This window comes from Mesoplodon densirostris, chromosome X (assembly GCF_025265405.1).
Source record: "Mesoplodon densirostris isolate mMesDen1 chromosome X, mMesDen1 primary haplotype, whole genome shotgun sequence".
In the NCBI taxonomy this organism is placed as follows: Eukaryota; Metazoa; Chordata; class Mammalia; order Artiodactyla; family Ziphiidae; genus Mesoplodon; species Mesoplodon densirostris.
Genome location: NC_082681.1, coordinates 59,266,138 through 60,266,276, shown reverse-complemented (window position 1 = coordinate 60,266,276; position 1,000,139 = coordinate 59,266,138). Strand labels below are relative to the sequence as shown.

The 1,000,139-nt window shown below is 35.0% G+C and overlaps 2 protein-coding genes and 1 pseudogene across 8 annotated transcripts; all 3 read left to right on the top strand.

The window, feature by feature from the left end:
• Positions 1-25,249: 25,249 nt before the first annotated feature.
• On the top strand, positions 25,250-742,982 carry PCDH11X (protocadherin 11 X-linked). Of its 7 annotated transcripts, XM_060086712.1 has the most exons (7): positions 25,250-25,828; positions 67,770-70,262; positions 356,921-357,001; positions 406,166-406,195; positions 543,335-543,533; positions 623,805-623,828; positions 742,300-742,982. In XM_060086712.1, exons 1-7 carry the CDS (start codon positions 25,289-25,291, stop codon positions 742,980-742,982), a joined length of 4,050 nt encoding a protein of 1,349 aa, XP_059942695.1. In that variant the 5' UTR covers positions 25,250-25,288. The 7 variants fall into 7 exon arrangements, with proteins under 7 accessions (XP_059942695.1, XP_059942691.1, XP_059942690.1 ...); XM_060086708.1 differs by lacking the exon at positions 406,166-406,195 and having other exon boundaries at positions 25,289-25,828; XM_060086707.1 differs by lacking the exon at positions 623,805-623,828 and having other exon boundaries at positions 25,289-25,828.
• Positions 51,268-53,061, top strand: LOC132482573 (retinoic acid receptor beta-like). Its single transcript, XM_060087899.1, has 2 exons — positions 51,268-51,436; positions 52,298-53,061. The coding sequence occupies exons 1-2, from the start codon at positions 51,268-51,270 to the stop codon at positions 53,059-53,061; spliced, it is 933 nt and encodes a 310-aa protein (XP_059943882.1).
• Positions 742,983-948,735: 205,753 nt separating the features above from the next.
• On the top strand, positions 948,736-949,355 carry LOC132481609 (DNA excision repair protein ERCC-6-like 2; annotated as a pseudogene).
• The last annotated feature ends 50,784 nt before the right edge of the window (positions 949,356-1,000,139 follow it).

The window sequence follows — 1,000,139 nt, the reverse complement described above, 5'->3', positions numbered from 1 at the left end:
GCAAGTGGGATCGTCCTGGACCAGGGATCGAACTCGTGTCCCCTGCATTCCAGGCGGATTCTTAACCACTGCACCATCAGGGAAGTCCCCAAAAATGTGCTTTCTTTAAGAAGTGGTTACTAGAGAAAATACTTGACTGAGGGAATTCAGAAAACTGGTCTTCCTGCAAGTGGGGAAGATATTCTTCCTGTCCTTTATAGTTTTGTGTATAAAGGACCATAATACACATGCAAATGTTACCCCTGCATGCATATATTGGAAGAGATAGAGTGTACAATATGTCTACCCAAGTTTTTATTGACAAACTGTGTTCCACCTTAGAGGAAATCTATCAAATTAAATATAGGTGATTTTCTTTATTTTCTTCCAGCTTTTCTTTGTATTGCCTTTGTTACCTTTTCATTACAGTTACTTATGCTGATGTCATATATTGCACTTAGCTTGGATTCAAATAATTCTGTTGACTAAAACTCATCCTTTTTGATCCATTTTATTTCCTGCTTCTCACGACAACACCTTTTATATTGTCTGCCATGCCTCTATCAACTCAAATAAGCCACTTCTCTTTATTTATTTAAGTACCTGTTACTCACTCCACATCAAAGTTACATTAAGATGCCCACACATTCTGATAATTTCCACTTATTTATTAATGTCCACCTGCATAAAATAAGTTTTTCTGTACACTCAGTTTGCATATTCCCCAGGTACTTGGAATTAATCTTTTCTTACTGACTCAGTAATTTATACAGAGGATTGAATATTAGTGGAAAGTCTGGCTAAATACCAGGACAGAATATATGAAGTAGAACTATATGAAATTGCTATTTTTCGGGTTAAAATTGATTATCAGCAATTTCATATGGTTCAACCTAATAATCAAAGGCCACACTCCAGAAGATTTACTGAAAGGGAGAAATCATAGCTTTACTGTTAACTCCAAAATTATGTTGTCTGTGGAGATATTGCCTGTATATAATCCTCAGATATGCAGATTTGTCAAGATCATTACATAAGGCTTAAGTAAAAATTACTGTTGGAGAAACCTTTATGAATAATGCATATTTTAGGAGAAAGTGAGATTTGTAAAGTTGGGACTTCTGATCTAATTTTCACATGAGTTCCCAAAAATGAAACATAGTTCCATTTAATGTCCTTAGTGCAAATTATCCAATTATACAACATCAATTTCAATGAGATGTAGCATGAAGCAAATCTATTTTCCAATTCAATTACTTATTGAATGAGTAGACATTTTTCTAATAAGAAGATAGGCATTTGGATCAAATGATAGTATTTAGATTTTTAAACAGATTTGTAGTGCGTGTACTTTAATAAAGATTATAGAAACACATGGAATGAGACCTCCATATATTTGTTTATCCTATTACCAGAAAATTGAGAAAATTTGACTCCTAATGAAAAGTTAACAAAATCATTTGCCATCAAGTACCTTTCCCATTTTTCCTAAAGTTATATTTTCATGCAGATCAACTCTTTAATGGGTGAGCCCTTTGATAATCTTGATCTAGATTCTAATTCCAAGACATTGCTAGCTTTTGTTTGTTTGTTTTATCATAGGTGAACACATAAATATTTTGTCATGTATAAAGTCTGTTTAGTAGTTAAGTAGACCCTGAGCTTTGGAGTCAGATAATTATGCTTTCAGACTGTAGCTTCATACCTTAATAGCTCTGAGACCTTGGGCAAGTTACTTAAACTCTTACCTTATGTCTTCATATGTAAATAGAAGTGACAATAACAGTACATACATTATAGGACTGTTGTATTAAATGTACTTATCATAGTGCTTGACATGGAAGAAGTACTCAATAAAATGGTAACTACTATTATTTTAATAATTGACTATATACATTAGAAGTTATATTAAGAAGAATTCATCAACTGTTGAATGTATCAAGATATTTGTCACCATAATAATTTGCACAAACATGGATCTTTATTTCCTTTATATTTTAACAGGATTATGACTTGCAAGAATTTACCAACATGTAAATAATCCTGGAAAGAGGAGTTCAATAGCCTGAGTGGAAGACAATCCAATTTCCTAGATTTAAAAAAAATCACGTATTGATAGTGTGATTACTGATAAACTTCGACTATTTGCTAAATAGTGGAAATTTTAGACTTCTTGAATTGGCCGCAGTGCTGGCAATAGAAGTCAGTACAAATAAAGAATATTCTTTCTTGACAGCTTAAGCAATGTTAATGTGATATGATCTCCCTTTTTACCAAATGCAAGTCTTTTCATACTCTTAGTAAGATTAATCCCAATTCTTTTGGAAAATTCCTCAGAATTGTTTTAAAAGGTATTATATCATTAAAGTTGCCACTTTAATTTGGATTTTTGTGGTGATTCCAAATATTGTTTATCTAGAAGAATGCCACAAAACATGAAATAACAGTGTTATATTTAAAGTGGTTCTGGTCATTTTTAATTAACCAGGGAGAAAGAAAGAACAAATTTAAGACTGTTTAAAATGTAATTAATTTATTAGAAAAAAATTAAAATTTATTTAAAATGTATTGTGTACAAATCTTTAGTAATGTATTTATTGGTTTAACTGAGGAAATTCTATTTTAATGTAAATATGTTAATTCATTCTTCTCAAATGACTACTCAGTTAACATATATGTGGTAGTGGGTTTCCTTTATTTTATGCCTGAAATTATAATTTATTTTTAAACTGATCACATTGTCAGATCAAAGAGGTAATAATTTAAAGTGTAATTATTTATTTTTCAATTGAATATTTACAAATATTTTAATTTTGAACCAGATATTGAAAAAAGCTAGCTAAGTATGCAAGTTTTAAAAAGATTAATATAATAATAATAATAATGGGTATACCATAAAATGCCATGATAAAAGACATTTGGTTAAAGACATTTCTTGGCCCTACTCATAAAGACTAATTTTCCTGAGAAACTTAATTCAGTCCTAGAAAGTGATCCAAGAATAATATTTTTCTTTCATTTTTTTAACATGATACAGAGTTTTGAAACAATAAATATAACCTATATAAAAATGTCTAAGAAAAATACTCAATTTCCATTTATGAAAATGGAAGTGACAAAAATACTGATAGAATCACTGTCGTTACTCCTAGAAGTTGCAGTTTCCCTTTGCGATGTATTTAAAGATGATGAATATACCAAACTTTATTCTAAGTAAGACATTTTTGTGAATATAAAAGGTAATAATCAGATTTAACTTTCTTTCTCTATTGATTCTATTCCTACCCACTTGATCTGTTTTAAAAGTGCTTGGGGCCTCCCTGGTGGCGCAGTGGTTGAGAGTCCGCATGCCTATGCAGGGGATACGGGTTCGTGCCCCGGTCTGGGAGGATCCCATATGCCGCGGAGCGGCTGGGCCCGTGAGCCATGGCTGCTGGGCCTGCGCGTCCGGAGCCTGTGCTCCGCAACAGGAGAGGCCACGGCAGTGAGAGGCCCGCATACCGCAAAAAGAAAAAAAAAAATAAAAAAATAAAAGTGCTTATGCAGCTGCTTCCCCCTAGCTATCTAGGGTGGCAGGGAGACGCAAGAGGGAGGCGATATGGGGATATATGTATATGTATAGCTGATTCACTTTGTTATAAAGCAGAAACTAACACACCATTGTAAAGCAGTTATACTCCAATAAAGATATTTTTTAAAAAATTAAAAAAATAATAATGCTTATAGCATATTTAAATGTACTAGTTATTTGTAGAATTTTAGTTCCCCCTTCTTCCCAAATAAATATACACAGAGGATTAATTTTTGAGACCCTAAATTCTCTTTCTTTCCACAATTTAGTTTCATACAGTTTTCTGGCATTCTTTAAACTAGACACTTGCTTCTTTTGATTTTAGATACTGTATATTTCATATATACATATTAAACATATACACATATACATACATACATACACGTGTATATTTTTAATCAGTATTTGTTATAACATTTCAAAAGGAATGTCAAATATTCTAAGGCTCTAATACTACAATAGAACCATTATATTTACCAGAATAATTTTCATTGGTTACATGTATTATATTTAGAGCAGTTTCACACTAAAATAAGTGATCGTGACAAAAAGATATAGGGCAAAATAAACAGAAAGCTTACCCCCCTCAAATAAAAGGAAGAAAAGTTCGGTAATATATATGAAAATGACATTGGATAAGTGAAGTACATAAGACATTTTTCTTGAATAATTTAGTACATTTTATGTGAATAATTTAAAGGACTATAAAGTGGGGAGATCAACAGGACTGTATAAGTGAAGGGGAGAAGAAAGGTTGCTATTCAATCTCAATTTAAATTGGTTGTCTTTGTAATCACATATGGTTGAATGTTTTGATCTCCTTATAAAAATGAATATTCTAAAGATCTACTAATTTTTGAAAATTGGGAAGAAATATTTACATTTTTTCCCTTGTCTTGGGGTATGCCAAAAAAAATGCTGGAAGAATAGAAAGAATGAAAGTGAAGGAATGTTTTGTATTTGCTAAAGCACAGTCACTTAAAGTGTTTGATTTCCAATAGAAAAAGTTGTTTTGTTTTAAAAGGAGAGAATGTGCATTTGGTGTTTCTCACCTTTCGTGGTTGTGACAATTCTCTTAGATATCTTAAATTCTCTAACTGCAGATTTGTCATAATCTCCACAGTACACCTGTTTAAAAAATTGTAGTCCAGAGAAACCTGAAACCACAAAAGAAACTTTTCTCAAGATGATAAGTCACAAGGAGTGTAAATTTCAGTTACCTCAGCTGTGGGAATTTCTTTTCTTATTACTTTTTAACTAATAAGGCACCTAGGTGATGGGAATTTTAATCTCATTGAAGAACTAATTCTCTCTATGCAAATTAAATTTGCACAAGCAAGTTAAAAATTGAGTTTAGCCTTAGGCTTAAACTGGTGGAAAGATAATAGGCAATGCAGAATTTGGTACTTGACCACACTTACTGAGTGCAGGAAAAATACAACAAAAAAATTCATAAACTTTCTTGATGTTGGCAGGGACCAGGGTCTATATTCCTTGCTGTTTTTCCTTACCAACTGGATTCATGCAATCACATCTGAACATGTGCAGAAGAGCAGAGAGTAAACAACGTTTTACTCATACCTTCTGTGAACTCTGAAAGATGTAGGTTTTCTACTGTCAAAAACATCAAGGATGTGGTCTTATAGACTTATGCATCTAACAATCAGGGAGAGACAATAAGTTAAATATTCTTAATTCAACAAAGTTCAAATAGTTTAACTTTTAACAGAAACCTCTTAGTAAACCTTACTGATGTAAAGGTGAACAGGGAGAATCAATACCCAAGGCAGACAGTGACTGGAATTGATAAATTAATTCATAAGGTCGAATCAACCTGTGAAGACGGTTGTCTAATGTAGACTATTGAAGAAGAGAACGCAGTATGTTTCCTTTAGCTGGTAAGTTAGTTTCCTCTCTCCCCAGTCATCTTTATCTGATTTTCTTGTATATTAGCAAAATCTTAGGTCAGACCTTTCAACTTCCTTTAGCTATGTGGTTGTTTGCTTGATGGTCTCTTAACCTTAAAAACATTAGAATAACTTTTTCTTACACCTAGAAATACTTATGAATGACAGTTCTTTTAAAGATTTGTTTTATTCCAAGTTTTCTTTAGTAAGTTCTCAGAGCCTCATGGAAAAAAATCATGGAATTTCATTATCAGAATGGGTGAAAACATGTTGGCCAACCAGAAGAAAGTATCTTATGAAAGTAGCATATTGCTTTCTATTAAACTTTCAAAAATCCTGTAATATTACTGTAATCTCTATATTATCTACACCTGAATATTTGCATAATCTCTTGCAATTCTGTACAATGCACACTACTGTTACTATTACTAGACTCAACACTTGGCAGGTAGTTCATCTTAGTAATGCCGTACCTGAAATTTGGTATTTCACCCAATATCTGATTTTCCTACAATAAATGTACTTAAGGTTTACATAATTTTTGCTTCAGTTTGTAACTATACAAATTTACTAGTAAGTCACCAGCTAGCAGGATTAAAACGGAAGAACTCAAAGCATAAAGCATTGGCCATTCCTGTTTTGTTGTAACAATTTATCAAGGAGGAAGCTATTCTCTGAGAGGCAGTCAACTATAGTTAGCTATATTTTGGCTTCCATGGTATAGAGCAACCTCATCTTGAATTTCAGAGCAACTGCATCTATACATAAAATATACATCTCCTAAATGTGTCATCAAGTCAACTACTAATTAAAGTTATTCTCATAGGCAGTTTTATCTTTAACGTTTTGTTTGGAGTGAATTAGGCACATTGACATGTTACATTACCAAGAACTAAACTTACTTTGAAGAGATAAATATGATTCAGTCCTCAGACATTTGCCATTTATGCTCTTAATTAATAATAAAAATGGTATGTGTATGAATGTGATAAAGTGTGTGAATTTATGTGTGTGTGTGTGTGTATGAGAGAGAGAGAAAGCACTATTTTTCTAATACTTAGAAAAGTAGTATTTTAATTCATCCAGGAACATACCATTGGGTGGACAACCTAATAGAGATACTTTTTATTAGAGGGCAGAAATTCCAGGAGTTAAGAATCCATGTGTCAGCACACTGTATATTCACAACCTCTTGATCCTCATATAGCATTCTAGTAGAAAGAAAATTTCCTACATAGGCATAGCCCCTAAGTCATAAAGTGCACCTGAAAAGTTAATAAAATATTAAATGTAAAGGTCTACAACATCTCAACTTTCAAATTTCTTATTAATGGAAGAAATGAGCACTCATGTTAATCAAATTCCCAGAAATCATAATTTCCTCAAAAGAAAGCACCCATATCTGTTACTTCTATAAATCCAGAGAGGGAAATTCAGCTATGAAAATAACTTTAGCCTGTTACAGGCCCAGTCTTTATTAAAGGCAAAGATAAAACCCTGATTATTTCCCACACTTCAAAGTACGTTCAAATTAATTAAGTATTAACATTCACTATATGAGTCTTTATTTAAAATCATATTTATTCAAACTATGGAAATCTTCAATTCTCTATTTGCACAGGAAGCAAAAATTATTTTTCTTTTAATTGAAAATAAATTAAAAGAAACAGTGAACATTAATTCAGAGATGCAAAACAAAAATAACAGTGATCTCTGAAAATAAATGTTAACTTTTATTCAAATTTAATACATGTTTATATATTTATATTGAATAGGAACATGTGATAGATCTGGGCATCAATAAGTCCATCAGTTTGCTTCTATATTTCTGGCATTTGATTAGCTACCTACATTATATTATAAGGATGTCTACTTCCCCAAAGTGTTTTGATCTTTGCTTTTACATTAATACAGAATGCAATACTTGCTGAGGAATTTAAGGCACTCTCCTTGGTCATGAAAAATAATTTAATATATCTTAGGTTATCTGGCATTTCCCAGTAGGAATTCTATATAGGAATTAAGGGAAAAGTCACATATGTTTGTGTTTGACTCTTTTTACTGTAGCTAGCCTAATCGTTAATCTTTAGAGACCAAGATGAAAGTTTAGGTATATGATTAATGACTTCACTTTACTAGTGGTCTCTTTAAGCATATTGATCATATGATAAATATGATCTATATTTATCATATTTATCATTAGTACAATTACAATTAATATATAAAACTAACTTCATTGCTAAAATTTTAACTCATTTTAAATTAACTTTTATAATGAATAACTTAAAATCAAATAACTTCTCTAAAAATCTTAGATTAAAATATATTTTCTTATTTAGCCTGAACATTTTCCTACAAAACATGTTCATTCTCCTGACTTTACTTTATCTGTTTTTGCACTAACTATTTCAGTCACTTACAAAACCTTGGAGTATTCCCTCTTTCTTTTTTTTTTTTTTTTTTCGGTATGCGGGCCTCTCACTGTTGTGGCCTCCCCCCGTTGCGGAGCACAGGCTCCGGACGCGCAGGCTCCGGACGCGCAGGCTCAGCGGCCATGGCTCACGGGCCCAGCCGCTCCGCGGCATATGGGATCCTCCCAGACCGGGGCACGAACCCGTATCCCCTGCATCGGCAGGCGGACTCTCAACCACTTGAGCCACCAGGGAGGCCCTATTCCCTTTCTTATCCACATATTCCAGTCTAAATTTCAGACTTTCTATCTTGCAATCTCCTTTCCTTAAAATTCTTCCTATGCCTTGCAACCACTTATCAAAAACATTTAAAGAACTCCATGAACCTCTTCCTAACTCCATTATGCAAAAGTGTTCTTTGGTACTCCCATAGCATTATGCTTTTTCCTTTGTCAGTTAGCCTATTCAATGTACAGTATTATTTATCTTGTACAAGTCTTGTCTTATCTCCCCCACCATAAAAAACCTAATGTAAAGCTCCTATATTATATAAACTTAACATAGTGTTTTACATACTGAGGGTGCTTCAAAATTAAAGATCAACTAGATGGTTGGATGGATGGATGGATAGAAAAGCATGAGTATCCTAAAAACACATTTTCCATAGGTAAGTCATGCATACCTTAAATTAAATACAGAATACGAAGTACCTCTGTACTGTGCTGTTCAATATGGTAGTTACTAACACATGTAGCTATTTAAATAAAAATTAAGTAAAATTAAGTAAAGTTAAGAACTCATTTTCTCAGTTGCACTAGCTACATTTCAAGTGTTTAACAGCCACCTTTGGCTACCATATTGGACCTTGAAGATATAGACTATTTCTATCATCACAAAAAGTTCTGTTGCATAGCACCGCTCTAGAAAGTTTTGATGGAGAAATGAATGTGAGAAACACGTGTCTCTGGAATTCTAGGAAAGTCATAATCATAAAGTAACAAGGCATAGGATTCCCACTTCCCCATATTAAAAAGTATAAATTACAGCCATTTACAATGTAAACAATTATTCCCTGAAAAACATTTATGTCAGTATCATTCTAATCACATTTTCATTTAATCTGTTTTTGCAACACCAATATAAAACTCAAAGTATAATAGACGTAGATAGTAAATTACCGTAATCTCTACACAAATATGCATTAAATGCTTTAACAGATCAGACTTAATTGGAATTAAGAATGCAGCAGTGTGGGCTGGCTTTTCAAAATTTTAAAAGCTTCTTCTAGTCTAAAGCCTAGAAACACCTTTCCAGCATATCCTACCTCCAAAAGTATTGTGGACTTTTTGTTTTTTAATCCAAGAAAGAACCATAAGATCATACTGAAAACACAAATTTATATGCCTTGCTTCCCCTTTCCCAAAATCTAAAATTGTGCAAAGACCATTAAGCTTTTCTTAGTTTGTAACCATTACAGCAAATTGGAGGATCCTGCCGTATAATGATGGACCTCTGCCATGCGTTGTCTGCTTTTTGAATTTAGATTTTTGGTTTCTTGAAATCCAACTCAAAGTGTTTGACCTACCACAGGAAAACCCGTTTGTGAGTAAGAAGGACTCCACAGATCACATGCCAGAGAGGTCTTGCCTCAGATGCTCTCAAGTTCATAGTCTTGTGAAGAAGCTAACAATCTTGGGTGAGACAAAAAATTTGCTATCCTACTTACAGAATTGGAAATCTCTCTCTAAGATAACACGAATTGATATCAAGAAGCATTAGAGTTAAGAACAGTTTCATAACTGAAGAAAATTGAAATTAATATGTAGGTAATTATTAATTGTTAGTGACATAATATGTGATTAATATTCAAGGATTGACCATCTTCCTCAGCTTCAGGAAACAAATACTATTAGTCAAAGAGACTAGGATCATACCTAGTGCACACATATAGTACTGTGAATCTATGCATTCTACTGTTTCATAATCCAAATGCAGATTCCCAATTCTATGTGTTAGGTTTATAGAACTGTTATAAAAGCCCAGTTAGTGGATACAACATTTTTATTTGAACTTCCCTTAGCAGGCAAATAAGGGTAGCAGAGTATTTGCCTCATTTTGAATTCCTAGAATATTTTGTGCCTGCATTTCAGAGTCCTGAATGATTTGCTGCTAAGGGCACTTTATCCATCAGGGAACACAGAGTCATTGCATCCCTGAAATTAAAGGGACCTTGGAGGTCCTGCTGTGGAACCTCCCACCTAGTGTAGTATAAGGTTATTGAAGCCCAATCTTTTAGTGCATCTGTTTTAAGTTTCAACCAATTACATTGTACTGGAGGAAAAGATCTTTTTCTTCCCCTCCCTCTTTTTATCCTCTACCCCACAGCTGATTGCAGAGCACTATGAGGACTGTAGAAAAGTGGGTTTTAATTCAGATATTTCAAGGTGAGTTTTATATATGTTAAACATCATATAAATCACACTTCTTTTGGGTCTTTTCAGGAGTACAGATTTTATCTGAACTCCCATTTTTAGTGTTTGAATCTTTCTTTTCCTTAAAAGATTTGTGTCTAACTGAAAATGTTAACAGTGAGAGTGGATGAGGGGAAAGGGAAGCTTATCTTCCAGTATACTGATTAATTTCATGTGGGGAGAGATGTAATACAAGAAAAATCTCCAAAATTACAGTAAGTGTTTCTATTGACTTGGATGAACACATGTCATCAATGTATTGTAAATTTCTAAAGAATCAATTATGAGAAAAAATACACTATCGGACTGATGGTAACCTATGAAGACTTAAAGGCCGCTTTGGATCATGCAGCAATATCATTAGGACCATTAGATATCCATGTACTGATAAATTACAGAAAAACCTATTTTCGGAACAAATACCTCTTTTGTGGTGGTAGAGGGACAGGCCCTAGGGAGAGGGACTGTTCTTCCTTATTCTTGCATTTCCAATGCCTGGTACATCGAAGGTACTCAATAAATATATACTAAACTATCAAACAAGATATTTTTCTAATAAATAAATATATGGAATTTCTTGTACTGATAGGATGATGATTTGATTAAATAAGCTAGTGGTCTATCCCCCCAACCTTCATTTAAGTGATTAAAAGTTTTTAAGATTCTGTTTAATCAAATAAAATTTGAAATAATGTTCAGAGTGTCATGGGAGGTTTTAATTTTTTCAAAAATCATTTAAGTTTATAGACTTAGTCATTAATGTGTCCTCCAGTGCAGCCCCTCAACTTCACAGTACTAAATAGTACTGTGATAAAGTAGTACAATATATTTTATATTTTAAAATAATATATTTAAGTTCTTTGTCACAAATTCCCATTCTCAATTTTTATCTTCTATGTGGCAGAAAAAGAAAGTGAAATATGTGCCACCCCTCACCCACCCCCACCGCCGGCATTCCTGAAATAAGAAATATCTTAAAAGTGCTAGCCAATGAAAAATTTCTCCAGTAATTTAATCTTAAGGATGAAAAACATTTAAACAACGTTCTTTTACTTGTTATGTCATTATTTTCATTGTTCCCTTACATTATCTCTTTTATCCCTCTATCTATATCCACCATCCCCTTCAGGTACTCAAATCCACTCTCAATGGTACCTAAGACCTCCCAGATCCATCAAATCTCCCCACACCTTCCCTGTTCTTTCCAGTCCTTCAATTCTCCCATTCATGGAAGTCATGCTCAGTTCATTACAGTTTCGCCAAATTCCTCATTGTGCTTTTGAGTTTCTATAATTAACTTCCTACTCTCTACACACTTTTTAGGTTCCCCACCTTCAGCTTCCCCCAGTTAGTTTGCATCTTTCTTTGCCCTGCTTAGATTCCATGAATACTTCTCATTCTCCTAGTCCATCCTGATACTCAAAATCATTCCTTACCTCTCCTTGGTACCCCAACTCTTTTCAAGTTTACTCCACAGCTTCTTCCATACCCTCTGCTACTCCTTGTTTCCCTAGTGCCTCACAGTTCTTCCCAAATTGTTCAAGGCCCTTACAGGTAGTTGGAACATAACTCATCACATTAGTACTACATTTACAAATATCTTGGGGTTACAAACTGTCATGAGTAAGACCGTTTGTAGTTTAATCATTGGCAGGCTGATTCAATCCTATTCTTTATTGTCCCTTAACATGCACACATGTTTCAAAGACCTAATATTTGTACCAAGTTTGCTTTCAATAGGACTTGAGATAATAGAGCAGAATTATATATATATATAAAAAAAATTAGGAGGCACAGTCCCCATTTTCTTAGTGGTAGTTTACCATTAAGATAGCAAAGCCAAATTAAACTAAGATAAAAAATTCTTTAAACAAGACATTCAGTTCAAAACAATGTTCTGAAAGAGAAAGAATAGTTGAGTAAGGGAATGTGCTATTCAAATGCACATGACACATAGTAACTATTAATGAGATTTTTTCCAAATTAAAGCTAGAAAAACAAAACTGATGGCTCCATGACTTTGTTGACTGCCTTCTCCATAATTCCCATATTTTAACTACAAGTCCCTTAAGTACTTACATTTAACTTTATCCTTACTCTTATGCTTATTCAGATATTCCCCACGTGATGTTAATCTGTGAAAGTTTCTTAGAGGAAATGAGTTGTGTGAAATGCCCTAGAGCAGATGAGGACCTTGGATGACCAGAGATGTGGAAAATTCTGTGTTTAGAGTGAGTGTTGGCTTGACTGAAGAGTGGAGGTCATGGATTTTAAATTAATGAGAAAGACATATGTTGGAAGCAACTAATTAAGGACCTTTGAATGCTAGGCCTCAGAGTTTAGATTCTGTAGATTTTAATATATAACACATGTAGTTTTTTGGTTTTCAGTTTTTGTTGTTTTGTTTTGATTGTAGTATATAATGTTTTATGAAATAATTAATATTTATTTTCCAACATCAAAAAAAGTAAAAGTAGTCCATAAAAAAGTGCTAGTTGGATAGATAATATATTTGGAAATGTTCTGTTTTAAAAAACATTTTTTCTGAATAAAAAAAGTGGTGGAAAAGCTGTCCTTATGTCAAATCTCGCTCACTTTAACAGTTCCTCTTGAAAATTAACAGCTGCAATTAGTGGCAATTTTTGAAGGTGCAATGTTGTGGTTGTCAGCTATAACAGGTTTTAATTATCTTTTTAATTTTAAAGTTATCAACTTTCAGAAGTTGAATTTTTATCATTTTCAATATGAAATCATGATGGCATATTTTAGTTGCAAGTACTGTTTCAAAAAAAATGACTTGATTTTGTGAGATGTGTTTGCTTCAATATTTTCAACACAGTACTGTATTACAGGGATTCAAGATGTATTACAATTATCCAATGAAAATAAACCCCTGCTTTCTCTAACTTATATTTGTTCTTTAAAAAAGCAAATGTCAATTAAAATCATACAATGTGTCAGTATATATTTTATATTTCATCAAAGGGATGAACTGGTCAACTTGAAAACTTGACTAATTTGAAAACTAATCATATCTAAAGATAAATGTCATTAGAATATATCCTTTTTGAAAATGTTATCAAGAAACAAAATTTTGAGGGGAATTTTATTATCAAAAACCTTTGAAAGTGGAAAATAATCATTAAAATACTCTTTTAAAACAAGGTTCACATTCTAAATTATCGGTTTGGTCAAAAAATTCGTTTGGGTTTTTCGTAACATCTTGGGAAAAACCCAAAGGAGCTATTTGGACAACCCAATATATGAAAAATTATTTGTTGCCAAGCTAGAAACAACCATAAAATCACTACCTACTGAAAACAAGGCATACAGTCTTTAAACCTTGTAAACATGCTTTTAAGTCAAATAAAATTATATGAAATATGTAGTTGATGACAATAAGATATTTGGAATTGTGTTATAAAAACTTTTAAAGCTGTAGCATTGCACATAACTGAGATCCATTATGCAAATGACTACAGATTTATGATGAAAGCTTATTTCAATCATAAAATGCTAGAACAAGAAAGGATCTGAGAGATGAACTCCAACCCTACTCACCATAATGAAGAAAGGGAGGCACAGAATGATTAAGTGACTTGTCCAAAGTCATAACTACTTAAAGGCAAAGTTAACACTAGAATTCAGGCCCAATTTTTTTCTCCCACTGGATTAGACTTATTTATTTGCCTTTGTGAATGCAGGATATACAAACACATTTGTTTATTTTCTTTAGTTTAATAGTAACAACAACAACGATTGCAAACACATACAACACTTTTGAGTTCCAGGAACTACTCTAAGTACTTTACATATGTTAATTCATTTAGTCTTCACAGTAACACTATGAGGTAGATGCTATTATTATATCTATTTTTTAATGAGACAGATAATTTTTAAAAACTTGCATAAAGTTACACACCTAATAAGTAATGGGTCATCGATTCAAAACCAGGCGATCCATCTCCATAGCTCATGCTACAAAATCTTAAATAAAATGTCTTTTTTTTTTAATTTCATTGTGCCAAGGCAATCTATATTTGGATATAATAACATTCTATGACTTTGATTTTTAAGTAGGAAAATGAATGCTTGTCTCAATTTCTATGCCAAATATATTTAATAATAGTTTTAAATGAATGGTCTTGCTACAATGTATATGAATCCCTGAATGAATGATTTGTCTGAAATCAATATTGGTCATTAAGGCAGTAGCAAGAATGGATCTATGTGTAGGCTTTTGGTTCATTCTGCTTATAGATAATTCTTCATTTATTTTTAAAACAAGAAGATCAAACCAAAAGTATATTTTAACAATGCTTCTACAATATGGCTTCTTTTTGCGAGCATGGTGGAATTAGCCGTCAATGAATTATTTTTTCATACACTTGATAATGACTACGAAAAATTGATTTTATACTTTTTCATGAACATGACACACAACGCAGAAATAAAAGTCCTAATTTTTTTCTAGCTTTAGTCTGTAGACTCAACTGCTTCTTCGAAAGTAATATTGGGTAAAATCATGCCCTTTTAAAGAGGGCATATTTTGACATTGACATGTTAATTTATTGACATATGGGAAGGAAATAAGTATAAGTAAGTGAAACAATTAAAGCAACGTTATATAGCGGATGTGGAAAATGTAAGAAAACAATACCTTATGCACAAAAAAAAATTCCTATGTTCATTTACTGTTTTATGTATAATGTAATAAATTCCAAAACTTATTTTATATATATATATATATATATATATATATTTAAATGAAATTAGAATGCTAGATCTTCCTCCATACATTGCCTCTATTTGTCCAGTTTTTTTCCAAATAAAAGTTAAACACAATAAAATTAAAAATAGGAATAGCTGACTCATAAGAAATAAGAATTTTAGAGAAAAAACAGACTAGGAGCAAGACTGGATATTGCACAGAGAAACTGAAGGATTCCATTTCCGTTTCAGGGGTTAATGGCTTTTACTAGTGGTTTAAATCACTTTGTCTAAGTTTTTAAACTCTCAGTCTTTTATTTATTAAATTATATTTCTTTATTAATATGTGTATATATATATATATATACACACACATAAAAATTAAAAATGAGCAGCATTTATTAAGACTGTATTCAGCACTGTGGAGAACTTGGAGGTCAAGGGTTAAGTTTGCACAGAAAAAGAAATATGAGGAAACATAACAGCCAATAGGGGCTTACATTGCATGCTTCTATTATAACTATAAATTAAATTTAAAAATTCAGTCATTTAGTTGCACTAGGCACATTTCAAGTGTTCAAGGCAAATAGGCAAATGTGGCTAAGGGCTACAGTATTGGACAATGCAGGTTATCAAACATTTCTACCAGGCAAACAGTTCTACTGGACAGTGGTAATCTAGAGCAAGAGGAAAATAATCTTGAGTTATGCGTGCATCCAAGGAAAGTGAAATGATAGCTGGGGTATCTGATTCTTAGGCAGGGGACAAAAAAACGGATAAAATGAGATGATGCAGTAAAATTTATTATTGAATCATTTAGTGATGAATGCTATTTTATGACATTAAATCTTGAAACTATTAGGTAGTGAATATTTTTAAGAGATTGGTAACTTGTTAATTCAAGGAGAAACAATCAAATTTCCTCTCATTTTAAATTAGAAATCAAACTGCTTGAGATCCTCCAAGAGAAAAAATGTGCAGTTTTATAAACAAATAGTATCTTACAATTATTTTCATAAAACATTATATGATCCCCATAAAACCTATGAGAAATACTATATAAATAAATGTACTGTATCTGAAACACTAAAATGATGAAGAGGTAATATACCAATACAACTACCCACTTGATAGTTTTTAGTACAGTGTTTATGGTCAATAGAAGTGTGGGGTACTCACCATGTTCTCCTGATTCACCACCATCATAATCCTTATAGGGATAATATGAAGAATATAATGCATGATAGAAATCGTTAATTCTTCAAGAACTTCAGACAGGAAACTGAAGGGTATAGTGCAAATATCCTAATAGACAACTATATAGGTTTATCTTGCTTTATAATATCAGAAATGCATGCATACTATAAATAAGTACCTATAATATATTGAATACATATGACCAGGGTGACTATAGAGTGTAAAAGATACTTCTTTTTTTCTTTTTTCAGGGTATAATCACCTTTGCTTCTAAATTTTTATTCTTGCGCCATCTATAATGTCAAGTCCTGATGCAAAGCAATTTTTATCGTGAATACCACTGGCCTTCATTTTCCAGGGTTGTTAGTTTATAGGAAGAATTAATACAGCATTTGATCACAATTTCATAGAGTGAGTGCCAGTTATAGCACTCACTGGTTGTGATATAGTTCTGGTTGTGATAGCTCATTCTATCATCTACATTAAGGTGTTGAATACCTTTGCAAAGGAAAGAAAATATTTTTCAGTATTTCAAATATTCTTGGAATAAGAAGAAAATGTGAGGACACTATTATACATTTATTATCTATACAGAAATTGTGATTTATCTAAAATAAGACACCTATTTCATACTCTATTTGAAGTTGAAATCATCACAATGTAAGTTGTAATTCTAAAAACCAAGAATATTTTGGGGGAGGTAAAGCAACACAAATAATTTGAGCCTCTGGTAACTAATAGGAAGAATGATATCTTTATTTTCTTTCTTTGGCAAACATTTTCAAAACCGATGTGAAATCTATTTTTCAGAAGATAAATTTTTTTTGCAAACCTTCATAAAGAAAGTTAGTTATGTTCTTCATAAGCAGGGAAAGAGCTAAATTTAAAAAGTAACGACTGCAAATGCCTAAATAAAAATATCTATTTAGTCTCCTTAGCATTAGTGTGCGACATGGTGAAAGTACTGCATATCGAGACTGCCTTAATATGAGAGCAATTCTGACCGCTCCACTTTGATTTCAACTATTGTCTAATGTAATGGCATCTCAATTGCCAATTTTCATTGAACACACATACACACAAGGACATATACCCACAGTGGAACATGAAGATGATTATTTTAAACATAAAAATGAAATATCTCATGAATATTCCACAATTAGAATTTGGCTGGCATTTGCTAGTCCAAAGAAAAAACTGTATCCAACTCTGTGGAAATGGAACTTGTACATTCTTGATTTCCCATTTGACAGTTACTTAAAGTCACTTTGAGGTTAATGTACTGCTTGAGTTATAAAAAGGTAGCATAAAATTTTTCTTCCAACATGCTAGCCTATTACTGTGTAGAAGGAAGACTCTTTACTTACTGTGGGAAAGCATGGAGTATAGTGAATGAAATCTAATGATGAAAAGAATCACTTTTAATTCTCTTATGAACCTAAGTGAGATTTGTGGTACTTCAAAGTAGGAAGTATGATAAAAAACAATTTTAAATAACAACAACCTACACATTGAAAAGGTATAGGATTTGTTAATTAATTTAAATATTTTATGTACTTCTAGTTGGGAAAACTGCTTGCCTAAGAACAATTTAATTTGTAATGAAAATACCTGCAGGAGAAGATTGTGCTTAAAATATACTCTTAGATGGGCTTCCCTGGTGGCGCAGTGGTTGAGATTCTACCTGCTAATGCAGGGGACACGTGTTCGAGCCCTGGTCTGAGAGGATCCCACATGCTGCAGAGCAACTAAGCCCCTGAGCCACAACTACTGAGCCTGCGCATCTGGATCCTGTGCTCCGCAACAACAGAGGCTGCGATAGTGAGAGGCCCGCTCACCGCAATAAAGAGTGGCCCCCACTTGCCACAACTAGAGAAAGCCTTCGCACAGAAACACAGCAAAAATCAATTAATTAATTAATAAACTCCTACCCCCAACATCTTCTAAATATATATATATATATATATACTCAGAAAAAAATGTAGTTTTTTAAAAATAAAACAGAATGCACAGTATAATGAATACTCCAAGTTGTTTTATATTATTCCTATTGTGTCTTAGAATCTTTGGCAGTCCTTGTAGTAATATGATCTTGAAAAATAAAAAAGTTCAAAACAAAAAAATCAGAAACCCAAAGACCCAATAAACATTTCTTAACTTATGTTATAACTTAACACTTATGTGTCTGGCACAGTGCCCATACACTGCTAAAGTAAATATAAAGGCCTACTAATAAATTTTGTTACATATTTGAAATGATTCACTTGCAATCAGAATAGAGGATGACACTATAAAATATTACAGATCTATACAATTATTTCAATTTAAAGAATATTTTTATGGAAGATGAATTTTATACCTAAATTTATATTTTTGAAGAGCTAAACCTTCAGGTATTATGTAGGATTTTACACATAAAAGCATCCAGTTTATAACTGACCATTTTTTATACTTTCAAATATACTAATAATATTGAAACAGGACCAAACAGACCTTCTCTAAAATTAGAATTCCTCAAATTTAGCCAGGTGTTTTTGAATGCCCAAATTGAAGTTTGAATGATTAGTATTATATTTATATTTGGAATTAAAATGAGGTAAGACAAAGTTGAAATAATAACTCACTACAGGTTTGAGGGATATTGCTAAATCAACAGGACATTTCTTTATGTGTTAACTTAGAAGGAAGAGAAAGTAAAAATAGTAGAAATACGAGCATTTAAAATTTGTCTTTGTGTGAGCTATTTGTAAATGCATCTGAATTGTATTTGTTATAGAAACAATTCCCTCATGAAAATGGGGCTGACCCCAGAATATGAATTTACTGTACAAATTAAGAACTGACAAGAAGTAGTGTTTAATTCATAAATGCTAATTCAGTTTTTAAAGCCAGAATTCTGTGTAATTATTGTTCTGCCCCAAATTAAATGTATCAAAATGTGGCCTGTGTATGTCCCATTTATGGTTCAAACATTTTTTCTACCCATTGATTCCTTTATGTTGTCATTTTTAACTTGCCATCCAGTTTGAGTTTTGTGGTGACAGAAAATGAAAATCACAGAAAGGATATTAAAATATGTGTAAAAGGATAAGAATTAAAAGGAGAAAGGATTTTTGCTGAACCTTTAGGCTGAGGCACTTGTTATTAGGCAGTTGATTAACAAAGTAGCAAGATTGGTTTTTAAGAAGTTGCTGTGTCATTTGTGCTTGGTGGTCTATGATGTGTAGCCATTGATTGAGGATTTATGTCACCCCGAAGTCATCTTACCCGGAAAAGCTTCTTTGTCTCCCTGGGTGAATGAATGCAGCTATTAAGGATAAAAGTCATCTCCTTGTTCCTTGGAACAATAGGTTGGTAGATACCATTCATTTTCCGATGATTAATATCTTACCTTGATTCATTTTTCAGACTATCAGCTGGGATCTTGTTTTCAGCACCTTCCAAGATTCTGGTGGTATATCTCATTTGTTTTTAACTGTTGAATTTATTACATCATGATTTTGATAAATTAGCAGCTGACACAAATAAAAAATATACCAAGTCATCACTTTTCTTCTGATTAGACCTACACTGTTTTATTAATTCCTGAGAATAGGGATTAAATAATTCCTGAGAATAGGAATTAATAAAAGTATTCACTTATCCTTACATATCTAAAAATCAAAATGGACTATTCAATCAATTCTCAGTGAAGTCAGAAATTTATCCCATTTATTTACCTGCTTAAAACATGATCTTGGGCTTCCCTGGTGGTGCAGTGGTTGAGAGTCCACCTGCCGATGCAGGGGACACGGGTTCGTGCCCCGGTCCGGGAAGATCCCACATGCCGCAGAGCAGCTAGGCCCATGAGCCATGGCTGCTGAGCCTGTGCGTCCGCAGCCTGTGCTCCACAACGGGAGAGGCCACAGCAGTGAGAGGCCCGGGTACTGCAAAAAAAAAAAAAAACATGATCTTAAAATCTGGTTATCTAAGGAATCTATAGAGTGTGAAATTACCGCCTATTTGATATAAACATTTAATATATGAATTAATGCCTACGATAATCATATAAGCCATTTAGTTGTTATAAAGATTAAATGAAATAACTGATTTGAAATTACTTAGAGGAATTAAAATGCTACACCAAATGGAGATCATCCTTTTAACCTCAGTGAATCTAAGAACTATTTGTTATGATAATATATCACTTATAGACCAAACATATTAAAGTAATTAGTAGATATTGAAATAATCATGATTAAATTCACCCCAAGGTGATAAAAGAATATATGATGATGAACGACCATTATATTTTTGCCAAACTGAATATGTCTCTTGCTTGATTAATCTGTAAAGCTATTTTTAAAATGCTCCCTAAATCATATCAAAAATCCAGAAAAAATAATATAGAAGAGCACCCTTCACAAATTATCTTATAAGTGATATTCGAGCATTAATTATTAACAGATTTGAAGCCCTGTTAGAGAACACTGCACTACCAGTTGTGAGTGTTAGAATGAATCAATAAAACAAACATTTTAGAGAAGGAAGGAACATTGATGGAATCGACTTCTGGGAGAAGATTAGATCCAAATGTGAAAATTAGACCGGTACAAAAAGAAATACGATAAATGAGTCCTTTGTGGAATAAAATTTAATAAAAATATCAGTTTAATAGAATCAAAGTACCCTACTAAATCCTTCATTTCGGCATTTCAACTTTCAGAATACATAGGAAATAGTCATGTCAAACAGGACAGCCAGTGCACTTACCCCACTCTACTTGTGGTCAATCCCTTGGAAAAGATTGAGGTTATCAGTTGCTCCAGTTTGTCTTTCTCCAGGTGCAATGTCCTAGATTCCTTCCTGTCAACCTGAAGAACTACATTATTGTTTTCCCAGTCTTGAAAGAAGCTTTGACTGTGCATGAGAACAAGAATGTAGAAGTAACTATATAATACATTATGGTTGTTTAATTGTGTATTTTTGACTTCACAAGACATTACAGTAATTAGAATGATGAGAGCCAAGTGGATTTAGGATCATGGGCAACATACAGGTATTTCTTATTTTCATATAATACCTAAATTTGTACTATTTTTAACAGTTTGTTACTGTAGCATGTAAGCCACTCATTCATGCAGAATTACCTTAAGTATATTACAAGTTAAACACAGCACTACAATGAAGGAAAATGTAACAAGTATGTCAGGGAAATTATGCATTGGAATTCTTCTGACAAACCATTTGAATATCACTTTTATGGTTTGAAATCTCTAGAACTTCATATAGTAGAGACTTAGTTCCCCTATCTACTTACCTTTTTAGAACTAAATTGCTCAGAGACTATAAACCAAACTTGCATTTTTGCTTTTCATATCTTAAAATTTCAGAGTTGCTTATTTTGTTTCTGCTTTTGTTTCCTCTGACTGTCATGATTCTGTCTTTCTAACTATGACTGTTCCCTACCCAATCACTATATATTGTGTGTAAAAACATCACTTAAATAACACTGGCACTACTGAAACTTTTAGAAAATTTTAATTCTCTGCATCTTCTTTCATTGTACCTTTCTTATCAATTTCCAAACTAACCATAGACTATAGTAGCAGTGGGATGTGGGAGAATGGTAAAGAAATTTAAAGTTATCTTATAGTTCGTTCATGGGATAGAGAAAAGTAGAGCTAAGTAAGATATGTCCATAGGAATACTTTCCCTGCATATTTGAGTTAAATTCATCATGTTTCCGTAAGACTAAGCAGTGACTCTTTATATCCTAATTTCTATATTGGTCATTCAAATAACTAAACTCAGCATTTTAAAAGAAAACTTTTTTTTAAATTTTAAACATAACACTACATTTTCAAGTGGTAACTACAAGGGTTGGAATCAGAATCTGGAGATTGAGGTTATTTTATCATGCATGTTTACATCCTGATAGAGGCAGAGTTGACTTTGTTATACATTTGTTGAACACTGAATTAAATATATTCTGGAATATTTTTGTTATCAATTATAAACTCTGTGAGGGCAGAGGTTTTTGCCTGTTTTTGTTCACTGATTTATTCTCAGTGCTTACAACAGTGCCTGGCATACACAAATTGCTTAATAAATATTTGTTGAATATGTGACTACCCTTTCAGGAAACTAATTACTAACTAGACAGTACATAGTCCTTCTAGGTTTGCAATATGTATATTTGCCTAAGTTTTAGAAATTGAATTGTCCTTTTCCCCAGTTTTTTTCCTGGTTTTCAAAACCTCTGAAATAATTTCAAGTGATGAAACATATTTTAAAATGTTTTATTTGATGTTATTTTTAAAGTAGAGTAGAACACATTTAGAATGGATTGGGAGAGGGGGGACTGCTTAGAATTAGGTCACTTTCTTAATCCCTCCTCTTGTGTAGAGATATTGCAACATGTACACAATGTTTTAAAAAATGGTCTGTAGTATTATTCTGCCAGTTGTAATAACGTGTAATACCTAAGGGTAAGAAAAGAATAGAGTGGTAGTTTTAATTCTAATTGTAAGTGCTCAATTTTTATTTTTGCTTATGTTTGCATGGTATTTATAAAATCACACACATAGACACTCAGTTTTTTTTAGATGTTCTAGATTCACAATAGGACACACATATATGTATGCATATTAACTCATTGTAAGTAAAAATGAGGTATTTTTATTCTCACATTCATAGAGGAGTATAAGGCCAATAATTCACAAGAGAATGAGTCTTGAAAAGGTTGCTATATTAGGTAATCCCAATGCTCACCATTGAGCAAATGATGCTAAAAATACCACAGGCAATAGTCTTTTTGTGTTGTTTACTAGGATAGAAAATGTCTTCAGCATCAACATTACTCACTATTTACTTAATTTTTTAAATAAATGATGCCAACTGCTCAACATAGGAAAGTGGTTGGATTCATAATATATAATTTTTAAATTCTGTGATAAGAATTTATAAAATGAGATGCTTCAAGTCTATTTAGCTCATTTCTTGGTTCTATTTGTGACCCAAGCTATCTCTATTGTTGCAACACATGCTTTTGTTCTGTTACTGATTGCAAATAGGAAGATTTCTTTTTCCCCACTTTTGTGTCTTCAGGCCTGTCAATATGCATATTTCCTAAAATTATTTAATGTAATACATTGTCTGGCATAATCAGATCATAATATCCATAGCAAGTTATTTATATCATTTCACGAGTCCTCCTGTTTTTAGAACTATGACTAAAACTTTTGTAAATTTTAATTGGTTATCAATTACCAATAAAAATTGAGAACTTCCTTAATTAGATACCTATGTGCATTAATAGTTTTCCTTAATGGATTTTTAAATGACCATCTCTCAGCTAATTCTTTAAAACTTCAGAATGAATTGAGAGCTGCATTAATCCCTACTTAATTATAAAAATATAATATCTGATAGGGTTTAGAGCAGTGTAACACAAATTTCACTTTGTGTTTATATAACATATTACCTACAAATAACATCCAAAAGCATATTAAAATGTTTCATAATACTAGATATTAAAAGATATTTAATATACCAAATTGAGACTGTATCCCCCAAATCAAATTGAGAATAGGAATTGAGAATTAATAAAGGAAACTGAAGACAAATTTGCAATTTATAAAGAAATAAAAATTCCTTGTTGAATTTTTTCAGAACTACAGAACTGAAATAAAGTGGCAGATTTCAGTGAATGAAAAATAATAAGCAATGAGGTGGAAAGCAGCCAAAGATGGTGTTTGTTTTTTGACTCTCTGTTTTAACTTGATAAAGTCTTTTAAAATGCCTTTCTTATTTTTAAACCCTAGTCAAGCTGTTTCATGTAGTTGGGTAATTCTTATGTCAGTCTGTAGATGTGAAAACCCATTTTGACATGGACTACTTTATGCAATCTATAAACAAACTCTCAGAGTTGGGATATCTTGCACTCCAGTTATCTCATTGAATGTTTGAATATTGTCTAACAAATCATAAATATGTAGATCTAAACTAGTGATTACAGCTTCTGTATCAGTACCTCCAAATATATGGAATTCAATCTCTCCTGAAAACCATTTTTTTCCAGAATGCTTTAATAGGCAGTTGTTTAAGTTGATCTGAAAGTTGCCTCCCTGTAATTTTATACCTATTCTTGTTCCTCTCATCCAAAGAAAGACAACTTTAATCCTCTTTCACATCATTGTTCTTGCCATGTTTAGGCATTTGCCATATTGAACCCTCTCCTATCTGAAAGGAGTTTTCTTTTTAATCCAAACATCCTAACCTAGATCGATATTTACAATTTGAAGCCCAGAGCTGAACACACAGAATATTGTATAAAACATTCGTGATACATAGAAGAATTGCATTTGAAAACCACATTGTAACAAAGAGTAAATGATTATATTTTTGTTATTAGTAACACATATCCCTTTACTTTTCCTTAACTATTGAATTAAATGTTTTAAATTATTTTTATTATTTTTAACTATCTTGTTATAATATTGTCTTTTATATATCTTATCAATGGTGAACACATTTATAAATATTATGGGTCTCATAATTACTCAAGGTATCTTGCTTAATTTACCTTTCATCTTGATGTAAAAATGCATAATATTAGATTCAAAACAAATCTGTCATTAGTTTATTTAACAGTGTTTATCATGCTAGTATTTTCATTTAATGATATTAGTAATTTTTTTTTTATTTTATTGAAGTGTAGTTGATTTATAATGTGTTAATTTCTGCTGTACAGCAAAGAGGTTTGGTTATATATATATAACCAAATATATATGTGTCTCTTTCATATTATTTTCCATTATGATCTATTACAGGATATTGAATATAGTTCCCTGTGTATACAGTAGGACCTTGTTGTTTATTCATTTAGTTATTTTAATTTAAAACTGAGCATTTAGTTAACATACATTAATGCTTGACTTTAATAATTACTTCCTCTTCTTCCTCTTCCTCTTTCTCTTCTCTTTCTTTTCTTCTCTTCTTTTATCTTTGGCAGTTCTCTGTGGACTGATACAAAAAAAAACTAGTGCAATCCTGCCTGGTATGGACTTGTTGTCCGGGACGTATATATTTGCGGTCCTGTTAGCATGCGTCGTGTTTCAGTCTGGCGCCCAGGAGAAGAACTACACCATCCGGGAAGAAATGCCAGAAAACGTCCTGATAGGCGACTTGCTGAAAGACCTCAACTTGTCGCTAATTCCAGACAAGTCCTTAACAACTCCTATGCAGTTCAAGTTAGTGTACAAGACCGGAGATGTGCCACTGATTCGAATTGAAGAGGGTACTGGTGAGATCTTCACTACTGGAGCTCGTATTGATCGTGAGAAATTATGTGCTGGTGTCTTAGTGGACACCCGTTGCTTTTATGAGGTGGAGGTTGCCGTTCTGCCAGATGAAATATTTAGACTGGTTAAAATACGTTTTCTGATAGAAGACATAAATGATAATGCACCATTATTCCCTGCAACGGTTATCAACATATCAATTCCAGAGAACTCAGCTATAAACTCTCGATATGCTCTCCCAGCAGCCATTGATCCTGACATAGGAATAAACGGAGTTCAAAACTACCAACTAATTAAGGTGCGTTTTAAAAAATGCTTCATTAAAGATAGCTCATTTTTTAAAAGGAAGAAAAAAAAGGATATTAATGTACTTCAAATTTTGAGTAAGCCTTCACCACAATTTTACAAAGTTTAAGTAAAGCATAGCAAAGAAAATTTATCAATGCAATTTTTGCAATTGCGTGGAGTTTATGAATCTTCATTTTATGTATATTCATTTTCAAGCAGTTATTTGTGTTTCCACTAACAATATATTATAGCGGTCAGACAAGGAGTTCAGCCTTGCTGCTTACAAATCAATAACCTACACAATATCTTACTTTTAATCTGTCTAGTCATGACTTTGCCTCAAACTTGGCCTAAACAAGCAAATCTAAACATCAAGAACGAATCCACAAACCTATCGGGTTTTCTAAGTGATTATTTTAGACAGAAAGCTTTATCTTGTCCTTTGAAAAGAAGCCAAATAAATTTATTTTAGGGGTGAATAGAACATTTTTATTACTAGCATTTCTACACGGATATAGTAGTAAAAATATTTTTCTTGCTGATTTCAAGTCAAGGCAAGATCTTTAAGCATCTCTTGAACAACAAAATGAGATTAAATTTTAGATATATCTTGTTAATGTTAAATATTTTCATTTTGTTTCAATTCTTTGAAAACACAGAACATTCATTTTCAGTAAAGGGTAAGTCATTTTTTCAGTCAACCTAAAGAACCTATTTTGGTTTGATCTGGGTCTTGGGGTGGGAAATTCAGAGGGAAGAATAGATGGAATATTTGGTATTCTTTGAAATATGTACAGAGAGACTGCATTTATCAAGCGAATGGGAGAATATTTTTAATTGGCTATATGGTATATAGAGTAGTAGAAAACTCAGATTGGGGTATGTGATATAGTACAATGCACTTGAATGATCTTGGTAAATATGTAAAAGAACAAATGTGCAGCTATAATATAGATATGGTCAAGCAATTTTCAAAGTTTTATAAACATTTTCTGATTATTCATTACCAGATTATGATTATCGTAATGACCAATGTTATAATTATTCAAAGAACACATAAATATGATATTTTGATGAATATCATCTGAAGGTTTTAGCACGAAGGTTGTGTAATATTGGAAAACTGCTCAGATGATGTTGATATGTTGTGAAGATATATTTGTTTTTAAATACATTCAGAAATCGAACTCTAGAGATCTTTTGAGTGATTTCAAGTGAAATGTGGATTTGTGTGTGAATATAAGAAGTAAAAACTGAAAAAAGATGGATGATTTATAAATAAGCATTTCTAAGTAAGGTCCTTGCAATGGTGTCTCCTTATTTGATGAAATGTAAAAATATGCAGGAGTCAGAAAGATATAGATCACAATTTTGTGCTTACCACTGACTAGACAAGCCACCTCCAGCTTAATCTTTCTTACTTTTAGTTTCTCCAGTCATAATATGAGGATGATGATATAAATTTCACAGGGGCAGAATTGGGAAGAATAAGCACTAAGTAGAGGGTAGATACACCTGCATAGAAGATTTTTTGAGATGCATTGAAACATTTGACTGTTTAAAGAAATGTGAGGCTTAGTACTTTAAACAGTAAGTTGCATAACAGAGTGGATACTATCTCTAAAGTTACAATGTCCAGTAGATGACTGGATAGTTACACTGTCCAGCAGCGATGATGAAAGTTCTATTATCTGTGGTATCCAGTATAGTAGTTACTGGCCACACGTGGCTATTGAGTACTTGAAATGTGGTTACTGTTACCAAGGAACTGAATTTTTAATTTTAATTAATCTTAATTTTAATAGCCACCTGTGGTAAGTGGCTACTATTTTGGAGAGCACAGCCTAAACAAAGAAAAACAGTTTATTTGGAAAATAAAAATTGACAGGTTCAAATCAAAATGGGACCTTACCAAATTTAAATCAGGAATTAGTAATTGGGTCCTCTCCACCCAACCATCCTGACAAATGTGTTATTTTGAAATGCAGTGCTTTACTGAAAGAATAATTCTGTAATGTCTCCCTCAGGGCAGGTTAATGAACTTCCAAGAAATTTCTGATTTGTCTTGAAAGCTGCTTAACGAATTCATATTAAAATACAAACAAACAAACAACAAAAAAAAACAAATAAACCCACTGGCATAATTTAGGTTTGTTAAAATCTATTTTCATTTGAATTTCTTTGAAAGATTATCAGCAAGTGACATAAAGACAGGCTCACTAGAGGTTCTTAGATGAGTCTTAGAAATAGACATTCTCTACAATTTCATTCTGTTTTAGAATGTGTGATAAGCCAAAAGTGATGTACCTAAGTACTGGGGCATTTGTATGGCCCATGGGCAAATACTGTCCTGACTGCTTGTTAAAAATAATAATTATGGAACACAAAGCATAGCCCTGGGCTTGCAGAGGGCTATCTCATGGGTTAACTGAGTGCACTTTGACTTGCAAAAAGGTCCTGTCATGAAAGTGGTATGTACGCTGGGGGAGGGGGTATAGGGAGGTTAAATAAAAAGAAAAAAAAGAAACAAGTTATGATTCATCCACAAATTTTAATAAGTGTTATAATTTGAAAGTAAGTAGGCCAACCATACTAATTTATTTTAAAAGATCTTTCCTGCATAATAGGTTGAGAATTTAATTAATATTAACTTGTTCTATTTTTGTTGAGTAGACAAGACTAGCAAAATCACAGTTTATCTTAACTAAGGAAATATAAAATTTATATGAAAAGTTCAGATAATGAAGGGAGAGAAGGGGGAGATATAGAGAAAACTTCTAGGAAAAATTAGTTCAATTTACACATGAAAGTGTCTTGCTATTAACAAATCTATGTTAATTAACAAGATAATTAACAGAAAATAAAAGTATTTGATAAATGTATCAAAATGTATATAATAAAAAGTAGCATAAGACAAAACTTACAATATTGATCTTCAAAAAATTAATATATAAATATTTTAATTTCATTTATGCATTTTATGATATTAGGTGTGCTTTGGCATAAACAAGGAAAGCATTGTTACACATTTTAAATATTTGGATATTGCATTTCAGGGTAATAATTTGTTTTGTTTATGATCATATGACTAGGAAATTGGGAACGAGAATAAGGTCTTCTGACTCTTAGATTTGATTGACAGAAAGAGACAGATAACCTTGAGGGTGAGGATCACAGCAAGTTTAACAGGAAGGAAGAAGAAGAAAATGAAAAAAGACAAAGTGAAAAGAAAGTGAGGAATGAATGAATAACATGATTACCAAGTGATTCTGCTTAGTACAAAGAAAATTATGGTAAAATAAAACTTATCCACATGATCTTGGCAAGGTTAATTTTCAAATTTTAGAGAGATTAGGTTACTCTAAAGAAAAGAAAGCTTCATCTATAAAAGTTTTTGATGAGAATTGCCACTTAAAATAATATCCAGAAGTGAAATCTTCCCTTTTCCCTGTCTCAAGTAAAGACATGGTATAATGAGAATTCCCCATGATATTCTGATATAATTTCCCTTAATTTGGACTAGCTATACTAAAGACCTATCACTAGATAGATAGATAGATACACACATATATGTATATGTGTATATATATGCAATTTTTATTTATTATAAATATGATTTTATATATATTATAAATATATCATTTTTAAATGTTATTAAATAATATATTTTAAAATATATGTTATACATGTTATATAGTATATACTATGTGTACACTATATCTACATACATATTGTATACTATATATATAATTATCTGCAACTATGTGTCATCTATCTAATAAATATATACCATTGAGCCCTAGTAGTATTTGACAGAGCTGTTGTCCAAGAGTAGAAAGTTACAATGTCTTTCTAACTTCCACTTTATTATTCTGATGGCCTGTTATTTATAAAGGTTTTTTTTTTCATATTCTAAGTCTGTTGTCAGGGAAGCTAGTACATTCACAAATAGAAATACACTTCAAGCACCCAATCTGACTCAGGATATGAATATAAGCCACAGGGATCTACTTCTTCCCATGGTTGGAACTCAGGGGAAATTAGTTTCTGTAATGATGTTGCATATGTCTTCATTTTCTGCTTCAGATTTTCATCTTCCCTCACATATATCAGCAATAATATTTCTATACTGGCCCAGTGGCAGTGTGTTGATTGGTCCCCTTGAGGCAGGCATGATGATGTTTCAAAGGCTGACTGTGCTGATGGAGCGTGAACATCAAATATTTTCTCAGATTCGTGACCTGACTCAAAGCCCTCACACATTTTTGCCCATCTCATAAAGCATCCTCCTCTTTTACATCCACCTCAAAAAAAAAATAAATAAACTTGGGCAGAGTCTTTTCACATAATCAAACTTTGGGCCCTTGTTTCTATTTTGTTTAAAATAAGATATATTTGTCTTTTACTTTAAAAACTAAATGAGAACTAAACATCTTGCCTGTTGATCAAGAGTTTGGATTTATGAAACTAAGGTTAGACTTAGATTTGTTTTGAAATCTGGGATTAGAAAATCCAAATTGTGAAAATGCTATCTACCATTAGATTTAGTAACCTTGAATACACTTGTCAAGAATTAGACATCAAATAATATATTGTGGAGCTAAAGAGCAAGCAAACTTTATTATTCTGAAGGAATTAATATTTCTTTATCATATGTATCCATAGATCAAAGTAGTGTGTAGTATCAGGGGGAGTGAATAAAATTCATTAATGTCATTGCAGGCATAATATGCTATAACAAACAATGTTATAATATGATATAATATACATAATATGCTATAACAAACAATGTATTTAACTGCTTTAGAAAGCAAAGTTGCCTCTAAAGATATTCAGAAGAGTTTGAATATAGTGATTTCCTCAGTTTTCAACTATAAAATGAAGTTCTATTTGGAAGTTCACCCCTTCAGCTTTAAGATAGCTTGATGTTATATTCTCTGAATTCTATGATGTGCAGATTAACATTTTAGATCTGTGCTAAAAAGTAAAAGAGATGACAGTCAAATGCTAATGACTGTTAGGTCCCTGAAAGCTAGGGATTATTATTAAAGTGTACCTCCAGTGGGGAAAAATGACAACTTAAAACTCATTCTCTTCATAAATGGATCTTTATTAATGTTGTCAGGTCTTATTACAATGAGAGTGTGACACTAATAGGATTAAGTAACTTTTGACTTCATTGCTATTATCGGACTCCTGGTTAATATAGTACACTAACGCCTTTCATTAAATACACGTGTTATTAATAGTCCCACATGCAACACATATATGTAGGACATTTTAGATAGCTCAATTCTAGAATTTATAAACTAAGATTCTGAAGAGCAAATGTATCTCCCCGACTTTGATTAATTTACTCACATTCTGCCCTTTGACCTGATAATAGCAACTAGCTATAAGAAATACTGCTAAATTTTACATGGATTATTATTAGGCACAGGTTTATTGATCTGTTAGTCTATTGTTCACTGTATCTAAATAAAAACCAATTTGATGTTTAATTTTGTGCCTGCCAAAGGGAAAGACATAAAATCTATTAAATATATATTTAATTATAACACAAAATTATAGAAATCTTTCATGAAAACATGAGGTTTGGTTATACAGATCTACTTGGCTCCCATAATTCTGATCAATGATAATAATCTGAGATAATAAACATTCCAATATGTGTAGTTAGTTCAGCATAAATTATTTTTTTGATCTATACAACTTTATACTGACTGTATAACAACACTCTTAGTGAACAGAATTATGATCCTTCCTTCAATCTTAGACCAAAAAAAATGATGGATTGGTAAAGCTTTTACACCAGAGGTGATAACATCTTGTTCAGAAGTGATGATAAAAGCAATAAGGTCATTTGGGGGAAAATTTATGATTTTGACTTAATTCGATCAATAAAATAATTTAAATAGCTTTATGCTTTTACCAAGCTTTGTTTTGTGCTTTTATGTGAATCTGAACCAATTTTGAAGAAATTATTCTTTATCAAAAAAATATAAAATGCATATGAAAAGTAGTTCTCACTTCAAAATCAAATACCAAAAAATGAGTATTCTCCCTTTGTGTTTATCAGTTTAGTAATCTTCATAAATCAGTAAAAACGTGTGAATAAGTCGATAGCATAATAGAGAAAATAAATTGCTTTGACCACAAATTAAATTTTAGTATATCTTTGTTGAAGTGTCTTTTAGTTTCTGGATGCACATAGAAGGTACCAGAGGAGGGAAAGTATTAAGTTCAATTTAATTTTAAAACACAGAGCTTAAATAACTATTTTTGAAGTGTTCTTTATACATTGGTCTTTTGCTTGCAGAAATTAATATATCTCCACCAATATTATTCTACAGTTATGTGATAATGTTTTTTTTCTTTGTAAAAGTTTAAATATTCATTACTAGAGAGCTCAGTGCATCAAAATATACTATCCACATGCATGCGCACAGAAATGTGTCTTTTAGCAACTAAAACAATAAAACTATAGCTGTCCATATATTTTTTCATTTGTTGTGAAATGTAAGATGTAATTCTAGATGATCAGTCATAAGAAACCTATTGCTTTTTTTATTAGTTTCTGCTTTATAACAAAGTGAATCAGTCATACAAATACATCTGTTACCACAACCCTTCCATCATGCATCTCCCACCCTCCCACCCTCCCCATCCCACCCCTCCAGGCGGTCACAAAGCACCGAGCTGATTTCCCTGTGTTCTGCGGCTGCTTCCCACTATCTATCTACCTTACGTTTGGTAGTGTATATATGTCTATGCCTCTCTTTCGCTTTGTCACAGCTTACCCTTCCCCCTCCCCATATCCTCAAGTCCATTCTCAAGTAGGTCTGTGTCTTTATTCCTGTTTTACCCCTAGGTTCTTCATGACATTTTTTTTTAAATTCCATATATATGTGTTAGCATACGGTATTTGTCTTTCTCTTTCTGACTTACTTCACTCTGTATGACAGACTCTAGGTCTATCCACATCATTACAAATAGCTCAGTTTCGTTTCTTTATATGGCTGAGTAATATTCCATTGTATATATGTGCCACATCTTCTTTATCCATTCATCTGATGATGGACACTTAGGTTGTTTCCAGCTCTGGGCTATCGTGAATAGAGCTGCAATGAACATTTTGGTACATGTCTCTTTTTGAATTATGGTTTTCTCAGGGTATATGCCTAGTAGTGGGATTGCTGGGTCATATGGTAGTTCTATTTGTAGTTTTTTTAAGGAATCTCCATACTGTTCTCCATAGTGGCTGTACCAATTCACATTCCCACCAGCAGTGCAAGAGTGTTCCCTTTTCTCCACACCCTCTCCAGCATTGATTGTTTCTAGATTTCTTGATGAAGGCCATTCTGACTGGTGTGAGATGATATCTCATTGTAGTTTTGATTTGCATTTCTCTAATGATTAATGATGTTGAGCATTCTTTCATGTGTTTGTTGGCAGTCTGTAAATCTTCTTTGGAGAAATGCCTATTTAAGTCTTCTGCCCATTTTTGGATTGGGTTGTTTGTTTTTTTGCTATTGAGTTGCATGAGCTGTTTATAAATTTTGGAGATTAATCCTTTGTCAGTTGCTTCATTTGCAAATATTTTCTCCCATTCTGAGGGTTGTCTTTTGGTCTTGTTTATAGTTTCCTTTGCTGTGCAAAAGCTTTGAAGTTTCATTAGGTCCCATTTGTTTATCTTTGTTTTTATTTCCATTTCTCTAGGAGGTGGGTCCAAAAGGATCTTGCTGTGATTTATGTCATAGAGTGTTCTGCATATGTTTTCCTCTAAGAGTTTGATAGTTTCTGGCCTTACATTTAGGTCTTTAATCCATTTTGAGCTTATTTTTGTGTATGGTGTTAGGGAATGATCTAATCTCATACTATTACATGTCCTTGTCCAGGTTTCCCAGCACCACTTATAGAAGAGGCTGCCCTTTCTCCACTGTACATTCCTGCCTCCTTTATCAAAGATAAGTTGACCATATGTGTGTGGGTTTACCTCTGGGCTTTCTATCCTGTTCCATTGATCTATCTTTCTGTTTTTGTGCCAGTACCACACTCTCTTGATTACTGTAGCTTTGTAGTATAGTCCGAAGTCAGGGAGCCTGATTCCTCCAGCTCCGTTTTTTGTTCTCAAGATTGTTTTGGCTATTCGGGGTCTTTTGTTTTTCCAAACAAATTCTGTAATTTTTTGTTCTAGTTCAGGGAAAAATGCCAGTGGTAATTTGATAGGGATTGCATTGAATCTGTAGATTGCTTTGGGTAGTAGAGTCATTTTCACAATATTGATTCTTCCAATCCAGGAGCATGGTATATCTCTCCATCTATTTGTATCATCTTTAATTTCTTTCATCAGTGTCTTATAATTTTCTGCATACAGGTCTTTTGTCTCCTTAGGTAGGTTTATTCCTAGATATTTTATTCTTTTTGTTGCAATGGTAAATGGGAGTGTTTTCTTAATTTCATTTGCAGATTTTTCATCATTAGTGTACAGGAATGCGAGAGATTTCTGTGCGTTAATTTTGTATCCTGCTACTCTACCACATTCATTGATTAGCTCTAGTAGTTTTCTGGTAGCATCTTTAGGATTCTCTATGTATAGTATCATGTCATCTGCAAACAGTGACAGCTTTACTTCTTCTTTTCCAATTTGGATTCCTTTTATTTCCTTTTCTTCTCTGATTGCTGTGGCTAAAATTTCCAAAACTATGTTGAATAAGAGTGGTGAGAGTGTGCAGCCTTGTCTTGTTCCTGATCTTAGTGGAAATGGTTTCAGTTTTTCACCATTGAGGACAATGTTGGCTGTGGGTTTGTCATATATGGCCTTTATTATGTTGAGGAAAGTTCCCTCTATGCCTACTTTCTGCACGGTTTTTATAATAAATCAGTGTTGAATTTTGTCGAAAGCTTTCTCTGCATCTATTGAGATGATCATATGATTTTCTCCATTAATTTGTTAATATGGTGTATCACATTGATTGGCTTGCGTATATTGAAGAATCCTTGCATTACTGGAATAAACTCCACTTTATCATGGTGTATGTTCCTTTTAATGTGCTGTTGGATTCTGTTTGCTAGTATTTTGTTGAGGATTTTTGCATCTATGTTCATCAGTGATATTGGCCTGTAGTTTTCTTTCTTTGTGACATCCTTGCCTGGTTTTGATATCAAGGTGATTGTGGCCTCGCAGAATGAGTTTGGGAGTGTTCCTTCCTCTGAAATTGTTTGGAAGAGTTTGAGAAGGATGGGTGTTATCTCTTCTCTAAATGTTTGATAGAATTCGCCTGTGAAGCCATCTGGTCCTGGGCTTTTGTTTGTTGGAAGATTTTTAATCACAGTTTCAATTTCAGTGCTTGTGATTGGTCTATTCATATTTTCTATTTCTTCCTGATTCAGTCTTGGCAGGTTGTGCATTTCTAAGAATTTGTCCATTTCTTCCAGGTTGTCCATTATATTGGCATAGAGTTGCTTTTAGTAATCTCTCATGATCTTTTGTATTTCTGCAGTGTCAGTTGTTACTTCTCCTTTTTCATTTCTAATTCTATTGATTTGAGTCTTCTCCCTTTTTTTCTTGATGTGTCTGGCTAATGGTTTGTCAATTTTGTTTATCTTCTCAAGAACCAGCTTTTAGTTTTATTGATCTTTGCTATCGTTCCCTTCATTTCTTTTTCATTTATTTCTGATATGATCTTTATGATTTCTTTCCTTCTGCTACCTTTAGGGGTTATTTGTTCTTCTTTCTCTAATTGTTTTAGGTGCAGGGTCTGGTTGTTTACTCGAGATGTTTCCTATTTCTTAAGTTGGGATTGTATTGCTGTAAACTTCCCCCTTAGAACTGCTTTTGCTGTGTCCCATAGATTTTGGGTCATCGTGTCTCCATTGTCATTTGTTTCTAGGTATTTTTTAATTTCCTCTTTGATTTCTTCAGTGATCACTTCGTTATTGAGTAGTGTATTGTTTAGCCTCCATGTGTTTGTATTTTTTACAGATCTTTTCCTGTAATTGATGTCTAGTCTCATAGCATTGTGGTCGGAAAAGATACTTGATACAATTTCAATTTTCTTAAATTTACCAAGGCTTGATTTGTGACCAAAGATATAATCTATCCTGGAGAATGTTCCATGAGCACTTGAGAAAATGTGTATTCCGTTGTTTTTGGATGGAATGTCCTATAAATATCAATTAAGTCCATCATGTTTAATGTATCATTTAAAGCTTGTGTTTCCTTATTTATTTTCATTTTTGATGATCTGTCCATTGGTGAAAGTGGGGTGTTAAAGTCCACTAATATGACTGTGTTACTGTCGATTTCCCCTTTTATGGCTGTTAGTATTTGCCTTATGTATAGAGGTGCTCCTATGTTGGGTGCATAAATATTTACAATTGTTATATCTTCTTCTTGGATCGATCCCTTGATCATTATGTAGTGTCCTTCTTTGTCTCTTCTAATAGTCTTTATTTTAAAGTCTATTTTGTCTGATATAAGAATTGCTACTCCAGCTTTCTTTTGATTTCCATTTGCATGGAATATCTTTTTCCATCCCCTTTAAATTTGTTTGTGTCTCTAGGTCTGAAGTGGGTCTCTTGTAGACAGCATATATGTGGGTCTTGTTTTTGTATCCATTCAGTCAATCTGTGTCTTTTGGTGGGAGCATTTAGTCCATTTACATTTAAGGTTATTATCGATATGTATGTTCCTATTCCCATTTCCTTAATTGCTTTGGGTTCGTTATTGTAGGTATATTCCTTCTGTTGTGTTTCTTGCCTAGAAAAGTTCCTTTAGCATTTGTTGTAAAGCTGGTTTGGTTATGCTGAACTCTCTCAGCTTTTGCTTGTCTGTAAAGGTTTTAATTTCTCCATTAAATCTGAATGAGATCCTTGCTGGGTAGAGTAATCTTGGTTGCAGGTTTCTCTCCTTCATCACTTTAATTATGTCCTGCCACTCCCTTCTGGCTTGTAGAGTTTCTGCTGAGAGATCAGCTGTTAACCTGATGGGGAGTCCCTTGTGTGTTATTTGTTGTTTTTCTCTTGCTGCTTTTAATATGATTTCTTTGTGTTCAATTTTTGACAGTTTGATTAATATGTGTCTTGGCGTATTTCTCCTTGGATTTATTCTGTATGGGACTCGCTGTGCCTCCTGGACTTGATTAACTATTTCCTTTTCCATATTAGGGAAGTTTTCAATTTTAGTCTCTTCAAATATTTTCTCAGTCCCTTTCTTTTTCTCTTCTTCTTCTGGAAGCCCTATAATTCGAATGTTGGTGCGTTTAATGTTGTCCCAGAGGTCTCTGAGACTGTCCTCTGTTCTTTTCATTCTTTTTTTCTTTATTTTGCTCTGCGTCACTTATTTCCACTATTTTATCTTCCACCTCACTTATCCGTTCTTCTGCCTCAGTTATTCTGCTATTGATCCCATCTAGAGTATTTTTTATTTCATTTATTTTGTTTTTAATCGATGCTTGATTCATCTTTAGTTCTTCTAGGTCCTTGTTAACTGTTTCTTCCATTTTGTCTATTCTATTTCCAAGATTTTGGATCTTGGAAATAGAATCTTGGATAATCTTTACTATCATTATTCTGAATTCTTTTTCAGGTAGACTGCCTATTACCTCTTCATTTGTTAGGTCTGGTGGGTTTTTATCTTGCTCCTTCACCTGCTGTGTGTTTTTCTGTCTTCTCATTTTGCTTATGTTACTTTGTTTGCAGTCTCCTTTTTGCAGGCTGCAGATTCGTAGTTCCTGTTGTTTTTGGTGTCTGTCCCCAGTGGCTAAGGTTGTTTCAGTAGGTTGTGTAGGCTTCCTGGTGGGGGGGACTAGTTCCTGTGTTCTGATGTTTGAGGCTCGATCTTGTCTTTCTGGTGGACTGGTCCACGTCTGGTGGTGTGTTTTGGGGTGCCTGTGGCCTTATTATGTTTTTAGCAGCCTCTCTGTTAACGGGTGGGGTTGTGTTCCTGCCTTGCTAGTTGCTTGGCATAGGGTGACCAGCACTGTAGTTTCCTGGTCGTTGACTGAAGCTGGGTGCTGGTGTTGAGATGGAGATCTCTGGGAGATTTTCGCTGCTTGACATTATGTGGAGCTGGGAGGTCTCTTGTGTATCCATGTCCTGAAGTTGGCTCTCCCACTTCAGAGGCACAGCACTGACTCCTGGCTGCAGCACCAAGAGCCTTTCATCTACCCAGCTCAGAATAAAAAGGAGAAAAATAGAAAGAAAGAATTAGTAGAAGAAAGAAAGAGAGAGAGAAAGAAAGGAAGAAGGAAAGAAAGGAAGGAAGGAAGGAAGAGAGAAAGGAGGGAGGGAGGGAGGAAGGATGGAAAGAAAGAAAGAAAGGAGGGAGAGAGGGAGGAATGAAAGAAAAAGGAAGAGTGAATGGAAGAAGGGAGGGAGGGAGGGAGGAAGGAAAGAAAAAGAAAGTGAAAAGAAGATGAGTGGGAGGGAGGGAGGAAGGAAAGAAAGACAGGAAGGAGGGAGGGAGGAAGGAAAGAAAAAGAAAGAGTGAAAGGAAGAAGGGAGGGATGGAGGGAGGAAGGAAAGAAAGAGAGAAAGAAGGAAAGGAGGTGCAGTGGGAGGGAGGGAGGAAGGGAAGGTAGGAAAAAAAGAAAGAGCAGGTAAAGTAAAATAGAATAAAGTATGAAATATAGTAGCGTTATTAAAATTAAAATGTAATTATTGAAAAAAAACGGACAGATAGAACCCTGGGACATATGGTGGAAGCAAAGCTATACAGAGAGAATCTTACACAGAAGCATACACATACACATTCACAAAAAGAGAGCAGGGGGGGGAATCAAAAATCTTGCTCTCCAAGTCCACCTCCTCAATTTGGGATAGTTCGTTGTAAAAAGAGGAAAAGGGCAAGAAGTCTGAAATCTTGCTAAGTCCACCTCCTTAGTTTGGGATAATTCGTTGTAAAAAGAGGAAAAGGGGGGAAAGTCTTAAATCTTGTCCTCAAAGTCCACCTCCTCAATTTGGGATGATTTGCTGTCCATTCATGCACTCCACAGAGGCAGGGCACATCAAGTGGATCATGGAGCTTTAATCTGCTGCCTCCGAAGCTGCACAGAGAGATTTCCCTGTGTCTTCTCTGCTCTCACAGCTCTCGGGTCTCAGCCTTGGACCTGGCCCCGCCTCTGAGTGTACGTCGCCGGAGGGCGTGTGTTCTTCGCTCAGACAGGACGGGTTTAAAGGAGCCGCTGATTCGGGGGCTCTGGCTCACTCAGGCAGAGGGGAGGGAGGGGCACGCAGTGTGGGGCTGGCCTGCAGCGGCAGCGGCCAGTGTGACGCTGCACCAGACCGAGGCGCTCCGTGCGCTTTCCCGGGAAAGCCGTCCCCGGGTCCCGGGACCCTGGCAGTTTCGGGGTGCACAGGCCCCCCGGAAGGCGGGGTGGACAGTGACCTGCGCTCGCACACAGGCCCTGCGACGATGGCAGCAGCAGCAGCCCCAGCGTCCCACACCCGTCTCCGGGGTCCGCGCCTTTAGCCGCGGCTCGCGCCCGTCTCCGGCGCTTCCCCAAGCAGCCCTCTTAATGCCCTCTCCTCGCGCACCAGGAAACAAAAGGGAATAAAAAGTCTCTTGCCTCTACGGCAGCTCCAGACCCTTTCCCCGGACTCCCTCCGGGCTAGCAGTGGTGCACTAACCCCTTCAGGCTCTCTTCCTGCCGCCAGCCCCAGTCCTCTCCCTGCGCTCCAACTGAAACCCGATACCCAAGCCTCAGCTCCCAGCCCCACCCGCCCCGGCGGCCGAGCAGACAAGCCTCTCGGGCTGGTGTGTGCCTGAGGGCACCGATCCTCTGTGCCGGAATCTCTCCGCTTTGCCCTCCACACCCCTGTCGCTGTGCTCTCCTCTGCTACTCCGAAGCTTTCCCCCTCCGCCACCTGCAGTCTCCACCCGCGAAGATGCTTGTAGTGTGTAGAAACCTTCCCTCCTTCATGGCTCCCTCCCACTGGTGCAGGTCCCGTCCCTATCCTATTGTCTCTGTTTATTCTTTTTTTCTTTTGCCCTACCCAGGTATGTGGGGAGTTTCTTGCCTTTTGTGGGGTCTGAGGTCTTCTGTCAGCGTTCAGTAGGTGTTCTGTAGGAGTTGTTCCACGTGTAGATGAATTTCTAATGTATCTGTGGGGAGGAAGGTGATCTCCGCATCTTACTCTTCCGCCATCTTCCTCCGGGGTCCTGCTTTTTTTTTAACACAGTGAAATAATGTTTATATTTTAATTGCTGCACGTAGATGTCTGTAAACTTTCAAGTAAACTACGAAAAGTAATACAAGGTTATAGAATAGGAAATAGAAATAAAAGACCTTTTGTAAAAACTACTCTTAAACTTTGTTTCATTCAACAAAACAAGGAGTTTTAAAAGTTGAATGCGTAAAATGAAGTTTTAAGTTATCTCACCTAATTTACATTTGTCCTTGAGATCTCACTTAACCAGGAATTTTATTTTATGGAGGATGTTCTCGTGAACATATCTTATCCTTTTACTTATTTTAAATATAGAACTCCATTATTTTAAGCTTCTCCAATACAATGAAGTAAAGCTCTAAAGAATGGAAAGCTGTTCTACTAAGTATTTTCTTAGTTGTAACAGTAACTGACTACCAACTAACACCTTAGTCTAATTCCAGTCATCTAAATTTAACATATACTTAATGAGTGCCCAGCGTACAAAGTCTTGAGGGATAAAAATACGTTTGAAAAATAGTCACTGTCCCCAGGGAGCTTAATAACAAGGCATTATGGGGAATATATTTCTACACTAATGATAGTAAGGAAGAAAACATTTATTATATTAAAAGAACATTTTATCTTGAATTGGTCATTCTGAAATTAAGAACATGGAATTATTTTTAAGTGTTCACAGTTTCAGACAAGTTAAAATTTCCCAGTCTACTTTCAGTAGATTTTCACCCAGAACTCTCATTAATTCATTATATTTTATTTTTTACTAGGTCTGCAATTGTGGCAGTGATACTTTCTGCCAACATTTATCTGCAAAACAATTTCAACACTGGAAATAAATTCTTTTTGATTAAACTGTTAATTCCTGTGCTAGTGGTGATAATTACATGAGTCCTTCTATTATCTTACTTCTCAAACTTGTTGGCTATGTCTCCAATTCCTCTTCTATATAATGGCGAAAATAAAATTATCTTTATCTAACAGGCAAGGATATTATAAAAATTAATTAAATAAGAAAAATACATAAAATTTGCTGAGTGCTTTGAAGAAAAGTGTTTTATAAACAGTAGTTACTGGTTTTGCTCTATGGTTTAAGATTGTAGTCTCCTCTAATTTTTCTAAAATTATGCTCTGTACTCTTTAAAAACCTTATTTTACAACCTAAATTTTTCACACATATTTTATATATGTATACAGAGGAAAATATGACAGCATTATTCTCTTTCTCAATCAGTGCCACTGGCTCCACATTTATTTCTTGACTTAGTTCAATTTAAAACAAACAAACTTCCATTTACCTTCTTTAACTTGTCTCTTGAATCAAATGTTTCTTTCTCCTCATTTATCTTTCCCTCCTCCTGGCCCTCCATATGACTATGATATTGCTAATGTGAATACTTTCTCATATACATCTTCTACCATCTGGAATTGCTTTACTTACATCTCATTCATATGCCATTTAAAAAAATTAGATGTCTTATCTTGTCTTTTCTTTTTCACACAGAAAACTCTTTTCTATTTTCCTATTTCTTTTCTTGTAAGTCAGTCAAAATTGTCTTTCTGCAGTGGATTCTGTAGGAGAGATATGTAATAACAAATTTGAATTTTTAAATTTTTAATCATTCTAAATTAAATAGGTTTTAAAAGTCATTTTTGCAGCAGGATATTTGCTAGAACTATACTTTCATGGATACTAGTATGTTTTCCTGGTTTAGGAGGGGGCCCTTATATTCACTGAGCACAAGAGTTTGCTTAGAAGCATCCATTTAAAGTAGCTTAGTCAGGGAGAAGGAGAGCTTTGCTCTCAGTAAGGAAAATAATGAAGTAAATAGTTAACAGAAGAACAAAGTGATGCTCTAAACAATCCAGGGATGAACAAATTAAAAAAACAATTTAATGGATTATAAATAAAGAAGTGTAGAACTTTATAAATTACTTTTAGTTGAACATAGTGCATTATTGAAGTCACTGAATGTATGGATGAATATGAGAGTGCATATAGCTATCAAAAAGTAGGAAAATATAATCGTGTTTAGATTACACAAAGTAATGAATATTCAATTAACTTAGATATTCAACTCCCTTCCATAAGTAAATATGAAATGAAGGCTACTTAGGTTGGTTGAATACACAAAAAAACTATAAAATTCTGATTTTGATTATTATATTCTTGACTTCATTTAGTGGTGTCACACTGCTTTTTCTCTGAGGACTTAAATATTTAACAGATTTCATGAGTTTCAGGAGGCCTTCAAATCTTTTAATTTTACTCTGAGGAAAGTGATTCCTAAAGGATCAGCTACAGATAGCCATAGCATTTTCTTCAAAACCATATCACCCCTTCAAATACCTCATTATCCTAGATTCCAAAACCAGTCTAGAATGTTCTAAGTCGAAGAAGTAGCAATGACCATCCTATCATGTTTAAGCTTTTGGAAGCCATTGTAATGGTGTGGGAATGCATCTTTAACTAGAAGTACTCATGGGACTGGAAAAGTGAAAATTTCCTCATTGGGGATGATATATATATGTCACTGAGTTGAAACATTGTTGGCTGGCTTCTATATAGGCTGAACTAGCTTATCCATCTGTAGCTTTTAGGATTCTAGACATTTCTCTGAAATTTATTTTCTCCAGAAAACCCGACTTGAGTTTTCAGGCATATTTAGCTGCCTCGAGTTTTGCTTTAGTCCTTCAAATGATGCTTTAGATCAAATACCTAATTGATAAAATGAACGGATTTTTATAAAGCTAGAGGTCTCACATAAAAAAACCAGTTTACATGCAAAATAGCTAGATTAATAAAACTGACATTTTAATCCCTTTAACACTTAGAAATCTGATTTTTTGTTATTTATCTAATAGACATGACTTCTTGAGCTGAATATTCTACACAAATATAATCATACTATGGCAAATTTAAGTAGTTTAAAGTAACTTAATTTTTTTCTCCACTTGTTTTACTTGGTATTTTGTAAATAGTAATCTCATTTTAACTAAGTCTGGCCTTCTGTAATCTAGATTGTTAAAGGTTTGAGGCAAAAAAATTGACTCCTGTCTGAGATAATCTTCTACATACCCTACAATCTAGTGGCTGGCCTTATTTGATTATTGATTAATGTAAAAATAGCATTTTACCAAATAGCTCCCTGATATTATGACACAACTGTGGAATTTGGTGAAGCAATTATTTTTTTTGTATTTTTTCCCCATTTTAAGGCATAGTGTATTAATTAGATTCAGCTATAAGTAAACATAAACTATTGTTTTAGATAACTTCAAGAGTTATTTCAACGTATCTTCATGGTTTGCTACACAGTTTACTGACAATTGTTTCATCTGCCGCAACTGTTAAGCTTTCTTAAACTTAATTGCTCCAATGGGCTAGTGATAGTTGATTCACCCATATTTGCAGTGCATTGCCACAATAAGTTATCCACAATTCTTTTTAATGACAACAGCTTTTGTATTTTGTGTTACTATGATATTGGAAGAATTTTTTCCTCGCACATAGTTGACCGCATAACTCTGTGATTTCACACATTAGCAATTTCTGTTTCACAAATAACTGGATTTGCTGTCCTAGTTGCTTTAAAAAGTAACTGCTAGGGCTTCTCTGGTGGTGCAGTGGTTGAGAGTCAGCCTGCTGATGCAGGGGACATGGGTTCGTGTCCTGGTATGGGAAGATCCCCCATGCCATGGACTGGCTGGACCCGTGAGCCATGGCCAAGATAACTGCTTATTTTGATTATTGCTTGGGCAATATTTGTAGTTACTTTAAGTGTTGCTTTCTCAAATGATTTCAACAGACACAGTGGACAAACGGTTTGACCTGTAGAGTTCAAATTCAATTTTTAGATTAAAAAGATAATTGTCTTTGGGTGCCTTATACATATCTTTGTGTGTATATATATATATATATATATATATATATATATATATATATATATATATATATATATATGTTTTAACCTCTATTTTATCCTCACCTGGTTTTCTGTTATTTACTTTCATTGTATAAAATGAGGCTAACCACATAATTTGTCCTCCAAATAAGGACAAGTTTAAAAGTGAAAGGACACCTCTTAATAATTAAACAGGGGCACGAGAATATATGGTCACAATACATAAAACCCAAAATGTCTAATTTCTTCTTTGCCATTTTATGTTTCCTATTCTTCCTGAAGGTCTGAACTACCTTAAGCCAGAGAGCTGCCACTCCCTGCATAACATCAATGAAGTAAACTATTACTTGCACAAACTCAAAATGGACTCTCCATTTATTTTAGCTGAACAATTCTCAGGTGAACAATTCTAAGTTAGCTCAATTGGCAAAACATTGGCTTGTGAAGAATTATCTGGCAGCAGACATGCTATCATCAAATTTATGTAGGGTGAATCCTTTTCTGAGCTGGCATTGTTCATCTCATGTAGTGTTCACTAAAGCTAAACAGGCAAGAGAATGGCATGGAAAGCAGATGTAATTTCATTAAAAATTACTTTATTTTGGACATATGATTTCCTTAATCATTATTTAAATATATGAAGGTTATCTGTCCTTTGCTTCCAAGATTTGACTCACAAAAATTAAGAGGGCTTAGCCTCTGGCCAAGGTTCTAAACAATTAAGGTTTTAAGAAGTTAAATGTGTTACCCCATTTCTCCTTTTCTACACCGTTTTCCCTGAGTACCTATTTATCTAGAGGCCATTTGAATATAGCCTAAACAGTTGATGAGTTAGAGAACCTCTTGCACATCTTTTCAAACTAAAAATTAGATTGTAGATAAGAGTCTTGAGTGGTTTTTGTAAGAGAATAATAGTGATTTTACCTTCATGGACATATTCTTCATAAATATGTTTAAAAAAACAGTTTATATTTTCCTTCATTATACTGATTTGAGAATAATAATGGATACTTGGATGCAGTATCAAATTGTACTCTGTTGTTGTTTCTCCATTCACCAACATTAAAAAACATGATGTCACCAATAATCATTTAATTATTTTTGCATCATATGTTTTGGTTTTCTTCATGGATTTGCCTGGAATTCACTCAGGGTTTTGAAATTTTTTTTACATACATACTAAATATATATATATATATATATATATATATATATATATATATATATATATATATATATATATATATATATATTAGATAGATAAATATGGGCAATTAAGTCACCATCAGGAGATATATATTATATATTGTATATTATATATTACATATTATGTGTATATATATATATATATATATATATATATATATATATATATATATATATATATTAGGTGTATTCTGATGGTGACTTAAGAGTGTCCATATCCTATTCTAGTTGAGCTAATCATTTTTCTAAAGATAAATTTAAATTTCACCCCCTAAATGTCCTATATGCTTTAACTCATAGAACCAGATATGATGCAGAATTCTATTTTAAGTCAATTGTGCATATCAGGATTACTGTTCTTTTATATGACATTATTCATGAAAGGCAAAGCAATTCAATGAATTAATAAACACATTTCAAGTATGTTTATTTTGAAACTTGCCTTTAATCCTTAGAGATAGCTTGAATATTTTAGTATAGTCCCTAATAAAAATAATTGAATTAGATTCAAGTATCTAGGTAATAGAGTTAGTAGCAATCACTACAAACCTAAATAATTCTGGTGATAATAAAAATCAAGTTAAATACAAAATGTGGTATAGAGTTCAGTTAGTTTAATAATCCAATGGTTTAATAGTATACATTTCATTTTAGAGTAATGATGTTTTAAAATGTAAATTGCTTATTATTAAATTCCTTAACTTTATATTAATTGTTTTTCTTCCACCTCTTGGCAAGTTTACCAAATCACAAACGATTTTTTTTAGTACCTCCTTTTATTTTATGTATTTATTTTAACATCTTTATTGGAGCTTAATTGCTTTACAATGTTGTGTTAGTTGTTGCTGTATAACAAAGTGAATCAGCTATATGTATACATATATCCCCTTATCTCCCCCCACAAATGATTTTGATCGGAGAAGAATGTCTTTTTCAGAAGTTAAAACCAGTATTTATTAAATGTTTACCAGTCTACTATCATTGATACGGTTTTGCTATACTTCAAAAATATATATCCAAAGGTTGTCAAATTTTTGAGAAATTGTGATTACATTAAATTATAGTTTGATAATCAAAACATAATTTGAGCATCACTTTAATATTCAGGCTTCTTGTCCTTGCTATCATGTGCATGAAAGTAATTGATCATAATTCTATATAAATTATTCATTCTAAACTGTAGTCAATATTTTGTTATTCTATAGTTAATAATCAGATTTAAGTGAATCATATCTTTCCCCATTACCTTTTTTCTCAAAAATACTTTAAAAATATTTCCTAGAAATTTTCTACTTCAGCAAATGTATGTCAAGACTCCCAGACTGTACAGCTAAAACTAATGCAAAATGGTAAATCAACTATACTTCAATTAAAAAAAAAAAGGCTCCCAGAAAACTTCTTTAAATGCCAGAATTATTCATGGGATTGGATAAACACATCTCCATTAGATGTTTTTTCCTGTTATTAGTAAAATCCCCTCTAGTTCTGATCAATGTTGAAGCAGCTTTGTCCTTGGTTTTTATTATATATAGAATATTTTACAAGGAGAAACATCTTCCCCCTTCTAAGAGGATAGTCAAAGCAAATTGGTGTGTTTATTTAGAATAGTAGGGATTTTTAAAGGGAATTTCAAATTGGACTTTCTAGGTATCACAAACTCAATGTACTGGGCATCACTGATAAAGAGATTCCTCTTTTAACAATTTATTTTGATGTAGTTACATTCACTTTGAAGATTTTTTGGTAGTTGTACATGTTTCCTTAAACCATTTTTCTTCTAACTATTGGCTTACTGAGGTTGTGAAAACGTACAGAGGCTGTGGATACCGACAATTTTAAGTTCTGCTTTGATTTCCAGAGTGGAAATGTAATATTGTACTGGCTTTGGCATATAAGACCTTTACATTAATTCTTAATCAAGATAAAAAAAAATTTCTTTTACCACATTGCCCAATTATCATCCTTTAATCAAAGTAACTTATTAATGCTACAGAATGTATTTGTGGACATTATAGTTTAGAACTTGATTTTGAGAACATTTTATTCTAAAAATCGTATCAAGACGTGACTTTCCAAATACACAGTATTTTCCTATTATGGTTAAACTTGTATCTCTTTTTGTCCCCCTCATCCCACCCTTTTAAACTAAGACTTGTAGCTGCACGAGGACTGAAAATACCTTTGCATATTTATGACTTTATTTGGTAAACTTTATTTAATGTAGGTATTAAAAAAGGAGGTAAAACTCCCAAAATGTCCCAATTCAAAAGAGAGTGAAAATAAAAACTCCTTTCTACTAACTTTATACTTTGAAGCATTTATTTTATAACACTTAACTGTCAAGAATTGTCATATGTTTTGCCATCTATGACAGCTCTTTTAGTAGAATAAGGGGAAGGCATTGCCATTATAAGTAAGGGATTTAAGTAGAGCAGCTTTCTGGTAGAGTGACAATAGTGATAATTCTGCTGTCATGCTCTTGTTTTTTCCTGTACTGTCCACTGGGTTATCCATTATTTCTCAATATGATACAAATTAATTAAGATATGTAGTAAGTTGTGGAAAATTTCTTATATTTTGTCATAAACATGTTTACTGACTGTACATCAATAAATCAGTAAGCAATGCATGAAACTCTAAGAATTATAGTATTATGAAAATATCTACAAAACCCTAGATGTTTAAACCACTGTGTTTTTTCATATGATATTGTCACAGATCAAATATATTCACAATTTTTATTTTAAAAAATAATAAACAATTATTGTTTAACATAATTTAAAAATAACATGTTTAAATTAACAAATGTAAAATAAAGAGTTGGACATTTATTCATATCAGATAAATAGAATAATGTTGTCTATGTATATATAATATTTCCCATAATGTTCAGTTTTTCTTTGTCATCTATAGCTTTAGCTCTTATTGAATAAGAACGTGTCTTGGAACCTGAATCAAAACTTGATTTTAAAATTTTAGTTGGTAACCAAAGATCAAATTTCTCCAGTTCTGTATCAGATGATCTGATTATTAGACACCAATTGGATTCACTTAATTTCAAGTAATACATTTTAAATGTGTGTTGATTATACCACCTATAATTTCAAGCTACTGTGTAAACCTTGGGAGTTTTAAATAGTACTTCCATTGGTCACAAATAGAAATTAGTTTGCTGCTATTCTGACCTAGCATACAAATAAAGTCAAAAGCTTCTCCTCCTAGAAACATTTAAACCATTTATATTTTCATAAAATTAGGTATTACTTATTGGTGATCTTAGAGTTTTTAAAAGTACAATTAACTACAAGATAAGATAGTCTATAGGAAAATATGTTTATAGTCGGCTTACTGCCATAGAAAAGTGATGTTTGTACAAATGATTCTAATGCACAGATGTGATTCATTTCTTTCCATTTATATTTCTGAGGCTCTTCTGATTATTTATTTGCTGGATCCTACAAGTATAATTGTAGTTATATTGATTTCAGAGTAAAACTTCGCCTTTGAATACAATTTAGTCTTTTCCTTTTAGGATCATAATTCTGTGTGTTGGCCCAGAGTTTCTTGACCTTGGCACTATTGACGTTTGGAGCTGGATGATTCCCCCTTGTGAGATGAGGTAGGACAGGACGGGGGCTGTCCTGTGCATTGTAGGAAGATTATTAGTATACCTGGCCTCTACCTACCTACCCCCCCAAAAAAGTATTAGCACCTTTGATAGAGATTTTATGAAGTAATAATGCTTTTTATAATTTCCAAAATATTATAATTAATTTTCACTGTAGAAGTTACTTTCTTTTTTTTTATGTTGGGGGTAGGAGTTTATTAATTAATTAATTAATTTTTGCTGTGTTAGGTCTTCGTTTCTGTGCAAGGGCTTTCTCTAGTTGTGGCAAGCGGGGGCCACTCTTCATTGCAGTGCGCGGGCCTCTCACTATAGCAGCCTCTCTTGTTGCGGAGCAGAGGCTCCAGATGCGCAGGCTCAGTCGTTGTGGCTCACAGGCCCAGTTGCTCCGTGGCATGTGGGATCCTCTCAGCCCAGGGCTCGAATCCGTGTCCCCTGCATTAGCAGGCAGATTCTCAACCACTGCACCACCAGGGAAGCCCAGAAGTTATTTTCTTATCTATGTAACTGAAGGGGAACATTATGCTAAATGACAGAGCCAAGTAACTTGAGAGATGGTTTTCTTCTAATTTCAGATAGGATAAACAATTCATTAATCACACAAAAGTATTTCAATACTTATTCTATTTTATTATATATCAATAAAATACACTTATTAACACTAACAAAATCTTAACTTATGCAATGAATCCACTCTATAAATTGAATATTTATATGAAACAAATATGTGTCCTTTGCCAAATTAATTTCCAATCTTAGAATAAAAATTAGAAGGATAAAATTAATATGTATGAGTATTTTTGTTTGTAAAATGTTATAAATTGTGGGAACTCAGCAGGTAAAGAAAGGTTTATTCTTTTCAGTAGTAAAATCATTATTTTTTTTTAATTTGATTTCATGGTTGTGTAAAAATTATTAGTTAAAATAGTTAAATGCTAATGTTAAAATAGTAAACTTTGAAAAAAATCTATTTGCTACTCTCAAGGATAAGAAATGATAAAAATTAATATCTTCTAGCATTAGACAAATTAAGAACTGTTTGAAGATACAGTATATGAATGTAACACAGTTTGCCTTATATTATAACACTAGTATGGCTATCTTGATAAAAGAAGCATTTATTAAGCCAATGTCTTTACTAATGGGTTTATTTATGATCAATTGGTTTTAGCTCTTAAATTTTATATTTTTTTCTTTTAGTATTGTGAGGCATGAAAATATATTTTGACCGTATGCCTACAATAATTTTATCTAAACTGCTATATTCGTCATTGAAAATGTCTACGCTTTAATGTGTGAAACTGGGACCAATTTAGTTAAGTTTGTCATTGGCTGTGTCTGTAAAGAACTGATTAACTTAATAAGACTGGAAGTTTCAGTTGTTTCATTGATTGACATAGTTGCTAGATGGCATGGCATAAAAATATTGGTTCTGCCTTTCAAGGCATAACCTTAATTAATTTTGGAGAACTTTTATAAACATTACTATTCTCTGGATGGAGTTTAGATATTATAGTGTATTGATACCCTGATTAAAAAGTGTGATTCAGTGCACCTGAGGGGAAATATTACTAGTAGTTTGAAAATACCATTGTTTCTCCTGATTCACAATGATCCCAGACATAATTTAAATCACTCATGGAATCAGTGTCATGGGGCATAGTATTTGCTGATATTAAATATGTCTAGTAAATTTGAGTAGGCTAAGACTCCTTAAATATGTAAATATAGTTATGCTTATAGAACACTGATGGCTTTTTGCCTATGGAGGGGCTTCTTTAAGAAGAAGACGTGGTTTTTTTATTGGAAAGTAGTGGCAAAAATATTTTTGTCATCTACTATGCTGATAATTAATTTATATAGCAATAGCTTATGTATTTAATAGATATTAAAATTTATTTTGACTTTGTTGGTTCCTTGTGTTTCTGTAAGAGATACCTGTCTTGGCCTGTGGAACTGATAGTGCCAGTTATACAGAAGAGGTAGTACCGTCAGAGGAGGAAAATTACTACAACAATTATGGTAATGAATATGATGAGGATAATGGCAATAATGATGATACTGTTGATGATGAAAATCATGAATTTTCTAATGATAATCACTTATTTGATGATATTAAAAATGCTACTCATGAATTGTTTAACATCAGAGAAATTTGGGCTTCATGTTTCCATCTTGCTAAAAACATAGTCAATAATGAAGAATCAGAAATGATCTCAGAGGACATGATACTTCCTTCTAAAATAGAATCAGAAAAACACTTAAGCAAATGGGGATGAGTTCCTCCTCCCCTTAAATTAAAACAGGAAAGGCTAGGTAAGAGGTAAGGTCCTCTTAATGTCTCAAGATATATCCCATACAGTCAGTACCAACTGGGTAAACCTTGGATTATGAAAATAACTCTGCCTATACATGGCCTCACCTGGAGCTTTCTCTGATTCTGTGGGCAAGGTACTTTTGTCTGGGCATGATCTAATATTGTCTGCCCTGATTTTTTTCTCTCTCTAATTATCTCTTAATCCAGAGGTGTGTCAAAACTACCCCATGTCCTCCATTCCTTTCCCAGTCTTAACCCACAAAGAAGAATGTGCATTTGAGTTAAAGTCTGAACTGCAGAAAGCCATGTCTAAGGTTGCCAATCCTCCGCTTCCATTAGGGGAAAAAATTATACTCTTTGGTCTGTCTGAAATGTGCACGGAAAAAAAAGACCCAGGTTTGCTGCCCTTCTCAGGCCATCCTCCAACAAACCCTGCCCCCACCTCCATGATGATCTGCCTCAACTGTTGGGCTACAACCTACCTCTCAAAAACCAGATCACTGAAAAATCTGGTACTTTCATTAACAAATGTGAACAATGCTTTAGTGACTAACAATACAAACAAACCAAAGATGTATATATATCATCCACAAGATTTGTCCGTTCATCCATTGATAGTGTTAGCATTAATGACTTGCAATTATTCAGCAAAGCCTCGATTAGAATGAACCATCTCTTATTAGTCACTGCCCATTTGAAACTCCATTCCCCACAGAGCAAAGGATTTGAGCTATTCTTGCAATGATTACCCATTTCCAAGAGAATGTAATCTTTGGACAACTTTGTCATTTACTTCTCTCAAGAAAATTTTCCACCATCTTTATCATGACATGTAGTTAATCAGTATTCAGACACCCTGACACAGAGAAGAAATGGCCTTCCCATATGATATAGAAACTGAAATCCTTTTTTGGAGTAACGGAGACCTCTGGGCTTTGGGGATTAAGTAGGACATTAGTAGAATGAATCAGATTTTGTTTTCTGTTTCATTTATATATGTCTCATATTTAGTCATTTGTTTAAGATTTTCCCTTTTTTTCTGAAAGTCAAAACTTGGCTTTTCAAAACTAAGTGAAGAATAGACTGAAAAAATTGGAAACCTGATGAATGGATTTGTTTCAATATCCACCTGTTCTCATGGATATAACCACCCTGATATCTTCAATTAAATCTCCTTGAGAGGAGGCATCCCGGGCGGGGGTCGTAGCAGCCGCTGATTAGGGTGGACATTTCCTCCCACTCGGTCATGACGCACAGGTTGGGCACATGCGAGGATCAGGGAAAGGAATTCCAGTGCTGACCATCGAGTCCGACTGGACCTGGGCCTCTGGGACAAATTCAGTGAACTGGCCAAGTGCATTATTAAGATCGTGGAGTTTGCTAAACGTCTACCAGGCTTCACCGGCTTGACCATTGCAGACCAAATCACCCGGCTGAAGGCAGCCTGTTTGGACATCCTGATTCTGAGAATCTGCACCAGGTACACCCCAGAGCAAGACACCATGCCGTTTTCGGATGGCCTGACCCTGAATCGAACCCAGATGCACAATGCAGGGATCAGACCCCTGACCGACCTCTTATTCACCTTCGCCAGCCAGCTCCTACATCTGGAGACAGATGACACGGAGACAGTCCTTCTCAGTGCCATCTGCTTGATCTGTGGAGACCGCCAGGACCGTGAGGAACCAACAAAAGTAGATAAGCTACAAGAACTATTGCTGGAAGCACTACAAGTTTATATCAGAAAGAGACGATCCAGCAAGCCTCACATGTTTCCAAAGATCCTCATGAAAACCACAGATCTCCGCAGCATCAGTGCTAAAGGTGCAGAAAGTGTAATTACATTGAAAACGGAAATTCCTGGCTCAATGCCCCCTCTAATTCAGGAAATGCTAGAGAATTCTGAAGGACATGAACCCTTGACCCCAAGCTCAAGTGGGAACACAGCAGAGCACATTCCCAGCACCTCGCCCAGCTCCGTGGAGAACTGTGGTGTCAGTCAGTCACTACTGCTGCAATAAGACACTTTCTAGATACTTCAGACATTCCCCAGTACCTTCACTCCTGGGATTTAAAATGCAAGGAAAATACATTTTTAACTGCTGCTTAGTTTTTGGACTGAAAATATATTCAAACTCAAGAAGGACCAAGAAGTTTTCATATGTATCAATATATACCCCTCACTGTCTAACTTACCTAGAAGTACAAACTTTTTTAATTCTAAAAATCAGCCATTTCATGAAACCCAAAACCAGTTAAAAACTTCTATTCTCCTCTTTGAACACTTAAGATTGCATGGCAAAGACCCAGTCAAAATTATTTCCCCCTGGTTAAGTTTCTGAAGACTCTGCACATACAGAAGTATGGCTCTGTTCTTTCTCTCCTGTACGTTTGGTGCTTTCCTTTTGTCTTGCCTACTCCAAATAACCAAGACACCAAGGTTATGGAACAGATTACTTACATGTCCAGTTAAGAAAGGGTCAAAAAGATAACTGTCTTGCTTTCACAGATCAAGACATCAAGGTAAGGAAATGGGACTGTTGTACATTGTGGCAAGATAAGGCTAAAGATGTTCTACTTTAGCAAGTATAGAAGCTTGTCCTTGCTCTCTGGATGCTCTCAGATCGCATATTTTCTTTCATGTTGCCCAGTGAAGTATACAACAAATTCACTGTACTAGCAGAAGAGAATTCTGTTATAGTGCAACTGCCAGTTCAGGTATCAAATACCATTTGTTCAATTGTTGATGTCGCTAAATTAAAAGTGGTTTATTACTTGTTTAATGACATAACTACACAATTTTTTAAAGGTACATTTTTACAGTAATGATAGCCTCCAAAGCAGAAACACTTTTCCGTGTTAATAAAAGTTTTTGTATACCTATTCACAAGCCATTAGGGATGTTTCATGGGATAATGACGGGCTAGTCTACCACCTGCACCATGCAACTCTGTATCCTTCCTGATTCCTGCTTGATACTGGGGGGGGGGGTGGTTTCCATTGCCTCCCAAAGTCACAGGCAGAGAATCTGCGTCCTCTGGCCTGATTCAATCACTGTGAAGCAGAGTGGAGGCTGGGGTGGAGTGGTTAACAGATACAAGTGTCAGTTTCTTAGTTCTCATTTAAGCACTAGTGGAATGTTTTATTTTATTTTTTGATATATTATCAAGTCTGTGATGTACTTTCTCTGGCTCTGTTTGTACATTGAAATTGTTTAACAATGCTTTCTATGTTCATATACTGTTTATCTTTTTCCATGGAGTCTCCTGGCAAAGAATAAAATATATTTATTTTAAAGGTGAAAAAAAAATCTCCTTTGTTCCAGCACATAACATTATGAATTTAAGTTAACACTTTAAAACATTTCAATCTGAATGCTTATTCCAAATAATATAACCAAGTAGTTTGATTATTCGCCTAGTTGGAGGACACAGAATAGTGACAATGACACATGGCCATAAAAAAGGAAATAGATAGATTTATCATACATCACCACAAAAAATCCTTTAAGACAGAAGTTAGTATCAAGACACTATCATTTTCAGTGACCTTCCCGAGTACATACTCTTTTCTCAAAGAGGTAAAAACAAACAAGCTGTTCCTAATGTTGAAATCTGATGAAACAGAGAAAAAAAAGTCAATGGAAGGAATTACTTTTCTTGGGACTAACATGAAAAAAAAAAGAACCATATGCTACAATATCATTATTCTATTAAATAGTCTTTGCTAAATATCAAGTAGATAAAATAAACGTATGATATCTTAAATCTTGTGCATGGTTTTGCCAAGATTAACATCAGTGCTGTTAATATTTTAATGTAAATTCTTTCTTTCCAAAAATAGTTGATACTTTCTTAAATACATAACTTTCCTTTCTGTAATATAACTTTAAAGTAGGTAGGGACTTGGTGACTTCAAGGTTATTGTCAAATATGTGACTAACGGCTCAGGTCATTTTACATGTAATCCATTTTTTTATTGTATTTCCCTTGACAGTGCTACAAATGAATGCTGAAAGAAATGTTCTTGAAATAGTGCATAGAATCTAAATGACATCACAATGTTGAATATTTCAGAAAGAGTTGCAATCCTCTTCAGTAGTTCTAGGCAGCCTATAGCAAACTAATGAACTTTTAATGGAATTAAAGTAAATTTATTATAGTACCAATTATATTTGTATTAAGAATATTAAATTTATTTCCCTATTGTTTTCCAAAATAGCCGTATCTCTGTGGATTTATCCATTTGAAACTATGCAAACTCATAAACACTGGCATTTCTCTGGCCCAAAGTTGTAACAATAAGAGTAAGAAAAAAAAAGAAAAAAAAATTAAAAGTCAGGTTGGTTCTTGATAAATCAAGCAGTGGTAAAGCTCAGAAATAAATTTTTAGTCTTTCCCTCAGCATTCCTCGATCTACAGAGTAAACAGCTTTTATGTAAGCAGTTTTAGAATCCAATCTCTTTGGAACTATTTTTAGTACTTACTGGCACTCTATGCATTTTCTGGGCAACTGTACTAGATTTATAGCTGTGGAACTGCTGTTATTTATTCCCTTCCAATAGGCAACGAAGTGGTGTCTTGCACATGCATATGTCAAAAATGCTAAAGTTTAGTACAATGGTTCAGCTAATTCTTTCACAGAACGATAGGCAAAAAAAATAGCTTTTAATTCGGCAAGGAATATTCTTTATTCATTTTTTTTTGAAAAGCAAAAATACTTATCTTGGGAATTTCATATCCAACACCAACTTTCTTTTCCTTAATTTTAAAAATCCCTACAAAGAATTAAAGTCTCAGATGAGCTTAATAACATCTCACTTATTTCAGCGGTTTTTGTCCTAGATTTGCAAACTCATCTTATTTTTGAATTTAGGAAGAAATGCCACTCACAAATGAAATTAAGTCTTTTGAATTACATGAGGTTATCAGAAAGTCCAAATTTTTTTCTTAACCTGAACTGGAATTGACAATTTTGTGTACGTGAGATCAAACTAGTTTAAGACACCAGGATCCAAAATCAACATATAATGTGTTGCATTCAATTCATATAGTATGTTATTTTCTTCTCTGAGTTTTTGTTGTCTCTTTTTTTTTGTTTGTACATGTGGGTGTTTGACAGATGTAGGGTTTTGTATTTTGTAAGTACACAGGCAACTTACCAAACTAAGTACTTGTCATTATTTCTTCCAAAAATAAAGGTTTACATCTAGGCTATAAATTTTTACCAGAGATTGACACTGTAGCTTATTATATCCCTAACAGAAAAAAAAAATGTTGTTTTATAAAATAATCCTGAAATTGTTTTCTGGACAAATTAATTTAAGCAAAAGAAACAAAGCAACCTGAGTCAACAATTACAGTATATTCCTATTCAAGCACAGACTGAAAATTAAAAACAAGAACAACCAAACTTTGCTCTTTCTCTTTTTTTCTTTTAAAATAGGAATTATCTTTTTAATTCATGCATTTATTCATCTAACAAACGATTATTTAATGTGTTCGTATATGCTGGGTGCTATGTCCTTAGAGATTATACATATAAACGAAGCTTGATGCCATTTTATCCTACACTCACATTCATTAATGTAATAGAGGCTTAAGTAAATTACCGAGAGAGACACACAGATGAGTGATACTTCTCTCACCAAAGGATGACCATTTGGGAGAGATAGCAAAGGATTTTCTCAAGATTTTTTCCCTATAAACAAGGGGGAAATAATTCTAAGTAAGTTTGGAATTCAGGATACTACAATTATCCCAAAGCTCTAACTTTTTTTTTTTTCGTATATAGGACATATCTACAGTAAAGTTAGCAAGGTGATGAATTAAGAAGCCATATATCTTTATTTCCCCTTTTCATCTTTCCCATTGTTTTCATGTCATGGTCTAACATATGGCAAAGAGATTCAGGATTTTTCATGGTTCATATGAATTTGAATGTCAGTTGAGCTAATGACATGGGGTAGAACTAATGTTGGATCCATGTGTTCGTCATTCTTTATTCCTGAAGGACACAAGACAGAGGAACAGCCTTGGAATAGTCATTCATTAAAGATAGTAAGCTCATGTTGGTACCACATTTTAGCATCAGACTTAGATATCTGTCCAAAACTTTGTTGAAAAGTATTTATGTCTTATATGTAGGCAACTCCTTTTCAAATTACAGGGATAATATGAAACGTATTTATTATATATTTTATTTTTTATTTTTTTAAAACACTTTTATTGGAGTATAATTGCTTTACAATGATGTGTTAATTTCTGCCTTAGAAAAAAGTGAATCAGTTATACATATATATATATCCCCATATCACTTCACTCTTGTCTCCCTCCCTCCCACCCTCCCTATCCCACCCTTCTAACTGCTCACAAAGCACCTAGCTGATCTCCCTGTGCTATGCGACTGATTCCCACTAGCTATCTATTTTACATTTGGTAGTGTATATATGTCCATATATAAACTACCACTCTCTCACTTTATCCCAGCTTACACTTCCTCGTCCCCATGCCCTCAAGTTCATTCTCTAGAACGTCTGTGTCCTTATTCCTGTCTTACCCCTAGGTTTTCCATGACATTTTTTTTTCTTTTAGATTCCATATATATGTGTTAGCATACGGTATTTGTCTTTCTCTTTCTGACTTACTTCACTCTGTATGACAGACTCTAGGTCCATCCACCTCACTACAAATAACTCAATTTTGCTTCTTTATATGGCTGAGTAATAATCAATTGTATATATTTGCCACATCTTCTTTATCCACTCATCTGTCGATGGACACTTAGGTTGCTTCCATGTCCTGGCTATTGTAAATAGAGCTGCAAAGAACATCGTGGTACATGACTCTTTTTGAATTATGGTTTTCTCAGGGTAAATGTCCAGTAGTGAGATTGCTGGGTGGTATGGTAGTTCTATTTGTAGTTTTTTTCAGGAACCTCCATACTGTTCTCCATAGTGTCTGTATCAATTTACATTCCCACTGACAGTGCAATAGGGTTCCCTTTTCTCCACACCCTTTCCAGCATTTACTGTTTGCAGATTTTTTGATGATGGCCATTCTGACCGGTGTGAGATGATATCAAATTGTGCTTTTGATTTGCATTTCTCTAATGATTAATGATGTTGAGCATTCTTTCATGTGTTTGTTGGCAATCAGTATATCTTCTTTGGAGAAATGCCTGTGTAGGTCTTCTGCCCATTTATGGATTGTGTTGTTTGTTTTTTTTTTGATACTGAGCTGCATGAGCTGCTTATAAATTTTGGAGATTAATCCTTTGTCAGTTGCTTCATTTGCAAATGTTTTCTCCCATTCCGAGGGTTGTCTTTTCATCTTGCTTATGGTTTCCTTTGCTACGCAAAAGCTTTTAAGTTTCATTAGGTCACATTTCTTTATTTTTGTTATTTCCATTTCTCTAGGAGGTGGGTCAAAAGGCTCTTGATATGATTTATGTCATAGAGTGTCCTGCCTGTTTTCCTCTAAGAGTTTGAGAGTGTCTGGCCTTACATTTAGGTCTTTAATCCATTTTGAGTTTATTTCTGTGTATGGTGTTGCGGAGTGTTCTAATTTCATTCTTTTACATGTAGCTATCCAGTTTTCCCAGCACCACTAATTGAAGAGGTTGTCTTTTCTCCATTGTATATTCTTGCTTCCTTTATCAAAGATAAGTTGACCATATGTGCATGGGTTTATCTCTGGGATTTCTATCCTCTTCCATTGATCTATATTTCTGTTTTTGTGCCAGTACCATACTGTCTTGATTACTGTATTTTTCTAGTATAGTCTGAAGTCCAGGTACCCGATTCCTGCAGCTCCATTTTTCTTTCTGAAAATTACTTTCACTATTCGGGGTCTTTTGTGTTTCCATATAAATTGTGAAATTTTTGTTCTAGTTCTGTGAAAAATGCCAGTGGTAGTTTGATAGGGATTACATTGAATATGAAGATTGCTTTGGTAGTGGAGTCATTTTCACAATGTTGACTCTTCCAATCCAAGAACATGGTATATCTCTCTATCTATTTGTATCATCTTTAATTTCCTTCCTCAGTGTCTTATACTTTTCTGCATACAGGTCTTTTTTCTCCTTACGTAGTTTTTTTTTTCCCCCCTAGGTATTTTATTCTTTTTGTTGCAATGGTAAATGGAAGTGTTTACTTAATTTCACTTCCAGATTTTTCATCATTAGTGTATAGGAGTGCAAGAGATTTCTGTTCATTAATTTTAAACCCTGCTACTTTACCAAATTCATTAATTAGCTATAGTAGTTTTCTGGTAGCATCTTTCGGATTCTCTATATACAGTATCATGTCATCTGCACACAGTGACAACTTTACGTCTACTTTTCCGATTTGGATTCCTTTTATTTCTTTTTATTCTCTGATTGCTGTGGCTAAAACTTCCAAAACTATGTTGAATAATAGTCGCAAGAGTGGGCAACCTTGTCTTGTTCCTCATCTTAGTGGAAATGGTTTCAATTTTTTACCATTGAGAATAATGTTGGCTGTGGGGTTTTCATATATGGCCTTTATTATTTTAAGTATGTTCCCTCTATGCCTACTTTCTGCAGGGTTTTTATCATAAATCGGTGTTGAATTTTGTCGAAAGCTTCGTCTGCATCCATTGAGATGATCATATTATTTTTCTCCTTCAATTTGTTAATATGGTGTATCACATTGATTGATTTGTGCATATTGAAGAATCCTTGCATTCCTGGTAAAAAACCCACTTGATTATGGTGTATGATCCTTTTAATGTGCTGTTGGATTCTGTTTGCTAGTATTTTGTTGAGGATATTTGCATCTATGTTCACCAGTGATATGGGCCTCTAGTTTTCTTTCTTTTTGACATCTTTGTCTGGTTTTGTTATCAGGGTGATGGTGGCCTCATAGAATGAGTTTGGGAGTGTTCCTTCCTCTGCTATATTTTGGAAGAATTTGAGAAGGATAGGTGTTAGCTTTTCTCTAAATGTTTGCTAGAATTCACCTGTGAAGCCATATTGTCCTGGGCTTTTATTTGTTGGAAGATTTTTAATCACAGTTTCAATTTCAGTGCTTGTGAATGGTCTGTTCATATTTTCTACTTCTTCCTGGTTCAGCCTCGGCAGATTGTACATTTCTAAGAATTTGGCCATTTCTTCTAGATTGTCCATTTTATTGGCATATAGTTGCTTGTAGTAATCACACATGATCCTTTGTATGTCTGCAGTGTCAGTTGTTACTTCCCCATTTTCATTTCTAATTCTATTGATTTTAGTCTTCTCCCTTTTTTTCTTGATGAGTCTGGCTAATGGTTTGTCAATTTTGTTTATCTTCTCAGAGAACCAGCTTTTAGTTTTATTTATCTTTGTTATTGTTTCCTTCATTTCTGATCTGATTTTTATGATTTATTTCCTTCTGCTAACTTTGGGGTTTCTTTTTTTGTTTTTCTATCTCTAATTGCTTTAGGTATAAGGTTAGGTTGTTTATTTGAGATGTTTCTTGTTTCTTAAGGTAGGATTGTATTGCTATAAGCTTCCCTCTTAGACCTGATTTTGTTGCATCCCATAGGTTTTAGGTCATCATGTTTTCATTGTCATTTGTTTCTAGGTATTTTTTTGATTTCCTCTTTGATTTCTTCAGTGATCTCTTGGTTATTAAGTAGTGTATTGTTTAGCATCCATGTGTTTTTAATTTTTCCAGATTTTTTTCCTGTAATTGATATCTAGTCTTATTGTGTTGTGGTCAGAAAAGATACTTGGTACGATTTCAATTTTCTTAAATTTACCAAGGCTTGATTTGTGACCCAAGATATGATCTATCCTGGAGAATGCTCCATGAGCAGTTGAGAAGAAAGTGTATTCTGTTGTTTTTGGATGGAATGTCCTATAAATATCAATTAAGTCCATCTTGTTTAATGTATCATTTAAAACTTGTGTTTCCTTATTTATTTTCCTTTTTGATGATCTGTCCATTGGTGAAAGTGAGGTGTTAAAGTCCCCTACTGTGATTGTGTTACTGTTGATTTCCCCTTTTATGGCTGTTAGTATTTGCCTTTTGTATTGAGGTGCTCCTATGTTGGGTGCACAAATATTTACAATTGTTACATCTTCTTCTTGGATTGATCCCTTAATCATTATGTAGTGTCCTTCTTTGTCTCTTGTAATAGTGCTTGTTTTAAAATCTATTTTGTCTGTTATGAGAACTGCTTCTCCAGTTTTCTTTGATTTCCATTTGCATGGAATATCTTTTTCCATCCCCTCACTTTCAGTCTGTATGTGTCCCTAGGTCTGAAGTGGGTCTCTTGTAGACAGCATATATATGGGTCTTGTTTTTGTATCCATTCATCCAGTCTATGTCTTTTGGTTAGAGCATTTAATCCATTCTCATTTAAGGTAATTATCGATATGTATGTTCCTATTACCATTTTTTAAATTGTTTTGTGTTTGTTATTGTAGGTCTTTTCCTTCTCTTGTGTTTTCTGCCTATAGAACTTCCTTTAGCATTTCTTGTAAAGCAGGTTTGATTTTGCTGATTTCTCTTAGCTTTTGCTTGTCTGTAAAGGTGTTAATTTCTCCACCAAATCTGAATGAGATCCTTGCTAGATAGAGTAATCTTGTTTGTAGTATTTTTTTCCTTTTCATCACTTTAAATACGTCCTGCCACTCCCTTCCGCCTTGCAGAGTTTCTGCTGAAGATCAGCTGTTAACTTTATGGGGATTCCCTTGCATGTTACTTGTTGTTTTTCCCTTGCTGCTTTTAATATTTTTTCCTTGTATTTAATTTTGATAGTTTGATTAATACGTGTCTTGGTGTGTTTCTCCTTGGATTTATCCTGTGTGGGACTCTCTGTGCTTCCTGGACTTGATTAACTATTTCCTTTCCCATATTAGGGAACTTTTCAACTGTAATCTCTTCAAATATTTTCTCAGTCCCTTTCTTTTTCTCTTCTTCTTCTGGCACACCTATAATTCGAATTTTTGTGCATTTAGTGTTGTCCCAGAGGTCTCTGAGACTCTCCTCAGTTCTTTTCATTCTTTTTTCTTTACTCTGCTCTGCAGTAGTTATTTTCACTATTTTATCTTCCAGGTCACATATCCGTTCTTCTGCCTCAGTTATTCTGCTATTGATCCAATCTAGAGTATTTTTAATTTCATTTACTGTGTTGGTCATCGTTGCTTGTTTCATCTTTAGTTCTTCTAGGTCCTTGTTATATGTTTCTTGCGTTTTCTCTATTCTATTTCCAAGATTTTGGATCATCTTTACTGTCATTATTCTGAATTGTTTCTCAGCTAGACTGCCTATTTCCTCTTCATTTGTTAGGTCTGGTGTGTTTTTACCTTGCTACTTCATCTGCTGTGTGTTTCTTTGTCTTCTCATTTTGCTTATCTTACTGTGTTTGGTGTCTCCTTTTCGCAGGCTTCATGTTTGTAGTTCCCGTTGTTTTTGGTTTCTGCCTCCAGTGGCTAAGGTTCATTCAGTTGGTTGTGTAGGCTTCCTGGTGGAGGAGACTAGTGCTTGTGCTCTGGTGGAGGCAGCTGGATCTTGTCTTTCTAGTGGGTAGGTCCACGTCTGGTTGTGTGTTTTTGGATGTCAGTGAGCTTATTAAGATTTTAGGCAGCCTCTCTGCTAATGGGTGACATTGTGCGCCTGTCTTGCTAATTGTTTGGCATAGGGTGTCCAGCACTGTACCTTGCTGGTCATTGAGTGGAGCTGTGTCTTGGCATTGAGATGAAGATCTCTGGGAGATTTTCGCCTTTTGATATTATGTGGAGCTGGGAGGCCTCTGGTGGACCAATTTCCTGAACTTGGCTCTCCCACCTCAGAGGCACAGTCCTGATGCCTGGCTGGAGCACTAATAGCCTGTCATCCACACGGCTCAGAGAAAACTGGAGGAAAAAATAAAGAAAGAATGCAAAAGATAAAATAAAATTAAATTAAAAAGTTATTAAAATAAAAAACAAAAAATAATTATTATTTATTTAAGTAATTAAAGAAAGAAAGAAAGAAAGAAAGAAGAGAACAACCAAACCAAAAAAACAAATCCACCAATTATAACAGTGCTGAAAACTATATTAAAAAAACAAAACAAACAAAACAAACAAACAAACTAAAAACGGACAAGCAGAACGCTAGGACAAATGTTAAAAGCAAAGGTATACAGACAAAATCACACAGAAGCATATGCGTACACACTCACAAAAAGAGAAAAAGGGGAAAAAAATATATATATATATAGTATTTCCCAAAGTCCACCTCCTCAATTTGTGATGATTCGTTCTCTATTCAGGTATTTCACAGATGCAGGGTACATCAAGTTGACTGTGGAGATTTATTTCGCTGCTGCTAAGGCTGCTGGGAGAGATTTCCCATTTTCTTCTTTGTTTGCACAGCTCCTGTGGTTCAGCTTTGTATTTGACCCTGCCTCTGTGTGTACGTCACCTGATGGCATGTGTTCTTTGCTCAGACAGGACAGGGTTAAAGGAGCAGCTGCCTCAGGGGCTCTGGCTCACTCAGGCCAGGGGGACGGAGGGGGACAGAGTGTGGGGTGAGCCTGCAGTGGCAGAGGCTGGCATGACGTTGCACCAGCCTGAGGTGTGTCGTGTGTTCTCCTGGGGAAGTTGTCCCTGGATCACGGGACCCTGGCAGTGGCGGGCTGCACAGGCTCCCTGGAGGGGAGGTGTGGATAGTGACCTGTGCTTGCACACAGGCTTCTTGGTGGCTGCAGCAGAAGTCTTAGTGTCTCATGCCCGTCTCTGGGGTCCGAGCTGAGAGCCGCAACTCGCGCTGGTCTCTGGAGCTGCTTTAAGCAGTGCTCTTAATTGCCTCTCCTCGTGCACCAGGAAATAAAGAGGCAAGAAAAAGTCTCTTGCCTCCTCGGCAGTTCCAGACCTTTTCCCAGACTACCTCTCATCTAGCCGTGGAACAGTAACCCCCTTCAGGCTGTTTTCATGCCGCCAACCCCAGTCCTCTTCCTGGGATCCACTGAAGCTGGAGCCTCAGCTCCCAGCCCCCACCCATCCCGGCGGGTGAGCAGACAAGCCTCTCATGCTGGTGAATGCTGGTCAGCACCGCTCCTCTGTGCAGGAATCTCTCCGCTTTGTCCTCTGAACCCCTGTTGCTGCGCTCTCCTCTGTGGCTCTGAAGCTACCCGCTCTGCCACCCGCAGTCTCCACCCGCGAAGGGTCTTCCTAGTGTGTGGAAACCTTTCCTCCTTCATAGCTCCCTCTCTCTTGTGCAGGTCCGTCCTTATTCTTTTGTCTCAGTTTTTTTTCTTTTTTCTTTTGCCCTAGCCAGGTACGTGGGGAGTTTCTTGCCTTTTGGGAGGTCTGAGGTCTTCTGCCAGCGTTCAGTGGGTGTTCTGTAGGAGTTGTTCCACATGTAGATGTATTTCTGATGTATTTGTGGGGAGGAAGGTGATCTCCACGTCTTACTCTTCTGCCATCGTCATGCCCAATCTGAAATTTAAATATGTAAACTAGCAAGTCATTTGTAGAGCTCTAAATATCTGAGCGGGGATGGTATGCACAAAATCACCTGACCTGAACATAGATTTTTATTAAAGAAAAATGTAACATCTTAGAACAGTCCAGTGCAATAGAGCTTTGTGTAATAATGGACAAGTTCTATATCTGTGCTGTCCAATGTAGTAGCCACTACTAAGATGTAGCTATAAGAACTGAAATGTGGCTAGTGAGACTGAGGTACTGATATATTTTTTTTAATTTTATCTAATTATAATTAATTAAAATTTAAATTTAAATACTTGTGACTAATCGCTGTCATATTGGACAGAGCAGTCATAGAAGACAGAAGAGCAATATGGGCATTGTCCATTATCTTGTATGTATATCTCATTATCATCTTGAAAATTTGAAAAATCTATCTTTTAACATTACTGTCACATCACATAAAATAATTAAGGACAACAAACATGCTGTTTTGGGGTTTTTCAACTGACATAACCCTGCATTCATTTGCTTGGGAAAGCAAAGGTCAATAAAAGATTCAGGCAAACACATAAGATTAAACTCTAAATATACAAACACAAAATACATAAACATAAATGAATACAATTGAAAATTAAAACTAGCATATTCTTTTCCCCAGATGTATTATAGTCATAAATTGGATAATTGAGTCTGAAACTCAAGAACTTAAGATATTTATTTGTTGTTTTTAGGCTATATTGTATATGCTAGTTCCCCCTTATATAACCTCTAATAATGCTTTATAATCTACTTTTATAGCCCTTATTACAAATGTAAATATTTTCAATTAACATAAATCTATTAGTATCAACATCAGTAGATACTTAGATTGCTATTGATTTTCCCTCATCTTAGCTAAAATTTAATTTCCATTACATTAGCAAAATATTTTTACTTACCACCATATCCCCAGTACCTAGAAGAATGCTGTGACCATATTAGCCACTGAATATTGGCATGCCAAAAATTAACAAAATTGTATTAAATGCCATGGATTTCTGTGAAGTTCAGTTCGGAAGCTATATTTTCTACCCATAGATGAGACATTCCAGATTTGAACCTTCCTGAAGGCCTTTTGAAATATCACTACAATAATAAAATTAGCATTAATCACTAAGTTTACCAAAATCAAATTATAATATTAAATACTGTATGTATATTTAACATTATTGTTGTAAAATTCTTTTTTTCTTAAAATAGACTTGCTAATTTTCACACTTGTAGATAGATATTACATGAAAAATATTTTCCTTGGCAAAGAAAAGGCACATTGTTTATTGGTTTATATAAGTAAAATATTAATAGAATGCCCATTTTAGTTTATGAATTAAAACCAAGATTAATACACATTGGTTACCTCGTTGGAACAGTTTTTGAAATTACATTGAAGCAAGCTGATGATTTTAATTAATATTTCTGAAATGCCACCTTAAATTTCATAATAAACATTTAATTCTTCCATCAAGATATACTATGGCTTGGATTTGAATAAAAGAGTAAGTGAATCTAAACACACACAAAAAATGCAGAAATATATTCAAGCAATTCATGAGGAAAAAATGTAGTTGTACTTAAGTATTGTACTAGATTTTATGTAAGCAATTATAACACTTTGATAAGTTATAAAAGATAATATCACCATATAATCTCACCATGTATTCTAGTGGTCCCTGAAAACCTGATATCATTCATTTGTTTCTAACATTTAGGATCTTACTTTAGACACTGGTATGACAGAACAATGAGAAAAAAACCCTCAGATGCTATCCTGTTCTTTCAGGACAAAGCACATAGATGAGATCTCAATAACTGATCTTCAGCACATGTCAGCAATTTCTATGTTAAAAAAATATATTGAAGAATGAAAATTGTAGTGTGGTTATGTGTGTGCATGTGTGTGTGTGTACGTGTGTATGTAAGGGTTCATAAATCACCTATGTACTAGGAATCTTAAGATCTGATCTTCACAGCCTCCAGTATCTTTCTATCTTATTCATTTCTGTCAAAGTGCTACAGGTAACACTGGCTAGAACTGCCCCTGAGAGCCAGTGAACGCTATTCCTCAATCAGCTATCAAGATCACTGTCTATCTGTGTAGGGCTCATCTTATTGTAGTTCAGAGAAGGGACTTTAATTTTTTTTTCTATTGATAAATTGGACTTTATCAAAATTATTTGACTATTTTAAAGACTTAAGGGTATGAGATCCTCTGTGTGCTGATAAACAATAGCACTTAAGAGAGCCCAAGCACTTTAAGAATTTTACAGTTTTATATTAATTGAACCACTTCCCTGAGGGTTTTGAGGGGAGCCAGAACCAGAGGAAACTGATTTTAAACATTCCCATAATCTGACTTTATAGGCATAAAGAAAATATACGTACTGTTCCTATAGCTATATTTTCCAATTTGACATTTTGGCATGTTAGTTTCAGTCCATTGTGTGTGCTCATCATAAGAAAAAAATTAGAAGTTAAATAACATTTTTCTGTTAATCTCCAAGAAAATGTCTTTTTTTTTTTTTTTTTTTTTTTTGGCCAGGCCTCACAGCTTGCAGGATCTTAGTTCTCTGACCAGGGATTGAACCTGGGCCCCGGCAGTGAAATCACCGAGTCCTAACCACTGGACCACCAGGGAATTCTCAAAAGATTTATTTTTAACACCTGTTTCTATAGGGGAAAAAAGAGAAAGTCTATGTGTTTTACACAAGGTTTTATTCTTATCAGAGTTTGCATATTTTCTCCCTCTGCCAAAGTTATTAGCTGTATTTATTAGATGTGATATATGCATTTTTGTCTTGGATGAATATTTTATACTTGATTGTTACTTCTGTTGGTGAAAAGGAGTCCTAGACAACTGAAATCTACAGTAAGATATTTTAACTCACTTGGAGTAACCATTGTTAATTCACTTATAAGTTCATTCACCATGTGAAACTTAGTGATAATTCTTTTTAAAATTCTACATACTTCTTCCTTTTGAAATCTTTAATAGTTCACATAAATGTTACATTTATCACCATAAAATGCTACAACCTGAAAAGTGCTTAGAACATCTTCTAACACAACTCTAATTTCACAAATGTGTAGAGATGTTAAGCTTCTTGTTTGTGGTAACAATATTAGTTACAGACGAAGTTGGGACTTAGAACTCAAGTCTCTGGCACTTATTTCTGAGTTGAGCCTATTTTATATGACTTTAAGAAATTGAAAACTTGCCTCATTAAATAATAACATAAGCTAAAATGTTTCCTTCTATGTTTTCCAGGGTCAAAGTATTTTTGGGCTTGATGTTATTGAAACACCAGAAGGAGAGAAGATGCCACAATTGATAGTTCAAAAGGAGTTAGATAGGGAAGAGAAAGATACATATGTAATGAAAGTAAAGGTTGAAGATGGTGGCTTTCCTCAAAAATCCAGTACTGCCATTTTGCAAGTCAGTGTTGCTGATACAAACGATAACCGCCCAGTCTTCAAGGAGAATGAGATTGAAGTCAGTATACCAGAAAATGCTCCTGTAGGTACTTCAGTGACACAGCTTCATGCCACAGATGCCGACATAGGTGAAAATGCCAGGATTCACTTCTATTTCAGCAATCTAGTCTCCAACATGGCCAAGAGGCTATTTCACCTCAACTCCACTACTGGACTTATCACAATCAAAGAACCACTGGATAGGGAGGAAACACCAAACCACAGATTACTGGTTTTGGCAAGTGATGGTGGATTGATACCAGCAAGAGCAATGGTGCTAGTAAATGTTACAGATGTCAATGATAATGTCCCATCAATTGACATAAGATATATCATTAATCCAATCAATGGCACTGTGGTTCTTTCAGAAAATGCTCCACTCAACACCAAAATTGCGCTCATAACTGTGACAGATAAGGATGCTGACCATAATGGTAGGGTGACGTGCTTTACAGATCATGAAGTCCCTTTCAGGTTGAGGCCAGTATTCAGTAATCAGTTCCTCCTAGAGACTGCTGCATATCTTGACTATGAGTCCACAAGGGAATATGCTATTAAATTACTGGCTGCAGATGCTGGCAAACCTCCTTTGAATCAATCATCCATGCTCCTCATCAAAGTAAAAGATGAAAATGACAATGCTCCAGTTTTCACTCAGCCTTTCATAAGTCTTTCTGTTCCTGAGAATAACTCTCCTGGCACCCAGTTGACAAAAATAAGTGCAACGGATGCAGACACAGGGCATAATGCTGAGATAAACTACCTGCTTGGCATTGATGCTCCATCTGAATTCAACCTGGATCATCGTACAGGCATTCTGACTGCAGTGAAGAAACTGGATAGAGAAAAACAGGAAAAATATTCATTCACAGTTCTGGCAAAAGATAACGGGATGCCACCTTTAATAACCAATGCCACAGTCTTAGTGACTGTTCTTGATCAGAATGACAACAGTCCAATTTTCACTCACAATGAATACAACTTCTATGTCCCAGAAAACCTTCCAAGACATGGCACAGTAGGACTAATCACTGTAACTGATCCTGATTATGGAGAAAACTCTGCAGTCACTCTCTCCATTTTAGACACAAGTGATGACTTCACCATTGATCCACAGACTGGTGTCATCCGACCGAATATTTCCTTTGATAGAGAAAAACAAGAATCTTATACTTTCTATGTAAAGGCTGAGGATGGTGGTAGGGTATCACGTTCTTCAACTGCCAAAGTCACCATAAATGTGGTTGATGTCAACGACAACAAACCAGTTTTTGTTGTCCCTTCTTCAAACTACTCCTTTGAATTGGTTCTGCCATCCACTAATCCAGGCACAGTGGTCTTCACGGTAGTTGCTGTTGACAATGACACTGGCATGAACGCAGAGCTTCATTACAGCATTGTAGGAGGAAACACAAAAGGTCTGTTTATGATTGACCAAACAACAGGCAACATTACACTGAAGGAGAAATGTGTCCTTGCAGACCTTGGTTTACACAAACTGGTAGTCAAAGCTAAGGACTTAGGACAACCTGATTCTCTCTTCAATGTTGTAAATGTTAATCTATTTGTGAACGAGTCAGTGACCAATGCTACACTGATTTATGAATTGGTGCGCAAAAACATTGAAACACCAGTGACCCAAAATATTGAGACAGCTGATACATCCTCACCATCCAGTGACTATGTCAAGATCGTGGTTGCCATTGTTGCAGGCACCATAACTGTCATCCTTGTTATTTTCATCACTGCTGTAGTAAGATGCCGCCAATCACCACACCTTAAGGCTGCTCAGAAAAACAAGCAGAATTCCGAATGGGTTACTCCAAACCCAGAAAACAGGCAGATGATAATGATGAAGAAAAAGAAGAAGAAGAAGAAGCATACCCCTAAGAACTTGCTGCTTAACTTTGTTACTATTGAAGAAACTAAGGCAGATGATGCTGACAATGATGGAAACAGCGTCACACTAGACCTTCCCATTGAACTGGAAGAGCAAACCATGGGCAAGTACAACTGGGGCACTACACCTACTACTTTCAAGCCTGACAGCCCTGATTTGGCCCGGCACTACAAATCTGCCTCTCCACAGCCTGCCTTCCAGATCCAGCCGGAAACTCCCCTGAATTCGAAGCACCACATCATCCAGGAACTGCCTCTTGATAACACCTTCGTGGGCTGTGATTCCATCTCCAAGTGTTCCTCCAGCAGTTCTGATCCCTACAGCGTTTCTGAGTGCAGCTATCCAGTGACAACTTTCAAGACCCCTGTGTCTGTACACACCAGACCGGTAGGTAATCCAAGTTTATAAGTAACCTTTCTAATTTTAATTTTTTAAATTATTTTCAGTTGAAGTAGGACTTTACAGAATCTACTGACAACATGGGATTAAAATGATTATATTCTGCAGAAGTATCTGAATAGATATAAGGATTCATTTTAAGTTTGGTAGAAAATCAGAACACAATGACTCCTGATTGGAGGAAAATTGGGTGAGGAATGATGATTACAATAGGGACAGTGTTGTCTGTAGATGGCAGTATGACACTTCTTGCTAGAGAATATACTGGAAAAACTCCAAAATAAAGGGTCATGGTACTGTCCTCAGTACAATTGTGTGCATGAGGATCAAAACAATCATGGCTAGATACATCACAATAAAGCCTTTTGGAATCTGATAAGCAGGTCTTAATACTTAATAGTATTGAGACTTCCAGCTTCACTTGGGAAAATCTGTGTCTACCCAAGATAATCAAATAACATGAAGATATCCTCCCTACCCACCATTCCCCCAAACCCCCACAATGAAAAGAGAGTGTCATTTTCAGATTAGGAACTCACCATTATTCTTGTTCATAAATCTGTGTTAACACAATGTAGCAAGAAAGGGATTAGGAAAATGAAGTCATGCTACTCACTCTCAACTTCAAGCCAGAGAATGAAATATATATGAGATCTCTACTTTAGATATCCATTTGAGTATTTGCATATTCATGCAAGGTATTAAGAACCCTTCAGGAGACATTCTTAAGAGATAATGACTTTTGAAAAATGAAATATGATTGCTTTCTCTAATGGGCCTGAAGGAAACTATGCACATATTAAGACCCAAGATATCTATGTACAATAATTTAAAACCCAATAAATTTATGAAAGCAAGAGCTTATACAGTCTTTTTTATCTGTATTCCATGGAGAAATGAATAAAAATGTATCTAGAAATTCATAACTAAATTAAATGATTTAAGTATTTTTATTTCCTTAATAAAGTCAAGTGATAGAATTTATCTACATTTTTTCCTCTGGAAGTCATGCAGCATATTGATTTTATTATTTCATCGTGTTACTCTTAAGAAGGTCTTCATATCAGTTTCAGTGAATAAAGCTTTTGAAAACCTATTTAGGCTTAATTAAATAGTAGTACTGTGAAAGTCAGAATAGGTTTCCTCTCACCAAAGTTAGAGATATTAAAGAAGTCTATCAGGATTCAAAATAACACTGACAATAATTTACCATAATTTAGAAATGCTTTTAAGAATCGAGGTCACTCATGGATTTGCATAGTTAAATTATGCAATAACGTTAACCTTTCTCTCTTAATCACACAGTAAAAGTAAGATATTAATTCAGTTGTTGGTGCATTTTTGTTACAATAGGTTCATAATTATGCTATCACAAATGGTAAAATAGAACCCTACTCTCTTTGTGGAGAGTTTCTGTTATGCTTTGAATGAGTTAATAGGGCAGTGGTTATTTCTACAATTCACATGAGCCCCGTAGTTTCTGACCAAGGTGGACCTTAAATGGGTGGCAAACATAACAGATGCCGAATATCTCATCATGGTATATATATTTATATTTAACTATTAAAAAGGGTGCTCTCATTTTCTAATTCTCATTGCTATCATTCGGTTTTTTGGAAACATTTCTCAACAGAAAATTATTCTTTATGAATATCACTTTATGTGTGTTTTATATCCTAATAACACTTTTCCCAGGGCTAAATTTGTGACTCACTTAAAAATCTATACAAAGGGTGGAGTTTGTGAATTACTTTTGTAGAGCATCAGTTTTAATAGATTGGCTTGTGAAGTTAGTTAGAAGAGCAAATTCTGGTTTCAACTGTTTTTGAAAACATGGAGATGTTTTAAGAGCTAGACTTATTTTACATGAGGACATGAACATACAGTAAGTAAGGCATAGATGAAGGAAAATATTGAAGTGTTTTCCAAGTATCTTCCTCTTTTATTGTTTTTCTTTTTTTGATATCTTATAATCCTGAGAAAGTCAATAAAATTAATAACTTTTTCATTCAGGTATTTTATTTTATTTAGCTAAGAAATCTTTTCCTAAACACAGAGCAATAACTTCATGAGATAGGCAAAATAAGGAAAGTAAATGCTAATGAGAATAAATTATTGGTTATCATTCGGTTTTTATTAGCTAAAAGGAGTATCTTAGAATCAGTGAGTTCTCAGATGACTTATTCTATTTTTTCTCACCTTATAAAATAGGTAAATTGTATATTTTATGTCATTGGTTCACAGATGTTTCAGTTTAATTACTAAATATCTTCTGGACATGAATTGGTGAACTTAGGCAGACTAATGTGATACTAAAAATAATTTGAATCCTTGTATTTTGTGCTACATTTGCAATGTTCTTCACCTTTTCTGTATATGCTTCAATTTCTGATTAATGCCAGGAGAGGCATCTTATATTCACTGATGTTGCAGAATGCTAAAAAGCTAAGTGAGCACTGAAAAAGAACTCATGTATTTATAAAAATTCTAATACAGTAGGTGTCTTCTTTTTAAAGAAACATTATACAAAATGAGGGAAAGTGTCAGACAGTAAAATAAAAATTCTTTGTTCCTTAAAGAAATTCTGACAGTGGAATAAAATATTACTGTTATCAGAGGCAGAATTATATTCAATTGATTTTAAACAAAGTGAGAAATATATTTTCAAAAGGAGGGTCTAGGGTGATATTTCTGTTTAGTTCATTACTCATCTGAATAGAAATATGAAAGTGAAGAAATTAAATGGTTCTAGGAGGCAGTAAGATATAAGGGGATTTATAAAAAGTTTCATGTTTTTAAAAAGGGAATCAAATAATTTCCATAGTTTTTTTTTTCTGACTCGTGTTCTGGAAAAATATGGAACATTCGTTAGATAGAAATGTATCTATTGCACAAAACCATTTATACCTGGGGAATATGAGGATCCTCTTTGATATAAATTTTTACAAGTATTCTGGAAGCATTTTTGTATTCATATATTATAGTAGAAATTAAAACATGAAATTTAAAAGATGATCTTACAGTGTACTTTATATTAACGTCTTTCAGAGCAAGCAGATAGTGTTTAGTGCAATTCTAGAAAAACAATAAGAATAATCATTTTAGAATCAATTTTGATAAGTGTTGTGTAAAAGAGATACAATGCCAAAACGAAATCTTGCTTAACACAGTTCTTCCATTAAAATATTGTGAAAACTATACATTTGAAAAATAGGGGAACAAAAATGAACTTATTATTTTGAAAATGCCTTCTGTGTACAAGTCACTGTCTTAGTCATGTATTTGAGGTACTTCATTTCAAAAAGAAATAATTCATGGTTACATGAGTGTAGGTATTATACATGGATTCAAAATGGTAAGAGGAGTCAGAGTTAGCTTGGAATAGGCTTAGTATTTACTACTGTTACATTCCATAACCTTGATATTATGCATCTGTATTTTAGCAATGTGAATTTTAGCCATGTAGCATGCTTGGCAACTAAGACTCCTAGAACACAACCATCTGATTTTGATAACATGTTATTTTTCTTGTCCTAGACTGATTCCAGGACATCAACTATTGAAATCTACAGTGAGATATAACTTTCTAGGAACAACATAATTCTATTCCCCTTCCAAAAATCTCCAATGATTTGTGATTTCAAAATTTGGCTAAGATCATTTATCTTGTAATCTGGATTTTCCACTATAAAAGCAAGCAAAACAAAAACCACCCTAAAAATTATGTCCCACTGAAACCCATGCTTACTTTAGCTGTAATCTTGCCATCGAAATTTTAAATTTGTGGAAGGAACAGTGCAGTGTGATAAAAACAGTTATACCATGCTGTTTCTCGATTTGCTTCCTCTGAATGCCAACAAGTGTGATGTAATATAATGTGTCTTGATGTACAAACAGATGGTTAATATATCAATCATGAAACATGGAATTACTTGCCCTGTCTGATTGCTGAAGAATTTAAACATCATCTCCGGGAGTTTGGAAGTGAAGCCGAACTATCCAAGCTACCCTCTGAAAGGTATCCAAGGGCAAGAGTTTTTCTTTAATATCAAAAATACAAACAGCAACAACAACAACAAAAAAACACTTTAGATCATTTTTTGGAAAATATTCACTACTATAGTATTGTTGAGAAAATAATTATAATTATCCATCACTCTGCTGAAAAGTTAGATGATATAAAATAATTTTAATGGGTTTTTTATGTTGATTGTAATCATGTTGTTCCACTACTTTAATCATTAAAAAATTATTTTTGTTGTAATCATGTTTCTTTTTTTCTATAAATACTGAAAAAGAAAGAAGGTTTTTTTTTTTCTATTTTTATCTATCAAAGAAGAATGTAAAGTTCTTTATACTCCCCGATATTTTGGAGAAAAAAAGTACTGATGTTTCTTATATAGTTAAATGTAATTCCGTTCATATGTGAGTAGAGACAATGATTTAAATAGGATATTTTGAAAGATTTTATCTTAATTTTGAAACTACCTAGGAAAATATAAGCTACTAGAGTCAAACAGCTAAATAGATCTACATAATTTCTCTGGCATTAAATTACTCAATATATTTCATTGCTTTGAGTAATTTGGCCTTTAACTCATTCTTCACAATATGTTGATTAATCAGTTTCCTACACACATGACTAAATGCCTCAAATTTGGTGTAAGTGAAATTTATTGAGGAAAGAATGATGTGTCCCAATTTTACATTGTATTCTTTAAATTGCTTATGACTTACTAACAGTACTAACATAATTTTTTTTAAAGCATAATTACTTGGGGCTAAAAGGGAGTATAAAGGACCTTTATAATCACAACATAACATATGTTTCCTGGATTCTCATTCAAATACTTCATTGTATATCATTTTACCTTGCAAAGTGTGGATAGGATTTGGTCTATTATGTATGTGCATTAAATTAGTGTATTATTTGAAGTGTTCCTTGGTGTAAAGGTAATTAGAAGAGGCTTATGCTCTATTTAGCATTTCAAATTAGTGTAATTCTTGGATATTTAATATACAGGAAATATTTTTTAAAGATTTCTCTTAAAATTTAGCATTCTCATTTACTCAGTACAGAATTCTGGTACCTCCAATAATGTCAAGTTCCTTGAACATGCTTGCTATCTGGCTTTTTAAACATTATTTAGTTAAGTATAATGACTGTAAGCGTAACTGTTTTACTGGTAATGAGCAATGTCATGTAAATTACAATATTGTATTACATACTTATAAACAACTATTGTAGAAAAATACTTAAAATTAAATTTTACCTTTGTGAAAGTTATTCATATAGAGTAACTTTATCATCTCTCCCCTATTTCTTCCTGATAAATTAAATATTTCAGTTTAATTCAAATCATTTCAAGGAATGTCAAAATTGAACCAACTTATTATACCCCTAGAGTCAGTGCCCTGCAAGTACCAAGACGTACTAAGAGTAGTAGTTTCCAAAATCCATAGTCTCACTTAATTGTGAAAAAAATTATGATGCCCAAGAAAATTAATCAATACTTCACATGTCCCATGATAAACTAGTGTGGCTTCATGACCATTTGTATATGTAATTATTATATAAATGCATTTTAAATGCTTGTGTCATGACCACCCTGGTCTCTGCTTTTCCGCACATTCTGTGAGCTAGAGGAGAATACTTCATTTTTCTTCTACTTCAGTGACCCTTTCCTTTAGGCCTGTGATAAGGAAAACTCCTAATCACTCCTTTGTATATATGAAGATGAAAATGTCTTGAAACAGTTACCCAGAATCTCTTTTAAAAATTCCTCAGTATTTTTATGGGGGTCATCTTTGGAGAAAATGAAAATAGAAACTTTATTTTTAAGGCTGCAAGTGATTCCGTCTCTCAGAATATAATTTCTGTGAGAAAGGAACTTCTGAATTGATTTATTTCCTGCTCTTTGAGGCTAAAATATTTACCCATATAAACCAATGATGATTGAGATTTAACTGTATCTAAACTTCGGCCATAGATGAAAATGGATTCTGCTTTTGATTATTAACTACACTTGATTGGTCCTTTGCTTATGCTTGAGGAAATAATATTAACATTTGAGAACAGTATGGGTGGCATTGAAACTAATTTTCCACAAAAGCCAGAGAGGACAAAACTATGTATTCTCCTCTTGGTTCTTTCTTATCAGTTGATTTGATGATACTTTTAATTTAATTATTGGTGTTATTACATGTTTGGCTTACAAGGTCTCAGATATCTTTCCATCTCGTGTTGGTATTAATGGACTCCTAGAATATTCTCAGTGAAGGGTCCTTGATGGTCTTTCTTGTTCTTATTCTAGTCAGTGAATAGAGGAAAACAGAAGGAAAGCAAATCTTAAGACTAGTCAGCAAAGAAACTTTTAGGGATTACCTAATCGATTAACTACAATGTGCTGCATACTTTCATCCCTGCAAACACTCAAAGGAGTATTATTTTCTTTTGATTAAAATCCAAAGTGCATAAATTGAAAAAAATGGCTGAAATACATTTCCTCATTTTACATTAAATATAAAAGTTTATTTTTAGAAATAGGGTATTCAAGCTATTACATTTCTTAAGTTATTTTTATTTTCAATGATTTAAATTGAAAATTTTATAGAACAGTTTTAATTCTATCCATTAATTAATCTTTTATGCATACTTCTGTTTTCTTTGCTGACCATCCTCTTTACATTATCAATGTGAACACATATACTTTAGAATAATATTTAAAAGCTGAATTTATATTCAATCAATCATTATTTCATGCAATATTTACTAATCCTTTCATTTCAACACAAAACAATACTGCCACATTTTACAATTTTGTCACCTGCACTCGTCACTGTTTAATTAGATTTTGTAAGTGTCCGTCTAGCTAGGTGTGATTTGAAGCCTGATCTCAACAAACAGGACAAGCAGAGCTTAAGTAATCTTATATGAACTTAATCTACACTGTGTAAATGCTTCCTATAGGTGCTCTTGTGTAATAGACTTTTTCTTTAGGTTTTGCTTAGTTTCTGTCTATTTTTATTGTTTAGATTTGGGATTCTAGCATATTCAATGGTGCTGTGATAATATAAAGTTGTATGTGTTGCACATAATTATTATTTTTAAAATAACTGATGTTCAGTTTATTTTTTCATTCATTATGTGTGTTCATACATAACATCCGTGGTTTTATGTGGTATTTAGAATTAGGAGTAGACTTTTTAAAATTGTAGAGTAGTCATAGGCCTTTATTTTTATTGCACAATGCAATATACATTTGTTGTCGAAAATTTAGGAAATTGTAGATAGATTTTAACTGTATCTATGACAATTTGATGAAGAATTTTAAAACTATTTGTTTTTACTTCAGGTTATACCAGTAAGTTTTCCTTTATAATTTACTTAGTAATTCTGTTTAACCTTTGGAAGTGGTGCACTTTAAAATTACAGAAGTATTCTTCTCTTTTTATATTATAAACTATACATGCAGGATTTTTTACACATAGTGGTAACTGACTTAATTATTATGCATATTGTTTATTTTTATAGATGTATGATTAGACAAATTTGTGAAATAGTTGAGTCTGATTAGTTTATAGTATACTAAAGAGGCATACTATATATCTCCACCACGAGACTAATCTGCCCTCAGTGGAAATATCAAGTCTTGATGAAAAAGCTTTTCGGTTAAAAAGAATGCCATCTAAATATCTGCCAAAATTTCCCTTAGAATGAACAACCAAATTATCTATTATAATTATTTCTAAAAAGCCTTGTAACCAACTCTTACCTTTTTCAAATTCTAGATATTCTCAATTAAAATTGTATTAACTCTTCCATTTCAAGTGATTAATTATATTTAATTATCCACCCATACACTGGTACTACCTGATTAGGAGTAAATCTTTTTCCGTGAAGTGAAGAAAATCACATTCCGTTAGGTTTCAGATAGTCAAATTGACATAATAATGGAAATGAAGTACTTCAATGGATATTTAGAAATATATGCACTTTTCTCCCTTGTCCTGGAGACTTATATTTATTAATTATTCACTTATTTACTTCATAAATGTTATTCTCTTAGAAATGTACTTTAAAAGCATTTTCATGTTTTATCTTAACACTTGGTAAAAACATTAGATAACAGAATCATACTTTCATTAGATACTTAGAGAAAATTTGAATAATACCACTTTTACTCTCTTTGGTGATAGTAGAAGTAAACAAATGTGCAACACTGGTGAAAAATATTATTTTCAGAGATCCACAAAATAAACTTTAAAATGTATTTACTCATCTTACTGCATATCAGTTTTAACCTCAGATTCAAAATCAACACAGACCACTATTTCAATGATACTTTAAACAGAATTGCTCATAAACACTATCACCTTACACAAAAATGTTTCCTGTAATTCAAGTATACAGCTCAAATAGTTGATCACTGTCACAACCTCGAAGTAATTAAACACACACACACACACACACACACGGACAAATTTGATCAGCTCTTTTGGTATGTAAACACAGACCTAGTCTCACATTCAAGGTGGGAAAAAACACACAAAAATGGAATTGCATGGACGCTGGAAAACTAATTTATGAACTCCTAAATGAGAGATTATATTTCATTACTAATTTTATTTATTTGATCACTCATTCAGAACTATGTATTGGGTGCCTTTTTTGTAGATAATTATATACATTATTTATGATGTTCAGATTGAATAAGTACATATTTTTCACACAAATATAGTTATTCAAGAGAAGGTGCTGAGTTCTCTTCCAGATAGGTGACATAGTTTTGTCTACATGATACTAAAACATCTGGAGGCAAAATACAATTTTTCACTGAATGTGGGGATATTTTGTCTACCTGACAAAATTGACTCCATAAAGACGCAGACTTTATCTAGTACTACAAAATGATATTATAATAGTTTCACTTTAGATAGGAAAAAAGAATTTGACATGGTATATAAAGTTAACATTATCTGAACTAGAGCAATTGATAACGTTTAACAACAGAATTCTACATGGTGCTACAATTCAACTTTACGTATATAAATTTGAGTTGTTTGTAAGACTATACATACATTTATTTCAAAACGCACACAAACTGTAGAAATGATGAGGTACATAAAATTAAGTCATTTTAGGTGTGAGACTTAAAAGACAACCATACCAAACTCTTAAAATTAAGAGACCTAATTGTGAGTCTAGAGGAAAATTCATTTTAATTTGATGTTTATGTAATTCTAAAACAGTGGGATTAAAATGGGTTAGGGTATGTATAAGCATACATATGTTTGCGTATATGTGTGTATATTTATGTTTTTCAAATTTCTAGCAGAAAAAAGTAATATAAACTTTAAACTAAAGACAACTTGTTCAAATATCATACATCTATATTTACAATGTCATTCTCTGTTCTTTTAAACTCATGCCTCACTTCCAAACTTTAATCATCCTTTATCCCTAATATCACCCTACATAGCACCTTTTATTTAAAAAAAAACTCTTGTCACATTCAGTGCATTCTGAATATGTGCTCATGTGTTTTTTACTTTCAAATTATTTTGCCTCTAATGCAACTGCAGTACTTCTCTTCATAAAGTTTCCCTGTTTTCTGAAGGATCACAGATCCAGTAACACTAAATTATACATTAGAAATTAAACTATTTTTCCTATCTAATTACAAGTGTAGATTCTACTTATTTTTCACACAAAAAAAGCTAAGATAAATTTGCCTTCAGTAATAGTCAACTTCTGCTCAGTTGGCATAACTAAAACATATATAAAAGAATCCATTAAAATCATTATTTTTATTTGCATCAATACCTTACTTAATTTTAATACCTCTGAAACCCCCCCAAAAAGATAAGTAATTCTCTGTTAGTGCTCTGTACAATGTCAGATTTTCAGTTTCATAAGTCTGCAACTTCGTAGGTTTATGTTTCCATCAAAGGCTAAGATATGGATTTGCCATAATCATATACATGCATACATAATTATCTATGTATGTGTATACACACATACACTTTTATAAACAGCTTGGTGTGAAATATGGATTGATGTAAATCATGGAAATATTTGTGAGGATAGATTCGGTTTTTAGATCGGGTAATGTGTACAATTTATTATCATTTCTGGTTTTGAGTGGAGCTAGTACTACAAACTGCCATTGAAGAAAAGCTGTGTAAAGTAACACTAAAATTGTGAAGATTTAAAATACAAGAGCAGTCACAAACAGTCACTCTTAAAATTTTGTTTTTGCTCTGTTATTTGTAGCTGTAGTTTTAAAAAAGAATAAACATTTTTTTGTGTGAATATGTTAGAGTGAATATTATCGGGCATCTTTCAACTGGAATACATGTAGTTACTAACATTGGTTGTATTTGATGTATTTTCAGTGCATAAAGTGTGTGTAACCTGTATTAAGTGAAATACCTATAAATAAAGTTGTTTCTGCATTGCAATAACATATCTTCTGATATTTTTTGAAGTGCTTGTTGTCATCAGGGACTACCAATTTCATTAAAATCATCAAGGATCCTAAAATAATTTTTAGCACACTAACATCCTACAATTTCATGGTATAATTCATTATCTGTGTTGTGTTAACCAGAACTTTATATATTGGCATTCCTGATCACTAACATTGGGAGATAACTGGTCCAAAGCAATGAAGTGGATTGAAGTGACTCATATTCAACTAAAGTTTTAGTTTTGTGCATTTTATTGTACTCAAATTCTTTGAATATTGGTAATATGGTACCACTTATTAACTATTGTTTTTCATAGAACATGCTATAGATAATGGAGTTTACCATGAGTTCAAATGAGATGAATTAAATATTTCTCAAACTCCTGCTATGAGCAAAGCAATGTAGAGAATGATGGTGGTTATGGTGAGGGATGGGGTATTAAGGGGTAGAGATGTGGGACAATCAAGGTTCTCCCCTGGTTTCTATTAGTGTAAAAAGCCTTTTACCCAACAAGTTTAATTGAAAGTATGTTAAAAAAAAATTTTTCAGCTTTTCTAGTGCAGAAAATCCCTGACTATATAAGGTTTTAAAAAACAAACAAAAAAAAGAAAAAATTTAAAAGTTTTATCATGATAATTAGGAGCGTGTGTTTGTGTGTGTGTGTGTGTGTGCACATGCATGTGAATATCGTTAGTAGATTATCTTACAAGTATGTATTAGGTATTCATTCCAAAGTTCTTGAAATCTGAACTGAGCAAGCATATATTTAACCCATTTTAGGAAGCACCTTAAAGTCATCAACACTTTCCCGAATCACATCCAAATAACAGCCAAATACTGTTGATCTTGCCTCTAAAATACCTCAGACATTTCTCCCTTTACACTTACTTATTCAGGTCTTCATCACAAGTTACTGGTTCCACTACTAATAGGTTGTCCTGCTTCCTGGTTTCATTTGTCCAATTTATTTTCTACCCTGTACCCAGAACACTTCCTAAAACACAGATCTGATCAAGTGAAGCCTATGAGAGTAAAGCTTCTGAGTCTTTCCCCATTGCATATAGGATAAAACCTTAATTACTATGTTTTTCAAAGATTTTACAATTTTAATCAGGTCTACTTGCTCATTCTTATCTCCTACTACTCCATGCACCCCACATTTTTGTCTCACTTACTACTTCTTGTTCCTTGAATATTTCATGCACTCTGATGCTTCCATAAATCTGAACAATTTACCAGAATTACATTAAGCACTTCCTTTGGTTAAGATTCTGTGAGGACAACAAAAATAACTAAGCCATGGTCAGTGAAGTAGAAGTGTAATTGTGGAGATAATGTAAGAAAATATACTTTTAATAGCAGAAAGAATATGATAAAAAGAATGAATGGATGCTACCTGTGATTTTATTAAAAATGAAAGAAGCCTGGATGGTACCATTTTCTTCAACATCTTTCCTGTTTCTTAACATTAACCTTACATAATTCATGTGAAATGAAAAGCCTCAACAAATGACTAGGTCATATAGCTCTTCAAACAGTAGTTGCCGGAAACTATTTCCAGAAAATTGATGTTACATCATTTTTCTTCATTAATCTTAGAAAGATTTTTAAATATTTACTTCAGATACTTTGATTCTTGTTACATTTCCCATCCATGAGTTGCACTTAAAATAAAAACTATCAATGGAAAAATTTAACCCATTTATTCATCTTAATATGAAAATATACCAGAGAACCACATACTGCTTTTAGACATTTTGGGAAAAGGAGCATCTCAAGGTGACATTTCTTATAAATATGGCAAGAACAATGTGTTCTTGTCCTCAGTAGAGGAACTGTTTCCATGGTGAATTGTAACAAATAGATATTGAGAACTCTGGTTAAAATGTGCTGTCTATACATAAAAACTGTCACTGAAGTACTGAGATGAAATGGTCATTCCAGATAGAAATCATTTTATCCCTTTCCCCCCATACTGAAAGTCAAAATTATCAAATTTGTGAAAACAGGACAGATGGAGAAACCATGGGATATCAAATGTAGATAACATCCAAATTATAACATGGTAGAGCTACCCTGAAAATTCAGAAACCACATATCCCCTCCCCAAATTGAGAGCGTATTACACACACGTGCACACACAATCACACACATATATATCTTTAAGGAATGCACTTCTTGACACACATACTGAAAGCAAATACACAACCTGCTTCCTGAAAGAGATGAAAATAAACCACATAGTTCTTAAATTAGCCCTTATTTTCTTTTGTTCTTATTATGACAGAAAAAAAATCTTTCTAAATTGCATGCAGGAAACATCCTTGGAGATTGGGGTTTTGTTTTGGTTACTTTTTCTTTCATATATATATATATATATATATACATACATATACATATATGTTTGTTTATTTATTTATTTATTTATTTATTTATTTATTTTGCTAAGCAGTCATATCAGGATGCTGGAATGCCAGCATTACTGTAAAACATTTCCATACCACATGATGATGGTTTACAAAAATTCATTACTTATTTCATCTCTTTGTGTAAAGGGAATGAACATCATCATAAGTAGGGAAATAATGTTTCTTTAGCTCAGTTATAATTATTGAGTTTTCCAACTATCCCAGATAAAATAAAATGAATTACTAACATTCTTAAAGTCAGTGGCTATTTTCTTCAATACATTAACCCTTGGGAATATAGGGTCAATATAAAGGGGTAATGAAGTTGGAAGACTGGATAGAACAACAAGGCTAAGGACTCAGTAACATGAAAACCTTGCAAGAGTAACACATTGCCACATTTCTAGTGAAAAAACTTCCCCTTCATATTTGTATGGTTTTTAATATATTTTTGAAGTGCTTCTATCACAGCAGTGGGAAAATTATTATTCATAAACTACACCCTCACTTATTCCTTTTTCATCTGATAGAGCCAGAAAGTATTTTTTACTCTGATTTATTTATTGGGAACAATCCTATCTAAAATCAATCTAACTCAAAAATTACCACAGCTATATGCCAAATCTGTCTTAACTATATTCCTACTGCAACTGTCTTTGCACTTGTTTGTGAAATATTAAATTTCATGGTGCATTTTGCTTTTCATGGAGAAAAATTCCATATCCCTTCTCCTAACTCTGATAATAGAGTTGTCAACATTCCCTTTCTTCTTCAGGTCTGTCTGGCTTGTGAAATGCGTTAAAACCCCAGGTTGACTATCACATACGGGAATGGAAAGTATTGGACCTGCTGAGAGAGAATTGCCCTCTTAACACACAAAGGAAATATGCTGTAGGTCAGTCCTCTCTATTCTCTGAGCAACTTTTGTGGTCTCATGTTCAGATAGGAACATGTGTCTTGTCTCTTTTTCTAATTTCTGTCAATCCAATAGGAGAAAAAGCCTCAGTTACTTAGATATGTTCTGGACTAGGTGGCCCTTTCTCCCCTGGAAAATAAGTCTCTGACCATTCCATCCTTATAATACGTTTTTGTAACTCTTAGTAAAATCACTCTTTGATGTACTTCAGTCAAATCACCTGAACACTCTCATTCCCTGAGCAGTGATCACTGCACTCGTTACAATGAAAATATGCACTGTATGGAGAGTAAAGTTTACCCACCATAATCTGCTATTCTGAAATTACATTTTTCATGCTGAAAGAAGTATAGTTTGCATAGCTAAAGCAACAAGGTGTTTGAATCTTGTAAAAAAGAGACTGAGACACAGGGAGGCGGTACTAGTGCTGAAAAAAACAAAAACCTAGCAGAAAAAGAGAAAGAGGTGGTAGGATCAAAAGTTTTAAAACCATGGCTTTCTCCAGGTCGTCCTCATTCACTCAACCATTAGATAGAGATTGAGTACATACTTTGGATAAGGCCTTACTACAAAGTTAGGTTATGCCTGAATTTGGCCTTAGGTGAAGTAGTCCAACAATAGAAGCTGTGTACGCAAATGATGTTTACCAGGTGGCCCACAAAACCAGTACTCTTATAGATGGGAATAAATTAAAGTTTTAAAGGTACTTCTAATTTTTTCCAGGAAAATAACTGTTACATCAGAAAACTTCGTGTTAACTGGTGTTAATAGTGTTGACTGAGGTAGAGATATAGCTACTTCTCCAAGTAAATCTAACTGGTTAATTTAATCATGAGAAATTTCTTCAGCATACACATTCACAAAGAAATTACTTTTTCTGACATTTTAAACTTTCTCTTTTTATCCATTGGTTATAGAATTTGAAATTTTAATATTTGGTTCATGTCAATGTGAACTAAGTATTGGGTCATATAACTAACTGAGCATTTCTGTTTTTTTAAACATCTTTATTGGCTTATAATTGCTTTACAATGGTGTGTTAGTTTCTGCTGTATAACAAAGTGAATCAGCTACACGTATACATATATCCCCACATCTCCTCCCTCTTGAGTCTCCCTCCCATCCTCCCTATCCCACCCCTCTAGGTGGTCACAAAGCACCGAGCTGATCTCCCTGTGCTATGCAGTTTCCTCCCACTAGCTATCTATTTTACATTTGGTAGTATATATATATTATATATGTCCATGCCACTATCTCACTTCGTCCCAGCTTCCCCTTCCCCCTCCCATATCCGCAAGTCCATTCTCTACATCTGCATCTTTATTCCTGTCCTGACCTTAGGTTCTTCAGAAACATTTTTTTTTATTCCATATATATGTGTTAGCATACGGTACTTGTTTTTCGCTTTCTGACTTACTTCACTCTGTATGACAGACTCTAGGCCCATCCACCTCGTTTCTTTTTATAGTTGAATAATATTCCATCATATATATGTGCCACATCTTCTTTATCCATTCATCTGTCAATGGACACTTAGGTTGCTTCCATGTCCTGACTATTGTAAATAGAGCTTCAATGAACACTGTGGTACATGACTCTTTTTGAATTATGGTTCCTCAGGGTATATGCCCAGTAGTGAGATTGCTGTGTCGTATGGTAGTTCTATTTTTAGTCCTTTAAAGAAACTCCATACTGTTCTCCATAGTGGCTGTATCAATTTACATTCCCACCAACAGTGCAAGAGGGTTTCCTTTTCTCCACACCCTCTCCAGAATTTATTGTTTGTAGATTTTTTCATGTTGGCCGGTCTGACTGGTTTGAGGTGATACCTCATTGTAGTTTTGATTTGAATTTCTCTAATGATTTTATGTTGAGCATCCTTTCTTGTGTTTGTTGGCAATCTGTATATCTTCTTTGGAGAAATGCCTGTGTAGGTCTTCTGCCCATTTATGGATTGGGTTGTTTGTTTTTTGATATTGAGCTGCATGAGCTGCTTGTAAATTTTGGATATATATCCTTTGTCTAACTAAGGATTTCTTATTTATGGATTAGTGCCATTTAGTTTCTTGGTTTTTATTTTCCTCTTACATTCTCAAATGCTTTCTCAATTTGAATAAAGTACACCATAGAAAGACAAAAACAAACAAACAAACAAACATAGCTTTCTCTCTAACATTTCTTCAATTTCATCAACTTATGTCTTCATTATTATTATTATTATTATTATTTTTGCGATATGTGGGCCTCTCACTGTTGTGGCCCCTCCCAGTATGTGGGCTTCTCACTGTTGTGGCCTCTGCCGTTGCAGAGCACAGCTTCCGGATGCACAGGCTCAACGGCCATGGCTCACGGGCCCAGCCGCTCTGCAGCATGTGGGATCTTCCCGGACCGGGGCACGAACCCATGTCCCCTGCATCGGCAGGCAGACTCTCAACCACTGCACCACCAGGGAAGCCCTGTCTTCATTAATTTGACTCTCCCTGGTAATGCTTACTATTGGCCCTTGTATTGTACAGATGATCATTCTATTTTTTTTTACATCTTTATTGGAGTATAATTGCTTTAAAATGGTGTGTTAGTTACTGCTTTATAACAAAGTGACTCAGTTATACATAAACATATGTTCCCATATCTGTTCCCTCTTGCATCTCCCTCCCTCCCACCCTCCCTATCCCACCCCCCTAGGTGGTCACAAAGCACCGAGCTGTTCTCCCTGTGCTATGTTGCTGCTTCCCACTACCTATCTATTTTACGTTTGGTAGTGTATATATCTCCATGCCACTCTCACTTTGTCCCAGCTTACCCTTCCCCTTTCCCGTATCCTCAAGTCCATTCTCTTGTAGGTCTGTGTCTTTATTCCCGTCTTACCCCTAGGTTCTTCATGACATTTTCTTAGATTCCATATATATGTGTTAGCATATGGTATTTGTTTTTCTCTTTCTGACTTACTTCACTCTGTATGACAGACTCTAGGTCCATCCACCTCACTACAAATAACTCAATTTCATTTCTTTTTATGACTGAGTAATATTCCATTGTGTATATGTGCCACATCTTCTTTATACATTCATCTGTTGATGGACGCTTAGCTTGCTTCCATCTCTTGGCTATTGTAAATAGAGCTGCAATGAACATTTTGGTACATGACTCTTTGAATTATGGTTTTCTCAGGGTGTATGCCCAGTAGTGGGATTGCTGGGTCATATGGTAGTTCCACTTGTAGTTTTTTAAGGAACATCCATACTGTTCTCCATAGTGGCTGTACCAATTCACATTCCCACCAGCAGTGCAAGAGTGTTCCCTTTTCTCCACACCCTCTCCAGCATTTATTGTTTCTAGATTTTTTGATGATGGCCATTCTGACTGGTGTGAGATGATATCTCACTGTAGTTTTGATTTGCATTTCTCTAATGATTAATGATGCTGAACATTCTTTCATGCCTTTGTTGGCAATCTGTATATCTTCTTTGGAGAAATGTCTGTTTAGGTTTTTGGCCCATTTTTGGATTGGGTTGTTTGTTTTTTTCTTATTGAACTGCATGAGCTGCTTGTAAATTTTGGAGATTAATCCTTTGTCTAACTAAGTATTTCTTATTTATGGGTTAGTGCCATTTAGTTTCTTGGTTTTTAGTTTCCTCTTACATTCTCAAATGCTTTCTCAATTTGGATAAAGTAGACCATAGAAAGACAAAAAAAAAAACACATGGCTTTCTCTCTAACATTTTTTCAATTTCATTAACTTATGTCTTCATTAATTTGACTCTCCCTGGTAATGCTTACTATTGGCCCTTCTATTGTACAGATGATCTTTCTTAAAGGTTCATATATTCATCCCCCAAGCTTTTACCCTTTCTCCCTTCCCTAGCAGAAACATCAAGTAGTCATTTATATTGCCCCTGAGGTTTCCCTTTGCCTAAAGGAATCTAATAATTCAGAAAGATCTCCATATAAGTTTCAGTTTCCAGAGAGATCTAGATCTATAAATACTAATATTATATATATATATATATATATATATATATATATATATATATATAGTTAATTGAACTTAAATTTAAATCCTAATTTTAAAAGGAAAACTAAGAAGACAAAGTTTTCTTCTAATGATAACATTTTTGTTTTGAATTTGGATAAATATTTTACTTGAATTATTGAAAATGCTTTTTACTCCTCTTGTTGTATTATTCTGACCAATCTAATTTCCAGATCTGTAGTATTTCCTGTAACCTTTATGAGCTGTATTATTACATCTGTGATCTACTTCTATTTCAGAGATACAATGAACCTTAGAGACCATGTGGTATCCTAGTCTGCCTCTATTATTTGACAGATAGTGGAACCAAGGCCCAGAGAGAGAACAGACCTTTACTGAGCACCTATTTTATGTCAGGCAGTGTGCTAGGCACCTTACATATAATAGTTCTTTATCTCAGAGTAAGTGGCCAAGAGAGGATCTGTGGTTAGGTCTAATTAACTCTCAAATTCTCCTTCCTATCTATTTTATCACAGGTCTGGCAGAGCTGTGTCTCCCACAGCTCTTGATTTGAAGTTCAGAGGTCTTTCACTTCTACCATCTTCTTATTAAATTTCTCCTCTGCTGAACAAATCAACACCAAGTAAACTGGTGTAGATTTTCCCAACTCTCTTTGCCCCTTCCTGGACTCATGCTCATGTATTAAGCTCAGACAGATGATCTTTCAGATGATTCTTGTTATTAGATTTTCATAAGGTTGACAAACACCATGTTCATTCTGAAAGCTCTGGTGCATAATTCCCCATGAACAGGTCAGTTGGAAAATGTAAATAGTGTAGACAAAGAAGGCTCTCTTCTTCCATCTACTTCCACTCTCAGTATATGAACCCCTGAACAAACTTTGAAAATAGTGGCTATTCAAAAAGTGTTTAATCAAACTGAACTTTCTGCAGAAAGTTCCCTTTCCATTCTGCCTTTTCAATATTTAAAACATAATATGATTGTAAAGTTCTACAGTTTGGTTAGCCACAAGATGAGTTTGAAAGTACATGTGTGTCGCCAAATATAAATTAATTTCTACATCAATTTACAATGAAAAGGAGCATTGTTAACCCATTCAGTATAGTTATGAATTTCTGATTAACCTGATGAGACGTATAACCAGAAATATATATATCAAATATGGACCACCAGCTATCTATAAAAAGTATTGAAAATTATTAATTCAAATACAGTAGGAATTCTTAGTCATTTAGAATTATTAACTTTGGATTACATAGGAGAAATTGAAAAAATATTTTGTTTCAGGGTTACGTTTCCTAGTTTAACCAATTCATATGTAGCTATAGGAACATTAATTATTAGTGGTGTCCAACATATGCTAAACAATATTATTTTTTTTCAAATAGGAAAGTTTCACTATTTACTTAGGAAGTTGCCTTAACTCCTTAAGACAATTTAGGGAACATATATATCAAATATCCATGTTACATTAGGTTCTGAAAATAGGATTGGAAAAAAGAAGGAAAGGAGGAAAGGATAGTTCAAGGAAAATTTTGGGAGTGGCTGCTAGGCAACAGGAGTAGTGCTAGGCACACTGCACAGCAAGATGTATTGGGACGTGATCGGGCTTTAGAGTCAGATAGACTTGGTTTCCAAATCTGGATTTTTAGATATTAGATATATGCTTGTAACCTTTTTAACCTCAGAATCATCTGTGATAATCAAGATGTTCAATTAACAGGATTGTAAGTGAGGATTCAATGAGATTGTGTACAAAATTTGCATTGTACAGTGTCTGGCATAAAGCAGAAAATAAATGTAAGTCCTGTTGCACATTGATGAACTCATCTAACCTGAGCAATACAGTGAGATAGATATTATTGATATCATACCCATTTTATAGATTAAAAGCAAACCAACAAACTGGGTCTTGGGGGCTTCCAATATTTGCCCAAGCCCAATTTAACCAATTTAAGTACTCTTTACCCTACATCACAGCTATTTAAAATCAAGAATCTAGGCAACAGTATTTTTTATTAACTGCTTAACTAAAGCTCATCCACAAAGCAGCCTTGCCTCTTGAACCCTATAATGTGTGTTCTTTACAGGAGCCTGAGAAAAAGTATGGAGTATTGCTCTAGGCAATAATAACTTTAAAATCCTTTCAGTTGTAGGTGAATGAATTTTTAAATGTAGCTGGTGGAAATAAGTTTGGCATTCTAAGGATTGTGAAAACTACTGACAAGCCTAACCTAGTGTTAGAATCATAAAATGTTCGATGAAAAAGATTCAGAATGTGAGAGTGATTTTCCCAAGGTCATATGGTTAGGATTTTAAAAGAATCAGGTGATGAGTGTTAATGTCCTGACTTCCAGTTCAGGATTCTTACCACTACATACACAACCTATTTAGTCTGATAACTTTGTGTCTTGAATAACAACAGTACAAAGTAGCATTGAATAATATCAAAATTGTGAAAAAACGTGAAACTAACAAAAATAAAACTGTTGTAGGAATCAGATTGTGGTTGAGGTTTAAGGTTTCCTATGTAATAAATCTGCTGTCACCTTGAAAGATCACATCCTCTCTGAGACTCAGTTTCTTCATGTGCAAAATGAGGAGGATGGGTTTTTCAGAACCACAAATGAGATGATTTTGCAAAAATCATTTTAAAAATGAGAGATCTACATAAATGATAAATATTATCAATACAATAGAACTAAAAAAACCTTTAAAACTGCTCTACAATCACGTTTCTTCCCTCACAGGACACTGAAAATGATGGGTTCTTGATTACAAGTATCTAATTAATATTTCATGCACATTCCCAAAATGGCCAGCTTATGATTATATGGGGAGACTGGGAGGCTCTTGTGTTTCTGAAATGCACTTTCTAATTCTTGAACTAAATTATATCAAGTATTTCTTAGAATAGTTTGTAAGCACATGGAATCAAATTCCTTAAAACCATGGGTTTTGCCTGGCATTTAATTAAGGAAGCTGAGACAGCTTTCAGTGGAAAGTGAGAGCCATTTTAGAAATGATAGAGCTATAGTGAGTCTTCTCAAAAAGAAAAAAAAAAGGAGAGGGAGAAAACTGTTCCTGTGTACTTACCTTCTCTGTGATAGGCACACTGGAGCATCAGGAAGGGGATTAGCTTCCAAATCAAGCAGTGTGGGTTCTAACCCTGACTGTGTTATCTTTAGCTGTTGGGTCTTGCATAAAACTTGTTAATGTTTCTGAGTCTTAGGATCTTCATCCATAAAAATGGCTACAATAAGGTCAAACTCATAAGGTTGCTATGAGAATTAAATGAGATACCCTATAAAATGTGACTGGCACATAACAGGCCCTTAATTAGTGCTAACGTCTTTCATCAATTGTCTCAACTAATCCACCCAAAAACCCAGTGAACAAGATATTATTAGTATCATCCTCACGTTGCAAACTAAATTGAGAGACTGAGTCTCAAGAGTTTCTATGGTTTGCTCAAGCTCAGGCAACTGGTAATTGGCCTGTCTGGAATTTTACCAAGATTGGCCTGACTCTCAGTTTCAAGTCCACTGTCCATTTCCTGTCCAAGTTAATTTCCTGTCCACTGTCCTGCCTCTGGCATAAGACCCAAAACGCCTCTGTTCAGAGGTAGTTTACAAACTCAGAAAATTCACGTTGTTATGCATGGCATTAAACATATACTTAATTATCTTTTTCACATTCTTTTTCCTTAGGCATAGGGAGATAAGAGTAAGACTACTTTTCTGAACTGTGAATAAATGACTTTAGAGGGGAAAGTTTATAGTATAATGATGAGAATCTCACTTAATATATCATTTTAATATTAGCCATTTTACTCTATTATCTTGTATACATGAATGGCTATCTTACAAAGGATAGTTCTAATTAAAATAGGTATCGAGAGATAAAACATTAAGAAAAAAATTTAATAGAGCCTAGGTTCAACATAATTAGAATTCACATGCTATGGAAAACAAATTGCATAAAACCATTGTTTGAAACTTTAAATTATATCATATATTGTCTAGAATCTGTTAAATATTTTTTAATTAAATGTTTTATTTCTATCACAACTGGAATGCTAGGTTGTTCATATTGGTTTAGCAAACCAAATCACATCCATAAAATTTTAAATGAATAGTTTATAGATTTTCAGCTCAGGAGCACAATTATTTTATTTCTACTGTAGTTAATTTTTCTGATTATAAAATTTTATGATAGAAAATTTAGAAAATAATGAAAACATACAGTGATAAAAATAGAAATCACTTTACAATCCTGCTATTCAAAATTAACTCCTTTTAGCATTTTGATAAATTTCCAATTTTTTCTAAGCATAAGCTTATATATTTAAAACTTATATATTATTTAAAATGACAGAATTCTGACCATACTGTGACTTTATAAATTATTGTGTTAACTTCTTCATTTAACAAATGAGTAACTCAAAGACTGGTTTTAAAATTGAAAACACATTATATAGGCCCATAAGTTGTACACCAATGAAAATAAATACCTAAAATACAAGGCAGTATAGGTATCATTTTCATTTTGAGTTTGAGGAGAGAAACCACTGTGAGCTAGAATAGAATGAGAGAGACTCATGGAGGAGAAAGAACATGATTCAGTTATTAAAGTAGGATTTAAAATGGAGAGGAAGAAAAAGTCCCAGTTGGTAGCAATTAAATGAGTGAAATCACACGTTGTAATTTTAGAACTGGGTCTTCAGCTACCTTTGAGATATATTTAGGAAGATGTGTTAGGGCCGTATTATGGACAACTTTGAGGAGGCAATAATACCAGATTAAAGGAGTTTTGGTATCTATTTTTGGAATACCGTTTCTTGTATATCCTTCCCAAATGGAAAAATTATATTTACTGTCTATATTTCCTCAATTCCCATTCACTCCTCAAAACATTGTGATGTAGTCTCTTCCCACATCTGCTCACTACTCACATCTCTCATCTTGTTAGCAGTGGCCTCTTATTTGCTAAACTCAAAGGACATTTTTCATTTGAGTATCTTTCTCCTTCATTTGACACTTTTCCTCATTCATTCACTCCTTTTGGAGTTCTGTTTTCTTGGTTTCCATGACAATATTATTTTCTGATTTTTATTCTTCCTTATGACAATTTTATTTTCTGTATGTGTGTGAGTACTTCATCATCTGTCCATGGCAGCAGTGTTCATTTTTCTTAGAGTTATATCCTTCATCTATTGTTCTCATCACTTTATACTCTCCCTGTTTTTTCATATGTGCCCTATATCCTTACGAGTTCTAATCCCTGTATTTAGGGCTAACCTCTCCCTGTAGTTTTGACAGATGTGTAAAACTTCCCTATGGACATCTTCCCATTAATGGTCCATGGATCCTCAAACTCAACATTCTTCAAATGGGATCAGTTCCCTCTGACTTCCTTTTCCCAAATCTGGCTCATTACCTGTATCAACTAATGGAGTCACCATTCACTCAAACCACTGAAGTTGAAAGCATAGGTAATATCCTATGCTTCCTTCTCTCCTGATTCCTCCACATTCCAATAATTCAACCATCTTTTTTTCTGATCTTACATTTGAAATATTATTAAAATAATGAAAATAATAGCTGATAATATATTTTGAAAATTTACTACAGGCCAGCCATGTGCCAAAAACATCTCATTTAATGCTCATGTTAAGGGTACGATTTTTCCTTTTTCGCTTATGGGGAAAATGGGGCTTAGGGCAGTTGAGTGCTTTGCCACATGTCACACAGTTAATAGTCAGTAGAGGTGGTATTTAAATCCAAATATTTTAATTTCAGATTCCACACTCTTACACACAATGGTAGCCTGTATTGTTTCCTGTCTCTACTACATTGTCCTATTTTAGATCCTCTTCATCTTTCACCTGGATACATGCAGTAACTGCTTGAATGGCATTCATCTTATATCTAGTCTTGTTCCACTCAAACCAGTCTCTACACAACCAATGGGTTTTCTATTTCAATTGCAGATTTTATCATTCCACTCCTGTGTTTGAAGTCCTTCACTGGCTCCTCATAATTTTCAGGATAAATACCCTAGTTTTTCAGCATAGCATACAAAGCTCTCATGATGTTATCTCTGATTACTTTTCAGCCTTAGGTTTCACCCATCCCTCCCTGGGTCATAGTTTATGCTGCAAGAAAATCAAATTGCTTTCAGTTTTCTATTACACAACATGCTGTTCTTAGTCTCGGTAAATTCATTCTTGTTTTTCCTAATGGAGGCCTGCTCTTTGTTATTCTATTAACATGATTAACTTCCATGAATTCTTTATGACTCAGTTCAGGCTCCTCTACAAAGCCTTCCCTGACCAATTTCCTTCTTACCGTGATCACATAAAATCTTTTTCTAACTGCTAGACTTTGAGTTGTTTGAGAGAATAGTTTTTGTATTCCCAGCATAAGCACATTCCTGGGATATAATACGTATACATATATATATATATATATGATGTAAATAATGAGTGGGAAAATATTATGATGAAAACTATTTTTGAAACAACTAACTAAGGAATTAAGGATCATAATGGTAGACAGAAGCCAAGTTTAAAGTAGGGAAATCAGCTAGGAGAATGTTATGTTGAGATCAAAGTAAGAGATAAACACCAGGACTAGTGTGGTGGAGGTAGGAATTGAAAATCAGGCTTGACAAATGAAATGGGAGATCAAAGTGAATAACATTTCTAACATGATTCCAAAATTTAAGGCAGTCAGTTGGAGATTAGTAGTTGGAGTTTGAACCAAGGTAGCTAGGAATGCAAGTTCTATAAAGAATTGGGAGATGATGAGATGGAGAAAAAAATGTGTATGTGTTTTCCATGTAAAGATGTGGACACTGGGGCTTCCCTGGTGGCGCAGTGGTTGAGAGTCTGCCTGCCGATGCAGGGGACACGGGTTCGTGCCCCGGTCTGGGAAGATCCCACATGCCGTGGAGCGGCTAGGCCCATGAGCCATGGCCGCTGAGCCTGCGCGTCCGGAGCCTGTGCTCTGCAACAAGAGAGGCCACAACAGTGAGAGGCCCGTGTACCACAAAAAAAAAAAAAAAAAAAAAAAAAGATGGGGACACTAATTCCTTTAATCTGTAGGGGAAAACAGGGTGAGAAGATAAGTGCAGTGATTAAATATTTTGAGATGAACATGGCCTATATGAAAGCTGTTATATCATAGATAAATAGATATTTAGCACAGTTTTACATATGACAAGAATAAATTCGAGTTAAACTGTACAACTATGTATTTATATTTCTTCACTATATGGTTTAGTGGAAACAATCTATCTATGATTGACTGATTAATGAGCAAGGAGTTCTTCAACTACCATCCATCTTGGATATATTTTCCCCAAAATAACTTCTATTTGTAAGTAATTGACCCTTTTCTGACTATAAAATAGCATGCAATAATTATAGAAAGTTTGAAAAATACAGATGAATAGATAAATAAAATAAAGAAAAACAAGTTACCTGAAAATCCACCAACTCAATGACAATAAAAAATGTTGTTATTTTCGTGTGTATTTTCCAATGTTTTTTCTATGTATATACTCCAGTGATTTTTTTTTGCTTTTACAAAATTGGGATTATTTTACTATTTTATTAAATATTCTGCTAAAACAAAAATTTTGATGTCTATATAATATTGCATTATATAGATATTCCATAATACATTAAGTTATCTAATATTTTGGATGTTTCAATTTTATGCTATTACAAACATATAATGAAACTTAGTGAACATAAATCTCTCTGTAAACTTACCCAACAGTCAACATTACAATTCACAGAGAAACACTAGAAAAGATTCCATTAAAATCAGTAATGAGTTTAGATCATTGTTTGTTTAAAATTGTTTTGGACATTTCATTCAAAACAGTAATATGGGGAAAATAATAGATATTGAAAATGAAATGCAGTGCTTTAAATATATAGTGATTTTCTACTAAGAAACTCCAAGAGAAACATGTGGTAGTATGTAAAGGGACAGTTTTTAGAAGGAAATTTGGTAATGTGTACCAAAAGTCTGCAATTCTACTTCTAGAAATTTATTGTAAGCATAAATAAGAAAAAAAAATTAAAGTGACTGAATTTTAAAACATCTTTATATTTCATCCTATCAGTTATCAAGTACTCTAATTGATATCATTATTAAACACTTTTTTGTTTCTTATATAATATCTGCTATTTGTACATAAAGTAATTTTTATAGAGAAACTTAGTTTACAAAGTTTCATTTTATAGATTTTTTTTCTGTAAAATTATATTTTCACTTCTGATTAGAAAATAATGTATAATCAATAAATAGTGGGATTTTAGAGATTGAATGGTATTTCCATTTTCCTTTATGTGATCTTTTCCCCCTTTACATCCATTGTACACATTTTTAATTTAATGGCAAAAATATAATATTTAGTATATTGTTTGTCTCATATAATAGTTGTCATTCTCTCTCTGACTTACTCCACTTAGTATGATATTCTCTAGGTTCATCCATGTTGCTGCAGATGGCATTATTTCATTCTTTTTTATGGCTGAGTAATATTCCATTGTATGTATGTGCCACACCTTCTTTATCCCTTTATCCATTCATCTGTCGATGGACATTTAAGTTGCTTCCATGTCTTGGTTACTGTACATAGTGCTGCTATGAACATCGGGGTGCATGTATCTTTTAGAATTAGAGTTTTCTCTAGATATATGCTCAGGAGTGGGATTCCAGGATCATATCATAGCTCTATTTTTAGTTTTTAAAGGAACTTCCATACTGTTTTCCATAGTGGTTGCACCAATTTACATTCCTGCCAACAGCATACAAGGATTCCCTTTTTCCACACGCTCTCCAGAATTTATTATTTGTAGATATTTTAGGGTGGCCATTCTTATTAGCGTGAGGTGACACCTCATCATGGTTTTGATTTGCACTTCTATAGTAAGTAAGGATGTTGAGCATTTTTAACATGCCTGTTGTCCATCTGTATGTCTTCTTTGGAAAAATATCTATTGAGGTCTTCAGTCCATTTTTCGATTGGGTTGTTTGGGTTTTGTTTGATATTGAGTTACATAAGATGTTTGTATATTTTCAAAATTAACCCCTTGTCAGTCATATCATTTGCACATACTTTCTCTTATTCCATAGGTTGTGTTTTGGTTTTGTTGATGGTCTCCTTTGCTGTGTAAAACTTTTTAAGTTTGATTAGTCTCATTATTTTTATTTTTGTTTTTATTTCTTTTGGCTTGGGAGACTGATCTAGGAAAATACTGCCACAATTTATGTCAGAGAATGTTTTGCTTATGTTCTCTTTTAGGAGTTTTATGGTGTCATGTCATATTTAAGTTTTTAAACCATTTTGAGTTTATTTTTGTATATGGTGTGAGGGAGTGTTCTAATTTCATTGATTTACACGAGGTTGTCAGCTTTCCAAACACCACTTGCTGAAGAGACTGTCTTTTCTCCATTGTACATTCTTGCCTCTTTTGTCAAACATTAATTGACTGTAGGTATATGGGTTTATTTCTAGGCTCTCTGGTTCCATTGATCTATATGTCTGTTTTTGTGCCAATACCACACTGTGTTGATTACTGTAGCCTTGTAGTATTATCTGAATTCTGGGGGGGTTATGCTGCTAGCTTTATTCTTTTTCCTTAGGATTGTTTTGGAAATTCTGGGTCTTTTGTGGTTCCATATAAATTTTAGGATTATTTGTTCTAGTTCTGTGAAAAATGTCATGGGTAATATGATAGGGATCACATTAAATCCATAGATTGCTTTGGATACTGTGGCCATTTTAACAATATTAATTTTTCCAATCCAAGAGCATGCCACCCCATTAGTTCTTAATCTTTATACATGTAACCATTCACTTGTTATTTTTAAACCTCAAAACTAATGCTTCTGAGAATTCACTTAGGAAAATTGCAATTCAGGATGTGGTTTTTCAATGTACATGTAATATCTTTAAATTGTTGTGCCATATTTAAAATAAAGAGTAGCAAATTCAACACTAGAAAAAAGCATACTGCTATATATTTAATATTGTAATAAATAAGACATTTTTAGCTTACAAATAGCTCTAGAAGTTGACATTAACTTATTACAATTATGTAGAGATAACTTTAAATCTTATTTTAATAAAATTCAGCATATTGAAGTTTTTGTTTTCTATGTTGGACATAGAGAGTTAAACTATCTAATAAACAATGATATATTGGAGATTATTTAACATTTTTCAAATTTCTTTTTACTTAGAGTAAAGTGGACTTCACCCTCTCCCATTATTAGAATGGGACAAGCAAGCTGAATCATCGCTGACCCATTATATTAACATTTTGATAAAAGTGACCTTTTATTTGATCACTGTCTAGACCAGTGATTCACAACACTGGCTGTGCATTAAAATTGCATTTAGAGGTCAGAATCTATCCCATGAGATTCTGACAGAGAAAGTCTGAACTGAAGCCTAGCTATCTTTATTTTTTAATAGCTTAACAAGTGATTTTTATGTGCAGAGATGATAGTCATTGAACACAAACATACCTCCATTAAATGAATCCTCACCCACATATTTGAAACATTGGTCATTAATAAGCTTATTCACTAGACTGAGCTTTTCAATGGCAGGCACAATGTCCATATTAATTTTGTACCCCCAGTAACTAGATCAGTTTTAATCACATAAGCACTTAGGAAACATTTCTGCTTATTTGTTTGTTTGTTTGTTTAATGTAGTAATAAGAACTTATTAAATCACTGAAGAATCATGACATTGGTTAGATTCATAGTAAGTGACAAACAAAATGTTTATGACATCAGTATTTAAAAATCAAACACATAACTACTTTTGGAACAAATATTATCATTGCTCTTTTATTGTTCTTTTTTTCTAAGAAGGATAAATCTCCTTAAGGAAAATCAAGAATAATTTTGCTAAAAATGCATTTTCACCATTACAGTGCTAAATGGACACACTGTACATTGCCAAGAAATAAACTTTAGGGAGCTCTGCCAACTCAATGACACACAGACAATGTACAGTGTGTAATTCTATCTTTAAAATAAAGCAAAATAGATAGTATGGCAAGTGGAAATTAAAATATGTGTACTACAGAACTATTTTCACTAGTACAATTTTTAAATGTGAGCAAATATTAAACTGATTTTAGTGATTTTGTAAATAATGGATCTGTAGGTATGGGAAAGGTGAATCGGGTTCTTACTTTTTATCTGTTGAGTGACTTCTGATTTTCTCTATTTCTATTTTCCAAAAAGCAACCACTGGTACCCACATACACCTACAGGTACACACCACCCTCAACACATACACACATTGACCTACATTTATTGTAGTAGAGAAATACAGATTTGCAAGCTACCATGGTCTTAACTAGTACAGATGCTTTTTCAATTCATATTTTTAAAAATCAAATATGACATATTGCCAAAGTAAAGGACAACTTTATTCACTTCAGTTATTTCTTCACCAGTTCTTCAAATATAATCACACACAGTTGTGTAATTCTAAAACTGTATAAAACATTCAAAATAAAGTAAAAAAATAGTGAATTATAAAATCATTTTTTTTTGAGAAGAGGCAGTTTTACACAGCCTATTCAAAACAAGCTATTCCAAATGATTTGCTCCAAGATTTGTATCCAAGTTAAAGCTGAGTGGAAACTTGATTGCTCCCAATTAGCTAAAGTACATTTTTGGAAAAAATAAGCTTAAAATGACAAATTTAAAGAAAAAGACAAATCTATTTTGAACAATTTGATGCTGCCGTCGCAAGTACTTTGTAAAAATATCGACCTGTCTTTCTGATCCTCTACTTCTGTCACATTTGGTAGCCCATATGTTGTTAATATGTCCCACCTTCTAAACATTCCCAGTCATGAGAAACTCAATGCACCCAAAGGAAAATGCATTAAAAATATATATGGCATCTTATAGGTTGAAATAATTCCCTTAAAGTTCTTGTAGTGCTTTGCTGTTTTAAAAAAAGTCTCACTGATATAATGAAAGAAAGTGCAGGCATTTATTATAGCTTGCTAACTTCAAAGGAGAGTAATCCAAGCTAAAAAAAATCAAATTTAGCAATCTTTTTGATGCCTCACTAGATTCAGAATCTTACCTGGTATTACCTAATAAATTGTTGAAAACTTCTGTTCAAGAATGATCTTGGGAACTGGTATGTCACATCCATTTTTTAATTTGTCAGAGAAGATGGTACATTATATGATTAGATTTCCAGTTTTAAGGTAATTTCACTCTTTGGTAATGTCTGCTTTATAACACTTCCGGTTTTTGGCTTGCAGAGTCATTGCCCAATAGTACACAGCCATTTAAGCCAGTTTCATCAAGCTCTGATCTCTGGAATATACATTTTTTTTACAGCATCTGTCATTGAAACAAAATGTTCCAACTAATCTGAAAGAACTGCTGATGAGCATATTGGCCTTTCTATCTCTGGCTTGTTTATGAATATCACCATGATAAGGTTTCACTTTATGTGAAGCAACAACAAAAAAAACAACACTTATGTTTCCTTTGCTGGGCCTTATTAGTTCCCAGTAAAGTCTACGTAAGTTGGGAAGAGATGAAATTAGAAGTTGGAAAAGGTTGACACTAATATTGAACTATGATATACATTTGTTTTGTAGGCCTAGCCAAAACACCATGCTATTTGAACTTGGTGATTTGCATATACAATGAAATGTTACTATAGGAAAGCTCCAGTTGCCTTGTGCAGAAACATTCAGGCACAGATTTAAGCAAGCTCTTACTTCTCCATACAAATATTCATGAAGAAAAACAAACAAAAAAGGCCATTTTCAAAGAGCTTTTAGATAAACAACATTTGACTTCCTTAAAGAAGTTACATCCTAATATTGGCATTTGCAAACCTCACAGAGGACATTACATGATGATCTGCAAGAATACAAAAACATCCAAGAAAGAAAGATTGGATGGATTTTTATATCAGATCACTTTTATCAGTATCATTGTCTAGTTTGCAAAGTTCAACAATGTCAAATGCACATTTTGTTTTCTATGAAAGTGTCTGACCTTTATTTAAAATGTCACTCTCACCTTATTCCCTAAATCATAATAACTTGGTTCAGTTAATGATGTATAAAGCAGTTTGGCTGGCTTTTTTTTTTTAACACCATACATCATTATGAGATAAAATTCATAAAACCCTATCAAAATATTTCAATATAGACGTGTGCAACTACCACTAATCTGCAACTTATTTTAGGAAATCTAAAAACAGAACAAAAGCTAGTATATTTTGGAAGGTTTTGAAGCTATTATTTTGTTTCAGAAATGCTAATTTAATAGAAGTTCATTATATGAATTTCAAACATGGCTTTTTATAAGTTTATAGCCTTTAAGGATATGTATTTGGAAGTAAAATAACAAAATGCCAAAGGTATTATGAAGTTAATTCAATGTGATAAGTGTTAGAGTCTTTCTTTATTGTTACTACATATACATGAGCATTTCAATAGTTATATTAGGCCAAATCTGCTTCTAATGTCCAGGGGTAAATCTATTACCCTGTTATTTATATCAAAAATAAATGTTCCATCATTTGAAACAAAGTATTTGGTGAGCATGTTCATTTGTACTTCAAGTACACTTTGTAAAAGATATTACATATTTGTCCTTTTTTCTCAAGTATTGAAAATGAATACATACATGACAATTTTATACACCTGCAATTGTTACTGAATATAGTGTCTGAATAGAAAAAGTGTTGTAAAATTAAATAATATAAAAATCAGCTAATGTACATTACACAGCTGGGACTAAGTTGAACTAAAGGCAGCACCGAGGGCACAAAATTTAGAGGCATTCACTCTCAAGGACCTGCAAGTGCCCTGATAGAGAAACCTCCTTGTCTCACTGTAATCCTGAACCTGGAACATTGACGCTGACATATAGAGAATTAATTATTTTATTGCTTTACTTAAAAAATAATTTTAATCTTATTAGATCAAATACTCATACTTAACAACAAAATAAGTTTAATAGATCAATATTCTCAGTTAATATAATCAGTACACTTGGCACAAAGCATACCAGTATGTTCATGTTTACCAGGCACCAAAATACATATGCACATAAGAGTAGAAAGCATTTTCTTAAAAATAATGATTTATTTCCACATAAAGCAAACCACTCTGTGTCATGGTCCATAAAAGTGAAAATTCAAGATCTTAAAAATGAACTGAGAGGGCCTTCCCTGGTGGCGCAGTGTTTGAGAGTCCGCCTGCCAATGCATGGGACACGGGTTCGTGCCCCGATCCAGGAGGATCCCACATGCTGCAGAGTGGCTAGGCCCGTGAGCCATGGCCGCTGAGCCTGTGCTACCGGAGCCTGTGCTCCGCAATGGGAGAGGCCACAACAGTGAGAGGCCCACGTACCGCAAAAAAAAAAAAAAAAAAAGAACTAAGAGCCTGAACAATTTGAATGAAATAAAACAATTTGTGTTGAAGGAGTATAGAATCAAAGGGAAGATAGGTCAGACTCAAGTACCACTGACTAAAAATTCTAGGTGCATTCTTATAATCTTAAGCATTATAATGCTGTGATCATTATGTAAGTGTTATAATTATGGAGGAGGAATAGGACATAACTGAAACGAAAAAAATCTTATATATGAGCAAAGGCAGTTTAATTAGGCCCACCTGTAAAATGTATCCATAAAGTGGAAAGGGCATTACAGGGAACACAGACTGGGAAACAGAGTTCATGACAGACTAGTCAAATCTCCTGACTGTTACCTAGTTCAGTGATTTTTTTCCAAGACACTAACCTACATTCTTTTTTTAAAAAATAAATTTATTTATTTATTTATTTATTTATTTATTTATTTATTTATTTATTTATTTATTTTGGCTGTGTTGGGTCTTCGTTGCTGTGCGTGGGCTTTCTCTAGTTAAGGAGAGCAGACGAACCTGTCTTCCTGATTCATATTACTTAATTTACCTTTATTTTACTAGTGATAATGCCAAGAAGCATATATAAAAATACACATACAGACACACACAACACAACACAGACAACAACAGTATCAAATAAACTGGTATTTGGACACATTCTGAAGGCTTACTTTAATTTTTCCCTTTTATTTGGCTATAGAATTCTAATATAGCCATAGTTTGATGTTTTTCTTATGCCTGACAAACTAGAACAAACACTTGCTAACTCAAGCAAGTGACAGATTTCAGAGTCACATCAGCAGTTTATTTTCCTTAATAGGATTACTGAAACTCCATTAATTTGATATGATGCATTTTTAAAGCTCATTTAGGTCTATATAAAGATAGTTGATTTTATATTTATTTCTGAAATTTGCAAACACATAGGGACTTTTGCATGTTCATTCAATTTGAAATAATGAAACTAGATAAGTCAGAGTAATTAAGCTTATCTCTAGAAGTTGCTTTTAAATAATTAATTGAATATATATGTAGAAAAACTCTTATGGACACCCAAAGATTCTGGACCTATTAAAATAGAGAGTTTAATCAGTTTGTTACTGCTGAGGCAAAAAAGAAAATGGTTTCAATTAATTAGAGTATGGAGATGTATAACAATAATTCCCACATTAATACATTTGATAACTCGGGAATTCATGTATTATTTCCTTGTCAGCTTTATGAGTTTTATGGATATTTGATTATTTAAAAATAATTAGATATTTTGTTTTGTGAGATTCACAGACAGTTGCCAATAGAAGAACACAAAGCAAGTCTACTGAGTGGGATGTGCAGAATGAAAATTCAGCAAGTACATCATCTTATACTTGTAGACCTCTCTGTGATTCAGTTTTCTTACCTATAAAAAATGAATGTTGCATTAGTCTTTGTGGTTGTGTAACAAATTATCACTACTTTAGCAGCTTAAAACTACTCATTTATTATGTCACAACTGGGCAGTTCAGAAGTTCAGGCAGGTTTGACTGGGTTCTTTGTATAGGGTCCCACAAGGCCAAATTCAAGGTGTTGACCAGGCTGGGTTTTATCTGGAGTCCCTGGGGAAAAATTCGTTTCCAAGCTCTTTCAGGTGTTGGAAAAACTTAGTTCCTGAGCTGAGGTCCCATTTTCTTACTGACTATCAGCTAGGAACCACTCTTAGTTTCTAGAGGCCACTCTTAGATCCTTAGTCCATGGTCCCTTCCATCTCCACAAAGGAAATACCTCCCACGTGTTGAATCCCTCTCACATTTCAAATCTCTCTGATATCTTCTTCTGCTACCAGCTAAAGAAAATTATCTTCTTTTAAAGGGCTTATGTTATTATATCAGGCCCACTCAGATAATCTCCTTTTTTATTAACTCTAAGCCAATTGATCAGTAACCTTAATTGAATCTGCAAAATTCCTTTTGCCATTTAACACAATCATAGACATCTCATCAAATTCCTAGTCCCAGAGACTATGGTGTATACCTTGAGAGAGGGACATTTTAATATTCTGCCTGTCACAAAGGTGTTGAATGAAAATGATCTATTTAGTTCTAAATACACTTATTCTAGCCAAACCAGTCTCTGGATGTAAAATGGACTCTGGATAATTCATTATATGTACCATCAATATTTCAGGGGCTTTCCATTTTACTTCTATCTCGAGTGAAGAAAGAATAAACACAATATACCATTGTATGTCCTCTGGCTAAATTAATGAGAGATTTAGTCCAACAGAGAACTCTGCAAGAGGTGGGAACAGTATGTATTGTCCTCCATTATTAAGGAACAGCAATTTCAGCCCTACTGAAAAGATAAGGCTACCTATTCACAAGTAAACTATAGTCTGTAAAATAAATATTCAAGAAAGGAAAAAGGAAGCATCCCAGTTGCATTAAGCTTGATATCAGTTACATTATAGTGTCTCCTGATTTTGTCTTACATGTTTCTATAGCCTCAGTATATATCATCTAATAGGATAAATGAATAGTGTTTTCTCAGTAGAATGCAAAACTTCCTGACGACTGCAAGCATCTAGGTTTTTTTGGCATTATGGGGACATGAAAATATTTGAATTTGTTTTGTAGTATTATCTAGGCAGAGCATAGAACCATGTTTATTGCAACATTTGGGGGAATATTTGAGATACTCGATTACATGTAAAAATGAGTTTTTCAGGTAACAATATTTGGTAAAAATTACATAAAACTGTATTAGATGAACAGATTTTATCACAAATTCTGTAATATTTATTTCAATTTATGAAAATGGAATGCAATACAGAAATTCTGTTAGAAAAATCTATTGTACTAGTGCATTTCTTTTCCAGTGAAAGACTTATCTTTAATTTTTTTGCTAAATCTTCACATCATTTTCTTTATTGTGTTCTATTTAAGTATGAAGGAACAAGTAAAAGGAAATTACAGTATTCTCAGAAACTGATTATACATAATTTAAACTCTATTTTTACAACACTTGTTAATGTACCAAGAAAAAAGAAATTAAAATAATTAAATTAAATAATGAATTAAATAATGAAATTAAATGTTCTTAAGCAGTAATTTTATTATATTATATTTTATTTTTTTATTTTATTTTGTTTTTGGTGGTTTCTCCAGGGTGGGGTCACATCCAAACTTTATTGAGTTTATAACCTCCATTGCACACTAAACTTACAAACTTAGAAAAACTTGTAAATTGATCTGAAAGAAATAACATAATGATTTAAACAGAAATAAAACAGTCATAAAGAAAACAAACATAACAATACTTAATTTTGAAGATGCAATTTTCTGTTATATATTTAATTAATGTTTATGATCATAAACTGATCTATATTTTTCTGCTACACATTTTTTTTTTTTTTTTTTTTGCGGCATGCGGGCCTCTCACTGTTGTGGCCTCCCCCGTTGCGGAGCACAGGCTCCGGACGCGCAGGCTCAGCGTCCATGGCTCACGGGCCCAGCCGCTCCGCGGCATATGGGATCCTCCCAGACCGGGGCACGAACCCGTATCCCCGGCATCGGCAGGCGGACTCTCAACCACTTGCGCCACCAGGGAGGCCCTACACATTTTTTTTAATTTTTGAATTTTATTTTATTTATTTATTTTTTACAGCAGGTTCTTATTAGTTATCCATTTTATACATATCAGTGTATTAGTGTATATATGTCAATCCCAATCTCCCAATTCATCACACCACCATCACCCTCTGGCCACTTTCTCCCCTTGTTGTCCATATGTTGGTTCTCCACATCTGTGTCTCTATTTCTGCCCTGCAAAATAGTTCATCTGTACCATTTTTCTAGGTTCCACATATATGCGTTAATATTCAATATTTGTTTTTCTCTTTCTGACTTACTTCACTCTGTATGACAGTCTCTAGATCCATCCACGTCTCTACAAGTGACCCAATTTTGTTCCTTTTTATGGCTGAATAATATTCCTTTATATATATGTAACACATCTTCTTTATCCATTCATCTGTTGGTGGGCATTTAGGTTGCTTCCATGACCTGGCTATTGTAAATAGTGCTACAATGAACATTGGGATGCATGTGTCTTTTTGAATTATGGTTTTATCTGGGTATATGCCCAGTAGTGAGATTGCTGGGTCATATGGTAATTCTATTTTTAGTCTTTTAAGGAACGTCCACACTGTTCTCCATAGTGGCTGTATCAATTTACACCCTCACCAACAGTGCAAGAGGGTTCCTGGTTCTCCACACCCTCTCCAGCATTTGCTGTTTGTAGATTTTCTGATGATGTCCATTCTAACTGGAGTGAGGTGATACCTCATTGTAGTTTTGATTTGCATTTCTCTAATAATTAGTGTTGTTGAGCAGCTTTTCATGTGCTCTTGGCAATCTGTGTGTCTTCTTTGGAGATGTGTCTATTTAAGCCTTCTGCCCATTTTTTGATTGTTTTTTTTTTAAATTGAGCTGCATGAGCTATTTATATATTTTGGAGATTAATCCTTTGTTCATTGATTCATTAGCAAATATTTTCTCCCATTCTTTTTGTCTTGTTTGTAGTTTCCCTTGCTTTGCAGAAGCTTTTAAGTATCATTAAGTCCCATTTGTTTATTTTTGTTTTTATTTCCATAACTCTAGGAGGTGGGTCAAAAAAGATCTTGCTGTGATTTATGTCAAAGAAGTGTTCTTCCTATGTTTTCCTCTAAGAATTTTATGGTCTAACATTTAGGTATCTAATCCATTTTGAGTTCGTTTTTGTGTTATGTTGCTAGAAAGTGTTCTAATTTCATTCTTTTACATGTAGCTGTCCAGTTTTCCCAGCACCACTTCTTGAAGAGACTGTCTTTTCTCCATTTTATATACTTGCCTCCTTTGTCCTAGATTAGTTGACCATAGGTGCATCAGATTACCTCTGGTCTTTCTATCCTGTTACATTGATCTATATTTCTGATTTCGTGCCAGTACCATACTGTCTTGATTACTGTAGCTTTGTAGTATAGTCTGAAGTCAGGGAGTCTGATTCCTCCAGCTCCTCTTTTTTCCCTCAAGACTGCTTTGGATATTCAGGGTCTTTTGTGTCTCCATACAAATTTTAAGATTTTTTGTTCTAGTTCTGTAAAAAATGCCATTGGTAATTTGATAAGGATTGCATTGAATCTGTAGATTGCTTTGGGTAGTATAGCCATTTTCACAATATTGATTCTTGCAATCCAAGAACATAGTATATCTCTCCATCTGTTTGTTTCATCTTTAATTTCTTTCATCAGTTTCATATAGTTTTCTGCATACAGGTCTTTTGTCTCCCTAGGTAGCTTTATTCCTAGGTATTTTATTCTTTTTGTTGCAATGGCAAATGGGAGCGTTTCCTTAATTTCCCTTTCAAATTTTTCATCATTAGTGTATAGCAATGCAAGAAATTTCTGTGCATTAATTTTGTATCCTGCAACTTTACTAAATTCATTGATTAGCTCTAGTAGTTTTCTGGTAGCATCTGTAGGATTCTCTATGTATAGTATCATGTCATCTGCAAACTGTGACAGCTTTACTTCTTCTTTTCCAATTTGGATAACATTTATTTATTTTTCTTCTCTGATTGCCATGGCTAGGACTTCCAAAACTATGTTGAATGATAATGGTGAGAGTGGACATACTTGTCTTGTTCCTAATCTTAGAGGAAATGCTTTCAGGTTTTCACCATTGAGAATGATGTTTGCTGTGGCTTTGTCATATATGGCTTTTATTATGTTGAGGTATGTTCCCTCTATGCCAACTTTCTGGAGAGTTTTTATCATAAATGGGTATTGGATTTTGTCAAAAGCTTTTTCTGCATCTATTGAGATGATCATATGGTTTTTATTCTCCAATTAGTTAATATGATGTATCACATTGATTGATTTGCATATACTGAAGAATCCTTTCATCCCTGGGGCAAATCCCACTTGATCATGGTGTATGATCCTTTTAATGTGTTGTTGTGTTCTGTTTGCTAGTGCTGTGTTGAGGATTTTTGCATCTGTATTCATCAGTGATATTGGTCTGTAACTTTATTTTCTTATAATATCTTTTTTCTGGTTTTGGTATCAGGGTGACCATGGCCTCATAGATTGAGTTTGGGAGTGTTCCATCCTCTGCAATTTTTTGGAAGAGTTTGAGAAGACTGGGTGTTAGCTCTTCTCTAAATGTTTGATAGAATTCACTTGTGAAGCCATCTGGTCCTAGGCTTCTGTTGGTTGCAATATTTTTAATCACAGTTCCAATTTCTTTTCTTGTGACTGGTCTGTTCATATTTTCTCTTTCTTCCTGGTTCAGTGTTGGAAGATTATACCTTTCTAAAATTTGTCCATTTCTTCCAAGTTGTCCATTTTATTGGCATAGAGTTGCTTGTAGTAGTTTCTTAGGATGCTTTGTATTTCTCCAGTGTCTGTTGTAACTTCTCCTTTTTCATTCCTAATTTTATTGATTTGAGTCCTCTCCCTCTTTTTCTTGATGAGTCTGGCTAATGGTTTATCAATTTTGTTTATCTTCTCAAAGAACCAGCTTTTAGTTTTATTGATCTTTGCTATTGCTTTCTTTGTTTCTATTTCATTTGTTTCTGCTCGGATCTTTATGAATTATTTCCTTCTGCTAACTTTGGGTTTTGTCTGTTAATCTTTCTCTAGTTCCTTTAGGTGTAAAGTTAGATTATTTATGTGAGATTTTTCTTGTTACTTGAGGTAGGCTTGTATTGCTATAAAATTCCTTCTAAGAACTGCTTTTGCTGTATCCCATAGGTTTTGGATCATCGTGTTTTCATTGTCGTTTGTCTCTAGGTATTTTTTGATTTCCTCTTTGATCTCTTCAGTGATCTCTTGGCTATTTAGTAATGTATTGTTTACCCTCCATGTGTTTGTGTTTTTTACTCTTTTTTCCCTGTAATTGATTTCTAATCTCATAGTGTCATGTTCAGAAAAGATGCTTGATATGATTTCAATTTTCTTAAATTTAATGAGGCTTGACTTGTAACCCAGGATGCGATCTATCATGGTGAATGTTCCGTATACAGTTGAGAAGAAAGTGGAATCTGCTGTTTTTGGATGGCACATCTTATAAATATCAGTTAATTTTATCTGGTCTATTGTGTAATTTAAAGCTTGTGTTTCATTATTAATTTTCCATTTGGATGATCTGCCCATTGGTGTAATTGAGGTGTTAAAGTCCCCCACTATCATTGTGTTACTGTTGATTTTCTCTTTTCTAGCTGTTAGTAGTTGCCTTATGTATTGAGGTGCTCTTATGTTGGGTGCATATATATTTATAATTGTTATATCTTCTTCTTGGATTGATCCCTTCATCATTATGTAGTGTCCTTCCTTGTCTCTTGTTACATTCTTTATTTTAATGTCTATTTTGTCTGATATGAATATTGCTACTCCAGCTTTCTTTTGATTTCCCTTTGCATGGAATATTTTTTTCCATCTCCTCACTTTCAGTCTGTATGTATCCCTAGGTCTGAAATGGATCTCTTGTAGACAGCATACATAAGGGTCTTGTTTTTGTATTCATTCAGCCAGTCTATGTTTTTGGTTAGAGTAATTAATCTATTTACATTTAAGGTAATTATCAATATGTATATTCCTATTACCACTTTCTTAAATATTTTGTGTTTGTTCTTCTAGGTCTTTTCCTTCTCTTGTGTTTCCCACTTAGAGAAGTTCCTTTAGCATTTGTTGTAGAGCTAGTTTGGTGGTGCTGAATTCTCTTAGCTTTTGTTCAAGCAGTAATTTTAAAGAAGTGGCTCTACTTAATATAGAGTGACTTGCAAATCATGAATTTTTAGGCATCTGTTCCAGTTCTGTGTACCATCTCACACCATGAGTAATTAATGTGAAAAATGATTTGGAAAATGCAATACGTTTTTTGAATTATTTCACTTAGCATGTAACCCGCCTTTTAAATCTTCCAATCAAATATTTTAGAAATTGTCAGTGATTAAAGTAAATGTTCTCAAAATAACCACAAGATATTTATGGCACTTTACAATTTCCATATCTCTATTGATTGTTTTGTAACTTTCTAGATATAAATCTACCCCACAGAAAGAACAGAGCAAATTTGCTGTCTGATGATATACATTTTGTTGGATTGAAAATTACCTTGATTATTATGTCATTAAAAAACTACTAAGGTATGTATTGAGGAGCTGTTTTATACCAGGTAAAATGTTGGGTGCTTGGAATGCAAAGATTACATTGAATTGGCCAAAAAGTTAGTTTGGCATTTTCCATTAGGTGTTACAGAAAAATCTTAATGACCTTTTTGGCCAACCCAATATATACATTGTTGTCCCCCCAGATGAGCTAACAGTCCAATAAACAACCATAAGTTGAAAAATCCATTAATTTAGTGGCTTTTTCCTCTTATATATAGAAAGTTTTAAAAGAGTTTGATAGCTCTAAGTTTGATTTTAGCTCTGACTACCGCTACTAGCATGATGAATTTCATTAAGTCTTTCAGTCTCCTAGATTAAGTTTCCTTTCTTGGGAAGAAAAGTGTTTTTTAATATTTGCCATCATTTATTTTATTCTTGAGAGATCACATATAAAAGTATTTTGCATTTACTGGGTGATAGCAGAAGAATAATGAGACATATTATTAATTGAGATTCCATTTCAAATGCTTATTTTTAGTATAATTTGTCCAATACAAAAGATATATGTTAATCTTCCAAGAGGAATATAATTTTTCATGATATCTAAACATTGAAGGATAAGGGGAGGGAGACATCAAAAATGATAGATAATCATGAGTTGGGTGTGGATCAAGATTTAGGTCATCAAGAAGCATTCTTTTGGGTTTTTTTGAATTTTTGAATTTTATTTTATTTTTTTATACAGCAGGTTCCTATTAGTTATCCATTTTATACATATTAGTGTATACATGTCAATCCCAATCTCCCAAATCATCACACAAGAGGTATTCTACTGGGTATGAAATGAGTTCAGGGAATATCGCTATGGGATTATTTAGTAGAAAAATGATTTTTGCAATTTGTACTAATGGTGGATTTTCCACTTTTAATCAAGGAAAGCTCTCAATTACTTCAGGGAATTTTTGCTTTATTAAATCTCCTGGAAAATCAACTTGAGTTTTATGGATTCAGGTATGAGATTTTTTTTTCTCAATTTACCATGGCCTCATGATAAATGATTTCCTCCAGCAACCACTGGTATTCTTGTTCTCTCTCTCTCTTTTCAAATATTTAGAAAAATTCCAATCCACAGAATATAATTCAGGACAATACAGACTTAAGAGAAGGGCATGTACTAGCAATTCTTCCCCTGGGACAGTGTAGGTAGGATATCAGCCACAGGAGAGGATATAGACCCTTCAGGGAGACTGAGAAAATGAAAGCCATAAAATTAGAGAATACAAAGGAACAGATTATTTTTCAATTCAGTGAGGGTCTATAATTCTACACTGCTCAGGTGCAGATGAAAACTGCTCAGGTCAGAATCAAGTTGGTTCAGTAAGAGATAACACTATAAATAATGAGGTGTACTCTGGTGAGTCAATCACTACCGACTGCCTGTTTAAAATGTCAGAGCCGTCAAGGTCAGTTGGCCTTCAGCTGATTGCAGCACTGACCTAGTGTCACTTACACACAGTCTTTAAATTAAATTTGAAGTCTCAAAAAAGGATTACCTTTGTTTTTAGAGACAATACTTGAATCAATAATGTTTTGGGCACCACAGTGAAAGAATGATGTGGGTTGATTGAAGTTTACAAGCTGTAGACAATTGTCCATTAAAGCAATTACATTAACACTTCGGGCTGGTGAGAAATCAATATTGAGGCAGAGACAAAGTATTTGCATATGTTTTCTCTGTCACTGTGTCCTCACCAAAGCTTTTGGAAATTGGTGTTTTCAATGCACTTTACATTCCACAACCAGGACTAAAGAGTGAGGTACTGAGAAAAAGAGAAGCCAATCAGGAAGAAAAATAAATACACATTAGAAAGAATTAGAATGAAATTTGGTAAAAATAATAATAAAAATAATAATAACTCTACTATAAATCTTAAAGGAACAAAGTATGCTTCCTCTGAAAGAACTTGATTAGACACTCTTTGTGACTTGTTTTAAATTAACTTTCAGATACTTTTCAAGTAGATAACTAATGTGAACTCAGCTTGTTGAAAACTTGCTTAGTTACACATTCAACAAGACTGATGGACTGTTTTGATTATTTTTGCCCTTTACGGAGTAAGTGTACAGTAACACTAATTAAAAGCTCTTCTACTGAATAATCCATGTGCATTACCTTCTAAAGTTTAGCTTAAGGGGTCTACATTGACAAAAACACATTTTATTGCCTTTGCTTAATTTCATTAGCGGGACTCCTCTTTGACTTGGTGGGAACATTTAGATTTTCCTCCAGAGCATGTTAGAGCACCGAACGATTAGCAGAGCATTTGAAGTAACCACAGCTCAGGGATAATGGGAATGAGCCCTATAGCACTGTGCAAGCACTGGGGCGATTTATAGATGTTCTGTGCAATGGTGGATAAAATAGGGACACACTGTATTGTACCAGAGGCATTTTCTCTAGAGCCCTCAGCAAGTCCCTTCTATGCTAAATAATTCAAACGTGTATTTTGCATTCAGTAAACAATCACAAAGAAAAGGCAATGCAGTTGTAAAAGGAGTTTTGCTCAGTCAGTATACGTCTTTAAAAGGAAAGTGAACATGTAAAATGATACTGAATTGGCTACTGAATTGCTAGGAGTAAGAGTAACAAAGATATCTGGAACCCTGGAAAAAAATTAAAGGTTTTTTGGTCTTTATTGTGGTTTGTTACAACTTGCTTTGTGATGCTTTCTTGACAATTGAGACATTTTAGTCTGCATGTATTTGTATGAACATAACAGAGTGATGAGAAAATATATTTGTAGAAAAAATTTCTGAATTTAGCTTGCCTTCATCTTAATTTTTTTCTCCCAGTAACTGTAATTTTACTGTTACTGTGTTCATAATTTGAAAAATTCTGTCTTAAGAAATCTTGGAATCATGTAGATACTCTTTTATCTGCTCATTAGCAGACCTGTAATTTTATGTAACCCCCAACTGAGACCTAAATAGCCAGTTACACTAATTAGTCTGCAAGTTCATAATCCAAGTGCTTGCAGAGAGCACAAACTTGAAAAATTCTAGATCTAGAAATGCCTTTGGCTCTATGGATTTCCATACAGACTCAAAATGTCACCCAAAAGACTACTAATAAAATTCACCACAGAGCCTCCAGTGATGACTGGTCTGTCGATGAATTTCTCATTTACAAACTTGCTCTCAGAGCATCTCTCACCTTAGAAACATTTGATTCCCTTTCATTTTGAAGATGGTATCAGATAATATCTCAGTCATTTTATGATTCAGTGTTTTCTATCATATAGGAGTGACCTTTACTTTAGTCCGTATTTTGCATTACACATGCACATATAAAATTTCCATTTTTAAACGAGCCTTTGTTCTATAATATAGTTAGTAGTTGTAAGATCAGTCAATTATTATATTCATAATGTATTTTATTAAATTAGAAATTTTAAGTAGATAATTTCCCCATTTATTATAACTTGGCAATAATAGCATGTATATAGCACTTAACTGAGTGTGAGGTTCTGTTCTATTAACACATATTATCTTATTTAGGTAATATTTTGAATTCCATTTTACAGATTAGGAAACTGAGGCATAGCATGCTTAGGTGAAGATGACAGGATTAGTAAGTGGTAAAGCTCAGATTTAAATGCAGTCAGTTTAGCTCTAGAATCCATGCTGTTAATTTTGAGACTATAGTAGCAATTTTTAAGATACTTTAGGTGACAGAATCTTAGATCTCTATTGTAAATATCTTTCAGAACTTAAAAACACTTTTGCATCATATAACCTTTAGCAAAAGCAAGCAATGTTTATCTCCTACTGATTCTTAAACCAGATTCAGAGGATCTGTAATTTCACATAGACTCTAAAAAGGAACATTTTCTGGAAATTCTAAATCAAAAGAAACACATTCTTGAATTAATTACAATGAAAAACTAATTAATATTTTGTGGGTTTCGATGTAAAAAAAATACATGCTGTGCTATGATGAATAATGTTCTCCCAAAGATGTTCATGTTTTAATCCTTGGAAACTGTGAATATGATACCTTAGGTAGCAAAGGCTAAATAAATTTACAGGTGGAATTAAGGTTGCTAACCAGCTGATCTTAAGATAGGTATAGGAGCCTGAATTATACAGATGAGTTCAATGTAATCAAAAGTGGAATTAAATGTTGAGGAAAGTGGCAGACCAGGAGGTCATGGTGATGGGGAATTAGCCGCACTGACTGCTACAGGCTTTGAAGATGGAGGAAAAGGGCTATAATCCAAGGGAATGTGAGTGACCTCAGGAAGCTAGAAAGGGATTCTTCCCTAGATCCTCCAGAAAGGAACAGAACTCTATTGACACCTTGCCTTTAAAGCCCAGCAAGACCCATTTTGGACTTCTGACCCCCAGAACTATAATATAGCTTTTGATTGTGTTAAACCACTAGTCCATGGCAATTTGTTACAGCAGTGATAGGAAATTGATAAGAAAGTAATACACACAAACACGTCACATATTTGTTCTGAATATCTGAATGTTCTTCAATGCAAAACAGTATTTTTGGAAATTACTCAGAAAAATAGTGATAATATAGTCCATATGATTCCAGGTTGTTGTCATTAACAGGTAGATCGCATAACAAATTCACCATCTATCTAAGTGTCAAAGACTTTTCTAAATTCTTTAATATGCTAATTCATTTAATTCTCACAGTAACTGTATGATATAGATTCCATTATCCTTCCCATTTTGTAGATAAGTAAACTGAGGAACAGTTTAGATAATTAGTTGAAGGTCTCAGAACTAGTAAGTGGTAAGGAAAGGATCCAGGCTTTTTGGCTCTAGAGGCCATGTTCTTAACCATCAAGCATACTGCCTTTCAAAAAAGATTTTTAAAAAATATATTGTTATGTAACTGATGTTGTAAGCAAGGTAAATGGCTTTCTTGCCATATTCCTTCACTTTATTGATGAGGAATCTTAGGAAACCAGAGAAGTTAAAGGATTTGTCTAAGCTCATGCAGCATATCTTTGATAACTGTCATAACCTTTCTGAGAATTTCCCCCATTAAAAATGGCTGATGGTGGATAGGGAAGATGGGGGAAAAAAATACTGTGAATACTGAGAGAGGCAGTGTGACACCTACAGAATCTGTTTCCAGGTTCTGATCTGCTACTTAATTAGGTATTGGCTTAGACTTGAGTAGGCTTCATAATTCACAAGGGTGTGAAGGAGGAAGGATTGTATTAAGGCCCAATAGTTACTGGGAGAGTACTAATAATTTGGCCACTGTCAAAACGTAGATTTAGTCTAATTTATAGTCCAAATAAATGGCCAGATAAAAGTACATATATTTCTCTGCACCTATTTTTCAGTTAAAAATAAAGAAGTTGATACAAATAGACACTTAGACTGGAAATTAAGTTTCAAGGTTTATTTTAGTGATTCCCCTTATCTGTACTCACCACTGACAGCAGGGTGTGAATATGTTCTTGACTGTTGCACTGAGTAACACTTCCCTCACTATGCATGTAATAAAGACTAAAATTTATCCTGGGGTTTTGTAAAATGAACAACCTAATGAAACTTGGCTCTTGTGGTTTGTATTCTTTGCAGGCATCTATAGTAAAAACATAACCTTATATCATGCAAAGGAGCATCATTTATTCATATATATTATATAAGGAGTGGCCACTTTAAATGGAGAATATGCTCAAAGGGCTCTGTTTAATTTCATCAGACATGATGAGATATACAAATAATTACTGTAAATCAAGAAAAAAATTTGTAACCTAAATTGAATGCAAATATTAGTCTGAGAGGAAGGAAATAAGGATCTTACTACATTTACTGAGCTTTAAATTTAACAGGAGTTTGCCCAGACAGTACACTTTCAGACACCCTCAAATTGCAATTCAACAATTAGTGGTTTGATGTGTGAGCAAATGTCTTTACAGTGGGAAATGAATGGCTAGTATATCCCAGCTGAGAATGTAAATGTCATGTGTAAGAATTCATAATGAATGATGATACAGGCCCTGAAAATGATCCAAAAGAATGTTGATTTCTTTTCCAGTATTGTGATCTGATAAAATATCCTTGAAATAGACATTAAATAGTATATTTCAACTTATGGAATTCACTGCTCCAGGATGTCATAGAATTAATCAAATGCCATGAGTAGATTAGAGGAAAAAATGAATTGTATAAGCATGTGAATGAAAGTTAAATAGGAGCAAGTGAAGCAAGTATTTAGGTATAGTGTATATACATAAAATTTTTTGTCTGTGTATCCCCTATATACAGATGCCTTAGGGCCTTTAAAATATATTTATTTATGAGTTAGAAACCTTAAAAACCATAAACTGAATCTGATTAAATTGTGCTTAGCTTAGATGGTAATGAATAGTCTATTTTCTATACAGTTTAGTAAATTTGAATTATAAGATGAAGTAATAAATTCAAATTCTGACAAAATCAATTAATTATGTTTAGCTGTTTCTCTGAAAATTGAAATGGCCTGTTTTTCATGTATTTCATAAAATCGTTTTGATAATTTTGATAGTTGGTGTGAATTATGTGGTTTATATCTAGTTTTAGCTAACATTACATTTATAGTCCATCTGATGATCATGTACATAGAGAGTTAAAAAGATGAATAACAAAGTTCATTGAGTTCTTACTATGTACCAAGTACTAATCTAGGCACTTGAACATGTGTAACACAAGAGCCCTATGAAATACATTTCTTTATATCCTATTTTCTAGGTTAAAAATAAATAAATAAATAAAGCCCAGAGACACTAAGTAAATTGCCCAAGATCACCAACCTAGGATGAAATGGAGCTAGGATTCAAGCCCAAGCAGTCTGACTGGAGAAATCCAGTTTTAACTATCTTTACTGATTACCATGGCTATATCGGTCAGCAAAGCAAATGGCATTCTTACCAGTACACTTATAAAAGATTCAAACATACTATTTAAAATAGAAATCTGGGGCAATTAATGAAATTAAACTTCATAGTAGAGAAAGTGAAAAGGAATTGAAATAGGAATTAGCACGTTTAATAACTTCAGTTGTTTATAGACTCCAAGAGTCTATAAAGAAAGATACGTGATAAAGATTTAGTTGACTCTAGAGATTTTGATTCCAAGAAAGTTGGTTAGTTTTTAGTACTGCTTTACTTCCATCAGCGTTATGCAAATTCATGATATGTTTGTGATTATGTGTTCTTCATATACTTGGCAGGATCACAAATAATCTCCACTGAGAAGAGTGGAGTGATCTATTTAAAAAGAGAATGTTAGAAATGGCAGAAAGCAAGTTGAAATCCATAAAGTTGTAGGAAAACTGATTAACATTAATACATATAAATAATCTCTAAGAATAAGTCGAGGAATTAGAAAGACAATAGAAGAGAACAGACCCAAATAAGAGAAGTTTCTTCAGCCAAAACACTGTTTTAACGGTGTTAGATCAGACCAAATGTCTATAGATAGCTCTGAGATATAGAATATTTAGTGCATTAACGTGATAGAAGAAGCTTGGTAGAAATGTGTATAAATTCATTTTAAATATTAAAAAATGACCAAATTTAGAGGCTTATCTGATAGTAGCGTAATTGATCTATGTGTGTGTATGTGTGTGTGTGTGTGTGAGAGAGAGAGAGAGAGAGGGAGAAGACATTAGTAAGAGAATAAAAAAAAAAAAAGAAAAGAATTTCCCCTAAGGAACTATGGTAAGATATACAGTCATATAATTCTGTAAAATAACAGATTAGACAATGTAGGAGGGAAAGATATTTGGGAAAAAAGAGTAGAGACAAAAAAGGAGATCCTCTTCAAAGAGACACTTCTTTTTGTTTCTTGATCAGAAGAGAAGGAAACTTCTCAAGTTGGGGTCCAACTTGTGGTTACTGAAGTGGGGTCAGTAGTCCTTAGCTACCAGATGCAACAGAGCTGGTGCCCCTGTCACAAGCTCCAGTCCATTTAGGGTTTAGTTTTTCATAAAATCCCCAACAGAGTGAGAACTATTCGTTGAGTTGGAACTTGGTTTAATGCCTTAATTTGGCCCTTGATGCTGGCACCACAGGGTATGGTGAGTAAGCTCTGAAGCTGGCCTAATGTCTTCCTAGAGTTGGTCATTATAGTGTAAATTTCATTGTGGTTATGGTGTTCAGACATGAAATCTAAGCATAAAATTTATATGCAGATGGGGGAATTCTGAGTGGCCATTCTATGGTTAGTCATTAAGTAGACTTCACTCTCTAAATATATAACATTTGAAAGCCCAAGAAATTCTAAAAGAAATATTCAGAAACAGTGTTCAGGAAAGGGAACTTCGGTGAACTTAGTCTTTGGGGTTCATTATAGGTAGCATTTTCACTTCTCTTTCTTTTTCCCACAATGTTGTGTGTGTGTACAATCATTAATCTTAAATTAACTGCCAACATATATTGGCATGAAAGAAAAACTTTTGGAAACTTTTTCAGTTTGTTCCAATTAACTTTTATATAATAAGATGCAGTAAAATATGTGCATGTTGGGTTGCCAGAAAGAAAAAATTATGAAAGGCAGAATTAATTATGTTGAAAACAGTCTGCTAATGTACTAGGAGTAATTAGTAGTAACCTAAGAGTAGAGTTTACACAGATAGATTTTATTTCAGTAGAAGGCAGGATTTTCTAATAACATGGAATGAGCTATCTAATGAGGTAGTGAGATTCTCAATACTGGAATTTAAAAACAAAGGATAGATGGCCACTTATGGAGGATTATGCTGAAGAAGTTCAGAGTAGGTTGTACTGTATTAATTCCAAGGCTACTCCTACCTGTGTTTTTAAAATTTTATGATTTATTTAGTAATTTCTATCTGCAAAAGAAACAAGTCTTTCGTCAAGGGTTGGGTTCAGCAAGACATCTAAAAGAGTATTTTTCCATGTTTGAGAAATGCAGTTGAATCCCACAGAGAAGTCATATTTTAGGGAGTTAATTCTCCACTCAGTAGAAATATACACCATATTATTGTTTTAGGGTCTGTTCCTGACCAAAGCTGAGCCAAACAAAAATTGTGGATGTGGAACACTGTACATGATTATGTGTGGGTTTAAAAGAAAGAAAATAAATGACAAAAAATAGCATAGAGTTTTGTGATTTTGGGGGAGAAAGAAAATGAATACTAAGGGAGACGGGGTAGGAAGGGAGACAGAGAGAGAGGTTAGAGAGAGAAAGGGAGTGAAAAATAGGGAGGAGGTATAGTAAAGTATAGTAAAGATGAAGGGGAGAAACTTGGGAAGAGGGTGCAAATGGGAGGCAGAGAAGTAAAGTTAAAAAGAAAGAGTTACTGCAAAAAAAAACAGAAGAAAGAGTGACAATGAACAACAAGGTCCTACTGTATAGCACACAGATCTGTATTCAATATCCTGTGATAAACCATAATGGAAAAGAACATGAAAAATTATATATATATATATATATATATATATATATATATATGTATGTATAACTGAATCACTTTGCTGTATACCAGAAATTAATGCCATATTGTAAATCAACTATACTTCAATAAAATAAATTTTTTAAAAAAGAAAGTGACAGGTGGAGAAGAAAATCTGGGATCGATGGAGAGAGGCAGAGATAATCTACAACAAGAGAGAAAAGAGGGAAAAGGGAGGGAGAACGTGAGGATGGAAAAGAGAGTAACACAGGTACGGAGAAGTGTGTGGAGGAGAGAGAGAGAGAGAGAGAGAGAGAGAGAGAGAAGTGAGAGACAGATAATTTCTAGAGTTACTCTGTACTGAGACATACTGATCATTAAATAGTATCTACTTAATAATGTAAACATCTTACAATCATCCTATTAAATTAATGATTTAATTACAAGTAGCATTCCAAATAGGAGGTATAGACTGCTTGTACTCCCTTTCTCCCTACAAGTCTTACAGGAGTGTCGGGCTCCTGGAAATACATACCTGTTGTTAACCATGATTCCTTCACCTTTGAGTGGAAAGTCCTCCTTTAGTGACAAATACTGAAATGATGTGTTTTCTGCAGATGTCATGAAAAATTTTATCATGAAAAACATTATTTCACTTCTTGACTTCCTAAACATCACTGTTTTGATTATAACATTATTTTGGGATCATCAAGTGGGGTTTTGATTCACCTATTTTGAAAATTCCCTCTAACTGGTAAAAGTAGACCTATGCCTTGCAAAGCAGTTGCTACTTATTAATCTCTGATTAGAGCCAAGGGAAAGACTGAAGTAATAAGCAAACCAAGCTGTATTCAGAAAGTTCAGGCACATCAGAGAAACTGAATTCCTTGGGAGAAAGAATGGGCTACTCATTGACTAGGTCTTCTTAAAGAGTGAACTACCTATGTTAAAATATCAGAGGGTGTTTATATGTATACTATTATTTAGTGTTAGTGGATTTTTATTACAATATAGACAGTTCAGATACCTACAATTCATTATTTCAACCTTCAAACACAATTTAGCGCAGTTCTCTATGCAAATATTTGAAGATATTCTGCCCTTGATGTATTTTAAATAAAATTTCTCTAGGAATAAGGAATTCAGCTTATATAGAGGAAAGACAACATTAATGTGAGCTAGTAATCTTGATATATTTAGATACATTTTTATTAAAATATACTCTAGTTTCCTAGTTTGTTGATAAAATCAATGCATATTTATGAACTGATTAGGTAGTAAGCAATTATTTCTAAATTTGTCAGTGAATAAGAATTGTGGAATGGGATAGTTGCAGTGAATAAGTGAATATTTTAGGTGTCAGACATGCCTAAGCAAATGCTTGAAATCAGTGTTAAATTCTCCCCTTCAAAAAGTTTCTAGCAAGAAAGTAATAACAACCATAACACGTGAGCAATAAACACAAGTCACACACAAAAATATCAGGTTTCTGAGTAGAAACATTCTTTTTTAAAAAATATTTTTATTGGAGTATAATTGCTTTGCAATGGTGTGTTAGTTTCTGCCTTATAACAAAGTGAATCAGTTATACATATACATATGTTGCCATATTTCTTCCCTCTTGCATCTCCCTCCCTCCCACCCTCCCTATCCCACCCCTCTAGGAGGTCACAAAGCACCGAGCTGATCTCCCTGTGCTATGCGGCTGCTTCCCACTACCTATCTATTTTACGTTTGGTAGTATATATATGTCCATGACACTCTCTCACTTTGTCCCAGCTTATCCTTCCCCCTCCCCATAACCTCAAGTCCATTCTCTAGTAGGTCTGCGTCTTTATTCCCATCATGCCCCTAGGTTCTTCATGGCCATTTTTTTCCCTTAGATTCCATATATATGTGTTAGCATACAGTATTTGTTTTTCTTTTTCTGACTTACTTCACTCTGTATGACACTCTAGGTCCATCCACCTCACTACAAATAACTCAATTTCGTTTCTTTTTATGGCTGAGTAATATTCCATTGTATATATGTGCCACATCTTCTTTATCCATTCATCTGTTGATGGACACTTAGGTTGCTTTCATGTCCTGGCTATTGTAAATAGAGCTGCAATGAACATTGTGGTACATGACTCTTTTTGCAATATGGTTTTCTCAGGGTATAATAGCCCTTTTGTTAAGTGTGCTTTCAAGAAAGGGTGATAGCAAAGTTGTGGTTAAGGGTATGTCTCCATCCAAAGAAAACCTTCTAAGTCTGTTAATTAAGACAATAGACCTAACATCCCAGACACATTATTCTTTTCTTAAAAGATAGCTAAATATTTGACTTCAGCTATTTAACTCTTTATTTCCTTTTAAGATGGGCTTTGTCTTCATGTTACTCTTTGCTGTTCCCTTTGTTAATTGTCCCCAACCATGGAAATGTTATTGTAGAAGAATTGCACAGCCCATGATAAGAATCATTGATTAGTGGCATTCAAATTTTGCCAACACCAGGGGAAGACTTCATTACTCCAGGATTGAGTTAGAATAGTACCCATAATTAAAGTTGTCTGTCAGCTGCTGTTATGCCTCTAGTTCTAACTTTTAAAAAAGATAAACTGCTCTTTTTGAGAGTGTGGCTTATTTCCCCAGAGATTTAGAGGTCAACCTTTGTTTTTTGCTAAAATTGGAAATTCTTGGCATAGCACTCCTCTGTTAGCTAGATTGTTGCTGACTGTTGTAAGGTTTATAGACATTAGTTATAGGACATGGTCTATGTGTCTCTCTGGAATATGATAAAACAGGCTAGGAAGACCCTATCGAGTCCTTCAGAACTATATAGTAACAGTTTAACTTAGAATTAAAGTCAATATATGAGTTTAAAATTTCACTTTGGAGTACACTAATTCAATTAATCTATTACACAGAATCCTAGTAACTTTGTTCTATCCATCAAATCGTTGATGTTCATATGCCTGATATGTCACAAATCCAACTGTGGCCATCTTCATTGGTTTTTCCTCAATGAAGGACTTTTTGTGGTAGTTGTTCCCTACTGAATTAAAGGAAATTTGAGTTTTGCCTTTTCCCACCTGAGAGTCCTGGACAATTGAAAGAAGTTAGACGGGAATCCCACTGTAGATCTGTTAGTAAATTTAAACTGAAATAACACTATGTCTAAAACAAATCATCTTAAAGCTGGAAAATGAACAGAGTTATTGGGCTGTTAGGAGAACAGTTAATTTTATAAGATGCTACTTAAAAAGTAACAAAGCAATGAAATTCAACAGACACAGCTCAATAAAGACCAGAAATCTGAAAGGGAAACAAGTATTTTTCAATGCATGGTAATTCAGGTAAAAAAAATATCTCAGCAAGATGTGTTATCCCAATTATTTATCAAGCTTAGTAAGTTCAAGTTTTAAAAAAGCCACTGTATAAAAAGATAACCTATGCAAGTGAGAAAGAATATTGGAACATATTTTCAATTTATCATGGCTATAGATATAAGAAATGTCCGTTACTAGAGAAGATCTAGTTTAACAGGTTTAAGAGTTATTAGGTGAAGGAATGGTTCTAAAGGGATAAGTGAAAAGGACATCATGAAATAAGGGAAAGATAAAAGAAAATATTTCAGTTTTCACAGATAGCTAAAGTATTTTCTTATAATTTCAGTGTACTGTTCTTTACACTGAAATTTTCCCCACTATACTGTCATTTATTCTAAAGATTAATCATTTTCCTTAAGCAACATTCGTTCTTAAATTTATACACTATTTTATATTATCAGTGAGTTTCACTTAATTTAATGATATGGAATTAAATCTCCATAGTGACCTAGTACTAAAATATCTACCAAACCCTGTCACTTTTTTTCTATTTTGTTGTTTTGTTACTGGTCCCTTTGAGGGGAATCATCAGTTTCTTTGTTCTATCCAGGTGCTTTATGTTGTTCAGTCAAGTTATATAAGATCCAGGAAGTGGGGTTCAGTAGATTAGGATCTACTGGGGTAATATTTCTCCTCAGTACTCTGCAGTCGACAGTGGTTAAACAATTGGAAAAGATTGAAGTTAAACAGTAATTGGTAGTCTTCCGAGATGAAAAGTAGACTTTCCTGAGTAATGTTAACCTTCTTCACATTTATCTGGTTCAGGCCCAGATAGGAACATATTTGACCTCTTATAATTATCTCAAACTCCTACAAATTACAATTGCATTTTCATTCCTCACTTGTTTATCATTTTGAAACATATAGCTCCTCTTTGAAATATATAGCCTGCCCCTTAGAAAGTATAACTTGAATAACGATGGAAATGGTTCCTCGTTTATGATTTTTGCCATTTGCCATTAACTTGAAGATAACACTTTAAGTTATTTGCTTGGATTTGGTCTTTGAGAATCCTGAAAGGAATGATCTATGATTGATTTATGATTTAATTTCAGATGTAGACTAGGTTTCTGTATTATTATAGCATCAAGCCTTGAATGAGTAAAAGTTCATAGCTTATCTGTATCAAAGTATTATTAAGAAAATGATAATTGTCTGGGCTTAATATTTTATCTCTTATTTTGGATATTCAATGAGGATGCTTACCACTTTCTCACTCTTAGCATTAACTATTATTTCAATAAGCTTAAATATGTTACATGTTATTTTAATTATTTAGATAATGACAAGTATTTAATTCAAAGTCACAACTGGAAAAATAATAATTTTTGTAAAATTAAAATAACTTTAGAGTCTAGATTGCAATGCTATATAACTGATTATATAATTGCCACCTAACATTAATCCATCTTTCTAAGGCTATATACACATTTTGTACATGAGGATGGGTTTAAGCTCACTGACTTTTTTCATTCAACTCTCAGTATACATAATGAGAAGGAAAACAAAAGAATAAGCATCTTCCATATGCCTATAACTCAGTTTGCATGACTATTTTTCCTTTTAAACAGTAATATACACCAATACTGAGCTGTTATATTTTCAGAAGCATAGTGGAATTAAAAAAATGTTTTTTTCTTACCTAGTACATGAAATTCTTTGTACTTAATTCTTAAGTACTATCTGTCCAATTATCTTATGCAATTTGTAAAACAAACATGCCTGGTGATTTAAATCAGAATAATGTTTCAATGCATCATACATAGTAAGAAATATTAAAAGTACAAAATTTATGCATCATGTAGAAAGTGAAACAGCATTTACTTCAAATGAATGCAACAGCATTTAGGAGGTCTGTATATTGGCCACTTGTGACATTACTGCTATCAGTTTTACTAATTTATTTTATCCACATTTTTATGAATCTAAAAATATATGAGAAAACATATTTGATAATCCTGTGTTAATTTCAATAATCCTCTGATTTCTAATTGTGATTCTGATATGCATAGCTTTCACTATATGTGTAGAGTAGTGATTACATTTATTAGTTGGTCTTAGTTTAAAGCATTACAGTATCACTCTTTGCCTTTAGTGCCTGTACATAACTTTCCTTCATCCATAGTGTAATTTCAGCATATGGCAAAATTTCAGCCATTTTTATTTTTTCATCAATTAAAAACATTAAGCTCAATTTCCTCATGCAAATAAGACCTTTATATCTCATGCAATTGAATTAAGTTCACTATGTATGCCTATTTGTCTAGTTGGGCCAATAAAGCCACCATTAATTTTAAATTGGCCATTTAATGTTATGTAATTCTTCCCATATTGAGAAAACTAGCACTAGGACATGACATAATGAAACTGTGCCAATCCCTTCAAAAAATGCATAAGCTTCTATTATGTACACATCTTCACGTCAAATTTTCAAAAGAATGATAATATATACTGTCTTGAATCAAAGTTACCACAAGTTCCCTTTAATAGCCAAAGGTTGGAGAAGTCAACATTTCCTGAAATTTCTGAATTGGAACCTATATGTTTTCACAGGGTACATCTTCAGAAGCACACTTGTGGTTTATAAAACTACTTAAAAACTTCTGCCTTGGGCTTCCCTGGTGGCACAGTGGTTGAGAGTCCACCTGCCGATGCAGGGGACACGGGTTCATGCCCTGGTCCAGGAAGATCCCACATGCCATGGAGTGGCTTGGCCCGTGAGCCATGGCTGCTGAGCCTGTGCATCTGGTGCCTGTTCTCCGCAATGGGAGAGGCCACAACAGTGAGAGGCCTGCGTACCACAAAAAAAAAAAAAAAAAGGAAAAGAAAAGAAAAGAAAAACTTCTGCCTTAGCCCAAGGTGGAGTAAAAGGGACCAGCTTTATCATACCATCTGAAACAACCCAAAGAGAGAGAGAGAGAGAGAGAGAGAGAGAGAGAGAGAGAGAGAGAATGTATAAAACAACATTTCTAAAGCTATGAACCTCAGGCAATGAAGGCCAGTGACCCCTTAGAGACAGGAAACAAATGAGGTAAACTCTAAGATTACCACAGTTTACAATCTTGAGGGAGTTTCCAGGGCACAGCACAGGGAGAGGTAATCCAAATGGAGCCAGGAAACTCCCTGAGTTGAGGAGACAGAGATGGGAATCCAAAGAGACCAAGGTGGCTAGAGTTTCCAGAACACAGTGTTGAAGTGAGGAGCGCTACACAGAAAGGAAACTCTGGGGATCAGTAGAAGGTCTCCCTTGGGTATGCCTCAGTTTACACATCAGTGTCTGTATGAGGAAACCATCTGAGGCCAGTGAAAAACCATCTGGTAGTATTATAGAATGGTGTCAGTTTCTTGCATAAAGCTGGGAACAGTACTAGTTCCCACCAGCCAGACTGGAAAAATTCATATTTCTGGGGTATTGAGTAGAATACTCAGGAAGGTCCTGCTTAGCAATGGGGACTAATTAGCCCTAGAGGGAGTATTACTTTGGATTTATCCAACAAATAACAAAAGGAAGACTTGATCAAACTATTTCCAAATAAATGAAATGCATCCCAGATAAAAGCTCAATAACATTTATGAGAATAGAAAAATATCCAACAGACAAAAAAGTGAATGCAAAATGAATGACGTCCAAAGAAATATTACCAGGTATACACAAAAGCAGGATAACATAACCTATAATGAGGAAAATAATCAATCAATAGAAACTGACCCAGAACTGACACAGGTATGAGAATTAGCATAAAGTGACATTTAAAAATTTATTATAATTGTATTCTGTGTGTTCAAAACGTTAGGTTTAGATATGAAAGACATTAAAGAGACAAATCAAACTTCTATAGATGAAAGCTATAATCTATGAGATGGAATTAACACAGGATGGGATTAACATCTGATTAGACATGGAAGAAGAAATCATGACACAAACTATCCAACATGAAATACAGAAAAATGATAAAAAGAGTAACTGAGCTGTGGGACAACTTTAAGCAGCTTTATATATGAGGAACTGGATTCCAAGAAGAAGAGATGTGAGATAGGCAGAAAAAAATATTTGAATTAATAATGGCAAAATTTTCCAAACTTCATGACATTTATTAACTCACAGGGTCAAGAAGTTTAGTGAACCTCAAGCACAAGAAACATTAAAAAAAAAGTGTACCAAACTCATAATAATAAAATTTCTCAAAAGCAGCCAGACAAATGGGACACATTACATAGATAGTACAAAGATGATGGTAGACTTATTGTCTGAAACAATTCAAGTGAGAAGATGGTAGAGGAACATCATTAAAGTGTTAAAAGAAAAAATATATATATATATACATATATATATATATATATATATATATATATATATATAGCCAGTGAAGATTATCTTTTAAAACTGAAAACAAAATAAAGATATTCTTGACATACAGAACCTGAAAGTATTTCTTACCAGCAGACATGTATTACAAGAAATGTTAAAGGAAGTTCTTCAAGCAAAAAGAAAAAACATAAGATAAAAACGTGGGTGTATATAAAGGAATGAAGAGCACTAGAAATAATGATTACAGGGCAAATATATAAGATATTTTCTCATTATTTAACTCTCCTTTAAGGTAACTTGACTAAACAAAATGAAAGACAATATATTGTGGATTTTATAGCACACACAAGTAAAAAGTAAAGTGTATTTCATTAATGGCTAACAGCTGGGAAAGGAAAAATGGAAGTACATTATTGTAAGTTTTTATATTATATATGAATTAGTATAATATCAATTGAAGATATCTGTGATAAGTTAAATATATAGAAAATTAATTCTAAAGTAACCACTAAAATAATAATTTAAAAAATATCTAAAATGACAACAAGGAGGATAAAATTGAATCATAAAAATGTTCTATCTAAAAGAAGGCAGTAAAAGGAAAATGAGAAAAAAGGACAAAAAGAAGAAAACAAATAGCAACATTATTAACGTAATCATAAACATGTCAATAATCAAATGAAGTGTAATGGGTCTAAACACCTTAATTAAAATGAAGAGACTGTCAGATTCTATTTAAAAAAAAGAAACTAGACTACTATAGTGCTGCCTACAAAAAATACATTTTATTTTATTTATTTTTGCTCTGTTTTCCAGTTTTATTGAAGTATAATTGGTATATATTACTGTGTGATTTTTAGGTGTACAACATAAAAGTTTGACTTACATATATAATGAAATGATAACCATAGTAAGTTTAGCTAACATCCATCATCTCATATAGATACAATAAAAACAAATGGAAAAAAAGAGAAAACAAATTTTCTCCTTGTAATGAGAACTCAGGATTACTCTCTTAACAACTTTCATACATATCATACAACAGTAGTAATGATAATCATCATTTTTTACATTACATCTCTAGCATCTTATAATCAGATGTTTGTACCTTTGGTGAAGGTCAATGGGATAAAATTATACATCAGTAAGAGAAAGACATCTGGAAAATGTGTCCAAATAATTGAAAACTAAATAACACACTTCTAAATAAGAAGTGTGGCTCCAATAAAAAAGTTTTGAACTGAAAAAAAATGAAAACATCAATTTATAAGAATTTGTGGGATTCTACTAAACCAGGAAATAGGAGGATATTTATAATGCTTTTATTAGAAAAGAAGTAAAGTATAAAATCAGTGACCTCAGGCTTCATTTTAAGTAACTGGAAAAAGAAGAACAAATTAAACTCAAAATAATCAGAAAAAAGGAAATAATAAAGATAGATAAAGAAATAATAAATACCAAAGCCAAAACCAATGAAATTGGAAACAAAAAAAAAAGCAGAAAAACAATCAAACCAAAATTTGATTTTCTGAGAAAAATTAATAAAATTAAAGTTGATAAATCCTTAGCCAGACTGATCCCAAAAATGAGGAGAGAGAATACAACTTACTAGTATCCGCAGTTAGGGAGGTATGACATCACTACAGATTCTAAAAATATTTAAAAGATAAAAGGGGGATATTATGAAAAACTTTACACCTATAAATTTGACAATTTTGATGAAATATTAAAATTACTTGAAAAACACAAGCTACTAAAGTTTACTAAAGGAGAAATAGATAAGCTGAAGAGTCTCATATCTATTAAAGGTAAATAATTTATGGTTTAAAGCCTTCATGCACAGGAAACAAGACCAGATGGCTTCACTTGTGAATTTTACCAAGTGTTTTTGGAAAACAAAACACTAATTCCACACACACACAAAAAAAAATATTCCAGAAAATTGAAGTGGAGAGAGTATCTCCCACTTCATTGTATCAGTCCAGGACAATCCTCATACCAAATCAAACATCAGCAACAAAAGAAGTCTAAAGACCAGTCTCCTTGATGAATATAGATGCACAATTCTAAACAAAATTATATCAAATTATATCAAACTCGTCCTCATATACATCATGATCAAGTGGGATTTATACTAGAATGGAGGAAAGGTTTAACCCTCAAAAATTAATCAATACACTTTACAATATTAAAAAGAAACTAAAGAAGAAAAAAAAAACATGATCAGCATAAACGTTGCTGAAAAAAACATTAAACAATATCTATCACCTGATCCTTATAAAAATTCTCAGCAAGGTAGGAATAGAAAGGAACTTCTACAACCTGATGTAGAGCATCTATGAAAAACTTAGAGCTAACATCACAATAGTGGTGAAAAACTGAAGGCTTTCCCCAGAATATCAAAAACAAGACAAGGATATCCATTCTCAGCATTGATTTAAACATGATTCTAGAGGTTCTAGCCAGTGCATTTAGGCAACAAAAAGAAATAAAAGACATTCATATTGGAAAAGAAGGAATAAGACTGTCCACAGACAGCATGATTCTCTATGTATAAAATCCAATGGAAGCTACATAAGAGCTATTTGAATGAGTAAATTTAGTATGTTTGCAGAATACAAGATCAATTTACAAAAACCAATTGTATTTCTTTACACTTGCAAGGGATAATGAGAAGTTGGAATTTAAAATAAAACAATACCAAGGGGAGGGATAAATTAGGAGTTTGGTATTTGCAGGTACAAAAACTACTGTATATAAAATAGATAAACAGCAAGGTCTTACTGTATAGCACAGGGAATTATATTCAGTATCTTATGGAAAAGAATATATATATATGTAGAACTGATCACTCTGCTGTACACCAGAAACTAACACAACTTTGTAAATCAACTATACCTCAATTAAAACATGAGTAAATAAATAAGTATTTAAAAAATAAAACAGTACCATTTATTATAGCATAAAAATCCTAAATAGGGATAAAATTGACAGAAACATTCAAGACATTACTGACAGAAGTCAAAGAAAGTCTATTAAATAGAAATATACTTTGCTTATGAGTCAAAAGTCTTGTTATTGTTAAGATATTAATTCTCCCACAAGTTTATCTGTAGATTAACACTACCCCTTTCAAAATCACAGAGTTTTTTGAAACTGACAAGCTGATTCTAAAACTGTTGTGGAAATGAACAAGACCTAGAATAGCCTAAACAACTATGAAAAGGATGAACAAATTTAGACAGCTAACAATTCAAATTTCAAGACTTATTGTAAAGTTACAGTAAAGAAATGCACATAGTATTGATAGAAGGGTAGACACATAGATCAGTGGGATAGAAAAGAGACTCCAGAAATAAACCTACATGTTTATGGACAACCAAATTTTGACAAAGGTGCAAAGGTAATTTAAAGAAGGATAGTATTTTCAATAAATTGTACTGAAGAAATTGGATATTGAGGTGCAAAAAATGAATATTGATCCATAACTTGCAACATATACATAAATTAACTCAAAATAGATCATAGACTTAAATGTAAAACCTAATACTATGAAAATTTTAGAAAAAAAAAGAAAATATTTATGACTTTGGATCAGGCAGTATCATTAAATATGACATCAAAAATCATGATCTGTAAAAGAACAAATTGATAAATTTAACTTCAAAATTTTAAATCTATTCAAAAGACACTTAAGAGAATGAAAAGGCAAGCCACTGATTAAGAAATAAATTTGGAAAGCATATATTTGATAAAGGATGTGGATTCAGAATTTATTGAACTCTCAAAACTCAAAAATAAGAATGTAATTAAAGTATAGACAAAAGATTTGAACAAATAGTTCACCAAAGATGGTATACAGATGGCAAAGAAAGACATGAGAAGATGCTTAGTATCATTAGTCGTTAGGGAAATGCAAATTAAAATTGTAGTTACACAGCAGTTAGAATGGCTAAAATGTTAAAAACTGACCATACTGACCAATCATTGGCTAAGGGTTGGTGATGGTGTGGAGGAAGTGGAAAACTGCTAGTCTAAATGCAAATGGTACAATCATTTTTGTAAGCAGTTTGGAAGTTTATTAAAATGATAAATACACACCTGCCGTATGATCTAGCCATTCCACTCATGACTACTTACCCCAAATAAATGAAAGTTTATGCCTCTATAAAAATTTGTATAGGAATGTTTCTAACAGCTTTATTTGTACTAATCAAAAATGGTAAACAACTCAAAAATGTCCATCAATAAGTGAATGGAAAAACACACATTGATATATCCATACAACAGAATACTACGTACTACATGGCAATAAAAAAGAAACAAATTAATAATACTTGTACAATTCAGATGAATCTCAATTATGCTGAATGAAAGAATCTAGATTTAAAAAGACTACATACTTTTTGGTTCCATTTACATAAAATTGTAGAAAATGCAAACTAACCTATAATGACGTAAAGCATAAAACAGTGGTTACTTATGGAGTGGGGAGTAGCAGGGATCTTTGGTGTGATGAATATGTTCACGAATTTGTGCTCTTGGTGTCAAGGATTTATACATATTTCAAAGCTTATCAAATTGTTTACCTTGTGTATGATTTATTGTTTAACAATTATATCAATAAAGTTGTAACAATTACATATTTTAAAAATTAGTAAACTTAAATTGGCTCATTAAGCTCACATTATTAAATCATACTTGAGTTAGACAACAAAAAACTTAACTTTTAAAAAGATATGCTGTTGGGCTTCCCTGGTGGCACAGTGGTTGAGAGTCCACCTGCCAATGCAAGGGACATGGGTTCATGCCCTGGTCCGGGAATATCCCACATGCTGCAGAGCAGCTGGACCCGTGAGCCATGGCTGCTGAGCCTGCGTGTCCAGAGCCTGTGCTCCGAAATGGGAGAGGCCACAACAGTGAGAGGCCCACGTACCGCAAAAAAAAAAAAAAAAAAAAGATATGCTGTTTATTTATTGGTAAGAAGTACTCACAAAAACAGTTTAGTTGGAAATTCTAATAGGAAAGCATAGCTGCATTGAAACAGTTGTGAAAAGTAGTGCTCTCCAGCACCTCAACAATTGTTAAAAATGCTTGTATTTGAGTTCAGACAATAGGGATATTCACCCCCAAAATCTATACATTTTTTTAATATTAAGAAACATAAAATATACAAAGGAAGTAGTTTTTATTAGATTCTTTTAATGTTTTTTCTGTATTATGACATTTCCCTGTTTATATTTTTTTGCATGACTTGAAACTATTGTTAAAACAAAGGTTTAGATTTGTATACTTTGAAGTCAAAATTGTATTTGATGCATACATAAATCATAAATAGTTGCTTAAAATTATTTCTGCAACTAGTGTACTAAGAAGCAAACAATGTAATGGTTATTCTGTCAGTACTTCACATCTGACATTTGAAAACAGCAAAACATTATTGACATACTTAAAAAAGAACACAGGGCCTCCCTGGTGGCGCAAGTGGTTGAGAGTCCGCCTGCCGATGCAGGGGATACGGGTTCGTGCCCCGGTCTGGGAGGATCCCATATGCCGCGGAGCGGCTGGGCCCGTGAGCCATGGCCGCTGAGCCTGCGCGTCCGGAGCCTGCGCGTCCGGAGCCTGTGCTCCGCGACGGGGGAGGCCACAACAGTGAGAGGCCCGCATACCGCAAAAGGAAAAAAAAAAAAAAAAAAAAAAAAAAAAAAAGAACACAAACTATGTTAACCATGATGCTCTATATTTCTTTTCTAAAAAATAAAAAACAACAACAAGACTAGAGGTTTATTTACAGTTTTTGATATAACCATTAAAATATTTAACATATATGGTGAGAACCATCTGTGATTTCACCTTAACTTGCTTAACTGTTCTTCTCATTTTAGAACTGCATGGTCCAAAATGATACGTCTTCCTGGATTTTTGTTGTTGCTGCTGCTCTTGCTCAATGCTAGTAACAGACCTAAAACAGCTTTGTACTTTTAATACACAATTAGAAATTCCTTGATCACATCATGATAAAATTAGGGTTAACTATTCCACGCACAAAAGAGGAACTTGACACAAATGTGTGAAATGAGTAAAGTGACTGAATTTAATTGGTAAGAAGTACTCACAAAAACAGTTTAGCTTGAAATTCTAATCGGAAAACACAGCTAAGTTGAAACTGTTGTGGTGAAAGGTAGTGGTCTGCAGCATCTCAAAAATTGTTAAAAGTTCTTGTATTTCAGATCAGTCAATAGGAATATTCACCCCAAAATTCTATACATTAATAATTTTTTAATACTAAGAAACATAAAATATATGAAGGAAGTAATTTTTGTATGAATCTTGTAGTATATTATTATGTAACATCAAATAGTCCTTTGACACTTCCTCATTTTTCCCTTGGATATTTATACAGCGGCTCTATCCGTGGAAAATACTTTGGAAGGGAAATATTCTCACAGAATGCAAATTGAACTAGTTTATTTTACTTGATCCCTCAAAATCCCTCGGTAATAGTGAAAGAATTATGTATGGGTTTACTTTTTTTTATTTTATTTTTATTTTTTTTAAATTTTTTGCCTTATAACAAATTTAATCAGTTATACATATACATATGTTTCCATATCCCCTCCCTTTTGCGTCTCCCTCCCACCCTATCTATCCCACCCCTCCAGGCGGTCACAAAGCACCGAGCTGATCTCCCTGTGCTATGTGGCTGCTTCCCACTATCTATCTACCTTACGTTTGGTAGTGTATATATGTCCATGCCGCTCTTTCACTTTGTCACAGCTTACCCTTCCCCCTCTCCATATCCTCAAGTCCATTCTCTAGTAGGTCTGTGTCTTTATTCCTGTCTTACCCCTATGTTCTTCATGACATTCTTTTTTCTTAAATTCCATATATATGTGTTAGCATACAGTATTTGTCTTTCTCTTTCTGATTTACTTCACTCTGTATGACAGACTCTAGGTCTATCCACCTCATTACAAATAGCTCAGTTTCGTTTCTTTTTATGGCTGAGTAATATTCCATTGTATATATGTGCCACATCTTCTTTATCCATTCATCCGATGATGGACACTTAGGTTGTTTCCATCTCCAGGCTATTGTAAATAGGGCTGCTATGAACATTTTGGTACATGTCTCTTTTTGAATTATGGTTTTCTCAGGGTATATACCCAGTAGTGGGATTGCTGGGTCATATGGTAGTTCTATTTGTAGTTTTTTAAGGAACCTCCATACCGTTCTCCATAGTGGCTGTACCAATTCACATTCCCACCAGCAGTGCAAGAGTGTTCCCTTTTTTCCACACCCTCTCCAGCATTTATTGTTTCTAGATTTTTTGATGATGGCCATTCTGACTGGTGTGAGATGATATCTCATTGTAGTTTTGATTTGCATTTCTCTAATGAGTAAAGATGTTGAGCATCCTTTCATGTGTTTGTTGGCAGTCTGTATATCTTCTGTGGAGAAATGTCTATTTAGGTCTTCTGCCCATTTTTGGATTGGGTTGTTTGTTTTTTTGTTATTGAGCTGCATGAGCTGCTTATAAATTTTGGAGATTAATCCTTTGTCAGTTGCTTCATTTGCAAATATTTTCTCCCATTCTAAGGGTTGTCTTTTGGGCTTGTTTATGGTTTCCTTTCCTGTGCAAAAGCTTTTAAGTTTCATTAGGTCCCATGTGTTTATTTTTGTCTTTATTTCCATTTCTCTAGGAGGTGGGTCAAAAAGGATCTTGCTGTGATTTATGTCATAGAGTGTTCTGCCTATGTTTTCCTCTAAGAGTTTGATAGTGTCTGGCCTTACATTTAGGTCTTTAATCCATTTTGAGCTTATTTTTGTGTATGGTGTTAGGGAGTGATCTAATCTCATACTTTTATATGTCCCTATCCAGTTTCCCCAGCACCACTTATTGAAGAGACTGTCCTTTCTCCACTGTACATTCCTGCCTCCTTTATCAAAGATAAGGTGACCATATGTCCGTGGGTTTAACTCTGGGCTTTCTATCCTGTTCCATTGATCTATCTTTCTGTTTTTGTGCCAGTACCATACTGTCTTGATTACTGTAGCTTTGTAGTATAGTCTGAAGTCAGGGAGCCTGATTCCTCCAGCTCCATTTTTCGTTCTCAAGATTGCTTTGGCTATTTGGGGTCTTTTGTGTTTCCATACAAATTGTGAAATTTTTTGCTCTAGTTCTGTGAAAAATGCCAGTGGTAGTTTGATAGGGATTGCATTGAATCTGTAGATTGCTTTGTGTAGTAGAGTCATTTTCACAATGTTGATTCTTCCAATCAAAGAACATGGTACATCTCTCCATCTATTTGTATCATCTTTAATTTCTTTCATCAGTGTCTTATAATTTTTTGCATACAGGTCTTTTGTCTCCTTAGGTAGGTTTATTCTTAGATATTTTATTCTTTTTGTTGCAATGGTAAATGGGAGTGTTTCCTTGATTTCACTTTCAGATTTTTCATCATTAGTATATAGGAATGCCAGAGATTTCTGTGCATTAATTTTGTATCCTGCAACTTTACCAAATTCATTGATTAACTCTAGTAGTTTTCTGGTAGCATCTTTAGGATTCTCTATGTATAGTATCATGTCATCTGCAAACAGTGACAGCTTTACTTCTTCTTTTCCCATTTGGATTCCTTTTATTTCCTTTTCTTCTCTGATTGCTGTGGCTAAAACTTCCAAAACTAGGTTGAATAAGAGTGGTGAGAGTGGGCAACCTTGTCTTGTTCCTGATCTTAGTGGAAATGGTTTCAGTTTTTCACCATTGAGGATGATGCTGGCTGTGGGTTTGTTATATATGGCCTTTGTTATGTTGAGGAAAGTTCCCTCTATGCCTACTTTCTGCAGGGTTTTTATCATAAATGGGTGTTGAATTTTGTCGAAAGCTTTCTCTGCATCTATTGAGATGATCATATTGTTTTGCTCCTTCAATTTGTTAATATGGTGTATCACGTTGATTGATTTGCGTATATTGAAGAATCCTTGCATTCCTGGAATAAACCCCACTTGATCATGTTGTATGATTCTTTTAATGTGCTGTTGGATTCTGTTTGCTAGTATTTTGTTGAGGATTTTTGCATCTATGTTCATCAGTGATATTGGCCTGTAGTTTTCTTTCTTTGTGACATCCTTGTCTGGTTTTGGTATCAAGGTGATGCTGGCCTCGTAGAATGAGTTTGGGAGTGTTCCTCCCTCTGCTATATTTTGGAAGAGTTTGAGAAGGATAGGTGTTAGCTCTTCTCTAAATGCTTGATAGAATTCACCTGTGAAGCCATCTGGTCCTGGGCTTTTGTTTGTTGGAAGATTTTTTATCACAGTTTCAATTTCAGTGCTTGTGATTGGTCTGTTCATATTTTCTATTTCTTCCTTATTCAGTCTTGGCATGTTGTGCATTTCTAAGAATTTGTCCATTTCTTCCAGGTTGTCCATTTTATTGGCATAGAGTTGCTTGTAGTAATCTCTCATGATCTTTCGTATTTCTGCAGTGTCAGTTGTTACTTCTCCTTTTTCATTTCTAATTCTATTGATTTGAGTCTTCTCCCTTTTTTTCTTGATGAGTCTGGCTAATGGTTTATCAATTTTGTTTATCTTCTCAAAGAAACAGCTTTTAGTTTTATTGATCTTTGCTATCATTTCCTTCATTTCTTTTTCATTTATTTCTGATCTGATTTTAATGATTTCTTTCCTTCTGCTAACTTTGGGATGTTTTTGTTCTTCTTTCTCTAATTGCTTTAGGTGCAAGGTAGGTTGTTTATTCGAGATGTTTCCTGTTTCTTAAGGTGGGATTGTATTGCTGTAAACTTCCCTCTTAGAACTGCTTTTGCTGCATCCCATAGGTTTTGGGTCATCGTGTCTCCGTTGTCATTTGTTTCTAGGTATTTTTTAATTTCCTCTTTGATTTCTTCAGTGATCACTTCGTTATTATGTAGTGTATTGTTTAGCCTCCATATGTTTGTATTTTTTACAGATCTTTTCCTGTAATTGATATCTAGTCTCATAGCATTGTGGTCGGAAAAGATACTTGATACAATTTCAATTTTCTTAAATTTACCAAGGCTTGATTTGTGACCCAAGATATGATCTATCATGGAGAATGTTCCATGAGCACTTGAGAAAAATGTGTATTCTGTTGTTTTTGGATGGACTGTCCTATAAATATCAACTAAGTCCATCTTGTTTAATGTATCATTTAAAGCTTGTGTTTCCTTATTTATTTTCATTTTGGATGATCTGTCCATTGGTGAAAGTGGGGTGTTAAAGTCCCCTACTATGAGTGTGTTACTGTCGATTTCTCCTTTTATGGCTGTTAGTATTTGCCTTATGTATTGAGGTGCTCCTATGTTGGGTGCATAAATATTTACATTTGTTATATCCTCTTCTTGGATCGATCCCTTGATCATTATGTAGTGTTCTTCTTTGTCTCTTCTAGTAGTCTTTATTTTAAAGTCTATTTTGTCTGATATGAGAATTGCTACTCCAGCTTTCTTTTGGTTTCCATTTGCATGGAATATCTTTTTCCATCCCCTTACTTTCAGTCTGTATGTGTCTCTAGGTCTGAAGTGGGTCTCTTGTAGACAGCATATATATGGGTCTTGTTTTTGTATCCATTCAGCCAATCTGTGTCTTTTGGTGGGAGCATTTAGTCCATTTACATTTAAGGTAATTATTGATATGTATGTTCCTATTCCCATTTTCTTAATTGTTTTGGGTTCGTTATTGTAGGTCTTTTACTTCTGTTGTGTTTCTTGCCTAGAGAAGTTCCTTTAGCATTTGTTGTAAAGCTGGTTTGGTGGTGCTGAACTCTCTCAGCTTTTGCTTGTCTGTAAAGGTTTTAATTTCTCCATCAAATCTGAATGAGATCCTTGCTGAGTAGAGTAATCTTGGTTGCAGGTTTTTCTCCTTCATCACTTTAAGTATGTCCTGCCACTCCCTTCTGGCTTGTAGAGTTTCTGCTGAGAGATCAGCTGTTATCCTGATGGGGATTCCCTTGTGTGTTATTTGTTGTTTTTGCCTTGCTGCTTTTAATATGATTTCTTTGTGTTTAATTTTTGACAGTTTGATTAATATGTGTCTTGGCGTATTTCTCCTTGGATGTATTCTGTATGGGACTCTCTGTGCCTCCTGGACTTGATTAACTATTTCCTTTCCCATATTAGGGAAGTTTTCAACTATAATCCCTTCAAATATTTTCTCAGTCCCTTTCTTTTTCTCTTCTTCTTCTGGAACCCCTATAATTCGAATGTTGGTGCGTTTAATGTTGTCCCAGAGGTCTCTGAGACTGTCCTCTGTTCTTTTCATTCTTTTTTCTTTATTTTGCTCTGCAGCAGTTATTTCCACTATTTTATATTCCACCTCACTTATCCGTTCTTCTGCCTCAGTTATTCTGCTATTGATCCCATCTGGAGTATTTTTTATTTCATGTATTGTGTTTTTAATCGATGCTTGACTCATCTTTAGTTCTTCTAGGTCCTTGTTAACTGTTTCTTGCATTTTGTCTATTCTATTTCCAAGATTTTGGATCTGGGAAATACAATCTTGGATCATGTTTACCATCATTATTCTGAATACTTATTCAGGTAGACTGCCTATTACCTCTTCATTTGTTAGGTCTGGTGGGTTTTTATCTTGCTCCTTCTCCTGCTGTGTGTTTTTCTGTCTTCTCATTTTGCTTATGTTACTGTGTTTGTGTTCTCCTTTTTGCAGGCTGCAGGTTCGTAGTTCCCGTTGTTTTTGGTGTCTGTCCCCAGTGGCTAAGGTTGGTTTAGTGGGTTGTGTAGGCTTCCTGGTGGAGGGGACTAGTGCCTGTGTTCTGGTGGATGAGGCTGGATCTTGTCTTTCTGGTGGGCAGGTCCACGTCTGGTGGTGTGTTTTGGGGTGTCTGAGGAATTTTTATGATTTTAGGCAGCCTCTCTGCTAATGGATGGCGTTGTGTTCCTGTCTTGCTAGTTGTTTGGCTTAGGGTGTCCAGCACTGTAGCTTGCTGGTCGTTGAGTGAAGCTGGGTGCTGGTGTTGAGATGGAGATCTCAGGAAGATTTTCGCTATTTGATATTATGTGGAGCTGGGAGGCCTCTTGTGGACCAGTGTCCTGAAGTTGCCTCTCCCACCTCAGAGGCAGAGCACTGACTCCTGGCTCCTCAATTTGGGATGATGTGTTGTCTATTCATGTATTCCACAGATGCAGGGTACATCAAGTTGATTGTGGAGCTTTAATCCGCTGCTTCTGAGGCTGCTGGGAGAGGTTTCCCTTTCTCTTCTTTGTTCTCACAGCTCCTGGGTCTCAGCTTTGGATTTGGCCCCGCCTCTGCGTGTAGGTCGCCGGAGGTCGCCTGTTCTTCGCTCAGACAGGACAGGGTTAAAGAAGCAGCCTCTTCGGGGACTCTGGCTCACTCAGGCCGGGCGGAAGGGAGGGGCACGGAGTGCGGGGCGAGCCTGCAGCGGCAGAGGCCGGCGTGACGTTGCACCAGCCCGAGTCGCACCGTGCGTTTTCCCAGGGAAGCCGCCCCTGGATCCCGGGACCCCGGCAGTGGCAGGCTGCACAGGCTCCCGGAAGGGCGGTGTGGACAGTGACCTGCGCTCGCACACAGGCTTCTTGGCGGCGGCAGCAGCAGCCCCAGCGTCCCACGCCCGTCACTGGGCTCCGCACTTTCAGTCGCGGCTCGCGCCCGTCTGCGGAGCCCCTTTAAGCAGCGCTCTTAATCCCCTGTCCTCGCGCACCAGGAAACCAAGAGGGAAGAAAAAGTCTCTTGCCTCTTAGGCAGCTCCAGAGTTTTCCCGGACTCCCTCCCGGCTAGCTGTGGCACATTAGTCCCCTTCAGGCTGAGTTCTCACCGCCAGCCCCAGTCCTCTCCCTGCGCTCTGACCGCAGCCCGAGCCTCAGCTTCCAGCGCTGCGCGCCCCGGCGGGCGAGCAGACAAGCCTCTCGGGCTGGTGAGTGCCACTCGGCACTGATCCTCTGTGTGGGGATCTCTCTGCTTTGCCCTACCCAGGTATGTGGGGGGTTTCTTGCCTTTTGGGAGGTCTGGGGTCTTCTGCCAGTGTTCAGTAGGTGTTCTGTAGGAGTTGTTCCACGTGTAGCTGTATTTCTGGTGTATCCGTGGGGAGGAGGGTGATCTCCGCGTCTTACTCTTCCGCCATCTTACCCCGAAGCTTCTGGGTTTACTTTTGAAATGGACTTACACATTTAATCAATCCATGTAATATGAAACTAGAGTGTTTATTATTTAGCATAATGTTATCATTAGTTGACAGAAAATAATCCTTTTGTAGAACTTTTAAAAAGACATTTAATACTATTAAAATGAATAGTTTTCAAAATGCAAGTCAAATACATGGATCCATTAAGTAATCAAATCAATAATTAGGTCAAAACCACCACCTGACACAGTAAATTCATGCTTAAAATCCCTATTCTCTGAAAGTCTTTATATTAAATGCAGCTGTCTCTAATTTTCTCTGTCTTCATAGAACTTATGTGTATCTTAGAATGTCAGGATGATGTCAGTGTTTTCATATACATTGGAAATGGTCATGTTTTTAAAAATACACTGTTCCTATGGAAAATTAGTCTCAGAAGTTTAGATTAAAGAAAAATACTATTCAGGAAATAAAATGAAATACCCTGTATGAAGTGACTAACTTTATAATCTTTCAGGAGTAAATCTTTAAACCCCACTCCTAAAACATGCAAGTAAGTCTTGTGACAATACTAGAGTGCCATGTCAATTCATTTTGCTGTCACATGCTAGCAGTCAAAACTGAAAGACTAAGATTTTATGGTGGTGAGAAGGAAATATAAATAACTTTGGCCTTTACGATTAAAGTCAAACATAACCCTAAATGAAATTCCTAATTTTCCAGTGCCTCTTTACTTATTTATTTATTCATTCATTTTTATTTATTTTTGGCTGTGTCAGGTCTTAGCTGTGTCATGCGGGATCTTTTGTTGTGGTGCATGGGCTTCTCTCTAGCTGTGGCGTGCAGGCTTCTCTCTAGTTGTGGGCTTCTCTCTAGTTGTGGTGTGGGTTTTCTCTTCTCTAGTTGTTGTGCACAAGTTCCAGAGCTCGTGGTCTTTGTAGTTTGTGGCACCCTGGCTCTAGTTGAGGCACGCGAGCTCAGTAGTAATGGTGTGCAGGCTTAGTTGCCCACAGCAAGTGAGATCTTAGTTCTCTGTGCAGGGATCAAACCCACGTCCCCCGCATTGTAAGGTGGATTCTTTACCACTGGACCAAGAAGGAAGTCTCCCAGGGCCTCTTTAATCCCTGAAATAGCAAACACCAGTTTTGTTGTTCATGATGAACTAGATGCAAAATGTCCTTGTACTAACCTTGAAAGAATGTAATACTCTATTATTTTAATCATCTTTTAAAATCAGAAAACAAGTACACTATAATAAATCTCTGAAATTTTTAAGGGTGTAAAAATGTATTTTCTGATGTTCTGAAAACACAGCATGTTTACATCATATTTGATAAATATTGTAAGTTCAAAATAGTGGCAATTTTATACTTTTGTTACAGAAAAGGAATTATATTAACCTTTTCAAAAAACTAAACTTTGTCTCCCAAGTTTAGGTAATTGTAGGATGAAACTGTATCTTTATACATTTTGAAATTGCTCCATGTTTCCAAACCCAACTTGGATTTTTCTATACCTCGCAGCTCTGTTCCTAGTTGTGTCACCAGGTCTCAGTTTAGACATTTGGTATGAACTACTTTTTGTATGAATGAATCAATTATTCTAGTAGTAGCTAAACAATTTTTAGTATGTAGGTGCTGTACCTATGTAATATTTTTAAATGAGGCACACAACAAATACAATGCACGAGGAAGATTATGCACATGTGCACACACACGAAAAAAAAATCTCCCTCTTGAAGTTGAACACTCTGAGCTGTTTTATTTAGTACACTAAGCTGTTTTATATTGATTGCAGTCCTCACAATCTGCACAATACCCCTTCGCTATAGTTATTATTGTTATCCCCATTTGACAAAAAAGTAAGCACACATAGATTCCATCACAGGCCCAGAATCACATATCTAGGAGGCATTTTTGAAGTGCCCATCCACATTATTTTGCTTCAACTAGATGTTAAATTTTGTTTTTTATTCATACTCTTATTTTTGGGGATATTATAATTTATACTGTAAACATTATACAATTAATGTATAGGTGCTGAAGAAGCTTTCTCAGTAACATGATCTTGTTCTTAATACATTTGTAAATTGAAAAATGTTGAACTCTCACACAAGGTTAAAAAACAGCTGTATTGTATTTGACTGCAAGTATTCTGAATGACCATAAAAATTATAGGGGAACTGTGTTTCTGTCACCCATGCTTGATGTTTGGAGTTTGGATTTGAATTCAAATCTGTTTCCTCGTTCTATTTTTTGGTATTTAAAATATTCAATAAGGAAAAGCTTGTAATTTCTTTATCTTTATGTGAAGCATAGGTTGAAGCAATGTACATTTTAAAAATTTAGCAATAATTTGCATTTCATTAATTCTGAATTTTGCTCTCTTACCCCCTCTCTCTCTCTCTCTGACCAATTCCTATTTTTTTCTTCTTTTGTGTTTATCTGCTATGGTTATTCAAAATTCATCCATATTTACAGAGATAGTACAAGAAAGTATACTTCTAATATACCTAATAAAGCAGGCCAGGTTAAAATCTCTGAAGTTGGATGTTAATACAAACTTCATTTTATTTACTCTGCACATATGTTTTCCTACCTGAATGCATGTTTCAATTATTGGGGTGGAGAGCATGTAATTTAATTCTGAAACACCTAATGCAACTGTATCTAGGATGAGGATAAACCCCAGGTGCCTGTATGCACAAAGCAGATTTTGGGTAGTGGTGAACCAGAGGGTGCCATTATAAAAAACATGCTGCTATCAAATTATTCCCCAAGAAGAATTTTTACTCATGCTCATGCTGGGACCCACTACAAAAAAATTGACACTAAAAGTTTTATGGGTGTGTGTGCACTTGTGCTTGCAAACTAAGAGAAGGGGTGTGTGTGTGTGTGTGTGTGTGTGTGTGTGTGTGTGTGGTGTGGGGGGGAGAGATGTAGCAGTCTAAATCAACTTGATACTGGGGTCCCAGAAATAGTTGTTTTTACTTCACCCAGATGAAAATCTTGCTGTAAATAAGATAAAAGAAGCTGTAGGTGTTACCAAACACAAGTTCCTGGGCCCCATGCACAGTGAGGCCAAACAAAACAAAATGTTGGAGTTTGGAGCAGAGAAACGTTTATTGCAGGGCTGAATGAAGAGAACGGGTGGTTCATGCTCAAAAACCCCGAACTCCCTGATGGTTTTGGGGAGAAGGCTTTACAGGCAAAATTTGGGGTGAAGGCTGCAGGGGGTATGGTTTTCTTCCAATTGGTTGGTGGTGAGGTGACAGGGCAGTGTTCTAGGAATCTTGTGTTCAGCCTGAAGTTACCATCCTTCACTTGGGTGGGGACCTTAGTTCCTGCAGAAGAACTCAAAGGTATTTTGCTATGTATATTCCTTGAGAAGGAACCAGGACCCTGCCTCAAGGCTGTACTATTGTTTCTTGACTGCTCCTCCTTAGTTTCTGTATTCCTTCCCTTCCCTGACTAACAACTGTTTGAATCTGCCCTTTGGAACTCAAGGAAGGTCAAGGAGGCTGAATGAAGCCTATTTCCTACAAACAGGAAACTGGGGACATGGAAAGGATTTGTACCTGGGAGGAACCCATAGGGTGCTGCTCTCTTTTGTAGGTAAGAAGCAATCTAAGAATAGGGAGACAAGAAGTCATTCATTTCTCTCTATTCATACTCAAGGAACCTATGTGCACTTGCATGATATGTTTTGCATAAATATCCTCTACAAAAAAATTCCATTATTTATATTATTATTTTTTTAAATTTTTTTTGTGGTATGCGGGCCTCTCACTGTTGTGGCCTCTCCCGTTGCAGAGCACAGGCTCCTGACGCACAGGTTCAGTGGCCAGGGATCATGGGCCCAGCCGCTCCATGGCATTTGGGATCCTCCCGGACCAGGGCACGAACCCGTGTCCCCTTCATCGGCAGACGGACTCTCAACCACTGCGCCACCAGGGAGGCCCCTCCATTATTTTTTGATACACTTAGTAGTTGGAGGGAGATTTATGTTTGAAACTCCTATATTCGTTATGGTTATTTTAGATGCAACTGAAAATTTTGCAACTAGAAATCAATCTAATTTTTCAGTTAAATATTTAAAATATAATTTTGTTAGAGATTTAAATATAATTTTGCGGTTAGAGGTTTAAAAGAAAAGAAATCTTAGGGAGGAAGAAATGCCTATAATGATTTTTCTCAAAAGAACTCTAGGGCAGGGCTCTGTGTTAACAATTCCTCTACCACTTTTCTGGTAGCATGTAGAGTGATTTTGCCTCAGACCTTGGCACGGGAACTGTACCCAAATTAGTGAATCTAGTCATTTCCAGTTCTCTGATTGGTAGGTGAAATATGGCTACCTTAAATCATAGTTTCTCTCAGTATACCCATCTAAGAACTTGGGTAACCTACTGGCATCCACCCAGTTACCCAAATTTCTGGAAATCAAAGGGCAATTCTGTTTCTATTTCTAAAATCAGAGCCAAGCACTGGGATAGAAATACCTTCAAGGCATTCTGCTGAGTCATTCCACTCAACCCATGTCACCTTCCTAATCTAGGTTCCTGAGGCCCCTGAAATGTTTTGAATTTGCAATATGGCAATATTCATTTTAGGATTTCCTAGAAGCAAACCTAAATTGCTTGTTCAGTTTATATATTTCACTCACATGTAAACAATCTTACTCTTCTTGGATTCTTAGCTTCCAGTGCTGTGCTTTAACTGCGAGTTTTTAATTGTTATTAGAATAAAGTTATTTTTAAGTGAAATCTTTAATTTTCCTATGAAGGGAAGCTTAAACCCCAAAATTATCTCTTAAGAGAGAGAAATACTAGTAAAAATAGACACAATAAAATCAGCAAGCAAAGCAAATGAAAAGGAAAAAGCTCTGTTTAAATAATAGTTGAAGATGTTGCCCACTAGGTAGGCAACATGGAGTAGACAATAATGTGGTGGGTCTGTCACTTGAAAGTTAAGGTGCGTGGAGGGGGCAGCAAAAAGGTATATATGACATTTGGGGATTGATTACCTCAAGGAAGAGTCTTAGAAAGATGAGTTTAAACAATAGAAGCTGAACAAGCACAGGAACTGACTAAAATCATCAATTTTTAGTCAATCAGATAAAAATTTCCAAGGATTTTTCAGAGAGGCCGACATAGGAGGAAGAATCTACAATAGAGAGTACTGTGCTTTCTAAATAAATGAGCTAACCTGAGAGATATTATCATGGGCTAAAGCATTTGGAATTGGATTGCATTTTATTATTATAAAATATAGATTAGTGACCAGGAAAAAAATTCAAAATAAATGTGTATAAGCAGGTTTGGTGGAGTGGAAAAATACTTTACTGGGAATCACGTGCTGAGGCTTCAGACCCAGTTCTGCATTTGTAACCTGGGTGACTGTGAGTAAATTACTCGGCCTCTAGGACCCAGTTTTCTCTGCTGTATAAAGAGATTAGATTTGAAGATCTTTAAAATACATTACAGATATAGTGTAATGATTTAACCTTTGAGAATTTAATCAGAAAAGGACAGTAATTATTCAATTAATAGGTACTATAAAAGTTCAGAGGAGGAAGAAATAATCAAAAGCTGAAGTGATTGGGAGGATTTTAGGAATGAGGTATAATTTAAACTACATACATCACAGTTGCTTAAAAAGCTGGGTAGGATTTTCATAGGCAGAGAGAAAAAGAAGGACAAAAAGGTCAGTACTAGTAAGTGAATGATGAGGAGAAGTATGGGTGTACTTGACAGGAAGGCGAGTGGTTTGTAAGAGAGGAGCCTCACAGGAGTTAAGGGTTGAAAATGACACATCAGACAGAATCGCATGACTTGGTTATTTATCCTAGTATATTAAGTTCACACAGAACATATTACAAGACCAAAATATATTTCAACATTTCAAAATATATTTCAATACACAATCATGAGGTGGAATATTTTGCTCTCTCCTTTAGGGTGTAAGCTCCATGTGATTATTGTCTACTGTGTTCCTTCTTTATTCATTCACAACATTTAGAATAATGCCTGGCATAGGAATACATTTTACCCAGGTTAAAATCTGCTTTTAAAAAATCAGAATTGTTTTTCACATCTTGAAAAATGGGATATTGTACATTAAAGGAGCCTTGTGAAATCACTCCCATGTAGAGAGAGATATAAGGAAGTTACAATTGCTATGAGCAACCTTATTATTTTTTCAAAAGGAGATCTAGACATTTTTGTAGCTTTTCAGCTGAAGGCATTTATGACTACATCTTAAGTATCAGTAAATAATGGATCTTCTTTTTTTCAGGTAGAAATGGTAACTAGCCAACCATGGTTTGTTATTTTACTCTCGGGGCACTATGTTAAAAGTGAGTGTACCTAGACTATAAAACACCTCTGCCACTGGAGTGAAAGCCATTTGAAAGTCAGTACAACTGAAACTGCTGTTTGCTATGGAACAGTGTGTGAGAATAGTATTCGAAACAATTTAAAGCAGCAGGACAGCAGCTGTACTCATAGTAATAGCATTTGTGTGGACTTATTTTTCTGCAAGCTTGGAGAATAGTCTTTTTTATTCTTCTATGGGATTTTTAAAGTTATAACCCTAATATTTAAACATAACAGATCTAGAAATTATTTACATTATTATCAATATTAAGGACAGGGCAGTTATTTTTTTGGACACAAATTAGAATCATCAAGGGTTACTAAATTTTGACATTCTGTGTATTGAATTTCCATTGAAAATAAACGTTGTTGGTGTTGAATGTTTTCCTCCTTGGCACATCAAGTATCCAAATTGCCTGAAATTCATTTTTAACAAGACAAAATTTTCAGTGAAATTAATGTGACTTCTGACATCTTCATCTTTGTTTTTCATAGTTGTCCCAGTCCAACAATCACATAATAAACAGTAAATCAATATGCATGACTTTCCCTCTCATTGAATTAATAAAGCCATGGAGAAAATTATACTTTTTGATGATTCTCGACTAAGGGTTTTGAAATTTCTTATGTTTTCATTATTATAGATGAGGGATTATCCCTCAGCACCAGTGGGAAGGAAAGCTTCCCGTTGCTCTTTGAGGAGCCCTTGCCTGCTGAAATTGCAGTGGAAGTGGTAGCAGTAAAGCCTAGACCTCTTCATTGGTATGGCAGCTACTATGTCAGTATCATGAGTGTTGTAACTCTGGATACCTTGCTCTTGCATACCTCTTACAAGTTCTATTAGCCATCAGAGCTGGATGCCAAAAACAAAACTACCTTAAGTACCCCAACAACATTCTCTGTCTCTCTGCCACGCCTTTCTATTGGAAAATAGGCAATACCAAAGACTATACGCACTGAAAATATTTTAGAATGGCAATTACTTTCACTTTTAAGAATACCTATAACAGATGAATTAGATAAATTTGTTGCAAATTAGAGTTGATTTGACAATGGGTAAGTTATTAATCAGTAATATCTGTTTTAATGTAAAGGTATTAACACTTGAGTTCTGTTTTGGCATGTAAAGTTTGAAGTAGGTTGAACAAAAGCACTTTATGATGTTTTCTTGACTATTTAAATTCAGCAACAAGTAATGTTTTTCTATTTATACTTTTTATTTGGTCAGTTTAATTTCTCATTTTTGCTGAAAAGAAGTTACCATTTTTCAACTTTGAAAAACCATAAAACTGCCAATAAAGAGATAAATAAATAAATAAAGCTAGGATACAACAGCTCTTTTGATGCATTGTTTGTATAACTATATTGGAAGGAAAAAAAAAAAAAACATTTGCTTTGGGACATATCAACCAGCTGAGAGTCTAATCACAATCTAAACCAAGGAGATGCAGAGGGATTTTCAAGAGGTATCAGATTGGCTGTTGTAACTAAAGTAAAATGAATTGGCATACCTGGTAACTAAATAATTACCAGGGTACCTGTGTTAGTTATGCCTCTGTCCTTGTAATTTCAGAGCAAGTTGGCACTGGAGAAAACAAATTCAGAAATTCAGTATCCACCATTAATTTCTCATTAGAGGGCTAGCCACAAATACAAATTGCCTTCTCTCCTTCAAATTTGGATCTTGTTCCTCCATGCATTTTAGTGTCTTACCAATAGGTTTTATTTTTCTACAAGCCCTAATATCAATGTATCCAGATCTTGGTATATTTCTTAATAGTCTATAATTAGACTGAGAACCAGATAAGATAGATTTGCTACATCACTATTATTTGGGAGTAGGGTCTGGATGTCAGGTTGTTTCTTATGAAGTTCTACTATGTAGCTTTGATAACATGAGTCATGTTGACATCTATAAGAATATAAGATTAATGTTTATTTTATGCATGAATGGCAGCATTATAGAAAAGTTGACATATCTCTCAGTCTTGAGATATGAGTTGATATTAATAATGAAAAATATTAGATAGAAATGTTAATATGATGGACCTCAGAACAAAGTGGCACTGTTCCAACTAGACAGATAATACATTTTTATTAGCATTTTATTGATAGCATCCATGGCAATAATAACAAATTCATAAGGCTTGCTTCTTTTCTCCCTGAAATGATTCAGAGAAGCTCAACTTGTTTTGTTAAAAATGTAAAATTTTCACAATATTTACTTTTCATTAGTTGGTTGACTATAAAATCATCGAGTCTTGCCTAAGACTCTTATATTGCAGGACTTCATCCAGATTTTTAGCTAGAGAAAATACATGGCCAATGTTAATATGATTAGACTGTGTTATATTAATGAACAATAGCATTTTTATCTGAAAACTTAGTTACTGTGGCTGCATGAAGGCCACTTAAAAGAGAATTGTGGTGGTTATACTATAGAGCTCTATACTCACTGAATTTAAATAATGTTTTTACCTCCTCTTCTCTATTTGAAAATACTCTTGCTAAAATGTGGTTTTCTCTTCTAGACTTTCCTCCATCAGAAGTACTTACATGTGCTTTGTTTAGAGAACTGACAGATTGTGATATATCATATGCCATCTCATATCTGTGCCTCTGTGGTCCAGCAACATGCAATGTGAGATGACCTGTAATGAATAGGGTACAAGCTTAGACCCTTAGGATCTTCAGCAACAGTAGATAGTTCTTGAAAACAGGAGAAAGAGATAAGGCTTGAGCTGAAGGAAACTGCTTACATTTAGTTTAAATGGTGCCAAGTCTAGCTATAATTTGTGGGTCACTGACTTTCTTTCTTTCTTACAGATGTTTTTACATAATGATGACAGATACTGAATTTGAAGTAGTCAACATTTTAAAGATGCATGAAAACGGGAAACATTCTATTCACTTTTGTTTTCAGTAGTTTAAAGTGCATTGTGCTCTTTTAAAAAAGAGGGAATACACTTAAATTTATCACAAATAGAGGGAATGAATGAGGATGCAAAGTTATGATATTCCTCTATTTTAATGAGTTATGGGAGTGGAAGATAATATAAAATGAAAGACAGTGAATGTGAAAGAAGAATATGGAATGATAGGTAAAATTATAGTGACTAGGAAGATTGTTCTTTATTCTATTTGTAAAAGTGAGTAAGATACCAATACATTTGAGGGCACACAAGAGTAAAATTGGAGGTCATTCACACAAACACAACTTATCATTCTTATATGTTCAGCATGGTGATGGGCCCTTGTAGACTCAGTTTTTGACATCCTTCCTTCCCCCTGCATTCATGGCCAAAATAAGAATTAGAGGCCATGCATGTCAAAAGTGCAATTCCCAGCTTTGGCTTTGTTGACAGCAGGCATTAAGTGACACCTTAACTCACAAGTTTAACTCACAAGTGTGACCCACCTAGACACACTAGTGAGTTAAACTTAATTTATAGTTGAGTAATAAAGGGACCAAACAGTTAAGGGACTTGACAGAGAACACAGAGTCAGTTCCACAATGCATGGAACCGGATTTCTTTATTTCAGTTTAGAAAGAACTGATTTTCCACTCTCTGTTTCTTTATAGCTATATCTTAATAAAAGTCCTGCTTCAATTAAGAGAGTTCTTTAAGCAACTGTTAGTTACACTTTCTGAAGTCAAACACATTGACTCATGAGGGGATGGAAGTCTAGAGAATGATACTTTCGGTTCTTTAAGGTTTAGAAGACCACATTCTGTGAGTTGAATACATTAGTATTTGATGCTTTGGGAGGTAAATTAACTTATTCAGAACATTATTTCCTAGAGTGCAGAGAAGATATGCTTCTTAACTGAAGATTTTATCCTATTTTTTTTCTTATTGCTTTGACAGTATGTTGGGTAAAGGGAAATTTAATTTAAGGGAGAGAGATGGAGGGAACTGTTTTTGTGTCAGTTTCTTTCCTTATTCTTCCTTTGTTTTTTCAGTTACCTGTGTATACTTATTGAAAGAGTGTGAACAGGCTGTATGGGTAAGAATGCTGTGGAAAAAAGAGATAAGCAGAAATGTTTCCTTATTTCATAGTCAGCTTTCAACATTCCCAGAAAGCTGACAAAGTAGAACAGAGGCAGAACCCCTTAACAATATGACATGAGTAGGCATCTTGAATTTGGGAGTACTTTATTCCATTGTCCCTATCTAGACAGAACAATATTCAACCTTTCTAAAAACTATGTTCATAATGACAACTTAATATTTCACTTGTAGTTTTAAAAGCGTGTTCTTCTTCTTATTTCGTTAACAACTCTGAGAAGACATGTTATTATTCTGATTTTAGTGATAAGAAACATATACTCAGAGTTTCCACTTTTTACCCAGCAACCCAGCTGATAAGGTACAGTGCCAGAACTTGAACAAGGTCTTCTGATTACAATCTATTTGCTTTCCCCACCCCCACCACATCTGAACTACAAAGTAAATCAGAATTCAGAGTTGTATAGTGGGTTGGAAAAGCAAGTTTTCAAATATGAGCTGATTTAAAAATTGAACTCTTCACTCTAATAGAACGCCTTAGCATTTTTTTTTAATCTGATAAGAGAAGAAATTGCTAGTAGTGGTGGTTTCTGGAGAATGGATTTCAGGTAGGAGGTTCACTTTTCTTTATAGTCCCGTCTGAGTCATACTAATATTTTTCCAATAGGTTCATGCCGTTAAACGTTTATAGTCAATCTATCTTCAGTACAAACAATAAAATAACAATAGAAATACCTTAGATTTGTATGTAGTGTTTCCCCTCTCAAAATACTACCAATACATCTGTTTTTTGTCCTTTCCTTTGTTATCCCATTTCACAGTTAAAGCAACCTAGTCCCGAGGAAGTAAAGAATGGTACACAAGACCTCACAGCTAGTTTGTGTTCAACACCAATCTCATGTTCTTGATTCTAGACCAGGGCTCTTTTGACAGCAAAAGTATTTTTTTTTTATTTCCCCTGTATATCTCCTCTTATTCAGTCTTAGCTTAATTGTCCTGAGGCTAATAGGACTTTAACATATGTTTCAGCCACACTTCACCATTTACAATTCCATGTTATTATCAAATACACTGATGACCTGAAATATAATTTAAGAAGTGTTATTTTCAACTCCAGAAGAGCTTATCAATTTGGAAGGATCTAGTTCACCATGCCAGATTGAAATATTGCAATAAAACATTGTGATTTATGATACCATATTTTTATAAATCTAAAAATGTGTGACCTAGTTCAGTTGTACTTTTGTAGGTTCATATACAACATATACATATATAAATATATAACATGAAATTAGTAAACTTTAATAAATGTTGGTAGAATTTGGTGTAGCTTAGAACTAAAAAACGGCATGTCTGAACTTTTCATATCTGTTAGAAAATGTGAAATCTTCAGTTTCAGCAATGAACTTTCACAAAATCTAATTGAAATATAAACAGAAAAGATGTGTATTTTCTTTCCCTGCTCTCTTATATATGCATAATGATTGTAGGTTCTGGCAGACACAGAATGTTTAAGTATTCAGTGATACATCTTTTAATTAAAATACTATGCAGATAATTGCATAATACCAGCTATTCCATTATTACCCAAAGGAATGTAGTTGATATAAAAAAAAAATAGTTGGGCTTCCCTGGTAGCGCAGTCGTTGAGAGTCTGCCTGCCGATTCAGGGGACGCGGGTTCGTGCCCCGGTCCGGGAAGATCCCACATGCTGTGGAGCAGCTGGGCCCGTGAGCCATGGCCACTGAGCCTGCGTATCCAGAGCCTGTGCTCTGCAACGGGAGAGGCCACGGCAGTGAGAGGCCCGCGTACCGCAAAAAAAAAAAATTAGTTGGTTAAAAAGTGGTCACCTCAGAAAGGGTAGTTTAATTATATTTATATTTTGTTGATCCCAGAGAAGAATACTTTGCAAGTCCAGAGGAAACATTTACAAATACATCCACATGTCAAAGCAGCTTTAGCTGTACCAATTTGCACTATAAAATTAGTATCCAAACAAGACTTTGCTCATTTTATGTGCAATTTCTTAGAAAATAATGTCTTGTTACATATAAAATAGTTGTGATTGCTTTAAAACAGTGTCCCGTTAGAAAGTTCAAGGCATATTGCTTAGAATTCACTGAGCATACAGGTAGTAAGGATGATCAAAGAAGGGTCATCCTGTTTGACCGTATGGTCTGTGGAAAGACAGTGGCCTGGAATCCTGATTCTGCCAGTTCTTGCTATGTGATGTGGGATAATTTATTTAACCTCACTGAGCCTCAGTTTTCTCATTCATAAAATAATAATAATAATACCTACCTTGAATGGTTCTAATGAAAATCAGCAATAAGGTAAATTTCATAGTGCATATCCAGCAGACACTCAATAAAGGCAATTCTGATTATTATGCTGCTTTTTAAAGTAGTAAATGCCATAAAACATGATGCAAAAAAACCCCACTACAATCCTTTGGATCATAGGTCAACAAAATGGGAGAAGGTGCCTAATTTATAAGTGCAATTGAGAATATCTTTTAACACTAGAATAGACCTATGAGGGTATGAATGCCTTATTAGTTGTGTGTTCCTATGTGATTTACTTGATTTTATGTGACTCAGTTTCTGCATCTAAAAATTGAGATATAACAATACCTATTTCATTGAGAGTAAAATTATGTGATATGGTGAGTGCACCTTATACAGTGTTTGACCCCATAAACTTCCAATGACTGTTAGTTTCAAATTTCAAATGGACTGTGAAGTCCAAATGCAAGTGAAGGTGCAAGGCATTGTAGACTGTAGTGTCATGCGAATGCTACTTAGTATTATCATAATTTTAAAATTCACTGAAATGTTCATAAATTTGTTTCCTTAGAAGAATGGGTAAGGGGGAAAAAAGCATAGCTACCTGTTCTGTACTAAGTTTCACTATTTAAGAGAACTTTAAAGCAACAGTAACACAAGATGTATAGTTCAAGTGAGGGAAGAAATCTTTCTTTTTGATTTTGCACTTGGGGAATTTTTCTTGATCTTTTTCTTCAAAGGGAGCAGCAAATTCATTTATTAGAGCCTCAGGTCATGATTATTACAAAGAAAAAAAAAAGAAACCAAATAACTTTGCATACTTTGGTAAAATAAAACAATTCAATTAAGCTTACTCAGTGTCTCTTGGTGTTTTAACAAGGTTGGAAAGGACACTGACTTCTGTTGTTGAGGGGGGCTTTAAAGTCATTTATATCTGTACAAACATGCTACTCAATTTGAAGCATGTGAACAAAATCTAAACCAGGGAGTTTTGTCAGTTATATAGACAATGAATCCAGTCTGGAAGACAAATTGTACACTGAAGTTAAGGTGGCTGAATTTCTGATATAAGTGGCTGTATGATCGTGAGAACTTTACCTCTAATGATAACACAGCTGTTTCTTCTTGAAAACAGTTACTTCAACCTTAGTGAACAATTTGTCTTGTAGACTTAATGTATTAGCCTCTTAAGTAACACGTATTTTTGTCTGTTCTGAAAAATAGTTGACAGAATTCTGACAGTGAGCAGAAGCCCTTGATATTTCTTCAAGTAGCCGATTTGTTCAATTTAAAGCTTAAGTGAAACTGGAAGAAAACTCATTTTACTGCTTCTAGTATAATTTTTAATATATTATTCTATATCAGTCTAGGCAAACTGTTAGCTACATGTAAACTATACTTTAAAAATAAAATTAATAGGTATTTTGTGAGGCTTCTATGTTAGGGGTATTTCCCACTTGTATCAATTCCCTATTCTCAATTTTATAGCAGTAGAAGATTTTTACAGATCTAGAAAAAAAAATTTCTATAATATGAGCAAATCTTCAAGAGAAATGTTAAAATGCAAATGAATGACCTTGCTTAATTGTTCATCAATCGCATGGCCAGTTATTCTTACCTTTCTATGGTTTACTTCATATTTGTATATTAATTATCTTAAAGAATATATGTCATATGAGTTCTTTTTGAGCATTGTAGATTTTGTGTTAAGTGACCATAGGTGCAAAGCTTGACAATGCAACTTACAAGTTATATGACTATGGCTTTGTTATTGGAAAACAGGACCTATTATACCATCCTGACTTGGTTGTCATGAGGATAAATGAGACAATATATGTAAATATCATAACACAGTGACACGTAGTAGGCACTTAACACATCCTTTGTTTTACTTCCCTTTTTATTGATAATTGTTGTAAAAATAATACCAAGACTCTAAAAATTGAATTTAAATTATCTGATAAATTGTCTTTTCTGAAAGTTAATAAACTGCAACAAATATTTACTGAGTATTTGTGGTCTAGACATTCTTCTAAGTGCTTGAGATGAACAATAAAATATATCTGTTCTCATAGCACTTTGAATCTAGCAAGGGGAGAGAAAATATTAAATGCTAATCAAATTACTAAATTGTAGAGAGTATTAGAATGTGATAGACTTTTTGGAGTAGTGTAAATGGGATTAGAAGTGCCAGAGCTTGGGGTGGTAGCAGTTTTGTAGGTGGTCAGGGTCTGACTCATTGGGAAGGTGATAGTTGAGCAAATATCAAATGTGGTGAGGGAATTTGTTAAGTAAATATCTAATGAAGAATTTTCCACCTAGAGGGAATAATTAAGTCCTTATATGAAAACATGATGAGGATGTTCAAGAAACTATAAGGAGGTGAGTGTAACTAAAGCAGCCTAAACTGAGGGGAAAGGGAAGGAGAGGACATAGGGGGAGGATATGTTGATGGTGGCAGCAGGGAAATTTTGAAGGGCCTTGTAAGAAGCCACTGAGAAAACAATGGCTTAACTCAGAGTAAAACAGAGAGCTGTGGCAGGCTTTTGTCCAAAGAAGTGAAATATTTTTACTTCGATTTCAGAAGGATCACTTTGGCAGCTGTGTTGAGAATAGTGTCTATGGGGTAATGGTGCCAGTAGAGACTTATTGCAGTAATCCCCAGGAGAGAGAGAATAGTGCCTTGGAACAGGATGTAAATAGTGAAGGTGCTGAAAAGTAGTCAGATTCTATATTTATTTGAAAGTAAAATTAAGATGATGCCCTGACAGACTAAGATGTAAGGTGTGAGAAAAATAGAGATGTCGGGCTTCCCTGGTGGTGCAGTAGTTGAGAGTCTGCCTGCCGATGCAGGGGACATGGGTTCGTGCCCCAGTCCAGGAAGATCCCACATGCTGCGGAGTGGCTGGGCCCATGAGCCATGGACGCTGAGCCTGTGCGTCCGGAGCCTGTTGTTCCACAATGGGAGAGGCCACAACAGTGAGAGGCCCTTGTACCACAAAATAAATAAATAAATAAATAAAAAATAAAAGAAAAATAGAGATGTCAAGATAACAAACAAAAATGTTGGCTTCAGTAACTGAAATAATAGAGTTACTATTAATTGAAATTGGAAAGAATGCAAGTGAGCCACATTTGTGGAAGAGAGCACGATTTCAGTTTGAGACATCTTAAGTTTGAAATGTCAGACAAACACGTCTAGATGTTCAATGGTCAGTTGGATATAAGAATCTGGAGTTTGGGAGAAATGTCTGGGCTGGAAATATAAATTTGGTGGTTTACAGCATATTGTTATTTAAAGATGAGAGACTGGATATTACCAAAGGATAGAATGTGTAGAGAAAGAGGGAAGAAACCTTAGAGTTGTCCAACATTTGGAGATCTAGGAGAAGAGGAAGAACTAGTCAAGGAGACTGGGGAGTGGCTCAGAGGAAAACCTGAGTATGCGGTGTCTGGTGAGCCAGGGAGTGATCTAATGGGTTAAATGATGTTCATAGCATCAGATAAAATGAGGAAGAAACTGGCCATTGATAAGATAGTCCACTAACTTGTGAAAAGCAATATGACTTCTCAAGTGAAAAAAGACACTTTAAGACCATTAATAATAAGTGACAGGGTTCAGAGGTCACAATCTTATGGCACACTGTCCAGATCTGGCCAAAGATGGGCTTTTACAGGCAACTTTTAGAAAAAAAAAAAAAGAATTGAATGTGAGAGGTATTGGAAGATATGTATTCTCCTATTGGCCATAGACCCCATCATCTCATATTATATTGAATTTGGGAGGCTTGACATATTTATGATTTTTTCTTGGCTCTTGGAAATTTTTGAATTTGTGACCCCTGGATATTAAGTGCACTTTTGCTTTGACATTGAGAAAATAATCACATGTAATTCTGAAGGCACAGTTATTTCCATTCTTCTTCTTCTTTTTTTTTTTTTTTTTTTTTTTTGGCTGCATTGGGTCTTTGTTGCTGTGCGTGGCTTTCTCTAGTTGTGGTGAGCAGGGACTACTCTTCATTACAGTGCATGGGCTTCTCATTGCAGTGGCTTCTCTTGTTGCGGAGCACAGGCTCTAGGCACGCAGGCTCAGTAGTTGTGGCTTGCGGGCTTAGTTGCTCCCTGGCATGTGGGATTTTCCCGAACCAGGGCTAGAACCCGTGTCCCCTGCATTGACAAGTGGATTCTTAACCAGTGCGCCACCAGGGGAGCCTATTTCCATGCTTATAGATATAAAAGACCTTGATTTTTAGCTTGGGGTAGTTCAATTTTTCATCCAACTTTATTTCAAGGCTAAACATTCTTCCTCTCTTTTTACAAAGGCATTGAATGATAGAATGTTTGTCAAAAGGAACTCTTCATTTTGTTATAAAGCAGAAACTAACACGCCATTGTAAAGCAATTATACTCCAATAAAGATGTTTAAAAAAAGAAAAAAGAGAAAAAGAACTCTTGGTTTGCAATTTGAGCTTCTTTTGTCCCTCTTCGCAAAAGAGGAATTTCAACACAGAGATTGTCTTGTTTAAGGTTGCACAGCAAATGGCCAGCTGTGATATCATCAAGACTCTAAATTCTCACTCAGCTCTTGAATTTTTTTAAGTATATCATATCAGTCTTCTGACATGAAGTTTGCCATTCTATCATGCTATCTAACCACTGTTCACTTAACCTATTCATTAATCATCTGACATACATGAGACACACTATGTTTATGTAAGTGATACATGTAAAGTGCAGTCATTTGTGAAAGCAGGAAACGCATTTAAATTGTGTGCTTAAATGTATCAGAATTGCATATGGTGCTTTTAAAAATCACATATAGTAGTTTTTAAGATAATATTTATCCATATTACCTCATTAATAGTTTATGATCAGGTTAACTTAAGGGGGAAAATCATTTTAACATTCCACTTTGGTTTTGAGATAACCACCTGTATTCAATCTTTTATTCTTATTATCCATTAGAATTCCCCTTTTGTCCAGAAATTATTCAACCCTTAGAATTGTCTCTGTATTTCCTCATTTATGTTTCCCTCACTCCAAGTCTAAGTAGACTCCATGTCTGCAATCTCTCCTGCCACACCATGGTTGTAGATAATATGTCTATTTAGATATAGATTGAAGGAGCAAAACGATTAATTCTATAGTTACAGCAGAATTGCAATTGGAAATAACTTTCAATGGTATAGTCATTCTGGCCTCTCTTACTGCTCTAGCATAGTTTTTATTTGTTTATTTTGGTTTTTGTCCAGGTGCTTAATCCAGCTACTGTCCACCTTAAAAAAAAAAGATAATATAAAAACTAAAACACCTTCTGACTAAGGCTAGGCAATTTTCTGTATTGCTAGGACCAAGCTATGGTTTCAATATGTTCTTTTTTAAAATGGCATTGACTTATACTTTTAAGTATCTATGTAGATTTTTTTGCCACTGGCAGTGCATGAGGGGCAGGATTTTCTTTCTTACTTTCTCCTTAGCCATTGTTGGATGGAGTCAGTCAGCACACATTATAGAATTTTTAGTGTATTTTCTGATTTCTTAGTGATTCAGAAATAGCTGGAACAGTTCTATTCACCACTCAAATAGATCTGTATTTCATCATCTCTTTTTCATTCGTCATTTTTTCATTACATAATTCATAATGTTATCCTCCTGTCTCCTACATAAGATTTTAAGAAACCTGGCATCCCTAAAAAAAAATTTATCCTAAGTGATGCTTGGCCAGGATAGTTTATTTATTTATTTACTTGAATTTAATGCCTGGAGTATGGGGGGTGCAGACCAGCTTCACATTTGCATTACTTGCCAGGCTTTTAAAAGCATTTGGATTTTTAATGTGTGTCTATGCTATTTTAACCCAGTCTCCTAATTAGTATTTCCCCCCTCATTCCTTCAGTCCTCCATATCAAGTTACCCCTCCACACTTTCCCCAGATATACCATTCTAAAAAACACTTCTTCATAAATCCTGTTGACTTCCCTGTTGAATGAAGGGTAAGATCCAGACTCTCTAACGTGGCAGATGAGATGTTTCATCATCTGGTTCCAATCTACTTTTCTAGTCACTTCACTTCTACTTTTTCTTAACCTCTTTCCTCTACAACATACACCAAGCGTTCTAGCTGAGCATGCTAAAACCTAGTCTCTTTAGCCTGAGTGCTTTGTCATGTCCCTTTCTTTTACCTGTGCTTTTCTCTGCCTATACTCCCTTTGACTCCCTCCTCCAACTGGAAACTTCCTATTTTTCTGCTAAGCACCATGAAACAATTCCCTTGTGGAGAGTTTCCCAAGTCTCTTTGGCAGTTGATTCTTTTTCTGGGCTACCAATCACATTTTGCATATAGCTTTATTGTAGCACTTATCACTGCTAAATGTGATTTAATATTTATGTCTCTCTGTTTCACTTGGTATACAGTGAGTTCTCTGATAAGCAAGGTTGAGCCTAATTCATTTTTAGCATCCAGCAGAGTCTGGCACATAATATGTGCACAAGGGACGATTCTTGAATAGGTGAAATTGTGATCTCCTTATTTATCCCTACTTATATTCTGTAAGCAGATGCTATCCAGTACTTGCCTGCCTGATTCTCAATCTCTTCTTCTCATCACGGCTCAGACTTCCTCATGACATTGTGCTTATTCATCTTACACTCATGGCCTCTGGTTTTGGAGATGATGATAAAGGCAGGGCCCAGTGCACAGTGATTGATTATGTGTGGACATTGCAGTTTGGTTTGGCTCCAGCATCAGTGACAGCAGCTGCCATCATTTTTCTCAATTTCCAGGATTTCTTCCAATATCTTAGGGCATAGTATAATTCTAGAGATATCTCTGATGATTTAAGCCTTATGGTATGTTTAATTTAGTACTTCATGTCTGTATTTATTATACAATATAAGCCTTCCATAAAGGGCAGTTTTGTCAGTTTAAAATTTCACGATAAATCAAAGATATTGAATTTTCTATATATCGGAATGTATTACTGTGAAACTGTTTTAACAGCATTCAGACAAAATTTAGGTTGAAAACATAGTGTACTAATGATATCTTTTTTATATGTCTGCAACAAACATGAGTAGGGTATCAGTCTTGAGTAAATAACCATTGTAAAAATCAGTAGATTTATTCTTCAGAGTGAAGTTACAAATTCTAAAACAACAAATCTGCTACTTGGCAAGTTATAGGATATGAAAGGTGCAAAGTTAATCTTCTAGGTTTGAAATTAATGTGTAATAATTTGTGTTGCTTAAAACTATTAAAGACCCCTTAATACTTTTGCTAAAGTGTCGGTGCAAGAAAAGAAAGAATAATGATAGGCTATTAATTTTTATATTGTCTTCTTTAATGCATTTCTGTTTCTCCTTCCTATCAACAACATTCATATTACATTATTTTTACCATGAAAGTAGAGCGTGTAATTTTATAGATAAGTAAACAGAAACTCAGAGAACCTAAATGACTTGCTTAAAGACATACAACTAGTTAATAAAAAGACTGGGACTAAAATCCAAGTCCCTTTACTCCCACACTGGGGATCTTTACCCTATTCTATGCTGTTCCCCTTCATTTGACACTGTTTCTTTTCCAGAGTGTGTGCAGTTTTATTTACTACACAGAAAAGATACTTGTATATGTCTGTAAAGTGATTATGAATTGTGTGGAACTATAGTCATCATATTTGTTCCTACGAATAATGGAAATACAAAATTTTGAAAAAGCCTTATCTTCAAAGCCAATAGAAGTATAATAAAATGATAGTTACTGAATAGCAAAAGAGTCACATAACAGCCAACCTATTTGTCAAATATTCTATCTGAAGGCAAACATTTTTTAAAATCAATGAATTCAGATGAATACAATTTTCCAAATTCTGACTCATCAAATAAGAACTGAAGTTCTCAATAGTCGATGGTTAGAACGGTACACCAGAAACTGAGCGGGCATTGAGGAGTTTACCAAATGGTATATCTTATCCTGAATCGCCATGGTTTAAAATTAGCAAGAATATGCTTGGTCTTTAATTTCTAAGAATTAAGGAGAGCTGTGGTTGTTTACCCTAAGCTTAGGACAAATTTGAAGTGAATGAAAGCAAGATGTGGAGTAGAAATTTTAACATTTAAAAAGCTGATGACTCTAACCTGAACCAGAAGTACTTCTCTTCTAAAAACAGATCTGAGAACCTGGGTTAAGCCATTCTTTCTTTCTGAACTGCCCTCCACACACATTTCCACCAATGACATGCAACATTTCTTTCAAAGCAAAGAGTCAAGCTGACCTAAATGACAGGGATGTTTCCTTGACCAATCACAGCCCATTTGAACAATTCCTCAATAATATTCAAGGTTTCTTCTAGGTCTTTAATTATATCTTTTGATGGATATCTTAGGAAAGCAATTTTTAAAAATAAATTTATTTTTGGCTGTGTTGGGTTTTCATTGCTGCACGCGGGTTTTCTCTAGTTGCAGCAAGTGGGGGCTACGCTTCGTTGTGGTGTGTGGGTTTCTCACTGCAGTGGCTTCTCTTGCTTTGGAGCACGGGCTCTAGGCTGCGTGCTTCAGTAGTTGTGGCTCTAGAGCACAGGTTCGGTAACTGTGGCACACGGGCTAGTTGCTGCGCAACATGTGAGATCTTCCCAGACCAGGGCTCGAACCTGTTTCCCCTGCATTGGGGGGGGGGGCGGATTCATAGCCACTGCTCCACCAGGGAAGTCCCCAGGAAAGCAATTTTAACAAGTGATAATTACAAAGAGAGAGGGATTTTTTTTTTTTTTTTTTTTTTTTTTTTTGCGGTACGCAGGCCTCTCACTGTTGTGGCCTCTCCCGTTGCGGAGCACAGGCTCCGGACACGCAGGCTCAGCAGCCATGGCTCACAGGCCCAGCCGCTCCGCGGCATGTGGGATCTTCCCGGACCGGGGCACGAGCCTGCGTCCCCTGCATCAGGGGGCGGACTCTCAACCACTGCGCCACCAGGGAAGCCCCTTCTTTGCTTATGTTTTAAAAATTCTTCTGTTATTTCTTTAATTGGTTTAAAGATACGTCTCTTCATTTATCTAATGTTTCTCAAAAGTTCCTTGGGGTAGTAACAGGACTATTTGTGTGGCTATTGACTCTTTTCTATGGTAAATTTTGAACTTGGAGATAATCTTTAAAGATGATTTATCTGTAGGAATTCTATTCTGCCTGGATTGAACACGCATCCTTCTAGACAAGTTTTGAGTTTACAACTGCCAGGCAAGCCAGGAGTATTATGTATTTGGGACCACTGTGCAACTTGTTACTTTGGGCATCCCTAGATCATATGAGTAGTATACATTTAGACCACAACCTGTTAAAATACAAGTCTGTATTTATAAATTCTCAAGAGAGAATTATTTCCACCCAGAGGCCAAAACAAGAAAAGTTCAGATTCTTGGAATCTCACTGCTCTGATGGGTAATTAAATTAAAAAAAATCCAACTTATGTATATTTCTTTAAAGGTCTTGGCTTTATTCAGGGATTTCCTTTATAATTTTCACCTTATATGAACCTAGGAGGAGGTTTTGCAATGGAATCACAAACGCCTTGGTTTGAGAACCTGTCAATCCCTCCTCCTCCAACACACTCACCAGGGCAGCCGCAGTGTCAATTCCTTCTTTTTATTTTATTATTATTATGTTTTTGCCCTCTGAGGATCACTTTCCTTTTCTTGCATTCTCAGTATTACATTTAAAGAGATGTTGTTATATTTTATCCTACATTTTATGAGTTCTGTAACAGGATAGTTTTCAGATTATTTATTCTACCATATCACCAGAAATGGAAGTCTACTAGGTTTACATACTCAAAAGTTTCATTTGTGATATACAGGGAAACAAAATACTCAATATCTATATTTTCCCTGTAGGAAATCTATATTTTCTTCAAAGAATACTGTCATGTTCCAAGACACTTGCAGATTTCGCTATGAATTGTGTTTGTTTTCCTTATATCTGGGCTTAACTTTTAAATACATTCTTCCTGTCTTCTTTCTTATTTTCTAAGTTCACATAGCTATCATTTCAGAAAGAAAGGGTTTTCTTTGTAAAACTAGAAAAAAGCCACATCTAACTTGAAATCTATTTTATAGGAACTTTTAAATTAATTCAGAATAAAAATAAGCTAAATGCTAAGTGAAATGCTAGTATGGAAAATTGTCTTTTTTAAATGGATCTTTTTTAAGAGCTTAAAATGTCTGGTGGAGAAGCATAATTCTTTCATGAAACAGTTTCATGAAGCACAGATGTTTTTCAGCCTCCCACAGGGATATATCCCACCACAGTGAGGACAGCAGATGCCTCTTCTTCCACTTTCGTATCTGGCTCTATTTCTCAGGAATCTATTTCTTTCAGTGATTAGCTTAAATAAGTTATTTCAGCACAGTGAACCTCAGCCTTTTCTTTTTTTTTTTTTTTTTCGGTACACGGGCCTCTCACTGCCGTGGCCTCTCCCGTTGCAGAGCACAGGATCCGGACGCGCAGGCCCAGTGGCCATGGCTCTCGGGCCCAGCCACTCCGCGGCGTGTGGGATCTTCCCAGACTGGGGCATGAACTCGTTTTCCCTGCATCAGCAGGCGGACTCCCAACCACTGCACCACCAGGGAAGCCCTCAGCCTTTTCTTGAAAGTAGATTTTATGAGATGAGGTAAGGAAGAAGTAGACAAGCTCATCTGAAAATGCTTGCAGCTCCCACTGCTAATTTTTTGGAAGTACCATTTTAAATTATGCCTACTGGAAAAGAAAAACAAAAACAAAAACCTAAGGATTCAACTTCCTTTAGGAAAATAAAGTTAATATGGATTTAAATTTGTCAACTTTAAGTTAAATTATGTATGAATCAACCATTTTATAACACATTCTTTATGTATGTCATTGATACTATGTCAACGTCAATAGGCAGGACCTGAATAATATGTGTATGTGTTGGTTTTTTTATTGCTGCCATAACAAAGTATTACAAATTTAGTAGATTAAAACAATGCAAATATATTACCTTATGTTTCTGAAGATTAGAAACCCAACACAGATCTCAGTGGGCTAAAAGCCTGACAATCAGGCCATGTTCTTTTCTGGAGTCTCTAGGAGAGAATCTGTTTCCTTGCTTTTACTGGCTTTCGGAGACCACTCACATTCCTTGACTCATGGCCCCTTCCTCTATCTTCAAAGCAGAAACTTTGCATCTCTCTCATTCTTTGTCTTCTGATATCTCCCTTTGACCACATCCAGGAAAACCGAGAAAGGTTTTCATCTTTTAAGAACTCATGTGATTAGATTGGACCCACTTTCATAATCCAGAATAATCTTCCCATCTCAAGGAACTTAATCACATCTGCAAAGTTCTTTTGTCATGTGAGGTAACATAGTCCTAGGTTCTGTGATAGGGGCATGAACATCTTTGGGTGCCATCATTCTCTCTTACTATGGTGTATGTATTTAAAGCTTTGCTCTCAGCTATCTAAAAGTTTACCTAAGCAAATGAAATGGCAATGTAATCAATCCAGTTCAGTAATGTCATCATATACAAATTTAACTGAAATATATTATATAGAGCCAGACCTAAAATGAAAATCATGTCAAATAAAAAGAATGAGTTGAGTATTCAAGTATTTGTTGAGCACCTATAATGTGCCAAACATATTGGTTCTTAATCAAATAACATTAAAATGGGTTAGACATTATTAGACTTGGTGAGTGTCTAATGTTTACTGTACATCTAGGTTACAATGACTAAATCTAGTAATTATGTAAAAGTCTATATTTTAAAGCTTTTATTTATAAAACATATTATAAATTTTCATACTATTCATTATAAATATTTTACAATATATGATGAAAAAGAAAAAAACTCTATTTGTAATTTCCCTTTTCTAAATATTAAGAATATTATAGTGAACACTGTTTTTATTTTAAGAAATAAAATACTGGGCTTCCCTGGTTGCACAGTGGTTAGGAATCTGCCTGCCAATCCAGGGAACACGGGTTTGAGCCCTGGCCCGGGAAGATCCCACATGCTGCGGAGCAACTAAGCCCGTGTGCCACAACTACTGAGCCTGTGCTCTAGAGCCCACGAGACACAACTACTGAGCCCACGTGCCACAACTACTGAAGCCTGTATGCCTAGAGCCTGTGCTCCGCAGCAAGAGAAGCCACCACAAGAAGCCTGCACACTGCAACGAAGAGTAGCCCCCACTCACTGCAACCAGAGAAAAGCCCACGTGCAGAAACGAAGACCCAATACAGCCAAAAAAAAAAAAAAAGAAAATAAATAAATTTTTAAAAAGAAATAAAATACTGAGAGGTCCACTAGAAAAACAAAAGACAAACTATCTGAAGCAAATTAAAATTACCATAAAGTGGCTTTTATTTACATTTCAAAATGCATAGAATTTGTGATAAAAGCCAATTTTATGTCTTAATCTAGTAAATCATTCTTTATTCAGAACCAGACATTACATACTAAAATAAAATATAGTAGTCAGTCAATGATTCATTTTGTTTTTCCTTTGTGTGAAGTTTCGTTAGTATAATAAACCATTTAATAATTAAATAGCTCGCATTTCACTGAGGTTTTAGAATTGAAACATTTTTTGAAACACACTATGGTTTATAATAAAACTCTCACAATGGAAAAGTAAACTCCTTTGACTCCTTTGGAGAGAAACCAAGTCTTATTCATCTTTGTCTCTCATGGTGTGATGATGATTTTGTTGTTGTTGTTGTTTAATTTATGAGCTGTGATAATAGCAAAACCATTGTTTTAAGAAGTTAACATTTTAAAACACAGAGAAAAAAATCTTGGAATAGAATTTCACTTATTAGCATACTTCTTTTGAATAGCAATAATGCAAAAGGTAACATCATTATTATAACATTAGATTAATATTTTGTTTGGAAACTTGTATTTATTTTCTCTTCCCTTTTCTCTCCTCCTCCTCCTTCCTTTAATTTTCCCCTTTTCCTCTTCTTTTTCTTCCCATTTTATCCATTTCTCTCTTTGCTTCCTCTATTTTCTCTTCATCACTTTTTCCCACATCTAGCCCTCCTCTCTTCTCATACTGAAGTCATTCAAAACCTCGCTGCTTAAAAATGGTTAGTTAATGTATATTAAAACATATGTAACGGTGATGTATAACATTAACTTAATGTATTTCCCCCTTTATTTGATTGCTGAGGGGTATACTGTCTTAATCTGTCTTTTCTCCAAAAACCCTGCAGACAGTTTACTTCTCTCTCTCTCATACAAATAACTATATCCTAATTATAGTAATCAATTTACATGCAGTAATCACATTAGCTGTGATAATTATAATATGTATCACCTGGATCTGTATTTGTTTTAATAGGAAGAATCAATAATTCTCAAGTGGGCAAAAGTGTGGAGCTGATTATGTGTTCAAGTGATCAGAGATTAGGCAGCGTTTGTTTAAATGAGCTGCTTGGAGATTTTGCAATTACATTTAATCTGCAATATAGAAGGTTCTTATAACAAATCTAAATTTAAAAATCATATTCATTTTATCTTTGCAGCTCTGTTGTCATTTTTTGAGGGAATTCACCTGATATAGAGCCTTCATGTACCTCCTAATATCTCTATGTCAAATATTAGAGAATAAAAATGTGAAAGATATTCATTTTAGTAAAATTGTCAGTATAACTTACATTTTCACTAATTTCTTTGAAAAATTAAGCATTTTGCCATTGCCTTTTAAACCACTTTAATTCAGGGGATAAGTGCTGAAAGCATAAAAAGATTTCATTAGGAAACAATTTGTCAGCATCCTGGGGTGTAGAAACATTGATACATTCTCTTTTGAAGCAGTAGAATGAAGCATTAAAATTCCACACAATTAAAATAAGTAAATAATATTTTGAGCAGATTTTAACTTTAACTGTAACATATAGCTACATATTCAAGAATGAGTAAGGGAGGAGGTAAACTTGATGGATTAATCAGATTCAACAGTAATAAATTATGGTTGCTTCTCAAAGCTTGGTTTTAATAGGATGATTAGAGTTCTTGACAGAAGAATACTGTTTCAGAGAGAAATAAATAGGACCTCTAGCTAATTTGGGGCTCACTGAGACTTATTTTTAAAATTATAGTCACCTTGGGAATTTATCTTTACCGAGATCCCTAAATAGTATCTTTGGTGGGAAGAAAGTGTCTTTTATATTCACTTATGAGGTAATTTCTGTAAAATATACCAGAGAAAGGATGTTATCTCATTTCACAATGCTATATTTCTTTTAGAATACAAACATATAACTTAAAGGTTTGTGTGGATCTCTCAGGGGTCCTTTCCACAATCTCACGTGCAAACACTGTCTATAGTTAGTCCCATAGGCAAAGAAAAACACTGTCTTTTTAATGTTTCCAAAGTAATTTGTCCGTACCTTTTATTGTACTTATCATACTGTCCTGTAATTCATGCTTGCAGTTTTATCTGTCTTAGTATATTTTGAACTCCTTGGGGGCAGTGATCATGACATTAACTCCTATAATCTCTGCCTGTCCGTCAATAAATACCTGTGAAATATATGAATAATAACAGCATTTCTCACATATTGCGCTTTGCCTGAGCCGTACATAGCAGGCTCTCGATTAATATTTATTGAATAACTGAAGCTGTATTTAATCTTCAAAATGACTTGAAAGAGTAATAAATATTCCTTAGAATAAGCAGTGCACTGTCCCCACAAATACCATGTGGAAATAAGGTCACTTAACTTTATATTTTCTATTGAGGCTCTCCCCCTGTCCCCACCTCAACTTGACCAGTAATACTCTGGTGCCCTATGAAGTACAAATGCGGATCTGTTTGAATTCCAAATCTGAGAAGTGATATTTGTTCAGTCCTCTATGGCCACTGTTGCTGGCTGCTGTCTAATGCAGTTGCACACTCATCCTACACGGTCTGGAAGAGGACACAGACCAGTGCTAAGATTGTGTAGTGTAGGTCCAGATCTCAACACAAGCTCATAGTGTTCTTCCAAAAATAAGCATAATACTTAGTGCTGCTGAGCTCAACTTTCCAAGGCTATATATTTTGGGGCTTCCAAGGAGTCACTTATTGATTCAAATATATATTCTTTTGCCAGGGGACCAGCTGGCTCAAGAAACTCTCAATCAAGTTTAGTTTTTGCATCTATTACTTCACGGACCCAGATTCATTATCACCTTCACTATCCAGAAATCTACCACTAACAGTTAGCTTTTCAAAACACAGAGGACCTGATTAGACCTTTTTCATTAGACAATGATGTTTCTCACACATCCTTCAGAGGGAAGCTGCCTTCCGTGATGCTAGGAGGCCCCAAGAAAGTCCACCCCTTTTTATTCCAATGTTGCTTACACTTCTCAAATAAAAAAAGCTACTGTCATTGATTTCCCAATATTTCTTGTTAAAGAAAAAGAAAAGGAAACAATACAGACAGTAAATTAATCCCAGGTGGGAGGGAGTGGTATGACCCCTAACTATAGTCATGAAAAAAATGGTTGAGTATCTAATCCATTTGTGAAATTATGATTTCATAATGCACACTAGTATATACAAGGTTCTGGGAAGTCCTGAAGAAAATAGATTTAAATGTTTTACTCAGCTTCTTGAACCCATAAAATTATTTATTGCTAAATTTGGAAATTTTTACATTATTATTTCTCCAAATATCTTTTCAGGCCTGCCCTCTTCTCTCCATGCAGAACTCTGATGATATCAATGTTAGATATTTTATTATAATCATACAAGACTCTGAGGCTCTGTTCATTTTTTTTCCAGTTATTTTCTCTTTGTTGTTCAAATTGGGTAATTTTGATTTATCTGTTATCAAGTTCTCTGACTCTTTCCTCTCTCCCGTATGTTCTGGTGTTGAACCTATCTGTTGAGTTTTTTATTCTGGTTATTTTTTCAGTTCCAGAGATTCTGTTGGCTCTTTTTTATATCCTTTTCTTTTTGGCTCTTTTTTATATCCTCTTTTTTTTTTTTTCAGAGACTTTCTATTTCTTCAGTGTTCTAAGTGTGTTTGTTATTGCTTGTTGAAGGATTTTCATGATGGTTGCTTGGGAATTCTTTTCAGATAATTCTAACAGCTCTGTCATTCTGACATTGGTGTCTGTTGATTGTCTTTTCTAATTTAGGTGGAGATTTTTCTGCTCCTTGGTATGATGAATGATTTTCAATTGAAATCTGGACACTTTGCCCATTATGTTATGACACTCTGGATTTTATTAACAATTTCTGTCTTAGCAAGCCTCATCTGACACCACTTGAGTGGGGAACGGAACACTGCCTTATTACTGCCAGGTGGTGTGAAAGTCCCAGTTCCCCACTCAGCCTCCACTGACACCATGTGGGTGCAGGGGTTTATTACTGGGTGGGGTTAGGAGTCCCTTTTCCCCCACTAGACCTCTGTTGATACCACCCTAGTTGAGAGAGGCAGAATTGCCTTACTACTACTCGCTAAGTGACCTTCACTAACACTGAGGGAGGTTGGCTTCCTTAGGGTTGTGCAGTGCTGAGAGACCTGACTTTTCACTATGCCTTCTCTGACACCATCTATCCCAGTGGGGAGGGAGAGAGGCATCTTGTTACTGCCTGGTGTGGAGGGAATAAGTCTAAGTTACCCACTCTGCCTCTGCTGACACCTGAGCAGTGGCGTGGTAGGGGTGATCCCTTGTTACTTCTAAGATGAGGTGGTAGTTCTGGCCTCTCCACTAATCTTCCACTGGGAAGGGTAGGAGTGACTCATTACTGCCCCCACACCATCTTCTCTGAAATCACTGTGGGAGGATAAAGAAGAAGGCGGAGGGGGATGGTGGCAGGGAAAGCAGTTAAAGCACCTGACAAAGGTGGAAAACCAGGGCCTCCACTAGGCTAGTGTATGTAGGGATGGAGCCACATTTTTTTTCTGTGGTGTAAGGCTGAGTCAAAACGTTGCTGTCTAACAATTTCTTTGTTGCTAGGCTGTTCCTTTCCAGGACCTTTGGTTACTGAGGGCAGGCATTTGATGGGAATTTTTTGGTCTGTGTCTGTTGGTGTTTCCAGGTTACTGACTTCTCAAGTATACAGTCTGGATACATGAGGCAAAATGAAGACCCAGGGCCTCACAACCATGTCTTTCCTTAGGCTCTGAGGTCACTGATCTGCCCTCTCTCCAACTTTCAGACATTTCTTATGTTTGTTTGATATATGATGTTCAGTGCTTTGAGCTATAGTTAGCAGAAAGAACAGGGAAAAGAACATCTACTTTATCTTTTGATTGTATCTTCTTTGCGATATAAGAAATGTTCAGTTCCCAAATCCATTAATACACTGTGGTTGCAACATGATGATATTATAATTCTATTATTGTTTTTAATTCATTTCCTACAACACTTTTATAAAATAAATGCTACCCCTTATCTATTATTTGGTTGCCTAGTGGTACAATTCATATAAGAAAAGCAAGATAAAGGCATGATTCTTTAGCTCTACTTACTAGTTTCTAAGACAGTGAGTTGATTCTGTCATCCTCAAAGAGAGACTGAGTAGATTATCTTCATACCATTATGAATTTATAGATTTAAATATATTTGATGTGTTTCATTTCATTATAATTCTTACCCTTATTGAAGCTCACATTATCCAATTTTGAGCCCCTCTTCAAGTTGGCTCCTGAGTTCTTTTGGCAAGATCTTAATAATCTTGACAGCTATTTGCTATCTGGTAAGATAAAATGTTCCAGGGTCACCTTATATATTTCCTGTTTTAGATCTTGAAACTGCCAGTATTCCAAGAGAGCCTCTTTTTTTTTTTTTTTTTTTTTTTTTTTTGCTGTACACGGGCCTCTCACTGTTGTGGCCTCTCCCGTTGTGGAGCACAGGCTCCGGACACGCAGGCCCAGCAGCCATGGCTCATGGGCCCAGGTGCTCTGCAGCATGTGGGATCTTCCCGTACCGGGACATGAACCCATGTCCCCTGCATCGGCAGGCAGACTCTCAACCACTGCGCCACCAGGGAAGCCCAAGCCCCTTTTCTTTTAGTGGGTAATATTTTGAAATCATAATCTAGGTGCTAGGGATCTTCAATGCTACTGGTTGAGTCATTCTTATAGGTTTTTTCAGTGGACAGAGATACAAAACATGTGTGTATGTGTATACACAGACACATATATATTTAAAGATAAAACACTTCATAGATTTACACTGATACTTCAAATTCAGGACTATGAGATTTTTTTATATAATGTCTTCTGTATTATATCTGTACCTTCTTTCTTTCAGATCTATTATCCTGGTTCTAAAGGACATAAGGTATGAAAAAAGTCAGAATAGTCTCTGATTATCATTTGCTTCTTCCCATATTACACCTTCAATCATTTCAGAATAATAATACATATACTACCATGACAAATATAATCATTGAAAAGAGTTAAAACTATTTTTGGCTATGCTCCCTCATTGTGCACTCTTTCAAAAATAGTTGTATTATATCTACATTGATATAGTACATAAATATACTTGCTACAGTCTCTTTGTTTTAGTCCTAATTTAGTCGTCATTCTATAATAATTATATGTTTAATGCTTTGTACTAGTGTCTATTTTCTGTCTCTCCACTCATTTTGGTTGTCTGAAGCTTATTTGCCAATGGAATGTTGGATGACTCATGGAAACAATATTCCTAAGTTCTTTCATATTGATAAATATAGTTTATGTTTTTTATAGTTGTAAGTCAGTTTTCCTGGATATAAAGTTACCATATACTCCATTTCCTTCTGTCATAATTACTACTGAAAAGTCTTATGATAATACATTTCATTCCCTAATAATTCACTATCTTAGATGTTTTAAGAATTTTTTCTCTTTTTTTGTTAATTCTAGTGCTGTTTAAAGAAAATATAATGGTGTTGGTCATTCTGGGTTGACATCTTCAGGCATGTGGTGTTGTGGTGTGTTCTTTCAATATGTGGTTTCAATTTTTTTGTTCAGTTTGTATTTGTTTTGTTCTTCTGTTTGATTTTCTCCCTCAGTGAGTCCTATTATTTGTGTACTGGATCTTCTTTACTTGTTTTCAATAATTGACACTTTCTATTAAATCATTATCTCTTTTTTAAATTTCTTTTTTGTTTCTAAAGTTTTTCCTTCATTTGACCTTTATCTTTTTTCTTAAAATTTTTATTGGAGTATAGTTGATTTACAATGTTGTGTTACTTTCAGGTGTATGGCAAAGTTAATCAGTTATACATATACATATCTCCACTCTTTTTTAGATTATTTTCCCATATAAGCCATTACAGAGTATTGAGTAGAGTTTCCCTGTGTTATACAGTAGGTCCTTATTAGTTATCTGTTTTATAGAGAGTAGAGTGTATATGTCAATCCCAATCTCCCGATTTATCCTTCCCCCTCCCCCCTTGCACCCTGGTAACCATAAGTTTGCTTTCTACATCTGTAACTCTATTTCTGTTTTGTAGATAAGTTCACTTGTACCTCTTTTTTTTTTAGGTTCTATGTATAAGCAATATCATATTGTCTTTCTCTGACTTACTTCTATACTTTTCTGTTCTTTAAATTTAGAAGGAATGTTTTTTAAATGAATTCTTTTATTTCCATTTTTTTCCTGAATTCTGTCACCTTATCTTTTTTGACAATTTATAAGTCTGCTTTATATTGTTCTTTCATGTCTTGTACAATTTTCTTAATGTCTTTTAGTTCATTTTAAAATAGTAAGTTATATAGTGTTAATCCATTTTTATGAACTGTAGGAATGCTATTCTGCTCCTTATTTTCTTTTGTCTTATAATAACTTTCTATGAGGTTTACCTCAATAATATTTGATTGTTCATTCTTATGTAGAATTATTAGATTTCTTGAACTTTTATATGGGGACAGTATACAGGGTAGCTCATGGGCGCTACCTTCACAAGTAGCTCTAACTTCACAAAGCTCCCTTTTCTGTTGTTCTGTTCAAAAAATGATGGCTTCCTTTCTGAGGTATCATGGTGTTCTTTCTCTTCCCCACTTTATCTGGACCTTCTTTTGCCTTCGTCATTATTGTCCCTATCCCACTCAATTTTGAGTCCACTCCCAGAAGTTTTGTCTCAGTGTAGGGCCTTGTCTTGGAAGGGACCCCTGATTGGTCATTTTCAAAAGTTTGTCAGGCTACATTGCTGCAGTTCCTTCAATCACAAATGCTGGCCTCACACTCACTTGTAGAGTGGGCTAAACCCTTATCAACCTCAGCTGCTCTCTCAACATTTTTTACTGTGCTTTCCAGTGAATACTACTTTGCTATTTTGGGGTTCCCCTGTTCTCAGATCCATCAACCACTCTATTGTTTCTTCTGCTTCTTCCTACACAGACCTTGATAACATGATGGTCTTATAATTGTTGGTGATTTTTCCTGAACCACTTTTATTCTGAGAATCATGGGAATACCTTGTCACCTAATTCAGTTGTAAATGTTGTCCCTGTTTCTTTGGTTTTGCAATCTAGGTGCTCTGTCTGTTTTTCTATGGGGATTCTGGAAAATCAAATTCAAAAACTGCTACCACCACCATATTCCCAGCCTCGACCTCTGTTATACTTACTTTGGGCTCACAGGTGGAGAAATATTATCTTGTTTTGGCTTCACAATAACCTTATGGGGCAAGTATTATTGTTATCTCTATATTTTAGATGAAGTAGCTGAGGTTGAGTGATTTAAACCGCACAGCTAATAAATGGTGAAACAAGGACTCATCTTAGGTCTGGTCAACATGAAATCCTATGCTTTTGATTTTATAGAGACAGCTTCTCTACTACTGTAAATAGAGATCTAGTTTGTGGTAGAACTTGGGAGAGATAACTTATGTTTTTCATTAATTAATTTATGCATACATTAAACATGTAATGAACACATCATATGCTAGATATTAGACTTGGCCCTGGAAATGTAAAAGTGAAAAATAGTGGTGGAGCCCTTGTTAACAAGAAACAATAGAAATCATTAAATCAAAGATGACATTGGCCACATAAAAGTTGTACCAATGTTCATTTGCAGGAATATCTAAATATTTTGCACACCAGCTTAGATCTGTTTGCAAAGATGAACATACTGAGTACACCAAGGTGAAATTTGTTGAAGTTTAGAGTCTTTTCAGATTATCAAGTTTGCCAAGACTGTGTTCTTGTTAATTAGTTTCACAATGTGATGTGTTGACAGTAGAATGGTTTGTATTTTATGAAAAGTAATTTTGAACAAATATTACCTAGTGCTTTTAGCAGCCAAACAGTAATTGGAACAGTGTATCTTCTGTTAGCTTTCTCCTCACCTATACAGATTGTGATTTGTTTCAAAGATTAAAGTAAACTTGCTATGACTACCACTGTTTTGAATTATCATTTTACAAATGGAAAGCTGCAGGTTAAATCAATAATATACATATTTTTAAAAAAAACTTTATGCTATGAATTCTGCTAAAATTCAGATTATAACCTTGGCTTTTCTCGCCCCTTCTTTGAGAAAAAGATGTGGGTGTGGGGAATGCCAGTACATTAAAGTTGTGTTCCTGTGAAGTGATAACTGTAAAGCTGATGGAATTAGAAAAATCTCATTTTCCTCAGGACCTGAAAATCTGAAGGAAGGTTGACAAAACTGCTTTAACAAGGCTGCTTTCAGGGAAATATAAAGAAATATGCCTGTTAGGGTCATCTTCCCTTCTCCTTGGCTGTAGGAGTAATGTTCCTTTCTGGTGATTAGTCTGACTTCATTTATACTCATATTTATTATTAATGTCAAGAATACAATTTTCTGTTACTGTTCTTATTCAGTGTATACTGATACTCTGCAACATTTGGCCAAATATTGTATGGTGCTTTTTACTTTAGTTTTTATTAGTGAAGCTAGCAGTAGTATTCTATGTTTATAACTACCTCCCCTTTATTTGAGGATTTTTGATTTAGGATATAAGTTTAAATTTAACTATTCTTTAACTACTGGAGACTCACCTCAAAGATATTAACCCTTATTAAACAGAGAAAAAATATGAACTAAAGCTGTTGAAAGCCCCAGAGTATATAGTAAGTTTATATGAGGTAAAGTAAAATTACAGTCAGATGAGCTTTTGAAATGCTGTAATTTTAACAAATGTCCACGAGGGGAAAAATGTAGGAGAAAAAGCTTTTGCATAATGGACTATGAGATCTATATTTATACCATAGGTATATCTTGATGTAGGAGATGGTGTCTTGTCTAATTTTAATCCTTATATTGTGAGCAAAAACACTGCATTAATATGCTTTGAAACTGTCCATCTAAACCCAGGTCCTACTGTTCCTAGAACATTCCATATGAAACAGCTGGCTTCCTTCATTAACTTTTCATCAGGGTCACTTAAACCAAAGACTAACAATCAATATAAGCAGAAACAATAGAATGCTAGTGTGTACATATATGTGTATGTTTGTGTGTATGATTATTGTGTTTATAATATACATCCAATACATCGATTAATATATCATATATGCTATTAACAATAGCCCAAAGTTGGAAACAACCCAAAGATCCATCAGCTGATGAATGGATACGCAAAATGTGGTTTATCCATACAATGGAATTTTATTCAGTCAAGAAAGAAATGAAGTACTTTTGCATGCTACAATATGGATGAACCTTCAAAACATTATTCCAAGTGAAAGAAACCAGTGACAAGAGTCTATATACCATTTAGATGAAACATCCAGTATAGTCAAATCCATAGAGAAGAAAAGCAGAATAGTGGTTTCCAGTGGCTTGGGAAATGAAAGAACGTGAAGTGACTGCTTAATAGATATGGGGTTTCCATTTGGGGTGAGGAAAAAGTTCTGGAATTAGGTAGTGGTAATGGCTGCACAACTTTGCAAATGTATTGAATGTCACTGAATTGTGCACTTTATAATGGTAATTTTATGTCATCTGTATTTCCAGAAAATAAAAATATATAATATGCCTATTGTAGACTTACTGTGTATACTGTCCTGCTTTAGAATGGAAGCTCATCAGAGGCACAGGCCATTGACATATTGCATTCCAATCTTTCTTCAATTAAAGAATAATGTACAGTTTAAATAATTTTGTAATTATTTTGCTTTATCATCTCTATTATTGTTTCTGTATTGCTATCATGGTATTTGTTCACATTAAAAAGTCTCACACAATTCTACTCTATCTTAACTCTGTAGTTTTAGTCCATTCAGACTAATCATTTCTTTAAGGTACCTATCATAACATTTTGAGTGTGTGTGTGTGTGTGAGTGCATGTGCATATTTGTGTATTTATATTTGTGTATCCTTTGACATAGTTATTTTCTCTCCAACCAAATTATAAGCTTCTTGAAGGTTAGGATTCATAGGTTTGTTTTTTCTGTTTTTCTCCATGCCTAATACAGTACTGAGCATTTACTAGGTATCATCTGTTGCCTGATTGATAGCACATTACTGTAAAAGAATCATACAGTAACACTTCACTTAACTGGCATGTTGGTGGCTATGGTATTTTGATAAATTAATTTTTCATTTAATGGTTTTCATCATTTTATGCAATAGAATTTTTTAAGATGGGGTATACCCCAAATAGAATACTGGGATCAACCACCAAAGCACTCATATCTGTGTATTGTTATTTGCTTGCACTCTTAATTATCATTTTAATTTTTTTGGAAGACAACTATATTTCTCATGAAACTTCAATCAGACCAATATGCTTAGAAATTGACCATGTAAAAATACTCAACTTTATATATATATAGCAATGCTGTATTCACTTCAAATTCTAGAATGGATTTCCCAGTCTGTCTACTAATATCAGTTCATATACTTGGACTTCTTTTAACTTAAGACCTGTAGGAAAGCAATTGAAATCATTTTTTTGTAAATGGAAAAAAATCTCAACTTTGTTATTAATAATGTTACATGAAAAAGAATAAAATTAGAAGAAAAATTAAAATATTTCCTCCAAAATTCACATGGTTTAAAAGAGCAGAGAGAATGGAGCTTCATAAAAAATGACAGCTTAAATTTTTTTACTTGAAGAATATAAAGTTAACACTAGTTTTGCTTGAAGATGGAGAGCTTAGGAGGTATTCATGGAATCAGGTGGGTAGACTCTACCAAGATATTAGTATATTTAAAATATTGAAATACGTAGGAATTTCTTGTAATTACATCATAATTTCATTTTATTTCATAAAAGATCAATGGAAAGAGTTTCTGATAATCTTGTGTAACATAATTCCATCACAAAATACAGTAACTTCCATTTTAAATATATATTGAAAAACTTAGTCTGAATACTATTAAATATTATTAAATATTTTAATAATGTTTAATAGTATTTATATATTATTAAATATTTAATTTAAATATTTATGATAATTGTGATTTCATTGTCAGTGTTGATTCACATAATCTAGCAGGGCATATCTTTCTCTCTTATTGTTTCTTTTTTTTTTTTAATCCCTACCAAAGCTGCATGTTCTTGGATTAAGGTTATAGGAGTAGCAGGTTTGCTCCCACTAGTTCAGAGTAAGCAGGTTGAAAGTGACAGCATTGAAATAGAAATCTAAAAATTTTTTAAAAGTCTAGAATTGGCTCTAGTTCTCTTTGCTAGAGAAAAAATCTTAGACTTATGACTGAAAAACATGAAACAATTGACAGGCAAACAGGTTCTACCCTTCCCAGGTAAGAAAGTAATGATTACGTATGACAAGGGCTAGATCATACATAAGCTACTCTGAAGTTATACTCTTTGATTAAGTTATACTCCTCAGTTAACTAGAACCGAGTCCACTGGCATCTTAGCAAATCTGTACGTGAAAAAATGGGTTCTAGGTAACTGAGGTATTACTGCATACAATGAAGTAAAATGGCATTTTATATGTTCAGTTTTTATGATATTTAAAGTTATATTTAATTAACATCTTGTTTCCTAATTAATATTAATGTTCCTTTTTGTACATTTCTCAGTAGACTAAGTATACATTGTAACATGAATGACACAGACTGCTGTACTAATCAAAAGTAAAGTATATTTGCAAATCAATCAACACCAATTTGTCCTCTTTAGATAACAGGTGAACGTGAGCAAAACTCTGACTAGTCAATGTTATGGGTATACCTCTGATGCTTAGGCACCGATAAAGAAAATAGAACAAGCAAACCCAAAACAAAACAATCAGGCTAATTCCACAAATAATTAATTTTACACAAATAATATTTTTAGCCAAATGTGAATACAGTAAATATAACTGTGTTTATGAATAAGGAGTAAACTATCTCCTTTTTACTAACTATATTAAAAATTCTAAGTTTATTCCCATTATTAAGATTGGACATGGTTATGACTGGATTTACCTTCAAAAGAATTATTCTAGTGCTCTTCTCCTAGCTTCCAGGTAAGAATAATGGAAATATTAAAATACAGTTGTTATTTGAAAACATTATGCAGGGTGTTTTGTGGTCCAGTTCTAAAAGTATTAAGAGCATAATTTTATGTCTTTGAAGTTTAATTTTTTAACAAGGTATTCTATCCTGTAGCTTAAATATACTAATAAGCAACAACATGGCATAGAATAAAACCACTGTTAAGGAAGTTTTGAAATAATGAAAATTATGTGGCTTCTTACATATGATGTACTGAGGCAATGCCATCATCATGCTAACAATAAAATGGAAGATATTTTTAATTATTGATTTATTTTTGCCTCAGTATGTTCTATTTAGTTTGCTTCTGCCTTCATACGAGTAGTTCTGATGTAGTTAACTTTAATCATTTACTGCAAACTTAAAGTTTTCCACAAAAGCTAGATTATATTCTGCATATAATTAATTATATATTTTAGATTAATAAATTCCTTCTTGAAAATAATATTTTCTCTTACAAGTAATATTATGGAACATTCTTAGAGAAAAATAATTTTTGAAAGCTATAAGTTTACCCCTAAATTTATTAATATTTAATAGTATTCAGACTACTTTTTTTCAACATATATTTAAAATGGAACTTACTGTATTTTGTGATAGAATTATGTTACCCAAAATTATCAGAAATTTTTCCCATTGATCTTTTATGAAATAAAATGAAATTATGATGTAATTACATGAAATTCCTACGTATTTCAATATTTTAAATATAATAATATCTTGGAATTTCCCACAAAAATATTATGATAGGAATGTGTGTTTTTAAAGTGATGAAAAAATAATGTTTTCTTTCATCAAAATAAACAGTTTATAAGGAACTGTGCAGAACAAAAATACTTTTGCAAATTATCAACTTTCACTTAAAATAGAAAATATATAAGTTGCATTATTCACCAAATGTGAATTGGCCTTCAGATTTGTGCATTGAAACAAAGTTACAGAGATTTGTCAAAAAATATGCCCTCTTTGGTGATCATTAAATTATCCTAAGTGATTATATCTCCTATTTCTTTTTTAACTTATTATGCGCCTACAGACATATCCAATAACATGACGTTTCCCCCCACCCCCCAGATATGTTATAAATTCATTACAATGATTAGTATATAAGTACCACCTTACTATCCCAAATAGTTCTTTCATTACCTCATTACTTCATGATCCACATATTTTTCCATGTGTACTGAATGGTTTGGTTTTTTGTGTTCAAATATTTGATAAAATAATCCTACAAGATTGATATGTACAGGTCTTATCTCTTTTTTAGATGAGTACTGAGGAAGTCACAAGTTAGTGAAAAAGCAGCAGTTACTATTTTTATCCAGGGCCCTGGTTTCACAGTATATCATTTAGTATAAAGTGGCTTCAGTCTGGAGAAGGCAAATTTTTCTAAAAACAAATGGGTTCTAACTTAATTTGCTTGACCAACCTCCTTATTTCATAGAGGTGAATCTAATACATGAAGTGTACAATAGTATATAGAAAAGAAAGTTTATGGCCTTGAAGAATTTTACGATCTCAAGAAAGTGTAAACTCTACACACCAAAAATGTTTTCTGAGAAAAGATTTAGATGGTAACATTCCCTATTTTCATACCCCCTAGGGTAGCTGTTTAATGTATAAGGTGAATTAGAAAGATAGATGATGGATAGATATCAATAGATAGATAGAGAAAAATATAATAGATGATAGATAGACAGAGAAAAAGGTATCGATAGAAACAGGAAAAACAATGGTAGTTTTTAGAATCAGCACTAGAAGGGACTCTGAAGATTATTTAGTGAAAACCATAGTCTTACAGATGAAGCCACTAAAACCCAGAGAAGAGTGACTTGCCAAAAGTCCAAATCTTGTTAGCTGTAGAGCCAGCCTTAGAATCTAGGCCTTCCAACTCTTGGTCAAATATTTTCCCTATACAATAGTTCTGATGCATTTTAAAGTCACCCTAGTGAATCATCTAAAATCTAAAAGGTAACTCTTTTTTATTAATGTTAGCTTAAAAAAAGGTAACCTTGACATATGTGGCCATTTCAACCTAATAGGTACATCTAGCACATATCCTTTTTACTCTAAAAACTTCAAACACAACTTGATTCTTTGCTTTATATGAAAATAACGAAATGGTGGTGAATACATCGAGCAGCTGTGTGTTCATAAAGACCATGTTTTATTTTTGTTTAATGTTGTAATGTTTTGATGTGCTGCTGAGTGGTTTGTCTTTGGGAGACAGTAAAATGGCAGCTGGTTTTACCCTAGAAGACCTCTTACTAAAGAAATTCCAGCTGTGAATATATGATACTTCCTTAAATGGGCAAAGAGAATTTATCCCATGTGTAAAATTGTTCTGCACATCTGTACTGCTTTAGGAACAATATTCTCTTGGCTTCTCTAAGAAGTTGTTTTTCTCTTGAAAATAAAATGTAGAAAACTGAATTCGTACAAAATGTTTTAAAATAATTTGAATGAAGGTTTTAATAACAACTTTTGCAAATGTGGTCTTCTCGAGAGTATAAATGTATACCAGTATTTGAGCTAGGTATAATCAGTATTATGACTAGTAGTTAAATTAATGTATGCTTTATTTTGTAAAATCTCTGCTTAAAATCAATTGTGGGCTTAAAAAGCTAAGCCTGGCACAAGTCCATAATCCCATCGGGAAAAATCCTCTAGATTTAAAGGAAATGTTACATTGCATACCTTTAATAGTAAATAGATATTTATATTTTATACAAAATAGTAGATATTTATACTTTACCAGGTTATGAAATGTATGGATACAAAAAACATAAAAAGCAGCTAAATGTTTAGGCTGACGCAACTATATAGATGCTTTAGTAGCTATTTGGCATCTGTTTGTCTCATTCTTACTGTTTGCTGCCAGAGCTCATGAGGAGTGTTAAAGGGGTTTACCACAGAAATGACTGGAGAAAGAATATCTGCAACCACTATGCATTAGTTCAGTCTCAACCTCAAAATATATTTAAGTTTGTTTTCCAAGTATTTATTAAATTAATGTGTCAATAAAATTGTATAGATCTATTTTGGTTTTAAAACTAATAGTAACAATTTCAGAAGTTAGTTAAAAGAATGAACAAATCAATGTTCATACTTTGATGGAATTATAAATGGAATTATAATTAATGTTGTGCAACACCAAGTAAGACATTATTATGAAGGTAATGTTAACAGTGTTAAAACAAATATACCAGAATGTACACAGTCCAAAATGCCATTGCCTTCATAGCAGTTACCTTGAAATACAATTTCAAATTAAACACTACAAAAATGGTGTGAGCAATAGAAGCCTCCTTGTGAGTAATGAATACAGCCTCTCAAGATAACTACTTGGAAATGGCTTTTATTCAACTATGTACATTCTGGTAAGTTTGTTAACAACCAGTTGTGTTAACATACAGCCATACCACATTTAGTATCTAACTGCGCTGTGTGTGCAGAAGCATGCACACACACACACACACACACACACTCACACACACACAGGAAATTTTATTTCCTGTCCTGTTGGAAATACCTCATTGCTTGTCTTCCAGTTCCACTCTGCTTTTAGTCATAATCTTATATGTGCTAGAGAGGACCTCAGACTGTAAATCTGGGGTCGGCAAACTGTGACTCCTGAGCTACACCCAGTCTGCCTGTGAGCTAAGAATTGTTTCTTCGTTTTAAAAAAGTTGAAAAAATCAAAAGAAGCATAATATTTCGTGATGGAATTCAAATTTCAGTGTCCATAAGTAAAGTTTTATTGGAACACAGGCATATTTGTTTATATATCATCTATGGCTGCTTTCACCATACAATGGCAGAGATGAGTAGTTGCAACAGAAATTATGGTCCACAAAGCCTAAATTATTTACTATCTATCCCTTTACAGAAAAAAAATTGCTGACTAAGTAAAATTTTTAATCATCCACTTAGGTAAAAAAATGTGAGTGTAACAAGGGATACATTTCCCCCTAGACTTAAGGAACACTCATTATCCAGTCTTGAGATAAAATTGTATGGATTTAACGAGTGATATGAATGAAGCAAAATAGAATCTTCATGGGTTTCCCTTGGGAATTAAGGGAAGAATACTTTTCCAATTTTAAACCACCATCAGCCTGTTTCTGATCACCGCAGTTCTTATATCAAATAGGGTAGGGTGTGGGTAGAAAGAAGAAAAGACAGCTTGTGATTTTACCCTATTGCCTGATTTCTTCTTCATCCTTCATGAGAGAGTAGAAGCTGTATCTGCTTCAAGATGAGTGTGGTTATTACCTGTTGCTCCTGTTGCTTGAGAAGAATGCAGGTGCTGGGAGGCAAATGGCTAGTCTGAATCCAAAAAGGAACACTCCTAGGCTCAAAGGGGAGCATTGTGTCCGCTTGGAATTTAGCTTGTTTGATCAACCTCTGCCCTTTATTTCATGGAAATGTGATTGTGATGAGTATTTATTTCTCACAATCATCAGGGTTATTTACTGCCATTTTTGTGACTATGTCTACTCTTTTGTTGAGGAATATGTTTTAATTTCTTTCTTGTGCTAAAATCAGTGTAAGTATAGACACATTATAAACACATCTATACACATGTATATCTACACACACCCCTAGTACACACACAAGTGTGTGCATATATATAATGTGAATTATTTGCATATTGCATTTATGCATGTATGTGTCCCAGTGATAGTGTCATTGCCATAGCAACATGGTGATTATTGGTGATTATCTAATAAAATTTAGTTTTCTTATTTCACTGGAATACAATAGCCAAGGGGCTTATTGATCTGTATAAGAAAACTCCTAGTTGGTATCTAAGTGCCCTCACAGTAGCTAAATTACTATCTACTAGTTGTACAGAAGCCAAATAATATAGAGCATAGGGGGCCAAAGCAAATTTCACTGATTGCTTCTTAGTTGAAGGATAGGAAATATGCAGAACAAGTGAAATAACCCTAGGGGCTGTGTGCGTTATCACCAAGAAAGACAGAAATGTGAGTAGTAAATAGGTTTATTAGATCTTGTGTATGGTATAGCAAGAGAAGCATGAAAGTGATACCATATCACTCCTCTTTTCATTCATCCATGAATATTAGATTTATCAGTTATGCTTAGTGGTTAGTCCATGCATGAAAGGGGCATTATAAAATCCATATAATCCTATAATATAGCTGCAAAAATATAGTTAACTATCTGACACTCACTTATATAAACCAAACTATAATATTCCAGAGGGAACAGACTTAATATTCAATGTTTCCTCCAGGATACAGGATCTAAGTTATTGTTATAAATGTGTATGTGACCATTTCAATGACATCGAATAGCAAGAAAATCTACTATATAATTGTCTTACCATCAGAGTTATGCATTTTTAATATTTAATGCTTTTGCTAAAAATTATAGGCTTTTACCATTTAATCTCATTTTCTCTTTTACAGTTTGTCATAGATGAGTCCTGACTGTGCTCTTTCTCATTAAATTCCTTAATAGTTCTTCTACCAGCTTTTCTATCATCTAGCCTTCCCCCTACAGTCTAAATACAGTTTTCTAAATATTATTATTTAATTATCTCTCTGTGTCTAGTGTAAAGCTCCCTGCACAGTCAGTGCCATCAAAAGCTTATTAAGTAATTAAGAGAAACAAAAGTAAATGTTAAAATTTATTTAAAGATAACAGTGAGAGAAGTCTCTGAAAATTGGCTGTAAGTTCTCCAAAGCCTCTCTGTGGGTTCCATTACATATCTCATATTCTGTAAGATAGTGACAGCAAGGATTAGGGCCAACTTGAAAATCTGATCTTTATTTTTAAGCTTCCTACTTGTGACTTTAAGTCAGACCTAGAATTTATTAAACAACCAATTTCTCACCACCTTCACTATTTGTGCCCTGGTCTGAGCCACTATTATCTCATCTGAATTATTTCAATCGTTTCTGTAATGGTTTCCTTATTTTCCCACTTGCTTTCCCAAACTCTGTTCTCCAAAGAGCCTCCAGAGAGAGAGTCTTAAAAAGAAAGTCAGCTATTTCTTCTGTTCAGATCTCCAATACCTCTCCTTCTCATTTAGAGTAAAACCTAAGATCCTTACAATAGTCTAGAATAGCCCTACAAAGTCTTCCTTTAGGTTACCAAAGTGAGTCATTTCTATTTAACTTCACCTCCTTCTACTTTTTCCCTCATTCAAACTAGGCTCTATGCTCTTCTCTATGAATTATCATGTATGAGTTCTTTTTCACATTTCCTTTTTTTTTTTTTTTGAATCCCATGAAGCTGAAACACTCACGAATTACTTTCTACTTTGTGGTCCTCTGAGGAGTTTCCCTAGGACTCAACAGGTGTAAACATTGGTACAAAGGCGGCCCCAAACACGGCCAGAGCAACAACACGTTGCCTGTTCTCTCCTTTTGAGATTTTTTGCTTAAAGTACAAATTATGCCAGGTTGGAATGGAGACTCAATGAGTCATTTTGAGCAACCTACACACACTGTTGGTTTTGACATTTTCTTGTCTTTTTGGTGGGCCAGAGGGTACCATTGAAAATTACTGCTTCAGTGCCTGAAAGAGTTAATGTAGCTTCCAGAAATGATTATTACACCCCCCCAAGGATTAGTCTGTGCATTAGGAGAATCTGGCTTAGTTTGTTGGTAAAATGCACATCTGCTACAAGACAACTACTGATTAAAGGGGACTTCAGTGACTCTGTTCTCTAAGAGAGCACTATCAGAGCAAGTTTACTTATTACAAAGTGCTTAAAGGTTATATTCAAAGTCCAATGTGCCTTTTATCACCCCCTCCCACAGGTAATTAAATGAACATAATCAGTAATACTTTATATGTTCAAATCCTCCCTCCCGTTTCTTTTAGCTGCCTTTCCATCTCAGTTCACTGTATTACTACTCATCTCCACCTCATTTTGGGCAGTCAAGTGAGGTTGAAATTTCTCCCTCTATGTAGTTAAAATCTGAAATATGAGATATCATCAGAAATTGGAGGAAATCAGCATTTATAATGGATATGAAATTGTGGGGCTGCCAATATCATTCAGATCTTTTTGTCATAATTTTCCCAGACCCACCATTTTTGAGGGATTACCATATCTATTTCCTTTATGTTACCAATTCAGTCTGACATTAGGTGAGTTAACCTTTGGACTTATTGTAGCATATGCTATTTCAGGAATCTTCCTTGCAAAGAAATAAGGAAGAAGGAGCACATTTCTAAACTGTTATTGCCTTTAGGTAGCATTAAGTGTTTGTGAAAATCAAGAGAAAACTTTTGATTTTCAAAAATGTTCCTTAAAAAACATTATACCTTTTCATGGTAAAACCTTATTTTATCACCTATTACATAAAGAGAAATCTTACCTGATTTGTTATTCATTTCACACTGGGGTCCTGATTAATAGTGAAAAATCATGCCAATAAAACAGAAAGAGGTACAATAAGTAGATTTTAACCTTTTAGTATTTCTAAATACTATGTTTAGAACTCTTCTGAACCTTAGAAATTTAGCATCTTCTAAATAGAGATGTTTTACAATTTTACGTTTTCTGGTGGGGCAAAGATTTCACCAAAGATTAATGCATTTTGAAAATGACAAAACAATTCCTTTTTCAATAGTTTCAGAATTTTGCCATTAAGGCAAAGCTATGGTTCACTATTTTGGATGTTTTAGGAGTTACTGCTTATATTATTGGTCATTAAAAAAAAATGACACTTTTAAAAGTAGACCTGTTCATATAGTACACCAAAAATATAAAAACGAAGTAATTTTCTTATACAATCACCTTATCGGTACTGTATCATGATAAGAGCATTTTCCTATTTTGGTCTTGATATTTTATCTTATAATAATCTAGTGCAAACCATTTCATAATTTGGTTATATAAGCATTCAGGGTTATGAAATCACAGTCCAGGATATCTGCTTCTTCCTGTTTTCACATTAAAAAAAAAGGCAGATTAAGGTGATGTGTCGTGGTAGTTAGGTCAGTAAAGGAGTAAATAATTCAGCGATCTATTCCTTGAACTTCAATTGATTTTAATATACCATTTATACATTTTGTAAAAGGGTGAATAGGTAGCATATAAATAACCAGTATTACAGTTTAAAAAAACACTCTTCACTAATTTTGATCCCACAGTGATTATTAATCTAGCAATGTTAATAGATGTGATGTAATTCTAAAACAAATGTTATCTAAAATATAATATATTTTTAATTAAAATATTATGTGATAAGAACAAGTCTGAATATTTCCCATGTAATCCATTAAAGTTTAATTGTTCAAAATTAAGAAACACTGTATATAAATAGCCTATATCTTAAAATATTCAAGTACTAAATTAGAATATACTGTGGAATAGGGTGCTGTCACGTTCTTTACTGAATGATCAGAATTTTTGTCATGAATAAATTATAAACTAAACATATTTACTTTTTAAAAATACATGTATAAGTGTTAGTGGAAAATTGATCTGTATGAAATGTATCTTTATAAAGAGTTCTGTATATAAAATATCATATGACTCAGATGAAAACACATACTTTATAAAATTTATCATTTCTTAGTACAAAAGCTTTTGAAAAATACTCTAATTTATTATTTTCTTCTAGTGAACACCTGCCGTGAGCTATTTTTTTGACCAGAGAAAATTCTTAATTTTAGTTTTTTTAACAACTTTAATGGAGTATAATTGCTTTCCAATGGTGTGTTAGTTTCTGCTTCATAACAAAGTGGATCAGCTATAAGTATACATATATCCCCATATCTGCTCCCTCTTGCGTCTCCCTCCCACCCTCCCTATCCTACCCCTCTAGGTGGACACAAAGCAAAGAGCTGATTTCCCTGTGCTATGTTGCTGCATCCAGCTAGCTATCTATTTTACATTTGGTAGTGTATATATGTCCATGCCACTCTCTCACTTCGTCCCAGCTAACCCTTCCCCTTCCTCATTTCCTCAAGTCCATTCTCTAGTAGGTCTGTGTCTTTATTCCCATCTTACCCCTAGGTTCTTCATGACATTTTTTCCCCTTAGATTCCATATATATGTGTTAGCATATGGTATTTGTCTTTCTCTTTCTGACTTACTTCACTCTGTATGACAGACTCTAGGTCCATCCACCTCACTACAAATAATTCAATTTCGTTTCTTTTTATGGCTGAGTAAGATTCCATTGTATATATGTGCCACATCTTCTTTATCCATTCATCTGTCCATGGACACTTAGGTTGCTTCCATATCCTGGCTATTGTAAATAGAGCTGCAATGAACATTGTGGTACATGACTCTTTTTGAATTACAGTTTTCTCAGGGTATATGCCCAGTAGTGGGATTGCTGGGTCGTATGGTAGTTCTATTTGTAGTTTTTTAAGGAACCTCCATACTGTTCTCCATAGTGGCTGTACCAATTCACATTCCCACCAGCAGTGCAAGACTGTTCCCTTTTCTCCAAACCCTCTCCAGCATTTATTGTTTCTAGATTTTTTGATGAAGGCCATTCCGACTTGTGTGAGATGATATCTCATTGTAGTTTCGATTTACATTTCTCTAATGATTAATGATGTTGAACATTCTTTCATGTGTTAGTTGGCAAGCTGTATATCTTCTTTGGAGAAATGCCTATTTAGGTCTTCTGCCCATTTTGGGATTGGGTTGTTTGTTTTTTTGTTATTGAGCTCCATGAGCTGCTTGTAAATTTTGGAGGTTAATCCTTTGTCAGTTGCTTCATTTGCAAATATTTTCTCCCATTGTGAGGGTTGTCTTTTGGTCTTGTTTATGGTTTCCATTGCTGTGCAAAAGCTTTTAAGTTTCATTAGGTCCCATTTGTTTATTTTTGTTTTTATTTCCATTTCTCTAGGAGGTGGGTCAAAAAGGATCTTGCTGTGATTTATATCATAGAGTGTTCTGCCTATGTTTTCCTCTAAGAGTTTTCTGGACTTACATTTAGGTCTTTAATCATTTTGAGTTTATTTTTGTGTATGGTGTTGGAGAGTGTTCTAATTTCATTCTTTTACATGTAGCTGTCCAGTTTTCCCAGCACCATTTATTGAAGAGGCTATCTTTTCTCCATTGTATATCCTTGTCTCCTTTGTCATAGATTAGTTGACCATAGGTGTGTGGGTTTATCTCTGGGCGTTCTATCCTGTTGCATTGATCTATATTTCTGTTTTTGTGCAAGTACCATACTCTCTAGATTACTGTAGCTATGTAGTATATTCGGAAGTCAGGGAGTCTTATTCCTCCAGCTCCATTCTTCTTTCTCAAGATTTCTTTGGCTATTTGGGGTCTTTTGTGTTTCCATACAAATTGTGAAATTTTTTGTTCTAGTTCTGTGAAAAATGCCACTGGTAGTTTGATAGGGATTGAACTGAGTCTGTAGATTGCTTTGGGTACTGTATTCATTTTCACACTGCTGATTCTTCCAAACCAATAACATGGTATACCTCTCCATCTGTTTGTATCATCTTTAGTTTCTTTCATCAGTGTCTTATAGTTTTCTGCATACAGGTCTTTTTTCTCCTTAGGTAGGTTTATTAGGTAGGTATTTTATTCTTTTTGTTTCAGTGGTAAGTGGGAGTTTTCTTTAAATTATCTTTCAGATTTTTCATCATTAATGTATAGGAATGCAAGAGATGTCTGTTAAGTAATTTTATCTCCTGCTGCTTGCTGCTTTAGCAAAATAATTGATTACCTCTAGTAGTTTTCTGGTAGCATGTCTAGGATTCTCTATGTATACTATCATGTCATCTGCAAGCAGTGACAGCTTTACTTCTGTTCCAATTTGGATTCTTTTATTTCTTTTTCTTCTGTGATTGTTGTGGCTAAGACTTCCAAAACTATGTTGAAAAATAGTGGTGATAGTGGGCAACCTTGTATTGTTCCTCATCTTAGTGGTAATTGTTTCAATTTTTCACCATTGAGAATGATGTTGGCTGTGGGTTTGTCATATATGGCCTTTAATATGATGAGGTAAGTTCCCTCTATGCCTACCTTCTGGAGGGTTTTTATCATAAATGGGTGTTGAATTTTGTTGAAAGCTTTTTCTGTATCTATTGAGATGATCATATGGTTTTTATACTTCAGTTTGTTAATATGTTGTATCACATTGATTGATTTGCATATATTGAAGAATCCTTGCATTCCTGGGATAAAACCCACTTGATCATGGTGTATGATCCTTTTAATGTGCTCTTGGATTCTGTTTGCTAGTATTTTGTTGAGGATTTTTGCATCTATGTTCATCAGTGATACTGGCCTGTAGTTGTCTTTCTTTGTGACATCTTTGTCAGTTTTTGGTATCAGGGTGATGGTGGCCTCATGGAATGAATTTGGGAGTGTTCCTCACTCTGCTAAGTTTTGAGAGAGTTTGAGAAGGACAGCTGTTAGTTCTTCTCTAAATGTTTGATTGAATTCACCTGTGAAGCCATTTGGTCCTGGGCTTTTGTTTTTTGGGAGATTTTTAATCACAGTCTCAATTTCAGTGCTTGTGATTAGTCTATTCATATTTTCTATTTCTTCCTGATTCAGTCTTGGCAGGTTGTGCATTTCTAAGAATTTGTCCATTTCTTCCAGGTTGTCCATTTTTTTGGCATAGAGTTGCTTGTAGTAATCTCTCATGATCTTTTGTATTTCTGCAGTGTCAGTTGTTACTTCTCCTTTTTCATTTCTAATTCTATTGATTTGAGTCTTCTCCCTTTTTTTCTTGATGAGTCTGGCTAATGGTTTATCAATTTTGTTTATCTTCTCAAAGAACCAGCTTTTAGTTTTAATGATCTGTGCTATTGTTTCTATCATTTATTTTTCATTTATTTCTGATTTGATCTTTATGATTTCTTTCCTTCTCCTATCTTTGGGGTTTTTTTGTTGTTCTTCTTCTTTCTCTAATTGCTTTAAGTGTAAGGTTAGGTTGTTTATTTGAGATGTTTCTTGTTTCCTGATGTAGGATTGTATTGCTATAAACTTCCCTCTTAGATCTGCTTTTGCTGCATCCCATAGGATTTGGCCCATCATATTTCCATTTCTTTGTATGCATTTTATGATTTCCTCCTTGATTTCTTCAGTGATCTCTTGGTTATTAAGTAGTGTATTGTTTAGCCTCCATATATTTGTATTTTTACAGTTTTTTTCCTGTAATTGTTATCTAGTCTCATAGCACTGTGTTTGGAAAAGATACTTGACATGATTTCAATTTTCTTAAATTTACTTAGGCTTGATTTGTGACCCAGGATATCATCTATCCTGGAGAACGTTCCATGAGCCCTTGAGAAGAAAGTGTATTCTGTTGTTTTTGGATAGAATGTCCTATAAATATCAATTAAGTGCATATTTTTTAATCTATCATTTGAAGCTTGTGTTTCCTTATTTATTTTCATTTTTTATTATCTGTCCATTGGTGAAATTGGGGTTTTAAAGTCCCCTACTATGATTGTGTTACTGTTGATTTCCCCTTTTATGGCTGTTATCATTTGCCTTATGTATTGAGGTGCTCCTCTGTTGGGTGCATATATATTTACAATTGTTATATCTTCTGTTTGGATTGATCCCTTGATCATTATGTAGTGCCCTTCTTTGTGTCTTGTAATAGTCTTTATTTTAAAGTCTACTTTTTCTGATATTAGAATTGCTTCTCCAGCTTTCTTTTGATTTCCATTTACATAGAATATCTTTTTCCAACCCCTCAATTTCAGTCTGTATGTATCCCTAGGTCTGAAGTGGGTCTCCTGTAGACAGCATATATACAGCTCTTGTTTTTGTACCCATTCAGCCAGTCTATGTCTTTTGGTTAGGGTATTTAATCTATTTTCATTTAAGGTAACTATTGTTATATATATTATTATTACCATTTTCTTAATTGTTTTGGGTTTGTTCTTCTAGGTTTTTTCGTTCTGTTGTGTTTCTTGCCTAGAGAAGTTCCTTTAGCATTTTTGTGAAGCTGGTTTGGTGGTGCTGAATTCTCTTAGCTTTTGCTTGTCTGTAAATGTTTTAATTTCTCCCTCAAGTCTGAATGAGGTCTTTGCTGGGTAGACTATTCTTGGTTTTAGAGTTTTCCCTTTCATCACTTAAAAATGTCCTGCCACTCCCTTCTGCCTTGCAGAATTTCTGCTGAAATATCAGCTCTTAACCTTATGGGGATTCCCTTGTATGTTATTTGTTGTTTTTCCCTTTCTGCTTTTAATATGCTTTCTTTTGCTTTTAATTATTTATAGTTTGACTAATATGTGTCTTGGCGTGTTTCTCCTTAGATTTTCCTGTATGGCACTCTATGCACTTCCTGGACTTGATCAACTATTTCCTTTCCCATATTAAGGAAGTTTTCAACTATAATCTATTCAAATATTTTCTCAGCCCCTATCTTTTTCTCTTCTTCTTCTGGGACCTCTACGATTCAAATGTTGGTGCATTTAACCTTGTCTCAGAGGTCTCTGACACTGTCCTCAATTGTTTTCATTCTTTTTTTCTTTATTTTTCTCTGCAGTAATTATTTCTACTATTTTATCTTCCAGGTCACTTATCTGTTCTTCTGCCTCAGTTATTCTGCTATTGATTCCTTCTAGAAAAATTTTAATTTAATTTATTGTGTTGTTCATCATTGTTTGTTTGCTCTTTAGTTCTTCTATGTCCTTGTTAAATGTTTAATGTTTCTTGTATTTTCTTCATTCTATTTCCAAGATATTAGATCATCTTTACTATTATTACTCTGAACTCTTTTTCAGGTAGACTGCCTATTTCCTCTTCATTTGTTTGGTCTGGTGGGTTTTTACCTTGCTCCTCATCTGCTGTGTGCTTCTCTGTCTTCTAATTTTGCTTAATTTATGGTGTTTGGGGTCTCCTTTTCCAAGGCTTCAGTTTTGTATTTCCCATTGTTTTTGGTGTCTGACCCCAGCGGGTGAGGTTGGTTCAGTGGGTTGTGTAGGCTTCCTTGTGGAGGGGATTGGTGCCTGTGTTCTGGTGGGTGGGGTGGATCTTGTCTTTCTGGTGGGCAGGGTCGCTTCTGGTCATGTGTTTTGGGGTGTCTGTGACCTTATTTTGATTTTAGGCAGCCTCTCTGCTAATGGGTGGGGTTGTGTTCCTGTCTTGCTAGTTGTTTGGCACAGGGTGTCCAGCACAGTATCGTGCTGGTCATTGAGTGGAGCTGGGTCTTAGCACTGAGTTGGAGGTCTCTGGGAGAGCTTTCACCTTTTGATATTACATGGAGCCGGGAGGTCTCTTGTAGACCAATGTCCTGAACTCGGCTTTCCCACCTCAGAGTCACAGGCCTGACATCTGGCTGGAGCACCAAGACACTGTCAGTCACAAGACTCAGAAGAAAAGGGAGGAAAGAAAGAAAGAAAGAAAGAAAGAAAGAATAATAAAATAAATTAAAATTATTATTATAATAAAAAATAATTGTTAAAAATTAAAAATACTTGGAAAGTAGTAAAAAAGAAAAAACAAAAAAAAGAAATAAAGAAAGAGAGAGCAACCAAACCAAAAACAAATCCACCAAAGATAGCAAGCACTAAAAAGTATACTAAAAAAAAAAAAAAAAAGAAAAACGGAAAGACAGAACCCTAGGGCAAATCATAAAAGCAAAGCTATACACGCAAAATCACACAAAGAAGCATACACATACACACTCACAAAAAGAGAAACAGGAATATATATATATATATTGTTGCTCCCGAAGTCCACCACCACAGTTTTGGGATGATTCATTCTCTATTCAGGTATTTCACAGATGCAGGTTACATCCAGTTGATTGTGGAGATTTAATCTGCTGCTCCTGAGGCTACTGGGAGAGATTTCCCTTTCTCTTCTTTGTTCACACAGCTCCTGGGGTTCAGCTTTGGATTTGGTCCCGCCTCTGAATGTAGGTCACCTGAGGACGTCTTTTCTTTGCTCAGACAGGACGGGGTTAAAGGAGCAGCTGATTAGGGGGCTCTGGCTCACTCAGGCCAGGGGGAGAGGGTAGGGTATGGAATGCACAGTGAGCCTGTGGCGGCAGAGGTTGGAGTGACATTGCAGCACCCTGAGACGTGGCGTTTGTTCTCCCGGGGAAGTTGTCCCTGGATCACGGGACCCTGGCAGTGGCAGGCTGCACAGGCTCCCAGGAGGGGAGGTGTGGATAGTGACCTGTGCTTGCACACAGGCTTCTTAATGGCTGCAGCAGCCGCCTTAGCATTTCATGCCTGTCTCGAGTCTGCGCTGATAGCCGTGGCTCGCGCCAATCTCTGGAGCTCATTTAGGCGGTACTCTGAATCCCCTCTCCTTGTGCACCCTGAAACAATTGTCTCTTGACTCTTGGGAAGGTCCAGATATTTTCCCAGACTCACTCCCGGCTAGCTGTGGGGCATTAGCCCCCTTCAGACTGTGTTCACGCAGCCAACCCCAGTCCTCTCCCTGGGATCCGACCTCCGAAGCCTGGGCCTCAGCTCCCAGCCCCAACTCGTCCCGGTGGGTGAGCAGACAAGCCTCTCGGGCTGGTGAGTGCTGGTCGACACCTATCCTTTGTGGGGGAATCTCTCTGCTTTGCCCTCTGCACCCCTGTTGCTGTGCTCTCCTCCATGGCTCTGAAGTTTTCCCCCTGCCAACCCCATCTATGCCAGTGTAGGGGCTTCCTAATGTGTGGAAACCTTTCCTCCTTCACAGCTCCCTCCCAGGGGTGCAGGTCCCATCCCTATTCTTTTGTCTGTTTTTTCTTTTATCTTTTGTCCTACCCAGGTACGTGGGGAGTTTCTTGCCTTTTGAGAAATCTGAGGTCTTCTGTCAGCACTCATTTGGTGTTCTGTAGGAGTTGTTCCACGTGTAGATGTATTTCTGATGTATTTGTGGGGAGGAAGGTGATCTGAAAGTCTTACTCTTCTACCTTCTTGAAGGTCTCTACCATGGGCTTTTGTAGTAACATACATATACCGATTTTCTTTCAGTGAACCACATTTTGCTAGTGAGTAACTATTTCCAAATGCAAATAACTCTGAAGAAAGACTGTGGTTTGGGAAGCTGTACAGTTATTGCTAATTTTTTTAATAGCACATTTCAGTAATTTTCAGTTTATTATACCATTGTAGGTGACTTACATATAATTATGCATTTTTTTCATAGAGTATATGTTTTTATGTTGTTATTGAAGAAAGGTGTCCTAGCTTTCTTCTTGAAAGGGATGATACTTGTATATTAATACATATGTAGTTAAAATTAAGGGAGTATATTATTTTTTAGAAATTAAATATTGTCTCTGGTATATCAGCACGTTAACAACAACAGTGCTTAAATATACAAATAATTTCTTTAACACATTTTACTCTATTGGCTTTTTTTTCAGTGAAGTTTCATTGTAATTTCTGCAATTAGTGGTTATTGCTCTATTTGTTTCCTTGTCAGTGCAAGTATGTAATGGTTGCATGAAATGTAGAGGACTGGGGTGTAAATCATTGAATCTATACACAGCAGAGGGCCTAAAAATTCTCTAGCAGATTGTCAGGGTTGTTATCCCATAAGGCCCATAATTCCAAAAATATTTCAAAGCTTGTGTTTAGGAATGAACATTTTTCCAAAATAGATATACTGATATTCTCTTAGTACTTCATCAGAGCACTAAATGATCTTTCCCTCTCAAGCTTTCATGGGCCATTGGTCCATAGTGATAGACCTAAAACCTGGAGCTAGGAAAATAAAATTAATATATGCAGAATGAAAACCCCTTGGCTGTTATAATTTATAAGCATATATTCTCTGTATGAAAAAATAAACTTCACAGAAATAGCAAGTTGTCAGTTTATCAGTCAAAATGATGTATAATCCCCACAGAAGTTCAATCATATATAAATCCTAATATAAAATTTTAATTTCTCTTTAAATGGTTTGAGCTTTACTGACAAATATACTATCATAGACATAACTTTCTTGAGGTCTAAAATAGCAGCATCAAAGTATTAAGTATGTATAATCTTGTATTTATAGATGATTGATAGAGTTAATGAGAAAAATCCCACTTACTTAAAATCTTTCAAGGCTGAAATACTCAGTAAAGTATTTGTTCAGCTTGTCAATTTAATATAAGTATGTTGTTGAAGTTCTTAAGGATAGAGCCTAGTTGCCTGGCAATGGATTGTAGTGAAATTCATTTAAAGTTCATTGAACATGGGAGGTATGTAATTTATTCAAATCCCCCACTTATTAAATCAGGATTTGACTTTTTAAAATATTTTTTTCCAACTAATGAAATGGACTTGAAAAGAATTAACAAAATCTCTGTAGAATTGTGACAGAGTAATTCTGTTGACTATGTTGTCTATTAATGTTTTCACTGACAGGAGCTGAAGGCTAAATTGAGATTAATACATTTATTGTTGTTTAAAGGATTGGTTTCTATTTTGATTTACTTAGAAAGAAATTTAGTTGTAAATGCTTTTTAATCTTGTCAACTCCTCCCTTTCTAGATAAATAATGAGATCATATTTCTGCATATTTAATGGGAATATATTGTAAAAAAATGTTTAGAATGGGATTCCTGGATTTCTTAATATACAACTAATGATATAGGTAATAGAAGGCAGAAACTTTCCGTGGCTTTATTATATTGGTAAGTAAACATAGACTTTTAAAGCACAAATATGTGTCAATTAAATATGTAAAATTTTAGCCTCTGACTTTGAGTTTGCTTCTACCCTGCTCATACTTTTGATTACACAGGTTTTTGTTGTATTTGTTATTATTGTTGTTATTCTCTGAATGTAGGTTATCTACCTGCTCAAAGCCATGTTTGCATCTATTCTCTTGAGATTTCAAATCTTAAACCTTAGGTGTGTTTCTTATCAATCTATGGTCAAGACCAAATGGGTGAATTCTTCTTTTTGAAAGAAATGTTTTTTGACTTAGTTAAGAGTTACCACTACAAAGTTTTCTGATTATTGTAAGTACAATGGTGCTAAACGTCAAAGCATTAGGTAGGAAAATGAGTTATTTGGGGATTGTTTATTTGCATCAAATAATGTGTATGGTATGTAAACACATCTGTATGGTCATGTGTTCTCAGACCTCTCGTATCCATTGTATCTTTCACTGAATTACAGAAGGGATTCCTAGGGAGAAAGTTGCATGGTACATAAGTTCATATTTAGCAATAACCAAGAAAGATAAGCTTTAAATTAAATCTTGAAAAGACTGATAATGGTCTTTTGAAAATGACAACACTCTTTTCTTCACCCTTATGCTCTAACAGGTGAATTAGCCTCAAGTACATATTTGAATGAGTTCACAGTGCCTGAAGGTCTGAGAAATATAAATATGAATTATACTTGGTGCATGCTCTTAGGAAGTTTATAGTCAAATTAGGGAAGATAAGAAATATAGGTCAATAATTATAAATCTAGGGAGAAACTGATTGATTCCAGAGAGGAGATTGAGAGTCTAAGCCATTGGGAGACCAGAGGAGGGGATAGATCTATTTGGGCAAGAGAAGGATTCCTAGTGCAGGTGACTCTTGAGCAGGTTGTGGAAAGATCAAGTTTAGACATGTTGGTCATGACAAAAAAAGTGTTTAAGGGCCTCCCTGGTGGCGCAGTGGTTGAGAGTCCGCCTGCCGATGCAGGGGATACGGGTTCGTGCCCCGGTCTGGGAGGATCCCATATGCCGCGGAGCGGCTGGGCCCGTGAGCCATGGCCGCTGAGCCTGCGCATCCGGAGCCTGTGCTCCGCAACGGGAGAGGCCACAACAGTGAGAGGCCCGCATACCGCAAAAAGAAAAAAAAAAAAAAAAAAGTGTTTAAGAAGTAATAACAGAACTATTAAAGGCACAAAAGCAGGAGATTTCTGTGGTGCACTGTTATACATCGAATAGTTCAGTTTTGTTGTGTTATATATGAAATAGAGTTGTTGGAAGAAAACTTGAAATTTTAGATTTAGGCCTTGCATGCTAGGTGAAGGAGCTCTGCTGGCATTCATAATTTTGGGGTTGGAGGGTCAGAACTTTACTTCAGGAGGTTTATTTTGGCAGAGGTACAAATAAAATATCTGTCCCTAATATGTTTCACTCTATTTGTAACCACTGCTACTAAAGATATACTGACAGTGTGTGGCTGGAACCAACTAGTACCTGCTTGTAAGAGTAATAAGATACCTTTGTAATGATCTTACATTTTAATGTTTTTTTTGAAATGTTATCTCCTTTGCGTGATATATCCTCTGTTATAATATGTAGTATAAGGCTATAGAAAATATACTAAAGTGATTATAGTAATAATAATACTGTACAATTTATATTTGGAAATAATTTCCTTTGTGTTTCAGTTTTCTCCTGTTTTCTTATATTCCTTGAAACGTACATTTTTCGTTTCTGTACTCCATGTGTGCAACCTGGAAAAACTGGGATTCCACCACAGCCATTCTCTTTTTGTCTTGACTGATCTTGTTGTGTACACATAGACTGAGTCACTACTGGGCCTCTGGATTAATACAGCTTCTAGCTTTTTAAAATAATCAGTACATTTAAGATGATTTTGTTTTTTATATACTTTAACTTTGGGCCTCTGCTTAGTTATATTTTCCCTTGGTCTAGGATATGATGTGATTGTGCCATATATTAAAAGCTGATGTGGCATAGTGTAACCTAAGCAGAGTATATTTATGGCTTACACATCCAGGTAATATATAGAAAGGTGAATAATATTTTCTCTTTTGTTGTTGTTTCTAAGAAGTCAGAGTAAATAATTTCCCCCATCTTATCATCTTTCAGACAGAAATTTGAAACCCCACTGTGGTAGGAAGAATACAGACAGGTTTTTGGAAGTCACATTTAGAAACATTCACACAATATATTTTCAAGCAACTAGAAAAGAAGATTTTAACAGCCCCGAAAAAAGCAAGCATTATCCAGCTCAATGAATTGTCAAAATCAAAGTAGATATATGCACAAGAAACACTTTGGGCTACACAGTCCTTTCGTGGATGAACCTTAAGTGCAAGATGGATGGATTCACTGCATTCGGATGTATGGGAGGAAAAATAATATTTGTTGACTACTTTTTTCAGGTCAGGTTAAAGTAATATCATTCATCTCAATATCAGGTGTTGATTCTTATCTAGTTATATACCATGCTTGTGAATGTCTTCATATGCAGAACTTTCATAGTTCAGGATAAATGACTGATAGTCTAACTTACTGAGGCTTGGAGGAGTCATATGATCATCTGAGAACACATCCTTTCAAAACACAAATAATTATTGCTTGCAAAGTGATGTGGAACTTTTATTTTCAAGAAAAAAAAGAAAAGATTTTTCTCTCCTCCTCAACAGCTACTTTCTCACGTTGGCCATGTTCAAAGTGTTCTCTCAAATACTCATTCCTTAAAATTTTGAGACTACAGGACCTCCAGTTTATGTGATACAACTCAAAATAAATGAAATAAAAAAGCTTTTTCTTGGATAACAAGCCATCCAGTTTCAATGAGTAAATTCAAGGCACTTAACATGTATGAGCCAGATATTCATTACCAAACAATTAAAAGCTTAGTTATAGTAAGTACTAAAAAAGAATATATCTTCTTTTTGCATAGTTTCTTACCCAGAGAAACTAAATGTAGCACAAGGCCTGAATTTTTTTGGTTAAAAATAACACTTTTTTTGTTAAAAGTACCATGCAAAAATATCTATTAGAAAATAAATTCATTTTATGGCATTATCTGTTATGATTTCACACTGCATGCAGTTTTAGGGACCTCCTATGGAATTTAAGGGATTCATACAATTCAGATTTCTATTATAGCAATACTGAATTGAGCCTTTAAAGGATTTAAATTGCATTTGTAGATGGAAAAGACCAATATCTGTAGGGAAATATGCATTTTTAAATTAAAAGTTAATATATCATCAACATTTTATATTTACTAAAATGATTGTTTTCCATATTTATTGTAGTATTTTCCATAATTTATTATACATAATTACTAATGTTAGTGCAATTGAAAAATATTTTATTCTTCATGCTAAGTTTATCCTAATGATTGTTGGTGTGATTTAATTTCCAAATTTAACAAAAACTTGGCATCAAAATAGAGCTCTTATTCATGCATACATGCCAAATTTTTGATGACCCAGGAACACACATTGATTCCTTTACTCTTTTTCAGTTACAACCTTAAGTATTATAGCTATAAGAAATAAAATTATCTTTACATCTTAGGAAAGCTGGAATTCATACTTCAAGAAATATACTGTATTTTCATAGCATACAGCAAGATACTGATATAAATTGAAGTTTTGTCTTTTCTTGTATTGCTTATCATTTTATTGGCATAAATCTGAAAGATGGTAGAATGATTTCCCAGCATAAAATTCATAGTCTACTGGAATTATGTTCTTATGCTTTGTTCACTTATTAAGTATTCACTGTATAAAACACTATATATAGCTCATTTTGTAAAAGTATGGACTCTGGAGCTAGACTGTTTGGGTTTGGATTCTTGCTCTTTGAGGCTCTCTAGCTGTCAAGGGATAGTTCTGTGTCTCAGTTTCCTCATATTTTTAAATGGAGCTTTTAATAATAGTACTTTGTTTACCATAAAAGGGTACTTAACCTAAGTACCAGGAAAGTAGGCTGTAAACCCGGCAAGAGTAAGGCTTATGTCATAATTATCTTTATATACCTAGTACCTAGGAGAGTACCTACTAGGTATCATAAGCAAATAATAAATATTTTGAATGAAAATAAATGTTCCTTTGCATGTTGGAAGTTAATTATAATTTCCTTGTAATTTCTGGCTCAAATTACACTGGAATCCAATGTGACATCATGTTGGACCAAGTTTGCTGGTTCACAATCTAATGCAAAAAATATTTGTTGAAAGAATTTCAAAACATGAAATTTTTCTCTGTTTGTATCAATACCATTGGATGATATTCCTTTTCTGATGCAATAAATGTTCAAGAGTTTATTCATACAAATTTCTATAGCATGAAAATTAGTATTCCACAGTTCAATAGGTTAAAGGATGAATGAATGGAAGGATAAATAGGTGTATGGAAGGATATACAACCAGATGCAAAATATAGAATTACCACCCATTCAATTCCAAACGCTAAACCAGTAAGATACTTTTTCCATTTCTTCCCCTTTCCTTTATCAGCATATGGCAAATATTTCTGTCCTATTGTCTCTCTCTTTTCTACATCCTCAGTGTTGTTTTACAGTTGACATTGCCCCTCTTCACTACTAAAAAATGGATAATTAAAATTGTTTTTGAACATTTAATGTTAAAAGGCATTGGTGCTTCAAAAGAGAAAATGCTTCTTTATGATTATGTTATGATAAATGACCCAGAAATGATTTCCAATACAGTATGTTTTAAATTCCAAGCTGATGGAAATTCACCTATATGTTAATTACGTATTTATTATTTATGGTTAGGAACAAAATATCAATTGTTGAGACACGTGTATACATGGAGATGACATTCTTGCTTTTATTGTCCCAGTAACAATACAATGAAAAATATGCAAATCTACATTCCTTTTTCTAGCTGTATGGGAAGTGAGGATATATGGAATTTCATTCTTAAGACTGTACAATGTTGGTCTCAACAAATCACCAAAGTATCAGATGGATGTTAGGGTAGGAGTTTCTAAAACTAAAGGACATTAAAATTTGATAAGAAGTTACAGAGACCCTGGGTAAATAACTCTAAGCATTCAAGTGAATAACTAAAAGAGCATGTTTGATAGTGCTGATAGTTGCACAAAATTGAATATACAAAAAACCCAATGAATTATACATTTTAAAAAGTGAACTTTATGGCCCTTTATTATATATCAATAAATCTGTTCATATGCTCATGCAAACACTTTAAAAATGTAAACTCTATTATGAACACTTTCAATTAAACTATCATACAAAGCCTTCTACTTTAGTCTCTCCATCCAGCTCCAGTGAAAGCCAAAACCTACACACTAAGGAGTAACAAAGTAGTAAAATCCTGTTTTCATTCATCTTCCCAACTTGCTCCTCACATCATTCTTATCTCCTTAAGTAGCACAGAGGAGTTACAATGAATGTCCCATCCCCCATTTCTCCTGCCTTAATAAATTCACTTGTTTAGATAATAAGCATTAACTCATGTTTTGGAATTTAGATTCCATATGATTGAAGAAGCTGGTAGGCAAAATATTTTTGAAAACTGTTGATTATTGCAGGAAAAATGAAAAGTATTACAAAGCACCACTTATTAAATTATATTTATATGTGAGTTTTGTTGGAATCAGTGATATTAGTCATGAAAATGATTTGTTTTAGAAAGGTTATATAAATGTGTTCTGACTTTCAAGCCTTCATTGATTAATTTGCCCTCTTTAATATATTATAAACCACAGAGAAATAAAAATCATGGTGAAGATATCATTAAATTCTGAGGAAAAAAATACTGTAATAAACGGTACCATATGTATAGCCTAGTTATAAATCATTCTTTCTCTCTCACTCTCATTCTCTCTCTCAGTTTAGTTCTGGGTTTATACTAAGGCTACTTAAATAGAGTAGAAATGAAATTCCCAGACACACACATTCCTCAAAATTCCGATCAAACTGATAGGTGTAAATTTGTCTATATTGTACTTAATTTATTTTTTTCTTTCTAAACCATAGCAAACATTATATGTTAACATAATCAATTTGCAGATTATATTCTATTCTACTTGTGATATATTTGAACTTCATTATATTTATAATTGTGATTCTCTAAAAAATTTATTTCCCAAGGAATTCCTAGCTTTCTCCTCTCTGTTTAGGCTCCCTAGTGTACACACTATCAAAACTTTATGAAGTAAGAAAATTTTATTACTTACTATGGAATTTTTGTTTGAATTAAAGTCAAAAAATAAAAATAAATAAATAAATTCATTCTATTTTTACTGCTGGAATTAGCTGCAGAAATATTTTCCACTGTGAAAAGAAAGATCTGTGAATATTTAGTTTATTAATATATGTTCATTGAGTGGTAAATGCATTTTTATTCACAGAAGTTCTTATTTCATGTGTGCTAATGTTTATTGCAATGCCAATCATGTATTTACATATTTGAATTGTAATCTGAATTTAGGAAGTTATTAGAAACAACTTTATTGCATTTCAGGTGTTTCTCAAATCTCCTGAGTGTGCTGTTAACAGAAGACAATTTATGATTTTTTGGCATATTGAATATATGTTATAAGTGCATGATGAGCCACAGGGCCACAAACTAACTCAACAGGCAACGGTATGATAAGAAACACCAGGAGTCACCTATTATTTTTTTAAAATAACTATAAACTTGACTTTATATCAGATTTATAAGATTTTGTATTCTTCACAGTGGTAATTCATAATTAGTGACCTACACTTCTGTAATTATTAAAAATTTCATAATATGGTATGATCAGGGATGTTCTGAAAATCATAAAACCATAAGGGTTTGGCTAACTAGCATTTTTGTGGCAATTTTTCAGATAAGAGGCAGAGGGTGGAACTAACATTGAAATGAGAGTCCAATATCCTTTAAGTTTCATGCTAAGCTTTTTCATCTGTGCTTACTACGTCATTTAAATTTTCAGAATAGTTGAGGTTGATGCTGTTATTCCCATTTTGCAAATGAGAAAATGAAAGCTCAGAAATAATAAGAAAATTGGCCAACGTCACAGAACTCATACTTGGTAGAACCTAGACCCATGCTACTGATTCCACTTCACAGACAACCATTTAATTAAAAATGTCTAACCTTTCAACACTTAACATTGCTATGAGGATAATTTGAAGTGTGTCAAGAGCTTATATAAATGCCTTGCTAGTTCCTAAATCATTTACAAGTTGTAAATTCGGATTAGCTTTATCTCTTTATGTCTATTTTGGACCAAGAAGTAAAGCAGTGCAATTTACAAGGAATCAGCAAGATCAGTGTTCTTGTCATATCCTGATTGGGTAACCTTTTTAAAGTCACTTCATCTATTAAAGTGGCCCATGGGGATGACATATGCACAACTCAAAGGATTTTGTGGGAGTCCGGTGAGATATTTCATATGAAAACTTTTACTTCATCATTCAAAGCCTCATCAATAAGAAATTTCTGCATTTAATGTAGTCATTGTTACTCCTCCAGTTAAGGGAGAGGTACTTGGGATTAAAAAGTAAGCTCAGGGGCTTCCCTGGTGGCGCAGTGGTTGGGAGTCCGCCTGCCGATGTAGGGGACACGGGTATGTGCCCCGGTCCGGGAGGATCCCGCATGCCGCGGAGCGGCTGGAGCCGTGAGCTGTGGCTGTTGGGCCTGTGCGTCCGGGGCCTGTGCTGCATGGCGGGGGAGGCCACAACAGTGAGGGGCCCGAGTACCGCAAAAAAAAAAAAAAAAAAGTAAGATCAGGGTGATTTTCGATTTGCCTTTGAAACTGAAAACAAAACAAAGTCTTTAAAGGAAACGAGTTGCTCAAGAGAAATTCAAAATGTATAAAGTATACTTTAGAGAAAGGGAATTTGCCTTTCAAAGAATATGAAATTCCCATTGTGTATCAAGAGCACTTAACTGGTATCCCAAAAACTGTGAACTTCCTATTCCAGAAAAGGTAAAGTGGAATTTTTAAAGTAATCATCACTTTAAATTTTCCTATAGGAGAGTGGTTATAAAGAGCAAATAGACCTACAGAGATATGTTGGCATGCAATGTCCTGATAAATATGCCTGAATAAAATTTGAACTAGGTTCCTTTATTTTACTTTGATTTACACTGCCACTTGATTCATATTAGTATACACATCGCAGAACCATTTTATTACTATGTGTCTGTTAGAAAAAGAACAATTTAAGAAGCATCCATTGACAACCAACTTAGAATTTTATTTTTAAACAGAAAGTCAATATTGAAATGAAACCAGACATAGTCTCTTCCATTCCAGCTTGGAATGGAGGAGACTATGAATCTTCTGTGGGTTATTTGAAATGTTAGCAAATGTCATTATGTTATTTTTGCTGAATATATTTCTATCACATGTGTTTTGGGCTTTACATATGAACCATGGTAGCAATTATTTAAATTAATGTTCATGTATTTAAAGTGAACTTGAAAAAAATTTGTATTCCTATTCTAAAAATTAAACTGCTTGAAGTTTTTTGATTTTTACTTACAAGGAAATAACATACACAGGAGTTGGTTACTCTTTATTTATATGGAAAAGGAGTTTTTAATGTTTAGAGCTATAATATAATTCATTTTTGCTTTCATATGCATTTATATTGTTATACATTTATGACCTTATACTTCATTCTGGGCAAAGGTATCTAGTTACGTCTATAGGTGTAAATTACACTTGAGTGCAATAAGGTAGGTTTTCCAAACAACAAAATGGACACTGAAGTGAGAAGGGAAGCATGATATTTTATTATGCAAACATGATTTTATTTAAGAAATTAGCCAACATTAAAGGAAAATATGAATAACTTTTCCTTTATATGGGGGATTAAATGGGGCATATTGATATCCATAATGGTCTATAAATTGTCTGTTTTGAATCAGATTGGAGGGTCAGTCTCTGCTCTTTATAAGGAAGCTTCTTTTTCTCCCAGCCAAGTGCGAGCTATAGTTTACAGTCGGTCTATATGGCCACAAAGTGACACAGAATCCTGCCATAGTAGTTTTCTACGTAATGTGGTTAAGGATACCATGTAATACATCTAAAACACCATAGTGAATTTGACAGCCTTTAGCATTGGCTAGCTGATATTGAAATTAATTTTACTTTGAAAACTGGAAATTGTGTTATCTTTCAGGTATTGCATGTTTTTCAATTTATACCAAGCTTTCATTTTATTATTGAACTGGGACTAAAAACTCCAAAAACACAGATGAAATAAATGAGGAACATTAGTGGCGCTTAGCTCACTTATCAAAATACCAACACAGTGCAATCTTTGAAAACTGATTTTTCAGTTCTGAATTTACATTCTGTTTGCCATGTGTTCAACTTGAACTTACACAGCATAGCTCATTTTTATAAAGTTATAACATTAACATATATTGAGGATATGATTTATAGCTTATCTTTATAGAGAAATGACTAAATGATACTGGCACTCTTTAGAGAATAGACATTTTGCTCATTATATTGTGGATTCAATTCTGAAGCCAGCTATTTTGCTATTGCAATTGAAATTATTTATTTTAATCATGATGATAGTAGATGATTTTGCAGCCACATGTAACAAAATTGCAGAGTCTACTTAATCTGCTTTAATTCCTTCTATGTCTCTGTTGCTTTTCTCATTTCAATGTTGTCTTGGATACTCAAGTCTTGGGACATAACTTCCAAGTTATTTTGGTCCACTTCTCTCAGGCCTACTCATTGTAACTCAGTCCTCTAGAGTCTTGTGGCTAATGGAGAGAGTTACGTGGCTGGATGTTTTCAAATTAGATACCTGTTTTTCTGTTTTTATCTGTGACTACTGATGCCTAAAAGGGAAAGTATTGGTGGTGAGAGGTATATTTTGTAAACCTATGGAGATGGGCCATTAGAGGCTGCAAATGCTATGAGTAAAATCAGTTACATATATATCAACATATATGTGTATGCATTTAATTTTCAAATAGTGTGCCTAATTAGCCTATAAACATGTACAGGTCACAGTGCTTATACAATGACCACAGCCAAGTTTTCTTGTTCTTGTAAGACATACCTTTACAAAACATTTTAGACCAAGTAAGAGACACTATGCTTAGTCGTTGATATTGTTATTACATTTCCAATTTAAGTGTACTAATACATATGTGTTTATGCTTATAAATTCTGACCAGGATTCAGATTTACAGTAAAAACAAAAAGAACAGCTTACCTTTCCCCCTCCCCGTGTCCTCAAGTCCATTCTCTATGTCTGCGTCTTTATTCCTGTCCTGCCCCTAGGTTTTTCAGAACCTTTTTTTTTTAGATCCCATATATATGTGTTACCTTTGTTATAAACCAGAAAATAACATACCATTGTAAAGCAATTATACTCCAATAAAGATGTTTTAAAAAAAAGAACAAACTAATAAATACTCAGATTCAAAATATTAAACTTTATTTTAATGCTGTATTTTTCCTGTGATTTATAATCTCCAGAAATTATGGTGGATAATTGAATTTGATATCACAGTTCAAGGTGCATATATTCCTCTCTTGTCTGAATGGTTTCCATCATTGTTAACAGAGGCCAGCTCTTGGAGGAGTAAAGAAAATCTATCCTCCTAAGTCTTCTAAAATACAAAAATCCAAAGTGTTGAATTAGGTTTTGGGTCTAAGTTAAACTGAAGCATGTAATATGGTGCTGCTATAGAGCTGTTAAAAGCTATTAAAATGCTGAGTGCATTAGTTTTGTACTTAAAAGCAAAATGGCTAAAGTTCTAAATAATATATAAAGAGTAGAAATCTGATACATATTTCTTAACAACAAATATTGTGTGGTAGAAAACTTAAGCATAATAATGATACTAACTTCATGTTTATACAGGACTTTCCCATATATTACATTATTGGATCCTCAAAACCCTTGTGAATTAGCTAAGACAGGGATTATTAATCTCCACCGAGTTCCGGGTAAGATGGCGGAAGAGTAAGACGCGGAGATTACCGTCCTCCCCGCGGATACACCAGAAGTGCGTCTACACGTGGAGCAACTCCTACAGAGCACCTAGTGAACGCTGGCAGAAGACCCCAGACCTCCCAAGGGGCGGGAGGCTCCCCACGTACCTGGGTAGGGCAAAGCGGAGAGATTCCCGCACAGAGGATCGGTGCTGAGCGGTGCTCGCCAGCCCGAGAGGCTTGTCTGCTCACCCCGGCGGCACTGGAAGCTGAGGCTCGGGCTTCGGTCGGAGCACAGGGAGAGGACTGGGGCTGGCGGCGGGAACTCAGCCGGAAGGGGGCTAGTGAGCCGCAACTGGCCGGCAGGGAGTCCGGGAAAACTCTGGAGCTGCCGAAGAGGCAAGAGACTTTTTCTTCCCTCTTGGTTTCCTGGTGTGCGAGGACAGGGGATTAAGAGCGCTGCTTAAAGGGGCTCCACAGACGGGCGCGAGTCACGACTGAAAGCGCGGAGCCCAGTGACGGGCGTTGGACGCTGGGGCAGCTGCTGCCGCCGCCAAGAAGCCTGTGTACGAGCGCAGGTCACTGTCCACACCTCCCTTCCGGGAGCCTGTGCAGCCCGCCACTGCCGCGGTCCCGGGATCCAGGGGCGGCTTCCCTGGAAGAACGCACAGCGCGCCTCGGGCTGTTGCAGCGTCACGCCGACCTCTGCCACTGCAGGCTCGCCCCGCACTCTGTGCCCCTCCCTCCCGCCCGGCCTGAGTGAGCCAGAGTCCCCGAAGCGGCTGCTCCTTTAACCCTGTCCTGTCTGAGCGAAGAACAGACGACCTCCGGCGACCTACATGCAGAGGCGGGGCCAAATCCAAAGCTGAGACCCAGGAGCTGTGAGAACAAAGAAGAGAAAGGGAAACCTCTCCCAGCAGCCTCAGAAGCAGGGGATTAAAGCTCCACAATCAACTTGATGTACCCTGCATCTGTGGAATACATGAATGGACAACACATCATCCCAAATTGAGGAGCCAGGAGTCAGTGCTGTGCCTCTGAGGTGGGAGAGCCAACTTCAGGACACTGGTCCACAAGAGACCTCCCAGCTCCACATAATATCAAACGGCAAAAATCTTCCAGAGATCTCCATCTCAACACCAGCACCCAGCTTCACTCAACGACCAGCAAGCTACAGTGCTGGACACCCTATGCCAAACAACTAGCAAGACAGGAACACAATGCCACCCATTAGCAGAGAGGCTGCCTAAAATCATAAAAAGTCCGCAGACACCCCAAAACACACCACCAGACGTGGACCTGCCCACCAGAAAGACAAGATCCAGCCTCACCCACCAGAACACAGGCACTACTCCCCTCCAACAGGAAGCCTACACAACCCAATAAACCAACCTTAGCCACCGGGGACTGACACCAAAAACAACGGGAACTACGAACCTGCAGCCTGCAAAAAGGAGACCCCAAACACAGTAACATAAGCAAAATGAGAAGACAGAAAAACACACAGCAGGAGAAGGAGCAAGATAAAAACCCACTAGACCTAACAAATGAAGAGGTAATAGGCAGTCTACCTGAAAAAGTATTCAGAATAATGATGGTAAACATGATCCAAGATTCTATTTCCCAGATCCAAAATCTTGGAAATAGAATAGACAAAATGCAAGAAACAGTTAACAAGGACCTAGAAGAACTAAAGATGAGTCAAGCATCGATTAAAAACACAATACATGAAGTAAAAAATACTCTAGATGGGATCAGTAGCAGAATAACTGAGGCAGAAGAACGGATAAGTGAGGTGGAAGATAAAATAGTGGAAATAACTGATGCAGAGCAAAATAAAGAAAAAAGAATGAAAAGAACAGAGGACAGTCTCAGAGACCTCTGGGACAACATTAAACACACCAACATTCGAATTATAGGGTTTCCAGAAGAAGAAGAGAAAAAGAAAGGGACTGAGAAAATATTTGAAGAGATTATAGTTGAAAACTTCCCTAATATGGGAAAGGAAATAGTTAATCAAGTCCAGGAGGCACAGAGAGTCCCATACAGAATAAATCCAACGAGAAATACGCCAACACACATATTAATCAAACTGTCAAAAATTAAACACAAAGAAATCATATTAAAAGCAGCAAGGCAAAAACAACAAATAACACACAAGGGAATCCCCATCAGGATAACAGCTGATCTCTCAGCAGAAAGTCAACAAGCCAGAAGGGAGTGGCAGGACATATTTAAAGTGATGAAGGAGAAAAACCTGCAACCAAGATTACTCTACCCAGCAAGGATCTCATTCAGATTTGATGGAGAAATTAAAACGTTTACAGACAAGCAAAATCTGAGAGAGTTCAGCACCAGCAAACCAGCTTTACAACAAATGTTAAAGGAACTTCTCTAGGCAAGAAACACAACAGAAGGAAAAAACCTACAATAACGAACCCAAAACAATTAAGAAAATGGGAATAGGAACATACATATCGATAATTACCTTAATTGTAAATGGACTAAATGCTCCCACCAAAAGACACAGATTGGCTAAATGGATACAAAAACAAGACCCATATATATGCTGTCTACAAGAGACCCACTTCAGACCTAGAGACACATACAGACTGAAAGTAAGGGGATGGAAAAAGATATTCCATGCAAATGGAAACCAAAAGAAAGCTGGAGTAGCAATTCTCATATCAGACAAAATAGACTTTAAAATAAAGACTACTAGAAGAGACAAAGAAGGACACTACATAATGATGAAGGGATCAAACCAAGAAGAAGATATAACAATTGTAAATATTTATGCACCAAACATAGGAGCACCTCAATACATAAGGCAAATACTAACAGCCATAAAAAGAGAAATCGACAGTAACACAATCATAGTAGGGGATTTTAACACCCCACTTTCACCAATGGACAGACCATCGAAAATGAAAATAAATAAGGAAACACAAGCTTTAAATGATACATTAAACAAGATGGACTTAGTTGATATTTATAGGACATTCCATCCAAAAACAACAGGATACACATTTTTCTCAAGTGGTAATGGAACATTCTCCAGGATAGATCATATCTTGGGTCACAAATCAAGCCTTGGTAAATTTAAGAAAATTGAAATTGTATCAAGTATCTTTTCTGACCACAATGCTATGAGACTAGATATAAATTACAGGAAAAGAGCTGTAAAAAATACAAACACATGGAGGCTAAACAATACACTACTTAATAACAAAGTGATCACTGAAGAAATCAAAGAGGAAATTAAAAAATACCTAGAAACAAATGACAATGGAGACACGACGACCCAAAACCTATGGGATGCAGCAAAAGCAGTTCTAAGAGGGAAGTTTATAGCAATACAATCCCACCTTAAGAAACAGGAAACATCTCGAATAAACAACCTAACCTTGCACCTAAAGCAACTAGAGAAAGAAGAACAAAAACATCCCAAAGTTAGCAGAAGGAAAGAAATCATAAAAATCAGATCAGAAATAAATGAAAAAGAAATGAAGGAAATGATAGCAAAGATCAATAAAACTAAAAGCTGGTTCTTTGAGAAGATAAACAAAATTGATAAACCTTTAGCCAGACTCCTGATGAAAAAAAGGGAGAAGACTCAAATCAATAGAATTAGAAATGAAAAAGGAGAAGTAACAACTGACACTGCAGAAATACAAAAGATCATGAGAGATTACTACAAGCAACTCTATGCCAATAAAATGGACAACCTGGAAGAAATGGACAAATTCTTAGAAATGCACAACCTGCCAAGACTGAATCAGGAAGAAATAGAAAATATGAACAGACCAATCACAAGCACTGAAATTGAAACTGTGATAAAAAATCTTCCAACAAACAAAAGCCCAGGACCAGATGGCTTCACAGGTGAATTCTATCAAGCATTTAGAGAAGAGCTAACACCTATCCTTCTCAAACTCTTCCAAAATATAGCAGAGGGAGGAACACTCCCAAACTCATTCTACGAGGCCACCATCACCTTGATACCAAAACCAGACAAGGATGTCACAAAGAAAGAAAACTACAGGCCAATATCACTGTTGAACATAGATGCAAAAATCCTCAACAAAATACTAGCAAACAGAATCCAACAGCACATTAAAAGAATCATACACCATGATCAAGTGGGGTTTATTCCAGGAATGCAAGGATTCTTCAATATATGCAAATCAATCAACATGATACACCATATTAACAAATTGAATGAGAAAAACCATATGATCCTCTCAATAGATGCAGAGAAAGCTTTCGACAAAATTCAACACCCATTTATGATAAAAACCCTGCAGAAAGTAGGCACAGAGGGAACTTTCCTCAATAAAGGCCATATATGACAAACCCACAGCCAGCATTGTCCTCAATGGTGAAAAACTGAAACCATTTCCACTAAGATCAGGAACAAGACAAGGCTGCCCACTCTCACCACTCTTATTCAACCTAGTTTTGGAAGTTTTAGCCACAGCAATCAGAGAAGAAAAGGAAATAAAAGGAATCCAAATCGGAAAAGAAGAAGTAAAGCTGTCACTGTTTGCAGATGACATGATACTATACATAGAGAATCCTAAAGATGCTACCAGAAAACTAATAGAGCTAATCAATGAATTTGGTAAAGTTGCAGGCTACAAAATTAATGCACAGAAATCTCTGGCATTCCTATATACTAATGATGAAAAATCTGAAAGTGAAATCAAGAAAACACTCCCATTTACCATTGCAACAAAAAGAATAAAATATCTAAGAATAAACCTACCTAAGGAGACAAAAGACCTGTATGCAGAAAATTATAAGACATTGATGCAAGAAATTAAAGATGATACAAATAGATGGAGAGATGTACCATGTTCTTGGATTGGAAGAATCAACATTGTGAAAATGACTCTACTACACAAAGCAATCTACAGATTCAATGCAATCCCTATCAAACTACCACTGGCATTTTTCACAGAAGTAGAGCAAAAAATTTCACAATTTGTATGGAAACACAAAAGACCCCGAATAGCCAAAGCAATCTTTAGAACAAAAAATGGAGCTGGAGGAATCAGGCTCCCTGACTTCAGACTATACTACAAAGCTACAGTAATCAAGACAGTATGGTACTGGCACAAAAACAGAAAGATAGATCGATGGAACAGGATAGAAAGCCCAGAGATAAACCCACGGACATATGGTCACCTTATCTTTGATAAAGGTGGCAGGAATGTACAGTGGAGAAAGGAGAGTCTCTTCAATAAGTGGTGCTGGGAAAACTGGATAGGGACATGTAAAAGTATGAGATTAGATCACTCTCTAACACCATACACAAAAATAAGCTCAAAATGGATTAAAGACCTAAATGTAAGGCCAGACACTATCAAACTCTTAGAGGAAAACATAGGCAGAACACTCTATGACATAAATCACAGCAAGATCCTTTTTGACCCACCTCCTAGAGAAATGGAAATAAAGACAAAAATAAACACATGGGACCTAATGAAACTTAAAAGCTTTTGCACAGCAAAGGAAACCATAAACAAGACGCAAAGACAACCCTCAGAATGGGAGAAAATATTTGCAAATGAAGCAACTGACAAAGGATTAATCTCCAAAATTTATAAGCAGCTCATGCAGCTCAATAACAAAAAAACAAACAACCCAATCCAAAAATGGGCAGAAGACCTAAATAGACATTTCTCCACAGAAGATATACAGACTGCCAACAAACACATGAAAGGATGCTCAACATCTTTGCTCATTAGAGAAAAGCAACTCAAAACTACAATGTGATATCATCTCACACCAGTCAGAATGGCGATCATCAAGAAATCTAGAAACAATAAATGCTGGAGAGGGTGTGGAAAAAAAGGAACACTCTTGCACTGCTGGTGGGAATGTGAATTGGTACAGCCACTATGGAGAACGGTATTGAGGTTCCTTAAAAAATTACAAATAGAACTACCATATGACCCAGCAATCCCACTAGTAGGCATATACCCTGAGAAAACCATAATTCAAAAAGAGACATGTACCAAAATGTTCATAGCAGCCCTATTTACAATAGCCTGGAGATGGAAACCACCTAAGTGTCCATCATCGGATGAATGGGTAAAGAAGATGTGGCACATATATACAATGGAATATTACTCAGCCATAAAAAGAAATGGAGTTGAGCTATTTGTAATGAGGTGGGTGGACCTAGAGTCTGTCATACAGAGTGAAGTAAGTCAGAAAGAGAAAGACAAGTACTGTATGCTAACACATATATATGGAATTTAAGAAAAAAAATGTCATGAAGAACATAGGGGTAAGACAGGAATAAAGACACAGACCTACTTGAGAATGGACTTGAGGATATGGGGATGGGGAAGGGTAAGCTGTGACAAAGTGAAAGAGCGGCATGGACATATATACACTACCAAACATAAGGTAGATAGCTAGTGGGAAGCAGCCGCATAGCACAGGGAGATCAGCTCGGTGCTTTGTGACCGCCTGGAGGGGTGGGATAGGGAGGGTGGGAGGGAGACACAAAAGGAGGGGATATGGGAACACATGTATATGTATAACTGATTAAATTTGTTATAAAGCAAAAAATATAATATATATATACAAAAAAAAATCTCCACCGAAAATTGAGAATACTGAAATTCAAGAAGGTATTTTACTTTTTGTAGAGTCCTAATTTAGGTACAGTGATATTTTTTTTTTTTTTTTTTTTTTTTTGCTAACTTTGGGATGTTTTTGTTCTTCTTTCTCTAATTGCTTTAGGTGCAACGTTAGGTTGTTTATTCGAGATATTTCCTGTTTCTTAAGGTGGGATTGTATTGCCATAAACTTCCCTCTTAGAACTGCTTTTGCTGCATCCCATAGGTTTTGGGTCGTCGTGTCTCCATTGTCATTTGTTTCTAGGTATTTTTTAATTTCCTCTTTGATTTCTTCAGTGATCACTTCGTTATTAAGTAGTGTATTGTTTAGCCTCCATGTGTTTGTATGTTTTACAGCTCTTTTCCTGTAATTGATATCTAGTCTCATAGCATTGTGGTCGGAAAAGATACTTGATACAATTTCAATTTTCTTAAATTTACCAAGGCTTGATTTGTGACCCAAGATATGATCTATCCTGGAGAATGTTCCATGAGCACTTGAGAAAAATGTGTATTCTGTTGTTTTTGGATGGAATGTCCTATAAATATCAATTAAGTCCATCTTGTTTAATGTATCATTTAAAGCTTGTGTTTCCTTATTTATTTTCATTTTGGATGACCTGTCCATTGGTGAAAGTGGGGTGTTAAAGTCCCCTACTATGATTGTGTTACTGTCGATTTCTCTTTTTATGGCTGTTAATATTTCCCTTATGTATTGAGGTGCTCCTATGTTTGGTGCATAAATATTTACAATTGTTATATCTTCTTCTTGGATTGATCCCTTGATCATTATGTAGTGTCCTTCTTTGTCTCTTCTAGTAGTCTTTATTTTAAAGTCTATTTTGTCTGATATGAGAATTGCTACTCCAGCTTTCTTTTGGTTTCCATTTGCATGGAATATCTTTTTCCATCCCCTTACTTTCAGTCTGTATGTGTCTCTAGATCTGAAGTGGGTCTCTTGTAGACAGCATATATATGGGTCTTGTTTTTGTATCCATTCAGCCAGTCTGTGTCTTTTGGTGGGAGCATTTAGTCCATTTACATTTAAGGTAATTATTGATATGTATGTTCCTATTCCCATTTTCTTAATTGTTTTGGGTTCGTTATTGTAGTTCTTTTCCTTCTGTTGTGTTTCTTGCCTAGAGAAGTTCCTTTAGCATTTGTTGTAAAGCTGGTTTGGTGGTGCTGAACTCTCTCAGCTTTTGCTTGTCTGTAAAGGTTTTAATTTCTCCATCAAATCTGAATGAGATCCTTGCTGGGTAGAGTAATCTTGGTTGCAGGTTTTTCTCCTTCATCACTTTAAGTATGTCCTGCCACTCCCTTCTGGCTTGTAGAGTTTCTGCTGAGAGATCAGCTGTTATCCTGATGGGGATTCCCTTGTGTGTTATTTGTTGTTTTTGCCTTGCTGCTTTTAATATGATTTCTTTGTGTTTAATTTTTGACAGTTTGATTAATATGTGTCTTGGCGTATTTCTCCTTGGATTTATTCTGTATGGGACTCGCTGTGCCTCCTGGACTTGATTAACTATTTCCTTTTCCATATTAGGGAAGTTTTCAATTTTAGTCTCTTCAAATATTTTCTCAGTCCCTTTCTTTTTATCTTCTTCTTCTGGAAGCCCTATAATTCGAATGTTGGTGCGTTTAATGTTGTCCCAGAGGTCTCTGAGACTGTCCTCTGTTCTTTTCATTCTTTTTTCTTTATTTTGCTGTGCAGCAGTTATTTCCACTATTTTATCTTCCACCTCACTTATCCGTTCTTCTGCCTCAGTTATTCTGCTATTGATCCCATCTAGAGTATTTTTTATTTCATTTATTGTGTTTTTAATCGATGCTTGATTCGTCTTTAGTTCTTCTAGGTCCTTGTTAACTGTTTCTTGCATTTTGTCTATTCTATTTCCAAGATTTTGGATCATCTTTACCATCATTATTCTGAATTCTTTTTCAGATAGACTGCCTATTACCTCTTCATTTGTTAGGTCTGGTGGGTTTTTATCTTGCTCCTTCTCCTGCTGTGTGTTTTTCTGTCTTCTCATTTTGCTTATGTTACTGTGTTTGGGGTCTCCTCTTTGCAGGCTGCAGGTTCGTAGTTCCCGTTGTTTTTGGTGTCTGTCCCCAGTGGCTAAGGTTGGTTTAGTGGGTTGTGTAGGCTTCTTGGTGGAGGGGACTACTGCCTGTGTTCTGGTGGATGAGGCTGGATCTTGTCTTTCTGGTGGGCAGGTCCACGTCTGGTGGTGTGTTTTGGGGTGTTTGCGGACTCTTTATGATTTGAGGCAGCCTCTCTGCTAATGGGTGGCGTTGTGTTCCTGTCTTGCTAGTTGTTTGGCATAGGGTGTCCAGCACTGTAGCTTGCTGGTCGTTGAGTGAAGCTGGGTGCTGGTGTTGAGATGGAGATCTCTGGAAGATTTTCGCCGTTTGATATTATGTGGAGCTGGGAGGTCTCTTGTGGACCAGTGTCCTGAAGTTCGCTCTCCCACCTCAGAGGCACAGCACTGACTCCTGGCTCCTCAATTTGGGATGATTTGTTGTCTATTCATGTATTCCACAGATGCAGGGTACATGAAGTTGATTGTGGAGCTTTAATCCGCTGCTTCTGAGCCTGCTGGGAGAGGTTTCCCTTTCTCTTCTTTGTTCTCACAGCTCCTGGGTCTCAGCTTTGGATTTGGCCCCGCCTCTGCGTGTAGGTCGCCGGAGGGCGTCTGTTCTTCGCTCAGACAGGACAGGGTTAAAGGAGCAGCCTCTTCGGGGACTCTGGCTCACTCAGGCCGGGCGGGAGGGAGGGGCACGGAGTGCGGGGCGAGCCTGCAGCGGCAGAGGTCGGCGTGACGTTGCACCAGCCCGAGGCGCGCCGTGCGTTCTCCCAGGGAAGCCGCCCCTGGATCCCGGGACCCCGGCAGTGGCAGGCTGCACAGGCTCCCGGAAGGGCGGTGTGGACAGTGACCTGCGCTCGCACACAGGCTTCTTGGCGGCGGCAGCAGCAGCCCCAGCGTCCCACGCCCGTCTCTGGGCTCCGCGCTTTCAGCCGCGACTCGCGCCCGTCTCTGGCGCTCCTTTACGCGGCGCTCTTAATCCCCTCTCCTCGCGCACCAGGAAACCAAGAGGGAAGAAAAAGTCTCCTGCCTCTTCGGCAGCTCCAGAGTTTTCCCGGACTCCCTCCCGGCTAGCTGTGGCACATTAGCCCCCTTCAGGCTGAGTTCTCGCCGCCAGTCCCAGTCCTCTCCCTGCGCTCTGACCGAAGCCCGAGCCTCAGCTCCAGCGCCGCCCGCCCTGGCGGCGGAGCAGACAAGCCTCTCGGGCTGGTGAGTGCCGCTCGGCACCGCTCCTCTGTGCGGGAATCTCTCTGCTTTGCCCTACCCAGGTATGTGGGGAGTTTCTTGCCTTTTGGGAGGTCTGGGGTCTTCTGCCAGCGTTCAGTAGGTGTTCTGTAGGAGTTGTTGCACGTGTAGCTGTATTTCTGGTGTATCTGTGGGGAGGAAGGTGATCTCCGCGTCTTACTCTTCCGCCATCTTACCCGGAAGTCCTATCAGTTCTTAAGTGTTTCTTTTCTGTGGTACAACATGCCAGACACACTGTTCCTTTCTCCTCCCAGGCACTATTTTTTTGGTACAGTGATATTTTTATTACACCACATTGCCTCTGAATATTCAGAATCTCATTTTCACCTAATCAACGGAAAGGAACAATCATAAAATTAGAATGGTTTTAGGTCTATATATCATTATAATATGTGTGTAGATATGAAGGATCAATAGTAAGAACTAGGCTAGTATACATCAAATGAATTCTAAACCAAAGGAATTCTAGCAATACGTGTTCTATGTTGATTCCTTACCTAGTTTCAATATTTAAAAATTATGTAAATGTCACATTTGAGGAAAAAATATATCTTTATCATACCTGCACATGAAACATTGATTCTTATGATGGGGAACAAAGCTTGACTTCTGATCCTAGAATTACAGTCCCATAATTTAGACCTCTTCAATATGATAATTTTATGATAACTCTGAAAGCTACTACTTAAAAGTTCTGCTTAGCTATTTCACAGATATTTAATACCAATTTACTCATCATTTGAAAAACATTGTATATATTCTAGCCACAGCTAAATGCATCTGCTCTGCTTGCATATGCAATGTGGTATGTACAACTAATTGAATATCTAAGCACTTTCCTTGATCCAATTAGGCTTTTCTGTTTTATTCATAGGTACAGATTGTTGCAAGCACTAAAATTGCTTCCATGAGAAAAAGTTTGCCTCTAAAAACCTGGATTAGATAATTACTTGGCACTTTGAGACAATTTCATCCATACCCTGGTTAACTCTCAATTTAAAAATACTGAAACAATGATTTAAAATAAATAAAATTATGGCTTTATTCTGTTCTATGTGTCATAAGATAAAATAAAAGAATTCCATATGGAGTGGGATAGTTTCTCTAAATTTCGAATTACCATATAATTGTATGGTCATTTTAGTTATAAACCTTTTGAAGGGTCTATTGCCATATGCTCCATATTTTTGTCCTATACATGCCATAAAATGCACCGATTTTGCTTGTACATTTCAATGTATTCTGATAACTCTGCACATTCATGTACCCACCACCACAATCGAGTTATAGAATATTTTCCATCAAACAAAGTGTGTAGTTCCCTTACACCTCTTTGTAGTAGCTCTTCCCTATTCCTGTCCCAGGCAACTACTGATCTGCTTTCTCTCACTATAGATTAGTTTTGTCTATTCTAGAGTTTTATATAAATGGAATCATGCAATAATTATAGATTTGTGATTGTGTGATAGTTAAAGAACTTATTAGCGCCAAATTGAACTCTGCAGTAATGTTTACAAAGCGAAATTACTCCTGAGGTTTAGTAATAATGTGAAATCCTAATAGCTGAGGATGTTTGACATCTTAAATTTCATTTTTTAAGGAGTGTGTGGAATTCTAGTACCCTTACTCTATAACAAAGACTGAGGATTTCATGTAAAGTACACGTCTATCCAAATTTCCAAACTGTGTGACCCTTCAGGGCCCTGCTTTGTTTCGAAGCTCTGTAGAATTAACACATCCACAATAAATAGCCCAGTAGCACTTCAAGGTACTAAAGGAAAAAAGTTATTTTTATAGCTCTTATGCTTGTTGTTACACTTAAGTATTAAAATTGAAAAGTTATGAATATACTATGTATTCCAAGAAAAATGTTGACATGCTATGACTTTCCAAGGACTATCCCACAAATTAATTTAAATTTTAATATAAGAAAATTATTATTAAATATAGATTCTATCATGGAATATGCAAGGGAGAATTATTGAGTATGAAATTTCTCAAAGGATAAAGTGTGACCTGAAGAAGAAAGAGTAAATCTTAGACATTGTTGAGGTCTCTGGAATAGACACTCTCTCTCTCTCTCTCTTTTTTTTTTTTTCCCAGTAAATGCATTAAGGGTATCATGACTGGTAATAGATATGCTATGCATATTTATTTGTTCTTATAAAATAAAGAGAGTTTCTCTTTTTTCTTGTATTCAATGAAAATATTAGAATATATTGGCAACCTTTAAAATCAAAATATTTTGAAGCACTTAAATCATCTTCTGTAGTTAGAAGCACATTATTATTTTAAGTAAAAAGGCAATTATTCAACCCAACTACTTCATCTTTGCTTTCCTAGAGCAAATAGCTTTAAGTTCTTATTTCTAACTTACTGAGGAATTTGTTTAATATTTCTCAATCCTTTCTGCACATTAGAATTACCAGGGTAGCTTTTAGAAAATACTGGTACCCAGGCCCCACAGCCAGATATTCTGATTTATGGCTCTGGGTTGGACTTAGGCATTAATTATTTTTAAAAAGCTCCCTAGGTGATTCAAATATGTAGCCAAAGTTGAGAATCAATGGCCTAGATGATCTTTAGCTCCCCTAAAGTTCTGTGATCCCAAGTTTGTTCTTCTGTGAGCTAAGAAAAATATTTTCATATCTTATATATTAAAAAAAAAAACTTGGAGGAGGCAGAGGCAAGAGAGAGTACACTTGGAACTTGCCTTCATAACACTGCCTTTGTGCTTACAACAGTGACCCTTAACTTTGGCTGCACATTGGAGTTTCTTGGGTTCCTTAAAAAATACTGTTAGTCCCTTGGTCATACTAATATGTAGCCACAGTTGAGAAATCACTGATCTAGTCACTAGAACCAACCTCAATGGTCTTTCTTTTGTCACTCTTGTGGATTTAGAACAAAACTTAGATGAAGTAATTGATACCTCTCCATTCCTCAGATCACTATTTTTATAATATTATAGGGAGTCAGAAGACTTGGACCCGCCTGAGCTTTGACAATTATTTAACCTTTCTGAGACTTAGTGTCTTCATTTTTTTTTACATCAGAAAGAAGAAATAATCTTGATGTGATAGAAATTGTAAAATATTTCCTAAAATGCTGCTGAAATATTTAGTATTAATTATAAGATGATATTTTAGACTAATTTAGAAAATAATTAGAAGAAAATACAATTTAAGAGGCATCATGTTGTCTGGAAATACTAAGTATGTACTGATGCCTCTCAAGGTCCACGGTTCCAGGTAGGGCTCCATCATTTGCCTCAGCCATGAACCATTGACTTAACCTCTCTGGACTTCTGCTTTAAGGGTTAAAGTAATAACCTATTCTGACTCCTGCAGAAGTTCGTTCTTAGCATTAAATTCAATTATATATGAGAAAGTGTATCTGCATATCTATGTTCATATTATTACTATCAAACAAAACTTGAACATTCTAAAAACTGTTGTTCTCTACGTCTTCCTATTCAAAGGTACATATCTGAATATTTAGTTAGAAAGAGAAAAGTTCTTTATTGTCTTAAAATTGCTGCTGCTGAATTCCATTCCACAATGGACACATTTAATTTAGTATACACCTGCTCAGAAAAAGTATAATCAGTAAAAAATAATTTAAGCTTACTGTTCTTAAAAAAAGTATACTGGACTGTTTCATTTAATATCATCCCTGTGATTATCTATATCAATCATTCTCCCATGGAAGAAGAGCTGTTTTTTTATGTCAATTTGTACAATTGCTACTACAAATCTGCCACTTGTGTGAATTAAACTTGTTTTCTTTTCTAAGCATTACAAAAGTCATGATTACTTTAGCCACCATTTATCTGTTCAGTCATGGAACCCCTAAAGGCACATTAAAATGATAGATGTTTAAATCTCCATACTTCTTTTAAAATCAATTTTATGCATATAGTTTAAAAAATAAGTTTATAGTGTCTAAGAAGACTGAATCTAGAGATGTTTGTTAGAGTGTCATGAAGAATTGTCATATAATAAGTCAGACATGCCTAAGGATAATGGTTTACAAATTTGCAAAGTCCAGTTATTATAAACTTTCAGGGCACCAATATGCTTTGACTTTTCAAAATATGGCCATTGATATAAGATAAATTATCAGAAATCTTTCAGAAGTAAAATATAAGCGATGCAGGAGGGATAAAATGGGACCAGATAGACTCTGCCCACTGAGAACAGGGATAGTGGCAATGCACTTTTTTTCCCCACATACTTAATTTTACTTTTTTATACAGCAGGTACTTATTATTTATCTATTTTATAAATATTAGTGTATATATGTCAATCCCAGTTTCCCAGTTCATCCCACCACCAGCACTCCCCGGCTTTCCCCACTTGGTGTCCACACATTTGTTCTCTACATCTGTGTCTCTCTTTCTGCCTTGCAAACAGGTTAATCTGTACCATTATTTTAGATTCCACATATATGTGTTAATATACGATATTTGTTTTTCTCTTTCTGACTTACTTCACTATGTATGACAGTTTCTAGGTCCAGCCACGTCTCTAAAAATGACCCAATTTCGTTCCTTTTTATGGCTGAGTAATATTCCATTATGTGTATGTACCACATCTTCTTTATCCATTCATCTGTTGATGGGCATTTAGGTTGAGTCCATGACCTGGCTATTGTAAATAGTGCTGCAATGAACGTTGGGGCGCATGTGTCTTTTTGAATTAAGGTTTTTTCTGGGTATATGCCCAGTAGAGGGATTGCTGGGTCTTAGGATAATTCTATTTTTAGTTTTTTAAGGAACCTCCATACTGTTCTCCATAGTGGCTGTATCAATTTACATTCCCACCAGCAGTGCAAGAGGGTTCCCTTTCCTCCACACCCTCACTAGCATTTGTCCTTTGTAGATTTTCTGATGATGTCCATTCTAACCAGTGTGAGGAGATACCTCATTGTAGTTTTGATTTGCATTTCTCTAATAACTAGTGATGATGAACAGCCTTTCATGTGCCTCTTGGCCACCTGTATGTCGTATCTGGACAGATGTCTATTTAGGTCTTCTGCCCAGTTATTGATTGGGTTGTTTGTTTTTTTCTGATATTGAGCTACATGAGCTGTTTATACATTTTGGAGATTAATCCTTTGTCTGTTGATTCGTTTGCAAATATTTTCTCCCATTCTGAGGGTTGTCTTTCTGTCTTGTTTGTAGTTTCCTTTGCTCTGCACAAGCTTTTAAGTTTCATTAGGTCCCTTTTGTTTATTTTTGTTTTTATTTCCATTTCTCTAGGAGGTGGGTCAAAAAAGATCTTGCTGTGATTTATGTCAAAGAGTGTTGTCCCTGTGTTTTCCTCTAAGAGTTTTATGGTCTTACATTTAGGTCTTAATCCATTTTGAGTTTATTTTTGTGTATGTTGTTTGGGAGTATTCTAATTTTATTCTTTTACATGTAGCTGTCCAGTTTTCCCAGCACCACTTATTGAAAATACTGTCTTTTCTCCATTGTATATCCTTGTCTCCTTTGTCATAGATTAGTTGAACATAGGGGTGTGGGTTTATCTCTGGGCTTTCTATCCTGTTCCATTGCTCTATATTTCTGTTTTTGTATCAGTACCATACTGTCTTGATTACTGTAGCTTTTTAGTATAGTCTGAAGTCAGGGAGTCTGATTCCTCCAGCTCCATTTTCTTCCCTCAAGATTCCTTTGGCTATTCAGGATCTTTTGTGTTTCCATACAAATTTTAAGATTTTTTGTTATTGTTCTGTAAAAAATGTCATTGGTAATTTGATAGGGATTGCATTGAATCTGTAGATTGCTTTGGGTAATATAGTCATTTTCACAGTATTGATTCTTTTAATGCAGGTATGTCTCTCCATCTGTTTGTGTCATCTTTGATTTTTTTCATCAGTGTCTTATAGATTTCTGGTACAGGTCTTTTACCTCCTTAGGTAGGTTTATTCCTAGGTATTTTACTCTTTTTGCTGCAATGGTGAGTGCAATTGTTTCCTTAATTTCTCTTTCTGATCTTTCAGTGTTAGTGCATAGGAATGCAAGTGATTTCTGTGCATTAATTTTGTATCCTGCAAATTTATCAAATTCATTGATTAGCTCTATTAGTTTTCTGGTGGCATCCTTAGGATTTTCTACGTACAGTATCATGCCATCTGCAAACACTGATAGTTTTACTTCTTCTTTTCCAGTTTGTATTCTTTTTATCTCTTTTTCTTCTCTGATTGCCATGGCTAGGACTTCCAAATCTATGTTGAATAATAGTGGCGACAGCAGACATCCTTGTCTTGTTCCTGATCTCAGAGGAAATGCTTTCAGTTTTGAGAATGATGTTTGCCGTGGGTTTGTTGTATATGATCTTTATTATGTTGAGGTGGTTCCCTCTATGCCCACTTTCTGGAGAGTTTTATCATAAATGGGTGTTGAATTTTGTCAAAAGCTTTTCCTGCATCTGTTGAGATGATTATATGCTTTTTATTGTTCAATTTGTTAATATGGTGTGTCACATTGATTGATTTGCATATATGGAGGAATCCTTGCATCCTTGAGATAACACCCACTTGACCATGGTGTATGATCCTTTTGCTGTGTTTTTGGATTCTGTTTGCTAGTATTTTGTTAAGGATTTTTACATCTATATTCATCAGTGATATTGGTCTGTAATTTTCTTTGTTTGTAGTATCGAGTCTGGTTTTGGTATCAGGGTGATGTTGGCCTTGTAGAATGAGCTTGGGAGTATTCCTTCCTCTTCAGTTTTTTGGAAGAGTTTGAGAAGATTGGGTGTTAGCTCTTCTCTAAATATTTGATAAAAATTCACCTGTGAAGCCATCTGATTCTGGACGTCTGTTTGTTGGAGGATTTTTAATCACAGTTTCAATTTCATTACTTGTGATTGGTCTGCTCGTATTTTCTATTTCTTCCTGGTTTGGTCTTGGAAGGTTATACCTTTCTAAGAATTTGTCCATTTCTTCCAGGTTTTCCATTTTACTGGCATAGCATTGCTTGTAGTAGTCTCTAATGATGCTTTGTATTTCTGTGGTGTCTGCTGTAACCTCTCCTTTTTCATTTCTAATGTTATTCATTTGAGTCTTCTCTCTCTTTTTCTTGATGAGTCTGTATCAATTTTGTTTATTTTCTCAAAGAACCGGCTTTTAGTTTTATTGATCTTTGGTATTGTTTTCTTTGTTTTTATTTCATTTATTTCTGCACTGATTTTTATGATTTCTTTCTTTCTACTGATTTTGGGTTTTGTTCGTTCTTCTTTCCCTAGTTGTTTTAAGTGTAAGGTTACATTGTTTATTTGAGATTTTTCTTGTTTCTTGAGGTAGGCTTGTATTGCTATAAACATCCCTCTTAAAACGACTTTTGCTGCATCCCATAGGTTTTGGATTATCATGATTTCGTTGTCATTTGTCTCTAGGTATTTTTTGATTACCTCTTTGATTTCTTCAGTGATCTCTTGGTTATTTAATAACGTATTGTTTAGCCTCCATGTGTTTGTGTTTTTTACACTTTTTTTCCCTGTAATTGATTTCTAATCTCATAGTATTGTGGTCAGAAAAGATGCTTGATATGATTTCAATTTTCTTAAATTTACCGAGGCTTGATTTGTGACACAAGGTGTAATTTATCCTGGAGAATGTTTCGTGTGCACTTGAGAAGAAAGTGGAATCTGCTGTTTTCGGATGGCATGCCCTATATATATATCAATTAAATATATCTGGTCTATTTTGCCATTTAAAGCATGTGTTTCCTTAGTAATTTCCTGTCTGGATGATCTTTCCATTGGTGTGAGGTGTTAAAGTCCTTCCATTTTCATTGTGTTACTGTTGATTTCCTCTTTTAGAGCTGTTAGCATTTGCCTTATGTAGTGAGGTGCTCCTATGTTGGCTGCATATATATTTATAATTGTTATAACTTATTCTTGGATTGATCCCTGGATCTTTATGTAGTGTCCTTTTTTGTCTCTTGTAACATTATTTATTTTAAAGTCTACTTTTTTTGATATGAGTATTGCTACTCCAGCTTTTTATTGACTTCCATTTGCATGGAATATCCTTTTCCATCCCCTCACTTTCAGGCTGTATGTTCTCCTAGGTCTGAAGTGGGTCTCTTGAAGACAACATATATATGGGTCTTGTTTTTGTATCCATTCAGCAAGCCTGTGTCTTTTGGTTGGAGCATTTAATCCAATCACATTTAAGTTAATTATAGATATGTATGTTCCTATTACCATTTTCTTAATTGTTTTGGATTTGTTTTTGTAGGTCTTTTTTTCTCATTTGTTTCCCACTTAGTGAAGTTCCTTTAGCATTTGTTGTAGAGCTGGTTTGTTGGTGCTGAATTCTCTTAGTTTTTGCTTGTCTGTAAAGCTTTTAATTAATCTGTTGAATCTGAATGAGATCCTTCCTGGGTAGAGCAATCTTGGTTCTAGGTTCTTCCCTTTCAACACTTTAAATATGTCATACCATTCCCTTCTCTCTTGTAGAGTTTCTGCTGAGAAATCAGCTGTTAACCCTATGGGTTTTCCCTTGTATGTTATTTGTCATTTTCCCTTTTTGCTTTTAATAGTTTTTCTTTGCCTTTAGTTTTTAACTTTTGTCAATTTGATTGCTATGTTTCTTGGCGTGTTTCACCTTGGGTTTATCCTGTCTGGGACTCTCTGTGCTTCCTGGACTTGGGTGGCTATTTCTTTCACATGATAGGGAAGTTTTCATCTATAATCTCTTCAAATACTTTCTTGGATCCTTTCTCTCTCTTTTCTCCTTCTGGAAGCCCTATAATATGAATGTTGGTGTGTTTAATGTTGTCCCAAAAGTCTCTTAGGCTGTCTTCATTTCTTTTCATTCTTTTTTCTTTATTCTGTTTCATGGCAGTGAATGCCACCATTCTGTCTTCTGGGGCACTTATCCGTTCTTCTGCTTCAGTTATTCTTCCATTGATTCCTTCTGGTGTATTTTTCATTTCAATTATTGTATTGTTCATCTCTGTTTATTTGTTCTTTAATTCTTCTAGGTGTTTGTTCTTTAATTCTTCTAGGTCTTTGTTAAACATTCCTTACATCTTCTCGATCTTTGCCTCCATTCTTTTCCTGAGGTCCTGGATCATCTTCACTACCATTATTCTGAATTCTTTTTCTGGAAAGTTGCCTATATCCACTTCATTTAGGTGTTTTTCTGGGGTTTCATCTTGTTCCTTCATCTGGTACTTAGTCCTCTGTCTTTTCATTTTGTCTATCTTTGTGTGAATATGTTTTTTGTTCCACAGCCTGCAGGATTGTAGTTCTTCTGGCAATGCCCTTCTTAAACAGTAGTGTGTAACTTTTATTTTAAAGCAATGCTGAAAATGAGGCAGATATTAATCATTCCATATCTAATACAATGCGTGGAACATAGAAAGCCAGCTGATAAAAGGAGTGATAATAAAGTAGGTTATATTACCCTGTTTCATGCACTTTAGACACTTTTTATTTTCTAAGTGTCTGCAAAACAATCATAGAGCAACCTGGAGGTGATGGAGGGGAATAGACTTGTCTATGTGAACTAATGCAAGAAAATTGTAAGATTAGTAGGTATCTGATGGTTATTTTCTAGAGGGTCAGTTTGTTAGATACAGAGGGAGTCTAGATGAGGTTGGTAGACTCATTAATGATGGGACTGTTAATCAAGATGTTTCAGGAAAGGTGGGAGTGTTTTGTTTTGTATAAGAAAGCAGCTGAATGACAAAAGTACAGGGAGCCTGTACCTATTTTTGAACTGTAGCCAGTGGAAGTAATGTAGACCAATCCAGCTGAGGCAAAAGCTATAAACAATTATGTTAAGGTGCTATTTCCAAGTGCTCCATGTATGTATAATTGTATACAATTTGATGCTCACTAGGTTCATTTATTTTGTTATGATGTCATTTTCATCTGCTCATTGAAAGCTGCTTTATTTCCATTAGGTATGTTTCTCAAAGTATGATCTATAAAAATATGAATAAGAGTTATTTGGGGGGGGGAACATGATCAAAGTATAATTTTGATTCAGGTGGTTGCTGGATCCACAACAAGAAATATCTATCTCTTTGATTCCTCTTTGCCATGATGCTACTTCACAGTACACTTTTTTCTCTTGTTAGCAATTGATAGTGAGAAAGATCATTTATAAGCAAACTGTGACATTGGACACAGGAAAAGAAGAGAAATCATGGCAATTATCCTGTATTCCAATAAAATAAAGTTAAAATGAGGCCAAATTAAAAGACATAATTTAGCTTCATATATAAAGTTTGTGCTAGGAAAGTTTTGCTATTTTTAAGAAATGAACTTATTTATGTCTGAAACTGAAGAAGAAAAACAAACATCTGTGTTTCCTACTGTAGACACTGATCTAGTTTAAAAAAAACTTTCTAAGTACACTGGTGTGTCTTAGAATTATCTTTCTTGGTGTGTTTCAGTCCTCATTCTCCACTACCTGTATGTCTTTATGTTATTTGTATGAAATTATTCTATTTATTCACCTATTGGCTGCTCAATTTAGTTTATTGGAAAACATCTCTGTGTGAAACTGCAGGTATAGAGACATAAATCAGGGATGGAAAGAATTCAATAGATCATCCATTCCATTTCTAAATAATCAATAGTGTTTCCATATAATTCACTTCTGAGAATTTTTCCTACCCAATATTTAATTTCATAAGTAATGATCTATTAATTCAGAATTCCAGCTAAAATCGTTTTCTGTATTTAGAAAAATTCCTTTTCTTTCCTCCTTTCTTAGTTTTCTTTCCTAACAGCATTGCAATGTCCTTAATTCTGTTTACCCTGGAGTTACAAGCAATTGTGTGGTGTGACATCACAGCCAATGAACTTGCCCATGTTAGCAGCCTTTCCCAATTCTGTCTCTGTATCTATTTACTCAAAGGACATAGATCTCATAGGTAAAAATCAGTATCAGAAATGAAGCAAAACACAGTTGCACAATATATGCATGGGGATACTTGCACTCATGGTAGTAACTACAAGGTGGGGCTACTTTCTTCCTCATGCAATGCTGGATTACAGATTCAAAGATCCTTGAAATACTTTTTCCAGTTTTTACCTAAATCTCACAGAGTCCTAAATAAGAAGGATATAATTACTAGCCATTTTATTTCCTTAGGTCAGTGGGTCTCAAAGTTTTAGAGTTCCAAAAAATCACCTGAGAGTCTTGGTAACCTGTAGATTTGGTAATGGGGTAATGTGCAGGAAACTGCATTGTAAGCAGGTACCTCAGCATCTTTGATGGTGGATGCCTCTTGGACTCAGCTCTGAGAAGCACTGATTTAGGTTATGCCTATCCTGAGCAAATACTTTGTATGGGATTTCTATTTGAATGAACAAATCATATTCCCCTCTGTGGTACCTCAGTGCCACAGTGTGAAAAAACTGACTTGAAGCAAAGCAACAGTTAAACTTTCAGAAAACGACTCAGGCTATATATTACTTTAGATATTTTGTTTTTATTCTTTGAACAAACTTTACTTTCTTGAAGGTTATTTTAGTTTTCTTGGACTTAAAGTATCTGTTCCAAGGTCATTCTGCTTCTTCAAAAAATTTGTCCAGAACCATGAAATGAACTTGTAAGAACTGAACAAATTTCAACCACATTTTCAAAATCTGATTTAATCCTCACAAAAATTCATGAGAGTAACTATCAACGTTTTCATTTCACAAATGGGTAAATGGAACTTCAGTATTATCAATTTCCTCAAGCTATACATTTAGTAAAAACAAATCCATGCTTCAGGTATATCCACTGTAGGCCATGACTCTTCTTCCACTGCATTATTCACTTGTGTACAAAGGCATAGTGGATAGCATATTTATAATCAGAGGCTGTGGGAAGGTGTGAATGACTTCTTGTTGGTATCCCATTTTTTATTTTGGAAATGAAGGAATAATAAGACTTCAGTGAAATCAACCCAGTTGGAAGACATGTGGCACCATCCTTGTAACTACAACTATTTCTCTGAATTGGCAAAAGAGGTGTTAGAAAGACTTATGGTAAAAGATGAAGAGAAAGGAAGTCTGTGTAAATGAATATGCTAACCTCTAGCTCAAACATTGTTCCAGTGACAGCAGATTTATGGTCTCTAAAAAGGTTATGCATCATTTTACTGGAGTTCTTTTTCTAACACTTTGCCTGTCTCTGAGAGAAAACCAATGAAAGACCACAGCAACTGTTCGTTATTGTCATCATCAAATGAAGATGAGCCAAACTTAGAAATCATTCCTAGTGCAATGTAGTGAGAAGCCAATGTTTATCACCCAGAAAGGGAAGCAAAGGACCCAGCTATAGTTTGTTCGCGAATGTTTCTAGTAAGGTCTGTGATCAATTAAGTGGTTCCTCTTTTGGATTTTACTGAGATCAGACTTTGATGCTCACAACATGGAACAGATGTATTGAAAGGGTTGGAAAAGGATCAGCATCATAAAGGCAGAATTACACCAAAAGGGAAATATAATTGGAGCCCCATAGCCTTTGTGGGACTGAAGGTTTCCTCATCAAATATGTAAAATCTTCAAATTACATTATTTCAGTAAAACCCTATTTGAGTCATTTATTTTTATTGGCATTTGGCTAATACACTATTCTGAGCTGAATACATAAATACAATAAAATTGAAATCTGCCCAGCTGGGTTTACTCAAAATTTCTAAATCCTCAGTTTTTATTTTCTGGCACTAAAAGTACACAAAAATCTATCTCTGTGCATTCAAATGATTTCCTGGATACAAAGTTAGATTTAGTGTGTTAGAAGTATGGGCTGAAAATCTTTTGGGAGGAATAGACTTATTTGATAAAGAAAGTTCTTTTCACTTGAAATATTAGAAATAATTTCATAAACTCCCTCTATGGTCTAAAACAGTGATGTTCAATGAAATAGGCTTATTGTCTTTCATTTTTCTTGCTGGTATAGCTTTTCACACATGTTATTCAAATATTAAAACTCTTTAGCACCTACAATGGGCAAAGAATTGTGCTAGGTACAAAGGAATAATGGTGAACAAGGCAGAATTGTTACTGGTCCTCATAGCGTTTATACACTGTCCCAGACAGTTTTTCAGAACTCTCCACAGCCATTAACTGCTCTCATCTTTTTAATGATGGTACATATTATGACAAGAGTCTTTTTCTGACATATATAGCTACTTACATATAGCTGATATTATGGCCAGAAAACACTAACCCTAGCATGCAACTTTCTTTGATGAGTTCATACATAACTTAAGTCATAAGCAGTTGTTCCACATGTCTAAAATTAAATTGTAATTACTATCATTTTAAATCTTAATCTGGAAACCTTGAGTACAAGGAGGTGAGCCAGCCCCATGATCATAGTAAACTTTGTAGAAGATCCATGCAATTTTTTCCATAGCCTTTGCATGATTCTTGGCCCATAGTAAGCAGTCAGTGCATCCCTATTGCATGAATAGAAGGCAGCATAATGCAATTGAAGTGACACCTGAGCAGAAGTAAGGAAATAGTTATTCTAGCTTTAATTCTATTGTTGAATCACCACGTGATGTTTGTGAAATCGTTTCCACTTCATGCACTTCAACTTCCTTAACTGTAAAACCAGGACAGTGAACTTCATGAAATTTATTTCCTTCTAGCTCCACCTATATAGAACTATATAATACTGGGAATGTCATTTGGAAGAAGGTATTTTTCATTGCTTCCATAGCAGTCCTTATTACTGTTGGCTGCTTCTAATAAATGTTTCAAAAACAAAAAGAGAGAGAGAAGAAAAGGAAGGAAGGAAGGGGGGAGGAAAAAGAGACATTAAGTGAAAACAAACCAGTCAAATAAATCCTACCTTAGCATATAGTTCATAAACTCCAAAAAAGTAAGAAATACATAAGGGTATATCTGTGCTAGTTTCTTGGAGGAATTTAAACTAAAGCTTAGAGCTAAATACTTTCAATTTGGCAAAACCAGGAATAGTTTTATTTTCGTTAAGACTTTGTACCTCCAAAAAACTAATCAAACATTTTCACAATTTTTCATTATAGTAGTAAAAAAGGTTAAATTTTTATCTATGGTCATATTTGAACTGTCATATTTTGAGTCCCTCAGTAAGGAAAATGAGTGCCTTATAAATATTATTATTACTGTTCTCAAGCACTATGCTTGTTCCTGGAAACAAAGTAGAGTAATTTTTCCCTGTGGACTCAATAGATTATTAAAACTATTTTGGCTCTTTCCTGCATGCTTTAGAAAAAATTAATATTCTCATCTGCTGTTTGAGCAGAACTATATGTATTCCTAAGCCTTCACCTTTATTTTAATTTTGTAATAATCATATTCAGTTATGAATAAATATGGTTCTTTATTTACTGAAAATTGAACTGCTTTATTTTTCTTTTAAAATGGAGATGCTGGAAGATTTGGCATCCTTACAATATTTTAGTTTAAGCATTGCAAAGATCTGCTCACATTGCAAAATATTTATAAAATCTTTTATCTAATGTAGCTGAATCCCAATAGTACAGAAAGCTTAAATCCTTTCTTTCTCTTCTTCCTTTTTTACTTGTATAGATAGTATACTCATTTGGGGCACCATTTGCTTTACTTTTTGAAATTCAACATTAGATATGTGTTTACAAGTGTTGTTGGTTTAGATAAGTTTTCTTGAGACCTGTTAGTAATATTTGCAGGGGGTACCAGCTTCAAGTTGTTTTAAGGCTGCGAATGAGTGATTCTTAAGATTTTTGGCAGAATGAGGACACTTATAAAAAGGAACAGCAAGGCTGTCTGTATAGCACGGTACCACTCTCCCAATTAACAGTACTTCACATTAAAACTTTTGCTCAGCTGAGCAGCTGACTATGCTAATTCTTCAGAGTTGTGTTAAGCCTTACTCATTTTTTTTCCCCTAAGCCTACTTGCCGGGAATAGAAAGAGAAAATGAAATTGTTCAAGGTTAGGAAAAATGAGATTACATGGCTGTTTCATTGGCATTCAGTGTATTCTTGCATATTTACATTTCTGAAGATCTTGGTCCTGCTCTTTCACGATCTTGTACACACACACATATACCCATATAGAACTTCCATGCTATCTCTATCAATCTATCTATCTATCCACCTATGTTCTTATTCTCTGACTTATCCCCCTGCGTTTTAAGACCAAGGAATCTGTCTCTTTCTAGAACCTAGAACAGAGATTGCTGCATAGTAGGTGCTTAGAAAATAGAGCTTATCCTCATTATTAGCAGTCTGATTTGCAAATACACCTCACTAAAGTACCCCCCGAATCAATACTTGTGGCATTTTCACAGTCATTTGTGGACATGCCGAGAGTGGTGAAATTTTGAGTTGCTGGTGTGCACGTTCCCAGCTGAGATCCACCAGACACTTTTCTGCCTTGTCTCAGCTCTAAGAAATGACCAGAAGATGGGGAGAGTGGGGGCAGTGCAGTGTAGTCTGAGCTCTGACTCGGGCCAGTTGAATGGGATTTAAAACTCAACTCTGGTACCTGTTAATGGTTGTCCTCAGGCAAGCCATTTAACATGTATGAATGTCATTTTCTCTTTTGTAAATTAAATAGAATCTGCTAGGAAGAATTGTATTTAGGCCTAAGAAAGATAGATAGATAGATAGATAGATATAGATAGAAAGATAGATAGATAGATAGATGTGTGTGTGTACAAGATTATTAAAGAGCTGGACAAAGATATCCAGAAATGTAAATACATATATATATATATATATATATATATATATACATACACACACTCACACACATGCTTCCCCTAGGAATAAGGATTCAGTATTTGCTAATTTGGTGTTCACAGCAACTTTATAGAACTACTGTTAATAGAGATAATTGTAATTGTTGCATGAAGGAATGAATCACTGACACAGAGACTGTAATTCACATTATTTATTTAATGACAAATTTACATGAATGGGTTCTAATTTTTGCTCAATGATTTCCCAAAGAAAGTTGTGGTAGGCAAAATAATGTCTACCCACCAAGGATGTTCACATTCTAATCTCTGGTAAATGTGAATATGTTAGGATACATGGCAAAAGAGGTTTATGGTTGCAGACGTAGTTTAACTTACTCTTTAGCTGACTTTAAAATAAGAAGGTTAGGGACTTTGCTGGAGGTCCAGTAGGTATGACTCCGTGCTTCGACTGCAGGGGGCGCAGTTTCGATCTGTAGTAAGGGAACTAAGATCCTGCATGCCAGCCAAACAAACAAACAAAAAAAAACATAGGAAATTTATTATGGATTATCCTGGTGCACCCAATGTAATCACAAGGATCCTTAAAAGTAGAAGAGGGAGGCAGAAGAGGGAGAACCAGAGATGGCAGTATGATAAAGACTTGGCCCAACCCTGCTGACTATGAAATTGCAAGGAGACCATGATTCAAGTAATGTGGGTGGCCTCTAGAAGCTGGGAAAGGCAAGGAAACAGATTATCCCTTAGAGTTTCCAGAAAGGAATGCAATCCTACTGACATCTTGATTTTATGCCCATGAGATCCATTTCAGATTTCAGACCTCCAAAACTGTAAGATAATAAATTTGTGTTGTTTTAAACAACTAAGTAAAGTTTTTTACAGTAGTGATAGGAAACAAATACAGATGTCTTCAAATAATAAGTTGATATTTTTTGCTCTTGTTGATGTCATTTTTGTCAAAATGATAAAATTAACTGACACTAAAAAAGAGTCAAATGAGAACAACATTTTAGCTGAAAAATATTTCCCCTTCAATATCATTTGTTATCAAGGAGTAGAAGAGTTTGGAGATGACAACACAAGTTGGGAACTTTACCAGGAGCAACTATTGAATGCAGACAATGATTTACCTTGATACCAATAAAAGCACACCACTCATTTATGTCCTAGAGGGGGTTGCTCTCCTCTCAATGTGTCACATGGATCATATGTTTTTTTTATAAAATTGCAAAAAATAATATTATTAAAATAATAATATTAAGACACTAAAAAAAGTGTCTCTCACATAATTTTCAGAGCCCAGAAAACCTAGATGCAACCATGTTTGAATACCTTATTGGGAAATTTAGAGAGAGAGGGAGAGAGAAAGAGGGAGAGAGAGGGATTGACTCTGACCAAAAATATGTCAGGAAAATGAAACGCCTGTGTCTCATGTACACCTGTGCATGTTTTCCTCTCAAAATTCATTTTCTATTGTGAGGGACACATATGACAATGATATATGAGGAGTGAGATAGAGATGGGGAACTTGTACCAAATACATAATTCATCTAGTGTTGATCAATTAAGTACTTACTATATGGCTAATCACTGTGGCTACAACAGAGATCTATGACTCACTCCAATTCACTAATAACTTACAGTCTAATTGGTAAAATGCACACAGACACATCATCATTAGTATGATCTAATATGTAATTAAGTGCTAATATGTAAGGCACTAGAAATTAGAGAATAACATAATGCTTCAGCTTTAGCTGAACCAATAAGATACACACACACACACACACACACACACACAGAGAATTGGATACTGGCTTCATAGAAGAGGTAAGATCCAGACTTCATCTTAAGGGATGACTATTATATGACGTCTATTTAATTTATAGCAACTGCTCAAATAATGGCACAATAGATGAAAAACAAGTTGTGTTATGAATACTATAAGGAATAGCTTGATTAGAAAAAGCAAAAATATCTGACAGGCTGAGTGCCTTACATCATTTATTTAATTTTATCTTTGTTACAATCCTCTGGGGTAGGTACTATTTACTATCCTTGTTTCCCTGATGGAGAAACTGAGACTTAGAATGATTTAACAGTTTTCCCAGGGTCGCAGATCTAGTATGTGACAAAGCTAGGACTGAAACTCAGGTCTGTCTGATACAATTCTGCTCTCACACACTTGAGGAGTTGGGATATAGAGAGGAAATAAGATTGGGTATGTTTCAAACACTTAACGAAGACTTCATTCAGTTTGTAGGTAAGTGTACTTCCATATGAGGCATATCTTTTCATATATATACACCTAATCTTTGAGAAATTATTATTTTTTCAATAAATTAAACTAGCAATCTCCAGGAGGCTTCTGTATTTCTTTGACATAACTATGTAAATTGCTGATGTACACGTCAACATCTAAAATCATTTGTCTGAATGTCATGGAAATGAAGTTAATGGTATAAGCTTCGCTCTTGTTGTCACAAGGATAATATGGAGTACTTCAAAATATGTGATATGATAAGATAGTTATAATAACTTAAGTACTTTATAAGTCATACTAAAAAGACGAGTGTGCTTAGGGGTATTGCTTTTGAAAGAAGTAAAGAAATGTCAATCAATAATAGGTAAAGTACACTGCAGAAATACAAAAGATCATGAGAGATTACTACAAGCAACTCTATGCCAATAAAATGGACAACCTGGAAGAAATGGACAAATTCTTAGAAATGCACAACCTGCCAAGACTGACTCAGGAAGAAATAGAAAATATGAATAGACCAATCACAAGCACTGAAATTGAAACTGTGATTAAAAATCTTCCATCAAACAAAAGCCCAGGACCAGATGGCTTCACAGGTGAATTCTATCAAACATTTAGAAAAGAGATAACACCCATCCTTCTCAAACTCTTCCAAACAATTTCAGAGGAAGGAACACTCCCAAACACATTCTATGAGGCCACCATCACCTTGATACCAAAACCAGGCAAGGATGTCACAAAGAAAGAAAACTACAGGCCAATATCACTGATGAACATAGATGCAAAAATCCTCAACAAAATACTAGCAAACAGAATCCAACAGCACATTAAAAGGATCATACACCATGATCAAGTGGGGTTTATTCCAGGAATGCAAGGATTCTTCAATATACGCAAATCAATCAATGTGATACACCATATTAACAAGTTGAAGGAGAAAAACCATATGATCATCTCAATAGATGCAGAGAAAGCTTTCGACAAAATTCAACACCCATTTATGATAAAAACCCTGCAGAAAGTAGGCATAGAGGGAACTTTCCTCAACATAATAAAGGCCATATATGACAAACCCACAGCCAACATTGTCCTCAATGGTGAGAAACTGAAACCATTTCCACTAAGATCAGGAACAAGACAAGGCTGCCCACTCTCACCACTCTTATTCAACCTAGTTTTGGAAGTTTTAGCCACAGCAATCAGAGAAGAAAAGGAAATAAAAGGAATCCAAATCGGAAAAGAAGAAGTAAAGCTGTCATTGTTTGCAGATGACATGATACTATACATAGAGAATCCTAAAGATGCTACCGAAAAACTACTAGAGCTAATCAATGAATTTGGTAAAGTAGCAGGTTACAAAATTAATGTACAGAAATCTCTGGCATTCCTGTACACTAATGATGAAAAATCTGAAAATGAAATCAAGAAAACACTCCCATTTACCATTGCAACAAAAAGAATAAAATATCTAGGAATAAACCTACCTAAGGAGACAAAAGACCTGTATGCAGAAAATTATAAAACACTGATGAAAGAAATTAAAGATGATACAAACAGATGGAGAGATATACCATGCTCCTGGATTGGAAGAATCAATATTGTGAAAATGACTCTACTACCCAAAGCAATCTACAGATTCAATGCAATCCCTATCAAACTACCACTGGCACTTTTCACAGAACTAGAACAAAAAATTTCAAAATTTGTTTGGAAAAACAAAAGACCCCGAATAGCCAAAGCAATCTTGAGAGCGAAAAAAGGAGCTGGAGGAATCAGGCTCCCTGACTTCAGACTATACTACAAAGCTACAGTAATTAAGACAGTGTGGTACTGGCATAAAAACAGAAAGATAGATCAGTGGATCAGGATAGAAAGCCCAGAGATAAACCCACGCACATATGGCCAACTTATCTTTGATAAAGGAGGCAGGAATGTACAGTGGAGAAAGGACAGCCTCTTCAATAAGTGGTGCTGGGAAAACTGGACAGGGACATGTAAAAGTATGAGATTAGATCATTCCCTAACACCATACACAAAAATAAGCTCAAAATGGATTAAAGACTTAAATGTAAGGCCAGAAACTATCAAACTCTTAGAGGAAAACATAGGTAGAACACTCTATGACATAAATCACAGCAAGATCCTTTTGGACCCACCTCCTAGAGAAATGGAAATAAAAACAAAGATAAACACATGGGAACTAATGAAACTTCAAAGCTTTTGCACAGCAAAGGAAACCATAAACAAGACCAAAAGACAACCCTCAGAATGGGAGAAAATATTTGCAAATGAAGCAACTGACAAAGGATTAATCTCCAAAATTTATAAACAGCTCATGCAGCTCAATAGCAAAAAAACAAACAACCCAATCCAAAAATGGGCAGAAGACTTAAATAGGCATTTCTCCAAAGAAGATATACAGACTGCCAACAAACACATGAAAGAATGCTCAACATCATTAATCATTAGAGAAATGCAAATCAAAACTACAATGAGATATCATCTCACACCAGTCAGAATGGCCATCATCAAGAAATCTAGAAACAATAAATGCTGGAGAGGGTGTGGAGAAAAGGGAACACTCTTGCACTGCTGGTGGGAATGTGAATTGGTACAGCCACTATGGAGAACAGTATGGAGGTTCCTTAAAAAAACTACAAATAGAACTACCATATGACCCAGCAATCCCACTACTGGGCATATACCCTGAGAAAACCATAATTCAAAAAGAGACATGTACCAAAATGTTCATTGCAGCTCTATTCACAATAGCCCAGAGCTGGAAACAACCTAAGTGTCCATCATCGGATGAATGGATAAAGAAGATGTGGCACATATATACAATGGAATATTACTCAGCCATATAAAAAAGGAAACTGAGCTATTTGTAATGAGGTGGATAGACCTAGAGTCTGTCATACAGAGTGAAGTAAGTCAGAAAGAGAAAGACAAATACCGTATGCTAACACATATATATGGAATATAAGAAAAAAAAATGTCATGAAGAACCTAGGGGTAAAACGGGAATAAAGACACAGACCTACTTGAGAATGGACTTGAGGATATGGGGAGGGGGAAGGGTAAGCTGTGACAAAGCGAAAGAGAGGCATGGACATATATACACTACCAAACGTAAGGTAGATAGATGGTGGGAAGCAGCCGCAGAGCACAGGGAGATCAGCTCGGTGCTTTGTGACTGCCTGGAGGGGAGGGATGGGGAGGGTGGGAGGGAGGGAGATGCATGAGGGAGGGGATGTGGGAACAGATGTATATGTATGACTGATTCACTTTGTTATAAAGCAGAAACTAATAAAAAAATGGAAAAAAAAAAAGAAATCAGACTGTGAACAAGGCAGAAGTTTAATAAAATTTGAAACCCCCCAAAAAAATAATAATAATAGGTAAAGCAAGTGGGCAGATGATTTGAATTGGAGTAATTTCACTGCATGTGAAACAGTTCATGACCAAGAGCCTATAAAATATGAATTATTATTTAAGATTAATTCAGAAGAGTATACAAATTTTTATTAAGTTTGTCAATAACTGCAGAGACATTAACAGGTGATGGAATGTGCTATTAATCTCGGGTTGAAAATACATGGAAGAAAAATGTATTTTAACAACTAGAAGCTTTTCTAGGCTTTCCAACTTTTTCTTCACTATACTGAAAAAACCAAGAATTACCTTCACAAATATGCAAATATCAATAGCATAATTATCACAGAGTTTAAAAAGATGCAGTGGGATTTTGTAACGTATTTGAAATATATAATTATGAATATGTGAAGTTTGATATGTGAAACATTGGAGCTCATCAAATAAGTAAAATAATGAAGTATATTAGATATGAGAGCTTGCATTCATCTTTGGGAGTATGAGTGTTATATATAAATGAAATAAGAAACTTGCTGTCGGGCCTCCCTGGTGGCGCAAGTGGTTAAGAGTCCGCCTGCCGATGCAGGGGATACGGGTTCGTGCCCCGGTCTGGGAGGATCCCATATGCCGCGGAGCGGCTGGGCCCGTGAGCCATGGCCGCTGGGCCTGCGCATCCGGAGCCTGTGCTCCGCAACGGGAGAGGCCACAACAGTGAGAGGCCCACATACCGCAAAAAGAAAAAAAAAAAAAAAAAGAAACTTGCTGTCAATTTTCTGTATGTATGACCATGAAGTAGGAAGCCATTTTGGAAAAACAAGTCCTGATAGTTGTTTAACTCAATATATTTACCACCAAAATTAAACATGTACAAGTACTATGTTTAAGTAAGGTAACTGATGTGAACCATGAAGATTTTCTAATTTCAGAATATCTAAACAACCAGTGCTGTGCCTTGATTTTAGTACTGGAACACTTGTTGCCTAGTATAGCCACAGCTTCTACCTAGTGTGACCTTGGAAAATGGACTTCTCCATTCTACTAACCTCATTTCCTCATCTTTCAATTGAGGTGGTTGATTAGATTTTTAACCAATGTATTTCTTACACTAAAATGCTAAGGTCCTTTGAATTGTTGACATTGCTGATAACAAGGCATTCCACATTCTCAAGAAAATGATAAAATGCAGTGGGCTATTGTGAAAAGTAAACTTGAACACATTTCTTCTGTGTTGGTAAAAGATGATACTTTCTCAGATATTTAATATTAATAGAACTTATAAATTAATAATTGCAAGAAAGAATGAGAAAAAATAATAAACATTGTTAAGCAGTTCAGAATATTTGGTCTTGAGTTGCTATTATATGATAACACTTTATATAACAAAATAATTTTAGAGGAACACAGATTTTAAATGGTTCAGGATCACAGCAGTGCTTAGATGACAGGACCATAGTTATGGTTGCCGGCCTGGATCATATTAACACTATGAATGACCACAGTTAACACTAATATTGTAATATTAGAAATGGGTATCTTGTCAGGTATGATACATTTATTTAGGAAATATATGGGCGTATGGAACTGTGTCAGAAGTGGCAGGAGCCACCAGAAATTTATGTGAAGTATGACGTTCTTTAGTTTACTATTACTTATTTTTAAATTTTACTAAGTGCTGACACTGTGTCTCATGAAAACCTTACTGCAATGGTATCTTGGCTCACACTATTGTTTAAGAGAAGTGTATTCCAACCTTGAAAGCTGCACCTAACTTAAGCTGTGTGCCCATTTAGGAACAGTGTAGAATAAACCCAAGAAATAAATTGAAGCAAACTTACAAAATCGCAACTTCAAAGAATATTTGACTTTGAAAACTAATCAAAATAACACTTTTTCTGCATTGTTTTAAACTCCAGAAAAATAAATAGCACTTTGTCTCTTTTAAATATGAGAGGAATTTTAAAATACATAGTCATGTAAACTACAAACTAGGAAATTTACAAATTTTAAGTATAAATTTCCCTTATACAGCACTGTTTCTTATACCTTCATTAACAAAGGTCAAAAGAACTCTAAAAGTTTGTCTAACCATTATGTTGTGTTGTGTTAGACTTTACATTCCTTTTAAATTCATAAGGCCTCCTTCTCAACACCAAATTAAATTTTGTTTTACTTGATTTGAAAATGTAAATATGTGATAACCACTACTTTACAAAAGGCATCTTACTGAGGAAAGACGCTTTTGGTAAAACCATATAAGTAGCTTACTTTATTTACGTAATTTATTGGAACATTCTTGTGGTCACCCCCTTTTTAATCAAAACGGTCTAGTTTTTTGGAGAATTTGGAAGTGTTCAGTTAATATGATTGAATTAACTTCTGAACATCTTGCTTCATTGAAATAGTCTAATATTAACAAGAGATCAAAGATTTTGACTTTAATAATTTATACATATAAAATTAAAAGAGATTTGACCATAGTAATAAGAAAATTTGCGTGTGTGTGTAGCTAGCGTGCAGTAATTGCACCTCTAGAGGATCACAGGTACCTGGTTGTACTACCAGAGTTGGAACTCATCATGACTTAAGAGGGTTTTTAAGAGTCATTACACAATGGTGCATTGGTGGATATAGTTATATAATTGCTTGAAGCTGTAGTTCTGATTATAAATGAACTTGCTTTCTTTAACACCATCTGAGTTAATTACTCAGTTGGCCATAGGTTTCTTTATTAATATAAGATAAATATTATTTGTTACATGTAGCTCTAATTGTTTGGAGTTAAAATTAACCTTTCACTAGTTTATGCAGACTGAGGTTAAAACTACCTCCCCCATCACCTCCAATCTGACTCCTCTTGTGATAGAAATTCATTCTCTAAATTTTCTTCTTAACTTGGTTGCAAAAAATAAAAATTAAAAAAAATGCCACCCACATGCCATGGCTGCCTGTGTTCTTTTACCCTGGAATTTTGCCATTACTTGACGGGATGTGCTCAGCTATGTTAAATCTTTTACAACTCCCCACCCTCATATTGTAGAACAAAAAAAAAAAAAAAATCCAAAGAAATTCTACCATCTGGCATATTGAGACTTTGAAAACTAAAGAAGGAATGTTAAGTTATGGTCAGAACAGTTTTTTTTTTCTTCTTTCTTTTCAAATAGCACCTATGCAAGAAAGAAAGAAAAACAAAAATATCACAGAGCTGGGACTCCACAGACTTCATTTACTTATAGCTATCAAAACTAAAATACCACTGCAGAGGATCTTTTCCACCTGTACTGGCCAATATGGTAGCTAGTAGTCATGTGTGGCTATTGAGCACTTGAAATACAGCTAGTCTGAATTAAGGTGTGCTATAAGTATAAAATATTTACCAGATTTTGATCACTTGGTATGGATAAAAGAATGTAAAATATCTCATTGATAATTAAAAAAATTATATTGAAGTGTAATTCATGTACAATGTTATCTAAGTTACAGGTGTAGAGTATAGTGATTCACAATTTTAAAGGTTATACTCCATTAATTGTTATTATAAAGTATTTGCTATATCTCCCATTGTACAATATATCCATGTAGCTTATTTTATACTTAATAGTTTGTACCTCTTAATCCCCTTGATTGCACATTGCAATGAGAATATTTTCGATATATACGGTAGATATATTAAATTAGTTTCACCTGTTTCTTCTTGCTTTTTTTAGCTATTAGATATTACATATGTCTTACATTTTTGTTGAACTCTCTTTTATACTAAAAGTAGTAAGGAAAATTTTGTTTGAAGGTTACTTGATACTAATTATATTATGGCTGATTAAAAAATATCAAAGGGAAAGGCATGCACTATTTATGGATTTTAATATCAAATATTAATATGGAATTACTATTATTAATCATATGCATATTAACATTAAATATGCTTTTAAGGATCCAGAAACTTAAAAGTTAATTAGGAACTCGACTTCTCTTCACAGTATCTTCTAAAGGGGATTATTCTTTAGGCCACAGAAATGGTGATAACCGCCTAATTGGAAATGATGTTTATGAAAATTTATCATTGATGTTAAGGAGCTACCTGAACCTCAAAACAATAAACTGCAAAACATATGTTTTTTAGAGGACATATTCATTGTGCCCCCTTGTACTTCTTATTTTCCTGCCCTCAAAAGTACAAGTTTTTCTTTTTTAGGTATTTCTGAATTATGAGAAAGATAACCTCACACATTTATTTGTTTTAATATATTAGGTATATTTTGTGACAGATGAATATGCACGATTCATATCTAATCAAATCATGATAATTACTTCCATATTTTTGTTGAACTTCTCCTTCATCATTTAATGTTGGAATTATGACTAAGCTAGCTGAAAAAGCTACTCATCTTATAGCATGTCTACTGTTGTTTTTCCCTTCAAGTATGCACTTGCAATGGCAAATAATGATTAATGGAATTTAAAGAATGATGATTTAAATTAGTTTGAAATTTCTTACTTGCTTAGTAAGCAACTTAACTGCATAAAGAAGGTCTTGATCACTTAGGTTTTCTTAAAGCCCCAATAATTTTGAGTGTGAGATTTCTAGTTTTGACTACATTACATGGAAATTTAAAGTTATGTCAGCCATATTCAGTAGAATGATATATATATATATATATATATATGTATATATCATTATAAAAACTTCATTTAAAGTAAGAGATTAAATGGATTTAGTAAATTTGCATGGTTATAGAATCATTCGGCCATAAAATTCTGAGCAACACATTTTCTCCTTTGAATATTATTTTCAATCGTCTTAATAGTTGCAGCAGCTTATCCCTTTTTTGTTATTATTTTTTTTAAATCAATGGTAACAATTATGTCATTAGTTTAGATTAAGTATTAGATATTCCTCCTTCTAAGGAATTCTCTTTTTTTCAATACTTTGATCTTGTCTTGGGAAATCATTGTGAACTCATATGCACGTCTGCTCGTTTAGTCTGTGAATTATCTGACAATTCTCATTTTAAGTAAGTAGGAAACGGACTATAAGAAGAGAAATTAATTTTGCTTATTATGCTTCCTCAAAATTATGCTCTAAAGCTCAAAGACACTTTTAATTTATTAGCCAGTGTGTGATTGGAGGAGCCATTTTACATCTGGGAAATATCGTATAGATTCATATCAGAATGCCAAAGTAGAGAGATAGTAACTGACTGGATTTCCCTAGTACAAAGTGTGTTTCTTTCTGTGAATTGAGTAGAAAATGCTCCAATAATTTTTATATTATTTCCCGAATTCTATCAGACTTGGGATTTCTTTCCCTCTATTTCCCTAGGACTATTTATTTTTCTTTGGCATATCCATCAAATGTGGACATCTTTGTAGTGTCCCACAGAATACCACCATCTTAAAGTAACACATTCATATATTAGTGTCCTAAAAATATTTTTGCATTGTTATGATCAGATAACAGAAAAGAAGAAATTGCCAAAACAAAAGAAAACCTAGGACAGGTTGTTTCACTAAAGAGAAGAATGAAGAATGAAATAAACCTTGGGATGAGAAAACATCTGAACATCTGAAGACGATTTCTTGTTACTAGGCAGTGTGCAATAATCCTTTCAGATATGTACAAATATGCCCGAAGTAATGTTCATAAGAAGCATAAACGTGTTGGTTTTCCAATTCTACACCTTGAATATAAACCATTTGCAAGGCAATTATAAGCTCTGATATAACTATACACATAATATAGGAGACAATAACATGATTTAATACAGAGAGAATTATGGTATACACTCATTAACCTGAAGAACAACTAATCTTCCTAAATAATTAACAATATAAGTATTGTGTACTCATTTGATTTCTGAACAATATGGGTAGATGCTAAATCATTTTTGCATCATATAGTTATGTATAATTATGGTATTAGTGTCATTACGTTTTTTAATATTTCATGGTCTCTTGAACTTAGCTTACTGGGGACATCTAAAATAAAATAAAAGCCCACATTCTACATTCCTTTGGGGGCAGTGGGGCCATGCCTACCTTAAATAAGTTGTTTTCTTAAGCCTTTTCTTGCTTGTTTAGAAGGGGACGTAGCATAAACATGTGACAGCAGATTATTTGAGGTTTGATTAAGTGAATTGACAGACTGCTCAGAGACTGATTCAGCATTTTATTGTTATTGCAATAAATCTTTTGCAATTTGCTCCCATTTTTCTTCAAGATCAGCATCTCCTTATAATGTTGGTGAAGTCACATAGCTATTTCATTCATTTTTTTCTACAGGCTCTATTTTGAACCACATTTGGAAAGAATAGACTCTGATTGTATGGCATTGCTAAGAGTGGTAGATGTTAGAAATGTCAAGATTTACCATTGAGTGTATAAAGAGCTATACAGAGAATTGAATATTTTCAGATACAGCTTAGATACACTGCCACCATTTTATTGAGGGCATGATAAGCTAATGACAATGCAATTTTTCAAAGAGTTATGAATAATAACAATGTTTCCAATAATAAGGGCTGTATGAGAGGAACTCCTTGCAAAAATGGGTTCCAGATAGTCTTAAGAGTTAATGGATTATTTAAGTTTCTAACTTCATCAGTTGACCACTTTTACAAACACCCAGAAAAATGCCAGTTTTGATATTGATATTCCAACTTTAGCTTCAAAGGTAATTGTCCTGGATTTTAAAATGGTAGGATAAAGGGCTACTGACATGAATACACATAAAAATGAAAAGTGGGGAAATAGTTACATGAGTGAACCAGACATAAGAAAATGGAGGTTAGGCCTTCAGATTTTTCAAAAGTAAGCATTACTGAGAAATGGAGACAGACTTGAGGTAGACTACAGACCCCTGAAGTAGGGAATACATAACAAGTTGTTTTAATTGCTAATGCATTTGTATTAACAGGGCAATCTATGACAATTGTGCTATCAATAATTACTGAGACATGGTTAAGGAACAGACAAAGCAACAAGAGATGACACTGCCAGACAAGTGGATGTCTGGTAATTGTCTGCAGTATCAAACTCTCATGTATAATGATTTCTGAAGGTTGAGGTTTATGAGAGAAGTTCATTATGTATTTCAAACAAAGCTCTATTTTGATATTGTTCTTCCATCGACTAGAATAGCAAGCACTGCATCTGAAATTGTGCCCAAGGGAACCCATGTCTACCAGTTGGTTAACCTTGTGACATTCCACTAAAAAACACCAGGTTTTCTTGAAATACATAATTCATGAACCTCTCTGATTGTTTAGCATTGATCAACACTTGAATAAATTGAGTTGCTATCATATTAACATAAGTAGTAATGCTTTAGTGAGGTTTTTGCTTTTTCTTTCTTTTCTTTTCTACAGTTGATCAAGTGGTTTGGGGATTTCTAGTTTTTAAAACAGGAAGTCAATTTAGAAGACTGCAGAGTTCTGAACCCAACAACGATAGCAGAAGGCTGTGAAGTACATCCTTACAACTCTTTGCATATTCCATTTAAACTCCCCGATTAGGCTGCCAGTATAGATTTGCTCTCAGACTTCTTGTCTTCTCTGTTGTCAGATATGGCTATCTTTGCATTTTTCAGCTCTATACATAATTATTCTCAAATCTAGGTAGGTTGATGTGGTTATATAATTGCCCGATATGTCAGCAAGCAAGGAAATGTAATTTATATCCTTCAGGACCTTACAAGTTAATGCACTGAAGACATCGGTCTTTCTCTAAGGAGTATAAATGGAGATAGTAGTGATCTCTATGCATATGGAGAATTGTGACTATTCCGAGCCAAGGGGCTAGGTTTTCACCTTCACATGATGAAAAGTGAGAACAAGAATCTATTTGAAAAAAGTGCTTTAATTAATAGGTATCATTTCACTGTTTTTCTCATTCAGCATAATTTGCACATTTTAAACCAGGTAACCATCTTAGCAAGAAGAAAATATTTTAATTATGAGATAATGTTGTGTACAGTTTGAACTAGAGAAGAAAGTTATTACTATGTCAATGTAAGTTGGGCCATATTTGAATAGATCATTTAAGATATGGACAAATGAGTTCCACAGTAGTAGTAAGAATTTCCTCAGTGAAACTACCCTTATTCTTGGGACGAAGACCCCCCCAGCCCAGTGAGAAGTAGATAGGCACAAATGTCTCATATGATTTCATACCTAATCACTGTTCCTTCTAGAGACTCATTCATGTGTACACAGCTCTTCAACTGTAAATTCTTTAGGAATATATCTGTGTGAAAAGTGGTAGTCTTGGAAAATTAGTTGCAGATTGCCACCAAGAATGTTAAGTGTCCAGTGAAGCAAAAAGGAGACATAGGACATCTTCAGATTTATGAGAGAAAGTGACTTAATTTTCCAGTGTATCAGCATTTGTAGGACAAATATATGGTGATATGAAAGAGATTAACTCTCTAAAAATTTTAAAACTCATTTTGGTGCAGTATATTAAAATGTCCACATTCCTCATTTAGTGAGGTTATTACTTGGTATAAATAATTTAATACACATTTGCTTAAACACATGACTATTTTTTTCCTAAATCTCCCTGATTTGATTAAACATAAATTACGTATGAATTTTTTTATTCATAAAGCTTTATTCCTTTCCACTTATTTATTTTTGCTTTTGAAAAATATTCACCATAGTTGTTTGTTTATCATCCCATACATACTGGCTCAAAAAACTGAAAAAATGGGCAGTAACATTTTATCAAACCTTTCCTTTGAAAAATATTTGAAATATATACATAAAATAGAGATAAGTTTAACAGTCATTATTGAATCTATTTCTAGTAGATATTTAAAATAATAATGAGATTTGGAACCATCATTCCTTGTTTAAAAATCCTTTGATGCCCTATGACATGCATGTGTTACTCAGATTTAACGCATATCTAACTTTGAGGATATCTAGCTACATGTGAGCAGTAGTCCGCTTTTTTCTTTCTTCCTAAAGGTATATACAAAGGATCAGGGTGTGGAAATATGTCTTATTTCCCCCTCATTTTATATCCTAGGACAATTTGAGACTCCTGTTTTAACTTCCAACTGCTCTATCACCTCCATTACTAGGCTGTCTGCCAATTGGATTATCATACTTTCCAATTCTCCTAGTAATTCAGCCTTTAGAACAGTTTGATTTTGCCAACAGGATTCACCAGGAAAATATGCTGTGCTGTCATGAGTACTTCCTAGCTTTAGAAAGAAAAATTTGAATGTTTTAAAATATATGCTTGCAGAGTGTTTTGAAATGAGTATCATAGTAATTTCTAAAATCTAGATATTAAAAATATTAAAATGCTGCTTTCATTTGATTGCTTACAATGACACACACACACAAACACACATACATTATTATCAGTACTTAAATACATTAACGGTACTTTTTCTATGAGCAAATCCTTTTCATTACAGTATATATGGTAGCACTTTTAGTATCACCCACTGAACATAGAATAACTACTGAATTCTGTGGGGGATTACATTCTAATAAAAATGCAAGGTCTGGGCCTCCCTGGTGGCGCAGTGGTTGAGAGTCCGCCTGCCGATGCAGGGGATACGGGTTCGTGCCCCGGTCTGGGAGGATCCCATATGCCGCGGAGCGGCTGGGCCCGTGAGCCATGGCCGCTGGGCCTGCGCGTCTGGAGCCTGTGCTCCGCAACGGGAGAGGCCACAACAGTGAGAGGCCCACATACCGCAAAAAGAAAAAAAAAAAATGCAAGGTCATATCCTAAATCTCTGTACTTGAAAGTCACTCAGTTGATATCTTTTCAATCCCCATCCCCCACCATGGCATTTTTCACCACAGAAATACCTAGGTTGCCATTAGGGTTTTGATAAACTAATGCATATGCTCTCCCTTTGCCAACTACTTTTCAGGATTTTTCTGTATTTTATATCTTTGCTTCTCTACCTGTTTTTATGTTCTCTTGTTACTTTTATGAAAGGTTGTACTATGTCTTCATAATTCAGTTCTTAATACAAAATATATTTTTATTTTCCAGTAACAATTTATTTACTTCAGAATATTCTAGGTTGCTGTCTAGAAATATATACCCCTAAAAAAGTTATGTCTTTTAATGTGTATTTGATAAAATAAAAGTATTTCATTCTGGCATTAGTGTGGCACATCCCAAGTGATGAAATTTGCATTTTCACCCTCACACTGTAATTTTTATGGGGTTTCTTATCTATAGAAGTAACCTCTTTTTCATGGAGTAATCTCTATAGTCCTAAAATAAGTCTAATTCAAAGTTAAAACGATGAGAAATCCTAATAGAGTGATTACTTGGCAGTTCCTCATATCTGAGTTTGAAAATTAAATGATCCATAATATTAAAAGATGTGCTGTTTAAAACTAGTGCCCTACACTTCAACTGTAGTGACTTTGTGCTTTTTAATAATTAAATTTGTACACATTGTGAAATTGCCTATGGATATTGACAAACCAGAGATCTTTACATTGGGAGATCTTCCCCTTTCCTGGAAAACCTTTGAAATGTTCTTCAAATGGCAATAGTGTTGACTCAGGAGTGTTTTTTTACTATTCAATTTCCTGGACAAAGAGGATCATTGAGCGCTTTCAGGCCAACCATTATGCATATTTTTGTGAGAAAAAAACAAAGATGTTTCATGTTTTTGGAAAATTCGTGAAAGAAATACAATAAAAAAATTATAAAATTGCAAATAACAGAATTAATCACCAATGGAAGTTATCACAGTAGGCATTAAGAAGAAGAAAACTTTCCTTATGTACATATTAAAAGAACAATAAGATAAAATTGAAATGTTTAATATATTCTATAATAGAAGTCACTTGCTATATCAATCTTTATTCCAATTTAAAATAAGGAAGGGAACATCACCTGATTCCTAAATGGAAGTAGTGGAGATACATTCTTAAAGATATATATATATATATATATATATATATATATATATATATATATATATATATATATATATCTTTAAGAATGGATCTTAAAGATATATAGGATCCATTTAATGGATCTTATATATTTATATATATATATATATATATATATATATATATATATATATGAAAATCCATTTCACTGTTCTAAGCTAAGATAACAAGGCACTTTGAAGACATTACATCTACTTGCTATCACAGAGACTATGTGAGAAGACTGAATGAACAGCTAAGCTTACACATAGGTTAGAGGACCTAGAGTAGGGTGTGTGTGTGGGTGCTTGTGTGTGTGTCTGTGTGTGTGTGTGGTTTGGATGAAAACTTGGAGCACAGGCTCCGGGCGTGCAGGCTCAGCGGCCATGGCTCACATGCCCAGCCACTCCGTGGCATGTGGGATCCTCCCGGACCTGGGCACAAACCCATGTCCCCTGCATCGGCAGGCGGACTCTCAACCACTGCGCCATCAGGGAAGTCCATGGATGAAAACTTGAGAGAAGTTGGAATTAACATGGGAACTGAAGTTAATAGATCTGCCAAACACAAGTCAATCACTATTAGACAGAGATGTTCATCTTGTGATAACACTTAAATTAAAAAGACGGTATAAAATATTGATAATGGTGTTTCAATCTGTCTTTAATTTTATTTACTTTCTCCTCTCAGATTAGAAAGCAAAATTTAAAAAGTCCTCAGGGAAGAAGCAAGGAAATACATTTCACTGCACAGTTCCCCCAACACCAACAAATTTTCTTTTTTCTTTTTACTTCCTCTAGAAACCTTTGCATCTCTAATGATAGTGTATATTCATGTGAAAAATATATTATTTAGCAGAATTGACACTCTGTTAATATACAAGCTTTAGATTATGATTATATAGCTAAAAATGAGTTAAGCAGAACTGCACAGAATTTCTAGACTTGAACTTTTATTTTATTTGTTTGTGCTACCTCTCTATATATAGATATAATTATTATATTTATATATGAATACATATTTATGCATATGTATTTTATATATTTATATATAAATATATTTTATTTATATTCAATTAAAATCAATCCTAAAGCTCAGTTGTTTAAGAAAAAAGTAATGTAACAGATGTTTCATTGATCCTAAGGATTTACTTTTTTTCCCTCTTGCACCAGCATTTTCTGACTTACACTAATGAAAGTAGTGAAAAGCTACATTTTATGTTGTGAAGTTATGTGATCAGAACTTGAGCACAGGAACAAATTTAGGCAGATTTAGATATAATTCTAGTGATAATTAAGTCCTTAGTAAATGTGTTTCTAAGGTAGGACACATAGGACTATTAAGATAAATCATTGTGATATCATGCATCTTCCTTTTGATTTTGTTTTTAGCAAATATTATAAACACTTACTTAAATAAACATGTAGTTGGCCATTTAAATCAAAAGGCTGAACTGAAAGATCGTGTTTGAATTTGCTCATCCTATTTTTCTTCCCTTGGGCCACTAGCTAGAATCTTATCCATAGTTAAAGCACAGGCACAGTTCTGGATATGTTCTTAGGATTGCCAAATCAACTGAGCAGACAGTGCTTGTCCAATGAAGCTCCAAATGCCCTCTTGTACTTAATCATTGCATATACATATGGATCTGTGTGTTCCTGAAAGTGTAATGCCAAACCATATTGGCCACATCAAGGAAATTCCTACCTTGTAATTCATGTCTATTTTACAGAAACATCTCTAAAAACTGCTCTCATACCTTAATCATTTTTCTGTTCTTGGATTTCTTTGTCATTTCCCTGTTTGAATTGTTCATTCACAACTTGGCTCAATAAGTGCTTTGTGTTGTTATTAATTCTATGTGTACAGCTGTTTAGAAACTTTTACAGAAAGTCTGCATTTGTTGGGAAATGAAACAAATTAAGAAATATAAATGACATTTCTTTCCAGCTTGGCAGAAACTGTGAGAGAGAAATTATTGCCAAAAGTTTATTGCTGTGTCTTCTTTTCAGTATGCTCCCTTCAAACTTCATGGCAGTAAATGCCGAAGAACCTCATGTATAAAACTTATAGCAAGCTCTGAGCCAGATGTCTTCAATTGCAGGTCATATGCTGAGCTACATTAATCATTTTACTCTTTTGAATAAAATTCCCCCAAATTGAGTAACCTTAACCTCAGGGAAACTGCGGTTGCTAAGTTTTTATTCTCTCACTTCTGAATTCTTACATCTTCTGCCTGCAATAACTATAGGAAAAGATAAAAGCACAGTTTTTTCCATAGAAGGCAGGCAGTAAGTATTTTGAGTAAATTTAGACTGTTAACACCTTGAGAACAGGGGCCAGTGCCACACTTTTATACAAAACTCAATCATTTAGTCCATTGCTATGCCTCCTGCTGTCACTCAGTGAACATCTGTTTATTTTTACATGCTAAAATATTGTTCAGGGTTTTGTACTACTTTTGAGAGTCATCAAAACCAATTGCATTGTGCACTATGGTATGATGTTCAGGTGAAAAGAAGAATTCTTCTCTATAATTTCTATGAAAACCAGCTCCAACTTACAAGTAGCTCCAACTTACAAGTAGCCAAAGATAAATGATGGCTGAAGTCAACAGATTAATTCAAATTATCATTAAATCAAATATGTTTTTGAAACCTTTCTACCATATTGGCAGGACTACCACTTACAGCATTTAGTAGAATGTATATTCAGTACTCTTTCCACTTTTTCAGGTGTTTTTTTTTTAATTTATGTTTTTGGGATTTAAATAGGTAATGTATTTGAATGGTTCAAAAATCAAAACTATGTAAGAAGGTACATACCTACAAACCTTACTTCCATGCCAGTCCCTGTCTATCCCACTTATCCTTGTCTCAATAAGCTATCACTTTCAATTTTCTTATGTATGCTTCCAGAGTTTCTTTATGTAGATATAAGCAAATATTCATAAGATGTACCATATTTGTTATAAACAGTCCACTGTAGATGGATACCAGGATTTAACTACACTCTTAAAATGGTAAACAGTGTTGTAATAAATGACATTGCACAGATATCATTCATACATATTCCTAGAAGTGTGATTGTTGAGTCAATTGAACTTTAAAAATCAATTTATCTAGTTCTAGAAAAATGTTACTATTGTTTTGGGGATTACACCAAATTTATTATTAGTGTAGGGAGAAGCATCAGCTTTATGATGTTGAGCCTTCCTATCAAAGATTACAACATGTCTTTTCCTTTGTCCCACTTTAAGGTTGTGTCCTGAATTATTTTAAATACTTTTCTTATGACCATTGCACAATTCCAGTTATATTTATTCCTGGGTACTTTATCTTTTTCATTGATGATATTGTAAATGCCCTTTCAGACTTAGCAAAGTAATTTCTGCAAATGTAAGAAATATGAGGATATTGAGCAAAATTGGTAGTAGCACACAGTATATTTTTATCAAATATATGCTAATCCAAATATTTTAGTTTCATTAATATTTATTGAATAATTATTTCTCTTGCTAAGTTTACATTACCATAGTAAAGGACTGGGAATTCCTCAAATACTTGCTGATTAATATAATATCATAAAAATTTTCAAATTGGAGAAAATAAAAAGAGCTTTATTATTATTTAGTGATTTATCTCTTTAAACAAATTCAAATACTGAATTGACTCTATAGTTAACAAGACATCACTTACATTTTCCAAGCTGTTTGCTAAGATTTAGCTGTGTGACACCCTTTGATGTTGATGGGATCCAGTGCCTAAATCTCCATGAGCTGCTTGGAAATGTAACATGTTTATGTGGCAATAATGTCACAGCTGCTGTATTTTTTATAGATTTCTTTATTCACTTCATTTCATACATATGCATATATATAATAGTAATATTAAGCACTTTTCACCTTTAGAGTACTGTTAACTCATGAAATCTAACACCTTTATAAAGAGAGTAAATAATTTTACCTTCATTTTAACAGAAGGACAGTAAATTACTGAGGCCATGTGGTTCAAAATATTACAAAAAATGTGGCTATTTGAACTGAACTGCTGTTGGATGTAGGCATAGACCAACTCAGAAGTAAAAATTTGAAGCAGAAATTTAGTGCATGAACCTTGCAGTGAGTAGCAATACTTGCTCTCAGCTACCTATCCCACAAGCTAGCCTGGCTATCCCTGTATCTGCTGAGCTTAACTTGTCACTTTCTTTTATTTCTTTCCCAGCTGTTGCTGTAGAATAACTCAAACCCTCTCCAGTTACTTAATCGGGCACTGCAAAATTTAAAAGCATTTTTTAAAGTATGTCATTTCATATCATAAACTACAATTTTAACTTTTATTTGTTCATAACAAACCCTTTTCAACCAAAAATTGGAAGCAGGGTATAGCATTTTTAGGAGAAGGGAGAGGAATTGTAGCCAAATGAAGAGATATAAAGGCAAAGCTCAAGTAAGGTATGGAATAACTGAAATATAATATTTAGATAGAATATTGTATCACCACATTTTAAAAGTTTAACTTCCTTCAGATAGTAACCTTTACAATGTGCATGGAAAATCACCAGTCAAATTAATTTATCAACATTATTTGATAGTTTTCAAAGTGTCTTTGTATGTAAACAATATGAACTGATAAAGACAGAATATAAATCTGATTATTAGGAAGCAGAGTTCTTTGACAATCCCAGTAAGTAAAAATTACTTAAGAATAGAGTCCTGGATGTCACTTAACTTTGTCAGCATCATACAGTCCAAGATCTGTCCCTGAAAAGATACCAGGTTCAAAACATAGGTTTTCTTGGGAAGTCCCCTGGTTCCCTAATGGTTAGATTTCAGCACTTTCACTACAGAGGCCCAGGTTCGATCCCTGGTTGGGGAACCATCCTACATGCTGCCAAAATACAAACAAACAAAAAAATATGTGATTTTTTCACAATGTCTACATCAGTATCAAAGGAAATATATGACAATTTAGTTCTCTAGTTTATTCCCTTTTTTTTATGAAGGTGCTGCAATGGCAAGTGTATTCAGCCAAGTTGGACTTGTGATTCATGCAGGAGAATTTAGCATTGTGATAAGAAAAGAAAGAAAGGGAATTTAGTATTTCTAAGTCTGACTGCCTTGGGAAGAAACTGCATTTTAAATCACCATGCATCAATTTTGAATATTAAGAAGGGAACTGAAACAAGTGTTTAGCAGAGGCTTAATAATAATAAAAAACAATAAAAATAAAATAAAAAATAAAAATATAAAAAATATAAAATAAAAATAAATAAAAATAATAATAAAATGAAAAATATAAAACACCATCATTCTGAGGTTTGCTGCATTGAGTCTTACCTTCCATACTTCAATATGCTAAACACTTGGGCCTCCCTGGTGGCGCAGTGGTTGAGAGTCCGCCTGCCGATGCCGGGGATACGGGTTCGTGCCCTGGTCTGGGAGGATCCCATATGCCGCGGAGCGGCTGGGCCCGTGAGCCATGGCCGCTGAGCCTGCGCATCCGGAGCCTGTGCTCCGCAATGGGAGAGGCCACAACAGTGAGAGGCTCGCATACCAAAAAAATAAATAAATAAAATAAATATGCTAAACACTTTCCCTCAATCTATCAATATAGATTAATGTTTCACCATTACAGTATGAATATAATGCAGAGTGTTCTGTTTCCCATTCTGACCTTTACCATAAAACTGATTTTTTATAGCAGGCTATGAGAGGAAATAATTTTTAAATAGAATTCCAATAATGCATTTGTAAACATAACTTCTATCATTTGAACTACTAAGCATTAACCTTGTTATAAAAAATGTTATTCCTGTAGGTTTTGAATAAGCTATAAGAAGTAAGGACATAGAATTAAAATGCAAAGGTGATTATGGTCAGAATAGTTTAAGATTAGTCTAAAATATGTATTTCTAAGCATTGAATAATGCTATATAAAATGTTTTATTATCATTACAAGTTTTATAATAGGATGAAGTTATTCTTTGATGGTCCATTTTTTGAAGAAGACACTATATATTTCAGCTATTGACCAATTGAGCTGCAATATTTCTTAGCAGTTAAGCTTTTCTAAAAGTTATTTTGTAATTCAAATAGCCATTTTTAACAGATTGATTAGTCTCTAAATATAAATCAATCATATGTTTAAAAGGGTTTTAGTTTTAAACTTATACTTGTAAATAAAACTAATTAGAAATTCCAGATAATTGAAAATGAAGAGAATTTTTCATGTAGTTTAAGTAATTCAGTTGGAATAAGAAATCTTAGGGTCTTTCAAAGAAAGAGAAAAATAAAGTTGTCGATTAAGAATTCACAGTACAAACACCAGTATAGACTACACATCTAAAAAATCAAAGAGAAAACTTTGAATTTCAGAAGACATCATTTTTTTTTTTTTCAGTACACGGGCCTCTCACTGTTGTGGCCTCTCCCATTGCGGAGCACAGGCTCCAGACACGCAGGCTCAGTGGCCACGGCTCACGGGCCCAGCTGCTCCGCAGCATGTGAGATCTTCCCGGACCGGGACACGAACCCGTATCCCCTGCACCGGCAGGCGGACTCTCAACCACTGCACCACCAGGGAAGCCCAAGACATCATATTTTTGACAGTTCTAAATATCCCTGTCAGGTTCTGCTTTGTTTTCTTAGTGGAACCAGGGCAAACAGAAAACCTTTCTTAGGGCAGGTTATTCTATAAATTCAATCAGCATCTGGGGTTTTCTGGGACTTTGGTAGCTCCACAAAACAAAATATTTTCACCTAAAAGAGTGTCTATACCCTTAGACTTCTTGGCAAAAGAAAGATTATTATGAGTCTGATTTAGTTTAATCTGCATCAGTAGTATTTTATTATTAGTATTATCTCTCTAGGCTTGGAGGATATGAAAGTTAGCTCTGTATTAGCCTTAAACATTCTGAGCTGGATTTGAATCACTTAAGACTAAATTTTTAAAAACTCCCCCCCCCTTTTTCAGCTACTTAGAAAGTTAGCATGTCTTTCCCCAAGACATCTGAGTACTCAGAGTAAAAATAATAATAATAAAAACATCTACCTGAAAATTTCATACCTTATCTTAATGCTCCTAGCGATTGATAAGAAAGGAGTTTTTCATTAAAATGTAGTTGCCTCTCTATTAGAAACTCAGTTCAAATAGGCTCTATCCACTAGTCTCAAACAAAAATGTAATGTCACTTGATGCAAGTAAATTTCCTCAAATAAGAGTCAATTTTCCATACATTTCTTTAATTATAAGATAGCATTCAAGGATCAAAATGCATAAGAAAGAAAACAATCATCATATATTTATTCAGTTTTCTTTAATCATAGAATCACTAAGTTGAAAGAGCCTTAGAATATGTAGTCTAATGCCATCATTTTGTAAAAGGGAAAATTGAAATCCTGAAAGATAAAATAGTTTTTCCAAATCACATACTTAGTGACAGAACTGGGGCCAACATCCATCTTGCAACCTTCACTCTAATGCTCATTTTCCTAAACAGCACTGATTATCACTCAACCAATCATTGTGGGGAATGCAAAAAAAAACAAAAGATATAAGCTATAATCTTTGCTCTTATGGATTTATAATTTAGTAGGACAGATATATACAAGACAAAAACTTCACATGATCAGGACAGGCAAGATGTGTTCTATTTGTCCAGAAGCCAGATACATCATGGTGGGCTTGTGGGGTTGCAGAAGGCTTGACAAACAAGTAGTATCTGGGTATAAGATGAGACTGTGGTGAGAAATATTACTTTAGAGTTATTATAGTGTTATACTGTTTTAAAATTTTTAAATAAATAATCTCCCACAAAGTTTAAGAAATGTTTGGTATTCTGTTTTCTCTCCCAATGCAAAATACAAAATAATTAAAATATTAATGATTTTGATCATATAATTGCTACTTACTGTCATTTGTGTGGATAATTTGCATAGGCATGTTCATTTTTTAGTTAAAGAGATTCATTATAATGTTTTCATATGTCATTGCTATATCATCATGTTGTTTGCTTATATTATTCTAAAAAGTATTTACTTCCCTTTTTTATTCTAGCAGGATACTCCATTTGGGAATTTAATCCACTATTATTAAGCTTCTAATTATGAGTTAAGAAAATCTTTTCTATTAATTTGTTCAGCCATTTTTCTTTCTTCCTAAAATTAAATTTTATTGGAGTATAGTTGCTTTACAATGTTGTGTTAGTTTCTACTGTACACCAAAGTGAATCAGCTCTACGTATACATATATATCCACTCTTGTTTTGGATTTCCTTCCCATTTAAGTCACCACAGAGCATTGAGTAGAGTTCCCTGAGCTATACAGTAGGTTCTCATAAGTTACCTACTTTATACACATAGCATCAATAGTGTATATGTGTCAATACCAATCTCCCAATTCATCTCCCTGCCACCTTTTCCCCCTTGGTGTCTATACATTTGTTCTCTATATCTGTGTCTCTAGTTCTGCTTTGCAAATAAGATCATCTGTACCATTTTTCTAGATTCCACATACATGCATCAATGTACAATATTTGTTTTTCTCTTTCTAGCTTATTTCACTCTGTATGACAGTCTCTAGGTCCATCTGCATCTCTACAAATAACCCAATTCCGTTCCTTTTATTTATTTATTTATTTTTAACTTTATATTTTATATTGGAGTATAGCCAATTAGAAATGCTGTGATAGTTTCAGGTGCACAGCAAAGCAACTCAGCCATACATAGACATGTATCCTTTCTCTCCCAAACTCCCCTCTTATGCAGGCCGCCACACAACATTGAGCAGAGTTCCCTGTGCTATACAGGTCCTTGTTGGTTATCCACTTTAAATATATTAGTGTGTACATGTCTATCCCTAGCTCCCTAATTATTCCTTTCCCCCACCCTTCCCCCCTGCTAACTGTAAGTTTGTTCTCTAAGTCTGTGAGTCTGTTTCTATTTTGTAAATAAGTTCATTTGTAGCATTTCCTTTTAGATTATGCATATAAGGGATATCATACCATATTTATATTTCTCTGACTTACTTCACTCAGTATGACAATCTCTAGGTCTACCTATGTTGCTTCAAATGGCATTCTTTTTAATGGTGGAGTAATATTCCAGTGTGTGTGTGTGTGTGTGTGTGTGTGTGTGTATATACACTACATCTTCTTTATCCCTTCCTCTGTCAATGGACATTTAGGTTGCTTCCATGTCTTGGCTATCGTAAACACTGCTACAATGAACATTGGGGTGAATGTATCCTTGTGGACCATGTTTTTCTCTGGATGTATGCCCAGGAGTGGGATTGCAGGGTCATACAGTAGCTCTATTTTTAGTTTTTAATGAACCTCCATACTGTTCTCCATAGGGGCTGTACCAATTTACATTCCCACCAACAGTGCAGGAGGATTCCCTTCTCTCCATTTTCAACCTTTCTTTCTTTTTTTTTTTTTTTTTTAGACAGTATATCTGAGTTCTAATAATATATGAAGTTGATCATTTGGAGATTCCTTGAAGAATTACTCAAGTTGTTTCAGTGCAAATTATTTAAGTTCAAAGAGGACAGTGATTTATATTTTGTATTTTTGGTGCAAGGGAGTAACACTGGTGGTAGATTATTTTTATCTAAAACACTTATTTTATTGCTCAGTTTTTCTTCACAAGAAACTATAACAACACTCTTTAGCTTAAACAGACATTTTAAAACTATTTGCACATCCTAAATATTTGAGGAAGGTCAGTGAGTGTATGTGGGTTAGGTAGAGGGAAGAGGGTACTACTCGTACATCAACCACAATAGCTACCCCTTTATCTATTTTCTGTATTTGATCCTGCTCAGTTTCCATTAAAAAGGTAGGGAGATTTTTTTTCTTTTTTTTTTTCTTTTCTTTTTTTTTTTTATGGTGTGTGGGCTTAGTTGCTCTGCGGCATTTGGGATCTTCCCTGAGCAGGGCTCGAACCCGTGTCCCCTGCATTGACAGGCGGATTGTTAACCACTGCACCACAAGGGAAGCCCATGCCTTTTTTTTTTTTTTTTTTAGAGAGCAGGTTCTTGTTAGTCATCCATTTTATAAACATCAGTGTACACCTGTCAATCCCAATCGCCAAATTCATCACACCCACCCCCCCGCCACGATCCCCCCTTGGTGTCCATAGGTTTGTTCTCTGCATCTGTGTCTCAATTTCTGCCCTGCAAACCAGTTCATCTGTAACATTTTTCTATGTTCCATATGTGTGCGTTAATATATGATATTTGTTTTTCTCTTTCTGACTTACTTCATTCTGTATGACAGTCTCTAGATCCACCTACGTCTGAAAAAATGACCCAATTTTGTTCCTTTTTATGGCTGAGTAATATTCCATTGTATATAGGTACGACATCTTCTTTATCCATTCGTCTGTCAATGGGCATTTAGGTTGCTTCCATTACCCAGCTATTGTAAATAGTGCTGCAATGAACATTGGGGTGCATGTGTCTTTTTCAATTATGGTTTTCTCTTGGTACATGTCCAGTAGTGGGATTGCTGGGTCATATGGTAATTCTATTGTTAGTTTTTTAAGGAACTTCCATAATGTTCTCCATAGTGGCTGTATCAGTTTACATTACCACCAACAGTGCAACAGGGTTCCCTTTCCTCCACACCCTCTCCAGCATTTGTGATTTGTAGATTTTCTGATGATGCCCATTCTAACTGGTGTGAGCTGATAACTCACTGTAGTTTTGATTTGCATTTCTCTAATAATTAGTGACATTGAGCAGATTGTCATGTGCTTCTTGGCCATCTGTATGTCTTCTTTGGAGAAATGTCTATCTAGGTCTTCTGCCCATTTTTGGATTGGGTTGTTTGTTTTTTGATATTGAGCTGCATGATCTGCTTGTAAATTTGGGAGATTAATCCTTTGTCAGTTGCTTCATTTGCAAATATTTTCTCCTATTTTGAGGGTTGTCTTTTCATCTTGTTTATGGTTTCCTTTGCTATGCAAAAGCTTTGAAGTTTAATTAGGTCCCATTTGTTTATTTTTGTTTTTATTTACATTACTCTAAGAGGTGGATCAAAAAAGATCATGCTGTGATTTATGTCAAAGAGTGTTCTTCCTATGTTTTCCTCTAAGAGTTTTATAGTGTCTGGTCTTACATTCAGGTCCATAAACCATTTGGAGTTTATTTTTGTGTATGGTGTTAGAGAGTGTTATCATTTCATTCTTTTACATGTAGCTGTCCAGTTTTCCCAGCACCGCTTATTGAAGAGATTGTCTTTTCTCCATTGTATATCCTTGCCTCCTTTGTCATAGATTAGTTAACCATAGGTGTGTGGGTTTACCTCTGGCTTTCTATCTTGTTCCATTGATCTATGTTTCTGTTTTTGTGCCAGTACCATATTATCTTGATTACTGTAGCTTTATAGTATAGTCTGAAGTCAGGGAGTCTGATTCCTCCCACTCCATTTTTTTCCCTCAAGACTATTGGGCTATTCGGGTTCTTTTGTGTCTCCATTCAAATTTTAAGATTTTTTGTTCTAGTTCTGTAAAAAAAAGCCATTGGTAACTTGTTAGGGATTGCATTGAATCTGTAGATTGCTTTGTGTACTAAAGTCATTTTCACACTATTGATTCTTCCAATCCAGGAACATGGTATATCTCTCCATCTGTTTGCATCAACTTTAATTTCTTTCAACAGCGTCTTATAGTTTTCTGCATACAGGTCTTTTGTCTCCCTATGTAGGTTTATTCCTAGGTATTTTATTCTTTTTGTTGCAGTGGTAAATGGGAGTGTTTACTTAATTTCTATTTCAGACATTTAGTCATTAGTGTATAGGAATGCAAGAGATTTCTGTGCATTAATTTTGTATCCTGCTACTTTACCAAATTCTTTGATTAGGTCTAGTAGTTTTCTGGTGGCATCTGTAGGATTCTCTATGTATAGTATCATGTCATCTGCAATCAGTGACAGTTTTACTTCTTCTTTTCCAATTTGTATTCCTGTTATTTCTTTTTCTTCTCTGACTGCTGTGGCTAGGACTTCCAAAACTATGTTGAATAATAGTGGTGAGAGTGGACATCCTAGTCTTGTTCCTGATCTTAGAGGAAATGCTTTCAGTTTTTCACTATTGAGAATGATGTTTCCTGAGGGTTTGTCATATACGGCCTTTATTATGTTGAGGTAAGTTCCCTCAATGCCCACTTTCTGGGGAGTTTTTTCATAAATGGGTGTTGAATTTTGTCAAAAGATTTTTCTGCATCTATTGAGATGATCATACGTTTTTTATTCTTCAATTTGTTAATATGGTGTATCACATTGATTGATTTGCATATATTGAAGAATCCTTGCATCTCTGGATAAATACCACTTGATCATGGCAAATGATCCTTTTAATGTGTTGTTGGATTCTGTTTGCCAGTATTTTGTTGAGGATTTTTGCATCTATATTCATCAGTGATATTGGTCTATAATTTTCTTTTTTTGTAGCATCTTTGTCTGGTTTTGGTATCAGGGTGATGGTGGCCTTATAGAATGAGTTTGGCAGTGTTCCTTCTTCCACAATTTTTTGGAATAGTTTGAGAAGAATGGGTGTTTGCTATTTGCTAAATGTTTGACAGAATTCACCTGTGAAGCCATCTGGTCCTGGACTTTTGTTTGTTGTAAGATTTTTAATCACAGTTTCAATTTCATTGCTTGTGATTGGTCTGTTCATATTTTCTGTTTCTTCCTGGTTCAGTCTTGGAAGGTTACACCTTTCTAAGATTTTTTTCATTTCTTCCAGGTTGTCCATTTTATTGGCATACAGTTGCTTGTATTATTCTCTTAGGATGCTTTGTATTTCTGTGGTGTCTGTTGTAACTTCTCCTTTTTCATTTCTAATTTTATTGATTTGATTCCTCTCCCTCTTTTTCTTGATGAGTCTGGCTAATATTTTATCTATTTCATTCATCTTCTCAAAGAACCAGCTTTTAGTTTTATTGATCTTTGTTATTTTTTTCTTGGTTTCTATTTCATTTATTTCTGCTCTGATCTTTATGATTTCTTTCCTTCTGCTAACTTTGGGTTTTGTTTGTTCTTCTTTCTCTAGTTCCTTTAGGTGTTAGGTAAGATTGTTTATGTGAGATTTTTCTTGTTTCTTGAGGTAGGCTTATATTGCTATAAACCTCCTTCTTAGAACTGCTTTTGCTGCATCCCATAGGTTTTGGATCATCGTGTTTTCATTGTCATTTGTCTCTATGTATTTTTTTATTTCCTCTTTGATTTCTTCAATGATCTCTTGGTTATTTAGTAACAAATTGTTTAGCCTCCATGTGTTTGTGTTTTTTACGTTTTTCCCCCTGTAAATGATTTCTAATCTCATAGCGTTGTGGTCAGAAAAGATGCCTGATATGATTTCAATTTTCTTAAATTTACTGAGGCTTGATTTGTGACCCAAGATGTGATCTATCCTGGAGAATGTTCCATGCAGACTTGAGAAGAAAGTGTAATCTGCTGTGTTTGGATGAAATGCCGTATAAATATCAATTAAATCTATCTGGTGTATTGTGTCATTTAAAGCTTGTGTTTCCTTATTTATTTTCATCTTGGATGATCTGTCCATTGGTGTAAGTGAGGTGTTAAAGTCCCCCACTATTATTGTGTTACTGTCTATTTCCTCTTTTATAGCTGTTAGCAGTTGCCTTACGTATTGAGGTGCTCCTATGTTGGGTGCATATATATTTATAATTGTTATATCTTCTTCTTGGATTGGTCCCCTGATCATTATGTAGTGTCCTTGTCTCTTGTAACATTCTTTATTTTAAAGTCTATTTTATCTGGTATGAGTATTGCTACTCCAGCTTTCTTTTGATTTCCATTTGCATGGAATATCTCTTTCCATCCTCTCACTTTCTGTCTGAATATATCCCTAGATCTGAAGTGGGTCTCTTGTAGACAGCATATATATGGGTCTTGTTTTTGTGTCCATTAAGCAAGCCTGCATCTTTTGGTTGGAGCATTTATTCCATTCACTTTTAGGGTAATTATCGATATATATGTTCCTATTGCCATTTTCTTAATTGTTTTGGGTTTGTTTTTGTAGGTCCTTTTCTTCTCTTGTGTTTCCCACTTACAGAAGTTCCTTTAGCATATTTTGTGGAGCTGGTTTGGTGGTGCTAAATTCTCTTAGCTTTTGCTTGTCTGTAAAGCTTCTGATTTCTCCATTGAATCTGAATGAGATCCTTGCCGAGTAGAATAATCTTGGTTGTAGGTTCTTCCTTTTCATCACTTTTAGTATATCATGTCACTCCCTTCTGGCTTGTAGAGTTTCTGCTGAGAAATCAGCTGTTAACCTTATGGGAGTTCCCTTGTATGTTTTTTGTCATTTTTCCCTTGCTGCTTTTAATAATTTTTCTTTGTCCTTAATTTTTGCCAATTTGATTACTATGTGTCTCAGTCTGTTTTTCCTTGGGTTTATCCTGTATGGGCCTCTCTGCACTTCCTGGACTTGGGTGGCTATTTCCTTTCCCGTGTTAGGGGAGTTTTTGAGTATGATCTCTTCAAATATTTTCTCTGGTCCTTTCTCTCTATTTTCTCCTTCTGGGACCCCTATAATGCAAATGTTGTTGTGTTAATGTTGTCCCAGAGGTCTCTTATGTTGTCCTCATTTCTTTTCATTCTTTTTTCTTTATTCTGTTCTGCAACAATGAATTCCACCATTCTGTGTTCCAGCTCAGTTACCCGTTCTTCTGCCTCAGTTATTCCACTATTGATTCCTTCTAGTGTAGTGTTTATTTCGGTTATTGTATTATTCATCTCTGTTTGTTTGTTCTTTAATTCTTCTAGGTCTTTGTTAAACATTTCTTTCATCTTCTCAATCTTTGCCTCCATTCTTTTCCCGAGGTCCTGCATCATCTTCACTATCATTATTCTAAATTCTTTTTCTGTATGGCTGCTTATCTCCACTTCATTTAGTTGTTTTTCTGGGGTTTTATCTTGTTCCTTTATCTGGTACATAGCCCTCTGCCTTTTCATCTTGTCTCTCTTTCTATGAATGTGGTTTTTGTTCCACAGGCTGCAGGATTGTAGTTCTTCTTTCTTCTGCTGTCTGCCCTCTCGATATCTTTTACAAAGTTTAAACTTTTCAAATTTTTGAAAACCCCATGCCTAATGGGTGAAGATCAACTTTTTTCAATGTCCTCCACATTCTCATTATATTTTCTACTTATTCCTCTATGCAAACAATTTGTCTCATGCAAGCTTATTTCCTAGATATTGTCTAGATGTACCTTGTAGTTTTCTTGCTCTCCGCCTTTGCAGATATTTGCAAAGCTCCAACTTGAAAGCTCTCATTTACTACTCTCCATCCCCCACACTCCTATACAAACGTCATCTACCCTTCCAAGGTTTTATTTAAGTTAAACTTCTCCCATTAAGTCTTCTAAATTATAATAGCTGCATGTGACCTCTGTATTCATTGAATTCCAGTACCATTTATCACTCATTCTTATCACTACTTAATGTTAGAACTACCTATGTAGACTAGAATAAAATTTCCTTACTTTGACAATTAATATATGTTGAATAAAGGAAAAATAAGTGGATCACAAGTGTCTCAAGAGTAATAAAGTTTAACTTTTATTGTTCTTTATGGTTCAAGCAGTACAAAAATGATGAAAAATGTTTGAAGGAGAGGTTTGTACAAAATTGCTATCATATGGTTTTATCACTCTAGGAGTCTATAATGGTCCTATAGTCTCAGATTCAGAGAGCTTTTCTGAGTGATAGCTGCTTATAATGTAAATTTTAAAATGTATTATTCTGCAGCAGTATGTTTTGTAAGAATTGTAGATGTGTGTTTTAATTAGCCCTTCAACACTTTAATTTTAACACTTAGAATAGTATATGTGAAATATATTTTTAGTTTCCTTTGAGAATTTGCCTAAAACTGGGATTAACCCATTAAAACATAGGCCTTGTATTCATATATTAACTTGAGAGTATGTTTTTCTTGTAGCCTGCAACATTTGGTTTAATTAAAAAAGTTTTTAATTTTCAAATTGACTCATAATGGCATCAAGATTAAGTTACTGGCCTGAAGAGAGGATCAAGAAGCTGCCTTTCCTATGCTCTTTTTGGGTTATCCAATCAACACATTTCAACTTTAATAGCAATGGAGGCCAAAACTAATATTAATACATTATTATTAATGCCATTGTAGACAGAAGTAGAAAGCTACGGGAAAAGTAAATTCTTAGAAAGTCATTCTGGCTGTTTTCTGTCATCAAATATATTTTATTAAAAAAATATATCAATGTTAGAGGGGCAATGTTAAAAAGCACATGTAATACTATTCTGAATATTAGGAATCCTGGGTAGGAATTACCTGAGTAGCTTTGGGAAATTCTCTTTCCCTATATTCACCTGAACTTGTCTCCTCTGTAAAATGAAGGTTTGGAACTTGTTGATTTTTAAGATTCCTCTAGTTCAATCTTTTTATGTCTTTAGACTTTAAAAAGGTAGGGAAAATCATCAAAAAGTGATATCATACTTACACAAATATTCTCCAGAAGAACAAATATAAGAAGATATGTATATATTAGTGGAAGGTGTTCTTCAAAATTCAGTATCTTATTCTTTCATGTAATGCATGGGAAAGGTGATAAATTAAGTTTTTGTTAAATAAAAAAAGACATAAAAGTAATTTTTAACATAAGGGTTGATTTCTGTGGCAGTAGAAGTTCTTCCATGCATTAAATAGAGGAAGAAAAAATGCCTCAGAAGTGCATTTTAACACAGCATTCAATTTCACAGGAAAGATTCAACATCTCTAGCAACCCCTGGGTCACTTCAATGTAGTGCTCTAATTTATATATCAAAGTGAGAACAAGCATACTGAAACATAAGGCCTGAAGAAACAACTCACTGTTTCTATAAAAATGTAGTTCGGCAGTTACACAGTCCATGAAATGCTCATTAACAAGCTGAGGTAATATCCACTGAGTATTCAGGTTCACCTTTGCATATTAATGAGCAATGGGCAATAACATTTATGGCTCTTGCTCTTCCACATGCAGGGAACATTGAGATTAGAGCTGGGTTATATAAATGTCAAATGGATTTACGGTCATGCATACTGCTGTTTTAAAACAGTAGCCTCTTAACAGCTACAAATGCCCCATTTATATGCAGGTACTTGGCACCTACATTATTTCTTGAGCCACAGATTACTGTTGCTATAGATTTCCAACCTCCAACACAGATCTACCACCAGCAACTTTATGAAGCCACATGCCCTTTAGAAACAATGCAGTTTGGGTTTTCCTGCCATAATAATGTACATTATCCTGATGTTTCATAAAAGTCTCTCATTTAAACGGGACAAAACAAGATGTCAAAAGAAAATAAATCTAGCTAACATGTTAACTAAACAAAGCTGTAAATGCTGGAATTCAAATATGGTTTTCTGCTTTACTAGCAGCATGAGATCTCTATAGTCTAAAAACTCCAAGCCCACAAGATGGAAAGAGGGTGGAATATACGCATATATTCATTCATTTCTAAGCATTCTTAAAAGACCTCAAAACCAGAAAACAATGACATCAACCTCTTAGCTGTTATCTCAATTTCTGGGAAGTCTTGCCTGACCAGCTTCCAGCCTCACAGCTCTCCTCCACGTGTGCTTTACAACATGAAATAAACATATATATTTAAAAATTAATAGTTCTATAAACATTTTCTTTCAAATTTGTCACATTCCAAAATGTATTGAATTTTGTTTGCAAACTAGGCATGCACGGTTTTTAGTTTGGTTTTAATGCAGTATTGAGAAAAACTGATAAATTATTTAAAACGTCAGGTGACATGGTAGAGTCAGAACTTACCAGCAGCAAATTACCTATGTGGCATAACTTTTTGGAGTATAGTATTGGGTATAGGTATTCCATATTAATCAAAAGTACTTTATTAGAACATATAGGAAATAAGAAAAATAGAGGTGGAATTGTGGAAGGTTCAAAGCAATTAAATAACCTCCTAATACAGAGTTTACTCATTAGTTGTAGAGCCCTTTTTTTTCATTATTATTTCTATTATTTCCAAATAAACTTTTTTTACAGAATACATAATTCAAGCCAGGTTGAGTGGGTAGCACATTGCTTGGTAAATTCTGTGTGCTTTTAAATGTATGTCAAATACCTAAAATATATTTATGCATTTTTAATATTTTATACATTTCTTCATTTACCAGTAAGGGAAGACAGATTTTTATTTTTTTGGAAAATCAAACTAGAGGCTTTTACACAATAACATTATTTTTGTCTTCTTGTACTTTTTGAAGGAAGTACTTTTGTGGTCTTGATTGTCAGGGGCATCAGTATGATATATCATAAAACTGCTTCAAAACACACTATCAGAATGGAGTAAGATCAAAAGTGGCAGAAAGAGTATGCTACAATATATTTCTAATAATGCAAAGTTATCCCTATGCCATCCACGATATGTACTATGAAGTAAAGATAATCACTTGTAGAATGGCAACATTTTCTAACTTTCCTTAGATGTTTGGGTAAACGAAAATATAAGTAGAGTTAAAATGGAGATTAAGAATAGATAGAGTGGCTTCCCTGGTGGCGCAGTGGTTGAGAATCTGCCTGCCAATGCAGGGGACACGGGTTCGAGCCCTGGTCTGGGAGGATCCCATATGCCACGGAGCAACTAGGCCCGTGAGCCACAACTACTGAGCCTGCGCATCTGGAGCTTGTGCTCCATAACAGGAGAGGCCACGACAGTGAGAGGCCCACGCACTGCGATGAAGAGTGGCCTCTGCTCGCCGCAACTAGAGAAAGCCTTCGCACAGAAACAAAGACCCAACACAGCCAAAAATAAAGAAAGAAAGAAAGAAAGAAGCTTTCATTTACAAAAAAGAAAAGAAAAGAAAAGAAAAGACTAGGTAGAATTTCATTTCTGATGAAGTAATTTTAGATGCCAATTGACAAATTCATATTTTACACTTTTTGACCTTAAGCCTTATATGTTTGGTGATATTCTAGTTGAAGACTGATGCCTTTAAGACCCATAAATGAAGACAGACCATATGAATTTGGAAGCTAATGTCTTGTTACAGAAATGGGCTTGTCTTTCACTAACTGACAATTATAACATGACTAGGATAGGTGAAAATATAATTTATTTGAACATAGATTTGTCCTCTCAGGCATAAGTGTTTTAGCTGAAAAAAATTAATAACATAGGGCTCTCCATAAGTATTCATTATTTGTAGTGTGTGCACACTGGATTATGATACTTTTTAATCATGCAGCCTTTCTTTATTAAAAAAATAAAGTATTTCAGAGGTCTAGTACACGTTCATGTATTTTTTTGTTCTACTCAATTATTAAATTTTCTGACCATATTTCATTGTATTGATAATATGAACATATAGCATTGGCCAATAAGCAAGCTTACTTAACATTTCTATGATAATTAGCTGTTATGTGTTACAATTTTAATAACATGATATTTATTTTCAGACATACCTTCTTTTTTTAAAAAAATTAACTCTGACACTCAACTAAGTAACTTAGGTCTTTATAAACATTATGTCAAGTCACTAGGGTGTCTGTACTCTCAATACAAGTTTTTCCTAATCTGTGTGCCATCTGTCACACAATGCCTTTCTTACCTCTTGGAGTTCTTTAGGAACACTTAATAGTTGGGGCAAAATATAATTCTTTTATTCAAACAAGGATAGCATCATTTTTTTTCTTTCTTAAGTGGTTTTACTTTTTCTTTCATATTTGTCTTTAAATGTTTAGATATTAAAAAAAGCTGAACATTAACTTTTGGGTGGGAGTTATATGATTAGAAGGAAATATTTTTTCTCAGTTTAATTAGTATAGATATACTTTTAATTTTTAAATATAAAGGATAAAACCATGGTAGAATATACCTTTATAACCCACCACCTCTCCCCCTTACAAGAAAACAGAAATTATTATTATTTTTAATGCCAGTTGGGGCTTCCCTGGTGGTGCAGTGGGTGAGAATCCGCCTGCCAGTGCAGGGGACACAGGTTTGAGCCTGGGCCAGGAAGATCCCACATGCCACAGAGCAACTAAGCCCGTGCACCACAACTACTGAGCCTGCTCTCTAGAGCCTACGAGCCACAGCAACTGAGCCCACATGCCACAACTACTGAAGCCCGCATGCCTAGAACCTGGGCTCTGCAACAAGAGAAGCCCGCGCACCGCAATAAAGAGCATCCCCCGCCCACCGCAGCTAGAGAAAGCCTGCACGTAGCAACGAAGACCCAACACAGCCAAAAATAAATAAATAAATAAATAAAATTAAAAAAATGCCAGTTGATAGGCAAATGAATAATTTGAAATGGAGGTAGAAAGACAATCTCTGACATCAATCTTCAAAGGGCAAATGAATGTAAAAGAAAGAGTCACCTCTTGAAAAACCAAATCCAATTAGAATTTTAACCACATTTTTATTCCTATGCCTGAAATAAGCATAATGGGACAGTTTCGGAAATAATTTTTGAATTTACTGAATTTTGAACTGGTTGCGTTCTTGGTCTACTTGTAACTAATTTCAAGATGGTTTCTATGATAAGAAATATCTAGTTCATAATCCTTGTTTCTTTTGTACTTACCATGTGTATTGTATTTGTGAACCTGGCTAGAAATTCCTCTACAAAGAAAAAAATAAATAAATAAACGGAATCAATGAATGTCACATTAAATGGTAGTATAGTGAGAATGAAGGCCAAGTGATACTCTTGAATACTTAATGTTCACATTTAAGAAAATCATAACCTCAAAGTATCACCCTTCATTCACCCTATGCTTTAACCAGTTGGGCGACCTGTGGTTCCTGCAACATGAACAACTTTGTCCTACATCCTTCTTTTGGGGAAAATTTATTCTCACCTGATATCCCTTTCTTTGTCCCTAAGTGTCACCTCTGCATGACCTGCATGACTTTTTTGTTTAATGCCACATCAACTCTCTCTACCAAGCATTCTCCTTTGACTTTCCTCACTTAGATGAATATTCCTTCCCTTCTCTCTTATCTACCACAGTATATTGTTGCTGTTACTCAATTTATCATAATCCAGTGATTATATATATATGTGTGTGTGTGTGTGTGTGTGTGTGTGTGTGTGTGTGTGTGTATAAAATTAGACTGTAAGCTCTTTGTGAACAGGAACCATACAATGTATCATTGTCACAGCATCTACTCAATTGGTAAATATGGTAGTTCCTCAGATCTCAGTGTTAGGCCACTATCTACTTTTCCTCTATGATCTCTCTTCGTGTTACTTCCTAGGGAGTTAAATACCATCTATATGCTGATGATTCTCCTTCATCTCTCAACATGTGTATCTAAATGCCTACTTTACATCCACACTGGCATAAGTCATAGATACCTTAAATTTTAACTCCCTTGCTGTGGTGCCAACCCTAGTTCCTCCTTCATCATCCCTTTCTCAATAGAGTGTGAACATCAGCTCAGTTTATAACTATTTCCCCTACTCAGCTTCCATTCAGTCTGTCACCAAACCCTATTGATTCTGCCTCAAAACTCTGTCTTACTCATCAATTTCTAATCATCTGCACTGCTTCCACATTAAACCAGGCCATTGTCAACCCACCATACACTCTGTACTACTCTCCTAAACAGTCTCTGCAACTAAAATTCTCACATCTCTTCACAGTTTTCAGAATAGCTAGAATGATGTTGAAAAATATAAATCAGGTTAGGATGACTTTCCAATGCATTTAGAATAAGCAACAAATCTTTACCATGATTTACAACTGACTGACTCTTCTCTATGTCATTAACTTCATTTCATTCCACTTTCCTCCTTGCTCAATATATATTCCAGACGCATTGGCTTCCCTTCTTTATTTTTATGAAATAAGGCAGGCTCTCTCCTGCCTCAGTGTCTTTGCCCTTGCTATGCTTTCTTCCTAGGACACTGCTGCACCCTCTATTCTCAAACTTCAGGTTTCCACATCCTCAGAGAAACTTTCCAGAGCCTACCTCTTAAGTAGATTCATCTTAATACCTTATTCTCTTCTTTCCTCTATTATCTGTGTCACACATTGTAATTAAGATGTACTTCAGGGATTACAAATTCCAGTGCCACAGAAGCCAGTCAGGTAAAATAAATGGGTAAAATAGGTCTGCTTATAAAGCTGTATGAGGTATGGCAAGGACTCTGGCCAGCTGGATATGACATTCTGGGCCTAAATTGGGCAATAACTGTTTGGTACCAGGCCATTTGTAAATAGGACTGTGATGTTGTAAATATTCTAAGGTCTTCAAAAAAAAAAAACGGACTCTAAATGTTTGTGTAAATGTTCCATATTTTTTAATGTGGTAAAACAATATTTTTGGAACAATGTATAGAACAAACAAAGCATGCCTGTGGCCCATACCTGGCCCTGGGCCTTCAGTTTGTGACCTTTGATTCACTCACCCATTTGTTTTCCTGTTTGTTGCCTGTCTTACCTGCTAGATTGTGCACTCAGAATGGGTCAGGGAATGTGTCTGCCTTGTTCATAACTGTATCTCCAGTGCCTAACAAGTATCTGGCACATAATATGAAATCAGTAAATATTTATTGCATGAATGGATGAACATATTTGAATTTTATGCACATACCGTTTAATCATGCACTCTGAATGAATGAGTTAAACTGAAATTTAATTTAATTAATCATGCACTCTGAATGAATGAGTTAAACTGAAATTTATTTGAAAAGAACAATTCAGTAGAGGCAGGCAACATTTAGTTTCATGAGCCACTATGGATGGTTCTAATCATATATAAAGATATATTAACAAGATAATGCTTATAAATATATCTTCAACATAAGCAATATTGTACCCTTTCAGTCAAAACAGTAGAGTTACTAAAATTGCAATGTTATATGCATCAAAGAAAGTTATTCATATTGGTTGTATGTGTTTTACATTCCTATAAAAGTCTCGAAAAGTGACGTTGCCACAGGCGTACTGTTCTGTATTCAAACACAAAGGAAAGTTCTATTTGGCATTGCTACACAGGTGTAACTACAAGTAACAACACTGATTTTGATGACTTAGTTATTGAATTCCATCTCCTTGCTTTAGAGACACAGTCTATAGCAGTAGGAAACAGTGGTTATTGCAAGCATCTTAAATGAAGTTTTTTTAAATGAACAAAACTATTAGTAACCTAATGATAAATGCCTGCTCTTTACAAAGGATGTTACAATAAACTAATAGTTATAAGAAATTTGCTCATTTTTTTCAAATGTAAGCTTAGTTATAATCTGACCTTTCTGAATCAGTTCAAGAAGGCCCCAAACTAACTCTTAACAATTAAAGAGGAATAGTATATATGTCAATCATACCTCCATTAAAATGAGTTAAAAATATAGGCTCACCTCATAACTTAAAAAAAAGAAGAGGACTAGCTGTTTCCTAAGCACATCTGCATTTTTATTCTCCTATTGTTTAAAAAGAACCCTTACATTTAATTAAATATATCATGATAATCACAGATTTTTTTTTTTTTTTTTTTTTTTTTTTGCGGTATGTGGGCCTCTCACTGCTGTGGCCTCACCCACCGCGTAGCACAGGCTCCGGACGCGCAGGCCCATCGGCCATGGCCCACGGGCTCAGCCGCTCCACGGCACGAGGGCTCCTCCCAGACCGGGGCATGAACCCGTGTCCCCCGCATCAGCAGGTGGACTCCCAACCACTGCGCCACCAGGGAAGCCCACAGATTTTTAATTAAACACTGAAAATATAAGTGTTCCCTCTTTTGATTTGGAATAGAATTTTCACCAGAATAAAGATCTGTGTGTGTATGTCTATATGTATTAGGTTAGATTTTAAGGGAAAAATGTTTAAAGTGTGAGAGAATGTAATTTAAAAAGTAATATCTTAAAAAGTATGCTTTAGGAAGAATATACGTTTTTTTTTTGGTTTTGTTTGAACTATGTAAACAAAGTTTCACTGCTGATGATGTCACTATTTCAAACAGGGAAGCTGAATTTTGTTGCCAAGTAGCAAGATTTTGATGAAATATATCATTTGATTCCATTCTAATCCAAGATAAGTCTTTTCTTTTTCATTTTAACCTTTCTTAATGGGCATATCTGATACAGAAATGCTAATAATTGTTTGAAAACTGATCCCATGTTGATGAATGAAAACTTTTTCAGCCTAAAGAGATAAAATGAAATATGTGGGCCTAATTAATTACTGCTTCTGGGAAGCATATATATTTTATCTGATGCATTCATTGACAAGCCAAGGAGTATATTTATTACTAAAATGTATAGTTATTAAATTGTTATAAATATTAATAAGTATAATATTCCATGTAATTTTTTCATATAATTTATTAGTGTTCTCATTTTCCTTCAGTATAGAAGTTGATACTGAATGACTTACCTAAATTGCAAAAAAATTGAATCTCCCTATTCCTGTATTCATTTGTTTTATTTCCTCCACTGTTGAATTAGACTGATTACCTTCATTGTATTTGTTTATAATTATGCTGTAATTTTATCTTGAGAATTAAAATATTAGTCTTAAATCCTTTATGGAATAAGGCAGGGTTTATAAGTGATTTAAATGTTGCATCAGAAGCATCCACATACCCACCCTTCCCTCTTTCTTTTTCCGGCTTAGTTGTATACTTCAATCCAAATGTAAAATATTGTTAATACAGAGCTATTAGTTTTATGTTACTGTTATTGTGATTACTGAATCAGATTAGACTCAGGTAGAAGTGGGGATCTGGTTATTAGAAAAGAATAAATAGCCAAAAGTGTTATTTGGTCTCAGTAGAGAATATTTTGATTCGAATTAGGCTCATTCTCTATGTGGTGTGTGAAGATTTGTAAGTAGCTTCTTAAAATCTATAGTCTTGAAACTCAGGCACCAATGCATCTCCAAGTGAGGTGTTGCAGTTAATTATAATGAATGTGGAAGCAACTTGAGAAAACATTAAATGCTATACAAATGTAAAACATTCTGGTGGGAGTCTGAGCTCAGTAGTATTTACAGAAAAAGAAAAGAAATCATTGTTCTGACATCTCTGAATTCATTCTCCTGGGGTTTGAGTCAGTCAGCAACATACTTGGGTTAAGAAATAATATTCTAGGAATTATGTGTGCCTTGGACAGGGAAGGAAGACCCAGATAACTAAAAACAGTGTATTTACCTGAAATCTCTCAGTATGAGCTCTTTAAGATGATTCCTGGGTCATCAGAAAATATTTTTCACAAATTAGATAGATAATTGAACAGATGACAGATTATTTATCAAAATTCATTTCACATTTTCTAATACAATGATTTGCTATGAAAAGAACATATCTTTACGGGTGATATCATCAGTATCAGAAGAGTATAATGTTCCAAACATACATACTTAAGAGCCCAAATACAGTACATTATAGCTATTATAGTTGTCATTGTTGGAATTGGTGTTGCCCTATATACCCAGAAAATAAGTAAATTAATAAAAATAATGAATTCATCTTATTTTTATCCAGTTATTATATAGAAATCAATACCATAAATAGTGTATATTTCTGTATTAATTCCTTAACATTGTTCTTTAAGAGAGTTTTGTACTGGTAGAATATAACTATTTTATGAGTAATATAGCTCATATATATCTATAAACATTTTCAAATTTAAGATCTGGTTTCTTAATATTATCTACATTTTACTAGAAGAATATATATTATATGTAATATACACATTTATATAATACTAGGAAAAGGAAAACAAAATTTTGAAGATAGTAATTTATCAAATAAAAGTGTTGCACATATTGGCAAGATTCTTCTTTGTATTTTTGTTTGCAAACTATTTCACATATTTACACTGTGTTCCTATTTCTTAAAAAAAACTCCCTTAAATAACCATCTAGTCTGAGCCACATTTTAATGTATTCCTACTAGATCAGTAGACAAACTGTCATTAGTTTATATCCTTTAAGAAACTTTTATTGTTAACTCAGTTTTAATATTATTATAGAAAAAATTAGGCATTTAAATTTTCCTTGGGATACTTAGCTTTTATATTGTATAACATTAATTATGATTAGTATTTCTAGTTCTTTGTGATCAGAATCTGTATTTTTATGTTGATGAAACTTATATTACATCATCACTGCTTGATATAGTCAATATTCACTATTTTTTTTGTAAATCAGCTATAAATTTTTTTGATTTTTATTTTATTTAAATTTTTATACAGCACTTTCTTATAAGTAATCGATTTTATACATATTAGTGTATATACATCAATACCCATTTCCCATTTCATCCCACCACCACACTCCCACGCACTTTCCCCCCTTGGTGTCCATACATTTGTTCTCTACATCTGTATCTCTATTTCTCCCTTGCAAACCAGTTCCTCTGTACTATTTTTCTAGATTGCACAAATATGCGTTAATATATGGTAATTGTTTTTCTCTTTCTGACTTACTTCACTATGGATGACAGTCTCTAAGTACATCCACCTCTCTAAAAATGACCCAGTTTCGTTCCTTTATATGGCTGAGTAATACTCCATTATACACATGTATCACATCTTCTTTATCCATTTGTCTGTCGATGGCATTTAGGTTGCTTCCAGGACCTGGCTATCGTAAATAGTGCTACGATGAACATTGGGGTGCATGTGTCTTCCACCATTCTGTCTTCCAGGTCACTTATCCGTTCTTCCTCCTCAGTTATTCTGCATTCTCTTAGCTTTTGCTTGTCTGTAAAGGTTTTAATTTCTCCATCAAATCTGAATAAGATCCTTGCCAGGTAGAGTAATATTGGTTGTAGGTTCTTCCCTTTCATCACTTTAAGTATATCGTGTTACTCCCTTCTGGCTTGTAGATTTTCTGCTGAGAAATCAACTGTTACCCTTAAGGGAGTTCCCTCATATGTTATTCGTCATTTTTCCCTTTTGCTTTTAATAATTTTTCTTTGCCTTTAATTTTTAATTTTTGTCAATTTGATTACTATGTGTCTTGGCATGTTTCACCTTGGGTTTATCTTGCTTGGGGCTCTCTGCACTTCCCGTACTTGGGTGGCTGTCTCCTTTCCCATGTTAGGGAAGTTTTTGACTATAATCTCTTCAAATATTTTATTGGGTCCTTTCTTTCTCTCTTCTCCTTCTGGGACCATATAACGTGAACTTTGGTGTGTTTAAAGTTGTTCCAGAGGTCTCTTAAGGCTGTCTTCAATGCTTTTCTTTTTTTTTTTTTCTTTATTCTCTTCTGTGGCAGTGAATTCCACCATTCTGTCTTCCAGGTCACTTATCCGTTCTTCCTCCTCAGTTATTCTGCTATTGATTCTTTCTGGTTTATTTTTCATTTCAGTTATTGTATTGTTCATCTTTGTTTGCTTGTTCTTTAATTCTTCTAGGTCTTTGTTCTTTAATTCTTCTAGGTCTTTGTTAAACATTTCTTACAACTTCTCAATATTTGCCTCCATTCTTTTTCCAATGTTCTGGATAATCTTCACTATCATTATTCTAAATTCTTTTTCTGGAAGGTTGCCTATCTCCACTTCATTTAGGTGTTTTTCTGGGGTTTTATCTTGTTCCTTCATCTGGTACATAGTCCTCTGTCTTTTCATTTTGTCTGTCTTTCTGTGAATGTGGTTTTTGTTCCACAGGCTGCAGAATTGTAGTTTTTTCTTGCTTCTGCTCTCTGACCTCTGGTGGCTGAGGCTATCTAAGAGGCTTGTGCAAGCTTCCTGATGGGAGGGACTGGTGGTGGGTAAGGCTGGGTGTTGCTCTACTGGGCAGAGCTCAGTAAAACTTTAATCTGCTTTTCTGCTGATGGGTGGGGCTGGGCTCCTTCCCTGTTGCTTGTTTGGCTTGAGACCCAGCACTGGACCCCACCTGGCTCTTTGGTGAGACTAATAGTGGACTGTGGGAGGGCTCACACCAAGAAGTACTTCCCAGAACTTCTGCTGCCAGTGTCCTTGTCTTTGCGGTGAGCCACAGCCACCTCTCACTTCTGCAGGAGACCCTCCAACAGTATCAGGTAGGTCTTGGGGTCCCTGTTCCTTCCTCTGGGTCCTCATTCACACACTACTTTGTGTGTGCCCTCCAGAGTGGAGTCTCTGTTTCCCTCAGTCCTGTCGATGTCCTGCAGTCAAATCCCACTAGCCTTCAAAGTCTGATTCTCTGGGAATTGCTCCGCCCATTGCCAGACACCCAAGTTGGGAAGCCTGACGTGCAGCTCAGAACCTTCACTCCAGTGGGTGGACTTCTGTGGTATAATTGTTCTCCAGTTTGTGAGTCACCCACCCAGTGGTTATGGGATTTGATTTTATTGTGAGTGTGCCCTTCTGATCATCTCTTTTTTGGTGCATTCCTGTGTCTTCCTGTCGATGATTGTTCAGCAGTTAGTTGTAGTCAATATTCTCTTTGTGGTACAGTAGCTAGAATGACTTAGAAAAATGACGTTAACTCATTTAGTGCACAGATGCCCTGTTACAGCTTCTAGAATCTAATTATCTGTGGAAACATATAGAAGAAACACATACACCTGCTTATTTGGACTGAACGTTAGAATGATTTCTCCTACCCTAATATGAATAAATAGAGTTCCTTGCTTAAAAAAAAAAAGTTCATTAAGACTAACAATTTCTACTTGGTTTACCTGTAAATCTCTAGGAACAAAGAGAATTCCTGGTATGAGATAGGTATTATAAAGATTTGTTGAACAAATGAATGAATGTATTGTTTCCATGGAGATCTGGGGAAATAAATTATTGCCTCAGAAGTATCATATGTTTCATATATCAACCTAAAAGTAGTTTTCAAGCTGGAGAAATTGAAGTCATTTTCAGATTTTTAGAGCTAAAACAATCATAATATGTGTTCATGTACCAAATTAGAATATTTTCTATGCTTTTATGAACTTCCCAGAGAAGATTTCAGTTATGAGTGCAAAATACATTACCACTTAGTAGAATGTCCCCGTACTATTGAAAACAATACACGTATGAATCACAGTACATACTTGAATTGATCTTACTGAATCATTGTCAGGACAAGATCATTTTCTAATGTGTTATATCACATCATTTGAAAAGTGAATAGTTTTATTTTATTATGTTAAGTTGTGATTAATACTTATTGAGTTTAAAAATATGTACAGTGTTCATTTCACCTTTCAAAGTCTTAAGGTCAGACTAAATATTTTATGGATTTGAATGTTAAATCAAGAGACAGGAAAAATAAATAAAGGTTAAGAAGGATTTACTTACATGAGACACAACAAGAGTTAGAAACTTCCTCTACAGTCTGATGAGAAAATAACAGACTGTGACATGGAATAATTTTTATTTCTTTAATTTCCAACTTTATTCAAAGTTTGCTCTAATCTAAAGCATTAATAGGAAAAATAAACTACTTTTGGATTAAGAAGAATGCATATCTTTTTCAATTAGTAATTTAAAAATCTGACATTTAAAAATGTCATCAAGTAAGTGCATATTTAGAAGCAAAACAACACAAATTTAATATTCCTGATTTTGGCTTTTTGAGGTTTTCTTGAAAATCCCTTTGCTTTATTTCAATTTCTTGTAAAATAATTCCCCAATTAATGACATTGTACACAGATTTACATATGAAGAAAATATAATCATATCAAGTAGATATTTTACTTTAAAAATCATGGTAGTTAGCTTACAACATTGTCTAATGCCATTATGCTGACAAGTTATTACTTTCTCTACAAATTGTGAATGATTGTTTATATATATTTTGCTACTATCAAGTGCAAAAGCTTTCTTCACATTAATCTTAATAAAATTCGGATACTTTTAGAGACTTATTTTGAAACTTTTCACAGATACCTGGTATTGTAGGAAGCTGTGAAGTTTCTTGCTATTTATTTTGATAAATGTACTTTTATTAAAAGCCAAACACCTTAGGATATAAAGACAATATATATGGTCTGTACTTACAGATGGACAGACTGCTTCAGAGGGGAACAGAATACACATTCTGGAAATGGATCGTACTTTCTTCATAATAGAACTGATTGCTATGATAGTATGTTTCAGAAAATAGCCCTCAAAAAAAGAAACAAATGTTTTCTCAGAAGAAGGGATGTTTTAGATATTACAAAGTAACAAATATTTGGAAATAAAAATAAGATCCCTGAGAGTGTTTCCATACTATTAAAAGATGGTAGCCTGCTTGGATTTTGGTTCCACATTTTACTATGAGCTAATAAGACAGTATATTTAATGTATTTTCTAATGTAATTTTGCTATTGGTCTTCTCTGAGTCCAGAATTTATTATTATCCTGTATCTCTCTCTAGCTTCAATGTAGCTTAACTAAAAGAGAGATTAGCATCATTCATTGTCTCATCACATCCAATTTGTCACAATGATAGCTTAATTAAGTGCATTATTTCCATTCAATGAATATCTTATCCAAGAATGAATAATTTCTTCAAATATAATAACAGTGCTTTTTACTATATGGGCCATGATGGTTTTGTGTAGTAAAAGGTCCTGTGTGAAAGGTTTAATTTTCTTTTTTGCAAGTAAGGCACTACATTTTATTAATATTCTGCTTTATTATTCCAATAAGATTGCTAGAATGTGTCCCTCAAGTGCTTGTGCAAGTGTAGTGTTTATGTTTCAGTGTAAATATTATTTTGAACACTGACCAAGGAAATTATCATATGTCTCTTGGAGAGAAGAGTAAACAAGTTGTACCTACCCCATAACTCAGACTTTAGTTCCATGATTATAATGTACATATGTGTGTGAGTGTGTGTATGTGTATGTGCATTTGTGTCTGTGTGTGTAGTGGAATACATGAAGTCAATTGCCAGATTTGTCTTTTGAGTACAGTAATTGGAATGAAAATTATAATCTTGGTAAAGAAAATCTGAACTTGCAATCTTTAGTAATGAGAAAGAAATAATGGAGCCAAAAACACACATACTGTAATTTGAAGATGACATGAGTAAAAAATGTCATTAGCTCTAAACAAAAATATTTGGGAGTGGTGATAGGCTGCTCACTTGTAATTATTCAGTCAATAATTGGTTTTCATTTACAAATTACAAGCACATGGCAAAGAAGTCTTCTTATATGTTCAAATTAAGACACTGGAATGCTAATTAGTCCCACATTAGCTCTTAAACACTGTTCATTAGCAAAGCAAAGAAATAAAAGTCAAACATCTTGTTGTGGATATTGTAGGTGACAAGTGAGCAAAGATTTGAAAGAATGAGGGAGTAAACCATGTGACTGTCTGGGGTAAGCTGATTCCCTGCATAAAGAACAAAATTACAAAGGCACCCACTGTATGCCTGATGTAGCCGGCAAGATGATTAGCATCTCTGGAGCCGACATAGCTAGTGGAAGAGGAGTAGGAGACGGGCAGGAGACACAGCACGAGTCAACAAATTATGCCTGTTTTTGGACAGCCCAAGAGCTAAGAATGGTTTTTACATTTTTAAATGGTGAGAAAAATGTCCCAAGAAAAATAATATTACTCCCCACGTAAAAATCTTATGAAATTCAAATTTCAGTTTCATAAATAAAGTTTTATTGGCACATAGTCATGCTCATTATTTTACGTGCTGCCTGTGGCTGCTTTCGTCCCACAGGAGAAGTGAGCAGTTGCAAAACGTACCTTAGCCCCTGCAAAGCCTGAAATATTTACTATCTGTCCCTTTAAAGAAACTGTTTGCTACCAAAACCCCTGTTGTAGAGTCTTGCAGGCCATTTTAAAGACCTCAACTTTTAATCAGAGTGGTTTTTGAGCAGAGGAATGATATCAGCTTATTTCCTTTTAAAAACAGGATCCCTTTGTCTGCTACCTGTTGTATTAATAACTTGGTGGGGAGACTGGGGTGAGTGGCTTCTATTTTCTTTCTTCTTCAAAATGTTTATCTTCATAACAGGAAAACAAATCTTCTAATAGGTCTGCCTTTTCTCTCTGCTGGTTATTTTTCTTATGCCATAAGCAAATATATACATAGACACCTATGTATACACACATATGTGTACCAATATTGGTATATGTGTATGTATATGAAGTGTAATTATAAAATAATGAGTTGATTTTTGTTAAACTGTAAAATGAAGAGAACATATTCTCTTTTTGTCCCTTAAAAAAGTCACCTTGGAGAGCTTGAAATTCAAGTTGAAGAATGTCTGCAGTAGCAAAGACCAACTTCAAGTTACTTTAATGGTTATAAATATGTGGTCCTTAGTTCCAGCAGGCAATGAAGCATACAGGCATCTCACAACATGTTTCCCTATATGCTTGGGTATATGAAATCTTTTTTTTTGGTAACAGATGTACTGAGATATAAATCACATACCATACAATTTACAGATTTAGTGTACAACTCAATGATTTTATTATATTCACAGAGTTCTGCAACCATCGTCACAATTAACTTTAGAATATGTTCTTCACTCTAAAAAGAAGCACAATACCTGTTAGCAATCACCCCTGCCTGCCCCCCTCACCCAGCTGCAGACCACCACTAATCTATAGATTTTCCTGTTCTGAACATTTCATATAAATGGAATCATACAATCTATGGTCTTTTTTCTCTAGGTTCTTTCACTTAGAGTGATGTTTTGTGAAAGCTTTTAAGTGGCATGCCCTGTTATAAAAACTGGCATACCCTCCCTCAGTTTTACTCTAGCAACATAATTTATTTTCAGGACTTCCCTGGTGGTGAAGTGGTTAAGAATCCACCTGCCAATGCAGGGGACATGGGTTCAAGCCCTGGTCAGGGAAGATCCCAAATGCCATGGAGCAACTAAGCCTGTGTGCCAAAACTACTGAGCCTGAATTCTAGAGCCTGCGAGACACAGCTACTGAGCCCACGTACCACAACTACTGAGCCTATGTGCCACAACTACTGAAGTCCACGTGCCTAGAGCCTGTGCTCTGCAACAAGAGAAGCCACCACAATGAGAAGCCCACACACTGCAATGAAGAGTAGCCTCCACTCGTTGCAACTAGAGAAAGCCCACGTGCAGCAACGAAGACCCAATGCAGCCAAAAATAAATAATAAATAAATAAATAAATTTATTAAAAAGAGAAAAAGAATTTATTTTCATCTCCATAAATTATTGCAGCATAGGCACTTAGGGGAAAATATAATTTAATATGTGCTTTGGAAATACAGTAGCAAATGTGGTATATAGCATACTCTCTGAATATTGGAATAGCTTAGGATGTCAAAGTACATTGTAATTGTTAGTTCTTATAGTAGCCTTGGCTTAAAGAAGTGTCTAATGTATAAGAACCCTGAAATTAAGGGAACAGAATGTAATTATAATATATAATGGGCGATCATTTGTAGTATTATACTCAGATCCAAATATTTAATGTTAATCTATCTAATTAGTTCCTCTAATCATATGCATAATGTATTGAACAGCATTTATATACAAAAATAATTATGCCAAATTCCAATTTTCTAACACATTGAGAATCGTGTGCAATAAGAAATCTTAAGGTGAGGACTATCATCAACTTTATTTTTTTCACCAACAATCTCCCTAGGCTTTTCACACATGCACAGCACATTTGAATTTTATTGGACAGAGGAGAATGTTCAATCTGCATGCAAATTTTTTGACTAATTGTTAATAACAGTAGCAGGGTATATGTCCTTGAAAATGCATTTACATAGAGATTATTTTCACCTCTCCTCTTCAGTAATGTAGATGCAGCGAATGAACATTTTGTTTTTTCATGAAAATTCAGCTCATTTTTTTTTTCCATTTTCAAGTTCTTGACATTAAGGTTATCTACAGATAGTATCTGGTACTTTCTGAAAAAAAAAGTCAATTTTACTTAAAAAAAGTTTTAATCACAATGACAGCTGTAGGCACATGTACCATACTCAAATAAAACCTGTAGTTGTTCTCTATTAACTATTTATCCATAAGACAAGAATAAGAAACCTTTATCAGAAAGATAGTTAATCTATGCACTGTGGCTGTAAAAGCCATTTCACAAACTTCTTGATAATATTAATAGTTAATAATTAAACACAATGTACACACTAGTGTTTATGTGGCATAATTCAGCAGGGAATGTGATATATACCTACATCATTAAAATGCTATTTAAGGTCTATGATCTATCAACAGAGGGGACAATTTATCTATATAATTCCCAGTTATTCATACTGTTTTTCACCTACTGCATTTATAGAATCACTTTTAAGAGAGGATTAAAATTACCTACTATCAATGCCCCTTTACTCCTTTCATGTTTTCTTTGACCTCAGAGAGAAAATGGGAAAGGAAGTAATAATCAGGATTAATACATATTGAAAAAAGAATAACTGTTAAAGTACAGATGTAAATACATACTATTTTCAGCATTTTAAAATGTCTTCAAAAACCGAATTTTGAAATGTACAATATAAATATATGTATATACGGAAATAACTATATATGTGTGCACATTTATGTGTGTGTGTATATATATATGTATATATTTATCATACATATGAATATAATAAACAGGAAGAGATTTATGAGGTCAATGATTATTCCAAAATATGTTTTATCATATTAATTTTCAATATCTAAATATATTTTCATTTTGACCTTTGTTCAAACACAACTTTAACTTTTTTCACCTTTTTTTGCTATACTGTATCATATAGTTAGAGTATGGTTACCTTTAAGTGAAGTTATTTCTAGGAGACTTTACTAGCTATAGATTTTATTAAAGAGGGACCCACTAAATGAGATACGTTTTCAGAGCTCTTGTATAATTAACCCAAGAACAGTAAATGAAATAAAACTGTACATAAAAATAAAAATAATGACAGTGCATTCACATCACTTTTTCTTAATCTTGAAATAAAGGTCCTTTTATAATTTTTTTCTTGTGTAAAAAACACCCACTCATGAAAAATCAAAAGTCTTGAGAAATAAAAAACTTACATTAAATTTATAGAACAAATGGCCCTTCTTTCCCAAATTATTTTTCCTGTGAATTTATACTCCCCTCAACTCCCCTATGAACAAGATTTATAGAAACCATCAGCTCTGTGCTGTAATGTCTGGTTGTCCCAAAAACGTTTATCTAGTGTTAGTGCATACTTAGTTTATAATTCATCTCTCTTAGCATTCAATATTAGAGGTACCTGAAATGATGTACATAAAATGAAGGTATGCTAGTAAATACATATTTTTCTTTTATAATTATAGAGAAAAGATAGATGAGTATGTAAATAAAGCTATAAGAATGGCCTATGTATCTAATGTACATTTATATTAATTATTACTCTATCATTCATTTTACTTGGGACCGGGGCATCATCATTCTGTTTCATTTGTGTCTGGAAACAATGCCACCATCTACAGATTATTCTTATAGTTATTATTAAAGGATGGGAAACAGGTGGAGAGTAGAAAACTACGCTGGCTTGATTTAGCTTAGTCCGTTTTTCTTAACATTCTCACATAAGTGAATTAAATTGAAATTTGATATGAATGGCATGCAGGATTTTATTGGTAATCGGTAATATTGAATGTTGCATAGATTTTTAAATTTGAGATTCTATTTTTCATTGTTTATGCCATTTACCAAAGTGTTAACATTACAAATTAGTATGCTATGTTAATATGGGGCCACATCTTGACAGATTGCTGGATCAGCAAGTATAAAGTGGAACATGATAAATTACTTAGTTTATTAAAAAACATAAAAGCAAAACAAGGGAATACTGTTAAGAGAGTATCACATCTAAATTTAAGCCAGGCAAAGACAGTGCTTTAATTTTAAAGAGTAAGGCTATAGGCTATATTAAAGAGGAAGTTTTTCCTTTCCCATTTTAAATTCCGTATTGTTTGTAAGATGTTTGATGCAACAAAAAGACCATTTAAACCCAATGTTAGCTTTCAAATACCATTTTTCTCTCACATCAACTGCATTAACATTTAAGAAATCCATGTGCTTTAGTTAAACAAATTAGCGTTTTTCAAAAATAATTTTGCCTGCAATATTTCTACAATACATTCATTATGTATATAGTAGTCTGGGATGTCAAGTTACAGCAGAGATAGGTATTTGAAAGAAACCCAACAAAATTAACTTCAAAGAATAGCTCTATATTTAAGAATACACTTCTAGTTGCCTGTAATTTGAATATTTCATGTGTCTGAATACTGTATGTAAGTTTTAAGGTGTGACTCTTCACTCCGTAAATTTCTGCATCATTGCTAAATATTATTCTGTATGTGGCCTTGTTTGGGTGCATCTTATAAGACAAGATAGAAGTACATAATTTATAAAACTTTACATTAAAAACAAGTTGTATAAGTTTAGCTCAATACATTTTAGAGACTGTCTCAAATTCATCAGATAACTGTAAATCACCCCTGTCCTACTATGACCATGTATGCAAGGAGCTTCCTGTAATCAAGTGGCTCAGTTCTTTGCAGGTCAAGTGAGAGACAGGGATTAAATGAATCTACTCTAATGACTGCAATAACCAAAGCAAAACTTGGCAACCAAAGTATTTCACAGTTTTAGCACTTAACTGAAGTACCCGGGCATAAGCTCTTATGACTTTCACACACACACACACATGCACAAGGCATGCCCACACACTACACCTTCAAAATACTTAATCCATTTGACAAATACAAATAACTCCTTCCATTTTTTTTGCAGTGAATTTAATGGATCATCTGACATCCTTGTTTACTGTCCTTTAATTTTTTAATCTTGACAGTCTTATATAGGATGGTTTCAATCTTTATTTCAAAAGTTTACCCTAAATTTTTCATACACACACACACACACACACACACACACACACACACACATTCATTTAAAATTTTATGCAACTTACTTTCTCCACCCTACTTCTCCCAATTTCCATTTTCTTGTTTCTTCTTTCCTTTCACATGTTCCAAAAGGGTGATAAAATATGACATATTATTGTTATAAATTATCAAATATCATGCATTATATATTAACTTTATGGTTTATATTAAGATCATCATTAATTATTTTGTATAATGTATAGGAATTACATTGATATATGTTTGTCTCTGCTTTTTTCACATGTGCAAAACCTTTTATATTTTTAAAACACTCATCCAAAAAAATTGCCTTCAAATATTATGAGTTGTCTAAAAAGTTATTATTATTATCAAAGGAGAAAATTATGTCATTGTTACTGTAGAAATTTTAAAATCAAGAAAGAGGATTGCTGTGCGAGGGGATTGCACACTGATATCAAGAAGCAAATTACATAATTACAATAAAAATAAGTGGATGCCCTAAATATTCTTATTAAGTTAGTAAGTTTCTGTTCTGGCTCCAGCGTTTTAACAGTGATACCAGTAGTTTTACAGAGCAAACTCCAGAAAGGCCATTTCAACTGCCAAGTTTTTATTTTCTATAGTAGGAAATGGAAACCAATTGCCTAGAATTTTCATTTTCTCTCAGAATCCAATAGAATTTGAATCTACTTCAGAAACTTTTTTTTTTTAAGAACATAATCTGAGCATCATTTGATGTGATAACACAGAACTCATACGTTAGTGTTATGCCTTTTACCGTCCAGGACACTGAGGTCCACAAAATATGTGGTTATTTCAACCTGTCATGGATAGAGTAACGTGGAGTAAGTCAAAATGCTCAAATAAGTCCAATTAATCAAAGGGAAGGAAGAAAAGAAACAAGGCATGGAATATGCACCTCACAAAGTGCATTTCAAGAATTGCTGTTGCTCTATTAGTTCTATACATAAATAAATATGTGGGGTTTTAAAATACCATTACAGATTCAGTTATCCTTGGCTGCTGTTTTTTGGTTATTTGGCAGTTTTGCACTTTGACATTTTCAGACAGTATCACCCAACACTTTCCTTCAGATTTGCTCTCCTATTCTACAGTCCTGTGTAGCCAACCACCCTAATGTCAGTACTACTAGGATTTCACAGGACTTCATTCTTTAGCTCTGAATTTTTCTTTATTCTTCATGAAATCAGTAGAGAGGGATGACACAATAACACTGACGTGTGTTAGAAATTTAAGCATTGATAATTTTCTATGGCCAATTGATTTAAACTTCTAACCTTTGAACTGGAGCTACAGAATTGCTTGTTGCATATAGAAAATCTAAATGACATGGTGTCATTGGATTATATATAAACATCTTTGGGGAACTGCCAAACAGTGCTACCATTCTATCCCACATTTATTCTGTTAGGCACTATTGATCCATCTATTTCGATTGCTTTATCTATTTAAAACCATTGCATAATCACCATAGTGTCAGTTTGGGCAATAAGCTTGGCTTTCAAATGAACATAACCTGCTGACAGTGAGATAATTGTGCAAAGCAAATAACTGATTGTATTTAATTCAAATACATACACAATGGTTCCAATTTTATATTCATTAAATATAAACAAAGGGAATCAGAAAAATGTGAGGACAGCACTTGAACAGTTTAAAAAGAATTGGAACTTTTGGAGAAGTGTTGCTGTAGTCACTTGATGAATGTTTATCAACCCCAATATCTACAGCTGTTATTTGTCTTATTTTTTATTATTTATTTTGCTTTTTATGGTGAGCAGGAAACTATAGAACAGAATTTAGGCTTCATGGAAAACATCTGACATTGCAAGTAAAAGCAACGTTTCCCAGAGACTTAAAAATGTATTAGCAAAAGGCTTTTGTATCAAATAAGATGTCTTTGCTTTATAAGTAGCATATGTAGAAAATAAGCAAATTATTTTATTTTAAAAATATATAATTGTGGCTAGATTTTTTGGAGTGTGCATTTTAATTAGAGGTTGCAGATTGAAACTCCTATTCAATATTGTCAGTTGTAACAGAACCAAGAGTCTACCAGTGCCTGACACAGGCAGGTACTTGAAATTTGTAAATAAATAGATGAATGAAATGGTCTTATTCACTTAAACTATCATTATAAAAATTTATTAATTTCCTTGGGAAATAGAGACTTGAAAGTCAGATTTAATTTTGTATAGGCCCAGAATTCCCCTACCCCAATGGATTTTTGAATACATTTCATGATGACTTAATAATGTTTTTTCAGCAGTTTTATAATCTCTTGAAAGATGGTTCAGTTCCACATGTTTAGAAACTATTTTTCAAATAAAAATGTCAAGCTGTTCCAAAGTTTTTGTTTTTTTTTAAATGTATAATATATCCATTTGGAGACTGCAGAAGCATTGAATTGTTGCATTGCCTCTGGTCTAGTGCCTTGCAAGTGTGCTTGGCACATAACAGGCAACCCTGAATACATTTTTTCATCATCAAAATCATAAGACCTAGGAAACATTCTATAGAACTGCCATGGGTAATATTTTTTCATAAACATCACATTTAGTGGGTGTTTTAGTATACTCCTCTTTTCTTCCTGGCTATGATGAAGAATAAGTCAATAAAAACTGAACTATTATTTTGAAATTTAATTTTGACAATGGAGAATCCCTAAAGACATTCCAGTCAGGTACAACAATCTTTTCTTTCACCCTGGGAGTCTATTAAACTGGAAAATGCTGCTGCGTACAACTGCTTGCTTTTTGGAGATGGCAGGGGCAATGTAGAGCGCTGATATATGTGCAACTTGTGCTATAGCTAAATGTCAAAATGTTTCAGAAAAAGGAACAATAGAGGATACTGTTTTTTTCCCCGTTAACTGAAGTCTTTATTTTCTCAAAATAATTGTTTCTTTTTTCTTTTCATTAAGCATTTTGGGGTGGACTTTTGGGGCATCTATAAGCAAGCCCACATTGCAGAATTCCCCTGGTAATTCTTAGCCTATGTACACTCTTAAATTTGTAGAAGACCTGTTAATATACCATAAATGTCACATAGAATTTGAAGTGTGGATAATTTGGAGGTGAAACTATAGCTATAGTAATATATACTCATAGAATGTTGCTAATAGATGATATGGGGGTACATATTTATATCTCTTAAATGGGAAAGAGATAGTTATTATATGAGTGTCTATTATTATAATAATTATTTTATTATTATTATTATTATTTGGCTGCATTGGGTCTTCGGTGCTGTGTGCGGGCTTTCTGTAGTTGCGGCGACCGGGGGCTACTCTTCCTTGCAGTGTGCAGGCTTCTCAATGTGGTGAACTCTCTTGCCACGGAGCATGGGCCCTGGGCACACAGGTTTCAGTAGTTGTGGAACACAGGCTCAGTAGTTGTGACTCACGGGCTCTAGAGTGCAGGTTCGGTAGTTGTGGAGCATGAGCTTAGTTGCTCCACAGCATGTGCGATCTTCCCGGACCAAGGATTGAACCTGTGTCCACTGCATTAGCAGGTGGATTCTTAATCACTGCATCACCAGGGAAGTCCCCCTATAATTATTATTTTAATTTGAGAAGGAAGAAATTAGAGTTTGAGATGTTAAGTTTTTTAAACCGTCAGCAGAAATAAAATTGTGAGTGGGACTATTGAACTACCTTAGGTCTAAAATAAGAATCTATCTTTTTAAATGACAATACAACCTGATCAATTTAATCCTCTTATTTGAACATAATCTCTAATTGCAATATTTTCTGGATAACTTTAGGTCTAGATTTTTTGGAAACCTTTTCAAATTTCATTTCCAGGGGACTTCTTTTCAGATTCTACTTTAATGTATATTTGAAAAGAAGACGGTTGCTGTTGATTGGGGCTTTGGGCCAACAAAGCTTGATGGTACAATGACAAATAATTGAAAGGGAGGGGGTAAAAAAAGGAGGGACTTTTCTTGTAAATCCCACTATTGTTTAATCTATTTGCAAGGTGTTCTCAGGTCTTTCTAATATCCAGCAGAGAACTTGATGGCAGTTTAACTTCTTTCAGTAGGAAATCATTGATTAATTTGCTACACACCTATGTATTAAGAGGGAAATTACCAAGATTACCAAAGGCATGTTGACAACTTTGGAGCAAAACACTGGAGAAGCATCAGAGCTATGATGAAAGACAATGACTCATTTTCTTCTCTTAGTTTCAGGCAAAATAAATGAAATTTTTAATTTTTGCAGTATTCAATGCATCATAGATTTTATATACAAGCAATTACAAGTTTTTATATGTTAATGGTAGAATAATATAGTTGTGCAATCTTTTCTATTAAATTCTAGACTCTATGTCTGTTTTTCTTGTAACACCTAACATTATGACTCGTACATAGTAAGTGCTCTAATATATTTCAGGGTCTTTAGGCCAGAAAGAGTTCCTAATACCTTTGAAACCTGGGCAGTACTGAAGCCTCTAGCCACATGTAGCTATTGAGCATTTGAAATGACAGTGGTCTGAATTGAGATGTGCTATGAGTGTAAAATATATACCAGATATTAAAGACTTAGTGCAAAAAACATAAAATATCTAATTAATAATTTTCATATTGATTACATTTTGAAATAATTTTTGTGTATATTGGGTTCAATAAACTATAATATTAAAATTAAGTTCACCCATTTCTTTTCACTTTTTATAACGTGACTAATAGAAAATTTTAAATTACATACATGGCTTTTATTTGAGGTTTATGTTATATTTCTATTGAATAGTGCTAGTCAAAAGATAGAAACAAAGTGACTTTTCTAAGGTGGTAAAACATCTAATGAAGGGAAAGGCAGTAGGACAACCTTGGATATCAGGGAAGCTTTTTTTGTACTTGTTAGTTAGAGACATAGTAGGCACAGGCAAGGCCTAAGGAGACGTGAAGAAAACAAAAATGGGCAAGCAAAAATGGAGGCAGGTAGTAACTGGTAGCTTGGGAGATTGTGGCAATCCTTACTTACAGAACGAAGCACTCATCCCAAAAAGGCTACTTAGGTAAGAGGCAATTTTAGAAATATAAATCTAAGAAATTCTATTAACCTTAAAATTATTCAATCTTAAATCTAAACAGCTTCTACAACAAGGTCACCTAAGTGCTCAAGTTGTAATAAAATTTACAGTATTATATAATTTGAATTTGACATTTTAAACTGTAACTTTACCCTATTTTTATACCATTATGTATTAAATAAGCAAGATTTTATGATCCTATTTTCTCTTTAGCTTCAGAAGAGAGCAACTTGTTTGGGAGCTTTACCTTTTTATTTCTCTTGAAAATAGGCCAATTAGTTTTTCATTAGTACAGAAGAGACTATGAAATGTTACTGTGTTAAAAAATACTTATAAAATTTCTCATAATTTGTTTTAAAAATAGTATATGTTGCCTTAGCATAAACCTCAAGGTTTTCTTTTTTTCTCCTACTATGTAGTTATAATCCTCGCTTACTGAAATTCTTCATAATATTTAGGAATAGCATATGTGATAGACTACATTAGAACCACTTACTTAGCACATCTAGTGTAGGCACATCTAGATTTACATAAAATATACATTAGGGAATTATTTCATTTCACATACATGTTCTTCTGCCACTTAAAAACATTTTTTTTCTTTATAAGGTCATCTGCAAGCATAATTTGAGGAACTCCCCTTGCATAAATTTTCATATATATATATATATGAATATTAATATTAATACTAATGGGTGTTGAATTTTCTTAAATGATTTTTCTGCATTTACTGAAATAATGTTCTTTCCTTTATTTTGTTATGCAGTGTATTATATTTATTTTTTTGTATATTTTGGTTTTGAAACTGAAGTGATGTATCTATAATCTATCTTCTGTTCTGTTTTGGAGATAAAAAGTGAACAATAAAACTTCATTTTAGTATCTATTACGAGTTATTACTGTTACATTTAGTTTATTTCATATTTGTAGACATGACTAGAGAAAAAGGTTTTTTACCTTTACAAGCAAATCTTAGAGTTAATTTATGTGTTAATAGGTATTTTATCAATCCAATAAATTTATATAGAACTAATTCTCTGAAAATTCGAGACATCTTACATATGGCTATGTGCTTTTAACATTCTAGATCTAAAATTTCAGGAGGTAAATCTCATAACAGTAAAAGATAAGATACTACAAAGGCATTACAAGAAGAAGTAAGAAAAGCATATAGGTGATAAAAAGCAGAATATATTTTGGTAGATGTGGTTTAAAACCTCACCTGTGTTTGTTTTGCACCTGTATCTTTTGACCCTGGCACTACAGCTTTTGGATGGGCATCGTGTCCTGCTAACATGTGTTGATTGTGTAGACCTGCCAATGAAGCCGAATGTATTTAAAACAGGAAAGAATTTGTGCTGATGATTAAGAGGACTTCACTGTAGTATGGAAATGCCTTTACAAACATCAATGAACACATTTTTATATTTGAATAGTTCCATCCAATACTGAAGTTAGAAAACAAAATCATATTATGCCAGAAACTGATTAAAATATCACGTTTTTTTGGTTTGTTTTTAGTGTTAGACAAATAATCTAGTAAAAATTCTTAAATTTTATGTACTTTTCAGTTGTAATTCAACGTAGGAAACTCTTTCCCAAAAGTTTATATACTGTAGCGGATTGATAGTTGCTAGTTTATCTTCAGTTACACTTCACGAACACTTCATGGGTACTTGGAACACTGAAATGTTTCGAATGGTGGAAAGAAAGTAAAAGACAATGTGCTTTAGAATTGCACTTTAAACTTTTATTTCAAGAGGCTTTGCTTATTTAAAATAGATGAATTTTTTTATATGTTTATATATATACACAGCCGCAAAATGCTGATAGGATAATCTTATGAAGCCCACTTCAGAACAGCAAAGCTTTCTTCAAGTTTCACGAACAAAAGTCTGAAAAAACGTGAAGATTCATTGCATCCCTTTTGATAATAATAATATTACTATTACTACTACTACTAATGAGATACAGTGAAATTCTTTTGAGAATATAGTTTTCTCCCAGAAGATGTACTTGCAGGACACATTAAAATCTATATCACAAAGTCTGATATTTGACACACAAGAGGATGCATCTGTAGAGTTCCTTTATGTGGAATCTTTGCTTTAATTTTCATGAACCAAGTCCAGTTGCAATAAAATGCCATTCCTATCTTAGACTGTGATGCCATCTTATATGACACATACACAAGGAAGATAATCCTATAAAACAGAACCTCATTGGACTTTGTATGCAGCTTGAAAGTAATCACTGCTTTTCAGTGATTTGTTGTGGTTTATTTTTATCAAATTGACAATTTAGATAATGTAAGAACAATTTTAAGAACAGTTAGGGCTGTATTGAAATCCCAGACACTTCTTTTATAGGCAATTATTCTGTCTATAGAAAGGGGTCATTTTTTCATGCTGTCTATATGCTTATTTATATTTAAAATTTTGTATTATTTTTATTATTTAAAGGATTTCCCCCATTCACTACAAGTGGTATTCTCACGAAGGACAGACATGTATTTGGGTGGTGAGCATGGCAGAGACTATAAGAATTCTATCACTAAACAAATCTAGGGTTTTCGTAAGGTCTATATTGTTTTAATACCAACACTAATTTTATAAGAATCAACAGACATAGCAGAAGTAATGATAAGAACAAAGTGTTCTTGTCTATAAATAAAGCTGTTTTATTACAGATTTCTTTATTCTTTTTGATGAAAGCAATAACAAAGGAGGATAAAATCACCATAGCAACAAACAACATAAAAGGTAGTTATATGGTGAGGAAAACACCAAAACTTAACGGCTGTAGAAATTTTGAAAATGTAAGGCATAAGTGAGCAGCCTAACCATAAATAAAGCATCAAAATATTTAGGTTAAAAATAACTATGTAAGAGCTGTACCGTAGGTCTTTTATTCAACTTTGATTAATGAAATCTGCTGTGACTAACCATGTATTTGCAAATGGAAATTCACCTACCTATCTATTCATTGGGAAGTAGGAAACCTGACCACCAGTTTTCTCAAGTTTCATTCCATTATTGATCAACTCTGTTATTTAATAATATTAAAATAGTTTAAGTGATTTAAGATACTTCTGGAGATACTTCAGGAAAATATATTTAAGGCATTCCTATATAAAATCTCTTCTATGTCATGAAGAAAAATTCCATATGGTACATGACAAATTAAATTAAATTCCAAGTAGTTAATCTTTGTCTTTTGTTAGTTTTTCTGGGACAGTGCTGTTTACACCTGTTGTTATGGTGTAATATATTTACACTGCCTTTCATTCTCAGGAGTATACTGGTTGAATGATCAATCATATGTTCTCTTTATCTGTTACTTTCTCATAAGAAAATACTAGAGGGGAGGACCAAAGGTCTACCATGTCAAGAAGGCTTAACTCTAGGCTAAACTGAGGAGAAATATTTCTAAAACTGATCCAAGTTAGCATTTTACAATCAAACCTGGTCTTTCAGTCAATGTCAACACTGTCTTTCCAGTTGCTCAAGCCAAAAACCTTAAAGTTACTCTGTTTCTTTGTGTATATGTGAACTTGACTGTTTCAAAATCATACACAAAGAATAAGTTCACACTCACAAAATAAATGTCCTAACATTCTTGTTGCATAAGAAATCAAAAGACAGCAATGGTACTTGAATTTAACTTCTCCTCGAATGAGTTTAAAATGACATCCATAAGAGATATTTGAATACACTTTCAGTTAAATAAAACAAGTGCTTTATTTAACTAATGCATTACTACTTCTATAAATCTGTCTCTGAAATACAAAATCAAATGGTTGTAGTATGTCCTGTATAAAAACACAAGTCTAATTATTTAGAAGACCATTAGAGCACATTTTTGATACTTAAAACTCAGCAAGGGTCATCTACCCAATTTCCCTAACCTTTGGGAACCATAAAATAAAGCATCTTTCTGATATGTAGGATAGTAGTTTTTAGGAATGTCTGAGTTAAACCAGTTTCCTATTATTGAGATAAAGGCCCTATTCTCCCTCACCTTAAACTTATCAAATTGTCTGTCTTCTATTGTACTATTCCTCTGCTGATCATAGTAGGCCCTGGTTTAATTGCACTGTTGACAACTTACTAGACTTACATTTTTTTCCCTATTGAGGATTAATATAATTTGCCATTACTTATCAAGCAAGAGCAAAAGTGGAGGATGTAGGACCATTTAATGGCAAAAGCTAGAACCATTGGTCTATTAACCAAAAAAAGAAGGACAGAGTGTAAAAGAAAGTTGTTACATACATGGTCAATTGTTGTAATAAAACAATTTTAAAGCACGTCAGGGTACCATTTAAAATGAAGTAGTTTGTGGCAATATGCTTATTTTTGTTCAAAATGATATTTATATTAAAAAGGAATAAATAATTGATAGACTCAAATATTCACTTTCTTTTTGCTATTGGTCTCATAAATGGCATCTATTCAGAAACTCAATTTAGAACGTAAATATATTTTACTCTTACTAGGTTTTTATTTTCATCATACCAACTTTGTTTTAGAATTTTTGTTGTGTTCATTTTTATAATATAAATATATATTTGAACAATATCAATGATAGTACTAGTTACTTATAACATGGAAAAGAATGACTTATATGTTGAAAACCAGTTCAATAATGCCTTTCTGTTCTGGGTTAGGAAATATCAAGAATACTTTTTAATAGTTTATAAGTTTTAAATCTCAACACATTTGCACTTCACAGGAAATGTATTTTATAGATAGTTGGCTCTGTTCACCTTATTTATCTTTGTGATCATTAACTTGGATTTTAAGACTGACCGAATAGTAGTGCACTTTAGAATCTTCTCTAGAATATCATTTTTTTATACTTAGTGAACTACACTCACTTTATTTGCCTTCATTTTTCTGCACAGAATGCCTCTGAGATTTTGAGGACACATACAAGTACATATTATAAAAACAACTTAATATCTCATGGATTTTGTAGCCTCTATCAAACTAACATGCTAATAACCAAATTTCTTGTTTTTCTAATATAAATATTTAAAAATACAGAAACTTTAGAAGGGATTTAGGTTAAATACTATACAGGAATATATGAAGTAATAATGAATAAATACAGTTTGGGAAACAGCTGTGGATCAATACGTAGGCAGAATTTCTCATTCTGCTATTATTTTCAGATGTGGATATGGGAGGGTGGGTTTTCTCATGTGATGCATTGCAAAATGTTTAACAGGTCTTTGATGCAGAACAACATCTTTCATAGTGAGGAAGAATCACATGTATGAATTCCTGGTTTGTATACAGTAAACACATCACATTGTTATTTTTTAAAGTTTTCATATTTTATTGGGTAACAGTTTATATAGTTTGGTGTTATAAAACTCCTTAGAAAGGGCTTTATTGCTCAGAAGAATAAAAAACAAAAGTGTGTGTATGTTCTCAGTATAAAAAAGAATTATCCAGAGAAAATACAAAGGGATTTGGTGGAGAACTCAATCTTGGGAACAAAAAGATGGCAATTTAGAGACTGGTTTTAATATTATATGTCAAAATAATCAAAAGTTTTAGTCATTTCACAATTAAAAGAAATTAAATTATCATCTAAACACACTGTACTTTCTAAATATAAGTGAATCATCTTGACCCAAAGAGAAAACTTTAATAACTGGATTATATTGCTATCTTTACAATCCTCTGAAATTTACCTTAGTAATAAGTCGTGTTTTCCAAATTTAATCAATTTTATGGGGAAAATAGTTTTTAATTAGCATTATTATCTAGTGTTCAAGTACCCTACACCTTGCAGAAAGTTAGAAATAATATTTATGGCACTGTCTTCCAGTTGCTAACATATACTAATAAAGAACGTGATTTCTGGGGATTTTAATTTGATTTTTATTTTATATTAGAGTATAGTTGATTTACAATGTTGTGTTAGTTTCAGGTTTACAGAAAAGTGATTGTTATACATAAACATATATCAATTTTATTATTGGTTTTTAATAGTTGTTTGTTTTGTTGTATTTTGGTTTACTAAATAGAAGGACTTTATTATTGAGACAGAATGTTGGAAAAGTACAGTTTAGCCCATATAAAGAGGACAAAGTAGAAAATTGGTTAGGGAGGAATATACCACCATCTAAAAAAGTGATGTTATAAAAGCTCTAAAATAACTATTTTTCTTCATTTGTCTTACTAATTGTAAGTAATTATATTTTGCTGTGTGTTGTTTCATTAGAAATAGTCTGAGATATGCTAGGAATGAATGACGTAGTTATGAATGTTCTTGAATGCAAGCTTTGGAGGGAAGTGTGAACATACATTAAAAAGCAATAAAAATGTTAATAAGATTAAAAACAAAGTCAATTGCTTAAAATAAACACTAATACATCTCACCACAGAGAATTCCTGAGTCAAATAAAAATGTGACATTCTTGATGCAAGAACTCCATTTATAGTATGACGTATGATAAATATCCTTATGTTGGTATTTTAAGATTGAGTCATTGACTTGATAAAAATAAAGTAATAATTTTAAAATATCATAAATAGATATAACAAAGAGTTCCTAATATATAAGAACACAAAGAGAGTCTCATTGCAGACCCCATGTAAAATCTCTGTAATTTAAAAATGCTCTGATAGGCAGCAACCTCTATGCATATTTTGAAAGATGAAAATGCGTTGAGATCACAATCTGATTTTCTATTTGTTTGATATTGTTGACAATGAACATGGACTCCCTCAAATAAAGCAGCCTCTGCAATACCCTTAATGTATTTTCAAGTCATCTTGCCTATAGGATTTTGATCTCTACAGGGCATTTGTCATCATAAAATCTATCTTTTTTTTTTCTTGCTCTATTACATATGTAATGCCCCACTTAAACAGAATTAGGCAGCATAAGTGAAAGAGATTCAGTCCAAGAGGCTACTGGTTTTGTTGTAAAGTGCCATGGATATACCATAATTATATACAACTCTACATTGCTTCTGATGTTCCATAATTATGACCAGTGATATATATTATTGATTTTAAAGCAATTTAGAACTGGTCCATGCTCAGATTTGAGTGGTTATGTGCCCTGTAATTGCTTTGGTAATGTGTCTGCGTTATATTTAAATGCTTAAGGAGGGCTTTCCAGCTAATGAAAAATCATTGTTTGCACTTTTGCATTTCTAGTACTTCCTGTTATAAATACGTCTTCCATAGCAGGAAATAATTTTCATGAAATACCTAAAGGGATTATGTGATTGTTACTAGACACACAGGATTTGCAAGGGGAATTTAGCCATAAAAGACAAACTGATAAAGTTACATCATTTGCATTACAAAAAGGCTTGAAAGTTCAACATTGACCGAAGGACATTTACCTGATTCTTTTAGTTATTGTGATGATAGGATTTGTGAATGACATTACTTCTATTGTGTAAACTTATGAAAATCTGTCTTAAATAAGGTATAGCTAAATATAATATACAGTAATATTAATATTTAAATATAAATTGTTTCCAATTATTTCTTTGTATACCATCTATTTCTCTTATTAAAGTTCTGAAGCTAACCACTGTGTTGTTTTATTTCATCATACATTAATGAAATGTATTTTCAATACTTTTACTATCATTTGTATATATTAGTACTTATGAGATTAAGTATTCAGAGAACACACACACTGTATTCTGTTAATGTAATTATTATTTCAATCTTATTTTTATAAAATGATATTTTATGTACAGTTTGGTGTTATTTATGATGCCTAATGATTTTGAGTAGATACAGTTATGACTCTGCCTTTGAATATCAGAAAATAATTTCTAATTTTATAAACTCTTTGTTTAAAATGTGGTTTCCACAGACTTCACAATCCTATATGTTGCATAATATTTCACTTGGAATTCTTGCTAATAAATCGCACCTCAATCATCTAACACTATCCATATATCAAAAAAAATTATCTAAGCAGAAGTTTTTAAATATCAGAACATTTTTTGCCCAAATAGAATTTCCTGTAACATTTCTGTTATAAGAAATTCATCTGACAAAAGAGGCAATTAGTTTGCTGAATGACAACAGGAAATGTCACCAATGGCTGCAAATTGATGATTCTATTCATTATCATGTTGGCAACTCTCCTTATTATGAACAGTAAAAGGATCACTTTCCTGTCATTTAAACCTGCACCTGCATTTCCTTTTGCTGAAACATCTTAACCTCAATTGTAGACTGTAGTTTTACCTGTTAATTTTTGTTTCCTTTTCCTCACTCAATATGAAGTGTCAAATTAAACTTTAAAGTATTTATTAGAAAGATTCTCTAAAAGCTATAAAACTGGAAGTTTTTATATGGCTGAAAGGGAATCAGCCATATAACTGAAGAACTTTTAAAATAGACATTGAATGACACTGCAGATGAATAGTTTTAATCTAGATCAGAAAACGGGCAATCTAGAGACTCTCAAGCCATAGAATCATGAAGAGAAATATTCATGTTTCAATTGAAAATAGCAATATAATAAAAATATATTTCAGCAAATTTTTTTTTTGGTGACTCGTTTATAGGAAAATATCTAATGATATTTAATTTCAGGGAATTGTGTGGTTCTTGGAAGAGTCAAAATTAAAATTCACGTTCCAAATTTTGTATTTTATTTATGTTCTTTGTCTTCATAACTACTAATTTCCTATGTTGTCTTGGGATGAAAACAAAAGCCCGTCATAGAAAATGATTATAGGTATTTCTTTGCTTTTCGATAGTAGATGACTTTGGCCATCTAGTTCAATTCCTGGAAAAATCTTGCTACCTGTTTTGCTATTTTGTGGTTTCTTATCATAATCGCTGCTCATCTATTTTCTTCCTCTCCTAAAAATGGGGCAATTGGCAAGATTTAAAGAGTCACTACAATATACTGTATAAGTGTATGTTTAAATGAAATTATTCATTGTATAATAGAAAATGGGTAAGTACATATCTAATGAGTTCTGATTGGGAGTATTGAAGAAAGAAAACAAGTTAGAGCTTGCTAGGATGAGGACTAGTTCAATCTGTGATGCAAAGATTAACACTGTTGCCTTATTTGCAACAAATTTAGAGTACACAATAATCCCTTAAACTATATAAATGCCAAAATTTGGGCGGAAAATAAATAAACTTGCAAGTGTGCCCGTTCATTATAGTTTTGAGGACAAAGGACCAGTTTTCTATTTTTTTACCATAATATCATTGAGTTGTACTGTTGAAAGTTATTTTAGATACTTTTGGTCCAATAATCTCATTTAAAAGATGAGAAAACTTAGGTTCAGAGAGATGAAGTGAATTTTCTAAGTTCACATACTTGGGCAAAGCCAAACTAGAAGTTGAATCACAGTTCTGTTGGGTTCAGTATAGTTTCTGGTTAATAGGTCAGCTTTGGATCTAGCTTGGTGGCGTGACAATTTTCCCTTAAATTTTCAAAGCTGGGTAATAGTGCCTTTTCTAAAACATGTTCTGTGCGTGTTTTACAAGATTATTACTAGATCATGTGGCACACCATTGAAGGACTGTCTTGTTAATGGAAGATTAGAAAACCATATTCTTGATTCTTTTCTTCAGGTTAAAGACAGTATAGACACAAATACTTTCTCAAACTGAATGGAGGGAAAAGGACTTCTTAGTCTTCATTTCTGGGAAATAAATTGCTGTAGGGGCAAAAACGGAGCATGTTTAAATCCACTTGGAGGAATGTAAGGCAGTTTGAGTATACAGTAGAAGAATTAGGGAAGTATCATTGTATTCTCTCTTCCCTACTTTATTCTTGCCCCTGTATCTCTTCATTCAGTTAAGGGAAGTCAGTTACATTCATTTCCAATGGAGGTCTAAACTTGGTTTAATGCCTTGAAGCATTGTGAGAATTATAGATTTCAAGTGAGATCTATAACTTTCAAGGGAGAAAGGAAAATATAGTCCTATGCTTTCAGAGATAGCAAAAATATGCTTTTTTTCTAAATTTATATGACAAAATAAGAGTAGAGCTAAGATTGAATTTCAGAAGCATCCTTACTCTTCTGAATATTTTCATCCACAGCCCTGCTCAAAACAGATGGAGATTGAAACACAGAGTTTTAATTTCATAGGGAAAGACCTAGTGATCATCTTAGATTTAGGTTTAATTCAAATGGCAAATGGCAACTATTATTATATGAATTCCACGACTCCCATATATTTCTGGATCAATAACTTTAGAGACTGCATATCCATTCTTTATAATTAATCTAGCCAATTTCTTGAATAATTAACCAGATGGTTTCTTAGTATAACCTATTTTTGCTATTTTATGTTATTGATACACTGGAATATATTACATTTATTCCCTCTTCAAGATCCGTAAACACATTGCAGTGCTCACTATAAGCTAGGGAATGTGCTAAACATTAAGTTCATTGAATTCCTACCATCTAGCACTGTATCTGGTTGAAAATAAATACTCAGAAAAAAATTTTGAATTGGCTAACAAGACTAACAAGAAATGGCTAATGACTAACAAGATACAATTCCTGCCTTCAAGGATCTCAGAATCTAGTGGGGGAGATAAACATATCTACATATAAAAATATTAATTGTAATAACCACTTTTTATAGCATGGGTTGTGAACAGAGGGAAGTATAGACCCAGAGGTAGTAGCAATTACACACAAAGTATGTAATCATACAAAGTACTTTCCAGTCTAATTATTCTATGGTTAACATCACATTATTTAAGATAAAGACATATTTTGCATGAAGATATGGACATAGAAATAAAATAACAATACTTCTGTATATATTTCATATCACCCTCAATTCCTAACAAAGTTGTGCTTATAATTGTCTCAAAATATTCCAGACTAAGATGCATAGACAATTACACTATCTTCTCCTACCTAATATTAAAGATAAATTTAAGAGAAAATATTAATTTTAAGAATATTTTATCATTTATGCTTTTCTAGCCAAACAACATTATATCTTTAAAGTACATGTATATGAATTATGCATCTACAGAAGTTTGGTTCTGTTGTTAAATAATAGAAAATCTAAGGTTACTAAAGGACAGTTCAAATAAAATTGTAATGGAAGAAAATATAGTAGTCCCTGTAATAGAATCAATTCTCAAACTTTGTTCCAAGTGTGAAGAAATGAAAATTTTTACACACACCGGAAAGAATTTAACAGTGATTTTATTAATTTAACAGTAGACGTCAATATATCCAACACCTAGATTCTACCACTAACATTTCCCTTTAAAACCTGATTATTTCCAGTTATTTTTTATGGTCAAAAAGTCCTTTCTCATACAGATAGTCTCTTCTAATACTAAGGACCAATATTATTATGCTGACTTTACAAATAAAGGAACTGAGGTTCTGAGTCACCTTTTAGTTCAGTGCCCAAAAGTGTTATTTACATTCACAGTGTGGTTCCTGACCTTGGCTGTACATACTGATAACCTTTGTTCTACTCCCAGTGATTTTGACAGAATTGGTCTGGGAGACTGTCAGCTGTTGGGATTTTTAAATGCACTCTAGGTGATTCTAATGTGCACTCAAGGTTGAGAAACTCAAAGTAGATGTTCAAAAAATGGTCATTGAATGAATGCAGAGTAAATTTTATTAAATTATTTTTTATAACAGCTTTTTTGAGATACAAATCACATACTGTAAAATCCACCCATTTAAAGTGTACAACTCAATGTTTTTTAGTATATTCACAAAGTTTGCTATCATCATCACAAAGGATTTTAGAGCATTTTTATCACTCCAAAAAGGAAACCTGGTATCAATTAGAGGTCAATCACCAAATCCCTGTATGTCTAAGCAACCACTAATGTACTATCTGTCTCTATAAGATTTGCTTATTCTGGACATTTTATATAAGTGTAGCCAAATAATAATGCTATTTTGTGTCTAACTTCTTTCACTCAGCATAATGTTTTCAAGGTTCATCCACATTTTGGCATGTATCCAGTACTTCATCTTTTTATGACTGAATAATATCCCATTTTATGTATATACCACATTGTTTATCCATTCATCAGTTGATGGTCATTTGGATTATTTCCACTTTATATGTATTGTGAATAGTGCTCTATGAGCTTTCATTTGTGTACAAGTTTTTGTATGGACATATGTTTTCAATTCTCTAGATGTGGAATTGATGAGTCAAGGATAAGGTAACACTATGTTTAACATTTTGAGCAAAATAATTTTCTAAAGTACCTGCACCATTTTATGTCCCCATCAGCAATAGTTGAGAGTTCCAATTTCTCTACATCTTCAAAAACATGTTATTATTTTTCTTTTTGGTTTTAGCCATCCTATAGTAGGTGTAAAGTGGTATCTCATAGTAATTTTAATTTGCATTTCCCTGATGGCTAATGGTATTCTTCATTTTTTCATGTACTTTTTGTTCATTTGTGTATCATCTTTGAAAAAGTTTCTATTCTTATTTATCCTTTTGTACTAACTTATAAAAGATCTTTATGTATCCTGGACACAAGTCCATCATCAGATATACGATTTGCAAATTTTTCTCTGATTCTGTGGATTGTCTTTTCACTTTATTTGTGGTATAATTTAAAGCACAAAAGTTTTAAATTTTGATTAATTCCAATTTTATTTATTTTTCTTTTGATACTTGTGCTGCTAGTGTAATATCTAAGAAGGCTTTGCCTAATCCAAAGTCATGGAAATTTCCTCCTATTTTTTTAATAAGAGTTTGAAGTTTTAGCTCTTAAATTTAGGTTTCTGATCTATTTTGAGTTAATATTTTCATATGGTGTGAGAAAGGAGTCCAATGCCATTTTTTTTTTGTATGTGGATATCCAGTTTTTCAAGCAACATCTGTTGAGAAGACTGTTTTTTTCCCCATTGAGTTGTCTTGGTACCCTGTCCAAAAGAAATTGACTGAAAATGTGAAGGTTTACTTATGGACCCAATTATGCTCCATTGATTTATACATCTATCCCTTATTTTTACTACTGCACTCTCTTGATATTCTTGCTTCGTAGTAAGTTTTGAAACTGAGAAGTTTAAGTCCTCCAATGCTGTTTTTTTTTCAAGATTGTTTTGGCTAAGTTCTATGCATTTCTCTATAAATTTTAAGATCATCTTGTCAAGTTCTTCAAAATAATGCAGTTGGAATTATGATAGGAATTATGTTGAACCTGTAAATTAATTTGAATTGTTTTGCCATCTTAACAATATTAAGTGTTCTGATCAATAAACATGTGATATCTATCTATTTATTTCAGATTTCTTTGATTTATTTCAACAGTGTTTTGAATTTTCACTGTACAATTTTTGCACTTTTTTTGCTAAATTTATTAAGTATTTTATATTTTAGACAGTATTGCAAGTGTAATTATTTTCTTAATTTCATTTTTGGATAGGAATGCTACAGTAAAGAAATTCAGTTAGGATTTTCTATATACAAGACCCTGTCATCTTCACATAGAAGTAGCTGCTCTTCTTCCTTTCCAATCTGGATGTCACTTATTACTTTTTCTTGCCTAATTGTTCTAGCTAGAATCTCCAGTACAATGTTGAATTGAAGTGGGAGGCCAGATATTCTGGATCTTAGTAAGGAAGCATTTAGTCTTTCACCATTCAGTATGATGCTAGCTGTGGTTATTTTATAGTTGTCCTTTGTCAAGTTAAGGGAGTTTTCTTACAGTTCTTGTTTATATTTTTATCACCAAGGTGTGCTGGCTTCATTGAGATTTTAGTTAAAAATTTTAGTTGACTTTAGATTACCAATAAAACTATATGTTCCATTGCTCACAATTCAGTAGAAGAGGAGCAAAACAAAGCAAAACAAAAAAACCTTGTGAGCAAAATGTTTAATCCATACACATCTCAGCACATAGTTACTGCTGGTTAAGTGTAGAACACCGATCTGAGCAGTGGATGGACTCCAAAGAATATTAGTTGCTTAGAAAACACCTGAGACTATTCTTAAAGGAATACAGGTTTCTTTCTGTGCTTAAAATGAATGGGTCTTCTCTTTATGTGTTTGGAAATACTGTAGTCACTAGGCATGTTTATTCCAAAGGTATTTAAGGCAATTGTCCATGTAATTATGGTCACCGACTTCTTTCTCAAGAATTTTTTTCCATAAAATATCCAAATGATTGACAGATTTATGTTTGAATTACCCAGAAATGTGCATCATTACCTTAAAATGGAAATTGTTCATAATTTTTAAAAAAGGTATCTTTATAAGAAATTATTCTATTGTCTTAATCTTCTATGACCAGATAGAATATCTCAAATCATATTTCTTAACTTTATGTTCTAATTGAAGGACTATTTTACCTAAATAATGCCAGAAAAGGTAGTAACCTTTCTTTCTGGGGGTCCTAAAACATTAACCAATGCAGGGTATTGACTTTGAGATTAGGTTGTTTTTATAGTCTAGGACTTAATGCAGGTGTGTCTGTACTGACCTCAGTGCTAAAGTCTTGCTCAACCATGAAATAGCCCTTACTGTGTAATTTTTCAGAATAAGGAAGATGAAAAAAAGTCATTAATTTTGTTTGTTTGTTTGTTTGTTTGAGGCAATCGTTGCTTTAAATTTCTTCTTATTACTTCTGAACTTGTTAGAAGAATTAGTGACACAATCTGACAAGTCAAATAATATAATTTAGCTCCTTCTTGAAAATAAGCAGCCAGAATTGATTAGGTCACACATTAGTGATGACTTCAACATACACCAGGAAAGTAGACATGTAGAAAAAGGAATACACAGAGACTCTACTTTTCTACTTAATTGGCACAAATAATTTTTCCTGTAAAGTCTGATTTTCAAATCTGTGACTTCCAAATATATTTGTAATTCTGTAGTGTATACAGAAGTAGAAATATAATGTACAGGTGAAACTTACATAATGTCATGAACCAATATTCCCTCAATTAAAAAATAATTTAAAACATGTAATGAGAAATAGAAACCAGGAAACCAACTGCTCACCTAAACAAGAAGCTTTGGTAAAATGAGAATAAAGATCAGAGATTACCTATTAAGGAAAGGAACAAATGCAATATTCCACAGAATCTTAGAAGAAAATTGGGGAAAAGGAGAAGCTACTTTTATTTTTAGTGTCAAAGGTGATCCTAAAAACAAGAGACTATAGACAAGAGTGATTAAAATTAATAATATAAAGAGCTAATAAACTTATAAAACCCAGCTTTAAATAAGCAAAGAGGGATAACAGAGCAAAAGATAAAGGTGTTATTGATTGGCTTGGAAGAGAACATGATGATTTCACTAGAGTCGAATTTGAGTTCACATTTTTGGAATGGAGGCTACTAAAGACGTTTCCACTGCTTGAAAATGATACTGACCATGACGTTTATGGGAAAACAAAATGGCTGAGCATTGATGAGTTCAGTTTTTGTTAAGTTGCAGGTATCATGGCACATGCATGTGAGAATAAGAAAATGTAGAGAATCAATTAGTGGACAAAGAGCTAAATCAGAGTTGGAAATGTAGATTTGAGACAATTTCATGCTGAAACCAAGAAAGTGTTTGATTTTAAAAAGAACGATCTAATTGTCTAAGAACGACATCTTTTGTTACATCTCCCAAATCTATGATAAATTGTATGTTTGCATACCATCCATCTTTCACCTATATCTCTGAGGCCTCTTGGTTGCATATAGTTAAGTCCTTAAACTATACAAAATAAATATTATTTCTTGATGTTAAGATCTAGAGCCTTTACCATTTTTTTCTACAAAAAAACTTCTATAACTTCATAGCTCCTTGTACTTCAGTAATGAAAAATGATAGTTTCCCAGCAGATATTAAATGTGGTTAACCACACAGAATAATCCTAAGAAACTTAGTTTCAGCATAAAAGCATCTAAAATATACAGAACTTTTAAAGTGTCATTTAATCATTCAAGGAGAAGAAAAGTAGACATTGTGTATCTGCAGCTTCCCTGCAAAACTGCCACAGCCTAGCATACAGTTCAATATACAGGGGAAAAGAAGTCTGATTTTTCAAGAAATCCATGAAGAATAAGACATACTTTTGGATGATTAATTAAATGAGCTTAGTGGATCTATAATATTCAAATGTTAGATAGGTAACCAACAAGGTCCTACTGTATAGCACAGGGAACTATATTCAATATCTTGTAATAAACTATAATGGAAGAGACTCTGAAAAAGAATATATATATATATATATATATATATATGTATGTATATATATATATATATATATATATATGTATGTATATATATATATATATATATATATATATATATATATATATATATAACTGAATCACTTTGCTGTACACCTGAAACTAGCACAACATTGTAAGTCAACTATACTTCAATTAAAAAAATAAAGACAAAAAAAAGGATTCAAATGTTAGGCACCTTTAGTTAAAAATTTCTAACTTTTTGAAGCAGGTAAGAATGATACATAGAAATTACTGCTAACTGAAGAAGACATTCTCCCCTGAAAAGGACACACATATGTACAAAAATATGCATGTATTCACACACCTCTGTGATAACCTAAAATCCCTAATATAAGAACTTCCCAATCTATAATTACATGTAGTCAAATTATTCAGATTGGTTTTCTCTTTTAGTAAAACATTGTAATTCTTCCATTTAACAGTCAAAGTAACTGCCTTAAAACCACAGAAAAAGAGGTGGCAAAATAAAACTTGATCTAAACTCCTGATTTTTAATGTACTCCTTTTCACTATGACACACTGCCACGCTACGAGTTTACTGGAAGAAGCAAAATGAACAAGAGTGCCGACATATGGTTCATCATTGGAATGTCACCTTGGTTTCCCAAAATTTAGGATGTGCCTAGGAGCTGACTTCTCAGATTGGGTCTGGACAAAAATGAGATTTAGAGATACTTTTGACTTGATTCTTATTATTCATTGTAATGGATTTCACTAGAGCTTTAAAATCCTCACTGAAGATGCCATAGGAATTTAATGGATTAGTTAAATCACAGGCTTGTAGATATTTTCAGGCAATGTGCTGAGTTGCTTGAAAAGTAAAGCTTCCTTAATCTTCCAAGTTTAAGTTCCTTCAATTCCTACAACACCACATACAGTCATTCAATGTGCAATATAATGGGGAATATTGTTTCAAGAATGAGATCCAGATTCAACATGCAGAACATTTGTCAATTTTGAAAGTTAACCTTTATATCCTTGCTCATAAAACCATATGCAGTTCTGTAATTCAAGCGGACTGCTACTTTTACATGGGAGTGGAAGAAGAGAAAAAGTATATACATGGAGATATTACAATATCCCTGCCTGGGTTAATAGCTTCTGCCATGTTCTCTAATGTCCTCTAGGGCATACACCACAGACCCTTAGAATAGTTTTCCATACTTTTTTGGGGAAATGGGGGGTCACAACCCTCACTGTAACTAGCAGTTGTTTTAAACTGTAAACTAAGTGATTTAAGTGATTCTTAATCCAGACTTAGTTTGGGACACTGTGCCCTGTGCTTTCGTTTCTTTGGAGAAGTTCTGGTACAAATAATGCACCTAGCTATTAGAGTACGGAGGTGAAAAGCTCAGCATATAGACAGTAGCACATTCTGACTGCATTACAAAAGCTTCTTCGGGGCTAGATTCCAGAACTGAGATGATCTGAAACCCTCACACCCCCGAGGTGGCCTGTTTTCTAATAGACAGTAAAACTTACAAGTCAGTTGAATAATGGGGCCATTTAAGTTTGTCATCATGTAGCCAAATAAATATCTATTCTTCGGGGCTTGCCCATATAAGTTTTGGAAACATTTTGATGTGTTTAAAGCAAAAATGTAATAGTCATTTTTTGAGTTGAATTCCTGAATTTCAGTGCAACATTCGCACAAAACCTAGAATGATTTAGTTGAGCCAGTTTTTTGTAAATGTTTTTAGATGGTGTGTCAGGGTTGTATGTAATCCCAATCACTTGAAGACGTTTTATTTATGGATGACATATATGTATACTTTTCAAAATGTTTTATATTTGGTAGTACTACTGAATATTTGTTTTGTTTTGGCTTTCTCTAACACCTCTCTCCAGCTACCACCACCACTCACTTTTTACCCATAAATGTCTTTCCATTGTTTCCATTTGTTTCAAAGAAAGACAATAAGCCATGGCTAAATGAATTGTGAGGACAATTCAGATTGATTTCTTTTCGCATTATTTTAAATATAAAATTTCACAAGTACAGAACAAAAGACATTTTTTTACAGAAATAATTTGAATGCTATGTTGGGAATAGTAGGAATTCCAAGTAGAATGAAGACACTTAAATTCTTGCTACAATCCTGAAGGCCCCAGTGACTCTCAAAATAATGAAAACTGAAGAACTATGTCTGGTATTCGCAGCTTATTATTAACATACAGCAGTGTGTGCTTCAATAACACACAGTGAATAACCAGTGAATATTATTTAGTAAACTAGGATGGCTATAGATGTTCAATTGATGTTCGTTATTTGCATCCACTCTTTCCTGCTTCAGACATTCTATAACCATAGAATCACATCTAGCTGCAGACATATCTCAAGAATTAAAACATGAATTTATTTGGCAGTCATATTCTTGTGATATTATTCTGTATTACTGAAAGCAGTGGCCTAATGATATGTCTACATACTTAAAAATTTTTGAAAGTGGCAAAATATTATGGTAAATTCATGAAATTTGGAAATGTATATTTGAAAATACATCATCTTTAAGTTGATTTTTTACCTTGCTTAAAATTCATCAGATAATTGTGCAGTTTTCACTTATGTCCTATATTCCATGGTTTCCAGGTTCTAAGGCTGATTCAATAATTCACATATACTAAGCTTCATGTTGATTTACCAAGGACAAGGGTGAATATTCCTTAGTGTAGACAGATATTTCCCAAGTTTGAAAAGTCTTCATGTGATGATTTAAATAATGGATTTTACCATGTATTACAAGTCAAACAAAATTAACAATCATAAAGAATGAAAGTTATAACGAAAGGGATCTTTTGTTTCAAATCAAACTCAGAGACTATTTCAGAATTAAATGAAACATTTTATGAAAAGTGGGCAAGGTCATTTTTCACTGCCATTATTAATACTACTTAAAACACATGGATTCATATGAAATGTTTTCAGATAATAATTCCTCTTTTTTCCAGCAACCTTTCCCTGAAGGTATGCTAAGTTTCTCAATCAAGAATAACTCTCATGTTTCTTCACATATACAAGAAGGTAGAAGAATGAAACAATTTAGCAAACCCAAGCCAAAAGATCACATTCCCTGAAATTTATAACTAACAGAAGTGAAACTTGGATTTTTTTTGCTTCTTGTAAACTGATTTATCAACTTCACAATGTATAATGAACATCTCTCCATGTAATAGGTAAAACTCTCTTGCTGACAGAAACTTAGAGATTGGGTCAAAAACACAGCATTCAATTAGAAGCTAGTAAAGCTGGAGTTTTTTTTTTTATCTTAAAGTATTTGAATATTTCTTTAATTTTCCATTGCACTTTGTATATGAACACAACATGGACAGTTTAAAGCAAGTGAACATTAATAATTATAGTATGCCATTTTAATGAAGAATATAAAGACAAAATCATCAGGTTTAACTTTCTAAAAGGAAGAATACTTCAAGTAACCCTCTTTTAAGCATTTTTTGTTTTCCCTATATTGTATGTATCCATCGCTAACAGTGACACAAATATTTGAAAATTTTAATCCATCTGAATTTCAAAAAATGAATATAAAAACTATATTACCACTAACCGTAAAAACATGTGTATAAAAAGAGACAAGTGTTTAAACTGCTCAGCCATATAATTAGAATGATATGGAGAAAGAAACGTAGTGAAAAAAAATGTTGTTTCATTGAAAAAGTTTTGGTGTTAAAAAAGTCACAGTTTCTTGTCAGGAAAGTGCTTATTACTTTATGTATACCTTATTTAATGGAATAGGCAGCATTAAAAATGAATCCCATGCTTCTATCATGGTATCTTTTTGAGCTTATTCAGAAAACAATTAGAGATAATAAGGTTGTAGAAATCTGAAACATGTTTGGAGAGCCTGACAGACATCTTATCCCACATCCAATCAGGAGTTTCCCCTACCACTCCACTGAGATAGCTATAGCAAGATCAATACTTATTTCTATGTGGCTATATATAGGGATCAGTTCAAAATTCTTATCTTACTTGACTTGCCTGTAGCATTTGGTTCAGTTGGTCACTTACTCCTATTTGAATGACTTTCTTCCATTGGCTTCCTGGACCTTACTCTCTCTCTTTTTTTTTTAAACTTATTTATTTATTTAGTTATTTAACATCATTATTGGAGTATAATTGCTTTGCAATGGTGTGTTAGTTTCTGCTTTATAACAAAGTGAATCAGTTATACATATACATATGTTCCCATATCTCTTCCCTCTTGCATCTCCCTCCCTCCCACTCTCCCTATCCCACCCCTCTAGGCAAAAGGCACCGAGCTGATCTCCCTGTGCTATGCAGCTTCTTCCCACTAGCTATCAATTTTACGTTTGGTAGTATATATATGTCCATGCCACTCTCTCACTTTGTCTCATCTTACCCTTCCCCCTTCCCATATCCTCAAGTCCATTCTCCAGTAGGTCCGCGTCTTTATTCCCCTTTTGCCCCTAGGTTCTTCATGACCATTTTTGTTTGTTTGTTTTTAGATTCCATATAAATGTGTTAAAATATGGTATTTGTTTTTCTCTTTCCGACTTACTTCACTCTGTATGACAGACTCTAGGTCCATCCACCTCACTACAAATAACTCAATTTCGTTTCTTTTTATGGCTGAGTAATATTTCATTGTATATATTTGCCACATCTTCTTTATCCATTCATCCAATTATGGACACTTAGGTTGCTTCCATGTCCTGGGCACTGTAAGTAGAGCTGCAATGAACATTGTGGTAGATGACTCTTTTTTTTTTTAACATCTTTATTAGAGTATAATTGCTTTGCAATGGTGTGTTAGTTTCTGCTTTATAACAAAGTGAATCAGCCATACATACACATATATCCACATATCTCCTCCCTCTTGCTTTTCCCTCCCACCCTCCCTATCCCACCCCTCCAGGTGGTCACAAAGCACCGAGCTGATCTCCCTGTGCTATGTGGCTGCTTCCCACTAGCTATCTGTTTTACGTTTGTTAGTGTATATATGTCCATGCCACTCTCTCACTTTGTCACAGCTTACCCCTCCCCCTCCTGCTCCTTACTCTCTCGTTACTCTAACCTCAAAGCCACTCATTCTCAGTGTCTGTTGTTGAATCCACATTTTTTCAGCCACTCTACATTGAAGAGGCCAGGGCTTGGTCTTCAAACCACTTCTCTTTCCTATCGAGTCTCACTCCCTTGGCAAGCTTATACTGTCTCGTGGCTTAAATAACATCTATATACTGATGACTTCCAAATGTATATCTTCCGGTCATTCTTCTCCCCTAAACTCGAGAGTCTCTACCTGGATGTTTTATAGGCATTTCTAACTTAATACACCCAAGACAATTCCTGATTCCCTTCCTCCAAATCTGTTCTTCCTGAGAATTTGCCATCTCCGTTGGTCCTGAAAACCCTTTGGGATCAGTCTTGACTCCTCTGTTTCTGTCATGCCACATACCAATTTTTTAACAACTCCTGTTGGTTCTACTATTAAGATATATAGAATCCAACCATTTTTGGCTAACTCATTGCTACCCTCCTTGTCCAAGCCATCATCATGTCTCTCTTGGATTATCAAAATGGCTTTCTAACTGGTGTCCCTACCTTTCCTATTGTCTTCCAATCAATACATGGCATCTAGTGAAATCCTTTAAGAACTCAAGTCAGACCATGTCTCTCCTGTGTTCAAAATTTTCCAATTTCTTACCACTCACTCAGAATAAATTTCAATGTACTCAGTGGTCTGAAAGACCCTATATGACTTGATAGACCTTGTGTCTCTTCTCTAATTTCATATGTTTCTATCCTCCTTAACCATTATACTCTAACTACACTGGCCTCTTTGCTGTTCATTAGACACATCTAACATACCAAACACTCTTTTGTGTCAGGAGCATTGTTCTTGCTGTTGTATTTACTTGGGATTCCTTTTCCCCAGATATCACCGTGGCTTGCTTGTTTTTACCACCTTTAGGTCTCTACACAAAGTTAGCTCCTCAGTAAGAATTTCTTTGATCACTGTATGTAAAATAGCAACCATACTCTCCAGAAATTTCTTTTTTTTTCTATTTTTTTATTAGTTTCTGCTTTATAACAAAGTGAATCAGTCATACATATACATCTGTTCCCACATCCCTTCCCTCATGCATCTCCCTCCCTCCCACCCTCCAGGCGGTCACAAAGCACCGAGCTGATCTCCCTGTGCTCTGCGGCTGCTTCCCACTATCTATCTACCTTACGTTTGGTAGTGTATATATGTCCATGCCTCTCTTTCGCTTTGTCACAGCTTACCCTTCCCCCGCACCATATACTCAAGTCCATTCTCAAGTAGGTCTGTGTCTTTATTCCCGTTTTACCCCTAGGTTCTTCATGACATTTTTTTTCTTACATTCCATATATATGTGTTAGCATACGGTATTTGTCTTTCTCTTTCTGACTTACTTCACGCTGTATGACAGACTCTAGGTCTATCCACCTCATTACAAATAGCTCAGTTTCATTTCTTTTTATGGCTGAGTAATATTCCATTGTATATATGTGCCACATCTTCTTTATCCATTCATCCGATGATGGACACTTAGGTTGTTTCCAGCTCCGGACTATTGTGAATAGAGCTGCAATGAACATTTTGGTACATGTCTCTTTTTGAATTATGGTTTTCTCAGGGTATATGCCTAGTAGTGGGATTGCTGGGTCATATGGTAGTTCTATTTTTAGTTTTTTAAGGAACCTCCATACTGTTCTCCATAGTGGCTGTACCAATTCACATTCCCACCAGCAGTGCAAGAGTGTTCCCTTTTCTCCACACCCTCTCCAGCATTTATTGTTTCTAGATTTCTTGATGATGGCCATTCTGACTGGTGTGAGATGATATCTCATTGTAGTTTTGATTTGCATTTCTCTAATGATTAATGAAGTTGAGCATTCTTTCATGTGTTTGTTGGAAGTCTGTATATCTTCTTTGGAGAAATGCCTATTTAAGTCTTCTGCCCATTTTTGGATTGGGTTGTTTGTTTTTTTGCTATTGAGCTGCATGAGCTGTTTATAAATTTTGGAGATTAATCCTTTGTCAGTTGCTTCATTTGCAAATATTTTCTCCCATTCTGAGGGTTGTCTTTTGGTCTTGTTTATGGTTTCCTTTGCTGTGCAAAAGCTTTGAAGTTTCATTAGGTCCCATTTGTTTATCTTTGTATTTATTTCCATTTCTCTAGGAGGTGGGTCCAAAAGGATCTTGCTGTGATTTATGTCATAGAGTGTTCTACCTATGTTTTCCTCTAAGACTTTGACAGTTTCTGGCCTTACATTTAAGTCTTTAATCCATTTTGAGCTTATTTTTGTGTATGGTGTTAGGGAATGATCTAATCTCAAACTTTTACATGTCCCTGTCCAGTTTTCCCAGCACCACTTATTGAAGAGGCTGTCCTTTCTCCACTGTACATTCCTGCCTCCTTTATCAAAGATAAGTTGGCCATATGTGCGTGGGTTTATCTCTGGGCTTTCTATCCTGATCCACTGATCTATCTTTCTGTTTTTATGCCAGTACCACACTGTCTTAATTACTGTAGCTTTGTAGTATAGTCTGAAGTCAGGGAGCCTGATTCCTCCAGCTCCGTTTTTCATTCTCAAGATTGCTTTGGCTATTCGGGGTCTTTTGTTGTTCCAAACAAATTTTGAAATTTTTTGTTCTAGTTCTGTGAAAAATGCCAGTGGTAGTTTGATAGGGATTGCATTGAATCTGTAGATTGCTTTGGGTAGTAGAGTCATTTTCACAATATTGATTCTTCCAATCCAGGAGCATGGTATATCTCTCCATCTATTTGTATCATCTTTAATTTCTTTCATCAGTGTCTTATAATTTTCTGCATACAGGTCTTTTGTCTCCTTAGGTAGGTTTATTCCTAGATATTTTATTCTTTTTGTTGCAATGGTAAATGGGAGTGTTTTCTTGATTTCATTTTCAGATTTTTTCATCATTAGTGTACAGGAATGCCAGAGATTTCTGTACATTAATTTTGTAACCTGCTACTTTACCAAATTCATTGATTAGCTCTAGTAGTTTTTTGGTAGCATCTTTAGGATTCTCTATGTATAGTATCATGTCATCTGCAAACAGTGACAGCTTTACTTCTTCTTTTCTGATTTGGATTCCTTTTATTTCCTTTTCTTCTCTGATTGCTGTGGCTAAAACTTCCAAAACTAGGTTGAATAAGAGTGGTGAGAGTGGGCAGCCTTGTCTTGTTCCTGATCTTAGTGGAAATGGTTTCAGTTTTTCACCATTGAGGACAATGTTGGCTGTGGGTTTGTCATATATGGCCTTTATTATGTTGAGGAAAGATCCCTCTATGCCTACTTTCTGCAGGGTTTTTATCATAAATGGGTGTTGAATTTTGTCGAAAGCTTTCTCTGCATCTATTGAGATGATCATATGGTTTTTCTCCTTCAACTTTTTAATAAGGTGTATCACATTGATTGATTTGCATATATTGAAGAATCCTTGCATTACTGGAATAAACCCCACTTGATCATGGTGTATGATCCTTTTAATGTGCTGTTGGATTCTGTTTGCTAGTATTTTGTTGAGGATTTTTGCATCTATGTTCATCAGTGATATTGGCCTGTAGTTTTCTTCTTTGTGACATCTTTGTCTGGTTTTGGTATCAAGGTGATGGTGGCCTCGTAGAATGAGTTTGGGAGTGTTCCTCCCTCTGAAATTGTTTGGAAGAGTTTGAGAAGGATGGGTGTTAGCTCTTCTCTAAATGTTTGATAGAATTCGCCTGTGAAGCCACCTGGTCCTGGGCTTTTGTTTGATGGAAGATTTTTAATCACAGTTTCAATTTCAGTGCTTGTGATTGGTCTATTCATATTTTCTGTTTCTTCCTGATTCAGTCTTGGCAGGTTGTGCATTTCTAAGAATTTGTCCATTTCTTCCAGGTTGTCCATTTTATTGGCATAGAGTTGCTTGTAGTAATCTCTCATGATCTTTTGTATTTCTGCAGTGTCAGTTGTTACTTCTCCTTTTTCATTTCTAATTCTATTGATTTGAGTCTTCTCCCTTCTTTTCTTGATGAGTCTGGCTAATGGTTTGTCAATATTGTTTATCTTCTCAAAGAACCAGCTTTTAGTTTGGTTGATCTTTGCTATTGTTTCCTTTATTTCTTTTTCATTTATTTCTGATCTGATCTTTATGATTTCTTTCCTTCTGCTAGCTTTGGGGTATTTTTGTTCTTCTTTCTCTAATTGCTTTAGGTGCAGGGTCAGGTTGTTTACTCGAAATGTTTCCTGTTTCTTAAGGTGGGATTGTATTGCTATAAACTTCCCCCTTAGAACTGCTTTTGCTGCATCCCATAGGTTTTGGGTCGTCGTGTCTCCATTGTCATTTGTTTCTAGGTATTTTTTAATTTCCTCTTTGATTTCTTCAGTGATCACTTCGTTATTGAGTAGTGTATTGTTTAGCCTCCATGTGTTTGTATTTTTTACAGATCTTTTCCTGTAATTGATGTCTAGTCTCATAGCATTGTGGTCAGAAAAGATACTTGATACAATTTCAATTTTCTTAAATTTACCAAGGCTTGATTTGTGACCCAAGATATGATCTATCCTGGAGAATGTTCCATGAGCACTTGAGAAAAATGTGTATTCTGTTGTTTTTGGATGGAATGTCCTATAAATATCAACTAAGTCCATCTTGTTTAATGTATCATTTAAAGCTTGTGTTTCCTTATTTATTTTCATTTTGGACGATCTGTCCATTGGTGAAAGTGGGGTGTTAAAGTCCCCTACTATGATTGTGTTACTGTCGATTTCCCCTTTTATGGCTGTTAGTATTTGCCTTATTTATTGAGGTGCTCCTATGTTGGGTGCATAAATATTTACAATTGTTATATCTTCTTCTTGGATGGATCGCTTGATCATTATGTAGTGTCTTTCTTTGTCTCTTCTAATAGTCTTTATTTTAAAGTCTATTTTGTCTGATATAAGAATTGCTACTCCAGCTTTCTTTTGATGTCCATTTGCATGGAATATCTTTTTCCATCCCCTTACTTTCAATCTGTATGTGTCTCTAGGTCTGAAGTGGGTCTCTTGAAGACAGAATATATATGGGTCTTGTTTTTGTATCCATTCACCTAGTCTGTGTCTTTTGGTGGGAGCATTTAGTCCATTTACATTTAAGGTAATTATCGATATGTATGTTCCTATTCCCATTTCCTTAATTGCTTTGGGTTCGTTATTGTAGGTATATTCCTTCTGTTGTGTTTCTTGCCTAGAGAAGTTCCTTTAGCTTTGTTGTAAAGCTGGTTTGGTGGTGCTGAACTCTCTCAGCTTTTGCTTGTCTGTAAACGTTTTAATTTCTCCATCAAATCTGAATGAGATCCTTGCTGGGTAGAGTAATCTTGGTTGCAGGTTTCTCTCCTTCATCACTTTAATTATGTCCTGCCACTCCCTTCTGGCTTGTAGAGTTTCTGCTGAGAGATCAGCTGTTAACCTGATGGGGATTCCCTTGTGTGTTATTTGTTGTTTTTGCCTTGCTGCTTTTAATATGATTTCTTTGTGTTTAATTTTTGACAGTTTGATTAATATGTGTCTTGGTGTATTTCTCCTTGGATTTATTCTGTATGGGACTCTCTGTGCCTCGTGGACTTGATTAACTATTTCCTTTCCCATATTGGGGAAGTTTTCAACTATAATCTCTTCAAATATTTTCTCAGTCCCTTTCTTTTTCTCTTCTTCTTCTGGAACCCCTATAATTCGAATGTGGGTGTGTTTAATGTTGTCCCAGAGGTCTCTGAGACTGTCCTCTGTTCTTTTCATTCTTTTTTCTTTATTTTGCTCTGCATCAGTTATTTCCACTATTTTATCTTCCACCTCACTTATCCGTTCTTCTGCCTCAGTTATTCTGCTATTGATCCCATCTAGAGTATTTTTCATTTCATTTATTGTGTTTTTAATCGATGCTTGATTCATCTTTAGTTCTTCTAGGTCCTTGTTAACTGTTTCTTGCATTTTGTCTATTCTATTTCCAAGATTATGGATCTTGGAAATAGAATCTTGGATCAGCTTTACTATCATTATTCTGAATTCTTTTTCAGGTAGACTGCCTATTACCTCTTCATTTGTTAGGTCTGGTAGGTTTTTTTCTTGCTCCTTCACCTGCTGTGTGGTTTTCTGTCTTCTCATTTTGCTTATGTTACTGTGTTTGGGGTCTCCTTTTTGCAGGCTGCAGATTCGTATTTCCTGTTGTTTTTGGTGTCTGACCCCAGTGGCTAAGGTTGTTTCAGTAGGTTGTGTAGGCTTCCTGGTGGGGGGGACTAATGCCTGTGTTCTGGTGGTTGAGGCTCGATCCTGTCTTTCTGGTGGACAGGTCCACGTCTGGTGGTGTGTTTTGGGGTGCCTATGGCCTTATTATGTTTTTAGGTAGCCTCTCTGCTAATGGGTGGGGTTGTGTTCCTGCCTTGCTAGTTGCTTGGCATAGGGTGACCAGCACTGTAGCTTGCTGGTCGTTGACTGAAGCTAGGTGTTGGTGTTGGGATGGAGATCTCTGGGAGATTTTCGCTGCTTGATATTATGTGGAGCTGGGAGGTCTCTTGTGGACCCGTGTCCTGAAATTGGCTCTCCCACTTCAGAGGCACAGCACTGGCTCCTGGCTGCAGCACCAAGAGCCTTTCATCCACCCGGTTCAGAATAACAGGGAGAAAAAGCAGAAAGAAAGAATTAGTAGAAGAAAGAAAGAGAGAGGGAAAGAAAGGAAGAAGGGAAAAAAGGAAGGAAGGAAGAAAGAAATAAAGGAGGGAGGGAGTGAGGAAGGATGGAAAGAAAGAAGGAAAGAAAGGAGGGAGGGAGGAATGAAAGCAAAAGGAAGAGTGAATGGAAGAAGGGAGGGAGGGAGGAAGGAAAGAAAGAAAGACAGGAGGGAGGTAGGAAGGAAAGAAAAAGAAAGTGGAAAGAAGAAGGGTGGGAGGGAGGGAGGAAAGAAAAAGAAAAAGGAAAGGAAGAGCGGAGAGAGGGAGGGAGGAAGGGAAGGTAGGAAAAAAAGAAAGAGCAGGTAAAGTAAAATAGAATAAAGTATGAAATATAGTAGCGTTATTAAAATTAGAAAGTAATTATTGAAAAAAAAAAAAACGGACCGATAGAACCCTGGGACATATGGTGGAAGCAAAGCTATACAGGGAGAATCTTACACAGAAGATTACACATACACATTCACAAAAAGAGAGCAGGGGGAAAAATCAAAAATCTTGCTCTCCAAGTCCACCTCCTCAATTTGGGATAATTCGTTGTAAAAAGAGGAAAAGGGCGAGAAGTCTGAAATCTTGATCTCTAAGTCCACCTCCTTAATTTGGAATAATTCGTTGTAAAAAGAGGAAAAGGGGGGAAAGTCTTAAATCTTGTCCTCAAAGTCCACTTCCTCAATTTGGGATGATTCGCTGTCCATTCATGCAGTCCACAGATGCAGGGCACATCGAATGGACCGTGGAGCTTTAATCCGCTGCCTCCGAGGCTGCACAGAGAGATTTCCCTGACTCTGCTCTCACAGCTCCCGGGTCTCAGACTTGGACCTGGTCCCGCCTCTGTGCATAGGTCGCCGGAGGGCGTCCGTTCTTCGCTCAGACAGGACGGGTTTAAAGGAGCCGCTGATTCGGGGGCTCTGGCTCACTCAGGCAGAGGGGAGGGAGGGGCGCGCAGTGTGGGGCGGGCCTACGGCGGCAGAGGCCGGCGTGACGTTGCAGCAGCCCGTGGCGCTCCGTGCGCTTTCCCGGGAAAGCCGTCCCCGGGTCTCGGGACCCCGGCAGTGGCGGGGTGCCCTGGCCCCCCGGAAGGCGGGGCGGACAATGATCCGCGCTCGCACACAGGCCCAGCGGTGGCGGCGGCGGCGGCAGCGGGCCGCAGCGGTCGGCGGCGGCGGGGGGCGGCGGCGGCACCGGCGGTGCCGGCGGCCCACGCCGGTCTCCGAGGTCCGCGCCTTACCCGCGGCTCGTGCCTGTCTCCGGCGCTTCCCTAAGCAGCCCTCTTAATGCCCTCTCCTCGCACACCAGGAAACAAAAGGGAAAAAAGTCTCTTGCCTCTTCGGCAGCTCCAGACTTTTTCCCCGGACTCCCTCCAGGCTAGCCGTGTTGCACTAACCCCTTCAGGCTCTCTTCCTGCCGCCAGCCCCAGTCTTCTCCCTGCGCTCCGACTGAAAGCCGATACCCAAGCCTCAGCTCCCAGCCCCGCCCGCCCTGGCGGCCGAGCAGACAAGCCTCTCGGGCTGGTGTGTGCCTGAGGGCACCGATCCTCTGTGCCGGAATCTCTCCGCTTTGCCCTCCACACCCCTGTTGCTGTGCTCTCCTCCGCTACTCCGAAGCTTTCCCCCTCCGCCACCTGCAGTCTCCGCCCACGAAGGGGCTTGTAGTGTGTAGAAACCTTCCCTCCTTCACGGCTCCCTCCCACTGGTGCAGGTCCCGTCCCTATCCTATTGTCTCTGTTTATTCTTATTTTTCTTTTGCCCTACCCAGGTATGTGGGGAGTTTCTTGCCTTTTGGGGGGTCTGAGGTCTTCTGTCAGCATTCAGTAGGTGTTCTGTAGGAGTTGTTCCACGTGTAGATGAATTTCTTATGTATCTGTGGGGAGGAAGGTGATCTCCACGTCTTACTCTTCCGCCATCTTCCTCCGGGTGCCAGAAATTTCTATCCCTCTGATTTGTATTAAATTTTGTCCCACAGCACTGATCACCATATTAAAGACTATGTATTTTTTTGTTTTGTTTTGTTTATTTTCTGTCACACCTCCTATAGAATATAATGGCCATGGGGGTAGAGATTTTGATGATCTTATTCAGAGCCGTATCCCCCATATGTGGAGCATTATATAGTACTTAGTAGGTGTTCATTAAATATTTATTGAATAAATGAGTGAATGAATGTTCATCTCAAGTATCCTTGTCTTTAGTTTCCTGCACAGTTCATTGGTGATCTATTCTCATGAGATTTTGTATATTATGTAGGTACTGCAAAAGCCACTGAATTTTCTTAGGTCCTGACATGTCAACACTACCCAGCATTTTTATGGCTGTGATTGCCATTTAAAATGTTTTGTGGACTTCCTTGGTGACACAGTTGTTAAAAATCTGCCTGCCAATGCAAGGGACACAGGTTCAATCCCTGGTCTGGGGAGAGCTCAAATGCCACAGAGCAACTAAGTCCTTTTGGCACAACTACTGAAACCCACATGCCTAGAGCCCGTGCTCCACAACAAGAGAAGCCACCACAGTGAGAAATCCGTGCACCACAACAAATAGTAGCCCTCACTCTCCACAACTAGAGAAAGCCCGTGTGCAGCAACGAAGACCCAAAACAGAAAAAAAAATTGTGTCTAACCCATATATTTACATATTTCAGAATATCCATGGTTTGAACTCAACATTTAGTTGGTATATTGGTTTCCTATTGTTACTGTAACATATAACACAAAACTAGTGGCTTAAAACAACAAAAACTTATTATTTTACAGTTCTGGATATCAAAAGTCCAATATTATTCTTATGAGGCTGAAATCAAGGTGTCAGCAGGCCTATATTCCTTCCAGAGGCTCTTGGGGTGCATCTGTTTTCTTGGCTTTTCCAGCTTTTAAAGGCTGCCTGCATTCCTTGGCTCAGGACCACATCAGTTTGACTTCTACTTTCCTCTTAACATCTCTTCCTCTGACTCTCCTTCTTCATTTTTTTCTTCATAAGGACCCTTGTGATTACATTGCATCCACCTGGATAATCCAGGATAATCTCTCCACTTCAAGACCCCTAATTTAATCAAATCTGCAAGTTAACATATTTACAAATTCAGTATTTAGGATGTGGACCTATTTGAGGGTTCATTATTCTACTTACCACAAAAGGCTGAATTTTTAATGGAAATAATTTAAAATGGTGATAAGAAACACTGCCAACATCTAAGCAAATAATGAAATCATTCCTAAGGTAATATATGGATCTTAATATTTAAAAAAATTAGGTATAAAAGTAGAAGTCTTGTGCTCTTTATAATTCTGCCAGTACTGTTGAAAGAATAGTTGCTTCAAACTAGTCTGCAAGTTTAGCTTTTTGTTTCACCAAAGAAGAAAATGCAGGTACTTATTTGATTTAAAATGTTACCAGATCTTTATTAAATAGCATGACTGGTTTGTTTCCAGTCTGGGATGAAGGTTCAAGTGAATTTTATTTGCTCTAAACAATGGCTAATCTTTTTTTTTTTTTTTTTTGCCTTACCACACAGCATGCGGGATCTTAGTTCCCCGACCAGGGATCTAACCCGTGCCCCCTGCAGTGGAAGCACGGATTCTTAACCACTGGACTGCCATGGCTAATCTTGAATATAAACATAAGGGTATTTGTTCTTCTCTGCATTATCATAGACTTGAAAATCTTCTGTATTGATCTTTATAGTCAGTGAAAATAGGAATCGAAATGTGAGGACTTAGATGAAGTGCCCAGGGAGAGTGAAACTTATATATGAGAACTGATTACATAAAGTTCTAGAAAAGTCCGGGAGGCTGAACATCTGATTGAGACAATTGTCACCTCATTCCACAGGTGGGTTTTATATCCATATTTATCCACTGGAGACAGTTAAGGATTCCTATAATCTATGTGGCAGAGGTTGAGAAAGCTGCGACTAGATACCATGAATGGAGTGATTGGAAAAACGATGAGACAGGACTGCAAGGATCTATCCCTCCAGTTTCCCTGCCTGTCTTTTTCTTCTTTCTAGGTTCTTCCCTCATTGGCCTTTCCCAGCCTCTACATTTCTCATTATTACAGTCATTCAGTTGGATTAATACTTTAGGTCTCCACCAGCACAAATTCAACCAGGGAGGAATTAGCATAATAAGAGATGAACACTTTAGGGTATATTAATCAGATTGGCTTGTGATTCACTATGGAAGGTCCTGAGCAAACAAAGCCCTAAAATCTATTTGATGGAATAATAGAGAAAGGGAATTTATGTTAGAGACCTGCTGAGGGAGAATAATTCTAAATGGGGTATATAATGAAGGGAATCCTGGGGCAGCCATTCAGTTTTTGTCATGATTAGAAACAAATTGGCATCACTGAGAGTAGGTAGAGAATATTGCTTGGGAGGAAGACATTACCTGTTATTTTTTTCCCATTTTTTTCATTCATATTTTTATATTTGGCCATAAGAGAGGATGGATGAGATGAGATAGAAAGGTATTCTGGAGACTCTTAAAGGTATTAAGAAAGTAAAATGAACATCTTTGCAAGTCTCTGCATTTTGGACAACTTACAAAGATATCCACATTTAACAAATTTATATACAAAAGTGATCTCAAAGATGTGATGTCAAAGGCTTTGATTTTATGACATTCACAAGGGAGGAATTTGAACAATGGAAAATCTTTCTTTGCAGTAATGCGTCTTCAATATAATCTCATATTTGTATGATTTTTACCATGATTCTATATACTTGGAATAGAATTTTGCATGGTAAAGTTTGGTTGGTGGAAAGCCATAAATATAAGCGATTTTAATCTAGCTACATGACTAAGATTCTAAAACCTGAGGGCAGTCTTAAAAGTAGTGTTTATATATTAAATTATTTCAGCACTTTGCATAAATATATAATCTATCTTAAGGTTCTATAGAAATGGTATTGGGAAGCAAAGACACATAGTTTAAATTTAACAGTAGAATTGCATTTATTATTTGTGCAAATATTATACAGATACTGAGCTAACAATGGTTAAATTTTTGACAGCCTATTACATCGTGTACATTCACATTACAGAAATTATTCTTAAAAGTCTGTATATTGTGCTTCCCTGGTGGCACAGTGGTTGAGAGTCTGTCTGCCGATGCAGGGGACACGGGTTCATGCCCCAGTCTGGGAGGATCCCACATGCCGTGGAGTGGCTGGGCCCGTGAGCCGTGGCCGCTGAGCCTGCGTGTCCGGAGCCTGTGCTCTGCAACGGGAGAGGCCACAGCAGTGCGAGGCCCGCATACTGCACACACACACAAAAAAAAGTATGTATATTGGCACTCTAGTGAACTCCTCTGTTGATGATCCTCTTGGTCTAGAAAATATGTCTTAGCAGATGCAACTTTATTTTTTATATCAAGCATATTTTAAAGTATATATTACTAAACATATTATTTTGCTTTTTTTAGTATATCATTTGATAATTTCCTTTAACATTTTATGTGATATTTTTATATCTGTCATGCTTTTTAGTGTAATCATATCAATTTTAGTGTAATTAAGCTAACACATTTATTTTCAGCTCCTTTTCTTGACACTCAAGTGTTTTGGCTGTGTCTGTAAAATACTTAATATCTTAATGAAAATGGAGGGGAAACATTAGTCAGTTTCTCAGATGTTTTTAAATCTTTGAGACAACGACATTAAATGGGAATGCATCAATATCATACAGTAGAGATGACCAAATCTCAGACAGCTATGTTCTTTGACTCTACATCCTACAACTCTGTCTGGCATATAGTAGCTTCTCAGTTAATGTTAATTGAGTAATTAAAGGAAGCTATCCTATCTGTCCTTACCCGCCCAGCCTTAACATCAGCTTGCTCATCTCTAACAAATAAACTACCAATACCAGTCACTACTCCAGGGAATGAAGTGACCATAATTTTTTTCTTTTCTTTTCTCTTCTTTTTTTTTTCTTTCACATGTAAAGTCAGTACTTTTGACTTCAGTGGTTCTACTCTATTCTGTATTTCTTCACACAGTCTGATCCCTTTTTCCAATTCTCCTTCCCTGTTTTTTTCTACTTTTGGCTTCAGTTATCTTGATAACCCCTATGTCTCAACCACATTTTCTTCTTCTGTTTATTCAGCATGTATTTATTAAGCTCCTGTTGTGTGCCAGGAATTGGTCAAGGCACAAATATAAATGAAAAGTTTTTAACCTTTGTCATGGACAATATTCTAGTGGACGGACACTGAGAATGAATAAATAGATAAATAAATAAATAGATAGATAAATAAATAAATTTATACTAAATTAACCTAGAGGGTTAATATGTGTCTTTCCAAAAGATATGTCCAAGTCTTAATTGCCAGTACCTATAAATGTGACCTTATTTGGAAAAAGAGTGTTTGCAGATATAATTGAGTTAAGAATCTTGAGATGAGATCATCATGGATTGTGGGGGTGGGGCACGGATTTTAAATCCAGTGACAGTGTCATTATAAGAAGAGGGGAAGACACAGAGACACAGAAAGAAGGCCATGTGAAGGAGGCACAGATTGGAGTTATGCAGTCCCAAGCCAAGGAATGCCAAAGGTTACCAGTAGCCATCGGAGGCCAAGAGAGAGGAGGCATGCTGCAGATTTCCCCTCAGAGCCTCCAGAGGGGACCAATTCTGCCGACACCTTGATTTTGGATTTATGACCTCCTAAACGGTGAAATAATTTTCTGTTGTTTCAAGCAGTCAAAATTACGGTAATTTGTTACAGCAGCCTTAGAAATCTAAGACAGTCAAGATGCTGAGACATGCTATTGAATAAAATAGAGAAGGAAGTTAGAGATTGTGAGAAATTGCAAATTTAGATATGTGAGTATATAATATTTGGTCAAAGATCTGAAAGCAGTAAGGGACTGAGCAAAGAACAAGGGGCCAGAACATGGCTGTATATTAAAATGGAAACAAGGAAGCCAGTGTGGATGGACCAGTCTGAGCGAGGGCAGGCAGAGGGAAATAAGATTAGTATTGTAGCATAAGGCTGCTTCAAAAGATGTCTTGTAGGTGGTATTATACACAATGAGATGTAAATTGTTACAAAGTCATGCTCAAAGAAGAGATATGCTATATTATAATTCAAGTGCTGTATTAGACTATGATTTTCTTCCTTCTTGGAATCTATAGGAAGATAAAGTAGACCCTCTTATGCCCAAATGTTGATTGTCAATTAAGATGATTATATTTGCTTTGAACTAACATGAAATAGGTGGCAGCATGTATTGAATACTAATGATATATGTCAGGTGCTATTCTAATTGCTGTGCACAAAGATCTGTTTAATCTTCACTCACACCAATCCCACGAGAGAGGTGTTTTCGTTCTCCTTTTTAAGGATGAGGAAATGGAGATACAGGTAAGTTAACTAACTTGTACAAGATTTTAGAACAAATTAGCATGCACAAATGGCATTTGATTCAGGTCTGTGTGATTCTAAAGCCTATGTTTGTAAATTCTTTGTTATTTTTACTAATCTACTCGAACTATTTGTATACAAAAAACATAACAAATAAAAAGCCAAATTGATTAGATATTTAAAACAAAATATAATATGTAAGTCTTGAGCTAGAAGAATCTTTATGTGCTTATCTTCTTTGAAGCCCCTATTTGACATATTATTTAAGCATGTTAGGCTTGGGATGAAGTAGGCAGTTTAAGAAATAATAGCTTAAAACCTTGGCTATTAATTTTGTTTATTTCTGCAATCACTGTACCCACTCAACATTGGCAAACAATTGAATTTTCTCTTAACTTCAAAAGGATTTCAACACTCCTGTCTTTCTCATCAGTCTCAATATTGAGCCCATGTCTGTATATAATGAGTGTGCATTTCTTTTAAACTAAAATTCCAATGAGTCTAGTAAATAAATATTTCCTCAATACCTTTGATGGGAAAGTAATAATATAGTGATCATAAAGTTCTTGATATATAAAAAGGTTGCTTTCTCAGAAATATAGATTATTCATTTTTACTTTTTCCCCTTTTTAACTACTCCTTAAAGACCACTTACTGTAAAATCTACTATGAAATAAACTTGAGATTTTAATCTAGCTTAGTTTTAGAAAATCTACTCTAAAGAGACATAATTATGATTTTTTTTATTTTTTATTATAATGTTATAATATGCAAATCTTTCCTAATGCTCTAAAACAAAAATAAACAGTACTAAACTTTCCACCCTTTGTAACTTAACTCCAATTTTAAAATTCCATTTTCATATTTGCTCATTATTCCTCTTGTTTTGGTCAAGGTAAATTTGCTCTAATTGAGCTAATATGGACTCTTTCATTACTGTCCTCCTAAATTCAATAGGTAATCACCTAGCATAGGGGCACAGTTATATAGGTCACATCTCTATTTTGCATACATTATTTTCCATCATATTTCAGACAGCTAACTTATTTCTTTCCTCACTAATTATATTTACTATTTTTCCACTCTTACTTATTTGCATTACTCTCCATTCCTCTGTTTACTCTTTGCTTCAGGTTTTTAGCTGATTGATGTAGGTTGTAGACTAATTCAGGTCAAAATATTTTCTAGCATATCACTCAAGATTCCTAGAAGGATCTCTTGAGGAATTAGAAATGTCTTTATTATATGAAGGGCTTTACTATAGTCATAATGCATATTCTTCAGGTTCTGACAAAAGGAAATTAGATTTACCAATACCTTAGTCTAGCACATTTTTTAACTATAGAAAACATCTTATTTCATTACTAGTTTATCGATATCAACTTAGGAATTGGATATACATATGCTTAGCAAGCAATACTGATGAATGTTTTTTTTGTTGTTGTTGTTGTTTTAAAATTTATTTATTTTATGTTTGGCTGTGTTGGGTCTTTGTTGCTGTATGCGGGCTTTTCTCTAGTTGCGGTGAGCGGGGGCTACTCTTTGTTGTGGTGTGCAGGCTTCTCATTGCAGTGGCTTCTCTTGTTGCGGAGCACGGGCTCTAGGTGTGAGGGCTTCAGTAGTTGTGGCACGTGGGCTCAGTAGTTGTGGCTCGCAGGCCCTAGAGAGCAGGCTCAGTAGTTGTGGCACACGGGCTTAGCTGCTCCGTGACATGTGGGATCTTCCTGGACCAGGGCTTGAATCCATGTCCCCTGCATTGGCAGGCGGATTCTTAACCAATCTGCCACCAGGGAAGCCCAAGATGAATGTTTTTAAAATAATTAATTAGTAAGATTTTTGTTGCTGAAAACTAATTTTAATTAATAGCATAAGTAGTGTATCTACATGGATTGTTTTTAATTCTTTAATATTTAATTTATACTCACAAAGCCAAGTTTTCATAGCAGCAATGAGGGCCCCTATTTGGCCATGTTTATGTTGCCAAAAATATTCAACCTAAGCAGCATCTTTGCAAAACTCAGAAGACTTTCATGACAGCAACCTCACAAGACAGTTTTCTTTTGTACAAGAAATCTAGTAAGACTTTGTACCTAGCATGTGAACCTTGGTTGGAGTTGAAAACAGATTTCCTAAATTTTTAACATACCTCACTAAATTCTCAAGTTTAGGAAGAAGTCCCTTTTTGTGCCTTATGATATAAATCCTGAGGGAAATCATGATTTCCATAATGAAATAGGACTATTATCTCTCTCTGTCCCGCACTTGAATCTAATGTCCTGATATTAGGACAAAAAGTATATAATTCTTAATTTTTGACTTGTAATTTGATTTGGGGAGAAGAAAACTAATTCATAATTGTTGTGGCCACCAGCTCTCAGACAACCCTTTTTCCATAGATTTTGTGTTCACAGGTGAATCGATAGAAGAAAAAGCTATAAGTCCACAATTCCATTCCCTATTTATATAATTGGTGTCATCATTTTCATGTCTGAATGATGGCAAGTTAGAGTAGACACAGATGATGCAATTATAATTCATTTATAGTTAAGGGCAGACATGTTTAACATTTAGGAATTACCAATCCAGATTTTAATATGTAACTGAAAGAGAGATTTTTCATTTGACATAATCATTAGGAAGACTTTCTGCAGGCAAGATTACAGACTGGAAGTAGAGATAAAGTCATTATTTTATGTGTGTGTTCTAGACAAAGGTTAATTTATCTTTATCAGAGATTGCAAGGGGGTGTGGATATTAGTACTACTGATATACAACAGATCTTCTTCATGATGGCGTCTAGTTTATATACAGTAGAGTCCCTTTCGTGGAGACAAGAATGATGCCAATAACCTAAACAATTTTCATTGTGTCATGTTTTTCATTGCAGGGAATAGTTAAGTCTTTAGGAGTTTAGCTTCATCTGTACTGTATTTATTTCTATGAATAATAGAAATACTATAATTTTTGCTTAATTGCAATCACATTTAGTATTTTGAGCATAAATCTGGCCAAACTTGCTGTATTTTTCTTTCCAATTGCAAAATAATACTTTTATATTTCAAATTAAACATTGCTATAACATATAATAAATTATCATATATTTCCCCATTCAAGAGATTTACACATGGAAATGTTTCCAAGTGAAAGACACATGTTTTAAAATGTACAATAAATGCATGAATTACTTCTACTCTTGTGTCTTAGAAAAAATATAAAAATTAATGTTTAGAAAATATATAAAAAATTATGTTTATGTAAAAAATCACCCTACATTAAACTGCTAAATAGTCAGTTAATCTCACTCTTTTGAGCTCTTTCAATTCCTATTGGAAAAAGTTTTGTATTTTTTTTTGGGGGGGGGGTTTGTTGTTGTTGTTGTTTTTGTGGTAGGCGGGCCTCTCACTGCTGTGGCCTCTCCTGTTGTGGAGCACAGGCTCCGGACACGCAGGCTCAGCGGCCATGGCTCATGGGCCCAGCCGCTCCGCGGCATGTGGGATCTTCCCAGACTGGGGCACGAACCCGTGTCCCCTGCATCAGCAGGCGGACTCTCAACCACTGCACCACCAGGGAAGCCCCTGGAAAAAGTATTTTAAAGCAAACGTTTACCCCCACCCCTATGCTTTCTCTAACAATTTATAAGATCTTTGAAAATGTATAATTGTTATCTCTGAATTATAAGTTTAGAATAGTTTTTAATGCTTTCAGAGCCAGTTTTAAAGAATTTGAAAACATTTAAGAGATTAGCCCAGATGCTACTTACATAGTGTATTCTTGAGAATTTATGGTAACTGCAATGACAATGATTACTTTGAAAATGAGGACTAAATGAAATTTATAGAAGTGTGTGCATATGGATGTGCATGTGTGTGCATGTGCATACTTGTGTCTTCATTTGGGTCTAGTTCTTGAAAAATAATCAGCAGCCATTTGTTTGAAATATCCGTGTCTACTTTGAGGAGTAATTTCCAGCCATTCTCAGAGAGTTGAAAGCAAGAAATAATGTAGTGAATAAGGAAACATAAATTATTATTTAAAGGTGTTAAACATAATTTACTGATATTTTCTGATAAGCATTGATATTTAAAAGATGAAAGTTCAAATGATCTGGTGTTAAATAATCTGATGACAGCATAACTCTTCTACTGAATATTTGAAGCTCATTATTATGGCACATACCTTAATTGGCTTTCAGTAGGAATATTGAAATATGAAAATACATACAGAGTTATAGTTCTGTATATTATTTTCTGGTCTTTTGTGTGCTAATAAGAATATGTATTTTTAATGTGTAATAAACTTAAATTATGTAAAATTGAGAAAAATGTCTTCTCCTTCAAATAAAATTGATAAGCTTGGACTAAATGTAAATTACCTGAGAAAAAAATACTTTATTTTTTTTCCAGTAATGTCTGTGACAGGTACACTCTCTCCCAAGTGCCCTGGGGCAGGCCACCTCCTAGGGATATGATCACTGGGTCTTGTTATCTAGATCTGGATGCTTGTCAGGATCAGAGCTCTTCAAAGAAACATTAAGAAAAAAGCTTTTGCAATGTGAACATTTCAACATGTATGGATAATCTGTGTGAAAAGCATTGTTCTTCTATGAATGACCTCTTTGCACAGAGTGATAGCTTTATCCTTTTTCACATCATTATGTTTGCGGGGGGAAAATCCTGCTGTGCTACATCATAATAACATGTAATCTTCTTGCTCAGTTTAGCTGAGATTTAAGGAGACTCTGTTCATAGAAGCTGCTCTTTAAAGCCTGATGTATAATTTTGCAGAATAACCATAGCAGAAGAGCAAGAGGCTTCATAAGCGAGATAGAACCATTAAAACTCAAATGAAGATTAGTTTCAAGTTTTACAATCCTGTACCAAACCCTCTGGCAAATCTCATGTCAGATTTTGTTAAACCTCTGAGCTTTCTAAGTGTTAATTCATCCCCCTTCTATAACATTCCCCCTTCCCTAAACACATAAGCATACACTTGACTTGTTGATGATTAAGATAAAAGATATAATTAAGTGCTCCAAGCTTGTTGATTTTTCCACCTGGTGATTTGTTACGCTTGAAGACAATTTCAAAATAGCTGTTTGCTTTTGGCAGAACCCTTGGAATCCTTATTGATAAATTAATATATTCCTCACAAATTACTCCCCTCTTTTTGTCACATTTTGCTTAGGGCTAACTACAACCAGAAAGAGGATCGGCATATTCTTGTGATGCCAAACCTGTTCTGAGGGACTCAGACCAGTCTGGAAAATAGTGGATATGCCTATGGAATAATCCAAAACTGTTTTCCTTAGGTCCTCATCATTTTATCTTTGATGATAGTGGTTATCCAAGAAAAAATAACCTTAAAATAAATTTTAGTTTATATTAACCTGTGTTAAATCTTTTCTACACCATTCCATCCACCGCTATCAAATGTGTGCTTTATTTTTAGAAACCCATGTCATTTAACACCAGTTTACAAGTAAAAAGCAAAACAAACAAAGCAATAAAAAGATCCAAACAATAAAGACATAAGGTGTTCCAAATCCACAATGTACTATCTATACCAGAATGCTGATGAACGTAGGTTTTCATACCATTTTAATTCTGACAAATGTGTCCCATTGGTACTGTGGAAAGGAAACATAGTAAATTGTGTATTTCTGGCCTAGCCTCATCTTCCAAAAATATGGTATAAATTTACTCTGTGAGTTTATATGGGAACACTTTACTCTGTATTACTTACTAGGAAATTTTAAATTTGTCATATTTCTTCAAGCATGTAATGTATACAGTACTTTTAGGAGACAAAATTTTAAGAAGACTTGAAATTTTTAAATGAATACCAAACAACAAACTCCATCTTTAAATTTACTCAATCCAACCTCTCTCCTTCTTGCCTCAATTCAAAAATTTTTCACTGAATTTTAAGCAAATTTACACACATTGCATAACATGTTAATAAGTCAATTCATTTAAAAATTTTCAATAGTCAATTTGGCTTTGTCTATCTTTAGGTATTCATAAATATGATTAATACTCATTCTCAGATTTTGAAGATTTCGGGCAATCTTCAGTTCGGTAAACCAACGTGTTTTTTGGAATGCCAAGTAAATTCACAGATAATTTATTTTTATGTGACTAAAAGGAATTTATCTATAATCAAAGGAGGTTTCTCCCAATTAGAAGTTATGCAATAATTGGAAAAATAAGGAATAATTAATGTCTACCTCTTCCCTGTTCTCTCAACCCTCAACCATCACATTCCTGTGCTATTTATTGTAGCAGTTGGTAATTTTAATTTTTCAAATATACAAAAAACTTTTTTAAGTAATTTGAATTACTAATTTCAAAAATGTTGAGATGAAAAGAGAGACAGAGAGGGAGGGAGAAAGAGAAAGAGAGAGAGAGAGAGAGAGAGAGAGAGAGAACCACATGGGGGATGGCTGTAGAAGGTTTCCACTTCATGTGATTAGGGAAGATATATCCATAACAGTTCAAGTGAAGAGGATACTTATAAGGTGCCAGGCACTTTAGTAACTCAGTATAATACAGTGGTCTTAAGAGGCTCATATTATACTCATTTCCCAGATGATAAAACTGAGAGTCATCTTTAATTTCACAGAATTCGTAAACCTAGTAAGATGTAGAGCCAGATGCAGATTTCAAAGGCCCTACCTTTTCCACTATTGCACTCTAATGATGAGTAGATGTTAATTTCTTTTTCTTTTTCTTTTCTTTTTCTTTTCTTTTTTTCTTTTTTTTTTTTCAGTACGCGGGCCTCTCACCACTGCGGCCTCTCTGGTTGCGGAGCACAGGCTCCGGACGCGCAGGCCCAGTGGCCATGGCCCATGGGCCCAGCTGCTCTGCGGCATGTAGGATCTTCCTGGAGCGGGGCACGAACCTGTGTCCCCTACATCGGCAGGCGGATTCCCAACAACTGCGCCACCAGGGAAGCCCGATGTTAATTTATTTTAAACACTTATCTTTACCTCCTCAGATATTGCCTACCACTTTGTTAATTGAAAGACAGAAAAACACACAGAAGGATCTTAGGAAACATTAAGGAGTGTAGGAATTACCTGAGGGATTTTATTCCTATTTCAGGAAATATCTGGAGTGTATTCACTGCCACTGAAAATTGTTCCCCGTAATTTACTATAAAAATTAAAAGTTGATATATTGTCAACACTTTTTAAAAAATATCTTTATTGGAGTATGATTGCTTTACAATGGTGTGTTATTTTCTGTTTCATAACAAAATGAATCAGCTATACATATAAATATATCCCCATATCTCACATCTCCCTCACAACCAACCTCCCTATGCCACCCCCTCTAGCTGGGAGACATATATATATATATATACACATATATATATATATATATATACATATATATATGTGTATATATATATATATATATATGTGTATGTATATATATATATATGTGTATATATATATATGTGTATATATATATATATATTTAACATCTTTACTGGAGTATAATTGATTTACAATGGTATGTTAGTTTTTGCTTTATAACAAAGTGAATCAGCTATACATATACATATATCCCCTTATCTCCTCCCTCTTGTGCCTCCCTCCCTCCCACCCTCCCTAACCCACCCCCTCTAGGTGGTCACAAAGCAAGGAGCTGATCTCCCTGTGCTATGCGGCTACTACTAACTAGCTATCTATTTTATATTTGGTAGTGTACATATGTCCATGCCACTCTCTCACTTTGTCCCACCTTACCCTTCCCCATCCCCGTGTACTCAACTCCATTCTCTAGTAGTCTGCATCTTTATTCCCATCTTGCCCTTAGGTTCTTCATGACCTTTTTTTTTTTTTTAGATTCCATATGTATGTGTTAGCATACGGTATTTGCTTTTCACTTTCTGACTTACTTCACTCTGTATGACAGACTCTAGGTCCATCCACCTCACTACACATAACTCAATTTTGTTTCTTTTTATGGCTCAGTAATATTCCATTGTATATATGTGCCACATCTTCTTTGTCCACTCATCTCTTGATGGACACTTAAGTTGCTTCCATGTCCTGGCTATTGTAAATAGAGTTACAATGAACTTTGAAGTACATGACTCTTTTTGAATTATGGTTTTCTCAGGGTATATGCCCAGTAGTGGGATTGCTGGGTCGTATGGTAGTTCTATTTTTAGTTTCTTAGGGAACCTCCATACTGTTCTCCATAGTGGCTGTATCAACTTATATTCGTACCAACAGTGCAATAGGGTTCCCCTTTCTCCACACCCTCTCCAGCATTTATTGTTTGTAGATTTTTTTGGTGGTGGCCATTCTAACTGGTGTGAGATGATATTTCATTGTAGTTTTGATTTGCATTTCTCTAATGATAAATAATGTTGAGCATTCTTTCAGGTGTTTGTTGGCAGTCTGTATATCTTCTTTGAAGAAATGTCTATTTAGGTCTTCTGCCTATTTTTGGAATGGGTTGTTTGATTTTTTGATATTGAGCTGCATGAGCTGCTTATATATTTTGGAGATTAATCCTTTGTAAGTTGCTTCATTTGCAAATATTTTCTCCAATCCTGAGGGTTGTCTTTTTGTCTTGATATGGTATCCTTTGCTGTGAAAAAGATTTTAAGGTTCATTAGGTCCCATTTGTTTACTTTGTTTTTATCTCCATTTCTCTATGAGGTGGGTCCAAAAGATCTTGTTGTGATTGATGTCATAGAGTGTTATGCCTATGTTTTCCTCGAAGAGTTTGATAGTGTCTGGCCTTACATTTAGGTTTTTAATCCATTATGAGTTTATTTTTGTGTATGGTGTTAAGGAGTGTTCTAATTGCATTAATTTACATGTAGCTGTCCAGTTTTCCCAGCACCACTTATTGAAGAGGGGGTCTTTTCTCCATTGTATATTCTTCCCTCCTTTATCAAAGATAAGTTGACCATATGTGTGTGGGTTTATCTCTGGGCTTTCTACCCTGTTGCATTGATCTACATTTCTGTTTTTGTGCCAGTACCATATTGCCTTGACTACTGTAGCTATGTAGTATACTCTGAAGTCAGGGAGCCTGTTTCATCCAGCTCCGTTTTTCTTTCTCAAGATTGTTTTGGCTATTCGGGATCTTTTGTGTTTCCATATAAATTGTGAAAATTTTTGTTCTAGTTCTGTGAAAAATGCCAGTGGTAGTTTGGTAAGGATTACATTGACTCTGTAGATTGCTTTGGGTAGTATAGTCATTTTCACAATGTTGATTCTTCCAATATAGGACCATGGTATATCTCTCCATTTATTTGTATCATCTGTAATTTCTTTCATCAGTCTCATAATTTTCTGCATACAGGTATTTTGTCTCCTTAGGTAGGTTTATTCCTGGGTATTTTATTCTTTTTGTTGCAATGGTAAATGGGAGTGTTTTCTTAATTTCACTTTCAGGTTTTTCATCATTAGTGTATAGGAATGCAAGAGATCTCTGTGCATTAATTTTGTATCCTGCTACTTTATCAAATTCATTGATTACCTCTAGTAGTTTTCTGGTAGCATCTTCAGGATTCTCTATGTATAGTATCATGTCATCTGCAAACAGTGACAGCTTTACTTCTTCTTTTCCATTTTGGATTCCTTTTATTTCTTTTCCTTCTCTGATTGCTATAGTTAAAACTTCCAAAACTATGTTGAATAATAGTGGTGAGAGTGAGAAACCTTGTTTTTTTCCTGACCCTAGTGGAAATGGTTTCAGTTTTTCACCATTGAGGATGATGTTGGCTGTGGGTTTGTCATATATGGCCTTTATTATGTTGAGGTAAGTTCCCTCTATGCCTACTTTCTGGAGGGTTTTCATCATAAATGGGTGTTGAATTTTGTCAAAAGTTTTCTCCTTCTCTATTGAAATGATCATATGGTTTTTCTTCTTCAATTTATTATTATTGTGTATCACATTGTTTGATTTGCATATATTGAAGAATGCTTGCATGCCTGGAATAAATCCCACTTGATCATGGTGTATGATCCTTTTAATGAGCTGTTGGATTCTGTTTGCTATTATTTTTTTGCAGATTTTGACATGTATGTTCATCAGTGTTATTGGCCTGCAGTTTTCTTTCGTTGTGACATCTCTGGCTGGTTTTGGAATCAGGGTGAGCATGGCCTCATAGAATGAGTTTGGGAGTGTTTCTCCCTCTGCCATATTTTGGAAGATTTTGAGAAGAATAGGTGTTGGCTCTTCTCTAAATGTTTGACAGAATTCGCCTGTGAAGCCATCTCATCCTGGGCTTTTATTTGTTGGAAGATTTTTAATCAAAGTTTCAATTTCAGTGCTTCTGTTTTGTCTGTTCATATTTTCTCTTTCTTCCTGGTTCAGTCTCAGAAGGTTGTGCATTTCTAAGAATTTGTCCATTTCTTCCAGGTTGTACATTTTATTGGCATATAGTTGCTTGTAGTAATCTCTCATGATCTGTTGTATTTCTGCAGTGTCATTTGTTACTTCTCCTTTTTCATTTCAAATTCGATTGATTTGAGTCTTCTCCCTTTTTATCTTGATGAGAGTGGCTAATGGTTTATCAATTTTTTTATCTTCTCAAGCAACCAGCTTTTAGGTTTTTTTTTTTTTTTTTTTTTTTTTCTGTTACTCGGACCTCTCACTGCAGTGGCCTCTCCCGTTGCGGAGCACAGGCTCTGGACGCGCAGGCTCAGAGGCCATGGCACATGGGCCTAGCCACTCTGTGGCATGTGGGATCTTCCCGGACCAGGGCACAAACCCATGTCCCCTGCATCAGCAGGAGGACTCGCAACCACTGCGCCAACAGGGAAGCCCCAGATTTTAGTTTTATTGATCTTTGCTACTGTTTCCTTCATCTCTTTTTCATTGATTTTTTATTTCTTTGTTTATTTTTACGGTAGTCGGGCCTGTCACTTTTGTGGCCTCTCCCGGTGCAGAGCACAGGCTCCAGACACGCAGGCTCAGTGGCCATGGCTCCTGGGTCCAGCCACTCCATGGCATGTGGGATCTTCCTGGACCAGGGCACGAATCCGTGTCTCATGCATCGGCAGGCAAACTCTCAACCATTGCATCACCAGGGAAACTCTTTCATTTACTTTTGATCTGATCTTTATGATTTCTTTCTTTCCACTAAATTTGGGGATTTTATGTTCTTCTTTCTCTAATCGTTTTTGGTGTAAGGTTAGGTTGTTTATTTGAGATGTTTCTTGTTTCTTAAGGTAGGATTGTATTGCTATAAACTTCCCTCTTAGAACTGCTTTTGCTGCATCCCATAGGATTTGGGTTGTCATTATTTCATTGTCAGTTGTTTCTAGGTATTTTTTGATTTCCTCTTTGATTTCTTCAGTGATCTCTTGGTTATTGTATTGTTTAGCCTCCATGTGTTTCTATTTTTTACAGATTTTTTCCTGTAATTGATATCTAGTCTCATAGTGTTGTGGTCAGAAAAGATACTTGATACAATTTCAATTTTCTTAAATTTACCAAGGCTTGATTTGTGACCCAAGATATGATTTATCCTGGAGAATATTCCGTGAGCAGTTGAGAAGAAAATGTATTCTGCTGTTTTTGGATGGAATGTCCTATAAATATCAATTAAGTCCATCTTGTTTAATATATCATTTAAAGCTTGTGTTTCCTTATTTATTTTCATTTTGGATGACCTATCCATTGGAGAAAGTGGGGTGTTAATGTCCCCTACTATGAATGTGTTACTGTCGATTTCCCCTTTTATGGCTGTTAGTATTTGCCTTAGGTATTGAAGTGTTCCTATGTTGGGTGCATAAATATTTACAATTGTTATATCTTCTTCCTCAATTGATCCTTTGATCATTATATAGTGTCCTTCTCTGTCTCTTGTACTAGTCTTTCTTTTTTTTTTTTTTTGCGGTGTGCGGGCCTCTCACTGTTGTGGCATCTCCCATTGCGGAGGACGGAGGCTCAGCGTCTATGGCTCACGTGACCAGTCGCTCCGTGGCATGTGGGATCCTCCCAGACTGGGGCACAAACCCGTGTCCCCTGCATTGGCAGGCGGACTCTCAACCACTGCACCACCAGGGAAGCCCCTAGTCTTTCTTTTAAAGTCTATTTTGTCTTATATGAGAATTGCTACTCCAGCTTTCTTTTGATTACCATTTGCATGGAATATATTTTTCCATCCCCTCACTTTCAAACTGTATGTGTCCCTAGGCCTGAATTGGGTCTCTTGTAGACAGCATGTATATGGGTCTTGTTTTTTATCCATTCAGCCAGTCTATGTCTTTTGGTTGGAGCATTTAATCCATTTATATTTAAGGTAGTTATCGATATATATGCTCATATTACCATTTTCTTAATTGTTTTCGGTTTGTTATTGTAAGTCCTTTCCTTCTCTTGTGTTTGCTGCCTATAGAAGTTCCTTTAGCATTTGTTGTAAAGCTAGTTTGGTGGTGCTGAATTCTCTTAGCTTTTGCTTGGCTCCAAAGGTTTTAATTTCTCCATCAAATCTGAATGAGATACTTGCTGGATAGAGTAATCTTGGTTGTAGGTTTTTCCCTTTCAACACTTTAAATATGTCCTGCCAGTCCCTTCCGGCTTGAAGAGTTTCTGCTGAAAGATCAGCTGTTAACGTAATGGGGATTCCCGTGTATGTTATTTTTGTTTTTCCCTTGCTGCTTATATTTTTCTTTTTTTTAAATTTTTGATAGTTTGATTAATATGTGTCTTGGAGTGTTTCTCCTTGTATTTATCCTGTAAGGCACACTCTGTGCTTCCAAGACTTGATTAACTATTTCCTATTTCCTTTCCCATATTAGGGAAGTTATCAACTATAATCTCTTCATATATTTTCTCAGTCCCTTTCTTTCTCTCTTCTTCCTCTGGGACCCCTGTAATTCGAATGTTGGTGTGTTTAATATTGTCCCAGAGGTCTCTGAGACTGTCCTCAATTCTTTTCATTCAGTTTCCTTTATTCTGCTCTGCAGTTGTTATTTCCACTCTTTTATCTTCCAGGTCACTTATCCATTCTTCTGCCTAGTTATTCTGCTACTGATCCCTTCTAGAGAATTTTTAATTGCATTTATTGTGTTGTTCATCATTGTTTGTTTGCTCTTTAGTTCTTCTAAGTCCTTGTTAAACGTTTCTTGTATTTTCTCCATTCTATTTCCAAGATTTTGTATCATCTTTACTATCATTATTCTGAATTCTTTTTCAGGTAGACTGCCTATTTCCTTTTCATTTGTTTGATCTGGTGGGTTTTTATCTTGCTGCTTCATCTGCTGTGCATTTCTCTGTCTTCTCATTTTGCTTAACTTTCTGTGTTTGGGGTCTCCTTTTTGGAGGTTGTAAGTTCTTAGTTACTGTTGTTTTTGGTGTCTGCCCCAGTGGCTAAGGTTTGTTCAATGGGTTGTGCAGGCCTCCTGGTGGAGGGGACTAGTGCCTGTGTTCTGGTGGATAAGGCTGGATCTTGTCTTTCTGGGGGGTAGGTCCACGTCTGGTGGTGTGTTTTGGTGTGCCTGTGACCTTATTATGATTTTAGGAAGCCTCTCTGCTAATGGGTGGGGTTGTGTTCCTGTCTTGCTAGTTATTTGGCATAGGGTGTCCAGCACTGTAGCTTGCTGGTCGTTGGGTGGAGCTGGGTCTTAGCATTTAGATGGAGATCTCTAGGAGATTTTTGCCATTTGATATTACATGGAGCTGGGAAGTCTCTTGTGGACCAATGTCCTGAACGTGGCTCTCCCTCCTCAGAGGCACAGCCCTGACATCTGGCTGGGCCTGTTATCCACATGGCTCAGAATAAAAGGGAGAAAAAAAGAGAAAGATATGAAAAAGATAAAATAAAATAAAATGAAATAAAATAAAGTTATTGAAATAAAAAATAATTATTAAAAAATTTAAAACTATGTATAGTATCATGTCATCTGCAAACAGTGACAGCTTTACTTCTTCTTTTCCAATTTGGATTCCTTTTATTTCCTTTTCTTCTCTGATTGCTGTGGCTAAAACGTCCAAAACTAAGTTGAATAAAAGTGGTGAGAGTGGGCAGCCTTGTCCTGTTCCTCGTCTTAGTGGAAATGGTTTCAGTTTTTCACCATTGAGCTTGATGTTGGCTGTGGGTTTGTCATATATGGCCTTTATTATGTTGAGGAAAGTTCCCTCTATGCCTACTTTCTGCAGGGTTTTTATCATAAATGGGTGTTGAATTTTGTTGAAAGCTTTCTCTGCAATTGCAGCAACTGACAAAGGATTAATCTCCAAAATTTATAAGCAGCTCATGCAGCTCAATAGCAAAAAAAAACAAACAACCCAATCCAAAAATGGGCAGAAGACTTAAATAGGGATTTCTCCAAAGAAGATATACAGACTGCCAACAAACACATGAAAGAATGCTCAATATCATTAATCATTAGAGAAATGCAAATCAAAACTACAATGAGATATTATCTCACACCAGTCAGAATGGCCATCATCAAGAAATCTAGAAACAATAAATGCTGGAGAGGGTGTGGAGAAAAGGGAACACTCTTGCACTGCTGGTGGGAATTTGAATTGGTACAGCCACTATGGAGAACAGTATGGAGGTTCCTTAAAAAACTAAAAATAGAACTACCATATGACCCAGCAATCCCACTCCTAGGCATATACCCTGAGAAAACCATAATTCAAAAAGAGACATGTACCAAAATGTTCATTGCAGCTCTATTCACAATAGCCCAGAAATGGAAACAACCTAAGTGTCCATCATCGGATGAATGGATAAAGAAGATGTGGCACATATATACAATGGAATATTACTCAACCATAAAAAGAAATGAAACTGATCTGTTTGTAATGAGGTGGATAGACCTAGATTCTGTCATACAGAGTGAAGTAAGTCAGAAAGAGAAAGACAAATACCGTATGCTAACACATATATATATATGGAATTTCAGAAAAAAAATGTCATGAAGGACCTAGGGGTAAAAGAGGAATAAAGACACAGACCTACTTGAGAATGGTATTGAGGATATGGGGAGGGGGAAGGGTAAGTTGTGACAAAGCCAAAGAGAGGCATGGACATATATACAGTACCAAACGTAAGTTAGATAGATAGTGGGAAGCAGCCGCAGAGCACATGGAGATCAGCTCGGTGCTTTGTGACCGCCTGGAGGGGTGGGATGGGGAGGGTGGGATTGAGGGAGATGCAAGAGGGAAGGGATGTGGGAACAGATGTATATGTATGACTGATTCACTTTGTTATAAAGCAGAAACTAAAAAAAAAACAAAAACGAATAGTAAAAAACAAAGATAGTCTTTATCACTTTAGAGACCTTAGCACTATATTTTGTTAACAAATATCAAATAGTTGACTTTCTTCCATTATGTTTTTTCATTGTAAAATTAATATCACATTACAGAATTTTTTGGAACTACAATGCATGGATGAATTACTTGTCAATTGCTGCATAACATATTACACCGCTTGCTATATAACAAATTACATTAAAATCTAAGAGCTTAAAATAGCAGCAGTGAACATTTTATCTCACATAGTCTTTGAATCGGGTTTTCAAGAGTGACTTAACTGGGTGAATCATGATGTTGCAGTGAAACTGACAAATAACCCACCACAGTGGCATGAAGACTACTATAAACTGAAACATTTTGGACAAATAGCTCCAGAAAAAGCCTTATCTGAACATCCTTTTGATTGATGATTAAAGCAGGGCTTTCTGAGGATTAAACTGCCATAAATCCCCCTCCATGGAAGCTTCCAGCCATAAAGGAGACTGCCTACTAGCACCAGGGTGAAATATTGTGTAAACAAGCCCAATAGAACCTTCCACACTTTCTCACTGAAGCCACAAATTCCCACCTCCCTTTGTTAAGCTGATATATAAACACTTACCCCTGATTATTTGGAGAGCCACTTCTTGTAAAGTGCTCCAGAACTCATGTTTTCTCTTGTTAATCTAACTGTTATCAATTCATTCACAGCCCCACTACCACCATAGCTACTACATGGACCTAAGTTGGTAGAGGAAACGTTTTCCTCCCAACATAGTCCAAACGTCAACATAGGTTGCCATCATCTGAAGGTTTGACTAGGATTGGGGGATCTGATTCCAAGGCTCATGAACATGGTTGGCAAGTCCTTGCTGGATGTCCAAAGGGGGTCTCAATTGTCCTCATGATGTGCAACTCTCCATATGACTGCTAGCGTATCTTCATAGATGGGATGGCTGACTTCTCCCAGAGTGAGTGATCATTAGAGAAAGCAAAAGACAACCTATAATATCTTTTATGACCTAGCCTTAGAACTCAGACACTGTCATTTCTGCAATATTATATTGGTTACACAAGTCAGCCTTATTCAGTGAGGGAGGAGGTGATACCAGTCATACATACAAGGAGGCAATATCCTTGGGGGGCATTTTGGAGCCTGGCTATCACAGTGGCTTTTTTTTTCTATTTAGTTGAAATTATATGGTAAATACAATTCTTAATTCTACTTTTTAAATTAACATTATATATGGAACCATTTCTCTTCGTTATATCATCATCAGAATCATCCTTTTTAATGAATATGTAGTACTCCATCAAAATTTAATTAGGATTAAAATATTCTTGATATTTAGTCTCATTCTAAAATAGATAATTTTGACAGTTAATCATTTCTTCTTTATAGAAATACTTAGCAGTCTTTTCACAACATTAACCCCATAAAAATGATTGTCATTTTGTTTTAACAGAAAATACAGTGTTACTTATGAGTGTACCCTGCTTAGACTTGATGAATTAAGCTGGTCTAATTCCTTCCTTAGAGAAGTATTTGAGAGAAGCATTTTTGTGTCTCTGGAAACTCTTTGTGTTATGTGAATAGAACACAGGGTAATGAGCTGACCTATTTTTTAGCCACATATTTTGTCATTAAGAATCTGAAAACAGGAAAGAGCTATGTTTAAAACTTTTATAGGATCTTCATTCACTACAAAATAATGTATAAATAAATATGGCCTAAAAAGGCCTGCCACAAATTGTCCTCTGCCTACTTTATCTCTTCAATCTCCTCTATCATATAACCATATATTTTACACAAGCTGCATCCATGAACAGGCCAAACTGTTTTACCCAGGCTTTCCTTTATTCATGTTGCTCTTGCAGCTTGTGATGCCCTCTTGGACTTGTAATGATGCCTCTCCCATTTATCTCACAAACTACTCATCTTTCTTTAAAGGAAAACAAATAAGGAAGGAGTTGTCAATCCTATCTGGAAAGGGGGTTTATGGAAACTTCTTTCAAGATAGAATCAACAACTCTTTCCTTGTTTGTGTTCCTTTAAAACTTCTATCATAGGACGTGTTATATTTCATTGCACTTGTTTTTAAAGCCTTCGATTTCAAAATATCTTAACTGTTTCCTCAGTGCCTCCTTCATCTAAACATAAGTGCTTAACACATAGAATTTGCATATTTAGAGGTGAAAGTAAAGACCATTAGAGATACTCAGCATCATCCTTTTCCTTGTATTAAGAGAGCTACAGTTTGTTTTTCAAGACTACTACATGAGGAGATTGTAGGAACCCCTTGGCCTTATATTCAACAAATATTTGAGCAAGCACACTGTACCAAGCATTGTTCTAGGTGCTGGGGTATACCAGAAAACAAAACAGACAAAGTCCCTGCCCTTATGAATCTTATATTCTAGTGAGTGTTAAGAGTCTACACAAATGTATAGCGGGTAACAATGTCAGATGTTAGTAAATAAAGAAGAGAAAATAAAATAGGTTTAAGGGATAAGGTAGCCAAGGAAGGCTCCTCTGAAAGCATGATATTTGTGAAGATGGAAGTGAGCAACTGAGCAATGTGATAACTAATGAAAGAGGATTGCAGGCAGCAAAAAGAGCAAAGAAAAGCAAATACCAGATGTCATCATAGAATAAAAAGGAGACCAGTGTAACTGCTGCTCAATGAACACGGATGAGAGTGTGAGGCCATGAGGATAGAGAGGAAACTGGGGCCAAATTGGAAAAGAAGAAGTAAAGCTGTCACTGTTTGCAGATGACATGATACTATACATAGAGAATCCTAAAGATGCTACCAGAAAACAACTAGAGCTAATCAGTGCATTTGGTAAAGTTGCAGGATACAAAATTAATGCACAGAAATCTCTGGCATTCCTATATACTAATGATGAAAAATCTGAAAGTGAAATCAAGGAAACACTCCCATTTACCATTGCAGCAAAAAGAATAAAATATCTAGGAATAAACCTACCTAAGGAGACAAAAGACCTGTATGGAGAAAATTATAAGACACTGATGAAAGAAATTAAAGATGATACAAATAGATGGAGAGATGTACCATGTTCTTGGATTGGGAGAATCAACATTGTGAAAATGACTCTACTACCCAAAGCAATCGACAGATTCAATGCAATCCCTATCTAACTACCACTGGCATTTTTCACAGAACTAGAACAAAAAATTTCACAATTTGTATGGAAACACAAAAGACCCTGAATAGCCAAAGCAATCTTGAGAACGAAAAATGGAGCTGGAGGAATCAGGCTCCCTGACTTCAGACTATACTACAAAGCTACAGTAATCAAGACAGTATGGTACTGGCACAAAAACAGAAAGTTAGATCAATGGAACAGGATAGAAAGTCCAGAGGTAAACCCACGGACATATGGTCACCTTATCTTTGATAAAGGAGGGAGGAATGTACAGTGGAGAAAGGACAGCCTCTTCAATAAGTGGTGCTGGGAAAACTGGATAGGGACATGTAAAAGTATGAGATTAGATCACTCCCTAACACCATACACAAAAATTAGCTCAAAATGGATGAAAGACCTAAATGTAAGGCCAGACACTATCAAACTCTTAGAGGAAAACATAGGCAGAACACTCCATGACATAAATCACAGCAAGATCCTTTTGGACCCACCTCCTAGAGAAATGGAAATAAAGACAAAAATAAACACATGGGACCTAATGAAACTTAAAAGCTTTTGCACAGCAAAGGAAACCATAAACAAGACGCAAAGACAACCCTCAGAATGGGAGAAAATATTTGCAAATGAAGCAACTGACAAAGGATTAATCTCCAAAATTTATAAGCAGCTCATGCAGCTCAATAGCAAAAAAACAAACAACCCAATCCAAAAATGGGCAGAAGACCTAAATAGACATTTCTCCACAGAAGATATACAGACTGCCAACAAACACATGAAAGGATGCTCAACATCTTTACTCATTAGAGAAATTCAAATCAAAACTACAATGAGATATCATCTCACACCAGTCAGAATGGCCATCATCAAAAAATCTAGAAACAATAAATGCTGGAGAGGGTGTGGAATAAAGGGAACACTCTTGCACTGCTGGTGGGAATGTGAATTGGTACAGCTGCTATGGAGAACGGTATGGAGGTTCCTTAAAAAACTACAAATAGAACTACCATATGACCCAGCAATCCCACTACTGGGCATATACCCTAAGAAAACCATAATTCAAAAAGAGACATGTACCAAAATGTTCATAGCAGCCCTATTTACAATAGCCTGGAGATGGAAACAACCTAAGTGTCCGTCATCAGATGAATGGATAAAGAAGATGTGGCACATATATACAATGGAGTATTACTCAGCCATAAAAAGAAATGAAATTGAGCTATTTGTAATGATGTGGATAGACCTAGAGTCTGTCATACAGAGTGAAATAAGTCAGAAAGAGAAAGACAAATACTGTATGCTAACACATATATATGGAATTTAAGAAAAAAAAATGTCATGAAGAACATAGGGGTAAGACAGGAATAAAGACACAGACCTACTAGAGCATGGACTTGAGGATATGGGGAGGGGGAAGGGTAAGCTGTGACAAAGTGAAAGAGCGGCATGGACATATATACACTACCAAACGTAAGGTAGATAGCTAGTAGGAAGCAGCCGCATAGCACAGGGAGATCAGCTCGGTGCTTTGTGACCGCCTGGAGGGGTGGGATAGGGAGGGTGGGAGGGAGACGCAAAAGGGAGGGGATATGGAAACATATGTATATGTATAACTGATTAAATTTGTTATAAAGCAAAAAATAAATAAATAAATAAAAAGAAAAAAATAAAAGGATAAAGTTATAAACAAACAAACAAAAAAAGTAATTAAACATGGGGTGAGTTTTTCTGATAGGGGACTCTAGTGCTTTAAAATAGACTAGATAATTCTCGGGATAATCTGAGGGTAGAACAGACCAGTGCCTCATTACCAGTCTGGTACCCTGGAAGAAAACAGTGTATTTCCTTTGAGGTCTTGAGAGGTTTTTCTTCTTCGTTGTTTTGTTTTTGGTTCATTTTGTAATCAACTTTATTAAGGTATCATTTACACACAATAAAATGCAGACATGTTTAAAAAAAAATTAGAAACTAATTTAAAAAAGAAGGAAAGAAAGAAGAGAGCAACCAAACCAAAAAAAAAAATCCAACAATGATAAGAAGTGCTAAAAACTATACTAAAAAAAAAGGAAAAAAAATAAAAGGACAGACAGAATGCTAAGACAAATGGTTAAAGCAAAGTTATACAGACAAAATCACACACAGAACCATACACATACACACTCACAAGAGGAGAAAAAAGGGAAAAACTGTATATATATGGTTGCTCCCAAAGTCCACCTCCTCAATTTGGGATGATTTTTTGTCTATTCAGGTATTCCACTTATGCAGTGTACATTAAATTGATTATGGAGATTTAATCTGCTGCTCCTGAGGCTGCTGGGAGAAATTTCCCTTTCTCTTCTTTGTTTCCTCAGCTCCCGGGGTTCAGCTTTGGATTTGGCCCTGCCTCTGCATGTAGGTCACCTGAGCGTGTCTGTTCTTTGCTCAGACAGGGCAGGGTTAAAGGAGCAGCTGTTTCGGGGGCTCTGGCTCATTCAGGCCAGGGGGAGGGAGATGTACGGATGTGGGCTGAGCCTGCAGCAGCAGAGGACGGCATGACCTTGTACCAGCCTGAGACATGCCATGTGTTCTCCTGGGGAAGTTGTCCCTGGATCACGGGACCCTGGCAGTGGTGGGCTGCACAGGCTCCCGGGAGGGGAGATGTGGATAGTGACCTGTGGTTGCTCACAGGATTCTTGGTGCCTGCAGCAGCAGCCTTAGCATCTCATGCCCGTCTCTGTGGTCTGCACTGTTAGCCACAGCTCGCGCCCATCTCAGGAGCTCCTTTAAGCAGCGCTCTTAATCCCCTCTCCTTGCGCACCAGGAAACAAAGAGGGAAGAAAAAGTCTCTTGCCCCTTTGGCAGTGCCAGACCTTATCCTGGACTCCCTCTCAGCTAGCTGTGGCGCACTAGCCCCCTTCAGGCTGTGTTCATGCAGTCAACCCCAGTCCTCTCCCTGGGATCCACCGAAGCTGGAGCCTCAGCTCCCAGCCTCCACCCATCCCGGCAGGTGAGCAGACAAGCCTCTAGGGATGGTGAGTGCTGGTTGGCACCGATCCTCTTTGAGAGAATCTCTCTGCTTTGTCCTCTGCACCCCTGTTGCTGTGCTCTCCTCTGTGTCTCTAAAGCTCCCCCCTCGGCCACCCACAGTCTCTGCCCGCAAAGGGGCTTCCTAGTGTGTGGAAACCTTTCCTCCTTCACAGCTCCCTCCCACTGGTGCAGGTCCCGTCCCTATTCTTTTGTCTCTGTTTATTCTTTTTCTTTTGCTCTACCCAGGTACGTGGGGAGTTTCTTGCCTTTTGGGTGGTCTGAGGTCTTCTGCCAGCGTTCAGTAGGTTCTCTGTAGGAGTTGTTCCACTTGTAGATGTATTTCTGATGTATTTGTGGGGAGGAAGGTGATCTCCACATCTTACTCTTCTGCCATCTTGAAGCTCCCCTCTGCCAACATTTTTAACACAAAATCCTTCAAGTAAATATATCATGGGCAAAAATAAGGATCAAATTTCACTTTATATTTGTAAATGTTTGCCATAGTTTGGATGGATATTATCCCCGTAGTAAGGATTTGGATTTATTTTAAGAAAGTAAATGAGAATGAGGGAAAAGTTTTATAAATATTATCACTATAAGCCTCACCCACATACTTACATGTCTTTAGGCATATATCATTGTGGTAGATATTACATAAGACTTTCCAAAAATGTCTTATATGCTAGTTTGTGAAGACATTTTCCCTAACCTGTCAATGTGTCTAATATATGGCAATAAAATAACAATAATCTATCAGTTAAATTCACTTGTAGTCTTTGGTAGCTAAAATAAAAGGATGATTGTGACAACTTAGAATGTCACATTTCTGCAAAATCTGAGATTCTTGGCTTGCATACCATTACCAAGAAAATGGAAGCATACTTACATTTCTAGTGGGAAACCTGCAACCTTTGAGAAAGAAATGTGATTGCTGAATCACTGAAGCTCCTCTGGATTCTCTTTCTGCTAGATTTTGAAACAATAATGTAATGTTGAGACTAGTCAGAAATATCATGATCTTATTCTAACTATGATTTTCTTACCATTAGATTAAAGTGGCAATAAAATTTCCCAAGAGGGAGAATAAAGGATGCATTCCGCATTTCAACCTAAAACAATCACAGAATCAGTCTGGGTTTGCCTGACCCAGTAGTTTGGGGATTAGTCAGGTTAAGGTATGCAGTTAATATGTTAAGTTCCTGAATCTCAGATTCTGTGCGACACTGTCAGGAAAACATTTGGGAAGAACATTTAGAAGGCCTTGTCATATTTAGAAGTTTAAATCAAATTATATTGCTTCATAAGCCTTTTCTGTAGGGCAGTCACAGTTGGGGAAGTGAATTTTATTCTTGTAGGTCACCTGTAACAGTGTCCTATTATTTTTTTTAAAAAACTAAATCTTTTGGCAGCCGAAAATATTTTCCCATTTATCACAAAAACTATATCACTGTGTATATTTTGGGCTATAATTCACATTTCTGTGAATGTAAATTTGGTTGAAAATTTCCTTACTTCTTGCCTGAGACAAAAAATTCGGGGAGATTTAATACAGTTTGGGACATTTACTCTGATTCAGAGGTCCTTATTAGCCAGACTCTTCCCACATTCATAAATAAAATCATTCAAGCAGACTATAGACAAGTTTTTAAGGCATAAAATTTCTGGATTCTGAAAGGTAAAATAAGATAAATGAACATTTTATTTTCTTTCATGTATGACTATTTCATTAGATCAATAGGGCATCACTGATGAAATATTAGTGTCTAATGGATTTAATACGTTTTTAAATAAAGTTGAATTCCCTTCCAATGTCTAAACTATGAACTAGTAATATCTGATTCAAGAATGATAAGAAGAGCCAATATCTGTCCATCTTCTTGGAAGTATTCGTTTTTTAATTTTTAGCAATAATACCAGTGACACTTCTCACAACTCTTTACAATCAACAATAAGTCGTACTTCTCATTTTTCACTATTGAGCACTGTCTTAATATGAACTGGATTAAAATGAGGTTTAAATCTGTAAAGACAGTGATTATTATAAAGCACTTTACTCTTTACTTGACAGCTTGACATCTGATTCCATAAAAGGGAAGATACATTTTGGTTCAGTATGTGGTGCATGTAAAGAAACAGAAACATAGATCTGCATCTTATCTTTCAGATGTCAATGATGAACCATATTTTGTTTTATTAAAAAGGTCAAGCATAGATTTTTTGAACACTAGTATTTCCTAGAACTGCCATTTCTCTCATTTGCATTATAGTTAATCCTCAGCAATTCTGTATATTGGAGCTATTTTATTAGACCATTTCTTAGTTATTAATATTAAAACTCTGGGGTTTGGTGGAAGGGGAAAGAGTAATGGAAAGAGCATTGTTAGGGGTGGGAGTATTATTTCACCTTTAAATTGTTATTTTTGTGCACAATATAATTCAATAAACTTTTCCTAATAGTTGAATATTGAAGCATATTATACAATAGAGATATTTAATTGTCAAAGTTAAATGGACAAGATACATCCACATAGTTTTAAGCATTTAACCACCTAATATACTATCCCTATTTAATTTAATGGACATTTGAATGTTGTCAGGTAGGAAAAAATTTTACTCTGTCCTTCTAAGTTCCTCTGGCTGTTCTAAGAGTTAAAATGACCTGAGACAGATTAACAGGAGAAAATCAAAACAAAAATTTAATAACATATGTACATGGGAGAGATCCCAGAAAACTGGGTAACTCACCAAAATGGCTGAAACTCTTATCTTTATTTTATTTTATTTTTTTTTTTTGCGGTACGTGGGCCACTCACTGTTGTGGCCTCTCCCGTTGCGGAGCACAGGCTCCAGATGCGCAGGCCCAGCGGCCATGACTCACAGGCCCAGTCACTCTGCGGCATGTGGGATGTGGGATTTTCCCAAACCGGGACACAAACCCATGTCCCCTGCATAGGCAGGCAGACTCTCAACCACTGCACCACCAGGGGAGCCCTGAAACTCTCATCTTAAATACCATCTTCAACTATAGACAAAGAAGGATGTTGGGGGTAGTGGTTTGGGGCTTTGATGCTGAGGAAGGCAATTTACATGGAGATGTAAAAGCAAATGTTTGGTAAACAAATGTTTGCTGGGGCAAGCAGGGAGGATGGGACACAGAGTGGACTCTGATCTCTAGTCACTGCTGAGCTTCCTCCACCTCACCAAGCTTATATTCTTTGCAAATATCTCTTGTGATAGCTCTATTCTGCGAATAGGCCCTTCATCTAAATGCTTTTAGGCAGTTAAGGGGGAAGGAACAAGAAAAACTTCCTGAGCTTTCTGTTTCTTCAAAATAACCAGCCTAAATTAATCCTCATGTCAAAAAGATAAGTTTTGGGGTGGCAAATTTTGCTACCCTACAATGTGGCATGATACATTTGACAGACTGCCACACAGACAGACATAAAACTGCTCACAATTGACAGAAAATTTTAAAATCACATTCTTAAACTGTGCATAGGAAATGCAACTCTAGTAGACTTGTTCTAAAAAATAAGGTTAAATCTGAGACCTGAGCACAAATCTGCTTAGAAACTACTGTAGCACAGGACACTTTCCTCAAATACATTTGAGAATTTCCTCTTTGCTTAGTGTATAACTATAAAATCACCAGCTGACTTTGCAAGTCCATCAGGAATATGTGCTTAATTCACTTTCTCATACATCTGTCCCATCATTCAGTTACATCTTCAGTCATATAGACAACATCCTGGATTTCCCTACCTTAGACCACATTGCTCTCTCTGCCAAAAAAAGTATTCTCTTCACCCTCTGCATCTAGAGTCTACCAGACTTTACTTATTTCATAGACTTGTCCATTAATTACAGTTATTAGTTTGTCTTTTCTTTTCCTTTAGATCAGAAGTCAGCAATCTTTTTCTGTAAAGGGCCAGAGTAGTGTTGTTGAAACCTGACCTCTTTCACACCAAATTGAATCTTGGAGACAGAGTTTTGGGTGAAGTAGCAAAGAATAGCTTTATTTCTTTGCCAGGTGAAGGAGGCCACAGTAAGCTAATGCCCTGAAAACTATGTGTCCCAACCCATGGGGTCTTGTAAGGAGTTTTATAGTAATGGTTCAAGGGGGGCAGTGTTGCTGATAAGGATCATGGTGCATGCAGGGCTTGCATTCCTTCAATCCAGAGATCATCTGGCATCACCGTGGTCTTGTGACGGGTTTCTGTGGTTCTGGAGGTTATCAAACTGTGACCTTTTCTCTGGAATGAAGAATGCTTCATCAAGTAGTTAACATCTTCCATTTGGTGGGGGTTTTAGTTCTGCAGAAGAGGTCAAAGATATTGTTATGTATATCTCTTGAGGGGGCAAGAGGACCCTGCCCCAAAGCTGCACTATCGTTTCTTGGCTGCTCCTCCTTTGTCTCCCAATCCTCTCCCTTCCATGATTAACAACTATTTGAACCTACCCTTTGGAACTAGGGATGGTCATGGAACCTGAATGAAGCTTATTTCCTACAAACAAAAAACAGGGAAAGCAGAAAGGCTTTTGTGCCCAGGAGCCCCACAGGGTCCTGCTCAGTTTCAGTAGGTTTTATATAAAACAAAAGAGAAACCAAATTCCCCCAAAATTTCAATTGATGATATTCAAACCATCAAGTGTAATAATAATGAGTACAATGTTTTATGTAATAGAGAACTACTAATTAAATGAATGGTCTTGTATATCTGATCTCGGAAAATGTCTTTTCACACAGATAGGTACTGCCCAATACTGATATCAATCCACAAGCATATAGATTTAACTCAACATATCTATCCTTGGAAGGCATGTGAAGAACTGTATTAGATTCTTTTCTTCATATATGCCATTTAGCATGCCATTACATTGAAGATTGATCATTTCTAATTGACAGATAAAAGCTCCTCAATTCCATATTTATTGCAACCTATTGAAAATTTGAGTTTGTGCACAAATGGAAATTCTGCTTCTTGTTTTAACTTCTACAGGGCTGGAGTGTATAAAGTAACTTACCATTACTTGTGACTCAAACAATTTTAGTTGTCATCAGAGTGACTTTACTGCAGTATAAATTTTGCACATAATCACTCTTTTACCTTACAATTTTAGGTTGATTTATCAAGACGTTATCAAGTTTGCAACAAAAACTAATTGCCAGAGTGATTCAGCATTCAATAATAGTGGTCAAGTGTACTTCTCATTCAGCAAAATTTCCGTCTTGGCTCTGAGCTCAAAAATAAACCTTTGCCACTTATAAGCCATCCAACTGCTTGTATGGTAAGGCAAGTCAGGATATTCAACTTACAATTTTGATAAACATTCACAGAATGACAATAGTTCCATTAGCAATAGTGAATGAAGTTCACTATTGACACTCCTAGTTCAATAACACATGATAGACTCAAATATTTTGCACAAAGTACTTGCTGATGTGTAATACAATAAACAGCCATAGGCTTTGAACACCTTATGTTTTCCAAAGTATTGTATTTTTGTCCAGCTAAACTTTTTTTCTGTGCAACATACATTTCACCCACTATTAGTTGCAACACACCTTAACAGATCCCACATCAGGTTTTACTGAATTAGTGTTTTGTCAAATTCTTTGAAAATATTCTTACCTGTTCTGTTCCACACAGACAATTCATTCATAGAGGCTAATTTTTCAGTCTCTTCAAACTTGGTATCACTTCCTCAATCAAGTAACAGCAATTAAGCATTGTTGGTAACATCTGTTAACTCAGGAAGGAAAAACACTCCATACCATTTTCCCTTTTTTTTTTTTTTAATTTACCATTGCTGTTGCTCTCAATGTCCTCAACTTTTTGAGTAACTGTACTTGGTGAAACGCTAATAGTCTTAAGTTTGTTTTCTCTAGATGTATTTCTTTGGTTGTTGTAAGCAAACCCTGTTTAATAACTCGCCATCAGTGAGTAGTTCTCTCTGTTTGGCTAACAAATTAGCTTTTCAGAAACTTACTTTTGTCACTCATTTTCATTTATCTTTGTGATGAAATTCTGCTATGATGAGACCTTTCATTTTAATTTTCTAATTCTTCTAACTGTTGCTTTACAGTGAGTTGGAATATTGGGGTGAGTGCTTAGTCTGTAATATTAACGTGTATTGCATTCTTTTTATCACAGCTATAGTGTCATTGCAGAATAAACACTATTTGCCATTTAAATGATAACAAAATAATTCTTGCTCAACTGGGCCTTAAAAATGTTATGTTCCACATCTGACTGTCTCTTTATATATATATATATATATATATATATATATATATATATATATATATATATATATATAATTTTTGACTGCATTGGGTCTACGTTGCTGTGTGAGGGCTTTCTCTAGTTGCAGCAAGCAGGGGCTACTCTTTGTTGTGGTGCATGGACTTCTCACTGTGGTAGCTTCTCCTGCTGCAGGGCAGGGGCTCTAGGCGCACGGGCTTCAGTAGCTGTGGCATCCGGGCTCCAGATTGCAGACTCAGCAACTGTGGCACACGGGCCCAGTTGCTCCATGGCACGTGGGATCCTCCCGGACCAGGGATTGAACCCACGTCCCCCACATTGGCAGGTGGATTCTTTTTTTTTTTTTTTTTTTTTTTTTTGCAATACACAGGCCTTTCACTGCCGTGGCCTCTCCCGCTACGGAGCACAGGCTCCAGACACACAGGCTCAGCGGCCATGACTCACGGGCCCAGCCGCTCCGCAGCATGTGGGATCTTCCCGGACCGGGGTATGAACCCGTGTCCCCTGCATTGGCAGGCGGACTCTCAACCACTGCGCCACCAGGGAAGCCTCTGGCAGGTGGATTCTTAACTACTGCGCCACCAGGGGACCCCTGACTGTCTCTTCTTTTTTTCTTTTTTTTTTCTTTTTTGTGGTACACAGGCCTCTCACTGTTGTGGTCTCTCCCGTTGCGGAGTACAGGCTCCGGACGTGCAGGCTCAGCGTCCATGGCTCACGGGCCCAGCCACTCTGTGGCATGTGAGATCTTTCTGGATCGGGGCATGAACCCGTGTCCCCTGCATCAGCAGGTGGACTCTCAACCACTGTGCCACCAGGGAAGCCTATCTTCTTTTCTTGATTTGAACTAATGGGCATGCAGGAATAATAAAAATATAAAAAATAAACTGTCATCGTAAGGCAATAGGAATGGGGCACTTAAAACTGTGGGGGAGGAAAAATAATTTTTCCTCCACGCTTTCAGATTCTTGGCTGAGACCCTCCCCCCAACCTCATAATAAAAGACAGATTAACAGGAGAAAAACAGACAAGTTTAATAACATGTATCCCTCCTGTATATGTGAGAGATACCCAGGAAATCTGAGTAACTATCTGAAACGGCCCAAGCCATCACCTTAAATACCATCTTCAGATAAAGACAAAGAAGATGTTGGGGGCAGGGGAGCCAGTTATGGGAGGCTATGAGGAAAAGCACAATAATCAAGGGTAAGATTGTTGTGCAGATTTAGGTCTGTTGCCTACTTCACTGAAAAAAGTTTTAGAGATTTAGTCATCCTTCACTTCCTGGTACAGAGAGAGAGACACACTTACAAATGGAGATTTCCCTTATAAATGTAAATATCCTCTACAAAAGGGTAACTTCTCTTGGTTTTCAGAGCTTTTCTTATGTCTGCTGTTTCATAAAAATAATCAGCCTAAAATAATCCTTATGCCAGAAACATATTTTGGGGTGGCAAATATGCTCCCCCTCAAAACCCTGTCAAGTAATAATTACATAACTCTAATTGGTAGTACACCAAACATCAGTATGAAGTCTTGAGAGTGTGACATAAGGTCTCTGTCACTGCTACTCTATTCTGCTATTATAGCCCATGAGATTCCAACAGTCACTGAACTGGGTTTTCTTAGCTTCCTTGAAAAATTTCTCCCTTGGCTAGATAAAAGGATAACTTTTTAACCAAACCCTTTCCCCCATATACTAAAATCACATACAAAGAAATTTGTAGAGTATACATTCAATATTTTTAAAACAGATAATATACTCTCTGTCCTGAAGAAAATAAAATGGATATAGACATCATCTTTTCAAAATCTTGATAATTATTCTGGGTTGGTATGCTAGTATCTCTATACTGGTTCATAAATTTCTTGGCATTTATAACAATTGTTAAATATCTTTATATGATAGATAGCAAATTTGTGATGTGGTGGCATGCACAGGATAGATTTTAATTTCAGACACTGTAAATTTGCAAATGCAAGCTGTGGAAGACATTGAGTTGTAAAAGCATTGGACTGAAAGTCTCTCCAACTTAAATTTCGGCCATTTAAATGTTTTAAAATGCCCTCCACAATTGCTTTCAAATGTTTAACGAAACTCTTAAATGTAACACTGGGTTATAAGCTCCATTGGAAAAGGAATTTCTTTTCTTTTTTTCTCTTGTTTATTCCCAGTACCTAGAGCTGTGCCTATCACATTGTAAGTCCTCAATAACTACAATGCCTAGAAAGAGATATTTACCCAGGCACTATTTTACTTACCTGTGTTTGATGCATGTGTGCAATGTACTATGTTTTTCACTTTCAACAAACAAAAATACTTCTTTTTGTTCCCCTTGTAAAGCCAATGAAAGAGGTTATACGATCTCGCACACCCATGAAAAAGACAACTACTGTGGAGATCTGGACTCATCCCCAACCACAGGTATGAAAGGAAACACTTGATATTTCCCTTTACTTGATTTTTATGAATGTATAAAAAACATTCTTTTTTATTTTTTTATTTTTTATTTTTAATTTTTTAACATCTTTATTGGAGTATAATTGCTTTACAATGGTGTGTTAGTTTCTGCTTTATAACAAAGTGAATCAGTTATACATTTACATATGTTCCCATATCTCTTCCCTCTTGCATCTCCCTCCCTCCCTCCCACCCTCCCTATCCCACCTCTCAAGGTGGCCACAAACCACCTAGCTGATCTCCCTGTGCTATGCAGCTGCTTCCAACTAGCTATCTCTTTTAGGTTTGGTAGTGTATATATGTCCATGCCACTCTCTCACTTTGTCACAGCTTACCCATCCCCCTCCCCATATTCTCAAGTGCATTCTCTAGTAGGTCTGTGTCTTTATTCCCATCTTACCCCTAGGCTCTTCATGACATTTTTTTTTCTTTTTTCTTAGATTCCATATATATGTGTTAGCCTATGGTATTTGTTCTTCTCTTTCTGACTTACTTCATTGTATATGACAGACTCTAGGTCCATCCACCTCAATATAAACATCTCAATTTCATTTCTTTATATAGCTGAGTAATATTCCATTGTATATATGTGCCACATCTTCTTTATCCATTCATCCGATGTTGGGCACTTAGGTTGCTTCCATGTCCTGGCTATTGTAATGAACATTTTGGTACATGACTATTTTTGAATTACGCTTTTCTCAGGGTATATGCCCAGTAGTGGGATTGCTGGGTCATATGGTAGTTCTATTTGTAGTTTTTTAAGGAACCTCCATACTGTTCTCCATAGTGGCTATACCAATTCACATTCCCACCAGCAGTGCAAGAGTGCTCCCCTTTCTCCACACCCTCTCCAGCATTTATTGTTTCTAGATTTTTTGATGATGGCCATTCTGACTGGTGTGAGATGATATCTCATTGTAGTTTTGATTTGCATTTCTCTAATGAGCAAAGATGTTGAGCATCCTTTCATGTGTTTGTTGGCAGTCTGTATATCTTCTGTGGAGAAATGTCTATTTATGTCTTCTGCCCATTTTTGGATTGGGTTGGTTTTTTTTTTGTTTGTTTGTTGTTATGGAACTGCATTAGCTGCTTGTAAATCTTGGAGATTAATTCTTTGTCAGTTGCTTCATTTGCAAATATTTTCTCCCATTCTCAGGGTTGTCTTTTGGTCTTGTTTATGGTTTCCTTTGCTCTGCAAAAGCGTTTAAGTTTCATTAGGTCCCATTTGTTTATTTTTGTTTTTATTTCCATTTCTCTAGGAGGTGGGTCAAAAAAGATCTTGCTGTGATTTATGTCATAGAGTGTTCTGCCTATGTTTTCCTCTAAGAGTTTGATAGTGTCTGGCCTTACATTTAGGTCTTTAATCCATTTTGAGTTTATTTTTGTGTATGGTGTTAGGGAGTGTTCTAATTTCATACTTTTCATACTTTTCATACATGTACCTGGCCAGTTTTCCCAGCACCACTAATTGAAGAGGTTGTCTTTTTTCCACTGTATATTCTTGCTTCCTTTATCAAAGATAAGGTGACCTGATATATGTGCATGGGTTTATCTCTGGTCTTTCTATCTTGTTCCATTGATCTATATTTCTGTTTTTGTGCCAGTACCATACTGTCTTGATTGCTGTAGCCTGATTCCTCCAGCTCCATCTTTCATTCTCAACATTCCTTTGGCTATTCGGGTCTTTTGTGTTTCCATACAAACTGTGAAATTTTTTGTTCTAGTTCTGTGAAAAATGCCAGTGGTAGTTTGGTAGGGATTGTGTTGAATCTGTAGATTGCTTTGGGTAGTAGAGTCATTTTCACATTGTTGATTCTTACAATCCAAGAACATGGTATATCTCTCCATTTATTTGTATCATCTTTAATTTCTTTCATCAGTGTCTTATAATTTTCTGAATACAGGTCTTTTTTTCTCCTTAGGTAGGTTTATTCTTAGATATTTTATTCTTTTTGTTGCAATGGTAAATGGGAGTATTTTCTTAATTTCACTTTCAGATTTTTCATCATTGGTGTATAGGAATGCCAGAGATTTCTGTGCATTAACTTTGTATCCTGCTACTTTATCAAATTCATTGATTAGCTCTAGTAGTTTTCTGGTAGCATCTTTAGGATTCTCTATGTAAAGTATCATGTCATCTGCAAACAGTGACAGTTTTACTTCTTCTTTTCTGATTTGGGTTCATTTTATTTCTTTTTCTTCTCTGATTGCTGTGGCTAAAACTTCCAAAACTATGTTGAATAATAGTGGTGAAAGTGGGCAACCTTGTCTTGTTCCTGATCTTAGTGGAAATGCTTTCAGTTTTTCACCATTGAGGGCAATGTTGGCTGTGGGTTTGTCATATATGGCCTTTATTATGTTGAGGTAAGTTCCCTCTATGCCTACTTTCTGGAGGGTTTTTATCATAAATGGGTGCTGAAGTTTATTGAAAGCTTTCTCTGCATCTATTGAGATGATCATATGGTTTTTCTCCTTCAATTTGTGAATATGGTGTATCACTTTGATTGATTTGCGTATATTGAAGAATCCTCGCATTCCTTGGATAAACCCCACTTGATCATGGTATATGATCTCTTTAATGTGCTGTTGGATTCTGTTTGCTAGTATTTTGTTGAGGATTTTTGCATCTATGTTCATCAGTGATATTGGCCTATAGTTTTCTTTCTTTGTGACATCTTTGTCTGATTTAGGTATCAGTTTGATGGTGGCCTCATAGAATGAGTTTGGGATTGTTCCTTCCTCTGCTATATTTTGGAAGAGTTAAAAACCATTCTTAAAATTTATTTCTCGATATGTATTCCATGAAGTTTCTTTATGTGATTTTATGCTGGACTCTAGTGTGAAAATATGACAGTAAATACATATTTCTTCCTATTGTAGTTTGGTAATAATATTGGAGGTAGTTTATTTGTTTCATAATGTAAAATTATTCCTCAAAAAGCATCTTCTAAATGGTTGTCTATTCCACTGATGTTTGTCTAGTCATGAGGTCATGGAGTGAAAAAATAATTGAGAACTACTGTTTTACAATATGACTTAAATTTAAGCTGTAGCATAATATAGGATAATTTGATATTATGCTAATCAGAAAAATTTTAGTAAGACCTCCCTGAAAGAAACCAGTTTGAATTTTAAAGGAAATTATGTTATAAGGTATTCTTAAAGAATCCACTTTTACTCACTTCAGTAAGGACAGCTCAAAATGTGACTAACAAATCCAATCAAATTTGTTTTCTTCATAGAGGCCATAAGGGGAATTTAAAAATGAAGTGAGGAGGCCAATCTAAACATTTGTTAGCCATTTATTATTCTGTGGCTGATTTACTTACTGTTTTCCATAACGTAGAGGTCCTGAATTTGACCCCTTGGCTGTCAAGTTAATAACCATAAATTATCCTCTATACAGTTATTTTCAAATGCCATTTATTTGTTACAAAGTATATAAATTTTAAAAATGTAGATACAGGGCCTCCCTGGTGGCGCAGTGGTTGAGAGTCCGCCTGCCGATGCAGGGGATACGGGTTCGTGCCCCGGTCTGGGAGGATCCCATATGCCACGGAGCGGCTGGGCCCATGAGCCATGGCTGCTGGGCCTGCGCGTCCGGAGCCTGTGCTCCGCAACGGGAGAGGCCACAACAGGGATAGGCCCGCATACCGCAAAAAAAAAAAAAAAAAAATGTAGATACATAAATGCATATCTAGAGTATTAGAAAAACAACCCAAATGGGTTGAGAAGAGAACCCCATTGCTTATCCTTTGTTATTTGATGAGTGCTTCTGAAATTCATGGAAGTCATGTGTTCTATAATAATAACATCCTACTATATTTTACAGTGTTAATTTATGCTCTTTAGGAAGAGTTACTGAATTAATACATGCCCTGTGGGAAGAAATGGTTAATTAAATAAAGGTTCATTGCAACCTAGGAGCTGTCCAAATTGTTACTATCTTTAAATTACTCAAGTCTGAATTCATGAAGTTTTGCCAGATTTCAAGCTGACTTTCCGGTCTTGCAGGTCTGATTCAGTCTCAGGAAAATTGGTGAGGATGTAGAACACACGATGATAGACCACATCTGTATCCTTGATTAAGAGGCTATGCAATCTTCAGAATAGCTGTTTTGAGGAAAATTACACAATTTTAAAATGTGTACTTTAACGTCCAAAGATTTGAACTACTAATGTGACAAGAGGTAGGACTAGGATAAATAGTTAGATGACAGATGAAATTAGACATTATTATAGCACTCTTCCTCTATGAATAAGACATTGCTCTACGAGCAATATTTTTTTACCTAGCCAGTTACTCCTGATTGTATTCTACTGAAATGAGTGCAATATAAGTAATTCTACTAATTTCTTGCCAATTACTGATTCTCTTGTTTGTTTACGAACTTAAAATCTTGTTGGAGACACAATTATTTATTTTTTAACATTTTTATTGGAGTATAATTGCTTTACAATGTTGTGTTAGTTTCTGCTGTATAACAAAGTGAATCAGCTATATGTATACATATATCACCATATTCCCTCCCTCTTGCGTCTCCCTCCCACCCTCCCTGTCCCACCCCTCTAGGTGGTCACAAAGCACTGAACTGGTCTCCCTGTAGTGGGTTCATTTTGCTTGAGGTTCTTTTATTAGGTAAATATTTTAGATATCTGAAAGCCTTGATTGTCCTTACTGTCTGAGACTTCAATTGAAATTTAAGATGTGTCATGGAGTGGTGGATTGCACTGCATAGAATTACCATAAATATGATACAGATAGGGACTTTTCAACCTTGGTTTTGGTAAACATTGTGCTTGCCTCCGAAAAGTTTAAAGAAAATATGTGTTTTATGAATAAGCTTTTATGGTTCCTTATATTTAGGAAGATATTCAATACTCATTTGTGGGATTTCAGAAGCAACAATCTAAGAATAGAAACTACTGAAACTAGAGTGTAACCTGAAAATTAAATTATTTCTATTCTTCCATTGAAATCTTTAAACTCTTTGATATTTCCTCCCTCTACCATTCAGATGACAATTAAAGTCATGATACAGATGGTGACTTGGAGGGTTTATTTCTTTTAAATAAGCAAATACTACAATGGTGTCCCATAAAGCAGAATGGTTCTTAGCTGTAAAAGCCAACTGTTCAACTAATTAAACTAACTTGTGAACCATGAAATACGTCAACTTATTCTTTGACCAAAGAAAATAAAAATGAAAGTGTCCATTTCCTTATAAGAAATATCCTTGTAAGTCCATTTCCTTTAGCGCTTTGCTTAGAATCTTTAGAAAATATGTGTACAACTGGGATGCATGTCTTGAAGCTCCAAGTTAGATTTTTAAAAATTAACGTGATTTTTAAACAACATTGTAAAAGGAATCAAATCACGCATAGCAGCTTTTCAATGTGCAGTGGACAGCAATGGAGTCATAAACATTCACTGTAGCTAACCTCCTAGCATCTGTGTAGTATTAGGGGAAATAGAGAGCTACTCGGAAATGGCCATTGACCAGCTTTTCACATGCTGTTTACATATGCCAATTCATGTGGAATTTTTATTTTTTGGTAATGCAGCATTCTATAATAACTCGATCTTGTCCCCTTGCATAATAAATTCCCGACCCCAATCACCTTCCCTGCCTCTGATTCTTAGTAATTACAATGCTCTGTGTGCTAGCAAGTCTAAAACTGAATTACATTCTGTCAAAAACTTGAAACAAAATAAAACTAGTATATCGGGGGGGGGGAGTCTTTCTGTGACTTTCTATGACTTTCAATTACAATGGCCATGCTTGTGAAACAATTCTGAGGACAGTCTGATTATGAATATAGACATTAACTTGGCTGCCACTGTACTTCATTAAATCCAGATGTATTGTGATCACGACTTATATTCATTGAGAAATAAATAGCTTAGAACAGTAGTATTAGGCAACTGGTATAGAATATATGAGTGGGGAATGGATCCACTGCTTGACATTAACTCCCCATACCTTAACACCCACAGCTAATGACTTATGTCTCCTAAAAAGAACACAGTTCACCTCTGGCACAGAAAGTAAATGAAATAATGCAAACACTGTGAAGTGATACAAGAGAAATAAGAAAAGTAGAGCAAAATTTTACTTTGGAAAGATGACAGAAGTCATATGTGGCAAAGGAATTTATTTCTTTTATTTAACAAAACTATATAAACTTATTACATATCAGGTGGTCTTTTAAGCAATTAAAACATTAACTCATTGAATTCTCATTACAAACTTATAGCTATTATTAAACCTATTATTGTTATCATTAACCCTATTTTGTAGATGAGGAAGTTGGAGCACCAAGAGATGATAGCAAGTACCAAAGACAGGATGCAGACTCCCTGGGTCTGGCTCTAAAGCTCATCTTTGTAACAACTGCTTTAATAATTTCTCACCACGAATGAACAGCAATAATGGAAGGTAGTCCTTGGGACAAGAAATATTTTAAAAGGAGTCTCTTTCTAGTGTTAAACTAACATAATTTTCTATTCAGCTAGAACACCTGCTTGTATTTGTGTATGATAAAGGAAGATGACCTCGTTATGATGCTGGAATGAAAATAAAAGAACAATAAGATGTGTGGATCATAAAGAATATGAGGTTAAAATAATCAGAAAAATGCAATTTGTAGACATATTAAATCTACAGTGGTAATCCTTAATGAAAATCTTTCTGCAGGATGAGAAAGGCTAATTAACAGTAATAGAATGTGTGAGAATTCCCATGGTTTTAAAGAATTACCTTGTAATCTTGGAATAGTGGCTAACAGGATCACTAATTCGATATGTTAACAGTAAAGTCATTTGATGAAGGAATTGCTACACTAATCTTATATTTTACCACAACATGGTTAGGAAATCCACAGGGCTTTGGCAAATCAGTTTTCAGAAAGTAAAATCAGCTCTTACAGTTCTTTCATATTCTAAATGGCCTACAACTACTGATAGAATAAGTCACACGGTATTATTGTTTTTTTGTTTTGAAATAGAACTCCAAAGAAAAGTTTAGATGTTCAGGTTAAGGGTCAACACTAGTGTCTTTGTTTCTCTTGCAAGGAAAAAAAATAGATAATTCAAGAAAACTGCCTTCCTAGACTGTGCATAATTAAATCATGAAATGTTAGACTACACTTAGGCAGCATTTTTTTTTTTTTTGATTTCAATATGTGTCTACTCAGTGGGGTCACTTGTAATGTTTCTTCATTAGCAGCAAAAGTACCTTGAAAATAATTCATTGGGGTCATGAAACCACAAAACATTTTCCAAGGTGCACATACCATTAACTTCCTTTAGTTGCCAGCCTCGGTTTCACGTCAGATGATATTTTTGGTAATGCTTTTAAGATATACACTTATTTAAATTTTTTTTGAACTACATACTTCATAATTCATGTTTTCCTCAAAGATCAAAGCACTTATCTTTTGGCTGGAAATTTAGGATGTTTTTTTTCTTGTTATGATTTCTTCATGTTGTAGAGAAAAGTATATGTTCTATGGGAATGTAAGCTAATGATCATGCAAGAATCTGAGATCAGAATTTTTCCAAAGCTTAATCTGGGAACTTTTAAGAGTTATTTTCATCTTCTAGGATTATTTTGTGGAAGGCCTTAAAATGCCAAGCCAACTTTAGAGGTAAGTCTTGACACAATAGGAAGCCTCATTAAAAAAATAAATCAACATGGCTTGATGTGACATTATATATAACGTTTATTTTCAGACATATGGAAAATACTCAACATTGTTCTCCGACCAGACTCCTAAGATTTAGCCTTTGTCCTTGACCTTTAGTGGTGTGAGTACTTTACTTTTAGTCATTAATGACTTTTATTTTTAAGTGGCTACTAAAAGCATCATGCTAGGTGCTCCACAGTAATTATTTCCTTTTCTTCAGTCCCTACAGCAGTTTTGTTGAGGTGTAGCTATAATATCTGCTTTTCTTAGTTGAGGAAACTGGGGCTCAGAGACGTTGAATAATGCACCTAAGTTTGATCAGCTTGCGAGTGTTAGGGGGATTCAAACTTTAATGTTCTCATTCTAAAGTCCATGATTCTTCCCCAACTGCACACTGCCTCCCATTCTTTTTGTATTCATAGAGAATGTCTCTTCAGTGAACATGCATCCCATGTGTGACCTGACATCCCGCTGATTCGATGGCTTATTTGTGAATCTCAGCAGCATAGCAGATTTGTGCCATGTTCACAGATAAAAGGCTTGTGAGCACCCACAGCAGATGAATACACACTGCAACAGATGGAGACCATTCTTCTGCAGCTCTTAGGCTACAAAATATTGGCAACCAGTTTTGAAAAGAAATTGCTAACTATGATGTTAATATCCACTGGTTATTAAGCTTTAAAGTAGAAAATAAATATAGACCTTAAATATCATTAGGTACAATAGTAATTCATAGGAATAAAAATAGGTCTCAATTTTCAAAACATAAGGAAGAAATCAAAGATGAACCTACTTTTACTATATTAATCATTTCTTTACATGGAATCTGGATTATGAGTTGTCAGCCTGCACATGAGTCCTCTAGCAATGCCTCTACCCAAGCAAAATAAATTGTATTTGTAATCACAGATGAAACCTTTTTGATGACACTGAAATCAGAGTGCTAAAAGCTCATCACTTGGTTTATCTATCATGTGGGCTCACAAATAAAGCATGTTGGGAATTAAAAGTAGGCCACATGAGGGAGGAATAAACATCAAATTAGGTAGGGCTAGAGTTGGGGGCACCGTTTAGGGTAAGGGTACGATTCTCACAGGAGAACTGTCAGCAAGCAAATTAGAATTCCCAAGAGGAAATATGATAAATTTGGACTAACTTTCAGAAACTAAAGGTCCTGAACTAGTGAGAGGGGTTCTGTAGAAAAGATATTTAAGCAGTGCTGATAATCATGGTCAGGCAACCATATTATTGGGTTCTCTTTGTAATAAGACTCCAGCCAATGTCTCTCCCATTAACTATGTGTGAAGCCTGGGGCCAGTGATAAAGTATTTGAATTTGTTTCCACATCTGTAATATGAAGATATTTATATCATTCTTATAGAATTGCTATGAGGGTTAACACAATATATTCTAAGGCAAGCACCCAATAGATGTTCAATATGCAGATATCCAATTCTTTTTTTATTTTTTTCCAATCCCATCTAAAGATTGGAACATAAAACAAGAAGCTGGGGAAAATTCCAGGCACATGAGCTGTGCGAGTGAAACTGCCATAACAAACATGGACATTCAAGTTTGCATGGCCTACTGTAGCACACCACACTCTGCACTTAGGTAGTGAGATGACTGGGCATCTTAAAATGCTCCCAGATATGGTGCAGATCATTTCAAGCCCAAGGTAGAGTTGGCATTCACCTCCTACAGCTCAGTGGGCTGACAACCTTCAGAAGTATATATAAAGGAAAAGTAGATAATTGCCAGAGACATCATATGTCCATGTCTCTTCATTTTGATAGGAGATACCCTGAAGGAAAAAAATTCCAGTTGATTCAATTTTATATATCAGTTTCTCAGATCAGCATGAAATTATATGCTTAAAATACTTCCTTTTGGCTAATCTAAAACTATTATAAACAAATTAAAGTAAAGAAATTCTCTTGGAGGAAACACTGCTGAGTTTGCTCGGATTCATAGTAACAAGTGCATAAGGTCCCTAAGTTACTTTGATACACCTGCTGATATAATCTAGAGCTAAGTTAAAAATTAGTAAAAACAAAAGTAAACTTTATCAAAATCTCATGCATAGGTCTATTCTATGACCTAATCATTAGACCAATTGTTGATTTCCAGCATAAATGTGGTGTAAACAATTACCCTCATTACAAATATATATATATATATATATATATATATATATATATATATATATATATATATATTAAAGGAATATATAATGGCAGAGAGCTCCTTAATGTGATGTGGAAGTATTTCACCTCACGATTTTGGCAGATAACAATCTGAATAGTAAATCTGTCATCCCAGGCCTTGTTTGTGTAGAATTCATTCTGTCTCACATACAACAATGTCAAATTGCCCCATTTAACGTTAGTGCCTAAATGAATGTCAGGGAAACAATGCTAGAGCAATTTAGCAGTTTACATGCCTCTAACACTAAAGATTTTCCTTTTTGTTTTCTGTTTTCTTTGACTTTGCAGTAGATAGTCCTTCTCCCCGCTGCTATTTCCTGCTGCTAATTCCTATTAGCATACATTGTAGAACATCCTGATCCCTCTGCAGTTGTCAGCCCTTCTCTATGATCTAGAGCTCTTTTTTGTTAACTAAAGTTATTGAAAAATGAGTAAGGCAACAGAAGACTTTGTGCTCATATTGAAACTCTCACCAGGTTTCTACCAAATATCTTTGATCAGATTTGAGTTATCTTAGAAAGAATGCATCAGTGAGTTTCCAAATATATTTCATCTACATATTCTTTACGATAAGGCTGCAAAAACACATCACCTGAACTACTGCTGTAAAACGCCATCTCCTCTCCCCTTTCCTAGATTTCTCCTATCTGTCTATTCTCGAAGACCTACCATATTTTTCATCCTAAATTCCAATACTGATTGGAAGGTCCATATGGCAGTTCCTACTTTAAAAATCTTCAGATGTCTCCCATTACTTATAGAAAGAAGTTTAGTTACAGTCACTGGTTTCCATGTTTTGGTCCACACTTTCTGGTCTTTCTACACTTTTCTTTCTGGCTCATTGCTCAATGCCTACCTTAAGTTCCAATCAAACTGTACTCTTTACTCTTCCTTCAGTTTTCTTATTCTTCCCTACCTATTTATTTGTATCTATTTCTCCCCTTCCAAACAATGCTTCTCCCTTATCTCCTCCTGCGCTTAACCATTTGCATAGTACTCATCTTTTAAGGTACCACGTGAAATACTTTTCAATCCACCCAACTGGCTATTAGCTCTTCATTCTCTGAGCTCCCATAGCACTGTGTATGTACCTCTCAAGGCTTCTTATCTCACACAGAATTACATTTCAAATATTTGTGCCCATGTCTTATTCTCCCATTTAAATGTTAGTTCTTTGAGAGCAGGGATGGTTTTCAACTCATGACTCCTTACCTAGTATAATATCTTGAATTCAGTAAGGGTTTTCTGGTGCGAGGCAAAACATTCTTCTCTCCCCTAAGCACTGGTATTCACCTATACTTTTTTTTGAAAAGGCAATATATCATGTTGGATAAGAATTTGCACTTTGGATTCAAGTCTGGGTTTAAATACCAGCATTGCCACTGACTGGTTATGTAATCTTTGCCAAACTATTTAATAGCTAAGAGCTTTATTTTCATCATTTGTCATGACAACACTAATACATCGCTTTTATCAGGAATTGATGTAGATTATATACATAACCTGTATAAAGTACTTAATACAATATCTGGCACACAGTAAATATTCAATCAATGTTAATTAAATTATATATTAATATATATTTAATCTTTATATATGTATGTATGTATATATGTGTTTCACCTGTTGAACAACAGGCCACAAATCAGTGTTTTATAATGTAATGCAGCTTTGTTTATTTATTTATCCATTTATTCCCAAAAAGTCCATGCTGCTCTCTCTTTCAACCTGTGTCATCTCACAACGAGGTTTCCATTTTTGTTTTAAAGTCTCTAAAGAGGAAGATTACTTAGCCTCTAAAATAACTAATTCATTAAACTCTGCCTTTCTTTGGCAAGGGGTCAAATGGTAGGGCTTAATAGAATAAGAGACCCAAGAAGCAAAGCTGACTGTTTCACTTTCCATCCATCATCACTGCTGCTCTTCAGAATTCCATCAGTGTTCTTGGTACGTGATGCTAAATCTGAAAGATGATCAAATGAACTCTGCCGCTTGGAGACCTCAATAATTGACATCCTAATTAAAGCTACATTTGAAAAATCAACTATAAGTAATTTGCTCAATACTATCAACTGATCTCTTAAAATACTCTATAAAATAATTTTGAGGGTGGATTATTTCTAAAGCATCTGTTCACACGTAAGCTACTTTTACTTTCTGTGTATTCACAATAATGGGAAGCTGCTTGCTAGGAATAAGTACTGAAGGTACACAAAGAGAGGATTTAGTGATCTGCCTTGCCTCTTTAATGCACATGTTATTTGGACCATGAGAGATAACTGTGAGGACCTCTTGGGTCATTGTTTTTCAGTTTTATTGAGATATAGCCGACATGTAACTTTGTGTAAGTTTAAGGAGTCCTTCATGTGTAGAAAAAATTGGTTGTAAGGGAGCGTCTCAAGTGTTCTGATGCAAGTAATAAGAACGGCAACACCTCTGCATCCCAGCCCCTAACCTCCCTCCCCTATTGACCATAGGACAATGTGAAGAATTATCTAATCAAAGTATGTTTAGAGTTAAGGCAAGATGAATATTCAGTCGCACGTCTGTGCTGACTCTTCTTTGAGGCAGTCATGCTTATTTCAGCTTATGATACGTGAAGGCAACACTGGGGTTACTTGACCAGCATAGCATGCCTTCTCCCTGATGCCCTAAGGAGACGGTAGTAGAGAATGTTTATGGGAAAAGGAGGATAAAAAATATTGCAGACTTTTTTGATCCTTTGAAGTGTTTAATGCATGTACTTATACATGAAAATAATTAAATGAACAACAATTCCAGCAACCCCTTAAAAGTGGTACTTAATCACAGAACACACTCCCTAGGCATCATTTACCTTTGCTCTGTCTAAAATCGTTATGGCTTGGCTACTCAAGTGTGGTCTGAGAATTCTGTGGGTGTTCTCCACCAACACAGTTGCCCTTCTTCTTCTGTGTTGCATCACCTCTGAGAGTTTGGCATTGTTGTCAATATGTAGCATAGAAACATATTGGGCTTCTGTTGATATTTTTTCTATTACAACAACTTTTAAAGCTCTGTTGTTAGTTTGAAAGGGAGTTTTAACATGTCAAATGAAAATGTTTCTTTTAATATTCTAATAAAAACGTCTTTGAGAGTTAGCTCTTCTGAGGCAATATAATTTACACCTGTACAAAATGCATTTTGTTATAAATGAAGGTAAATAAACTATTTGTGCCATATGTCCCACTCTCTCTGCTTGGTCTAATATTTTCCAAAGTAACCCATTAGTACTATTTCTTTCTTGTTTTATTGCCACTTAACACAATAATTCAAAAAATCATTTATTGAGTATTTAGTTTGTGCTAAGTCCTAAGGCAAATACTGGAAATAAAACCATGAAAAAGAAAAAAGAAAAATAATACAGGCCCTGTCTTCCAATAGCCTACAGCCTAGTAAGAAAAAATGTGCTAATCACTAATTATAAAATAAAATAGAAATAAATAGGTGCTAAATACTTGAATAAGTAACAATACTATGATCATCGAAAAATGATTGCATTCGACTGGGAGTGGAAATCAGGAAAGATTTCTGGTTGGAGCTGGAATTCAAAGAGAAGGATAATAAGAGTAGGATTAGGATCAATAACACATTTGCTATTTTTTTTAAAAAGCACAGTGATTTGTATTCAGCAGACCCTCATCAGCAGTAATAGTTATAGTCACAACCTCACATAGGTAGTAAGTGGTAGAGTTGGAAACCACATCCCCTGTTTTACATAATAGTTTCTTTCTACAATATTTTTCTCTTCCTGAAGATAGTATGCCCTGATTAACAGAGTTGCCTCAATATCAACAGAAAAACATTTAATTTGAATTGGATCAATTTTAGGTTGAACTGGATTACCTTGAGAACTTCCGTTTGAGGGAAAGAGTACATGAGGGAAACAGAGTAAAGATCAAAAGTCATGTTTGATTGTCAGGAACTGAAAGGTTAGTTGAAACCCAAATGCAGAAGAACTCCAAATGACTTTTTGGGAATACTAAGCACACACACACCCTTGTGTCATTTATAATATATATATATATATATATATATATATATATATATATATATATATATATATACATATTTTTTTTTTTTTCTTTTTGTGGTACGTGGGCCTCTCACTGCTGTGGCCTCTCCCGCTGCAGAGCACAGGCTCCGGACGCACAGGCTCAGCAGCCATGGCCCACGGGCCTAGCCGCTCTGCAGCATGTGGAATCTTCCCAGACCGGGGCACGAACCCGTATCCTCTGCATCGGCAGGCGGACTCTGTATCACTGCGCCACCAGGGAAGCCCTATAATATTTTGATTCTGTGCTTTTATCATGGAAGCACATAAACAACTTAATGAGATGAAGATGCCAAAACAGGTGAGCTCTCAAGTGGCCTTTATTTAAAAAATTTAATCCTTAGAAGAAATTTTTGAAGCAGAGAGGAAATGCCCCCAGTTAATCTATACTGTAAATATAATTTAAGAGCACATTCAGTTTTAATAGTGAATAAAGTATACATTCTGAGCATCAGCAAGTTTGCAAGTGACTGTATATATTATTGTCTTTTCTCTCATACAGACTTACCCACATATAACATCAACTTCCCTCCAAGGAGTGAACTTAGAACTTCTGCATTTGAATTTTACTCCTTGGCTTTTCCCCAGCTTTCCTCTGCTTCTTTTATTTCATTGCCAAATGTACCACCTGATTCCTGCATTGATCCTATGAAATATGTTAGTTTTAGCTCTTCTTTCTATTTCCCCCCCCCCCGGCATTACTTAGTATGTCAAGATCTATAAACGATGCAAATTTCAATAAATTACAGTCATTTGTATGCACTCAAGTTTATTTTCTGTTCAGAAATATATTTTCTAAGATAATGTGACAATGCTCCTGGTTATGCCTAATAATCCTAATGCTGTTGGGCTTCCTGGCATATATTATTTTATTTTTAAATTTTTAATAAATGAACCTGTGTCTTTTGTTCATTGAAATAAAATCCTCTTGTGATTGTTTAATCTGTTTTATATCCTTCTGAGCATGATTTGAAAGTTTCACACTGTATTTTTAAGTTGAAATGACACCTAAACTTAAATAATATTACCGTGGACTTTAAAAATCAAATCTATAATTCAAATTGTTGTATTTCTGAGTTTCTGTACTCTTTGGGGAGATAAACTAATGTGTTAGTGGGGAGGGGGGTGTTAATGATTCAGATCATGACATCTTCACATTTACTTTTCTACTTTCGTAGATGCTGTAGTGTAGACACTCTTAAGATACAGTAACAGCCTATAGAAAGATTCTGCTAATCATTACAATTCAGACGATGAAACAAGCATATTCCTATAACAATGAACATGGAGAACATTGCTTTATCAAAAGAATGAAAATAGATGTATATACTTTATAAAAAAGATTGTGTCCTTGAAAGTGAATCGTGTAAACAAGCAGTTATAACAAGACAGTAAAAATTATGCCATAATAAAATAAAATAGAAATTGGCTTAAAAGAAACATGAAAAGCTATGTTATACCTGCTACTCAAAAATTATCAATTTATTTACCTTCCCATTTTGATGTTCTCAGTGTTTAAGAGAATGTAGCCTTACCAACCTAGAGCCAAAACATGGTGATCTAGCTTTTTATTTTCTGGTGTCTGCTAGCTAGGTGGACATTGAAGCTTCTGTTAAAAAATCTAACATATTGTTTTCCATTACCCTGTAAAACTCAAGCAATAAATGTGTATTGATTAACTGAATGATCTACTGACCTCAAGGAAGTGAAAGATGTCTTTCATGTTCCCTAACAGATACTTAGAAAATACTTAAAATCCTGTCAAGACAGAGAAAATGGGTGTTTAAATTTTGGGGTTCAGACAATATATAAGAAAATGAAATGCTCATTATTTATTTGATGTACTGTTACTATCTATTGGTACTAGTCTTATAATAATATAGGGGCATATAATAGGCAGCAAACATGTTTTGTCATCTCTGGTACTCCTTTTACATATTGTTAAATTCCGGTGATTCATGCCATAGAAGGGGGAAAAGAAGTTTGTTAAGTGAATATGTATTGGATTTAAAGAAATTTACTGTAGAGATACTACAATTTGATTTGTGCAAAGAGAATTTAAATAATCTGTACTTAATCTAAAAATCTTGAGGTTGAACTGTTTTTTAAAGTAGAGGCTACCAGATATGTACCAACAGGGCTCTGTGATAGACTAAATAATGATACATTCAGAAGACAACAGTAACTGAATAAGTAATTTATGTTGTCCCAATGGGAGGGGCTAAGAATAGACTTTTCTTTTAGTGGATCTCTCCTACCTTTATTTTTTATTGAGATCAAGCTATTTAATAGATAAAAAGAGTAAACTTGTACTTTTCTGCTAGAGGCACAGAACTTCAAGCAACAATATAAAAGTAATAGCAGTAGACATAGAATCTAAGAATTCTACATGAATTCAAACCTTTTATATCTAGACCATGTTTGGAAACACCCATAACTGGTGCTGCTATTCAATCATTTGACATCTTAAACAATGCCTAAGATATTTGAGGACCTGTTTGTTTCTTTGGGACTTCAGTTCATCAGCCTTGGTACATACAGTCAGCTAACTTGTGCATAGAAAGTCTTAGATCAAGTAACTTTGAAGGTTAAGTATGAAACAAGGATTTAGCAGAAAGGACTTCCGTTGGTTTCTCTTTCCTCCTTTACTAACCATATCAAAATAAGAAGGTAATGATTTAAGTCACACTCAAATGGAAGATTCAGAGGCTGCTTTGAAACTGCAAAAGAAAATGATCCAGGCAGGGAGACTGCAGGGTATCTCTAAGGTCTGCCCATGTGATTCTATTTATATTCAAATTTGAAAGCAGGAATTCTGCATTTACTCCCTCTCCACTGAATTCAGTTTCACTTTGGGGAGACCCTAAAACATACTTCATGCTTAAAAAACATGGGCTTTGTAAACAGGCACACTGAGGTTTGAATCTTAATTCCATCTTTGCTGGTTACACAGCAATGGACAAACTAGTTAATTTCTCTAAGTCTCGGTTTTCTCATCAGTAAAATGGAGATGATAATAGTGTACCTGTTGCATCGGGCTGTTGGAAGAATCAAATTCAACAATGCATATAAAACAATTGGGCCAGTGATAGTCAAAGCTCTAAAACAGCAGCTGTTGGGACTTCCCTGGTGGCGCAGTGGTTAAGTATCTGCCTGCCAATACAGGGGACACAGGTTTGAGCCCTGGTTCGGGAAGATTCCACATGCCACAGAGCAACAAAACCCATGCACTACAACTACCGAGCCGGAGCTCTAGAGCCCACGAGCTACAACTACTGAGCCCGTGTGCCACAACTTCTGAAGCCCATGTGCCTAGAGCCCATGCTCCACAACAAGAGAAGCCACTACAATGAGAAGCCCACACAACGCAATGAAGAGTAACCCCCACTCGCTGCAATTAGAGAAAGCCCACAGGCAGAAACAGACACAACACAGCCAAAAATACAAATAAATAAATAAATAAATAAATAAATAAATAAATAAATAAATAAATAAAACACTATCTGTTACTATTTCTTGATTTTTTTTTTAAATTTTTTAACATCTGAAAAGGAATATTATCTGGGCTGCTTGCTCTATTTATCTTCAAGGACTAGTAATTGCCCTTTTTTTTTTCCCCACTGAAAAGTGGTGATTAACACCTTCACTACTTGAGACTTTATCAATCCTTACAGAGATCTTGCCCAAAGTGATTCATCAGATTTTCAGGTGTGCATTGTACAGGCTATAGGATATACAGATATTCAAAGACCACTTCTTTCTTCCAAACCTATGCCTTGGATGGGGATGTTACTGAGTAAGTTTGTGTGCCCATTGCACAGTGAGGTCAAACAAACTGAAATGCCAGAGTTTGGAGCAGAGAAAGGTTTATTACAGGGCCATGCAAGGAGAATGGGTGACTTGTACTCAAAAAACCGAAACTCCCCCAAGGGTTTCAACAAAACATTTTGTGTGTGTGTGTGTGTGTGCAAGATCTTTATTCATTTGGGGCAAGTGACTGTGAAGGGAATGAAATGGGGTGAGATGCTGAAGGAAATGAGATGATGAATTTATTGCCCCAGCCACAACCCTGCCCCCAGGTAGCCGAATTCAATAGGGCTGGCTGGTGTTAATGCCTTGTGTAGAGGCTCACGAGTAACGTCATGTGTGTGGTTTGAGAAACTCGTGGGGCACGTACAGATAGCATGGCCAAATATTCATTTCACAGAGTGTATGGAGGGAGAAGAAAAGAGAAAGAGAGTGCAGGGAGCTCAGCTCAGTGCTCTGTGATGACCTAGATGGGTGGGATGTGGGGGGTGTGGGAGGGAGGTCCAAGAAGGAAGGGATAGATGGAGACATATAGCTGATTCACTTCATTGTACAGCAGAAACTAACACAACGTTGTAAAGCAATTTTACTCCAATAAAAAAAGGAAAAACAAATCACAAATCTGCTTTAATTAAGTGTTAAAATTGTGCACTGCAGAATGTTGATTCTGTAGGAGCTACAGACTAGTGGGACTGATATATGCTGTACTACCCAGTAAAGCTTCTTAGAAAAGAGGAGATTGGAGCTGGCCTTCAGAGATGAGTATGATTTGGATAGAAGAAAAAGAAAAAGTAGAATATTCTAGTGAGCTGTAAAGTGGGGAAATTACCAAGAGCATGAGTAAAGTCATAGTAGGGGAAACAAAAATGCCATCTGTGGGGGAAGCAATCAGATCATAAGGATAATATGCAGTTGCCATCAGGCCTCCCCTCGTTTTGCCAAGGCCTCATTTTTCTTCTCAGACAATTCCCAAAGATAACCAAAGTGGTAGGAATGCTTGGCACAGAAGACTTTAAATTTTTTTTCTTCCCTACTAAGTGATTCTGAAATATAAATGCTAACACCTAGAGAGTTGTGCTTTCAGCTTACTGTGTAATTCCATAAGGGAGCAATTAATAATGTCAGGATGCATTAACAGCCGAGAGAGGAGAAAAACTCTAGACTTGAAACTTTCATGACAGCACCTGAAATAAATTGTTAGCTTATATCAGAGGAGTGACCAGGTTGACATAAGTTTTTTCTGGGTATAATTATACCATAGTTTTTTTCCAAGTTTATAATTAAGTCATTAGCCATTCAGGCCATTGACAAGTATAAAATCAGATTTTAATATTTATTCTGGATAAATTGAAATAAAAAAAAGAAGGAAGTTGTAAGTTAGCTTACTTATTTCTCAGAGCATGACCTCAGTTGCTATGAGGCCTAGGCTCTAATACAGTCAGTGAATGAAATTATTTGATTTTGTTTTACGATCTCACTTTATTGAAAAATAGTTTCTGGTCACCCTAAGAAATGACTTCTAAAAAAACACAAACGTCTAGTTAGGCACAGTTTATAATACCTTATAAAAGTGTATTAAAACCATTTTCAAGTTGAAAAACCCAGAAATGTTGATGACGTTATTGCTTTGAACTAATGTCCTGTGGATCACACTGGGTAATTAAAGTCAATGGAGGGCAATCACAGAAAATTTGGATAATCTGAAAGTGAGAATATCCCATTTCTGTAAGACAAAAATCTTGGTCATATTCTGAAATATGCTTATGCTAAAAATAGTTGAAAACTATTTTAAGTGTAAGGAAAATTGTTTTAGAACAATATCCGTGTATAGAAAGTATAAGCTTTTTTATTTCTTGTAATTTGAACGCCAGAGAAGGTAAAAACATAACCTTAAGGCAATCTGAACAGGCACTCTCACAGTGCCCCCTCGAACTCAAGTTGTTCTCCCATTGTTTTACTTTTGTTTTTAATATCTCAATTTTGTCCTAAAACGTCTCTGTCTATGCATAAGGCTTTTATATATATCTCATGTTGGAAGGCAGGCACACTTCTCTGTCCAGAAGTCATCTTGGTTTGGCAAATATGGACGTTGCTAGAGCAACCAACCAAGTTAGTGTCCAGGGAACTTGTTCCTTTACTTTTCAGTGACAAAGAGACAACAGGAAGAAGTTGCTCTACAACTTCCCAGAGCTGGTGACAAATGTTATTCCACTGTCAGCAAATATTCCAGAGAAGCCATACAGTGCAGGGACATTCCAATTTGATTCTCCATTGCTAGTCTTACCAAAAGAGAATATGGCTGTTCAGAAAGGCCATGAAGTACATTAGTCACTGTTTCAGGCACTTTTTATTTTCAATCTGCCACAACTATAGAATATAGTTTGGAGGTACAGAAGGTGGCAACAGGGAATAAGCAGTAGAATCACTGCAGTTCTTCACTAAGATCTGTGATTATGGAGAAGAAAGACAGCAGCTTTAGGCAGTTTTCAATAAACACTTCACTTCTAGTAGAGAATTTGTCTATGTATAATAGGTAACTTCGACCATAGTAGAAATGGAAAGAGGGTTCTGATTCTCTTCATTAATTCTGTCTTAGTAGAGAAGAGTATTCTATTTTTTTCCATTTGTTTTCCCAAATGTTCCCATTTTGAGGTACCAGAAGAGAATTAGAAATAAGCTTTTTCATTGTTTACTAACTGAAAAAGTAAGCTAATGGGGAAAAATTCCACTCATTTAAAATAATTTATAACTCTTCTGTGTAATGTTTGATATTCTATAGCTGAAGATCTAAGAAAAACAACTCCAGATCATCTGGAAGAAAGAGCATCCCTGAAAATTTCATCCCTTTTTTCCCCCATTATTTCAAACAATTCTAATAACAGCAATAAAAATGTCTGTGGGAGGCTAGGTGGGTGAACTGGGGAAATTCCATTCTGGTTTAGGGAAACCAAGTGCTAGGAAGCTTATTGTGTGTATTAGACCACAGGGCCTTTAATATATTTGTATTTGCCCTTTGCAGTTGTGTAGAGATATAATGATACACCACTACAGTTAAATATGTGGTTTCTGTTCCTTAGTCATTAATAATTAGTTGAATGAGAACCTTACAATTACAAGAAGGATCATCTGGTGTGTGAAAATGTATGTAAAATAAGAAATAACTAGACATATGTCAATTTTAAGTTCTATGGACATAGGCTAGTAAGATACACTTCTTCCCCAAGGATCCCACTTGGCCATGGGAAGTCACAGTCTGTAATGCTGTATTATTGTGCAAAAGCTCACAGGGCCATCATGAATCTCTTGAGTACATCTTTGGGCTGGATTAAACAAAGAAGACTCATTTCAGTCAAACGTGACTATGCAGACCAACTTCCAACATAGGCCATACACTTGATGATCTGAGAAACTATGAGGAGGGCAAAGGTCCATATAGTGCTCCAAATGTAATATCAGTTTTGTGAGGAAAGATGGATGATTGCTTTTAGGATTCACCCATTCTTTGACCAAGATATATATCACAGCCATTATTGTTGCATGAATCAGGTGTCTGATGCAAAGTTTCTGTAGTTTAAGATGAGCAATGACAGAACAGATTTATGGCAGTGGATATTATAAAAGCTATGCTAATTGCATTCATTTCTCTTCAAAATACTGGAATAGAATGGTTAGTGGCAAATGAAGCAAAGAGAAGGGATAACACAACTATAAAACAGAATTGCAAAACAAGAACCCTGTGCAGTCTAACACTAGAGGATATTGTCATGTATTACACTGAACCACTAGATGGTGCACTCTGCAACTTTGTTGATTACATCTTCTCCCAAATTTTGAAAGATACCCCAAATGCCCTGTGTATATGAAATATTTAAATGTTCCTTTTGAAATTCTTAGAAATATGGAATATCTGTCTTACTTGTAACTCTCTAAAGGTAGTGCATACAACTCTACTTGCCAATTAATATGCTTTTGTTGCCCCTGGGGGAAAAACACATGTAATGAGTAACGTCATGTGTGTGACGTTCATACATTCACTCATTTTTTTTTCCAGGCCATATATATATATATATATATATATATATATATATATATATATATATATATATATATATATATATACAACGAGCCCAAGGTTGACAGTGTAATTTAGAGACTCATAACTAGGAGGAAGATTGCTCATCCTGACATTCAGGCATGGTCTAAATATAGTTCAACAGTAAAATTTGACTCCATCCCAACTCCTCACCTATTCCTACCCATTGCTTCTTCTGATTTCCTGCACCCTAAACCCCACTTAGTGCTTCCACTTTCTTAAGAAATAACTCATCTTGTAGATTGCTTCCTTATATTTGGTAATATTATACTATGGTAATAAACTATGACCTCACTGATTGCCTATTTCTTTCTCTTATTGTCATACTTAGTACCTCGTAGCACACTGTCTTTTCTCATTTGTTTAATAATATAGAAAGTATTAAGTAACATTCTGTATAATATTAATTTAATATGCAACTCATACATTCCTGGAACAACATGCCATATGCCTGGTAGTAACTTAGATGTTTCTTTGTGTTTTACTTGTCATGCAAGGTCAGAGCAAATTTCATTGCTTAACTATAAAATTAAAACACCTATGAGTTACAGTAGTAAGTATTTCTCAGCTCATAATATTTTTATTTTTTCCACTTTTACTTAAGTTTTCTCTATTTTATCCTGTGCTTTATCATGTAAGACTAATTCAAATCATTGTTGGAACTAATCGATGTGTGTGTATGTGCGTGTGGGTGTTTTAGCTCAAAGAGAAAATTATTTTCATTGCAAGAGTAGTGGTGTTTCACTTATACTTTTATTACATTTTTTACAGCATACTTCATTCTTTTTGCAGTATTCATTGATTTTTAAAAAGCCGTTCTCCCAAATGAAAAGGAGCTCCAAATTTATGACTATGTGAAGACATAGTGGTTTCAGTTCTCTATGGCAGTACTCACTTGGTTTTAACAGCTTGACTGTCATAGAATAATGCAATAACTCTAGACCTTGTGTTCAAGGATGCCATCAAGGAGCCAAGACAATCCAGATAATTCAATAATATTGTTACAATTAGTATCTAAAATGGGAGAAGCACTTGCTCTTTTTCTAGGAAAAAGATGTTCTTTTTAAATACATCATTTGCTTTTCATTGGCATAAACTCTACAGCAGGGGTCCCTAACCCTTAACAGGCCGGTACCGATCCACGGCCTGGTAGGAACCAGGCTGCACAGCAGGAGGTGAGCGTTGGGCTAGCCGTTCCCCATCGCTCGCATCACCGCCTGAACCATCCTCCCTGCCACCCCACCCACCCTGTCCATGGAAAAATTGTCTTCCACGAAACCGGTCCCTGGTGCCAAAAAAGTTGGGGACCGCTGCTCTACAGCATTGAATAGCACAATTTTTATCTCTGCCTACCTATAGCATGCCAATAGTTGTACTGAATTAAAAGTTACCTACAAAAAGAAAACCGGCTAGTCAGAGCATGCACAGAAAGTGATAACTACAGAGATAGGTTTGACAGGCTGATCTGGGACAGCAGCTGCCAGCGTGGAGAAAGAAGAGGCTCTCACAGCCATACCAGAGGAGATTCAGGGGGCAGTATCCTCTGCAGAGTTATGCATTATTAAGGCACGACTGCATGTACTCAATGTAGTAGTTAAAAACAGACAATATCAAATCTAACATATAAGGTAGTTTTTATCACTCATCTTCATATTGGCATTCAACAAACTCATCATGCTTTTTTCGTTTTTAGGCTCTCTTTTCCAAGGGACTTGTACATATATATAATGAATGTACACTGTAGCACTTTATGACAAAGCTCGCGGAACACATAAAATATCACATTGTTTGCTCTAAATGAAACGATGAACAACATTAAGGATTATTGTACTTATTCTAGCTCCAAAAGCACTTTTCTTTTTCTTTTTCTTTTTTCTATTGTGAGCATTTACATTTGGAGCAAACTATCACTTTAGTAAGTGGACCATGAAGGAGCCAATGTGTTTTACTCAAATTCTCAGAAGGAAGAATTTTTATCCTTGGTTAAACCATGTCTTTCTTAAGAATTGGTGCATTAAAAGATAATAAAATAATTCCTTCTCCCATGTGTTGTTTTAATTGTAAAGGATAACATTTTTTAATAAATTATAAATCTTCAAACTATATTTTAATACATGAAGAAAGAAACTTCAGAAGCATGATTTTTTTTAATTGAAAGTCCTCATTGATACAAGAAAGAAAAAGAAATACAGGAACAAAATGTGTTCCTTTCTTTTTTATAGCTATATTACAGTCCAGGAATCCAGTAGCTTGCTTATATAGATTATTCTTGGTTGTATTCTTGGATTTTCAAAAGTAAACCTGAGACTCCCTGAGGCTTTGCGTGGTTGGGTTGCATTGAATTCTAGCTGTCAGGTTTGGGTTATGATTTCAGTAACAATGTTAATTCTTAATCAATTATGTAAGAGTTTTGACAAATAAGGCTCCTTAATCCTCATACAGATAAGGATGGTATAGTGTAAATGGTAATATGAAACAGAATATAAATAAAACCAACTCAGAATTATTTTCTCCCTTGTAATACAGGAGTTCTAATTTTGCTTTTGTAGCTGGTGTGACCTCTCAAAGTCTTCTGCAGATGGACTTGGTTATTTCATTATCATGACTGTAGAAAATGACAATGCTGGTTTGCACCTCTAGAGCTTTGATAAAGCCAGCAGAGCAACCCTCCACCATTCAAAGCTGTCTTTATATGCCTTCTCCCATAAGGGAGGGAAAAAGGAATAAGGGGTGAACTTTGTAAAGAACCAATTTGCAAGCCCATGTAGTGGGATCATGTTGAGAGGGATCCAGCTTTTTGTACTTGCTTGAACTGCATCTCAAAATCAAATGATTGTTGATCAAACAATAGCTTGCACTGCAACTCAGAATTGGCTGCCATCTCCCATGTACGGCTTTGTGCAGGATTTCGTTTTTTTTCCAGGAAAAACTAGTCAACTCAAGATTGAATTGATGTTTTCTTAAGAAAAACAGATAATATTGGCTTAGATGACCTAACCAACTTCTACCTCATTACCTTATCCTGATATTTCCGTATGCTAAGATGACTATAATAAAAAGTTCTTTACCTTTTAGATACTAAGAAGCTAACACCTTCTATTAAATATATTCTGTTTCTCAGAATTTTAACAGAAATCTGAGACTTATGCTCTGTTAAGTAGATTTAAGTACTGTTAACTACTTTAAACATCTGAAGATCAAAGAATTCGTGTACCATGAGGATTAATTAAGTTAAGGCCTGGTCAGCTGAGATCTAAGAAACAAATCCAGAGCCCCTACTTTAGACTTGACTGAATAGTATTATTAATGAATGGAATTTGAAACTCAGAGATGGGAAATTTTTTTAATGAAATAATCTATGTTTATTTGCATTTTGAGAGAATGAATAGATAATAAAAGTGAAATCAATTATTTTATATATTTTTCTTAATAATGATTTTAAAATTTATAACAGTAGCCCTTGTGCTACATTCCTAAACAGTTCCTCTCCTGACTCATTGACTTATTTCTGAGTTTCTAGAATTTCACCAGACTGCCATGATACCCCACAAGAATGATCAAAGAATGGGTTAGTGACTGGGAAAACATATGCAAGGTAAAGAAGATGTAATTATTTTTAAAAGGGTAAAAATCATTTCTCAAAATTGCTAATAAGAATCAAGCTAGCAGAAAGAGAAATCTGACAGGTATTGGTTTCTGATACTGGCCATTTTTACTGTGTTGCTGTACAAGAAAGTCTAAAAAATGTTTAATGTATTACAGAAATATCATAGCTAAGATAAATTCTTTTATCTGGTTAATATGTTCATACTGCTTAATAGGTACACAAAGAGAAAATAAATTTCTATTAGGTAGTCTTATTAGGAACTGTCCACAATATCCAAGTGAAACACTGATTTAGGCAGCTTGATACTCACTGACATTACCAATAAAGGGATCTATTCTTTTTTTTCTTCTCTAATAAAGACAATTTGGGCTGATAAAATCTTTTGCAAAATAAATGACAGTTTTAAATCCAACTTAGGAACTGTAGGTTTCAATTCCTTAAAAGTTGTCAAAGAACAAAAATAAAAAGACACCTGCCATGATATACCTGCTAGGTTGGGATCTGTGTGAATGGAGACTCTAATTTCATTTTTAACTCATTTCAAAAATCTGAATTTTATATTTAGAGATCAGCTAGTATTCCACTGTTCCTTTTCACGTTTCTCAGTCATGAAATGGCAACTTTAACAAAGAGCATAATGTTCTATTTTGACATTGGGAATAAATTCACTCAAAATGACTGTTGTGAATTTAAAGTTTAGAACTCTTTTACAGGCAGTCATATGTTATAGTAGATTTTTAATGAAATTATAATTTATACAAGTGTTATTTATTTTTAAATTACCCATCATATTTTAAATCTATGTAATAATGAGGTATTCTGTGAGGATTTCATTGTTCTTAAAAATTGCAGTAGTTCATTTCCTATTTTTCTTTTTTCCAGATTAAATAAATGTATGTTATTTAATATTTTCTTCTATATTTTGTTTTATCTTGATTGATTTATGTTTTACACTAATTTCAAAAGTGGCATTCCTTCTCATTGTTCTAATACAGATGTAAACATGGTCTTCTATAAGAAAAGGTAATTGGCTTTCAAAAAGTGTATCTATAAAATTGGTTAAATTGTGAAATATTCTTTATTATTTACCTGAAATTTATAATTAGATTTAGATTAAGGAAAATGAAACCCATAAAGATCAATAACTTTGCCAATTACTTTAATGTCAGTATAGCAAACTTTGGAATCAGATAGGTTCGGGTTGGAATCCTTTCTCTGCTCATTTTAGCTCTGTCATCATGAGCAAGTTGTTTACCCTCTTTACTTCATTAAACCACTTAAATTCTGTCTGTTTCAGTTAATTCATCTGTAAAATGAGATAGTGACAGTTCCTAATGCAGAAGTGTATTTGGAGAATTTAATAAGAATGCATGTACAAATAAAGCATAATGCCTGACACAATATAAATCCTCAATAAAAGTAGTTATTATTATTTAAAATTAAGTTTCTTTCTATCATTGCTGTAATCCAATTGTCAGTACCAGGATACAACTTCAAAGGAATATATAAATTCTTTTTAGTAGATTATCAATACCCAGTAAGTAGCTATAAAGAGTACCTCCTTAATCTTGCCTTATTTTGCAAAGCAGTGACTCTCTTCAGTCTTCAGTTCCATATTTGTTGTTGTTTCCTTAGGTTTCTGGGCCCATATTTAATTACAGATGATGAAACAAGTCCATCATCTATGAAATCATTTATGCCGAGGCATGGTTAAAACAAATCAGCAATTTAGTACAGAATCACACAATGGCTAATTGTTTGCAGCTTCAGAACCATAATGAGTTTACTTATTGAGGGCATTAAATTAATGTGTGCCTGTGTACTCTACCTATATGTTTCCATGTTCCTGTCTGTCATGATGAAAGTAAGTTTATTCCAGCATTTTATCCATAGAAAGCTCATAGACTTTTTAAGGTGTGCCTTTTCTACAAGATAAACTTCCACATCTTTGGATGAAAACAAGCCTCAGCCCAATTTTTTATTTCTGAGCATCATGGGATGCTCTCACAATTTTCAGAAAATTTTTTAAACTAAAAATTTTTTTAAAAGACACCTTGTTATCTTGAAAAGTTTGACTTTTTATCTTGCTTAGATATTATAATATTAAAATAAAGGCCAATACTTTTTATGTGCATACTGTGAATATTTTACATAGACATCTAATTGTCTATGATCATATTATATAAAATTGCTATTTGTAGACAACATCATATTCACTAGGCAGGCTGGCATTGTGCATGATGATAAACAGAATTCAGGCAGGTATACATTGAAGTCATATTTCTGCCATTTACAAGGTGACTAATTTGGAGTGAGTTATCTAACATCTCTGAGCTACACTTTCTTCATCTATATAGTGGAAGTTAAAAAAAAACTATCTCTTTGGGTTATTACACAGATTAAATGAGATAATACAGATAATAATAACACAAGGGCTCGTAATAATGTCTGAACCTCAGTAAGTGCTCATAAATTCTAGCCTTTGCTGTTGTTTATAATTGTTCTTGCTATTGTCCACCTATGTAATTAAGTAGGCTAGATTGGGAAAACAGTCGTACGTAACTCTTAACCATTACATGAATAATGCATATAAAATATATGTAAAGTACAGTGCTTAGTAAATAGAAGTTGCTTAACAAACTGTACATTAAAAATTATCAATACTGCACATTCCTTACATACCCATAGTCTTCAGCAACTCTTGGTAGAGATTTACATGTCCAATCTGTGGCTGGTGACTCATAAGTGCTCACCACAAAATATTCCAGTCATTATTTTAGAAAAATAAAATAGTTGGTTTGCTTTTTATATTTCCTTTCTATCCGTAGATATATATCTGTTACCTTTCTGCAAGTCTTTGAAATAGGTGTTTTATTTATCTTGCTTATAGTAATTTCACTTCATCTCACCAGATATCATCTGCCTTTATTTCCAGCCATCATTCATTCCTCATTCATTTATTTTCCATGTGTCTCATATATTGGAATTTGGAATAAGAGTTTATGAAATGAATGGGTCACTCCTTAAATATTGATTCAAGAGGCAAGGATATGAAATCGGCATTTTGCATTTAATATGCAATGTGTTATTCAAAAGCATTCTGTGAGGCACTGATATTTGGCCATTTCTTTTTCTTGTTTAGTTAATTCACATATAGATTGTGGTTTTGGAGTCCACCAGGCATAGATTTAGCAGTAACATAGATGGTTAGTGCTATGCAGGTGCCAAATTTAAAACACATTATGCAGAGAAATAAAATGATTTCAAATGGGAAGCACATATGCTTTGCAATATCCATGGTAAATTTCACTTTCAATCAATTTTAATATACCTAATCATGAAAATTAACTTAAAAGTACTGATATGGAGGAACTGCAATTGAAATGACTTTTTTTTTTTTTGTCTATGAGACTTTTTAAATGATCTTCACTGAATCATGCAGTTCCATATCACTGACAATACACATTACTCTCTTTCCGGACAACTAGGGAGATGGATGTGCCAACCTTTAATTCATACATTAACTGACCCAACTGTCTGATTGAACATTATAATGTAACTCAGAGCACTTTATTTCTCCTTCACTATGTACCACACACTGTAGTCATTTATTATCTTCCATTAGCCATATCTGCACCCTCTGGCGCATACTCAGATGAATCATGCCTGAGATTAGTAAGTAGCACCCTTTCTTTTCCCACCGAAACCAAAGCTTACTGTTCTGAAGATTAACAAGCCACTTCTCCAATATTGCTCACCCTTTTAGATTTTTCTTCTTATCTCAACATTTAATTAAAAGAATGTTCAAATATACAACAAAGTTGAAATAATGTTCCAGTGAATATTTGTATAACCATTTATTAGCTTTCTCCTGCTAGCTAAAACATTACTTAATAGCTTAAAAAACACACACAAATTTATTACCTGAATATAGGCTGGAAGTCCAGGCATAGTATGACTGGATATTCTACTCAGGAACTCATTGGGATGAAGTTAAGGCATGGACCGGGAATGTGATTCTCATCTGGGGCTCAAAGTCTTCTTACAAGCATACTGGTTATTGCCAAAATTCATTCGCGGTTGTAGGACTGTAGCCTTTGTTTACCGGCTTGCTGTTGGCTGGGTTCAACTCTAGAATCAACTGACAGTTCCTTAATATGTGACCTTCAACATAGGCAGTTCTCAACAGGAATGCTTGTTTTCTTCCAGAACACCTGCTCTGCATCTCTCTGACTTCTTTTTCTTTGACCAGCTTGAAAAAACTCTCTGCTTTTAATGGGCTCATGTGATTAGGAGACCCAACCAGGACAATCTTCCTTTTGTCATATAATATAAAATAGTCTAACACAATCATGAATGTGACATCTCATAGGTTCTACCCACAATCAAAGTACAGGGGCTTAGACAACGGTGGGGATCATTGAAGGTTAACTATGAGTTCTGCCCTGCACAAACCAACACCTATATTGTCATTAATATTTTTACAGTTTCATTGAAGTATAATTAGATATACAGTAAAATTCACCCTTACCTCTTAAACTTTAAAGCCCACATTTTAAATTAAATTTTTGTATTTTTAATATTCCTTTGATCAATTTTCCCAATTATAATATTGGTATAATGGTCAAATATGTGGCTCTGCTAATGGAAAGTTATACAAGTCTGTTTGTAGAAGTTGCTGTAGAATTACTATTTTTTTAAAGTTACTTTTCTCAATCACTTGAAGTTTGCCATCTGACTAGACTAGAACCAGGCTAAAAATGTCTCCATGTCAGACAACCACAGTTTAATGCTGGCCTTTAATGCTGGTTTTTGCTTTTTATTAATCTCAGCAAAAACCTTGAAATTATGAATAAGAAGATAGTTTGTGTATACATTTTTAATGCAGGTTACTCTGCCCAAGAAAAGTGTTGCCTGGTATATGTTCACGTGATGATATACAGGAGCTGATATTGAAATAATAATGATAAAGTTGCACTGATTTTAATGGTGTGCATTTAAATATAAATGAGAATAGTGGTCCAAATAAATTCCATCATATTTTGAACAGAGTTATTATAAATTAGGGTCACCTTGCAAAAAGTAATAAAGAAGACCCAGTGGCTGTGATGTTACTGAGTACTAACACAAATGAATATAGCTCTAAAAAAAAGTGGAGATACATATCATATTATTTTTTTCTTTAACAAACTGCTAAATAAAATTAGAAAGAATAGAATGAATACATCAACAAAGAAATGGTGTGCAGTGACTTATAAAAAACAATATACTCTTCTCAATATATCTAATCTTATCACTTACAGAACACATGAAAGTTGTGCTCTAATGGTGTCCAAATCCAATATTTCCCATGATGAGGTCTTTCCAGCTTCATAGATAGATCTTATTTCATTTTCCACTTTTTATTTTCCCTTGTCATTTCTTTAAAACAACTGAGCATTAAAAAACTCCAGTTACAAAGAACTAAAAATTTGTTATAACTATAAAAATTGGACATACCTGTAAGTAGAAGTCTGCTGCACCAGAGAAAATGTTTATAGCAAATATATTTTGTCTCAGACATGGTAGCTTATTGGCTTCTAAAAATTTTGCTTTTCCTTGGTTAGTCTCTTTTAAACTTAAGTAAGCTTTGTTTTTTAAATTGTAATTTTTATTGAGATAATTCTAGGTTTAAATGAAGTTGTAAGCAATAATACAGGGAGTTCCTCTGTATCCTTTACTTGTTTTCTCCAAAAGGTAACATCTTGCAACACTCTAACATAATATCAAAACCAAGATATGGACATCGGTACAATCCACCAAACTCATTTAGATTTTATTAGATTTACATACACTCATTTGTGTTTATGTGTGTGCATGTGTGTGGTTCTGCACAACCATATCACGTGAATGTTCATGTATACACCACCACAGTCAAGGAACTGAACAGTTCTATCACTAAAACCTTCCCACTTGTAGTCTTTTTATTAGCATACTCATCTCCCTCAAACCATTCCTCCCCATGCTTAATCTCTGGCAATCACTAATCTATTCTCAATTTTTATAATTTTGTGATTTTAAGAATGAGTATAAATCAAATCATACAGTTTGTAACCTTTGGGTATTGGTTTTTTCATTCAGCATAATTCCCTGGAGGTTCACCCAAGTTGCTGCATGTATCAATTGTTCGTTCCTTTTTCTTGCTGAGTAACATTCCATGGTATGGATATACCATAGTTTGTCTAACCATTCACTTGTTGACAGGCTTCTGAGTTGTTTCTAATTTTTTAGCTGTTTCTAATTTTTTCTTAAGTATGAATTAAGCTGCAACGAACATTAGTGCTCAAGTTGTGGTGTGGATGTGATGTAAGTTTTAATTTCTCTGAGATAAATGTCCAAATGTGTAATTGCTGGGTCACATTTAGTTTTATAAGAAACTGTCAAATTGCTTTCCACAGTGTCTATACCATTTTTATTCCCATCAGCAATGAATGAATGATTCATTTCTTTGCAATCTCTCCAGTATTTGGTGTTGTTACTATTTTTTTTTTAACTTTAGCCATTCTGATAGATGTGTAATGTTATCTCATTGTGATTTAAATTTGTATTTCCCTGATGGCTAATTGCTATGGTATGGATGTTTGTGCCCCACCCCCCATGCATATGCTGTAACTCTAACCCTCAAGGTGATGGTATTAGGAGGTGAGGTTTTTGGAATGTGATTAGGTCATGAAGTCAGAGTCCTCAGGAGTCGAATTAGTGTCCTTATAAAAGAAGCCTGAGAAAGCTCCCTTGCCCTTTCACCATGTGAGAACACAGCAAGAAGTCACCTTCTACGGACCAGGAACTAGCCCATCACCAAACATCGAATCAGCCAAGTCTTGGACTTCCAAACCTCCAAAACTGTGAGAAATAGATACGTGTTATGTATAAGTTATCCAGTTTATGCTATTTATTTATTGCAGCTCAAATGGACTAAGATGGTAATGATGTTGAACTTCCTTTCATCTGCCATCTGTATATCCTCTTTAAGGATATGGCTGTTCATATCTTTTGTTCGTGTTCTAAATGAATTGCTTTAGAAATTTTTACTGTTGCATTTTGAAAGCTCTTTATATGCTGTAGATACTACTCCTTTGTCAGATGTATGAATTGCAAATATATCTTCCCAAACCATAGGTTGTATTTTCATCCTCTTCACATGGAACACATTTTAAATTTTGATGAAATCTAATTAATCAATTTTATTTTTAAGGAATGTGCTTTTGGCAGTTCAATTTTTATTTGTTTGAGGAATCTCTATACTTTTTTTCATAGTGGCTGCACTAATTTACATTCCCACCAACAGTACATGAGGATTCTCTTTTCTCCACATCCTTGCCAACACTTGTTATTTGCTGTCTTTTTGATAATAGCCATTTTGATGCCAAAACTCAGACTCTGTGCACTGGTGCCAAGTTGAATCTTGGAGACAGAGTTTTGGGTGAAGTAGAAAAGAACAGCTTTATTGCTTTGCCAGACAAAGGGGAAACTGTGGGCTCAAGCCCTCAAAACTGTGTGTCCCAACATGAAGGGATTTGGTGAAGAGTTTTATAACAATGGTTCAGGGACAGTGTTGCTGATAAGGAACAGGGTATGTGCAGGAACTGCATTCCTTTAATCTGGCCTCAGGTGGTCTCCTGATGAGCTCCTGTGGTTCTCTGATGTTATCCAAACCATGACCTTATCTCTGGAATTAAGAATGTTCATCAAGTAGTTAGCATCTTCCATTTGTTGGGGATTTTAGTTCTGCAGAAGAGCTCAAAGAAACTGTTATGTATATCCCTTGAGGCAGAACCAAGACCCTGTCCCAAGGCTGCACTGTTTCTATTTTTTTAAAATACTTTTCAACATACAATATTTTATTTAGTATTTTTATAAGAATGTATGGTATAGTATTCATGCTTTTTACAGATACATAAGCTGAGGGTCAATGAAATTATATAACATGCTTATTAGTGGTAAAAAGTAGTGGGAACAGGACCAAATTCCAGCTGACTTTAAAGTAAACACTTAATCTGCCTCACCTCACTACTTTGATCTCACTGATATGATAGTGGTTTAAAGGTAATTTAAATACTAAAGCTGAACAGGTATGGCCTGTGGCCCAGCAATCCCACTTCTAAGTTAAATACAACACAGAAATGTGTGCATACATTCACCCAACACATGCACATATATACATAACAGCATAATTTACAGTATGGAAAAGCTAGAAATAACCTAGATTGTCCAACAATAGAATCAATAAATTGCCATATATTCATCCAGTGGAATATAATACAGTGCAAAAATTAAATTATTGGCACAATTTTCCCAACCACATGGGAAAATTGGACAAACCAAATGATGTTGAAAGAAGCCATTCAAAAATAAAGTGTACAGTATGATCCCATTATTATAAAGTACCAAAATAGACTAAACTAAACTATGAGAAAGTGGGTGGGCTACAGCAGGATGTTGGGTTCTGGATGCTACTTCTGTGCGATTTATTGACCCAGGTTATGGTTATGGAACACCCAGGGTGTGTTCACTTTGCGAAAATTCATCAATTTATAATGTTGCACTATTGTTTCTTGACTGCTCCTCTCTTGTCTCTGCATCCCCTCCCTTCCCTGATCAGCAACTGTTTGAACCTGCCCTTTGGAACTCAGGGAAGGTCATGGAGGCTGAAGCCTACTCCCTACAAACAAGAAACAGGGGACTCAGAAAAGCTTCCATGCCCGGGAGACCCACATGGTCCTGCTCGATTTCAAAATGCTTTTTCTACATCAGTCGATAGGACCATATGATTTTCCTCCTTAACCTGTTTATATGCTGGATTACATTGTTTCTCCAATGTTGAAAAAGTCCTGCACACCTGTAATGTTCTTGATCATGGTGTATAATTATTTTTATACACTGTTGAATTTGATTTGCTAATATTCTGTTTAGGATTTTTGCTTCTACACTCATAAGAGATATTGGTTAGTAGTTTATTTTTTTATACTGTTTTTGTCTAGCATTGGTATCAGGGCAATAATAGCCTTATCAATGAATTGGGAAGCATGCTTCCTCTTATTTTTCTTGGAATATACTTGGAATCAACTATTCTTTAAATGTTTGGCAGAATTCTCTAGAATTCTAATTGCACCACTGTATTTATTCAGATAACAGAAATTTCTCCCTTCACTTGACACTTGTTTTGATATATTCTCATCCCAAAGAAATGCACCTACATTAAATTCTGCTTATTTTAGCCATGACCTTATTTAGAGAAACAATGAGACAGTCCTGATCTTTTAATCTTGATATGCTACAACCTGGAAACATGTCTTTGTGATGAACAAAAATGTCAGAATGGTAACTCACCTACAAAGAGCATACAATTAAGATAAAACTTTTGGAGATTATCAGGCAGGGCTGACTGAAATTCACTTTCTACCCTTTCTTGGGGTAAAAGAAAATAACTAAGGTTGCCATAACTGTGAAAGAAAAAAAAAATAATGGCCCTAAGGGTAAATTTGACTGTCACTGAAATTAAAACAGATTTTGTTAGAGCATTTCTAATGATTTAATGTTTGTTTTGGCTTATGGTATCAAGCATTGTTCCTGTAGCCCATTTTAAAGTTTTGCTATCTATCTGTATAGTACTAGTTATGAAATATTTTGCTTTCTGCTGTTCTTTGCTTGCAATGATTAATTCCTAGTCAGGTGATGGATGTGAATAAAGGGTGGCAATTACAATTTCTTTAATCACTTAATAATGTGGGTCCAGGACTCAATTGAGATTTTAGACATATATCTAAAGGAATTATACTGAATTTTCTATTAATCACTGCATCCTTAGTGCTGACAAGGTCTCTTTCTAACAATAGATCTAATCATTTCAAGATAAGCCACAATTAGAATGAATATGATAAAGATTTCATCATCTGGGCCAAGATTCTGATCCCATGAGCCCAAGATAGAAACCTCTGTTTCACTACTTAATTTAACATTAAGGGCAATGCATTAAGTCTTGTGGCTCTGGAGATTTATAAATGTTTAAAGCCCTTAATAAACTTAGCTTTTTACTTTTGGACCATAGTCACTAGCTGAATAAAATATTTGATTTTTTTTTGAAACTGGGACTTTATTTCATATGCTTCAGGCAAACTAGATCAGTATTATACAGTTTTCTATAATTCATTTTCATAAGGTAGTGATTTACTTGTGTCCTCAAAGCAAAACTTTTCCCTCTCACAGTCTTTTTTTTTTTTTTTTTTTGCGGTACGCGGGCCTCTCATTGTTGTGGCCTCTCCCGTTGAGGAGCATAGGCTCCAGACGCGCAGGCTCAGCAGCCATGGCTCACGGGCCCAGCTGCTCCGCGGCATGTGGGATCTTCCCGGACCAGAGCATGAACCCGTGTCCCCTGCATTGGCAGGCAGACTGTCAACCACTGCGCCACCAGGGAAGCCCCCTCTCTCACAGTCTTTTACTACCATTCAAGGCACTTCGGCATATATCAGAAATTAATTAATTGATCATCTCTAAGTATTTTTTAGTAGCTGACTTGGTCAGTAGATTGTAAGATTCTTCCTTGTTTGTTATAGTGTACTCAAGGTTTCACAGTGCATGGTTAAAATAAAGGATGATGATGTTGATATTAATAATAACAGGCAGAGTTTGTTGAAAGCTTACTATATGATGGTGTTAAGTGCTCTACTGTATTAACTCACTTAGCCCTCACAAACACTCTATCATAGTGCTGCTATTTTTATTCTTGGTGTTTTACAGATAGACAAGCTCAAGCACCAAATAGAGTATTCAAGCAGCTGGCCCATGGTCACACAGTTAATAAGTGGTAGAACTGAACTTTGAGCCAGGCAGTCTACTTCCAGAGCCCATGAACCTAAGTACCATGCCTGTCACATAGTAGATGCTCAATAAATATTTGTTGACTGATAGAATTCTATAGTTAAAGCTCCCAAGAATTACAACTCTCTCATTCTTCTAAAAATACTAACGATAAATAACCAATCATAAAAATAAAAATGTCCTGAATACAGAACTTTGCTGAGAATAAATGCAGCCGGAGAGATAAATGGAACCATCCACTGTTTTATGTTGAATTGGAAGCTGAAAATAACAATGTCAATGTGGTAAATTGGAAAAAAAATGAAAATCTGCATGATAGATTCACAAAGCAGTAAAAAATGTACAAGCTTAAAATATTTTAGATACTTTAAGAGCTAAATTCTGAGAAGACGCCTGAGGCTGATGAGCCTCTAGGGGAATGAAATACCTTTTTAAATAAAGCTCATACCCTATCTTATGCAGTTTTAATGTAAGTCTTTGATAATTCAAGACTTTATGGATCACTCAGGAGGAGTGTTTTTATTTCTGTATTATAGAAATCTGGCAGCATCATAGATATTGGAGTTTAGCTATGGTAAATATTCAGTTGTGCATTTAATTAATATTCACTTTATATATCTGCTAAAGCTATAACTAAGTGTTTAGAAATTATTCTCTGGGGAATAAAATTATAGAAGTATACCTCTGTTATTGAGGGAAAAGCTGCAAAACTATTTTGAGATCACAAGTATTGTAATTTATATATTCTTGTCTCTGTTCCCTTATGAAGACTATAATCTCTGTAAGGGCAAAGATGATTATTTCTATCTTGGCAATTGCTGTATCCTAGTAACTAGCCTGTTGAATGAGTGAATGAAGAAGTTAGAGGTGATGGAGGAAACAAAAATTCATTCCAGGTTGTATTTTCCCAGCACTGTCACACTGGGTAGTCCTTCTTACCTTGAAGGGGAACTAGATTGTGAATCCTTGGTCTTTTCTCCACAAATAAGATGCTCTCCTTACATATGATGCATCTGACTTAACCAGATGGAAACTGAACAAAGAATTAAAATGGTTGAATTGGAAAATTGGTCAATTATACAATTTAGTAGTTTGCCTACATTATAGAAAATAAACTAATACTAGAGGCTTCAGATTATGCAGCTGGCCATGTTACTTGCATATGTAAAAACATTGAATATTCTAAGTGTTAATATAAATGTAATGGTAATTTTTTTTCCTGCAGTACGCGGGCCTCTCACTGTTGTCTGTGGCCTCTCCCGTTGCGGAGCACAGGCTCCGGACACGCAGGCTCAGCAGCCATGGTTTATGGGCCCAGCTGCTCCACGGCATGTGGGATCTTCCCGGACCGGGACACAAACCCGTGTCCCCTGCATCGGCAGGTGGACTCTCAACCACTGCGCCACCAGGGAAGCCCTGTAACTGTAATTTTGAGGGAAAATTAACTCAGAGAAATCCAGTAGGTAAATACAAATGTAACTGCCTAGCGTTAAAATCAATGCAAATGACTACTTTATAGAAGCACATCTGAATGCACTTTCTCTAGTATAGAAAATCATTAGTTAGGAAATAAAGTACTATAAGGGATATATAATATTTATTTGGAATTATTCATACATATTTGAAACATTATTCATCATCTATTTATTGCTAGATATTGTGGCATATAGAACATTAACTTCTAGTAGTATAATATTTATTTTTGATGCATCTCTACCTAAGACATACAACTGGCTTGGGTGCAAAGAATATTTCCTTCCTGATTCATGCAATCTTGGCACATAGTATAAATCTCTGTACCTCAGTTTCCACACATGTAACATTAGCATAATTGTATTTATATGATGAACTATTCTAAGGATTAATTCAGATAATGTATATTAAATAACTAAGAGAAAGTCTGATTCATAGGACTCTTAAAAATAGTAGATGTCCAGGCTTCCCTGGTGGCGCAGTGGTTGAGAGTCCACCTGCCGATGCAGGGGACGCGGGTTCATGCCCCGGTCCGGGAGGACCCCACATCCCGCAGACTGGCTGGGCCCGTCTGTGAGCCATGGCCGCTGAGCCTGTGTGTCCGGAGCCTGTGCTCCGCAGCGGGAGAGGCCACAGCAGTGAGAGGCTCACATACGGAAAAAAAAAAAATAGTAGATGTCCAAAATAGTTGGGAGAGAAAAAGAAAGAAGAAAAGAGAGATGGGAGGAAGAGGATTTTATTTGACCTTCAAAATAATCTCTAAAGGCTAGGAGGGCTATGAATTGTTATTTTTATCTCCATTTTACATATCAGTAAACAGATTCAGAGAGCTCAAAGGACTTGCTCAGGGTCACACAGCTCTTTCCTCCCTTGTGGTATGATTGTATTTTATTCATCTGCCCATTATAACACTTAAAATGTAATACTGTAATTATCTATTTCTACCTCTGGCTTCCCTATTAAACTGTGAGATCCTTTTGCGCAAGGGCCTTATCCCATTCATTTTTCTATAATTTAGAAAATTTGTACATAGTACCAAGTAGGCTTCTGCTAAATGTTTCACAAATGAGTGAGTGATCTGGAACTGGAACCTATGTCACATTATTCAAAACTGTATATTCTATTTCTCTTGTACCATATGCTTACTTATAATCATCCCAGTCCTCCAAAAACTTACGTATTATATGAAATATAGTGATTTGTGTTCAGTAATCTTTCAATGCATTTTTGGTTTGATAATCATAAAAGAGAACAACCTATTTTCTATCCTAGTGTATTGTTTTCCTGAAATGGGAGTATATCCCCTTTGCTAATTGTATTTTTAACTAGGACTGCCATAACAAATTACCAAAATATTTGGTTAAAACAACAGAAATTTATTCTCCCACAATTCTGCAGGCTACAATTCTGTAATCAAGGTGTCCTCAGTGCCTCTGAAAGCCCTAGGGAAGAATCCTTGCTTGTTTCTTCCAGCTTCTGTGGGCACCTGGCAATATTTGGCATTCATTAGCTTGTAGCTGCATCCCTCTAGTCTCTGCCCCACCATCACTTGGCCGCTTTCTTTCTCTCTCTGTGTGTCCTCTTCTTACAAGGACACCAGTCTTTGGATTTAGGACATCCCTAAATCCAGGATGATTTCATCTCAAGATCCTTAACTAACTAACCTCTACAAAGACCCTTTTTACAAATAAGATCAAATTTTGAGTTTGGAGTGGACATGAATTGTTGGAGGACACTATTCTATCCACTAAAGCTATTATGCTTCATTTGAGTTGATAGTATTAAGACAAGCTTAATGAAATCTCACAAACCTAAAAACAATGAATTCAACTGGGGAAAAAAATGAAGGGCTTTGAGTTTCAGTTTTTTCAGATGATTTGAAATAAAGTTGAAAATTCTGCAGAAAATGCACTAAAAGTGGAAATTCAGTATGGAATTGCTAAAGGAGTTTGAAATAGGGGAGAATATATCAGTAATCAGCTAAGAGCTCAAGAAAACTATATGATGATCCCAGAAGAGAATATTTTTCCCACCTAGGAAATAAGCAAGAAATGATAATGGATATCAGACAATTATAATAACTTAGTCTGCTGTAAGCTAGGTAATATTAGATTAAAACTAAAGCTGAAGGATACATTAAAATGAATGCAACTATATTTTAGTTTCAAGTCACAATCAGGAAGTCATATGCTTAACTAGTACCTATGTGAGACCACTATATGAGAATTTAACGTTCACTTGAATTGATGCTAATGAACTAATGATACTGTTTTAAAATACCCTTTTGTTATCTCAGAGTTTGATATAAAGGCAGGCACATAGGTCACTTAAATTTTTATTTCTTATCATAGATCTAGTTAGTCATGCTTTCATATAATATAAAACCCAGGCATTCAAAGAATTAAGCAGTCTGGTAGCTACTCACATTAAAACAATGATTTCCTTTTAGCAAATAAGAAAGGTCATTTGTATTCTGATGTTTATTCTCATAATCACTTTATTATTTGATGTTCATTTTGTAAGCATCTACAAGCTTCAATAGATGCAATGCAACAATCTTAGTTTTGCATTTCACAAGAATGACACGTTAAGATGATCTGTAATTTAAAGTGATATTGGAGACAATTGCATATGTCTTTAGCAGCAAACAGAGGTATCTTTATGCAAATTCAAACAATTAAAAATGAAACACTGTTTTGACTGACATGCAATATTTTAAGAAAGCAGATGTGTCTGTCACATTGTTTTTGTTATTGTCACAGTATAAGAATGTTTCAGGGCAAGAGTAGGGTTTTGAATAAACCAGAAAGATTATGTGAGAACAAGTGTAATAGTATTCTGACTTAACCCTGCTTTCTCATAAGAAACTGTGAATTTGGTATCATCCATAATATTCCACTTCTATGTCACTCTGAGAATATTTTACTCTTGTTTAGCTTTGTTAGATCAATTCTAGTATCAATCTTGAATAAAACATTATTTTCGCCCCTTAGTTTGACTCTCATTCTGGTACTCTATATAATCTCTGCATGTTCCAAATCCAAGATTCAGCACCCATGAAAAAATCATTTCAACTGGATTTAATCGGTACTCTCAATCCATTTCCCCCATATTCAGCAAATGCAATGTCATTGTCCCATGATATCCTATGTGTTCTTCCAACAGTTTTATCAGACTTTTAACAGTGATATAATATAAGGTAGGTGGACTTGAATAAATAATTTGACAAACATTTTTAAAAGTTTCATTCACTTTAGCAGAGGGAATTTCCTTAATATATTTCAAATTATATGTAAATTCATATCAAGAAATAGATAACTTTTCAACCCTCTCAATGGATGGGTTTGGCAATCTGTTCAATGGTATCTTAGTAACAGGGAATAGCACATTAAGCTCACATAGTAGAATAGTTCATGCTACATAGTTTTATTGATCTAATTAAAATAATTTTGGATGGCAGTGTACAGTTTAAAAATATTTAGATAGGAATTTAATTCTAAGTATTCTAATATTTAATTCTAATATTTAGACAGTCTTTAATTCTAAAGTTAAAAATAAATTACCTTGGTGGCAAGGATGTGGAGAAATTGGAACACTTGACCACTACTGATGGGAGTGTAAAATTGTGCAGCTGCTTTGGAAAACAGTCTGGCATTTCCTCAGAAGATTTAACATAATGTCACCCTATGACCCAGCCATTCCACTCATAGGTATATACCCAAGAGAAAAGAAAACACATGTCCATGCAAAAACTTCTGTATGATGTTTATATTAGCATTATTCATAACACCCAAAAGGTGTAAATAACCCAAATCCCCATCAACTGATGAATGTTTAAACAAAATGTGGTATATCTATACAATGAAATATTATTTGGACATAAAAAAAGAATGACTTACTGAAAGATGATGCAACATGGTTGAACCTTGAAAACATTATTATAAGTGAAAGAAGCCAGCCACTAAAGACCACATATTATATGATTTTATTCATAAGTCCAGAACAGAGAAATATACAATAAAAAAAAAAAACAGAAAGTAGGTTAGTGGTTGTCTGAAGCTTGGGAGAAGTGAGAGGTTAGGGGGTGATAGTTAAAGAGTATGGGGTTTCTTTTTTGTTTTTTGTTTTATGTGTTTAAAAAAATTTATTGGGGTATAGTTGATTTACAATGTTGTGTTTTAGGGTTTCTTTTTGAGGTCATGAAATTGTTATAAAATTGAATATGGTGATGATTACAGACACCTGTGAATATACAAAAAACATTGAATTTGGGCCTCCCTGGTGGCGCAAGTGGTTGAGAGTCCGCCTGCCGATGCAGGGGATACGGGTTCGTGCCCCGGTCTGGGAGGATCCCATATGCCGCGGAGCGGCTGGGCCCGTGAGCCATGGCCGCTGAGCCTGTGCGTCCGGAGCCTGAGCGTCCGGAGCCTGTGCTCCGCAACAGGGGAGGCCACAACAGTGAGAGGCCCGCATACCGCAAAAAAAAAAAAAAAAAAAAAAAACATTGAATTTATACTTTAAATGGATTAATTCTATGGTATGTAAGGTATATCAATAAAGATGTTAACATAAAACACCAGTAATAAGAGCTAACATATATACACTATTCAAAGTGCCAACTACTGTTTGATGTCCCTAGTTTACTGATTTAACCCTTGTAACAAATACTCTGGAGTAGGAACTCATATTTCTCTATTCTACAGATGATGAAACTAAGGCAAAATGACAAGAAGAAACATGCCTGGGGTCACATAGGTAATAAGCGTTAGAGACAAGAGTTGAATCCACTCAATATAGCTCCAAAATTTGTGCTTTTCAGTAAGATTCATAATCAATTATTACAATCTAGCTCTAATTATCTATGTAATTAAATAATAGAGGAATATCTTGTTATTTGATTCAGTCTATAAATATTTATTGTAGGTCTCCTTAGTACCAGGCACTTTTTTAGGCATTGAGACTATAGCAGAATTCCAAACTCCAAAATGACAAAATGCCTGCTGCTATGGAGCTTACATTCTAGAACTTTAGAATCCAGAAGATCTGGATTGAAACCTCAGCTCTACACCTTACAAGTAGAGTGATTAAGTAAATTTCTTCATCTCTTTGATCCACATTTTCCTCTTTGTAAAATGGAAATGATAATTTTCTCACATCAAAGTGTCACTATAACAATTAAGTGAGATGATATTTGTAAAGCATTTACTAAAATGCTTCATACTCAATAAATGAAAGGTGATGATAGTAGTGGCAGTGATAGTTGTAGTAACAGTATTCCTGTTATTGTCACAATCATCACCTTCATCATCATTAAATGTAGCTAATGCCTTGGATTCAGTGTAGGAGGAAGACATAGCCTTCTAAAGTTTTGCTTGAATAAGTTCACATAGCTACTTGTGAACCCAGGACTGAAACCTGAATCTTCTGATTTCAAATTTCATATTCTCTTTACTGATGTATTTAAACTATGTATACAATTTTTATACCAGTCTCAAATTTAGAAAAAAGAGAATAAGACAATAAAAATCCATAGATACATTCCCTTAAATGTGTTCTTTTGAAATGGTGATTTTCATTTTAGAAAGGAAATAGATAGTAAACAAACATGTTGAGAAGGACATTTAGGCTTACTCTTATTAGATTCACCAGTATCTTTCCTTTATAGCCAACAACACTCTAAGTTGCTAACTGAATAAAGTTCTGAAATACAATGTCACATGTACCAGCCTACTAAAAAAATAAACTAGGCTGTGATATGGAGATTTAAGCCAAGTAAAAATTACACTTCAAGTTCTGATATATTTAAAGCATATATTAGGGGGAGGGGTTGGATATTCCACATGGTATAGTATTAGAAACCTGACTCCATAGGCTTTTATTTTTTTATAAACACACATGCACACACAGCGCTAAAAAACCTTCTTCCCCAGTTTTATTCCATCTGTTAGACAAATATTTATTCGGGATCTGCTCTGTGTACACAGTCATAACTATTTTCATTTGACCATGCCATTCAGAAAAGGTACCTCCACAACACTGCTGGTGTCACTGAAAGTGCTTTTTGTTAAATCTTGACCACTACTGGACATCTCAAGTTGCTATCACATCTGATCCAGCTGACAAAAATTTAGTGATGGTTGAATGGACCTAGAGATTAGCATACTAAGTAAAGTAAGCCAGACAGAGAAAGACAAATATCATATGATATTGCTTATATGTAGAATCTAAAAAATCAATGATACAAATGAACTTACATACAAAACAGAAATAGGCCCACAGACATAGAAAACAAACATGGTTACCAAAGGAGAAAGGTGGGGGGGACAAATTAGGAGTTTGGGATTAACATATACACATTACTACATATAAAATAGATAACCTACAAGGACCTACTGTATAGCACAGGAAATTATACTCAATATTTTATAGTAACCTGTAAGGCAAAAGAATCTGAAAAAAAAAAAAATATATATATATATATATATGTGTACGTATGACTGAATCACTTTGCTGTTTTCCAGAAAATAACATTGTAAATCAACTATACTTCAATTAAAAAAAGAAATTTAGTGATGGTTGATGCTTTATTGAGTGATTATCGTAATCAGCTTTTAAAATAAATCTGTGCTTATCAAGTGCATTGTCTCCTGTACACATTCTGTTCTATTTCTTTCCTAATCAGCAGGCAGAGTAGTGAGTTAGGATAACCTCTGGTGTCTTTGTCCTCTAATAAGTTTCTTCCTCTTTCTGTTACCTTTGTTTAGAGATGTGGCTGCCTTGACTTCTGACTCTAGTCTTGTTCCCTTTACTCTGTCATTAGTCTTAGTGATCAGAAATTCCTAATGGTTGTGTTCAAGAGGACAGCTGCTCTGTAAGCAGCAGCAATACATGAAGGCAGAATGATGGTAACAGCTGTACTGTACACAAGTCAGAAAAGGAAAAGAGAAGTAGTAAACTTGGAGATGGGTAAAAGAAGGAGTTAGGATTTTTCAGAGACTGCACAGAGGCAATATTCTTTTGGGTTAGAGACCTCTTCTTCTGTTGACCCCATCCTTTGTCCTTGTTGTGTTCATTCTGAATGCCCAGGCCAAAAAAAAAACAAAGCTGAAACACAAAAGCACATAGATATTGAGGAATACCAAAATCATTTGATCTTATTTCTTCCAATTATACCAATACAGCTACAGCCTCAGTGTATACTTGAATAACTCTTCACTGTGGTGACTTATCTGCCACCATACTCTACTGTGCTAATGCTGTATGATACAGAAAAGAGCTGACTAAAATTTGAGGGTGCTCTCCTAGTTGGATCATCCCCTTGATATTAACACACTTTACTTCTCTTGTATGCTATATCTTGGCCCTCTTTTTCATTAGAGTCAATCAGCTCTATCAATCTAGAAAATTAGATATAATAGGAGAAATGTTCATTTATTAGCAGTAAGAGTTAGAATTTATTCACTCCTAGAGGTTAATAAGAACATATGAAAACTACATGACTAATGTATACTATAGAAAATTCTGAGCCCATAACATTCAGACTGGTGAACTTTTCTCCCTACCTTACTATATATAATTAAGTTTGGAGAGTGATTTAGTTGATATAATTTTGTCCTCTTGGGGGTCATTTTTATTTATTTTATTTATTTTATTTTATTTTATTTTATTTTTTGTGTGTGTGGTATGCGGGCCTCTCACTGTTGTGGCCTCTCCTGTTGCAGAGCACAGGCTCCGGACGCGCAGGCCCAGCGGCCATGGCTCACGGGCCCAGCCGCTCCGCGGCATGTGGGATCCTCCCAGACCGGGGCACGAACCCGTATCCCCTGCATCGGCAGGCGGACTCTCAACCACTGCGCCACCAGGGAGGCCCGGGGGTCATTTTTAAAATAAGGGGATAAAAATCCATGTCTCCATTAAAATAGAAATTGCTTTTCAGCATGTTTTTTCCCCTTCCAGAATTGATTTTTTTTAAATGTTTCTATCATCAAATCTGGTATCAATTTGCCAACCTACTCACATGCCTGCCAATATATTTCTGTGCTTTCTTTTAATTCTAATGCTTGTCTAGTTGTCATGAGATAGGGCCCACTTATGGTGACAGATTGTGTTCTGTCTGTGTGGTGTGGAAAATGCAAAGACTATCATTTTAATATTTCCCACTTGACCTATTTTAAACTTTCTCAATGGAAATTCTCAAACAAGGGCAAAAGGAGCACAGCATAGGCAATGCTCTTAATTAAAATATATAATTTAGGGAAATAAACACATATTCTGGAGTTGTCTTTTTTCACTGCATTGATAAAGAGGTGCTCTCAATATGTTGACTAGCTTTAAATATTAAGTCATTACTTTTTCAATAATTCACTAATTTACCAAGATAGATATAATTAATATTTTCACATCTTCACTTGTCTTGCTAAGGATTTTGTATTGCTCAGTAATAAGTGGTAAAACATCTAACTAAAATCTAATGTTTTCTTGACAGTAAATTCCAATGGAGGGAATATAAAAAGATCTATTGTGGTTCTATAAAAGATCTATTGTGGTTCTATAAAATAAAGAAAGATTTTTTAATATTATATTCTTAAATATGGTTAAAATGTTGAGGGTTTTTTGTCCATGATATTATTTCTGTTGGAAAGTTAAAATTTTTAACCTGTTATTTAAGAATTATTCATAATAAAGAGAGATGTAAATACCAATTGTTTAAAGACATTAAAATCCAAGGACACTTTCTTGAAAGAGATTATTCAAAGCATTATCCTCAGGCTATGCCTTCACAGACCAATAGAATTCTAACACTGAGCCACTGATGGCTGAATTTGATCAACACATAAGGACAATAAGAATATCTTAGGTTAAAAATAACTACCCAAAATGGAAAGAAAAAAACACACTTTGATTTTCTTAGATAGATTTGTGACCATGTCTTGATACCTTCCTCAAAAGTCAATTTTGGAAACTCAAGTTATATTAAAATGACAGAAAAAAAAACTATACCCTTTTTGGTCTGAGAATAAGTCATTGGATAACAAAAGGCAAATTATGCTCAGAGACTGAGATTATCTTTGCCAATATTTTATTTAACACAGGTCTACTGTGGGAATTATAATTTTACAAGCCAATAGCATACAAAATAATGTCCCTTAATAAGCCAATAAAGAAATAAAGAAATAACATAATAAAGAAATAACATACTCCAAACCAATGATTGATTAATTACACTATTGTTCCAGGCAAAGGGCACAATGAAAGGAATAAAGTCCAAATTTAGTTGTGGTGTACCTTTCTGTTGCAGGAAGAGGGACCCGTTCCAGAGCCTAGAGTGGGCTCTTGTCTAACACTCGCAAATGAATTGTCCAAGGAGACACATGTACTGACAAAGCAAAATACTTTTTTGGAAATGGGCACCCAGGCAGAGAGCAACAGGGTAAAGGAACCCAGAAGAACTGCTCTGCTATGTGGCCTACAGTCTCAGGTTTTATGGTAATGTGATTAGTTTCTGGGTTATCTCTGGACAATCATCTTGCTTGGCCCATATTTGATCTGACTCAGGGTCCTCCCTGGTGGCGTTCACATCTCTCAGCCAAGATGGATTCCAGCATGAGGGTTTCTGGGAGGTGGCCAGGACATGTCGTCTCCTCCCTCCTTCTTTTAGCCCCTCCCAAATTCTTCCAGGTTAGTTTTACAAGACATACTATGGGTTGGCATGTCCTCCCTCCTTTGGCCTCTCCCGAATACTCCTGGTTAGATTTGGTGGCAGCACCACATTCTTCATCGAGACCTCCTGTTGCAAGACAACTCAGGCAAGAGGTCCATCATGCCTGGTCAAGACTTCATTAAATGACTCCCTAACATTTCTATGAGCTAGTTCTAGGGAGAGAGAGCTTAGTCAACTGAGAGCTGATGTCCAGCTGCCAGCACAAAGATGAAAGTCTCTTGTTGTAGAGCACATCGCTAGGAAATGAAGGCACCGAGGCTGGCAAGCATGATAATCTCCTTCCCTGGGGCTGCTTCATTGTTTTCACCACTGCTGAGCAGAGATCCACCTTCCTAGGCAGGAGCCAATACCCCAAAGTCTTCAGAGAGCTATTTAGATCAGGAAAGAGTCACCTTGCCCAGACCGAACACTCTCAGATGGTCCTCACACACTCTGGGTATTTACACTCTAATGTCCCCTTGCCATAGTTGCTTCTTCATATGTTCTTATTGATAAGACCCTGGAGGTGCCCCTCAGCAGTTGAGCTACTACTGAGTGCTTGTCAGCAACTGCAGATGTTGATGATGACATCCTGACACAACAACTTCAATACTTTTATCGAAACAATTTACTTATAAAAATAAGTATTCTTAGATCAAAACAATTTTTGTCATGAACAAATAGATCTGAAATCATATCAAACCACTAAACATCCTCTTACTACATTTATTGCATCTCTCTTTGTATATACCCTTATTTCAAATTCACCTCTATCTCCTCCCCAATTTTCTCTGATGCTCAGAGAAACTTTTGCACAACTGTAGCAATGACAGGGAACTGAGATAAATTTTGAGGAGAAAGGACTTTTGGGAGCATCGTTAGCTAGAAATGTTAGACATGTGATCCTTTTATCATGTGATGTGTTCATCCTCTACAAAGGAGAATGAATCCAAGCGACAAATGGCCTAAATGCTTCTGGAGTTTTCAAAATCAATTTACCCCATTTCCTGAGGTTGAATGGGGGAAAAAAGAAGTCTTAAATAAAAATGAACAAAATGACTTTACCAGGATGGCTGCAAAAATTATTTAGTTGAACAGAATTGAATTAAGGTGCTCTTAAGACCCACAAAAATTAACATTTAGAGAGAGTATCCAAACTGTATAGATATTTATGTTTACTCCTAATTCATGAATCTCCAATTAAACTAGTTTTTTTTAAGAAATGTGTTCATGCTTGAGATAAAGATTCATCCATTTAAAAATGGATGGAAAATAAATAAGGGAATATCTAAACGGAAATATGTCTTTTCTTGGCCAATGCCTATGTGAGCTAAGGATTTAATGACTTTTTGATGACCATTGAAGATTTTTATATGGCTCTATATATTACTGTATGAGATTGACAATGTTATATCCCTTTCCTGAAACCACTGAAGAGTGCAACAGATGAAAATAACTTCATTAGAAGAACAAAAATGTGTATTATTGCACTTGGGACTTTGGCATGTTTTTTAAAAAAATGTATTTGCAATAACAAATTGGAGCTGATTTTTGTTTTTGTTTTTGTTTTGTTTTGTTTTCCTTTGCTTCCTTTGCCTCCACTTTATCGTAAATCAGCGGAAATCCGAGGGAAAAAAGGCAGGAAAGGTAAGATTGTAAATTTCAAAGAAAATTGATTTCAAAATATGTTGTGATATTTTTCTTACATTTCTGAAGCCACAGTAGCTACTAAGTGGAGTTAAAACTGTAAGTATTTAAGATGACAGATGTTGTAGTTCTGCCTTAAAAGAGCTTCAAGCTGAGCTGTCTCTACATTTTGTATCACTTACACAGTCCTGGAAGCAATTTTCAAGTCTTATTTTATTTTATTTTTCATGAACACTTTATTTTCCCACTGTGCCAAAACAACATACTGCTGACAGCATCACTTCGTGAATATTCTGGTAATACAGTTATTTTATGATAAATTTTAGCAATAAAAGGGACCATTTTGGTGTCAATTCACAATTTAACAGTGACAGCAAAAGTTAGTGAATGTCTGCATGATGATGTCTGATAAGGTCACAGAGAAAAATACCATAAACTAAACATGGTTAATCAGTAAATTGATGTTCTCTGAGAAACTGGGCTTTAGAATGTCATCTTTCAATGCAAAAAAAATTTTCTAATTGAAATATAGTTGATGTACAATATTATGTTAGTTTCAGGTGTATTACATAGTGATTTGACATTTGCATACATTATGAAATGATTACCACCATGATAAGACTAGTAACCATCTGTAACCTTATAAAGTTATATCATAATATTATCGACCGTATCCTTTATGCTGTATATTACATCCGTGTGACATTTATTTTAAAACTGGAGGTTTCTACCTCTTAACCCCCTTCACCTTTTTCAACCACTTTCCTCCCCTCTGCCAACCAACTTTTTGTTCTCTGAAGTCTGTTTTTGTTTTTTAGATTCCGCATATGAGATCATACAGTTGTTGTTTTTCTCTGTCTGATTTATTTAACTTAGCAAAATACCCTCTTGATTCATCCATGTTGTCACAAATGGCATGACCTCTTTTTAATGGCTGAGTTATATTCCATTATTATTTCATAATATTTGATGGACTCTTATTTGGCTTCTGTATCTTGGCTATTGTAAATAATGGTGCAATGAGCATTGGGATGTATATATCATTCTGAAATAGTGTTTTAGTGTTTTTGTGCTGGATCATATAGCAGTTCTATTTTTAATTTTGTGAGGAAACTCCATACTGTCTTCCACAGTGGCTGTACCAATTACATTCCCACTAACAGTGCACAAGGGTTCCCTTTTCTGTACATCCTCACCAACACTCGTTATATGTTGTCTCTTAATGATAGCCATTCTGACAGGTGTGAGGTGGTATCTTATTGTGGTTTTGATTTGAAGTTTCCTGATGATTAGAGATGTTGAGCATCTTTTCATGTGTCTTTTGACCATCTGTATGTCTTCTACGAAAAAATGTCTATTCTGTTCCTCTGTCCATTTTTTAATCAGGTTGTTTGTTTTCTTGACGTTGAGTTGTATGAGTTCTTTATGTATTTTTGATATTAACCCCTCATCAGTTATATCATTTGCAAATATATTCTGCCATTCTGTAGGTTGCCTTTTTTGTTTTGTTGACAGTTTCCTTTGTTATGCAAAAAATTTTGAGTTTGATGTAGTCCCATTTGTTTATTTTTGCTTTTGTTTCCCTTGCCTGAGGAAATAGACCCCCCAAAATATTGCTAAGACTTATGTCAAAGACCATGCTGCCAATGTTTTCTTCTAGGACTTTTATTGTTTCAGGTCTTACATTTAAGCCTTTAATCCATTTTCAGTTTATTTTTGTATATGGTGTGAAAAAGTAGCCCAGTTTGATTCTTTTACATGTAGCTGTCCAGTTTTCCCAACACCATTTATTGAAGAGAATTTTTCACATTGTATATTTTGGCCTCCTTCAATGTGAAAATTTTAAGTTCTGCTCACATATATATGAACAGTCTAGCTGTCTAGAAAAAAAATGGTTTTCTACCATTAAAAAATAAACTATGTCACACATATTGTTAAATTTTAATTACCTCATTGGTTAAACTGCAGCACCACTAAAAATAAACAGTTATTCAACTGTTCACTGACATTTGTTTTCTAGAATTTATGCCTTGGTTTCTTCACCATGTTTTGAGGTTTGGAACCAAAATGTTGTCATAAATGTACGCTAGGTTAAATATGAGTGTTTTTCTAGTTTGAGAGACCAAATTTTGTCTTTGAAAAAGAACTTGCCAAAGAGTGGTCTAGACTATGCCAGAAGTACTCTGCCTGGATGGCTTTATCAAGTGTGAGGATTACCTGAAAATGGAACCTGACTACAATGTCAAAATGAATTGTCATTAGTGTTTGAGAGATAAAGTAAAATATCAGCATTAGATAATTTTCACTCAATATACCTTTCTGAGAGTTTTCAGATGCCTGTCTGAACCATCTTATCACTGTGACCTTGGAGTGATGACTTTTTGAGAATTAACTCCTCCGAGAAGGCAAAAATTTATAGAAGATTTCTCCAATTAAAAGGAGGGAAGCAAGGGGAATAAAATGTCACTAGCTATGTAAAGTGAAAGAGAGAGGGAGAGAGAGAGAGAGAGAGAGAGAAGCTCTACAGCTTTTAGGTGTTCTAACATTCTCAAACATTCTGGTAAATTTAGAAAAGGACTTGTTGCTCAGTTATTTAAAAGTTGGAATTTTGAAGAACAGAAATATTGGCAGTTTTTATCTAGTATAGTTATTCTATAAATAGAAAATTGTTTTGTTTTAAAAAATTAAGACTGTACACAGCACTCAGGGGTGAATTCAGAAAACACCTGAGTCATTAAACCTTAACATAAAACACTTCAATTGTGAATATTAAAACAGTAATATAATCACAATATAAGGAGCAATGGAAAGTGTGGTTTTTAGTGATGGATACTTTTTGTGTGTGTCAAATAAAAGCAAATCTGGACTTAGAGATTTTATTCAGAATAGAGAGAAGGCTCTGACCTCAGTAATCTGCAAGACCTTAAAATCTAACAGAAAAAAGGTGTTTCTTTTTTTTAAGGTAAAAAGGGGTAAGCAGAGATAAGCAGAATCTTTTAAGAAGAAACTGGACAAGCCAGATAAGTGGCCAGTGGGGTCCACCAGGAAAAGTGTCTTTCTGTGGTCAGCTGATTCCCAAGAGACCCTGATAAAGGGGATGCGTTCCACAATTTTAGTGCTTGCTCATTACTTGGTGGCAAGCAGAGCTCAGGAGCCTGTAGGAAGGAGAGATTCCTGACTAAAGTTTGGTCAAGACAAAGTGTTGTAAGAAAAGGAGGGAACCAAAGAATGGTCATATCCCAGGTTTCAGGCAAGTCCCTTGGATGGGTTCCCAAGCGAAGGTATTTGGCTTCATGCAGGAAAGAATTCAATAGCAAGACAAAGTAGAGTGAAGGCCGATTTATTCAGGGAGATACACACTCCATAGATAGAATTTGAACCATCTCAGAAGGCAAGAGGGCCCTGGGGTATGGGTTGTTAGTTATTATAGGCTAGGTGATTTCATAGTCTAACAAGTGGGAGGATTATTCCAACTATTTGGGGAAAGGGGCAGAGATTTCCAGGAGTTGGGGCACCACCAACTTTTGGTCTTTTATTTTCGGCCTCTGAACTGTCATGCCTGTGGGTGTGTCATTTAGATGTTAATATATAACAATGAGGGTATAATGAGTCTCAAGGTCTACTGGAAGTTGAATCTTCCACCATCTTGGACCTAGTAGGCTCTAACCAGTTTTTGTAGTATCCTGTCTTTCTCAACAGCTGTGTCATTCTTTTAATTGTTGTGCCCTGCTCACTTCTCTCCGGTCTCAAAAGCAGAGTATAAGAAAGGGACAGCTGTGAGCACTTGGTCATTTTTTCCCACTACCATTCTATACCAAAGTAAACACAGTAAAATTAACTTACTAATATTGTGCTTACTCTGTTCCAAGCACTGTGTGTGTGTGTGTGTATACATATAAGTGCATATATGTATATATGTATACTTCTATATCTATATCTACATCTACATCTATATCTATATCTATATGTCTATACCTACTACATATTTAGTCCTATAAACTCACAGTTTAATCCTATGAACTCTTTTGCAATTGAGAAAACCATGGTACAGAGAGCTTAAGTGCTTGTCTAAGATTACAGAGCTCACCAGTAGAAAAGCCATGAGTTGAACCCAGGCAATCTATCCAGAATAACTTTAAAAAATATATAGAAGAGAAAAACTTGAATCATAAAACAAATACTTTTATATCAAAATAATTGTTTTATTGTATTTTAGTAATTACCCAGACTATATTTAATGTTTTAAGATGCTTCAGGAAGAATAATATTTTTTAAAAAATTTACTTCTGTCAACTCTGATGATGCTACAGACCTATTATCAAGCCCTTTTCACTAGTCTATATGCATTCTATACCTAGCCTGATATAATATGGTTAACATATACCATGGAGATTAGGTCTGTCCTCTGACGCCCTTTATTTTTGGTTCATTGTGTTTATGTATTTAAAGGGTATTTTGAATATTAAATTCAAGAAGCTATAAACCTTAAATATATTAACTGTCAGAATATTCATTAACTTTGGATTTACTGCAATTGTCTCCATAAAAAGTTGAATTAATCTTGAACTCTTGAACCTCACCTATTTAGGTTTTTTTAGTATAAATTATAAAATATTACTTTTACATTCAGTTTAATTCAGAGTAAGTGAAAAATATAAGCTTCCTGCATTTGTAAAAAAATAGGGCCACATATTAACTTAGCTAAGAATGAAGTATCTAAATGAATGATTTATTGTCCTAAAGTCTCAAACATCAAAGGACCTAGAGTCTCAAACTTCAAAGGACCTATAATTTCTCAATGACTTCCTCAGCTATTTACATTTAAATGACTTCAGAGACCTCACCAAACAAGACTAGTTTTAGATTCCAAATCAGAGGTTTAAGGTACAGAGATAGATAGACATGTTTTTCTACCTCTCTTTTAAACGATTACATTTCACAGGGAAGCTAGTGGCATTCAAAGAGCAGAATAAAAGCAAATGTCATACTCCATAGTTCATTCACTCTTTAGTATGGAATGGCTAAGAGTTAATTAAGGGGAAAATACATTTCAACACATAGCCACCTGTGATTGAATAGATTGATGATAACAATGTTTATTTTCAACTAAATAGATAAGTACAAGTTTTGAACCTGGTTAATATAACACAAACTGATTCCCTAAGTTAGTTCTAACCTAAGTATTTCCACGTAGATTTTTTTTTTAAATCCCTCCCCTTTGGCTAAGCCTGAGTTTAAATTGCCCTCAGGGTTTGCACAAATGGCTATGCTTGTTAAAGAGTATCCTCACCAAAGTGCTAAACTGAAGTTGGCAGAAACAGAACTGACTGAGATTCTCAAAAGAGTATATTTCTTATTTCTTTATATTTGCCTGAGGTGAATTTACAAAGTGGCTTCTTTCAGACTAGGCTAGTTGGTAGCAGAAAGAATAACTATAGGAAAAAAAAAACAAATAAAAGTCATTGCCTGTTATTGGCCTCTCTTCTTCCAGACTCCTGTCATTTGTGTAACCATTTGCTCCAAGGCTACATGAAGAAGAGGGAGGCAATGAGAATGTTCAAAGGAACATATGTTAAAGTAACATTTTACTGGTGTCTCCAAGCTACTTCTTCTTCCCTTATCCTATTCAACAATCCAGAAACTTTGGGAAGTTTCTTCATCATAAATTGTCCAAACTGTATAATTTAGAAGTTTGAATATGGCACGGCATGTTGAGATATTTTTGAAAGGTTTTCTCTAAATGAAACTAATTCTAAGGTTACGTTTCTGAAGAGATGTATCCACAAGCCTTGGCTTTAATGAAGGATTATTTTCATACATACTTTTTGCAGCATGATAATCTAACAAATGCATGAAGCTAAATCTACAGCAATTGTGAATGTTATTTCTTCTATACTAACCAGTTTTCCTTATCAGGCATTCAATTGAATGTTAGTAATGCTATGAGAAAGTTAAATCACATAAGAGCTCTAATTTAGCATTACCAACTACAAGCAAACCTATTTACATTTTTCCTACATATGTTCCTTAGATGTGATCTTCCAGGGACATTGTACTGCAGGTATACTGAGTCCTTTGGTAGTGTCTTAACAGCTTCTTATTTTGCTTTGGAATAGATTATTTAACTCAATGTGTAGTGACTGAAAATTTAGTTAGTGGCAAAAAAAAGTGACAGATTTTAAAGGACATCTCTGGTTTGATCTTTGGATTCTCCTTCTATGCTTATTCAAGGCGTCTGCTTGCACTGACATTCAATGTTAAAACTGTTAATGTAGTTATCACCACAAATAGATATCTGTTTTGTCTTACATGTTTGTTTTTGTTGATCTGTTTTGGATTTTGTTGATTTTTGTTGCTTGGTTTGTTGATTCTATGGCCCTAACATGTACGTATGTGCATTCCCTGGATGTTATTTTCATGTGATTACAAGGACTCCATGATTTTGAACATTGTCCTCTCTTTTTAAGACCATAACTTTATTATCCGCCTTGGGTTATCCTATCTTATGAACTTGAACTTTCCCTTCATTAGGTCCTGTAATTGCTCATCCCACTTTATGAAATTCCCTCCTGGTTACATTTCTCTCCCCATCTCATCATTACTATCCTTGGCTTTTCATTCTTGGCTTCTCACTCTGTTTATGGTGCCAATTTCCAACTGTAGTCCCCTCACAGATTGTATTCTCCACAGGTCACTGAACACTCTTTGGCAAAAAATAAATAAATAAATAAATAAATTACAAAATTGTACTCAAAATCTAGCTTACTACACATTCATAGTATTAAACTTCTGCTGTGGGTCTAGGTATTGTTCAGAAGTCTTTTTATGCTCCTTTCCATTAACTTTCTATCCTGGGCCTTGAATGACTATCCCAAACCTTTTCAACCATCTTCAAATTCCTTTTACAATTTCCAATCCTGAATTACCAACAAATGACTTTAGGTCCTACTATCCTAAGATAGAGACCACCTTTGTAACCCCAATATATTTCTGAGTTCCTTTCTAGTATCTCATTTTTTCCCTTTCAGTTATTGAAATATCTAGCTTTTTAGTCTCTTTATAGATGCCACTTCCATTTTTCCTTTAAATATACATAAATGTCACTTGTCAGGGAAAATAAATATGAAATAACCACCCCCCAAGTAGACTATATCCTCTTCAGCCATTGCTGTAATTCACTACTAAATTGAGGGAATCATCTCTCTATTAACTGCATTTTCTCACTACATATTCCCTGCTATAATTTGTTATTTTTACTTCCAATTAAAATATAACCCTTTCATCATTTGTCCAAGACTTTCTGCTTACTAGCTCCAGAATTTCTGTTACATTTGACATTTTAAATACTGCTCCTCTCCCAGTATTTCTGGAAACCTTTCTTCCATAAAGCCTTCTGTGATCTGTCCATCCATTTCTACCCATAAATATAATGTTCACAACTGGATTGTGAGTTCATGTTAATCAAGTACATATTTCTTCTGTATTCTTTCAATTCCTAGTGTAGAGAGGAAAACTTTTCCCTTTTTCCCTTCTAGGTTCTCTGGCTGGTCTATTAATTAAATTGACATAAGATAGATTAACAGGAGAAAAACAAATTTAAGTTTGTACATATGAGAGCTCATAAAAATATGATGCTCAAAGAAGTAACCAAAGCCGGCAACTTTTATATCTTTTAGATAAAGAAACAATACATTTGTAAAGAATTGACAAGACAAAGGGATTTGGGCTTAGGGTAGTAAAATTAGTAAAGAAGTAACAAGGTTTTTGTATACAACTTTCTCAGCCCTGAATTCCCTGTCTTTGGTGATGAGGATCTCTAACTTTCTCCTTGTACAGGGAGGATACCTTTCACATTGGAGATTTATTTCCTGTTTTTAGCAGGACAAAGGAGGGTCTGAGTGTTCTTCTTGCACTTGCTATTTCTTAAGTTACTTTAATTCCAAATAATCAATACACTGAAGTAGTGTATCTTGGGGTGACCTGCCCTGAACCTCATCACTAGGACATATCATATTTCACTTTTTATAGACATTTAGTGTATTTGTCTTATTTTAAATTTCCATATTTTGATAAGAGTTTAACAGAACTGACTTAATCCAAAGGAAACTGATTTCAAATTTTCCAGAATAAAATGTGAAGTATTCTACTAATATAGTAGCAAATGCTTGATTATACAGGGATTTAAACATCTTCTATTTAGGGTCCTCTGACTTCATGTAAAACAGAAAGAAATATGTGGCACAAATGGTAAACTACTCCTTAGCCCTAATTCAGGCAGTTGTAATCCTGTTCTTTAGTGTGCATAGAAGTATCTTGGGAAAATCAATGCTGAGAGGTGTCTTCTTTGTAAAACTCTGATGCTCTGAAATTTTTTTCAAGTATTTTTCTGTAAGGTCCCAGGTGACTGAACTGTCCAATTTGGACTCTTTATTTCTTTTACAATGTTATTTTTCTTTGCTCCTATGCCAAAAAAGTGGACGGGGTGTGGCTATATGATCACATTGCATCCTTTTCTCATCTCTTACTGAAAAACTCTAAACCTCCCTTCAAAATGTTCTAAGCCTTCCTACCTACCATTGTCTCACCTTGCAGCATCAAAATTCACCCATTATATCTCTGAGAAGCAGATGTTTTCACTCTGTGTGTGGCATAGTATTGAGGACGGTCTGAAATAAAATCATATATATTCATTTCAGCTGTATGCCCTTTTCTGAATGTATGGGAAACAATAGACAGTGATATATTAAGTAAAATAAGTCAAGGTTATAAAAGGTTTCGAAATATATTTTATTCAAAGCAGTAGAAAAGAAGAAAGCAATTTCAAGGTTTATCTGAATAGCACTGTTATGTGTATTAAATACACTATTCCCGGGTCGTTAGCTTTACAATAGTGTTAGGTGTAGTTACAGATTCAGCCTTTCGCATATGTACTCTTTCCATTTTCACAGATTGGGCAGTTTTCCATTCCTTTTTTTTCTAGCAACTGTTGAAAGTCCTTGCTTCTGTTCATTCAATGCCATCTGAGTCTGTACATAATTTAGAAGCCTTGTCTGCTACTGTCTATGACTAACTCAACAACTGATACATTGAAATTGATACTCCAAACTATAGAGCTCAGATTAGGATTTCTACCTCTGATCTCAACCAAACAACTGAAACAATTATAATTCTATTCTAAACTTAGATTTTCATATCAGAAACAGTGACATAGCTGTCCTCACTGCTGAATTCATGACACCTTTGAAATGTAAAATTCCTCTATTTTAGGATAAAAAAGATTAATTTTGCTTTTACCTTCCTTTGGTTTAACAGCTTTATTGGATATATAATTCATGTAATTAAAGTTTAAGTGGTTTTTTTGTTTGTTTTTGTTTTTTACTTTACTTTCCTATTTATTTATTTATTCTTTTAATTGAAGTATACGATATTGTGTTTGTTTCAGGTGTATCACCTTCTTAATTCATATCTTTTGATTTCTGAAAGTAACTCAGAGAGGAAACTATCTTAGGCAATTTATTGGGTAATGTTTTCTAATTAATAATGTTTGTCAATATCATTGCTATAGAGATAATGGCTGACCACTCTCTTTTGGACTACTAGACAAATCATGTTTATTTCATTAAATCATATGCTTTTCTCCGTGGCTGAGCTGAGGTTTAGTTATTCTATGATCTACTGCTTTCTTGCCACCAGCAGGGGATAGATTCTTCTGCAGTTTCTACTGAAGATATGTCATCTTCACATGTGTTATACCATGTTCTTTTGCAATGATGCCAATTTTTCATAGTTTTCTAATATTCATAATTTTGTAAACTTTATAGTAATAAGATATGTAGACTTTTCATTGAGTCTTTAAATCATCTAAAACTCCTTTATTATCTTATCTTAAATATTTATTGTATGTGTTATGTCCCTTAGGCAGTATGGTTTGAGGACTAGAACAAGCACACAGTAATGATGAATGGTATAAGTAGATTAGACCCATGGAGGTAGACGAAGTTTGACAATGCATGAGAGTACTGATTCAAATATTTTGTCTTTTTCTATGACAAAATATCTGGATATAAGAGTGCAGTATAAGTCCTCGGTAATAGTGACTTAGAGTCACCTCTTTTTTTACCAAGCAACATTTATATTGGAAGATTAAGAAGTTTTCTTCTGAACACACATTTCTTCAGTAGAGTTAGCAATGGTTGCTGAATCAGATATTGAGACATTTATAAATAAGAATTGAGATTTTAAAGTCTCATATCTTATGTTGATTAGGTTAGATACATTATCTTTTGCATACTTCCTCGTATTCCTTTACTTCTCACATATTTGCCCCTCATGCATTTAATTTTTAAAGTAGGTAAGTATCTTACTTAACTCCGAGGGGACTCACAGGGAAGCCTCTGAGAATTAATCATCAGTTGTTATTTTACCAAAAAATTATGAATATGTTAGTCAATTTCCTAGCCCATTTATTGAGGATCCCTGTGAAATTAGTCTTCCTCATTTCGTTGAATTATTTCTTAATTGCTTAAAAGAAGTTTATAGGATTAACTTTTATGCTTTAGAGACACTAAAGCATAAATTTTTATAGTCTAACGTTGAGATATAAAGAATTAATAATTCAAGATGTCTTATAAGTTCCTTTAGTCTATGCCTAACACACTATTTGAAACCTAGTAAATATTTAATGAAAGTTTGTCCTCTGTTTAACAAACATATATGGAATGCCTTCTATGTATCAGACTCTGTACTTGGTAATGAAAATATCTAAAGGAATGAGATAGTTTCTTTGACCTCAAGGATACCCTTGTATAATAAGGAAAATAGATATGTAAACCAAAAATTCAACCTTATATAACAAGCTTAGTTTACTATAATAACCTATTTAGAATATTTTTCTTGAATAAAAATAAATTCCACTCACTTGTACTTAGGTTTTCCATCAGGCTTACTCATTTAGAGGTAAGAGCTTCCATAAATTCACTAACCTTTCTTTAAAATATAATGGCTTCTTGTTTATGTTTTTGAGCACCTATATTTTGGTCTCTTTTTAGCTTATATCAGATACATATGCCAGTGTATTTTTATTCTGTTTAAATTTCTTACCCCTTCCCATTATATTTGCTTCCTCTTGGCCTACAGTATTTATCAGATTCCCTTTAACAGCTTGTATTATTATTTATGAATGAGAGCTAATGTTATCCAAATATACTTTAAACATTGATTTAAGAGTTGGGTTTTCTCTTGAAGTGCATAATGCTTCAAACAGTGTATCTCTCTACTAACATGACAGATTATCCTCCTTATTTTCTTGAAAGCAAGATGTGTAGTGGAGCAAATCTCAAATACTGACCTTCAGTCTTTTCCATAGTAAGCAATTGTGAATGCAGTGCTGTAAATCTCTAGCATTAAAGAACTGTCTCTGAGATCTGTTTCATATTCTGTAATAAAGGTGATTGCTGGGAATTGTTTGCTGTATAACTCCGGAACAGGCTGTGTATCATTTTTATTGATGAGAAGGTACCATTTCTGTAATGCCTATGTAAAGTTGTCTGGGTGTTAAATTGATTTAAAACATTATGCTTTGGATTAGCCATAAAAATTTCAGTGAGTATTGCAAAACAGGAAATCCCATTACAAGAATGAGCAACGAAGCCACCTGCAGCAAGAAAAAAAAAAATCACACTTCATGGCAGAAACCAATGCATTGAACCTTAGTAAACAAAAGTTGCTAGTGGGTAAGGTTTTTGGCTTTTGTTGGGCTTTGTGAAACAAGTAGATAGCAAATGCTCAATTAGTCCATTTGCTTCTCCCAATGTTCTTATGATTTTCAGTCAGCTAATGTGGCTCACTGCACAGTGATTCTTGAGTAGGGAGGGAGTTTTTCTAGTGCTTCTCTACTCTGGCTGCGTGTTAGAATCACCTAGGGACTTTTGAAAACTGGCAATGTCCATTTTGCATTCCAAGCAATTACATCAACATCTCTGGGGTGGGGCCCAGGCATTGGTAGTTTCTTAAGCTCCCTACATGTTTCAAATACATAGCCAACTTTGAGAGCTACTTTATTCAATTCTTACTGCCTTTATTTTAGATTTAGCAAATTTTATTTGTTTCTGTGGCAAATCCTTTATATAAAATCCTAAGTTTCGTTGAGGAAAAAAATTGGATTGATCGGTCTTTTCATGAATGTTATTAAAATTGTGCCCTAATTTTATTGATGTAAAATATAGTTTGTATGCCAATATAGGACCAGTACCCACAGAAAAGGCAAGCAATGACCAGTAACATATTTGCCAATGAGGTTAATCAACCCTACTGAATATATGCATGTGTGATTGTAGCGATATAAAACCTTCCAAAAAGGCAGCTCGTGCTTTCCATAGGTTTATTCAATCCCTGGTTAATAGAGCCAAGCTAGAATGCTTTCCCAATCTTACAATTTAGTAATGTTTAAAAGATGCTATGATGATTATAGCATACTAGATTTCAAGTCTACGTACTGAGTAAGGATAGTAACGTGCCCATTTATTTATGTTGATCCAAATAACAACCACAATATGTATAATTTCCCATATTTTGTTGTTATTGAATGAAGTATTGAAATAGTATTGCTTCTTGACACTCGCCCAAGCCAAGGTAACAGTATATTAAATATACTCATTTGAAATCTATAAACACGTAATAACTGAATAAACTTTCCGTTCTTTCTGTGATTATACTGTAGCACTGCTGGATAAACAAAAGCTTTGTCAAACAGGAAAGATTGCAGGAAAATGATCAGGGTAGTAGGTAGCCGACTAAAAGTGGAGCTCAAATGAATTCTGAGGGTGAATTAAAGACAATGGTAACAAATAAAGTACGTAAGAACTAGATGGCAACAGAACATAGGGCACACATGAAATACAGTTCTGTAAACTGATGATATATGAGTACTCTTTGACCTATTTACAAAATGTGCAAAAAAACAAGTTTATATTGCTCTTATTAAAGAGTGTGAATTGTGAAGCTTTGATCTTTCACTCTGCACCCATTATTCAAATGGCTGTTATCAAGAAATCTGTTTAAATATGAATGGCACCCCACAAATCCTTGACTTATTCTTGGCAGTGTTTTGGAGGATTAGAGAATTTTCTTAGATATAGAATCTTGTAAAATAAGTGTCATTATCTGCCTAGCATATACTATTCAATGTATAAAACTTGTTTATGTGACACATAATATTTCTGAGAGATGTATTCACTGTGCATTGAGTTGTTACAACACTATTATTAATACTTTTTCTAGCAGAGAATATTACTGTTATTTCAGGATCTCTGTTGATATTTTAATATAAAACATCAGAAATTCAGCCTCACTGGGACACTTTATACCAAGCACTAACCATATTTAAGTTAATATTTAGTGAAAGTCTTCCTCATCAACACTATCAAGAGAAAGCAAACAATGTCATTTTCTTTTAAATTCTATGTGCTTTTGGTTAAGTTTATTTTATCATATGCTTTCACTATAGATAAGAATATTCTCAATAGATGGAATCTATAGTGTCATAGGCATAACATCCTATCATTGCTTTCTAATTCCATGCTGCTACCATCACTATTTGGAATTACCTCGCCTTGTTTTGTTTAAAATGCGTGACAACTTTTGTTAAGAAAATATATGCCCTTACACTAAGCATTCATTGAAATTTGAGGAGTTGTGGCTTAAGACATTAGAAGTTTGGAAAGAAAGAATATTATTCAGATCTGAATATTATTCAACTCCAACTTTAATTTTCTCCTTTGAAGGTGTGTAACTTGAAAAGGACTATGCAACTTTTCAAGTGGGGATCTTAATTATACTGAGAAAGTGTTCAAGAGTAGATTCAGCATTTTCTCACATCAAAAACACAATTCAGACATTGGCCATTCAAAAACTGTCACAGGGCTTCCCTGGTGGCGCAGTGGTTGAGAGTCTGCCTGCCGATGCAGGGGACACGGGTTCGTGCCCCGGTCCGGGAAGATCCCACATGCCGCAGAATGGCTGGGCCCGTGGGCCATGGCCACTGAGCCTGCACGTCCGGAGCCTGTGCTCCGTAACGGGAGAGGCCACAACTGTGAGAGGCCTGTGTACCGCAAAACAAACAAACAAAAAACTGTCACAACTTAGTTCATTGAACTCCTTTTAGGACACAAGTTAACACATATTTCCTCAAGTCAAGAGGAAGGAAACTCATGTGTATAGAATAATTTATTAGTTGGGAAGTATTAACCCATTAGGAATGCTCCATCTTAAGGTATTATTGATCTATCTTAAGTTATGTTTTACTCTATTAAAACAAGTGTTGTTCTCTTCCTAAGAAGTCTTTTTTCCTAAGTAGAAAAATCAGCTTATGACAATACACAAAATTTCTGGTTAGAATTCAATGTATTGGATTTCCTAGCTTTTTACTTTAGGATATATATATTTTTATATAAGTTATTTCATGTCAAACAAAGTGGCAATAAAAGACATTGAAATGATTTATAGTAATTGAACAGAAATAAAATAATTTCTAAAAGCATACCGAATTCCAAAATTTAGATGACTTACCATGGTCAGCTGTGACTTTAGATACTATAGCTATAGATGTATATATACATACTGGTTTTGAGACTAATAATAGCCTAGATTTTCACATTTGTCTGCTAGAAAGTATCTAAACTAAAAGCAGACATGATTTGAATGTAATTGTGACATTTTGAAATGACAATTTAATAGTGAATGAAAAAGATAAGCTTGTAATTATTGAAAGTAATATCCATTTACATATTACAGTGAAAACATTTTCAATGCAAGTTTAAAGACACAATTCATCTCAGTCTTTGGTCTATGGCCATATCTATACTCATAGGTAGTTTGACCATTTTTATTATTGGAGTGGCTTATATTGTGAATATCCTGGGTTGGAAATCAGAAAATCCAAAATCTGTTAATTATATGATTTCCTATTTAACCATATCTTAAACTGAATTAGTTGAAGGACTTTTTCAGTTATTCAGTAACTTTAATTTTCTCTTTTTGCTTCTGATAATTCTCTTCATTAGACTAACTTTTCATAATGGCACTTTCTTATCTTTTCATTCTTTTTCCTTAAGGCTTATGCTTATATCATATCAAAATATTTTTTCTAGAAAGTGGAAAAATTGTCTAGTAATTGTGATGTTAATTTTGGAAACATGTCAATAACCAAGCTATATGGAAAAAAAAAGTTGTTCATTATTTGATCAGGTCACTTTTTACCCACACATTTCATATCATGTAAATACAAGTCACTTTTACTTATTCCTTCTTAATTAGAAGTCCCAAGTTAATTAATGGATAATCTTTTCATAATTCTATATATACCATGTTTTGACTAAATCGAAAGTACAATGATATTAAAGAATTTGAAGTCACGTTTCAATAAATTAAAGAAAGAATATGAAACTTGAATATAGACTTCCAATTGTCTTGATTTCTAGTAGAATACTAGAATTTAATAATTGGAAGCATCTTTAGATAGAATAAAACCCAATAATTTTATTTCACACATGGGTAAACTAAGGCCCAAAGGATTAAGTAACCTTCTCAAAATCATATGTCTTAGTAGAAGAGTCAGGAATAAAGCCTAAGCCTTCAGAATTCCAGCCCAGTGTTTATTTACTATGACTTGCTGAACAAAGATAAGTTAAACATAGAGTAAAGATATAATAACTAGTTTATTATCCCTTTCTTCAACTCTAAAAGGCAGGTGAGTAATAACAAAAATAATTAACTTATCCCATCATTCTCAAAGCTGATGTGCGCCATGATAAATATAGCATAGCAAAGTAATTTTTACTTGGCAATACATTACTTGGTACATGTATTAGTTGGCATATATTTGGTAATATATGAATAGCTATTGCTCGGCTTATTTTTCACATTTTTAATTATTCAAAATATTGAAATTTCAACTTAATTCACTGCAGATCTGATAGATTTAAGATACTAAATAAAAAGCCATTGTTACCTTTCACTCAAGAATTTTTTCTTATACTTTATTTTCCAGTTCTGTATCTTTCACATATTTAGTTAAATTCTAAGAAAATTTTGCTCCAAATTAAGTGATTACAAATATGCAGTGATATAGAACTAAATAAAGACTAGGTAGAAAATGGGAAAACAAATGGGTTACTTTGAACAAACAATCCTTTGAGATATAAAGCTATTTAATCTAACAGATTTTTAAGAATTCTGACATTATAGTGAAAAGTAGCTCTTCATTTACTGGATCTAGTATCAAATGTGGAAAAAAAACTTGAGATCTCATCTAATATTACTGCTAAAAATAAATCTATGAGATAGGAAGAATAAAAATTGTTTACAGCAAATGAACCAAGGAACTGACAAAAATATATGTTAAAGTTCCGAATGAGTTCCCTCTGTAGTATTGTAAACATGAGCATCTGTTTTTTAACAAACTGAATTTTAAGTATCAATGTTGGTGATGGATGAGGGCCATTTGTGTCCTGAGCTCATTCGACTAAACTGACTAGAAGATGATGTACCAACAAAGCTTGCTTCTCAATGTCTTACTGGATTTTTCTATTGGCCGTACCACTGTTTATCTCCATAACAATGGAACCTCCTTTCCATTTCTGAATCAAGGATTACTTACATAAGGTCAAGCATTCGAATCTCTTACATATATTTCTGAATCAAGGATTGTTTACATACGATCAAGTATCTGTATTTCAATCTACCCAACTTTAATTTGTGCGTGTTTCCATATACACATTGTGGAAAAATAATTGGTGGTTAAAAAATAAAAGCAAACTTAAGCAGTGACAGTAAAAGTTGCAAAGTTGGATCTGGCAAGATGATTAAAAAAAGTAAATAGTCAATTTGAAACAAAAAATATATCAATATGATTGAGTGATATACAATTTATAGGGAAAATTAACATCTATTAATCTTAAATGTCTGAAATTATGAGGCATAGAATTATAATCTCTGTTTATTGGGTTTTCTGACTCCATTGTCACATGGCTTTTCCTTCAAACAGCAAGAGTCCAAATTAAGAACATGTGAATTATGGATATTGACCTATCCCATATTTTTAACTCATCTGGACCCTGTGTCATGGCCTTATAGTCTTCTTAGACTAAACTGGTAGCAGGTAAGAATGAGCCTGCTAAATGATATGTCTAAAATACATATTATCATGTATGCTAAGGGGACTCAAATTCATTCATACATTTAACAAACATTTATGGAAGTCCCACTGTATGGCAGGAACTGAACTAGTTGTTACGTTGTGACATTTACATTCAGATATATAGACTTTAGTCAAGTTATTTAAAATTTTTGGACCTGAATTTCTCTGAGAAGAAAGAAGAAGAAAGGGAAGAGTTAGAGGAGGACAATGAGAAAGAAGTGGGAACACCAGGGGATGGAAGAGAAGAAGTAAAACAAGGAGAAGAAGGAGGGTAAAGGGAAGTGGGAGAATACCAGCAGTTCTACAATCATGTTTATGGAGTTGTCATTCCATTCCATGGGAGCTTTCCAGCAAATGATTGCCTGAAAAATATCTAAATAGATTATTAAGTTTAAATTTTATTTTAGCTCTTGAAGTTGAAATTTGATAGTGCTCATATTCAAAAATGAATAAAAATTATAAAATTCAGAGTCTGTTAAGCTTCACATATTTAATGTCCTACAAAAATAATATCCCAGTTCAATTTTTGGAAAAGGTATAGAATTTTAATGTCATGGAATTTCATAATAATGACTGAAAGAGGACATGACTCAGTAGTACAGTTGACCTTTGAACACACAATCCTCATTGCAGATGAGTTGAAAATATGGTATAGTTATTAGGTCACTATCCATAATTCACTTGTTCTTAATTGAACTTAACTGAACTGTGCGGGACCAATTACATGGAGATTATTTTCAATAAAAACATACTACAGTACTACACGATCTGTGGTTGGTTGAATCTGAGGATTTGGAACCTCGGATACAGAGGCCTGAGTGTAAAATTATACATGGATTTTTATATTAGTTCCACTATTTCTAATGGGAAGGCATGGGTAGACTGTTAAGAGATTTTTTCATTATTGGAAAATTATGAGTACTATTTTCTGTAATGCTGAAATTGTGAATCTATTGTGCAACATTGAAAAAGACACATAAAATCAATCAGTCTCTTGATATTAGGAAAAGCAGACCAAAATTTATAAAAAATATTTATCTCTCTATCTATAGGTCTACCATTGCCCAAATTTGTGGAGCACATACCATATGCCAGGATGTGTGTGAAGCTGGCATTTGAAGACTCAGCATGACACTAGAGTCAGATCTCTTGAGCTAAAAATTAAACTAAATAAGACAATCTATATCCCCAGCTCACTACACGATAATTCCGATTGGGATTAATTGTTTTAGCAACACCTATGGCAATTCTTACCTCCATATAAAAGCAGGTATTTAAAACTGAATAGATTAACCAAGTTATGCTGCATTCGGAGGTATGGGAGACAATTATTAATTCTCTTTCCCCTGTTCTCCCTAATGACAAGAAAAACTATGTAAACAAGGATTTCTTTACCATTTTTTACTGCAATTGTCTACCTTTATTATTGTTACTTTCATCCCCTAACCATGAGTGGACAGTGCTGCAGCATGATTAAAGCAGAATGCACTGAACTTCAGATTAATACCTTTTCCCAGTCAGAATTGAAGATTTTCTTTTAGTCCAGTTTTCATGTCATGGCCAACATTGATGAGGCAGTGATTTAATATGATTTTATTTCATTTTATTTTTGCTGTTTACAACTATGTTTAGGTTTCTGATGCCTGATTTTCTTCCCACATGATTCCATTCTTAGTTCCACAAATCACCTTTTCTAATACAAAGATGTTGGCCCTTGTCATGATCTGATGAACAGTTTTGCACATATGCCCATATAAAATTCTATATCATCATGTAATATAACCAGTGGTTCTAAGCATATTTATTTCATTAATTCACCTCTCATTAGTTATACAGCTTCATATAAATTATTTTATTTGAGGTATATATTTTGGACTCTTTAGATTAATTTTTTCCTTTTACATGAAGTGGAGTATGGAATGATGGAAGATATGTTTCTTTTATTTTAGTGTATTTTCTATTTTAAAAATAAATATTATACAGTGTTCATCAACTGATTTAAAATTTCTCATTTTAGGCAAGTTACCTTTTTTATTAGTTGACTAAATTACCCATGTTTCTTTTAGTGGATTCAAATTTTCAGACTTTCTCTCCAAGCACAAACTGACTGAAATTATCATTTTAAACAGATTCTTGTAGTTAACTTTTTCCTAATAAAATTCAAATTAAGACATGTGAATTCTATTTAGAGTTCTATCAATAGTCAACATATTGGTAACATAAATCAATCTATTTATGTAAATTTAGTGACCAATATAAAATTTTCTTGTTATCTTTTACTATACTTGGGAGAAAGTTAGATTAGTACTAATCATTATAATGGCTCATATTTATTCCTGCTAGCTCTAAGGTTGTGCTTCTTTTTTTATTTTTTTAAATTTATTTATTTATTATTTATTTTTGGTTTCATTGAGTCTTTGTTGTTCTGCATGGGCTTCTCATTGCAGTGGCTTCTCTTGTTGTGGAGCACGGGCTCTTGGTGCATGTGCTTCAGTAGTTGTGGCACATGGGCTAGGTAGTTGTGGCACATGGGCTTAGTTGCTCCACGGCATGTGGGATCTTCCCAGACCAGGGCTCGAACCCGTGTCCCCTGCACTGGCAGGTGGGTTCTTAACCACTGTGCCACCAGGGAAGCCCCAAGGTTGTGCTTCTTGATTATATTTTTAGAAAGAAATAAAAGTCAAAGCTGCATGTATGGAATAGAATATGTGTAAGACTGAATCAAATTATTAGACATTGTAAATTACTATGTGCTTTTTAAGCAATTATAATTTAACACAAAAAGAAAAAGTTATGCTGATACATGCTATAAATTTTATTCTCTTACACCTCCCCAGAATAAAAAACATTGAACAACAGTATCTTCATCCACCATGAATGTCCATGATTTAGGATAATTCTAAGAATGTGAGAAAGTGATATTACTTAGTCTTTTCTTGCTAGGTACACTTAATAACTGCCAGCAAACACAGGATAAGAAAAATTTTTGCTGAGAAGTAGGACCACTTTTTTCAGAAGCTCTGAAGGAAGCTAAAATTGTTTGTGCACAAGAATATTTCTGCTGCCTAAAAAACAGTTTATTTTTATGTTTGAGCAGGATCTATTCTAATGCAATGTAGAGATTTTATTTGGAGGATAATCTGGTGTCAACTCTCAATGGCTTTTTGCATGAATTTGTGTAAAAACAAGCTGGAACTCTGGGGTTTAGTGCATAAAATACTGTATTTTCACGTCTGGGACTGAATTTCAAATTTAATCTGAAGGACTTGATGAGATATGCCAAACTGCCTGAAAACAATTTGGGTAGCTAGTGAACTGTGGTATGTGGAGGCCCATAGACACTAAAGGCACTTTTCTTTGCTTTTTTCCCTCTGCTTTCTCACTCCAAATAACTGCATATTGCATACAAGCAACCTATACTGATATTGCAAGGAAGACACAAGCACCGATTTTTTTACTGTGATAAAAGATGACATTTATTCAGTGCCTCGTTGTTTTATTATTATTATTATTATTAGGATATCAGTATGTAACGAGATGCAGATATGCTAGTAAAGTCTATGGTACTGGTCCCACATCATTATAGAGTATGGATTTTCTGATAGCATATTTTAAGAAAAGCAGTAAGTCAATCTATGTATGTAATAATGTATCTTTATGCTTTAAGTTTGAGTTTTGTCAGAGAACTAAAATTGAAAACAAGGAAATATATTGACCTAAATTGTGTATTTTTCTATTCATATATGTGGAATATTTATTAGAAAAAATGTTTTTGTATTTTTTTTCAAAACTGTTCTATCATATCTCGGTGGTTTCTTCTTTGCTTCCATTAACGAGCTTAGAAAAAAATTCTTCATTGTTGGTGCACAAAAGTATTCCAGCATTCTCAGAAGATTCAGAATTAGCCCTTAATTGAGGGGTACTGATGGTTAGCCAAAAGTCCACTTGACATTTTGAAAAATAGAGTGGAATGTTAGGCTTTGTTTCTCTTAATGCTTTAAATGCAATTCAAAAAGTAAAAGAATACATAAATAAATAATAAAGGAAAAGCAAATGGATATAGTGACAATGGACTCCTTAAAAGAGGACAGTTATCTCATTCTAAATGAAATGGGCGTCTGTACTTTCAAATTGATGCTTACACAAAGGTATGTTCTCTTAAATGATCTTACTAGTTTCCAATTCTGTAGATTCTCCATTAGAGAATTTAGTTCCCTTCTTATTGCTATTTAAAGATTTCAAAAAGAAAAAGCAACTACTGAAAATCTGAAAATATAACAAAAAGGGGGTTATAATCTACAGATATTGGTCCCCTTCTAAAGATCTCACATCTACAAACATGAAATCATATTAAGTGATCAAATAAGGTCATTTTCAAGGTAGTAAAATGAAGATAATAATCATACTTAGTTCACTGAGTTGTTGTAAGGAGTAACTAAGTGTATATTAAATAACTTTAGTATCTAAAATTAATCTTAACCACGCCTGGTATATAGAAGCACTATGCAAAGTTTAGCCATTATCATTATTATTAGTGGTAATGTTAGCATGATAAAATGCACTGTACTTACATGACTTTAAAACAACGGGTACCAAACTAGTAGCTTGTTTTTGTAATTGAGTATCAGTAAAAAATAGAATGTGAAAATATTGATTCTGTCTTACCTGTCCCAATATATATCCCTCTCAGTTTCCATCATCTGCATTCTCTGTCTCTCTAATGTCCTCATTCAATCATCCAGCAGCACAGATAATTGTGTTGTATGTCCCAAATGATCTAACACTATTTGGACAATATGCTGGATTGTAAAATTGTTCTCCCTGCCACCCCCCTTTCTTTAAATTTTCCTACATCAACATGTTCTTACCCAATATCTTGTTTCTTCAGGGTTTATTTTCTACACAGTAAACAGACAGCTAGCTAATTCTACTAAAATAAGTCTGTGCTATTGGATTTAAAGTATTACTGCTCTTAGAATTGCACTTTCCTTTTTGACAGGGCGATTGCAAAGTCAAAAATTAATGGCTACTTTTGGGAATTTTAGCTCTGTTATGAGAGTTCTGGGATAGTAGTCAGCGGGCTCTTATCCTACCTTATGAAAGGATCTGCTTAGTCACTGGGAGATAGTGAGGTCGCTAGAAATTTTGAGTTAGTTATTTTTCTAAAGCTGTATAGATAAATCCCAGACTTAAAAGTATTTATTTTTACCAGTAATCAAGGAAGGCTGTCATTTCTTTGCACATGCCATGGTATTTACACTGGCTAAATTTTATTGTCAGGGTAGAAAAATAAAAATCATAGGAAATACATTAAACAGCTCTTTGGTTTATTTTTTTAAGTTGATCTTTTTTAAATCTTAATATGATTCTTTCAAAAGCATATACTAGGTTTTGTATTATCCCAGGAAACAATTCCAGTCAGCATTTCAAAATGTTTTTAATAGAGTATCATGAATATGAACATATTTTCTTAATTTGATAAACTATCAGTTGATCAATATTTCTATAATGTAAAAGAGAAATTAATGGATGCTATATTGAAAGGTAACCACTCTGTATTTGATCCCACTATAATTTCTATTTATTTAAGAACTTTGAAACATTAACTAAAACACTGAAAATATTTCTTTTAATTTAGACTATATGTATTTTGTCTTTTAGGGAATTTAGTACTAAAATATCAAATAGAGTTACCACTTAATCTTAACTTGGTTCAATTTTTATAGGTGTTCCTTATCTACTGCATAACTCAGATCTAGTTACTGAAATTCTTTCAAAGTGTATTACTGTGTTTTGGGTTTTTTTCTGTTTTTTTTTTTGTTTGTTTGTTTGTTTTCCCTTCTACCCGGCAACAGACCCGAGTCCTCCCTCGCCATCAACCACCGCCGCTGTTTTTTTATTTACATAATTAAAATTTATATTAAAATACAAATTGTTAGTATTACATCTATATTATTAATGATTACAGTGAAGCTTTTATCTGGATTTCAGTCTATATACTTAAAATCACATATGGAATCATATATTTGCTATCTTCTCAATGAACACAGTATGTGACACCAAAGTGAAACGTCTATTAAAGTTGTTTAAAAATGTTTATTAAAGTTTTTGGAAATCAGGCTCTGTTTTTCCAAGTCGGTATAACAAGGGCTGAAACATAGCTTCTGAAGCATTAGGAAGTTAAAAAACTGCATTTTCATGTTTTAAATTACAGCCCGATTTATTTCAGCTTTCACTTATAAATAAGTACTTATGTACTAATGAATATGAACAAATATACTTAAAATGGAAAATGTAAATCTTATTTTAATAGATTTTAGCGAATTAAGAGCTGAGTACTATTGAGTGAGAACAAAAAGGAAAATACATTTGTGAGGATGATCACATATACATAAATACCATATTGTTATGACGAGGTCAGATATTTAAATTCAGCTAAAAAATACACCTATGTTTTACACTCTGTAGACTCGGTAATTGGAGGGATAATCTAGAGAAAGATCATAATTTAATACACAGAAGCTAATATACATTTTTTAAATTTTTCTTTTAACTAATTAATATATAATTCTTTATATGAAAATTTCATAGAACTATCATCTCATCTAATAAAGATTTCCTAGGGAAGTTTATCATTAATTTAAGCTTTCTTAAATCATAGTTTGTTTTAACATATTTTTAAAGGAATTGAGTCATAGTCAAGAATCTGAAACACATTAGTCTAAAACACTTCTTTGATATAAGGGTAGTAGCAGCAATGACAGATGACATTTAAAATTGTCATTAAATAAAGCTGCAGTTTTGATTATTTTTCTTTAACAGTTATAGTTTGATTATGATCAATGCAAGTGTTCTCATTTGTTTGACATCTAATAAAATCATTAATGAATCAAATTAGTGAGTGTTAATTACACCTTCATAGTTCATTTACCTTCAATTTGCAATACATATATTAGAGATGATAAGGTATAAAATATGCTAAATTTTACAAGCTATCACAATCCAGTGGTTATTTCTTCCACTGTAGTCGGAAAGAGGTTAGAATTAGTATACCACTTCCACAGATTCACTTGGTGGTTAAAATGCATTGTGAAAGCTATTCAAGGAAATAACCAAGGAAGAATAGTTGACTTCTAACATCTGTCTCCACAAGCAGACGCTTTAACCTTAATTCAGATTCCACTACCTAAATAACACATCAGATCATTTTAGTCATAATAAAGATACTTTCAGTGATTTTATGGAAAGCATATCAATGTGTTGACTTGTGGAGAAATTGAATTTGTTCTCCGTAAAAGCAAAAACTCAAGTGCTTTGAGGAAATTGCCCTCCTATGTTGTCATGTTTGTCTGAAATAAGTTTAATATTTTACAATGACTAACCAGTGGCATAACTAAGTGTGCAAATACTTTCAAAAGAAATAAATCTGATCGAAGTCATTGGGCCTACTTTATCAGTCACATTATTGTATACTGCAAAGTTATTGTATAGCGGTTACATTTGCATAGTGGTAAGAACAACGTACCACCAGGTATTTATTACTTATATGATTTATACTTTTAGAGTCTCAAAGTAATTTACATAAAGGATGTAATTAGTGGATGAAAGATGAACTGAGAAAGAAATTTTGGTTTGTTTAGAGATACTGGTATAACATTGTCTTTCCAAGCATTTTTGCTTATGGAATCACTAATAAGTCTGTGTGTATGTGTTTAGGGTGGAGATATATATATATCCTGTGTCCTAGATACATGTTTGGTAGCTTTAAATACTTAACAATAATTTCTGAAAAAATTGGAATGCTCCTTTTTGTTGAAATCACAGAAGATTCAACCTCTTACAATATTGAGAGAGAACTCACAGATGGATACACCACATTTGTAACTTTTAAGGTTCAATAAAATATAACACACATATGCTCTAACCCAATTCCAACCTTTTAAAGCCTACGCATCCAACCAATACAGGATAAAAGTGGTTATGCAATCTTAAGCTAGCAAAACGAACCATCTAATTACTCCATGTTGCTTAAAATATAGGAAAGATAATTAGTTTTTAGTTTTGTTGTGAGTTTCCTCCTTTTGAAAAAATTCCATAAACTATTATTAAAATTATAGGCTTCACTTTTATTTTTCATCTTTGGAAATGAATCAAATAGTAGTTTTTGTACCTGAATGCGCAGAGGTGGAAAAATCCTATCTTGAACAAAAACATCAGAGCCATGATTTATGATTTTGTAAATATGTCTAAATCATAACCTTGTCTACTGTGTGGCATGATGAAAATGTAAATTGCTGAAAATAGTATATATGAGACTTTACAGAATATTAATAACACTTCTTTTCAGGCAACAAAAGATAGCTTTCTAAGTAAAAAACAGTGTGGAACTCAGATGAATTTAGCCTTCTTTCCTGAATCCATATTCAACTCTTTGAAAGAACAGTTACACTGCACCATCTATTTCTGTGAATAGAACAGAGTTTGAAAAATAGAAAGACCTGAAGTCATGCATTCAACTGAGCTATCCCTTGACTATTGAAGGATACAGCTGTGGTTGTCTGCTCTTTGCCTCTGCTGTTTTAGACTGACTCCTTACATCAGGGAGTGAGGATTTTGTACAGTAAAGTTACTGTTTTTTTTAATCAGAGTGAGGGAGAAAGGAGTTCAGCTTGGTTAAACTTAATAGTTATCAAATATTATATATCATCTTTTGATGATCATTTTTAAAGCATTACAATACAATACAGAGTAGTTGACACTAAAAACATAGCAAATATCATTTAAAACTTTTCCTAATAATCCAGAAGGTCCATATGAATTTCACCAATTGAGAGGAATCATGAATGCCAATCATCCCTCTACTTGGTAAAATGGATAAATTGTGGTTAATAGAGATCTGAAGCAGACAAAATTGTAGGCAAGCAGAGTTTACTATAAATTTCATCCAGAAGTGTTGACAAATGTCTCTTCCTTAGACCTATTTTTCAGTTCTAAGAGAAAAGAACATAGCAACGCTTCATCATGGAAAATGATTGTGGTATTTTAGAGTCATACAAAGCCCAAAGGTGGAAAGTATCTTTTTTTTTTCTCACTTTCCCGACTTGAAATCCAGGGAAGGGATTAGAAAAGGGGGATGGTAGAGACAGGGTTGTTGAATGGATGAATGGAAATGGTAAGTGAAAGAAGAGATCTTTTTTCATGAAGAAATGATCTTTTCCATTATGTAAATGCAATCCCTTCCTTGGATCTCAGGTTAGAATTGTAAGGAAAGAAGGATAGTTTCTACCTCTGTCCTTTATATGACTCTTAAGTTACCATGATGAAGTTTTGCTGCTGGCTTTTCCTTTAGAACTGAAAAAATGAACATGGGAAGAGACATTTGCCAACACTTCTTGGTAAAATTTTATAATATCAATAAATACTACTTGCCTATAATTCTGCCTACTGCAAATCTCTTTTAACCACAATTTCTTTGGTAGAGCTACTGTGATTTTTGAATTTGGATTGTAGATGGGATAAAAGGTAGTGAGCTGATTGGCCAGAATAAACTTGAAGTTGTTTAAAAACATTGTGAGATAAGTGGCAAGAGAATAAGCCTGTGACAATCCGACACCCTGTCTTTCCTTTCATTCTCTTCTTTCTCTGATTTGTTTTCATTTTCCTTCTTTTTCTGATTTCCCTTCAAAAGCATCAATGCCTTTCTTTAATTTCCCCTTCTTTCTTCTTTTCCTTCCTCAAGAAGAGAAAATAAATATCCACATTACTAACTTATTTTTCCCTAAATTTCTCTTGTAGTTACTGGATTGCTTGTGAAGAAGAGTAACAGTTATTTATAGGGAGCTAGATGCAAAGGAATAAGGAAGAGAACAGAAAAGGAAGTGTATTTTAGGAAAAGCAGGAAAAACATGGAAACCATTTCCTATCCAAGAATCAGTAGTAACTTTAGAAGTACAGGAAAAACTTAGACCAATTTGAAACTTTAGAATAAGTTGCCAGAAGTCTACCTGAAATTTCATACATGCTACTTATGTACTATAAACTGTCATACTGCACACAAAAATATGTTGGAAATGTGAATAAAATAAACTTACAATAATATTTTGTTGGTACCATCAATAGGGTTATGGCCCAATCCAGGAAAAATTCCCCAAAGTAAGCTTTTTGTCTCCAGTAAATCCTCCCTTCAATCTGCCTGGTGTTTTCATGCAACCCATGCCAACTGGGTTAGAATCATCCCTTCTTAGGCCAGGCATGACCCATGGCATGTCTCTTTGTGTTCCCAACTTCTTACCTGCATCATCCTGTCTGTACTCCATCCTCCGTTCTCTACCCTGGAAAACTGATAACTGTGATAAAATGGTAAGAAAAATGGAGGCTTCTTAGCTCAGTCTTTAGTGCTAGCATATTGACCTCTTGGCAATGTTTATGATACTGCTTGGAGATATCCATATTAAATGTCTGACTGACACTTTAGGAATTAGAGCCAAGCAGGAGAGACAATAGCCTACCGCAAGCAAGTTTTAAAATACCTCTCTATTTACTGTGTGAATGTCCTTAAATCGGACTTATGGTCAAATTGTTTCCTCACAAATAGATAAAATTCTTTCAAAAATCTCAGAAAATGTGTGTCTTTGCTACACGAATTACTGATAATTGGTAATTTCCCAAATTGTCAATAGTTTGATACACTCCTCTCTCTTTCTACAAATTGAATTTGATCCCATTTTTATCTCCGTTGTGACTCTTAGTTCTAAACTGAAATTTTGACGTTGGTAGACATACAGTACATTTCCCTGACTGCTTCTGGAGACAGATGACCAATTTTCAGTAAGTTAGACATGAGAAAGTGATCGTTGTAATTCTAATTGGCTTCCTGTTGTGCAGAAATAATCAAGAGTAGCCTGCTGGTTGCAGCCAAAGCTTTAGGAGATCAGATTACCTTTCAATAAACTTTCAAGCCCTGTCATAAATATTTTGAAATGGGTTATTTCTGATTGAATGTCTATGTGTATTTCTCATTAGGAAAAACAGAAAATTCCCACTTATTTTGAATAACATTATTTACCTAACCCTAAACTAAGCTTTTCAATGCTTTTTAAAAATGGTTTCTAATACTAAATTTATGATTTAAAAAAATATTGAAATATAGTTGATTTACAATTTTATGTTTAAGGTGTACAGCAAAGTGATTCAGTTATACATATACATATAAATATATTCTTTTTTTTTACATTCTCTTCCATTATAGGTTATTACATTATAGGTTATTGAGTATAGTTCTATATAGTAGGTCCTTGTTGGTTAAATTTATGATTTTTGATATGAAAAAATATGTAATGTTCTCAGCCCCCAATGCAGGACTTATTACATATTCAGAAGCTGAGCATTTTTCTTCAAAGTCAACACCTTAGCTCTACATCCCTTTACTCTACCATGTTTACCAGGATAATTAAGATTGAAAGCACAAAGGGGGAGAGCATAAGTAATATCTGAATAAGAAATTAAAAATAGCTTTCAATTTTTCTTCCCTCACAAAGGAAAAGGAAAAAAATAAACCCTTTTGTTTGAGTATTTCATGAAGCACTTGTTATAGAAAAGGACGATATGTTATTGTAGACAATTGCACATCTGATATGATTCATCTCCCTGCTGTGTTGAACATCAGCAGAGGCAGAGCTGTAGTTACAAAAGCAGATTATAAACTGTGACAAAACCTATTCACTTTGAGGAGTATTCATCTCCCTTGAAGCATATTTAGACAAATTATGTAATACAGAGGTTTTTTGAGGTGTCTCTTCTGACATTTCCTCTCAGGAAGATGATACAAAGTTTGAAATAGACCAGGTTTGTCTTAGTTCTGCTCTACCTCCTTATTTTATAGTGGCCTTTATCTCACTCATATGCTTTGCGTCTCATGGGATTCTAGCTGTTTAACATTCTTCTTCATGATCCCATGTCTCGTATCTTGGTTTATCTTTTCCCCCTTTGGGTGAAATTGCATTTTCTTCAAGAATTGCACTAAATGCACTGGCTGAAGAGAAGGAATGAACCCCTAATAACCATAGTTAGTCATTGCCATGGGACACTGTGGGTATGAAAGGGTCAAGATGGAAATGGTGGTTATTTGACAAGTTGGCTTTTTCCCCTGCATTCCTTCAGTATATGACTTACATAACCACTGCCTTCTGTATGTAAAACTAGTTCTGAATATTGAATGCAGGAGGTTTCCATTTGCAATTTTGATCAGAACTTTTATTCTCATTATGCTCAAAGAGGTGACTAAGACTGCCTGACAGCAGGCATCAAGTAACATAGAGAGTGACTTTGACCTTATCATTTGAACTCCTAGGATGATATTTCTAAGGGAAATTACTGAAGCGTTCTGAAAAAAAATTTTGAACAGAAGGAGGAAATCAGGAAAGTAGAGGATATCCTTCTGACGTGTCCATTAGTGATTGGAGCTAGACATAAATTATCATTCATCTGATTTACTAACAGCAGAGCTAGGCCACAAATGAAGGTCTGAAAGCATCATTCCCTCTTCTCCAATTTATCTGTGGTTACAAGGAAACAATAAATGCTACTGGTATTTATTTTATCAAGTGCTCAGAAATATGAAGATGATGTTGTTCTATAGAAAAAATGTCAAATAAGATCAAATAAAATTACATAGCTGGAGTGTTATTTTGGGTGAAAATGTGATATAAACTTCTAGGACTACATTGTTTCATGCCTAAGAAATAGAAAGTTCTCTTATTTTTGCTCTTGAATATTTCTGATTGTCAGATATGTATTTACATTGGGGATGTGTAGGAAAATATAGTGTTGTATGTACTATAATATAGATTTGAAAATCGTCATGTGAGTCTGTTTTGCAATTTTGTGTAAAATACTCATCCTTGAGAGTGAGTTCACTTGAAAATGCAGTTACCGATTTAGATTCATAAAAGACAGTGTGACAGTGTATCGTTGATTATATTTGGGATTATGAGGCTAACTTGTTTTTAGAACTGCCAGTCAAGTTCATTTTAACCAGGTATGCATGTAATCAAGTTCTTTGATGTGCAAGTTCATGAGAAAGGGAAAGATGGCAGCATTGCTTCTCCTTTTACAAACGAAAAAAACCATGATGCAGGCTTTGTATTCTTGTTCTTCTAGAAAGCATGAGTGCCAGTGAAATCAAGAATAATTCATGTTCTTTAACTATCCACCCTCGAGACTTTCTGGAAAATCAGCTCTGAATAGATAGAATGTAGAATCAACTATATCTCTTTGGTTAAGTATTAGTAGATGGCCATATGCATTCCAAGAGAAGATGGGCCATTATGTATAATAATGGGCTTTACATTTAATAGTTATAACATATTAGACATAGAAAACATAGAGTTTAATCTTATCTCTCTGGATTATGGATGCAAAGAGTCATTTGCATCTAAGAACTAATAAAGTGGCTGATTTTGCTTGATCAATGGGTGAAAAATTCTCAGGTTCTGCTGCAGGAGAAAAAACAAATTTTCACTTTAGAAAAAAATATTTAAGTGCTATAACAGTCAGCAGGTAAGGTTTTACTGAAAACAATGCGGGATTTAAATTTGGAAAGATCCTTAATGGATTTGCATGTTGCTGGAGCACTTTACTTGCACACTGTCCTTTAAATGCTCTCACTCTCATTTTATTTCTACTTATACTATCTTTTCATGGAAGTAATTTCTATGCACTGCTTGCTAGGTCAGGTTACCTCTTGTTCTATTTTAGTTGAAAACAATTCAGGAAATCTCTTAGAGTTTGGCACATAGGGGATTTTTTTTAATACATCTGTAGATATTCAAATAAGACTGTCACATAATGGAGCTACAATCTTGAGAAGCAAAACAAGAAAAGTCAAGAAGAAAATGTTCAAGGAAGTTGTCTTCCTAATTCTTGTTATGAAATCTTTACTGTTGGTGCACTGTACCACAAAATCACATCCCCCCCAAAACACATAACTACGCTCAGTCACTATTGAGAACAATAGGCAAGGAAGAAAATCAGTTTAGTGTTTCTTGGTATTCAAAGAACTGCAAAGTCAAGGAGAGAGAGCTGCAGTAAGAGTACAACATGAATTATTTATTTAATTCCTTCAATTTGTTGACCTTAATGAAAAGCAAAGTGATTGAACTAAGAGTAATTAACAAGAAAGAGCCTGCCTGATAAAACCAAGAAAGGATCATATTTGTTTTAGGAATCAGCAACAGCCAGAGATAGAAGATCATAATGGAACCATTCAGCAAAACAAAGAGCCTTTTGCCAAGGCAGTTGTCATGCTGTACATGTGTGCATCTGTGCAGAAATCTTTAACTGTATCCCTTGAAAGAAAGAAAAGAGAAAATGCTTGGTAAATATTTAAAAATGTGATACTTTATTTGTTAAACTGTCCAATACTATAATTACAGCCAGTGCATTCCTCTGCTATGTCTGCAATACCCACTACCAAACAATCTTAGAGAGCTAATCAAATTAAAAAGTTCTTTTCCTTTAAGGATTTGTGGACAATTGTATGGTTTCCTGTATCATGGTTATCATATCTCATGGCTAAAAATTCTCAGTAAGGAACAACATTATATGTCTATTTGCCTAGGAGAAGTTGAGCTGACAGGAAAAAGTTTAAATATGTACTATATGTTATATTCCATGAATTTCTTGAAACATCTTTTGGATTTCTCAGTGTTCTTAAGTGGGTTAACAATGACCCAAGCTGTAATTGACAATGAGCTTGCACCAGCTAAGATTTCATTACATTAAAGTTTCTTCTATGGAAAATAAAGTGAGGGGAATAGTGAAGTAGTAGGCAGATCTCAGTGACACCAAAATGTCATTTTTGATGCCAAGTTTAAGAAAAGCTGTGTGTGGTGAATGGCATACAACACGATTTTTCATTTAAATAAAATGTTCCAGTGTGACTAAAAGTAAAACTTAGTGCAACATTGAATAAAATTTAATTAGTCACTTTGGAATTATAATGGATACAATCACCTTTGTAAACTTGATTCCATTTCTATTTCAGTTATAGTAAAGACTTAAATATTTCGTTTTATTTTAAGTGTGTATGCATGTATTTTGTTTTATTTTAAGTGTGTATGTATGTATTATGTATATACTTTTTTCTAAGGATTTCAGAGCCCTCTAACTGGCCCATTCTTGCTCCCCTCACTAGATATGATGTTTATTTTGGAAATGGGGAAACCAAGATACAGTAATTAACTCATTTTCTTCCATCTTTAGAATTCCATCTCATTAATTAGTTGATAAACTGCTTGGCCACACTTGCCCTAAAATATTTACATTGTGAATTAATTATTGAGTGAAAAGGAATAAACCCTGATGCCCCTCCTACCACTTTATATAGAATAAAGCTAAATCAGTAAAACTAGAAGCATTAAATTTAGGAACAAAAGTTTTTACATAAAGTAAATATAAATAAACATGTACTACATTTGCTGATGCATTAAGATAGTCATTTATGCATTAACAGAAAATCATTTTAACTATAAATGCTTTAGAATAGTATTGGTTTCAGAGTTAATATGGCCACACCAAATAGGGTACATGGTGGTAGATTAGGTATGCAAAGTATAGGCTATTGAGATGAATCCCCTATGATTAAAGAACATAATGTGAAAGTTATTTGGGGAATAAATCCGTGCTTTAAGTTTATTTTTATTGTGATTTGTGTATTTCTCTTAAAATGTCAAGAGTATAAAAACAAGTTCTAGGAACTTGGGAATTTTGGTCAGCATTTTGTACTTTCTTATATAGTTCTAATTATATTTTTAACCATAAGATATCTTTATGCCAAGATAACTTTTCAATCATGTTGTAAAAGGGACAAATAAAAAGCAGATAAAGAGGAAATAAATACAACCTTCTAATGTGAAGGTACTTGGTATGGCAGTCTAATACAAATCAAATACAATTAAAACATAAAAGGCCCAGGTTTTTAACTTCTTTAGAAACTTGTGTCTAATCTGTTAATGTTGACATATCTAGGCCTAGAATTGAAAGTTGAAGTTTTATATCACTTATCTGGTTTCCTTTGAACTTAGAACTAAAACTGTAAACACATTCTCAAAGGCTATGTTGGCATATAGAAGCACATCTTTGTGTCTCCTGCTATGAAATCTGAATTTTAAAACATTAAGTTTTCCCCAAATTGAAGGACATACTACAAAATACCTAACCAGTAATCCTCAAAATTATCAAGCTCATCAAAAACAAAGTCTGACAAACTGTTATAGCCAGGAGGAATCTAAGGAGACATAGTGACCAAATGCAATGTGGAATCCTGGATAAGATCCTGGGACAGAAAAAGGCATTAGGTAAAAACTAAGGAAATTCAAATAAAGCATAAATTAATTAATAATAGTGTATAGTATATTGGTTCATTATTAGTGGCAAAATTTGTCATAGCAATGTAACAGAAAAATATGTGTGGAGTAGGGGAACTATCTGTACTACCTTTGCAACTTCTCTGGAAATCTAAAATGACTCTAAAATAAAAAATAATTTTAATTCTATACTAAAAATATTAGAGAGTTTTGCCCCAGTAGCAATTCTAGCAGTGTCAATGGATTTTACTCCAGTCTGCTTAATAATCTCCCCTTCTTAGGGAATATGCCCATTAGTTAAGTACCGAGCTTCTCCAGTCATCCCAACACTCCACAGTAATGGATATTCCATTTTTGTTCATACATTTCAGGAGCTGTGGTCTTGGGGAAAAACAAGTGGACCCACAGTGATTGCAAAGATAATTTTTTTTATAAACTGTTGTTCTGCAAGTGCTATATACTAGTTCGCATCAAGAATACCTTAGTGTTTTCTGTTGTAAAACAAGGGCATCCTGTCAGGGAACTACTGTGTGGAAATACATAAAAATAGTAATTATTAGATTCAAGGTCCTAGAGAAACGTATTCCTGCTATTTTCAGTGAGCACAGTGCTATTATGGTCTTGAGTTTTGTACGATGAAACATCTCACATTGTAAAAGCTTATGGAGTCACGGAAGTTCTGAAATTTTCTATTTCTCATTCAGCTGTTTTAAACTATTATCTGGAAGCCAAAATGGTAACTACCTAAAAGGAGGTCAGCTACTGTGTTTGTTAATTAATTGGAATAAATATATAATTGTAGTTTCATGAATGATTAAGAAAACTTGTAATGATACCAAAAATATAGAGAAAATCAGCATGAATAATAACTTAAATTTTTCAAAGGACAAATGCAAAATATGATTTATGAGTAAAATTGTAAAATAAACACTGAACTGCAAGCAATTATAGAACTGAGAGAGCATTAAAAAATGAAAACCAGGGCTTCACTGGTGACGCAGTGGTTGAGAGTCTGCCTGCCGATGCAGAGCATGCGGGTTTGTGCCCCGGTCCGGGAAGATCCCACATGCCACGGAGCCGCTGGGCCCATGAGCCATGGCCGCTGATCCTGCACGTCCAGAGCCTGTGCTCTGCAACGGGAGAGGCCACAACAGTGAGAGGCCCGTGTACCACACACACAAAAAAAGTCCAAAAGTTAAATATATGGTGTTGTTTACATTTGTCATATCTAAAAACAAAAAAAGTGAAAGAATTGGTAAATACAACTGATTTTTATATATTGATCTTGTATCCTGCAACCTTGTTGAACTTTATTAGTTCTAATTATTTTTTAGTGGATTAGTTAAGATTTTCTATATACAAGATCAGGTCATCTGCAAATAGAGGTAGTTTTATTTCTTCCTTTCCAATATGGATATATTTCATTTATTTATTTTATTTATTTTTTGCATACTTGTTCTAGTAAGACTCTAGAACAATGTTGAATAGAAGTGGCAAGAGTGGACGCCATTTTTGTGTTCCTTGTCTTAGTGAGAAAGCATACAATTTTTTGCATCAGTTACAATGTTACCTGTGGGTTTTTCATAAATGCCCTTTATTAGATTGAGGAAGTTCCCTTCTACTCTTAGTTTGTTGAGTATTTTTTCATTAAAAGATATTGGATTTTATCAAAAGTTTGTTTCTACATCTATTAAAATGATAATGTGGATTTTTGTCTTTTACTGATGTGATATATGATTGATTTTTGTATGTTGAACCACTGTTGTTGCTCTCCTGGGATAAATCCCACTTGGTCATGTATAATTATTTTTATATGTTGCTGTTTTGTTTTTCTAGTACTTTTTTCAGAATTTTTTTATCTATAGTCATAAGAAATACAGGTCTGTAATTTTCTTGTGATATTTTTGTCTGATTTTAGTGTCAGGGTAATATTGTCCTCATACAACGAGTTAGGAAGTGTTCACTTGTTCTTCCATTTTGGAGGAAGTGTTTATGAAGAACTGGTGTTAATTCTCTTTAAATATTTGGTAGAATTCAACAATGAAGTCATCTGGTCCTGGTTGGTGTACTTCTCTCTCAGTGATACTCTTGGTTTAGGAGCTGAGGGCTTGGTGAAGGAAGGGATGGGCAATCACAGTAGTATCAAATCTTAGCCTTTCTCTCTGGGCATGGAACCACTCATTGCCTTACAAGCCAGGGCAGGCTAGATTGGGACCCTAATATTCTCAGAGGGCTCTGGTCCAAAGTAGAGCCTCCAACCCATGAGTGAGGGCTTGGTGGAAGCAGGGAGCCCCTACCTCTCAGCTGCTTTCACTTCAAAGAGAGAGGAATGGAAGATATGGGTCTTCATTCAGATATTATAGACTCTTGCTGTTTTTGACCGAATTTTAGTAGATATTCTTGAATAAGTATTTCTTCATTAGTAGGATGCCTTAGGCTCATTTCCAGAGACTTTAAATGGCTGTTCTTCTACAATTTTTACCAGTGCCACTGGGGAACAAGTCTGTGGAGTTCCTCAAGTGTCCTGCTAGAAGTAACTTTTCACCCCATAATTTTAAGATAAAGGAATATAAAATCAGAGTTTATTAGAAGGAGTGCTTTTTGTTTTGTTTTAAATAGGTTAGAGCTTAAGGTATGAGGTTACCATAGATTGTGAAGGGCTTTGTACGTCATACTAAGAAAATTGAAAATTATCATTTTGGCAATGTAACACCCTGGTATCCTCTAAGATCCTGAGTGATATGACTAGATTTGCATTTAAAAAAACAATTCTAGCAGCTGTGTGGAACAAATATTGGAGTAAGCTAAGCACAGATGCACATATTAAATTTCTTAAGAGCCTACACCTTGACTCCAATAGTAAGAACAAATAGAGAATAAATTCAAAAGATATATGAGGTAGAAAGTTGAAAAATTATTGATTGAATATGGAAATTGAATATGAAACAAGTAAAAATTTGATAATGGAACAATAGTTTCTGGCTAAGTTCTGATTTCAACACAAGTAGCATATATAGGGAGAGGACAAAACTTGAGGCAGAAGGTTATGGATATGGTTTTGGAGACACTACATTGATGGAACTGTAGGATATCATGATGAAGATGTCCTGGAGGTAACTAAAATACAGGTCTTGAGTTCTGAGAGAATTTGACCTTGGAGATAAAGATGTGAGAGTCATGGCAGGGGATATAGTATTTGAAGCCACTGGAATAGATGACATTACCCAAGAACACATAGAAGAAGAAGATAACATTTACAAATGTTAGCAGAATACAATTTCAATGACATGATTGGAAGAAGAAGAGCCAAAAATTTTCACTCTTTTGGAGGAAGAGAATAGGATGGAAAAGAGGAAGGTAACAGCATTGCAAAGCAAATGCTTGACAGAGTTTCAGGCAGGGAAGTGTGGTCAGCATTTCTATATGGAATTCTAAAATTCAGTGGATTTTTATATCTCTTCCTCCAAGATGATCATTTATATAGTATCCTAGAGAACCCTTAAGTGAGATAAATCTGAACAAAAAGAACAATCTTGACAGTATGTCATGTGAAGAAATGCTATCTGGCAAATGCTGTGGTTTTGACTGTATGTCTTGTGTAGAGGTCCCATTTTGTATCTCCAGCTATGAATATGTTTGCATTTGTTTGGCACCTGTAAACAAGTGTTTAAATGTTTCTCAGGCCCCCAGATGTTTAAGAAGTGATATCTGTTAAACCTTTTAAAGAGTAAAATTTCATTCTCATTTTTTAAGATCACTTTTACATAGTAATTTCATACTGAGAAGCTGATTTTTCCTCCCATGAATACAACTAACACTAATGATTGCAGTTACAACCCAAGACAGTCCCTTGTACTGCCATTAATATTAGTGTTTTAGAATCATACCTTACAAGATAAACAGTGCTTAAATGCATTCAGATATTTATTATAATGAAACATGAGTTTTAAATAAGATGAGATATTTTATGTTAGGAGCATGAGAACCCTTAATTTCCAGTGGAATGAGAAATTTTATCAGTAATGATGTTTAGGAAAAACAAATAAGGAGAGTATTTAAAGGTAAATCACAAAAACAGTATTTTACGTCTGTGTCATATTTAGGTTATATCTACCCTGGGTCATCCTGGTTGGCTAGTTAAATTGATAATATTAATAAGATACCTGCAAAATTCTTTCTTTATGCTTCCCAATTTAGCTCTGGACTCAAAGTTGATGAAAATAATTAAGTAAAACTTGTTTTTACTGAAGGCTTTCACTGTATTCATTTAGAGAATGTGATCTATACAGTGATCTATAAAAACGATGATCTTGCTATCATTGAAAGCCTTTAAGTCCAAAGTATTAAGCAGAAACAGAAACTGACTCAAATTCACTGGAATTTATTAAGTTGACAAAATGCTGATTAGATATATTAATTTTGTTTTTAATTGATATGTATTTATGATATTGGAAAATAACCATCTAATGTAGAAACATGTTACTTATGATGTCCCTATCTATGTCAGATGTGTTTGTTTTTGACTGTGGTAATTCACTTCAAACAAAATAAAGAGAGTGTATTATGTAAGAAGAACATTAATCTTCAGATAATATATTGTCAGAACTGGGGAAATCCTTAGGGATTATCTAGTTTACCCACCCACCTCCATTTTTCAGATGATGAATATGAGGTTTAGGAATATTAAGTGATATTCCCTGGCTCACAAAACATCTTACTGTCAGGGACAGGACAACCATCCTTATGTTTTGACCTCTGTCTGCCCTATCTTTTCCCACTTTACTAGAATACCCCTTATGTTAAAAGTCATAATAATCATTGATCAAAGAGGAATAAAATAAAACTGCTACACTGACTAATTTTTCTAGTGAATTTGAGATGAAAATAAGATGATGTCGAATTGAGATAAACCTAGAAAAATGACAGTTTCTCAGCCCTCTTAAGTTAGCCATGATTGCAACAAATATAATCCTGCAGCAATTTTTTTTTATGTTTCCCAAGAGATGATACTGAAAACTGTTATACTCACATCTGCCTACCTTCAGCCAATTGAATCAAAATTTTTTTCTGTTGATTTGGTATATTTTAATAAGGCTGCACTTAGCAACAGATTACATAAATACTCAGCAAAAAATCCTCAATAAATCCCAAAATTATTGATAATGGTGCCACACATAGACAGCTGAAAGCCTGCTGCTAGGGATGCTATAATAAAATACCACAGACTAGATGGCTTAAACAATAGGAATTTATTTTCTCAATGTTCTGAAAGATAGAAGTCCAAGATCAAGGTACTTCTCAGGGTTGGTTTCTAGTAAGAACTCTCTTCCTGGCTTATAGATGACAACCTTATTTTTTTTCCTGATTATTATGTTTTAAGTTTTTAAAAAAAAATTATTGGAGTATAGCTGATTTACAATGTTGTGCTAGTTTCAGGTGTACAGCAAAGTGAATCAGTTATACATATACATATATTCACTCATTTTTAGATTATTTCCCATATAGGCCATTAGTAAGTATTGAGTAGAGTTCCCTGTGCTATACAGTAGGCCCTTATTAGTTATCTATTTTATATATAATAGTGTGTATATGTCAATCCCAATCTCCCATTTTATCCCCCTTGGTAACCATAAGATTGTTTTCTGCATCTGTAACTCTATTCCTGTTCTGTAAATAAGTTCATTTGTACTATATTTTTACATTCCACATATGAATGATATCATATGATATTTGTAGATGACAGTCTTCTTGCTGTGTCCTCAGATGATCTCTTTTCTGTGCATTCATGGAGAGAAAGCCCTCTGGTGTCTCTTCCTCTTCTTATAAGGACACAAGTCCTATTGAATTAAGACCTTACCCTTATAATCTCATTTAACCTTATATTTCCGTAAAGGGCATATCTCCAAATCATATTAGTCATATTAGGGGTTACAGCTTCAATATATGAACTTTGAAGGGATACAGTCCAGTCCATAACATATCAATTTTCTTTTACTTTATTATCACACCTTTGCTACTCAAAAACTTTTAAAGTGGAATCTACCTAGAGGAAGAGCTGGCACATAGTTGTATGTTACTAATACAGTGAAATGTGATTGAATGTCACAGTATTTTCAAACTAGTCACATGCTTTTTGGGTGCATTTATCTAGAACATTCAACCAACATAAAGGAGTAAGGAATTTTTTTCCAGAAGAACTTTGAACCAAAATAAAATAAATGATAATGGTAGTAGTTAGTTTTTAAGTTATTTGTAAGATTTTTATAAATAAGTTTTGCTTTCTAGTCAGTATTTCATAAGTTTCATATGTAGTGATCATTTGGAGCCCAGTAGAATGAAAGGTGCTTCCAGCTGGGTAGAGACATAATTCTACACCCTTATAACAAAACCCTCTTTGAAACAACAGTAAAATGTTGTCTTTGCATGCCACTTTTATTTAAATGTGAAGCAATAAGCACACTTATTATTCAGAAAGCTTGCATTCAGTTCCTAAGATAGTAAACATTGAGTTGTCTGAGTGATACAGAAGCAGAGCTTTATGGCTATTTGGAAGGACGCTATTGAGAGAAAGAGAGAGAGAGAATATAGAAACCAAGTGTGGCATTGTGTCAGTGTACACTAGTACTGGTTAGGTTGAATACATTAATAAAGAGAAAACTCTTTAAATGTAGAACACTAACAGTAGAGGATAATTCAAAACTGCACAACTAAGAATGGAAAAATTGATCATTTTCAAGGTGTGAATACTTTGTTAATAATGCCTTGTATTCCTGGGTTAAGATATATAACCTTACCAAACTAGCTAATAAGAGCAAAAAATTTAAAAACTCAAACCTGAAATAACTAGACCGATATAGAAACAGAGAACTTGAACAACACTATAGAAAAATTAAACCTTAACAGACATGTACAGAACACTCCACCCAACAACAGCAAAATATACATTTTTCTCAAGAACATATAGAACATTCCCCAGGAAAGATGGTATATTAGGCCACAAAACAAGTCTTTAAATTTTTTTAAAGATTGAAATTATGCAAAACATCTTTTTCAATCACAATAGAATGAAACTAGAATCAACAGCAGAAGGGAAATTCACAATATAGAGAAAGTTCATAAACAACCAATGGGTCAATGAAGAAATCACAAGGGAAATTAGAACATATCTTGAGACAAATGGAAATGAAAACACAATGTACCAAAACTTATGGGATGAAAGCCTAAGAGGTAAATTTATACCTATAAATGCTTACATTAAAAAGGGAAAAAAATCTCAAATTAACAACCTACCTTTCACCTTCAGGAAGAAGAAAAAGAAGAACAAACTAAACCAAAGCAAAGTAAATAATAAAGATCAGAGGAGAGATAAATAAAATACAGAATAGAGAATATCCATGAAACCAAAAGTTGGTTTTTCAAAAATATCAACAAATTGACAAACCTTTGGCAAGATTGACTAAGAAAAAAAGAAAGAAGACTAATAATTAAAATCAGAAATGAAAGAGGGAACATGACTACTTATTAAAAAAATAATTATAAGAGAATACCATTACCAATTGTACACCAATATATTGGCTAACTTAAATAAAATGGACAAATACCTAGAAACACACAGCCTCCCAAACTGCATCATGAATAAATAGAAAATCTTAATAGTCCTACAACTAATAAGGAAACTGAATCAGTAATCATAAACTTTTCAACAGAGAAAATCCCAGGACCAGAAAAATTAAAACAGAGTTGCTATATGACCTAGGAATTCCAATTCTGGGTATATATCCAAAACAATTGAAAGCAGGTACTTGAACAGATATTTGTACAACCATGTTTATGTTTACAGCAATATTTTTATAACAGCCCAAAGGGGGGAAGAAACTCAACTGTCTATCAATGGATAAAAGGAAAAACAAAATGTGGTATATACATATAATGGAATATTATTCAGCCTTAAAAATGAAGGAAATTCTGACACATGCTACAACATGCAGGGACTTTGAAGACATTACGCTAAGTGAAGTAAGCCATTCACAAATGAACAAATACTGTATGAATTCACTTACACGAGGTACCTAGAGTAGTCAAATTCATAGAGATGGAAAGTGGAATGGTGTTTGCCAAGCACTGGGGTCAGGGGAGGGAGAAGAATGAGGAGTTATTGCTTAACTGGTATGAAGTTTTTTAGGAAGATGAAAAATTTCTGGATATTGATGGTTGTGGTGTTTTCACAACAATGTAAATGTAATTAATGCCACAAAATTGTACACTTAAAGTGGTTAAAACTGTAAATTTTATGTTATGTATATTTTACCACAGTAAAAGAAACAAATTTAAAACAAAACAGAAAAATATGCAAACTTGTAACTTGTACCATGTCTGAAATAAAATGGGACTTTCTCTCCACAGAGGAAACAAAGGAAAGCACTTGCTAACAGGGCACCTCTCATTGCCAGGGAAATTTCTCCAAGCTAGTGATGGTAGGGACAAAATACAGACAAAATAGCAGAAATTTTCTGTTTAATACTGACGTAGATTTGCTATCTGTTGCTTTCTAAATACCTGTTAATTGTGCAGGTTAATTTTTTAAAAAATTGTATTATTAAAAGTTTTTTAAGGAACAGAAAAGTTTGGCTCAATTTCCAGATACTCTGGCTTCTACCCCTCAGTCAAGCCATCATTCGTTTTTCTTACACGGACTCCCTGCTCTGTTTTTCTCCATGCAGGTCACTACAGTGACTTATTTTTGTTGTACCCCTCTTTTCTTGTAAACTACTCTATTCAACTTCCCTTTATGACCTGACTGCACAATTTTATCCTTGATTTCCAGTATTCTCTCATGTTTTGATCTTCTGTTCAGGTTGAAATATAGCACAATAAGAAGGTTGCATGAGGGAATTTACATTTAATTAAATTTGGAAATAGGAACTTTTCAATTTTATAAACATCATCACATTTGAAATCTTTTTTTCCTTCTGAAACCCAAATGATTTTGTCTATAATGACTTTTACCTCAACCAAATTTCCAGATTACCTAATTTCTATTTGAAGAAAAGTAGATGGAAAATAAACTTTGATATGTGAAACGTTGAAGAACACTAGAAATGTAAAATGGGGATGATACCAATCTCTCAAAGTTTTCTAAAATAAGAAGTAAGATAACGCATAAAACCTACAAGAAACATAATAGATATTCAATTACAGTAGGCTCTTTTCTGCTTTCAAATTATTTTATTTTTCACCTTGAATCCATTTCAAGGTAGAGTCAAGTCAACCTTCTAAAAACAGTGGTGTTCTACATTAGCTAATTGTTAGTTTTCTAAGTAGAGGTTAATATTTGCATTTATTGCTTCTTGTCTTTCTTTTTCTGATTATCTTGTAATCTTGCTTGATGTACCATCAGCAGAAGGAATTATCATTTAAATACATAGTTCTTAAATTAGAAAAACAACAACAACAACAACAACCAAAGTCCTAGTATTTAAATATTGACATTGTTCAGTTAAAATAAAGGAGCCACCACACTTGGCAGTTGGAAAAAAATTACCTAGAAAAGCAATTAAATCAAATTTTTTTCAGAGTAGCTCACAGCACTTATCTCCCATCACTACTAGTGTTGGCTTCATGCATTCCAGAAAGGAAGGAATTACAGTGTCCATGACACATTTTTGTCCCTAACATTCAGATGTACAATTTTAATATGAGAATTCAGGTCTTATAACTACTATTTTTTATTTTATTTATTTTATTTTATTTTATTTTATTTTTTACTTTTTTTTATTTTACAAATTTAATCAGTTATACATATACATATGTTCCCATATCCCCTCCCTTTTGCGTCTCCCTCCCACCCTCCCTATCCCACCCCTCCAGGCGGTCACAAAGAACCGAGCTGATCTCCCTGTGCTATGCGGCTGCTTCCCACTAGATATCTACCTTACGTTTGGTAGTGTATATATGTCCATGCCGCTCTTTCACTTTGTCACAGCTTACCCTTCCCCCTCCCCATATCCTCAAGTCCATGCTCTAGTAGGTCTGTGTCTTTATTCCTGTCTTACCCCTATGTTCTTGATGACATTTTTTTCTTAAATTCCATATATATGTGTCAGCATACAGTATTTGTCTTTCTCTTTCTGACTTACTTCACTCTGTATGACAGACTCTAGGTCCATCCACCTCATTACAAATAGCTCAATTTCATTTCTTTTTATGGCTGAGTAATATTCCATTGTATATATGTGCCACATCTTCTTTATCCATTCATCCGATGATGGACACTTAGGTTGTTTCCATCTCCGGGCTATTGTAAATAGGGCTGCTATGAACATTTTGGTACATGTCTCTTTTTGAATTATGGTTTTCTCAGGGTATATGCCCAGTAGTGGGATTGCTGGGTCATATGGTAGTTCTATTTGTAGTTTTTTAAGGAACCTCCATACCGTTCTCCATAGTGGCTGTACCAATTCACATTCCCACCAGCAGTGCAAGAGTGTTCCCTTTTTTCCACACCCTCTCCAGCATTTATTGTTTCTAGATTTTTTGATGATGGCCATTCTGACTGGTGTGAGATCATATCTCATTGTAGTTTTGATTTGCATTTCTCTAATAAGTAAAGATGTTGAGCATCCTTTCATGTGTTTGTTGGCTGTCTGTATATCTTTTGTGGAGAAATGTCTATTTAGGTCTTCTGCCCATTTTTGGATTGGGTTGTTTGTTTTTTTGCTATTGAGCTGCATGAGCTGCTTATAAATTTTGGAGATTAATCCTTTGTCAGTTGCTTCATTTGCAAATATTTTCTCCCATTCTGAGGGTTGTCTTTTGGTCTTGTTTATGGTTTCCTTTGCTGTGCAAAAGCTTTGAAGTTTCATTAGGTCCCATGTGTTTATTTTTGTCTTTATTTCCATTTCTCTAGGAGGTGGGTCAAAAAGGATCTTGCTGTGATTTATGTCATAGAGTGTTCTGCCTATGTTTTCCTCTAGGAGTTTGATAGTGTCTGGCCTTACATTTAGGTCTTTAATCCATTTTGAGCTAATTTTTGTGTATGGTGTCAGGGAGTGATCTAATCTCATACTTTTACATGTCCCTGTCCAGTTTTCCCAGCACCACTTATTGAAGAGACTGTCCTTTCTCCACTGTACATTCCTGCCTCCTTTATCAAAGATAAGGTGACCATATGTCCGTGGGTTTATCTCTGGGCTTTCTACACTGTTCCATTGATCTATCTTTCTGTTTTTGTGCCACTACCATACTGTCTTGATTACTGTAGCTTTGTAGTATAGTCTGAAGTCAGGGAGCCTGATTCCTCCAGCTCCCTTTTTCGTTCTCAAGATTGCTTTGGCTATTCGGGGTCTTTTGTGTTTCCATACAAATTGTGAAATTTTTTGTTCTAGTTCTGTGAAAAATGCCAGTGGTAGTTTGATAGGGATTGCATTGAATCTGTAGATTGCTTTGGGTAGTAGAGTCATTTTCACAATGTTGATTCTTCCAATCCAAGAATATGGTACATCTCTCCATCTATTTGTATCATCTTTAATTTCTTTCATCAGTGTCTTATAATTTTCTGCATACAGGTCTTTTGTCTCCTTAGGTAGGTTTATTCCTAGATATTTTATTCTTTATGTTGCAATGGTAAATGGGAGTGTTTCCTTGATTTCACTTTCAGATTTTTCATCATTAGTATATAGGAATGCCAGAGATTTCTGTGCATTAATTTTGTATCCTGCAACTTTACCAAATTCATTGATTAGCTCTAGTAGTTTTCTGGTAGCATCTTTAGGATTCTCTACGAAGAGTATCATGTCATCTGCAAACAGTGACAGCTTTACTTCTTCTTTTCCAATTTGGATTCCTTTTATTTCCTTTTCTTCTCTGATTGCTGTGGCTAAAACTTCCAAAACTAGGTTGAATAAGAGTGGTGAGAGTGGGCAACCTTGTCTTGTTCCTGATCTTAGTGGAAATGGTTTCAGTTTTTCACCATTGAGGACGATGCTGGCTGTGGGTTTGTCATATATGGCCTTTATTATGTTGAGGTAAGTTCCCTCTATTCCTACTTTCTGCAGGGTTTTTATCATAAATGGGTGTTGAATTTTGTCAAAAGCTTTCTGTGCATCTATTGAGGTGATCATATGGTTTTTCTCCTTCAGTTTGTTAATATGGTGTATCACATTGATTGATTTGCGTATATTGAGGAATCCTTGCATTCCTGGAATAAACCCCACTTGATCATGGTGTATCATCCTTTTAATGTGCTGTTGGATTCTGTTTGCTAGTATTTTGTTGAGGATTTTTGCATCTATGTTCATCAGTGATATTGGCCTGTAGTTTTCTTTCTTTGTGACATCCTTGTCTGGTTTTGGTATCAAGGTGATGGTGGCCTCGTAGAATGAGTTTGGGAGTGTTCCTCCCTCTGCTATATTTTGGAAGAGTTTGAGAAGGATAGGTGTTAGCTCTTCTCTAAATGCTTGATAGAATCCGCCTGTGAAGCCATCTGGTCCTGGGCTTTTGTTTGTTGGAAGATTTTTAATCACAGTTTCAATTTCAGTGCTTGTGATTGGTCTGTTCATATTTTCTATTTCTTCCTGATTCAGTCTTGGCAGGTTGTGCATTTCTAAGAATTTGTCCATTTCTTCCAGGTTGTCCATTTTATTGGCATAGAGTTGCTTATAGTAATCTCTCATGATCTTTTGTATTTCTGCAGTGTCAGTTGTTACTTCTCCTTTTTCATTTCTAATTCTATTGATTTGAGTCTTCTCCCTTTTTTTCTTGAGGAGTCTGGCTAATGGTTTATCAATTTTGTTTATCTTCTCAAAGAACCAGCTTTTAGTTTTATTGATCTTTGCTATCGTTTCCTTCATTTCTTTTTCATTTATTTCTGATCTGATTTTTATGATTTCTTTCCTTCTGCTAACTTTGGGATGTTTTTGTTCTTCTTTCTCTAATTGCTTTAGGTGCAAGGTTAGGTTGTTTATTCGAGATATTTCCTGTTTCTTAAGGTGGGATTGTATTGCTATAAACTTCCCTCTTAGAACTGCTTTTGCTGCATCCCATAGGTTTTGGGTCGTCGTGTCTCCATTGTCATTTGTTTCTAGGTATTTTTTAATTTCCTCTTTGATTTCTTCAGTGATCACTTCGTTATTAAGTAGTGTATTGTTTAGCCTCCATGTGTTTGTATGTTTTACAGCTCTTTTCCTGTAATTGATATCTAGTCTCACAGCATTGTGGTCGGAAAAGATACTTGATACAATTTCAATTTTCTTAAATTTACCAAGGCTTGATTTGTGACCCAAGATATGATCTATCCTGGAGAATGTTCCATGAGCACTTGAGAAAAATGTGTATTCTGTTGTTTTTGGATGGAATGTCCTATAAATATCAATTAAGTCCATCTTGTTTAATGTATCATTTAAAGCTTGTGTTTCCTTATTTATTTTCATTTTGGATGACCTGTCCATTGGTGAAAGTGGGGTGTTAAAGTCCCCTACTATGATTGTGTTACTGTCGATTTCTCCTTTTATGGCTGTTAATATTTCCCTTATGTATTGAGGTGCTCCTATGTTTGGTGCATAAATATTTACAATTGTTATATCTTCTTCTTGGATGGATCCCTTGATCATTATGTAGTGTCCTTCTTTGTCTCTTCTAGTAGTCTTTATTTTAAAGTCTATTTTGTCTGATATGAGAATTGCTACTCCAGCTTTCCTTCGGTTTCCATTTGCATGGAATATCTTTTTCCATCCCCTTACTTTCAGTCTGTATGTGTCTCTAGGTCTGAAGTGGGTCTCTTGTAGACAGCATATATATGGGTCTTGTTTTTGTATCCATTCAGCCAGTCTGTGTCTTTTGGTGGGAGCATTTAGTCCATTTACATTTAAGGTAATTATTGATATGTATGTTCCTATTCCCATTTTCTTAATTGTTTTGGGTTCGTTATTGTAGTTCTTTTCCTTCTGTTGTGTTTCTTGCCTAGAGAAGTTCGTTTAGCATTTGTTGTAAAGCTGGTTTGGTGGTGCTGAACTCTCTCAGCTTTTGCTTGTCTGTGAAGGTTTTAATTTCTCCATCAAATCTGAATGAGATCCTTGCTGGGTAGAGTAATCTTGGTTGCAGGTTTTTCTCCTTCATCACTTTAAGTATGTCCTGCCACTCCCTTCTGGCTTGTAGAGTTTCTGCTGAGAGATCAGCTGTTATCCTGATGGGGATTCCCTTGTGTGTTATTTGTTGTTTTTGCCTTGCTGCTTTTAATAGGATTTCTTTGTGTTTAATTTTTGACAGTTTGATTAATATGTGTCTTGGTGTATTTCTCCTTGGATTTATTCTGTATGGGACTCTCTGTGCCTCCTGGACTTGATTAACTATTTCCTTTCCCATATTAGGGAAGTTTTCAACTATAATCTCTTCAAATATTTTCTCAGTCCCTTTCTTTTTCTCTTCTTCTTCTGGAACCCCTATAATTCGAATGTTGGTGCGTTTAATATTGTCCCAGGGGTCTCTGAGACTGTCCTCTGTTCTTTTCATTCTTTTTTCTTTATTTTGCTGTGCAGCAGTTATTTCCACTATTTTATCTTCCACCTCACTTATCCGTTCTTCTGCCTCAGTTATTCTGCTATTGATCCCATCTAGAGTATTTTTTATTTCATTTATTGTGTTTTTAATCGATGCTTGATTCGTCTTTAGTTCTTCTAGTTCCTTGTTAACTGTTTCTTGCATTTTGTCTATTCTATTTCCAAGATTTTGGATCATCTTTACCATCATTATTCTGAATTCTTTTTCAGATAGACTGCCTATTACCTCTTCATTTGTTAGGTCTGGTTCGTTTTTATCTTGCTCCTTCTCCTGCTGTGTGTTTTTCTGTCTTCTCATTTTGCTTATGTTTCTGTGTTTGGGGTCTCCTTTTTGCAGGCTGCAGGTTAGTAGTTCCCGTTGTTTTTGGTGTCTGTCCCCAGTGGCTAAGGTTGGTTTAGTGGGTTGTGTAGGCTTTTTTGTGGAGGGGACTACAGCCTGTGTTCTGGTGGATGAGGCTGGATCTTGTCTTTCTGGTGGGCAGGTCCACGTCTGGTGGTGTGTTTTGGGGTGTCTGCGGACTTTTTATGATTTGAGGCAGCCTCTCTGCTAATGGGTGGCGTTGTGTTCCTGTCTTGCTAGTTGTTTGGCATAGGGTGTCCAGCACTGTAGCTTGCTGGTCGTTGAGTGAAGCTGGGTGCTGGTGTTGAGATGGAGATCTCTGGAAGATTTTCGCCGTTTGATATTATGTGGAGCTGGGAGGTCTCTTGTGGACCAGTGTCCTGAAGTTGGCTCTCCCACCTCAGAGGCACAGCACTGACTCCTGGCTCCTCAATTTGGGATGATTTGTTGTCTATTCATGTATTCCACAGATGCAGGGTACATGAAGTTGATTGTGGAGCTTTAATCCGCTGCTTCTGAGGCTGCTGGGAGAGGTTTCCCTTTCTCTTCTTTGTTCTCACAGCTCCTGGGTCTCAGCTTTGGATTTGGCCCCGCCTCTGCATGTAGGTCGCCAGAGGGCGTCTGTTCTTCGCTCAGACAGGACAGGGTTAAAGGAGCAGCCTCTTCGGGGACTCTGGCTCACTCAGGCCGGGCGGGAGGGAGGGGCACGGAGCGCGGGGCGAGCCTGCAGCGGCAGAGGTCAGCGTGACGTTGCACCAGCCCGAGGCATGCCGTGCGTTCTCTCAGGGAAGCCGCCCCTGGATCCCGGGACCCCGGCAGTGGCAGGCTGCACAGGCTCCCGGAAGGGTGGTGTGGACAGTGACCTGCGCTCGCACACAGGCTTCTTGGCGGTGGCAGCAGCAGCCCCAGCATCCCACGCCCGTCTCTGGGCTCCTCGCTTTCAGCCGCGACTCGCGCCCGTCTCTGGAGCTCCTTTACGTGGTGCTCTTAATCCCCTCTCCTCACGCACCAGGAAACCAAGAGGGAAGAAAAAGTCTCCTGCCTCTTCGGCAGCTCCAGAGTTTTCCCGGACTCCCTCCCGGCTAGCTGTGGCACATTAGCCCCCTTCAGGCTGAGTTCTCGCCGCCAGCCCCAGTCCTCTCCCTGCGCTCTGACCGAAGCCCGAGCCTCAGCTCCAGCACCGCCCGCCCCGGCGGGGGAGCAAACAAGCCTCTCGGGCTGGTGAGTGCCGCTCGGCACCGCTCCTCTGTGTGGGAATCTCTCTGCTTTGCCCTACCCAGGTATGTGGGGAGTTTCTTGCCTTTTGGGAGGTCAGGGGTCTTCTGCCAGCGTTCAGTAGGTGTTCTGTAGGAGTTGTTCCACGTGTAGCTGTATTTCTGACTACTATTTTTTAAATGGAAAGAAAAGATATAGTCCTTTTTCCTCATTGTATATGACATATAGATAAGATGTATGAAATATATGATTAAGAGGCAACAGGATGCTATTAAATTTTTCCATAGAACAGGATTGTTTTCTTTGTAGCATAGAAAAGAAATAATATTTACTATTATTGAGAAAATAGGAAAGAAAAAGTCATCTTTTGAGAATTAAGTATCTGCACTCAGTAGATTAGATAATCTAAGCATTGTCAAGTAAACTTGGTTTTAAATTATTTCACATAACTAAATTTGGCATCTTTGCAGTGCAAAAGCATACCTCAGTGTCCTTTGAGATAAAAGGGTCAGATCTGTCTATGCACTGACTCTTTTCTGCTAATGGGTATGAAACTGTTACATGATAAAGTAATTTTTCTATTTTATTCCCCTCCCACAAAACATAGCTGTTTACCTTCTTTTGTATTATAGAGCAGAATGTTTGTCATGAAGTAGTTGTGTCCTTTAGAGAACTTACAGAGCAAAATAGGAAAATGGAGACATCTAATATCACTGTCAAGTTCAAAGAGGAGTTTGTATATATCATGAAAGAAATTTAATTAGCATAGATGTTTTATACTTAATAAATAATTTTATTCCAGTGCAAGTTTCCTTTAACTTAAAGTTGTGGAAATTGAATCCTATTTTTATATTAATTTACATGTTAAAGTTAGAGATTAGGTCCCCTGGGAAAAGTATTTTGACTAATCTACTACCCAAATTAATAGCATAACAGACATAAACATTATATTATTTTCATATAAATTACTACACAAGAACACTGAGGAAAAAAAAAAAGAGACAGGTGCCTGCCTCAGTTAGTTTTCCATTTGCAAGAATGACAAGCCATTACTAAAACTTTAGAAATTAGAATGAATTTTCCACCAGCCACAAATCATCTTAACCATTTAAAATTTATATTCAAGTGGATTTTTTGCACTTGAAAATATTTTCCACTGTTAGAACTTACTTACTCCCTTATTTTAGATCATTTTCCTACTGACACAAGTTCTTTTTTTTTTAATAATATGTATCCTTGAGTGAGAGGAATTAATGAGGATACTGCTAAGGCCTGAAATCCTAATCCTTGTTCAGCAGTAGAGGTTTCCCCCAGTGTATTTTTGTGATGTGGACTTATTTCATCAAATATCTAAAGCTGTCAATGATGATTGCTTGATTTTCCTCATGCTACTATTCCCTACAGGATGGCTTCTTCATTAATGCCTGCGTTGTTGTATATTGATCATTGCCCATGTTTTCCCAGTGACAGGAGTTTTTCATTAGTCCTCATTTAGGAGAACCAAGGCAATTCAGTGACAGTAGCAAAGCAAAGGCAGCACTTTTGTGGTCTGTAATTCCATAGAATGTAGGTTTGTAGGGTTTTTTGTCTATTTCTTTTTTGTTTCTTTTGGTAAGAAGGACAGGAACTAACATTTATTGAGTACTTACTATGTGACAGGGACATTAAAAAATACTTTACCTAAAGGTAGGTACTTTTAGCTCTCTTTACAGTTGAAGAAACAGCCTTAGAAAGGTAGAGGAACTCAGCCAAGGTCACGTAGTTAGTGACTGATGTTATGAGAAAGCAAACCTGCATCTATCTTGGCAAAAGCTATGCTCTTTCCATCATTACATACTGCCTTCATACTAAGGAAAAGATATGACTAATTTATCGTGGTCCTTACATTAGAATATCTGCTAAGTAATGTTTTCTTGAACAAATTATACTTGTATAATTTAATTTAAACAACACTAATAGTAGCTCTCAACTGTTCTTTGCACAATCTTATTAAATACGTCAACACAGAGCACTGGATTGTTTTTTTATAATACCTAAAATATTAAGATTCTCAATTATATAAATAGGGTACAAGATTAAAAAAATAAGGGGCATAAGACTGTTTATCAGGCTATGAAGAATGAAAAGTGCAGTATTTGGAGAACAGGGTAGCGGTTTCCCTTGTGGCGCAGTGGTTGAGAGTCCGCCTGCCGATGCAGGGGACGCTGGTTCGTGCCCCGTTCCGGGAAGATCACACGTGCTGTGGAGCTGCTGGGCCCGTGAGCCATGGCCGCTGAGCCTGCGCGTTCGGAGCCTGTGCTTCGCAATGTGAGAGGCCACAGCAGTGAGAGGCCCACGTACCGCAAAAAAAAAAAAAAAAGTGGAGAACAGGGTAAATCAGTATTTCCATGAAAACCTCCACAGGTGCAGATTTCAATATGTTTAAATTTGAATGCCTTATAATATGCCACGACTTGGGTTTCTATTTAATTTCTTTTCCTTTCAAGTACCAGCGTGAATTTTGCGAATCTCCATCCATGATCCTGGGAAATGAATGCTGCAGGAAGAGTGCAATCAATATGTATACCTCCCAGAGAGCCCTGAGCAAGTTGAATTGCTACACACCTTTCAAGTCTTTGCATTTTTATAGATGCACATGGATGCTCAGTGATATTAGCTGTACACTGAATGCCATACTAAAATATTCTGTAGCATGTACCATTTACTCACGCCAGACCTATATACCATGAAGTGCAGAGCAAGATTGGCATCAGTGTGATAAATTTTAATCAACAGAGAGCCAGTTTAGGTATTTCAAACTCACTTTTCTTAACAGCTGCTTTTTGTTTTGTTGTGTTTGCTAGCTAGATTGCTTACTTAATTATTGACTGGAATCACCTGAATAATTTCACTTACACAGAACTGGCCTCAGAGAAGTGACCTTGTAACATAACATACACGTTGGAATTAATATAATCCTTTAATTTGGGGGCACTGTCTTTCACTTATTGTTGCTATAATTTTATTTTATTTTATTTATTTATTTATTTTTGCAGTACGCGGGCCTCTCACTGCTGTGGCCTCTCCCATTGTGGAGTACAGGCTCCGGACATGCAGGCTCAGTGCCCATGGCTCACTGGCCCAGCTGCTCCGCTGCACATAGGATCTTCCCAGACTGGGGCACGAACCCGTGTCCCCTGCATTGGCAGATGGACTCTCAACCACTGTGCCACCAGGAAAGCCCGTGTTGCTATAATTTTTTAACAAAAACTAAGTGGACAGTTGAGAAAACAACTCAGGTAGTTATTGAAAATATAACAACCAAAGCAAGACAGTACTTAATTTCTACTTTTTTTTATTTTTTAGCCTGGATAGATTTGGGAAATGAATGAAATGCAAATGTTGCCTTCATTAATAGAACAAATTATTGGTGCCCTATTAATGTCAAAGGAATTATTGAACCCAATATGATTTAAACATCACATTTTCTGCAGAACTTTAGTGCCTGGAACTGTGCTAGAATCTGAAGATTATAAACAAGCAGGTCATAGTGCTTGCTTTAGACAAACTCATAGTAGTATGAGAAGATAAAGAAACCATAAAATGTAAAACAGTATATCTAATGTTTTCTCTAAAAATTACCAAATGCTAGGCAAAGAATACTGTGAGAATGACTACTTGAGAAAGTCATAGAAGGATGCATATTTGAGTTGAATTTGAAGAATGATTAGGCTTTTTCAAGGAAGAGAAGCAGAAGGGATAGTGTTATAGGCAAAAGTAATAGCAAGATATAAATAACAGTGTACAGCTTACTCTGGAATTGAATAGAATTTTGTTTTAGCATCAGTTGAGGTCATATACACATGTACTTGGGGGATTATGAGGGAGGTGAGGAACAGAGTAATATTCTTTCTTTGTGACACCACTAGGATGAAACCAGGTACATAAAAGTAGAGATATTTTAGATAGAAGAAAGAAAAATAAGGGTAGAGTATACAATGACCTTTAAGTTTACTACAGTGGAGTAAGCTATCAATTGATAGAGAGTGGGAAGGGTTGGGGTTATGAATAGTTGTGCTAAAAGCTCTTTAGAGCTTTATATTTGCCAAATAGGCATTAAATAAAAGTGTTTGGTTTGACTTGTTCATTTGGTAGGTATATACTTAGAGAGTAGGGAGAGTTGATGGAGACAAAAATCTCTCTTTATCTCTCTGTCACCCACTGTGTGTCTGTCTCTCCACACACACAAACATACATACACACACATGACATATATATATGTGTGTGTGTGTGTATATATGTATATATATATATATGTATATATATATATGGCTTGGGGAAGTGATTTCCCAGGCCTATAAACACCCTTGGTTAAGGAATGATCATTGAATTACTCTTGAATAATTACACTACTTCTCAGCTTCCTTTGTAGAAATTGAAATTTGAACATTGTGCACCTAGGTCATATCTTTAAAGACTTTTACTCACTTCCATCAGTGTCCTCAGATTTTATTTTAAAGGAACATCATATAAACCAAACACATGGTATGTTTATTTTATATCATCCTTTATCTCTGCTGACACATTGAGTGAAACTGGTTTCCATAATCCCATCAGAAAATCGCTTAAGATGCAGAGACATCTACAGATCTCTCTAAATAGAACAGTAAATGCTGAATTTGATTAGTTAATCAGTTAGCCAAAACTTATTTTTCAAAAGGAGATCCGAAATTAGCTTCTTGTTTATATCCAAGGCAAGTTAAAATATGATGTAATGCTTTTCTTTTCTTCAAATGTGAAACTTCCTTTCATAAAATGACAGTATCTGTGATTATGCACCCAATAATTCATTCAGTTTAGAAATTTAATTAAACATTATTAGGGATTTTTGGTGTCATTGTGAAAGATACCATTGTGAAATTATGACAACAGTGATGTCAGATTTGTTTGTTTTTCAGTTATTGATGTAATATTATTAGCTTCTTTAATTTGGAACTCTTTACAAATAATTTACTAGGGTCAAAACTGTTCTGAGGCCGATATCAGAAAGAATTTTAAGAAAAGTAATGTTACTTTGTATTTTAAGTTTTAAGGGATTTAGAATTGGTAGATTTTGGAAGCTCTTCTCCTAGTTCTGCTAAACCAAGGAACTGCCTTTCTGAAATTTTAATCTCATAAAGTCCTTGTACTCACTTAAAGAACCAGTCTTTGATAGACATTTATTAACTGTGCTCTTCTACACTGAACAGCTCAATTCAGGTCTTTAGTGCCAAAAATGGAATTAAAATGTTCATGTCTGAAAGACAGACAAAGACATACTATCTGAAACAATTTCAGTCAAGGACGGAAAAGGAGAAAGTCATCTGTAAAATTGTTAGGTTTAAAACGTTGGTATTAGAGAGTGGAAATATAATAGGGACAAGAGTGAAGTAATGTTAATTGGAAAGAATATGTTGTTGTCACTTGTTTTGAAATTGTCCCTGGACAGGCTGCTCCAGGAATAACATTTAATTGAAGACATACTGATAGACAAAAATAATTTGATATGTCTTTAAAAGTTCCTTATTTATCCTCTTTTTTTAACGTCTTTATTGGAGTAAAATTGCTTTATAGTTGTGTGTATTTATCCTCTTTTAATCTATAAAGTATATTTCTACATTCTTGTCTCATATTTCTTCACCACTCTACCAATTTGATTAAAGAGCCCCAAACTCTAGGTTGTACAAATATGAACACTTCTGTTTGTTAAAATAATAGTTCTTTTTAAAAATCTCCCTCTGTCTCTGTCTCTATCTCTGTCTCTCTCTCTAATACTGTTCCTCAGTTCACAATATATCAAGCACAGTTATAAAATGACAATAACTATTGAGAATATTTTTCAGTGGTCTGTAAAATATCTTAAATATTTCTCAGTTGTAATGATTGTCTGGGTACAAAAGCATTAAGTAAACATCTATAGAGTACTTTGAACCAAGATTTAAAATCCATAGCAAATCTTAGCAGTTCCATCAGATCTTTTCTTCTTCTCATACTTCAGTGCAAAAGATAGTTTGGTATAGGAGAAAGGCTTACACACTTGGCATTGGAAATATCTGAGGTTAGATCCTGGATACCCATTTACTAGCTATTTGAAATTTAGCAAGTTACATAGCTTCTTTAAAACTCAATTTTCCTAACTAGTAATGATAACTATCTCTTCTGGCTACTATTAGCATTGAATGTATCAATAGCCATAAAAGATCTCAACACACAATACTTCTTATTAAATGTTAGTTATTTTTATTAGTAGTAGTTGTAGTAGAAGTAGTGACAGTAGTAGTAGTAACAACAGGAGTACAATTTCTCTGAAAATGTAAGATTATCATTAACTTACTTTTTACCTTTTCTAGCTTATTTCATGCTTAAATCCATAGTGTAAAATCACTCTTCTAATGCCATATTTATTTTGTCCTAAGAAAAATATAGGGCAATCAATTTTGTATCACAATGCCCACTGATAAAATCCACTTTGAATAAAATCGTTCTATCAGAGTATACCACCTGGAAGAAAATGTCTTCCTCATGTTTTTATTGATATTGCCTATCTGCGTTTCAAAACTGATGTGTTTATCCCTTGACTTGGAATTTGCCACATTCCTGAGAATTCCATATATTGTAGCTAAACTTGATTTCGCCATGCTTTATGATAGTTGTCAACCAGAAAAGTCTTGCCTGTGAAATCCAGCAATCAAAAAACACATGCAAACGCAAAGACAAAAATAGGAATAGTCAGTAGGAAGCAGCTTTGCTGAGAAATTTCTTCTATGATTGCATACCAGACTCAAAGTTGTCTTTTGAAATATAGAGATTGAGTAGTTGAGGTTTATTTGCATAAATCCTTTTGCTTCTCCCTTGGGATACTTTTTACTCTTTCACTGGTGTGAGTTTAGGGTTTAATATCCTCTTCATGGGTATAGGTCAGCATCTTTATTATTTCAAAGCTCCTTGGCATAGAAAGGGCTGATTCAACGTCTGATAACCTAAAATCTCAGTAACTCTTCCATTATCTCTCTAATTAGGGGAAAATGGACTCCTCTAGAACAAAATGAAAAGAATACCACCCAAGGTAAAGGCAAAAAATTCTGTAATTGTTAAACATTTTCATCAGTTTTACTGATCAGTGAGAGGTTAAGGAAACGTGTTAACATCCTTGAAGACCGAGAAATCCATGGTCATTTAAAGACTTCACAGGCTCTATACCATGAAAAGTCTTAATCAATGAAACTATCATTATCTTTATAAAACAACTTTTTCTTACAGAATAAAGTAGGCATTTTCTGCTTTATTAAAAGAATGTAAATTCTCTCTAAAAATGCCTAATTGTACACACATTTTAAAAGCAGCCTCATAGCTCTCTAGACAGAGCTGTAAGCTAAACCAAAAGATTCTATTAAACATCAAAACGTTTTGTGGAAACATTTAGATAACTTTGATAACCACTTGAATTTTCCATTATTACCTCCATTTTTGGTACCATACAGCTTTACATGGGGCTCCTGATTATCTTGAGAGTGCATGGTGAGTCCACCTTCCTCTATCAGTTGGTCATTTATCATATATGCATGTCTACAATATGTATCATAAAACCATCCTGAAAAATTGTCAACTTAAATTTTGATTGTTCAGGATAAACAAATATCAATGCACGAGGACTTTGAACATGAGGTTTTAAAAATTTGGTGAGGTAACAAAGTATAGAATTAAATAATTTGGATTGAATTTTAAGGTCCAGGTTTTCTACTTATTAAGAATGTGACCATGAGCACAGAATTAAATTTTATTTAGCTCAGTTATTTTCTATGTTAAATGCAGATAATCATGTCTACCTCAGATAGGATTATCAAGAAAATGAAATGAGATTTTACATGTAAAGTGCTTAACACAAGGCCTCTCATATCATAAACACTGTATAGATGAGATCTGCAATTATTATCAATGAGATATTAAAATTTGTAAATGCAAAATAATACTGATTAGTAGAACAAGACATTTTGATTTGCATGCTAGTGAATATAGAATACATTTTGAAATGCTGCCATTTATTTGTAACCTTCCTGTGCTTTCTTGAAATATTACACTTTTTTTTTTTCATTTTGCTAAGTGAGCATCATGGTATAATTCAAATCAATATTCATGTATGTTCAGTAATTTAATTGAAGTTACCATACACTACCAGAATTGTTACTACAGTTAATGGGTTTGGGTTGGTACCAAAACACTATGTGATGTGACATTCTACATGTACTTAAACAAGGCAAAAATATCTCATTTTACCTGCTTTCATACTGTTCAGTTTTATGAATGATACACAAATGTTGTATGTATTTATGGCAATTGACTAGTGAGAAAAATAAATTATGATGAGCAATCATTGTAGTAGACAAAAGTTCTGCTCATATTCCTCTGAGTTTTGCATCTGCTTATATAATACCTCTGAAATTTACTTTCCTTGTCCCCTGCTCCTGTTATAGAACTGACAATGTAGAGAGGAAGTGGGCAGACTTAACAAATAGTCAAAGACCTCTCTCTCTCTCTCTCTCTCTCTCTCTCTCTCTCTCTCTCACACACACACACACACGTTTTGTTCAATCAAATCAACCATATGGAGAATATATGATGAATAAATCACTAGGCTTTCTCATAACACTAGCAAGTAAATGGTGTTTCAGGTTTTTGAACTTATTATGATTCATTATACATACTTAATTCAAACAATATATGAAGATATTAGGATGAAAGGAAAAAATTACTTTCAATCTTGTTATACCCATTACTCAATATTGAGGGGTTTTTTTATGTTCAAGTTTTTGAGTATATTCACATGTAGCTTTCACAGAATTGCACACATAGCATACAAAATATTTTCTATTTTTAAGCTTTTGTAGCAGAAACATATATGTTGTTGATATGTAGCCTTTTAATTATAATTATTGTCTGTATGACATTCTATTGATATTCTCTGATGGCTAATTTAGTCAGTTATATACTACAAGTATTTGATCTTACATACTTAACACAGGTACACATACAAGTATTTACCAGAAAGAGAAAAAGTGTACTAAATATTCAGTATTACCTTAAATATAACTAATTTTACCCTCGGTAATTGCTACCAACATTTTCCAGAATTATATGCAATATTCTCAAATGTATAGGTGGCTGAATCAAATATGTATGAGGAAAAACACTAACAATAGTAACAACAAAAATAAATATTTACTCAGTATTTACTATGTACTTTCTGTTCATTATTTCATATAACTCCAAATAAGCAAAGAAGAAAGTTATTTTTATCAATATTTTACAGATGGCAAAACTGAGGCTGAGAGGGGTTAAGTACAATGCAAAGAATATATGAAAAAGGTGGGCTTAATCATGAAGACATGAGTATAGTCTTAGAGCTTTATGAAGTCTTTATATCTTACTTTAATTTTATCATATTTCTACTCACCTAAGTACAAATATATACAGTAGTCTCTCAGTATGCATTAGGGACTGGTTCCAGGATCTCCACATATATCTAATTCCAAAAATGCTCAAGTGCCTTATATAAAATGGCTTAGTATTTGCATATAACCTACACACATCCTGATATACTTTAAATCATCTCTAGATTACTTATAATACCTAGTACAATGTAAATGCTATGTAAATTGTTGTAAATACAATGTAAATAACATGTAAATAGTTGTAAATACAATGTAAATGCTATGTAAATACTTGCTGCCTGAGGCAAATTTAAGTGCTTTTTGGAACTTTCTGGATTTTTTTTTTAATATTTTCTTTTCACGGTTGGTTGAACTCCCGAATGCAGAACCTACAGGTATGGAGGGCCAACTCTATGACACATCATATAAACAGGTAACACTAAAAATAGTTCTTGACAAAAAATTTTTAGTTACAAGAGTCATTTCCTAACAATACTAATTCAATTGCTACCACAACACTATTAATAACATTATATTAACAACACTAATAAAACTTATTGCAAGGAGAATATTGTCATTTAAGGACAAAAGAATGACAGAGACAGGAAAAAAAGCTTGAAATCAAAGAGCTATAGTAAAACTGAAATGGTGAAGAGCATGCCTATTAATACCATTTTATTTCAGCTCTCTTTTAGTGGTGTTATGTCCTTTAGATCTGTCACATAGTTTGTGTTTCCTCTCTTGGTTCCATACTGTCCTTTCACTGGAACCACTGGGAAAGATTATTAACTTGAAATTGATGATACATTTACAGCTAACTTCGTTTAGTTGCTGAGTAATGACACTATCCTTTTTAGGTTATTTGCTTGCTTAAGCAAGAAACTAACCAATTAACAAGCAAGTGCATTATAATAAACAATACTTCATAAAGACTTCATAGGGGAAAAAGCCTATTTCTTTCTATTTAATGCTATCACTATACTTATGTGAACAGAAAATACTAAAGCTTTTGTTTTAAAGGGGAGATAAGGCTTGTCTTATAGAGATTCAACTAAAATTATGATACATTATAAGAACTAATCGAAAAAGCTATCAGGCTGTGATTTATTTCCCCCTGCTGTTATACTATTTAGATAGGCTGGTATTCCAATTGTTGCAGGACCAGAAAGAGGAGTAACTGTAGGATTTTTCATTTACCTCCCACTATTAGATGAATAAGGAAGCAATACATCCACAGATCCATTCTTGAAACCTGGAGTCCATACATGTCTCTTCACTGGTGGTCTGGTGAGCCCCTGTATAGGAGAATGTTCTGTGTTTATATTAGAATAGCCCATTCTCCTCAACTTTTAGATAATGATATTTTACTAGAAACACAGATGTGAGCCTCTGGAGAAGGGAGGTTCATTATCACACCCTAAGACCCCCTTATCAGATTCACCTTGCTTCTAAAAGTGTCAAATCTATTTCTTTTAAATATCTGGATTTCTCTTCATTTTAATGGTAGAAATGAAATGGTACTATTTTATACCTTTTTCAATTTTTCCAGGCTTTAATAAAATATTTAAGGCCAATCCAAGAAAATTAATTATGTTAAAAATAAAATTCAATCAATATTCCAGAGAGTAGTATTAGCTAATGATCTAATCCTAACTCATATATTCTGTATTTTTTACTAAAATTATCTTTTTAAAATTGAAGTATAGTTAATTTACAGTGTTGTGTTTGTTTCAAGTGTACAGCAAAGTGATTCAGTTATACACATATATATTATTTTTCAGATTCTTTTCCATTACAGGTTACTACAAGATATTGAGTATAGTTCCCTGTGCTATACAGTAGGCCCTTTGTGTTTACCTATTTTATATACAGTAGTGTGTATATGTGAATCCCAAACTCCTAATTTAACTCCAGCCTCCATCCCCTTTGGTAACCATGAGTTTGTTTTCTATGACTGTGAGTCTATTTCTGTTTTGTAAATAAGTTCATTTGTATCATTTTTTTAGATTCCACATATACGTAATGTCATATGATATTTGTCTCTATCTGACTTACTTAAAATTATCTTGATAACAGTGATTAGTGTGTTTCTGCTTTAAGCTGGTAGTTTAGGGTGGGACTAACATAGAGAGGGAAACCCTTGGCTTATAAAAGGTAGAACTGGGCTTCCCTGGTGGCACAGTGGTTGAGAGTCTGCCTGCCGCTGCAGGGGACATGGGTTTGTGCCCCAGTTGGGGAAGATCCCACATGCCACGGAGCAGCTAGGCCCGTGAGTCATGGCCGCTGAGCCTGCGTGTCCGGAGCCTGTGTTCCACAATGGGACATGCCACAACAGTGAGAGGCCTGCGTACTGCAGAAAAAAAAAAAGTTAGAACTGTAAAAGAAACCCACATATACTTTTTTTGATGAGCAGGTGTATGACATTTCTTGTACAGTTAAGGGTTTTAACAAGATGTGCTAAAGTCACTGGCACCTGTTCTGCCCTATCAGCTAGAGTGCTCAGGTCACACATAAGGCCACCCCAGTGCATAGGGTCTTCTGTGTAAACTTGACAACCTGTTGCTGGAAGGTAGTGAGTTAATTTGGTGGTGTCCCCAGTACTTATAAATCAACTTGGCAATTCCTTTCTGCATTGTCAATAGCGTGAACAATCTGACTTCATAGGTCAGATGATTTTACCTTCATTTATAACATGAGACCTTCACAGCACTCTGTAGCATTATTTAAATAACTTGGTGACATTCTATTTTTCTTTCAATGCCTTCAGGAAACAGAAAGACTATTCTGAGTAATGTTTATATACAATTTATTGCTGAGTTAAGCTCTTAATATAAAAAAAGATAACAATGTAGTATATAATAACATTATTTATCACCATCATCTTGAATGTCATTATTAAAATACTGCAATTCTTTGGGACAAGAGGATATCTTGTTGGGAAAGATAGAAACTGAGCAACCAAAGTCTTTGGGGATGGTCTTGTATACTCCCAAACTTAGCAACATTGTAAGTCTAAGAATTCAAGGAGTAATGATCACTCTAATTCAGACCACACTTTCTCTGATCTTAAATAAAATAAATGAAAACAGAAAGGAAATGATAGTAGCCAGCAACTCTTGATTTTCTCACAAAATTATGTAAAAATTGCCAATTTCCAAAAAGCAGTAACTATGAGTGCAATCAAAATTACATTAAGATAGTCTCTGCACAAATAATCCTAACATCAAGAAAACAATACTTTAATAGATAAATTTTAGAAAACCCATCATTCCAATTTAAAGAGAAAAATTAATTTTAAATGATATTTTTATTTAAATGAGAGGAAAAATCACAAATTATCTTATATTGTTCTAATTTCTCCATGTGCTGTGGAGAAGGCAGATCATAACTGTGTCCTGGGTAGCCTTACGGCTGTGGCAAATGCCACAGTCAGCAAGACCTTGACTTATACTTTAATAACACCTTGATTCAGCAGACAAAGCTTATCTCTGCCTCCAATACATCCCTTAATCTAGCACCTGTCCTCACATTATACCCTGGTTGCCTAAAGCCATATAAGTTTCATCAATTGGTCTAGAATTTTCCTGAGCTCCACATTCCTATTAAAGCTAGCCTTCCCCCATTGCCTCCTTTTATAGTCAACTGCTGCTCAGAGAAATTAATACCACGGTGTTAATAATTGATGGCAGCAAAACATGTCAATGTTGTAAAATAAACCAAAAGAATGAGTATTTTGATTATCTGTTCCTACATAACAAATCATTCCAAAACTCAGTGGCTTAAAACAACATCAATTTTTTTTTATGTCTCACAGTATCTATAGGTCGGGAATTCAGGAAGGGCTGAAGTGGGTGGTTCTTGGTTGGTGTCTCTCATGTGGTTGCAGTCAGAAGTTGGCTAGAACTGGAACAGATGACTGAAAGAGCTGGAGACTGGCAGGACAGCTCTTTCCTCAGGTACATTCTGGGCTTCTCCTTGTCGAGTAGCTTGGACTCCCTTGCAGTATGGCAGCCTCAGGGAAATCAGATTGCTTACGTGTCGAGGTTCATGGATCCAACAGCTAAACAGGTGAAAGTACACAATATTTTATGACCTAGCATCATTTCTGCTGTACTGTGTAAGTAGAGGAAGTCACAAAGACCCACTCAGATTCAAGAAGAGGATATACAGACTCCACCACTTGATGGTGGAGTGGCAAGGTTCTAGAGGAAATTGTAAGATAGGAGATACTTTTGTAGATATCTTTGGAAAATAACAATCTGCCAAAATGAGTAATGTGGGCATTTTGTGGCCTTCATTATGTTTACTCTATAAGATGTTATATTTATTTTTGATAAATGTTTATCGATATATAATGGAAAAGAAAATGATAGGAGAATTGATTGAATGTCACTTAGGACTTATTTTCTTTTTGCATTTTTCCCTTAGGAAGACTACCCCAAAACATGTAAACTCTTACTTACCTTTTCCATGTTTAATGAAGGTATTGTTACCTATATCAGTATTTGAAAAGTTAGATTCTCCTTGAAAAATACAAAAACTTTGTGGAAAGTATTAGAAATGCCAAACCTTCACCTCATGATTTGCAGTGAAGAATTCTAAAACATTCCAATCTGAAGTCCCTCATCAGTCTTCTTAGGTATCTGTTTTAATGTTCGGAAAAACTAGAGCATGTATATCCCATATATCTTCAGCCCATAATTACATGCATTCAAAGGCCATATCTGAAGGAAATCATTATAGTGTAGAAATAGAAAGATTAGCATTTGACCTGATAATCTTACATTAGAGGGTCAAAGAATGAACTTGGAAGCACTTGAATGTTTTGAGTTATATTGTTTCAAAAACAACCATAATAAATAACCTCATGTCAATCAATTGTGCGGTTTTGCAGTACTCAATTGTCCTCAAAAGTTCTCATTTGTCACCTGCACTTGGGCAGTCTAGATGACTGCATACTGAGCTATATTCTGAAGCTTCAAAGAGGTTTCTTAGAAAGAACACACAAAAGGCTTCCTTTGACTACCTTCAAGGTGTCCATGGGCTTTTTGCTACTTGAGAAAATAACTATCATAGTATAAGAATTAATCATTTTCAGTCGGAAAAGAAATAATTAATTTCACCATTTTACTTTGTGTCCTAGCAGCTTTTGATTGTGTTTTGCAGATTTTAATTATTGAAGACACCTCAAATTGCCAGTATAGTATGCACCTGACATTAGTACACATGTTGACATTTCTATTCAACTAGGATATATCATCAAAATATATTTTAATCCTCCTTGAGGAACATTTCTCCAACAGAAAGACTTCATTGGAGCAAATAAGAAATCAGTAATTAAGATGTAAATAAGATCAAGCCTTTAAATATTTCTTCCTCAGAAATATAACATAACATTTCTGAGGCATAACTCAAATCATTCTGAATCATGTAATGTGTTCTTAAGAGTGCCCTATTTTTGGGCTTCCCTGGTGGCACAGTGGTTGAGAATCTGCCTGCCAATGCAGGGGACACGGGTTTGAGCCTGGTCTGGGAAGATCCCACATGCCGTGGAGCAACTAAGCCTGTGAGCCACAACTACTGAGCCTGCGTGTCTGGAGCCTGTGCACCACAACAAGAGAGGCCATGACAGTGAGAGGCCCATGCACCACAATGAAGAGTGGCCCCCACTCGCTGCAACTAGAAAAGCCCTCGCACAGAAACAAAGACCCAACACAGCCAAAAATAAATAAATAAATAAATAAATTTATTTATTTTTTAAAAAAAGAGTGCCATATTTTAATTTTTTTTCAGAAACCCAGACACTTGAGGTAATAATTATATTTAAATAAAAACAAGTAATAAAATTCAAGACTTCTGTCTCTGACCAAGACTGAGTAACAGGGAGAGGGTTAATCCTCCATGAAATAAATGTATGAAACAATGGTTCTAAAGATATTATACATAGAGTTACAAGAATAGTGATACTAAGGGACAGAAAACAAATAAGGTGACTTCTGCTATTGCTTTAGCTTACTACCTGGATAACACTTCTATGCTATAGTACAGGGAGAGGGAACCCAGGCAGAACACTTTGGAGTCTTGAAGTTGACTCTTCTGGAATTTTTAGTTGAGGGAGGCCAAGGTTACTAGAGTCCCAGGGTGGTGTTAAAGGAAAATTTATAGTATAAAATTCTTATATCAGAAAAGAAATGTGGTTTTAACTATCTAAGCTTCCACACTAAGAAATTAGTAAATGAAAAGCAGAATAAAAGCAAGTTAAGCAGAAGAAAAGTGATAATAAAAATTAACAAATCAATGAAATAAAAACAGAAAAATAGGCTTTCTCTGAAGCTTGGTAGCAGGGATGGAAGGAAGCCACAGCAGAAACTCCAAGTCAGTTCCCACTACCCTGTCCCACTGTCTCATCTCTCCCCCTTTGGGTTGGAGACAAGATGGTGGAGTAGAAGGACTTGAGCTCAACTCTCATGAAAACACCAAAATCACAACTAAATGCTGAACAACCATCAACAAAAAAGAATGGAACCTACCAAAAAAAGATATCCTACATCCAAAGACAAAGAAGCCACAATGAGACAGTAAGAGGGGCGCATTTGCAATATAATCAAATCCCATACCAGCTGGGTGGACGACCCACAAACTGGAAAATAATTATATCACAGAGTTTCTCCCACAAGAGTGAGAGCTCTGAGCCCCACACAAGGCTCCCCAGCCTGCGGGTCTGATGTCAGGAGGAGGAGCCTCCAGAGCACTAAGCTTTGAAGGCAAGCAGGTCTTGATTGCAGGAACTCCACAGGACTGGGGAAAACAGAAATGTCACTCTTGGAGGGCACACAGAAAATCTCATGTGCACTGGGTCTCAGGGAAAAAACAATGACTTCATAGGAGCCTAGGACAAACCTACCTGCTGGTCTTGTATGGTCTCCTGGGGAGGCAGGGTTGGCTGTGACTCACTATGGGGACAAGAACACTGGTGGCAGAGGTACTGGGGAGTACTCATTGGTGTGATCTCTCCTGGAGGCTGCCATTTTGTCACAAAGACCCAGCCCCACTCAAGAGCCTGTAGAGTCCCGTGCTGGGATGCCTCTGGCCAAACAACCAACAGGGAGGAGCACAACCCTACACATCAGCAGAAAGGCTGCCTAAAATCTTCCTGAGCCCACGGCCACCTCTAAAAACAACCCTTGATGTGGGCCTCCCCACCAGAGGGACAAGACCCAGCTCCACCCGCCAGTAGGAAGGCACCAGTCTCTCCCACCAGGAAGCCTGTACAGATTTCTTAGACCAACATCACCCACCAGGAGGCAGACAACAGAAGCAAGAGGAACTAAAACTTTGCAGCCTACTGAATGGAAACCACAGTCACAAAAATTAAGGCAAAATGAGATGGCAAAGGAATAAGTTCCAGGAGAAGGAACAAGATAAAACCCCAGAAAAACAACTAAGTGAAATGGAAATAGGCAATCTACCTGAAAAAGAATTCAAAGTAATGATAGTAAAGATGATCCACGATCCCAGAAAAAGAGTGGAGGCACAGACCGAGAAGATGCAAGAAGTGTTTAACAAAGAGCTAGAAGATAGAAAGAACAAACAAAGAGAGATGAACGATACAATAAATAAAATGAAAAATACACTTGAAGGAATCAATAGCAGCATAAATGAGGCAGAAGAACAGATAAGTGAGCTGGAAAACAGAATGGTGGAAATCACTGCTGCAGAACAGAATAAAGAAAAAAGAATGAAAATAAATGAGGACAGTTTAAGAGACTTCTGGGACAATATTAAATGAACCAGCATTCATATTATAGAGGTCCCAGAAGGAGAAGAGAGAGAGAAAGGGCCTGAAAAATACGTGAAGTGATAACAGGTGAAAACTTCCCTAACATGGGAAAGGAAACAGTCACCCAAGTCTAGGAAGCACAGAGAGATCCATACAGGATAAACCCAAGGAGGAAAATGCCAAGACACATATTGATCAGACTGACAAAAATTAAAGACAAAGAGAAAATATTAAAAGCATCAAACAACATACAGGGGAATACTCATATGGTTATCAGCTGAAACTCAGCAGGCCAGAAGGGAATGGCATGATATATTTAAAATGATGAAAAGGAAAAATCTACAAAAAGAATACAATACATCTGAAAGGCTCTTGTTCAGGTTCAATGGAGAAATCAAAACTTTACAGACAAGCAAAAGTTAAGAGACTTCAGTACAACAAAACCAGCTTTACAACAAATGCTAAAGGAATTTCTCTAGGTGGAAAAGAAAATGCCATAACTAGAAACAAGAAAATTATGAATGGTAAAGCTCACTGGTAAAGGCAAACATATAGTAAAGGTAGAAAATTGTCGACACAGAAATATGATATCAAAACCAGCAACTGTGAGAAAAGAAGAGTACAAATGTAGGATATTGGAAATGAATTTTAAATTAAAAGAACAACAACTTAAAACAATCTTGTATATATATAGACTGCTATATCAAAACCTCATGGTAATCGCAAACTGAAACTCTACAATACATATACACATAAAACAGAAACAGCAATCCAAACACAATACTAATGTTAGTCATCAAACCACAGGAGAACAAAAGAGGAAGGGAAGGAAAAAGACCTACAAAAACAAATCCAAAACAATTAACAAAATGAAATAAGAACAAACATATCAAGAGTTACCTTAATGTAAATGGATTAAATGCTCCAACCAAAAGACTTGGTGAATGGATAAAAAACCAAGACATGTATATGCTCTCGATAAGAGACCCACATCTTTTTTTTTTTTCCTGCTCAAGAGATGAAAGTTTATTAAGTTCCAGGCAGTCGCCCCTTCACCCACATTTAGCCCAGTGCCATTCTTTTTTTATAATTAGTTTCTGCTTTATAACAAAGTGAATCAGTTATACATATATATATGTTCCCATATCCCTTCCCTCTTTCATCTCCCTCCCTCCCACCCTCCCTATCCCACCCCTCCAGGCGGTCACAAAGCACCGAGCTGATCTCCCTGTGCTATGCAGCTGCTTCGCACTAGCTATCTACCTTATGTTTGGTAGTGTATATATGTCCATGCCTCTCTCTCGCTTTGTCACAACTTACCCTTCCCCCTCCCCATATCCTCAAGTCCATTCTCAAGTAGGTCTATGTCTTTATTCCTGTTTTAACCCTAGGTTCTTCATGACATTTCTTCTTTTTTTCTTAAATTCCATATATATGTGTTAGCATACAGTATTTGTCTTTCTCTTTCTGACTTACTTCACTCTGTATGACAGACTATAGGTCTATCCACCTCATTACAAATAGCTCAATTTCGTTCCTTTTTATGGCTGAGTAATATTCCATTGTATATATGTGCCACATCTTCTTTATCTATTCATCCGATGATGGACACTTAGGTTGTTTCCATCTCCAGGCTATAGAAAATAGAGCTGCAATGAATATATTGGTACATGACTTTTTTGAATTATGGTTTTCTCAGGGTATATGCCTAGTAGTGGGATTGCTGGGTCATATGGTAGTTCTGTTTGTAGTTTGTAAAGGAACCTCCATGCTGTTCTCCATAGTGGCTGTACCAATTCATATTCACACCAACAGTGCAAGAGTGTTCCCTTTTCTCCACACCCTCTCCAGCATTTATTGTTTCTAGATTTCTTGATGATGGCCATTCTGACTGGTGTGAGATGATATCTCATTGTAGTTTTGATTTGCATTTCTCTAATGATTAATGATGATGAACATTCTTTCATGCCTTTGTTGGCAGTCTGTATATCTTCTTTAGAGACATGTCTATTTAGGTCTTCAGACCATTTTTGGATTGGGTTGTTTGTTTTTTTGCTATTGAGCTGCATGAGCTGCTTATAAATTTTGGAGATTAATCCTTTGTCAGCAGCTTCATTTGCAAATATTTTCTCCCATTCTGAGGGTTGTCTTTTGGCCTTGTTTATGGTTTCCTTTGCTGTGAAAAAGCTTTGAAGTTTCATTAGGTCCATTTGTTTATTTTCGTTTTTATTTCCATTTCTCTAGGAGGTGGGTCAAAAAGGATCTTGCTGTGATTGATGTCATAGAGTGTTCTGCCTTTGTTTTCCTCTATGAGTTTGATAGTTTCTGGCCTTACATTTAAGTCTTTAATCCATTTTGAGCTTATTTTTGTGTATGGTTGCAGGGAATGATCTAATCTCATACTTTTACATGTCCCTGTCCAGTTTTCCCAGCACCACTTATTGAAGAGGCTGTCCTTTCCCCACTGTACATTCTGGCCTCCTTTATCAAAGATAAGGTGACCATATGTGCGTGGGTTTATCTCTGGGTTTTCTATCCTGTTCCATTGATCTATCTTTCTGTTTTTGTGCCAGTACCATATTTTCTTGATTACTGTAGTTTTGTAGCATAGTCTGAAGTCAGGGAGACTGATTCCTCCAGCTCCATTTTTCACTCTCAAGATTGCTTTGGCTATTCGGGGTCTTTTGTGTTTCCATACAAATTGTGAAATTTTTTGTTCTAGTTCTGTGAAAAATGCCAGTGGTAGTTTGATAGGGATTGCATTGAATCTGTAGATTGCTTTGGGTAGTAGAGTCATTTTCACAATATTGATTCTTCCAATCCAGGAGCATGGTATATCTCTCCATCTATTTGTATCATCTTTAATTTCTTTCATCAGTGTCTTATAATTTTCTGCATACAGGTCTTTTGTCTCCTTAGGTAGGTTTATTCCTAGATATTCTATTCTTTTTGTGCAATGGTAAATGGGAGTATTTTCTTGATTTCATTTTCAGATTTTTCATCATTAGTGTACAGGAATGCCAGAGATTTCTGTGCATTAATTTTGTATCCTGCTACTTTACCAAATGCATTGATTAGCTCTAGTAGTTTTCTGGTAGCATCTTTAGGATACTCTATGTATAATATCATTTCATCTGCAAACACTGATAGCTTTATTTCTTTTTTTCTGATTTGGATTCCTTTTATTTCCTTTTCTTCTCTGACTGCTATGGCCAAAACTTCCAAAACTATGTTGAATAAGAGTGGTGAGAGTGGGCAGCCTTGTCTTGTTCCTGATCTTAGTGGAAATGTTTTCAGTTTTTTCACCATTGAGGACGATGTTGACTGTGGGTTTGTCATATATGACCTTTATTATGCTGAGGAAAATTCCTTCTATGCCTACTTTCAGCAGGGTCTATATTACGAATGGGTGTTGAATTTTGTTGAAAGCTTTCTCTGCATCTATTGAGATGATCACATGGTTTTTCTCCTTCAATTTTTTAATATGGTGTATCACATTGATTGATTTGCATATATTGAAGAATCCTTGCATTCCCTGAATAAACCCCACTTGATCATGGTGTATGATCCTTTTAATGTGCTGTTGGATTCTGTTTGCTAGTACTTTGTTGAGGATTTTTGCATCTAAGTTCATCATTGATATTGGCCTGTAGTTTTCTTTCTTTGTGACATCCTTGTCTGGTTTTGGTATCAAGGTGATGGTGGCCTTGTAGAATGAGTTTGGGAGTGTTCCTTCCTCTGCTATATTTTGGAAGAATTTGAGAAGGATAGGTGTTAGCTCTTCTCTAAGTGTTTGATAGTATTCACCTGTGAAGCCATCTTGTCCTGGGCTTTTGTTTGTTGGAAGATTTTTAATCACAGTTTTAATTTCAGTGCTTGTGATTGGTGTGTTCATATTTTCTATTTCTTCCTGATTCAGTTTTGGTAGGTTGTGCATTTCTAAAGATTTGTCCATTTTTTCCCAGCTGTCCATTTTATTGGCATAGAGTTGCTTGTAGTAATCTCTCATGATCTTTTGTATTTCTGCAGTGTCAGTTGTTACTTCTCCTTTTTCATTTCTAATTATATTGATTTGAGTCTTCTCCCTTTTTTTCTTGTTGAATCTGGCTAATTGTTTATCAGTTTTGTTTATCTTCTCAAAGAACCAGCTTTTAGTTTTATTAATCTTTGCTGTTGTTTCCTTCAGTTCTTTTTCATTTATTTCTGATCTGATTTTTATGATTTCTTTCCTTCTGCTAACTTTGGAATATTTTTGTTCTTCTTTCTCTAATTGCTTTAGGTGCAAGGTCTGGTTGTTTACTCGAGATATTTCCTGTTTTTTAAGGTGGGATTGTATTGCTCTAAACTTACATCTTAGAAATGATTTTGCTGCATCCCATAGATTTTGCGTCATTGTGTCTCCATTGTCATTTTTTCTAGGTGTTTGTTTTTTTAATTTCCTCTTTGATTTCTTCAGTGGTCATTTCGTTACTAAGTAGTGTATGGTTTAGCCTCCATGTGTTTGTATTTTTTACAGGTCTTTTCTGTAATTGATATCTAGTCTCATAGCATTGTGGTCAGAAAAGATACTTGTTACAATTTCAATTTTCTTAAATTTACCAAGGCTTGATTTGTGACCCAAGATATGATCTATCCTGGAGAATGTTCCATGACCACTTGAGAAGAAAGTGTGTTTTGTGGTTTTTGGATGGAATGTCCTATAAATATCAACTAAGTCCATCTTCTTTAATGTATCATTAAAGCTTGTGTTTCCTTATTTATTTTCATTATGGATGATCTGTCCATTGGTGAAAGTGGGGTGTTAAAGTCCCCTACTATGATTGTGTTACTGTCGATTTCTCCTTTTATGGCTGTTAGTATTTGCCTTATGTATTGAGGTGCTCCTATGTTGGGTGCATAAATATTTACAATTGTTATATCTTCTTCTTGGATCGATCCCTTTATCGTTATGTAGTTTCCTTCTTTGTCTCTTCTAATAGTCTTTATTTTAAAATCTATTTTGTCTGATATGACAATTGCTACTCCAGCTTTCTTTTAATTTCCATTTGCATGGAATAGCTTTTTCCATCCCCTTACTTTCAGTCTGTATGTGTCACTAGGTCTGAAGTGGGTCTCTTGTAGACAGCATATTTATGGGTCTTGGTTTTGTATCCATTCAGCCAATCTGTGTCTTTTAGTGGGAGCATTTAGTCCATTTACCTTTAAGGTAATTATCAATATGTATGTTCCTATTCCCATTTTCTTAATTGTTTTTGGTTTGTTATTGTACGTATTTTGCTTCTGTTGTGTTTCTTGCCTAGAGAAGTTCCTTTAGCATTTGTTGTAAAGCTGGTTTTGTGGTGCTGAACTCTCTCAACTTTTGCTTGTCTGTAAAGTTTTTAATTTCTCCATCAAATATGAATGAGATCCTTGCTGGGTAGAGTAATCATGGTTGCAGGTTTTTCTCCTTCATCACTTTAAATATGTCCTGCCAGTCTCTTCTGGCTTGTAGAGTTTCTGCTGAAAGATCAGCTGTTAACATGATGGGGATTCCCTTGTGTGTTATTTTTTTTGTTTTTCCCTTGCTGCTTTTAATATGTTTTCTTTGTGTTTAAGTTTTGACAGTTTGATTAATATGTGTCTTGGTGTATTTCTCCTTGGATTTATTCTGCATGGGACTCTCTGTGCCTCCTGGACTTGATTAACTATTTCCTTTCCCATATTAGGGTAATTTTCAACTATAATCTCTTCAAATATTTTCTCAGTCCCTTTCTTTTTCTCTTGTTCTTCTGGAACCCCTATAATTCGAAGGTTGGTGTATTTAATGTTGTCCCAGAGGTCTCAGAGACTGTCCTCAGTTGTTTTCATTCTTTTTTGTTTATTCTCCAGTGCAGAAGTTATTTCCTCTATTTTATCTTCCACGTCACTTATCTGTTCTTCTGCCTCACTTATTCTGCTATTGATCCCATCTAGAGTATTTTTCATTTCATTTATTGTGTTTTTAATTGTTGCTTGATTCATCTTTAGTTCTTCTATGTCCTTGTTAACTGTTTCTTGCATTTTGTCTATTCTATTTCCAAGATTTTGGATCATATTTTCTATCATTATTCTGAATTTTTTTTCAGGTAGACTGTCTATTTCCTCTTCATTTTTTAGGTCTGGTGGGTTTTTATCTTGCTCCTTCTCCTGCTGTGTGTTTTTCTGTCTTCTCAATTTGCTTATCTTCCTGTGTTTGGGGTCTCCTTTTTGCAGGCTGCAGGTTCATAGTTCCCATTGTTTTTGGTGTCTGTCCCCAGTAGCTAAGGTTTTTTCAGTACGTTGTGTAGGCTTCCTGTTGGAGGGGACTGGTCACTGTGTTCTGGTGGATGAGGTGGATGAGGCTCGATCTTGTCTTTCTGGTGGACAGGTCCATGTCTGGTGGTATGTTTTGAGGTGTCTGTGGCCTTATTATGATTTTAGGCAGCCTCTCTGCTAATGGGTGGGGTTGTGTTCCTGTCTTGCTAGTTGTTTGGCATAGGGTGTCCAGCACTGTAGCTGGCTGGTCGTTGAGTGAAGCTGGGTGGTGGTGTTGAGATGGAGATCTTTGGTAGATTTTCGCCATTTGATATTATGTGGTGCTGGCAGGTCTCTTGTGGCACATTGTCCTGAAGTTTGCTCTCCCACCTCAGTGGCACAGCACTGACTCCTGGCTTCCACACCAAGAGCCTTTCATCCACTTGGCTCAGAATAAAAGGGAAAAAAAGTAGAAAGAAAGAATTTTTAGAAGTAGAAAGAAAGAAAGAAAGGAAGAAACAAAGAAGGAAAGAAAGAAAGAACGGAGGGAGGGAGGGAGGGAGGAGGGAAGGAGGGAAGGTTGGAAAAAAAAGAGAAGATAAGTTAAAATAGGATAAAGTATGATAAAATATAATAGAGTTATTAAAATAAAAATATAATTATTAAAAACAAATTATAAAAAACAAAAACGTACGTATAGTACCCTGGGACAAATGGTGGAAGCAATGCTATACAGACAAAATCTCTCACAGAATTATACACATATCCATTCACAAAAGAGGAAAAGGAGAAAAAGTAATAAATCTTGCTCTCAAAGTCCACCTCCTCAATTTGGGATGATTCGTTGTAAAAAGAGGAAAAGGGGAAAAATCATAAATCTTGTTCTCAAAGTCCACCTCCTCAATTTGGGATGATTCATTGTCTATTCCTGCATTCCACAGATGCAGGGTACATCAAGTTGATTGTGGAGATTTAATCCGCTACTTCTGAGACTTCTGGGAAAGATTTCCCTTTCTCTTCCTTATTCTCAAATCTCCCAGTTCTCATCTTTGGATTTGTCCCTGCCTCTGCATGTAGGTCACCAGAGGGCATCTGTTCTTCACTCAGACAAGATGGGGTTAAAGGAGTAGCCACTTCAGGGACTCTGGCTCACTCAGGCGGGGTGGAGGGAGGGGTATGGATTGTGGGGCGAGTCTGTGGCAGCAGAGGCCGACAAGACATTGCACCAGCCTGAGGTGTGCCATACATTCTCCTGGGGAAGCCATCACTGGATCCCGGGACCCCGGCAGTGGCGGGCTGCACAGGCTCCCTGGAAAGGGGGCATGGACAGTGACCTGCGCTCACACACAGTTCTCTTGGTGGTGGCAGCAGCAGCCCCCACATCCCACGCCTGTCTCTGTGGTCCACCCTTTTAGCCATGGCTTGCACCCATCTCTGGAACTCCTTTAAACAGCACTCTTAATCTCTTCTCCTTTGGTGGGTCTGAGGTCTTCTGCCAGCATTCAGTAGGTGTTCTGTAGGAGTTTTTCCACGTGTAGATGAATTTCTGGTGTATCTGTGGGGAGGAAAGTGATCTCTGTGTCTTACTCTTCTGCCATCTTCTGCCAGAGACACACTTCTGATTATGGGACACATACAGACTGAACGTAAAGGGATAGAAAAAAGTATTCCATGCAAATGGAAATCAAAAGAAAGCTGGAATAGTAATACTCATATCAGACAAAATGGACTTTAAAATAAAGGCTGTTACAAGAGGTAAAGTAGGACACTACATAATGATCAAGAGATCATCATATCCAAGAACAAGATATAAAAATTGTAAATATATATGCACCCAACATAAGAGCACCTCAATATATAAGGCAAATACTAATAGCCAGAAAGGGAGAAATCAACAGTAACACAACAAGAGTGGGGGACTTTAACACCTCACTTTCATCAATGGACAGCTCATCCAGACAGAAGATCAATATGGAACCACAGGCCTTAAATGACTCATTAGACCAGATGGACTTAATTTATATTTATAAAGCATTCTATACAAAAGCAGCAGAATGCAAATTTTTCTCAAGTGCTCATGGAACATTCTCTAAGATAGAGCACATGCTGGATCATGAAGCAAGTCTTGTAAATTTCAGAAAATTGAAATCATATCAAGCATCTTTTCCAACCACAATGCTATGAGATTAGAAATCAACTGCAAGGAAAAAAATGCAAAAAACACAAACATGTGAAGGCTAAACAATATGCTACTAAACAACCAATGGATCACTGAATAAATCAAAAAATACCTACAGACAAATGAAAATGAAAACACAATGATCCAAAACCTATGGGATTCAGAAAAAGAAGTTCTAAGAAGGAAGTTTATAGCAATACAATCGTACCTCAGGAAACAAGAAAAATCTCAAATAAACAGCCTAAACTTAAACCTAAAGCAACTAGAGAAAGATGAACAACAACAACAAAAAACCCCTCATACTCAGTAGAAGGAAAGAAATAAAAAAGATCAGAGCAGAAACAAATGACTTAGAGATGAAGAAAACAATAGAAAAGATCAATGAAACTAAAAGCTGGTTCTTTGAAAACATAAACAAAATTGATGAACCATTATGCAGACTTATCAAGAAAAAAAGGGAGAGGGCTTAAATCAATAAAATTCAAAATGAAAAAGGAGAAATTATAACTGACACCCCAGAAGTACAAAGGATCATAAGGGAGAACTACAAGAAAGTATATGCCAATAAAATCGACAACCTAGAAGAAATAAACAAATTCTTAGAAAGGTACAATCCCCCAAGACTGAATAAGGAAGAAAGAAAATATGAACAGTCCAATTACAAATACTGAAATTGAAATTGTGATTTAAAAATTCCCAGCAAACAAAAGTCAAGGACCTAATGGCTTCACAGGCAAATTCTATCAAGCATTTAGAAAAGAGTAAACCCCTAACCTTCGGAAACTATTTCAAAAAAATTGCAGAAGAAGGAACACTCCAAAACTCATTCTATGAGGCCACCATAACCCTGATACCAAAACCAGAAAAAGATACCATAGAAAAAGAAAATTACAGGCCTATATCACTGATGAACATAAATGCCAAAATCCTCAACAAAATACTAACAAACAAGATTCAACAATACATTAAAAGGATTATACACCATGATCAAGTTAGATTTATCCCAGGGATGCAAGTGTTTTTCAATATCTGCAAATCAATCAGTGTGATACACAATTAAAAAATTGAAGAATAAAAACCATATAATCATCTCAATAGATGCAGAAAAAGCTTCTGACAAGATTCAACACCCATTTCTGATAAAAACTCTCCAGAAAGTGGGCAGAGAGGGAACATACCTCAATATAATAAAGGCCATATATGGCAAACCCACAGGAAACACCATACTCAATGGTGAAAAGTTGAATACATTTCCTGTACAATCAGGGACAAGACAAAGATGTCCACTATCGACACTTTTATTCACTATAATTTTGGAAGTCCTAGCCATGGCAATCAGAGAAGAAAAAGAATTAGAAGGAATCCATCTTGGCAGAGAAGAAGTAAAACTGTCACTGTTTGCAGATGAAATGATACTATACATAGAAAACTTAAAAAATGCTACCAGAAAACTACAAGGGCTCATCAATGAATTCAGTGAAATTACAGGATACAAAATTAACACACAGAAATCCGTTGCATTTCTATACGCCAACAATGAAAAATCAGAAACAGAAATTAAGGAAACAATCCCATTTATTACCACAGCAAAAGAATAAAATACCTAGGAATAAACCTACTTAAGGAGGTAAAAACCTATACTCTGAAATCTATGAGTCTCTGATGAAAGAAATCAAAGATGACACAAACTGATGGATAGATGTACTGTGTTGCTTGATTGGAAGAATCATCATTGTGCAAAATGGTTATACTACTGAAAGCAATCTACACATTCAGTGCAATCCCTATCAAGCTACCAATGGCATTTTTCACAGAACTAGAACAAAATGTTTTTTAATTTGTATGGAAACACAAGAGACCCTGAAGAGCCAAAGCAATCTTGGGAAAGAAAAATGGAGCTTGAGGAATCAGGCTCCCTGATTTCAGACTGTACTACAAAGCTACAGTCAACAAAACAGTATGGAACTGGCACAAAACCAGGAATATAGATCAATGGAACAAGATAGAAAGCCAAGAAATAAACCCATGCACCTATGGTAAATGAATCTACTACAAAGGAGGCAAGAATATACAAGGGAGCAAAGACAGCCTCTTCAATAAGTTATGCTGGGAAAACTGGATAGCTACATGTAAAGGCATGAAATTAGAACATTCTCTAACACCAAACACAAAAATAAACTCAAAATGGATTAAAGACCTAGATGTAAAACTGGATACTCTAAAACTCTTAGAGGAAAACATAGGCAGAACACTCTATGACATAAATTGCAGCAATATCTTTTTGGATCCACCTCCTAGAGTAATGAAAATAAAAACAAATGTAAACAAATGGGACCTAATTAAACTTAAAAGCTTTTGCACAGCAAAGGAAACCATGAATGATATGAAAAGACAACCTATAGAATGGGAGAAAATATTTGCAAAAGAAGCAACCAACAAGGGATTAATATCCAAAATATACAAGCAGCTCATTCATCTCAATATCAAAAGAAAAAAAAAAAACAACCCAATCAAAAACGGGCAGAGGATCTAAATAGACATTTCTCCAAAGAAGACATACAGGTGGCCAAAAAGCACATGAAAAGATGCTCAACATTCATAATTATTAGAGAAATGCAAATCAAAACTACAATGAGGTATCACCTCGTACTGCTCAGAATGGCCATCATCAAAAAGTCTACAAACAATAAATGCTAGGGAGGGTATGGAGAAAGGGAACCCTTCTACACTGTTGGTGGGTTTGTAAATTGGTACAGCCACTATGGAGAACAGTATGGATGTTTCTTAAAAAACTAAAAATATAGCTAACATATGATCTCACAATCCCACTCCTGGACATATATCTGGAGAAAACCATAATTTGAAAATATACATGCACCTCAATATTAATTGCAGTAGTATTTACAATAGCCATGACATGGAAGCAGCCTACATATCCTACCTATCCTGACAGATGAATGGATAAAGAAGATGTGGTATATATATAAAATGGAATATTACGCAGCTATAAAAAAGAATGAAATAATGCCATTTGCAGCAGCATGGATAGACCTAGAGATTATCATACTAAGTGAAGTTAGTCAGACAGAGAAAGACAAATATCATATGATAACACATATGTGGAATCTAAAAAATTATACAAATAAACTTATTTACAAAACAGAAACAGCCTCACAGACTTAGAAAACTAATTTATGGTTACCAAAGGGGAAAGTTTTGGGGGAGGGATAAATTAGGAGTTTGAGATTAACATATACTCACTACTACATATAAAATACATAATCAACAGGGAAGTACTGTATAGTACAGGGAACTCTACTCAATATTCTATAATAACCTAAATGGGAAAATAATCTGAAAAAGAATAGATGTATGTAAATGTATAAGTGAATCACTTTGCTGTACACCTGGAACTAACACAACATTGTAAATCAACTATACTGCAATATAAAAGAAAAATAAATAAAAGAAGAATAACGGAGAAAATCAATGAGAGCAAAAGCTTGTTCTTTGAGAAAATTAATAGTCAGACTGATCAGAAAAGAACAGAGAAGACAAAACTTCCTAATATCTGGATTCTGAAAGCTGACATCCCTACAGATTCTACAGATACTTCAAGTATAAAGGGGGAGTATTAACATTTATACCTGTACATTTGGCAACTCTGATGAAATATAAAAATTATTTAGAACAAAATACAAAAGACTACTCAGGAAGAAATAGAAAACCTGAATAGCTCTATATCAATTAAAGAAATTTAATTTGAAGTTATAAACATTCTTTTGAGAAAGGATACTCCAAGCTTGGATGGCTTCACTAGGGAATTCTACTCAATATTTTTAAATAAGACAATATTAATTATGTACAAACACTGAAATAATAGGAGAGGACAGAATATATCCCAAATCATTCTTTGAGGCTGAAATTACTCTGATATCAACAGCAGGAACAGATATTAGACAACAAGAAAACTTTCACAGCAATATCTTTCATGAACATAGATGCAAAAATTCTTAATAAAGGTTTAGTGAATCAAATCCTGCAATGTAGTAAAAGGATACTATGTCATGAACAAGTGGGGCTTACCCCTGGTATGCAAGATTGGTTTAAACACTCAAAATCAATGAGTATAATTCACAATACTAACAGATTGAAAAAGGAAAAGCATATGAGCATCTCAATCAATACAAAAAAACAGAGAATACAACACAATCCAGCACTGATTTTTTATAAAAATTCTCAATAGACTAGGACTAGAAGAGAAGTTTTGCAGCTTGATAAAGGATATCTGTGAAAACCTATGGTTAACATTATATACAATGATGAAATACTGAATGATTTCCTAGGATCAGGAACAAGGCAAGAATGTTCCTTGTTACCACTTCTATTTAACTTGTAGTGAAGGTATTAGCCAATGCTTAAGGTAAGAAAAAGAAATAATGTTGGAAATGAAGAAGTAAAACTTTCTTCAAAGATGTCAAAAAAATCTTACACAAAAACTGCTAGAAGTAAATCTTTCTTCAAAGATGTCAAAAAATCTTATACAAAAACTGCTAGAACTAACAGTGACTTCATCAAGGCTGTAGGATACAAGATCAACATACAAATGTTAATGGCATTTCTATATACTAGCAAAGAATAACCAAAATATCAATCATGGATTGAAATTCTCAATGTTGTTGAGATGTCAATTTTCCCTAAATAATTTATAGTTTATCTCAAATCTCAATCAAAAGTCTGTAGGCTTCCATTTTTTTTGTAGAAATTGACAAGCTGATTCTAAAATTCATATGGGAATGCTAAAAAAACAGAGCAGCATAAGAAACTTTGAAAGAGAAGAACAATGTTGAAAGACTTACATTGCCTGACTTGAAGACTTGTTAATGGTGAAGTAATCAATACAGTGTGGTTTTGTGGGGGGAAAAGGGACAAATAGAACAGAGTAATGGAATGGAGAGTCCAGTAATAGACTCACACATATATAAACAACTGATTTTTACCTAAGGTATAAAAAGAAATTCAGTGAAGAAATTATTTTCTTGCCAATATGTGGTGCTACAATATTTGGATATCCACATGTGAAAGAATGGATGCCAATTTATATTTCACATCATATATCAATCAGTAAAAGTTAACTCAAAATGGATCAGCAATCTAAATGTAAAACCTAAAGCCATAAACATTCTAGAATAAAACATATGAGATCTTTCTGACCTTGGGTTATACAATAATTTACAATAATTCCTTATATGGAACACCAAAAAAATGATTAATTGTACCTCATCAAAATTAAGCATTTCAACTTTTTAGAGACATTCCTTTTTGTGTGTGTGTGCATGTAAATGTGTGTGAGTGCCAGTCCCTTTAAATTTTTATTTGCAGTTTTTCATTAGTAGAGACATTCTTAAGACAATGGAAAGACAAGCCAGAGAAAGAGAATTTATTTGCAGATCTCATATTTGATAAAGGATTTATATCCTGAAATTTATTTTTAGAAATTCTCACAACTAAGTAGTGAGATAACAAACAGCCTAATTAAAAATGGTCAAAACAATGTGAACAGATACTTCAACAAAGAATATGTATGGATGGCAAACATTTCATTAAAATACGCACATCCCATGTCATTAGGGAAATGCAAAATAAGACATTTGAATACTTGAAATTAAAAGCTTTTAGGGAGAATGTGAGGCATCTGGAACTCTCATAAATTGCTGGTGGGAATGTAAATTGAAGAAATATTCTGGAAAACAGTTTGACAGTTTCTAAAAAGTTAACCATACTCCCACTAGATGACCTAGTCATTCTACCCTTAGTCATTTGCTCGAGAGAAATTAATCTCTCTCTCTCTCTCTCTCTCTCTCTCTATATATATATATATATATATATACACACACACACACACACACACACACACACACACACATATGCTTGGGGAAATTTTAAAGAGGGAGCTGGGTTACCACATATTTTATTCAAATGATCCTTTTCCTTCTTAACCAATCTATGCCTTTCTTTACAAACTGGTTTTAAAACGACCTCCTTTGTAAAGCCTTCCCTGATTAATCTCTTCTCACTCACAGGCTTTAATACACGTCCTCTCAAGTTTGTTGAACTCCGTTTTTCTAACTTAATCTGCTTGTTTACAACATTACATCTTTAACTTAAATCAATTGTGATCAGGGAATCTTATTTTCCATTTCTTTTGTATGCCTTCATGTTAAATTCAGTGTTCCATGAGTAATAGGCATTCAGATAAGTAGCAAAGTATCATTATCTGGCACACATCAATTATAACATGTGCCATAACTAAGGTTTTGTTATTTCCAATTTGAAGTTTACAGTTATAGACTGTTTTAAAAAAATGTCTTTTTAATAAAGTTACAGTGAAATCACTACCTTTCACTAATTATCTGCTAAACATTTAAGAGTTGGGGTCACCTAAATTTCTTGGAAAAATGACAGTATTTAGCATAATGAGATGTATAAACAAGAGAAGTTAAGAAAGCAAGTAAATAATTTTTTAATGAGTATTTTATTTCTTTTGACAAAGGCATTTATTTACTGCTATCACAGGGCAGCTTCACTCTTAATAAGCACATTCAGGTTGTATTTTGTCTTATTTACCTAAATCTGTGGTGTGTGTGTGTGTGTGTGTGTGTGTGTGTGTGTGTGTAGGTCTCTGGTATGTAAATGTTACAAAGGTTATAATAAGAGCATAAGATGTAGGATCTCTGGTAATTTGGGCTCCTATGTATTTCTTGAAATATGACCTCTCACTTCCAGTACACATTGTCTGTGTGTCAGTGAAGAAAAATAATTATTAATGAAAATTATTGGCTTCAATTTACAAATATGTCCTGACAAGTTCTGGAGCTAAATGTTATAATTTACCCTTATCATGTACTCTCACAAAATATTGTGTTTGTTAATAAGCAATGGATTGAGTCAGTAGACCAATGTTTCTCAAACTGTAGTTCCTAGATCAACAACAGCCTTTGGGAACTGAATCTTTTCTCAGGCCCCACCCCAGGCCAATTGAATAAAAATTCTCAGGGGTGGGCCCCAAAGATGGATTTTTTTGTTTGTTTGTTTGTTTGTGTTTTACAGTACGTGGGCCTCTCACTGTTGTGGGCTCTTCCGTTGTGGAGCACAGGCTCCAGATGCGCAGCCCCAGTAGCCATGGCTCACGGGCCTAGCTGCTCCGTGGCATGTGGGATCTTCCCGGACTGGGGCACCAACCCTTGTCCCCTGCATTGGCAGGCAGACTCTAAACCACTGTGCCAACAGAGAAACCCCTAGATAGATGTTTTAATAAGCCTAAGAGTTATTCTGATGCATGTTAAGGTTAACTATTGGGTTAAACCAAGTGAAACTTACCAACTTGAGTTTATTCCTAGGCGTTCAGGGGTGCTTAGCCAATAAGAAATGTTATCATACTAAATGCCAGGGTGAGAAAGAAACAGTGAAGGTAGAAAACCTATGCAACATGTACATAGGCGGCAGCACAGAGTATTAGTTTAGTGCCCTTGATTTTGTTTGAAACTGCTAAAATTTCATGCTCAGCTTCACCATGAATTAGTGACAAAAACTCAAGTTATTTAAAACTTCTGTGATTGAATTTCGGAAGTGCAAAATGAGGATGATGATACTAGTACCTGATCAATAGCATCTTGTGAGGATAAAATAATACATAAGAAGGATTCCAATTGCAAGAGATTTAAATCCTAAGATTTTGCATGAAAAGACTCTGTTTATGTACTTTTTTGTGGCTTATGTTATACAGCTGACAATCAATGGGTGTATGTGAGCTTCAGAGTCATTAAATCGTTTCTACCTGATGGAGAAAGCCTTTTGCATTGAAGAACTAAGGATTTATCAAGCATTCAATTTCTGGAAGATTGCTCTGGAAATAATTTTTCACTATTCAGAAGTTCACTTGAAATGCATATGCAGCCACATGAGTAAAGATATTGAAAGGACTCACTTTGAGAACTTTCCTGAGGGAAGGTGGGCATTGAACAGACTTCATGTTCTGAATAGAGGTTGTAATAGGACAGATCATGCACCTAGTTGAACTTGGCAATTTGCCCAATTTGATTTAAATACTTTCTGATACATTCAATCTTTTGATATCAATTTAGCACTTAGAAATTATCTTTGATATTTCTAGAAATAAACTTCAATTAAGAAAGATATATTTATTAGCATCTTTAGTGACAGAAAAACCTTACAGTCCTTTACCTTCATAAATAACCTGCAAATTATCATCAGTGTTGAAAATTGGACCTGGAATCTATTTTAACTTTGTGCTTTTGCGATTCAACTGCATTGGAAAACTTCTGTTTGCCTTTCAGGCTCTGAATATAGCACTTGCTTTTGGAATATTTTGTTCAGTCTCTCCGAGTTAGGGGGTTAGGATCAATCAGTTCCATTATGGAAAAAACAAAATTAATTGTTTATTCATGATATGTTATAACTCCCTCCTATTTTTTCAGGTTGAAGATAATAAATTATTTTTCCAACATTTGAAGCAGTAGCCACCTAGATTGTGTGTGAAATCATTTTTTTTCAGATCCTAAGGCATAAAAATAACTATCAATTTGAGATGAACACCAAAGTCCATAGTTTTATTTATTAATTAATTTATTTAAAAAATCTTCATTGGTGTAAAACAGTTTTTTTTAACATCTTTATTGGACTATAATTGATTTATAATGGTGTGTTAGTTTCTGTTTTATAACAAAGTGAATCACCTATACATATACATACATCCCCGTATCTCCCCCCTCTTGCGTCTCCCTCCCACTCTCACTATCCCAGCCCTCTAGGTGGTCACAAGCACTGAGCTGATCTCCCTGTGCTATGCGGCTGCTTTGCACTAACTTTCTATTTTACATTTGGTAGTATATATATATGTCTTGCCACTCTCTCTCTTCGTACCAGCTTACCCTTCCCGCTCACCGTGTCCTCAAGTCCATTCTCTACGTCTGAGTCTTTATTCCTCTCCTGCCTCTAGGTTCTTCAGAACCATTTTTCTTTTTCCTTTTTAGATCCCATGTATATCTGTTAGCATACGGTATTTATTTTTCTCTTTCTGACTTACCTCATGCTGTATGACAGACTCTAAGTCCAACCACCACACTACTAGTAACTCAATTTCCTTTCTTTGTATGGCTGAGTAATATTACATTGTGTATATGTGCCACATCTTCTTTATCCATTCATTTGTGATGGACACATAGGTTGCTTCCATGTTCTGGCTATTGTAAATACACCTGCAGTGAACATTGTGGTACATGACTCTGTTTGAATTATGGTTTTCTCAGGGTATAGACCAAGCAGAGGGATTGCTAGGTTGTATGGCAGTTCTAATTTTAGTTTTTTAAGGAACCTCCATACTGTTCTCCATAGTGGCTATATCAATTTACATTCCCACCAACAGTGCAAGAGGGCTCCCTTTTCTCCTTGCCCTCTCCAGCATTTGCTGTTTGTAGCTTTATTGAAGATGGCCATTCTGAGTGGTGTGAGGTGATACCTCATTATAGTTTTGATTTGCATTTCTCTAATGATTAGTGATGTTGAGCATCCTTTCATGTGTTTGTTGGCAATCTGGATATCTTCTTTGGAGAAATGTCTATTTAGATCTTCTACCCATTTTTGGATTGGGATTTCTGTTATTTTGATATTTAGCTGCATGAGCTGATTGGAAATTTTGGAGATTAATCCTTTGTCAGTTGCTTCATTTGCAAATATTTACTCCAATTCTGAAGGTTGTCTTTTTGTCCTGTTATGGTTTCCTTTGCTGTGCAAAAGCTTTTAAGTTTCATTAGGTCCCATTTGTTTATTTTTGTTTTTATTTCCATTTCTCTAGGAGGTGGGTCAAAAAAGATCTTGCTGTGGTTTATGTCATAGATTGTTCTGCCTATGTTTTCCTCTAAGAGTTTTATAGTGTCTGGCCCTACATTTAGGTCTTTAATCCATTTTGAGTTTATTCTTGTGTATGGTGTTAGGGAGTGTTCTAATTTCATTCTTTTACATGTAGCTGTCCAGTTTTCCAAGCACCACTTATTGAAGAGGCTGTATTTTCTCCATTGTATATATTTCATTCCTTTGCCATAGATTAGTTGACCATAGGTGTGTGGGTTTATCTCTGGGCTTTCTATCCTATTCCATTGATCTATATTTCTGTTTTTGTGCAACTACCATATTGTCTTGATTACTGTAGCTATGTAGTATAGTCTGAAGTCAGGGAGCCTGATTCCTCCATCTCTGTTTTTCTTTCTCAAGATTGCTTCAGCTATTTGGTGTCTTTTGTGTTTCCATACAAATTGTGAATTTTTTTGTTCTAGTTCTTTGAAAAATGCCATTGGTAGCTTGATAGGGATTGCACTGAATGTGTAGATTGCTTTCGGTAGTATAGTCATTTTCACAATTTTGACTCTTCCAATCCAAGAACATGGTAATTCTCTCCATCTATTTGTATCATCTTTAATTTCTTTCATCAGTGTCTTACAGTTTTCTGCATACAGGTCTTTGGTCTCCTTAGGTAGATTTATTCCTAGGTATTTTATTATTTTGTTGCAATGGTAAATGAGAGGGTTTCCTTAACTTTTCTTTCAGATTTTTCATCATTAGTGTATAGGAATGCAAGAAATTTCTGTGCATTAATTTTGTATCCTGCTACTTTACCAAATTCATTGATTAGGTGTAGTCATTTTCTGGTAGCATGCTTATGATTCTCTATGTATAGTATCATGTCATCTGAAAACAGTGACAGGTTTACTTCTTCTTTACCAATCTGAATTCCTTTCATTTCTTTTTCTTCTCTGATTGCCGTGGCTAAAACTTCCAAAACTTTGTTGTGTAATAGTGGTGAGAGTGGGAAACCTTGTCCTGTTCCTGATAGAGGAAATTGTTTCAGTTTTTCACCATTGAAAATGATGTTGGCTGTGGGTTTGTCAACTATGGTCTTTATTATGTTGAGGTAAGTTCCCTTTATGCCTACTTTCTGGAGGGTTTTTATCATAAATGGGTGTTGAATTTTGTCCAAAGCTTTTTCTGCATTTATTGAGATAATCATATGTTTTCTCTCCTTCAATTTGTTAATATTGTTTATCACATTGATTGATTAGCATATATTGAAGAATCCTTGCATTCCTGGGATAAACCCCACTTGATCATGGTATATCATCCTTTTAATGTGCTGCTGGATTCTGTTTGATAGCATTTTGTTGAGGAGTTTTGCATCTATGTTCACCAGTGATATTGGCCTGTAGTTATCTTACTTTGTGACATCTTTCTCTGGTTTTGGTGTCAGGGTGATGGTGGCCTTGGAAAATGAGTTTGGGAGTATTCCTCCCTCTGCTGTATTTTGGAATAATTTTAGAAGGATAGGTTTTAGCTCTTCTCTAAATGTTTGATAGAATTCACCTGTGAAGCCATCTGGTCCTGGGCTTTGGTTTGTTGGAAGATTTTTTTTTTCGGTACATGGGCCTCTCACTGTTGTGGCCTCTCCCGTTGTGGAGCACAGGTCTGGATGCGCAGGCCCAGCAGCCATGGCTCACGGGCCCAGCCACTCTGTGGCATGTGGGATCCTCCCGGACCAGGGCACAAACCTGTTTCCCCTGCATCGGCAGGTGCACTCTCAACCACTGTGCCACCAGGGAAGCCCTGTTGGAAGATTTTTAATCACAGTCTCAATTTCAATGCTTGTGATTGGTCAGTTTATAGTTTCTATTTCTTCCTTGTTCAGTCTCAGAAGGTTGTGCTTTTCCAAGAGTTTGTCTGTTTCTACCAGGTTGTCCATTTTAATGGCATATAGTTCCTTGTAGTAATCTCTCAAGGTCCTTTGTATTTCTGCAGTGTCAGTTGTTACTTCTCCTTTTTCATTTCTAACTCTATTGATTTAAGTCTTCTCCCTTTTTATCTTGATGAGTGTGGCTAATGGATTGTCAATTTTGTTCATCTTCTCAAAGAACCAGCTCTTAGTTTTTTTGATCTTTGTTATCATTTCCTTCATTTCATTTTCATTTATCTCTGATCTGATCTTTATGATTTCTTTCCTTCCACTAACTTTAGAGTTTTTTTGTTCTTCTTTCTCTAATTGCTTTAGGTATAAGTTTAAGTTTTTTGTTTGAGATGTTTCTTGTGTCTTGATTTAGGTTTGTATTGTTATAAACTTCCCTCTTAGAACTGCTTTAGCTTCATCCCATAGGTTTTAGATCATTGTGTTTTCATTGTCATTTGTTTCTATGTATTTTTTTGATGTCCTCTTTGATTTCTTCAGTGATCTCTTGGTTATTAAGTAGTGTTTGTTTAGCCTCCATGTGTTTGTGTTTTTTACAGATTTTTTCCTGTAATTTATATCTAGTCTCATAGCATTGTGGTCTGAAAAGATACTTGATATGATTTCGATATTCTTAAATTTACCACGACTTGATTTGTGACCCAAGATATGATCTATTCTGAAGAACGTTCCATGAGCACTTGAGAAAAATGTGTATTCTGTTGTTTTTGGATGGAATGTCCTATAAATATCAATTAAGTCCATCTTGTTTAATGTATGATTTAAAGCTTGTGTTTTCTTATTAATTTTCATTTTGGAAGATCTTTCCATTGGTGAAAGTGGGCTGTTAAAGTCCCCTATGATGATTGTGTTACAGTCAATTTCCCCATTTATAGCTGTTAGCATCTGACTTAGGTATTGAAGTGTTCCTATGTTTTGTGAATAAATATTTACAATTGTTATATCCTCTTTTTGAATTTATCCCTTTATCATTATGTAGTGTCCTTCTTTGTCTCTTGTAATAGTTTTTATTTTAAAGTCTATTTTTTTTGAAATGAGAATTGCTACTCCAGCTTACTTTTGATTTCCATTTTCATGGAATAACTTTTTCCATCCCCTCACTTTCGGTCTGTATGTGTCCCTCAGTCTAAAGTGGTTCTCTTGTAGACAGCATATATATGGGTCTTGTTTTTGTATCCATTCAGCCAGTCTATGATTTTGGTTGGACCATTTAATCGTTTTACATTTAAGATAATTTTCAATATATATGTTCCTATTACCATTTTCTTATTTTTTTTCAGTTTGTTATCATAGGTCTTTTGCTTCTCCTGTGTTTCCTGCCTAGAGAAGTTCCTTTAGCATTTGTTGTAGAGGTGGGTTTGTGGTGCTGAATTGTCTTAGCTTTTACTTGTCTGTAAAGCTTTTAATTTCTCCATTAAATCTGAATGAGATTCTTGCCGTGTAGAGTAATCTTGGTTGTAACTTTTTCCTTTCCATCACTTTAAATATGTCCTGCTACTCCCTTCTGTTTTGCAGAGTTTCTGCTGAAAGATCAGCTTTTAACCTTATTGGTATTTCCTTGTATGTTATTTGTTGTTTTTCCCCTGCTGCTATTAATATTTTTTCTTTGTATTTAATTTTTGATAGTTTGATTCATATATGTTTTGGCATGTGTCTTCTTGAGTTTATCCTGTATGGGACTATCTGTGCTTCCTCGATTTGACTGACTATCTCCTTTCCCATATGAGGGAAGTTTTCAACTATAATTTCTTCAAATATTTTCTCAGTCCCTTTCTTTTTCTCTTGTTCTTCTGGACCCTTATAATTTGAATGTTGGTGCATTTTATGTTGTAACAGAGGTCTCTGAGATTCTCCTCAATTCTTTTCATTCGTTTTTCTTTATTCTGCTCTGTGGTAGTTATTTCAACTATTTTATCTTCCAGGTCACCTATCCGTTCTTCTGCCTCAGTTTTTCTGCTCTTGATTCCTTCTAGAGAACTTTTAATTTCATTTATTGTGTTGTTCGTCATTTTTTGTTTGCTCTTTAATTCTTCTAGGTCCTTGTTATTCATTTCTTGTATTTTCTCCATTCTATTTCCAAGATTTTGGATCATTGTTACTATCATTATTCTGAATTCTTTTTCAGTTAGTCTGCCTATTTCCCTTTCATTTGTTTCGTCTGGTGGGTTTTTACCTTGCTCCTTCATCTGCTGTGTGTTTCTCTGTCTTCTCATTTTGCTTAACTTAATGTGTTTGTGGTCTCCTTTTCACAGGCTGCAGCTTCATAGTTTCTGTTGCTTTTGGTGTCTGCCCCCAGTGGCTAGGGGTGGTTCAGTGGGTTGTGTAGGCTTCCTGGTGGTGGGGACTGGTGTCTGTGTTCTGTTGGATGAGGCTGGATCTTGTCTTTCTGGTGGGCAAAACCGTGTCTGGTGGTGTGTTTTGGGGTGTCTGTGACCTTATTATGATTTTATCAGCCTCTCTGCTAATGGTAGAGTTGTGTTCCTGTCTTGCTAGTTATTTGACATTGGGTGCCCAGCACTGTTGCTTGGTGGTCATTGAGTGAAGCTGGGTTTTAGCGTTCAGGTGGAGATCTCTGGCAGAGATTTTGCCACTTGATATTACATTGAGCTAGGAGGTCTCTGGTGGACTGATGTCCTGAACTTGGCTCTCCCACCTCAGAAGCACAGGCCTGACATCCGGCTGAAGGGAGCACCAAGACCCTGTTCAGCCACATGGCTCAGAAAAAAAGTGAGAAATATAGAAAGAAAGGAAGAAAGAAGAAAAGAAAGAAAGAAAGAAGAAAAATATAAAATAAAGTTATTAAAATAAAAAAATTAAAAATGATTAAAAGAAAAAATAAATAAATAAAAAGTAATAAGACAATATAAAAGAAAAGAAAATGAAAGAAAGAAGACAGCAACCAAACAAAAAAACCAATCAACCAGTGATAGCAAGCACCAAAACGTATACTTAAAAAAAACAAAGAGCAAAAAAACAAACAAACAAACAAAAAACAGACAGAACCCTAGGACAAATGGTAAAAAATAAGCTGTATAGACAAAGTCACACAAAGAAGCATACACATACACACTCAGAAAAAGAGAAAAAGGAAAGAAATATATATATATATATATATATATATATATCCCAAGTCTACAGGTGCTCCCAAAGTCCACAGCCTCAATTTTGAGATGATATTTTGTGTATTCAGGTTTTCCACAGATGCAGGGTACATGAAGTTGATTCTGGAGATTTAATCTGCTGCTCCTGAGGCTCTGGGAGAAATTTACCTTTCTCTTCTTTTTTCCACAGTTACTTGAGTTCAGCTTTCTATTTGGCCACGCCTCTGCATGTAGGTTGCCTGAGGGCTTCTGTTCTTTGCTCAGACAGGACGGGGTTAATGTAGCAGCTGATTAGGGGGCTCTAGCTTACTCAGGCCGTGGGGAGCGAGGGGTATGGAATGCAAGGCAAGCCTATAGTGGCAGAGGCCGGCATTATGTTGCAACAGCCTGAGGAGTGACGCGTGTTCTCCTGGGGAAGTTGTCCCTGGATCACGGGATTTTCCCTGTTCTTGGCAGTTGCACTAGCTTCCTGGAGGGGAGGTGTGCATAGTGACCTTTGTTTGCACACAGGCTTCTTGGTGGCTGCAACAGAAGCCTTAGTGTTTCATGCCCATCTGTGGTGTGAGCGTTGATAGCCACAGCTTGTGCCCATCTCTTAAGCTCGTTTAGGCAGTGCTCTGAATCCTCTCTCCTCGTGCACCCAAAACAATGGTCTCTTGCCTCTTAGACAGTTCCAGACTTCTTCCCGGACTCCCTCCTGGCTAACTTTGGTGCACTACCCCTGTTCAGGCTGTGTTCACACAGCCAACTGCAGTCCTCTCCCTGGGATCTGAACTCCGAAGCCAGAGCCTCAGCCCCAAACACACACCCAGCCCGGTGGATGAGCAGACAAGCTTCTCATGCTGGTGAGTGCTGGTTGGCACTGATCCTCTGTGTGGGAATCTCTCTACTTTGCCCTCTGCACACTTATTGCTGTGCTCTCCTGCCCGGCTCTGAAGCTTCCCCCCTGACAACCCTGTCTCTACCATTGAAGGGGCTTCTTAGTGTGTGGAAACTCTTCCTCTTTCACAGCTCCCTCCCAGAGGTGCAGATCCCTTCTGTATTCTTTTGTCTCTCTTTTTTCTTTTTTCTTTCCCCGTGCCCTGGTACATGGGGAGTTTCTTGCATTTTGGGAAGTCTGAGGTCTTCTGCCACCATTCAATAGATGTTCTGTAGGAGTTGTTCCACATGTAGATGTATTTCTGATGTATTTGTGGGGACGACAGTGATCTCCATGTCTTACTCCTCCGCCATCTTGAAGGTCTCCCCAAAGTCCATAGTTTTAGACCTCAAGTGAATCTTGATCCAACAAGAGAGATTACTTTTCTATTTTGTTCACTTGTAAGTAGCTTCTTATGTTTAAATCACACTTGCATCTATAATCAGGAATCTAAAAGTAATGTGCTCCAGGCTTTGATTCCTGAAACTTGTCTGAGAATAAGTGAAAATCAAGGCATTTGTAGGAAATTGAAATGTATTCATGTTGAACAAGCTTTGCATGCAGAGGCATGTTTTTCCATCCATTGTTGGACGAGAAGCAACCAAATGATAACAAATCTTAACAGTGAAAATGAGCTCCTCTCTAATCTGCAAGTATCAGATCAATAACACTCCATCTGTTAATGGAGAAGGCCAACACTCTTGAGGTTTCCAAACTGTGTGAAAATCACACTTAAAATGAGTAACAGAAAGTATTTACTAGGAACATTGTGCAGAAAAGTTGCTTTAAATATACTTTGCTGGTTAGCCTGAATCTTCACTATAATGAGATCATTTATTTCTAGCCAGTATCTTATAAATGTTTGTATATGTATGTGCGTAGATAGACACTGGTAGAAGGAGTGCATTTTTAAAACATTCACAATAGTGATTATTATTTGACACTTAATATCTAAACTCTTTTTTATTTAATATCATTATATTTTGTTTTACTGACATTTTTACCAGGCCTCTCATTGCTGTGGCTTCTCCCATTACGGAGCACAGGCTCCAGACGCACAGGCTCAGTGGCCATGGCGCACAGGCACAGCTACTCCACGGCATGTGGGATCTTCCTGGACCGGGACATGAACCCGTGTCCCCTGCATCGGCAGGCGGACTCCCAACCACTGCACCACCAGGGAAGCCCAACAACTCAGTTCTTTGATTAGACTCCAGACACATATTCTTAACTTATACATTTTACTGCCTCCACTTAGGTCTATGGTTCCATATCTAACAAGTAGAATTATTTTGGCTTGAGCAGTTTGCTTTAAAAATATTCTTGAATCAAATGCCTATATTCACACAAAGAGGGCAAGCTTCAGTTTTCTCAGACCCACATTACTTTTTCAGATAAAACAATAAACCAGGTTGACAATCTTTTCAAATATAAGTTTCTTATTCAAATAACTACCATCATTAACCTATTATATGAATTTCTTGCTTCTCAGTTAGGTAAAGTTAATAAATTATCTTCTACTGTTTTAGAGAATTTAGGCTGCATTCCGTATTCTTAAATCATGTTGAGAAAGGAAAGTGCAGAATTTGCAGTTGTGGAGTATTGTCGCAATATTCCTTTTTTTTTTTTTTTTTTTTTTTTTTGGTACGTGGGCCTCTCACTGTTGTGGCCTCTCCTGTTGCGGAGCACAGGCTCCGGACGTGCAGGCTCAGCAGCCATGGCTCACGGGGCCAGCAACTCCGCGGCATGTGGGATCTTCCCAGACCGGGGCACGAACCCGTATCCCCTGCATTGGCAGGCGGACTCTCAACCACTGCGCCACCAGGGAAGCCCCTCCTTTTTTTTTAAATTGAGTAATTTGGACATGGATACATAAAGAAGTGTATATAAAAACAACTACGGGCACATTTATGTATAAAACCTGTAGTTAATTTTCTCTCCTATAATTACATTCATAAGATTACACATATATAAAGTAAATTCTTTACCAAATATTGGAAGCACTCCAACATATAATACTGTTTTCCTGCCTTGGATAATTGTTAGATTTAGACCCCATTGTAGTGGTCTTCAAGTGGTTTAGAAAGATAGAAAACACAGCATGTTAAATACCTATAAATAACCCAGTCAATTACATTAAATTATTAATTTGTATTGCTACCAATTCCTGTGCAATAAGTGGCTGGACCATGTTGGTTGATATCCTGAAGCTCAGTATTAACACTGATTTTGAAGTGCTTGGTTTGCTTTTTCTCCATTCATAATCACTAGTGGTTGATCAAAGCTACAAATTTGAATATATTTACCTTGTTTAGAAATTCAAAATGAACAATAAAAATATTTGAAGTTAATTATATTCTTCTGTTTATCATTTCTGATTATTGGATTATGTCTATTTCATGCTGCTTAGTAGCTAATCTGAAACATTTTCCAAACTAAATAAAAGGCTAAATGAAAGAATATTTCTAATGGAATTGAGTGTTTTATTTGATCAGAATCATGATTTGCTAAAGTTGGCTTGGTGCTAAACAACTTTATTTGAAAATCAAATAGCTGTCTTATTGTAAATGTGTAGCAGACAGAGTTCAGGCAAAATCCATTTTTTTAGGATGGTGTGCCTCAAAGCCATTTGGAAGACCAAAGTTTAATATTGGATTCATTTTGGAAATTCTATCTGCCTTCTTGAGTGTTAGGTAGAATAGAATTCAGCAGAAACCAGCTGAGCACTAATGATATAGACCTATATGGTTCTATCACTTTAGAAATCAACCAAAAGCACTTAGATATTCAGACTCGTTTTCAGAATAGGTTTTCTCCTCACCCTTCAGTAGAATAGGTTAGATTACAATGAAGGGTGGGGAAAGGAAACAATAAATCTTAAACCTGTAATGACACTTTAAATTTTATTTCAGAACCACTCATATTGAATATGAAAATAAGGGAACATACACAAAATGTTTTATCTAAGGCTCCATCTCTAAGTATAATTCTTCATGTAAAAATACTTTTTGTCTTTAGGGGAAAAGATCACATTCGATAAGATTTTTAACATTATCAAACTAGCTTTAAATTATCTGATGGATCTTGTCTGTAGTTTTAAAAATCCTCTGTTTGTGCATTTTTAAACATAATTTTTTTGGGGAAAAAATGGTTTTACTCAAGAAAACTGGGAAAATAAGGCTACCAAATTTAATCCCTAACTCAATAACATTCAATATTATTTTTTGATGGACACTTAGGTTGCTTGCATGTCCTGGCTATTGTAAATAGAACTGCAATGAACATTGGGGTTCATGTGCTTTTTGAATTATGGTTTTCTCTGGATATATGCCCAGAAATGGGATTGCTGGATAAAGAAGATGTGGTACATATATGCAATGGAATATTACTCAGCCATAAAAAGGAATGAAATTGGGTCATCTGTAGAGATGTGGATGGGCCTAGAGACTGTCATACAGAGTGAAGTAAGTCAGAAAGAGAAAAACAATTATCGTATATTAATGCATATATGTGGAATCTAGAAAAATGGTACAGATGATCTTATTTGCAAAGCGGAAACAGAGACACAGATGTAGAGAATAAATGTATGGATACCAAGGTGGAAAGTAGGGGTGGGGGGAATTGGGAGATTGAGATTGACATATAAACATTAATGGTAGTACATATAAAATAGATAACTAACGAGAACCTACACTACAGCACACAGAGCTCTACTTGATGATCTGTGGTGACCTAAATGGGAAGAAAATCCAAAAGAGAGGGGATGTATTTATATGTATAGCTGATTCACTTTGCTATACAGTACTATACTCCAATAAAAATTATTTTAAAAATATTATTTTGGGCTTCCCTGGTGGCGCAGTGGTTGAGAGTCCGCCTGCTGATTCAGGGGATACGGGTTCGTGCCCCGGTCTGGGAAGATCTCACATGCCGCAGAGCGGCTGGGCCCGTGAGCCATGGCTGCTGAGCCTGCGCGTCTGGAGCCTGTGCTCCGCAAAGGGAGAGGCCACAACAGTGACAGGCCCGCGTACCAAAAAAAAAATATATTATTTTTTGGACATTCAATTATACATTATATATAAACTAAATTGACTCATGTTGAGTCTGAACAATGTGAATACAATTGAGTATTTAAGAGTTTAGCTACATGAGAAAACTTTACTTTGGGTATTCTACCTCTACATCAGATTATAAATTCCTTGATGGGGCTTCCCTGGTGGCACAGTGGTTGAGAGTCCGCCTGCTGATGCAGGGGACACGGGTTCGTGCCCTGGTCTGGGAAGATCCCACATGCCGCAGATCGGCTGGGCCCGTGAGTCATGGCCACTGAGCCTGCGCATCCGGAGCCTGTGCTCTGCAATGGGAGAGGCCAGAGCAGTGAGAGGCCTGCACACCACACACACACAAAAAAAAAATTCCTTGAAGGCGGATTACATGGGGGTTCTTGCTCCTGAACAACAAGTTATTTGGCTCCTCAAGTTTTAGCACAATATTCTACACATAATAGAGACTCAAGAAATAAATAATTTCTGATATACAGAATATGAAGCTAATAAATGATGATATCTGGGGATTATGTCCATCTGGCCCTTTCCTCATGCCTTTAGAAGAAAATTAAAAGTATTATTAATGATGAGGCAGCAAGAAGCAAGAAAGTACTGTTAATTCTATTTTGTAAACTGATTAACAATATGGCTATTACATTATTTTATCAAAATCATACAGAAAGTCAAGGCAGTGAGAGAAGCATAATCTACACGTTCTTAGTCTCAATTCTCACTTATAACAGACCGCCGTTCTCTTCCACTTTCTGGGAAAGGGGTGATTAATATGTCAAAAGAAATTTATATGTAGTGCTAAACACTTGTAAAAATTAAATTTTTTTTCTTTACATTTTCCACAATTGTACTATAGAATTGTATTGTAGAAATGCTATTGATGACTATAACTTCCATGGATTTTATAAATATCTCACCAAGGCAAAGAAAACTAATGACATTTGATAAGGAAATAAAACATTTATTTGTCACGAACATTTTGTTTGTAAGCTACTCCTACATTCTCTCTCAACATCCAAGTTTATACAATAAGCTCAATTTTGAATAAGGAATGAAGAAAAGGGCCAATGGCAAAAGTAATAACAACAAATAATATTGGAATTAATCATGTTAAATGGAAATAAAAAAAAATAAAATAATGGGTGTAAATCTGGGAAGATAATCCAGGAATCTAGCAGAGTGCTGTCTACTATCTCTTCAGGAAGCAGGAGTAGGACAAATTCCTTCCACAAGTTCTTCCTAATTTTGTACAATCAAAAGGTAGAAATGCTTGCCTTTCATCCCCCCACCTTTTTTTTGTTATTCCTTCTCCACTTTACTTCCTTTGATTTTTCCATATGTCTCTGTATGTTCACTTGGTTCTGTTTTTGAGCTCTTTGAATGACAGGGAGTTTATAAATTTTAATAACAAAACAATAGGGAATATGAAGAAAAATTAACATAGCTTTATTGGGAAGAGAGCAAAAACAGATGGAAATAAGCAGATCTGTTTAATTGGGTGTGTGATTTTCCTGTTGTAGTTACTCGTTTTTTAATAACATGACTGAATTCAACTATGACTACTATCCCTTACAAATAGACAAATCATCAAAAGTCACTTTGGGTTCAATGCAGTAAACTGGTTGTGTAGTACTATCACATAGAACTTCTTACTAGCTTTGAAAGAATAAATTTGGAGGGATTACAAGGAGAAAACCATAGAGAAACTCAGGATATGAAGCTTTATACCCTTTCTCCCACTACCCTCAACTATACAATAGAAACATTCCCAACACACACTATCAGAATATTAGAAGAAGCCTTAAAAAATCTTTAAAGAAGTGTATTAACAAATGCCTTAAAGACATTTTATTAAATCCAGAATGCTTTTAATTTATGATTTTTCACTTATATTAATTTCAAGAACTGTAGTAATCTCAGAAGAAGAAATCTCAAACAAAATTCAATTGCTTTATAAAATAAGCTCATAGTCTTAATAGTTATTTATCATCTTTCTCACATTATTGAAATTCAACAAGTTATTTCTGACATCTGCATCTGTCCTTTGGAGTTACTCTACAGTTCCTCAAGATAAACTCATTCATTATCTTGAGAATAAGTGAACACAGTAGATGAGGTACTGATAACTGATTAGTCACTCCTGTGTATATATCAGAATAGTATCAAGGGTTAGTATCTGTATTTTTTTTCTGATAAAATGACTAGCTTCTTACGTGTGAATAATATTTCAAAAGAATCCTAAAATAAGAAGGAGAAAATACATAGAACTCCAACTTTAAAAAATGTCTTTTTGAATTACCAATTTTAAGTTATGGGTCTTTTTCCTTATTGAAACAGCAAATATTTGCTTATTGAAACAAATATTAATGATCTTAGATATACATTAAAAACTACCAGTGCTATATTGGCAATGTTTCTATCAACTCATATGACAGATTCAAGATTAAGTTTTTATACCTTCCATGACATTTTGAAGTAGATCATTTTTGTAGTGTGGGAAAGAGAGGAAAAGGAAAGGTCATAGAATTCTTATCAGTCAGTCATATTGTCCTGTAAAATAGAAATGTCTGTTTAATGTCAGTGAACAACTCAGATGGGGATTCATGGATTATTTGTTAGAGCAAAGCATCTTTACCTCATTTTACACCTCAAGGCTTATAATCCTTTAAACTTTGCAATAATAGAATACTCAGTCACTAGATGGATCCTCTGTGCAAGAGAAGTTATTTCCACTTTCCAAACCTCCTCCTCTCATAATATCAATGAAATGTGCACAGATCCAAGAACCAATAGATTTATCAGACTGTCTTCTGAGAAAGTAAGACTTTGTATTGAAAAATTTACCTGTGATGCATAGAATTATATGTTTAAGTGAAAACATAGGCATACATAGTAGACTACAATAAATATTTAACAAATGCTTGTGTATCCTGACTTCTTACAGAACAATTATATATTCCTCCCAAATTCTATTAGGTTTGTGTTCTTGATGTTCAATAATTCATTCTAGTCAAGGAGCCTATCTTAGTCCATCCTTATGGTGGCAGCCATAGACATTTAGTTATTATAGGACTAGATTATGCTTTAATTCACTGTTATATCACAGTTTTTTTGTTTTGTTTTGTTTTGTTTTGTTTTTTGCATTACACGGGTCTCTCACTGTTGTGGTCTCTCCCGTTGCGGAGCACAGACTCAGGACATGCAGGCTTAGTGGCCATGGCTCATGGGCCCAGCAGCTCCACGGCATGTGGGATCTTCCTGGACCGGGACACAAACCCATGTCTCCTGCATCAGCAGGCAGACTCTCAACCACTGTGCCACCAGGGAAGCCCTATCACAGTTTTTAACGTGCATCTTTCTACAGGTATTCAAACCTTAAAGAAAATGACCTAGGGTATATTTTTCCCATATAAAATGTTTTGTGTGGCACCCATTAAGACATAATTCTTTTTAATTGATTTTGTACTAACTTTATGTTAATTGGGGGTAAAAAGAACTGGGTTTTATTAAATCACTTTCAAATTATTCATTTGAAGTATCTACTTATATGTCTTTTGTGCTAAAATAATCTCTTCTATCTTTAGGTACACTTAAAATTCTCTTTTACATCCTTAAGTATATATTGAATTACTCCTGTACCTTGTTTTATAAAATAGATTTTTTAGTTATTTGCATATGTGGCCATATTTGTGTGTGTGTTTGGCCAAGCTCAACCATAAACCATGTTACAGCTGGTGATAAATGTCATATTAATCAACAATCATATAAATAACTTATTCATAGACAAGTAACACATTAAGTAAGTTAAGAAATTGTAGAAAATTAGATGTCCTTATACATTCACATAGTTTGATGCAATGAAATGTTTGATGTTAAACATGACACTAATAGTTAATAAAGAGTTTTTTGTTTTGTTTTTTTTCCTTCGGATGCCTTTACAGTCTTCTAATGCAAAAATAAATCTGGCAGTTAGAAAGAAAAAAATAAAATATTCTGGAAAAAATAAAGGGCACCTGAAATCATAGTCTAAAATCTGAGAGGATTCTGGGTAGAAATGGATTTCCTAAGTATATCTGTGTGTAAAAGAAAGCAGCTAACCCTCAAGAACACCATTTATACCAGGGTTTTCTACCAGGCTTATGATACCAGGTTTGTGTCACAAGGTATTTTCCATTGTTTGCAGTTGAGGATCCTGGGCTACTAGATGGCAAGGGGTCAAATCTACATCCTATTTTATGACCTCATAGATTCTACTTTTTTTTAATAATCTGCCTTTGGGCAAAATGTATATTTTTATATAAGAAAAACTCTTTATAATTTATGCACATTATCTGTATTGTAGTATAAACATGCTAGATTCCAAAGAAATATCAATATTTGAGTCTTTAATTGATTTGCAAATCAAAGATTATTTATATTTTTTTCTATTTTCTTCAAGTGGCATCATTTTGGGGTTTAAAGCTATCCTTGAAGACCAACATTGTATTAGGTTAAGGCCATAGAGATTACATGAAACAGGAAGACATACATTTGAGCCAGAGAGAAATTTAAAAACAGAACAATGGTTGATGTCAGTCAGAGCCCCATTTTCGCTTCAGAGCATGAGCTTTCTTGTTAGGGTAATTTATAGTATCCACTCTCCCCAACCAGACTCTAACATTTATCTTTTATTTTGTACAACACTCTCACCTGAATTCCTCAAGCTCAAGCAAAGAGGTTGTTTAAGTAATTGAAGGAGTCTTGTCATTTCATGTCTGACAACCTCTGATGGTGAACCTGTGAGCTACCAGTAACCAATGATTCAGCCCCTGACTTGTTCACAAAATCAAAAGGAAAAACAAAATACAAAAATAAATATTAAATATTTTAAGCCAAGGGATCTGCTAAGTTAGCAAATAGCAGTATAGGATTCTAATTCTGGTTTATTTGACTCTACAAGCCCAGGAACTCCACCAATATGCTGTACTACTTTCTCTTCAGTAACTTTCAAAAATCAGAGTTAAGGGATTAAGACCGTTCATCTATCATATGTTTCAAGTCATGCAAATCAAACCCATGGACCCATGATAATGGACAAATAAAGTATGGGACACTGATCATAGTCAGCACCACTGGCTTCTTGACAGAAGTGAAATTTTTCTGCACAGTTGCTCTCCTAAAGAGAAGTATTCATTCTAAAAAGAACTCTAAACATCTTAAATATATGGGGATTAGTACATAATTGCAGCTCAGTGAATGTGGCTGTAGCTGGTAGAGTTCATAGGATCTCAAACATGGTAACTTTCTGCTTAGATCTTTGTGAAATGTACCTTAACACATATTTAGATGGTTAAAGGCATTGTATACTTATATATCTAAGAATTAGATATTTTTACAATTTTAAAAATTTAAGTATACAAACAAAAATTGTCATTATCTAGGCTATATAATGATCTAAATATTCATTATTTGGATGCCCACATTAGAATATTAGTTCTATCAAACAAGGAATTCTTGTTTTTCTTTGTTTTTTACTGATGTGTCTTCACTGCATACAACAGTTTTTAACACACAACAGATGATGAATAAATATTTGTTGAATGAATATAAATATTTTTATGGATTTTAGTTGATTAAATTTAAGTTAACTATATAAAGAAATTTGAAAATTAATTCAAAAGTAGATTGTATGATAACTGGAACCATGCCCTATCCTTCCTGGCAAATATAATTTGTGCCTATGTAAAGATTTTATTAATGTCTAAAAACATTTGCTATCTCTTTCCTAACTTCAGAAAAAAATTGTAGTTCATATAAGTTCCTACAGACCTACATTTATAACTTGAATACAAATGATGCAGGATAGCTTATCAGTAAGTGTGTAAAAATTGTAGACGTGTGACCATTTATTTTGTTGTTATATTTATTTTTATGTTACTGTACTTCAAAACATGTCCATTCTACCCATATCATACATTATTCTCTTCTTTTGTCATGAAATATTTGTGCACTGATAGACAATGAAAATTGGCATGTTTCTCTAGGTTTTCCATTTCACTGCTGGCAGCTTTTGAACTTATATAGACTACTTTGCAATTCAAAGGGGAAGAAAGAACATGTGAGTTGATTTCAAACTTCTGAGTAACCTTTGTTTGGCAAGATGTTTACTTACTGTGATCACAGTTCCATTGTTCTTCAGTCCTAAGAGACAATAATCCCTAATCAGATACATCAGTTTCAAGAACTAAAATTACCTCTACTTTACAAGACTCACTTTCTTTGAACCATCCTTTCAATTGAATTCTACTCCTGTGAAGCTCTTTTGTGTTGGTTCACAAATAACTAATTTCAAATTTCCTTACCTTCAGAATAAACTGCCCAAGAATGACTCAGACTGAATTCAACTAAAGGATGACCTAATTTAACTTCATGTAAACTAATGATATTTAATTTTATTGAAAATTATTTTGTTTCACCTAAATCTGTAATGTGCATTTAATAGTAAGTTTTTATTCCATTTCTTTAGCTATCTTTAAAATTCAAGTTGATTAGTTTTCTAAGATCTGTAACTATGTAATTTCACCTTAAGAGTTATCAATGTTATTTATAGTGTAATACTAATTACATTACTTTTACATGTGAATAGTGTACACTGGGCTTGGGCCAAATTTTGTAACTCAGTGATCAGACACTGCATGCTCATTTACTGCAAGTATCATATGAATCACAGTTATCTGAGGTGAAATGCATTTTTCTTTAACTGCCTTCATAATTCTCCACTGTGATTTCTCCCTTCATCTGGACAAAGCTGATTGGTGTGGAACTTCCACGGTGTTGGGTACAGGAGAGGTTCATACACCCCGAATTACTGGCACATCAACTATTGATTTACTGATGTTTTGGTTCATTAAGATCATCATTTCACACCAAAATGTTGCCTATAAAGCATCACATAGATTATGGAGAAGAGCTGTGAAGTGTTTATATATAGAGAAATCTCTATTTTCAGACAGAGGGAAATTGGGGAGAGTAACTCAATCCAACTAGATGATCACACCATCAATTGGGGAGGAAGTTATTTCCAGTTGTCTTAAATTGGACAGAGTAATTTTCTTTATTATCATCAAGATTTTCTAGTTTATACAATAAAAAATCTGACTTTGAAGATGTGGTATGTTATTTTCATACTCCATCTGTTGACCTTACATTTTAAGTTAATTGGGGTTCATGCCTAGAGTTAACCTCTTTCTACAAAAGCCATAAAATTTTAGAGAGGAAAGAGATATTAAAAATTAGAGACTGACCTAACCCTGTCATTTGACAGATGAGAAAACTGATGTCAAGTGTGTTTTGATTACCCAGATTTACATGAACTAGAACTGGAACTGAAATGTGGGTCTCTCAATTCACAATCTAGGGCACTTTCTACTCTATTAAACTCTCCTTATTATTAACTATGTCTTGCACATTTTATTAGAAATAAAGTATTTAGTGGAGGATTTTGTTTTCATCACTAGGACAAGTGTTGGTGTTGACATATATAGTCAAAGAGGAAAGAAAATGGTTGAAATTAGGTGAATTTATAATAAAGGCAACAAGGAAAATCATCAAACATTAGTAGATACTCAGTGAAAAAAAGGAGTTCAGTGTGGTAGAGTTTTAAACGGCTTGATAAATGTGAGGTCAATCAGTAAAATAATGACAGTGATCTTATGTGACTTATAACGTAGCACTGCAGATCAACCTGAAAGAGAAACAGCAAGATGTTGTGAACAATAACAGCATTACTGAAATCAATTGTCCCTATTTATGCTAGTCGGTAATTAGGATTCTAATTAATTAGTAATTTTTATTGATTTCATTTTCTAAAAGGAACTGCTAGTCTTGTAATCTTTATCTCCCTTGACATCCAATAAAATCTACACTGATTACTTTGCAGGAAAAAAAAAGAGTTGTTGAAGTAGAATCTCCTATATTAAAAATAATGCAAAGACAGAAGAAATAAACAAACAAAAAACCTCTTTACTATCTGAAAGCACAAGTAAAAGATACAGTTTTGAGTTTTATTACCATAATATATTATTAAAATGACATTGTGAATGGTTTTGCCATTTATTAACTTCAGTTTAAACTGTCTTTGTAAATTTCTGAGAATGCTTGCATTTTTTGCAAATACCATATGATCTAATAGAGATACTCTGTGTTCTATATCTGTCTCATAGATACCTAGTTTGGTCCTGATCGAGCATTAGCAGCCTAAGGATCCATTTAGAAGGATACAGGGAGAGAATATAGATTTATATTGCAGTATTTTTTGAACATTTGTAACTGATCACTGCCATCAGAGAAATGTGCCACCCAATCTTGGGGCTGTGCAAATATACAATTTCACAAATCTCCATATAATCCTTGTGAATTGAAAAAGACACTTTAAATGTTGCCTTAAATACACCAAGTGTTGCTATTTCTGTAGCTTCGTATTTCAGCTGGCTGGCCAAGCAATTCATATATAGAATGAAAGAATAACTCCTGTTGTCTCTTTTGATTAGACCATCAGGAGCTCCTTCTATGTCAGTGCTCCTGGTAAAAGCTTCAACTTTTATTCCCTAGAGGGAACACTAGGAGATAATTTTGAGAGCAAAGCAAAAGTTGTAACATTTTTCTCTGCTTCTTTCATGCACTAGGAATTCATTTACTTTATTCACAGACTGGCCTTGCTTTGCCAGCAAAGAAACTACATTTTATATTGCTTTATAAAAAGGATCCACTAACAACACTAAAAAGTTTCATGTCTCTAAAAATGTGGTGTGTAATTACCTAATACTGAATTATTTAAAGGAGAAAAAACTACCAAATTTAACTCTAATATACCTGGCTATATGTCATATAAATCCCATTAAGTTAACTATTTATCCTAAGCTTACAATTATTAAGTGATTCACCCTTCAAAATATTTCCCCTATAGTTACAACATAGTTTAGAGTAGAATCATCTTGTCATAATAAAATTTCAAATCAATGTACTCACCTCTTGATACAGGAAACAACAAATGCAACAAGAATATAATAGCATAAGTGAAAGTAGGAAACAAGTTTGATCTGGGTGGTGCCTTTTTTACAGGAGGTAATGACATTTGTTTGTTGTATTACCATTTTGGTATTGTTCCATAATTACTGAGCAAGAAAATGAAATAGCTTAAACTATGTATCTTTCAACCCTAATAGAATAAATACAGCCAAACTATTAACAAATGTGCCACAGGGTATTTTACTGGGGAATTTCTGTGATCTTTAGAGTAAGGTCTTTGGCCATGTCAGTTCCCCTATTTATCTACTTAAAGTGAATGTCATTTATAGAGCAATTACTATTGTACAAAGATGGTACATAAAGATGCCCACTCTGGATGATTCGGAGACCATAATGGAGATGGTTATTGTTAAAGACAGCAGGAAACGCTTCTCTTTGCAGGGAATGTGGCTCCTATGGAACAGTGAAACTAAAGTAAGTACTGAGTGCCTAATGTAGGCGACTCAGGTTGGAGCCAAGTTTGAAAAACTCACTTTGATTCTCAGCGGAGAGTAGTCAGTGTTTTGCTGAATGAATCACTCAATGCATTATTGGTTAGATTTATCTAAAAACAGAAAATGTAGGCCATTAATTAGAAGTCATGGTGATTCTTTTGCTTTATTCTAAAATCACAGTCAAATGTGATTATCAAAATTAAAGGTCTGGAGGAATCTTTTAAAAGCAAGAATGTTCATGTCCTAATATTGTCTTTGCCATTAACTCTTATAATTGAGGATATAAATTACCTCAGTTACCCAATTTGGAGAAAAGTTAATCCAGCGTTTCTGTTACCCTCTTTTATCTGCATTAATCTCATTAATTATAGATGTGCTTTTCTTTATTTTATTTTGTAGTGTTTCAGTCTTCTGCCTGTTTTTTAATACTTAAGAGAATTGAAGATATTGAAGCTAATTTTCAGGGATATATGTTACTTTTATTTATTTTATTTTATTTTATTTTATTTTATTTTATTATTTTACCTGCAGATAGAGTTTTAGTCACAGGCAGTGACTGTAGGAATAAAGTGAGAGGTTTGGAGGGTAGGGGAAGGGAGACATTTGGGGCATGTACACAGTGTAGAATGACAAGAATCTGAGATGTCTTATTAAGGGGCAAAGGTTAAGGAACCACAAGGGACAGAAAACATGAAGTACAAGGATAAGGCTGGGACAAAGGCAATATGGATTATATTTCTGATATGTTGATTTTGAAATGTTTATGAGCAGTCAGCTGGACATCTCCTGTATGTAGTTGGAAAACAATATTGGTATAAATCTCAAAAGTGACATCTAGCTAGGCTGAAGATAAATGTTTGAAAGCCATTGGTTAGAGGCAATAATTGAAGTTGCGGAGTAGAGAAAGATTCTAGAGCCTCTTAATATACATATTCATTCATGTATTCAACAAAGAATTTTGACTGCCAATTATGTGCCACACACAAAATGATAAGATATCACATTCATGTTATTGAAATCACAAAGATGTTGAAAGTATGCATTCATTTAAAGTAGAATCTATATTTTTGGTCATGGCCAGATCCTTTTAGGTACTGGATTTATACTTTTCAGTCTTTTATGAAAAAAATCTTATAATACTTCAGGTAAGATATATATATATATATATTTCTGTTATACACGTATGGTTGTTTGCTTCACTGAGCTTTTTCTAACACAGGAATTTGATTATTTGATTATTTCTCTGTCTGTCCATAATCACCCATGATTTATATTGTGACTTAAAGAAACTCAGTATTCCTCCTAGCTCTAAAGTTACCAGCAACACAATTCAGGGACTCACAGACATGAGAAAATACTCTATTATGTTCACAGATAGAGACAAAAGTGTGATATTGGGCAAACAGAATAACATTTTATCCCACGTCCATTAGTTCCTCTTATTTTCTTTTAACATCTAGAATCCGCTATCTATAGGTTCTTCTATTCATTTATTACAAATTCTGCTCATAAGGGATGTGCTATTAGTCTTACAAGAAGTTTATATTTCAGGCTGTAGAGTCTTAAAGCAAGGACATTTATGGTTTCATCAATTCTCACTAACCTGTAGTCCTACAGCCTTATAATCTGATTCCCATGAAAAGCTGTCATCTGAAGGCAGTAGGTAAAGTGTACATTTTCCCTGGAAATTGATTGTCACACATTGTTTAGTGGTGGTGCCTCATCCTGGGGCAGGAATGACTATTCTTCATCGCATCTCATTTGTGTTCTTTGATACTAACTGCCCTTTGTTAGAAAAAGTATATATTTATGTGATAAGTTTGGGAATGAAGGAGGATAAACATACATTTTGTGTGAGCAGATTATCTCTACCTTTTGGGTTGTTCAGAAGGGACTGATTATTTATAATCACCACTAATAAAATCAAATTTGGTATCCATTATTTAAAGTTACTGATCACCAGGAAAGAAAAAGCAACGTGAGAATGAATTGTACTTAAAAGTCTATAGGCTACTACATTAGCTTAAAACATCTAAATAGATTTCTCACAACAATTAAGGATAAATGTATCCCTTGGTACATATACACAGTGAACAGCTTGGATTGTTGTATTCAATTTCTTACACAATACAATAAAAGCAAACTAATTGAAGTTAAACATTAGTTTAAGTCAAAGTTCATGACTCGATGATAAAATTCAGTGGATCAAAAAACAGTGTTTCCAGCTGACTTAACATCTGATTCATTTCATGACACAATAGATTTGATTGGCTCTCCCGTTTAATATATACAGAGCCAGCAAATGAACTAAAATATGTATACAATCTGCAAGTATAAGAAATCTATCTCTCCATCACTGCATTTTGAGCTATGTGCATGGTAACTAGATCTTACTGGAACAAGCAAACAAAAGTGTTTCTTAAAGCACAATATTGCTCCATTAAAAAAAAAAGTCATTCTGCTCCTCCTCAGTGACTTGCACCCAGCACATACTTTTTAAATGAGTTGTCTGTAAGAGCAAACAAACCTATTTGTCTAAGCATAAAAAAAAAATATTTAAATCAAATTTCATTGCTAGGATCCTTATTTTCTCACTCCTTAGGGAATCTTTTTTTTACAAATTATCTACATTTGAAGGATCTGAAGTCTACATTTTATGAAGCTTAAAATATACCTCATTTTGAAACTATGTAGATTTTTTAATAGTTTAAAGGTATGTATAGTTTATTTTTTAAATTTTTATTAGAGTATAGTTGACTTACAATGTTGTGTTAGTTTCTGCTGTATGGCAAAGTGTATCAGTTATACATATACATATATCCATTCTTTTTTAGTTTCTTTTCCTATATAGGTCATTACATAGTATTGAGAAGAGTTCCCTGTGTTATACAGTAGGTCCTTATTAGTTATCTATTTTATATATAGTAGTGTGTATATGTCAATCCCAATCTCCCAATTTATCCCTCCTCCACCTCCCCCACCCACTTTCCCCCCAGGTAACCATAAATTTGTCTCCTACATGTGTGACTCTATTTTCTGTTTTGTAAATATGTTCAATGGTACAAATAAAACTATATAGATTCTAATTGTTTCCTTTTTTGAAGTGCTTGTAAAGTACTTTTATCATTTTGTGAAAGTGAAATATAGCTTTATCTCTTGCATTTCTTATGCTACTTTTCTATAGCATAAATTTATTTTAGAGCAATAGATTCATTTCATTTCTATTTCTACAACATTTGAAAGACTGGAATATTTTAATCCTCAAAATATTTTGAATTTGTCCAATATATTACATGTAAGATGAATGAATAGAATTGTCTTTTGAACTTACCTAAATTGGATGTCCATAAATCAGGTAAGCAATTCTAAAATGAGGGGATTATTTTAAAATATAGCTGAGAAAAAAATTGGACATCAACTCAAAATGCTGTTTCAGTATTTCTGGTCTAAACTAAAGCTTAAATTTCTCCCCTTCATCTTTTTTTTTTTTTTTTTTTTTTTTTTTTACAAATTTAATCAGTTATACATATACATATGTTCCCATATCCCCTCCCTTTTGCGTCTCCCTCCCACCCTCCCTATCCCACCCCTCCAGGCGGTCACAAAGAACCGAGCTGATCTCCCTGTGCTATGCGGCTGCTTCCCACTAGCTATCTACCTTACGTTTGGTAGTGTATATATGTCCATGCCGCTCTTTCACTTTGTCACAGCTTACCCTTCCCCCTCCCCATATCCTCAAGTCCATGCTCTAGTAGGTCTGTGTCTTTATTCCTGTCTTACCCCTATATTCTTGATGACATTTTTTTCTTAAATTCCATATATATGTGTCAGCATATAGTATTTGTCTTTCTCTTTCTGACTTACTTCACTCTGTATGACAGACTCTAGGTCCATCCACCTCATTACAAATAGCTCAATTTCATTTCTTTTTATGGCTGAGTAATATTCCATTGTACATATGTGCCACATCTTCTTTATCCATTCATCCGATGATGGACACTTAGGTTGTTTCCATCTCCGGGCTATTGTAAATAGGGCTGCTATGAACATTTTGGTACATGTCTCTTTTTGAATTATGGTTTTCTCAGGGTATATGCCCATTAGTGGGATTGCTGGGTCATATGGTAGTTCTATTTGTAGTTTTTTAAGGAACCTCCATACCGTTCTCCATAGTGGCTGTACCAATTCACATTCCCACCAGCAGTGCAAGAGTGTTCCCTTTTTTCCACACCCTCTCCAGCATTTATTGTTTCTAGATTTTTTGATGATGGCCATTCTGACTGGTGTGAGATCATATCTCATTGTAGTTTTGATTTGCATTTCTCTAATGAGTAAAGATGTTGAGCATCCTTTCATGTGTTTGTTGGCTGTCTGTATATCTTCTGTGGAGAAATGTCTATTTAGTTCTTCTGCCCATTTTTGGATTGGGTTGTTTGTTTTTTTGCTATTGAGCTGCATGAGCTGCTTATAAATTTTGGAGATTAATCCTTTGTCACTTGCTTCATTTGCAAATATTTTCTCCCATTCTGAGGGTTGTCTTTTGGTCTTGTTTATGGTTTCCTTTGCTGTGCAAAAGCTTTGAAGTTTCATTAGGTCCCATGTGTTTATTTTTGTCTTTATTTCCATTTCTCTAGGAGGTGGGTCAAAAGGGATCTTGCTGTGATTTATGTCATAGAGTGTTCTGCCTATGTTTTCCTCTAGGAGTTTGATAGTGTCTGGCCTTACATTTAGGTCTTTAATCCATTTTGAGCTAATTTTTGTGTATGGTGTTAGGGAGTGATCTAATCTCATACTTTTACATGTCCCTGTCCAGTTTTCCCAGCACCACTTATTGAAGAGACTGTCCTTTCTCCACTGTACATTCCTGCCTCCTTTATCAAAGATAAGGTGACCATATGTCCGTGGGTTTATCTCTGGGCTTTCTATCCTGTTCCATTGATCTATCTTTCTGTTTTTGTGCCAGTACCATACTGTCTTGATTACTGTAGCTTTGTAGTATAGTCTGAAGTCAGGGAGCCTGATTCCTCCAGCTCCGTTTTTCGTTCTCAAGATTGCTTTGGCTATTCGGGGTCTTTTGTGTTTCCATACAAATTGTGAAATTTTTTGTTCTAGTTCTGTGAAAAATGCCATTGGTAGTTTGATAGGTATTGCATTGAATCTGTAGATTGCTTTGGGTAGTAGAGTCATTTTCACAATGTTGATTCTTCCAATCCAAGAACATGGTACATCTCTCCATCTATTTGTATCATCTTTAATTTCTTTCATCAGTGTCTTATAATTTTCTGCATACAGGTCTTTTGTCTCCTTAGGTAGGTTTATTCCTAGATATTTTATTCTTTTTGTTGCAATGGTAAATGGGAGTGTTTCCTTGATTTCACTTTCAGATTTTTCATCATTAGTATATAGGAATGCCAGAGATTTCTGTGCATTAATTTTGTAGCCTGCAACTTTACCAAATTCATTGATTAGCTCTAGTAGTTTTCTGGTAGCATCTTTAGGATTCTCTATGTATAGTATCATGTCATCTGCAAACAGTGACAGCTTTACTTTTTCTTTTCCCATTTGGATTCCTTTTATTTCCTTTTCTTCTCTGATTGCTGTGGCTAAAACTTCCAAAACTACGTTGAATAAGAGTGGTGAGAGTGGGCAATCTTGTCTTGTTCCTGATCTTAGTGGAAATGCTTTCAGTTTTTCACCATTGAGGACGATGCTGGCTGTGGGTTTGTCATATATGGCCTTTATTATGTTGAGGAAAGTTCCCTCTATGCCTACTTTCTGCAGGGTTTTTACCATAAATGGGTGTTGAATTTTGTCGAAAGCTTTCTCTGCATCTATTGAGATGATCATATGGTTTTTCTCCTTCAGTTTGTTAATATGGTGTATCACATTGATTGATTTGCGTATATTGAAGAATCCTTGCATTCCTGGAATAAACCCCACTTGATCATGGTGTATGATCCTTTTAATGTGCTGTTGAATCCTGTTTGCTAGTATTTTGTTGAGGATTTTTGCATCTATGTTCATCAGTGATATTGGCCTGTAGTTTTCTTTCTTTGTGACATCCTTGTCTGGTTTTGGTATCAAGGTGATGGTGGCCTCGTAGAATGAGTTTGGGAGTGTTCCTCCCTCTGCTATATTTTGGAAGAGTTTGAGAAGGATAGGTGTTAGCTCTTCTCTAAATGCTTGATAGAATTCGCCTGTGAAGCCATCTGGTCTTGGGCTTTTGTTTGTTGGAAGATTTTTAATCACAGTTTCAATTTCAGTGCTTGTGATTGGTCTGTTCATATTTTCTATTTCTTCCTGATTCAGTCTTGGCAGGTTGTGCATTTCTAAGAATTTGTCCATTTCTTCCAGGTTGTCCATTTTATTGGCATAGAGTTGCTTATAGTAATCTCTCATGATCTTTTGTATTTCTGCAGTGTCAGTTGTTACTTCTCCTTTTTCATTTCTAATTCTATTGATTTGAGTCTTCTCCCTTTTTTTCTTGAGGAGTCTGGCTAATGGTTTATCAATTTTGTTTATCTTCTCAAAGAACCAGCTTTTAGTTTTATTGATCTTTGCTATCGTTTCCTTCATTTCTTTTTCATTTATTTCTGATCTGATTTTTATGATTTCTTTCCTTCTGCTAACTTTGGGATGTTTTTGTTCTTCTTTCTCTAATTGCTTTAGGTGCAAGGTTAGGTTGTTTATTCGAGATATTTCCTGTTTCTTAAGGTGGGATTGTATTGCCATAAACTTCCCTCTTAGAACTGCTTTTGCTGCATCCCATAGGTTTTGGGTCGTCGTGTCTCCATTGTCATTTGTTTCTAGGTATTTTTTAATTTCCTCTTTGATTTCTTCAGTGATCACTTCGTTATTAAGTAGTGTATTGTTTAGCCTCCATGTGTTTGTATGTTTTACAGCTCTTTTCCTGTAATTGATATCTAGTCTCATAGCATTGTGGTCGGAAAAGATACTTGATACAATTTCAATTTTCTTAAATTTACCAAGGCTTGATTTGTGACCCAAGATATGATCTATCCTGGAGAATGTTCCATGAGCACTTGAGAAAAATGTGTATTCTGTTGTTTTTGGATGGAATGTCCTATAAATATCAATTAAGTCCATCTTGTTTAATGTATCATTTAAAGCTTGTGTTTCCTTATTTATTTTCATTTTGGATGACCTGTCCATGGGTGAAAGTGGGGTGTTAAAGTCCCCTACTATGATTGTGTTACTGTCGATTTCTCCTTTTATGGCTGTTAATATTTCCCGTATGTATTGAGGTGCTCCTATGTTGGGTGCATAAATATTTACAATTGTTATATCTTCTTCTTGGATTGATCCCTTGATCATTATGTAGTGTCCTTCTTTGTCTCTTCTAGTAGTCTTTATTTTAAAGTCTATTTTGTCTGATATGAGAATTGCTACTCCAGCTTTCTTTTGGTTTCCATTTGAATGGAATATCTTTTTCCATCCCCTTACTTTCAGTCTGTATGTGTCTCTAGGTCTGAAGTGGGTCTCTTGTAGACAGCATATATATGGGTCTTGTTTTTGTATCCATTCAGCCAGTCTGTGTCTTTTGGTGGGAGCATTTAGTCCATTTACATTTAAGGTAATTATTGATATGTATGTTCCTATTCCCATTTTCTTAATTGTTTTGGGTTCGTTATTGTAGTTCTTTTCCTTCTGTTGTGTTTCTTGCCTAGAGAAGTTCCTTTAGCATTTGTTGTAAAGCTGGTTTGGTGGTGCTGAACTCTCTCAGCTTTTGCTTGTCTGTAAACGTTTTAATTTCTCCATCAAATCTGAATGAGATCCTTGCTGGGTAGAGTAATCTTGCTTGCAGGTTTTTCTCCTTCATCACTTTAAGTATGTCCTGCCACTCCCTTCTGGCTTGTAGAGTTTCTGCTGAGAGATCAGCTGTTATCCTGATGGGGATTCCCTTGTGTGTTATTTGTTGTTTTTGCCTTGCTGCTTTTAATATGATTTCTTTGTGTTTAATTTTTGACAGTTTGATTAATATGTGTCTTGGTGTATTTCTCCTTGGATTTATTCTGTATGGGACTCTCTGTGCCTCCTGGACTTGATTAACGATTTCCTTTCCCATATTAGGGAAGTTTTCAACTATAATCTCTTCAAATATTTTCTCAGTCCCTTTCTTTTTCTCTTCTTCTTCTGGAACCCCTATAATTCGAATGTTGGTGCGTTTAATATTGTCCCAGGGGTCTCTGAGACTGTCCTCTGTTCTTTTCATTCTTTTTTCTTTATTTTGCTGTGCAGCAGTTATTTCCACTATTTTATCTTCCACCTCAATTATCCGTTCTTCTGCCTCAGTTATTCTGCTATTGATCCCATCTAGAGTATTTTTTATTTCATTTATTGTGTTTTTAATCGATGCTTGCTTCGTCTTTATTTCTTCTAGGTCCTTGTTAACTGTTTCTTGCATTTTGTCTATTCTATTTCCAAGATTTTGGATCATCTTTACCATCATTATTCTGAATTCTTTTTCAGATAGACTGCCTATTACCTCTTCATTTGTTAGGTCTGGTGGGTTTTTATCTTGCTCCTTCTCCTGCTGTGTGTTTTTCTGTCTTCTCATTTTGCTTATGTTACTGTGTTTGTGTTCTCCTTTTTGCAGGCTGCAGGTTCGTAGTTCCCGTTGTTTTTGGTGTCTGTCCCCAGTGGCTAAGGTTGGTTTAGTGGGTTGTGTAGGCTTCTTGGTGGAGGGGACTACTGCCTGTGTTCTGGTGGATGAGGCTGGATCTTGTCTTTCTGGTGGGCAGGTCCACATCTGGTGGTGTGTTTTGGGGTGTTTGCGGACTTTTTATGATTTGAGGCAGCCTCTCTGCTAATGGGTGGCGTTGTGTTCCTGTCTTGCTAGTTGTTTGGCATAGGGTGTCCAGCACTGTAGCTTGCTGGTCGTTGAGTGAAGCTGGGTGCTGGTGTTGAGATGGAGATCTCTGGAAGATTTTCGCCGTTTGATATTATGTGGAGCTGGGAGGTCTCTTGTGGACCAGTGTCCTGAAGTTGGCTCTCCCACCTCAGAGGCACAGCACTGACTCCTGGCTCCTCAATTTGGGATGATTTGTTGTCTATTCATGTATTCCACAGATGCAGGGTACATCAAGTTGATTGTGGAGCTTTAATCCGCTGCTTCTGAGGCTGCTGGGAGAAGTTTCCCTTTCTCTTCTTTTTTCTCACAGCTCCTCGGTCTCAGCTTTGGATTTGGCCCCGCCTCTGCATGTAGGTCGCCGGAGGGCGTCTGTTCTTCGCTCAGACAGGACAGGGTTAAAGGAGCAGCCTCTTCGGGGACTCTGGCTCACTCAGGCCGGGCGGGAGGGAGGGGCACGGAGCGCGGGGCGAGCCTGCAGCGGCAGAGTTCGGCGTGACGTTGCACCAGCCCGAGGCGCGCCGTGCGTTCTCCCAGGGAAGCCGCCCCTGGATCCCGGGACCCCGGCAGCGGCAGGCTGCACAGGCTCCCGGAAGGGCAGTGTGGGCAGTGACCTGTGCTCACACACAGGCCCCTTGGCGGCGGCAGCAGCAGCCCCAGCGTCCCACGCCCGTCTCTGGGCTCCGCGCTTTCAGCCACGACTCGCGCCCGTCTCTGGAGCTGCTTTACGCGGCGCTCTTAATCCCCTCTCCTTGCGCACCAGGAAACCAAGAGGGAAGAAAATGCCTCCTGCCTCTTTGGCAGCTCCAGAGTTTTCCCGGACTCCCTCCCGGCTAGCTGTGGCACATTAGCCCCCTTCAGGCTGAGTTCTCGCCGCCAGCCCCAGTCCTCTCCCTGCGCTCTGACCGAAGCCCGAGCCTCAGCTCCAGTGCTGCGTGCCCCGGCGGGGGAGCAGACAAGCCTCTCGGGCTGGTGAGTGCCGCTCGGCACCGCTCCCCTGTGCGGGAATCTCTCTGCTTTGCCCTACCCAGGTATGTGGGGAGTTTCTTGCCTTTTGGGAGGTCTGGGGTCTTCTGCCAGCGTTCAGTAGGTGTTCTGTAGGAGTTGTTCCACGTGTAGCTGTATTTCTGGTGTATCTGTGGGGAGGAAGGTGATCTCCGCGTCTTACTCTTCCGCCATCTTACCCGGAAGTCTCTCTCCCCTTCATCTTGTAGTTAAAAAAAAACAAAAACAAAAACAAAAACAAAAAACAGCAAAACTGCCTTCGTGTAGCTTTTTCTTTCTTTTCATTTTTTTTCTATCTTCTACTACATCATACATATTTAAAAAGACATTGCATCATTAGTCAGGCAACAAAATCTCTTTAGTGTCTATATGCTCTGGGCACCATTCTGGGCACTGTAGGTCTTCATTAGGTCACTAAAGTGTCATTCATATTAAAATTAATGGGTTGAATCATGCAAAAGTAAGCATTTTGCTCTTCTGTTCACACATTTCCAAGAACTGCTGGCAAATATATATTTTAAATGGCCTGTGTGGGACCATGGCAAACTCATGCTGTCAGGGTTCTTGGTGCCTCTGGGCAGTATTTTTATTAGTCCTCTTATTATTTCTTATCACATTATCCTCAGAAGCTGATTCAAACTTTTTCAGTCTTTTCAAACTCCGAGTCCCACCCTATGCCACTTAACAATTTGCCAGATGTTATCTTAATTGCTATCTTCTTTAGAAGATTAAGATAATTTAACTTGGGTTTTCTCCTCTACACTTTAGAATATTATTGAATGCTTATTTTCACTGTATTTTCTTGTTTTTATCTTTGAAGAAAATATATATCTCTCCTTTCAGTTCCCCCATTTTGCATCTTTAAGTCATTATTCTATTTGGTCTTCCTATATCTTTATGCACAATCAATCAGGTCCTCATTAGTTTAAAAAACAAACAAATAATTCTAAATGTCTTAAGCCCTGCTTTTCCTTCAGACTTATGCCCAAACTCTTCACTTTCTTTTGTCTTCAAATTATTTAAAAGGTCATTCATTCTATAACTGCTACCAGAAGATATCCACTCTTAAACTTTGTGAAACCTGGAATTATTTTTCACAATTTTATCAATTTGTTTTCTTAAAGGGAACCAGTGGTTACCAATATCAGCTAATTTTTCTCAGTTCATAGCTTCTTGAAAATCACTGGTTTATTAGTTTTTGTTATCATCTTGTTCTTTTTTTTTGTCCCATTTTATATGACTCCCTCCTCTACTGTAACATTTTTAAAGATTGTGCTAAAACACAAACAACATAAAATTTACCTTCTTAATCATGTTTAATTATACAGTTCATGAGCTGTTTTCTCACTCTACTGATTGTGTCCTTTGATGCACAAAAGTTTTACATTTTAATGTAGTCCAATTTATGTATTTATTCTTTTGTTGACTGTACTTTTGCTGCCTTATCCAAGAAAGTGTTGCCAAATCCAAAGTCATGAAGATTTTCCTCTATGGTTTCTTCTAAGTATTTAATAGTTTTGCCTCTTATGTTTAGGTCTTTGATCCATTATGAGTTAATTTTTGTATAGGGTGTAAGGTAAGGGCCTACCTTCATTATTTTGTGTATGGATATCAATATTTTCCAACATTATTTGTTGAAAAGACTGTACATTCCCCATTAACTGGTCTTGGCACACTTGCATTTGACTGTATATGTGAAGGTTTATTATGGACTTATTTATTCTATAGGTTTACTCTATTCTATTGGTCTTCATATCTATCTTTATGCCAGTAATACACTGTTTTGATTACCATAGCTTTGTAATAAGTTTTGAAATCAAGAAGTGTGAGACTTCCAGCTTTGTTCTTTTTTAAGATTGTTTTGACTCTGTGGAGTTTCTTGAGATTCCATATGAATTTTAGGATGGATTTCTTTATTTAGGCAAAAAAAATAGGATTTTAATAGGGATTTCATTGATTCTGTAGATCACTTTAGGTATTATTGACACCTAAACAATATTAATTCTTCCAATCCATAAACACAGGATGTGTTTTCATTTCTTTGTGTCTTCTTTAATTTCTTTCAACAAAATTATGTAGTTTTCCGTGCATAAGTCTTTCAACTCCTTGGTTAAGTTTACACAAAAGAATAGTTTTTGATACTATTGGGAATGAATTTTTTTTCTTAATTTCCGTTTTAGATTGCTCATTGTTACTGTATAGAAACTAAACTTATTGTTGAGTGCTAGTTCTGCATCCTACAACTTTGCTGAATTTGTTTATTAATTTTAAGATTTTTAAACATTTAAACATTTTAAACGTTTAACATTTTGTGCGATGTGGAATCTTTATGGTTCTTTAATGTAGGTTCATGTAGACTTACAAACAGAGATAATCTTTTTTTTTTTTTTTTTTTTTTTTTTTTTTTTTTTTTTTTTGCAGTATGTGGGCCTCTCACTGTTGTGGCCTCCCCCGTTGCGGAGCACAGGCTCCGGACGCGCAGGCTCAGCGGCCATGGCTCACGGGCCCAGCCGCTCCGCGGCATATGGGATCCTCCCAGACCGGGGCACGAACCCGTATCCCCTGCATCGGCAGGCGGACTCTCAACCACTTGCGCCACCAGGGAGGCCCCAGAGATAATCTTTTATTTTCCTTTCCAATTGAATGCATTTTACTTCTTCTTTTTTGCCTGATTGCTCTAGTTAGGACTTTCAGTACTATATTGAATAGAAGTGGTAGAAACAAGCTTCCTTGTCTTGTTCCTGATCTTAAAGGGAAAGCTTATAGACATTCACCATTGAGTGTGATGTTAGCTGTTGGATTTTCATATGTGGTCTTTATAATGTTGAAATTATTGCCTTCTATTTCTAGTTTATTGAGCAATTTTATCACGCCAGTGTGTAGAATTTTGTCAATGCTTTTTCTGAAGAAAATGAGATTTGTTTTCCCTTCATTTTGTTAATGTGGCATATTATATTGATTGGTTTTCATATGTTGAGCCATCTTTGCATAGGAATAATTCCTGCTCAGTCTTGGTGTTTAATCCACTTAATGTGCTATTGAATTCTGTTTTCTAGCATTTTGTTAAGGATTTCTTCATTAATGTTTATCAGGGATATTGCTCTATAATTTTCTTTTCTTGTGATGTCTTCTGTCTAGCTTTTGCATCACGGTGGTAGCTTCCTCATAGAATGAGTTGACAAGAATTACCTCTTTTTCAAATTTTTGGAAGATATTCAGGAGAACTGGTATAATATTTTTTTTTGTATAATTCTTTTTAGAATATTTTTAAAAATTCACCAATGAGGCCATCTTGTCCTGGGCTTTTCTTTGTTGGGAGATTTTAGACTACTAATTAAATCTTCTTACTCATTATAGGTCTGTACATATTTTCTATTTCTTTATGACTTAACCTTGGTATGTTGAATGTTTCTGAAAATTTGCCCATTTCATCTAGGTTACCTAAATTGTTAACATACATTTGTTCATAGTACACTCCTACAATCCTTATTTCTGTAAAATTGGTTTCAATATCCTTTTTTCATTTCTGATTTTAGTTATTTGAGTATTGTCTTTTTTTTTCTTAGTAAATCTAGCTAAAAGTTTGCCAATTTTTTGGTATTTTTGAAGAACATCGTTACAAGTACTGCTTTTAGTGGCCTCTAACATGATACCCAAACTATTACATCATTCTCATCAATACTCTGAGTCAAGAAAGACAGAATCACATACTTTGGGTAGCCCCCCCTCAAAAGCCAGAATGTTGAAAATAATTTTGACACTTTTCCTTCATTCCTGAGTGAGCATCTGGGAGTAGGACTGCTTCCTCTTTACTGTGCACCACTGGGGAAGGAATGGGGCAAAAATAAGCAAAAATATCACGAATTTCCTACTGTTTTGAGTGTGGATATTTCTTGGTTGGGCATTCACTTGTTAGATGCATATTCTTAACTGTTTTCTAGAGCTCCAACAAAGCTACTTTCTTAAGTATGTTGTCATTTACTTGGTATTTCACTGGGGAAATGACAACCTGAAACATCCTAGTCAATTGTCTTATCATCTAGCTGATATCTGAAATCATCAGCCTACATCCTTCATTCTTAGATTTTGTTTCATTTACTCCTCTGACTGTTCCTTTTTTTTTCTTTGATTCTCCTATCTCCAATTCTATAACATTTTCAAAGCTCCTAGTAAAAAATACTCCCTGAAATTAGTACTCAATAAGTATCAGATTTTTTAAAAATCATCTTCTTCTACACTTCTTGAGTTGGAACTGACTCCTTAAAGTGTAGGTGACTTATATTTTGAGGTACAAAACAGAATTTCCAGTTGCTTGTTTGGCATCTCAACTTGTATGTTCATTACTGAACTAACTTAAATAGGAAAAGAGGATGCTACTTTTTTTTTTTTTTTTTTGCAGTACGCGGGCCTCTCACCGTTGTGGCCTCTCCCATTGCAGAGCACAGGCTCCGGACACACAGGCTCAGTGGCCATGGCTCACAGGCCCAGCCGCTCCACAGCATGTGGGATTTTCCCAGACTGGGGCACGAGCCCGTGTCCCTTGCATTGGCAGGAGGACTCTCAACCACTGCTCCACCAGGGAGGCCCGAGGATGCTACTTTTGACATTTGTTTTCAATATTTTAGGTACAAGATGGAAGATCTAGTTCATAAAACATTACATTTCTCAACATGTAACTTAAGTCTAAGTATTATAGTCTTTTACAAATATCAGTCCTTAAATTCATTAGTTTAATTCAACAGAATTTATTGACTTTTACCTACTAAGTTCTGGGCATTGTTCCAGGCACTGAGCATATTACAGTGAATAAGACAGACAAAAGCTTCTGTCTTCATGGAGATGATAGACAGTAAATATAGTACAAAAATATATAGTATGTTAGAAGCTACTTATGTGCTGTGGAAATGGTATTAGTAACACCACTTGGGGGGTGGGCAAGTCACATTTTAAGTAGCATGCTTAAGGTAGGCCTCATTTATAAGATGATAGTTGAGGAAAGACTTGAAGGAGATGAGAGAGTCTTTCAGGTAACTCGAAGAAGAGCATTTCCGGTTATAAGGAACAGACTGTGTAAAGTCTATGAGACAGGAGCATGACTTGATGTGTATGAGGATCACCAGGATGCCGTTATGTCTGAGTGATTTGAGGAAGGGGAGAATGATAGTATGATGGATCAGAGATATAATGAAGGGCCAGATTATTTAGAGATTAGAAGGTTACTATAGGATTGTGACTTTTACTCTCAGTGAAATAGAAAGACACCGGAGTATTGTAAGAAGAGAATTGACATAATTTGACTTTGGTTTCAGCAAATTCACTCTGTCTGATATGTTGATAATGGAAAGAGAGATAGACTGAAGTTAACAAGACCAATTAGGAAGCTAATGCAATATTCTTAGCAAAATATGTTAGTGGCATGGATAGTGTGCTCACAGTGGAAGCACTGGGAGTGTTCAGATCTTGTATATAAAACTGTTCCTTGATATCAACAGGGGGTTGGTTCCAGGACCTCCTATAGATACCAGAATCTGTGGATGCTCCAGTCTTCTACATAAAATAGTGTAGTATTTGCAGATAATCAAACACAAACTCCCATATACTTTCAATCATCTCTAGATTACTTATAATACCAGTACAACATAAATGGTATGGAAATAGTTGTAAATACAATGTAAATGCTACGGAAATAGTTTCTGGCACACAGCAAACTCAAGTTTTGCTTTTTGGAGCTTTCTGGATTTTTTTTTTCAAGTAGTTTTGATCCATGGTTGGTTGGTTGGTTGGTTCAGATTTGGCGCCCACAGATATGGAGGATTACCTGTATATCCAATAATAATTACTCACTTCTATACATCAGAAGGTAATTGCCATGTTAAAATAAGAAAACATATGATGAAAATGTGAGTACATTTATATATCCATAAATGTATAACTAAACTAATAATTATTAACATATATAATAAAGTATAATAATAGGTGTTTTTTAAAAAAGTGTTTCTCAATATAGTGAATCAGTAACAGAAAACAGAATTTGCTTTTTTATAGCATGTAAATGCTTATGGGTAAAGTAAATATATTTGTAATATTACTAATATGTTATGCCATAAATCAATGAAGGAAAAATTCCTTAGCAATTTTTTACAAGCATCATTTTTTTTTTTTAACTCACAAGCCTTGCAAGCATGGTGGAAAATATTTTCCTTCTGTGGCTGGCTCTTAAGTATAAAGCTTTAGATAATTTTGGGTACATAAGGAAGACAATCAGCTGGATTTGGGTCTTAATGCAAACAAAGGTCTTATGCATGAGGTGATTACAATTATATTATGATACACTGATGAAATTTATTTATCTTTATAATGCAAGAAATGATATTATGTATCTTTTCCATTTATAAAGCACATTGATTCAGTATGATTCTTAGAAACTGATAACTAGCTGAGTAAATAAATCTCTCTCTTAAGCTCAAATGCAATCAGTGTATGATAATGAATAAAGAATTTAAGGCCAGAACCCATGTAGGACAATGAGGAATTAATGATTATCAATATCAGAATTTCCTTTCAAAAGGCTATCACAAAAATATGCTGATAGACAGCATGGAGAAAAATAAAAGATTCTTGGAAGAGACATGGTCCTATTTTTCATGATAAGCTATTCTTTTTTATTTCTTTTGATAGAGGACAATAATCCAACCCTCAATTTTAAACTGTTTTGAAAAATATGTTTTAAAATGAACTAAACTATTACAATATAATAAGTGAATTCAGAGAGAGGATGTCATCAAGATGGTGACATAGGTTGCTTGTGACATCAATTCCCTTCACAAGAAGATTAACTAACGACTCTTCAAGAAGAGGGCATCACTGAGAGGATCCTAAAACACAGGGGTGAAGCTGAAACACCTCCATGTACAACAGAGACCAAAACAGACTGCATTTGAAGGATAAGAGAAGCAGCTACATGACTGCATTGTCCCTCACCCAGGACAGTATGGCTCCACTCAGAGAAGTCTCACTTGATCCTATTTTTCTTCCAGTGGGAAAAGAGAACCAGGGGACAACCAAGTACTTTCAGCATCATGGGTCACTCTTCAGAAGCCCCTAATTAGATCTCACATCATGGGATTGCAGGGAAATCTGCAAGCTTCAACCACTGTGAATATGACTATGATGGTAGACTGGAGGCAGGAGTGGGGTGGGAGGTGTGGTTGCGACAAAAAGCACAAGGGTCTTGGCAGATAGAGTTCATATCTGCAGTACTTAAGTAGTAATTCCAACCAACAGCTTTGCTCAAATGTAGAAACAAGTGAAGGTGCATTCTGACCAGGGAACTCAGCAGGCTGCAGATATGCCTGATTCACATCATCAAATGAGGAATTTTGTTGGCCCTAGAGCCCAGCTTGCCAATGCCCAGGCGAGGAGCTGGATCACAGACCCACTCACTGTGGAGAGTGTTTTCCAGCCCCATCTGACCAGAAAGTCTGGCAATAACTCCTGGAAGCATTGTGGCCCAGTGGCACTAAAGCTGAGAAGGAGGCAAGCAAAGCTGATTACCCCCAGAGCAAAGTCAGTACCAGGTGTGGAGCATTCTCAGGCTATGCACAGGTTGGGGGATGAATTCACAGACAGTGCTGGGGAGGATGTGGAGAAAAGGGAACCTTTGTGCACTGTTGGTGAGATTGTAAATTGGTACAAGCAATATGGAAAACTGTATAAAGCATCCTCAAAAAATTAAAAATAGAATTCCACTTCAGGGAATATATCCAAAGGAAAATAAAACACTAACTGGAAAAGATAGCCACACCCTCGTGTTCATAACAACATTATTTCCAATAGCAAAGACCTGGAAACAACTAACTTGCTCATCAACAGATGAATGGATAAAGAGGTTTTCGTACACAATAGAATATCATTCAGCCAAGAAAAAAAAGAGGAAATCCTACCATTTGTGACAAAAGGCATTATGCTCAGTGAAATAATTCGGACAGAGAAAGACAAATACTGTTAGGTGTCACTTATATGTAGAATCTAATAAAAATAATTTTAAATCCCCACCAAACTCATAGAAAAAGAGGAAAAAGAGGTAAGATTTTTTTGTTTGTTTGTTTGTTTTTTTGCGGTACACGGGCCTCTCACTGTTGTGGCCTCTCCCGTTGTGGAGCACAGGCTCTGGACATGCAGGCTCAGCAGCCATGGCTCATGGGCCTAGCCACTCTGCGGCATGTGGGATCTTCCCAGACCGGGGCATGAAACCGTGTCCCCTGCATCGGCAGGCGGACTCTCAACCACTGCGCCACCAGGGAAGCCTTTTTTTTTTTTTTTTTTAAGAAGTAAGATTTGTGGTTACCAGAGTCATGGGTTAGGGGGAGGGAATTGGAGGAAGGTGGTCAAAAGTTACAAACATCTAGTTATAAGATAAATAAGTACTGGGGATGTAATGTACAACATGATAACTATAGTTAATACCACTCTGTACTATATAGAAAAGTTGTTAAGAGAGTAGGTCCCGAGAGTTCTCATCACAAGGAGGATTTTTTTTCTGCTTTCTTTTCTTTTTATTGTATCTATAAGAGAAGATGGATGTTAGCTGAACCTCTTGTGGTAATCATTTCACAATATATGAAAATCAAACCATCATGCTGCAAGCTTAAACATATATAGTGATATATGTCAATTATTTCTCAATAAAGCTGGGAAAAAAAAGTGAATTCACTGATAAACTCTCCCCTTCTAGGTTAGGTATTGCTTGATTTAGTAACTATTAGTAAACTATTAAACAAGTGATAAAGTGGACTTAGCTGTAATTACTTCTTATTTATAGCAGAAACAAAGTAGCTTGAAACTGCTGTAATTTCTTATTTTTTCTTTTTTTACTAACTGAGATCTTAAATGATTTCCTTTGGTTTTTACTTTTAGTTTTAGTTGGACATTTTTCTCGTGCAGCTCCTTCTTCATGAATTGATCCAACACTCTTAGTGGATTCTGTCTCAGTTGTTAGATAAAAGAGTAAAAGATACTTCCATTTAAAACATTGTATCAACTGATTAAGGTGTTAACAACTTTTATCTGGACCAATTACCATTTACTTTTCAATTACTAGATTAAGAGACTGCTTCTGGTAGAATTCAAATAAATTAAACAGTTGGGGAACAACAGGTCTACTGTGTGTGTCTGTTCTTGAAAGTACTTACATTTGAAATGAGTTGTAAGAGAGCTACAGCTTATAATGTATAGATTCCAGTGCAGGATGTTTAGTGAGTTTTAGAAATAAATGAACATCACAGTGGAAAAGAACACAGTCTAAGAAACACTAAATTTTTACCATCCTTTTTGTGACCACTAATTAAACAATGCCTTGCCTGTATCTAATACTAACTAACACTGATTATGCTGATACTATTCAAATATCCAGGGAGAATATGTTTATACTCCTGATGGTGTTCTTAATTTTTATAATGGATGTGTGTGCTATCTATCACCAAGTGTTGAATTTCACCAATTTCACAGTCTCACACTGGGCCTTTTCATCCCTTGAATCTGTCAACTCAGTGGCAGTTTTAATGCAATATATTTTAATTTTGCAAAAAGATATTGCAGAATAAATGATAGCTCAAGCTGAATAGTACCCTGCACGGAGTTTAAGGGTAACTGAAAATTAAGAGTAAGGTACCCAGAGTGAAAAACATCTGTCTCAAAGTGCACTGTGGGGCTTCCCTGGTGGCACAGTGGTTGAGAATCTGCCTGCCAATGCAGGGAACACGGGTTCATGCCCCAGTCCAGGAAGATCCCACATGCCGTGGAGTGGCTAGGCCCGTGAGCCATGGCTGCTGAGCCTGCGTGTCCGGAGCCTGTGCTCTGCAATGGGCGAGGCCACAACAGTGAGAGGCCCACGTACTGCAAAAAAAAATATATATATATATATATATATATATTGTGCTGTGACTAATGGAGACACTGAGCTACCTCTTTTTCCTTATAATGCCATATATGTGGTATTAGTAGTATTGGTATATTGGAATTACTCATAATACTTAACATTGATAAGACAGTATGTACCATGTAAATTTTTTAAATTTATTTTTTATTAAAGTATAGTTGAATTATAATGTTATGTTAATTACTGCTGTACAGCAAAGTGACTCAGTTTGAATGAAGATAGAGAATGACAAAACAAGTCAGGAAAATCTTGATCTTAATCATGTATAGAACTGAGAACAGAGCCTGGTTTTTCTTATGGTACTGTTATAGGAAATGGCTTGTAAATGCAGTGAGACTCAGATTTCTCTTCCATTTAGTTAAATCATGGAAGCAATTTTAAGTTAAAATTGCTTCCTTGATTGTTGCAAACTTACTTCAATTTATGTTTAAAATCTTCTGTATTTTCTCACTCAACTCTTTCATATTCCTGTAGTACATATTTCATTATTGTCCTTTTTCCCTCTCTATATATATATCAAAAATTTTTTAAAAGCTCTCTAAAATCAGATTGATTTCCTATTTTCAGTCAATATCATATGATAATGAGAGAGCAGTGGTAATTTAGAACAATAAGATGTTATTATTAAAAATAGCATATGAGATTATTTTAAGCTGATATATTGTAGTTAAAGAGGAAATAAGAATTAGGTTGATTATATGACCATTTTATAATTTATTATACTATCACATTTGCAGAAATATTTTCAAATATGTATTTGCTAGTCAAAATCAACTTATCACTAATAATTGAGGCCATGGATAATTGAGAATCTTCAAAAAAATGTATGGACCCAAAATATTTCTTAGGTTCAGTTCTGGTGTTCTAGTATCCTAGGAATGTTGTGAATATTTGTTAAGGAGATTTAAGGGAATTTTAATTCTAAACATAATAATATTTTTAAAGAAACCATATTTCCAGGGCTTCCCTGGTGGCGCAGTGGTTGAGAGTCTGCCTGCCGATGCAGGGGACACGGGTTCGTGCCCCAGTCCGGGAGGATCCCACATGCCGCAGAGTGGCTGGGCCCGTGAGCCATGGCCACTGAGCCTGTGCGTCTGGAGCCTGTGCTCCGCAACGGGAGAGGCCACAACAGTGAGTGGCCTGCGTACTGCAAAAAAACAAAACAAAACAAAAAAAACATATTTCCATAGTATTAATCAGAGTTAGTTGATAATGTATTTTCACTAGTTTCTATTATGTTGCAAGATAACCTAGAAAATCTACATAAGACATATAAACTTTTTGCCTAGTATAGTATTCTTAGAGCTCTATAGAGTTCATTTATTGAATATTTATTTCCATTTATTTGTATATGAATGCTTTCACTGTTAGTATGTATGACTGCATATATATATATATATATATATATATATATATATGTAAAATACATTTACATTTAACTTTAAATAAATATCATACATTTCTATGTACACTAGTTGACTAAGTAATTTCAGAGATAAATATCTAACTCTTCTGGGATATCTAATGTAACTTTGACTTATCTATTGTCATTTCATTTTCAAAGGTTAATAATGAGGTGTTTTGATTCTTTTGAGTTTTTTATTCCAGATTTTAAATCCTAAGGATGTGTGTGTGTGTGTGTGTGTGTGTGTGTGTGAGTGTGTTTTGAAATAAAACTTTTTTTTTACTTTTTGGTGAAGCAGTTGCCACTTACATTTATTCATGTTTCTGTCCCTTGCACTTAGCACAGTATGTAGTACATTGTTGACATTTAACAAATGCTTTTGGAATTTAATTGGATAGGATGTTTAAAATGATAATTCATATCACTATGTATGCATAGTGATTCAGATCATATTTATTCATATTTAAAGTGTGTATGAAAATAAACTATTTTCCAAAAGGGCTATCAAATTGAATTATCAGTAACCATCTTGAAATTATAAGTATCCTAGTAATTTTTGTTAATGTTAATGTTAATCCATGGGAGAGAAAACTTGGATGTGATTTCTTCATAAAATAATGGCAGCACAAAATTTTTAAAAAGAGATTAAAAAATAAAAGCTCCTAAATATTTGGGATTATTAAATACCAAATTAAGCATGCACATTTTATAGAGTTCACTTTCTTGTGAATCTTTCTGTGTACGTTTTTGAGAATTAGCTTAAATTTACATTTATTTTAAATTATTATTACTTTAAACAATATAGCCAATAGTATTTAGCTAAAATAATCTCAGTTTGAAGTTTTTGCTTATCAATACTTGTTTAAATGACTTTTAATATGTCATATTTGTTAAAATTAATTTTAAAAATAACTCCAGGGACTTCCTTGGCAGTCCAGTGGTTAAGACTCCACATTTCCACTGCAGGGGGCATGGATTCAATCCCTGTTCTCGGGACTAAGATCCCACATGCCACGTGGCAAGGCCAAAAATCAATCAATCAATCAATCAATAAAATAACTCCAGAAGGAAAATAAGACATATTGATGCACTTGGATTTGTGAAAAACATGTTGTATGTATGTGTGTGTGTGTGTGTGTATCTTGTGTAACTTCAAGATTATCTCTGTTTTGTCTTCCTCTTGCCTATTATGTCTGAGGTCATATTTTTAAATTTAAACATCACAACAAATTTTTTTGAGTTATCATTTAGATCAGAGTAAAATCTTCTATATAATGCACCATAAATAGACTTTTCCAACTTGTTTTTAAAACCAGTTGTGAGTGAACAATTCTCTTTAATTTGAATTTATCCCATTTCTTATGACCAACTTCTAAACTTAGAGTTAAACATTTTACCATCAAGTTACTTGTCTTATTTTCTCAAGGGGTGTAATTATTTTGTTTTATTACTACAACAAAATTTGAATAGGTTCATAGATATGCTACTTTAGAGGAACATGAAAACTAACCTAACTTAAACTAAACACACTGAACAGATTTGAAGATTTGCTGCTTCATGAAACTATTGGACCAAAAATATCCAGCAGCAAATTACAGCATATAATATAATATATATACAGCAAATTCATCTTTCAATAATAGAGTTACATTAATTATTTTGTACCATATTTCCATCAGGAAGCTGTAAAGGATGTTAAGTTGCCTGGTTGCCAGTGGTTGCTATGTGAAGGTGAAGTCTTGATTAGCAAAATATTTTCCAGGGGCTGATGTCAAATGGAAGCAAATCTTAGGGGTTTGCTACATTGTTTCCCTGTCAGTAAAAGAAATAGTATTTGGTTCACTTAACTCTTTTCAGTATTACTTTTTGGAAAAGAAAATAAAAATAAATCTCTTTACTTATTTATGGCAATAACTTAATGCTCCAATATTTTTAACTTTAGTATTCTGTCTGAATTTAAACATTATTACCTAATGGTATTTCCTAAAGTGTCACCAGTTCTTGACCTTTATGTCATTTACTTATGGGTCACTTACCTTTTACTCAAAGATTTAAAAATATGTCCAAAATCATCCTTTTTAAAACAGATCATTTATCAGTAATGTTGGGAATCAGTAATAGAAAAAACTTTCAGGCACCCAAGGAAATAGTCTATATAATTTCTAAGTACAACTATAATTATTGTATGTGTTGATCGCTTACTGAAGAATTGTCAGGGCATGCATGGAAAGCACTAAAAGACATTATTGCAAAATCTCATAGGAACTTCAGAGATCTAGAGATAACACTCCTCATTTAACATTGTAAAATATGACCTACTGTATTTTGTAGGATCTAATCTTTTCAATTTGTGTATCTTAAACCAAATTGTAGAATGCACTTTAAGAATAAGTACTTTTGGAAGATTTATTGAATTTGAACATTAATTAAATTCAGTATTGGGCCTGGAGTTCTTATATTCAGTTCAGAGTATTATAAATGAAGTTGTCTCAACACCAGAGAGCTTAAAGTGCTTCTAAGTACAAATATATTTTAGCAACATTTTTTCCTCCATGGCATCAAATTCATATATTTAATTTTAACAGTTGTATCATTGAAGTTGTCTTCTGTGTCAATAAAAGCAGAATTTTGTATTATAAAGACTGCACCAAATAATAACTTATGCTTATTAAATCAAATTGTATTATTTTTTATCATTCATACATACATATAAACTGAAAATATGGTTTAATATTTATAATACCATTGGAATTATCTTTGTTTTTGTTCAGAACAATACTGCATGTTAGCATGATCAAGTTATAGAGAGATAATTTTATATCTATGAAGTTTCTCACACATATATACACACACACACACACTATCATCATTTTATGCCATGGTCACCTCTATGTTAATAATGTCATAGGTATATCGTATGTATCATTCATCAAAAATGAACAAGAACATTTCCTGAATGCAAAAGGAAATGTCTCATATAAAAATTATGAAATAATGGCTAATTAGACTACAGTCTGACATTAGAATCCCATTATTCTAATGACTCAATTTATTTTAAAATGTCAAATTGTCTATTCAAAAATATTTAGAAAATTTAAGTAGGACTCCTTGTTTTCCTTTTTGTCCCCTTGAAATTATAGTCAAGGGATTATATAATGCAACATCTGAGTCCTACCTTAGACCCACTGAATCAGAATATTTGAGGGTTGGATCCTAGGAAACTGCATTACTAACACATCAACTAGGTGATTTGTACGCACCTAGTGTTTTCTAAACCACGGAATAGCTGGTTGCATTAGCTGGCTAGCAATTTTACCAAAATTGAATGCCGTTTTCTCCCTAATTCCCAAATACAATGAAAGGCAACAAAAGTAATATTACAATAGGTTCAAATAATGTATTTAAGGTAAACACATAAGATTGATTTGAGGGTTTTGGGTTAGGAAACAAAATATTTCACTAGTTTCTATTTCATCCTCAATGTAGATATATTTTAGAAATATGTGTATATAACTTTTATAAAGCAATGAAAAGGATAGTGCCATATCAATTTTCCCTTGGGACAGTAGCATAATAATTGTTTTCACCTTTTTAACTTGTAGATCACTCTGAGGTTATTTTTAATACCATTTGTGTGTGTGTGTGTGTGTGTGGGTGTGGGTGTGTGTGATAAATGGAATATAGGGGTGTTCTTGTTTGTATGTAAAATAAATAGAGGGAGGTCTGCTTTTAAAAAAAAAATATCTGTATAAAGAGTTGCACAATAAAAGAGTACAGTAATACTACAGATACTAATACTTTGCAATTATTCTTCCTTCCACCTCAACTATATTCACCCCTACATTGCTTACTGCTACCTTCCATCACTGTTGCTAGAAGATGCAGTTATTTTAATTTACTCTTTGATTACCAATGGGAATTATAGAACGCCAAATATTTTTTAAAGAGTAACAAGAGTTCAAAGGAAATATTGGATTGGTCTTTTTTTTTTTTTTTTGTGGTACGCAAGCCTCTCACTGTTGTGGCCTCTCCCCTTGTGGAGCACAGGTTCTGGATGCGCAGGCTCAGCAGCCATGGCTCACAGCCCCAGCCTCTCCGCGGCACACAGGATCCTCCCAGACTGGGGCACGAACCCGTGTCCTCTGTATCAGCAGGCGGACTCCCAACCACTGCGCCACCAGGGAAGCCTGAAATATTGGTCTTTTAATCTCATATGTTTTCAGGATGTGACCCATTTTACCTGAGTAGCAGTTGTTTTTGATGTGCTCTGATGAGTACCAGGTAAAGAAGATGAAGTTAAACATGCTTTATGTACACTTGAAAGGGTCTAAAACAAACAGGTTACCAATGTTTGGTACAATGCAATAAAAAAATTACCACCATGCAAGCTGATGTGCACAGTCTTCAGTTTTATTAGGAAAATTTTCTAGGTCATTTTAATTTTTAAACTGGTATTTGATCACCATCACATAGCTTCTTGTTGTGATTTCTACTAACATTAAACAAGAGAATATTTTGTTCCAAGTGTTTATGCAATTAATGACAATGCCAGGTTTTTCATCTTTCACTGTATACTGCATGATTCCAACCTATATAATTCAAGTCAGAAACCATCTGTTGCTTGAATGACATTTGGTTTGTTTAAAATGCATCAATTAAGCAGACATGTTGTGTAACTACAGCAATGGAAGAGTTATTTTGCAAATATAAAAAGTCACACCAGAGACAAAACACTGCTCAAAACAAAACTTGTGGCTTCTGTCTTGGAAACACACTTTCAAACAATTTAACAACTTGAAAATATTAAATATTGACTAATATTATGAAAAATAAAATGGTTATTTGTATCATATGTGATCTATAAAGCCATCGTCTCCTAAGCCCACATTGTCACCAACAATAAAGTGGTAAATACTTAAGGTCTTATTTTGTTAATTACATAAATAAATTACATGGGTAAAAAGGAAAAGAGTAAAATGTAAACAGTCTGAAAATACTGTGTCAGGGATGAAAAATTTTCATTTACCCTCTCGGTTCTTCAAGCTGGTCTAAGAACTAAATTAACATGAGGCAGACTAACAGTAGAAAAATCATACAAAATTTACTAACATGTATACATGTGAGAGACTCAGAAGAACTGAGTAACTTGCCAAAATGGCTGCAGGCCTTACCTTAAATACCATCTCCAGCTAAAGACAAAAGAGGATGTTGGATGGGAGAGAGACAGTAATGGGAGATGACCAAGCACAGCACAGTAAACAAGAGTAAGGTTGTTATGCAAATTTAAGTCATTGAATTCTCCATTAATAAGAGTTTCTAAAGATTTAGTCCTCCTTCTTTTCCACGTACAGGGAGGGACATACCATTACAAATGGAGATTTCCCTTACAAATGTAAATGTTTCTTATAAAAGGGTAACTCCTACTTGGTTTTCAGTTTTTCCTGTGTCTACTGCTTAGAAAAGAACCGGCTTAAAAATATTAATATGCCAAAGAGACTTATTTCAGTGTGGCAAATACTGCTCCTCTACAGATGCCAAATTAAGTTGGAGATTTTAGCTTGGAATAGGAATATTAGTAGATGAGGCTTAACTATCTTCAAACACTGGAAGTCTTGTCATGTACAAGAATCACACTTATTCTATATAGCTACAGAAGACAGATCTAGTAATAATTGGTGGAAATTTCTCCTTCTGTCAATGTTTTTATTTCCAGCAGCTACCAAGAGTTCTATTACATTTTGAGCTGGAGAATCAAATAATCAAAGATATTAAAGTTAAATAAAAAAGCAGAGTAAGGCAGACATGATTCTGAGCATGAACTTACCTGTTAAATACTTTAGCAATTCACTTGCCTTTTTTTTTTTTTTTTTGTCTTTCTTACTTCCTGGCATGACTGTTTTTTGAATAGTTTGAGGTTACCAGATAACTGCTTCTGGACAATGAAAGTCCTATGATGATTTATATATTTAAATGTAAGTCACTAAATCTACATGTGGTTAGCACCAAAAAAAATGTAGAGATGTTTCATCTATTTTTTTTTAATTGATACTTGGGTTTTGTCTTAGAGACCATCATAATGGTCTGGTTTCAATTTTAATATCTGGTTTTAATTTTTGTACACATGCCAGTTTCAAAGCATGTTAAGTTTCAGTTTTGTTCTATTTTCATTGTTAGTCACACAATTGTAGTTTCTCAAACATTTGTAGATTCAAATTCACAAAACTCTGCCAATTGCCAATTTAACAATTCATCATGGTACCTATCTACAAATAGATTATTTCCATTTTGATTAAGCTGAAATGATTCATGACTCAAGGAAAGATGCCCTCAAGAAATGCCATGTAGTCTTCTGACTATCAAATGAATATGTCTGACAATTGCCAAAAATTAAATAAATAAAATAAAATTTAAAAAATTACCAAGTGCCATGAAAAAGATTCATGGTAAAATAGAGCTAAGAGAAGATCTGATTCTGGAGAAGATCATGAAGAACTTCCTGCATATGCTAGTAATAAGTTATGCTATTAAAAAAATAAAAGCCTTGAAGGGTAAACATTTCAGGAACATAATGTGAAAGGGAAAATGAGAAATTATACAGACCTTTCAAATTTTATGCAATGGAACCCTGAAAAAACAATCAGGAGAACTGATATATCCTGCAAGATGACTTGAGTTGGAAACGTAGGAGGTTTTATGACTACAAGTATAGGGTCAAATAGTAAAAGACTACTATAAAATATGCCATCTGGGAGTTTTTACACTGGGAATTATGAGCTGCAAGTGAGATATATGTGCTGACCACGTAATGCTGGTGAACATTTCAAGTTGAATTTCTAACAATTTTCACATTTAACTTTATAATATATTGAGTAATTATAAATTCTTTTGTAAAGAGGCAGGACCCATTGGAAAATGCAGATTACCTCTGACACTCAGAATGAAGCTGTTGATTATTATAGAATATGGGAGCTCAGAAGCTTAAACTGTGTTAATTTGATATCAAGAATGTTTTATATATGAATCAAAAACACTCTTGCATATGGTAATCTTTAAAAAATAATAACCCTACCTATGATTACCCTTTCTAATCAGAGTTCCTGGTGTTGGCAGTGAATCTAAGGTAGACTGGGTCAAGGTATATTAGAATTGGAGTCAGGGGGAATGCAAGGATGTATGATTAGTTTGAAAACTTTGACAGGTAATTCTAATGAGCCCTCTAGAACATGATACTCAAGCATTCAATAATGAGATTCACAGGCTGACCTATCTGTATGCAGCCTCTTTGCTGCCAGATTAACCTTTCTAAAATGCCACTTACATCATGTTATGGAAATGTAACAATATTCACCTGATATTTAGTATGTAATTATGCCTTCATGAGGTATAATGGACACAAGAATGTTGGGAATTTGATAGTTTGCCTGTAAATGATTAATCTAGGTGACACCAATATTATTTCTGAGAATTCATACATTTTGGAATTTTGATTGATTTGAGCTAAAAAGAAGGCATGTAGATTATAAGGAGAGGCTCTCTGTCGATTTTTCTCTTACTGGCAGGAAAATAACTAGCCTTTCAGTACAGACATTTATTCATGAATAATCCAGGATTTGTTTCCATCCTGTAAAGGCACCATTGCAATCAATAGATTGCTTTAATTTGAATGCCACAGCTTCCTAGAAGAGTAGCAGACAGACAAATTATGACATGGTCATTAACGTAATAGATCTTTTATACTGCACAGTAATCATTGTCAACACTTGAAAAAAGGAAATTATTTAGTCTTCTCTTTGAGAGACTTAAGAAATGATTTTCATGAAATAGTTAAAATTTCTAAATACACTGGATAAGAAAAATACCTCTGTATTTTGAATACCTCCGTATTATGAATCTGAGCAGAAAAGTGCCATCAGAGATTAAGGATTCATCCATTAAAAAGTAAAGGGCAAATGAGTTAAACCAGATTGTCAAAATTTGCTACAAAGGATTCATAAATTGTTAAGTTCATATAATTATTTTATGTTCAGTTCTATCTAGAAGTGTCACAAATTGCAAAATGCAAGCTTAAGTAGGAATCATTAAAGTAACCCTAGGAAAAAAATAGTTAGCTGTTTCTTTTCCCATTAAAAATTAAATTTTCAGAAGGCTTTTGAAACAATTTCTTAAAAATTAAATTCTAACAAATTCACCTAAGGAACTATTTCATGGAGATTTTATAAAATGATGGACAACTTAGTTAATCACGCATGCACCAATAAAGAGCCTCTTGTGAATTCACTGAATAAAGAAATAGAATATTACATTTAATCAATGATATTTGAATGCCTTCTATGGATTATAGAAATAGGTAAGAAAAATGCTTTAGACTGTAAACTTTGAAACTGTGAATTGAGAAAGAAATCAAATCCTCAGTATGCAGTTGAACTTCAGACTATTTTAAAATGATATAGAGCCATTAATGACCAAACAACATACCTTGGTTTCCACTTGAAACATTCTGATACTTGTTAAAGTTAATATAGACAAGAGAGTTTATTAATATGACTGTTTGAAATCTCAAAGGTGTATATGTAATAATGTCACGTATAAGAACTGCATTTCAGGAACAGGATGCTGGTGCTTGTGGTGTTTTACGGGCATTCAGGAAAGGACAAAAAACAGTTGTGTTCACTAAAGGGAGTCCTTACCAACCCATTTATTTCCTCTTATGTACCCTTAAGGGGATTCAATTTATGAGTATCAGGAGAGTTGGGAGTCAGTACGTGACCTGGTTAATTACAGATTCACTCTAGGACATTCCTTTGCAAGGGATTTTAGTTGTTACTAGTTACAGGTGTTATAGGATGGGATATCTTTTTGACTTAAATTGCCTTCTTCTTTTCTTGTAGATTAGCAATTGAACATAAAACTCCATTTCTCTTACATCTGGAAGTAATATATATATAGGTCCTACTTCTATCATTTGATAGAACTTTATCTTCTATTCACTGGCAATTTTAATTCTGTTATGGTATATGACTCCATGCTTAACTAGCACATGTTAAATTCTGGATTCATTTATTTTTGTCAGAAGTAATCATTTTCCTATATATAGATTCTTTTATCTAGGTCTAATACTTTAAAAAAGCTAAATGATAAAAATACTTGAAATATCTGACATATCTTAATAGAAAAATACTTCTTAACAGTTATACATTGTGGTAGAACAACTGTAAATTAGTTTCATGCTTAACTGGCTTTTTTTATATACAGTGACTTTTAAATTTAAGTGTTAAGTATTATTTTGACTTTAAGTTACATACAATAACAGACTGTTGATAAATGTCTACAATATAATGTTTCAGGCATTTTAAAATTCTGTTTTTCCAGTTCTTGAATTTTTAAAAGGTTTGTGAACATAAATGCTTATATCTTACTTGAAGTGACTGAAAACATATTCACAACTATAAGTAATTTTTGGAATTAAATGAGGTTTAACCTATAACTAAATGAGCTTATGACTTCTTAGAGAAAGAACAGTCAAATGCAGCTTTGCTGGACTGACAAAATTAGCTCACTGTGTCCTCACATGGCAGAAGGGGAGAGGGAGGTCTCTTGGGCTGCTTTTATAAGGACACTAATCCCATTAATGAGGGCTCCATCCTCGTAACCTAATCACTACCCAAAGACCCCACCTCCAAATGCTATTATGTTGTGGATTAGGTTTCAACATATGAATTTTGAGAGGACACAAACATACAGTCTATAGAAATATCAACATCTGAAGAAATGGCTGACTGTCAAGCCTGAACTTGTGAAAGTATATGCGCTCTGTCATGGAAATGTCTAGTACCTAATTACATGTACCCTTTGATATGTATAAAGTTCCTAAATAATTATCTCTAAATTACATCTTTCATGCTACTAGTAGTTAAATGTTTTAGTTGATCTATTGTTACATAGCAAACTATCCTTAATCTTTGGAGCATAAAACAAAAATCAATTGTACTTAACATTTTTTAGGTCAGGAATTTAGGTAGTGCACAGCAGAGATTGCTATCTCTGCTCACATTGACTGGTATCTCAAATGGAATGGCTCAAATATCTGGAGATGGTTGGGATGGATAACTCAAAGGACGCCATAAGCTATAATGTCCAGAATGGATTATTTACATACATATTTAGCACCTGATATCGATTGGTTGGAGCAGCTGGGACTCTCTGGTTATTGTATTGTACTTTCTTTTTATGGAGTTTTTCCACATGGGAAGCTTGAGCTTCCTCACAGTATGGCATTCTCCAAGTAGTCAGACTACTTTCAACTCAGCTGATTTTCCTGAATGAGTATTCTAAGGGAGCAAGGCAAAAACTGTGAGATTTGGTTACACAGGGCCTCTCCATATTCATTGTGATAGAAGACTACATAAGGGTCTGAATACTGAGACGTGAGGTCCATTGTCAGGGCTATCTTCAGAGACTAGCTACTACATGTAGCAATACCGCAAACAAAATTACTGCTACATCTGGTGGAGTTACCACACTATTGGATGTCATGAACCAAATCCTTCATCTTTATATGTTGGCATGTATAAGTTTTTTTTTTTATTTTGCTATAATTACTATCAGAGATGATCCCTATAGTTTGCTTTTATAATTATCCATACCAAGTAATTATTTTATTGTTTAGACTGTAGAATCGATTTAAATGAATTCCAATTCAAAATCTTGCCCCTAAGATTCTTTGAAAAGATGATTTGTAATTTTAATTTATAAGCCTACATGATTGAATAAATTTGTATTATTATTTACTGTTTCTGCCCACCAGAATCTTACAAATATAGCAGTAAATTTTCATTATATTTATTCAAGCTTATTATTCAAAAAATGAAATCTTGTCAAATTATAGTTAAATAAATCCATGTTCAAATGATGATCAGAATACCCAATGTGCTCAAATGTCAATATGGGTGACAGCCTCTTGATTTCAAACAAGTTAACTTTTATTTTGCAACTGGATGTGCCCTGTTAAAAAATATAATAAAAGCAATTCTACTGCCAGGTAAAGCAGGTTTGAACACAGAGCTGACTATTCACAAAAGCCTGAAATCATTCACAACTCAAGATAATATTAATGTGACTTCACTAGATAGCTGAAATAATACATTTTCTAAATTGGATGTATTAAGCAATTATTCAGATCATAGCTGAAACCTTGTAATTTTCTGTTTTTTTCAGTCCCAGCGACGTGTCACATTTCACCTACCAGAAGGCTCTCAGGAAAGCAGCAGTGATGGTGGACTAGGAGACCATGATACAGGCAGCCTTCTCAGCACATCCCATGCCTTGCCCCTTGGCTATCCTCAGGAGGAGTACTTTGATCATGTTGCACCCAACAACCGCACTGAAGGGGATGGCAACTCTGATCCTGAATCCAGTAAGTGATACCTTTCTAGTCCTGCAGTATAAACGGGCTTAATGTGTTTGAAAATCAAACAACTGTAGCCATAATAGCATTGGACATTTAATTATGTTAGTAACACATTTTCAAAAGGTAGAAACACAGAATTAGGTGGAAGGCATATATGCAGCAGTTTATCATTTTTGAAATATGTGATCACATCTACTTTGAAATTTACTATGAAATTTTAATAGTCATTTTGTTTAGACCTAGAGATTTCCATTTACCTATACATACATATGTATTTATATGTATATGATCAGCCAGTTTATTTTATTCATTTATTTCTGTACAGATAAAATATTTTTATAATTCATATAAAGTATTTTCTAGATGTTATTTTTAATTTTTAATAGAGATAAGAATCATAGACAATTAATTCTTTTTTGAGGACATAAGAGATCCCGACTCCAAGGTAGAAGAATTAGTCTGAGGTTTTCAATAATGTATTGAAACCACATGCCTTAAGCCATGTTACTGTTTAGAAAAACATTTAGATTTGGTCTCCAGACTGAAGGTATTAAAGGCTATATTTTGCACAATCCAAAGATGTTGAACTCTTGAAAAGGATCATGAAGTTGATACTAAATAGAGTTCATTAAATTTATTAACTTGAACATGTATCTTAGACATCACTACTTCCTCATAATTTTGGGAAATACAAAATTTGGTAAGGTTATACATATCTCAGAAGATTCTTGTATTTGAAGAATTATAATTTGCCTCAGATATGTTTTATGCACATAAAGCTGTGTAGGTCCAAAAGAGCATACCATATATGTGATAGAGAAGAGTCATAGGTATAATAAAAGAAGAAAAAAGAGACCACGTAACATACAAAATAAATATAAAATAGAAATTTTGTAAGGTATTTTGAGCATTATGGATTGTATGGATATATAATTTAAATAAACCTCCAGTTTTGAGAACAAAATGGCTTCCCCATCATTGTATTTTATTTATGTATTTATGTATTTATTTATTTATTTATCCCATCATTGTATTTTAATCCCTATTTTCTAAACTCAAAAAAATAAGGGAAATGTATTGGTTAAAGACCAGAATGTAATCTAAGACTAAGCATACAGAACCAATGACAGCATGACAAAATTTTTCTCTCTGCAAAAGTAGACACTGGATATTAAAGGTGTTTTCAATATAAACATTTTAGAGACATTTTAGACACCAAATTCAGAAAGTCCTAAACATCTATCTCTTTATTTAATTTTATACTTAAAACAATTTATCAGCATTCATTCTGAGGATGAAAATTTCTTCCATAATATGCAATGCTAATCTACCTTTCATTTACTTATGTATAACATGATATGGTGACTTCTGGTAGGAATGCATGGCTGTGACTATATCTTCTACTAAAATGAACTCAGAGCCAATTTCTAATAAGAATATGGTCATAAGTTACAAATATGCATTAAGCAAAGATATCTTTTTTCTTTTTTACTTCATAAATTATTATTGTAATTGTACGCTTATCACTGCCTTGTTAACAGATAGAAATATATAGATGAAATAAGCATCATTTTTATAAACTAGAGAGAATTGATTCCTTTGTGTATGACATGTGTTATTAAACCCCTTTCTTAGAGGATTGTATAGCAACAATTAAAGAATAAACTCAAAGTAAGCATCCACAGTGTGGATCTAACCCTGAAATAAATTTTCAAGCTGAATAAGACTAAGATGGTATATTATTGACAGTAATAGGGGCAGAATTGGTATGGGTTAGAATCTATTATAAAACATTTAAGGGGCTTCCCTGGTGGCGCAGTGCTTGAGAGTCCGCCTGCCGATGCAGGGGACACGGGTTCGTGCCCCAGTCCGGGAAGACCCCACATGCTGCGGAGCGGCTGGACCCGTGCACCATGGTCACTGAGCCTGCTCGGCCAGAGCCTGTGCTCTGCAATGGGAGAGGCCACAACAGTGAGAGGCCTGCGTACCACAAAAAAAAAAAAAAAAAAAAAAAATCCATTCTGTATAAGTCTAACAATATTTATGGGTTAATGTTTAAAGTTTATTTTTACTATGAGTCATATTAGCTACCTACTCTACCTCGGAACCAGAAACTTCCATCTAAACCAGGTTCCAAGAGATTTTTGTCCATTTTGGACAATAAAGGACCTTAATACAAGGGCAGAAGCACAATATTTCACTTTAAATAAAGTTCTATTATCTTAATATGGCATACTAGTGGGATTTTTAACATATACATGTGTATTTTGTTTTGATTAAGAAGGAAAAAAAATAGCTGATGCAAAATTTGCCATAGCAAAATAATCTCTTTAGGCTACTACAGATGATAAGGTACTCTGATTGTTCAAAAAGAAGGTCTATAGCTACGAAATAGTACATAATAATGGGTTTTGTGTTATGGAGCAGATGCCAATATAATGTGCAGTGTTAGTCAATACCACTACAAATAAGAATGTAAACAATTAGAGGAAATAAATGCTGTCCTTAAGCAATAGAATTAATTTATGCAGTTCTCATTTCATATTTTGAAATGCATTACATCCTCAACCTGCTTTCTTTTCTGCTAATGAATTGCTCAAAATAGTATATAGTACTGAATATTCTTTGTAAGTTCACAAAAACAGATAGAAATACAACTTTTATGAATAAGATTTTCTCCAAAATTTGCTAGAGGCATTTATTAATACTAGTTTAAAATATAGTTCTCAGGTTGATACAAATCTGCTGATTAGATAAAGAAATTATGCGATCCATTCTCCTGAGTCTTTTGCCAAGAATATTAACTTTCCTTTTTAAGATAAAGAAGAAACAAGCAGAGTCCAATTATTTCTCTTTCAGGAGACAAGTTTAATAAAACTTTCTGTCTCATTCCACTTGAAGGCTTTTTGAGTTTTTTTAAATTTCACAATTGCCATCTCCTGACTTTAGCCTTTGGTATGAGGGTCGCTGAATGCCATTCTATGCAGTTTTTTTCTTCCTTGGCTAACAGTCTATGTCCCAGAGCTTTCTTCCCATCATAACCCCATCAAATTATGTGTACCATTTCAAACGGACCCTGTTCTTTGAAGCTAGCTTAATTAGGTGAAAACATGAACAAACAGAAATCCAGTCGATAAATAGCATTATTGCTTACTTCTGGGTTACTGTGAATACTGTAACAGGTTATGTCTTTGCATTTTCAAAGAATCTTGTGGAGACACGCAAGACTGTGGCCCTAGCAGACAACAGAGTATGGATGTGTACTGCTAGAATTTTATAAATCAAGATACAGTATTAATTGACAGATCTGAGGACAGTGTGGTCCTCTTGGGACTACTCTAAACACACTAAGTTACATATGGCCCTATGTTCATATATATATTTATTTACAAGTAGCATCAAGTAAAATATAATTTACGAAGAGAAGACTTAAAATACTTTCCAACTTTCTTTTGTAAAACATCGCTCTGATATTATAATTCAGACTAAGTTCTGAGACACATGGAAATATTAGCAAAGTCTACCACGTTAAACTTCAGAGATTTCTGAATAGTTCATACACATGAAGTTAGAATGTGTGTGCGTGTGTGTTTTATTTTTTTTTCCCCTTAAATAGAGAATGCAGTGCTACTCTCTCACTATGGGCGAGTTGGAGTGAAAAGGGTAACTACTTCTAAATTTCTATTGATCTGCTGGCATATTATAATTTGACTGATCATAGATAACATCCATGTTTCTTTGGAAGAGAAATGGTGAAAAAAAGTTACTAAAGAGATTCAAGTCAGTCTTAAGGTTACCAGCTGAAACAGTTTATTTTCAGAGAAAATCCTCCTAAATGAAAGGGAAAAAATACTTTGTTTAATCCGTGCTTTAATGATTTTCAACTGCAAAATTACATCATCTGAATTTTTTGAAACCTCTTCATTGGATGTGGTCATTTCACACATGAAGTCACTCTCTCTGAAAATGTTATAGTTGGTCTATTGGCTAAAATTTAAATTTAAAGTAACAAAATACATGTAAAATTTCATCAACTTTTAAAAAATGTTTTTTAATGTTTTTATTTTACTTTACTCATTTCTGTGATGCAAAAGAAAAAAAAAAGAATTCCAAGAACATTTAGCACTAAAGAAATGCTACATTTAAAATAAAGAGAAATATATTTTTTTCATTAATTTAAAAATGATAAATCTCTCTGCTAGAGTATATCTCAGGTAAACACATTTTTCTGGCGTTCATTTTTCTTTCACTAGATCAAGTTTGCTTAGCACTATAACATTGTACTAATTAATTCACAGAAAAGGGAATAATTAATATTTTCCTGGCAACACGTTTTTTTTTGCTTTTTTTTTTGCTTTATAACAAATTTAATCAGTTATATATATACATATGTTCCCATATCCCCTATGGCAACACGTTTTGATTGATCCTCTACAAGTAACCTAATTAATTGGTATAGAAAGTGGGAGACCAATTTGACTGACTAGAGTACTGCTCAGAGAAATGCCAAATTTTGTCTTGTTCTGCTGAGACTGTTGACATTAATAACACCACGGTAATTATTAGTTGAATGTTTGATTAGTTGAATATCTAATTCTAAATGCAGAAATTAGGTAAAACAACAACAACAATGACAAAAACTATGATACTATGAAACTATGACTTACCTAACAATGGATCATTAAATCCCAGCCCTTCATAATTAAGAACATTAGGAGTCAGTTAGCTAAAGGCAAAATAAAACTACCCAAACATTTTTTTCAGGCAAATTTGATATACTAGTATTGTGTTAATTATTCATCTGAAAAATTCAATGAGAAAATACCATTCAATTTATTAGAAAGAAGAATAATAATGGTATATATGTTTAAGGGGACAGTAGCCGTTACTTTTCCAAAAGATGTCACAGAAAATCATCTAAATCTATTATTCAGCAAATGTTACCCATATAAATGTTAATTAGGTACTTTTGCTTGTTGCCAAATTTGACTTCCTAAATCCTCCGATATTTTTTTAAATGCATTTTTGAGCAAAGCTACACATAAATTCCCATACCACAACAGAAAGAAAAGTGAATGGCTGGGCTTCCCTGGTGGTGCAGTGGTTGGGAGTCTGCCTGCCGATGCAGGGGACACGGGTTCGTGCCCCGGTCCAGGAAGATCCCACATGCCACAGAGAGGCTGGGTCCATGAGCCATGGCCACTGGGTCTGCACGTCCAGACCCTGTGCTCCACAACGGGAGAGGCCACAACAATGAGAGGCCCGCGTACCGCAAAAAAAAAAAAAAAAAAAAAAGGTGAATGGCATCATTTTGTTAATATTATTATGTGAAACAAACAGGAAATGCATTCAAACTAAGAAAAAAAAGTTATGCTCCTTTTAAAGGTTAATTATCCACCCAGGCCAATTCTGTCTCAGCTGGCTATGTATTTGAAAGATAGTTTCCTAAACTGTGTTCATTCTTAGCCTGTATAGTAGTGTCAGTCCAGGGAGGGAAAAGTAAAATAAATAAATAATTTGAATCAGCTCAACAAACCTGAAGTCACGGATTTTGAAAGATAAATCAATCAGTATTTCTAAGGAGTGACATTATCAACTATCAATTCTGTTTGTTCTGTCCCACCTGGAGAAAGGGACTGAGCTCAGGGCTCCTGGATTCTGAAGGTATGACAAATGTCTGCTAATTTTCATTGCCTTGACAATAGACAACAACATTCAGCTTTATCCATCTATTGAAAAAAAAAAAACCTTCACATAGAGTCATATTTTTTTAAGCTAACAGTATTATCAAAGAAGTCACTTTTATTGATTCTCACAGGAAAATCATTGCAGTCATGAATACTGTCTGTGCCTACCAGCTTATTTTAGTCCCTGGTGTGTTATATAAATAATAGTATATATAAATAGATTAGAAAGAATGGTTCCCCCCAAGAGTTCAGCTGTCTGCCATTGCCTGGGAACGAATAAGGCACACTTGATAGTGGTTGTATACTAAATGAGCTTAGGCAGATATAAACAGTGATCTAGTGGCAGATGCTCTGTAATTTGTATTAATTTTATCACTTAAATTGACATGATTTTGAAAAGTAATTTTTTTTATTTTCATACTTAGGAAAGTTAAAATATATATCTTAATAAGAAAATGGGTGAAACAAATCTTACTGCACTATCCTATCATATCTAACTTTCCAATACAGGAAATGCAATCACCATACAAAGCAATCGAAAACTGACAACTCATTTGGAGTATCTAGGCTTTGTGAAGTCAATGAAGGATTTATACTAGAGATAGTTGAAAAAAAAAGTGTCACAAAAGTAATGGATCAAGATAAAGTATACCTCTGAATTTGGAAACTTGAAGACATTTACAGGATTCCATTTGGGTGACAGCCTTTAAGATGAGTGTATCTTTAGTATCTTAAATCTAATATGGATTAGATAGAGTCTTATCAGTCAAAAGCAGGCCACTCTAAGTAAAGCAATCTCTTATCTTGTCTTTTCTGTTTGAAACTGACAAGCACTAGGAGCTTGGCACAAGCTGCCAATAGAAAGCCAATGCCATAAGGTCTAGACTGTCAGTAAGCTTGAAAAACCACCTTCAGTGGCAGAGAATAGGTGGCATTCTCTTCACAATAAGCCTTCCTTTGTGTCTAGATTTTTATTAAGCTACCTATACCACATAATAAAGTTCATTTGACATTTATATTTCTATTATTTATGAGCCACGAGGCAATTCTTTTTATGACCTTCTTCTGTCTTTCTTCTGCTTCTTTTATCTTACTCTTACTTCTCACTTTGCCTATAAGACAAGAATATTTGACATGTGTTCTTTTTTGTAGTTCTTTGAAAGATAATACAATCAGTCATGCAAGATGCAACTTTTGGGGGACTTAGACTATTTAGTAGTGTAAACCATATACCAATTTCTTGTCTTAAAATAATTTATAAATTTTAATGAATGAGAAGCTCTATAGCAATATATTTTGTCCCCATGACAATTTTAAATTTTACAGTAACTTGCAACTCTCATAAATGCTTGCATCAACAGAACACTCAACAACTAGTAAGTATATCAAGGAAATCATTAAATAATGAATAATTATAGATGATCTATCTTACCATGATTTCTGCAATTTGTTAATTTACATCTTTATCAAATGTTGAAGATTCCCAATAGAGAATAGAAGTGACAGTGTTTGCTGAACCAAATTTTCCCCTATTTTAATCAATAATCTTAGTAATTTTTTGTCCCAGTTACAGTAAAATAAAGTACATGATCATATGACACTTTATCATTCTTATATTGGAAAAAATGTGTAGGTTACATAAAAAAGTTCTTCTAAGTAGTATATATGAAATTAGCCTTTAAAAGTATATTTTTTTTGTCAGAAATTTCTTCTCCTGTAATATGTATAGCTCTCAAAAGCAATGAGAAAACAGCTGATTTTAAATATTACTTTGAGGTATCTATGTAAATCATACTTTTAAAAAATTTGGATGTTGACTAATAGTTTTATTATAATACTTCATTTTGTAATTGCTATTCATGAAATATTTTTACCACAGACCACAGCACATCAACTCGTTTAGGCCATCATTTTGCATATTATAGGGTTCTAATTCAGACACTGCAATTAACTAGCTATGTGTTCTTGAACAGACATTTTAACCTTACTGTATCTTCTTTTCCTTAGCTAAAAAATAAGGGGATTATACTGATCTCTAATGTCCCTTCTAGGGTCATAATTTTTTAACAATTAAAATCGCAAAATGTACATGCTCAGATGTTGCCATTTATATAATCTTTGAATTTCAGAGCTCTAAGGGACCTTAATGCCATTTAGTCCAACTCCCTCATTATGCAAATGAGAGAACTGAGATTTAAGCCTTTTAAGCAATAGCTTAATGTCCTAAACCAAGATTTAATGTTTATCATGTTCTAAACAAGAAGAGTCACTAATGTTGGTAAGCAGCTACTTTTTGTAATTTAAATGAAGCAACTTGTTGAGAACAGACAAGTATAAAATTTAAATATTTACCATCCCTCAAGGGGAATGTTATAATATATCCATATGGAAATTTTTTTATATATGTGATGAGGCCTTGTATTAAAATTTTAAAATGGTTCCCATTTAGCATGTTATACAACTGAAAGGCAATTGAGCAATATGGACTGATCATTTCTAAAATTACTATTAGTGCTAACCAATGAAAGTTTTATAGGGAAAATTGCAAACATGCTGAATCTTAATGATTGCTATGTCAGGAAAGCTAGCTAATCTTTACTATGATTATCTAACATACATAAATATTTGACTGTGTGTGTGTGCGCATGTGTGTGTGTGTGCATACTACTTACAGAGCAAATTGGGATTAAAAATGAATTGTACAAAGTTAATTTCCTCTGAATAGGGTGAACAGTATGTAAAAAGAATCTCAGGGGGGTGAAACAGAATGAATATGTGAACATATCCCTCATCCTTTCTGCTGAAAACTCAACTCTTCCTCCATTCTGAAATTCCTGTCATTCTATCCTACTTCAATTTCTTAGCAGAATGTTGAAGTTATAATTAACAGGGAAGTGATTTTGATGGACTCAAGTCTACTGAGTTAATAGTGTTCCGTATAGTAAAAATATTGGAGAAAACATTATAATACTCTTTTATGGACACTGATCAGAACTGGAGATAAAGGCGTGATAACTTTTAGAGTTATAAAGCAGCTGTGCTCTGTTCGAACTTTTAAACTATGTGAAGAAGTTTGCCTTACCTAGAAAGTATGTTTGCTTTTATTTATATTAAATTGATGACATGGAAGTTAATCCTCTGGATTGAGAAAATCACGTTGAAATTAAAAAAATATATTTTGAGAAAAATACTTTTTGGTCTTACAAATAGCATTATTTTTACAGCTCAAAATTATCTAAGCATGTAAAAAACGATGATTTTCATTTGACTTTTTGATATTCTACTCCTATTCTTTGGCTCATCAGCAGTGTAGCACAAGGCTCACTGCACATTATCATTTTTGTTTTAATGGCCTAGTTTTCCAGGGTTGGGGTCAGATCAGATTTACTTACATGTAGATCTATGCATGGAAAGTAATCCAAAACTGAATTGCACAATTCCTTCTTAATTGATGGTTCTATTCAACTACACCCTGCTTATCTCTTTCCAAAACGTGTGTTCTCATAATGCATAAATACTTCTTGGCTTTGATTTGAAGGAGAAGCCCATTTTACAGAGGCATGTACATGTTGTCTAAGTCATTTTAAAGAATGTAGCAAATTAATCTTTAGCAAATTATATGACTAAATTAAATATTAACAAGAAATTCAGGGATTCTTTGCTTAATTCAAACTCTAGTTACAAGGATACGGTACTCATCTGAGATGTTTTTGAAATATGAATGCACCAAAGGCCTTTTCAATTGTTGGATTATCATGCTTTTTATTGAGCTGTTTCTGTTTGCTTTTTTCCTATAGATCATTTTCTATAAAATGTAGTTTTACAAGTTTAGAACTATTGCAAACATTGCAATACTAATGTTTTCTAATGTTTTGTCCTCTTCTCCAGTGCTGATTCTGAGTTGAATTGGACAGGAGAACAGGATATATCAAAAAACTTCACACAGGTATCTGTTTTTATTCAAGTAGAAAATTGGAATTTGGGGATTCAACCAGAAGTAAATCCGAATATTGAAATTCCGATTAAAAGTCCCATCATATTGAACTATTAAGACTTCCCTTCTGAAAGAACTAGCCATTACCTTTTTGCAGAACAGCTTAGCTTCCAAAATATAATATCTGAAATCCAAATATCATGAGGAAAGATCTTAAACACACTGAACCCAATTCAATACCCATGTAACTCTTTGAAATATCCCCTCAGGGTTTCAAGGGATATGAACTGTGGCTAAGTAAAAAAAAACCTTTCATGTAGAAAGATCCCATAATACCCAATAGTCTGAAGTGAATCTGTCTATACATTATCACTCAATATAGGAAAAAAGCATATTGTTTTTAGGACAGAGAGTGAAAGACCACGGCATAGGTAAAATTAATCACACATTTTAAACTGAGTTTTCTGAGCTGTTTCAGCAATACTACTTTTGCAAAAAGAAAGAAATATTGGAGCAAATTCAAGCTAAGACCTTAAGAGACTTTGATTTTAAAAGACATTGATTTCTTTTTTGCCCACTCCCAGATGGTTTTTTTCCCAAAATTGAAGAATTTTAACTCTCAGAAGATTAAAAAAATACATTAAGATGAAGTGCAGATATGTTTTTTCTTCTCCCATTTCTGTTTTAGTCTCATGTCTACAAGTGAGCCTAGCTGCTGTTGTAATATGTATGATTAAATAATTAGTTATGAAGAGAAGCATTCTAATGGGATGGGGCCAGACTACTTGATTAGACTCAGTCCTGAAACTCACTAGCAATATGACATTTGACAAGAAATTTAAGTTCCCTGTGACTCAGTTTTCCTAATTTTTAAAATGGCAATGATAACAGCTGTCTCACAGCATTGTTGTATTAAAGGAGTGTGTGCACATGTATCTGAGTATATACATATACTTAAAGCATTTTACAGAATTTTTTCTTGGGGTAATGCATATTCTCACACAATGCTTTCCAAAGTTTCATGCACACATACCACCTGGAGATCTTGTTAAAATGTAGACACAGTAGTCTGATGTGGGAAACTGAGGTTCTGCATTTCTAGCAAGTCCCCAGACAATGTCGATCCTGTTAGTCTGGGAACCTCACTTTGATTAGCAAAGTTCTAACAAATGTGTTGAGTAGCTGACCAAAATAGAGATGAGAGAGAGCAGTGCAACAATTAGCCATGATGAGTTAAGGCATTAAAATAACTCATGATGATCTGTGATAAAGCCTCAGTGGAGGTTCTGTTATATTTTAAGAAATATCAAAATTTACTGTATTGAAGTTTATATTGTATATACTTTGGGATAAATCTTGTACCGAAGTGTAGAAAAGCCTTCTAGATAGTTTTGAAGTGTTAGTATATACTTACGTGGTTCTTCAAACAAAAGATTGTCTTTCCTTACTGTCTCTTCATACACACATAGGTACACACACACACATGCACACACAAGTGCACATATTTTATTTTTTTGACAATTTCAATTTGAAAAACAATACATTTTATTTATATGTCGCCATGTCATCTAGGTGAGGATAAGTGCTCTTTTTATTCTAGGTGTGCAGCTTTATACAGGCTCTCTATTTCTGGGAAACTTATCAGAACAACAGGGCAGAGAGGGCATTAGCAAAGTAGAGCACTAGCTGCACAGTCAACTAATAGATTCCGCAAACATCTTATGTGCACGTGAAGTCATTAAGCTTCCCATTACACACAAGCTGATTAAGAATCCTTCTGGATCATTGCTCGCGTTGATGGCCTGATTTCTGTGAACTATTATCAGAATGGGGAAGATGAATAAAGAAGTCGAGAAAGTGACAAAAAGTAAATGCAAAGAGACAGATAAGTTTCCTATTGAATGTGGGGTGCTGGACTGTTTTATTTGACTACTTTTGCATGTATCCAGAAGATTCTGTTTTTTGTGTATGCTTATTGAATCATAAAAAGGAAATATCCTGTTGTTAAACTCCTAATAGTTTTGAGAAGGCATATTTGCTTAGCAATTCAATGTGGATATATTATCTGATAGGAACTTTGAGTAACTGCTGATTATGTGTGAGTTTTATTTCTTTCTTTACCTCATTACTCACTAATATATCCTAGTTTAGTTCGAAAGAGTGAAGAATTATTGACTGATCATTTGTTCTTACATTGTGGTTTATTATTATCATTCATTTTCTTTGCAATCTTTCTCCGTACTCTCCCCCTCCTAGTTTGTTTTAGGAGGCTCTATACCTCGAGTCTAATGGACATAAAATGAAGGGAAGTCTGTGTTTTTAGTATGCATGATGCTTTCTGAATATAGACGCTGAGGGAAATTGTAGGCAGATGTGTTTCCATCTCTCATGGTATATGGCTTTTTCTATTCCACAGTAGAAATCAAAGAAAGCCAAATTCTATTCAATATTGTGACTTATTTGAATTAAAACTTCACAGAGTTTAAAATATATTAATGATTTTATTTCAAATTGTTTTAGAATTTTCAAATTAACTATTAGAACTTTTCCCAGAAATGAATAGTTTAGGATCCTATCAACAATAGCAGCAGCAGCAGCAGCAATAATAATCATACAGTCAAAAGTAAAATGTTCATGTTGAAATTTACAGAGTGTATACTCTTCTTTGTAAGTGGGTAGATTGATATGTTAGAAGGGGTAAATGGAGAATATGTTACTGCTGATTTGTAAATCAGGCTTACCCTCACACTCCATAGGCATAAGTGCAAATAAATATTCCTCCCCAGGGTGAGGATTGAACATACTGAAGATAAAGCAAACTAACTTACTCTGAGCAGGAAGAAATAAAAATAATACTTGCCATTTTTATAACTTCCCACCTTTTCAGAGACAAAAACCATCTTTAATATTATGTTTTTATTGCATGAATATGGCAGCCCCATGTTTTTGCTCCATTACAAAAGCATTTCATTGTAAATCATGTTTCTTAAATGCTCTGTGCAATGCCTGTATTATATGAGACCAAGCCATTTTATTGGAATATTTTAAGGTGATTTATTGCAAGTAAACTCATGGCAAAATGTTATTTCTTAAAAAAAAAGTTATAGGTGAGCACAAAAATATGTTTTTAATCAATGAAATTTATTTTAAAGTATTTTATTTTGATATAAGTAAAGAAACGTCTGTATATCTGGAACACTGAATGCCCTATCAAGACTTCAGTTTGTGCTGGTTTATAATGAGTAATTATCTAATGAAGATAGTGTTAGGCATGTGTGAAAGTTATTGAAACAATGATTTGCGGTTTTGACAAATTACTGTAGATCAAATGATAATGCCTCTTTCTTGAATCTATGTCCTTAAGCAAATATAGAAATGTTTTTTAAGGGAAATACTCATTTGCATGGAAAAGTAAATGGCCCTTAGATACATGATACATGAATTAATAATCCTTAGTGCCCTCTTTCAGTTACTCCTTCCTGTTTTTGAAGGAAAGAATAATTTTGTTATCAAATTAATAGATACATGTCTACTTGTATAGGCATGGAAAGAACAAGGTTAGGGATAAGGGGGACTGAGATATAGAGTCTGTCAATAATTCTGTGTCCTTAAAGAGGTCAGTTATTCTCTTTAGGTCCATGTCACATATATGTAAAGTAGCAGGCTTGGAATGAGTCTATAATTTGGTTGTTCAATTTTCCCATACACAATATTATATTCTGCTTAGGTGGCAATTTAAAAATTCTCTTTTTTCTGTTACATGACCTTAATTTTTTAATGTTGGATAATAACTAACACTAATACCTGTTATTCATCACAAAGGATTGAATTTTAATTTTCTTTTTTAGCTAACAAAATACTGTGCAGTGTTAAAAATATAATAACTTCAACATGAGGGTGAAAACTTTAAATACCTCAAAAATTCACCAGCTAAATACTTAGGAGAATATCTTACCCAGGTTAAGCCTTAAGGGAAATTCTAGTAGGCCAGTAGGTATGATATAACTTTAGGAAATATTAGAGAAAATAAAGAAAATATTTTCAGTGATCACAGGCAGCAACAAAACATTTTTATTAAAATATCATTAAAGTATTCTACTATACATGTCAGTTTATTGTTGATGATTCATAGGTACTGAATCAATCATGTATAAATTTAGGGAGATAGAAAATTTCATAGAGAATTCTGATAAAATGTAAGGTGCTTGCAGTAGAAAGTATTACCTAAGGAGAATCATTAGAATTTGAGAAATATTTATTTTTCCATTTTAACATTTTACAGCATAACTTAATCTGAAGAAACTGTTATTTTTCATGAACTATTTAATTTATTTACAAATACAGGTGACACTCTGTTTTGTGTTGCTTTAAAAATAGAGGGAGTAGTTGTTGGTGAAATGTTAAATAAATAGTCTACATCTATTATCTGCCATATAGAATTGGCTCCTGAAGCACACCATTCCACGTTGCCCACTATCTTATCAGAAAAACCTAAGGCTTTTATGGCTTTTTCTGTGGATGTTTTGACCACACAGCTTTCCTTAGATCTTAACACAAAATTTCACAATTGCTTCATAGGCAAATACAAGATGAACAATTAACATTGTTTTTTCAACTGATTTTACTGCATTTCTTCTTTTATATGTGTTTACAATTTCAGACATTTGCCAAAGCAGACACATATATATTATCTTTCAGTATTTTCTTTCATTGGTTGGAGAAAGTATCATCTAACCAAATGTTGGGATAAAAAATATTTTTTCTCCCTGTAAACCTGCTGAGGGCTTATACTTTTTATGTGTTAATGATAAGCCTTACCTCTCACTTGCGGGTTGCTGAAAAGAGATTATTATTTCATTAGATTTCATTCGGGTGGGAAGGGAAGAGGTATGTAGTTAAAGACAAAGCTAATTACACACTGCTTTCTTTTTTAATATACTATGAAAAGACTTGCTTCATTCAGCATAGGTCTAGTAATAATGATTATGTTTTTGTTGGAAGATATAGTACAGGTAAGAGAAAGTAAAGAATAAACTTATGTGAACATAGGCTCTCACTGGCAACAATTAGGTACTCTATTTACACAACACAAATACACACACACACACATATATGTATATATATATATTAAATTATGCTGTGTATGTTGTGTTATTTCTGCATTGATTCACAAAGTTCTTAAGGGCCCATGGAAATAATATATTAGAGACTTATTTTACATATCTGACATAACCCTGAAGCCAAATCACTTTAAAATATCTTAAAATCCATTAAAGTATTGTTTCTAAGAAAAGTAACACAATATACTCCAAAGAACTTGTATTTTGTTCTCAGGCCATTAATATGATGAAGGTATGGTGAATTCTTGATAGAGTTTTAAGCACAATTTCTCATACTCTTAATACTTATCATCCGAAGACTAATACAGAGGTTGCAACCATTCTCATGACTTTGGTTTAATGGATTATTTGTAAGTTATGTACTTAAAAGTTTTGGGACTTTAATCCAGGTTACACAGTCCATCATGTTTAAAACCCAGAGCACTATGAAAATTTCAATAGAAATGATGGTAGGTTCTTTAAGTTTGTAAAGAAATTTTAGTTTGATATAATATCTTCCATTTTTAAATTTGCATTATAGAATGATAGCTAGACTATCATTATTTCTGATAACTCAATATTAAACAACAAAGTCACTTTTTCTCTGAGATCATGGCTTACTTCTGATGTCAACATTACTTGTAGGGATGATCACGGAATGATATTTCATATGATTTTCAAAAAATACTAATAATGCCTTAAATGTCATTATCTGTATGTTTTGTTTCCCTTCTGCTTATTTTTTAACTCCATTGAAAATTAGTGGCAAGTTTTACATTAAAACCTACCTGACAAATATCACTCATAAATAATGTAAGAAATAAATACCTTGGGTAGGAAGCTCACTTTTAAAAGGGAGGATAAATAAAGGAAATAAAAATCATAGCTGAAATATACCTTAAGAAGATCAAGCTATGGTGTTCACTTCTATTTTTTGAACATTGTATAGAAACTAAATTTCCTTTTGAGCTTCTAGATCCCTTTTCCCAATCTAAGCATTTATCAAAGGGAGAGATATAATGATGATGAATGATTTTAGTAATTTATTTTATACATATAACAACAAAACAAAACAGCAGGTTGAAAACTAAATGTACTAGATTTTTATAGATTATAATTAAAGGTGAATAGTGCATTTAAATCCAGGAAATCTTACTACAATGCCTTTTAGTTACTGATAATAGCTTCCAGAACAAAGTAATACACTGAAGAAATGATAAACCATAAATTACTAATAAAATATAACAAGTCCATTTTTATCCAATTTAAGGTAAAGATGACTTAGACATTTAGGCAGAGGATTACTATCTGTCTTGAGAAAATGAAGCTTCCTCCTATCTTAGAAATTTCCCTGGGTTTCATACGAACTCAAATCAGTCTGAATTATTAATTTACATCTAGATCTTCAAATTTAAAAACTAAAAACTTCCTATTTATTTTGTTTCAAAACATCATAGATTGTTGTTTGTATTTGAGTACCTACGTGAGTATCTGTTTACATGCGTGTTCAGATATATGGGTGGGATATATACATGCTATTTATTTTGTAGAATGTGAACTTGTAAGTCACTTCCTGCATTCCTCCCATGAGTTTAAAAATAAATCTCTTCTGCTTGCTAAATCAGGTTGTAAATACCTCATTTAGCCTGCTATTACAGTAACTCATAAGAAGAGAAAGGTTGATTTTCCATATTTTACCTCTGGCCTCCTCTTATGCCAGTGACTGCTGATTATAAGTACTATTAGTGAAACTGAAATCAGCATGGAGCACTCAAGTTGCTTTTCAAATAATGTTCTTGTTTCAGCATTTAGTTTTCCAAAAGCCTTTTAATTAAGATTGTGGGAAAGTCCATAAACTTTCTGCTGAATATTTAACAAGCTGGAGGTCACTACAAATATGTCTTATCAAGGGCAAGTTAAATGAGATTGCAATCAGGAAAACAGAAGACTCGATGATAAGCTAAGCTTTGTCTCTAGATAAAATCTAACCAAAAAAATCAAAGTGACTCACATTTTCACCTTTCTTTTGTAGGATTTACTTTTCCTGGTTTGAGCCATAATTTTCAAAAATCGTAAATAGGACTAATTCATTTGATTTGAATCACTAGCTTATGTTTAAGATGATGATTGTAATTAATTCTGCACAATGGAAATACTGGCAGAATTTAAATAAGAAGGCTTCACTAAAGTTTCACAGTTTAATATTAAAGGCATAATTCCTTTTGCTAAAACTAAATTTTAAATGCCATGTGATATTGTACATTTTCTAATTGACCTAACTTACTTTTACTAACACTTAAATCAAAAATCTAACAAAACTATATTTCTACCTTAAGAACAATCAAAAGATATGAAAGAAAATAGAACCAGATTTTAAAACTCTTACGCATTTCACCATCCTCAGAAATAAATGAATGGGCTTTCAATCTACCCTCATTTATGTTCAAATTACCTATATAAAGAAGTTGTCTTTAGCTGGATCACATGGAGATGTAGAATGAAAACTTCAATTGTATATACTCTCCTAGCTAATTAACAAAAAAATATATATGAGATTTAGCCTTACTATACCTTCAAGTTTTAATCTATAGTAAAAATATAATACCATTTGTTATTTATCTTAAAGTTGTATGTATAGGAATAGGAACCTTATTTTTCTTCTAAAGAGAAAGCTTTTATTTAAGGGAAAAAATAAGCAGAGTTGCAAGTGGATTACAACTTCCAGTCTTCCTGCTTACATATCTCAGGAACTCTTTCTCTAGCAGAGTTTAAGTAAAAAGGTGAGTAGCTAGGCCATAGGTTGGTCTTTAAAATTAATCACTAAATTCTACCACTCCATCCAGTGAATTTGTGAGGTAGGTAGATATTGAAGAATGGACTTAACTTCATATGATATAGCCAGCTCTGGCCTCTGCCATTTTGTCTAAGCAAACACAAAACTGAAGAATTTTAAAGGACACAAATGATTTGTTGTGTTAGAGGAGCTTTCAATGCATGCAAATAATATTCTGTTATTGCCCCAACACTTCCTATAAAGAATAAAGATGTGCATTATAGGATGATGTTTGGTTGTGACTTTGAGGAAGTTGCATACTCAAGTTCTATCGTTTCCTCCTTTGTATAAACGTGTATAATGTTAATATCTACCCCACTGGATTGTTTTCAAGATCAAATCACATAAGCAGTGGAAAACATTTACAATACCTCAAAGTGTGTATGTGTTTGCTCTTTCCCAACACTCTTGCAAACACTGGATATTATTAGTATGTTTTAATTTTGCCAAAATGATATATGAAAAATATGTTTCATTGATGTCTGGATGTAATTTTCCATATTTATGAGTGAGACAGAACATCTTAGCATGTTTTAACATGTGTTCATCAGAATATTAATTTCAGCAATAAAAATGTTCCCTTTATCATTATTACTTTGCAACATATTGGACTTTTACCAATTTCTACAGTTTTTAAAAAGTAGATTCTCAGATTTCTCAGTTACATAAAGCTGTATGCATAGAAATTAATTTGCATTATTTAACTCACACAGAAGGCAGAAGAAACACCCAAAATGTTAGTGTTTGCTGTAGTTTACTAGAACGTATTTAATGGTGAGAAATGCCTTCTTTAAAATTTAATTTTATTTACTTTTTTTTCTTTTTCTTTTTTTTTTTTTTGTGGTACACGGGCCTCTCACTGTTGTGGCCTCTCCCATTGTGGAGCACAGGCTCCGGACACACAGGCTCAGCGGCCATGGCTCACGGGACCAGCCGCTCCACAGCATGTGGGATCCCCCTGGAACGGGGCACGAACCAGTATCCCCTGCATCGGCAGGCAGACTCCCAACCACTGCACCACCAGGGAAGCCCTTATTTACTTTTTTATACAGCAGGTTCTTATCAGTTATCCATTTTATACATATTAGTGTATATATGTCAATCCCAATCTCCCAGTTCATCACACCGAAAAATGCCGTTTTTATCACTATTCTTAACAGGATTATTATTATTATTATTTTTTTTTTTTTTTTTTTTTTTTTTTTTTTGCTGTACGCGGGCCTCTCACTGCTGTGGCCTCTCCCGCTGCGGAGCACAGGCTCCGGACACACAGGCTCCGCGGCCATGGCTCGCGGGTCCAGCCGCTCCGCGGCATGTGGGATCCTCCGGGATCGGGGCACGAACCCGTGTCCCCTGCATCGGCAGGCGGACTCTCAACCACTGCGCCACCAGGGAAGCCCTAGGATTATATTTTATATATAAATCTATATAGATTTTATCTATAGAAAAGCATGTTTAGCGTTAAAATATTTTTAAAAAGATACCTGGCTAATTATACTTAGAGCAATACAATTTAAGCTGGGAAATGTCAACATTACACTGATATGTTGTGTATTATATATTTCCTGAGGACTAAGGGTGAAAGACATCATTTGGTACTTTGAAATGAGTTTTAAAGTACTTTGGGAGAATTTATTTTGCTAGCATGACTTTCTTTGACTGTGGCTATACTTATTTTAATCATGCAGGACCAATTTGAGAGATGCTATTTACAATACCAAATGCTTTTCTAGAATTAAATTATGTATCATCCAATAATACGCCTGATGTCATCATAGTTCAGCAGAGGACAATTTTAAATAGTAGTTATCTCATATAGGCACAAGCATACCACAAAATACTTAAGCTAGAACTTGGTTTGACATTCTATTTAAAGACCACATCAAAATGGTAAACTTCCCCTGCTTTTGATCGCTTTGAGATCAAGAGGTATACAAATTATAAAACACTGTTTGTCTTGTTACTATAACTATTTTGTTATTTGAATAAATTCCATGTTGGTGAATAAGTCATCCACATTATGTATATTAATGGAAATATAGTGTAGATTTGGCAAGTAGATAGTAATGAGAGAGAGTGCCATTTGGTTGAAATAATAGTTCTATGCAGTGTTTTTCTCCCTTATTTCTGAAATACAAACAAATTCAAACTCTGTGGTTCACAAAATTGTGTTACATTGAATGTATTATATTGAAATTATGCTTTGTTAAAAATTGGGTTAAAAAGTAACAATGGCTAAACTTAAGTGAAGATTTGGTCCTTAAGTCTATTTGATTCACAGTACTTTTAGTTAATTGCTTTACTCTACCTCATTTTGCTTGTGCTTATTCTATTTCAATTAGGGACCCTTAACATTTGTATTTACTGAAAATCAATGCCAAGAAATTGCTTATTCGAGACCTACGCTTTGAAGTGTGAAATATTTATCTTTCCCCAGCACTTTAAAAGCGTATCTTTTAACATTTTAAAATAAACATATATTTACACATCGGACTGGCGATAGCAGAATTTAAACTAGAAATGTGACTGTAGTAATAGCTTTAATTACTTTGTGAGGAATTTAGAAGGATGTATCCATGCAGGAATAAAGGCTTCCCTCCCTCCAGTGGCATCGGTATAATTTATTTTTAAAGAAACCATCCTTTATGCATTTCAGGGTCCCCACCCCTCCCCTCCCCTCCCGCCCCATCATTGTTACTGGGAAAATTGGTAGAAAGGAATGTAATTAAGGGAGGAAAATCACACTTAGGAATTACCAAGCATAATTATCTCTTCTCCTCCCATTGCTTGCTGATAGGCATCCCTCCAGGTGTTTAGCTAGAGATACAGTGAGTCACTTTCTTGGTACATATAGTGAGTGACTTGCTTTGCAACATACTGTCTATACTGAGAATTAGTTGCACAGCAACAAAAGATATATTCTTATATTTTCAAGGTGAAATTGGTGCCTGAGTGGAACTCTTCATGCAGAATTGCCCCTGCAGTACCAAGTAAGAGAATTTTAATGCTACACCTGCATGAAAAGGAGAATAAGAAAGGGGGTGACGAAAAGATACCTTTGAAGAGAGATAGGTGATTCCTTCAAGATATAAAGGAAAATATAATTTGTGATTATCATTAATTTTTGCCAATTTTGCTTAAAGGCCTTAATAATCTGTATACCCAGAAGCCCTGGCATAATATTCATTGTTATAAAACTTAGTAGGATATATTAGGATTTTAGAAGTGATATTTTGAATCAACAATGCCAAAAAGTTACAAGGGACAATGGGAAGATAAGGGAATCTGCATAAGTAGTAAGGACTGCTTTCTTGAGGGATCTCAGAAGGGTCAGCTGGTATTTGATGACATCAAAGGATAAAGAAAATATGTACCTTGGGGGTAAGAAAGCGGTATCTGCAAACTCTCTAGAAAGCAATGTAGATCTATGTGGTATCAGTCTGTAAGAAAAAGACAAATCAAGAAAAAGCATTCGCATTCCATTATTATCTGTGGAAGTGGATAAAATAAGCAGATTACAGTTTAAATAACCTCAATGTTTTCTTTATTCCTGGCTGTTTTGTATCACTAATTTTTAAAACTAACAAAAATATGAGGCAGGAAGATTTTAAAATCCAATATATTGCAAGAAATTGTTGCCAGAGGATGTTTGAGTAGTTCAATGTTATGAAGACACACTAGACATATATTTCCCTTCAGGTTGAATAAATTGGCAAAGTTATGTGGTTGCACTTATTTTTCAAGGCAGTTAAGAGTTAACAGGAAATGCAAATCAAACATGCTATTTCAGAGAGGATTAATCAGATAAACTGAGCGTAACAGAGGTGAAATACTATTGTCATCACATCATATGAAGATTACACATTATATACATGACTTATCACTGAGGATCCTTTCCAGAAAAGAGGGTCTTCAGGAGTTTTTTACTCTCAGGATAGTTCACAGCCTCCAGCATTTCATCAAAATTACCATTTAAGTGTTTTTACCGTCTTATGACTCTAGAGGTTTCTGCTCCAGGTATGCAAAGGTCACCTGTGACTCTGGTTTTGCCTATCTTTCCAGATTTTGGGCTGACAGTTTGTCCTGAAACCTTAGTTCTCTGATACGTCCAAGAAAAGTAATTGATTTTCATCTTGTTCAGATTTTTCTTGTAAGGGAGCTAGCTCTTGGCATACCAAAGTGGAAACTGGAAGTTGCCTCATAACATTATAATTAGTTCAATGAAAATATATTTTAATAAATTCTGCATTCAATCACATTAGATATTATCACTTTTCAGTGTCCTACTTGTTTCCATCTTCTTCTTGGATAACCTTTTTATATTCTTGAAAAGAAATGCAATACTTGAAACAACTAAACAATGACACTTTAAAACTTTTTTTTTTTTTTTTTTTTTTTTTTTTTTGCGGTACGTGGGCCTCTCACTGTTGTGGCCTCTCCCGTTGCGGAGCACAGGCTCCAGACACGCAGGCTCAGCGGCCATGGCACACGGGTCCAGCTGCTCCACAGCTTATGGGATCTTCCCAGACCGGGGCACGAACCCGTGTCCCCTGCATTGGCAGGCGGACTCTCAACCACTGCGCCACCAGGGAAGCCCTAAAACATTTTTTGAACAATATTTTCTCTTCTATAAAAATTCCAAAGACTAACTTTTTAAAATGAATTTTTTATTAAGCTATCACTATGTATTCAATATAATTACTTTTTCTTATTTAATGAATCATTGTTTTTGTTTGGAACAGACATGATATGACTAAACTTAAAACAGAGTTAGGGATACTGATCAGAAAACTCTACCTAAATTTCAATGTTTTAAAAATTAATATTTGTGCCTACAAAAATTTAACCAGCCAACATCACTTTCATTAGTTCTTTTTATTTATAGATGACCTAGTCAAGAAGTGTTCAATATAAGTTGCCAATTGTGGGTAATCATATATTCGGTTTGAACATTCTTTTTACCCCTGGCTTGGTTCTTTGTTGTTGTTGAAATCTAGTTTTATTTTTTCTAATTCAGGTCTCCATGTTAATTTATTATTGTTTCACAGAGAAATTCACAAAAGTTATAATAAATAATCTTTTATTATTTCCTACAGTATAAACAACCCAGAATTTATTAAGAAGAAATTGGTAACATTTGGATCTATATATATTTATCATTTTCTCAAGAACACAACAAATTCTATTGCTACCTATCTCTCTTTGAGGGAAATCAAACATTGATACACATACTTTTCTAAGAAAAGTCTTACTGCAAAGTAGGTCTGGTGGGCTTAGTTATTTATGGTCTCTCAATTCATATTCTCTTAATATACCATGATAGAATGAATCAAGAGGTAATCACAGTGGAAAATTTAGAAATATGCCAAACTAAATGTTTTAATATTGCTACTAATTAATAATGATATCAGTACCTTTTATCAGGTGTTTGCTGTGTTCAAGGCACTAAGATTTTATTCTCAAAATCAAACATATGGAACAGAATTTAATATCTCAAATTTAAAGGTTGTTAAATGAAGGCTTACAGAAGTTAAATAGGTTGTCAAGTTATACCATTAGAATATGATGGAACCAGTGGTACATCTGATTCCAATATCTTTGTTATTAACTATGAAGTGAATGTGACACAAATGCTTGTTTACAGATTTATGACATTTGCACGTGCACATTGATTATGAGTTGGGCAAGAAGTAAAGATATCACCAACTGTTTCAGAGAATCATTATTATTATTTTTAATTTTAAAAGTTTACATCTTTCCAAGATAATCAACCACTATAAACCAACAAGAGTCACATGGCTGTACCAATGTCACCTCAAGTCTTGAGTCCTCGGATGAAATTCGTACCCAAAGAGTGACATAAACAATAACACTGGAATTTTTATTCTCAGTCAAATCCAATGGCCTCCAAATTGAAAAATTGATTTCCAGAACGCAATTATATTATAGTTCTTAGCAGTTATCTTTGGGTACAGTGTATACTTTGTTGTCATTTCTTTTAATATCAAATCACAGTTCTGATTAATAACACTAGATTGAAGAGGAAAAAATGTTTTTTTTCATAAGGAAGGGCTTTGGAATGAAATGTAGTACTCTTCAGAACTTTACACTATTTTAGCTTTTGTTTTTGCTCTGAAGCATATGGTATTGAGTGAAAGTTCTATAACTCACTAATAATTACCCATTAACAGTGTATCTTCATCAGAGGAGAGTGTTCTACTCTGAGTTGCACAACTGCTTTCAGGAGGACCACTTAACTTCCTACAAGAGATGATTTACCTCATATGGGTGAACATATGTATGCTTATCATTTTATCTTTTTAAATAATTTCCAAGAGATCATTGACTTTACTTCATTACATTAATGTACATTTCTGTCACTGACTAACAAAACCTAATTTCTACTTCTTAATATGAATTAGACTACTAGTCCCTTAATGAAAATACAAGTGTATCAATTGTCTTATCTGAATATTAAATTTAATTTATAAAAAAGAAATAGTATTTTATTGACTCAAAAAGTATGAAATGAAATATTCTAAAATACAAGTCAGCATTTATTTGCATTAAAATAATCAAGAAGATACAGTATAGACAACTTGAAAACATTTCCAATAGAAACTATTTTAGTGTGTTTGGTCTATTTAGATACTTAGCTGAATAGCAGTCATGAAAATGTGAATTACAAGACACAAATTATGCTGAATGTGTGTTTTAACTAATAGGTGAAATGGCACAAATTCCAAATTTTACAATTAAAATATTGACATTCTACAATTCACTTACTAGGAAAAATTATTTCTAAAGCTTTATATTATTAAGGAAGACTAAATATCCATAGTTATTTTACACTTTTTATGATTGGAATAATTGCTTTAATATGTGCTAATAGGAAAGTAAACACTGTTTTTGTTTTCATTTCTTACTGTGTTGTATTGAATATACATATAATGAAGCTTCCCAAGTGAATTGAATTCAAAATATTTCTCATGTTTTCTAACCAATTAAAAGCCACAGGTAGGCTGTTGATTGTGTGTGTGTGTGTGTGTTTTGTTAAGTAAACATCAGTATTTAGTGTATAAAACTCCAGTATATTCAATTAAGAAGAGAGGAAAAGGCAGGCATACGTTTAAAAGAAGATCTGGGCTTAATTGAGAATGGAAATAATTAGAAAGTTGATTCCTCTGTTTTTTTTTTTTTAGTGCATATTTCTCTTTGAGAACATTAAACCTGGTGCTTCTATTTATTCTAGTAACTAAATATTTGTTAACTATAAATAAAAGTTGTACATAATTTATTGTGTTTTCAGGATCCAAGCCACTTTAGTGGCTTTTTTTTTAACATTATCTCATAATTATAGCTTTAGTATACTGGACAATTCCTTCATTACACATAAATGCATCTCATTGATTTTAGCAATGACAGAGGTGGGCGGCTGATAGTCAGAGGTATTGTTTTTAGCTGTTGTAGTCCTTTTCTGAGTGATGGTGTGGTGTGCATTATGCATGGGATAAATGCCATCTGTAGACAAATTAATGATTTGTTGAAAGAAAGGTAACAATAAATAAACTCCTAGTAGAATATAATGAATAGTGTTAGTTGAATTGTGAAAAGCAAGTAAATATTAGTGTTTGCATTTTGTATGAGTTGGTATTTCCAAAGTATTAATAATTATTATTTGTGTTTTTTTCTATTATAGTGCTAATGTCTTACCAGGCACATAGCTGCCAAAATGATATTATTCTTTTAGATTTTTAGAAATTTAGTCAACATTAGAACAAAAGATATGCGCCCTGCATTGGTTGCAGTTGGCTGGCTCCCAAATGTGTCAGTACTTGAATTATGGATCTTTTATACTAGCTTTCAAACAGATATTTTTTATTACTTACAATATTGAAATAGAATGTTATTCTAACTTTCTTTCAGGAAAGACACATAGGGAATACTCAATATGAATTTGAAAAATATATTTCAATGTTTAGGGAGTTCTAATCTATACATGTAATTTTTGTTAAACTTTGTTTCTGCTCCTTGCTCATGCTGAATTTAAAGGCAATAATGACTGGTTAAGGAGACTATGAAACTGTTATTGGCTGTGAATACTGCAGAGGTTTAGCTCATTGCCTAATGTGTTTAATTAATATTGAACAACCATCAAATCACTTTGGCTTACAGCCCTGGTCATACACTTTTGCTTTCTTTTTTTCTTCTGTTCTTTGTTTCTGTCTCTTTCCTCTCTTATGCAAAAGCCTGTTCTTATTTCATATACTAGAAAGCTAAGCTTTGACTAACCCACTCCTGACAGACTGGTTTACTACATGAGGTGAGTTCTGTTTACTCGATTTTAATATAATTGTCTTTTGACCTAGTTGAATAAGGATTTTCATGTTTTTAATATGATATTGAATAAAATTCATCTAACCTTCCACTGAAGTACATTTGCCACCACTTCCAACATGCTTCTATTGCCCAATGCCAGATCTCTTCCCTACCTACTAGTTTTTCTTTTTTCTTTTTTTTTAGTTATTCTGATTTAACACATTTGATAGTACTAGTAGTTTCAACTAGTTTAAGAGTGTGGAATAATTACTACTAAGTTTTGCTGCCTGCTGAGACAAAAGTATCAAAATAGAGTAAACTCCTGATTATCCATAACCGCAGATAATCATAAAGTAAAAATGGCCACATAATCACAAAAGTGTATCTGTGAAGACAGATATAATTTCCTGATTTTTTAAAAAAATATTTTATTTAGAGGTTTGTCATGATATTTAAATGATAAGTAATCCATATCTTGGAGTTTCGATAAACTTTTGGTGTCTCCTATCCTTTGATAATGATGAGTTATTCATTTAGAAAAAAATGTTAGTAAAATACGGCAACATTTAGGAATTTGCCAAGTACTTTCTGCACATTTAGGGCACTTTCAGAACATAATAAAACCAGTGTGTTGTTAGAAAAGGAAATAATTCTTCTGGCATACAACTGCATTCAAGTGATACAATGTTTACCAGATCTGGCTTTTGTTGATTTTTTAATAACAGTTTGCGATATAATGATAGATGTTGTTATTTTTTATAGTAGTCACTAAGACCCAGTGGTTCTTTAGATAATCAGGCCAATAAACCTGGAAGGAAGGGAGAAAGGAATTCTTAACCTTGAATAAGACAAGATTAGTCCCCATAAGATTTGTCATAAATTATTCATAGTATCCACCTAGAATGGCATCAAATTACCTTGTGCTGTCTGCATAAGGGACTTCAATGGAAATGATAGCTATGTAAATTTCACTTTTTAGTGCAATGTGACATATTTTGACTAGTGAGAAAATAACACCAGAGAACAAAATTTTATGACTTTATGTTTAGAAGGGGGTTCAAAGCTTTTCACTTGCTTTCCCAATGTTGTTTCTCTACATTCACTTACTGTCATAATTCATTTAATAATTTATTTACTGGGGGTGAAATTGACAGACAGATGCCATTTCATGGACGTAGGTTTCTGAGGCAACAAGCCAGATTCTAATCAGTACAAGCATCCAACTTTCTACAAAGCCTGATAAATTTAATAGGGGCTCTGCTATTGCAGTGTGAGTATTAGCAGACATATCCAAAGTAAATTTCATTTTTAGATGAAAGTTCATATTGAAAATGTTCCCAATGCAATGGTGAGAGGAACAAAACAAACAAAATATTCTAAGAAACTGTGTTTACAGTTTTATTTAATTTTTTTCCCCTGATGAAGTATATATGGCATTTCTTTTCCCCATTACCTTTTGAGACTTTTTATGTAAAGACTCTATTATGGTTACAGAGAGGCAGTTTGATCATCATTTTCGTCACCAAAGCATGTATGACCAAGGTTTTCACAGCTATCATCTCATTTTTTACTAAATCTCAAATCATATTTATTTACAATGACTTTCCAGATATTTTCAAGAGTTTCAGAGCTATTATTCATTTGTGAATATTATATACATAACATCTTATTATTTAGAAAAAAATGAAGACCACAAATGTCATCTGTTTGGAATACATGTAGACTTGTAGATTGTGGAGATTTATCTTTAACACAATCTGAATTTTTCAAGGGGCTCAAATTGGGCCAATGACAGCTCCAACTCCATATTAGGAAAGCACTACTAATACTTATTTTCCCAACCAAATATGCTTTAAGAGATTTTTTTTAATGTTATAGAATGAGATCCTTTAGTTTTCAAATTTTGTTTCTAATTCTCTGCTACACAATACTAGACCATAAAGTTTGATAACCAATAGTTTCCATGATCATGCCTCATCCATCACTTGGCTTGTATAATTATAGTGATTTTCATCAATTCTACAGAAATAGAATGGACTAAAATCAAATTGTCCATGTGAAAATAGAAGATAACTCAAACTCTGATTATCTTGTCCATAGATTTACTTTGCCAGAAGCAAAGGTATCTATACAAGATAATGTATTATTTACTATATCCTGTGCTTTTTAAAATTTTCACCCACTTTGGACCTTTCAAATAACCAGCTTTGGGTTTCATTGTTTTTTTTTCTATTATTTTTGTTTTCAATTTTGTTGATTTCTATTTTCTTTGTTATTTCCTTATTTTTGCTTGATTTAGGTATAATTTGCTCTTCTCATTTCTTTTCTCTTTTTTTTTGTGGTATGCGGGCATCTCACTGTTGTGGCCTCTCCCATTGCAGAGCACAGGCTCCAGGCGCACAGGCCCAGCGGCCATGGCTCACTGGCCCAGCTGCTCCGCAGCATGTGGGATCTTCCTGGACCGGGGCACGAACCCATGTCCTCTGCATTGGCAGGCGGACTCTCAACCACTGCGCCACCAGGGAAGCCTGCTTCTCACTTCTTAAGGTGGAAATTTATAACACGGAATTGAGGACTATCTTATTTTCTAATTTGTGGTATTTAATGTAATCTTCTCTTAACCACTGCTTTAGCTACATCTTACAAATTGTGGCATGTTGTGATTTTATTTTCATTCAACAAAAATTTTTCCAATTCCCCTTGAAACTTCCTTTTTGGCCCATGTATTATTTAGAAGTGCTTTGTTCATTTCTCCATTTCTATTCCTTTTTGTTTCATGTATTTCAAAGCTCTGTTACATAAAACATATACTTGTAAGATTGTTGTCTTCTTTAAGAATTGATCCTTTTATCATTATATAATTTCTCTCTTTACCCATGGTTTTATTCTTTATTCTGAAGTCTACCTTTTCTGATGGTATTGTGGTCATTCCAATTTCCCTTTAATTATTGTTCACATAGCATATCTTTTTTTTCATCCTTCAATTTTTAACTTATCTATATGCTTATGGTTAAAGTAGGTTTCTTGTTAACAGAATATAGTGGAGTCCTTTTTTTTAAATCCAACCTGACAATATCTTAATAAATGTTTTGCACCTATTTATTTTGATTCATTTATTGATATAATTGTATTTAATTCTACCATTATATTACTTGTTTTTCTGTTTGTCTCTTCTCTTTTGTGCTCCTCTTTCCCACTTTCCTTGCCTTCTTTGTATTTTTTTGAGAATCGTTTTCATATTCCAGTTTAAATTACCTATTGACTTGTGTCTATATCTTTTGTATTATTTCTTAGTGCTTGCTCTAGGCTTTATAATATACATACCTAACCTTTCACATTCTACTCAGTTATATTTTACTACTTCAGTAAAAATGTAGAAGCTTTACAACCATATAGATTTCTTTTACTCTCCCCTCATTAGACTTCTCATTACAGTTGTCATATGGGTTAAATCTATACAAATTGATTTCAGTGAGCATACATATTTTAAAGAATTTAAAAGAAAATAAGATTTTATATTTACTGATATATTCACTATTTTTCTTGCTCTTCCTTCATTCCTGAATATACTCTCTACTGGCCTTCAGACAAACCTCTTATTACTTATAATAATGAAATATAATCTTTAAAAATGTATTCTTCTGAGAAAGAGATTTAATAAATTCAAATTTATATCATTGCCTTTTAGCTGAAAATTTTCTTTTAGCATTTTTTTTCCCAGTAGGTGGGCCTCTCACTGTTGTGGCCTCTCCCATTGCGGAGCACAGGCTCCAGACGCGCAGGCTCAGTGGCCATGGCTCACAGGCCCAGCCGCTTCACGGCATGTGGGATCTTCCCGGACTGGGGCACGAATCCGCATCCCCTGCATCAGCAGGCGGACTCTCAACCACTGCACCACCAGGGAAGCCCTCTTTTAGCATTTTTTAGAGCAGGTCTACCAGCAATGACTTCTCTGAGTTTCCCTTTATCTGTTGATGTCTTTGTTTATCCTTCATCCTGAAAGAGATTTTCCATATACATAAAATTTTAGATTAGTGGTTATTTTCTTTCATCCCTTTAAGATGCAGCCCCATTGTCTTCTGTCTTCCATGATTTTTAATCAAAAATCAGTGGTAATTTGAATCATTGTTCCCCTGATTGTAATGCATTGTTTTTCTCTAGATGTTTTCAAAAGTGTTTGTTTTAGTCTGTTTTTAGTAGTTTGATTATGATGTGCCTGGGAATTTTTTCTTTGAGCTTATTGTGACTGAGGGTCTGCTGAGCTTTTTGAGTCTGTAATTTTATGTCTTTCATCAAATGTGGAAGTTTTTGTCTTCAAATATTTTTTCTGCATTAATCTTTTTCTCTTCTTCTTCTGAGACTAAAATGGCTTATATTTTAAAACTTTTGAGATTGTCCCATTGTTCCCTGAGGCTTTAATCATTCTTTTTATAACATTTTTTCTCTCTGTTCTTCAGATTGGATAATTTCCATTGATTTGTCTTCAAGTCTATTGACTCTTCTATCATCTCCATTCTGTCATTGATCACATTAAATGAATTGTTTATTTTTTATTTTAGATATTGCATTTTCAGTCCTATAATTTTCATTTGAATATTTTGTATTGTTTCTACTTCTGAGAAAGAAATAGAACTTCTACCTTTTCATTTATGTCATGGAGCAAATATATAGTTGTATTAGCCACTTTAAAATATTTGATAATTCCAATACCTAAATCATCTCAGTATTGGCACCTGCTCATTTTCTTTTCTTAAGTATTTAGAATTGGTCATATTTTCCTAAATCTTTTTAATTTCAAATTTTATGTGGTAGAAATCCTGGGTCCTATTTGAATTCTCTGAATAATGCTGATTTTTCATTTGTTTGTTTAGCAGACAGTTGTTCTAATCTTAATTTTTTTTTAATCTCATTTTTAAAAGGCTTTGCTATGATGTTTTGGTTAATCCAGTACATGCATGCTTCAAGAGTTAGTTGAGACTTAGGCTGTAGTTTACAGAGGTACTTCTTTTTATTGTTCTTTACTTTATTGTGCTTCATGGAAATTGCAATTTTTACAAATTGAAGGTTGGTGGCAACTCTGCATCAAGCAAGTCCATTGGCACCATTTTTCCAACATCTCTGTGTCACATTTTGGCAATTCTTGCAAAATTTTAAGCTTTTTCATTATTATTACATTTATTATGGTGATCTGTGATTAGTGATCTCTGATGTTATTATTGCAAAAATTCTGGCTCACTGAAGGCTCAGATTATGGTTAGCATTTTTTAGCAATAAACTACATTTTAATTAAGATATGTACTTTTTTTGACATAATGCTATTATCACACACTTAATAGACTAGACTATTGTGTGAAGATAACTTTTTAGAAATTATTTTATTTTTATTTGTTTATTTTTGGTTGCATTGGGTATTTACTGCTGCACACAGGCTTGCTCTAGCTGCATCTAGCGGGGGCTACTCTTTGTTTTGGTGTGCGAGCTTCTCATTTTGGTGGCTTCTCTTGTTGCATAGCATGGGCTGTAGGTGCACGGGCTTCAGTAGTTATGGCACATGGTCTCAGTAGTTGTGGCTCACAGGCTCTAGAGCACAGGCTCAGTAGTTGTGGCACACAGGCTTAGTTGCTCTGCAGCCTGTGGGATCTTCCCAGACCAGGGATTGAACCTGTGTCCCCTGCATTGGCAGGCGGATTGTTAACCACTGCGCCACAAGGGAAGTCCCATGATCTTAACTTTTATATACACTGGGAAACCAAAAAAATCATGTGACTTGCTTTGTTGCAGTGGTCTGACACCAAACTCACAATATCTAAGCAGTATGCCTGGATATCATAGTTCAGTTCTCAAGGCCCTTTGCTAATCTGCTTTGAACCTGTCTCCAGCTTGTGTAGCTCAGGGGTGAGCCTGGGACTTGTGTGGATTCATACACAGAGTTAGGGAATCTGTTTATTTAAATTTATGTTTCTAGGACTTCCCTCACACTCTCTGACACTTTTCTTGTTCCTCTGGCCAGAAAGACACAGTTTCTACTGGAGATTTAGCTGCCGGCTCCAAACCTTTGCTCAGCTTTGCAACTGGGACCGTATGGGCAAATCCATGAGACAAAAAGGACAAAATGTAGGGGGAATCTCATCCCAGAATAAGTTGCTTCTCCATTTTTTTTTAAGTTTCATTTATTTATTTATTTATTTATTATATTTGGCTACATCGGGTCTTAGTTGCAGCACATGGGATCTTTCATTGAGGCACATGGGCTTCTTTCTAGTTGCAGCACATGGGGTCTCACAAGTTGTGGAGTGTAGGGACTCCAGAGCATGCGGGCTCAGTAGTCGTGGCATGTGGGTTTAGTTGCCCTGTGGCATGTGGGATCTTAGTTACCCAACCGGATATTGAATCCATATCCCCTGCATTGGAAGGTTAATTCTTAACCACTGGACCACCAGAGAAGCACCCTGCTTCTCCATGTTTTGACTCCTTTCCACCATCTTCCCTCTTTTTTGGTTATATTTCAGGTAGTGACCTTTTAAATATTTTCCAGAGATTTTAGTCCTAATCAGTGATAAACATAGGCTAGACTGGGCTTACTACATTTTGGACAGAACTAGAACCCTCTAAGAAGGAGGTGCATTTCAGTTGGTCCTTACATCTATGAGCACAGAGGAGGGTTCTCTGGGCTTGAGACTCTGGCTTTTGAGAAGGGAATGCTGGCTAAGTGTCACAGGGGTCTCTGAGGAGGTGGTGTGATTTGATTGCTTCTTTAAGTGTTGACACAACTGCAAGCTGGTTTCAGCAGTGGCTCCTGGGACAAACTATCTTTATCAGCATGAATATGTGAGGCTAAGATAACTCCCAAAGGAGGGTCTTGAGCCAATAAATGGCATGATCTAATGTTTATTTCAAGATGATCACTCTGATTACTCTTTGGAGAACAGACTGAATGGGACTAGAGCAAAACCAAGAAGACTAGTTAGAAAGTATAGCAATAATTCAGATGAATTATGGTTCATACAAGGATAGTAGCAGTATATGAAGAGGATAGTCATCAGACTGTAGGTATGTTTTGAAGATAAAGCCAGAAAATTTCCTAATATATCAGACATGCAATTTTAATAGTGATGGAACGATCAATGGTAGTCCAATTTTTTGACCTAAGGAAATAGAAGTATTTTTTAAATTGAAATGGTAAAGACTGTGGAAGAACCAAGTTTGGGGTTAAAAAAATTTCCAGGGAAGAGGGACATATTGGATTTATGATGCTACTTTCACATGCAAAAAAGATGTTAACTAGGCACTTAGATATACCAGGCTGGATTTTAGGCAATGTACTTTGGCTTGGAGTTGAGTATATAGATGGAATTTAAAGCCATGAAGATGGATGGTATCACCTAGGGAATAAGTATAGATAGAGAAGGGAAAAGTTCTGATAATTTATTCCAAAGACATTCCAACCTTTAGAGGTGGTTGAGGTGAGAAGAAATCAACAAAGAAGACTGAGAAAGAGTAGTATGATGTAAGAGAAAAATTGAGTCAGTGGCATATTGGAAGCCATAGGAACAATATCAAACATAACGTCAAGAAAATGAGGGAAGACTTTCAAGATGACAGAGGAGTAAGATGTGGAGATCACCTTCCTCCCTACAAATACATCAGAAATACATTTACACGTGGAACAACTCATATAGAACACCTACTGAATGCTGGCAGAAGACCTCAGACTTCCTAAAAGACAAGAAAATCCCCTCGTATCTGCATAGGGCAAAAGAAAATAGAAAAAAAACAGAGACAAAAGAATAAGGATGGGACCTGCACCTTGGGGAGGGAACTGTGGAGGAGGAAAACTTTCCACACACTAGGAAGCTCCTTCACTGGCAGAGACAGGAGGTGGTGGTGGAGGAGAGGGAAGCTTTAGAGCCATGAAGGAGAGCTCAACAACAGGGGTGCAGAGGGCGAAGTGGACAGATTCCCACACAGAGGACTGGTGCTGACCAGCACTCACCAACCTGAGAGGCTTGTCTGCTCACCCGCTGGGATTTGTGGGGGCTGGGAGCTGAGGTTCTGGATTTGGAGGTTAGACCCCAGGAAGAGGTCTGGGGTTGGCTGTGTGAACACAGCCTGAAGGTGGCTAGTGCACCACAGCTAGCTGGGACGGAGTCTGGGAAAATGTATGGAACTGCCTAGGAAGCAAGAGACCATTGTTTCTGGGCATGTGAGGAGAGGTGATTCACAGCACTGCCTAAACAAGCTCCAGAGATGGGCATGAGATGCGGCTATCAGTACGGATGACAGAGACGGGCATGAAATGCTGAGGCTGCTGCTGCAGCCAACAAGAAGCCTGTATGTGAGCACAGGTCACTATCTACACCACCTTTGCCGAAAGCCTGTGCAGCCCACCACTGCCAGGGTCCCATGATCCAGGGACAGCTTCCCCGGGAGAGCACAGGGTGCACCTCAGGCTGTTGTAACATCATGCTGGCCTTTGCTGCCGCAAGCACGCCCTGCATTCCATACCCTGCCCTCCCCCTCCAACCCCTGGCCTGAGTGAGCCAGAGCCACTGAAACAGGTGCTCCTTTAACTTTGCCCTGTCTGGGCAGGAACAGACGCCATCAGGTGACCTACACATGGAGACGGGGCCAAACCAAAGCTGACCCCCAGGAGCTGTGTGAAAAAAGAAGAGAAAGGGGAATTTTTCCTAGCAGCCTCAAAAGCAGCAGATTAAATCTCCACAATCAACTTGATGTACGCTGCATCTGTGGAATACCTGAATAGACAAGAAATCATCTAAAAATTGAGGCAGTGGACTATGGGAGAAACAGGAGACTTGGGGTTTCCTGTATGTGACTGACTGGTTACTGGTTTTATGTTTATCTTAGATTAGTATTTAGAGTATATTATCATTGGTAGATTTGTTTATTGATTTGGTTGCTCTCTTCCTTTTATTTGTTAATATATGCAGATTATATATATATATATATATATATATATATATATATATATATAGTCTTTTTCTCTTTGTGTGAGTTTGTATGTGTATGCTTCTTTGTTTGATTTTTGTCTGTATAGCTTTGTTTTTATCATTTGTCCTAGGGTTCTGAGTGTCCTTCTGTTTTTTTTAATTTTGTTTTTGGGAGCTTGTTAACATTGGTGGATTTGTTTGCTGATTTGTTGGCTCTCTTCTTTTTTCTATTTTTTTTCTTTTTTTAAATTAGTTTATATTTTTTTAATAATTTAAATTTTTTTTCAATAACTTTATTTCTTTTTATTTTATTTTTTCCTTCCTTCTTTCTTTTTTTATCCCCTTTCTTCTGAGCTGTGTGCCTGACAGGGTCTTGGTGCTCCAACCAGTGTCAGGCCTGTGCCTCTCAGGTAGGAGAGCCAACTTCAGGATGTTGGTCGATCAGAGACCTCCCAGCTCCACATAATATCAAATGGTGAAAGATCTCACAGAGATCTCCATCTTGATGCTAAGACCAAGCTCCACTAAACGACCCCCAACTACAGTGCTAGACACCCTATGTCAAAAAAACTAGCAAAACAGGAACACAACCCCACCCATTAGCAGAGAGACTGCCTTAAATCATAATAAGGTGACAGACACCCCAAAACATGCCACAAGATGCGTCCCTGCCCACCAGAAAGAAAAGATCCAGCCTCATCCATCAGAACACAGGCAACACTCCGCTCTACCAGGAAGCCTATACAACACACTGAATGAAGCTTACCCACTGGGAGCAGACACCAAAAACAGGGGGAATTACGAACCTGCAGCCAACAAAAAGAAAACCCCAAACACAGTAAGTTAAGCAAAATGAGAAGACAGAGAAACACACAGCAGATAAAGGAGCAAGGAAAAAGCTAACCAGACTATACAAATGAAAAGGAAATAGGCAGTCTACCTGAGAAAGAATTCAGAGAAATGATAGTAAAGATGATCCAAAATGTGGGAAATAGGATGGAGAAAACAAACGAAATGCTTAACAAGGACATAGAACAACTAAAGAGCAAACAAACAATGATGAACAACACAATAAATGAAAATAAAAGTTCTCTAGAAGGGATCAATAGGAGAAAAACTGAGGCAGAAAAACGGATAAGTGACCTGCAAGATAAAAGAGTGGAAGTAACTACAGCACAGCAGAATACAGAGAAAAGAATGAAAACAATTGAGTACAGTCTTAGAGACTCCTGGGACAACATTAAATGCACCAAAATTTGAATTATAGGGGTTCCAGAAGAAGAAGAGAAAAAGAAAGGGACTGAGAAAATATTTGAAGAGATTATAGTTGAAAACTTCCCTAATATGGGAAAGGAAATAGTCAGTCAAGTCCAGGAAGCACAGAGAGTCCCATACAGGATAAATCCAAGGAGAAACACACCAAGACATATATTAATCAAACTATCAAAATTAAATAGAAAGAAAAAATATTAAGAGCAGCAAGGGAAAAATAACAAAATAACATACAAGGGAATAACCATCAGGTTAACAGCTGATCTTTCATCAGAAACTCTGCAAGCCAGAAGAGAATGGTAGGACATATTTAAAGTGATGAAAAGGAAAAACCTACAACCAAGATTACTCAACATGGCAAGGATCTCATTCAGATTTAATGGATAAATTAAAAGCTTTACAAACAAGCAAAAGCTAAGAGAATTCAGCATCAAAAAACCACCTTCAAAACAAATGCTAAAGGAACTTATCTAGGCAGGAATCACAGGAGAAGGAAAAGACTTATGATAACAAACCCAAAACAATTAAGAAAGTGGGAAAAGGCACATACATATTGATAATAACCTTAAATGCAAATGGATTAAATGCTCCAACCAAAACACATAGATTGGCTGAATGGGTACAAAAACAAGACCAATATATATACTATCTACAAGAATCCCACTTCGGACTGAGGGACACATACAGACTGAAAGTGAGGGGATGGAAAAAGATATTCCATGCAAACGGAAATCAAAAGAAAGCTGGAGTAGCAATTCTCATATCAGACAAAATAGATGTTAAAACAAAGACTATCACAAGAGACAAAGAAGGACACTACATAATCATAAAGGGATCAATTCAAGAAGATAAAGCAATTGTAAATATATATACACCCAACATAGGAGCACCTCAATACATAAGGCAAATACTAACAGCCATAAAGCAGAAATCGACAGTAACAAAATCATAGTAGGGGACTTTAACACCCCACTTTCACCAATGGACAGATCATAAAAAATGAAAATAAATAAGGAAACAAAAGCTTTAAATGTTACATTAAACAAGATGGACTTAATTGATATTAATAGGACATTCCACCCAAAAACAGCAGAATACACTTTATTCTCAAGTGTTCATGGAACATTCTCCAGGAGAGATCATATCTTGTGTCACAAATTGAACCTTGGTAAATTTAAGAAAATTGAAATTGTATCAAGAATCTCTTCAGACCACAACACTATGAGACTAGATATGAATTACATGAAAAAAAATGTAAAAAATATAAACACATGGTGGCTAAACAATACACTTCTTAATAATCAAGTGATCACTGGAGAAATCAAAGAGGAAATGAAAAAGTACCTAGACACAAATGACAATGAAAACATGGTGACCAAAAACCTATGGGATGCAGCAAAAGCACTTCAAAGAGGGAAGTTTATAGCAATAGAATCCTACCTCAAGAAACAAGAAAGATCTCAAATAAACAACCTAACCTTACACCTAAACCAATTAGAGAAAGAACAAACAAACAAACAAAAGAAAAACCCCAAAGTTAGCAGAAGGAATGAAATCATAAAGATCAGATCAGAAATAAATGAAAAAGCAATGAAGAAAACAATAGCAAAGATCAATAAAACTAAAAGTTAGTTATTTGAGAAGATAAACAAAATTGATAAGCCATTAACCAGATTCATCAAGAAAAAAAGGCAGAAGACTCAAATCAATAGAATTAGAAATGAAAAAGGAGAAGTAACAAATGACACTGCAGAAATACAAAGGATAAGGAGGGATAACTACAAGCAACAATATGCCAATAAAATGGACAACCTGGAAGAAGTGGACAAATTCTTAGAAAAGCACAACCTTCCAAGACTGAACCAGGAAGAAATAGAAACTGTAAACAGACCAATCACAAGCACTTAAATTGAGACTGTGATTAAAAATCGTCCAACAAACAAAAGCCCAGGACCAGATGGCTTCACAGGTGAATTCTGTCAAACACTTAGAGAAGAGCTAACACCTAACCTTCTCAAACTCTTCCAAAATATAGCAGAGGGAGGAACACTCACAAACTCATTCTACGAGGGCACCATCACCCTGATACCAATACCAGACAAAGATGTCAGACAGAAGGAAAACTACAGGCCAATGTCACTGATGAACATAGGTGCAAAAATCCTCAACAAAATACTAGGTAACAGAATTCAACAGCACATTTAAAGGATTATACAGCATGATCAAGTGGGGTTTATTCTAGGAATACAAGGATTCTTCAATATACGCAAATCAGTCAATGTGATAAACCGTATTAAAAAACTGAAGGAGAAAAACCATATGATCATCTCAATAGATGCAGAAAAAGCTGTTGACGAAATACAACACCTATTTATGATAAAAGCCCTCCAGAAAGTAGGCATAGAGGGAAATTACCTCAACATAATACAGGCCATATATGACAAACCCACAGCCAACATCGTTCTCAATGGTGAAAAACTGAAAACATTTCCTCTAAGATCAGGAACAAGACAAGGTGGTCCACTCTCACCACTATTATTCAAGATAGTTTTGCAAGTTTTAGCCACAGCAATCAGAGAAGAAAAATAAATAAAAGGAATACAAATTGGAAAAGAAGAAGTAAAGCTGTCACTGTTTGCAGATGACATGATACTCTACATAAAGAATGCTAAAGATGCTATCAGAAAACTACTAGAGCTAATCAATAAATTTGATAAAGTAGCAGGATACAAAATTAATGCACAGAAATCTCTTGCATTCCTATACATTGATGAAAAATATGAAATGCAAACAAAACTACAGTGAGGTATCACCTCCCACTGGTCAGAATGGCCATCATCAAAAAATCAACAGAGAAATTAAGGAAACACTCCCATTTATCATTGCAACAAAAAGAATAAAATACATAGTAATAAACCTACCTAAGGAGACAAAAGAACTATATGTAGAAAACTATAATACACTGATGCAAGAAATTAAAGATGATACAATCGGATGGAGGGATATACCATGTTCTTAGTTTGGAAGAATCAACATTGTGAAAATGACTGTACTACCCAAAGCAATCTACAGATTCAATGCAATCCCTTTCAAAGTAGCAATGGCATTTTTCACAGAACTAGAACAAAAATTTTCACAATTTATATGGAAACACAAAAGACCCCAAATACCCAAAGCAATCTTGAGAACAAAAAACAAAGCTGGAGGAATCAGGCTCCTGGGCTTCAGTGTATACTACAAAGTTACAGCAATCAAGACAGTATGGTACTGGCACACAAACAGAAATATTGATCAATGGAACAGGATAGAAAGCCCAGAGATAAACCCACACACATATGGTCACCTTACCTTTGATAATGGTGGCAAGAATATATAATGGAGAAAAGACTGCCTCTTCAATAAGGGATGTTGGAAAACTAGACAGCTACATGTAAAAGAATGGAATTAGAACACTCCCTAACACCATACAGAAAAATAATCTCAAAATGGATTAAAGACTTAAATATAAGGCCAGACACTATAAAACTCTTAGAAGAAAACATAGGCAGAACACTCTATGACATATATTATAGCAAGATCGTTTTTGACCCACCTCCTAGAGAAATGGAAATAAAAACAAAAATAAACAAATGAGACCTGATAAAACTTAATAGCTTTTGCATAGCAAAGGAAACCATAAACAAGACGAAAAGACATCCCTCAGAATTTGAGAAAATATTTGCATATGAAGCAACTGAGAAATGATTAATCTCCAAAATTTACAAGCAGCTCATGCAGCTCAGTATGAAGAAAACAAACAACCCAATCCAAAATTCGGCAGATGACCTATATAGACATTTCTCCAAAGAGGATATACAGATTGCCAACAAACACATGAAAGGATGCTCAACATCACTAATCATTAGAGAAATGCAAATCAAAACTACAATGAGGTATCACCTCACTCCACTCAGAATGGCCATCATCAAAAAATCTAGAAACAATAAATGCTGGGGAGGGTGTGGAGAAAAGTGAACCCTCTTGCACTGTTGCTAGGAATGTAAATTTATACAGCCACTGTGGAGAACAGTATGGGGGTTCCTTAAAAATCTAAAAATAGAACTACCATATGAACCAGCAATCCCACTACTGGGCATATACCCTGAGAAAACCATAATTCAAAAATTGTCATGTACCCCAATGCTCATTGCAGCTCTATTTACAATAACCAGAACATGGAAGCAACCTAAGTGTACATCAACAGATGAATGGATAAAGAAGATGTGGCACATATATACAATGGAATATTACTCAGCCATAAAAAGAAACGGAATTGAGTTTTTTATAGTGAGGTGGATTGACCTAGCGACTGTCATACAGAGTGAAGTAAGTTAGAAAGAGAAAAATAAATACCTTATGCCAACACATATATATGGAATCTAAAAAAAATAAAGGGTTCTGAAGTACCTAGGTGAAGGACAGGAATAAACACACAGACATAGAGAATGGACTTGAGGACAAGGGGATGGGGAAGGGTAAGGCTGGACGAAGTAAGAGAGTGACATGGACTTATATATACTACCAAATGTAAAATAGATATCTAATGGGAAGCAGCCGCATAGCACAGGGAGATCGGCTCAGTGGTTTGTGACCAACTAAAGGGGTGCGATAGGGAGGGTGGGAGGGAGACGCAAGAGGGAGGGCATATGGACACATATGTATACATATAGCTGATTCACTTTGTTATACAGCAGAAACTAACACAGCATTGTAAAGAAATTTTACTCCAATAAAGAGGTTAAAAAAAGTGAGATCTGTCAAGTAAAATTTGATCTGAGAATTAACTATTTGATTTTAGCACCATGGAAGTTGTTCATACCTTGAGAATATTCAGAGTATTATTGAAAGTGAAAGTATAGATCAAGTGGGTTCAAGACAGATGCGAGGAGAGAAATTGGATACAAATGGAATAGACAATTATTTTGAAGAGTTTGCTAAAAGGGAAGCAGAGAAATTGTGTGAGTTCAAGGAAAACATTTTCAAAGAACAAAAATCTAGAATGTAGTTTGACAAAATATTATGAGTTTATTAATATGTTGCTTCTTTCAGCTGTTGCATTCATCTTTCTATTGTCATGATTAAGCTATTATATAGTCAGTAGATAACTATTAACCTCAAAGTATACTGGAATTGACCAAAATGTTCTATTCCTAGTAAATAGAGCATAAATAATACTTATAGAGCTAGAAGGACATTTCAATAGTTCTAGACCTCAGGCATTGCTGAAAGCAATTTGAAACATTACTGTCCTGTCTTAAAAGCGCAATGCAAGGTAGAGAAAGAGAGCAACCTAAATTGACTACGAAATGTGTTTTCATCAATTTTAAGAATATTGTAATAACAATTTGGCATACATTATTTTGGGATTACATATTTAGGACAGACATATATATTTCAAAATAATGAAAAATCTGCACCAAACTATACTTTCATGGAGATGCTAAAAACTATTATAAGGATTAATATAAAGGCTCAATTTTAACAATATCATACCTAATACCAATGCTTACATATTGTTACCTAAAATAATACTATTTTAGGAAATTATTAAACATCATACTTGTTTATATTCATGAAGATGAAAATATATTGAAATGTTGAAAACAAGGCATTGTTTATCTTTAATATACTCTTTTAAAATAGTATTTTATCTTATAACTTAAGGTGAAAATATTAGAGAAAATAATATAATTTTATTTAGAAGGGACCCTTCAGATGATATAGTCCAAGTTTATGCATTTACAAATGCAGAAATTTAAATACAGTGTATATAATGACTCACCCAAAGTAACACAGCTAATTTTGACAAAGTTTGGTATCAGGTGGTTTTCAGTACTCTTGCTGCTGTGTTTTTCAGAATTATATTAGAGAAGAAAATTAAACATATTAGGAAAATGTCTTTTTTTCTTTCCTTTCTCCTCCCCTTCACTACCTGCCTTTCTCCTTTTCTTCTTTTCCTTTTCTCCCTACTCCCTTTCAGCTTTTTGCTTATTCTTCTCCTTTAAGAAAGGAAGATTTACATGTTAATGAAATGGGAGAAGGTTGAAAGAGAAGAATCATTCTAGTACTATCCCCCATAATTCTTTACTTCACACACACACACACACCACTGAAGCTATTTGGAAGAAGAACTCTAATGTTCTAAATTCTTTGTAGTTTAAAAAAAATAACCTCTACTATTTCAGAGAACAAAATAGCCCATATATCCTTGGACAGAAAGAAATAACAGTAACCCTACAGATTTATTTCATGAACTTCAGATCAATCATGTTCTGAGATTTCTCTTTTCTCTGGGGTGTTGACCAATATACCTAAAAGTTACTGGTTTAAGAGTGCAGACAACCATGGTTTTGAATTCCACTTTTTATAGTTATCAGTCATTTGAAATTTGCAAATGATTTAATACCTCAGATCTTCAGTTTGTTAATCTAGAAAATAAGGGTAATTATGCTTATTTTATTGACATTGCTAGCTTTAAACGTTACACCTGACACAGTATAAGCACTCATGTGTTATTTTTTTATTATCAATATTATTATCATAAACAACTCTCTTTAAATGGGAAATACCTTTCTGAAATCTCATGAACATATTCATAGTCACCGTTTCAAAGAATAACCATCGTAGGACCTGTGAACTCTTATGGAGCTAGTCTACTTAAAATTCAGTTAGTGACATCATAAATAAGTGGAGGCATAAAAGGGATACATAATCTAAAGTAGTATTATCTTTGCTTTAAGGCTTTTGTCATGTCTCCATATTCTGTCCTAAGAAATCCAGTTCTTTTAATAATTGTAATCAAATTGATCTTGTTATTAGAGTGTTTAACTGTACTATTGAATGGGTTTGAGATGAAAAGTGATATGGACAATTTTATTTATGAGCCTCAAATGAGCATTTGCTGATGCCATTGTAATTTCTCATACAAGTATACAAATGATACAGCAACATTTCTTGCAGTGCTACCTTCAGAGTCAAAATAAAACTCTTGCAGAACATGTGTGTGCACCATAAAGGAAAAGGCAATGATTTTTCTTTGGGAACTGATGGCCCTTATTAGCATGAATTGAATTGTGCATCTGTGTTTGTAACAGGGTGAGTGATGTGGCAGTGGATTGTTTTGTATTCATTCCTGTGCTTTCCCTTCTGTTTGCCCCACTGTTTATTTTCTCATCCAGCCCACCCAGGTGAGTGACATTTTCCCTTCCCGACTTTACTCTCTGGAGATAATGGAGGAAGGCAGGAGTATGTGTAAGCAAATGTACCAGTTGCCATAGTCTCCATTTTCTGGTGTCCCTTTTGATTTCCTTCTGTGCCTTTGACATTCTAGGAAAAAATCTTTTATAACACATCATGATACACCCCCTCCCACCCATCCAGATAGAATAAGTGGTTGAATGCCTCACACACCATGGCCTTTATTCATCTATGTTTATAAAAATGCCTCTTCTTTTTTTTTCAGCATTGCCAACTCTCATACGTTTACTTCTTTATTTTGGTTCAGTAAGCATGCTGCCACTGTTGTGTCATCTGAAAATTTAGCCTTTTAGCTTCTTTGATGGCATAATTAACATGAATTAAATAAATCCAGCTTGTGCCACAGCTGTCAAGGCACCTGGGTATTTATAGTTTCACCCTCTCTTCTGAGGCAGGAGAGCTTTCATAACACATATGGTAGGGTGAATCTGGAGCAGATGGACTCATATACTCTGGCTTTCAATAAGGCAAGAGGGGATAACACTGCTTAAAGCCCAGTCACAATTCTGTCGAGGGTACTGAATTGATTATGTTCTGCACCAGACAATGCTTGGGTCCAACCAAATGCATTCTAGATGCCTCAGTGCTGGGTTTTGGGGTCCTGAATTTTAAAATAAAATTAAATGCTTAGCTTATACAGAAAATAGCAAATAATTTTCTTCTCAGAGGCCAATGACAGGAACTAGCATAAATAACATTTTGCATTTATTCAGGAGAAGATAACTCAGAATGCTAAGTGACTTTTCCCTTTCACCTATATGACAAAACTTACCTTGACCAATGAAAAATCCAATAGTATCTGAAAAGAAACTCCAGGGAGCATGGGAAGCAAAATAAGTCTTGAAAGTGACAACTGGTGTATAAAAAAGAAGGGTTGAGAAGTCTGTCAACACTTGGAAGGCACAGACACCCTCTTACAGAATCATCCTGCCCTGAAAGCACAGGTGGCATCTAGCAGCCTGATAAATGTCATAGGTAACTCTATTGTCCATTAATAGTATCTGCCATACACACACTTTAGGAATTAAATAGGCCATTGAAAGCCAATGTCAGGGGGTTAGTGAAACTTTAAAAGAATAATCCACACCTGGCTAATGAAAAGCTGAGATAGATGGAGATTTAGATGTTTTTATACACAAGTCCTTGTTCGAAGTATTCTGTGCCTTATGGGGGAGGAGAGATCCGTGATTTTCAGAGAGTATGAGTGGGCAGTAATGCACCTCTAGGGGATGCAGATCATGATAACTGATGGGCTCTTTCAAATTACACCTCCTCACTACCCAGATTCTCTGAACTTCCTAGAGGTGCATAGCCCTGTGAGAATCACTGCCTGGTGAGCTTCATTGACAGATAATATCACACTCAGGTTTGTCGGTGTGGAAGAAAAATTAAGTAACTGATGACTTTTCTTCCTCCATAATAAGTTTTCTTAAAACTTCCAGTGTATTGTCAAACAAGAGAAAAGTTTTTTTCAGTTTTAGCAACTTCTGTGTGTAACAGAGGCATGATGTATGCTTTGTATGAGAATATGAAGCTTACCATCTGCCTTAATGTCTTCAGGGAACAGTTATCAATGATTTCTTTCCAGGGTTAAAATTAATAGACTTGAGCTTATTGTACTGTGAGCATCTTTAGGATTTTGTCCATTGTGAAAATATCCTCTAAATGGCATCCTGCCAAATATTAGGCCTTCTTGTGGAAGCTCACAATTGGTGACAGTTCATCCTAATATGCATAATATTTCTGTTCTGATTCCATTTTTGAACTTTTGTGTTCTATTTTTATCTGAGGATTGAGATAAGGCTAAATAAGATTCAGAAGAAAATATATTAAATGTGAAAAATAGCAGTTAAGAATTAATTTCCCATGGCAATTGATTACATGTTTATTCAGTAGTTTGACACAGTTATTTGACTAGACTTTTCATTTCCAGTGTCAGTTGAGCAGTTTATCCATTTTTACTTTAGAGTGTTCATTTTTGTGATAATAATTTCAATGTTTTTGCATTTATTATGTCCAAGGAAGAGGAAACTTGCTGATAGAACAGTTTAATTTCAAGGAGTGTGGTCTTCTCAGGGGCTGTAAATGTCTTGGCTATGTGGTTGAACTTTCAAAATTTCTCCTCTAAAAATAATTTGTAACCTCCACTGCCATCAATCTTAAATCTGTATTCATTAATGATGTGTTAAAAATATATCTAAAAGTCACAGAGGAACAAAGTTGTGTTATTTCTGTTGTGGAAGACTGGTTTAAAATATTTGTTAGAAATAGTCTGAAAGTACAATGTACTGTAATTGTAGTTTGTCATATGTGGTTCATTGTCATTAGTCAGAGGCAGCACTATATATAGTACATATAACAGCATAAGTCAGGTTTACAACTCTGCATCCATCTGTAATGCATGATAGCATATGTTTTATAGAGCTGATTATTAAGATAATATATCTTTGTATTCTCAAAACCTCAACTTTGAAATTTCTTTGCTGATAAGAAATTAATGCCTAAGAATTAAAAGCTAAAATGAATTCCATTGTACTTAGTCTTCTACTGACTTTACAAAATGCAGATTTACCTGAAGGAAACATTCTTTCTTTCTTTCTTTTTTTTAAGATAAAGATGTAAAAAAAGCTAACCTCACCTTATATTATATAATAATATTGTTTGGGGGAAATAAAATGAAAAGTACAGGATTCTTAACACTCTCTCTCAAAATGTAACTGAAGACTGACTTTTTTCTACATTTTCTTTAATACTTACAGTTCTAAGTCTCCATACTTGTGAAGAAAATGTTCTCTTGATGTTTTGCATGATAGAAGTAATGCATTTAAAAAATTTGTACACAGGCACTTTCCACTAAAGATAATTGTACTTTAAAGAGGCATTTTTTTCCCCTAGATGATAGTACTGCCCATGAATTAGCACTATGATAAAAGGGAAACATTTAGGATTTAGCAGAATGCCATCAAATTTAAGACAAGAGAACTCAATCTCCATTTTTTGTAGGCTTACTGACACCTATAAGAAGGTAAGGGGGAAAACGTAGTTACAAGTAATCAAAGCATTTGTAAACACACAGATATATATATTTTTGGGGGGTGAGGGATAGGTAGGGGGCATTATTATCAAGCTATTATTGCCTATCAATCATGTGTGATATGTTTATTAGTTCAACCCTCAGTCATCTTAACTACATTATCTTCAAGTGGCGTGAGAACATACTCTGTCTGCCTATATCCTTTTCTGCCTGAAAATCACCAACTTACAATATAGTCAAGCCAGTCATTTGGGAAGTTGCATATTTCTTAGGAACTGAATTATCTCACTGTGTATTACCTTTATGGAAATTAATTAGCTTATGTCTAGGAGTCCACCTGTTTTCACTCCTCTGAAAATTAGATAAGGTTAGAATCCTAAATAATTTTTAAAATATTTCCTTTAAAGTCACACTATAAAGGAAATGTTACCTCTAACTCTTCAATTACATTTGTATTAACCTAGTAATTAATTAGATTTATTCTACATATTTTAATATAAATTAGAATATGGTTTGGAAATAGTTTAACATTTGATAGGCCTAGAAATGCACCACCCAACAAATATGAACAGAAGCATGTTTCAAATAGTAATAATGAATTGACCATTTTATCATAGTTGATGATCCCTTTGAATTTTTATACCAGGATTGTTGGTATTGTTGTTTCATTTTTTCATCTTTCTTAGCATTTGTTTCAAAGTCATTTAAAAATTTCATTGTCAATTTTTGAATTTTTAGTTGATTACAAATCATGTGGCACCATACTTCTGAAGTTTTTATGACCAGTTTTTCCAATAACCAACTGTATATTTATATCAGTGGATTTCAACAGAAATACTATTTAGACTGGTTCAAAGATTTCATAGATTAGATTTTGCACAGCAAGCTCTACTTTAAACTGTCTTCCATTTTAAAGTTTTATTCTGTGGTATGTAATGTTCCTAGATATGAGTGACATCAAAATCACCTCTTCAAGAATTGAAAAATTCCATCACATGGGTTCATAAATGCAGTATAGCCCCAAATAATTCCTTTTCTTTTCTGCATATCCTTTGGTAGTTAGTTCAGTGCTTGATATCTAGTAGGAGATGAATAAATATTTGTAGAATATGCATGAAAAACAGTTGCTAAAGAAATCCTGCCAGAATATGACTAATTTCTGTGAGCACTTCTTGTTAAAATGGGGGTTTGGTCTTTATTTATTTAGAAATAAGACAGCTAAATAAAGTTAAAATTTCATTATTTAATAAAAATAACTACTCATTATATTGACAGCATCATTATCATTGTTTTATTACTCTTGGCTATGATGTTTTATAATTAGAGCTCTGAATCTTTAGAGATATCCACAAGAAAACCTGGTGAGAAAACTTTCATAAGTTTTCAAAGTGTATTTATTTCATTTTCATGCTTTAAGTTAATTAAGACTTAATTTAAAATTAAATTATCTTCAACACAATTTTGGTTGAGATACACTAAAGCATATTGTATTACTTCAAAGCCTGCTGTAAATCCGTCAACATGGGTTTGGGCACAGCAAAGTGTAGCTTGGTTCAACAAGGAATAGACAATAAATGAATGATTTTAATTTCTGCAGTAGGAAATGATAGGGAAGACATTTTTTGGTGGTGGTTTTTGTGGCTTGTATGTATGGGGTTTTGTTTGGTTGTTGTTTTAGAAACTGTCATTGTAATTGCTACTAGGGAATATAAGCCAACAATAAACTTATCCCAAAAAGGTTTATAAATCATTTAGTATTTTAAAGTTTCAATATTCCCTTCCTTCATTTGGCCTTACCAAGCAACCAAAAGTAGCAAGGAAATAAGTGTATAAATAAGACATTATTTACAGTAGTAATAATAATAATAAATAAATAATATTCAACCTTCTTTCCTGTAGATCCAGAAAGGTGACCTATGTTTTGAAAGCATTCTGTAGAGGCCTATTTTCACACTGTAGAATATTCACCTTTTATCATGATTCACATAAAGCCTTGTGAACATATGAAGAACATGCAAGACAGCTCAAAGATGTCCCATGAGCCTTATTCCTTTTTCTTAAATTTTATGTTCTGAGAACATCTATTGTAGGAGTCTGTGGTGTGTTGCCAATATGTCAGTGTTATGGAATTTTATAATTTATTCCACAAATGATCCTCAGTTAGAATTGTGAAGGGAATGTGTGTTTTGGAATCAGTCCTGAAAGTGAATACTGACTTTGCGGTAAAATGGATATGGTAATGCCTACCTCAGTGGGTAGATGTACAGATCAAATGACACATGTACATAAAGCACGTAGTATAGTGCTTGAAACTTATTACCTGCACAGTTATGATACATTATTGTTTTTGTCACTGTTTTCGTTGATATAGGGAGATTTAGGAATACAGGTTCAACTTGACACATACATGTCTTTGCATGATCAAATAACATCAGTGATGTGAGTAGTGGTAAAACAGTGAGAAAAGGCTCTGAACACACAGCAGGCTCATGGAAGCAAGAGAACACCAAAAGCAAACTAACTTTGCCTAGAGTTAGCTTCATATTGTGAATACAAGGAGAATCTGTTTCATTATTTTCTCATCTTTTAAAATCATACAACATAAGCAGAGGGTTCTTATAGATGTATTTTAACCTAAAATTTATCTATCATTCATCATCTGTGTGTTTTTATAATTATACATTCATGCCATGATGTACAAATAGACTTTTTGCCATTTACCAGTATGGTGCTTAACGTTTGCTTCAACAAAAAGAAGCTGAATGAAAAGAACATGGCTGAACCATCTTTTATAACTACCACAAATATATCTTTCAAAAATCATAGCAAGATTTCATAATGAGATGACACTACTTTTTTCATTGGCAAAGCTTAAGGGGAAAGAAAGGACAAAATTTGTCAGTCCTTGGCAGAGTGTATTAAATATCTTTACTCATAGTGAATAAAATATAAATGGCAAAAAGTAGACTGAATTTTAAAAAACATATTCAATAAATGAATACCTTAAGTAATGGTGTATGGCCATACTCAAAATTTAAACTTCCTCATTTTTTGACAGCTTGTCTAGTACCAATTTAGGAGAAAATTACCATCAGTTAAGACTCACATTAAAACCCCTAATTCATAGTGAAAATAATTTGGAGGCTAACAAAATTAAAGGATCTTCAACAATTAAAAAGATAGCATTTTTTTGTCCAAAGAAGTAAAACTGTTTGAAATTTTTAATTCTAGATAATTTTAAATAGTGCAAATAAAAATCTCCCATTTTGATTTGGATAAAATCTGCATGGAGAAAACTGAATGACATAAAAGAATAAATTCTAAATGGATGAACAAAATAATAATAGAAACTACCATAGAGAAATAGCTGACATATATTGTCATTAAAGTAATAAATATAGTAGAAAAAAATCCCTTATAAAACACGAATTTAATATGTTTTAAGAAGAATTAGGCAAAAAATTAATAACTCCAGAAACCAGAAATATGCATAATATTCTGAATTCTCCTGATTTAATATCTGGTATTTCTACATGGTTATATCTTACAACCAATCCCCTAGCTTCTATAGAATTGTGGAGATACTATTAAAGGAATTAAAATAAGTACTAAGTCTGCTATTTCATTGTTTTCTGTAATTATAACAACATCAACTATGTATCACTGTTAACTAACTTAGAAGCCAGCTGGGATAATGTTTTTGTCCACTGTAGTGCTTAATAGGTATATCTCATCACAGGGTAACTCACACATAGCATGGGTATATACACAGGGATTTTTTTTCAATTGCATTGTTCAGGTTTATTGTTGTCTGTCTGTGAGTATGAACTAGCTGTGTGTAGGAATATTTAATAAAGAAAACCTGAATACTGTGAACTTTGATATAAGCCTCAACTGTCACCTATAAAAAATAATATTTTAAGTCATTTAATCTGGTTATAATGTCTGCTATTTGAGACTTTGTCTTCTCTTTTTAATTCTAAAATAATTTGTGTCTGAACTTTTCCCCTGATGTTTTCTCATCAAGGAGCGGGTAGTCATCAAATTTGAGTGTGTGTTGTAGCAAAAGTTTTATTCGGGTTGTTAATATATTGCCATTTAGTATCTGTAATTGTATTTAACTTGCACAGAGTGCCTGAATATAAGATTGGGCACAAAGCCAGTTCAAACCCCTAAATATAAGTGTTGAGTAAAAGTAAGCATTTGACCTTGTTACCAATAAACATGGGGAACAATATGGCTGAAACAACGTGGGATGAAAACATGGGAGTTTCAGATGAGAATTTTCAAAGATGGACTTTGAAAATTTCATAGTGCTGTTATTAATGAGGCACTAAGTAAACTTAAATATATAAATCACATTTAAAAAATAAAGAGACAAATACAGTGTATGTATATATGTTTTATATAATGGCTCAAGATCGACATCAACAATAGGAATGGGTGGTTAGCAAAATAGTAAGTCACAATTCTCTTGACAATTCTACTTAAAGATAATCACATAATCATTTTGGTAAAATTTCATATCTTTTCTACAAGTGTCAGTAAAATTTTGTAGTGAATCTCTTGGGTGAATCTCTACCCAGAAAATCAATATATTTGAAAAGTAAATGTAAGTTTGGAAAGTCAAATACTGATAATGAAGGATAAATCACCTTACTTAAAATAAATACATAATTGACCTTAATAATAGAGGCATAAATATGACTATAACTAATTTGCTAATTGTCCATGTGTTCCCTCCCTTCTCTCTTTAAACTTAGCATCTGCTCATTAATTAATTTCACTGGCTTTGTTAATTGTATCATTTGCTCTGGCAATGTGCTATTATTGCCTTTGAGGCTTTTAGAGAAGCAGAAGAGATTTCTCACATGGAATGGTCCACAGATTTAAATGGAAACAGAAATCCTGCAACAGTATAAAAATTTTCTTAGGTGGTGTGTAATACATATGCTTCTTGTACACATATAGTGGTCATGTAAGAAAACAATTGTAACTTAGAATTAGTCTGAAAGAACTGGAAGGTGGGAAAGGATGCTGTTATAAGCCTTGATTAAAGTACAGCTTGCAGAAAGATGGATAAGAAAGGTAATACAATTACAGGTACAGGTAACAGGTAGGATGGAAGTATGATTTTGGTGTACTGGAAACAATAAGGGAATGACTGATGAGTAATGGAAGATAAGATTGAATAGAAAGTTGGGTTCCACCTAAAAGGCAGTCTGCATGGTTTGAACATAATCTGATGGGTAGTCAGACAGACATAAGCGGAAGGCAATATTTTAGAGTTTATAAAAATTAAGTCTTGTAAGGAAATTTAGAGGTCGTATATTATTTCTCATTATTCAGTCAAAGAACTTAATCCACATATCGTTCTTTCCATAATCCTACTGTAATGACAAGTCAAATCATAACCTGAAAGATTCTTTACATTGTGTTAAAAATTGTATGAGCGCATACTTTAGAAAACATGACACACACTGTAACAACAACAACAAAAAAAGGTACCTGTGTGCTGTTGCTTTTACTCAATGCAGTATTAGTTAAGGGAACTGATGATTTTGTTGTATTTAACTTTAAAAAGTGAATTATACATCAAACATTCATTAAGGGAAATCTGATGCACTTGAGCATATATGTCATGACACGGCACGTAGACATACATGGGATTTTTTTATTTTTATTTTTATTTATTTATTTATTTATTTATTCTTGTATTTTTCTGTTAAAGAAACACACAGGAGAAACCTGGCCTTTCAATGAATGTGAGACTGTGCATAAATATATAACTCAGACTTCATTTGGGCTTCTTAGGTGCCATTGTGGATTAATGGCATTTACATAATTAAAGTCAGGTTATAAACTGTCATAAAAATGAAGAAGGAAAGAGGAGTGTCTCTAGGATTACATCTCTGAAGGTAATAACACTGAGTGGGCAGCAATAATAAAAATAATTTAGCTCTGTGTTGTCCTAGCGAGCACCTTGGGCTGTGACCGTTTATATTACATTGAAATAAGAGACCAGAGTTTAAAAGGACAACAGTATGTAACCTCAATCTGGAAGAGTATAGACAGACTACATACTGAATCAGAGCCATGGGGTCTTCCTCCATATGATGATTTTTTTTTTAAATGCAGCTTTTCTGAGTAGCTGTTGATCAAATCACATAGTACTAAAACCATTATAGTTTAAAAGCATATATTTGGAAGAGTATAAAAAAATACCTGAGTTCAAGATTAAAAAGCATGCTAAAAGTCTTCTTATCTACATTTAAAGACACATGCTATTTCAGTAATCATTCCTCGAAGCATTTTAAACAGACATTTTGTGAACTTCTTGAGAGTTCAGGTTTAGGTGTGTAAAAATATGTCAACATAGAAATTTCAACTCTCTCTCTCTTTTCCGCCTTCCTTGTCTTCCTCCCGCCTCCTCCTTCTTTTCTTTGCATCTGCTTATGCATTAGAGATATTTAAACAAAATTATTCGAAGAGAACACTATATTCACAAACTTTGGAAGACTTTTTGAAAACAATAAACCAAAAAGTATTATAAATTATAGGATATAATATAAGAGTATGGAGTATAAAATGTTACTTTTAAAGTCATTTCTACTAGATAATCATGCTGAATTACAATGCTGTGATAGCTAGTTTTTTTCATTTAATTTTTTTTGCTTTTATTATGACGGGCTAATATGTTTTTCCCTTTAGATTCTCAAGTACATACAAGTCTCGATTTTAACACTGTTAAATAATGTTAAATGATAACTTTTTAAACCATTCTTCCAATGATCTCTTAAATTTGTGAGATTTCATATTTTTACATACCACAAATTGCTTAAAAATGATTCAAAATACAAATTAATGCTAACATGGATTTCAGTAGTTCATACCAAGTATGATTGAGATTTAGCTTTATGTCATATCAATGAAAGAATTGTTTGGAAGCCACTTTATAAAGTTGGATAACATGCATCCTAAAGAAATTAATGTTTTAGTAATAAATTCATTAACTAACATGTTAGAGAATTTAAAGATGAAAGGTGTAATATTCAGATCTTGGATACAGTTACTCAAAGTGCTTATCATTAAGGCCAACCTTTATTTAAAGACAATTCAGAAAAACTTAGATAACTGAAGAAAAAAATTGAAGTTAGAGCTGATAGAGTTAAGGAGGATTTTTATTTGTTTAGTTTTTTGTAAGCATAGCATAAGGGACAGCAGCTAATGTAATTTACTGATCCACCAGTCATGTGTAATAAATCTATTTTCTATTTCATTATGTGATAAAATGAACAATTTTTAGGTAAAAAGATTTAAATATCACCAAATTACAGCACAGATTTTAATGAGGCCCAAAGTTAAATTTGCAACAAAGAAGTAGGATCACACACTTTGGATCAATTTAGAAAAGTATAAATCTTATAAGTAACAGTCTACATGGAACAGAAGAACTTTGATATCATTCCTTTACCACTGTTAGGGTTTGGGGCACCATGAGTTATAAGGGTTGTTTAAAACAACAACAACAACAACAACAAAAGTATTCAGAGGAGAGCAAAACAACCGATCAGGGGAAGAAAGCATAACCCATGAGAAAAGTATAAAGGAATTGGGAGAAGGAAATGTTGAAAAGTTATTTTAAAATTATTTTCAAGTATTTAAATATTTAGTGAAAACAGAGTATTTGAAGATCAACAGTTCTTTATTTTCAGTAAATATAGAAAAAGACTTTGAATTAAATTTAGAGATTGTACTACCTCTAAAGAACCATTTCTTTAGAGTAAGATAGGTCATTGGATAAAGTCTCTGGGATAATGTGGAGTCATCTCTCTTGAGAATAATGAAGAGTAACACAGATAACTAAATTTCAGTCTTGCAATGAGGTAGCAGACTGCATTAAGAGAATTATTATTTTGTTCCTACACTTTGATTCCATGATAATCCTGAATGAATTTAACATGTCATGAAATGCCTCCAACTTCAGTGAAGTTCTTAATTTAACCTCATATTATTTGTTTATTTCATGGCTTAACATTTCACCAAAGCCAAGTCAGATTTTAAATTCTGTATAATTACTTAATAACACGTAGATTTTTAATCTTAGAAAGTCATTTTCAAGGGATTATGAGGCAGAATTTACAAAAGAAAGAACAAGAATACTTATTACTTCCTGAATATCACCCAGTATTTAACTCTAGATCTGTTTTAGCCTCTCCTCTTTCCTATGTAGTGTGCAAATAATGTGGCTTTTTTTCCAGATTAAATAGACCCAGGAGTGAGCACATACACACTAGAATATTAAATAAAATTGTCCTGAATTGATTATATGTAATTTCCACTATCTTTTAAAATGAGAACTAAAGAGAATGAACACGCAGACAAAAAAAGTTGGGGAATAGAGAGCAGGATTTAACCATTCCCAATTTGAGAATTTTGAAAGGTAAAATTCTTATAATATATGTAAGTATTGTTACATTGCATTTAATATATGTAAATATATGTAAGTATTGACGTAGGTAACTCCTTTTCACTAATGTCTTATAGCCTGAATTTTATTCTTCATTAGCTGGCAAAAGCATTATACTTTAAAATATATAGTAACAGATATTCAGATCATTTTAGAATGACTCACATAAGTAAATCTGCTCATTTGCAGATGGCTTTGACATTCTTCAGATAGGCACCACTTGAGTGTGATGTACCATATAGGACTTTTCTAAGATCCTCTTCAAATGAAACATAAGTCTTTACTTCTATTTGCCAAGTTTAACAAATAGATGTTTGACATTCATCTCCTAACTAAATTGGTACAGAACAAGAAGATCAACATAGCCATACTTTGAATTTTTTGCTCATTCATGATGGACTACAATCATTACCCTACAAGTAGCATGTAGAATGTTACTTTCAGAGAAAAATCTTAGCAAATAGCACAGGTATCATACTTAGGCATTTCATGTATAGACAGTATGAACAGGCAATTATAGTCAACTAAATAAAACCAGGGAAAAGCAGATATTTGAAAAGCACAAACACTCTCTGATTAACTTCTAATATAATAAATAAATTCAATCTTCTCTACCACAAATTTTAATTGACTATTAAATTGAATTTTTTTGTTTGACTTCATAACATTATCAGGGGGATATTCTCATGTGAGTGAGAAGAACAAGAAGAGATACCAACCAAGAGAATAAGGAGAAAATGAGTCTCTGGTCAACCTGCTAATTCAAAAATTAGTCCCTAATATAAGAGTATAAGAAATCTTTCAATTCTAAAGTGAATATTTAAAATAATATACACAAACATTCCACCACACAGATCTGGAATTGAGGCAGAAGGATAGGTTATCTGCACAAAGTTACACAAAAGTGTAGTGATAACACTTGGGTTAAAAACCAGTCTCAAAATTGTTTTTGAATCTTACATGAGAGCTTGCCTTGTGTTCTGCCCATTTTGCCAGGGAACATTCTGAAGAAATATTTTCATGCAGTGATGAAGCCCACAAAGGTCTCAAAAGTCAGAAACCCCTTTATTTCAATCTCAGATCTGCCCCTTATCTTCTTATCTGAAACTCAGTTTCCTCATCCATTAAGTAGGAATGAAAGAGTAATACTTACAAACTTATACAGTTGTTGAAGGAATAAAATAAATGCAAAAAGTGAGTTCTTGACACATAATATGTGTAACAAACAAAACTGTATTATAGTTTTTTAATTGAAAATGTATAATTGTGTAATTTAAAAATATTATTTCATCTCACATTGAATAAATGACTTATTTCTTATAGAGTTCCTGAAATGGCAAAGATAGAAATTTATTGAATTGTGTCCATCACAGTTCACTGGGAAAATTTTCTTAACATACACATACATTGATGCACACCCACCAAGAATTAAGCCACAAAGACCAGAAATTAAAGTTAAATTTTATTGATAAGATTAACAAACTTTGGGTTAGAAGACTCTTATTTATAAGAATATAACCCTATTCAATTCTAATAGGAAACCTATTAACAGATAAAATTAGAACCAGTTGTAGGATGCTTTACCAAAGAAATCAGATGAAGGGGAAAATTATTTTAAAATGCATACGTACCTTAAATATGTGATTCATAAATAATTGAAACAAAGAAGTGCACATTTATCTTCTATTATTTGATGTCTGTCTTTTCTTTAGCTGTATGTTCACTGGTTAGAGCCATGCATCATCTTATTACAAAAACCACACCCATAATACATAGTCTGTAATTGCCAGTTTGAGGTCCCATAAAATAGTGTGTATTTAAACATTCTTGAAAAGCTTTCTGAATATGGAATACTTCTGGAATTTTACGGTACTTTTCCTGAATCTTCTGCTGATATCCTGCTCAAACGTAGTTCTATGACAAGCCTTGGTGCAACTTGCTGTTAACAAGTCTTTCTGAAAAGCTCAGTTTAATCTTCTTTGAAGCAATTATTTTGTATTCATATTTTACTAGTTAACATAAGATTTTAATTAAATGAAATAAATTTAATAGCAAGTGCAGCTGATATTAACATGTCTATGAATACATATCTAACTTTTCCTAAGCATAAAACGCATTTAGGCAGCAAAAAAGTAAATGGACATACTATACTATAAAGTAGCATCCTAATTGGGGGCATACAGCTTACTGAGGTCAACAAGTCAATATGTTTTATTCATGGAAAGAAAAGTGAATTTGTTTGACCAATGAAGTGATCAAGTAGAGGTCTGTCAAAACAGTTTTTAATTTATTAATGTTAAAAAATTTGCCATATCAAAATAGGACATCTAATTATGATAGACATCACTACAATTTAGCACTGTATTTACATAGTCAAACTGAAATTTTGATGAAAAGTCAACACAATACATTTAATCATCTAATATCTAAAAAGTTTGTTGCAGCTTGTGTATATCCTCACAGCTACTTGACTGCTACCTGACAGCAGCACCAGCCTTTAATCACAGATACAAAGTTTTAAATGAAAAAAGTACATATGAATGATTTTTAGAGTAGTAAAAATGAAAGCATCTCAAATTTTCATGTCCAGATGCATCACATGTGGATCTTGGTAATGGAAATTGTTTTTTAGTAAATTTTTATGTTATATATATACTTTACCACAGTAAAAAAAAAAAAGGCAAAATATATTGATGCCATGTCCCACTCCAGGCCAATATTATCATTTACACTGGGAATAGAGCCTGGAAATGGTAGTGGGTTTTTTTTAATTATTTTATTTTTTTATTAGTTTCTGCTTTATAACAAAGTGAATCAGTCATACATATACATCTGTTCCCACATCTCTTCCCTCATGCATCTCCCTCCGACCCACCCTCCCCATCCCACCCCTCCAGGCGGTCACAAAGCACCAAGCTGATCTCCCTGTGCTCTGCGGCTGCTTCCCACTATCTATCTACCTTACATTTGGTAGTGTATATATGTCCATGCCTCTCTTTCGCTTTGTCACAGCTTACACTTCCCCCTCCCCATATCCTCAAGTCTATTCTCAAGTAGGTCTGTGTCTTTATTCCCGTTTTACCCCTAGGTTCTTCATGACATTTTTTTTTTAAATTCCGTATATATGTGTTAGCATACGGTATTTGTCTTTCTCTTTCTGACTTACTTCACTCTGTATGACAGACTCTAGGTCTATACATCTCATTACAGATAGCTCAGTTTCATTTCTTTTTATGGCTGAGTAATATTCCATTGTATATATGTGCCACATCTTCTTTATCCATTCATCCGATGATGGACACTTAGGTTGATTCCATCTCCAGGCCATTGCGAATAGAGCTGCAATGAACATTTTGGTACATGTGTTTTTTTGAATTATGGTTTTCTCAGGGTATATGCCTAGTAGTGGGATTGCTGGATCATATGGTAGTTCTATTTTTAGTTTTTTGAGGAACCTCCATACTGTTCTCCATAGTGGCTGTGCCAATTCACATTCCCACCAGCAGTGCAAGAGTGTTCCCTTTTCTCCACACCCTCTCCAGCATTTATTGTTTCTAGATTTCTTGATGGTGGCCATTCTGACTGGTGTGAGAAGATACCTCATTGTAGTTTTGATTTGCATTTCTCTAATGATTAATGATGTTGACCATGCTTTCATGTGTTTGTTGGCAGTCTATATATCTTCTTTGGAGAAATGCCTATTTAAGTCTTCTGCCCATTTTTGGATTGGGTTGTTTGTTTTTTTCCTATTGAGCTGCATGAGCTGTTTATAAATTTTGGAGATTAATCCTTTGTCAGTTGCTTCATTTGCAAATATTTTCTCCCATTCTGAGGGTTGTCTTTTGGTCTTCTTTATGGTTTCCTTTGCTGTGCAAAAGCTTTTAAGTTTCATTAGGTCCCATTTGTTTATCTTTGTTTTTATTTCCATTTCTCTAGGAGGTGGTTCCAAAAAGATCTTGCTGTGATATATGTCATAGAGTCTTCTGCTTACGTTTTCCTCTAAGAGTTTGATAGTTTCTGGCCTTACATTTAGGTCTTTAATCCATTTTGAGCTTATTTTTGTGTATGGTGGCAGGGAATGATCTAATCTCATACTTTTACATGTCCCTGTCCAGTTTTCCCAGCACCACTTATTGAAGAGGCTGTCCTTTCTCCACTGTACATTCCGGCCTCCTTTATCAAAGATAAGTTGACCATATGCGCGTGGGTTTATCTCTGGGCTTTCTATCCTGTTCCATTGATCTATCTTTCTGTTTTTGTGCCAGTACCACAAGGTCTTGCTTACTGTAGCTTTGTAGTATAGTCTGAAGTCAGGGAGCCTGATTCCTCCAGCTCCATTTTTCATTCTCAAGATTGCTTTGGCTATTCGGGGTCTTTTGTTTCTCCAAACAAATTTTGAAATTTTTTGTCCTAGTTCTGTGAAAAATGCCAGTGTTAGTTTGATAGGGATTGCATTGAATCTGTAGATTGCTTTGGGTAGTAGAGTCATTTTCACTATATTGATTCTTCCAATCCAGGAGCATGGTATATCTCTCCATCTATTTGTATCATCTTTAATTCCTTTCATCAGTGTCTTATAATTTTCTGCATACAGGTCTTTTGTCTCCTTAGGTAGGTTTATTCCTAGATATTTTATTCTTTTTGTTGCAATGGTAAATGGGAGTGTTTTCTTGATTTCATTTTCAGATTTTTCATCATTAGTGTACAGGAATGCCAGAGATTTCTGTGCATTAATTTTGTATCCTGCTACTTTACCAAATGCATTGATTAACTCTAGTAGTTTTCTGGTAGCATCTTTAGGATTCTCTATGTATAGTATCATGTCATCTGCAAACAGTGACAGCTTCACTTCTTCTTTTCCAATTTGGATTCCTTTTATTTCCTTTTATTCTCTGATTGCTGTGGCTAAAATTTCCAAAACTAAGTTGAATAAGAGTGGTGAGAGTGGGCAACCTTGTCTTGTTCCTGATCTTAGTGAAAATGGTTTCAGTTTTTCACCATTGAGGATGATGTTGGCTGTGGCTGTGTCATATATGGCCTTTATTTTGTTGAGGAAAGTTCCCTCTATGCCTACTTTCTGCAGGGTTTTTATCATAAATGGGTGTTGAATTTTGTCAAAAGCTTTCTCTGCATCTATTGAGATGACAATATGGTTTTTCTCCTTCAACTTGCTAATATGCTGTATCACATTGATTGATTTGCGTATATTGAAGAATCCTTGCATTCCTGGAATAAACCCCACTTGATCATGGTGTATGATCCTTTTAATGTGTTGTTGGATTCTGTTTGCTAGTATTTTGTTGAGGATTTTTGCATCTATGTTCATCAGTGATATTGGCCTGTAGTTTTCTTTCTTTGTGACATCCTTGCCTCGTTTTGGTATCAAGGTGATGGTGGCCTCATAAAATGAGTTTGGGAGTGTTCCTTCTTCTGAAATTGTTTGGAAGAGTTTGAGAAGGATGGGTGTTAGCTCTTCCCTAAATGTTTGATAGAATTCGCCTGTGAAGCCATCTGGTCCTGGGGTTTTGTTTGTTTTAAGACATTTAATCACAGTTTCAATTTCAGTGCTTGTGATTGGTCTATTCTTATTTTCTATTTCTTCCTGATTCAGTCTTGGCAGGTTGTGCATTTCTAAGAATTTGTCCATTTCTTCCAGGTTGTCCATTTTATTGGCATAGAGTTGCTTGTAGTAATCTCTCATGATCTTTTGTATTTCTGCAGTGTCGGTTGTTACTTCTCCTTTTTCATTTCTAATTCTATTGATTTGAGTCTTCTCCCTTTTTTTCTTGATGAGTCTGGCTAATGGTTTTTCTATTTTGTTTATCTTCTCAAAGAACCAGCTTTTAGTTTTATTGATCTTTGCTATCAGTTCCTTCATTTCTTTTTCAATTATTTCTGACCTGATCTTTATGATTTCTTTCCTTCTGCTAGCTTTGGGGGTTTTTTGTTCTTCTTTCTCTAATTGCTTTAGGTGCAGGGTCAGGTTGTTTGCTCGAGACGTTTCCTGTTTCTTAAGGTGGGATTGTATTGCTATAAACTTCCCCCTTAGAACTGCTTTTGCTGCGTCCCATAGGTTTTGGATAGTCGTGTCTCCATTGTCATTTGTTTCTAGGTATTTTTTTTATTTCCTCTTTGATTTCTTCAGTGATCTCTTCATTATTGAGTAGTGTATTGTTTAGCCTCCATGTGTTTGTATTTTTTACAGCTCTTTTCCTGTAATTGATGTCTAGTCTCATAGCATTGTGGTCGGAAAAGATACTCGATACAATTTCAATGTTCTTAAATTTACCAAGGCTTGATTTGTGACCCAAGATATGATCTATCCTGGAGAATGTTCCATGAGCACTTGAGAAAAATGTGTATTCTGTTGTTTTTGGATGGAATGTCCTATAAATATCAACTAAGTCCATCTTGTTTAAAGTATCATTTAAAGCTTGTGTTTCCTTATTTATTTTCATTATGGATGATCTGTCCATTGGTGAAAGTGGGGTGTTAAAGTCACCTACTATGATTGTGTTACTGTCGATTTCCCCTTTTATGGCTGTTAGTATTTGCCTTATGTATTGAGGTGCTCCTCTGTTGGGTGCATAAACATTTACAATTGTTAAATCTTCTTCTTGGATCGATCCCTTTATCATTATGTAGTGTCCTTCTTTGTCTCTTCTAATAGTCTTTATTTTAAAGTCTATTTTGTCTGATATAAGAATTGCTACTCCAGCTTTCTTTTGATTTCCATTTGCATTGAATATCTTTTTACATCCCCTTACTTTCAATCTGTATGTGTCTCTAGGTCTGAAGTGGGTCTCTTGTAGACAGCATATATATGGGTCTTGTTTTTTGTCTTCATTCAGCCAATCTGTGTCTTTTGGTGGGAGCATTTAGTCCATTTACATTTAAGGTAATTATTGATATGTATGTTCCTATTCCCATTTCCTTAATTGCTTTGGGTTCATTATTGTAGTTATATTCCTTCTGTTGTGTTTCTTGCCTAGAGAAATTCCTTTAGCATTTGTTGTAATGCTGGTTTGGTGGTGCTGAAATCTCTCAGCTTTTGCTTGTCTGTAAAGGTTTTAATTTCTCCATCAAATCTGAATGAGATCCTTGGTGGGTAGAGTAATCTTGGTTGCAGGTTTCTCTCCTTCATCACTTTAATTATGTCCTGCCACTCCCTTCTGGCTTGTAGAGTTTCTGCTGAGAGATCAGCTGTTAACCTGATGGGGAGTCCCTTGTGTGTTATTTGTTTTTTTTTTTCCCTTGCTGCTTTTAATATGATTTATTTGTGTTTAATTTTTGACAGTTTGATTAATATGTGTCTTAGCATATTTCTCCGTGGTTTGTTCTGTATGGGACTCTCTGTGCGTCCTGGACTTGATTAACTATTTCCTTTCCCATATTAGGGAAGTTTTCAACTCTAATATCTTCAAATATTTTCTCAGTCCCTTTCTTTTTGTCTTCTTCTTCTGGAACCACTATAATTAGAATGTTGGTGCGTTTAATGTTGTCCCAGACGTCTCTGAGAATGTTCTCTGTTCTTTTCATTCTTTTTTCTTTATTTTGCTCTGCATCAGTTATTTCCACTATTTTATCTTCCACCTCACTTATCCGTTCTTCTGCCTCAGTTATTCTGCTATTGATCCCATCTAGAGTATTTTTCATTTCATTAATTGTCTTTTTAATTGATGCTTGATTCATCTTTAGTTCTTCTAGGTCCTTGTTAACTGTTTCTTGCATTTTGTCTATTCTATTTCCAAGATTTTGGATCTTGGAAATAGAATCTTGGATCATCTTTACTATCATTATTCTGAATTCTTTTTCAGGTAGACTGCCTATTACCTCTTCATTTGTTAGGTCTGGTAGGTTTTTATCTTGCTCCTTCACCTGCTGTGTGTTTTTCTGTCTTCTCATTTTGCTTATGTTACTGTGTTTGGGGTCTCCTTTTTTGCAGGCTGCAGATTCGTAGTTCCTGTTGTTTTTGGTGTCTGTCCCCAGTGGCCAAAGTTGTTTCAGTAGGTTGTGTAGGCTTCCTGGTGGGGTGGACTAGAGCCTGTGTTCTGGTGGTTGAGGCTCGATCTTGTCTTTCTCGTGGACAGGTCCATGTCTGGTGGTGTGTTTTGGGGTGCCTGTGGCCTTATTATGTTTTTAGGCAGCCTCTCTGTTAATGGGTGTGGTTGTGTTCCTTCCTTGCTAGTTGCTTGGCATAGGGTGAGCAGCACTGTAGTTTGCTGGTCGTTGACTGAAGCTGGGTGCTGGTGTTGAGATGGAGATCTCTGGGAGATTTTCGCTGCTTGATATTATGTGGAGCTGGGAGGTCTCTTGTGGACCTGTGTCCAGAAGTTGGCTCTCCCACTTCAGAGGCACAACACTGACTCCTGGCTTCAGCACCAAGAGCCTTTAATCTACCCGGCTCAGAAGAAAAGGGAGAAAAAGTAGAAAGAAAGAATTAGTAGAAGAAAGAAAGAGAGAGAGAAAGAAAGGAAGAAGGAAAGAAAGGAAGGAAGGAAGGAAGAAAGGAAGAAAGGAGGGAGGAAGGATGGAAAGAAAGAAAGAAAGAAAGGAGGGAGGGAGGGAGGAAGAAAAGAAAAAGAAAGTGAAAGGAAGAGTAGTGGGAGGGAGGGAGGAAGGAAAGAAATACAGGGGGGAGGGAGGGAGGGTAGAAGGAAGGAAAAAGAAAGAGTGAACGGAAGAAGGGAGGGAGGGAGGAAGGAAAGAAACAGAGAAAGAAGGAAAGGAAGTGTGGAGGGAGGGAGGGAGGAAGGGAAGGTAGGAAAAAAAGAAAGAGCAGGTAAAGTAAAATAGAATAAAGTATGAAATATAGTAGCGTTATTAAAATTAAAAAGTAATTATTAAAAGAAAAACGGACCGGTAGAACCCTGGGACATATGGTGGAAGCAAAGATATACAGAGAGAATCTTACACAGAAGAATACACATACACATTCACAAAAAGAGAGCAAGGGGAAAAATCAAAAATCTTGCTCTCCAAGTCCACCTCCTCAATTTGAGTTACTTCGTTGTAAAAAGAGGAAAAGGGCGAGAAGTCTGAAATCTTGCTAAGTCCACCTCCTTAATTTGGGATAATTCGTTGTAAAAAGAGGAAAAGGGGGGAAAGTCTTAAATCTTGTCCTCAAAGTCCACTTCCTCAATTTGGGATGATTTGCTGTCCATTCATGCACTCCACAGACGCAGGGCACATCAAATGGACCGTGGAGCTTTAATCTGCTGCCTCCAAGGCTGCACAGAGAGATTACCCTTTCTCTTCTCTGCTCTCACAGCTCCCGGGTCTCAGCCTTGGACCGGCCCCGCCTCTGCACGTTGGTTGCCGGAGGGCGTCCGTTCTTCTCTCAGACAGGACGGGTTTAAGGGAGCCGCTGATGCGGGGGCTCTGGCTCACTCAGGCAGAGGGGAGGGAGGGGCGCGCAGAGTGGGGCGGGCCTGCGGCAGCAGAGGCCGGCATGACATTGCACCAGACCGAGGTGCTCCGTGCGCTTTCCCAGGAAAGCCGTCCCCGGGTTTCGGGACCCCGGCAGTGGTGGGGTGCACAGGCTCCCCGGAAGGCGGGGCGGACAGTGACCCGCGCTTGCAAACAGGCCCCGCGGCGGCGGCAGCAGCAGCAGCAGCCCCAGCGTCCCACCCCGTCTCCAGGGTCCGCTCCTTTAGCCGCGGCTCGCGCCCGTCTCCCGCGCTTCCCCAAGCAGCCCTCTTAATGCCCTCTCCTCGTGCACCAGGAAACAAAATGGAAGAAAATGCCTCTTGCCTCTTCGGCAGCTCCAGACCCTTTCCCCGGACTCCCTCTGGGCTAGCCGTGGTGCACTAACCCCCTCAGGCTCTCTTCCTGCCGCCAGCCCAAGTCCTCTCCCTGCGCTCCGACTGAAAGCCGATACCCGAGCCTCAGCTCCCAGCCCCGCCCGCCCCGGCGGCCGAGCAGATAAGCCTCTCGGGCTGGTGTGTGCCTGAGGGCACCGATCCTCTGTGCCAGAATCTCTCCACTTTGCCCTCCACACCCCTGTTGCTGTGCTCTCCTCAGCTACTCCGAAGCTTTCCCCCTCCGCCACTTGCAGTCTCCGCCCGCGAAGGGTCTTCTAGTGTGTGGAAACCTTTCCTGCTTCACGGCTCCCTCCCACTGGTGCAGGTCCCGTCCCTATCCTATTGTCTCTGTTTATTCTTTTTTTCTTTTGCCCTACCCAGGTATGTGGGGAGTTTCTTGCCTTTTGGGGGGTCTGAGGTCTTCTGTCAGCGTTCAGTAGGTGTTCTGTAGGAGCTGTTCCACGTGTAGATGAATTTCTGATGTATCTAGATTGACCTTCTCTTGGGCAGGGTACAGGCTTTGAGATGTCAAAAACGTGATGCCACTCAGCATGCCTGAACAGAGACTGCTTTTGCAGAACTTGGAGAGCTGTGATGGAGGAAGAGAAATGTTGATGGTGATGGTCGTGGTGTTGTTGATGATGATGATGATGAAAGAAGAAAACAGTGATGGTGAATGCCACCTGACCAGGTGCAGCAGCGGTAGCGGCTGCAGCGAGGATGCTGTGCTCGAGTCCCGGAAATGGTAGTTTTGCGAGGTTATCCAGTTGATTAAATATGCATGCAAATTAGAGAACCAGTATTTAAATGGAAAAACTTAAAATACCTTCCAATCATTTACCATTTGAGTTCTGGTGAGAATGAAGGTAAAGTTTTATCTTTGATTCCATCAATTCTTTGTGTCACAAGGGAAGAAAATATGTTTACTAAGTAAGCACATTCTCAAAACTTTGTTAAGCTAAATGTAACATAGAAAAGCCTTCATGATAAGAAAAGCAAAGAAACTTGAATAATTGTAATTAATTTAATGAAGAGCCACAAATTTCTGGCATTCTACTTTGTTTATGGTCAACTATTTAACAGTATTAGTTTGAGGATCACAAAATACTTTACTAGAAAGATGAAAAGCAAAAATTTCCTTTTAATCATGACAAATTCTTCTTGGGCTAAATTCAATGATTTTAAAATTCTCAAAATAAAGGAAACAGGAAGGTGATCAGTAATCATTCAAACGAGTATTAAATTTTCAGCTGCTAATTATATAATAATAATATTATGAATCTGAGAGTATTCATAGAACTGATATGAAAACTGAAGAACTGTTAAAAATGATATTTTAGTGCACATGAATGTGTGAATTGTATGTTAATATTACCTATTTATGGATATGTATAGATAGATTAGATAGCATGATATATAAATATACATATATTACATCCAGGACGAATGTTTTCTGAGCATATTGATTCATTATAGACTTTTATCAAAACAAAACATTTATCAAAAGAAAGAATATAAGCATCAGGATCAGATTGTCTGAGTCCAAATATTACCAACTTTGTAAACTTGGGCAGCTTTAATCACTCATTTTCTGAGTTCTTTAACATCTACAATAAAGACTTCCTGTAAGAACAAAGATGAATTCATCCTGACAAAGAGTATAGCAATGGTCTTTGAGCACTACAGTGCAAAACTGAGATGATCTAAAAACAAAACAAAATTTCACATATATATATATATATATATAATATAATATAATGAGATATATAATGGCATACCAAACAATACAATATTTGTGGCATTTATATGTCTTCCTTCTTTTATTTCTATACCTTTGTTTTTGTTATTGTCTTCTGTCCCTCTATTACAAGTTCCCTGACATACTTAGAGAATGACCCATATAGAATTATAATTATGTTGAATATTTATAGAGATGTCAACATTTATAATAGTATTTGAGGTATGCAAGTTCCTCTCTTAAATCTGTCTTATAAATGTGACCTGTAATGATACATCTTATGCAGTATTAAATATTAATTTGGGATTATACATTAATGATAAAGACCAAGTGACTTCCTTGATTGCTATGTCAATGGAAACTAGAGAAATGACTTAGTTTTCTTGCTGTGTAATAAATATTTCATTTGTACTCCTGCATGCCACAGAAATGCAGCATATAGTAGTGATAGCAAGTATTATAGTCATGAATATCCATTCTGAATTTGGTCCTAATTAACACTAGTTTATGAAAATGTAAGGTGGTGAACTTTTATCTTAATTGTTTGAACTATAAACATGTATCGACCTGGCAAAGTACTTTAAGTCAGCAGACGTTACATACAAAGTAAGGAGTGTAGTCATAGGTATTTGGAAGCTGGGTCAGTGTTCTTTCTACTCAATAGTCAAATTTAGATTCTTTAAAAATGCTATCAAATTCGAAAGTCATAAAATGGAATCCACCCCAACCGTTTGGTCAACAGAATGAAATTTCTTTTCCTATTTTATTGTACTACCTACAGCATCTTTTAGAAATTTATTTATTGCCTTATAAACTATTTTTGAATAATTGTTTCTGCTGAGACAGTCTATGATTTAAATGTCCTTTGAAAACCAAAGAAGGCATTTCTTCCATTTGAAATAGTACTTAAAATATTTACATTCTTAAAGTTGCAAGTACCTGCAAATCAAATGAAATTTGAACGTACTCTTCCATTGACCTGATGTTCTATGATCTGTACCTCTACTTATATAGAGATAATTTGGATCAATGACCTGTAGGAAAATGACACCTAATTTGCCCATTTTAAAGTGACTCACTTAGGTTAAGCCATTTAGACAGCATACAAAAGACAGGACAAAGCTGCTGAAAAATGCTAAACAAAAACCTGTACATTAGCATGTCTTCCAATAGATATATATTTTTTTAATAGAATATAAGTGCCAGGTGATCTGGGACCATGTTCTTTTTTTTCACCAAAGTATTCTCAATATATAGCAAGTCCTGCAACATAATAAATGATATATTTTTTTTGTCTAATGAATGTCAGAGATGCTTTATTTGGTATTTTAGATTTGGGAATTCTGCCTAAACAAAGCAGAGTAGACAAAAAGTATTCTTTCTTCTTTTAAGATTAAAAATCATGAAGAATGTAGGGTTCCAGAAGTTCTTCTTGGTGGAGAACTCATGTCCTGGCAAACCAAGGCAGTGATGCAGAAGGATGTTCATTATAACAGAAATAGGTTATACAGAAGTCTGACAAAAAGATCATTTAGAAAATTTGCCCCAACAGAGCGAGAAGTGGTTTCAATACAGGCATACATTATAGACTTTTTTCTTTCATCCTTAGATTTGGTTTCATTATTTTTCACTGAGCTGGAATTAGTGTCACAGGGTGACTGTGACATATTGACTCTCAAACATTCAACATGTTTTCATTCACTCAACAAATATTTGTCAAATGCTTAATGATGCCAGACCCTATTCTAGGTTATTTTTGTGCAATCTTTTCTAAATATACCATAGCACATTAGCCTTCAACAAAAAACTTTGACCAAAAATATTGTGAGAGAACTTATTACTAAATTACTATATGCCCCTAAATGTATTGCATTGTCTTACCACAGGATATGTTCGGATTTGTATTATACATGGCCTGAAAATAGTTTCACCTGTGTAAAGGATTTGTTCTTTGAGACATTTTTTTGTCAAGAAGTCACACATACTTGTTAATATTTTTAGGTTTAGTGGCAACATGTTTATTAGTAGGAGTACTGCATTCTATTATATATTTATGACTCCTAAAATCCTTGATTTAGATTATATAATTAATTTTGAATTATATCTTCTTTCTTTTTTTTTGTTAGATTGTTGATTTGAGATTTTTCTTGTTTCTTAAGGTAGGCTTGTATAGCTATAAACTTCACTCTTAGAACTGCTTTTACTGCATCCCATAGGTTTTGGATCATCGTGTTTTCATTGTCATTTGTCTCTAGGTATTTTTTGATTTCCTCTTTGATTTCTTCAGTGATCTCTTGGTTATTTAGTAAAGTATTGTTTAGCCTCCATGTGTTTGTGTTTTTTACATTTTTTTCCCTGTAATTCATTTCTAATCTCATAGTGTTGTGGTCGGAAAAGATGCTTGATATGATCTCAATTTTCTTAAATTTACTGAGGCTTGATTTGTGACCCAAGATGTCCCATGCACACTTGAGAAGAAAGTGTAATCTGCTGTTTTTGGATGGAATGTCCTATAAATATCAATTAAAACTATCTGGTCCATTGTGTCATTTAAAGCTTCTGTTTCCCTATTTATTTTCATTTTTGATGATCTGTCCATGGGTGTAACTGAGGTGTTAAAATCCCCCACTATTATTGTGTTACTGTCGATTACCTCTTTTATAACTGTTAACAGTGGTCTTATGTATTGAGGTGATCCTATGTTGGGTGCATATACATTTATAATTGTTATATCTTCTTCTTGGATTGATCCCTTGATCATTATGTAGTGTCCTTCCTTGTCTCTTGTAACATTCTTTATTTTAAAGTCTATTTTATCTGATGAGTATTGCTACTGCAGCTTTCTTTTGATTTCCATTTGCATGGAATATCTTTTTTCCATTCTCTCACTTTCAGTCTGTATGTGTCTCTAGGTTTGAAGTGGGTCTCTTGTAGACAGCATATATATGGGTCTTGTTTTTGTATCCATTCAGCGAGCCTGTGTCTTTTCGTTGGAGCATTTAATCCATTCACGTTTAAGGTAATTATCAATACGTATGTTCCTATGACCATTTTCTTAATTGTTTTGGGTTTGTTTTAGTAGGTCCTTTTCTTCACTTTTGTTTCCCACTTAGAGAAGTTCCTTTAGCATTTGTTGTAGAGCTGGTTTGGTGGTGCTGAATTCTCTTAGCTTTTGCTTGTTTGTAAAGCTTTTGATTTCTCCATCAAATCTGAATGAGATCCTTGCTGGGTAGAGTAATCTTGGTTGTAGGTTCTTCCCTTTCATCACTTTAAGTATATCATGTCACTCCCTTCTGGCTTGTAGAGTTCCTACTGAGAAATCAGCTGTTAACCTTATGGGAGTTCCCTTGTATGTTATTTGTCATTTTTCCCTTGCTGCTTTCAATAATTTTTCTTTGTCTTTAATTTTTGCCAATTTGATTACTATGTGTCTTGGCATGTTTTTCCTTGGATTTACCCTGTATTGGACTCTCTACTCTTCCTGGACTTGGGTGGCTATTTCCTTTCCCATGTTAGGGAAGTTTTTGACTATAATCTCTTCAAGTATTTTCTCAGGACCTTTCTTTCTCTCTTCTCCTTCTGGGACCTCTATAATGTGAATATTGTTGCATTTAATTGTTATCCCAGAGGTCTCTTAGGCTGTCTTCATTTCTTTTCATTCTTTTTTTCTTTATTCTGTTCTGCAGCAGTGAATTACAGCATTCTGTCTTCCAGGTCACTTATCTGTCCTTCTGCCTCAGTTATTCTGCTATTGATTCCTTCTAGTGTAGTTTTCATTTCAGTTATTGTATTGTTCATCTCTGTTTGTTTGTTCTTTAATTCTTCTAGGTATTTGTTAAAAATTTCTTGCATCTTCTCGATCTTTGCCTCCATTCTTTTTCTGAAGTCCTGGATCATCTTCACTATCATTATTCTGAATTCTTTTTCTGGAAGTTTGCCTATCTCCACTTCATTTCGTTGTTTTTCTGGGGTTTTATCTTGTTCCTTCATCTGGTACATAGCCCTCTGCCTTTTCTTCTTGTCTATCTTTCTGTGAATGTGGTTTTTGTTCCACAGGCTGCAGGACTGTAGTTCTTCTTGCTTCTGCTGTCTGCCCTCTGGAGGATGAGGCTATCCTATATCTTCTTTCTAATGTATCTCATTTAAATTATTTGAACTAAAGAGCCAACTGATAGCTGGGAATGTTTTGTGTGCATTCCTGAAAGTGCCTATTTTTCAAAATGAGAGTTTTGTGACAGTCTTCAGAGTTTATTGATAACCATATATGGTTTTATGCTGAAAATATGTAATGATGCACTAAGTTTGGTTCTTTTTGATGTTATTCAGTTAACTATTTATAGGAAGTAAAGTTTAAAATAATAGAATTAGAAATTAATGCATATTTAGTTCAAAAACACATATCAAATTCTTCTTTTATCTTTGTTAACATAAGGGATAATATATGTTCTAAAAAAAAAGAAATCTATAAATCTCTTCTAGTAAGAAAAAAGCAATATTCTTAAGTCTTATTTAAATCTAGTATTCATTATTTTAAAAGTGAGTATGTTTCTCTTTCCCTTGACACTTGAAATCCAGGTATAATGTTTCAAATTACAGGGAAAAGATCAGATTATTTTGTTTTTGGAAACATACATTGTGGTTTGGGTATTTAATTTAATTACAAAATTTTCCCTTCAATTTTTACAAACTTGTACAAAATGTAGTACTTGAATTTAATTTAAAGAAATAAAATACAAATTGAATTTAATTATATTTAAAAAAACATGTAGAATCACTTTTAGAATTTTTTCAGTGAGTTGTAACTATGCAAACTGAGTGAACACTGGTTTCTTCCCTGCATGATCCAATACAAACGTAAAAACAGAATAAGAAAGCATTGTCACTTGGGATCAGGGTCTCCAGGGACATGCCTAGAACATTGCAATTGTCCCTTCTTACAAATCCTTGTGTCATAATGTTTCATCTGAGTGCAATGAGCATTGGAGGACTAGATAGGACTGGCATACATTTTAAATAAACATCTTGGTTGGTCATGCTTTAGATTCTTTTAGGCCAAATTTCAGATTCTTAGCAATACTAATCTGCATATTTGACACAATTTGTGTATCATTTCCCCAACCTGGCTAGCAGAAATATTATCATTCTATGTTTGAAGAAACTTAACTAAGTAAATGGAGAGATTAATACCTAAGAACTCAAGCAAGTACAGAATCAAATTTATACTATGTGAAAGAGTTATATTTTCTTTCTTATTATGTGAAAAGTAGATCTTAGGCAATATTTTATCTCTAACTGATATGCTTTCCTTTTGAAAATACCAAAATATAATATTTATATTTTGTGTATTCAAAGAGTCATTACCTTTAATCTGTGTCTTCTAATTATGAAGTGAAGATGGTTTCTAAGGCAGATAGCATTTGGTTTATTCAAAAAAACCTTTTAACTTGTCTTATGCAGTCAGTTCATCTGTCAGACTGATAACATAAGTCCTTCATACTCCTCCTCCTCTTCCTGTGCATATAAACTTTTATTTAATTCAGTTTGAAATAGCTTACTTCTACTTTTCATTTCTTCTTCATGTTTGTGGCACTGTCTTTTACTCTTTGTTTTTTGATGATGTAAAATATTTATCAACATATCACCAAAGGAGATTGGTTCTCCACAGTAGATACCCAATGTTATGCCACATGGAAAATGTCTCTTCTTGTTTATTCCTAAAATCTATAGCCAGATGTCCATATGTCAGGTTTATCCATTGACATTTGAAATATAAAACTAAATAATTTTATGGATAATAATTATACATGGATATTGCCATTAATCAGTAGATTTTAAAATAATTTAGATCTAAAATTTAAAAAAATGATCATACTTCTTTTGATATCAAGCAAACATAAATGTGAATTTTATTTCATTCTTTTAACTGTCCTAATGGAAAAATAGGTCTTCTAGTACATTTACTTTTCATTTTTTCTTCAGTATAATGTCCCAAATAGTTGAAAAAATAAAACTAGCCTGAGACTATTTTTTAGAAATGGCCTATTGTTTCAAGGTTAGCTCCTTTCCCCAAATGTTAAAATACAACACATGAATAGCCAGTTAGTTCCAAGAATGAAAATTTCTGCCAAAGCTTGTGTTCTGTACTCTGACACAAAGTCTCAGCAAAATATATATTAGAGAGAAACACTATAAAATAGAAAATAAATGAAAAGTCTCCAATTATTTAAAAATACAAACTTGGTACTATGATTTAAACTGGTATTAATTCACTGTGATTACAAGAAATCACAACTTCCTAGGCACTAACGTAGCATATGAGAAGATGACAACATATTCATAAAGAGAATCATCAAGTCAGATTGCACTTCTAACACCATACTTTTTCTTTCAGTCATTTTATCTACTTAAATATGTGATATGTAAATATTAAGAGATACATCATAGAATGACCAATTTATTTGGAATTTTCCAAGTAGTACATCCAGATACATCTCTCTAAATTGATGCATTGGGAGAAAAATACTATCAATAAATAGTGTTCACTATCTTTCTCATTTTTCAGAGAATTTTAAAGTGAAATTAATAGAACATTGCTTTGGAGAGCCATATAATATTTACTGATAGTGAAAGATAGAATGTTATTGAAATTAGTTATTTCTTACGGATTTGTAAAAATTATGCTTCTGTATACAAAAATGTATCAACCTCTGCTCAAAATAGAATTAAATCAGGTATTTTTCAAATGGTTATTATATGAACTATTTCCTTTCCTGGTTTCCTATTTCATATACTGCATATTTATTATACATAATAAGAAATATACAGAATATGTTTATAATATAAATATAGATGAGCATATATTATAAATATAAATGTTTCTCCAATGAAACATCTTTGTCTCTAAATTGTACTTTAAATGGTATGCAGAGCCTACAAGTTTTAACAATGCATATATTCATGTGGAAGGACAAAATACTCTGGAATTCACAAAGTTGATTTCCACTAATGAAATAATAATCTGAAGTGTTTTAGTAAAAGCCATTCCCTGATATCATGTCCACTTATGCCATACAGATACCTTAATTACCTACTGTATTCTTCCTACTACAGCATATTTTTAAATTAGTTTGTTATAGAGCAAACAGTTTGGTGAAAATGTGAGGGAATATATTCAAAAGTTTTTTTTAATCTAAAAAGTAACTTATTTTTAAAAGTTTCATTATATTAATAAAACCAGTGCATGTACATTTAGCACACGTCTCTAGATTTAATTAAAGTTTATCTATGTTATTTTTCTGTGTGCACAACTCATGGTCATTGACAAGCCAGTTAAAGCTTCTAAAATTGGATAAACTGATTAAAAGAACATCATATTAAATTTCACAAAGAAGAGTTTTAAAAGCTTAAATCCTTTAGTAGTGTGCAAATTGTCCACTATTACCTTGGAGGTATGCACTTTGTCTGCATTAAATCAGGCAAAGGAAAATGCTTCAAAAAAATTTCTCTATAGACCGAAAGACCAGATACACCATCAAGTCCTATTTTAAAATGGTCTTAATTTAGAACTCATTCACTCAAGAACAGATTGAGTATTAAAAGGTGTGAAATATTTGAGAGCTACAATTGTTTCAAACATTTTGGATAGCTTAGAGACATATTTCAGAAATATTGATTTTTTAGTATTTTCTTTGCCAACTGAAAAGACAATGGATCCAGCCCTCAGGCTTTTGTTTTTGGAATTTCACAAGATCATTTAAATTTGTGTTATTTTCAGAACAGCTTCATACACCTCTCAGAATAATGTAACTAGGGCCTTGGTATGTCCTTTCAATGAACTGTAAAAACATTTATATTCCAACTTTTCCTTTCTTGAAGAGTTCAGAATCCTTCATGTTTCAGTTCCTTTGTTTGTTTGTTTGTTTTGTTTGTTTGTTTTGAAGTTGGGGGAGTGAGCTCAACTCTTTTTTTAATTTTATATATTTTTTATTTTTTTGTGTTTTTTTGTTTGGTTAGTTTTTTTTGTTTGTTTGCTTGTTTTTTTTGTTTGTTTGTTTGTTTGGCAGCATTGCGCATCTTGCAGGATCTTAGTTCCTGACCAGGGATGGAACCAAGGCCCTCGGCAGCAAAAGCCTGGAGTCCTAACCACTGGACCGCCAGGGAATTTGCTGCACAATTCTTAAAAGAAGGATCTTCTCCCTTAAATAACCAAACTAAACCAGAAGTATTTGGAATTAGCATTTGTGCTGCTTAGAACAGTTTTACAAAGTGACTAAGTGAAGCCAAAATATCTGTGTTCACAGGAGTCCTATTCTCTAGGTTATCTGGCCCTGTACATCTCAGAATTTTTCTTCTCTTAATTGTAACTGTCAAAAGGAACTATTATGATTGGCTAGATTCGCTCCGTATGCTTCTGAACCATTTAAAACATTAAGGTCAGATTTTGAGATGGAACTTTTTGACTTAAATATTTAAGGAAAGGAGGAATAACACTCCAGGACCAAGCTACATTACAAATTACTATTTTTAATAGGAATTATTTTTTTTTTTGATTTGCCAAATAAAGATTTTGATTCATAAAGTATGCTCTTCTCTTGTTTGCCCTTGTAAATTGGTGCATACAGGAAAAGGTAAATTAATTTAATATTCATCTAAGTTGGCATTTCCCCAAAATATATTCTGAAAGCACTGATTTTTTGATACTCCCTGCAGTAAATGTTTATCTTGGGCAAATAGGTTCGGATATACATATTGTTTCCATCTCTTGGAAATGATCAATAAACCATCAATAAAACATTTCATAGTGTGTGAGTTCTTTGGTAGAGAAAATGTGAATTCTAATTCTACTTCTTCCTCTCATTAGTTGTATGGATCATAGATAAGTAATTTCTTTTCCTTTTATTTTTTAAATTTATTTTTATTTTTTATTGAGATATAATTGACATATAACATGGTGTAACTTTAAAGTGTACAACATGTTGATTTGACACATTTATATATTGCAATGTGATTACCACTGTAGCTTTAGCTAACAGCTCTATCATGTCACATAATTATTATTTCTTTTTGAGGTGAGAAGATTTATGAGCTACTCTCAGCAATTTTGAAGTATGTCATATAGTATTTTTGACTGTAACCAGTATGCTGTGCCTTGAATCTCCAGAACTTGTTCATCTTCTAGTTGCAAGTTTGTACTTTTTAAGTCATTTCATTTCTTTTGACATCATTTCTTAATATGTATACTAAGAATGTTGAATCAGATGACTTTCTAAGTGCTATGGTCCTTGGCCTGTGAATTTATTTCATTCTAGAAAAAATTTAAGTTGTACCTCTGTGCTCTTTGAAGTACAAACACTGTCAACATGAAAAAGAAAATGACATTTGAAAGTACTATCTGTTATAGTGGTCCCAAAAATATCCCCTAAATAAAAGGTCAGAAAACCAATAGATTATGGATTAGAAAGATTTTGTAATGAATAGGAAAAATGAGTTAATTTCAGGAATTTTAAAAGACATACAGCTCTAAGCTGTGGTCCCAAAGATATTCTTAAATAAAAAGGCAGAAAACACAGCCAATAGTTTATGGATTAGAAATATTTTGTAATGAATAGGAAAAACGTATTAACTTCAGAAACTTAAAAATATGTACAACTCTAGGCTAAAAAGGAGAATAAGCCATTTGGTATGGCACAGTATGAATTTGGTTAACCAAAATCCTCTTAATGTAGAGAATGGTAATTGCATTTTAGTGGAAACGTTTCCTTTTAATTTCTAGGTTTTAGTCTCTCCAATAAAGCTAACACTATGACTTTGGTTGTCAATTTTGAAATGAATATTTCTTTCTTTTTTTTTTTTTGGCTGCACATCGCAGCTTGCGGTATCTTAGTTCCCTGACCAGAGATTGAACCCAGGCCATGGCAGTAAAACTGCGAAGTTCTAACCAATGGAGTGCCAGGGAATTCCCTGAACATTTCTTTAATCCAGTAGTAAACTAACTTTTATAGAAACTCACGACCAATGTGAATGGAAATTTTAATATATAGAGATGAGAAATTTATTTTATACTTGAAACATTGTTTTTATTGTAAATGAGGTACTCATTATACTAATCACCTTGCATCTTTTGCATTTGTAGCCTTAACCTTTCACACAATTTGAACAGAAAATTTGATTTGAGCTTCACTATTTTTGTGGTTCAGACTCAAGTACAAAAATGCTGTAGCTTATTAGTTTTGCAATAAACAGGAGATACACTGGTGTGATTTGGATTATACATCAAGAATTGACTCTTCTTTGCACATCTTATGGAATGCTTTAAAATTAGCATTATTCAAAGAAAACTAGGTATTGGCCAATTTATTTGACATTACAATCTTCAAGTACATTTTTTTTTTCATACCAATTCAGCTATAGTCTGTGACCTTCAGTACAAACTCCTGTGTGGCTTGGCATAAGAAAATGAATGAGGAACTTGTTCTCAAAAATTAGTCCATAACTTAGAATCTGTGTTAGGTTTTAGGTGAATTGAATCTTGATTTATCAGATTTTTCTCTATATTAGGAAGCATAGGAAACACTGTAATGTACTGAGACATGGTGATGCATTAAATAAATAAATATTTAAATATTTATTTAATACTTATAGAAAACATTATCCTTCAAGTGACTATAGTGGCAAAGATATCCATTTATTTCCAAATGAATGTCTTTAAAACAGTTTTCAGGGCTTCCCTGGTGGCGCAGTGGTTGAGAGTCCACCTGCAGATGCAGGGGACACGGGTTCGTGCCCTGGTCCGGGAAGATCCCACATGCCATGGAGCGACTAGGCCCGTGAGCCATGGCTGCTGGGCCTGAGCATCCGGAGCCTGTGCTCTGCAACAGGAGAGGCCACAACAGTGAGAGGCCCACGTACCACAAAAAAAAAAAAAAAAAAAAATTCAAATCTTACTTACCCTCAAGATAATGACCTTTTAAAATTTCATAAAAATAGCTTTATTATGTGACTTTAAAAATTATACATAATAAAACAACTGCAATTGTTACTATTTTTGAAGTAAATGACGGTAATAGATTGGTGCATGATATTTGATCAACAAACATTAAGACAACACTATCAATTTTGTGGTGAGCTCTGTTGACCTTTAAGCTATTCAAGTAGTATCTATTTATCAATATTTCTTTTCACATTTAGCCAAATGTTCCTAGTGCATGTTGAGTATTTAAACATTTATGTTAGGATTATGAAGGAAATGTTAAAATATGTTTGTATAGAGTAATAAAACATGTTTTGGTATTGTTCTTGTGATACATTTTTGTAATTTTTATGTGACTTATGTAGAAGCTGCATTTTTTACTGTAAAATGTGATTCCTTAATTTAAACTTTGTAATACATGAATCCAAGTAATTCATGTTGTTTACTAACTAAATACTTATGGTCCTTTACTAATTAAGATATTTGAGTAATAAATTTAGAAAATAATATTAAAACCTCAAGTATATTTCAAAGTAAGCACATACACAAACTTAAATTTTTATGTGATTATTGCATTTGTGTAAGTAAAACTAATGATACCTGAACTATTAATGGCTTAAATTTATTAATTAATACATTCATTATTAAATACATTGCAGAATATTTAATAACCTGAAAACAATTTTCTTGGTGAAAGCAAGTTTAACTTGTTAGATATATTTATTTTATTTATTAGTAAAATGTCAAGTTACACATAAATGATATACTCATCCATAATATAACTTTGGTTGGATTAATTAGTAAAAAATTCATTTCAGTCATAGTGATTCACATAGATTCTAGTATCTCAAATGACAAGGATTATACTTATTTTGATCTTGCAAAAATCTTGAGCAATGTGGATGTTTCAAAAATATCAGTGATAAACCTTTAAACATTAGGAAGCAACTGAAATTTAGGAATGCATTTGGAAATGAACTTTATGTTAAAATCTTCCTAATATAATGAATGTATCTATTAATTTCTGTGTCAGCATATGAGTACTTTATATTGCTTTAGAGGGGGAAAATTGTTCCCTTTTTGACTATTTTTCATGTGATGAATTTGTGCCTCTACAGAACTGTCCTGAAAATTTTATGCAGAATCTGCCTATTATCTTGAATTTTAAAGAAAATTGATCAATATTTGACTTTACTGGTTTATAAACCAATTTTCATTTTCCAGCTTGGAAGCTAAATGTCTCCTGGGATAGATTTTTAAAATGTGTTTGTTTTCTTTTTCATTGTTGTCGTGTCACTTGTTTTGCTTTTTTATTTGTACCTCCTTACCCTTAGAAATAAGTCTAGACCTATCACATTTTTTTCTGACCTTCTCAGTTACCAAATTGAATAGGATTTTAATAACTAGGTCTAGAACACACTGAAATTACATTCTTAAAAATGAAAGCAAGCACTTTATTACTTCTCTGCTTAAAACAGCCTTTCTTTTTCACTCCAGTATATTGAAAACTCTACATTTAAATATTACAGGAATTTTTTTAAGTATTACAGGAATTGATTATTAATTCCAATAATAAATTAAAATACTGTGTGTCTGTGTGAGAGAGAGTGAGAGACTTATCATTGAAGTAGAACCATTATTTGAGTGGTGCAGGGTTGATGAATATTATTTAGAAGATCAATTCTACCTAAAGTGCCTTGTGAAAGCACTACTTTTTTTTAATGCTTTGGTTTGTATTACCATTAAATTACGTTGCTTATAGACAAAACACCTTATGATGAAAAATATATGTGCCTTGTATATGTCAATGACACTTAAAATGTTGTGCAATGCTCTCTAATTAATCCATATTATTGCATAGAAACATTACTTTCACCTCCGTTTTTCTCTTTGACCTATTACTTCTCTCTAAGCATTTCATACATCTTTAGTTTCATAATATACGAATTTAATCCAAAGTTGATTTTTAACAAGTACAAAATGTTTATCTTTAAAGTTTTTATCTTTAGATGTGTGTTATTAAATATATCAGAAAATCATTTTTACTGTTGGCTTTAAAATTTTACAAAGAATAAATCTGTGATTCATTTGTCTGGATCAACACATATCAAAGTATTTATAAATATATAATTATTTTGTTTTGTTTAAAAATAGACTTTGCTATTTGTCTTAGATCAAGCATGATCTCACAGTGTTTTGAAGGAAGTCACTTAATAATGCAGTGCCAGAATTTATTTATCTGGATAATAAATATAATGATTTTGAATCTCCCATTTTTAATTGTGAGAAATAAATGAAATTTTAGTTATGAAAATAGCTGTATTATAGAAAAAGTGTCTTAACCAAGATAAGCATACTTCTATTGGGCCATCTAATATTAGTATCCATTGATGTTTTGTTTTTTCCCATGATTTTTTCAAATTGGATTTGGAGGAAAAACAACCTGTTAAGTCAAAAACAATGTTTTCCTTATGCTACATTTCCTGTAGGAGGTTCCAGGAGAAAAAGTGAAATTTTAATAGAGGACTATACTTTGTTATCATTGGCAATTAATCTAGAAAATCTACTGAGTCCTTGCAAAATGTTGAGTTCAACAATACATTGCCTTTAGGGGAAGGACAAATCATGACTTCCCAAGAGGTCAGCATATAGCATAGGCTTGGTCTGAGTTTAGAAAAACATACTATAGGAGATAGATTTTTATGGGTTATCAGTATTCTACCTTATCTATCTCAGTCATCACATTCTCTAAAAAATGATGTTGAACATATATTGCAATATATTACAATTTACATTTATTTAGTTAATGTAACATGTTGGGAATAAAAGAAAATATCTATTTGTACTTAACTTTGTTAAACTCTCTTTTTAGCTTTCATTCCTGGATTAAAGAAAGGTACAGTAGAAATCAACACAAATCACAACCATGGTGCATTTATCATTTTAAAATGAATTTGTGTCTGTTTTAAGAACTTTTGGCCTCTTCATTTCTCATAAAACATTGCAATTTCAACTGTTTGCTTCAAACACATTTTTAATATGTTTAAAATGAACTGTTATCTAGGAAAGGTATCAGTCATTTTGTTATCTTATATAATTGGATGCTTTTTCCAAGTTATGTGTAATTAATCTTTAGATGTTAATGTGACCCTGTAGTCGTTTATTTGACTTACAGTAGTTACTTTCAAATTACCTATGAATTTATTCATTTTTCTCCTCTGACAGTATAAGCATATTCAGGCATTTGTCTGAGGATGCATTAAATATATAATTCTACTTTTCTATATTTTCATTTGAAGTTGATCTGTAAACCATGAATGTTGTATACATGCCTAACAAAATAATCCAAGTTGACATTCTTTGTGAACTTGTAAATGATAATGCATTTTCTTTGCCAATATATATATATGTATATATATATATAGATTACATGTGAATGTATACTAAGTAATGGTCAACAGAAAACAAATATCTTTAAATATGGAGTTTAAGCAATCAGTTAAAATGTATATAATTTTACTGTGCTGATAAAGCTTTAAAATGATGCAGGATATTTTGAATGTTCCAAATATATTTGCATTCTCTGTGTATATGCACCAATTTCTTTATTGTGTATTTCATATTTCATAGTTCAGGATGGATCTATCATATTGTTTCATTTTTATTTAAGACAATAATTCATTTCACTTCACACACTTTTAAACTATGTTACAGTCTATCAATATTTTGACCGAATGGAAATAGCACTCAAAGAATATTTTTTTCTGAAATCAGTCATAAAATTCTAAATCGTTATGTAAAGAACTTCCCCTTTAATTTTTAATTTTGACATATCATCAATACTAACAGCATGTGTTATTATTTTTGATATTTTTAATGTTTTTTTCAATGTTGCTTTGGTCTTTTTACATTGCATTTGCATAGTTCTCTTGTGATCTTATGTAATTTGTTTTAATGTCCATGATCAATTTTTAACTATCATCTAACTAGCAGAATTTCAAGCTAAATATTTTACTCCCCATGAAAGTCTTGAGTATTCAACATTTACATGGGTTATTCAGGTGAAAGTGGATGCATTGCATGTACTTTTCATTTTTTCTCTCCCCTTCTCATTAGTTTTTATGTGTCCCATGATAGATACTGTTCAGAAACTAGAGCTATATAAAGTCATGGTGATACTTTTGTGGTTGTGATGCAAAGTCAAGGTGTTTTGAGCATAACTATTCAGAGGTATAGTGGAAACAGCATTTGAATGTGAGCCAGGACATCTAGAGTTCTAATGACAGTTCTGCACCTGAGTAGATGCATACTGGACAAGTCATTTAAACTCAGAGTCTTAATTTTCTTCTTTCCCTCATTAAAAAAATCTAGTAATCATAATTATGCTTAAGCCTCAGGAGAAGTCATGCTGCTAAAACATGACAACATGATAATAATAATAATCACAAATTTAAAAAAAATGTGTGTACAGTTCTATATGCTGTCCCTAATAACCTACAAATGTTTTTATCTTAATACACCACTGCTATGTGTAAGTTCTATCATTTTATCCATTTTTTCAGATATAGAAACTGAGGCAAAGAAAGGCTAAATAATATAGAAAACTATTTGATAAAATTAATTAAAGCACTCTCCCTGTATAAACCACTATTATTACGTAGATTTTTGAACGTTTATCAATACACCAATGAGTAATGATCATTGCAATTAAACTCATATTTTAAATCTTGCTCTAATTGATACTTATTTAGTATATTCATAATGCAACTGGGCTCTGCCTCCAACTGCACTGAAACACCATAGTACCTTTTGGAGTTCTATTCTATGATAATTTTCATACCATATTTTATATATCCATTTTTCATCAACTCCTTTGAGTAGACTTGCTCTTATTTAACTCACGTAACAGAAGTTCTTAGGCATATATTATGTAGTTAAATGTTAGTTTATAAGGGGAAAAAACCCTCTGTGACTCTAATCACAAATTTATAAAACTAAGATCATTTCATTTATTTAACTCTTCTATTGAAGGGTAACTGATAACCATGGATGACATTGAGTTTCTTTCTTAAATACAAAAATATGTAGGCTTTTCTCTCACAGTAAATAAGATATATACATGCAAATTCTTAGTAATAAGAGAATTACTTTTAATTCTGGTATGCTTTACTTGTCCCCAAGGAAGAAATTGCAAATATATACTTGTCAGTTCATTCAGAGCAAATTCTTTTGTACCTCCTGAGGAAAACATACATTAATAAACATTTATAAATTAATACCTTTCATTGAAGTGTACTTTCCTTTTTTGTGGACATGTTTTAATGTAAGGTGAGAGTTTTAGCTATAGTATATAAATTACATTTTCTGTTTTCATTGAGATCTAGGGTTTGAGCAATAGAATGTCAACTGGTTTGTCTACCTGCAGTCGTTTGTTGTCCATAGTAATGTTCAGTTGTCCAAGCTGAGTGTTGGCATATCATTGCAGTGTTTTATTACCCTTCTGGCCTTCAGATAGCTCTCAGGGATCAGTTCTTGAGAGAGGTTTCCATATTTATTATTAGTACTCAAGGGTCAGCTGTAATTTAGGAGTTCATTACTTTAGACTTGAAATGTTGAATTTGAGTCAGGAGAAGCTGTTTAGAAATTAGAATGTGGGGGGAAAAGTAGGTTGAAGTGGAAGATTCTAGGAAAGACTGGGGAAATGAGTTATCTCTCAGCCAAATGAATCACCTCACCTATCTTCATCCAACTACTTAGTTAATAATAGTTTGTGAACATAAAATATAATTCTTCCTTATGCATGATAGATATGGAGTTTTTCATATGTCAATTAGTAAGAAAAGTAATGTCTTTTCATAAGGTATCTTTTTTTTTTCATTGCCAGGAGTTAATGAAAATGCATGTGTAAGTTTCAAAATGAAAAATTTATAGCACAGGTCATAATATTAATCACTTCATGTTAATTTATATAGTATCTCCCTAAATTCTCAGACCAAAGGACTAAATCAATATGCAGTTTTGTTAGTTTTGTTTTAGATTACTAATAGTAGACTCTAGAATACCATAGAGCAATATTTGTGAAAGGAATTAAGTCTAATGAAGCATTTGCATATTTTACTATCTAAAATTGCCTTCTTTAGATCATGTATAACAAGTTCATTCCACCATATTATGTATTATACAGTGACACATAAAACTAGAAAAACATGCCTTATGATAAAATTGTATTTTTTAATGTTTTTTTTACAATGAAGAAAAAAAAGAAACAAATGTGATATTATTTATAAAATAAAAGTAGACTAGGGCTTCCCTGGTGGTGCAGTGGTTGAGAGTCCGCCTGCCGATGCAGGGGACGCGGGTTCGTGCCCCGGTCCGGGAAGATCCCACATGCCGTGGAGCGGCTGGGCCCGTGAGCCATGCCACTGGGGCTGCATATCCAGAGCCTGTGCTCCGCAACGGGAGAGGCCACAACAGTGAGAGGCCCGCATACCGCAAAAAAAAAAAAAAAAAAAAAAAAAGTAGACTAATTAGTAGAAAATTTAGTATCTTTTTGAGGCTATGCAGTGTATTAAAGTTAGAAAATGGGTGCAGTACTTTAGTGTTATCATTCTGATAAAAACTCTTGGCATAGCTTTGAAACAGTATATAATTTGTGAAAAAAATGCATATTTTAAACTTTATGTTCTGGGTATATACTAATGTCTTTTTAAAAATCTTTGTAGGGAAATAAATAGTATTGCTAGGTGACATATTGGTCAGCTGCTTGTTAGCAAATCATGGCTTGAACATTTAAATGAGCCATAAACATTACTTCTGCTACAGCTAATAAGAATAGTAACCCTGATTTCATAAAGCATAATTTTATTATACATCACTCTTACATTGCCTTGAAATCGATACTATTTGACTGACACAGTAAAATGATAAAATATTACTTTACTTTCATTTGCAGATGCCATATCAAAAGCTGGGTCTACTATGAGGCAGAATTTTTCTATTGAAATATACTTTAAAAACAGGTGTTGTTTTTCTAGGACACACATAACAATTGATTGTTGAAAAGGCAACTTTCTCATTAAGTAAATTGTCTATCTGAGAATATAGCCCAGGAGTCTTGAAGTTAAAGTAATTTATTATCATTGATTTTGATCAGCACTGTCACTGGAAATATAATGAGGGACACATATATAATTTTAAATTGTCTAGAGGCCACATTTAAAAAACAAACCAAAAAAACACAATAATAGGTGAAATTAATTTTACCAATATATTTTATTTAACCCAACATAAACAAAATATCATTATTCCAACAGGCAATCAATATAAAAATTTTCTATACGATAGTTTACATTTCTTTTCCTAGTAAGTCTGGAAATCTGGCATGCATTTTACATATACAGCACATCTCAGTTCCAACTAGCCACATTTTAAGTGTTCAATAGCTATGTGTGGCTAGTGGCTGCTACATCACAAAAGCTTTAGATCCCTCTCGAAGACTAAGGATTTGGGATTGGGCTGCAGAGAAAAAAAGGGCTTTGGTATACATTGGCTTGATATTATACCTTGAAGAAAAACAAACAAACAAAAAACCCTTGAAAACCTTGAATTTATACTTGCTCATCTGAGGACATTTTCCCCCTGGCTGGCCAAAGTTCAAAGAAGAAAAGAAAACATTTGGGAAAGGTACTCTTGTTGATTTTCACTGCCATGGGGGATGAAACAATGTCCAATGTGAAACAGCAAAGGGCTGTATAGATCAAAGTCAACACTTACAATTGCATATGTTTTGTCATATGTCTGAGGCTCTTAAGAACCACGATTCATTGCAATTTGCTCTCCTTGAAATTCTTGAGTAGTTTTCAAGAGGAGCCTTCAGTAGAGAACACTGATTGGTGCTTGTTAATCTCGAGGCATGGATGATTTAAAAACGTGTATTGTATAGGGTTTTATAATAATCAATATATATCACTACCAGAACTTGAGCCAGAAGGCTGAAATATTTCTATCTTCTAGTTCATATAAAATGTAATACTGGGCTTCCCTGGTGGTGCAGTGGATGGAGTCCACCTGCCGATGCAGGGGACACGGGTTCGTGCCCCAGTCCAGGAAGATCCCACATGCTGTGGAGCAGCTGGGCCTGTGAGCCATGGCCACTGAGCCTGTGCATCCATAGCCTGTGCTCCGCAACGGGAGAGGCCACAACAGTGAGAGGCCCGTGTACCACAAAAAAAAAAAAAAAAAGTAACACTTCAATTTTAAAAGATTAGCAATATAATTTACCATGTTAATGTGAATGTAAGAATGTGAATTTCTAAGAATATTAAATAAAAGCATGTAATTTCTTAAACAAATCTAAAATATTTATATAATAGTTGTCTGCATGTGGTATTCATGGTGCTCATGCTCACAGGGTGTATTTCCTAGTTTCACCCTCTATAAAAATGATTCTAAATAGTGCTGTGTGTCAGAGATAATTTAAAGCATTGATTTCTTCATTTGATAATCACTTATTACTGGTCCAAAATATCACCAAGCTAAAAATAGAAAACACCTTACAAAGTGATGAACTGCAATGCTCATTTAATAAGACAACATTCAAGTAAATCGAAAAATGCTTTATGTTCTTAGCTACAATCATATCTAATTATATTGTTGCTTATAGGTAAAGATATGGAATATACTATTTACCTATTATTCAGAATCCAAGTGAAATTTATAAAATTTTAACAGTTTGCATTTTGAAGAAACTGACTGTTGAAGGCTCTAAACAGTTCGGATTTATATCAGATTAACAAAAATTGTATTTTCTTTGCTGTCTATATTTGTTGCTGTTCTCCAAATGTAACAATATCCTAGAAGATAAGAGGGAATAAATAGGGAACTTTAGAAAACTCATATTAAATATTTTCCAAATATATTGACTCTGGCCTTCTTAAGCTTTTTCTAATGTGTTTAAAATGCAAAGAATATTTAGAGAAGTAACAAAAAGAGGGGACAGATTTTTGTCAACAAATGTCAGAATATATAAAGCTTTAACAAAAACAATATGGTAGATGTGTAGAAATTGATAGATCAATGTAGTAAAATAGTAAATAAGCTGACCATAATGCATACCTGAAGTTAATATATGATTTAAAAATAATCAAAACCAGAGGTAAACAAATACGTATGAATTATTAAACAAATTGTACTGTGAAATTTTGCAAAGTATTTGGAAAAAGATCATCACTCCAAAATACAGATCCAAAAAAAATTATAGTAGGTCAAAGATATAACTATAAACCTGGGGACGTACAGTAGAAGAATATTAATTAATCAAAGAAATGGACTTCATTTAAAATTTTACTCCTGAATATCTGTATAATTTGTGACAAAACTAGTTTCAAACATTTCTGATAAAAATATTTCATTGAATTGAAATACTGAAATTAGTTCTCATGCTACACTATGGAAATTACTGTTACTCCAAAAGTTTCAATTCTAGAGTGATTCTATTATCATTAATTTAGACATAGCTCTTGAAAGAAAGGATGATTACAGAAGGCAGACTGTATGGCACTAAGTAATAGCTATTCTCTTTATTTAAATATTGATTTTGATGATAATGGTAATAATAATCACCAACTTTTAATGAGTAGGTATAAAACATTACTCATTGTTCACATTTCAAAGCAACGACAGATGAAGTTTGTCACTTTCAATCAATGGGTTATTTTTAAATAGGTGATTGTATGATTTATTCTAACAATAATTCATCAAACTGGCTTATATTTGTAGATGTAGCCCTAATGCTCCTTTCATGCTAATGTACATTGAGAGTAAAGAGTTTCCTAAAAGCCTTGCACAGACCTGCCTTTTCCTCCCAACCTTCCCTTTCACAGGCCTCTTGACAGCTCTCGACAGCTCTCTTTCCCTTTGCTTCCTTTTATTCAACAATCTTTTTTGAGTATCTGGTACATGCCAGGCACTATACTAATTCCCTTCCTTCATCTTTTAATCTCTCTCCAATAGGCAAGGGATGACATGGGAAAAAATTAGTAGCATAGCTATAGTTAGAGATGGAAGTTAGATAGAGGCAGAGGTAGAGTTATCTATTCATAAATATATGAAATTATGATTTTAATATTAATGTTCCATGGTATACTTTGTAGGAAGACTTAACATATTGTGACCTTGCATTAGGATAACATAGAGATAAATTTCAAATGGAATTGCTAGAAAAAAACTATATACAATTTTCAACATTTTCTCAAAATACTCAGAGGTAGAAGTATAAGGCAAAGAGTCTGCCTGGGTGGATCATTTTGAGAATGTACTCTTTCATGCCTGCTATATGACTGCATTTCAGTTTAATATCAAAATGGTTCATGCGTAGCTTCATCATGAAAAATGATATTGGAATTTTGTTTAAAACTGTATAAACAAAACTACTTTTTAATCATATATACTTCTGCCTATTCTTCCACATTTTTTGAGCTGCTAAAGCAATCAGGATTGATTGAAAGTCAGATAACGGAACTACTTAACTTGATAATCTAATTTTAGGCTCAAGTATAAAAGCATCCACTTTCCTTAGTTATCAGTAACTGCCCTGCCAAATTTATTTTTGAGGTTAGTTCTATGACTCCCCTAAACTTAATATTTTATTATAATTAGTTGATGTTCAAAAAAACAGCATTGTTATGAAGGGAAAATACTACCAAGGTTTTATTTATTCCATATGTTCTTTTAGGTTTTCTGGCAAGAACTCTGAATTTCCATTTTATCTATGATAATATTATAATAATAATTCTTATTTACAGTTTAATGGAAATTCAAAATTAGGGTTATACCATACACATTTGCTTACTTTTAGAATTTATTTAAGAAATATCACCCAATCAATTAATACTTTCTTGAAAAGACTCTGTACTGGAAATTGTAAAAAATTTTAAACTAATTAACACATCCTTATTTAAAAGGATTTGTTGCATTGTTATGGTATTTAGTTGTAGTGTGTGCTGCAGTTTCTTCAACTTTTCAATTTTCCCTTGAATACAACTATTGTAAACATTTTCTCTTTGAAAGCTTATATAGCAGAACTAATATATGTTGATGTAGTGCTTTTATTGAGATATAATTCACATAATATACAATTCACCGTTTTAGAATGTACAATTCAGTTGTTTTTAATATATTCATAAATGTGTGCAACCTTCACCATTATTGAATTCCAGAACATTTTCATCACCCACAAAGACCCACATAACCATTAGCAGTCACACGCTAATCCCCCATATCCACATTCTGGCAACCAATACTCTCACTTCTGTCTCTAGATTTGCCTATATAGGAAATTTCATAAAATAGAATCATACACTATGTAGTCTATTATGTCTGACTTATTTTACATAGCATAATGTTTTCAAGAGTCATCTACATTATAGTATATATCAGTACTTCATTCCTTTGTAAGGCTGAGTAATATATCATTGTATTGTATAGTACACACATTTTGTTTATCCATTCATCATTTGATAGAAATGTGGGTGTTTCCATCTTTTGGCTGTTATGAATAATGCTGCTACAAACATTTGTGTACAAGTTTTTGTGTGAACATGTTTTCAGTTCTCGTCAGTGTATATTTAAAAGAGTAGAATTGCTGGGCCATGTGTTAATATTATGTTTAATATTTTAAGGAACTGCCAAACTGTTTTCCAAAGTGACTGTACCATTTAACATTCCTATCAACACTGTATGGTGGTTTTGATTTCTCCAAATCCTTACCAACACTTGTCAATATCTGTCTTTTTAATTGTAACCACATTAATGGGTGTGAATTATTATCTCACTTTGGCATTGATTTACATTTTGCTAATGATTAACGATGCTCAGAAGATTTACATGTGTTTATTGGCCATTTGTATATTTCCTTTGGAGGGAAGTTTATTTGAATATCTTTCATTTTTCTTTTGGAATATATATTTTTTTAATTATTGAGTTGTAAGAGTTCTTTATAAATTCTAGATGCTAGTTACATAAAAGATATACAATCTGCAAATAATTCTTTTCATTCTGTAGTTTTTCTTTTTATTTTCTTGATAGTGTCTTTTGAAGTACAAAAGTAATTTTCATGGTCTTATTTGTCTATTTTTTATTTGTTTGTTGATGCTTTAGGTTTCTACATCAAGAAATCAATGTCTAATAGAAGGTCTTCAAGATTTCCACCCTTGCTTTCTTCTAAAAAATGTATAGTTTTAGATCTTACGTTTAGGTTTTTGATTCATTTTGAGTTAATATTTGTATATGGTGTGAGGTAAGAATGCAACTTCATTTTTTTTAAATGTGGAAATCAAACTGTTCCAGCAGCATTTGTTGAAAAGACTCTTCCTTACCCATTGACCTCTCTTGGCATTCATGTCAAAAATTGAGCAAAATGAATATGTTTATTTCTGGAATATAAATTGTGGTCTGTTCAGCTACATGTCTATCTTCATGACTGTACTACAAAGGCTTGATTATTGTAATTGTGTGTTAAGTTTTGCTATCAGAAAGCATTTCTCCAAATTTGTTCCTCCTTTTCAAGATTGTTTTTGTTAATATGGATCTCTTGAATTTCTGAAACAACTTTAGGATCAGCAAGTCAATTTCTTAAAAAAAAATCAGCTCAGATTTTAATAAAAATTGTATTGGATATATAGAACAATTTAGGAAGTATTGCCATTTTAATAATATTAAGTCGTCTAATCCATGAACACATATCTTTCCATTTATTTACATTTTCTTTAATTTCTTGATGTTTTATAGTTTTAATACACAAGTTTTGAACTTCTTTTGTTAAATAGGTTCCTAAATAGTTTATTATTTTAATGTGAATAGAACTGTTTTTAAATTTCAATTTCAAATTGTTCATGGCTAGTGAATAAAAATTGACATTCCTATGTAGATCTTGTATCCTGCAACCTTACTAAATTGTTTATTAACTCTAAGAGTATTTATGTTTATTTCTTTGGATTTTTTGTATACATTATTTCACCTATGAATATAGTTTTACTTCTTCCCTTCCAATATGAATGTCTTTTATCTCCTTTTCTTGCCTAAAATCCTTCTTTGTCTCTAGTAAATTTTTTTGTCTTAATGTGTTTTTTGTCTCATGTTAATACAATTTCTTCACTCCTCTTTTGATTACTGTTTGCATGGTATCAATTTTTCCATCATTTTATTTTCAACTGATTTGTATTTTTGAATCTATAGTGTTACTCTTGTGGTCAGCATGTAGTTGGATCATTTTGCAATTTATTCTGTCAATCTATATCTTTTGATTGAAGTGTTTAATCTGTTTACATTTAAGGTAATTACCAAGTTAGGACTTGCATTTTTTAAATCAATTTTATACACATCAGTGTATACATGTCAATCCCAATCGCCCAATTCAGCACACCACAATCCCCACCCCACTGCAGTTTTCCCCCCTTGATGTCCATAAGTTTGTTCTGTACATCTGTGTCTCAACGTCTGCCCTGCAAACTGGTTCATCTGTAACATTTTTCTAGGTTCCACATACATGCATTAATATACGATATTTGTTTTTCTCTTTCTGACTTACTTCACTCTGTATGACAGTCTCTAGATCCATCCAGGTCTCAACAAATGACCCAATTTCATTACTTTTTAATGGCAGAGTAATATTCCATTGTATATATTTACCACAACTTATTTATCCATTCATCTGTTGATGGGCATTTAGGTTGCTTCCATGACCTGGCTATTGTAAATAGTGCCACACTGAACATTGGGGTGCATGTGTCTTTTTGAATTGTGGTTTTCTCTGGGTATATGCCCAGTAGTGGGATTGCTGGGTCATATGGTAATTCTACTTTTAGTTTTTTTAAGGAACCTCCATACTGTTCTCCATAGTGGCTGTATCAGTTTACTTTCCCACCAACAGTGCAAGAGGGTTCCCTTTTCTCCACACTCTATCCAGCATTTGTTATTTGTAGATTTTCTGATGAAGACCATTCGAACTGGTATGAGGTGATACCTCATTGTAGTTTTCTTTTGCATTTCTCTAATAATTAGTGATGTTGAGCAGCTTTTCATGTACTTCTTGGCCATCTGGATGTCTTCTTTGGACAGATGTCTATTTAGGTCTTCTGCCCATTTTTGGACTGGGTTGTTTGTTTCTTTAATATTGAGCTGCATGAGCTGTTTATATATTTTGGAGATTAATCCTTTGTATGTTGAGTCATTTGCAAATATTTTCTCCCATTCTAAGGGTTGTCTTTTCGTCTTGTTTATGGTTTCCTTTGCTGTGCAAAAGCTTTGAAGTTTCATTAGGTCCCATTTGTTTATTTTTGCTTTTATTTCCATTGCTCTAGGAGGTGGATCAAAAAAGATCTTCTGTGATTTATGTCAAAGAGTGTTCTTCCTAAATTTTCCTCTAAGATTTTTATATTGTCCGGTCTTACATTTAGCTCTCAAATCTATTTTGAGTTTATTTTTGTGTATGGTGTTAGGGAGTGTTCTAATTTCATTCTTTTACATGTAGCTGTCCAGTTTTCCCAGCACCACTTATTGAAGAGACTGTCTTTTCTCCATTGTATATCCTTGCCTCCTTTGTCATAGATTAGTTGACCACAGGTGTGTGGGTTTACCTCTGGGCTTTCTATCTTGTTCCATTGATCTATATTTCAGTTTTTGTGCCTGTACCATATTGTCTTGATTACTGTAGCTTTGTAGTATAGTCTGAAGTCAGGGAGTCTGATTCCTCCAACCCCATTTATTTCCCTCACGACTGCTTTGGCTATTCAGGGCCTTTTGTGCCTCCATACAAATTTTAAGAGTTTTTGTTCTAGTTCTGTAAAAAATGCCATTGGTAATTTGATAGGGATTGTATTGAATCTGTAGATTGTTTTAGGTAGTATAGTCATTTTCACAATATTGATTTTTCCAATCCAACAACATGGAATATCTCTCCATCAAATTAAAGATATCATCTTTAATTTCTTTCATCAGTATCTTATAGTTTTCTGCATACAGGTCTTTTGTCTCCCCAGGTAGGTTTATTCCTAGGTATTTACTCTTTTTGTTACAGTGGTAAATGTGAGTGTTTCCTTAATTTCTCTTTCAGATTTTTCATCATTGGTGTATAGGAATGCAACAGATTTTCATGCATTAATTTTGTATCCTGCAACTTTATCAAATACATCGATTAGCTCTAGTAGTTTTCTGGTGGCATCTTTAGCATCCTCTATGTATAGTATCATGTCATTTGCAAATAGTGAGAGGTTTACTTCTTCCTTTCCAATTTGGATTCCTTTTATTTCTTTTTCTTCTCTGATTGCTGTGGCTAGGACTTCCAAAACTATGTTCAATAATAGCAATGAGAGTGGACATCCTTCTCTTGTTCCTCATCTTAGAGGAAATGCTTTCAATTTTTCACCGTTGAGAATGATGTTTGCTGTGGGTTTGTCATATATGGCCTTTATTATTTTGAGGTAGGTTCCTTCTATGCCCACTTTCTGGAGAGTTTTTATCAGAAATCAGTGTTGAATTTTGTCAAAAGCTTTTTCTGCATGTATTGAGATGATCATATGGTTTTTATTCTTCAGTTTGTTAATATGGTGTATCACATTGATTGATTTGCATATATTAAAGAATCCTTGCATCCCTCAAATAAATCCCACTTGATCATGGTGTATGATCCTTTTAATGTGTTGTTGGATTCTGTTTGCTAGTATTTTGCTGAGGATTTTTGCATCTATATTCATCAGTGATATTGGTCTGTAATTTTCTTTTTTTTGTAGTATCTTTCTCTGGTTTTGGTATCAGGGTGATGGTGGCCTCATAGAATGAATTTGGGAGTGTTCCTTCCTCTGCAATTTTTTGGAAGAGTTTGAAAAGGGTGTGTGTTAGCTCTTCTCTAAATGTTTGATAGAATACACCAGTGAAGCCATCTGGTCCTGGACTTTTGTTTGTTGGAAGATTTTTAATCACAGTTTCAATATCAATACTTGTGATTGGTCTGTTCATATTTTATATTTCTTCCTGGTTCAGTCATGGAAGGTTATACCTTTCTAAGAATTTGTCCACTTTTCCAGGTTGTCCATTTTATTGGCATCAAGTTGCTTGTAGTAGTCTCTTAGGATGCTTTGTATTTCTGCAATGTCTGTTGTAACTTCTCCTTTCTCATTTCTAAGTTTATTGATTTGAGTCCTATCCCTCTTTTTCTTGATGAGTCTGGCTAATGGTTTATCAATTTTGTTTATATTCTCAAAGAACAAGCTTTTAGTTTTATTGATCTTTCCTATTGTTTTCTTTGTTTCTATTTCATTTATTCCTATTCTGATCTTTATGATTTCTCTCCTTCTGCTAGCTTTTGGTTTGTTTGTTCTTCTTTCTCTAGTTCCTTTAGGTGTAATGTTAGATTGTTTGAGATTTTTTCTTGTTTCTTGAGGTAGGCTTGTATAGCTATAAACTTCCCTCTTAGAACTGCTTTTGCTGCATCCCATAGGTTTTGGATCATCGTGTTTTCATTGTCATTTGTCTCTAGGTATTTTTTTATTTCTTCTTTGATTTCTTCAGTGAACTATTGGTTATTTATTAATGTAGTGTTTAGCCTCCATGTGTTTGTGTTTTTTACGTTTTTTTCCCCTGTAATTCATTTCTTATCTCATAACATTGTGGTCATAAAAGAGGCTTGATACGATTTCAATTTTCTTAAATTTACTGAGGCTTGATTTGTGACCCAAGAGGTCCCATGTGCACTTGAGAAGAAAATGTAATCTTCTGTGTTTGGATGGAATGTCCGATAAATAACAATTAAATCTCTCTGATGTATTGTGTCATTTCAAGCTTGTGTTTCCTTATTTATTTTCATTTTGGATGATCTGTCCATGGATGTATTTGAGGTGTTAAAGTCCTCCACTATTATTGTGTTACTGTCGATTTCCTCTTTTACAGCTCTTAACAGTTGCCTTATGTATTGTGGTGCTCCTATGTTGGGTGTACATATATTTATAATTGTTATATCTTCTTCTTGGATTGATCCCTTGATCATTATGTAGTGTCCTGCCTTGTCTCTTGTAACATTCTTTATTTTAAAGTCTATTTTTTTCTGATATGAGTATTGCTACTCCAGCTTTATTTGATTTCCATTTGCATGGAACATCTTTTTCCATACCCCCACTTTCAGTCTGTATGTTTCTCTAGGTCTGAAGTGGGTCTCTTGTAGACAGCATATATATGGGTCTTGTTTTTGTATCCATTCAGCAAGCCTGTGTCTTTTCGTTGGAGCATTTAATCCATTCACGTTTAAGATAATTATCAATATGTATGCTCCTATGACCATTTTCTTCATTATTTTGGGTTTGTTTTTGTAGGTCCTTTTCTTCTCTTGTGTTTCCCACTTAGAGAATTTCCTTTAGCATTTGTTATAGAGCTGGTTTGGTGGTGCTGAATTCTCTTAGCTTTTGCTTCTCCATCGAATGTGAATGAGATCCTTGCTGGGTAGAGTAATATTGGTGGTAGGTTCTTCCCTTTCATCACTCTAAGTATATCATGCCACTCCCTTCCTTTTGATTGAAGTGTTTAATCTGTTTACACTTAAGGTAATTTCCAAGTTAGGACTTGCATTTTTAATTTTACTCTTTGTTTTCACTATGTCTTATGTATTTTTTGTTCCTTTGTTCCTCCATTGTTTTCCTCTTTTTTGTTAAATAACTATTTTAACAAATTTCATTAATTTTATTATATTTTTGAGTTATTTTCTTAGTGGTTACCTTGGGGATTATAATGAACAATGCAATTTATAACAATCTAGTTATGATTAACACAAACCTAATTTTAATAATGTATAAAAACTGCTCCTATAGAGTTCCATTGTCTCTCCCCTCCATCATGCTGTTATTGTCATGCTAATTATGTCTGTATATATTGTATGTCAATCAAAAGATTTATAGTTATTGTTTTATACAGTTCTCTTTTAAATCAAATGAGAGAAAAAGTTACAAATAGAAAATAAATTATATTATATTTACCTATGCATTTATTTCACCAGCATTTGAAATACTCTCCATTGTCCTTTTATTTCAGTGTGAAGGAGTCCCTTTATTATTTCTTGTAAGGCAGGTTTTCTCGTAATGGAATCTCTCATTTAAAAACAAATCTGGGAATGTCTTAATTTGTTTTTCATAGTTGAAAGATAGTTTTACAAGGTAAATAATTATTGGTTGAAGTACTTTTCTTTCAACAGTTTGAACACTTCTGGCCTTTACAGTTTCTGATGGGAAGTCCACTGTCAATTTTATTAAGGATTCTTTGTACAGGTTGTGTCATATCTCCCTTGCTACTTTCAAGATTCTCTCTTGGTCTTTGTCTTTCAAGTGTTTGATTATGTTGTGTCTGGGTGTTTATTTGAGTACAGTCAGCTTCTCAGATGTGTATATTAATGTATTTTACCAAATTTGGGGCTGGTTTTGGTGACTCTTTCTTCAGAGATTATTTCTTTTTTATTCTCTGCTTCTCAGATTCCCATTATGAATATATTGGTCCATCTGATGGTGTCACACAGGTCTCTTCATTTTTCTTCATTCTTTTTTAGTTCTTTTCCATCTATAGACAATTTTATTTGACCTACCTTTAACTTTGTTGGTTCTTCTGCATATGCCAATCATCTGCTGATGATAGTCTTCAGTGAATTTTTCATTTCAGTTATCATACTTCTCAATACCAGGTTATCTACTTGTTTCTTTTTAAAATTTCTACCTCTTTATTGATATCCTTTATTAAGTGAGACATTATTCCCATGCTTTAAAAAATATCCTTCAGACATAATTTCCTTTTGTTCTTTGAACATATTTAAAATAGATGCTTAAAGTCTGTATCTAATAAGTCCAATGTCTGCACTTTCTCAGGGACAGCTTCTATTTATAGAGTTTATTCCTATGAATAAGTCATAATTTCTTATTTCTTTGTATGCTTTATAATTTTTTTGAAAACTGACAATTTAAAATTGTACAATGTGGCAACTCTAGAAACCAGACTCTCCTCCATCCCCAGGATATATTTTGTTGTTGCTGACAGTTTTATTTTTTGTTTGTTTATTTAATTACTTTTCTTAACTAATTCTTTATACTGTGTATCCTTTGTTATGCATGGTCACTGAAGTATTTACCTGAATAGCTAACTGGTAAGCTAATGATTGGGCAGCACTTTCTTTAAATGCCTGGAACTATAAATATCCTAGTCTTTGCTGAGAAGAATTTTGTGTCTATTGAGCCATGCCTTCAACACTCAGCCAGGCACTTTACACCTCTACCCTTAGACTTTACTTCTGCTCATACAGAGCCTCAATATCAGCCAAAAGCAAAAGTTGAGTGCTTTCTCAGGTCCTTCCTGAGAATGTAATCAGGCCTACTCTTATGTGTTTGTAGTTATCCAAGAATATATTGTGTCTTATCAAAGGCCTTGTTGAAATTCATTCCCCACCTTTTCTTTTAAACTTTTTGGTAAGTCTATTATGTACTCCCTGTTATCCATCACCTCAGGAAGCTGAAATGTCAAAACACTTGCCTGCAATTGTTTTCAACATCAGATCTCTGGGAGAAGGCTTTTAGCACTGGGTGAGCTCTGTATCAGCTTAAAAGTAGGTTTTACAGGGGACCACAAAACAGGTAATATAATGAAAACCCTTTGGGAATGAGGCTTTGCAAATAGCTTCAGTTCCATTCTACTCTCTCCAGGGGTTACCAAGCTGCCCCAGGAATATGGGTTGTTATTTTTCAAGGCTACTACTGAGCTGAAGGGTTGAGAATGAGTCTAGCATAAGCTAAAGCATGACAAATTTTGCTGTTCTTTTAGAGGTAAAGTTGTTTTTCTTGAGTAAACCTTCTCTGGATTGCTTAAAGCCTTTGGTTAGCTTCAAGAGTCCTGAGAAAAATTGGTACTGATATTTTGGCCACTGTTTTCATTGTTTTCATGGAAAAGAGGATTTTGAGAATTTCTTACTCTACAATGTTAGCTGGCACCAGTCCTGGAATCAGTTTTAGGTGTGATTACATTTATTGGATACATTTCATCTGATTATGGTATTAAAAATACAATACAGTCTATTTTCCTACTAGTTAAGCTATACCATTAGAAATAAGAAGTTAAAATAATAACAACCTTGAATGGAGGGCATAATTCTGAATTCTTTATCTCTTTTAATCCTCACATGGTAAATGTTATCTTCAGTTTACAGATGAAGAAACAAAGATCAAATTACTATATATTGACCATTTCACACATAGTTGAAGCAAGATTTTGAACCTAATTCTGTGTACCTTCAATTACCATTGTTTCAACCATCAATATTTAATTATAAATCTCTGTACTTAAAAATCTTATATCTTGTGAAGTATAGTGACAATATAAAATTTAGCTTTAAACAAAATATCTGACAGTATGTTGGGTGCTCAATACTCTGTGAACTGTTTTAAATTGTGAAATGGGGAAATAAAACAACTGGATTAAGTTTATGTTATGATAATAAATTCTATTATTTTACTAGCTAAAAATACTCTCATTATCATGTTCACTGATATATATCTAATGCTTAGGTTAGTGACTGGCTCATAATGAATTAATATTGATTACTCAATCATGCATTAATGGCATCATATAGAGTATTTAATTATTGATAAATAATTATTTACTGAATTTATTTTCATTATTTGTAGATTGAATATTTTACAACAGTACAGTATATTAGTGAAAATTTTTTCATAATGAGCTGAGATCTATGGTTCAACAAATATTCATGTTTTATGGTACCAAGTAATATGGATTCCTTACAACACCATAGAAAAAAAAGCACAGATTTATCAAAAATGTGAGAATGTGTGTAAAAATAACATCAGAGAGAAAGTTGGTGTAAAAATACACTTACTGAGGTTATAGGATATATACAATTTTTTCAGAAGGTAAAACAGAATACAGGTTAAGTATCATTAACAGAAATGGTGAAGTTAAATCAATAACAGCTGTTTTTTTTCCTAATATTCCTTGGAATTGTATATATTTTGAGGTTATTTGCACTCACAAAAATAAATTTTAAATAATTTTGACATTACTTATATTTAAGAAAGAAAATATTCACACTTAAAGTCAATTTTATAGATTGAAGTCAGTTTATTGAAAGGTTTTTTTCCTGATATTCATAGCTGATCTGTCATGATCATTGAAAATGACATATTTTCTAAATAAATGGTCAATTCAAGGATAGATTCATACACCTCATTATGATAAATTCCTCACAAATAAAATAAAATAATGACAGGGTAAGGATTATGAGAAATCTTGATATCATTCTTATACAGTATATCTTGGTCTGTAAATTATGTATAAAACAAGCAGAATCAACAGAACTAAAACAAAAGTAGATTGTTACAAAATAAACCTTATACTGAATTTTTATTACTAGAAATGTATCCTTAATTTTTACTTAAACGAACAATACTTTAATATCTTGAAAGAAATCCCTAACTTTTCTTATAAAATTTAATTTGCACATTTTAGACATACAGAATACTTAATACATGTAGGGAATTTGGTTCCATTTGGATAGCTAATCTCATTCTTTATCTCTGCTGTTTCAGTAACATAAGAAAAGTCTCCTGTCCACCAGGGAAAATTTTATAAGGCTACTTTTCTTTGTAAATACAGATCTTCTACTGTATCAGGCTTCTACTGATAATCAAACAAGCTTTAGGGATTATGGAAATTATAGGCCTTTAATATAGTTTGAGATACTTTTAGAAATTTTCCACATGAAACAATTTATTGTTATCACTATAATTAAATTTAGATTTTAAAATAATAAAAATATTGAGATACAATTAGGAAAGACATTTTTTTTTGTCTTTTTTTTGTTTGTTTGTTTTTTGTGGTTTGCTGGCCTCTCTCTGTTGTGGCCTCTCCCGTTGCAGAGCACAGTCTTTGGACACGCAGGCTCCGCAGCCATGGCTCATGGGCCCAACCGCTCTGCAGCTTGTGGGATCTTCCCGGACCGGGGCATGAACCCATGCCCCCTGCATTGGCAGGTGGACTCTCAACTACTGCACCACCAGGGAAGCCCAGGAAAGACATATTTTAAGTATTTTTAAATTGATTCAATTTGACTAGTATATTAAGAATTTAGCCATCTAACTGGTTCATAATTTTTATACAACTAAAGTTTCCAAGAATGATATCCATTCAGGTGGTAACAAGAAATTAGGTTACACTTTCTAATTCAATCTTTAAGTTTCTTTTTCAACTTAAATTTTATAGTCACATAAATAATCCAGGTAATTCATACCAAATAACATTTTTCCTTCAGGTGTTTGAAAGAAAAGAGAATGTCAAACCTATTAATGCTTGCTTTAAGTAAGCAGGCAGGTAGAAAACTGGTAGAAATGCTTTTAGAATTATGCCTTAATAACTGCAAATTAACCCCGGAATATTAATTTGGCTATTAGATTTTCATATATACTTGGATATATAGATATAAATGATACAGATATATAGATATAGATACAGATATAGATATAGATAGATGGATGCAAACTTTATCAATCTTTCTGAAAGTTGCATACCTCCTCTGTTTTCAAAGTCAATTTATGAACAGGTTTCTAGTGAATATTTGTGACCAACATTTTGGATAACACCTAAGATTACTAGAACAATAATCAAGCAGATTACAGCAACATTCTCTTTGTATTAGTTTCTTATTGATGCTGTAACAAATTTTCACCATATTAGTGTCTTTAAACAGAATAAGTTTATTATTTTACAATGCCAGAGAGCAGAAGTCCAAAATGCACTTGGATAAAATCAAGGCATTGATGGGACTGTGTAGTATTCTGGAGCCTCTAAAGGAGAATCCATTTTCTTGCCTTTTTGCAGTTTCTAAAGGCTACCAGCATTCCTTGGCTCATGACTTCTTACCATTTTCAAAACCAGCAAAGGCTGGTTCAGTTTTTCTCACAATGTCATCGCTCTGGTTTTGACTCTTCTTCCTCCCTTTCCCCCATTTAAGGACGCTCATGACAACGTTGGGTCCACTGGGATAATCCAGGATAATTCTTTTAAGATAATCTGATTAACAAACTTAATTCCACCTATAACTTTACTTCTCCCTTGCCATGTATTATATAACATAATAAAGATTCCAAGGATTAGTATTTAAACATCTTGGGAATAGGAGATTTTATTCTGCCTGCCACACCACACTTTACTGTTTGAAAAGCAACTTTTAATGCTGTAACCATGCTTAAAAGATGTCTAAGCATATTTTTAACAAAGGAGTTTCAATAACTTTGACCTTTGAGATATATCCAAGAAAGCTGAGAACTATTTTAGAAATTGGGGTGATTTTTGACATTCCAGGTTCATTCAGGTTTTTAGGATATTAAATCCTGGTTGATTTTAAATGACCCATTCCACAATTTTCAACCTGACTTGGTGTAAAGATATTTCCTTGCATCAGCATTTCAAATTATAAGCATATCTTTCTTCTTAGCAAAGACTCATTTAACCTCTTAAAGACACAGTTTCCTCATTTGTAAAATATAAATACCATTATGCAACTACTTCATAACATGTGGTGAGGATTTAATGAATTAATGCATACAAAGAACTTAGCACTGTCTTTTGGACATTGAAGATGTTCAGTATTATGCTAATATAATAACAGCTTTGTTATTTTCCCATTTTTATTATTTTTCTGGATGCAAATCATACTGTTTGCCTGCTTAGCCTTTAGGCAAAACTCGTTTTATTTTATTTTTATTCCAAATGTAAATTAATAAAAGAGGTGCTGCTTGTTTTCATCAATCCATGAAATATTTTTTTATGAATTTTAGAAATAAAGCTTCATGTGTAATTATATTCTTTTATCATTGTCAGTATTTTCAGGCATATATGTCAAGTTAAAAAGCAAGAGAGATACTTCTTAATGAGTTTATCAAAGAAGCTTATAACTGTTGAATATGTTTTGAACCCTCTATTCTTATACTTAAGTACAATTAACCTTTACCTTTAACTAAGCTAACTTCTCTGTTAATTAGTGTCTAACTCTAAAGGTGATAAGGAGGTAGGAAGGTTAATTTGCATATTTTGCATATTTTAAAATCTAAACAAATCTTGATAGAAAGTAATAAATGTATGCATATAAATCTAAGGTTATAGTAACTCTCTCATATCCACATATATTTTATTAAAATCGTAGGGACATTCTTCCTTTACTTGTTTTTCTTAGTCTTCAAACTTGTGTGTAGACTCCTTATAAATAGTCTCAACTTGATTGTTAGTTATAAATAGGAATATATTTTTAAGAATTAGGCAGCAACATTTGTATTTTAACATCCATGGGAATGCTATATTGTGTCTGAATTAATAATCTGACACTAAACATTAAACAGTATTTTCTTTCTTATCTCAACCTTTGATACTTTTTAGCATATGAAGTGTTTTGAGGAAAGATGTGGAACATGTAAATTAATTGTCATTTTTTACCCATCAATGATATTTAGGGTATTTATTAAATTCCCTGAAGTCATATGACACACATCTAAACTCAAACTAAATTCTCTGCCTCTTGTAGGCTTTATGTATGACATTATGATAATCCAGATTCTATTTTTTTAAATGACAAAATGAATTTATAAATCAACACACACACATGGATTACCATAATTTTATAAAGAAAGAGAAAATTGTTACAGTTGTGGCACATGGCTTGTTTGACATTCCTTGCAGCTAAACAATTTATCGCCTTTTACACAGACTATTGTCAGAGGTAGTGAAGGATTGCTGGGGAAATGGCATTTTCTCAATGCTTTGGAGTTTAAATTATTCCTCAAAGACACAGTTCCTGCAGTGGAGTATGTGGCTTTGTTGCCACTTCACCAACAGACTGCACCTTGCATGGGAAAAATTTGTCTCATTCTTTTCACATGTGATGCAAATACTGATTTTTAAATATTTAAAAAAATTTTTAATCACAAGTGATTAGTAATAGCTTAGAAGAAAACACATATGCTGTTGAATTATTTCTAATCTTTTATTCTTCACCATATATGTTGTACTAAGAGAGTTGCAATATATTTACAAAGACACTTATTTTTTTTTGACATTATCGTTTTTTAGAATTTTGATTGGAGTTTAGTTGATTTACTGTGTTATGTTAGTTTCAGGTGTACAGCAAAGCAAATCAATTATACATATAAGTATATCCACTCTTTTTTATCTTCTTTTCTCATATAGGCCATAAAAGAGTATTGAGTAGATTTTCCTGTGCTCTACAATAGGTCCTTATTAGTTATCTTTTTTAATAGAGTAGTGTGTATATGTCAATCCCAATCTCCTAATTTATTCTTCTCCCCCTTTCCCCCCTGGTAACCATAAGTTTATTTTCTACATCTATGACTCTATTTCTGTTTCATAAATAAGTTCATTGGTACTTTTTTTTTTAGATTCCATATATAAGTAATATCATATATATTTTTCTCTGAATTGCTTCACTCAGTATGACAATCTCTAGGTCCATCCAAGTTGCTGCAAATGACACTATTTTGTTCTTTTTTATGGCTGAGTAATATTCCATTGTATATATGTATCACATCTTCTTTATCCACTCCTCTGTCGATGGACATTTAGGTTGCTTCCATGTCTTGGCTATTGTAAATAGTGCTGCAGTGAACATTGGGGTGCATGTATCTTTTTGAATTATGGTTTTCTCTGGAAATATGTCTCATTCTTTTCACATGTGATGAAAATATTGATTTTAATGATCATGGTGCATATGAACAGTTTTGCATTGAAGAAGGAATGAGAGTACATAAATAGAAAAGTAGTTCTTCAAGATCATATAGTTATTTTATGAAGGCCCAAAATTCAGAGGAGTCAATAACACATGCTCAGGAAGTCCTACGTTCTTTCAGTTATATAGACTTTCCCCTTAATTTACATAAATTATATATTTCAGTGTTGTATATTGTACAATTTATTTTATTCATAAAATTATATGCAATATATTGCTAAAATTCATCACCCCCAAATCTGACACAGTGATAATGTCTTTATTTAGATTCTGTACTTTGATGATAACTTGAATATGATGCATCGTGGGAAGGGGAGCACAAAAGAAAATATTTTTATCATATATACATTTATTTTAATATCAAAAGTCATATTCTACTATCTATAATTTTGCCACTGAAATAATCATTTTGTATTTGGTTTTGTTTAATTAAATGATTTGTAAATTGGAGGTGTAATAGTTACATCTAGTATATATCTAATAGTTTGTTGTGAAATTTTATTTATTATTCTGGAATCATTTATTTAAAGATCATGCAGAGAATTCCCTTAGAGCTGTCACATAGGTTACCCTATTGTTAATAACTTTATAACTATGGTACATTTATCAAAACTAAGAAATCAACACTGCTAAAACAGAACAAATCTATAGACTTTATTCAGATTAAACAAGTGTTTCCAAAAATGTTCTTTCTCGGTTTCCAGGACCTAATCCAGGATAACACATTGCATTTAGTTGTCATGTTTTTTGTGACCTCTGACAATTTCCTATTAACTTGACAATATTGAACAGTAATGGTCTTCTAGAATGCCCCTCAATTTGGATCTGTCTGATGTCTGTCTCATGATTAGACTGGGGTTATGGCTTTGAGGAAGAATAACAGAGGGGTGAAATGGCTTTCTTGTCTCATTATATTGGGAGTATATAATATCCTTATGACATCAATGGTAATATTTTCTTTGACCACGTGCTTAAGGTGATTTTATGCCAGGTTTCTCCATTGTAAATTTGTTCTTTTTCCCTTTCCATACTCTATGCTTCAGAAGTGAGTATCAAAGTCTGAGAGAAAAATAAATAGATAGATGATAGATAGATTTTAGCAGCTCCATTGGGATATAATTTACATACCATAAAATTTACTCACTTAAAATATACAATTTAATGGGTTTTATATCTTCACAGAATTGTGCAACCATCATCACAATCTAACTTTAGAACATTTTTGTCACCCCAGAAAAAAAACCTTATACCCATTAGCAGTCACCCCCAATTGTTCTACTCCACTCCCCTTGTTATAAACAACCATTAATCTACCTTCTGTCCCTACTGATTTGTCTACTCTGGATATTTAATATAAATGAAATTATTTATTTGGGGCCTAACTGTCTTCTTTCACTTAGAATAATAGTTTCAAGGTTCATCCCTCTGGAGTACGTATCTCAGTACCTCAATTCCTGGCTTTTTTAAAATTGTAGTATTAAAACATGACGTAAAATACACCACCTTAAGCATTTTAAAATGTACAGTTCTGTAGTGTTTTATTGATGAATAATATCTCATAGTATGGATTACCACAAATTATTTACCCAGTTATCATGTGATGGATATTAGTTTTTTTCCCCACTTTTTGGCTACTATGAATAATGCTGCTATCACCAATTGTATATACCTTATTTTAACATCTTTATTGGAGTAAAATTGTTTTACAGTGGTGTGTTAGTTTCTGCTTTATAAGAAAATGAACTGGTGAAACATATACATATATCCCCATATCTCCTCCCTCTAGCATCTCTCTCCCATCCTCCTTATCCCACCCCTCTAGGTGGTCACAACGTACCGAGCTGATCTCCCTGTACTATGCAGCTACTGCCCACTAGCTATCTAATATACATTTGTTAGTGTATATATGTTGATATTACTCTCTCATGTCATCCCAGCTTACCCTTCCCACTCTCCATGTCCTCAAGTCCATTCTCTACATCTGCATCTTTATTCCTGTCCTGCCCCTAGGTTCTTCAGAACCACTTTTTTTTTGATTCCATATACATGTGTTAGCATATAGTATTTGTTTTTCTCTTTCAGTTTTACTTCACTCTGTATGAGAGACTCCAGGTCCATCCACCTCACTACAAATAACTCAATTTAATTTATTTTTATGGTTCAGTAATATTCCATTGTATATATGTGCCACATCTTCTTTATCCATTCATCTGTCGATGGACAATTAGGTTGCTTCCATGTCCTGGCTATTGTAAATAGAGCTGCAATGAACATTGTGGTACATGACTCTTTTTGAAATATGGATTTCTCAGGGTATACGCCCAGTAGTGGGATTGCTGGGTCATATGGTAGTTCTATTTTTAGATTTTTAGGGAATGTCCATACTGTTCTCCATAGTGGCTGTATCAATTTACATTCCCAATAACAGTGCAAGAGGATTCCCTTTTCTCCACACCCTCTCCAGCATTTATTGTCTTGTAGATTTTTTGATGATGGCCATTCTGACCAGTGTGAGATGATATCTCATTGTAGTTTTGATTTACATTTCTCTAAAGATTAGTGATGCTGAGCATCCTTTCATGTGTTTGTTGCCAATTTATATATTTTCTTTGGAGAAATGTTTATTTAGGCCTTCTGCCCATTTTTGGATTAGATTGTTTGTTTTTTTGTTATTGAGCTGCATGAGCTCCTTGTAAATTTTGGAGATTAATCCTTTTTCAGTTGCTTTATTTTCAAATATGTTCTCCCATTCTGAGGGCTCTCTTTTTGTCTTCTTTATGGTTTCCTTTGCTGTGCAAAAGGTTTTAAGTTTCATTAGGTCCCATTTGTTTATTTTTGTTTTTATTTCCATTTCTCTAGGAGGTGGGTCAAAAAGGATCGTGCTGTGCTTTATGTCATAGAGTGTTCTGCCTATGTTTTCCACTAAGAGTATTATAGTGTCTGACTTTACATTTAGGTCTTTAATCCATTTTGAGCTTATTTTAGTGTAGGGCATTAGGGAGTGTTCTAATTTCATTCTTTTACATATAGCTGTCCTGTTTTCCCAGCAGCTCTTGTTGAATAGGTGGTCTTTTCTCCATTGTATATTCTTCCCTCCTTTATCAAACATAAGGTGACCATATGTGTATGGGTTTATCTCTGGGCTTTCTATCCTGCTGCATTGATCTATATTTCTGTTTTTGTGCCAGTACCATACTGTCTTGATTACTATAGTTTTGTAGTATAGTCTGAAGTCATGGAGGCTAATTCCTCCAGCTCCATTTTTCTTTCTCAAGATTGCTTTGGCTATTTGGGTCTTTTGTGTTTCCATACAAATTGTGAAATTTTTTGATCCAGGTCTGTGAAAAATGCCATTGGTAGTTTGATAGGGATTGCATTGAATCTGTACATTGCTTTGGGTAGTATAGTCATTTGCAAAATGTTGATTCTTCTAAACCAAGAACATGGTGTAGCTCTCCATCTGTTGGTATCTTCTTTAATTTCTTTCATCAGTTTCTTGTAGTTTTCTGCATATAGGTCTTTTGTCGCCTTAAGTAGGTTTATTCCTAAATATTTTTTTTTCTTTTTGTAGCAGTGGTAAATGGGAGTGTTTCCTTAATTTCTCCTTCATATTTTTCATCATTCGTGTATAGGAATGCAGGAGAATTCTGTGCATTAATTTTTTATCCTGCTATTTTACCAACTTCATTGATTAGCTTTAGTAATTTTCTGGTAGCATATCTAGGATTCTCTATGTATAGTATCATGTCATCTGCAAACAGTGAGAGCTTTACTTCTTCTCTTCTGATCTGGATTTCATTTATTTCTGTTTCTTCTTTGATTGCTGTGGCTAAAACTTCCAAAACTATGTTGAATAATAGTGGTGAGAGGGGACTACCTGTCTTGTTCCTGAGCTTAGAAGAAATGGTTTCAGTTTTTCACCACTGAGAGTGATGTGGGCTGTGAGTTTGTCATATATGGCCTTTATTATGTTGAGGTAAGTTGCCTCTATGCCTACTTTCTGGAGTTTTTTTTTTTTTTTTTTTTTGCTGTACGTGGGTTGCCACCACCATGGCATCTCCCGTTGCAGAGCACAGGCTCCGGACACGCAGGCTCAGTGGCCATGGTTCACGGGCCTAGTTGCTCCATGGCCTGTGGGATCCTCCAGGCTCGGGGCATGAACCCGTGTCCCCCACATTGTCAGCCGAACTCTCAACCACTTCACCACCAGGGAACCCCTTTCTGCAGGTTTTTACCATAAATGTGTGTTGAATTTTGTTAAAAGCTTTTTCTGCATCTATTGAGATGATCGTATGGATTTTCTCCTTCAATTTGCTAATATGGTGTATCACATTGATTGATTTGCATATATTGAAGAATTCTTGTATTCCAGGGATAAACGCCACTTGATCATGTTGGATGATCCTTTTAAATGTGCTGTTGGATTCTGATTGCTGGTATTTTGTTGTGGAATTATGCATCTAGGTTCATCAGTGATATTGGCCTGTAATTTTCTTTCTTAGTGACATATTTGGTTTGAGGATCAGGGTGATTCTGGCCTCATAGAATGAGTTTGGGAGTGTTCCTCCCTCTGCTATATTTTGGAAGAGTTTGAGAAGGATAGGTGTTAGCTCTCCTCTAAATGTTTGATAGAATCGCCTGTGAAGCCATCTGGTCCTGGGCTTTTGTTTTTTGGAAGATTTTTAATCACAGTCTCAATTTCAGTGCTTGTGATTGGTCTGTTTATAGTTTCTATTTCTTCCTTTTTCAGTCTCAGAAGGTTGTGGTTTTCTAAGAATGTGTCCACTTCTTCCAGGTTGTCCATTTTATTAGCATGTAGTTGCTTGTAGTAATCTCTCATGATCCTTTGTATTTCTGCAGTGTCAGTTGTTACTTCTCCTTTTTCATTTCTAATTCTATTGATTTGAGTCTTCTCCCATTTTTTCTTGATAAATACGGCTAATGGTGTATCAATTTTGTGTATCATCTCAAAGAACCAGCTTTTAATTATATTGACCTTTGCTATCATTTCCTTCATTTATTTTTCATTAATTTCTGATCTGATCTTTATTACTTCTTTCCTTCTGCTAACTTTGTGTCTTTTTGTTCTTCTTTCTCTAATTGCTTTAGGTGTAAGGTTAGGTTGTTTATTGAGATGTTTCTTGTTTCTTTAAGTAAGATTGTATTGCTATTAACTTCCCTCCTAGAACTGCTTTTGCTGCATCCCAAAAGTTTTGGGTCATTGTGTTTTCTTTGTCATTTGTTTTTCTTGATATTTTTTTATTTCCTCTTTGATTTCATCAATGATCTCTTGGTTACTTTGGAGTGTACTGTTTGAGTCCCTGTTTTTGTATTTTTTACAGACTTTTTCCTGTAATTGGTATCTAGTCTCATAGCGTTGTAGTCAGAAAAGATACTTGATACAATTTCAATTTTCTTAAATTTACCAAAGCTTGATTTTTGACCTAAGATATGATCTATCCTGGAGAATGTTCCATGAGCACTTGAGAAGAAAGTGTATTCTGTTGTTTTTGGATGGAATGTCCTATAAATATCAATGAAGTCCACCTTATTTAATGTATCATTTAAAGCTTGTGTTTCCTTATTTATTTTCATTTTGGATGAAATATCCATTTGTGAATGTGGGGTGTTAAAGTCCCCTACTATTATTGTGTTACTGTTGATTTCCTCTTTTATGGCTGTTAGAATTTTCCTTATGTATTGAGGTACTACTATGATGGGTGCATAAATATTTATAATTGTTATATCTTCTTCTTGGATTGATCCCTTTATCATTATGTAGTGTCCTTCTTTGTCTCTTATAATAGTTTTTATCTTAAAGTCTTTTTTGTCTGATATGAAAACTGCTACTCTAGCTTTCTTCTGATTTCCTTTTGATTGGAATATCATTTCCCATCCCCTCACTTTCAGTCTGTATGTGTCCTTAGGTCTGAAGTGGCTGTCTTTTAGACAGCATATATATGGGTCTTGTTTTTGTATTCATCCACCCTGTCTATGTCTTTTGTTTGGAGCATTAATCCATTTACATTTAAGGTAGTTTTCATTATGTATGTTCCTATTACCATTTTCTTAATTGTTTTGGGTTTGTTATTGTGGGTCTTTTCCTTCTCTTGTGTTTCCTGCTTAGAGAAGTTTGCATTTGTTGTAAAGCTGAATTGGTGGTCCTGAATTTTCTTACCTGTTACTTGACTGTAAAGGCTTTAACTTCTCTGTCAAATCTTAATGAGATTCTTGTCGGGTAGAGTAACCTTGGTTGTAGATTTTTCTCTTTCATCACTTTAAATATATTCTGCCACTCCCTTCTGGCTTGTCTAGTTTCTGCTGAAAGTTTAGCTGTTATCCTTATGGGGATTCCCTTGTATGTTATTTGTCGTTTTTCCCTTGCTGCTTTTAATATTTTTTCTTTGTATTTAATTTTTGATAGTTTGATTAATATGTGTATCAGTGTGTTTCTCCCTGGATTTATCCCGTATGGGACTCTCTGCACTTCGTGTTCTTGACTATTTCCTTTTCCATATTAGCATAGTTTTCAACTTTAATCTCTTCAAATATTTTCTCTGTTCCTTTCTTTTTCTTTTCATCTTCCAGGACCCCTATAATTCGAATGTTGGTGCATTTAATATTCTCCCAGAGGTCTCTGAGACTGTCCTCAATTCTTTTCTTTCTTTTTTCTTTAGTCTGCTCTGTGATAGTTAATTCCAATAGTTTATCTTCCAGGTCACTTATCTGTTTTTCTCCCTCAGCTATTCTGCTATTGATTCTTTCTAGAGAATTTTTAATTTCATTTACTGTGTTGTTCATCATTGTTTGTTTGCTGTTTAGTTCTTCTATGTCCTTGTTAAGGGTTTTTGTGTTTTCTCCATTCTATATCCATGATTTTGGACCATCTTTTCTATCATTACTCTGAATTATTTTTCAGGTAGACTGCCAATTTCCTCTTAATTTGTTTGGTCTGGTGGGCTTTTACCTTGCTCCTTCATCTGCTGTGTGTTTCTCTGTATTCTCATTTTGCTTAACTTACTGGGTTTGGGGTCTTATTTTTACCAGCTGCAGGTTTGTAGTTCCCATTGTTTTTGGTGTCTGCCCCCAGTAGCTAAGGTTGTTTCAGTGGGTTGTGTAGGCATCCTAGTGGAGGGTACTGGTGCCTGTGTTCTGGTGGCTGAGGCTGGAACTTGTCTTTCTGGTGGTCAGGACCGTGTCCAGTGGTGTGTTTTGGGGTGTCTGTGACCTTTTTATGATTTTTGGCAGCCTCTCTTCTAATGGGTGTGGTTGTGTTCCTGTCTTGTTAGATGTTTGACATATGGTGTCCAGCACTGTAGCTTGGTGGTCTTTGAATGGAGCTGTGTCTTACCGCTGAAGTGGAGATCTCTGAAAGGGCTTTTATCATTTGATATTACATAGGGATGTGAAGTGTCTGGTGGATGAATGTCCTGAACTCGGCTCTCCCACCTCAGAGGCACAGGCCTGAAACCCAGCCAGAGCACCAGGACCCTGCCAGCCCCATGGCTCAGAAGAAAAGTGAGAAATAAAGAAAGGAAGAAAAAAAGAAAAATAAAATAAAGTTATTAAAATTAAAAAAATTAAAATAAAAAAATTCAAAAATAATAAAAAAAAAGAAAGAAAGAAAGAAAGAAAGAAAGAAAGAAAGAAAGAAAGAAAGAAATTAGACAGCAACCCAACCAAAAACAAATCCACCAATGGTAAGAAGCACTAAAAACTATACTTAAAAAAATAAAAAGACAGAACCCTAGGGCAAGTGGTAAAAACAAAGCTGTACAGAAAATCACACAAAGAAGCCTACACATACACACTCACAGAAAGAGAAAAAGAAAAAATATATATATATATATATGAGAGCAACCAAATCAATAAACGTATCTACCAATGATAATATACTCTAAATAAGATAAACATAAAACCAGAAACAAATTAGACGTAAAAAGCAAACCCCAAATCTACAGTAGCTCCCATAGTCCACTGCCTCAACTTTCAGATAATTTGTTGGCTATTCAGGTATTCCAGAGATGCAGGGTACATCCAGTTGATTGTGGAGATTGAATCCACTGCTCCTGAGCCTGCTGGGAGAGATTTCTCTTTCTCTTCTTTGTTCACACAGCTCCTGGGGTTCAGCTTTGGATTTGGCCCCACCTCTGTGTATAGGTCACCTGAGGGCATCTGTTCTTTGCTCAGACAGGACTGGGTTAAGGGAGCAGCTAATTAGGGGGCTCTGGCTCACTCATGCCTGGGGCGGGCAGGGTATGGAATGCAGGGTGAGCCTGCGGAGGCAGAGGCCTGTGTTATGTTGCAACCACCTGAGTTGTGCTGTGTGTTCTCCCAGGGAAGTTTTCCGTGGATCATAGGACCTGGCTTGTCGGGCTGCACAGATCCCCAGGATGTGTGTGTGTGTGTGGATAGTGACCTGTGCTTGCACACAGGCTTCTTGGTGGCTACAGCAGCAGCCTTAACATTTCATGCCCATCTCTGGGTTCCATTCTGATACCCACGACTCGTGCCCCTCTCTGAAGCTCATTTAGGTGGTGCTCTGAATCCCACTCCTCACGCACCCTGAAACAATGGTCTCTTGCCTTAAGGCAGTTCCAGACTTTTTCCTGGACTCCCTCCTGGCTATCTGTGGTGCACTAGCCCCCTTCAGGCTGTGTTCACACAGCCAACCCCAATCCTCTCCCTGGGATCCGGCCTCTGAAACCTGATCATCAGCTCCCAGCCCCCACCCCTCTTGGCAGGTGATCAGATAAGTCTCTCAGGCTGGTGAGTACTGGTCAACACTGATCCTCTGTGCGGGAATCTCTCCACTTTGCCCTCTGCACCCCTGTTGCTGTGCTCTCCTTCTTGGCTCTGAAGCTTCCCCCCCCACCACCAACCCCGTCTCTGTCCGTGAAGGGGCTTTCTAGTGTGTGGAAACTTTTCCTCCTTCACAGCTCCCTCCCCGAGGTGCAGGTCCTGTCCCTATTCTTTTGTCTCTGTTTTTTCTTTTTTCTTTTTCCCTACTCATGTACGTGGGGAGTTTCTTGCCTTTTGGGAAGTCTGAGGTCTTCTGCCAGCATTCAGTAGGGGTTCTGTAATAGTTGTTCCACAGGTAGATGTATTTCTGATGTACTTGTAGGGAGGAAGGTGATCTCCATGTCTTACTCCGCCGTTTTGAAGGTTTCCCTGCTGTATATACATTTTTGTGTGGACATATGTTTTTAATTTTCTTTGGTATATACCTAGGGTTGGAATTACTGGGTTATATGATAACTCTATTTTTAAGTTTTTGAGGAATGACCAAACTGTTTTCCAAAGCATTATTTTATATTCCCATCAGCACTGCATGAAGTTTCCAGTTGCTCCACATCTTCCCCAAGACTTGTTATTATCTTTTTTGTTATAGCCATTATAATGGGTATAAAGTGATATTTCCTGATTTTGATTTGTATTTTCCTAAGACTAATAATGCTGAGCATCTTTAACCTGTTTATTGACCACTTGTATATTTTCTCTGCAAAATGTCTACTCAAACCCTTTGCCCATTTTTAATTGGGTTATTTGTCTTTTTATTGTTGAGCTGTAAGTTACCTATATGTTCTGAATACATTCCCTTATCAAATATGTGATTTGTAAATATTTTCTCCCAGTATTTAGCTTTATTTTTCATTCTTTTGACAGTTTTTCTCAAAGACAGAGTTTTTTATTTTGATGAAATCCAATTTTGTCTCTGTTGTTTGTACTTTTGATGACATATCTAAGAAACCATTGCCAAATCCAAGATTGCAATTTGCTGCAATGTTTTCTTTTAAGAGATATATAGGTTTAGATCTTATACAATATTTAAGTCTATAATGTACTTAGAGTTAATTTTGTACATGGTTTGAATTAGGGGTCCTTTTGCATCCTTTTCCATGTGATTACAGAGCAGAATTTGTTAAAAAAGACTATTCGTTATCCCATTAAATTGTATTGATGTAACATTATACTTTAAAATGTATTAATATATTAAATCCCTCTAAAATTTCCTGAATTCTATCACAATTTTGTTATTGGTCTGTTGTACTATTTTGACACTTACAATATTGGGCTTGAATGGCAAGTGAGTTGGAAAAAGTTGTGAAAATATAGACATGAATAAGAGTGGGCCTTGGTCTAAAAATAATCAGGACTGAACAATTATCCTACCTGGTACCTTGTGTAGTTATAAAGGATAGGACACTGATTTTCAGTGAGATATTCATATGGTAATCTGTAGTGACATTAAGAGAAATGGAATGCACCCCACGACCTAGACATCCTCAAAATCAGGAAATATATTCATTTTCTTTCACTCTGTTTTTTACTTTCTAACTAGAACTTGGTAACATATTCCAACTTTCTATACAGTACTACAATACCTAACATTTTTAAACTCCTTCTGTGTTCTGGTACTTTGTTATATGATTTGCATAATTCCATGTTCTGAATCCATGAATATAATATTTTTAAAAGGTGAGGTAGTAGATACAGAGCAGTTAACAGAGAACTATAAAATATTATCTATTAGTTTCCACTGTATCAACCCTATATTAATAATAAAAATACTACAAATCTTAATTTTGTCATTTGAACAAGTCACTTAATTTATCTGTGCCTCCAGACATTAAGTAGCAGTCTCACAGTTTAAACCCAGTCAACGTTATTATGAATCCCCTTCACATTCTATTATACACTCTCCAAAAGGCACAATAAATGATACAGAGAATGTAACTAATGTAATAATTTGCAATGCCATTTTCTAAAACAAAACAAAATGGGTGAATGGTTTTAAAATTATTTCACATAATTTTAATCATTTTTAAATGAAAACCTGCTGGGTTCCATTTCATAGCACACAGGATAAGAAGTACCTTTGAATAAATAGTTATGCATATGCAATGTTACAAATATGTTTCTTACTGGAATTTTATTATTGTCTATAGCTTAAGAAACAACAGACAGTGTTATTTTTACTATTTCTATTTTATGGTTTTCTCTAAATCATATGCCAAGTATCTGTGGAAACTCTGAGTCAGAGTTGGAAGGGTGGATTAGATGACTGTACACTACATGAAGCCATATCACAAGAGGGTGTTAACTTGGAATATGTTTTAAGCTTAAAGTAGCACCACAGTTCTTTGGCCATATAATGAGATTATCTGAAGGAAGTATCTTCTAGGAACTGCAATTGATATCTATAGGTGGGTGGATAGAGCGAAGGGAAAGTGTGAAGACATATGGTAGGGAACCTGGTACAGTTAGAAGTACTTCTTTTTTTGTCATCAGAAGTTATCCCTAACATTAAAATTTACATTTAGTGGTTTTAGAAATGAATGTGTTAGTGATTGCATGATAACCTCACCTACAGATAGATGATTTAGAAGATGATTCGGAATTGTTTATAAGTTAAATGCTACTCACATTTTATAGCAGTATATTTTGCATAAGAATTTATCACAAAATATTTAGATACTTCCATTCTATTTTATCAGACTGTGATTTGGTACATATTTATACACATATGTTTATTAATTTCTTTCTATTTTCCCTCAGTAATAAGAACTTTAAACACTATCCTTTGAAAATCTTAATATTTATTTTGAAATTTGCCTTAGGTAGAGAAATAGAGCTTTTAGCTTAAGAGATTTTCATTCCACATAATGTTAATTTCATTTAGTGTTTAGAAGAAAATGAAGTTTTCTCCATCACTTTATTGTTGTTTATTTGATTTTTTCAGAGTGAAATGAAGTCTCAGAATGTCACTTAGAGTGCCTGAATGAGCCTAACAAGCAATAGCTTCTCTTTGCTTATTGGGAAAATAATCTCTTGTTTACTGAGTATGCAGTCCTTAATAATGTCTCTTTTCAGTTACAGCCAGGTATATGTCATGATCCATTTAAAAATCATTCCATTTTTATGTAAGGTCTGTTAGGGAAATTGACATTTAGACATTTTCATGAAATTGGTCTGCATTGCTTTGTCTAGCTCTCTATTCTTGTAAAAAGTCAATAGATACGATTACAAGGAAACTTGTAACTGACTGGAAATTCAAACTCCTCCTTGTAACATTCTTTGCCCTGTGTGCATATAAGCACCAGTTAAGTTTAAATTCCTAACTTCAGAAAGAACAAGCTTAGATTTTATTTTATTCTTTCATAATCCACTCCATAAGAGAAATGGTTTCTTTATAGATAGTTGATTTAAACACTTAAGCAATATTTTGCATTTGATGTATTGCCTAGAAATCGAAGTCTCTATTCCAGTGTGAGGTTATTTGTGATTTTATATCATTTCTGCCAGAGAATGTGAACTACTGAGGAAGCAGTGACATAGCAGTGTAATATGTAACTTTTCCCCCCTGAGCATTACTACTTAACTTTGGGAAGAAGCAAGGTTCAGTAGAAAGAAGACTAAAGTAGACTTCAGAGATCATAGCTATGTGCAAAATTAAGAAAACACTTGAATTAACATTCAAGTGATGAATGATAAACTAGTTTTTATACTTCTAAAAAGTAATGTAAAGCCACAAAGCACAATTAAGATATAAGGGTTTAGGGATGATTGATTTAAAAGTATTAATTATTTGTTAGACAAGTTTCTGCTGTACTCAGGTACCAAAATGTACCTTGATATTAGTATCTGTTTTGTTGTTTTGTTTTGTTTTATTTATTTCCCATGCCCTGCATGGTGATAATCAGTTTTTCTTAAGATGAGAAATACTGGATCTTTGGAGATAACCTATTTTGGGGAGTGTTTAAATTATTATTATAATAGCAAACATCATAAATATTGTATTTGGAGCACTCTTTCATTGGTCATATGATTAAAACTGCTAAGAATATTTTAAAAGATAATGACATAAACATATAGCAGTGCACTTACCCCAGAAAAATTAGCAATTAATGATAATGACAGGAAAAGTTCAGGAAGTTTTCACTTATTATGTCAAACATGCTCATATTTTTTCACATATCATAAGAAACACATTTACAATGAAGAACAATTCTGTGTTTAATAATAAGAAAAAGGTTAATAAAGTAACACAATGACACATTTAGTATATTTAAATATAAATTTTCTCTTTAAAGGTAATAAAATATGAAGTTATTTTTAAGCCCTGAATGAGTTAATTTATTATTTTTAATAATCCATAATCCATATTATCACAATTACTTGTGATAATAAAGTTAATATTATATCCCCTAAAATGTAAACTTGCATAAACATGGAAAGATTGATGAAATGGTCAGTAATGTTAAACTTAGAAGAAACATTTATTTATTTATTTATTTATTAACATATTTATTGGAGTATAATTGCTTTACAATGTTGTGTTAGTTTCTGCTGTATAACAAAGTGAATCAGCTATATGTATACATATATCCCATATCCCCTCCCTCTTGCTTCTCCCTCCTTCCTGTCCTGCCCCTAGGTTAGAAGGAACATTTATTATGAGAGAAGAAAGTGTTGTTGGAGTTCTCAAAACTCATTTTTTTCTGTCAACAGAACAAAAATTGAAAATACATAAAACGTTTTATTTATCCCATTAAATGTAGAGCTGAAAGCCCTTTCAGGCTGCCTATTGAATTAGCCAGTAAAAAATTGAGTATTTGAGTGATACCATCCTGCCAAAGAGTCAGCCAAGAGGATTTGGGTAGCTTTATTAAAACTGGGTTGGATGGAGAGGCTGAGTGCTAATTCTTTATGTAGTAGAACATAAGGTCAAAGCTTGCCTTCCGGGTTTCCCTTGTGACTCAGTGGTTGAGAGTCCGCCTGCTGATGTAGGGGACACGGGTTTGTGCTCTGGTCCAGGAAGATCTCACATGCTGTGGAGTGGCTGGGCCCATGAGCCATGGCCACTGAGCCTGCACATCCGGAGCCTGTGCTCTGCAATGGGACAGGTCACAACAGTGAGAGGCCCGCGTATCACAAATATATATATATATATATATATATATATATATATATATATTGCCTTCTGGGAGTTTTTCCTTGTACTAGATTACCAGGTTGAAGAGTGCTGTCAGAATGCAGAATAGAGTATAGAGAGCAAGTGTTAACTATCTAGATGCAAGAAAAATGAAGTATTTTAATTGCTAGTATCATTAAGTAAAGTGATATTAATTCCCCCAAATACTCAGAGTATAAGAAAATATAAATTGTCTATTTTAACTGTTAGCTGGGATGTACAGGTGGGCAAGATTCACAGAGTAAATGATACAGAAGGCATTATGTTTAACATGGCAGGCATTATAAATTTATTAAATCTTATTTATAAATCTCCCCACTCTTCAAGGATTACATGAAAATGATCCTATATACATGTATTAAATAATAAGGAGGAAATTTATGACTATTTCCTTAATCTTTATAGCTTGAAACTCGAATACCTTTGATTTCTTCATCAGAAAATGTGGGACAGTACTATGTTGAAACCAATATTTGCAAAACACCTGTCATATCGTAAATGCTCAGTATATATCAGCTGCTCCTTTCAATATGTGTATACAGAATCATAAAAGCTAAAGATCATGGGCATACAATGCAAAGCTATAAAAAATAAAGTGGCTCTCACATATCCCAAGTTAATTCAAATATCTGTATACTCCTATATTCAAATTCTCCTTTAGAAGAAAATATACTAATTTTAACCAGTATGCTCCAAACCATCATAACTCATAATTCATTTATTTTCCCTGCCTTACCTACTTAATTTTTCTTGGGGGATTATTTTGCTTGTGCAAATATATTTATATGAGCAATAAACTTAACAAATATTTCTGATTTTTTATCACCACTCACACAATTAAGTGAACAAATTGAGAACAACATTTTTAGCATGTGTCTTTAAGCAGTAGTAATATCATTATGCTGTCAAAATGGATTTTAGTATATCCTCTCAGAGATACTGTATTGCATTTTTCCAACTGTCATGTAATCCTGTGTTAAGTTTTCAATTGAAGTATTACATTGAGAAGCTTCAGAACTTCATATGATTGTGGATGAAGTGCTTTCCTTAGCAAAGCTTCAGTGACACGACAAATATATAGTTTTTCAATTCCAAGAAAAAAAAACTCTATTTTTGTTTAACTTGAACTTAAAAAAAGATACAGCTTCACAATTTGGTTAGTCTATTAAAGGAAGGATATAAGAAAGAAAAGATTGCAGAGACAGTACTTAATGTTAATTTTTCTGCCCTTACAGACATTACTCAGATCCTGTTTGTTTAGTTAATATCTCTGGCTACCATTACCAGAGAATATCTTGAAACACATAGTTCTAAATATATGCAAACACCCATCCCAACTTTCTTCAGATGTAAAACAAAAGTTCCAGATTATTTTGTTATACTTATTTATCTAATAATGCCCTAAGATGAAAAGAAAAAATGGCTATGTTTATAGGTATAAACCTTATCACAAGACTCACATAAATGGGGTAAGAGGGAACCAGTAAAACTTGTTAATAATGATAACGCCGTGATTTCTGATTTTTTTTCTTTCTCTTTCTTCAAACCTCCATGGGAAAATTTAAGAGTCAGGTTTTAATATCTAGGTCTGTACCGACCAATATAGTAACCACTCGCAACATGTGTCTAGGAATCCTTGCAATGTGGCTAGCTTGAACTGATATGTTCCCTAAGTGTAAACTAAATATGAAATTTTAAGACAATATTAAAAAAATAATGTAAAATATCTGAGTAGTTTTTTGTTTTGATTACATGTTGAAATGATAATATTTTGGATATATTATGTTAAATAAAGTATAATATTAAAATGAATTTCACCTGTTTCTTTTTACTTTTTTTAATGGGGCTACATGATAATTTTAAATTACATATGTGTTTTGTACCTGGGCCTCTCATATTTTTGTTGGACAATGCTGCCGTAGAGGGAAGGAGTGGGTTATTGAGGACTTACTGATCAGAAGCAGGTGGCACAACAAAAACTGAGTCCCAGAAACTACATGACCTCCACAAGATCTCCTGGAGTTAATGCTACACTTAGAGGAGAAAGATAATCATTGATCTTTTATCTCAGAGTTCTATCTAGTGAAATATACTGACTTCTCCCCCTCCCCCCACCACCATTTTGCAATAAATATGCAAATCAGCTGCCTTTGGAAATCAGCAATAAACATTTAAAATAGCTGTAACAAATAAAATAAATAAAGGTTTTACCATATCTTACCAGTTTTCCACTCATGATGTTCACTGAAATGTTTATTTACTCTTGTCACCTAGATATTGACAAGCTATGTTAGAATTTTATCTATACTTCCTATAATTTTAGCCCACATTTATCTAATGCAAGGTTTCTCACCTTTGGCCCTATTACCATTTGGATCTAGGTAATTCCTTGTTGTGTGGGGCTGTCCTGTATGTTGTAAGATGCCAAGCAACATCTCTGGCTTCTATTCTCTGTCAAGTGATATAAGTGGTAACCCTTCCCCCACCCCTGAGTTGTGACAACCAAACTCTAGACATTACTACGTGTCCCCTTGGGGGCAAAGTTGCCTTACATTAAGATCACTGATCAAATGTCTTTTTCATCTTGTATTTGAGCTAATACAAGATGGTAATGCAGTTTTCTAATATTCTGTTGTAAAGTACTAAGTATTTTAGTACTTAATTATGCCAAGTTATTTCTGTATACAGAAAAATGGCATAAAAAGGTAAATTTTTCAAATGGTTGCTATATATAAATGGTATTTAAATCTTCATTTTAAAAAAGAGTAAGATTGTTTATTGTTCAATAATAGCTCAGTTAGCAATTCTGAGCCCTTATGCTGTGTCAGGCATTGCGGTAGGACCCTAGGGTTCAGAAATAAATATATTGCAATCTCTGTTTCTAAGACAGATTTAGGTTCAAAAATAGACAATTCCCATATAATATAGTAAGTGAAGATATAATTATGAAAATAGTTTTCTGCTCTGAAGAAATAAGAAGGCCCTTTCTGACTCTTATGAGCTAATAGGTTTCTGTTAGGACTCAATATTCACCAACTAATGATGTGTATGCACCACTGACAAGAATAATTCATCCTTCAATGGACACCCTGTAATGATGTGATTGAATTACCTCCCAATTAGTTTCAATTCCTGAATATCAGTAAGGGGTGAATCTGGTTAATGTTTTATTAGAAACATATCACATAATCATCTCCTCGGTTAACCTCTTACCATCAGTAACTTCTTCTTAAGGTGTAGGTTGTAAGAAATGACAAGAGGCCTCTATTCTGGGGAAAGTTTTGCTTCGTGTCTTGAGTATTAGGAGAGGGATTTCTTTCTAGAGTCACTTGAATGTAAGTTCACTAGGAAGTAAGCTCTGTGATTGGCCGAGTTCTGATCTGTGTTATTCACTGATGTTTCCCATGTGCCTATAACAGTACCTGGAATATATAAGCTTTCCAATAAATACTTGTTCAGTGAATTTTTGCCCAATTTTATCAATCATTTGTCTATTTCTTTAGTAGAGTACAATTATTCTAGGTGTCTTACAAATATATACAGGGCTCATGAACAATGACTAAGGTTGAATTTACATTTTTACGCTAGTTAACTACTAGAAAGCTAAAATCTTTAATTGTTAGACTCAGGCAGGCTTGAAGAAGTGTGGTTATAAGCTAGGTTTGTATTCAAAATAGTTTCAGTGTGGACTGCAAAGAAAGGCCTAATCAGTCTAAATCTAGATATAGAAAAACTCTATTTGCTGCAGAATAGGTATATACCATACAAATTCTGATCTGAAGAAATGACACTTGTTTCAGAAACTGTGATATGTGGATTCCCCTAGAGTCTGTCTTTATATGGACAGAAAGTGAAGAAAGAACAATTAGGGATGATATGACCAATTTTCAAGATGGTTATTTGGAACAACTTATTATGGCTCAACTTTCCAGAAAGTGACACCTGCAGATCTGTGGGGATGATTTCACACACAAGCTAATTTGTACCTCTTCCAAATGGCCAGATGCATCCAGACCCTGGATGTGGGCACACACCCACATCAAGTGAACATTTTAAAATATGCTGTGTATAACATAGTTTTATATCCAAACTAATGATTTAACTTTGATGACTTCGACTTCTAACTAATAAACAACAGAGCTGGATTAATTTATTTTTTAACATCACAGTAGATTGGCATTTATTGTGATTATAGTTATGGTGGTATTATACCACCAGGAATAATAATGTGAATGAACTTCACTCACTTTTGGACCTTGCTGGATTACTCCTATGTCTGAAAAAATAAAAGCATGAGGAAAAGACGTTTCTGGTATTATATCCTGGTGAAAGGCACCCACCACCTGCTCTGAAAAAAAAAATGGCTTCCATAGCCAAAATGGCCACCACAGGCAATGCCCAAATTAGGCTTGGGGAAAACAATGGCTTCTTAGAGACCTTCACCCAGAAACCCAGATATGTTTACACTTGATTGTTCATTTAGTACAAAATATATTTGTCCCTTACCCCTTCTCTCACAATGTTTATTTTTCTTTTTGGGAAGAGTCAGTCTGTGAGTTTACTTAGTTATTTCCACCCTCCTTTCTTAAGTTTTTCTTTCAGATCCTCATAGAGCTAAACTGAGGAGGAAATAATATACCCTTTCTGTCAGACTCTGTTCTGTTCTTACTATCAAAATTATTTTTCAACAATCTGCATCTCCACCCTTTTAATCTCTCTAATTCTGGCCCATTTCATTTATTGAAATAATAGGAGTCATGCCACAGAACTTTTATGTATATCTTTCAAATCACTAATATTCTCACACAAGCTGTTGTATGAAACAACGTGAGCTTATTTGAACCTAATAAGGATTAATTCTGGCATATTATTTTTAACACCTATAATTCTGTAATAATCATTAAAATACTAATAATAATAACAGCAAAAACAAAAATATAATAGCTTTCTCAAATAAAATTGAACTTCAAGGCAGATAGATAAAAAGCAACTGTGAGCATGACGAAGTGATGCCAGTCCTTGGACTGCACAAAAGTAGAAAAAGGTTTTGCTGATATGTAAACCTAATAAGTTCTTTAGAACTGACACTAAGAGATTAAATGGTAGTCAATACATTCTCAGTACTTCTGGTTCTAAGAACTTGTACAAAAGAGATAGGAGAGTTCCTTGTTTTCAAAGAGTAACAAGAGCATCAGAGACAAATTAGTAGAGAAATAAGGACATGGATTATCTTTAGAATAGATATTTTAATCATGGGCTTTACAGCAATAAAACGTCAAATACAATTTGTATTACCTAAACCTCTATAGTTTTTTTTTTCCTCCTCATATCTTTATGTCATATACTCTGGAGTATTTTTCTTCCTTGTATTTACAGGATGATGCAGTTAGGTTCATGTCAGAAATACATATTTACAATTAACAAAACCTAAGTGTGAAGATGGATGCAGGTTGAAGTTATATACTTCTAGGAAGTAAAATGCTACTTTTCATAACAATGATCATGAAAAATCTGTCTACGTACTTATAATGAACTTGTCACCAATAGAAGTTAAGCCAGATGACAGAAAGAGGGACCCCAGAGACCATGATTCTCTATTAAATACACAGTCCAGAAGCGGCATGTGCAGTGACACTGAATTTATGTGCCCTGTCTCACTACCATGCTTGCCCTGCACACCTTGTTCTAAGAGAGAGACAGAAATTCAGTCTTCATTGAGCCATTCAGGTTTTGGCACAATTACTGAAATGATAACTACGAGAGAAATTAATGACAGCTGTGATTTTTGACAGAGTCTTAGGGAATTCTAAGCTGGGAGTTTTGATAGTTGAATGATTGTAATTAGTTACAAAAAAATCAACTAAAAAACAAGGTGCAGACCTCAGGAGGATCTTGTGAAGCTTGTCTTGTGATCTATTTTGTGATCTATATTTTTTTTCTTCTTCTTCTTCTTTTTTTTTTTTTTTTGCGGTATGCCGGCCTCTCACCACTGTGGCCTCTCCCATTGTGGAGCACAGGCTCCGGATGTGCAGGCCCAGCAGCCATGTCTCATGGGCCCAGCCACTTCACGGCATGTGGAATCTTCCTGGACCAGGGCACGAACCCACATCCCCTGCAATGGCAGGCAGACTCAACCACTGTGCCACCAGGGAAGCCCCTTGTGATCTATTTTAATAGGAAGTGAAACAGGTCTTCTGAAAGGAAGAGAGAGTTGAGTAAATTATGAATGAGTATATTTTTTTTACTCAAATTTATTTTAAATCATGGCATATAAGTTATTGCCAGAATCCCAATTCAAATTTCACTAAAATAGTTTAAAAGAGAAACAGGAGGAAAAATAAGGCAGAAAGAATGTAAGATACATAATAAATTGCACTTAGAAAATTCCAGATTCCCTCCGTGTAATATAAACAACAAATGAAATAAATAAAATATTGGGTATTCCTCCACATGTTGCATTTCTAAGACTCTGTTGTATGGTCCAAGTGGCTTAACACAAGAGACTTAGTTTACCAGTGTCTTACATTAAGTCTCTATTAATAGCTTGATTTGTATGGCATGTGTTGGAAATATCTATATCTGAATGTCATGAAACTTATCAGCTTTGAATTTAGTATAGTAAACTATGCACTAACTGGAAAAATTTCAGTCTTTAACGGTGACAAGCCATGTTCATTTTAAGTTTAGGTTTTTTCTTCAAACCTATTTTATTTTAGCTGTTTGTAAAAATAAAGTGAACTGTGATGAATTAACTTTTTATTTTTAAAAAAATTTTATGTATTTATTATTATTATTTTTTTGCTAATTGGTTCTGAGCCTCTGGGTACAACTTGAAGGATTAGATACTACTTATACTTCTGCAATAAAATAATAAGCCACTTAAACTTTAAGGTAATCTACATCATTAGAAAATAGTATTTTTACAATAGCAGTTTACACAAATAAGTTGCTTCAATTCAATTAGTTTGAATTCACTTTTGCAAGCATAGCAACCTTTATTGTGATATTATCTTCACTACAGAATAGCTAGGTACCAAATATTCAAATAACTTTCTACATATATCTCTTCACTTCAGTTAGTCACTTTAGTATTTTGCTCTCTCTCATGGTTTTTCAGAGTGAAATATGTTTGCTTTGGAGAAAGCTGCTTTTTCTGCGTATTCATGAGCTGAATCCAAACTTTTATTGTGTCATTGATTACAAATTCAGGTAGCAAAAATTTCCCCCAAATCAGTACACAATTGGGGATAAAGGATGTTTCACATCTAAATCTGCCCATAAAAAAAGTATTCTGTTCACATTGTGCATGCAAAATATACAAGCTAACACTGTTATGGAGACGTCACACCTTCTTTTATATCTTTCCCACAGAAAACATATAGGACTGGATTAATTAATTGGGGCTTCAATTTAACTGTAAGCTTCGTTCTTGCTTAACAAACATTTTGGAGTTTGGGCAAAAATAAACAGATATGTTTTGATGACTGAAAACATGTTATATATTTTAAGCTGATTTCTTCTTTTAGCCTTAATAACAGGTCACTACATCAGCTTTTCAGAAACTTCAATGTGCCTGGGGCTGGGAACCTAGACATTTGCATTCTAATCCTAGCTCGTTTTTCTGTCATTTATTTTGAGAAAAATCATACCTATTGTATATAGTTCAGTTGTTCCAGTGTCAGTTGGGAAGGATCAGCAACCCCCTGCTTCACCGCCTGGGTCAGCATGAGATTCAGATGGGAGATAGGAGACTCATTACCAAAGTTGAAAGCACTGTGAACATACTAGTCTGTATTTCTCAGTGACTCAGATGTGAAATTAGTCAGGTTTCTTCTAACTCTTCAGGTTTTTCGACTTTCAGTTCATTTTTACACACTGGCACACAATAGGGGTAGTAGAGATGCTTTGTTGATATGAAAATAACAACTACTATGCCTTTAACTTTCTTAGAATATAGCTATGCCCTCTGGAAATCATCCACATACATCAGCCTTGAGACCCTTTACAAGTACTAATAGTGTCACTTGAGTTGCTTCCCACAAAGCCAGCATGGCTTGGTGAGCTAGGCAGAACATTTAAATATTTAAATCCCAGTCACTAGAATATGCCTGTGTGTCCTTCTGTGAGGTCCTTAACCTTACTGAGATTCATCTGTAACATGAGCCTGAAGAATGTCATTAGTTAAGGCACTGACAGTAACATGCTCTAGGATATATGAGTCATAGAAGATGCATTTACCAATGTGTATGCTGCTTGTTAAACTGTATATGTGAAAATTCTGAAAGTATAGATGCTCGGTGGTAAGCAGAACTTTTGAGGCAAGTATTATGGGAACTAATTTTCCAGAGAGGATCAGAACAAATTTTTTCTTTTTTCATTTCCCCAAAAGACTACTAGTACATTTCTTTAACTTATCTACCATGTTACCAAGTGATCCTTTAAAGCTGAGAAAAAGCTCTAGAATTTGCAAACTTTTTTTTTTTTAGATGTTGGGGGTAGGAGTTTATTTATTTATTTATTTATTTATTTTTGCTGTGTTGGGTCTTAGTTTCTGTGTGAGGGCTTTCTCTAGTTGTAGCAAGTGGGGGCCACTCTTCATCACAGTGCGCGGGCCTCTGCAAACATCTTTATAAAACACCCTTGAGAGCCCAACATTTGATATTAAATAGGGTGTGATTTCTCTAAATGTTAGCTAATAATTGATTTATAATATTTCCTTCTTTTAAAATCAGAATCATGTGAAAAAATATACATTTCCAAAGTATCTATATAAAATATATTTGTGATGTGGATATATGGATGTATATTGCACATACTCAAACTTCATAAGTGCAGATCTCATTGTGAGAGAATATAATATACTTCAGTGAGAGATAGTTTATCTTTGATTGCAAGGTTAATTAAAACAAATATATCCTCTAGGGCTTCCCTGGTGGCGCAGTGGTTGAGAGTCCGCCTGCCGTTGCAGGGGACATGGGTTCGTGTCCCAGTCTGGGAAGATCCTACATGCCACGGAGCAGCTAGGCTTGTGAGCCATGGCTGCTGAGCCTGCGGGTCTGCAGCGTGTGTGCCGCAACGGGAGAGGCCACAACAGTGAGAAGCCTGCATACCGCAAAAAAAAAAAAACCCTCTAAATCTTATTTCAGTAATAACATCAAAACTGTCATAAATAAATGATAATATTGGAATTCCAATATAATAAATAGGGCAGTTCACACCTCTGTCGGTTTTGGTCTCATTAGAAGTCAATAAGGCAGTAGTGTGTTCATTTTTGTTACAAAATCCATCTTTACGACCAAAAAATATGGGAAACTTTTATTTAATACTTAGATTCTGCATAACACAGAAACTAGTGAATTAAAGCAATAAAAACTACGTGTTTGTCCCCTTGAGTTTTATAACCCTATTTGACAACATTTTACAAAAAGGTTATTTTCTTTCCCTTCACAAAGCTAAGTAATATAATGCAAAAAAAAAAAAAAATGAGAAACCTATGTTGAACGGTCAGCCACACAACCCTACCAAAATATCCATTTTGCTATTTTACCCATTCATCTAGTTTAAAGGGAGTTGGAAAGCCACACTTCAAACTCACACAATTCAACAATTCCCTTAAAGAAAATGAGGGTCAAAGTGTCATACAAGAAATAGTAAAGAGGTATAAAGGGTTCAGAACCTGTTATTATAAAATAACCCAAAGATCATGCAAATATAGTCCTTCTAAGTCCTTTTCATGTCATTTTGATTCAAGAGATGTATTTTGTCCTTGCCTTTCAATAGGATATCAGTGCACTTTTGTCTTCTCCACATGAACTGCCAAGCAGTTTCACAGATCAGAACATCTATCCCCTGTTAGGAGTATTAAATGTCACTGTCTGTTTATCCTATGAAAAATGAAGTATATGTTAGTGGGGCTGTCATGCCATATGTATAATCAGTTCACCTTTCACTTCGTTTCAGTAGAGAGAGGCTGACGTTTGATTTTTTTTAACTCTCCTTGTTTTCTCCAGTGAATAGTATAGGCCAGCACCACTGTAATCCATCCTTTCTCACTGACAATACTGAATTTACATAATGCATTCAAGAAAATGCATTGATCTACAGTGACACCCTCTTTCTGTAGTAATGCTCAGGCCCTGAAGAGTGGTAGGAGTTTTTTCTCTAACCTGAGGTATCAGTAAATGCATCAGACTTGGGAATGGTTCACATGTATTGTCACTAAAACTGAACATAATCATTTGCCTTGCTGGGTTCTCATTTTACAGTTATATATATAGACTACAAGGTGCCGTTCTACAGTTGATGACTTTGCCAGATACAATAATACCATTGCATTGGTGTTATGTCCACAATATCTAAGCAATTTAAGTTGTTCATATGTAAACTGAGATTCAAAAATGTTAAGTAACTCCCCTGTAGTATATAGTTATTAAATAGAAGGGCTGATATTTAAAGGCTGATTTGTCACACTCTATGCTAGTCCTTTTCTCATCACATCACCCTGCATTTTAACAGTGAGTTTCCTGTAATATTTGTATAAATATTTTATATATTGAGGCAGCCCTTTTTTTTTCTGGTTGCCTTTCTTTTTTATCAATTAATGCAAATTGCTTAGCCTAGCAAGTCTTCCATGATCTGCATCTCATCTATCTCTCCATGCTCATTTCTCCACTTGCCCCTCAATCTCAATGCTTTAAACAATCCAAATAGTTTAAAGTTCACTTAATAAGTCACTCAGCTTCCTTGTTGGTTTATATACTACTTTGTTTGCAATGTCCACTTTAAAGCACTTCTCATTTTCAACTCACAGCTCAAGAGTCAATTCCTTTTACAGTGCTTCCATGACCCTCCCCCAGGTAGAATTGAACACTATATACTATATGGACCCCTGTCATAGCAGCTAAAATAAACTCAGAGATTCTTTCCTCAGCTGTGTCCAGCCTACTATCAAGCCCATCAAAGGCATTCTTCATTTTTGTTTCAGTGTTTTTTTGTTTAGTTTAGTTTTGTTTTGTTTTGCTGTACACAGGTCTCTCACTGTTGTGGCCTCTCCCGTTGCAGAGCACAGGCTCTGGATGCACAGGCTCAGAGGCCATGGCTCACGGGCTCAGCCGCTCCACGGCATGTGAGATCCTCCCAGACCGGGGCAAGAACCCGTATCCCCTGCATTGGCAGGCGGACTCTCAACCACTGTGCCACCAGGGAAGCCCTGTTTCAGTGTTTTTTGATCTCTAATATTTCTTACTCATCCTTTCCATCTCTTTGCTTACACTGAACATCGGTTCTGGCATGCTGTTTCTTATTTATTCATTAGAGTCCTTAGTTTATTAATCATAGTTGTTTTAAATTACTAGTCAGACAATTCCAACATTCCTGCCATGTCTGGCTCTGATGCTTGTTCTGTTGCTTCACACTGTGCTTTTTGCCTTTTAGTATGCCTTGTCACTTTTTTCTTGATAGTGGGACATGATATATTGGGTAAGAGGAACTGCTGTAAATAGATCTTCATTAACATGGTGATAAGATATAGGGGAAAGGAGAAGTGTTCTGTAGTCCTATGACTAGGTCTCAATTTTTTAGTGAGCCCATGCCTCTGGACTGTGAACTTCACAAATGTTTCTCAGCTTCCCCACCCTTCTTGGGAGTGACAAGATGGCTAAAGGGGTTGGCTTTGGACATTTCCCTTGCTCCATTTATAAGTCCATAGCAGCAAAGTTGGGTATTTCCCTTCCCCCAGGTTAGTTAGGCTCTGATAAAACCTCAGCAGGTTAAGCTCTGGTTAAATAGTTTCTCTTGAATGCAGGTCTTGTTAGGAAGAACGGAGGGCTCTGGCATCGTTCAAAATGGTTCTTTTTCCCCTCTCCCTGCCAAAAGACCTAGGAGATTTTTCTCACTGTGAGAACTTGGTAGAGTTCCAGGGTGTAAAACTCAAAAACTATTCGGGCACCTCAATGACTGGGTACCCCTGGAGTTTTTATCTCTCAGACTTGTTTGCATTGAGCATCCAGCAATTTCTCAATTACAGTTTAGGTTTTCCTATCCTGGCACTGGTTTTCATGGGGGATTTTCTCGTGGATTTCTGCTGTGATAAGTTATTTTTCACTGTTGCTATTTGCCTGTCTGTCTCGCTAAATTTGAGGGCATTGTTTGCTCTTCTTGCTGAAGGCAGACTAGGGTGATCAGATTAGAGCTTGGGGAATTCTTGTTAAAATTTAGCTATGCAAGCCTGAGGCCAATCCCAATGGATTAGGCCAGATTGAGAAGAGGGCCTAGAGGAGCCTGACCAAAGTTTGGTCAAGGAGAGAGTCTTTGTTACTATTACAGCAGTTATCACACTTAAATGAAATATCTTTTGAAAAACATTTTGTATATCCCTCACTAGAATGGAAGCTTCAGGAAGGTAGAGATCATTCTGCATTTAATGTTGTATTCCTCACAAATAACCCAATGCCTTGCACATAGTAGGCAATCAATAAGTGTTTGTTGAATTGAAATTAACTTTTTAAGTACAGAGCATAAGGTAACTTTAAACTACTATTTTTTTTTAATATAGCAGTAGTGTCAAGTATTCATTAGGATTTAGACACTAGGATTCTACAGTCAAAAGATGAATCTTTCAAAGTACGAACTTTTGATTGAAATGTTTATATATATTTCATAATTATAAAAATGAGAATTATTTCATTTAATTGACTATTTCATCAATCATGAAAACTTTTAATATTGCTTTGTTTCAAATCATTAATTATCATAATAGAGAATGATCTTGTTTGCATTGGAACTAGACAAATATATATTTATAGATATAGATATACATGCATAGGACTAGGCAAATGTCCTTTATTTGCCAAATACATCAATATTCCAAGTTATCAAAATTGTATTTGATATGCTTCTGTAAAATTGCTATGCCCTTAGATGTTCCGTGCAAATATTGATCACTTAAGGATAATATCTACATGATTACAAAATGTCTGATTAATTTGCTTTGTGGGAGAAAAGTCAAACATCCAGTTAATTTGTTGTTTAAAATTTTTTAATTCATTGTTTTGTTAGTAAATAAAGACACACTTCTTGGGCTTCCCTGGTGGCGCAGTGGTTGAGTCTGCCTGCCGATGCAGAGGACATGGGTTCGTGTCCTGGTCCGGGAAGATCCCACATGTCGCGGAGCGGCTAGGCCCGTGAGCCATGGCCGCTGAGCCTGCATGTCTGGAGCCTGTGCTCTGCAACGGGAGAGGCCTCCATACTGCAAAAAAAAAAAAAAAAAAAGACACACTTCTTGCTGGTTTAAACTGCAAAATATAACAAGCATTTGCGTAGAGTATAATGGTACTTCTGTAAATTGGACCATTATCTCAGACGTCCACAATTAAGCATGCCCTGAGAGTTTTCTTTTTCTCTCTTTTAAAGTTATTTTTATGAAAGTATGCTCTTTAAAAAAGACAGTTTAGTTTGTCTTGAGTAAAATTAGTCCACCTACAAAAGTAACAAAGCATAACGCTAAATTGCAAAGTTTCTATAGCAAAGATGTTATCCTATTGGGACAGCATGTCATCACATACGGTATACCAAATTACCCACTCTTTAAAGACACCTGTCGTTCACTAACAGAATGTGGTGGATTATCACTAAACATACAGACATTTGATAGTTTAAAACAAATCTGCTACATTATTGCAGTAGAGCTTTTTTTCCTCAAAAATTCTGCTGCCCATTTTGTTAAAAATAAATACCATGACACAAGAATGAAACTTCAAGCCCATTTATTAGTTATATAGTTAGCCTTATAATGTACTAAGTCAATCAAACAATATAGTGATTATGAAACTGTTGCAAATTTTAAGTGTATTATATACTTATGTGATACATAGCACTTTAATCCTAAACTGCTTAAAAGTAAAGATCACACTTATATACATAAAATGCAACCTTCAAATATGAAATGAATAATATAAACCTGAAGCAGTGATTAAAATACCCAGTGGAAGATAAATTCCTTAACTTGAGCAGAAGCAGCCTCTTTGCAAAACTGAGTTCTTTCATGTATATTGCACATCAGCAATAGATTAGATATTATAGCATAATTCAAAATATCTTGACTATATTCTAGAGATAACTTGGAGAGTAGAAAACATAGCATATTTTTTTCTGGGTAATTCTTTATAATCTTCCTGAAAAGAAGTCCACAGACACTTATATTGTTTTAGTACCCCCCGAATTCTCCCTAAATGTACTAAATATCTCCTAATTGTTTCATTCTAGTTTCTTTTATACCTTATCTCCTTTCATTAAATCTAAATCACTTCAATACAATATTTTTTTTAATTCAGAATTTAGAGGGCCTGTGAAATTTGTCTCGATATTTATGACTATTTACTTAGAGGAAAAATTTACTCATTATCAATATGATGCTAATTAATTAAGATTTATTTCTCTTCAGTGTAAACAAATAAATATAAAACAATCAAATATCTGATTCTATATTTATACAATTTTGGTAGTAATTTTTGCCCAGACATAAGCTCTGGATTAAAAAAATAAAGAATAAAATAAATGAAAGTACCTCTCCCTTTGGAGTTTCTGAAAACCAGTGGATGGTTATTGCCATCACTATGAATAATGCACTTTAGAAATACCATCGAAGAAGGGCAATAAGTAATTCCAATCTTCCTCTGGCCTTTATAATGCTAGTTCTGGTCACCGTAACATGTATAATTTTCTTCAACTGTGAATCCAGCTCCTCACTGTATTTGCTTTGTAACACATTTCTAATGCAGCTAAAATGAATCTTTATAGAGGCTATTTATTTATGAAAATTTCTGTGGCTTAAAACACTTTTCTTGTAATTGATACTCAGAATGAAAATTACACTGAAAATGTAATCAAGTTGTAAAATGTTTTAAAGTGGTTGCACTCCACTTTTTTATATGCTTATCCAAACAATTTATCTTTCAAGTGATTTTAATTCCAGGAATCAGGATCCTTTTGTAGATCTCTCTAATTAATAGTGTTTAATTTTGAAAAAAAATACCTTAATCTGTGAAAAGCATGTGATTTGTTTCACCTTTTATTTTCCTTTTTACAGCATCAATTCCTATCCTCATCTGCAAAGGCCGAAAATGTAATGGAGAGGGTGAATATTTCTGCTTGTTTTCCGTTGAGAAAAAGTGGCAAAAACCTTTATTTCCCATCAGGACTGAGCTAAAGAGAGATCCTACAAACTGTGAGAAATAGTGCCAGAAACATGTAACAATATAGAGGCCTGAGAGATATAGGGAGGATTTAGGCAGAAAATCGAGAACATAAACATGAGGTGGGATGGGGGACAGTTCTGAGAGTGCAAATCAGAGCAGCTTTCCAGCCATTTCAGAATCGGACTTTTATAATGTCTTTGAATCACTTTGAATTGAGCGCTCCACATCAGAAAACACTCAATTGCAAAAAATGCTGTGTCAAAAATGTATTCCAAAACCAAATATAAATGCCTTATGGATTATCCTTGCTACTGTTCTCTTCTGGGTCAGATTGGGGAAAGCTGACTCTAGTTCAGTTTCTTACAATGAGAAATACAGATATTTAAGTGAGAAAAAAATTTTTAGACACTGACATTTTATTCATTTGAAATCAAAATGCCTGGCGCAAACTTCTGCTGAATCATCTGGGTTTCCATGTGGATATTAAATATTTGACTTGCACGTAAAGAAAAACTTTCATGTTGTAAACTGATGTTTAACTGGTGTTGGAGTAGCAGTGAAGAGGCAGGGCTGCAACAACAAGAAACAAGAATTTTAACATTGAACCTCCAACACATATCAATCCTCTCAGAATGAATAATATTTTATGGATATTTTACAAATGATGTAAAGCTAAGACTACCATAAAAGTCATTAAAATAAATCAACATAAGATTAAAATAACTAAAATGATAGCAAAATTTAAAAGAGCATTTGGGACAGAAATTAAGCTGGAATTTTAATAGGTGCCTAAAAATAACTTTGTATATACAAATAACTTGAAAGAGAACATATTTTTAAATTTCCTGAAGAACATCTCATTTTACTAAATATTAAGATCAAAACAATGAATTTTTAAAACTTTTTTCTTCTGCCTCAATAGATTATATATCACTGAAAAAGTAAAGAGCTTTGCCAAGATGAGACAGTACCCATGTTTTCATACTAGCTAGAAAAAAAAAATATGTCTGGTGTTAGCCACTGCTCTGATTCTGCGATTATGTTAGACAAAATTTGATGTATATACTGGGAAAAAAACTTCACAGCTACCTATTTTTATTCACTTTCATAGCAATTTCCTAGGGAAACAAGACATATCAAAATTAAAACAACAGCAAGGAAATCGTTTACTAAGGTGAAGCTGAGGAAAGCAAAAGTGACAGCAGTTGTAGAAAGCGGCAGTAGCTCTTGAAGTTAAGCTGCTCTGTCACATACCATCAATTGGACCATTATCTGGTGCAGGAGGGATGTAATAAATTGTCAGATTTACTTCTTAGCTGAAATGATGGGATGGAAATTTCACTGTGTATATGAGGGTTGGGTGGGGGTGGGGAGAATGAGTATATCAGATTTGCCCACATGTAAGACCTACAGTGATTTACAGTCTGGCACTAGACTTAGAGTTTCTTCAAATAAGGTATAACTTGGGAATCTGGACATTATGATTCTTAAAGGCCAAAAGTTCAGATAAAAAGAAAGTGCTATTAATAGTGACAAGAAATACTGTATTTACTTTTCCATTTTTTGAGACACATTCTGATTAGAATTCTGCAAAATGGTTTCTGCTTCAGATTCTCCTTTTCTTTTAGATAAGTATTATTTGAGAGCAGTCTACATACTTATTGATTACAGTTTCCTAGTCATTTGTTATGAGCTAATATTGCCCCGGTAATATTTTTTCTTGTTTATTTCTTCTGCATTTCAAGAAACGCAACAATGGTGTATGGGGAAAAAACATGCGGCTGGGCTGGGACTTAGGTGACCTTGTTTTTATTCTAGATCCTAGTATACAGGAGATGCTTAGTAGCTATTAGTTTCCATCCTCACCCCTGGGTAAAGAATTGTTTAGCTAGACAAAGGTCAAATTCGTAATAGCAAAGGAAACACTGGTAGGAAAAATATTAATTATTGATCTTTGAGATAAACCTGCAAATTTTCTTATTAAGTCATATTCTCATTTGAGCCTTACAATATCTCTCCCTTTTTTTTGAGACTCACAATGAAATATGCCACGATTTAAAATAAATAGAGATTTAACCAAAATCTCACTTCAAAAATTATAGGAAATTTAATAATGAAACAATATGTTTTATTTTCAGACATTTTAATTTGTAATGTAATTGTCATTCTGGTGTGAAAGTAAACATTAAGTATTGAACTTGAAGTTGGGTGAAATTAAATAATTCCTTGCTTCAAAACAAACCTAAATCTTGATATAATTGGAATTTATAACTTACTGAGGACAACCTTGAAATATTTAATTAATAGGAACCACCACCAGGCTATAACATCTTGTCTACAGAGTTGTTCTCAGTTGATTACTTTATTTCATTCCTTTAGTGAAGTGAATGAAGCCTGTTTTCCCCTGTTCCTGAAAAATAACTTGGCAATAAGATAAACACTTGAGCAGTATCAGCATGGTTGAAAGAATTAAATAAAAGGGCAACAATCTTGCAAATGCCAGTTCCTGAATCTTTTAAATTAGCTCTCAGTATAAATTTGGGGAAAGGGTTTTGTCTGAATTATTCTGATATAATAATTGCCCCATCTCTACTTTGCTTAACCATGAAAATGCAACTTGAGGGCATTTAGCATATTACTGACAATTTTCAAGGCACTAAATTGTCCTGAAGAGGCCTTGAAAAGCTAACTATGCTGTGAGAGCAACCTAATTTAGCACCCTGGAGTGATTCAGGTATTGGGGTGAATCTGACTAAATATTCTTAACAATGCCTCCCTGGATTAACAGACTGTACCTTGTGCAGTTCTGGAAGGTGCAAGTTCTCTTAATAGAACTCTTCTGCTTGTGCCTTTTATAAGATTGTTAAGAAATTCAGTTCATATTATCCTAACTCATTTCTTGATTTTTAAGTACAGCTTCCCCCAAAACATCAGATTCACTCTGCTTTTCAATTACTGTGCATGAAAGGTATCCTTAAATTATGGAAATCTATTCTCAGGCTTTCAATTATCTTAAGTGTTTATCTCTAAGAAGTGCACATTTAGCAATACCTTTTTTTTTAAACATCTTTATTGGAGTGTAATTGCTTTACAATGGTGTGTTAGTTTCTGCTGTATAACAAAGTGAATCAGCTATACATATACATACATCTCCATATCTCCTCCCTCTTGCATCTCCCTCCCACCCTCCATATCCCACCCATCTAGGTGGACACAAAGCACCAAGCTGATCTCCCTATGCTATGTAGCTGCTTCCCACTAGCTATCTATTTTACATTTGGTAGTTTATATATGTCCATGCCACTCTCTCACTTTGTTCCAGCTTACCCTTCCCCTTACCCGTGTACTCAAGTTCATTCACTATGGCTGTGTTTTTATTCCTGTCCTGACCCTAGGTTCTTAAAAACCACTTTTATTTTATTTTTTATTTTTTTTTTAGATTCCATATATACATGTCAGCATATGGTATTGGTTTTGCTCTTTCTGACTTACTTCACTCTGTATGACAGACTCTAGGTCCATTCATCTCACTACAAATAACTCAGTTTTGTTTCCTTTTATGGCTGAGTTATATTCCATTGTATATATGTACCACATCTTCTTTATCCATTCATCCGATAATTGACACTTAAGTTGTTTCCATCTCCTGGCTATTGTAAAAAGAGCTGAAATGAACATTTTGGTACATGACTCTTTTTGAATTATGGTTTTCTCAGGGTATATGCCTAGTAGTGGGATTGCTGGGTCATATGGTAGTTCTATTTGCAGCTTTTTAAGGAACCTCCATACTGTTCTCCATAGTGGCTGTACCAATTCACATTCCCACCAGCAGTGCAAGAGTGTTCCCTTTTCTCCACACACTCTCCAGCATTTATTGTTTCTAGATTTTCTGCTGATGGCCATTCTGACTGGTGTGAGATGATATCTCATTGTAGTTTTGATTTGCATTTCTCTAATGATTAATGATGTTGAGCATTCTTTCACGTGTTTGTTGGCAGTCTGTATATCTTCTTTGGAGAAATGTCTATTTAGGTCTTCTGCCCATTTTTGGATTGGGTTGTTTGTTTTTTTGTTACTGAGCTGCATGAGCTGCTTGTAAATTTTGGAGATTAATCCTTTGTCAGTTGCTTCATTTGCAAATATTTTCTCCCATTCTGAGGGATATCTTTTGGTCTTGTTTATTGTTTCCTTTGCTGTGAAAAAGCTTTGAAGTTTCATTAGGTCCCATTTGTTTATTTTTGCTTTTATTTCCATTTCTCTAGGAGGTGAGTCAAAAAGGATCTTGCTGTGCTTTATGTCATAGAGTGTTCTGCCTATGTTTTACTCTAAGAGTTTGATAGTTTCTGGCCTTACATTTAGGTCTTTAATCCATGTTGAGCTTATTTTTGTGCATGGTGTTAAGGAGTGATCTAATCTCATACTTTTACATGTCCCTGTCCAGTTTTCCCAGCACCACTTTTTGAAGAGACTGTCCTTTCTCCACTGTACATTCCTGCCTCCTTTATCAAAGATAAGGTGACCGTATGTGCGTGGGTTTATCTCTAGACTTTCTATCCTTTTCCATTAATCTATATTTCTGTTTTTGTACCAGTACCATACTGTCTTGATTACTGTAACTTTGTAGTATTGTCTGAAGTCAGATAGCCTGATCCCTCCAGCTCTGTTTCTCTTTCTCAAGATTGCTTTGGTTATTATTAACAATACCTTTGAAAGCTGCTGAATGTTCAGACTGCAGACAGCAAGGCGGAATATGCTGGGAAGTTCTGCAGGCCAGTTTTCCCAGATGCAATTTAGGAGTAGAAAAGTAAGGCCTGTAGTGATTCCAGTTTCTCACTGGACTCTGTGTCTATGCTTGTGTCCAGTACACATTCCTGTGCTATCTCTTCGGGAGAGGAGGATACCTGAAAATTGCTACTGTCTGTGAGCCAGGTCTGAAGGGCCTTCTTATGGCAACTGTGTGATTCTAGGAATTCTAGTAACTCTACTGACCCCAGGCAGAGACAGTTGCAGAGCATCGTTAGAACATATTGCTGGCAGTAATTTAGATCAAAAGGGACAGCAGAGATTGTTAAAATTCAAAATCCCATTCTTTGGTAGTAAGGAGGCAAATAGGCAACATTAAAATAGGCAACATTAAGCTGGAAAAGGGAGTGCAGCTTCGGAAGAGGGAGTCTATGTTTGAATATTGTATTCATTAGTTATTAACCTCATATGCTTCAGCTGTAAAATTGATGTGATTATATCCACCATAATGCAATATAACATGTTTTTTAACAAACACTATGCACGGTGCGTGTAACAGAGTGTCTTCCAAATTTATTATATCTATCATTGTTATTGTTGCTTTTAGCATTATTGGTCCATGAAGAGACAAAACGAGGCACAGAGAAGTTAACTGAACTAGATGAGTCTGAAACCCGGTCTTAATTCAGTGTTTTTCTGCCTTGAAGCATCTTAGTGACAGAGAAGAGAGGCAGGATAAGATTTTCCTGTATTTTCTAAGAAATAATTTGGAGCAGCATAAGAATGGGGCTCGCTGGGGCTTCGCTGGTGGCACAGTGGTTGAGAGTTCACCTGCCGATGCAGGGGACACGGGTTCTTGCCCCGGTCCGGGAAGATCCCACATGCCGCGGAGCAGCTGGGTCCGTGAGCCTTGGTCACTGGGCCTGCGCCTCTGGAGCATGTGCTCCGCAATGGGAGAGGCCACAACAGTGAGAGGCCCGCCAACTGCAAAAAAAAAAAAAAAAAAAAAAAAAAAAAAAAAAAAAAAAATCCCTTGAAACTCCATATCATGTTCTTTGCTTCTTGAGTGTGTTCATAGTGGAATCAAAAGCTTTCAAGGAACCTCCACACTCCTAAAAGATGAGGGGGTGCATAAGATTATGATAGGTCCAGCTTCTTGGTGGCAAACTCAGCAGAAATCCAATAAGGCCTTTATCTATGGCATCACATAGTAATATCTGTTGCTTGTCTGTGCTTGTCTTTAAGGGTATTCCTTGAAATATGGATCATTATAAAATGTTGCTGTGGGGGAACACTTCCCTGAGTATGTATTACTTGGTGGTAAAGCAATGGATTACAAATCAGAACCTTTAGAAGCCTCATCATCCATGAAACTGATTTCATATACCATCTGCTAGGTGAAGGACATGCTAACATAATGGTCTATTTCTCTGAAGCATCAACACATTCATGCAGGTTCCTGTCCATTTACCAGTGCTTTGGAAAGCAAAAGAATATTACCTTTTCATTGTGGTTCATTGACTTGAATCAGTGTTTTCTCTTATGAAGGAAAGAGAGACACATTACTGGAAAATGCAACAGCCTTTGATGACTACAACACTTCCAAAATTAGTAGATGGTAGTTAGCATATTAATACTGGGAACTATTTTGGGATTAAATATAATTATATTGAACTCATCAGAATACTCTTCCTCTTGTTACAACATTTTTAGAGAACCAAATAAAGTGTCTTGAGGAGACTAGTTTTTTGAAATATGGAATTAAGATGAGTTTCTCCTGAGAACTAAATTATTTAACTAGGATGAAATTACTGGAGGAATGTTTATAGGATGATACACGAAAGAAAGGAAAATGTTTAATTAAAGCCATAGTTAGTATCTTTGTAATTACAGGCCATAAAACTGAGCCATCATCTCACAGTGGGTGTACAGAGAGCTGAAGCACAATGGGAAAGTGACTTTTGTGGTACATTTATTAAATCAAATGATTTTGGATTATTTTGAAATATGAGCTTGAAAATTTAACACAAAGTGGGAGGCAGCACTGAGCAGTGGTTAAGACCATGGCTCTGCAGTCAGACTACTGAATTTTATTCTTAGCTCTACAATTGCTAGCTGTGTGGTCTTGGACAAGTTACTTAACTGTGCCTCAGGCTTCTCATCTGTCAAATGGAGATAATATTAGTACCTACTTCATAGAAATGCTTTGCAGATTAAATGAAAGATGATGTGTATAACATGTGTAGAAAAATGCCTGGCATATATTAAGTCCTCAATATGTTTCAGCTATGAGAATTAATTAATAGAGATAGAATGACTTAAAGCAGTTAGGATGGTGCTTATTCAGTATGTTATCTCTTTTATAGTTATGAAATATAGTGTATTCTCATGCTTACTATTGTTAAAATACAAAGTGGAGACAAAGGTGAATGCACTTTTTAATCACACATGTGTACACATACCCTGTGCAACTTGAGTAACTTCAAGTTTTGCCCCTTCTTTCTAAACAAACAAGGGCAAATTGCTTCTTTACTGAGAATGAAAAGAAGATTTTCTTATTAAGAAAGTAGCAGCCTTTATATTGTGAAAGTATGAAAAATGTTACTATCAAAAATAATGAAACTTTGGAAATAAAAGGAGAAATTAAGTTTATGGAATTGATAAAAAAAATAAATCATAGTGAGGAATTCCTTTATATTTTTCACTACACAAAAATAAGAATATTAGAAATATGGCCACCACATAATGTGACTTTTCATAAGGTTTCTGTGACCGTAAAAATTTTCAATATGTGATTATTTTATCTGTTGAAGACTTTAAACACTCAGACTTGAAATGAAGGTTACACCTCTGAAGATTCACTAATTTTGACATTTTTATTCCCATCATTTCAACTTTTCAATTCAAAAAGTACTTTTTTCCTTTTACATTCTTATTTTCATAAGGTTCTTCGTGTTGATTTTTTTAATGTTTAACCTTTGCCTTTACAGATTCTTTGAAGTAATATTTACATGCCATAAAATCACGCATTTTAAGTGTACAAGTCAATGACTTTTAGCAAATTTACAGAGTTGCACAATCATCACCACAATGCAATTGTAGAATATTTTCATCACCCCGTAAAAGATTCTTTGTGCCCATCCTTAACTCCAGGCAATCACTAAACTACTTGCTGTCTCTATTGTCCTATTTTTTTTTTTTTTATCTTTTTGCGGTATGCGGGCCTCTCACTGTTGTGGCCTCTCCCGTTGCGGAGCACAGGCTCCGGATGCGCAGGCCCAGCGGCCATGGCTCACGGGCCCAGCCGCTCCGCGGCATATGGGATCCTCCCAGATCGGGGCACGAACCCGTATCCCCTGCATCGGCAGGCGGACTCTCAACCACTGCGCCACCAGGGAGGCCCCTATTGTCCTATTTTTTAATATAAATGTCTTTTAATATAAATGGAATCATACAATATGTAGTCTGGCTTGTTTCACTTAGTGTAAAGTTTTCAAGGTTCATCCATATTACAGCATGTATCAGTACTTCATTATTTTATATGGTTGAATAATATCCCATTGTATGGAAATACCACCTCTTTTTTATCCATTTATCAGGTGATGGGCATTTGGCTTGTTACCACTTTTTGGCTATTATGAGTAATGCTGATATAAACATTCATATATAAGTTTCTATGTGGATATATGTTTTCATTTATATTGGGTATATGCCTAGGAGTGGAATTGCTGGGTCATATGGTAACACTTTGGTTAGCATTTCAGGGAACTGCCCAACTGTTTTCTAAAGCAGCTGCACCATTTTACATTCCCACTAGCACGTTGCAATTAATGAGCCTGAATAAGATCAGATAAGATTTAGTGCTATCTTATTTACAATAGCCAGCACATGGAAGCAACTTAAGTGTCCATTGACAGATAAATGGATAAAGAAGATGTGGCACATATATACAATGGAATATTACTCAGCCATAAAAAGAAACAAAATTAAGTTATTTGTAGTGAGGTGCATGGACCTAGAGTCATACAGAGGGAAGTAAGTCAGAAAGGGAAAAACAAATACCATATGCTAACACATATATATGGAATCTAAAAAAAAAAAAGGTTCTGAAAAACCTAGGGGCAGGACAGGAATAAAGACACAAATGTAGAGAGTGGACCTGAGGACACAGCGAGGGTGGAGGGTAAGCTGGGATGAAGTGAGAGAGTGGCATGGATATATATACACTACCAAGTATAAAATAGATAGCTAGTGGGAAGAAGCCGCATAGCACAGGGAGATCAGATCTGTGTTTTGTGGCCACCTAGAGGGATGGGATAGGGAGGGTGGGAGGGAGATGCAAGAGGGAGGGGATATGGGGATATAAGTATATGTATAGCTGATTCACTTTGTTATACAGCAGAAACTAACACAACAATGTAATGCAATTATACTCCAATAAAGATGTTAAATATAAAATAAAATAAAAGAATGATCATGAGAGTGACAGGATGTGATGGAACCATCTGAGTTGGTTGACCCAGTGAGCAAGAGACTAATTCAAACTGTACTTCTAGTTATGGACAGACATAACTAAATGCCCTTCGTTGTTTGTTTGCCTTCACTGAAGCTAGTTTCAGTAGTGTTTCTATTACTTATAACTGAGTAATAAAGCTGTTGAGGTATTTATCAATGGATAATTAGATGATAGTCCTATAAGCAGGATAAAAGAAGCAAGACACCAAAGTAAAAAAAAAAAAAACAAAACAAACAAAAAACATAGTGTGTTCAGGAAATAGAATCAAGACCAAGATCACAGTCCCCAAGGAGAACCAAGGAGTAATTCTACTTCTCTGATCATCTAATAATAATTCTTATCCTCCAGGTCTGTGTCTTCCCCTTGTGTCTCACTAGCACTTGGAACAATGTCTTGAGTGTGTGTGGAACTTAATATATGACTGCTGAATGGATGGATTCTAGAAATAAGTAACATAATACTTAGATAAATGTTGGTTTATAAGACTATTTTCACATTCTGGCTTCTGAGAGCTAGGATGGAAAAAGTAACAACAACAAAAATACAAAGGCTTTATAATTTAACAGGTATGAATTTATATACTGCCCCCTTAATTCACCAGTTCTGTGAACTTAGTTTCATTTGCCTCTTCTATAAACTGAGCACAAAGAAATCTAGACTCAAAGGGTTGAGTCTAGTGTGGGTTTTATGAGATAATCTATATAAAATGCTTCTAGAAATGTCTAGCTCAAAATAAGTATTCAAGAAAAATCATTTGAAGTTCTAGAATTCTTGAGGAGTGGTCTTCCCAGTCCATTTGGAAAAAAATAGGAATCCTCCTTATCAGATCTCTGTTAGGTGGCCTAACATGCCTCTGCTTAAATATATTCAGTACTGGGTAGACACCTGCTTCCTGTTTCATGTTTGGACCACCAGAGGTGCCTTTAGTGCTATCAAATCAGTTTGTGTTATAATTATTTAAGAACATTTAGTTTAACAGTTTGAAGTGATAAACCAAGTTAATCCTTATAAGTCACTTTTGCCCTTCAAAATTGATTTTAATTCTTGCCACAGGCATAGTTTTATCTCATATGAAAAATTAAAACTTCAAATGACATTATCAAACCAATCTTATCAATTAATGGAAAATTCAGGCATTATGGCAAGTGTTTTCAGGAAAATGCGTGATGAACATATTTTTTGCTTGTTTACTAGTTTAGTCCTTATTTCTCACTATTTCATAGTGAAGATCTATGCAAACACCCTAAATTAATAAATCAACAGTTCAATGTCCAATGTCCTAATGTGAATTTAAAGAAAAGGTAGTTAGTCAAATTGAAATCTCCTTATCTGGAGAAGTTATTCACCATATTGAAAAGGGTGACAATTTTTCTGTACAATAACAAGAATAAGCCATTGGCTAAAGTAAACATTTCACATTTACTTAACAGAAAAACATTATGCATTTCTTAACAAGAGCTTGGATACATATGTCTGATATTTTCTATTCAGAAGTTCCTTTCATTTGCAAATATGTCTGGGGAGGCAACGGACCAAAAGTAAAAGAAATTTTTTCTTGCTGTGCTATACTGCTCATCATTCAGTAAATGTGTATATATCCTGTTTAGTAAAGAGGAAAGACCCATAGGCCTATATCTCCCTATAAATTTCTCTTTTGCCAACTGAAGTCTTGATAATTTCACCAGCCGTGAAGCAAAATTAAAGAAGTGACTGATTAATATCTTCTTGGCTGTGTGAACTTAATTCTGTCTATTGAATTGAAGGATTATTAATCCCTAGCAATCATGTTTGTGCCAACTTAATTGCTGAGCTCAAAATATTTCCATTCGAAGGAGGTTGAAAAAGCATATGGATTTTAGAAAGGGAACAGGGAGAAGATGGTGATTCTAAATGAAAAAGAAACAGTACTAAACAAAAATGTTGATATCACAAGTTTAGAAAATGAAAGATTCTGTGAAATGCCCTGGAACCCCCTGGGGAGATAAATAAATAAAATTGGGATTTTTCAGCTTGATTAGAGTTTGATTTATGAGATTTTTTGTTGTTGTTGTTAAGAGAGGTGGAACAGGAGGAGAATAGGATTTACCTTCTAAGGGAGAAAAGCATTTTGAAAAATTTCTTATAGTTCACATAGTTTAACAACAACAAAAAAAACTTTTTTAGTGCACAAAGCTGAGTTTAGTTTTAAAAAAAATCCTGATAAGGGAAAGAAATTACTGAATCATATAATTAATCTATGGTTTAAATATGGGTTTATTACAAATAGTTTAGAATTTCAAGTTTTATCAGTGTTTCCCTGTCCAAAGTATGTATTCACATTGCATTTTTTAAACTTCCTTATTAACTGATGCTTATTGATTAGAAATGTTTCATTATGCACTTAAAATTAAGTAAAACAAATTCTTATTACAGAGATAATAAAAGGGGAAAGCACATAAAAAATGAGATATTATTCTACCTTTCTCATTAAAACTCACTGGTTTTTCTTTGTTTTTCTCCCTGCCTGTGTCCCTTCAATCTTATGCTAAGATTTGGTTGACTGGCCCTTTAGGAGAGATTGTTCTGAGGATTTACCTCCAGTCTTTGCCAAATTTTTTCTTTTTTTTCTTTTTCCATCACAAGAATATTATCCTACACAACACAGCATTTTCTGCCTCCTTGGCACCCTCTTTCTCCTTGCATAGGCCAGTCAGAACTTCTTAGCTATCGCTTCTCATCTATGCATGGAAGGATTGCCCTCTGCACTCTGTCAAAATTCTCTTCCTCTAAGAAAACTCTTATCTTAATATGGATCAGTATCTGTCCTACAAGTACTCGGATTTTCCAACTCTTTTAATTTCCTCCTGTAATACAAAACAAAATACACAACAATATCAAAAAACAAATAAAAAATCCAACAACAGCCTAAACCATAAACACAACCATCTAAATATGAAGGTTCATTTCAGCAAATATTAACTTTTTAACATTTGTCTTCTGCCATCCTCAGGACAGATTGAGAAGAAAGGGGCTGACTCTGCAATAGAAGTGCAAGTTAAGGGGATCTAGGTTAAGCCTGACTGCTTGTTTTCTGACAATGATTCTTGCTGAATAAGAGAATGAGCTTTCCTAGAAGATTGTGAGAAAGTAAGCCTGGATTGATTTATGTGAGGTACAGTTCAGGCTGGGAATGAACTAAACAATGTCTCAAACTACCCAAGATCTATTAACTATGTTTCCTATTGAGGGCAAATTGGAGAAATGATTCAACTATCTGAATTATTCAAACCCATCCTAGTCTCTGTCTATCCCATAACCTTTCTCCTCCCTGCTTTTATTTTGTTGTCCTTATACATTTTTTAAGAGTTTGAATATTTGAGAATGTGTGTGTGTGTCTGTGTGTGTATATACACATATGTGTGTGCCAGATCTCAAAAGTGAATTGGAGCATTGTCAGAGATCTCTTTGAGGAGCAATTCAGACTCTTGAGAAAACTGTGGACAGTTATTCATAGCATCAGAATACCACCCTTTTTGTAAAGCAAGTAAATGTATAAACTTTCCTTAGTCTTTGTGATAATTCAAACATGAATTGCTTTATGTTTGATGCAAAAAAAGAAACTTTAAGATAAGAAAATTAATAATGTGAACTAACTTTCAAGGTAAATGCAGTACTACATTTCCCTTGGAGTACTGCAAGGGAAATGTTATATATATTTAATATATTATATATTGTTATATATACAAAATTAATAATGTGAACTAACTTTCAAGGTAAGTGCAGTACTCCATTTCCCTTGGAGTACTGCAGGGGAAATTTTATATATATTTAATATTTTATATATTGTTATATATATAGCTATACATAAAACATTAAATATAAATAACATTTAGATATAACTATATATATTGTTTTATATATTATTTATAATGTTATATATATTTAATGCTTTATATATAATGTTTTATATAATATATATTCATATAAAATATATTATTTATATATTTTATTTATGTATATAAAACATTTATATAAAGTTTTTTATATATACTTAATGTTACATATATTTAACTTAATTTAATAAATATTTAATCTTATATAAATGTTACATATATTTCTCAAATATATAACATTAGGAATAGCCTACAATATAAAGACAACTGCCCATCTTAAGTGGCATTTGTGTTTTTAATAATTTAGATGTTATAGGATTTATATTTTATATATATTACTTATATATTACTGTAAGCATATGAAAATTTTAAACTTACATATACTTTCTGCAGTATTCACTTAATTCAGACATTGCTCTGAAACATGCTCCTCCTTTCCTTTTCTCTTCCCAACTCTACTTGCTACAATTAAACATTTGAAAAGAAATATTTACAGATATAAAACTTTGGGTAAACTTTTGCTTCTTCAACAGTGCTACCTAATTTAATAGATTTCCTTCCCTATTTTGTAAAAAAATCATCCTTCTCATATATAAAATTCATTAAGATGCTCCCTATAATCTTTGATTTCTTTGACTTTTTTTGTGTGTGTGTGTGGTATGTGGGCCTCTCACTGTTGTGGCCTCTCCTGTTGCAGAGCACAGGCTCCGGACACACAGGCTCAATGGCCATGGCTCACGGGCCTAGCTGCTCCACGGCATATGGAATCTTCCTGGACTGGGACACGAACCCGTGTCCCCTGCATTGGCAGGCAGACTCTCAACCACTGCACCACCAGGGAAGCCCACTTTGATTTTTTAAAAGATGTTACAGTGCAATTACAGTATTTCCATTCACTGGGGATCTCACCTCCATGGTCTATTGGTGAAAATTGTTTGAACTAAGATGATAGATTAATCCCATGTTTTCTTTCTTTCTTTTATACTATGTTATTTTAAACAAATTAATATGTGAAAGCTGTCACATAGTTTCAATATTTTTAAGCTCATCCAAATTGAGAAGTAAAATGCTGTATATATCATTTTTTTGAAATGTCTTTCTTTTCATGTTTGTTTACATTCTCTTTACCTATCATGTGGATATTTTTATTATACTTTCCTTAGCAGCAACTATATCTTCATGTATAAGCATAAATATTGATATTATAAAATATTTTTGTAAGACACAATCACAACTCTGTGTGTGTGTATGCATAGTATACATAAGTGCTCTGTAGACTCAGTCCAGTGATTGCTAGGGAATATGATCTGGAACAATTCAATTGAGCCAATTATCTTCTTGGGAGGATATCACCATATACCTTTCATCACTATGAAAAGGAGATGATGTTTTGCATTCTCCACTTGGTCTAGGAACCTTTTTGACTTGCTTATATAAGGCCTATTTCCTCAATTTTACAAAAGCTAGAATGATCAGGCCCTTCAGCATTATATCCTAACGGAGTCTGTTGAAGACCTTCTGTGAGCATGTTAGCAAAAAAGGACTTTGCTAAATACAAAACAAATCTTTCAGGGAGCATTTAGTATGACTTATTGATAAAGAGATCTTTCAAGTCCTGCTACTACTGCTTACTAACAGTGCAACCTTGGACAGGCTCTTAGACACTCTGAACCCCATTTCCTCATTTGTAAAATGAGGATCATAATGTTAACTACTTCATTTTTGTAAGAATACATAAAATAATGCATGTCAAGTGCCTCATACATTGCACTGGCAGATGAACTATGTATAGAGAACCTGGGTAACTCATTCAAGCTCATATGAAAATGGGTGTTAACTCATTCATAACTAAAGCCAAACTTGTGTTTATCCTTCTATTATACTAGGACATAGATTTATCCTCTCTGTCAAAACATGACCTTCTCCTTCTCCCTAATGCCAGGTAATATGTTCTTTGCCTTTACTTTACTTTATGATTAAGCTAGTACCACTCTCTGTCTTGCAGAGTGCTTAAATATAATTATTACTTTCTTTGTTAGAGATAAAAAATATCATTAATGACTGTAGACTCATCTATCAAAAGACATATTAACCTATCAGTTGTAATTAGTTCAAATTACCATTGGCATCAGAAAGCAGAGATTTGACATAATGACATCATATTCTTTTTTTTATTTATGACAGGAAAATAAATCAAAATTATATCTTTATCATTAGTCAATTAATCATCCCAGTGTATTCAAATAATATGTTTCATTTTTCAGCATGTCATTTTTACAGTATTATACTTTCACTTTATCCCTTTCTCCTTCTGTTTGCCTTCATATGTCCACTTCAAGTACATATTAATAGGAAATGCTTGTTTTTTTACAGATTTTTTTGGCTTTTTGAGGATTTGTGACTACAGATGACAATAATATCAATAGATATATCTTTGTAGATTTGAATTTGTACTATGACAGTTGAGAAATGATACTGACAAGTACTAAGTGTTTTCTTTGCCTTGTGGGGTAGGGTGGAAGGAGCAATTGGTTGGCTTCTAATTATATGAATGAGAGAGGAAAAAGAATAATTGGACACTATTTGTAAAAATGACTCATTGTATAGAAAAATTGCTGATAAATAAAAATATCTTGGGGGGCAAGAAATAGAAAGGAATCAACATGAACATTTATTGTATTTATAGTAAATGCTATTTTGTTTATTTTCTAGATCCTCTGTTAAGAAATTTACATACATTATGTCAAATTTTCAAAAAAGTCTTTCTGAGGAATAGGAATTGCAAACTCACTCTGGACCTTAAGAAAAAGGGAATAAGGGACTCAGAGGGAGCTAATTAACTTTCCTAAGATCAAAAACTCTTAAGTGCCAAAACAAAGAATCAAGCCCAGGTCTATCTGACCCTTAATACTTATACTTTTCCCACAACTTGATACCACTTGAATAAACTATATTCAAGGGTTGTTCTTTGCAGTTAAGATTTTGACCATTCAGAAAGTAAGGATCTCTGACAAATCTGCTATAGATGGGTCAGTCAGAGAGTAAGCTAAATATAGGACAGGAAATGATGGGTCAAGCCTTCTGCACTATTTTAATGATCATTAATTAAGTGGCATGTTTGGGGGCAAAACTGCTGAAGGTAGCAAAGTAGAACTTCTCAGGATGTTTTAGAAAACTATAAAATTTGGTTGCACATGATTTGGTCTGAAGTATTGTTCAGCTCATGCAGACATTGTATAAATATGCATACCCCTTAAAATATGTCACATTTTAAAGTCTTTTCCCCCAGAATAACATCACAGCAACAGGAAATCCATTTTATCATTGCCATCCAACGCCATATCAACTTTTCCCAGTGATGCACTGCTTTTCGACCAAAATGATGATATTTATTGGTTTGGATGAGTCACATCTTTTGCTTACTACTCTGCCCACAGGCTCTTTTGAATCCCTTTCTAGATATACAGGGAATTATAGTTGGTCTATCTCTAAAATTTCATGTAATTAAATTGGTCCACAAATGTTTTATCCAATCATCCCCTCATTATTTTTCCCTCATAATATGTTACATAGCTGTGAGCTACATTTTCTTTCTATAAATAGTAAGAACAATGTTATATATTTCTCACATCTCATAAAAACAGGACATATTGAATAAAGATTGAAATTTGACATTAACTGGTGATATCATAATCTTGACTTTGTGCCCACCAGAGTTCACCCTGGAACTCAGTGGCAGGGATTTTCTCCAACTGCCTCCATCTCTGCTTTGGTCACCCTGCCCGCAAAATTTACATGGCCTCCCTAAGGGCGTGAGCATATGCCCTAATGCACACATGCTCTTTTAAAAACTTCCAGGGAAAGAGGTTTTGCAGCAGTGAATCAATTAGCCTTTCTGGTACTTAATAGCTCACTTCAACATAACGTTATTTCTTTTACTCACTGATCATCTGTTTTCTTACATCCTGAATCTAACACTTGCTCTTTTTTGTTTGTTTTTATTTTCAAAAATGTCCTTGACCTCTCAATTCATCATAATTTGTTTTTAATGCTTATTTTTTAGCACTTTTCCCAAATGAAATATGCCTCTTTCTTCATCTTTTTTCTATGACTTCATTTTGAATTAAGGTGAGCTACTTTCAGATACCAAACTAAATATGTTTCAGTATGCTCTAAAAGGGAGGCTAGAAGCCGTGTAGTAAACAGTTACTATGGAAGAAAAAAATGGTTCGGTATTCTAGAGTTTCTGGCTATTTTCTTTTATTATGTATTATCCAGAGTTAAATTTTAAACACCTTGACACCTCAGTACTCAGCTACTACCTTTATCTCTACTGATTTTAAGCAACTTATCCTCTTGGAAGATCTCTTTCCCTTCTCTCTTTAAATTGCTCTGGAGCTGTGAAAAAGAGTTTATAATATGAAGCAAACACATCATGCCATATATCAGGTAGAGTTAATACAGGAAGACACAAATGATTAACTACCTAGACGGTGTAAATCTATCGGATGTCCAACTTTTGCTCTATGTCTCTTATCCAAAATCTGAATTCTTTACCTATTCATTTCTCAGAAGGAGCTCTTGTTAGTGCATACTGTGGTGAAACTAAGGCAATAACATTTATCTGGCTTATCCTCTGATTTCTGACAATATGGGTATCCACTCCCACTTATCAGTTATTTCATCCCTATTTTTATAACCCTACAAAAGATTTGTGATTTTACTGGAGATTTTTGTTTTCAGTGTTAGTTTTCAGGGTCAGTTTGTCCTTTTCTTTTCTACAACTAAATAGAGGTGAAATTTATCCTCTGGCATTCATGTTCTGTTCCTGTAACAGACACTTGTTTCAATCTATTGCCATTTTGTGCCTTGCCATTCCCTTGAGATCTGATAATTGACCAAAAGTTAACTTAATAGGAGGATAGATAGCTAAGAGAATGTCATCTTTAGAATGTGTACTGGCAATGCCTAAAGTCTAGTACACGGTTTGTGCTCATGTCTTTGACCAGGACCTTGTTTTTCTGCTATAGGAACTCCATGATTTTTGATAATTGATCTGCAACCTACCCAAAAAAGTAAATCTGACAATGAGAAACAAACTTGTAAAGTTTTTCCTTGCTCAGTAATAAGTAACTGTGCCAGAAAAGAGTACTTAAATGGAAACTGTGTAGAATCTTCATAAAATATTATGTCTTCAACCCATTAAAAACAAACTTAGTTTCCATGTGGTGTTATGATTCATACTATCATATCCTTTTTAACTGTTTTGAATTTTCTTTTTGATATCTGCCAACTTTCCTTCCTGAGTTGTGTCTTCTTTTTCAACTTGATAAGAAGCTGCCTACTTTTTCTTTTATAGATACAGTCATGATGTCAAGAAACATATAAAAATAATTAAAGCTATTCACAAAAGTGGTACTGCATAAAATTGCCAAAAATAAGATTTTTTTAACATGGAATCTTTATTTTATCAGGTTTTGGCCAATCAGGTACACAAAGGCTTATTGAAAAGTTCTCTATCAACCTTGCCTTATAAAACATCCTAACCATAACCGTTTTTGAAGCCAGCGTGTTAAGATTTTTTTGTTGTTTGTTTTTTTGTTTTTTTGTGGTATGCGGGCCTCTCACTGTTGTGGCCTCTCCCGTTGCAGAGCACAGGCTTCGGACGTGCAGGCTCAGCGGCCATGGCTCACGGGCCTAGCCACTCTGTGGCAAGTGGGATCTTCCTGGACTGGGGCACGAACCCATGTCCCCTGCATCGGCAGGCAGACTCTCAACCACTGCGCCACCAGGGAAGCCCCAGTGTGTTAAGTTTTAATTGATAACCATTTAAAAGAAAAATATTACAATGATAATGCAACTTTAGCTAGACAAGTTAGACAATAGAATTCATTCACTGGGTCATTTTTAAATTTCTTCTAATTTTTCAAATTAGAAGATAAAACACAGAGTGCTAGGAAATGACCTAAGAATTAATTGGGATACAAAATTAAGAAATGGTACTCAGTTTTTGGGCTGCAGATTCTCTGCTGTTCCCTGTAGCTAAATATTTCTCAGGTGTCAGAATACAATAGGTCAGCATCTGAACTTTTAAAAGAGTACCTGTCCTTGAAATAAAAGTTATTCTTAATTCATCACAGGAGGTTTATGTCTTTGTAGACTGACTTTAGCATTTCCTTCCTTTCTTATTCTAACACCTGCAACATTTGATATATGGTTCCACCTCTATGATCATTAGCAGCTTTTTGAGTACTGAAGGTGGTGGAAGGAAGGTGGTAAGGAAAAGAAGAAATCCGTAATTTTTCCATGAAGCTGAGACTTTAGATGAATTGGGCTTTTTATGAACTCTGCTTTACTTCCTTGCTAATTAATAGTTCATGTTTAGATGAGGGAAGTTGTTGTTTTGGTCAATTTTTCTTTGTTTTATTTTGTAAAAACATATTATCACGTTTTAAAACAAAACCCCTCATTCCCTGAAAATTAGAGCTTTTATGCTAGAGACTTGGTTAGAGAGAAAGACCTTTTTACTGGAAAATCCTGAAGTCATATGGTAAAAATATACATTGGGTAGATTTTATTCAGAGAGATGGCTAATGCCCATGTATATTTACATTCAGAGTAAAAAAAATGTGTTTTATTCTACTGGTAAAAATTTAACTTTTTGATTTTCAGTTGTGGCTAAGTTGACATGCAAATTTTAAAATATTTACATTATTACTGAAATCTTCATATGTTTAACTAAATAAGCAGTGTGATATCTGATGTAATGTCTTTGATGATTGTGAAGCTTGAAAGGGAGTTTTATATAGTGCCTTCTTAGACAGAATACAAGATTGAAGTATTTTTGTCATAAATCCTAAAAATGCCAACAGATCACATGCATAAATGAAGATATTTTTAAAATTAATGTAATATATAAAAATGAAATCAATGTCTTCATTTAAAAGCATTATAATAGTACAATTTCCCATGAAGGATATTTGAAATCACTGGACACATATTTTTTTTTCTTTTTTAATTTCACATGGTATGATTCTGATATCTTTAGAATGTTTATAACTGATTTTAAAATGCTGGAAATTTTGACAAACAGAATAGAGTTATTTAATATAGGTTGAGAAATTAGCCCTAAATTTCATTTATTAAAAAAAAATTATCAGACCCTGACTTAAAAGAAAACACTTTTAAAAAGATAAATATCCAAAATGTATTCATCTATTCAACAATCCCACCCAAGAGAAGTTATCTAATATAATTGACTGTTTCTTCCAAAAGGCATTCATTCATTCCTTCAATATGCAAGTAAACTTTTAACCCAAATATCTGATTTCTACTTCACTTATAAAATTAGATTCCCTTCTTTCCATCAGTAATATCAAGCATATTAAAAAAGCAATCATAGATTTATTATGAATGAATGTAAGAATGCATGAGTGAATGAAGTGGACCATAATCTGACAGATTTCCAGATAGCTCTTTGAGTGTGAAAAACATTCCCCATTCTCAGATTAATAGATGAAAATGAGAGGAGAGTGTGAGATCTACCTCTAAATTCTCTCCTAGCCCTAGATACTAATCAAAAGAGGAATGAGACTGGTAACTGTGGAACTAGTTGTAAAAGCAGGTCTCTTTGGTTAGTTAAATAGTTTGATTATTCTTCCAAGAACAAGAGGCCACATAATGCAGCTAACAAAATTAAAGAGAAGTTACCTTTTAAGACAAGTAAAATTACACACACACAGACACAGACATATACATGCACAATGCACATACCTTTAATGAGTCCTAGGTTGTGGCAGGAATTCTTAGTGAAATTCCAGTTCAACTCTTTTCCATATATCTCTGAAAACACTATATTTCTCCATGTTTTAATAAGAATTTGAATTATTATGTTAATATCTCTGAGAAAAGAAGAGGTAATGTTTGTACAAAAGTTTGGAGGGTCAAAAGAAGAACAGTGGTCTTTATCTTTAAACCCACTACCTACAAAGGTATATGTAACTCAGGTGATAAAATAAGAGCATCAGTATTGAGACTTAGGAAATTATGTCCAACTTAAGCCCTAACATTTGTTACATTATTAACTGAGGAAAGATTAGTACAGGATTGATAAAGGTAACAGAGAGAATCACTGAATGATATAGTAATCAGATCCACACACCTTAAAAAATAAACAGCCCTAGGTTAGATTTAGATTGCCGTCTGGATTAAAGGGTAGAGCTTTTTAATGCACCACTTTTTTCCTGAAGCATTATACTTAACACTATGGAAAGCTCCCCTTTTTATGTGTTTATAGAATTATTGATTTTTTAAAGGAAATCAGAAGAAAAGAACACAGTTGGATTCATGTTTACAGAATAAGCAGTGATTAGTGTGCAGTCTGTGTTGATGTAACCAGCAAAACAACATTGCTTGTTTTTTGGATGGGTTTTTCAGGGTTAGGGGTTAGCCATTTGTCAGGATTTCTAGCATTAATATAGATATATTCCATGGCTGCAAATGTTGTTCTAACAGCAGAACAGAGCTGTGATACCTTTCAGACAAATGCTAATCACAGTCCACTGAATCTATATGTATTATTTAGTGCCATTACCACTCTTAGAGCTTTCCAAATTTTTATTTCTCTGTTATTTATTTGTGTTCATGGATCTTGGTAATGTAGTAGAGCCCTTATACTGTAATAAGAAAGAGTAACTACAAGAGCAATAGTCAGTCTAAGCTCCTGCCCAGAGTAGCAGTGGGATGGCAGTGAATATGAAGAGGATTAATGGATGTAAAATCGTGAATAATTACATATAAGTAGCCAAAACAGATGGCACATCTTTTCTCTGGGTTTCATTGGTTGAAGAAAAGCAAATAGAATAGCTGACTCAAACGCATGTAAGTAGAGACTAGCATTTTCTAAAGTATGTTCTATGAGATGCTAATAAAGAAAGAGATCTTTTCAAAAAGTAAAAGTAAATAAATATAGGTTCTGTGATCTGTTTGTGAATGATAATTGGAGGTACATATAACTTGAGCCAATAATGGTGTCCATCATTGTTGATAATGGTCTTCTAGATTTGGTAGAAATAACAATTGAAAATTATATAAAGATTTACTGGGAATATACAAAGGACTTCTATGTAAGATACCATGCTTTAGCAAGGACTGATCTTTTTTGTGTGTGAAACAGGGTTTTTTAAATAAACTATGTGTAATAGAATTAGAGTTATTAAAATAAGTAATTTGAAATACTTTGCCACCATGCTTTCCTCTTTAGAAAAAAAAAGGGGGGGTGAAGAAAAGAAAAGGAACCTTAGAACCTGAAAATTAACTTTTAATTCAGGCGGTCCTCAAAGCAAAAAAAAAATTTTTTTAAAGATTAAAATTTTTGTTTTCTTTATTATTCTTTGAACCCCAAGTTCAAGGTACATATTAGACCTCCTAATTAGTCTTCATCTATGATGGGAGTAGAAGTTGTTCCAATAAGATTCAAAATCATTTGAATATTGACTATTTTGAAAAATTAGCTTGACTCCCCCTTTTACATATAATGTGTACAAATCCAAACTATCTTGAGAAAGCTGGAGGAGAACATCCACCACCACCAAAACTGTCCCCACATTCTTGTCAATGTACCAACTACAAAGAACATTAAGCCTTACCCCAGTAATAGATACAAACTATAGCTGTCACGCAGGAGAAATCCAGAGATGGGTGCTAATAATGCCACTTTCCTAATACTTTGTCATGCATATCCCTTTCAAAGACCCTGTGGTCTCTTAGTACAAAAGTTACAGTAATGCTTCAAAATGGTTCTGTGATTAAAGAATAAGATTGCAGAACTTTAAAAAGTTATAAACAAAATGCCCCAGCCTCACAGAACCCAAAGACAGAATATGATATCACTTAGGTGATGAATCTCTGAATCAACTATTTTTAGCTCATTTTTCCTTTCTTTCTTTCTTTCTTTCTTTCCTTCCTTCTTTATTTTTCTTTCTTTCTTTCTTTCTTTCTTTCTTTCTTTCTTTCTTCCTCTCTCTTGACAACTGTTTACAAAGAAACAATTGTATTAGTCATGGAGTCATCTGATGTAGTCATCATGTTGGTCACACAATTCTAAGTAAAGCCTTTTAAATTATCCTTTCATGGATGGAAAGTAATATAGATGGTGCCAATTCCAACTGGTCTAAAAGTATATTGGTAGCAAACGTAAATGTAGAATGTATTTTTTTTAAATTCTCAAGTTAATGTGTTATCTCCAAAACTATTTCTCTTACGTTAGAAGAAACACATCTGTGGCACTCCCACATGTGAGAAAAACAGTAGAAATGGAAAGGTTTCCTTGAGCCAAAAAAATATATATATAGATAGATAGATAGATAGATCAATCTAGTAGGAGTAAAGTGCCAATTTTAAACTGTGTAGACAGAATCTTGATTTAACTCCTCCGAGGTTTCTTTGAAGGATTTAGAACAAAACTTAATGTCTTAAAATTAACTCTGTAAATAAAACGCTATCCTCAGTGTATCTAAAACAAAGGGTAAGACATCATAGGTATTATCAAAAAATGCCAAAGCTATGTCTTTTAGCAGAATGTCAGTGTTCTCATTTTTTTTAACTTTAGATGTCAAAGTTATTTCCCCCATAAGTGAATATAATTTTCTATAATATAAATCTTTGACAGAAATATGCTGTTTTCTGAAGATCTGAATTCTGTGTGCATACCCTTAATGAATTTACTTATTTGATTCATAAATGTGTTCCTACACATTATTTGCTTAAGCCAGCTTATTTCCTATTAACATATTATATATCATGCTCTGAAAATTTGCTCAACCAGATTTTATCAAAAATTGAAGGCTTTTATGAATATCTTAAACAAGCAGGTAAATATTTACACTAACATTGAAAAAAAAATCTTATTTTGACAATATTTGACATATCAGAGAACTTGACTTGAAAAGTATTAATATTAAGCCACTGACCCACTTATGTAATCTTTCTTAGCTTTGAGCTTTTCTGAGTTTAGTGAGAGTCTTATATTGTCAAAAAATAGTCAATTATCTTTTTCAGAGAGAAAATCATGGAAAATCATGGCCTAACAGTGTGCCTGAGGGACTGGAAATGAAAAGATATTTAAGTTCATTAATTTCACTAATGTGGATAATTTAATTCCTATTTTTCATCGGTATTCTAAGGATAAATGGGATTTTCTGTCATGAAGCAGTAATATATTACTAATGATACCACAGAGGCACCTCAGTAATCATGCTAACCTAGTACAGGGACAAAGTAGACACTGGGGAAAGCGTGGTCTAGTATACGGAATTTCATGAAAGAAGGATATACCAATATAAATATATTTTAATTGTGGTAGACCCACAGGACCTTGAGAGTATCTGGTCTGTCCTTTTATACTTCAAGTTTCCATTATTTAGCTGCTGTCCATAAAGGTTGTCTATTGATAAATATAGTGTTCATTCTCCCAAAGTGGTCAATAAAAGGGGAGTGAGGACATCAATAAGAAACTCTTCAGATAGAGTTTAAATTAACCTAATTCAGTTACACTTGTGTTCTCCTTAAGAAATTAGACTTAATGTTACCTTTACTATTCAAATATAAGGAGTAGCTCTAATGTTCCATCATTTTTTAAAGAAAAAGGATTCTTTACTAAATACAGTATACTAACAAATACCATACTATCTTCATCAACAACTAAATCTTTGTTGTACTTAAGCATATATGAGAGTAGACAGTAAATACACGAAGTGTTTAGTCAGAATGAGGGGAATAAATTAGGAAATAGTAGAAATGGAAGAAAAGATACAGATTAGGTTCAATAAGATACAACATAGAAAGTGAAAAGATGTTCACATTAGGATACAGTGAGGTTTAAGAATATATTAAAAGGGACTAAGGATAAGTTGAGGAGTAATGTATCTAGCAAGGAAATATTTGTTTTCTAAAAAAAATGTAAACATTAAAAGCTGATTAGAACAGAATGTGCAGTTTGTTTGGAGGCCTTGAGAAGTATATCATAGACAAGATATAATACTAATAAAATATCTTTGAGAGAGAAAAATAAAGTTGAATAATACTAAAATATAGCCCTAATACTTGTGATGTTATGACAAAATTTTATATGAATAATAAAAATTCATTTAGTAAATATTTATTAGATCCTCTATACCAGACCCAGTTCTAGGTAGCTGGGTTCTATCAGAGGGCAAAACAGAAAAAAAAATCCCTGCCTTCTATGAACTTATATTTTAGTGGTAAAAGAGAGAAAATAAGCAATCAACTTAAGAAATAATTTTGTAATATATTAGAAGGTTGACAAGTGCTATGGAAAAATTTAGTTCAGAGGTAGGAAATTTGCAAGTTGATTTTCAGGTGCAGGCCAGATTGTATTTTAAATAGGCCTGTACAGGTAGAAATCTTGAAAAGGTGATGATTTTGTAAGACCTGAAGCAGGTGACCATATTTACTAATTACATTACATAAAGTTAACATGTCTGTAGTCTATGTAACCTGAAGCTTACAATCTATTGTGAATACTTTTATAATCTATAGTAGAGAAAAAGAAAAATTATACTTACATGTATCTATAAGACTTTTGAAATTATATTAAATTACCAGATTCTGGCTTTAGAACTTTTATAACCAATTTTTAAACAAAGATATTCATACTATATTCTTAAGCTTTCCTGAACTTCTTAGAAACTCTTTGAGACATGTAGCACAATAGTCTCCATAATATAATGATAAAACTTGTACAAGCTTCTTAGAAGGTGTTTTGTAGGACAGTAATATTTCAAGAGTAAAATTTTAGCTAGGACAACTGGATATTTCCTTATGAGAAATTTATTATTAATTACTACTGTGTATCTTTAGTCAAAAGACTACAAGACAGATAAAAACCTTAATATTTTCCTTACTAAACTGTATAGCAATGTCAAATGATTACAAATATTGAAATTTTTAGTGAATAATCCCAATGTGACTCTGTTATTTTGTGAAGGCAAAGATTTATATTAAAATAGTGGCCATGGTTTCAACATATGTATCAGATAGATTTTGGGAGGAAGGTAATTTGTTAATATTAACATCAAATCATATTATGAATCTTCATAAATAGTGTTATGTGAATATTTTATTTGTTCAGATAATTTCAGAAAAAAAAAGCAGTCTTATTGAGGTGAAATAGTAGTTTCTTTGTTGAAACTACTAAGCCACTATATTCTATTTTTCTATATTTAAAAAAAGTGTGAGACATCTACCTTAACTTCATTACCAGTAAGATTCATACAGGTGGAACTTTTCTGGGGAGATTGAAATGTTAACATAAAAAAGATTATGGGGAACACAAACTCACTAGAGAAACAACATTATCAAACCCTATAACACAAAACATTTTATAAGGATTGAATATCAAGTTTAAAGGATGAATCTCTAAAGTGTTTCTTATTCACCCAGCCAGTATGATACCTTTGAGAAGGCAAAAGTTTTTGTTGATTCTATGCAAAACAGTGCTAAAATAAGAAAGACTTGAGAAGATAGTCTTGTTAACCTAAGATCATTCTATATAATGCCATATTTTCAAATATGTATCCTTACTGGTACTACACTGTACCACAGGATCTTATTCCTACATTTGCTTTAATTTCTAATTGGCTAGTATTTGATTACATGATCTAATCTCACTTAGATCTTTATATTTTTACTTCTAAATTATTTTATGTACCCGATAAGTCTGTTGAAAATAAATAATGCAATGTTTTTTGATAGCATTTTACCTATGATAAAACTTACTTCAAAGTTGGAGTCAATCCTCTCAAATTATGTCCCCACTTCATCAACTACGTTTATGTAGTATTCAAAATCCTTTGTTATTTCAAAAATCTTCACACCCTCTTCACCAGGAGTAGATTCCATGTCCAGAAACCACTTTCTTTGATCAACCACAAGAAGCATCTCCTCATCCACTAAAGTTTTACCATGAGATTGCAGTAATTCAGTCACATCTTCAGGTGCCATTTTTAATTCTAGTTCTCTAGTTTCTACCACATCTACAGTTACTTCCTCCACTGAAGTCTTAAGCCCCTCTAAGTCATCCATGAGAGTTGGAATCAACTTCCAAACTCCTGTGAATGTTGATATTTTGACTTCTCCTCATGAATTATGAATGTTCTTAATGGCATCTAGAATGGCAAATATTTTCCAGAAAATTTTCAATCTACTTTGCCCAGATCCATCACAGGAATCACTATCCATGGAAGCTATAGCCTTATGAAATGTATTTCTTAGGTAATCACTTGAAATTTGAAATTACTCCTTGATCTATGGGCTGCAGAATGGATGTTGTGCTAGCAGACACGAAAAGAATATCAATCTCATTGCTCATCTCCATCAGAGCTCTTTGGTGACCAGGTGCATTGTCAATTAGCAGTAATATTTTGAAAGGGTTTTTTTTTTTTCTTTTTCTGAGCAGCAGATCTCAACAGTGGGCTTAAAATATTCAGTTAACCATGTTGTAAACAGTTATGCTGTAATCCATGCTTTGTTGTTCCATTATACTGCACAGGCAGAGTAGACTTAGCATAATTCTTAAAGGCCTTAGTATTTTCAGCATGGTAAGTGAGCATTGGCTTCAACTTACTCACCAGGTGCATTAGCCTCTAAGAAGAGAGTCAGCCTGTCCTTTGAAACTTTGAAGTCAGGCATTGACTTCTCCTCTCTAGCTATGATGGCATCTTCTTCCAATAGAGGCTGTTTTGTCTACATTGAAAATCTGTGGTTTAGTGTAGCCACCTTCATTTATTAGCTAGATATTCTGGATAACTTGCTGCAGCTTCCACATCAGGAGTTGGTGCTTCACCTTGTGTTTTCATGTTATGTAGATGACTTCTTTCCTTAAACCCCATGAACCAACCTCTGCTAGCTTCAAACTTTTCTTCTGCAGTTTCCTCACATCACTCAGCCTTCATAGAGTTTGCAAGAATTAGGGCTTTTCCTTAGATTAGGCTTTGGTTTCAGGGGATGTTGTGAGTAATTTGATCTATCCAGACCACTAAAACTTTCTCAATATCATCAATAAGGCGGTTTCACTTTCTTATCATTAGTGTCTTCACCAGAGTAGCACCTTTAATTTTATTTAAAAAAATTCCTTTGCATTTCCTTTGCATTGGCTAACGTTTTGCATAAGAGGCCTATCTTTTGGCCTATGTAGGCTTCACATGCCTTCCTTACTAAGCTTAATCATTTCTAGCTTTTGATTTAAAGAGAGAGACCTGTAACTCTTCCTTTCACTTGAACACTTAGAAACCTTTGTAGGGTTATTAATTTGCTTAATTTCAATATTGTTGTGTCTCAGGGGAGAGGGAAGTTCAAGGAGAGGGAGACAGATGGGGGAACAGCTGGTCCATGCAGTAGTCAGAGCACAAGCAACATTTATCCAACATTTATCAGTTAAGTTTGTCGTATTATATGGGCATGATTCATAGAACCCCAAAATAATTACAATAGTAACATCAAAGATCACTGATCACAAATAATCATAACAAATATAATAATAATGAAAAAATTTGAAATATTGGGAGAATTACCAAAACGTGACACAGAGACATGAAGTGAGCAAATGCTGTTGAAAAAATGGTGCCCATGGACTTGGTCTTCCTCACTACAGGGTTGCCACAAACCTGAAATTTGTAAAAAAAAACTCAAGAAAGTGCAGTAAAATGAGATATGCCTGTACTATACATTTTATTGTTTGATTAAAAGGACTATGAGCATGTTTCAAAGTGTCTATGAATTTTAATAAATTTATAATAAAAAACATTTTCCTAATTTTTTCTTAAGAGCTCATAAAAGGAGCCCAAATTTTGTGACTCAACATATGCTTCTTAAAAATAATCTGTAAGAAAATCATTTGAAGACAATTTATATGTGAGATACATAACATTCTCCTTTTAGATGAAAGAATAAAAACATTTTCTGTGAAAGTATGCAAAATAACATTAACAAATGGAATCTTTTCACCATTAAAAAATGTCATTTATTTTCTGATGACTAGTATTCTCTATGAAAATCCTAAAGCCTCTCAAGTGGCAGAAATCTACAAAGTTCAATGCGGTTCTAATAAAAAGAATACATGATTTTCTTTAAAAATGAAATCAAGAAAATATCATTTTACTCTCTAGAGGGCCATCTTTCTAGATGCTCCATGGTACAGAAGAAAAATGAAGTGTTTCAACCAATTGTGTTATTAATGATCCTGAACAGGATCACTCATCATAAGAGGTCAAAATTCCTCAGCATTTTATTTCATCTTTCAAAAAAGTGTTAAGTCTGGATTATAAAATACTCACTTCCATTTTTTCCTCTAGAATGTGAGGAACTAGTGAGAGTATCTGATTTCTACAAATATTTGAAAGGGTCATGTTTCTTTTTTAAAAAGTCAGAAGTCACTAGTCAGTTTAATGTCTGAATGTCAGAACACTGCAGTTCTTTTTTTTTTTTTTTTTTTTTGCTGTACGCGGGCCTCTCACTGTTGTGGCCTCTCCCACTGCAGAGCACAGGCTCCGGAAGCACAGGCTCAGCGGCTCACAGGCACAGCTGCTCCGTGGCATGTGGGACCCTCCCGGACCAGGGCACGAACCCGTGTCCCCTGCATCGGCAGGCGGGCTTTCAACCATTGCAACACCAGGGAAACCCAACACTGCAGTTCTTGATCATACAATACTAATTATAGAGCTTTTTAAAAGTTGGCCCTTAATAACTTTTGAACCTTTATTTTTAAACATTGCCATGATTTCCTATAGACACATGTAAATTCTCAAAATTCTGCTTGAAGGTAAATATTACATAAAATTGACTTTTATACTATAAAGATGATCTACAGTTATCAACACAGCATTAAATTGTTATTCAAATCAACATTGTTGGACAATCAATTCCAAAAGTATAAACATGTCAGGAATATACAAGGTAATAGACTTTGTTTTCAATCCTTAATTTCCCAATAATCCCTACTAATCAGAAAGTAGAATGAAATCTCTAGCTAATTCATTTTTTCAAACATTCTAAATAGGCTAGAAGTTGTCATATGAATTCACAAGATCAGTATCAGGGTCATTATTTGGAAAAAAAGAAAAAGTTTTCCCATAGTACATACTCTAGAACAGAAGGATATGCTGTACTCAAGTCATCTAAGGAAGTCATCAAAAGACAATCTTGTTTTCCAAATATGTGAAAGGTAAATAAGAACATAGATATCTAAGATAAAACAAAACAAAACAAAATAAAAACAACTGTGTAAGTAGCACAGATTCAATTTTTGATAGACCATTAAAGGAAGGAAAGAAAGAAGGAAAGGAAAGGAGGGAAGGGAAGAAGAAAGTTTAAGAAAAATCAGCCTCTGACAATTTCATTTCCCTCTTAAAATTGGCAGGTTTTGGGGGAGGTCAGCATAGGGCAGTTGTTAAACACCTTCCTCACTGTGGCATCCATATGTATTGGAATAAAACCCTGAGTTTCTGGCAGGTACAATTTCATCACTGAATTTTCCTTTTGGGACATGATTTTGCATATTTCACATTTTCCCATAAACTAGCTAAGTAGGATAGCAAAATGCCTTAAGAGAATGTATCATTTTAGCTTTTTTCTTAGGTGCATAAGTTAACCTTGGAGAAAATATAGCTATGTTCTCCTCCAAAATAGGTTTTATGAAGAACAGAGCCCTTGAAGAATAGAAGAGAAAATTACTGGCTATGTTTAACAAAGAGTACAGCAAAACAGCTTGCCCGATTTATTTTTTTTTTAATAATGGGATTAGAAGAGCTGTTGTTAGACTTAGACTTAGTTAGTCCCGAGACTTCAGCACAAAGCAATTTTGCTTTCTTTTTTTTGCTTTTGTTTTATTTTATTTTGTCTTACCCTCTTTGTTCCTATCTTATGTGAGTAGTTACCACTGGAGACAGACATCTTAATATTTAACCCCAGTATATGATTTTTATTTTAGCTCAGAAGTTTGGACACATTATCTAAAATAATTGGATTGTCTTAGACTCACTGTAACTAAAGACCTGATTTAATCAAAGCTCTCCTGAACATCAAATTCTAGAAATGCCTTTAATGAAGAAAATATATTGGTGTGACTTAACAATGGAAGCAGTTTTTTAAAGTAAGGAAAACGTGTATAAATGAAATTTTTAGAATCAGTTTAGATGATGTATTTTTACTGATAGCCTAGAATCCTGCAATTTATATATCCAGACTCATACGCCTCAAGATCCAGGCAGAGTTGACTGGCACCTATCTCTTCCTATTACCTGAACCCATGTTCCATGACTCCTAGAAGTGGACAGAAATGTTAGTGCATAGTATAGGGGTTTTAATAGCATAATTGTAGAGATCCTGTTGTCTAAATGTATGCTCCCATAAGGTGGACTAAAAAGGCCATTATAGCTTTTGATATACTCCCTGGGAGAGAGTGGAGAGAAAAGTCATAATGATAAGCATGTGAGTATTATAACCACCAAGGGAGCATGTGAGGATTTACTTTAGCATATGTTCAATATTTACCAGAACAATTTATAATTTAGAGGCTTTATTTGTTCCAAAGATGAATAATATCTTACCACATAGGAGATATTTATTCTATCAGATAAGGAGATATGTAAAATTGCCAGTTTTAGTATCACTGACTTTAAGAGTTAAATTCTTGACTGATAATTAATCCACTGATATGCGGTCATGTGCATAAATTTAAATAAGGCTCTTGCACATAATGTGATAGAAAAATCAGTAGTATAAATTTAGACACCCCATCTCAGATATTTTAGGTTAAGAATATAAAATTATTGTCACACCTGATACCTTTGGTTTAAAGGTAGCATTTTCTCTATTATCTCTTTCTCCAAAATTGTATGATGGGGAATAGAGGAAGTATTATGACTAGCCCTCAGGCACTGTTGATAAGGATCTGCTCCTTTTATTGCAGGTTGGCCAAAAAGTTCATTTGTTTTATGTAAGATGTTACAGAAAAACCCAAACGAACTTTTTGGCCAACCCAATATTTTAAAAGTATGTACCCGATAATGAACTGCTGAATATCCAGTCAAGGTATTATGTGGTGGGCTGAACCTTACACAACTGGGGGCCTTTTTTCCTCTTTAAAAAAATGACAAAGAAAAAGGAAATATATATATATATTTTTTATCTGAAAGAAGCTTGAGGATCAGGGAGTTCACACTGTTTATTTCATAGATGAGAAAACTAAGCCCTAGCGAGGATGTGACTAACCTAAGATCACACATTTATTTAGTTGTGGAATAAGGAATAAAACCCAAAAGAAAAATTATTGACTTGCTACCAGAATCTGGCTGGAATAATGCTAAGATGAAAAACTATACAGAATTAGAGAAGACAGCATCGCTTTAAAGGCCAAATATTGTTATCTTCCATCAACATATGTGGAGAAATCTTAGAAAATTCTCATTTCCATGTATTTATGAGAACTTTTTTTTTCCAATAAGTATTCTAGATGAATCATTACTAGTTTTCTTTTCCTTGTTATCAACTTTTATTCTCAGGGTAGATAGCAAACAATTAGGAAACAATTGTTAGAGTATGTTACTCAAGGAAAAAGTTAGGTAATGCCAATTCCCCACTTTCCTCTCTTCCAAATTACAGATGTTATGACAGCCTAAATAAAGTTACTATACAGTAATAATCTATAGTTAAGTGGAGAAAAGGAGCCACTTTTGAGAACTCTGTAAAACGTGCTGGTGTCTGATGAAATTTTATATTTCCTTACAGTATTTCAATCCACACAATTATTTTATGACTACCCTCCATTTACACAAGTATATTGCTTTTCTCTTAAAAAATAATGTCTGCAAGTGGACTTTAGCTTAATTTTCCTTAATATCGGATCTACGGCTTCAGAAGCACATAGACTCCATAAATCTAATCAACATTTAATTATTATATTACAAGGACATGTTACCTGAATTGCAAATATTGACCTGCTGCTCTCTTCCCTGTCTCCTCACAGTACACCCCAGCACAGTAGCTTATTGTCCTCCTTGGAGCACTAACATTGCTCACTACTGTGGGGGTGGGGGGAACAATTTTCCTCCTCAGGGTGGACATATTTATTGCACCCTTAGGAGAACCCAGCAAAAAAGAACTAGCTTCTAGACAGTTCCATTAGAAAGCATTATTACAACCATAAATTCAACATAAATCCCCATCAAGAATTATTAATACTTTCTGTCTGTGAATTAGAGTAGCATCATGGTGATTTGGCCAGATTTCTCTATTCCTTCATAGCTGTCAAGATTCCTTGATAAACTACTTAGAAAATGACATAAAAGGTGAGAGAATAGTGATAAAGGGAATTGGTTATAAAATAAAATATGGTGAAATAACAGATTTTTTAAAAAAAATGTTGCTTAAGGTAATACTCATTTTTTGGAAAAATGCTATTTAAATGCATATTCTACTTCCCAGTTAGGGTTTCTAAATGAAGATTAAGTTGTAATTTCAAGAAGAAATGCGAATACAAACCTCTCTCTCTCTCTCTCTCTCTTTCTCTCTCTCCTTTTCTCTCTCTCTCCCTCCTTTCCCCATTCCTTACCCCCTCCCCACCTTAACATTTAGAATGTTGCTAGTTATTTACCTTATATTATCATGAAGATTTACCTTGAGTGTTGCTTTTACCCTATCAAGGCTTTTAGAAGATACACACTTACCTTGAGAAAAATGATAGCTGGTCATTTTCTATTCTAAAGAGCTTTTTCTTGGTATTAAACTCATACTCTTATTGCTGTATAGTTTTATCAGTTCCATCTGTAAAGAAGAAAAATTACACTGGATTTTGCAAAAATATTCTATTTCATCACCATTCTATAGATAGTGAACTATTTGTAAGATTTTTAGCATCCTTTAAAATGTTATTTTGGTAGTAACAGAAATTATATTAAACCTCTAAATTCTATTTGTATCAGGTGCCAATAGCTTCAATATATGTAAAAGTTGATTAAAACCAAAAGCCCTTGTTAAAAAAAGATAATCTGGATTCCTCCTCCCAACACAATTCAAGTTTAAATTCTGCATCACTATCTATATAATACCCATAAAGGGAAGAGCTCATTTCCTTCCTGTATTTTCATTGATTTTTTATTCTTTTATCTAGCTTCTGACATCTTATCATCAGTGTTCACAACGACACTTGCTGATCCTGTCAAACCTGTGATAATATGATGAGCATCCCTAAATTAATTTCTCTTAAAATTAGTGCCTTCTGGAATGTGAACAAAAACTATACTGCAGTGTCAAAGTTTTGCTTTCAGCAATCTTTCCCTTATATCTCAGAATGCTATCAGAAGTAGTCCTCTTAAAAGATGACAGAGCTAACACCAAGTGACATAAATACTATTTGAAATGTTTGTTCATAACAACACAGAAAAAAGTAAACATTTTGAAGTGAGATGTTTCTCCTGTTATTAGAGAATATTGCAAGCATTACCACAGTTATTAAAATTATATTAAATGAAGCAACAGTCAAAATATAAACCAAAAAATCAGAATGTCTTAAGAAATGTCTAATCCACATCCTTAATGTGTGGAGAGTATAATTGTCATTTATTAAAATCAGGTTTAAAGTGTACTACTCAATATTTGATTGATTGATTGAAATATAGTTGATGTACAACATTATATTCGTTTCAGGTGTACTACAGAGTGATTTGACATTTGCATACATTATGAAATGATCAACACCATAAGTCTAGTAACCATCTGTCCTCATACAAAGTTATTATAATATTATTGACCATATTCTTTATTCTGTATCCTTATTCTGTATATCCCCATGGCTTATTTATTTTGTAACTGGAGGTTTGTACCTCTTAATCCCCTTCACTTATTTCAACACCTCACCCCCCTACATTGTGGTAACCACACATTTATTCTCTGTATCTATGAGCCTGTTTTTACTTGTTTTCTCTCTTTTGATTTTTAGATTCCTCATATAAGTAAGATCATAAGAGTATTTTTCTTTCTCTGTCTGACTTATTTCACTTAGCATGATACCCTCTAGATAGATCCATGTGGTCTCTGTTGGCAAGTTTGATTTCATTATATATATATATATATATATATATATATATATATATATATATATATATATATACACACACACACACACACACAATAACATCTTCTTTATCCATTCATCTAAGTATAGACACTTGTTTGCTTTCATATCTTGTCAATTATAATAAATGCTGCAATGAACATTGGTGTACATATTTCTTTCTGAATTAGTGTTTTTGTTTCCTTTGGGTAAATACCCAGAAGTAAAATTGTTGGCTCATATGGTAGTTCTATTTTTAATTTTTTGAGGAACCTCCATACTGTTTTCTGGAGTGGCTGTATCAATTTACATTCCCACCAACAGTACAGGAGGGTTCCATTTTCTCCACATCATGACCAAGATGTGTTATTTGTTGTCTTTTTGATGGTAGCCATTCTGATAGATGTGAGTTGGTATCTCGTTGTGATTTTAATTTGCATTTCCCTGATGATTAGTGATGTTGAGCATCCTTTCATTTGTCTGTTGGCCATCTGTATGTCTTCTCTGGAAAAAAAAATGTCTGTTCAAGTCCTCTGCCGATTTTTTAATGAGTTTCTTTTTTTATATTGAATTGTATAGGTTATTTGTATATTTTGGATATTAACCCCTTAGCAGATATATCATTGGTAAATTCCTTCTCCCATTAAGGAGGCTGCCTTTTTGTTTGCCATTTAATAATTTAAAACAGGCACCAGATACATCTGACCAAAACAGAACAAGATACAATAAAAAAAATTAAAAACTCATATAATCTCACAAAATACAGTGATATAGAGGTCCAAAATCCTGCTTTCAGTACATTATGAGGAATACTAAGATCTAATTGCCAAATCTCACACTAATGTTCAAGTCAGAAATTACGTATTTAAATTTGACTTTGCTTTCTTAATTTAAATTTTAATTTGATATGTTATATTATTTTAGAGCAGTCATTTATAGTTGATAAAGACTTTCATATACATTACTTATTTCATTTTGAACATGAAGTGGACTTTCATTGGCTACTTACTTAGACAGTATTGTGATTTGGGGTCAATGTAAGGAAATACTGTTTAATCTGAAATTAGCTGTCTCTCTCCAGTGCATATCTTGACCTTTAACCCAGTTTCTTTTTTTTTTAACACCTTTATTTGAGTATAATTGCTTTACAGTGTTTTGTTAGTTTCTGCTATATAACAAAGGGAATCAGCTATACACATACATATATACCCATATCTCCACCTTCTTGCATCTCCCTCCCTCCCTCCTTATCCCACCCCTCTAGGGGGTCGCAAAGCACCAAGCTGTTCTCCCTGTGCCATGCAGCTGCTTCCCACTAGCTATCTATCTTACATTTGGTAGCGTATATATGTCAATGCTGCTATCTTACTTCATCCCAGCTTACAATTCCCCCTCCCTGTGTCTTCAAGTCTATTCACTACGTCTGTGTCTTTATTCCTGTCCTACCCCTAGGTTCATCCGTACCTTTTTTTTTTTTTTTTTAGATTCCATATATATGTGTTAGCATACAGTGTTCGTTTTTCTCTTTCTGACTTACTTCACTCTGTATGACAGACTCTAGATCCATCCACCTCACTACAAATGACCCAGTTTTGTTCCTTTATATGGCTGAGTAATATTCCATTGTATATATGTACCACATCTTCTTTATCCATTCATCTGTTGATGGACAGTTAGGTTGCTTCCATGTCCTGGCTATTGTAAATAGTGATGCAATGAATATTGTGGTACATGACTCTTTTTGAATTATGGTTTTCTCTGGGTATATGCGCAGTAGACGGATTGCTGTGTCATACAGTAGCTCTATTTTTAGATATTTAAGGAACATCCTTATTGTTCTGCATAGTGGCTGCATCAATTTACATGTGCACCACTACTACACGAGGGTTCCCTTTTTTCCACACCCTCTCCAGCATTTACTGTTTGTAGATTTTTTGATGATGGCCATTCTGACCAGTGTGAGATGATACCTCACTGTTGTTTTGATTTGCATTTCTCTAATGATTAGTGATGTTGAGCATCTTTTCATGGGTTTGTTGGCAATCTGTCTTCTTTGGAGAAATGTCTATTTAGGTCTTCTGCCCATTTTTGGATTCTTTTGTTCTTTTCTTTGGTATTAAGCTGCATGAGCTACTTGTATATTTTGGAGATTAATCTTTTGCCAGTTGCTTTTTTTGAACATATTTTCTCCCATTCTGAGGGTTATCTTTTCTTCTTTTCTTTGGTTTCCTTGCCTGCACAAAAGCTTTTAAGTTTCATTAGGTCCCATTTGTTTATTTTTAGTTTTATTTCCATTTCGCTAGGAGGTGGGCCAAAAAGGATCATGCTGTGATTTATGTCATAGAGTGTTCTGCTTATGTTTTCCTCTAAGAGTTTGATAGTGTCTGGCCTTACGTTTAGGTCTTTAATCCATTTTGAGTTTATTTTTGTGTATGATGTTAAGAACTGTTCTCATTCCATTCTTTTACATGTAGCTGTCCAGTTTTCCCAGCACCAATTATTGAAGAGGCTGTCTTTCTCATTTGTATACTCTAGTCTCCTTTATCAAAGATAAGATGACCATATGTGCATGGAGTTATTGCAGGACTTTCTATCGTGTTCCATTGATCTATATTTCTGTTTTTGTGCTAGTACCATACAGTCTCGATTACTCTAGCTTTGTGTATAGTCTGAAGGCTAGGAGCCTGATTCCTCCAGCTCTGTTTTTTTTCTCAAGTTGGCTTTGGCTACTCGGGGTCTTTTGTGTTTCCATACAAATTGTGAAAATTTTTGTTCTAGTTCTGTGAAAAATGCCAGTGGCAGTTTGATAGGGATAGCATTGAATGTGTAGATTGCTTTGGGTAATGTAGTCATTTTCAAAATGTTGATACTTCGAATCCAAGAACATGGTATATCTCTCCATCTCTTTGTATCATCTTTAATTTCTTTCATCAGTGTCTTATAGTTTTCTGCCTACAGGTCTTTTGTCTCCTTAGGTAGGTTTGTTCTTAGGTATTTTATTACTTTTGTTGCAATGGTAAATGGGAATGTTTCCTTAATTTCTCTTTCTGATCTTTCATTCTTAATGTATAGGAATGCAAGAGATTTCTGTACATTAATTTTATATCCTGCAATTTTATGGAATTCATTGATTAGCTCTAGTACTTTTCTGGTAGCATCTTTAGGATTCTCTGTGTATACTATCATGTCAACTGCAAACAGTGACACTTTTATTTCTTCTTTTCCAATCGGGATTCCTTTTATTTCTTTTTCTTCTCTGATTGCCTTGGCTAGGACTTCAAATACTATGTTGTATTATAGTGGTGAGAGTGGACATCCTTGTCTTGTTCCTGATCTTAGAGGAAATGCTTTCAGTTTTTCACCACTGAGAATGATTTTTGTTGTGGGTTTGTCTTATATGGACTTTATTATGTTGAGGTAGGTTCGCTCAGTGCCACCTGAGGGAGAATTTTTATCATAAATTGGTGTTGAATTTTGTCAAAAGATTCTTCTTCATCCATTGAAATGATCATAAGATTTTTATTTCTTAATTTGTTAATATGGTGTATCACATTGATTGATTTGCATATATGGAAGAAGCCTTGCATCCCTTGGATAAATCCCACTTGATCATGGTGTTTGATCCTTTTAATGCATTGTTGGATTTGGTTTGCTAATATTTTGTTGAGGACTTTTGCATCTTTATTCATCAGTGATATTGGTCTTTGTATCTTTGTCTGGTTTTGGTATCAGGGTGATGGTGACCTCATAGAATGAGTTTGGGAGTATTCCTTCCTCTGCATTTTTTTTGGAAGAGTTTGAGAAGGATGGGTCTTAGCTCTTCTTTGAATGTTTGATAGAATTCACCTGTGAAGCCATGTGATTCTGGGCTTTTCTTTGTTGGAAGATTTTTAATCACAGTTTCAGTTTCCTTACTTGTGATTGGTCTATTCATATTTTCTATTTATTCCTAGTTCCATCTCAGACAGTTGTGCTTTTCTAAGAATGTGTCCATTTTATTGGCATATAGTTGCTTGCAATAGTCTCTTATGGTGCTTTGCACTTCTACGGTGTTCGTAGTAACTTCTCGTTTTCCATTTCTAATTTTATTGATTTGATTCCTTTCCCTCTTTTTCTTGATGAGTCTGGCTAAAGGTTTATCATATTTTGTATCTTCTCAAAGAACCAGCTGTTTGTTTTGTTGATCTATGTTATTATTTTCTTTCTTTTATTTCATTTGTTTCTGTTCTGATCATTACAACTTCTTTCCTCCTACTAACTTTGGGTTATTTTTGTTCGTCTTTCTCTAGTTCCCTTAGGTGTAAGGTTAGATTGTTTATTTGAAATTTTTCTTGTTTCTTGAGGTAGGATTGTATTGCTATAAACTTGTCTCTTAGAACTGCTTTTGCTGCATCCCATAGGTTTTTGGTCGTAGTTTTTTTCATTGTCATTTGTCTCTAGGTATTTTTTGATTTCCTCTTTGATTTCCTCAGTTATCTCTTGGTTATGTAGTATTGTGTTGTTTAGCCTCCATGTTTTGTATTTTTTCCGTTTTTTTTTCCTGTAATTTATTTCTAGCCTCATAGCATTGTGGTCAGAAAAGATGTCTGATATGATTTAAATTTTCTTAAATTTACTGATGCTTGATTTGTGACCCAAGATGTGATCTATCCTAGAGAATGTCCTATGTGCACTTGAGGAGAAAGTGTAATCTGCTGTTTTCAGGTAGAATGCTCTATAAATATCAATTAAATAAATTTGGTCTATTGTGTCATTTAAAGCTTGTATTTTCTTATTAATTATCTGTCTGGAAGATCTGTCCATTGGTGTAAGTTAAATATTAAAGTCCCCAACTATTATTGTGTTACTTTCAACTTCCCCTTTTATAGCTGTCATAATTTGCCTTATGTACTGAGGTGCTTCTATGTTGGCTGTATATATATTTATAATTGTTATATTTTCTTCTTGGATTGATCCATTGATCATTATGTAGTGTCCTTCCTTGTCTCTTGTAACATTCTTTATTTTAAAGTCTATTTTATCTGATATGAGTATTGCTACTCCAACTTTCTTTTGATTTCCATTTGCATGGAATATCTTTTTCCATCCCATTACTTTCAGTCTGTATGTGTCCCTAGGTCTGAAGTGGGTCTCTTGTAGACAGCACATATATTGATCTTGTTTTTGTTTCCATTCACCCAGTCTGTGTCTTTTGGTTGGAGCATTTAATTCATTCACATTTAAGCTAATGATTGATATATATGTTTCTCTTACCATTTTCTTAATTTTGGGGGGTATGTTTTTGTAGGTCTTTTTCTTCTCTTGTATTTCTTTCTTAGAGAATTTCCTTTAGCATTTTTTGTAGAGCTGGTTTGATGGTCCTGTATTCTCTTAGCTTTTGCTTCTCTATAAAGCTTTTGATTTCTCCATTGATTCTGAATGAGATCCTTGCTGGGTAGAGTGTTATTGGTTTTAGATTCTTCCCTCTCCTCACTTTAAATATATCATACCACTCCCTTTTGGTTTGCAGTATTTCTGCTGAGAGATCAGCTGTTAATCTTATGGGAGTTCCCTTGTATGTTATTTGTCTTTTTTCCCTTGTTGCTTTTACTAATTTTTCTTTGGCTTTAATTTTTGTCAATTTCATTACTATGCATCTTGGAGTGTTTCTCTTTGGGTTCTCCTGTCTGGGACTCTATGCACTTCCTGCACTTGGGTGGCTATTTCCTTTCTCATGTTAGGGAAGTTTTCTATTATAATCTCTTCAAATATTTTCTTGGGTCCTTTCTCTCCCTCTTCTCTTTCTGGGACTGCTATAATGCTAATGTTGGTGCATTTAATATTGTCCCAGAGGTCTCTTAGGCTGTCTTCATTTCTTTTCATTCTTTATTCTGTTCCATGGCAGAGATATCCACTATTCTGTCTTCCAGGACACTTATCCATTCTTCTGCCTCAGTTATTCTGCTATAGATTCTTTCTAGTGTATTTTTCATTTCAGTTATTGTATTATTCATCTCTATTTGTTTGTTCTTTAATTCTTGTAGGTCTTTGTAAAACATTTCTTGCATCTTCTGGATCCTGCCTTCATTCTTTTTCTGAGGTCCTAGATCATTTTCAGTATCATTATTCTGAATTCTTTTTCTGGAAGGTTGCCTATCTCCACTTCATTTAGTTGTTTTTCTAGGGTTTCATCTTGTTCCTTCCTCTGGGACATAGTCCTCTGCCTTTACATTTTGTCTGTCTGTGATTGTGGTTTTTGTTCCACAGGCTGCAGGATTGTAGTTCTTCTTGCTTTAACTGTCTGCCTACTGGTGGATGAGGTTATCTAAGAGGCTTGTGCAAGCTTCCTGATGGGAGGGACTGGTGGTGGGTAAAGCTGGGTGTTGCTCTAGTGGACAGAGCTCAGTAAAAATTTAATCCTCTTGTCTGCTGATTGGTGGGGCTGTGTTCCCTTACTGTTGGTTGTTTGGCCTTAGGGGACCCAGCCGTGGAGCCTACAGGTTCTTTGGTTGGGCTAATGGTGGACTCTGGGAGGGCTCAAGCTAATGAGTACTTCCTGGAACTTCTGCTGCCAGTGTCCTTGTCCTTGCAGTGAGCCACAGCTGCCCACCGCCTCTGTAGGAGACCCTCCAACACTAGCAAGTAGGCTTGGTTCAGTCTCCTATGGTGTCACTGCTCCTTCCACCTGGGTCCTGGTGCATGCACTATTTTGTGTGTGCCCTCCAAGCATGGAGTCTCTGTTTCCCCCAGTCCTGTTGAAGTCCTGAAATCAAATCCCACTGGCCTTCGAAGTCCAATTATCTGAGGATTCCTCCTCCCATTGCCAGACTGCCGGGTTGGGAAGCCTGATGTGGGGCTCAGAACCTTCACTGCAGTGGGTGGACTTCTGTGGTATAATTGTTCGCCAGTTTGTGAATTGCCCACACAACGGTTTTGGGATTTGATTTTATCATGACTGTGCCCTGCTTACCATCTCATTATGGCTTCTCCTTTGTCTTTGGATGTGGGTTATCTTTTTTGGTAAGTTCCAGTGTCTTTCTTTGGTTGTTTATTCACCAATTAGTTGTGATTCTGGTGCTTTTGCAAGTGGGAGTGAGTGTACATCCTTCTACTCTGCCATCTTGAGCCAATCTCTCAGAATTTTTCTAATACAAAATCTTTCAACTGTTTTTCAGAAATGCCAGAAGATATACATTACTCAGAAGCACACTTTTACACTGTTAGATTTGATAGGGGCACAGTGAAATCTGGATTATACTATTTAAAATTATTACACATTTGAAATAATTTTCTTTATCACATAGGGTTAAAAAGACTGTAATTCAAAATATTTTTTCCCTTAGATTGATGTGAAAATTATAGCACTCATATTATTTCTATTTGTTAGTTTAACTACGCATTTTCCCTTCATTTAAAATACTAAATTGTTGCTTCATGGAATGTTTCATTTTATGTTTATACTTTCTGGTGCAACTAACCAATAATCAATATATGTCATTGCTTTTTACCCTTTTTATTGTGTAAGTCGTTACCATATATTTTAAAACATTCATATCTACATATACCAATTTATACTCACACTCTTGTATAAATAAATGTAATCTATCACTCTGTTGATTTGCATTTAATTTATAGAAAATGATCTAAATTTTCTTTGAGAAACAATGTGTATTTGTTTTCAAATGAAAGGAATTATTATATTTGAAAATATATGCAGTTAGCATCCAAAATTTATATAAAACAAACTTTAAAAAGCCCATAACAATAAGATATTAACTACAAAATACAAATTAATTGTGGGCAAACATATGCATGTATGCAAATGCATATGTATGGCATCTATTCTATCATTATTTTGAAAGGTGTTAATGTTAGGCACTGGTGTTATAAATGCTAATATATATGTTTCATATTTGTTGTGTTTGTAGCCTTTGGAACATGACTAATGGAATCTAATAAAATTTTCTAAATTATATGATATACATAATGTACTCAGTTAAGTGACATAAAGTAGATTTCAATTACATTTTACTATCTCTATGATATTATAAATAATTGTCAAGACTAGCTGGGAATAAAGACATTAGTTGAATATTGAAAATTACCTGCACTGTATTGTTCCTAGAGGTGTAATATTGTCAGAGCAATTTAGGTTTTGAAAAAAATATATATATATTTACCTGAGTAAATAGGATGAATCACCACAGAGCTATAATAAACTTTTTAATATATAATCATTAAGGTATAAAGCTTATTTCCAAAAAAGAGTATGATAATAGTATATTGACTATGTCTTAAATTGATTTAATAAAATATTCTAAGTAGTTTTAATAGTGAGCTTCATTTTACAACTTACAAAACCACACAATATCATAAATGTCTAATTCAAAAATCTGCATATTTGCATATTTCAATTATATAATGATTGCTCTGTGAAATTGACAGATGATTCAAACCTTGGCGAAAATGTATTTTGGGTTGGAATTGCAACACTTTAGGAAAAAATGCAAAAATATAGACACACTTCATACTTATTGACTTGTTTACATGCAATTTTACTTTTAATAGCTTTTGTAAAAATAAATAATATAGGTACATATTATCCCTTGTGTTTAAAACACATTTTTATTGTACAGTAGCTCAAAAATCTTCCTGCAATTCCTGTAATAAAAATTTAATATTTGGTTTGTCTTTCTTACAAATATGGATCCTTGGTCACAGGCAGGGCCAAGCAAGAAAGTGTGACTATCTCAGTATAAATCCATGAATGCCTTCAGCAAGGCTCTCACATCTTCTCTCCTGCTAACTTTGAATTAGCACAGTAATATTCATAAATGAATAATAATTTATTAGTTAATATTAAGATGATCAGAATAACAGAATGTGCCTCCTTAAACGTCTTTTTTTAGACATAAACTAAAATAGATTGCATCATAAAATGAAAAGCAACAGATTTACCAAAATTTTTGTATATGGTCTAGCTTCCATCAATATCAGAAATATTAGAACCAAATAAATATTAATTGCTCAACAGGTCTTTGCTAAAATAATATCATGTATTCCTTAAAAAACGAAAGGAATTTTTCTGAGAGTAGGGAGCAGAGCTGGTTTAATATGTTAAAAAAAAGGGAGTGTTTTTTAAGATCTGGGATTTAAATCAAAGAATTTAGTATTGAGGAAGTAGTTCTTCTCTTTCCGCACAAGGTATATGGTTTATAATGTTAGGATGTATATAAGAAATATATGATGTTTATTCTTTAAAATAGTTACCTACTATGTATATACCAGGGTTACTTAAGTTATCTTTTTAGTATCTGATTGAAAGCAAATAAATTCTCATTGATGTTGTTTGTGGCTATTGTGCACTTACAGAAAATGCATGGATACATTAGAGCATGATATCAAGAATAGGACTGCCAGATAAAATACATGATGTCCAGATAAATTTGGATTTCAGATAAACACTTTTTTTGCATAAGTAGATCTAAATATTGCATGAGGCATACTTACACTAATAGTTAGTTGGAGTTTATATAAAATTCAAATTTTACTGGGCAACTTGTACTTTTATTTGTCAAATCTGGCAACCCTAGTCAAGAAGCACTGTTAAAATCCTTTGGGTTGAATATAAGAACATGGTCTTGGAATATTCTCTGTTAACTCTTATATTTGTATTAACTACAATGACATTAAAATGTCTTTCTTGTAATGTGCCTGCAGGATTTAATATCATGATTATTATTGAGTCATTGCTCAATCTGCCCAGAAAACTGATAAAGAGAGAATATAGACACTTTAAATAATTGATTTAAATTATAAATATAATTAATATTTTCATATTTTCCTTATCCAATTATCAGAACCGTTTTTATCAAATAATTTTCTTCCTCCCCAATATTAACTTTCTTTCTTTTAATAAAGAAATGATATGCTTTATGTCTCTTCCAGAATAAATCTGTAGAAGAATGACAAAGTAGGTAGTTAAAAACATCGTTATGTGGAAAAGTTTACAAATTCATGCTTACTATATTTTGGTATTGTTCTCCAAATAATATGTCATAGTAAACACAGTAAATTACTACATTATGTTCAGTGGTACTGACAAAGACTGTCTCCTTCACCAAATTTTAGACAGGCTCCTCTGAGCCCTCTTTTTTTTTTTTTTTTTTTTTTTTTTTGTGCGGTACGCTGGCCTCTCACTGTTGTGGTCTCTCCCATTGCTGAGTACAGGCTTCGGACGCACAGGCTCAGCAGCCATGGCTCACGGGCCTAGCCACTCTGCGGCATGTGGGATCTTCCCAGACCAGGGCACGAACCCGTGTCCCCTCCATTGGCAAGCGGACTCTCAACCGCTGCACCACCAGGGAAGCCCTGGGCCCACTTTTTGACTAGATCTCATCTTTGGGCCCTCTCTTTGGCCTGTCAAGTCCTGAAAATTTAGTTTAGAGAGAATCCCACACCCTCGATATTTGATTACTCAGGCCTGCCTTCAGCAAGAATTCTGTTGGATTGGTTTGTCAAGAATCTCCCTACCCTTGATGTCTCCTCTTAGTAATTTTCTATCTCCCCATCCATCTCCCCTTCTCTCTTCTCCTTGACTATAAGTCCTCAGCTGTCTTTATTGTATTCAGAGAAGAGCTCAATCTCTCTCCTCTATTGAAATTGTCTTCACACCACACCTATGACAGTGTCTTGAATAAAGTCTTCCTTATAGTTTTAACAAGTGTAAGAATATTTTTAACAATACAATAATTTTAAGTAGATTGTAAAAATTTAAGAATATGTATTCTAATTCCTAGATCAATCACTAAAAAAATGCAAAGACATATAGCTAAAAAGCCAATAAATAAATTAAAGTGGAAATCTAAAAATTTCAAATAATCCAATAAAAGGCGGAAAAAGAGGAACAGATGTTAAGAAAAATAGAGGACAAGCAGAAAATTAAAAATAAAATGGGAAACCAAATTAAACTATATCAATAGTTACATTAAGTGTTAACAAAGTAAACACTTTAAATAAAGGCAGAAAGCAAAATCCAACTTTATGCTGTCTAGAAGATATGCATTTTAAATACAAAGATATATAAATAGTTTGAATATAAATGGAGAGGAAAAGATATATAAATTGAACAGTAACTATAAAGAGCCAGAGTAGTCATGCTAATATTAGAAAAATAGACTTCAAGACAAAAAGTGTTACCAAAAATAAAGACTATTTCATAATTATAAAAGTGTTAATTCATTAGGAAAATATATTAATCTTATATGGGTATGCACTTAATTTCTTCAAAATATGTGAAGCAAAAATGAAGAAATTAAAACAAGGAATAGATAATCCCATAAATAGTAGGAGATTTTAAACATCAATCTCTTTGCAACTGACAAGTAGATTAAAAAAAATCATTAAGAAGTAGAGGATCCAAACAACACAATCAACCACATTCACCTACTTAATAATTACATACAGAATACTACATCCTAAAACTGCAGGATATGAATTGTTTTCCAAATGCAATAGGGTATTCACCAAGGTAGACCATATGCCGGACCATAAAACAAATCCTAATAAATTTCAAAGGATTGAAAGCACACAATATATTTATTGAACTTAATGGAATTAAACTATAAATAACAATTAGATACCTAGGAAAAATCACAATATTTGGAATTTAAACAATATACTTCAATGAGAAAAAGAAGAAATCAAGAAGTTTAAGAAACTATTCCAAACTGAATTGTAATAAAAATGCAATATATCAAAATTAATGAGATGCAAATAACTAAAACTGTTCTCAGAAGAAACATAAACTTAAAATGCTTATATTAGAAAAAAAAGAGAAGTCTAAAATTAATGTCCCAAGATACTAACTTAAGCTAGAAAATAAATACAAAGTAAACCCAAAGTAAGTAGAAGGAAGTAATAAAGAAAAAAGCATAACCCAACAAAATAGAAAACAAACATTAATGAAAATGAACAAGTCAAAACTTGTCCTTTGAAAACTTTAATAAAACTGATATACCCCTTGCTAAAGCAACCAAGAAAAAAGTTAGGGAACAAAAATCAATCAATCAATATCAGGAAATAAAAGGGAGCCATCTCCAAAGATCCTACAGATAGTAAAAAATAAGAGAATAGTTAAGCACAACGTTTTTCCAACAAATTGAACAACTTAGAAGAAATAAACAAATTCCTTGAAAGACACAAGTTATCAAACTCTCCCAAGAAGAAAATATATAATCTGAACAGTTCTATATCTATAAAAGGAATTTACATTTTTTGCTGAAAATCTTCCCACAAAGAAAATATCAAGCCCAGAGAGTCTCAAGGTGAATTTTCAAAAATGTTTGAGGAAGAAAGAATAACAATTCTAGACAGACTTTTTAAAAAAATACAAGAAGGAATGTTTTACAACTCATTTAAGGGACCAGCATTATTCTGACACCAAAAACCAGGAAAAGACAGTATGAAATAAAAATAAAAGAATAAAAAACTACAAACAATATTCCTCATGAATATAAGCACAATGTCCTTTTAAAATATTAGCAAAACAAATCTAATAATATATAAAATGTGAGATACATATAAGGGAATGAAGTATTTCCTGGGAATTCATGGTTTCTTTAAAATTTAGAAATATATCTTTGTAATTCACCCCAGTAATATAGTAAGTTTTGTTGTTATAGTGAATAAATGCAGGTCAATCTTTACAGCCTACGTGCAACTGAATCACTAGAAAACTTAATGAGTTAAAAATAGAATAAGAATATGAGGTTAATCCTTTCTTCCTTTCTTAGTAAAAGAAAGTTCATGTGTATGTACTGAATTGCACTTAAGTTGTGTATGTATGTGCAATAAAATCCGTATGTGGGGGAGGACACAGGTTAATAGTGAGGAAAAGCAACTTTAGGAAAAATGTATTGAAATAAGTATGCTGCTTAATTCAGGGAATGTTGCTTTATATTCTATCTTAATCTGCCAGCCTACATACAGTGAACACATCTCATCTATTTCCGAGGCCATTTATCAGGGATCATTTTCGGTTCATTTCCCTCAACTGAGAAAGAGTACTGCCTCCAGGGCCTTCCTCTTCACTTAAGGTTCCAATTAACTGTCCAAAGGACTGTTCACACTAGCTCCCTGCAAATCTCCCTGTACCTATATCTCTCCTTTTCTTCACTCATTTCTGTCGTCCCCAGACCTCTATGGATATTGTGCTCTCTCTTCCATGGCCACCACAATAACATCCTCCCTATTTTACACACACACACACACACACACACACACACACACACACAACCTATGCCTTATTTATCATCTTCCTCTTAAATGGAGTAGTTAAATTGGCTGTCATTCACAAATTACATACATATATTTCTATTAAGTACATTTTAAGAAATCTTATTTTTTTGTCCATATCTTCAGCCACTTTGTAAGAAATATATGATTAGTCTATTACATTATAACAGTTTATCTGTATTGTTAATTTAACTTTAGTTTGCTGTGAAGAAAGATTGTTGTTTAAATGAACACCGTCTCTATGATTCTCTATATTTTTTTATAGCACATACACTTACCTTTGAAATCTTGTACAGAGTAATGCAAATACAGGTTGTCTGCAGTTCAAATATCCTAGTTATAGTTCATTAGACTAAATTTGATTAATGCTTGTCTATCTTATATCTGTACAAACATTCTAATGCTCCTCATTACAAAACAGATATAAATTTGTACAGATCAAAAATATTGAATCTATAGTATGCCGAATACAACTGGAGCACCAGTTGCCATTTCTAAAAACAGCAATTTGAAAAAAATCTTCATATGTCATTTACAGTACAGTTATGATATCTGCATTAATAAAAACAAGCAATTAGCTTTATCTCTTGACCAATTAAATGTACTTGCATTATTAATGTAAAATTATATAAAGCATTGTGTTTTCAATGACCTACCTCTAAAGAATATGCAAATCAATACAAGCACAAATAGAAAAGCAAGTACCAGGCATTCTCTGTTTCAAAAAATAAAAGCAACAATTTTTTCTTCTCTCTTGCTCAAAGACAATCAGCTTAATGACACCAGGAACATATTGAGTTTGACTAAAATACAAAATACTGAATAAATGCTCACATGCATAATGTTTGGCTGAGGTAAGTTAGAATTTATTGAAAATTGCATTCAAGTAGTATGTAATACTGAATCCCAAATGGTTAATTCATACCCACCTATATTATGGGTAATAGTTCATAAACATTGTAACAGGGGTAAGAATATTTCCACTAGAGAAAGTTTGCATGACTTCTCTCACATTTGAATCAATTTATTCAAAGTTACCATAGAATAAATGTTTTCACATTTGTTTCATTATATACTTTGACATTTCCAAATCCTAGCTTAGAATAACCTAGAGGTGATCCCAACAGTGGGAATATCTGGTGCCACTACTGTTTATCCTTGCTCTTATTAGTGCCCTATTCAAAGAGCATCATTAGGGGAAGAAATCCTTTCTCTTCTTCAGATTGTAAATGGCTAGCAATGATGAGAGTAGTATCTCACACTTTCTCTGTTGTATATATTTTCAGTATAAAAATCAATTTTATAGAAACAAAATTACTTAAACGGAATGTCCAAAGTAATTTAGAAATCTGAATTTTCTTTCAATGTATATCTTTTAACAGCATTACATAGTATTATATATGACAGACTTAGTTTGTTTTTTTAATAAGCATGAAATGGTACTTTTTCAGTACCTTTGAATATATTTTTTTCTTGTACTTCCTATTCTTTATGTCAAAGTCAAAGGCATCAATACTGTAGATTGTGTTGAAAGGCGTAATTAAATGGCATATTTTAAAAACTATCAATTACATTTTAAAATATAAATTAATTGATCACATATCTCTTTAGTCACTAAAATTAACTCTTCACTTGATCTTAGCCAAAAGGCCTAGAAGCAATAATATTAACTACTGCTTTTGCAAAATATAGTTCTTGAATAAGTAACTAGTAGTAAATTTATGAACAAATATTTCCCCAAATAATCCCAAAATATCATGACTGATTTTGTGTTTATAGTCACCTATGAGTCTCTGTAATAATGTATATTAACATGTTTAACTGTAATAGCCTTTGTTAACAGATACACTGGACAGCATTTATTATTAATGATTCAGTGTTCTAAAAAATCTCATTATTCAAAGGACCTAGCATGCTTGTAAGAAACTCCCAGAATTTATAATAAGGGAAGTTCATAATGGTAGCATTATTAATTTTTAAGTGGAGAGAACAATTTTGATTTCTTGTAAGATATATTCAAAAAATGGGTTAAAACTGAAGTGTGAAGATTTTGCCAAGTGAGTTCTTACACAAGGCAGGTGTGTCCCAGTTTTCCCAGTCTAAATAAACACAGGCTTCTTGCTTTATAGAATAGCAATATTTACTACCAAGCCCACTTCATTAGCACAAATAGGCCAAGATTATTGGATGAAAGGCATTGGCTACATTTATTGGTCATTAATAATTCTGTATGTTTTTCATAGTGTCTGTGCCCATAGACCCAAAGTCCCTTTTTCCATCTTCCAAAAGAATCTATAAGTCTGATAGATTCTTCGTTAAACTAAAAAAATTAAAAGTCACACTATGGTAATGGCCTTGTTCTGCTTTGGACTTGTAGATATTAAGTTCATGCTATAAATCAAAGTTTTAAAGAATAATAAAAATATTCTCTGCTAATCCCCCAGAAGAAAATGAAAATGTTTTACTTTCCAATTTCAAAAGCCAAGTACAATTAGTGCTTTGTGAAGTATACTTTGCATCACAACACTCCTAGCATGATAATGTTTTGCATCAAAGTGTCATTACCTCTTCATCAAGTATGTGTGCACTATTTCAATATGATAAAATATAAAATAATAAAGTAATTAAAAATTTGGCATTTACTTGCATTCTGTCTTAGTTTTGCATAGATTTGGGTGTTTAAAATATTTTACAGTCACATGATGCAGAATATGTCACAGAATTTTGAAATGAAAGATATCACAGCTCATTTTATTAAAGTATATCAATTAATATTAACAAATAAGTTTTAATTATTTCAAAGTATTGCAGGTAGATATGAAACAAAATTTATTCAGTGATATGATCCATGAGATTATTTTTGGCTGCTGTGGTAATTCCGAAGATTTTCTTCTTTTACCAGGTTTGAATTGTTATTTTCATCAAATACTACTTTTAAAGGAGAAAGGAAGACTCTTCTTAGTGACTATTGTTAACTGAACCAGTGTAAGGTTGTCACCATTGTTTCACTGAGGTCCCAATAACCTGATAACATAAAAACTGCTACACTTGTTGATTAATCAGAAATGTTATAGCAAATGAAAGTCACTTCTCATTGTTTGATGGTTGTTGATATTGTGAGCTATGTCTTCATGTATTTGCAGTGTTTTGAAATATGAAAAGTATCTGTATAATTATAGACAGTTTTGTTGTGTGAGAATTTTGCTTCTTTCATCATTTTACTCTAAATGCAATCCTATGTTGTTAATATTAAGAATTTGCTTAATTTAAAACCTGCTCTTTGTTAAGCTAGGTAACTAATTTAGACTTTAAGTTATATAGGAATAAAACTCTGGGTAGTCTAAATTCAGAACTAATATATGATTATGGAACCATGGATTGATTAAAGGTCTGATGTGGAATAAACAATTTATTAGCATAAAAAATTATAGATATATTTGTAGCTATAAGGTAACCAACTCTAATGATATTTTCATAGTAAGCTTTCCAACCCCACCTATTTCCAGATGTTTGCTTACTCATATTGGCCCAAATTATTATTTTGGTGATGGTAACTTTACTCAATTTGCTCCCAACAAGTCTCAGTTGATACTGGAGAGATGTCAGGTGAAAATAGGATCACTCATCTTATCATATTTGTTTCTAGTGTGTCCTTTTGCTACTCTGACTAGTCCAGTTACATGAATAGATTGAAGGTATCAAGTTGCAACAGATTATCTTCAACAATATTAGGGGAACTTTAAATCTCACAAAACTTTAAATAAAAAGTGAAAATCTGAGTTGAATGTCCTAAATAACTTTACTAGGCATTTGGACCACATTAAACCGAACTCTGAACTGTCAACCCATTAGGCAAGTCATAAATTTCCCAGTTATTCACTTGGGAAGACCAAATGATGAACAATTGAGGGCAGTAAAAATTATTTGCTGAAATAAATGTATCAGTTACAATGCAGTATTCCCCTAAAACATGACACTGAAAATTTTCAGTGGTACAATTGGGAAGCTTCTGAAAGAGCAAGAGGAAGAAAGACCAAAGCAAATTTATAACAATATCACATCATTTTTCATGAGAGGTCAGCTTTGAAAACTAATCAAATGATCGGTATAAGAACTCTATCACGTGTAATTTGCTATCAGAGTTTAACAGATATATTAAATGGAACAGTTTGGAGATTTCTGTATAATGAGCATTCTATTAAGTTTTGGAATAGCACTAAGGAAAATGTCTATAAAATATGCATTTGTCTTCAAAATGATAAAGGCTAGAGAATGATAGGGAGCATCACCAGAGCACATTTAATCACATCTATGAACTTGTTATATGAATTCTGAAAGACTGGAATTTGTTCCTCTATTTCTCGAAATATATATATCAGCCAATTAAATAAATATGAGTTAACAGATAGTTCTCAAAAGCAATTTAAAGGTCATATAAGTGTAAGCATTTAGAACAAAGGAAAATAATATCCAAATGAATTTATTTAACCTCATAAGAGCACATTTTCTTTCTGAGACAAAACAGATGAATTACACTCTAAGAGTGATCTTAATTTCATTGTGTTAAAAATATATTTAAATATTCTGTCATTTTTCCTCACTCCTTCTCAACAACTGAAGATGGTAACAGTTCTCTTGTAAGTGATTTCCAAAGAGAGATATTGGGTCTGTCTCCTTTGCAATATATTCTTTATAGATATTTTTATTACCCTGTTATATATTCCATTTTCCCAGTATACTCGATTGAAGTGCATATTGGCAGAATATTGGTCATCACTTGACTCATAACTTTAGTTCAAGTTGAGTTTTCAACATGATAAAATGATCAACAATATGACTACATCACATTTTCCCTATAGAAAATTACTGTGATATCCAAAGGGTATTTTGGTGCTTTACAAGAATAATATATTTCCCTAGGAAGAATATTTATTTCTTCAAAGTTAAATGTTTTTAATGAGTTACAGAAGCCCTCAGATAATGTTGTTTTAAGTGTAATTAATTTGAACTCCACTAATTCACAATGAATGCTATTCTGAACTTGCACTGAGTTAATCTGTGCTTGACTTGTACTCTCTCTTTGGGAAATAGTTCATTAAGTTACTTAAATTGTATTGATAGTATTAAGGGAGACTGTATAGCCCACTAAAAAAATATATGCTTAAAAGAATATTTTAGTAACATTCATTCAAATAGAAACTCTTAGAATATTAATTACACTTCTGTTTTTGTGCTTTTATTTAATATTGATTCTCTAGTAGTTGGTGGATTTTTATGCACTTAGAGATACAACAATGACGTTTATTACAAAACTTGTTTTAATTAAAACTAGGATTTTCACCAAGGTATTCTGAATTCTGAGATTAAAAACATTTAGCTAAAAACGTGACTGTTTATAAATTTTACACACACACACACACATACTGTGAACAATCTCCTGTTTATCTAATTGGGTATAATTACATTTAGTAACTCTGGATATATGTTTTCTGTTTGTTGTAGCTTGTGAATAGGTTTTATTCAAGTCATGAATGTTACTAACTATAACAATACCCATTACTTAAAGGACAGGACAGAGTTTTTTTAAGGACAAATAATATCAATGTTTCTGGTTATTTATTAAAACTCTGCTACCAAATTGACAGAGTCTCTATTCAATTAATACTTAAGTGGTTTATCCACTATAAGTCAATTAGAGTTAAGTGAGAAAATTTAAAAAAGATGTTTTGGATTATTGTCAACATGAATTTTTGAGAGAAGCTCTAGAGATGTACTTAATTACCTATATTTTATAATAAATATCATTTGAACAATAATATTACATTGTTCCATCACATTTTTTGGAAGCACTTTATGTGAAATATCATCTGTCCATCTAAAATATTGTGTGTCAACTAGTTTCCAAATTCTTCAGAAAATCTGTCAAATGTGAAAACCACTACAATATTTTATATGCATAATGAATTTTTTTAAAAGCCCTTACCTTTCGGCTTTCTAATTTTTCTTCAATTCTGTATGTATTTGTTACTTAATTTCCCAAGTTTTCAAGAACTCTCTAATTTTGTTAGTCAAAATGTTAGCATTGAATTCAATTCTTAGCATGCTTTGTTTTATTCTCAATGGATGAAAGCTATCCAGTAGGAAATTATTGATTTCACTTGGTAAAGTTAATGCTTAACCAGAGACAGAGTGACAGCAAGTGAATTCAGAAGGTGGATGGTTCCTAATAAATTAGACTTCTAAAACTTGAAAGATGCTTGTTTAAATAAATAGAAATAGATCTTTTGAGAAGAAGAGACAATATGAATGGCTGCCATTAAACAACTAGAAGACAACAAATAGTGCTGGGAAAACTGGATATCCACTTGCAAAAGAATGAAGTTGCACCCTTACCATATACCATATACAAAATTTAACTCAAAATGGATCAAAGGCTTAAATGTAAAAGCTAAAACTATAAAAATCTTACAAGAAAAAATATGGGGAAAAACTTTATGACATTGGATTTGGCAAGTTTTCTTGGGTATGACACCAAAAACAAAAGCAATAAAAAAAAAAAGATAAGTTGGGCTGTGTCAAAATTAAAAACTTTTGTACAACAAAGGATCCTGTCAACAGAATAAAAAGGAAACACACAGAATGGGAGAAAATATTTGCAAATCATATATCTGATATGGGACTGATATCCAGAATATAAAGAGAATTCTAACAACACCAAAACAAACACTCAAACAACCCAGTTTAAAAATGAGCAAAAAACTTGAAAAGACATTTCTCCAAATGCAGTATACAGATAGCCAATAAACACACGAAAAGGTGCTGCATGTCACTAGTCATTAGGGAAGTGCTAATCAAAACCACAGTGAGATGCTACTTCACACATATTAGGATGGCAGTTATTAAAAACACAAACACACACATACAGAAAATAACAAGTTTCAAGGGGAATGTGGAGAAATTGGAACGCTTGTGTATTGCTGGTGGGAATATAAAATGGTGCAGCTGCTATAGAAGATGTATGGTGATCCCACACAAAATTAAATATAGAATTACCATATAACCTAGTAATTTCATCCTTGGATATATACCCCAAACAACTGAAACGGGCTCAAATATAATTGTACACATGCATTGACAACAGCATTATTAAAATTATATATATATATATATATATAATTTATACATATATATATATACACACACACACACACACATATATGAAAATAACAGCATAAAAGGGGTGGGTAGGAGCAAAATTGAATTGGAGTAACAAAACAACATCAGATGGTAAGTCAAAATACACAGAAACAAGCGAACAAATGAAGAGAACCAGAAATGGCAGAAAAGAAGGTTAGACTTCCAGGTAAGATAGCAGAAGAGTAAGACGCGGAGATCACCTTCCTCCCCACGGATACACCAGAAATACAGCTACACGTGGAACAACTCCTACAGAACACCTACTGAATGCTGGCAGAAGACCCCAGACCTCCCAAATGGCAAGAAACTCCCCACATACCAGGGTAGGGCAAAGCGGAGAGATTCCCGCACAGAGGATCAGTGCCAAGTGGCACTCACCAGCCCGAGAGGCTTGTCTGCTCACCCGTCAGGGCGGGCGGCACTGGAAGCTGAGGCTCGGGCTTCGGTCAGAGTGCAGGGAGAGGACTGGGACTGGCGGCGAGAACTCAGCCTGAAGGGGGCTAGTGTGCCACGGCTGGCCGGCAGGGAGTCCGGGAAAACTCTGGAGCTGCCGAAGAGGCAAGAGACTTTTTCTTCCCTCGTGGTTTCCTGGTGCGCGAGGAGAGGGGATTAAGAGCGCTGCTTAAAGGGGCTCCACAGACAGGCGCGAGTCACGACTGAAAGTGAGGAGCCCAGTGACGGGCGTGGGATGCTGGGGCTGCTGCTGCCACTGCCAAGAAGCCTGTGTGCGAGCGCAGGTCACTGTCCACACTGCCCTTCCGGGAGCCTGTGCAGCCCACCACTGCCGGGGTCCCGGGATCCAAGGGGGCTTCCCTGGGAGAACGCACGGCGCGCCTCGGGCTGGTGCAACGTCACGCCGACCTCTGCCGCTGCAGGCTCAACCCGCACTCCGTGACCCTCCCTCCTGCCTGGCCTGAGTGAGCCAGAGTCCCCGAAGAGGCTGCTCCTTTAACCCTGTCCTGTCTGAGTGAAGAACAGTCGCCCTCCGGCGACCTACATGCAGAGGCGTTGCCAAATCCAAAGCTGAGACCCAGGAGCTGTGAGAACAAAGAAAAGAAAGGGAAACCTCTCCCAGCAGCCTCAGAAGCAGCGGATTAAAGCTCCACAATCAACCTGATGTACCTTGCATCTGTGGAATACATGAATAGACAACAAATCATCCCAAATTGAGGAGCCAGGAGTCAGTGCTGTGCCCCTTAGGTGGGAGAGCCAACTTCAGGACACTGGTCCACAAGAGACCTCCCAGCTCCACATAATATCAAATGGCGAAAATCTTCCAGAGATCTCCATCTCAACACCAGCACCCAGCTTCACTCAACGACCAGCAAGCTACAGTGCTGGACACCCTATGCCAAACAACTAGCAAGACAGGAACACAATGCCACCCATTAGCAGAGAGGTGGCCTAAAATCATAAAAAGTCCGGAGACACCCCAAAACACACCACCAGACGTGGACCTGCCCACCAGAAAGACAAGATCCAGCCTCATCCACCAGAACACAGGCACTACTCCCCTCCAACAGGAAGCCTACACAACCCACTAAACCAACCTTAGCCACTGGGGACAGACACCAAAAACAACGGGAACTACGAACCAGCAGTCTGCAAAAAGGAGACCCCAAACACAGTAACATAAGCAAAATGAGAAGACAGAAAAACAGACAGCAGGAGAAGGAGCAAGATAAAAACTCAACAGACCTAACAAATGAAGAGGTAATAGGGAGTCTACCTGAAAAAGAATTCAGAATAATGATGGTAAAGATGATCCAAGATTCTATTTCCCAGATCCAAAATCTTGGAAATAGAATAGACAAAATGCAAGAAACAGTTAACAAGGACCTAGAAGAACTAAAGATGAATCAAGCATCGATTAAAAACACAATAAATGAAATGAAAAATACTCTAGATGAGATCAATAGCAGAATAACTGAGGCAGAAGAACGGATAAGTGAGGTGGAAGATAAAATAGTGGAAATAACTGCTGCAGAGCAAAATAAAGAAAAAAGAATGAAAAGAACAGAGGACAGTCTCAGAGACCTCTGGGACAACATTAAACGCACCAACATTCGAATTATAGGGGTTCCAGAAGAAGAAGAGAAAAAGAAAGGGACTGAGAAAATATTTGAAGAGATTATAGTTGAAAACTTCCCTAATATGGGAAAGGAAATAGTTAATCAAGTCCAGGAGGCACAGAGAGTCCCATATAGAATAAATCCAAGGAGAAATACGCCAAGACACATACTAATCAAACTGTTAAAAATTAAACACAAAGAAATCATATTAAAAGCAGCAAGGCAAAAACAACAAATAACACACAAGGAATCCCCATCAGGATAACAGCTGATCTCTCAGCAGAAACTCTACAAGCCAGAAGGGAGTGGCAGGACATAATTAAAGTGATGAAAGAGAAAAACTTGCAACCAAGATTACTCTACCCAGCAAGGATCTCATTCAGATTTGATGGAGAAATTAAAACCTTCACAGACAAGCAAAAGCTGAGAGAGTTCAGCACCAACAAAACAGGTTTACAACAAATGCTAAAGGAACTTCTCTAAGCAAGAAACACAACAGAAGGAAAAGACCTACAATAACGAACCCAAAACAATTAAGAAAATGGGAATAGGAACATACATATCGATAATTACCGTAAATGTAAATGGACTAAATGCTCCCACCAAAAGACACAGATTGGCTGAATGGATACAAAAACAAGACCCATATATATGCTGTCTACAAGAGACCCACTTCAGACCTAGAGACACATACAGACTGAAAGTAAAGGGATGGAAAAAGATATTCCATGCAAATGGAAACCAAAAGAAAGCTGGAGTAGCAATTCTCATATCAGACAAAATAGACTTTAAAATAAAGACTATTAGAAGAGACAAAGAAGGACACTACATAATGATCAAGGGATCGATCCAAGAAGAAGATATAACAATTGTAAATATTTATGCACCCAACATAGGAGCACCTCAATACATAAGGCAAATACTAACAGCCATAAAAGGAGAAATTGACAGTAACACAATCATAGTAGGGGACTTTAACACCCCACTTTCACCAATGGACAGATCATCCAAAATGAAAATAAATAAGGAAACACAAGTTTTAAATGATACATTAAACAAGATGGACTTAATTGATATTTATAGGACATTCCATCCAAAAACAACAGAATACACATTTTTCTCAAGTGCTCATGGAACATTCTCCAGGATAGATCATATCTTGGGTCACAAATCAAGCCTTGGTAAATTTAAGAAAATTGAAATTGTATCAAGTATCTTTTCTGACCACAATGCTATGAGACTAGATATCAATTACAGGAAAAGAGCTGTAAAAAATACAAACACATGGAGGCTAAACAATACACTACTTAATAACGAAGTGATCACTGAAGAAAACAAAGAGGAAATTAAAAAATACCTAGAAACAAATGACAATGGAGGCACAATGACCCAAAACCTATGGGATGCAGCAAAAGCAGTTCTAAGAGGGAAGTTTATAGCAATACAATCCCACCTTAAGAAACAGGAAACATCTCAAATAAACAACCTAACCTTGCACCTAAAGCAATTAGAGAAAGAAGAACAAAAAAACCCCAAACTTAGCAGAAGGAAAGAAATCATAAAGATCAGATCAGAAATAAATGAAAAAGAAATGAAGGAAACGATAGCAAAGATCAATAAAACTAAAAGCTGGTTCTTTGAGAAGATAAACAAAATTGATAAACCATTAGCCAGACTCATCAAGAAAAAAAGGGGGAAGACTCAAATCAATAGAATTAGAAATGAAAAAGGAGAAGTAACAACTGACACTGCAGAAATACAAAAGATCATGAGAGATTACTACAAGCAACTCTATGCCAATAAAATGGACAACCTGGAAGAAATGTACAAATTCTTAGAAATGCACAACCTGCCAAGACTGAATCAGGAAGAAATAGAAAATATGAATAGACCAATCACAAGCACTGAAATTGAAACTGTGATAAAAAATCTTCCAACAAACAAAAGCCCAGGACCAGATGGCTTCACAGGCGAATTCTATCAAGCATTTAGAGAAGAGCTAACACCTATCCTTCTCAAACCCTTCCAAAATATAGCAGAGGGGGGAACACTCCCAAACTCATTATACAAGACCACCATCACCTTGATACCAAAACCAGACAAGGATGTCACAAAGAAAGAAAACTACAGGCCAATATCACTGATGAACATAGATGCAAAAATCCTCAACAAAATACTAGCAAACAGAATCCAACAGCACATTAAAAGGATCATACACCATTGTCAAGTGGGGTTTATTCCAGGAATGCAAGGATTCTTCAATATACGCAAATCAATCAACGTGATACACCATATCAACAAATTGAAGGAGAAAAATAATATGATCATCTCAATAGATTCAGAGAAAGATTTCGACAAAATTCAACACCCATTTATGATAAAAACCCTGCAGAAAGTAGGCATAGAGGGAACTTTCCTCAACATAATAAAGCCCATATATGACAAACCCACAGCCAGCATCGTCCTCAATGGTGAAAAACTGAAACCATTTCCACTAAGATCAGGAACAAGACAAGGTTGCCCACTCTCACCACTCTTATTCAACCTAGTTTTGGAAGTTTTAGCCACAGCAATCAGAGAAGAAAAGGAAATAAAAGGAATCCAAATCGGAAAAGAAGAAGTAAAGCTGTCACTGTTTGCAGATGACATGATACTATACATAGAGAATCCTAAAGATGCTACCAGAAAACTACTAGAGCTAATCAATGAATTTGGTAAAGTTGCTGCATACAAAATTAATGCACAGAAATCTCTGGCATTCCTATATACTAATGATGAAAAATCTGAAAGTGAAATCAAGGAAACACTCCCATTTACCATTGCAACAAAAAGAATAAAATATCTAGGTATATACCTACCTAAGGAGACAAAAGACCTGTATGCAGAAAATTATAAGACACTGATGAAAGAAATTAAAGATGATACAAATAGATGGAGAGATGTACCATGCACTTGGATTGGAAGAATCAACATTGTGAAAATGACTCTACTACCCAAAGCAATCTACAGATTCAATGCAATCCCTATCAAACTACCACTGGCATTTTTCACAGAACTAGAACAAAAAATTTCACAATTTGTATGGAAACACAAAAGACCCCGAATAGCCAAAGCAATCTTGAGAACGAAAAATGGAGCTGGAGGAATCAGGCTCCCTGACTTCAGACTATACTACAAAGCTACAGTAATCAAGACAGTATGGTACTGGCACAAAAACAGAAAGATAGATCAATGGAACAGGATAGAGAGCCCAGAGATAAACCCACGCACATATGGCCAACTTATCTTTGGTAAAGGAGGCAGGAATGTACAGTGGAGAAACGACAGTCTCTTCAATAAGTGGTGCTGGGAATACTGGACAGGGACATGTAAAAGTATGAGATTATATCACTCCTTAACACCATACACAAAAATAAGCTCAAAATGGATTAAAGACCTAAATGTAAGGCCAGACACTATCAAACTCTTAGAGGAAAACATAGGCAGAACACTCTATGACATAAATCACAGCAAGATCCTTTTTGACCCACCTCCTAGAGAAATGGAAATAAAGACAAAAATAAAGAAATGGTACCTAATGAAACTTCAAAGCTTTTGCACAGCAACGGAAACCATAAATAAGACCAAAAGACAACCCTCAGGATGGGAGAAAATATTTGCAAATGAAGCCACTGACAAAGGATTAATCTCCAAAATTTATAAGCAGCTCATGCAGGTCAATAACAAAAAAACAAACAACCCAATCCAAAAATGGGCAGAAGACCTAAATAGACATTTCTCCACAGAAGATATACAGACTGCCAACAAACACATGAAAGGATGCTCAACATCTTTACTCATCAGAGAAATGCAAATCAAAACTACAATGAGATATCATCTCACACCAGTCAGTATGGCCATCCTCAAAATATCTAGAAACAATAAATGCTGGAGAGGGTGTGGAAAAAAGGGAACACTCTTGCACTGCTGGTGGGAATGTGAATTGGTACAGCCACTATGGAGAACGGTATGGAGGTTCCTTAAAAAACTACAAATAGAACTACCATATGACCCAGCAATCCCACTAATGGGCATATACCCTGAGAAAACCATAATTCAAAAAGAGACATGCACCAAAATGTTCATAGCAGCCCTATTTACAATAGCCCAGAGATGGAAACAACCTAAGTGTCCATCATCGGATGAATGGGTAAAGAAGATGTGGCACATATATACAATGGAATATTACTCAGCCATAAAAAGAAATGAAATTGAGCTATTTGTAATGAGGTGGATGGACCTAGAGTCTGTCATACAGAGTGAAGTAAGTGGGAAAGAGAAAGACAAATACTGTATGCTGACACATATATATGGAATTTAAGAAAAAAAATGTCATGAAAACATAGGGGTAAGACAGGAATAAAGACACAGACCTACTAGAGAATGGACTTGAGGATATGGGGAGGGGGAAGGGTAAGCTTTGACAAAGTGAAAGAGCGGCATGGACATATATACACTACCAAATGTAAGGTAGATAGCTAGTGGGAAGCAGCCGCATAGCACAGGGAGATCAGCTCGGTTCTTTGTGACCGCCTGGAGGGGTGGGATAGGGAGGGTCGGAGGGAGACGCAAAAGCGAGGGGATATGGGAACATATGTATATGTATAACTGATTTAATTTGTTATAAAGCAAAAAGTTAAAAAAATTAAAAAATAAAAAATAAAAAAAATAAAAAAAGAAGGTTAGTAAAAAATAGTTGATAATTATTTATAAAACTTGCACTCCCATTCTTGTTTCAGCTTAATTAAAACAAATAATACATAAAGTAATAATTATAACGATATATTGAATTTGTACATACATATGTGTTTTATATATATATATATATATATATATATATATATATATAAATGGCACAATAAAGAGGAGAGCAAATATAGATATATAGGAGTAATATTTCTATATCTCACTGGAATTAATGTATAATAAATCTGAAGTAATTGTAATAAGTTAAGACCACACAATCTAAAGACCAGTAAAAGAATGGCATACACAGACACGTGTGCACATATGTGTGTATAAATAAATATACATATTTACATGTAACATTATATACACTATATACTATATATACATATGTAGCCAAAAATCATTAAAGGAATTACAATATTAAACTAGAAAGCATTCACCTAATGCAGAAGAAGCAGTAAAGGAGGAATAGAGGAACAGAAAAAGACATGAAACACATAGAAAACAAAAAGTAAAATGGTAAATATAAATCTACTATATCAATAATAACATTGAAAATGAATTGATTAGAAACCCCAAACAAAGAAGAATTGTAACACTGAATTAAAAAATGAAATCCAAATGTATGCCTATAGGATGCAGGCCTTAGTTTCAAAGATACTGATAGATTAATTATGAAATAATGGAAAAGTTATATCATGCACACAGAAATCATGATAGAGTGACTACACTAATATCAAACTTATTTAAATTAGAAAAAACTTTAAAAATGTTGCTAGAGATAAAGAGGGATATTTTTTCATGATAGAATGGTCAAATAATCAGGAAGATATAACAATTATAAACATATATGCATCTAACAACAGTGCTCTAAAAATCATGAAGCAAAAACTGACATAGTTGAAGGGAGAAATAGACAATTCATTAATAATAGTTGGAGATTTCAATATTCCACTTTCTATAATAGAAAGAATAACCATGTAAGGGACCACAGAGGAAATAGAAGAAGTGATCAGGACTCTAAATCAATTAGACCTAACAGACATCTGCAGAACACTCCAGCCAATAAGAGCAGAATACATAGTCTCCTCATGTGCACATGCAGCATTGTACATGATAGACTATATGCTACACTATAAAACAAGTCTCAATAAATTGAAAGAAATGCATTCACACAGAATATATTCTCTGGCCACAATGGAACAAAATTAGAAATAAAAGAAAGAAATTTGGAAAGTTAACAGGTATGGGAAAATTAAACCACACACTCCTAGATAATCAATTGGTCAAAGAAGAAATCACAAGAGAAATTAGAAACTACTTTAATGGTGAAATACTCTGTTTTCCCCTAGTATCAGGAATAAGACATAGGATGTCTGCTTTCATCACTGCTTTTAAACATTATACTGGAGGTTTGAGCCAGGGCAATTAGACAAAACATATATAAAAGGCATTAATACTGCAAAGAATGAAGCAAAACTATCCCTATATGCAGATGATATGATCTTGTATACAGAAAATCCTACAAAATCCACTAAAAACCTATTAAAACTAATCAAGCTCAGCAGTGTTACAGGCTTTAAGAGCAATATATATAAATCAAGTGTATTTTTATACTCTAGCAATAAACGTTCCAAAAAAGAAATTAGGAAAACAATTCTATTTGCAATGGAATAAAATACTTAAGAGCAAATTCAAGAAAAGAAGTGCAAGGTTTTTACTCTGAAAATTTTGAAATAACTATTGAAATAAATTAAAGATATAAATAAGTGGAAAGACATCCCATGTTCAAAGACAGGAAGATTTAATACTGTTAAAGTTCAATACTTCACAAATTGATCCTCAGATTCAAAACAATACTTACCAAAATCTGCAAAACATAGAGTTGCCATATGACTCAGCAACTCCATACATAGGTACACTCCCAAGATAAATGAATAACTGTGTTTACCAAAAAACTTTTATACAATGTTGATAACAGCATTACTCATGATAACCAAAAAGTGAAAACAACCCAAATGTCCATCAACTGATGTGGATAAATAAAATGTGGTATAATCATACAAAGTGTAATCTTGAGCAATAAAAAAAGAATTGAAGTGCTGATACATGCTACAACATGGGTGAACCTTAAAAACATTATGCTAAATGAAACAGGCCAGTCACAAGAGACTTCATTTAAAGGATTCCACTTATATCACATGCCTAGAATAGGCAAATCTATAGAAGAAAAAGGTAGATTAATGGTCGCTTAGGGCTGTGGAATTTGGGGAGAAGTGGCCAGTGACTGCTAATGTATACCAGGTTTCTTTTGGGACTGATAAGGATGTCCCAAAATTGATTGTGGTGATAGTTGCACAACTATGTGAATATACTAAAAACCATTGTATTATTCACTTTAAATGAGTGAACTTTATGGCATGTGAATTATATCTCAATAAAACTGTTAAAAAAGGAGTTTCTATAAATCATATATTTCAGTGAAAATGACTTGGTATCTGTTTCCTCATCATAAAGAGGCAAATAACTCAATGTTGAAATTATGATGTATTCTTTTGTTGTAAAATTTAAAGCTGCCAGATCAGTTGCTTTTCTGATGGAGGAAATTAAATTTTGTTTTAAAGTATAGTTGTATGTATGTTCATATATTTCCATGCATGCTTTTATGATTTAATGTCACCCCAAATATATAAAGCTCTACCTTCCCAAATACTTCTCAAATATAATTGTGCAAAAATATAGAATATTTTAAATGTTAATATCATAGAGACATTTTTAAAGTGCCTTCTAAATGAAGAAAAGGAAATGGTTATCTAATGGAGAAAATTAGTCTTATTAATGAGAATCACTTCTGATATATACTATTCTTTGGTTTTAAGTGTGATAGGATAATGACAGTACCTGGACTCTGTATCCTGTTGAGGACTTATAGGAACATGAATTCTACTTTTAACTTTTAGGATTGTTATGTCTTCTTAGAGAAATGACCTTTTTAAAAAAAAAGTCATGATGTAATATCCTTCACTATCGTTAGTAGCATTCTTTGCTCTAAAGTCAACTTTTATATTGATATACCTACTCTATCTTTACTTGGCTAGTCTTTGTATGGTATACTTATTAATATTTGATACCTATGGGCATTTGAAAGTGTTACAGAAATCTTATAAAGGAGTTTTTAAAAATATTGTAGTTTAGAGCTAAGTATTTTGGATCTGTAATTCATTGTTGCTAAACTGATTTGCCATGATTTCAGAAAATGAGGATTACAGAAATCAATTGTCTCTAAGATAATTATAGCTATATTTCATTCTTGAAACTAAAAGGCATATCTTAGAGTTCAATAAGCTATGTTTCCAAGTTAACCTAATTGATTCTTAGATTTATTCTCAGATTAATTAATTAGATTCTTAACCAAACCGTTAGCTATAATTGGTTAGTTAATTACATGTTTCTGTGACTGGTTTTTCCATTTACCATTCTGTGACTGGTTTCACTCATGTCGTCTCTTTGTGTTAGGACCATATTTCAACTGACTTGTGTGTAGAGATCAATGACCACAGCTTCCATTCACAGTCACAAACACAATTTAAAATATCTACATTTGGGAGACTAAACCAAAGTATCCTGATTATAGAAATGAAATGCCATCCTCCCACTCCTGGCTATTTATATTACTGTAGGAATTATTTCTTGACAAATCAAGTATAATTGTGAAAATATTAGAAGTCTCTGATGCATTTATATATAGATTATTAAATGTTCCTATAACAATATGATTTATTTTAAGTATCTATTAAACATATGCTTTTGAAACATAAATTTTGTCATTTGTTTCCCACCCTAACAGCTGCAGAAATAACTGTTCAACCAACCGTGGAAGAGGCCTCTGACAACTGCACTCAAGAATGTCTCATCTTGGGCCACTCTGATGCCTGCTGGATGCCAGCTTCTCTAACCCATTCCAGCCCTTTACAGGCACAGACCTCTGCTCTGTGCCACAGCCCACCCCTGACGCAGACCACTCTTCGCCGGCGCAACCCTCCAGTGACACAGACTGTTGCGCTCTGCCACAGTCCGCCAGTGACCCAGGCTATTGCACTGTGCCACAGCCCTCCACCAGCACAGACCTCCACTCTGCACCACAGCCCACCTCTAGCACAGGCTACTGGTCTTCACCACAGCCCTCCACCAGCACAGGCCTCTGCCATCCGCTACAGCCCTCCCCTGGCACAGGCTGCTGCCATCCACTGCAGCCCTCCTCTGCCACAGGCTGCTGCCCTCCATCGCAGCCCCTCACAACCACCAATCAGTCTGCAGCAAGGATGGGGGCAAGGTGCTGGTCCTGATGGACTACTTTCTCTTGATCAGGCAGCACAAGGTAGTACAAGATCTCAGTTTTACGCCATGTCTGAAAGACTTCATCCTAGTGATGATTCAATTAAAGTCATTCCCTTGACAACCTTCACTCCAGGGCAGCAGGCCAGACCCTCTAGGGGAGATTCTCCCATTATGGAAGAACATCCTTTATAAAACTAAAACGGCTACTTCACATTTTCCAACAGGATGTATATAATCGAAGTTTAAGATCCAATTTCAATGAATACTTCAAATTGTTAGATTTGTAAATAGCTATGTAAATAGAAACCGATACCAGAATCCAGTCTAGAGCTAGACCCTTAGTCAAAAGTTAAAAATAAATTTACAATTTGATTAACTCAGAGTGTGTGTTTAAAAATAAAAGAAATTGAAAAAAATGTCACAGTCTTTTGTACAGAAAGGCTTATCATGGCAGATATTAATATATAGTATATATTATTTCTGGTGCACTGTATTTTTTCATTTATTTTTACCAACATGTGCAATATTACTGATTTTTTTCCATTCTGTTTTTTGTGGACCCAGTACATAGTTAATGTAAAGCTAACAAATATCTGATTTTCCAAGGGTATGTTTATTCTATCTAAACTTTTGTTTAGACAATGGTAGAAGGTTTAAGTATGGTAGCATTTTTGTTTGTCTTTTCGTTTGATATTTGTTGTTGTCTCCACTTTTTTGTTATTAGTTTTTCTTCAAAAATGACCAATAGGGAGTGGAAATATCTCTTATATTTTTTTGTCTCTCTCTGTATTTTTTATGTTTTCTACCTTTATTTTAAGAATATATTGTTGTTATAATTTGTATATATTTTTTCAGTAAAGAACTTATAAAAACTGTACAGATTTATGTCTATAACCTATTTCTCTACTCTTCAGTAGAGTTCGAGACACTGAAGTGCAATAACTGTGCCCAAATTAGGCAATTATTTGCTAAAAAGGGCCTCTTTCTTTTTGTGTTAAATTTATCTTTGTAGTTTAGTGTAAAGTGCATCAGAAATCATGTTGTATCTGTCATATTGAGCCTATATTCCATTATTAATTGGTTCTTTATCTTCTGAAATTTGTATATAACAGCTTAGAAAATAATAAAGAAGGTGGATGTATTCAACTCCTAATTAAAATAAACATAACTGTAGATAAAACTACATACTAAACCTATAAGACTAAGGGATTTTTATCATTCTAGCTCAAACTACTGAAGAAAACCATTGATAACAAGATGATAGTCAGGAAGGAACTTTTCAAGAGACATAATTATAAATCTACATCAAATGTGTTACAGTATATAATTTTAAGGAGATGTTCAGAGGGAGAAATGGGGTTCATGACTGCCTCTTGGGGTCGAAAAGAAATACCCCAATAACACACACACACACACAAAAATAAACCAACAAAATCTCATATATGAAACAATATATGTCATTCTAAGCAAAGAATACATGAGTATTCCTAGGGAACATTAGTTTCCTTCTGTTGTCTGTTCTTTATTTTATTTTTTGTCCTTTTAACTGTCCGTGGTCTTCTATGTGCACATTTTATCAATTTACAGAAACGCCATCAACTTAATTTTCATCCATAACAAAACTGAAAATATTTATTTCAGTATTACACTAAACCAAGAGACAATTGATGTTTTAGTTGCGGTGTGGGGGGGAGTGAATATTTCTTCTTGCTTAAATTAGATGTAGACTTTGTAATGTGTAACTTGAAGATATGTAATTTATGATTAAACTGTGTGTAAATGTTGTATTATAAACTGTGGTAAATGTATAGTTTCATTGGTGAAAGTTTCCATTGAATGTTGAGAAAGCTTCTCTTCATGTGCCCAGCAGGTTACGTAGCGTTTTGAGAATATATTGTTCCCACTATGAAGCTCTTTAAATCATATCTGATTTGGTGTGTAGAACTTCTTAACTTTTAACTACTAGAGTTTAATTACTGAAATGTCAACTTAATTAGTATTACTGATTTTTTTCCTCATTTGTGTTTGTTATATTCAAAGGGATTTGGAGCATCCTGGTATTCCAGATGCATGTGAGTCCTGAAGGACTGATGATGTTTGAAAGTGAAGATATTGAAATATGATGACGTATATGTGTTGGTATTCTTCTTGCTATGGTTAATGAAGATTTTATACCTGGGGAAGATAAAGAAACCTAGAATGACAAAATCCGTGCTTCCAGTCAATTTTAGAATGTTTTTTCCTCTAAAGCTTGCAAAGATAATGTGAGAATTTTTTTATTTTTATTTTTTAGTTATTTCTACATTTTCCTCTCCACATTATTAGTTAAGATCTACACACACAAAAAGAAATAAATGAAAAAGAGATAAAAAAGAGAAACTGAAAGACTATTAAATAATGTCAGTAGTATGAATAGTTACTATCAATATTAATGAAAATCAGAATAGAAACCAATGTTAGATATTTGGGATTTTTTTTCTGATAGTGTGATTTATTGAGTTATATGGGTGGCTCTTAAATCCTCATGTAAAATTTGTGAAGTTTTGATACCTTTCCTAGAGATATAGGAATGAACAAATATGCTTTTATTGCCCTTTCTAACTCTGATTATAAAGTCAGACTTAGATTGTGTTTAGAATATTAAATGACTGGGCATCCTCTTCTGTGCTTGTACCAGAGAGGCTTTGAATGGAAGCAGGCTCAAAGTAGCCAAATAGGCAAGGGGTGTGAGCCCAGTTATGCTCCCCTATGCATTCTCTTCCTAAGCTTCCACTGGGTCTGGACATGGCAACCTGTAACTTCCAAGGTTTCAGATCTGATGAGATCTTTCTCATCACATTGCAAATTCTTTCTTTGAGTGGATGGACAGAGCTGTAGGTTGACAAAACTCACAGATGGCTTTTTTAATGTGCAAAAATTTAGTCCTGGAACTCCAAAAAGTCTTATTTTACCATCAACCAAAAATATTTACCTTGAAAAAAGTAAGATTTGATTTAGTTGGAAATAAGAACTTATAACTGAATGACAAGGATGGTAATAATATGTTTAGTCAGACTGGTTGTTCTATTTTGTGGTCATGTTCAGTTACATGTGATCATTAATTTACTAGTTATAATGATAATATACCACATTTGTAAGTATGTATTCAAACACTGTGTATCTTATATGCTTAGTGCATACATATTTTTTCCTTGAACTTTATCTTCAAGTTTTAGCTAATACTGTGTCAGTGTATTAAAAATAAACTTACATATGGTACAAACAATGTAATAAATTTAGAGGGTACATTTTGTGTAGTCTCATCTAATTATTTAACATTTTATTTTTAGTAATGTAAAGTTGGTTAGAAAACAAATGGTTGTTAAATGATTAGTGCTATTGTGTACTGGTGACAGTTATGAAGAGCCTCTGCCTTCTCAAACTAATATTTGTCACACACTTTCATTAAAGCCATGGGAAAATTAAGTTTTACTCGCATGTATATTTCAACATTAGTTTTTTTGTTGTTTATATTAAGTCTGAATGTGCATATATCTCCTAATCCACATTTGTGAACATCTATTTCTTTAAGCTTTTCTCTCTTTATATTCTTCTGATGTATATTTTCCACTATAGATACCATTTCCTGTCTTTCCTCTTTCATATTTGTTCCAAACCAAATTTATGGTTATATATAGATGAACTTTTTCTCACAATCATTAGACTATTTTGCCTATTTCCAACTGGCACAATTGCCCTGGTAAACATTGGAGCAAGAGAAGCTGAATTATATTTGGACAGGAAACTTTTTACATTAACATGCCAATTACAACACCAGAGCAATTTTATACAGAGGTCTTAAAATATTCATTCATAATAGCTTTCTTACACTAACCATCCATATGCTTTCAGTAAATATGATTTTTAAAAGCACTACAAGTTGACATCAGTAAAAGTAGTAAAATGAAAAGGCCACTCAGAAAAATGTGTGTGCACAAATAAAAAAAAAATGAAGGCAATTGTTTAGTGATTGTACGTGATACTTTTACAAATAACATGTGTGAAATTTATGCTATCCCTGCTTAAAATACTTGGAATTTTATGAAATATGTATTTATGTTTGTATTTTGAGAAGATTCCTCCTCTGTGACATCATGCAGCGTCTGAAAGTGAACAGTATCCCAAAGCAGCTCTAGCCATGCTTTGGAAGTGAGACAGTTGGATATTGTATGGCCCAGGATGGCAGTATGTAGTCCAGTGGCAAATGTGTATTAATTGTTCGATATCAGATTCTGTATTGCATGTTTTCTTATTAATTAATATAGGTATTAATAAAGCTCTGAGAAATGAAGATATATATTCATGGTGTGTGTTTATTAATTCAAAAGTCAAAGGTTTTATTTTATTTTAAATAGTTTTTTAAATCTATCTAGAGTAAAATACACCATTTGGTGGAACATTTTGATGAGTTAGCTTACTTTTTTGTTTGCTCAGTCCTTTCAATATAGTTCTTTGAAATGCACATATTTTCACCCTCTTTTCAAAGTTGGTAAGTAATATTGTAGTGTTTTAGAACATTTACTTTGCATCTTACAAGACAAACTTGAGATATTTATTTATTTCAGAATAGGCCTATTGTCTCATTTAATGTAAAAGCCACCTAAGGATTTCCCTACACAACCCTTGAGGATCCAAGTGAAATAAGATTCTGGAGAATGTTGATATTATTTGTGGAACAAAATAACTTCACTCCTGGCTTCACTTTGGCTAAATGGAGAGAATTCCAGTACTTTGAAACCTCTCAGGCTACACAGGATCAGTAAATACTCCATTGCATTTGGTATTTTTATCAGTCCTGAAGTTTGATTAAGAGTTATAGAGCACATAATCTAGTGCTTTTTGTCTTCTTTCTTTTCTCACCCATCTTTCTGTAATTGTGATGTTAATTTGCTCATTCTTACCAAAGGTTGGCTGATGAAAGAAGTAAAAACAACAACAAAAAATTAAATCAAGCAAAAAATTAATTTGTGGCAAAAGGAGATTGGAGATTTAGAAGAAATATAACACATGTGTAGGTTAATTTGTGTTATTTCTCAGCTTGACTGCAGCCATTTGGGAAAAAAAAAACCACAAGCTGTAGTGAGTAATAGGTAGATTAGGAATTACCAGGTTAGAGATAGACATTATCATAATAACCTTGGCAAGAACTCTAAAAACCTGAAAAAGTGAATATGGTGAATACACACTCTGTGAATGGGGGGAAAGTTCCCTACTGGAAAAGAATGTTGAAAATTTATATTTCAACAAGTGGAAAATTTAGTGAGCTAATATTTAATTTGATTAAAACCATTATTGAACTTGCTGCTTTTATTGCTAGAACTGGTCACAATGATTTATAAAATAAATTGTTAATGGTGTAATGGAAATGGCTTCAAACAAAGCAAAACAAAACAAAACACAACTGTGAAGCAGACAAGTAGGTACAGTATTTAATTTCTGTAAGTTGGGTTACAAACTCAATAGCCATTTCAAGTATCTGAGAATCTACAGCTGCATAAAATCAATAGAAATTTAACCTGTACACGGGCTTAATTCTTTTCTTGTCTATCAAAGTGTTTTAAATTTAATTGGGGAAAACAAAAGTAAAAGACAAAAATAAAGAAAACCATAAATGGAAGCTTAATCCTGTCAACAACTTAAGTAACTCAGGGATCTATTCATTGTACATTTTCTTCATAAACAGTTTTGAAGAGTTTTAGGTTTACAGAAAAATTGCAAAGATATTACAGCTCTCAAATACTCATCTCCTAGTTTCTCATGTTATTAACATGGCTAACATGGCATATTTGTTACAATTAATGTGCCAATATTGGTACATTATTATCAACTAAAGTCCATAGTTTATTCGGTTTTCCTAAATTTTCTGCTACAGTCCTTTTTCCATTCCAGGTTCCCATCCAGAATTATACATTGCATTAAGTAGTCATGTCTCTTTAGGCTCCTCTAGACTGCGACAATTTCCCTGACTTTCCTTGTTAATGATGACCTTGACAATTTTGAATACTGGTGTGGTATTCTGTAGAATGTCCCTCAGTTGGGATTTTTCTGGTGTTTTTTCCTTGATTAGACTGGGGCTATATGTTTTTGGGTGGAAGACCATAGAGGCAAAGTGCCTATTTCATCACATTTTATGAATTATACATGATAGTACATCATTTAACTTATACAGTTAGTGTTTTGCATCATCTCACTTTCTGCTTAGGTTTCACTGTTCACCATTGAATCAGAGACCCACCATTTTGCAAGTGTTTGGTGCACGGAGGCTCAGGATATCCCGACAACATTCCTTCCATGCTCTTTGAAGTCCATGGGATAATTTAGGATATGCTCTTTCCCAAATTACCACTTTTCACAAAGATTACTATTGTAACATTTCATTTTAATTTTTCAGTATCTAATGGGGCAATATTAACTAAAGTATTAATAGAAAATAATAGGTAACTGTGTTCCCCTTCCCACAGTTACTAAATAGTAAATGAGTGCTGTGGTGATGTTCCACTAATGAAGAAAATTTCAGGAATCATGTCTGTGATATTGTAATTTGTAATAAGAAATACATATATATTCATATCTGTCCCTGGTTCCTGGCACAGAGATCCTAAAATCCTTGTAAATTCTTAAGTGATAGGAGCAGTAAGAACATCTTTTGTTTCAGTATTTGGTCTCTGACCCTGGTTCTTGACACAGAGCTCCTGAAACCCTTGTAATTTCCTGAGTGGTAAGATTGTCTTTTGTTCTAATGAGGCAACTCTGAGTGGGCTCCTGGATGAGAGCTGATCATCTAAAAGACCAAGCCATGATTAGAAGCTTGAAATTTTCATCCTCGCCCTTGCCCCCATTCTCTTGAGAAGAGAAAAGTGTTGTAAATGGAGTTAATAATCAACCATGGCTATGTGATGAAGCCTCCATAGAAACTCAAACATGACCGGGTTGGTGAACATGTGGAGGTGCTGGGAGAGTGGTGTGCTTGGAAAGGGCATGGAAGCTCTGCACTCCTTCCCACATATCTTGCCCTATGCATCTCTTCCAAAGGGATGTTCAGTGTATCCTTTATCATCCTCTTTAATAAACTGGTAAAGTTAAGTAAACATGTCACTGAGTTCTGTGAGCTGCTCTAGCAAATTAATGTAACCTAAAGGAGGAATCTCCAATCTGTAGCTGGTCAGTGGGAATCACAGGTGCTTACTACTGGTGTCTAAAGTTGGGTGTGGGGGCAGTCTTGTAGGACTGAAGATTTAACTTATAGAATCCTATGCTATCTGGATATCTAGTGTCAGACTTGAGTTGAATTGTAGCACGCCCACCTGGTGTTGCATGCAGAGAATTGCTTGGTGTGGAAAAAAACCTCCACACATTTTGTGACTAGAAGTATCAGAAGTGAACTATTCTGTGTGAGTAGTAAAGAAGATACATAAGAAAGAGAAACACAGAAGGAGGTGGAAAACTGAGGTTTTACCTTTTATAATGGCAAGTAGAAGACATTGAGCACCTAGACACACAGAGAACAAATACAATACAATAGGTAAATATCCCTTATTTCTTGGGTTGGGGACAAAAATTGCTGGATTCTAACTTGTTTTACTTGTCTTGGAGTTGTGAAGAAGTGTAGATAAATTGATTATTTAATACATTGGTGATTTGAAGCTCAAGTTTATCTACTAGGGGATATTCACTAGATATTGTCAAGGGAGAAATGCTATTGAAGATTTATCTAGTGAGAGAAAACTGTTGGCCCTTTTCTTAAGTCTTTTTTTAAATTTTACACCTAAACCAATTGGCTCTTTGACGCCATATATCTGGTAGTTACAAAAATTTATTACCAAATAATATACTCAATGTGGGAGAGGGAAATGATTTTTCATAAACTAAAGGAAAAAAAAGTTGTGGCTTTCAATTTAGAATGTTTCTATAAGAACAGTTCAAATTTATAGAGCAAATTATCCTGCGATAGTCCAAGGTAAATTTTTTCCACTGCATTCTTTATTCATAGGAAGAGAAAAAAGTAAATTACTAGATGACACATGTGAGTGCCTTTTAGGCACAAAGATGATAATGCTTGTCACTGTATATTTTTCTATGAAAGCATTCACGTGGTCAAACGCAAAGAAACTAAGAGCCTAAGTCATACACTGTCCATTTCCAGTACTTAAAGTCATTGTCTTACATATTACAATACTGTTATATGCCTAGAAGGGAGCATTTGTTTAAAGGGTCAGCCAACGACCCTCCAAATAGCTTTAGTTTTACCTAGTTGTGTCCAGTAAGGTGTCAAGAAAGATTGTCTTACAAACAAGTCTGTTTCTCAACCAGGAATGACATTGAAAGAAGTTGAACTTTAAACATGAACTGTAAGGATACAAAGTACTTGTCTTGCCAGCCATCCAATTGGAGGAAGTATCCAATCATCCTATTATTCTTGTCTGCAATGTGCTGCTGAGCAAGTGGAAAAATCCAGGAAATGGATTACTTAGAAAATCTTATTGTCTATGTCTCTGGTTAAAATATTTTGCACTAGATTTTCCAACAAAATTGATTCTAGCAATTAGATTTGGTAGGTAACCAAGGCAGAGAACTGAGATTCTGTGTTGGTTAATTTTATGTGCCAAGTTGGGTAGGTCACAGTACCAGAGATTTGGTCAAACACTGGTCTAGATATTGTTGTCAAGGTCTTTTTTACATGAGATTAACTTTTAAATAAGAAAAATTTGTTAAAACAGATTATCCTCCACAATGTGTGGTGGGTCTCATACAAACAGTTGAAGGCCCTAAGAAACAAACTCCTATCCTCCCTCTGAGGAAGAGGTAATTCTGTCAGCAGACCACGTTCAGATTTGGTCTATAACATCATCACTTCCCTGGATCTCCAGCCTACCAGAGTACCTTAAGATTTTGGACTTGCCAGCTTCCACAGTTGTGTGAGCTAATTCCTTAAAATCAACCTCTCTGTCTCTATCTCTGCCAGTCTCTGTCTATCTTTGCCTCTGTCTGTCTGTCTCTATCTCTCCCTCTATATATATCTGTCTATCTATCTATCCACCTATCTATCTATATGTACTGTTTTTTTTTTTTTTCTGGAGAACCCTGATTAATACAGGTTTTAGTTTTAAACATGTCTTAACTAAGATCTGTCATACAATATCAGGCCTGATGAAGTGCTGTTCCATTCAGTATTCAGGTTCTGAGAGAAGTATATTCTTTTGACATGTAGGTGGACTTAGCTAGAATTCTATCTGCCTCCAGTAATTGTTTAGTAGTTAAGTTCTAAAATCATACAAATCTAGGCCCAAATTCCAGTTTTCCACTTGAAAGCTAGATTACCATCGGGCAATATTTAAGCCTCATTTTTCTTTCTTGTAAACTGGGGTTAATATAGGTAAATTGTAAGCAATCATGGCAATATGTGACTTGTGAACTTTGGCTGGAGAAGGGAACAACTAAAAGGACAAAGAAAAAAGTGAAAAATGTTTCCTCTGGTGTGACCCCTATATATAATTCACCTTACTAGATTTTTACCTCTTTCCATTCAATGAGGAAGTGAAATAAAGAAAAATGAACTAGTCAACCCCGCTCTGTCCTTAGAGAAGGTGCCTCAGCCCTGAGACACTTGAAATCTAACCACTTGATGAAGTGAAGCTGTTAGTCACCTGAAGAGCACAAGGGCCTCTCATCCCATTGACACTGAGGCAATGCTTATGGGCATTTTCAAACACCTAACCTGATCATGGCCATCATATTATTACTAAAGTTTTACGCTTAGGACATTATTAGTGAGGAAGATAGCAGTAAAGGAAAGATCTTAAAGAAACAAATATTTAGAGAGTGAGATAATGAGTCAAGGAAGAAAATAAGAAAAACAGGCTTGAAAGAGAGAATTGATATTTTGGTGGGTATTTAATGAGTGCCTATGAAGTGGAAAGCACCGTTCTAGTCACTGAAGATACAATCATGAGAAGAAAAATGGTTTCTGTTCTTCTGGAGCTAGTGATCTAATGATATGCAGAGGACAGGCAATAAACAAGAATACACATACATTTATTAGAAAATGTCTGATAGTGATCAGTGAGGAAAATCCAACAAAGTAATATGATAGAGGCTGACTCTTTAGTATGTGTATTAAGATGCTTTTAGCTCCATATAATAGAAAACCCTGACTCAAATAAGTTCAAAATCATAAATTTCATTATTTGACTTAACACAATATCTATCCTAAGGTGAGGACGTTTCAGATGTGGTAAATCCAGGCTCTAACTTTGCTTCTCTGTTAATTCCCTTGGTTTTACCTACTACTGTTTATTGACTTCATCCTCATGCTGATAGTAAGAACACGGCTGCAATTTCATTGTCACATCTAAATACAGCAACATCCAGAGAAAGAAGAAGAGATGTCATATTTCAAGAATGAGAAAAAAATCTTCTTCAGGGACCTCCCAGCTATTTTATTGGCCAAAATGAGGTCACATGTCCCTAATGAAGCAATCACTGGTAAAGTGCATGGAGTTGCCATGAATAAATTAACCTAGAAGGAATAGATTTGGTTTAGTCAAATACGGAGCCAGTTTTGTTGTAATTTTTGTTAAATTAACATTTGTTAGGTAAAGCCCTGGGGTACCAGTCGGTGAACCACCTGTTTAACAAAGACCACAAGGGAAAATGAAATAGAGAAGGTTATTACTCACAGCTCCAGGAAGATGTAGAGAGCACATCTTGAGGGTCCAAATTGGAAAGGCAGGGCAGAGTACAGGCAGAGATTAAGCAGCAAGACCTGGGGCATTTGCCTTTGTTAGGGTCCATGGGTTGAATGTTTTTGGGGTTCCTGGACTAAGGCTAGATTGGTCAATTCAAACCAAAAAATGGGGTTTTGGTAAGTTCCACAGTGGTCTTACATAAATGGGGCATGAGAGGAAGGAGTTGGGAGGCAGGAGTGACTGTTTTATCACCAGAGGTGTTGAGGAAGTCATATCAGGAACTTGCACTTACTTGTGACTCTGAAGGCCATTATTTAGGGCATGCACTAGCGAATGAGACTAGTGTCAGTTCAAGGCCCCTGTAGGCTATTAGTTACACAAAATGGGTGCTGAGACAGCAATATCATGGAGTGGTTTAGCTAAATTCTCAGCAACCTTAGAAGGCCTCTTTGGGAAGACATTTGAGGTGAGATGAGATATGGATGATAAAAGAGGCAACAAAGGATGAATTGAGACAGGGAGGTAGAGATAATAAAGATGGAGAAAACAACAAGAGTAGTTTTGTAGAAGTCAAAGAAAGGAAGAATATCAACAAAATGTGAATGTTTGACTCCGTTAAATGTCAGAACTTTAAGTTACTGTTCTTTCACCTCAAGTGGACCTTAATGCTGCCCAGCAACCATACCATATTAGTGTGTTTTTTCTTCTACTCTTCTAGATGATTCACTCATCCTTGGCTGATAATATTGTTTCTTATTTTAATGAGAACATTGGAGCAACTCAAACAGAACTTTCACAAGCTCCTACCACCAATTCCTATTTCCAACTGCCTGCATCTGTGACCATATAGTCTTCCTTCTCTCTTGTTATAACCCTGGAGGTGCCGTCTCTGTTGTCTCTTTCCCTGGTTGTCTCTCATAAAGTTCTAGCTGGTCTATGGTTTGGTTAATTTTTCTCAAGGAGGCAACAGAATTGCTTACCACTAAAATCTGCATTACTTTCAACAAATTTCCTAGGCTTAAACATCCCCAACACTCCATTCCAAATTTAGCCTGATAACTTGGGGTGAGCTTCAGAGTTTTCTGTTCTTACAACTTGTCTCTATCACTGTGAAAAATCTTTCTGCCATTGCTCCAGACCTTGTGACCATGACAGTGGCTCAATACTCTCAGGCTCCCCTACACCATTCACACCCAAGGTGGATGGTAGCTTCTGGTTTTCTCAGTTTGCCTCCTTAGTATGGCTCCATCTTCTGAGTAATCTGAAGTGAAGGTAACTAGGCCCTAGTATCCTCAGCCTGCCATACCAGGAGAAGAGCTAGTACCCCATGAGTGAGGGCTGAGTAGAGAAATTGATTCCCAGAATCAGTCTTGCCTGGAATAGAGCTTCTGCAACACAGATCTGGGAGGAGTAAGATATACTGGTAACCCTCCCATCCCTGGAAGACACTGAAACAATAGATTGGAAGTTGGTGGTGGGGAGGGAACCCTGTGTTCTTGGCTGATCCCAGCATGAGTGGACCTCCCATGATTCTAGAGAAAGGGAGTGAGCTGTGGCTCCAATGCCATATACACATTCTGTTCTTACCAGATTTTCTTGTAAAAAAAAAGTGTATTATATGCCCTTGGAACAATTTCCAGAGACTTTAAATGGTTATTTATTTTTGTTTTTCAATAACTTTTACCACTTATGGTTATTTTATTGGAGCAAGCTCCTCACACTGCTATTCTAGAATCCATTTCCCTAAAACTTTAATCTTAAAAATTGAAGAAATGTCAAATGAAACCAAAAGTTAATCCTTAAAAATAGAAATAAAATAGGTAACTTTCTGTCTAAACTTAGTAAGGATAATAAAGAAAGTAAAATTATGTCATATAAGAAAAAAATATAATCATGGATATGGAACTTATTTAAAAAAATTAATGTGGAACACTACTCAAATAATTTTAGAATCTGAAGGAAATAAATTATTTCATTGCAAATATAAATTACCAAAGTTGACCAAAGAAATGGCAAACTACCTAGACATAAAAGTAATCTTAGAAGACAGAAGAGAGGCAATTAAACACCAACCAATTAAAAAAAAAAGACCAGACTTAGATGTTTTCCTGTTCAACTATATATAAATTTTAAGACACTTAAAACTCCTATATTTTTCAAACTCATTCCATTTTTGGGGAAGAAGAAAATTTCCTCTACCCTTCTAAGTTCTTGTGGCTGATCTAAGAATTAAATTGACATGAGACAGATTAACAGGAGAAAGTCAAACAAAAACTTAATAACACTGATACATGAGAGAGACTCAGGAAAACTGAGTAACTCACCAAAATGGCTGAAACCCTCACCTTAAATACCACCTTCAACTAAAGACAAAAGAGGATGTTGGGAGTAGTGGTTTGGAACTTCAAAGAGGAGGAAGGCAATTCACAGGGAGATGAAAAAGTAAATGTTTGCTGGGCCAAGCAGAGAAGGTGGGACACAGAGAAGAGTTTTAACAAACACACTTTACTAGGTTCCTCCATTTCTATATACTTAATTCATACTATAGTTATCTATGGTGATAGCTGCCTGCCTGGAACAGGTCCTCTATCTACTTTCTTTTAGTCACTTAGGGAGAAGGTTAAAGGTTCTTTCTGGGTCTTTTGCACCTTAAAATTAATGAGCTTAAATGAATCCTCATACAAAAGAGACACATTTCGGGGTGGCAAAATTTGCTCCCCTAAACCATTCATTAAAAAAAATAATAAAATTCCATAATTCATTTTATGAAACCAACAAAACTTTACTGCTTAAATATTAAACCTCAAAAGTAGCACAAAAGAAGAAAATGTTAAACAAAGTTAAATTATGCATAAACAAAAAAATCTAAAAAAATTTAGTCATCCAAATTAAGCAATACATGAAGAGAACAATACCTCAATATACCATGATGACAGAGTATGTTTTACTCCATATATGCAAAATTGGGGTTTTTTTTTTTTTTGGAACTCTACCAATAGAATTCACTCTAACAATAAATTAAGGAGGAAATATATGATTGTATCAATAGGTGCTGAAATTAAACATCCAACTCAAATAAAAATGTAGGTTAATAGAAATTAAAGGGAACTACAAAATATGGTAAACACATTTTGCAATAAAACTAACAGACATAAATAGTAATGAAATACTAATTTCCAGTATTGTCAGAAAAAGACATATACATGCTGTCCTCACTAATATATGACATTCTTTTTGGAGATTTTATATAGTGGAATAAGAAAAAAAATGAAACTTTCAGTATAAATCTTAAAAACTTAAAGTTGTTTTCAATAAATATTGAAAAAAAGTAATTTCTAAACATGTTCTGGAATTCCACAGATTCTTCTATGAACTAGTAAAAATATTAAGATAATTTGAAGGCATATTTGGAACCAAATTAAAAGGAAAAAAATTTAAAGGTAAATAGCTTTTCTGTAGACCAATCAGTTAAAAGTAGGGGTCTTCCCTGGTGGTGCAGCAGATGAGAGTCCGCCTGCCAATGCAGGGGACATGGGTATGTGCCCCGGTCTGGGAAGATCCCACATGGCACGGAGTGGCTAAGCCCATGAGCCCTGGCCACTGAGCCTGCATGTTGGGAGCCTGTGCTCCACAACGGGAAAGGCAGCAACAGTGAGAGACCTGCGTACCACAAAAAAAAAAAAAAAAAATCTTCCAACAAACAAAAGCCCAGGATGAGATGGCTTCACAGGTGAATCCTATCAAACATTTAGAGACGAGCTAACACCTATCCTTCTCAAACTCTTCCAAGATATAGCAAAGGGAGGAACACTGCCAAACTCATTCTATGAGGCCACCATCACCCAGTTACCAAAACCAGAAAACGATGTCACAAAAAAAGAAAAATTCAGGCCAATGTAACTGATGAACATAGATGCAAAAACTGTCAACAAAATACTAGCAAACAGAATCCAACAGCATATTAAAAGGATCATACAGCATGATCAAATGGGGTTTATAACAGGAATGGAAGGATTCTTTAATATATGCAAATCAATCAATGTGATACACCATATTAAAAACTGAGGGAGAAAAACCATATGATCCTCTCAATAGAGGCAGAAAAATCTTCTGAAAAAATTCAACACCCATTTATGATAAAAACCCTCCAGAAAGTAGTCATAGAGAGAACTTACCTCAACATAATAAAGGCCATATATGACAAACCCACAGCCATTATTGTTCTCAATGGTGAAAAAAATGAAACCATTTCCAGTAAGATCAGGAGCAAGACAAGGTTTCCCACTCTCATCACTATTATTCAACATAGTTTTAGAAATTTTAGCCACAGCAATCAGAGGAGAAAAAGAGATAAAAGGAATCCAAATCAGGAAAGAAAAAGTAAAGCCTTCACTGTTTCCAGATAACATGATACTATACATAGAGAATCCTAAAGACTCTACCAGAAAACTACTAGAGCTAATCCATGAATTTGGTAAAGTAGCAGGATACAAAATGAATTCACAGAAATCTCAATCTGACATTCTGATACATTAATAATGAAAAATCTGAAAGAGAAATTAAGGAAACACTACCATTTACAACTGCAACAAAAAGAATAAAATATCTAGGAATAAATCTACCTAAGTAGACAAAAGACCTGTATGCAGAAAACTATAAGACACTGATGAAAGAAATTAAACTGATAAAGCAGATGGAGAGATATACCATGTTCTTGGATTGGAAGAATCAACATTGTGAAAATGACTATACTACCCAAAGCAATCTACAGATTCAATGCAATCCCTATCAAACTAGCAATGGCATTTTTTCACAGAGCTAGAACAAAATATTTCTCAATTTGTATGGAAACACAAAAGACCCTGAATAACAAAATCAATGTTGAGAAAGAAAAATGGAGCTGGAGGAATCAGTCTCTCTGATTTCAGACTATACTCCAAAGCTACAGTAATCAAGGCAGTATGATATTGGCACAAAAATTGAAATATAGATCAGTGGAACAGGATAGAAAGCCCAGAGATAAACCCATACACATATGGTCATCTTGTGTTTGATAAAGGAGGCAAGAATATACAATGGAGAAAAGACCACCTCTTCAATAAATGGTGATGGGAAAACTGGACAGCTACATGTAAAAGAATGGAATTAGAACACTCCCTAACACCATACATGAAAATAAACTCAAAGTGGATTAAAGACCTAAATGTAAGGCCAGACACTATAAAACACTTAGAGGAAAACATAGGAAGAACAATCTTTGACATAAATCACAGCAAGATTCTTTTTGACACACCTCCTAGAGAAATGGAAATAAAAACAAAAATGAACAAATGGGACCTAATGAAACTTAAAAGCTTTGCACAGCAAAGGAAACCAAAAACAGGACAAAAAGACAACCCTCAGAATGGGAGAAAATACAAATGAAGCAACTGACAAAGGATTAATCTCCAAAATATACAAGCAGCTCATGCAGCTCAATATCAAGAAAACAAACAACCCAATCCAAAAATGGGCAGAAGACCTAAATAGACATTTCTCTAAAGAATATATACAGATTGCCAACCAACACTTGAAAAGGTGCTCAACATCACTAAACATTAGAGTAACGCAAATTAACACTACCATGAGGTATCACCTCACGGAGGTCAGAGTGGTCATTATCAAAATATCTACAGGGCTTCCCTGGTGGTGCAGTGGTTGAGAGTTCACCTGCCGATGCAGGGGACATGGGTTCACGCCCCGCTCTGGGAAGATCCAACATGCTGCGGAGCAGCTGGGCCCATGAGCCATGGCTGCTGAGCCTGTGTGTCCGGAGCCTGTGCTCCCCAACCGGAGGGGCCGCAACAGTGAGAGGCCCGCGTACCAAAAAAAAAAAAAAAAAATCTACAAACAATAAATGCTGGAGAGTGTGCAGAGAAAAGGGAACCCTCTTGCACTGTCGGTGAGAATGTAAATTGATACAGCCACTATGGAGAACAGTATGGAGGTTGCTTAAAACACTAAAAACTACCATATGACCCAGAAATCCCACTACTGGGCCTATACTCTGAGAAAACCATAATTCAAAAGGAATCATGTACCAAAATGTTCATTGCAGCTGTATTTAAAATAGCCAGGACATGGAGCAAATTAAGTGTCCATTGACAAATGAATGGATAAAGAAGATGTGGCACATATATACAATGGAATATTACTCAGCCATAAAAAGAAATGAAATTGAGTTATTTGTTGTGAGGTGGATGGACCTAGAGACTGTCATACAGAGTGAAGTAAGTCAGAAAGAGAAAAACAAATACCGTATGCTAACACATATATATGGAGTCTAAAAAAAATAGTTTCTGAAGAACCTAGGAACAGGACAGGAGTAAAGACGCAGACGTACAGAATGGGCTTGAGGACATGAGGAGGGGGAAGCCTAACCTGGGACAAAGTGAGAGAGTGGCATGGACATATACACACTACCAAATGTAAAATAAATAGCTAATAGGAAGCAGCCACATGGCACAGGGAGAGAAGCTCTGTTCTTTGTGTCCATCTAGAGGGGTGGGATAGGGAGAGTGGGAGGGAGATGTAAGAGGGAGGAGATATAGGGATATATGTATATGTATAGCTGATGCATTTTGTTATACAGCAGAAACTAACACACCATTTTAAAGCAATTATACTCCAATAATGATGTAAAAAAAAAACTAAAGTAAAAGCATATAGAACAAACTGTGAATTTTCCTTGAGATGTTTTAAGGGTTTTGACTTTTTAATGGCTATTATTGGATAAATAAATAAAATGCAAGTTATGTTCTGTTGGTTTCCCATTCATTTATGTGTTTGTATGGGAAGGTAAATACTATAGGAAATGCCTAAATATTAAATCAAGTTTTGTGTTAGTGTCATGTGAATAGATGCAGAAAAAGAAAACCTTGTAAAGTTATGAATTTGTCAAATAAAGAATGAAAAATTAGATTTTAAAAGTTATGTAATGAAACAAAAATAAAATTCTCCTCATTCTTTTATAATGAATTATTGTTACATAGAAATATACGACTCTGAAATGGAATAATCATTATAGTAGACTCACTAAATATTTAAGTCCATGGTGTGGGGTGTGGCAATGGTAGCAAAAATACCTCATGTGAAGAAATTTGAAAGCATACTAACCTGTTCAGAAAGTAATGTTGAATGTGCATAATTTTAGAATTCTAACATTCTGTTAATTTCCTAATTTTAGATATATGTGCTTGAAGTGCATTCTACTGAAGTCAACAGTCTTGCCTGTCAGCTTTGGTAGGAAAAAAGGGGGCTCAAAATTATTGAATATAAGTAGCTAGAATAACAGTTGAGGATTGAGTCTAGCTTGGACAGAGTAGAACCAGTTCAAACTATTTTGTCTCTTAGTTTGGCCTCAATACTGCTTGCATTTTCATTACAGTCTACTGTCACAGGGAGTCTAGGATTTATATTCTGATATATGTGGGAATTGGATGGAGGATAATGTTAGTGAATTAAAGAACAAATTGAAATCTACTTTCTTCAGCAAGTATTATTCAAAAGGCTCTTGATTTAGGTATAGATACTGTTGTACCTTTGTCATAAAACAACAGAAAAAAAACACTGTAGAAATAGCACTTTTATTTTTCTCCCAGTTCTCACTTTCTTAAGCACTGTGCTATCAGAGAAATGTTTTTGTTTCTTTTGCTTTATTGTTTTTTCCCCCCACTGTGACAAATAGTTCATGCAAGTCATTTAAACTTCCTGTGCACAGGAGCAACAGTAAGAGAAAAAGGCAAAACATTATAATTTTTGGTACTAAATGCAAACCTTAAATTAAGCTCAAGAGAGTTCTAACTTTTGAATTTAAAAAAGCCTTTAAAAACATCTCACAACATGTATAAGACTACGAGGAAAATTTAGCAGATAACACTTAGTGGATATTTCATGCTATTAAGGAATTATTCATTTTAAGCTTGATGATTCCATTGATGTTATATTTTTAAAAGTCTTAACTTACAGAGGCATATACTTAAGTATGAAATAATTATGTACTTTTCTTCAAAATAATCTGTTATGGGTGGGGCAGGGGACTTGTTGCATGTAGTGATTCGGCAAGTTAGGACATGAATTGTTGATGAATAATTTGAATAGTTGAATAGTTTTTAAGTGTAGTGGTGAGATCATGTGGCTTCATTAGAAAATCCTCTTTACTTTGCATAGGTTTGAAACTTCTCATAATGAAAAAAGTATAATCATACAAAATTAATTGATTCATTTATTACTGGCTTTTAAAGGAAATCTTTTTGTTGTAAATTTGGAATGGATTAGTATAATTTGAAGGGCAGCTCTCATGCAATAAAATATCCTGCTCCTTTGACATCCAGGGCCTTCTCCAGCTATTCAAACCTTGGATTTCCAATATCTTCTTTGAAGACTAGGTAGAACCTCTTTAGAGACTCTTGAATCTCCTAGAAGTATTTCCTCAGGAGAGCAAGAAAACAAACATATGTGTTCCGTTTTCATCAGGAACTTCACAATGCATTTAAAATGTTAGAAGCTTGGGTGACAGAATTGTAGAAATTAAAAGTATCAAAACAATCACAAACCAACAGTAGTTATAAAATAATCATTACTACAGTATAACATTGACTCAGAAGGTACACAATATCAGCATTGATCACTCTATTCACTTTTGTATTAACTTTAGTTAAATCATTACAGCCTTTTACTGACTTGACCTTACCCTTTTATACACTCAAAAGGCAAATTTCACTAGTGTTTCATGGAATAAAAGATTTTCATCTGACAACAGCTTGATATTTGCTATACTCCTTCCTTCTTATGTTGTATCTTACAACTGCTCAGCTCAATATTTCTTCTGACAGATTTTGCCATGAAATACATATTCTCAGTTGTAACAAAAACAAAATTTACACTTTGGCAAATATTTGGCAATGCATTGTGAAGGGGTTATGGCACATGTGACTTGCTGAGAATCCATATCTTAATGATGGAATTCAATATAATCTGTTCATTATAGAGGTCCTGTAGTTGTTTCCTAAGGTATCTAAGAGCACCAAATTGGCTATTTTTCACTTAGTGTGACTGATCAGTCATAGAAGTAGAACTTTGTGAAAAATATTAGGAAGACATAGTAACATTGAATTGTGTCTGAGAGTGCTATGAGGATGAACCATAATCTCGAAGGCATTTTACCCAGATATAGGTACCTAGATAAAATCCAGGGAAAATATTTCATTCTAAAATCATAGAAACGGTGTATTTTTATATGGTTGTGCTTGTCAGAACACTAACTTCTCTTATCAGATCCATCAAGATTGCTCTTCATATCATGCTGTGGCTACCTGGCATTAGTACATCTATGATTTGAGTATTACTTTCCCTGAATATTTCCTACGGCTTCCCCGAAAGAAAGATTTGTGAGTAAAGTAATAAATTATTAATGCTACATGTCATAAAGTAAAATATATTATTTTTCAGATCTTAATTCACTAATCAAGAATAAATGAATGCATCTGAATTATTCAAAGAAACTAAAATTATACAAATTACACTCAAATTGAATATTTTGAATATTCTATTCAAAATGTAACAAAAGGGATCACTCTTCACATTAACCTATACTTTTACAAGGTACCAGTCAGGTGCTTGCATGAAACATTTAACAGTGCATTCTTTTTGAATTAAAATTAAAAAAATTCTTATAAATTGGAAATCTTGCATCAAATGCAGTGTAGAAAGTCAGTTATCTTGGCATTAAAAGGTTACTGTGCTAGGTTGAACTTCAAGAGGTCAGATTCCAAAGCATCCCATTTCATACCTTTAGTCACACTTCAATCAAGATTGCCATGACAATGTAATAACTCTCTGTATTAAGTGATATTTATTACTTCTTGGTGGTTTACAATGACTACTTAAAAACTGGCCTTCTGAAAATGATACATATTAACAACAATGCTTTGATTCAGTCTGTCACACTTGTGAGAGACCAGAGCTACATTAGTATATAGGAATCTAGGATTAGAGGTAACCTACTTTTATAATGGGTAGTCTTTTTTTTTTTTTTTTTTTTTTTTGCTCCAGACCCTCAGTCTATGGAATGGATATGTTAAATGTATTTTAATGGAGCTTATGTTGTTATTAGTTAATTGTTTAAACTGTTTTAGTTACAAAATTATCCCACTGTATTGAAGACAAAAATAACATCAGAATTATAAGCTTTTTGTTTTATAGTAAAATAGAGGGTTACTGTGGAGATTAAATTATTTGAATAAGGCAAATCATATTGCTTGACAACCAATAATAGGAGCTAGTGCTGTTATAATTATAATTCACTCATCTACATTTACACAAAACAATTTTGCCATCCTTTAAAAGGTCTATTATCTGCAGCTTACAGGACAGGCTTATACTATTTCTTCCAAGATAGGAATCCCATTTCTGTAAAGATTCTCTGTCTCTCTTTTCATTCTTTCTTTCAAATTTGTAAACAACCCTTTCTTTCACAGCAAATTCTGCAAACCTACACAAATTTTACAAAGTTATTCAAAATTAGAAAATATCTTGGAGTGCCTAGGCTCACATCTATATTTGAAGAAGTTATTGAAGTACCTGTGGACATAATCTTCTATTTCTCTTTCAGGTAGACAAGTTCCACACCATCATGTGTGCTCTTTCTATGTACTCAACCTTTCTGGAGTTCTTCAGTGCCTACTGTTACCTTTTCTACTAGATAAAAGAGTTTTAGAAAAAAAATATGTGACTGAAAATGGGAAACTGATTGAAAGACTGAATACTGACAAGTAAATTTCCCATTTGCTCTCCCTCTCCTAAAAAATAAGTGTTGAGAAAGAAGAGTAGTTTTATTTAACTTGAGCCAGCCCTTTCCTCAAGTTGCACAGCTCAGTACATAGAGACAATCTTGGCCTGTAACTTCTCCAATCAGGGAAAAGATAGAATGGAACATGCCTCAAATATCTTGGTGTTTACATGCATTGTTGGAGAAGTTGGTTTCTGTCTTGCCTCATATGTAGTGCTGGTAAAACTGGCATAGTTCAGATGCCAGGGGGCAGTTAAGAAAAAAGGAAATGGGGCAGACAGCCTGCTGTGGCTGGCACTGCTCTGTGAGATTGCAATCAAGTAAAGAACCTGAAACTTCTCCCCTTGGAGGGAGGAGAGGAGTGGAGAATGCCTCCAACATTCTGGCCTTTCACTAGGCTGCCCAAGAGGCTCGTTTCTGTCACCCCTCACAAAGGACCCTGATGGAACCAACTTAGGTTTATGGAGGCAACTAATAAGAATGAAGAGTGAAGAGTGGCTTGCTGTTCCCAGCACTGCTCTGCAAAATTGGGAAAAGGGGCCGATCTTAAGACTCCTCCACAAGGAAGGAGAGAGAGAAGTAAAGCATGCCTCTAATGTCCTAGCCTACAGTATAACAGTCAGACACCAGAAGGACACAGGAGCAGGAGATTATAGAGTCTTGAAAAGAAAGAAAGAAAGAAAGAAACAAGTAAATCACTCCAATCCACAGTCTACATGCACAAGTACAAGGAAGATACATTCATAGAAAAAGTTTGGGTGGCTCCCAGAATGCCTAGCCAGGCTGACTGGTGAAGGTCTTTCCTTGTCAAAGCCAGTCTGTAAAGACTGGAAGAGGCAGCAGTTTCTTCAAATGTACAGACATCAAAGCAGAGCTACAAGGAACACAAAGGATCAGGGAAACATGATACAATAAAGGAACGACAACAGCAAAAATGTCTAGTAATTGACCCTAAAGAAATGAAAATCTATGAATCATCTTACAAATAATTCTAAATAATCATCTTAAAGAAGTTCAGTGAGTTATAAGAGAACACAGATACACAACTAAACAAAATTAAGAAAGAAATACATGACTAAAATAAGAATATCAGCAAAGGGAAACTATAAAACAGAACTGAACAGAAATTCTGGAACTGAAATATATAATAACTTAACTGCAAAACTCACTAGAGGGTTTCAAAAACAGACTTGATCAAGCAGAAAAAAGAATCAGTGAACTTGAATATAATCCCACTTCTGGGTATATATCAAAAATAATTAAAATCAGGATCTGAAAGACATATCTGCACTCCCATGTTCATTGCAGCATTATTCACAATATCCAAGATATGGAAATAATCTAAATGTCTGTCAACAGATGAATGGATAAAGAAAATGTGACATATACATACAATAGAATATTATTCAGCTTTCAGAAACTACTGGATCCAAGACAAGGGTAGTTCATTACCCACAGCAATAGCAGCAGCAAGAGTACCATATTTTGCACTGGTTTTCTGAGCCTCAGTTCCCACAGGGTGATACAAAAAAAGTCATCTGAAACATGCATACAAAATGGGATGTATTATAGATGATGAACTTTGAGTTTATGGAACTCAAATCTTTTATAATGGGCTTTATGTATGCCTGCTCTTTTCTCTGGAGGGAAACACTACCAAGGCTCTTCTCTATACAAATATCCTTGAAAAGCTAGTTCAGAACAAGAGACAGTTAGTACTTCCCTCACAAGAGATGTAGAAACTAAAGAGGTCCATTGAAAATCTCCCAACAGTGACTATTTTAAATTTAATAAAATTTTAATATTCTGTTCATAAATTGCACGTCACTTTTAAAGAACTCCATAGCCATATGTGGCTAAAGGCTACCATACTGAACAATGAAAATATGGAACATATCTATTAATAAAGAAAATGCTATTGGATAGAGTGGTTCCATGTCATACAATAGCAATAATAATGAATAATAATAATAGTAGTAGTAGCTAATATTTATTAAGCATCCACAATGTGCCAAGCACTTTAAATGCATTATCCCATTTAACCCTCACATTAGCCCTAAAAATTAGAAGTTGTTATCTCCACTTTGTAGATGAGGAAACCATGTCTTAGAAAGGTAGAACAATTTACCTAACTAAGCTCATACTTGTGGTTATTGTCAGAGACTGATCCATACTTAACTATTCTCTTATGTTACTTTCCTTAGATTCCTATAGTAAATAGTATTTTCCAACAATTGCAACAATATTTACAGTCCCACATGCTATTCCAGATTTTCAAAAACAACTCTATCAAGAGATAGAAACTATATTCCCTCCACTTGAACTTGATTGGGTCTTTCTTACTGGCCTGATGGAAGTGATATTACATATAGTTAGTATAAGTAATGTTACTGTATATGAGGTTCATGAATAGGTTATATTCTTGATAAAAGTTCATATCTTTGACAACAAAATAGAGTTTCTACCTGTTTTCCTCATGGGATAGTAACTATCAGAAGTCAGCTGTCAGGCTATAAGGAAGCCCAAGCTACATTGAGAATCCTTGTCAAGATACATCAGCTGACAGCCATCACTGAGGTCCCAGGAAGCAGCCAGCATCAACTGCCACACGTGTGAGTGAGGAAACCTTCTAAATGACTCCAGCCCCTGTCATCAACTGATTGTAACCTGGGAGGCCCACAAAAAGAATTGTCTACCTGATCCAAATCAACCCTCTGAACCATAAGTGATGATAATAATAACAATAATTAATAATATATTAATGCTGTTTTGTATCATTAAGCTGTTGTTAGCAATAGATAGTTGAAACAATGCACCTTCAAACCGATTATGTAAAAAGCTTTATTTTAGTCAATTAGTTAATATTTATATGCTTTATTTGTGCAATGATGCATTAGTAGAAATAAATAAACATATAAGTGGGTTATTCTTTCTACATTCTGCCTGACCTTTTGTAGAACTAGATTTGAAAAGGAAAATTAAAATAAAATTTTTGCTTATATGAAAAAATAAAACTATTGATAAAGATGAGTTTTGTCCAAAGCAAAATTGTTTCTTAAGTAGCTCTTCACATTTTGTTAGATATTACCATATTTGAATTTCATACCCTAGACTTCTGTCTTTCATTTATTTATTCTGGTTGTTACATAAGTTGCCTTACTTGATTTTTTTCCAAAAATATGAAAAAAATTAATTAAAGCAAACATATTTAATCCTTTTCTCTGAAAAAATACAAACTATTATACAAATGATAACATTCAAAGGATCATGAAAAATAGTCAATGAAGACATATGACTTTATTTATCATATCCTTATAATCTAGATTCAATCTTTGCATTGCCATATACTCATCATACATCTAGGAAAGACCATATGAGTTTTTGTAGAATTTACAATTTTGTAGATTTATCTTTATTTTTGTTGTTGCAGTAATAACACAATATAAGATCTACCGTCAACAAAAATTTAAGTGCACAATAACATATTGTTAACTATAGACACTATGTTGTACAGCAGATCTCTAGAACTCATTCATCTTGTATAACTGTAACTTTATACCCATTGAGCAACAAAATTCCTCATTTCTCCTTACCCCAGTTCTCACAGATTTATGTTAAGTAAGTCTAAGATTATTTTTATTTAGAGATAAAAATTGCTTACAATCAAACTTTGAAAACGGATATTCCCTTCTTTCCAGCTTGATCAATTCTTGAGGAACTGGCAATACTCTCGTAATAAAACAGGTTAGAAACAGTTTATATACTATTGCTTTAAAATCATCTCAAGGAGTTACAATGTTCTTTCTCAGCAGCATCATTTGTCCTAAAGCATAGAGGAAGGACAAGGAATCAGGAGCTAACAGTCTGGACGACCCTGGAGCAACATTTAGAGATTCTTGCTTGGTTTTTTGGTGTAGTTTATTCACTAAGGCTTAAGGGACAAGCAAGCGTTCACCACTCACTGCTCTCATTATCTTCAAGGCTGTTTAGTAGACAATAACAAATGCTAAGCAAATAAATCTTTTGAACCATTTAAACCTACTTCTGAAGTTTTAGGTAACAAAAGCTAACAGAGTTGACCCTAGGTGTTTATTTCTATATCTACATATATTTTTCTATCTGTCTTTATTTACATATAAAACTGGGAGAACACCTGCCATACCTGAGGTATTCTCTGAACAGGGAAAAGAAAAGCAAAAGTATTTGGCATGAGAAGGCAGTCCCATCTAAGAATTTGAATTGGGTATATTGAAAATAACTGTAATCTCAAATCTGCTGCAGTTTTGCATGGTTTAAAGTTAATACCTCAAGAGACAAAATTTTGTTTGCAGAATGTCCTAATACACTTAGTTTCTTAACTGTAGGCCTCAGAGTTTACTCTGCATTGTGAACAGCAGCTATAAAATGTTCTACTCCTGTAGCCAACAGCAAAACATGTGGAAATATTTCTGTACACCTATATTTATCCTGGGAATGAATCAGAATAGTTATATGAAGTCACTTAGAGAGATGGGTCCCTTAGTAAGTGTCCCGTCTCTCAGACTCCTAGTAGTATCCCTTCTAAATAAGAAAGCTACAGAAACTGCATGATGAGACTTCTCATAAGTGTCTCATTTGGGGAACTTTATTCCCAGACACATAGCAAGAGGAAGCCTGTCTACTCCTGATCTTTACTCCTCCTGGAATAGACATACAGCAGTTCACACCAAACCACACACATACACTTGCCGGAAAATTACTCAACCTGCCCTATTGTTTAATTAGCCGTCTACAGGCATTTATAACTATTTGTGGAAAAGCCTCCAGGCTTGCAAGGAATAATATGCAGTCCTATCACTACCTGAGTGAAGCAAATACCCTTAAAGCTTCCACCTGCCCTAGTCGGCCCATTCTATTCATTCCCAAGTGTATAAGGGAAGAGATTTCATCTACTGATCATCTGTTTCAGGGAAGAATGTGAAAATTAAATTTATATACATTTAGATGGAGCTCACACGCATTAACAACACCGATTCACTTAGAGCAGAAGTAGCAAACTCATCAGGAAACAATCAGGAAATGTAACTATGTGAAGCCCTTTTGGTGGAAAATACTAAGTGATTATGAGGACTCTGGCGAATATGAAAGTAAATCCATTGTACCAAACTGTAGGCCCCCAGTTTATGGCTTATTGATCTGGAATAGAGTACAAAATTAAAATCACTGGATATATCAGTATATTAGCTCAAAAGAGAAAATTCAAATTGTCAATTCAGGTCAAATGGATCAACCTGTTAAGAGGCTTCATAGAAAAAAAAAAAGAACACTTTGAAAAAATTATTTTGAAATATAGTTTAAAAAAGTGCAAATTTCCACATAAAAATAATAATTTCTCAGTGTTCTAGGATGTTTTAATTGCCAAAAATTATATGAAAAGATGCATTCAGTTGCAGAATAGATACCTGGCAAAAGCATATCTAGCTCTAGATCTATATATCTATCTGGTATATTTTAAACAGAAAATGTGCATTGTTTTCAAATATTTATGGCACATTTCAAATAGTGATCATCTATATAAGTCACAAAGAAAATTACTTTTTTCCAAACATTTGCTAAGTGCTTTTCACATATTTAATCCTCAAAAGGACCCTGTAAGCTTAATACTATCATTCTCTGTATTTTATAGATAAGGAAGAAATACTTTCCCAAGAACACAGAGTTAATAAATAGTGGAGCTGGTTATGAACTCTGCCCAATCAGCTAAATTTGTGAAAATTTGTCAAAGACCTACTCCCAAAACCAGAACTGTGGGACTAAAGTGAATATAAATTCTACCAAACTTTCTGGTAATAAATAATTCATATGGTATTTAAGCCAGCTCATAACATAGAGACAGAAGGAAACCACACAAATTCATTTATGAATCTAGAGTAATGCTGATAACAAAGCATGATAAATTTAGAAAAAAGTTAACAATAACCTTGTCTCACTTAGGAATAAAAGTTCCTTCTGTATTTGATATATATTTGACTGTCTATGATGTGCAAAGCTCTATGCTAGGAACCAAATGAAAATTAACTAATGTAATATTAACCAGATAACTATATAGAAATTTCCACATCTAGCTTGTTCACTACTTTAACACCTAATGTGGTACCTGATACATGTTAGAAATTCAAATATTTATTGAATTAATAGCTTAAGGAAAGTGTAGGAATAGATAAGAAATTTATGGAAAAAATTTTAGGACTTTCACTAAAATATATCAAAACTTACTTTAAATCTCAAAGGTTCAAGAGTTTTGAACTGAAGTAGAAAATTTGATAAATGGAACAGAGTCCAGAAGCAAAATAAAACATAAATAAGTATTTATATAGAAAAGGTAATATTTCAGGTAATTGGAAGAAATGATGAATTATTCAATAAATTATGTTAAAATAATTAACCATTTGGAAAAAGAATACAGTGAAATATTTAGCTTACATCACCATTTCCAGAGATAGATTCCAGATGGTGGAAAGATCTAAATGTAAACCAAAAGAGTAATTTTAAAAATTGTTAAAGTTTTAAAGGAAAATATTAGAGGATATGTACATAAACATGATTCAAAGATTAAAAATTTTAAAAAGAAATTTAGGCAAGTTTGAATGCAGAATTGTTTTTTAATCTACGTGAAAGAAGGCACTATAAACAAATTTAGAAAATAAGTAACAAACTGGGAAATACATTTACAAATATATGTGACAAACAAGAGTGGTGTCTATAATATATGAGAATGAGGATCTATAAACCAGTAAAAAATGAATACCTCATTTAAAATAAACACAACAAGAATTAACAAAAGAAGAATTGTAAATTGCTCACAAACATAAGAAAAGAAACATCAAATTTACTAATCAAACAGATGCAAATAAAAACAAGTTCTCTTCACTTTTTCAAAGATTTAAAATATAAAAAAAATTATTCCTAGCAAGAGCATATTTATATAATGTTGGTACAAGCATAAATTTATGGAGCATATTCAGAACAATAGAAATATTAATTAAAATGTAAATTCCACAGAACCATTGAATTATAAAATCCATTTGTCTAATTTTTTTCTGAGCAAGCATTTGTAAAAATGCAAATAATATTCAGAGACAATATTTTAATAAAATATTGGAAACAATAAAAATGCCTATCTATTTCAATGTCTGAATTATGGTACCTCCACATAATGGACCACTCTGCAACTATAAAACAGAATATCATTATAAAATATCCAGTTTAAATCTGTAAGTACTAAATCAAGTTACAGAAAATAATAGTATAGAATGATAAGTTTTTATAAACATAAATTATTTAGAATATTTATATTGTTTTCACTGTTGTTTTCTAACTTATGAAGTATTTCCAAAATATAGTGGAAAAAACAGAGAATGAGATAATACTCCAATTACCTACCACCTATATTTAATATGTTTAATTCTAAAATACTTTTTAGTAAACAAAATATTATAGTTACTGTTGAAACTCACTTATGCTTTGCCTTTGACCACCCCCACTCACCACCTTTCCCTTCTCTTATTTTAAGAAGTATTATCAAAAAGTTGTCGGTACTCCTATTCATGTTTTTTTCATTTGTTCATAAAATGTAATGTGCTTTTAAATTTTACATAAATGATATTATATTAGTTATCTTAGCTGTATGTCAAATTACCCTACAACTTAGTGACTTAAAAGAACAAACATTTATTATCTCACAGTTTCTGTTGATAAGGAATCTAGGCGTGACTTGACTGGGTGCCTCTGCCTCAAGGTCTCGCACAAGCCTGCAATCAAGATATTGGTCACAGCTGCGGTGTCACCTGACAGCTCAACAGAGGGAAAATCTGCCTTCAAGTTCATTCACATGCTTGTTAGTAGAATCCTGTTCCTTTTGAGTTGTTGAACTGAGGGTCGCAGTTCCTCACTGGTCATTGACCAGAAGCCTCCTGTATTAGTCAAGGTTTTTTCAGAGAAACAGAACCTATAGGATAGATAGATAGAGATAGATAGAAATATGAGAACATTTATTATAGGAATTGGCTCACATGATTTTGGACCACAGAGTCCCATAATCTGCTCTCTGCAACCTGGAGAACAGGAGAGTGAGTGCTGTAATTCAGTCCACGTATGAAGGCCTGGGAACCAGAGAAGCCAAGAGTGTAAGTCCCAGGCTGAGTTCAAATGCTTGAGAACAAAGAATGCATATGTCTGAGGGCAGAAGAAGATGAATGTCTTAGCTCAAGCAAGGAAAACGAATTGTCCCTTCTTCCACTTTTTTGCTTTATTCAAGCCCTCAATGGATTAGGTGATACCCACCTGCATTGGTGAGGGCACTCTTCTTCACACAGTCTGCTGATTCAAATGCTAATCTCTTCCAGAAACACAATCACAGATACACCCAGAAATAGTATTTTACCAGCTATCTGGGCTTCTCTTAGTCCCCTCATGTTAGCACATAAAATTAACCATCATACCCACCCTATGTTTCTTGACCCATGGACTTCCAAATAGGGCAACTCACAACATGGAAGCTGACTTCCATTGGAGCTCCCAAGTAAGAGAGCAAGAGAGTGCAGGCAAGGCCAAAGCCAGAGTCTTTCCTACTCATTAGAAGCAATTTATTAATTTCAGCCCACACTCGTGGAGAGGATTACACAAGGACATAAATATCAGGAGGTGGGAATCAGAGGTCATCCCAGTGGCTGCCTACCACCTTCGTTATCATACAAAACATTCTTTTCTGCAACATTTTTTGGTTATCATGCTTTGTAGATTTATCCATGTCAATCCATTATTTAATCATGTTCAGTATTATATAGTACAATTTATGTAATGATTTTCATCATGTTAAGAGGCTAACAGTTTTAACATTTTACACTCCTATCAGAATTGTATGAGAATATATATTTCCTTTAACTGTGACTTTCTACATTTCTGTATTATTTTCACTTCATAGAATGAACAGGTATGACTTCCATACTTTAAAAATATTTTAAAAATAGCATAAATTAAAATATGAATAATCCAAATCTGTGTGAGTCATTGTGGTCAACCATATCATGTGACATTAGATGGAAACCCAATGTCAATGACTACAAAGTCCTGGAAAACAATTTAAATCATCATTGAATAATTTCAGAGGAATGCATGTGCATGACACACATCTAAATGTACTAAAATTATTCATCTATCATCTCAGTGTCTAACTCTTCACAATGCTATTTTCCAAACTCCTCTATATCCACTACTACCTCAACTTTCCCAAGAATTACCATAAATTTAAAAAATTTAATCTATTCCTTTTCCTGTCAATTGTACCTCAATATATTATTTTACAGGCCATTATAGTACTTCTGGACTTCACTCATGTGTTTTCTTCACCCATTATCCTGTTTGCACAAAGTGTCCCAAAGCTTAACATTATAGGCAAACACAAGGATTTTCCTGGGGGAGGGATGGGTTTGGTATGAATAAGGGAGATTGAAAGGGAAAATCTGTAAATGCATTAATAAGTCTTTAATTGTCACACAAAAACAAACTCTATCTTGAGAAAAAAAAGAATACATAAAGAATCAACCTAGTTTAGTACATTAAAATGGTAGTTTCTGGTAGTGTCAAAATTTAAATCAGTTGCTATGATAAAAATAATTCTACCCAATGTATGTTAATGACACAATATCAGGAAAACTGTAAATTTCATATTCCTTTTGAATTCTCTGATCCATCTGTACTTGTGTTTCCTGTTTTTTTTCAAATTAACATTATGTTAGTATGTTTATCTTAGTAGATATACTAAACTTGTTACATTTTAGTCAAAGACAATTTATCTAATCAATTAAAACAGAGGTATGCATATGAATCATTCCTGCCCTAAGCGAGATTATACATTATGTTGACTACTAACCATTCTAGTTGGCTTTACAGTTATTTAGAAGTATTAAGGGTAGAAGTAAACAGTCATTCCTAACTCATCTAAATGGGATCTTCAAAACCAGCATGCATGCCTGTTAGGTCTCAAGGAATCTGGCATACTAGCAAGATATGAATCTTAAAATTGTGAGTGTTTTTTTTTTTTTTTTTTTTTTTTTGCGGTACGCGGGCCTCTCACTGTTGTGGCCTCTCCCGTTGCGGAGCACAGACTCCAGACGCTCAGGCTCAGCGGCACTGGCTCACGGGCCCAGCCGCTCCGCGGCATGTGGGATCCTCCTGGACCGGGGCATGAACCGGTGTCCCCTGCATCGGCAGGCGGACTCCCAACCACTGCGCCACCAGGGAGGCCCTTAAAATTGTGAGTGTTTTTAGGCTACCTACCTTCTCTCCCTCCATTCCTTCTGCTAGAAGTAGGGCCTGCTTCTATTTGATACATAACTCACAATGCTGTTATATCAGAATCAAGGGCCAAGTTTTAACTGGATTACTTAAATTTAAATGTCCCTAATTAGAAGTAGATGCCCAATTGTTAGAGATTCAACTCTTTTATATTGTTTAACAAGATAAAGTTTAGTACTAGTAACTAAAATATTCTTTAGGCCATATAAGCAATGACTAGTATACAGTGTTTATTTTGCTTTGTTATGATACTTGCAGGTCACTAAAAAACAAAACAAAACGAAACAAAAACCACTTGATTTTGTTCTCCTTTACACATTCCCCAAAGTGAAATAATCACAAGCAGAATTTTAAGGTATTGCTTATTTTAACTTTAACTTGGATTTTCATCACAATATTCCCATTAATTATTTTGGTGTCTGCACATTCATCTCTTAATTTTTTTTTCAGATTTTCCTAATATTCAATAGCTTTTTATGAAATAATTTATCTCTTCACATCTAGACACTTTACTCATAGACATCAGAGTCTTGATTTGAAGGAGCTGAAAAAAGGGAAGGAGCACAATTAATGAAAACAAATATAGAATAGAAATACATGGAAAGAAAATCAGTTAAAATTATAATATATTTGTAAAAATAATTTGTGCATTCTTTAAAGATAGATCAGATTTTTCTTGGCAATGTAAATAATGACTGTGGTACAGATAATTTCTGAAATAAAGTTTATATATATATTTGGATATGAAAATCATATTTGTGCCACAATAAAATATTTTTAAATACCCATAAATATAATAATAATTTACAATTTGTGAGAAGGGCGTAAAGTTCATTTGCATTTAATTTGTTTGGAAATTAATTATTTTTCTTCTAGGGAATATTGAATATGGCAGATAGATATCTACAGCACTCCCATAAAGTCTTATTTAACTTCTAAGATCCCTTAAGTATTGTTCTAAACAGATTGTAGCACAAAACATTATATTATGTTTAAAAAAGTTTCTATGGAAAAAAATGTTCAGAGTTCCAAATTAGACTTTCAGGAATAATCCTTCCCTCTCTGAGGTAGGGTCATTGTGCATAGTAGGTAACATTTATTGAGTACTCACTCTGTGTTGCAAGAGGACACAATGCTAATTGCTTTACATACATAAAGGAGGATGACTTTTTCAATATTTCCCTAGATGGTTTTTCTTCCATATAATTATTTCTTTTTTTAACCTTCCACCATTAACACTAAAACTAGAAATTGAGATTTATTTTCTTCAAAGAAGTAGGAAAATAAAATTTTATTGAGATAATTATAGATTCACATGCAGTTATAATATACAATAGGGAAATCCACTGTGTTATCTGTGACCTGGTTTCCCCAGTAGTAACATTTGCAAAATTATACAACAATATCACAACCAGGATATTGACATTAATAAAACCCAGTGATCTTATTCAGATTTCACCAGGTTTACTTGTACTCATTTGTGAGGTGTGCATGTGTTTGTGTGTATGTTTGTATTTAGTTCTACAACATTTTATCACACCTGGAAGTTTCTGAATCCACCACCACATTTAAGATACTGAACATTTCAGTCAAAAAGAATCCCTGATATTGCCCTCTATAACTGCACCCACCTCCTCTCCCCTCCCTCCTGTCCCTAGCCCCTAGAAACCTCCATTTGTCCTGCATTTCTAAAATTTGTTATTAAAAATGTATGTAAATGAAACAATATGGTATGTAACATTTTTGGGATTGATTTTTTTCACTCCACATAATTCCATGGCAATTCAACAAGGTTGAATTAGTATGTTTACTTTTTTAAATTGCTGAGTAGTTATTTGTATGTATCAATAGTTTAGTTGCTGAGGTAGTATTCCATGTTATGCATGCACCACATCTTATTTAACCATTCACCAGTTGAATGAGTTCTGAAAATTTTGGCTCTTAAAAATAAAGCTGTTATGAACATTTATATACAGGCTTTTGTGTGAACATGAGTTGTCATTTCTGTGGATAAATGCCCAAGAGTGAATTTCTGGATCATATGGTAATTGCATGTTTAGTTTTATTAGAAAGTGACAAATTTTTCCTAGATGGGTCTATCATTTCATATAAGCAATGTATGTATGCTCCGGTTTCTCTGGATATGGATGTGTCAGAATTTGGTGTTGTCACTATTTTTTATTTTAGCTATTCTAATAAATTTGTAGTGATATTTTATTGTAGTTTTTGATTTGCATTTCCCTGATGGTTAATGTTGTGGAACATATTTTAATGTGCTTATTTTACATCTACATATGCTTTTTAGTGAAATGTCTGTTCATGTATTTCACTTATTTTTAATACAGTTCTTATAAATATTTAGATTCAAGAATTCTTTATGTAGTCTAGGCAAAAGTCCTTTGTAAGATATAAAGATTGCAAATGTTTTCCCCAAAACCTGTGACTTGTCTTTTTATCCTCTTCACATCGTCTGTCACAAAGGAAAAATGTTTTTAATAAAGTATGTTTAAATATATGTTTAAAAAAAATGTTGATGAAGTCCAATTAATCAACTTATCTTTTTATGGATCATGCTTTTGGTGTCAAGTCTAAAAACATTTTGCCTAGCTCTGAATCATGAAGATTTTCTCCCATAATCTTTTAAAAATTTTATAGCTTTTCTTTTTCCATCTAAGTCTGTAATCCCTTTTGAAATTTTTAATTGCTCCATGACCATTTGTAGAAAAGGTTATTTTTCCTCATTGAATCATTTTTTCATTCTTTCATTCTTGTCAAATGTCATTTGGGCATATTTGAATGGGTCTATTTCTGAGTTACTTTTCTGTTCCATTAATCTTTTGTCTATCCCTCCATACCAATCCTGCACTTGATCACCGTAACTACATAATAGGCCTTAATATAGAGTGGATAATACCTCCCACTTCATTTTACTTTTCAAAATTATTTTAGCTTTTCTAGGTCTTGTGCCTTTCTATATATATTTTAGAATAAGCTTGTTTACATCTCCAAAAATCCTTGCTCTGATCTTGATAAGAATTGCATTAAACCTACAGACCAGTTTGGGGACAATTGACTTTGTGACTATGTTGAGTCTTCCAATTTATGGATATGGTATGTCTTTGCATTTATTTAATCCGTTTTTGACTTCTTTCATTAAAGTGATTTTTCTTAATTTCAAAACCTGTGTATTTTTTTTGAAGTATATACTTAAGCATCAAATTTTCTTTGGAATGATTAAAAATAATATTTTGGGGCTTCCCTGGTGGCACAGTGGTTGAGAGTCCACCTGCCAATGAGGGGGACGTGGGTTCGTGTCCCGGTCCGGGGGGATCCCGTGTGCCACAGAGCAGCTGGGCCCATGGGCCGTGGCCACTGGGTCTGCATGTCCGTGGCCTGTGCTCTGCAACAGGAGAGGCCACAGCAGTAAGAAGCCCACGTACAGCAAAAAAAAAAAAAAAAAAAAAAAAAAAAAAAAAAAAATTAGCTTTAATGCTAGTTTCCAAATGTTCATTGTTAGTATATAGAAATGCAATTTATTTTAAATTTTGATTTTGTATCTTGCAACCTTGCTAAACTCACTAATAAGTTTTAGGTGGTTTTAGTAGATTGCTTGGGATTTTCTGTGTATACTATCATGTCATCAGGAAATACTGAGAGTTTTATTTCTTTCCTTCCAAACTGTACAATTTTTATTTCATCTTCTTGCCTACTGCACCTGCTGGAACATTCAGTACTATGTTTAGTAAGAGTGGTGAGGGTGGACATCCTTTCCTTGTTCCTGATCTTAAGGGGAAAGTATATAGTATTTAACCATTAAGTATAAAGTTAGTTGTATGTTCCTTGTAGATGTCCTTCATCAAGATCCCTCTATTACTATTTTTCTGAAAGCTGTTATCACGAACAGGTGCTGGATTTTTCAAATATTTTTTTAAATGAGGTTAGTTGTAGGATTTTTGTAGCTGCTGTTTATCATATAGAAGCAGTTTTCCAACTATTCCAACTTCTTGAAAGTTTTTATCATGAGTGGGATTTAGATTTTTGTCAATTAATTTTTTGCATCAATTGATAGGATTATGTACTTTTCCCCTAACTTATTAGCATGGTAGATGACATTGATTGATTTTCAAATACTGAACCAGCCTTTAACCCTGGAATATTCCTTTTGTTCATATTTTATAATTCTTTTTATATATTGTTGAATTTAATTTGTTATTATTTTATTAACAATTTTTGATTTATATTCATGAGAGATGTAAGTAGAAAATACTTAGTAGAGTTTATATTAATTCTTCATTAAATGTTTGGTAGACTTCACCAGAGAAGTCATTTGGGCCTGCAGATTCCTTTTTGGGAGACTGTTTAATTATGAATTAAATTACTTTAATAGTTATAGGATATCTATTTCATATGAGATGAATAGTGGTAGTTTGTGCCTTCTGAGGAATTGGTACATTTCATCTAAGTTGTCAAACTTTTGTGTGTATCATTCTTTATACTATTCCTTTGTTAGTCTTAAGATGTTTGCAGAGTCTGTAGTGATACTCTTTGTTTCATTTGTGATAGTAATAATTTTGATCTTCTCTCTTTTTTCTTTGTCAGCCTCACTAGAGGTCTGCTAATTTTATTGATCTTTTCAAATTATACTTTACAGTTTTTAAAAATTGTTTTTCTGTTTTCAATTTCATGGACATCCACATATATTTATTTTATGTACTATTTTATTATGTATATTATGCATATAATTTTGTGCATTCTTCTTGCTCTGAGCTCATTTTATTCATTATTTCCCTGGATTATAGTAGTTCTTTTTTTTTTTTTTTAGTTTAGTTTTGTGTATGGTGTTAGGGAGTGTTCTAATTTCATTCTTTTACATGTAGCTGTCCAGTTTACCCAGCACCACTTATTGAAGAGGCTGTGTTTTCTCCATCGTATATTCTTGCCTCCTTTATCCAAACTAAGTTGACTATATGTGCGGGGGTTCATCTCTGGGCTTTCTATCCTGTTCCATTGATCTATATTTCTGTTTCTGTGCCAGTACCATATTGTCTTGATTACTGTACCTTTGTAGTATAGTCTGAAGTCAGGAAGTCTGATTCCTCCAGCCCCGTTTTTTCCCCTCATATGGTAGTTCTGCTAATGACAAATTATTTTAGTGCTCTTTTATCTAAAAATGTTTTAATACCCCCTTCTTTCCTAACAGAAAATGTGAACCACTATAGAACTCATGATTCTTTCCTTACAGCACTTGAAAAATATTGTGACACTTCCTTCTGGTCTCCATTGCTTAAGATAAATAATATGCTTTCATTTGATTTGTTGTTCCCCTATATGTTATTCTCTGGCTACTTTAGGGATTTATCCTCCATCTTCAGTTTTCAAATGATCAATGGTGATGTGTCTTGACATGGATTTCTTTCGTTTCACCCTGTTTGGGGTTCAGTTGACTTCTTGGGTTAGTAGGTTTTTATCTTTTGTCAAATTTCAGAAGTTTTCAGCCATTATTCCTTCAAATACTTGTTCACCTTCACTCTGTCTCTCCCCTCCTAGAATTCTACTGAGAAGTTTTTATCTTTTGTTTTTTTTTCTCACAGATTCCTGAGGATCTGTCTATTTTTTCAATGTATGCTTTCCCTCTGTTGTGTAGATTGGGTGAATTTTATTGTTCTGCAATCACAAGTGTTCCAATTTCTCCATATCCATTCCAGCACTTATTATTTTCTATTTTTTGATTACTAGTCTTCCTCATGAGTGTGAAGTGGTAGCTCTTAGAAGCTTTGATTTGCATTTTCCTAATGATTAAAGATGTTGAGCATCTTTACATGTGCTTATTAGTCTTTTGCATATCTTCTTTGGATAAATGTCTATTCAAGCCATTTTCCCATATTTTAATCAGATTGTGTGTGTGTGTGTGTGTGTGTGTGTGTGTGTGTGTGTGTGTGTGTGTGTGTGTGTTTGATATTGAGTTTCAGGAGTTCTTTATATATTCTGGATATCTGAGCCAGGGATAACTTTACTCCACAGGATTCATTTGGCAATGTCTGCAGACACTTTTCATTGTTAAATAAGTGGGGGTGCTACTGATATCTACTAGGATGATGCCTAACACCCTAAAATGAAAAGAATAGTCTCCCATATCAAAGAGTTATCTTACACAAAACTTCAACAGCACTGTTGTTGAGAAACCCTGATTCAAAATTTTCATCAAATTTTGGAACATTTTCATGATTATTTCTCCAAAGATGTTTTTTCTCCTTCCCTGCTGAAATTCAAGTTACACAAATAATTTTTCCCTCTGTGTTCATTTTAGATAGCTTTATTTTATTTTTTTTTATTTTTATTTTTTTTCTTTTTGCGGTATGCGGGCCTCTCACTGTTGTGGCCTCTCCCGTTGCGGAGCACAGGCTCCGGACGCGCAGGCCCAGCGGCCATGGCTCACGGGCCCAGCCGCTCCGCGGCATATGGGATCCTCCCAGACCGGGGCACGAACCCGTATCCCCTGCATCGGCAGGCGGACTCTTAACCACTGCGCCACCAGGGAGGCCCTAGATAGCTTTATTGATATGTCTTTGTTACAGCAAGCAGGTAGCTAGATATGATCAAAGAAATGGGGGCAGGGACCAGGTAGAAGAAAATCATGCATCTTGTAAACAATGGGAGTCCATGGGCAGACAAAGGAAATCAGGAACCTCCAGACTGACAGGAAATTACACATTTTGGGTGATAAGGGTTCTGGAGGCAGACAAAAGAAGGTGGGGGAAAGGCGGGAATCTCCTGCATCCAAATGTAACCTGTTGCTCATTATTCTCTCATTACAATAAAATGAGCCTTGCAGCTAAGAAGTACCCACCATCCACCGACACCATGACACTTCTGATCTAAGCTAAATAAGGTCAAAAATCCCTCCTCCCCTTGGGAAGATGGAGCTAGGATGAAAATCAGGGATTACAACAAGCAAACTCCTCCTTCCCCAGTGAATATTCCACCCCTTCATTTGTATGCCCCCCATAACCAGCTTGCCAAAGAAACCCAAGGCAGCAGGTACTCACCTGTCCCCCCGCTCTGCCTCTGAGAGTGTATTCTTGCTTAAATGAATTCTCACTTTACTTTCTTAACCTCCTTTTCTCGTCTCCAAATTCTTTCCGCATTGAGGCATGAACCTTAAATTCACCTGGAACATCTTGGTGAGCCAGCCAGGAGCTCTTGGACCATTCTATATTCCCCATTTGATTTGAGGACAGGTAGGATTGGAGTATTACAGGGAGATTGGCATGGCACCAAAAGCCCATATTTAATGAATTTTGAGTTTAGAGGTTGGAGGCCTCATCGAGCCTCTGGTTTTATGGGGCATTGGTGCCTGAAAGAGAAGTTATTAGTTTCCTTCAAGGTTATTTTTACAGGAGTGACAAACTTTGCCTTCCCTGAGATTCCCTGGTCCCAGATCTGTGGATCTATAAGTTTTTCAATTTATGAGGGAATATTTTGGGTTGGATTGTCTGTGTCTTGTATTATACATAGTCCAGCCAAAAACATTCCTTGGCTTTGGTTTTCATGAAGAGTAAGAGTTGCCCCCAAGGCTGAGAGAAAATCTCTTCCCTATAATGGGCTGGGGCATTCAGACATGACAAGAAATTTGTGAGTTATAAGAGTCTTTCCCCAGGTGCAAGTTAGAGGGGTGGTGAAATGTTTTTGTTTTGGTTTTCCTTTGACCCCAACAACAGAGCAGGTTTCAGCGGCAAGTGGTCCAGCATGAGAAGTCAGGAAAGAGTAAGTAGCTCCCATGTCCACTAGAAACTGGACAAGCTTACCTGCCATGTCAGTGGTCACCCACAGTTCCTCCCATGTGATGACTGTCTTGGAAACCTTGGGAAGTCATGGATCCAGTCAATCAAACACTGCCATGATGGGTGTGGGGGAATTTCCTTGCTACCTTTGGAGCTGGGGGCATTCTCTCTTCCAGTGACCCATCTTCTTGCAGAGTGGGCATGGCGTTCTGGGTGTGGCCTGGTACCTGTTTCCTGGCATTCCTTGCTCGGGTTCAGGACTCCCACAGCTAAAACAGGCTCCCTTCCCTGGTGGAGGTCTTCTGGGAGTACTTTTGGCATGACCAGGAGGTGGATTAGGTCTTGTCATGACAGCTTCCAAAAGCCTGGCTTACCATCATTCCTTCCTTAAGTCACGCTGTTCTTTCCTTTCCTTCTCAACCTAGTCTCTATTGTTAAAGACACTGAAGGCTGTGCCAGTAAGAAGGTTGAGAGGGGTTTGGTGCCCCATGGCAAGCTTTGGGAGCTTTTAAAGGATATCAGGGGCTGATTGGCTAATGAATTGTGTTGAAAATACAAACGTAGTTGGGTCTACATTTGTATACTTTCTGAGGGCATTTTCCAATCAGGTCTGAAATAGGGCTGGGTTTTCATATTGGCCTTTGGTGATCTATTTAACCTTATCATAGTTAACAGGTTTAATAATGCATTATTTCATCCCATCAATGAGGCAAAAGACCATGTGATCCCTTCTAGTGATACCATGCTGGCCTGGTTGATAGGTCCAACTGGGATCCATTAGGGGCACTGCCATTAGGCTCACAGGGTATCAGTGTAGTTGGGCAATGTGTAATCCATCAGCATATGTTTAAGCTTGTGCCCAAATATGGGGCTTTTCCTTGGTGCAGCAGTGGGAAAGGATAATATTTACGTCCTTCCAGGTAAGGTCAAAAGAGAGGGTCAGTGCCTGGAATTCTTCGATGAACCAGCTAGGTCCTCCAAGGATCTGCCTAAGAGGGTGCAGCACTGGTTATGGTCAGACAAAAAAAAGGGATGTGGACTCAGGTAATTCCTTGAGGCCTACTTACTGCTCCCTGAAGGGGCCAAAGAGGTTCTGGCTGCATTTCTGGTACTGAAGGGTAAAGAGGCTTATAGGGTGGGGGAGAAGCTGAAGATGGTGAAAGAGTGTTAGGGCTTCGATCTTCTGTCTGGGGCTCCTGTTGCTCCAGCGGTGCCAATAGAGCGGGCTTTTGTGTATCCTTAATGGGTCCCAGCCAGCAAGGTTCCCTAACATAGGACTTCCATAGCCCTTCGGTTCTCTCTTAGGGCCATAGAAGCCTGAACATAAGGAAGTTCTGTACATTCCCCTTGCCTTTTGCAAAAGATGTTTAACTGGGGCTTCTCTGGTGGTGCAGTGGTTGAGAATCTGCCTGCTAATGCAGGGGACACGGGTTCGAGCCTTGGTCTGGGAAGATCCCACATGCCATGGAGCAACTAGGCCCGTGAGCCACAACTACTGAGCCTGCGCATCTGGAGCCTGTGCTCTGCAACAAGAGGCCACCACAGTGAGAGGCGCCTGCGCACCGCGATGAAGAGTGACCCCCGCTTGCCACAACTAGAGAAAGCCCTCGCACAGAAACGAAGACGCAACACAGCAAAAATAAATAAATTAAATTAATAAACTCCTACCCCCAACATCTTAAAAAAAAAAAAAGATGTTTAACTGTAGGAAGATATTATAGTTGAGGCTCCCATTTTCTGACCAGGCCTCATTGTCCTCAAGTTTCTATTGGGACCAGGCTTCATTACAAAACAAATGAGCTTTTTTCATTTTAAAGAATCTAGAGAAAACTTGTCCCAGTGAATCAAAATACACCTGAGGTATGAGTCCTTGGGGATGGAGGAGGTGTTTCCCATCATTCCTTCAAGGAGAGGATACTCCTGTAACAGAGAGGATCATTAGCATTAGGAGGTCACTTGGCATCTCTCTAAGACAGAACTGGTTCTAGGTGTCCCCGTCCACCTAGTCCTGCTGACCTTGTCCAAAATAGAAGTAAGCTACTCCCCCATGTGACAGTCCTGATGGCTCCAGCATACTGGAACCTGTGTCCTATCCTGACATCTGCAGTACCCAGGATGAGTAACCTTCCTGAAGGCTTCTCTATAGATTCTATAGATTAATCCCTGTGTTCTGGTATATGTTCCCCTGCAATGGACATCCTCATGGTTCCAGGACCTATTTAGGTCCCAGCCTTTTTTTTTTTCTCTAAAAAGGTGGTAAGTTTCAGAACACAGGCATGGCCATTAAGGGAGATGATTTGTGAAAAAAACCTCTCTTTTCCTTTCCATTTTGTGGGTGGCGCCCCCCAGGTGCTTTGTGCCATCCTCCCCCTCACCCCTTCCTACATGTGCTCCAGGCAGTGGGAAGTGGGGATGGGTGCAGGGACAGATATGGAGCCTGAGGCTGAGGCACCACATCTGCATTTGAGAGACAGAGGGCCCTGTGACCCTGGAAGGACACTCCCAGTCCCATGACCCTGGAGGAAGCAAGCACAGCAAATGCAGGTCATTGCCTAGGCATGTATCCTCAGTGCACGGCCATGTGCACAACCCACCCAGCATGAGTGGCCTGTCCCACCCCAACAGGGTGGGGTGGGGGTGGGGTCAGGGTGGACCCTGGAGGGGACCAGCCAAACACTAGGAGATGGGCATTGAACAATGGCAGCCCAGACTTTGTCCTACCACCATGAGTTCCAACAACATGGTGTGGAATATTCCCTGGGGAAGGAGGAGTTTGGGGTTCATATTCCCTGATTTTCATCCCAGCTCCATCTTCCCAAGGGGAGGAAGGACTTTTGTCCTTATTTACATTAGATCAGAAGTGTCATGGTGTCGGTGGACGATGGGTACTTCTTAGCTGCAAGGCCCATTTTGTTGTAATGAGAGCATATTGAGCAACAGGTTACATTTGGATGAAGGAAATTCCCGCCTTTTCCCACCTTCTTTTGTCTGCCTCCAGGACACATCATCCAAAATGTGTAATTTCCTGTCAGTCTGGAGGTTCCTGATTTTCTTTGTCTGCCAACAGACCCCCACTGTTTACAAGATGCATCATTTCCTGCCACCTGGCCCCTGCCCTCATTTCTCTGCTTATATCTAGCAACCTGCCTGCTGTAGCACTTTCAAATTCACTAATCTCTTCTTTTGCATTGTCTATTCTCTTTTCTTTCTGGCTTTATCCAAATTTTTATTGGATTAAATTATCTAGGATACTTCCTAAAGTTTACATTCTATATTCTATGCTATTTATAATTGCCAAAAATTATAACACAGAGAAATAAGAATTGGAAAATCCTCATAAAAACCTAATAATGACCTAATTTATTAGTGAAATGTAAAGTCCTAAAATTGATTAAGTTAAAAATTATTCATTAGTTATCTTCAATTCAATTTTCATAGGAAAATAAATCCCCTAGAAGAGACATTTCTTTCAAGAATAGTAAACATAGTTTTTTTTTTTTTTTTTTTTCTTTTTGCGGTATGCGGGCCTCTCACTGTTGTGGCCTCTCCCGTTGCGGAGCACAGGCTCCGGACGCGCAGGCCCAGCGGCCATGGCTCACGGGCCCAGCCGCTCCGCGGCATATGGGATCCTCCCAGACCGGGGCACGAACCCGTATCCCCTGCATCGGCAGGCGGACTCTTAACCACTGCGCCACCAGGGAGGCCCAAGAATAGTAAACATAGTTTATATGCAGTTTTTTTCTACAAAAAAAGCATAATAAGTTTCTTAATATTATATCTGTGAAGAGATCAAATTGCCTTTTATTTTTTTTCTGCTCCATGTTTTATTTTTTACTGTAAATAGTAATTTACATTATTTTCTTATGCTTTCTTATTATGATTGCTTTCCTTTTTAAAAAAATTATTGGAGTATAGTTGATTTACAATGTTGTGTTAGTTTCAGGTGTACAGCAAAGTGAATCAGTTATGCATATACATATAGCTACTTTTTTAAAAATTCTTTTCCATCTAGGCCATTACAGAGATTGAGTAGAGTTCCTCGTGCTATACAGTAGGTTCTTATTAGTTATCTATTTTATGAATAGTAGTATGTATATGTCAATTCCAATCTCCTGATTTATCCCTCTCCTCCTTATCCCCTGGAAACCATAAGTTTGTTTTCTACATCCGTGACTCTACTTCTGTTTTGTAAATAAGTTCATGTGTACCCTTTTTTTTATATTCCACATATAAGCAGTATCATATGATATGTGTCTTTCTGTGTCTGACCTACTTCATTCAGTATGACAATCTCTATGTCCAACCATCTTGCTGCAAATGGCATTGTTTTGTCCTTTTTTATGGCTGAGTAATATTCCATTGTACATATGTACCACATCTTCTTTATCCATTCCTCTGTTGATGGACATTTTTAGATTATTCCATGCCCTGGCTATTGTAAATAGTCCTGCAATGAACATTGGGGTGCATATATCTTTTTGAATTATGGTTTTCTTCAAGTGTATGTCCAGGAATGGGATTGCTGGGTCATATGGCAGTTGTTCTTCATAGTGGATGTACCAATTTACTTTCCCACCAACAGTGTAGAAAGGTTCCCTTTTCTCCAGACCCTCTCCAGAATTTAATATTTGTAATCTGCCTTTCATCTCAACCAGTGTATTTTTCATCTCCAACAGTTTAATTTTTTTTTATTTCCAGAAGTTCATTCTGTGTTTTTTTTTACATCTTCCATGTGTCTTTTATATGCTTATTCTTTCCTTGAACTTCCTAAGCATATAAAATATGTCAATAATACTTATTACATGTTCTCCAGTATTAATTTTATCATCTGCTTTTAAGTCTATTTCTATTATTGACTTTTCTCAAAGTTACTAGTCAAATTTTCCTGCTTCTTTCCATGCCTGACAATTTTGTTATCTGACGCCAAACATTGTGAATTTTTCATTGCTGAGTGCTTATGCTTTATTCTAAAATTCATTTCAATTATTTTGAGATTTGTTCTGATATGAAGTTAAGTTACTTGAAAATAGTTTAATCATTTTGGGACTCTCTTGTAAGCTTTGTTATGTGAAGCCAAAGGGGGAAGGAAGAAGCACTTTACATGTATCCCCTTGGGTTGGCTGTTTAGAAGCAGGCAGGCTGCTAGTCCTCTCCTGCAGCCCCTTTGATTTCCACATACTCTTACAACATTAAGAACAATGAAGACTCAACAAAATGTCAAATGACAAAACTAAAACAAGTTAGTAACAAGCTTGAAGTCGTTTACTCTAGGGAAAAATTTCACAGACTGGGGGAGTGTAGTGCCTCACAAGCAGTGGTGCACTCCTCCTGAGGGATTTTGGGCAAGAGTTTTCTAACAGCATTAGAAGTGGCAACATGAAAAAAGGGCATGATTGGCTGGGGTTGCATATCTGACTTATATAGAAAGGTGAAGGAACAAGAAAATATGTATGAGCCCAGAGCTGGCTTGGCATTTTGTGATTGGCTAATTGGAGGTTCAAATGTGAAGCCAGAACAGTCTTTAGTACTAGTTTGGCATCATTGCTGATGCAATATTCTTCAGATAACTCTATCTGATGTGTGTACAAATGGCCAATAAACACATGAAAATGTAATCAAATCATTAAACATCAGAAAAATTCAAATTAAAATATCAATTGAATACTCACTAGACTGATAAAATAGTAACACTAATTTTATCAAGCATTATTAGGTTGTGGAGTTACTGGAATTCTCATATGTTGTAGTAATAAAAAACTGTACAGTCATCGTGGAAAACAGTTTGACACTTTCTTACAAAGCTAAGACTATACTAGCTGTACCATCCAGCATTTCCACTCCTAGGTATTTACACAAGAGAAAAGGGGAAACACATCCACCAAAAGAGTTGTAGAAAAATGTTCATAGCAGCTGTATTTATAGTAGCCAAAAAAAAATCAATCAACAGGAGAATAAATCAACACATTGCCATATATCTGTTCAATTGAATGCACTTGAAAATTAAAAGGAACACTCATACATTCAATAACATGGATGAATCTCAAAAACAGTACACAGACAAAAACAGGAACCAGACACAAAACAGTGCAAGCTGTATGTATGATTCCATTTATATGAAATTTTAAAATGGGCAAAACTTAGTCTATATTGAAAGAAATTAGATCAGTTGTTGCTAGGACCAAGAGTTGAGAGGATTGACTGCAAAAGAGCACTGCTGAACGTTTTAAGTTAGATAGAAATAGTTTGTAGCCTGTTTCAGGTAGTGAGTACACAGGTTGGTTTATACACAATTGCCAAAACGAATTGAACTCTTAATATCTGTGTTTTTTCTTGTAAAGTAAATTATACCTCATTAATGTTGATTTAAACTTTAAAATAATTATGCCAATTATGGGGTCTCAGCACTGGCCATCATCTTCTATTTGTTTACTGAATTATTTACTTGGGAAATTATGATTGTAGCTCCTCAAGAGTCCTTTATTATTTTTCTATTTCAGTCTTCATCTATCTCTGTCAGCAAGTTTTCTTTCTTATGAGTGTATTATATATTCTCCCTGATGCCTCTATTTCTGGCAGTTTGGATGCTTTAAATGAATTATTTAACTCGTTAGCTCATTGTAGTTTAGGTATGGTTGTTGGAGTATTCTAACCAGTTTTTTTGTGCAAAGGGGGAAGGAAGAAGCACTTTACATGTATCCCCTTGGGTTGGCTGTTTAGAAGCAGGCAGGCTGCTAGTCCTCTCCTGCAGCCCCTTTGATTTCCACATACTCTTACAGCATTAAGAACAATGAAGACTCAACAAAATGTCAAATGACAAAACTAAAACAAGTTAGTAACAAGCTTGAAGTCGTTTACTCTAGGGAAAAATTTCACAGACTGGGGGAGTGTAGTGCCTCACAAGCAGTGGTGCACTCCTCCTGAGGGATTTTGGGCAAGAGTTTTCTAACAGCATTAGAAGTGGCAACATGAAAAAAGGGCATGATTGGCTGGGGTTGCATATCTGACTTATATAGAAAGGTGAAGGAACAAGAAAATATGTATGAGCCCAGAGCTGGCTTGGCATTTTGTGATTGGCTAATTGGACATACAGTTGACCCTTGAACAGAGCAGGGATTATGGGTGCAATCCAAATATAACTTTACTGTCCATATCCACAGATTCACATCGGAAAATTCAACCAACCTGGGATCATGTAGTACTGTGGTACATGTTTATTGAAAAACAATCCACATATAAGTGGACCCAGACAGTTTAAAACCACATTGTTCAAGGGTCAACTGCACCACATTTCTGATCAACTGCTTTTCTGGTCAAGTGTAGTGTTTATAGGAGTACAAAAGTTTGGTTGGATGACATTGCATTCCAGGCAGGATTGGATCCATCTTGGATCTAGAAATGTATTTCAACACAATATATTCAATGCTTTTTGCCATGTGTTGGCCGTATTGACTATGGAAACACATATTAACTGATGGTTACCTGCTCCCTGAGAATCAACAGATCACTGTGCTGCCAGCCCTTTCCAGGATCGTTACTATGCCTTAAAGATATTTAATATGATTAATCCTGGGAAAAAAGAAAGAAGAAAGTATAAATTAAAGGAGAAAGACATAAGAGAGATAAAATGAAATTTAAAAGTATAACAATTATTTTGATTCTTATATGAATAATCTATAGAATACGAATTGGTGGGGGAATTTGAACTGACAGGATAGTAATTTTTATTTGCTTTTATATGTGATAGTGTTATTATGATTATAATTTAGAAGAGTTCTTATCTTTAGACATTTAAAAATAACCTGGTCAGAAACCTCAGATTAATTAATTAAGAATTTTCCCAAGAAAAATATATATTTTAGGTTGTAATCCAGGAGAATGGAAACTTAATAAAATTGTTCTTTGGTCCACATAGATACTAAATGTTAAGTAGTGTGGCAGATACTGCAGAATGTCTACTCAAAGCCATTTAAAACACACTTTTACCTTACTTTAATGACACCTAGAAACCTAAAATATTCACCTTTTCAGATTCCTTCTTTTGTAGATAATAAGATGTAAGAGTAAGAAGTTTAGGAATGTCTTTTGGAATTATTTTGAAAGGGCCAAGATCAATGGCTATGTTGAAATAAACAAAGGCCACCCAAATGAGAACAAGCAAAGGCTATTTACTCAGAGCTTGCTATAGCAAGTCAGGCAGCATCACTTGTATTTAGCAGAGACTCAAAGATAAGCACAGGAATGGGAAGGCTTTATAGTGGTAAAAAGGGAAGACTTCAGGTATGCTCTGTTAGGAGGCTCTTGGCATGGGGGAAGCAGTAGGCAGGCAAGCTAGAAGTGGGGCACCCTATGTGATTGGTTAAGGGTACATATTTAATTTCCTCCAGTTAGAAAAGGGAACAAAAATTAGAGTAGTTGTCAGCCATTAACCAAGTCCTGACCACTTGGGTCAGATTGTTTCAGGGCTCATTGTTTGGCTTCCTAAATTGGTTGCTAGAGATAGTAGGCTGACTTCCTAGAATGGTTACTGTAGATAATGAGTTGGCTTTCCAGGCTGGTTGCTGAAGATTTTGGGTCAGAGTCCTATTTTATATATATGATCTGGCCATTCTCCACTTGTGTATTCAGTCTCTCAGCTGTTTCATTGACATTTTGCCCTTTGCCCTTCACTTTTCTTCCTCTTTGTAGGTGCATTAATTACATTGAAAACACAAGGCCAAAAAACACATGTTGGTCTTCCCTGGTGGTGCAGTGGTTGAGAGTCCACCTGCCGATGCAAGGGACACGGGTTCGTGCCCCAGTCCCGGAAGATCTCACACGCCACAGAGTGGCTGGCCCCGTGAGCCATGGCCACTGAGCCTGTGCATCTGGAGCCTGTGCTCCACAACGCGAGAGGCCACAACAGTGAGAGGCATGCATACCAAAAAAGAAAAACAAAAACAAAAACAAAAAAACCTCCAACCAAAAAAAAAAAAAGAAACAAAATAAAACAAAAAACATGTTGAGGAGAGTATAACATGAAATAGAGAGACTGGGCCCTTGATGACATTCTTTCTGAATTGTAAAGGTCCTGGACTGCCTAACTACAGACTTGTTGTTACATAAGAAAGCCTCTTCTTGCTTGAAGCACAATTAGTGTAGCTATCTGTTGTCTGTAGCTAAATGAATTCTTAACTGGTAAAGGTAAGTCACTGATATGAGTGAGGAGACAGTCTAAGTGGATGGAGTGAACAGCAACCTAATGGAATCCTAAACACTCTTCCTGTGACACGGGATAAATAATCAAGATTTTCTGGGTCCTTCTAAAAGTACTATAGAGAGCAGATTGGCATTTAAATTATGTTTATATAGAGTGTGTTGAATTTATTGCCAAACTTATTTATACTACCCATATTTGTTACTGAAGTTATATACATAAATAATATCATACAAAGTTGTGAAATATGAGTGCAAAAAAAAAGAAGTGTTTCTATAGAAACTAAGTTGAATGCTTTGGTAAGACTTAATGCCAGAGAGATGCTAAAAATAACTGCTATATAATTAAGTGCAGTTAAGACAACCTTAAAAGACTGGAGAACAAATCATAACAATTTAAAAAGTTTCATATTCAGACTAATTCACAAGGATATATGAATTATTGATCCAGTTTAAAAAAAATGAGACAGGAAGTTGTAGATGTTGTACCATGGATAAGATTTAGATAAGAGAGGTGATGTGAGGGGGACCTCAATTACTGCTCCATACTTAAAATTATAACAACAAAATAACCATTGGCAGTATATCAAAAGAATGGTGAATGAATGTGTATTGGATTAACAAACCAACCCCTGTTTTCAATTTTCTTATTTACAAATACGTTTTGTTGACATTATGATTTCTTTCCTGAGGTTATTATAATTGAAAGGGTACATTGAAAAGTCCAAATATTTAAATAATTTGATTATATTTTGTTTGTTTATAGTTTTCAATCTAAAAAGGTTATGTGTAAAGTTCTTATTTAAAAAATCTAATGACAGCTTATTGCATCATTTCAATAAAATATATATGTATATTTTACAAGAAATATAGGCTATTTTTCTGTTTAGTACACAACACAAATCTGTGTTACCTATTTATTAGTTGTCCTCTTTATCTTAGTATATTTTTTACCTCATTAGCTCTATATAAATATATCTCATTGAAATTTTGCTTCCATTGTATTTTCCATGCATTTTTATCCATTTTTCCATGTATATATGTTCTTTCTGTTTTATTACAGAAATATATACTCAAATTAAAAAAATATATATATATGTTTACTATAGCTTTTACCTTTGTGCCACTAAATTAGTCCTCTTGAATGGAGTTTCTTTATTTACATCCCCCTTTAGGCTTTATAATTTTTACTTATGTTTTTCTTGCTATTTAAAAATATATCACAAACCCGTATTTTATTCTACTCAATATTTTTCTAAAAGTGGCTCTTCCAGGTGTCACTGCATTGCTAGATTTGTGATTTATCCCAATCTTCTTTTGATACAGGAAGTGAATATTCTGAATGTCATTATTGTTATATTTGGACTATTTTCCATTTTTTATTTATTATTTTTTTTCTATTATGCCTGTTTAAATTATGAACTGTATACTGTTTGAGATGTAGCTGAAATATGCTGAGACAATGGACAAAATATGATGTTATTGGGAGACATATACCTATTGCTCTAGATTCCAAAGGAAAGTGCTATGAATATCATATACTTCACGAAGGTAAATGTGGAAATTATAGGTTGCTAGGTGTGTTGGAGGCTATAGGCTTTAAAACTAATTTCCTGTCAAAAGTTACACATTCTGTGAAAAAAATCATTGAGAAAGGATCAAGTATTATAACTAACTAGGAAATGTAGATTTCCTTGAGAGGGAAAAAATCTCTAAATTAAGTTATTTCCTTCAATACCTTTCATATGAGTTTCAGTCAAAAAGAATTTAAGGCAACTGATGGTACCTCTTTATGACTGTGTAACATCTAAGTGTGTGAATAAAATTTATTTACCACATTTCATTGTCTCAACAACTCTGCAAAGTACATTCTGTTATTCACAGAGAAGGAACTAAAGATCAAAAAGCTTAAATAACATTCCCAAAATTGTCTGGGAATTTTTAAATAACATTCCCAATGACTTAGAAGGTGATGAAACAAGGATTTAAACATAGTTCACTCTAACTCAACAGCTCTCTCTCAAAAACAAACAAACAAACAAACAAAAAACACACCCAAAAATATACGTTCACCTTTCTGAATTGTATATTAACAAGAAAACCTGGCATAAGAAAGGAAATGCTCCTGAGAGTGGAGGAAGATGGCAGAAGAGTAAGAAGCAGAGATCACCTTCCTCCCCACAGATACACTAGAAATTCATCTACACGTGGAACAACTCCTACATAACACCTACAGAACGCTGGCAGAAGACCTCAGACCCCCCAAAAGGCAAGAAACTCCCCAAGTACATGGGTAGGGCAAAAGAAAAAAGAAAAAACAGAGACAAAAGGATAGAGATGGAACCTGCACCTCTGGGAGGGAGCCGTGAAGGAGGAAAGGTTTCCACACACTAGGAAGCCCATTCGCAGGCAGAGATTGCGGGTGGCGGAGGGGGAAAGCTTCAGAGTAGCGGAGGAGAGCACAGCAACAGGGGAGTGGAGGGCAAAGCAGAGAGATTCCCGCACACAGAATCGGTGCTGACCGGGCACTCACCAGGCCAAGAGGCTTGTCTTCTTGGCCTACGGGGCGGGAGGGGCTTGGAGCTGAGGCTCAGGTTTCGAGTTTTGGTCAGAGCACAGCGAGGGGACTGGGGTTGGTGGAGCAAACACAGCCTGAAGGGGATAGTGCACCAAGGCTAGCAGGGAGGGTGTCCGGGAAAAAGTCTGGACCTGCCAAACAGGCAAGAGACTTTTTCTTCCCTATTTGTTTCCCGGTGCACAAGGAGAAGGGATTAAGAGCGCTGCTTAAAGGAGCTCCAGAGACAGGCGAGAGCCGTGGCTAAAAGCTCGGAACACAAAGACTGGCGAGGGATGCTGGGGCTGCTGCTGCTGCCGCCAAGAGGTCTGTGTGTGAGCTCAGATCACTGTCCACGCTCCCTTTCCAGGGAGCCTGTGCAGCCCACCACTGCTGGGGTCCCAGGATCCAGGGAAGGCTTCCCCAGGAGAGCGAATGGCACGCCTCAGATTGGTACAACATCACGCCAGCCTCTGCTGATGCAAGCTCTCCCCACACTCTGTACCCCTCCATCCACCCTGCCTGAGTAGCTGGAGCCCCCGAAGCAGCTGCTCCTTTAACCCTGTCCTGTCTGAGCGAAGAACAGATGCCCTCCAGCAACCTACATGCAGAGGAGGAGCCAAATCCAAAGCTGAGACCCAGGAGCTGTGAGAACAAAGAAGAGAAAGGGAAATCCCTTCCAACAGTCTCAGAAGCAGCAGATTAAAGCTCCACAATCAACTTGATGTACCCTGCATCTGTGGAATACATGGACAATGAATCATCCCAAATTGAGGGGGTAGACTTTGAGAACAAGATTTATGATCTTTTCTATTTTCCTCTTTTTACAAAGACTTATCCCAAACTGATGAGGTGGACTTTGAGAGAAAGATTTATTATTTTTTCCCCTTTTCCTCTTTTTAGGAATGTGTATGTGTATGTTTCTGTGTGAGATTTTGTCTGTATAGCTGTGCTTCCACCATTTGTCCCAGCGTTCTATCCATCCATTATTAAAAATATTTTTAATAATTATTATTTTATTTTAATAACTCATATTTATCATACTTTATTCTATTTTTCTTTATCTTCTTTCTTTCTCTTTTTCCTACCTTCCATCCATCCTCCCTCCCTCCCTCCTTTCTTTCTTTCCTTCTTTGTTTCTTTCTTTCATTCTTTCTACTTCTAGTAATTCTTTCTTTTTAATTTGTCTCCCTTTTATTCTGAGCCAGATGGATGAAGGCTCTTGGTGCTGAAGCCAGGAGTCAGTGCTCTGCCTCTGTGGTGGGAGAGCCAACTTCAGGACACTGGTCCACAAGAGACCTTCCAGCTCCACATAATATCAAACAATGAAAACCTCCCAGAGATCTCCATCTCAACAACAGCACCCAGCTTCACTCAACGACCAACAAGGCACAGTGCTGGACACCCTATGCCAAACAACTAGGAAGACAGGAACACAAGACCACCCGTTAGCAGAGAGGCTGCCTAAAAATAAAATAAGGCAACAGACACACCAAAACACACCAACAGACATGGACCTGTTCACCAGAAAGACAAGATCAAGTCCCATCCACAAGAACACAGGCACCAGTTCCCTCCAACTGGAAGCCTACACAACCCACTGTAACAACCTTAGCCACTGGGGACAGACACCAAAAACAATGGGAACTACAAACCTGAAGCCTGCAAAAAGGAGACCCCAAACACAGTAAGATAAGTAAAATGAGAAGACAGAAAAACACACAGCAGGTGAAGGAGAAGGTAAAAACCCACCAGACCTAAGAAATGAAGAGGAAATAGGCAGTCTACCTGAAAAATAATTCACAATAATGATAGGAAAGATGATCCTAATTCTTGGAAATGGAATAGAAAAAATGCAAGAAAGAGTTAACAAGGACATAGAAGAACTAAAGAGGAAACAAGCAATGATGAGCAACAAAAACAATGAAATTAAAAATACTCTAGATGGGATCAATAGCAGAATAACTGAGGCAGAAGAACAGATAAGTGAGGTGGAAGATAAAATAGTAGAAATAACTGATGCAGAGCAGAATAAAGAAAAAAGAATGAAAACAAATGAGGACAGTCTCAGAGACCTCTGGGACAACATTAAACGCACCAACATTCGAATTATAGGGGTTCCAGAAGAAGAAGAGGAAAATAAAGGGACTGAAAAAATATTTGAAGACACTATAGTTGAAAACTTCCCTAATATGGGAAAGGAAATAGTTAAGCAAGTCCAGGAGGCACAGAGAGTCCCATACAGAATAAATCCAAGGAGAAATAGGCCAAGATACATATTCATCAAACTGTCAAAAATTAAACACAAAGAAAACATATTAAAAGCAGCAAGGGAAAAACAACAAATAACACACAAGGGAATCCCTGTCAGGTTAACAACTGATCTTTCAGCAGAAACTCTACAAGCCAGAAAGGAGTGGCAGGACATATTTACAGTGATGAAGGAGAAAAACCTGCAACCAAGATTACTCTATACAGCAAGGATCTCATTCAGATTTGATGGAGAAATTAAAAACTTAACAGACAAGTAGAAGCTGAGAGAATTCAGCACCAGCAAACCAGGTTTACAACAAATGCTAAAGGAACTTCTCTAGGCAAGAAACACAACAGAAGGAAAATACCTACAATAATGAACCCAAAACAATTAAGAAAATAGGAATAGGAACATACATATCAATAATTACCTTAAATGTAAATGGACTAAATGCTCCCACCAAAAGACACAGACTGGCTGAATGGATACAAAAACAATACCCATATATATGTTGTCTACAAAGGACCCACTTCAGACCTACAGACACATACAGACTGAAAGTAAGTGGATGGAAGAGAATATTCAATGCAAATGGAAATCAATAGAAATCTGGAGAAGCAATTAACATATCAGACAAAATAGACATTAAAATAAAGACTATTAGAAGAGACAAAGAAGGACACAACATAATGATCAAGGGATCGATCCAAAGAAGATATAACAATTGTAAATATTTATGCACCAAACATAGGAGCACCTCAATACATAAGACAAATGCTAATAGCCATAAAAGGGGAAATTGACAGTAACACACTCATAGTAGGGGGCTTCAACACACCACTTTCACCAATGGACAGATCATCCAAAATGAAAATAAATAAGGAAACACAATCTTTAAATGATACATTAAAAAGATGGACTTAATTGATATTTATAGGACGTTCCATCCAAAAACAGCAGAATAAATATTTTTCTCAAGTGCTCATGGAACATTCTCTAAGATAGATCATATCTTGGGTCACAAATCAAGCCTTGGTGAATTTAAGAAAATTCAAATTGTATGAATTATATTTTCCGACCACAATGCTATGAGACTAGACATCAATTACAGGAAAAGATCTGTAAAAGATACAAACACATGGAGGCTAAACAATACACTACATAATAATGAAGTGATCACTGAAGAAATCAAAGAGGAAATAAAAAAAAATACCTAGAAACAAATGACAATGGAGACACAACGACCCAAAACCTATGGGATGCAGCAAAATCTACTCTAAGAGGGAAATTTATAGCAATACAATCCCAACTTAAGAAACAGGAAACACCTCGAGTAAACAACCTGTCCTTGCACCTAAATCAATCAGAGAAAGAAGAACAAAAAAACCCCAAAGTTAGCAGAAGGAAAGAAATCATAAAAGTCAGATCAGAAATAAATGAAAAAGAAATGAAGGAAATGATAGCAAAGATCAATAAAACTAAAAGCTAGTTCTTTGAGAAGATAAACAAAATTGATAAACCATTAGCCAGACTCATCAAGAAAAAAAGGGAGAAGACTCAAATCAATAGAATTAGAAATGAAAAAGGAGAAGTAACAACTGACACTGCAGAAATACAAAAGATCATGAGAGATTACTGCAAGCAACACTACGCCAATAAAATGGACAACCTGGAAGAAATGGACAAATTCTTAGAAATGCACAGCCTGTGAAAACTGAATCAGAAAGAAACAGAGAATATGAATAGACCAATCATAAGCACTGAAATTGAAACTGTGATTAAAAATCTTCCAACAAACAAAAGCCCAGCACCAAAAGCCTTCACAGGCGAATTCTATCAAACATTTAGAGAAGAGCTAACACCAAAGCTTCTCAAACTCTTCCAGAATATAGCAGAGGGAAGAACACTCCCAAACACATTCTCCGAGGTCACCATCAGCCTGATAACAAAACCAGACAAGGATATCACAAAGAAAAAAACCTGGAGGCCAATATCACTGATGAACATTGATGCAAAAATCCTCAACAAAATCCTAGCAAAAAGAATCCAACAGCACATTAAAAGGATCATACACCATGATCAAGTGGGGTTTATTCCAAGAATGCAAGTATTCTCCAATATATGCAAGTCAATGAACGTGACACACCATATTAAAAAACTGAAGGAGAAAAACCATATGATAATCTCAATAGATGAAGAGAAAGCTTTCGACAAAATTCAACACCCATTTATAATAAAAACCCTGCAGAAAGTAGGCATAGAGGGAACTTTACTCAACATAATAAAGGTCATATATGACAAACCCACAGCCAACTTCATCCTCAATGGTGAAAAACTGAAAGCATTTCCACTAAGGTCAGGAACAAAACAAGGTTGCCCACTCTCACCACTCTTATTCAACATAGTTTTGGAAGTTTTAGCCACAGCAATCAGAGAAGAAAAAGAAATAAATGGAATACAAATCGGAAAAGAAGTAGTAGAGCTGTCACTATTTGCAGATGACATGATACTATACATAGAGAATCCTAAAGACTCTACCAGAAAACTACTAGAGCTAATCAATGAATTTGGTAAAGTAGCAGGATACAAAATTAATGCACAGAAATCTCTGGCATTCCTGTACACTAATGATGAAAAATCTGAAAGTGAAATCAAGAAAACACTCCCATTTACCATTGCAACAAAAAGAATAAAATATCTAGGAATAAACCTACCCAAGGAGAAAAAAGACCTGTATGCAGAAAATTATAAGACACTGATGAAAGAAAATAAAGATGATACAAATAGATGGAGAGATATACCATGTTCCTGGATTGGAAGATTCAATATTGTGAAAATAACTCTACTACCCAAAGCAATCTACACATTCAATGCAATCCCTATCAAACAACCACTGGCATTTTTCACAGAACTAGAACAAAAAAATTCAAAATTTGTTTGGAAAAACAAAAGACCCCGAATAGCCAAAGCAATCTTGAGAACGAATAACGGAGCTGGAGGAATCAGGCTCCCTGACTTCAGACTATACTACAAAACTACAGTAATCAAGACAGTATGGTACTGGCACAAAAACAGAAATATAGATCAATGGAACAGGATAGAAAGCCTAGAGATAAACCCATGCACATATGGTCAACTTATCTTTGATAAAGAAGGCAGGAATGTACAGTGGAGAAAGGACAGGCTCGGGCTTCCCTGGTGGCACTGTGGTTGAGAGTCTGCCTGCCGATGCAGGGGATATGGGTTCATGCCCCAGTCTGGGAAGATCCCACATGCCATGGAGCTGCTGGGCCCGTGAGCCATGGCCTCTGAGCCTGTGTGTCCAGAGCCTGTGCTCGGCAACGGGAGAGGCCACATCAGTGAGAAGCCCACATACGAAAAAAAAAAAAAAGGACAGCCTCTTCAATATTTGGTGCTGGGAAAACTGGACAGGTACATGTAAAAGTATGAGATTAGATCACTCCCTAACACCATACACAAAAGTAAGCTCAAAATGGATTCAATACCTAAATGTAAGGCTAGATACTATCAAACTCTTAGAGGAAAACATAGGTAGAACACTCTATGACATAAATCACAACAAGATCCTTTTTGACCCATGTCCTAGAGAAATGGAAATAAAAGCAAAATTAAACAAGTGGGACCTAATGAAACTTCAAAGCTTTTGCACAGCAAAGGAAACCATAAACAATATGAAAAGACAACCCTATGAATGGGAGAAAATATTTGCAAATGAAGCAACTGACAAAGGATTAATCTACAAAAGTTATAAGCAGCTCATGCAGCTCAATAGGAAAAAAACCAAACAAGCCAATCCAAAAATGGGCAGAAGACCTAAATAGACATTTCTCCAAAGAAGATATACAGACTGCCAACAAACACATGAAAGAATGCTCAACATCATTAATCACTAGAGAAATGCAAATCAAAACTACAATGAGATACCATCTCACACTTGTCAGAATGGCCATCATGAAAAAATCTAGGAACAATAAATGCTGGAGAGGGGGTGGAGAAAAGGGAACACTCTTGCACTGCTGGTGGGAATGTGAATTGGTGCAGCCACTATGGAGAACAGTATGGAGGTTCCTCAAAAAACTACAAATAGATCTATCGTATGACTCAGCTTTCCCACTACTGGGCATATACCCTGAGAAAACCATTATTCATAAAGAGTCATGTACCAAAATGTTCCTTGTAGCTCTATTTAAAATAGCCCAGAGATGGAAACAACCTAAGTGTCCATCATCGGATGAATGGATAAAGAAGATGTGGCACATATATATAATGGAATATTACTCAGCCATAAAAAGAAATGAAATTGAGCTATTTGTAATGAGGTGGATGGACCTGAAGTCTGTCATACAGAGTGAAATAAGTCAGAACGAGGAAGACAAATACCGTATGCTAACACATATATATGGAATTTAAGAAAAAATAATATCATGAAGAACCTAGGGGTAAAACAGGACTAAAGACACAGACCTACTTGAGAATGGAGTTGAGGATATTGGGAGGGGGATGTGTAAGCTGTGACAAAGCGAGAGAGAGGCATGGACATATATACACTACCAAACGTGAGGTAGATAGCTAGTGGGAAGCAGCTGCATAGCACAGGGAGATCAGCTTGGTGCTTTGTGATCTCCTGGAGGGATGGGATATGGAGGGTGGGAGGGAGGGAGACGCAAGAGGGAAGGGATATGGGAACAGATGTATATGTATAACTGATTCATTTTGTTATACAGCATAAACTAATAAAAAAAAGAAAAGAAAAGAAATGTTCCTTAGAAAACAGCCTTGTGGTTGCTAAGGGGGTGGGGGTAGGGGAGATATGGAGTTTGAGTTTGTGGTTAGCAGATGCAAACAATTGTATATAGATAATAGTTAAGGTCTTACTGTATAACACAAGGGACTATATTCAATATCCTGTGATAAGCCATAATAGAAAAGATTATGAAAAAGAATATGTATATATATATGTATAAATGATTCACTTTACTGTGCAGCAGAAATTAACACAACATGGTAATTCAACTATACTTCAGTTAAAATAACAAAACAAGAACATTGAGGAAAGAGTTATGTTCCAAAAGAAAGTCAAGGTGCTTTTCCCAAATGAAAGGGGAATGATTTATACAAAGAAAATAAAAGAAAGGAAATATTCTTAAAGTACATCAGAATTTTTTACAGCAAGCTGTAAAGAAATTCAGACTCTGACACAATCTAAATGTAATTTTCATTCCTATGTTTTCCTCTTCTCAGTTGTAATGTATATCTATAGCTGATCCATTTTCATCTTTCTTTTGGTCAAAATCGTATTGGGTATATGTATTCATAGATGTTTATTTTCATATGCAATGACAAAGATGATCCTGGCAATTTCATTGTTGCACAGGAACATCTTATAGAAAAAAAAATTTCCTACAGGTTTTTTGTTTTTTAAATTCAGATAATCTCCTAGCCTGTGATAAACCACAAAAAGCTGCATTTTGTAGCTTATTTTACTCTTTGCAAAAATGAAAGTCAGTGGCTATTGTATTTCTAGATACAAGGAAATCAAAGATCACTTTATAGTGTTGATTGGTATTTACATAATAACATTAGAAAGATTAATGAGTAAGGAAAATTTAAAAAGAAGTCAATTATTTGGTGGTACGTGGGCCTCTCACTGTTGTGGCCTCTCCTGTTGTGGAGCACAGGCTCCGGACGTGCAGGCTCAGTGGCCATGGCTCACGGGTCCAGCTGCTCTGCAGCATGTGGGATCCTCCCAGGCTGGGACATGAACCTGTGTCCCCTGCATTAGCAGGGGGACTCTCAACCACTGTGCCACCAGGGAAACCCTGAAGTCAATTCTTTTATATACACCTTACTCTTTCTTTCTCCATTGACCTGTAACTGATGCAATCATTATTTAAAACAAAACCAAAATATTTTTTTAAACCTGCTGTTTTATATTTCTTTTATTTATCTAAACACCATTGTGATACAATTTTGATATATCACAGAAAGTCCCACAAGGAAAATATTCTGATTCTTCATATTTTATCTTGCATACAAATTGCCTCTTGAGTAATTCTACATAAATCAAAATTATAATTTGCAATTCAGAATAAAAAAGTATTAAATATACTTACTTATTTTTTTTCCTGAAAGAAATGCTGCCTAAATAGAAACATCATTGAAGAAAAAAGTAATCTTTCCTGGTTTTGCCATGTTTAAACTTAGATACACTGTATTTGCGACTTCTGTAGAAGAAATACATTTGATTTGTTTATGTCTTTTCTCTGTATTATTTGAAAAGTAAATTTTAGAGATGCCAAGTTTATTAAAAGATATGGCATTACTCAATGTAGTTGGAAGGGCTAAAGTTTAAACCACACTGAAAACTGTAAATGGTCTAAGGCAGAAATCCTGTTTTGTCTATAGTTTAGCAAGTTCTACTGATTTGCTCTTTTGTATGTTTGGTGGTCACCCTCCATTTTTTTAAAGAATAAACTTTATTTTTTAGAGCAGTTTTAGGTTCACAGCAAGATTGAGAGGAGGGTACTGAAATTTCCCATACACCCCTGCCCCCACACATGTATACCTTCCGCCATTATCAACAGCCCCAATTAGAGTGGTGCACTTGTTACTATCGATGAACAAGTGACACGTCATTATCAAACAAGGTCCATTGTTTACATTAAGGTTCACCCTTGCTGTACATTCTGTGGGTTAGGACAAATTCATAATGACGTGTATCCCCCATTATAGTATGATACAGCATAACTTCACTGCTCAAAAAATCTTCTGTGTTCTTCCTCTTCATTCCTGCCTCCCCACTAATTCCTGGCAACCACTGATGTTTTTGCTATCTCCATAGCTTTTCTTTGTCAGAATGTCATATAGTTGGAATCACAGAATATATAGCCTTTTAAGAATGGCTTCTTCCTTATGCATTTAAGTGTCCTCCGTGTCTTTTTGGGTTGAGAGCTCATTTCTTTTTAGAGCTGAATAATCCACAGTGTGGATTAAAAACACACAGGTACCACGGTGTGTTTATCTATTCACCTACTGAAGGACATCTTGGTTCCTTTCAAGTTTTGACAATCATGAATAAAACGACTATACACATCTGTGCAAACTTCCCTGTGGACATGACTTTTCAACCTCTTTGGGTAGATATCTAGGAGCATGATTATGGGATCATAAGGTAAGAGTATGTTTAGTTTTGTAAGAAGCAGTCAAACTGTTTTCCAGTGTGGCTGTAGCATTTTGAATTCCCATCAGCAATGAATGAGAGTACCTGTTGCTCCACATTCTCTCCAGTATTTGAATTTATCAGTGTTCCAGATTTCAGCCTTATGAATAGTTGTGTAGTGATTTTAATTTGCATTTCCCTGAAGACAAATGATGTGAAGTGCCTTTTAATATGCTTATTTATCATCTATATATCTTCTTTGGTGAGGTGTCTGTTAAGGTCTTGGGCCATTGGTTAATCCAGTTGTTCATCTTGTTAAATCATTTTAACAGTTCTTTGAATAGTTTGGATAACAATAATTTATATGATATATCTTTTCCAAATATTTTCTCTCAGTATGTGGCTTGTCTTTTCATTCTGTTGACAGTGCCTTTTGCAGAGAGAAAATTTTTTATTTTTAAAGAAGTCCAGCTTATCATTGCTTTCTGTCATAGATTGTACCTTTGATATTATATCTAAAAAGTCATCACTAAACCCAAGGTCATGTAGATTTTCTCCTATGTTATTTTCTAGGATTTATTTTCTAGTTATAGTTTTGCATTTTACATTTATATCTGTGATCCACCTTTAGTTAATTTTTGTGAAAAATTGTGAAGTCTGTGTCTAGATTCATTTCTTTGCATGAGGATTTCCAATTGTTCCAGCACAATTTGTTGAACAATATATCTTTTCTCCCTTGTGTTACTTTTACTCCTTTGTTGAAGATCAGTTAACTATATTTATGTGGGTCTACTTCTTGGCTTTCTCTTCTCTTCCATTGATCTGTTTGTCTGTTCTTAGACTAATATTACACACTCTTGATTATTATACCTTTAGAGTAAGTCTTGAAGTCGAGTAGTTTCAGTCCTCCAATTTCATTTTTCTCCTTTCTGTTTTGGCTATTCTGTGTGTTTTTTCTCTTTCTAAAAACTTTAGTATCAGTTTGCTGATATCCACAAAATAGCTTGGTGCGTTTTTGAGTGGGGTTTTATGGGTTCTACAGATAAAGTTTGGAATAACTGACTTCTTGACTATATTGGGTCTTCCTATTCATGAATATGGAATATCTCAATATTTACTTTGTTCTTCTTTGATTTCTTTCTTCAGCGTTTTGTAGTTCTCCTCATATAAATCTTGCATAGATTTTGTTAGATTTACACTTAAGTGTCTTAGTTGGGGCTGCTAAAACAAAATACCCTATATTGAGTGTCCTAAATAACAAATGTTATTTCTCAAAGTTCTGAAGACAGGGAGGTCCAAGACAAAGGTACTGGCAGATTCAGTGTCTGGTGAGAGTGCTCTTCCCTGCTTGCAAATGGCAGTCTTCTTTGCTGTGTCCTCAGATTGTGAATAGACAGATCAAACTCTCTGGTCTCTTCTTCCATCATGAGGACTCCACCATAATGACCTCATCAAAACCTAATTACCTCTCAAAACTCTACCTCTTAAAGCCATCACATTAGTGCTTGGAGCCTCAATACATGAATATCAACAGGGCATATTTAGTCTATAGCATTCTTCTGTTGGTGCCTCAAAATTTATTTCCTTCTCATATACAAAATGCATACATTCCATCCTAATAGTCTCAAAAGCCTAAATTCACTCCAGCATCAACTATAAAGTTCAAAGTCTCATCTAAATGACATGTAAATAAGATATGGGTGAGGCTCGAGATGAGATTCATCCTCAGGCAAATTCCTCTCCAGAGTGAACCCCTGAAAGAAAACACGTTATATGCTTCTCGCATACAATGGTGGAACAGGCATAAGACTGACAAGTCAAAACCCAGCAGGACAAATCCCATTAGATCTTAAGGAGCAAGTAATGCTGTTTGGTTTTATGTTCTACCTTCCAGTTCCACTGGGGTGTCAGTGTCACTCCCACTTGTGTGGGGTGCACACTCTCCTCTGCATGGCAGATCTGTGGCATGGGAAGGGCTCCTAAAGAGAGCCAAGGCAGACTCTGCAGAGTGGGGTTTCCACCTACAGGGCTCTGCTGGGTGGAAGTCTCACTCCCAGGGTTCTGAGTGGCCCAGACCCCATGGATTCAGATGGATGCTGTATTGCCTTTTGAAATTGTGGCAACGATCCTAATGATCTCTGATTTGCCTTTGGGGCCACGCTTCCCTTTTTTTGGAGAATAGCACAAGTTCACAGCCAAATAGCTTTATCATCCTGTCCTGTGGGATCTAAGAAGTTCAACAGCCTTCCTTCATTCTGTCCCATTTACATCCCCTTTAGTTAAAACTGGACAGTGTTCCTGCTTGAGTGACTGTTTAGCTCCATGATTCATACCCATATTAATCTCCTTATCAAAGGTTCAGCACTGCCCTTGCTATTCCCTTCTGAACAAACACACTTTCTAATTTTTTTTTCAATATGGATAGGATGACAATTTTCCAAATCTTTAAGTTCAGCTCATTTTTATTTAACAATTATTTCTTCAATTCATTTATCTCTTCTCATAGTTTACTATAAGCAGTCAGGAGGAACAAAGATGCTTAGAACACAACACATTGCTTAGAAATCTTGTCAGCTAAATATCCAATTTTAATCACTCTCAAGTTCCACTTTCCACAAAACACAAGAACAAATAATTCAGCCAGATTATTTGCTAGTTTATAATAAGAATTGTTTTTTCTCCATTGTTCAATCACATGTTTCTAATTTCTATCTGGGACCTCATTAGAATGACCTTAATTGTCCATATTTCTACTAACATTGTCTGAATAATTATTTATGTATTTTCTAAAAAGATGGGTGTTTTATCAACAGCTTTTCCCTTTTCTTTCTGAGTTCTCATCATAATCACCTTTAACAATTCTTTCACAGCAATATCAGTCCTCACAGTTTTGGTGTCTGGCTAGGAACTTCTCCCTGGCTTGCAGATAGCCATCTTCTTTCTGTGTCCATCACATCATTGAGAGAGAGAGAAAGTTCTATGGTGTCTTCTTAAGAGTACTAATCCCATCATGAGGACCACACTCTCATGACCTCATCTAACCTTAATTACCTCCAGATACCATTGGGGGTTAAAGGCTTCAAGATATGAATTTTGGAGAGACATAAATTCATTTCATAACATTAAATGTTCCTCTCTTTTTGGATGCTAATGTAAATGGGAATGTGTATTTATTTTAAATTCCAGTAATTCATTGCTTGTGTATAGGAAAGCAATTGACTTTTGTGTATTAACCTTATTTTTTGAAAACCTGCTATAATTAAATACTATTAGTTCTAGGAGTTCTTTTGTCAATTCTCTTAGATTTTCTGCATAGACAATCATGTCATCTGCAAATAAATACAATTTTTCTTCCTTCCTTATCAGTATATCTTTTATTTCATTTTCTTGACTTATTACATTAGCTAGAACTCCCAGTGTGATATTGAAAATCAGTGGTAAGAGGGCATATCCTTGCCTTATTTCTATTCTTAGAAGATAATTGTCAATTTTCTCACCATTAAGTGTGATGTTATCTGTAGGTTTTTTAAAATATTCTATAACAAGTTGAGGAATTCCCCTCTATTCCTAGTGAACTGACAGTTTTTATCATGGATGGGTATTGGATTGTGTCAAATGCTTTTTCTTCATATATTGATATGATTATGTAATTTTTCTTTTCTAGCTTCTTGATGTGATGGATTCCATTAATTTATTTCCATATGTTAAAATATATATAATATAGATACTCCTGCTTTAATTGTTGTTAGCATGGTATAGCTTTTTCAATCCATTTACCTTAAATTTATATATGTCTTTATATTTAAAGGGAGTTTCTTGTAGACAACATATAGTTGGTGTTATAGACTGAAGGCTTAAGTCTCCCCAAATTTCATATGGTGAAATCCTACCCCCCCAATGTAATGGCATTACTAGAAATGGACCTTTTGGAAGATAATTAAGATTAGATGAGTTCATGAGGGTGGAGCCCTCATAAATGTGTTGTAAAGAATGAGACCTGAGAGAGTTTGCTTCCTCTCTTATCTCTCTGTCATGTGAGGATACAATGAGAAGATGGTCCTCTGAAAACCAGGAGGCAGGTCCTCAGCAAAGACCAGATCTGCCAGCATCTTGATATTGAACTTTCCAGCCTCCAGAACTGTGAGAAATAGATGCTTTTTGTTTGAGTCACCCAGTCCATGGTATTTCTGTTTTAACAGCTGAAACTGACTAAGACAGTTGGGTCTTATTTTTTTAATCACTCTGGCAATCTCTGTCTTTTAATTGGTACATTTAAATCATTGACATTCAAAATAATTATTGATATAATTGGATTAATATCTACCTTATCTGTTACTGTTTTCTAATTGTTGCCCTTGTTATTTGCTCCTATTTTTGTCTTCCACTTTTTGCTGTCTTTTGTGGTTTTATTAAAGCATTTTATGTAATTCCATCTCTTTCTTCTCCTAGCGTATAAGTTATACTCCTTCTTTTACTTTTCTTTTCATAGTGGTTGTCCTAAAGTTTGCAATGTATGTTTACAATTAATCCAAGTCCACTTTCAAATAACACTATACCACTTCATGTGTAATGCAGGTACCATATAATAACAAAATAATCCTAATTCTTCCTTCACATCCCTTTAATCACAATTTTCATTCATTTCACTAATGTATAAGCATATACATACACATACACATATATGAATACATAATTGAATATATTGTATTGCTGATGTTATTATTTTACCAAAATTATTACCTGTTTTATCCATTAAATATTTTTTACAAGTTTCTATTTTACCTTCATTTATTCTTCTGCAATGTTTTTCCTTTCTTTATGTAGATCAGAGATTTTAATATATATCATTTTCCTTCTCTCTAAACAACATCTTTAAACATTTCTTGCAAGGTAGGTCTACTAGCAACAAATTCCCTCAATGTTTCTTTGCCTGAGAAAATCTTTATTTTCCTTCACTTTTGGAGGATAATTTTTCAAGGTACAGGATTTTAGGTGGGTGAGTTTTTTCTCTCAACATTTTAAGTATTTTATTCCATATCTTCTTGCTTACATGATTTCTGAGGATATAATGCTTATTCTTACTCGTCTACAGGTATACTGTTTTTACCCTCTGGCTTTTCTTTGGATTTTTTATTTTATCTTTGACTTTCTGCAATTTGAATATGACATGCCTCAGTATAGATTTTTTTATTTTTTTTTTATTATTTTATTTTATTTTTTGTCTGGCATCTATCTGGTTTGGTGTTCTCTGATTTTCTTAGATCTGTGACTTGGTGTCTGACATTAATTTGGGGAAATTTTCAGTCATTATTGTTCTTCAAATATAATTTTTTTTCTGTTTCTTTCTCTTTCTTCCCTTTGGTTTTCCTATTATGTGTTTGTTTGTTACATATTTTGTAGTTGTTCCACAGTTCTTGGATATTCTGCTGTTTTTTTCAGTCTTTTTCTCTGTGATTTTTAGTTTTGGAAGTTTTGATTGAGGTATACTCAAGCTCAGAGATTTCTTTTTCCTCACCTGTGTCCAGTCTACTAATAAACCAATCAAAGACATTCTGAATTTCTGTTACAGTGTTTTTGAAATTTAGCATTTATTTTTGATTCTTTCTTAGAATTTTCATCTCTCTGCTTATATTGCACATCTGCTCTTTTTTAAAATAAATAAATGTATTTATTTATTTATTTATTTATTTATTTATTTATTTATTTATATTTTTGGCTGTGTTGGGTCTTTGTTGTTGTGTGCAGGCTTTCTCTAGTTGTGGTGAAGGGGAGCTACTCTTTGTTCTGGTGCATGGGCTTCTCATTGTGGTGGCTTTTATTGTGGCAGAGAAAGGGCTATAGGCACATGGGCTTTAGAGCTCAGGCTCAGTAGTTGTGGCACACAGGCTTAGTTGCTTCACAGCATGTGGGATATTCCTGGACCAGGGATTGAACCCATGTCCCTTGCATTGACAGGTGAATTCTTAACCACTGCGTCACCAGGGAAGTCCACTCATCTGTTCTTGCATACTATCTACTTTATTTATTAGAGCCCTTAGTCTACTAATTATAGTTGTTTTAAATTGGTAGTCTGATGATTCCAACATTTCTGTCATAATTGAGTCTGGGTCTGATGCCAGTTCTACCTCTTCAAACTGTGGTTTTTGCCTTTTATTGTGCCTTGTAATTTTCTCTTGATATCCAGACATGATGTACTGGATAAAAGAAGCTACCATTAATAGGTCTTTAATAATGGTAAGATGTGTGGGGAGAGGAAACGTTCTATAGTACTATGATTAGATCTCTGTCTTTTAGTGAACCTGTGCCTCTGGACAGTGAATTTCACAAGTACTTTTCAGAGACCCCTCCCTTAGGTGGAACAGAATGGTTAGAGTGGGCTGGAATTAAATAATTGCCTTCCCCTGCATGGAAGGATAGAGAGGCCTGGAGTTGGTTATTTACCTTCCTTCGGGTCAGTTAGACTCTGATAAATCCCCAATAAGTTAGGCTCTGGTTAAATAGTTTTTTTCCTGAATGCAGCCCTTGTTAAGAAAAACAGATTGCTCTGGTGTATTTCAAAATGGCTACCTTTTCCCTCCTTCTGCCTGAAGTGTTTTTTTTTTCCTTTTAAGTATTCACTGTGAAAACCTGTGAGCTCCTAGAGGTAAAACTCACACTCATGTAACTGGGTCCCCCTGGAATTTTTGACTCTCAGACCTGTCCACACAGAGCCTCCAGCAATTCATCAATTACTGTTCAGGTTTTCCTACTCCAGCACAGGTTCCCATGGAGATTTCTATTCATGGGTTTCTGGTCTGGTAGGTTGGGATTCTCTGTATTTACCTGTCTGTCTCTCCAATTTTGGGGAAAGTGGTTTGCTCTGTGACCTCACTTCTCTTATGGATCTAAGTAAAGTTGTCGATTTTTCAGTTTGTTCAGCTATTTCCTTGTTATTAGGACTCTTAATTTCCAAGCTCCTTACATGATGGACTAGAAACTAGCAGGTCTGTTCTCTTTCTCCACTTTCTACAGTTGGTAGAATGAAAATTTTCAAATATGCACACTTATGCATTTGTAAGATATTAGCACAATTTTTTTTATTGTGATATGCGGGCCTCTCACTGCTGTGGCCTCTCCCATTGTGGAGCACAGGCTCTGGACGCACAGGCTCAGCAGTCATGGCTCATGGGTCAAGCCACTCCATGGCATGTGGGATCTTCCTGGACTGGGGCATGAACCCACATCCCCTGCATCGGCAGGCAGACTCCCAACCACTGCACCACAAGGGAAGCCCCTTAGCACAATTTTATATTTAGATAGAGATTTTATTTGAATAGGGATCAACAAGCATATCAGTAAATTTTAAAGTTCTCATAATCAGTGTGTTCAAAGTTACCATGTGGCTTCCTTCTTTACTCTCACTCTACTCAGAGTTCCATACCCCAATTTAACCTCTCACTAAGCTAAGACCAAATTTTAAACAGATTGACAAAGGAAACAACCTCCTTCATGGTATTCTTTCACTTCCATTATTCAATTATTTTCCTTTATATATTCATTCTATAAATATGTGAGGTATATTATGCATCAATAGTCCACCAGTCATGGAGGATACAATGGTGAGGAAAATAAAGATATTTGCTGCCCTCAGGGACTTCACAAACTGTTCAAGATTTTTGTTTGTTCATTATTTCACAACTGGTGACTTATATGTAATGAGGATATCTGATGAATTTTGGGTGGTACTCTGAAAATTATTAGGGGGCAACATTTGGTGTAGCTGTATTTGTTGTCACCCTTGCCCTACTTAAGAAATTAGCAGGTTTTCTTCTCTTTCCGTGAGCACGGACATATATATATATATTTAACATCTTTATTGGAGTATACTTGCTTTACAATAGTGTGTTAGTTTCTGCTTTATAACAAAGTGAATCAGCTATACATACACATATGTCCTTATACCTCTTCCCTCTTGTGCCTCCCTCCCACTCTCTCTATCCCATCCCTCTAGGTGGTCACAAAGTACTGAGCTGATCTTCCTGTGCTCTGAGGCTGCATCCCACTAGCTATCTATTTTACATTTGGTAGTGTGTATATGTCCGTGCCACTCTCTCACTTCATCCCAACTTACCCTTCTCACTCTCCATGTCCTCAAGTCCATTCTCTACATCTGCATCATTATTCCTGTCCTGCCCCTAGATTCTTCAGAACCATTTTTTTTAGATTCCATATATATATATATATATGTGTGTGTGTGTGTGTGTGTGTGTGTGTGTGTGTGTGTTACCATACAGTATTTGTTTTTCTCTTTCTGACTTATTTCACTCTGTATGACAGACTCTCGGTCCATCCACCTCAGTATGGAGGTTCCTTAAAAAACTAAAAATAGAACTACCATACGACAAAACTATCCTACTACTGGCCATATACCCTGAGAAAACCATAATTCAAAAAGAGTCATGTACCACAATATTCATTGTAGCTCTATTTACAATGGTTAGGACATGGATGCAACCTAAGTGTCCATTGACAGGTGAATGGATAAAGAAGATGTTGCACGTATATACAATGGAATGTTATTCACGCATAAAAAGAAACAAAACTGACAAATGTTTTATATCCCCACCACATGCATTAAGAATTCTGACTTATTTGAAATTTTAATTTGACTGAATGATTTTTACAGAGTACTTTCTATGTGTAAGCAATCTGTTAATCACAAGGGAAAAGCATACAAAAAATTATTTTCCATTCTCTTGAATTGCTTAGACACAAACTGGGATGAAGTTGGGAGGGGGGTTGTAAGGTGGAAATAGAAGGGAGATAAGTAAATAATAGCTAAAATAATCGGTGTAAAAAGTACACTAAAATAAGTAAAAAATGGTATAGGGAGAAATGAATGAAAGATCACATCTAATTAGAGGGATCAAAAGAAGTTTCATTAAAGAGGTGGTGAGATAGAATTGCAGAATTTTAAAATATGTACTCCAGGGTGGGTATAGGAGACATTCCAAAAAGATGGATTAAAATAAGCATGGAAGAAGAAAAGCATGAGTCAATAAGCATCCCCATATGTCTTTGGAGTGATCATTTGTAGATAATCTAGCAAGTTAGACAAATTAAAGCCTGAGAAGGTAATTTGAAATAAAATGATGAGAGTCTTGGATGCAAAGTGATGTAGTTTCAAGTTAATTTCATAGTTAACTGAGGAAGAGTAATGAATATTCTAAAGTAAGAAAATAAAATATATAAAGCTTTACTGAAAGAATATTTTTCTGATAGGAGGGTAGGGTAATTTGGAAGTGAGGAGGCAGAAAAGATGAAGACCAGCTAAGAAGGCCTTATAAAAGCTCAATATTAAGTCAATCAAGCCTGAATTTATGCAGTGGTAGAAGAAACAGACAGAAAGCATGGATAAAAGGTATCTTATGGAAACTAAAATAAATAAAATTCAGCCACGGATTGGCCATAGGAAATAGAAGAGAGGAAGGGATAAAAATGATATAGAGATTTCAAGCCTGAGTAGAACTGTTGGAATAAATTAAATGTCAGGAAAATAAATTGTCCTGAGAAAGAAAATTGAAGAGTTTAATTCTGAAAATGTTGAATTTGTGGTGCCAGTGAGGTGGAAATAGCAGTTAGTTTTGCAGGTCTCCTATTCTAAAGAGATATTAGGACTGAAGATATATGGATGTAAGGATTGTTTATATAGAAGTGATAGTTGAATCTATGGATGTAGATACATTTTCTGAGGAATGGATTCTAAAGAACAGATGACCAGAAGGTCATGAATGGGATCTTAAGCAATACACAAAAGTAGCAAGATCCAACTTAAGGATTAAAGTGATTAAGGGGGCTTCCCTGGTGGCACAGTGGTGGAGAGTCCACCTGCTGATGCAGGGGACATGGGTTCATGCCCCAGTCCAGGAAGATCCCACATGCTGTGGAGAGGCTGGGCCCGTGAGCCATGGCCACTGAGCCTGTGCATCCAGAGCCTGTGCTCCACAATGGGAGAGGCCACAACAGTGAGAGGCCTGTGTACCGCAATAAATAAATAAATAAATAAATAAATAAATAAATAAATAAATAAATAAAGTGATTAAGGAAGATTTGCAAATAGCTGTATAACTCATGTGATGGGCCCACAAGGTAAATTGTGTGAGGATTTTTTTAATTTTAAATAATTCAGGCACAGGTAGGTATGTCCAGCAAACTGTTGCACCCTTTGAAGAAAAGCTTCCTGGCAGGAAAGTTTAAAATCCTGCACTTGACCTAGAATGAAGTTTAGTTAATTTAGGAAAGAGCAATCTAAGAAAAACATTGTGTCCACAGCACAGACTTGAAAGAAGGTAGAGTCTAGAGATTAAGAATAGAGTCTCTAGAGCCAGAGTGTGTGGGTTTGAGTTCCTGCTCTTCCACTTACTAGCCTTGTGGCCTTGGGCAAGTATCTTAACTTCTCTGTGCCTCAGTACCTTCAAATGCATAATTGAGAAAATAATACAACCCCATAAGTCTGTTGTAGTGGTAAAATAATTTAAATGCTGTCTGTATATAGAACAGTTCTTGAGACTTAGTAAGTGCTCAACAAATATTAATTATTATTACGTTTAGTCTCCTGGCTCAGCTCCAGTTGGATTGTCTGAGACCTATGGAGAGATATGTCACTAAATATTCTCTAAGATATGGATGCACAAGAACACTTCTTTGGGATTCTTCTAACACATTGGAAAAAAAAGGGGAGGGAGTTACACTCCATCACACTGTCATGCAAAGCCTGTTACCTTTGGCAACACGAAGAGATAAATGTTGTACCAAGCAGATCAAGTAGAAAACACCAGTATCCACAAATGTCGGAACAAATTAGTGGCAACAGACTGACCTACAACATTTCATCAATGCCTGTTGTACTAGACAGAGAAGCAGCCATCAAAATTAGAAAACTATACCTAGCTGGACAACAGGGATGACCATAGCAGCTAATGGCACAATGTTGGTACATTGAGAGTGGAGCCCTTAAAGGTATTCCCCCAAGGGGACAAATGATAAGAGCAGACATTATGGAGGGATCGAAGTGAAATTTGTCAGCAAGTGGGATAATAAGATAGTAAAATTTGGGTTGTATATATTTAGCAGACTGGAAGAATAAGAGAAACTGACAAAGGATACAGGAGTCAAGTAGAAATGAGGAGGGTACAGTTTTACAGAAGCCAAAGGAGGAGGAATTCTTAGAAGTATAGAGTTGTCAATACCATCAAATACTGCAGAAATGCCAAGAAAAATGAATATTGATGTAGGTGAATGAATTTGGAAACTAAAAGGTCATTTTTAATATCTAGTAAAGCAGTTTCAGTAGAATGGTTCAGAAGAATCAGTTAAGAGACTGATTTTAAGAAGTAAAACTGTGAATGGGTGGTAAAGAAGTGAAGACAATTTTGAAATCTTCTCTGAAGGAAATGTGAAAGTAAGAAAAATAGACAAGACAGTACGTTGAAGAGGTGACAGGAAGTAGTAAATGAATTTTTGATTCAGGGAGAGCTGAGCCATGTTTGAAGACAGAAGAGGAAAGCCCAACACCGGGAGATATTAAGAATTCAAGCAATAGAAAGACTAACAAATGGAGCATCGTACAAAGAAAAGACAGATAAGAGCTTCCTTATTTTATGTCTGTCTTTTCTAGTTGCAAGAAATATGATCTTTCTTGGAAGAGTTCAAGTTATGGGCATTAATATGAGGAGAAATATGGGAAAACTTGTGATAGGGCTTCCATGGAAATTCCAAAAGATGAGCAGAGCAGCAGTCATATTTCACAGACTGATCTATAACATAGTTTTTAGACTATGTTATGGACTGTCAAGACTTCCAGGAACCCCTGTAGCAGTTGTTCATGGATTTTCACTTTAGTGTCCTACCATTAATGAGACACAGCTACTCTTTTGGTTTTTAATGTTTTCTTTGTTTCTTCTTATTTCTCCTCCTTCTCTGCATTGACTATTTTAACCTCTTTTTAGTATATTTTCTGTCTTCCCTGATGTTAACCAGATTTACTATGCATAACTTACCATATTCCAATATTCTAAATTTATTTTATAGTAAAATTTTAAAATGTGTGTGTAACTTTGACATCCTATAAAACAATCTCCAACTTACTTACACAAATTTTCTGCTTGCTTATAATTTTGACCAACCCATAAACTTCAGTTCAATCTTTTTTTTATGGTCCTTCATGCCTTTTCACCCTTCTGTACATGCTTTTAGCCTCAGCTGTCCTTATTAACTAGATCATTCTCTTGAGATCACCACTTTATATTTCTTAAAAAGAGAATATTATTGGTCCAGTTTGTCCTTATTTTTCCAGAATTGTTCAATTTTTTCACCTCATAGGCTTCTGATAAGTTTAGAGAATGACTTGTTATAATCAAGAGACCATTCACAGTCTAATACCCTATAGGTAAGGGTTGGTTGTGGAGAAGTATAAAATGGGACATCACATGAGCAGAACATAATCAAGAAACAACCAGGGGTCACTTCCCCTAGCAGGGGAATAGCTTTGACCTAGTAGGTACTGTGATTGACCAACTGAGAACACCTATGAATTAAATGAATTTACACAGATAAATCTATTTCTGAAATGATTCTCAGTTTTTCTTTTCCTTTTCATTCTGGTCAACAGTGTCTTGTTTACACATTTTTATCATCTCTTATCTGGACCTTTGCTAACTTGTCTAACTCTCTGGTCTCTTCTCCATTCTAAACTATCTTCTACATTTATTTGGGAGTTTTACTTCTAAAACACATGTTAAATCACATAAATATCCTGTACAATACATTTAATGACAATAAAAACTAGCATTTTAAAGTGTTCTTTATATTCTATTCACGTAGCATGTAGTCTTTTAAAATACTTTTAAAATAATATATTACTATTATTATCCTCATCTACATATAAAGATATTGATGCTCATGGGAGGGAGGAAGATGCATGAGGGAAGGGATGTGGGAACAGATGTATCTGTATGACTGATTCACTTTGTTATAAAGCAGAAACTAATAAAAAATAAATAAAAATAAATAAATAAATAAATAAATAAATAAAAAGATATTGATGCTCAGAAACTTCAAGTAATTTGCACAAGAAAATAAAGTTCATTAATGGTGAAACCAGGATATAAACCAGTATTTTTTAAACTCAATATCACTTCAATATTTATGATTTAAACTCCACCTTATACAAATTCTCATCATCTGCAGAAATAGGTTTAAAATCCTCATACATTCATACACAGTTCTTCACAATTTTCCCGAACCCACGTTGAGAGGTTCATTTATTGCCTCTTTCATCATTCACCTATGCTACAATTTAACCATACTGAACTTCTTTCAGTTTCCTATACATGATACTTAAAAAAAAAAAACCTCCTATTTATTAGCTATATCCTTGGTTGGATGTGTTTAAATGACACAATTCCAAGTTCCTTCTAGTGTGATTTTTAATACTAGCTAAAAAATAAATATCCAGAAATATCTTGTGACTGGAGTTATGGAGGCTGTGATAGATAAGAGTCTAACTCACCCCTTCAACCCTAATATTCCCATATTCTGGTTATTCAATTAAATATTGATCTAGGTATGTCTTTGAAGGATTGTTACAGATGTAACTGAAGTCCCAAGTCAGTTGATGTTAATAAACAGAGGTTATCTGGGTGGACCTGACTCAACTGAGTCCTTTAAAAGCAGAAAATATCCTCCAGCTGATGGCAGAAGGAGATGTCACAGAGTTTTCAAGCAGAATAAGGATTTAATGGGCCTGCTGTTGGTTGCTTAGAAGATGAAGGTAATCATGTGCAAGGATGAGAGAGTGGTTTCCAGAAACAAAGAGTGACCCCCGGCTGACAGCATTTAAGGAAATGGGGACCTCAGTCCTACAACTCCATGGAGTTAAATTTTGCCAACAACTTGAATGAGCTAGAAGCAGATATTTCCCCAGACCATCTAAACCATAATTCAGCATGGCTGACACTTTGATTCCAGCCTAATAATATACAGAACAGAGAACCCAATGGTGCCATGTCAGACTCCTGGACTAGATAACTGTGAGTTAAAAAAAAATGGAAATTGTTTTAAACTGCTAAGTTTGTGGTAACTTGTTATGCAGCAATAGAAAACAACTACATAGTGAAATTAAGTTTTGCTAATGAGTTGTACTCATATAAGATTTAGAAGGCAGAAGTCAGGCATAGGCCCTCTAAAATGGCATTTCAGTTTTCTGGCTGGCAAAAATTGACTGTAGAGATGTCATTACTCAATTTCCAGTTTCATGAAAGTGGCACTTACAGCAATAATAGTGGCCAGATTCAACAGTTCAGAATCCAGTCATTAGCATTATGTGTACTGAGAAAAAAAGTGGCTATCATGGTCTCTAGATTCCATATTTCAGTGTCCAGACACATGCAGTGTTTGTAGTAGTAGTCACAGCTTCCTGAACAGTCTCCTTAATCCCTGGATCATGGTTACTATGATGGTATATTAAAGTTCATAACTTATGGGGTCACCTCCTGATTCCCCACCTTCCTGATTATGATGAAAAATATTAGCACTTCTAAAATATCTGTTCTGAAGTGTACTAGGTGCCATTAGTGGAGGTCCAGTAAAGTCTGGAGCTTCATTCTCTAACTCTTGCAGTAACCTCACAAATACTGAATTTACTATAAGTCCTTTTTAAATTAAAATATTTGGAATAGTTTCTATTACCTAAACCAAGCCTTCAGAAAGTGTTTGATACTAGAAGTAATTGCAGGCAATAAAACTTCAAGATTGAGAATCTGGGATTGGTTATCTGACCTGATTGTGTATAAATGTAGTGAAAATCTTGTTACTATTGGAGAATGCACCACTGTTAGTTCATAGAAGACAGTGACAAATAGTTACTTAAGTTTTCACTGGTGACTGTAATGAAGAGTTATTATGATACACTGTTGGAATGAGGAACACAAGGTTTGTGGGTTGGATATCTATTTCCAACTGCACTTGAGAGCTTAAGGAAATAAAATGGTATACTCAGACTTATAAATTCTTGGCTTGGGATTTCTACTTTCAGCTAAAACCTCTATAGGGGACTGAGATATCATAGGATAAAGATTCCCACTGGCCACTGGCAGAAACCTACATAAATTCTATTTACAGAAAAGTTTCCCAAAGTTATAACCACATGATAAATCCAGATTAACAGTAAGTATGTGTATACAAGAAACTCAGTTTAAATATAAAGATACACACAAACTAAAAGTAAATGGATGGAAAAATATATGATGCTAACCCTTATCAATATAAAATGTAATAACTAAATTTCGGACAGGGAAAATTTCACTGCAAGGAAAGCTATCAGGGATAAAGAAAGGTATTAAATAATAAGGGGGTTAATTTTCCAAGAAAACATAACAACCCTTAGCATATATGCACCTGTGTTCATCACAGTTGCCCAACAGAATGAATATGATATATACACAATCTGGTGTCTGCAAGTTGGAGATCCAGGAAAGCCAATGGTGTAATTCCAGTCTCAGTTTGAAGGCCTGAGAACCAGGTGAGCTGATGGTATAAATCTCAGTACAAGAACATAAGAAAACCAATGTCTCAGCTCCAGCAGGCAGGCAGAAAGAACAAGAAATGAATTCTTCTTTCCTCCACATTTCTGTTTTACTCAGGCACTCAGTGTATTGAATGATGCCCACCCACATTGTGAAGGGCATTCTACTTTACTGAGTCCACCTGATTCAAATGCTAATCTCATGTGGGAAGACCCTCACAGACACACCTGAAAATAATGTTTAATTCGGGTACTCCTTGGCCCAGTTCTGTTGACACATGAAATTAACTATCACAAGCCCACCCATTGTCAACTAGGCACCCATATAGATCTTCTTAAACCATATTCAATCTCCAAATGAAGACAATAACAAGGTCATAATTCAACCTACCATGATGCAACTATCCTGTGTACAATAAAAACACAAAAACTCTGTCCCCAGAGGATGAAATACAGTCTTTGAGTGATGTTTATTCTCCCCTTTGATATCCTGTAACAAAAATACTATAATGTAAAATTTTAAATATTTAAATATTATGATACAAAATCAATATATCTTGTTACATATTAAAGCATTAAAAGAGGGAAAAAACCAAAAATATTTGTTTTACAAGCATATTAAAAGACAAAAGGACACCAAGAACCTTTTCTGACCAAAATGGAATGAAATTAGAAATTAATAACAGAAAGAAAATTAGAAGATCCAAAAATATGAGAAAATTAAGCAATACAGTCCTGAACAACCAAAACATCAAAGAAGTAATCAAAGGGACATCAGAAAATACTATTAGATAAAAAATTAAAACAAAACATTGCAAAATTTATGAGATGCTGTAAAAGCAGTACTAAGAGGAAAGTTTATACTCACAAATGCCAACACTAAAAGAGAAAGACCTGAAATAAACAACCGAACTTTATTCCTCAAGGAGAAAGTAAAAGAAGAAGAAATTAAGCCTGAAGTTAACAGAAAGAATGAAATAATAAAGATTAGATATAGCTACTATGGAGAATGGTATGAAGGTTCCTTAAAAAACTAAAAATAGAACTACCATATGACCCAGCATACCCACTACTGCATATATACCCTGAGAAAACCATAATTCAAAAATATACATGTACCACAATGTTCTTCGCAGCACTATTTACAATAGCCAGGAATGGAAGCAACCTAAGTGTCCATCGATAGAAGAATGGATAAAGAAAATGTGGCACGTATATACAATGGAATATCACTCAGTCATAAAAAGGAACAAAACTGAGTGATTTGTAATGAGGTGGATGGACCTAGAGTCTGTCATACAGAATGAAGTAAGTCAGAAAGAGAAAAACAAATACCGTATGCTAACGCACATATATGGAATCCAAAAAAACGGTACTGATGAACCTAGTGGGAGGGCAGGAATAAAGACGCAGACTTAGAGAACAGAGTTGAGGACACTGGGGAGAAGGGGAAGCTGGGACGAAGTGAGAGAGTAGCACTGACATATAAACACTACCACATGTAAAATGAATGTCTAGTGGGAAGATGCTACATAGCCCAGGGAGATCAGCTCGATGCTTTGTGATGACCTAGAAGGGTGGGATAAGGAGGGTGGGAGGCAGGCTGAAGAGGCAGGGGATATGGGGATATATGTATACATACAGCTGATTCACTTTGTTGTACAGCAGAAACTAACACATTGTAAAGAAATTTTACTCCAATAAAGATATTTTTAATAAAGAAAAAAAAAGATTAGAGCATAAATAAATGAAATAGAGACTAGAAAAGCAATAGACAAAAACCAATGAGACAAAAGTTGACTTTTAGAAAAGAAAAGCAAAGTTGGCAAATCTTTAGCTAGAGTAACTGAGAAAACAAGAGAAACTCAAATAAATAAAATCAGGAATGAAACAAGATACATTAAAATGGATACCACAGAAATATCAAGGATTATGATACCACTGTGAACAATTATAAACCAACAAATTGGGTAACCTAGAAGAAATGGATAAATTATTAAAAGCATGTAACCTACCAAGACTGAATCATGAAAAATAGCAAACCTCAACAGATAGATAACAAGTAAGGGTATTGAATCAGTAATCAAAAAAGAAAGGAAAGCCCAAGACCTGAGAGCTTTGCTGGTGAATACTACCTAACATTTAAAGAAGAATCAGTGACAGTCCTTCTCAAAGTATTAAAAAATTGAAGAAGATGAAACACATAGAAACATATTTTATGAGGCTAACATTACACTGATACCAAAGCCAGATAAAGAATATGACAGACCAGTATCCCAGATGAACATATATTCAAAAATCCTCAACAAAATATTAGTAAACCAATTTCAATAGCACATTAGAAGTATCATAAAACATGACCAAGTGAGATTTATCTTTAGAATGTAAGGGTGATTTGACATATGCAAATCAATTAATATGTTTCACCACATTAACAGGAATAAAAGATAAAAATCACATGATCATCCCAATGAACACAGAAAAAAATGTTAGTTACAATTCAACACACTTATATGATAAAAAAATCTTTCAGCACACTAGATATAGAAGATCTGTATCTCAACCAAATAAAGGATATATATAACAAACCAATAATTAATGTCATAGTAAATGGTGAAAAGCTGAAACTTTTCTTCTAAGATCAGGAATAAGGCATGGATATCTATTCTCACAACCTCTATTCAAAACTACTGGAAGTCATAGCCAGAGCATTTAGGCAAGAAAAATAAGTAAAAGACATCCAAATTGGAAAGGAAGTAGTACAATTATCTCTGTTTTTAGATGACATGATCTTATATGTAGAAAATTGTAAAGATTCCATAAAAAAGCTCTTAGAACTGATTAATACATTTTGTAAAGTTACAGGATAAACAAAATCAATGTAAATATTAGTTTGTATTTAATTTTTTTTAGTTTATTACAGTATATTGAATATAGTTCACTGTGCTATACAGTAGGACCTTGTCATTTATCAATTTTCTTATATAGTAGTTTGCATCTGCTAATTCCAAACTCCTAATTTATCCTTCCCCCACAAACTCCCTCTTTGGTAACCATAAGTTTGTTTTCTATGTCTGTGAGTCTGTTTCTGTTTTGTAAATAAGTTCATTTGTATCATTTTTTAGATTTAACATATAAGTGATATCATATGATATTTGTCTTTCTCTGACTTACTTCACTTAGTATGATAATCTTTAAGTCCATCCATGTTGCTGCAAATGGCATTATTTCATTCTTCTTTATGGTTGAGTAGTATTCCATTGTGTGTGTGTGTGTGTGTGTGTGTGTGTGTATATATATATATATATATATATATATATATATACCACATCTTCTTTATCCATTTCTCTGTTGATGGTCATTTAGGTTGCTTCCATGTCTTAGCTATTGTAAATAGTGCTGCTATGAACACTGGGGTGCACGTACCTTTTTGAATTAGAGTTTTCTCCAGATATACGCGTAGGAGTGGGATTGCTAGATCATATGGTAACTGTATATTTAGGTTTTAAAGGAACCTCCATACTGTTTTCCATAGTGGCTGTACCAATTAACATTCCCACCAACAGTGTAGGAGGCTTCTCTTTTCTCCACACCCTCTCCAGCATCTATTATTTGTAGACATTTTAATGATGGCCATTCTGTTTGGTGTGAGTTGGTACCTCATTGTAGTTTTGATTTGCATTTCTCTAACAATTAGTGATTATCTTTATCTTAGTTAGCATCTTTTCATGTGCCTATTGGCCATCTGTATGTCTTCTTCAGAAAAATGTTGATTTAGGTTTTTGCCCACATTTTGATTGGGTTGTTTTTTGCTTTGTTATTGAGGTGTATGAGCTGTTTGTATATATTGGAAATTAAGCCTTTGACTGTCACATCATTTGCAAATATTTTCTCCCAGACTGTAGGTTGTCTTTTTGTTTTCTTTATGTTTTCCTAGTTTGCATTTCTATATACCAAAAATGAACTATCCAAAAAGGAAATTAAGAAAACCATCCCATTTATAATAACATCAAAAAGAATAAAATACTTAGGAATGAACTCAAAAAGGAGTTGAAGAACGTGTACACTGAAAACTATAAAACATTGATGAAAAAAATTAAAGACAGAAGTAAATGGAAGGATATCTCATGTTCATGGACTAGAAGGCTCAATATTGTTTAAATGTCCATACTAGTCAATGTGATCTACAGAATCAATATTATCCCATCAAAACACCAATGGCATTTTTATAGAATATTAAAAATATCCTAAGATCCATACGTGAGCACAAAAGACACTGAATAGCCAAATCAGTCTGCAAATTAACGAAGCTAGAGGCAGCAAACTTCCTGATCTGAAACTATATTGAAAAGATTGACATCATTAAAATGACAGAATAGCAGTTTTCTTCCATCTTCAGCCCTCCCCAAAGAACAACAATTTTAACAATCATCCACGTATGTCAGTGTCTTTGTGGAAGTCTGAGAGTCCAGCAGAGAAGTTCCAACACATGTTTGAAGAAAAAAAAAATCTGAAATTGGACATATTGAAGAGGGTAAGAGGAGCAGTTTCACTTTCCATGTCACAGTTTTTTCCAGGCTGGCAAACTCAGTGCCAAGAGAAACTTTTTGGCCTATGATTTCTACCACTGCAGGGAGAAAAATGTGTGTGTGAATGCCCAGCTTGTCCCTCCATGGGAAACTTCAATATCCCACTTTGAACAGTGGGTAGAAAGTCCACATAGAATATAAATAAGGAAAAAAATGGACTTGTAATAACACTAACAAAAATATACAGAGCATTCAATCCAACAGAAGCAGAATATGAATTCTTCTCAAATACACATAGAGCATTCTCCAGAATAATTATGTTAGGTCACAAAAAATAATTATAGCAAATTTAAGAAGAAGAAATAATAACAACTATCTTTCTCCAACCACACTGGTATGAAACTAGAAATCAATAACAGAAAGACAACTGAAAAATTCATAAATTTGTGAAAATTAAATAATAAATCCTGAACAACAAATGGGTCAAAAAAGAAATCAAAAGAGAAATTAAAAAAATACCTCGAAACAATGGAAATTGAAAACACATCATACCAAAGTTTATGGGATACAGCAAAAGCAGATCTAAGTGGAAAGTTTATAGTGATAAATGTGTAGCATTTAAAAAAGAGAGATCTAAAATAATCAACCTAACTTTTGAAGCCATCTGGTCCTGGGCTTTTCTTTGCTGGGAGGATTTTGATTATTGATTCAATCTCCTTACGCATTATTGTTTTTTTCAGATTTTCTGTTTCTCTGTGTTTCAGTTTTGTTTAGTGTTATATTTCTAGGAATTTATCCATTCTTCAAGGTTATCCAATTTGTTGGTGCATAATTACTCCTAAGTAATCTCTTATGACCCTTTGTATTTCTGTGGAATCAGTTGTATTCCCCTCTCTTTCATTTCTGCTTTTATCTATTTGAGTTTTCTCTTTTCTTTTTTCTTAGTCTGGTCGAAGTTTTGTCAGTTTTGTTTATCTTTTAAAAAACCAGCTCTTAGTTTTGTTTCTCTTCTTTATTTTTTATTTTATCTGCTCTCTGTTTTATTTACTTCTCTTCTGATCTTTGTATTTCCTTCCTTCTGCAAACTTTGGCCTCAGATTATTCTTCTTTTTCTAGTTCTTTGAGGTGTAAAGTTAGGTTACTTCATATTTACAGTAATGAAGACAGGGTAGTACTTGCATAAGGATATACATAGAGACTAATGAAATAGAATTTAGAAACCAGAAAGAAATCTTCACATATATGGCTAATTGATTTACAACAAGATGCCCAAACCATTGAATTTGGAAAGAACAGTGTTCAACAATGGTGCTGGTAAAAATGAATATCCAAATGCAAAAGAATGAAATTGAACCCTTACTTTACACCACATACAAAAATAACTCAAAATGGATCAAAGACCTAAACTTAAAAGCAGAAACACTAAATTATTAGAAGATAATACAGGGAGCAAATTGTGATGACCTTTATTTGGCAATGCTTTCTTATATATGATATTTAGAGCAGAGGCAATAAAAAATAGATAAATTCGACTTCATCAAAATTAAGAACTTTTGTAGATCAAATCACACTATCAAGAGAGAGGAAAAAAACCCACATAGAGGGAGAAAATATTTGCAAATCACTTATCTGATAAAGATTTAATATCCATAATATCCATAAAACACTGACACTCAACAACAACAAAAATAGGCAAATGACTTCAATAGACATTTTTCCAAATGGCCTAAAAGCACATGAAAATATACTTAACATCATTAGGAAATACAAATAAATACTGCAATGCATTACAGTAATCAGTCAAGAAAAAGAAATCAGAGCTTCCCTGGTGGCACAGTGGTTAAGAATCCGCCTGCCAATGTAGGGGACATGGGATCGAGCCCTGGTCTGGGAAGATCCCACATGCTTCAGAGCAACTAGGCCAGTGAGCCACAACTACTGAGCCTGCACTCTAGAGCCCACAAGCCATAACTGCTGAGCCCACGTGCCATAGCTACTGAAGTCTGTGTGCCTAGAGCCCCTGCTCCACAACAAGAGAAGCCACCACAATGAGAAGCCTGAGCATCACAACAAAGAGTAGTTGCTTGCTGCAACTAGAGAAAGCCCCTGCGCAGCAACAAAGACCCAATGCAGCCAGAAAGAAAGGAAGGAAGAAAAAGAAAGAAAGAAAGAAAGAAAGAAAAGAAAAGAAAAAGAAATCAAAGGAATCCAAATTGGAAAGGAAGAAGTAAAACTGTCACTGTTTGAAGACAACATGATACTGTACACAGAAAATCCTAAAGACACCACAAAACTACCGGACCACATCAATGAATCTGGTAAAACTACAGGATACAAATTTAATACATAGAAATATGTTGTATTTCTATACACTAACAACAAACCTTCAGCAAGAGAAATTAAGAAAATAATCCCATTTACAATCACAAAACAAAGAAAAAAATACCTAGGAATAAACATTCCTAAGGAGGTAAAAGACCTCTACTTGGAAAACTTTGAGACACTGATGTAAGAAACTGAAGATGACACAAACAGATGGAAATCATTGAAGCATGTTCAAGGATTGGAAGAGTTAATATTGTTAAAATGACTATACTACCCAAGGCAATCTACAGATTCAATGCAACCCCTATCAAAATAATAGTGGAATTTTTCACAAAATTAGAGAAAATAATTTTAAAATTTGTATTGAAAAACAAAAGACTCTGAATAGCAGAAACAATCTTGAGAAAGAAGAACAGAGCTGGAGGAATCAGACTCCCTGACTTCAAGCTATACTACAAAGCTACAGTAATCAAAACAGTATGTTATTGGCACAAAAACAGACATATAGATCAATGGAAAAGAATAGAGCCCATAACCCCCATACTTATGGCCAATTAATCTAAGACAAAAGAGGCAAGTATATACGATGGAAGAAAGACCATCTCTTTAATAAGTCATACTGGGAAAACTGAACAGCTATATGTGAAAGAATGAAATTAGAACACTTTCTCATACCATGTACAAAAATAAACTCAAAATGGTTAAAGACCTAAGGTAAGACTGGAAACCATAAAATTCCTAGAAGAAAACATAGTCAGAACACACTTTGACATAAATTTGTAGAAATACATTTTTGAATCTGCCTCCCAAGGCAAAGAAAACAAAATCAAAAATTAACAAATGTGACTTAATTAAACTTAAAAACTTTTGCACAGCAAAGGAAACCATTGACAAAACAAAAAGACATCTTACTGAATGGGAGAAAATATTTGCAAATGATATGACCAATAAGGAGTTAAAATCCAAAATACATAAACAACTCATACAACACAATATCAAACAACAAAAACAAAAACAAAAACAATAACACCAAACAACCCAATTGAAAAATGGGTAGAAGTCCTGAATAGACATTTTCCAAAAAAGACATACAGATGGCTAACAGGCATATGAAAAGATGCTCCACATCACTAATCATCAGGGAAATGCAAATCAAAACCACTATGAGATGTCACCACATATCTCTTAAAATGGCTATTGTCATAAAGACCACAAATAACAAGTGTTGGTGAGGATGGAGAGAAAAGAGAACTTTTGTATATTGTAGAAATGTAAGCTGGTGGAACCATTGTGGAAAACAGCATATGGAGTTTCCACCAAAAACTAAAATAGAACTACCATATGATCCAGCAGTAACACTCCTGGGTGTGTATTCAAAGAAAAGGAAAACTCTGATTTGAAAAGATACATGCACCCCAAAGTTCATGGTAGCATTATTTACAGTTCCAAGACATGGAAGCAAACTAAGTGTCCATCAGCAGATGAATGGACAAAGAACACTTGGCATATATATATAAAATAGAATACTACTCAGCCATTAAAAGAAAGAAACTTGCAACAACATGGATAAACTTGGAGGGTATTACACTTAGTGAAATAATTCAGAGACAGAAAGACAAATACTGTATGTTTTCACTTATGTGTGGAATCTAAGAAATAAAACAAGCTAGTGAATATAACAAAAAAGAAACAGACTCACATAGAAAACAAACTAGTGATTACCAGTAGAGAGATGGAAGAGGGAGGGCACAAGATAAGGGTAGGGGATTAAGAGGTATTACTAATATGTATAAAATATATAAGCTACAAGTATATATTATACTGCACAGGGAATATTTTGTAATAACTATAAATAGAGTATAAAATTGTCAGTTGTTTAAAAATTGTCAATTGTTATGTTGTATACCTGAAAATTATATAATATTGTAAATCAAGTATATCTCAATTAAAAAACAAACAAAAAATTACAATGTTATATGTACTTACCACCTACTAGAATGACTATTAAAAAATAACCAAAGTAACAAGAATTGACAAGAATGTGGAGATATTGGAAGCTTTGTACATTGTTAGTGGGAATGTAAAATGGTGCAACCTCTGTGGAAAACCGTTTGAGTGCCCCCTAAAAGTTCAACATAGAATTATCAAAAGGGAGTGAAACAAATACTTGTGCACAAGTGGCCAGATAAATATTATTCACAATAGTCAATAGATGGAAACAACCCAACTGCCCATCAACAGATGAATGGATAAAAAAAGTGATGTATTTATACAATGGAATATTATTCAGCCATTAAAAATGAAGTTCTGATACATGAAACAATATGGATCAACCTTGAAAACATATGAAGTAAAATAAGCCAGACACAGAGGGACAAAAATAAAACATCTAGAAAAGAAAAATTCATAGAGACAGAAAGTAGATTAGAGATTACCATAAATTGGTGAGAGAGCAAATGGGGAGTTATTGCTTAATTGGTATGGAGTTTTTCTTTGGTGTGATGAAAAATGTTCAGGAAATAGATCGTGGTGATAGTTGCACAACATTGTGAATGTACATAGTCACATTTTAAAAGACTTAAATTGGGAGACAGCCAGCTGGGAGGGAGTCCAGGAAAAAGTCTGGAAATGCCTAAGAGGCAGGAGACTATTGTTTCAGGGTGTGTGAGGAGAGGCGATTCAGAACACTGCCTACATGAGCTCCAGAGATGGGCTCAAGCCACGGCTATCAGCACGGACACCAGAGACAGGCGTGAAATGCTAAGGCTACTGCTGCAGCCACCAAAAAGCCTGTGTGCAAGCACAGGTCACTCTCCACACCTCCCCTCCCAATAGCCTGTGCAGCCTGTCATTACCAGGGTCCCTTGAAACAGTGACAAATTCCCTGGGAGAACACATGGCATGCCTCAGGCTGTTGCAATTTCACACCGGCCTCTGCCACTGCAGGCTCACCCCACATATCGTACCCCTCCTTCCCCCTTGACTGAGTGAGCCAGAGCCCCCTAATCAGCTGGCTCCTTTAACCCCATCCTATCTGGATGGTGAACATATGCCCTCAGGGGACCTACACACAGAAGCAGTGCAAAATCCAAAGCTAAATCCCAGTAGCTGTGTGAACAGGGAAGAGAAAGGGAAATTTCTCCATGCAGTCTCAGGAGCAGCAGATTAAATCACCACAATCAACTTGATGTACGCTGCATCTGTGGAATACCTGAATAGACAACGCATCATCCAAAAATTGTGGTGGTGGAATTTGAGAGTGACTGTAGACTTGGGGTTTACTTTTTACATCAAATATATTTCTCGTTTTATCTTTATCTTAGTTTAGAATTTAGAGCTTATTATCATTGGTAGACATGTTTATCGATTTTGTTGCTCTCTTCCTTTTTTATTATATATCTATATCTATCTATCTATCTATCTATCTATCTATATATATATTACATATATATCTATATCTATATATATTATATATATCTTCCTTTTTTATTATATATATTATATTATAATATATATATATTATATATTATATTATATATATATTCCCTTTTTTCTTTTTGTGAATGTTTCTATGATGCTTTGTGTGATTTTTCTGTATAGCTTTGCTTTTGCCATTTGTCCTAGTGTTCTGATGGTCCAGTTTTTTGTTTTGTTTGTTTTCTTTTAGTATAGTATTTAGGGCTTGTTATCATTAGTGGATTTTTTTTTTTGGTTCAGTTGCTCTCTTCTTTCTTTCTCTCTTTCCTTTTTCTTAAAATATTTTTTTATTCTTCACTTTTTTCTATTTTAATACCACTTTTATTTCTCTTTCTTTCTTTCTTTCTTTCTTCTTTTTTTCCCTCCATTTTCTTCTGAGCCATGTGGCTGACAGGGCTTTGGTTCTCTGGGTGGATGTCAGGCTTTAGCCTCTGAGGTGAGAGAGCTGAGTACAGGACATTTGTCCACCAGAGACCTCCCAGCCCCATGTAATATGAAAAGGTGAAGGCTCTCCCAGAGATCTCCATCTCAACGTTAAGACCCAGTGCCACTCTACAACCAGTAAGCTGCAGTGCTGGATACCCTATGTCAAACAACTAGCAAGACAGGAACAAAATACCACCCATTAGCAGAGAATCTGCCTAAAATCATAATAAGGTCACAGACACCCCAAAACACAGCACTGGATGTGATCCTGCCCATCAGAAACACAAGATCCAGCCTCATCCACCAGAACACAGGAACCACTCCTCTCCACCAGGAAGCTTATGCAACTCGCTGAACCAACCTTAGCCACTGGGGGCAGACACCAAAAACAATGGGAAATGCGAACCTGCAGCCTGCAAGAAGGAGACCTCAAATACAGTAAGTTAAGCAAAATGAGAAGACAGAGAAATAAACAAGAGATGAGGAGCAAGGTAAAAACCCACATGAACAAATAAATGAAGAGGAAATAGGCAGTATACCTGAAAAAGAATTCAGAGACATGATAGTAGAGATGATCCAAAATCTTGGGAAGAGAATGGAGAAAATACAAGAAACATTTATCAAGGAACTAGAAGAACTAAAGAGCACACAAACAGTGATGAACAACACAATAAATGAATTTAAAAATTCTCTAGAAGGAATCAATAGCAGAATAACTGAGGAAGAAGAACGGATAAGTGACCAGGAACAAAAAATAGTGGAAATAACTACTGCAGAGCAGAATAAAGGAAAAAGAATGAAAATAATTGAGGACAGATTCAGAGATATCTGGGACAACCTTAAATGCACCAATATTCGAATTATAGGGGTCCCAGAAGAAGAAGAAGAAGGAAAAAAAAAACGACTGAGAAAAGATTTGAAGAGATTGAAAACGTCCTTAATATGGGAAAGGAAATAGTCAGTCAAGTACAGGAAGCACAGAGAGTCCCATACAGGATAAATACAGAGAAACACGCCAAGATGAATATTAATCAAACTATCAAAAATTAAATACAAAGAAATAATATTAAAAGCAGCAAGGGAAAAACAACAAATAACACACAAGGGAATCCCCATACGGTTAACAGATGAACTTTCAGGAGGAACTCTGCAAGCCAGAAGGGAGTGGCAGGACATATTAAAAGTGATGAAAGGGAAAAACCTACAACCAAGATTACTCTACCCAGCAAGGATCTCATTCAGATTTGATGGAGAAATTAAAACATTTACAGAGAAGCAAAAGTGAAGAGAATTCAGCACCATCAAACCAGCATTGAAACAAATGCTAAAGAAACTTCTCTAGGTAGGAAATGCAAGAGAAGGAAAAGACCTACAATAACAAACCCAAAATAATTAAGAAAATGAGAATAGGAACATACATATTGATAACTACCTTAAATGTAAATGGCATAGTTGCTCCAACCAAAAGACATAGACTGGCTGAATGGATACACAAACAAGACCCATATATATGGTGTCTAGAAGAGACCCATTTCAGACCTAGGGACACATACAGACTGAAAATGAGAGGATGAAGAAACATATTCCATGTAAATGAAAAGCAAAAGAAAGATAGGGCTTCACTGGTGGCACAGTAGTTGAGAGTCTACCTGCCGATGCAGGGGACACGGGTTCATGCCCTGGTCCAGGAGGATCCCACATGCCATGGAGTGGCTGGGCCCATGAGCCATGGCCACTGAGCCTGCATGTCCAGAGCCTGTGCTCTGCAATGGGAGAGACCACAACAGTGAGAGGCTCACATACTGCAAAAAAAAAAAAAAAAAAAAAAAAGATATAGCACCAATTTTCATATCAGACAAAATAAAATTTAAATAAAGACTATTGCAAGAGACAAAGAAGGACACCACTACCTAATGATCAAGGTATCAACCAAGGAAGAAGATATAACAATTGTAAATATTTATGCCCCCAACATGGGAGCACCTTACTACATAAGGCAAATGCTGACAGCCATCAAAGGGGAAATCGACAGCAAAACAATAACAGTAGGGGACTTTAACACCCAACTTTCACCAATGGATAGATCTTCCAAAATGAAAATAAATAAGGAAACACAAGCTTTAAATGATACATTAAAGAAGATGGACTTAATTGATAGTTATAGGTCATTCCATCCAAAAACAACAGATTATGCTTTTTTCTCAAGTGCTCATGGAACATTCTCCAAGGTAGATGATATCTCTGGTCACAAATCAAGCCTGAGTAAATTTAACAAAATTGAAATCATATAAAGTATTGTTTCTGACCAGAGCACTATGAGACTAGGTATCAATTACAGGAAAAAATCTTAAAAAAATACAAACACATGGGGGCTAAAAAATACACTACTAAATAACCAAGAAATCACTAAAGAAATGAAACATGAAATAAAAAAAAAGTCTAGAAACGAATGACAATACAACACCCAAAAACCTATGAGATGCAGCAAAAGCAATTCTAAGAAGGAAGCATAGAGCAATAAAATCCTATGACAAGATTCAAGAAATGTCTCAAATAAACAAGCTAAACTTACAACTAAAGCAATTAGAGAAAGAAGAACACAAAAATCCCAAAGTTAGCAGAAGGAAAGAAATCATAAAGATCAGATCAGAAATAAATGAAAAATAAATGAAGGAAATGATAACAAAGGTCAATAAAATAAAAGCCTTTTGGGCTTCCCTGGTGGCACAGTGGTTAAGAGTCCACCTGCCAATGCAGGGGACACAGGTTCGTGCCCCAGTCTGGGATGATCCCACATGCCATGCAGCAGCTAGGCCCATGAGCCATGGCTGCTGAGACTGCGATACCAGAGCCTGTGCTCTGCAACGGGAGAGGCCACAATAGTGAGAGGCCCGCATACTGCAAAATAAATAAATAAATAAATAAATATCTTTTTGAGAAGATAAACAAAACTGATAAACCATTTGCCAGACTTATCAAGAAAAAATGGAGAAGACTCATCTCAATAGAGTTAGAAATGAAAATGGAGAAGTAACAACTGACACTGCAGAAATACAAAGGATCATTAGAGATCACTACAAACAACTATATGCCAAAAAATTGGACAACCTGGAAGAAATGGACAAATTCTTAGAAAAGCACAAGCTTCCGAGACTGAACCAGGAAGAAATAGAAAATATAAACTGACCTATCACAAGCATTGAAATTGAGAATGTGATAAAAAGTCTTCCAACAAACAGAAGCCCAGGACCAGATGGCTTCACAGGTGAATTCTATAAACATTTAGAGAAGAGATAGCACCTATCCTTCTCAAACTCTTCCAAAATATAGCAGAGGGAGGAACACTCCCAAACTCATCCTATGAGGCCACCTTCACACTAATACCAAGACCAGAGAAATATGCCCCCCAAAAAGAAAACTGCAGGCCAATATTGCTGATGAACATAGATGCAAAAATCCACAAAAATATTAAATGTTAGTAAACAGAATCCAACAGCACATTAAAAGGATCATACACCATGATCAAGTGAGGTCTTTCCCAGGAAAGGAAGGATTCTTCAATATATGGAAATCAATCAAAGTGATAAACCATATTAACAAATTGAAGGAGAAAAACTATATGATCATATCAATAGATGCAGAAAAAGCTTTTGACAAAATTCACCACCCATTTATGGCAAAAATGCTCCTGAAACTGGCTTAGAGGAATCTTACGTCAATGTAACTCATGCCATATATAACAAACCCACAGCCAACATCATTCTCAATGGTGAAAAACTAAAATAATTTCCTCTAAGATAAGGAACAAGACAAGGTTATCCACTCTCACCACTATGTTATAGTTTTGGAAGTTTTAGCCACAGCAATCAGAGAAGAAAAAGAAATAAAAGGAATCCAAATCAGAAAAGAAGTAAAACTGTCACTGTTTGCAGATGACATGATACTACACCTAGAGAATCCTAAAGATTCTACCAGAAAACTGCTAGAGATAATCAAAGAATTTGGTAAAGTAGCAGGATGCAAAATTAGTGCACAGAAATCTCTTACATTCCTATACACTAATGATGAAAAATCTGAAAGAGAAATTAAGGAAACACTTCCATTTTCCATTGCAACCAAAAAAATAAAATATCTAGGAATAAACCTACCTAAGGAGACAAAAGATGTGTATGCAGGAAACTATAAGACACTGATGAAACAAATTAAAGAAGGCACAAAGAGATTGAGAGATATACCATGTTCCTGGATTGGAAGAAACAACGTTGTGAAAATGAGTATACTACCCAAAGCAATCTACAGATTCAAAGCAATCTCTATCAAACTACCAATGGCAGTTTTCAGAGTTAGAACAAAAAATTTCACAATATGTATGGAAACACAAAAGAGCCCAAATAGCAAAAGCAATCTTCAGAAAGAAAAACGTAGCTGGAGGAATCTGGCTCCCTGACTTCAGACTATACTACAAAGCTACAGTCATCAAAAGCATATGGTACTGGCACAAAAACAGAAATATTGATCAATGGAACAGGACAGAATGCCCAGAGATGAACCCACGCACATGTGGTCATCTTATCTTTGATAAGTTAAGCAAGAATATACAATGGAGAAAAGACAGCCTCTTCAATAAGGGAGCAACCTTAGTGTCCATTGACAGATGAATGGATAAAGAAGATGTGGTACATATATACATAGAATATTATGCAACCATGAAAACAAATGAAGCTGAGTTATTTGTAGTGAGGTGGATGGACCTAGAGTGTGTCATACAGAGTGAAGAATGTCAGAAAGAGAAAAGCAAATACTGTATGCTAACACATATATATGGAATCAAAAAAAAAAAAAAACTGGTTCTGGGCTTCCCTGGTGGTGCAGTGGTTGAGAGTCCACCTGACAATGCAGGGGACACAGGTTCATGCCCCAGTCTGGGAGGATCCCACATGCCACTGAGTGGCTAGGCCCATGAGCCATGGCTGCTGAGCCTGCACGTCCGGAGCCTGTGCTATGCAACAGGAGAGGCCACAACAGTGAGAGGCCCGCGTACTGCAAAAAAAAAAAAAAAAAAAAAAAAAAAAAAAAAAAAAAAAAGAAAAGAAAAAACTGTTTCTGATGAAAGTAGGTGCAGGACAGGAATAAACACACTGACATAGAGAATGGACTTGAGGACACAGGGATGGGGAATGTTTAGCTGGGACGAAGTTAGAGGGTGGCACACACGTATATACACTACCAAATATAAAATAGATTGCTAGAGGAAAATAGCCACACAACACAAGGAGATCAGCTCAGTGCTTTCTGACCACCTAGAGGAGTGGATAGGGAGGGTGGGAGGGAGATGCAAAAGGGAGGAGTTATGGGGATGTACGTATATATGTATAGCTGATTCACTTTGTTATACAGCAGAAAATAACACACCACTGTAAAGCACTTATACTCCAATAAATTTGTTTAACATTTTTTTAATAAAATAGTTAAAAGGGCAAATTTTACATTATGTGTATTTTTCCCCATTATAATTTAAAAGTAAGCATGATCTCTGACAGAAGAGCAAACCCCTGAGAAGGCAAATTATGGATTTTCAGTGGACAAAAGTAGAAACAATATGTTTAGATTCCCATGGACTGCAAATATATATATTGTCAGACAGAAAGTATGGAATAGCAATGCACAAAATGCTTAAAGAAATAAAGGATGAAATTACAAAGATCATTCAATAAGAAACTGTTAGAAAGCAATCGACATACTTGGAAAAAATATAACTTCCAGAAATATAATTCTATATGTTCAGTGTAATATATCCCCAGTGGAGGTGTTAAATGACAGATTGAGGTTCTCATACAACTGAAGAGATTATGAGAAGATATATTTAAAGAATGTATTGAGAATGCATTTAAAGATATAAGATGGGAAATATGAAAGAGGGGCTTAAAAAAATGGAAGATAGAGAAGCTCTGATGTTTAACTGATTAAGTTTACCAAGAGGGAATTAAGAGAAAGTACAAGAAGCAAAATATCAAAATTGAAATATATATTTGTGACTTCTAGTCCCAATGAGGGTCATATACCTATTCCAGAGAATAACTAAAGTACTGAATATATAAAAATATCTTACAAAAATATAACTAATTATATATATATGAAATATAATCTTTATATACTTCTTAAAACCATTTGAAGAGAGTAGGGTTGGGATATTTCTAGAAATTTTAAGATACCGAATCAATAACATATGCATTATATATATAAAGAAATTATCATTATGCTTATTCTAATAAAATTTAATAACACAAAAGATTAAAAGAAGCAAGAGAACAATGTCAGATTGCCCTGAAAATATATAGTTAACTACAAATTTGACTTTTTGACTACACAGGTGTTCAAAAAACAGTGGAATGACATATTCAGTGTACTGAAAGAAAACAGCTGCCAAAACACAATTCTATACCAAGTAAATATATTTCAACTATGAGTAGAAACAAAGACTTCGTAGGCAATGAAGTTTGGGATTTAAAAAAAAAAAGCACTGACTGCATATAACTACAATAAAAACATCCAGGTTTTTAAAAAGTGTACTAAATAAGTTAGAAAAATGACAAATACTTTACAAGACAGATAAATTGATTGGAATTGTTCTAAGGTTCCTGTCATTTTGATTAGACTAAGACTTCACTACGTAGACATATGTAATCTCTAGGCTACCTGTAAAAAATAGAAACAGAAAGTAAAATTTTACAACTAGTAGAGAAAAAACGGAATGATAAAAAAATTATTCAGTATAAAACAAGGAAGAAAAGGAGAGTCAAAAAAGAAAGGAAAGGGTAGATAGCACCAATAGAAAACACAACATAATCTGTTTCATTTAAATTTAAATGAGTCAGGGAGAGGGGGAAGATGGCAGAAGAGTAAGACACGGAGATCATCTTCCTCTCCACAGATACATCAGAAATACATCTACACGTGGAACAACTCCTACAGAACACCTACTGAAAGCTGGCAGAAGACCTCAGACCTCCCAAAAGGCAAGAAACTTTCCATGTACCTGGGTAGGGCAAAAGAAAAAAAAGAGAGACAAAAGAATAGGGACGGGACCTGCACCAGTAGTAGGGAGCTGTGAATGACGAAAGGTTTCCACACACTAGGAAGCCCCTTCACGGGCAGAGACTGCGGGTGGCGGAGGGGGGAAGCTTCAGAGCCACGGAGGAGAGTGCAGCAACAGGGGTGTGGAGGGCAAAGTGAAGAGATGGCCACACAGAGAATCAGTTCCAAGCGGCAGTCACCAGCCCGAGAGGCTTGTCTGCTCACCTGCCAGGACGTGCGGGGCCTGAGGCTCGGGCTTCGGAGCTTAAATCCCAGGGAGAGGACTGGGTTTGGTGGCGTGAACACAGCCTGAAGGGGTTAGTGCACCACGGCTAGCCGGGAGGGAGTGCGGGGAAAAGTCTGGACCTGACGAAGAGGCAAGAGCCTTTTTCTTCCCTCTTTTTTTCCTGTTGCGCGAAGAGAGGGGATTAAGAGTGCTGCTTAAAGGAGCTCCAGAGACAAGTGCAAGCCGCGGCTAACAACGCGGACTACAGAGACAGGCATGAGACACTAAGGCTGCTGCTGCCGCCACCAAGAAGCCTGTGTGTGAGCACAGGTCACTATCCACACCTCCCTTCCTGGGAGCCTGTGCAACCTGCCACTGCCAGGGTCCCAGGATCCAGGGACAACTTCCCCGAGAGAACACATTGCATGCCTCAGGCTGGTACAACGTCCTGCTTGCCTCTGCCAATGTAGGCTTGCCCCACATTGTGTCCCTCCCTCCCATGGCCTGAGTGAGGCAGAGCCCCCAAATCAGCTGCTCCTTTAACCTCTTCCTGTCTGAGCGAAGAACAGACGCCCTCTGGCGACCTACATGCAGAGGCAGGGCCAAATCCAAAATAGAGACCCAGGAGCTGTGCAAACAAAGAAGAGAAAGGGAAATCTCTTCCAGCAGCCTCAGGAGTAGCGGATTAAATCTCCTCAATCAACTTGATGTACCCTGCATCTGTGGAATACCTGAATAGACAACGAATCATCCCAAATTGAGGAGGTGGACTTTGGGAGCAAGATAGATTATGTTTTCCCCTTTTCCTCTTTTTGTGAGTGTGTATGTGTATGCTTTGGTGTGAGATTTTGTCTGTATAGCTTTGTTTTCACCATTTGTCTTAGGGTTCTATCTGTCCATTATTTTGGTGTTGTTTTTTTTTGTTGTTGTTTGTTTTGTTTTTTTTATTTTTACTTAAAAAATTGTTAACAATTATTTTTTTATTTTAATAACTTTATTTTATCTTACTTTATTATATTTTCTTTTATCCTCTTTATTCCTTCTACTTTTTCTCTCTTTTATTCTGAGCCTTGTGGATGATAGGCTCTTGGTGCTGAAGCCAGGAGTCAGTGCTGTGCCTCTGAGGGGAGAGACAACTTCAGGACACTTGTCCACAAGAAACCTCCCAGCTCCACATAATATCAAACAGCAAAAAATCTCTCAGAGATCTCCATCTCAGCACCAATACCCAGCTTCACTCAACGACCAGCAAGCTACAGTGCTGGACACCATACGCCAGGCAACTAGCAAGACAGGAACACAACACCACCCATTAGCAGAGAGGCTGCCTAAAATCATAATAAGTCCACAGATACCCCAAAACACACCACCAGACGTGGACCTGCCCACCAGAAAGACAAGATCCAGCCTCATCCACTAGAACACAGGCACTAGTCCCCTTCACCAGGAAGCCTACACAACCCACTGACCCAACCTTAGCCGCTGAGGACAGACACCAAAAAAAAGGGAACTAGGAACGTGCAGCCTGTGAAAAGGAGACCCCAAACACAGTAAGTTAAGAAAAATGAGAAGACAGAGAAATACACAGCAGATGAAGGAGCAAGGTAAAAATCCACCAGACCAAACAAATGAAGAGGAAATAGGCAGTCTACCTGAAAGAGAATTCAGAATAATGATAGTAAAGATGATCCAAAATCTTGGAAATAGAATAGACAAAATGCAAGAAACATTTAACAAAGACCTAGAAGAACTAAAGACGAAACAAGCAATGATGAACTACACAATAAATGAAATTAAAAATACTCTAGAAGGGATCAATAGCAGAATAACTGAGGGAGAAGAACAGATAAGTGACCTGGAAGATAAAAGAGTGGAAATAAGTACTGCAGAGCAGAATAAAGAAAAAAGAATGAAAAGAATTGAGGACAGTCTCAAAGACCTCTGGGACAACATTAAGTGCACCAACATTCGAATTATAGGGGTTCCAGAAGAAGAAGAGAAAAAGAAAGGGAGTGAGGAAATATTTGAAGAGATTATAGTTGAAAAGTTTGCTAATATGAGAAAGGAAATAGTTAATCAAGTCCAGGAAGCACAGAGAGTCCCATACAGGATAAACCTAAGGAGAAACACGCCAAGACACTTATTAATCAAACTGTCAAAAATTAAATACAAAGAAAACATATTAAAAGCAACAAAACACAAAAGGGAATCGCCGTAAGGTTAACAGCTGATCTTTGAGCAGAAACTATGCAAGCCAGAAGGGACTGGCAGTACATATTTAAAGTGATGAAGAAGACAAGCCTACAACCAAGATTACTCTACACAGGAAGTATCTCATTCAGATTGGATGGATAAATTAAAACCTTTACAGACAATCAAAAGCTGAGAGAGTTCAGCACCACCAAACCAGCTTTAAAACAAATGCTAAAGGATCTTCTCTAGGCAAGAAACACAAGTGAAGGAAAAGATTTACAATAACAAACCCAAAACAATTAAGAAAATGGGAAGAGAAATATACATATCGATAATTACCTTAAATGTAAATGGATTCAATGCTCCCAACAAAAGACACAGACTGGCTGAATGGATACAAAGACAAGACCCATATATATGCTGTCTACAAGAGACCCATTTCAGACCTTGAGATGCGTAAAGACTGAAAGTGAGGGGATTGAAAATGATATTCCATGCAAATGGTAACCAAAGTAAAGCTGGAGTAGCAATTCGGATATTAGACAGAATAGATTTTAAAATAATGACTATTACAAGAGACAAAGAAGGACACTACATAATGATCAAAGGATTGAACCAAGAAGAAGATATAACAATTATAAATATTTATGGACCCAACATAGGACCACCTGAATGCATAAGGCAAATACTAACATCCATAAAAGGGGAAATCAACAGTAACACAATCATAGTAGGGGACTTTAATACCCCACTTTCACCAATGGACGGATCATCCAACATGAAAATAAATAAGGAAACACAAGCTTTATATGATACATTAAGCAAGTTGTACTTATTTGATATTTATAGGACATTCCATCCAAAAACAACAGAATACACATTTTTCTCAAGTGCTCATGGAACATTCTCCAAGATAGATCATACCTTGGGTCACAAACCAAGCCTTGGTAAATTTAAGAAAATTTAAATCATCTCAAGTATCTTTTCTGACCACAATGCTATGAGACTAGATATCAGTTACAGGAAGAGATCTGTAAAAAATAAAAACACATGGAGGCTAAACAATACACTAATTAATAATGGAGTGATCACTGAAGAAATCAAAGAGGAAATGAAATCAAAAAATACGTAAAAAAGTTACAATGGAGATATTACAACGCAAAACCTATGGGATGCAGCAAAAGCAGTTCTTAGAGGGAAGTATATAGCAATGCAATCCTATGTTAAGAAACAGGAAACACCTCGAATATACAACCTAACCTTGCACCTAAAGCAATTAGAGAAAGAAGAACAAAAACATCACAAAGTTAGTAGAAGGAAAGAAATCATAAAGATCAGACCAGAAATAAATGAAAAGGAAATGAAGGAAACAATAACAAAGATCAACAAAACTAAAAGCTAGTTCTTTGACAAAATAAAGAAAATTGATAAACCATTAGCCAGACTCATCAGGAAAAAAATGGTTGAAGAGTGAAATCAGTAGAATTACAAATGAAAAAGGAGAAGTAACAACTGACTCGACAGAAATACAAAAGATCAGGAGAGATTACTACAAGCAACTCCATGCCAATAAAATGGACAACCCCGAAGAATTAGACAAATTCTTAGAAATGCACAACCTGCTAAGACTGAATCAGGAAGAAATAGAAAATATGATTAGACAAATCACAATCACTGAGATTGATTCTGTTATTAAAAATCTTCCAACAAAAAAAGCCCAGGATCAGATGGCTTCACAGGCGAATTCTATCAAATATTTAGAGAACAGGTAATACCTATCCTTCTCAAAATCTTCCAAAATATAGCAGAGGGAGGAAAACTCCCAAACTCATTCTACTAGGCCACTATCACCCTGATACCAAAACCAGACAAGGATGTCACAAACAAAGAAAATTACAGGCTGATATCACTGAGGAACAAAAATGCAAAAATCCTCAACAGCATACTAGCAAACAGAATCCAAGAGCACATTAAAGGGATCATACATAATGATCAAGTGGGGTTTATTCCAGGAATGCAAGGATTCTTCAATATACACAAATCAATCAATGTGATACACCATATGAACAAATTGAAGGAGGAAAACCATATGGTTATCTCAAGAGATGCAGAGAAAGCTTTCAACAAAATTCAACACCCTTTTATGATAAAAAACCCTCCAGAAAGTAGGCATAGAGGGAAATTTCCTCAACATAATAAAGGCCATATATGTCAAACCCACAGCCAACATCATCCTCAATGGTGAAAAACTGAAACCATTTCCACTAAGATCAGGAACAAGACAAGTTTTCCCACTCTCACAACTCTTATTCAATATAGTTTTGGAAGTTTTAGCCACAGCAATCAGAGAAGAAAAAGAAATAAAAGGAATCCAAATTGGAAAAGAAGAAGTAAAGCTGTCACTATTTGCAGATGACATGATACTATACATAGAGAATCCTAAAGATGCTACCAGAAAACTACTGGAGCTAATCAATGAATTTGCTAAAGTAGCAGGATACAAAATTAATGCACAGAAATATCTGGCATTCCTATACACTTATGATGAAAAATCTGAAAGTGAAATCAGGAAAACACTCCCAATTATGATTGCAACAAAAAGAATACAATATCTAGGAATAAACCTACCTAAGGAGACAAAAGACCTGTATGCAGAAAATTATAAGACACTGATGAAAGAAATTAAAGATTATGCAAATAGATGGAGAGATATACCATGTTCTTGGATTGGAAGAATCAACATTGTGAAAATGACTCTACTATGCAAAGTAATTTACAGATTCAATTTAACCCCTATCAAACTACCACTGGCATTTTTCACAGAACTAGAACAAAAAATTTCACAATTTGTATGGAAACACAAAAGACCCCGAATAGCCAAAGCAATCTTGAGGACGACAAATGGAGCTGGAGGAATCAGGCTCCCTGACTTCAGACTATACTACAAAACTACAGTAATCAAGACAGTATGGTACTGGCACAAAAAGAGAAATATAAATTAATGGAACAGGATAGAAAGCCCAGAGAAAAACCCTCACACATATGGTCACCTTATCTTTGATAAAGGAGGCAGGAATGTACAGTGGACAAAGGACAGTCTCTTCAATAAGTGGTGCTGGGAAAACTGGACAGGTACATGTAAAAGTATGAGATTAGAACACTCCCTAACACCATACACAAAAATAAGCTCAAAATGGATAAGAGACCTAAATATAAGGCCATAAACTGTAAAACTCTTAGAGGAAAACATAGGCAGAACACTCTATGATGTAAATCACAGCAAGATCCTTTTTGACCCACCTCCTAGAGAAATTGAAATAAAAACAAATATAAACCAATGGGACCTAATGAAACTTCAAAGCTTTTGCAAAGCAAAGGAAACTGTAAACAAGACCAAAAGACCACCCTCACAATGGGAGAAAATAATGAAGCAACTGACAAAGGATTAACCTCCAAAATTTACAAGCAGCTCATGCAGCTCAATAACAAAAAAACAAACAACCCAATCCAAAAATGGGCAGAAGACATAAATAGACATTTCTCCAAAGAAGATATACAGATTGCCAACTAACACATGAAAGAATGTTCAACATCAATAATCATTAGAGAAATGCAAATCGAAACTATAATGAGATACCATTTCGCACCAATCAGAATATCCTTCATTAAATAATCTAGAAGCAATAAATGCTGGAGAGGGTTTGGAGAAAAGGGAACACTCTTGCACTGCTTGTGGGAATGTGAATTGGTACAGCCATTATGGAGAACAGTATGGAGGTTCCTTAAAAAACTACAAATAGAACTACCATATGACCCAGCAATCCCACTACTGGGCATATACCCTGAGAAAACCATAATTCAAAAAGAGTCATGTACCAAAATGTTCATTTCAGCTCTACTTACAATAACCAGGACATGGAAACCACTTAAGTGTCCATCATTGGATGAATGGATAAAGAAGATGTGGCACATGTATACAATGGACTATTATTCAGCCATAAAAAGAAACGAAATTGAGTTATTTGTAGTGAGGTGGATGGACCTAGAGTCTGTCATGCAGAAAGAAGTAAGTCAGAAATAGAAAAATAAATACCATATGCTAACATATATATATGGAATCTAAGAAAAAAAAAAGGTCATGAAGTACCTAGGGGGTAAGAAGGGAATAAAGACACAGACCTACTAGAGAATGGACTTGAGGATATGGTGAGGGGAAGGGTAAGCTGTGACAATGTGAGAGAGTGGCATTTACATATATACAGTACCTAACGAAAAAATAGATAGGTAGTGGGAAGCAGCCACATGGCACAGGGTGATCAGCTTCGTGCTTTGTGACTACCTAGAGGGGTGGTATAGGGAGGGTGGGAGGGAGGGAGACACAAGAGGGAAGAGATATGGGAACATATTTATATGTATAACTGATTCACTTTTTTATAAAGCAGAAACTAACACATGATTTTAAAGCAATTATACTCCAATAAATATGTTAAAAAAATCTCAAATGTGTCAGTAATTTTATTAATTATAAATGGATTAAATGTTCCATTTAAGAAGTAAAATATGATCAAACTAGAGAAAAAATATCCATCTATATACTATTTTAAAGAGACACCTCTGAAGCATAAGAATACAGAGTTTGGCATAAAAATGAAAAATGAAATAATGAGTCAATATGAACATATTGTATATTCAATAGCATTAAAGACTGTTGAGTAAATTTATAATGGATATTTCAGGTCTGTAACACCTGAGTCTTATCAAGTGTAACATTATAAATGTGAAACAACTAGATATCATATGCCTATGATGCCACATCATATGATACGATGTAACAGAAATACTCACCACCACATATGAAGCACACTTTTCCAAGAATCACATCTAATTTTGATCAACTTTTAAATCTAGATTACAGGGAATGCAGAAGAAAAAGAATCATGTTAAATGACAACAAGATGATTCAATTTTGCAAATCCAGAACATGGGAAATTCAACAAGACAAAAGACTTGGCTGGTTTCACCAACAAGTAGTAGAAAGGGAACTGTTATGGAATAAATGAGATAAGAGACATAATGACCAAATATAATATGTGAACCTTGTTTGGACCCTGGTTGGAAAAACCAACAATAAAAATTCATATTGAATATGCAAAGGAAATTTTTATATTGGCTAGAATGTTATTTTAAAAAATTATGATTGATTTTTAGATGTGATGCTGTATTTTGGTTATATTTTAAAACTTCTTATTTTTAAAATATATGCTGAAGTATTGAATGAAATTATATGATGTCTTGATTTTTTCTTTAAAATAATTAAATATTTCATTATACTAATAAAATAATAAAATAAATGGTAGGACTATAGTTGTATACATATTTGATATCTGTTGAGGAAGGCATTTCTGAGTAGCCAAATGAAGAAATCATAGAAGATTTTCATATGACATATGGTTTTAAAACATTCATACACAAAAATGACACCAAACCTGGTGCCAATCTTTACAATAGATGTAAAAGTCAAGAGTTAATAACTTTGACCTGTATCCTCACTATGTTAAGAGATTTTATACATTATAAGGAAAGCATCTTTTTATCCAGGATTCTTTTGAATGTTTATGATAACAACCTAACATAAAATAGCTTATGTAAAATAAGAAATTTATCTATATGTGTAATGGGGGAAGACTATGAGATTTAATTTTGAGCATGACTATATTAATGTATACAAATGGTGCTGTTCTCTCTTTTGTTCTCTCTCATTCTTTTGCCTCTGCTATACGTTGTGAGTTGTGTGTTGTCTTCATTCTCTTCTGAGTATGGGTTTCCATCATGTGAGCTGGGATAATTTACAAGACAGTATAGTATATATGTATCCATGGAAAAAGCATAAATGATGAGCAATAAAATGTTGGCTCAATTATAGTTATCCAATATATTTAAATTTTGTGTGGCTATGAGAAATAATGTTATAGACATATTTAATTATCTAACAGTTTTCCAAAAGTGCCCTCAGGTATGAAAATTCAATGTCATGTCTTTATTATATATAGCTGACTTGATTTTTCTGACTAGGCCTGTCTATAGCTCTATTGGATAGCAATGAATAGAAACAATAAAAATTAACCCCTTCTCAAAATTGGGTTCAAGGCTATAATCTCATTCCACTCCAATAACTTAAACTATCTCTTCAGGCAATTCAGTCAGTCTGTGCTTAGAAGACTCAAATACCTGCTTAAATTTTTAGTGTTCTACATTCCTCCTCTTGATCCTTTCTCAGATCGCTTGTGGGTATGTTTGGAAGGAAGGGAGACATGCTTTATGTAAAACTCAGGGCACTAAAGGAGTTATGAGATTTCTTGCACCTTTAAGGAGCCTTCTGATACTTACCCATTGGTCTCTCTGGATCCTCAGTAATTTATCTGTGCTGCTTCCTAGAATTGTGAGTGCTGAGGTAAAACAGGTCTCATTTGCCTTCCCAAGGGTTATGTGCTGTACCTACTTGTGGAGCTCATATTCTTGGACATTGGCCCTTGATCTTGAAGTCCATGATAGTCTCTCTTCATTGCAATCCCAGGTTTCTGCTATGCTGGAAGTGTTCAATTAACCTTAAGTAGCGCCCTGTGTGAATCACACTGGAACATTTGGGACCCTATTGTGCAAGCCACAGGGAACTGGGGACTTTGCCGCAGGTTTGTCAAACTGCTTGCCTAATATTTACATCTCAATATCATAGGTCGAAATTTGTGCTGATACTAGGGGCATGTGGAGATTCTTCTAGAGGTTTGCAGTCTCTACCTAGTGTGCAAATAGTCCTAATCTTTTCATCCATCTGATTCTTCCATCCTTATCTGTTTGTTCTAATAGGAGTAGTGAAAATCTTAGTATCTGATCTCCTAACTCTCCTGTCTCAATTTTCTTCCCCAGACTTTACTGGGACCAGAATGAGCTGGTTTTCTTCATTTTTTCCATCTTGGACTATTTTTTTTTTTTATTTTTTTATTTTACAAATTTAATCAGTTATACATATACATATGTTCCCATATCCCCTCCCTTTTGCGTCTCCCTCCCACCCTCCCTATCCCACCCCTCCAGGCGGTCACAAAGAACCGAGCTGATCTCCCTGTGCTATGCGGCTGCTTCCCACTAGCCATCTACCCTACGTTTGGTAGTGTATATATGTCCATGCCACTCTTTCACTTTGTCACAGCTTACCCTTCCCCCTCCCCATATCCTCAAGTCCATGCTCTAGTAGGTCTGTGTCTTTATTCCTGTCTTACCCCTATGTTCTTGATGACATTTTTTTCTTAAATTCCATATATATGTGTCAGCATACAGTATTTGTCTTTCTCTTTCTGACTTACTTCACTCTGTATGACAGACTCTAGGTCCATCCACCTCATTACAAATAGCTCAATTTCATTTCTTTTTATGGCTGAGTAAAATTCCATTGTATATATGTGCCACATCTTCTTTATCCATTCATCCAATGATGGACACTTAGGTTGTTTCCATCTCCGGGCTATTGTAAATAGGGCTGCTATGAACATTTTGGTACATGTCTCTTTTTGAATTATGGTTTTCTCAGGGTATATGCCCAGTAGTGGGATTGCTGGGTCATATGGTAGTTCTATTTGTAGTTTTTTAAGGAACCTCCATACCGTTCTCCATAGTGGCTGTACCAATTCACATTCCCACCAGCAGTGCAAGAGTGTTCCCTTTTTTCCACACCCTCTCCAGCATTTATTGTTTCTAGATTTTTTGATGATGGCCATTCTGACTGGTGTGAGATGATATCTCATTGTAGTTTTGATTTGCATTTCTCTAATGAGTAAAGATGTTGAGCATCCTTTCATGTGTTTGTTGGCTGTCTGTATATCTTCTGTGGAGAAATGTCTATTTAGGTCTTCTGCCCATTTTTGGATTGGGTTGTTTGTTTTTTTGCTATTGAGCTGCATGAGCTGCTTATAAATTTTGGAGATTAATCCTTTGTCAGTTGGTTCATTTGCAAATATTTTCTCCCATTCTGAGGGTTGTCTTTTCGTCTTGTTTATGGTTTCCTTTGCTGTGCAAAAGCTTTGAAGTTTCATTAGGTCCCATGTGTTTATTTTTGTCTTTATTTCCATTTCTCTAGGAGGTGGGTCAAAAAGGATCTTGCTGTGATTTATGTCATAGAGTGTTCTGCCTATGTTTTCCTCTAGGAGTTTGATAGTGTCTGGCCTTACATTTAGGTCTTTAATCCATTTTGAGCTAATTTTTGTGTATGGTGTTAGGGAGTGATCTAATCTCATACTTTTACATGTCCCTGTCCAGTTTTCCCAGCACCACTTATTGAAGAGACTGTCCTTTCTCCACTGTACATTCCTGCCTCCTTTATCAAAGATAAGGTGACCATATGTCCGTGGGTTTATCTCTAGGCTTTCTATCCTGTTCCATTGATCTATCTTTCTGTTTTTGTGCCAGTACCATATTGTCTTGATTACTGTAGCTTTGTAGTATAGTCTAAAGTCAGGGAGCCTGATTCCTCCAGCTCCGTTTTTCGTTCTCAAGATTGCTTTGGCTATTCGGGGTCTTTTGTGTTTCCATACAAATTGTGAAATTTTTTGTTCTAGCTCTGTGAAAAATGCCATTGGTAGTTTGATAGGGATTGCATTGAATCTGTAGATTGCTTTGGGTAGTAGAGTCATTTTCACAATGTTGATTCTTCCAATCCAAGAACATGGTACATCTCTCCATCTATTTGTATCATCTTTAATTTCTTTCATCAGTGTCTTATAATTTTCTGCATACAGGTCTTTTGTCTCCTTAGGTAGGTTTATTCCTAGATATTTTATTCTTTTTGTTGCAATGGTAAATGGGAGTGTTTCCTTGATTTCACTTTCAGATTTTTCATCATTAGTATATAGGAATGCCAGAGATTTCTGTGCATTAATTTTGTATCCTGCAACTTTACCAAATTCATTGATTAGCTCTAGTAGTTTTCTGGTAGCATCTTTAGGATTCTCTATGTATAGTATCATGTCATCTGCAAACAGTGACAGCTTTACTTCTTCTTTTCCCATTTGGATTCCTTTTATTTCCTTTTCTTCTCTGATTGCTGTGGCTAAAACTTCCAAAACTAGGTTGAATAAGAGTGGTGAGAGTGGGCAACCTTGTCTTGTTCCTGATCTTAGTGGAAATGCTTTCAGTTTTTCACCATTGAGGATGATGCTGGCTGTGGGTTTGTCATATATGGCCTTTATTATGTTGAGGAAAGTTCCCTCTATGCCTACTTTCTGCAGGGTTTTTATCATAAATGGGTGTTGAATTTTGTCAAAAGCTTTCTCTGCATCTATTGAGATGATCATATGGTTTTTCTCCTTCAGTTTGTTAATATGGTGTATCACATTGATTGATTTGCGTATATTGAAGAATCCTTGCATTCCTGGAATAAACCCCACTTGATCATGGTGTATGATCCTTTTAATGTGCTGTTGGATTCTGTTTGCTAGTATTTTGTTGAGGATTTTTGCATCTATGTTCATCAGTGATATTGGCCTGTAGTTTTCTTTCTTTGTGACATCCTTGCCTGGTTTTGGTATCAAGGTGATGGTGGCCTCGTAGAATGAGTTTGGGAGTGTTCCTCCCTCTGCTATATTTTGGAAGAGTTTGAGAAGGATAGGTGTTAGCTCTTCTCTAAATGCCTGATAGAATTCGCCTGTGAAGCCATCTGGTCCTGGGCTTTTGTTTGTTGGAAGATTTTTAATCACAGTTTCAATTTCAGTGCTTGTGATTGTTCTGTTCATATTTTCTATTTCTTCCTGATTCAGTCTTGGCAGCTTGTGCATTTCTAAGAATTTGTCCATTTCTTCCAGGTTGTCCATTTTATTGGCATAGAGTTGCTTATAGTAATCTCTCATGATCTTTTGTATTTCTGCAGTGTCAGTTGTTACTTCTCCTTTTTCATTTCTAATTCTATTGATTTGAGTCTTCTCCCTTTTTTTCTTGATGAGTCTGGCTAATGGTTTATCAATTTTGTTTATCTTCTCAAAGAACCAGCTTTTAGTTTTATTGATCTTTGCTATCGTTTCCTTCATTTCTTTTTCATTTATTTCTGATCTGATTTTTATGATTTCTTTCCTTCTGCTAACTTTGGGATGTTTTTGTTCTTCTTTCTCTAATTGCTTTAGGTGCAAGGTTAGGTTGTTTATTCGAGATATTTCCTGTTTCTTAAGGTGGGATTGTATTGCCATAAACTTCCCTCTTAGAACTGCTTTTGCTGCATCCCATAGGTTTTGGGTCGTCGTGTCTCCATTGTCATTTGTTTCTAGGTATTTTTTAATTTCCTCTTTGATTTCTTCAGTGATCACTTCGTTATTAAGTAGTGTATTGTTTAGCCTCCATGTGTTTGTATGTTTTACAGCTCTTTTCCTGTAATTGATATCTAGTCTCATAGCATTGTGGCCGGAAAAGATACTTGATACAATTTCAATTTTCTTAAATTTACCAAGGCTTGATTTGTGATCCAAGATATGATCTATCCTGGAGAATGTTCCATGAGCACTTGAGAAAAATGTGTATTCTGTTGTTTTTGGATGGAATGTCCTATAAATATCAATTAAGTCCATCTTGTTTAATGTCTCATTTAAAGCTTGTGTTTCCTTATTTATTTTCATTTTGGATGACCTGTCCATTGGTGAAAGTGGGGTGTTAAACTCCCCTACTATGATTGTGTTACTGTCGATTTCTCCTTTTATGGCTGTTAATATTTCCCTTATGTATTGAGGTGCTCCTATGTTTGGTGCATAAATATTTACAATTGTTATATCTTCTTCTTGGATTGATCCCTTGATCATTATGTAGTGTCCTTCTTTGTCTCTTCTAGTAGTCTTTATTTTAAAGTCTATTTTGTCTGATATGAGAATTGCTACACCAGCTTTCTTTTGGTTTCCATTTGCATGGAATATCTTTTTCCATCCCCTTACTTTCAGTCTGTATGTGTCTCTAGGTCTGAAGTGGGTCTCTTGTAGACAGCATATATATGGATCTTGTTTTTGTATCCATTCAGCCAGTCTGTGTCTTTTGGTGGGACCATTTAGTCCATTTACATTTAAGGTAATTATTGATATGTATGTTCCTATTCCCATTTTCTTAATTGTTTTGGGTTCGTTATTGTAGTTCTTTTCCTTCTGTTGTGTTTCTTGCCTAGAGAAGTTCCTTTAGCATTTGTTGTAAAGCTGGTTTGGTGGTGCTGAACTCTCTCAGCTTTTGCTTGTCTGTAAAGGTTTTAATTTCTCCATCAAATCTGAATGAGATCCTTGCTGGGTAGAATAATCTTGGTTGCAGGTTTTTCTCCTTCATCACTTTAAGTATGTCCTGCCACTCCCTTCTGGCTTGTAGAGTTTCTGCTGAGAGATCAGCTGTTATCCTGATGGGGATTCCCTTGTGTGTTATTTGTTGTTTTTGCCTTGCTGCTTTTAATATGATTTCTTTGTGTTTAATTTTTGACAGTTTGATTAATATGTGTCTTGGTGTATTTCTCCTTGGATTTATTCTGTATGGGACTCTCTGTGCCTCCTGGACTTGATTAACTATTTCCTTTCCCATATTAGGGAAGTTTTCAACTATAATCTCTTCAAATATTTTCTCAGTCCCTTTCTTTTTCTCTTCTTCTTCTGGAACCCCTATAATTCGAATGTTGGTGCGTTTAATGTTGTCCCAGAGGTCTGTGAGACTGTCCTCTGTTCTTTTCATTCTTTTTTCTTTATTTTGCTGTGCAGCAGTTATTTCCACTATTTTATCTTCCACCTCACTTATCCGTTCTTCTGCCTCAGTTATTCTGCTATTGATCCCATCTAGAGTATTTTTTATTTCATTTATTGTGTTTTTAATCGATGCTTGATTCGTCTTTAGTTCTTCTAGGTCCTTGTTAACTGTTTCTTGCATTTTGTCTATTCTATTTCCAAGATTTTGGATCATCTTTACCATCATTATTCTGAATTCTTTTTCAGATAGACTGCCTATTACCTCTTCATTTGTTAGGTCTGGTGGGTTTTTATCTTGCTCCTTCTCCTGCTGTGTGTTTTTCTGTCTTCTCATTTTGCTTATGTTACTGTGTTTGGGGTCTCCTTTTTGCAGGCTGCAGGTTCGTAGTTCCCGTTGTTTTTGGTGTCTGTCCCCAGTAGCTAAGGTTGGTTTAGTGGGTTGTGTAGGCTTCTTGGTGGAGGGGACTACTTCCTGTGTTCTGGTGGATGAGGCTGGATCTTGTCTTTCTGGTGGGCAGGCCCACGTCTGGTGGTGTGTTTTGGGGTGTCTGCGGACTTTTTATGATTTCAGGCCACCTCTCTGATAATGGGTGGCGTTGTGTTCCTGTCTTGCTAGTTGTTTGGCATAGGGTGTCCAGCACTGTAGCTTGCTGGTCGTTGAGTGAAGCTGGGTGCTGGTGTTGAGATGGAGATCTCTGGAAGATTTTCGCCGTTTGATATTATGTGGAGCTGGGAGGTCTCTTGTGGACCAGTGTCCTGAAGTTGGCTCTCCCACCTCAGAGGCACAGCACTGACTCCTGGCTCCTCAATTTGGGATGATTTGTTGTCTATTCATGTATTCCACAGATGCAGGGTACATCAAGTTGATTGTGGAACTTTAATCCACTGCTTCTGAGGCTGCTGGGAGAGGTTTCCCTTTCTCTTCTTTGTTCTCACAGCTCCTGGGTCTCAGCTTTGGATTTGGCCCCGCCGCTGCGTGTAGGTCACCGGAGGGCGTCTGTTCTTCGCTCAGACAGGACAGGGTTAAAGGAGCAGCCTCTTCGGGGACTCTGGCTCACTCAGGCCGGGCGGGAGGGAGGGGCACGGAGTGCGGGGCGAGCCTGCAGCGGCAGAGGTCGGCGTGACGTTGCACCAGCCCGAGGCGTGCCGTGCGTTCTCCCAGGGAAGCCGCCCCTGGATCCCGGGACCCCGGCAGTGGCAGGCTGCACAGGCTCCCGGAAGGGCGGTGTGGACAGTGACCTGCGCTCGCACACAGGCTTCTTGGCGGCGGCAGCAGCAGCCCCAGCGTCCCACGCCCGTCTCTGGGCTCCGCGCTTTCAGCCGCGACTCGCGCCCTTCTCTGGAGCTCCTTTATGCAGCGCTCTTAATCCCCTCTCCTCGCGCACCAGGAAACCAAGAGGGAAGAAAAAGTCTCCTGCCTCTTCGGCAGCTCCAGTGTTTTCCCGGACTCCCTCCCGGCTGGCTGTGGCACATTAGCCCCCTTTAGGCTGAGTTCTCGCCGCCAGCCCCAGTCCTCTCCCTGCGCTCTGACCGAAGCCCGAGCCTCAGCTCCAGCTCCCCCCGCCCCGGCGGGGGAGCAGACAAGCCTCTCGGGCTGGTGAGTGCCGCTCGGCACCGCTCCTCTGTGCGGGAATCTCTCTGCTTTGCCCTACCCAGGTATGTGGGGAGTTTCTTGCCTTTTGGGAGGTCTGGGGTCTTCTGCCAGCGTTCAGTAGGTGTTCTGTAGGAGTTGTTCCACGTGTAGCTGTATTTCTGGTGTATCTGTGGGGAGGAAGGTGATCTCCGCGTCTTACTCTTCCGCCATCTTACCCGGATGTCCTCCATCTTGGACTATTGATACATGAAACTTTATAGTCAAATCAACTGTCTTCCTCTTGATTTCTTAAATGGGAACTAAAGTTATTTAAACAATCTGTTCCTCTTTTATGATCTTTAACAACTTTTATCTTGCTACATAATTTGAGAATGTCAATTTTGACATTCATGGTTGATCAAAGAAATTGTTTATATTGTTCAAAGAAATTTCCTTCCTGAAAGACTTGGATTTGGAAGGATGCCAATTGACAATGTTTAAGGAAATAAGGGAATAAATTTAACTGGTTTAATTTTCCTAAAATACAATTCATTATAAGAGGATACTGGGAAATATCGCTACATGAAAAAATGGGCAAATATGGGTAGTACCAAATCACATACCTTTATTCAAAGAGAAAATACAGGGTCATGAGTGATTTTAATTATTGTTATTTGTCATAAATAAAATCACATTGAACTTTAATTACTTTATTGATATGAAAAATTCTTCAGTGATGGGGAATGCAGATGAATAATACAAGCATGTAGGATTAACTGGTCTCAGGTATTTCAATGTTAGCATAAGGCAAATGCTGTAGTTCATTCTAAATTCATGAATGCTATTTATTATCTGTGTCCTAATGAGAATCCTCCTGGGTGACTCAGGATTCCTAGTAGAACACTGTTGAAAAGTTACACTAGTAGGTAAGGATAGGTAGAGTTTTCTTATGGAAGGGAGGGGGGATAAAAGTTAAATATACAAAGAATTAATTTAGAAGAACAATGGTAAGATATAATATGTTAGAAACTCAGACGAGAACTGAAAAGAAAGATCATATAATTCTACCAGATACCAGATTAAATTTTAACTTACAAACATACCAATCAATTCAGCTGAACTCTTGGCACCAATTCTGATTCAATGATATCCAAAATGATCTGTAAATGCTTAGTTTGCCTATTCAGTAGCTATCCCGCTGGCCACCTTTTCCAGAGTTCAGTGTCCGGTTTTGTTCATTTTTCTGCTAGTGTCCTCTATTTTCATGCCTATCCTAAGTATTTTGCATTATGGTCTTACTATGAGTTTTCTGTACTGCACAGTATATCTGATTTAAACTCATCATCTTCAATTTGAACTGGTAATTCCAATATCATATTATTTGGCATTCCCACTAATAAATTGATCCCACCCACCTGCCAGATCTGGCACAATAGCAAAATGATGATGAGTCAACAATTCAACCTGATTACTATGGATCCAATTACTAACATGATACAGCCTGTCTAGTTTTAGTCCAATGTAGTCTTTCCCCAAAACAATATATACATTCAAAACAATCCTAATTAAAACTACAGCCAGTTGTTTTTGGAAGTTGACAAGGTGATTATAAATTTATATGTATTTGCAAAGAGTCAAGAATTGTCAATAATCTTGAGGAAGAAAAACATGCCTTATTAAAAATGTATAGTGATTAAGATGATGTGGTATTTTTCATAAGAATAGACCAGTGAAACAGATTAAAGAATCTAGAGCCCAGAAACAGACCGACATAAGGTCATCTGATTTATCTTAAATATAACACATCAGAATAGTGGGGTAAGAAATGTCCTTTCAGTAAATGGTGTTGAGTCAATTGGGTAGCCAAAAAAAAAAAAAAAAGACAGCCTGTTGTTAATCACTCTGGGAGGATAGACGTGATGAAGTCAGCTGTGGTTAAAAGGAAACCGTTTTTTCCAAGATCATACAATAGCTGTAACATGCCATAAGAATCACCTCTTTGAGAGAGTGCTACTTTCTTACTATTGATATCCCCAGGTCAGATTTTCTATTATTTCTTACTAGGGAAACCCAAATGCTAAACTTCTTTCACCTCTTTTCAGTAACCAAACCCTTAATAATCTGTGTTGCTTCTAATCTAATCTCAGAAATAGCAACCACTCTAGAACTGATCCTTTCTTCCTTTAGACTGTCCTCAGAATACTTCATCAGTAATCCAAACCCTACAAAAACATTTCCTTCCTCTGTCTTGTCAAATGACATTCCACGGGCCTTCTAAAATGCCCCTCCTTTGTGGTGAGTCAATAAATCTGATTTTATTAGGCTATTGGTTTGTCCCTGGTGATCCCTAGCAGGAGCCTCTAACTTCTAAATGTAAAATGTAAAACTAAAAAGCATTTGGAATATAATATCAAAAAATATCTCCATGACATTGTGATAGGCAAATATTTATAAAATGGAAAAATAGCACTAGCCATAAAGGAAGTGATTGATAAATTGGACTACACTGAAATGAAGAACTTCTTTTAATCAAAACATACCATTAAGAGAAATAAAATGCAAGCCAGAGTATGACTATAACATTTTTAATAGATTTAACTGATAATATATATTATGGACAAAGGTGCTTGTATCCATAATATATAGCAAATCCCTAGAAATTAGTAAGAGATAGACAACCTAATAGGAAAATGGGAAAAAAAGCTTATCAAGGCTCTTTGGAAAGAGGATATCCACATTGGTAAAATTACATTGTAAAACTGTTCAGGAGACTCTGTTAAAAATGAACACATGCATAACCTTTGAACCAAAGCTTCACTCATGAGAATATGACCAACAGAAATGGGTGTATACATGCACCAGAAGGCAAGTGCAAAAATGTCCATAGCACAATTATTCTTAATATTCAGAAACTAGAAATGACCCTAATGGCCATTAAGAGTGAAATGAACCAACGAGTAAGTTTACTTGCAGGAGATTTACACAATGGAATACTATGAAGAATTAAAAAGAGGACAAAGTGTCCCCATATGCAACAACGTGGATAAATTTCACATATATAATGTTGAACCAAAAATTTCAGTAACAAGAATGCACATACTTTATGATTCAAATGATAAAAATTACAAAAACAGGGAAAACTAACCTACAGTGTTAGAAAGGAGAGTGGGAATAGTGATAGTGATATGAGACACAGAGGACTTAGATACTGGAATTAATTCAATGTATATTGACTTAAATGGTCAGTTCATCCACCTGAACACTTATGATTTGGTAACATCACTGTCTGTATGTTCTTTTTTAAAGATACTCATTTTTAAAAAGAGGAAGGCCAATTAGGCACAGAGAAGAGGCAATTCACATTTTCCTAAGGAAATTAGTCAAAAGAAATGGCTAAGACATAAGTGAGTCAGTAAAATTCAGAGAGATTCTCAGTTCCCAAAAATGCACTTCACATTATCTTTCATTATCAATCGTGGAAAGCAAGACTTTAAATGAGAGGGTTTATCTGGGAGGTGACAGGGGAATTGAAGTTTTTCTGGGAGATTTCTCAGTCTTTACTGGGTTACTAGGACATTTGGGATGAATTGACAGAGTATGAAAAGAAGAAATTGCACAGAATCTCTCTAAGGTTTGCAACCAATCTGGTGTGTTTCAGTTGGGGTTTCTGCAAGGTTGTCATCTGGGCAAACCACTGCAAAAGAGCAGTTGACATCAAGTATCTGATTGATTTAGAGATGTGAATCCCTATCCCATAGCATATAAATTTGCAGACAATAATCAGGTCAGAAGAGGAACAGGGGCCTGAGTCAAATGTGAAATATATATATATATATATATATATATATATATATATATATATATATATAAACTGTATTCCTTTGCTAGGGCTGCCAAAACACAGTATTACAAACTGGGTAATTTAGACAACAGAAATTCATTTTCTAACAAAAGTCTGACTTTGAGGTGTTGGTGGGGTTGTTTACTTATTAACCCATTCTTCTTTGCTTGTAGATGGCTTTCTTCTCCCTGTGTCTTCATACGATATTCCCTCTGGGTGTGTCTGTGTTCCAATCTCCTTTTCTTAAATATACACCAGTTCTGTAGGATTAAAGCCCACCCCAATGATATATTTTAACTCAAATACCTCTTTAAAGGTGCTGTCTCCAAACAATCACATTCTGAAGTATCTAGTGTTAGGACTTCAATATATAAATTTAGGGGGAAGGAAAAAATTTAGTCCATAACAGTATCTATAGTTGTGCATTAAATGATTATGTAAAAATAACTCATAATTATTTTAAAAATTAATTTTAAAATTAAGCAAGGGTAGTTATGCACATGAACATGTCAAACATCATTCCAGAACAAAGGAACTGACACAGAACTAAGGGAATACATACAATTGAGAGCTGTTTACTTACTGCTATGGATTGAATTGTGTCACCCTCAAAATCATATGTTCAAACCCTATCCCACAATGTGACTGTATTTGGATACAGGGCCTTTAAAACGGCAATTAAAAGAAGATCAATCAAGATGGCAGAGTAAGAGAGTGTGGAGCTTACTTCTCCCCCATGAACACATCAAAAATACATCTACACATGGAGCAATTCTCACTGGAAACAAACTGGAAACTGGCAGAAGGATTCCTGTACAACCAAGGGTGTAAGAAAGACACACACATAACTGGGTCAGAAGGGAAGAAAAGTGATTGGGTTAAGACCTGTGCCCCTGGGAGGGGACTCATAGGAAGAGGGAGAGTACACCAGTGGACACCAACCCTTGGGAGTGAGCAGTTCAAGCCACAGAATGAGCATGCCAGTCCTAAGTCCTATGTTTGGGAAACAAAATCCCTTGACTGATTGCAGCACCACTGTGACTAAGGGAAGAGTGGTGGGAAGCCTGGACTCCGCTCATGAGAAGCAGGCACTGTTGGCTTGCCCCTGAGGAAGGGCACAGAGACGTCTGCTTTAGCAACTGCTGGGTTTCCTGCCACCACCCCATCATGTGTGCCAGCCCAAGCTGAGTCAACACTCCAGCCCCACTCACTCCATGTCACTGTATAGCACTGGATTTGTGGGAGTCATGACTGGGGAAAACACCCAACTGTGAGACACAGAGGCAACCTGGACCCAAGGCAGTGTCTGGATGTGGCAGCAGCCACTGTTGGTGCTTACTCAAGCAGGGCCTCAGAAGTTCAGATCTCCGATGGTGGCCACTCCGTCACAGCCTACTTTCCAATACATGCTGAGAGTCCATGTGGCCTGTCTGCCCTGTGAAGTTGTTTCACAATAGGGTGGGGACAGAGGAGTTTGGGGGCAGTGACTGACTGTGAGGGACAAAGGGTACTTGCACCTGAGGTTGTGTCTGAGCAGACTGAGGGATAAAAGTACAGACACCTGCACAAGCAGTGCACCAGACGTAGCTTGTACCTCTGTCTGTGCCCAACATGAGATGAGAGCTCACACAGACCCTCCTTCCTTCAGCACTCTCCAACTCTGGAGCAAGTGTCTCAGGGTGAAGAAGGGAGAAAACACACACTTAAAGGGAACAGAGCCAGCACAGGGCCTGATCTTCAGAGCTTCTGCTCCAGCAATGTGTGATCAGACCCCACACCTAATAAAGTGGCGATGGCCACAGAGCAGCAGGGAAGTTCTGCCTCACACCCAGAGCTAGCTCTAGGTTCTCTAGCTCCAGCTCCACCCCCTATCAAGGTAATAGCTACCAGCACACCCTGAGGAAATATGTGACTTGCATCCATGTCAATCCAGCTATCCCACCAAAAGCATTGGGCACACACAGTCTGTATACGAATGCTCTCAATAAGAATACCCCTTCAAGAATGCAATAAGTAACTCTTTCACCTAAATTTATAGAGGCAGAGAAAGTAAACAAAATGAAAAGACACAGGAACTGCTCTCGATTGAAAGAGTAAGAGAAAACCCCTGAAAAACATAATGAAATCAAAATAAGTAATTTATCATATAAAGACTTCAAAACATTGGTAATAAAAATGTTAACTTAATCAAGGAAAATAATTAATGTAAACAATGAACATTTCAGCAAGGAACTAGAAAATATAAAAAAGGCCCAGTCAGAAATGAAGAATTCAATAGCTGGAATAAAAAATACACCAGAAAGAATTAATGGCAGAATAAGTGATACAGAAGAATGCATAAGTGACTGGAAAATAGAATAATGGAAATCAACCAATCAGCGCAGCAAAAAGAGAAAAAAAAATTAAATGCAAGCAATTTAAGAAGTCTCTGGAATAACATTAAGCATACCAACATTCACATTATAGGGGTCCCAGAAGGAGAAGAGAGAGAGAAGGGGATTGAAAAATGTATTTAAGTAAGCAAATGGGACCTAATTAAACTTACAAGCTTCTGTACAGCAAAGGAAACCATAAACAAAACAAAAAGATAATTTAAAGACTGAGAGAAGATATTTGCAAATGATGCAATGGACAAGGGCTTAATTTCCAAAATGTACAAATAGCTCATACAACTAAACAACAAAGAAACAAGCCAAACGAAAAATGCACAGAAGATATAAATAGACATTTCTCCAAAGAAGACATACAAATGGCCAACATGTACATGAAAAAATGCTCAACATTGCTAATCACTAGAGAAATGCAAATCAAAACTACAATGAGGTACCACCTCATACCAGTCAGAATGGTGATCATTAAAAAAAATCTACAAATAACAAATGCTGGAGAGGGTGTGAAGAAAAGGGAACCCTCCTACACTGCTGGGAGGAATGTAAGTTGGTGAAGCCACTATGGGAAAACAGTATGGAAGTTCTTCAAAATACTAAAAATAGAGTTGCCACATGACCCAGCAATACAATGCTGGGCATATATCTGGAGAAAACTATAATTCAAAAAGATAAATGCACCCCTATGCTCATATCAGCACTATTCACAATAGACAAGATATGGAAACAACCTAAATGTCCATTGACAAATGAATGGATAAAGAAGATGTGGTACATATATACAATAGAATACTACTCAAACATAAAAAAGAATGAAATAATGCCATTTGAAGCAACATGGATAGACATAAAGATTGTCATGCTAAGTGAAATAAGTCAAAAAGAGAAAGACAAATATTATATGGTATCACTTATATGTGGAATCTACAATATGATACAAATGAACTGATTATAAAACAGAAACAGATTCACAGACATAGAGAACAGACTTGTGGTTGCCAAAGGTGGGTAGGGGAGGGATGGATTGGGAGTTTGGGGTTAGTGGATGCAAACTATTATATATACAATGAATAAACAACAAGGTCCTACTGTATAGCACATAAAACTATATTCAATATTCTGTGATAAACCATAATGGAAAAGAATATTAAGAAGAATGCATACTTATGTGTAACTTAATCACTTTGCTGTACAGCAGAAACTAACACAGCATTGTAAATCAACTATACTTCAAAAAATATGTTTTATTTGTGTGTGTATTTATCTTTATGGAAGAACATAACAAAAAAAAAAGAAAAAAATGTATTTGAGGAAAGTATGGCTGAAAACCTCCCAAGCATGAGGAAGGAAACATATATCCAGGTACAGAAAACACAGAGGGTCCCAAACAAGATGAACCCAAACAGACCCACAGCAAGAAATGTTATAATGAAAATGGCAAAGTTTAAAGATAAAGAGAATTCTAAAGTTAGCAAGGCAAAAACAAAGAGTCAGTTACAAGGGAATTCTCATAAGGCTCTCATCTGATTTCTCTGCAGAAACTTTGCAGGCCAGAATGGAGTGGCATGATATATTCAAAGTGCTGAAAGGGAGGAACCTATAGCACAGGATACTCTACCCAGAAAGATTAAACCTACCCTAAAAGAAAGGTTGAAGCGTCTTCTCTAAGTGGAAAAGAAATAAGAATCTAGAGGAAAGGGACAATCCCACTAGGAAGGGCAAATATATAGTAAGGATTGAGGATCAACTACTTAAATAAGCCAGTAAAAATATTAAAAGACAAAAATATTGCAAAGGCAACTATAGCTACAGTAAAGAGTTAAAGTATAAATATGAAGATGTCAAATGTGGGGGAAGGGAATAAAAATGTAGATCTTTTAGAATGTGTTTGAACTTAACTAATTATCAGTTTGAAACAAGTAGATATAGTTATAGCTCAACATATTTGTACCCCATGGTAACAGCAAATGAAAACTTTATAACAGATACACAAAAAACAATATAAAAAGGAACATAAGCATACTACTAAAAAAAAAAGCATCAACCCACAAGGGAAGAAATAAAAAGGATAAATGAACATAGAACTATGGAAACAACTGGAAATCAAGTAATAAAATAGCAATAAATACATACTTATCAATAATTACTTTAGATGGTGATGGACTAAATTCTCTAATCAAAAGACATAGGGTAGCTGATTGGATAAAATGACCAGACTTTTCTATATACTGCTTAGAAGAGACTGACTTTAGAGCTAAACACAGAGAGAGACTGAAAGTGGGGGGATGGGGTGGAAACAGATACTTCTTGCAAACAAATTACAAGAAAATGGGGGTTGCAATACTCATATTAGATAAAATAGACTTTTAAACAAAGACTATAACAAAACACAAAGAAGGGCATTATATAATGGTAAAGGAATCAATACAAGAAGAGGATATTACATTTGTTAACATGTATGTACCTAATATAGGAGAACCTACATATATAAAGCACATACTAATAGACATAAAGGGAGAAATAGATAATAATGCAATAATAGTAGGGGACTTCAACACTACATTTACATCAATGGACAGATCATTCAGACAGAAAATCAATAATGCAACCACTAGTGCTCTTAAATGACACAATAGACTAGTTAAACTTAATAGATGTCTACAGGACATTATATTCAAAAACAGCAGAATACACATTCTGCTGTACATGGAATGCTCTCCAGGATAGATCACATGCTAGGCTACAAAACAAATCTTAACAAATTTAAGAGAATAGGCATGATATCAAGAATTTTTTCTTAGCATAACTGTATGAAACTAGAAATCAATTACATAAGAACAATGGGAAAATAACAAACACATGGAGACTAAACAACATGCTACTGAAAATCCAATGGGTCAATAAAGAAACAAAGAGGAAATCATAAAATGCCTTGAGACAAATGACAATGGGGACAAAAACTCCAAAATCTACAAAATGGAGCAAAAGCAGTGCTAAGAAGGAAGTATAGAGCAATACAAGCCTTCCTCAAGAAACAAGAAAAATCTCAAGTAAACAACCTAGGGTACTACCTATAGGACTTAGAAAAAGGAGTATAGAGAAAGAAAGCCCAAAATAAACAGAAAGAAGGAAACAATAAAGATCAGAGAGGAAATGAATAAAGTAGAGATAAAAGACAATAGAAAATATCAGTAAAACCAAGAGCTAATTCTTTGAAAAGATAAACTAAATTGATAAACCTTTATCCAGACTCAGCAAGAAGAAAGAGATCCCAAATAAACAAAATAAGAAATGAAAGAAGAGAAAGAATTTTGATACCACAGAGATACAAAAAATCATAAGAGAATATTACAAACATTTAAATGCCAATAAATTGGACAAACTAGAAGACATGGACACATTTCCTGAAACATACAATATTCCAAGATTGAATCAAGAAGAAATAGACAATTTGAAGAGACCAATCACTAGTAGTGAAATTGAAATTGTAATTTAAAAACTTCCAGCAAACAAAAGTCCAGGACCAGATGGCTTCACAGGGGAATTCTACCAAACATATAAAGAAGAACTAGTGCATATCCCTTTCAAATTACTTCAAAAATTTGAAGAGAAGGAACACCAAAACTCATTCTACAAGGCCACTATTACCCTGATACCAAAACTAGACAAAGATATGACACAAAAAAGAAACTTACAGGACAATATCATTGATGAATATAGATGCAAAAATTCTCAACAAAATATTAGCAAACCAAATCCAACAATACATAAAAAGGATCTTACATCATGATCAAGTTGGATTTATTCCAAGGATGAAAGGATGTTTCAATATTCTCAGATAATTCAATGTGAAGCATCACATTAACAAAAAGGAAGGATAAAATCACATGATCATCCCAGTAGATGCAGAAAAAGCATTTAACAAAATTCAACATCCATTCATGATAAAAACTCTCATCAAAGTGGGTATAGAGAAAATATATCTCAACATATTAAAGGCCATTCATGGCAAGCCCATAGCCAAGATCATAATCAATGGTGAAAAGCTCAAAACATTTCCTCTAATTTCAGGAACAAGATAAGTATGCCCACTCTCTCAACTTCTATTTAACATAATATTGGAAATTCTAGCTACAGCAATCAGACAAGACAAAGAAATAAAATGCATCCCCATTGGAAGGGAAGAAAAGAAGTAAAACTGTCATATTTGCAGATGACATGATACTTTATATAGAAAACTCTAAAGTCTCCAGGCAAAACTATTAGAACTGATAAATGAATTCAGCAAATTTGCAGGATACAAGATTAATTTACAGAAATCTGTTGCTTTTCTATACACTAATAATTAACTACCAGAAAGGGATAACAAAAGATCTTATTTAAAATCACATAAAAATATAAAATACATAGGAATAAATTTAACAAAGATGGTGAAAGATTCTATACATTTAAAAGTCCAAAACTTTGATGAAGGAAATTGAAGATAATGCAAAGAAATGGAAAAATATTCAGTGCTCTTGGATTGGAAGAATTAGTATTGTTAAAGTGACCATACTACACAATATAATCTAGAGACTTAATGTAATCCCTATCAAAATATTCATAAAATTTTCAAAGAACTGGAGAAAATAATTCTAAAATATGGAACTACAAAATATCTGAATAGCCAAAGCAATCTTGAGAAAGAAGAACATAGCTGGAGGCATCACCCTCCCAATCTTCAGACTATGCTACAAAGCTACAGTAATCAAAACAGCATTGTGAGCAAAAGAGAGGCATGGACATATATACACTACCAAATGTAAGGTAGATAGCTAGTGGGAAGGAGCTGCATAGCACAGGGAGATCAGCTCAGTTCTTTGTGACTGCCTGTAGGGGTGGGATAGGGAGGGTGGGAGGGAGACGCAAGAGGGAGGGGATATGGGAACATATGTACATGTATAACTGATTAAATTTGTTATATAAAAAAAGAACAAACAGAGTGAGATTTGTCATTAATCTTTTTCCTCTTCTCTCTAGTAATATGGTGCAGAGGTATGAAATTTGCAGATGAAAAAAATTTTTCATTTCACTAGAGCTGGCCTTAGGCAAATCCACACTGAAAAAAAAAAACAGCATTGTGCTGGCACAAAACTAGACATATAGATCAATGAAACAGAATAGATATCCCAGAAATAAACCCAAACAATTAATCTATGACAAAGGAGGCAAGAGTATACAATGGAGAAAAGACAGTCTCTTCAACAAATGGGTGTGGGAAAACTGGACAGCTACATGTAAAACATTAAATTAGAGCATTTCCTCACACTATATACAAAAATATACTCAAAATGGATTAGAAATCTAGATGTAAGATGTGAAACCATAAATCTCCTAGAAGAGAACATAGGCAGAACACTGAAATAAATCTTAGCAGTATTTTTTTGGATTTGTCTCCCAAGGCAAAAGAAATAAAAGCTAAAACAAACATATGCGACCTAATTAAACTTAAAGCTTTTACACAACAAGGGAAACTATGGACAAAATGAAAAGACAACCTACTGAATGGGAGAAAATATTTGCAAGTGATATGGCTGACAAGTGTTTAATAACCAAAATATATAAACAGCTTATACAACTCAATATCAAAAAAGCAAACAACCCAATAAAAAAATGAGCAGAAGACATGAATAGACATGTTTACAAAGAAGACATACAGATGGCCAACAGGCACATGAGAAGATGCTCAACAATGCTAATGATTAGAGAAATGAAAATCAAAACACCAATGAGATATCATCTCACACCTGACAGAATGGCTATCATCAAAAAGTCTACAAATAAGTGTTGGTGAGGATATGGAGAAACAAGAACCCTCATGCACTATTGGTGGGAATGTAAATCAGTGCATCTACTATGAAAAGGAATATGGAGGTTCCTAACAAAACTAAAAATAGAGCTACCATATTATCCAGCAATTCTACTCCTGGGTATATATTCAGAAAAAACTAAAACCCTAACACTAAAAGATACATGCACGCCAATGTTCATAGCAGTAAGATATAGAAACAAACCAAGTGTCTGTCCATCAACAGATGAATGGATAAAGAAGAAGATGTGTTATATATATATATATATATATATATATATATATATACACACACCATGGAACATTACACAGCCCTAAAATAGAGTTAAATTGTAATAATGTGGCTGGGCCTGGAGAATATTATGCTTTAGTGGAATAAGTCAGACAGAAAAAGATTAATACTGTATGACATCACTCATATTTGGAACGTAAAAAATAAAACAAACAAATGTATTTAACAAAACAGAAACAAACTCACAGTTATAGAAAACAAACTACTGGACACCAGTGGGGAGATGAAATGAGGGAGGGGCAAGATAGGGTTATAGGGCTAAGAGATACAAACTACTATATATAAAATAGATAAGTAACAAGGATATACTGTATAGCACAGGAAATTATAGCCATTTTCTTATTATAACTTTTAATGGAGTAAAGTCTGTAAAAATACTGCATCACTTATGCTGTACACCTAAAACTAACATAAAGTTTTAAGTCAACTATAAGTCAATTGAAAAAGAGTCAATTAAGGTTAAATGTGATCATAAGGATGGAGCCTTAACTCAATAGGACTGATGTCCTTGGAGACACAGGAATGCACACACACAAAGAAAAGGACATGTGAGGACACAGTAAGAAGATGGTTATCAAAAAGCCAAGGAAAGAAGCTGCAGGAAAGGCTGACTCTGCCAACACCTTGATCTTGGACTTCTAGTCTCTAGAATTGTGAAAAAAATAAATTTCTGTTTAATTCATGCAGTGTTTTGTTATGGCAGCCCTAGAGGACTATTGCAGTCACTCAAATATATTCACTTTGCATTTCACAGAGAATCATGTAAAGAAAATACTTAAATAAGAGAGAGGACTGGAAAAGTGACAGGGAAATTAGAATTTTACAGCTCATAATTGGATAGGGTTGCCTTGAGGTTTTCCATAAGAATGGATATACTTGGGTTGAAGCACCTGTAAATTCTCTATCTGGGCAAACCCACAACAAATCAGTTAAATCCAGTCCCCTAATTGGTTGAAAGCAGTAAATCTCAACCTCATGAATGATGAGTTGTTGCACCTTATATCTCTTCCAGTAAGAAACACGATCTTTGTTGGATTTTTTTTATATTGTAGACAATATATTGTGCATTGCATTTACTTCAACCTATTTATGAAGTGACGAGTAATGCTGCCTTCTTTGAAGGAAGCCCAGAAGGAAAAGGCTGTCTAGAATGATTTGAGTTGTAAAGTGAGCAACTTCTGCCACTTGGGCTTTAGCATCCACTCAACAGATCCAGTTTCTCTTTAAACATCATAGTGCTTCCTGAGATGCTCCCTATAACCTGTTGACTAAAAAAAATAATTGAGCTGTTTAGCAGATAGTCCTACATGATATGTTGACACTAGCTGGGTGTAGCACTGGAGAAGATAATGGAAGAAACCACCACACCTCACCCCACCCCTACCCCACCCCCAACCCAGAGGGCAGAATTTGAGTAGTACTTTAGGTATTCTGTTGTACATAAGAGAAAAGATGGACAAAAGCATGGATCTACACTGATTCATAAGCAGTAGTTAATGGTTTTACTGTATTAGCGATTTGGCAGACAAGGTCTCATTTAACTTACGATGTTTGAGCAGAAATCTGAAAGCAGCAAGGGTGTCAGCCAAGTAATTATCTAATGAAAAAAAAACATACCAGACAAAATCAATGTGTATAATTCGTAGGATATTTCCATAAGAACGGCTCCCTTCCAATGAAGAAAGGGTGGACTAAAATCTAGCCTGTACTTTGCTCACTAAAACAATTATCTGGTAAAAAGCTGTGTAAACCTGAAGGAAGCATGACTTTTCTAATTTGTCTTCTTGTAAGGGGTGCTTTTTTGTAATTTTTCACCCAGAAGGGAAACTGCTTTGAATTAGGTTTCCAAAGAAACAGACAATGAGAAAAGGATTTGAGTGCAAATAGTTTATTTGGAAGGTGATCTCAGTAAACAGTAGCAGGGAAGTGGAAAAATAAGATGGAAGAACAGTAAACCAAGAAATTTAACATTATCAAACCAGTCATCAGTGTGGCAGTTGTAGTTTAATCTCACTGAGGATCTCTGAGAGACAGTGAGGAAACACATCTCTTAGTTATACCAACTGAGGAGTGAGAAATCTGGGACATTTATCCAACAACTTCCCATACTGAGGACTGCTTCCAAGTGAATAAGATGAATAGAGGTCCCTGACTTACCTGCATATACATGTAACATGAGCAAGAAATAAATATTTTCCATTTTAAGAATTTAAAATGTGCATATGATTATAGTTAATTCATCATCATTGATATATAGTATTTTAATGTGCAATTAAAGAACAAATTATTTGTGCACACTACTATTGACAGATATTTATATACTTCCAGATTTGAGTCATTATGAACAGTTCTGTCACTTGCAGTTAGATTTTGAGATTTTGCCTTAGTCCATGATAATTTGCAGTCTAATTTAATTCAATATTTGGTATCATTTTTTCAAGCTTATGGCTCAAATCTTCAATTCTAAAAAATTTGACTATAATGCCTTTATGTCATTTCCTCCATTCTCTATATTAGGGACTCTTTTCAGTCATGAAATTAATCTCAAACTATTCTCTATGTTTCTTAGTTTATTTTTTTTTATTTTATTGGATTATAGTTGATTTACAATGTTGTGTTAGTTTCAGGTGTACAGAAAAGTAATTCAGTTATGCATATACATATATTCATTCTTTTTCAGATTCTTTTCTCATATAGGTTATCACAGAATATTGAGTAGACTTCCCTGTGTTATACAGCAGGTCCTTTTTTTGTTTATTTTTCATAGTTTAAATAACTTTCTCTGTAATGCATTCTTTGCTAATTCTTAAGTACTGTCAGTTCCTAATTATTCATCTGAGCTCTAAATATATCATCTCTTATTGTATTTTATATTTTTTAACTGAAAGGTTTATTATCTTAGATATCTGTTTTTGATTCACAGCCTTTTTCTTCTGTTTAATGATTTATTGTTCTTTTTTTGGATATCAACCCTTTCATTTTCTATGGTAGATAATAAACATATTCATTTTAAAGTCATGTTCAGATTGTTTTATTATTTCTGTTTCCTCAGAAGCAAATTTTTCTGATTATTGAGTTTGTTGGCTATTATTCACACTTTTGGTTTTGCTTTTGTCTATTGATATTTTAAAGAGTTCATCTTGAGTGGAAATTTCATTTGTCACATAGTTTTATAGTTGATTGCATCTGGTCTATGTAGGTACAGTATAAGAATAAGATATATATTGGTAAAGTTAAGGTTTTTTCCTGACAAATAACATAAATGACAAACCTAGGACAACAGGCACATTGTCCTGATTCCAGGCTCTCTGCTACCTCTTACATCCTTAGAAGAGAAACTTTATATTATCTGAAGATACAGAGAGTGACAGCAGATTTTTTTTTTAATTTATTCATGAGTCGAATTACTCTGCTTAGCCCAAAGTCTCATACAATGAGCTTAATATGTGGGACATGAATTTGGTCTTAATTAACACATGGGGATTTTTTTTTCAGATTTTTCTACTTTCTTCTATTTTTCTGTCCAGTTGACCTACAGCATCAGCCTCTATTATCCACTCTGTGTTTGTGTGTATGTGTGTGTGTGTGTAGGGGGAATTGTTATTATTTCTCTTCCATAAGTATCTTAAATTAATATTGAATATTGCTAAGTTTTTTAATATGTTAAAAATCCATTCTCTAGTATATTTCTGGAGTGTAAGTATAAGGATTTGAAGGAGAACTAGTATCATCTAGACTTAAAAGCTTTGCCTTATGTTTAATCTTTAGTTCTCCTCAAGGTTTGAATTACAGGAATTTATCTAAACAATCTCTACTTACTATACAGCATATGCAGCTAGTTTTACAAAGCAACTCTTCAAAAAAAATTTATAACATTTTCTCCTGAATCTTGCAATCTTACATTGATAGCCACTTCTGTAGCACATTGTTACCAAAAGGGACTAAATGAATATCAATGTGTGAGTATGTGCATTCATGCACATATAAAAAATGAACTGGTTGGATTTATCTTTTGCAGATTTCAAAGAAAAGTCATTCCCCTCCTCTCTAAACACACACACACTCTCTTACTTTTCATGTAGCTATAACTGTTACCATCAGCATAGGTGCTCCCTAAACTATGAGGGAATCAATATATTTTTGGAAGATCATACTTATTTTATGCTTACTTCCTCTGCTTAGCATCATAGCGTTTGTACAGAATGTTTCATACAAATAGAATTTATATCCCCTGATTCACATCAACAGGAGTTAGTTATTTTTCTTTTTAAAATTGGAAACACTTTTTGTTAAATGTTTCTAGTTTTCTGAGTACCATGCAAAAAAAAGAGTATAGCAGAGCAAAATTGTGTATCAGAGAAAGATAAATATCATTATTGTGTATAACAAAATCTTCTTAGTAGCCAGATGTTGTCTTTGTGGTCAGCATGTGTCATTTACAATAAGAAAAGGCAACTAAAGTATACAGTTATTTAATGAAGCATGATATAAAAACTATGTGGCTGCATGAAAAATTTGCTTAAGAATTCAAGGGACAGAAATCCTATGCTATGCCATTTTCTCCCTGAGTTATAAAGAACACAAAAATGATGAAAATATTAATCTGTGTAACTATGATAATTATGCTATTAGTTGCTTCTCGAAATAGTAGGAGATCTGAAAACCTTGGCCTTATGTTATTGAATGGGAATAATTGGCTGCAACTAAATAGCAGTTGTATAGTCAGCGTGAAACATGTGCTCTCTAGTTTACCATAATCTTTGCCATTCCTTGCATTTCTGACACTGAGGGTAAGATTTTAAATTACCTTTTGTCATATTGCCTTGAATAAAATAGGGTAAAAATATGCTACTGATGAGTTAAGTAATCATTTTGGGGATGAACAAATTATCAGGAAAATAATCAATTTGAAGTTTCCATAAGCATGAAATAATGTACAAGAAGTAGTAGCTAACTTTCAAGGTAATAATATATTACTTTTTAAAACAATATAAAATTTTTAAATTGTCTTTCCATTCATAATTTATGATTAATAATCATGTTATCTATTCATTTATGAATCTTCAGAGGTCAATGACAATTTCAAATAGTGTTTCTAGGCTATAGAAACATCAAGGATGCAGTGTGTACATAAAGAATTTTCATCCCTCCATTGGAAAAAAAAATAGAAATGTTTAGCTATTTTTCCTTTGAGTGGGCTGGCCAGCCCTGTTTGGGTTCCTCTCTGTCCCTCAAGCAAACACTTTTCAATTATTTCTACCTCTTGCTCTCTTTATAAGTCGTGTTTCTCAATTAAGAGGCATGATAAATCCTACATTGTATAGGAAATCAATTCAGGTTTTGGAATATTTTGAGTTGTTAGTAACTCACCCTTGTTCCTTAACACTGACTATCTCTTTTAATGATACTGGGGAGGATAGCAGTGAAGTAAAAAGTGGCTACTTACTAATAGCTTAGATGGTTGAAACTTATGGTTAAAATGATTATCTGTGTAGTTTAATTGTGTGCTCTACCAGCACCCCATTGCCTTAGGTAATCAAAAGTCTGCTGTGTGATTTCTTTAGCACAAGTACTATATACAGCTTTTTAATCATGTTGTCAACTTCAATTTCTTTCTTGCTCTTAGAAAGAAAGCTTGTAGAAAAGCTTTGCTATAATGTAATACCCCACTTCAGTTGTCTCAATATATTTTTCAGATGTAAATTTTTTCAGATGATTTCTGAAGCTAGGTAACTCAAAAATATATTTTTATAATACCTTGTCAAAATTACTGAATGTCTACTTTAGATCAGAATATACTGCATCTTGTTTGTAGAAAAAATATTTTTTTGAAATAAGTGCTCTGTGCATCTAAAAAGATAGTTTGAGCAAGTGTGTTGTATATTTTTTTAATTTTAAAAGTATATGTAAGAACTTCAAAAAAAGCCACCTTGCCCCCAAAGTTTGAACACTCTTTGGCTATGTAGTCCTTTACAAGTTATAAGTCCAGGTGTCCTTGGATCAGCAAGATTTTTTTTAAAATTTATTTATTTATTTATTTTTATTAGTTTCTGCTTTATAACAAAGTGAATCAGTCATACATATATATCTGTTCCCACATCCCTTCCCTCATGCATCTCCCTCCCTCCCACCCTCCCCATCCCACCCCTCCAGTCAGTCACAAAGCACCGAACTGATCTCCCTGTGCTCTGCGGCTGCTTCCCACTATCTATCTACCCTACGTTTGGTAGTGTATATATGTCCATGCCTCCCCTTCGCTTTGTCACAGCTTACCCTTCCCCCTCCGCATATCCTCAAGTCCATTCTCAAGAATGTGTCTTTATTCCCGTTTTACCCCTAGGTTCTTCATGACATTTTTTTTTTAATTCCGTATATATGTGTTAGCATACGGTATTTGTCTTTCTCTTTCTGACTTACTTCACTCTGTATGACAGACTCTAGGTCTATCCACCTCATTACAAATAGCTCAGTTTCGTTTCTTTTTATGGCTGAGTAATATTCCATTGTATATATGTGCCATATCTTCTTTATCCATTCATCCGATGATGGACACTTAGGTTGTTTCCAGCTATGGGCTATCGTGAATAGAGGTGCAATGAACATTTTGGTACATGTCTCTTTTTGAATTATGGTTTTCTCAGGGTATATGCCTAGTAGTGGGATTGCTGGCTCATATGGTAGTTCTATTTGTAGTTTTTTAAGGAACCTCCATACTGTTCTCCATAGTGGCTGTACCAATTCACATTCCCACCAGCAGTGCAAGAGTGTTCCCTTTTTTCCACACCCTCTCCAGCATTTATTGTTTCTAGATTTCTTGATGATGGCCATTCTGACTGGTGCGAGATGATATCTCATTGTAGTTTTGATTTGCATTTCTCTAATGATTAATGAAGTTGAGCATTCTTTCATGTGTTTGTTGGCAGTCTGTATATCTTCTTTGGAGAAATGCCTATTTAAGTCTTCTGCCCATTTTTGGATTGGGTTGTTTGTTTTTTTGCTATTTAGCTGCATGAGCTGTTTATAAATTTTGGAGATTAATCCTTTGTCAGTTGCTTCATTTGAAATATTTCCTCCCATTCTGAGGGTTGTCTTTTGGTCTTCTTTATGGTTTCCTTTGCTGTGCAAAAGCTTTGAAGTTTCATTAGGTCCCATTTGTTTATCTTTGTTTTAATTTCCATTTCTCTAGGAGGTGGGTCCAAAAGGATCTTGCTGTGATTTGTGACACAGAGTGTTCTACCTATGTTTTCCTCTAAGAGTTTGATAGTTTCTGGCCTTACATTTAAGTCTTTAATCCATTTTGAGCTTATTTTTGTGTATGGTGTTAGGGAATGATCTAATCTCAAACTTTTACATGTCCCTGTCCAGTTTTCCCAGCACTACTTATTGAAGAGGCTGTCCTTTCTCCACTATACATTCCTGCCTCCTTTATCAAAGATAAGTTGGCCATATGTGCGTGGGTTTATCTCTGGGCTTTCTATCCTGATCCACTGATCTGTCTTTCTGTTTTTATGCCAGGACCACACTGTCTTAATTACTGTAGCTTTGTAGTATAGTCTGAAGTCAGGGAGCCTGATTCCTCCAGATCCGTTTTTCGTTCTCAAGATTGCTTTGGCTATTCGGGGTCTTTTGTTTTTCCAAACAAATATTGAAATTTTTTATTCTAGTTCTGTGAACAATGCCAGTGGTAGTTTGATAGGGATTGCATTGAATCTGTAGATTGCTTTGGGTAGTAGAGTCATTTTCACAATATTGATTCTTCCAATCCAGGAGCATGGTATATCTCTCCATCTATTTGTATCATCTTTAATTTCTTTCATCAGTGTCTTATAATTTTCTGCATACAGGTCTTTTTTCTCCTTAGGTAGGTTTATTCCTAGATATTTTATTCTTTTTGTTGCAATGGTAAATGGGAGTGTTTTCTTCATTTCATTTTCAGATTTTTCATCATTAGTGTACAGGAATGCCAGAAATTTCTGTACATTAATTTTGTATCCTGCTACTTTACCAAATTCATTGATTAGCTCTAGTAGTTTTTCGGTAGCATCTTTAGGATTCTCTATGTATGATATCATATCATCTGCAAACAGTGACAGCTTCAATTCTTCTTTTCCAATTTGGATTCCTTTTATTTCCTTTTCTTCTCTGATTGCTGTGGCTAAAACTTCCAAAACTATGTTGAATAAGAGTGGTAAGAGTGGGCAGCCTTGTCTTGTTCCTGATCTTAGTGAAAATGGTTTCAGTTTTTCACCATTGAGGACAATGTTGGCTGTGGCTGTGTCATATATGGCCTTTATTATGTTGAGGAAAGTTCCCTCTATGCCTACTTTCTGCAGGGTTTTTATCATAAATGGGTGTGGAATTTTGTCGAAAGCTTTCTCTGCATCTATTGAGATGATCATATGGTTTTTCTCCTTCAACTTGTTAATATGGTGTATCACATTGATTGATTTGTGTATATTGAAGAATCCTTGCATTCCTGGAATAAACCCCACTTGATCATGGTGTATGATCCTTTTAATGTGCTGTTGGATTCTGTTTGCTAGTATTTTGTTGAGGATTTTTGCATCTATGTTCATCAGTGATATTGGCATGTAGTTTTCTTTCTTTGTGACATCCTTGCCTGGTTTTGGTATCAAGGTGATGGTAGCCTCGTAGAATGAGTTTGGGAGTGTTCCATCCTATGATATTGTTTGGAAGAGTTTGAGAAGGATGGGTGTTAGCTCTTCTCTAAATGTTTGATAGAATTCGCCTGTGAAGCCATCTGATCCTGGGCTTTTGTTTGATGGAAGATTTTTAATCACAGTTTCAATTTCAGTGCTTGTGATTGGTGTGTTCATATTTTCTATTTCTTCCTGATTCAGTCTTGGCAGGTTGTGCCTTTCTAAGAATTTGTCCATTTCTTCCAGGTTGTCCATTTTATTGGCATAGAGTTGCTTATAGTAATCTCTCATGATCTTTTGTATTTCTGCAGTGTCAGTTGTTACTTCTTCTTTTTCATTTCTAATTCTATTGATTTGAGTCTTCTCCCTTTATTTCTTGATGAGTCTGGGTAATGGTTTGTCAATTTTGTTTATCTTCTCAAAGAACCAGCTTTTAGTTTGGTTGATCTTTGCTATCGTTTCCTTCATTTCTATCTCATTTATTTCTGATCTGATCTTTATGATTTCTTTCCTTCTGCTAACTTTGGGTTTTTTTTGTTCTTCTTTCTCTAATTGCTTTAGGTGCAGGGTCAGGTTGTTTACTCGAGATGTTTCCTGTTTCTTAAGGTGGGATTGTATTGCTATAAACTTCCCCCTTAGAACTGCTTTTGCTGTGTCCCATAGATTTTGGGTCATCGTGTCTCCATGTCATTTGTTTCTAGGTATTTTTTAATTTCCTCTTTGATTTCTTCAGTGATCACTTCGTTATTGAGTAGTGTATTGTTTAGCCTCCATGTGTTTGTATTTTTTACAGATCTTTTCCTGTAATTGATGTCTAGTCTCATAGCATTGTGGTCTGAAAAGATACTTGATACAATTTCAATTTTCTTAAATTTACCAAGGCTTGATTTGTGACCCAAGATATGATCTATCCTGGAGAATGTTCCATAAGCACTTGAGAAAAATGTGTATTCTGTTGTTTTTGGATGGAATGTCCTATAAATATCAACTAAGTCCATCTTGTTTAATGTATCATTTAAAGCTGGTGTTTCCTTATTTATTTTCATTTTGGATGATCTGTCCATTGGTGAAAGTGGGGTGTTAAAGTCCCCTTCTATGATTGTGTTACTGTCGATTTCCCCTTTTATGGCTGTTAGTATTTGCCTTATGTATTGAGGTGCTCCTATGTTGGATGCATAAATATTTACAATTGTTATATCTTCTTCTTGGATCGATCCCTTTATCGTTATGTAGTGTCCTTCTTTGTCTCTTCTAATAGTCTTTATTTTAAAGTCTATTGTGTCTGATATAAGAATTGCTACTCCAGCTTACTTTGTATTTCCATTTGCATGGAATATCTTTTTCCATCCCCTTACTTTCAGTCTGTATGTGTCTCTAGGTCTGAAGTGGGTCTCTTGTAGACAGCATATATATGGGTCTTGTTTTTGTATCCATTCAGCCAATGTGTGTCTTTTGGTGGGAGCATTTAGTCCATTTACTTTTAAGGTAATTATTGTTATGTATGTTCCTATTCCCATTTCCTTAATTGCTTTGGGTTCGTTATTGTAGGTCTTTTCCTTCTGTTGTGTTTCTTGCCTAGAGAAGTTCCTTTAGCATTTGTTGTAAAGCTGGTTTGGTGGTTCTGAACTCTCTCAGCTTTTGCTTGTCTGTAAAGGTTTTAATTTCTCCATCAAATCTGAATGAGATCCTTGCTGGGTAGAGTAATCTTGGTTGCAGGTTTCTCTCCTTCATCACTTTAGTTATGTCCTGCCACTCCCTTTTGGCTTGTAGAGTTTCTGCTGAGAGATCTGTTGTTAACCTGATGGGGATTCCCTTGTGTGTTATTTGTTGTTTTTCCCTTGCTGCTTTTAATATGATTTCTTTGTGTTTAATTTTTGACAGTTTGATTAATATGTGTCTTGGTGTATTTCTCCTTGGATTTATTCTGTATGGGACTCTCTGTGCCTCCTGGACTTGATTAACTATTTCCTTTCCCATATTAGGGAAGTTTTCAACTATAATCTCTTCAAATATTTTCTCAGTCCCTTTCTTTTTCTCTTCTTCTTCTGGAAACCCTATAATTCGAATGTTGGTGCGTTTAATGTTTTCCCAGAGGTCTCTGAGACTGTCCTCTGTTCTTTTCATTCTTTTTTCTTTATTTTGCTCTGCAGCAGTTATTTCCACTATTTTATCTTCCACCTCACTTATCCGTTCTTCTGCCTCAGTTATTCTGCTATTGATCCCATCTAGAGTATTTTTCATTTCATTTATTGTGTTTTTAATTGATGCTTGATTCATCTTTAGTTCTTCTAGGTCCTTGTTAACTGTTTATTGCATTTTGTCTATTCTATTTCCAAGATTATGGATCTTGGAAATATAATCTTGGATCAGCTTTACTATCATTATTCCGAATACTTTTTCAGGTAGACTGCCTATTACCTCTTCATTTGTTAGGTCTGGTAGGTTTTTATCTTGCTCCTTCACCTGCTGTGTGTTTTTCTGTCTTCTCATTTTGCTTATGTTACTGTGTTTGGAGTCTCCTTTTTGCAGGCTGCAGATTCGTAGTTCCCGTTGTTTTTGGTGTCTGTCCCCAGTGGCTAAGGTTGTTTCAGTAGGTTGTGTAGGCTTCCTGGTGGGGGGACTAATGCCTGTGTTCTGGTGGTTGAGTCTCGAACTTGTCTTTCTGGTGGACAGGTCTACGTCTGGTGGTGTGTTTTGGGGTGCCTATGGCCTTATTATGTTTTTAGGTAGCCTCCCTGCTAATGGGTGGGGTTGTGTTTCTGCATTGCTAGTTGCTTGGCATAGGGTGACCAGCACTGTAGCTTGCTGGTCGTTGACTGAAGCTCGGTGCTGGTGTTGAGATGGAGATCTCTGGGACATTTTCGCTGCTTATTATAATGTGGAGCTGGGAGGTCTCTTGTGGACCCGTGTCCTGAAGTTGGCTCTCCCACTTCAGAGGCACAGCAATGACTCCTGGCTGCAGCACCAAGAGCTTTTCATCCACCTGGCTCAGAATAACAGGGAAAAAATGTAGAAAGAAATAAGTAGTAGCAGAAAGACAGAGAGAGGGAAAGAAAGGACGAAGGGAAGAAAGCAAGGAAGGACAGAAGAAAGAAAGAAAGGAGGGAGGGAGGGAGGAAGGATGGAAAGAAAGCAGGAAAGAAAGGAGGGAGAGAGGGAGGAATGAAAGCAAAAGGAAGAGTGAATGGAAGAAGGGAGTGAGGGAGGGAGGAAGGAAAGAAAGAAAGAAAGACAGGTGGGAGGGAGGGAGGAAGGAAAGAAAAAAATTTGGAAAGAAGAAGGGTGGGAGGGAGGGAGGGAGGAAATAAAAAGAAAGAAGGAAAGGAGGAGCAAAGGTAGGATGGGAAGGTAGGAAAAAAAGAAAGAGCAGGTAAAGTAAAATAAAGTATGAAATATAGTAGTGTTATTAAAATTAAAAAGTAATTATTGAAAAAAAAAACGACCGATAGAACCCTGGGACATACGGTGGAAGCAAAGCTATACAGAGATAAACTTACAAGAAGATTACACATACACATTCACAAAAAGAGAGCAGGGGGGGCTTCCCTGGTGGCGCAGTGGTTGGGAGTCCGCCTGCCGATGCGGGGGACGCGGGTTCGTGCCCCTATCCCGGAAGAACCCATGTGCCGCGGAGCGGCTGTGCCCGCGAGCCATGGCCGCGGAGCCTGTGTCCAGAGCCTGTGCTCCGCGACGGGAGAGGCCACAGCAGTGAGAGGCCCGCGTACAGCAAAAAAAAAAAAAAAAAAAGAGAGCAGGGGGAAAAATCAAAAATCTTGCTCTCCAAGTCCACCTCCTCAATTTGGGATAATTCGTTGTAAAAAGAGGAAAAGGGCAAGAAGTCTGAAATCTTGCTCTCTAAGTCCACCTCCTTAATTTGGGATAATTCGTTGTAAAAAGAGGAAAAGGGGGGAAAGTCTTAAATCTTGTCCTCAAAGTCCACTTCCTCAATTTGGGATGATTCTCTGTCCATTCATGCACTCCACAGACGCAGGGCACATCAAATGGACCGTGGAGCTTTAATCCGCTGCCTCCGAGGCTGCACAGAGAGATTTCCCTGTCTCTGCTCTCACAGCTCCCGGGTCTCAGCCTTGGACCTGGCCCCGCCTCTGTGCGTAGGTCGCCGGAGGGCGTCCGTTCTTCACTCAGACAGGACGGGTTTAAAGGAGCCGCTGATTCGGGGGCTCTGGCTCACTCAGGCAGAGGGGAGGGAGGGGCGCGCAGTGTGGGGTGGGCCTGCAGCGGCAGAGGCCGGCATGACGTTGCAGCAGCCCGTGGCGCTCTGTGCCCATTCCCGGGAAAGCCGTTCCCAGGTCCCGGGACCCCGGCAGTGGCGGGGTGCACAGGCCCCCTCAAAGGCGGAGCTGACAGTGACCCGCGCTCGCACACAGGCCCCTTGGCGGTGGCGGCGGTGGCGGCAGTGGCGGCCGCGGCGGCGGCAGCAGCCCCAGTGTCCCACGCCCGTCTCCGAGGTCCGCGCCTTACCTGCGGCTCGCGCCTGTCTCTGGCGCTTCCCCATGCAGCCCTCTTAATGCCCTCTCCTCGCACACCAGGAAACAAAAGGGAAAAAAGTCTCTTGCCTCTTCGGCAGCTCCAGACCCTTTCCCAGGACTCCCTCCGGGCTAGCCGTGGTGCACTAACCCCTTCAGGCTCTCTTCCTGCCGCCAGCCCCAGTCCTCTCCCTGCGCTCTGACTGAAAGCCGATACCCGAGCCTCAGCTCCCAGCCCCGCCTGCCCCGGTGGCCGAGCAGCCAAACCTCTCGGGCTGGTGTGTGCCTGAGGGCACCGGTCCTCTGTGCCAGAATCTCTCGCTTTGCCCTCTGCACCCCTGTTGCTGTGCTCTCCTCCGCTACTCCGAAGCTTTCCCCCTCCGCCACCTGCAGTCTCCACCCGCGAAGGGGCTTCTAGTGTGTAGAAACCTTCCCTCCTTCACGGCTCCCTCCCACTGGTGCAGGTCCCGTCCCTATCCTATTGTCTCTGTTTATTCTTTTTTTCTTTTGCCCTACCCAGGTATGTGGGGAGTTTCTTGCCTTTTGGGGGGTCTGAGGTCTTCTGTCAGCGTTCAGTAGGTGTTCTGTAGGAGTTGTTCCACGAGTAGATGAATTTCTGATGTATCTGTGGGGAGGAAGGTGATCTCCACGTCTTACTCTTCCGCCATCTTCCTCCGGGGACCGATCAGCAAGATTTAATGGCAACTTCCTTGTACTACACTCACTTTAAGGAATAGAATCTCCCCAAAGTATCTTCCCTTAAATATAGCTATCAATAGATGAAGTCAGATGTCACTGTCATTCCATCAGCACTTTATTCAAGCTCAAGTTGTACTTATGTCTGTTCAAAACATCCTAAAAGGAGACACTTAGTTGTCAGTTAAGTAAACATACCACTAGATTGGAAGTATAATGGTCTACATGGGCACAGTTAATCTATTTTCTAATTATTGTTGAGCTTTACTTTATTTCTCGACTAATCTCAGGAAAATAGGTGGTGAGTTTTATTACTAGGCAACTGTAAAAATCTACCCTTCATTTATCGATATATTTTTTTTAACAAAACAGCACTAAAATACCTAGACATGACTAAGAGATTGGTAGAAAAGGAATAGAATTCCTGAAGGATGAGTAAAACACAGACAAAATGGAAAATAATTTCCTTAGATGGATATTTCCTTTAGATACATATTTTCTGACATGTTCAGAAAACTAGAAGTTAGTGAAAACTAATAATCATAAAACTTTGGAAATTTAATTATATTTACAGTGCAAAAATATATGAGGCCGTGAGATACTACTGCTAGAATTTCTGAAATGATAGCTTCCATTCTTTTAATACATATTTACTAAGTGTATATATAATGTGCCAGGGAACCAGAGATACAGAAAAGAAAATGTGCAATCCCTATTTGCCAGGGAACCAAGGATACAGAAAATAAAATATATAATCCTTATGTATCAAATACATATCTACATCTCATGGTAACAAACAATCCCACTTAAGTGCAAGAGGTGGAAAAATTAATCCCCTGTGTTCTCATAAACAGAGGAAAATTGAATACAGGCGTACCTGTTTTATTGTGTCTCATTTTATTGTACTTCACAGATATTGTATTTCTTATAAATTGAAAGTTTGTGGCAACCCTGCATTGAGCAAGTCTATCAGTGCCATTTTTCAAACAGCACTTGCTCTCTTTGTGTCTCTGTGTCACATTCTGGTAATTCTCATAATACTTCAAACTTTTTCATTATTATTATATTTGTTATGGTTATCTGTGATAAGTGACCTTTGATGTTTCTATTGCAAAAATATTACAACTTGCTGAAGACTCATCTGAGATGATGGTTAATACTTTTCAGTAATAAACTATTTTTATTAAGGTAGGTATATTACTTTTTGACATAATGCTATTGCACACTATTGCACACTTTAATAGCAGCAAGTATTTCCATGGAGAAAAAATGAAAAATAGTGAAATACATACAACAGACATTGATACATAGAAATTCTGAAATGGGATAGAGGTAACTTGGGGTTGGAAAATGCTCCTTGGTTAAGCTCATCCTTTGCTCTTTTGTCCATCGTTCTCCACAGTGCTGGCCCTAACCTCTGGAATATCTCCCATTTGCAATTTCTTTCTATGTGAAGTGAGTGCTGGGCAAAAATGTTCTTTCCAGCCTTCTTCCTAATATAGATGGTCCAAGGTACACTTTAAACTTAAAAAAATAGACATATTGGGGCTTCCCTGGTGGCGCAGTGGTTGGGAGTCCGCCTGCCGATGCAGGGGACACGGGTTCATGCCCCGGTCTGGGAAGATCCCACATGCCGCGGAGCGGCTGAGCCCGTGAGCCATGGTTGCTGAGCCTGCACGTCCAGAGCCTGCACTCCACAAAAGAAGAGGCCACATCAGTGATAGGCCCGCATACCGCAAAAAAATAAATAAATAATTTAAATAAAAATTTAAAAAATAGACATATTTAGTGTTAATTTCTGATACCTTTAGCAGTATAACTCTTTTAAAAAATTAGTAGCAGGCTTCCCTGGTGGCGCAGTGGTTGAGAGTCAGCCTGCCGATGCAGGGGACATGGGTTTGTACCCCGGTCTGGGAAGATCCCACATGCCACGGAGTGGCTGGGCCCGTGAGCCATGGTCGCTGAGCCTGCACGTCTGGAGCCTGTGCTCCACAATGGGAGAGACCACAACAGTGAGAGGCTCGTGTACCGAAAAAAAAAAATAGTAGGGTCCTCTGGTATTAAATAGGAAGAATCAACATCATAAATGTTAATTTTCCCTAAATTATTTACATTAAAGTACCCCAATAAAAATGTCATTAGGTATTTTTCTGAAGCTAGAGTTTTGAGTTCATTTGGTAAAACCAACAAGTTAGAATAACTAGAAGAACTGAAAAAAATAGCAATGTTGGCAGGAGGGTAAATTTTACCAAATATAAAATTATCATGCTTCTTTCATTAAATCAATGGAAGAAAATTTTTTAAAAAATGGAAGTGTTGTGCTGACCTAAAACAAATCGATTGGCAGGTATTTCTCCAGTAAAGATTGGTTTATTAGCATTCATCAGAGAATTGCAATTCAGAGTCTGCAATCATGGCAAGCCATGTGTAAGATCCTGCACAGCAAGGGAAGGAAAAAAGTTTTTATAGAGAGGAAAAGGAAGTGGGGAGGACTATAGTAAACAGAGTCCATAGCTTTTCATTCACTGGCTGAAAATAATCAATATTGCTCATTGTATAATGCATTCTAATTTCAGGTTTTTCATTACTTGTCGCTAAAATTATCTTAGCTGATATCGAAGCCTTGATTCTGGGTAAAACAACTGAAGTTTCAACACTGACTTATTTCAATAGGTTAGTTAAAATAAATTAAATCTTAGAAAAAATTGGAAAGAATAATAGTATATCTATGTTGTAAGGTGCTTTAATATATATATATATATATATATATATATATATATATATATATATATATATATATACATATAGGTAAAATGGGTAGGCCTCTTTTATTTTTAATATTTATTTATTTATTTTTGGCCTATTTTATTTTAAAGGTGAGACAACTGAGGCTCAGAGGGGTTAGGTCACTTGTCCCTACTTACACAATTATTAGGTAAAAGAATGGAATTGGGAGCTAGATTTCTGGCAATTAGTCCATGGCCTGTTCCATTTTACTGTACTTAATTCAGTCAACTAGTCATTAACACATACTTATTAAATACCTATTTTATACTAGCACAGGCCTAAATGCTGAGGAAACAACAATAAGCAAGAGAGGATTTCTGCCCTCAAGGAGACCAGAGTCTAGGGTGGAAGACAACTAGTAGAAAATTGAAATGCATTTTCACATGTGCTATCATGAAGATAAAAACAATATTATAAAGAAAACAGAGGAGGAATATATAACCATGACTTGATTGGGATGGGGATGTGAGTGTGAAGAAATCAGGAAATGCTTCCTCAAGAACATGACACTTCAACTGAGTACTGAGCAACAAATAGAAATAATATGAGAGTGGGAAAAGAGAAGAATAACAGACAAAGGATATATCACTGGAAAGATATACAGGCAAGAAAGAATATGATATACATAACAAAATGCCAATTGTTATGTGTAGGTAGCCAGAGATGAGAGTGGTGAAGCAAACAGGAACTACCTCAGTGTACCTTTTATACTCTGTTGAACCATTATCCTGAGGAGTAAGATTAGCTATTGGATGGTATAAAGTAAAGAATGAAAAAAGTAATTTGTGATTTTCTAAAGAGAGTAATTTCATAGCAGGCCAGGGATAGGACTGGAAGTAGAATTATCAGAAAGTAATCAGTTCATGAAAAAAAGTGATGAACATTGATTTAATGCAGTGACAATGAAGATGGCAAAAATGAGGTCTGAGGAATTTTTAGGAATTAGATTTCTCAGGATTTCATGACAGAATGGATTCAGGTGATGAGGAAAATGGTAATGTCTAGGATGAATTACAGGGTTCCAATTTGGGAAACATAAGTAGATTGTGTTACTATTGATATGGGAGGAAATAGAAGATCTAAGGTGATAAAATGCCAAGTTCACTTTTTTAATTTAACAGCTTGAAAATTATTCTTTTTTCAAAAATAGACTTTATTTCTTAGGGCAGTTTTAGATTCACAGCAAAATTGAGCATGAAGTACAAAGATTTTACATAAGGCCCCTGCTCCCACACATGCATAGCCTCTACCATTATCAACATCTCCCCCTAGAGTGGTACACTTATTACAATCGATGAGCCTATAGTTTACAATAGGGTTCATTCTTGATATTGTAAATTTTATGGGTTTGGACAAATGTATAATGGCATGTGTCCACCATTATGGTATCATACAGAGTAGTTTCACTGCCCTAAAAATCCTCTGTGCTTAATCTATTCTTCCCTCCCTTCCTCCAAACCTCTGGCAACCACTTTTTTTTTATCACCAGTTATGCTTTAAAAAAAATAGCATATTGAATCCAATATTACATAGCCCTTGAAAATTGGCTTCTTTTACTTAGTAATATGCATTTATGTTTCCTCCATGTCTTTTCATGTCTTGATAGCCCATTTCTTTTTAGAGCTGAATAATATTCCATTGTCTAGATGTACCACAGCTTATTTATCCATTAACCTACTGAAGTACATATTGGTTGCTTCCAAGTTTTGGCAATGATGAATAAAACTACTGTAAACATCTGTGTGCATGGTTTTGTATGGACATATTTTCATATTCTTTGGTAAATACCAAAGAAATGTGATGATGGATGGTAAGAGTATGTTTATTTTTGTAAGAAACTGTCAAACTGTCTTCCAAAGTTGCTGAATCATTTTGCATTTCCACCAGTCATCATCATTTGGTGGTGTCAGTGGTCTGGATTTTGACCATTCTAATAAGTGTGTAGTGGTATCTCATTTTAATTTGCATTTTTTTGATGACATACGATGTGGAGCATTTTTTAATGTTTATTTGCCATCTGAATATCCTCTTTGGTGAGGTGTCTGTTAAGATCTTTGGCTTACTTCTTAATGAGGTTGCTTGTTTTCTTATTGTTGACTTTTGAGGGTTCTTTGGATATCTTGTATACAAGTCCTTTTCACATATGTATTTTGCAAATATTTTCTCCATCTATAACTTATCTTTTTATCTTCCTGACAGTGTCATTTGCAGAGCAAAAAATATATTTTTTTAATAAAGTCCTTATTACTTATTATTTCTTTCAAGGACCATGCCTTGGTGTTTCTTCTAAAAAATCATTGCCAAACTCAAGGTCATTGAGATATTTTTGCTCTTCCAATGGCTTTAAAAATGATCCAGTGTAGGACAGGATATAGTATCAGAAATGTGACATCTTTTCTATCATCAGAAGAAAGAGACAAGATAGCACCATCTGGAGTCTTGAGAAGATTAAACAGTAAATATGTTAAGAATGTGAAGTAGCAAATGTATTTTCATGAAACATTAAAGTGGGTCTTCTCTTAAGCAATGGATTTCAAACAAATAAGATTCTAAGCACAAAATGGCTCTGATTTATCTCTTAGCAAGGTAGAGATTAAGGTGAATGTATTTTGGAAACTTAATAAAATTATACTTTGAAGCTAATCAAATCCATTATTTTTAAAACAGGTTTTCTAATATCATCCTGAGGCATATTATTATTCTGAAATAATTCTAAAATGTGATTCACTTACTCATTTTAGTCAATTATTGTAAAACAATACAGTAAGAGCTAACAGGAGGCTGTTTAATAGATATTTTGTTAATTGCAATTATTCATTTTATTCATGCTATATTTATTTCTAAGTGAAAACATCATTTTAAAAGAGAAAGTACATTTTACATGTTTTTGAAGCAAAACATTTCTATGAGCTTCTGTACTGCTTGTATCCAGGCACTGAAAATATTTCCTTTATATAGAATTTTTTCTTAGTAAATTTGTACTGTAATCCTTATATTCAGAAGGTTAATCTGCAACTTATGATAAGGCATGGTATTTCAGTTGATTTTTCTTTAAAACAGAGAAGTAAGATTTTAAAAAAATGTTTGATAAATTTCACTGTTTGTGACCACACATTTCCTTTTAAGAAATATTTGTGGTAGATTTTATTTTACAAAAATAACCACGAGTATTTTCTGTTTTGCATTATTTTATAGAATTTTGCCAATCCCCACAAAGTGGTGGATTTATTTTCCTACTTACTGTGAACCTAGAGAGCTTGTGACTGCTGAAACCAGTAGAATATGGCAGAAGTGATGCTATTTGACTTCTGAGACTAGGTCATTGAAAAGTTACAGTTTTCACTTCACTTCATTTCTATCTTTTTCTTTCTCCCAGCACACTTGTTTTTGGAACCTGGTCACCACATGGAGAGGTCATATGAAGTAATTCTGTACAATGACCTCAGCTAAGGTTTCATCTGTGAGACAGCATGAACTTCCAGACATGTGAGTGAACGAACCATCAGATTATTCCAATCCCCAGTCTTCCAGCTGTTTCATTTATCTATGGTTGGGTAATATATTACCCCATGGCCTAGTGACATAAAGCAACATTTTATTATATCTCATGATTTTATGAGTTAACCAGCCTCAGCTGGGGGTTCCTCTATTCTCTCATATATCAAATGGGGTTGCAGATATTTGGGGGCTTTGCTGTGCTTGAAAATCAAAGATTGTTCACTTGTATGATTGGGAGTTGGGGCTAGATGCTGACTATGATCTAAGTTGTGGCTGATGACCAGCTTTGTTCTATTTGGTGTGGTCTCTCCATTAAGCTTGGACTTCTCTTAGCATGGTGTTTGGATTCTAAGAGGGAATTCAACACAAGACTTGCCTAAGGAAGGAAATGGGAACTGCCAATCCTATTTAAGTCTAGGCTCAGTTGTTTCAGCATATCCTTTCTGCTGTTTTCTATTGGTTAAAGCAATCACAGGACCAGCCAAGATATAAAGGAAGTGAAAACAAACCACTTCTCACTCAGGCAGTAGCCTATGCATACAGGGATGACTGCAATCCTTGTAATTTGGTGCAGCCTCTATGGAAAACAGTATGGAGTATCCTCAAAAAATTAAAAATAGAACTACCATGTGATCCAGCAATTTCACTTCTGGGTTTTTACCTGAAGAAAATGAAAACACTAACTGTAAATTTATACGCACTCCCATATTCATTGCAACATTATTTACAATAGCCAAAATAATTATCCAACAAAGTAAACATACATTTATTTCACCTTCTCATTTTAATGGTAATTTTAAAGGAATTTTGAAATTAAATTTACATTGTTTTAATTTTCTGAAACTTTAAAATTTTATGCACTGTTTTCTTGAATACACTGCTGCTCTTTAGAGAGCTTATGTCTATCTGGCTTTAGTTCATTTTGAAGAGTTGTTCTTTTGTCTTTTTTTTTTTCCCCTCCAGAAATTTCTCATGATGCATCCTGGGTAAAGTTTTCAACCTCATTTAGCTCACTAATTTTTCTTCTCTCTGAATCTCTTCTGCTCATCAACTCATCGACTGAGTTCTGTTTTTCAACTATTAAGGCTTCATATCCAGTTTTTCAGCTTGGTTCTTCTTTACTGAGTCTTAGTTGAGCTTAGAGTTGCCATTATCATCCTTTGTTACCTTAAGGATATTTACATGGCTATTTTATTTTATTTCATTTTATTTTATTTATTTACTTTTTAATATCTTTATTGGAGTACAATTGCTTTACAATGGTGAGTTACTTTCTGCTTTATAACAAACTAAATCAGTTACACATATACATATGTCCCCATATCTTTTCCCTGTTACATCTCACTCCCTCCAACCCTCCCTATCACACCCCTCTAGGTGGTCACAAGCAACGACCTGATCTCCCTGTGCTATGCAACTGCTTCCCACTAGCAATTTATTTTACGTTTGGTAGTATATATATGTCCAAGCCACTCTCTCACATTGTCCCAGCTTACCATTCCCCCTACCTGTATCCTCAAGCGCATTCTCTAGTACGTTTGTGTCTTTATTCCTGTCTTGCCCTAGGTTCTTCGTGACCTTTTTTTTTCTTTAGATTCCATATATATGTGTTAGCATATGGTATTTGTTCTCTTTTTGACTTACTTTGCTCATTATGACAGATTCTAGGCCCATCCACCTCACTACAATTAACTCAATTTCATTTCTTTTTATGGCTGATTAATATTCCATTGTATAATTGTGCCAGATCATCTTTATCCATTCATCTGTTAATGGAGACTTAGGTTGCTTCCATGTCCTGGCTAGTGTAAATAGAGCTCCAATGAACATTTTGGTGCATGACTCTTTTTGAATTATGGTTTTCTTAGGGTATATGCCCACTAGTAGGATTGCTGGGCTGTATGGTAGTTCTAATTGTAGTATTTTAAGGAACGTCTATACTGTTCTCCATAGTGGCTGTATCAATTTACATACTCATCAACAGTGCAAGAGGGTTCCCTTTTCTCCACACACTCTCCAGCATTTATGGTTTGTAGACATTTTGATGGTGGCCATTCTAAGAAGTGTGGGATGATATCTCATTCTAGTTTTGATTTGCATTTCTCTAATGATTAATGATGTTGAATGTTCTTTCATGTGCTTGTTGGAAATCTGTATATCTTCTCTGGAGAAATGTCTATTTAGGTCTTCCCATTTTTGGATTGGGTTGCTTGTTTTTTTGATATTGAGCTGCATGAGCTGCTTGTAAATTTTGGAGACTAATCCTTTGTCAGTTGCTTCATTTGCAAATATTTTCTCCCATTCTGAGAGTTGTCTATTTGTCTTGTTTATGGTTTCCTTTGCTGTGCAAAAGCTTTGAAGTTTCATTAGGTCCCATTTGTTTATTTTTGTTTTAATTTCCATTTCTCTAGGACGTGGGTCAAAAGGGTCTTGCTGTGATTTATGTCATAGAGTGTTTGGCCTATGTTTTCCTCTAATACCTTGAGAGTGTCTGGCCTTACATTTAGGTCTTTAATCCATTTTGAGTTTACTTATTTGTATGGTGTTAAGGAGTGTTCTAATTTCATTCTTTTTCATGTAGCTGTCCTTTTTCCTAGCACCACTTATTGAAGAGGTTGTCTTTTCTCTACTGTATATTCTTGCCTCCTTTATCAAAGATAAGCCGTCCATATATGCGTGGGTCGATCTCTGGGATTTCTTTTTTTTAACATCTTTATTGGAGTATAATTGCTTTACAATGGTGTGTTAGTTTCTGCTTTATAACAAAGTGAATCAGTTATACATATACATATGTTCCCATATCTCTTCCCTCTTGCATCTCCCTCCCTCCCACCCTCCTTATCCCACCCCTGCAAGTGGTCACAAAGCACCGAGCTGATCTCCCTTTGCTTTGTGGCTGCATCCCACTAGCTATTTTATGTTTGGTAGAGTATATATTCCCATGTCAGTCTCTCACTTTGTCACAGCTCACACTTCCCCTTCCCCATATCCTCAAGTCCATTCTCTAGTTGGTCAGTGTCTTTATTCCCGTCTTAACCCTAGGTACTTCATGACCATTTTTCTTTATTTTTTTTCTTAGATTCCATAAATATGTGTTAACATACGGTATTTGTTTTTCTCTTTCTGACCTACTTCACTCTGTATGACAGACTCAATGTCCATCCACCTCACTACAAATAACTCAATTTCATTTCTTTATATGGCTGAGTAATATTCCATTGTATATATCTGCCACATCTTCTTTATCCATTCTTCCGATGATGGACACTTAGGTTGCTTCCATGTCCTGGCTATTGTAAATAGAGCTGAAATGAACATTTTGGTACATGACTCTTTTTGAATTATGGTTTTCTCAGGGTATATGCCCAGTAGTGGGATTACTGGATCATATGGTAGTTCTATTTGTAGTATTTTAAGGAACCTCCATACTGTTCTCCATAGTGGCTGTACCAATTCACATTCCCACCAGCAGTGCAAGAGTGTTCCCTTTTATCCAAACCCTCTCCAGCATTTATTATTTCTAGATTTTTTGATGAAGGCCATTCTGATTGGTGTGAGATGATATCTCATTATAGTTTCAATTTGCATTTCTCTAATGATTAATGATGTTGAACATTCTTTCATGTGTTAGGTGGCACTCTGTATATCTTCTTTGGAGAAATGTCTATTTAGGTCTTCTGCCCATTTTTGGATTGGGTTTTTTGTTTTCTTGTTACTGAGCTGCATGAGCTGACTGTAAATCTTGGAGATTAACCCTTTGTCAGTTGCTTCATTTGCAAATATTTTTTCCCATTCTGAGGGTGGTTTTCTGGTCTTGTTTATGGTTTCCTTTGCTGTGCAAAAGCTTTTAAGTTTCTTTAGGGCCCATTTGTTTATTTATTTATTTACTTATTTATTTTTATTTTTTATATTTTATTTTTTTTGCAGTATGCAGGCCTCTCACTGCTGTGGACTCTCCCGTTGTGGAGCACAAGCTCTGGAAGCACAGGCTCAGTGGCCATGGCTCATGGGGGCAGCCACTGCGCGGCATGTGGGATCTTCCCAGACCAGGGCACGAACCCATGTCCCCTGCATCAGCAGGCAGACTCTCAACCAATATGCCATCAGGGAAGCCCCTCAGTTTGTTTATTTTTGTTTTAATTTCCATTTCTCTAGGTGGTGGGTCAAATAGGATCCTGGTGTGTTTTATGTTCATAGAGTGTTCTGCCTATATCTCCCTCTAAGTGTTGGATGGTGTCTGGCCTTACATTTAGGTCTTCAATACATTTTGAGTTTATTTTTGTGTATGGTGTTAGGGAGTGTTCTAATTTCATAGTTTTACATGTACCTGTCCAGTTTTCCCAGAACCCCTTATTGAAGAGGCTTCTTTTCTCCACTGTATATTCTTGCCTCCTTTATCAAAGATAAGGTGACCATATGTACGTGGGTTTATCACTGGGCTTTCTATCCTGTTCCATTGATCTATCGTTCTGTTTTTGTGCCAGTACCATATTGTCTTGATTACTGTAGCTTTGTATTATAGTCTGAAGTCAGGGAGCCTGATTCCTCCAGCTCCATTTTTCGTTTTCAAGATTGCTTTGGCTATTTGTGGTCTTTTGTGTTTCCATAAAAATTGTGAAATTTTTTGTTATTTTTCTCTGAAAAATTCCAGTTGTAGTTTGATAGAGATTACATTGAATCTGTAGATTGCTTTGAGTAATATAGTCATTTTCACAAGGTTGATTCTTCCAGTCAAAGAACATGATATATCTCTCCATCTGTTTGTATCATCTTTAATTTCTTTCATCAGGGTCTTATAATTTTCTGTATACAGGTTTTTTGACCCCTTAGGTAGGTTTATTCCCAGATATTATATTCTTTTTGTTGCAGTGGTAAATGGGAGTGTTTTCTTAATTTCACTTTCAGATTTTTCATCACTAGTGTATAGGAATGCCTGAGATTTCTGTGCATTAATTTTGTATCCTGCTACTTTACCAAATTCACTGATTAGCTCTAGTAGTTTTCTGGTAGCACCTACAGGATTCTCTGTATATAGTATCATGCCATCTGCAAACAGTGACAGCTTTGCTTCTTCTTTTCTGATTTTTATTCCTTTTATTTCTTTTTCTTCTCTGATTGCTGTGGCTAAAACTTCCAAAACTATGCTGAATAATAGTGCTGAGAGTGGGCAACCTTGTCTTGTTCCTGATCTTAGTGGACATGGTTTCAGTTTTTCACCATTGAGGACAATGTTGGATGTACGTTTGTCATATATGACCTTTATTATGTTGAGGTAAGTTCCCTGTATGCCTACTTTCAGGAGGGTTTTTAACATAAATCGGTGTTGAATTTTGTTGAAAGTTTTCCCTGCATATATTGAGATGATCATAAGTTTTTTCTCCTTCATTTTGTTAATATGGTGTATCACATTGCTTGATTTGCGTATATTGAAGAATCCTTGCATTGCTGGGATAAAAACCACTTGATCATGATGTATGGTCCTTTTAATGTGCTGATGGATTTTGTTTACTAGTATTTTGTTGAGGAGTTTTGCATCTGTATTCATCAGGGATATTGGCCTGTAGTTTTCTTTCATTATGACACCTTTGTCTGGCTTTGGTAACAGGGTGATGTTGGCCTCATAGAATGAGTTTGGTAGTGTTACTCCCTCTGATATATTTTGGAAGAGTTTCAGAAGGATAGGTGTTAGCTCTTCCCTAAATGTTTGATAGAATTCGCCTGTGAAGCCATCTGGTCCTGGGCATTTGTTTGTTGGAAGACTTTTATTCACAGTTTCAATTTCAGTGATTGTGATTGGTCTATTCATGTTGTCTATTTCTTCCTGGTTCCATCTAGGAAGGTTGTGTATTTCTAAGAATTTGTGCATTTCTTTCAGGTTGTCCCTTTTATTGGAATATAATTACTTTTGGTAATCTCTCATGATCCTTTGCATTTCTGCAGTGTCAGTTGTTACTTCTCCTTTTTCGTTTCTAATTCTATTAATCTGAGTCTTCTCCCTTTTTTTCTTGATGAGTCTGGCTAATGTTTTATCAATTTTATTTATCTTCTCAAAGAGCCAGATTTTAGTTTTATTGATCTTTGCTATTATTTCCTTCATTTCTTTTTCATTTATTTCTGATCTGAACTTTATGATTTCTTTCCTTCTGCTAACTTTGTTTTTTTTCTGTTGTTGTTTTTCTTCTTCTTTCTCTAATTGCTTTAAGTGTAAGTTTAGGTTGTTTATTTGAGATGTTTCTTGTTTCTTAAGGTAGGATTTTATTGCTATAAACTTCCCTCTTAGAAATTTTTTTGCTGCATCCCATAGGTTTTGGGTTGTCATGTTTACATCATCATTTGTTTCTAGGTATTTTTTTATTTCCTCTTTGATTTCTTCAGTGATATCTTGGTTGTTAAGTAGTGTATTTTTTAGCCTCCATGTGTTTGTATTTTTTACAGATTTTTTTTCTGTAATTGATATCTAGTCTCATAGCATTGTGTTCTTAAAAGATACTTGATACAATTTCAGTTTTCTTAAATTTACCAAGGCTTGATTTTTGACTGAAGATATGATCTATCCTGGAGAAATTCCCTGAGCATTTGAGAAGAATGTGTATTTTGTTATTCTTGGATGGAATGTCTTATAAATAACAATTAAGTCCATATTGTTTAATGTATCACTTAAAGCTTGTGTTTACTTATTTACTTTCATTTTGGATGATCTGTCCATTGGTGAAATTGGGGTGTTAAACTGCCTTGCCATGATTGTGTTACGGTCGATTTCTCCATTTATGGCTGTTAACATTTGCCTTATGTATTGAGGTGGTCCTATTTTGGGTGCATAAATATCTCCAATTGTTATATCTTCTTCTTGGATTGATCTCTTGATCATTATGTAGTGTCCTTCTTTGTCTCTTCTAATAGTCTTTGTTTTAAAGGCTATTTTGTCTGATATGAGAAACGCTACTGCAGCTTTCTTTTCATTTCTATGTGCATGGGATATGTTTTTCCATACCCTCACTTTCAGTCTGTATGTGTCCCTATGTCTGAAGTGGGTCCTTGTAATAGACTTTGTTTTAAAGGCTATTTTGTCTGATATGAGAAACACTACTGCAGCTTTCTTTTCATTTCCATTTGCATGGGATATGCTTTTCCATACCCTCACTTTCAGTCTGTATGTGTCCCTAGGTCTGAAGTGGGTCTCTTGTAGACAGCATATATACGGGTCTTGTTTTTGTATTCACTCAGCCAGTCTATGTCTTTTGGTTGGAGCATTTAATCCATTTACATTTAAGGTAATTATCAATATGTAGTTTCCTATTACCATTTTCTTAATTGTTTAGGGTTTCTTTTTGTAGTTTTTTTTCCTTCTCTTGTGTTTCCTGCTTAGAGAAGTTCCTTTTGCATTTGTTGTACAGGTGGTTTGGTGGTGTTGTTTTCTCTTAGCTTTTGCTTGTCTATAAAGGTTTTAATATCTCCCTCAAATCTGAGTGAGATCCTTGCTGGGTAGAATAATCTTGTTTGTAGGTTTTTCTCCTTCATCACTTTAAATATGTCCTGCCACTCCCTTCTGGCTTGCAGTGTTTCTGCTGAAAGATCAGCTATTAACCTTATGGGGATTGCCTTATGTGTTATTTGTTGTTTTTCCCTTGCTGCTTTTAATATGTTTTCTTTGTATTTAATTTTTGATAGTTTGATTAATATGTGTGTTGGTGTTTTTCTCCTTGGTTTTATCCTTTATGGGACTCTCTCTGCTTCCTGGACTTGATTAACTATTTCCTTTCCCATATTAGGGAAGTTTTCAACTATAATCTCTTCAAATACTTTTTCACTCCCTTTCTTTTTCTCCTCTTCTTCTGGGACCACTGTAATTCGAATGTTGGTGCATTTAATGTTGTCACTGTTGCCTCTGAGTCTGTTCTCAAATCTTTTTATTCCTTTTTCTTTATTCTTCTCTACAATAGTTATTTCCACTGTTTCATCTTCCAGGTCACTTATCCATTCTTCTGCCTCAGTTGTTCTGATATTGATCCTTTCTAGATAATTTTTAGTATCATTTATTGTGTTGTTCATCACTGTTTGTTTCCTCTTTAGTTATTCTTTGTTTTTGTTATACTTTTATTTTCTTCATTCTATTTACAAGATTTTTGGTCATCTTTACTATCAGTACTCTGAATTCTGTTTCAGGTAGACTGCCTTTTTCCTCTTCATTTGGTAGGTCTGGTGCGTTTTTGCCTTGCTCCTTCATCTGCTGTGTGTTTCTTTGTCTTCCCTTTTTGCTTAACTTGCTGTGTTCAGGGTCTCTTGTTCACAGGCTGCTGGTTCATAGTTTTCGTTGTGTTTGGTGTCTTTCCCCAGTGCCTAAGGTTGGTTCAGTGGGTTTTGTAGGCATCCTGGTGGAAGGGACTATGGTCTGTGTTCTGGTGGATGAGGTTGGATCTTGTCTTTCTGGTTGGCAGGTCCACGTCTGTTGTTGTGTTTTGGGGTATCTGTGGCCTTATTATGAATTTAGGCAACCTCTCTGCTAATCGATTGTGTTATGTTCCTGTCTTGTTAGTTGTTTGGCATAGGGTTTCCAGCACTGTAGCTTGCTTGTCGTTGCTTGGAGCTTGGTCTTGGTGTTGAGTTGGAGATGTCTGGTAGATTTTTGCCATCCTGAACTTGACTCTCTCACCTCAGAGGCACAGCCCTGTCGCCTGACTGGAGCACAAAAAGCCTATCATCAACACGGCTCAGAATAAAAAGGAGAAAATAGAGAAAGAGAGAAGAATATAAAAATAAAATATAATAAAGTAAAATAAAATAAAATAAATTTAATAAAAAATAAAAATAAATATTAATTTTTTTAATAATAAAAAAAGAAAGAAGGAGGAGAGCAACCAAACCAAAAAGCAAATCCACCAACATAACAAGTGTTAACAACTATACTAAAACAAAGTAAACAAAGCAACAAAGTAACGGACATATGGAACCATAGGACAAAATGTAAAAGCAAAGCTATACAGACAAAAAGTCATACACAGAAGCATACACATACATACTCACAAAAAGAGAAAAAGGGAAAAAATATATATACATATTGTTGCTCCCAAAGTCCACCTTCTCAATTTGGGGTGATTCATTGTCTTTTCAGGTATTCCACAGAGGCAGTGTACATCAAGTTGATTGTGGAGATTTAATCCACTGATCCTGAGGCTGCTGGGAGATATTTCCCTTTCTCCTCTGTGTTCGCACAGCTCCTGGGGTTCAGCTTTGGATTTGGCCCCGCCTCTGCATGTAGGTCATTTGAGGGCATGTGTTATATGTTCAGACAGGACGGGGTTAAAGGAGAAGCTCATTCAGGGGCTCTGACTTGCTCAGGCCAGGGGTGGGAGGGTTATAGAGTTCTGGGCAAAACTGCGGTGGCAGAGACCAGCGTGACATTTCACCAGCCTGTGGTGTGCCATGTGTTCTCCCGGGAAAGTTGTCCCTGGATCACTGGATCCTGGCTGTGGTGGGCTGCACAGGATCCCTGGAGGGGAGGTGTGGATAGTGACCTGTGCTTGCACACAGGCTTCTTGGTGGCTGCAGCATCAGCTTTAGTGTCTCATGCCCATCTCTGGGGTCCGTGCTGATAGCCATGGCTCGTGCCTGTCTCTGGAGCTTGTTTAAGCAACCTTCTTAATCCCTTCTCCTTGCGCACCAGGAAACAAAGAGTCAAGAAAAAGTCTCTTGCCCCTTCGGCAGTTCCAGACTTTTTCCCAGACTCCCTCCCGGCTAGCTGTGGCGCACCAGCCGCCTTCAGGCTGTGTTCATGCAGCCAACCCCAGTCCTCTTCCTGGTACAATGGCTATTTTAAATTCTTGATTGGACTGATCTATTAATTCTTTTAGTTGGTTAAGTTGTTCAATTTTAAAATTTTTTTACAAAATTTTAATTCCTCAGATGTTTCCCATTATCATCTACCTTTACCTGGGGAGAGATATGAAAGCACAGGCCATAACTTGTGATGTTCTTAATGAGCTTCTCTCTCTCTCTCTGTGTGTGTGTGTGTTTGTGTGTGTTTGTGTGTGTGTGTGTAGGTGGTGGAAAATGAAATTCACAATGAGATGCTTCTGTCTCTTACATCTGGACTTGACTATTGAACACTTAATTTGTTGAATAACCATCAAGGAACCTTCCACTACCTACAAACTAGGTAAATTCTCTTATACAAAGCTATCTTGCTGGGTTTTAATACCCTATTCCTGAAATTAGCTCAAGATAGGCGAGTAGATAGATGCAAGCTCATCCCCATCTTATGAAAACACCAAAATCACAACTAACTGCTGAAGAACCATTGACAAAATAATGCTCGAACCTACCAAAAAGGATACCCTACATCCAAAGACAAAGAGGAGGCCACAGCAAAATGGTATGAGTGGCACAATCATGATAAACTCAAATCCCATTTCCAATGGGTGGGTGAACCACTAACTGGAAAACAATTATACCACAGAAGTTATCCAACAGGAATGAATGTTCTGAGTCCCACATCAAGCTTACCAGTCTGGGGGTCTTGCAAAGAGAGGAGGAGTCCCCAGAGAACCTAGCTTTGAATTCCATGGTGTTTGATCACTGTACTTCCACAGAATGGGGGAAACAGAAACTCCACTCTTGAAGGGCACACACAAAGTCTCAAGTGCACTAGGACCCAAGAGAAAAAAAGCAGTCACCCTGTAAGAGGCTGGTACAGACTTACCTGCTAGTATTAAAGGGTCTCCTGCAGAGGTGTGGGGTGACTAGGGCTCACTGCAGTAACAAGGATACTGGAAGCAGCAGTTCTGGGAAGTACCCATTGGCATGAGTCCTCCTGGAGGCCACCATTAGCCGCACTAACCAGCCTATAGCCTCCAGTGCAGGGTTACATAAGGCCAAACAAAAAACAGGGTGGAAACAGAGCCCCACCCATCAGCAGACAAGCAGATTAAAGTTTTATTGAGCACAGCACTGCCCACAGGAGGGAAAAGACCCACATCCACCCACCATCAGTTCCTCCCATCAGGAAACTTACACAAGTCTCTCAGCTAGCCTCATCCACCAGAGGTCAGAAAGGAGATGCAAGAAAAACTACAAACTTGCAGCCTGCAGAACAGAATCCACAATCACAGAAAATTGGACAAAATGAAACAGCAAAGGTATATGTCCCAGATGAAGGAACAAGATAAAACCCCAGAAAAATAACTAAGTGAAGTGAAGATATGCAATTTTCCAGAAAAAGAATTCAGAATAATGATAGTGAAGATGATCCAGGATCTTGGAAAAAGAATGGAGGCAAGCATCAAGAAGATTAAATAAATGTTTAACAAAGACCAAGAAGAATTAAAGAACAAACAAACAGTGATGAACAATATAATAACTAAATGAAATATACACTAGAAGGAAGCAATAGCCCAATAACTGAAGCAAAATAACGGGTAAGTGACCTGAAAAACAGAATGGTGGAAATCACTGCCAAGGAACAGAAAAAAGAAAAAAGAATGGAGAGGTGGGCACTCGGAGAGCTTCAAGGAGAGTAGTGTGCCTAGAGAGGACATGGAAGCTCTGTACCCTTTCCCCATGTGCATCTCTTCCATCTGGCTGTTCCTAAGTTACATCTTTTTACAATGAAAGAGTGATCCAGGGACTTTGGCTGTGAGAGTGTGAACCCATCAGGACACCTGGACCAAAAGATGAGGTGACTGAATCTCCAGCCACACTACCAAAAGTGGGAAAGCAGATTCAAGTCCGGCTCTTCTGACACAAAGACCAGGGGCACTTCCACTACCCAGCAGCTGCCTACTACATGCAAAGCCCTGTGCCGAGAGTTGCAAAGGATACTAGGATGGGTACTCCACTCCCAAAGACCTGCTTATGAGCTGGGTAGATGAAAGGCTCTTGGTGCTGAAGCCAGGAGTCAGTGCTGTGCCTCTGAAGTGGGAGAGCCAACTTCAGGACATGGGTCCACAAGAGTCCTCCCAGCTCCACATAATATCAAGCGGCAAAAATCTCCCAGAGATCTCCATCTCAACACCAGCACCCAGCTTCAGTCAACGACCAGCAAGCTACAGTGCTGGTCACCCTATGCCAAGCAACTAGCAAGGAAGGAACACAACCCCACCCATTAGCAGAGAGACTGCCTAAAAACATTATAAGGCCAAAGGCAACCCAAAACACACCACCAGACCTGGACATGTCCACCAGAAAGACAAGATCGAGCCTCAACTACAAGAACACAGGCATTAGTCCCCCCTACCAGGAAGCCTACACAACCTACTGAAACAACCTTGGCCACTGGGGACAGACACCAAAAACAACGGGAACTACGAATCTGCAGCCTGCAAAAAGGAGACCCCAAACACAGTAACATAAGCAAAATGAGAAGACAGAAAAACACACAGCAGGTGAAGGAGAAAGACAAAAACCTACCAGACCTAACAAATGAAGAGGTAATAGGCAGTCTACCTGAAAAAGAATTCAGAATAATGATAGTAAAGCTGATCCAAGATTCTATTTGCAAGATCCATAATCTTGGAAATAGAATAGACAAAATGCAATAAACAGTTAACAAGGACCTACAAGAACTAAAGATGAATCAAGAATCGATTAAAAACACAATAAATGAAATGAAAAATACTCTAGATGGGATCAATAGCAGAATAACTGAGGCAGAAGAATGGATAAGTGAGGTGGAAGATAAAATAGTGGAAATAACTGCTGCAGAGCAAAATAAAGAAAAAAGATTGAAAAGAACAGAGGACAGTCTCAGAGACCTCTGGGACAACATTAAACGCACCAACATTCGAATTATAGGGGTTCCAGAAGAAAAAGAGAAAAAGAAAGGGACTGAGAAAATATTTGAAGAGATTATAGTTGAAAACTTCCCTAATATGGGAAAGGAAAGAGTTAATCAAGTCCAGGAGGCACAGAGAGTCCCACACAGAATAAATCCAAGGAGAAATATGCCAAATCACATATTAATCAAACTGTCAAAAATTAAACACAAAGAAATCATATTAAAAGCAGCAAGGGAAAAAAACAAATAACACAAAAGGGAATCCCTATCAGGTTAACAGCTGATCTCTCAGCAGAAACTCTACAAGCCAGAAGGGAGTGGCAGGACATAATTAAAGTGACGAAGGAGAGAAACCTGCGACCAAGATAACTCTACCCAGCAAGGATCTCATTCAGATTTGATGGAGAAATTAAAACGTTTACAGACAAGCAAAAGCTGAGAAAGTTCAGCACCACCAAACCAGCATTACAACAAATGCTAAAGGAACTTCTCTAGGAAAGAACAACAACAGAAGGAATATACCTACAATAACAAACCCAAAGCAATTAAGGAAATGGGAATAGGAACATACATATAAATAATTACCTTAAATGTAAATGGACTAAATGGTCCCACCAAAAGACACACATTGGCTGAATGGATACAAAAACAAGACCCATATATAGGCTGTCTACAAGAGACCCACTTCAGAGTTAGAGACACATACAGATTGAAAGTAAGGGAATGGAAAAAGATATTCCATGCAAATGGAAATCAAAAGAAAGCTGGAGTAGCAATTCTTATATCAGACAAAATAGACTTTAAAATAAAGACTATTAGAAGAGACAAAGAAGGACACTACATAATGATCAAGGGATCGATCCAAGAAGAAGATATAACAATTGTAAATATTTATGCATCCAACGTAGGAGCACCTCAATACATAAGGCAAATACTGACAGCCATAAAAGGGGAAATTGACAGTAACACAGTCATAGTAGGGGACTTTAACACCCCACTTTCACCAATGGACTGATCATCTAAAATGAAAATAAATAAGGAAACACAAGCTTTAAATGATACATTAAACAAGATGGACTTAATTGATATTTATAGGACATTCCATCCAAAACAACAGAATACACATTTTTCTCAAGTGCTCATGGAACATTCTCCAGGACAGATCATATCTTGGGTCACAAATCAAGACTTGGTAAATTTAAGAAAATTGAAATTGTATAAAGTATCTTTTCCGACCACAATGCTATGAGACTAGACGTCAATTCAGGAAAAGATCGGTAAAAAATACAAACACATGGAGGCTAAACAATACACTACTCAATAACGAAGTGATCACTGAAGAAATCAAAGAAGAAATTAAAAAAATACCTAGAAACAAATGACAATGGAGACACGACGATCCAAAACCTATGTGACACAGCAAAAGCAATTCTAAGGGGGATGTTTATAGCACTATAATCCCACCTTAAGAAACAGGAAACATCTCGAGTAAACAACCTGACCCTGCACCTAAAGCAATTAGAGAAAGAAGAATAAAAAACCCCCAAAGTTAGCAGAAGGAAAGAAATGATAAAGATCAGATCAGAAATAAATGAAAAAGAAATGAAGGAGACAATAGCAAAGAGCAATAAAACTAAAAGATGCTTCTTTGAGAAAATAAACAAAATTGGCAAACCATTAGCCAGACTCATCAAGAAAAAAAAGGAGAAGACTCAAATCAATAGAATTAGAAATGAAAAAGGAGAAGCAACAACTGACACTGCAGAAATAAAAAAGATCATGAGAGATTACTACAAACAACTCTATGCCAATAAAATGGACAACCTGGAAGAAATGGACAAATTCTTAGAAATGCACAACCTGCCAAGACTGAATCAGGAAGAAATAGAAAATATGAATAGACCAATCACAAGCACTGAAATTGAAACTGTGATTAAAAATCTTCCAACAAATAAAAGCCCAGGACCAGATGGCTTCACAGGCGAATTATATCAAACATTTAGAGAAGAGCTAACACCCATCCTTCTCAAACTCTTCCAAACAATATCATAGGAAGGAACACTCCCAAACTCATTCTACGAGGCCACCATCACCTTGATACCAAAACCAGACAAGGATGTCAAAAAGAAAGAAAACTACAGACCAATATCACTAAAGAACATAGATGCAAAAATCCTCAACAAAATACTAGCAAACAGATTCCAACAGCACATTAAAATGATCATACACCATGATCAAGTGGGGTTTATTCCAGGAATGCAAGAATTATTCAATATACACAAATCAATCAATGTGATACACCATATTAACAAATTGAAGGAGAAAAACAAAATGATCATCTCAATAGATGCAGAGAAAGCTTTCGAAAAAATTCAACACCCATTTATGATAAAAAAACCCTGCAGAAAGTAGGCATAGAGGTAACTTTCCTCAACATAATAAAGGCCATATATGACATACCCACAGCCAACATTGTCCTGAAAGGTGAAAAACTGAAACCATTTCCACTAAGATCAGGAACAAGACAAGGCTGCCCAGTCTCACCACTCTTATTCAACTTAGTTTTGGAAGTTTTAGCCACAGCAATCAGAGAAGGGAAGGAAATAAAAGGAATCCAAATTGGAAAAGAAGAAGTAAAGCTGTCACTGTTTGCAGATGACATGATACTATACATAGAGAATCCTAAAGATGCTACCAGAAAACTACTAGAGCTAATCAATGAATTTGGTAAAGTAGCAGGATAAAAAATTAATGCACAGAAATCTCTGGCATTCCTGTACACTAATGATGAAAAATCTGAAAATGAAATCAAGAAAGCACTCCCATTTACCATTGCAACAAAAAGAATAAAATATCTAGGAATAAACCTACCTAAGGAGACAAAAGACCTGTATGCAGAAAATTATAAGACACTGATGAAAGAAATTAAAGATGATACAAATAGATGGAGAGATATACCATGCTCCTGAATTGGAAGAATCAATATTGTGAAAATGATTCTACTACCCAAAGCAATCTACAGATTCAATGCAATCCCTATCAAACTACCACTGGCATTTTCCACAGAACTAGAACAAAAAATTTCACAATTTGTATGGAAACACAAAAGACCCCGAATAGCCAAAGCAATCTTGAGAACGAAAAACGGATCTGGAGGAATCAGGATCCCTGACTTCAGACAATACTATAAAGCTACAGTAATCAAGACAGTGTGGTACTGGCACAAAAACAGAATGATAGATCAATGGAACAGGATAGAAAGCCCAGAGATAAACCCACACACATATGGTCAACTTATCTTTTATAAAGGTGGCAGGAATATACAGTGGAGAAAGGACAGCCTCTTCAATAATTGGTGCTGGGAAAACTGGACAGGGACATGTAAAAGTATGAGATTAGATCATTCCCTAACACCATACACAAAAATAAGCTCAAAATGGATTAAAGACTTAAATGTAAGGCCAGAAACTATCAAACTCTTAGAGGAAAACATAAGCCGAACACTCTATGACATATATCACAGCAAGATCCTTTTGGTCCCACCTCCTAGAGAAATGGAAATAAAAACAAAGATTAACAAATGGGACCTAATGAAACTTCAAAGCTTTTGCACAGCAAAGGAAACCATAAAGAAGCCCAAAAGACAACCCTCAGAATGGGAGAAAATATTTGCAAATGGAGCAACTGACAAAGGATTAATCTCCAAAATTTATAAGCAGCTCATGCAGCTCAATAGCAAAAAAACAAACAACCCAATCCAAAAATGGGCAGAAGACTTAAATAGGCATTTCTCCAAAGAAGATATACAGACTGCCAATAAACACATGAAAGAATGCTCAACTTCATTAATCATTAGAGAAATGCAAATCAAAACTACAATGAGGTGTCATCTCACAGCATTCAGAAGGGCCATCATCCAGAAATCAAGAAACAATAAATGCTGGAGAGTGTGTGGAGAAAAGGGAACACTCTTGCACTGCTGGTGGGAATGTGAATTGGTACAGCCGCTATGGAGATCAGTATGGAGTTTACTTAAAAAACTAAAAATAGAACTACCATATGAGCCAGCAATCCCACTACTAGGCATATACCCTGAGAAAACCATAATTCAAAAATAGACATGTACCATAATGTTTATTGCAGCTCTATTCACAATAGCCCAGAGATGGAAACAACCTAAGTGTCCATCATCGGATGAATGGATAAAGAAGATATGGCACATATATACAATGGAATATTACTCAGCCATAAAAAGAAACGAAACTGAGCTATTTGTAATGAGGTGGATAGACCTAGAGTCTGTCATACAGAGTGAAGTAAGTCAGAAAGAGAAAGACAAATACCGTATGCTAACACATTTATATGGAATTAAAAAAAAAAAGTCATGAAGAACCTAGGGGTAAAACGGGAATAAAGACACAAACCTACTTGAGAATGGACTTGAGGATATGGGGAGGGGGAAGGGTAACCTGTGACAAAGCGAAAGAGAGGCATGGACATATTATATACACTACCAAACGTAAAGTAGATAGATAGTGGGAAGCAGCCGCAGAGCACAGGGAGATCAGCTCGGTGCTTTGTGACCGCCTGGAGGGGTGGGATAGGGAGGGTGGGAGGGAGGGAGATGCATGAGGGAAGGGATGTGGGAACAGATGTATATGTATGACTGATTCACTTTGTTATAAAGCAGAAACTAATAAAAAATAAATTAAAAAAATAAATTAAAAAAAAAGAAAAAAGAATGAAAAGAAATGAAGACAGTCTAAGCGACCTCTGGTAAGTTCATTGAAGTTTGGTTAGCATAACATCCCTGGTGCTGCCATTTCTGGCTACTCCTGGCCACTCCTGTGGTCATGTCTAGAATCTCAAGTCTGCAACATGAATAATTTTTAAATGTCTCTGGATCTTTATGTTACTCTTTCAATTTTCATATTTCTTGTCAAGAGTATCCAGTGGACCCAGACTTGCACAAGTATCAACTTTGATTCTCAGGGTAGCAGGTAGAGCTCCACTTCCCATCATGACCCTTTTTCCCTGAATAGGAAAGTTTAGGGATGTTCAGTAGCCAGACAATAAAAAGCAAAAACAAAAACAAAAACAAAAACACTATATCCTCTATTTATTTTGTTTTTCTATTTTATATTATAAGGTAATGTATTGTAAATTGGCTTTACATGTTCTTTCCTCTCTTGCACATCCTCTTAGCTTTACTCCTATTTTGGCTGACAACTGACACTTTTTAATAGAGAAACACAAATTATATATGTGCCATTTATAATAAGCATTTATGTTTACTGTATATTAATATAAAGTATGTACCTACCTTAATGCCCCATGTGTTATGTTCCTTGGGTTTACAATTTTAGCAGAGTGCAAAAAAAAAATCAGAGCCAATGAATCAATTAACTTTAGAATAACTTAATCGTTTTTCATATATATATATATATATATATATATATATACATAAATAAAATTGAAGACATAATTCATTTACATTTTTCAAATTTTATGTTAGACCTAATGATGAACAGTGAGGGTTCTATCCCAACTCAGTTACTCTCCTCCAAAGGAAACTAATCTTGTGCTTATTCCTACTCTACAGTGACATTCCACAAAGTTGTTTCCCCTCAAATTTTCAATCAGGATGCAGAGTATGTCACCTCACCATTTAGTTCCTTAGACCTCTCTCAGAGTTACTATCATCCACTTCCAGGATTACAATACTCTAATAGAATTGAGTCACTTTTCTCAGGTTGTTAGATCAAGATTATTGTTTTGGTCGTTTCTTTTCGTTTTCTCCATCCTACTCTAGTCAGAACAGAGATGCTTTTATTTCCTCTGTATGTGGTTGGAAACTTGTTTTTATGTAGCCATTAATTATTTTACACTTTTTTATGGTACAAACTATGCCTTGAGTTCTCCAGGTTTGGCCACTGATATTCAAAGAAAAATTGATATTCCACAAGAAACGTTTTCTTTCTCAAATGTCTTGGTTCTTGGATTAGAAAATTTTATCTGGGTCCTCTTCTTATTTGAAGTCCAGAGGGGTAACTGGTGTGTTTCCCTAGGTAAAGGAGACTATATAACTACACCTTCTTCTCATGGAATGAGATATATCTGCTACAATTACTTGTCCTAAACTTTCCTTAGTCTGATATTAATATATTCAATCCAACCTTTTATGGTTATCTCTTTTCCTAGTAATCTTTGTTTTGAAGTCTACTTTATCTAGCATTAATATAGCTACTGTTGTTTTGTTTATACTAATGTTTGCATGGCATAACTTTTTCCATTGCATTAACTTACAGATAAGCTTGATTCCTTTGGGACTTGCTTTTAAGTTTTGTTAGAGTATGTCTGGACTAGCTTTAATTATAGAGATAATTATGTTCTACTACTAAGGTGTGAAGCTTCTGAGATCTCTACTGAGTGCCCTGTGGCAGTTATAGTGAGGTTTCCCTAAGCTGTTTGATTAGAATTTGAGTGTTTCCCAACACTGTGTGATATCTGGGAATCATTCAGGTTGGAAATTCCCAGTTATTGTTCTCTGTATAGTCTCATGGATGTTCAGTTTTTTACTGCACAAAAATCTCAAACTGTTTCCTCTGCACATTTCTGAAGTTCTTCCTCTGTATTATTCCTTCTTTTCTGGTACTCTACAAACTCTAGTCATCTAAACCTCCCTAAATTCTAATTTCTATACCCTAAATTTAGCGAGACCACTGTTCCTCCCCTGGGTTCATCTTCCCTGTTCCTCTGTCTAGGATATTGTAGTATTTACCTTGTTATAGCCTTTTACTGATCACAGTGCTAAGTTGCATGTTGACCAATTTCTGAAAACAATATCCTTTTTTTCCCCCAAGTTTTCTAATTTTTCCTGGAAGGGGGTGGTAAGTCCACTACTAGTTATTCTATCAAAGCAAGAAGAACATTTTTTGTGTGTGTGGTACACAGGCCTCTCACTGTTGTGGCCTCTACCGTTGCAGAGCACAGGCTCTGGACGCGCAGGCTCAGCGGCCACAGCTCAGGGGTCTAGCCGCTCCACAGCATGTGGGATCTTCCCAGACTGGGGCATGAACCCATGTCCCCTGCATCAGCAGGCACTCTCAACCTCTGTTCCACCAGGGAAGCCCAAGAAGAACATTTTATCTTGTTTTTTTAATATACTAAATTTATGTTGTCTATGTGTTGTAAATAAAAACAATCACTCACAGTAATGTATGTTGTTTATTTACTAGTGATTGCCTTTCTTAGTTTCCTTTTACTCTTAATACATTTAATGTCCATTTAGACTTATTTTTGTCAAGATCTTATATGTATACTTACAATACATATATATATATGTATATATGTATGCTTGTGTGTATATATATTGATAGAAAGTGTTATCCCATTAGTGATATCATATTTATTCTACCAAAATTTTAATTAAAATGTGTATTAAAAATAAATAATGACAAGGAAGTCCCATAGATATATATTCTCATATATTTTGCCAAGGTGGGTAGGGACTCAGATTCAATGGTCCAATGGAGCATAAAACTTTTAAAATAATGTATTAAGAAGTAAAAACAAAATAGAAAACCTGAAATCAATATTTGAAGCTTTCAGAAGGAAAAATAATATTTAAAAAGGAAGCTACCCAATTTTTCTTACCATACTAATTTTTTGTTCTAATAGATTTAATGTTTTAACTGCTTGCATAGGTAAAGTGCTTATGATTACCTGATTTCTTGTAATTTGTCTGGGAAACATTATCAAACTATATATATATTTGTAAGTAATTTACAATGGTGTGAGATAGAACGTACAGAACTGTGATATTTAGTTTATTTTAGTCAAAAGGTTTAGTCACTCAGATTACCTCAAAGGATAAATAATGAATGCCATATATGGAAGTAAAAGAAACAGCAACTTTACAGGATTGTAGAAACAGCTGTATAACTCTACAATTGGAAATAAAATGATGTTTAGAAAATGTGAGCCCAGTCCTCTGGGATCCAGATTATCATATTAGTCTGTTAGCATTATGGATTCATTAAGCTTTCTCCATTGTGGCAATACCATGCCTCTTGACTTTACTTATGTACCTGTTACTACCAACAAACTGCCTCAGTCTTTACATTGTGCACCTTCTCTTTATATTTTCTTTCTTTTTTTTTTCATGGTTTCTTTTTATTTGTTGCCTCTGCTTACTCACAGTTTGACATATGAGTCACTCTCAGCTTCTCTTGTTGCTAGCAAATGATAGAAGTTCCCCATACTTACTGCCTAGTTCATCACCTCTGTTTTGATAGAACTTTTCATGTTGGACACATTTATAAACCACCACAAACCTCAGAAAAAGGCTGGATGTAGAGTAAGAATATACTCCTTCAGAAGAGGCTGTGTTATTGGTAGGAACTGACTTGAGAAATACTTTTCAGATTTGCTCTTCCTAGGGATAACTTCAATATATGTGCAAGGGCAAGACTTTGTATATTAGTTGGGCAGGCTATTTAGTTTTCAAGTAACAGAAAACTAACTGGAATGACTTAAGCAAAAAAAAAAAGGTAGAGTAAGAAGGAAAAAAAAGAAATTAATTAGTAAGAAACTACAGTGGCTAAGTTTCCAGGCTCAAATAATGGCTGAACAACAAATAACCTTAAGAAAGCCAAGAAAATCTAGAACTGTGCTCTCTGATTCTGTCAGAACTGTCTCTTCATCTTTCATCTTTTCTTCTTTCTTTACTATGCTTTATTTTATGACTGGTTTTCTCTATAAAATGAGGTATATACCCAACAACTCTAGACTTCTATACTTATGTCTTTGTGACTGGAAAGGAAAAGGCTGTTAGCTGATATCTCTAGTTAGAAAAATCTCAAAAAATGGCTGTCTCAGGTTGGTTTAAGTGTCTATCCCTTGACTATCAATGGTGCCCATTGTGGTAGGGTCACATGAGAGAATGGCAGTTCCTACTCAGTCTATATGGCTAAACTGGAAGGAGGGGAAACTGCCTAAAAAGAAATGTGGGAAAGAAGGTAGCACAGTCATAGTAATGACAGTGAATATAATCCAAGATTACAATAGTGACTGAAGTGATCTATTAATAAACATTTATTCTTGTTATCCTCACCAACTGCACATTCATAACATGCTTATACAGTAGTCTGGATTGCAAACTTTAATTAAGAGAACACTGATTCTTTTTAAAATATAACTTATAATAAAAATAGATGAATGCATTCAAAGTCAGAGCATTACTATGACTATATATATAATTTCAAATAACTGAATACTAAAAACATGCAGTAAATTCTTCAATTGTTTGGAAATATATTCTAGATATAGTATGGTGAAACAACTTCAATGTGTAACTTAAAGCATTTGAATTAATAAAAGAAAATTTCAGTAGTAATTTTTTCCTGAAGTCTTGATTATTTAAGTATCTTCAAATCCATATGCATATATGATAAATAAATAACATCTGTGAATTTGAAAATCATGTGATATTTAAAGATAATTTCTTAAGATTTAAAATATTACTATGCAATAGTGTTATCTCTCGCCTAAATTTTCCTTAAATATCCCTACAATAAATCTCGTCAACATTTAAGATATAATTCTATTATTTATGCTATAACTTATTTCTAAGAGTAGCATAACTTCTCATATTAAATGGATATCTTTGAAAAGGTTATATGAATGTTTAGATACCATAATGTCAAGCTTCCTTCTTGCCTCAGAAACACATGAAGTGACATTTGCAACTCAGTAATATGGGACTGAAATAAAAGATGAAACTATATAACATAATTTCTCATTAGTCACAGTATGAAATTTCAAAATTTCATTTAAAAAGTAGGATGTACTTTGAATATAACACAGAATCATATCTCTGCCTGATCAAGAAATGTAGTCTTCTAATAAAATTAATATCATGGCTGTATTACAGTGAATAAAAGCTGAGATATTTTATCATTTCTATTAACATTACTAATAACGACAAAATAAGTAACTAAAATAGAATATGGATTTAGGGAGGGAGGGAGGGAGCGAGAAAAAAGGAAGGAAGGAAAAGATGAAAGGAAATCTATGCTTAAAGAAGGAGTAATTAAAAAGAAAACTTCACTGAATTTTGAACCAAAATAATTTAAAACTTGAATTTTTATACCCAAAGCACATGCAAAATTTCAGGGATTAGTATTAAAGAAGAACCACACTTAGACAGGTGATGGAAAAAATTTTAAATTACAGGGAAAAAAAGGAAACTCCATTAATCTCCCATAAAGAGAAAAAGCACAATAACTATGAAAGAGAATCATACTGTCATTGAATTTCTTGTTTGTATAAGTGTAAGTTATACTGTGGGAGAATATCTCAAGAATGGAAAGAAAATGATTGTAAGGCAAAAAACACATGCTCAAGCAAGATAGCATTCATATGGGAAGATAAAATGAAATATTTTCAGCTGTACAAGATGTATTCTTGGTTATAAGTGACAGAAACCCATCGAGAATAGTTTATATAACTGAAAAATCCAAAGGTAGACTTGAAGAATAGCTAGATTGATAAGCTCAAAATTTTTCATATAAGAATTTCATTATCTCCATATTTTGGTTCTGTGTTTGCATCATTCTCAGAAAGACTTTTCTCTTATAGTTGAAAGGTAACCACAGCAACTAGAAATTAACACCTCAGTGGAAAGAGAGCCACGTTTTTTCATTCTTTCTAAAAAGTCCCAGGCATGACTATAACCAGTCCAAACTAGGTCATGTTCTCATTCCTGAACCAATTACTGTGAGTGTCTGATTAGCTGATCATGGGTTGGTGCCCAGTTCTTCAGTGGGAGATGATGTTGTCTTGACCACAACCATATAAATGAGAGAAGGGGAAAGATGATCATTGAAAGGAAATTTTAAATTCCATTAGAAAAATAAGATAAAATAGAAAATGGATAGTCACAAAACACAAACAGTCCCTGTATTAGTCAGTGTTTTCCAGAGAAACAAAACACCCAATATATCCTTATATATTAATAAGGAATAATCCCACACAATTGTGGAGGCAGACAAGTCCCTAGGGTCTAGGCCTAGATTGAAATGTTGTAGTTTTGAATTTATCTTAATCAAAGGGCATAGTAATACTAAGAGATGTGTTAAGTGGTCGTCTGTATTGGAAACACAATCTCCTTTCCTCCATGTGGAGTAGTAGTCCAATTTCCCTTTGGTAATCAGGATCAATCACTGCAGCCAACACCATAACTTCCTACTTTATCTGTTGATTCAGAGGAATAAGGAGCCCAAAGTGGCTGGAACCAGTTTTAATTTTTAGTTCAATGGAATCATTGGTGTATTTCATGATGGAAGCACTTCTCTCTAAGATCACTAGACCTGAAAAACATAAGGTCACAGGCATAGGAAGTCAAAATTTTGCTAGTAGGTTATTTGGGGTAACAGTGAATGGGGTCATTTCCACCCCTTTATTCCTGGACCCATGAATCCTGGCTGTGAGAGAAACAGTGCTATATATTGGATGCAATTTATAGCACATAGAGCATTCTAGAGAACCTTGCCCCAGCCCTGCAAGGTGTTCCACTTAGCTGGCACTGTAACTGAGTCTTCAAAAGGCCATTCCACCTTCCATTGTATCAAGCTATATCCTGCATGGTAGTGAAGAACATGGTAAGACCAGTGAATTCCATAAGCATGGGCCCACTGTCACACACTATTTGTTGTGAAGTGAGTTCCTTGATCAGAAGTGATGCTGTGTAGAATGCCCTAATAGTGGACAAGGCATTCTGTAAGTCCACAGGTGGTAGTTTTGGCAAAATTATTGTGTGCAAAGAAGGCCAATCCATATTCAGTGTATCTATTCCAGTAAGAACAAAACACTGCCCCTTTCATGATGTAAATGGTCCAGTGTAATCAATCTGGCCCAGCTAGCTGGCTGGGTGATTACCCAGGGATTGCTGTCATTCAGGAAACTCATTTTTGGTCTCTGCTGCTGGCAGATTGGACACTCAGCAGTGGCTGTGGCCCAGTCAGCATTGCTGAGTTGAAGTTCATGTCGCTGAGCTTATGCATAACCTCCATTTCTGCCACCATGACCACATTGTTCATGAGTCCATTGGGTGATGATAGGAGTGGTTAGGGAGAAGCTGACTGGTACCCACAGAACAGGTCATTCTATCCACTTGATTATTAAAATTCTTCTCTACTGAGATCACTTTTTGATGACTATTCACTAAGGACACAATTATCTTCACATGGTTTGCCCATTCAGAGACATCTATCTATATACCTTTCTCAAATTTCTATGTCACCCATGTTTCTTCCAGGTTCCTGACCATCTAGCCAAATCATTGGCCTCAGCCCATGAATCAGTATATAATTGCACATTCAACCATTTCTCCTTCAAAGAAAAGTAAACGATTAGGTGCACTACTCAAAGGTCTGTCTACTGGGATGATCTCCCTTCACCATTATCCTTCAAGGATGTTCCAGAAAGGAGCTGCATTGCTGCAGCTGTCCACCTGTAGATGGTACCTGAACTTCACACAAAACCATCGGTAAACCAGGCCTGAGCCTTGTCTTCCTCTTTCAACTGATGGTAGGGAACTCCCCATGAGGCCATCAGTGTAGGCTGGGAGAGAGACAGCAGTGTAGCAGGAATGGGGACCATGGGCATTTTGGCCACTTCTTCATGTAACTTATACCTTCAGGGCCTGCTCTGGCCCAGTTAGTTATAAACCACTTCCATTTGATGATGGAATGCTGCTGTGTATGTGCAATTGTATAACTTTGTGGATCAGATAACACCCAGTTCATGATGGAAAGCTCACAGCACATGGTAACTTGGTGGCCTACGGTTGCATTCAGTCTCTATTAAGGCCCAGTTGTAGGCAAAAAAAAAAAAAAGTGTCTCAAAAGAAGAGTAATTACCTGAAGAGGATGGCACAGTTTTGTTGCAAAATCCTAAAGGCCTGCACTAAGATTCACCTATAGGGACCTTCCAAAGGCTCCAAAGAGCATCTCGATCTGCCACCGACATTTCAAGTACCATTGTATCTGTTGGATCATATGGCCCAGGTGATGTAATTGCTTGCACAGTAGCTTGGACCTGCTACGGAACTTTCCCTTATTCTGTGCCCCACTTAAAACTAGCAGCTTTTTGGGTTACCCAGTACATGGGCAAAAGTAACACACCCAAATGAGGAATATATTGCCTCCAAAATCCAAAGAGGTCCACTCAGCATTGTGTCTCTCTTTTAGTTGTTGGAGGGGCTAGATGCAACAATTTGTTCTTCACGTTTGAAGGGATAGCTCAACATACCCCATAACACTGGACACATAGAAATTCCACTGAAGTAGACAAACTCTAAGAGTTTGTTAGATTTATTCCCCATCCTCTGATAAGCAAATGTCTTGCCAATAAGTAGGTTGTTACTTCTGGTTTACTAGGTTCAATCAGCATAAATTTATCAATGTAATGGAGCAGTGTGAAAACTTGCAGAAGGAAAAAGTGACTAAGATCCACATGAACTAAATAATGACATAGGGCCAGATAGTAGATATACCTCTGAAATAGGACAGTAAAAGTATATTTCTCACCTTGCCAGTTGAAAGCAAACTGTTTCTGGTCATCTTTATTAACAGGTATGGAGAAAAAGCATTTGTCCATTTCTTCCAGGTTGTCCATTTTATTGGCATATAGGTGCTTGTAGTAATCTCTCATGATCCTTTGTATTTCTGCAATGTCAGTAGTTACTTTACCTTTTTCATTTCTAATTCTATTAATTTGAGTCTTCTCCATTTTTTTCTTGTTGAGTATGGCTAATGGTTTATCAATTTTTTTATCTTCTCAAAGAATCAGCTTTATTTTTATTGATCTTTGTTATTGTTTCCTTAATTTCTTTTTCATTTATTTCTGCTCTGACTTTTTATTTATTTATTTCTTCTCGGACTTTTATGATTTATTTCCTTCTGCTAACTTTGGGGTTCTGTGCTCTTTCCCTAGTGGCTTTAGATGTAAGTTAGGTTGTTTATTTGAGAAAATTCTTGTTTCTTGAGGTAAGTTTGTATTGCTATAAACTTCCCTCTTAAAACTGCTTTTGCTGCATCCCATAGGATTTGGGTCATCATGTTTTGTTTTTTGTTTTTTTTCTTTTTGCGGTATGCGGGCCTCTCACTGTTGTGGCCTCTCCCGTTGCGGAGCACAGGCTCCGGATGCGCAGGCCCAGCGGCCATGGCTCACGGGCCCAGCCGCTCCGCGGCATATGGGATCCTCCCAGACCGGGGCACGAACCCGTATACCCTGCATCGGCAGGCGGACTCTTAACCACTGCGCCACCAGGGAGGCCCGGGTCATCATGTTTTCATTGTTATTTGTATCTAGGTATTTTTTGACTTCCTCTTTGATTTCTTCAGTGATGTCTTGGTTATATAATAGTGTATTGTTTAGCCTCTATGTGTTGTATTTTTTCAGATTTTTTCCTGTAATTGATATCTAGTCTCATAGTGTTGTGGTCAGAAAAGATACTTCATAAAATTTCAATTTTCTTAAAGTTACCAAGGCTTGATATATGAACCAAAATAAGATCTATCCTGGAGAATGTTCCATGAGGACTTGAGAAGAATGTGTATTCTGTTGTTTTGGGATGGAATGTCCTTTAAATATCAATAAAGCCCATATTGTTTAATGTATCATTTAAAGCTTGTGTTTCCTTATCTATCTTCATTTTGGGTGATCTGTCTATTGGTGAAAGTGGGGTGTTAAAGTCCACTACTACGATTCTGTTGCTGTTAATTTCCCCTTTGATGTCTGTTAGCATTTGCCTTATGTACTGAGGTGCTCCTATGTTGGGTGAATAAATATTTACAATCTTTTTCTTATTTATCTTAAATTCCATGTATATGTTTTAGCATAAGGTGTTTGTCTTTCTCTTTCTGAATTACTTCACTCTGTATGACAGACTCTATGTCTATCCACCTCATTACTAATAGTTCAATTTCGTTTCTTTTTATGGCTGAGTAATATTCCATTGTATATATGTGCCACATCTTCTTTATCCATTCATCCGATGATGGACACTTAGGTTGCTTCCATGTCCTGGTTATTGTAAATAGAGCTGCAATGAATATTTTGGTACATGTCTCTTTTTGAATTATGGCTTTCTCAGGGTATATGCCTAGAAGAGGGATTGTTGGGTCATATGGTAGTTCTATTTGTAGTTTTTTAAGGAACATCCATACTGTTCTCCATAGTGGCTGTACCAATTCACATTCCCACCAGCAATGTAAGAGTGTTCCCTTTTCTCCACATCCTCTCCATCATTTATTGTTTCTAGATTTTTTGATGATGACCATTCTGACTGGTGTGAGATGATATCTCATTGTAGTTTTGATTTGCATTTCTCTAATGATTAATGATGTTGAGCATGCTTTCATGTATTTCTTGGCAGTCTGTATATCTTTGGAGAAATGTCTATTTAGGTCTTCTGCCCCTTTTTGGATTGGGTTGTTTCTTTTTTTCCAAGTGAGCTGCATGAACTGCTTATAAATTTTGGAGATTAATCCTATGTCAGTTACTCCATTTGCAAATATTTTCTCCCATTCAGAGGGTGGTCTTTTGGTCTTGTTTATGGTTTCCTTTGCTGTGCAAAAGCTTTGAAGTTTCATTAGGTCCTAGTTGTTTATTTTTGTTTTTATTTCCATTTCTCTAGGAGGTGGGTCCAAAAGGATCTTGCTGTGATATATGTCATAGAGTGTTCTGCCTATGTTTTCCTCTAAGAGTTTGATAGTTTCTGGCCTTACATTTAGGTCTTTAATCCACTTTGAGCTTATTTTTGTGTATGGTGTTAGGGAGTGTTCTAATTTCATTCTTTTACATGTCCCTGTCCACTTTTCCCAGCACCACTTATTGAAGAGACTGTCCTTTCTCCACTGTACATTCCCGCCTCCTTTATGAAAGATAAGTTGACTATATGTGCATGGGATTATCTCTGGGCTTTCTATCCTGTTCCATTGATCTATCTTTCTGTTTTTGTGCCAGTACCACACTGTCTTGATTACTGTTGCCTTGTAGTATGGTCTGAAGTCAGGGAGCCTGATTCCTCCAGCTTCGGGGTCTTTTGTTTTTCCAAACATATTTTGAAATTTTTGTTCTAGTTCTGTGAAAAATGCCAGTGGTAGTTTGATAGGGATTACATTGAATCTGTAGATTGCTTTGGGTAGTAGAGTCATTTTCACAGCATTGATTCTTCCAATCGAGGAACATGGTATATCTCTCCATCTATTTGTGTCATCTTTAATTTCTTTCATCAGTGTCTTATAATTTTCTGCATACAGGTCTTTTGTCTCCTTAGGTAGGTTTATTCCTAGATATTTTATTATTTTTGTTGCAATGGTAAATAGGAGTGTTTTATTGATTTCACTTTCAGATTTTTCATCATTAGTGTACAGGAATGCCAGAGATTTCTGTGCATTAATTTTGTATCCTGCTACTTTACAAAATTCATTGATTAGCTCTAGTAGTTTTCTGGTACCATCTTTAAGATTCTATATGTATAGAATCATATCATCTGCAAAGAGTGACAGCTTTATTTATTCTTTTCCAATTTGGATTCCTTTTATTTCCTTTTCTTCTCTGATTGCTGTGGCTAAAACTTCCAAAACTATGTTGAATAAGAGTGGTGAGAGTGAGCAGCCTTGTCTTGTTCCTGATCTCAGTGTGAATGGTTTCAGTTTTTCACCATTGAGCTTGATGTTGGCTGTGGGTTTGTCATATATCGCCTTTATTATGTTGAGGAAAGTTCCCTCTATGCCTACTTTCTGCAGGGTTTTTATCATAAATGGGTGTTGAATTTTGTCGAAAGTTTTCTCTGCCTCTATTGAGATGATCGTATGGTTTTTCTCCTTCAGTTTTTTAATATGGGGTGTCACGTTGATTGATTTGTGTATATTGAAGAATCCTTGCATTCCTGGAATAAACCCCACTTGATCATGGTGTATGATCCTTTTAATGTGTTGTTGGATTCTGTTTGCTAGGATTTTGTTGAGGATTTTTGCATCTATGTTCTTTAGTGATATTGGTCTGTAGTTTTCTTTCTTTTTGACATCCTTGTCTGGTTTTGTTATCAGGCTGATGGTGGCCTTGGAGAATGCGTTTGGCAGTGTTCCTCCCTCTGCTATATTTTGGAAGAGTTTGAGAAAGGTAGGTGTTAACTCTTCTCTAAATGCTTGATAGAATTCGCCTGTGAAGCCATCTGGTTTTGGGCTTTTGTTTGTTGGAAGATATTTAATCACAGTTTCAATTTCAATTCTTGTGATTGTTTTACTCATATTTTCTATTTCTTCCTGATTCAGTCTTGTCAGGTTGTGCATTTCTAAGAATTTGTCCATTTCTTCCAGGTTGTGCCTTTTATTGGCATAGAGTTGCTTGTAGTAATCTCTCATGATCTTTTGTATTTCTGCAGTGTCAGTTGTTACTTCTCCTTTTTCATTTCTAATTCTATTGATTTGAGTCTTCTCCCTTTTTTTCTTGATGAGCCTGGCTAATTGTTTATCAATTTTGTTTATCTTCTCAAAGAACCAGCTTTTAGTTTTATTGATCTTTGCTATCATTCCCGTCATTTCTTTTTCATTTATTTCTGATCTAATCTGTATGATTTCTTTCCTTCTGTTAACTTTAGGCGTTTTTTGTTCTTCTTTCTCTAATTGCTTTAGGTACAGGTTCAGTTTATTTACTCGAGATGTTTCCTATTTCTTAAGGTGGGATTGTATTGCTATAAACTTCCCCCTTAGAACTGCTTTTGCTGCATCCAATAGGTTTTGGGTCATCGTGTCTCCATTGTCATTTGTTTCTAGGTATTTTTTTTAATTTCCTCTTTGATTACTTCAGTGATCACTTCGTTATTAAGTAGTGTATTGTTTAGCCTCCATTTGTTTTTATTTTGTACAGATCTTTTCCTGTAACTGATGTCTAGTCTCATAGTATTGTGGTCGGAAAAGATACTTGATACAATTTCAATTTTCTTAAATTTACCAAGGCTTGTTTTGTGACCCAAGACATGATCTCTCCTGGAAAATGTTCCGTGAGCATTTGACAAAAATGTGTATTCTGTTGTTTTTGGATGGAATGTCCTATAAATATCAATTAAGTCCATCTTGTTCAATGTATCATTTAAAGCTTGTGTTTCCTTATTTATTTTCATTTTGGATGATCTGTCCATTGGTGAAAGTGGGGTGTTGAAGTTCCCTACTATGAGTGTGTTACTATCGATTTCCCCTTTTATGGCTGTTAGTATTTGCCTTATGTATTGAGGTGCTCTTATGTTGTGTGCATACATATTTACATTTGTTTTATCTTCTTCTTGGATCAATCACTTGATCATTAGGTAGTTTCCTTCTTTGTCTCTTCTAATAGTCCTTATTTTAAAGTCTATTTTGTCTGATATGAGAATTACTACTCCAACTTTCTTTTGGTTTCCATTTGCATGGAATAAGTTTTTCCATACCCTCACTTTCAGTGTGTATGTGTTCCTAGGTCTGACATGGGTCTCTTGTAGACAGCATATATATGGGTCTTGCTTTTGTATCCATTCAGCCAATCTGTGTCTTTTCGTGGGAACATTTAGTCCATTTACATTTCAGGTAATTATCGATATGTACGTACCTATTCCCACTTTCTTAATTGTTTTGTGTTCGTTATTGTAGGTATTTTGCTTCTGTTGTGTTTCTTGCCTAGAGAAGTTCCTTTAGCATTTGTTGTAAAGCTGGTTTGGTGGTGCTGAACTCTCTCAGCTTTTGTTTGTACTTAAAGGTTTTAATTTCTCCATCAAATCTGAATGAGATCCTTGCGAGGTAGAGTAATCTTGGTTGCACGTTTTCTCCTTCATCACTTTAAATATGTCCTGCCATTCCCTTCTGGTTTGTAGAGTTTCTGCTGAAAGATCGGCTGTTAACCTTATGGCGATTCCCTTGTGTATTATTTGTTGTTTTTCCATTGCTGCTTTTAATATGTTTTCTTTGTGTTTAATTTTTGACAGTTTGATTAATATATGTCTTGACATATTTCTGCTTGGATTTATTCTGTATGGGACTCTCTGTGCCTTGTGGACTTGACTAACTATTTCCTTTCCCATATTAGGGAAGTTTTCAACTATAATCTCTTCAAATACTTTCTCAGTCCCTTTCCTTTTCTCTTCTTCTTCTGGAATCCCTATAATTCGAATGCTGGTGTGTTTAATGCTGTCCCAGAGGACTCTGAGACTGTCCTCAGTTGTTTTTATTCTTTTTTCTTTATTCTGCTCTGCAGCAGTTATTTCCACTATTTTATCTTCCCCCTCACTTATCCGTTCTTCTGCCTCAGTTATTCTGCTATTGATCCCATCTAGAGTATTTTTAATTTCATTTATTGTGTTGCTCTTCATTGCTTGATTCATCTTTAGTTTTTCTAGGTCCTTGCTAACTGTTTCTTACATTTTGTCTATTCTATTTCCAAGATTTTGGATCATCTTTACTATCATTATTCTGAATTTTTTTTCAGGTAGATTGCCTCTATTGTCTTCATTTGTTAGGTCTGGTGGGATTTTATCTTGCGCCTTCACCTGCTGTGTGTTTTTCTGTCTTCTCATTTTGCTTATCTTACTGTGTTTGGGGTCTCCTTTTTGCAGGTTGCAGGTTTGTAGTTCCCGTTGTTTTTGGTGTCTGTCCACAGTGGCTAAGTTTGTTTCAGTGGGTTGTGTAGGCTTCCTTGTGGATGGGACACATGCCTGTTTTCTGGTGGATGAGGCTCGATCTTGTCATTCTGGTGGACAGGTTCATGTCTGTTGGTGTGTTTTGGGGTGTCTGTGGCCTTATCATTTTAGGCAGCCTCTCTGCTAATGGGTGGTATTGTGTTCCTGTCTTGCTATTTGTTTGGCATAGGGTGTCCAGCACTGTAACTTGCTGGTCGTTGAGTGAAGCCAGGTGCTCGTGTTTAGATGGAGATCTCTGGGAGATTTTCACCATTTGATATTATGTGGAGCTGGCAGGTCTCTTGTGGACCAGTATCCTGAAGTTGGCTCTCCCACCTCAGAGGCACAGCACTGACTCTTGGCTGCAGCAGCAAGAGCCTTTCATCCACCCAGCTCAGAATTAAAGGGAGAAAAAGTAGACAGAAAGAATTAGTAGAGGTAGAAAGAATGAAAGAAAGAAAGAAACAAAGAAGGAAAGAAAGAATGAAAGGAGGAAGGGAGGGAGGGAGGAAGGAGGGAAGGTAGGAAAAAGAGAAAGAGAGAAGATAAAGTAAAATAGAATAAAGTATTATAAAATATGATGGCATTATTAAAATAAAATAATAATAATTTTAAAAAATGGACTGATAGAACCCTTGGACAAATGGTTGAGGTAAAGCTATACAGACAAAATCTCACACAGTAGCATACACATACACAATCACAAAAAGATGAAAAGGGGAAAAATCGTAAATCTTGCTCTCAAATTCCACCTCCTCAATTTGGGATAATTCGTTGTAAAAAGAGGAAAAGCCAAAAAAATCATAAATTTTGTTCTCAAAGTCCACCTCCTCAATTTGGGATGATTCGTTGTCTATTGATTTATTCCACAGATGCAGATTACACCAAGTTGATTGTGGAGCTTTAATCCGTTGCTTCTGAGACTGCTGGGAGAGATTTCCCTTTCTCTTCTTTATTCTCACAGCTCCCGGGTCTCAGCTTTGGATTTGGCCCCACCTCTGCATGTAGTTCAGTGGAGGGCTTCTGTTCCTCCCTCAGACAGGATGGGGTTAAAGGAGCAGCTGCTTCGGGGACTCTTGCTCACTCAGGCCAGTGGGAAGGGAGGGGCATGGAGCACGGGGCAAGCCTGCAGTGGCAGAGGCCGGTGTGATGTTGCACCAGCCTGAGGTGTGCCTTGCACTCTCCCAGGGAAGCCATCCCTGGATCCTGGGACCCCGGCAGTGGCAGGCTGCACATGCTCCCCAGAAAGGGTGCATGGACAGTGACCTGTGCTCACACACAGGTCTCTTGGCGGTGGCAGCAGCAGCCCCAGCGTCCCACGCCCGTCTCTGGGGTCCGCACTTTTAGCCGTGGCTTGCGCCCATCTCTGAAGCTCCTTTAAGCAGCACTCTTAATCCCCTCTCCTTGCACACCAGGAAACAAATAGGGAAGAATAACTCTCTTGCCTCTCCGGCAGGTCCAGACTTTTTCCCAGACTCCCTCCCGGCCAGCCGTGGTGCACTAACCCCTTCAGGCTGTGTTCATGCCGCCAACCTCAGTCCTCTCCCTGTGCTCCGACCAAAGCCCGAAACCCAAGCCTCAGCTCCCAACCCCTCCAGCTCTGAACTCTTTTTCAGGTAGACTGCCTATTTCCTCTTCATTTGTTTGGTCTGGTGGGTTTTTACTTTGCTCCTTCATCTGCTGTGTGTTTCTCTGTCTTCTCATTTTGCTTAACTTACTGTGTTTGGGGGTCTCCTTTTCACAGGCTGCAGCTTTGTGGTTCCCATTATTTTTCGTGTCTGCCCCCAGTGGCTATGGATGATCCAGTGCATTGTGTAGGCTTCCTGATGCAGGGGGCTAGTGCTTGTGTTCTGTTGGTTGAAGCTGGATCTTGTCTTTCTGGTGGGCAGGACTGCATCTGATGGTGTGTTTTGGGGTGTCTGTGACCTTATTATGATTTTAGGCAGCCTCTCTGCTAATGGGTGGTTTTGTGCTCCTGTCTTGCTTGTTGTTTGGCTTAGGGTGTCCAGCACTGTAGCTTGGTCGTTGTTGAGTGGAGCTGGGTCTTAGCGTTGAGATGGAAGGCTGCTGAGTGCCGGTCAGCACTGATCCTCTGTGTGGGAATCTCTCCCCTTTGCCCTCCGCACCCCTGTTGCTGTGATCTCCTCCACGGCTCCGAAGATTTCCTCCTCCACCACCCGCAGTCTCTGCCATCAAAGGGGCTTCCTAGTGTGTGGAAACTTTTCCGCCTTCACAGATCACACCTAGAGGAGCAGGTCCTGTCCCTATTTTTTGTCTCTGTTTTTTCTTTTTTCTTTTGCCCTACCCAGATACATGGAGAGTTTCTTGCCTTTTGGGAAGTCTGAGGTCATCTGCCCGCATTCAGTAGGTGTTCTGTAGGAGTTGTTCCACATGTGGATGTATTTCTGATGTATTTGTTGTAAGGAAGGTGATCTCCATGTCTTAGTCCTCTGCCATCTTGAAGATCTCCCATCAGCGTCTTTACACACCTCCCATTCCAACTTTCAGGATACTATTCTTTCCCTTTAACAGCAGACACCCTGAGAGGCTGCGAGTTCAACTTGTGTTGTAATTCATCCATTAACAGGATGCAATTCTGCATTTGATTTTTGTCAATCTCAGCATGGAGAGTTAAACACAAACAAAACCTTGTATCCCCGTACCCAGTGTGTGTGTTTGTGTGTGTGTTTGTGTGTGTGTGTGTGTTGGTGGTTTAGGGACAGAGGTAAAATACTTGAGCAAAAACCTACAATGATGTTATATGAAATTCAAAGTACATAGTCCCCTAAGATTGTGGGGTCACATTATTGAAAAGTTAAATAAATTACTTAGCTACACTGTTCAGCTGGTATAAAGTTCTGGAGTTCCAGGTGTAAGTCCATCCATATGACAGTTCCACCTGTCATTTCAGCCTGGTTTAGTTATCTAAGAGGACAATTCTGGGCTGTGTGAATAGATTGAACTTGAAGAACAGTGGTAGCATATGTGTAGCTGGGGGTGAAGAGGAATATGTTTCCTCCCACTGAGTAAACTATCAAGAATTTTTTTAACATCTTTATTGGAGTATAATTGCTTTACAGTGGTGTGTTAGTTTCTGCTTTAGAATTTTAAACAATTTTAAAATACGTTAAGTGACTCCTGAGATTTTTCTGAAAAACCATTAGGTAAGACACCATTAAAACAAAACATGATGTAAACGGGGAAAGTAGCCAACGGGTGACATTATTTTAGTGTGTGCTCTCTGCCACCTACCAATGAAGCAGGCTCCATCCATCCACTTGTCTCCACTTCCAAGCTTGCTCTACCTTATAAAAAACTTCAGAATACCTCTGTCCAACAACCTTGGAAAATATGATTTTATTCTAAAAATTTTATAGGAGTTTTATACCACATTTTGCAGACATTTTCTCTATATATTGTTTATACTATTCTAATTTTGACTATCATGATAATCGCCCTGTATCTCTTATCATCCCTATCATTCATATGATTCTCCCCTTATATTTTCTTCCCATTCACCTTCTTCTCCTGATCTATACCACTGAGCCTCACCACCACCCAGCTGGTAGCACTCATGGGAGATTTCCCTCTGCTCACCAGTCACTGTGAGCATTCTAATATGCTTGAGGAATCTGAAAACTCCCAGGTCATGGGTATTATTTCTGTAATTAAAACACTCTAGATCATGATACTTAATATGATTTGTAAGACTTTGCATGCTAAATAGCCTCAGATTCTTGTTATTCCATCTGTCCAATAAAGAGTCCTTGCATTTGTGCTAAACCAGTAACAATAGACTATATTTTAAATCTGAGGAAGTATCAACCAACTTTTATAATTTTAATAAACTTTTCCTACTCTATCTAACATACCATGTCAATGTTACAATAATGGCATATCTGGCAGTGTGGAATCATAACTTAAAGTACTGTAGCACTACTGCTGGGTGTCATGATATTTAAGAAATCTGTCCCAGAAAGTGATTGCTTTCAAGTCTTGTCTAACTGTTTTATACATCAGTGCACTTATATAATACTTATTCTCATAATGGTTCTAAATAGCAACCTCAAAAATGATGTCAGAATCCCTAATGTTTTCTCTGGTTCATACACCATTGTCACCTCGATCCCTTCCCCAACAGGCTTTTACTTCAAATGCCCTTCAGTGCTTAGTTAATCCTAAACCTTCTGGGGAATAGTTTTACTTCTGAGTAATACATGTTATATGGAATCTACCTAGACATATTTAAGAGAACTCAGATTTGTCCCTTTTAAGTTTTATACCTTTATTTTCAATTACTTCTTTTGTTAGATTAATTTTAAGATTCTACTACTTGTCACTTTTGAATCTCACACTTGCTACTTTCATCAACTGAAAGATTTTATGAAATTAGTATAGATATGTAAGATAAGCATACTGTTGATATATGACCTAAACCAAAGGATAATCCTAGTTAGTTCTTTGCACAATGTATTTTACTTATATTTACTTAGTCCTCAATTTACTGTGAAAAATATATTTTAATGCCTCAAATTTGAAATGATTCTCATGTTATTTGGAGCTGACTCATCAGCATCAGCAATGTTTTGTCAAGAATATATCTTAAGTTAATCTATATGAAATACTTTGAAAATCAATGGTAGCAATAAAATTATCAAATTCTATTGGGAAATCAGTTAATTTTTGTATCACATATTCTTATGGATGTCTCTGCTTCAATCACAGCTTGTATTCACTGTGATAATTTATTCCCTGCTTCAAATTGTTTATATGAACACGTGGATACATTTTCTTTGTGGCTACAGGGAAACAGATGTCAAGTTTTTTACGGATGAAATCTCAAATAATAATGGAGTGAAAGTGGCAGAGCTGCACACAAGTAATTGAAACCAGCAAAGAATATTACTGAGTTATGTTTGCTTAGGTTTAAATTTGATCCTTGGATCATAGAGTTTTGAAGAACTGCATTCTTTTTTCCATTGAAAAATGTATTATTCTAGTAAGACACTAAATTAGTATCAGGAATTATTTTAGTAACATACTAAATTACTGTCACTATTTGATATAAGACTGTATAATAAGGTTCTTCTGCTAGATGTGTGACAAAATATTGAGTAGATTTAGTACTTGAGGAATCAGGTTATTGTGCTATTGTTCAAGACTTCAGTTCTTTATAATCAGTCCAACTGTATGACCTGAGTTCTTCTCATCCAGTGTATTACATAACTGAAAAGGCAATACAGTGTAGACATTGAAAGTGTACACTTTGAAGCCTATTTCTACCACTTACTAACTGAAAGATTTGTAAAAGTTATATAACCTCTCTGCCTCAATTTTTTAAATTGTAAAATGGAGATAATTACATCTGTCTCATAAATATTTAAGGGGATTAAATGAAATATACCTGAAAATGCTTACCATTTTCCCTGGCAGTAGTAAATGTTAGTTCACCATTATTATTGGCATACAGGAGGTATCTCTTTTTAGATTCAATGCTCAGATTTAAATTATAATCATACCTATATGATATGGAGACAATTTTTAATCATTTCAACAGTGTACTGCATCTTTAGGACACATGTGATTATGCGTCCATAGCAGAGTATGCTTTTATGAATACAGAGTGATTTCTTTTTCTTTAGTATATTGCAAGTCCAATGCTTTTTTCTTTTGAGGAACTAATAAATCTCATGTTTTTCCCAGTGCTAAATAAGAAAAACAAATAAAAAAACATGGCTCCTGTTCTCAAGAGGTTTTAATTTTGGGAAAAAAATATGATAAATATACAGTAAATGTTAACTATCAATTTCAGACAGTGTCCCAAATGTTTGAAATGATATTTTTCAATGTAATAAAAAGATAGACTTGGAAGAGAATCACCATTTTCTAGTCTATTCTCTGCTCCTGGATTTACAGAGTTTTGGAACACAGAAAGTTTTGGAAAATAAAAGTGAATCCAACCATTAATGTTTTCCTTATCTTCAGGAATTGAAAGTGGCTGATAACATTCATTTTCTGGTGAATAACATTAATTATAGCCACATATTTTTCTTTGTTTAAATGGTGGGTATGGGATAAACTATAGCAATTATTATTTATAAGATGAAATAAGAACTGTCTTCTAATTTTGACTGATCTGATGGAAGTAATTTCCTGATGATTTGGAGTACATATGTAGCTGATTATGGAAAGTAGTCTCTATGACAAAATCCTTAACTACTTCCACAACCACAAACATTAATACTCTATGCATCTAAATCTTTCTAAATAAAACTTTCTAAATGGAAAAAATAAATCCATACTCCCTACCTCACTGTTATAGATCTCATTACACAGTTATTAATATAAATAGTTTAATAACTTGAAGGCTAGTGTTCTGAAATCTTGCTGAGCAGTCTCTTTTCCTCTTTTGTGTGTTACTTTAAAGTGCCTATATCACATATTTTATAGTTTGTTATAGGGTCAATATCAAACAAAAATTGTTCCAAAGATGTTTAAGTAAATGTATTGCACTATGTCAAAAGACAAAGCCTTGAAAAATGTCATCTCATGTTCACACAATGATTTAACAATGAGACATACTTTATTAAAATGTAATGAATAAAGGATTTCCCTTTTTTAAAAAGGGTAGCATAAATGTTGCATGTTTATTGTCACATGGATAATAAAACTTTTTTTCAGATATATACCTTAATGTATATTTCATTGTTCTTTCAATAATGCCCAATTATTACATATCAGAAACATAACCTAGCTCCACTGTATAGAATTGATAAGTGATTAGTGTTTACAAAGTTTATTGTGTGTGCATTTTTTAAAATTTGGAGTTCTTTTTTGTTTGTTTTTTACTTTTTCATATACATACAAACTTCATTACATAGGAAATTCAGAGGTGACTGCAAAGATACTGCAGTTAGGTAATGGAGCAGGAGGACCATGTGAACAAGCAAAACTAACCAACAAAATCTCCCTTCTGAGACAAAGCCTTAGAGTGAAGGAGCCAATGAGATCCAGCAGGTTTCAGAAACTACAGAGCCATACTTTAAATATATCAGGAAAATCATAGAGGGCCAATTAAAATCCTCATATATTTCTAGTAGGAAGGTATAATAGTAGAACCAACTTGAAAAACAGTCTGACAAACAATCTGCTCAAAGGAATTTAGACATTTTTTTAACATAGTCCTTAAAAATCATCCAGTCCCTGCTCAAATCCTGATTACAAAGCTGTTCTCACTTATTCAGGTATTTTTTTTACTGTGTAATACCCTCTTGACACTAAGATATATATGAATTTTTTTATTGCTACTGGTATATGACAAGGATCCTCTATCTGTGATTTTAGCCAAGAGATAAGGAGTAAAAAAATGAAAAAAAATAAAACAAAACAAACAAACAAAAAACCCAGTAAAATCAACCCGGACTTCAGATATAAAGAGATGTGAAATAATAAATTTATGCTTTTTTAAGCTGCTATTTTTGTATTAATTTTAAGACAGTGTCTTAGTCTGACCAGGCTACTGTAACAAAATATCACAGACTGCATGGCTTAAACAAAATAATTTATTTTTCTCACAGTTCTGAAGGCTAGAAAGTCCAAAATCAAGGTCCAGCAGGGTTTAATTTCTTGTGAGGGCTCTTTCTGGCTTCTAGATAGCTGCCTTCTCTTTGTGTGCACACATGACCTCTTTGTGTTTGTAAGAGAGAGAGCAAGCTCTCTGGTGCCTCTTCTTACAAGGGCACTAATCCTATTTTATCAGGGCCCTATTCTTATGATCTCATTTAATCTTAATTACTTCCTTAGAAGCCCCATCTCGAAACAGAGGCACATTGGGGGTTAATATTTCAACATATGTATTTGGGGCAGGGAATCAAACACACAGTACATAACAGAGAGCAGAAGAACACTAACACAAGGCATATAAAATTAAAAGTCATAAATATTCTTAAAAAGAGTTACAAATTATTGTACAAATATAATAAATTAAATGAGACATAACCACAGACCCTACAAATTTCAATAAGATATTATGAACAATTAAAAAAATAAAAGTTACTAAAGCTGATAAAAATACAGGGAATCACAAAAGCACCAAATTTACTAAAGTAATTATTTCCATTATTAAAAACTTTCTTACAAAGTAAATTTCAAATCCAGAGGCTAAATCATAAAATTGTTTTGAATTTTTAAAAACAAAATTATGGTATTCATATATAAATTCCTCCACAAAATAGTAAAAAAGAGACAGATGCCCTCCGGCGACCTACACGCAGAGGCGGGGCCAAATCCAAAGCTGAGACCCAGGAGCTGTGAGAACAAAGAAGAGAAAGGGAAACCTCTCCCAGCAGCCTCAGAGGCAGTGGATTAAAGCTCCACAATCAACTTGATGTACCCTGCATCTGTGGAATATATGAGTAGACAACAAATCATTCCAAATTGAGGAGCCAGGAGTCAGTGCTGTGCCTCTGAGGTGGGAGAGCCAACTTCAGGACAGTGGTCCACAAGGGACCTCCCAGCTCCACAGAATATCAAACGGCGAAAATCTTCCAGAGATCTCCATCTCAACACCAGCACCCAGCTTCACTCAACGACCAGCAAGCTACAGTGCTGGACTCCCTATGCCAAACAACTAGCAAGACAGGAACACAACGCCACCCATTATCAGAGAGGTGGCCTAAAATCATTAAAAGTCCACAGACACCCCAAAACACACCACCAGATGTGGACCTGCCCACCAGAAAGACAAGATCCAGCCTCATCCACCAGAACACAGGCACTAGTCCCCTCCACCAGGAAGTCTACACAACCCACTAAACCAACTTTAGCCACTGGGGACAGACACCAAAAACAACGGGAACTACAAACCTGGAGCCTGTAAAAAGGAGACCCCAAACACAGTAACATAAGCAAAATGAGAAGACAGAAAAACACACAGCAGGTGAAGGAGCAAGATAAAAACCTACCAGACCTAACAAATGAAGAGGTAATAGGCAGTCTACCTGAAAAAAATTCAGAATAATGATGGTAAAGCAGATCCAAGATTCTATTTCCAAGATCCAAAATCTTGGAAATAGAATAGAAAACATGCAATAAACAGTTAAAAAGGACATAGAAGAACTAAAGATGACTCAAGCATTGATTAAAAACAGAATAAATGAAATAAAAAATACTCTAGATGGGATCAATAGCAGAATAACTGAGGCAGAAGAACGGATAAGTGAGGTGGAAGATAAAATAGTGGAAATAACTGCTGCAGAGCAAAATAAAGAAAAAAGAATGAAAAGAACAGAAGACAGTCTCAGAGACCTCTGGGACAACATTAAATGCACCAACATTCGAATTATAGGGGTTCCAGAAGAAGAAAATAAAAAGAAAGGGACTGAGAAAATATTTGAAGAGATTATAGTTGAAAACTTCCCTAATATGGGAAAGGAAATAGTTAATCAAGTCCAGGAGGCACAGAGAGTCCCATACAGAATAAATCCAAGGAGAAATACACCAAGACACATATTAATCAAACTGTCAAAAGTTAAACACAAAGAAATCATATTAAAAGCAGCAAGGCAAAAGCAACAAATAACACACAACGGAATCCCCATCAGGATAAGAGCTGATCTCTCAGCAGAAACTCTACAAGCCAGAAGGGAGTGGCAGGACATACTTAAAGTGATGAAGGAGAAAAACCTGCAACCAAGATTACTCTACCCAGCAAGGATCTCATTAAGGTTTGATGGAGAAATTAAAACGTTTACAGACAAGCAAAAGCAGAGAGTTCAGCACCAACAAACCAGCTTTACAACAAATGCTAAAGGAACTTTTCTAGGCAAGAAACACAACAGAAGGAAAAGACCTACAATAACTAACCCAAAACAATTAAGAAAATGGGAATAGGAACATACATATCGATAATTACCTTAAATGTAAATGGACTAAATGGTCCCACCAAAAGACACAGATTGGCTGAATGGATACAAAAACAAGACCCATATATATGCTGTCTACAAGAGACCCATTTCAGACCTAGAGACACATACAGACTGAAAGGGAGGGGATGGAAAAAGATATTCCATGCAAATGGAAACCAAAAGAAAGCTCGAGTCTCCGGGTAAGATAGCAGAAGAGTAAGACGCAGAGATCACCTTCCTCCCCACCAATACACCAGAAATACAGCTACACGTGGAACAACTCCTACAGAACACCTACTGAACGCTGGCAGAAGAACCCAGACCTCCCAAAAGGCAAGAAACTCCCCACATACCTGGGTAGGGCAAAGCGGAGAGATTCCCGCACAGAGGAGCGGTGCCGAGCGGCACCCAACAGCCCGAGAGGCTTGTCTGCTCCCCCGCCGTGGAGGGCGGCGCTGGAGCTGAGGCTCGGGCTTCGGTCAGAGCGCAGCGAGAGGACTGGGGCTGGCGGCGAGAACTCAGCCTGAAGGGGACCAATGTGCCACAGCTAGCCGGGAGGGAGTCCGGGAAAACTCTGGAGCTGCCGAAGAGGCAGGAGACTTTTTCTTCCCTCTTGGTTTCCTGGTGCGTGAGGAGAGGGTATTAAGAGTGCCGCATAAAGGACCTCCAGAGACAGGCGCGAGTTGCGGCTGAAAGCGCCGAGCCCAGAGACAGGCGTGGGACGCTGGGGCTGCTGCTGACGCCGCCAAGCAGCCTGTGTGCGAGCACAGGTCACTGTCCACACCGCCCTTCCGGGAGCCTGTGCAGCCTGCCACTGCCGGGGTCCCGGGATCCAGGGGCAGCTTCCCTGAGAGAACGCACGGCACGCCTCGGGCTGGTGCAACGTCACGCCGACCTCTGCCGCTGCAGGCTCGCCCCGCACTCCGTGCCCCTCCCTCCCGCCCGGCCTGAGTGAGCCAGAGCCACCGAAGAGGCTGCTCCTTTAACCCTCTCCTGTCTGAGCGAAGAACAGACGCACTCCGGCGACCTACATGCAGAGGCGGGGCCAAATCCAAAGCTGAGACCCAGGAGCTGTGACAACAAAGAAAAGAAAGGGAAACCTCTCCCAGTAGCCTCAGAAGCAGCGGATTAAAGCTCCACAATCAACTTGATGTACCCTGCATCTGTGGAATACATGAATAGACAACAAATCATCCCAAATTGAGGAGCCAGGAGTCAGTGCTGTGCCTCTGAGGTGGGAGAGCCAACTTCAGGACACTGGTCCACAAGAGACCTCCCAGCTCCACATAATATCAAACGGCGAAAATCTTCCAGAGATCTCCATCTCAACACCAGCACCCAGCTTCACTCAACGACCAGCAAGCTACAGTGCTGGACACCCTATGCCAAACAACTAGCAAGACAGGAACACAACGCCACCCATTATCAGAGAGGTGGCCTGAAATCATAAAAAGTCCGCAGACACCCCAAAACACACCACCAGACGTGGGCCTGCCCACCAGAAAGAAAAGATCCAGCCTCATCCACCAGAACACAAGCAGTAGTCCCATCCACCAAGAAACCTACACAACCCACTAAACCAACCTTAGCCACTGGGGACAGACACCAAAAACAACGGAAACTACGAACCTGCAGCCTGCAAAAAGGAGACCCCAAACACAGTAACATAAGCAAAATGAGAAGACAGAAAAACACACAGCAGGTGAAGGAGCAAGATAAAAACCCACCAGACCTAACAAATGAAGAGGTAATAGGCAGTCGACCTGAAAAAGAATTCAGAATAATGATGGTAAAGATGATCCAAAATCTTGGAAATAGAATAGACAAAATGCAAGAAACAGTTAACAAGGACCTAGAAGAACTAAAGATGAGTCAAGCATCGATTAAAAACACAATAAATGAAATAAAAAATACTCAAGATGGGATCGATAGCAGAATAACTGAGGCAGAAGAACGGATAAGTGAGGTGGAAGATAAAATAGTGGAAATAACTGCTGCAGAGCAAAATAAAGAAAAAAGAATGAAAAGAACAGAGGACAGTCTCAGAGACCTCTGGGAAAACATTAAACGCACCAACATTCGAATTATAGGGTTTCCAGAAGAAGAAGAGAAAAAGAAAGGGACTGAGAAAATATTTGAAGAGATTATAGTTGAAAACTTCCCTAATATGGGAAAGGAAATAGTTAATCAAGTCCAGGAGGCACAGAGAGTCCCATACAGAATAAATCCAAGGAGAAATACACCAAGACACATATTAATCAAACTGTCAAAAATTAAACACAAAGAAATCATATTAAAAGCAGCAAGGCAAAAACAACAAATAACACACAAGGGAATCCCCATCAGGATAACAGCTGATCTCTCAGCAGAAACTCTACAAGCCAGAAGGGAGTGGCAGGACATACTTAAAGTGATGAAGGAGAAAAACCTGCAACCAAGATTACTCTACCCAGCAAGGATCTCATTCAGATTTGATGGAGAAATTAAAACCTTTACAGACAAGCAAAAGCTGAGAGAGTTCAGCACCACCAAACCAGCTTTACAACAAATGCTAAAGGAACTTCTCTAGGCAAGAAACACAACAGAAGGAAAAGAACTACAATAACGAACCCAAAACAATTAAGAAAATGGGAAAAGGAACATACATATCAATAATTACCTTAAATGTAAATGGACTAAATGGTCCCACCAAAAGACACAGACTGGCTGAATGGATACAAAAACAAGACCCATATATATGCTGTCTACAAGAGACCCACTTCAGACCTAGAGACACATACAGACTGAAAGGGAGGGGATGGAAAAAGATATTCCATGCAAATGAAAACCAAAAGAAAGCTGGAGTAGCAATTCTCATATCAGACAAAATAGACTTTAAAATAAAGACTACTAGAAGAGACAAAGAAGGACACTACATAATGATCAAGGGATCAATCCAAGAAGAAGATATAACAATTGTAAATATTTATGCACCAAACATAGGAGCACCCCAATACATAAGGGAAATATTAACAGCCATAAAAGGAGAAATCGACAGTAACACAATCATAGTAGGGGACTTTAACACCCCACTTTCACCAATGGACAGGTCATCCAAAATGAAAATAAATAAGGAAACACAAGCTTTAAATGATACATTAAACAAGATGGACTTAATTGATATTTATAGGACATTCCATCCAAAAACAACAGAATACACATTTTTCTCAAGTGCTCATGGAACATTCTCCAGGATAGATCATATCTTGGGTCACAAATCAAGCCTTGGTAAATTTAAGAAAATTGAAATTGTATCAAGTATCTTTTCCGACCACAATGCTGTGAGACTAGATATCAATTACAGGAAAAGAGCTGTAAAACATACAAACACATGGAGGCTAAACAATACACTACTTAATAACGAAGTGATCACTGAAGAAATCAAAGAGGAAATTAAAAAATACCTAGAAACAAATGACAATGGAGACACGACGACCCAAAACCTATGGGATGCAGCAAAAGCAGTTCTAAGGGGGAAGTTTATAGCAATACAATCCCACCTTTAGAAATAGGAAACATCTCGAGTAAATAAACTGAACCTGTACCTAAAGCAATTAGAGAAAGAAGAACAAAAACATCCCAAAGTTAGCAGAAGGAAAGAAATCATAAAAATCAGATCAGAAATAAATGAAAAAGAAATGAAGGAAACGATAGCAAAGATCAATAAAACTAAAAGCTGGTTCTTTGAGAAGATAAACAAAATTGATAAACCATTAGACAGACTCATCAAGAAAAAAAGGGAGAAGACTCAAATCAATAGAATTAGAAATGAAAAAGGAGAAGTAACAACTGACACTGCAGAAATACAAAAGATCATGAGAGATTACTATAAGCAACTCTATGCCAATAAAATGGACAACCTGGAAGAAATGGACAAATTCTTAGAAATGCACAACCTGCCAAGACTGAATCAGGAAGAAATAGAATATATGAACAGACCAATCACAAGCACTGAAATTGAAACTGTGATAAAAAATCTTCCAACAAACAAAAGCCCAGGACCAGATGGCTTCACAGGCGAATTCTATCAAGCATTTAGAGAAGAGCTAACACCTATCCTTCTGAAACTCTTCCAAAATATAGCAGAGGGAGGAACACTCCCAAACTCATTCTATGAGGCCACCATCACCTTGATACCAAAACCAGACAAGGATGTCACAAAGAAAGAAAACTTCAGGCCAATATCACTGATGAACATAGATGCAAAAATCCTCAACAAAATACTAGCAAACAGAATCCAACAGCACATTAAAAGGATCATACACCATGATCAAGTGGGGTTTATTCCAGGAATGCAAGGATTCTTCAATATACGCAAATCAATCAACGTGATACACCATATCAAGAAATTGAAGGAGAAAAATAATATGATCATCTCAATAGATTCAGAGAAAGATTTCGACAAAATTCAACACCCATTTATGATAAAAACCCTGCAGAAAGTAGGCATAGAGGGAACTTTCCTCAACATAATAAAGGCCATATATGACAAACCCACAGCCAGCATCGTCCTCAATGGTGAAAAACTGAAACCATTTCCACTAAGATCAGGAACAAGACAAGGTTGCCCACTCTCACCACTCTTATTCAACATAGTTTTGGAAGTTTTAGCCACAGCAATCAGAGAAGAAAAGGAAATAAAAGGAATCCAAATGGGAAAAGAAGAAGTAAAGCTGTCACTGTTTGCAGATGACATGATATTATACATAGAGAATCCTAAAGATGCTACCAGAAAACTACTAGAGCTAAACAATGAATTTGGTAAAGTTGCAGGATACAAAATTAATGCAGAGATATCTCTGGTATTCCTATATACTAATGATGAAAAATCTGAAAGTGAAATCAAGGAAACACTCCCATTTACCATTGCAACAAAAAGAATAAAATATCTAGGAATAAACCTACCTAAGGAGACAAAAGACCTGTATGCAGAAAATTATAAGACACTGATGAAAGAAATTAAAGATGATACAAATAGATGGAGAGATGTACCATGTTCTTGGATTGGAAGAATCAACATTGTGAAAATGACTCTACTACCCAAAGCAATCTACAGATTCAATGCAATCCCTATCAAACTACCAATGGCATTTTTCACAGAACTAGAACAAAAAATTTCACAATTTGTATGGAAACACAAAAGACCCCGAATAGCCAAAGCAATCTTGAGAACGAAAAATGGAGCTAGAGGAATCAGGCTCCCTGACTTCAGACTATACTACAAAGCTACAGTAATCAAGACAGTATGGTACTGGCACAAAAACAGAAAGATAGATCAATGGAACAGGATAGAAAGCCCAGAGATAAACCCACAGACATATGGTCACCTTATCTTTGATAAAGGAGGCAGGAATGTACAGTGGAGAAAGGACAGTCTCTTCAATAAGTGGTGCTGGGAAAACTGGACAGGGACATGTAAAAGTATGAGATTAGACCACTCCCTAACACCATACACAAAAATAAGCTCAAAATGGATTAAAGACCTAAATGTAAGGCCAGACACTATCAAACTCTTAGAGGAAATCATAGGCAGAACACTCTATGACATAAATCACAGCAAGATCCTTTTTGACCCACCTCTTAGAGAAATGGAAATAAAGACAAAAATAAACACATGGGACCTAATGAAACTTCAAAGCTTTTGCACAGCAAAGGAAACCATAAACAAGACGAAAAGACAACCCTCAGAATGGGAGAAAATATTTGCAAATGAAGCAACTGACAAAGGATTAATCTCCAAAATTTATAAGCAGCTCATGCAGCGCAATAGCAAATAAATAAACAACCCAATACAAAAATGGGCAGAAGACCTAAATAGACATTTCTCCACAGAAGATATACAGACAGCCAACAAACACATGAAAGGATGCTCAACATCTTTACTCATTAGAGAAATGCAAATCAAAACTACAATGAGATATCATCTCACACCAGTCAGAATGGCCATCATCAAAAAATCTAGAAACAATAAATGCTGGAGAGGGTGTGGAAAAAAGGGAACACTCTTGCACTGCTGGTGGGAATGTGAATTGGTACAGCCACTATGGAGAACGGTATGGAGGTTCCTTAAAAAACTACAAATAGAACTACCATATGACCCAGCAATCCCACTACTGGGCATATACCCTGAGAAAACCATAATTCAAAAAGAGACATGTACCAAAATGTTCATAGCAGCCCTATTTACAATAGCCTGGAGATGGAAACAACCTAAGTGTCCATCATCGGATGAATGGGTAAAGAAGTTGTGGCACATATATACAATGGAATATTACTCAGCCATAAAATGAAATGAAATTGAGCTATTTGTAATGAGGTGGATGGACCTAGAGTCTGTCATACAGAGTGAAGTAAGTCAGAAAGAGAAAGACAAATACTGTATGCTGACACATATATATGGAATTTAAGAAAAAAAATGTCATGAAGAACATAGGGGTAAGACGGGAATAAAGACACAGACCTACTATAGCATGGACTTGAGGATATGGGGAGGGGGAAGGGTAAGCTGTGACAAAGTGAAAGAGCGGCATGGACATATATACACTACCAAACGTAAGGTAGATAGCTAGTGGGAAGCAGCCGCATAGCACAGGGAGATCAGCTCGGTTCTTTGTGACTGCCTGGAGGGGTGTGATAGGGAGGGTGGGAGGGAGACACAAAAGGGAGGGGATATGGGAACATATGTATATGTATAACTGATTAAATTTGTAAAATAAAATTTAAAAAAAAAGAAAGCTGGAGTAGCAATTCTCATATCAGACAAAATAGACTTTAAAATAAAGACTACTAGAAGAGACAAAGAAGGACACTACATAATGATCAAGGGATCGATCCAAGAAGAAGATATAACAATTGTAAATATTTATGCACCCAACATAGGAGCACCTCAATACATAAGGCAAATACTAACAGCCATAAAAGGAGAAATCGACAGTTACACAATCATAGTAGGGGACTTTAACACCCCACTTTCACCAATGGACAGATCATCCGAAATGAAAATAAATAAGGAAATTCAAGTTTTAAATGATACATTAAACATGATGGACTTTATTGATATTTATAGGACATTCCATCCAAAAACAACAGAATACACGTTTTTCTCAAGTGCTCATGGAACATTCTCCAGGATAGATCATATCTTGGGTCACAAATCAAGCCTTGGTAAATTTAAGAAAATTGAAATTGTATCAAGTATCTTTTCTGACCACAATGCTATGAGACTAGATATCAATTACAGGAAAAGAGCTGTAAAAAAATACAAACACATGGAGGCTAAACAATACACTACTTAATAACGAAGTGATCACTGAAGAAATCACAGAGGAAATAAAAAATACCTAGAAACAAATGACAATGGATATACGACAACCCAAAACCTATGGGATGCAGCAAAAGCAACACAATCCCACCTTAAGAAACAGGAAACATCTCGAATAAACAACCTAACTTGCACCTAAAGCAATTAGAGAAAGAAGAACAGAAACATCCCAAAGTTAGCAGAAGGAAAGAAATCATAAAAATCAGATTAGAAATAAATGAAAAAGAAATGAATGCAATGATAGCAAAGATCAATAAAACTAAAAGCTGGTTCTTTGAGAAGATAAACAAAATTGACAAACCATTAGCCAGACACATCAAGAGAGAAAACTCAAATAAATAGAATTAGAAATGAAAAAGGAGAAGTAACAAATGACACTGTAGAAATACAAAAGATCATGAGAGATGACTACAAGCAACTCTATGCCAATAAAATGGACAACCTGGAAGAAATGGACAAATTCTTAGAAATGCACAACCTGCCAAGACTGAATCAGGAAGAAATAGAAAATATGAACACACCAATCACAAGCACTGAAATTGAAACTGTGATAAAAAAATCTTCCAACAAACAAAAGCCCAGGACCAGATGGCTTCACAGGCGAATTCTATCAAATATTTAGAGAAGAGCTAACACATTTCCTTCTCAAACTCTTCCAAAATATAGCAGAGGTAGGAACACTCCCAGACTCATTCTACGAGGCCAACATCACCTTGATACCAAAACCAGACAAGGATGTCACAAAGAAAGAATACTACAGGCCAATATCACTGATGAACATAGATGCAAAAATCCCGAACAAAATACTAGCAAACAGAAGCCAACAGCACATTAAAAGGATCATACACCATGATCAAGTGGGGTTTATTCCAGGAATGCAAGGATTCTTCAATATACGCAAATCAATCAACGTGATACACCATATCAACAAATTGAAGGAGAAAAACCATATAATCATCTCAATATATGCAGAGAAAGCTTTCGACAAAATTCAACACCCATTTATGATAAAAACCCTGCAGAAAGTAGGCATAGAGGGAACTTTCCTCAACATAATAAAGGCCATATATGACAAACCCACAGGCAGCATCATCATCAATGTTGAAAAACTGAAAACATTTCCACTAAGATCAGGAACAAGACAAGGTTGCCTACTCTCACCAGTCTTATTCAACATAGTTTTGGAAGTTTTAGCCACAGCAATCGAGAAGAAAAGGAAATAAAAGGAATCCAAATTGGAAAAGAAGAAGTAAAGCTGTCACTCTTTGCAGATGACATGATATTATACATAGAGAATCCTAAAGATGCTACCAGAAAACTTCTAGAGCTAATCAATGAATTTGGTAAAGTAGCAGGATACAAAATTAATGCACAGAAATCTCTGGCATTCCTATATATTAATGATGAAAAATCTGAAAGTGAAATCAAGGAAACACTCCCATTTACCATTGCAACAAAAAGAATAAAATATCTAGGAATAAACCTACCTAAGGAGACAAAAGACCTGTATGCAGAAAATTATAAGACACTGATGAAAGAAATTAAAGATGATACAAATAGATGGAGAGATGTACCATGTGCTTGGATTGGAAGAATCAACATTGTGAAAATGACTCTACTACCCAAAGCAATCTACAGATTCAATGCAATCCCTATCAAACTACCACTGGCATTTTTCACAGAACTAGAACAAAAAATTTCACAATTTGTATGGAAACACAAAAGACCCCGAATAGCGAAAGCAATCTTGAGAACGAAAAATGGAGCTAGAGGAATCAGGCTCCCTGACTTCAGACTGCACTACAAAGCTACAGTAATCAAGATAGTATGGTACTGGCACAAAAACAGAAAGATAGATCAATGGAACAGGATAGAAAGCCCAGAGATAAACCCACAGATATATGCTCACCTTATCTTTGATAAAGGAGGTAGGAATGAACAGTGGAGAAAGGACAGTCTCTTCAATAAGTGGTGCTGGTAAAACTGGATAGGGACATGTAGAAGTAAGGGATTAGATAACTCCCTCACACCATACACAAAAATAAGCTCAAAATAGATTAAAGACCTAAATGTAAGGCCAGACACTATCAAACTCTTAGAGGAAATCATAGGCAGAACACTCTATGACATAAATCACAGCAAGATCCTTTTTGACCCACCTCTTAGAGAAATGGAAATAAAGACAAAAATAAACACATGGGACCTAATGAAACTTCAAAGCTTTTGCACAGCAAAGGAAACCATAAACAAGACGAAAAGACAACCCTCAGAATGGGAGAAAATATTTGCAAATGAAGCAACTGACAAAGGATTAATCTCCAAAATTTATAAGCAGCTCATGCAGCGCAATAGCAAAAAAACAAACAACCCAATCCAAAAATGGGCAGAAGACCTAAATAGACATTTCTCCACAGAAGATATACAGACTGCCAACAAACACATGAAAGGATGCTCAACATCTTTACTCATTAGAGAAATGCAAATCAAAACTACAATGAGATATCATCTCACACCAGTCAGAATGGCCATTATCAAAAAATCTAGAAACTATAAATGCTGGAGAGGGTGTGGAAAAAAGGGAACACTCTTGCACTCCTGGTGGGAATGTGAATTGGTACAGCCACTATGGAGAACAGTATGGAGGTTCCTTAAAAAACTACAAATAGAACTACCATATGACCCAGCAATCCCACTACTGGGCATATACCCTGAGAAAACCATAATTCAAAAAGAGACATGTACCAAAATGTTCATAGCAGCCCTATTTACAATAGCCGGGAGATGGAAACAACCTAAGTGTCCATCATTGGACGATTGGGTAAAGACGATGTGGCACATATATACAATGGAATATTACTCAGCCATAAAAAGAAACGAAATTGAGCTATTTGTAATGAGGTGGATGGACCTAGAGTCTGTCATACAGAGTGAAGTAAGTCAGAAAGAGAAAGACAAATACTGTATGCTGACACATATATATGGAATTTAAGAAAAAAAAAATGTCATGAAAAACATAGGGGTAAGACAGGAATAAAGACACAGACCTACTAGAGAATGAACTTGAGGATATGGGGAGGGGGAAGGGTAAGCTGTGACAAAGTGAAAGAACGGCATGGACATATATACACTACCAAACATAAGGTAGATATTTAGTTGGAAGCAGCCACATAGCACAGGGAGATCAGCTCGGTGCTTTTTGACTGCCTGGAGGTGTGGGATAGGGAGGGTGGGAGGGAGACGCAAAAGGGAGGGGATATGGGAACATATGTATATGTATAACTGATTAAATTTGTTATAAAGCCAAAAATAAAAAATAAATAAAAAATAAAAACAGACATGTACCAAAATGTTCATAGCAGCCCTATTTACCATAGCTTGGAGATGGAAACAACGTAAGTGTCCATCATCGGATGAATGGGTAAAGAAGATGTGACACATATATACAATGGAATATTACTCAGCCATAAAAAGAAACGAAATTGAGCTATCTGTAATGAGGTGGATGGACCTAGAGTCTGTCATACAGAGTGAAGTAAGTCAGAAAGAGAAAGACAAATACTGTATGCTGACACATATATATGGAATTTAAGAAAAAAAATGTCATGAAGAACATAGGGGTAAGACAGGAATAAAGACACAGACCTACTAGAGAATGGACTTGAGGATATGGGGACGGGGAAGGGTAAGCTGTGACAAAGTGAAAGAGCGGCATGGACATATATACACTACCAAACGTAAGGTAGATAGCTAGTGGGAAGCAGCCGCATAGCACAGGGAGATCAGCTCGGTCCTTTGTGACTGCCTGGAGGGCTGGGATAGGGAGGGTGGGAGGGCGACGCAAAAGGGAGGGGATATTTGAACACATGTATATGTATAACTTTTTAAATTTGTTATAAAGCAAAACAAAAGAACAAAAAAACAAAAAAATATCGTAAAAAAGAGAGAGCATTTTTTACTAATTTTTAAGAGGTCAAAATATCCCAGATACAAAAACATGCCAAGGATATTTTCAAAAAACAAGAAATGTATGCCTAGAATAGAGATTAAAACATCTATAACAAAATATTAGAATATTGAATACAAAATATATTAAAATGATACAAATATAAAACTACATAGAGTTTATTCAAGTAATGCCAAATAGTTTTACACTTAAAAAATCAATAAATGTCATTTACCAGATTAATAGAATAAAAGGACAAATAACGTGAAAATCTCAATAGATTTTAAAAATGCTTCTAGGAAGATACACTAGACATACTTTACCTCGTCCTTTTGGTAAGCACAAGTATACTACAGACATTGTGTAAAACAAACATAAGGAAACTTTAAAAAATGGAGAGATGGCTTCCCTGGTGGCACAGTGGTTGAGAGTCCACCTGTCGATGCAGGGGACATGGGTTCATGCCCCATTCCAGGAGGATCCCACATGCCATGGAGCGGCTAGGCCCGTGAGCCATGGCCACTGAGCCTGCACGTCCGGAGCCTGTCCTCCACAGTGGGGGAGGCCACAACAGTGAGAGGCCCGCAAAAAAAAAAAAAAAAATCAATCAATCAATCAATAAAATAAATAAAAATGGAGAGAAGTAGAAATACTGGCTGTGGATCTTAAAACCTAAAGAAAGACATCGTGGTCAGTTCTTGGATTCCTTTTTGCCTCTTATATCCAAGATTTGGAGTTTAAGAAGGCTGGAACTCAGAAATACCAATAGATGCAGAAAAAAGGCACTCCTACAGCTCCCTACTAGAGTGGTGTCAGAGAAGTCTTATTAGAGAGTCAGGATGTTTACAGTGGCTCAAAATTAACAAGGCCACCCCCTCACTTGTGGTGTCAGTAGAAGCCAAGTGGGGAGAAGTAATAAGACACTTCTGCCTTTCACATGGGGAAATATATCAGTGGAGCCCATATGGGTAGCCAGAATATCAACCCCTGGCAAGCTATAACAGGGAGACGCTTCCCCCTTGGCTGTCAGTGGAGACCAGGTAAGGAAACTGGACTTCTACTTCCAATAGCTAGCTCCCCTGCTATTCTTCAATTGGAGCAATGCATAAAAACCTAGTGAAAACAGAAAGTTAAAATAAGAGCCAAAATCTCATAACATGATACCCCAAATATCCAGGCTTTATTTGAAAATCACACAGTATAACAAAAACCTCAACTTAAATGGAAAAAGTAACAAAACATGTGAACACTGAGATGAAAGACATGTTAGAATTATCTGACAAGTATTTTAAAGCAACCATCAAAAAAAAAAGCATCAACAAACAATTACAAATATGCTCAAATAAAAAGTTGGAAGTCTCAGGAAAGAAACAGAAGTTATAAAGAAAAGCAAACAGTAATTTTAGAACTGAAAGATATAATAACTGAAGGGGAAAAAACTGTCAGCCAAGAATCTTTGATCTGGCAAAATTGTCCTTTAAAAATGAGGCAACAATTAAGACGCTTCAGATAAACAAAAGCTCAGGGAGATCATTATCACTGGACCAACCCTGCAAAAAATGTTAAAGGGAGTCCTTCCAGTTGAAATAACAGGAGACTAGATGTATGAAGACATGAAGGAATCTGGTAAAGGTAAATACATAGAAAATTATAAAAACTACAATTTTTGTACTTTGATTTGAAACTTCCTCTTTTTGTTTTCTACTTGATTTAAGAGACTAATGCATAAAAATAATGACTAGTCTATGTTTTGGACAGTGTATGAAGACATAATTTTGTGTCATTAATAACTGAAAGGGAGTGGAGATGGAGCTACATGGGTAGAAGCAGTGTTTTTGTATGTTATCAAAGTTAAGATGCTAAAAAGTTAAGTTCAGTTTTATCACTTAAGAATGTTATATGTTATCACCATGGTAACCAAAAAGAAAACAGCTACAGAATACACAAAAAGGAAATGGGAAGGACATTTAAATGTTTCAGTACAAAAAAGTCAACTAACAACAAAAGACAATAATGCAGAAAATGAGGGACAAAACAATTATAAGGCACATACAAAACAAATAGCAAAATTAGAGAAGTCTCTACTTTTGAGTAAATACTTTGTAGGTAAATGAATTAAACTTTACAGTCAAAAGATGGAGATTGACAAAATGGATTAAAAAATAAATAAATAAACCAACTCTATGTTGTCTACAAAAATCTCACTGTATTTCCAAAGACACAAATAGATTGAAAGTGAAATGATGGAGAAAGATATTCCATGCAAATAGTAAGGAAAATATAAATGGGAGTGCTAAACAAGTATTAAACAAAATTGAATTTCAATCAAAGAAGGCTGCAGGAGCGGAGTAGACCAAGATGACAACATAGGAGGCTCCCGAACTCCCCTCCACCATGGCCATAGGGACTGTAGAGCTTTGCACAACAATTACCTCTGAAAGAAATCCTGAGGTGAACTGAGCAACTACTACACAACAGGCAAACCAGAAAAAAACACATCAAAAGAAAAACTCATATCAAAATGGGTAGGAAAGATTGAGGAACACTCTCAACATAAACCCCACCTTGGCACAGTTCCATACAATCCAGAGGGAGCTCCAACTTCTAGCTTCTCCCTGAGGAGAAAAGGGTTTGTACCACACATCTACTGTCCCAAATTTTAAGACTCCTGTTTAAAGGATGAGCCCCCAAAACACCTAGCTCTGAAAGCCAATGAGGCTTGTATTCAGGAAACTCACAAGACTATAACAGTAGTTGTTAATGGGTGGCAAGCACTTACCATGGCTATCTCCTCAGGGTGCAGTGCAGAGGGAGCAAGTAGAAATTCCCCTTTTCCAATCTTTCCTTGAAAGGGGTCCATCTGCATACTTTGAAAGCTGCTGCCTGAAAGCCAGATTTCTAATTTAGCACACATCTAGGGACTAGATGCAGTCCTCCCCAGAAACCAGGGAAATTGGCAGTCACCAGGCCATCTCTACGTAGCCTACTCCAAGTCACCAGTATCTTCCAGAAAGAAGCTTGTATGCATGTCTGCACCCTGATTTTGCTCTGCTGCCTGAGGACAAATCCCTGGATTACTTGGCTCTGTTACCCAAGAAGGCTTCCATTCATGAGTCCCACAGAACTGTAGCAAACAAAGTAATTCTTAACCAGCTATTTCCCCTCTGAGGTCTGCACAGAGGGAGCAGGCAAAAATGACCATCTCCCAGTCTTTTCTTGAAAGAGGTCCACCTTCACACTCTAAAAACTGCTGCCTGAGGGTCAAGGTTCTAATTTAGCACACATCTAGACGCTGGCATTGATCCTCCCCAGAGACAGGGGAAGCTGATGGACATTTTTCTCACCATCTCCCTCTAACCCCTTCCAAGTTGCCAGTATCCCCACTGAAAGGAACTGACACATATGATGTCCCAATTTTTGTGGCTGCTGCCTGAGGGACTGGCCCTCGGATCATCTGGCTCAGATAGACAATGGAGCTTGGACTCATGAGTCCCACAGGACTGTAGCAAAAAAAGAAGCACTTCTTAATGGGTACAGAAACACCTCCCCCATGGCTGTATTTCCTGGTCTAGCATACAAACAATAAGCAAAGATGTCCATCTCCCCATTTCTCCCTGGAAGGGGCTTAACCACATACTTTCCCAGCTGTTGCATGAGGATCCAACTTCCAATCAGTGTGTATCTAGGTGTTGAATATGATCCCCCTCTTTGGAACTCGAGCAGGTCTCGGCCCACCCTCAACTACTGGTAGCCACTAAGAACAAAGAAGGTGGCTTGAACAATCAAAGGTCTGAGAGACAATCAGGAGTTTGGTAGGCTGATCGAGGAGGTCCATCTCCTACACAAGACCACTCAAGACTGGGAAAGGTGGCTGTTTTACCTAATGAACAGAAACCAACACACAGAGTAAAAATAAAGAAATAGAATATGTTCCAAATAAAAGAAAAATCCCACCAGCAGTGCAAGAGAGTACTTTTTCTCTACACCCTCTCCAGAATTTATTGCTTGTATATTTTTTGATGATGGCCATTCTGACAGGTGTGAGGTGAGGTCATACCTCATTGTAGTTTGGTTTGCATTTCTCTAACAATTAGTGATGTTAAGGATCTTTTCATGTGCCTTTTGGCCATCTGTATGTCTTCTTTGGGGAAATGTCTATTTAGGTCTTCTGCCCATTTTTGAATTGGATTGCTTTTTAAAATTTTATATTGAGCTGCATGAGCTACTTTTATATTTTGGAGATTAATCCTTTGTCAGTTGTTTCATTTGCAAATATTTTCTCCCATTCTGAGGGTTGTCTTTTCATCTTGTTTATGGTTTCCCTTGCTGTGCAAAAGCTTTTAAGTTTTATTAGGTTCCATTTGTTTATTTTGTTTTTATTTTCATTACTCTAGGAGGTGGGTCAAAAAAGATCTTGCTGCAATTTATGTCAAAGACTGTTCTTCCCATGTTTTCCTCTAAGAGTTTTATGGTGTCTGGCCTTACATTTATGTCAGTATTCCATTTTGAGTTTATTTTCGTGTATGGTGTTAGGGAATGTTCTAATTTCATTCTTTTACATGTAGTTGTCCAGTTTTCCCAGCACCATTTATTGAAGAAGCTGTCTTTATCCATTGTATATTCTTGCCTCCTTTGTCATAGATTAGGTGACCATAGGTGTGAATGTTAATCTCGGGGCTTTCTATCCTGTTCCACTGATCTATATTTCTCTTTTTGTGCAAGTACCATACTGTCTTAATTACTATAGCTTTGTAGTATAGTCTGAAGTCAGGGAGACTGATTCCTCCAGCTTGGTTATTCTTTGTCAAGAATGCTTTGGCTATTCGAGGTCTTTTGTGTTTCCAGACAAATTGTAAAATACGTTGTTCTAGTTCTGTGAAAAATGTCATTGGTAATTTGGTAGGGATTGCATTGAGTTTGTAGATTACTTTAGATAGTATACTCATTTTCACAATATTAATCCTTGCAATCCAAGAACATGGTACATCTCTCCATCTGTTTGTGTCATCTATGAATTCTTTCATTGATATGGCTGCTATGGAGACCAGTATGGAGGTTCCTTAGAAACTAAAAATAAAACTATTGTATGACCCAGCAATCCTAATACTGGGCATATATCCTGAGAAAACCATAATTCAAAAAGACATGCACCCCGATAATCATTGCAGCACTATTTACAATAGCATGGACATGGAAGCAATCTAAATGTCCATCAACAGAGGAATGGATAAAGAAGACGTGATATATATATACAATGGAATATTACTCAGCCATAACAAGGAATGAAATTGGGTCATTTGTGGAGATGTGGATGGACCTAGAGACTGTCATACAGAATGAAGTAAGTCAGAAAGAGAAAAACAAATATCATGTATTAACTCATATATGTGGAATCTAGAAAAATGGTATAGATGATCTTATCTGCAAAACAGAAATAGAGACACAGATGTAGAGAACAAATGTATCAATACCAAGGGGGAAAGGGGGGACATGATGAACTGGGAGATTGGGATTGACATATATACACTATTGATACATGTATAAAATAGATAGCTAATGAGAACCTACGGTGTAGCACAGGGAACTCTACTCTGTGCTCTGTGGTGACCTAAATGTGAAAGAGATCCAAAAATGAGGGGATTTATGTATATGTATAGTTGATTCACTTTGCTGTACAGTAGAAACTAACACAACATTGTAAAGCAACTATACTCCAATAAAAATTAATAAAAATAAAAATAAATAAAAATGAAAGAACAACAAAACTCCAGAAACATGCCCCAATGAAATTGAGATAATTTATTTACTTGATAGAAAGTTCACAATAGGCGTCATAAAGTTGCTAACCAAGATAAGGAAAATGATGCACAAACAGAGTGAGAGTTTCAACAAAGAGACAGAAAATATTAAAATGTACTAAACAGAAATCACTGAATTGAAAAATTCTGTGGAGGGGTTAAACATCAGACTAGATGAGGCAGAGGAAAAGATCAGTGAAACTGAAGACAGGGCAGTGGAATCCATTCAAATGGAGAAAGAAATGAGAAAAATGAAGTAAATAAGTAGATGAGGAAAAATAGTGAAGATAGCTTAAGGGATTTACAGGACTCATGAAAGGAACCAATATATGCAGTGTAAGAGACACAGAGAGAGAAAGGGACAGAAAGCTTAATCGAAGAAATAATGGCTAAAACTTCCTAACCTGGGGTAAGAAACAGACATCCAGATACATAGGAAGAACTGGAAAATTTACATATATGTGTATATTAAACAACATGCTCCTGAGCAACAAATGTGTTAAATAATAAATCAAGAGAGAAATTTAAAATATCTTAAGAGACTTCCCTGGTGGCGCAGTGGTTAAGAATCCACCTGCCAATGCAGGGGACACCAGCTTGTTTCCTGGTATGAAATCATCCCACATGCTGCAGAGCAACTAAGCCTGTGCACCACAACTACTGAGTCTGCGCTCTAGAGCCTGTGAGCCACAAATACTAAGCCTGCATGTCACAACTACTGAAGCTCGTGCACCTAGAGCCCATGTTCCACAGCAAGAGAAGCCACTGCAATGAGAAGCCCGTGCACCACAATGAAGAGTAGTCCCCTGCTCACTGCAACTAGAGAAAGCCTGTGTGCAGCAACAAAGACCCAACACAGCCAAAAATAAATAAATAAAATAAATAAATTTTTAAAAATTATCTTGAGAGAAATTAAGATGAAACACAAAACACCAAGAACTATGGGACACCACAGAGCAGCTATAAGAGGGAAGGTCATTGTGATAAATGTCAAAATTAAAAACAAACATAAACCTACCTAGGGAGACAAAAAACCTGTATGCAGAAAACTATAAGACACTGATGAAAGAAATTAAGATGATACCAACAGTTGGAGAGATATACCATGTTCTTGGACTGGTAGAATCAATACTGTGAAAATGACTATATTACCCAAAGCAATCTATGGATTCAATGCAATGCCTATCAAATTACCAATGGCATTTTTTACAGAACTCGAGCAAATCATCTTAAAATTTGTATGGAGACACAAAAGAACCTGAATAGCCAAAGCAGTGTTGAGGGAAAGAAACGGAGCTGGAGGAATCAGACTCACTGATTTCAGACTATACTACAAAGCTATAGTAATCAAGACAATACAGTACTGACACAAACACAGAAACATAGATCAATGGAACAAGATAGAAAGCCCAGAGATAAACCCACGCACCTATGGTCAACTAATCTATGACAAAGGAGGCAAAGATATACAATGGAGAAAAGACAGCCACTTCAATAAGTGGTACTGGGAAAACTGGACAGTTACATGTAAAAGAATGAAATTAGAACACTCCCTAACACTATACACAAAAACAAACTCAAAATGGATTAAAGACCTAAATGTAAGACCAGACATTATAAAACTCTTAGAGGAAAACATAGGAAGAACACTCTTTGACATGAATCATAGCAAGATCTTTTTTGATCTACCTCCTAGAGTAATGGAAATAAAAACAAAAGTAAACAAATGGGACCTAATGACACTTCAAAGCTTTTGCACAGCAAAGGAAACCATAAACAAGATGAAAAGAAAACCCTCAGAATGGGAGAAAATATTTACAAATGACTCAATAGACAAGGATTAATCTCCAAAATATATAAACAGCTCATGCAGCTCAATATTAAAGAAAATAACAACCCAGTCCAAAAATGGGCAGAAGACCTAAATAGACATCTCTTTAAAGAAGACATACAGATGACCAAGAAGTACATGAAAAGCTGCTCAACATCACTAATTATTAGAGAAATGCAAAGCAAAACTACAATGAGGTATCACCTCAAACCAGTTAGAATGGGTATCATCAGAAAATCTACAAACAACAAATGCTGGAGAGGGTGTGAAGAAAAGGGAAACCTCTTGCACTGTTGGTGGGAATGTAAATTGATATAGTCACTATGGAGAACAGTATGGAGATTCCTTAAAAAACTAAAAAATAGAATTACCATATGACCCAGCAATCCCACTACTGGGCATATACCCAGAGAAAACCATAATTCAAAAACATACATGCACCCCAATGTTCATTGCAGCACTGTTTACAATAGCCAGGTCATGGAAGCAACCTAAATGGCCATTGACAGAAGAATGGCTAAAGAAGTTGTGGTACATATATTCAATGGAATATTACTCAGCCATAAAAAAGAATGAAATTGGGTCATTTGTTGAGACCTGGATGGATCTAGAGACTGTCATACAGAGTGAAGTAAGAAAGAGAAAAACAAATATTGTATATTAACGCATATATGTGGAACCTAGAAAAATGGTACATATGAACCAGTTTGCATGGCAGAAGTTGAGACACAGATGTGGAGAACAAATGTATGGACACCAAGCGGGGAAAACTGTGGTGGGTTGAGGATGGTGGTGTGCTGAATTGGGCGATTGGGATTGACATGTATACACTGATGTGTATAAAATTGATGACTAATAAGAACCTGCAGTATAAACAAACAAACAAAAAACAACTAATACTAAACTTTCTTTGGCTTATTTTTATGGAAATATGTTAATATAAATGTTTCAGACATTACATGAAACTTCTAAATATCTTGAAAAAGAAAAGTAATCTTTTTAAATGGTTGGTAACATTGTAAAACAGAATGTGACTTCTTAATTTTAAGATATCAGTGATAGACAAATCAAAAACTCTGAATTGAAGGAGAATTAAAGCTTGTAAAGACAAAACAAACAAACAAACAAACAAAAACAAGAATGAGCTAAAATAAACCTAATTTTACATATCAGGGAACTAGAAAAAGAGCAAACTAAGACCAAAATTAACAGAAGGAAGGAAATGAAGATCAGAGTGGAAATAAATTAGAGTCAAAAAGAGAATAGAAAAGATCAATGACTCTAAGAAATAGTTTTTGAAAGCAGAAACAAAATAGACAAACTATTAGCTAAATTACCAAGAAAAAAGGAAGACAAATTACTAAAATTATATATGAAAGAGGAGACATTACAAGTGATACCACATAAATACAAAGGACTGTAGGAGACTACTATGAATAATTATATGCCAACAAATTGTACAGTCTGGAAGAAATGAATAAGTACCTAGAAACATAAAACCTATCAAAACTGTATCATGAAGAAATAGAAAATATGAACAGACAAATTACCAGTAAAAAAAAAAATTGAATCAGTAATTAACAACCTTCCAACAAAAAGCTCAGGGCTCAATGGCTTCACTGATGAATTCTAACAAACATTTCAGAATTGGGAAGTTGCAGTTTGCTGTAAAGGGAGGCCCAACACTGAAAGGGAGGGTAGGGGTTTGACTTGCCCACCTGTTGTCCTCCACCAGTGGCAAAGCTCTAGGGGATTAAGTGAGTGCTGCCTTGCCAGCTTCCACAGCATAATTTGGCTCTGTGGCTGTCTCAGAAGCCACTATCCTTTCTCCTTTCATCCCCTTGGGCCCCTCCTTTGTTCCCTCTGTCACATGACAACGGGCCACGTGGAGGAGGCACTGTATAGAGGGCAGCAGGAAGTGGTATTGGCCACAATCCTCCCACTGGTCTCCTCCTTGTCATCCTCCTGCCCGGCCTGGGGCTAAATGCAACCAAGCTGCCAGGCCCTTCCCCGTGGCCAGACGGATCCTTCTGCCCAGAAACCAGGTGTGGAAACCACTGGCAAATACATGTTATCCAGGAGAAAGATGTCTTTCCTCTTCTCAATATAATGAAAAAATTTATAAAAATCTATCACTTCATAAAACTTCATAAAATCTATCACTGTGGATGAAAATGGAAAGTCATCTGCAGCATCTTATATTCAGATTTTCAAGAAAGGAAAGTACTTCTCAGAAGATTTCAAGAAGTAAAAACTTCTAAAGATTGCTTCAGGAATTTTATATTTGATGATGAAGATTTGGAAAAACCTTATTTCCTAGACAGAAAATTTCCATCATCTGCTGTTGCTTTCTCTTATCTGAAGATGGAAACTCTATTCCGTATACTATTAATGGGTATTTGACAGACTACCAAAGGGAAGGAGTCCAGTTTATCTATGGACACTTCATCCAAGGAAGACGGAGTGTTCTTGGTGATGATATGGGACTTGGAAAAACAGTACAGGCTATTTCATTTTTGGTGGCAGTTTTGTATAAAAAGAGAACTCATGAAGATATTGAAAATAAAATGTGAGAGGTTTTACTACAAAGTATGAAAAAGGAGCACCCCTTCTCTTATAGCAAAACATATGTTCTTAATAGTTACTCCTCTTTCTGTCCTCTACAACTGGAAGGATGAATGGGACACCTGGGCATATTTCAGAATCACTATTTTACATGGTAACAAAAAAGACAATGAACCAATTTGTGTAAAGCAGAGGAAATTGCTGTAACAACTTAGGAAATACTGTACTTGTGACTGGATGGACTTAGCAGTTTGGAATGGTCAGCTGTTATTGTAGATGAAGCTCATAGAATCAAGAATCCAAAGGCTAGAGTAACAAAAGTTATAAAAGCTTTAAAATGTAATGTTCACATTGGCATCACTGGAACCCAGACTGAGTTGTGCCAGGACTTTTAGGTAGCAGGATCCACTTCAAGAAGCAGTTTTCTGACCCAGTAGAACCTGGTCAGAGACACACAGCAACAAAAAGAGCACTAGATACTGGCCAAAAGCTGTCTATCAAACAGTATTAGAAACAGAAGATGGCACAAAAACAGAAATCAACGGAACAGAATAGAGAACACAGAGATAAACCTAACCACCTATGGTCAATTAATCTATGACAAAAGAGGAAAGAATATACAGTGGAGAAAAGTCAGTCTCTTCAATAATTGGTGGTGTGAAAACCAGATAGTTACATGTAAAATATGAGATTAGAATACCTCTTCACACCAAATACAAAAATAAACTCAAAATGGATTAAAGACCTAAATGTAAGCTCTGAACCATAAAACTAGAAAAGAGCATAGACAGAACACCCTTTGACATAAATCATAGCAGTATTTTGTACATGTGTCCTAAAACAAAAGAAATAAAAGCAGAAATAAACAAATAGGACTTAAACTTACAATTTTTTTCACAGCAATGGAAATCATCCACAATATGAAAGGAAAAACCTACTGAATGGAAGAAAATATTTGCAAATTGCATGACCAATAAGGGGTTAATATCTAAAATATATAAACACCTCATCCAACTCAACATCCAAAAAACAAACAACCCAATTAAAAAATGGGCAGAAGACCTGATAAACATTTTTCCAAAGAAGACATATAGATGGATAACAGGCACATGAGAAAATGCTTAGCATTTCTAACCATTAGAGAAATGCAAATCAAAACCACAATGAGATATCAATTCACCTGTCAGAATGACTTTCATCAAAAGTCTACAAATAACACCTATTGGTGAGGAGGTGAAGGAAAGGGAACCTTTGTACACTTTTGGTGGGAATGTAGATTGGTGCAACCACTGTGGAAAACAATATGGAAGTTCCTTAAAAAACTAACAATAGAACTACCTAATTATCTGGCAATTCCACTCCTAGGTATATATCCAAAGAAAATGAAAACAGTAATTCAAAAAGATATATGCACCCCAATGTTCATAGCAGCATTATTTACAATAGCCAAGATATGTAAGCAACTTAAGTGTCTATCAACATATGAATGGATAAAGATGTGATATACTTATATACATATTTGTATATATATATAAATATATATATATATATCCATATGTATATATGGATATACACTCAGCCATAAAAAGGAATGAAATTCTGCCATTTGCAACAATGTGGATTGACCTAGAGTATTACGATTAGTGAAATAAATCAGACAGAGAAAGGCAAATACTCTATGTTATCACTTATATGTGGAATCTAAAAAATAAAACAAATGTATGTAACAAAACATAAACAGACTCACATATATAGAGAACAAACTAGTCGTTACCAATGGGGAGAAGGAAGGAGAGAGGGGCAAGATAGAGTATGGGATTCAGAGGTACCAACTACAATGTATAAAATAGATAAACAACAAGAATATATTGTACAACAGAGGGAAGTGTAGCTCTTGTTTTGTAATAACTTTAAATTGAGTATAATCTATAAAATATTTAATCATTATGTTTGTATACCTGAAACTAATATAATATTGTAAATTGACTCTACTTCAATTAATTTTTTAATTAATTTGGGAAGGCAGAAAAAGAGGGTACAAAATAAACAAAAGCAAATACATTAATTGAAAACAGCCATAAACATGATAAATATTAATTCAATAATATTAATAATCACTTTAAATGTGAATGATCTAAATGCACCTGTTAAAATACACAGATAGTGTGAAATAAAAAAACACAGATATATGTTATGTACCATAAAGATACATTAAATTTAAAGACTTAAACTAAAAGGAAGAATTGGGAAAAGGTAAACCATGCTAATTCTAAGCAAAAGAAAGCTGGAATAGATATGGTAATTTAAAACAAAGTAGACTTCAGTACAATGAAAATTACCAAGGATAAAGAGATATATTACATAATAATAAGTGGGTCACATATGCAAGAAAACATACAAATCTTAAATGTGCATGCACCTGAAAACTGTGTCCAAATACATAAGCCCAAATCTGATAGAACTAAAAGGATATATAGACATATCCACTATTATGGTTGGAGACTTCAACACCCCCTTTTGTAATTGATATATCAAGCAGACAGAATATCAGTAAGGATATAGTTGACTTGTATAGTACTATCAATCAACTTGATCAAGTTGACACTTAGAACATTTCATTCAACAATGGCAGAATATATATTCTTCTGAAGGTCATATAGAATATTCACCAAGATAGATGACATTATTGGCCAAAAAATACCTTAATAAGTTTAAAAAAATAAAAATCATACCATGTACATTCTCATACCACAAAAGAATGAAACTAAAACCCAATAATGTAAACAGAGCTGGAAAACCCTCAAAAATTTGGAGATTAAACAACATATTTATTAATGGCACATGAGTTATTTTGTGTTTGCTCCACCTAAATATACTTTGATTTGAATAAGCTTCAGGGTAACAGCAAAACTAAGAAAGAGAAAGTACACAGAATTTGCATATACTACTTTCCCCCCCAACAAACATAGCCTCCCCTACTATCAACATACCATACCAGAGTGGTACATTTCTTACAATTAATGAATTTACATTGACGTGTCATTATTAGCCAAAGCCCATAGTTTCATTAGAGTTCACTCTTGATGTACATTCTATGAGTTTGGACAAAAGAACAATGATAATTACCCACCATTATAATATCACACAAAACAAATTTCACTGCCTTAAAGTTTTTCTCTGCTTTGCTTATTCATTCATCCCTTCTCCCCACCCCTAGCAACCACTGATCTTTTTATTTTCCCATAGTTTTTTTCTTTTCCAGGATGTCTTATAGTTGGAATCATACAGTATTTAGCCCTTTAAATTTGACTTTCTTAACTTAGTATTGTGCACTTAATTTTCTTCCATGTCTTTGTATATCTTGATAGCTTATTTCTCTATAGTGCTGAATAATACTCCATTGTTTAGATATTCCAGAGTTTATCCATTTACCCACTGAAGCACATCTTGATGGGTTCCAAGTTTTAGCAATTATGAATAAAGATGTTATAATATTCATTTACAGGTTTTTAAATTGGCATAAATTTTCAGTCATTTGGGTAAACACCAAGGAGCATGATTGCTGAATCATATGATAAGAGAATGTTAAATTTTGTAAGAATCTGCTGAACAGTCTTCCAAAGTATTTGTATCATTTGGAATTCCCACCAGCAAGGTATGAGAGTTCCTATAACTCCACATCCTCACCAGCATTTGGTGGAGTCATTTATCTGGATTTTGGCCATTTTAATAGGTGTGTAGTGATATCTCATTTTATCTTCAAATCTTTGATGAGATGATGTGGCACATCTTTTCACATTCATATTTTTCATCTGTATATCTCCTTTAGTAAATTGTCTGTTCTAATATTTTGCCCAATTTTTAATTGAGTTGTTTATTTTCTAGTTAATTTTTAAGAGTTTGTATACTTTTGATGCAAATCCTTTATAGATATATATTTTATTTTATCCCCATGTGTGGCTTGTTTTCTAATCCTTTTGACATTATATTTTACAGAGCAGAAATTTTTAATTTTAATAAAATCCAGCTTCAATCTAAGTATTTTTCACATGTACCTAAAATCAGTTATTCTCATTTAGAACAAATGCAAGTGGGTAAATGAGAAAACAAAAGTTTGGTTTTTTTTTAAATAGAAATATCCATGGCCAGTACAATTTCTTTAAGACACAAGAGGAACATTATTATAATAAAGTATTGAAAGGCATTAAAATGTGCTACTTGGAATTACTGTCTCAAATGATTATTTATTATTGCATGGTGTAAATTGGTGCTGGGTTACATGCAATACCTGTAAAGACACTGATCCTCTCTTCCATAAGTACAGAATGCTCTAGACTTCATAAAATCAAGAATTCTGTCCACACTATAAAAATTATCAAAGGAAATTCAAATATTTCAGGCACATCTGACATATTGGGGCCTTCATATCAGCACCGGAACCACCATTACAGAATCTCTGGGGATAGTGTGGCTTTTCTAAAATTTTCTCAGGTTTAACTCAATCTTTCTCTCTAATCTCTGTGGGATCTACTATAGGCTCCAAAGACATTGTCATATTTGAGTGACAGATGGGTTCTCAGTGTCATATGACTAGCTAATCTGCCCCTCAGTGCCTGGGTAACTGGTAGAGTCACTAGTATAGATGGTATATCTTCCAGGCTTAGAAAGATCAGATGAATTTATTTTCAAATGAAATTTATATTAGTAGTAACATATTTTATTCTTAGAATAAAGTGAAATACTTAAGATTCATTAAATAGTAATTATTATAATTTATTATTAATTTGTGTTTTCCATAGTCCAAACTAATTCTGACGAGAAATCTATGAAAGTCAGAAACATAGAATGGGACCAAGCAATAAATTATCAAAATATCTGTCTTATCGGATTTGTGAAGACAAGACTGTGACTTGTCTTCTCATTCTCTTGACACTGTCTTTCACAGAGCAGAAGTTTTTAATTTTAATGAAGTCCAGCTTATCAGTTATTTCTTTCAATGGATTGTACTGTTGGTTTTGTGTCTAAAAAGTCACTGGTAAATTCAAGGTAATCTAAATTTACTCCTATGTTAGCTTTCAGGAGTTTTATAATTTTGCATTTTACATTTAGGCCTATGATCCATTTTGAGTAAATTTTTATAATAATTATTATTTCTTGCATGTGGGTGTCCAGTTGTTCCAATACCACTTGTTGAAAAGACATGGTTTTCTTCATTTTATTGCCTTTGCAACTTTGTCAAAAGTCAGTTGACTATATTTGGTTGCTCTATTTCTGGGCTGTCTGTTCTGTTCCATTGATCTATTTGTCTATTGTTTCACCAGTACTGCACTGTCTTGTTTACTATAGCTTTATAGTAAATCCTGAAGTTGAGTAGTTTCATGCTTCTGACTTTGTTATTCCTCAATATTTTATTAGCTATTTTGGGTCTTTTGCCTCTCCATATAAACTTTGGAATCAGTTTGTGGATATCAACAAAATAAGTAGCTGGGATTTTGATTGCAATTGCATTGAATCTATAGATGAAATAGTAACAATTGATGTCTTAATAAAACTGCATCTCCCTGTCCATGAACAATGAATATATCTTTATTTATTTAGATCTTTATTTTTCTTTTGGACATATATCCAATTTGTAGCTGAATGTATATGTCATATCTTGTTCATCCATTCATCCATAGATGGACACTTGGGTTGCTTCCACATTTGGTTATTGTGAATAATGCTGCCAATGTCATGGGTGTGCAAATATCTCTTCTAGATCTTGCTTTCAAGCTTTTTATATATATATAAATTTATTTATTTATTTATTTATTTATTTATTTATTTATTTATTTATTTATGGCTGTGTTGGGTCTTCGTTTCTGTGCAAGAGCTTTTTCCAGTTGCGGCGAGTGGGGGCCACTCTTCATGGTGCGTGGGCCTCTCACTGTTACAGCCTTTCCCATTGCGGAGTGCATGCTCCAGATGCGCAGGCCCAGTACTTGTGGCTCACAGGCTTAGTTGCTCTGCAGCATGTGGGATCTTCCCGTTCCAGGGCACGAACCCATGTCCCCTGCATTGGCAGGCAGATTCCCAACCACTGTGCCACCAGGGAAGCCCCGCTTTCAAGCTTTTTTGAGTAGATACCCATAAGTGGAATTGCTGGGTCATATGATAATTTTATCTTTAATTTTTTGAAGAACAACCATGTCTTAGTTATTTTGGGCTGCTATACAAAAATTCCAGTGACTGAGTGGCTAAAACAACAGATATTTATTGCTCACATTTCTGAAGCCTGGGAAGTCCAAAATTAAGGTTCCAGGCAATTTGATTTCTGGAGAGGCCCTCTTCCTGGTTTGCTAAGGAATGTCTTCTTGTATCTTCACATGACAGAGAGAGAGAAAGAGAGAGAGAGAGAGAGAGAGAGAGAGAGAGAGAGAGAAAGCAAGCTCTCTCTGGTCTCTTCTTATAAGGGCACTGATGAAATGGAAAAATTCCTAAGAACACACAACTTACCAAGGCTGAATCATGAAGACACAGAAAATCTGAACAAACCTATAACTAGCAGGGCTACTGAATCAGTGATCAAAAACATCTCTAAAAAAAAATCCCAGGATCAGATGGTTTCACTGGTGAATTCTAACACACTTTTAAAGAAGAATTATCACCATTCCTACTTAAACTCTTCCAAAAAAAAAAATTGAAGAGGAGGGAACAAGTCCAAACTCATCCTAATACTCAAATTTTCTGTTGTTTTCTAACACCATACGTTATAAATTATTTTTATTAATTTATAAAGAAAACTTTGGATTTACATACCTGTTTCATATTTTACTTATTTGCTCATTATTATGCATATCAGACTATTCTTCTGGCATCTTTTGTTCATTCTTAAGGAGTTAATTTAGTACAGGTCTCTTGTTGGTAGTCTCACTTTTTATTCATCTGAAAGTGTCTTTTTCCACTCTAATTTTTCATATATTGATTTCCTGGTGTGTATAAGTTATCTACTGCTATATAGCAAAACATCTTTTTTTTTTTGATGTGGACCATTTTTAAAGCATTTATTGAATTTGTTACAATATTGCTTCTGTTTTATGTTTTGGTTTCTTGGCTGTGAGGCATATGGGATTTGAGTTCCCTGACCAGGAATCAGACCTGCAACCCCTGCATTGGAAGGTGAAGTCTTAATCATTGGACTGCCAGGGAAGTCCCACCATTTATTTTATTTGGTGTTGACTTTGAGTCTTCAATTTAGTCTGTGTTCAACTGGATGATTCTTCTGCTGGTCTTGTCTGGGGCTCATTCATATGACTATATTCAGCTTGTGGATCAGCATGAGCTTGTAGGTCTAGGGTAAGGTTAAAAAACCTCAACAGTATTGATGTTTTGAATGGGATAACTCTGTGTTTCATGGGGTTTCCTATATATTACAAGATATTTAGCAGTATCCATTGTCTCTATCTTTTAGATGATGATGGAACTTCCAGAGTTGTGACAACCAAAAATGTCTCCAGACAAATGTCCCCTTGGAAGCAAAATTGTCTCTGGTTGAGAAACACTTATGTATTAATTTCACACTGGTGTTGTAAAAATTAATACAAACTTAGTAATTTAAAATCACCCCAATTTTTATCTCCTAATAAATCCAAAATGGATTTTACTGGTCTAAAATCAATGTGTTGGTAGAAATGCAGTCCTTCAGGAGGCTCTAGGGAAGAATCTATTTCCTTACCTTTTCCAGCTTCTAGAGGCTGCCTGCATTCCTTGGCTTGTGGCCCTTTCCTCTGTCTTCAAAGCCAGCAATGTAGCAGTGTAGGATCTTCAAATCTCTCTCTCTCTCTTTTTCTTTCTCTCTCTCTCATCTGCACTTTTGTTGTCTTACCTGTTTCTCTGACTCTTTTAAGGATCCTTGTGGTGACATTAGGCTCACCCAGATAATCCAGGATATCTCCATCTCAAGGCCTTTAACTTAGTCACATCTGAATGCAAAGTCCATTTTACTTTGTAAGGTAAAATATTCACATATTTCATAGATTAGGATGTGGACATCTTTGGTCCGGTGGAAGGGTATTATTTTGCCACAGTTGGTCTAGGAGGACCTCATTTGGAATGAGTCCACATGTTTTCATCTTTCAGTAAACTATCCTAGACTTCTTCATATTATAGAGGTTGAATTCCCAAGAGCAAGAAGCTAAGCTCCAATTCCCAAGGGCTTTTAAGCCTCAAATCTGATAATGTCTTATGGGTCAAAATATTTCACAAGACCAACCCTAGAGTTAAATGTGGGAGAGGACTATACAAGAACATGGTTATAGGAAGAAAAGACTCATTTAGAGCAATTGCTGAAAATCTAACATGGTATGATAATCCAGGTCGAGTTATTTTGTCTCAGAACTTTGAAGATATGACTTCACTGTATTCTAGCTTCAATATTTTGTTAAGATGTTGTTGTAATTATAATTATTGTTTCTTTTTAGATATCCTGGCCTTCTTTCTGGATGCTTGGATATGCTCTGGTTTCTAGACCTATACATTCTTGTTTTTATCAGTTCTGGAAAAAATTTCAGCCATTATCTCCTTAAATATTGTCTCCCCTTCAATTATCTCTATTCTCTCCTTTTGTGATTTTTGTTAGACTTATGCAATACATTTAAGTTCAAATCTCCATATACTTTCAGATCTTTTTTTGGGGGGGGCCATATCCTTGTTTTTCTGAGATGTTATTTGGGTAATTTCTACTGGTCTATCTTCCACTTCTTTAATTCTGCTTTTAGTTATCTATTCTGCTGTTTCCCTTGTCAGATTTTTTTTTAATTTGAGTAATTATATTATTTTTTATATTTAGGAGTTCCATTTGTGTTTTGAAGTTGTATGTCAATTTCCAATATTATAGAGCTGATTGGTGACTTCTGTGATTGTGTCCTTTATTTTTTAACCATTATATGCATAACTGTTCTATATTCTATATCTGAGTAACCCAATAACTGAAGTCCTTAGAGCTCTAAATTTATGAGCTTTTTTTCCCCCCTCTACTTCTTTTCTGTAATAGTGGTTTGTTTTCTTTTACGTGTTATGATCTTTGATTGATAGGACTTAACTACCTGTTAAATGTTTGGGGTTCTAAATGGAGATGGGGAACCATTCCTTCAGAAATGATCTACTTTTCCATTTCTAGCAGTTATTTAGACCATTGAACTAGAATTAATAAGCCTTCCCTATAGGGTCTCCCCTCAGAACATAAGTGCATGTTTACCTTTTACCATGCAGCCTAGAGATTAGTTTTCAGAGAGCAACTCTGCCTCAGGCATCTGTGACCCTCCCACATGCTTTTTTGGTTCTGGGTCTAGATGGACCACAGTCCTTTATTGTTTCTATCTTAACTGATGTTATCCTTTTTTCTTTTCTTATTTAAGGGTGAGGACTACTTGGGACCTTTCTATACCTTTTGTGAGGACTTCAATGTCTCCTAACTAATATCTTGCAAAGTTTTAGTTGTTATAGAACTGAATGGTCACTTGGAGGATCTAAGCATCTATAATAATAAAACAAAAAGTGTTACATAGATATTTTAGTTTTTAAGGATAAAGAGGAAAGTTCCTGGGTAGAGAAAACAGCATGAATAAAAACACAAGAATGAGAAGTCTAAGTGTGTTTCATGTAATGTTGAGTTATCTAAGTTCATCTGAAGTAGGTGTGAAGAGATACAAAAGTCTATATGACAGGGAGTTCTTCACTTCCATATACATATGTACTCTCTTCCATTTCTCTTAAAACACACTACTATCTTTGTGTATATTTGTTTTACCACAGCAAAAACGTGGTTAGAAATATCAATTAACACTTGGCCTTAGAGTTACAGAGACAAAGGAGAGAGTTTGCAAATTTGATGACCTGGAGAATACAAGTTTAGTTCAAAGGGAACATCTGATACTCAGCTCCAGGTTCCTGTTGCCATTCAAGACTAAAAGTCCAGTGTTGGCACATTTTTTGATATTTAAAACAAGCCAAAACTTCAGATGTTTCTGAGAAATATGACTTTTGTCAATGAAATAAATAATTTTTAAATAATCCTATGCAACTTAATAGTGGGAGCATCAAATTATTAAGGCCTATGGTGGCAGATTTTGCTTAATAGTTGATTTCCAACATGCAACAAATTGATGGAAAATGATTTTTAAAAAGAGGTGGAAATATTAGCTGGAACTAGACACTAGAAGCCTTGTTAAAGTGTTTGTTATACTTTATTCAATAAACAATGGGAAAATTTTGGAGACATTTAACATGGAAGTGGAAGGACTTAAATAGAGTTTCATAAAGAATAATCAACTTGTGATATGAAAGATGTACTAGAACAGTGGTCTCTGTTTTGTTGGTCATACACTCATCAATAAAAACTATTTGATTATGTACTTTCTGATATACAGATAATTATTTGGTTATAAAGTATATACATTTCCTGTTGTACTACTTATTTATATTATAAAATATATTCAAATTTTAAATGATATAAATGTTACTTTACAATGTATTTCTTACTGTGATGTTTTGCATTAGCACTAGCCACTATCTCAAAGCACATACACATCATCATTAGCAGTAATGGATATAAATATATATTTAAATATTTTTGCTAACATTAGGAACATTTGGATGACTTCTTATATCTGATCTAATTATTGTCATTTTTACCTTGTAATGAGACTAAAGAAGTGCTGCTTTTAGAAGTTTCTGCAGCATTTTCATATAATCTATTTGTATCTGCAATATTAATATAATTTTCAATCTTCAATTTCATACCCAACATATTTTTAGGGCCTTTGGCCAATGTTTGATTATTCATTTCCTTAAAAATTGATAATGTAATATTTAAATCCACTGAACTGGAATGAGTAAACCACAATATCTAATGAAAGCTGAAGAAAAATGAAGAGTGAAGGCACCAACCCCTCTATATTGTGATACTTTGTCTCCTTCTTCAAGGTAACATGCCTCCCAGGCTTGTCAAATAAACATATACTTATGAATTGAGTTGGAGGCCAGTGTCAACATATATGTTAAACGTTAGTAAAAATAAATTTCTTTCTGATTTTTAAGACATCAAATTATATAAATCAAATCTATGATTTTCTGTCTTGAATTCTAGTGGGCCATTTGAATACTTTTGGATTATTTAATTTCTATTTGGAGATTATTACCCAGGAGCAAATATTATTGAAATGAAGGAAACAATTAAGTAGATACTTGTATAGTTCATGCATATGTTATGAAAGATTGAGCTGGGTTTCTGGAACGTACTCTGGCTATAGTCTTATGTGAGAAACACTGTAATGGAAAAATTGATAATACTTATTGGATAGTTGGATGTAGGGAGTGATGTAGAAAGACATAAAAATAATTCTGAAGTTTCAAGACTGAAAAAAGCAATGGTAACTATTAAAAGAAATGAGGTTTGGGTTTTTGATTATGGGTTCATGCTGAGAATGAGGTCTTGGAACATCAAAATATGAATAGTCAGCTATCAAAGAGAAATATGACAAGAATGTCCCAGAGATTTTTTTAACTAAGTACATAAACTTCACATAGATGTAATAATTAAGATATTGAGATGAATTAATTCTCTAAGGAACAACTGAAATAAAATCAAGGACAGCACCTTATATTTAAGGAGCAGGAGAAGAAAGAGTTATTACAAAAACAATATAAAGATCAGTTGAAAGGTGAGAGGAAAAACAGTAATGAATGGTCACAAAATTTAAGAGCATTTCAATAAAAACAAGTTGGTTAGTCAACTACTGCAGGGAAATCAATTTTAATGAGAAGTAAGGAATTGTTTTTATCATTTGGAGATGATTCCAGAGGATAGCTTTAGTACTCATGTAGAGAAATTAATCAGATTACAAAGAATTTGGGTAGATTGATGTTGCTAAAATAGAGAGAATGATTACATACTATTTTTAAAGAACTTTGGGTGAACAAGAAGCCAGAGACAGGCTGAAGTGTATGAAAACAGGATTAATGGGCTGGTGGTGAGGTTAATTGTGTTACCTACTGAAATCTCAATATCAATTTTTGAAACAATTGGTCCTAAGGAAAGTGGTCAGCCCTTATACAGCACATTTTTCCATGAAAAGAAAATGACAAAATCCTCATTTCTTAGGCCCTAGCTGAGCAAATATATGTCTCCAGTTCTAGCAAAGGTAGGGTACTATTTTAGAAGTAAGTGGAAACAGCAGGGATTCTAATCAGTGAACTAAAGATGTGGCAGACCCCAGTACTAGAAAAAGAATTTGACAGAAAAAAAAAATCATCTGTGGGAATTAACAAACATAGGCCAAGACAGACACCCAGCTCTATTGAATGAACTAACTTGAGGATGGACAAAGTAACTGTGAATTCAGGGCAATCAATGAATCTGAGAGCAGAGGCTGAGAAATAAAGGCATGTCTTGACAAGAAGGAGTATAGTTTAAATTTTGTGTTGTTAAAGGTAACCTGAGCTTATGCATGACAGAGGGGAAGGAAGATAATTAAAGATTCAGGAGAAAAGATAACATTTATGGAAGGAAGTAATGAATTAAGGGGGAGAAAATAAAGTTAAGATGACACTTTCCCCGTTAAATAATAAAAATTATTTATAGAGTGGACATTTTTTTAAAAAAAATATGCCTATGTACATATTATAAGGTGGTGATTAATAAATATAAGGTTTTGTCTTTATGGAGCATACAATCTAGTAGGAGATGAATAAGTAAATAAATAAATATTGTGATAAGACTTCTGTGGGAAAGAACAGGACTCTGTAAAAAAAATAATATGGTATAGAGAAGGGATGGTTTAGGAGACAAATTTAGATCAGGTTGTCAAGGAAGTTCTGCCTGAGGAAGTTTCATTAGAGCTGAGACCTTCATGGGTGGGTTGAACAAGGAGTTTACCTTGTAGAAAAGCATCTCAAGTGGAAAAATAAGAAGGGAAAAAGCTCTGAAGAGGGAACAACTTTGGAATGTTGAGAATCAGAAAAAGGACAGTGGGGCTGGAGAGTTTAATGTAAGGGAGGAAGTAATAGAAAGTATGAGAAAGTCAGTGAAGGTTCAGATCATGCAGAGTTTTATAGGTTGTAGTAAGGAGTTTGGATGTTAAATTCTAAGTGTGAAGGGGAAAGCCATTGGAGGATTAAAGAGGAGAGTGAAATCATCTGATTTACATTTTTTGTTTGCTCTTTAAAGAATATGTTGGGGGTAGGAGTGTATTAATTTATGTATTTTTGCTGTGTTGAGTCTCCATTTCTGTGCGAGGGCTTTCTCTAGTTGTGGCAAACTGGGGCCACTCTTCATCACAGTGCACGAGCCTCTCACTATTGCGGCCTCTCTTGTTGCAGAGCACAGACTCCAGATGCGGAGGCTAAGTAGTTGTGGCTCACGGGCCTAGTTGCTCCACGGCATGTGGGATCCTCCCAAACCAGGGCTCGAGCCCTTGTCCCCTGCATTAGCAGGCAGATTCTCAACCACTGCACCACCAGGGAAGCCCTGATTTACATTTTTGGAAGATTAACTGCTGTGTGGAGAATGGAATTGAGAGGCAAGCGTGTCTGGATGCAGGGAGACCAAATTTGAGGCTATTTAAAAATCCAGCCAAGAGATGAGGGTGGTCTGTCCTAGGCTGGTGGCAGTAGAGAGGGAGAGAAATTGACATGTGGGTTATATTTTGGAAATAGAAAATGCAGAACTTGCTGATAGATTAGGTGTGGGTTAAGACAGAGAAATGTATCCAGAAAGAAACTAGATTTCTAGTTCAGACAGTTACTTGATGTGTCAAATAAGTCCATTAAAGAATAGAGTTAAAAAGGAATATCAATTTAATCAATCTGGCAGGTGAAAGTCAAATGATCAAAATGGCAATTTATTTCATCTACTGACTGACATTCTTTTACTATGAGGTTGAAATTGAGTAATGGATTAGAATGACTTATGCTTGGATCATTTCCTGCTTATCATTTTTCAGACATGACTAAAAAATAAAAGCACCTGTGAAACTGAGGATTCTAGCATTGGATTTCTTTCCTTAAATGTCAAAATGGAAACAGTTGAAACAGTTGAAATTGTATTGAAGCACATAGGAAGATTTTAAAATACTACAGAATTCTTCAAAATGCAGACACTTTTTAGTAAGTGCTTTCAAACTCCATATTGCTTTCCATGAGGCAGCTTGGAAAGATGGAATGTAAGTAGCAACTAAAATAAGACATATTAATCTGTATGTTTAAGGCTGTAAAATATATATGCAGACAAAATTTAAGAATTTGGTCTGGTCAACCCCCAGAAATCCAAGTCTTTGTTACCATAAGAACATGTCTCTAGGCATCATCCTTACTATAATAATTTTAATTAAATGAGGTCTTTCCTTTCTGCTGTGAATAAAGCTGGCTACTGAATAAATTGTGAAGTATGAATTCCTTTAGTCTATTTTGTTTTTTTACTCCCTGCTTTCTCTACACTTTTTAGGGGCCTAATATTTTATTTTTGCCTTCCTGATCCCCTTCTTCTACTCTAATTGTTGCATCCTACACAAGACTAACATCTTCTGCAACCCTATTTTGTGGACGTTTTCTTCCCTGTTTTGCTTCTTCAGGTTCCTATGAAAACTTAGTTGATTCACAGATAATGTGATGCTATATATTGAAAATTCCATAAGATCCACAAAAAAATTACTAGAACTAATAATGAATTCAGCAAAGTTACTGAATACAAGGTCAACATATAAAATCAGTTGTGCTTTTATATACCAACAAGCAGTGAACAGTCTGAAAAAGAAATTAAGAAAATAATTCCATTTCTAATACCATCCAAAAAATTAAAATACCTAGGAATAAATTCAACTAAGGAGGTGAAAAACTTGAACACTGAAAACTCTAAAACATTGCTTTAAGAAATTAAAGAAGAAAAAAAAAAGGAAAAACATCCCATGTTCATAGATTAGAAGATTTAATGATGTTTATATGGCAATACTACCCAAAGTGATCTACAGATTCAATACAGTCCCTATCGAAGTTCTAAAAGCTTTTTTGCAGAAATGGAAAAGCCAATCCTCAAATTCATATGGAATTAGAAGGGATTTCAAATACCAAAAAAAAAAAAACATGAAAAAGAAGAGCAAAGTTAGAGAAACCATACTTCTAGATTTCAAAACTTACTACAAAGCCACAGTAATGAAAACAGCATGGTACTGGCATAAAGATAGCCATAGAGACCAATAGAGTAGGATTGAGAAGCCAGAAATAATCACATATATTCCTGGTAAATTGATTTTCAACGAAGATGCCAAGATCATTCAATGGAGAAAGAATAGTCTCTTCAACAAATGGTACTCAGACAACTTGATATTCACATGCAAAAGAATGAAGTTGGAGTGGTATCTCTCACCATAAACAAAAATTAACTCAAAATTGATCAAAGACCTAAATATAAGAGCTAAAACTCTAAAACCTTTAGAAGAAAATACAGGTTTTTGTGCTCTTCGTGACCTTGAATTTGGCAATAAATTCTTAGACATGACACCAAAAACATAAGCAACAGAAGAAAAATAGATAAATTAGACTTCATAAAAATTGAAAGCATTTTGTGCATCAAAAGACATCAAGAAAGTGGAAGACAACCTACAGAGGGGAAAAAATCTTTGCAAATCTTTATCTTTATCTCATAAGAATTCTCATATAAGAATTCTTATAACTCAATGACAAAATGTTGAACAACTCAATTCAAACTCATAATACAAAAACACAAAACCTAAACAACCAAAAGATAACCAATCCAGGGGCTTGACAGATATTTCTCCAAAGACAAGCAAATGGCCAATAAGCACATAAAAAGATACTCAACATCATTAGTCATTAGGTAAATGCAAATCAAAACCACAGTGAGAAACAACTTTACTCCCACTAGGATGACTGTAATACTTTTTTTTTTAAATGCAAAAATAACTAATGTTGGCAATGATGTGGACAAATTGCAACCTCCCCCATTCATTGCTAATTATAATGTAAAATTGTTTAGTAGTGATGTTTAAGTTGGGAGGTTTGCAAAAAATTAAACATAGGGGCTTCCCTGGTGGCGCAGTGGTTGAGAGTCCGCCTGCCGATACGAGGGACATGGGTTCGTGCCCAGGTCCGGGAGGATCCCACATGCCGTGGAGCGGCTGGGCCTGTGAGAAATGGCCACTGGGCCTGCATGTCCAGAGCCTGTGCTCCAAGACAGGAGAGGCTGCAACAGTGAGAGGTCCACATACCGAAAAAAAAAAATTAAACATAGAATTACCATACGACTCAGCAATTCTACTCCTAGGTATACATTCAAAAGAATATTTGTACACAAATGATCATAATAGCATTATTCACAATAGACAAAAGCTTGAAGCAAGTCAAATGTCATGAATAACTGAACAGAAAAAGAAAGTGTGATGTATTCATGAAGTGAAAAATATTCAGTCTTAAAAAAGAAGTAATGTTACATGACAAAATCTTGAAAATATTTATCCTAAGTGAAATAAGCCAGACACAAAAGGTTACATATTGTACAATTCCATTTATATGAAATATCCAGAATAGGTAAATCCATAGAGATAAAAAACAAGTTGGTGATTCCACAGGCTAGAAAAAAGGGAATAGGGAACTGTTTAATGTGTATGGGATCATAATCTGGAGTGATGAAAATATTTGGAACTAGATAGAGCTGGTAGTTAGACAACATTGCAAATGTACTGAATGACACTAAATTATTCACTTTAAAATGGTCAGTTTTATTTTATTTTATGTCAATATCACCTTAATAAAAACACTTCCTTAAATCTAATAAATCTGAAGTTTACATTTAATGGCTGAAGGTTTTAATCCCTCTCAGATAATATATGCAATCTGATAGAAGAGGGATAATAATGCTTTAGCACAAAGAATTGGCTAATGGTGGAAATTTCTGGCATGGCTAGTTTGATAAAAATTATTGGCTATGGAAGTTGCCTGACTTCCTCATTTAATACAAGTGTGAGTGGATCTTTTCTTACTGGACAATTTTAGTATACTGGTAATGGTACTACTTCATGATTTTTGCCATTTTGATGTTTTTAAATCCTAATTATGTGCAGAGCTGAAATATAGTGCTCAGAGGAGGTTTATTGCACAACCAAGGCTTTATTTCTGGAAGCAAGTGATCTTAAGTGCCAACAGTTTTGAATCCCACATTTGTAGAAATATTGTGACATGTATACATTGTAAAAGGTTTTGTCTTTTATAATGGGAGAGCACCTAGGGTTTCTGAAGCAGGCTCATTGATAAGTAGGCCGTCTGTCACCCTACCATTTAAAAGCTTTCTTTCGTTTTGTGCTTCTATAAATGGACCACTTTAATTTGAAACATCTGTGTCTGGCTTAAAGTGATACTATATTATGTAACTTTTAAATCGTTCCTCCTTTATGACTATTTAGAGTAAGTACTATTGAAATAGATGAAACTTTACTTTAGAGGAACTTCTGCCTTCCTCAGAGCTGAACAAAGATACCTTCCATTTCTCTCCAAGCAGGTGCAAAAGATAGTTACAGCAGTCTTTGAGTTTGAGGGAACTAAATTTTGTCATAATACTTCATATTACTCTAGATGTGCCATAAAGTTAAAATGGGTGCTGAAACACATTCTAAAGGGCTGGAATGAAATGCCAAGCAATAAGCAAAACCAGGAATCAAAATCAATACTTCAGAATATTTCAATAGCCAAAGAATATGGCTTCAGAAGAAAATTTGCTTCAGTTACCTTCCCAGAAAAAGAAAAAAAAAAAAGAATAGGAAAAAAGATGTTCAAAACCAGTTCCTACTGAAACTCTGAGTAATTTATGAAAGTTGTATAGTTCTGTTGCCTAGTCTCTTTCTACTCTCAAAGTGAGTGGGCAGTATTTCAAGCAAATTGACTAAACCTGAAAACAGATGTTTAATAAGCTGATCTTTACTTGCTAGAAAATAAGACAAAGCTGAAAAAATTTCCCCCAAAGAATTTTACTCTCCACTTCCCCACATATGTAATTTTTATGTAATATTTTGATATTTACCAATGGATAACTTCAATAAGGTTTAGAAATTTTTTATTAGGTGTTTGCATATTTGGAAAATTTCTATTACTATCACTTCCACTAATGGTTTTGGAAGGTATTTCAGGAAATTGACAGCAATTTGATAGCTTTTTATGTTAGGTTCATGATTAGTCAGGAACAATTAAAGTGCAGTAAGGAAATTAATGTTTTAAAGGGTAAGAAATCTCATCTATAATCTCCATAAAAAATTGGTCCTATCAAGATTTTTGTTTGCACAGGCTCTAAGATATTTTGAGGAGCCTATAACAATATACCTCTATGTATGTAACCTAAAGACAAATTTATTAAATCTTTCCTAGAGATTTTATCCTCCAGGAGAAATGTTAAATGAATTTATCAGGTTTTCAGAAAATAAATTTCCAAGAGAAATCTCTCACAATGGATTCTCACCCATCACCAGCACTACTGACTAACCTGTACTTCCATACCTTAAAGATGAAAACACAAAAGTACTCCTTTAGCTATAGAATACAATTCCTAGAAACTTTCTGTCTGTGGCTATCTATCATCCTTTGTCTTCTTCAAGTAACAACACCCTGACTTCCTTTTATAGGATTACCTGTTCTCCATTGTGATTAGTCTTTATAGGAACGTTGATCAGGGTGTCGATCCCTTCCTTAGGCAAATTATGGTTAAAAATCCAAGTGTAACTAACTGGAGTCTCTCTTGAGCAGAGTGATAAAAGAATGAAAAAAATGTTTAGATTTGATTCACCCCAGCAGAAGCAGCATGGTATACCTGCTATGTTGATCACTGGAATCATCCTGGTTCCTACACTTTTTGTAGGTGTGTTTGTTATCCAAAGTGAATCTTTTTGGCTTGCAAGCAAAATAACTATTTGGCAAAACAATGAATGATATTGTCCTGACAAGATGTTTGTGAGTGTTAAAAAAAAATAAGAAATGTGAAACGCCTAGCACAATGTGTGGCACATAGCTGTTTAATAATAATAATAATAATAATAATAATAATAAAGCTAACATGAATTGAGCCTCATAGTGCTGAGAACTTCATTCACATACATTATCCCACTTAGTTCTCACTGTGCATCTATGAAATAGATTCTAACATTATTTCCATTTATAATGAAGAAACTGACACAATGAGAGGTCCAAACTTATGCAGCTATTAAGTAGTAAGGCTGGGATTTGAGATCTAGCAGTGTTCAGATACAAACATTTAAGCACTACTTTCTAAATCTGTTTCTCATTTTTCTTGTGTGGCAGTGAAGAAGCCCTAGTCCATAGTGTAGTATAGTCGAGAAATGCCATACTGAACAGCTGTTTCTAACAAATAACATTGCCCAGTATTGAAGCATCACTCTATTAATTAGTTCTCTGCTAGGAGTGGAGTTTCTTGATGGTCATTTCATGACTAGTCTGTCCCATATTAATAACATTAGCAACAAAGAGTATTCCCCAAAACGTGTATTTCCTTCTCCTATTTGCAATACGGGAGAGATTTTAATAACTAGATGCAACTATGTCTTCAATGCCATATACATAAAGCATCTGTGAAGTAAAACAATCAGTATTTGATCTTTAGAACCACAATTATGTTTTTCATATAAATGGGATTATTATGGCCTTTGCAAAAGCAACATCTGCTGTATTCTTGCTTAAGATTCTTCTAAGATTCTGCCATAACTACAGGCCTGTAAGAAATGATCCAGTTTTCTCATATTTCCTATGTAATGTAACATTTTCAGGTTAGAAGCTGAAGTAAAGCAAATGCTGTATTACAAAAACAGTAAGCAAGAAATCTTCCAGTTGTTGCCGTTAGCCTTTTTTTTCCTTTTGTAGGCTAGAATTCAGTGCTAACCAAGCAAGACTACCTTTCTGAGATAGGCGTTGATAAGCCCATGTTTACAAAGGAAATAGTCCACCAGGAAAAGATATTGACAGATTCACTGTGGAAGAGAGTTGATGGTAACTGGATGTTATTTTCAGTTGCACTTAGCCATTTTTTTTTCTCTGTTGTCCTTAGGAAATTGTCTGACCAAGTGATCCTTAAAATACACTTGAAACACACTGCATAAAGCTTGACTTAAAGTCATTAATAGAATTACCTCTCCAGTATGACAAGTGAGGTTTCAGAACGCCTCCAGCTCTTTCTTTGGCTTCAGACATAATAAGGACATACTTAAACTTTCAAATAGCAGTTCATTATTGTAAATGGACCTGTCACCCTTTCCAGCTAAAGCATTCTTTGTCTCTCCAACTTTGGATAAATTTACGTATCTCATAAGGTTTTTGGATAAACCTTATGTATTTCACAGATGAAACAAGAGATGATGGTTGAGATAGAATGCACGTGCTGATGTCTCAAAAGTTTGTACACCTTCTTTTGGATTTGAAATTTTTTAAATCTGTTTTTTAAATGTTTATTTTCAAAATGACACATTTACTCAAAGTAGCTGCAGGAGTCCTATTTAATTGACAAAGTTCTGCCTCATGTTCTGAGGACCATGAATCTTTCATAACTGATACATATGTATATATATATATAGTTATGATTTGTTTTTCAGAGCTTTTATATGGTCTTTATTGAGTTAGTTGTTAGTATTGTAAAATTTCTGATTCAGTTCATGGGAATTTTAATATCTACTATAAATAAAGAATACCTTTTTTTTTTCCCAGTGAGTATGTATTGAGCACATAGTATGTGTAAGGTTATGTGCTCAGTTCTGAAGATAAAAAAATGAATTGAAGCATGATTTCTACTTTGGCAACCTTACCAGTTAGTCATTATCTTGTCTCAATGGTTTTTCTCAGGCTATTTATATCCTGCCACTGGAAACTAAACTCTGAGGATCATATAATACCTCACCTACATGATGGAGATATCAGATTCTCTCCTTCTGTTCTTTGCTTGATTTTGTATTGCTTTGTTTTGTTTTTCCTCCATAAATTACTGAAGTGTCAAAGTCTAGGTTAAAAAGAGGTGGGGGAGGGGCAATCACGAAAGCCAGGCTCTAGTTAGTTTGCTTTGCAAAACACTATATGAGCATGGGCATGTCTCAACTATTCAGTTTCTCCATCTTTAACATTGACCATCCAAGATATTTACTCCATAGGTAAACTGAGGCAAATATGGTATATATTTATTTAGTTTGGTATCTGTAGTCTCTAACTTGTAAATAATTATCCAAAACAAGTATCAAAGCCAAATTAAGTCTACATGAGAACAAGCCAAACACTAGCAATCCTAAGGCTGCTAAACAACATTTGTTGAATGGATCCCATAAGGGCCTCTCCAGGTTAATGATGCTGTATAACCACCATATATATCATATTATTTATCTCAGCCTCTATTTTTTATATTTTTAATATTTTTTTCACATTCATCATTTATTCTTTACCCATTCTTCTGCTCGGTTTCTCTTCCGGTTCTTATTTATCTTAGACTTGTCACTGATATTGCTTAAACTTCTGGAGACACTCAGGGCTCAAAAAAATTCTTAATACTCAGGGAATTCCAGATAAAACACAAGATTCCAAGTTACACTTGAGTTTTATAAACTATAAATAGTTTTTAGTATAAATACATCTCGTACAATATTAGTAAGTGTATGTCCCATACTGAAAGAATTATTCATTGTTTGATTCCCTAATTTAATTGATCATCATGCATTTTACTGTTAAATCTGGCAACTTGATCCTCATTAGAACATTTTTTTAACATGTTTACTAGAGTATAATGTTATAATGTTGTGTTAGATTCTGCTGCATAACAAAGTGAATCAGCTATATGTATACATATATCCCCATATCCCCTCCCTCTTGTGCCTCCCTCTCAACCTCCCTATCCCACCCTTCTAGGAGGTCACAAAGCACCAAGCTGATCTCCCTGTGCTATGTGGCTGTTTCCCACTATCTATTTTACATTTGGTCATGTATATATGTCCATGCCACTATCTCACTTCGTCCCAGCTTACCCTTTCCCCTCCCCATGTCTTCAAGTCCATTCTCTACATCTGCGTTGTTATTCCTGTCCTGCCCCTAGGTTCTTCAGAACCATTTATTTTTTAGATTTCATATATATGTGTTAGCACACAGTATCTGTTTTTCTCTTTCGAAGAGAAAGAGAGTCTGTCATTCAGTATGACAGACTCTAGGTCCATCCACCTTACTACAAATGACTCAACTTCGTTTATTTTTATGGCTAAGTAGTATTCTATTGTATATGTGTGCCACATCTTCTTTATCCATTCATCTGTGGATGGACACTTCGGTTGCTTCCATGTCCTCATTATTGTAAATAGTGCTGCAATGAACATTGTAGTACATGACTCTCTTTGAGTTATGGTTTTCTCAGGGTATATACCCAGTAGTGGGATTGCTGGGTCTCATGGTAGTTCTATTTTTAATTTTTTAAGGAACCTCCATACTGCTCTCCATAGTGGCTATATCAATTTACATTTCCACCAAAAGTGCAAGAGGGTTCCCTTTTCTCTACACCCTATCCAACATTTATTGTTTGGAGATTTTTTGATGATGGCCATTCTGAACAGAGTGAGGTGATACCACATTGTAGTGTTTTTTTGTTTTTTTGTTTTTTGTTTTTTGTTTTTTTGTTTTGTTTTGTTTTTGTTTTTGCTGTACGCAGGCCTCTCACTGTTGTGACCTCTTCTGCTGCAGAGCACAGGCTCCGGACACGCAGGCTCAGCGGCCATGGTTCACAGGCCCAGCCGCTCTGTGGCATGTGGGATCTTCCTGGACCAGGGCACGAACCCGTGTCCCCTGCATTGGCAGGCAGACTCTCAACCACTGTGCCACCAGGGAAGACCCACACTGTAGTTTTGATTTGCATTTCTCTAATGATTAGTGATGTTGAGCATCCTTTCATGTGTTTGTTGGCAGTGTGTATATCTTCTTTAGAGAAATGTCTATTTAGGTCTTCTGCCCATTTTTGGATTGGATTGTTTGTTTTTTTGATATTGAGCTGCATGAGCTGCTTGTATATTTTGGAGATTAATCATTTGTCTGTTGCCTCATTTGCAAATATTTTCTCCCATTCTGAGGGTTGTCTTTTTTATGGTTTCCTTGGCTGTGCAAAAGCTTTTAAGTTTCATTAGGTCACATTTGTTTATTTTTGTTTTTATTTCCATTTCTCTAGGAGGTAGGTCAAACAAGGATCTTGCTGTGATTTATGTCATAGAGTGTTCTGCGTACATTTTCCTCTAAGAGTTTTATACTGTCTGGCCTTACATTTATGTCTTTAAACCATTTTGAGTTTATTTTTGTGTATGGTGTTACGGAGTATTCTAATTTCTTTCTTTTACATGTAGCTGTCCAGACTTTCCAACACCACTTATTGAAGAGGCAGTCTTTTCTCTATTGTATATTCTTGTCTCCTATATCAAAGATAAGGGACCATATGTGTGTGGCTTTATCTCTGGTCTTTCTATCCTGTTCCATTGGTCTATATTTCTGTTATTGTGCCAGCAAGATACTCTCTTGATTACTGTAACTTTGTAGTGTAGTCTGAAGTCAGGGAGCTGAATTCCTGCAGCTCCACTTATCTTTCTCAAGATTATTTCTCTTCTTTGGGGTCTTTTGTGTTTCCATAAAAATTGTGATTTTTTTTTGTTCCAGTTCTGTGAAAAATGCCACGGGTATTTTGATAGTGATTGCATTGAACCTGTATATTGCTTTGGGTAGTATAGTCATTTTCACAAAGTTGATACCTCCAATCCAAGAACATAGTATATCTCTCCATCTGTTTGTATCATCTTTAATTTCTTTCATCAGTGTCTTATGGTTTTGTTTATACAGGTCTTTTGTCTCCTTAGGTAGGTTTATTCCTAGGTATTTTATTATTTTGTTGTAATGGTAAATGGGAGTGTTTTCTTAATTTCACTTTCATATTTTTCACTGTTAGTGGATAGGAATGCAGGATATTTCTGTGCATTAATTTTGTATCCTGCTACTTTACCAAATTCATTGATTTGATCTAGTAGTTTTCTGGTAACATCTTTAGGATTCTCTGTGTATAGTATCATATCATCTGCAAAGAGTGAAAGACTTTCTTGTTTTCCAATTTGTATTCCTTTTATTTCTTTTTCTTCTCTGATTGCCCTGGCTAAAACTACCAAACTATATTAAATAATAGTGTTGAGATTGGGCAACCTTGTCTTGTTCCTGATCTTAGGGGAAATAGTTTCAGTTTTTCACCATTGAGAATGATGTTGACTGTGGGTTTGTCATATATGGCCTTTATTATGTTGAGGTAGTTTCCCTCTATGCCCACTTTCTGGAGAGTTTTTAATCATAAATGGGTGTTGAATTTTGTCAAAAGCTTTTTCTGCATCTATTGAGAGGATCATATAGTTATTATCCTTCAAGTTGTTAATATGGTGTATCACGGTGATTGACTTGCATATATTGATGAATCCTTGCATTCCTGAGGTAAACTCCACTTGATCACAGTGTATGATCCTTTTAATGTGCTGTTGGATTCTGTTTGCTAGTATTTTGTTGAGGATTTTTGCATGTATGTTCATCAGTGATATTGCCCTGTAGTTTTCTCTTTTTGTGACATCTTTGCCTGGTTTCACTATCACGGCGATGGTGGCCTCGTAGAATGAGTTTGGGTGTGTTCCTCCTTCTGCTATATTTTCAAAGAGTTTGAGAAGGATAGGTGTTAGCCTTTTCTAAAATTCAACTGTGAAGCCATCTGGTCCTCAGCTTTTGTTTGTTGGAAGATTTTTAATCACAGTTTCAATTTCATTGCTTGTGATTGGTCTATTCATATTTTCTGTTTCTTCCTGGTTCAGTCTTGGAAGGTTGTGTTTTTAAGAATTTGTCCATTTCTTCCAGGTTGTCCATATTATTGGCATATTGTTGCTTGTAGTAATTTCTCATGATCTTTTGTTTTTCTGCAATGTCAGTTGTTACTTTTCCTTTTTCATTTGTAATTCTGTTGATTAAGTCTTCTCCCTTTTTTTCCTGATGAGTCTGGCTAATGGTTTATCAATTTTGTTTATCTTCTCAAAGAACCAGTTTTAGTATTATTGATCTTTGCTATCATTTCCTTCATTTCTTTTCATTTATTTTTGACCTGATCTTTATGATTTCTTTCTTTCTGCTGTGTTTTTTGTTGTTGTTGTTTGTTTGTTCTTCTTTCTTTGCTTGCTTTATGTGTAAGTTTAGGTTGTTTATTTGAGATGTTTCTTGTTTCTTGAGGTAGGACTGTATTGCTATAAACTTCCCTCTTAAAAATGCTTTTGTTGTGTTCCATAGGTTTTGGGTCATTGTGTTTTCATTGTCATTTATTTCTAGGTATTTTTTGATTTCCTCTTTGATTTCTTCAGTGATCTCTTGATTATTTAGTAGCATAATGTTTAGCCTCCATGCGTTTGTATTTTTTAGTTTTTTTTTTCCTGTAATTGATACCTAGTCTCATAGTGTTGTGGTCGGAAAAGATACTTTATACAATTTCAATTTTCCTAAATTTATTGAGGCTTGATTTGTGACACAGGATATGATCTATCCTGGAGATTGTTCCATGAGCACTTGAGAAGAAAATGTATTCTGTTGTTTTTGGATGGAATGTCCTATAGATGTCCATTAAGTCCATCTTGTCTAATGTGTCATTTAAACCTTGTGTTTTGTTATTTATTTTCATTTTGGATGATCTCTCCGTTGGTGAAAGTGGGTTGTTAAAGTCTCCTACTATGATTTTTTTTACTGCCGATTTCCTCTTTTATGGCTGTTAGCATTTGCCATATGTATTGAGGTGCTCCTAATTTGTGTGCATAAATATTTACCATTGTTCTATCTTCTTCTTGGATTGATCCCTTGATCATTATGTCATGTCCTTCTTTGTCTCTTGTAATAGTCTTTATTTTAATGTCTATTTTGTCTGATATGAGAATTGCTACTCCAGCTTTCTTTTGATTTTCATTTGTATGGAATAGCTTTTTCCATCTGCTCATTTTCATTCTGTATGTGTCCCTAGGTCTGAAGTGGGTCTCTTGTAGACAACATATATGCGGGTCTTATTTTTCCATCCATTCAGCCAGTCTATGTGTTTAGGTTGTTGCATTTAATCCATTTACATTTATGGTAATTATCAATATGTATGTTCCTATTACCATTTTCTTAATTGTTTTGGGCTTGTTTTTATTGGTCTTTTCCTTCTCTTCTGTTTCCTGCTTAGAGAAGTTCCTTTAGTATTTGTTGTAGCGCTGTTTTGGTGGTGCTGAATTCTTTTAACTTTTGCTTGTCTGTAAAGTTTTTCATTTCTCCATCAAATCTGAGTGAGATCCTTGTTGTGTAGAGTAATCTTGGTTGTACGTTTTTCCCTTTCATCACTTTAAATATGTCCTCCCACTCCCTTCTGGCTTGCCGAGGTTTTGCTGCAAGATCAGCTGTTAACCTCATGGGGATTCCCTTGTATATTATTTGTTGCTTTTCCCTTGCTGCTTTTAACAGTTTTTCTTTGTATTTAATTTTTGATAGTTTGATTAATATGTGTCTTGGCGTGTTTCTCCTTGGATTTATCCTATATGGGACTTGCTGCTCTTCCTGGACTCGATTAGCTATTTTCTTTCCCATGTTAGGGAAGTTTTCAACTGTAATCTCTTCAAATATTTTCTCAGTCCCTTTCTTTTTCTCTTCTTCTTCTGGGACGCCTATAATTCGAAAGTTGTTGTGTTTAATGTTGTCCTAGATGTCTCTGTGACTGTCCTTAATTCTTTTCATTCTTTTTACTTTATTATTTATTTCCACTATTTTATCTTCAAGGTCACTTATCTGTTCGTCTACCTCAGTTATTCTGCTATTGATTCCTTCTAGAGTAATTTCAACTTCAATTATTGTGTTGTTCATCATTGTCTATTTATTCTTTAGTTCTTCTAGGTCCTTGTTAAACATTTCTTTTTTTTTTCTCCATTCTATTTACGAGATTTTGGATCATCTTTACTGTCATTATTCTGAATTCTTTTTCAGGTAGACTGCCTATTTCCTCTTCATTTGGGTTGACTTGTTCCTTCATCTGCTGCGTATTTCTGTGTCTTCTCATTTTGTTTAACTTTCTATGTTTGGGCTCTCATTTTTTCAGGGCGCAGGTTCATACTTCCCACTGCTTTTTTTGTGTCTGCCCCCATTGGGTAAGGTTGCTTCAGTGGCTTGTTTACCCTTCCTACTACTTGCTCCTGTGTTCTTGTGGGTGGTACTGGATCTTGTGTTGTGTTTTGTGGTGTCTGTGAACTTAGTATGATTTTGGGTAGCCTCTATGTGAATGGGTGAAGTTGTGTTCCTACCTTGCTAGTTGTTTGGCATGGGGTGCCCAGCCCTGGAGATTGCTGGCCATTGGGTGGATCTGGGTCTTAGTGTTGAGATGGTGTTCTCTAGGAGTTCTCTCACTGATAGATATTACATGGGGCTGGGATGTCTCTGGTTGTCCAATGTCCTGGACTTAGCTCTTCCACCTCAGAGGTTCAGGCCTGATACCTGGCTGGAGCACCAAGACCCTGTCAGCCACATGGCACTCTTGTTTCTAACATACCCTGCAGGCAGAAATCCAGGAGACTGACTGATGTGGTTGGAATTTGCACATTCTGCTGGCTTCTGTCAGGTGTCCCAGCATGTCTTACTGTGACAACTTTGGGGCAAGTAGTGTCCAGCCAGTAAAGTTTTATCCCATTCTCATCCCAACTGTTGGATAGGAAGAAACTGCCCTCTACCCTTCTAGGTTCTTCTGGCTGGTCTATGAATTAAATTGACAAGAGACAGATTTACAGGAGAAAATCAAACAAAATTTAACAACATGTCTACATGGGAGACACTCAGGAATACTAACTCCTGGACTTTATTTAAATTAAGATAAAATTTATATTTAACATTGTGTAAGATTAAGGTGTACAACAAATTGATTTGATACATTTATATATTGCAATATGATTACCATCATAGTGTTAGCTTATATCTCCATTATGCTGCATAATTATCATTTATTTTTTTATAGTGAGAGCATTTAAAATCTAGTCTCTTAGCAACTTAGTAACATGTACTACAGTACTGTTAATTATTTTCACAATGCTGTATATTAGCTCTCCAGAAGTTATTCATCTTCTAACTGCAAGTTTGTACCCTTTGATGAACATCTCCCCAGTTTTCCAAACCCCCAGCCCCAGTAACAAATATTCTACTCTATGTTTATATGAATTTAGCTTTTTTAGTTTCCACATATAAATGAGATCATACAGTATTTATCTTTCTGTGACTTATCTCAGCATAATATCCTCAAAGTCTATCCATGTTCTTGCAAAAGGCAGGATATCTTTCTTTTTTTATGACTGAAACATATCCCAATATACACATATACCACATCTTCTTTATCCATTCATCTATTGATGGACACTTCAGTTTTCTCCACATCTTGATCTTGACTATTGTGAATATTGCTGCAGTAAGCTTGGGAGTGTAGATATCTTTCTAATATCCTGTTTTCATTTCTTTAGATATATACCCAAAAGTGGGATTGTCAGATCATATGATTTTTTTAAAACTTTTTGAGGAACTCCCATACTCTTTAACACAGGGGCTGCACCAACTTACATTCCTTCTAACAGTGCAGTTAAGAAGTATGTATATTCTGCTGCTGTTGGATGGAATGTTAGCTCCATTTTGTCTAAAAGTATAGTTCAAGTCCAACATTTCCACTTTGATTTTCTGTCTGGATAACTTATCTATTAATGAAAATGGGTATTAAAGTCCCCTATGATTATTGTATTATCATCTATTTCTCTCTTCAGTTTTCTTAGTATTTGCTTAATATATTTAGGTATTCCAATATTACATGCATATATATTTATGACTGTTATAGCTTCTTAATGAGTAGATAACTATCATTATATAATGACCTTCTTTGTCTCTTGTTAACAATTTTGGATTAAAATCTATTTTGTCTAATATAAGTATAGCTATCATTTCCTTTTGGTTTCCACTTGCATAGAATATAGTTTTTCTGTCCCTCACTTTGAGCTGATGTGTGTCCTTAAAGCTGAAATGATTCTTTGGTAGGCAGCATATAGTTGGGTCTTGTTTTTTATCCATTCAGCCACTCTTTGCATTTTGATTGGGGGATTCAATTAATTTACATTTAGAGTAGTTACTGATATGTAAGAACTTACTAATGCCATTTGGTTAAATGCTTTCTGGCTCTTTTTAATTTCCTTTTCTCTCTCTTGCTGACTACTTTTGTGGATTAGTGGCTTTCTGTGGTGGTCACCTCTGATTTCCTTCTGTTTATCTTCTGTGAATATGCTATAGGTTTTTGCTTTGTGGTTATCATGTGGCTTGCATAAAACATCTTATAGATAATATAGTCCATTTTATGCTGATAACAACTTGACTTCAATTACATACAAAACTTTACCCTTTTATTCCCCCTTTTTATATTTTTGATGTGACTATTTACCTATTTTTATATTATGCATTCATTAACAAATATTATTAACTATAGTTTTTTTAAAAATATTCTCTTCCTTTAAATTTTATAACATAGTTGAGTGGTTGACACAGCATCTTATTAGAGTTTTCTAAACTGTGTATTACCTTTATTAGGGGGTTGTATATTTTTGTATGTTTTCACTTTACTGACCTTTTCATTTCAGCTTAAAGAATGCCTTTCAGCATTTCCTGTATGACAGGTCTAGTGATGTTGAATTCTCACAGCTTTTGTTTGTCTGGGAAGATCTTTAGTTCTCCTTCATTTCTGTAGAATAACTCTGCCAGGTAGAATATTCTTGGCTGGCAATTTTTTTTTTCTTTCAGCACTTTAAATATATCATTCTACTCTCTTCTGGGCTGTAATGTGTCGGAGAAATCCAATGATAGCCTTATTGGGTTGTTTTGTAGGTCATAATCTTTATCTCTTGATGCTTTTAGGATTCTCCCTTTGTCTTTGATTTTTGACAGTTTTACAATAATGTATCTTGGAGAAGACCATTTTGAATTGAAATAATAGGGTGATTTATAAGCCTTAAGAACTTGGATGTCCAAATGTTTCCCCAGGTTTGGCATGTTCTCAGCTATTATTTCTTTAAATAAAATTTCTACCACTTGCTCCTTCTCTTCTCCTTCTGTTACTCTAATGACTCTGATATTTGTTCTTTTGATGGTGTCTTATAGGTCAAGTAGGCTTTCTTTGCCCATTTATTTATTTATTTATTTATTTATTTATTTATTTATTTATTTTTACTTTGTTCTCCTCTAACTGGGTTATTTCAAAGTTCCTATTCTCTAATTCACAGCTTTTTTTCTTCTATTTGGTCAAGTCTGGTGTTGATGGTCTCTATTTTATTTTTATTTAATTCATTAAATTCTTCAGCTTCAGAATTTCTGTCAGGTTCTTTTTAATGATTCTTATCACTTTCTTATATTTCTCATTTTTTCGTGTATTTTTTTCCTGATTTTGTTGAATTGTCTTTCTGTGTTTTCTTGTAGATCATTGAACTTCCTCAGACAGCTATTTTGAATTTTTTATTAGGTAAATAGCAGATCTCCATATCATTGGGTTTGGTTACTGTAGGAAGATTTTGATTGTTTGGTGATGTCATGGTTCCTTGATTCCTCATGTTACTTGGAGCTCTGCATTGCTGTTTTTGTATTTGAAGGAGCAGAGCCTCCTCCAGTATTTAATGGCTGCCTTCAGATAGAAGATACATTTTGATGTTCATGCTTATATCTGGGACTTTCTTTGACCTTTTATGGATATATTTGCTCCATGCTTCTTGCCTCTTGTGGCAGAATCCTTAAGCTTTAATGTCTTTTCTCAATCTTACAATAACCAAACCAACTGCTGGAAACCTCTTTTACTTTCTCAAAGGTGGAGCTACCATTCAAAATTGTGACTTCTCCCTTGCCCATAGACTCTGGATTGTTTTTTGTGTACATTCCCTGTCTACTCAAGCTCACTCTTGCCACCACCCTCAGAAGGTGTACAAGGAGCCAGCCACAGAGTTGGGGGAGGTGTGAGTTTGGTACTGGGAGATTCAGTGTGCCCACAGGCCAGGTAACGGGATCCTCAGGTGAGATTTTCCCAGAGGCTCATGGGCAGGCTTCTTGCTGGAGTACAGATGCAGTCAGCAGGAACCCCATCCTTTAAATGTTTTCAGATATTCTTGTCTGCCTCTTTCTTAATCTCCTCCCTCCCTGCTAGTCATGGAGCTCTTGCTTTAATATTCTGAGGGAGATGGGTTTCTTTAGCAGCTTCTCAAATTGCTGGGGAATCTGGGCACTCATTCACCACTCTCCCACTTCCTCCATGGGAAAGATCCCTAGCCTCTTATAGCTCTTAGCTGTGCTGTCTTGGGGAAAGGAATGATACTGATAAAGTTCTTCTTACCCACTCCAATGAATCCAAACTTGTATTTATCTTTTCTGGTTCCAACAGAGTTGTGGAACATCTCTTCTGTAAAACCTGTACTTCTACAAAGACTGTCTCATCTATGGGTGTCTGCCCAAATCAGTGTTCTTCACTTGCTCCCAGACTACCACTGAAAGGGGCTGAAGCTTGTTTACAGGCTCCTGCTGGTTCTACAGCCTATATCAAGATCTGCCTGCCTATTACCTGATGCACAAATGGTTGAGACTCCTCCTGGGTCTCTTGGAGTATGGTCCTGGATCCCACAACTCCCACAGAGGCACTTTTGTTTGTGGATAGATGCCAAATTTTAGCTGTTAAATGGGGGGACAAAAGGGAAGGATATCTTATGCTGCCACGATGCTGATGTCACACTCCATGACATTTTCTTCCTTATCTGATTAAGTACCAATATGTACGTTTATCCTTCATTTGCCTCTAAGGCATTTAAATGTTATTTTTCTAATTGGTATATTTAAAAGTATGATTTCACATTTATTTCACCACTGAGAATTTTATGTCTACAATTGAATATCCGCCCCCATTTCTGACCTTCCTATATCTATAGATGATGCAATTATTTTTTCAGTTGGTTGGACTCAAAGCCTCATTTTATTCCTTGTCACCCCTTATATGTGAAAACTTTCCAAGTCCTTTCAATTACCTGCAATTTCTCTCAAGTTTATCCATTCATTTCCACTGCACTCATTACTTTTTCGCCTTGTGTAACATATTATTGAAATACTAAAAGCATATTTATCAATTTTTTATATGGCCCAATTCATATCTAGTTATGAATAGATAACTAATGTTGCAGGATGAGAAAAATGGAATTTCTCTACTGGTAGAAATTAATGAAATGACATAAACTAGGATACATGTAATGTTTTGCAATAGTCATTAAAAAAAATCAGCTGCAAAAGTAGAAGATAGGGGACACCTGACTTGCAGTTCAGTTTTGCATTGTCATATATTTTTATTATATTAGTAATTATTTGAATTTTTAAAATTCATAGTATGTTTTATATACATTCTAATTTGATTCTTTCAGCAGTCTTGTGAGGTGATTACTAGTATTATGTCTATTTTATAGATGAGGAAACTGAGATTCAGACAAGAAAAAGAATTATCCCAAGTTCCTAGCACATTTTATAAAACCTTTATTCAAAGAGCCAATATCTGGGAAGAACCCAAATGTCCTTCAACCAGTGAATGGATAAACTTTGTTATATTCATACAATGGAATGCTACTCATCAAAACAAAGAAACAAACCAATGATACACAGAACAACTTGGATGAATCTAAAAGGCATTATGCTGAGTGAAAGAAGCCAGTTTTCAAAGGTTATAAACTGTGTGATTTCACTTATATAACATACTTGAAGTGATAAAATTAGAGTAATGAAGAACAGATTAGTGCTTTTCATGGATTAGAGGTGGGGGAAGAGTAGGACTATAAAGAGGTAGCACAAGGCAGGTTTTGTGGATGAAAGAAGTAAGTGTTCAATATTCTGACTGTGGTGTCAGTTACATAAAAATATACCTGTCTTAAAATTCATAGAAATTAGCACCAAAGGGAAAAAAAATTGTCATTTTCACCTTATGATAGTTTTAAATTAAAATTTTTAATTATAATTTTTAAAGAGTAAAATATATATATATATAAACTTATTTTCATGTATAATTTTTAGCCTAGTTTCCAAACAAGCAAAATTAATTTTAATAAAAAAAAGACTATAGTGGAACTATTGGGTTTATAGCTATTTCAACAGGAGCTAGAAGCTATTTGTTGACTTAACTGAATTCATAGCACAGATTTTATTTTAATCATTTTAGCAACAAATTTGGAGACTTCCTAATTAGTAATATTTTCATACACTGGAAAAAGAAAAACATAATAGTAGCTAATATGAAAGTAGTTATGAGTCGCTAGTTGCTAGGATACACAATAATGCTCATTCTTTCTGCTCTTGAAGTGTAATAAAATAATTCATAAAAAAGAATTGTGTGTATATGTCCACAAAACTATATGGGTGAACAAACTGGGTACATTCATACAAAAGAATACTACTCAGTAACAAAAAGGGAAAAATAAACTACAGAGCACATAACAATATGGGTGAGTCTTAGAAACCTGATGCTGCCTGAAAGATGCCAGACTCAAGAGTACACATTGTATGATTCAATTTACATGAAATGCAAGAACAGACATAGGTGATCTATGGTCATAAAAATTAGAAAACAGTTGCTCAGGTGGAAATGAGGTGAGTGAGGTGAAAAGGAACAGGAGGGCACTTTCTGGAGCCACGGAACTATACTATAAATTCTTGTGGTTGGTACTCACAGGTGCATACATAACATGTCAGTTATGTGTTTTTTATGTAAATTACACTTTAATACATAAGAATGATATTTAATGATATGAGAAAATGTTAAAAATCCATTAAGAATATACTAAGTATCTGAGTATAATATGAGTATATTATATGAGTATATTAATAAAAGTAAATTATATTCAGTTTATATATTCTATATAAATAGTAAAAAAATTAATTATAAGAAAGAAATTGTGCACAATAGCTAAAATGGGTTCGTTTAAGCTACTGTATTTTAGAGTACATTTTGGTTAATCCTCAATTTCTGTTTTTTTCTCTTCTTACTCCCCAGTCACAGAAGAAATTCACAAAATGTGTGAATTGAGTCCAATACAAAAGTTTCATTTATACTTTTGTGACTAAGTAAATGTTTACTACTTCAAATACTATATTATAGTATTTGTTTGATTAGTTTTATTTGTACCTATTATTAAGTCTTTCTACACGTTTTAACATGTCCTGGATACAGTACTATTCCATGTACTTCAGCTCAGGTTCACCTTTAGGATTTGAAGGCCAGAGGCAAAAGTACAAATGAAAACTCCTAGCCTAAGCCTGCCCCCTTTCTCTTCCCATCACTGGATCTGTTTTTCTCCCAGAAGACAAGGGTGTGGATTTTTATTAGCACAGCTGAATCAATTACAGTCCTTCATTTACTTTCCATCTTCATATACTGGATTTTGATGTTACAGCAGCATCCTGATTTCATCAAATATGGAGTTTGTGTCTTCATTTTCTCGTTTTTTTTCATATATGGGAATGATTATCAGAGAATAAAGGTGTAGAAACCTATTATTTCTGTCATCCTAAATCCAGATGTACCCTCATAACATTTTGTACTTCTTTGAAAATGTCTTTTCTCTTCTTTTATGCAGCATTCTTTTTTGCACAATTGTCTTAACTCCTTCAGTAAATTATAAGCTCTGTGGAGACAGACTGCTGTCTTTTTTGTTTCCCCTGAAGAATTTAATCTGGTACCTTAATTATATGGGGTATCAGCAAGTACTTGTTGAATTAAATTAAGTTAAATTAGGTTTTAAGTGTTTTAGGAAAAACAGTACATAAACTGCATTTATGCATACCTTGTCTTCATTCACACAGTAAACAATTTCATTTTCTTTTAAACACCCATGGCCATCCATGGACAGTAGAAATAGTGAAAAGTATTTATTTCACTGATCAGCATTACCTATTAGAAGTCATAATGTCTTTTGATTTCAGACAGTCCTAGATTAAAATCATTTCTTTCATTTACTAACAAGGTCTTAACCCACTTTGTGGGGCTGTAAGGATTGCAGGAAATAAATCTCATTGTGAAAGCATCTGTAGTGTAGTTGGTGCTCAATAAACCACTATTGTTGTTGTCTCATTATTTTCATGAGGTAACGCAATGAAACCCTCAGTGGCTTTTGCACCACGTGGGGTTAACTGCCCTTAGAGTGTTGAATCAGTCTCCGCTGACATGTCTCCTTCTCTGTCTCCTGTCATTCCTCCGTATTTTAACTTCTAATAGTATAGTATAATGGTTAAGAATGCAAATGCTGAAACCAGGTTTTCCTTGCTTCTAATCATGGCTTCATCATTAACTGAGTTTTTGACCTTGAACAAGATATTTAACCTCTTTATGCTTAAGATCCCTCATTTGTAACTTAGGGATAGTCATAATATTTATTTCATATCCCCATTTTTACGATGAAATTAGTTGTGTTGCATATTTAAAACCGTGTTTAGAGCAAGACTTATATGGGTTAGTTATAAAAGTTCTGACTTCCTGTTGCTTCTACGTTTTGTGTTTTTAAGCAATAAAAGGCTTAATTTAACACAATTCTAAGGTGATCTGAGTCCTGCAGGTAGTTCTAGGAATTTCCTGCACAAAAAGTCCACAAATTCTGCAGAAGCCTCTTTCCCATTTATTTCTAGATTTTGGATGATAAAACATATCAATCATATGGTTTCTTAAAATGTGGAAATATGACTAATGGTTTACAAGGTGATTCTGCCAAAACAGACTAGCAGAAACGTCTGATATGCCCCAAACCTGTGAAATTATTCCATACAGCTATATCCTGGCTTTTGCATGGAAAAAAATAACAGAGTCATCTTGTTCACCAATCTAGTCAGTGAAATACCATCAGTTTTTCTCTTGGAAAGAGAATAGCTATAAATAACCTCTGTATCTAGATTTCTTATTCAGTACTTTAGCACTATTTGTTTAAATACTTAATTAAACACTGAAGGTAATGTCCTCCCCACTGCTTTTGCAGCTATATTTGTTGAGTGGAGTGAGTATATTATTATATTCATGTTTAATCCATCTGTAGTTGAGTAGATAGAGGAGAGATAGAATTAACTTAAATCAAGAATGAAGAATTTCCTCCCCCTTCCCTTTCAACCAATATCAAGTGCGATTTTATTGACGTTGAATTTGGAGTCTTTACTGTCCATAAGACCTAATCTTTAGTTATGGTGAACATTTACTATCATTTATAATTAAATTCCACCATGATTTATTGTTTGGCTAATATTCCTCATGAGTTTGGAATGCTAATTGCATTTTTTCTTTGCTGTGCTACATTTCATATTACTTGTAAGTGCATTCCTCTAGCTCTGCAAATCCTTCATATCTCTATGTCAGCAGGTACTACAATTTGTTGAGGATGTAGTAATAGAAAAATCTTTCCCTCCTTCAAATATGACATGTGCTGTATTACCTGCATGTGCAGTTGTCAGAGGTATAGTTTTTGACCTGCAATGCATTACTTGCTTGACTGAGTTTGGAACTGTTTATCACTGATGACATATTTCTCTCTAGGAACATACCATTTTTCTTGTCGCTGCTTTAAAACAGTAAATGGTGAGATTAACCTGGAATTTCCAGCAATTTGTGAAATCAATGAAAGCAATTATTTCAAGTTTCATTCCATTCCATCAGAAATAACCTTTATGGTGGATCTCCAATGTGTGTGGATGAACACTATCCTAGCATACAACAAAGGTATATCAAGAGCTTTGTGCATACAGAGTACTTATCTTACTAATTATACCTAGGGCTCATAAAATACAAATTATAATGAGCAAATTATTTTTTAAACCAAGAAAAATTCCTTTTGCAGAGCATTAACTGTTTTCCTTGTATTAAAAATATTTGGAGACCATATCCATATCCTTATTCCTAAGGGAAATTAATATATTTAATCTTAATAATATTGTCAATATCACCTTAAGATGCAAATGAATTGTAGTGTGCTAGATTCATAGTAATAATATTCCTACTCCACCTTCCTCTCCGATAATATGTAAATATTTACTTTTTCATGATTTTATTATTTTTTTTGTGTGTGTGGTACGCGGGTCTCTCACTGCTGTGACCTCTCCTGTTGCAGAGCACAGGCTCCAGATGTGCAGGCCCAGCAGCCATGGCTCACGGACCCAGCTGCTCCATGGCATGTGGATCCTCCCAGACCCGGGCACGAACCCGCATCCCCTGCATCGGCAGGCAGACTCTCAACCACTGTGCCACCAGGGAAGCCCTTTCGTGATTTCTTAATTCAGGCCCAAAAAATTGAATTAAGTCTTGAGAAACAACTTGCTCAATCGCTACCACTCTACCATCCCTTTCACCATTCTTAGTGTAATTCAGAATTTGACAAACGAGTGTTGTCTGATGGTTTATGATCAGTTTTCCAGATACTGCAGAGTTCAAACCATTGATAATTTCCCAAAGCCATCATTGTTTTATTGGGTGGGAAATGCTGTTTGCAAAACAATGGTGACAGGACATTTCTTCCTGTGTCACAGCAGCCAATTCTGTTTTGTTTTTCTCCCCGTGATAGAGTACAGAGATTGATTCATTCATTCTTAAAGAAACATTTATTAATAACTCACTGTATTCCAATGATATCACAGATAATTGAAATCTGCAGTGGATTCAAATCTTGACTTTAACCATCTCTCCCAGGAAACTTGTTTTTATAGATCTGCAAGTACCAAGTAGTTGAACTGCCTCATTTGTTATTTATGTTTCATTTTTTTTTCTTTACATATAAGTAGCCAGCTGGAATTGTAAAATCTTAACAAGTACATAGTTTTGTTTAAGTAACGTTTTCTCTATGTTTATAAATCAGGATAACTCACAACTGCCTCTTCCTTCAGATAGGACTGTCCCTAAATTTGGTACCACACAGTCTTGTTTCAGAATCAGTTTAGCATTAAACAAAAGGATCTCTACATGGTCTCTTCAGTGGGACCAATTTTGTAACCATAGGTTTAAAGCTGTCATAATTGCAGTCCAAAGTGCATTCACAATCTATGATAGTAATTATATGTATAAACATATCATTTTCTTCACTCATTCTGTAACTTCATATAAGAGGCAAAATTATTCTTCTCTTACTCAACACTTGAGTTTAATTTGTTTTACCCATTAAACATCTTGGTAAAGTATGAAACATTTCCCTCAGTGTTACTTGAAAACCATGTTCTGCATCTTTTTTTCTCCATGTAGATTCAATACACAATATTTTAAAATAAAGAATAGATTTATTTCAAGTCTATTATTCTATATAAATTATTCTTTAAAAATTCACTGATTACCACTTTTGGAAATCCATTGATCTTTTCTCATATCCTATCTGCTTCAACTTGGATGAAATTCATTCACTCAACAGATATTTACTGAGCAATGACTATATGTCAAGCCCTGTACCAAGGTCAAAAAAAAGAACAAAACTATTAAAAACTCTGCCTTCATAGAACTATCATTCTAAACTATGCATTTGTTGATGGTGATGGTGGGGTATTCCCACTCCTGAATACCCCAACCTTGTTATACTCACTCCTGATTTTATTTCTGTAACTCACTGTCATTTTTTCAAATATCACTTTTCTGAAAGAGATTTTATTAATCATTTTTAAAGTATTTTTTAATTGAGGTATAATTTACGTATGTGAGAAAATGATAGGTATTACTGGTGTAGTATGATGAGTTTTATAATTGCATAATCATCCCTATGAAGTTATTGAACATTTCCATCACCCAAGAAAGATCTTTTTTGCCCCTTTCCATTCAACCTCAGTCCCACTCCCAGGAAACAACTGTTCTGATATATATATATTTTTCTTTTTGTTTTTTCTTTTTTTTGTGATACACGGGCCTCTCACTGTTGTGGCCTCTCCTGTTGTGGAGCACAGTCTCCGGACGTGCAGGCTCAGCGGCCAGGGCTCACAGGCCCAGCCGCTCCATGGCATGTGGGATCCTCCTGGACCGGGGAATGAACCCGTGTTCCCTGCATCAGCAGGAGGACTCTCAACCACTGCGCCACCAGGGAAGTCCCTGATATATATATATATATATATATATATATATATATATATATATATATATATATATATACCACAGATAAGTTTCTGTTTTAAAAGTTTAGATAAATGGAATCTTACAGTTTGTCCAGGTTTTTTTTTCATTCAGCCTGATGTTTCTCAGTCACCTGTGTTTTGCATGTTTATTCCTTTTCATTGCTAAGGAGAATTTCATTGTATGGATAGACCACAATTTTTAAATTTATTCCTCTGCTGATGGATATTTGAGTTGTTTCTTATTGGGGGCTTTTATGAATAAAGCTGCTATAAACATTCTTGTACAAGTCTTTTTGTGTATATATTTTATTTTCATTTTTCTTGGGTAAATACCTAGAAGAACTTCTGAGTCATAAGGTTTTAATTTGCCTTCCACTGGTGATCAGTGGTATTGAGTGTATCCCTGAACTTATTTCCTGTTAGTATTCAGTCAGGACCGGAGCAATGCTTAGTCTCAAGCTAATTGTTTCCCAATACTGAGACAAGACACTAGCCAATTCCCTGTGAATACTGAAGTTTTGAATCTGGCAGATGGAAACAAGCACTAATCATATGTTTTTAGCTGATTTTGTTGTTATTGTTGTTATTCCTTCAAGTTGGGAGAGTAAATCTGGTACCTTTTACTGCATCTTATTCACAAGCAAAAGTCTACAAATCATTTATTTTTAAAATATTGTTTCTAATGTAAACATGTAGAGCTATACATTTTCCTCTAATTATTCCTCCAGCTGCATCCTGCACATTTTGATATAGAGTTTTCAATATCATTTAACTCAATTTTCTAACTTCCCTTGTAATTTCATCATTGATACATGGGTTATTTGAAACTATGTTGCTTAATTTCACAATATTCATATTTTCAACATACTTTTTGTTGTGATTTCTAACTTAGTTGCATATTGGTCAGTGAACAGTGTCTGCATGCTTTCAATCCCTTAAAATGAGGCTTGTTTATAGCAAATGATATGGTCTACCTTAGTGAATCTTCCATGTGCTCTTGAAAATAATGTGTATTTTCTCTTTTGGGTTTATTATTCTATCAATGGAAATTAGTTTACAACGTCTGAGAGTGTTGTTGAAGTCTTCTATATGCTTATGATTTTCTGTCTACTTGTTCTATCAGTCCTGAAAGAGGAATGTGGGCATCTTCAAATATAATTATGGATTATGTCTATTTCTCCATTTACTTCAATTATATTTTATGTCATGTTTGAAACTCTGTTATTTGTTAAATACACATGGTTCCCTTTCCCCTTCTCCTACTGGAAGCACCAGGGGATTTTTCTCTGATATCTACTGTGAGAACCTGGCAGAGATCCTAGAGGTAATTCTCACAATACTGTTGAGCACTCCCATCCCCACCCACTCTCCTAAGACTGGGTGTCCCTGGAGTTTTTTGAGTTGTCTACACTGAACCTCCAGCAATTCATCAATTACTGTTCCAGTTTTCCTTCTCAAGTCCTGGTTCCCACTGTGGTTTCCACTCCTGAGTCTCTGCTCATGTGGTCACTTCTTCTTTGAGTCTAAAATGCCTGAACATTTTAGATTAGCTCAAGATGGCAGAGTAAAAGGATGTGAAATCATCCCCTTCCTATGAAAAAGTCAAAATCACAACTAACTGCTGAATAACCATTGAAAACAAAATGTTGGAACCTACCATAAGAGGATACTCTACATCCAAAGACAAAGAGGAGGCCCCAGCAAGACAGAAGAAGGGATGTAATCACAATAAACTCAAATCCCATGTCTGCTGGGTGTTTGTTTGACCCACAAAATGGAAAACAATTATACCACAGAAGTTATCTTACAGCAATGAAAGTTCTGAGCCCCACCTCAGGCTTCCCAGCCTGGGACTCTGGCAAAGGGAGGAGGAGTCCCCAGAGAATCTAGCTTTGAAAGCTAGCGGGGTTTGACTTCCACAGACTGGGGGAAACAGAGACTCCACTCTTGAAGGGTGCACACAAAGTCTCAAGGGCACCAGGACCCGGGGGATAAAAGCAGTGACCCCAGAAGATACGGGGCCAGACTTACCTGCTAGTATTGAAGGGTCTCCTGCAGAGGTGGGGGGTGGCTGAGGCTCACTGAGTGGACAAGGACACTGGCAGCAGCAGTTCTGAGAAGTACAAATTGGCGTGAGTCCTGCTGAAGGCCACCATTAGCCTCATCAAACAGACTGTAGGCTCCAGTGTTGGGTCATCTCAGCCCAAACAATCAACAGTGTGGGAACACAGCCCCACACATCAGCAGACAAGCAGACTAAATTTTTACTGAGCATGTCCCTGCTGACCAGAAGGACAAGACTCACCTACACCAACCACTAGTCCCTCTGATCAGGAAGCTTGCACAAGCCCTTAGAAAACCTCATCCACTAGAAGGAAGACAGCAGAAGCAAGAAGAACTACAATCCTGCAGCATGTGGAACAAAATCCACAATCACAGAAAATTAGACAAAATGAAATGGCAAAGATACATGTCACAGATGAAGGAACAAGATAAAACCCCAGAAAAACAACTAAGTGAAGTGGAGATAGTCAATCTTCTGGAAAAAAAAATCAAAATAATGATAGTGAAGATGATCCAGGATCTCCAAGAAAGTACTTAAGAAGATGCAATTAATGTTTATCAAAGACCTAGAAGAACTAAAGAAGAAACAAACAGATATGAACAATAAAATAAATGAAATGGAAAATACACTACAAGGAATCAATAGTAGACTAATTGAGGCAGAAGAACAAATAAGTGACCTGGAAGACAGAATGGTGGAAATCACTGCCATGGAACAAAATAAAGAAAAAGAATGAAAAGAAATAAAGACAGTCTAAGAGACCTCTGGGACAATATTAAATGCACCAGCATTCATATTAGTTGGTCCCAGAAGGAGAAGAGAGAGAGAAAGGACCTGAGAAAATATTTGAAGAGACAATTGCTGAAAAATTCCCTTACATGGGAAAGGAAACAGGCACCCAAGTCCACGAGGCACAGAAAGTCCCAGGCAGGATAAACTTAAGGAGGAACATGAAAAGACACATAGTAATTAAACAGACAAAAATTAAAGACAAAGAAAAATTACTAAAAGCAATGATGGGAAAATGACAAATATACAAATATACAAGGGAACTCCCATAAGATTATTATCTGTTTTTTCAGCAGAAATTCTGCAGGCCAGAAGGGAGTAGCATGATATATTTAAAGTGATGAAGGGGAAGAACCTACAACCAAGAATAGACTACACAGCAAGGCTCTCATTCAGATTTGACAGAAAAATCAAAAGCTTCACAGAAAAACAAAAGCTAAGAGAGTACAGCACCACCAGACAGGCTTGCAACAAATGCTAAAGGAACTTCTCCAAGCAGGAAAGAGACCAGTAACTTAAAAGAAAACTTGTACATATATAGACCAGTATAACAAAACCTAATGGGTACTGCAAACCCCCAAACTACAATAGGTACACACACACACACACAAAGCAACCCAAACACAACACTACATATGGTCATCAAACCCCAAGAGAAGAAAACAAGAGAGGAAGGGAAGAAAAAAGGCCTACAAAAGCAAGCCCAAAACAATTAAGAAAACGGGAATAGCAACACACATATCAATAATTACCTTAAATGTAAATGGATTAAATACTCCAACCAAAAGACATAGATTGGCTGAATAGATACAGAAACAAGACCCATATATATGCTGTCTACAAGAGACCCACTTCAGTCTTAGGGACATGTACAGACTAAAAGTGAGGGAATGGAAAAAGTTATTCCATGCAAGTGGAGATCAAAAGAAAGCTGGAGTAGCAATACTCATATCAGACAAAATAGACTTTAAAATAAAGACTGTCATATAAGACAAAGAAGGACACTACATAATGATCAAGGGATTAATCCAAGAAGAAGATGTAAGAGTTATAAATATATATGCACCCAACATAGGAGCACCTCAATATATAAGGCAAATACTAACAGCCATAAAGGGAGAAATCGACAGTAAACCAATAATAGTGGGGGATTTTAACAAACCAGTTTCATCAATGGACAAATCATCCAGATGGAAAATCAGTAAGGAAACCCAGGCCTTAAATGATACATTAGACAAGTGAACTTAATTGATATTTATGGAGCATTCCATCCAAAAGCCACAGTATACACATTCTTCTCATGTGCACATGGAACATTCCCCAGGACTGACCACATGCTGGCCACAAAATGAGCCTTGGGAAATTTAAGAAAATTGAAATCATATTAAGCATCTTTTCCAACCATGATGCTATGAGATTAGAAATCAACTACAAGGAAAAAAAAACTGTAAAAAACACAAGAATGTGGAGGCTAAACGATATGCTACTAAACAACCAATGGATCAATGAAATCAAAGAGAAAATCAAAAAACACTTAGAGACAAATGAAAACAAAAGCACAAAAATCTAAAGCCTATGGGATGTAGCAAAAGTAGTTCTAAGAAGGAAGTTAATAGGAATGAAATCTTGCCTCAGGAAACAAGAACAATCTCAAATAACAACCTAGCCTTACCCCTAAAGCAACTAGAGAAAGAAGAACAAACAAAACCTGAAGTTAGTAGAAGGAAAGAAATCATAAAGACCAGAGCAGAAATAAATGAAATAGAGATGAAGGAAACAATAGCCAAGATCAATGAAACTAAAAGCTGGTTCTTTGAAAAGATAAATGAAATTGATAAACTTTAGCCAGACTCATCAAGAAGAAAAGGAAGAGGACTCAAATCAATAAAATTAGAAATTTTAATTTAATTGTAAAAGGAGAAGTTACAACAGACACCACAGAAATACAAAGGATCATAAGAGAGTACAAGTAACTGTATGCCAACAAAATGGACACCTTGGAAGAAATTGACAAATTATTGGAAAGGAACAATATCCCAAGACTGAATGAGAAAGAAATAGAAAATATTGAACAGACCAATCAGAAGTACTGAAATTGAAACTGTGATTAAATATCTTCCAAGAAACAAGCTCGTGCAGCTAATATAATCAATACAAACAACCCAATCAAAAAATGGGCAGAAGACCTAAATAGACATTTCTCCAAAGAAGACATACAGATGGCCAAGAGGCACATGAAAAGTGTTCAACATCGCCAATTTTAGAGAAATCCAAATCAAAACTACAATGAGATATCACCTCACACCAGTTAGAATGGCTATCATCAAAAAATCCACAAAGAGTAAATGCTGGAGAGGGTGTGGAGAAAAGGGAACCCTCTTACACAATTGGCGGGAATGGAAATTGGTACAGTCACTATGGAGAATAGTATGGAGGTTCCTTAAGAAACTAAAAATAGAGCTACCATACGATCCTGCAATCCCATTCCTGGCCATATACCCAGAGAAAAACATGGACCAAAAGGATACATGCACCCCAGTGTTCATTGCAGTGCTGTTTACCATAGTTAAGACATGGAAGCAACTTAATTTTCCATTGACAGAAGAATGGATAAAGAAGGTGTGGTACATGTATACAATGGAATATTACTCAGCCATTAAAAAGAATGAAATAATACCATTTGCAGTAACATGGGTGGAGGTAGAGATTGTCATACTGAGTGAAGTAAGTCAGACAGAAAGAGAAGTATTGTCTGATATAGCTTATATGTGGAATCTAAAAAAAATGATACAAATGAACTTATTCACAAAACAGAAAACAGACTCATTGATTTAGAGAACAAACTTATGGCTACCAGGGGGGAAGTCTGGGGAGAGGGATAGTTAGGGAGTTTGGGATTGACATGTACACACTGCTATATTTAAGATGGATAATCAGCAAGGACCTACTGTATAGCACAGGGAACTCTGCTCAATATTCTGTAACAACCTAATTGGGAAAAGAATTTGAAAAAGAATGGATACATGTACACGTATAACTGAGTCACTTTGTTGTACACCTGAAACTAACACAACATTGTTGATCAACTTTACTCCAATATAAAATAAAAACTTAAAAATAATAAATAAAATTAAGATGCAATAAAATACAGATATTAAGTTTATATTAAGGATGTCTTATTGATGAATTGACTCTTTTGTTATTGTGAAATATTCCTCTTTCTTTATTTTAATTTATTGTCCTGAAATCTACTTTCTCAGATATCAATATATCCACTCCAGCTTTCTTATGGTTAGGGTTTCTGATCCCTATCTGGTTTCCCATACCATAGTCTCTCTCCCCTCTGATCATGTTTGCATAACACTTCCAGGACAAACTTCATAAAATATCACTTTCATAAAGCCCTTACAATGCTCATTAATCTTTACTGGTTCTCCATTACTTATAAGATAAATATTCTTCAGCTTGCCATCCACTGATTTCCACTCTGTGGCCATAATTTATCATTCAAAATGGTTTTTCCCTATTAAAATCTTTCGTATCATTCAACATGGCCTGAGAATCACAGACCTCCAAATGGCTGGTGTATTCTTATCTGTAGTAGATTGAATAATTGGCTTTAATCTCCACCTATATTGAATCCATACTCTTTTAACATGTAATTTTGCAGTTTCTCATACTATATTCAGTGTGTGCTTGCCTATCAGTTGTCTTTGACTTGGCCATATAGCCTACTTTGTCCAAGAGAGTTAGAAGATGTTATACAAGTAGACATCACATGAGCAGAGACTTGAAATGTGCTCACAAAGTTGGGCTTTTCCTCTTGTATCTACTATCACCCTGATATTTTGTTTCTCCTGCTGGTGAAAGCAAGATGAAGCTTATGGCCAAAGCCAGACAAGCTCAGGTGAAAACAGCCAACTTCTAGTTGACACACAAAAGCATGAGTGAGAAGAAATGATTGCTGTATTAGGTCACTGGGTTTTGAAGTGCTTTGCCACACACCATTACTGTGTCAATAGTTAACTGATATATTACAATTGTACTTTTCTTCAGTCTTCTTTTTCTCTTTCTTCAATTATTTAGACATCTCTTAGATATATACTCATTTTACAAGGTTCAATGTAATGTCCCCTCCTTTAAATACTTTTCTTTTAACAATTTAGCTCATAAAGAATTTTTCCTTTATTATCCTTTAGCACCTCCTATCTGTGTCAGTACTTTGGGAAATATAACTTACCACACATACATATTTATATGTTTGTGTTCCCTACTCCCAATTAACTGCAACATTCCTTGCCCCCACCAGCTTTACTGAGGTATAATTGACAAATAGGAATTGTATATGTTTAAGGTATTCAACTTGATGTTTTGATATATGTATATATTATGAAATGACCGCTACACTCAAGCTAATTAACTTATATACCCATCACCTCACATTGTTAATATTTTCTTTCTTTGTGTGTTTATGTGGTGAGAACATTTAAGATCTACCTTCTTTTCTTTTTTATAGTATCAATAAAACATTTATTTTATATAACATTATTTTATAACTGAAACATGTCATATCACAAAGTTTTTTTTGCTTTCTTTTTTTTTATTTAGAAAATTTAATCAGTTATACATATACATATGTTCCCATATCCCCTCCCTTTTGCGTCTCCCTCCCGCCCTCCCTATCCCACGCCTCCAGGCGGTCACAAAGCACCGAGCTGATCTCCCTGTGCTATGCGGCTGCTTCCCACTAGATATCTACCTTACGTTTGGTAGTGTATATATGTCCATGCTGCTCTTTCACTTTGTCACAGCTTACACTTCCCCCTCAACATATCCTCAAGTCCATTCTCTAGTACATCTTTGTCTTTATTCCTATCATACCCCTATGTTCTTCATGACATTTTTTTTTCTTAAATTCCATATATATGTGTCAGCATACAGTATTTGTCTTTCTCTTTCTGACTTACTTCACTCTGTATGACAAACTCTAGGTCCATCCACCTCATTACAAAGAGCGCAATTTCATTTCTTTTTATGGCTGAGTAATATTCCATTGTATATATGTGCCACATCTTCTTTATCCATTCATCCGATGATGGACACTTAGGTTGTTTCCATCTCCGGGCTATTGTGAATAGAGCTGCAATGAACATTTTGGTACATGTCTCTTTTTGAATTATGGTTTTCTCAGGGTATATGCCCAGTAGTGGGATTGCTGGGTCATATGGTAGTTCTATTTGTAGTTTTTTTAAGGAACCTCCATACTGTTCTCCATAGTGGCTGTACCAATTCACATTCCCACCAGCAGTGCAAGAGTGTTCCCTTTTTTCCACACCCTCTCCAGCATTTATTGTTTCTAGATTTTTTGATGATGGCCATTCTGACTGGTGTGAGATGATATCTCATTGTAGTTTTGATTTGCATTTCTCTAATGAGTAAAGATGTTGAGCATCCTTTCATGTGTTTGTTGGCAGTCTGTATATCTTCTGTGGAGAAATGTCTATTTAGGTCTTCTGCCCATTTTTGGATTGGGTTGTTTGTTTTTTTTGTTATTGAGCTGCATGAGCTGCTTATAAATTTTGGAGATTAATCCTTTGTCAGTTGTTTCACTTGTAAATATTTTCTCCCATTCTGAGGGTTGTCTTTTGGTCTTGTTTATGGTTTCCTTTGCTGTGCAAAAGCTTTGAAGTTTCATTAGGTCCCATGTGTTTATTTTTGTCTTTATTTCCATTTCTCTAGGAGGTGGGTCAAAAAGGATCTTGCTGTGATTTATGTCATAGAGTGTTCTGCCTATGTTTTCCTCTAAGAGTTTGATAGTGTCTGGCCTTACATTTAGGTCTTTAATCCCTTTTGAGCTTATTTTTGTGTATGGTGTAAGGGAGTGATCTAATCTCATACTTTTACATGTCCCTATCCAGTTTTCCCAGCACCACTTATTGAAGAGACTGTCCTTTCTCCACTGTACATTCCTGCCTCCTTTATCAAAGATAAGGTGACCATATATCCGTGTGTTTAACTCTGGGCTTTCTATCCTGTTCCATTGATCTATCTTTCTGTTTTTGTGCCAGTACCATACTGTCTTGATTACTGTAGCTTTGTAGTATAGTCTGAAGTCAGGGAGCCTGATTCCTCCAGCTCCATTTTTCGTTCTCAAGATTGCTTTGGCTATTCGGGGTCTTTTGTGTTTCCATACAAATTGTGAAATATTTTGTTCTAGTTCTGTGAAAAATGCCAGTGGTAGTTTGATAGGAATTGCATTGAATCTGTAGATTGCTTTGGGTAGTAGAGTCACTTTCACAATGTTGATTCTTCCAATCCAAGAACATGGTACATCTCTCCATCTATTTGTATCATCTTTAATTTCTTTCATCAGTGTCTTATAATTTTCTGCATACAGGTCTTTTGTCTCCTTAGGTAGGTTTATTCCTAGATATTTTATTCTTTTTGTTGCAATGGTAAATGGGAGTGTTTCCTTGATTTCACTTTCAGATTTTTCATCATTAGTATATAGGAATACCAGAGATTTCTCTGCATTAATTTTGTATCCTGCTACTTTACCAAATTCATTGATTAGCTCTAGTAGATTTCTGGTAGCCACTTTAGGATTCTCTATGTATAGTATCATGTCATCTGCAAACAGTGACAGCTTTACTTCTTTTTTTCCAATTTGGATTCCTTCTATTTCCTTTTCTTCTCTGATTGCTGTGGCTAAAACTTCCAAAACTATGTTGAATAAGAGTGGTGAGAGTGGGCAGCCTTGTCTTATTCCTGATCTTAGTGGAAATGGTTTCAGTTTTTCACCATTGAGGACAATGTTGGCTGTGGGTTTGTCATATATGGCCTTTATTATGTTGAGGAAAGTTCCCTCTATGCCTACTTTCTGCAGGGTTTTTATCATAAATGGGTGTTGAATTTTGTCGAAAGCTTTCTCTGCATCTATTGAGATGATCATATGGTTTTTCTCCTTCAATTTGTTGATATGGTGTATCACGTTGATTGATTTGCGTATATTGAAGAATCCTTGCATTCCTGGAATAAACCCCACTTGATCATGGTGTATGAACCTTTTAATGTGCTGTTGGATTCTGTTTGCTAGTATTTTGTTGAGGATTTTTGCATCTATGTTCATCAGTGATATTGGCCTCTAGTTTTCTTTCTTTGTGACATCCTTGTCTGGTTTTGGTATCAAGGTGATGGTGGCCTCATAGAATGAGTTTGGGAGTGCTCCTACCTCTGCTCTATTTTGGAAGAGTTTGTGAAGGATAGGTGTTAGCTCTTCTCTAAATGCTTGATAGAATTCGCCTGTGAAGCCATCTGGTCCTGGGCTTTTGTTTGTTGGAAGATTTTTTATCACAGTTTCAATTTCAGTGCTTGTGATTCGTCTATTCATATTTTCTATTTCTTCCTGATTTGGTCTTGGCAGGTTGTGCATTTCTAAGAATTTGTCCATTTTTTTCACGTTGTCCATTTTATTGGCATAGAGTTGCTTGTAATAATCTCTCATGATCTTTTGTATTTCTGCAGTGTCAGTTCTTACTTCTCCTTTTTCATTTCTAATCCTATTGATTTGAGTCTTCTCCCTTTTTTTCTTGATGAGTCTGGCTAATGGTTTGTCAATTTTGTTTATCTTCTCAAAGAACCAGATTTTAGTTTTATCGAGCTTTGCTATCGTTTCCTTCATTTCTTTTTCATTTATTTCCGATCTGATTTTTATGATGTCTTTCCTTCTGCTAACTTTGGGATGTTTTTGTTCTTCTTTCCCTAATTGCTTTAGGTGCACGGTTAGGTTGTTTATTCGAGATGTTTCCTGTTTCTTAAGGTAGGATTGTATTGCTATAAACTTGCCTCTTAGAACTGCTTTTGCTGCATCCCATAGGTTTTGGGTCGTTGTGTCTCCATTGTCATTTGTTTCTAGGTATTTTTTAATTTCCTCTTTGATTTCTTCAGTGATCACTTCGTTATTAAGTAGTGTATTGTTTAGCCTCCATGTGTTTGTATTTTTTACAGCTCTTTTCCTGTAATTGATATCTAGTCTCACAGCATTGTGGTCCGAAAAGATACTTGATACAATTTCAATTTTCTTAAATTTACCAAGGCTTGATTTGTGACCCAAGATATGATCTATCCTGGAGAATGTTTCATGAGCACTTGAGAAAAATGTGTATTCTGTTGTTTTTGGATGGAATGTCCTATAAATATCAACTAAGTCCATCTTGTTTAATGTATCATTAAAGCTTGTGTTTCCTTATTTATTTTCATTATGGATGATCTGTCCATTGGTGAAAGTGGGGTGTTAAAGTCCCCTACTATGATTGTGTTACTGTCGATTTCTCCTTTTATGGCTGTTAGTATTTGCCTTATGTATTGAGGTGCTCCTATGTTGGGTGCATAAATATTTACAATTGTTATATCTTCTTCTTGGATCGATCCCTTGATCATTATGTCATGTCCTTCTTTGTCACTTTAATAGTCTTTATTTTAAAGTCTATTTTGGCTGATATGAGAATTGCTACACCAGCTTTCTTTTGCTTTCCATTTGCATGGAATATCTTTTTCCATCCCTTTACTTTCAGTCTTTATGTTTCTCTAGGTCTGAAGTGGGTCTCTTGTAGACAGCATATATATGGGTCTTGTTTTTGTATCCATTCAGCCAATCTGTGTCTTTTGGTGGGAGCATTTAGTCCATTTACTTTTAAGGTAATTATTGATATGTATATTCCTATTCCCATTTCCTTAATTGTTTTGGGTTCGTTATTGTAGGTCTTTTCCTTCTGTTGTGTTTCTTGCCTAGAGAAGTTCCTTTAGCATTTGTTGTAAAGCTGATTTGGTGGTGCTGAACTCTCTCAGCTTTTGCTTGTCTGTAAAGATTTTAATTTCTCCATCAAATCTGAATGAGATCCTTGCTGGGTAGAGTAATCTTGGTTGCA

Coding starts and splice junctions, on each gene's coding strand:
- LOC132482573 (XM_060087899.1), top strand. CDS start 51,268: ATGTCCTCCATTCCTTTCCCAGTCTTAACCCACAAAGAAGAATGTGCA. Junction 51,437..52,297: donor CACGGAAAAAAAAGACCCAG/GTTTGCTGCCCT, acceptor CATGACGCACAG/GTTGGGCACATGCGAGGATC.
- PCDH11X (XM_060086712.1), top strand. CDS start 25,289: ATGGACTTGTTGTCCGGGACGTATATATTTGCGGTCCTGTTAGCATGC. Junction 25,829..67,769: donor AAAACTACCAACTAATTAAG/GTGCGTTTTAAA, acceptor TATGTTTTCCAG/GGTCAAAGTATTTTTGGGCT. Junction 70,263..356,920: donor TGTCTGTACACACCAGACCG/GTAGGTAATCCA, acceptor CCCCTTGTAAAG/CCAATGAAAGAGGTTATACG.